We start from the raw sequence: 1,153,433 nt of genomic DNA, 5'->3' as shown, positions 1-1,153,433 counted from the left end.
TTGTACTGTTCATTATATTTCTAGGGGTAGAATTGACTTATCAACTTTTGGGGAGATGGTATTAAGGCAATGGCCGCGAAATAATATTTTTAATTTTGCTAATGAATGGTCACAGTTTAGTCATTGATATTTTAGATTAAATGGTTCCTCTTCATTTAAAAGTAAAGCAATTAAGAAAAAGTGATAAATGGTATAACCCTGACTTAATGAACTTAGGGGTCCTTTTACAAAGGCGCACTAATGTTTTCATCACACACTAAAAATAAGCATGCGCTAAAGGTTAGAAAGGGGGGAAGAGGGGTTGGTGGTTGAGAGGCTAGGATGGGGGAGGGCAGACTTATACGGGGTCTGTGCCGGAGCCGGTGATGGGAGGCGGGACTGGTGGTTGGGAGGCGGGAAATACTGCTGGGCAGACTTATATGGTCTGTGCCCTGAAAAGGACAGGTACAAATTCAAGGTAAGATATACACATATGAGTTTATCGTGGGCAGACTAGATGGACCGTGCAGGTCTTTTTCTGCCGTCATCTACTATGTTACTATGTTACTATGAGTCTCCAGTATGAACTCTACTAAAGTTGAGAAAGCTAAGCACTCAACTGAAGACTAATAATAACGATGCAATCTCTACATAATCTATAAATAGTGAGATTATATATAAAAGAAAAAAAGGAAAAATAGATAAAAAAGAAAGATAAAAACTTTGAAAAAAAACTTATATTAGGATTAATGAGGATTGCGGTGTTGCCCCTTGAATCATGCTTGGCTCGGTTTAGCCATTACGGAAGCACACACGCTGATCTGATGATCCTACTGAAAGAAAATCGCCGAATTAGACCACAATGTTTTGATTAAGTATTTATCTGATGTGAAGCTGAGTATAATGAAGTAGTTCATATATTTCTATGGGCTTCTCTAGCGTTTAGAATGTGCTAATTATTAGCGCAAACTAAAAACACTAATGCGCCTATGTAAAAGACTTCCTTAAAGCACCTCTGCAGAAAATTAGAACATAGATGGCGGAAAGATAAATCGAATCAGTCAAAAGTTACTTGGACAAAAGCTATATATGATTATAAATTGACTTTAAAATCTACCAGGAAAAAATTCTAGATACAGATCATCTTAATACTAAGCAGCTATTTCAAATAGTTAATTCTCTTAGGAGTGGAGGAATAGCCTAGTGTTTAGTGCACTGGACTTTGATCCTAGGAAAGTGGGCTTGATTCTCACTGCAGCTCCCTGTGACTCTGGGCAAGTCACTTAACCCACCATTACCCCAGGTACAAATAAGTACCTGCATATACTATGTAAACCACTTTGAATGTAGTTGCAAAAAACACAGAAAGCCAGTAAATCAAGTTCCATTCCCCTTATTAAGTCACCTCATCAAAATGAAGTCACTGGCCAAGTACCATCAGGTATTCAACTAGCTGATTTTTTCAAGATAAGATTATTAAGCTTAGAGCAGGAATTTTGCTCGGATACAGTTTTGGAATCACCTATACAATGTTCAATTATGGAAAGGATCCCAGGAGATAGAATTTGGAATAATTTTTTCCCAATTTGTTGGAATAACTTTGCCAACTTATACAGTAAATATAGTATGTCTTGTTGACTTTGGATAGCTGTTCTCCCTATTTGATGCAATCTGCTCCTCTCTTCTTTCTTTTATAGCTTTCTACGACTGGTTTCAGGAACAGTTATCCCTGGGTTTATTTCCTAGAGATCTTGGAGAAATAATAGCTACTCCTGTATTGAAAGATTTGAAATGACCTCTTTGTACCATATCTAATTATAGACCAGTAGGTTCAATCCCATTTTTTGTCAACTTAATGGAGGGTTTGGTAACTTTACAATTAGATCAATATCTAAATAAGTTTTCTGTTTTACATTCTCAGTCGGAGTTTTGGCCCCTTTTCAGTACTGAAACTATTGTCAGTTCCTTGCTAGATAATGCAAGATGCTTTTTTGAGTGGGGGGAAATGTGCAGTGCTGCTAGAATTTGATCTCTCTGTGGCATTTGACCTAGTGGATCATAAAATTCTTTTATAATCCCACAAGGATAGTGGGCCCATTGGAGCCGACTCTGTGGGTGCTGTGGGTGCTTGAGCACCCCCAATATTGAGAAAATTCCTTGTATGTGTCCAGGGAGGGGTTATTTTCATTGGGCTTAGCACCCCCAATAATTTTGAAAAGTTGGCTCCTATTAGTGGCAGTACTGAGAATGTCTTGAATTGGTTCAGTGAGTTTCTGATTCGTTCTTATAGGGTAAGATGAAGGATGTTTGTTCTCCACTATGGCAGAACACACGTGGAGTCCCTCAGGGTTCACCTTTGTCACCTCTGTTTTTTAATGTTTTTTTTTACGGTCCTTGGGTTTTTGTATATTACATTTATGCAGATGACATCTCAGTTTCAATTCCATTTGATTCTATAACAAAGATTGATCCCTTGAGAATTCAGCGCTGCATATCATTATTAGATAATCAGATGCTCAGTCATAAATTAAAATTGAACACATGTTTTGATACTACTCCAGTGAATATTCCCAAGACAATTTGTATTAATCAAGTTACTTTTGAGTTTTCTCCAGTAATTAAAATATTGGGTGTCTTAGTTGACATTGGTATCTCTTTGGAAAATCAAGTCTCTTCTTTAGCTAAGAAATGTTTTCTTTTAATGAGGAAGCTACGGTGTGTTCATAGTTAATTTAAATTATTGGTACAGACACTTTTGATTTCTCAATTAGATTACTGTAATCTTTTAGATTAAATGAACTGCAGTATTTTGAGTGGTCTGCAATCTCCTAAGAAGACCCTTATTGCATCCCACTCAAAATACTGCAGTTCATTTAATTTTTGGTTTAACTAAGGGGCAACCTGGAAGCACTACTGGCCCAAAGCGGCTGCCAGCGGTAGTTCCAGTGCTATGGAAAATAATGCCGTGTTAACATGGGAGCACTTACCGCCACCTCAGTGGGTGTCAGTAAGTGCTCTCCCCCCCCCTCACCGCATGGCCACGCGGTAAGAATACCGCATGGCCATGTCTTTTTTAAGGACTTTTTACCTGCTGCGGTACAAAGGGCCCTGGTGCATGGTAAAAACAGCTACCGCAGGGCCCTTTATGCCGCAGCTTGGTAAAAGGACCCCTAAATTTGATAGTGTTTCTCCTAGTTTTTTAAAATTGCACCAGCTGCCAATTGAGGCCAAAGGATTTTTAAAATTAGCTTGTTTTCTTTTTAAGGTTTTGCATGGTTTAGCACCTGATTATTTATATGATCAGTTTCAGTTCCTTGTTACTCAGAGAACTAAACAAAAAGGTGATGTTGGTTACTTGTTCCCCCCCCTCAACTAAAGGGAAGAGGAGATTATGCCTATTTGAATTTAGGGCCCCTTTTACAAAGCGGCGGTAAACCAACGTGGGCTTACCTCTTGCAGCCCACCAGTACTTCTCACCCCCAGTGTGCCATCAAATCCAGCAAATATAAAAATATATTTATTTTCGTAGCGCCAGTGTGTGCCCGGCAGTAATCGGGCAGTGCCGAGGACTGCCCGATTACCACCAGGTTAGCACTGGAGCCCTTGCCGCTACCTCAATGGGTGCCGGTAAGGGCTCCCCCCTCCCCCGAAATGGCCACTTAGCAAGTGCTTCACATGCCACACGGCCATTCCCTCAAAAAAGGAAAGACCTGCCTTTTACCTGCTGCAGTAAAAGGGGGCCTCGGTCTGCATCAAAAACACAAGCTGACACCAGCACAGGCCCCCTTTTGCCGCAGCTTGGTAACAGGGGCCCTACGTTTGGCTTTTCAGGCAGTTAGATTTTGGAAGGATACTGTTGATATTTTTTATTCTTCTCACTCATATTTTATTTTTTAGGAACAAGATGAAAACTTTTCTGTTTCAGAAATATGTTCTGCAATCAAATCACTGATTGTATCTAATATTTTAATTGTACTCCCAGAAGATTGCTTCTGGTCTCTTATGACTGTGTAACCCACTTTGAACTGTGACAGGATATAAGACCAGTTTATCATTATCATTACATTAATGTGCTGCAACCAGGAGGAGAATCTTTTCTTTTAATATTAGAGAGGGCTAACAAAAAAAGAAAGGAAAGAAAGATTCCAGATTTAAGCTTTCCTAATGGGCTGCGCAGGTTCCAGCCACTAGACAGCCATTAAAATGTCAGAAAATGCTAGAAAACAACATAGTAGTGAGTATAATACAGTGCGTGACCAATGGGAGTATTAGCAAGCAATTAAAAAGGTAAATGGGTCAGAACAGAAAGTGTTCCACAGCAATTACAATGGGAAGTTAGTTACAGAGGTGGGTTAAAAAGAGGCAGGTTGCTAAATGGACTGAGTCACAAGGAAGAATGTCTTCCATGTCCTCAATTTTTGAGATGTAGGAGAAATTGTTCACTTTTAAAGAATACAAACAAGGAAAATACTTGATGGCTGATTTTTAGATTAAGGAAATCCTTTTTGATATTGAAGAATCTTCATATAAAAGAGCTGGAGTGGAGGAGTAGCCTAATGGTTAGTGCAGTGGCTGGAAAACTGAGGGATTCAGGTTCAATTCCCACTGCAATTCCTTGTGACCCTAGGCAAGTCACCTAACCCTCCACTGTTACCTGCTCGTAACCTTTATCTTGTCTTCCTCTCTTCAGTTGTCCCTTTCCCCTTATGTCCTATCTGTCTGTCCTACCTTATCCCTTATTTGTCTTGTCTGTCTGTCTTGATTCAGATTGTAAGCTCTTTTGAGCAGGGACTGTCTTTCTTCATGTTAAATTGTAAAGCGCTGCATACGACTGGTAGCGCTATACAAATGATTTATAGTAGTAGTAGTAACCTGGCTGTAACTGGGCACTGTGCTATGCAGTCCGATTACCGCTAGGTAAGCCCTTGGTGCTAAAAAGAACTTATTTTTCAAGCACCAGAAATGGCATGTGGCACATACTGGAACTACCGCTTCTTCTTTTTGTAGCGCCGGCCCTGCTGCTCAACAGGAAAAGCAGCAGTGGCCGGCAATGGGAGCTGGCGCTGGCATGCAGGGCGGGCCTCGTCGAAGAAAAGAGGGAAAACATGGAAGGATGGGGAGAAAAAGAGGGAAAACAGATGGAAGGATGGGGAGACAGAGGGAAAACATGGAAGGATGGGGAGAAAAGAGGGAAAACAGATGGAAGGATGGCAGAGAATGAGGGAAAACATGGAAGGATGGGGAGAAAGAGGGAAACATGGAAGGATGGGGAGAATGAGGGAAAACATGGAAGGATGGGGAGAAAGAGGGAAAACATGGAAGGATGGGGAGAAAGAGGGGAAACAGATGGAAGGATGGCAGAGAATGAGGGAAAACATGGAAGGATGGGGAGAAAGAGGGAAAACATGGAAGGATGGGGAGAAAAGAGGGAAAACAGATGGAAGGATGGCAGAGACTGAGGGAAAACATGGAAGGATGGGGAGAAAGAGGGAAAACATGGAAGGATGGGGAGAGAAAGAGGGAAAACGGATGGATGGGGAGAGAGACTCTGGATGGAAGGATGGGGAGAGAAAGGGGAGAGACTGGAAGGATGCAGAGAAAGGTGAGAGACTGGAAGGATGTGGAGAGAGAAGGGACACTGAACAGAAAAGGGTAGAGTGATACAGAGACACTGGTTAGAAAGAGGGAGAGAGACATTAGATGGACGGATCAGGAGAGAGGATAGATGGATGGAAGGATGGGGAGAGAAAGAGGGAAGACGCTGGATGGAAGGGTAGGGAGAAAGAGGTGACACTGGACAGAAGGATGCAGAAAGAAAGAGGGGAGACTACTGGAAGGATGGGGAGAGAGAGGGGAGACTGGAAGGATGGGGAGAGAAAGAAGAGAGCTGCTGGATGGAAAAGGAGAGTAGTGAAAGACTGGAGAATAAGAGGAAGGGGCATGGGGAGAACAAGGGTGAGAAAAAGATGAAAAGCCATAAGTAGATGAAGGAAATTAAAGAATGGATAGTAAGAATGAATTAAATCAAGAGAGAGAGAGGCAGAAAAATATTGAAGAAAGCAAAGAAAAAGGAGAGAAAAATGAGAAATGGCCAGGAAACCGTGGCAGAAGAGTTAAGCGAAAACGAAGGAAAGCAGAATCTAGAGACTGGGAGCGACACAATGAGAAAAAGTAAATGGCCATACAAGAAAGGTAAAGAAAATAATTTTATTTTTAATTTAGGATAAAGTAATATGGTACCTGTGTTAATGAAGTTTCAGAGACCAATACTTCCTTCCTTAGGTCAGGCGAGGATACCGTAACAGCATTATACTGACCTGAGGCAGGAGGTTTTGGCCTCTGAAAGCTCATTGAAAAGGGTGTTAGGCTATTAAATAAATTTTCTGAAATCTGATGCACTGAAAAGCAGCACTTTACCCTGTGTGACAAATGCATCTGATTAGCATGACTAAATTTTGCTGGGGGAGGGGGTAGAGAGAAAATTTTGTGCCCACCCACTTTGGGTTCAGGCCCATCCAAAATTGGCAGTCTGGCTACGCCACTGGCCCAGAGTCATAAGGAGATGCAGTGAGAACTGAAGCCAGTTCCCCAGGTTGTCAGGCTACTGCACTAACCACTGGGCCACTCCTCCACTGGGTCTATAGAAAATAGAAATGTTGACATTTTGAATTTATCCATAGGAAGAAATTTGACTGAGATACTACTACTACTTGACATTTCTAAAGCGCTACTAGGGTTATGCAGCGCTGTACAATTTAACATAGAAGGACAGTCCCTGCTCAAAGGAGCTTACAATCTAAAGGACAAATGTACAGTCAGTCAAATAGGGGCAGTCTAGATTTCCTGAAAGGTATAAAGGTTAGGTGCCGAAAGCAACATTGAAGAGGTGGGCTTTGAGCAAGGATTTGAAGATGGGTAGGGAGGGGGCTTGGCATAAGGGCTCAGGAAGTTTATTCCAAGCATAGGGTGAGGCGAGGCAGAATGAGCGGAGCCTGGAGTTGGCGGTGGTGGAGAAGGGTACTGAGAGGAGGGATTTGTCTTGTGAGCGGAGGTTACGGGCGGGAACGTAAGGGGAAATGAGAGTAGAGAGGTAATGAGGGGCTGCAAACTGAGTACATTTGTAGGTAAGAAGGAGAAGCTTGAACTGTATGCAGTATCTGATTGGAAGCCAGTGAAGTGACCTGAGAAGAGGGGTGATATGAGTATATCGGTTCAGGCGGAATAAAAGACGTGCAGCAGAGTTCTGAACAGATTGAAGGAGATATTGGAGATCTGCATTCAGGAAGCCTCCAACAGGGCCACTGAGAGAGGAGAGAGGGGCAAGATCGCCCGGGCCCAGCACCAGTGATAGAAAAGCTGGCCAAATTTATTGGAGAAATCTTGAAAACCCATCTGGGTTGTGATCCGCAAGGAGTGTGGTTGCCCATCCTTCTAATAAAGACAATCTACTGAAAGTTGCCTGATATAGATGGCAGAAGGACAAAGTTCTTCCTTAAGGTTTTTAACCTCTTGTGAGTGCTATTCTTAAATCCTTTAAAAAAAAAAAACAAGGATCTAATGCCAAAAGGTTCCGGTGTTTGTGCAAAAAATCTTCAAACACTACAGCTGACATTTAAATAAATAAATGAAATGCCAACTGCAGGACTGAATATTGACCTGATTGGAGGCGGGGCTGGTGGTTGGGAGGCGGGGATAGTGCTGGGCAGACTTATACGGTCTGTGCCCTGAAAAAGACAGGTACAAATCAAAGTAAGGTATACACAAAAAATGGCACATGTGAGTTTATCTTGTTGGGTAGACTGGATGGACCATGCAGGTCTTTTTCTGCCGTCATCTACTATGTTACTATGTTACTAATTGTCTGTCCATGATATCCCTTTCAAACTATTTTAAAACTTGATTTCTATCAAAGCACTTTTTGCTCTACATTTATTGAATTTTTCATGCGCAAGATCACATACATGATCAAACCTTACACAAACAAAATTAGAAAAGTAACAGGACCTATAGATTTCAAATATGTCCAAGAAACCTCCACTCTATAATCCCCAGACACCGTTAAAATATTTGGAGAGAGAAGGAAATAAGGGTTACACCCCACGCTACCTGTATTTCAAATGTTGTCACATCCAAAATCCAACCTTCATTCCCCTCTGAAACAGTAGGAAGAAGAACAAATCACCCCTCCTCCTCCAAACTCTGAATTAATGCTTTATGCTGGGCAGGTTTAAAAAAAAAATTTCTCTCCTAGCTTGCTTAATGAAGCATTTCCTGAGGAACTGTAAAAGGAAAGACATGCCCAGACTTAGAACAGGAGGTCACAACTGTAAAAATTCCTTCTTCACACTCTGAGTCCTGGGTGATAAATCAGGAACCACATTAATTCTTTGGTCATGAAAAAATGTCAAATGCTTATTGAAAAAAAAAAAAAGGCTACATCCCTTTCTAATAAAGTTAGTCAGTGCTGCCGAGAGACAAAGCTGGGCCCGGGGCAGCTGCCGAGAGACAAAGCTGGGCCCGGGGCAAACAAGAGTCTGCTGCTGTTCTCTCCCCCCTCCCCCCCACAGCCATCATCACCCTCCCCTTCCCCCCACCACTGCCGCACCACTAATCAAAAGTAAAGTCATTGACTGGCAGGCAGCAGCGATTGAGAGAGACTGCTCTGCCTGCCACGGCGGGTCCTTGTTTCTGCTGTGTCCTGCCTTCTGAAGGACCCATGGCTGGCAGAAGTTACCAAAGTGGATAGATAAAACAGGAGACTAAGCAGTGACATAGCTACGTGGGGCCACGGGCAGGCAATGTGGCGGCGCCAGAAACCAGCGCTGGACAACGCTTCAGCTGCTGGGGGATGGGGACCCCCACCAGCCAAGGTATTTGCTGTGGCAGTGGGTGGGGAACGACAGGAGAGCAGGGGGGGAGCAGACCAAAATGGTCCCCCCACCTCGGGCTCTGGCCCCCTCCATCCACAAGGTCTGGCTACGCCCCGAATTGACCTCAAAACGTTGGTCACTTAGGTCAATCTCTATTTCCCCTGTCCCATGCAGCCATCATCGCCATACACTCAAAACAAAGCAAACAAACCTATGAGCTGCTGCATTCACATTGTCATTCTTTATGGTTGGTAGTATTTTTATTTAATCTCACTTATATTTTCAAACGTGCCGGCTTGTGCAGTATACGGATTTACACAGAGGAAGTATAATAACGGAATAACTTTTTATAGGTAGAGTAGTAATTTGTTTTAAATCGTAATCAGTGTGTCATTTGGAGGGGCTGGTTAAAGGGACACCCTAGCACTGTTATATTCATGCAGAGATTTTTCTTCTGATAAAGGGCCACTAAAACAGACATCATGTTATGAGAATCAGCTGCTCAACATTAGAGTTTCTATCTATTTATTTATTTACTTTTTTATGGTATTTATATCACACATTAAACATAAATTAGGTTAAAACCTGGGAGCATTTAAAAAACTTTTTCCTATGTCTACATCAAAAGAAAAAGATGACATATGGGAACTTGCTACTTTAGTTTTGTGGATGCAGTGGTATATTATAAAAATGCACTTGATATTTTTTTATTACTACTATTTAAAAGACAGATATTCAATAATGAGGGCAGAGCTACCTTCATGCAGAAGAACAGAGTCAGACTAAATGTGCCAACATTGTCCAGTTCAGCACACTATTAACCGCCAAGTTCATACAAAGTTAATTTTGTGCAGTGGAAAATAAATCTGTTGGCTCAGGCTGCTTGCTATGTGAATATTTCATCATTGTTTCATTTTTGCTGCCATGTATTACATATTATAGGAATTTGCTTTAAACTCTGATTATTTTAATTTGTTTATCCAGACCTTACATGCACATGGTTTTGTTTTTTAAACCTAAAGGTGAATCCTAATGGTGGCTGAACAATTAGGTATAAACTGTGTTGTTTCTGACTTTACTTGTTTTGGAGTGCTTTGGGTCCTGCTGATCTGTTCATCTGCTGTCTGGAATTTTGGAAGATGGAGATGAGAAAATAAGAATTAAATTTTGGATGTACTCTGTAGAAGTTGTTTACATTTGCGGTGTGATGGATGCCTGTTCTGGTGTGTGCATGTGATGAGCTTTGAATAATTGCCTATACTTATGGCTATGATTTCTGAACATGCAGCATCATTAAAGGACAGACTTTTAAATGCCCAGCTGGGTATGTATGCTAATCTCAACTTTGTTAAATGTTTCAGACATATCCATCTATTTGCTCCCATGATATAACTGAATTCTATTATTCTGTCTCACTGTATTTTCAAATGTAAGCCACACCGAACCTGAGTTTGCTTGGAATAATGTAGGATATAAACGAAAAAAAAAATCCTTTATCCTCCACCTTTTAAGACACTGCCTACCCACTGGATAGTGATGGCACAAGGAAAACAAGTTTGGTCCAATGAAGATTAAACTCAAAATAACCTGTTCATTAGCTGGGCCCTAGTATTACCATATTGAAAATGCGACCATACTATGCCTGTGTGGTTATGTTCCACTAATAAGTTAAGCGATTAATTGGCTATCTTGAAAGGATTATATGGCTGCATGACTAGGGACACAAACATACATTTATTTATTCAATATCGCAATTCCTCATGTACAGCCACAAAACAACCTTTTAGGGTAGATAGTGTTCACAATGATCTCCTTTTATTATCGACCAGATAGAGATAAGAGTTTTCAGTTTTGGCACAGTATAAGTCATCACAAGAACAAAATATAAGAAAACCAATGGACTGCACTAGGGGCTTCTAGACCATTTAGTCAAGTTTAAACAAAAGAGATCTGCATGAAATAAAATATTTATTTTTATTTTGACTTATAAAACCACTTGTCCCTGAAACATGTTCAGAACAGAATAATCCATCTGTGTATCTAAAAGGTAAACTTCTATAAAACAGATGAAGATGTGATTCCATATGCCCCAGTGAAAGGAGAGTTTAATACTACTTTCATTTAATTTCATTATATTCTATCATTTTTATAACACCAGGCTTCTCAATGCAGATTACAACAACAGTTAAGATGAACCCAAAGGGAAACAGGATATCCTCACTGAAATTTGGCTATCTGTATTGTATAGAACAGTGTAGAAAAATGAGCACAAAATACAGAGTTTATACTTGCTGTTTCTACCAGATACAATAATTTTTATAGCAGTTTTAGTGATATTCATTCTTATGCCATGATAATTATATCTACATATGGGAAGCATTCAAATAAATTAAAAAGCTGTATAGTCAGTTAAAAAAAAATCTTTTCTCCTCCACATTTTAAGGCACTGCCTATCCAACTGAAATAGCTTTAGGCTTGTTACAGATGGACCACCATAGGCAGGGAGGGAAAAACGCTGGATCTGACTGAGCAAAGCTGTCAGGCTTGCTGAAGAATCACGGCTTTTCTATGGCTGGTACCAGGCCAGTGGAATCTTGTCCCCCTGCCCCCCCCCCCCCCCCCCCCAGTGACTGTATTGTTAGAGGTTTCCTGAGTGAAGATCTCCAATATCTACTACTACTACTTATCACTTCTATAGCGCTACAAGGCTCAGTCAAATTTCTTCCTATAGTTAAATTCAGAATGTCAGATTTCCTATTTTCTATAGACCCAGGTACATAAAACACTTTAACAATGACAGGTAATGAAGTAACATTTAGATGCAAAACTTGTAGGAAATACTGTTACATTTCTGATGGGAAAATCTGAGCACAATATGGAAAATTACAGAATCTCAAATTATGAGCATTTTTCACTTTGTTGAAGCACATTTAATGGCTTGCACAGGTCAATGAAGAATTCTGTATGCATCTGAGTATCAGAAGCAGGTCCCTTAAAGTTGTGTACCACTGGCCATGTTAAGAATATTTAGTTAAAACAAGCCAGCCTTTTGGATTTATATGGACGGACCACATTTTTATAATTCTTCATATATTTTTTGCATTAGCCATTTTAGTATGGCTAGTGCAAAGGTATTAATCAGCTTAGGCGAACCTTCAGCTTTGTGACTCTGAAGTCTCTAGCCCCCCCAACCAAGAATTCAGAAATCAAACAGAACAATCATTCCCAACAGCACCCCTCTTCTAATGAATTTGTAAAAATGCATAATTGATATAAGCATCAATTTTTTGTGGGTTTTTTATTTGTTTGTTTGGGGGCAAGTCGCCCAATGGAACAACAAAGTGGCAGGGCAGCAGATTACAAAGATCAACAACAGCTGGAGTGGCATGAACAGACTTCAAGGCACCCAAAAATGAGGCAGAGCACAAAAAACAATGGCACAAACAGCCCAAGATGCTAATGCTGACTGACCTTTTTCAGACTTGTTATGAGATATCCTCTCTGTTTCCTTGGGGCTGGGGCTGCTGCCGCTGGAATTGGGTTTCAGGGTGAAAGAGTAGATGCAGAAAGCCACAGCATGATGGCTGAAATATCAGTTCCGCTTACTCAGACACAGCAAGATCTGGACAATTGCAACAATCAGAAGACGAAAGGCTAGGGATCTCCCTCATATTCGCCACTTCCTTATTGGGGGAGGGGGAGTTCAGTTGTCCCTGGCTGTATCACGTCTTAACTCTCACCATCTATCATGTTAACAAACTAGTGTATTAGGGAAAGGGAAAATGGGACTTGATATACCGCCTTTCTGAGGTTTTTGCAACTACATTCAAAGCTGTTTATATATATTCAAGTATTTATTTTGTACCAGGGGCAATGGAGGGTTAAGTGACTTGCCCAGAGTCACAAGGAGCTGCAGTAGGAATCAAACTCAGTTCCCCAGGATCAAAACTCTCTCTGCTATTAAAAATTTCTCTGTCTTTGGATTCTGATGGCAATCTCTCACATCATGATTCATCAGATTCCATATCTTCCAAACACCACTCAATACACTTCTCTGCAGGGAACTGGGTGTATCTTCTACTTTACTGTGTTGGCTTTACCTACTGATGTTTTCTGGAGCCCCCTGTCCAGCCCCAGGCTTCTTTTGCCCTTATGAGAAAATGGAAACACACAACTGGTCTTTAACATTTTCACTGGAACCTGTTAGCACTCTTCTTGCAGCCCTGAAAAGCATACAAAGAGAAAACAGCAGGAGGCGCTGTGTTGCTATTGCTATAATTTTTGAATCTGCTGCTCATTAGTTTCATGGAGTGTCCTCAGACACCAGAACAAGTGAATACTCCATGAAGCTAACGAACACAAGACTGAAGTCCAATTGTGGAAAGTATTTTGCATCTGACAGTGCCTATTTAAGCTGTGGAATCTGATACCGATTTGATGGTCAAGGAAACTAACATAGCAAGAGTCACAAGAGGTTGGACAAGTTTCTGGAGGAAAAGTTCACAATATATTCTTAGTTCAATTTGTCAAGGAGGAGAAGAGGGAAGGAGAGGGTAGGAAAGATGGTCCAGCTACTGCAGCTTACTCCTGCCTCCTCCACCCACATCGATCATGTTGATTCCATGGAAGAATTTTCAGGAGGGACTGGATTTTGTACCTCTTTCTGTTGTGAAATTATAGGAAACCAGGGGCACTCCCATAATTCTGTTGAAGCAGGCTCTGCTCCTTAGATTTTCTACCTTTTGTGGAGGTAATCTTCATACATTTGCTGCGATTGCACCAATTTTCAAAGTGAAAATATATTTTCACTTTGAAAATTGCCCAAGGAAAAGTATCTTTGTGCTTGCATCTTCTTTTTTGGTAGGTACTATAGATCTTTCAATTCCATCCTAACCCCAATCCAAGGAATGCCTTCACTAAGGGCCCCTTTTACTAAGTGGAGGTAAAATAGGCCCTGTGGTGGCATTGGTACGCGGTCAGTGCCGTGCACCAAGGCTTCTTTTTTTTTAAGGGAATGGCCATGCGGTAAGTTGCCGTGCAGCCATTTCCTGGGGGAGATGGTAAGGGCTCCTGCACTAACCCAGCAGTAATTGGGCAGCACATGGCACTGCTCGATTACATAAGAGTAGCCATACTGGGTGAGACCAAGGGTCCATCTAGCCCAGCATCCTGCTTCCAACAGTGGCCAATCCAGGTCACAAATACTTGGCAAGATCCCCAAAAAGTTCAATACATTTTATGCTACTTATCCCAGAAATAGCAGTGGATTTTCCCTAAGTCAATTTAATAATGATCTATGGACTTTTCCTTTAGGAAGCCGTCAAAACCTTTTTTAAACCCCACTAAACTAAGCGCCTTTACCACATTCTCTGGAAACAAATTCCACAGTTTATTTATATGTTGAGTGAAGAAAATTTTCTCCGATTCGTATTCAATTTACTACTTTGTAGCTTCATCGCATACCCCCTGGTTCTAGTATTTTTGGAAAGAGTAAACAAAGGATTCACGTCTACCTGTTCCACTCCACTCATTATTTTATAGACCTCTATCATATCTCCCCTCATCCGTCCTTCCTCCAAGCTCAAGAGCCCTAGACGCTTCAGCCTTTCCTCGTAAGTAAATCGTCCCATCCCCTTTATCATTTTCATCGCCTTTCTCTGTACCTTTTCTAATTCCACTATATTTTTTTTGAGATGCGGTGAACAAAATTGAACCCTTAAAATGTTTTTAGAGCACTGGAAATGCCACGTGACACACACCAGAACTACTGCTGGGCTCCTGCAGTAGCCCAGCAGTAGGGCCAATTGCCGTGCGCCGCTGTGGTAGCCCTACCACAACTTTGTAAAAGGACTCCTAAATGCAGATATAAAAATACTCTTGTCCTATATGGGAAATGTTTAAAAAGCCTATTTTGGAGGGTAAAACACTTTTAGCTGCAGAAATAGGCCTATGTTTGATTTTTTTTTTTTCAGCCTTCCTTCTGAAGGATCCCAGGTTTTGAATATCTGCGTAGCTTTCCATTTTCTACTCTACTCTCACAGCACAGAATATCAGTGGGGTCTGCTCTTTGCACTGGAGAGTAAACTGACTTTTTTTCCACAGGTTTTCCCACACTTCTGAGAGCCCAGGTTGTGCATTTGAAAATAAGAACATAAGAATAGCCATACTAGACCAATGGGCCATCTAACCCAGTATCCTTTTTCCAACAGTGGCCAATCCAGGCCATAAGTACCTAGCAGAAACCCAGTTAGTAGCAACATTCCAGGCTAGTGATCCCAGGGCAAGACTATAGACTTTTCCTACAGAATCTTGCCCAAAACATTAAAAAACCCAGATAGGCTACTGGTATTACCGCATCTTCCGGCAGCAAGTTCCAGAACTTAACTATTCTTTGAGTGAAAATATATTTCCTCCTAGTTGTATTAAAAGTATTTCCATGTAACTTCATTGAGTGTCCCATAGTCTTTGTACTTTTTGAAAGAGTGAAAAATTGATTTACTTTTACACATTGTGTACCACTCAGGATTTTATAGACATCAATCATATCCCCCCCCCCCCCCCCCCCCCCAGCCTCTTTTCTAAGCTGAAGAATCCTAACCTCTTTAGCCTTTCTTTATATGGGAGTTAATAGAAACAAAATAAAACATGGAAAAGAAAATAAGATGATACCTTTTTTATTGGACATAACTTAATACATTTCTTGATTAGCTTTCGAAGGTTGCCCTTCTTCGTCAGATCGAAAATAAGCAAATGTTGGTAGATGACAGTATATATTGCTTTTATATTTGCTTATTTCCGATCTGACGAAGAAGGGCAACCTTCGAAAGCTAATCAAGAAATGTATTAAGTTATGTCCAATAAAAAAGGTATCATCTTATTTTCTTTTCCATGTTTTATTTTGTTTTATTTCTATTGATTACCTTTAAAAGTGGACTAACACGGCTACCACACCTCTCTACTTTATATGGGAGGAGTTCCATCCCCTTAATCATTTTGGTTGTTCTTCTTTGAACCTTTTCTAATTCCACTATATCTTTTTGAGATATGGTGACCAGAATTGAATGCAATACTCAAGGTGAGGTCACACCATGGAGCTAAATACCTGCGGCCATGTTTATATTGACAATTAATTATCTTAATTGTATCTATTTCTAAAGATGACTTATCAGGGCTAAATTACGATGTGATTTGGGTGAAGTATGAACTAGTATCACCCATTGTTTAAGAAAAACACCCATACATTTTATTTATTAAATTTATTAGTGCTTAAAATATTGAGTAAAGGGGAAAACATGACATCTGGCTTATTCTAATTTTTGTTATACCATGTCAATAAACATGTAAAGAAATAAAATGGAAAGAGTTTCTTTATATTCTGCATGCCATGCTGTATTATTTTATTATGCTGCCAACATTTCTGTCTTTTTAGTCTCAAAAGCTCATCAGTGTTATTGGTGAAGTCAAAGCATTCAGTGAATTCAGGTGTTTTAGCACGGTGGTGGGCTCCTCACAGAGAAGGGCTCAAGTTCTTTTTACCCTTTTTAATAAAGAGGTTTTGCCTGCTAACTGACTTCCTTTAGAGCCTTTTTACCTAGAAATCCCATTCTTCTCATCTCCTTAAGCTTTAGCCCTAGAACTAGAGGTTTTATGTTCTTTCTAGGAATCATTCAGATGTCAAGTTCTTGTAGATGGATGTGACTGTCGAAAGTAGCTGGCCGCATCCACTTTTCCTAGGAGAAATGCAGAGTTAAGTAGATTAATGGATCCTCACCTTCAGCTCATTCTGAGAAAGAAATAGAAAGGTGGTGATGCCTGTGTCATGAATGGAAGTTTGGGAAAACGACATCTGTAAAGGGCAGGGAGGGAAAACTGAAGAGGTTTAGCTGACATCCACAAAACACAGAAATGGAGAGGCTACGGACCAGGGTTCATGGCAGCCAGAGATAACAGGGCGCTGTGCCCCCTCGCCCTGCTGCTGGTGTAGTGGGAGCCGTGGGGGGTCCTACAACATCACCATTGTGTGACAGGCATGAGGGAGATGCTGGGAGAGCGAGCAGTTGTCAATATTAGCAAAGTGACCGCAAAGTGCGCCCCTCTCTTTCCAGCAGAGTGGTCGGTGGTCCAGCCCACCTTCACCAGACTAGGACGACTAGGGAATGACAACTGTCATAGCAGCGGGGGTATCCGAGCCAGAAAGGAAATGTATGGACTAGAGAGCTTGACTGAGAGAGGGGTGCCCTGTTCGCAGGCCCTAGGACATGGGTTTGCTCACGCTTGAGCCGGTATGGGGCGGGGATCCATTTTGCTTCATGGCAGGTGCCACCTCACCCCCAATGGAACCTTGCTTGATCACATGGTGGGCCTATATATGGGTTAATAAAAACAACAGATGGCTCAGGTACTAAGTTTGTTTTAAATACATGTTGATGTATCAATAAAGCTGCGGCCTAATGTTTACCATTAAAACTGTGTGGCTGATCAATCATCCTAGTGAAGCTATCAGTCACATGTTGAGGTGGACAAGAGGGACAGGAAGCAAGACAGCAGGGCTAGGTGAAGGTCACGGTTGCCCATGTTATGTGACTGGTCATACTGCTATACCATGATGCCTTTATAGCTACTGGGTTAGGGCACTGCCTTTATCTTAGAGGTCACTGCTCAGTGGTGTTCCTCGGTTGGCTGCCACCCGAGGCAGATCACCGCTGCACCCCAGGTGCAGCCTCATTCCCCCCCCCCCCCCCCCAGGTGCAGCATTGTCCCCCGTGGCACATCACCTCCAAGTCCCCCCCCTCCCGGTGCATTCTTCTTACTTGCTGGGGTGCAGGGAGCAGTCGCGTGGCTGTTGGCTCCGCCGGTTCCCTGCTCCCTCTGCCCCGGAACAGGAAATAACAGCAGAGGGAGCAGGGAACCGGCAGAGCCGACAGCTGCGTGGCTGCTCCCTGCAACCCTCCTGCAGCGTGCACCCTGGGCGGAGCGCCCCACCCTCGGTACGCCGTTATCACTGCTACAGGACCAAAGAAGAATGTGGGAAAATACTGTGCCATAATTCATATTTATTCTATATAGTCTTCATTATGCACCCTGAAAAGCTCAAAAAAGGTACTAATGGAATCATGTATAACACGGTATATTAGCACAGGTGATAAAATGGAATGCAACATCGTAAAGCTGCTGTTCTCCAAGTGGGAACACATTTTAGTAATTAGAATGCTGTCATTCTGTATATCATGCCATGCAAATTGAGAATTAGTCATGGAAATTTTCATTTAAGACCTTTTATCATTCATTTATAAAACCTAATAGAAATGTGACATAATCAAGCCCCTGGGCTGTTTATTATGATGAACATGCTAAAAGTGGAATGAAAAGTGTTCACAGAAGCTGGCAACTCCTAATTAGTACAAGTGGGGAAAGCATAGACAGCATAGCTCATGGAATTCTTTTCCCATGTGTGTGTGTCTGTCTGTGTCATCTCTGTCCTGGGGAAAGATGAGGGAAAGTTTGAACGGAGTAGTAGCCAAACATTCTATTGAGTTGGAAAGAATAATACAATGGAATCTAGTGTGGTAATATATCAAAGAATTAGAGGTTACTGTCAAACGTTTTCAGAGTCTAACCACAGAGTGCCATGCTTCCTTAGCACTAAATAGGCTGTACAGATAGCAATCAGCAGTAAACGGCATGATTCAGGGTCCCTTTTACAAAGGCAAAGCTAAACGCTAGGGATGCCCATATACTCCTGTGGACATCTCTAGCATTTAGCGTGCGCTAAAAATGCTAGTGTGCCTTTGTAAAAGACCCCTTCAATGACTAGCAGGCTTATTTTCGAAAGAGAAGGGCGCCCATCTTTCGACACAAATTGGGAGATGGACGTCCTTCTCCCAGGGTCGCCCAAATCGGCATAATCAAAAGCAGATTTTGGGCGTCCTCAACTTCTTTCTGTCGCGGGGACGACCAAAGTTCCCGGGGGCATGTCGGAAGCATAGCGAAGGCAGGACTGGGGCGTGCCTAACACATGGGCGTCCTCAGCCGATAATGGAAAAAAGAAGGGCGTCCCTGACGAGCACTTGGCCGACTTTACTTGGTCCATTTTTTCTTGCGACCAAGCCTCAAAAAGGTGCCCGAACTGACCAGATGACCACCGGAGGGAATTGGGGATGACCTCCCCTTACTCCTCAAGTGGTCACTAATCCCCTCCCACCCTAAAAAAAACTTTTAAAATATTTTTTGCCAGCCTCTAATGTCTTACCCAGCTCCCTGAAAGCAGTATGCAGGTCCCTGGAGCAGTTTTAGTGCATACTGCAGTACACTTCAGGCAGGCGGACCCAGGCCCATCCCCCCCTACCTGTTACACTTGTGGTGGTAAATGTGAGCCCTTCAAAACTCACCAGAAACCCACTGTACCCACATGTAGGTGCCCCCGTTCACCCGTAAGGGCTATGGTAGTGTTGTACAGTTGTAGGTAGTGGGTTTTGGGGGGCTCAGCACCCAAGGTAAGGAAGCTATGCACCTGTGAGCAATTTATGAAGTCCACTGCAGTGCCCCCTAGGGTGCCCAGTTGGTGACCTGGCGTGTGAGGGGGACCAGTGCACTACGAATGCTGGCTCCTTCCACGACCAAAGGGCTTGGATTTGGTCTTTTCAGAGATGGGCATCCTCAGTTTCCATTTTCGCCGAAAACCGGGGACGACCATTTCTAAGATCAACCTAAATGTGGAGATTTGGGCGTCCCTGACCGTATTATCGAAACGAAAGATGGACGCCCATCTTGTTTCGAAAATACGGGTTTCTCCGCCCCTTCGCCGGCCATCTCATAACTTGGGCGCCCCATTCGATTATGCCCCTCCACGTGTCGCTGCACATGACACCCATTATGAAATCTATAGGGTTCATTTATGAGTTTTCACACTAAAATGTACAACAGTGAAAATGAAATACACATCTGAATCACTAGCCACTTAACCAGGAACAGTGGTATAGCAGTGGGGAAGGCGGTGGCAGTGCATAGTAGAGAAAGCATGAGGAGTACGCTTCATGGAATTATTTGCAGTTCATCTTTGTGTGTATTTGTGTGTGCAACTGTGTGTGTGTGTGTGTGTGTGTGTGTGTGTGTGTATGCATGTCTGTGTGTATATCTGTGTTGACTATGTGTATGCCTATGACTGAGAGAAGAAAGGAATAACAGTTTGAAAGGAGCAGTTCCTTAATTGCTGTGTTTCAGTGTTAATGATTCTATGTTGCAGTTCCTGGAATTGCTTCTGGAGAAATGCATTGGAGCATTTCTGAGAAGGGATGGGGGGGAGTAGAGGGTGTATTTTATTTCTCTAGAACTTCCAGTCCGATCTGATCTATTTTTGAACTTAATGTGTCTTTTTCATAGTTTTTACATCATGCCAAATTTGGTTCGTTCCATTAAATTTTCAGATACTTATTTTGTCCCCAGACACACACTGCTGACTCTTTCCTGCTTATTTTCGAAAGAGATTGCTGGCCATCTTCCGACACAAATCGAGAGATGGCTGGCCATCTCATGAACCCGGCTAAATCGGTATAATGGAAAGCCAATTTTGGCCGGCTCCAACTGCTTTCCGTCGCAGAGCTGGCCAAAGTTAAAGGGGGCGTTTCGGAAGGGTATGGAAGTCGGGACGGGGGCGTGGTTATGAGATGGCCGGTTTTGGCCGATAATGGAAAAAAGATGGCCGGCTCTGACGAGCATTTGGCCGGCGTCACTTGGTCCATTTATTTTTAGGACCAAGCCTCAAAAAAGTGCCCCAGTTGACCAGATGACCACTAGAGGGAATTGGGTATCACCTCCCCTTACTCCCCCAGTGGTCACCAACCCCCTCCCACACCCCCAAAAAATTAAAAAACATTTTTTTTGCCAGCCTCTATGCCAGCTCCCTGGCAGCAGTATGCAGGTCCATGGAGCAGTTTTTTGTGGGTGCAGTGCACTTCAGGCAGGTGGACCCAGGTCCATCCCCCCCTACCTGTTACACTTGTGGTGGTAAATGTTGAGCCCTCCAAATCCTCCCCAAAACCCACTCCCCACAACTCTACACCACTACCATAGACCTTAGGGATGAAGGGGGGGCACCTACATGTGGGTACAGTGGGTTTTGGGGAGGATTTGGGGGGGCTCAGCACCCAAGGTAAAGGAGCTATGCACCTGGGACCAATTTTTGAAGTCCACTGCAGTGCCCCCTACGGTGCCCGGTTGGTGTCCTGGCATGTCAGGGGGACCAGTGCACTAGAAATGCTGGCTCCTCCCACGACCAAATACCTTGCATTTGGCCGGGTTTGAGATGGCCGACATTAGTTTCCATTATCGCCCGAAACCGATGTCGGCCATCTCTAAAGCCAGCCCAAATGCTGACATTTGGCCGGCTCCAACCATATTATCGAAACAAAAGATAGCCAGCTATCTTTTTCGATAATACGGTTCGGGCGTCCCTCCACATGTATCATTTCTTTCCAACATTTTGTTGGGTTGGAAAGAATAGAAACAAACCAATGAGTTTGCCTCCTCTAAATCCAGATGTACTGTCTACCTTGTTTACTTGTCTACAGTAAGTGGCTGTTTTACTCCATTCCAGCCACCCCTATGATTAATAGTTTGCAAGTGTGAGGGATTTTTAATGTTGCAATATGACTCCAAATAGCAAACTCTAATGAAATCTTTGTGGAAGCTTTATGTGAGATGTTTCAGGCTTTCATTTATTACAAACAGCTGTCAATGTTTCAGCTTCTGCAGCAGAGAAACACTGACATACTGAACACAGCAATTAGTGAACTGTTTCTTTCAAGCTGCTTCTCCTCTCTTACCAAAGAACATAAGAATAGTCATACTGGTGGGTTAGACCAATGCTCCATCTAGCCCAGTATCCTGCTTCCAACAATGGCCAATTCAGGTCACAAGTACCTGACAAAATCTCAGATAGTAACAAGATTCATACTACTGATCCCAGGGACAAGTAGTGGATTTCCCCATGTCTCTCTCAATAACAGAGTATGGACTTTTCCTCCAGGAACTTGTCCAAACCTTTTTTAAACCCAGATACACTAACTGCTGATACCACGTCTGCTAGCAACGAGTTCCAGAGCTTAACTATTCGTTGAGTGAAAAAAATATTTCCTCCTCTTCGTTTCAAAAGTAATACCATGTAGCTTCCTTGAGTGTCCCCTAGTCTTTGTACTTTTGGAAAGAGTAAAAAATCAATTTATGTTTACCTGTTCTACACCATATAGTATTTTGTAGACCTGTATAATATCCCTTCCTTTTCCAAGATGGAGAGTCCTAAACTCTTAAGCCTTTCCTCATATGAGAGTTCCATAGAAAAAGAGAAAAATGTAGGCAGATAAAGATCAACTTTCTCACCGTTGTCTGGAAAAGTTATCATGATTCATACATCTGAGATGGACAAATGGATGAGGGGCAAGTAGAGGAGAAACTGGAAGGAACAGAAAGTTGCTGGCCAGTGAGAATGGTTTTGAAAACAGAAAGCAAGCCAAAAAGAAGTATGGATAAAAAAAAAAATCCTTAATGAATATTCTGTCCATAATATTCTTTTGATATGACTAGTTTTTCAAAACCTTTCTCCTTTTCCGTGTCTCTAATTTCAGGATACATCAGTCTTCATGACCTCTTAAGCAGATACCCACTCCCAACAGATTTCAGTTCCAAAATACTCAAGTCAGTTCCCAAAAACTAGAAACAGTGGGGGTGGGGGAAGAGAGAAGAAATGGAAGCTCAGGGGAGAGCAGCAGGTAACAATGATGTGACACTTCAAACCTCATTTCTGCTTGAATGCCTTAGTGTTCTTAGTCTTGTAAACATAACATTTCACATCTTATCAGGAGGAGCTAAATTTGTATCAAAGTAGGTACATTTTTTCATATCATATGACATTCTTCTAGACGGATAAACATTTCAACAGAGGTGTCACTTTTCTCATTGTCACCCTTATTTATTCTTCTGCAACATGGAAATAGAAAGGCTAATGAAGGAGTTATGTAAGGGAGAATTTCTTTCCATGAAGAGTGGAAGATGCCTGAAGCAGCCTTACATACATACATAAGTACATAAGTAGTGCCATACTGGGAAAGACCAAAGGTCCATCTAGCCCAGCATCCTGTCACCGACAGTGGCCAATCCAGGTCAAGGGCACCTGGCACGCTCCCCAAACGTAAAAACATTCCAGACAAGTTATACCTAAAAATGCGGAATTTTTCCAAGTCCATTTAGTAGCGGTCTATGGACTTGTCCTTTAGGAATCTATCTAACCCCTTTTTAAACTCCGTCAAGCTAACCGCCCGTACCACGTTCTCCGGCAACGAATTCCAGAGTCTAATTACACGTTGGGTGAAGAAAAATTTTCTCCGATTCGTTTTAAATTTACCACACTGTAGCTTCAACTCATGCCCTCTAGTCCTAGTATTTTTGGATAGCGTGAACAGTCGCTTCACATCCACCCGATCCATTCCACTCATTATTTTATACACTTCTATCATATCTCCCCTCAGCCGTCTCTTCTCCAAGCTGAAAAGCCCTAGCCTTCTCAGCCTCTCTTCGTAGGAAAGTCGTCCCATCCCCACTATCATTTTTGTCGCCCTTCGCTGTACCTTTCTAATTCTACTATATCTTTTTTGAGATACGGAGACCAGTACTGAACACAATACTCCAGGTGCGGTCGCACCATGGAGCGATACAACGGCATTATAACATCCGCACACCTGGACTCCATACCCTTCCTAATAACACCCAACATTCTATTTGCTTTCCTAGCCGCAGCAGCACACTGAGCAGAAGGTTTCAGCGTATCATCGACGACGACACCCAGATCCCTTTCTTGATCCGTAACTCCTAACGCGGAACCTTGCAAGACGTAGCTATAATTCGGGTTCCTCTTACCCACATGCATCACTTTGCACTTGTCAACATTGAACTTCATCTGCCACTTGCACGCCCATTCTCCCAGTCTCGCAAGGTCCTCCTGTAATCGTTCACATTCCTCCTGCGACTTGACGACCCTGAATAATTTTGTGTCATCGGCGAATTTAATTACCTCACTAGTTATTCCCATCTCTAGGTCATTTATAAATACATTAAAAAGCAACGGACCCAGCACAGACCCCTGCGGGACCCCACTAACTACCCTCCTCATAGCAATGGTGGGGGCGACACTGGTATTGGAAATCGAAAGACAAGAAACAAACAAAAAGGTTCCTTGGCAGTGGGAAAGTAAACTTTAAAGTCAGAGATGATGAGAGAAAGTATGTGATAGCACAACAGGTGGAGGAAATGAGCTGACGAGATGTACCTGATAGACTACATCTGCCATCAGCTTTTATGGCCTTTTCAGCTAAGATCTACAGTAATATAATTCTGAGTCAAAAGGAAAGCATGGTCCTGCCTTAGCCTTTGGGTATCAGTTTTTGGGGTGGGGGAGATGGGTTTAACACTCTGCAACTTAACATTTTTGGGCAACATGAAACTGTTAAGACCCTGTCCAAAATGGAAGGATTAAATCTCCTGCTACATGTTTTCTAAAACACCTGGGTGACCAATAGCACTAAGACCGAATTTCATCCGCAGACTACTCAGATAAATCCTTGGGATTTATTGTAGGGCTGCTATTGCATGCTTCAACACCCCTGTGACAAAAACAGAATTCACTGTGTACCTGGAATGAATTGAATATACTGTCTCACACAAAGGGGCATTAAAACGTAAGCTAGCAAGTTGAAAAGTGCACACTTAGAGCCAGGTTCAGTACATGGCATCCACAGATAGGAGCCGGAAAGATTTGCGCTAAATTAATGTTTTATAAAGGGCACTTTGTGCTGAACATTCTTTATAGAATACTAGCTTGGTGTGGGTTTTGCACCTAATGTTAGGCAACAGCATTTATGCCTGCTAAAACCCGGTGGAAATGCTGGCACCAAATATTTGGGAGCTGGGCGTGCACATTACAGTATTCTATAACATTGCACCTAAATTTGAGAAACACTCCCTGATCCACCCATGCCCCTCCCATGGCCACACCTCTTAAATTGCACGCTAGAAAATTTAGGCACAGATGATACAGAATAGAAACAAGGGCAGATGCGCATGCAAATGCAAATTGTTGCCAATGCCTTGTTAACTAATTTGCATGCGCATCTGCCCTGTGTGACCAACTTTTGGAGATCTAGAGAGGATCTGGGGGTTACAGTGTGACACAATGGTGCATTTATTCTGACTCCATTTATAAAGTCATGAATGACTGTCTGTGGTACTTGGTGGGAAATGGCATGGTAAAGCGTATCTCGGTACGGCTGTGTGAGGCCTATATGGGACGCTAGGTCAATGGCTGGCAGTAAGATCTCAGACCCAAAATGGACGCGTGGCAATTTTGATTTGGCTGCATGTCCATTTTCTGCAAAAATTTTAAAAGGCCTTTTTTACAGGTGCGCTGAAGAATGGATCAGTGCGCGCCCAAAACCCGCGCTTACACTACCGTAAGCCATTTTTCAGCGTGCCTTTGTAAAAGGACCCCTTAACACCCTTCAAAAACACAGCCCGTAGTGTGAGCATTTTGTGCAACCGAGATGAAAATCTACACATAGAAAAACTAACAAAATCAATTACTAAGGAAGAAGAGAGACCATAAATAGCCTGATAAACTATACAAACTGACTTAAATAAAATTCTCTGCTGCACTGGAAACCAATGTAGAGATAATATGTAAGATTAGATATTGTCAGACTTCCTAAGAATAAAAATCAGCCTGATAGAAGTATTTTGAATGAGCTGCATTTTTCTTAACAATCTGGCAGATATACCCAAATAAAGAAGAACCAACATCTGGACTAATAAAGCATAAGCAGATTGATCAAAAAATGGTCAGAACCTAGATGTATATGTGCCCACACACAGAGGGTCATTTTCAAAAGGACATCCAAGCCAGAATAGTGATGTCTGAGTCAGAACATCCCAAACGGACATCCATCTCATATCTATTTTTGAACAGGAAACACGTTGAGACTCTCTGTTCAAAAATATATGAGAGGATGTCCGTGTGTTGGAGACATCCAGGATGGACAGCCATTTTACAAACTGGAATGTTCAAATTATGAACAGGGAAAACAAGGGACACGAATGTCTGTATGGCAGCATAATTAGAAAATGGCCACACAGACATCTATGCAGAGTAGAGGGGCAGCCTAGTGGTTAGTGCAGTGGACTGTAAACCAAAGAACCCAGGTTCAAATCCCACCTTAGCTCTTGGGGTCCTTTTACTAAGGTCCATTGAAAAATGGACTGTGGTAGTGTAGGCGCGTGTTATGGATGCGCGCAGATTCATTTTTTAGCACACCTGTAAAAAAGGCCTTTTTTTATTTTTGCCGAAAATAAAAATTGGCGGGCATCAATTTTGGGTCTGAGACCTTACTACCATCCATGGACTTAGCGGTAAGGTGTCTCACAGTAACCGTGTGGTAATTACCTACACGCGTCAAGACAGAGTTACCGCCCGATTTTCCACTGTGCATCAGAAGATAAAATATATTTTCTGGCGCACATAGCAGACAAGCATCAAAAATGAAATTAGTGCACAGGCCATGTGGTAGCCGGGCAGAAACTCAGAATTGGCGTGCGTTGGCCGCACAAAGGCGCTTACGCAGCTTAGTAAAAGGATCCCTTATTTTGTAATTGTGAGACCTCCAGGAACAAAGCAATACCTACTGCACCTGAACATATGCCACTTCTATAGCCTCAAGGCTCGCAGGTGGCTTATATATTTAGGTACAGTAGACATTTTTCTGTCTCTAGAGGGTTCACAATAGCAATAAATAAATAAAAGTGCTGAAGTGGGATTTAAACCTAGGCCCCTTGATTTACAGGCCACTGCAATAACCACTAGGCTACTCTTCAGACTTGTTGCCTGCTTTGTAATACCTGAAGCTGTCATAAAGCCTGGCATCCCCTGGATGTGCCTGAACCAGGTCTAAATAAGGACGTCCTTCTTTTTAGACATGGATGTTTCTTCCCCTTCAGTAATTGCTCTTGGGAATCCAGATTTCAAGCCCTTCATAATCCTGCCCAAAAACATGCCCACAACATGTCCCCTTGCTATTAGGGCAGACTGTAGTGTTCGACGTCCCTTTTCTGCCTTTACAAAATCTGTACTTGGATGTTTCAAGCACGTGGACGCCTATTTCGGCCTTTTGAGATGTCTATATGCTTCAAAAATAAGCATCATAGACAGTTCACAGTTTATTAAACTTGCTGTACCATTTTATTTACTTACTTATTTATTTATTTATTTACTTACTGCCTTTTTGAAGGAATTCACTCAAGGCAGTGCACAGCAAGAATAAGTCAAACATAACCAATTGATAATTACAGCAATAAGAATATTCAAATTACAATACAAAGTGTGGCATGGTATACTACTTACAATGTGAACACAATACACAATAAAACATTTTAATGGACAGAACAGGGTATAAGGAAAGATAGAATATATAGATAGATAAGCTAGAGTAACAGGAGCTAGAAAATAAGGGGTCTAATTTAAAGTGCACGAGGTCAGCAAGGTGCTTGAATATTATCTTAACTAGGGTATATATGTGTTAGAGCCCTGATGGCGAACCTATGACACGGGTGTCAGCACTGACACACGTAGCCATTTTCGATGACACGCAGCGGCGCCGCAGTGTGGTCTGCCCTCCCTCCTCGCTCCCGGAAGCTAACCTTAAAGCCTCCTTTCACATCGCAGCAAGCAGCAGCAGGGCAGGCCACTCCTTCCTTCCGTGTCCTGACCTCGCCTGACGTAACGTCCGCGAGGGCGGAGCACAGAAGGAAGGAGGAGAGTTCTGCCCTGCTGCTGCTTGCTGCAACGTGAAAGGAGGCTTTAAGGTTAGTTCCGGGCCCGGTAGCGGGTGGAGGGGGTGCCCGGCGACCTCGGGTGGGCAGCGATCTCGGGTAGGGGGGCCCGGGGGCGGTCCTAGTAGCAGTGATTTTTCTTGAAGTGACACACCACCCGAGTTATGCTCGGTTTTTTGGTGAATTTTGACACACCAAGCTCAAAAGGTTGCCCATCACTGTGTTAGATTGTGTCACTGTTGGGCTCATTTTCAAAAACGAAAAATGTCCAAAAAGTGGCATAAGTCTGCATTTGGATGTCTAGTGGTGGATGCAGTGCACTGTAGACAGGTGGACCCAGGCTCCTACCTCCCCCTACCTGTTACACTTGTGGAGGAAACTGTGAGCCCTTCAAAACTCACCAGAAATCCACTGTACCCACATATAGGTGCCCCTTCACCTGTAAGGGTATGGTAGTGGTGTACAGTTGGGGGTAGTGGGTTTTGGGGGGGCTCAGCACACAAGGTAAGGGAGCAATGGTGAGATGTGTATCTGGGAGCATTTTATGATGTCAGGGGGACCAGTCTACTAAAAATGCTGGCTCCTCTGACATCCCAATGGCTTGATTTTGTACGTTTTGCACTTGGACATTTTCTTTTTTTAATGGACCAAAAAACAAAATGTCCAATTCACAAAATGTTGTTCAGAACAGTATTTTCAAAAACAAAAGGTAGGTGTTTTTCTTTTTCGAAAATGACCTTCTTTCCTATTCGGATTTTGAACGTTTTTCAACACAGGCATGCATTCCTCTCCTGAAATGGGGATTACATATGGTTCTTTTGATCCTGCCCAAACCTCGCCCCCTTACCATATGCATGTTTTGTGACTTTGGATTAGAGTCCGTCCCCGCTGGAATCTTACCCATCCCCAACCTGTCCCCACTGGAATCTTACCCATCCCTGCAAGAATTTAATGGCACATAAAAAAATATTCTGGTCAGTTCTCTGTCCCTCTTGGGGTTCGAGCCACAGCACTGCAGACAAGGAAGGAACAGAAGTTGGAACCTGGAAAACTCTGATGCGCACATTTAAGACTTGTCTCTGATTCACTGGCACTGTATGCTGAGAGGTCGCCACATGCACATGCCAGTAGGTCAGGTGACATCTGATGCTTGTGCCTGTGTCAGATTTGAGGTCTGCGATTCAGCCCAGGAGCAGAGAGGATTAATAGTAACATAGTAAGTGACAGCAGATAAAAACCTGAATGGTCCAGTCTGCCCAGTAGTCACGCTCATTACCAATTTATAATTAAATCAACAATGAACATGATATTATATATTTGATTATGGTCTTTCTTTGGTGTTTCTGGAACACAGACCATAGAAGTCCACCTGGCCCTACCATTATGTTCCAACTGCCGGAGTTGTCGTCGAAGCCCACTCCAGCCTATTTGTCTTCTCATTTGCGGGAAACAGACCGTAAAAGTCTGTCCAGCACTATCCTCGTGTTCCAGCCATTAAAGTTGCTGTCTAAGCCCTTTCCAGCCCATCCTAAAGTAGATTGCCATATATAAGACACAGACCATTCAAGTCTGCCTGGTATCAGCCCTAGAGCTTCATAGCCGGAGTCACCATCTAAGCATCACTCGACACATCCACCATGGGGTTTTTTATAACATCCATTTTCTAATTAGAGATCCTCTGTGTTCATCCCATGCCTTTCTAAATTCCGTCACCATTTGTGTCTCTACCACCTCCTTAATGGAGACTTTCTGCATCTGTGCTGTTAAAGCAAGGAGGAGGAGGAGGAGACAGCACTCAAAGAACTTGGTACTCAGTAAGTGAGAGGCTGGCACAAGTGCAGCGTACACTTCCACGGAACCCCCCGCAGAACTGCTTCCATCCCTGCGGGAATACCGCAGGTTCTGTAGGATTCCCGTGAATCCCGTTCCCGTGCAAGTCTCTACTTTGGATGTATATATATATCCCAGCTTCTAAAATCAGATTTGTACATGTATGCCATATACACTTGTCTAAATGCTGGTTTATGCATGTCCAAATCATGAATAGGGCTTCTAAAATGGCCGCCTAGGTGTGCAAATATATCTGTTGAAAATCAGGAACACTAAGAAACTGTTTGTGACTCTCAATGAGAATCCCTGGATTAAATGGTGCCCATTTGCAGCAGTGCCCCTTCCTAGTTTGCCGAGTTATCAGCTCAGAGCTTGCATACATAACATACATTCTAATCTCCAAGCAAAAGGTGAAAGAGAAATGCCATGGCTGGTGTCCCAGAAAAAAAAAAACCAGACACGATCATCGGAATGGAAATGCTTTTTCAGTAGAAGCCACCAGAGAACAAGAGCGTAGTAACAGCCCAATTGTTCGCTAGATAACGTTTTTGCAAAACCTGTAGAATAAGTCTGCAGGAGATGATTCCTTTCGTGAAGGATATGATTTAGGTGGGCACTGAAAATACAGATGCCTGTGATGATGGAATGCCTGTAATACACCTGCTCATTACAGGAAACAAAACCCCTCAGATCATTCCAGAACTGCTTTCCACTAAATAGCCCTATTTCTTAATGCAGGAAGGCATCAGGCCGTAAAAGCACCATGGGGAAGCAGCTGGCTTTTTTTGCCATAATGCATATCTTTAGAAAAATTGTGTTGGACTTTTCAGTATGTTAAGAGCTCAAGCCTCAGAAGTTCAATTCTAGCCCTACAAAAATAATCTGCTACAAATAATAGTTTTTCTGGTGCTTTGCTCGATTAGATTGTCATGGTCGTCAAACCTTGCTGGAATTGTAGCAGTTTGCAGCTGCTGTAAAAGGTAATCTATAAACGCTTTACTGCTATTATTTATTTCCAAAGTTTACATGGTGCTTTCACTGCACCGTGACCTGCAATGATATGAACATAGATGGACATAATATCTTGGCGCCAATTTCAGGACGCCGAAGGGCTGTAACACACTGTCTCTATGTGGATGCCACGCTTTTAATTTATTATGGTTTGCTGATTTTATGGGCTTTTAGCTCAACATTTTAAATACATTGATTCTATTCACCCCTGACGTAGGCGCTTGTCGCCGAAACATGGCCCGTGTCAGTTCTAGTAAAGTTCTCTTGACCAACCCATGCTTGAACGGCCCTTGGTGCTTTTTTGCTTTCTCATTCTTGTGTGTGCTTTGACCCTCTCTTCTGCTTTTGCGTAATATCTTTTCACAATCTGAGCTATGTGGCACCTTATACAGTAGCTTTGGGTATTAGTTAAACAAAACTGGAGTAGAAAGAAGAATACAAACAGCCAAAGCAGCAGGGGCAAAGCAAGTCCAGTCCTCAAGAGCCCTAGGCAGGTCAGGTTTTCAGGATCTCCACACTGAATATACAGGAGATAGATTAGATTTGCAAGCGTGCAAATCTATCTCCTGTATATTCATTGTGCAAATCCTGCTTTGGTCTTTTAAGTTGAGTGATATAATAAGTTATATATATAATATAATAATTCTATCTATCTATCTCTCTCTCTCTCTATATATATATATATATATATATAGATAGATAGATAGATAGATAGATAGATAGATAGATAACAGTTATATATACAGTTATATATATATAGTTATATATAATTATATACAGTATATATACAGTGCACTCCATTTAAGTGCATGTCAGATAAGTACATGCTCTGTTTAACTGCATGCCGTACTTCGGTCCCGTTTTTGGCGCCATCAATTTCTATGGGGACAAACTTCGGTTTAGCGCACCACTGATAAGTGCAAGATTCGCTTATATGCATGGTTTAAGACCGCTCCTCTGCAGTATTCTCAGTGGAGGAGGGTAGTTAGTGGGGTCCCGCAGGGGTCTGTGCTGGGTCCGTTGCTTTTTAATGTATTTATAAATGACCTAGAGATGGAAATAACTAGTGAGGTAATTAAATTCGCCGATGACACAAAATTATTCAGGGTCGTCAAGTCGCAGGAGGAATGTGAACGATTACAGGAGGACCTTGCGAGACTGGGAGAATGGGCGTGCAAGTGGCAGATGAAGTTCAATGTTGACAAGTGCAAAGTGATGCATGTGGGTAAGAGGAACCCGAATTATAGCTACGTCTTGCAAGGTTCCGCGTTAGGAGTTACGGATCAAGAAAGGGATCTGGGTGTCGTCGTCGATGATACGCTGAAACCTTCTGCTCAGTGTGCTGCTGCGGCTAGGAAAGCGAATAGAATGTTGGGTGTTATTAGGAAGGGTATGGAGTCCAGGTGTGCGGATGTTATAATGCCGTTGTATCGCTCCATGGTGCGACCGCACCTGGAGTATTGTGTTCAGTACTGGTCTCCGTATCTCAAAAAAGATATAGTAGAATTGGAAAAGGTACAGCGAAGGGCGACGAAAATGATAGTGGGGATGGGACGACTTTCCTATGAAGAGAGGCTGAGAAGGCTAGGGCTTTTCAGCTTGGAGAAGAGACGGCTGAGGGGAGATATGATAGAAGTGTATAAAATAATGAGTGGAATGGATCGGGTGGATGTGAAGCGACTGTTCACGCTATCCAAAAATACTAGGACTAGAGGGCATGAGTTGAAGCTACAGTGTGGTAAATTTAAAACGAATCGGAGAAAATTTTTCTTCACCCAACGTGTAATTAGACTCTGGAATTTGTTGCCGGAGAACGTGGTACGGGCGGTTAGCTTGACGGAGTTTAAAAAGGGGTTAGATAGATTCCTAAAGGACAAGTCCATAGACCGCTATTAAATGGACTTGGAAAAATTCCGCATTTTTAGGTATAACTTGTCTGGAATGTTTTTACGTTTGGGGAGCGTGCCAGGTGCCCTTGACCTGGATTGGCCACTGTCGGTGACAGGATGCTGGGCTAGATGGACCTTTGGTCTTTCCCAGTATGGCACTACTTATGTACTTATGTACTTATGTACATAAGCGTGCACAGAGAATATGGAAGCCGATTAGCACGTAACAACCAACGAGATTTCAAATTTAACGCCCCTTTGCCACAGGCAGAATAAGCGAAAGAATGTTGTTAGAGTGTACACTGGGGTCGTCTTTGTCACGCAACTGTAAGACTTTTAACACTGGCTGAACAAATAGAAGTTCTTAAAAAATTAGAAAACTAACAAAGTCAAGCATCTATTGCTAAAGAATATGGTGTCAATCCTAGTCAAATTTCACATACCTTGAAGCAGAAAGACCAGCTTCTGGAAGACTGGCAAAACAATACAAATCCACACCGGAAACGAAAACGGGCGGGAAAAGCTGAGGAGGTAGAAGATGCTCTTCTTCGGTGGTTTTCTCAAGTCAGGAGCAGACAGTTTCCTCTCAGTGGTCCACTGCTTATGGAGAAAGCTAATCAGCTAGCTGAACGTCTTGGACTAACTGAATTCAAAGCCACTGTTGGATGGTTGGAAAGATGGAAGGAGAGGAACAACATAAAATTCAAGAAACAGCATGGTGAAAAACAAGATGCTGATGACTTTGGTGCTGAAAATTGGGTTGTTTCAGTTCTTCCTACCATCTTGAATGAGTTTGCACCTCGTGACATTTTCAATGCTGACGAAAACGGTCTCTACTGACGAGCAATTCCTGATGGAACACTTGCATTCAAACAAGCCAAAACCAGTGGCATTCCTAGCGTGGATGACACCTGGGGCGGATCGCCGATGCGCCCCCCCCCCCCGGGTGCAGCACGCCCCCCTCACCTGCGAAATGACACCTTCCCCCCTCCCCGGTGAAATGACACCCTTCCCGGGTGCACGCTGCTGGGGGGGGGGGGTGCCGCGGTGTGCGCCTGTGGGCTCCGACTTCGCGAACTTCGCTTGTTTGCTGCAGCTCCCTCTGCCCCAGAACAGGAAGTAACCTGTTCCGGAGCAGAGGGAGCTGCAGCAAATGAGCGAAGTTCACGAAGTTGGAGCCCACAGGTGCGCGCCGCGGCACCCCCCAGTGGCGTGCACCCGGGGCGGACCGGCTCCACCGCCCCCCCCCCCCTTGGTACGCCACTGGCCAAAACTACAGGAAGTAAAACGTCGAAGGACTGACTGACGATCCTCCTTTGCTGCAATATGGATGGGAGTGAGAAATTGGAACCACTCATCATTGGAAAGAGCAAACAGCCCCGTTGCTTCAAGAATGTTAAGCGACTTCCTGTGTCATACGAGGCTAATGCAAATTCATGGATGACTGGGGAAATTTGGAAGCAGTGGCTAAAGAAGTTAGACACTAGAATGCGGGTACAAAAGCGTCAGATTTTGTTGCTTTTTGATAATTGTGCTGCACACAGTGATGATGTCAGGCTGTCTAACATCAAGGTGGTCTTCCTGCCACCAAACACTACCTCTCTGATCCAACCTATGGATCAGGGCATAATAGCCAATTTCAAACAACATTATCGGGCTCTTGTGCTACGTCATCTGATGAGCATTATGGATGACCAGACTGGCAAGGATAAATGTGCTGTTGAACTGGCTCGTAATCTATCACTGTTGGATTCCGTACATATGCAGAAAGAAGCCTGGAATCATGTTGCACAGGCAACCATTGTGAGCTGCTACAAGCGGGCAAGCTTTGTTAGGGATGTGGAGAGGGACGAAACAAATGCAGCTGTTGCAAACGCGTCAGATGAACAGGCCAGTGGCGTAGCCAAGGGTGGGCCCGGGTGGGCCCAGGCCCATACACTTTAGGCTCAGGCCCACCCAGTAGCAGCACACCTATGATGTGGCTGGCAGGGATCCCCAAGCCCCACCAGCCGAAAACTCCCAACAACTGTCTCTCCTGCATACCTTGTAAATAGCAGATCTTCGCCTTCAGCGAGGAGCGACTGACACATACTGCTCACATCGGCCCCACAGCCTTCCCTCTGATGTAGTCCCGCCTATGCAGAAAGAGGAAGTTGCATCAGAGGGAAGGCCGTGGGGCTAACATGAGCAGTGTGTATTAGCTGCTGCTCGCTGCTGATGAAAATCTGCTATTTAGAAGGTATATGAGGCATATTGAGAGACCATATGGCATGCAGGTGGGAGAGGGAGAGACCAAATCACTTGTGGGACACGGCAGAGTTCTTCTGCCCACCCACCTTGGGCCCAGGCCCACCCAAAATTGGGTGTCTGGCTAAGCCCCTGGAACAGGCTATTGACATCCCAGCCTGTGTTACTGAAGTTTCATCACTACATAGCTATTGATTACGATCTACAAACAGCTGACGACAACACTGATGTCCAGATATGTGCCTACACGCAGGCAACGGCTGATGATGAAACAGATGATGAAATGAGCAGTGAGGCACATGCTGACGAAATTCAACAACCTCCTGTCACTTTTGCAGCAGCACTCGAGTCTCAACACTGTGCGGGCCTATCTGGAGGCCACTGGATGTCAGTGCTATGATAGTTTTTACCATCTGGCAGACGTAGTCTATGGAACTCACAGACACAAGAGTGTACAGAGGACTATACTACTACTACTACTATTACTACTATTTAACATTTCTAAAGCGCTACTAGGGTTACGCAGCGCTGTACAATTTAACATAAAGGACAGTCCCTGCTCAAAGAGCTTACAATCTAAATACAGTCAGTCCGATAGGGGTAGTCAAATTGGGGCAGTCTGGATTTCCTGAGAGGTGAGAGTTAGGTGCCGAAGGCAGCATTGAAGAGGTGGGATTTGAGCAAAGACTTGAAGATGGGCAGGGAGGGGGCTTGGAGTAAGGGCTCAGGAAGGTTGTTCCAGGCATAGGGTGAAGCGAGGCAGAATGAGCGGAGCCTGGAGTTGGCGGTGGTGGAGAAGGGTACCGAGAGGAGGGATTTGTCCTGTGAACAGAGGTTTCGGGCTGGAACGTAAGGGGAGATGAGGGTAGAGAGGTAGTGAGGTGCAGCAGACTGAGTGCATTTGTAGGTAAGGAGGAGAAGCTTGAACTGTATGCGGTATCTGATTGGAAGCCAGTGAAGTGACCTGAGGAGAGGGGTGATATGAGTAGATCGGTTCTGGCGGAATATAAGACGTGCAGCAGAGTTCTGGACAGATTGAAGGGGGGATAGATGGCTAAGTGGGAGGCCGGTGAGGAGTAAGTTGCAGTAGTCAAGGCGTGAGGTAATGAGAGCATGGACGAGGGTTCGGGTGGTGTGTTCAGAGAGGAAAGGGCGAATTTTGCTGATGTTGAAGAGGAAGAAACGACAGGTCTTGGCTATCTGCTGGATATGCGTGGAGAAGGAGAGGGAGGAGTCGAAGATGACTCCGAGGTTGCGGGCAGATGAGATGGGGAGGATGAGGGTGTTATCAACTGAGATGGAAAGTGGAGGAAGAGGAGAAGTGGGTTTTGGTGGAAAGACGATGAGCTCGGTCTTGGACATGTTCAGTTTCAGGTGGCGGTTGGACATCCAGGCAGCAATGTCGGATAGGCAGGCCGATATCTTTGCCTGGGTCTCCGCGGTGATGTTTGGTGTGGAGAGATACAGTTGGGTGTCATCAGCATAGAGATGATACTGGAAGCCATGAGATGAGATGAGGGAGCCCAGGGAAGAGGTGTAGATTGAGAAGAGAAGGGGTCCAAGGACAGATCCTGGGGAACACCGACAGATAGCGGAATGGGGGTGGAGGAAGATCCATGAGAGTGAACTCTGAAGGTGCGGTGGGAGAGATAGGAGGAGAACCAGGAGAGGACAGAGCCTCGGAACCCAATTGAGGACAGTGTGGCAAGGAGTTAATCATGATTGACAGTGTTAAAAGCAGCGGATAGATCGAGGAGGATGAGGATGGAGTAGTGGCCTCTGGATTTGGCAAGGAACAGGTCATTACAGACTTTAGAGAGTGCTGTTTCTGTCGAGTGAAGGGGGCGAAAACCGGATTGAAGTGGATAGAGGATGGCATGAGAGGAGAGAAAATCAAGGCAGCGGCTGTGAACGGCACGCTCAAGTATTTTGGAGAGGAAGGGTAGGAGGGAGATGGGGCGATAGTTGGAGGGACAAATAGGATCAAGTGATGGTTTTTTGAGGAGGGGTGTGACTACGGCGTGCTTGAAGGTGTCAGGGACAGTTGCCATGGAGAGAGAGAGGTTGAGGATATGACAGATGGAGGGGGTGACAGTATGAGAGATGGTGGTAAGTAAGTTGGTGGGGATGGGATCAGAGGAACAGGTGGTGCATTTTGAGGAGGAAAGAAAGCGAGCGGTTTCCTCCTTGGTGATGTCAGGAAAGGAGGAGAAAGAGGTCTGGGTTGGTTGGTTGAGGGAGAGGGTTGAAGGGTGAAGAGGCGGAGATGGCTTGCTAGTGAACTCAAGGTTGATCTTTTGCACCTTGTCGCAGAAGTAATTGGCCAGTGATTGAGGAGAGAGCGGGGGGTGGGGGGTGGGAGCGGGGGGCACTTTGAGGAGGGAGTTAAGGGTGGCGAAGAGACGACGGGGGTTGGAGCTGAGAGAGTTGGTCAATTGGGTGTAATAGTCCTGTTTGGCAAGAAATAGGGAGGAGTGGAAGGAGGATAGCATGAATTTGTAGTGAAGGAAATCTGAATGGGTGCGAGATTTCCTCCAGAGGCGTTGGCAGATCAGGTGCAGGAACGAAGGTAGCAGATGCAAGGGGTCAGCCAAGGCTGAGGAATAGTACGCTTTGTGGGACGGGAGGTGGATGGTGCGAGGGTGTCCAGAGCAGAGGAGAGAGTGGCATTGTAAGCGGAGACAGCCTTGTCGACAGACTCAGAGGACATGATGGAGGGGAGGAGATTAGAAATACTAGAGGATAAGGTGGGAGGGTCAATAGCCTGCAGATTCCTGGAGGTCGTGGTAATAGTTGGACGGGGCTGAGGGGGGGGGGGGGGTGAAGAAGTGTGAAGGTGATCAGATGATGATCGGAGAGAGGAAGAGCTGAAGCATTGAAGTTGGAGGGAGAGCCGGAAGAGGAGAGGACAAGGTCAAGACAATGGCCGTCTCGGTGAGTAGGGGTGGTGGAGCATAGTTGGAGGTTGAAGGAGGATATTAGAGTGAGGAACTGGGAAGCGTGAGGGTCGGATAGGTCATCAACGTGTATGTTAAAGTCTCCAAGAATGAGGGACGGAGATTCAAGAAAAACGGAAAGCCAGGCTCAGTGTCGGTGAGGAAGGAGGAGAGGGATTTATTAGGGGGGCGGTAAATGACTGCTACTCTGAGTGGCAATGGGTGGAATAGCCGGATGGAGTGTGCTTCAAAGGATGAGAAGCAGTGAGACTGTGGTAGGAGGAGGGGTTGGAAACTACAGGAGGGCGAGAGTAGTAGCCCGATGCCTCCACCGTGGCCAACTGGGCGGGGAGTGTGGGAGAAGAGATAGCCTCCATGGCAAAGGGCCGCGACTGAGGCAGAGTCGTCAGGGGAGAGCCAGGTTTCGGTTAGGGCGAGCAGTTGAAGGGAGCGAGAGATGAAGAGATCATGGGTGAGGGGCAGTTCTCTTCATCTCTCGCTCCCTTCAACTGCCCGCCCTAACCGAAACCTGGCTGTCCCCTGATGACTCTGCCTCAGTCGCGGCCTTCAGGAGTGCCTGAGAAATCCACTATGACTGATTACTTCAAGTAAGCCTACCGTCAGTTAACGGAGACTGTATACTGTACGTATAATCAGGGCCGTGCCTAGGGTCTCTGGCGCCCCCCTGCAGACTATCAGTTGGCGCCCCCCCCCCCCCCGTGAAAATGATCGCTCACCACTTGCCACACTGAAAGGAATTGTCAGCAATATTCTTAGAAACAAATTGCTATACATTGCAAAATAAGATAGCAGATGTAAATTCTCAAAGTGGACATATTCCAAACGCTAAAATGAAAATAAAATAATTTTTTTCTACCTTTGTTGTCTGGTGACTTTCTTTTTTCAATCATGCTGGTCCAGTATCTGATTCTGCTGCTATCTGTCCTCTTAACTCCATTTCCAGGGCTTCCTTTCCATTTATTTCTTTACTTTTCTCCTTTCTTCTTCATTTCTTGCTCTATATCCATTTCCAGCAATTTCTCCTCTCTCCCTGGGTCCTGCCCTCCCATCCATGTCCATTCTTGTCCCTCTCTGCCCTTCCCTCCTCCATCCATAGCCAGCAATCCTCCTCTAACCCCTCCCCTCCATTTCCAGCAATTTGTCCTCTCCCTGGGCCCCCATGTCCATCCTTGTCCCTCTCTGCCCGTCCCTCCTCCATCCATAGCCAGCAATCCTCTCTCCCCTCCCCTTCCAGCAATTTGTCCTCTCCCTGGGCCCTGCCCTCCCATCCATGCCTCTCTGCCCTCCCATCCATTCAGGGTCTGCCCTCCCTCTCACTCCCCATTCCATCCAGGATCTATCCCCCCTCTCTCACTGCCCCCTCTTTTCGGCTCCCAGTTCCCACCTGCGGCTGCCCCTAGTTCCAGATCCATTGATTCTCCCATCCACCCCTGCCCCAGGCATGACCCCATTCTCCCTCCTGCTCACTTTCCAGACCCCAGTTCCAGCTCCATGCCCCTTCTCCCATCTGTCTCCCACCCAGTCCCTTCTGCCCATCCGAGTCCCCCTCACCCCATCTGGCTCCCACCCAGTCCCTTCTGCTATCCAAGTGCCCCCCACCCTCACCCCATCTGCCTCCCACCCAGTCCCTTCTGCCCATCCGAGTCCCCTCACCCCATCTGGCTCCCACCCAGTCCCTTCTGCTATCCAAGTGCCCCCCACCCTCACCCCATCTGTCTCCCACCCAGTCCCTTCTGCCCATCCGAGTCCCCCTCACCCCATCTGGCTCCCACCCAGTCCCTTCTGCCCATCCGAGTCCCCCTCACCCCATCTGTCTCCCACCCAGTACCTTCTGCCCATCCGAGTCCCCCTCACCCCATCTGGCTCCCACCCAGTCCCTTCTGCCCATCCGAGTCCCCCTCACCCCATCTGGCTCCCACCCAGTCCCTTCTGCCCATCCGAGTCCCCCTCACCCCATCTGGCTCCCACCCAGTCCCTTCTGCTATCCGAGTCCTCCCCCACCTTCACGGTCACCCCATCTGTCCCCCACCCTACCCTGCCTCGTCTTCTCCCTGCCACCCGTCTTTAAAAAGAAATTGCCGACGCGATAGCGAGCGCAGCACCTCGTGTGCAAGTAAAAGAAGCGAATCCGATCATCTCATTGGGCCTTCCTTCACTGTCCCGCCCTAGGAGAAATAGGAAGTTGCGTCAGAGGAGGGCGGGACAGTGAGGGAAGGCCCAATGAGATGATTGGATCTGCTTCTTTTACTTGCACACGAGGTGCTGCGCTCGCTCGGCAAATAAATTTAAAGGGCTGGTGCGGGAGGGGGGGGGGTGCCAGGATGAAGAGCAGCGGGAGCGGCGGCACCCCCTCTCTGGTGCCAAAAGATTTAAAGTCCTCGGCGGGGCGAGGGTAAGCACCGCGGCGGCGCCCTCCAGAGGTGGGCGCCCCCCTGCGGCGCTTACCTCGCTTACCGCATCGGCACGGCCCTGTGTATAATAAACAGTACTGTACATATGTTTATCAGATGTCAAGCTTCTTTGTGTCACAATGGTTAAGTGCATGCTTCAGTTAACTGCATGTATTTCTTTGGTCCCAGACCCTTGCACTTAAGCGGATTGCACTGTGTATATATATATATATATATATATATATATATATATAGTTATTATATTCTATTAAATGGATCCAAGTAATGCTTTTTAAAAATAGTAAAACCTTAAATTGAGAGACGATTGAAATTTTAGGAGGGCGTGAATTCGTTTTATAGCTCAAGGCAGTTTCATTGATGAGTCCAGCTTATATTCACAGGAATCTCAGTTGTTTGAAGACCCTGCTGTATTAATATTCACTCAGACATAAAAAGTGCAAGTAATGGATGAAAAGAGTTCCAGCTTATCACTAACGTGCTTTAACTACGGGCTCTAGTATACAGAGCACTATTAAATTACAAAGCTTCCATAGAATAGGCTTTTTGTGTAATAGGCTCCATTAAGATAATGGCATTTTGCCTTATGTTCCTGAGTGTAATGTTTGCACTTCAGATTTCTTCAGCAATCATGCTGCCTTCCTGCTACATCCACCTGGATATTTAGCCATAAACTGAAGATTAAATTTTACAAGATAGATAATTTTCATCTTCCACCTCCCCCACCCTCATCCTGTTGATAGCTTTTCCATTTTCTGTCAGAGAAGCAAGATTCTGAGTTTAAAATTTGCTCTGCCACAAAACTGAGTCTCATTTAACTTGTCCTGCATTTAACCTGCAATCCTCAGCTACCTCAGTGCAAATACAATCTTTAAAAATGAGCATAAATACAGGAAAATGAAAATGTACTCCAACAGCAAACTAAGTCTAATGCCATTCATTTTTAAGCCATTTTACTTATATTTTGCATTGAAATATTTTCTTTTTCAGCTTTGGTTCTGTCTGAATAGAGGCTTATGAGACTATCAATATCTGTGGGCTCCATGTACAAAATGATTTAACATAGCAGGAGAGAATCCTGCCCAGTTAAATCACGCTCAGTGGACCAGGAAGGGATATTCAGAAGCACTTAACCAGGCAGTGCTGCTGAATATCCCTTCTGACCACCACAAAACTGTCTGGGCTGTGCCAGGGCAGTCCAGGGGTGGTCCTGGAAGTTACCCAGGCACAAACAATATTCAATGCCTCCAGAAAGTGCTATCTTCCTTCCAACAGATCTCCTGGGCTCCAGGTAAAAGTGTGCCTGAGAAATCCACAGTATTGGTGACAAAAGATCCATTTACGTCTGGGATGGGGTGGGGATGGAAAAGAGTTGACGGGGGATGGGGTCCAGATTATGTCCCTGTGCTCACAGTGGAACAGCAAGAACATTATGCAATATAATGTTTAAGAAAACAGCTTATTTACTGATACCCTGTTTTCCCGAAAGTAAGACATCCCCCCGAAAATAAGACCTAGTAGAGGTTTTCCTGAATTGGTAGCTATAAGGCCTCCCCCGAAAGTAAGACCTAGCAAATTTTTGTTTGAAAGCAGGGCCGCCGAGAGCCGGACAAGGACGCCCCCGGGCCGCCCCACCCTCCGTCACTCCCGGAACTAACCTTAAACGCCTCCTTTCACCTTCGCAGCAAGCAGCAGCAGGGCAGACCTCTCCTTCCTTCCGTTCCCCGCCCTCGTGGACGTTACATCAGGCGAGGGTGGGACACGGACGGAAGGAGTGGCCTGCCCTGCTGCTGCTTGCTGCGAAGGTGAAAGGAGGCGTTTAAGGTTAGTTCCGGGAGCGATGGAGGGTGGGTGGGCCAACCCCGATCCAACCCCGATGTTTCCCCGAAAAATAAGACAGCCCCTGAAAATAAGACCTAGCGCATTTTGGGGGGGCAAAAATTAATATAAGACAGTGTCTTATTTTCGGGGAAACGCGGTACTTACTTGCTTAAGTTTTTTTTTTTACTTGTTTAACATAAAGGGGTGAATTCTACATGTGGCACCAAAAAAAGCGCTATTCTGTAAACCATGCTTAGGTGCAGTTTTATAGAATAGTGCTTTCACCTGGGAATCATGGCTAACTTTAGGTGTGGCCATTTGCACCAACAGAAACGTAGTGCTCATGTACATGCATAAATTAGCTGCGTATTCCTCTCATTCTATAACAACATGTGTAAATGTTAGGAATGCCTCTCTTACATCCATGACCCTCCTGTTTCTGCTCCCCCTTTTTGCGTGTGTAAATTGGGCACATGTACAATTTTTAGCAACTTTTACAGAATTTGGGGGAAAGTGTTAAGAATAAGAATAACAAGATTGCTCAAATGTGGGTTTGGTATAGGGATGGGGGGAAAACTGTGGAGATGGTGAGGGGACGGTGGCAATATGATGGGAAATGGGGAAGAAGATGTGTGGTTGGGGTGGGGATGAAAAAGAATTGACTAGTGATGGGATAGGGATAGATCCAAACTGATTGGGGACGGGTGAGGATAGATCCAAACTGACTGGGGAGGGGTTGGGTTGGTGTGGGGATGGATTCAAACCAGGGCCGCCAACAGGGGGGGGGGGCAGGGGGGAGCCGCAGTCCCACCCGCCTTTCGTCGTTGACCGTCTGCCACTGGGTTGGGCCCCTGCATTGAAATCACAGCGCCTCTCACCTCCGTGTGACAGCGCTGCCTGCAGGCAGCAGCAGATCGCCTCCTTCGGGCCTGCTTCCCTCCCTGTGTCCCGCCCTCGTCTGACGTAACTTCCGCGAGGGTGGGACAGAGGAAGGGAAGGAGGCCCGAAGGGAAGCGATCCGCTGCTGCCTGCAGCGCTTTCACATGGAGGTGAGAGGCGCTGTGATTTCAATGCAGGGGGCCCAGTTTGGTGGCGGACGGAGTGGGGCGATGGTGCAGCAGCCTCGGGGGGGGGGGGGGGGGGGGGGAGCAGCGGCGACCTTGGTGGGGGCGGCCTTGCCCCGGGCCCGGCCCAGTCTCTCGGCGGCCCTGATCCAAACTGACTGGGAATGGGTGAGGATAGATCCAAACTGAATGGGAACAGATGAGAATAGATCCAAACTGACTGGGGACAGGTTGAGTTGGTGTGGGGATGGATCCAAACTAACTGGGGATGAGTGAGGATGGAAAACAATTGATTGGCAATGGTGTGGGAGTGGATCCAAACTGACTGGGGATGGGTGGGGGTGGGGGTGGGGATGGGGACCAGATTATGTTATCATACATACTTCTAGCCAGGGGCGTAGCCAGATGGCCAATTTTGGGTGGGCCTAAGCCCAAGGTAGGTGGAGATGGAATTTGCCCCCCCCCACACTCCGGTTTGCTCCTCTCTCCACCCCTCCCTGCCCACAAACCCCAAATATTAAATAATTGAGCTGGATCCCCAAACCCTGCCAGCTGAAGATTTTCTCCTCATCCTCAAGCAACCAGCACTCTTCCAAACAGCAGACGGCAACACTTGCCTTAAACTGATGCTGCTACTGGCAGGCCATGCATGCTCAGTACTTTTGCATGTACAAAAACTGAGTATGTGCAGAAGGGCTGGTCTCAGCGTCAGCTCAAGACAAAAAGCTGCTGGCTGATATTTGGAAGAGCGCTGGCTGCCCAAGGAAAGAAAATCTTCAGCTGGCAAGGTTTTGAGATCCCCACCAGCCACAGCAAGAGTGTCACAATTCTGGGTGGGCCTGAGTCCAAAGTGGTTGGGCCCTGGCCCACCCAGGCCCACCTGTGGCTAAGCCACTGCCTCTAGCTCCAGGGATAGCTGCCACACTTCCTCCTGTGTGTTTAAATCAGTGTCATAGCTACGTGGAACCATGGAGGCCTGGGCCCCCCAAATTTCCTCTGGGCCCCTAGTATTGCTGGCGGGGGTCCCCAACCCCTGCCAGCTGAAGCCTTGTCCAGCGCTGGTCTCCTACGCTGCCACTTTGCCTGCCCTGCTCTGTCTTCCCCTCACATCCTGCACACTCCTTTTAGTGAAATTGAGCATGCTGATTCCCTCCAGTGATCATCTGGTCATTTAGGGCACTTTTTTGTGTCTTATTTATTCTGATAACAGGTCTAGACCAAAGTTCCCAGGAGTGTGTCGGCACCATAGCAAAGTCGGGACTGGGGCATGATTAAGAGATGGGCGTTCTCGGCCGATAATGGAAAAAAGAAGGGCGTCCCTGATGAGCACTTGGCCGACTTTACTTGGTCCATTTTTTCTTGCGACCAAGCCTCAAAAAGGTGCCTGAACTGACCAGATGACCACCGGAGGGTATCAGGGATGACCTCCCCTTACTCCCCCAGTGGTCACCAACCCCTTCCCACCCTAAAAAAAAAAAAACTTAAAAAAATTGTTTTTGCCAGCCTCAAATGTCATACCCAGCTCCATGACAGCAGTATGCAGGTCCCTGGAGCAGTTTTTAGTGGATGTAGTGTACTTCAGCCAGGTGGACCCAGGCCCATCCCCCCTTACCTGTTACACTTGTGGTGGTAAATGTTGAGCCCTCCAACCCCACCCCCCCAAAAAACCCACTGTGCCCACATGTAGGTGCCCCCCTTCACCCCTTAGGGCTATGGTAGTGGTGTACAGTTGTAGGGAGTGGGTTTTTTTGGGGGGGGGAGCAATTTGTGAAGTCCACTGCAGTGCCCCCTAGGGTGCCCAGTAGGTGTCCTGGCATGTCAGGGGGACCAGTGCACTACGAATTCTGGCTTCTACCATGACCAAAGGGCTTGGATTTGGTCGTTTATGAGATGGGCGTCCTCGGTTTTCATTATGACTGAAAACTGGGGACGATCATCTCTAAGGTCGACCTAAATGTTGAGATTTGGGCGTCCCCAACCGTATTATCAAAAAGAAAGCTGGACGCCCATCTTGTTTCGATAATATGGGTTTCCCCGCCACTTCGCGGGGCCGTTCTGCGAGGATGCCCTCATGAAAACTTGGGCGCCCCATTCGATTATGCCCCTCCACGTTTCAACAATAGAAAAGTTATATTGAGGAGTTGAGGAGATGCACAAAGTTAATGGCGTCTTAATTCAGGACCTACTACCCTCACACAGTGTGGTGCAACATGGCCCATGTTGGCGTGGGTCCGAATATAGTGTTTTGAAGCTAAAAGTTAAGTTTTAAAGTTTATACTTATTTTAGTATTGGTGAAACATAAAGTGATTACAATGGAAGCCGATGACGATGCAGGTAAGTCACAGGGCTCATTCCTGTGTGAAATGAGTTGCTGCAGAGGCTCCTACGTAACTGGATTTACCTACAACTTTAAAAGTGATTGAAGAATTTAAGAGCGCAGGGTTGTGTTGTGAGTCATATGTGTTCACATACATGCGAATAACATCATTTTCATGTGTACATATAAAGCCAGATAATTGTCATTTATGCACGTGTTCACATACATGCATATATGACTAGAATACCAATATTTACATGTGTACATATATAGACAGATAATTATCATTTATGCGCATGTGTTCACATGAAGGCGCATATGACTAGAATACCAACATTTACATGTGTACATGTATAGCCAGATAATTGTTGTTTATGCACGTGTTCATATACAGATGGAATCAGATATACATGTGTATATTAGAATACCGTACAATACTGTTTACTCATTTTGACTCCAATATCGAAGGAGAGCATTTTTAAAACGCATGTGGAGGAATACATATTGCAGCCACTTGTAACATCCAGCATTTCTACTGAGTATATTTGCGCATTTCCTTGCTACCTTCTTGACCCCTGACGCAGCGCTGTGCGCCGAAACACAGCCCATGTCGGGTCTTTTTGAAGACTGTTTTCTAAAAGTGTATGATTAAAGAATTGTGTCCCCTTTTTTTGAGGTCCCTGGTGCTGTTCTTTTTGTTATATTAGAATACCAACATTTACATGTGTACATATATAGCCAGATAATTGTCGTTTATGCGCATATGTGTTCACATACATGCGTATATGACTAGAATACCAACATTTACATGTCTACATATATAACCAGATAATTGTTGTTTATGCACATACATGCTTATATTAGAATGCCAACATTTACATGTGTACATGTTGTTAGCCATATCCTTACAGAATTACCTCCATGGGTAACTTCCCTGAAATGGAGTTGTTATTCCAGGTGATGGTGAATCATGTAGTTTGTGGTTACCAAGAAATCTGTTTTATACCCACAGCTCTCTTAGGGAGTATGAGCACCATGAGACAGGTTTTCAAAATGTAACTAACAGTCATATTCTGATGTTTTTGGTTTACTTATTAGGGAATTAAAAATCAGCAGCAGCTATCTTTGGAGACAGGATGCTAATATTGGTTTGTTTTTGTTATGTACAATTAAAGGACCTGCAGGAAGTAGCCCCACCTGCTGAGCTGGTTTGGCAAAGAAGACTGGAATTTGGAATAAAAGCACAAAACAGATGAAACATCCAAACTTCTCAAGTAATAAGATATGCAAATATCGTGCACACTTTTGACTAGCTACTCCTGAAACCAGATATTGCCCCCATGGTTTGCACAGTTTTGAACTGGCCTTTCTTTCTTTGCATCATCTTCAGCGAAGAAATATTTTAAACTGGGTTATAGCTTCTCATTGCTCTGAACAAGCACTGCTAGCCTACGTTGAAAGACTTTACAGCATCATTGAAATCCAACATGAACAAATCGAGCACTCTTTACTCCAATGAGTGCCTCAGGCACATTATGCTTGACAATGAATCTACATGGAATGAAACCATGGTATCGAACGTTTCAAAGGGAAGCCTCTACCGCCTCTTCATTGGTGCCCAACGTCAGGAACCGAATTATGTTGCTATTCCAGCCACTGTGTTCTACAGTGTACTCTTCATCTTTGGCATCTTGGCCAATGGTCTCAGTATCCTAACCCTCATAAAGAATGGGCGCATGAGAGTGAGTGCTGTCCGCTTCTACCTCTTGAGTTTGGCTCTGGCTGACATCTTGCTGCTGCTCACCATCCCAGTTACTCTCTACCGTTATTTCTGGCAGTACTACCCTTGGTCCCTCACTAACCCAGTCTGCAAGCTCTATTTCATGATACGTCAAGTGTATTGCACTGCCACTAGTTGGACTATCATTGCATTTACAGCTGAAAGATACATTGCTATATGCCATCCCATGTGGTCTTTTACTGGCCTTCGACAATCACGCATGCCATATTTGTTGGCAGGTATTTGGTTGCTGGCTTTCATCACCTCCATACCCATTGCCATAGTGTATGGTCAGTCGTCTGCATGTATCCTGGATTATACTGCTATTACCCAGGAGGAAGCAGTCCTCGATTCTACAGTATGTGAAATGCTGGAACAAAAACCCTACATAATCTACAAGAGCACAGTGCAAACCCGCAGCATATTATGTTTTGTCATGCCTTTGCTCACCATCATCATCTTCCACTTACTCATTTTCAAACACTTGAAGCTGAATCACCGTCAGCGGCAGCAGATTGGCCTGAATGGAACATGGGCAGGTCACTTCTCTTCTACTCATATGAGCCAGTCACGAAGTCGCCCTCTCTCAGAAAAAAAGGCACAGCAACTCATGGGTAAGTAACGTAACATGCACCTCTGTTAGATGGAATACTGTATCCCGTGTAACTATTATACCTGATAGTGTAAAATATGATAGAAGTTTCCTGAAAAGGTTTTTTTTCTAAATTGGATATCTAATAATAGAATAGCTAATGTATTTTTCTTTAGAAACAATGAAGGCAGATAAAGACCATATGGCCTATCCAGTCTACCCATCCATGCCATCTACTCTCCCTTTCACTCCCTTAGAGATCCTATGTAATCGTCCCAAGCTTTCTTAAATTCAGGCAGTTTTCATCTCCACCGGGAGGCCGTTGCAGAAACTCACCACCCCTTTCTGTGAAGAAGTCTTTCCCCTTATGCCACATAGGCATTTAAATGTCCCTTTTTTTCTTACTATTGTATAAATCATGCAGATGCCTAAGTGCGTGCCTAGCTGCGGTATATCAAAAGTTCCAAAATAAATAAATAAATATCTTTTCTCTCCTGCTTTTCTTCCAAAGTATTCATCTTGAGTCTTTTAAGTCTGTCTCCATACACTTTATGACGAAGACCACTAACTCTATCTTGTTTATATCTTTTTGAAGGTGTGGTCTCCAGGGTACCTACTGTACAAATTAGAAATATAAAGACAAAAATTGAACTGGGAAACCCAAGAAGTCAAACTAGGCCTGTACCACAACATAGAAGAAATAAAAATAGAAATGCATTTCCTCTTGTACTGAAAAAAAAAATACAAAAGACATCCATGATGCACATTTCCCAAAGCTAACACATTCCAGCAAATAAAAATCAGCACTAGACGTGGCTATCCATCTACAACAAATACAACAAAATACATACATGTTACAGATAGATATGTTATAGCCACACCGATTTTGTGGTGGAATCTTTTGACCAGGGTTTTCTTTTCCCAGTATACACATTTTTAGGGGGTTTATTTCCCTCCCTGGTCTTTTTTTTCCCCACATATTTTGTTCATGTTTTTGTAAATTGTAATTTGTTTAAAAAAAGAGCAGGGTTATGAGAGAGCAGATTGCACCAGTGATAAGATTGGCCCTTGATTAATAAGCTTGCAGAAGTTAGGCAAGCTGTGGTGGGCGTTGAGGCTCATACTAATCCTGGAGTGATGCATGCTTTATTTATTTATTTATTTAGTTAGTTAGTTAGTTTTTCTTTTCTAGTGCTGGAAGGATCCCACCATGAGCAAACAGATAAAATTTTCGGACTGGCTTGATTATTAGGGATCCTCTAACTAAGGTGCACTTAGGGTGTCTTTTACTAATGCGCGCTCAAGTTTTTAGCACACACTAAAATTGTGGGCATGCTAAACATTAGAAACACCCATAGGAATGCATTGGGGTCTCTAATGTTTAGCGTGCCCACAATTTTAGCGCGTGCCAAAAACGTGAGCGCGTCTTAGTAAAAGACCCTTTTAGGGATTTAGTGCTCACTAATGATTAACGTGTGTTAAATGATAAGATGCCTACCATATTCCTATTGGCGTCATATCATTTAACGCCTGCTAATCATTGGCTCATGCTAAATCTGTTAGCACTCCTTAGTAAAAGGACCTCTTAGTTTGCTCTGTCTGGGGTGTGTTGTTCTGTAGCAGATAAAAACTATACAGCATATCCAGCCTGCCCATCCACCCCAACTGCTCCTCTCTACAGTTCTTTCCTATCCCTCAAAGATCCTCCATGTTTGTCCCATGCTTTATTGATTTCAGAAACTGTCCTCATCTCCACCCCCACAACTGGAAGACTGTTCTGCACATGCACCACACTATAGTAAAGAAAAATATTTCCTAGGATTTCTCCTGAGTCTACCCCCTTTTACCCTCATCTTATGGCCCTTGTTCTAGACCTTTCTTTCCATTGGGAGAAGTCTGAATCCTGTGCATGTATAACATACAGGCATTTAAATGACTCTTTCATGTCATCCCTATCACACCTTTTTTCCAAACCATACATCTATGTCTGTTGTTTTGTTTGCCGCCCTGGATAATTGTGAGTTATAAGTAATAAATCCAATCCAATGTTTAAGTCAGTCCCCATATGTTTAATGATGACGGCCATTGATCATTTTAGTAGCTGCCCTCTGATCTGATTCCATCTGATTAATATCCTTTGAAGGATTTGGTCTCCAGAATTCCACAGAGAACTCTAAATGAGGCCTCACCAGAAACTTACACTGAACCACTACCACCTCCTTTTTCCTGCGGGTCATTTCTCTCCCTGGGCACCCAAGCATCCTTATGGCTTTTACCATCACCTTATCTACACGTTTGGCAAGGGAAGATAAATGATACAGTCCATCATAGAAGAATTGTTTTTCCAGAAAGTTTGGTTTGATCAGAAGTGTTTACGATCTTCCGTTGAAAACTATCTAAGTTTGTAATAAACATATTTGTATAAACCTATTCTTTTTTGGTGGATATAATATGCAATTTGAAGAATAGTCATAGTGGTAGTTGCCCCCAAATTTTTGTATTTTGAGATATATGTATACAAATGAATATGCTAATGTGCCACACCACACCTTCCCACCCAAATGAAACAAACTGCGCCCATGCTTCCCCTACCCAACCAACCAGCTCTGCTATCATAGAAATTCTTGCATTTGCTGCCATTTTTTCAGCTTGCAGCAAACCACTGACAAGTACCACATGCATAGGAGCCGACTCTGTGGGTGCTCTAGGTGCTTGAGCACCCCCAGTATTGAGAAAATTCCTTGTATGTGTCCAGGGAGGGGTTATTTCCACTGGGCTTAGCACCCCCAATAATTTTGAAAAGTTGGCTCCTATGACCACATGCCTTTTACATTTCTACCTCTTCTGAACAACCCCCCCTTATGCCTTACCCCAAAGACACTCACTGATATCACTAGATGTCACCATGGCCCCATGCATAGCTCCATTTTTTCACCCCAGCACTTACAGATTAGCCCCTCTTTCCTCTGATTAGAGACCTTTTCATTGGCTGGATCCTACCACAGTCTCTGCAATGGAAGGAGGGAGAACTAGAGAGCTACTGAAGTCTAAACCTCTGAAACATTTCCAGATGCTTTAATTAACCTTATAGCTTGCAGAAATATGTCTGTAGAATTCTGACAAAATACAGATGGTTGGCAATACTAGCCTCCTAAGTCCTGAGAATATCTGAAGGGCATCCCAAAACCTTTGGACCCTAAGCACATGCCTAGTTTGCCTATGCCTTAATCCAACCCTACCTGAGGTATAAAGTGAGGGTCTGGACATTGCCCTGATGCAGCATGAGTGTTCCTTGCTCTGTATTTGTCTTGGTCTGTTTCATTTCCAACAGCGTTTTGCTAGTTCTCGATTCTCATGGATGCACTGTAGGGTTGTGCATACAGGCTCCGCTAGGATCTGCAATCTCCCCTTCTTAGCATGTGCTTTTTTTTTCTAGAGTAGGACATTGCAAGGACAAAATCTGTCATGCTGTAAGAAAGAGACATCAGAAGTGAGCTGAGAATTGGCTTGGACATTGGACTTTACATGCAGGATGATGGGGGCTTTGAGAGTGACAGCATAGCACTAGCATAGCCAGCAAAACTGGCAGCATAGAAGCCCTATAAAAGCAACTGTCATCAATGGACCTTTCAGCATCCCAGCATGCATGCATACCTTAAGGCCTGTGGCATATCTCCTCCCAAAAGCAAGTACGAAGGGACAGGATGTAGGAGGCCTTGAGCATGTATACACACCGGGATGCTGAAAGAACTGCCATAGCAGCTGTTAAAAGACTTCCCTGCTTTTGTGTTTGCTGGTTGTGCTAGTGCTGCAGTGGTAAGGGAGATAGCAGTGGTAGCAGGCAAAGAGAAGGGAGGAAACACTGGATACTTGGGGAAGAGAGGAAAGGAGAGAAGTAGAGGAAATGTTTGATACTTTGGAAGAAGAGAGATGTTGGACATCTGGGCGGTGGGTAGGGAAGGGCAGATGCTGGCTACAGAGGGTTGGGAGGAATAAGGAAAGAGATGCTGGAGACCTGGGGAGAGGAGGTTAGGGAAAGGAAAGGGAGATGCTGGACAACAGGTGGGGCGGGGCAGGGCAGGGTGGAGCAGGCATGGCTGATGGTTTGCCTAAAAAGGGTCTGATACCCTTGAGCTAGCCCTGTGGACATGGGCCCAGTTATTTCAGAAGTTGAAAGTTCCTATCCATGCCCACCCTCAGCTCACTCATGGGGTCGTTCCCTTGCTGAATAGGAGCTATGTTCTGAAAGAAATGTGCTGTGGAGTGCAGGTTGTAGGTCTGTAAGCAGATATGAAGGAGAAGGGAAGGAAGGGCAGAATTTGGATAGGAGAAAGATGGGTAGAAGGGTCTGGATATTGGGTTGGGAGGGAGCCATAGACTGAGGGATGGGGTATTAGTATGGACTATTAAGGGAAAGAGCAGAGACTCAGAGGTTGGGTGAGGGAGACAAATGAGAACCGATGGATTGATAGGTGTCACGTTTGTGACTTTTTTCTTGGTTTGTGCTCCTCTCACCCTCTGGTGGCCAGAACCAGTGGCTGCCATAGACTTTCCAGACTCTCAGTCCGGTCCAGATATTTTAGCCTTCCAGTCTTGCTTGGAAGTTTGGCAGCTAGCCTCAACCTTAGCTGCCTTGAGATTGCTGCAGCTGAGCTCAGCTGCTGATGGGCTTATTAGCCACCTGGAAACTTTCTGCTTGGTCTTTGCAAACGCCAAAGGTCCAGGTTAGTGTTTGGTGCTGATAGGAGCACTTCTGCCTTGCTGTGCTGTTTTAAGCACTTCTGCCTTGCTTGTTTAAGCTTCCCTGTTTTACCCTTCTGGTGCTGATAGGAGCACTTCTGCCTTGCTGTGCTGAAGGAGCACTTCTGTCTTGCTGTGCTGTTAAAAACACTTCTGCCTTGCTTGTTTAAGCTTTCCTGCTTTACTCTTTTGGCTTCCTTGCTTTACCCTTCTGGTGCTGATAGGAGCACTTCTGCCTTGTCTTGTGTCTTACCTGTATGCCTTCTTCTTGTCTGGGTGCCTGTGGGCACTCCTGTTTTGAACCCTAACCCTGTTTATGTCAAGCTTGTTCTGTATCCTATTCCCTGTCTGAGAATCCTGAATCCTCAGTAGTCCCAAACCTTGTGTTAGTCAAACTTGTTTAGTATCCTGTTGGTCTAGTCTTTCTGCAAGCTAGGTCCAGTAAGTCCTGCCGGCCGCCTGCACCTGGGGCCTCAACCCCTGGGGAATGATGGTCAAGCGCAGGTCAAGACCGGTTGCTCTGTCCTGCTTATTCCCTGCCTGCCTACTGCTGTAGTTCCAGTCCTGTGGTTCCAGTTCAGTTGTTCCTGCTTTGCCTGTCTACAGCTTCTCCTGCTTTGCTTGTTTACCCAGTCCTGGTAGAGGGTCTTGCCTACTGCCGCCGCTTGTCGGCAGTGGTCCAAGGGCTCATGTGGTGCCAGTGTCCGAGAGCCTGAGACCGTGACAATAGGGAGAGCAGGAAGAATAGCCCCAGGTGACAAAAAAAAAAAAAAGAACACAGAAACCAGAGTGATTGAAACCGATGTGATTACAGAAAAAGCCTACACAGCAATGATAAAAACAAAGAAAGAAAAAAAGTGCATTTTATGTGATGTTTAGGAATTGGAATATGTCAGCTTTGGGAAATGCAGACCTCTATTTTTAATTTGCTCAGTGCAAAAGAAAATATATTTCTATTTCTATGTCTCCAGTGTTGCACTGCATGCTGCAGAGTTTGTTGTCTTGGGGTTTCCAGTTCTGTTTTATCAAAATGGAAAAATGATTTAGTATTAAAAAATTGAAGACATTTATGTTTATCCAGATTCTTGGATGAATAATTGTGTGTTAGAAATTTGTATTACTATTCATTGTATTTATGATAAATGTGATTTGCGTTAATTTTACTTAAGGGGGGGGGGCAGTAAAAGACAACAAATATAAGAGAATGATGGGACAGGATGGGGATTGACTCGTGGCAGGAAGAGGGTGGAGGAGTGGGGAGGGTGTGAGGGGGAGAGACTGGTGGCATATGCTTAGATAAGGAGGGCATTTGAGAAAGACACAGACTGGTCGGGGTGGAACACACTGGTCTGTGTCATGTCATGCATGGGAAGATATTTTTTTGGTTCTTTTTCAGCCCCTTTATTTATTTGGATTTTGCTCACACCTTTTTCAGTAGTAGCTCAAGGTGAGTTACATTCAGGTACTCTGGATCAGGGGCATAGCCAGACAACAGATTTTGGGTGGGCCTAGGCAAGAATTGGGTGGGCATCAAGTGTTCTTCTCCCCCCCCCCCCAGTGACATAGCTTCTGATTTATCCAAATTGAGCACAAAACCAGAAACCACCCTGTGCTGGTGCACTAGACTCAGTATCCACTCCATAGAGCAGTTCAACTGTAAATGTCATACATTTCACCACTTTAGTACCCACCCATAGGCCCTGAACCCAGTCATCCTTCCTCAGTTTAATCAGCAAAGGTTCTAAAGATAAAATAAACAGTGAGGAGGAGAGCGGCCATCCCTGCCTAGTGTCCCTCACCAAGGAAAAATAATGAGATTAACCCATTCACTCTCACCGCTGACTAGGAATTTTGGTATAAAAATTGAATCATATCTACAAAAAGCCCCCCCCAGCCCATACCTCCCCAAACGTTGGAATAAATAAGGCCAATGGACACAGTCGAAAGCCTTTTGAGTGTCTAAGCCCACAAGCAACAAAGGGATCCCCCGTGTAGCACCGTGCCCCATTGTTGCTAAGGCTCTACGCACATTCCAAACTGCCTGCCTATTTTGAACAAAACCCACGTGGTCAGAATGGATCACCCCCGGGAGAAAGTGTGCCAATCCAGTCGCTAGAATCTTTGCCAAGAGTTTTAATTCAAAATGTTCCCTTGTTTTAATTCTTGCAAAATTTTTGATCTTTTAATTGGGGAATTAATACCAGTCATATTCCAGGAGCTTTTCCTCAAGGTGGCCGATCCCATGAATAAAAAGTCTCAGACCACAGGGTGTGTATACTTTAGGAAGAAGAGGCCCGGCGCTCAGCTCTCATCCTACCCCTCAGGAAAGCTACTCCACATCCCAATATACCCTTTCCAAAAGAGTCCCCATACAGACTTCCCATCAGAGCATCAATCCTACAGTATCCCATCCCCCCTACCTCTGCAAGGAACTACAAACCCCCTGCACCCCCTACTTAATACTCCCAAACTATCCCCCATACTGTGTACCCCCCGTGACCTAGGTCCAGTCACATCTAATGTCCCTCCCATCTTTAACTATGCATTCAGCCCCTTAGCGCCTAAAGCTACCTGCCCTTACTATTCCAACCTGTTCCCCCCCCCCCCCCCCCCCCCCCCCCCGAAACATCCCAGTAACCTCCCTACTGCAAATCTAGAGAATACGTTTTTTACCCCACAACTTAATGGAACTCAACAACCTGCTGAGATAACAAAATTATTCCAGCTTTGAGAACATATAATTCAGAAGTAAACATTTAGCCACTGTATTCAGCAGCAAAAACCATTTAACAACAGAACCCATACAGGCCATGCACTAGTGCCAAACCATCCTGGGGGAGAATTCCAAGCCAAAGTCTATGTCTCCCCCTCTCCAGAAGCACACAAAATCAGTGCTATCAAGCAGTCTCACCACAGTCACTCTGGTGGACTATTAACCCTGCTGGGTTCCTCTAGTTGGGCCAGATATGCAGAGGCACATCCACATGCTAAAACAGTTTTGTCTGGCCATCATAGTGCACCCACAATTTTGCAGAGTACATTGTTCAAAAAGCACCGCACACACCGGCATGAACACCCAATGCTGCGCTTGCAGCGTCGCTGAATAGTCCTGAAAACACAGTATTTTGTGATTCTGGTGAGAGGTCTCCCAGCGCAGATAGCACTCAATACTGCTTGTTTCTGGACAAAGTTTAAGACTTTGAAGATGACCGGTCTAGGGCGACCCTCCCTCTGGCTTCAGTTGCCTCAACTTATGCGCCTTCTCCAAATTCAGTTCCTGCGGCAGCCAGATCTCAAGAAAGCTGCAAAAGTCAGCATCTGTCAACATCTCAGGGAGGCCAATCAGCTGCAAATTATTGTGGTGGGAATCAATTTTTGAGATCATCCAGTTTTTGTTCCAGCTCCTAGACCTTTTTCTTTTGTTTTTTTAAGTCCCCTGTTCACTGCTGATCTTCAGAAAGTTCCAGCTCCAAAATGTCGAGCCTATCATGAGCCTCCTCCACCCAATCATAGAGTTTCTGCAGCTTTTTATTTAATGTGGCCTCCACTGCCGCGGTGAGCTCGCCCAATATCTCTGAGGTCCAGGTGGGACTCATGGTGATGCCCGATGGGCTAGATACCAGTGCCATCTTTGATGCCATTCCTGACTGCTCCTGGAATTTCATGGGGACTTTTGGTGTCCTGCCGACTCCTGAGTTCGGCCCAACATGCAAGGCTGCAAAACTCAGCAGCAGGTACATAATCCAGGAACAGGGGATGCCTAATAAAGTTAGCAAATAGCTGTTTTATAGGAGGATTTGCCGGAGCTCAGCTCAACTGCTGTTGCTCCGGAACATTGCACCATGTGACCGACCATTTAGTGCTCTTTAAGGATTTGGACGTGTCCACTTTCTACATATATATTTTGTACAGTAGAGGAGAAAATACATTTCTGTTTCTCTTTTACTAATATTGCCCTGCTTATAGAGTCTGGATTTCATGGGCAAAGGGCAGAGGGGTCTCCATTCAAATTTTTGTCTGTATGTTTTTTGTGGTTCCCTATTCTTTATCAGATGAGGATCTGTCCATGTTCTGCATGGGACTGAGGTGAAGGATTCTGCCAGCATGTAGTGTCTGTGTAGGAATCTGTAATAGTACAGTTTGTTCTAATTTCCCAGTAGTAGGTATATTGGAGCTCTAGGGTCCAGTATAATATTTATAGCACTCTCTTTTCATAGGTGGGCTACAGCTGTTATGGTTTGGTATGTTTGCTATACACGTTTTGAATGTGTCTTTGCAGGGTTTTGTGTTGTTTTGGCAAGTGTCATATTTGAAAGTAACATAGTAGGTAACGGCAGAAAAAGGCCTGTACGGTCCATCCAGTCTGCCCAACAAGATAAACTCATATGCGCTACTTTATATGTATACCTGACCTTGATTTAAATCTACCATTTTCAGAGCACAGACTGTAGAAGTCTGCCCAGTACTAGCCCCGCCTCCCAACCACTAACCCTGCCTCCCAACCACCGGTGCTGCCACCCATTCTCTGCTAAGCTTCTGATGAGACAGCATCTAGCCTTCTATGTTTCTATCATAATAATGACAGTTGTGTACCAGATGGCTGAAACCTGCTTGTACATTGGTTTCCACCTTGCTCACACAAAAATATATGTAAATTACTATTGAGTTTTGGAAGAATAGATTTTCTCTATTGCATGACCTGGCACTATGATAATGGCCATTAGTGACCTAACCTTGCTGAATTTTGTTTGAATTTATTTCAATATTATGGTTCAAGAAAATGATGAACAACTTTGTTCTTGTTTTTTTCCTTTTAGGTGCCGTGGTGGTGGCATTTTTCCTTTGTAATTTTCCAGACACTGCATCATCACTCATGCAAATTTATATTGATAATTGGAATACACATGTCTACAAGGTGTACACCTGGCTAAAGACTTATCTCTCCCTGCCACTTTGGTACCTCAACAGTGCTCTGGACCCAATCCTATTTTGCATTTCCTCTACTTCCTTCCGCAGTGCATGCTGGGAAAACATGACCCCACTTTTCCCTTGGATTGACAAATCTCTCAGTGGGGTTGGCAACAAATTTCAGGTGTCCTGTGTAAAATCAGGGGGGTCATCCTTAGTGTCAGCACCAAGTACTCGGTCTACATGGACACTGAATTCCAATGAAGGAGAGCACAAAGAATGTGTTGGACATGCACGGGCCAGTGACCCCCAACTCTTGTCTCTAAGACATTTGACCCTAAGGGAGACTATAGAGCGCAACTGCTCCATGCCCTAAAGAATCTGTCTTGTAATAGTTGTATGTGACAATGTATTTTGTGCTATGCAAAATCTCTGCATGCTACAGTGCAGCACTAAAGAAAGCACGCAGCCTGCAGTGGGGTAATTTACACTATGAGAATTGTTGTCACAATGACATCTGTGTTGTGCTGGTCCAATAAAAATTGTGATCTTCTATATGTCATTGCCAGTAACCAAATATATTGCTTATTTTGAGGCCTATTTACTAAACCAAAATTATATGCATTAAATGCCAAATTTCGGGCTCTTTTACTATAGCTTAGTGCACGCAAACAGACATTAGCATTCACTATGTGGCACGTGGCCAATAGGCATAAAATAGGTCACACAGCATTTAGCCTGTGCTCATGTCCATTAGTGTGTACTAAGCTTTAGTATAAGGACCCCTAAGTGTTTAATGCATGCTAAAACCATGTTAACAAGTGAAATTGGCAATACTAATATGTGAGTGTTGCCAATACAACAACAACAAAATATTGTTTGAATGTGAGAAAAAATATTGAATTGTGTTGCATGCAGAACATCTCGTTAATATTAAAATAGAACATGGATTATGATAAACCTTGTGATTTGCATCAATCCTTGGAAAATTAATTACACCTAGAGAGAGAGATTTATCTTTCTGCTGAAAGCATCATCAGGTTATCATTCTTGTTGATACTCTCAAGCCGCCCCCCCCCCCCCAAACCCACAGATCCATAAAGGGTATATAAGAACCCACACCAAATATACTCAAAATAGATTTTCCTTCCTGGGCCACAATGTACCTATCACTAAAGCCTGTTTTGTACACATGCTCCCTCCTCCTGGGTCCCTCTTATCTGATGGAACCTCTCCCATGTCATCATGGTGCAAAAATGATCCCTAATCTTATCTGATGTTGCCTTAATCTATAATTAACCCCTCACATGAGGGGCAAAGGACAGCTGTGGTCGCCAGCACCATTATGGATTATGATGCTGGATGAACAGGAGAGACTGGGGATTAATCTTGCCCCATTATACCCCAGGAGATTCCAGTAGGTAATGGAGACATAGAAGATGATGGCCAATGTGGGAAGACCCATAATTGGGTGGGAGGACAATCTACCTTAGTAAATGTCTATTAATCTGAGAAACACACTCTGAAATCTATCTGACATGATTCAAGTACAAACACTAACCCCCTAATTCTACACGGTGTCCAGAAAAAACAGGATCCCAACATTATTCCAAATAAGCCAAAAACCTCCTACTGCAGCAGAAACTTCTGCTTGAAATCTGAGATATTTCTGAGTACTTTATTTTTCATCAGGATGGAGTTCCAGCACATCAAGCTCGCAAAACAGTTGAGCTCTTAATTAATGTTTCATTAATTAAGAGCTCAGTGGCATCCAAGATTTCATGAATGTATCAAGGTTGAAGGAGGACACTTTAAGCACAAATTATGAATTAGCTAAGGAAAAAAAAAACCCATTATACTAATGTATTTTCAAAGATCATACTACATGTTTAAACAGTTGCAAGGATTTTCAAACTATTTGAGGGGTCCTGTTTTTTCCGGACACTGTGTATAATCTCAACATCTAAGTGTAAGTGCTATTTCGTGCTAAGATGATACAATAGTAGCAATGAATGTGACATTCACGTGCATAAGTGTTGGTTGGGCACTAAGCAACACTCTGCAAACGTAGGGCTCCTTAGGGGTGGGGGAGTAGCCTAGTGGTTAGTGCAATGGACTTTGATCCTGAGGAACTGAGTTCAATTCCAACGGCAGCTCCTTGTGACTCTGGGCAAGTCACTTAACCCATTGCCCCTGGTACAAAATAAGTACCTGAATATATGTAAACCGCTTTGAAAGTAGTTGCAAAAACCTCAGAAAGGCAGTATATCAAGTCCCATTTCCCTTTCACTAAGATGTGGTAGTGATTCCCACACAGCAAATGTGATGAAGCCCATAGGAACCGAATGGGCTTCATTGCATTTGCCACACCAAGAATCATGACCATGGCTTTGTAAAAGGAGCCCTTAGGGGCCCTCCTACTAAGCTATGGTAAGGCTACCATGTGGGTAGTGCACGACAAATTAGCCCTACCGCCGAGGTAGCATGGGAGCCTAGCGGTAGTTCTGAAGCTGACGTGCACAGTTTCCTGTGATAGAAAATAATTTTCTATTTTCTACCGCAGGGGATTTCCCAATGGTAATCGGCAGCGTGACCACATTGGCGCAAGCTGCCCGACTACCACACAAGTAGCGCATGAGCCCCTACTGCCTACTTAATAGGTGGTGGTCAGGGCTTAGGCAGTAAATAGCCACATGCTAATTTTAACATTAGCGCACGGCCATTTACTGCCCCATTTTTAAAAAGGCCTTTTTCCCGCCATGGTAAAAAGTGTCCCAGCACATGTAATTTTCACGTGTCAAAACTACCGCAGGCCACTTTTTACCACAGCTTAGTAAAAGGGCCCCTTAGCACGCTTCTTGCATAGCACGCAAATGCTAGGGGAGCGTACCCATGGGCACAGCATGAGTAGGTCCCACACTCACATGTGTAACTTATAGAATACTGTAAGTTTACGCGCTAAAGTGCAACATTTACACCTGCTGTTTACATGGAATGCTCTAGGTGCGCAGATGCCATTATAGAATTCGCAGTCAGTGGCCTGCATTTTAACACCCAAATTTTAGAATTGCCCTCTAAATATATAAGAACATGTGTTGCCATATTGGGGCAGACCGAAGGTCCATCAAGCCCAGTACCCTGTTTCCAACAGTGATCAATCCAGGTTACAAGTACCTGGCAAGATAACAAAACAGTACAATACATTTTATGCTGCTTATCCTAGAAATAAGCAGTGGATTTTCCTCAAGTCCATCTTAATAATGGCTGATGGACTTTTCTTATAGGAAGTTAGCCAAACCTTTTTTAGACCCTGCTAAGCTAACTGCTTTTACCACATTCTCAGGCAACAAATTCCAGAGATTAATTACACATTGAGTAAAGAAATACTTTCTCTAATTTGTTTTAAATTTACTACTTAACAGCTTCATTGCATGCCCCCTGGTCCTAGTATTTTTGGAAGAAGTAAGTAGGTGATTCACGTCCACCCATTTCATTCCACTCATTATTTTATATACCTCTATCATATCTCCCCTCAGCTGTCTGTTTGCCAAGCTGAACAGCCCTAGCCACTTTAGCCTTTCCTCATAGGGAAGTCGTCCCATCCTTTTGAACAATTTCATCACCCTTCTCTGTACTTTTTCTAATTCCACTACGTGGCTCATTTTTGAAAGAGAAAAATGTCCAAAAAGTATCATAAAGCACCATTTGGATGTTTTTCTTCTCAAAACATCCAAATCAGTATTTTTGAAATCTTTTTTGCAGACGTTTATCTATGTAATTCGTCTGCAGTGCATCCAAAATCACAAGAGGCATATTGGGGGCATTTCGAAGGCGGGATTAGGGCATGCCTAACACTTGTTTTACAGCTATAATGGAACAAAGCAAAAACGTCCAGGACTAAAAGCAAGACGTTTGGTCTAGACCTGCTTTCAGAATGAATAAGGCACAAAATGTTGCCCTAAATGACCAGATGACCACTGGAGGGAACTAGGGGTGACCCAATACTCCCTGAGTGGTCACTGACCCTCTCCCACCCCCTAAAAATTTGAATAAAAATATGACTTACCAGTCTCTATGACAGCCTCAGATGTTAAAGACAAGTCTATTAGAGCAGTATGCAGGTCCCTGGAGTAGTATAGTGGTCTGTGCAGTACACGGTGGGGGACCCAAGTCCTTATCTCCCTCTATCTGTCACACTTGTGTTCGAAACTGTGGCCCCTTCCAAAGTTACCGAAACCCTACTGTACCCACATCTAGGTGCCACCTTCACCCATAAGAGCTATTGTAGTGGTGTACAGTGTGTTTCGGGTGGGATTTGGAGGGCTCAGGGGACAAGATAAGGGGGCAAAGATGAGATTTGCACCTGGGAGCATTTTCATCAAGTATACAGAAGTGCCCTGTAGGGTGTCCCATTGCTCTCCTGGGATGTCTGGGGGACCAGTCTACTAAAAACGCTGGCTCCAGCTACATCCCAATAGCATGAATCTCTATGTTTTGCACTTATTCTTTTTTTTTCCGAAAATGGACCAAAAAAAACAAAACATCCAAAGCACAAAACCTTGTTCAAAACAGTATTTTCGAAAAAAAAGATAGACATTTTTCTTTTTTTGAAAATGACCTTATATGCTAATCAGATTTTGGATGCTTTGTGCAAAACATCCAAAGTCAGACTTAGACATCACATCGAAAATGCCCCTATACATCTTTTTTGAGATGCGGTGACCAGAACTGCACATAGTATTCGACATGCAGTCACACCACGGTGCGATAGTAAGGCATTATAACATTCTAATTTTGCTTTCCATTCCTTTCCTAATAATACCTAACATTCTATTTGCTTTCTTAGGTGCCACTGCACATTGAGCAGAGGGTTTCAAAGTATCATCAACAATGACACCTAGATCCTTTTCCTGGGCGGTGATTCCTTATGTGGAACCTTGCATCACGTAACTATAGTTTGGGTTCCTCTTTCCTGCATGCATCACTTTGCACTTGGTCACATTAAATGGGATGCCCAGTCTCCCAGTCTCATAAGGTTCTCTTGCAATTTTTCACAATCCTCTTGTGATTTAATAACTTTGAATAGCTTTCGGGCTCATTTTCGAAAGAGATAGACATCCAAAAAGTGACATAAGTCAGCATTTGGATGTTTATCTCACAGAAACGTCCAAATCAGTATTATCGGAACCTCTTTTTGGACGTCTTTCTCTGAAGTCCGTCAGAAGGATGTCCAAATCTCAAGGGGGCGTGTTCAAGGCGGGACTTAGGCTTTCCTAAGACTTGGACGTCTTTCAGCCATAATGGAACAAAGCAAAAACGTCCAGGAATACAACTTAGACATTTTGAGCTAGACCTGTTTTTATTACGAATAAGGCACAAAAAGGTGTCCCAAATGACCAGATGACCACTGGAGGGAATCAGGGATGACCTCCCCTTACTCCCCCAGTGGTCACTAACCCCCTCCAATCCCCCAAAAATGTGAAGAAAAATATTACTTGCCAGCCTCTGTGCCACCCTCAGATGTTATACTCAGGTCCATCAGAATAGCATGCAGGTCCCTGGAGTAGTCTAGTGGTGGGTGCAGTGCACTGCAGACAGGTGGACCCAGCCCCCTACCTCTCCCTACCTGTTACAATTGTGGAGGCAACTGCGAACCCTCCAAAACTCATCAGAAACTCACTGTACCCACATATAGATGCCCCTTTCACCTGTAAGGGCTATGGTAGTGGTGTACAGTTGGGGGAAGTGGGTTTTTGGGGGGGATCAGCAGACAAAGTAAGGGAGCAATGGTCAGATGTGTACCTGGGAGCATTTTATAAAGTCCACTGCAGTGCCCCCTAGGGTGCCCTATTGCTGTCCAGGGATGTCAGGGGGACCAGTCTACTAAAAATGCTTGCTCCTCCTACATCCCAATGGCTTGATTGTGGACGTTTTACACTTGGATGTTTTTTTTTCAAAAATGGCTGAAAATTAAAGATGTCTAAATCGCAAAACGTCCAAATCACAGGACGTCCATGGTATTTTCAAACACAAAAGATGGATGTCCATCTTTTTCGAAAATGACCTTCTTCCCGGTTCAGAATTTGGACGTCTTTGTAAAACGTCCAAATTCTGACTTGGATGTTTCTTTTGAAAATACCTCTCCACATCATATAAAAACAGAGATAACTCATTCACTACTTGAAAACTTTTTCAGCACCTCCGATTGCTAATTAGAGCAACAACTTTGATCAGTGAAAAAAAAAATTTGTTCCGACAATGTGAGGATCAGATTTCACCTGAATAAAGGTGCCACAGTAATCTTTGATAGAGAAAAATTGACCAAACCTGAAAACCTCTCTCTTGTTGAGGAATGTAGTAAGAAAGAGCCTGACCGAGAGGACAGATAAAAAAAATGTGAGAATGGATGAGGTGCCACAATTCAACACAAAACAATAACATTTTTAAAAAAAACAGCAAGGGGTACTGAATACTAAAAAAGGCTTTAACAGCATAGGGAAAATACAGGCTATTAACCAACTTGCAATCCCTGAACTTAGATGCAGCTCTAGTATCAGAGACTAGCCCCAGAAATAGCTTAAGCAGTTAAACATAAGATCTAAATCTCCCTCATGTTCACCACCTAATCTATAAGAATAAATGCATGATTAAACTGAACACCCCAAGGACTGAGGGAGGTATGCGCCTCAGTGAAATAAACCATATCATACTGACTATATTAATTTACAAAGCCAAGAGGAAATTCAAATTGCATTCACAATAAACCTCCAGAATCATACATACAATTAAAAATATATTACTTTGATGACCATCACAGGGTATGGTCAGCACTGAATATGTTTAGGTGAGGTTAAAATACCAACCTATTTTGTCATAGGCCCAATTTTTAAAATAATTTAATCATCGAAGTATTAAAAAATTCAAACAAAATCTATTTTTAAATCATCTCTTTACAAATACTTTTTGAATCAAATGCACTTATTTTTTATAATGCTCAGGAGACAGCCGACACAATCATGTTTTGTAAGCTGCATCAGGGGAATCTCCTAGACAAAATTAGAAAAGAGAGGCATTTAGAATATATCAGTTCCACATTCAAAATATATTCTCCTGTCACATACCAAGAGCAGTACTCGTTTCCTTATATTCTAAACAAAAGAAATGGCAACAGTGTTTTCAAGAGTTATAAGATCAGGAACCAATCAGTGTACAGAATTATGTCAACATGATTCATTCTATCAGTGTTCAAACCAAAAGGCATAACTGATTGGAGAGAAAATATCTAGTATTGTTCCCAGTAATTAAAAACCCATTCTATATGACCACCTTTCCAATTTATCAGTGAAATAAACATGTAGTTTATTACATAACAGGAAGCAATTTTGAATAGCCCACAGTATTGTAAGCAGTGGTGTAGCCATGGGGGGGCCTAGGGGCCTGGGTCTCACCACCCTTTAGGCTCATGCCCCCTCCAAACCTGCACTGCACCTGATAAATGGCTGGCGGAGATGCCAAAGCTCCGTCAACTAAAGAAATTTGCTGCCAAGCTGCTCCACTCCTTCTTGTGCTGCTGCTGCAGTAACCTGGAAGTCGGCGAGGTGCCTTCAGCTGCTGACGCTGAGACTCCTTATGCATGCTCAGTTCATGCAAGAACTGAGAATACTCGGAGTTCTGGAGTCATTGGCTGCAGGCACCCTGTCCTGTTGACTTCCAGGTGCGAGGAGGAGGGGAGCACTTCTCAGCATGGAATTTCTTCAGCTGGTGGGACTTTGGCATCCCTGCCATCAAAGGTATTATTTTGAACACAACGGGGGGGGGGGGGGGGGGGGGGGGAGGCAGGGAAAACATTGTTCTCTCAGTCCACTTTGGGCCCCACCCCCAACCCCCAAAATCAGAGGGCTGGCTATACCTTTGATCATAAAGTACACTTACACTCTGTAACTAATTTTCAAAAAATCTACAAAATCCTGAGTGGTGTAGAACGAGTAGAAGTAAATCAATTTTCTACGCGTTCCAAAAGTACAAAGACTAGGGGACACTCAAAGAAGTTACATGGAAATATTTTTAAAACAAATAGGAGGAAATATTTTTTTACTCAACGAATAGTTAAGATCTAGAGCTCTTTGCTGGAGGATGCGGTAATAGCGGTTAGTGTATCTGGGTTTAAAAAACGTTTGGACAAGTTCCTGGAGGAAAAATCCATAGTCTGCTATTGAGACAGACACGGGGAAGCAACTGCTTGCCCTGGGATTGGTAGAATAGAATGGTGCTACTGATTGAGTTTCTGCCAGGTACTTGTGACCTGGCTTGGCCACTGTTGGAAATAGGATAGTGGACTAGACGGTCTGACCCAGTATGGCTGCTCTTATGCTCTTCTTACCCAGATCATTTCCTTTGAAAATTATTTACAAGATATGTATATACTTGGTGCCTGTGCATATTTCCATCACCTATTTGTGGGGGTGTTGGAAAAGTGGTAAAACAGAATACATGTATTTGAAAATGCAAAATCTGCATATGCTGTTTTATCCCACAATCTAAAGATGCACCCAGAAAAATCTATTTATCTAGCTAGAAATATGCATGCTTTGAAAGGTTGTGGAAGTTTTTGGTTGCTGTGAGGGTGATAAATTTTATTCGACAATCTATTCAGGTAAATACCTATTTATGTGGGAAAATCACTCTGAAAATTGTCCTCAAAGAGCTACATACATATGGCCTGATTCGCACATAAGCATCACCATACTGGGACAGATCAAAGGTCCATCAAGCCCAGTATCCTGTTTCCAACAGTGGCCAATCCAGGTCATAAGAACCTAGCAAGAACCCAAAAGAGTAAAACACATTTTATGCTATTTATTCCAGGAATAAGCAGTGGATTTTCCCCAAAGGAATGGCATACAGACTTCTTCTTTTAGGATCATGTCCAAACCTTTTTCTAAACCTTGCTAAGCTAACTGCTTTTATCACATTGTCTGGCAACCAGTTCCAGAGTTTAGGTCTGAACTGTTTCTGTAATTTTAGGGACTACATCAATACTGGCCAACTTTTCACAAAAAAAGAGCCAACAAAAAAAATCATAATGCACAGTAGCAAAACGCCGAATGCTTTTTAAGGTAACATTTAAATAGTGTGGGCTGTTAGGGGTCAACAGTGTACCTCTTTTCTTTGCTGGGTGTTAGGGGACAGCCATGCCTGCAGAACACCCACAATTGGACTGGGGCAGATTTTTTTTTTTTTTTTGGGGGGGGGGGGGGGATGTACAGTAATGTTGCATTCAGTATGGGAATTTATATGCTCAACTAACTTAAGTGAAATAATTTTTATATATTTATTTGTAGCATTTGTATCCCACATTTTCTCACCAATTTGCAGGCTCAATGTGGCTTACCTTTGCCGTAATGGCGGTTGCCATTTCCGGGTAACAGAATTACAAATGGAATTGCGTTAAGGTGCATACATACGTGGCAGCAAACATGGAACGTAGAACATAACATATATGGAACAGATCATGGTATAAATGTACACCATGTGCATACATACATGGTAAAGAAGAATGAATTATGGTATTGCATGGAGGTTCCTGAGTAGTAAATTTGATAGTAACAAACATTAGATCGTCAACTATAGAGAAACCTTATTCAGCATAAGGTTTAAAGTGGTATTGCTTGATCATAATATCAAAGAGGTTAATCAGTCATGTGATAGGAGTTCAGTTTTGTATAGATCGTGTATAGTGCTGTTATTTAGTATTAAGATGGATGCTTATGGTATGCCTTCTTGAAAAGATCTGTTTTTAGTAGCCTTCAGAAGATGGTTAAGTCTTGTGTTGTTTTTATGGCCTTCGGTATGTGAGAGTGCAGGTGAAAGGGGATCCGGGAAGGCAAGAAGAAAGGGGGTGCAGGGAGCCGGGGAATCCCAACGGGGCAGATTTCATGTGCACAACACCCACATTCAGAAAGCTGGGCTACCGGAGGCAGAGAGGTTGGCTGGGTTAAGGAAGAAGGGGAGGAACTACCAGTCCCAGAATCCTTCTCTTCCCCACCTGGCTGTGCAAGAGTTAGGGGAGGAGATAGAAGATTGGGAAATGGTCTCTGAGGAAGGTGATGAGGGCCAGCTGGAGAGATTGGGGGTGGGGGAAGTTGAAGAGGAGGATAAAATGGAGATTACTGAAGGGCTAGAGGAGGAACAGATGGAGATTGGAGCTCTGGTTTAAACCCGAAAAGCTGCTGTAAGAGGGTGGCTAGCTGTGCCTTGCAGAGACTGGTGGAAGACCGGAGGAGAGAGGCTGAGGCGCTGGGGAAGATCTCTACTAAAGAGGGAACAGGTGCAGCCCGAGGAGAGAAAGAAGGCTGGGCACAATTGAAACCCCAGCCTGAACCAGGTGGGAACCAAGCTGTGTAACTGTGCTGTAAGGAGGCGCAAGGAAGACTGTGTAAACTGTTTCCTACTGAAAAAGTCTGGGCTGCAACCTACTAAGCTACTGTGTTTTCTTTCAGATAATGTACTGTTCCCTAAGAGAAGTAATCTTAGGTCAAGTGAAGTGAAGTTATATGGACTGTTTTGAACCTGATTTGTGCTTTGGGTAGCAAGCCCTAAACAACCTGGAGTTAAGGTGTGCCTGGGTGTTTATGTTGACCTGAAGCAAGAAAATAAAAGCCCTTACTTATAAATGTTGTGCTTTGAATGTGCCTCTGTGAAAGGAACAGAGGGAGGAAGGAGTCCTGGAAGTTCTCAGGGCCTGGAGCTGAGGCTCAAAGCAGCCAGATTGCTGTGGAGGGAGGCAGCGGCCATGTGAAGAAGAAGGCAGCTAAGCAGGGTCGAGCCTGGCTGGGCCCTGGAAGGGTGACACAGCTACAGTGTGCATATATACACACACACACACACACACACAATACCGAAGGCCATAAAAACAACACAAGGCTACTGAAAATATATATATATAGTGTTTTTTGATTAACATATGGGCAAACTGAAAGGGCCAATTTTGGCCATAATAAATGGTAGCAGAAAAAGACCAAATTGCACAAGGGCTTATTCATTCCTATTCTGTGTCTGTAGAAAAGCCTTAATGAATCTGATCTTTGGAATCATCAACTGATCTAAATACTCAAAAAGAACAAACTTAGAGGGGGACATGGGCAGTTTCCATCATCAAACCTGTTATGCTTTCTAGGGTAGGGCCTGTGTTAGACATGCTGAGGACCAGAGCAGAAATTTGGGAAGGTGGCCCCAAAGCCTGCCAGTAAGCTGTACTTCCTTCAGCTTTAGGCAGTCCTGGGGTCCTCTGTAGCATGGGGACCCAGGACAATTGCCCTGGTTGCATCTCCCTAACACTGGCCCTGTTCATGGGGGCAATTTTTAAACTGCACTGGGGTAAAGTCCGTTCATATTTTTAATTGACAGACTTTGTATCAATTTTCAGAAAAAGTATGAGTGTTCTTTAACTTTGAAGCTTGCTTCTGCTTTTTGTCAGGGTACTCTTTCATAGAAAAATATAAGTACATAAGTAATGCCATACTGGGAAAAGACCAAGGGTCCATCGAGCCCAGCATCCTGTCCACGACAGCGGCCAATCCAGGCCAAGGGCACCTGGCAAGCTTCCCAAACGTACAAACATTCTATACATGTTATTCCTGGAATTTTGGAGTTTTCCAAGTCTGTTTAGTAGCGGTTTATGGACTTGTCCTTTAGGAAACCGTCCAACCCCTTTTTAAACTCTGCTAAGCTAACCGCCTTCACCACTTTCTCCGGCAACGAATTCCAGAGTTTAATTACACGTTGGGTGAAGAAAATTTTTCTCCGATTTGTTTTAAATTTACTACACTGTAGTTTCATCGCATGCCCCCTAGTCCTAGTATTTTTGGAAAGCGTGAACAGATGCTTCACATCCACCTGTTCCACTCCACTCATTATTTTATATACTTCTATCATGTCTCCCCTCAGCCGTCTCTTCTCCAAGCTGTATAGCCCTAGCCTCCTTAGTCTTTCTTCATAGGGAAGTCGTCCCATCCCCGCTATCATTTTAGTCGCCCTTCGCTGCACCTTTTCCAATTCTACTATATCTTTCTTGAGATGCGGCGACCAGAATTGAACATAATACTCAAGGTGCGGTCGCACCATGGAGCGATACAACGGCATTATAACATCCTCACACCTGTTTTCCATACCTTTCCTGATAATACCCAACATTCTATTCGCTTTCTTAACTGCAGCAGCACACTGAGCAGAAGGTTTCAGTGTGTTATCGACGACGACACCCAGATCCCTTTCTTGGTCCGTAACTCCTAACGTGGAACCTTGCATGACGTAGCTATAATTTGGGTTCTTTTTTCCCACATGCATCACCTTGCACTTGCTCACATTAAACGTCATCTGCCATTTAGCCGCCCAGTCTCCCAGTCTCGTAAAGTCCTCTTGTAATTTTTCACAATCCTGTCGCGATTTAACGACTTTGAATAACTTTGTGTCATCAGCAAATTTAATTACCTCGCTAGTTACTCCCATCTCTAAATCATTTATAAATATATTAAAAAGCAGCGGTCCTAGCACGGACCCCTGAGGAACCCCACTAACTAACATATGTAGAGTTAGGAATGTCAATCCATATCTGTTTCTTTCTTCTCCAATTTATGCAGGCTTCTGGGAATGTTTCCTCTAAATGTAAGGGGAAAAGGAAAGGGAAATGCCATTGATTCTTTCCTCTCTGGTATACAGAAACCTGTCCTTTCTGATGTTGATAAAGCCGAATTGCAATCTCCTATTACTAGTAAGGAAATACAAGAAGCTTTGAAATCTTTTAAAAATAACAAAACACCCAGTATGGATGGCTACACACTGTAGAATTTTTCAAAACTTTTCAGGTGGATCTAATTCCCTATTTACTTGACTTATTTCACACTTTTCTGAACAAGGGTGAAATGAAAGATCCCTTACGCCTACTTTGCCTAAACCGGGATGGGATCCTTTAGAACTTACTAACTACAGACCCATCTCATTAATAAATGTGGATGCTAAAGTATATGTGAGGGTATTAGCTGCTAGGCTTTCAACTTTGATGGAACACTGATATCCATTGATCAATCGGGTCTTATTCCTAACCATCACTCTTCTAACAACTCCAGGCTATGTCTTCAACTTTTAAAGGCTGCCAAGTCTCTGCCCTGTCCTGCCTTCTCTGTAGCGTTTGACAGGGTGGAATGGCCTTACATGTTTTCAGTCCTTCGGTGGTATGGCTTTGGACCCACATTTATTTCTCCGATTCATATTCTCTATTCTAATCCAGTGGCTAGGTTGTATGTTAACAATATGATATCTAAACCTTACCATCTATATAGAGGGATCAGGCAGGGTTGTCCCCTTTCCTCTTTGACCTTGGCCTGGAGCCCCTCATGTGCTATAAGACAATCACCAGATATAAAAGGTATTCCATATAGTGGGAAGGAATATAAACTATCTGAATATGCAAATGACGTCCTCCTTTATCCCCCCCCCCTCCATTTCCCTTCCGGCTTTGTTATCTTTAATTAATACATTTGGTGCCTTCTCTGGCTATAAAGCAAATTGGATGAAATCTGAGCTTATGCCCATGAATATATTTGCTACTAGAGACTTATTTGTGAAATTTTCCTTTTTATAGATTACTAAAGAGGTTAAATATCTAGGTATTTTATTGTTCCCTGATCTTGACGATGTTTTGAAACATAATGAATCTCAAATTCTGTCTAAAATACCCAAGTTATGTGAAAATTGGTCTCTGCTTCAGCTGAGCTGCTGGGGAAGGCTAGAAACGATAAAAATGTCAATAGCACCTGTCATTATATACTATGTGTAGGGCTACCAAGAGGGCAGCAGGGAGGAAATATTCACCAGGCCCGTCCTCCAAAGGGGGGTGGGGGCTAGGCACTGGCAAGCTTATTCCTGCCTCCCTCCTCCGGGTCTGACTGCTCCTGTGCGCCAGGACCTGAATGATTGTAACCTGTAACCCAGGTTATCATGTTAATGCAGACTGAGGGAGGAGCAGTCAGACACAGGAAGGTAAGGGGGCAGGCAGGGGTGGTGTCCCGAATGCAAGGGGTAGCTCATGAGGGGGGCAGCCCAAGTGGGGGGCAGTCGGCCGGCCCGAGTGGGGGGGGGCAGTTGACGGCCCTGCCAAGGGCCCTGCCATGCTTCTCAGCACCCTGACCATGTATCTGATTTATTTCCCATCCCATTTTTATAAAGCAGTTGATAAAATTATGTCTGCATTCTTGTGGAAAGGAAAGAGACCTCATATTGCTTTCCGTACTCTCCAATTAGAAAAGCACAAAGGTGGTGTTAATTTTCCCCATTTTTTAAAATTCCACTTGGTTTTCATTCTCAGAAAGGGAGTTCTCTGGTTATATAACACTTCTCCTGTTTTGCCTTCCTTACTTTATCTTGAAAGAGATCTTGTAGTTCCTATGTGTTTGTAGTATTTGCTGGGAGCAGTTTGCCTTCATGCTTGAAAGTCAATGTTATTTTGTCATCAACTCTACTAGTGCTGCTGAAGTCTTTGGATAATTTGTTTCAATCAAGAATTTTATCCACAATTCATATCCCATTATGATGCGAGCCTGCTCCCTGACAGTGTTGGACAGACAAAGGTATTTGGACTTTGAACCATGTATTGAAACAAAACTGCATGCTTTCTTTTACTGAGCTCAAGAGAAGATTTCAACTTCTTTTCTCCCAGTGCTGTAAGTGGCTTCAATTCACATGTTAGAAAGGGAAAACTGGATCTCATAAACCTTGCTGTCTCATCACCTACACTGGATTTCTGTACTGCCTCGCCTTCATACATGATTTCTGCCTCGGGGTTTTACAAACAGATACATCATTGTACTCAATCTGATAATACTTCTAGGTTGTCCTCTATTTGGATTCAAGAGACACATGCGTCCATACCTTCTTCAAAATGGAATCACACTTGGACTTTTCTAATGAGATGTTCTGCTTCAGTGTCTATTCTTTGTAATGCATCATGTTATATGGACTCCTGTCGAGTTATTTTGACTTTATTACCATCAAACCTCTGCTGGTTTTGTAACTTCTCTCTGGGAACTTTAGGTCATCTTTTGTTTTTTTGCACCCATACCTACAACTTTTGAACTTTGGTATGGGAAAAAAAATTCAACAGGTGTTAACATATAAGAACATCTTTCTTTGGTAACCTTCACTCTATGCTTATTTGGAGCATGGAGAACAACCTTTATTTTGTATTCTGATTGCAGTTGCTATTCAAGACATTTTAAGAAACTAGAAATCTTTACATAAGCATAATATTCATATGTAGTGGTCTTCAGTATGTCTTAGCTATAAATATAAGTCCCTCACATATGAAAAATCTGGGAATTATCGGAAATTTAGAGACACATGATGGTCATCTTTGATTGATTTTCTAGAATTACATTAAGATTCATATTCGAATGCTTTAGATTAGGCTCAAGTTTGCCCTTATGCAATATCTTTAGACATTTCTATATATAAATTTTACTGTATCCTTGGAATAGTTTCCTTTTTTTCTCTGTCATGATGTTTCTATCTCTTAGCACCTTGTTTGTTAAGCTTTTGGTATGATACACCAACTGGCTACACATTTGTAGAATTTTAGTCTAGACTATTTTTTCTGTTTTTTTTCTTTTTATAAACCATAATTTGTAATGCTTTTAAATCTTAATATATTGACCTTAAAAATACAGTCATTGGCATAAAAAACCTCATATACATCAATGGCGTCAATGAGAAAACAGTTCACCACATTGATTTTATGCAGTACATTTAAATCCACCAGTCACTTATCTGCAGAAGCGACTCCTTGTCATACTCAGGCAATAGCCAACAGGTCACAGAAACGCTGGAAACTCTGCAACATGAAACACTCCCAACAAGGATTCTTGTTTTGCCAGACACTGCGGCTGCTCCAGGGGAATTCTCAACTACTACATTATGCTCTGACAACATGGCAGCCATATTTATACCAGCATGGGCGGGATTCGCCTAACTTCTGGTTATTAAATCTTCCATCACAATCTGTAATCAAAAAAAGGCAAACTATTCCAATTTCAAATTTAATCCATCAAGCCATACTGTCCATAATTTGTATATTCACTTCTGCTCTATTTGATGCAATTTCCTGTAGATATTCCTCCGCCGCCGAGAAACAGGAACAGGAGTAATCAATTCAAAAACAGCGCATCACCAAAGATTCTTCCCCCCTATTAAGCTGCAAGTTATATTTATATTCAAATAATCTTCTATGGTAGTATATGGCAGAACGAGTAACATCACACATTGTGGCTGTAGTTGACAATATTGATTATTGAAGTCTGCGTGTGATTTGGACTGTCTCCCTGGATTGAGGCATGTGTAAAACAAACGCACCTGAAGTTGCTAACCAGAAAAAAAACTATATACCACTGACTCCATTCCTTTTCTAATCACATTTTCACTTTCAGACATTGCTAAGTGTTCTTTTGGGACACAGCAGTCACAAGAACCTCAAAAGAGCTACTGTAACTCAAGCACGTTTGCAGGTTGTTATGACATTTTAACAGCTTCTTGTTTAGAAAATTGTTTTTCTTGTTGATGCTCTAGTGGGCACCTGCTCAATGTAAGTCACTGAAGCAGACTCTAGTTACTTATAAACATGCATCTTGTTGCAGTAACAAATCTGTGGTCAGCCTTGCACTCTATGGATTATGTACATTGCATGCTATAGACTATATTGCATGTAATCTTTTAAGTTCTTGTCTATGCAACTCTATGATCCTTATTTGACTGCATTGGTTTTAGTGAATAAATATAGTGACATTTTCTATACTTCAAGGCTATACTGACGCATTTTTTAAAATACCATTCCAGGTTTGGGAATGTTTTAGGAAATGTGAAGGTCCATGTTGGATAGGTCGTAGAGAGGGAATTGAGATATCCAGGTTGGGGCATGCACAGTTCTATCTATATTCTACAAAGGCTCTGCCAAATGTGGAGCGACTTGTAAAATATACGTAAGGACCTGTAGGAATGAACACATATGGACTACCACTAGAGATCATAGCTGCCATTTTGAATCTGGGCCTGAACAGAGCAGGAGAAATTGGAGATCACTGTTGCTCATACTAGAAGACCACCAGAGACCCCCAATAAAAGCCAGGGTGAGATTAGCAGGGGGAGGAGCTTGCTTCATGTCCATGGGGCTTCATATCATGAAGACTCAATGTCAGGGGTAGGGGTATGCATACATTGTTGGGCAGAAGAGGGGGAGCATAAGTCTTTGCACCTGTCCCTTCAAACTGGCACTTGTGCAGTGTTGTTCAAAGTACTAGGTCAAAGTATTTAAGTAAAAATAAATGTATATTTTAATATTTAGTGAAAAACACATTAAAACATTTACTTAAGTGAAAGTAAAAATGTTATTGTCTAACATAACACTTTTTGAGTAAAAAGTAAAAGTACCACAACTACAATGAATGCAACTATTGTTATCATTTTTATCCAAATAACTTTACTGCTCTACAATTCAATCCACTAATTAAAAAAAAATGATTATCACCCATGCAAGTGTGCCGTGAGTCATTAATCCAACAGAGTTAAAAGGTGTTGAACAACTGCACTAACAGACAGTGGAGTGTTCAGTCTGATACAAAGTATCTTAAAACTACTGATGTCTTCTCCAAGTTTCCAAGGGCATGCAGGTGTTGATCTAGGGAACCTCTGTCTGAAACACCCGACTTCTGTATAGCAAAGAATGCTTTATCATCATCATCACAATCAAAAAAAATCCCACAGCAAAAATAGATTTATCTACAGATTACAAAACAAAAATTATTACAAAGTTCATAAGAATGCTCAGAAAGTGCCAAAGAGGCTACCACGGGTTCACTGATAGTAGACCTGAAGGCTCTTGACTTCTCAATCATTGTACCTTGGGTTGCCAGATTTATCAATTATAAAAATGTGAGCTTTCCAAGTATACATGTCTTCAAATGACTAAATCAAAACGTTTCCAAATTTCAACACGTGATATGAGCACTTATCTTTTAAACCAGGCTGAAGGGACCGACATGGACCATATTTCGCTGTTGGCTGCTTCAGGGAACTCCACAATTTTGTGTACAATAAGTGTTCAGGTCTCTAACTCTTGCCTTGTAAGCAGTCTCAAAGAACTGTTACTTACCAGTCTCAATGCCCGCTTCAGATATTATAGCCACTTCTATTAAAGCAACATGCAGGTCCCTGGAGTAGTCTAGTGGTGGGTGCAGTGCACTGCATACAGGTGACCCAGACCTCCCCCTAACTGTTACTCACCCACTGTACCCACATATAGGTGCCCCCTTCACTCATAAGGGTTATTATAGTGGTGTACAGTTGGGGGTAGTGGGTTTTGGGGGGGGCTTGGGGGGGGCTCAGCAGACAAAATAAGGGAGAAATGTTGAGATGTGTATCTGGGAGCATTTATTTGAAGTCCACAGCAGTGCCCCCTAGGGTACCCCATTGCTCTCCTGGGATGTCTGTGTGGCCAGTCTACTAAGAATGCTGCCTCGTCCTATATTCCAATGTCTTGATTTTGTGCGCTTTTCACTTGGACTTGTTTCCCAAAAAAATGGACCAAAAAGATAAATGCACAGTGCACAAAATCATCTAACAAATAGCCATTTGTGAAAAAAAAGATAGACATTTTTCTGTTTTGAAAATGGTTATATTCCCACTTGAATTCTGGACATTGTTGGACGTAGACTTCATATTGAAAATGACCCTCCAGATCTAGTTTTAAGTGTACTTATTTTGGGACACTCTGGTTATCACAATATGTTACACCTGGAGAATTAGTGGAGTTGTAATTCGCTCAGGCAACAGATAATTAAAAAAAAAAACTAAATCAATTAGCAGTTGATGATAGTCAACATTTTTTGTGATCATTCTTTGATGTCTCCTTTAAGGATTATTATAAATATGGGCAGCCCCATTTTAGAAAGGACTGAAGTCAGAATTCAGACGTCCAGGTTAGGACATCTCCCAACCTGGCAAATTTATATGTAGTATCTTTTGAGACTACTTTTCTGAAAGAACATCTACTCCAAAATGAAATATATCTATATAAATGATATATAGGTAATATTTTCATTACTTGAAAGGGAAACAAAGAACGGCCACAATTGTTTTATGATTGGTTGAATACCAGGAATCCAAATCTCTGATTCAAAATGTCATTTCATCATAGTGAGATTAACTTTTTGGATGTTCTAGTTAAAAAATTTGCAATTAGTACTGAAACATCCATCTATAAAAAAAAACCAAAAAAAACCCAATGGATCGTAACACTTATTTACACTATTCTAGCTTTCACAGTAGAAATGTAAAGAAAAATCTTCCACTTTGCCAATTTTTACGTTTGTAGGTCATGTAGAGGGGCATAATCGAACGTCGCGGGCCAAATAGATCGCCGGCGATCTATGTTGGCGGCGGCGCTACAGCTGGTTGGAACCGTATTATCGAAAAAGATGGCCGGCCATCTTTTTTTTCGATAATACGGTTTAGCCTGGCCAAATGCCTAGGAGTTCGCCAGGTTTGTTTTTCAGCAATAATGGAAAGTTATGTCGGCCATCTCAAACCCCGGCCAAATTCAAGGCGTTTGGCCATGGGAGGAGCCAGCATTTTTAGTGCACTGGCCCCCCTGACATGCCAGGACACCAACCAGCCACCCTAGGGGTCACTGCGGTGGACTTCAGAAAAGCTCCCATGTGCATAGCTCCCTTACTTTGGGAGCTGAGCCCCCCAACCCCCCCCCCCCCCCAAACCCACTACCCACAAATGTACTGCACCCACTAAAATTGCTCCAGGGACCTGCATACAGCCTCTAGGACTTATTGCTGCTGTATAACTTTGGCACACCAGTTCACACCTGAAGACTAATCTCTCTGAAAAAGTCCTTTCTTGAAATAACCATGTTTACTCACAGTTAACTGCAGATCAGAGGTTGTGCCCCACTGCCCCATTGGCAAAGAGTCCCCTGGTACTAAGATTAGCAGTAGGTCAGAGCTGGCACAATGGTGTACAATGCCCTCTTTCACCACCATTCAAGGTAAGAACTACGTTCTCTAACGTGGGTAACACAGGAAAGGGAACTAAAACTGGCTTACAAAAATGGCCACTACTGCATGGACTACAACAGGAAACAAAACAGGGCACACTCTGACCCAGTTAGCAGGGGGGAAAAACACCATGGGAGTAGAGCCCAGTACCCTACACCCACCACAATGCATTGCTAATGTGACTCTGCAGGACACCTAACAGAAAAGATGTCACACTCACCTGAGAGCCACATCGCAACCAGGGAAAGGCTGTCGGAGGATACAACACATTCTGCTGTCATGGAGGTGGTGGGTACAGCATTTGAGGCTGGCAAGAAAGGTTTTTAGTTTTATTTTTTTAGTATGGAAGGGGGTTGGTGACCACTGGGGGAGTATGGGGAGGTCATCCCCCATTCCCTCCAGTGGTCATCTGGTCAGTTGGGGCACCTTTTTGAGGCTTGGTCGTGAAAATAAAAGGACCAAGTAAAGCCAGCGAAATACTGCTTAACGCCGCTTTTTTTTTTCATTATCGGCGAAAGCCAGCCATCTGGTAGCCACGCCCATGCCCGCCCATGCCCGCCCATGTCCCGCCTTCGCTAATCTACTGACACGCCCCCTTGAACTTTCACCGGCGAAGAGACGGGAAAGCGGCGATGCTGTCAAAAATGCCGCTTTCGATTATACCGATTTCGCCGCTTTTAAGAAATCGCCGGCCATCTTCCGATTTGTGTTGGAAGATAGCCAGCGATTACTTTCGATTATAAGCTGGGTAGCAACAATCTGGATTTTGAAATGCAAGCAATACACATGGCTTCCAGATTTAAGTCAGGAGGATAACCTGACAAATACATATTTGAAGGTTATCAAAGAGCAACGCTTACCAATAGAGAAACATTATTAACACAAAGTCATATATCCAGATTTTGTATGTACCCTTAGGTACTCACACTTAGCTAGCTATGCAGCATAATCCATAAGCACTGGTACTTATTAGAAAGTCACGATTCTTACCCTTGAAATAGACTAATTACTGCTTACTCTAGAAACAAGAATTTAAGAAATTATCTAGTCCCATCTATTCTCCCTGATCCAACTTTATCTGTTGGTCAAATTGAATTTTAAGGCCATAAAAAGTGTGGGTCTTGCAGCATTTGGATATTAAGGAGTTTACACATCCTTTCACCGCATATGTTTATCGCCTACAATATACATCAGATTGCAATAGCTCACGTGTGGTTTATATTATTAGGAGTAATTTTTAGCCAATAAACTACTTATTTTGAAACAACATTGGTCTATCCCCTTCTTCTTTTTGTTTGTGTTTTATTGTTAAGGGCATAGGCGGTCGGTGGCCCAACTGTTTGGGGAGGCTAAAGGGGGCAGGGTTAGAGGTGAAGCTTAAATCCATAATTGTCTGATAACACGCAGAAAAAATAAATAAATAAAAATAAAAGTCACAATACCTTTTATTAAATTTAGATATTAGATATGTATCATATGTCAAAGAATAAAGTGGTTGCTCAAAGCATATTCTAACCACAATCGCTTAACTGCAAAACACTATGCACAACTTTGTCCAAAAACACACTCAGAACCTTACTGTACCATAAATATTACACTGGGCAGACCTAATACACCAATATACCACCCATATGGAAAATGCAGACTGTCAACAATATGAAACAAGGGATTATATCATCACAATTCTCATGTAGAGCCACAAAACACCCTAATTCATGTTTAATGTGGGATAAAATGCCATAAATAAGTAAATAAATATAAACTTTTAATGTTGAGCACCTGATTCTCCAAGTGGACATATTCCAAACACTATAATGAAAATAAAATTATCTTTTCTACCTTTGTTGGTGACTTTTTCTGATCATGCTGGCCCAGTATCAGTTCTGCTGCTATCTGTCCTCAGTGCAGGTCAGGAAGTCATCCTCCTTAAATATCTCCCTGGCAACCCAGGACACCTCCAGCCAACCCCCCCCTGCTTTCCCAGCAGTAAGGTAAACAAACCATAAACCAATTTCTACAGCTGCTAGAGGGCTTTCACTGCAGCTCCTGCTTGGAGGATGGAGGTAAATCAACAACTTAATCCCCTCAGAGCAGCTGGACTCCACAGCTGATCCATTCTGCTGCAGCAGGGGGGAGGCTTAGCCTCTCCAAGCCTCTTATACCGGGCGCCTATGGTTAAGGGGGCCAGTTATGCTCTTTTTTTGTCACTAGTATTTTAGAACTAATCTGCTGCTGTACAGGCTGTTCTAAAATACAAGAGAAATGGACACTTATACCCTGGAGTGCAGGTGGCATAAGCATCCATTTTAAAAAAGACTGTTGAAAACGGGTTGAAAACCAGCATATAAATGTGTATATGCCAGCACATACAAGTTTATCTTTGCCATTCTAGAAAAATAAACATCTATTTTCCCAGCGCTGTCATAGAGACCAATTTTCCTTGCCAGTTTGGAATTTGGGGGGGGGAACAAAAACCATTGGGGGATTAAAGGGGCAGCCTTCCCTAATCCTTCCAGTGAAGTGCTGCTCAATAGCAGCTGTTTACCAAATCCTACATGTACTTGGTAGTAGGTGTAACTCCTGATGTCGATTCTTTAAGGCATAAACGTGTAGTCCCCTTTTGCCATGAGTGGGAAAGCGCGGGGTACAAATGTAACAAAAAAAATGCGACATAAACATCTATCAGGCCACAACAGAGGAGACTCGGGGCTTGAAAGATAGGTGCTGATCTACCACCACCCCAAGCAGTCTCAATGTTGATTCCAAAGGGTAAGATACCTGGTCAATAGTAAAACTCTCTAAAGGGGTGCGATCAAAAGGATTAGAGAGAACTGAGAATTTGGTTTTGTCTTTATTTAATTTGAAAGCAGATACCCAAGATTCCATCAGATCTAAGCCAGATTTAACCAATTTATTTATTTGCTGCATTTGTACCCCACATTATCCCACCTATTTGCTCGATGTGGCTTACATTATATTGCAAAAGATATAATTATGAACAGAGTAAGAGGTTTGTTCTAATTTAACATAATAGCATGTAAGAAATACGGAAGATATGTTTGTAGAATGATTTACATAACACATAATAAAAAGCAGTAAAATATAATGACCAATAATGATAATATTATTAATATAATCAATTCAGAGGGATCAGTAAGTGGTTGGTTTACAATAGAATAATCAAATCATTAAGGAGGATTCTTATTGTAAGTTTCTTCGAACAAGTGCGTTTTCAATAATTTCCTGAAGTCTGTCAATAGCAGAGTACCTTGAAAGTCACGCGCAAAAGGGATATAAATCGTGACATCACCTGCATAGGTAACGGGATAAAACATGTGGTCCTCTAAGACTGCCTAAAGGTGCCATCATAACATTAAACAAAATGGGAGACAGGGAAGAGCCCTGAGGCACCCCCACAATCAGAAGACCAAGGGGAAGATATGGAATCAGCAAATTTCACCTGGTAGGATCTGGCCTTTAGAAAACCATGGAACCACTTTAGAGCATCACCACAAATTCCAAAGTGGGCTAGCAAATGTTGTAATATATTGTGATCTACTATGTCAAATGCACTTGACACATCAAATTGCAACACAAGAATCCTTCTACCCAAGCTAATTTCGGCCCTAAAATTCGCCACAAGAGTAGTTAACATCGTTTCTATACTGTAGCATGGTCTGAACCCCGATTCTGAGCTATTTAAAAGGGAGGAGGAGGAGGAGGAGGAGAGATGTTCCATGAGCTGACCCCAACTAAATCCTCCATTACCTTCACCAAAATGGGGATAGAAGCTACTCGCCTATAGTTACTGCCATCTCTTCTGGTAGCACGGGGGGGGGGGGGGGGGGGGGGATTAGGAATTGGAGTAAGTGAGATGTAAGTAGATCAATAAAAAGGTCAGGGGTGGCTCATAATAAATAATTTGGACACAAGCATCCAAGGAGCATTGTGAAGAAGAATACTTTAATAGCACAGCCTTGACATTGTCAGAGATAGGCACCTACTAGCTGAGAAACTCCACTGGGTTGCCTCCAATATTTTATTTTTGTTACATTTGTACCCCGTGCTTTCCCACTCATGGCAGGCTCAATGCGGCTTACATGGGGCAATGGAGGGTTAAGTGACTTGTCCAGAGTCACAAGGAGCTGCCTGTGCCTGAAGTGGGAATCGAACTCAGTTCCTCAGGACCAAAGTCCACCGCCCTAATCACTCCCTTAACTACATAAATTAAGCCATAAAGCTTAAAAGGATCATCTTATGCAGTTAAGGGCTGAATATTGCACTTAACTGCTGTACTGGCTGCGTTTGATTGCTATTCTTATAAAAAAACTCAGGCTAAGTTAGAAAACCAAAAGGTATCTTTATTCCTCACTGCAACAGCACAAGAAATACTACTGGCTCTTGGCATTAGTAGTTTTACAGAAATAGGAAAGAAAGTTTATTCCTCACTGTCATACAAAGGCCACAGAACAGAAAGAAGAGAAAGAAAGGAAAAAAAGAAAGAAAGAAAGAATGATTGATTCTTAGCTGTAAAGAATTATTTCTTAGGAGGGTGGGGAAGGACCCCCCCCCCCCCCTGGAAATAGGCTGTGGCAAGGATATGAAACTCTCCTGCCAGCTGGGCTATTTCAGAGTCTCTTTAGATGAGCAGTCACTTATATACCCTTCCCATCAGAAAGGACCACCTCATATATCACCCAATCAGCCTTTAGTGTCCTCGCCACACCTCAGTAACAAACATAGTAACGTGTAGTAACATAGTAGATGACGGCAGAAAAAGACCTGCACGGTCTATCCAGTTTGCCCAACAAGATAAACTCATATGTGCTACTTTTTGTGTATACCCTACTTTGATTTGTACCTGTCCTCTTCGGGGCACAGACCGTATAAGTCTGCCCAGCATTATCCCCTCCTCCCAACCACCAGCCCCGCCTCCCAACCACCGGCTCTGGCACAGACCGTATAAGTCTGCCCAGCACTATCCCCGCCTCCCACCACCGGCTCTGGCACAGACCGTATAAGTCTGCCCAACACTATCCCTGCCTCCCAACCACCAGTCCCGCATCCCACCAGTTGGGATGTCATGATAACGGAATCTTAGTTTGTTTGTAACAAGACAGTTGGTGGGGATGTCTTGGCAGTGGTCTTAGTCAGTTTGTGGTCAGCCAGAAATGCCTGTCTTGCTACTATTAGTGGAAACTCACCGAAACACAAACAGAAATAAGCAGACCCAAAAGAAAAGGCCTGAAATTTCCAGAATACTGCATAAGTTTAGTGACAAACCTACAACCAGAAATTGAATTCTGGTGCCTAGATGTGGCCTGGCACTGAATATTCGGGAATACAGCCGGCGGTGGACATAAAAACGCTTGACTGCTGCCAGCTTAATACCGGCTGGCTGGAAAATTTAATTTATATAATCTGCTGTGCTTCTCATTGCAGGCAGCAGCAGCAGCCTATACCATATCCGTTAACTAGATTCAGCTCCAGGATGGACATGGGGAGTAAGCCTGCCACTGAGCACCCCACAGTTTCTAGTATGTCAGGAGGCGCTGGTCAGAACACCATTAGACTGCCAATGCTGTTCTGCCAAGTGGACTTGCACCTTGGATTCCCTGAGCGCCTAACGCTTCTGTTTCCACCATCTCAAATAGTGACTGCTTACCCATAGCTATGACCATGGTATTTATTTCAGGAAGGGGTCCCTGATCTTCCTGTTTAGGCTGATCTGATTGCTCTTACCTTTCTGTCTCCCTGTCTGATCCAGGCATCGTAGTATTTTTTTATTCTCTGTAATATTGCACGATGTACTTGTGGTCACTTTGATTTGAGAACTTTAGCCTTAACTGTATTGCTAGCCACATTGAACTCAGGTTGCTGGGATAATGTGGGGTATAAATGTCATAAATAAATAAGTGCCAACTCCGCCCCAGGAATGTCCACAAGTTAGCCGGTTTTGGCTAAGGCGCTAACCATGAATATTCAGTGGCACTAACCGGTTAAGTGCCACTGGAGGATGCAATAACAGCAGTTAGCGTATCTAGGTTTAAAAAAAAGGTTTGGACAAATCCCTGGAGGAAAAGTCCATACTCTGCTATTGAAACAGACATAGGGAAGCAACAGCTTGCCTCAGGATTGGTAGCATGGAATGTTGCTGCTAATTGGGTTTCTGCCAGGTACTTGTGACCTGGATTGGCCACTGTTTGGAAAACAGGATACTGTGCTAGATGGACAATTGGTCTGACCTAGTATGGCTACTCTTATGTTACGTTGTATATGAATATTCATGGTTTAGTCACAGACAAGCAATTTAAACGGCTGTTTAACTTGCTTTGAATATTGTCTGGCAGGTTTTAAGTGAACAGATCTGGTTCTCCACAGTTTATTTATTTTTTTAAAAAAAACTTTTATTCTGCACCATCCAAAAGTTGTAGGTGGATCACAAATTCCATGTACACAATATATTCCTAACAGCATGCAAGAAGTTCATTTACACTGGGAAGGAGAAAGTGGGCCTGGTTATAATTCAGTGGATTATCGCCATGGGAAATTTCAGTAATAGTAGCAATCTGTTCTCAAAACATACCCAGATGCACATCCATTTAATTTTACTACCACAAAACATCTAGGACCTAATACAAATCTCAGATTGGTGGGTATGCCTTGCATCGAAAATAATTATGCATTGCATACAAAAAAGAAAAACAACTAATTAGCTAAAAAAAATCCTGCAGTTCTCATCATGTAAAGTGTATATAGAAGATAGATCCAGCTCAGACACTTTGAACTGGGTCCCAGGATATTTTTCACTGATGAGTTTTTTTTTTAATATTCTGTATTCATTTAATATTTATTTATGAAACAATAGATGCTTCCAAACATGAAGGACCATGTTATATACAATGCTACGATCTGAACTCAGACGTCTAGGTCAGGATGTGCTCAGGTCCGGTGGTATTTTACAAAAGGCTCTGCTGAATGTGGAGCCTTTTGAAAAACCCCTAGGTGGTCATGTATGAGTACACATGTATTTGCCAGCATGCGGAAAAATAAGCAGCATAGATCCAGCAGCTTTCATGTAGAAGTAGCGATTTTGCAACTTCCACATGTAAGTGGCACTTGCAGCACTCCTCCTAGGTGTAGCTGTGCAATTTTACAAACCTACACGTGTAAGTGCAGCCAGTTAAGTAGTGAGGCCACTATTTTTTTTATTTTACCTCATTTGGCGGTAGAAATAAAGAACGGGGGATTAGGAAGAATTACTCCCTTAATCCCCCGAGTAAAACCTTGGCCGAAACAAACACTTTTAAAAATTCTATGAGCCTTTTATTTTTATTATTTTTTATTTATTTAGATTTTGCTCACACCTTTATCAGTAGTAGCTCAATGTGAGTTAAATTCAGGTACACTGGATATTTCTCTGTCCCAGGAGGGCTCACAGTCTAAGTTTGTACCTGAGGCAATGGAGGGTTAAGTGACTTGCCCAAGATCACAAGGAGCAGCAGTGGGATTTGAACTGGTCACCCAGGGCCGTGCCAACACGGTAAGCGAGGTAAGCATGGCAGGGGGCGCTTCCCTCTGGGGGGCGCCGCCGCACCATGCTCACCTCGCTCGCCCTCCCCCCAACATCCCTTTTCTTCTTTTTTCCTTTTTAAATGTACCTCCATAGCGGTTCCGGCAGCGCAGCGTCAGTGAAGGAGGTGGCGCTCCCGATGTCGCTAGCCTTCCCTTCGCTGTGTTCCGCCTTCTTCTGACGTCATTTCTGATGTCAGAAGGCGGAACACAGCGAAGGGAAGGCTAGCGACGTCAGGAGCGCCGCCTCCTTCACTGACGCTGCACTGCCTGAACCGCCACGGAGGTAAATTTAAAAAGAAAAAAAAAGAAAAGGGATGTTGGGGGGAGAGAAGAGGGTGGGCAGTTGAACAATGGGAGCGGGAGGGCAGGGGAGAGACGAGAGCATGGATGCGAGGGGGGGGGTCATGGAAGGGAGAGAGGGGAATTGCTGGAAAACGATGAATGGAGGGGGCAGGGGACAGAGGAGCATGGATGGGCATGGATTGGGAGGGCAGGGCTCAGGGAGAGAGGGGAATTGCTGGAAAGGGATGAATGGAGGGGGCAGGGGACAGAGGAGCATGGATGGGCATGGATTGGGATGGCAGGGCTCAGGGAGAGAGGGGAATTGCTGGAAAGGGATGAATGGAGGGGGCAGGGGACAGAGGAGCTTGGATGGGCATGGATTGGGAGGGCAGGGCTCAGGGAGAGAGGGGAATTGCTGGAAAGGGATGAATGGAGGGGGCAGGGGACAGAGGAGCATGGATGGGCATGGATTGGGATGGCAGGGCTCAGGGAGAGAGGGGAATTGCTGGAAAGGGATGAATGGAGGGGGCAGGGGACAGAGGAGCATGGATGGGCATGGATTGGGAGGGCAGGGCTCAGGGAGAGAGGGGAATTGCTGGAAAGGGATGAATGGAGGGGGCAGGGGACAGAGGAGCATGGATGGGCATGGATTGGGAGGGCAGGGCTCAGGGAGAGAGGGGAATTGCTGGAAATGGATGAATGGAGGGGGCAGGGGACAGAGGAGCATGGATGGGCATGGATTGGGAGGGCAGGGCTCAGGGAGAGAGGGGAATTGCTGGAAAGGGATGAATGGAGGGGGCAGGGGACAGAGGAGCATGGATGGGCATGGATTGGGAGGGCAGGGCTCAGGGAGAGAGGGGAATTACTGGAAAAGGATGAATGGAGGGGGCAGGGGACAGAGGAGCATGGATGGGCATGGATTGGGAGGGCAGGGCTCAGGGAGAGAGGGGAATTGCTGGAAAAGGATGAATGGAGGGGCAGGGGACAGAGGAGCATGGATGGGCATGGATTGGGAGGGCAGGGCTCAGGGAGAGAGGGGAATTCCTGGAAAAGGATGAATGGAGGGGGGCAGGGGACAGAGGAGCATGGATGGGCATGGATTGGGAGGGCAGGGCTCAGGGAGAGAGAGGAATTGCTGGAAAAGGATAAATGGAGGGGCAGGGGACAGAGGAGCATGGATGGGAGGTCAGGGCTCAGGGAGAGAGGAGAAATTGCTGGACATAGAGGGGAGGGAAGAAAGATGAAGGAGATGAAATGAGGGAAAAGGAAGAGAGGAGAAAAACTGCACATGGATGAAGAAAATAGGCAGAAGCTGAGGACCAGAAATGAAGAAGAAAGGAGGAAAGGAAAGAAATAAATGGAAAGGAAGCCCTGGAAACGGAGTTAAGAGGATAGATAGCAGCAGAATCAGATACTGGGCCAGCATGATCAGAAAAAGAAAGTCACCAGACAACAAAGGTAGAAAAAAATCATTTTATTTTCATTTTAGTGTTTGGAATATGTCCACTTTGAGAATTTACATCTGCTATCTTATTTTGCAATGTATAGCAATTTGTTTCTAAGAATATTGCTGACAATTCCTGTCAGTGTGGCAAGTGGTGAGCGATCATTTTTACGGGGGGGGGGGGGGGGGGGTGCCGCCGCCGCCAACTGATAGTCTGCAGGGGGGGGGGGGTGCCAACGGATAGTCTGCAGGGGGGCGCCAGAGACCCTAGGCATGGCCCTGTGGTCACCTCTGGATTGCAAGACTGGTGCTATAACCACTAGGCCACTCCTCCACTTTTAGCTGATGTATTACCCAATGGAGAAATGTTTTCCCTTAAATATGAATTCCCTTTGATCTGCCCCCCCCCCCCAGTAACAGAGACCCCCCCTAAGTTACCCAGTTTCATGTTGGAGATTCTTGACCAGTCCTGGATTTCTGACCCTATCCAGGTGCATTATGGGGCTTGCAACACTAATTTTAATGGGCAGAATCAGGCACAACAAATCTCACACTGCTTTGGGATGTAGGTTCAAAACCCAGCCTGGAGTTGGGTAACTTGGCATCTTTGACTATTGCATGTTTCATATCTGTTATATATTAGAGCTCTAAAATGTGTTCACAGCTGCCCTCACCTCCCTAAGGTTCTAATGCTACGGTTATTTCCTGCTTTAGTGTGAGAGTAATGCATTGTGTGTCCAAATTAGAGTTACTTCTAATGGTCACTTTCTATGCATGCAACCTTTCCTCTCTCTCTCACATAAACTTGAGTCTTTCATCTTCCCACTGCCCCATTCTGATTGACCTTGCAATCTATGCCAGTGGATCACAGACTCACTCACACATACACACTCTCTCTCTCTCCAATCAAGCACTGCTCTCAGCAACTTTGAGGGAACTTCACTGTGACTTATCTGAGGCTTTGCCCTCTGACCTTGTGAGTGTATCTTCTCATCCCTCCCTCTCCAATACAAAGCAGTCTCTCCCTCTCTCCTTCTGAAAGCAAACTTATATTTTACCTTGTTTGCACAAACTCAGCAACTTATTTCAATTCATCTAACAAAATCCTCATCTCTGCAATAAACCCCCCCCCCCCCTCCAAACTATCACCCGAATCTCCCCGCAATGTGTATCCAGTTCAAAGGCTCTTGCCTAAACATGGCTGATTTCAGCTTGGCACTGTGAGTCAATTGCTTATTTATCTTACATAAGAACATAAGAGTAGCCATACTGGGTCAGACCAATGGTCCATCTAGCCCAGTATCCTGTCTTCCAAACAGTGGCCAAGGCAGGTCACAAGTACCTAGCAGAAACCCAAATCATGGCAACATTCCACACTACAAATCCCAGGACATAAACAGTTGAAAAGTTCAGAAAACAGTCTTACTTGTTGTGGATGTTGATGTGCAGAACTTAGCTACTGTCTGGTTAGTGCTTTCTAAGAGGGCCACAAACCCCCTTTATAAAATGGGGAATGCACATGGAGATTTTTGTCCCACTCAAGGCATGTCCAAACCACATACCCACCATGATCCTTTGAAATGTGTGAACAGTGGCCTTCTGAAATAATCATTTATATGAGTATATGCTTCTATTTACACACAGATATACTTCTAAAATAACTCTTGTTTCTCAGGCTTGATTTCTGGGCTCAGCATCTCTCTTTTCTCAGGCTTGTCACTATTCTTTTTTGTTTTCCTTGTCTCTCCTAAACATTTCTTCATTTTTCAGTTGTCTGTCCCTTCTCTTTCTTTCACTCAGCACTGAATATTTTAACAATATTTTCTCCTCCTTTCTTCCCCTCATCTACTTCCCCTCCTTGCTTCCTTCCTCTGTCTCCTCCTATCTCCTTCCCTTTCCTTATTCTTCCTCTTCTTTTTCAGACTCTCTCCTCCATTCCTTATCCCTTTCTTCTTATACTAGCCGTTGAGCCCGTAAAAACGGGCTAGTAAAGGAAGGGGGGGGTTTGAAAGGCCCCCCCCCCGGATAGGTCGCCCCCCCCCCCCCCCGTAGTCCCCTCCACCACCCCTCCACCCGGGCCGGGTACCTGGCTTCACTATTCAAACCGCCGGAACGCAGCACACAGCTCATCTGAGCTGCTGTCGGCCTTCCTTCTTCTCTGCGTGTGTTCCGCCCTCGTGTGACGTAACGTCGGCGAGGGCGGGACACAGGCAGGTAAGGAAGGCCAACGGCAGCTCAGATGAGCTGTGTGATGCGTTCCGGCGGTTTGAATAGTGAAGCCAGGTACCCGGGCCGGGTGGAGGGTGGGTGGCGGCGGCGGTGACTCCGGGTGGGTGGGGGGGGGAGCGGTAGCGGTAACCCTGGGGGGGGGGGAGCAGTGGCGACGGCGGTTCCCTCACTGGCAGGTGTGCAGGTTCCCTCTCTGTCACCCCCCTGTCATCACGTATTGACGCGGGGGCGGGACAGAGAGGGTCTTTACTGCACATTTGCGAGTGAGTACGCCTCTTGCCATTTATATGTTTGATTATTATTCCTTTGGATTCCATCCCCCCCCCCCACCCCACAAATTTAGTCTTCTCTTTCTCATCCTCAATTCCCAGTCCTCCCTATATCCCACTATCCTGGGCCCTTTCTCTTTACCCAATACCTGGCCAATCCTCCCTTCATCAACCACCCAGCATCCAAGGTCCTTCCTTTCTCATTCTCATTTTCCTCAGTTCTCTGTTTTCTTTCTTCTATCCATCCATGGTTCATCTTACTCTGCCTTTGATCCCTGTATGCCTCCAATGCCTGAAAAGCTCTCCCCATATTTTCTCTCTCCCTCTCTCATAATCCATGGAAATCTCTACACACATTTTCTCTTCTCCATCCCCAGATTCCTTCTTTGCCCACCAACTTTATTTCAAAGTCTCCACTCGTCCTCCATTCTTCTTCCCAATGTTCATGCAATCCCATGTGATACTCTACCTCTCCACTCCACTCAATCCCAGAGCTGCCAAGTTACCTATTCCAGGAGGGAGACTTTTTGGCCAGTCCTGGTTTTAAACTTACATCCCAAAGCAGTGTGGGACATATAGTCCATGATTCTATCCATTGAAATCAGTGCTGCAGGTCCCATAATGCACTGGATGAGGTTGGCAGACATCCAGGACCGGCCAAAAAGTCTCCCTCCTGGAATGGGTAACTTGGCAGCTCTGCTCAATCCCTGGGTCCCATTTTCCCCACTCTACTCCCCCAAATCCCAGAGTCCCCTTTTTTTCTCAGTTCTCCCTACAAATCCTCGAGTCCTAACCCTTCCCCTTCTCCTCATCAATTTCCGAGTACCCTCTCTGCCCTGAATGCCCGATTCCTGAATCCTCTACTTCTATCTCTCCTCTCCTGAGGATATGCAATTGTTTACTAATCCTGCTGATCCAGTCAGGTGCCTCTATCTATTTTGCTCCTTTTCCGCAGTTCCTATATCTTTAAAACAGGTGGCTGCTCCTCCTGCAGCCAGTGCCCCTTTGGGCCTTCCTAGGGCAGGTGGTTCAACCGGCTGATGTTTGAACCACCACAGGTCTACAGTTCAAACAGCTGATCTGTGAACTGCATGGAGAGAGGAAGAGCTGAAGTGGCACTGGCTCTGGAGGAGAATAACAGCACTGATATAGATAGCTGGCCAAGTGATTGCTGTTTCTGGAAGTGCAGGTTGCTGCTTTCCTCCCCACAAACTCTATCCATATTTAGGGCACTGGCCCCATGTGCCCATAACTAAAGATAGGAATGAACAACCCCATTGCTTCCCCACTCTAAATCCTTTTTAGCACATATGTTTCTATAACAGTGCAAAGCCCTAGTCTTCAAGGTTGTGTAATGGGGGAGGGGGGGGTGTTTAGTAGGCAGTTACCTAGTGTGTACCCAAAACAGTAACCCCTGTATGAGAGTGTTTATTGGTTGGGACTAGAAATCTCCAGAAGGCTGTAAGCAGCTGCTTCATTCTCTCTCTCTCCATACTTTACACTCTTTCAATAAGCCAGTCCACTCCAAAGGCTGTTGTTCTGAACCGGTTTACTAATTTTTTTTCGGGCAAACTAATCACACTATAAAAGAGGCAGACAATAGGCAAAGGCAACAAAATGCATCTGTTGCTGATGTTGTCTGCTCCAACTTCTAAATCCCATAGGAAGTCTAACTTTCCCTCTCTTTATTCCTACTACAGTGGGTAGCAGGGCAGTGCAGTTTAAAACAATGTCTGTTTACAGTTCTGTTAGCTGCAATAAGAATCAAGGGTTCTGAGACTCACATGAGGATTTGTTCAGATCAGATTCACCTGGATGTTGATTTGTCCTCAGGAAAACTGCATAGATTGTATGCCTTCGGCCCAGTGGATGGAATAAAATGCAGGTTGTTCTGCTGGAAAATACACATGTAGCTCAGTGTCTTCTTTCTCTTCTGTTTCTCAGAAGGGATGTGGAGAGTTCCCTATTCTCAAAGGGCAGGCACTCAAAAGAGCAGATACTTAAGTGGCCATTGCCGCCTGTGTACTCCTGAATCACTCCTTCATCTCTTGTTCCAGCCAGGGTAGCAGAGTATAATTCAAGGTCTATATGGATAGAGCTTTAGACTTGAAGGGCTCTTTCCCTTTGTGGTTATGGTCTGAGGTCAGGAAGGCTGTAGATAGAATGTATTTGGATACAGGCAGCAGATGATGTTTTGTATATTCCTGAGAATCTAGCATGTGATGTTTTTGTTCTTTCCTGAGAAAGTAGCAGAATAGCAGGTGATGTTTGTACATTCCTGAGCAGGTTCACGAGCTGTTCATGTAGAGTTGTTCTTGTAAGCAATGCATGATCATGGTTGTGTAAGCAAAATGTAACCAATAGTAATGATAATACATGTAATATCCATGAATATTCATAGAGTATATAAGAAGGGGATTGACTCCCAAATAAAGAGTTTTTTGCCCAGACACACGAGAGGAGAGTTATTTTGCAACATCTGGTGATCCCCGACGTGATCGGTGAAAACGTGACGTACTTACTACGACTGGAACAGTCAGCGCGCCATTCCTTCTACGGAACACTGTAAGTATGGGGGGAAATTTAACATCATCACATAAACAACATGCACAGGAGCTATATACTATAACGCAAAGATATGGTTCCTCCCGAAATCCAATAACTCTTAAAGATATAGAGCGTTTAATTGAGGAAATAGTTTGTCAATGTCCCTGGTATCCAGAGAAGGGATCATTCGATCCTCAAACATGGGAAAAGATAGGGCAGCAGTTTCGTTTAGAGCCTAGAGTTTCGACTCCTATATTATTGACTTGGAGAGAGATATATTCTACTATAGTAATTCTCTCTTCTGGATTGACAGGCATTACTAACGAAAATATATCCAACAAATTGCCAGGCAAGACCTGGTCTCTTTTACCTCCCGCGACTCTTGGACCTACACCTTCTCCTCCTTCTTGTCGGCTGGCCACCGATATGGGAAGGGAAGAGCAAAACAAAACTCCTGACTTTACTACTACTACCCCTAATAAACCAATTGAAAATATCCAAAACAACAACGCTAATGATAGCGTTATTATTACCAAAACACCAAAGAGCGTAGAACGACCTAGTTTAATTCAATTAGGTATACAGCAAGCACGAAAAAATGGTGAATTCATTTGGAACGATGATCTATGGGATAATTCGGAACCTAATCCTAATTTATACCCAGTTACTAGAACTACAACAATAGAGGCAGGGAACGAAACACATCATGCAGAATGGACTGCTCTACCTTATCAAGTTTTGAGAGAATTACGTAGAGCTATCGTAGAATCAGGTTTAAAAAGTTCATTTGTTCAAGGCATGATAGAAGGGATTAGTAACGGTTACTTAATGACTCCAAAAGATTGGAAAGACCTTTTCCGTATGCTGTTAACTCCTGCGCAATATGTAGTGTGGGATAATGAATATAAGCAAGCAGCACAACTTATCACTGGGACTAATTTGGTGCCTGATCAAATTTATGGATCGGGACCATTTTCAACCCTTGATATGCAAATTCAACAAAACGATACCTGTTTTCAAGCCATAGACACTTGTATCTTGCGAGCATTTAAAAGAACACCAGAAGGGAATAAACCAACAAAATCTTTTGCATCAATTAAACAGGGTGCAACCGAATCTTACCTTCAATTTGTTAATCGATTGCAGGAAGCTGTAACTAGGCAAATTGATAATCTTGATGCGCAAACAGAGTTATTGATTAAATTAGCCCAAGAAAATGCAAATTCAGATTGCAAAAAGGCATTGCAGACTGTAGCTCATCGCCCAGGAATTACTTTAGCAGATTTATTGAGCGCATGTGCAGATGTGGGGACTCATGGTTATTCTATGAATTTGTTAGCAGGAGCTATACAAAAAGGTAATAAGCCACAGGGGACGTGTTTTAATTGTAAGAAACCAGGACATTTTCGAGCTCAGTGTAGAGCCCCAGGAGGGGGTGCCAACTTTGCAAAAGGACCTTCTCGACCTTCTCGAAAATGTCCTCGATGTCAAAAAGGATATCATTGGGCCAATCAATGTCGCTCTAATCCAATTAATTCCACACCGCCACCCCCAAAAAACTTTGCTCCGGGTTAACTCCTAACCTCGGTCCAAAGGGAGTGCAAGGGTCTTTTGCTCATAGTACTACTGCTACACAAGGTAGTGCAGGAATTGACCTTATTGCAGCGGAATGTAAAACTGCCATCTTACCTCATGAAGTTTTGGTATATAATACTACCTTTAAAGGACCCATTCCAGCGGCTACTGTAGGTTTAGTATTACCTCGCTCCTCTGCATCGAAGGCAGGTATTCATGTTATCCCTGGAGTTATTGATGCTGATTACACAGGCATTGTTAAAATTCAAGTATGGTCCTCATCACCTTTAACAATTTCTCCCGGGGACTCGTGGGCACAATTAATTATTTTACCATATTTTACAGCACCTATTCCTTCTACTGTCTCTCGTACAGGGGGCTTTGGATCTACGCGACAGGTAAGTGCAGTTTTAAAACCGGTTTCTAATGCACGACCCACTGCTCAATTTTTATTGCAACAAAAGCCCTTTGTTGGTATATTAGATACCGGGGCGGATGTTTCTGTCATAGCTTATAAACAATGGCCTGTGGAATGGCCCATTGAAGATACTTCACATGTGACAGGAATAGGGGGAACTCAGTCAGCCTCCCAAAGTTCTCAATGGTTATCTATTACATATCCTAACGATACCAAGGTTCTAGGACATATTAAGCCCTGTATTTTACAAGTACCCTTTAATTTATGGGGTCGTGACCTTTTGGAACAATTAGATGCATCATTGATCCTACCTGATTAACAGTTCATAAATATGTCTTTTTCTCTTCCTTTGGAATGGAAAACTGACAAACCTGTTTGGGTAGAGCAGTGGCCGATTACCAGAGAAAAACTGTTGATTTTACATCAATTGGTACAATCTGAACAAATGGCACGTCAAATTTACCTCTCCACAAACCTCTGCTCAACGTTCAGAGCTTGCTGCCATCATCCTGGCTCTTTCTTTATTTTCAGATCAACCACTGAATCTTATTGTTGACAGTCAATATTGTGCTAATCTTGTCCGTCGCATGCCCGACAGTTATGTATCATTCAAAATGGATGCCTCTTTTTATGCTTTACTGTTAACCCTCCAAGGTTACTTGGAGAATCGCCTTTCTTCTCTCTTTATAGGTCATATCCGCAGTCATCAACCTTTTCCTGGTGGTCTGTCTGAAGGGAATGCTCGAGCGGATCGCCATCTTCATTTTTTCTCCACAGCACACTGCAGTCATGAACTTCATCATCAAAATGCACCTAGCCTAGCTCGCCAGTTTCAAATTTCTTTAGAAGAAGCTAGAGCTATTATCAAAAATTGTCCACAATGTTCCTTTTCAGCTCCTACTACCTTTTTTCCTGGAGTTAATCCTCGTGGTCTGGAAGTTAATAGCCTCTGGCAAATGGACGTTACTCACTTTCCCCCTTTTGGTCAATGGTCTAAGCTTCATGTGGTTGTTGATACTCATTCTGGATTTTTGTGGGTCACTGCACAAAAAGGGGAAACTACATCTCATGTCCGCTCTCATCTTCTCCAAGCTTTTGCGGTCATGGGTGTTCCTAAAACTCTCAAGACAGACAATGCCCCTGCTTATACTTCCACCTCCTTACAGGAGTTCCTGACCCTCTGGCATATTGAGCACCTTTTTGGTATCCCCTATAACTCCACTGGTCAAGCTATTGTTGAACGTGCTAATCGCACACTGAAAACTGCTTTAAGTAATCTGACTACAAAAAAAGACGGTATTCTCCGTCATAGAGTAAGCATTGATGAATGCTTAGCACAAATCCTTTACACACTGAATCATCTCAATCTCATCAATAATCCTGCTACAAAAACTTTTTCTTCCAGATTTGAACAACATTTTCGTACTCCTGCCCCACCTTTATCTCGTCCTTTGGTCATATACCGACAACTACCTTCTGATCAGTGGAGTTCCCCTGTGCCTCTCCTTACCTGGGGTCGTGGTTACGCTGCTGTTCAAACAGATTCTGGCCCGGTGTGGATTCCAGCAAAGTGGGTGAAACCTCATGTCGTGGCATCAAGGTCTTCACAACCCAATTCCCAATTTCACACTCACCCTTCAAGGACCGCAGATGCAAACACGCAAACGGTCAGTGACTCGTCAACCTAATGCTCCTGTTACTTGGGGACAAATTAAAGCCTTGAGTCAACAAGCTACAGAGACTTTAGAAAAAGCTCATATTGAAAAGACTGATGATAACTTCGTAGTGGCTATTATTGCAGCGCTTAATGCTAATTCCATTACATTGCTTCTACTGTGTTGTTGTTTGTACATACCTTGTGGACAGTCACAATTACTTCCCACAAAAAATATTTGGGAAGCGTTTGCAATTTCACTGAACCAAACTGATTTCTGTCTTTCTCATCAAAAGGCAGTTGGAGAAGTTTTGGCAACTTGCCTGATTCCAGTATGTCATGATCCTAAAGATATGCAAAATGATACTTGGTTTTATTCACAGCTTCCTGTTAATTCATCCTATCGAAATGCTTCTTATGAATACCATAATTGGGGAACACAAACCCTGTTGCCGCCTACTTTGGCAATGCATGTGAGAACCAATCAAATAGCTAGTATCAATATGACATGTGCTCGTATGGTTAATTGTACCCGATCAAATTGTGTTAATTTTGGACCAACTTTGTTAAATTGTAGCTCCTACGAAAATGTTTCATATATTTATAAATTTACTCATTTACCCCCTGGCTGGTTTTGGTCATGTGGAATGTATACCTTTAATTATATTCCAGCTAATATATCTGATGGTACTACATGCTGTCTAAGTCGACTCACTATGGTACTTCCCAGTAAACATATTTTATTTTCTAACTCCTCACATATGCGATCCAAGCGTATGACCCTTGCTGCCAATTGCAATGATAATGTTAAATTTCTGAGTCAAACTGAATATCTGGCACTTGCATTTTCATTAATAGGTGTCCCTGCATTGGCAGCGGCAAATGCAAAAAATATTCGTGAATTAGCCTGTTGGGCAATTAAATCAATCAATGCAACCTCCACTGCTATTAGTTTACTTAATGCTGAGCAACAGCAATTACGTCATGGAGTTTTACAAAATCGAGCAGCCATTGATTATCTTTTATTACTTAACCATCATGGTTGCGAAGAGTTTCAGGACATGTGCTGTTTTAATTTATCTGACAATTCAAAGGCCATTGACAAACAATTAGCTTTCCTACGGAATTTAACTACTCATATTACTATTCATAATAACCTACTCTCTGATGTATGGGATCAATTGTGGCAATGGATCCCTTGGACCTGGCTCCGCCCTATTATCCAGTATTTAGTCATTGGTATTTTTGTTTTCACTATTTTTTGCTGTTGTATACAATGCATTCCTAACCTTTTTTCTTTATGTTTTCCTCGTCCATTCGCTCCAACACGTCACTCTGCTCAATATGTTTATAAGCTATTACAAACATCTCCACCTCCATCTCCAGCTGGCACACCACGGAGATTTCATTAAAAAAAAAAAAAAAAAAGGTGGAGATGTAGATAGAATGTATTTGGATACAGGCAGCAGATGATGTTTTGTATATTCCTGAGAATCTAGCATGTGATGTTTTTGTTCTTTCCTGAGAAAGTAGCAGAATAGCAGGTGATGTTTGTACATTCCTGAGCAGGTTCACGAGCTGTTCATGTAGAGTTGTTCTTGTAAGCAATGCATGATCATGGTTGTGTAAGCAAAATGTAACCAATAGTAATGATAATACATGTAATATCCATGAATATTCATAGAGTATATAAGAAGGGGATTGACTCCCAAATAAAGAGTTTTTTGCCCAGACACACGAGAGGAGAGTTATTTTGCAACAGAAGGCAAAAAAAAACCCCAGTCACTCAAATACATGCCAGCCAGGTTTTCATACTTGGGGGAGTTGCCTACCAAAACTGTTCCCTCTCTCTAATTACAGTACGGTATTACTAGCCACTCCCTCTTTCTGGAATAGGTTAGAATGTCCAAGTTTCATCCAGTGCTCTGCCCGGAAACAACTGATGTCAGACAAAAAGTAAAAGTACATTTATTACAACAGAGGCTCAGAGAATCTATGAAGGCACCCATGCTAAAAGATTCCACTAGCTACCCTACAATTGCAAACATTTTTGGTTTTCAGAATGAATATTCATGAAGAATATTTGCATACATTTATTATGGATTATCCTTAAATCAGGACTGTACACAGCCTTCTAGATCTATGATTGTGAACCTTTAGTCTATAGAAACACTAGAAATGTGTTCAGGGCTTACCCCCTGAAGCTATAAAGGGCACTCAAATTTGTGCGCAATCCTGAGCTGTGCATGCAATTAAATTGGATAATGAATTAACATTAATACTTGGGAACAATCAATTATTGATGTTAATTGGCACCAATTTGGATTTGTGCTCACATCTTGCTAAGCACCTTTCTATCAAACTGTGTGTCCAAGTCCCATAGCACGCAACCCAAAAGGGGATGCAGCCATGAGAGGGTAATGGGCATTCTGGAAATCTGCACGCACTGGTATAGAACATTGGCGTAGCTATGTGGGGCCAGGGGGGCCTAGGCCCCCGTAGATTTAGCTCTCGACCCCCCTCCCGCCGCGGGCTACCTTTGTTGTTGGTGGTGACAGAGAGAGGGGGGGCTAAAATGTGCCCCCTCACCTCGGGCTCTGGACCCTCCCCCTCCTGCTGAAGTCTGGCTACGTCCCTGGTATAGAATACCACAGCTGCACGCCAGGAATTACACCTTGTTTTAGTACACGTATGTCCAGATTTGGGTGTGCGAATTGGAGCTACATGCTACTCTATAAAGGGTGCTCAGTCCAGAGTGCCCTTCATAGAACAGTTTTGGGTGCTGATTTTTTCCAGCACCCAAATTTGTGTACTGTTTACTGAATCTGGTCCTAATTTATAGTTAACAAGAAATTGGAACTGTGAAGATGGGGAAACGGACGGGGCAGCAGCTGAAGCAACAGAAGAGGAACTAGATTGGTCCCATCACGTGCTCAAAGCTACTGGGGACGGGAGTGTAAGGATGCACGAAATGCTCATAGGGCTCAAGCATAGGCATTAACTGCGAAGTAAACTGTATTAAAATGGGTTTTAATGAGGCCAGGCAATAAGTAATGGATTGCAATGCATACAAGGAAATGATAGCCTGTAATGCTGAAAAGTTTTTGCCAGCTTAGGGGCTACATAGAGGGTTTTGAGGAGATTTTTTTTGTCATGTTTCAAATTAAATTGCCGGTCTTGCCTTCTTACAAACCGAAGAAACTCCGGAAAGTTTTAAAGACAAACAGGGAGTAATAAACGTGCGCATGTCTGAGCAAAATCAAAAGAACACATCTGAGCCTCTTCTGCGCCTAAAAAATATAAGCCTCACAAACATGCCATGTTCTAGTAATGTGAGGCTCATATTTAGGTGCAGAACTAGCGCCAAATTATATGCCGACAGTATCGCTTCCTTTTCGTCTGGGGCTGGGCATGCGCACAAAAGCCACGGTTATTGTTAAAAACCTTTGTGCGCATGTGTGAGACTTCCTTCCTCCCATTAGTCACAAATTTATCTCGCATAATATCTGCAAGTGCAAGCATGTATTTAGCTTTGTGGCGTGCCTTGCGTGGTATTTTGTTCGTAGTAAAGACACGCAGTCAGATATTTGCATGTATGGACGCAACCACAAGCCTTTTTTCATTGACCGTAGAGTGACTTTCTCTTGCCAACCCCTTTCCTTCCCTGCAGGCTGCTATAGGGAAAAGCTGGAGCAGTACACCCCCACAGCTCTGGCGTCTGAAAAGAAATGGCAGAACTATTCCAGGCCGTTCCCCTGGAAATTAAGCTCCGATTACTATGCTCAGGGCTGGGGGATTTATAGCAATTTCGCTCTTCCCATCAGACGGCACAGTGCAGAAATAATGGATGAACAGCAGTTCAGCCTTCCTTAAAAGAAGTTGCTAAGAGTTGTTTACTAATATCCCAGGAGTCTCCCGACAAAGTATAAACATTTATACTTGCACAGTCCATTTCATATGACATGCCAAAACTCCTGCCAACAGTTCGTAACAACACATTAATTAACTACAATTCCCAGAAGGCTCTGGAGTCGGGAGCGAGACACACGAGTTTGAACGACCAACCCCCGGAAGGCAAACCCGCGCCCACAAACTACTTGTCCGCTTCCTGAGGACTAAAGAAGGAGTGATATTCAAACTAACCAATCACTTTTGAAGTGGAGGCAGGTCGACGTCCAATCGAGACAGGCAGGGGGCGTGACGAGATCGGTAGCGGAGAATTTGAAAACAAGATGGCGGCTGCCGGAGATAGAGATGAAATATATACTCGGATAAGACAGTGAGTGAAATATTTCTGGTGATAAAGGGTGTTCATGCTATCGAAACAGCTGGAGTAGTTGGGTGCTGTTTTTTTTTCTATTGCACAGATAGAGAAGGACTGCGGCTCCTATAGAGCGAGCATTGACGGGCTGTCATTGCAGTGTGTGAGCGTAGTTTTATTTATTTATTTGTTACATTTGTATCCCTCATTTACCCACCTATTTGTTGGCTCAGTGTGGCTTGCATAGTACCGGAGAGGCGTTTGCAGACGCCGGTGTGAACACATACATAGTGATGATGTGGTAAGATAAAGTTCATGTGGCACAGCCACATTAGGGCATCGTATAACGGAAGAGTTGTGTTATGTCCATTACATACTTTAGTTTTGTTGTGTTGCACAGATCAGGCATTTATGTTGGATCGGTAGGGTATGCCTTTTTAACAGTGGCGTACCTAGGGTAGTTGACACCCGGGCCGGTAATTTTTTAACCCCCCCCCCCCCCCCAAATCCAGTACTAGGCATGCCGAGAATACAAAACACTCAGGACCTATAGAGCAATTCTACCATACCATAAGCAGTCATTTCTACGAGTCACACAAGGAAAAGGAAAGCATCTTAAACACTACAGTGAGCACTAGAACATCAATTCACCTATTGTAAAACGAAACCAGACAGATTAGTACAGATTGTAGATCCTGCACAGTCAATGCCAACTGAAAGCCATGTCTTTTTCACAAACACAGATACACCCTAATCCACTATAGAATAAGTAATCATAAACTTTCTATTTAGACAAAAATTAAACTGAACCCCCAATGCCAGACTCTGCATACAATGCAACACCACAGAAACAGAAACTGTCCCCTTGTACTGTGCAAAATATAAAGACAGCAGATGTAAATTTGAAAAAAAACTAACAAGTACCAATCACCACTTTACAAATTAACAAATAGAAATAAAACAAATATAGAAAGTAAAATAATACCATTTTATTGGACTAATACATTTAGCTTTCAGAGGCCAAAACCTCCGTCCTTGGGTCAGTACAGTATAGTGCTGTTACAGTATCCTATCCTGACCTGAGGAAGGGGGTTTTGTTCTCCGAAAGTTAGTCAAAATGTATTAAAATTAGTCCAATAAAAAGATTACCTTATTTACATGTTCTATTATAAACATTTAACACATCTACAATACTTTATCCTAAAGCAAAAAAAATAAAAAAATATATTTTATTTACAGTTTGTTGTCTCTGGTTTCTGCTTTCCTCATCTTCTTTTCACCGTCTTCCTTCCATCCAGCATCTGTCTTCACTCTCTCTCTCTCTGGCATCCAGTGTCTGCCCTCTCTGCCGTCCCTTCCATCCACTGCCTGCCCTTTCTCTCTGCCCCTTCAATCCACCATTTGCCCTCCCTCTCGCTCCCCCTTCCATCTAGGATCTGTCCCCTCTCTCTCTCTGCCCCTTTTTTCAGCCCCCAGTTCCAGCCCCCTTCTCCCCTCTGAACACCCCCACCCCAGTCCCCTTCTCCCCTCCCCTTCTCCTGCCTGAGACCCCCACCACAGTCCCCTTCTCTCCTCTGAACACCCCACCCCAGTCCCCTTCTCCCTTCTGAGATCCCCACCCCAGTCCCCTTCTCCCCTCCCCTTTTCCCCTCTGCACCCCCACCCCAGTCCCCTTCTCCCCTCTGAGATCCCCACCCCAGTCCCCTTCTCCCCTCCCCTGTCTGAGATCCCCACCCCAGTCCCCTTCTCCCCTCTGAACACCCCCACCCCCGTCCCCTTCCCCCATCTGAGACCCCACCCCAGTCCCCTTCTCCCCTCTGAGATCCCCACCCCAGTCTCCTTCTTCCCTCTGAGATCCCCACCCCAGTCTCCTTCTTCCCTCTGAGATCCCCACCCCAGTCCCCTTCTCCCCTCCCCTGTCTGAGACCCCCACCCCAGTCCCCTTCTCCCCTCTGAACACCCCCACCCCAGTCCCCTTCTCCCCTCTGAACACCCCCACCCGAGTCCCTTTCGCCCCTCTCCTTCCCCACCTCAGTCCCGTTAAAACCGGCGAAGCAGCGTCGCAGGCAGCACCTCGTGTCCTGCTTGTAAAAAAAAATCAAATCTCCTTCCTTCTCCTCGTCTTGACGTCGACTCGGGCCTTCCAATCAAATTGATTGGAAGGCCCGAGTCGACGTCAAGACGAGGAGGAGAAGGAAGGAGATTGGATTTTTTTTTTTACAAGCAGGGCGCGAGGCGCTGCCTGCGACGCTGCTTCGCCGTTTTTTTTAATGTGCGGCGCCGCGGGAACGGCCATGGGAGGCGGCGGGAGCGGAGCACCCCCCATCCACTGGCACCCGGGGCGGACTGCCCCCCCATTGGTACGCCACTGCTTTTTAAACAGGTTTGTTTTTAGGGTTTTCCGGAAGTTTAGGTGATCGTACTTAGTTTTCAAGGCTTCTGGTAATGTGTTCCACAGTTGTGTGCTTATGTAGGAAAAAACTGGATGCGCAGGTTGATCTGTATTTCAGTCCTTTGCAGCTTGGGTAGTGCAGATTTAGGTACGTTCGTGTTGATTCGAACGGGCTTCACCGTAGATGATTTTGTGAACCAGAGTGCAGATTTTGAAAGCAATGCGTTCTTTGATTGGGAGCCAGTGTAGTTTTTTGCGGAGGGGTTTTGTGCTTTCAAATCGCATTTTTTCCGAAGATAAGCCTAGGTGCCGTGTTTTGAGTGGTTTGAAGTTTCTATAAGGTTTGTTCTTTACATCCCGCATAAATTCCATTGCAGTAGTCTACATTGCTTAGTACCATTGATTGTACCAGGTTGCGAAATGTTTCCCTCGGGAAGAATTGCTTCACGTGTTTGAGCTTCCACATTGAGTGGAACATTTTCTTTGTCATGGATGTCACTTGGCTCTCTAGTGTTAAGTTGCGGTCCATTGTAATGCCGAGGATTTTCAGGCTGTCTGAGATAGGGAGGGTGTACCGTATTTTTCGGACTATAAGATGCACCGGACCATAAGACGCACCTAGGTTTTAGAGGAGGGAAATAGGAAAAAAAAATTTTTCCTTTTTCCCTCCTCTAAAACCTAGGTGCTCCGGTGCATCTTGTCCGAGTTCGGGATCGCCCTCCCCTACTCACGTCACGCGATGTTCTCTGGTGGTCTAGTGACGTCGGGGCAGGAACAAGCCCCCTCTTTCCTGCCCAGCGCGCTGCTCTCCGTCCTCCTGTATGCTGCCTGACGGTCTTGGCGAGATTCAAAATGGCCGCCGAGACTTCAATTCTCGGCGGCCATTTTGAATCTCGCCGAGACAGTCAGGCAGCATACAGGAGGACGGAGAGCAGCGCGCTGGGCAGGAAAGAGGGGGCTTGTTCCTGCCCCGACGTCACTAGATCACCAGGGAACATCGCGTGATGTGAGTAGGGGAGGGCGATCCCGAACTCGGGGGGAGGGCGATCCCGAAATCGGACCTCGCTACCTTCGGACTATAAGACGCACCCCCCATTTTCCTCCCAAATTTGGGGGGAAAAAGTGCGTCTTATAGTCCGAAAAATACGGTAATCTGGGGTGTTGATTATTGTGGGGTTGTCCACGCTGTGTTGGGATGAGAGGATGAGTTGCTGAGCTAGGCTCCGTAGCCAGGCTGACGTCACTCATAGCTGATTCCCAGGCAGGGGGAGGAGTAGGGAAACACGTGGAGCAAGTAGCAGGGAGCAGCACATCAAACAATGACCCTCCTGTCCCCTGCCCCCCCTCCAGCCACCCATGTCTTGCGACCCTCCTCTCCCCCTGGACCCCCCTGCAACCACCCATGTCCAGCGACCCTACTCTCCCCCTGCCCCCCCTCTAGCTACCCATGTCCAACGACCCTCCTCTCCCCTGCTCTCCCTCTAGCCACCCATGTCCAGCGACCCTACTCTCACCCTGCCCCCCTCTAGCCACCCATGTCCAACGACCCTCCTCTCTCCTGCTCTCCCTCCAGCCACCCATGTCCTGTGACCCTCCTGTCCCCCTGCCCCCCCTGCAGCCACCCATGTCAAGCGACCCTACTCTCCCCCCCCTCCAGCCACCCATGTCCAACGACCCTGCTCTCTCACCTGCCCCTCCTTCATCCACCCAGATTGTGTAACCAATTCTTTGGGGCAGGCAGGAAAGATCCCTGGTCCTCCCTGCCCGCTGCTGGCGCTGACGCTCCCCTGCTGCCAGATCGCTGTTTAAAATGGCTGCCGAGACTTCCAATGGTGGACTCGCGAGACTTCTGCTGAAGTCTTGGAGGCCGCCCTTGTAAGTATCGGCGGCCATTTTGAATAGCGATCCAGCAGCGGCAGGCAGGACCGGGGATTTTTCCTGCCTGCCCCGAAGAATTGGTTACACAACCTGGGTGGATGAAGGACGGGCAGGTGAGAAAGCAGGGTTGTTGGACATGGGTGGCTGGAGGGGGGGGCAGGGGGAGAGTAGGGTCGCTGGACATGGGTGGCTGCAGGAGGGGCAGGGAGAGCGGAGGGTCCCAGGACATGGGTGGCTGCAGGGGGGGGGGGCAGATGCGCCGTTCCCTGCCACTTGCGCCGCGTGTTTCCCTACTCCTCCCCCTGCCTGGGAATCAGCTGTGAGTGACGTCAGCCTGGCTACGGAGCCTAGCTCAGCAACTCCAAAGGAGCCACGGACACAGGCAGACACATTAGAACGTTGGTGGTGAGAATTATTATATAGATTAATATGGTAATATTGCAGGGTATAAAGTGATAATGTTAGAAATCTATTACTTAGAGCTTATTGAGGCTATTATTAAGAATAAAATTACAGAGCACATACAACTGATATCATAACATTCCCTCTCTTGGTTCTGAGCGACAATATTAGGAACGAAGAACCATAAAATAAACTATAAAAGCAAAAAAAACCTCTAACTCTAACCTAATACAGTAGCATAATTTCAAAAAGAACAGTAGCAAAGATGTTGGACTATTTACATTGGTGTATATATTGGGAGAAGTGAATCTTTTAATAATGGATATTGAACAGACTGGATGGACCGTGCAGGTCTTTTCCTGCCGTCATCTACTATGTCACGTCTCTATGAATCTTGGAATATGTCACCTAGTGGGAATTATGACTATTATGATAAGCAAATGATTCATCATTATTGCTTTTGTTCGCTCCTGCTCATGTCTCGCGTCTGGGTAGCTAGGCTAAGCTTTCTGTGGTCTTCTGGCATCTGTCCCATTAGGCTTCTGTTCAGTCAGATTGTAAGCTCTCTTGAGCAGGGACTGTCCCTCCCCGTGTTTAAACTTGTACAGCGCTGCGTAACCCTGGCAGCGCTATAGAAATGCTAAGTAGTAGTAGTAGCAGTCAGGTGGCAGAGTCTGGCTTTGCTCTGGTTTAAAATAGGCTTGCAAATACACTTTACATGACTTCAGCCACGCAAGTGGCAATGTGTTGTTCTTAGAATATTTTTAACGTCACATGTGCCATGTTTTCCTTTGTTTTTCGAAAGATTGTGGTATTTTTTAAATGTATATGTGATGTGTTTTTAGATGTTTTTGTTTTTAACCTTGTTTTATGCTTTTGATATATTTGAATTGTATGTTTTTATTTCTATATTTGTATATGCATAAGATTGTACACATTTTGATTTGTTACATTTTGTTTGATTTTAGACCCCTGAGGAAGGCCAGTTGGCCGAAACACGGACCGTGTAGGGTCCTAAATTAACTTTTTTGGTGCTCTTACTCTCTATGGTTTTTATCTGGTCTATTTTGGTTTCTCTTCTGCTCTCTTTGTTGTCGCAACTTGGAACTTGTCAGTATTTCTCTGCCTTCAACAGATGGTGCAGGTTGGTCTGGTGCAGCAGGATTCTTCACTGTAGGCCTGACTCCCCAAAGCATAGTCCATGGTCTGTAGCTCACAGGTAGAGTTCTTTGGCTGGTGTTGGCTCCCAGGGATCAATCCATGAACCTTTACTCTTTTTGAACCTAGTGGATTCAAATCCTCCATAGCCTCTGAGCCTTATCCAATGTGCTCTCACTTAGAGTGGTTGGCTGACTGGCATGGCTTCCGTGGGAGTGAGTATTTTGCCTTGTCTTCTTTTTTTGTTTTCTCCTTCCAACACCCCCTTATCTTCTCCTAGCGGGGATCCCTGCAGACCTGTTGAAAGGAGAAAAAGAATTATGTTTGGCTTAATACTTTCTTTGGGGAGAGGTGTTACTTTTATGAGACGGCAAAGCTGCAAGTGAAACTAGAGTTGGTGCAAGGTTGAGAATAGGGGCATTCCCCTGACCATTGAGTTGTATGTGGGTCTAGGGAGGGGGAATCAGGCCAGTGATAGCTTTTATGCAGAGCAGGGGTCTCGCAGGCAGTAAGAGAGAGTGGAGATGATGGGTGGCAGGAGCTGGCAGGTCTTGGGGGTTCGAGTTGGTGGTTGGGCCCTGCTTCGTTGTTGGACAGTAGGGGTTCCTCGTTTCTTGGTCTTTGGGCCTTATGCCGCTTCTGGTTGCAGGATCTTTCCCCTTTGCATGGTTGAGATTTCCTTGAGCCTGGTTCTGTTCGGGCTCTTGTTGGTTCCTCAATCTCTGGAGGGCGCTTCTTGCGCCATCTCAAGATGAAGGTTTTCCTTGGGCTTTCTGTCCTCACCCTGCATCTGCATCTTGATTTGGGCTCTGTTGTTTCATTTTGAGACTTGTCTTGTCTTAGTGGTCCTTTCTGTAGTACTTTTGCGTTCTAATGGGGACTGCTTTAGTGTATCTCGCTCATCTCTGGATTGATCTGTGGGACACTATGGAAGATAAAATTAGTCCTGACCTGATCATTTTCTTTCCATTAGTGTAGTCCCAACAGATCAACCCACCCTTTGTTTCTTTGGTGACGTAGGATGTGCACAGCTGTCTTATTTTTTCAGGTCTGGCTTTGGATGTCCGCAGACGTCCTTTTGCATTTCTTGCAGATGTTGTTTTCAGTGAACAGATGGTACAGGAGGAGGACCGCAGGGACTTATTGGGCAGCTTGTGTCTCCCATTTCATGACAGAGGCAGGAGTCGATTCTTGGGATCATGGCCTCCTTACTGCTTTGATATCCAACAAGTGGAGGAGTGGCCTAGTGGTTAGGGTGGTGGACTTTGGTCCTGGGGAACTGAGGAACTGAGTTTGATTCCCACTTCAGGCACAGGCGGCTCCTTTTGACTCTGGGCAAGTTACTTAACCCTCCATTGCCCCATGTAAGCCGCATTGAGCCTGCCATGAGTGGGAAAGCGCGGGGTACAAATGTAACAAATACTGAAACTGAGGCTGCTGCACAGTATCCTTTATGGCAGAGCTCTAGCGTTATCTCCACCTGCTGGTAGAGGGACATAACCCACTCTCTGGATCTGTTGGGGACTGAAAATTATCAGGTAAGGGCTAATTCCATATCATCAAGCTGATCAATCCATAGACTGGTGGGTTGTGTCCATCTACCAGCAGGTGGAGATAGAGAGCAAACTTTTGCCTCCCTATATGTGGTCATGTGCTGCCGGAAACTCCCCAGTATGTTCTCTATCTCAGCAGGTGGTGGTCACACACAGCAGCAGCTCTGGCTAGGCCTCCAAGCCTAATTTTTAGGTTTTGTTGAGTGCCTGGGGTTGAGGGCTCTTTTGAGCAAGTGCAAACCTGGTGGTGCCAGGTCCCTCCTTTTCTCCCCCCTCCCGCTGGCTCCGTTAAAAAAAAAAAAAAAATTTTGAACGTCCTTAAAGGCGTTTATTTCGACGTTTATTTAAGCGTCTATTGCAGCTACTCACTGGGACACCAGGTCGTTACAACTCGGAGCGGACAGCAGGTAATTTTTACCTTTTTATAGCGGGCAGGGGGTTCCCCGATTCTTCTCCTCGTGGCATATGGCGTCGGAGGGCGAGGGCGCAAAGGGTCGCTCCCCGGGTAGCTTGAGCGCTTCTAGAGGGGATGCGGGGGTCTTAAAGCCTGATTCGCCCTTGTTGGGTGACAGTTTCGTGACCGATGAATGTCCCGGTCCTTCCTCCGGCGTGGCGGTTTTTCCCGCCATAAACGCCCATCCCCCGCTCCTCGCCTCCGCCATCTTGGCCGGCCACGCGGCTCGGACGGCTTCTTCTTGGGCCGCCCTTGAGGTTGGAGACATTAATGCCATGAACGCCCTTAATTTGGGCGACGGCACAGAAGCGGCTAAAGTTAAGAGCCGTTCTTCCCGCGCGGCTCCTTCGCGGAGTTTCGCGCCGGACGCCATTTTGGATGCGCAGCATGTCTCTCCCCCGCTATTGCGAGCGCCGGTTGAGGGTGCGTCTAGGGCTGTTGCCCAGGCTGCGGAAGTGCACAGTCTGGGGGGTTTCTCCCCCGAGTTTGTTTTGCTGCTGCATCAGGCCTTCCTCATGCACAACGCTGCCCCTGCTCCCTCGTCTGGTAAAGAGGTTGAGGTTCCCAGAGGTAAACGCCCTCGGGTTGATTCCCAGGCCTTGGAGGAATTTGTCTCCTCCGATGTAGATGAGGGCAGCGTGTCTGAGGTCTCCCAACGGTCCTTTGCGGATTCCTTGGAGGAGACGGATCCCCGCTCGGATGGAGCGGATGACCCCTCTGCAGCGCGGCTTTTTAGCCCAGAGGATTTGCCCAGCCTGTTGTTACAGGCCATGGACACTTTGAAGATTTCCTCTCCGGAGGACGTCTCTCCCTCAGCCCCTGTTGGCTCTGCCATTATGCTGGGGACGAAGCGCCCGCCTAGAACCTTCCACGTGCATGATGCCATGCACACCTTAATTTCGGCTCAATGGGATGTCCCAGAAGCGAGCCTTAAAGTGGCTAGGGCTATGTCCCGCCTCTATCCTTTGGCTGTGAGTGAACGTGAGGCCTATCTGTGGCCTACCGTGGATTCTTTAATCACTGCGGTGACTAAGAAAACGGCGTTGCCGGTGGAAGGTGGCACGGCCCTAAAGGACGCCCAAGACAGAAGATTGGAGGCGGCCTTAAGGTCGTCCTTTGAGGCGGCTGCTTTAAGTTTGCAGGCCTCAGTTTGCGGCTCCTATGTGGCCAGGGCATGCCTGACTATGGTGCAGCGGGCTTCCCCCTCGGATCATTCCTTGAGGGCTGATTGGCCGGCCCTGGAATCGGGCTTAGCCTATTTGGCAGACTTGCTGTATGATGTCTTGAGGGCCTCAGCGAAAGGCATGGCTCAGACAATCTCTGCGCGGCGGTGGCTTTGGCTGAAACATTGGTCTGCGGACCACGCCTCTAAATCCCGCCTGGCTAGGTTGCCTTTTAAAGGCAAGCTGCTCTTTGGGGTCGAGCTGGACAAAATCGTGACCGATCTCGGCACGTCTAAGGGTAAGAAATTACCAGAGGTCAGGGCTCGGGCTAGTACTCGTCCCGGTACCTCCAGAGGACGGTTGCAGGAAGTCCGTCGGTACCGCCCGGGCAAGTCGGGTTCCTCTGCCCCCTCTTCCTTCAAGAGGAATTTCTCCCCCAAGCAGCATTCCTTTCGCAGAGACCGCCATCCCGGAGGTGCTCCCTCCGGGCCTCCCCCAGGGTCTCGTACCCAATGACGGGGTCTTGGTCCACGCCCCAGTGCAGATTGGAGGACGGCTGTCCTCGTTTCTGGGCGAGTGGACCACAATAACTTCAGACGCGTGGGTGCTGGAAGTCATCAGAGACGGCTACAAACTAGAGTTCTGCCAACCCTTAAAAGACGGGTTTGTACTCTCTCCCTGCAAGTCTCCGGTCAAAGCTGTGGCAGTGCAGCAGACCTTGGACAATCTGATCCGCCTGGGCGCGGTCGTTCCGGTGCCAGAAAGTCAGCTTGGCAAGGGACGTTACTCCATTTACTTTGTGGTACCAAAGAAAGGAGGTTCTGTCCGGCCTATCCTCGACCTCAAAGGGGTCAATCGGGCCTTGAAAGTGCGGCACTTTCGCATGGAGACTCTCCGCTCTGTTATAGCGGCAGTGAAGGCAGGAGAGTTCCTGGCATCCTTGGACATCAAGGAAGCGTACCTGCATATTCCCATCTGGCCTCCTCATCAACGCTTTCTGCGTTTTGCAGTCCTGGGACGACACTTCCAGTTCAGAGCCCTCCCTTTCGGGTTGGCTACTGCTCCGCAGACCTTTTCCAAAGTAATGGTGGTCATCGCGGCCTTCCTACGAAAGGAAGGGGTACAAGTCCATCCTTATCTGGACGACTGGTTGATCCGAGCCCCCTCTTATGCAGAGTGCGGCAAAGCTGTGGACCGGGTAGTTGCTCTTTTGAGCTCCCTGGGATGGATCATCAACTGGGAGAAAAGCCAGCTGCGCCCGACTCAGTCCCTGGAGTACCTGGGAGTTCGATTCGACACCCAAGTGGGCAGAGTGTTCCTGCCAGACAATCGGATTGTCAAACTTCAGGCTCAGGTGGACCAGTTCCTAGTAGCCTCTCCCCTTCGGGCTTGGGACTATGTGCAGCTCTTGGCCTCTATGCCGGCCACGATGGAAGTTGTGCCCTGGGCCAGGGCTCATATGAGACCACTTCAACACTCTTTGCTGCAGCGCTGGACTCCGATGTCGGAGGATTATGCTGTGCGCCTTCCCTTGGACCCAGCAGTGCGCAAGGCGCTGAGCTGGTGGATGCAGACAGACAAGTTGTCTGCGGGAATGCCTCTGGTGACCCCAGAGTGGATTGTCGTCACGACGGACGCCTCGTTGTCGGGCTGGGGAGCCCACTGCTTGGGAAGGACAGCGCAGGGGCTCTGGTCTCCTGCAGAGGCAAAGTGGTCTATCAACCTCCTGGAACTCAGAGCCATTCGGTTGGCGCTTTTGGAGTTCATCCCGGTACTGGTGTTGAAGCCTGTACGGGTCCTGTCGGACAATGCCACGGCTGTGGCCTATGTCAACCGCCAGGGAGGTACCAAGAGCGCCCCTCTAGCCAAGGAGGCTATGAATCTTTGCCAGTGGGCGGAAGCGAACCTGGAGCAGCTGTCAGCGGCCCACATTGCCGGAGTCATGAATGTCAAGGCGGACTTTCTCAGTCGCCATACCTTGGAGCCCGGAGAGTGGCAGCTATCTGCTCAGGCGTTCTTGGACATCACGAAGCGCTGGGGCCAGCCGAGCCTAGATCTGATGGCGTCATCGGCCAATTGCCAAGTGCCGCGCTTTTTCAGCAGAGGACGGGACCCTCGATCCCTGGGAGTAGATGCTCTTCTCCAACAGTGGCCGACACAAGAGCTTCTCTATGTGTTCCCGCCCTGGCCCATGTTGGGCAGGGTGCTAGACCGGGTGGCAAAGCATCCCGGCAGGGTAATCCTGGTGGGTCCGGATTGGCCCAGGCGTCCCTGGTATGCGGACTTGATCAGGCTCTCAGTCGACGATCCTCTGCGGCTGCCAGTGGAGCAGGGCCTGTTACATCAGGGTCCCGTGGTGATGGAGGATCCCTCCCCCTTTGGTCTTACGGCCTGGCTATTGAGCGGCAGCGTCTGAGGAAGAAGGGCTTCTCAGACAAGGTCATCGCCACTATGCTGAGAGCGAGGAAGCGCTCTACTTCTACTGCTTACGCCAGGGTTTGGCGTATCTTTGCAGCATGGTGTGAAGCAGGCTCACTTTCTCCCTTCACTGCTCCAATTTCTTCAGTGTTGGCGTTCCTGCAAGAAGGTCTGGAGAAAGGCCTGTCGCTCAGTTCCCTTAAAGTCCAGGTAGCGGCTCTGGCTTGCTTCAGGGGCCGCCTGAAGGGTGCTTCCCTGGCTTCGCAGCCAGATGTGGTGCGCTTTCTCAAGGGAGTTAATCACCTGCGCCCTCCTCTGCACTCAGTGGTGCCTGCGTGGAATCTCAACCTGGTACTAAGAGCATTGCAGAAGCCGCCTTTTGAACCCTTGTCGAGGGCATCTCTGAAAGACCTGACGTTGAAAGCAGTCTTTTTGGTGGCTATCACTTCAGCCAGAAGAGTTTCCGAGCTCCAGGCGCTCTCATGTCGAGAGCCTTTTCTGCAGTTCACTGAGGCAGGAGTGACTATTCGCACAGTGCCTTCCTTCCTGCCCAAGATTGTTTCTCGCTTCCATGTGAATCAGCAGCTCTGTCTCCCTTCCTTTCGTAGGGAGGACTACCCAGAGGAGTACTCTGCTCTTAAATATCTGGATGTGAGACGAGTCATTATCAGATACTTGGAAGTGACCAATGATTTCCGGAAATCGGATCATCTGTTTGTCCTGTTTGCAGGTCCTCGTAAGGGTCTGCAGGCTGCTAAGCCTACAGTGGCAAGATGGGTCAAGGAAGCCATTGCAGCGGCTTATGTGGCCGCGGGGAAGGTGCCGCCTATCCAGCTGAAGGCTCACTCCACGAGAGCTCAGGCGGCCTCGATGGCAGAGGCCGGATCCGTCTCCTTGGAAGAGATATGCAAGGCGGCAACTTGGGCTTCGGCTCATACATTCTCCAAGCATTACCGTTTGACTGTGGCTGCACGGGCGGAGGCCCGGTTTGGAGCTTCAGTGTTGAGGTCAGGGATTTCAATGTCCCGCCCTGGGTGAGTACTGCTTCGGTACATCCCACCAGTCTATGGATTGATCAGCTTGATGATATGGAAGGTAAAATTATGTATAATCATACCTGATAATTTTCTTTCCATTAATCATAGCTGATCAATCCATAGCCCCTCCCAGATATCTGTACTGTTTTTATTCTGGTTGCATTTCAGGTTCAAGTTTAGTCTTCAGTTACTTCAGAAAGACTTCGTGTTCAAGTTTTTTCACTTGGATTCTTCAAGAGTTAAGACGAGTTTGTGTTACAGTGAGCTGCTGCATTCCTCTCCCCTCCGTTTTACGGGGCTGGATTGAGACTTAAAATTCTGCCGGCACTCCCTCCCGCTTCGTGCGGCTGTAGGACAGCTTTGTACCCCTCCCGCTTCGGCGGTGTTAGGGTCAGTCAGCTCCTCCCGCGGTTGCGGTTGCAGGATAAGCCAGATCCCCCCGCATCGGCGGGTGTGGTGTCCCTCCCCCGCTCCGCGGGGATGAGCTGGACGGATTCCCCTCCCCCACTTGTGTGGGGATGAGCTGGGTTAATTCCCCTCCCCCGTTTCGGCGGTGGTGAGCTGGGCAGAGTGTCCCTTCATGGGTGTAATTCTCTAAGTGCTGAGTCCTGCGGATGGAGCTTTGATATCGACATACTGAGGAGTTTCCGGCAGCACATGACCACATATAGGGAGGCAAAAGTTTGCTCTCTATCTCCACCTGCTGGTAGATGGACACAACCCACCAGTCTATGGATTGATCAGCTATGATTAATGGAAAGAAAATTATCAGGTATGATTATACATAATTTTACCTTTTACCTTAATTGTAGTGCAGTCTTGCTGAGATTTGCTTTTTTTTTTTTTTTTTTTTAAATCATTTATTTATAATGTTTTCATTTTACAAGGATCACTTGCAAAACAGTAAAACAGAGATGATTGTACATTAAAACAATATTAGAAGAAAACAATCTCAACAAGATAAATGGATTTTATACAATCTTTCTCTTTCTTAGACCACAAAATAAATAGGGAGAGTGAAACAAGACAAGGAGATCAATTTAAACAACAGCAAACAAAGAAAACGTGGTATTAACCCGATTATCCCCAGTTATTATTTATCTAAATCATTATTCCACATTGATCATCTGGTTGGTTTCTTCAAGACCATAACGGTGCATAGTCCATCAATTTCATTGGAAACATACTTATTGTCCAATATTAGTGAAAGTAATACACCTGATTTCATTTTTTTTCCCTTTTAAAACCAGAAATTGTTTAACAATACAAACCCTTGAATCTCCAATCCAATTCCCGCTGATTAAAGTAATCCCAGTTTCACAGGCTTCACTCCTTTTGAATTAATATATTAAGAGGAATCATTTCAGAGGAAAAAAAACATTAGGAGTCATACCCGGAATCTGGGAAAACAACAATCTCGATATTAATCATCTGTAACAATATTAATTTTGTTCAAATTTTTCTGGTCTTTTATCATTTTCAAATCTTAACCGTTTCCTACTTCAGTAGAACTTCATTTGCTGTATATTCTCAAAGGATTCGATTAGATTATCCATGTGGCTCATTAACAAGACTATATCTGAAGCAAAGTCATTCTGTACCACCGTCAGGTCCTGGAGCACCCTCCAGATGACATTCAATGCAACCTCCACGGGAGCCAAAAACTCCAAGCTGATAACTCTTAAGGGTTTAGGAGTAGCACCGCCGACACGGGTTCAGCTGCAAACGACTTCCGTTTCAGCATACACTCCTGACTCACTCCTCCACTCCTTTGGGCATGGTGGTTAAATGATTTTTGAGCGATGAAGTGGTTTCCAGGTCCAAGAGCATCGATGCTCCTTCGTCGGCACTAATCAAAGGACTCATCAACCCAGTCATCTATGGGCAGCTCGTCACACAGCGGTCCCACACTTGCTGCACAGGGGACAAAACGCTGGTCATCGGCGGCTGACCACCCATTGTCCCCTTCCTCTGTTAAGGCAACTGCGATGCAGAGAGGAAATTTCAAGTGAACAAAAACTGAACTTCAGAGGACAGCTGGGCCGTTGAGTGTACGAGCTTCAGGTCACCATCTTTCCCCTCTCCCTAATTTGGGACACTCTTTGTCTGGTTTCTCCTCAGAGGCCTGTCTGATATGGGTAACCCTTCAGCATAGCCCTCTGAGTCATTGAAACACGGAAGCCCCTCCGCCACTTACAAGGTGGTGTCCCTTCGGAGGGGCTGAGATTTGCTTTTATACAACAGGGTCAGCATGTGAAGGCATTTGGCAAGACTTGAGGAGAAATCTTTAATCTCTTCCCCTCAGAGATGCAGAGCAAGCCACTTGCTGCTGCTGTTGAATCTTTTTTTTTTTTCCATTCTTTTTTCCACTGTTTTGTTATCTCCACCCTCCCAACCTCTTTCTGAAAGATGTTGAGTCTTGCAGGCAAGCAGAGGTTTCAGTTTGCATAAAACTGTGATTACTTACTGCATGCTAAGATCCTTGCTTGTGATTCCTTCATTTAGCAGAGCCATGTAACAGTGCAAGGCTGTCTGTGCTCCTTATAGGGAATACTTTCTGTCACAGAAAGAGTTAAACAGAATATTACTTTTCCTCCTCCATCAAATGTTTTCAGGTTGATGAGTCAATGGAACAAAATGGAAAACAGAATTCATTATTTCATACTCTTTTCAAAAACTCTTTTGTACACCAGAAGACATCTAATTAAGCTGACATTCTTTTTTTTTCTTCCTTTTCTTAAGCAGTGTGACATGAACCAGTGTGTGCTAAGCCTGGGGGAACCTTTTTCTATTATATGAGCTTTGTAGCATTAGTTCGTGATTGCTGTATCTAAAATCATAATTAATACATTAGAAACTTCAGTTTTACCTGGTTATACTGTGCACTGAAATCACTTACTGAGCTTTTATTTGAAACCCTACATATTTTGAATGCTAATTGTATTGTTTGTTTTATGTCTGTTCTATGCATGTGGTGGTTCCACGTATGCACTGTTTTAGTATTTTGATATGTTACCCTGTGAGACGAAGAAAAGTTGAGTCTGTCTTTGGTGCCCTCTTCCGCTGTCCTGGGGTCTACCAGTTGCCATTTTCTCCAGAGTTTGTTCTGTGACTTTACTGGCTTACTTACTGAAGTATATTTTGCTAGCTCAGGATTCCCTCCCTTCCCGCCCAGCCCTTGATACTTGATCCCGTGGCTAAGAGGCAGCAGGTGGAGGCGTATTGTAACCAGGTACCTCTAGGTGCAGCCAAGGATAGAACAATCTCCTCCAGCCACAGGCTCCTGGTACAGTCAAGGAATAAATGTCCACCTGCCACTTCAGTCTTAAAGACTTTATTCCATGCAGGTTTCTAGTAGACCTGATACACAGTTCCAACAGCAGCATTCACCTTAAATCTTAAGCACATATAAGCCACCTGAAAGTGTGTGGCAAATAGTCCCCTTTAAGCAGTAGGCTCAGCACGGATCAGGATTCAATACAGGCTCACAGTCAGCTCCAGTCTGGGCTCTTTATCCAGTGCACAATAAGCAGTAGTTCAATTCCCAAATAGAAGCATTTCATTCAATTCATCATCACAGTTAAATCACAAAGCAGCAGTTTGTACCTTCTACTCTCTTTACCTTCAGGAGAGTTCAATACTTTAGGGACTCCTCATACCCAAGGGATTTCACCCTGCATCAGCTTCACTGGTAAATTCAATACTTTAGGGACCTCCCTTACCCAAGGACTTTCAGCCTGCAAATACTTTTGGGACTTCCTCACACCCAAGGGATTTCAGCCTGCTTCAGTACTTTAGGGACCTCTCTTATCCAAGGGTTTTCAGCCTACAACTGCTTCGCTCTTCTGGGACTCCTTCCCACCTGCCTATTCAATCCCTGGCTTCTGCTCTCACAACAAATCATTCTCCTTCCGTTAGCTTCTCCCACACCCATACCAGCTGAGTTAAGCATTAGACTAATGATGAGCTCCTGAACACAGGGTTTCCTAACTCTCTCTCCCTCTAGTGGCAGCCCATCTACACGTCCTGCCAGCTTACACCCATGTCTTCCCCCATTGCAGCTAGGAGTCCCGTCTGGGTTTCTCATCTCACCCCCTGGCTCCTTGCCTGGAATGCCTTCTGGGACTTGTATTTCAAACTGACACTGCCTTAACCCAACTATCCTGGATGTGACTTTATCACAGTATATGGTTGTGGACCCCGGTTTTCCCCTTTTCCCTCTCAAATCGGAGAGCAGATTATCTGGAACTGCTTCTCTCTCTTACACTGGAAACCTTGGAAGAGGGGAAGATTCCTCAGACGGAGGCAGATGATCCCTTGGCAGTTTGGATATTCTGCAAAGAGGAACTGCCTTTTCTTTATTACCAAGGCTCTGGAGGTGCACAATTTCTCCTTTCCTTAACGCCTGCAGCAGATGAATCCAGAGACGTGGGTTGTGACCATCTACCAGCAAGTGGAGATAGAGAGCGCTGAACTACAGTATCTTATAGAATGGAATGCTCCTTGGTCAGTCAGTATTCTCCATCAGACTGATGGATGGTCTCTTACAAGCTCCTGGTCTCATCTGATGATGGCTCCTGTTCTGGGTCTCTCGGTTTAGTAGAGCTTTGGGGTGTGTGGCCGAGCGGTGCCACCTTTAGGGGGTACACCTGATCACCCCAGGTCCCTCTGCAGCCCTTCCTCCATTCTCCTTTCTCACTGCAAATAAATACATTTGGGGCATAATTCTTTAAAGTCCATAGCCTTGGCTGCAGGAGAGATACTGGTTTGGGCCAGTATAAAGGGCTTAGTGATTGAGAGGATGTGAGTGTGCTTCCAGCAGCACTGAGTTCGACAGGCAGGACTCCTGATGACTGTGTCCCCTGGTGTGTTTATCTATACATTTTCTTTCACCTTTGGGTCAGTTGCGGTTTTATCTTTGTTTTCTTTACAATGGTTGCCGAGGTTGAGTGGAGGAGTAGCCTAATGGTTAGTTCAGTGGGCTTTGATCCTGGCGACCTGGGTTCAATTCCCACTGCAACTCCTTGTGACCTTGGGCAAGTCACTTAACCCTCCATTGCCCCATCTACAAAAACTTAGATTCTGAGCCCTCTAGGGACCTCAGAAAGGTAATGCAACTTCCAAAACTATGCTAGCTCACTGGATCAAGGAGGTTGTCGTGTCCGCATATTTACTAGCTGGTAAACCACTTCCGGCTGGATTCCGGGCACCTTCCACCCTAGCTGTGATGACTTCCTGGGCAAAAGCCCGTCTGTTCTCCCTGGAGGAAATATGTAGAGCAGCAACATGGTCTTCCTTGCATATCTTCTCGAGACACTACCATTAGGATGTCTCTGCTCTGTTGGATGTGTCTTTTGGAGTATCGGTGCTATCCGCTGGAGCTTCAGGTTCCCACCGTATTTCAGGACTGGTTTGCTACATCCCACAAGTCTCTGGATTTATCTGCTGCTGATGCTAAGGAATGAAAGATTATTTGTTACCTGATAATTTTCTTTCCTTTAGTTGCACCCTGTTTTTCCGGTGTTTCCTATTGGTTAGTTCTCTCTATTGGAACTTGGTGCTGCATTTTTATATTTTAGATGGACTGCTGTAATCGGTTTTCGTGTTTGCAGATCTTGGTTTAGCACTTTTCCCTGTGGGGAAGGAGAAATGTTATAATTTTGTTTTCTTCTGCTTTTTTTATGAGAAATACTAACTGACCAAAGAGCATTCCATCCTATAAAATACTGCAGTTCAGGGCTCTCTATCTCTACCTGCTGGTAAATGGTCACAACCCACAAGTCTCTGGATTCATCTGCTGTGACTAAAGGACAGAAAATGATCAGACAATAAGTCATTTTTTAATTTGCCATCATTCACAGAGTAAATAAATAGAACAACAGATTATATTTTTTTTTACAAAGTAATCTAGAAGTTTTAGGTAAATAGGCAATGACATATTAATTGGTATTTATTACGAGCAAGTGCATGGAACCCACTTTACACATAAGACTGAGTAAATATAATTATGTTGTGAGCAAGGCATTACTTATTATGACTCACCAGGGGAAAGTCTCTGCATCCTAGTTGATTTTCTGGCTTGGGCAGAAGATACAAAACCTAATTTTTGTAACTGTAGTTTTTATTGAAGTTTTGAAATACAACAGAAGGTTAACAATAACCGTACCCACAACCCAGAACTTGGTGGTTCATAAACATATGATATCATGTAATGAATTGTACTATACAGCAGTGGAGTCATCAACTTGCCACCAAAGCCAATAACCACGACATCAACAACAAGGCCCCCCCTCCCCACGTGAGGTAGATTGGTGGGTTTCCTGCAGCCATTGAGTATATAAGACTAAACAGGTACTGCTGCTCCTTCTACTTGGATCTGTGTGATGATTAATCAGGCATCTTATTGTGCCCCTGTCTGATGAATATATCAGCACGTAACATCCTTCCATAACTGTGTGTGTGTCCCCTTCCCCCTTAACTCCAGTGTAATCTTATGATACCTCCGAATTTTCCAGATAGCTTGCAGCCATGCATTCTAGGTGGGGCCTCTCCTCCTCTCCCATGATCTGGCAATTGTCAGCTTGGCTGCCAGAATCAACAGGTGTGCAATGCCAAATATTGCCTCACCCCCTGGGGACCAATGCCCTGCAGTTTCCTAAAGGTAAGCTGCTCTATCATTAGCCCAATGGTACCCCATTCACTTCTTTACATTAGTCCACACCACCTGCCAAAATTTCTGTACCACTGGACAATCCCACTAAAGATGTTCAAAAGTCTCCTTAACTCCACACGTCTCCAACACAGACTGGACACATTATGATCAGCCTTTCCTCTTTGGACCGGGGTTTAATATGCCCTGTGTAGGATCTGGAATTGAAGTTGATTATATTGGGTGATGCAAGTGCATTTGTTTGCATAGATATAAGCTCTCCCACAATCATCTGCACTTAACGATGTACCTAGCCAGTTCTCCCACCTCTGTTTACCCCTGGCATAAGAAAGTAGCAACTGTGTCAACTCTTTGTAAAGACGAGAGATAAGTTTTCCTCGAGAGCCTGATCTATACAATACCACTTCTACTTTAATTGGCTCCCGGTGTAAATTTGTCTTAGCATCTGGACCCAGCAGAAAATTCCTGCCCTTAAAGTATTGATAGAATAGAATTCTCTTACCTGTAATGTCCTGCAATTGTCCCTGTGCTAATAATGAGCTCTGAGCAAATAAATCCTTACAGTGTAAGAACCCCACGTCTCCCAGATGAGAACTCGATTACCAAGGCTGGTAATTCTTGAGAAGGCATAACGGATAGGTAATCCCATTCATGTTACATTGCCTGTGCACCCCCACCCACACGTCTTGAAGAGGGGCAAGAAAGACATGTGAGCTTACTATTGAGTCTCGCCTACTCCTGCCCTCTCCACCCATTCTCCCCAACTCAAATATGGAGTAAAAGGGTGTTAGTGGGATTTCTCCAAAGGGACCCATCTGACCATCAAATCTTCAACATAATGTTCCCTAAGGGCCTTAAGCACAGCTGCTTGATAGTATGATTTCAGATTTGGTACACCCATCCCAACTTCTTTCTGAGGAAGTTGTAGAACTTTCCAGCCCAATCTGTGCCATCCGGATCCCCAAATTGTCTCCACGGTCTATCCCATATTTTATATTGTTTACTAGGAATTGCAATAGGCAAATGCTCAAACAGGAAAAGAAACAGGCAATTTATCAATGTTGATTTTAAACCCAGACACTTCACTAAATCGGGTCAATTCAGTCAGTAACTGTGGCAAGGATTGCTGGGGGTTTGCCATAAAAATTAAGGTGTCATCCACATACAGCAATCCGAACCATAATGAGAGCAGTAGAAGGTTGCTGCCTAATATGAGCCGCAAAGGGCTTAATGGCTATAGGAAACAGCAGTGGGACATCGGGAACCCCTGTCTAGTACCCTTCTCAAGCAGGAATTCTTCCGACCGAATCTTGACCAGTATAGCGCTTCTAGGTGCCGCATACAAGCATCTAGGAAAATCAGGAAACTCCTCTAAACTTCTTTTTCAAATTTTTGAGAAGTTTAACCAATACAGACCCTGCACTTACGGTTTCTAAATCTCCTCAACCTAATGCATAAAATTTAGCAGTATATTTTCAAGATAAAGTAAATAAAATCAGACAGTCTTTAACAAAGGTTAATCTTAGCCAATTGGTAAACTCAAATCCAACTCGTAGGAGTTGATGTCTTACATCAAATAAATGACATAGCTGTAGACGAGCACTGGAAAAATCTTTGAAAGTGTAACCTCCGTCTCTGTTCATAAATTTCAAAGAAGAATTGTATATTAGACGTACGTCCATCTTAATTATTAAATGAAGTTGCAGTACAAGTTCTTCAGTGACTGACAGATTTTATTAATGGGCTTCTGGTAGGTCATTATCCAAAATCACTATCTGAAACTATTTTAACTCCTTTTCTGCAATCTTCTGGTGGGGACTTGACTCAAGTTGAAAATTATCATCCTGTAGCAAGTATTCCCAGGAAGGCTAAACTCTTACAGTTTTTAGTGAATTGAACAATTTCAAAAATTTGTGGAGGCCGTTAACATATTTCATAAAACGCAACATTGTACAGAAACACTGCTTCTTGTCCTGACTATTGTCCTCACTACAAAAATAAGACATACAATTGTTACAATTTGACATAGCAGCATTTGATGCTCTTGATCATTCAATTTTTCTTAAATGAGTGTGGTATTTCTGGAAGAGTGCTTGGATGGTTTACAGTGTTAAGGGGAGGGATGGAAGATTTTCTAGTTGAAACACTGGTTGTGGGATTCTGCAGGGCTCTCCTCTCTCTCCCTCTCTGTTTAATGTTATATTTGAGTTCCCTGGGTGACTGTTTTCTGGATGATATTTTTATATTATGCAGATGATATATTTCTTTTGGGTACTGTTCTGCAGAGTTTTAATAATAATTTAAATTCTATCAAATATTACATTTCTTCAATAAATAATTGAGCTACGAACCATCTCTTAAAGTTGAATAAACGGAAAGCAAAAATACTTTGGTTTGAAGACACAGTTAAACTCCCAAATACAACAGTCACTTCCTTGTCATCAAGCAGATGAAGCCATTACGTATGGGTTGTGTCCATCAACCAGCAGGGGGAGATAGAGAGCACTCAACTTTTCACAGTGCCTCATGGCCAGCTAGCTCCACTGCCTCTTCAGTATTCTCTATCTCCCCAAGCAGGGTGGCTGTAGCTTCTTCGAGCTCCATAAAAAATCTGCCTGGGGGTGGCTCCTGGCTTGCCAGTTGTTAGCCGGGGTGTTAGAGGCTATAGCAGCTTCACTTTGAAGGCACATAGGTCAGCACTTTCCCTGCCTTACCCATGCCCCCGTGGATGTGAACATATTAGCTTGCTTTTCCCTGTCCTTTCCCACTCAGTGGATGCAGGCACATTGGTTCGCCTTTCCCACTTATCTGAGCCTCCGGAATGTTTTTATTTACCTCTTTTGCCTCTGCTTTCCTCACAGCGTTAACAAAATAAATAAATAAAGTCGTGTTGCGCTTTAGCGTAGCGATCTTGGAAAAGAGGTTTTTTTTCTTGAGATTCTTCTGCAGGACCAGAGCTGTGATACTCGGTCTAGTGAGGTAAGAGTGTTTTCTGACTCCTCCGGGGTGGGCCCGCGATCAGGACGTTTTTGGTGCGAACCGCCATTTTTTTATTTTTACCGCCGTTTTCGGCGATGGCTACGGAGACTGTAAAGTGCTGTTCTAAATGTGGCAAGCGCAAATCAGCAGCGGAGCTCTGTAATTCGTGCTGTACAGACGGTAGAGCCGGCCAAAGCATGGCGAGCGGCTATCTTTTGCGCTCTGAGCTGGCAGCGGACGCCATTTTGGAGCTTGATGATCCGTCTGCGGTGAGGATTTTCCACCACGAGGAGCTGCCAGCGCTTATTTCAGATGCCTTACAAGCCCTCTCGATTTGAAGAACCTGGGAGTGGCACAGCCTCCTCTGTTAATCCAAGGATGGCTAGTACCAGAAAGCCTGATCGAGCCTTTCCTTTGCATGACTCCATCCAAGAGCTTATTTCGGCTTAATGGGCTGACCCCGAGGGACCTTTGAAGGTTGCCAGGGCTATGGGGCAATTATACCCTCTGAGTGAGGAACATTTGGCTCGCTTTGCAATGCCTAAAGTGGATGCCCTGGTCACGACTGTGACAAAGAGAACTACCCTCCCTGTTGAAGGAGGTGTTGCCCTGAAGGATATTCAAGACCGCAGGCTTGATTCAGTTCTGAAGCGGTCCTTCGATTTGGCAGGTCTCACTGTTCGGGCGTCTGCATGCAGTTGTTATGCTGCTAGAGCCTGCCTGGCTTGGTTACAGCAGGCAGTGGAACAGCCCGGTGATGGAGCGGAGACCTTATCTGAAGTGGCTCCGCGGATGGAGTCGACCTTGTCCTTTTTGGCTGACGCCCTTTATGATATGGTCAGAGCTTCGGCTAAACAAATGGCTGTAGCAGTGGCGGCTCGCCGCACTCTTTGGCTACGACATTGGGTGGCGGACATAGCCTCTAAGCAAAGGTTGGTGAAGTTGCCCTTTCAAGGTCTTCTCCTGTTTGGTGAGGAGCTGGAAAACATTGTTAAAGGCCTGGGGGATTCCAAACTTCAGCGCTTGCCCGAAGATAGGCCGAAGCCTTCCTCTAAGGGTCAGGCGGTCCGCTCCTCTTACAGACCTCGCTTCCGTGAAGCTAGAAGTTACCGCCCGGGGCGTGCTGCTGGGTTCACTTCGCGTGCCCGCTTTCAGCAGAGAAACTCCTTTTGCTCGGACAAACGTTCCGCAGCTGCCGGTTCAAGGCCTGGAGTTCAGGGGCGACCCTCTCAATGATGGTGCGCCGGCCCTCTCCTCATTTCCTGTCATTGGAGGAAGACTTTCCCTCTTTTTCGAGGAGTGGGCCAAAATCTCCGCAGATCAGTGGGTCTTGGACCTGATCAGAGACGGATACCGAATAGAATTCGATGCCCTGGTGAGAGACGTGTTTGTGGAGTCCCAATGCAGTTCTGCCGCCAAACAGGTGGCGGTGGAGAAGACTTTGCACAGTCTGTGCTAGATAGGGGCTGTGACCCCGGTGCCTCCCGCCGAACAAGATCTAGGCCGCTACTCCATTTACTTTGTAATGCCACGAAAAGGCGGGTCTTTTTGCTTGATCCTGGACTTAAAAGAGCTAAACAAGTCCTTAAGAGTGCGGCATTTTTACATGGAAACCATACGCTCCGTCATTGCGGCGGTACAGCCAGGAGAGTTTCTCACGTCGCTGGACCTGAAAGAAGCTTACTTGCACATACCAATTTGGCCCCTGCACCAGAAGTTTCTGTGGTTTGCGGTGATGGGAAAACATTTCCAGTTTCGGGCCTTGCCTTTTGGCTTCGCCACAGCTCCCCGAACCTTCTCCAAGGTTATGGTGGTGGTAGCTGCCTTTCTCAGGCGAGAGGGTATCCGGGTTCACCCGTACCTTGACGACTGGCTCATCAGAGCAGACTCAGAAAAAGAGAGTCATCTAGCTACAGCCAGGGTGGTTTCAGTCCTTCAATCTCTGGGCTGGGTCGTCAATATGGCCAAAAGTTACCTGAGCCCCTCGCAATCTCTAGAATATTTGGGGGCCAGGTTTGACACAGCCTCGGGCTATGTGTTTTTTCCCGAGCAAAGGCGGTACAAGCTTCAGAATCAAGTCCGTCTGCTCCTGAGGATGCCCCGCCCACAAGCTTGGGACATTGTCCAGCTGTTGGGATCGATGACGGCCACCTTGGAAGTGGTACCATGGGTAAGAGCGCACCTGAGACCTCTACAGTATTCTCTACTTCAACGATGGACTCCAGTATCTCAGGATTATCAGTGCAGACTTTCTTGGCTCCCTGCGGCCCGCCTCAGTATGGAGTGGTGGCTCTCGGACAGCGTGTTGCGGCGGGGAATGCTGCTGGCGCTTCCCGATTGGTTCATAGTGGTGACAGATGCCAGCCTGAAGGGCTGGGGCGCACATTGCCAGGGGAAGCATGCCCAGGGTCTGTGGACGCCTGACGAGTCGGAGTGGTCTATCAACCGCCTGGAGTTGAAAGCGGTGTTTCTGGCTCTTCTGGCCTTTCAAATGACCCTGGAAGGATTGGCTGTCCGAGTGATGTCGGGCAACACGACAGCAGTGGCCTACATAAATCGACAAGACGGCACTCAGTGCAGAGCTCTAGCCGCGCAGGCCGAACAAATTTGCCACTGGGCCGAGCTGCATCTACAGTCCCTGTCAGCAGCTCACATTGCAGGTCAGAGCAACGTGCAAACCGAATATCTAAGCAGGCATCAGATCGATCCAGCGGAGTGGGAACTAGCAGACGATGTATTCCTGCAGATATGTGCCAAATGGGGCAAGCCAGTGATGGATCTTATGGCGACCAGTTCCAATGCCAAAGTCCCGTGCTTCTTCAGCAGACGGAGGGATCCTCGCTCTGCCAGGTTAGATGCCTTGGCTCAACCCTGGCCCCTGGGCTTACTGTATGTCTTCCCTCCGTGGCCCTTGATAGGGTGAGTGCTCCTGCGGATTCGGCTGCATCCAGGAGAAGTGGTGCTCATCGCCCCGGATTGGCCCAGGATGCCTTGGTATGCGGACCTCCGACAGATGCTGTTGGAGACTCCCTTTCCGTTACCTCTGGTTCCGCACCTGTTGTCACAGGGTCCGGTGGCCATGGAGGATGCCTGCTGCTTTGGTCTTATAGCATGGCGATTGAGAGGGCGCAATTGAGAGATAAAGGCTACTCAAATAAGGTAATTTCCACTCTCCTGCTGGCCCGTAAGCGCTCCACTTCCGTGGCTTATGCCAGGATTTGGCGCCAGTTTGAAGTCTGGTGTGTTTCAAGAGCGCTTTCTCCGTTGCGGGCTCCTGTCTCGCCGATTCTGGACTTTTTGCAGGATGGTGTACACAAAGGCTTGGCCTATAATTCCCTGCGGGTGCAAGTAGCAGCATTGGCCTCCCTGTGTGGCAAGGTTGAAGGCGTGTCCTTAACTGCTCATCCAGATGTGGCACGGTTTCTTAGAGGGGTGCTTCGGCTCCGTCCTCCCGTGCAGGCACCTTGTCCAGCTTGGAACCTGGGGTTAGTATTGAAGGCCCTTCAGGGGGCTCCCTTTGAACCGCTTCGGCGTGCTTCAGAGAAAGATTTGACACTGAAGGCCGTCTTTTTAGTGGCCATTACCTTGGCGAGACGGGTGTCAGAGCTCCAGGCGCTGTCCTGTAGAGACCCTTTTCTGCAATTCTCAGAGTCAGGGGTCACGGTTCGGACTGTGCCTTCCTTCATGCCTAAGGTGGTTTCAGCGTTTCACCTAAACCAGCCTGTTTTTCTTCCCTCCTTTGTTGAGGAGGAGTTTCCAGATTCATTTGGGCAGTTGCACCTTTTGGATGTGCGCAGGACTCTGTTGCAGTATCTGCGAATTACAAATTCTTTCAGGACCTCTGATCATCGTTTTGTGCTGTTTGCGGGTCCTCGCAGAGGGTCTTCAGCGTCTAAAGCCACTATTGTCCGTTGGCTCAAAGAAGCTATCTTTTCAGCATATCTGCTGTCTGGCCGGGCTCCACCTGAAGCCTTTAAGGCACATTCCACAAGAGCGATTTCCTCTTCCTGGGCGGAAACTGGAGCACTCTCTCTCCATGAGATTTGCAGTGCTGCAACATGGGCTTTTAAGCTCTCTTTCGCCCGACATTACAGGCTGGATGTGGCTGCCAGGAGGGGTGTGCGTTTTGGAGCACAGGTGCTAGCGCGTGGTGTGGTTGGTTCCCACCCTATTTAGGGATTGCTTTGTTACATCCCATATGTAATAGCTTCATCTGCTTGATGACAAGGAAGGGAAAATTAGGTTCTTACCATGATAATTTTCTTTCCTTTAGTCATAGCAGATGAAGCCATGAGCCCTCCCTGTATGATTGTCTGTATTGCAGTGATTCTGATTTTAGGTGCTGTTCTTGTTTCCTGAAGTTATATTCCTTCCTTGGGGAGTCGGAAAACAGTCTTCAGGATTCTTGTTACAGTTATAGGAGGATGAGTTCATTCCCTCCAGTTCATGTTTTGGGAGGATGAGTTTATTCCCTCCAGGAGGATGCAAGTATTCCCTCCGTTTATACAAAGTGGAGGACGAGTTTATTCCCTCCAGGAGGATGAGTTCATTCTCCTCCTTTTTTAAGTTCATGCCCTTGTTAAGGGGCCATCTTTCGCTGTGAGGAAAGTTCATGTTATTCCCATTGCGGTTTGCCATACTGCTTTGGAAGCTTCAAATACTGACGAGGCAGTGGAGCTGGCTGGCCATGAGGCACTGTGAAAAGTTGAGTGCTCTCTATCTCCCCCTGCTGGTTGATGGACACAACCCATACGTAATGGCTTCATCTGCTGTGACTAAAGGAAAGAAAATTATCATGGTAAGAACCTAATTTTCCCTTCTAGCATCTGTCTGCTCCCCCCCCCCCTCCTTGAGGTCCCCATCTTTCTTTCTTTCTCTCTCTCTCTCTCTTTTCCTTTTTTTTTTCTCTCCTGGCACCTCTTCTTACTTCTCTGGCACATCTCTCTCCTCTCTCTAGCACCCCATTACCCTGCATCTCTTGCTCTTCTCTTCTGCCATGGTCCCCCCTCCCCCGCATCGCTGGCTGTATTTCTGTTTCTCTCGCAGCATCTGCCCTCAGCCTCACATCTCTGGCTCTTCTCCTTTCTCCCGCTGTCGCCCCATCCTTCGCCGAATCTCTCACTTTTCTCTTTCTGCTGCTGCTGCCACACCTCTCCCGTATCGCTCGCTCTTCATCTCTTTCTCCCGCCGTTGCCCCTCCTCCCTTTTTTCCTGCTGGCAGTTCAAACTCTTCTTACCTCTCCAGCAGCCCCCACTCCTCTGCAACTCCATCTCCCTGCTCCTTGCCAAAACAGTGAAAGCATACTGCTGTGTTGCCAGTGCTGAATATAACAGGAAGTTCCACCTCCTCTGACAGAACTTCCTGTTTCAGAGAGAGGCTTGGAGCCGGGTGACATGCAGCATGCTTTGAGTGCAGTGGCCGTGAGAAGCGGTGAGAAGGAGCTGCAGAGGAGAGGAGTGTGCCAGACAAGAAAAAAAGTGCAGGCAGAAAAATGCTGGATGTTTACAGTTGGGGAAGAGAGAGGCATTAACTCGTGTTTAAAATTTTAACATGAGTTAAACATGCATTAATCGCATTAATGTGTTAAATGTACAGCCCTACTTTTAGGATATCCTCACTGTAGTGTAGAACTGTCCACATAAATAACCGCATTACTTGTAGTTCAAAGTGTATCATCCGTTCGGATTACAATATTTAGTAATGAGTGGAGGAGTGGGGGCTACTGACAGTCTTCTGTGCTGCCATAGTATAATTTCATACAAGGTTTGGCCAGGCACCTCTTTTCAGAACATACAATGTGCCACTGTCTTTGGTAGCATGTCTGGAATTTGCATAGGCTGCTTCAGCATTAGGGTTTCTTTGTCCCTGGAACGGAGGAGTAAATCTCCTGCGCTCTCTGCCTTTTGAATGCCTCTCCATAAGCTTTCTGCACTTTTGTAAGATTTTTCTCCATATTTATGTAATATAGTGATTGAGAAATGTTATACATGTAGTAATTTGGGACTGAATATTATGCTATTTAGAGATCTGATCTGGATGAGAAAGTTTAATGTAGTAGCAATATGGTGTTTTCAACAATCAAGGGAGTATTTCTAGAATAGGTTTTATTAGATGAAACAGCTGAATGTAATGTTTTGACAATGCAGTAATATTGCCAGTGCAATTAATCTGCCACTTCATATGAGCACCAGTGTCATATTGTTTAAAATTGGGAAGTAACTAGCAATTTTATTGCTACTTGCTTCACATTCCTCCGAAGTAGCAGCTTTGAAGCAGAAGCCACGATACACTGTAACATTAACTTTTTGTTGTAAAATTCTTGCAATATGATGTCCCTTGTATCTTTTGTTAGTATCTTCATTTTATTAGAATTTACTGTAGTCTGCATCCAGTTCATCTTATGTTGAAGTAGGTTTGTTTTGTTGTTGTTAATTTTGTGTATTTGATTTGACTTTCCTGAACAGTCACTGCTCCTTAGTGTAATCTAATCTGGGTTTTTGAGTAATTGCCATGAATTCATATTATGTCTTGCTGGGGACATGTTCATGTTCAGTTTCTTTGAATGGTAAACGCAAAGTGCCAGTTCTGAATGTCATTTGTTGGACTTCAGTGATTCCACTAAATGTATTTCAGCTATGATTTTCAAATTATGGAAAAAATCTTTTCTGCCCGTTTGGAATTTGATGTTTTGAATTGTTCAAGTGTATAACGCTGCGTACGTCTAGTAGCGCTATAGAAATGATAAGTAGTTGTAGTAGTAGTTGAATTGTTTTGGGAGAACACTGGCTTTTGAAGGTTGTATTATATTGTGGGCGTTTTTTAAAGACATATTTTGTTCCCAAATTTCAAATTAGCTTCTATTTCTGTTTAATTTGGATAGAATTTACAGCCTAAAAAGGTTTTCTTTTTTGATATTAGCTTTTTTTTTTCCTCACTTGCAGTGATACACTCTGCAGCATCGTCATATGTAATGATGCTTCTCTTCGGAATGGGCCTATCATTTTCAATCCAGATTTCTTTGTGGAGAAACTGCGGCATGACAAGCCAGAAGTATTCACTGAGTTGGTAGTCAGTAACATCACAAGGCTAATTGACCTGCCTGGCACAGAATTTGCCCAGTTTATTGGAGAGGAGGACCCAAAGCTGCCTGGCAGTAATGGAACTGCTGCTGGATTCTTCCGCTCCCTGAATTTCCTGAAGCGCAAAGGTTTGTACTGAGCACTAAGAGACTGATATTCAGCCTGTAATGGTCAGTGATTTTTAAGCTGCTGACAACTGTAGGCATAATTAAACCTGAACATTCAATGCTGGGCTATTTGTAGTCCAACCTAATCCCAATGAGTTCAGGGCAGATAACAATAAAGAGAACAAATATTATTGTAATTACAATACAACATTCTTTACAATGTGATAAAATAAACAGTGAAGTTAAAATTACAATCTTCATGTAATCTCTTTCGTAAATGTTTGAAAATATTTTTGTTTTAAAAATATTTGGGAAGCCATTAATTAAATTAATCTGTAAAGGAAACTCATTCCAGATTTTACTGGCTTGAAAAGTAAAAACTTTCACACACTTGTGTAAATATAACAAATGATTTTTGGCAGAGAAAATTCATAGTTTGGACTAAAAAAGACCATGATGCCCTCCTTGATGCTAGATATGAAATATGTTGAAAGATATTCTGATCCCAAGCCATTCAGGATACTGTCCAAGGACCAGAATCGAATATTTGGGCCAGCCACTGACCCGGAAGTTATGCAGGCACCAGCTGATATTCAGTGCCAGCACCCGCATAGCTAAACAGGAAAAGACAAAAGTGCTTTTTAATGCGGCATGTCTGATTAGCTATTCAGGCACTGACACTGAATATGGCCGGTGCCTGCACAACTGCTGGTAGCTCCCTGACTCCGTACTCGGACCTCCCTGACACTAATTGCACAGTGTCCCTGCGATCAGAGTGGATATTCAGCAGCTCTTAACCACACAGTAGAATATCCAAAGATTGTCTGCTGAGTGGGATTTAAGCTGGCAGGAAAGGCTTTTGCCTGCTTAAACTCTGTTGAACATTCATCCCTGAATTTTTAGCATTGGCAATGGTGAGAAAATTGATCAGCCACTGTAACTTGCCATTCACATGATTTCCTTAGGTCATTAAATTGCATTATAGTCCTCTGCTAAGGCCATTTTGATTTTTCTTTCCTCTGCTGAAATGTTCTCGGTGCTGTTCAGTATTGTTTTATTGTTAGGATAAGGCTTCTCAGTTAGTTTGTTATGGAGCAGCATTGCCACTTTGTGGTCAAATGTCTGCAAATGTAGGAAACATTCTGTAGCATTCTTTCAAAAGAGAAATATTTCATGTTGGTTTCTTGTAATTTGTCAAAATTCCTCTGAAGTGAAAATAATCATCCGGTTGAACATTTGGCAATTGGCTCAGTTTTGTTTCCTGCTTATGAAAGATGCACTACACTGTACAGAGATGTTTTCTATGCATCCACAGACTACTGCACCAGTGTTGAGCAGTCCGGTTCTGAACAAACTAATTTTAAGGCGAAAACATAGTTTTCCATTATGTCCCAAGGATCAGTTCAGACTTGTGGGTTATGGCCATCTACCAGCAGGTGGTGATGGAGAGTAAGGCTACTGTGCATCTACTCTCAGCCAGTATTCTCTATATCCAGCAGGCTGATAGAGACTTAACCTGTTCTGCTCTCACTGTCTGGTGTCTTGCTCCTGGCTGGGCCAGTTCAGCTGGGGGTCGAGAGTTTCTACTGCTGAACAGCTGGGGAACAGACCTGGTGGTGCCAGGTCCCTCCCCGGCCACATTCTCCTGCCTCCTTTACTTAAAAAAAATATATAGTCAGCAGCGGCTCTTGCCTTACTGATAGTTTGTTGGGGGGGGGGGGGGGGGACATGTTTGGAGCGCTTCAGTTGCTCAGTACCAGGACCTGCAGGATCTGCATCTACAGCAGACCAGTGAGTGACTACCAGTGGGTTTTCCTGAGATAGGTGCTGAGGCAGTAAAACACAGTTTGCAGTGTGGGAGCTGCCAAATAACATTGGGAAAGTGCACAATGTGCTTGTGGGGGTGCGAGGGGCAGAATCTGGATTTCCAAAAGGCATTTGACAAAGTCCTCATGAAAGACGCTAGAGGAAACTGGAGAGTCATGAGATAGGAGGTAGTGTTCTATTATGGATTAAAAACTGGTTAAAAGATAGGAAACAGAGAGTAGGGTTAAATGGTCAGGGTTCTCAATGGAGAAGGTTAGATAGTGGGGTTCCCCGGGGTTCTGTGCTGGGACTGCTTCTTTTTAACATATTTATAAATGATCTAGAGATGGGAGTAACTAGTGAGATAATTACATTTTTTGATGACAAAGTTATTCAAAGTTGTTAAATCGCAAAAGGATTGTGAAAAATTACAAGAGGACCTTACTAGACTGGGTATCTAAATGGCAGATGATGTTTAATGTGAGCAAGTGCAAAGTGATGCATGTGGAAAAGAGCCGAACTATAGCTACGTAATGCAAGGCTCTACATTAGGAGTTACCGACCAGGAAAGGGATCTAGGTGTCATCGTTGATGATACTTTAAAACCCTCTGCTCAGTGTTCAGCGGTGGCTAAGAAAGCAAATAGAATGTTAGGTATTAGGAAAGGAATGGAAAACAAAAATGAGGACATTATAATGCCTATGTATCACTCCATGGTGCAACCGCATCTCGAATATTGTGTGCAATTCTGGTCACTGCATCTCAGAAAGATACAGTGGTAATACTTATGTTCTTATCTGGTGGCTGTGGTTTTCTTGCTGGGCCTAAGTGCGCTGACTGAGTGGCGGCCGCATGAGGAAGTCTTGGCGGGATCTACTCCCATGGGGCCTGACCGCTTATCAGCAGCCATTTTGGGGACTCCATCATGTCTCTCTGAGAGAAACAAAACTTGGCCATCTTGTACAACTTTTTGGGCTCTATTAAACAAAATAATTAAAAAATCTTCATGAGCGATTGCCATGAAGAAAATTTGGAACAAACTTGGTCCGAAAAATTTGTGGCTCGAAAAATTGTAAAGTTTGGCTTTTTATATCTCTGGAATTAAAGGTGTGATAAACATGAAACTTTGCACACAACAACTTATCAACACAAGGTTTTCGAATATAAAACTTCATTCTCCTAATATTTTCCATTAGTTTACAAATTGAGTGTAAAGTTGATGATTTTTGCAAAGACGCCAAAAATAGGGTATTTTTAGCCCACTTTTACAAAAAAAAAAGACCTTCTGGAAACTCTTTTTAATCATTTTCATTAGAAAGAGCATGTTTCAAACCCTTTTAAAAAGTAGGGTTGGTTTTTCATCGCTGACATATAAGGCCCTAGAAATAGGGACAAAGTTGAGGACATTGCTATCGCAGGCTGCTATCGCAACATCACATGCATTCTATTATTTTTCATCTTGTTTGTTTTATACAGACATTATTAGTACCTAAATTGCGTTGATCCTCCCTCCAGCAAATCATGTTTGTTGCAATTAAATATTAGCCAAGAATCCAATGTGCTATAGAATATATTTTCATACTGGCCACTGCAATGAGAGCAACTGTTTCCCAAATAGTTGCCTCCTGAATCGTCCCTTGCCATGAGACACACGCTGCCATTTTAGACATTCAGGCCTCTTATATTAAGTTGTGGGAGGCTGTTCAATCGGTTGTTCCTCACTTTGTGTTGAGATATATTCTTATTCTTCCTCTAGTGAGCAGACTCGACGCATCTTACCCTCCTGGTAGAATACCAGCACGAAGGGGTATTGCCATTTATAGCGAATTCCCTCCTCGCGCACCTGCTGAGTTAGGGGTCACAGTGCACTCTGCCTCTTGAGGGTGGTGGTCGAGAGATCTTGATATATCTCTATTGGATAACTGTCCCACTCGAGGGGTAGCCGGCTTCACTTAGGCCAACACTGCTTCTTTTATTTTGAATTCGGTAAAAGCACACTACAATGTCTTTAGGAACATTAAATCTTAAGTGGTTCTCAAGGCTGGGGTGGGTTCCCAACATTAAGTCTTAAGTGGGTCCCCAACGCCTGGTGCTCTCTTTAACTACTAATAGAAGACGGTTCTCAAGGTTGGGATGGTTCTGATAATATAGGGGCAACTATGCGTTGCACCACAGATTCACAATCCAAATAGTTCAGTATCTCAGGCAGTCCCCGAATCTGCAAGTTAGAATGGCAGCTCCTGTTTTCAAGAACTTCCACTTTTTCCAATAAATATCTGGTGTCCCTCTTGTGATCGATCATTTATTTTTCCATTGCGCTCATCGTTTCTGCGTGCTCTTCCAAGACTGCTTCCAGTTCAGCTACACGTTGTCCTAGCTCCACTAATTCACCGTGGAGATCAGCGCCCAACGCTGCTTACTCCTGATGGACAGCCTTGAGATCCATTTGATTTCTTAAAGCCAGGAACATATGGTCACCATGGAATCCTGGCTGCATGATGATGATATTGGCGTGAGATCTGTGAGCAGGGTCTCTCACATAGGCATCTGCTGCACCTCTGCCGCACTTCTCCGGGGATCCTTGCAGTCCAATCCCAGGGCAGCTGCCCTTTGCTAATATGCCACCTTGTTTGTAAATCTACCACCTTGATACATGGTACTGCCAGTGCTGCTGCTGCTGCTCTCCCACTGCTCAAAGCTTTAATAAAGTGCTATTTTGCTCTTGAGAGGACTGGAGAGGAAGCTAATAATTAGCAGAAGATCTCGCTCAAGCTACCATTCAGGCTGGTGACGTCACTTCCTCTCTTCCAGATCATTTATAAATATGTTAAATAGCACCAGTCCCAGTACAGATAGCTGCGGCACTCCATTATTCACCCTCTTCGACTGAGAAAAATGGCCATTTACTACTACTACTACTATTTAGCATTTCTATAGCGCTATAACCCTACCCTCTGTTTTCTGTCCAATAACCAATTCCTAATCCACAACAGAACATTGCCTCCTATTCCATAACACTTAATTTTCTCAGGGTCTCTCATGAGGAATTTTGTCAAAAGCTTTCTGAAAATCTAGATACACTATATCAACCGACTCACCTTTATCAACATGTTTATTCACACCTTCAAAGACGTTAAGGAAATTGGTGAGGCAAGATTTCCCTTGGCTGAATCCATGCTGACCCTGTACCATTAAACCATGTTTATATAGGTTTTCCATAATTTTATTCTTTATAATAGTTTCCACTATTTTACCCAGCACTGAAGTCAGGCTTACTGGTCTGTAATTTCCCCGATCACCCTGGAACTGTTGTTAAAATTCAACATTACATTGGCCATCCTACAATCTTCAGGTGCTATGAACAATTTTAACGTCAGGTTACAGATCACTAGCAGCAGATCAGTAATTTTATGTTTGAGTTCTTTCAGTACCCTTAGGTGCATGCCATCCATTCCAGGTGATTTACTAGTCTTTAATTTGTTGATTTGGCTCAGTACATCAGGTTCACCAAAATTTTTCAGTTTCTCCGCATCGTCACCCTTGAAAACCATTTCTGGTACAAGTAAATCTTCTGTATTCTTCCGTAAAGACTGAATCAAAGAATTCATTCTGTCTCTCCGCTATGGCCTTGTCCTCCTTGAATTCCCCTTTTGCTCCTTCAAGATCTATTGATACCATGGATTCCCTTGCAGGCTTTCTGCTTCTGATGGACCTAAAAAAGTTGTTACTGTGAGTTTTTGCCTCTACAACAAGTTTTTCTTCATTTTCTTTTAGCCTTCTTTATCAGTGCTTTGTTTCTAACTTGCCAGTGCTTATGTTGCTTCTTATTTTCTTCATTCATATCCTTTTCCCATTCTTTGAAGAATTTTCTTTTGGCTCTAATAGCCTCTTTCACTTCTCCTTTTAACCATGCTGGCTATTGTTTACGCTTCTTTTCACCTTTGTAAATATGTGGAATACCTCTGGTCTGGGCTTCCAAGGTGGTATTTTTAAACAGAATCCATGCTTAAAGTCCCTAATCTTTGCAGCTGATCTTTTTAGCTTATTTTCAACTATTTTCCTCATTTAATCATAGTTGCCCTTTCAAAAATTAAATGCTATCTGATATGACTGAAGGACCCGCGCTCACGCATCAGGCGAGAAGGCACTAGCACATCGTGATGGGAAGCAGCTAGAAAGTTCTATAATAATCTTGCTAGTCAGCATCCGCACCAGCCTCTGTCAGATGACATCACCCCAGCTGTGAGAATACTTGGCCTGCTCTCCACGGAGAACATCTGAGGACAGTGCTGGGCAAACCTTTACGGTCTTTGTCCCGCAAATGACGAGAGAAATTTGGATAGGCTGGAGCAACTTCAGTAGTTGGAACATAAGGACAAAGCTGGGCGGGCTTCTATGGTCTATGTCCCAGAAACACCAAAGAAAGACCATGATCAAGTATATAATATCACGTTCGTTGCTGATTTAAATTTTGAATTGATAATGAATGTGACTGTTGGGCAGACTGGAAGGACCAGTCAGGTCTTTATCTGCCGTCACTTACTATGCAAGTGAGTAACTTTGCTTCATCCAGATACTGCTGATATAGTGTAGGTGCCTGGATAATTGTCCAGGCAGGTAGATCTGCATAGAGAGATTTTAAAACACCGACTGCCGTGGGCTGAATATCATAAGGTTAATCTTTAAGGATGAAAACTTGAAATATTATTTTGAAACTTTTTTTTTTTTTTTTAAAGAAGTTCATCAATATTTCTAGATACTTTCTGCAAATGAATCTGTCTGCTGCTAGAGATTTTTAAAGGACAATCTCCTTCATAGTCATTGCATTGGTTTCTTTAGCACAGCACCTAGACACTCGGTAGTAGATATAAAACCATCAAGTGCAAGTTCCTTTGCACCTACCCTCTAGCCAGCGAAGTATTAACAGCATGTATATGTAAAGTTAATTCAGCTCCCATTCCAGTATGGTCAGGTTTCTGCCATATTTCATCTGCTTTGGTATTCTAGAGCTGAGTTTCAGGATCCTGCTTCAGTTTCAGGATTTAGTTTGATTTCTTTTCTTTGATAAGACTGCCTCTTGCCAGTGGCATCCCAGTGATTTGTAATGTATCAGACACTTAATAACATAGATAAATAAAATCAACACAAAAACACAATAAAAATGTTTAAATACAATATACAAATTACCTTTAGTTAATATTAAACTTTTTACAAAAGGAGAGTATCAATCTTCTGTTCATATGATAGTGTATTCAAAAGGAAATGTCCCAGATAACCCAAAGGCCAAATTTTAGCATATTGGTTAAATGAATATACAACAGTGGAGGGTGGGTAACTGAAGTAATCCTTTTGGTACTCAGACCATTCTTGGAGAGTATCACCTAATGATATGATGATAGAAGAGTCTGCCTTCATCCTGATCTGCAGGGTGGTTGGAGGTTTTTCTGAACTCTCAAAGAACTGGTCCACGTCAGCGCTGTCAGATTAATCCTGCTGTCTGTTTTACAGGAGCAGATGTTTTCCGTAGCTTTTTTTTTCATGAATTGATTTAGTTCTATATTGTGAATGTATCACTTTTTCTGATTTCTAGACAAAGGGGTGATATTTGGAGCACCATTAACAGAAGAAGGCATTGCCCAAGTCTATCAGCTTGTTGAATACCTGCACAAGAGTAAGTAAATGAGCATGCCATCGTTTGAAATAGTCTCACAAATGCTGATTGACCACACATAGAGGCTAATTTTATAACACAGTATCTATTAGTTCATATTGTCGAAACTACTGTATATACTCTATTAACTTCCCTGCCACCTCTCTCTTCTTTAGGGGACAATTAACTTGAATATAAACCAAGGGTTTATATTCAACTATTCCTCTCTCCTTCAATTTTTCCTTTCCTCCCTCCCCCATGGCATCCGGTGTGCCTCCTGTTCCCTTCCTTCCCCGAGGTACCCCCCCACCCCCCCAAACTGGAAACTCCCACTTCCTTTCTCATCCTGCTGTGCAGACCCACCTCCCCCCCAGACCCAACTTAAGGCTCATCACTGGTCCTACCTTACAGCCCTGGTGGCCCGGTGGTAAACTGGAGCAGGCCATAAGAACATAAGCATTGCCATACTGGGACAGACCGAAGGTCCATCAAGCCCAGTATCCTGTTTCCAACAGTGACCAATCCAGGTCACAAGATCCCAAAACAGTACAATACATTTTATGCTGCTTATCCTAGAAATAAGCAGTGGATTTTCCCAAGTCCATCTTAATAATGATTTATGGACTTTTCTTTTAGGAAGATATCCAAAAGTTTTTTTTTAAACCCCTCTAAGCTAACTGCTTTTACCCCATTCTCTGGCAATGAATTCCAGTGTTTAATTACACGTTGAGTGAAGAAATATTCTCTCCAATTTGTTTTAAATTTACTACTTTGTAGCTTTATTGCATGCCCCCTAGTCCTAGTATTTTTGGAAAGAGTCTCCATAGCAAAAATAGCTTGTTCCAGCTGTCTTACAAAATTGTAGTTGAAGGTCATTGTAGTAATTTTGGGATTAGAATCGTCATGGAGTGAGTCCTGCCTGAGCCGACTCCAATTCCAAAATGGCTGTCGGAACCTCCAGCAGCAATCTTGCCAGACTACTGCTGGAACTTGTGACAGCCATTTTTGCTACAGAGCCCACATAGGCAAGAGCACCAGGACATACAGTGTGACCTCTGCCTGCGCATACAAGCGAGGACACTTTAAAGCCCACAGAGTCCAGCGTGAAAAACCTTTTGGCTTTGCATCGTCATCACACATGGCAGGAGATTTAGCACTCGATGTGGAACCTGCCTCGAAATTGACATTAGGTGCACTGATGCAATATCGAGAGGGTCCGACATCAGACTCAGTACTGCGACTGTGTAAGGACTCTATGCTCTCTTTTTTTTGGTGCCGCTTGCATCGAGGGACCTGCATTGCTAAAAACCTAAGAAGCATTGCCATTATTCTCCCTCCAGGCACCCTGCCAACCCCTCCCCTGCATCGACATCCTCAATGCACGGGAAGCATCCATACCACAGTGACCGCTTTCCTCCTTTCCAACTTATTTCTCATCGAGAGCCTTCAAGGTCTTCGAGGTCTCCTATGCCTGCACAGGCTATAACTTGGGCTGCATCCACACCACTTTTTCAGCCGGTACTGATACCTACTATACAGGAGGAAAGCTAGGCTTTCCTTGTCATCAAGCAGATGAATCCATTACGAGTGGGTTGTGTCCATCACCCAGCAGGGGGAGATAGAGAGCACTGAAAAACCATAGAGCCTCATGGCCAGCTAGCTCCATCTGCCTCTTCAGTATTCTCTATCTCCCCAGCAGGGTGGACGCAGCTTATTCTGCTCCTTCAGAAAATCTGCCAGGGGTGGCTCCTGTGCTGTTGCCAGTTGTAGCAGGGGTGTTGTGGCTGGTGGTGCCCACTTTAAAGGCACATAGTTACGCCCTTTCCCTGCCTTACCCGGCCCCCGATGTGGATGTAAACACATAGGCTAGCCCTGTTCCTGTCTTTGCCCACACTGTGGATGCAGGCACATAGGTTCGCCCTTTCACTACCTTTCCCATGCTACTGATCCTCCGGAGTGTAAAAAATTTGCCTTTTGCGCTGTTGCCTCTAACTTTCCTCACAGCGTTAAAAAAAAAAAAAAAAAAAGTTGCGTCGCACTGTAGTGCTGCGATCCTGATTGTGCAGCGGATCGGAGCTCTGTGGACTCGATCCAGGGAGGTAAGAGCATTTTGTAGCTCCTCCGGGGAGGGCCCGCATTCGGGACGATTTTGGCGCGAATCCGCCATTTTGAATTTCCCGCCATTTTCGGCGATGGCTGCGGAGTTTGTTAAGCGCTGTTCCTGTTGTGGCAAGCGCAGATCAGCAGCAGGGCTCTGTAAATCATGCTCTTCTGACGTCAGAGCCGGCCCGAGCATGGCGAGCGAGGGTTCTTCCCGCTCCGTGGAGCTGGCAGCGGGCGCCATTTTGGAACAGCATGGCGCGACCCCCGCTGAGGCAAAGGGGTTTGAGCCTGGAGGGGAGCCTCGTATGGAGGCTAATGTGAGAACCATTAACCCCGGACTGGAACTGGGAGACCAGGGTGAGCCATTCTCCCCTGAGTTTGTTTTGCTGCTGCATAAAGCATTTATGTTAAGAGCTCTCCCGCATGGGTCTCAATCCTGCCTGTGTCCCCTCCAGTGGAGCCCGGCCTTGAATTGCCAATAGGTGTGTTTTCCCCTGACAGATGGCCGCAGGACAAGCGCAGAAGGGTGGAGAGGAACTCCTTTCGCTCGGACAAACGTTCCGCAGCAGCTGGCTCAAGGCCTGGAGTTCAAGGGCGACCCTCTCAATGATGGTGCGCCGGCCCTCTCCTCGCTCCCTGTTATAGGACGACTTTCCCTCTTTCACGAGGCCTCAGGATAGGAAGCTAGAGTCCTTTCTGAAGCGCAGCTTTGATTTGTCGGCTTTGGCCTTGCAAGCCTCTGTGTGTGGGGGCTTGGTAGTCAGAGCTTGTTTCCATTGGGCGGAGAAGCTCTTGGATGAGCCTGCGTTAGATAGGACTGGTTTGGTTCAGGACCTGGCCAAATTGGAGATGGGGTCTTCGTTTTTGGCAGACACCCTTTATGATTTGCTAAGGGCTTCGGCTAGGAATATGGCTCTGGCGGTGACGGCTCGCAGGGCTCTTTGGCTTAGGGGCTGGGTGGCAGATGCGGCCTCTAAAGCAAAGTTGTGTTCTCTACCTTCCAAAGGTTCTATGTTTGGAGAGAACTTGGATAAACTGATGAGTGGTCTTGGGGATACCAAGGTCTGACGGTTGCCAGAGTTACGGCCTAAGGCGGCTAGTCAAGGGGGTTAGGCTAGAGGTCGGTTTAAGGACGCGAGGCGGTACAGGCCGGGCAGATTTGTGTCTCCTTCTAAAAGCCGGTTTTTCCAGCGGACGCAGTCCTTTCGAGGGGGTTGTCAAGGAGGTCAGGACTGCTCTGGAGGTGCCGGAAATGGTAATAAGTCCTCCTTATGAAGGTGTGCGGGTCCAGTCTCTGGTGAAGGTCGGGGCGCGACTTCGTTTGTTTTATCAGGGGTGGATTCATCTGTTATGACTAAAGGAAAGAAAATTACCAAGGTAAGAAGCTAATGTTCCCGTACACATCAGGAAGGGAGTAGGTGCAAAGAGAGAACAACTGTGAGAATAAAAAAACTGTATGCTGTTTGGGAAATTAGGTCTGGTAAAAGAGCAGGGTTAATCTCCAACAGATGAGAAAGTCTGAGTGAAGTTGACTCTCAATGCCATTTTGAACTTCACATGAGATTCTTCCAAGGGAAGGTAATTGGGTAGGTCATTCCAAAGAGATTGTTTGTTTGTTTGTTTGTTTATTGGTGCTTATAGCCCACATAATCCGAATGTTAATTATTCAGTTCTATGTGGCGTACAATAATTAAGACTAGAAATGCATATAATGTATTTTTACAAGTACGAAGAAAACATAAACAGTGAGATTTTGAAACGAGCAGTCAAAGATACCATAACATTTGCTGTTTAGTTCACTGTCTAATGATGCAAAAATATGTTAAAAAGGAATGCCTTGAGAAATTTTGTGAAATATTAGATAGTTGGTAATCCTTTTTATCTCACTAGGGATGGTGTTTCACCATTTTGAATCTGTATATGAGAAATCTCTGTTCAATATGGATTTATATCTGATTGTTTTTATAGCTAGGAAAATGTTGTATGATATAGTTTCTTGATGAATGTACATGTTTTAAAGATGTTTCTGGCTTTGGTTGGTAGCCAGTGTAATTTAGATAATAGTGGGAATGCCCTATTGAATTTTGAAGCTTTGCATACAAGTCTGGCAGCAGTATTTAGGGTAGTTTGAGGTTTTTTGATGAGAGATTCCTTATTCCCTAAATAAACATGATTTGCGCTAATCCAATTGTGAAATGACTAATGTTTGTACAAGGGAACAAAAAGTAGAAAACAGGAAGAGAGAGCTGATTCTTTTTAGCTTCCATAGAGTTCTAAAGGTTTTGGTTACTACGGAATTAACTTGATCTTCGCATGATAGGAATTAATCGATGATGATCCCATGAATTTTCAAATTATGTTCCAATGGATAGTCGTCTGGTTGATGGTAGAACTGGTCTGATTGTGAAAGTTGTTAGGACTAGAAATTATGAGGTATTTAGTTTTCTCCATGTTTAATTTTAGATGGAAGGATGTTGCCCAATTCTCCATGAGATCTAAGATGAATGTTGGAGAGAATATCCTGAATTTGAGTGTCAAAGGGAAGATAAATAGTTACGTCGTTGGCGTATATAAAAGACTGCAAACCTTTAGCCTCTAGGATGTGACCTGGGGTTCCATCATGATGTACAAGAGAATTGGAGATATTTGAGATCTGAACTCCCTGTGCCACTATAACTTCGAAAGAAGAGCACCTAATGGAGTCTAGTCGCAGGCAGCAGTGGGAAAGGACAATTAATGGGTTTCAAGGAGATTGGGGTTCCTGAAATAGTAGGCAAGGCCCAGGAACCCATCTAGGGGAAGAGTAAGGCTACAGATTTAGTAAAGTTTATCGAGGCCATTGCTTATAAGCAGCTTAGCTAAATAATTCAGTTTGTCAAATATATGATATAAAATAGCTACAGGACATGATTTGAGAGGGAATAACAGTTGAATATTGTCTTAGTAAATATAAAAATGAATTCCCAGAGATTTTGCCAGCAACACAGAGGTGATAAGAATCATAGCTGCCAGTTCTGTGGGTGCTTGAGCAGCTCCAATATTGAGCAGACTCCACTACTTTGATGAGGGAACATATACTTGTGTTGAATGTAGCACACCCAATCATTTTGAAAAGTTGACTCTTATGCTAAGAATATATTAGGCCCTAGGATAGAGCCCTGAGGCATCCTACAGGAGAGCTAGATTGGCTGAGAGAGTGTCTTGGGCAGTGAAACTTGAAATAGCCTATTACTTACAATTAATAGTTATTAAATATGACTCAAACCATGAGAAAGCGGTTCCACTGATCCCCAAGTCTTACAATCTCAACAAAATAATGTCATCTAATAAATCAGTTTGCAGAGATTTCTAAAGAGATCAAAAGTGTGTCGTGGTATTGATCATGATTGATATAAACAAACTGTTAAAAGATACAGTGGGGGAAATAAGTATTTGATCCCTTGCTGATTTTGTAAGTTTGCCCACTGACAAAGACATGAGCAGCCCATAATTGAAGGGTAGGTTATTGGTAACAGTGAGAGATAGTACATCACAAATTAAATCCGGAAAATCACATTGTGGAAAGTATATGAATTTATTTGCATTCTGCAGAGGGAAATAAGTATTTAATCCCTCTGGCAAACAAGACCTAATACTTGGTGGCAAAACCCTTGTTGGCAAGCACAGCGGTCAGACGTCTTCTGTAGTTGATGATGAGGTTTGCACACATGTCAGGAGGAATTTTGGTCCACTCCTCTTTGCAGATCATCTCTAAATCATTAAGAGTTCTGGGCTGTCGCTTGGCAACTCGCAGCTTCAGCTCCCTCCATAAGTTTTCAATGGGATTAAGGTCTGGTGACTGGCTAGGCCACTCCATGACCCTAATGTGCTTCTTCCTGAGCCACTCCTTTGTTGCCTTGGCTGTATGTTTTGGGTCATTGTCGTGCTGGAAGACCCAGCCACGACCCATTTTTAAGGCCCTGGCGGAGGGAAGGAGGTTGTCACTCAGAATTGTACGGTACATGGCCCCATCCATTCTCCCATTGATGCGGTGAAGTAGTCCTGTGCCCTTAGCAGAGAAACACCCCCAAAACATAACATTTCCACCTCCATGCTTGACAGTGGGGACGGTGTTCTTTGGGTCATAGGCAGCATTTCTCTTCCTCCAAACACGGCGAGTTGAGTTCATGCCAAAGAGCTCAATTTTTGTCTCATCTGACCACAGCACCTTCTCCCAATCACTCTCGGCATCATCCAGGTGTTCACTGGCAAACTTCAGACGGGCCGTCACATGTGCCTTCCGGAGCAGGGGGACCTTGCGGGCACTGCAGGATTGCAATCCGTTATGTCGTAATGTGTTACCAATGGTTTTCGTGGTGACAGTGGTCCCAGCTGCCTTGAGATCATTGACAAGTTCCCCCCTTGTAGTTGTAGGCTGATTTCTAACCTTCCTCATGATCAAGGATACCCCACGAGGTGAGATTTTGCGTGGAGCCCCAGATCTTTGTCGATTGACAGTCATTTTGTACTTCTTCCATTTTCTTACTATGGCACCAACAGTTGTCTCCTTCTCGCCCAGCGTCTTACTGATGGTTTTGTAGCCCATTCCAGCCTTGTGCAGGTGTATGATCTTGTCCCTGACATCCTTAGACAGCTCCTTGCTCTTGGCCATTTTGTAGAGGTTAGAGTCTGACTGATTCACTGAGTCTGTGGACAGGTGTCTTTCATACAGGTGACCATTGCCGACAGCTGTCTGTCATGCAGGTAACGAGTTGATTTGGAGCATCTACCTGGTCTGTAGGGGCCAGATCTCTTACTGGTTGGTGGGGGATCAAATACTTATTTCCCTCTGCAGAATGCAAATAAATTCATATACTTTCCACAATGTGATTTTCCGGATTTAATTTGTGATGTGCTATCTCTCACTGTTACCAATAACCTACCCTTCAATTATGGGCTGCTCATGTCTTTGTCAGTGGGCAAACTTACAAAATCAGCAAGGGATCAAATACTTATTTCCCCCACTGTAGATAGTGTGTTCCGAAGAGCGTTGAGATCTAAAACCCGTATGTCTAGGATATAGGGCATTTGTGTTTTCTAAAAAAAAAAAAAATTAAGCTGAGTTCCTACAAGCTTTTTTGCAAGCTTGGAAAGAAAGGACAAGTGGAAGATGGAATGATAATTGAGAGGTTCACAGGATCTGCTTAGTGTCTTTTATGTGTGGAAAGATAATTGCAGTTTTCCACTCAGATGGAAGGTCCCAGTATGGAGACTCAATTGTAGTTAGAGTATAAGAAGGGGAGCTTGAAAACAACCAAAAATGTCTTTCTTTCCCTTTCTATTTTACTTACTTTCTTAATGTAAAGATCTGTTGCCCTTTTTGTTTGCTTTCATTTTGGCACATTGCCTTTCCACTTCCCTTATCTCCTTCCTCCCTGCCCAACTGCTCATTCAGGTATTACCCCATTTTACTAAAGTCAACATGTTTGAAGTCCAGTTCTTTGAGCTAGATACTGGTTTAGCTTTTGTATCAAATCATACAGTATGATGATCACTGTTCCCAAAGGGTGAAGTTGGATCTAGTAATCACAAAAATCTTCTAAGATCTCTTTATGTATTTAAGATTGTGTAGATGGAATACTGTAGTCCACCTCAGGTGAGTTTTTTCCCCCCTAATAGTGCTTTATCCAGAAACAGGATTGACAAGGGAACAGTTAAATCACATTTTGAATTATTTTAACATTAAAATACTGTTTGATGAGCTTGTTTTCTGTTTGTATTAAATACTATTTTAAAGTACATTTAGTCTGGTAGATTGTGAAATCTCTTGTGATGGTGTTTTTGTCTATACCTTTCCACTCCATGAAGATCTCCGTACTGAGGGATTGTTTCGTGTACCTGGTAACAGCATCAGACAGCAAATACTAAAAGATGTTCTGAACAGTGGAGGTGATATTGATCTGGACTCGGGTGAGTTTCATCCAAATGATGTGGCCACTCTACTGAAAATATTTCTGGGTGAATTACCTGAGCCCCTATTGACCCACCGGCATTTCCATGCCCATCTCAAGATTGCAGGTGAGTGGATGTTGCTTGCAGCAATAAACATCTGAAATATTTTTATGTACGGTTTCTGAATTCTTTTTTCTACCATATTGCAGTTATTAAATGCCACTTTAAAATATCAAAAGGGGGAGGGGGGAAATGGGACTTGATATACCGCCTTTCTGTGGTATTTTGCAACTACATTCAAAGCGGTTTACATATATACAGGTACTTATTTTTTACCTGGGGAAAAAGATGTTGATGTAGCAATAATGACATTTTATAATATTTATAAGCAGTTGCAAGATTTGTGTAATGATTTCTGGTTTACATTTTGCAGTTTTTTGTTAGGGGAATGGAGTTTGCTTTTGTTAAATTTTTAATCCTAGATTTTGCTTTTATGAATTCTTTTAGGAATACGCCAATGAAGCGCCTTTTAAGAAGGGTGTAGACTTGCCCTGTTATACTGCATGGCATAGAACTGTTTTTAAGGTCATCTGTTTATCTCTGTAATTTGAGAAAGTACAATATACTTACACTGATTTATTTTTAGCAGTATTAATTCTGAAGGGTTTGGGATAAGGATGTAATCGTGCATTTCCCAAACTTGCTTCATCACACATAGTCAGTCAAGCAGCATAAAATAGATGTCAGCTCTGTGTAGCTTTCTTTATAGCTGGTTTCTAGAAGATTTGTAACTTGCAGTTTCCAAGTATGCAATAAATGCCAGTCAAACAGAGTTAATTGAGAACTTATTGTATATACTGCATGTAGCAATGCTTTTTTATTGATATGTTCTTCCAATTTTGATCTTTGTGGCTTCAGATCTAATGCTGTTTGATGACCGAGGCAATAAGACAGACGTGCCTGATAAAGAGCGTCGGATTGAAGCGCTGCAGCTGCTCTTCTTACTTCTCCCAGCATCCAATCGGAATTTGCTAAAGCTTCTTCTAGACCTACTCTATCAGACAGCAAAGAAACAAGACCGCAACAAGATGTCTGCGTACAACCTGGCTCTCATGTTTGCTCCACATATTTTGTGGCCAAAAAATGTATGTGATGTTGACATATTTTATTTAGTTGATCAGTCACTAGGGGATGAGTTAGAGAGGACAAATGTTAATTTTTTCTGGAAAATGTTATGCTTGTCAAACAACAACTACTGCACTTTGTTTTCTGGAATAAATTTAGGGAGAAACTTTGCTTCCTTGTCATCAGCAGCAGATGAATCCATTACGAATGGGTTGTGTCCACTTACCAGCAGGGGGAGATAGAGAACACTGAAAACCATAGTGCCTCTAGGATGGCTAGCTCCATCTGCCTCTCAGTATTCTCTATCTCCCAGCAGGGTTGGACGCAGCTTATTCAGCTCCTTCAAGAATCTGCCTGGGGTGGCTCCTGTGCTTTTGCCAGTTGTTGCAGGGGTGTTGTGGCTATTGCAGCTCCACTTTAAAGGCACATAATTTAATTCCTTCTCCTTCCCTTGTTAGTGCTTGTGTACATACAAGATCATCAGCATGTGACCAAATTTATTTTTATAGCAGAGATATCTGAACCTGAAGGGAGTACTAGTGAGCAGTAGATAAAAATTGTATTTAGTTTTCTCCTTTATATGGCATTTCCTTTCCCTGCATACACAGATGAAATACCTGAGTAGCTCCAGTAATTTTTACTAGTCTGAAGTCCACGGTGGTCTACAGTCCTGTTCTTTCCTAACAACCTTGGTGATCGTCCTAGACTGTCAACCTCTGAACCACATTACTAACCCCTTCCAAATATTTAAATGTGCAGTGAAGATTGATATGTATTTTTTTCAGCTGAGAAAAATAAGTTTTCTCTTCATCCTTGAAGACCAGTCCAGACCAACAGATTGTTCCACTGTACCAACAGGAGAGGTAGAGAAGCCTTTTCCAGTGGCATCAGAGATATAAGGGTTAGTGTAGCCTGGAACCTGTCAATGCTGTACCTCCAGCAGATGACATAGGTTGAACTGGTGCATCAGGATTTATTTGGAACAGACCTGACTCCCTGAGGCATAGACCATTGCCTGTGTCCCTTGAAGTTGAGCTCCTTGGCTAGTGAAAGCTCCTTGGGTTCGGTCTACGGACCTTACGCTTGTTGAGCTCGGTTCAACCCTCCATAACCCAAGCCTGTGCCTGCAGACCTCACTTGATGTGACTGGCTGGCGGAGTTCCCTGTAAGGTGTCTGCCAGTGGGGGATAAGTCTTTTTTTAAATCTCTTAATCCCTCCCCCCCACCCAGTGTTGGACCGCTATAGAATTTCAAAAGAAAAAGGGAGATCCCCCCCCCCCCCCCCCCCCCCCCATTTGCAGGTGGGGGAATCTCCCTGTTTGCCTGAGTTGACTGTAAAATTGTCACACCAAAAAAAAAATTAAGAAAGGAACCGATGCTGGCAGGCAGCAGGCTAGACCCAGCACAGGAGTAGGGTGAGCAGGCGGGTCTCAAGGCTTCTTTTCTGGAGTGGTGTGAGAGCCAAGGATTCCAGATCAGGAGGTGCTGAGCGATGCCAGAAGGAAGATGCTGTAGGAGTCGATGGATGAGGAGTGCTGCTAGCTCGTGCTGCCCCATATGTGATGGGAAACTGCTGTCTTGAGGCAAATCTGGGGAGGGCACAAAGCCAGTACAAGAAGAATTGGAGGATCTTCAATACTCTCTCCTGTAGTGCCGGCTGTGGTTTTTCTTCCTTTGTTAGGAACAGCAGCCAACTTGCAGCTGGCCCACCAAAATCCAACGCTGGTAGAAAATCTTGGGGGCCACGAGTTAGGTACATCAGCTTTCCTGCCCCTTTTGGAGAAGGCAAGTAGGAGAGTTCCTGTTGGGGGCTGTGGAAGTCCAGTTGGCATAATCCATCCTGAAAGTGCCTTAGAGCAGGGTCTGTGAGCTACTGCAAGGATGGCCCCTTCCATCTCAGGAGCAGGAGGCCCTAATTCATAGTTTGAATTGTTGGAGAATCCAGACTGGGGGATTGAGTGCTAAGCAGATGCTGTTCCCATCTATTTCTTCTCAGAAAGTTTGGGGACTTTTTGAAGATGGAGGGCTCTGTATGGTGTTTATTGGGGGGGGGGGGCACCATCCTGGTTGCAGAAGATCTTTCCTCAAGTGAGGAGGAGTGGCAAGTCAAATACAAAGCACTGATAAGTAAAGCAAAGAGACTTTGAAAAAAAACTTGCATTGGAGGCAAAACACATCATAAAAACTGTTTTAGGTCTATTCGAATCAAGAAGCTGGTAAAAGAATCAATTGGACCTCTAGGTGGTTATGGGTTAAAGAGGCAATTGGGGAGGACGAGGCCATAGTGGAGACTAAATGAATTCTTTGCTTCAATATTTAGATGCCCATGCCAGAAATAAGGAACTGAGAAAAAATCTCTGTAAAACTGGATGATATAATGAGGCAAATTGACAAACTAAAGAGTAGCAGATCACCTGGACCAGATGGAATACATCCTGGAGTACTGGTGGGACACAAAAAAAAAGACTTGTAGAGCTATTAGTAATTTGTAATTTAACTATAAAATCAAACAAGGTCCCGGAAGATTGGAGGGTGGCCTATGTAACGCCAATTTTTAAAAAGGCTTCCAGAGGTCACCAGTAAAAGTTATAGACTGGTGAGCCTGACGGTGCAGGGCAAAATAGTTGAAACTATTATAAGAACAAAATTACTGAGCATATACAAAGGTATGGATTAGTGGTATTAAGCCAATGGAAATCTTGTCTCACCAATCTGCTATGTATCTTTGAAGGGGTGAATAAACATATGCATAAAGGTGAGGCAGTTCATAGTGTATATCTGAATTTTCAGAAGGCATTTGACAAAGTACATAATGAACAATTTTGTGACTGTACGTTCAATTGACAAAGCCAATTTTGAAACCTTCCCAGTAATTCTTATTGTCAAGAATACCAGGCAAAATATTATGGTCAACAAAGTCGAATGCGCAAGAAAGATCAAACTGCAGTATTAGTTCACGGTATTGCTCGTTCACCACTGATCTAAGATTGTCTAAGTACGAGCCTACCACAGTTTCAGTGCTAAAAGTAGGATGGAAACTGGACTGGGAGGAATGTAATATATCATGTGTTTCCAAAACGTTTTACAAGCTAATTAGAAACTAGAGCTTCCATTAGTTTTGCAAATAGTGGTCTAGATGCTACAGGTCTGTAATTGGAGGTCAATTGGTAAGATTCCTTTAAATTCTTCAAAATTGGGGTGATAGTAATTTCACCTAGTTGATTTGGGAAAATAACCTGGCATCAACTGAGATTATAACCAACCACGAGCACTGTTTTAAAACTAGGACTGCTACTTTTAAAGATATTTATAAATGATCTGGAAATAGGAATAATAAATGAGGTGATCAGATTTGCTGACAATACAAAATTATTCAAAGTTGTTAAATCACAAGTGGACTGTGAAAAATTTCATAGGCCTTTATGGGCCTGGAAGACTGGGCATTTGAATGGCAGCAGTAATTAAGAAAGCAAATAGAATGTTAGGAATTATTAGGAAAGAATGAAGAACATAACTAAGAATATTGTAATGCCTTTCTGTTGCTCCATGGTTCGACCTCACTTCAAGTATTGTGTGCAATTCTGGTCACTGCAGCTAAAAAAAAAAAAGCAAAATTAGAAAAGGTACAGATAAGCATAGTAAGTGACAGCAGATAAAGACCTGAACAGTCCATCCAGTTTGCCCAACAGTCACACTCATCAATTCATGGTTAAATTAACAGTGAATGTGATATATACTTTATCAAGAGTCTTTCATTGGTGTTTCTAGGACATAGAATGTAGAAGTTCACCTGACTCTGTCCTTATGTTCCACCTACAGGAGTGGCTGTCAAAGCCCACTCCAGTGTATCCAAATATGCATTGTCATTCGCAGGACCCAGACTATAAAAGTCTGCCTGGCACAGTCCTCGGTTCCAGTTACTGAAGTTGTCATTGAAGCCCTTTCCAGCCTATCTTAAACTTTTTATTTTTGTTTTATACCATGTTTTTTTCTAAATAGAGTTCAGCTGTGTTCATCCCATGCCTTTTTGAATTGTATCACTGTTTTTGTCTCTACCACCTCCCTCTGGAGGCCATTCCAGGCATCAACCACCCTCTCCATGAAAAAGAATTTCCTGACATTACTCCTAAGACTGCCAACATATAATCTCAGTTCGTGTCTAGTTTTACCATTTCCCCTTCTCTGGAAGAGATTTGTTCCTCTTGTAATTTTTAAATCGCGACAGGATTGTGAAAACTTACAAGAGGACCTTACGAGACTGGGAGACTGGGCGGCTAAATGGCAGATGATGTTTAATGTGAGCAAGTGCAAGGTGATGCATGTGGGAAAAAAGAACCTGAATTATAGCTACGTCATGCAAGGTTCCACGTTAGGAGTTACGGACCAAGAAAGGGATCTGGGTGTCGTCGTCGATAACACACTGAAACCTTCTGCTCAGTGTGCTGCTGCGGCTAAGAAAGCAAATAGAATGTTGGGTATTATTAGGAAAGGTATGGAAAACAGGTGTGAGGATGTTATAATGCCGTTGTATCGCTCCATAGTGCGACCGCACCTTGAGTATTGTGTTCAATTCTGGTCGCCGCATCTCAAGAAAGATATAGTAGAATTGGAAAAGGTGCAGCGAAGGGCGACTAAAATGATAGCGGGGATGGGACGACTTCCCTTTGAAGAAAGACTAAGGAGGCTAGGGCTATACAGCTTGGAGAAGAGACGGCTGAGGGGAGACATGATAGAGGTATATAAAATAATGAGTGGAGTGGAACAGGTGGATGTGAAGCGTCTGTTCACGCTTTCCAAAAATACTAGGACTAGGGGGCATGCGATGAAACTACAGTGTAGTAAATTTAAAACAAATCAGAGAAAATTTTTCTTCACCCAACGTGTAATTAAACTCTGGAATTCGTTGCCGGAGAAAGTGGTGAAGGCGGTTAGCTTAGCAGAGTTTAAAAAGGGGTTGGACGGATTCCTAAAGGACAAGTCCATAAACCGCTACTAAACGGACTTGGAAAAATCCAAAATTCCAGGAATAACATGTATAGAATGTTTGTACGTTTGGGAAGCTTGCCAGGTGCCCTTGGCCTGGATTGGCCGCTGTCGTGGACAGGATGCTGGGCTCGATGGACCCTTGGTCTTTTCCCAGTATGGCATTACTTATGTACTTATGAAGGCTAAAAGGGTTAGGGCTCTTCTGCTTAGAAAATAGATGGCTCAGGGGAGATATGATGGAGGTTTATAAAATACTGAGTGGAGTGGAACAGGTAGACATGAATCAGTTGTTTATTCTTTCCAAAAATACTTGGACTAAGGGGTATGCATTGAAACTACTAAATAGTAAAATTAAAATTGGAAAAAAAAAATTCTTCACTCTGTGTGTAATTAAACTCTGACGTTTGTTGCCAGATAATGTGGTAAAAGCAGTTAGATTAAAAGAATTAAAAAAATAGTTTGGACAAGTTGCTAAAAGAAAAGTCCATAAACCATTATTAAGATGGATTTAGGAAAATTCACTACTTATTCCTGGGATCATGTCAAGTACTTATGACTGGGATTAGCCACTGTTGGGGATGGAGGTGCTGAACTTCATGGACCTTTGGTCTGTCCCAGTATGTCATTGCTTATGTGCTTAGGAAACTCCCCTGTGGTTCATGTGTTACGAAGAGAGGAACTTTCCCACTTCATTGATCAGGTATCTTCAGCAGTGGTCATTGTGGTGGTGGTCCAGGAGTCGTCCTCCAATGAGCCCATTCTGCAGGGGCTATGGGAGCCTCCCCCAAACCTTCCTGCTTCATAGTGCCCTATCCCAGATGATCCTTGCTGACTGGGAGGTTCATCTGGTATCCTGTGGGGCACAAGGCTCTTAGGCAAGCTCCACCCCTCGTGGAGCTGGTGATGGCGATAACAAAAGTCCACTGTTCTGGTGGAGAAGCTTTCTGTGATGAAGGATTCTCATGATAGGAAGGTGGAAATCCTCCTCAAGTAGGCCTTTGCCTCCTTGGCAATGGGAGTCCAGGCATCCGTTTGCAGAGAATGCATTGTCTAGGTCCTGTTACATTGGGCACAGCATCTGCCTGAGTTCCCCCCCCCCCCCCCCCCCCCCCCCCAGAGGCTTGGAAAAGCTCATGAAGGACCTGGGGCTGGCTAGGCCTCAATGGTTTCTAGAGGATAGAACATGTTCAGGTTTCCAGGCCTTGGGCACCAAGTCCTGGGCCAACAATTAGGCCAGATATTGTCTAGGTAGGAGAATCTAAGGTGCTTCTTTGGTTGCTAAGTGTCATAAGGGCTGCCCTATGAGGGGCCCAGAAATTGAGGAATGCTGATTCTGCCGCCTCCTCTACTAGTAAGGGCCTCCAATGAAGGTCAATGGTCTTTCTTGGAGGTGCAGATAGGCAGCAAGCTTTGCCTGTTTCATCCTGAGTGGGCCTGCATCACTTCTGATCAATGGGTCTTGGAGGTGTTCAGCAAGGTTACACCCTGGATTTCACAGAATTTGTTTCTGACACCTGCAGTTCTTTGCTCAAGGTCTATGGTGGAGGCCATGCTGCTGCAGCTGCTTCATCTACTTTGTGGCACCCAAGAAAAGGGGCACCTTCTGGCTCATCTGGGACTTGAAGGGGGTCAATGCTTGAGTGCTAGGTGAGTTTCTGAATTGGCAGATCCTGTCTTGCAGGGTTCTTTATTTGTCCTTTAGGGAGGATTCAGTATCTCTTTGCACAGTAAATGTCCTAGCGTAAGGTATTCTCCACTTTTCTTGTGAATCAAGTGTTTTCACTCCCAATGTTTATGAATAAGGGTGTGTCGGGGTCTGCTTGGAAGCTTGATAGATTGTATGTACTCAGGATATTGTTTGTTGCCTGGAGGTGATGCTTTTCTTCTGGAAATCTAATAGGCTGTTTACCCTGATTCATGGGCTGCGCAAAGATGAGGCGGCTTCTAAGTTTTCCTTAGTGTGATTAAGGCTGCAATAAATATATTCTCCAGTGGCGGGTAATACCTGGTGCACTGCATGCACATCCCTCTTGAGCTCAGGAGAATTCCTGACTGGAGGCCTGAGCAGTTATGTCAGAGGTCATTTGCAGGGTGGTGACTTGTAGTGTTTCACAAAAGAGTACAGTGAAAACCAAGATTAACATTATGTCCAGGGGTGATAGTATCTTTGGCAGAAGCATTTTTCAAGTGGCATTGTTTTCTGCTTCCCAGTAGAGCTTTGTACAGCACATTTGGTCTGGACTGGTCTAGCAGAAGTGAAATTTAGGCTTACCAGATAATTTCCTTTCCTTGATTTTTGTTAGGCCAGGCCAGGGCCCACCTTGGAAGACTTCAGCATTTCATGAGTTGCATCTTTGGATGTGCCTGTTCACTCTGTTCTTGAAGCTAGGTTTTCAGTAATGTTTCCTGTTTGTATAGTACCCGCAGTGGATTCCTTAGGGTTTATGTAGTAGTCTACAAAAGCTTCATGGCATTGCTCTGCCTTGTCTCAAAATAAAAATGGTAACAATATTTAATACATAGCTATCTCCAAATAGGAATCCCACAACATATGGAGAACTCAATTTTTTTCAAAACATGAAATCATCCTACGCAATGTGCTTATTAATTAATATATAATACTAGTTAAAAAGGCCCGTTTCTCACACAAATGAAACGGGCACTAGCAAGGTTATCATGTAATGGCGATTATGTTTTTAAGGGAACCGTTAGGAGAAATGTTCTGTCATGATAAGTAATAATTGGGGAAGGGTGTATAATGAGTATTATAGTAACATAGTAGATGACAGCAGAAAAAGACCTGCACAGTCCATCCAGTCTGCCCAACAAGATAACTCATATGTGCTACTTTTTGTGTATACCTCACTTTGATTTGTACCTGTGCTCTTCAGGGCACAGACTGTATAAGTCTGCCCAGCACTATCCCCGCCTCCCAACCACTGGCTCTGGTACAGACCATATAAGTCTGCCCAGCACTATCCCTGCCTCCCAACCACCAGCCCCACCTCCCACCACCGGCTCTGCCACCTGATCTCGACTAAGCTCCTGAGGATCCATTCCTTCTGCACAGGATTCCTTTATGCTTATCCCACGTATGTTTGAATTCTGTTACCGTTTTCATTTCCACCACCTCCCGCGGGAGGGCATTCCAAGCATCCACTACTCTCTCCGTGAAAAAATACTTCCTGACATTTTTCTTGAGTCTGCCCCCCTTCAATCTCATTTCATGTCCTCTCGTTCTACCGCCTTCGCATCTCCGGAAAAGGTTCGTATGCTCCAGGGGTATGAGATACGGATTGTTTTATCTATGTTTTTTTTTTTTTTTTTAATCTTTTTTTTGTGATTTTTATTTATAGTATTTTTTTAAAAGATAAAGAGTACGCAGACTCCATCCGTGTTCAGCATTTCTCCTCTCTTCCCTCCCCTCAATCCATGTCCAGCAATTCTCCTCTCTCCCCTGCCCTCCCCTCCATCCATCCATGTCCAGCAATTCTCCTCTCTCCCCTGCCCTCCCATCCATCCATCCATGTCCAGCAACTCTTCATTCTCCCCTACCCTCTCCTCCATCCATCCATATCCAGCAACTCTTCATTCTCCCCTGCCCTCTCCTCCATCCATCCATGTCCAGCAAATTTGCTCTCTCCCCTGCCCTCCTGTCCTGTCCAGCAATCTCTTCTCTCCCCCTGCCCTCCCATCCATGTCCAGCGATTCTCCCTGCCCTTCCTCAGCTCCCTGACAGCCCTCTCTCCGTTCCTGAGCTGAGGGCGGGAAGGAGCGGAGGGACCATCAGAGCTGCCTGGCTGTAGCACTGCTGCGCCAGGCAGCCCTGCGTTTGGGGGGGGGCAGCAGTCAGGGGAAGGTCACGGTTGGGCTGGGGAGGCTTAGCCTCCCCAAGCCTCTTATACAGGGCGCCTGTGACTGTCCTCTCATCCCATCCATGTCCATCAATTCTCCTCTGCCCTGCCCTCCCCTTCCTCCCTCCCTCCCTCCCCTCGATGTCCTGCAATTCTCTCCTCGTGACATCATCTCGCCTCCAGCGTTCCCTTCCCCCTCATTGTTCCGCTCTCTGATGTCATTACGTTTTCACACGAGGGCGGGGCAATGAGTGGGAATGGATGTTACGAACCCAGGCATCCAGACGTAGAATGTTGGAGGTGCAAATTATTATATAGGATAATATACACCATTAAACTAATTAAAACATGAGCGGAGAGAAAATATCCACAATAATACTTCTTCAATTTATCTGCAAAGGATCAAAAACATTTTAATCTCAGTAATGCATAAAAAATATTTAAAAAACCTTTCCTTTGATACCATACATTTTAAGATAATGTCCAAGATTTCATACACAGTTCACAAAAAAGGAACTATTCTCTTTCATTCCCTAAATTATAGTCCCCACTAAAAATGTGTACATATGTATAAATATCCAATGGTAAATCAAATCACTCAAGACTCAGTCATAAATCTTGATGTAACAAGCTCTTCATCACTTGATCACAAGTTACAAAGCTGTGATAGTTCATAAACACTTGAATCAGCATAGATGTATGCATTCAACCCATCAGTGCTATGTTTCACCTCTATGGCTTCTTGGGAGCTGATTATCTGCACATATGGCGACAACAAAATTCAACTTAAAATCCTTACTATACATTCTCAAAATAACAATTATATAAATTACCACATATTCTTACCACAATTTAACAGTCATAATTTGTAGCAGAAAAAAAGCCTGGAACTTAACCAGCTGTCTTCAGATGACCCAGGTTCTAACCACACTCCTACTTAACACTGGCACATGTGTACATATGCGATTACTGTCTAGGAGAGTTTCTTTACCTACCAATTTAATGGACCAACCTCAAATATTCACAGTAATTCAATCAACTTAATGCACTTCTCGCCACTCAACTTCCTTATTCATTCCATTAGGCTCAATTGTATTCCAAGAGTATATAAGTTTCTGTTCCAAATGTATGAAATGTCATCACTCCTGGGAGAATATAATTGAAGCAATACTACAAAATGTAGGTCTACTATGGCATGATGAGCCCCATAGTCCAGTGTTCAACCAGGGGTGTCTGTCTCTCAACACGGATGTTACTTAAATGCTCTGCCATCCGGATTTTAATTTTTCCAGTCATCTGCCCAACGTACCAGAGATTAAACGGACACTTAATTATATGGATCACCCCATCTGAATTACAATCTGTATGAGTTTTCAGAAAAGAACTTTTGCGTTACAGGATTCTCTACCTTATCAGTTCATAGAACATATTTACAATAAATATAATGATTGCAAGGATAACGTCCTTTGCAATCTTCTGACTGGCATGATCTATAATTTGTCACAGAAAGAATTTCCCCCAAATTCCGTGCTCTCCTATTGGTACATTTTGGTGGTTGAATAAATTTAGAATGACTTTCAAAATATCCCAATACTTTATGATGGCTTTGCGAATATTCATTACCTGCTTAGAATAACCATCGTTCAAGATTTTTTTAAACCTGTAATGTATTACTGAGATTAAAAAAAAATTTGATCCTTTGCAGATAAATTGAAGTATAATTAGGGATATTTTCTCTCATCTCATGTTTTAATTGGTTTAATGGTGTATATTATCTACTATAATTTGCACCTCCAACGTTCTGAAGCTGACTCCTTGGCAGACTGCAGTGAAGGGTTCTTAACTCTGTCACCATCTCTCTCTGTCCCGCCCTCGCCTCAAAATGTGATGACGAGGGCGGAACAGTGAGAGGGAAGGGAACGCTGCAGAGTTGCTAGGCAAAGGAACGCGACGTCACCAGCATGAGACACATATCAGAGGCAAAGAAATGGTACTACAACAGCATAAGGCAACCAGCCAACGGCGGGGAACTCTGTATAGTTGCCAGCCCCCACGCCTCCCTCCCTCTCTCTCTGCCCTCCAAGCACGACCTGTCCTCCGGCAGCTCCTCGCCTTCTTAAGTGCTGGCTGTACTTTCAAAATTCTTACCTTGGGGTGCAGCGCTTCAAACTGCTTTTGCATGTGTCTTAGCTCTGCCTCTGGTCCCGCCCTTCCGGAAACAGGAAATGAGGGCGGGACCAGAGGCAGAGCTGAGACACATGCGAAGGCAGTCTGAAGCGCCGCTCGCCTTCACTGTGGACGCCGCACCCCAAGGTAAGAATTTTTAAAATACAGCCAGCACTTAGGAAGGCGAGGGGCTGCTGGAGGACAGGTCGTGCTTGGAGGGCAGAGTCAGAGAGAGAGGGAGGGAGGCGCGGGGGCGTGGACCTCGGAGGGAGGAAAGGAGGGGAGGCCCTGGAACTCGAAGGGGAGAGGGGAGGTACGGGGGTGTGGAACTCAAACGACAATGGGGTCCTGGAACTTGAAGGGGAGGGGAGGGAGAGGATCCTGGAACTCGAAGAGAAGGGGGGGATCCAGGAACTCGAAGGGGAGGGGGTCCTGGAACTCAAAGGGGGGGTTGGAGGGGGTCTTGGAACTCGGAGGGCACAAAGACAGAGAGGTAGGGAGGGAGCCTGAAACTCAGAGGGGAGAGAGATGGAGGGAAGGGGGGTCCTGGATATGGGTGGATGGAGGAGAGGCCAGGAGAGAATGCAGAGTTGATGCACATGTAGGGGGGGAGGGCAAGGGACAGAGGAGAATTGCTGCACCACGATGGATGGAGGGGGCAGGGGAGAGATGCTGCACATGGATGGATGAAGAGGGCAGGGCACAGAGGACGTTTGCTGCATATGGATGAATACAAGGGAGAGAGCATAATTGGTGCACATGGCACACACATTCTGTCTCACTCTCAATCACACACTCTCTCTCTCTGTCTCTGACACACACTCTTTCTCTCTCACACATACTCATTCACTCTCTCACACATACTCTCTGTCATACATACTCTCTCCTAACAGTTCCCTTAAAAACATAATTGCCATTACAGGACAACCTTGCTAGCGCCCGTTTCATTTCTTTCAGAAACTGGCCTTTTTTACTAGTATATTAATAAGCAATTGAGTAGGATGATTTGATATTTTGAAAAAATAAAGTTCTCTATATGTTGTGAGATTGCTCTGCCTTGACAATAGTATACTGACAAGTTCTAAGATACATCAACCTTTATACAGGTGATATCACTGGAAGAGTTGGCTTCTTTACCTCCATCTACAATCATTGGTTTGGACCGGAATTGCAGGAATCAAGGAAAGAAAATATCTAATATACCTAGATTTCACCTTATTTTGTGTTTTTTTCCGAGCAGTTGACAGCAAATGACATTCAGGAAAACGTTACAAAGCTGAACAATGGGATGACATTTATGATAAAACACTCCCAAAAGCTTTTCAAGGTAGGTATTTGAACAAGAGTCCCCCCCCCCCCCCAATTCTTGTTTTATGGTTACAAAAATTTTAGTAGTTAAAACCTGTTCTTGAATGTAATATTAATTCTCCAAGGACAAGCAGGCTGCTTGTTCTCACTGATGGGTGACGCCTACGGCAGCCCTGAGGTCCGGAAATCTTCCTAGCAACAAAGCTTGCTAGAGCCTTCGGTCATGCGCGCATGTGCGGCCATCTTCCCACCCAACACGCAGGGTCAGTTCCTTTTTGTCCACGGTGGAGAGAGACTGTGTTTTTGTCCCTCACCACGTCCTGAGGAGCCTTCGGCTTTTTTTTTTTTTCGTTTTCGCGAGGTTTTTTCTTCTATTTTCTTTCTGTAGCTCTTTGGAGCTGTTTTCTTTCTTTAAAAAAAAAAATCCTTAGACTTCTAGAGTTTGGTGCCTAAGTTTCGTTTCACCACCGTTGCGGCCGTCTTAGGCCGCTGTTCGCGTTCTTTCCTTTTTGTGTGCCCTTCTTTTTGGCACCATTGATGTTTTTGATCTCGCCACTGCTATTTTTCCGTCGATGACATCGAAGATTCCCAGCGGCTTCAAGAAGTGCGGTCGATTCTACCGGGCAATCTCGAGTTCTGATCCACACGTGTCGTGTCTTCAGTGCCTTGGGGCTGAACATCGCTCCGCCGCCTGTAAACTGTGTCTCGGTTTAAAAAAAGAGAACACAAGGGGCGAGACAAGCTCAGTGGGACCGTCTGTTCGGAGCTTTGCCCGGAACTTCGACGTCAACCAAGGTACTGAGTTCGGCGGTGTTGATGTTGGCACCGGAGCAGGAATCAACCTCGGGAGTGCAGGTAATGGCTGTCCGCAGACCTCTGCACGCTGGGAGTAGTGAGCCGTCGAGTGGGTCTCTACCTGTCTCGAAGGCTCCGGCTTCGCAGGCCCATCGGGACCGACCTTCTTCGGACCCGAACCCGAGGAGGCATTTGGATTCAATGTCTTCCTCGTTGGTACCGAGGGGTACCAATGCTGTGCCGAGGGCGAAGGCCAAGAAGCACCGGCACCGGTCCCCTTCTCGTCATGGTACTGGGAGCACCCGGGCGTCGATGGACAGCCCGGTACCTCCTCCTTGTCCTATGCAGGTTCTGCCTCCGACTCCTGCACCGGCTTCCTTGCCTTTCCCGGTAGAGACTCTAGATGAGCGCCTCCGAGCCGTCCTTCCAGGTCTCCTGGAAGGGTTGATGCGCCAGTCTGTTCTGGTACCGACGGTGCTTTGGCCCTCGGTACCGTTGGCAGAGGCGCTGGCTGGCTCCTTGCCCATGGTGAGCTCCCCGACAGCGGTACCGCTTGCGGCACCGATCTCGGCGGCCATCCGGGTCGACTCCCCATTGGCGTCGTTGGTGGAAGCTTCTCCGCAGTCGGTTAAGGAGTCGACTTCTCGACGGCACCATCGAGGACATCGTTCCTCGGAGTCAAGACGGGCCCGGTTTAGGACTGCTATTCGAGAGCTTTTGTCTGACACCGAGGAGGAGGCCTCATGGGGGGAGGAAGAGGATCCCAGATATTTCTCTTCTGAGGAGTCTTGTGGTCTTCCTTCTGACCCCACTCCCTCTCCTGAAAGAAAGCTTTCTCCACCGGAGAGTCTTTCTTTTTCCTCCTTTGTCCGGGAAATGTCTGTTGGCTTGCCCTTCCAGGTGGTTACTGAGGATGAGCCCAGGACTGAGATGCTCGAGGTCCTTGACGATCCTTCTCCACCTAAAGAATCATCCACAGCCCCTTTGCATAAGGTTCTCAAGGAGACTTTGCTTAGAAATTGGACGAAACCTTTATCTAATCCCACCATCCCTAAGAAGATTGAGTCCCAGTATAGGGTCCATGGAGAGCCTCAGTTGATGAGGACTCAGTTACCTCACGACTCTGTGGTTGTGGACTCTGCCCTGAAGAGAGCTGGCAGTTCCGGGGCGGGAATCTAGAACTCTCGACTCCTTTGGGAGGAAGGCCTACCAGTCCTCTATGCTCGTGTCCAAGATCCAGTCTTACTAGCTCTACACGAGCATCCATATGCGGAACAGTGTGAAGCAACTGGCGGACCTGGTAGATCAGCTCCCTGCGGAGCAGGCCAGGCCTTTTCAGGAGGTGGTCAGGCAGCTGAAGGTGTGGCATAAATTCCTGTCCAGGGGTGCTTATGACACTTTTGATGTTGCGTCCAGGGCCGCTGCTCAGGGTATAGTGATGCGCAGACTCTCATGGCTGTGTACCTCTGACCTGGAGAGTAGGACTCAGCAGCGGCTGGCGGATGTCCCTTGCCGGGGGGGATAACATTTTTGGCGAGATAGTCGAGCAGGTTGTAGAACAGCTCAACCAGCGCGTTACTGCCCTCGACAATCTCTCCCACCGGGCGCCTTCAGCATCTACCTCAACTGGTAGACGTTTTTTCAGGGGCAGGAGGAATGCTCCCTATTCTTATAACAAGTGTAGGTACACTCCACCTTCCCGACAGCCTGCTCAGGCTCAGCCCCAGCGCGCTCGTTCTCGTCAACAGCGTGCGCCTAAACGGGCCCCTGCAGCTCCCCAGCAAAAGCAAGAGATGAGCTTTTGACTGGCTCCGGATGAGCATAGCCGCAGTAACCGTGTCCGTGCCGGACGGCTTACCGGTTGGGGGGGGGGGGGGGGGGAGGTTGAAATTTTTTCACCAAAGGTGGCCTCTCATAACCTCCGATCGGTGTGTTCTTCAAATAGTCCGGTTAGGATACACCCTCAATTTGGCTCTTCTTCCCATGATTCAGGAAAACGATTGGCTATGCTCTTTGGACTTAAAGGATGCTTATACCCACATTCCAATACATCCAGCTCACAGGAAGTATCTTTGATTTCGTCTCGGAACGCAGCATTTCCAATATTGTGTACTGCCCTTTGGCCTGGCCTCGGCACCCCGGGTCTTTACAAAATGCCTGGCGTTGGTCGCAGAGTCACTACGCAGATTGGGAGTGCATGTATTCCCTTACCTCGACGACTGGCTGGTGAAGAGCACCTCAGAGGCAGGAGCTGTACAGTCCATGCAGATGACTATTCAACTGCTGGAGCTACTGGGGTTTGTTTTAAATTACCCAAAGTCCCATCTCCGTCCAGTTCAAAAAAACTAGAATTCATAGGAGCTCTGCTGGACTCAACGACTGCTCATGCCTACCTTCCTGAGACGAGAGCAGACAACCTTTTGTCTCTCGTTTCCAAGGTCAGAGCATCTCAGCAGATCACAGCTCGGCAGATGTTGAGACTTCTCGGCCACATGGCCTCCACAGTCCATGTGACTCCCATGGCACGTCTTCATATGAGATCAGCTCAGTGGATTCTAGCTTCCCAATGGTTTCAAGCTATCGGGAATCTAGAGGATGTGATCCAATTGTCCACCGGATTTCGCAACTCTCTTCGGTGGTGGACCATTCGATCCAATTTGACTTTGGGACGCCCATTCCAAAATCCTCAGCCACAAAAAGTGCTGACGACGGATGCATCTCTCCTGGGGTGCAGCGCATGTAGATGGGCTTCACACTCAAGGACTTTGGTCCCTCCAGGAATCAGGTCTCCAGATCAATCTCCTGGAGTTGAGTGGTCTGGAACGCTCTAAAGGCTTTCAGAGATCGGCTATCTGACCAAATTATCCAAATTCAGACAGACAACCAGGTTGCCATGTACTATGTCAACAAACAGGGGGGCACCGGATCTCGCCTCCTGTGTCAGGAGGCTGTCCAGATGTGGCTTTGGGCCCGCCGCCGGGGCATGTTTCTCCAAGCCACGTATCTGGCAGGCGTAAACAACAGTCTGGCCAACAGATTGAGCAGGATAATGCAACCTCACGAGTGGTCGCTAAACTCGCGTGTGGTGCGCAAGATCATTCAAGCGTGGGGCACCCCCTTGGTGGATCTTTTTGCCACTCAGCTCAATCACAAGGTCCCTCAGTTCTATTCCAGACTTCAGGCCCACGACAGACTAGCGCCAGATGTTTTTCTCCTCAATTGGGAAGAAGGTCTTCTGTATGCGTATCCTCCCATACCTCTGGTGGGGAAGACTCTGCTGAAACTCAAGCAAGCCAGAGGAACCATGATTCTGATTGCTCCCTTCTGGCTGCGTCAGGTTTGGTTTCCTCTTCTTCTGGAGTTATCTTCAGAAGAACCGTGGAGATTGGAGTGTTTTCCGACCCTCAGAACGAAGGGGCGCTTCTACATCCCAACTTCCAGTCTCTGGCTCTCACGGCCTGGATGTTGGGAGCGTAGACTTCGCCTCTTTGGGTCTCTCTGAGGGTGTCTCTCAAGTCTTGCTTGCTTCCAGGAAAGATTCCACGAAGAGGTGTTATTCTTTCAAATGGAGGAGGTTTGCCATCTGGTGTGATAGCAAGGCCTTAGATCCTCGCTCTGGTCCTACACAGACCCTACTTGAGTACCTTCTACACTTGTCCGAGTCTGGTCTCAAGACCAACTCCGTAAGGGTTCACCTTAGTGCAATCAGTGCTTACCATCAGCGTGTAGAAGGTCAGACTATCTCTGCACAGCCTTTAGTTGTTCGCTTCATGAGAGGTTTGCTTTTGTCAAAGCCCCCTGTCAAACCTCCACCAGTGTCATGGGATCTCAATGTCGTTCTCACCCAGCTGATGAAGCCTCCTTTTGAGCCACTGAATTCCTGCCATCTGAAGTACTTGACCTGGAAGGTCATTTTCTTGGTGGCTGTTACTTCAGCTCATAGAGTCAGTGAGCTTCAGGCCTTAGTAGCCCACGCTCCCTATACTAAATTTCATCACAACAGAGTAGTCCTCCGCACTCACCCTAAGTTTTTGCCGAAGGTGGTGTCGGAGTTCCATCTGAACCAGTCAATTGTCTTGCCAACATTCTTTCCCCATCCACATACCTGCCCTGCTGAACATCAGTTGCACACATTGGACTGCAAACGAGCATTGGCCTTCTATCTGGAGCGGACAAGCCCATTCAGACAGTCTGCCCAAATGTTTGTTTCATTTGGAGGAGTGGCCTAGTGGTTAGGGTGGTGGACTTTGGTCCTGGGGAACTGAGGAACTGAGTTCGATTCCCACTTCAGGCACAGGCAGCTCCTTGTGACTCTGGGCAAGTCACTTAACCCTCCATTGCCCCATGTAAGCCGCATTGAGCCTGCCATGAGGGGGAAAGCGCGGAGTACAAATGTAACAAAAAAAAAAAATAGGGGAGTCTCTGTCAGGAAACGCACCATTTCAAATTGGCTAGCAGATTGCATTTCCTTCACTTATACCCAGGCTGGGCTGACTCTAGAGGGTCATGTCACGGCTCATAGTGTTAGAGCCATGGCAGCGTCAGTGGCCCACTTGAAGTCAACCACTATTGAAGAGATTTGTAAGGCTGCAACGTGGTCATCAGTCCACACATTCACATCTCATTACTGTCTTCAGCAGGATACCCGACGCGGCAGTCGGTTTGGGCAGTCGGTGCTGCAGAATCTGTTTGGGGTTTAGAATCCAACTCCACCCCCCTAGGCCCATGTTTTATTCTGTTCCAGGCTGCACTCTCAGTCAGTTGTTATGGTTTTTAGGTCAATCTATGTTATGTCCTCGCCGTTGCGAGGCTCAATTGACCTTTTTTGTTGTTTTGAGAGCCTGGGGGATAGGGATACCCCATCAGTGAGAACAAGCCGGAGAAAGCGAACGATACATACCTGTAGCAGGTATTCTCCGAGGACAGCAGGCTCCCCTTTGGAGTTGTATCTTCTTCTCTTTTTGCTCTTTGATCTAACTGATGTCCCTGCGAGTTGGGCGGGAAGATGGCCGCGCATGCGCGCGTGACCAAGGGCTCTAGCAAGCTTTGTTGCTAGGAAGATTTCCAGACCTCAGGGCTGCCGTGGGCGTCACCCATCAGTGAGAACAATCAGCCTGCATACAGGAGACCTGTCCCCCAATGAAGGAGAAAGGCATCTGACGCCAGTCTGCCGTGGGCCTGGAGCCTGGAACAGAATTGAGGAACTTTGTGATTGAGTGTTTTTTTTTTTTTTTTTTTTTAAATGCTGACTAGCACCAGCTAAGTTAGACCCAGTTATTCAATGCTGGATCATGTCTGTAAATTGGTTTTGAATATCTGGGTCAGCTCTGATATCTGGAAGTTATGAGGGTATAGCCAGTGTTCAGTGCTATACCTGCGTAGCTAATTGGGCAACGTTAGAACTGTACTTTTAAGTGGTCCTACTTTCTCGGTTAGCTATGTGTACACTGGCACTGAATATTGCTGGTGCCTGCAACACTTCCAGGACAGTCTTGATTCCATCCTGGCTCTGCCTGGATAGTGCCATATCGGTCAGTGGAGATATTCTGTTGCATTGTCTAGTTAATTGCTGCTGAATAACCTCTCCTGAGGTGCTCAGTGTGATTTAATTAGGCAGGAGCTTCTCATGCCTGGTTAAATCTTTTTGACAAAACTGTGATTGGGAAGAGCCATGAAGACTATAAGGGTAGTAAAGTAAAGATGTTTGTCTCTAGCTCCATCTGCTGGCAGGGAGATATAAACCATTCATCTGAACTGGTCTGGTAAGACCAAGGAAAGGAAATTAACTGGTAAGTCTAAATTTCACATTTGCATGCAAAGGTGTCAGTTTCAATGAAAGGGCTACAATTGCCTTATTGTCCCCCATCCCATTCAGAATGAAACTGAAGAAACTGCTGTGCTGTGGATCTAATAGTGCTATATCAAGCACCTATGATAAGAAATATAGTTGCTCTATTTGTATCATGTTTTAATAGTGACACTAGCAAAACATTTCTTTATTATGTACTGAGTTCAATATTTGGATACAGTACAATCTATTATTATCTGAATTTTATGGATCCAAATTAATTGCCTATCTTTGTATATACCTAAGGCTTCCATGTATCTTTTTAGGGAAACCTTGATAGCTCTTTTGTTGCTTCTTTTAGGAGTTGTCAACTCTTTAAATTGTTAAGAGAAACTTGTGCACATGTGTTAAGATTTGAAATTGTAAACTGCCATGATAGTGTATACCCTTTAGTGGTATATCAAAAAATAATGAAACTTGATTTGTTTTGAAGAGCTCTATAATTCATTGACAGAGCTTTCAAAGCAACAAGCTTTTTTATGTAAAAGGAAGCCACTGTTTGGTGGGCCAGGAGAACTTCCTCCAAGATCACTAAGTATATAGACATCACTGAGAAAAAGGTCTCTTCCTAATGTTGGCTGAGAGATAAATGCAGGTTTGTTTGTTTTTATGTTTTTGTTTTGACAGGCACCAGCATATGTACGAGAGCACTCTAGATTGCAATATGGATCCAGGCTGCATGTGTCAAAGGTAAGAGCAAGATGTTTCACCTTCTAACCATCTGTGCTGATATGAACGTTTTTCAGCAAGCAGGCTGAAATACAGTTTTAATCTTTTGGCATTATAGGTTAGGTTTAATAGCAAGATATACTTGCATTTTGTTTAATGAGCCCTGTTTATTGTTGCTTATTATTGTTGGTCTGTCTTTGCTTAATTGCAGTTGTCTCTACATCTTGGTGTTTGTAGCTGCCTGGCATTGGATGATATGCAGCAGTTCCACTCCTAGTGAAGACTCCCTTAAAAATTAAACAAGACTGGAGAACTCTGATTCTCATAGCCCCCTTTTGGTCAAGACAGATTTGGTTTACAATCCTTCAGGGACTATCAATAAGGAGGCCAATCACAGGGAATTCTCTAACATTGGTCTCGTAGGTAAAGGGGAACTCTGTTTTGTCCATTTATTCATCATTTATTGCTTATTCAGCCTCTGCCAAATCTTCAAAAGGTCTAGGTTAGTGGTTCCCAAACCTGGTCCTGAAGGCACCCCAGCCAGTCAGGTTTTCAGTTGACCCACAATGAATATTCATGAGATAGATTTGCATGCAGTGGAGCCAGTGCATGCAAATCTCTGTCATGAATATTCATGGTGGATATCCCAAAAACCTGACTGGCTGGGGTGCCTCCAGGTCTAGGTGGTTTTACAGCAAAAAAAAAAAATAGAGACGAAAGGAACTCCAGTAACTATGATAGGAAAGCTCCTAGACACATCCACCAGAGCTAACAACAATCTTTTGCAATTGCTCTTGGGCACTACCGTGTCTCAAGGGGGACCATCGCTTCATCCCCAAAGGTCTTCAACAAATATTTAAATTTTCTGCCTGAAGCTGGAGGGGATGTTAGTTCAACAGGGCTGGGACTAGCCAGAAAAAGGCATTGTTCTGAGAAGTTACCAGGTGAGCCATAACAGAAGCAGGAATAACTAACTTATGAGCGGTCACAGATCTAAATGATCTCCAGGGCCTATATGGCATAATCAAATTAGCCAAATAATGTGAAAGCTTATGCAAAGCCCCATGAGCCAATTCCATCACCTTATACTCTATTCTACTACGAATCAGGAGCCAGTGAAAATGAACACAGGTCACATGATCAGATCTACATTCCCTACCCAAAAGATGAATTGCAGCATTTTGAAGCATCTTCAAGAAATATTGGCAAACTCCCGCGTAGACCACATCCCCGTAATCCATGAACAAGTTTAATAAGGCATGAAGCAATGTATTCATCATAGCCTCATCAAAATAGTCTGTAATAGAATGCAGCCAACAAAGCCCCAAAATGCCCCTCTCTATCACACTAGAGATCTGATTCTCAAACAACCAAGAATCAATGATCACCCCCAAGCATTTGAAAGAATCAAGAATTAGAACCGGATGATCGAACAAAACCGGAGCCAGCACAGGACACCCTAAATGATCAGATAACCAACAAGCAAATGGTTTTATTTACATTAAAGACCAAGCAGTGGTAGGTAAGCCACTGTAACACAACCACAAAGCAATGTTGCAACAACATAGGATTGGTATCAGTCACAGACATATATCTAACCAAGGAAATGTCATCCACATAAACACACTTACCTCAAAACTCTGAATAACAGCAACCTGTGGTGCCAGAAAAATGTTAAGCATGGGAGAACAGACTTGAACCCTGTGGCATCCCACACGTCAGATCTAGCTAACGATACCCCAAAATTACCTAACTGAAAAAAATAAGCCAGTTAAAGAAGCAAACCAGTTCAGCACCTCTCTCCAAATTCCTCTTGAAGATAATCTGGACTACAGCAGATGGTGATCAAGTAAATCAAAAGCAGCGAACAAGTCAGCATCAGATCCCTAGTTCTCACAGCCTAGCTGCCAAGGGGATAGTCATATCTGCTCTGAACCTATCTTAAGCTGTATCATAGGAGAACTACTAGAGTATCTTACAGTTTCAGGTAGAAGAAAGTTGCAGTTTAATATGGTGGTGGGTAAGGGCCTTTCCTTCTTGAATACATTCTACGTTTTAAGTCTGGTCTAAAGTGCAAACTCGGTAAGGGTTCACCTTGGTGTGACTGGTGCATATTACTATCATGTTGAAGATAATCCATCTTTGTATAGTCTTTAGCTCATTTTATGAGAAGTTCACTTCTATTAAAGCCTCCTATCAACTGCTGTGCCGTAGGATCTAAATGTTGTTCTAACCCAACTGATGAAAGCTCACATTGAACTATTAGAGTCCTGTGAGCTGAAGTACCTGATAGGGAAGATCTTGCTTCTGCTGGCAGTTACTTTGGCATGCCATGTCTCTGAGCTCCAGGCTTTAATGAGTGATCTGTCCTATACAAAAGTTCCTTCATAAGGTGGTGTCAAACTTCCACTTTAACCTATCAATCTTTTGTCAATATTTTTCCCTAGGCCACATGCCCACAATCAACATACTTTGCACACTTTTGATTGTAGACAAGCCTTAGCCCCCAGCTTTCTATTTCTTTTGATTCCAATAAACCTAGGATTGTAGTTGCCAAACACCACTGTCAGTTTGGCTAGCATTGACATTTCCTTTGCCTATATTTGATCAGGTATGAAATTAGAGGATCATGTAAAGGCTCACAATATCATAACCATAGCAGCATTGTAGCCCATTTAAGGTCAGTCTCTGTGGAGGAGAGTTGCAAGGTTGCAACATAGACTCTTTGGACCATACATTCACATCTCATTCTTTGGAAAGGAACTCCCAAGACATTAGGTTTGATCAATCTGTTTGAGGTTTACAATTCAACTTCATCCTCCACCCTTCTAGGGTGCATTTTTTATGATTTCCAGGTTGGTGTCTTTTGGGAAAGGCATGTTAATAACAAAAAGATATGTTTACTTGTTCCCAATCAGTTTCTCCTACCCCACCCCCACCCCCGTGAAAAACAAGTTACTTACCTAAAGCAGATGTTCTCCATGGATGACAGGCTAGATGTCTCCACATAACGCGCTCATCTTCTCATGGAATTGTGCTCATTATAGAGTTACATTAAGAACTAGAGCAACCACATGCAATGATGCATCATGGGGAGTGATGGCACAAGCACAGTTAATTGTAAATTCTACAGGCTTACAGGTCCTTATACTAAGGTGCACTAACAGATTTAGCATGCACTTAGTACACTTTAAATAACAAGACACCCATAGGAATATAATGAGCGTCTTATTTAGCACACGCTAAATCTGTTAGCACACCTTAGTAAAAGGACCCCTTAATGAGCTAGGGGAAACTTTCCCATGCAGGCTCCAACAGATTATTATTATTAATTACATTTGTACCCAGCGCTTTCCCACACATAGCAGGTTCAATGCGGCTTACATAGTAAGTAGAATTACAGAGTCTTGAAGGAGAATGTTACAAGTTGTAGTAAAATAGTAGTAGTGGGGTTTTGAGGATATGTAAATTGAGCATGGAGAGGTAAACAAAGATAGGATGAGCAAAAGGAGAAGAGATTGGGAGGGGTAAGGAGTAGGAAGGATGGAGAGGAAGAGATTGAGGGATGAGCATAAGGAGATTGTGAGACATGGTCAAAAGTATAATAATCGTCGGGGCAGGAATCAAGTGGGTGGGTTTAAAAAGTTAAGTTGGGTCATTAGGGTAAGCTTTCTTGACGAGATGGGTCTTCAACATTTTTCCGAATGGTAGATGGTCGTTGATTTTTCGGATGGATCTTGGGTATTCTATCCTGCTATCCACAGAGATCATATGCTATAGGTAAATAATTTGGTATTTTGTTAACTCACAAAGGCATTATCTAAATGTGCAAGATTATAGGTTTGCAGTTGGATGGTATAATACATGCAGAAAGCTTGCAGTCTTGCAAAACTAAGTTAGTTTTCACAGTTTATGCCGTACATAATACACTATAAACCATCAAGCAATATTCATTAGGAAGAGTTTTCCTTATAGCATTTCAAACTCATCAGCTTAAAATGTGAGTTGTCAACCACAACGTATTTTACAAATACAAATGCAGCATATGATTCTCAAAGAATTTTTTTATACAGCTCAAAGAAACCCTTCTAAATTATTACATTCCTCAACATCTATAACTACTACTACTACTACATTTGTAACAGTGAAGCATGGTGTTTTTCATGGAGGAGTGGCCTAGTGGTTAGGGTGGTGGACTTTGGTCCTGAGGAACTGAGTTCGATTCCCACTTCAGGCACAGAGGCAGCTCCATTGCCCCATGTAAGCCGCATTGAGCCTGCCATGAGTGGGAAAGCGCGGGGTACAAATGTAACAAAAATAAAATATTTGGGAGACTTTTTAAATCAGCTGCATTGGAATTTAGGTGTAACAGAGAACTGGAAATAAATGTTTGTTGTAATATTTCTCCCTTTGTTAGAAGGGGTAGGATGAGATGATAGATTTCAGGAAGATGAGAAGAGGAAACAAAGTATTGGGTGCACACTCTATAACTGGGACCTTCAAGCAAATTCAAATGCAGTGTCTCCCAAGTCCAGTCCTGGAGTGAATATGCATGAAAGATTTGCATATAATGGAGGCAGTGTATGCAAACCAAGCTCATGCATATTCATTGTGGATATCCTGAAAACCTGACTGGCAAGGGGTACTCCAGGACTGAACTTGGGAAGCACTGTTCTAAGGGATAGAAGTACAATCTAGTCTGATTTTTGGCAGTCTACATGAGAAATCTAGAAACTTCCAAAAGTCAGAGTAACTAGACTGTTTGTTTGTTTGTTTGTTTGTTTGTTTTGCAGAATGGAAAAGTGTATACAGCAGGGATCCTCAAATCCAGTCCTTGAGGTCCACAACCCTGCCTTGTTTTCAGGATTTCCACAATATGTATGAGATCAATTTGCACACAGTGGAAACAGTGATTGCAAATAGATCTTATACATATTTGTTATGGAAGTCTTGAAAACCAGGCTAAATTGTGGACATCGAGGACTGGATTTGAGGACCCCTGGTGTAGTGCATCTGTGAGAAGTGATTTTTACATTTACTTTCACGTTTTAAGAAATTTCACACTTAGCCTCTGTTCATTTTGACTTTTACCAATTTTGTAGTTGTCTTTCCTACTCTTCTATAAACTATTTGATAGGGCAAAGGATAATATATTCAATTTTTGGCTTGTTAATCTGTTTCATTTTCATCCTGCTAGACCAGTCCAATCCAATGGGTTGTGCTTTCCTACCAGCAGATGGAGACAGAGAAGCTGAACTCTTTCAATAATATCACAGCATAATGAATGGTACAGCCTGGAACTAGCCAGTATTTCTCTACCTCTAGCACAGAGATGTCCAAAGTGTGTGGTACCACCCCCTGGGGTACATTGGACAAGTCTGGGGGGCACTAAAAGACAAGATGGTGGCGTGGGGTCTCTGCACTGCCCTATGGAGCAGCGCTGGAGGGATAGGCACAATATAGCGGCAACTAAGATAAGAGGGTTTTTTTTTCTTTCTTCTTTTTTTTTACCATTTTATCAACGTGGTAGCTTGGCAAATAGACCTGCCTACAACACTATTTACCTGCTTATGTACAGGGCCGCTGAGAGGGGGAGACGGGACAAAATTCCCCGGGCCTCCGGGGGGGGGGGGGGGGCCCGCCACCGCAGTCTGGCCCGCCCGCCCTCCGTCGCTCCCTGGCATTGAACTTAAGCGCCTCACCTTCAAAAGCGCAGCAAGCAGTGGCAGACCACTCCTTCCTTCCGTGTCCCGCCCTCGCCTGACGTAACTTCCGTGAGGGCGGGACACGGACGGAAGGAATGGTCTGCCGCTGCTTGCTGCGCTTTCGAAGGTGAGGCGCTTAAGGTCAGTGGAGAGGTCCCGGTGGAGGGGGGGGGCCCGTCGACCTTGGCTGGGGGGGGGGGGGGCGAGGGCGGCCTTGTCCCGGGCCTGGCCCACTCTCTCGGCGGCCCTGTTTATGCAAATAAGCATATGTTTCCACCATTGTGAGTGAATCAATAGTGCATATATTTGCACTGTCGCAAATAAAATTGCATGAGTCGTGAGAAATCAATAGTATGAGTAGCCACTTGGGTAAGTGTTGAAAGCATCACTGCCAGCAGATGTATTTTATTTTTGTATTTTTAGCTGGTTAGCTTGGTTAAATATTGAAGCGTAACTGCAAACAGATGATCCGTATTTGCCACAGAAAAGATTCAAACCACTAAAGAACAGGAAGTAAGATTCTATATTTTAAGTGGGGTGTTTTTAACCATTTTATCAACGTGGTAGGTATCTAGCTGCTTAGGTATATGAGCATGTTTGTGCCGTTGCAAGTAAAACAAGTGATAGTCATGAGACGTCAGTAGTACAAGCTCATTGCATTTCCAGCATTATATTTGGTAGAACGTGGTTTTAGTGTGGTGGCACAACCTCTGACAAAACAAAGCAATCGACTCCAAATAGTTGAACGTGGGGATTTAAGGTTCTTATTCAGTAACTTTAAACCAGATTTTGAGAAATTGGTATTGTTTCATCAAGCCCATCCATCCCATTAAGCATGTTCAATAGATCAAGTAGGTATACTATTTTATTAAAATTGTTTTTTTTTTTAAATGTGAATTGTTTTTGTGTTGTAAATTAATTAAAAATTTCAATTCCATCATTATTTTTTTAAAAAACCTTGTTATTAATTAAATAAAAACTTTTATCAAAATTTTGAATAATTTGTTTTGAGTAATAGCCTCAGTGGGTAAGGGGGGGGGGGTGGGACGCTGTAATAAATTTATAGAACTTAAGGGGGTGGCGGGCCAAAAATGTTTGGGAATCACTGCTCTAGCAAATGGTGCAGGATTTCTTCAGGCAGGTCTGACTCCCCCCCAGGGAGTCCTATGACTGGTGTTTTCATGCCCAGGGATCGATTCATAGACCTTTCCATGGTTGAATTAAGAGGTGCCCTTGATTTCTTTCTCCCTCCATGCCCCATCTCTTAGCCTACAGCTGTTCACTCAGTGAGAGGTTCTGGCTGAGGGCCAACATGGCCTCCGCCAGTAGGGGCAAGTCCATTTGGGGTTAACCTTCCTTCTTTTCCCTCAAGACTGCTGCACTCACCTGAGAAAAATTTCAGTTGGTAGAGGTTTTTTTGTTTTGGCTTCAGTCCTGCCTTTCTTCTAGGCAGTGTTGTCAGCCTCAAAGTTTATTAAAAAAAAACAACAAAAGGGAATGAATTCTAATCTAGCAGGATGAAAAGAAGGGTGAAATTTGTCTTACCTGCTAAATTCCTTTCTTTGATTTTCTCCTAGACCAGGCCATGGCCTGCCCAGGAAGACTTGGAGTGCTTAGGACTTAGTTTAAGATGGGGTAGCATTGCTTTCTTCCCTTGCCTCTGTTTTTGAGTGATGCCTCATTTCTGGTGTGTGTGGGGGTTTTTTTTTTTTTTTTTTGCAACGTTGTAGCTGGGTATGTTGACAGTGGTCCTTCAGGGTTTTATTTTTTGGGGTGTGTATGTAGTTGTTTTTATTCAGGCCTTGGCGTAAGCATACTTACTAGTTCCAGGCTTGTACCACTTCTTATGTTGTGATGTTACTGCAAACGTTCAGCTTCTCTACCTCCATCTGGTAGGAGAACACAACCTATTGATTTGGACTAGTCTAACAAAAATCAAGGAAAGGAAATTAGCAGGTAAGACCATTTCACCATTTTCATGACATGGAATGGTTAAAGCTGGGGTTTTTGGGGGGTGTTTCTGTTTTTTAATCTATTTGCTCTCCTGAGCCTGATTTTCTTAAACCTTTTTAGGATGATCTGGATTTGTTGCCATCTCATGGATGCATGGACTTTCAGCTGCTAAAGCCTCAAAAAAGGAGCAGAGTAGGCTCATGCTCCTCCTCTTCTACAACCAACACATTCCAAGATAACACACAGCAGCGGACAGAAGAAGCACTGAAAGAACTGTTCTGTCATGTCCACAATATGCCAGATTCCGCTAAAAAGAAAAAACTAATCAGACAGGTACGGGGGTAGGCCAATACATTACATGGAATGTAGTGGTTGTGTCTGGCCTGATCTAGTGGGTACATTTGCAGATTATCACATTGCACTAAACTTCGGGTGATGCAAGTGCAAACTAGTGTTTACTTGTATGTTCAAGTCTTCTGGTTTCCTGCAGAATCTGCCCCTTCCCATGGAATTTGCAGGTCTCTGTGGCATTGTCATAGTAAACAGGGGATTGGACCCAGCCAGAACAAGGAAGTGAAAAGTCAACTGTCCCACAGTGGCACCATATTCCAAATATCACCCCACTAACATGCTAATTACACAGTAAGAGAAGGAGGAAAGTGACTGCACATCAGTCACATTCTCCTCTACTGATTTTTATTTTGCTGCACAACTCTAGGTTGGCTAATATGGTTGAAATATGTACTCATGCCTTGGGAAGCAGAGAAGGGAATGGCAGCATAACATGCAGCCATCCTCTCTTGCCAGGTGATTAGCACAGGGGAGAAGGAGAAGGTGACCAAGAAGTAGATTGGTGAGGATGGTTATGTGAGATGAGGAGTTGGGTGTGATGAAGGTGGGGTAGCTGTGAATAGAAGGTGTGAAACGCATAGCCACCCACCTGGGGTTGCCCGCGGCTACTTAGAGGGTCTATCCCCAGCACAGCTAAAGTCCGCCTGCACCTGCAACTTGTGTTCTACACTAGCACCCTTCTCCCATTGACTGGGTCACAACTGCCTCTGAGTGAGTCTTTCGCTCTCAAAGTATCCCCAGTGATTTCTAGGTTACTGGGGCAACACTCTCAGTGGTCCCACAGCTCCCAGAAAGCACTAACAGACCCAACACAACAAACAGGTTTATTGTCACACTGGAATAATGAACCAAAAAAAAATGTGCAATCAGCAAACAATAACAGATAACTGAACTGTGGATCAATTATAATGCTAACTAAACATTTGCATACTGTCTAAACAGTACCTGGGAAGATCAGGACATATAATTCACCGAGCCTCAGCAAAGAGATCTGTCTCTGTTTTCTCCCGGGCTAAAACTGAAGAAACAGCCAGCAACAAATGCTGGGTAATTTCAAACTCCTGGCCAATCAGAGCCCAGTCAACAAGTTTTAAAAGTATACTGCTCTAAGTACTGTAGATTCACTTCTTCACTAAAGGGGTTCTTTTACTAAGATGCGCTGAAAATGGTCTGTGGCAGTGTAGACGCGTGTTTTGGGTGCACGTAAAATCATTTTTCAGCGCACCTGCAAAAAATGTCATTTTAAACTTTTTGCTGAAAATGGACGTGCGGGCAAAATGAAAATTGCCGTGCGTCCATTTTGGGTCTGAGACCTTACCGCCAGTCGTTGACCTAGCAGTAAAGTCTCACGTGGTAGCTGAGCGGTAATGATCTACACCCGTCAAATGGCACTTGGTGCATGTAGCTGATGTGCGTGCAAAAGAAAAAATTATCAGGCGTGTACCAAAATAAAATTACCACAAGAGCCACATGGTAGCCAGGCGGTAACTTCATTTTGGGGCGCGTTGGGCAAGTATAGACACTTACACAGCTTAGTAAAAGGGCCCCTTAGTGAAACTAAAAGAAGGCATGCACTTTTCTATAGTAACTTTAACATAAACATGCACCACCTGCTGGCCAAACTAGAGAAATGCATTTCAGAATTAATAATGGCAATTTTACAGTTTTAAAACACACTGTTCTGTCACAGAAGATATTCAGGATATGTCACTAAATGCCTAGCCACCCACCTAGGGTTACCCCGCGTCTACTTAGAGGGTCTGTTGCCAGCTCAGGTCCGCTTGCATGTGCCGCTTGTGTTCTACATTAGCACTGTCCTCCCATCGACTGGGTCCCAACCGCCTCTGGTCGAGTCTCCGTTCTCAAGGTATTCCCCAGTGATTTCTAGGTTACTGGGGCCATACTCCCAGTGGTCCCACAGTTCCTAGAAAGCACCCACAGACCCAACATACAAACCACCAGGATTCTTAGTCAGTCCAGAAAAGCAGAGACAATAAACCAAAAAATGTTTATTGTCATGAAAAATTAGAACAATGAACAGAAAAGGTGCAATCAGCAAAACAATAACAGGTAACTGAAATAGGATTACTTTTAAAACTAAACATTTGTTTACTATCTAAATAGTACCTGGGAAGTACAGGAAATGTAGCCGCTCACATTATAGAATATAACAGCTTACAGGGTCTCGGTAGAGGCCATTCTCTACTTCCAAGCTGAGACTTGAGAAAAGTCCAGTATTTCCTAAATGAATTTTGAGCTCCTGGGCCAATCAGAGCCCAGAACAACAAGTTTCAAAAATAGCTGGCGAAATCACTGCAGGTTACCTCTTAATCTGTTTTAACTAAAGAGAGAACAGTCAGATCTCTTACAGCTTTAAACATAAACATGCACCACCTGCTGGCCAAACTAGAGAAATACACTTCAAGAAATACAGTTTTACAGGCTTAAAATCCACTGTTTTGTCACAGGATAGCATGATTGATTTTGTTAGCCACGATTAATTTTTTTTTAAATCGGGGCTGCCATATATACTCAAATATAGGATCATTCAAATATATGCCGAGAACATTTTTCCCCTAAAAAAGGGGAGACTCAAATATTAGCCAAGGGCTTATATTCAACTATTCCTCTCCCATAGTGACCGGCATTTCTCTTCCTCTTCCCTGTCTCTCCTCTTCCTTTTATAAGGGCAACCTGTACTGTTGCAGCCATCCCAGAAAGGGATGTGTAAGTGTACACTTATACATCTAAATCAGGGGCGTAGCCAGACTGCAGTGGGAGGGGACCAGATGATAGATACTTCCTTTCTACTCGGTATGGTCATGAATGCAAGAGCAGGCACACATGCAACTTAGCTGTAAGTTGTCTACCTAAGTGTCTGCCCTGCCTATTATCCTCCCATATTCTGCCCATATATGTGCCCCTTTCAGATCTACACTGTCATGAGTGCCTGTTTATAGAATATCACTTAGATGCCCAAATGACATTTTCGCAGGTAAGTGTACACTTAGGCATCTAAATCAGGGGCGTAGCCAGACTGCGGTGGGAGGGGACCAGAGCCCGAGGTGGGGGGGGGGGGCCACATTTCTGTGCCGCTGCCGCTCCCCCAATTGCTAATTGCAAGTTGCAGCAAATACCTTGGCTGGCGGGGGTCCCCAGCATGCTCAATTTCACTAAAAGGAGCTTTCAGGACATGAGGGGGAAGAGAGAACAGGGCAGGCAACTCGGCAGCACCAGATATCGGCACTGGACAAGGTTTCAGCTGGTGGGGGTTGGTGGCCCCTGCCAGCAAAATCAGGGGCCCAGAGGAAATTTAGAGGGGCCCTGGCCCCCATTGGCCCCACGTAGCTACGCCACTGATCTAAATGTCAGTTTTTTGTGTGTGTTTAAGTGACTTGCTATAGAATTGCCTTGTGACAATGCTTCCCTTATCCTCGTTTCCCCCCCCCCCCCCCCCCCCCCCCCCCACCTCTAGCAGTTATGGAATGCTTTCCCAGACATTTTTATGGTTTAATAAACATCAGAGGGATAAGTTTGGGAAACTTGTGATGGTAGCTGTTTTATGAATTGCTTTAATTATGTTGTGAATTGTAGGAAATGGTTTGGATTGGCAATAAATAAAATATATCTGAAGAACTATATGTAGCACTAATTTGGAGTGGAGGAGTAGCCTAATGGTTAGAGCAGCAGGCTGAGAACGAGGGGAGAGCCTAGTTTAAATCCCACTACAGCATTTTGTGATCTTGAGTAAAGTCAATTTAACCCTCCATTGCCTCAGGTACAAACATAGATTGTGAGCCCTCCAGGGACAGAAAAAATACCATCTGTATCTGACTGTACCCTTCTTTAATAGTTTTTGAGCTTGCAAGCAGTATATTAGAAATAATTTCTTCTTTACATTTTAATTGATTAAAAGGAGATTGAATGCTATTGTATCTAATTAGATCATTATGGAAATATAATTTGATTACTGTTTATACCATTAGAAGGAAAAAGGTGGGGCATGTAACACAAGAATGAGGCTCAAAAATAATCTTTGTAAGCACTATCACTTCTGTTTCTCCTGCTGGCTGCTCTGCTTAGGGTTTTCCACAGGAATACTGTGTTGATAGATCCAGCTGTACCACATTTCTGTAAGAACTTCTAGCCTTTTCCTAAATAACTCTTTCATAATATCCAGTATATAGCCTTTCTCTGCAGTATTCCCAGTGGCAAACAGCTGGCTGGAGATATGGAATATACAATTTTATAAGTGTATGGGGGAGGGGGGGGGGTGTTTTTGAGGTGTGGGTTGATTTAAGCTCTGTCTACCATTTATTCACCTCCTCGTCCCCAAAATCAGTTGTGCTTGCATTTTTGAGTAATTCAATTGATGTTGATGTATATTTCATTCCTGAGGAATGTTAAGTTTATGAAAACTTATCCACTCTAACCATGTATTGATCATCACTGATATGCAGGCGTTATTCCAACATGTGAATAATACGCTTCAAAAAAAAAAAAAAAAAGAAAACACTCTGAAAATCATAGCATATGCATAATTTTAATCCATCAATTTGAAAACAGAAGTAAAACATATTGGGAGCAGTAAGAAAAATCATCCTCGGCATAATTCCCAAAAGATGGCAAGAGCCAAGAAACGTGCAAGATCTAAACAGTAGTAGTGTTATTTTAAAGGGAAAATGAACAGTAAATATGTTTTTTTTTTGTCTTCTCTCTTTTTAAGTTTACCAAGCAGCCAGGTGCCAGCACTCCTGTTTCTGACACACATACTCCTGTAAACAAGAAGCATGCTCGCTCACGGTCATTCAGCGGGCTCATCAAGGTAAACCCCTCATAAATTTGGAAACATAAAACATAGGGCAGTGGTTCCCGAACCTGGTCCTGGAGGCACCCCAGCCAATCAGAGTTTCAGGATATCCACTATGAATATTTATGAGAGAGATTTGCATGCAGTGGAGGCAGTGCTTACAAATCTCTGTCATGAATATTCATTGTTGATATTCTGAAAACCTGACTGGCTGGGGTGCCTCCAGGACCAGGTTTGGGAACCACTGACATTAGGGTGTGGAAGTCTTGTAAGTAGAAATTATTTTTTCTTCTCATATTAATTGTCCTGTTTTCATGCAGTAATTTGCTCTTTTGTGAGTGCTTCTATCATTTTAGCTTTCTCAGTTCATTTTGTGCAGAACAAGCACTTTAGCATCCCATGATTATCCAGGGAAGGAATCCCATCTCAGCACAGATGGAGGGGTAGGCCAGCAGTTTTATGTCAAGGTTTGATAAGTTTCTGTAATTAGAGTATTATAGCAAAGCTGCTTTGATTTTGATAGCATTTAAAGCGACTTGCACACCTGTTCCAGTCCAGTTGGTGTTCATACGGGATTGATTTTAACTAGCTGAGCTGGTGGCCTAGAAAATTAACAGGTATCTAGAACTAATCTGTAGACTGTACCAGTTAAATGACTTGAAACCCTAATGCACACTATGCTTAGCTGCATTTTAGGCTGCAGTACAATTAGGTGACATGCAGATTTTGCCAGAAAACAGAGCTAGTTTAGTTCTGTTTCATAATACAAGTATTGGCATTCATGTAAAAGAACAACAAATAAAACTCCAAATATGCATTGTTAATTTTTCCCTTCTTAACAGGAATCTTACATCCCTTTCATGCCTACTAGTTGGAAGAAAAATTGTAAAATGAATGAGAAGTTGGTTGAACAATAGAACTCAGTGATAGTCGGCGGTATTCACTCTGCTGAAGGGAGATGACTAGTCAGGCGCTCCAAGGATCAATGCAAGGCCCAGCCATCCTCGGTATAAGGCACATTATGGAAGGGTTAGAAGGAAAAATGCACATATTTGCAGATGATATAAAAATGTGCAAAAATAGATATGGCAAATGGGGTAAATAAGATTAAAAAAACACTTTTAAAAAAATGTTTAGAAAGTTCATAAATATGGCAACTACATTTTAAGAATTATATTTATTGTGACACTTAAACCGCCGTCTGGGGCATGCACAGGCTAGGAGTCACAGCTCAGGGTGTAGCATGGAGGGAAAGAGGCATCCCTTCTTTCTTCTGGCCTTGCAGTCACTAAAAGGAACCATTTCTTCAAGTGGAATTAGGCTGAATGAAGCTCAAAACAGTTCAAATCCAGGCCAGGTTTTTATTCCCACATTCCATCTGGTAAACAAGACAGTCACATGAAAATCAGTGGCCTCAATAATTTTCTCCAGCATTGTTACTCAGGCAGTATGGCAAAACTCATAAAAACAGTTCTCCAAAATCTCATTCACTACATTGTCTTTACTGGGCCAGGTGCTTTACCTTCAAAACCATTGCACCGAGCTTTTCAGCTTTGTAAGTGCCTCAGCTGCATGCGCTGATATCTGTTCTGCAAGAACCACTCATTAGCAACACTGCCTTAGCTCCCAACTCCAGTTCATTGCATTGTTGGCATTTTTCCTCACCAAGCTCTTTTTAAATGGCTGCTGCCCCTTGCACAGCTCTGCTCCAGTGGGGCTTTTCCCTGAGCAAAGAGGAAGGCCCCACCTGTTTCCTTTCACTTTGGAGAACCCTCCTCTGGGCAAGCAGCAAAGCAAAACAAGAACATTCAATAATTGCTTCCTTCAGAACAAAACATAATGTCCAAAATTAAACCATAGGCTGGAGTCTTTTTTTTTGTTTTCATCAACTTTTCCCTCATTTAACTCATGACCAGGGTGACAAAGCACATTTTCAGAATCCCTTAAAGCAGCAGCAAACACTCCTGAGGTCCAGATTAGCTTCTGGTCTCTGCATGCAAGCTGTGCCACACTGCTTCTCTGACTTATTTCATCTGGGGCATTTTCTCTGCTGCAACTGCTCACATAAGCTATGCCCCTCCTCCTTGCAGCCAACTCTGCAGAGCTAGGTCAGAGGGTTTCTTTTGACTGGGGCTCCTGACAACTATATATCCCAGGAAACCTAATTCCTCCCCAGGGATTCAGCTTGCTATGGGTTTGACAGCCTATTTGCCCCACCCCACCCTCAGCTGTCAGTGACTCTGGGCAAGTCACTTAACCCTCCATTGCCCCATGTAAGCCGCATTGAGCCTGCCATTGATGCAGGAATTACCACTATTGTTAGCAGAATCTGTGGTACTTCAGGAGTCAAACACCACACACCAGAATGAGAGAGAAGTCTTCTTTATTTGCCAGCAAACAAAGTAGGACATCAGCGCTAGACCCCTCCTTTTCTTCAGCTCTCTATGTCTTGTGTGTCTCGTCTCTGGATCCTGTCTCTGCTTCTTCTCGTCTCTCTGTGTCTTGGCTCTCCTGTCTCTTCTCTTCTCTAACGTAAGCTGCTTCTGTTCTCATTTATATATGGTCCTAAACCCCTCTAGCCCCCCTTTGTCACCAGATGGTAAGGAATAGATTGATTACCCTGTCTTGAACAAATTATCTCTACACATTTACTCAAAATATCAGTTACATAGGTTTGAGATATTTCCTAAACTGACCTATGACCTGGGGCCTCTCAAACTAGACAATGTGGCACCTATCTCCTGCATTTTATTATTATTAAATTCCCAGTTAACTTCATAACTTAAACTGTTAACTGGACTCTGGCATTCATTAAGGGGCCAATCTTGCTTAATGGCACACAGACATGGTTTGTTATTACTTTCAGGAGACCAGTCCTACACTTAGCTATAATCCATCAAGGAGAAGAGTTGACTTTTCCTGACCTCTTTCACCTAGCTAGGACTGTGGATAATTCAAACCAGATGATGACCTCTTAAACTGCAGACAAATCTCACTTGAAAGTCAGACATTGAATTGAAAAGGTATTTTACATAGAGAAATAGAACTTATTAATTAAACAGAATAAAACATATTTTAAAATAAGCAGAAATCAGAATTCCTTATAAGACAAAATCTAAATTATCTAGAATTATTTAAATCTAAACTATCTCCTTCTAAACAGCATTCAGCCTAATCTTTTAAAACTGCCTGCTTGCTAATCCCCTCGAGTGTCAGTATGCCTTACTTAGAATGGCATCCAGATGTGGTTTATTATGCCTTTGAACTAGCATTAACAATCCATCACTCAAAAAGGGACAAAGAAAGTTTCATTTCTCTCTGACCTTTCTAACCTCTAGTCTAGCAAAAGCTAGACTTTTGAGTAATTAAAACCAGATGGCATTCTACCACTTTACAGGACTGAACCAAAATTAAACAGAATTAACAAATTAATATGATTTCTCTGTCCACGCTGCCTCACCATGAGTGGGAAAGCGCGGGGTACAAATGTAAAAAAAAAAAATACAATTTCCATGTTCCCCCTGGTGGGCAGGGGGAAACGGCAACTCCTGTTTGGAGGGGAGGGAGACAAACAGGACAATTGCACATTTTCGGCTTCCACCGAAAACACACAGTCTGTTTCAGCCGAAACTATGGTGTGGTATCTTTAGGAAGTTGGAAGATTGGGCATCAAATGACAGATCAGATTTAATGTGGACAAGTGCAAACTGATACACATTGGGAAGAATAATCCAAATCATAGTTATTTGATGCTAGGTTCCATCCTAGGAGTTGGAACCCAAGAATAAGTTCTAGGTGTCATCGTGGACAATACACTGAAAGCTTCTGCCCAGTATGGCAGTGGCCAAAAAAGCAAACAGAATGCTAGGAATTATTAGGATAGGGATAGAAAATAAGACAATTAATATTATACCTCTGTATTGCTCTATGGTGTGACTACACCTTGAGCATTGTATGGAAGTCTTGCCATATCAAAGATATAGCAGAAAAAGTTCAAAAAGGGAAACCAAAGTGATTAAATGGATGGAACTCCTCTCATATGAGGAAAGGCTTAAGAGGTTAGGACTCTTCAGCTTGGAAAAGAGACAGCTAAAGGGGAGATATGATAGTGTACAAAATATTGAGTGGTGTAGAACGGGTAAACATAAGTAGGTTTTTTACTTTTTCAAAATATACGAAGGCTTAGGGGGGTACTCAAGGAAGTTGCATGGTACTACTTTTAAAATGACATGAGGAATTATTTTTTCACTTAACAAATAGTTATGCTCTGGAACTCATTGCCAGAGGGTGTGATATCGGCGGTTAGTGCATCTGGGTTGACAAAAATGTTTGGACGAGTTCCTGGAGGAAAATTCCATAGTCTGCTATTGAGAGGCATGGGGAAAGCCACTGCTTATCCCTGGGATCAGTAGCATGAATCTTTCTACTATTTGGGATTCTGTCAAGTATTTGTGACCTGAATTGACCACTGTTGGAAGCAGGATACTGGGCTAGATAGACCATTGGTGTGACCCAGTATGGCTGTTTTTATGTTCTTATGATTTCCCTTTTAGGTGGGTAAGTATTCAGCTACAAAAACTCCTTCCCCCTTCCTAGCTTGCTTTAGGACCCAGTCTATTCTCATTATAAATTAAGACTTTTCTGCTTTATTCAGCAACCTCCCAAATGTCATGTTTTTCCTTTAAATACTGTGGGAACCTCTGGTACCAAATAAACTGAGCTGCTCCTAGCATTTCCTGGGGCTTAGCCAAACACCCCTCACTATGGTAGGGCCCACTTATAAATACCCAAATAACTCCAGTGCTTAACTAGGGATTGTATCGGTTCCCAAAGTAACTCCTGTCATAATTCTCAGGGAATATCAACTTTCCAGGTATGCCCAGGGTAACCATAGCAGTTCCCACTGCCTGCCAGCACAGAGGACTCTCCAAAGGTGTTACAATATAAATCAAAGTCGTGTATTTGGACACGCACATTCAAGGACCAAATATATTCTTAGAGATGAGGAGCTAGCCTCCAAGCAAGAAAGAGATTATAAAGTCATTCCTAACCCCATGGTTGGCAGCTAGTTTTACCAACAGCCAAGGATGAGGAAATCAAAAAAAGAGGAACCAGAAGCTAGTCCAGATAATCAGGTCTTTGCTGCTTCTAAAATGTTGTAAGCCAAGTGTCAAAAAGCTCAACATGGCCATGTTTCGGCTGGCATGCCTTCGTCAGGATCCTTATCAACCACAAAGTATAACAACAGTGTAATAGACATTGAACTGAGAGATGTAGCGTGGCAACACCAACATGCTGATAGTTTGATGTTCGGTTTTGCCACTCTACATCTCTCAGTTCAATGTGATTTACACTGTACCAGTCTTCGTTGTTATGCAATTGTTTTTGTGGTTGATAAGGCACCTGACGAAGGCACACCAGCTGAAATGCAGCCGTATCGAGCCTTTCGACACTTGGCTTACAGTATTTTAGAAGCAGCAAAGACCTGATTATTTGAACTATAGCTTCGGTTTCTTCTTTTTTTTTATTTCTTCACCCTTGGTGGTTGACTTTATATGCATTCGTGAGGTTTGGAGTTTCTCCTCCTTTTTGTTCCTTGTCAGCTAATTTTACCAAGCAATTAAGACAAGAAATAATAGTGCGGAAAGAGAGGAATCACTAGTATTAAATGAAAGAAAGGAAATGTATGCTGCTTTTAACTCCTGACCCTTACTCACTTGTTCAGAACTCATGTTTTATCATTCCCACCTTAGTAATTAATTTCCTTATCCCTTATTTGTCCTGTTTGTCTATCCTAATTAGATTGTAAGCTCTGTTGAGCAGGCACTGTTTCTTCATGTCCAGTGTACAGCGCTGCGTACGTCTAGTAGCATTATAGAAATGATAAGTAGTAGTAGTAGTGGAAAACTGTTGCATTCTGAAGATGACATCTATAAAGAAAAATTAACAAGCTTGGAGGTTGTTCAAAGGAGGGTCACCAAAATGGTGCCTGGCTCTTCCTCTAAGCAATGCACAGAGAGGCTGTAGTTGCTAAATATATACATGCTAGAAGAAAGAAGAGAAAGGAAATAGATGATATTTCAAATATCTAGCAGTAGATAACGTACCAAAGGTAATTTCCACAGAGTACAAAATCTAATAAGTGGTCATCGTAAGCAATCGAAGAAGGAGAGACAAAAAAAAAAAAAGGTAAGAAAATACTTTCATTGGGAACATGATGGACACCTGGCACATACTTACAGCAGAAGCTATAGGAGTCAAAACAGTGACATGCATGGGCCAGAAACAAAAGGATATTATTTATTTATTTAATAATTTGTTATATTTGTATCCCACATTTTCCCACCTATTTGCAGGCTCAATGTGGCTTACATAGTACCGTAAGGCGTTTGCCAAGACCGGTAGAGAAGGTGATATTGTGGCCGAATAAGGTCCGTTTGTTTCAGGCACAATGAGGTCAAAGAGAGGGAAGGTTAAATAGTTGTGGAAGGATGGAGAAAATCGCAGATTGATATAACAGCACTAAAGAAACAAATGGCCAGACTGAATGAACTGAATGATTTACCATGTTCATTTCTACCTGTCAATTGTTGGTTCATCAGCTTGCTACACTGTTGCCATAGAAATACTAGCTTTATGCACACACTTCATGTCCTTTGGTATTCATCATTCTTCTTTGATTTCTTTTCCTGATCTAGCGCAAGGTTTTGGGGAATCAGGTAATCCTGGAAAAGAAAACCAGAAATGTGAGTTCAGAATCTTCCACAACTGGAGAAACAGAAGATACTAGCAAAGAAAATTTGCATCTGGTAAGTGCTTGCTACACCTGGAGGCTCATTTTCAAAGCACTTAGACTTATAAAGATCAATAGGTTATTATCAGGCTCATTTTCAAAAGAGAAAAACATCCAAAAAGTGGCATAAGTCTGCATTTGGACGTTTTTCTCACAAAAACGTCTAAATCAGCATTTTCAAAACCTTTTTGGACGTTTTTCTCCGAAGTCCTTCAGAAGTGTGTCCAAATCTCAAGGGGGAGTGCCAGGGGCATGTTCAGGGCAGAACTTGGGTGTTACTAAGACTTAGATGTTTTTCAGCCATAATGGAACAAAACAAAACCGTCCAGGACTAAAACTTAAGACGTTTTGAGGTAGACCTGTTTTTTATAACGACTAAGGCAAAGGTGCCCTAAATATCCAGATGATCACTGGAGGGAATCAGGAATGACCTCCCCTTATTCCCCCAGTGGTCACTAACCCCCCCCCCCCCCCCCCCAAATTGTGAAGAAAAACATTACTTGCCAGCCTCTGTGCCACCCTCAGATGTTATACTCAGGTCCATCAGAATAGCATGCAGGTCCCTGGAGTAGTCTAGTAGTGGGTGCAGTGCACTGCAGACAGGTGGACCCAGGCTCCTACCTCCCCCTACCTATTACACTTGTGGAGGAAACAGTGAACCCTCCAAATCTCACCAGAAACCCACTTGTACCCACATATAGGTGTCCCCTTCACCCATTAGGGCTATGGTAGTGGTGTACAGTTGGGGATAGTGGGTTTTGGGTGGCTTAGCAGACAAGGTAAGGGAGCAATGGTGAGATGTGTACCTGGGAGCATTTTACGAAGTCCACTGCAGTGCCCCCTAGGGTGCCCTATTGCTTTCCTGGGATGTCACTTTTCCATTATTCTACCTGATGCCAAGCTTTCTATTTTTATAACATCTGAGCCTTGTGTCTATTGTTTATCAGTAGATTTGGGCTTTGAAGTCAGATCTGTAGATAAAAAGGTGGTCTTATTACATATATCTAAATACCAGAGTGCTATTTTTCCATACTTTACAGCAAGAGTGTACATTCCCTAATTACCTGCCCCAATGCAACTGAAGCTTTTACCTCCTCAGTGCATGTAAATGGTTTCATCCCTGTGTGGATTCTCTGATTTATTTATTTATTCAGAACATTTATACCCCGCTCAATACCACTAAAGTAGCCTCAAAGCGGCTTACAATGAACTGAGGAAACAAAATTACAATTTCAATGATAGGGGGCAGAAGGATCAGAGGGAGAAGGGAAGGGAAATGCACTGTAAGTTAATGGCCAGATTAGGAGAGGTACATCAGGACAGGTGTAAAAGGCTGTGAGAGGCTTTCTTTCCAACCAAAGCTTTTACCACACTCAGAACATGTAAATGGTTTCACACTATTGTAGATTTTCTTGTGTATTGTGAGGTCTGCCTAAAGCCTTTACCACACTCAAGGCATGTATATTGTTTCACTGCAACATGGATTCTCTGGTGGACTGTGAGGCTGTCCTCAATGACGCTTTTACCACACTTTCTATATGCAACTGTTGTAACTTCAAAATGGATTCTATGGTTCATTGCTAGACCAGTCCACCAGAGAATCCATGTTGCAGTGAAACAATATACATGCCCTGAGTGTGGTAAAGGCTTTAGGCAGAAGGCAGACTTCACAAAACAGAAGAAAATCTACAATAGAGTGAAACCATTTCCTTGTTGGACCTTGGACACAACCTTGAAGATTCAGAAAACTCCCATTTTATGGTAAACTTAGTGCATTTGGCTTATACCATCACTAGATATAACAATTTCTGTGTCGCCCTTAGTTGTGAAGTTCATGTGGGACTTCCTTCATTTGAAGCCTCCTATAAAGCTTTTTGCAGCGTTATGAGGTCTGAAACTGGTATTACTATCTATATAAATAAATCCCACCTTGAACGTTCTGAAGCTCCCTCCAACTGTGGCAGTGAAGTCCTGAACTGCTGTAGTCCTCCTGGCTATTCGGACTACTCAGCACCGCCCTCAGCCACGCCCCATCTGCGACCTACGCCACGCCCCAACTGGACATAAAAAGCACCATGAACGTTCTGAACCACACTTTGAAGCTTTGTATGTTCGAAGCTCTGTAACCACTTTTAACCCCAGTACATCTGGGCGCCGCCATGATGAGCGTCACACCAATAGGAATACAGGAGCGTCTGAGGCGAAGGCGTCAGTCGCCGTTGCCACGCGTCATGCACCTATCAAAGAAAAGAAGGGGCGGACCTACGGCTCACTCTAGGCCACGCCCCACTCACGCGTCATGCACCTATCAAAGAAAAGAAGGGGCGGACCTACGGCTCTAGGCCACGCCCCACTCCTCAATTCAACCAATAACAGTGCAGCTGCTTCAACCCCCCCCCCCCTGCTCCGCCTCAATTTCTTTTATCAGCCAATGTTCCTTTTACATAATTCTACAACAGAGCCTGCCAGTTCCCTCCCGCTCCGCTATTCAAATTCTGGACCAAGGCTTCTCTCTGGCGACGAGGTGGGCGCGTTGCAGCTTTACATGCTGCAGCTCCGGTAAGGGGGTTTCACTGAGCTCTGCATCACTTGCCACTTATTTTCCTGCTGCTTTATGGAACTCCTTCAGGTTTTGGAGGGGGGGAGGCGCAATGGCACCCTGTCGGGGGGGGGGGGGGGGGGGGAGACAGGTCAGCGGTTGTGACTTCGGCAGGGGCGTGGCAGCAGGGGTCGGACCTCAGACTACACAGGCGGAAGGGGTCCTCACACCACACAGGAGGGGGAAAATAAACATGAGGGAGTGGCCATACGGAGGATGAGGTCCACAACGGCTGTTCACACCACAGATGGGGGGGGAGGGGGTCCTGACACCAAAGACGAACGGCGGATCAAGACACCTGACAGGAGGGGTGGAGGGAGACCTGTGAGCACAGCGACTGACAGTATGGGGGAGGGGTCCTGCGACCACACAGCGGAAGAGGCAGGGGGAGCGGGTCTACCCAACACAGAGAGGCAGGGGGGAGGTATCTCTGTCACACGCACAATCTCTCTCTCTCTCTCTCTCTCTCACTCACTCACAGTCAGTGTCTCTCTTACTCTTATACACTGTCTACAACACACCCTATGTCTCACACTATCACATTCACTCTCTGTCACACAGTCACTCTCAAACACTCTCAATCTCATACACTCGATCTCACAGACAGTATGTGTATCGTACACGTACTCTCTCACACTGTCTCACATACACAGTCTCTCAAACACTGTATCTGTGTGAAACACTCTCTCACACTCACTGTGCCTCACATACGCACTCGCACACACTCAATGTCACACACACATACTCTGTAACAGACACACGGACACTCTCACACACACTCTATGAAACATACACACTCCCAGGAAAACCTTGCTAGCGCCCGTTTCATTTCTGTCAGAAACGGGCCTTTTTTACTAGTAACTGATAAAAGCCCCTTTCAAAGCGGCAGATTGACTTTTTTTCGCAACTCATTTTTAAGACATTTCTCTATGCAGTTTGTCTAAATCTCAAGGGGTGGCATGTTGGAGGCGAGTTTTGGGCGGGACTAGGACGGGCTTACAATTTGAACGTTTTTCTGCAATAATGGAACATTGTAAAAACATCCAGGACAAAAAATAGGACTTTTTGGCTAGTCCCGTTTCAATAACAACTAAGTACCAAAAGGGTGCTCAAACTGACCAGATGACCATTGGATGGATAAAGGCATAACCCCCACTTAATCCCCAGTGGTCAATGACCCCCCTAAGAGGTGAAAATGAAAGTACATACCAGGATCTATGACAGCTGCAGATGTAATGGCCATTCCTCTTAGTGCAGCAAGCAAGGTCCCTGGAGTGGCCTAGTGGTCAGTGCAGTGGACTGTAGAGAAGAAGACCCAGGCCCATATACCACTCTAACTAGTACACTTGTAGTACAAAGTGTGAGCACCCCAAATACCACAAAAACCCCCAAACCCACCTCCCCGCTCCCCCCGTTTTCTATTTCTGTTGATGGCTCTCTCATTCTCCCTGTCTCCTCAGCTCGAAACCTTGGGGTCATCTTTGACTCTTCTCTCTCCTTCTCTGCTCATATCCAGCAGACCGCCAAAACCTGTCGTTTCTTTCTTTACAACATCCGTAAAATCCGCCCCTTTCTTTCCGAGCACTCTACCAAAACCCTCATCCACACCCTTGTCACCTCTCGTTTAGACTACTGCAATCTGCTTCTTGCTGGCCTCCCACTTAATCACCTCTCCCCTCTCCAGTCGGTTCAAAACTCTGCTGCCCGTCTCATCTTCCGCCAGGGTACGCTTTACTCATACTACCCCTCTCCTCAAGACCCTTCACTGACTCCCTATCCGTTTTCGCATCCTGTTCAAACTTCTTCTACTAACCTATAAATGTACTCACTCTGCTGCTCCCCAGTATCTCTCTACACTCGTCCTTCCCTACACCCCTTCCCGTGCACTCCGCTCCATGGATAAATCCTTCTTATCTGTTCCCTTCTCCACTACTGCCAACTCCAGACTTCGCGCCTTCTGTCTCGCTGCACCCTACGCCTGGAATAAACTTCCTGAGCCCCTACGTCTTGCCCCATCCTTGGCCACCTTTAAATCTAGACTGAAAGCCCACCTCTTTAACATTGCTTTTGACTCGTAACCACTTGTAACCACTCACCTCCACCTACCCTCCTCTCTTCCTTCCCGTTCACATTAATTGATTTGATTTGCTTACTTTATTTATTTTTTGTCTATTAGATTGTAAGCTCTTTGAGCAGGGACTGTCTTTTTTCTATGTTTGTGCAGCGCTGCGTACGCCTTGTAGCGCTATAGAAATGCTAAATAGTAGTAGTAGTAAAATACCTATTGTATCCACATATAGGTGACACCTGCAGGCAATAAAGGCTATTGTAGTGGTGTACGGTTGAGTACAGTACATTTTTTTGCTATTCCCGGAGGGCTCACCATACAATTCAAGAGGGTTATGATGTGATGTGTACCTTGGACCTTTTTTTTTTTATTATTATTATTTTATTTATAAATTTTAATCACATTACAAGCATCAAAAACTTGAGTAGGAAAATCAGAAAGAAAACTTTTATACAAGAGTATATACTTAAATATTGTAATAAGTAAAAAAAAAAAAAAAAAAAAAAAGAGTTTTATATCTTGTCTTAGACCACCAAAAGTAGGAGGGTTGGTTAATTATATTTAGGAGAGAATCATAATACAAAAGAAAAAAATCACAAAGAAAGGCTTAACGATATATCCACTGTATAATTATCCACTTATCCCTGGAACCTATACTAGATTTCTCCAAAGAGTTTCATGAGAATTTTTTCTGATCGATAAATTGTTTTAAGTGAACAGGATTAAAGAAAAGATATTTAACACCCAGATATTTTATGTTGCATTTACACGGATAATTCAAATTAAAGGTAGCTCCCAAAGCCAAAATAGCTGGTCGCAGTGCTATAAATTCTTTTCTTCTGGCCTGTGTCAGTTTGGTAACGTCTGGGAAAACCCAGATCTTCCCTCCATATACCTTGGACCTTTTATGTGAAGTTCATTGCCGTGCCCCTAGGCTGCCTCACTGCTTTGCTGAGATGTCTGTGTGGCCCGTCCAATAAGACTGCTGGCCCCCAGACATCCCATTGGCTTGTTTTTTTGTGTGTGTGTTTTTTTTCCCTTTGACGTTTTTGTTTTGTCTGAAAATGGCCCTAAAAGATGCGCTGAGCACAAAAATGTATATTACACATCTTTTTTGAGATACGGTGACCAGAATTGAATACAGTGCTCAAGGTGAGGTCATACCACGAAGCGATAGAGAGGCATTGTAATATTCTTTGCCTTATTTTCTATCTCTTTTTAAATTCCTAGTATTTTTTGGCTGCTAAGCAGCACATTTCAACGTGTTGTCCACGATGACATCTAGATCTTTTTTTGGGGTGTTGACTCCTAGAATGAAACGTAGCATCAAGTTACTATGATTTGGATTATTCTTCCCAATGTGCATCACTTTGCATTTGTTCACATTAAATTTCATTTGCCATTTGAATGCCCGGTCCTCAAATCGCCCAAGACCTCCTGCAATTACTCTCACTCCGCATGCGATTTAACAACTTTGATAGTGTTATGTCATCTACAAATGTAATCACCTCACTCATCGTTTCCATTTCCAGATCATTTATAAAATGTTAAATAGCACCAGTCCCAGTACAGATCCCTGGGGCAGCCCACTATTCACCTTCCTCCATTGAGAGAAATGGCCATTTAACCCTACCCTCTGTTTTCTACTTCACATGCTCCCAATCCAGAAAAGAACATTGCCTCTCATCCCATGGCTTTCTAATTTTCTCTGGAGTCTCTCATGAGGGATTTTGTCAAAAGCTTTCTGAAAACCTAGATATACTAGATCATCTGTCTCACCTTTTTCTGCATGGTTATTCACTCCTTCAAAGAAACAAAGCAAATTAGAGAGGCAAGATTTCCCTTGGCTGGATCCTTCGGTAAATTGTTTTTTTTTTATAGTTTCTGTCATTGTGCCCAGCACGGGCATCAGGCTTACTGGTCTGTAATTTTCCCAGATCACCCCTGGAATCCTTTTTTAAAAATTGACCACTGACAATTTTAATAATAGATTACAGATCACTAATAGTAGATCAGCAATTTCATGTTTGAGTTCTTTTAGTACCCTGGGGTGTATAACATCCGGTCTGATGATTTACTACTCTAACTTGTCAATTAGGCTCACTATTAGAGAATGACACGGGGACAAAGTTTGTCCTCGTCCCCATGGGTTCTGTCTCTGTCCCTGCCCCATCCCTGCAGGCCATGTCCCTGCCCCATCCCCTCTCCATCCCCATGGGCTCTGTCCTATCTGCAGAAGTCTCAATTATGATTTTATATTTAAATCTTTTTATTAAAGTATAAAAAGGAACAATATGCTGTGCAACTATTGTATATAAATTACAAATAGAAAACAATAATAACAGCGAGCAGCTATAATGACCCTCCTCACCACCACCCTCTACCCTTCCAACCCCAACAATAGCTGATTTCTACTATCCCAAAGAATCCTAATCCACCCTGTTACAATGTCCAGGGGTACAAAATACAACCCGTTCTGTATGCCTTAGAGGAGAGAAATATGCCCTATGAAGCACTGTTATGATTTTTTAATCTGTGGATGAATAAGAAGTCATCAACAATCTCAGGATTCAGTCTAGTTCTCCTGTCTTCCACAATCCTTCCTCCAATAGAAGGTGTCTTCCTAGAAGATATGCTGGTAGCAGGATGTACAGGACCCCCGTGCAGATTTTCCTAGTTGTGGCCAGCATGTTTTTCCAAAAAAATCAAAATATCGTTGTCTGCATCACTCAAATAACAGTCCAGTTCATTAACAGGCTTCAAAGTAGAAAATGACACAGGGACAAAGTTTGTCCCCTTCCTCGTGGGCTCTGTCCCCATCCCGTCCTCGTGGGTTCTGTCCCCATCCCCGTGGGATCTGTCCCTGCCCCGTCCCCGCAAGCTCTGTCCCCGTCCCCATTCCCACTGTTACTGCGGGTCCCCATCCCCGTGTCATTCTCTACTTACTATTCTTCCAGGTTCACCAAGATTTGTTTCAATTTTTCCATATCATCACCCTTGAAAACCATTTCTGGCATAGGTCAATCTTGCTACTTAAGTAAAACCTGAAACAAATAATTCATTCAGTCTCTCCACTATGGCCTTGTCCTCACTGAGTGCCCCTTCTACTCCTTGATGATCTAATGGTTCCACTGATTCCCTTTACAGGTGTTAATATGTGCTTCTAATATACCTGATAAAGTTATTACTATGAGTTTTTGCCTCTGTGGCAAGTTTCTCTTCAGATTCTCTTTTAACCTTATCAATGTATTGCATCTAACTTGCTAGTGCTTATGTTGATTCTTGTTTTCTTCATTGAGATCCCTTTTCCATTTTTTGAAAGATGTTCTTTTGGCTGTATTATCCTCTTTAACTTCACCTTTTAACCATGCTGACTGTCATTTGCTCTTCTTTCCACCTTTTTTAATACGTGGAATACATCTGGTTTGGGCTTCCAAGATGGTATTGTTAAGCAATGTTCATGCCTGATTTAAGTCCTATCCTTTGTGGCTGCTCCTTTTAGCTCTTCTTTTTTTAACTATTTTCATCATTTTATCATAGTTGCCCTTTTGATAGTTAATGCTGGTACAGTATATTTTCTGTGTATACTTACTTCAGTTATTAACACAAATTTGATTGTGTTATGATCAGTTTCCCAATGGACTTAACACCATTACCTGTTCCACTAAGTTCTGCATTCCACTAAGACTAGATCTAAAGTAACTCCCCCTTCTGGACCAGTTGCTTAAAAAAGCAGTTATTCATTTCTTCTAAGAATTTTACCTCCCTAGTATTTCTTGATTCAACATTTATCCAGTCAATATTGGGGTCATTGAACTCAAACAAGGATTGCTGTATTAGAGTGGTGGAATAAACACAACTACTGAATCAGCTACCACTCAGATATAGGATGACCTGCAGAGTCACTGGAAAAGTTGGAGAAAAAGATCTCAGTGGGAACACACACACCCTGCCACACAGGAAAAAATCACTATCATGGATCTAAAAAAAAACAACCCAAAAACATCCGTCTAATATTAAAAAAAAAACCCCACACACACTCATAGATTGAATTGAATGTATTCATCATAAGGCAATAAGCAACATTTCCATGTCATTCAAGAAAATAATCAGATTTGCCCATCTTTCAAAAATAATCAAGAAAAGTAGAACACTTAATGTACATTAGTCAACAGTGTTCCAATTCATGGTGCTCCTAAGTAGACAAAAAAATGTCTGAAGTTCTAGTTCACTGGAGTCCTTGTAATATTGGCCTAACGGTAAACTCGAAAGTCTTTCCTACAGCAACAACTGATATACCTACTTCAAATATACAGTAATTCATGTACAGATTGTTTCATTGTCTGTAACAAGAGTGCCCTGTTTTGCCTATCAAGCACCATCAAGGTGGTCTACAAATTTGACTGTGCTCATTCACGGATACAGAAAGTGGAAAGGGACAGATGTGTTAACTGTAAGAAAAATTAACCTGACCTACCCTAGTAAAGAAACTAGAGATCATGACAAGCCATAACCAGATCATGTTACTGAATACTCCCCTAGAATATACTAACTCACACATCTCTAATCTGAACAAGTACTGTATATCTAATCTAATAACGTAAGCTATCACTAACTGTAACTGATCTTCTGATTTCAACGTAAGTCACATAGAACTCAGTGCTCGACTCGGACGAGTATGGGATATAAATCCAATAAAGTAAAGTACGGTGATGTCATTGTTAATGTACTTACAGAGATCCCAAGAATCTTCAGCAGCCTACATTACACGTGCAAGGCTTAAATTATCAGAAGATGGCCATGGCAAGAAAGAGGTAAGAACTTTCAAAACTAATCTTCATACCACACAGAATTATAAAATCCTATTGCACATAGTTGGCATTATTGTTTATGGATTAAATAGCGATTGGGAAAATTATAATGTTTCACTTTCATTAATTAATTTATTTGATTTTATAATCTATGCTTCCAGAACAGAAAAACAACAAATATTTAGGACTATGCATAGGCAAAAACAAAGTTGGCTCATTATTGGATTTTTCAGACTTTCCCAATTTTTGGATGTAAGTCGAATATAAATACTGTGAAACATAAATACCAGAATATGAAAATATTTTTAAAAATCTAAAAAGCAGTAGATTAAAAAGTAAAGGCAAATACCAGCCTCAGTCCCAGAAAGAGATCAAATGAGCAACTAAGTCTAAAGCAGGAGAAGGTATTCTCTGCAGCCTATCTGTGAGATGGAAAATGCTCTCTGAAGCCGAAGTCTGTAGTTATGCTCCTAATTTTAGACGCTAGCTCAGTGGCCGTTGTAAATGCTCGTGCCTAGCTACTTTTAGGTGCATAACTGCTAGTATTATATAACATGTGCGCATAACTGCTGGGCGTGCCCCTGACCCACCCATGTCCCTCCCATGTACACACTCCCCTCAGTTGTGCACTATGGATTTTGTACCTAGAATCCCAACTAAGGGCAGTTGCATGTTTAGCTGTTAATTAGCATCATTTAACACCAATTATAGCTCAAGTAGTTGTTTAAAGATCAGGGACCATTCAGTGTGGCATATATTCACGAAAGGGGCAAAAAGCTTTTCACATCACTGTAAATGTTTGAGAGATTTTTTTTTTTGTTACTATTAGTATTGTGAGAGAAATATAGAAACGACAAAGCAAGATCTTTAAGCATTTCTGCATAAACTCCCTCTTTTGTGCATACAATTTTCAGGCTAGTTATTTTTGCTGTTTAAAATTATATTAGTTGTTAACACGTTTTCTTTGTTCTAATGCAGGAGTCTTTTAAGCGGATCAGGGGCCTTCTGCCTTCTAATTTTGAGACGTCTATATAGAGAATCCACACGTCCCCAGACTCTACTACAAAAGCCTTTGTTTAAAATCTGTGGAAAAAAAGAAAAACTCTTGCAACTGAAACTGTGACAAACCTAATATTATTAGGAAACTCTATGGATACCTCTAACATTACTCACTGGAATGTACTTATAGTACCATGGACTTCTACTTTTTGTTTTAATAACGGTGTACTTTCACTAGCAAGCTCGTGGTTCGGAACCTGTGAATCTGAGAGCAATGTCTTTTTTTTTGGGGGGGGGGTTCTTTTCTTTTCTTTTTTTATTTAATGTTTTACTTTTCACATCTAACAAATAGCTTTTTCGGGGCTTTTGTATTTTGGTATGTATTGAAGCACCACTTTAATAAAACTGGTGAAAGCTACGATGCAATGCATTAGCTTTAAGTATACAGGCGTGTACATGACCTTGAAAGGAAAAATACTTTTTTTTTTGTATGTTTTGCATAACTGAGCAGACAGTTTTGAATGTTGTGAACAGTCTGACCCTCAGTAGAGGACCAATCCTAAAGCTTCCAAAAGAGCTTCATCATTTTGTTAAATGGTAACCTCTACACCAACTCCAAAATTAGGCAGAAAGTAACTGAAATGTACAGGTTTTTAAAAATCTGAGTGGCACTGTATACCCTTAGGAAAACGTTCCCACCTAAAAAAAAAAAACCAAAAACCATTATTCTGTTGTTTTAATGCTGTTTTTAAATTGTTGAACTCTTTTACAGATGGCAGAGATTGAGTGTGAATGACCAGTGTAATTTCCAAAGGGATTTCTGCAGATAAATGAGGGAAAAAATCACTAAAGTTGCTCCTTCACCAGTCTTAGTGGGTAAAAGCAGCATTTATACTTTACCTATCTGTAAAACCGAACAGAGAGAGGGATACTGCAGGAAGAAAGGTGCACACACAGAGCTCTCATTGTGAAAACCAAAAGAGGCACAAAGATGTACACCAAAATAGGAACCCTCTTTGACAGATGGTTGCATTTTCAAAGGGAAACCCCACTTACGGTTTCTCTTTGAAAATGTGTTTGGAGTTATGTGGAGATAATGTCCATATGGACCTGCAAGTGTTTCTCCTGTCCCTTGGTTCTTCAATGAAATGGTTGTGCTGAATGTATAATATCGCAGTGGTTCCTGCAACGTTAGTCATAAATTTATAATTGACTTATTTTCTGATTTAAGCAGAAAAAGGAATATATTTAATGATTCTAAGAATGCATGCTAAAAATTTGCCACTCTGATAAATGGTTTTGTTTTAATGGGCACTTTGTTTGATGTGAAAGTCTTTCTTATCTAATGATAGTAGAAAGATAATGCAATTGTATGTAGTCTATGAATGTCTGTTACTTTGTCGGTGATTGCAAAGCCTCATCAAGTCTTAATTCCATAAAGAAATTGGAGTGCATTTGAAAATTATTTTCCTTTGTAAATTTTGAAAGCAGTACTATAATATATGCATTTCATTACCAAATAGTGTTAAATATTAGATGGGTGGAAATATTGAAAAATATTAGTCTGTGATATGGTGTTTGATAGTTTCAGGTACTGTAATCTCTTGCTGGACCTAATAGAAAGTTCCACATTTCATCATAAGCAGCGGTTAGGAACACGACTGCCAGAAACAGGCATTGAAATTGCAATAGCTTAATATAAAATGTATCCACAGATAAGTGTATAGAACTGAATTCTCTTGATGAGCCATTTTAACATGGCCAAGTTTGAGTCTATTGAAAAAACAAGGACTTCTCCCCATTCTGTACCTATGAAAATAAGCTGTATTGAATAAGGTCCTATGTTGCTTTAAGCTCAGTGGCTAAATTATACATGATTATATACCTGTTTGGTGAAAAGAGGAGCCTGATGGTGGGCCAAAGTTTTTGCTTCATTCTGTTTGCTGGGATTTCCTACCTGAAATGGAAATAATCATTCTGGGAGCACTATTACATCACAAATATAGTTCTTGACTTTGAATAGAAGTATGTGCACATTGGCGCTTTATAATGATGGTAGAGTGTATGTCAGGGCAGCATAATTATGGCTGTGTATTTGAGCTTGTACATATTTTGGATTTCCTTGAGGACTTGCAGCTCGTGAAGTAGACATCTAATCCTTTCTCCTTGGGATTTGTGTTTAGACCTCCTATACTTCTCTTTGGAAATTGGATCCTATTGAGTAGAATAGCCAGTTTGAGATTTTAAATCAGGGATGGGGAGCCTCTGATCCTCAAGGCACACAAAACGTTTGGGGTTTTCTGGATATCCCTAATAATGATGTATAAAAGATTTGCATATGCACTCCTTGATGGTAGACAAATCTACCTAATACATCATTGTTGGAGAGAGACACCAAATTTGACCAGTTCGCAACCTGTGAGGATCAGAAGCCCTGCCACAATCTGACCCTCACATACTGGAGCTGGCAAGGATGGATGACAGAAGGTTTGGTATTGTCAATATTTGGCAGAGCAGGTTTAATTAGATAGTATTTATTTTTTTCTGAAAACAATGTTGTCTTGTCAGTATAGCATGAAATGAATCCACGAGTAAGTGCTAAATATTCCTCCAGGCAATAGTCTCCTAAGAACTACAGAAAGGGACACTGTTGGGAGTTTGCTACCCTGTTTCCCCGAAAGTAAGACATCCCCCCAAAATATGACCTAGTAGAGGTTTTCCTTGAATTGGTAGATATAAGGCCTCCCCCGAAAGTAAGACCTAGCAAATTTTTGTTTGAAAGCAGGGCCGCCGAGAGCCGGACAAGGACGCCCCCGGGCCGCCCCACCCTCCGTCACTCCCGGAACTAACCTTAAACGCCTCCTTTCACCTTCGCAGCAGCAGGGCAGACCTCTCCTTCCTTCCATGCCCCGCCCTCGCGGACATTACATCAGGCGAGGGTGGGACATGGAAGGAAGGAGTGGCCTGCCCTGCTGCTGCTTGCTGCAAAGGTGAAAGGAGGCATTTAAGGTTAGTTCCGGGAGCGACGGAGGGCGGGCGGGCCAACCCCGATGTTTCCCCAAAAAATAAGACAGCCCCTGAAAATAAGACCTAGTGCATTTTGGGGGGCAAAAATTAATATAAGGCAGTGTCTTATTTTCGGGGAAACACGGTATATCCATTTCTGTATTATCTTGTGCACATTAACAAAACCATGACAAATAGGTGTGTTGTTAGTCTGGCCTCCTTTGGTTATAATGCAAACCCTATATAGTGTCCCAAAACCTTTCAAGTAGCAGATGTGGCACAGTACCATCTGAATAGCATTAGGTTAGCTTCAGTACAGTTAATGCACAGTTTAAATAGAATTCTTCTCTGTGTTAACTGAATAAGAAACTCTGCGAATGCAGAGGTTTGTGTGTTAACCATGCATTAATTTTACCAGTGAACGCATGATATCTGCAAAACCTTGTCACACTTTTTAGTTATTAGGGGACTTGGTATATCATATAGTTTTTTCATAGATCTGGAATTAGAACATCTTATGTTAATTCATAAGCTTAGTTTGAGGACAGACAGTGTAACAAACAAATATGGCAGCATTTCAATACTTAATCTGTAATGCACAAAATTTAAGAGGTGTTCATGGAGCATACATCAACATGCCGTTTAGAACCAAGGAGATGCAGGAATTGTCAGTGACTGAAATAGAGTGTTGCAAAGTTCTGGTGAAATGGTGATGTCTTTTTGTAAATATTCTTTTAATTGTTTGTAAAACTTTTCTTTTAAAGAAATGGTTGCAGTGTATTTATATGTCTGCTTTCTTCACACAATGCTTTGTTAATAACAGAGAAATTAAGACACTGGCTTTAAGTTCTTTCCATCAGATTTAGGCAATATAACCAAATAGTGATAAACTTGAAAACAGTTCTTTTAAGAAATGCAGTTGGATATGTTGACAAACATTTGCCAAACCAAATTGTTAATTTCTTTTAATAGCCCTATTGGGGACAATTCTGTAACTTGACACCTCAAGTTAAGTGCCAGGGTCATGCACTGCATGACAATTCTATAATGGCATCTGTTCCCCCAAACAGAAACCCAAATTGGCATAACTGCATTTAAATGCAGTCATTTACGCCAGGTCAATGGCAAGCATAAATGGGCATGCCTAAGTGTGCCATGCAGTGCACACAGCTGATAGAATTCTATATGATTTTCACATAAATTGGGGACATGCCTTTGCCCCTACCATGCTATGCCCATGTGTATGCCCCCCCCCCCTGCAGTTACACACTAAGGGCTCCTTTTACTAAGGTGTGCTAACAGATTTATTGCGCGCTAAATTCTAAGATATCCATAGGTATAAAATGTGCTTCTTGGCATTTAGCGCGTGCTAAATCCATTAGCGAGCATCAGTAAAAGGACCCCTTAGGCACTTACTGTCTACCTTTATAAAATAGCATGTAGCGTGGTTGTACACAGAAGTGTCAATTATCTCAGGACTTAACAAGCACATGGCACGCACAACTGCAGGTGCCCAGTTATAAAATGGCCCTGATAGTTTTTATTAGTGTATTAAATTCTTTCTGATCATTTTTTCTGTGATTTATTTTGTCCCGTCTTGCTAATTCCTAGGTGTAGGGTATCTTCACATTACTGGAAAAAAATGAACTCTTGGGGTTCACTTTATCTCAAAGCTGTTGCATTTAAAAACTTTGGATGCACTCTTTTGGAAAGAAACGGTAGTTATCACAAGGGTCATGGATGACTAGGAATACAAAATGAAAAGTACAGTTGTACTCACAAATATAATTCTGTTAAAACGTTTGAAAAAGTAAATTAAAAAAAAAAACACCCTTCAAGGGTTCTAGAAATCAATGCAACAGAGACTTCAGCCTTCCAATAGAATACTTGTGTATAAAGCCTTCAATAACCAAATTCTCAGTAGCCAAATAGTAAACATACATACATTATAAAGTAGCAATTAAAAAGGATCCCCACCTTTCAGAAACTACACTCCTATAGTGTGGAATGTCCCAGAGGGGGGAATATTACTGTTACTTAGAAGCTTCTGCCTCTGGTGACTGAGTGAACAGTCATTAATTAGTCTCTGCTTCCTTGAATAAAGAGTTGTGGACTTATTTTTAATTTTTGCTTCCCAATTGTATTGTAACATCTATTTATGTAAAATTTGTCACACTGTAAAAAGTTTTATATTTTTATTTTGTTTCTACTGTTTTAATGTAATGTTATCTGAATAAATGTTACAGCTTCTCATTCTGGTGTGTTTCATTTGTTTAGTTTTCATATGTGTGAGAATAATAGTAAAAAAAAAAAACAGGTTGATGTCAATGGCTGACCTTGAAAGGTGAAATAAACTAAAAACTGCACGAGGGAGAGGAAGGGGCATACGATGATAGTTTTGGGGGGTTTTGGCAGGGGGTTTGCTTTAAAGGAATAAATTGTCGCACTTGTTAATGTAGAAACTATATTATACTAGCTGATAGGATGGGCTGGTTTTACGCCTTTCTCTTTATGGGGAGTGGGAGCACTAGTTTGTGGCAGCTGGTTGGAGATCAAAGGCAGAGTGTGACTTGTGGGGAGAGGTGGCATTATGGCTGCAGACTCCAGCTGGGTGCCAAAAAAATATATGTACTGAGCACTATTCTATAAATGGTTTTCCAAGTTTGGCACCATTTCTAGAATTGCCCATAGCACCAGGATCCGTGCCCAACTGTGAGCGAGGATTTATACCAACTGAAACCTGGTGTAAATCCTCACACATAAATTAGGTGCGGATACCCCGAATTCTATAATACTTTAGTGAACGCCCTAACGCTCCCATGGCCATTCCTGCTTTTCAGTTGCACGCTAAAAGACTTATATGCACATCTTTATAGAATAACGCTTAGCAAGATGTGTGCATAAATCCAAATTCTTGCCAATTAACGTCAATTGTTAGAGCCCAATGATTGGAGCTAATTGGTTCATTACTCAATTACATTGCACGTGTAAATTGAGCGTGCATCCAAATTTACACATGTAAATTTTGAACACCATATATAGAATCTGGAGGATAGTGCCGGGGTGGATTCAAAGCAGTCCCAAAACTTATTCAGATAGTGACAGTATTCAGTCTATCTGAATAACCGATGGAAGATTACATAAGTTACCCAGGTAAGTTTCAATGCTGACTCTCATCTGGTTTTTCTACTTAAACAAGAGGAACTACTTATCGTGGGGACTTCAATCAACAGTTGTAATAATCCCAGCTATAAATTCTTTATAGGTAAGTCATTCATTCAATCATTCCATTTTTTATCTATAATTTTTTTGGACCATCAGAAGTAGTGAATAATCTCATCGCAGTCTATAACTGCTTTTCATATCGCTCTTAATACACATTGGTCCTTTTTATAAAATTGCATATCTTCACTTATATAATCATTATTTATTTATTTACTTCAATATATTGGACCCACTGCTAACACGGCCAGTGTTGTGACACCTTCCTGAGGGTAGTGGTCCATTGTCTTAGTGCAACAACATGCTTGTAAATCCCCATGTTGAAGCATTGAATAAGATAATGGATCACTACCCTGAGGAAGGTGCCGAAACACTGCTCATGTTGGCAGTGGGTCCGATATATATATTGAAGATAAGTAAATAATGATTGCATATCTTCTTTGCTTATATAATAATCATATAAAAAAGAATTGATGAGAATTAAGAGTGATATGAAAAGCAAGGAACCTGGTGAAAATAGCCCAGACAAAAAAAGAAAGATCTGGCAAAAAAGCCCCCAACAAACTAGCCCAGGCTTTGAGCTGAGCTATGTCTCCCCTTTGCCACCCCAGTTCAGTGTTCACTGTCTGGTGTGTCTCCATCTTCCTCCTGCTTGTCCTGTATGGTCTGGTATGTCTCTGCCCCCCCCCCCCCCCCCCCCCCGCAATACTCCAGCATTCTTGTGGTTCGCCAACAGTGTCATCAAGGAAAAAGAGCTGCTTCGGCTGGCCCCGGAAGCATTCCCAAGGTTGTGTCCTGCTTCATCTGATACAACTTCCTATGTCTGTGTAGGCAGGACACAACAGAGAGAACACTTCCAGAGGATTGCTGGGGGGGGGGGGGAGGGCGAGAGATACCAGACTGCGGAGGGAAGACAGGAGAAAGAGGGAGACATGCTAGACCTGTGTGAAGGTAGGATAAGAGATGCATTTCCAGACCATGGTAAGGAGAGGAAGGGGGAGAGATGGCAGAATGCAGGTAAGGGGGTAATAAGACAGATGATAGAATATGGGGATGGGGAGAGAAAGATGCTGACTAGAAAGGACATTGAATGAAGAGAGCTCAGATGAGTGAGTGGGGGAGGAAGACAAAGTTTTTACTAATTTTTGTGAAGGGCTATGGACTATTTTGTCAAGGGATATATTGTTATGGGGCTATTTTGTCTGGGCTATTATGTTGGGGTGCTGGAAAAGCAGTTATATACTTCATTGAGATTATTCGCTACTTCTGATAGTCCAAAAAATTATAGATAAAAAATGGAATGAATGCTACCTACAAAGAATTTATAGGTGGGACTATTACAACTGTCATCTGGTTGAGGCATCTCTCCTGTACCTTTCAGGGGGACTTTCAATTTGATTTAAGCAAATTTACCACAACAGCACTGGTTGGAGACATCTCAGATCAGTACATTTTATTTTTCTTTTGTATTTTTGCTTCACTCATGGAGGCTTTTTATATGAAGGATGTCTTTAAGAGGTATTCATGTTTTCACTTTTAAGAAGATACATGATTATATAAATTAAGGCTGCAGATATCAGCTCTGCCTAAATACAGCTTATGCTGTAAACACCTGAATATATGATAACCTTAAAAACAGTTCTAAACACTTTCTTGTTTTGAATGTAAGCCTTTAAAAGTAACATGTATGCTAATAACTGAGGTGGTTCTTTTTGCTTTTGATTTGCTTCTGGAATCCTTCTCCCTCCACTTTGTAATTTTGGGATAAAAGGGAAAATGCAGTGAAATTAAAAATTATTCCATGCATATCTCTACAATTTGTTAGCTCTAAACAGACTAATGCTCTGGAATAAAGTGATAATCCCTTTAAATTATGAATTAGAGTGTAGCCACAGGTGGACAAACAGCAAATGGGGTGGAGGAACGTTCCAAAGCACTCCAGCAGCACCTAGAAGCCACACCATTTAGCGATATCCCATTGCTACACTTTACAATTTGGTCTTTCTAAAGACCACAACTTTATACTTTTAATTCTGAAAATATAATTTCTAAAGATTGTTTGACACTTTTACCAGGACTCCTGAAGATGGCACGTTTTAAAGCCGAAACATGGTACCGTGTTGAGTTGTCCCTTAATAAATAGTTTGTATCTACATTGGATGCCTTTGGTCTGTTTTGTTTGTTTGTTTTTTTTAGGAGCCTGATGCTGTTCCCACTCCTTTCCTGCTCCTAAGAATGACCAGCCCATTCTCATCCTGGCCTATTTGCAGCACTTGAGGCATGACCTTATGCATCCCTGCCCTACAGCACTCCAAGAGGCACACCTAGCTAGTCAAGTTTTCAGGCTATTATTGCATTAGAATGAGTCTCTAATATTTGCAGATTTATAACTTGTATTTTCATTGTAATTCTGAGCAGCTGACTGGCTAGGTAGGTCTCTAAGCAAGCTTTGAGAAGCACTGCCTTAGAAAAGCTGAACTTGCTGACTTTCCTTTGTAGGGTTATTTCGAGCAATTCCCCACCCTTTACCTTTTCTCCAGTCTTTTCAATTTCCAACCTTCCTTCTTACAGAATCATAGCTACCAACTTTTCAAAACAAAAACACAAATTACTCTTCCCTGGACTCAGTGAGGAAGCTTGCTCAATTTTGAGAGTACTCGATACCTACTGCTCCCACAGAGCTGGTATATACTGTATTGTGGGAAGCCCTGTGTGCTTTTGTTTCCCAGCAGGAGTGTGGGATTTTTCTTTTCGTGAACCTATAGACTGAGATTGTCCAGTGTGACCTGGGATGAAGGCCTCCTCTCTAGTAGTGCAGGTGATCCCTCTCTACTAGAGAGCTGCATGGGGATAGTGAGAATCCCATGGGGATGGACCCAGGTCTTGCGGAACCATACAGCAAACCAAGCTTTGCTTTCTCTCCTCCAAGTCTCAGGGTGCCCTCCCTACACATACCTCGGCACCCTGGTGTCTAGTGGTTTCTTTGGGGCAGGAAAGAGCCCTACTCTTTCCTACCCACTGTCGCTGATCCTCTTTTCTCGCTGCCTCTACTTGTCAGCGGGCAGGAAAGAGTGGGGATGGAAGGGAGTTGGATGCAGTCATTTGTATGTAGGTGGGTAGGAGAGAGGGGGCTGAAAAATGGATGGGAGTGGGTGCAGGGAGAAGAAAAGAGATTGGTAAGGGGCAAGGAGGTTTGATTGAGAACAGGAGATGGTACGAGGCTATCTAGCCCCATTATAGGGGTTGAAGCCAGTAGGTGGAGATTGCTGCCATACTTGTTCACCCAAAACAATAGCAAATGCTCTTGAAAACAATAGCAAAAGATTATTAGAAATAAGGGACTGCCTATGCTTGATCCATCTGTAAAAAGTCCAAAGCTATTCCAGTTGGATAGGTAATGCCTTAAAAGGTGGTGGACAAAAGATTTTTTTTTAACTTATTTGACAGCTTTTTTATTTATTTGAAAGCTTCCCATATGTAGATATAAATATCATTAAATAAAAACTCAATATCACTAAAACAGCTACAATAATTACTGTAGCTGGTAGAAACAGCAATAATAAAGGCTGTATTTTGTGCTCATTTTTCTGTTCTATATAATACAATAATACATGGCCAAAGTTCAGTGAGGATATCCTGTTTACTGATAAATTCATCTTAACTGTTGTTGTAATCTGCCTTGGGAAGCCTGGAGTTACAAAGATTGGAAGTAAAATTAAACTCGCCTTTCATTGGGGCACCTGGAATCACATCTTCACCTCATCTCTTTTGTACAAACGGATTATTCTGTTTTGAGCATGTTTCAGGGACAAGTGGTTTTCATATGGCAAAATAATAAAAATAAATATTTCATGCAGATCTCTTTCATGGGAGAGGGAGCAAGGTGACTGCGGTGTGATGTGGTGTGGCAGGGGCTGGGTGAGCCAGGGACCAGGATGGAAGAGATTACTTGCAGTGGGGATGGGTTACATTTCTGTCCCTGTGCAGCTCTACACTGTGAGTGAAAGGAGGCTTCCACCCCTGAGATGTCTCACAGCAAAATAAGTTAAAAGAAAGCAGAAGTTGATGAACACTAAGCAGTACATGTATTTAAAAGTAGATTTTAGTCCAGTAGATTCTTTCAGACTAATACCGGACACCAGATCCTGTGGCTCTGTTATAGACATTTCATTAATTTTAAGTTCTTATTTGATCTCTGCCAGATCAAACTAAAGAATGCAGTATATTCCATCGTTGAACTATGGAAGTGAGCAGACATCAGTTTTATGTGGAGTTTCTTCTTTTTATGACTTTCCAGTACTGCTGGCTATTTATTACTGATTGTTGCAGTACGCAGTTGTGTACTCTCTCTTAATAGAATCTGCATTGTCCCCAGTTAAGCTTCAGGGGATTCACATTAGTTTCCAGTGCATTACATTTCCAGTGTTTTTACTGAAAAAAGTTAGCATGTATAAACTTCTTAAAACATAGACCAGTGGTTCCCAACCCTGGTCCTGGAGGCACCCCCAGCTAGTCAGTTCTCAGGATATCCACAATGAATATTCATGAAGCAATTTGCATGCAGTGAAGGCAGCATATGCAAATCTCTCTCATGGATATTCATTGTGGATATCCTGAAAACCTGACTAGCTGGGGTGCCTCCGGGTCAGCTTTAGGAAACACTGACCTAGACCATTATCTTTCAGATAAGGTAGGTAAAATATGGCTCTTAACACTACTCTGAGACACCTCCAGGCATAGATTTGAAAAAGTGTTTAGGACCAGTGTGCTAACTCCATGGCCATGCTATGTTCTTCCAGGTGATAGACCCAGTTCTGCTCTTTCCAATTTGCGAGGCAGCCTTTGCCACAAGGGCAACTAGTGTGCCTGTGGATTGGATTCCAGGAGGAGGCTCCTGCCCAAGGACTGTTATGGCAATTGTGGGGTTAGGTTGCAGTATAAGGAGGAAAACTCTTGGCCATCTTTGAATGAAGGCTCTAGTTGGTGCAGGCTCGAAGGTGAAAACTCAAAGGAGTAGCAGGAAGCAGCCACCCACCCTCCCCCATTTGTCCTGCTTCCCATTAATTGGCATGGATTGGTGAAAAATTGCAAAACATTAACTGATCAGGTTCTGGTGAATTTCAATAGGACAAATTCTAGGACCATGTTTGGCCTTCACACAAAATTTGAACTTTATTAGTCCACTTTAGGTAACATTACAAATTGGATCAGTTTGTAAGTGCTTTACAGTATCTGAAAAGGGCTAAAACTTGCAAATACGTTAAAATGGTGAGATAATTTCTGATTCTGTCATACAAGGATCCTGTAACCCCTCTGCTTAGAGAAGAACACTGGTTACCAGTTGCCTGTAGACTACCATACAAAATCTGAATATTGATACACCAGAGTTGTCTCTCTGGCCTTCCATTGTTTCTATCACGATAGCTGACACCTTACATACCCAGTAGAAGTTTATGTTCTACAAATCTGCTATGTGTTCCATCTTTTTGCCAAATATGCTATGAATATAGCCATAGCTCTGTCTGTTCTATCATGGGCCCCACTCTCTGGACTACCCTCCCACTTTAGCCACATGCTGAGCCATCTCCGCAGACATTTTAAAGGTATGTCGTAAAACCTATTTTTACAAAAAATAAAATCAAAAACCTCCACACCAGACATCACTGCGGAAACCCAGGCCAAAGTAGCGGCCTGCTTATCCGACATCGCTGCCTGGATGTCCAACCGCCACCTGAAACTGAACATGGCCAAGACCAAACTTATTGTCTTCCCACCCAAGCCCACTTCTCTTCCTTCACTCTCTATTTCAGTTGATAACACCCTCATCGCCCCCGTCTCATCTGCCCGCAACCTCGGTGTCATCTTCGACTCCTCCCTCTCCTCTGCGCATATCCAGCAGATAGCCAAGACCTGTCGCTTCTTTCTCTATAACATTAGCAAAATTCGCCCCTTCCTCTCTGAGCACACCACCCGAAATCTCATCCACTCTCTCATTACCTCTCGCCTTGACTACTGCAACCTGCTCCTCACCGGCCTCCCACTTAGCCATCTATCCCCCCTTCAGTCCGTTCAGTATTCTGCTGCACGTCTTATCTTCCACCTAAACCGATATACTCATATCACCCCTCTCCTCAAGTCACTTCACTGGCTTCCGATCAGATACCGCATACAGTTCAAGCTTCTCCTACTAACCTACAAATGCACTCGATCTGCAGCCCCTCCTTACCTCTCTACCCTCATCTCCCCTTACGTCCCTACCCGTAACCTCTGCTCTCAAGACAAATCCCTCCTTTCATTACCCTTCTCCACCACCGCCAACTCCAGGCGCCGCCCTTTCTGCCTCGCCTCACCCCATGCTTGGAACAAACTCCCTGAGTGGAGGAGTGGCCTAGTGGTTAGGGTGGTGGACTTTGGTCCTGGGGAACTGAGGAACTGAGTTCGATTCCCACTTCAGGCACAGGCAGCTCCTTGTGACTCTGGGCAAGTCACTTAACCCTCCATTGCCCCATGTAAGCCGCATTGAGCCTGCCATGAGTGGGAAAGCGCGGGGTACAAATGTAACAACAACATGGAATGTTGCTACTATTGGAGATTCTACATGGAATGTTGCTATTCCACTAGCAACATTCCATGTAGAAGGCTACGCAGGCTTCTGTTTCTGTGAGTCTGACGTCCTGCACGTACGTGCAGGACGTCAGACTCACAGAAGCAGAAGCCTGCGCGGCCACATTGATGATCTGCAAGGGCCAGGCACAGGCAGCTCCTTGTGACTCTGGGCAAGTCACTTAACCCTCCATTGCCCCATGTAAGCCGCATTGAGCCTACCATGAGTGGGAAAGCGCGGGGTACAAATGTAACAAAAAAAAAATATGCCAGGCCCCCTCCCTACCCATCTACAAATCATTGCTCAAAGCCTACCTCTTCAATGTCGCCTTCGGCACCTAACCACTACACCTCTACTCAGGAAATCTAGACTACCCCAACTTGACATTTTGTCCTTTAGATTGTAAGCTCCTTTGAGCAGGGACCGTCCTTCTTTGTTAATTTGTACAGTGCTGCGTAACCCTAGTAGCGCTCTAGAAATGTTAAGTAGTAGTAGGAAGATGAGAGACCTGGAGTTTCTGGTATTATGCTGTAAAGTACAACATGTTGCCTCGTTGTCTGTTCTCTTATATTATCCTAGTTTCTTTTGTAGAATGCAATTTCTTTTCTTGCTTTTAAATTATTTTTACTGTTAACTGCTTAGCTGTTGCTGTGACAGGTGCTATATCAAAATAAATTGAACCTTGAACCTTACTGAACTAATCACCAAACACATTTTAACCATTATTACTGAACTAAACTAGAAGACCTCCACATTTCAATGAACTTAAAGGTTGCCAAGCAGAGAGCGTACAAGATTGGTGAAATAGGGAGGGGAGGGGCAAACAGAGGTATCCCCCTTGAAGTCATGGGAGAGGGAGTCCCAAGGTATCCAAAAGGCATCAATACCACATAGTATATGCTTTATTTTTTCTTACATTTGTACCCTGCGCTTTCCCACTCATAGCAGGTTCAATGCGGCTTACATATTATATACAGGTACTCAATAGGCCATGCCCACTTCCTTAAAGGCATAGGGGCTCACCACGGCATTTGGGGAGGGGGAGGAGGGGTCTATGGCAATGCCTAGATAATATTTCATCAACCAATACCCTTTTCCTGATTTGCTTTGGTATATTTTTGTTTTGCTGTGGAAAAAGAAATCCAATATATATTATATATATATTTTTTTTTTAACTCAAAATGGATTCTCCTGAAGAGAAGTGTACATGAGTTAAAAGTAGGAGATGTAGCTATGGAGAAATATAATAAAAGCATTTTTAATATCTGGCAGATTTTTACTGAGGGAAAGAGGGTGGTATTTTCCATAAAATGAATCTCTAGGATACAGGTCCAAGATTTTAGTCTGGAAGGTGGGTGGCTCAAAAGAATTGTGGGGAAAGATGTATGTTTTAGTGAGAGGATAGTTTGCTTAGACCAGCCTATCTGCAGAAGCTGGATCCACTGAAAGACTGACTAAATTCTGCTTGTGAGAGATACAGATGGTGGTGGTGGTGGTAAGGGCAGGCATAATGCCGTTGCTGTGCAGAGGTGCACCAACAAATCTTTACCACTGACAACTGCAGTCACAGTATAACATGTGCTTGTATTAAATTATTTAACCACTGGATGTCAGTAGAGGGCTCCAGTAGGAGAAAACCAAGCCTGTCCCCATGACAGCTGAGATCTCCGAGGCAGTCCAACTGAGAACAGCTTGTATTTGAGTAGCTCTGCTTTTTGACTTTTTAATTATTTTAAGTCCCCTTTTTATAGACACAGTCTTTACCACGTTGTCATAACGACACTGTTTTCCATCTGAGAATGCCTAAATATTAGCTCTTCCGATCAGATGCTGTTTCCAGCTGTGACTACAGCTTTAACTGCAAATGTGACACTTCACAGACAAACATAGGTGAAGGGAAACAGGAGGCTAAGAATTGATGGAGTACTTCTCCACCCCCCACCCCCCCCCCCCCCAAAAAATACACCCCTTATTTCATTCTGCTATAAATAACAGTACCAATTATTAGAAAAAAAATAGGAGTCTGGAATCCTAAAATGGAACAGCTTTTCTAACTCCATTTACTCAGACCTGGACCATTTCAAAGCTCCATTGTGTCCTTTCAGCAGTGAAGTGCTGTGATTTTCAAGCACTGTAAGTTCTTGAAAATCACATAAGCTTCAATCAATGCTTTAACTAAACATTTGCACCCCAGGAACCAAAGCCCTTCACAATGCTCATTATGAGGATGCCACACTGGCATTCGCTTTTCATTATACAGTGTTGTGACACATTTTCACAAATACACTTCACTTAGTAAAGAATTATTTTAAAACCACTGTAACAATAGTATTTATCAATAATCTGGTTAATTATGGATTTTTTTTTTGCTCTTTTCCTTTTTCCTCTGATGGTCATGCAACGAACACCCAAGTCGCCGTGACCTACAAACCACTGGCGTGCATTCCTTCCCTGTGAACAGAGAAACTGATGCTGTTTGATCATCCAGAGCTCTGCATGGTGGCCAGCTCTTAATGAAGGTACCATCTTTGCAAAGCACTCCCACCCTTCCTTATGCTATCAAGCTAAAACCTGGAGCCTCAAATGCTATGATTCTGCTCCACGATAATTCTAAGTATTTGAGACTCAATGTAGGGAATAAATGGATTATCCAGCTTGAGTTAAGAAGAAAGGAATAGACAATGGGATTTTTGAGATGTGTTGAACTATGAATTGAGGTTGCTTTCTTATGGGGGGTCCTTTTACTAAGCTGTGTAAGTGTCTGCACGCGCCCAATGCGTGCCAAAATGGAGTTACTGTATGGCTACCGCGTGGCTCTTGCGGTAATTTCATTTTTGCCGTGCGTCCAATACCGCCCGGTTACCGCGTAAGACTTTACTGCTAGGTCAATGGCTGGCGGTAAGGTCTCAGACCCAAAATGGACGCCCGGCAATTTTCATTTTGCCGCGCATCTATTTTTGACAAAAATGTTTTAAAAAAGGCCTTTTTTACAGGTGCGATGAAAAATGATTCTGCGCGCGCCCAAAACCTGCGCCTACACTACCGCAGGCCAATTTTCAGCGCACCTTAGCAGAAGGCCCCCAGTGTTAGGCCGATATTTTCTTGGAAATTTGTCATTATATATAGATATATACAGTGCACTTAGGAAAAGGGGGTATCTGTCAGCAAGTCGTGGTGTTCAAATGTGCATGCTGCAAGATTCCAGCAGTCCCTAGCTGTCCCTAGAATGTGATAGCTGGCCTTAAAGGACATTGGACAGAGCACTAGTTTATCAGCTCCAATGAGGGACAGACTGCAGGCTGGGTCTGGTATGGAGAAAAGACTGTGCAGTTAGGCTGAGCCAGGGTAGTGAGACGGGGAGGTGAGCTATCCTGTAGTGAGTTTCATTGAGTGTCAGCTGTCTTTTAGTAGATTTTATTGTGATGGATTTGGGTTCCATGTTTTGTCCAGTATGTTGTGAGTTTCTTGGAGTATCTTGGATGTTAAAATGATAAATGCAAATAAATATCAATTATTTAAATTAACTAATGAGGCCATGCATTTTTCACATGTAGCTTACTGTGAATGAATTCCAAATGCTCATTTTCACTGTTGAATTTAATACCTATCTTGCCAGTTGCAGTGGCTGAGGCTGCAAGGGTGGACATGGCCTTTGTGATGACATTTTGTAAGTTCTGTTTAGTTTTGTTTCATTGGATGTCTTTTTCCATTCAGCAGTGGTTCTGTGTAAGCTGAAATTCTCTATTTGGCAGAACTTTAATTGCAGTATATTGGCCCACTATTGATTTTATCTGATTTTTGGTATGGAAGAGTATTACAAAGAAGAAAACCAGAGGAGCAGACCTCAAATGATTGGGAAACACTCTATTGCAATATAAAATATGATGCAGTCATCTAGACACAGAAAGGGGGTCCTTAGCCTCTGTTAATTCATATTAACATTTCTGAAAAAGCAAAGCCTACAGATTAGATATTTCCTATGTGGAGAAATAAAAATAGATACTATAATCCTTGAAAGGTGGGGGTAAAGAGACCTCACTATAGAAGCCTCAGCAAATTACAAATTTCAAACTGCAAGAGAAGGAAGAGAATATGCAGTACACCATGTCAATGTGTTAATAGTAGTACTTCAACTAATGTGCAATGTGTGGAAGATCACATTTGGAAGCATTTAGAATTTGGAAAGGACTAAGAATAGGGCAGGCAGTGGCTTTTGGACTCATTTCTGCTCTTTGAAGAACTTAAAAGTCTGTAGTGATGAAAGTCGTGGGCTTCAAGGTATATTTATTTTAATTATTACTCTGCACTGTATCAGGAAAGACTGAGCGGTACGGGGTGCTCATCAAGAGCGGATTTAATATTATAACGCTGATTTTATTCCACTGGAGCATGCAGCGTTCAAAACAGCACCTTTCAACCCTCTAGGCAGCCAAGCTCGTTAAAAACCAACAAGGAGCAGATGACTTTTTTTTCTTTTTGGTTGGTTTATTTTGGAGAACTCTTTTCTTTGAGGTGCGCTCATGAATATTTCTTTGGCAAGCAAATAGTCTTGTTCACTTGTAGCCTTTAATAAAATTGTTTTTCTATTCACACGCTCCCTAAATAAAAAATGGCCATATTTTATGTAGCACTGAGTGCTGTTACAGAAACATCGAATATGAAGGCGGAAAAGGAGTGGAGGACCCATCTAATCTGCTCTATTTACGGCCTGTTACGATGTCATAGTCCCCAATTAATCACCGGCAACAAAGACAAATTGATGCAAGAGACAATGAGGGTTACCAGATGGCTCCTGGAAATACTTCCATTTCATGCATGGCAGAACAATAATTTGCATGCATGCGATGGGGATAAAACTAGGACTGGGTCAACCTGAGCCATCTGGTAATCCTAGATATGACAAAGTGGATTTCCAGCTCAGAGTTTAACTGTATTTGAGGCAATCACCTGCAAATATTCAACATAAAAAATGTTTTAGTCGGGGGGGGGGGGGGGGGGGGGGGGGGGTTCAATGGCAGGCCTATTGCCACATGGGAAAACAGAATGTTCAGTTCTGAGTATGACTGATTTGCTACTCTCTGGATATTGAGACATCCACTTTCACTTGGTTAAGGTAAGGTAGTAGACTGGAGAAAAGGACACAGTGCCCATTGCTGTTATAAGATCACTAGTACCTGGAGGTTGGGGGAAAAAAACATTCTCTAAAGAAGTTATTTAAGTGATGGGGAACCCTAGTGGTCCTCTGAAAGATTTGCTGTCCACAGATTGGAATCCAACTCCGGGAATCCTAGAAGAAAGGCAATACTGGAAGAAAAATATCTGCACGTTTATTGGGGAGAGAGAAGTACAATTAGTGAAGCGTGATGTATATAAGAAGTTTAGCTAGAGAAAAATATATTAGCTCCCCATCTTGAGGCCTATTAGATCACACATAGTGAGTTTGCTTTTGTTGAAATGGAAAGGAAATGTCTATAAAATGTCCTGCATTTTGTTTTAAATAGTTTGGGTTCACCCCTTCCATGAAAGAAAGTTGTGGGGGGGGGGGGGAGGGGTTCAGTCTTAGGTCCTGTTCCCATCCTTTTTACTTCATCTGTAGAGTCCATAAAGCTCACAGTGCAGGCGTGATCGATCCCTCAACTGCTTTTGCCCTGAAAATACAATATTAGAAATGGCACTGGCCTTTGAATATCCGTTTGATTTTTGTATCTGGTCTACTGCTTGTTGGTTTACAAAGCCACAAATTTAAAGGGGAAAAAAATGAAAAGAAGCATTTTAAACAGGAAAGCAAAATCCACAAATTATTAGGTGCATTCACCTGTCAGCCACTGCGGGATGACACTGCAGTAGGGTCCAAATAAAAGAGCAACACACACAAATATGTTTTAAGATGTGTTTTGAACTTTATCCCACTGCAGCTCCCTGTGACTCTGGGCAAGTCACTTAACCCTCCATTGCCCCTGGTACAAAATAAGTACCTGAATATATGTAAACCGCTTTGAATGTAGTTGCAAAATACCACAGAAAGGCAGAATATCAAGTCCCCTTTCCCTACTTGAGATTCTACATGGAATGTTGCTACAATTGGAGATTCTAGATGGAATGTTGCTACTATTGAGATTCTGTTGCTACTATTTGAGATTCTACATGGAATGTTGCTATTCCACTAGCAACATTCCATGTATGTGCAGGACGTCAGACTCACAGAAACAGAAGCCTGTGCAGCCACGTTGCTGATCTGCAAGGGCAGGCTTCTACATGGACTGTTGGTAGTGGAGGAGTAGCCTAGTGGTTAGTACAGTGGACTTTGATCCTGGGGAACTGAGTTCAATTCCCACTGCAGCTCCTTGTGACTCTGGGCAAGTCACTTACATAAGTACATAAGTAATGCCATACTGGGAAAAGACCAAGGGTCCATCGAGCCCAGCATCCTGTCCACGACAGCGGCCAATCCAGGCCAAGGGCACCTAGCAAGCTTCCCAAATGTACAAACATTCTATACATGTTATTCCTGGGATTTTGGATTTTTCCAAGTCCGTTTAGTAGCGGTTTATGGACTTGTCCTTTAGGAAACCGTCCAACCCCTTTTTAAACTCTGCTAAGCTAACCGCCTTCACCACATTTTCCGGCAATGAATTCCAGAGTTTAATTACACGTTGGGTGAAGAAAAATTTTCTCTGATTTGTTTTAAATTTACTACACTGTAGTTTCATCGCATGCCCCCTAGTCCTAGTATTTTTGGAAAGCATGAACAGACGCTTCACATACACCTGTTCCACTCCACTCATTATTTTATATACCTCTATCATGTCTCCCCTCAGCCGTCTCTTCTCCAAGCTGACTAGCCCTAGCCTCATTAGTCTTTCTTCATAGGGAAGTCGTCCCATCCCCGCTATCATTTTAGTCGCCCTTCGCTGCACCTTTTCCAATTCTACTATATCTTTCTTGAGATGCGACGACCAGAATTGAACACAATACTCAAGATGCGGTTGCACCATGGAGTGATACAACGGCATTATAACATCCTCACACCTGTTTTCCATACCTTTCCTAATAATACCCAACATTCTATTCGCTTTCCTAGCCGCAGCAGCACACTGAGCAGAAGGTTTCAGCGCGTTATCGATGACGACACCCAGATCCCTTTCTTGGTCTGTAACTCCTAACGTGGAACCTTGCATGACGTAGCTATAATTCGGGTTCTTTTTTCCGACATGCATCACCTTGCACTTGCTCACATTAAACGTCATCTGCCATTTAGCTGCCCAGTCTCCCAGTCTCGTAAGGTCCTCTTGTAATTTTTCACAATCCTGTTGCGAGTTAACGACTTTGAATAACTTTGTGTCATCAGCAAATTTAATTACCTTGCTAGTTACTCCCATCTCTAAATCATTTATAAATATATTAAAAAGCAGCAGTCCTAGCACAGAACCCTGAGGAACCCCACTAACTACCCTTCTCCATTGTGAATACTGCCCATTTAACCCCACTCTCTGTTTCCTATCCTTCAACCAGTTTTTAATCCACAATAGGACATTTCCTCCTATCCCATGACCCTCCAATTTCCTGTGTAGCCTTTCATGAGGTACCTTGTCAAACGCCTTTTGAAAATCCAGATACACAATATCAACCGGCTCCCCTTTGTCCACATGTTTGTTTACTCCTTTACTTAACCCTCCATTGCCCCTGGTACAAAATAAGTACCTGAATATATGTAAACCGCTTTGAATGTAGTTGCAGAAACCTCAGAAAGGCAATATATCAAGTCCCATTTCCCTTTTTCTATTTGAGATTCTACATGGAATGTTGCTACAATTGGAGATTCTAGATGGAATGTTGCTACTATTGAGATTCTGTTGCTACTATTTGAGATTCTACATGGAATGTTGCTATTCCACTAGCAACATTCCATGTATGTGCAGGACGTCAGACTCACAGAAACAGAAGCCTGTGCAGCCACGTTGCTGATCTGCAAGGGCAGGCTTCTACATGGACTGTTGGTAGTGGAGGAGTAGCCTAGTGGTTAGTACAGTGGACTTTGATCCTGGGGAACTGAGTTCAATTCCCACTGCAGCTCCTTGTGACTCTGGGCAAGTCACTTACATAAGTACATAAGTAATGCCATACTGGGAAAAGACCAAGGGTCCATCGAGCCCAGCATCCTGTCCACGACAGCGGCCAATCCAGGCCAAGGGCACCTAGCAAGCTTCCCAAATGTACAAACATTCTATACATGTTATTCCTGGGATTTTGGATTTTTCCAAGTCCGTTTAGTAGCGGTTTATGGACTTGTCCTTTAGGAAACCGTCCAACCCCTTTTTAAACTCTGCTAAGCTAACCGCCTTCACCACATTTTCCGGCAATGAATTCCAGAGTTTAATTACACGTTGGGTGAAGAAAAATTTTCTCTGATTTGTTTTAAATTTACTACACTGTAGTTTCATCGCATGCCCCCTAGTCCTAGTATTTTTGGAAAGCATGAACAGACGCTTCACATACACCTGTTCCACTCCACTCATTATTTTATATACCTCTATCATGTCTCCCCTCAGCCGTCTCTTCTCCAAGCTGACTAGCCCTAGCCTCATTAGTCTTTCTTCATAGGGAAGTCGTCCCATCCCCGCTATCATTTTAGTCGCCCTTCGCTGCACCTTTTCCAATTCTACTATATCTTTCTTGAGATGCGACGACCAGAATTGAACACAATACTCAAGATGCGGTTGCACCATGGAGTGATACAACGGCATTATAACATCCTCACACCTGTTTTCCATACCTTTCCTAATAATACCCAACATTCTATTCGCTTTCCTAGCCGCAGCAGCACACTGAGCAGAAGGTTTCAGCGCGTTATCGATGACGACACCCAGATCCCTTTCTTGGTCTGTAACTCCTAACGTGGAACCTTGCATGACGTAGCTATAATTCGGGTTCTTTTTTCCGACATGCATCACCTTGCACTTGCTCACATTAAACGTCATCTGCCATTTAGCTGCCCAGTCTCCCAGTCTCGTAAGGTCCTCTTGTAATTTTTCACAATCCTGTTGCGAGTTAACGACTTTGAATAACTTTGTGTCATCAGCAAATTTAATTACCTTGCTAGTTACTCCCATCTCTAAATCATTTATAAATATATTAAAAAGCAGCAGTCCTAGCACAGAACCCTGAGGAACCCCACTAACTACCCTTCTCCATTGTGAATACTGCCCATTTAACCCCACTCTCTGTTTCCTATCCTTCAACCAGTTTTTAATCCACAATAGGACATTTCCTCCTATCCCATGACCCTCCAATTTCCTGTGTAGCCTTTCATGAGGTACCTTGTCAAACGCCTTTTGAAAATCCAGATACACAATATCAACCGGCTCCCCTTTGTCCACATGTTTGTTTACTCCTTTACTTAACCCTCCATTGCCCCTGGTACAAAATAAGTACCTGAATATATGTAAACCGCTTTGAATGTAGTTGCAGAAACCTCAGAAAGGCAATATATCAAGTCCCATTTCCCTTTTTCTATTTGAGATTCTACATGGAATGTTGCTACAATTGGAGATTCTTGATGGAATGTTGCTACTATTGAGATTCTGTTGCTACTATTTGAGATTCTACATGGAATGTTGCTATTCCACTAGCAACATTCCATGTAGAAGCCTGCCCTTGCAGATCAGCAACCTGGCTGCACAGGCTTCTGTTTCTGTGAGTCTGATGTCCTGCAGCTCCTTGTGACTCTGGGCAAGTCACTTAACCCTCCATTGCCCCAGGTACAAAATAAGTACCTGTATATATGTAAACCGCTTTGAATGTAGTTGCAAAATACCACAGAAAGGCGGTATATCAAGTCCCATTTCCCTTTCCCTTTCTTTCAGACAGTTGCTGGGTGAGAATTTCATAGATGAGGTGCAAGGAAAAAGAAGGCTCAGCACCTCACGGAGGCGAGGCGAGCATGATACACAGGTGAATGGCAAGAAAATTGTCTGGCTGGGAACAAAGGGAACGAGTGGAAACATAAGAAATCATAACTTCAGGCAGTTAAGGTGATATGCCAACATCGAAAACCAGTGAACAACTCTTGAAGTGCATACAGTAAGAAACATCTAGCCAATGATTTTCTAAAAGGGGCGGGTGTTGCATGAATGATCAAACTGATAAGTGGCGGATAAAACGTTTACTGCAGTGCTCTGAGCTGCTTGAAGATATTAAGGGTCTGCACACCTAATAATGGCCTAAACAATGTTCCGTCAGTCTTGCATATACTAAAAATGGTGCTGGCCTCTTTTTGGTCAATGAGCCCCATTTTGCATGGCAGCTATTCTCAGCCAGAGTAATTTGCATTACCACATGAGTGGTGCAAGAGCAACCGTAAGTTTATGGGTCCATGGAAAGGCGAAGAGGATTGGGAGACATCTGGTAAGGCGACAAGGAAGAATGCAGGTAAAGGCCTGGGAGTGGTTTGTTTTGTTTTGCAGTGAGTGTGAGGCTACTGCGACACAAATTAGTTTCATTTTCTATTTAGATAAATTAAATGTCTATGCATGCCCATAAATTTTAGTCTCTGCTGCAATCCATCCATATTATTAAAATACTAACCACCGAATTCTGTATAGGTCACCCCAATCAATTAGGTGCCAACGATAACGATCAGTTATTGAAGTTAACAAGCAGATCCGCTGTAAATAAAACAGCAATACTAACAGACTGGATCATGTCAGAAAACCTCGATCTACTCTTCCTCACTGAAACTTGGATCCATGACCAAAAGGACCCTATAATCCTAGACCTGTGCCCTCCAGGATACAAAATCACACACTGGACCAGAAAAGAAAAGAGAGGCGGAGGCATAGCACTAATCTATCAGTCCCACTTTACTACTGAAACCACTCCCGATTCCATAACACCTCAACTTGAAATTGCCTCAAACAGAATCCACAACAAAACCCTAAGCGATCATTTGAATTGTGTCTTGTTTTACAGACCTCCAGGTAATTGGAACGAAGGCCAGACCAACTTCATGGACTTCATTTCAAACACATGTGTAACCAACTGCAATACACTAGTACTAGGAGACATCAACCTTCACTTAGAAGACCTGAACTCTATCAACGCACAAGAATGTAAGGAATTTCTCCGTTTATGCGATCTCAAATGGCCACAAATGCAAGCAACCCACATCAAAGGGCACACACTTGATCTCATCTCACACAAACTCTCAACAGACCATAACCTAACAATAACAAATACGAAATGGACAAAGACACCCTGGACCGACCACTACAAACTAAACTTATCCCTACATTGGCGGAAGAAGGGTATACAGGAATGCTAGAACACACATCCTACAGCACAAGAGGTCAAGTAGACACGAAAACATTCTGGCAACTAATATACAGTAACAAATGGGCTCTATATACTGCCTCATAGAATTGGACAAAAGATGCAAAAGCATACTAGATGAAATTGCGCCCTTACGAACAAGAACCCCACGCAAGCATAACTCGACACCGTGGTTCAACGATGAACTGAAAAAAGTTAAAAACGTAAACCAGGAAACTCGAACGAGCATGGAATAAAACAAAAGATGAACATAAACTCAACACATGGAAACAAATACAAAGAAAATAGAAATACACAATAAGACAGGTCAAAAGATCAAACTATAAAACCAAAATAGGGACAGGTTACAAAGACATGAAGAAATTATACCAACTCGTAAACAACTCCTAGACACCAACTTGGTCACTTCCACGAATACAGACATCCCATCTGCAGATAAACTTGTAAAGTACTTCAATGAAAAAAATTGTAAACCTACGCAACACGCTACCTCAGAACAACACCGACATTGAAAACTTCCCTAATTAATTGAACCCAACCATTGGAGAATACCCAGCAGATCGGACTTGGTTAAACTTCGCCCTCCTTACCATCGAAACAGTTACCCAGGCGACTAGCAGGTTTTCCAACTCTCACTGTAAACTAGATACCTGTCCCAGCTACCTAATGAAATCTGCCCCTGGCCGCTTCATAGCAGACCTCACATCCCACCTAAATTACATGCTTCAGCAAGGCCTCTTTCCTAAGGAAAATGGCAATATCCTACTCACCCCAATACCAAAAGATACCAAGAAAAAAACAAACGAAATCACTAACTACCATCCAGTAGCATCTATCCCCCTATCCCGTTGGTGGTCATACTGATGGAAAGCATGGTAACCAAACAACTTACAGATTACATAAACAAATTCTCAATATTACACGAATCACAGTCAGGCTTTCGCCCCCTCCACAGCATGGAAACAGTATTACTCACCTTAATATTCCCTTATCTCTTGTTTGTCCTGTTTGTCTGTCCTAATTAGATTGTAAGCTCTGTCGAGCAGGGACTGTCTCTTTATGTTCAAGTGTACAGCGCTGCGTACGTCTAGTAGCGCTATAGAAATTATAAGTAGTAGTAGTTCTAGCCAAATTCAAGCAGGAAATAGCAATAGGCAAAAACATCCTTCTCCTCCAATTCAACATGTCTAGTGCATTCAACATGGTAAATCATAATATATTAATAAGATTACTAGATAAGTTCGGGATTGGTGGAAACATACTTAACTGGATCAAGGGCTTCCTAACTACAAAAACATATCAAGTAAAATCAAATTCAAACATATCATCAACGTGGAAAGCAGACTGTGGAGTACCGCAAGGATCACCGCTATCACCAATCCTATTCAACTTAATGATGACCCCACTTGCCAAGTCCTTATCCAACCATTTATTTATTTGTAACATTTGTATCCCGCATTTTCCCACACATTAGCAGGCTCAATGTGGCTTACAAAATACCGTAATGGTGGACGCCAAGTACAGTGGGTTACAAACAAATATAATTAGAAAAAAGGATCAGATAAGGTAGGGGTCAATGGGTACAATGAGGGACAAGGAAATAAGAAATGGCCTTAACCCTTTCATATATGCAGACAATGTCACAATATACATTCTTTCCAAAACCAAACTGACAGAAATCACCAACGAAATCAAGCTCGGCCTGAACATCATGGATTCATGGGAAAATGCATTTCAACTAAAACTCAATAAAGAAAAAACTCATTGTCTCATCCTCTCATCCCAACACAGCACGGACATCCCCACAAGTATCAACACCCCAGATCACACCCTTCCTATCTCAGACAGCTTGAAAATCCTCGGCATTACAATGGACCATAACTTAACACTAGAGAGCCAAGTGGCATCCACAACAAAGAAAATGTTCCACTCAATGTGGAAACTCAAACGCGTGAAGCAATTCTTCCTAAGGGAAACATTTCGCAACCTGATACAATCAATGGAACTAAGCCACTTAGATTACTGCAATGGAATTTATGCGGGATGTAAAGAACAAACCTTAAAGAAACTTCAGACCGCTCAAAACACGGCAGCTAGGCTTATATTTGGTAAAACGCGATTTGAAAGCGCAAAACCCCTCAGTGAAAAACTACACTGGCTCCCAATCAAAGAACGCATCGCCTTCAAAATCTGCACCCTGGTTCACAAAATCATCTACGGAGAAGCCCCGAGTTACATGACAGATATGAAGAAACTATACCAACTCGTAAATAAGTTACTAGACACCACCTCTATCACCACAACCAACACAGACATCCCAACCACAGACAAACTCGCTAGCTACTTTTATGAAAAAATAATAAAACTTCGCAGCACACTTCCTCATCACAATACCGACATCGAAAACTTCTTCAACAATCTGGACCTAACCTCTGACGGATACCCAGCTGACCGCATATGGGCAACATTTAATCTCCTCAACACCGAATCAGTTACACAAGTGACTCACAGGTTCACCAAGACCCATTGCAAACTGGACACATGTCCCAGTCATGTACTAAAATCCAACCCCGACCACGTCATAGCAGACCTCACATCCCACCTAAACTTCATGCTACAATAAGGTCTCTTCCCTGAGGAATATGGCAACATCCTACTCACACCAATACCAAAAGATGCCAAGAAAAAGCACAAACGATCTCACCAACTACCGTCCAGTTGCGTCTATCCCACTAGTAGTAAAAATGATGGAGAGTTTGGTGACTAAACAGCTTATGGATTACCTGGACAAGTTCTCAATACTACATAACTCACAATCAGGATTCCAATCCCACCATAGCACCGAAACTTTCCTAGTCACCCTCCTGGCCAAATTCTCCTACATGAGCACACAACTATGGAATGGCCTCCCAAAAGCAGTGAAAGCAATCCATGACCATCTGAACTTCAGGAAATCACGAAAAGCCAACCTCTTTAAAAAGGCCTATCCCAACGACCCCACGTAAACTTCCTCACCCAGGAACATAACATGACTAATGATTGTACTGGACATCACACAATCTTCATCCCTTCCGATCCTCCATATATACCTCATTCGATCTCTATATAACCTGTATTTGTTATCAACCGACTGGGCAAACGCGTTTGACGGTATTATGTAAGCCACATTGAGCCTGCAAATAGGTGGGAAAATGTGGGGTACAAATGTAACAAATAAATAAATAATTGTCAATAATTAGGAGTTGCCTGGAGTTCTGCCCTCTGCTCTATTCTATAGCATGTACAGCTAAATTTCATAGCATACAACTCCAAAGGGGATGTGGCTAGAAGAAGGATATGGGCGAATCAGGGGTGTTCCCAGATATTAGGTGTGATGTTACTTATTTGCATGCCTTACTGCCATCAGTTGGCATGACAATTTACACCAGCCTTTGACAGACGTAAATGCTTATGCCCAGAGTTAGACACAAAGGACCTGATTCTATATATGGCACCAAAAATAATCAGTGACAATTAAACACGCTTAGGCGAGTCTATAAGCCACGCCTATAGTTAGGTACGGTTTACAGGATATGCCTAATGCCATCCAGGTGACTAAAACTTAGGTGGAGCAAATTACACCAATGAAAACCTGGTGTAAATGCCCATGCTTAACTTTAGACGCAGAATGGGTTATTCTATAACACTGTGCATATATTTTAGGAATGCCCACAACCCACCAATGCTCCTTCCATGTCCATACCCACTTTTGAGATCCATGTGGTACAATTTATGCACATTGCTTTATAGAATACACTTAGTAGCGGGCGTAAATCCCAATTAGTGCCAATTAGTACCGATAATTGCTTAACATCCAATTATTGGTGCTGATTAGCTTGTTAACTGAGTTGCACATGCAAATCCAGCTGCATTATATAGAATTAGTGCAGCTGGATTTGCACGTGCAACTCAGTTAACAAGCTAATCAGCACCAATAATTGGTTGTTAAGCAATTATCGGTACTAATTGGCACTAATTGGGACTCTGTATAGAGTCCCTTTACTGAATACTAGCATAGTGCGGATCATCCCGGCACCTTTTGCTGAATCTAGCCCTAAGGGGTTAATATTCGGCAGGATTCATGTGGGTAGGAATGGCTCCTATGCAGAAAAGTCCTGCTGACTGGGCCCATAGTGACTTCAGTGGCACTGTTCAAATAAAGTTACTGAATATCTAGTCGGACCATCTTGGCGCACTCTGGGTAGCGCTGGGGTGATTTGGGAGCAGAGCTGGGAGTTATATTCAGATCACTAATTAGGTAACTGCCCAGATAAAGTTTTAACTCTATGCGGGAGCTGGTCTGAATATCCCTGGTACCTGGATATGTAGTGTTGGCTGGGATCTGGATCTGTCACTGAATACCTGGGTATAGAAAGACCGTGGTAGCCGGCATTAAAAAAAAAAACAAATAAAAACCACCAATCGCTGCAGACTGAATATTGGGGGTAAATGTTGTGTCAGAACTGGCAGAGTGTGTGTGGGATGAGGATCAGGAATGAACTATTGTCAGGTAGCACTGGGTGCCCTTGACAGAACTTCAAACTTACATTTCTAGCTATAGAGGGAAGGGAACTGGTGTAATAAGATGTCTGCCTGATATTACTTAGCACACAGAAAACAAACAAAAAAGCTGGGTAGAAATCATTTTGTTCCACATGCTTCACTTTATTGAGTCATAAATGAAGAAAAAAAAGGGGAAAAAATTCCAAAATGATCCTCCAAAAAGTAAATCACATAGAAAAAATGTAGGTCATAGTAGTGATAAATTATATATTTAGAAACACTTAAATTCAACTAAGAACGGGAGAGGTGGACATCATATTTCATTAAATAAGGGTTTATATAGAGCAAATGACCTCTCATAGCCCATGCTATTTCAGATCAACAACCTTAACCAATGTTTCCAATCATTTGTCACACCTCCCATATCTAAAATTCCTCTTAAGTATTGCGAAAATGCTCAAGAAATGTCACATTTCAAACAAAAACACTTCTGCATAATGAAGCACAACGCCTAGCTTTATCTTCTCCACAAACAGTCCGACGTCAGAGACTAAGCCCACAGCTGATGCCCACGAAAGGGTATAGAGTGGCGTTTCAGCAGCACCAAAGCGCCTGCTTCCAGGGTTAGAAATACTCCTCAAACGATACAGCTGTTCACACAAGCAAATTAATGCTTCTGGTTCTTAATCGACACAGGGCTGAATTATCTAGTCAGACCACCTCGGAACACTGTTAGTAGTGCTGGGGTGATTTGGGGGCGGAGGTGGGAGTTACCTGGTGGGTGGAAGTAACCTGTCTACTAGATTGTAAGCTCTTTTGAGCAGGGACTGTCCTTCTATGTAAATTGTACAGCGCTGCGTAACCCTAGTAGCGCTTTAGAAATGTTAAGTAGTAGTAAGTAGTGGCACCGCTAAGCACTTTTCCGTCTAAGGTGAGCAGGAGTCCGCCATCTACAGTCCTGCCAGCGGGTGGCGCTGTTTCACTATCACATTTTCAATAGTGAGGCACAGGCAAGCTCTGCAGGACTCCAGGGAACCTGCCTGCCCCTAGTGATTGAAAACATAGTATTGAAACTCCACCCCCCCACTGGCAGCAATGCCATTGGAGAGGACTCCTGCTCAGTTCAGAAGGAACAGTGCCGCTAAGTATCTGTAATCATAAACACATGCCCTGGCCTCAGCTGTATCAGGGTTAACAGAAGGTGATCAGGTGATCTAATCTTTGCGGTCTCCACCTGTCTGAGAAAATATTTTTGTTCTGTAACTCAGAACTACATGGCCTGGTTCTTTTATCTAATAATTTATTTGTTTCTAGCTCACTTGAGACTTTTCCTAATGGGGCATCTCTTCTCTCTGAAGAAGAAGAAGCTGGAACATAGGCATGAGGAACAGTCAAGAATAATTAGCCCTACAGTCTGTTATGGAATACAATGTTTTCTTTTTCACAAAGAAACTTCCTCAGAAGATCATTCTAGTTTTACAGGCAGATCAGGTCAATTGGCTAAGCCTCTGAAATCCAATTACTATGATGAGCTGTATCATTTTATTACAGATGCTCACAGTTTATGGCACCACAGAGAAATATGTCAAACAGGCTTTGGCAATAGCAGCTGGAAAGTTAGTATATTAAATGTGAATTATCCATTGAACAGTTCTTCAGTTGAAAGACTTACTTAATGGCTTGTGCAAGCAGGTAGAGAAATACTTCCTGTAAAACTTACGAAGGAATCAGAGCTAGAAAGTACTCTATTCTTCATATACATTCATGCCTTCTCATAAAACTGCAATATTTTCAAAGGAGAGGTGTGGGCTTATTAATATCTGTTTGTTGACATTGTAGCCTCTCTTCTAGCTACACCAGTGGTTCCTAAATCTATTCTGCAGTTTATATTCTACCTTATTTCATCAGAATTCAAGGTAAATAGATTTGTATGCAGTGGAGAAGATGCATGTATGATGGATATCCTGAAAACCTGACAAGTTTGGGAACCCATGAGCTACATTTTATAGAGGGGGAGCTCAGTTCCAGGGCTAAGTCCCTCAGCCCTACTCCAAACAGGGGCAGTGTTTATTTATTCGAGGACGCTTCAGACACAGTAATGTCATCCACAATGTAGAGTTTCTTCAAATCAACAGGTTCTATTGCAGCTTCACAGCCTACCAGCATAGAAAGCAAGTCAGTAGATTTCATTCATTCTTCCCTTCTTTGGATTTTGGGCTCCCTCTGGTCCTTCACTATGATCCCTGATCCCTCAAGGCCTCTTCTTGCTATCTATTTGCCCAGTGTTAATTTTTGAATCTCTTCTCTGCATTCCTTTTCTCTTCTGCATTTCATAGATTCTTATAGATACTAGTTGGACTGCTGTGTCCTTTCTTTTTTTCAGTCTCCACTGGATCCCTCAGGAGCAAGGTACTTCATGGAAGGAGCTCTTCTCAATCCACCATCTATATATATAAAACTCACCCTCAACGTTCTATTGGCTGCTGACGTCACTGAAGCCAAGGTTCGTATGTTCGAAGCTCTGAAGCCTCGAAAATCACAGTCTCTGGGCCCCGCCCTCGCGTCAAACGTTATGACGTTGAGGGCGGAGCCGATTCTCACCTCCAACATTCTACTCAGGCCACAAACTCTGGATTTCCACACTGTAGCTCTGCTCCGCCCTCGCGTCAAAACGCGATGACGTCGAGGGCGGGGCACGAAAACCGCCACCCACACAGAGCTACAACGGAAACAACAGCGGTGCACGCCATGAACCAGGTAAAACCACGACGACCCGTGCAGCCATGAAACCCTTGCTAGCGCCCGTTTCATTACTCTCAGAAACGGGCCTTTGTTTACTAGTAGGATAATAAAGACAAGAGACACTTTCTGCTTTCGCATTCCCTTCCAAGCCCCAGAGAGAAGAAACTGACCCTTTAGGAACCCTTCTCCTAGAATCTCCCTGTGAAACTCTGACCAATCTCTGGGCTGTACCATTATGGTGCTCCTGGAGGGGAGTACTATAGAAATGTGGTTCAGCCTTCTCTGCTATCTTTTCCCCTTGAATATCTAGGAGAGGAAACTCATACCAACTAAAGGGATCATTATTCTCACACAGAACAGCATGCAAAGATGTGAATAATGGGATATATCACTTAAAGGAGGCTTTAACGTCAGTACTTATAAAAAGAGGTCAGTCACAGGTCCTGTGTGACAAAGTAATAAAACCAGTTGAGGAAATGCTTCTTCCATTTTAGGATTAATGAACATATCAGCCAAAAATCGATCATATGTTTTGTCGTTCTCTTAAAGTAAGGGATAAATAAATGTGTCTGTTTGTTTAACAAACAGTTAACTCCCATGTCTAATGTTGCTGTTTCAGGCTTTTTAGGTTTAACTGTCATAATCACAGGAGCTTTGTCATCAACCACAGTGAAAACTGCTCTGCTCAGCCTCTGGCTCCATGACATCTGCCACAACCCGCTGGTCATATCAACTAAAGAGAAACAAATGGGTCTTGACAATGTTTCTGGAAGTACATAATCAGACACACTACAAATGTTTTCATGTTTTAAAGGGTTCATGTATTCAGTAATATCGGTGGTTATCAGGGGCCTTGTCGCAATGACATCATTTGGCTTTACTTAAGAGGGCCCTTGTGCTACTAGTGGTCTAGGCCTATGTCCTCAGTCCCACACCCGTACAACCAGTCCCACACACGGACCCACTAATTCTACAATCGTGCGTGCGCATTTCTACATTTGTAAATGACAGAATATTGGCAATTAAGTGTGTAAGTTGATAGGTGATAATTGGAATTTATTGTTGCTACTTGGCACTAATATGCAGTTACACAGTAGTGGCTGTTCTACAGATGTTTAGGCGCGGATTCAGTAAATAGCGCCTATATTTAGGCATGGGAAAATCAGTGTGGAATGCTGTTCCAAAAAAAGGGTTCCGAGTTGAGCGCTTTTTATAGACTAGCCCATTCTCATGCCCAAATTTGGTCACCGATCTTTAGCTGAAACCTGGTATAAATGCCAGAGCCCAACGATTGGCAGTTGGGTGTGGGAATGACAGCATTATATAACTGCGTGCAAATTATGGAATGCCCCACCATGTCCCTTTTAAGTTGTGCACTAGGAGATTTTAGGCACAGGGTTATAGAATAGTGTGCAGGAAGATATGCACGCAAAATCTAATGCCAATTAACTACAATAATTTGGTAGCATCAATTTATTGCTAGCAAAAGGGCTTGTTAATTAATTGGGGCATGCGTCTTTGATCTGCATACAAACTTCAGTGCCCAAATTTGGGTGCCACGTATAGAATCCAGGGGTTAGTGTGCAAAAGCTATACCCATGGATTCTATAAATGGTGCTCAAAATTGCATGTGCAAATCTGGGCAGATGCCCAATTTGTGCATGTAATTTAATTGTGCAATGAGCCAGTTAGTGGCAATAATCAGGTACTAGCAATCAATTATTGGCCCCGATACCAGTTTGTATTTGCATGTGTAACTTGCTAAGTGCAATTGAAAAGGGGGCATGGTGATGGAGAGACATGGGCAGGTCGGGGGGGGGGGGTCACTAAAGATTTGCACAGTATTATAGAACGCAGGGGATCTGCGCCTAATTTATGCGTGAGAATTTACACCAAGTTTGAGTTGGTGTACACCCAAAGTTGGGCACAGATCCCGGCAGTGCAGTACGCACTATTCTATCAACAGCACCCAACTCGGTGTGTATTTTTGTAGTGTCCAAATTTGGGTGCCATTTACTGAATCTGTGTGTAACTGCAATGAGGAATGCACGTGGCTGGGACAACCGCAACGTTTAGTCACACTAGCCATTGACATGGTGTAATCGGACACTTCTAAATGTTGGAACATAAAGGCTGACACACTAATCCATGATGGCAATTTGCCAATATAGAATTTGTTCTTGGTGCACCGGTTCTAAATTTTGGCAACCATTGATATACTGCCTTTCTGTGGTTTATGCAACTACATTCAAACAGGACTCTCCCCAGTGGCACACAAAGGGTTTGGGGTATATTTACACCTATTCTGAGCCAAATGCACATATGCGTGTGTGCATTTATATTTTACATACATACACACACACTGTTTGCTAAAACCAGAGGTTAATTTTTAGACAAAAAAGGGGGCAACACAATAATAATGGGGGATTTCAATTACCCGCATATAGACTGGGTTAATGTAACATCTGTACACGCAAGGGACATAAGATTTCTTGATGAAATCAAGGACAGCTTCATGGAACAGCTAGTTCAGGAGCCGACAAGAGAAGGAAAAATACTAGACTTAGTCCTTAGTGGTGCTAATGATCTAGTGCAGGGGGTAATGATACGAGGGCCGCTTGATAACAGTGATCATAATATGATCGGTTTTGATATTGGCATTGAAGGAAGTGAAACTAGGAAATCAAGTACGCTAGCGTTTAACTATAGAAAAGGTGATTACGACAAAATGAGAAAAATGGTGAAAAAAAGACTGAAAGGAGCAGCTCGCAGAGTAAAAAACTTGCATCAGGCGTGGATGCTGTTTAAAAACACCATCCTGGAGGTTCAGGACAAATATATTCCACGTATTAGAAAAAAGGGAAAAAAGACTAAACGTCAGCCGGCGTGGCTAAACAGTAAGATAAAGGAAATCATTAGAGCCAAAAAACAATCCTTCAGAAAGTGGAGAAGAGAACCAACTGAAAGTAACAGGATAGATCATAAGGAATGCCAAGCCAAATGCAAAGCGGAGATAAGGAGGGCAAAAAAGGACTTTGAGAAGAAATTAGCGTTGGAAGCAAAAATACATAGTAAAAATTTTTTTAGATACATTAAAAGCAGGAAACCGGCCAAAGAGTCAGTTGGGCCGCTGGACGAAAATGGTGTTAAAGGGGCGATCAAGGAGGACAAAGCCGTAGCGGAGAAATTAAATGAATTCTTTGCTTCGGTCTTCACCGAGGAGGATTTGGGGGGGACACCGGTGCCGGAAAGAATATTTGAAGCGGGGGAGTCGGAGAAACTAAACAAATTCTCTGTAACCTTGGAGGATGTAATGGGTCAGTTCAGCAAGCTGAAGAGTAGTAAATCACCGGGACCTGATGGTATTCATCCCAGAGTATTAATAGAACTAAAAAATGAACTTGCGGAGCTACTGTTAGAAATATGCAATCTGTCCCTAAAATCGAGTGTAGTACCGGAAGACTGGAGGGTAGCCAATGTTACTCCGATTTTTAAGAAGGGTTCCAGAGGAGATCCGGGAAATTATAGACCGGTGAGTCTGACGTCGGTGCCGGGCAAGATGGTGGAGGCTATTATTAAGAATAAAATTGCAGAGCATATACAAAAACATGGACTGATGAGACAAAGTCAGCACGGATTTAGTGAAGGGAAGTCTTGCCTCACCAATCTAATGCATTTTTTTGAGGGGGTAAGCAAACATGTGGACAATGGGGAGCCGGTTGATATTGTATATCTGGATTTTCAGAAGGCGTTTGACAAAGTGCCGCACGAAAGACTCCTGAAGAAATTGCAGAGTCATGGAATCGGAGGTAGGGTATTATTATGGATTAAGAACTGGTTGAAAGATAGGAAGCAGAGAGTAGGATTGCGTGGCCAGTATTCTCAGTGGAGGAGGGTAGTTAGTGGGGTCCCGCAGGGGTCTGTGCTGGGTCCATTGCTTTTTAATGTATTTATAAATGACCTAGAGATGGGAATAACTAGTGAGGTAATTAAATTCGCCGATGACACAAAATTATTCAGGGTCGTCAAGTCGCAGGAGGAATGTGAACGATTACAGGAGGACCTTGCGAGACTGGGAGAATGGGCGTGCAAGTGGCAGATGAAGTTCAATGTTGACAAGTGCAAAGTGATGCATGTGGGTAAGAGGAACCCGAATTATAGCTACGTCTTGCAAGGTTCCGCGTTAGGAGTTACGGATCAAGAAAGGGATCTGGGTGTCGTCGTCGATGATACGCTGAAACCTTCTGCTCAGTGTGCTGCTGCGGCTAGGAAAGCGAATAGAATGTTGGGTGTTATTAGGAAGGGTATGGAGTCCAGGTGTGCGGATGTTATAATGCCGTTGTATCGCTCCATGGTGCGACCGCACCTGGAGTATTGTGTTCAGTACTGGTCTCCGTATCTCAAAAAAGATATAGTAGAATTGGAAAAGGTACAGCGAAGGGCGACGAAAATGATAGTGGGGATGGGACGACTTTCCTATGAAGAGAGGCTGAGAAGGCTAGGGCTTTTCAGCTTGGAGAAGAGACGGCTGAGGGGAGATATGATAGAAGTGTATAAAATAATGAGTGGAATGGATCGGGTGGATGTGAAGCGACTGTTCACGCTATCCAAAAATACTAGGACTAGAGGGCATGAGTTGAAGCTACAGTGTGGTAAATTTATAACGAATCGGAGAAAATGTTTCTTCACCCAACGTGTAATTAGACTCTGGAATTCGTTGCCGGAGAACGTGGTACGGGCGGTTAGCTTGACGGAGTTTAAAAAGGGGTTAGATAGATTCCTAAAGGACAAGTCCATAGACCGCTATTAAATGGACTTGGAAAAATTCCGCATTTTTAGGTATAACTTGTCTGGAATGTTTTTACGTTTGGGGAGCGTGCCAGGTGCCCTTGACCTGGATTGGCCACTGTCGGTGACAGGATGCTGGGCTAGATGGACCTTTGGTCTTTCCCAGTATGGCACTACTTATGTACTTATGTACTTATGAACTGTTGAGAAGACATGTGGGTGGAGCAGGAGCACCAGGAGAAGAGGGGGCCGCATTAGGAAATGGAATTTATAGGCCCACTAATCAAGCAGATTTAGCCAGGCAGGAGAGGCTCCTGACCATTAAACCCTGCAATATACAGCAGTACTTATATATACTTAGTGATGCTGAATCTCGCCTGTGACTGCCCTGGCAGTCCAGGAGCGGAGCTTGGGCAGAGCCAGCACTTTACAAGTTAGCGGTGATAAAGTTAGGACAGCCTTATTATTAACCTAACTTTATCTGCTGAACTAACCGGGCACCAATCTGAGCATCGTCAGGTGCTTGGTTAACTTCTAGGTAGGGTCCTGAACAGTTTTTTTCATCCCCCTCTCCCTCCCCAGAGAAATGGCAACTCCCCCCAATTCTAATTCCCTCTCCTTTCCTCCCTATACCCTCCTAAAGAGATTAGTCCTGACATGAGTCCCCATCCTGATTCCCATCCCCCTCCCTCCCTCCCTAACCCCCAAAATAAAAGAAATAGGCTTGACAAGACCCCTTTTACCCCAATTCCAATATTCCTCCCTCTCTCCCTATACCATGAAAGAAAGAATAGTTTGATGAGAAATCCCTATCCTTCGATTCTGATTCCTCTCCCTCCCTCATCCCTGAAGACAACAAATAGACCCCACAAGACTTAACCACCCCATAAGAGAAGAAATAGGTCTTTCATGATCCCCCTCCACCCCCAATACCTGTAGGCCCTCCCTGACCTATCTTTACTATCCCTTGTGGTCTAGGGGTCATAAGGCAGGAGCGATGACCACTCACTCCTGCCCATTGCATCTCCAGCCTCCAAATGGCCGCCATGACCTCTAGCTAGTATCAAAAGCCTAGAGTGAAAAGTTGCAGCTACCATAATGAATGTGGCAGAGGCTATTGGCGGGAGCAAATTGGCATTGCTCCTACCCAAATGCCTCCCTCCCCCTCTTGATCATGAGGGATTGAAGAAGGGCTGGGGGGTCTGCAGGGATTGGGAAGGAGTCAAAAGGGGGGTTGGATTGCAGGAGGGGCTGCAAGAAGAAGACCAGAACATTTTTGTTTTGTGGTTCTGTGTCGTTTCCTGTGATCACACATAGGGGGGAGGGGCAAACAAAATGGAATTTCCCGCAGATGATATGGAAAACAATCCAAAATCCTGCTGTAACACTAAATGTCTGTTTTCTGATATATTTCCATTACTCGTGATGTATTGTAAGTAACATTGAGCCTGCAAAGAGGTGGGAAAATGTGGGATACAAATGCAATAAATAAATAAATAAATAAAACGTTTCTGGTTTCCTTCACTTACTGTCCATGTGTTTCTGGAGGTTCTTTTAAATAGATGTTTATAAATGTGCACCCAACCTCATTTCAGATGCAATACTGTAAGGATATGGTCTTCTAGGAAGCTGGATAAAAGCTGGAAAGTGCTTGCTTTAAGGATCCCATAAAGGTGCATTTTACTGCGTGTGCATGTGTATGATTGCAGAGGCAGTAATTTGGATGGTTGGCTGGGGGTAAGTGTGTGAGTGTAGGGAATAAGTATGGTGGGATGTGTGAGGGGGGTTGATAGTGCAGGGGAATATGGGTGAATTAGCATATCCCTTTCCTCCCCTCTCCTCTCATCTCTTCTTTCTCCTTTCCTTTCCTTCCCCTCCCTTCCCCTTATCTTCCTTCCTCTCCTCCCTTGCTGGCACCTAATGTGTCTCTGGTCCTGCTCATCCTCTTGAGCCTGCAAAGGTTTCAATCTCCACTGGTTTACTTGAATTATGCTGCTGTGGATCTGCTCACCATCGAGGATTAGGAATTTCACTGGCGTGCCAGATGTGCACTGCTGCAGATCTGGGTGCTCCTCTGAAGCTGGTATAGGAGTTGGGAATTGCATTGGCATGCCTGAGGATATGGTTACAGCGGTTATCATATCTGGGTTTAAAAAAGGGTTGGACAAGTTTCTGGAGGAAAAGTCCATAGTCTGCTATTGAGATAGACATGGGGGAAGCTACTGCCTATTTATTTATTTATTTATTTCAGCACTTGTGGTCTAAGGATCATAAGGCCAAGAGCGACTTATACCCAGAAATTCAATACTGGGTCATGTCCAGGCTCCAGCAATGAATTTTTGGGTCTACCAAGACAGCCAAAATATAGCTGGTTAAGTGCAATATTTGGCACTTAACTAAAGATCAAAGATAGGGCAGCCTTTCTGTGAGGTCCTATTTATTTAGTTAACATTAACTGGTTCAGTGCCAAATATTGCACAACCAGTTAAGTACGGACTCTGGCCCTGCAGCACCTCCAAAATAGCTGGTTTAAGTTTGGACAGGAACTGGGCATTTTCAGTGGCGCTATCTGGTTAAATGTTGCTGGTTCACTCTGGACAGGCGATTTTAAATGCTCAGTCGCTTTTCCTGGATGTTTAAATCATTTTGAATATCGTGCCCATTATTATTATAAATGTGATTTATTTGTATTTTATTGGTAATTGTGTTGATTTTTACCCTTATTTTAGTTGCTTTATGTTGGTGTACAAAAACAGAATAGAATCATTAACAAATAAATATAAATAACAATGATAATAAAATGTATTTCTATTTTGCATTGTCTCCAAACTCTAAGTGGGTAACACATCACATATACAGCATATATGACAAACAAAACTGAGGAAAAATATAACATAAAAACAAATAAATTCATATCATCAAATCATGTATTAAACTAACATTCAGTCTTCTCACCTTACAATAAAACTGTTAAACTAAATTCATTGCTCCTCTGCTCCATACACTTGATGAAAAAAGTAAGTTTTTAGATCTTTCTTAAATTACATTATGCTTTGTGCTAGTACTCCGTATCTGTCAAACGAATGAGTTTTCAGAAATTGGCTCTGGAAAACAGGAAAAAATGACCGCTGGTCTGTTAATTTGCATGACATTTGTCAGTAGCACATGCAGCCATTTTTGCTTCATTGATTCATTCTCAATTCACCGAATTGACAAAGACATTTCACTTGATTTGTTCCACAACATTATTCTGCTATTAAATCCTGGCTCTTGGGGCGAACACTGGCTCTGCAGACAGACTGAAACTGAAGACCTGTCTGTCTGCCCTAATTATTTTCATGGCAGACCTCACTGACAGTGGCTGATGAAAACCAGATCCCTGTCTTTAGTGGGGGAAGGGACACAAGGTATGTCTCTCAGCCTTCATCTGCTTAAAGGAGCCTCCACAGCTGGAACAAGAGCACAGCTGGTTACCAATTAGCATGAGCCATTTGTTTCCAGCACCAGCCCTAAGATGCCCTATAAGGGACTCTACAGATATTATTCTGCACATCTATACTAGGGATGGCTCTTGCTTGAAAGGACTGTTGTTTGGCCATGAAGAGTGCTCAGTGTTTGCATGTAACATGCCTTTCTTAAAGAGTGCATTCTAGCTCCTGGATTCTATATATGTTGCCCAGAATTGCATGCCCAAATTTCTGCGTGCACCAAATATGTGCGTGCAAATTAATTGAGTAATGAGCCCAGGGGTGGCCCAATCTGCCGTCCGCCCCTGCCCCGTGCCTGGAGTAGCATCTCCCCCTTCCCTCCTCAACCCTCTTCCTCGTGTTTACTTTATTTTTTTTCCAAAAGGCAGCAGCGATTCACATAGGCTGCCCTGCTGCCGGTACTGGCCTCTTCACTAGAGACCTGCATGGGAACAGGATTTGCGGGAATCCTGCGGAACCCAAGGGGTTCCTGTGGGGATGGAAGCAGTTCTGCGCGGTTCTCGTGGGGACAGAAACAATTCCTGCGGGGTTCCCGTGGAAGTGGAAGTGTACGTTGAAAAAAATTGAATTTACTTACCTGATTGAGTTAGAGGAAAATAATAAATAATTATCTTAACGTTTGGGTCTGATCATTATGAAACAAAATGTTTGAAAATTTGATTTTATTATTCTCTCGGGCACTGTTTTTTTAGAAGAAGAAGTTAAATTTAATGTATTTCCTCCCCTTGCTCTTGGCAGTGTGACGCCAAACACTCGGTTATTAGACTACAAACAATAACATCAGGGACTCACACACCCTTACGCTGAGGGTCCAAGGGGCAGGGCTTACAGTAGGGCTGCCACTGAATGAACCAATTAACAGGCGAAAGTTTGGCTTTTCAACCAGGCCTTTAATGGAAGAAGTAAATGACGCTGGTTGCACATACTATAGCAGGACATGTTGACCTTCCCCTACCCTAGCTAAGATAATGTTCAATCAACTTTCTGGCCTCATTTGCAACTTTCTTAAAATTAATCCCCTTATTTTCTTCCTCCTGTTACTCTATCTATATGTTCCATCTTTGCTTATACTCTAGGCTGTCTATGAAAATGTTTTATTACATATTGTGTTGACGTAATGTAGTGTACTATGCTATACTTTGTATTGTTGTTTGAATATTTTTAATGCTCTAATTGTCTATTGCTGATGTGTGACTTATTCTTGCTGTACACCGCCTTGAGTGAATTCTTTCAAAAAGGAGGTAAACAAATTCTAATAAGTAAATAAATCAACATCAAGAATTGAGTGCTAACAACCAATTATATCGATGTTAATTGGCATTCATTAAAATTTCCACACGCATATCTTGCTGCGGCCTCTTCTATAAGGCATGGCCCCTAACTCTACTAGCGTGTAACTCAAAAGGGGGCGTGGCCATGGGCTTGTCAGAGGCGGCCCAAAATTTATAGAATATGGCCTCAGCGCACCTCTCTTGGGTGCCAGCATTTACACTAGATTTCAGCAGGTGTAAATCTACTGCCTAAAGTTAGGTGCGGGTATCAACACTAAGGAGGATTAGTATAAATTATGGTTATTAAGAGCAGTTTATAATGGTATCCAAAAGTGTTCTTGTTTTCCTTGTTTTATTTCATGATTTGGTCTGCTCTTCGCTTGAATATATTATGTTATTACTAGTAAAGCATGCCTGTTTCTGACACAAATGAAACGGGCGCTAGCAAGGTTATCCTCCGAGTTCCATCTTGGCCCCCTCCCTCCCCCCTCCCCTCTGAGTTCCATGCCCCCTCCTTCCCTCTCCTCCAAGTTCCATGCCCCCCCTCTCCTTCGAGTTCCAGACCCCCCTTCCCTCTGAGTTCCAGACCCTCCTCCCTCCCTCTTGTCTCCTCCCCTCTGAGTTCCATGCCCCCCTCTCTTCTTCGAGTTCCAGACCCCCGCGCCTCCCTCTCTCTTTCTCTCCCCTCCGAGTGGCAGCCTGACCTGCGTTGACCGCCCTCTTCTCCCAGTCCTCCCCTGCCCCTCGCCTTCCTGCGTGCCGGCCTGAATTTAAATTCTTACCTCGGGGTCCGCCGACAGCAGTAAAAGGCGAGCAAGCACGACGCTTAAGCCTGCCTTCCCTTCTGTCTCAGCTGTGCCTCTGGTCCTGCCCTCATTTCCTGTTTCCGGAAGGGTGGGACCAGAGGCACAGCTGAGACAGAAGGGAAGGCAGGCTGAAGCGCAGTGCCTGCTCGCCTTTTACTGCTGCCGGCGGACCCCGAGGTAAGAACTTTTAAATTCAGGCCGGCACACAGGAAGCCGAGGGGCAGGTGGAGGACTGCGAGAAGAGGGCGGGCAACGCAGGTCGGGCTGCCACTTGGAGGAGAGAGAGAGAGAGGGAGGGAGGCACGGGGGGGTCTGGAACTCGGAGGAAAGGGGGGGCCTGGAACTCGGAGGACAGGGGGGAGGGAGGGGGCCATTCTCCCGCAAATGAATCCTCACCTCCAACGTTCTGTGGCTGGCTGGTGCTGGTTTCCCTTCCCTCTCATTGATCCATCATCACATTCCGATGCGAGGGTGGACCAATGGGAATTGTGTTACGAACCCAGGCATCCAGACGTAGAACGTTAGAGGTGCAAATTATTATATAGGATTTCTTCTTTGGAGTTATTTTTGTTTTGTTTTGTGTATAAATACTTGTTTCTTATGAAACTGAATTAAGTCAAGTTCAGGAGAAGATAGTGGATGGCCCTACAAATCAGCTAAGTATGTAACCCTTGCTATGGCCACAGACATTGGTGTTCTGGCTTGCTGGTGCAATCAATCCCAGTGTTTTTATGGAGCAGAAACATGTCAGGATCCAAGCAAGAGCATGAAGAAAGATCAGTAAGAAGTGATTCTGGAGAATGAAAAGGACCAAATGCAATATTTATTTTTTGCTTTGATTCTGTTCCCCAGATGCTCTTTATTTTGGGCCTTATTATAGCTTCCTTATGTTGTTTGGAAGGTTTGCATGTGACTGAGATCACGTCATATGAAAGAAAGTTCTTGCAAAAAAGCATAACAATAAAATTCCTTAGCGTCAGTTTTAAGTCTTCACAGGAATTTTGATAATTTTCAGATGCCTTGTTTGGACAGAAAACTCCAATGTATGGCGCAGGAACGGGATGCTCTCAGCTGCCAAGAAGCTGCCGCTCACAACAAGAGGCCTATGTGGGCTGGTCACAAGTTAAGGGAGATAGGCTGAGCCGGTCTTGGTTTTGTCCCATTGTATGAATGGAGTTGTAAGTTTGATTCCCTTAAGAAAAGTTAAATATCTTCACACATTCAAAGGGTTAAAGCCAGGATGGAATCAGCCTGTCTCTCCCTAGACACGGCTATATGGTCATATATATGCATGTATGATTCTAAGGAACAAAAAGAGAAACACCAGGGATAACTACTTGTTTTGACGGAGCAATTGGGATATTAAACATAGTAACATACATAGTAGATGACGGCAGAAAAAGACCTGCACGGTCCATGTAGTCTGCCTAACAAGATCAACTCGTATGTGCTACTTTTTGTGTATACCTTACCTTGATTTGTACCTGTCCTCTTCAGGGCACAGACCCTATAAGTCTGCCTAGCACTATCCCCGCCTCCCAACCACCAGTGTTACCAGGGATAACTACTTGTTTTGACGGAGCAATTGGGATATTAAAGGTCAACAGCATGCCTAGAAAAGAAACAGCCAACTTGCAAAGCTGAAAACTCCTATGATGATGTGCATCGTGCAAGATGGGATATCGTTACTTCTGTTTGCGATACGAATAAATGTTCTCTATAGCCAGGGCCTACAGCTGCAGTAAGGGCGGGGGTGGAGAATAGTGGTGCCTCAGACTACATGCTTCAAACTCCAAGTCAGAGGGGAAGGATACAGCCTTAGGCATCTCTGCTCTTCTCCTCTTTCTGCCAGACAAATTAATCAGGGTAAAGAGAGGATTTTTGGCAGGAAATGAGAATCAAGAGGACAAGGGAGGAGAGTAAGAATCAGCTGGTGGGGAGAGAAGGTGAAAATTAATAAGGGGGAGGGTAAAAATCAGGGAGGGATGAGTGAGATAGAAGACAGATGGAGAGGGTCTCATTCTCGTAGCTTTTCTTTGCACCGCTTCAATTCTTTTTACATCCTTAACAAGATACGGCCTCCAAAACTGAACACAATGCTCCAGGTGGGGTCTCACCAACGACTTATACAGGGGCATCAACACCCCCTTTCTTCTGCTGGTCACACCTCTCTTTATACAACCTAACAACCTTCTAGCTACTGCCACCGCCTTGTCACACTGTTTCGTCGCCTTCAAATCCTCAGATACTATCACCCCAAGATCCCTCTCTCCGCCCGTACCTATCAGACTCTCCCCACCTAACACATACGTCTCCCGTGGATTTCTACTTCCTAAGTGCATCACTTTGCATTTCTTCGCATTGAATTTTAATTGCCAAACCTTAGACCATTCTTCTAGCTTCCGTATGTCCTTTTTCATGTTTTCCACTCCCTCCGGGGTGTCCACTCTGTTACAGATCTTAGTATCATCCGCAAATAGGCAAACTTTACCTTCTAACCCTTCGGCAATGTCACTCACAAATATATTGAACAGAATCGGCCCCAGCACCGATCCTTGAGGCACTCCACTACTTACCTTTCGCTCCTCCGAGCGAATTCCATTCACCACCACCCTCTGGCGTCTGTCCGTCAACCAGTTCCTAATCCAGTTCACCACTTCGGGTCCTATCTTCAGCCCCTCCAGTTTATTTAAGAGCCTCCTGTGGGGAACCGTGTCAAAAGCTTTGCTGAAATCTAAGTAGATTACGTCCATAGCTCATCCCTGATTCAGTTCTCCTGTCACCCAATCAAAGAACTCAATGAGGTTCGTTTGGCACGATTTCCCTTTGGTAAATCCATGCTGTCTTGGATCTTGCAACTTATTGGCTTCCAGGAAATTCACTATCCTTTCCTTCAGCATGGCTTCCATTACTTTTCCAATAACCGAAGTGAGGCTTACCGGCCTGTAGTTTGTAGCTTCTTCCCTATCACCACTTTTGTGAAGTGGGTCCACATCCGCCGATCTCCAATCCCTCGGAACCTCTCCCGTCTCCAAGGATTTATTAAACAAATCTTTAAGAGGACCCGCCAGAACCTCTCTGAGCTCCCTCAATATCCTAGGGTGGATCCCATCCGGCCCCATGGCTTTGTCCACCTTTAGCTTTTCAAGTTGTTCATACACACTCTCTTCCGTGAACGGTGCTCTATCCACTTCAATCTCATTTGTACTTTTTGCAGTCCATCGCGGTCCTTCTCCAGGATTTTCTTCTGTGAAAACAGAACAGAAGTATCTATTTAGCAAATTTGCTTTTTCTTCATCATTATCCACATAGCGGTTCGCAGTATCTTTTAGTCTCACAATTCCCTTTTTAGTCATTTTCCTTTCACTAATATACCTGAAGAAAATTTTGCCACCCCTCCTCACATTTCTAGCCATTTGTTCTTCCGTTTGTGCTTTCGCCAGTCGTATCTCTCTCTTGGCTTCTTTCAGTTTCATCCGGTATTCCTCCTCGTGTCCCTTTTCATGAGTTTTTTTGTATTTCTGGAACGCCAACTCTTTAGCCTTTATTTTCTCAGCCACTTGCTTGGAGAACCATATCGGTTTCCTTTTTCTCTTGCTTTTATTTACTTTCCTTACATAAAGGTTCGTGGCCCTATTTACAGAACTGCCCCAGGCACCTAGGCAAAAGCAAGGCAGACAGGCAGGGAATGTCCGGGTTCCGGCAATAGTCAGATCTGGCCACAGGCAGAGAATATTCGGGTTCAGGCAGTAGTCGGGTCAGGCAGCAGGCAGCAAGTATCAGGGTTCAGGCAGAGAGTAGTCAGATTCAGGCAATGGTCAGGTCAAGTAGCAAGACTATGGCTGGAGCTCCAGTAGCAAGGAGTACTGGCAGCGGACAGGACTAGGGCTGAAGCTCCAGAAGCAAAGGAAAACACACACGGGAAAACCAGAAAGCTAAACACAAGAAAACAAGTAAAGCTGTACACAAACTAACAAGAAAGCTATGCCCAAGCTAACTAGTCACACGCTAGAAACTCACACTAAGCAAAACACAGGAGAAGTAGTAAAGCTGTACACAAGCTAACAAGCAAAGCTATGCCCAAGCTAACTAGTCACACACTAGGAACTCACACAACACAACACAACACAACACAACACAACACACAGGAGAACTAGTAAAGCTGTACACAAGCCAACAAGAAAAGCTATGCCCAAGCTACTAGTACCAAGCAAGAAACTCACACTGAACTGGACAAGGTAGCAGTGCACAGAGCACTCAAACATACCAGGGACCTTAGACGATGCAAAGGCCAAGGCTGCAGTCTCTAAGTGATTAATAAAGCCCTTCAACACCTGAGGAGCAGCTGCAGCCATCAGTAAGCAACTACGGAGGCTGTCCAGGCACAAACAAGAGAGACAAGTCTGGCAGCCTGGAAGAACCAGGCCTAAAGTCTGGAACGGGTAGGAACAGCAAGACAAACTATGGCAGCCACTGGCTCTGGCCACCAGCGGGTGAGAGGAGCACAAACCAAGGAGCAGGCAGAGCGCACACAGAACATAGAGAGACTTAGAATACCTAGGTGCAGCACAGAGGAGCAAACAGAGCCAGGCTGGAGACAGAGGTAGTGCTAACTCAGGCAGCACCCCCAGGTGCAGTAGAGTGGAGTAATTAGAGCCATGCTGGAAGCAGCCAGCACACAGAAGGAAAACTACTCCATAAAGGATAGGCAGAAGCCAGCTTAGAAGCTGACCCCCAGAAATAAGGTAAGTCTGAGGGTGGTCACGGCCACAGACGTGACAGGTGTTTGGCTCTTTTCTCGTGAATATTCTTCCCAGGACTGCCATGGAACTTCTTTACCAGTCTTAAAAATCTCCAGATTTTCTTAGATATGCTTGCCCCTTTATGGGTTTCTTTTATATAAATTGTTTTAACGTTCATTTTTCCTATATTGCTTTCAACTGCCAGGACCTTATAAAATATAGGAGAGAGCACTTATCTTAGTTTTGAAAAGTACTGTCAGTAGTTATCCCAACAGACTGTCTCCATTTCACAAAACTGCTTTCTCGGGAGATAACTGACTATTTTTTTTTTCTGCGTCTGCTTTCCATTTCTTGTGTCCTACTTGCTGACTCGCTTGTATGTTTTCTTGGCCAGTGGTATCAATCCCCTCTCATGGCCAAAGTCATGGAAAGAATTGTTGCTAAACATCTAATGGAATATCTGTGCAAATTCTCCATACTTCACGAATCACAATCAAGCTTCAGACCACAGTTCAGTACCGAGACTGTCATAACAACTCTAATCATCAACTTCAGAAAGCAAATAAGCATAGGTAAAAAGATCTTACTACTTCAGTTTGACATGTCCTCAGCCTTCAACATGGTAGACCGTCCCATTCTACTAAGGCTGCTAGACGAGATCAGGATCGGAGGTGCAGTACACACCTGGTTTGTGGGATTTCTCACATCTAGATCATACCAAGTGAAAATGGGCAACATGATTTCACCAATCAGCAGAGTACCATAAGGGTATCCTATCTCAATATAATGTTGATCCCACTAGCAAAAACAATAGCAAAACAAAATCTCCACTCATTCATCTATACTGTCGATGTGTCGATATTCATCCCTTTCGAGAAAGACCTCAACAAAATTACCGACATGATTAAAACAGGGCTACATATAATGTAATCATGGGCATCAGCTTTCAAGCTGAAACTAAACAGAGAAAAGACACAACTCCTTGTATTGACATCACCTTACTGTAATACCATATACTCCAGCATCACCATAGAAAGTTCTCCATACTCCATCTCTGATCACCTTAAGGTACTAGGAGTGATTCTAGACCAAAAGTTGTTTTTTGAAAAACAAGTGGAGCATGTAACATCCAAAATGTTCCACATGATGTGGAAACTGAGGAGAGTCAGAGGATACTTCCTGATAACCATATTCCGCTTACTAGTACAGTCAATGGTATTCGTTCACACTGACTACTGAAATGTAGTCTACACAGGTTGCAAGGAGTGATTATTGAAAAGGCTACAGGTGGCACAAAACACAGCAGCCTGGCTGATCTTCAGATGCTCACACTTCGATAACGCCAGCCCACTGTTGCAAGCACTACACTGGCACAGATAATGTTCAAGCTATGCACCATAGTCTACCGAATCCTTTTTGGCACTGCCCTAGACTATATGAATGACCTAATCATGCTGCCACCGAAAAACGCAAACTCAAAGGCAAGAAATTACCTAAACCTACTCTACCCAAACTGTCAGAATCTTGTATATAGGTCTGTCCATTGTACAGGGTTCTCATACATCAGCACCAAATGGTGGAACTCTTTCCCTAAGGACCTCAGATACATGTCCCACTACCTAGAATTTCATAAACATCTCAAAGCTTTTCTCTTCAGGAAATTCCTCCTTGAGAACAACACTACATAGCTGAGACTAAGAATCATCACCCCTATTCCCTAGATAGATACAACACAAATGATGCTACCTAACATGTTTTTACTTTAAAATTTGTTAGCCACGTTGAACCAATTCATTTTGAAAAATCGTGGGATATAAATGCTGTTGTAAATCAATCAATCAATCAATCAATCAATCAACCATCAGTCAAGAAAAGAGTGGTACAAGCTACAGAGGGGAAGTGGAGCAAAATTACCCTAAAAAGCAGTTCAGAATCAAAATAAGACATGAGTAGTTTAAAAGAAACTTTCTTTTCATTGTTTTAATTCTGACAATAGTCAGTTTCACACCTCCTCACATTACACAATGGTTTATCAAGTAGAACCAACATCAAAGGATGCCAATTAAGTGAGATAATATTTTCAAATCTTATTAGCCAGAAACATTCTTATTAAAAGTCTTATCTTTGTAGCATGCTAAGCTCCAGACAGAGCATTATTCAATTAGATATACTCGAGTACTAGTAAGGCGAGAAATATATGAGTCAGAGTGGTTTCCTGCTCTGTACTCGATCCTGCTTCACGGTATCATGCCCTTTGTCTTTCTTTAAAGAAGTGGGTTATACCATTGACAAAATGCTGCACATCTTCAGTTGCTGGAAGGGGATGGAGTTAATTTTTCGTCTATAATTTTGGGATTTACAAATGGTCGTGTTTGTTTTTTATAGGACAAGTAGTCCTAGTAGAAGAATGTCTTGGTGTAAGTGGTAATAAAACCTACAGTTGCTTATCATTTCTATAGTACAATGGAAGTGAGCTGCTCTGTATACCTGTACAGCTACAGCCCCTTTTGGAGTGATTTAAGAAAGGCCTCAATATAGCAAAAATCTATCAAGAGACCTTTTTTTTTAAAATCAGAGACTCCTTTGAAGGCTCTATAAATGCAACGGTTATCATAATAGACTTTTGGGATGGCAGCAACATTCATTTAGTTGGGTGGAGGCTAAACAGTCACCATATTCAGAAGCTTAGGAAGGGTATTTCCATCACTGGCCATCAACGCTAGAGAAATGTAAGGCCTGATTCTTAAAATCCTGCTTCTGCTGTTTGATGGGCCCAATGATCAGAAGCAAACGTAGGTGCTAGAGGCTGTTAGCGCCATAATAGCACCTGCGTTTGCTATCGCCCCATGACCAAAGCCCCCAAGTGCATGAAACAACACGCTCGCGGGCTCTGAAATCAACTAGAATGCAAAACACGGCTCAGCGCAAGTAGCATGCAAATGCATGCTAAACCTATTCATCCCCAATGATCAGTGACCAGCACGCCAAAGATTAGTTTGCTGGCTGTAGCAAACCCTACGCCAGCTCGGAGATGGCGTTAGGGTTTGCAGACCATTGGGGAGGAATGGTGAGCCCTGTCCAGCATGCATTTGCATGCTAGCTGGCCCCCATTCCCCCCAATGCAGCAGCCCTGGCAGAAACCCTGGCCCGACCCAGCAGGAACCCCTAGCCTCCCCCCTCCCCCCAGCAACAGGGGTCAGGGCTGGGCGCCACCATTTTGCAGGCGGTGCTGATGGAAGAGAAGGGAGGCCACCTCCTTTCTCCAACTGCAGGTAAGGGGTGGAGAAGGGCTGCTAGACCACCAGGTGTGTGTGGGGGGGGGGGGGGGGAATTTACCTATGGCCCACTGGGCCACCAGGGACATCGGTGTGATGCTGGGGGGGGGGGTAGGGGGGCTGGGGACCCACTGGATCTCCAACCCCCTGAAACTGTGTCGGGGGGACCGGAGGTCCACCAGACCTCCAGCCCCTTGTTGGTGGGATTGGGGGGGGGGGGGGGTCAGGTCAGTGTTCCTTACTTACCCGTGGCCCACTGGGCCACCAGGGACATGGGATGCCGGATCTCCAGCCCCCCCCCATGAACTTATGTTGGGGGGGTCGGGGGAACCAGAGGTTCGCTGGACCTCCATCCTACTACTACTACTACTATTTCGCTTGGATTGGGTGGGGGTATTTGAGGTCTGGTGGTCCCATGGAACTCCACCCCTGTGTTTGACAGGTCTGGGCTTTTGACAGCCCAGACCTGTCAAACAAGTGCGGGAGGATTGTCAAGTGCAGGCGCTTAGACACAATCCTCTCACACTTCTACCCCATGATCACAGAGAATTGCGTGCTTAAATTTGCATGCAATTATCTCTGATCATAAGTCCGGTAAAGCCCCGTGCTGTTCCAGCGCTATTTTTAGAGTGCTCTTTGGAATAGGAGGGGCTTTTGATCATTGGACAGCTGTGGGCACAGACCTAAGAGATGAAAGTCACATTCAGTGCACAATGGTGACATCTAGTGGTCAGTCTCATGGTTGCTGAGTACTTGAAAGGGTCATGATCTTGGTCTCTGGCTGGACAGTAGAGACTGACCAAATTTCGGTGCTATTTAACATATTTATAAATGATCTGGAAATCGGAATGACAAGTGAGGTGATTAAATTTGCAGATGACACAAAACTATTCAAAGTTGTCAAAACACATGCGGGTTGTGAAAATTTTCAGGAGGACCATAGGAAACTGGAAGATTCAACATCCAAATGACAGATGAAATTTAATGTGGACAAATGCAAAATGATGCACATTGGGAAGAATAATCCGAATCATTGTTACTTGATAGGGTCCACCTAAGGAGTCAGCACTCAAGAAAAAGATCTAGGAGTCATTGTAAACAATAAACTAAAATCTTTTGTCCAGTGTATGGTGGCAACCAAAAAAGCAAACAGGATGCTAGGAATTATTAGGAAAGGAATGCAAAATAAGACCAAGAATACTATAATGCTTATTGGTCCATGGTGCAACCTCACCTTGAGTATTGCGTTCAATTCTGGCCGCTGTGTCTCAAAAAAAATTGAATGGAATTAGAAAATGTTCAGAGAAGAGCTACGAAAATGATAAAGAGGATGGAACTCCTCCTATATGAGGAAAGATTAAAGAGATTAGGGCTCTCTTCATCTTAGAAAAGAGATGGACGAGGGGGGATATGATTGAGGTCTATAAAATCCTGAGTGGTGTAGAATGGGTAAAAGTGAATCGATTTTTTCGCTCTTTCAAAAAGCACAAAGACTAGGGGACACTCAATGAAGTTACATGGAAATACTTTTAAAACAAATAGGAGGAAATATATTTTCACTCAAAGAATAGTTATGCTCTGGAACTCACTGCTGGAGGATGTGGTAACAACGGTCAGCATATCTAGGTTTAAAAAAACGTTTTGACAAGTTCCTGGAGGAAAAGTCCATAGTCTGTTTTTGAGATGGACATGGGAGAAGCCACTGCTTACCCTGGGATTGATAGCATGGAATGTTGCTACTAATTGGATTTCTTGTTAGGCACTTTTGACCTGGATTGGCCACTGTTGGAAACAGGGTACTAGGCTAGATGGATCATCAGTCTCATCTAGTAGTTTTTATGTTCTTAGTTTCAGTTATGGTGCTGAAAGTTTATTTTAATTTTCAACTATGCTTTTGGTCACACTCAAAAATGACCATGTGTTTTTGGTTGAAGCCGAAAGCGTGTGCTTTGTCCTATTTGCCTCCATCCCTTCCTCCTCCCCTCACCCCAAACAGGAATTGCCCTTCTGCCTAGATCCCCCAAGTGCCTCCCACCCTTATCTGTAGGCCCCTTTGGACCTATCTTATAATTCCTAGTGTTCTAGGACCGTAGTTGTGGCAGGAGTGATCCCCAGTTACTCCTTCCCAGTCTGACTCAGCTCCCAAAATGGCTGCTACAACTGGGTATTGCTCCTGCCCTGACTACCAGTGGCGTAGCCAGGCCCACCAACTTTGGGCTCAGGCCCATCCAGTAGCAGCACACCTATGATGTGTGGCTGGCAGGGATCCCAAAGCCCCACTAGCCAAAAACTGCCAACAACTGTCCTTCCTGCATACTTTTTAAATAGCAAATCTTCACTTGATGCGAGCAGCGACTGATACATACTGCTTGCACTGACCCCATAGCCTTCCCACCTATGCGGAAACAGGAAGATACATCAGAGGGAAGGCTGTGGGGCCAACATGAGCAGCATGTATTAGTTGCTGCTCATCAGGGTTGCCAGGTGGAAAATTTTTTTCCCACCCAAACGAGCCCAAATCCAGCCCAAAACCCGCCCAAACTCAAACCCCGCCCCTGACACCCCCACCCACGCGTCATCAACCCCGCCCCCGCCGTCATCAACCCCGCCCCGCCATCATCGACCCGCCTCCCCCGTCATTGGCCCCGCCTCCCCCGTTATCGGCCCCGCCCAGAACGTCACTAACCCCGCCCCTGCGGCCAAGAAAAACGCTTAAAAAACCGCCCAAAAGACACAAAACAAGCCCAAAAAACCGCAACCCGCCGCGGGCAAAAATTTCCCGTGGCGGGTTGCGGAAAACCGCCCAATTGGGCGGTAAAACTGCCCACCTGGCAACACTGCTGCTCACTGCCAGTGAAAATCTGCTATTTAAAATGCATGCGGGGGAGGGAGATGTTTGAGAGATCATATGGCATGCAGGTGAGAGAGGGAGATACCAAATCACTTATGGGACAAGGTGAAGCTCTTCTGCCCACCCATCAAAATTGGGTGTCTGGCTACGCCCCTGCTGACTACACCACTAGACTACCACATATTGTAAGATAGTCTGGGGGAGGGGTGGCTACTCTTTGCATTCTTTTGCAAAGTCAGTCACTGTAAAAGCATTGTGACTTTTAGTTTCAATTTCAGCCTAAAGCTTTCAGACAGTTTTGGTGGCAGTTTGGGGTTTTGGCTGAAACTGGAAAAAGCAATTTTGATCTGCTTCTACTGGACTGTGATGGTAGGGTTAGATGGAAGAAGGAGGCGGAAAGGATTCAAAATGGGGGGGGAGGGGGGAGAGGAAGAAATAGAGAGGTAGTTGTGAATTAGGGGCCATGGCTACTGTATGTAGCAAGTGCCCTTTATAGAATTGTGCTCTTTTCCTGCACTTAATTTTGAGTGCCATAATAGAATTCCCTCCTTAATGTGCACAAAATTGATTTAATGAGCATCAACTTAAGAATTAACACATGTACGATTGCTTTACACACAACAAAAAGTTCTAATGTTAATATTTTTTTAATTAAAAATGAATGTGTGAAACGTGATGTCAGGATGTCAGACTCAGAAACAGAACGAAGCCTCAGAACGAAGCCTTGCGCCGGAAGGACTTCGGCTGGCGGGGATTGGGGTCCCCCGCCAGCAAAGGTAGGTGACGGTGGTGGCGGTGGAGGGTTGGCGGCGGGAGCGGGGTCGAGAGGGTTGTCGGCAGGCGGGGGGGTCAAAGTTGTTGTTGGTGGTGGCGGCGGCGGCGGCGGTCGGCAACGGCGGGGGGGGGGGGTGTCGGCAATGGCGGGGGGGTCAGCGGCACCGGGTGGGGGGCTAAAATGTGCCCCCTCACCTCGGGCTCTGGACCCCCTCCCGCCAAAGTCTGGCTACGCCCCTGGCTAAGCTACTATCCTGTAAAGGGCACTCTACATGGAATGACCAGAATACCAGCTTAGCGTAATTTCATGCCTAACTTTGGGTGTGAGCACTTATGCCCACCAAAGGCTGTTGTATATGACAGTTAGGTGTGCAAAAGCAACTATTCTATATTCCAATCCTATTTATTATATGCCACATAACAAATGCATGAAGCAAATCTCAACAAAACTCTGGCCACACAGCATACAAAAACTCTTAACAATCCCACCACCCTCATCTATCTCCCCCCAGCCTATTCCGCCCCTCTTCCCAATGCCTCCCCTCCCCCCCCAACCCATCCCATCCTCCCACAACTACTAGTACAATCTTAAAGCATGTCAAGTGATTTAATTAAGGATTCTACTTCTCGCTCTTGGCTGTAATGTATTGCAAAATCGTTCCCATGTTCGCTGTAGGGTTTTGCCCTCTGTTGGGTCAAAGTTTTTAATAACGCATCTCTCCATTTTCAAGAGTTCTATTATATGTGTCCTCTCCACATCCCCATGGAAGGCGCCTCTCTCTCTCTCTCCAGCATAGCAATATGGATTGCTTCCCCACAAGAACAGCTCTTTGAAGAAACCAAGCAAACCCAGCAAGGGCCGGCATTGTGTATTGAAACTCTTCAAAAAGCAGCAGTGGGTAGTGCCCGCAATCCTGACAGGTAGCAACTGTTCTATAACCTCGTGCCTAAATTCTGGTAATACCCCTGACCTGCCCCTTCTATGGTCACATCCCCTTTGGCACATATGTTATAGAATAGGACTTAGGACAGATCTGCAGGTAACTCCTAATTACTGCCAATAAAGTTAGGGTTGCCAGATGGGAAAACATTTCCCAGCCCAGCCTGTGCCCAAAAGGAGCCCAAAGGTAACCCAGAGCTCTATCCACTAAGTGCTGACTGAGAACATTCAGCAAGAGATAACCGGCTATCTCCCACTGAATACTCATGGATAGCCAGATAAGTGCTATTTAACCAGCTAGGAGTCGTTCCTGGCCAGTTAAATAGTGCTGAATAACAGGCGGATAGAATACCGTGAGCTGCGCGCCTAGTTGCTAGCAGTTACTCCTGCCTTTTACATGGTGTAAGTGTTGGTGCCGTGGAAACAAACCAGGCAGATCAACGAGAAATATAAACAGACCTTTATGGACGAAAACACAAACCAAAACAATGCCCGACACAGGCCACGTTTTGCCCACATAAGGGCTGCGTCGGCTAGTTCCACTGATTCCCTCCAAAGACCCTTACGCAGCCCTTATGTGGGCAAATCACTTGTTTTGGTTTATGTTACTACTACTACTACTATTTAGCATTTCTATAGCGCTACAAGGCATACGCAGCGTTGCACAAACATAGAAGAAAGACAGTCCCTGCTCAAAGAGCTTACAATCTAATAGACAAAAAAAAAATAATAATAAAGTAAGCAAATCAAATCAATTAATGTGAACGGGAAGGAAGAGAGGAGGGTAGGTGGAGGCGAGTGGTTACGAGTCAAAAGCAATGTTAAAGAGGTGGGCTTTCAGTCTAGATTTAAAGGTGGCCAAGGATGGGGCAAGACGTAGGGGCTCAGGAAGTTTATTCCAGGCGTAGGGTGCAGCGAGACAGAAGGCGCGAAGTCTGGAGTTGGCAGTAGTGGAGAAGGGAACCGATAAGAAGGATTTATCCATGGAGCGGAGTGCAAGGGAAGGGGTGTAGGGAAAGACGAGTGTGGAGAGATACTGGGGAGCAGCAGAGTGAGTACATTTATAGGTTAGTAGAAGAAGTTTGAACAGGATGCGAAAGCGGATAGGGAGCCAGTGAAGGGACTTGAGGAGAGGGGTAGTATGAGTAAAGCGACCCTGGCGGAAGACGAGACGGGCAGCAGAGTTTTGAACCGACTGGAGAGGGGAGAGGTGACTAAGTGGGAGGCCAGCAAGAAGCAGATTGCAGTAGTCTAAGCGAGAGGTGACAAGGGTGTGGATGAGGGTTTTGGTAGAGTGCTCGGAAAGAAATGTTTTCATCGATAAGGATCTATTTATATTTCTCGTTGATCTGCCTGGTTTGTTTCCACATTGGAGTTTGCAGATCAGTTGGCCTGTTGTTTCCTGTAAGTGTTGGTGCCTAAATATTTCTACCCAAATGTCAGCCTAAAATCTATTCTATACCAGAAGCTGGGTGTCCAGATGCCATTATAGAAATACTAACTTAGTGCATAGATTTTGGGCTCCTAATTTTTAGATAATAATCCATTATGATTTCTACCTCCTAGTACCACCCACTATTCCTTTCTTGTAATATTTTTGATCTCATGCATTACATCAATGACATCTAATTTTCTCATATCTCACACTAAACTATCTGCTTTTGTCTCACCTAGATTGTAAACCGCACTGAACCCTGGAAAGGGGATATTAGCGGTATACAAGAATTGATTTCAATTTGAACCCTTTAGAGACTTGCCCCCTAAATGGTCCAGAACTATCAGGATAGTGCCGAGACAGAGCAGGGGCAGGGAGAGGGCACCCAGCCTAACCACACGTGCAGCAGGGAGATTCTGATGCAAAATGTCTATCCTAAATTAAGCCTTTTAGGTGCATTATACCTATAGAGGCTGGATATCATCAGGACACATAGCTGCTGGCAGCAAACACTCTACCTATATTCAGCACCGCTGTCATTCTGGATAGCAGCACTGATTATACATATGTTTTTTAATCTTCTTTTTTATTAACACAAGCCAAACTTTACAGAGTGTGGGTACATCAACTAGCAGCCATTAAAACAAGCCAAATCATCCACATTCCATACAGCCAATAACAAATTTTGAAATACCCTATCCCTCTGCCCCCTTGTTCTGACTCTTCAGGCATTAAGAATCCTACTCCGAGCCACTGGAGTTAGCGTGTCCCAAAAAGGGGCCCACAATTTACAGAATAAGTCACCTTTCTTAGCCGCTAAGTCTACTATACCTCTACGTTCCAAGGAACACATTTGAATCATTGTGGAGCGCCACTGAGCCACTGAAGGGTACTCCGGTTCGAGCCAATGCTGCAAAATCACCTTTTTCCCCATCAGAGCTGTCCGGTGGAGAAATGCACTTAACCCAGGCTTTTTAAAACAGCCAGCATTTAAATAAACATATACACCACAGGTTTTAAATATTGACCTGCTTTTTTTGTAAATTGCTATTAGTTTTTATTGTACTCTGCACTGAGTGGTTGAGTACTTGCAATCTATATATTTAAATTTCTTTTTCTGTTTCTAGGATGCTGTTTTGCTATAAAGTAAAATATAGCAAGAATCCAAAAAAATAGTTTCTGTTCTAAAAACTAAGTTCAACGGCCCTGGTGAAAAAGATAAATAGAGCCTTGAAACCAAATCCTTTCAGCAATCAGTTTCCAGCACTAGAACTCCTCCATGTTTGAGTGTGGAAGATGGATTGAACTGTGGGAAAGGGTAAAAATAACAGTCTGAGGTGAATTTATTTTTCCAAACACTACACCAAAGATTGTACCTTGAGCATCTCTCCAAAGAACCCTCTGATAAAATCAGTACATAATTAAACAAGGCCTTCAGAAGAAGGAGAGATCACTGGTTGGCATCATTGATTACCCATATTCACTGCCCTTCTATGAAATTCTAGAACTGACCTACAGTACCACCAGGATCCGTACAATGATCTGGGAACCCAACAGGTGACCCATTCAATCATTTACAGACAGCATCAACTGCTTCACACTACCTGCAATATCCCATTATAGTGGAGGGAGTAATGCACATAGGAGAAATTAAAAAATTTGTCGCTGAATAACTTGAGTGCTAAGCGTTACTCTATAAAGGAAGCCCACCCTTTATAGAACAGCATTGAGCACATATTCCTGCGCCTAAAGTTTTGGCTTTGTTGTTATGCCTGCTGAAAACAGGTGTAAATACCAGCACCCAGCTTAGCTGCGCTTGGGGCAAATTCTGTAAATCCGCGTGCAACGTTTTGGAAGGCCCCCCCCCACACGACACGCCCCTGGCCATGCTCCTTCTTCAGATACGTGCGATTGAAGTTAGGCTCTGTACTTTACACAACAGCGTGCAGCGAGATGTCCATGCAAAATTTTAAGACTGCCATTTAACATCAATATTAGGTTGTTAACACCCAATTATTGATGTTATCTAGCGCATTAGTCAATTTTTTTGTGCGTGCATCTCTGATTCATGCACAAAGTTAGGCACAAAAATTTGGGCATGATATAGAGAATCCAGGAAATAGGCGAGAATTCAGTAAGGGTTGTCCACAGTTAGGTGCTGGGATAAAGCACAATAAGCATCCTATATAATAAAAAGCACCTCCAATGTTATGAAGCTGACTCCGTGAAAGTGAAGCCTTGAAGCATTCGTGCTCCTGCTGTATCCATCTCCTGAAATGACGTCACGTACTTCTGTGTTCGTAAAGACAAATCACAGGAAGGGAATGCTGCAGAGTTGCCAGGCAAAGGAACGCGACGTCACACACATGAGGGTGTCATCGTCCCTCCCTTCCACTCTCCCTCCCTTCCAGTTCCAGGCCCCCTACCTCCAAATTTTAAAAGTCATCTTCACTTATGAAGTCGGGTTTATGGCAGCTTGCAGCAGCGGTAAAAGGCGTGCAGGCTCAGCCCTTCTCTCTCTCTCAGCTCTGGTCCCGCCCTCATTTCCTGTTTCCTTCAATGATGGCATAGTTTTGAAGCATGTTCTGGAGCAGCTTGGAGCAGGCCAGGATGGTAAATGAGACAATTCTCAGCAAGAAGGAAAATGTTTTGATGCAGAAAAGGAACCTCTAAGCATCCTGAATGGCTCCCAATGTGGGCATCTTGAACAATCCATAGAGCATAGATTGGTGGGTGATGTACCTCTTTGGATGAAGTCTTTGTGTTCACCGTCCATTGCTTTCAGTTCACCCTGTGTAAAAGGTGACTCACAGAATGGTTGGCGGGGAATTTCTTCTGTGATGTAACTCCTTGGTCAATGCCTGACTATTAAGGCCAAGACTTAGGGGTCCAAGAGTATCAGATGCCCTAGGTGAATCTTCAGCTGAGTGCCCCTCCCCTTCGCACCACAGGCAGCTCAAGGCTCTACCACTATCACCCATCCCCTCCCCCCCATGGCTAACAACGTTTCTCCCCCATATGTATCATGAGCACTTTATTCGCTGTCTTCCTTGGCTGCCTGGTACCACAGTCCCTCTGATGTGCTGTCTGGTGTCTTGTGTGAAGGTTTCTATAACACAAGCAAACAGAGGGAGTGAAAGAGGGCAGCATTTTCTGACCCCTGACCAGATAGGAAAGGAGTCTGATTTCTACCCATTTATTATTGTCGCACTAAAGATGTTAGCATACATGACTTTTATGCATCTACAGAACAAATCACCCATCCCAAGCCTGCCAGAGCATCCTGTCCAGGAAGCAGGAGATGTGGTCAAAGACCTAGCCACTTAGATGTCTCTGATCAAGAGTCAGGTTGTTTGTAGTTCTGTGCTGCAGATCCGGTCAAGTACTTTTGGAATGATACATAGCACTAGTAGTAAATGAATGACTGTCTGCCTTTGCTTGAGGGGCACCTTAATGGGGGTTGCATTGGTAGGTTACCTCATGGAAGAAACTCATGAGATGCAATCACACAGGAATTCACAGAAAAAAAAAGATAAAAAGTGTAATTGAATTTTAAATCAATATTCTGCCCTTTCACCCCATAGTGTGTACAGAGTAGATTACAACAACAAAGATAAGAAAACACAATACAAACAATATAAAACAAACAAGCAAACAAATTATACATCAATTTAATACAGCACCGAGAATCTATGAGAAAGAAGGACTTGTAGAGATTGGGCTGTATGGTCTTTTTCTGCCATCGTTTTCCTGTGTTTCTATGGCTTCTATAAATCAAATTTGCCCGTTTTGACAGATCTCCATTTCCATCCCCAACCTCCTCCAATCTGTCAATATCTTCCTTGACTATTTAGTGCCTATTATAGTGTCATCTGCAAAACCAACTCCATGGTCTTATGCCTCTCAAAGTAAATTATTGCTAATGCAGGGCAGGGACTCCTGCTGTTGATCCCTGAGGCATTCTGTTTTACGTCCTACACCAATCAGAATCTGCAATTTATCACCACCATCTGCATCCGCTGGTCCAGTTTCCAATCCATTTGTATATCATCCTCTATGGTTATGTAATTTGCTTCACTGGCTTCATTGGTGCAACCATTCAGATTAAAGATGTCTGTGCTATTTGCTTTTGTTGATCTGTCTGCTAAGAATAATTATGAATTTCTTACGTTGTTTTGAGCTGATCTGTTTGCTCTACAACCCATGGTGTGCTGCTGCCATTAGTTTAGTGCTCTCTAAATGTTATGTTGATTTTCACTTCATGATTGTCACTAATATTTTCCCTGCTGATAATGCCAGATTGAACATCCAGTAGTTCTCTAGCCCTCGTCTTTTCCTCTCTCTTAATGTAGAGATGTCATGTTGACTTTTCTCCAGCCTCCAGGTACCTTTCCTGCCTGTAGAGCTCCCTTACCAATACCCAAAACATCAGGTTAACTGTCACATGCTTAGGTGAATTCCTGACTACTCTTGTGAGCTGAAGTTCACCTTTCTTGGGTGATTTCTGGCTTAATTATCCTTTATCTGAGCTTAATTATCCTTGTATCTGAGCTCTTTATTTATATAGGGATAAGCAAACAAATACAATACTGCATCCATGACTGAAGTTATTTTGGATTTATGCTTGGCTCCTCAAACCAGAACCATTAGATTTGGAGAGCATTTTCCAGAAATACAAAGCTACCCAGTTCCAGGTTGGAGATTGTGGGACAGTCCTGGATTTCTGACCACCCCATCCTGTTGCACTATGGGACTTGCAGCACTGATTTCAATGGGCAGGATCAGACACTCCAAATGTAAATTTAAAACCAGGACTGTCCCCAAAATCTCTAGCCTGGAACTGGGTAACACATATCTCTGATTTTCTAGTCCACCATTCCATGCACCAGACTTCAGTCTTTCACCAGGTGCAAGAAGTGGCACTAGATAAAAGGATTAACAAAACTTTGATGCTTAAAAACTAATTGACATTGGCTCCACACCAAAGTAGCACACATCTCCTCTCTTTCCTATGACCTGATCCTCAGAAGCAAAATTGGGTGCTAAAGGCCATTAACGCCAAACTGGCTCCCGCATAGGTGAGTGCAGAATGCTCAGATGCTCTAGTGCGTGGAAACAAGTGTGCCAAAGCAGTGATGTAGCTATGGGGGCCTGGGCCCTTCCAAATTGGCTCTGGGGCCCCCAGTTTGGCTGGCGGGGGTTGTGGATCCCTGCCGGTCAAGGTATCTTCGCAATGGCGGTGGGGGTGGGGGAGTGCAGAAGCAGCGGCAGGGAGGCTGTGGCGGCTGTGAGGGGGGAGCGGAGGTGGGCAGAATGTCCCCCACCTTGGGCTTTGGATCCCCCTCCCATTGAGGTCTGGCTACACCCCTGTGTCAAAGATTAGATACTGATGTAGTCAAGGGAAGGAAAGGGAATGGAACTTGATATACTCCTTTCTGTGGGGTTTTTTTTTTTTGCAACTATATTCAAAGTGGTTTACATAATATATACAGGTACTTATTTGTACCTGGGGCAATGGCAGGTTAAGTGACTTGCCCAGAGTCCCAAGGTGCTGCACTGGGAATCAAACCTAGTTCACCAGGATCAAAGTCTGCTGCACTAACCAGTGGGCTACAATGCATGTTAATGAGCTCATTTCCTATTACCTCCCAATGCTCAGAGAGCAGCGCACAAAACAAAGCCACCTTATCACTTAAAAAAAAATAACACCGGCTTGGAGTAGGCTTTAGGAGATTTGAAGAGAGGATTTCTCATGAATCTTTCTCTAAACTCTGCCAGTTTTTATACAGTTTGGATATAGAAGGAAGCCCGTGCAAACCCCTAAGCGCTGGTAGTGAGAAATAAATGTGCGTGAGTCCGAGCAAACCCTAAAGTGGTTTATGGCTTACTTGTGCTTGATACTCTGCAATACCTAACTGGTAGATCACAGTGGTTTACACAATTTTAAAAAAGAGATAATCAGAAAGGAACTACAAATTGTGACAGGAAAGAATACACAGTCATATAATACTCATGCATAACTAAGAGCAAATATGGGAAAAGGGCAAGGAAAGGGCAAGCCAGGGTAAGGAAAGGAAAAAGGAACAATCCATAAGGGCAATAGAGAACAGCCTCTCCAACCTAATTTAAAGAAAAGGCCTTTTTAAAGAGCCAAGTCTTCAATAAAAGTTTAAATGCTTCAAAAGGAGGGGCTTAATCGAAAGGGGCGCCAAGTTTTCCTGAGGACTTCCTCGCAGGACGTCCTGGCGAAGGGATGGGGAGACTCGTGTTATCGAAACAAGATGGGCATCCATCTTTCCTTTCGATAATACGGTTGGGGATGCCCAAATCGAGGAATTTAGGTCGACTTTAGAGGTGGTCGTCCTTAGAGATGGTCGTCCACGATTTTCGGCCATAATGGAAACCGAGGACGCCCATCTCAGAAACGACCAAATCCAAGCCATTTGGTCATGGGAGGAGCCAGTATTCCTAGTGAACTGGTCCCCCTGACATGCCAGGACACCAACTGGGCACCCTAGGGGGCACAGCAGTGGACTTCAGAAATTGCTCCCAGGTGCATAGCTCCCTTACCTTGTGTGCTGAGCCCCCCAACTCCCCCAAAACCCACTCCCCACAACTGTACAACACTACCATAGCCCTAAGGGGTGAAGGGGGGCACCTACATGTGGGTACAGTGGGTTTGTGGTGGGTTTTGAAGGGCTCACATTTACCACCACAAGTGTAACAGGTAGGGGGGGATGGGCCTGGGTCCGCCTGCCTGAAGTGCACTGCAGTACCCATTAAAACTGCTCCAGGGACCTGCATACTGTTGTCAGGGAGGTGGGTATGACATTTGAGGCTAGCATAGAGGCTGGCAAAAATATTTTAAAAGTTTTTTTAGGGTGGGAGGGGGTTAGTGACCACTGGGGAATAAGGGGAGGTCATCCCCGATTCCCTCCGGTGGTCATCTGGTCAGTTCGGGCACCTTTTTGAGGCTTGGTCGTAACAAAAAATGAACCAAGTAAAGTCATCCAAGTGCTCATCAGGGACGCCCTTCTTTTTTCCCTTATCGGTCAAGGACGCCCATGTGTTAGGCATGCCCCAGTCCTGCCTTCGCTACGCTTCCGACACGCCCCCATGAACTTTGGTCATCCCCGTGACGGAAAGCAGTTGAGGACGCCCAAAATCGGCTTTCGATTATGCCAATTTGGGTGACCCAGGGAGAAGGACACCCACCTCCCAATTTGTATCGAAAGGTGGGGCGCCCTTCTCTTTCGAAAATAAGCCGAAGGCTGCTCAGATCAAATAAAAAGAGAATTCCGCAATGACAGTGAGACAAAATAAAAAGCATGGTGCCTGGTTGATTCAAGTTGTGCATTTCTAGGACTGCGGAGAATGAGCTGGAAATCAATAGAACGGAGTAAACGAGCTAGGGAATAGGGAATTGTGAGATTCAATATGCCCACTTTTACCAAGCTGCAATAAAAGGGGGCCTGTGCTGGCATCGACTTGTGTTTTTGACACCACCGAGGCCCCCTTTTCTCACAGCTGGTAAAAGGGTAGTCTCTTTTTTGCAGGAAATGGCCATGCGGCAAGTAAAGCACTTTTTCCGCGAGGCCATTTCGTGGGAAGCTCTTACTGGTAAGGGCTCCTGCAGTAACCAGGCACTGCAGGTACACCCCGGCATTACAAAAATAAATATATTTTTGTAGCGCTGGATATGAAGGCCCGCTAGGGGTGGGAAGTACCACCGGGCTGCTGCGGTAGCCCAACGGTGCTTCCTGTTTAGCGAGCAGTAAGCCCACATTGGGCTTACCGCTGCTTTGTAAAAGGGGCCCTAAGTAAGGAGGGACATCCATCTTAAAGTAACTCATTCAACCGGAAGCCATTGATAAGCACACATTGGTGCCTGTCTCCTGTGTTTAGATATAAGCCTTCCAAGTTAAAAAAAAAAAAAAAAGATTGAAAAGCTTATATTTAAAGGTGCAGAAAAAGACATCAATGGGTTTGCCTGGCACATGCTCACAGCTGTGCTCACCGTGCTAAGGGCCCTGTTTACTAAGCCGTGCTAGAGGCGCGTTAGTGCTTTTAGCGTGTGCTAACCATTAGCGCGCTCTAACTGTGTAGGCGCCCACAATATTCCTATGGGCGCCTACACAGCGCGCACTAATTTTGTGCACGCACTAAAAACGCTAGCACACCTTAGTAAACAGGACCCTAACTGTTCTGCACGTGCGCCAGGCACGTTCCCCTCCTCCTTTCGTTTAACAGCGTGCGTATAATTTGCATACCGTTTTCCTTGTGCCTTGGTGAGCTAATTTTCTGTGCTGTTCCAACAGTATTTTTTCAGTGCTGTTGGCTTTACCGCGGGAGTTCTGAGCATTGGGGGGGGGGGGGGCACTAGAGATTGGTTTGCTCATACTTATGCCAGTCTGCTACAGCTGCTTGTGGCATGCATTAGGTTTCAGTGAAAGGAATGCAGCACCAGTGCACTTTTCTAACATTCACTCACTGCCATCAAAGTGGGAGGAAAGTGATTACAGAATCCGTCTGTACCTGGATCTGCTTAGCTGTAATGTGTTGCCAAGAGCAGTCCCTGAAAATGCTGTCAGGCAATGAGCTTTCAAATTAACATTATGATGAGTGTATTTCTCCAGCCAAAGGTAACAATCCTACCACTTCCTTTTAGAATTGTGAAAATAGCTTTTACACTAATAAGAAACATATTTGTCTTCAACTTAAGAGCTTAACTTCTGAGGCTGAGTGGCAAGAGGGATGTCAGATGCATTTTGGAGTGCCTGGTTTTTCACATTTTACATACTTGGATAGCACATTACTTTTTTTTTTTTGCCTTTGAATAAACATTTATAATGGTTGGAAGGAATAAAAATAAGCAGGCAAATGGAGAAAGAAAAATAACAGCTCCAGCCCTAAAAAATGCAAATCATAAATGAAAGCGAAGGGAAGGAGGAAATGGTGAAAAAAGGGAATATGCATAATGAGGAATAATAAACATGGGAATGGCAGAGGCCATTCGCTTTAACATCCAATGAGTCCAAATTCATTTTCAAAGTTCCATGCATTAACGTAAACATGTCTGCATGTGGAGGGCCATTTTACAGCAGGGTGCTTAGGAGTGAAGGTGGAGAAGGGAATTAGGGCCGCAAAGAAACTGGGCAACACAATAATAATGGGTGATTTCAATTACCCCGATATTGACTGGGTAAATGTAACATCGGGGCATGCTAGGGAGGTAAAATTCCTTGATGAAATCAAGGACAGCTTTATGGAGCAGCTGGTACAGGAGCCGACGAGAGAAGGAAAAATTCTAGACCTAGTCCTTAGTGGAGCGCATGATCTGGTGCAGGAGGTAATGGTGCAGGGGCCGCTTGATAACAGTGATCATAATATGATCGGATTTGATATTAGCTTTTGTGCTTATCCCTAGGGGTCTGTGCTGGGACCGCTGCTTTTTAACATATTTATAAATGACCTAGTTATGGGAGTAACTAGTGAGGTAATTAAATTTGCTGATGACACAAAGTTATTCAAAGTCGTTAAATCGCGGGAGGATTGTGAAAAATTACAAGAGGACCTTACGAGACTGGGAGACTGGGCGTCTAAATGGCAGATGATGTTTAATGTGAGCAAGTGCAAAGTGATGCATGTGGGAAAGAGGAACCCAAATTATAGCTACATCATGCAAGGTTCCACGTTAGGAGCCACGAACCAAGAAAGGGATCTAGGTGTCATCGTTGATGATACGTTGAAACCTTCTGCTCAGTGTGCTGCTGCGGCTAAGAAAGCAAATAGAATGTTAGGTATTATTAGGAAAGGAATGGAAAACAAAAATGAGGATGTTATAATGCCTTTGTATCGCTCCATGGTGCGACCGCACCTCGAATATTCTGTTCAATTCAGGTCGCTGCATCTCAAAAAAGATATAGTGGAATTAGAAAAGATGCAGAGAAGGACGACGAAAACGATAAAGGGGATGGGACGACTTCCCTATGAGGAAAGGCTAAAGCGGCTAGGGCTCTTCAGCTTGGAGAAAAGGCGGCTGAGGGGAGATATGATAGAGCTCTATAAAATAATGAGTGGAGTTGAACGGGTAGATGTGAAGCGTCTGTTTACGCTTTCCAAAAATACTAGGACTAGGGGGCATGCGATGAAACTACAATGTAGTAAATTTAAAATGAATCGGAGAAAATATTTCTTCACTCAACGTGTAATTAAACTCTGGAATTTGTTGTTAGCTTAGCGGAATTTAAAAAAACGTTTGGATGGCTTCCTAAAGGAAAAGTCCATAGACCATTATTAAATGGACTTGGGGAAAATCCACTATTTCTGGGATAAGCAGTATAAAATGTTTTGTACTTTTTTGGGATCTTGCCAGGTATTTGTGACCTGGATTGGCCACTGTTGGAAACAGGATGCTGGGCTTGATGGACCTTTGGTCTGTCCCAGTATGGCAATACTTATGTACTTATGAATAATAGTGCACATTCTTATTTGGAAATAAGGCACACTCTTCCTAAAGATTATACACTGTTAGCATAGAGTGTGCACTTTTTACTCAATAGAACATGCGTGTGCAGTGGTTCACACATGCATGATGGTTTGTGCATTTGTGCACTATTTGAAATGGAGTGTGCACTATTTGAAATGGAGTGTGCACTCTTAAGGATATTCAAAATACACACACACACACACACACACACTCAAAACAACCCTCCCCCCCTAATATTCCATAAACAACAGGGAAATCACATAGCATAAAAATTTCCAGCTGCCCATCCCTTGAAATTACTCCAGTCTGGCTAATGATTTGTAACTTTTTTTTTTTTTAATGGGGTTATGGGCAAGATTGCAGCTGTGTGAGTGCAGAAGAATTTGTGGTGATTGTGAGCACACCCTTGCCCTTTCTAAAAGGCTTCATGATGTGGTGTATGCTTTATGCTTATCTTTATCCTTTTCTAGTTCATGTAATTTATGTGATGGCAAATGTTACAAATCATGCTGTTGGAAACATTACCTACTGGTGCTAAAAATACTAAAACTGAAACATCTGTGTTTCCAGCACGAAAACTAAAATTAAACCGAAATGAAAATCTGAGATACAAACTGACTGAGTCACTCTGTTTTACTTCACCTGCCCACATTGTTTCTTAGGCAGTGGCGTACCTAGGGTAGTTGACACCCGGGGACGGTCATTTTTTAACACCCTCCTCCAAAATCCAGTACTAGGCATACCGAGAATACAAAACACTCAGGATCTCTAGAACAATTTTACTATACCATAAGCAGTAATTTCTATGAGTCACATATGGAAAAGGAAAGCATCTTAAACACTACAGTGAGCACTAGAACATCAATTCACCTATTGTAAAACGTAACCAGACAGAATAGTACAGATCGTCGATCCTGCACAGTCAATGCCAACTGAAACACAAACACAGATAAACCCTAAACCACTATAGAATAAGTAATCAAACTTTCTATTTAGACAAAAATTAAACTGAACCCCCAAGAGGCCAGACTGAGCATACAATGCAACACCACAGAAACAGAAAATAACATACCACCATTTTATTGGACTAATACAAACTGAGGAGGTAAATATCATTGTTTAAGTCACAGGTAGCTGTAAGATAGGCAGGAGAAAGCCCAATGGGTTGCAATAACTTAGAATTCTATTTCTTAATAATTACTTGTTTAATTTCTCAATATCTTGGATCCAAATTGCTTAATTCTGTTGGATGAAGTTTGATTAGTTTATATTTGTGGTCAGTTTTCACAATATTGTTGAATGAAGTTCCTTCGCTGCATATTCTGCAACCTTTCATCTTTGCATGTTGAACACAGCTCCATTGTCGCATGTTGAGTGTAGTTCTTTCTCTGCAGGTCTCAGTGTGGGGCACAGTCCTGTGTTTGCGTGTAGGACATGGTTCTGTGTCTGCCTGTGGAACGCATCTCCTTGTCTGTGTGTGGCATGCAGCTCTCTCTCACTGCGTTTGGAACGCAGCTCGCTGTCTGAGTGCAGTGCTGCTGCTCCACCCCCTGTTGAGTGTAGCTCCATCTCTGTGTATGTTTAGCACAAATCTTCTCTGCAGATTGGGTGCAATTCCAGGGCGGTATATTGAGCACAGCTATGTGACTGCAGGTGCTGCACAACTTCATGTCTGCGAAGGAAGCATAGCTCCTTGCCAGCGTGTGGAGCGCAGCTCCTTGTCTGCGTTTTATACACAGTTCCATCGCCACCGCAGCTTCAGTTCTGCAGGTACCGCTAACATCCAGCTCTTTCAGTGGGGCACTGCTCATCCTCTGTCTGTTTCTCTCAGCTTCTTCTCTGCCTGTTCAGTGCATTTCTATCTTTGCCAGAGGTGTGCAACTCCTTCTCTGCCTGTGGTGCATGGCTCAGTTGTGTATTTTGAGTGCAAATCCATTTGTTCTCGTTGAGTATGGATCCTACTCTGCCTGATGAGTGCAGCCTCGTTTCTGTCCCTTGAGCACAGTTCAGTTCCTGACTGTGGAGCGTATTTTCCCTTGCCTGTTCGGCATTGTTTCACCTTGTCGGTCAACCCCAGCTCTTTTCTGCGGGTTGGATACAGTAACTTCTCGGCAGCTGTGGCATACCGCAGTTTAGATTGCTAGACAAGGCTGCCTTGTCTCCTGTTAGCTACCATTCCTGTGGCACCTTTTCTTGCCGTAGCCTCTTGGTGGCTGGCGAGAAGCTTCTCCATTGCTGGAGTTTGAATTCGTCTCTGCTCCTTTTGTGTCTTCTTGGCACCTTGGGGGTCTTTTCTCTGCAGTGTGACTCTCAACTCTCTATCTTTTTGTCTCCTTTTGTTCTCTTGGCTCTGTTCTTTCATCCCTAAGTCCAGAGCGAGCTGGTTTAGGAGTACTCTCTTTCTACAGTTGTACCTTGGTATGCTGCTGCCCTTTTCTTCATGGTTCTCCTGGAGAGACTAGCGCTCCACTTAGTTGGTTCTCTCAACTCTGGAGTCTCTTCTTGTTCTGTGGAGTTTGATTCTCTCACTAGGCGCTGGTCTGGGTGGTTCCTGGGCCTTGCTTCCTTTCTTCTATGAAGTGTGGCGCACTGTTTGGGGTTGCGCACTCCTAGTACTTGTTAGGGTCGCTTCCTACGACCATCTTGTGCTCAAGGCAGACCGGCAGGTTTGGGAGTTAGCCTTTGTCCTGCCAGGCTTCGGAGAAGTGGATCCTGGTCTAGGAGAGACAGTTCTTCTCCTTGTTGCTTGGATATGACTGTTGCCTTCCTTCCAAGGGGGGGGGGGGGGGGTCTTTTGGTATAAGTGCTGCTTCTGTTGTTCTCTCAGGGTACATAGTTTTTCTTTTGCTCAGGATGTTTGTTTTACGTCCTACGGCTTCAGTTCCTTTTCTAGTGTCTAACTGTGTTCCATTTTGGTAGCCTGGTGGTTCGGATATTCGAATCATTTCTGCTGATCAGTTTTTGCTGTGTGTATAGTTTTGTTGATTTTTCAACCTTCTGCATTCTTCTTTTCTCCCCCCCCCCCCCCCCCCCCCGCCCCTCTTTGGGAAACTGCTTTGCTACATCCCATTAGTCTGGACTGGTCTGGTATAAATGACAAGGTAGGAAAAATTATGTTCTTACCTGATAATTTTCTTTCCTTTAATCATACCAGACCAGTCCAGATGCCCTCCCTGGCTAATGTCTGTCAGAGTATTGTTTTGTTTAGGTATCCCTGGCTATTCCATGACGCTTCAATACGGTGGGATGTCCTACAGCACTGCCTACTTCATCTTCTCTATTCAATCTCCTGTCACTTGTTGTGCCAGCTCTGTATGACTCCTGTTACTTGGGATCAGGGAGTTCTTTCCCCGGATTCAGGGGTAGATCTCTATGTGCTTGGGCAAACTCACTATGGAGCTCCCTCCTGCTTACTTTACTGTGAGGGGAGGTTGCAGTTGCCTTCGGCCAAGCAGGAACACTGAGGTTCTGCATATTGGCTCCAAGAGTTTGCCTGTTTATATTAACTGTGTTTTCTTGTAGACTTCAGAGCACCATTGCTTGGCTATTCGAAATACTGAACATTCCAGGCTGCACAATACCCTTAAGGGGCGGTTCACTTGGGTAGATGGACACAACCCTTTACTACTACTACTACTATTAAACATTTCTATAGTGCTACTAGACTTACGCAGCGCTGTACAAATTAACATGAAAAGACAGTCCCTGCTCAACAGAGCTTACAATCTAAATTGGACAGATGAACAGACAGCTAGGGGTGGGGAAATTGCAGTGGTAGGGGTGATAAGTGAGGGTGTTGAGTAAGAGAGTCATGGTTAGGAGTTGAAAGTCCCTTTAGTCTGGACTGGTCTGGTATGATTAAAAGAAAGAAAATTATCAGGTAAGAGCATAATTTTTCCTTACCTGCTGAGCAACGGATAGTCCATTGCCTTAATTGTCATTTTCCAGCTGCCTATGAGTATAGCTGATTGGAGTTTGCTGTGGGAGGTCCTACCCCTTCTTGCGTGGTGATTTGTGTGCGGTGGATGCCATCAGTGTGCAGTTTTATCCATAAGCGGCCTGGAGGCAGTTGAACGTCCTGCCGGTGACACTGGAGACCGATCAGCTGGAATCCGAAGTCTGTGGCATGTGCTCAGTGGGTGAAGTCATTCCCTCAGAGGAGATTTGTGGATTATATTGGAGTCACAGCAGAATGATTAGTGTCATCACAGGAGTGCAGATTTAGCTGGATTTGGAACTAGAAATCTTTGAGGGCTGCCTGGACAGGTTTACTTTCTTCCGGTTCCGGTCGCATAAAACATCTGTCTGCAGTCTCAGCAAATCGCTCTGTTGCTGGCAGTCTGTATGGGGGAGACTTTAGAGTGGTGAGGCTATCTCACCGGTGTTCATTCACGGAGGCTGGAGGATCTGTCAGTGGGTTCATGGACACCTACAGGACTCTTCTTGACTGTTCCATAGTCTTGTACCACCTCTTGTGCCATTATATGGCGCTGGATGCTTTCATCAGTCGTGCTACACTGCTTCTGGCTCTGCTTGTTATTGCTGGGTCCTTTCATTCATGTGTAGAGGAGCAGTTGCAAAAACCTCAGAAGGTCGGTATATCAAGTCCCATTTCCCTTTCCCTTACTTGTGATCATTTCCCACAGAATTCGGGGTGGAGGGCGTGGACTCCCTTTCTGTCATGGTCCTCCCTGGACATAGACTACTCTTGGCTGAAGAGTAAAACTTTTAAAACATGCTTCCCTTTCCTATTTGCCTATCCCTGTGTGTTATGTTAATGACCAGGAGTGGCCTAGTGGTTAGGGTGGTGGACTTTGGTCCTGGGGAATTGAGGAACTGAGTTCAATTCCCACTTAACCCTCCATTGCCCCATGTAAGCCGCATTGAGCCTGCCATGAGTTGGAAATCGCGGGGTACAAATGTAACAACAACATGGAATGTTGCTACTATTGGAGATTCTACATGGAATGTTGCTATTCCACTAGCAACATTCCATGTAGAAGGCTGCGCAGGCTTCTGTTTCTGTGAGTCTGACGTCCTGCACATACGTGCAGGATGTCAGACTCACAGAAGCAGAAGCCTGCGTGGCCACATTGATGATCTGCAAGGGCCAGGCACAGGCAGCTCCTTGTGACTCTGGGCAAGTCACTTAACCCTCCATTGCCCCATGTAAGCTGCATTGAGCCTGCCATGAGTGGGAAAGCGCAGGGTACAAATATAACAAAAATAAAAAAAAATAAAATGATGCCAGGTCAGTCACAAACGAGACTGAGGTCATTAAAGACTGGATTGTGAAGGAGCATCTTGGTTTGCTCCAACAGAAACTTGGTTGCGTGCAGCTGACCCTCTGCTCAATGACTTGTGTCCTCTAGATTACAAGATTCTTCACCAGTCAAGGTGTGGAAAAAGAGGAGACAGTATTGCTGTCACTAATATGTCCTTTTTTTTATAGGTCTCTCATTACAATTTTCCTGGTCTAGAAATTCTGGCTTGCAGAATTGCTGACAATTGCTTACTGGCACCACTTTGCTTAGTACTTTTTTTTATTGTCTGTCAGGTAGTTGTCTGCCTGTGGAAGGTTGTCTTACAGAGTTTGTCTCTGATGTCTGTGCTATGGGTGTTTATGGGTGATATCAATCTGCATTTAGAAAATACCAGTAATTTCTACACAAGGAACCTATTTAATTTTCTGGCTTATTAGCAGTTTGTCCATACTGTGTCACCTTCTTCTCATACTGCAGGTCTCTTCAGTGGCGTATGAAGCGCAGGGCGGTGGGGGCAGTCCGCCCTGGGTGCACGCTGCAAGGGAGTACAGGGAACATCTGTGCAGCTGTCGGCTCTGCCGTTTCCCTGCTTCCTCTGACGTTACTTTCTGATCCGGGGCAGGGAACCAGCGGAGCTGACAGCCACACGACTGCTCCCTGCTCCCCCAGGAAGTAAGAGCGATGCGCTTGTGGGGGGGGGGGGGGGGGGGGGGGGGGGGGGGAGAGAGGAAGGTAATGCAGCAAGGGGGTGTCGTGATTCATGGAGGGGTGTGATTTGTTGGGGAGGTGGCAGCCAACCTAGGAACACCACTGGGTCACCTTTTGGTATTTTCTATGTAGATAACCCAGGTTGGTTGCATGTACCCTGGTTTGACCATGCAAAGAGAATCTGGCAAAGCTGTGCCAGCTAGAAACATTTCTTCTTTTTGTAAGTCCAGGGGCAAAATAGATATTGTTGCTTTCTTTTTTTTTTATTTTCTTTATTTATAAATTTCAAATTTTACAAGCATCAAACTTGATATAAGAAAAATGATTTTAGAGGTTACAAATTTTCCAAGCAAAATTATTTTCTATATAATTATCCTCTAATCAATATAAGTCCACACTTATGGGAGTTCAAAATGAGAGAAAAAAGTTGAAGCAAAAAGAAAAAAAAAAAAAAAGGAAAGAAAAAATAAAGAAGAGAGTGGAAAGACAACTCTAACCGTTATTACAATACTATTGAACAATAATACTAGTGGGAGCATTAGTTCCATCTATCCTTCTAGATGTTATAAAGTTCTCAAGTTGAATAGGATCAAAAAACGTAAATTTTTCGTTTTGGTAGGTGACTAAACATTTGCAAGGGAATTTAAGGAAAAACGATGCCCCCAAAGTAAGCACTTCTCCTTTCTTCTGTAGAAATTTCTTCCGACGTAATTGTGTTTCTCTTGAAACATCTGGAAAGATGCTGATCTTTAAACCTTTGAAGAGTTTTGCTGAATTCTTATAAAATAATCTTAGTATCCAAGCTTTATCCGGAGATAAAACTACCGTTATTATCAATGTAGCAGGCAATACTTGTTCAGTGTCAGAAAGTTCTAGTAAGGCGGATACATCCAAAGGTTGATTTTCTATTTGCTGTAAATTTCTAGATGGAATATAATAAACCTGTGCCAAAGGAGGAATATCTTCTTCTTTTATTTGGAGGATTTCTTTAAAATATAATTTTAACATCTCTTTAGGAGCCATAGTATTTAAGAAAGGAAAATTTAAGAAACGAAGATTATTACTTCTAGAAAAATTTTCCATTATTTCTGCCTTTCTTCTTAGATTACTTAAGTCCTTAATGACTACATTTTGCACTTCCTGTAGAGATTGAATATCTTTGGCTTGTTGTCCCACTTGTAAATTTAAGGATTGAACTTTCTCTTCCAGTTTTTCAACATCCTGTTTAACCGTTTGTATTTGAGGCACTAAAGCTTTACCTAAGTCCATGATAAGTTTCCAAAGGGATTCAAGAGTCACTTCAGGGGGTTTAACTTGTGTTGAATCAAATGTAAAGACTCCTACCTCCATCTGTACGTTTTCCACTCGACTTGAGAAAATACCCTCCTCCATCGATGTTCCGTTCGGTCCAGCTTTCTCCTGATCTTTAATCGTCCCCAGCGCTCTTACTTCTACATCTCCTTCCGGAGTTCGAGTCGATAGCGCCGCCAAAAAAGGAGATTGCTCGCGAAGCATAGGAGGAGGAGGAGGTGTTCGTGCGTCCGGGCTCAGTGAGACTTCCAGCTCATGTATTCCCGTCACGCCTCCAACTGCTGCGGGAGATATCAGCGAGCCGCCCGTCGGCGTGCTAGCGGTTTGAGCCCGCAGTAGGAACAAATCTATTGTATTGCTTCGAGTCGGGGTCCCAAGTCGCTGGGGGGCGATAGCCGCGGCTTTCCCCCTTCTTTTCGGCATAGTGAGGAAATATTTAAGGAAAAACCGAAGTTTTTCCAAGATTCAAAAGGTAAGTTCCTCGGGAGCTACAAGAGTATGTCTTTCCCTCTCGGCAGCCATTTTGAACTGATTGTTGCTTTCTAAGCCAATGTATTCAATAGTCTGCTGCTCTCATTGCCAACTGCAGATTTTTTTAGTTCAATGGAATGGATTCTGCGAACGTATTCTGGATGTCTTAGCCCCCCCTTAAAATTAAGCCCCAACTCACTTGCAGAGTGTCTCCCTGGTTTAAACAATCCCTTCTCTCTCTCAAGAGACACTAGAAAGCTTGAAAGACTTTTAAAGTGGTCCAAAAGTAGATCTGATGGTAATAGACTGCTTTGGAAAAGAGCTGTTAGGGATTACAAAGATAAAATTTGGGAGGCTAAGATGAGGTACTTCGCTGAACAGATTGGGGGCATTAAATTAAATATCCATAAATTGAATATCCACAAACTCTATCAGTTGGTGAACAGTTTTTTTTTTCACCAAAGAGGTCACAGTTACCAATGTGGTTATGCCACAGTGCAACAGCTGGCTTCCCACTTTTTGAAAATAGCAGCTATTAGAAGGACAGTTCTTCAGTCCCCTGGCAATAATGCCGCTCTTCAAGTGTTGCAGGCTGATCATTGGGCTGTTATCCCTGCTAATAGACTTTGGCCTTCTTTTCAGTTACCCTCCTCTGATATACTTAAATTCTTCCTTTCAAAGTACTCCTCGTTCCATTGTATCGTTGATGTCTGTCCAAGTATCTTCTGAAGAATGCCCCTAGCTTATTCATTGAACTTCTCAGGGAACATATATCTTTCTTGTTTACTCAATGTCTCTTCCCAGCTGAAAGGGGTTCTATAATTTTAACCCCTAATCCTAAAACTTCCTCAGGCTCATTGAGTGATGTTGCCAACTACAGGCCAGTTGTTTCCATCCCCTTATTGGTCAAGGTGATGGAAGAAATTGTAGCAGCCCAGCTCTCTGACTACCTTTCCAGCTTTCATCTCTTGCAGGTGTCTCAGTCTGGCTTCAGGCTGTGCTGTAGTACTGAGACTGTTGTAACCACTTTAGTTTCTGCCTTCAGGGAGGAAATTTGTTTAGGCAACAAGGTCTTGGTTATGCAAATTGACATCTCAAGTGCCTTTGATGTGGTGGATCATTTTGTTAAATTTACTAGACCAATTTGGGATTTGTGAGAAAGTCTTGTCCTGGTTTCAGGGCTTCCTGAAGTTTAGGTCTTACAGAGTAAAAATGTCGGGAGCATTATCATCCCCTTGGTCTCCAAATTGTGGTGTGCGGCAAGGTTCCCCCCCTTTCTCCAATATTATTTAATGTCATGATGGCTCCACTAGGGGGGAGACTTCAGTCAATGGGGTTTCATCCTTTTATCTACGCAGATGATGTCACTGCTTGCAGCACGTTTTGAGGTGACAACCAGGGAATTCTATATAGGATTAAAACTGGCCTTGATTTAATAGAATCCTGGGCCTCTGAATTCATGCTAAAATTAAATCAGGAGAACACTAAATTTTTGGTAATAACTAATCTGTTTGACCATGATCCCTGCAGCAATTTTAGCATTGACTGTATTTCTTATCCTTTGGAGTCCACTCTAAAAATTTTAGGGGTTGTTGTTGATTGGCACTCAACCTTTGAATCTCAGGTGTCCTCGGAGGTTACTAAAACTTTTAAATTACTATGAAAGCTGAAGCGTATTAGGCCTTTTTTTTCAATTGATATTTTCAGATTACTTGTCCAATCTCTTGTTTTGGATCCAGGGTGTAAAGAATGTACCTTAAGGAAACTGCAAACTGCCCAAAATACTGCGGCTAGACTTGTCATGCATGTACCACGCTTTGAGAGGGCTACTCCTTTGCTGATACATTTGCATTGGCTTCCATTAGGGCCAGGATTGTATTCAAACTCTGTTCTCTCATATTTCAGATTTTGTATGGTATTGCCCCTGACTATAATGTTGCCCCTTGTTACTTTGCCTTCTCGCAATTCAATCTTTGGTGCAAGAAACTACCTGCGTCTTCATTTTCCTACCTGTAAGACAGTAGTTTATATTTAAATCTAAAGTAGAGGAGTGTGGTAGCCGTGTTAGTCCACTCTTAAGGTTACAGGACCAGGACACTGTACCAGTGACTTCACAGTGAGAATCCTGAAAGGTAACTTTAAAACTATACAAGAACGTAAGACCTTTGAAGTCAGAATGATTGAATATTTTAACACCCAACAGAAAGGACTTAACAAGGATCTGGGGTTCCTAGCCCATTATAAACCATAAAGCTGTATGTCTCTGTTGATCACCCCACCCCTCACCTATCCACACCCATCCTGTTAGAATATCAATGATATGCTTTGATGTCCCCATGCATACCTCCTACCCACCCCCATCCTCCCACCCTGTCAGACTGTCATAGTAATGCTTGAATGTTTTCACTTATACAGTGGGGGAAATAAGTATTTGATCCCTTGCTGATTTTGTAAGTTTGCCCACTGACAAAGACATGAGCAGCCCATAATTGAAGGGTAGGTTATTGGTAACAGTGAGAGATAGCACATCACAAATTAAATCCGGAAAATCACATTGTGGAAAGTATATGAATTTATTTGCATTCTGCAGAGGGAAATAAGTATTTAATCCCTCTGGCAAACAAGACCTAATACTTGGTGGCAAAACCCTTGTTGGCAAGCACAGCGGTCAGACGTCTTCTGTAGTTGATGATGAGGTTTGCACACGTCAGGAGGAATTTTGGTCCACTCCTCTTTGCAGATCATCTCTAAATCATTAAGAGTTCTGGGCTGTCGCTTGGCAACTCGCAGCTTCAGCTCCCTCCATAAGTTTTCAATGGGATTAAGGTCTGGTGACTGGCTAGGCCACTCCATGACCCTAATGTGCTTCTTCCTGAGCCACTCCTTTGTTGCCTTGGCTGTATGTTTTGGGTCATTGTCGTGCTGGAAGACCCAGCCACGACCCATTTTTAAGGCCCTGGCGGAGGGAAGGAGGTTGTCACTCAGAATTGTACGGTACATGGCCCCATCCATTCTCCCATTGATGCGGTGAAGTAGTCCTGTGCCCTTAGCAGAGAAACACCCCCAAAACATAACATTTCCACCTCCATGCTTGACAGTGGGGACGGTGTTCTTTGGGTCATAGGCAGCATTTCTCTTCCTCCAAACACAGCGAGTTGAGTTCATGCCAAAGAGCTCAATTTTTGTCTCATCTGACCACAGCACCTTCTCCCAATCACTCTCGGCATCATCCAGGTGTTCACTGGCAAACTTCAGACGGGCCGTCACATGTGCCTTCCGGAGCAGGGGGACCTTGCGGGCACTGCAGGATTGCAATCCGTTATGTCGTAATGTGTTACCAATGGTTTTCGTGGTGACAGTGGTCCCAGCTGCCTTGAGATCATTGACAAGTTCCCCCCTTGTAGTTGTAGGCTGATTTCTAACCTTCCTCATGATCAAGGATACCCCACGAGGTGAGATTTTGCGTGGAGCCCCAGATCTTTGTCGATTGACAGTCATTTTGTACTTCTTCCATTTTCTTACTATGGCACCAACAGTTGTCTCCTTCTCGCCCAGCGTCTTACTGATGGTTTTGTAGCCCATTCCAGCCTTGTGCAGGTGTATGATCTTGTCCCTGACATCCTTAGACAGCTCCTTGCTCTTGGCCATTTTGTAGAGGTTAGAGTCTGACTGATTCACTGAGTCTGTGGACAGGTGTCTTTCATACAGGTGACCATTGCCGACAGCTGTCTGTCATGCAGGTAACGAGTTGATTTGGAGCATCTACCTGGTCTGTAGGGGCCAGATCTCTTACTGGTTGGTGGGGGATCAAATACTTATTTCCCTCTGCAGAATGCAAATAAATTCATATACTTTCCACAATGTGATTTTCCGGATTTAATTTGTGATGTGCTATCTCTCACTGTTACCAATAACCTACCCTTCAATTATGGGCTGCTCATGTCTTTGTCAGTGGGCAAACTTACAAAATCAGCAAGGGATCAAATACTTATTTCCCCCACTGTATACACTGTCAGCTAGCACATTTGCTTATTTCCGATCTGACGAAGAAGGGCAACCTTCGAAAGCTAATCAAGAAATGTATTAAGTTATGTCCAATAAAAAAGGTATCATTTTATTTTATTTTCCATGTTTTATTTTGTTTGATTTCTATTGATATTTAAATCTATATATTCAGCTACTTTGCTATATTAAGGTACTAAATGGTGGAATTCCTTGCTGAAAAATACAAGATCCCAACATGATTATTTGGTTTTTCATAAGTTTTTGAAATCTTTCCTTTTCAAACAATTTCTGGCAATTGATCCTGATGCCTAATCTCCCCCTTCCATTCTCAACATTATACTTTATTATTGAGTTCTTTATGAATTTATGGTTTTTTCCTTATTGATATGTGTGGGTTTATGTATTTTGTTTCATATTCTGTAATGACTTCTTTTAGTTTGTTAGCCACATTGAACTTGAAATTGTACGGGAAAATGTGGGGTAGAAATGTCATAATAAATAAATAATAACTTTGAGTATTCTGCAAGTTATGTGCATTAGTTCCCCCATGCTCCACCCAAATGTAGCCATGTGCACGCTCACCTATAAGATACATGCTATGTAAGATCTGTGTGTTTTTACGGAATATCACTTAAGCAGATACATTCATATATGCCAGTATTCTAGTGATTTACTTGTGTATATGGGTGTCCGTGTTATACAATTATCTCTTAATCAAGCTGTATGCCCGACTCTAGCCACATATCAGCAGGGCAATTTTATAAAGGACATGGCCATGTTGGGTTGCTTTTTTGTGCCACTGTCCATGGCTGACTCTTGAATATTTAAAGTCTTCTTGTTTCTCTTTTAGGATTGATGCTAGACCAAAGTCTCTATGACCTGGAATTTTCCTTTGGCTCCTTTGATCTTTCAGCTCAGTCAGAATCAAGGCTGGGATCTGGTGCAATGAGCCTTGATTTACAGCTGCCTGGGGAGGATTTGGCACTATTGTTAATATGCCCCCTATTTCCAAATGACCTAATCTGTTCATTGCAGGGTACACCAGCACTCTTTCTGGCAATCACGGGCCCTGAATTCTACCATAGGGGGTTGCCATATTCTGATGATTGTCTGTTCTTGCAGGGGCAGTGAACACTGGCTCCAAAGCATCCCCAGCCTACATGGGGATGGGGGAGAAGGGGTGGGACAGAAAGCATAGCAGAGGAATGGATTAACATTAACTTTACTGTCCCTATTTAACTGGCTCAGTTTTTCTTCATATTGTCAGCATTGGGATTTAGAATGATATTTTTGCACTAATTGTGCACGTGGGAGGGTAAATTTATAGAGATTTTTTAATGTGTGAAATGCTGAATGCGGAAAAAGCATTTTAAGAAAATTACACAGCAATATATGTGCAGTAATAAGATGCTGCCTATTTATATGTGTATTGCATGTAGGCATTTTGGTGGTGTAGTTTGGGCAGTGCAGGTACAGAATTCGAAATATGCACATACACATTTACAGAAACTTTGGAGCAGGTGTAAATCTATGCATTGGCATTTGTGCGCTACTAAAGTTGGGCTTGCTTATTTTTTAACGGTACCAAATCAAATCAGATTAAATCAATTCTTGTATACTGCTAATATCCCCTTTCCTGGGTTCAGTGTGGTTTACATTCTAGGTGAGACAAAAATCGATAATGTTAGTGTGAGGTATGAGAACAATTAGAGACCATTGGTGTAATGCATGAGACCAAAAACGTTACAGGAAAGGATAATGGATGTTACTAGGAGGTAGAAGACAATGGATTGTTATGAAGCAGTCTTTGGGAATAGAAAGGTTTTTAGTCTCTTCCTGAAGCTAAGGTAGCTGTTTTCTGTTCTGATGGCAATAGGTAGAGAGTTCCATATGTTGCCTTCATAAACTAATAGTATTATATCTCTGTTATTTGAATTTCAGTGTTGTTAAATGTGTATATTTTTGATTCTGTTTCATGGTAGTCTTATTATTAGGTTTCAATTTGCTGTTTTCAAGTTTTCCTCTTGCATTGTATTTATGTTTGTACTTGTACATTATACTATTGTTATGCTGTTAAAAAAATTGTAAGTTTGATGTTAAACTATACCTACTGTGCACTGCCTGGGGGGGAGGAGCTTGCTGGGCAGATCTCCCAATGGCTTCCTTCTATCTCTCTCCTTCACTCAGTGGCGTTCCTAGGGGCGCTGACACCCGGGGCGTATTGCCGATGCGCCCCGCCCCCCGGGTGCAGCGTCCCCCCCGGAACAGCACGCCCCCCTGGGTGCAGCGTGACCCCCCGGCGAAAGAACCCCCGGGTGCACGCCACTAGGGGGGGGTGCCGCGCACCTGTCGGCTCTTCGTTTCCATGCTCCCTCTGCCCCGGAACAGGAAGTAACCTGTTCCGGGGCAGAGGGAGCATGAAAACGAAGAGCCAACAGGTGCGCGGCACCCCCCCAGCGGTGTGCACCCGGGGCAGACCGCCCCCACCTTGGTACGCCACTGCCTTCACTACCTGCCTAGCACCTGAGTATCACCCCGCTCTTTGCCCTATTTCTGCAGGACCCAGCCTCTTCTCTTTCTTTTCACCCCACCACCTGCACACTCTCTACTCTGCCACTAACTGCAGACATTCTTTCACCACCCCTACCTGCTAAGCACACTCCTCACTCCCCACCTCTCCCCCAATCCTTGCACTTTCTCTCTCTATACCGCCCTCCTCCAGTGCTTTCTCTTTCTTTCCACACTTAATCCTTTGGCATCTTGTCTTCATCATCCCCCATCTGCCCAGTACTCTTTCTCTCTGCCCTCCTCATCTTCCCAGTATTCATTTCTGTCTTCCTTTGCACTCCAATCATAGCCACTGGTGGGATGAGGACTGCTGGTCCTCATCCCACTAGGTGGTAGCGTTTTGCAGTCTTTGACTTCTGGTGCTATGGGCTCATCCTGCAACCCAGTGTTGGGACTTTAGGAGTAGCCTAATGGTTAGTACAGCAGGCTTTGATCCTGGCAAACTGGGTTTGATTCCCAGTAGCTTCTTGTGACCCTGGGCAAGTCACTCAACCCTCCATTCCCAGGTACAAAAACTTGGATTGTGAGCCCTCTATGGACAGAAAAATGTACCTGCATATAATGTATACAGTACTGCATATGTCTGGTAGGTAGCACTATAGAAATGATTAGTAGTAAACTCAGAAGCCAACAAGTCTCGTGCCCTTACTGCTGCTGATTGTTTGGATTTTTGGAAACAGTGGCATATATGCAGGACATGCCCTAATCCCCTGAAGCACTGTGCCATGAAACTCTTCGGGTTCGGATCTGGGGACTCACCACTATGCTGCAGAAGTGAATCTATGGACCTGTGAAACTTTAGGAACCTATGGATCTATGAACTTTACTGATGCCGAGAAGAATGTTAAGGAAAGTATTTTTTAAACCTTATTCATGGTGCACAAGTTTATTGGTTATGCACCTTTGTTATATTTAATTTTTTTCTTTTTGGTGTGGCTCCATGATTAAACGTTTAAGGAGTTCTATCATGTAAATAGGAACAACAAACATACTTTGAAATGTCTATATGCAAATGCCAGGAGCCTAAGAAATAAGATGGGAGAGTTAGAATATATTGCACTAAATGAAAAATTTGATATAATAGGCATATTTGAGACCTGGTGATAACCAGTGGGACACTATCATACCGGGGTACAAATTATATCGTAGTGATAGGGTGGATCGAATTGGTGGAGGGGTAGCATTGTACATTAACGAGAGCCTTGAATCAAATAGATTAAAAATTCTGCAGGAAATAAAACACTTCTTGGAATCACTGTGGATTGAAATTCCATGTGTATAGGGGAAAAGGATAGTGATAGGAGTGTACTACCATCCGCCTGGCCAGGATGAACAGAGGGATGTAGAAATGATAAAGGAAATTAGGGACGCAAACAATAATTTTGGGTGATTTCAATTACTCTGATATTGACTGGGTAAATGTAACATCGGGGCACGCTAGCGAGGTAAAATTCCATGATGAAATCAAGGACAGCTTTATGGAGCAGCTGGTACAGGAGCCGACAAGAGAAGGAAAAATTCTAGACCTAGTCCTTAGTGGAGCGCATGATCTGGTGCGGGAGGTAATGGTGCTGGGGCTGCTTGATACCAGTGATCATAATATGATTGGATTTGATATTAGCTTTGAAGTAAGTATACGTGAAATCAAATACGTTAGTGTTTAACTTTAAAAAAGGAGACTATGATAAAATGAGAAGAACGGTAAAAAATAAACTTAGAGGAGCGACTGCAAGGGTCAAAAATTTACATCAGGCGTGAATGCTGTTCAAAAACACCATCCTGGAAGCCCAGGCTAAATATATTCCGCATATTAAAAAAGGAGGACGGAAGACCAAATGACAGCCGGCGTGGTTAAAAAGTGATGTGAAGGAAGCTATTAGAGCTAAAAGAAAATCCTTCAGAAAACGGAAGACTGAAAATAATAAGAAACAGCATACGGAATGTCAAGTCAACTGCAAAGCACTGATAAGGAAGGCTAAGAGGGACTTCGAAAAAAAGATTGCGTTGGAGGCAAAAACACATAGTTAAATTTTTTTTAGGTATATTAAAAACAGGAAGCTGGCAAAAGAATCGATTGGACCGCATGACCAAGGAGTAAAAGGGGCGATCAGGGAAGACAAAGCCGTAGCGGAGAGATTAAATGAATTCTTTGCTTTGGTCTTTACCGAGGAAGATTTGGGTGGGATACCGGTGCCGGAAATGGTATTCGAAGCTGACGAGTCGGAGAAACTTAATGAATTCTCTGTAAACTTGGAGGATGTAATGGGGCAGTTCTACAAACTGAAGAGCAGCAAATCTCTTGGACCAGATGGTATTCAACCCAGAATACTGATAGAACTGAAAAATGAGCTTGCGGAGCTACTGTTAGTAATATGTAAGTTATCCTTAAAATTGAGCATGGTACCAATGTAACGCCGATTTTTAAAAAAGGTTCCAGAGGAGATCTGGGAAATTATAGAATGGTGAGTCTGACGTCGGTGCCGGGCAAAATGGTAGAGACTATTATTAAGAACAAAATTACAGAGCATATTCAAAAGCATGGATTAATGAGACGAAAGTCAACATGGATTTAGTGAAGGGAAATCTTGCCTCACCAATCTACTACATTTCTTTGAAGGGGTGAACAAACATGTGGATAAAGGTGAGCCGGTCGATATTGTGTATCTGGATTTTCAGAAGGCGTTTGACAAACTACCTCATGAAAGACTCCAGAGGAAATTGGAGAGTCATGGGATAGGAGGTAGTGTTCTATTGTGGATTAAAAACTGGTTAAAAGATAGAAAACAGAGAGTAGGGTTAAATGGTCAGTATTTTCAATGGAGAAGGGTAGTTAGTGGGGTTCCCCAGGGCTCTGTGCTGGGACCGCTGCTTTTTAACATATTTATAAACTAGTAAAAAAGGCCCGTTTCTGGATCAAATCAAATGGGCGCTAGCAAGGTTTTCCTCCCCAACACTCCCTCCCTCCCTACCCACCGGTTCGTCGTTCTGAAGCCACTGACGCCATAGGTTGGCACCTCGTGAATGCACCTTCATCAGCTTCTTGGTTGTGAAGCCACTGACGCCATTGCCCTGCCCTCGATGCGTGACGTTGCTCCGCCCTCGATGTCATCACGTTTGACACGAGGGTGGGGCCCAGCGACATGGTGCTTTCGGTGGCTTCACCACCACGAACCCTTCATTACGGAAGTGACGTCCGTGTCCTCAGAACGTTGAGGGTGAGTTTTATTATATTAGACGACCTAGAGATGGGAGTAACCAGTGAGGTAATTAAATTTGCTGATGACACAAAGTTATTCAAAGTCGTTAAATCACGGGAGGATTGTGAAAAATTACAAGAGGACCTTATGAGACTGGGAGACTGGACGTCTAAATGGCAGATGATATTTAATGTGAGCAAGTGCAAAGTGATGCATGTGGAAAAGAGGAACCCGAATTATAGCTACGTCATGCAAGGTTCCACGTTAGGAGTCACGGACCAAGAAAGGGATCTATGTGTCGTCGTTGATGATATGTTGAAACCTTCTGCTCAGTGTGCTGTTGCGGCTAAGAAAGCAAAAAGAATGTTAGGTATTATTAGGAAAGGAATGGAAAACAAAAATGAGGATGTTATAATGCCTTTGTATCGCTCCATGGTGCGACCGCACCTCGAATATTGTGTTCAGTTCTTGTCGCCGTATCTCAAAAAAGATATAGTGCAGTGGCGTAGCCATGGGTGGGCCTGGGTGGGCCAGGACCCATCCTATTTGGACTCAGGCCCACCCAAAATTTTGGCACTCTTGCTATGGCTGGCAGAGATCCTCAATCCCCACCAGCTGAAGATTTCCTCCTCTTCAGGCAGCTGGTGCTCCTTCAAACCGCAGCTGGCAGAATTTGCCTCGAGCTGACACCTCTGCACATGCTTAGTTTTCATGCATGCATAGCCTGCTGGCTGTGGCATCAGCTCAAGGAAAGTGCTGCTGGCTGCTGTTAGGAAAAGCGCTGGCTGCCTGAGCAGGAGGAAATCTTCAGCTGGCGGGGTTTTTAGATCCCTTCTTGCTCAGGTATTTAATATTTTGGGCTTGCAGGTGGAGGGAGGGACAAAGAGCAGACAGCGGAGCAAATCAGAGCAGAGGGGGGCTAGGGACGGGGGAACATGAATTCCGTGCCCACTCACCTTGGACTCAGGCCCACCCAAAATTGGCTGTCTGGCTACGCCCCTGAATTAAAGTGGAATTAGAAAAGGTGCAGAGAAGGGCAACGAAAATGATAAAGGGGATGGGACGACTTCCCTATGAGGAAAGGCTAAAGCGGCTAGGGCTCTTCAGCTTGGAGAAAAGGCGGCTGAGGGGAGATATGATAGAGGTCTATAAAATAATGAGTGGAGTTGAACAGGTAGAAGTGAAGCGTCTGTTTACGCTTTCCAAAAATACTAGGACTAGGGGGCATGTGATGAAGCTACAATGTAGTAAATTTAAAACGAATCTGAGAAAATTTTTCTTCACTCAACATGTAATTAAACTCTGGAATTCGTTGCCAGAGAATGTGATAAAGGCAGTTAGCTTAGCGGAGTTTAAAAAAAAGTTTGGACGGCTTCCTAAAGGAAAAGTCCATAGACCATTATTAAATGGACTTGGGGAAAATCCACAATTTCTGGGATAAGCAGTATAAAATGTTTTGTACTTTTTTGGGATCTTGCCAGGTATTTGTGACCTGGATTGGCCAGTGTCGGAAACAGGATGCTGGGCTTGATGAACCTTTGGTCTTTCCCAGTATGGCAATACTTACGTACTTATTGGCGGCAGCCCAAAGATTGTCAGTCTGCTTTGATAACTTAAAAAAAAATTGGTATGTTTCACATAATTATATATAGAGAGAGTGAGTTTAGGCTGTTTATAACTATTTGTGTGGGATTGTTTTTTTATATGTAGCATTTGCTGTGATCCCGTTTTGAGGGAGTTTTGTATTTGCTGAAGCATAACAATAGCAGTCAGGAAGCGCCAGGTTTTAAAAATGCTTCCTGTTGGCGCAAACGTGTGTGGTAGACCTAGAGATTTCCCTGACTCTGCTGCCCTCACCAGTTTTGGAGTTCTAGGCAATCGCCTAGTTCACCTGATGGAAGTTGTCCCTCGAGAAAGAGCCCATGCAGATGGATGCTGGGGAACAGGGAGATGGGCAGGTGTTAGGGATTGTGTGTGTGTGGGGGGGGGGGGGGCATTGGTGTAGTTTGCCTGCTGGTTTGGAGCAGCAAAAGGTAAGGCAGTCATATTGGCAATGGTGGGAAGGGGAGCAATTCAGCATTAGCACCCACAGCATTTGGAGGGCTGCCCCCCCATGCCATCCCAAATTATGCTTTGTCCGAGACTTCAAACTACCCCCCACTTCTCTCCAAGAGGGACTTCAGAGTTTGGAAGTTCGGAAGGGGAATCCCTTTTCACTAGAACCTGGATTCTCACACCAAGCCAATCAGGCCTTCAGGATATCTAATGAATATGCATGCCATCGATTTGCCTACAGTGGAGACAGTACATGCAAATTGATCTCATGTATTATGAACATTCTGAAAACCATTTGGCTGGTTGTGTCCTAAGGGCTGGTTTGAGAACCCTGATCGGCACAGTGATGGCTCAATTCAACCCTGGCACTACTGTAGCCCACTGGAGATTTCCCAGACGCCCAGCTACAGTAGTAGTTCATCCCTGCACTGACCATTGAGCAGCTCTGTAAGGCTTTACTTTTGACCACTGAATGTGAACCTCTGCCTTTTGTCCTTCCTAGGCTAGCCTGAGCCCCCCCTAACAGCTGGAGCCCACTGTGTTTACTTGCCTTGCTTTTTGGCCTTTTTTTTTTCAAGTGTGTCTGAAATGTTTTTGCAAAACTACTCATTTCAAGAACTCTTCATGTTCCGTATTTTAATTTGGCACCTCAGTTCTCCACCGTGATGACGCAAGTGTGTAAAAGTCCTCCACAGTGAGGCCGAGGTTGTTATGAATATAAATAAATATGAGGTATTTAATTTTAACAATGGGAAGAGTTTGTCCTATGAAGCTGCATCTTCAGGCAGCTTGTGCCAGGTTCTCTTTGCTGAAGATAGAAATCCATAGATTTGATTTTTATTTATTTTTTTTTTTAAAAAGGACACCGGCCTGAGCTGTTTTTAGAAATAAAATAAGGAGCAACTGTGCCATGAGTCTGCAGGCGCCCAGTATGAAACTAGATTAAGAGTCTTCTCTGTGCATTTTATTCTTTGTTCCTCTGCACAGATCTTTCTTCTCAGCTTTTCCTCTTTTCATTTAAAGAAGACAGCGTGAGCGGGAACGGGGGGGGGGGGGGGGGGGGGGGGGATCGGGAGAGGATCCCCCCTCTCCACCGGGCGTCCTGAACCGAGGACAGACTTTAATATTTCAAAAGGACCGAGGCGGCACGACGTAACCAAACTTTAAGGTGTTTCAAACAAAGAAAAGATTCTCATTTGACGAATTTATTCAAATTCTCGCCCTTTCCCCAAAGATCAGAGAGAGGTCTCTGGGACACATTATTTGAACAAGGTGCTGCTAAAGGGCGTTATATCCGTGCATGTGCCGTCCCCGACCCCCCTACGTTCTGGAGGGGGGGGGGCAGAGCTCCAGGCCGAGAGCAGATTTGAGGAAAGGAGGGGGGAGGGAAGGAGGGAGGAGTTGGGGGCTGAGATTGGCGTCTGTGGGTTGATGGATGACTGCTGTTATGTGCCTCTGTGTCCGTGTGTGTGTGTGTGTGTGAGCGTTTATGTTGAACAGCACTCCAGCCTGTGCTCCTAACAAGGCGCAGGGAGATACTCAGAGGCAGGGAGGAGGAGAGGCGCTGGAAAGCAAAAGGGCTTTTGCACTAAGAAAGGTGCTGCTGCTGCTGACACGGGAGGAAGGAATCTCGCAAGAAGAAAAGGTCTACTACCCGGGGTTTTGCTTGCCTTTCTTTTGGCTTCTTCATCTTTCTTGTTTTCATTCTCTCAGTATTTTCACTGGGATTGCCAAGGGATCTGGAGACCGCTGCCTGGATCCTGTCCAGGAGTGTGATGTGAAAAGCTCTGCTCTCCAGTGTGAAGGAGTAGTCTTGGTCCCCGGAATGGCTCGGAAGGGCAGGTTCACCCCCAGCTCGCTGTGGCTCAGGGCAGGAGTCTGGCTCTTGGCGTGGAGCGCGTTCTGCCGGCTCTCTGCCGGCGCCTGTCCGACTCTGTGTACCTGCAGCGGAACCACCGTGGACTGCCATGGCTTGGGGCTGAGAGCAGTGCCCAAAAACATCCCCAGGAGCACGGAGAGACTGTGAGTATACCCGAGGGCTTTCTCCCTGTACACCTGCCCCGGGGATTTGCAGCAGTCAGGCTCCAAAGAAAGACGCATAACCTAAGCGCTCAGTTTTAGAGAACTGGGATAGAGTTAAGAGAGAGATGCAATGATTTGTGTGGCTGCTCGATTTTAGGGTTACTTTGCACGATTCTGGACCTTGCATTGTGGCAGATCATTCTCTCACCTTCCCACCCCCAAATTTACCCGCACAATAGAACTGGTTAGCTTCTCTTAAGCGCCTTTCTCGGAATCAGTAGTGATTCCCCTAGTCATGCTCTGTCAAAACTTATGTCTGGGGAGATATGGTTGCTGGCGGCATATGCGTATAGATTTTAAACTAGTGCTCTGTTATTTCTGTGGCCACCAGCCAACATTTACATACCCTGAATCTCCCCCCCCCCCCCCACCTTGTGAAAGGAATACATGTGTGCTGCAGTGTTGCAGGAGGACCATGGGCAGGTCTGTCCCGATTTTCTGTAAGATGTTGCAATCATAATTAAAAATGGGAGGGTGGGGGGCTGGCAGGGAGGAGAGGATTATTCATGTTTCACAGGTTTAAGTGGTAATACCTAGGTAGCTAAGCACAGTACTAAAATCTAGTGCAAAAATGAACTCGCTTACAAAACCAGCGAGGTAAACTTATTTTTAAATACCTCTTGCTGGTTTTGTTGATCAAAAGTATCATACAGTGTGTCTATCTGTTCTCAACACACCTTGACATGATTTACTGGACCAGCAAACAGGAAACGACGAATTATCCAAAGACCTTATAGGTTCCTTCTTTTAACAACACCTCATAATCCTAAAAGCCCCCCCCCCCTCCCCCAACAACAGTTATAAAATATAAAGTGTGTGGTAACAGTTATCTGCTGATTAGGCATGGCATTCGTTGCAATAATGGCGCATCTGTGCGCATCCACAAGTAAATGCCAAATGTCCACGTAAACGCTATTCTGTAAATGCGAACCTATCTTACTTAAGTGCATAATTGACAGGTGTGTGTACACACAGAGTGGGGACGGGACTCATGTTAAGCACTTCGCTTACAGAATGCTATGTTATACTTGTACCTCTGGAACTCAGGCAGACAGACGAGTGCTCACACCTAACTTCTAGGCATGTATTTTCACTGCCATGCTGGTTGCCCATAAAGGAATGTTGTAGCCGTGCTAGTCCACTTCTAAAAGCAGTCAATAGAAATAGAATGAAATAAAACATAGAAAAGAAAATAAGATGATACCTTTTTTATTGGACTAACAATACATTTTTTGATTAGCTTTCGAAGGTAGCCCTTCTTCGTCAGAAGAAGGGCTACCTTCGAAAGCTAATCAAAAAATGTATTGTTAGTCCAATAAAAAAGGTATCATCTTATTTACTTCTCTGTTTTATTTCATTCTATTTCTATTGACTGCTATAAAGAAATGAAAACACCTGTATTACTTTATGGAATAGGCTTCTACCAGGCACCTGGTTATACAGGTACTCCCATAACGCTTATGTTGGTCCATGTAAAGGTATCGCAGCTTACAAAATCCAGTAGAGTCCCCCAGAGCTCTGTACGTTACAAGCGTGCGGAAAAATAGATCTTTGGACTGCTACAAATGTCTTCAGCTGCAACATTTTTTGAGTTGAGAGATCCACAGTCAGACTAAAAGGAGGCTCCGTCTGTGCATTCGGATTAACTGGTGTTTCTAACTGATTTGAACTTTCTGCAAAGCTGACAACTCCAGTAAAAAAAAAAAAAGCAGGAGTGTCCGAGGAATGAAGCAGTGTTACCAGCTGAAAGGAGATGATGGGCAAATGAAGGAATTGGGCAAGCACAGCAGTCACCCCTGGGTCCATCACAATGCCCATGCTGGGTCACATCAGCTGTCGCGTTATGCAAGATTTTTGATTGCACGTGTTGACTTTCAGGGCGAGAGCTGGTTCACAGTCAGAATTCTTTCGTGGCTGATTTCATGAGTGCTTTATCATTAGCCTCCAGAACTGGGTGCTGAATGTTGGGCACCGATTGAGATGTGCACTCAAATAAAATGCCTCACAATTCAGTTAGTGCCGAGAACTGGGTGCTAACTGGCACTGATTGGGAATTGGGTACACATCTTGCTATGTATTGTTTAATAACAATGGGCACCCAAATACCCTAGCACACAACCCAAAAGGGGACCTGGCCATGGGAAGCGCGTGGGTGGGTTGGGCTGTTCCTAAAATTTGAGCGCAGTGTTTTAGAATATCAGGGATGTGCCTGGTTTCAGCAGGCAGAAAATCCTGGGTGCAAATTGGCAGTCAGTACTTGTTCTAGAATTGGCGTTCATCGTTGAGTGCCCAGTCTAGAACAGCGTTGAGCGCCAAGTGCCGTTTGCCGAATGCAGCCCATATGTCTGTTTTGCACTGTCTACATTTCATCTTTAGGTGACACAACACTATGAAGTTTTCCAAATACTACTACTATTAAACATTTCTATAGCGCTACTAGACTTACGCAGCGCTGTACAAATTAACATGAAAAGACAGTCCCTGCTCAACAGAGCTTACAATCTAAATTGGACAGACGAACAGACAGCTAGGAGTGGGGAACCTGCAGTGGTAGGGGTGATAAGTGAGGGTGTTGAGTAAGAGAGTCATGGTTCGGAGTCAAATAAGTCACAAACCTCCCTGGGCATCATGCTTACTACTCTGTTTCTACTCATCTTTTTTTTTTCCGATATCGCCTTTAGATTTTTCTTTTTGTATTGACCCTTTCCCCTCCTCCTCTCTTGGTTTTATACCCCTCTAACACAGGGCCATCTTAAAACCATGCTAATGCTTTGTGCCTTGGTCCCAGGGTCCTCTCCCAGAGTGCTGTGGATGACACTGATCCTTTGAAACCACATTAGCACCTTTCATGACTGGGAGAAGGGAGAAGAGGTCCCCAGTGCACTATAGCATTCCTTCAAAGCTTTGCTTAACCCTGAAGTGAAGGCACCTGGCTATGTACCATCATTTTTACCAGCAACCTTTCCACTGCTTTGCTTTATTCTCGTCCAAATTTACCGATACAATACACCTGTTCTGGATTCTGCTGGCCCCTCTTTCTCTGATTCACTTCTGATTCCTAAAAGTCATTTTCTCTCAAAACTTATGTCTGGACAAAATAGAAATCATCTCTCTTTCTCTGCTTCATTCAGTTCTGTTGTATTTCTTTACAGTTCTTTCTCTGTTCTGCTCTTCCCCCCCCCTTTCTGTCATTCAATTTCTCTACTTTGTACAGTACAATGGAGACCCCTCTCCACACTAAACGCACAATCCTAGCACATGAAATACTGTCTTATTTCATTTGAGACATTTCTACTTTTCTCTCCCTTCCTGTATGTTTCTTCTGAATGTTACTATGCAGACTCTGTAGTGATGGATATATATTTAGTGTATTCTTATAAGCGGTTTATTATCATCTCTAGGGACAGTTTGGCTGCTGGCTTTACTAAATTTCTTTTAAGCTAATGCCATCAAGGAATAAGGGGCACAGAGTGAATGACAGGGCTCATTTTTCAATTTCTGGAGAGTGGAACTGGATTCTGTGGCTGGGACTGGATGAAACCCTACAGAAGTCTTAGACAAACAATGCTAGGGGCCAAGGGCTTTAGAGCAGGCTTGTCCAGCCTTTTTATTTAGGGGACCACATTTTATATTTTGTAACAGAGGGCCAAAGCACGCACTATTGTATTTTGTCATGTTTCAGCAAATAATGCCAAAATTATGACGGTGCATCATCCCCTCCCCAGCTTTCACCCAGTCTTGCTCTTGCTCATGTAACCCTCCCCCCCAGCCTTCACCCAGTCTCTCACTCATATAACCCCAACCAGCCTTCACCCAGTTTCTTTTCCCTCACCTGGATTCAGCTGCAGAAGAAAACAGCGGGATTCCTGTTTCCCCACCATGCAAGCTTGAGCCACAGCGGGGAAGCAGGAATCCTGCAGTAAGCACCACAAAAATTGCCAAGCTTCTGTGGGCCAGAAAAAAGCACTTGGTGGGCTGGGTTTTGGCCCACGAGCCATAGGTTGGACCAGCCTGGTTTAGAGGAAATTCTAAGCATTATAGGGCAGACAACCAATTAGATCATGTGATTGGTTGACTTGTTATGAGACATATTGTGTTGCCATGTGTAGAGGAAAACCCGTGAAACCATTGCATCGTACAGACCTGCCAGACATCTCACTGCCTGATGAAGTTTGAAATAAAACATATGTGAATGCAAAATTTGTTGATGTGTTCTAGTTCAGTGTGGTGCATGGCAATATCCTTTGAAGAAAGAACAGTAGTGTGACAATGTGGACAGTGGTTAGTGCAGTGGACTTGGATCCTGGGGAACTGAGTTCCATTCCCACTGCAGCTCCTTGTGACTCTGGGCAAGTCACTTAACCCTCCGTTGCTCCTGGTACAAAATAAGTACCTGAATATATGTAAACCGCTTTGAATGTAGTTGCAAAAACCTCAGAAAGGCAGTATATCAAGTCTCACTTCCCTTTCCCTATTTCAGATTCTACATGGAATGTTGCTACTATTGGATTTTCTAGATGGAATGTTGCTACTATTTGAGATTCTACATGGAATGTTGCTATTCCACTAGAAACATTCCATGTAGAAGCCTGCATGGCCGCATTGCTGATCTGCAAGGTCAGGCTTCTACATGGAATGTTGCTAGTGGAGGAGTAGCCTATTGGTTAGTGCAGTGGACCTTGATCCTGGAGAACTGGGTTCAATTCCCACTGCAGCTCCTTGTGACTCTGGGCAAGTCACTTAACCCTCCCTTGCCCCTGGTACAAAAAAAATAAGTACCTGAATATATGTAAACCGCTTTGAATGTAGTTGCAAAAAAACCTCAGAAAGGCAGTATATCAAGTCCCATTTCCCTTTCCCCTTCCTAACTTGTTTTGTGGTATTCTCACCAAAAGCTTGCATTTGTAAACACAAGGAGTATTAATGTTAAAATCAAATCTTTAACATTTCAGGATTACCCCAGGCAAGGTACAAGCAGAAATCAGGCAAAAGGTCTGGAATAAACAATAGTCCCTCTTTGTAATCTTTTGTGTGCAATTCCCAGGACTTACGTTACTTTTAGCCCAACCTTAGCCCGTAAATGATATAAAAATCGCAACCTCAATGGAAAACTGAAATCAACAGTACACAACCATCCCGGCCATACGAACTGACCAACAAAGTGATTACCCAGACCATGAACTGGCCAGTTCTCTTTCCCTCCCTCAGATATCATAAAGTTTAGAAGTTCCTTCCCCTCAGTGACCCCCCCCCCCCCTGAGCTTAAGGATGAAGATTGTATTTGTAGAAATCCTGCTGAGTGTCACAGAATTCTAGTGCTCCTTGCTTTTGTGACAGACTGAGAGTCAGATCCCAAAGTAGTTAATTATCCATCACAAATTAGGCTGTAATGATACCCATTTAACTACCATTTCATGGGAGAGTTCTGATAGTTCCCGACAGATAACCCATGAAATCAGAGAGTGGGGAGCATGGGGAATGGCTGCTCCCCCAAATGGATTTTGAATGAAACGGCGACTCTGTGGATCAGCCCTTCAGCCTCACACCGGCGCCTGTTTTACAAAAGATCTGCTCCCCCTGACATCAAAACCTGGCTACGCTTCTGCATGAAATAATACATGACTTTTGAGGAGTGTCTCACGGTGCCAATTTGCATTGTCCTTACCCAGAGTGAGTAAGGAGGGGAGGAAGGTGTGATAATGCAAGCGATACTCAGGAACTGGTTTAGTAAAGTCCAGGCTTGGTGCAGATATCCTGAAGTGGTTCATCGCTGTTTAAGTATCAGGAAGGAAGCAGCAAATACATAGAGGGAGTGATGTCTCTGATTGGTTTCAGGTAGATTGTGGTGTTCCTCGAAGGTTGCACAAAAAAAACAGAAGAAACCAGTCTTCGCAAAAAACAGTACTGGACAAAACAGCGAAGATGACTAAAAAAAGAAAAAATAATAAAAAATGAAAAATAAAATAAAAGAGCGGCGACACTTTGGTTATTGAAGTTAAAAAGTAGGCTTTATTTATCAATAGATAGCAGGGAGAAAGAGACTCGACACAGCTGTGTTTCGGCCGTAGACTCCTGACGCAGGCCTGTACGGCCGAAACACAGCTGTGTTCCTCGAAGGTTGACATGATCAGTGACTCTTTTATTATTATTACTAGTAAGAAATGCCCGTTTCGGGGAAAAATGAAACGGGCGCTAGCAGGGTAATTCCCCCTCCCCCCCACCGTCCTCCCTCCCTCCCGAGTTCCAGACCCCCCCTTCCGTGGCTCCCTTCCGAGTTCCAGACCTGTCCTCTCCCTCCCTCCGTCCGTCAGTGAGGCGGTTGCGAGTTTGTGTGAGTAAAGTTCGGAGCGCTCTCCCAGCAGCTGGCACTGTGGAAGTCGTGCGTTGTGTGTTCCCCGGCACGCTCTCTGTGTCATCGCGTGTTGAGGTGAGGGCGGAGGTACACTGACTGGAGGCCCACCCCCGCCATCTACGTCATCGCGTTTAGACGCGAGGGCGGAGCTACAGTGACTGCAGCCTGCAGGCCAAACCGGATATCTCGGGCGCCTCAAGTTTCCGGCTTGAGGCTTCAATGGAACGTTGGAGGTGCCTTTTATATATATAATTATTTTTTTTTAATTAAATTTTACAAATATACAACTAACAATTTGAAGACAGCAAAACAAGAACATGAGTACATTATACAAAAACCAAAGCTGAGTTTTACAAGTGACATTATCAGACTATCAATATATATAAAAGGTGAGTGTACTCACTCGCAAATGCGCAGTAGAGACCTTCTCTGCCCCGCCCCCGCGTCAATACGTGATGACGGGGGGCGGAACAGAGACGGTCTGTACTGCGCATTTCTGAGGGAGGGACACCGCCGTCTATCGCTCCCCCCCACCCGAGTCACCGCCGCCTTCTACCCGGTCGGGCCCTCGCTCCACTATTGAAACAGCGAGGGTCCGGGAACGCAGCACTGAACTCTGCTGAGCTGCCAACATCGCCCTTCCTTCTTCTTCTCTGCCTCTGTCCCGCCCTCGACGACGTTACGTCACACGAGGGCGGGACAGGCAGAGAAGAAGAACGAAGGCCGACATTGGCAGCTCAGCAGAGCTCAGTGTTGCGTTCCCGGACCCTCGCTGTTTCAATAGCGGAGCAAGGGCCCGGCCGGGTGGAAAGTGGGTGGTGACGGCTCGGGGGGGGGGGCACGAATTCAGAGGGTGAGGGGCAGCGGCGAACTCCGCGGCGGGGGCGGGCCTTTCAACCCCCCCCCCCCCTTCCTATAATAGCCCGTTTTTACGGGCTCAAAGGCTAGTTAAGTAATAAGTGAAAGAAAAAGATCTAAAATTTTCCATTTCCTAAGATGAACAGGTGGACCCAAAGAGGAAAAAGAAATGAACTGTTCTTATGTCTTGTACTTCAAAATCCAATTCCACCAAAGATAAACATTAACTTGAGAGTTGTCCTTCCAATGCGAGATTATTAGTTTTAATGCAACGGGTATTAAAAAAATCAAACAGTAGTTTATCTTCACTTGACAGAAAAAATGGAATATAAATAGACTTCCCGATAACAAACTTTGGTGAAAAGGACGCTTGAACACCAAACATTTCAGTTCACTTATCCCAAACACCTGACCCAAACAAAAGTAGATTAGGGCATTCAAACAACAGGTGAATAAGAGTTCCTTTATATTTTTTTGCATGACCAGCAGAGGTCAAGATTTGAGGAACCAGATAATGTACTCTTCCTAGGAGACCAAAGAGCCCCATGGTACATAAAGAAAAAAAGATTTTGTTAAGGCAGCAGCTAAAGAGGATCTTGGACCATTCGACCATGCTTGAGACCATTGAGTATCTGATAGTGAGTCATTGAGATCTAACTCCCATACTTGTTGAGTAGACCTGCAAGAAATAGTAGTATTAGATTGTATTGTTTTATAAAACATTGAGGCCCTATGATTTAACCTACAATGATCTTCAACAAAAATATGAAGATCTAAGTCATGATTAATATGATTAAAATTCCATTTTTTAGATTTAATTACATACATTACGTAACTGGTACCATTTAAGCAATTGAGTATTGGGAATATTAAACTCTGTTTGCAATTGAGCAAGAGTTTTAAGACTACCATCATAAATCAATTGACTGAAAAACCTAATATTACAATTCTGCCAAATAGACCAATTTAATGTCTTATTACAAATATTTACATTCTTATTGTTCCACAAAACAATAGGAGAAAGAAAATTTGAAGGTTTTGGAAAAGAAACAAAAATGAGACAGCTTTTATAGTTGTAGTTATAACAAATCTATTTCTAAGATTCCAGAACAATGATTAAGTATAGCAATAAGACCTTTGTGACAGCTATGCACCTGTGGCAAACTGCAGTTTTATTGAAGCGATATCTTATTGTTATACTAAATCATTGTTCTGGACACATCAATACCTTATGACCCCTGAGGCAGGCACTTTGTGCCGAAACATGGTGCCATGTCGGGTGTTGCATGTTATCGCAGAAATAAACTGTTTTAGCAATTTAAGATCATCCTGCGTACCTTGTTTTTTCTCAAGCCATCTCTACCTTCCCATTGTCATTTGTCTTATTACGTTCTATGTGGGTTTCCTTTCGGTATCCTTATAGCATCTTTGTCTATAAGAATTGATGTTCAGTGAATTAAACTTGTCGCCAGATTTTCTATTAGTACTTCACTGGTGTGCAGAAAATGGAATCGCAGTGAATGTTAAGAAAACAGAGACACTGGAGATTACGAGGGATCTGATAGGATTAGAGTCATTGATTAGTTTAATCTAGTTCATGAAGAAGTGCCATATCTTGGTGCTGGATTAGAAACTGTCATTCAGATCCCAGGTGGACAAGATCACTGGTAATTCTTTTTGTACGCCTCGAGCTTTCTGAGTTTCTTATTGTTGTCTGGCTGCTGGTCCCTTCTTACTGTATTTGGATTACTGCAATGTGATGTATTTGGTGTCCCAGACGTTACTATTAGGTCACTGCATCTAAATCCAAATGTTATTGCCTGAATTATTGCTAGTTACAGCAAGTTTGAGCAGATCTCCATTGCTGATAGAACTTCTTGGCCCTCAATTAAATTTCGCATAAAAATGTTAACTCTTATGTGTGGTGTTCAAACTGTTATGCTCCCTCTCTAAGTCAATTGTATGAGCTGGCCCACATGTTGTACTCTAGTAATAAGGATCTTCTCTGTACACCGTCCTTACAGTTTTGCAAAGAAACAAGTTATTCACTCACAAATATCTTCCATCAGCGACCCTCAGTTGTGGAATTCCCTTTCATTGTACTTGCGACAAGAACAGGACTTTCTTGTAGAAGGGGTCTTAAAATGTACTTTTGGGGGTGTGCATATAAATCATTTTTAGTAAATTGTTTGTTTTTTTTCCATACTTTTAAGTGGATTGTGTAGTTTCTATTTGAGGATAAACTGCTACTACTATTACTAATAATCATAATTTCTATAGTGCTACTAGACATTTAGGGGTCCTTTTACTAAGGTACGCTGAAAAATGGCCTGTGGTAGTGTAGACGTGTGTTTTGGGTGTGTTTGGAATTAATTTTTAGCGCACCTACAAAAAAATGCCTTTTATAAATTTTTGCCGAAAATGGCCGTGCAGCAAAATGAAAATTGCTGCTCGTCCATTTTTGGTCTGAGACCTTACCGCAAGCCCTTGACCCAGTGAAAGGTCTCATGTGGTAACTGGGCGGTAATGGTCTATGTGTGTCAAATGCCACTTGATGCGCGTAGCTGCTGTGCGTCAGAAAATAAGAAATATTCTTCAGACACACATAGCGGATGCACGCCAAAATTGAAATTACCGCAAGGGCCAGGCGGTAACTCCAATTTGGCACACGGGCGCGCGTAGGTGTTTACACGGCTTATTAAAAAGGCCCCATACAGCGCTGTACACATTATATGCAGGTTCTTTTTCTCTCCCTAGAGGGCTCACAATCTTTGTAATTGGGGCAATGGCGGGATCAGTATTCGGCAGGAATTAACTAGGCAGGAGTGACTCTTACCATGTTAACTCCCACTGACCTGGTCCAGCACAGATATTCAGTGGCACTTCACCGGAGAGTGCTGCTAAATATGTTCTCTGTCTCGGCACAATCTGGTTAGTGTCAGGGTGGTCTAGGGGAGGAACTAAGATAGAGCCAGACATGTGGACACCACCAACATTCAGAGCCGGGGCCTAGATAAGTATCCCGGCATGTTGAACCGGCCAAAAGGCTGTCCTGACTTGACCAGATAGCTATCTGGGTACCGGCTCTGAACATCGGTGGTATCTGGATAAGTTTAGTGGCCACCAAAGACCCATTCAGCACCCATATCCAGCAATCTGAGTCTGAAACAATCCGCGGCAGTCAGTGTTTAAAAATATACTCACCGCTCTGGTCTGAATATTGCCCAGAAAGTTTTTATTCATCTATTTTTGTTTGAATGATAATGATTCATATGCATGATTTTTAATGAATTAGGTACACATACTACATGCTTGTACGTTTACAAAGCTCTGTACACCACTCAGTTTTGTATGGAGAGGTGAACAGCAACGTATTAAATGAACTGAAATGAATTGAAAGCCTGCACTTATACCCATGGTCTTCACTCCCAGTTCTTGAAGACCGCCAGGTTCTCAGGATGTTCCAAATGAATATGCATGAAGATTTCCAAGCCTGCTACCTCCATTGTATACAGATCTTTCTCATGCATATTCATTACTTATGCTACACTAAGTAAATGATTGTTAGTAGCTTAAGTATATATTATTGTTAGCAGGTGGTGATCCTCAGGTAATTGGTGATGCATATTCATTAGGGATATCCTGAAAACCTGATCGATTGGCAGCCTTCGAAGACTGGGAGTGAAGAGCAAGGACTTAAACAGACACAAGTTACAGAAACACAGGTCCAGTGAGGCCCTTTTTTCTAATGGCATCATGCAGTTAACATGGCAATTATCTAGCACATGCCCAGATAAACAATACAGCAGCTTGACAAAATGCACGCACTGATTCCCACATTAATTGACATTGGAATGGAATGGTGACTGCAGCCTACACTTGTGTGGTACGGTACCATGTGTTAACTGTTAACACGGTAGATTAGTGATTCCCAAACCTGGTTCTGGAGACACCTCAGCCAGTCAGGTTTTCAGGCTAGCCACCATGAATATTCATAGTGGATATCCTGAAAATCTGACTGGCTGGGGTGCCTCCAGGACCAGGTTTGGGAACCACTGTAGTAGATAACATGGAGCAGTTAATGCCATGCCAATAGGTGGTATTAGTTGTGTCCACACTATCTGCAATGCAGTTAGGGCTGGATTCTGTAGATGGCGCCCAAGATTAGGCAGCAGAATGATCCACGCTAAACTAGCGTTCTATAAAAGACCCTTAAAGAATAGCACTTAGAGCGGATTCCTGCACCCGACTTTAGACACCTGCTAAAACCTGTAACTGCTGGCGTCTAATTTTCAGGAGCCGAGCGCATAAATGACAGTATTCTGTGACATCATGTCTAACTTCTAGGAATGCCCCCTGATCCACCCATGCCCCTTCCATGACCACACCCCTTTTGAGTTACGCACTTGAAAATTTAGATGCCGAGTTTATAGAATAGCGACTAGGTCAGATGTGCGCACAAATTGTTGTCAATGAACTCCAATGATTGATTGTTAACTAATGAATTTGCCTGCAAATGTGCCGAAATTTTGTTGTGCTAAATAGAATCTTGGGTTAATGTGCAGTAAGTGTACTGTTGCTGCATTATCTGTAAAGGGTCCCTCACAGTTAACGTAGAGGCTTCGCAGTTACTGCATGTTAATTCTGGCCATCCATGCGCAGTAACAAACATTTTAACACAACTATTTCCAAGGGCTTCTTCAGCCTGCTCTCAGCTGGGCATGGCTGCTTCTTCGTTGTAGACGTCTTAGAAGTCTTGCATTGCGTTCCTTCTTTTGGAAAACATTTGTGTTCTGCTTCATTGAACACAGAAGAGAATGTTGGTTGGCAGTCAAAGGTGATCCATCCTCCATGCTGTTTCTTCTTGTACAATGTAAGAATTTGTTCTCAATTAGAAAACCGAAATGACCTGAAACTCTGTTTTCTGAGCTCCCTGTTCTGTTGTAATGCCATTAGCACACTTTGCAATTTTCGATCAGCACAGATCAGTCAATGGTGACAGCTAAGTACCAGATAGGGTTACCATCCTTTTCATCCAGTTGTCTGAAGAAAATGATCTTCTCTTGATTCTTTAAACATGGAGAGACATCAACTGTATCCTCTGTCTTTGCACCTGAGTTGGGGAACAGACGTGGAAGACAGAGCAAGATAAAGTCTGCAGATTCTTAATTTAGGATATGGAAGAAGCTATCGAGATTCAGTAGAGTAGAAATGATTTCTAAGTGGGAAGATAAATTCAGGCATATAAATAAGAAAGGGAGAAGGAAGATACAATAAGAATTAGAGAGAGAGGGGGGAGACTGAGATTTGAAAAAAAAAAAAGCAAAGACAGGAGAGGTTCGTTAATACAGGGATTGATTCAATCGAAATCGTTTTCAGCTCTTTAGAGTGAATAATGGAGAAATCTGAAAAGCAACTGTTATAAAAGCAGGTGTGAAATAATATTGGCCAATAATTAAAAAAAAGTTGTCATTATGGACTGAAAAAGTCATTTGGTGGAGGAGTGGCCTAGCGGTTAGGGTGGTGGACTTTGGTCCTGAGGAACTGAGTTCAATTCCCTTCACAGGCAGCTCCTTGTGACTCTGGGCAAGTCACTTAACCCTCCATTGCTCCATGTAAGCCGCATTGAGCCTGCCATGAGTGGGAAAGCGCGGAGTACAAATGTAACAACAACATGGAATGTTGCTACTATTGGAGATTCTACATGGAATGTTGCTACTATTGGAGATTCTACATGGAATGTTGCTATTCCACTAGCAACATTCCATGTAGAAGGCTGCGCAGGCTTCTGTTTCTGTGAGTCTGACGTCCTGCACATATGTGCAGGACGTCAGACTCACAGAAGCAGAAGCCTGCTTGGCCACATTGATGATCTGCAAGGGCCAGGCACAGGCAGCTCCTTGTGACTCTGGGCAAGTCACTTAACCCTCCATTGCCTGCCGCATTGAGCCTGCCATGAGTGGGAAAGCGCGGGGTACAAATGTAACAAAAAAAACAAAAATTTGGAATAAGCCGGAGGAGGAGCTGCAAGAGATTTTCTGCTCAAGCTGCATTCCCACCCAGAGACCTTCTTATAAGCACCCATTTACCCAGACAGATATGGGCCTCTTTGTTGGGGGTGGGGGCTTTCAACTAAATCAGAGCCAGTGCTGGAATTGTGGCACTGGGGAGTCTTTAGTCACCAAGCCATTTGCCTGATTTTTAATAGACCCTTTTACTCTTCTTGTGTTGGTCACTGCAGCAACAGGCCATGAGGGCTCCTTCTAAAATATCTATCAGTGGTTCTAAATCCAGCCACCATGACTCTCTCTCGCCCACCCCTGCCCCGAGCTGTTTTCGTAGCCCCGTGCGCTAGTGCTATTATATAGAGTTGTTTCTTTGCAGTGTTTCTCAAACTGTCCTTAGCCAGTCAGGTTTTCAGGATATCCACGATGACCTGGGTTTCACAGGAAAAGTCAAGTGGATAAATAGTTCTTAGCACTGTCGTGTTTAAAACCACCTCTAAAATCCACAATTTAGAGATTTCTATTTTGGCTCCTTAATTAGCTCCCCTTGGACTTCCAAGTTTTGTAAAATCTGGTATTGAGGTGTGTAAGTGCTGCCGAACGCTGCTGCTGGGTTTAGAACATGCTCCTTTCTAAAATGACGTATTTTATTACTGTGTATGTAACTTTGCAGTTTGCCGAGAACGCAGGACCGTGTAGAATAGAGATTTGAAATCAAACATATAAATTGCGACTGACCGTACTCACCCGCAAATGCGCAGTAGAGACTTTCCCTCTCTGTCCCGCCCCCGCGTCAATACATGATGATGGGGGCGGGACAGAGAGGGAAACTGCGTGAAGGGGGGGAGGGAACCGCCGAGGTTGCTACCGCTTCCCCCCCCAACCGGAGTCACCGCCGCCGCCCCCCCTCCACCCGGCCCGGGCCCTCTCTTCGCAATTCAATTACAGCGCCGAAACCGCAACAGCCAGATCAGCTGAGCTGCCGTTGGCCTTCCTTCCCTGCCTCTGTCCCGCCCTCGCCGACGTTATGTCACACGAGGGCGGGACACAGGCAGAGAAGGAAGGCCGATGGCAGCTCAGCTGATCTGCCTGCTGCGGTTTCGGCGCTATAAGTTGAATCGCGAAGAGAGGACCCGGGCCGGCGACTCCGGTGGGGGGGGGGGACGGTAGCGGCGACCTCGGGGGGGGAGGGGCGGCGGCGACCTGGCAAGGAGGGTAGCTGGAAATCTCACCCGTTTTAACGGGCATAATGGCTAGTAAATAAAATAAGTGACTTGTTTCCACTGTGAATGCTGCATCCTTATACATATTTTACAAAAGCATGAATTTTCTAAAACACTTGTCCAAACTTGGATGGCCGTTTTACTACCCACTTGAGATATACGAAATCAGGTTCTGATTTTCCTGCCCAGTTAGCCTTTCAAAGGCACCGCTGCGTGTGGTGGAGTGAGTAATCCTTCTTGTTTCATAGTCATTCTGCTCACGTGCATCATTAATACGGAGCGTGTCTGCTGCATTGTTACATTAGGAAGTGCTGAATGTGACAGAGTGGCATCCTTATGATTCTTCCAAATGGCATTAGTCCATCCTGTCTGCAGATGTGTCACTTCTTTCTATTTCTATTTTCTGTTCCCAAAAGGGGACATAAAGTGGCCTATCTATTATTACATCATAAAGCTACGCAAAGTCAAAACATTGTTATATAACGATTAGAATAATGATTAAAAGTCCCTAATACTAATCCACCCCATCCTGCATTAGGGAAAGTGACATGCCGTATCATACAAATAAATATAACACTCCCCTCCCAGCCAATTCAATAAGCGTTCCACCTGCGCCCACTATCAACATCAAATAGCAAAAACATAATCAAATATAATCTCTTGCAATAACTATTCCTACCTCATAACTCTAGAAGGGAAGGAAAAACCACAAGCCCAACCCATTTAATTCTGTCCTGGCTTTTTACCAGATGTTGCCAGTCTCACCCAAAGGAGCTCCCAAATGGACAACCCCGTTTGGCTTGCCCTTTTGGGAGCATCATGTCCCAAGGACCACTGACAAGCAAGGGAGTGGAGGGGTGGGGGAGGATGGACACCATTTTCCCATTCCCCAGCCGTTTATTATAGCTGCGCTGCCTTTGTGCTTTCATGAGAGAGTTCACCTCCTGATTTCCTTCTGAGTCTGAACACGGCTGTCACGTTCTTTCCAAAGGGCAATACTTATCTAGCTCCACTAGTTTTTCCTCTTCCACTTGACGTGAATCATTTGTTGAATATTGTGAGTACATGGCTATGCTTGTGGCTTGGGGAGGAAAATCCAGAAGAGGAGAGATCTTCATTGGTAAGAATTTGCTGGAAAATTGTTTTTAAACTTGAGGGAAAGGTAGACTTAGAATTAAATAGGTGACCTCAGGGATCTTATTTTTGAGTAACTTTGCTCACTTATGCCCCTCTTTTACAAAGCCGTTCGGTAATGCCGACACAGTGCCCATACTGGCAGCCGCTAGCATGGCTTTGTAAAGAGGGGGTTGTAACGGAGTTTAAGGAATAGTTTTTCTTAGCATATAAAGTCTCTGTTACAGTTCCATAGGCTAACATTTAACGGTTTTTTTTACAGTTACTGTAGTATCAGTATAAAACACAGGCAATAGGCACAGGAAGCTCAGTTGATTTGTACCTCATAAAAGACTCCTGAGGAAATTAGAGAGCCATGGGATAGCAGGTAATGTCCTATTGTGGATTAAAAACGGTTAAAAGATAGATAGAAAACAGAGAGTAGGGTTAAATGGTCAGTATTCTCAATGGAAAAGGGTAGGTAGCGGGTTTCCCCAGGGGTCTGTGCTAGGAAACTGCTTTTTAAAATATTTATAAATGATCTAGAGATGGGAATAACTGTGAGGTAATTAAATTTACTAATGACACAAAGTTATTCAAAGTTGTTAAATCACAAGATTATTTGCAAGAGGGCCTTACAAGACTGGGAGACTGGGCATTCAAATGGCAGATGACATTTAATGTGAGCAAGTGCAAAGTGATGCATGTGGGAAAGAGGAACCCAAACTGTAGGTATGTGATGCAAGGTTCCACATTAGGAGTCACTTCCCAGGAAAAGGATCTAAGGTTTCATCATTGATGATATTTTGAAACTCTCTGCTCAGTGTATAGTGGTGGCTAAGAAGGCAAATAGAATGTTAGGTATTATTAGGAAAGGAATGGAAAGCAAAAATGAGAATGCTATAATGCCTTTGTATCGCTCCATGGTGCGACCAAACCTCGAATGCTGTGTGCAATTCTGGTCACTTCATCTCAAAAAAGATATAGTGGAATTAGAAAAGGTATAGACAGGGGCAACAAAAATGATAAAGGAGATGGGATGACTTCCCTTGAGGAAAGGCTAAAGCGGCTAGGGCTCTTCAGCTTGGAGAAGAGATGTCTGAGGGGAGATATGATAGAGGTCTATAAAATAATGAGTGGAATAAAATGGGTGAACATGAGTCACTTGTTTACTCTTTCCAAAAATACCAGGACTAGGGAACACACAATGAAGCTATTAAGTAGTAAATTTAAAACAAATTGTCAAAAATATTTATTTGCTCAGTGGGTAATTAAACTCTGGAATTTGTTGCCAGGGAAATGTGGTAAAAGCAATTAGCTTATCAGGGTTTAAAAAAGGTTCGGATAACATCCTAAAAGAAAAGGCCATGTTACCGATCCCAGGGACAAGCAGTGGCTTCTCCCATATCTGTCTTAAAAGCAGGAACTTTTCCAAACCTTTTTTATACCCAGATAGGCTAACTGCTGTAGCCACATCGTCTAGCAACGAGTTCCAGAACTTAAAAACTGGTTGAAGGATAGGAAACAGAGAGTGGGGTTAAATGGGCAGTATTCACAATGGAGAAGGGTAGTTAGTGGGGTTCCTCAGGGGTCTGTGCTAGGACCGCTGCTTTTTAATATATTTATAAATGATTTAGAGATGGGAATAAAATGGGTGAACATGAGTCATAGCATCAGACATGTGCCATTGTTTTCTTCTGAAATGCCAGCGCTAGTGTGGACAGTTGGTTATAGAGGGTAAGGATGAGGGTATGTGTGACAAGGGATTTGAGGTGGGGCATGCGGGAGGGGAAAGTATCTAGGCTTTCTCTGTCAAAGTTGGCAACCCTCACCACAAGTTCTCTGCAGACACTGAACAGAAGCAGACGGAAAGCAGAGTGGCTGCATGTCAGGCCACAGTCTTTTCTTCTGCTGCTCAGTACAGAACTTAAAATGTGAACCGCGTGGTACAAATTTTACATTTAGCACCGAAGAGGCAGAGGAGGAGGATGTGACCTGATGCACAACTACTCTTCTTTCGATTCTTACCGGGCCAGAGCTAGGAGATGGGGTTGAGGGAGTGAGAGGTTTGGGGCCTCTGATGGTGAAGGTGAGCCACCCAGATACCTGATTGCTAATTAAGGAGTGGGATTGTTTATTTGTGCAAAAACAGGTATTGAACAAAAAAAAAGAGGAGTGATACCCACTTGGCCAGCCTGAACAGCTACGTTTGCCACAATCATATGTCATCACTGCGAAGAAGATTGACACTGTGGATGCAAACACAGGAAACAAAAGAAAGAAAAAACGAGAAATGGTTGTGCAGGTGGAGAAAATAAAAATCTGGAGAGCAGTATTGAGAATTCAGTTTTTTTTTGGGGGGGGGGAGGTCATCATTGGGAGACAGCTACCAGGGTGGGGAGTGTATTCTGCAGGAGGGATATAGGGTGGTGATTGACAGAGATCTAGGGGGATGTTTTGGGAAGAGGCAGCGAGAGAGCTGTGGGGGGGGGGGGGGGGGGATGCAGTGCACGTGTGCTGGGGGAGGCAGAGAGAGAGAGAGCTATGGGTGGGTGGCTGTGTGTGTGTGTGTACGCCCGTGCATTGGTACCAGTTCTGTGGATGCTTCAGCACCCCTAATATTGAGATAATGTCTTCACTTTGTCCAAGGAGGGATCATTTGTGATGGGCTGTAGGTTGGCGGGCAAAGGGGTGAGCAGTTGCCTCTTATCTGCTCCTTCCCTGCAAGGCCGCTACTGTGTTAAATAACTTTCTGTACATCATCTTGAGCACATTATAAATGTGCAATTTATAAATGTGCATAAATAGAGGAGTGTGGTAGCCGTGTTAGTCCACTCTTAAGGTTATCAATAGAAATCAAACAAAATAAAACATGGAAAAGAAAATAAGATGATACCTTTTTTATTGGACACTAGTAAAAAAGGCCCGTTTCTGACACTAATGAAACGGGCGCTAGCAAGGTTTTCCTTGGAATGTATGTGAGAGTGACTGTGTGTGAGAGAGAGAGTGAATGTGCGAGTATGTGTGTGTGTGTGAGAGAGAGAGTGTGTGTGTGAGAATGAGAGTGTGTGCAAGTGCGTATGTGAGACACAGTGTGAGAGAAAGAGTGTGTTTCACACAGATACAGTGTGTGCGAGAGAGAGAGTGTATGTGGACACAGACTCTCTGTGAGACTGAGTGTATGAGACCAAGAGAGTGTGTGAATGACTGTGTGACACAGAGAGAGTGAATGTGATACAGTGTGAGACATAGAGTGTGTGAGAGTGAAAAAGAGAAAGACATCGACTGTGAGAGAGAGAGTGTGTGTGTGAGAGAGAGTGTGTGTGTGACAGAGTGTGTGAGAGTGAAAGAGAGAAAGACATCGACTGTGAGAGAGTGTGTGAGAGAGAGTGTGTGAGAGAGAGCGTGTGTGTGACAGAGATACCCCCCCTCTGGTGTCAGGCCCCCCCCTCCCTCTCTCTGGTGTCAGGCTCCCCTCTCTCTCTCTGGTGTCTGAGCATTACTGTGCAGGACACTGAGCTCTGGCTGTGCTTCAAGGTACTGACCAATCCTATTTAATAGAATGCACCTCCAACATTCTGCAGCCGAGAAACCTCGTATGGTTGGTCACTTCTGCTTGTGACGAACCCGGAAGTATGTGATGTCAATTCAGGAGATGGATACAGTGAGCAGGAATGCCTCAGCCATGCAGTCAGCTTCAGAATGTTGGCGGTACGTTTTATTATATAGGATAACTTAATCAAGAAATGTATTAAGTTATGTCCAATAAAAAAAGGTATCATCTTATTTTCTTTCCCTTGTTTTATTTTGTTTGATTTCTATTGATAAATGTGCATAAAATGAATAAAACTTCCAGTCGTTCCAAGTCTGGTGCCTAGATTTTTGGGCTGGCTCCTGGATCATAAGAAACTTTATCGAGCCCTGAGTTAAGCCATAAGTCAAAATATTTCCCACAGAAGCTTCCACTGATAGTACATGAGAAAGAATAGACGAATAGGAGACACAGAAGGAGACAAGAGATGGGGGATTGAGCATTAGCAAAACCCTAGATGTTGCTTGAAAGCAGCTCAGGAGATCCCCCATGATGAATTTTCAGTTTAAAGATTCCAGTGTCAGGTTCCACCCTTTGTACTAATGACAGGGATCTGGTGTCTTGTTAAAACTGCTTCAAGCACATCATGCGTACTTCAGCACTTTCGTGCTGTTTCATGACAGAAAGAGATACAATTTAATTATTCTGGTCATCCTCTGGACTTTTAAATTTCACCTAAGCCCTGTATTTCAGCATCCTAGGAGCAGCTTTTAAAACCAGCAGTTATTATACTGGAAAGGAACTGGCCTTCTGATATTGAAAGTGAATTAAATCAGCCGGGAATGGCTGCTGACCAGTTAACTTGCATCCTGGTGGATAACTGGTCATTTTCAGTGGCATTTAACTTATTATTGCTGCTGAAAATGCCTAGTTAGCACCACCCCACCCCCCCAGTTGATGTTGGGGGTATTCCGGTTAAGTCCCAATATTTGGAACTTAACCGGCCAGGCTTAGTGGGCAAATAAGGCTACATAAAATGTAGTGTGTGGGGAAAAGCCTCAAAGAGCTCCCGGATCAAATATCAATCTGTCGGAGCTAAAACAGACCAACTGGTCTTCTCTTCATCATAGGCAAAAACCCCTTTTAAGCAGCCCTAGAAAGATTTTTTTCTGGGACCGCAGTAAATTTTCTAAGTTTTTTATTTTTTTGAAGATAAGAATTTTTTAGAGAAAAAGCATGTTAATTTCTATAACATACTTAAATATAATGCAATGCACTTAGCTTTATTGCTTGGTATTCAGTATTACTACTGCTTCATTCTGCGCTGTTCCCTTTTGGGTTACCCTGAGCCGACGTTGGCCAGCGTTTCGCTGCTTCTTCAAGGTCTCGGGTAATTATTGTCAGACATGCTGTATCTGAAACGCTGTGCAACGAGTTCCAATAATTACCCGAGACCTTGAAGAAGCAGCGAAACGCTGGCCAACGTCGGCTCAGGGTAACCCAACAGGGAACAGCGCAGCATGAAGCAGTAGTAATACTGAATACCACGCAATAAAGCTAAGTGCATTGCATTATATTTAAGTATGTTATAGAAATTAACATGCTTTTTCTCTAAAAAATTCTTATCTTCAAAAAAATAAAAAACTTAGAAAATTTACTGCGGTCCCAGAAAAAAATCTTTCTAGGGCTGCTTAAAAAGGGTTTTTGCCTATGATGAAGAGAAGACCAGTTGGTCTGTTTTAGCTCCGACAGATTGATATTTGATCCGGGAGCTCTTTGAGGCTTTTCCCCACACACTATTGTAATTTTGTATTGAGTGGAAGTTTTTGCATTTAGAATTTGTTCTTATCTCTATACCACCAAATATACTTGTTTAGTTGATACATAAAATGTAGGCCTGTCTTTGCCCGCTAAGCCCACATTGAAAAACCTAGATATTGAATACTGGTCACTGGAAATGGCCCAGCATTGAATATCTGGGTTGGATATCGACGACGGGCAGTCAAAGCGCTGCCCACTTGTGGCTGACTATCAGGGGGTGAGTTTCTGTAATCTTGCTGCCCGTTGTAGTGGGAAACTTCCCTTTGGAGGTCAGCCATCTATCTGACCCACCTGGCTGTTATTAAAGACAAATGGATTGTAATGTCTCGGATTGTGTTTGAAACTTTGAAGGGATTGGGAGCTCTGAGAAACTGAGTCCCAGTACTTTCCGCAGGAGGAGTTCAGTAAAATATGGATCCTGGGCTGCTTCACAAAGAGGGACGTATGTTGCTACTAGATAATGTTCGTACCTTTCCGATCTGCAGCAGACAGGAAAGCAGTCCAGTTCTCCAGACAAGTGTTACAGTTCTGCTGCTATTACAGTTGTAATTAATTCTTTCTGTTTATGAAGTGTCATGTATTATTCACCATCTGCTGCCAATTTTACCTCCAAAGAAATTCTTGCAGTTGAGTTTCCTTCTATGATGGATTCCTTGATCCAGTTGTAAGTAGGCAGATTAAAGAGCGCATGATGCAGGGAGAGAGTATGAAATGTGTATTATTTATGATAAGGGGCGCATTCAAAGTCCTCTGCTTCCAGGAGTCTGTGTTTTGTTCTGTACTTTGATTTGTAATTAAAATGGCAGGTTACCATTTATTGTGAATTAAGCATTATGATTACCAGGTCCCTCATATTAATCCTTTGCTTCCTGGCCCACAGTTTAGGCTTTCCCTGCATCATTTCAGTCCCCTTTTAACTGAGACTTTCCAAAATATTCTCAACTCAGTCTAAGCCATCCGCGCACATAAACTCTTCTTCAGATCCTCAACAGCCTTCATATTCCGCACAGAAATGGGGGGAATTCTGTATATGCTGCTGGATTCTTTATAGCATGCCTAGAGATCCACACAGAAATCCAGGTGCATTTTATAAGAATGCGCGTATCTTAATTGGCTTAACAAGCAATCAGTGTTTTTAACGGCACTTAATAAGTAATAATGAGCACTAATTGGCAATAATTAGAATTTACGCGCACAACTCACTAAGCCTATTTTGTAATGAACTGAGCAAAAATCCTAAAGTATGCAGTTCAAAAGGGGCATGGCTGCGGGTGGGGAAATGGGTGTTTTGTAGGCGTTCTAAAATTTACGTGCGTAGTTATAGAATATGGCCCAATGCGCATAAATCTATGTGCAGGGATTGCGCCATGTTTTCATAGTTTTAGGTACTGTAATATCAACTAAACGTATTCTGTATACCGTGCCTAAATCTAGGTGCTGCTTATAAAATACGCTTAGGTGGAAATGTTTACCACGTGGATTTTTTAGGTGCCACATATAAAATCTGACCTATAGCGCCCAAAGTTGCGCACTAAAATTTGGGTGCATGCCCAAGTTGTGCGCTCACCGTAACTAGCAGTAATTGGGTGCTAACAACCAATTATTTCATTTACTTGGCATCAATTATTATTTGCACACAAATTGGCTGCGAGCTGTTCTATAAGGCTCAGCGTGTAACTTTGATAATATGTGTATCTGAACAGGGGGTGTGGCCAAGGGGCATTCTGAGAAGTTGCGGGTGGAATTGCAGGATTTGGCCTAAGCATGCCTAACTTGGGCGCCGGCATTTACACCTGGTTTCAGCAGGTGCAAGTCCAGCGCCCAAATGTTAGGCACTGGATCCGCACCTAAGCACTATTCTATATAAGGCGCATTCCCTTTATAGAATAGCGCTTTGCACCAAATGTTTTCAGTGACCAAGTTTTGGCGCCATTTATAGAATTTCCCCCAAGACCGGAAGAAGACAGGGAAAGGGAAATGGGACTTGATATACCGCCTTTCTGAGGTTTTTGCAACTACATTCAAAGCGGTTTACATATATTCAGGTACTTATTTTGTACCAGGGGCAATGGAGGGTTAAGTGACTTGCCCAGAGTCACACGGAGCTGCAGTGGGAATCGAACTCAGTTCCCCAGGATCAAAGTCCACTGCACTGACCACTAGGCTACTCCTCCACTCCACAGGGGAAGGCACATTCATATAATTTGAACTATTAAGACTTGCGTTTGTACATGAGAGAATGCTTTGGCATGTATGAATTGGCATATACGTATGAGCAGCGATTTTACAACAGGTGCCACTTATGTGTGTATGCTGCAACGTGCAGAAATTTTAAGAAGGCATGTTTTTGGGCATGGTTTTGGTGATCCTTAAAAATAGTTTAGAAGGGCAATACATATCTATCTTGAAACATTTCCCCATCAGAACTTACATCAGCTTCATTTGAAACATAACCTTTGGCAAACTTCTGATTTGGATCTGGGGTTTGGAGGAAAACCTGAGGGTGGAATTATGTTCTCCTATCTGCAGTTAACAAAATGTTTGAGTCACATACATAATATGGCTCCTGAATCAGTTCCCTGTCGACATACACTTGCATGTGCATAAGCAGTGGCGTACCAAGGTGGGGGCGGTCCGCCCCGGGTGCACGCCGCTGGGGGTGTGCCGTGCGCCTGTTGGCTGAGTCCGCTCGTTCCCTCCCTGCTGCTCCCTCTGCGCGGAACAGGTTACTCCCTGGCCGGTTATATGGTTTTAAATATTGTGAGGAAAGACTTTTCTTTTTGCCTTTTACTTTTTCTACAGGCTTTTTGTCATTTGTTTTTCCCATAGGTTCTCTCCAGGACAATACAGGGCATACTGTCTCTGGGCCGCCATCCAAGACAACACCCAAAGACAGGGAGCAATTCTGCAATTGGAAACCTCCATTGAGGGGCTCTGAGGCTGGGTGATTGGCGACCATTCTTTAATGGAACCTGAGCTCCCAAGTACCATTATAGAATAATAGTGTAACCCATTATCATTGTGCCTGATATTTAGGCACCTGCAATTATACCAGTATAAAGCTGGTATGAGCATGTGCCCAAATGCAGCAAGGACATACATAACTTTAGAGTATTCTGTTAGTTATGCATGTAAGTGTGAGCTCTACCTATGTTTCACCTATGTGTACACCCCCCTTTTAAATGCATGAGTAGTGTGCCTCACCTGCATTTGTCAAAATTAATTGATTTTGACAGGTGACATGCCCACTTCTGGGTTTTCAGCCAACCAGAAGTGAGGACATGCCCAGGCCATGCCCACTCCCTGCCCCTTTGATGCTGTCACAGCCCAAGCTACACCCAAGCCACACCCACATCCTCACCCCTTAGATGACATTGCCAGATATGACATCTTGACCCCACCTAATCCCCACCCCTTTTGCATAGCCATGCCCCTTTCCCTGCTTTATTTACATAGCCTCACCCTAAACTCTGCCCCTTTTTGCTTAGCCCTGCACCAAAACCTGCCCATTGTCAAGGTGGCAGCCACTACTGTATGCATCACATCACTTCCTGTTTCTACTACTAGCTGCCATCTTTGATGGGGTCATGTGACAGGAAGTGACGTCAAAAAAACTCTAAAGTAGCATTTCCTTAGTCTCACATGAGGCATGAGGCCTGGGATGCTCTTCAGACTTTTCAAAATATCCCAGTCCGGCAAAGGAGTTCCCACGTCTCCCTCCCATCTAAGTTCTTTTGGAGCTCCCATTGGAGCAGGGCTTGATGAAGGTTCAAAACTGAGAGCTCATTATTGGATACTAGTAAAAAAGGCCCGTTTCGTAAACAAATGAAACGGGCGCTAGCAAGGCTAAAGAGAGTGTGTATATGTATGTGTGTCTGTGTATGTGTGACACAGAGAAAGTGTGTGTGTGTGTCTCTGTGTGAAAGAGAGTGTGCACAGGTAGGGTGAAAATGAAGAGACAGCAGTGAAATTTTACATAGGACAGCTGAACCATTTGAGGCGTGTTTGTGTGTCTGTGTGAGAGAGTGTGTATATGTGTGTGGGTGCGTGTGTGTGTGAGATACAGACAGTGTAAGTGTGTGTGTGTACGTGTGTGTGAAAGTGAGTGTGAAAGGGTAGGGTCAAAATGAAGAGACAGCATTATAATTGTACATAGCACAGCACAAACATTTGAGGCAGTTCTTGCCTTATCTCCCCTGCCGCCCCCTCCATACCCAACGATTCGTTCCTTGTCTTCTATCCCCTCTATGTCCCGTGTTTATGTGTGTGAGAGAGAGAGAGGTGCTAGCAGTCCCTGTGATAGTGGCAGGTCAGTTGCTCATTATAGCCAGTTAAGAGTAAGAGTGTGTGTGTATGTGCTTGTTTTTTTCCTTCCCTCATATGCCCTTCGTGTCCGTTGTTTGTGTGGAGAGCAGAGATCTATATGGTCCTTTTAGCGTTGCTGTTGACGTCGCGTAGCAACTGTTGCTGCTGGTTTTCATTGTTCCGCGATGTGTCTTGTGTCACGTTCCGTCGCTTAGTAACGGGTTCGCGATGCGATTGGTTGAGTGTCATTGGTGCGCTCTCGACGTCATGACGTTTTACATGGGGGGCGGGGCCAACACTCATGGGCGAATTCCTGGTTTCACCACCATGCATTTAGAACGTTGGAACTTGTGGAGGCTTCAGAACGTTGGAGGTGCGTTTTATATAGAGAGAATTCAGTAAAAAATCCCCTCACCCAGTCCCCAGTTCTGTAATTTAAAAGCCTGTTATCCTAAGAATTGATATAGTGCTTAATTTGGCAATAAGCAAATCTATTGCCGTCATCTACTATGTTACTATGATGTTACTATTACCCCAAGTGACTCCTATATGAGCTTTTAGTTCTTCAAGTGGAATCAAGCCCCCTTCCCTGCTCAACAGATGTTCCACTAAATATATCATTTTGTTCCCATAAGGCAAATACATTGTTATCCAGCCCCTGTTTATTGTTTTTTTAACAAGATTAACAAACTAAAACACATGAGAACAAAAGAACAAGAAACCATTAGATTTCTTGATGATAAAGTCTAGTATTTTACACTGTCTGAATAACATTCACAAAAGAGGAGAATAAGTATACAACAAAAAACAAAGAAGCAAAAGAAATGTATAGAGAAGAGACAAGGGTTATCACACTTCCTTATCAGTATTACAGAACTTTAATCAGGGGATCCCAATTTTTTGGAAAAAGGTCTAGAGTGTTGCTACGTTCAGCAATGTTTCTTTAATACAAATAGAAACCCACTAAAAGGAAAATGAAACTAAATTATGAATAATATTAGAAATAGCTATCACTGTTAATACATCAAATAGTTTCCGTATATTATTTATTTATTTATTTTATTTATTACATTTATCAGGAGTTGTATTGGATAAGCATGATAATCTAAAAATGATACCTAAATATTAACATTTCATATAAAGTTGAGTTATGTCACAGATCCTCTCCCATAACTCATTCCAAAAATGTTGCAGATCAGGACATGAAATCCACAAGTGTTCTAAAGTTCCTATATCTGCATTGCAAAATCAACACAGGTTAGAGAATTCTTTATTGGCTTTACGTTGTTTAACAAGAGTCCAAAGGGCTTTGTGTGTCAAAAAGGTAGAGGGACTGTAAAATTGTGGCAGACATAAGAATAGCCATACTGAGACAGACCAATGGTCCATGTAGCCCAGTATCCTGTTTCCAACAGTGGCCAATCCACATGTACCTGGCAGAAACCCAATTAGTAGCAACGTTTCATGCGGCCAGTCCTGAGGCAAACAGTGGTTTTCCCCATGACCAATGGTTTTATTATTTTGCCCCAGTACCAAACCCATTTTTTCTCATTCAAGATGTAGTCAGTTTCAAAGATTTTGCAGAGCTATAATCCTAGCATCCTGTGAAGGTAACGTTGCTTTAAAAATGATTGAGGCAATGTTATTTGGTTTTGTAATTGAGTGAAGAATGGTAACCACTTCAGGAGGGTTAGAAGATAATATAATGGCATGCAAAAAAAATGTGTTAGTACAGTTTTTAATTGGAGGTAACAAAATCTTTGAGATTCAGGAAGTTTGAATTTACTTTGTAAAGTTTCAAATGAGAAAACACTATTATGATCAGAGACATCCTTTAAACTTACGATATTTCTTATAACCCATTCTTGCCTAATACATGTCTAGGAAACAATTTTTAAATGGGGATGGCCCCCATATAGACGTTTGTAATGATGAAATAATTTTGGACTTACATGTTGAGTCAAGGGATAACAAGACCTGAACAGTATCTTCTCCCCTCCATCCTTTTACCATTTCCCTCCCAATCTCCTTCCCTTTTACCTATCCTACCCTTGTCTATCTTCCCTATTCCACTCATATATTCCTGGGCGCTGTTGCCACTGTGTTTTTTTCTCAGTTCTTAATATTCTTTTCACATATCCTTTGTAATGCTTTTTCACTATGTAAGTAGTTATGATCATCACAGTTTATAACCCTCTTCCTACATTTTCTTGTTTTGCTTTATTTTCTACCATGTGAGATGCTTTCTTTTACAATGTAAGCCGCACTGAGCCTGCTGTTTGTGGGAAAGAGCAGGGTACAAATGTAATAAATAAATAAATAAATATATTAGGCCATGTAGAAAGTATGGCACAGATGACGTAATAATTAGTTTATCTAAAGGAAGTGGTTTAATCATTGAGCATTCAGTAGCCAGCCAAACAGTTGAAGACTGAACATTGAAAGCTTTCCAGGCTACTTCTGCTTTTATTAGAAAGGCCTTCTTGTAATTGTAAAAGTCAGGAAGATTAAGTCCACCAAGGTATCTAGGAAGCCTTAGGGGATCTTTTACTAAGCAAAGGTAGCATTTTTAGCTCATGGTAGAAATCAAGCGGTGGTAAACGCCAAGATGTCCATTATATCCCTATGGGCGTCTCGGCATTTACCGCCAGCTGATTTGTACCTCGAGCTAAAAATGCTACTGCTGCTTATTAAAAGACCTTCTTAGTTTCTTCGTGGATATTCTTGGGGGTTTATTCCTCCAAATGAAGGAAACAATAATTGTATCCAATTTTTGATACAATAGCTTAGGAAATTGAAAAAGGTATCATGCTTAATGTATAAATGATATGTGGTGCGATAACCATTTTAATTGTTTCGATTCTGTCCCACCAACTAAGATGGAGTGGTGACCAGGAGGAACAGGAATCTTGAGTTTTTTTTGAGAATCAGATCTGCATTTATCTTTATAGTTTGTTCCCAGGTGGGACTGAAGTAACTACCCAAGTATATGATTTTATCAGGGTACCAACTGATAGGAGTAGAAGATACTTGTGATTTGTTACAATACACATTGAGGGGCATAATTTTGTTTTTTGACCAACTGACTCTGTAACTGGACAGTGAGCTAAATAAATCAAGTAGGCTAAACAGGTGAGATAAAGAATCTTCTGGATGCATAACATATAATAGAAAATCATCTACGTACGCAGAGAGCTTAATTGTAGAATTACCACTGGGGATACCCTGTATAAGAGAAGATTCTCTAATAGCTGCTGAAATAGGTTCTCCCACTTAACCATCTATCCCCCCTTCAATCCGTTCAGAACTCTGCTGCCCGTCTTATCTTCCGCCTAGACCGATATGCTCATATCACCCCTCTCCTCAAGTCACTTCACTGGCTTCCGATCAGGTACCGCATACAGTTCAAGATTCTCCTACTAACCTACAAATGCACTCAATCTGCAGCCCTTCATTACCTCTCTACCTTCATCTCCCCTTAGGCTCCTACCTGTTACCTCCGCTCACAGGACAAATCCCTCCTCTCAGTACCCTTCTCCACCAACGCCAACTCCAGGCTCCGCCCTTTCTGCCTCGCCTCACCCTATGCTTGGAATAAACTCCCTGAGCCCATACGCCAAGCCCCCTCCCTGCCCATCTTCAAATCCTTGCACAAAGCCCACCTCTTCAATGTTGCTTTTGGCACCTAACCATTGTACCTCTATCCAGGAAATGTAGACTGCCTCAATCTTGATTGACTGCACTTTTTTGTCCTGTAGATTGTAAGCTCCTTTGAGCAGGGACTGTCCTTCTTTGTTAGATTGTACAGTGCTGTGTAACCCTGGTAGTGCTTTAGAAAATGTTAAATAGTAGTAGTAGTAATAGTAATAGCTATAAGGAGTGGTTCAAGAGCTAGTAAAAATAAAAGGGGAGAGAGGACATTCTTGTCTCGTTCCACGAGAGAGGTGAAAGAAGCCAGTAACAGAGGAATTTAGAACTAATATCATATTAATAAAGGTATCACCAAATGTAAACTATTTTAGTACCTGGAACAGAGAAGGTCATTCGACATAGTCGAATGGCCTTTTCTGTGTCCAGAGAGATGATACAAGCTGGAAAATCTATATGCTTAGTAATATTTAAAACTTAACTAAACGCCCTAGAACTGTCCATGCCAAGATGAAATGGGACAAAACCACTTTGTTCCGGTGCTATGAAAGAACCTATTACAGCGGCTAAACGATCTGCAAATACTTTAGCACATATTTTGCAGTCAAAGTTAAGTAAAGAAATTGGCCAGTAATTGCCAGTTAATAATAGATCTCAGCCTGGCTTTTCAAGAAAGACGATTATTGCTTCCGCCATAGTTGAAGAACATTGCTTAACTGAAATGCGATGATTGTACAGGTGTAATAACCTAGGTGCCAATAGTGAGGAGACTTTTTGGTAGTATTCGGCGGTTAGGCCATCACTCCCTGAAGATTTTCTTGATTTGAGTGAGGAAACAGCCTTTTGAATTTTCAGTGTCATGAACTGTTTGCACCGATGAGCTAGAGACTGAGCATCTGGCATAGGGCACTTTAAAGAGTCTAAAAAAGTTGTAGTTTGATCTGGAGTGACATTATTTTGGGTAGAATAAATGCCCTTGTTGAAATCCAAGAAATGGTCCTTAATTTCTTTCTGTTTGGTTAGGATAGTACCATTAAGATTAAGTGGAGGAGTGGCCTAGTGGTTAGGGTGGTGGACTTTGGTCCTGAGGAACTGAGTTCAATTCCTGGCACAGGCAGCTCCTTGTGACTCTGGGCAAGTCACTTAACCCTCCATTGCCCCATGTAAGCCGCATTGAGCCTGCCATGAGTGGGAAAGCGCGGGGTACAAATGTAACAACAACATGGAATGTTGCTACTATTGGAGATTCTACATGGAATGTTGCTATTCCACTAGCAACATTCCATGTAGAAGACTGTTCAGGCTTCTGTTTCTGTGAGTCTGACGTCCTGCAAGTACGTGCAGGACGTCAGACTCACAGAAGCAGAAGCCTGCGCGGCCACATTGATGATCTGCAAGGGCCAGGCACAGGCAGCTCCTTGTGACTCTGGGCAAGTCACTTAACCTTCCATTGCCCCATGTAAGCCGCATTGAGCCTGCCATGAGTGGGAAAGCGCGGGGTACAAATGTAACAACAACATGGAATGTTGCTACTATTGGAGATTCTACATGGAATGTTGCTACTATTGGAGATTCTACATGGACTGTTGCTATTCCACTAGCAACATTCCATGTAGAAGGCTGCGCAGGCTTCTGTTTCTGTGAGTCTGACGTCCTGCACGTATGTGCAGGATGTCAGACTCACAGAAGCAGAAGCCTGCGCGGCCACATTGATGATCTGCAAGGGCCAGGCACAGGCAGCTCCTTGTGACTCTGGGCAAGTCACTTAACCCTCCATTGCCCCATGTAAGCCGCATTGAGCCTGCCATGAGTGGGAAAGCGCGGGATACAAATGTAAAAATAAATAAATAAATAATGTGGATGCTTGTCTTTTTCTAGCACCTTTAAGGTAATTTGCAACAGTTTGTTGAGGGATGAATCTTCCACTTCTGTTCATTCCTGCATAGTATACAGAGGATTGAGCTGTAAGTTGAATACCAGCTTTAATGCTCAAAATCTTGGTGAACTGAAACTTGAGCTTTTGAAGATGAACAAATGGCTCTTTTGTGCCAAGTAGCGTTGTTCACTTGTAGAAATCTATTTTTCCAAAAGAACAGTTCCTGTTTGCACTCTTTATTCACAAAGGCAGAGTATGTGATAATTTCTCTCCATATATAAGTTTTGTATGCATCCCAAGAGGTGAGGCATGAAACTTCCGGGGACAAGTTTAAGGAGAAATATATGTCAGTACAATGAGAGATCTTTTTAATGAAGAGCTCAACTTGGAAAAGAGAAGCGTTAAAATGGCAGAACTTCAAAGTGGTTTGATGAGGGAATATATCCATTACAGTAAAACAAGAATGGTCTGATTATATGTTGAGGTTCAGTAGATGAAGTGAGAAGGTTATTTACTAATGATTTTGATATAAGCAGGGCTTTTTTTGAGGGGGTACTTCGGGGTACTGAGTACCGGCACCTTTTCTATTGTCTGCTAAAATTGACCCATAGACCCCAAGTTATAATGAAAGAGCTCAGGCTCTACACACTAATTCGACCTTGTCATAGGTTCTGTGACTGGTTGCAGGGTCCTGGCTATTGTGGGGTGGGTCCCTCGGTGATCACCCCACCCCTGAAGAGTGGCCTAGTTGAGTACCAGCACCTTATTTTGCTAGAAACAAATGCACTGGATATAAGCCAATAATCAAGGGGTCCTTTTACTAAGGTACACTGAAAAATGACCTGCGGTAGTGTAGACGCATGTTTTTGGTCCGTGCAGAATCATTTTTCAGCGCACCTGCAAAAAATGCCTTTATAAAAATTTTTGCCAAAAATGGATGTGCGGCAAAATGAAAATTGCTGCACATCCATTTTGTGTCTGAGACCTTACCGCCAGCCATTGACCCAGCGGTAAAGTCTCACGTGGTCACCGGGCGGTAATGACCTATGCGCATCAAATGCCACTTGGCGCGTGTCCGATACGAGTGTCTGAAAATAAGTTTTCAGACCTGCATATTGGACATGCACCAAAAATGAAATTATTGCAAGAGCCATGCGTTAGCCGGGCGGTAACTCCATTTTGGCGCATGTTGGATGCGCTTAGATGCTTATCCAGCTTATTTTCGAAGGAGATCACCGGCCATCTTCCGACACAAATCGATCTCCTGAACCCGGCCAAATCGGTATAATCGAAAGCCGATTTTGGTCGGCGCCAACTGCTTTCCGTCGCGGAACCGGCCAAACTTCAAGGGGGCATGTCGGTAGGATAGCGAAGGCAGGACGGGGGCATGCTCATGAGATGGCTGGCTTCACCTGATAATGGAAAAAAGAAAGCCGGCTTTGATGAGCATTTCGCCGGCTTCACTTGGTCCTTTTTTTTTCAGGACCAAGCTTCAAAAAGGTGCCCCAACTGACCAAATGACCACCAGAGGGAATCGGGGTTGACCACCCCTTACTCCCCCAGTGGTCACCAACCCCTTCCCACCCAAAAAAAAAAAAAAATTTTGCCAGCCCCTATACCAGCCTGAAATGTCATACCCAGCTCCCTGATAGCAGTATGCAGGTCCATGGAGCAGTTTTTTGTGGGTGCAGTGCACTTCAGGCAGGTGGACCCAGGCCCATCCCCCCTACCTGTTACACTTGTGGTGGTAAATGGGAGCCCTCCAACCTCCCCCCCCCCCAAAAAAAAAACCCCACTGTACCTACATGTAGGTGCCCCCCTTCACCCATAAGGGCTATGGTAATGGTGTAGAATTGTGGGGAGTGAGTTTTGGGGGGGATTTGGGGGGGCTCAGCACACAAGGTAAGGGAGTTATGCATCTGGGAGCAAGTTTTGAAGTCCAATGCAGTGCCCCCTAGGGTGCCCGATTGGTGTCCTGGCATGTCAGGGGGCCAGTGCACTACAAATGCTGGCCCCTCCCACGACTAAATGCCTTGGATTTGGCCAGGTTTGAGATTGCCGGCCTCGGTTTCCATTATCGGCGAAAACTGATGCCGGCCATCTTAAACCCGGCCATCTCTGACATTTGGCCAGCCCCAACCATATTATCAAAACGAAAGATGGCTGGCTATCTTTTTCAATAATACAGTTCGGGACTGCTCTTTGCGGTGCCGGCCATGTAGATGGCTGGCGCCGTTCGATTATGCCCCTCCACGCGGCTTAGTAAAAGGGCCCCTAAATTTGACAGAGGAGTTTCTGTCTAAACTGAAGCTGACAGGAACGTTCATATCCATCCCGTGACAATATGGTCAATTTTTAATAAGGATATTTGGTACGTAATATCCCCCCAAAATTGTGGGTAATCTACATTAGGTACATAAGCATTTATAAAGGCATATGTTAAATTCTGTATTTTAAGAATTACTATTACCCATCTGCCTTCTTTATCAGCGTGATGACCAATTAAATCACACAGTAAAAGTTTGGAGAATAAATTGGCAACACCATTTTTCCTTTTAAAACTGGGCGAATAGAAACAGTTTTGAAACCAATTAGACTCTAATTTAACTGACTCAGAGGCCGAGAGGTGTGTTTCCTGCAAAAATGCCACTGAGGCAGGAAAATTTTGTAAGTATGTTAAAATCTTTTTATAGGTTAGTGACTCCTTTCACGTTCAGTGAAGCACATTTAAGACCTTTTATTCAAAAGACTTTAAAAATAAGAGAAATAGAGACTCTTTTGGTTATGAGGAGAAAAGAGACAAATAGCGTATAATTCATTAGTGTGTACAATAAAATAAGAACATTGATGAGGACAAGCCTCAGCCAACATAACCTCCCTATGGAGTTAGAGAAAGAGAGGGAGGATGGAGATAAAGTAGCAGATCCACTGATTCCCCCTGAAATATTAAGCCTGACTACAGAAAACAGCTTTATAATTATGACATGGATAAGAGTTAACAGTGTCATATTATGTAACAATACAATGTCACACAGAAGTACACATATCTTTTTTTGTTGTTGTTACATTTGTACCCTGTGCTTTCCCACTCATGGCAGGCTCAATGCAGCTTATATGGGGCAATGGAGGGTTAAGTGACTTGCCCAGAGTCACAAGGAGCTGCCTGTGCCTGAAGTGGGAATTGAACTCAGTTCCTCAGGACCAAAGTCCACCACCCTAACCACTAGGCCACTCCTGTATATGTTTTGGTGTTATTATTGTGGGTAATTTTCATTGTTGCTGGGTTTAGTAGACCCTAACATTCATTCAAGGCTTTTAGGCGCAGTCTCAAGTTAAGGAACTTCTTTCGCGTGTTGACAGTCTGTTTAGTGAAGTCAGGCAAGAAATGTAGCTGCTGGCCATTCCATATTTGTTGAGATGCCTTTGCTGCTTGTAATATCTCTTGTACTTGTGGGAAATGAAGGATTTTCATAATCAGCGGACTTGGATATTTCCCATTCATATGCACAGAGAGGTAGGGATCCCGTGCACGTGTTCGATCTCAAAAAGATGTTTGAAGGTAATTTTCAAGATCTTGGGGATTAATTCTTCAGGAAATTCTATTGGATTATTTCCTTCAGTGTTTTCAGGCACTCCCGATAGTTGTACGTTGTTCCTCCGATTCCTATTACTAGCATCTTCCATTGCAATCTGCAACTCGCGTGTCAGTTTAGTGGTGCACTGAAAAATGAGGGCCTGGTCTCCAGATGATCAACGCGGCCTTCGAAATCTTCAAGGCAAGTATTAATCTCTGCGATGTCTGTTTTTATACATTTAACCCCCTGTTTACTAAGCTGCGCTAGCAGCTGGTGGTGCGCTTTGTGTTTCTACAGATAAGGATGTCCATTCAAGTGAGAGCTTTTTCTATACTTGCCCCAATGCTGTGGCATAGCCTCTCCGAGGTTATTAGAGCAGAAGTGAATTCATTATCCTTCAGGAAGAAAGTGGAATCTTGGCAGTTCCAGGGTTAAAGAACAGGAGACTCATAATAACATACTGTTGGGTTGTAAGAGTAGCAGGACATTGGTACGACTAGGATGTCTTTTGTTGGTAGTTTTTGGGTGTGGTGGTCTGGGGATGGAAGATATGACTATGACGCACTCATGGTTTGTTGTCTGTGCTTCATTTTATTTTTGTTCTGTATTTTAATGATATTGTGTACACTGCTTTGAGCAAGCCAATTATTAGTTCCTGGGAATGTGGTCTACAAATAACTACACCAAAAATCACCAAAGTGGAACTTGAAACACTCATCATCATGCAAGGTCACCCCTTTACTGTCTTATTGTAAAATGACAGGTGATGACAAAAGGAGGAAAAAAAAACCTCAGCTAACTTTAATAATTCAGAACGCAGTATGTGCGCTGGTATTTATTGCAAAAGCCAGCTATCTACTGCTTACAGCTCACCTTATCAATCACCGGTCAAAAACCTCCATTGAAAATATTTTTTTATTCTCAATCTACTTTTTCAATTTTTCAGTTTTTTAGTAAAACATTGATTTCAACAATACTTGTACTCTTCTTGAAAATATTGCATATTGATCATAGTAGGGAAAAAAAGCACTTAAGGCTGCAGGAACCATCCCTACAGGGACCAGTTTCACCTTCAGTGGTTTCTTCAGGGGATCCTCTAATCCTGCCAGTGCTTGAAAACTTTCAGGTGCTTCATATCATTCACAAATTTGTTACTGAACCTCCTGCCTACTGCTGCATCGGTGGTTACTTTTGCTCCATTGTTTAATTTTTACATTTTTCTACAAATAACTATGCAGTGAAATAATTGACTTAACACGATTAATTCATAAGTTGATATGAGCTAAATCAAATGTATGTAATGGCTATTATTTTACAAATATAACCACATGGAAATTATATTTATATATCACATACATATGCAAATATTGATTTTGGAAACTCACAGTTTACACATGGAGACCCCCATAATGCTGCAATTTCAAGGGATGTGGTATGGGCATGATGTGGGCTTGGCTTGGATGCGCTTAAATCTACATATGTATTTTATAAAGGGAGTAGAATGGCTAAAATGTCAACATTGAGTTTTAGACCAACTCAAAAGAACACTAAGAGGGGCATAAGCGAAAGGAACGCCCAAGTTTTGCTGAGGACGTCCTTGCAAAACGTCCCAGTGGAGGGGTGGGGAAACCCGTATTAATCGAAACAAGATGGACATCCATCTTTTGTTTCGATAATACGGTCGAGGACGCCCAAATCCTGAAATTTAGGTCGCCCTTAGAGATGGTCGTCCCTAGACTTGGTCGTTTCTGATTTTCAGCGATAATGGAAACCAAGAACGCCCATCTCAGAAACAACCAAATGCAAGCCCTTTGGTTGTGGGAGGAGCCAGCATTCGTAGTGCACTGGTCCCCTGACATGCCAGGACACCAACTGGGCACTCTAGGGGGCACTGCAGTGGACTTCATAAATTGCTCCCAGGTACATAGCTACCTTATCTTGTGTGCTGAGCCCCCCCAAACCCACTCCCCACAACAGTACACCACTACCATAGCCCTTACGGGTGAAGGGGGCACCTACATGTGGCTACAGTGGGTTTGTGGTGGATTTTGGAAGGCTCACATTTACCACCACAAGTGTAACAGGTGGGGGGGATGGGCCTGGGTCCACCTGCCTGAAGTGCACTGCACCCACTAAAACTGCTTCAGGGACCTGCATACTGCTGTGATGGACCTGAGTATGACATTTGAGGCTGGCAAAAAATATTTTTAAAGATGTTTTTTTAGGGTGGGAGGGGGTTAGTGACCACTGGGGGAGTAAGGGGAGGTCATCCCTGATTCTCTCCGGTGGTCATCTGGTCAGTTCGGGCACCTTTTTGTGCCTTGGTCGTAAAAAAAAAACAGGACCAGGTAAAGTCGTCCAAGTGCTTGTCAGAGACACCCTTTTTTTTTCCATTATGGGTCGAGGACGTCTGTGTTAGGCACGCCCAAGTCCCGCCTTCGTTACGCCTCTGACATGCCCCCGTGAACTTTGGTCGTCCCCGTGATGGCAAGCAGTTGGGGAACACCCAAAATTGGCTTTCGATTATACCAATTTGGGCGACCCTGTGAGAAGGACGCCCATTTTCCGCTTTGTGTCGAAAGATGGACATCCTTCTCTTTCGAAAATGAGCCTGATAGGTTAGGTTTTTTTAAAGTACTGGTTTCGGCCAGGGCTTTACAAAAGGGATTAGGGGAGTCTTTCTCTTTATTCCCATACAGTTTATGCCCACTTCCAAAGTGAAACAAGGTTAAAACTGGGGTCTCACAATTGGTGGCACCTATGCATGTAGATTTGTAAAATGGGGCAGCTATAAGTGGATGCACATTGGGAAGAATAATCCAAATCATAGTTACCTGATAGGGTCCGCCTTGGGGGTCAGCGCCCAAGAAAAAGATCTAGGTGTTATTGTAGATAATACACTGAAATCTTCTGCCTAGTGTACAGTGGTGACCGAAAAAAGGAAACAGGATGCTAGGAATCTTCAGGAAAAGGCTGGTAAATAAGATCAAGAATATTATAATGCCTTTGTATCACTCCATGGCGCAACCTCACCTTGCCTATTGCATTCAGTTCTGGTCGCTGTATCTCAAAAAAGATATAGCAGAATTAGAAACGGTTCAAAGAAGAGCCACCAAAATGATTAGGGGAATGGAACTCTTCTCATACGAGGAAATGCTAAAGATGTCAGGGCCCTTCAGCTTGACAAAGAGAAGGCTGAGGAAGGAAATGATTGAGGTCTATAAAATCCTGAGTGGTGCAGAATGGGTAAAAGTGAATTGAATTTTCTCTCTTTCAAAAAGTACAAAGACTAGGGGACACTCAATGAAATTGCATGGAAATACTTAAAAAAAAACCCTTAAAGACTGCAGAATAAAAATAATTAACCAGCTCAGAAATTAAACTTGTGTTTGCTGTTGCTTGGTGGCCTAACATGGACACTGGTGATCACATGTGCAAAGACCACATTGCAACATTAGCACAGTGTGTTTATGTGTGTGTGTAGATAGATAGATAGATAATTTTTAAATTTTTTTTATCTATTTAAAACAGTACAGATTTCCCAACATTTGATTCCTATAGTGGATAGCTCCCAGTGTTGCTATGGTAATAAAGTGACAAGGACTGCAATGAAGCAAGTGGAGAGAAAGCCTTTGTCTCATCTCAAATAATGCAGCTAAAAATGGAGAGATGATCTTAAAATCAAAAGCAGCAGGTGCATTTTCTGTGAAAGAACATAAGAGTAGTCATACTGGGTCAGAGCAATGGTCCATCTAGACCAGTATCCTGCTTCAAACAGTGGTCAATCCAGGTCACAAGTACCTGGCAGAAACCCAGTTAGTAGCAACATTTCATGCTAGTGATCCCAGGCAAAGTGGCTTCTCCCATGTCCACCTCAATAGCTGACTATGGAGTTTTCCTCCAGTAGCTTGTCCAAACCTTTTTAAAACACAGATACACTAACCGCTGTTACCACATCCTTTGGTAACGAGTTCCAGAGATTAACTATTCTTTGAGTGAAAAAATATTTCCTCCTATTTGTTTTAAAAGTATTTCCGTGCAATTTCATTGAGTATCCCCTGAAAAATCAATTCACTTCTACCCATTCTACAACACAAGATTTTATAGACCTGAATCATATCCCCCTCAGCCATTTCTTTTCCAAGCTGAAGCGCCCAAATCTCTTTAGCCTTTCCTCATATGAGAGGAGTTCCATCCCCTTTATCATTCTGAAAATGTGGTGCAAAAGCCAGCGCCTAAATTTACATGCGGAACTGCCTTCTATAATTGCGCAAGTAACTGAAATCCATGCTCACACTCCGCCCCAGAATGCCCATGACCCTCCCATTTCTACACCCACTATTGCAGGACCCACGAAAAATTAAGGCGCAGATCATGTGTCTAAATTTACGTGGGTATATATTAATTGACTTCAATTAGCACCAATAATTGCTTGCTAAAAAGACAATTATTGTATTAATTTTTATTTTTGTACCCCGCGCTTTCCCACTCATGGCAGGCTCAATGTGGCTTACATGGGGCAATGGAGGGTTAAGTGACTTGCCCAGAGTCACAAGGAGCTGCCTGTGCCTGAAGTGGGAATCAAACTCAGTTCCTCAGGACCAAAGTCCACCACCCTACCCACTAGACCACTCCTTTGCTCATTATTCAATTAATTTGCACACACAATTTGGGTACGTGCCCAGATTTCTGAGGACAATTTTTAGCACTTTTTATAGACTTGGTGGGATAGTGATACATTTTCAGTAAGGTTTTAACTGCAAAGTTATGTATGCACTGGTAAACCTGCATAGAGTCTGAAAATTGGTTTGTTATGTGAGTAAATGTGTATGTGGATGTATGGAGCTGTAAAATGAGTTGCATTAGAGCACATCATCCACAAGTGGACCTTTTGAAAATGGAATGTATGTGTAGATAAGTTCTGGAACTCTTTGCCGGAGGATGTGGTAATAGTGGTTAGCGTATCTGGGTTTAAAAAAGGTTTGGATAAATTCCTGGAGGAAAAGTCCATAGTCTGATATTGAGACAGATATGGGAAGCAACTGTTTGCCCTGGGATTTGTAGTATGGAATGTTGCCACGATTTGGCTTTCTGCCAGGTACTTGTGACCTGGCTTGGCCACTGTTTGGAAAACAGGATACTGGGCTAGATGGACCACTGGTCTGACCCAGTATGGCTACTCTTATGTTCTCTCTCTCCACTGCAACGGTCCCTGACACCTTCAAGCACGCTGTAGTCGCACCTCTCCTCAAAAAACCATCACTTGACCCTACCTGTCCCTCCAACTACCGCCCCATCTCCCTCCTACCCTTCCTCTCCAAAATACTTGAGCGTGCCGTTCACAGCCGCTGCCTTGATTTTCTCTCCTCTCATGCCATCCTCGATCCACTTCAATCCGGTTTTCGCCCTCTACACTCGACAGAAACAGCACTCTCTAAAGTCTGTAATGACTTGTTCCTTGCCAAATCCAGAGGCCACTACTCCATCCTCATCCTCCTCGATCTATCCGCCGCTTTTGACACTGTCAATCATGATTTACTCCTTGCCACACTGTCCTCATTCGGGTTCCAGGGCTCTGTCCTCTCCTGGTTCTTCTCCTATCTCTCCCACCGCACCTTCAGAGTTCACTCTCATGGATCTTCCTCCACCCCCATCCCGCTATCTGTTGGTATTCCCCAGGGATCTGTCCTTGGACCCCTTCTCTTCTCAATCTACACCTCTTCCCTGGGCTCCCTCATCTCATCTCATGGCTTCCAGTATCATCTCTATGCGGACGACACCCAGCCGTATCTCTCCACACCAGACATCACCGCTGAGACCCAGGCAAAGGTATCGGCCTGCTTAACTGACATTGCTACATGGATGTCCACCCGCCACCTGAAACTGAACATGTCCAAGACTGAGCTCATCGTCTTTCCACCAAAACCCACTTCTCCTCTTCCTCCACTTTCTATCTCAGTTGATAACACCCTCATCCTCTCCGTCTCATCTGCCCGCAACCTCGGAGTCATCTTCGACTCCTCCCTCTCCTTCTCGGCACACATCCAGCAAATAGCCAAGACCTGTCGCTTCTTCCTCTTCAACATCAGCAAAATTCGCCCTTTCCTCTCTGAACACACCACCCGAACTCTCGTCCACGCTCTCATTACCTACAGACTTGACTACTGCAACTTACTCCTCACCGGACTCCCACTTAGCCATCTATCCCCCCTTCAATCTGTTCAGAACTCTGCTGCACGTCTTATATTCTGCCAGAACCGATATACTCATATCACCCCTCTTCTCAGGTCACTTCACTGGCTTCCAATCTGATACCGCATTCAGTTCAAGCTCCTCCTTCTTACCTACAAATGTACTCAATTTGCTGCCCCTCACTACCTCTCTACCCTCATCTCCCCTTATGTTCCCACCCGAAACCTCCGCTCACAGGACAAATCCCTCCTCTCAGTACCCTTCTCCACCACTGCCAACTCCAGGCTCCGCCCATTCTGCCTCGCCTCACCCTATGCCTGGAACAACCTTCCTGAGCCCTTACGTCAAGCCCCCTCCCTGCCCATCTTCAAGTCTTTGCTTAAAGCCCACCTCTTCAATGCTGCCTTCGGCACCTAACTCTTACCTTCAGGATATCCAGACTGCCCCAATTTGACTGCCCCTATTGAACTGACTATTCACTTGTCCTTTAGATTGTAAGCTCTTTGAGCAGGGACTGTCCTTTTATGTTAAATTGTACAGCGCTGCGTAACCCTAGTAGCACTTTAGAAATGTTAAGTAGTAGTAGTAGTAGTTATCCATGTCTCCTAAACAGCCTCCAGAAATGCCTCACTTATTAGGTGGTCGAGTTTGTGAATGCTATGAAAACGCAAGCCTACTTTCAGGCAGCTGAAAATCCACTTGCCCATATATGATTGATTTATTTATTTGCATTTGGCTCATGCATTTTTCAATTGCAGCTCAAGATAAGTTACATTCAGGTTTTCTGTGTCCCCAGAGGGCTTAGAAATCTAAGGGGCTCTTTTATTAAAGTACGCTAGAATCTGACCTCAATGCGTTGTAACAGGATTTTACTGCGTGCTTAGCGCAGATTTAAAGCAGCACCCTTTGGGGGTGTTTCCTTTATTTTTAATTGCAGGTTGTGCATTAATGTCCCCACTAGCACATGGTACCCACAGGAAGTTAATGCGGGACCATTTATCACTTCCTGTTAACTCTGTGTTAGCCAGTTAGCACACTCTGAGTATAATGTGTTAGCTGGCTATCGCTTCCACACCTTGTATCTGCCCATGCCACATGCTAAAATATTTTCTATCACGTATTTTCAGTGTGTGCCAAATTCAGAATTATCGCCCGTGGCAAATGGTAATGCCAATTTGGCAAGCTCTGGACGCACATAGGCCCTTACGCACCTTTGTAAAAAAACATCCCCTACTTCCTTAGCAATTGTAAATATCTAACTGTGATTATGGTAGTCTGTTACTAGCTAACAATGGGCTATTATTTAGTTCTTATCTGTCTCATATTTCACATTTGTGGTTACTTTGCTTGTTGTTTTCTTTATTGTAAGCCACATTGAACTTGAATATGTTCAGGATAATGTGGAGTGTAAATGTCAAACATAAATAAAACCACTCAACAATATCTGAGTGCAGACAGCAGTCCAGCAATGATATGGGGACAGAGTGCCACATTTATGATTACCTACCACTTGGTGAGAGGTTGTATAGGTACATTTCAATTCAATTCAAATTGGGTCTTATATACCGCTAAAATCCCCTTTCCAGGGTTCAGTGCGGTTTACATCAATGAAATCAAACATATAAACGGCGAGTGACCGTACTCACTCGCAAATGCGCAGTAGAGACTTCCCTGTCTGTCCCACCCCCGCGTCAATACGTGATGACGGGGGGGGGGGGGGCGGGACAGAGAGGGAAACTGCGCGAAGGGGAGGGAACCGCCGAGGTCACCACCGCTACCCCACCCCCCCGAGGTCACCGCCACTGGTACCCCCCCCGGAGTCGCCGCTGCCGCCACCCCTCCACCCGGCCCGTCTCTTCGCTATTCAACTTACATCTCCGCAGCAGGCAGAGATCAGCTGAGCTGCCATTGGCCTTCCTTCCCTGCCTGTGTCCCGCCCTCGCTGACGTTACGTCACACGAGGGCGGGACACAGGCAGAGAAGGAAGGCCGACGGGAGCTCAGCTGATCTCTGCCTGCTGCGGAGATGTAAGTTGAATAGCGAAGAGACGGGCCGGGTGGAGGGGCGGCGGGGGCAGCGAACTCGGGGGGAGGGGGGGCAGCGGCGACCCACCAGCCCGTTTTAACGGGCTCAACGGCTAGTTATATTATAACAGACAATAGTCCTGTGAATCATATGGTAATGGTTAATCACATGATAGTCTTTGGGAATAAAAAGGGGTTTTTTTTTGTGCAAAGAGTTTGATCTCTGGAGACCAGAGTGGCAGATTTGGAGGAGCTGAGGCAGACAGAGAGGTTTGTACATGACACCTCCATGGACATTGTAGTAAAGGCTCTCAAACCAGTCTGGTAGCTGTGCTACCTCAGAGGATCAAGGTCAGCTGAACAGAATTTACGTCCACTACTTTCTAAACTTATTGTGTAACATGGTGTGTATAAATTCTAGGTCGCATAGTTGAAACGTGGGCGTGGAATGGGCAGGTCATGGGTGTTTCTAAAATCTGTGCGCATTATTACAGATTGCACCTGCTCTGTGCCTAATTTAGGCGTAGGGATTTACACCAGGTTTTGTTGACATAATTGACCGCGATTACATTTAGTTGCGTGGACCGGCGCTCAGTGTATTCTACATAACGTGCGGAAATTTAAGCCTATTCTATAAAATTTAGGCATACTTTAGAGAATATGCCTAAGCGTATTTTTTTCTGCACAGAATTTTCAGGCGCCATATATAGAATCTAGCCCGAAACGGGTGCAGGGCTTAACACCCTTTCATAAAACTGCCCAATTATTAGTCCCATTGCATAAATGAGACTTACTGTAAATAAAGTATGCTAATGAGTGTTAGAACATGGTAACGCCTTTTACTATATCCAGCCCCTTTATAAGAAAACATGCATTTATAGGAAGCCTTCATTTTCAAGGACTTTTCCAAGTACTAAGCATTTTCCCAGAGACAAAAAATGGGAGAAAACTGTAATGTATGGGCATCCAAACGAGGGGCATAGCCAGCCCTCCAATTTTGGGGGTGCCCAGTGGTGGACCGGGGGGGGGGGAGCAACACATTCCTCCCTCCTCTTCTGTCCCCCCGGGTTCCGTGACAGCTTCAGGAACTACGAATGTTCATGGCGCTAAATTTTTATTTTTCATTCTTACTAATCCTCCACAGTTAGTGGTTAGAGCAGCAGGGCTGAGAACCAGGGGACCCTAGTTCAAATCCTGTCCCTTGGAAATCTCCTGCTCTCCCTTCTTAGCACTGTCTGAGTCGACTGTTTCACATCTTCTGAGAGTCTGCAGAGAGTCATGTGGCTTGTGGTAGGTAAGTAATTTAATTCCAAACCAGACTTTAGTATATTTTTTCCTGTATTTCTGCGGCATACAGTCAGCATTTCTGACCTCAGAATGCACTGATAATGATAACTCTGTTCCTGTGGTGACTGCTTCACTTTTCATTTTGCTTCTGTTTTCCTTTCTCTGTCTTCCAATCTTTTCTTTTCCCTAAGGTTTCTTTCTTCTCTCTTTCCTGATGGTGTGGATAACATGAGGAAGAATGGTCTGGAATTTGACACCTTAGATTTAATGTTAAAAAATGTAGGGTCATGCATTTGGGCTGCAAAAACCCGAGGGAACGGTACGGTTTAGAGGTGAAGAACTTTTGTGTATGAAAGAGGAGCGAGACTTGGGTGTGATCATATGTGATGACCTTAAAGTGGCCAAACAGGTAGAAAAGGCAATGGTGAAAGCTAGGAGGATGCTTGGGTGCATAGGGAGAGGAATGGCCAGTAGGAAAAAGGAGGTGATGATGCCCCTGTATAAGACTCTGGTGAGACCTCATTTAGAATATTGTGTACCATTCTGTAGACCTCACCTTCAAAAAGATATAAACAGAATGGTGTTGGTCCAGAAGGTGGCTTCTAAAATGGTCAGTGGTCTTAGTCATAAAGTGTATGGGGACAGACTTGAAGATCTCAATATGTATACTTCGGAGGAATGGTGGGAGAGGAGAGGTATGATAGAAACATTTGAATAATTATCAGTGCACTTTTTCTAGTGAAAAAGGTGCCGGTACTCAAATGCTAGGCCTCCCTTCAGGAGTGGGGGTAATCACTGAGGAACCCTCCTCACAATAGCCAGGCCCCCTGCAACCAGTCACAGAACCTATGACAAGGCAGAATTGGTGTGTAGAGCCTGAGCTGTTTCATTAAAACTTGGGGACCATGGGTCAATTTTAGCAGCCAATGGAAAAGGTGCCGGTACTCAGTACCCCCAAGTACCCCCTCAAAAAAAGCCCTGATAATTATGCAGCATAAATGCACAGGAGACAAGGCTCTTTCAATTGAAAGGAAGCTCTGGGATGAGGGGGCATAGGATGAAGGTGAAAGGGGATAGACCCAGAAGTAACCTGAGGAAATACTTCTTCACAAAAAGGGTGGTGAATTCGTAGAATGGCCTTCCAGTGGAAGTGGTGGAGATGAAAACAGTATCTGAATTCAAGAGAGCTTAGGACAAGTATATAAGGGAGTGAAAGGGAGAGTAGATGGCATGGATGGGCAGACTAGATCGGCCATATGGTCTTTACATGCCTACATGTTTCTATGTTTCTTTCTCATTATTATTATTATTATCTTACCTATTCTCCATGTTACTTTTGTCTTTCAGGCTTATGTTTTGTAATTCTACCAAGGATGTCTTGTATTAAAAAAAACAAAACCATAGGGCAGAACTTTTCCAAACCTTGTTGCTCTGAACTAATCATACCCTTCCTTCCTCTCTCTGTCTGGAAATTTCTTCTCCTGGAGTTTCAGATATTCCAGTTTTCAGAGAGATTTCTTTGATTATTATTCTAACCAGGGTAGTTTTACATGGCTTCACAGTTTTTAAAAAAAAACAACTTTATTTATTGAATTGTTACAAATAGCTTACAATACAGTAATGTGCAAAACGTTAAGAAGAAAAGACAAAATGAAGTAGAGTGTTACCGTGGCCTACGAATCAGGGCTCTAAATTCCACTTCTCCCACTGATGAGCCCTCTGATCCTGGATGAGTCACTTTTCTTTCTGTTGCCTCTGTGTTTATTAAAGTTCCTTACCACATTGGCATGTGCTGATGCTGTTAATGTTAACGTACATTATCAGTAAACAGTTTCCACTGTATAAAGTAGGACCTGCAATAAACAATGTGTAGTAGTGCCTTTTATTTAATTTAATGATTGTAAGCACTCAAGAGGAGAGAAATGTCTACTGTATCTGGATGCAACTCGTCATGAGTTCGAGTTTATAAAGGTGTGCAAAGTTTATATTCAACTTTCTGGTATATCAGGTCTACGTAAGTCAGTGTTCTCCAGTGCAAGGCCCGGGGGCCAATGGCAGCCCCTAGAAACCTCTTGGGCGGCCCCGATTGTCTTTCTGTTTTTAGGTTTTTCTTTTTTTCTTCTGCTCTGCCTCTCTACCCAGGCTCAGGACAGAAAAAGGAAAGTGAATAGGGGGAAGAGCCACGTGCTTGAAAGACAAGACATTTCTCATTAGACAAAAAAGTCAGCTGTGTCAAAAATAATGCTTTTTCTTCCTTCTTCCCCCCCCCCCCCAACAAAACACATTTCTATAAAAGCCACATTGAGCCTGCAAATAGGTGGGAAAGTGTGGGATACAAATGCAATAAATAAAACCTTGAGGATACCACCCCCCCCCCCATGAAGTTTGAAGGTGGGCTGGTGAGGATGGTTGTCATTGACACACACTGGTCAGCAGTATCGTGGCCCTGCATAGGAAGATATTTGTCAGTTCTCCTTCAGCTCATTAGACTCCAAATTTATTTATTTATTTATTTATTTGTAGCATTTATACCCCACTGTTAGCAGGTTCAGTGCGGCTTACAAAGTATAGTACAGAGTTACAATGCAGGTTCAGTGCGGTTTATAAAGTATGGTACAGAGTTACAATGTCTGATACAAAATATCACAGAAATAACATAATTGTATAGAGTAGGACAAGAGGAAAAGATGTGGGGGAGGGTTTAATGTAAGGATAATGCTAGTGGTATGGATTAGGTTCGTGAATTAGGTTGGGTCATTTGGATAGGCTTGTTTGAAGAGGTAGGTTTTCAGCAGCTTGCGGAAGGGTAGGTGTTCTTTGGTTGTTCGGATGTGTCTGGGTAAGGCGTTCCAGAGTTGGCTGCCTAGAACGGAGAAGTTGGATGCGTAGTAGGTTTTGTATTTGAGACCTTTGCAATTGGGAAGGTGAAGGTTAAGAAATGTTCGAGAAGATTCAGTCCCATTTCTGGCTGGAAGATCGATCAAACTGTTCATATAGCTTGGAGCTTCTCCAAGGAGGATCTTGTGGATCAGTGTATGGACTTTGAAATTTATTCGTTCTTTGATAGGGAGCCAATGGAGTTTTTCATGGAGTGGGGTTGCGCTTTCAAACCGTGGTTTGCCAAAAATGAGTCTGGCTGCTGTGTTTTGGGCGGTTTGGAGTTTTTTCAGGATTTGGGCTTTGCAACCAATGAAGATGCTGTTGCAGTAGTCTACGTGGGTGAGTACTGTTGATTGTACCAGATTGCGGAAAGTTTTTTGGGGGGAGGAATGGTTTAACTCTTTTCAATACCCACATCATATTGAACATCTTCTTTGTTATGGCTTTTGCATGAGTTTCTAAAGTTAGGTGGTTGTCTAGCATTACGCCTAGGATTTTTAGATTGTCGGATATTGGGATTGTGACCCCAAAGTGACCCCAGCTTAAAAATTAATAAAGACCACTGATGTAGGTGGATATTATCCACATAGTCCATATCAAAAGATTATGAACAAAATATTGGCAGAATCAGTCACAGAAATTTTAGAGTGACTCAACTGCTCACACTTTCCAGTCAAGATTCATTGCTGTAGTAGAGTAGAGAAAACTTCCACATTTCTCTAGAACATTTTTTCCTTTGCTACACAAAGGAAAGAATCTTTTTTTTTTTATTTTTTATTTATTAAATTTACTATATAATCACAAGCAAAAATCTACTTGTTTCAGAAAAGTAAATTGGTTTACAATCCATACATATTAGGAAAGGAAACAAATGTTTCTAAAGTCAGACCTTTTTTTTTAACCAACTAATACTCAAGTCCACATTTCGGGATTCAAGATATACAGATATAGATATTGACAAATTTAAGAACAATATATTTTGGAGGAAAGAATCTTTTACTAATTAGCTTATTATCACATACAGGAGACATCAGACCCCCAGTCATCTCACACTTAAGTGCTAATGTCCTCTGTGCCAGAGCAACGCCAAAAATCCACTTTATCATAGTAAATGGTGCTCAAAATTCGGCGTAAAAAAAAAATCAGCACTGAACAGTATTCTATAACGAGCGTTCCGGGATCAGCACCCTTTATAGAATATCGCATAGCTCTGGGATCCGTGCCCAACTTTGGGCATGAGGAATTACACCAACTGAAACCAGGTGTAAATCCCAGCACAAGTTGCACACGGATCTGCTCTATGCTATAACAGTCCTCGCATGTTAAGGGAATGCCCTGACCCACCCATGCCCCGCCCAAGGCCCCCCCCCCCCCATGTGCAGATCCATGCAGGAACACTTAGGTGCTGTTATGAACTCCTGCTCCATCTACTGGATTCTTTTGGCATAGGAGGACCAGTTTTGTGTTGGTTCAAGGGTTTCTTGACTTCTAGGTCCTATCAAGTCATGGTGAATTCCCACACTTCTGAACCGTGGAATGCTTCCTGTGGAGTCCCTCAGGGCTCTCCCCTCTCACCTACCCTATTCAATATAATGATGATGCCTCTAGCCAAAGCACTTGCAAATCTGGACCTCAACCCTTTCATCTATGCGGATGATATTACAGTCTACATCCCTTTTCAATCAACAATATCAGAAGTTGCCAACCTCATAGATGCCTGTTTCTCCACTTTAGAACAATGGGCCAGGGTGTTCCGCTTCAGGCTAAACAGAGCAAAAACTCATTGCCTCATCCTCTCGTCCACGCACGCTCATGTAACTGACACAATGCTTCCAGTTCTGGGCTCCGCCCTCCCGATTGCCAACAGCCTGAGACTTTTAGGAGTTCATCTAGATTCACATCTCCAGTTGGTTGATCAAGTACACTTGGTATCCAAAAAAATGTTCCAGGCCATGTGGAGGCTTCGACGTATCAGATTCCTCCTTTCCAGAGACTTGTTTCGTACCCTTGTCCATTGGCTCGTCTTATCCCACCTGGATTATTGTAGCGGTATTTATGTGGGTTGCCAGGTCTCCTTATTGAAAACTTTCCAAACGGCTCAGAACACAGCGGCGAGGCTCATCTTAAACGAACGGCGTTTTGCACACGCAGACCCCTTGCGCTTTAAACTTCATTGGCTGCCTGTACAGGAGCGCATTGCTTTTAAGATCTGCTCCCTAACACATAAAATCATCTATGGGGCTGCCCCGGAATACATGGTTCCCTTGATTGACCTTCCGCCCAGAAATGCCAACCCTGCTGCAAGGTCCTATCTCCACCTCCATTTTCCTAATTGTAAGGGAGTCAAGTATAAGAAAATCTTCGCCTCGTCTTTCTGTTATTGGAGTCCCAAATACTGGAATACGTTACCTCGTCACCTTAAAATTCAAGAGGACCATGCCCTTTTTAAGAAGTTATTAAAGACATTCCTCTTTGCTAAGACTTACCCCTCATCTTACCATGTTGATTAAAGTATCCCTTGTACCCAACCCTATTTAGTTCACTTTGTTAGTTTCTTCCCTCCTATTTACCTCTTTATGCTTGCCTAAGCTGTTAAGATTGTACTCTTATGTAATTCTCTGTAAGCCACATTGCGCCTGCATGTGTGGGAAAATGTGGGATATAAGTAACAAATAAATAAATAAATAAATAAATGAGTGCGTAAGTGTGTTGCTGCGCGGATCTGACATTTTTGCCCCGTTTTGGCACCTTGCATCCGCTAGAATGCTTTTCTGTGCTGAAACTCCAGCGCAGAAGTAGTGCCTAATGTTCAACAATGTGTATATATATAATTCCCCTGGGTGTGCTTAAATCACAGGGACAGATACATTCTGGAGTCTCACAGCAGCGAAAACCTCCATAACATTAACTCAAATGATCTGTAGCTTTGTAAACTGGAAAAGGACTCGCATCCATCATCGGCCATCACTTGGGATTCTATATAACTGGCCCTGTTCAAAGATAAATTTCATCATCATATCCAGTGATATCTAAGGAAGATATACTATTTCTCTTAGAGTTGTCCAGCGATGCTGCATGCAGATTCTCACTGATCAGCACATTCCGCAACTTGATTATGCTACAGGAAATTAATTAGTACCGTGTTTCCCCGAAAATAAGACAGTGTCTTATATTAATTTTTGCTCCTAGGTCTTATTTTCAGGGGATGTCATATTTTCGGCGAAACACGGTATAAGCCATACCCAAATGCACCACACTAGAGAACCAAACGATTACACATACAAAAAAAAAATCCCAACGATGGCCCCTGATAGAGGAAGAACGAGGAAAAGAATGCGTTACTTTGTGTTATAGACGTCCGGCTCTCACAAGGACACAAAAAAACAAACAACCTCCCCTAATAAACCACAGCACAGTACCATATCGCCATCACTACCTCCACACTAATGGGAACTGGGCTGGGTGGCTAGTTGCCAAATAGTGAGCTTCTGGTGGGAGAGAGTGGGCACCCATCGGGGCCAAACAAAAACTTTGCTAGGTCTTACTTTCGGGGGAGGCCTTATATTTAGCAATTCAGCAAAACCTCTACAAGGTCTTATTATTTTCGGGGAAACAGGGTACCTGAAGTCTATGGAGCTTCCAACTCTGTTCTCTTGTCTGTTGTATCTTGCCATGCATGTACATGTAGTCTGCTGCTCTTCTACATATTCAATGTAATTATTTCCCTGTCTTGACCTAGAAGTTTCCTCCTGCTGCTTTTATATCTAGCTCAGTTAGAAACAGGGCTGCTATCTTATGCCTGAGCCTTCATTTACAGTTACCTGGGGATCTACCTCCTATTCTGTACCCTTCCTGGAACCCTGCAATCCTGGGCCCCAAGTCCAGCCATCAGGTATCACCTTTAATCAATGTCCATGACCCCCCTGGGCCTGTGAACAGCATCTTAGCAGCATCCTCACCTTCATCTGATCCAGGGAGCTGAAGGCTAGACTCAGGGATCAAACCAGGGACCTTCCGTATGGCAGCTCACAGCACTCACCCCCTGAACTAATGGGTTGGCCCTATTAGCTCCAGTTCAGACACATTCCAGTTAAAATAAGGAAAATCAAAATCAGTAGTCTCACTGGGATCTTATACAATTGTAGGATAACAGAATAACCTCTGTGGGAGGTGATATCTTGGTGTCTTCTTCCTCTAACCTTTGTCTGCTTACCCTAGCGCAAAGCGTCAGTGCAACAGAGCTTTTGTGACAATGACAAAAGCTGGCAGATAGCCTTCAAAAATACAGCCATGCTACAATATGTGGGAACTGTTGGGTGGAGGGAAGGGCCCCAGGCCATGCCTGCTAAAATATAACTAAACATCCAAGTCTCTTTTGGTGAAAACACAGTATGTATATGTTCTGAAATGGCACAAATATCACCCAGAAGTTTCTTTTAAATGGGTTCTTTATCTTCTCTATGTTTAAATGCTTTGTGTTATATTAAGCAAATTAAGCCAAAATGTACATTCCAAGGGTATAATTTTCAGCTTTGTATTTCAGATGGAATGTATATATACCACACAATCTTCAATCTTCTGGGGTATAAAGTCATTGGAATCTCTTGATGGATTTACTTGCCTGTAATCAGAATTTATTATCTTTTTCTAACAAGAGGGAGTCGGCATGTGCTATATCTGAAACATCTTCAGGGGCTTGATTGCAATCTGGTGCAAATAAAATTTAAATATAGATCATCCAGCGTACACACACACACACACACACACACACACAAACAACCTTTAAGACTCTCTTGTCTCTCAAAGCTTATCTATGAAGCCCTGGGGAGAATCTCTGTCCTAGTTCAAAGACTGGGAGTGAAAATCCCCTTCTGCCCACCCACCCAGAAGTTGATGCCTGCTTCCTCTACACAGCAGCAGTACAACTGTGTAGGGAGCCAGCTGTCGCTTTCCTTGTTGTTGTTGTTGAATCCCCTGGGGAGGTAGGCGGAGGTGAAGTGAATGCTGGGGGATTAGTGCTCTAATCCCTTTGTCTGCCAAAATCTATAACAGAGTTATTAGGAAGACAGTGAAAGGAAGATTTAGGGGTAGGCCTTCCTAGGGAGTCTCATTAGAGTGACCCAAACTGCAGGGACCCCACATGGAAAACTGCAGGATTTGGTGGACTAGTACCCCTAACTAAACTTGAAATTGAACGATTCATGTTAAGGTGTAATTCGGATTCATCTTAATAGAAAAAGGGGAGAAGAAGGGGGTGAAGGTGAGACAAAGATCTGCCAGGATTTCTCCTTAGCTGCAGGGCCTTAGGGAATAGGAAATGGAGGCTACATCCACCTAGAATAACTTCTGACTCACCTTAATCTCGTTTCCTGCCCCTCCCTTAGTCACAGCTGTAAACAGTTCATTATTATGTTTTTCTCTTTTGCAGTACTTTGATTTCTCCTTTTATTAATGTTTATTGACCTCTTTATTTTCAAGTAATCAAGTTACCACTGAAAATCCAAATTGATCCTCACAGTAAGTTCTATTGTTTATGGGGTCCTTACCCCATAAAAGGGGGCCTGCGCTAGCGTCAGCGTGTGTTTTTGACATTCGCTGAGGCCCCCTTTCATAGCAGTGGGTAAAAGGCTGTCTTTTTTGCTGGAAAAGAAATGGCAATGCGATAAGTGAACCACTTGCTATGCAACCATTTGGGGGGGGGGGAGGGGCACTTACCACCACCCATTGAGGTGGCGGTAAGGGCTCCTGCACTAACCTGGCAGTAACTGGGCATCGCTTACTGCCAGGTAAGCATCACCGCAACAAAAATTGAAATATTTTTTGTAGTGCCAGAAATGGCATCTGCTGGGGATGGGACCTACCGCCGGGCTCCTGCGGTAACCCAATGGTAGTTCTAGATTGTCGCTCAGAGAGGCTGTTGCCATGCGCCAACCCTTCAGCAGGGCTGCCGAGAGGGGGGGCAGGGGGGACAAAATGCCCTGGGCCACCAAGGGGGGCCCGGTGCCGCAGTCCCCTCCACCCGCCCCCCCCCCTCCGTCCACCACCAGGCCGGGCCCCCCTGAATTCAAATCGTAGCGCCTCACCTCGACCTTGCTCCGTGTGAAAGAAGCGCAGCAGCGCCAGTCTGCAGATCGCCTCCCTTCAGACCTTCCCTCCCTGTGTCCCGCCCTCGCGCAAGTTACGTCAGACGAGGGCGGGACACAGGGAGGGAAGGCCCGAAGGTAAGGCGATCTGCAGACTGCCGCTGCTGTGCTTCTTTCACAAGGAGCGAGGTCGAGGTGAGGCGCTATGATTTGAATTCAGGGGGGCCAGGCCCGGTGGTGGATGGGGGGGGGGCGGGGCCCCGGGCCCGGCCCAGTCTCTCGGCGACCCTGCCCTTCAGTAAAAGGACCCCTGTGTGAGTTGTGCAGGAGCAGCATGGACCAAAATTCCTCAGCAGTGTTACCATGAATGGGAGAGACAGTGACAGCACAAACAGCACTGAGAAACAGGCAATCGTACGATAAACAGTTACTCACATCCAAAGGGGTAGTTCTGTGTGCTACAGGCAATGATGAAATGGCTTGAAATCCACCAGAGAGCTCCTAAAGGATGGTGAAACGTTCCTCTGGTTTCTAGGGTTGTTTCTAATTTGGCAATAAAAATTTCAAGAAGATCTGCCTTTCCGAATCGATACACCCCCATGGAAAATAATGTTATAGTAGGGCACCTAGGCAATGAAGGTACATAAGTGCATACATTGTCCTTATTTTATAAAGGCCCAATCAAAATAAATAACACTAGCACATCTAAAACTGTGGTTCTCAAGTCCAGTCCTGGAGTACCTCTTGCCAGTCAGCCTTTCAGGATATCCACATTGAATATGCATGAAAGAGATTTGTATATAATGGAGGCAATTAGATTGTAAGCTCTGTCGAGCAGGGACTGTCTCTTCATGTTCAAGTGTACAGCGCTGCGTACGTCTAGTAGCGCTTTAGAAATGATAAGTAGTAGTAGTAGTAGTAGCAGTGTATGCAAATCAAGTCTGTGCATATTCATTGTGGATATCCTAAAAACCTGACCGGTAAGGTTCTGCTCCAGGACTGGACTTGGGAAACAATGACCTAAAAGAATACTGAAGACAGCACTGACATCTATAGAACTGACTGTGTGTAAAATCTAAACATAAATACACATACATTTCTCTACAGAGACATCAGGCCCCAGGTTCTACGTATGGTACCCAGATTTGGGTGTCTACATTGCATGCAATCCTGAGATGCGTGCGCACTTAATTGGCTAACGAGCTGTTAACATTGCATAATAGCGTACAGTTCAAAGCAGTTTACAAAACTAAAAGGAGTAACCAAGTCATACATCAAAACAAACTTCTTAAAAAGCATTGTCTTCAAATTTCTCTTAAATAAAGGGAAATTAGTCAAAAATGTTATCAATAGAAATCAAACAAAATAAAACATGGAAAAGAAAATAAGATGATACCTTTTTAATTGGACATAACTTAATACATTTCTTGATTAGCTTTCGAAGGTTGCCCATCTTCGTCAGATCGGAAATAAGCAAATGTGGTAGCAGACAGTATATATAAGAGAAACATCAAAGCATTACTTTGACAGTCTGACAGAGTGGGAGGGTGGGGGTATGCATGGGGACATCAAAGCATTTTGTTGATATTCTAACAGAATGGGTGTTGATAGGTGAGAGTGAGAGAGGTGAGAGAGGAGGGTAATAAACCAAGAAATAAACAGAGAAATACAGCTTTATGGTTTATAATGGGTTAGAAAACCCAGATCCTTATTAAGTCCTGTTAAAACTGCTGCAATTCTTTCCAAATTCTCAGGAGCCTGATAAGCAAGCAATTTCTCAAGCAGCTTAAATCTTTTAATGCCTCTTGAAATAGGAAAAGTAAAGGCCACTAACAACTAATTATTGAGGTTATTTGTCAACAATTAGGATTTGCACACGCATCTGGCTGCATGCTATTCTATAATGCATAGCACCAGTGGCGTAGCTAGGGGGGGGGGGGCACCAGGGGAGCAACCATTCGCCCAAAATTCCCCAAATGGACTTCTGACAGCACCGGCGCCTATTTTTTACAAGATCCATCACGTTTAAAACATGTGCTAGCACTGTTGGAAGTCCACTGTCCGCTCCCCTGGCACCGTCTACCTGGCTACGCTTCTGCATAGCACCCAAATCCCACCGTGTGCAACTCAAAAGGGGGTGTGACCATGGGAGTGTCAGGGGTGTTCGAATAAGTTTGCGCGTGTTGTTACAGAATACTGGGTTTCATTGCCCAATTTGGGCACCAGCATTTACACCAGGTTTCAGCAGCCATAACTCTGGTGCTCAAAGTTAGGGCGTGGGAATCGGCGTTAAGCATGATGTGTACCCTTTATAGAATAGCGTTTAGTGCAGTCTTTTCTGGGATCATGATTTCTAGAATCCGGCCCCAAATGTGGTTGAGTTTGTTGTACACAACTAAGCTCCAACATAGAACACACTGCCCATTCATCATCTGTCTCTTTTAGTCAATTTGTAAAGTGATGATAACCACTGGAAGTGTATGCAGAAATGAAATGTGGTGCTGTCAGAGTGACAGGAGGGCCTGCAGGGCTGACAGCAGTTCTGATCTTCAGTGCTGAAAGGCTGCATGCAGGGAGCTGGTGGCTTTCTTATTTCACAGTACCAGCTCTAAGCTGGCAACTGGTAGAATTGAGATTTTGGACTTGGACATGTAGTGGAAAATTATGCACATGTCTGATACTTTGGGACTCTATGGAGGTAGTTCATGGGCGTAGTTTGACAGTTTCATTTGGGGGGCAAAGGGTGGGGCATGTCTCTCTTCCACAGCCGCCCCCCCAGGAGTCTTCCAGTGGCGCCCGGTATCACCCTCCCCCGTCTTCCAATCCCCCAAGCCACTGGCAGCCTCAGCAAAAGAAGCATGCACGCTGCTTTAGACCTGCCCCGGAGTCCCTTCTCTCTCCTACTGCTTCCCGCCTGTACGGGAACAGGAAGTTGAAGGAGAAAGAAAGGCTTCCGGGGGCAGGTCTAAAGCAGCGTGCATGCTGCTTTCTCGCAGAGGCTGCCAGTAGCTCGGGGATTGGAGGATGGGGTGGCAGCTCGTTTGAGGGGGCACTGCCCCCCTCGCCCCCCCAAACTACACCCACGAGGTATCTCTATAACTAGGTGCTTATAATTAAGTGCCCAGAGGTCACACGGTAGGAACCTGTTCTACAGAGAAAGGTAGGCAGCAACTTTCCTTTATAAAATGGTAGCATAACAGAAAACATATGCACCTATAATGTAGAAGTGAGCACTTATGTCATAGAGCTGGCTTGTGTGTGTGCATGTTCATACGATAAGCTGAGCAGGAGTCCTCCAACTACACTGCTGCCAGTAGGGGTTGGTGCTTCAATATTGTGTTTTAAATTGCTAGGGACTGGCAGAGTCCTGGAGTCCTGCAGAGCTTGCCTGTCCCTCACTATAGAAAATGTGATGGTGAAACAGCGCCACCCAATGGCAGGACTGTAGGTGGAGGACTCCCACTCAGCTTAGAGGGCACATAACCTACAATATTCTGTGAGTTACATATGTAACTATGCACCTCGCCCCTGTGTAAACAGTATGTGCGCAGTTACAGAATAGCACTTTGGCAAAATATTGGTATATAAGTGCACATATATATTAAGGATGTTTCATGTAGTTAAACTGCATTTTGATAATGTACTTTGCATATCTTTTTGCATTCCTTATGTAACCCTGGTCTCACCAGTCCAAGCACCAACTAGCTTGACACAGGTCAGGGACACCCGAGACCAAGGCCACAAAGAACCCAATCCTTGAAGCTCTCTTGGTCACACAGACTAAGTGGGGCGCAGGCCGGGGCCAGATAAGAATCCGGAATGCCATAGGATATTAAGCCGGGGCTTTTACTCTTTACACACTCCACTCACTTTTCTCAGTCAGTTCAGAGAGCAAATAGATTCCCACTCTCATTCGAAGAAAAGACTCCAGTCTAGGTTTACCATATTTGGTCCCCCCAAAAAGAGGACACATGCCCCACCCCCTGCCACACTCCCACCCCACCCCCTTTCATGCCCACCCCGCCCCTGTCACATATCGCCCCACCCCTTTCACCTCCCCTGCCCCCATCACAGCCCCCCTAAGGGTGTCCTAGCCTCCCCTCCCCTTACCTTACTCTACTGCCCTGGTGGTCTAGTGACCTCTTCGGGGCAGGAAAGAGCCCCCTCTTCTTTCCTGCCTGGAGCACTGCCCTGCATTCTGTTCCTCTTGCAATGCTGAGTGTTGAAGGTCCTGGTGCCGATTCAAAATGGCCGCCAAGAGTTGAAGTGGCCTTGCGAGATTTCTGCAGAAGTCTTATGAGACCGCTTCAACTCTCGGTGGTCATTTTGAATTCTTTCAAAGTTGGACTATGTTAACTTAGTATACTTGGGAATTGCACATTATTTATGGAAAAGATTGCGGATGTTACAGAATATGAGTATACAATTGTTAGGGGGTATAGGGTAGAGGGATCATCTGACGCCATTGTATTTTCAATTCCACTGGTTGCCTGTGGAATATCAATCATTTTATAAAATTTTGACTTTAGTACCTAAGGTGTTATATAAGGGGATACCCTCTTATTTAGAACCTATGGTTCATTTCTATGCTTCAATTAGAACGCTGAGATCTGCCAATGCTTTTTCGCTGGCTCTTCCTAATTCTTTACAGACACGTTGACTGTTACTAGGGAAAGTACTTTTTTTTTTTGCGCATGCCAGTTTTGGAGTTTTGGAGAACAGCGGATGTGGTCCCTCTTCACAAAAATGGTGATAGGAAAGAAGCTGGAAACTACAGGCCGGTAAGCCTCACTTCGGTTATTGGAAAAGTAATGGAAGCGATGCTGAAGGAAAAGATAGTGAATTTCCTGGAAGCCAATAAGTTGCAAGATCTGAGACAACATGGTTTTACCAAAGGTAAATCGTGCCAAACGAATCTCATTGAATTCTTTGACTGGGTGACTGGAGAATTGAATCAGGGACGTGCTATAGACGTAATCTACTTAGGATTTCAGCAAAGCTTTTGATATGGTTCCACACAGGAGGCTCTTGAATAAACTTAACGGGCTGAAGATAGGACCCGACGTGGTGAACTGGATTAGGAACTGGTTGACGGACAGACGCCAGAGGGTGGTGGTTAATGGAATTCACTCGGATGAGGAAAAGGTGAGTAGTGGAGTGCCTCAGAGATCGGTGCTGGAGCCGATTCTGTTTAATATATTTGTGAGTGACATTGCCGAAGGGTTAGAAGGTAAAGTTTGCCTTTTTGCGGATGATACTAAGATTTGTAACAGAGGGACACCCAGGAGGGAGTGGAAAACATGAAAAAGGATCTGTGGAAGCTAGAAGAATGGTCTAAGGTTTGGCAATTAAAATTCAATGCGAAGAAATGCAAAGTGATGCACTTAGGGAGTAGAAATCCACGGGAGACGTATGTGTTAGGCGGTGAGAGTCTGATATGTACGGACGGGGACAGGGATCTTGGAGTGATAGTATCTGAGGATCTGAAGGTGACAAAACAGTGTGACAAGGCGGTGGCCGTAACTAGAAGGTTGCTAGGCTGTATACAGAGAGGTGTGACCAGCAGAAGAAAAGAGGTTTTAATGCCCCTGTATAAGTTGTTGGTGAGGCCCCACCTGGAGTATTGTGTTCAGTTTTGGAGGCTGCATCTTGCTAAGGATGTAAAAAGAATTGAAGTGGTGCAAAGAAAAGCGACGAGAATGGTATGGGATTTGCGTTACAAGACGTATGAGGAGAGACTTGCTGACCTGAACATGTATACCCTGGAGGAAAGGAGAAACAGGGGTGATATGATACAGACATTCAAATATTTGAAAGGTATTAATCCGCAAACGAATCTTTTCCAGAGATGGGAAGGTGGTAGAACTAGAGGACATGAAATGAGATTGAAGGGGGGCAGACTCAAGAAAAATGTCAGGAAGTATTTTTTCACTGAGAGAGTGGTGGATACTTGGCATGCCCTCCCACGGGAGGTGGTGGAGATGAAAACGGTAGCGGAATTCAAACATGCATGGGATAAACATAAAGGAATCCCGTTTGGAAGGAGTGGATCCTCAGAAGCTTAGCCAAGATTGGGTGGCAGAGCCGGTGGTGGGAGGCGGGGCTAGTGCTGGGCAAGACTTCTACGGTCTGTGCCCTGAAAATGGCAGAGACAAATCAAGGTAAGGTATACACAAAAAGTAGCACATATGAGTTTATCTTGTTGGGCAGACTGGATGGACCGTGCAGGTCTTTTTCTGCCGTCATCTATGTTACTATCCTGTTTATTTTCGAAGGAGAAGGCTGGCCATCTTCCGACACAAATCGGGAGATGGCCGGCTTTCTCCTAAACCCTGCTAAATCGGTATAATCGAAAGCCGATTTTGGCCGGCTTCAACTGCTTTCCATCGCAGGGCCGGCCAAAGTTCAAGGGGGCGTGTTGGCAGGGTATCGAAGGCGGGACGGGAGCATGGTTATGAGATGGCCGGCTTCGGCCGATAATGGAAAAAAGAAGGCCGGCTTTACTTGGTCAATTTATTTTTAGGACCAAGCCTCAAAAAAGTGCCCCAACTGACCAGATGACCACTGGAGGGAATCGGGGATCACCTCCCCTTACTCCCCCAGTGGTCACCAACCCCCTCCCACCCAAAAAAAAAAATTAAATATTTTTGTGCCAGCCTCTATGCCAACCTCAAATGTCATACCCAGCTCCATCACAGCACTATGCAGGTCCCTGGAGCAGTTTTTAGTGGGTACTGCAGTGCACTTCAGCCAGGTGGACCTAGGCCCATCCCCCCCCCTACCTATTACACTTGTGGTGGTAAATGGGAGCCCTCCAAAACCCACATGTTGGTGGCCCCCTTTATCCTTTAAGGGCTATGGTAGTATTGTACAGTTGTGGGTAATGGGTTTTGGGGGGGGGGTTGGGGGGCTCAGCACCCAAGGTAAGGGAGCTATGCACCTGGGAACAATTTGTGAAGTCCACTGCAGTGCCCCCTAGGGTGCCCGGTTGGTGTCCTAGCATGTGAGGGGGACCAGTGCACTACAAATGCTGGCTCCTCCCATGACCAAATGGCTTGGATTTGACCGGGTTTGAGATGGCTGCCATTAGTTTCCATTATCGGCAAAAACCAATGGCGGCGATCTCTAACACCGGCCCAAATGTTGAGATTTGGCTGGCCCCGTCCGTATTATCGAAACGAAAGATGGTCGGCCATCTTGTTTCGATAATGCGGTCGGGTATGCCGCTTTACGGGGCCGGCCATATAGATGGCTGGCCCCGTTCGATTATGCCCCCCCCCCCCCCCCCCACGTATAGAATCAGCATCTATTGTAATTGCAGGGGGAAATGACCTTGAAGCAGATTAAAGTGAAATTGAAAACATTTTTTTTTCAAATGGTACTTGGATCTGTGGGCTTACCATGGTGACGTCGTCTTATGGCCTGTAAAAACATGGTGTGTATGGGATTATGCGATGTTTTTAGATAGAATGGATGGTCTTGTGACTGCTCGTTTTCTATCATGTTAGCATTCTTTTTTTTTTTGTCTTTTATTTTTATTTGTAAACCATTCTGACTTGTATTAGAAGAGTGGAATATCAAGTATTTTAAACTATTAAACTATTCAAATCATTTATGCATGTAACTGGCACAATTGTTGGTGTCTAATCTATAGACTTACCCTGTATGTTTGGATGGACACAAAAGATGTGAGTACTGCACATAGAAAACATAATAAACTTTTAAATTACAATGTTATCCACACCTTGGCTTATATTATTTAGATAATAACTGTAAACAGTGGAGTGCTGGATCAGGCTCTCACGGGCTCGCGAGAGCCCTTTGTTAAGCAGCCCCTCACCCATGGCTACTTTAACAACTGGCTTCCAAAATGCTGGCTTGGCACCCTCCTGAATTCTGTTTTACTTTGCTGGTGGCGATGCTGAGCCCTGCCAACCGAGTAAATAGACTACTGCTGCACCACGCTCCTTGTTTCCAGCTCTGAGCAGCAGGCTGGGATTTCTCATGCATGAAAGATAAGTCCCATCATGCTGCTCAGAGGTAGAAACAAGTGGCAGGGAGTAGTGGCAGTCCATTTATTGGCCAGTGGGCTCAGCATCCCTGCCAGCAAAGGTATGTCTAGCATGCCCACATGAGGAGGGGAGAGAGAGAAGCATGCGTTGCCCTCGCTAGTCCACCCCTAACCCCCTTAAAAATGCAGGGTTGGCTACGCCAGGAGAGAGAGCTCGATGTTGGAGAAATTGTGGGGAAGAGAAGAGAGGAGGCTGCTGCCCTGTCTCCAACTGCTATTTTGTTTTCCAAGAATTGCTGTTTGTAACTTGGATATACATTTGTCAGCTGGGGCAAGCATAGCTTTCACCCCTGGTTAGTGCGTTGTCCAACTCCTGATGCAGCCATTTTGGCGAAATGTGGCCACTTTGGGTTTCTTTCAATAAAGAATTTTATGGACTCCTGGCCTACTCAATGTTCTACTTCCTGTTTGCTACAGACCTGTCAAGCCTCTTTTTTTTGGCACTGTGTACCATCTGTATTCTATTCATAAATGGCATTTCCAATGTATTGGATGGCGCTAGGTGTGCATTAGACCTAATGGAATCTTGGGCTACTGCTTTTAAGTTGAAGTTAAATAGAGATAAGACAACATTTTTGGTGAGTACAAGCACATTTAATCCCATTCCATGCAATACATTCTGTATTGATCAAAAATAATATCAATTAGATAATACTATCAAAGTCTTGAGAATAATCCTTGATCAACATCTGTCATTTTATTTATTTATTCATACTTGTATCCCACAATTATCCAAAAATGAGTTTCGCTTCATTGTGGCTTACATTTAACAGTTGTTAGAGATTACGTTGATTCAATTACATTTACAAGGTTGTTTGATGCTGTGTTTTACTGTGGTTGGCAAGATAACTATTAGGGCGTATGGAATAGTCATTGGGTTACAATTAGAGGTATTGTGCATTGTTGTGTATTTAGAGCACAAACTTCAGTTCTTGTGTCAAAAATATTTTGCTCACTCTGGCAATTACGTAGACTAAGATCTTATTTCTCAAGTCCTGTATTCCGCACAGTGGTTCGGAGTTTAGTATTGTCTCAAATGGACTATTGCAATGCTGTAGATTTAGGATGTAGGGATTATATCTTTAAAAAACTATAAACAACACAGAATAGTGCTGCATGTTTAATTCTGTTGAGCAGCCCGATATGATCAGTCTACTCCTTTGTTGTGATTATTGCATTGGTTGCCAGTTTGAGCCAGGGTCATTTTTAAAGCCTGTGCATTTGAGTATCAAACACTTTATGGCCTGTCTCCACGTTATATGTCGCCTTTGATGGAGTTACCCATTTGTAATGTGCTGGGGCAGACTTGAGATCATCTTATTCTCTATATACCAGGTTGCAAAGGATTAGAATATAAATCAATGCATGATGCTGGGTTTCAATACAATGCGACCAAATGGTGGAATGCTCTATCTAAACACATTCGATGTGAAAGGTTTTATGGACGATTCCGATCTAAACTGAAAACTCTGCTGTTTCAGAAGCTTTTGTTAAAGGATTAAAGTTATATGATACGAAAGACCACATCAGAGAATTTCAAACCAAATTATGAATGTAGTTGTTTAAGAAATATTTGCGAATGGAGAGACGATGCAGATTGTTGTTGCTAACTTTCAACATGTATTTTACTCTTTATGTCATTCAACTTCTACCTGTTAAAACTTTTGTAAGTCACATAGAACTAGATTTTGATATCTGGATGTTTGTAGGATATAAGTTCAATAAAATGAAATGAAATAAATGCGTGCATGTAAATGTGGCAGTTACTCGTTTTTGAAAAAGCTTAGCACATAGGTACTTGGCATGTCCCTGCCCCGCCCATGCCCTTCCCAGATCCATACCTCTCTTGCAGTTACACCTATAGAATTTAGGCATATACATTATAGAATCGTGCTGAAGTGAGTTATATGTATAACTGCAAATTAGGGCCGATTAGTGCCAATTAACTCCAATAATTACTGATTTTGGTTGTTAGCGTCAATTTACACCTAATTAGGCAACTAATTTAAGACTAGATTCAGTAAATGGTGCTGAAAAAACAGTGCCAAAAAACAAATCCTCATGGAACACTATTCTGTAAATATTATTCTGTGTTGCCCCCAACCTGCCCTTCCCATGAACACGCCCCCTTTTGAGTTGTGAGCTATATTAAGATTTGCACATGGATGTTTATAGAATAGAACGTAGCAAGATGTGTGCAGAAATCCAAGATGTTGCCAATTAACACCAATAATTGTTTATTAGCACCCAATTATTGGTGCTAATTGGCTCATTAACCAATTTAGTTGTGTGTGCATCTCAGAATAGCATGCAATTTTGTGCACAGAGAAGTTTACATGCCATTTATGAAATCTGAGGGTTAGTGCATAACTGGCAGTATTCTATCACCCTTGCAGGCCATTTTGCGCACTAAAAGCTGGGTTCAGTAAATGATGTCCAAAGTTTGGTGCGAGAAAGATCCATGCTAAGCTAGTATTTGGCAAAAGCTGCTTGGCGCATCTAGTGCCCTTTGCTGAATACTAACTCAGCGTGGATTTTGCACCTAACTTTGGGTATCAGCATTTATGCCTGCTGAAAAAGCAGGTGAAAATACTGGCGCCTAATTTTTGACAGTTGACAGTATGCTATGATATTGTACTTAACTTCTAGGAATGTCCATGACCGTCCCAAAGCCATGCCCCTGTTGAGCTGGGTGCTATAAAATTTAGGCACGGATGGTATAGAATAACGCCTAGGGCAAATAAGTGTGCAAATCCAAATTGTTGCCAATTAACATCAATTATTGATTGTTGACGCATCCAAATTTGGGCGATCTATATAGAATCTGCGGGTAAGCATGAAAATATGTTTGCAGAATTATAGAATGAGTGGGTAGAAGCCTGGTATGGCCATGTTTCACCCTAAAGCTGCATCAGGGGCAAACAGATCAATTGTTCAAAATTTTGCACCAGGTGATATATGAAAAACACTTCCCACATAATGTCAAATACAGATGAAATTCTAAAGAGTACTCAGGCTTTTCTTACAAAGTATTTGGAGGTGCTTTCTATGTTGTTGATCCATTTCCATATTTATGATTTCTGGGTAGTCTGCAGAATTTTATCAGTTTTGACATGTCCACCTGTTGAATATTTTGAGGAATTGCTCTGTTTGCCTCTGATTTAGCCTTATTGTACTATACTGTGCTATAAGAAACTTCTATTCCACCTATAATACCAAGGATTCAAGATGGCCTATTCTGTAAACCCATGCCTAGAGTTAGGCACAGTTTATAGAGTACGCTTTGCCGGTTTTTCACTCAAAGAAAAGTTAAGATCTAGAACTTGTTGCTGGAGGATGTAGTAATGGCAGTTAGTGTATCTGGGTTTAAAAAAGGTTTGGACAAGTTCCTGGAGGGAAAGTCCATAGTCTATTATTGAAATGGACATGGGGGAAGCCACTGCTTTCCCTGGGATTGGTAGCATGGTGTGGTGCTACTAATTGGGTTTCCTCTAGGTACTTGTGACCTGGGTTGGCCACTGTTGGAAGCAGGATACTAGACTAGATGGACTATTGGTCTGACTTGTACTTGTGACCTGGGTTGGCCACTGTTGGAAGCAGGATACTAGACTAGATGGACTATTGGTCTGACCCAGTATAGCTATTCTTATGTTCTTATGTAGCTATGTCCAGCTTCTCCTTTAGTCCTTGCTCCCAGGATTGGGTGCAGCAGCTTCCCTGTTCCTACTGTCCCAGTCACAACACAGAGCTTAAGCAACTACTGTCACTATAAATGTTCCTAGGTTTCTCCTTATAGAGGCCAACTGAATTTTGGTTTCAGTTTCGGATTCTGCACCAAACCTGGCTCAAAATCTGGATTTGGATTTTGGCCTAAAATGCTGATGCATTTTCAGCTGAAACCAAAACTCTTCACCTACCTCACAATCACTCTTCGCCCCCCCCCCCCCCCCCCGAGCCACCTGACCACCTAGCTACCAATAGACCTGACTGCCCAGCTGATCACCCCCACCCCACCCCATCCCCGAAGAAGATGAGTCCCCCCCACTGATCTGGACCCCAAACAATCAGTAAGCTCTTCCTGGGCCTATCTTAACAAACCCTGGTAGTATAGTGGCCTCTTTGGGTGCAAGAAAGAACTCTACTCTTTCCTGTCCGGTGTCGCTGCTGTTTTAAAGTGGCTGCCAAGACCTCCTGTGTCAGCGTTGTGAGAATACTGCAGGGGGTCCCACCACCAGCCATTTTGTGATTGGCACCGGCATAAGCAAGAGCAATTGGAGATTGCTGGGTTGTGGACCTCAAGGTCTGGATTTGAGAACCCCTGCTTTAAAACCTCTTTGCTTCCCTTCTCTTTTCCACCCTTGGCACTCCTCCTGTGCCATAAGCCGTAGGTCACACCAATGAGTAAACCCCACAGGATTAAGGCTGTTGAAGGATTGTTATTGAACAGCAAGGCTAAGCATTTCCAAAACCTCCATTCTTGTCTCAATGTTTTCTTTGAAAGATCTGTACTTACTGGTAAATATTTCACTTTCTATATTTTTAGGCCACAGTGAAAAGTCTAACCAAACTCTCACTGAGCTTGACATTTGTGGCTTCTTTGCAACAGCCTAGGAACCCTTTGGTGGAATTATGCTCTTGTTAAAAATATACAGTTACATATAATCTGTGCTCTTTTTGATGGGATATATAGAGTATATTGAAAGGATGGAAACTAATATGGACAACACTGAGCAAACAGAGGTTTGAGATAAAACCACCACAGATTCTTAGGAGGCCTAACCCAATAAACCAATGATTAGTATCACATGATGATGATTCAGGACAAGGCCCAGCTTTCTTATTACAGGGCTAAGGAGTAGCAGGCCCTGGGAAAGGAGTGTTTCTGTATTCCGTTCTCCAAATCCTTCTGGTAATATAATTCAGTGCACATGATCATGTCTAAAAGTATTGTGTCATGTATTTTATTTATCACATTGCTTTACCAACTAACTATCCAAAGACAATCTAGGTAGTTTACAAAAAACATATATAAAAATAGCATATCATAACTAGTATAAAAACTAAAAATAACTAAAAATAAGACCCACAGCACCATGTCTGCTTGATAGCCTAGTGGCAATACCAAGTGCTTCTGTATACAAGACCTGGGGTTTGAGTCCCCAATCCAGCTTTGATTCGTAGATCTGCAGGGGCTGAGAATGTTGGCAGGAGGGAGTCCTCACCCTCACATGAGCAACAATGAGGTGCATTTGGATTCTGAAAGTTGTCATGTTGTTTTAATCTCGGTCTAAGCATGGAAAAAAAGGTCTGGCTTGTTTTAATTAGAGAAGGGATCAGAATTGAAGTTTAGATGATCTTTTAGAGGGTGATTTTTCCAAGCTGCATTCATGGGTAAAGCAATGCCTTTATCTGCAGAATTGGACTATTAGAAAAGTGCCTACACAATATAGGGTTTATTTTATAAAGCATTTTCCATGCATAATGCATGTTTTATACACAGAAAGGGGATCATGCATAAACACTGTTTTACTCATGTAAAAGGTCTTTTATAAAATTACCCCACTCCCCAGGTTATGTGTGTAAATGTAGGCACTGTGACAAGAAGGCATGTTATTGTACAGGACCCACACATACTGTGGGAATGTTTAGGGCAGAGCATGGGGTAGGTCACCATGCATACACATAGTTTAAAAAGAGGCACCTGCAAGCATCCTGTCGACAAATCAAGGTCAGGCATACATAAGTATCACATACCATGTGTAATGAGTTTATCTTGTTGGGCAGACTGGAAGGACTGTAGTGGTCTTTATCTGCCGTCATCTAGTTTCAATTGTGCAGCTTTTGTGAGGTTATTTTCTAATAATACATAGGTCTTTATAAAATAGCCTCAAAATAGATGCCTTCTTGGCCTCCCAATTGTGAAAACCTCAAAGAGGGAAATTTTATAAGGAGGTGCCTACTGTATAAAATACCAGCCAGTATAGCATAACCGGACCACGTTGAGTTATGGATGCACCCTTTCTGACTCACATACTGGTGCCTCGACTTCACCAGCCTCACCACTGAGGTTACGGTAGTCACAAATGAATGAAAAGGAGATTTAAAAAGAGAGTAAGCACAGGACTGCAGTTCCCAGAATGACTTCAAAATGGAGTTCTAGAAACAGGACTGATTCAAACTCTCATACGTGACCTGGGATCAAGCAGAGCCATGCAACAGTCTGTTCCAAATATGTAGTGAGAGTGTTCTTACGCTCAAATAACTTTAAGCTGAGCAGTCACATCTGTTCCATAGTCCAATTTTTTATGCAAAAAGGATATGATTCACATCTGGATTATAACAACAATGGAAGGTAGCTGTGGATTAAATGCACATATTAATCAGTGTGGAATGTATTTCTTTTGCTCTTTCGTATTTCAGACACAATTGGGGAGGGGGGGGGGGAAAGGATTCTGCAATATTGAATTGACTAAGTCGGTGACTGTAAAGAAAAGCATCTACTAGTCTTAAAGAGAATTTAGCTGTGTTTCTGTGTGAACTAAGCCCTGGTTAACCCTTATATCATGTGTCAACAGATCTTTCAGTACAGTTGCTGTCAGGTAGTGTTACTTCTTTTTTTTCTCTGGCACTATACAAGCCCTAACTTAAAACAGAGTTGGTGCAAGGGTAGTAAGCACCCTAGATAAATCTTTAGCCATGCTTTATCCCTCTCCCTTCCCCGTTAACTTTCAAGCACCTAGACTCACATCAATATTTTGATAGTAAAACTCAACAATTATGATCACTCTAACACCATTCATAATACTTTAAAATGTTTTGTTTCATAGATATTGTATGTGGGTTTTACCTATCTATCTATGGTTTAGCTCCTAAGGGACAGGGGAAGCCACTGAAGACACAGGGGTAGATATTCAACTGGTGACAGTCAGCGTTTTTATGTCCGCTGCTGGCTGTATTCTTGGATATTCAATGCCGGGCCATATCTGGGCACTGGCATTAAATATCCAGTTGTGTAAGACCAAAAATGCTATAATTTGAGCCTGCAAATAGGTGGGGAAATGTGGGATACAAATGCAACACATAAATAATGCCTCTGTATCGCTCTATGGTGCGACCGCACCTTGAGTTCTGGTTGCCGTATCTCAAAAAAGATATGGCAGAATTAGAAAAGGTTCAAAGAAGAGCAACCAAATGATAAAGGAGATGGAACTACTCTCGTATGAGGAAAGGCTAAAGAGGTTGGGGCTGTTCAGCTTGGAAAAGAGATGGCTGAGGGGAGATATGATTGAGGTCTAGAAAAACCTGAGTGGAGTAGAACGAGTAGAAGTAAATAGATTTTTTTACTCGTTCCAAATGTACAAAGACTAGGGGACACTCAAGGAAGTTACATGGAGATACTTTTAAAACAAATAGGAGGACACATTTTTTTCACTTAACGAATAGTTAAGCTCTGGAAGTCTTAGCCGGAGGATGTGGTAGCAGCAGTTAGCGTATCTGGGTTTAAAAAAGGTTTGGACAAGTTCCTGGAAGAAAAGTCCATAATCTGCCATTGAGACAGACATGGGGAAGCAACTGCTTGCCCTGGGATTTGTAGCATGGAATGTTGCCATGATTTGGGTTTCTGCCAGGTACTTGTGACCTGGCTTGAAAAGGCTATATGGAATATTGGTCTGACCCAGTATGGCTACTCTTCTTATGCTAAAACTTATGCTGTTAAGTGCAGTATTCAGCCTTTAACCACATAAGGTGAATAAAACCGCTTAAAGATAGGACTGCTATTTATGTGGCCCAATTTAAGTGTTTATCTTATGCGGTTAAGGGCTGAATATTGGCACTTAACTGCATAAGTTCCAGTTCCGCCCATGGAACACTCACAGGTTAGCTGGTTTCAGCTCAGGCGCTAATCACAAATATTCAGGTACACTAACTGGTTAAGTGTCAATAAATATTCATGTTTGTGATTTAAACAGCCAGGAGCCCTCACCAGGCTATTTAAATTGCTTTGAATATTGGGTGGAGAGTCTACAATAGTGGGGTTGCCCACGCTGTGCTGGGATGAGAGGATGAGACAGTGTGTTTTTTCTTTGTTGAGTTTTAGTTGAAATGCATTTGACCAAGAGTCCATGATTCTCAAGCTGTTCTTGATTTCGTTGGTGATTTCTGTCAGTTTAGATTTGTAACGAATGTATATTGTGACATCGTCTGCATAGATGAAGGGGTTCAGGCCTCGGTTGGATAAGGACTTAGCTAGTGGGGTCATCATTAGATTGAAGAGGATCGGTGATAGAGGAGATCCTTGTGGTACTCCGCAGTCTGCTTTCCACGATGATGATATGATTGAGTTTGATTTTACTTGATAAGTTAGGAAACCTTTGATCCAGTTAAGTGGTTCCACCAATTCCGAACTTATCTAGTAATCTTATTAATATGTTATAGTTTACCATGTCGAATTGGAGGAGGAGGATGGTTTTGCTATTTCCTGCTTGAATTTGGTGAGGAGAGTGAGTAGCACTGTTTCTGTGCTGTGGAGAGGGCGAAAACCTGACTGTGATTCGTGTAGTATTGAGAATTTGTTTATGTAATCTGTCAGTTGTTTGGTTACCATGCTTTCCATCAGTTTGACTGACAACGGGATGGATGTTACTGGACGGTAGTTAGTGATTTCATTGTTTTTTTTCTTGTTGTCTTTTGGTATCGGGGTGAGTAGGATATTGCCATTTTCCTTAGGGAAGAGACCTTGCTGTAGCATGTAATTTAGGTGGGGTGTGAGGTCTGCTATGAAACGGTCTGGGGCGTGTGCTAAGCTTTAGTAAAAGAGTCCCTTAGTTCACTGTATGTTCTCAACTGACGCCACATTTGAGAAATGCTATTCCTTCAATTACACATTTTTCCATTCCTTGCAGTACTTAATTAGTCAGTCTCCTATTGGACTATGGACTACAACTGTTGTGGCAGGGCTGTCCATTTTGTAGTGTTATGCTTAAATCGACGTGTGAATGTGTTGTATGTAAATATTCTTGGGTAGCTTGCAATATCTCTGATGTTATCTGTAATTCCAATTTGTGGTATTTTTCCCTGTTTTTGTTTTCCCTCCTTCCTTCCTTTTTTTTCTTAGCTGATGACTCTTTCCTGGCAAAGGTGCTGTAATGCTTTGTAACCATTAAATTTTCTTCAGTTCAGGGAGAGCACTGTCATTGCAAGCTGTTTAGTTCCTCCTTACCTTACAAGTAGACCATCTCCATGTGTTGGAGTCCAACAAGTCTGGAAGATGGAGACCAAGAACTCGCTTTCTCCAAAGCAAAGGGAGTGCTTTTGAAATTTAGCAATCCAAATCATTTAGTCAGCCTCCATCACCTAGTCACTTGTTTTTCTATTGCATTTTGCATTATGGATACCAATCAGAACAATAAAATTGAATAACTCCGCTAATCCTCTTTGTTGGTCTTGTATACTACCAAAAGGCAACTTGTTGCACATGCTTTTTCATTCTATCAACTTGGTTGCATTTTGATCTGATGTCTGGGTTCAAATTAGCACCCTTCTGAGCTTAAATATTCTTACAGCTGACTCAATCTTAATCAGGGCGGCTGAGAGACAGTGCCGGACCCAAGGCAGGGCTGCCACTGTTGGCCCCCTCCCCCCCACACACACTCAAGGTGCAACCACCGGGCCCCCCCTCCCACTTGGGATGCAGCTGCCGGGCCGAACCCTGAACACAGCTGCTGCTGTTGCCCTTCGCTCACTGTCAGGCTGCCACCAGATCTCGGCGCCAGACCCCCCTATATCAGTGCATCTGGGCCTCCAAGGGGGGCCCGGCACCGCGGTCTGTCTCTCATCTGCTCCAGTGTGCCGGGACCGGTTCCTGAGAGGAGCAGGAGAGAGACAGACACTAGGGCCCGGTGCCAGGCCCCCCTCGGAGGCTGGGCCCAGGGAATTTTGCCTCCTCTACCCCCAGTGGCGTACCAAGGGGGGGCGGTGGGGGCGGTCCGCCCCGGGTGCACGCCGCTGGGGGGTGCTGCGCGCCTGTCGGCTCTTTGTTTTCATGCTCCCTTTGCCCCGGAACAGGTTACTTCCTGTTCCGGGGCAGAGGGAGCATGAAAACGAAGAGCCGGCAGGCGCGCGGCACCCCCCCCCCCCCTAGCGGCTTGCACCCAGGAGGGGGGGTTCTTTTGCCGGGGGGGGGGCATCGCGCTGTTCCTGGGGGCGCTGCACCCAGGGGGCGGGGCGCATCCGCGATCTGCCCCAGGTGTCAGCCCCCCTAGGAATGCCACTGCCTGCCCCCCCCCTCCCCTCAGCAGCCCTGATCATAATTTGGAAGTTGTGGTATTTGCAGGCAGTATTGCCAAAGTTAGCACCTAAGTTAAAAGATCTCTTAGCTGTTGCAATAAAGATTGTTATCGACACTTTGAAGGACAATTCCTAGTGAAACGGGATATGCTTGTTATATAGATATGAACAAGTGGCAGCTGAGAGGAAAGGTTCATTAAAGTACTTTTCTAAAGTTTGGGCAACTTTTGAGGCCTTCTTCTCCCATTGATAGTATCTTGGCCTTCTTATATGCACTTGTGTTATTTTTCTACAGTAATGCACAACGCAATACAGCAACTATTACTTTGTTGTATACTTATTGACAAACTCAAAACTATTCATGGTTTCTTTTAATGTTCAAGCCTCTGAAACACCATTAGAAACCCTCCTTCCTTTATCCAGTAATTCCTGCTCCTCTGGGAATCTGGAAGGGATAAACTCAGTTAGAGTGGACTTCTCTCTTCCTGGATGTTTTAGATCATTGGATCTCCTTCTTGAACATTAGGTAGCTCCATATTCCTTGTCCTCCTGCACCTCTACATAGTCTGTAATGCAGCTTCTACACCCACACCGGACCTACTCAAATTCAGCAGATCCATGGGATGTTTATTAGAACTACTGAGGCTTCAGATACATACAGGCCAGACTCGTGCTATCTTCTGCTGACATGCACACCCGTCAGAGACAAAGTAAATATCAACAATTCTTCTAAAAGATGCTATTCTATACAGATCTACAAGGGCATATTTTTTTTCTGGTGCTCCAAAACACCTAGAGAAAAGGGTGCTGGCTTTATATAATTATTTTTGTTTTACTTCTAAGTCTTACTGTTTATTTTGGCATTGTTACGATTCATATGGTTAATTCCCCTCCCAAATCTGTTAACACTTTGACTCATCTGTGACTGGATCTAACTCTGCATATTCCGTCTTCTTGCAATTGCAGGTCTCTTGGCTCTTCAACTCATACACTCTGAACCTGGTTCCACAGGGCAACACCCAACAGGTGGCTTTTTCCTGGGTCTTTCTCTTGTTTCAGTACTGAAGCTAAGACAGCACTCAACCCATTTCCTTTTCCATTGGTGCAGGTCTTATCCAGCAACTCACCCCCACTGATACTGGAATTTGTTCTAGCATTTAGCTGGACCTCGAAGGAAGCCAAGAGTCCAACTTCACTTTTAGGTGACCCTATCTTCCCTTTAGGCACCCTTCTTCTTCACTTTAGGGTTACTCTTTTTCCCTTTGGGGCTATGTTTCTTCATCCTTTTCCTAAGACCAGGTTGGTACTTCAGGGCTCAACCCTCAAAAGGCTTGACATTGTGTTCTGCAGCTCTCTGCTCTCTTCTGGGACCACCTAGCTCCTTTTCTGTTTCTTCTTACAGGGAATCCAACTAGAAAATTCTGAGGGCATATACATTTATGCTGCTCCCAGGACATGTACTATCCTGAATGGTTAGCACACACGCACATACAAAAAAAAAATCTATCCTGTTGCTAGAGCAGTTAGTGACACCTGGGTCAACTTTGGCCCAGAAATGGGAGATTAGGCCCTTTCTTACACTTATGTTGGAGGAGAATCTACCAATGAAGAAAGAAACTCTCAGCAACAGTTAGAGAATTTCATAACTCAAGGGCCATGTTCCTACCACCCTGAGCATTTTTTTTCCTTAGTACGTCCCCTCAATTCTCCCACCTCAATTATCAAAGGTTTTCAAGCCTCAGGGTAAGTTATTAGTTAGCATCAGGGTCGGTCTTAGGCAGGGGCGACAGGGGTGGTCGCACAGGGCCTTGCGCTTCCAGGGGCCCCATGATGCTCCCTCCTGCTCCCTGCTATTGCCATCTCCTTTATGCACAGGCCATAATCTGACTGCTTTGCTTCTCCTTCCCAAAGCCGCAGGGTGCTTTCCCAGCACATATCTGAAACCACCCTGGTGGTCCCGTGGATTCTTCGGGGCAGGAAAGATCCCCAGTCTTTTCTGCCTGCTGCCTGTGCTGACTTTCTTGCTACCAAATTTCTTTTAAAAATGGATGCCGAGACTTCCAGCGGCGATCTCGCGAGACTTCCGCTGAAGTCTTGTGAGGGCGCCGTTGGAAGTCTCGGCAGCCATTTTAAAGAAGATGCAGCAGTAAAAGGGTCAGCAGCAGCGGGCAGGAAAGATTGGCGTTGTGATTTCAATGCAGGGGGCCTGGGCCGGTGGCAGATGGTCAACGACGGAGGGCGGGTGGGCCTGCGGCACCGGCCTCCCTTGGAGGCCCGGGCCGGGGGAATTTTGTCCCCCCCCCCCCCCCGCTTCTCCCCCCCTCTCGGCGGCCCTGAATATACCACCTTTCTGTGGTTGCAATCAAAGTGGTTTATTTTGTACCTGGGGCAATGGAGAGTTAAGTGACTTGCCCAGATTAACCATTAGGCTATTCTTCCACTCAGTCAGATGTGTAGCCAGGTTTTGATGTTAGGGTGAGCAGACCTTTTGTACAACAGGCACCAGTGTGAGTCTGAAGAGCCAAACTGTATAGGCGCCATTTCATTCAAAATCCATTTGGGGGAGCGGCTCCTCCCTTTGCACCCCCCCCCCCCAGCTACGCCTCTGCACTCAGTCCTTAGGTTTTAATCATTGCACACTATTTTCCAATAAGTCTTTAATATATTTTTTTTATAGTTTTTTCATTTGAGATATGTACTATTTACTATTCTAAAGACTTATTGGAAAGTAGTGTGCAATGATTAAGATCTAAGGACAAAAGAAGTACAGACCTTTTTGGTCAGTGTTAGTCCTCCAAAGTGATATGAGTGCACTAAAATATTATTTTCCAATGCTTTAAGGCTAACTCAGTGGGATTTGGTAATTGGTTTATACCATTAATTCACAGCCAGAAATAGGCTGTGTGCAGGAAACGCCTATGTAAGGACGTACTAAGTCCATTTGTTAACACAGCTTAGTAAAATAGGCCCCTTTATTACATTGGTCCCTCAGTCGTTTATGTAGAGCCAAGATCTCAGAAGACCAAGAAAATCTCTCAGAAGGAGGTCTGCATAATCGTTCCAGTAACTGTTGCCCTAGCTGGAAAATTGATTGAGATTCTCCATCATGTAAACCCAAGACTCTACAGCAGAAGAAAGACTGACCCTTCAGCTTCCTCCTGCAGGCGAGTCACAACGCTAATGCTAGAACCTCTAGAGCAGTGGTTCCTAAACCTGGTCCTAGAGGCATCCCAGTCAGGCACGTTTTCAGGATACCCACAATGAATATTTATGAAATAGAATTGCATGCAGTGGAGGCAATGCATGCAAATCTCATGAATATTCGTTATGGGTATCCTGAAAACCTGACTTGCTGGGGTGCCTCCAGGACCAGGTTTGGGAACCACTGTTCTAGAGTCTTGGAAGGGGTCTCCAGGCTCATTAGCAGGGCTTAATGGCATACACCTCCTTACAGAAGTAAGGTTCCAGAATGTTTGGGAACTCTTGGCAATTGGTCACCAGTGCTACATATCTTTTCAAGAAAGAAAGGCACAGGCTCATCTTTATTGTGTCGTATAACTTACAGCATGGAGAAATGGCTGTACACTGGTTACCTGACTGACATTTGTTGATTATCTTCTTAGCCAGAGCACCAAATTCTGAAGGTGTCCAAAATTGGGGTTTAGGATACCCCACCCTCCAATCTCTGGGGAGCTGCTCTCCACATCAGTCCCTTTTCTCTGAGTGCTATAATGCCAAATACAGCCCTCTTCTTTTTTTTATTTATTATTAGGATTTATTTACCGCTTTTTTTGAAGGAATTCACTCAAGGCGGTGTACAGTTACAAGCAGGCAAAAGATATCTTCTTTTTTTTAAGTCAACACCCTGATACAGCATTCTTTTCATAGCAAATAGATGTTGAGGGACATGATTTCATATTATTAGATTTATTGTGTAAAGCCAGCGTGGTGGGTAAAAAAATGTATTTTACTGCAATGGACACTGAGCTCTTCACCTAATTTTTGGCAATGGAGGAATGCCTTTCACTGTCTTTTAGAAATGGAGGCTTGGGATGCATGTCTCAAATTCAAGTGCAAAAAACGATTTTGGATCATTTGGGAACAGTATATACAATCTTTGCCCTCTCTTGCATGTAGTCTAATCATAAATACTCTTGTGTTTTAATAGTGTTTTTGCAGTCTAGCAGGGTGGGATGGCTCTGTGGGGGTGGGGGGGGGGGGGGGGGGAGGGAACAGGAGGTGGAGGGTGGACAGAATGCTGTTGCTGGTTTGAGGGGGTGTTTATATATTGTATCTGTTAGCAGGTACTGGAAGAGGGAACTATAAGAATCCAAGTTCTCCCCAGGATTTTGCTCACTGTTTTCTGCTTTTGCTGTTTTCCGGGACTGGAAGGATAATTTAAAACTACCCTTAGGGGCCATTTTATTAAGCCTCGTAAGCGTCTGTGTGCTCAACGTGCGCCAAAATGGAGTTACCGCCTGGCTACCGCGTGGCTCTTGCGGTAATTTCATTTTTGGCGTGTGTCCGATACGCTTGTCCAAAAACTAAATTTTAACATTCGGATGTGCACCAAGTGGCATTTGACGCGTGTAGGTCATTACCGCCTGGTTACCGTGTGAGACTTTACCACTAGGTCAATGTCTCAGACCCGAAATGGACGCGTGGCAATTTTCATTTTGCCGCACACATCCATTTTCAGCAAAAATTTTAAAAAGGCATTTTTTACAGGTGTGCTGAGAAATGATTCTGCATGTGCCCAAAACACGCATCTACACTACCGCAGGCCATTGTTCAGCGCACGTTTGTAAAAGGGCCCCTTAATTTCTTGGTGGAACTCTGTTGTTTACAAATATGAAACAAGACTAGCTGGAAAAAGCAACCTGGTTGGTAATTTTGTTTAAAATTTGGAAACTTATATCAGATTCTTGCTCTTCAGTTGCAACATAAGGTGAATCCCATTGCCTTTGAAATGCACATATTTTCCTCAGTAATGTATATATTTTCTCATTTGTACTTGATCATAGGCATCATACTATCCCTCCTTGATAATCTGTGTTAACCTATGTTAGTGCAAATCTGCAGTTCCATGTTCTGAGGTTTCTTTTTCATTTGTGTTTTTATATAATATATATATATATATATATATTTTTTTTTTTGTTTTGTTTTGTTACAGTTGTACCCTGCGCTTTCCCACTCATGGCAGGCTCAATGCGGCTTACATGGGGCAATGGAGGGTTAAGTGACTTGCCTAGAGTCACAAGGAGCTGCCTGTGCCTGCAGTGGGAATCGAACCCAGTTCCCCAGGACCAAACCACTAACCACTAGGCGACTCCTCCACTAGCAACATTCCATGTAGAAGCCTGCCCTTGCAGCCGCGCAGGCATCTGTTTCTGTGAGTCTGTCGTCCTGCATGTACTAGAAGCCTGCCCTTGCAGCCGCGCAGGCGTCTGTTTCTGTGAGTCTGACGTCCTGCGTCAGACTCACAGAAACAGAAGCCTGCGCGGCTGCAAGGGCAGGCTTCTACATGGAATGTAGCTAGTGGAATAGCAACATTAACATTCCATGTAGAATCTCAAATAGTAGCAACAGAATCTCAATAGTAGCAACATTCCATCTAGAACCTCCAATAGTAGCAACATTCCATGTAGAATCTGAAATATTATATACATATTATATACAGGTACTTATTTGTACCTGGGGCAATGGAGGGTTAATAGATGATTTGAACTATTACCTTTATTGTGGCTATTTTTATTGTTTTGTTTTATAATCACTGTTACTATTATTGCTGCTCCTAGCCTTAGATCTGACTGTAAGCCTGTCACTAGTAATCTGTGGTGAGTCATTCATTCATTCCTTATTCTGATTCTCAGACTCCGTTCTGCCAATTATAAACCATTATAAACCATAAAGCTGTATGTCTCTGTTGATCACCCTCCCCTCACCTATCCACACCCATCCTGTTAGAATATCAATGATATGCTTTGATGTCCCCATGCATACCTCCTACCCACCCCCATCCTCCCACCCTGCCAGACTGTCATAGTAATGCTTGAATGTTTTCACTTATATACACTGTCAGCTAGCACATTTGCTTATTTCCGATCTGACGAAGAAGGGCGACCTTCGAAAGCTAATCAAGAAATGTATTAAGTTATGTCCAATAAAAAAGGTATCATCTTATTTTCTTTTCCATGTTTTATTTTGTTTGATTTCTATTGATAACCTTAAGAGTGGACTAACACGGCTACCACACTCCTCTACGTTCTGCCAATGAAACCCAAACCTCCCTTGAAATAAAGGCAGGCTGGTGGACTATATACCACTCCTGGATTCTGTTAGGTCCTTCCTTCTGGTTTGGTTCGTTGTTTGTTTAGCTCTTTAAATGTTTTGAAAGCAAATGTTTTTTGTGGCATTTCAGTCTAGGAGCTGATTTTTGGATGTCATGGAAAGCTCTGTGTTTTCCCAGAGCATAAAACACAGCTGCAACTAGTGGGATCGAGGTGGGGAAGGGAAGGGAAGAGAAATAGTTATTTGTATAAACAGAAAACCACTGGAATTAGCCAGTGCGGAAGGGATTTTATTTTTAAACAACACAGCTTTCCGTATGCAACCATTGAGAGAAAAGCGTCAGGTCTCAACTTGTGCTGATTTTTTTTTTCTTCTAATGATTTGGATCTGTTTGACTTAATTTCCCTCCTCTCCACCCCCCCCCCCCCCCATCCTCACACTTATATGTCACCAAACCTTGCCGTGTTAGTGTCACTTTTACAGTTTTAAGATGAATTTCTAAGAAAATTGCTAAATAAAAGCCAAAGGGTCAGTAAATACAGAAATTCTCCAATGATCCCATGCTTTAAGTTTCAAGTTTATTCAGTGCTTACTATACCGTATATTAGGAATCTTTCTGAAAGGTGTGCATAACCAAGGAAAAGTAAATTAGAAATAAGAAAAGAAATGCAATCTCACGTAGTAAAGTATTTGGATGTAATCTGTAGAAGTTGTTGTTTACTTTTGCAATGTGATGGATGCCTGTTCTGGTGTGTGCATGTGATAATCTTTGAATAACTGCCGGTACTAATGGCAGTGGATTTCTGAACGTGTGGTATCATTAAAGGACAAACTTTTAAATGCCCAGTCAGTTGGGTATATATGCATTATTCTTTGTTCTGTATCCAATGCTGTTTATTGTAAGCCACATTGAACTCAAACTTATTTGGGATAATGTGGGATATAGATGGCATGAATGGCATCAAACATATAAACGGCAAGTGACCGACTCACCTGCAAATGCGCAGTAGAGTCGGAATGCTGAGAGTGTAGAAGTCTAAGCCCCGCCTCCACCAGCAGTACAGCCCAATAGGGAGGAGGGCTTGGACATGGGCGTGGAAATCGGAGGAGGAGGGAGCAGGGAGGGAAGGAGGGGGTGGTACTGAGGGAAACAGACACTGGGGGGAGGGCAGGGGAGAGAGCAGGGTTGGTGGACGGGGAGAGGCCATAGGAAAACAAAAAACTAGCCCGTTGTTACGGGCTTAACGGCTAGTAAATAAATAAATGAGTGTGCCTAAATGTAGACGTGTTACACTAATATTCTGTAATGGAATCTTAGGGTCAAATTCCACTATAGAATTAGCGCTCAGCATGCTGTATCCAGGCACTTAAATTGTGACCCTCATTAAATAGCCTTAATCTGTCTAAGTGTTAATATTCAGCGTGAGATAGCCAGCTATCTTGGCTGAATATTACTGCCTAGCGACTAGGCCGGTCACTGGCTATGTCGTGCGACACAGCCGGTTACTGCCAATATTCATTGGCTAACTGGCTAAGTTTAGCAGCCAGATAGACCTGCGTAAATATCAGGTCTATCTTTGGCCGCTGTAACTTAGCCGGTAAGCCGATGAATATCGACAACCGGCTATGTTTTTAGCGGCCAAAACAACCCAGAAATGTAATGCCAGTCGCCGGATATGGCCCCGGCATTGAATTTCCGGGTTTGCCACCGACCGCAGGAGTTAGCTATGCTGCTTCCCATGGTCTGAATATTGTCCTCGTAGGGGACAATTCTATAACTTGGCACTTCAAGTTAAGCACACAACATTTCTGCAGGAAGAAGCCATCATAGAAATACTAGCAGAAGTCAGCATTGATGGACCAGGTGAATGGCAGGATAAATGGATGTGCCTAAGTGTGTCATGCAGGGGCGTAGCTAGGTGGGGCCACAGGGGCATGGGCCCCCACAGATTTAGCCCTGGCCCCCCCTGCTTTCACCCCCCTGCTGACCCTTTCCTGCCACATTCGACACCCCTCCCCCACCGTCAGGTACCTTTGCTAGCGGGGGTCCCCAACCCCCGCCAGCCGAAGTCCTCTTAAGCGCCAGTCTCCGGTGCATTGCTGATCTGGATTCTGTTTCTGTGAGTAAACAGAATCCAGATTAGCGAACGTGCCGGACTCAGAGACCGGCGCTGAAGAGGACTTCGGCTGGCGGGAGTTGGGTACCCCCGCTAGCAAAGGTACCTGGCGGTGGCAGGGGAGGATTAGTAGCAATGGGAGGGAGGGAGGTCGAAAGGGATGGGGGAGGGGCACTGGCGGGGGGGGGGGTCAAAAGTAGTGGGGAGGTCAGCGCCGGGGGGGGGGGGCTAAAATGTGCCCCATCACCTGGGGCTCTGGACCCCCCTCCCACCAAAGTCTGGCTACGCCCCTGGTGTCATGTAACATACAATGGAGAATGTCAAAGTACACAACAGTCCAAAAAAGAAGTACAAAGGGCTTTCAAGAACGGTACATAGTAACATAGTAACATAGTAGATGACGGCAGAAAAAGACCTGCACGGTCCATCCAGTCTGCCCAACAAGACAACTCATGTGTGCTACTTTTGTGTATATAAGTCTGCCCAGCACTAGCCCTGCCTCCCAACCACCGGCTCTGGCATAGACCGTATAAGTCTGCCCAGCACTATCCCCGCCTCCCACCATTGGCTCTGGCACAGACCGTATAAGTCTGCCCAGCGCTATCCCTGCCTCCCAACCTCCAGTCCCGCCTCCCACCACTGGCTCTGGCACAGACCGTATAAGTCTGCCCCGCACTATCCCCGCCTCCCAACCTCCAGCCCCGCCTCCCACTACCGGCTCTGCTATCCAATCTCGGTTAAGCTCCTGAGGATCCTTTCCAAGTGTGCTTTATTGATAACCCGACATGGGCCGTGTTTCGGCATAAGAAACGCCTGCCTCAGGGGTCAACTCAGGCAATAAACACTGATTGCATAAGCTGTAACTCAAATCAGCATAGTAGTAATCTGGTCTGAGGATAAGGAATCAAAATCTGTGTGGGACAAACCACCGTGTAAACGCACCAAAAATGCAACATGCCTAACTTATAGTGGTCAATATTCAAAGTGATTTAACCAACCAGAAATGGCTCCTGTCTGGTTAAATTACTTGTTTGGGGCTAGATGAAAAACAACAAAGCAGTGGAATCAAATGTATTTATTGGAACAATACCCGACGTGGCCACGTTTCGCCCTCAGGCTGCGTCAGGGGTATAAACTATTAAAAACAAACAAAACACAAGTATAAAAACATGTATAACCATACATATTAACAATGTCATAAGCATGATTCAACTAATAAAAGGCAATTATATAAAAAAGAGATTCAACATATATAAAACAATCCTTTAAGAGTTCTAAAAAAACATGTATAGACATACATGATATCATCTGTAAAACAAATATTTATAATTATCATTAAAATCATACATCACATAAAATATTTTATCAGAACATCTACAATTACTCATATCACATTTATAACTCTCAATAAAAAATGTTAAGATCATACAATTAGAATCAAAACATTTCAATGAAGAGGGGAAGAAATTTCTTTATACATACCTATCAAAAGTGTATGTAAATATATCATACACACTAGTAGTTCCAAAATCTAGTTCTACACAGATATAAAAACAAAAGATAAAAATATAATCAGACAAGAAGTATATCTAAATGTGCACAAAACCTTTAAAAGACTCTAGACATTCTAGTTTCTCCACTGATATTCTTAACACAAAACTGGTTAATACCACTGTAAATAACAGGTTAGTGCCAAACCGAATATCGGCTATTTTGGGAGCTTTGCAGGGACGGAGTCGGGACTTACCAATATTCAGAACTTAACTGGCCAGGTTAATAGCATAAATAGGACCACAGAAAAGTCAGTCCTGTCTTTATGCGGTAACCCATAGCTGGTTAAATGCAGGAGATCTGGAAATATTTCTCTTGCATAGAACTTTAATAAAATGTGTTTGACTTACATTTGAGTCTTATCTTCTTTAAATCTCCAGAATTACGGTTGCAACGTGTGAGTGTAGGTATTATTTTGGAACTGGGCATTTCCTCAGTAATTTAATATACGTGGTATTAGGTGTTAAGATGCTAAAGTAGAGTGGGGCTGGGCTGTACCCATCACATACTTTCAAAATGGATAGAGAGGAACAAGATGGAACTGGAAGGTTAAGGAAAGTGGTGGAAGACTGGATTGTAGTGGAAGATCTAGTGGTAAGGTTCTGCATCACGGACAGAATAGAGTAGAGGTAAAAGAGAGAACCTTAAAGTCCGTGGAATTAGCGGTTAGCTGTAGGCTCAGGGCCTTAGGTCAGTGGGGAAGGTCTCAGGATCAGTGGCCAAGGAATTGTCAGTCAAAAGCCGATGCAGAGAGTGAGATTAATGTGAAAGGTCCAAAGATCACTGGTGGTACTCATTCATGGGAGATAGGTGGCATTATTTCATTGACCTTCTTTCTCTATCTCTGTCTCTTTCTCTATCTCCACAGGGAGCTCTACGGGAATAACATCACTCGTATCAACAAAAATGACTTCTCTGGACTCAAACAGATGCGTGTTTTGTAAGTTTGCTTTTTCAGTCTTGTTCGTATTTATGTTCTGTGGCAAACACACTGACTTGGGGAATCATGAGGAAATCAAAGTGCACGTTTTCATTTTGTAATGGCGCTGTGTTAAAAGCAGAATGAACAAGCACAGAGACCTGAATAAATGAATGCATGTCCCATCCATTTGCAAAAAGTTCAAGAAGAAAGACTTTAAATATTCATCATCCCAAACTGGGCAGACTGCTGGCACCCCTGGGGCACTACCTGTGCACTGCCTGCTGTGACAGCATGCTCTTTGCTGGATTCCTAGCTGCCAGTAACAAAGCAGTGTAGTGTTTAACATGAGATGGCTGCTGGCATTCAGCTGGCACTGTGATAGCAGAGTGGGAGTACTACTCTGTTGGCATTCAAGCTGGCACTTATATGTGCCAGTATCTCAGGAAAATCTAGTACCACAAAAAGAGACATGGGCGTAATGAGAAGGGCATGATACACAGTGGCACACACTGTAGTGTTTAGAACGGTCTAACCCAGTGGTTCCCAAACCTGGTCCTGTAGGCACCCCAGTCAGTCATGACAATGAATATTCATGAGAGAGATTTGTATGCATTGCAGTGCATGCAAATCTCTCTCATGAAAATTCATTGTGGATATCCTGAAAACCTGACTGGCTGGGGTGCCTCCAGGATCAGGTTTGGGAACCACTGGTCTAACCAAACATTTACCAATGGTGGAAGGATAAACACTCATAAGTACATAAGTATTGCCATACTGGGAAAGACCAAAGGTCCATCGAGCCCAGCATCCTGTTTCCAACAGTGGCCAATCCAGGTCACAAATACCTGGCAAGATCCCACACCATATCTCCTTTTCAATATATGTGTCCTCTGTACATACACTTGCATTTTTTAAAAAATTTTATACAGAGGAAAAAAGGCCTCAGCAGTCAAAGGTTTTAGCTGTAGCCATCACTTGCTGCTTTTCAACAACAGCTCCTTATGACTAGGACCAATCATTGGCCAAATAAATAACCTCCAAGTTTTGGTGTATACATTTTTTTACATTACTCTGCCACATACTTTTTTGAGGGGTACATTTTTTTTCCCCTCAAACTTCTGCCCACTTTTTTTTTTTTAATTAATCATGCAGTGGGAAAAAAAATCGGAAGCGCTTAGCTCTCTCTCGGAGATCCTGACAGGGACCCGTTTCACCACAGGCTTCGTCAGGGGAATTCTTCAACATTGAAATTATTTAGTGCTCCGCATTCCTTCTCGCCCCACGCATGCCGGGGTGAGAAGGAATGCATAGGACATAGGACGCATATATGGTATAGGCTGTTTATCCTTGCACTACTGGCGATTTGCTGAAGCAGTTTGTTTGGTGGAAAGTTGTTTCCGTTACTGTTTAACCAGACATTTAACCAGAAGTTCAAAAAATAGCGTGCCTACTGTCTTTGCTATGCAGAATAGTGTGACAACCCTCCCTCCTCCCCCTTCGCCCCTATCCACAAATAATAGCCCCTCTGCTCATATAGGAGCCCTTTTACTAAAGGGCGTTAAGCCCTTAACATGGCTTTAGCATAGCAAAACAAGCTACTGCAAAATGTAATAAAGCGTTTTTGCGTATTTTGCCTTTTTTAGGCACTAACCTCCAGATTCTGTAAACGGCGACTAAAGTTGCATGCATAAATCTGAACACATAGTCGATTTGTGCACGCAACTTAATTGTTTAACAAGCTAATCAGTGCCAACAATTGGCCAATAACAAGCAATTATCAACACTAATTGGCATAATTTGAACTTATGCACACATCTTTCAAAACATATTCTGTAAAGTGGTGTGTGTAAATTCTAATGTGCAGATCAAAAGGGGGCGTGGCCATGGGAGGGGCATGAGCATGTTGTGGGCGTTCCTGAAAATTACACGCACTGTTAGAGAATGTGCTCGATCCGTGCCTAAATAAGACGTGGGCATTTATACCAGGTTTTTTGTTGGCAAAAATGACTGCAACTAAATTTTATTTATTAATTTAACAAAATAAATTGTAGCCCTCACAATGTAACATCTGCACGGGTTACAATAAACAAACCTAATCATGATCACAAACATCATTAAAACAAATGGACATATAACTATATAAAATTCTAAAAAAATAAAAATGGATGGCCACTACATGTATTCTCTAAATGGCGCCTAACTTTTGGCAAGGTTTATAGAATACTGCTAAGCATGGGTTTTTTCAGCACCATATATAGAATCTGACCCTAACAGGGGCATAATCAAAAGAGAAGGGCGCCCATCTTTTGACACAAATCGGGAGATGGGCGTCCTTCTCTCAGGGTCGCCCAAATCGGCATAATCGAAAGCTGATTCTGGGCATCCCCAACTGCTTTCCATCGCAGGGACGGCCAAAGTTCACTGGGGCATGTCGGCACCTTAGCGAAGGCGGGACTGGGGCGTGATTAAGAGATGGGTGTCCTTGGCCAATAATGGAAAAAAGAAGGGCATCCCTGATGAGCATTTGGCCGACTTTACTTGGTCCATTTTTTTTCACGACCAAGCCTCAAAAAAGTGCCCGAACTGACCAGATGACCACTGGAGGGAATAGGGGATGACCTCCCCTGACTCCCCCAGTGGCCACTAACCCCCTGCCACCCTCAAAAAAACAACTTTAAAAACTTTTTTTGCCAGCCTCTATGCCAGCCTCAAATGTCATACTCAGGTCCATCATAGCAGTATGCAGGTCCCTGGAGCAGTTTTAGTGGGTGCAGTGCATTTCAGGCAGGTGGACCCAGGCCCATCCCCCCCCCCCCCACCTGTTACACTTGTGGTGGTAAATGTTGAGCCCTCCAAAACCCACCACAAACCCACTGTACCCATATCTAGGTGCCCCCCTTCACTCATAAGGGCTATGGTAGTGGTGTACAGTTGTGGGGAGTGGGTTTGGGGGGCTCAGCACCCAAAGTAAGGAACTATGCACTTGGGACCAATTTGTGAAGTCCACTGCGGTGCCCCCTAGGGTGTCCTGGCATGTGAGGGGGACCAGTGCACTACGAATGCTGGCTCCTCCCATGACCAAATGAGTTGGATTTGGTTGTTTTTGAGATGGGCATCCTCGGTTTCCATTATGGGTGAAAACCGAGGACGACCATCTCTAAGTTCGCCTATCTCGACATTTAGGTCGACCATCTCTAAAGTCGACCTAAATGTTGAGATTTGGGCGTCCCCGACTGTATTATTGAAACGAAAGATGGATGCCCTTAGAAATGGTCGTCCCCGTTCGATTATGCCCCTCTAAGTCTGCGTTAACTGTTTTTTAAAAAATATATATTTTTAGAGGGGAATGGGACATGATATACTGCCTTTCTGTGGTTACAATCAAAGTGGTTTACATATTATATACAGGTATTTACAGGGACGCTGAGAGGGGGAAAATTCCCCTGGGCCTGGGGCCCGGCACCAGGGTCTGTCTCTCTCCTGTTCTTGACAGGACCTGGGTGATCATGTTAACGCAATCATTCGGGCCCTGACAGGAGTGAGATAGACCCCTGTGCAGAGCCCTCCATGGAGGCTGGGAAGGAGCAGACACAGTTGGATTTGGGGCCATGGTTTGACTGGTGTGGGTCCCCAAGATCTACCAGTAGAAGCCTTCCTTCCAGCGCTGTTCTCCACCACATTGCCTGGCCTGCTTCCACTCATATTGCACATGCGCAACGTGAGGAGAAGCAGCAGCACTGGGCAGGCAATAATTTTCTACCGTGGAGGGGGGGGGGTCATTCCTGGCGGTAATCGGCAGTGCGGCCAGCTGCGTGCTGTCCGATTACCATGGGGTTAGCGTGTGAGCCCTTACTGCCTTCTAAGTACATGGCGGTAAGGGTTCAGGCAGTGAATAGCCAGATACTAATTTTAATATTAGCACACAGCTATTTACTGCGCCATGTTTAAAAATGGTCTTTTTCCCGCCGTGGCAAAAACTGGCCAAGTGCTCGCCAATTTCACACGCCAAAACTAGCGCAGGCCACTTTTTACCGAGGCTTAGTAAAAGGGCCCCTAAATGTGGGCTTATCGCACAGGAAGGTCCCGTGCAAGAATGCAGTAAGCCCAGATTTCACCACACCTTAGTAAAAGGGCCTAGATCATTAAGAGAATATAAAGGAATTTAGTTGAAAAAAGCATTCAATCCTGTCAGTAACTGTCTCTGTTAATGATGGGTCTGAGACCACTGATATGTCTGACTGTGTGAACTTAAACTACTGTTATACTTCCAGCAAGGAGAGGAGAGGAAAGGAAAGGAGGAAGGTGGGATAAGAACAGGGAAAAAGAGAGAGGAGAAGAGTGGAGGGAAGAGTAGGAGGAAGGTGAGGAGAGCTGAGTGGAGAGAATGAGGTGGAGTGTAAACGAATAAAATTAGAAAAAAAAAAACAAAAAAGAAATTTGACACAGAACAGCATCTTGTGTTCCCCTGTGTCAGGGAGTGGATGACATGGTGTTGCCACAGACGCCTTGGAAAATTCATAGACTACCACAGATCACACAGTGGGTTTTTCTTTTCACTGTTCAGCACTGTAGACCAAAAGCAGTGAATTAATATTTTAAGGCTATTTGATGAAACCTTGTGGAAGCCACATGTTTGTTTTGTGGCTCTTTCGGTGCCATAGGCATTGTAAGTTCCAGCTCTGTTTTGTTCTCTGAAGACAGAGAGTGTAGCCAGATTACTGTACAGCCCAATGAGAGCAGCATCAAAGACTTCCAGCCCATCTTAACGGTGGCGTCTGTAGAGATTTCTTAGTTCTCGTCATACCTGCAAAGTACTGTGTGTGGGAGAACCGTATGACTTCCCTTTTTGTCTCCTCTCTGGAAGATGATGCCCTGAGCAAGCGAGTATAGCAAAGCACACCTGCCTGCCTCCACGCGCTCCGCCTCCGTCTCATGCTAACAGCTGGTACCAGTCTGGCCTTCTGGACAGCGCTGCTTGCCAGACGAGTTAATGCTGTTTCTCACATGTGTCTTCTGATTAGGGTGTTTATTTTAGTTTATTCTTTTCAAATTTATACTGTGAATCTCTTTCTAAACAGCTGCTGTGTTTTTCCATTTCAGGCAACTGATGGAAAACCAGATTAACACAGTCGAGCGAGGTGTTTTTGATGACATGAAGGATCTTGAAAGACTGTAAGTGTCCCTCAGGGTGATCTGTGGATGTGGATGAGACTGGGGCTGTAAAGATTGTTTTACCCACCTCCCTAATTTTTCCTCTTGTTTTCCTGATCTCCTCTGCTCATATTCTGATTGCATTTAAGCAGTGCAGTTCATTTCTTTTAACCTGCCAAGACTGAAATCTAATGCTGCTTGTTATTTATTTACAGTGGGGGAAATAAGTATTTGATCCCTTGCTGATTTTGTAAGTTTGCCCACTGACAAAGACATGAGCAGCCCATAATTGAAGGGTAGGTTATTGGTAACAGTGAGAGATAGCACATCACAAATTAAATCCGGAAAATCACATTGTGGAAAGTATATGAATTTATTTGCATTCTGCAGAGGGAAATAAGTATTTGATCCCCCACCAACCAGTAAGAGATCTGGCCCCTACAGACCAGGTAGATGCTCCAAATCAACTCGTTACCTGCATGACAGACAGCTGTCGGCAATGGTCACCTGTATGAAAGACACCTGTCCACAGACTCAGTGAATCAGTCAGACTCTAACCTCTACAAAATGGCCAAGAGCAAGGAGCTGTCTAAGGATGTCAGGGACAAGATCATACACCTGCACAAGGCTGGAATGGGCTACAAAACCATCAGTAAGACGCTGGGCGAGAAGGAGACAACTGTTGGTGCCATAGTAAGAAAATGGAAGAAGTACAAAATGACTGTCAATCGACAAAGATCTGGGGCTCCACGCAAAATCTCACCTCGTGGGGTATCCTTGATCATGAGGAAGGTTAGAAATCAGCCTACAACTACAAGGGGGGAACTTGTCAATGATCTCAAGGCAGCTGGGACCACTGTCACCACGAAAACCATTGGTAACACATTACGACATAACGGATTGCAATCCTGCAGTGCCCGCAAGGTCCCCCTGCTCCGGAAGGCACATGTGACGGCCCGTCTGAAGTTTGCCAGTGAACACCTGGATGATGCCGAGAGTGATTGGGAGAAGGTGCTGTGGTCAGATGAGACAAAAATTGAGCTCTTTGGCATGAACTCAACTCGCCGTGTTTGGAGGAAGAGAAATGCTGCCTATGATCCAAAGAACACCGTCCCCACTGTCAAGCATGGAGGTGGAAATGTTATGTTTTGGGGGTGTTTCTCTGCTAAGGGCACAGGACTACTTCACCGCATCAATGGGAGAATGGATGGGGCCATGTACCGTACAATTCTGAGTGACAACCTCCTTCCCTCCGCCAGGGCCTTAAAAATGGGTCGTGGCTGGGTCTTCCAGCACGACAATGACCCAAAACATACAGCCAAGGCAACAAAGGAGTGGCTCAGGAAGAAGCACATTAGGGTCATGGAGTGGCCTAGCCAGTCACCAGACCTTAATCCCATTGAAAACTTATGGAGGGAGCTGAAGCTGCGAGTTGCCAAGCGACAGCCCAGAACTCTTAATGATTTAGAGATGATCTGCAAAGAGGAGTGGACCAAAATTCCTCCTGACATGTGTGCAAACCTCATCATCAACTACAGAAGACGTCTGACCGCTGTGCTTGCCAACAAGGGTTTTGCCACCAAGTATTAGGTCTTGTTTGCCAGAGGGATTAAATACTTATTTCCCTCTGCAGAATGCAAATAAATTCATATACTTTCCACAATGTGATTTTCCGGATTTAATTTGTGATGTGCTATCTCTCACTGTTACCAATAACCTACCCTTCAATTATGGGCTGCTCATGTCTTTGTCAGTGGGCAAACTTACAAAATCAGCAAGGGATCAAATACTTATTTCCCCCACTGTATTTAGATTTTGCTCACACCTTTTTCTTAGAAAACTTTATTTTAAATGTGAATACAGTAGGCATATAGAATATATCAATAACACATTTTACATCTTATCATCACCCCCCTTCCCTCCTCCCCCTTCCTTCTCCTAGAGGTCTCCTGCGCATGTGACTTATGTAATTGATATGGCCGTTCTGAGTGCTCACACCTTTTTCAGTAGTAGCTCAAGATGAGTTACATTCAGGTACACTGGATATTTCTCTGTCCCAGGAGGGCTCACAATCTAAGCTTGTACCTGAGGCAATGGAGGGTTAAGTGACTTGCCCAAGATTTAAACCGGCCATCTCTGGATTGCAAGACCGGTGCTCTAACCACTAGGCCACTCCTCCACTCTAGCTAGCACCATATGCTCCATTCCACTTAGCTAGCCAGGCTCAAGCCTACAGCCAGTGGCATTCCTAGCCTGTTCGCTACCCAGAGTGGGTCACCATTGTGCCCCCCCCCAAATGCATCGCTCCCCCCCCCAGCGTGTCCCCCCCCCCCCCCCCCCGAAGCACATCACCTCACCATCTTTCTTCTAACCTCCTTGGTCCTACCAAGGGGATGCACGGTGCAGGTGTGCGGACCTGTGGCTCTGCTGGTCCCCTGCCCCGAAACAGGAAGTAATGTCAGAGGGGGCAGGGGACTAGCAGAGCCGACAGCCACATGCCTGCTCCGCACACCCCCTTGCTGCCTGTACCCAGGGCGAACTGACCTCACCGCCCCACCCTTGGTACACTACTGCCTAGATTGTAAGCTCTCTTGAGCAGGGACTGTCCTTCCCCATGTCTTAACTTGTACAGCGCTGCGTAACCCTTGTAGCGCTATAGAAATGCTAAGTAGTAGTAGTAGTAGTACAACACATGCATCTATACTCTCATCTGCTTCCTTTGGCCCAAATTAACTCAAGACAGACAGACTGACATAATGCTGGCCAGGGGCTGCATTCTTGTCACACTGTATGATGCGGGGAGCCAAACTGGACAAGGGCTTTGCAGAAATAATGGCTATGCACACCTGACTACCACAGGAGATCTGCTAGGAGTGGAAAAGAAATGTTTCAGCCATAAACTGGATTTTTTTGTTTTAAAGATTGTGGTTTAATAATTTTCTTTTTTAAATTGACTTTTAAATCTCAAATTCAGACAGACATACCTATAGGTACAAGGTGGCCTCTGTTCCGTGTTCAGAATAGATCATGTCCCCACTGTCATGTGGCTGACAGCAATGGCCACCGTATTGGACTGTTGAAATGGAATCAGAAGAAACTGCCTGTCCATTGTTCTGGGTGAGGTAGTCATTAGTGTTTGCTCTAGCTTCTCTCTTTTCTACTGCCACTGGAGGGGAGGAGTAGCTTAGTGGTTAGAGGAAGGAGATGGCAGAAGTGTGCTTGGCCCTTTATCTGGCCTGAAGCCAGTAGGCAGAACTTGCCACCCTATCAGTTGTTATGATTGTACCAAGATGGTGGCAGCTGCATTGGGAAGAATTAAAACCTCCTTGGGTGGACAGGCTGCAGCCTTGTGACATCACGCCGTCTCCTGTCCATCAAACCTCCTTGGGTTAGAGCAGCAGTATGAAAAACAGGGAAGCCTGATTCAGACTCCACTGTGTCTTCTTGTGATCTTGGGCACATGACTTAACCCTCTTATACATGGGTGGGGGGGGGGGGATTCTCTAAGCTGACACCTAATGATCCATCTCCCCTGCCTCCTTCTCTCTCCCTCCCTTCCCTTTTGGTAACCATGCTTCTCAGCACTGATGCTCTATACTCCTCCCACTGCAGCACAGGTCAGCCTTTACATCTCCTCCCTCTCACTACCCTCGCCCTTTGTTTTCGAAGAGGGTGTGGGTGGGGAGGGACACCAAACTGGTCTGCTCAGAGCTTCACAATTGTTAAGGCCGATCCTGACACTAGAGGATGGAAAGACTAAGGGTCAAGAGGGCAGTAAAGAGAAGAAAAGGAGAGAAGAAGAGACTGAAGGAGAGGAGAGGACAGGAGAAAAGAATAGAGAGGGAGAGGGAAGGCAGGTGAGATGGAGGAACCACCTTCAAGAAGGGCGCTGAGCAAAAGAGGTGGAGTGATAGAGGATGGAAAGAAAAGGGGGGAAAGGAATGGAAAATAAAATGAGAATGAGAAAGGAATAATAGAAATGATAAAATAAATTAGCCAGACACACATGACAAAGGTTGGACTACCTTATCTAATATTTGTCAAGGAAAATATTCTTATGTATATTAAGTAATATGTTACAGAATTCACCCGGGAGCTGCTGCAGTGAGCCTGGGGTCTTGACAATGGGCAGAAAACATGCGGGCAGTGATCTTATACACCAAAGCAGCTCATTTCCATCAAAAAGGGGCAGCATGCTTAAAGCACAATGTAACACTGTCCTCTTAATAAGCACAAAGCACCAAGATCACCCCTGATCAGTGTGGAGCTGCAGGCCCTGCATTCAGACTGAGAACAAAGTAAGATACCTGTTTTCTTCCTGCTAATGTTCGCTCATCAGACCAAAGTGTACAGGTGTGGGCCAACCCCTAAGAGATGATATGTTTGTACGTTGGTTACAAGTTTATCTAGTACCCTCTAGAAATTTTCATTTATTTATTTATTGGGATGTCCTGAGTCCTAGTTAATCTGGATATAGAAACTTAGGACCCTGTCTACTAAGCCGCACTAGAGGCATGCTAGCATTTTTAGTGCATGTTAAGCATTAGCGCATGCTAACCGTGTAGATGCCCATAATATTCCTGTGGGCATCTACGCGGTTAGTGCCCGCTAATTTTTAGCACGTGCTAAAAATGCTAGTGCATCTTAGTAAACAGGGCCCTTAGTATGGAAGGAACGCCAATGGTTCCTTTTCCTGCCCTTTCTCTATGTGTCTATAGTAACTTAGTAACATAGTAGATGATGGCAGATAAAGACCTGAATGGTCCATCCAGTCTGCCCAACAGTCACACTCATTATCAAGTCATGAGTAAATCACCAATGAATATGGTATAAAATACTTGACCTTGGCCTTTCTTTGTCATTTCTGAGACATAGAGCTTAGACGTCTGCCCAGCACTGGTATTAGTTCTGCATAATTGGAGTCACTACTACTACTGTAAATCACTTCTATAGCGCTACCAGTCATACACAGCGCTTTACAATTGAACATGAAGAAGAAAGACAGTCCCTGCTCAAAAGAGCTTACAATCTAAATCAGGACAAACAGACAGGACCAAAAAGGATAAGGGAAGGACAGACAGAAGGACACATAAGGATAAGATAAAAGTTACAAGTCAGGAGTCGAAAGCAGCATCAAACAGGTAGGCCTTTAGCCCGGATTTGAAGGCTGCGAGGGATGGAGCTAGACGTAATGGCTCAGGAAGCCTATTCCAGGCATAAGGTGCGGCGAGATAGAAGGAACGGAGTCTGGAGTTAGCGATGGAGGAGAAGGGTGCAATTAGGAAAGATTTGCCCAGTGAACGGAGTTTTAGGGAAGGAGTGTAGGTAGGGAAAGATGAGGGTGGAGAGGTAGTGAGGGGCTGCAAAGTGAATGCACTTATAGGTCAACAAGAGGAGCTTGAATTGTATACGGAAACGGATAGGGAGCCAGTGAAGTGATTTCAGGAGAGGAGTGATACAGGCATAACGACTTTGGGGAAATATTAGTCGTTCAGCAGAGTTTTGAACAGATTGAAGAGGAGAGAGATGGCTGAGTGGAAGACCTGTGAGAAGCAAGTTGCAGTAGTCTAAGCGAGAGGTGACGAGAGTGTGGATGAGGGTTCTGATAGCGTGTTCAGAAAGGAAAGGACGAATTCTGGCGATGTTATAAAGGAAGAAACGACAGGTTTTAGCAATCTGTTGAATATGGGCCGAGAAGGAGAGGGAGGAGTCGAAGATGACCCCAAGGTTGCGAGCAGACGAGACAGGAAGAATGAGCGTGTTGTCGACATGAAATAGAGAATGGGAGAAGGGGAGAGGTTGGTTTAGGAGGGAAGATAAGGAGTTCAGTTTGGACATATTGAGTTTCAGGTGGCGGTGAAACATCCAGGTAGCAATGTCAGAGAGGCAGGCAGATACCTTGGACTGGATTTCTGCCGAGATTACTGGTGTGGAGAGGTAGATTTGGGAGTCATCAGCGTAAAGGTGATACTGAAAGCCGTGTGATGAGATCAAATCACCAAGGGAGGAAGTATAGATGGAGAAACGGAGAGGTCCCAGAACACCATCTCAGCATTACTCGACGTCAACACACATGCAGTCATTTAAGTTTTGTTTTTACATAGTAACATAATAAATGTTGGCAGATAAAGACGTGCACGGTCCATCCAGTCTGCCCATGAAGGTGGCCAGAGTTGAATGTGGCACTCTGCACAGGTTCCACTGCTTCATGATTAAACTCTGTCTGTCCCTGTCAATTTTGGGGCACAGCACTGGTCCTACTTCCCAACTACTGGAGTTGCCATCGAATCCCACTCCAGCCTTGATCCTGATCTGTTTTTGCCATATACAGGACCCAGACCATAAAGTCTGTCCAGCATTGGTCTTACTTTCTAACCCGTGAAGCTGCCGTCAAAGCTCACTCCAGTTATGAGGCATTTAAGTTTTGCTTTAATTGGATTCCATTCTTTTTCTAAATAGTGTGTTTATCCCATGCATTCTTGAATTCCATCAGTGTTTTAGTCTTCACAACCTTACTTGGGAGGCATCCACGACCCTCTCCGTGAAAGAGAATTTCCTGACATTACTCTGCAACTTCAATTCATGTCCTCTAGTTTTAATGTTTCTCCTTCTTTTGAAAAGATTTGTTTCTATGTTAATACTTTTCAAGTGTTTAAAAGTCTGTTTAATATATGTTTGTGAAATTTTATTTATTTTGGGGTGGTTGTGGTGGTGGGGGACTTCCTTTCTGGTATGCGCATTAGAGGGAAGCCAACTAAACTGGTAAAATTTGGTTTTCAGAACTGCTCTCTTTTGAAAAACCAGGCCTGGCAGGAATAAAAAAATGACTTACCCATCCCCAGTATGATTCGAACAAAACAGCAACCTCTCCCTTGGTTCAAAACATCCTACCTCCAATCTTTTAAAAAATAAAGTAGCAGCTTCCTTGAACACCCTCCATTCATAATCCCTTTTAAGTATAAAGGTGTCCCTCAGTGGCTATTACTGCGCCTCCGACCTGCTCCCTTTTAACAATAAAGGGGACAATGTTCAGCTGCCAGCGTTCAGCTGGCTGTAAGCAGTTGAATTAAGCCCAGATATCCAGATATCGAGTGCTAACATCTATCCATATACTGGCACGGAATATCCAGGCACATGGTTGTAGCTGGGAGATACATATTAATGAGGTAGGTATTTAGGAAACTATTAGGATGGCTATCAAAAATTATTGCCTTCTTAATAAAATTGAAGATACATCTGCTTCTAATTGGTGGGACGCTTTTAAAGCTCAATCCAAAATGTAGAGGTGCTATGGATCCGTAGGTTATATATGAACCAAAGAGCAGAACGGATCCAAGATGAAGGTCATACAGCAAATATTTATTTAGAGATAACCCAAAGTGTTCACAGGCTGCATCAGGGGTAACACTTATAAATTAAACATCAATACATAAAGATAAAAAAATTCAAATAAGAGATATAAGCCAAACAATAAAACCATAAAGATGAGTGAAGATACTTTCATATATGGACAGGGCATATCATAATCAAAGGATTCAAGTTTGAGCAACAAACAAAACAGCGAAGAGGACTAACAAAAGAAAAAATAAAAAAAATAATCAAAAAATAATAATAAAAGAACTCGAAAAAATGTGTATATAAAAAATATAAGGCGTCCACACTTGGTTGTTGAAATTAAAAATAAACTTTATTTAACAATGAATAGCAGGGAGAAAGGGACTCGACACAACTGTGTTTCGGCCATATAGGCCTGCGTCAGGAGTCTTCTCACTGTATGCTGATCTTATATACTATCCAAATGGGCAGAGAATGTGTGTATCTGACACAGCTGTGTTTCGGCCATATAGGCCTGCGTCGGGAGTCTATGCAAATAAAAACAGATAAATAATGTAAAATGAATAAATCATATAAATGTTAAAACACAGCTGTGTCGAGTCCCTTTCTCCCTGCTAGTCATTGTTAAATAAAGTTTATTTTTTAATTTCAACAACCAAGTGTGGACGCCTTATATTTTTTATATACACATTTTTTTCGAGTTCTTTTATTATTATTTTTTATTTTTTCTTTTGTTGGTCCTCTTCGCTGTTTTGTTTGTTGCAATTTTTTGTGAAGACTGGTTTCTTCTGTTTTTTGCGCTATTCAAGTTTGAGAACATATCCTTGAATATATATATCCTGACTCCTTTGATTATGATATATATGTAAGTATATAATATATTCACCACATGTCTTCTTCTGACAGTGATTTCAATATCTTTCTATCCAACCTTACCAGACCCATGCTGACAGACTCTCAAGTTAAAACGAATGTCCCATTTCTCTCCAGGAATTAGGAGGTGTCAACTTCCCAAATTTCTATAACTATCACATTTCATTTATTCTTAGTCAAGGATGTAAATGGTTTTACATTTCTCGTACATATGTACAGTACCTCAAACACTCATGGCTAAATCTGGAAAGCAATTTGGTACATCCCACTCCTATCTTTATACTTCCAGAATTTCAGAATACTCGTAAATATAACCCTCTTCTTGTTATAGCTGCAACATGTATTGCCTTCAAGCCTCTAAAAACAATCATCCCCCCCCCCCCCCCCCCACACACACATACACACTCAACACAATTCATCTCCCAATATAATAATCTGGAACAATTCTGATATAACAGTAAACAATAAAACCATTAATTGTCTGACTTGGAAAAAAACATATCTGGTTTATTACACAACTTTTATTAAACAGTTTAAATCCTTTTCCCAATTAGAAGAAGAATTCAAGCTTCTTGACTCCCAGCTACATAACTGGTGTCACCTTCAAAGAGCTTTGAAAGAATCACACATTAACACAGATGAGATGTCTAACTTTTCTTTGTTAGAGTCTTTTCTGACAAATTTGTCTTTTCTACATACACGGCATCCCTGTTTTATAAAACATTTTATCAAATCAGTCAAGGAATCTCATTTTAAGTTCTCAAAAGTCCTGGGGAAATGACATAGGAGAATCTCTCAGTGAAAAATAAAGGACCTCAAAGTTTTGCTACTGAAAAATGTACAAATACAATAAAAATAATGGTCCTCCTTCTGGTTATATATTTCAAGGATGCCATTATCTGCTTCCGTGACTCAATCTCTATATTTTCTACAACATTGCTCTTATTGGACTCCTGTCAAAATCTTTGAAGAGTGGTTTATTCACTAATGATCTTTGCTGGTTATGCAGTTATAGCTCAGCTACCCTTAAACATCGCCTGTTTCAATGTAGTAATATTAATTATTTCTGGTTATCCATTTGGTCTAAAATCCTGGCGATTTTAAAATTCAAAGAGTTATTATCTTTCAAACAAATAATCTGGAAAAATCTCGCTTTAAAGACCTCTCTTTCTGATGAAAATGCATCTTTATTTGATTTTATGATATCTATTGCTTTGAAATTAATAATCCAACAATGGAAAGATGATACCAACCTCTTAATGTATTTATGGAGGAATAGTTTACTTCTATTTAAGAAATATGAACACAACCTTGGTAATATATCCCCGAAGTGTATTCGCAATCATAAATGGGTCACATTAGATAAATACCTTTCTAAAAATTCAAACAAGATTTGATTATTTATAGAATTTTCCTGCACTTCTCATATGGTTTTTACTTTTGTTAATATTGCCTGTTGGGATTTTTCTTCATGATACATTTAATGTTAAGTTCGATTTGCTGAAATTCTTTTATTTAATTACTTTTTTTTAACTTTTGTCTTCTGTACTATTGTTTTAAAATCAATAAAAATGATTTTTAAAAAAGGCAGTCTTAACTGTGCCCAGTTACAGTAGTTATCCAGGTACTGGCACTGAATATTAATCAGACTTGGATAACTTCAGGCGGCCAAGAGAGTCTTGGGTATTCTGTGCCAGCACCTGGATTAGGCCCAGCCTGACTATTTGGGTATAAGTTAATGTTTTAAAGAAAATGCTGAGTGTTGTGGGCTGAACATTTTCCCCAAGATCAATAGCTTCAGTTGTAACCAGGGTCTTGCACCCCTAAAAGGGATTTCACCCTAAAGGTAAAACCCCTGGAGTGTACTCTTTCTGATGCCAGGATTCCAGGACTGGGACCAGCAGATGCTGGGAAGCCTTTAGTCTAGGAATCACTCATCTGCTCATCATTAACACTTCTTTCTGCTTATGCTCAAAAAAGAAAGAAAAAAAAATCACAGTCCTCAGGGTTGTTCTAAACCAGAATATTTTCATTGCAAAACTAAGGGGCCCTTTTACCAAGCTGCGGGAAAAAGGGCCCTGCGCTAGCGGCAGGGGCCGTTTTTCCCATGCAACAGGAGCCTTTTTACCACAGCAGGTAAAAAGCCCCCAGACAAACATGGCCACGCGATAAGAGAACTCTTACCGCTTGGCCATGCGGTGGGGAGCCCTTACTGCCACCCACTGAGGTGGCGATAAGGGATCTTGCGGTAACCCGACGGTAACCAGGCAGCGCACAGCGTTCATGGAAAAATGAACATCCTTGGAAATGACACTGGAAACAACACAGAATGAAATGTTTCTGGCTAGGGATGACATGAGACTGGACTCTCTGACTGTTGCTTCTTTTCCATATTGCAGACGGCTGAATCGGAACCATCTGCACACGTTGCCTGAGCTTCTCTTCCAGAACAATCAGGCTCTCTCCAGACTGTGAGTACAAGAACCCTTTTCTTTTGCTGTCTGAGCCCCGATATCCTTGACATCTGTGAGAAGGAAGAATTCTAGAGATCAGAGCTGTGTGTATGAACTTGTCCTGGAGAAAGTAAGGGTTTTACATGTGTCACAACATGGCAGTGATCCACAGCCCAAAGGTTCCCTTCCGGGCCTGGCTCTTCATGAACTACGGCTTTATTCACGAACAGCAGAAAGTCTCACAAAAGGTTTTTGAATTAAATGGACTAACAATATTGTGGTATGAAAATCAGATTATAATTGAAAATTGAAGAGAAATAGAAAACACTATGGGCTAGATTTCCTGAAATCTAGCAATATGCTTTTTTAAAAGGCCTTTAAAACGACAGCAGAGAAAGACCATGTGGGACAAGTACATGGGTTCTCTAAGGGAGTGAGAGGGAAAATAGATGTCATGGATAGACAGAATGCATAGGCCATATGGTCTTTATCTGCCTTCATTTTTCTCTGTTTCTGTGCTGTCATTTACTATCCGGACGATACTCAGCCCGTGGAAGGGAGGCTGGCTAAGTCCCGCGATCGGGTTTTGAGCCCAGATGTTCAATGCTGGGCCATTTCTGGTGACTGGCATTGAATATTCTTTTTTTTTTTGCCCGGTTTAAACTTAACCGGACAAGTTAATATTCAGCGCTAGCCGGTTATGCTTATAGTTTCCAAAGATAGGACTGCTATGTAGCCGATCCTATTTTACCGTTAAACTTAGCCGGCTATGTGCTGAATATTTGCGGCTAGCTGCTTATATCACGTCATATAGCCGGTTAGCTGCTATACACTAAGCGCTAATATTCAGTGGAGATAACCAGCTATCTCCCGCTGAATATTAGCCCTTAGCTGGTTAAGTGCTATTTAACCGGCTAGTAGTCATTCCTGGCTAGTTAAATAGTTCTAAATTTCGGCTGGTATGTCACTATAGTAGTGCAAGCTAGCACAATAGTGCATTGCAGTAAATTTAGGCAATGAAAGACAATTCTGTAAGCTGAAATAACTGCACCTAGTTCATACAATAGTAGAGCTTACTTGTGTGATTAGATTACACGTGTGATAAGTTCTTGGCCAGCGTTTCCCAAACTGTGCGCCGCAGCGAACTCTCAGGGGTGCCGTGGCACATCTTGACCTCCCTCCCGCTGCCCACAATTCAGCATCGCTCCCTACTTTCCCCTCCCGCAGGTCCAGAATCTGCCGCTTACTGCTTCTTCCCTCGCCTCTGCTGAAGTGCTTGCAGCTTACATTTTTGGGCTGTCCACGATTCACACAGGCACTGCGGGGACTTCCCTCTGCTGCGTCTGGGCCCTCACAACAGGAAGTTACATCAGAGAGGGCCGGATGTGGCAGACTGGAAAGGCTCCGGAGTGGCTGCCTGTGTGAATCGCGGACGGCCCGAAAATGTATTCTGCAAACACTGCAGCGGCAGCGGGGGAAAGAGAAGGAAGTGGCAGTGATCCTGGACCTGCAGGAAGGAAGGTAGCTAGTGATGCTGGATTTGGGGAAGGCAGAGGTGTGCTAAATTTATGGGAGGAGAGGGGCTGCAGGGAATGGTGTGCTGGACTTTCTGGGAAGACCGTGCTGCAGAGAAAGGGAGACCTATGGGGGGGGGGGGGGTGCGGAGACCCATGTGGCCAGGGAGGGGGGTGGAGACTCATGTGACCGGGGGGAGTGCGGAGACCCATGTGGCCAGGGAGGGGGGTGGAGACTCATGTGACCGGGGGGAGTGCGGAGACCCATGTGGCTGGGGGGGGGGGGGGGGTGGCGATGCAAGCAACTTATAGAATGCTATCAGTTACACACATTTAGGGGGATTCTATATACGGCGCTTAAAAAATCTGTGTAGAAAACATTTTTGCCTGTGTGTTCTATAAGCAGCGCCTAGATTTAGGCATGGTATATGGAATACGCTTAGTTGACACCCTAGTGCCTAAATCTATGCGCCTCCATTTAAACCAACGAAAACATGGTGTAAATCCCGGCGCATAGGTTTAGGCACAGAGGGCCTTATTCTATAACAGTGCATGTAAATTTTGGAACACCTACGACATGCCCATTTCCCTGCCATAACCATGCCCCTTTTTGCCAGAACATATTAATATTTAAGTGCTGTGTATTACAGAATATGCTTAGTGATTTGCGCACCTAAATTTTAATTTATGCCAATTAGTGCTCATTATTGCTTGTTAAGTGCTATTAACAACGCTGATTGGCTTGTTAAGCCAATTAAGTTACATGCGTCGTTATAGAATGTGCTTGGGTTTCAGCACGGAACTCTAGGCGTGCTATTCTGGGGGATTGCACGGCACATTTAGACATGCCCATTTACTCTACCCATTGACCTCTCATAAGTAGGTGTGCCTAACTTTTGGTGCGTCATTGCGGCTCTGTGTTACTATCCTATAATAGCTTAGATACGTCCTTAAGCCATTTTAGAATTGGGGCTAAGCGTCCCAAATGAAGTGCCACTTTCTAGAATTGCTGCCATAGTGTATTTATTAATGCTTATGTTGGTGAACAGGTCTCTCTTCATTAAAAGGGCCCTGTGGTTGTAAACACACGGCAGTAGCGCACTTTAGTATGTCCAGCCCTACGTAAATTATGAAATGTAAAGAAGTGCCTCTCCATTGGGAATCTAAGATCCCATGCATTATGGGTCTGGATGAAGTTGAACATGCTAGCTTACAGATCTCTTGAAGACATCAGGCCAGCGCCAGCCTTGCTCTCAGAAAGATGTATTTTTGAGCTGGAAATAAATTGGTAAACGACCCCAGGTTACAAGTGTATCTGACTTCTCCCAGTAGAGTGCAAACTTTATATTTTCAACGTAGCCTTTTCATTTCAACCAAATAAAGGGGTCCTTTTACTATGATGCTCTAACAGATTTCGCGTATACTAAGAAATAGCGCACACTAAAGGCCAGATTCTATATAAGGCACCTAAAAAATCCACGTCATAAATGTTTCCGACTGAGCATACTCTATAAGCGGTGCCTAGATTTAGGCGCGTTATACAGAATACGCTTAGTTGATATCCCAGCGCCTAAAACTATGCACCTCTATTTACACCACAAAACCATGGCGAAAATCCCCGCAGGTAGATTTACGCACACTGGGCCTTATTCTATAACTACGCATGTAAATTTTGGAACACCCATGAAATGCCCATTTCCCCGCCCATAACCATTTCCCTTTTGAACTGCGTGCATTACAATTTAGGCACAGTTCATTACAGAATACAATTAGCGAGTTGTGTGCGTAAATTCTAATTATTGCCAATTAGTGCTCATTATTGCTTAAGTGCTGCTAATCAACACTGATTAGCTTGTTAAGCCAGTTAAGTTACGTGCACTGTTATAGAATACGCTTGGATTTTGTCACGGAACGCTAGGTGCGATACAAAGAATCCGGGGGTAAATGCTGCCCAGTTTATTGTGTACCTAGGGTTGCATGACACTTAACACACACTAATTCATTAGCATGCGCTAAATCCATTAGCAAACCTTAGCAAAAGGACCTCAAAGTTTTGCTACTGAAAAACGTACAAATACAATAAAAATAGTAAGCAATCGTCCCCTAATATAATGAAAGATTTCTTCAAGTATTGATTCTTTTTTTTTAAAGTTATAAGTACATAAGTAGTGCCACACTGGGAAAAGACCAAGGGTCCATCGAGCCCAGCATCCTGTCCACGACAGCGGCCAATCCAGGCCAAGGGCACCTGGCGAGCTTCCCAAACGTACAAACATTCTATACATGTTATTCCAATTCCAGGAATAACATGTATAGAATGTACGTTTGGGAAGCTCGCCAGATGCCCTTGGCCTGGATTGGCCGCTGTCATGGACAGGATGCTGGGCTTGATGGACCCTTGGTCTTTTCCCAGCGTGGCATTACTTATGTACTTATATACTTATAACTTTTTATTTATAATTTCAAGATTAATTTACTCAAAAATTATGTAACTGAATAAGTTAATTAGCATAAATTTTTTCAAGGAAATAATAAACAAGAATACTAATTACGACACTTGTGTCCACAATATTGGAGAGGGGAGTCATCAAATAGAATATAGGAAAAACTAAATAATAATCTTGAAGCATAAACTGCAGCAAAGGTTACAGAACAGCCAATCTATCAATAGAACAAATTCTAATTGTAGTGTCGTGCTGCACCGCCTGCTAAGTTTGGTGGCCAAATTAGGCCGCCAAAATAGCTGGAATATCTTTGGTTGATTTAAACGTAACCAGCCAGTGCTGAATATTGACTTGGTCAGTTAAGTTGAAACTAACCCAAACAAACACCCGGATATTCAGTGTCAGTACCGGAAACGGCCCGGCAGTGAATATCTGGGCTCAACACCGACTGTGGGAGGCAGCCCAGCTACCTCCCGCAGTCTGAATATTGGCCCCAATGTTTTTTGCACACATATTGATATATTTAAATATTTATATGTATATGTTTTAATATGTATGCATAATTTGGTTTTACTTTGATTTGTCAGTATTTATTATTTACGTATTTACAAGTTTTTCTTTATGTATTTTTTTGTTTATAGACCTTTGTGACTCCTGACGCAGGCATTGTTGTCGAAACACGGCTGTGTCGAGTCCTTTTATTTTTGTGCCACGAACCCTGGTTGATAAATACAGTATTTTATTAAAGACTTCTTGCTATTGAATTGGATTGTCTTCATTTGATCATTTGCCTCACTTTCCCATCTTGCTTATTGAGAGTGCTCCAAGGGCGCTAATTACTACAGGGACCAGAATAGCAGGTTTCAGTCTTCAAATCTTGATATTTTCCGATCTTCGGCTGTCTCCTGGTGTTGCCACATCTATGACCCACACCTTCTTCTTTTCAACCATGGCGCTTGTACAGAATATGGCCATAAAAGTTCTGGATAATGCTAGAAAATGTAAGCCTATCATCCCACTATTGAAGGAGCAGCACTGACTGGCCAAAGCTGCAAGAATTAAATTCATAATCCGTATGCTAACTCATCATACCCACTTCAGTGGCCTGCTCACTAATATGCTACTCTACTCACTCTGTACATCCCCCTCCCTGTCTCTTAGATCTGCACAAGGCAATCTTCTGTATATTCACACAATCTCATATATTTATTTATTTATTTATTTATTTATTTATTTATTTATTGCATTTGTACTCCAGATTTTCCCACCTTTTTGCAGGCTCAATGTGGCTTACACAGTACCGTCAGAGGCGTTTGCCCAGTCGGTGGATAACAAATACAAAGTTGTATAGTGATCGTATGAGGTATAGGAGGGTCAGAATGGATGAAGATTGCGTGTTGTCCTGTTCGATCATAGTCATGCTGTGTTGATAGGTGAAGAGGGTTACGTGGGGTCGTTGGGGTAGGCCTTTTTGAAGAGGTTGGTTTTTATATATATATATGGGTTAAGGGTGAGAATACCTATTACAAATTCAAAGATTGGATCAAAACCTGGTCATTCTCCCTCCCTTTTGGTAAGGAATGAGGACCTTGCCTCTGCCTGTTGTGGACCTCTCTGCACCCTTCCTCTGTTCCATCCTAGATGTCTACATGGATTGTTACTCGTAACCTTGTTCATCATGTTCCTACTGTCATTGTTTTTAAGCCTTCTGGCTATGTTGTTCCTTGTATTTCAGCATCTGCATTGTCTGTATTTTGAAACTGTTTTCAGAATTATGCTGTAACCCATCTTGATGGCTTTCTGCAAAAAACGGTAGTATACCAAGCAAACAAATAAATACATTTTCCCTTCATGCTATAATAGGAACCTAAATTTAAGTGCTATTTGCATGCATAAATTTCTAGAATACAGCCATTCATGCACGTACATGTACACTTACACATGTGGCAGTAGTGCACCTGTCATAATTACAGGCTAAAATGGCTTGGCATGTAAATGCAAGGGGGGGGGGGGGTCAAAGGGGAAGGGCATGGGTGTGCTATAGGCATGGTTGACCTTTATGCAGGCAGTTTACAGAATAGTGTAAATTAAATGTCTAAATGCCACATTTAGGCTTACAATGCACGCCAACCATAGACTTGGTATACATGGGTGCGTTTACATTTAAGCTTGCTAATGCTGGGAAGGAAAAATTGTGTGAGGAGAGGGAGGGTATCTGTGTGGGTGGAATTCACCCACCCAGCCCACCCTGGTGAAAATTGTTTTTTTGGTGTTTTGGAATTGGGGAGGTTGTGGGGTGCACAGCTTGGTTGCAGGGTATTAAGTTTATTTCTGTAAATTTTGTGCAGAATTTCCAATCATAGGGCCTAAGTTAGGCCTAGCAATGTCGGTCTCATGTGCATCACTGCCACGGGATAGGGCATGACCCTGTGGTACCACAGATCGTAGGGTGGGTAATGGGGAAGGTATGACAGGAGGAGGTTAAATGGTGAAGCTAGTATGTTACCGTCTAGCTACATGGGTGGTGAAAAATGTTTATGGTAATATGTTTGAAAAGGGTTAAGTTTGTAAAGTTGATGTTTAGTAACTAAAGCTGTGGCCAGTATCTTGCCAATTTGAGAAATACAATTGCCTCATGTGTGCCATTGGATTTGGGTTTGTCTGTGAAGTGGCACATGAAGCTTGCAAATGCCAATGTTACATATGAATACTTATGTACCTAAATGTTCTTATAGAACAGGTGCACCACCCATACAAATATGGCGCCTACATGTTCGTTCCCTGTTAAAGAATTGTCTTCTTTGTGGCCAATCAAAATATCAGAAGAAAGCAGATCATCAAGACCATGGAACAATCAGAGATGGCTAAGATGCAACCAAGGATAACCACAGGAGTCATACAAGATGTCACAAAGATGATTTATTTAAAAACAGACTCAATGCCTTGTGTGACTCCTGTGGTTATCCTTTGTGCCGTCTTGGCCAGCTCCAGTTGTTCCTTGGTCTCCTTTGTGAGTAGACATGAGAGGGAAGAGTATTGGATGTGAACTATATAGGGCATTGTGCATGTTCATCTACCCAAGAATAGAGTACAAAGGAGAAAAATGACAAATTCTGTGATATCCTACTAGTTGTCACATTTGTAACTGGCAGCTGAGATACATCCTTGGCAATGTTGACAGGAATAAACTGGCAGACTGGGTCGGCCAATTGGGTTTTTTTCTGCTGTTAGCTACTTTGTTACCATGTTAGTTTGTAATGGAAAAGTTCACTAGAAAAGATGGAGATTAGTGGCACCGTTATAGACTAACCCATTTTTTTGAAAGGACAAGAGTCCATCAGATACTAGAAGAAAATATCTATAATACGCACTTTTTATTGTAACCCCTCCTACAGAAATAAATAAAAACGGGAGTTAGATGACGTTTGGCATGTCAGCCTCAATCTCTCTCATGCTACGGACTGCACTTCCCAGTACTGGCTGAATGCAAGACTCAGCTAGTTTGCCGATAATGCTATTCTCTGGAAAGTGCCACACGTTGATGAATAATATCCTTTTGTCATAAGGGAAGATGACAAATGAACACACCCTTCCTAATAGATGTTTGACCCCGATGCAGGCAAAACTCACCAAAACACAACCATATCGGGCCATTATCAATAAACTGCTGGGACGCCACACTTCTCCGCTTTGTTGATTCCACTGCTCACATCACTGTTGCACGATTTGTTCCTTCTTATTCTTCATCCTACGCTGACTTGCAAGCAATAACAAGGATGGTATTTAGATGAGAAATAAGCAGCCCTTGGCATTGTTTTCTTTGGGTAATTTAAAACAAAAATGAAATTTTGTAACAGAAGGCAGATCATAGCACTTTTTAACATTCTAATTCTCCATGTGCGCAACTTTAGTTTGACTAAATAAATTGTTTAATGGCTGCTTTCAACAATTTTGTTTCCGATATGGTATGGGAAGCATGGATCTGCTCACAGAGCAGGGTCATAAGAACATAAGTGTTGCCATACTGGGGCAGACTGAAGGTCCATCAAGCCCAGTATCCTGTTTCCAGCAGTGGCCAGTCCAGGTCACAAGAACCTGGCAAGATCCCAGAACAGAAAAACAGATTTTATGCTGCTTATCCTAGAAATATATAAAGCTTGTGCGACTCTATTCTACTTACTGCTACTCATACACACACCTCTGTGGTAGATAGAATTATCTGGAGTAAACGACTTACGTTTTTTTGTTATTTTTTGTTTTTTTGAGGGGGAAATCTTGTATATAGTCACTGGGTGCTCTTGTGTCATTTCACTCACCAACAAGTGAGGCCCCTTTTCTGTGACAATTTGTAATCATCGACAAAACCCCCTTCCTTCCTTCATGTAGGAAGGAAGGGGGTTTTGTCGATGATTACAAATTGTCACAGAAAGGGACAAAAAAACATAACAGTCGTTTACTCCAGATAATTCTATCTACCACAGAGGTGTGTGTATGCTTATCCTAGAAATAAACAGTGGATTTTCCCAAGTCCATCTTAATAATGGCTTATAGACTTTTCTTCTAGGAAATTATCCAAACCTTTTTTAAACCTTGCTATGCTAACTACTTTTACCACTGGCAACAAATTCCAGTGTTTAATTATATGTTGAGTGAAGAAATATTTTCAACAGTTTGTTTTAAATGTACGACTTAGTAGCTTTATTTGCGTGCCCTCTAGTCCTAGTATTTTTGGAAAGAGTAAACAAGTGATTCACATCAGGCCTATGGATTTTCTTGGGTGGGCTAAGGAACCACTAACATGTCTTTCATCTCTAATAGTCTTTAGAAAAGTGTCCTGAGTCCTCACTAATTAGGATTTGGATAACATTTAATCAAGGCAAATTCATAGATGATTGAGATACATGCTAAAGAGTGCTATACAATACCAGGTCAATATTCAAAGTCAAAGCCACACTAGCATTGGTATCTATCTGGTGAGACCTCATTTAGGATACTGTTTATGAGCTTGTAGACCACACCTTCCAAAAGATAAAAACAAGATGGAGTTGGTCCACAGAGTGGCTACTAAAATTCTCAGTGGTCTTCACCATGAAACAAATGGGGGCAGATTTAAAAATCTCAATATGTATACTTTGGAAGAAAGGTGGGAGAAGGGAAATATGATAGAGACGTTTAAATATTTCCTTGGCATAAGTGCATAAGAGGCGAGTCTCGAAGCTCTGGAAGGAGGGGGCATAGCATGAAGGTAAAAGGGGATAGACTCAGGAGTAACCTAAGAAAAAGCTTCGTCATGGTAAGGGTGGTAGATGTTTGGAATGGCCTCCCAGTGGAGATGGTGGAAACAAAGACTATTTGAATTCAAGAGATCTCGGGACAAGTATGTAGGATCTCTAAAGGAAAGGAAGAGATAGATGGTGTGGATGGGCAGATTGGATAGGCCATATGGCCTTTATCTGCTGCATTTTCTATTTTCTAGATGAAGGGCATAGCCAGCGCTGGCTATGAATCTTCAACATCACTATTTAGATCAGGGGTGGGCAACCATTGTCCCCATGGGCCACAGTTCAGTCTGATTTTCAAGATTTCCACAATGAATGCTTGAGATTGATTTGCCTACAATGGAAACAATATATGCAAATCAATCTCATGCATATTCAGAGTGGAAATCTTGAAATCCTGACTGGGTTGTGACCCTCAAGGACCATGGTTGCCCACCCCTGATTTAGACAGTGCTGCTGAATATTCTTAAAAGACCACCTCAGTATCTAGAAAATGCCATGGCGCTGTGTGGGTGGCGCTGTCAATTATCCCAAGAGTGGCACTGGCAACATTCAGACTGCTGTTCAGTTAACTGAGTGGAGGAGTGGCCTAATGGTTAGAGCACCGGTCTTGCAATCCAGAGGTGGCCTGCTCCTTGTGATCTTGGGCAAGTCACTTAACCCTCCATTGCCTCAGGTACAAACTTAGATTGCAAGCCCTCCTGGGATAGAGATATATCCAGTGTACTTGAATGTAACTCACCTTGAGCTACTACTGAAAAAGGTGTGAGCAAAATCTAAATAAATAATAGTTGGATAAAGTTAGCCTAGAAAACCTGTTGTCCTAGCTGTACCCAGTTAGCTGTGCAAATAGTAGTTTAAATATCATTTCCTTCTCTGCCTGAATGTTCAGCAGCACTTCTCATGCAGAGAGCAGCGCTGAACCTCCGTGAAGAATTTAAATGCTGGGACTGGCATTTGACAATAAACACCATATTGATCCCTACTTAATGCTTGAGGTCCTCATATTAGACTAGAAGCTTACTTACAGCTCTCTGTCCCATGGATTATCTGCAAGAGCCAGTATGGATTTTCTGATGAGTGGGACAGGATCTTCAAAGCTCATGGTATACAATTAAAGGAGACTCTTGAGACCAGTGTTCCAAAAAAAAAAAAAAAATTACTGAAGAAACTTCTTCAAAGTAAACGTTTAATGGGAATAGGCTCCAATGCAGCAGCATACAGGCACAACAGGCCAAAGGGTTAGTTCCCAGGCATAGTAACTGAGAAATGCTTTGCTTTACCAAGGAACCGATTGTGTCAGGGCACTGCAATTTTCTCCTGTGGATCTGAGCTTGTGTAAATATCCTCTTTTCTAAGTAAATCTGATGTTTGTGGAACCACAGTACAGAGAGTGGTTTGAATTTGTCACAGCATTCTCAGCTTGCCAGTGAGAGCATTTTTTCTAAGGGAAACCCAATAAAAATTCAGGAAAGTATGGGATTAGCACAGGATTCTAGAGTTCCCAATCCAGCCAGTAGGTGTCACTATAAAAAAAAAGTCTTTGCAATATTCTTTCTTCAGGGATAGACGGTTCACGGCCATATTATTCTGGGATTTAATCACATGAGGAACAGTGTAGCGCTGTGCTCCTATATGGTAACATGGAGGTCTAACCACTAAACTGCTCAGGTGGCCTTTCTGTACTCTGACTAGCTATTTTACTTTTTAGATGAACCGTTGTTTATCTGAGATAAACCACCTGGCAAAGGCGGGGGGGGGGGGGGGGGGGGTTCCACCCATATTCATGGCGTCCACGAGTTTCTTATTAGGTTGTCTGTATCATGTGAAAGCTCTTCTCCTCCTTGGTTGGAATCTTATTTAGAGAAAACATACAGCAATATGGTAATGTATCAACCCCCCCAAAATTGTATTTCACTGGCACAGACAACTTGGAAAGAGATTTGACTGGTGGTGTTTGTTTCTTGTTAATGAACTGTGAAAACTCTTATGCTAACAATTCCAGTGTTAAGGGGAAAGAGGGGCCCTGTAAACAAGAGTTTTACCGGCATGTTTGAAGTGTGGCACCGATGTACTCAGATTTCTATACAGCAAAGCCACAGTCTGCTTCTTGTTTCTCATTCTTGCCCATCTGGATTTCAGCCAGGGCATGAAACAGAGAGGGCTCTTTTGGACCTCTCAGATGAAGTTCCAATACAGTTGGCAGATGGGGGGGGGGGGGGGGGGTGGCGGCGGAGAACTCGCTACTAGTCCTACTTGACCTGTTCATTGCATTTCACACCTTGGATCCTGAGTTGCTTATACAGCGTTTAATGAATTGGTATTTGGGGTGTTGCCTTGGATTGGTTTAGATCATATCTGGCCAACAGAACAGAAAGGGGATAGTTTTATAAAGGAGGAAATAACATTTAACTGTTGTTTACCAGTGCTGGCTTAACCATTTGACCAGCTGAGGCACTGGCTCCAGCCTCTAAAGTCATGTGGTCAAATGATTAAGCCTTCTCTTCTCCTCCTCCCTGCGGGCCAGTATCTCTCCCTCCTTCCTTTGGTCCAGCGTGTCTCTCCTCTTCTCACCCCACTTCCCCCCGGCCTGAACTATCTCTTCCTACTCTGCACCCAGCTCCCCAAGGTTCAGCATCACTCTTTCTCCTCATTCCTTTCTAGCCCCCCTCTCCCCTTGAGTTCAATGTGGCTAACAATAAACATTTTCAAAAAGTACAATACAATTAGTATTAGCATACATAATAATAATACAGTGCAATATCTCACATTGCGTGTATTTTACAAGTAGACAAGCACATAGGCAGAGTATTCCGCAAACTACTAAAGACCCATCTTTTTGAAAAAATATATCGAAAGGATCAAAACACATGAAGTCCACACACACTGTTAACAATGCATCAATACATCCTCTTCCGTACTTATATCCCCCGCAATCTTACATGCTTAAACCTAATCTACAGGTAAAAAACAGAAAATATTATACCCGAACGATCTCTTGCTATCGCTCTGCTGCCCAATCAGGATCCGGTGTTCTTCTATTGTTTTGTTGTTCTTTGCCATTGTTTTATTCTCTTTAACGATACAGGGACTTGTTTTAATTTAACGCCTCATAATGTAACCATAATTATGTTGTAACAGATTGTACTTCCATCAATACAATGTATTGTAAGCCACAATGAACCCGAAAACAGGTGGGAAAATGTGGGTTACAAATGCAATAAATAAATAAATATACCCAGGACACACGTGTGTGTATAAGTTATGTGTATATCTTCAGCTGCCATAAGTGCTCACACCTATTTCAACTGTTATACAAGTATTCTCAAAAAGAAAACATTTGCCTTTTCCTTTATAGCAGTGATTCTCATTCGAGTCCTCGGGATGTACCTAGCTAGTCAAGTGTTCAGGATACCTGTGCCTCATCATTTTAGATAGGCTGTAGAAATAAGAATTGAGACGTTTGAATCAGTGCATCTCAATTTTCACCTGCTTTTTAGGACAGAAGTTACCAATGTAGAGCCTGTTCTAAAATACAGTGAAACGGATGTTTAAGTGCCGGGTACGTGCAGCATAAACATCCATTTTTAAAAACATAGTATAGAATATAGACATTTAGAAAGCCAGCAAAGGTAACAGGTTATACATAACCAGTCATGTGTTGGGACAACTGATTATCTTTGCAAGCTTAGAAACATAACTAGATATTCTCCTGATGCAGTCTGATTAACCTGTTAACCTTGCAGGTTTGGCATTTGTGTGGCCAAAAGCCATTAAGGGGGCAACCCTCCACCCCTTCAGTTTCTCCAGTTGAGTGCTGCTCAATAGTAGCTGGTCACAAAATCCTAAACATGCTTGGGAGCAGGTGTAAATCTTGCATCCATCTTTTAGGACATAGACATGTATTTCTCCTTTGAAATAGGGACTAAATGTCTGTGAACTTGCCACGCCCTTGTCCTGCCCAAAACATACCCAGATCACACCCCCTTTCCACTTGCATGCATTTATGTCTAAGATGGCTGAGGGGAGATAAGATAGAGGTCTATAAAATAATGAGTGGAGTGGAACGGGAAGACTTGAATCGCTTGTTTACTCTTTCCAAAAATACTAGGACTAGGGGGCACGCAATGAAGCTAGAAAGTAGTAAATTTAAAACAAAGTGGAGAAAATATTTCTTCACTCAATGTGTAATTAAACTCTGGAATTCGTTGCCAGAGAATGTAGTAAAAGCAGTTAGCTTAGCGGGGTTTAAAAAAAGGTTTGGATGGCTTCCTAAAGGAAAAGTCCATAGACCGTTATTAAAATAGACTTGGGAAAAATCCACTGCTTATTTCTAGAATAAGCAGCATAAAATGTATTGTACTGTTTTGGGATCTTGCCATTTGTGACCTGGATTGGCCACTGTTGGAAACAGGATGCTGGGCTTGATTGACCTTCGGTCTATCCCAGTACGTCAATACTTGTGTACTTATGTGCATTTACCAGGCTTTGCAAAATGGGGACTTAGATAAATGTTTAAGTGCCGGTTTATGTATGTATTAAACCTAAGTAAGGCTTGTAAAATGAGAGCCATTATGAATATGCATGAAAGAGCTTTGTATACAATGCAGTTAGTGCATGTAAATTTATCACATGGACATACATTATGGGTATCCAGGGAAATGGGCTAGGTGCATCCCAAGGACTGGGTTGAGAACCACTGCTCTATACAATAGGTGCTAAATATGTGCACTGTAATAGAATAACTCTCAAACTCTTCACAGCGGACTCCCTCGGGCTTCATCTTGTCTGTAGTTCCTTTTAATATATATAGTTATGTTTATTATGTTTATAAAAAAGTTTATGTACTGTCATGCCAATAAAGGATCTAAGTGGTTTACAATACAATAAAATAAAAATACATAATAAAATAGAATGGAACTCCATAAAAATGATAGAAAAGACCTAATACAATCAAAACCAGAACAGCTATTCAATGAATAACTTTAAAAAATACTAAATCATAATTCTCAAGAACTCTAGTAGACCTTAATTGTTCTCATCTAATTGAATATCTCCTGCCTGTCTAGGATCCAGTACATTTGCAGATTCAATAAAACAGTTAAGTTGTTCAAAAACAATTTGTTCAATAACTTTAGCAACATATTTTAAATTAGTAACAGTCCTAAAATTGTTCACATCTGTTGGATCTGCTTTAGATGATTTCAAGACTGGACAATAGAGGAAGAACCAACCTACTGATTGGTTCTTCCTCTATTGGTGGAGGTCATTTGCGATTATGGTACTGTTTTCCAAATATTTGCCAATGATGCTTAACTAATTACCTACATAGATAATAATCAAGCCACAATCTTTATACTCTGTCTGTGTTTGGCTACAATCTTGATTTACGTGGAGGGGCATAATCGAACGGGGCGCCCAAGTTTTCCTGAGGACATCCTTGCAGGATGTCCCGGCAAAGGGGCGGGGAAACCCGTATTATCGAAACAAGATCGGCGTCCATCTTTCATTTCGATAATACGGTCGGGGATGCCCAAATCTTGAAATTTAGGTCGTCCCTAGAGATGGTCGTCCTTGGACTTGGTCGTTACTGATTTTTGTTGATTTTCACAGCCAACGTTTACAGAAAGGCATTGAGACCAAGATCACTAAAGATTACTAAAGCTAAGTTTGAAAGCTTTTTGTTACTTAATCATTCATATTAAACACCTGGAGGTTTTTTTAGCCAATGATGAGGAAGTCCAACTCCGACTAAACTATTTGTTATAGTACAATAGGAGTTTGCTCGAGGCTTTTTCCTCCATATACACACATGTGCCACACTTAATTAGAACCCTGTTTTCATTTGATTTTTCATATTTCCATGTTAAGCCATGGTAACTACAAATTTTACCACAGTTTAGTTTATCAATAGAAATCAAAATAAAACATGGAAAAGAAAATAAGATGATACCTTTTTTATTGGACATAAATTAATACATTTCTTGATTAGCTTTCGAAGGTTGCCCTTCTTCCTCAGATCGGAAAAAACCACAGTTTAGTAAAAGGGACCCTTGGATTGTAAAAATACCTTGCATACCTGAATGTAACTCACCTTGAGTTACTACAGAAAAACATGTGAGCTGAATCCAAATCAGTAAATCAGTCATACTGGGAGGAGGGGGGTGGGGGGTTAACCTCAGGACCCTGGTTCCATGGCTTGGAAGAGTCAAACAAAGCTGATGTGACAGAAAAGAGCTACTTCCTTTTGGTTTGTCTGTGAAGCAGCTGATGGGAAGATTAAACAGGGCTGGCTCAGCCTATCAGGTGAGGCACTAGGGCACCAAAATCCTGGTCCAGCATCCCTCCCTCTACTACTACTACTATTTAACATTTCTAGAGCGCTACAAAGTGTACGCAGCGCTGTACAAACACAGAAGAAAGACAGTCCCTGCTCAAAGAGCTTACAATCTAATAGACAAAAAGTAAAGCATTTAAATTTAAAATATTTAAGCAGTCAAGCACAAGAGAACAGTCACAGAAGGACTGAAGATGTTGAAGGGTGGTCAGTGTGATTAGGTGTAACTCTGGTTGGAGTAGTGGGAGAAGGTGATAGAAGAATAGAAATGGGTGAGGTAAAGTAATGAGTGGGTTGATAGGGAGGTTATATAAGACCCCCCCTGCAAGTGTGGGGTAGGAGAGGGAGAGATGCCAGACTAGAATTTGGGATTTTTGGCACCCATTATCACAGAGTGGGGGAGGGGGGACTTCAGGGAGAGAAGGAGCTACTAGATCCTTAAGCCGACCCTGCGATTAAACCAAGTTAGAGGGCAACAGAGACATTAACTGGTTGTGTTGTCATGAAGTTTTAGGGGGAAGAAAGGCAGATTAGTAATGGGCTACAGCAGAATGCGGTTCAGAGACTCATACATAATTCATACACTTTGCACACTTCACTTGCTGTCAACGTTGACACTGTCATTCATTCTGATGCCACCCACAGCTACAATACTTCCAGGAATGGCATGAAAGAACTTGGTAACTGACTGGCAAAAGACTGAAACATGATTCCTAGAAGTTCAGACCTAGAAACACAGTGTCCAGTATTAGAACATACAGGTCACCCACCCAGATTCTGGGCGCCTGCAGGGAGACTGCCAAATGGCCCTGTTTATCGAGGGAGACCTTTGTCTAATCCTTGTTTCTGGCCTGACAGCTGGAAAGGGAATGGGACTTGATATACTGCCTTTCTGTGTTGTTGTTGTTTTTTTTTAACCTGCGTTCAAAGTACTTTACAAGGTATATATGGGTACTTATTTGTACCTGGGGCAATGGAGGGTTAAGTGACTTGCCCAGAGTCACAAGGAGCTGTAGTAGGAATCAAGCCTAGCCCCCCAGGATCAAGCTCCACTGCACTAACCACTAGGCTATTCCTCCACTCCACTTCCTTAGTGCAGTGTGTGGGGGTCAAGGTAAGGGTGAGCAAGAGTAATGGCCAAAGCTGGAAGAATGAAGGCAATTGGCCAAATTGTATTAATCTGCTGACACCTCCTATGTTGTTAGGTACTGACACCCCAAACACTGTGGGATGCATGGTCCCTGTAAAAAAAAAACCAAACCAAAACATTTTTTTCACGAGGTAATACCTTTCAAAAAGTACAAAGACTAAGGGACACTCCATGGAGTTACTAAGGCCCCGATGCTCAAAAGTAAACGCAGGCGCTAGAGGCCATTTGCGCCGTACTGGCACCCGTATTTACCTGTGCAGAACGTTCAGAGGCCCAGAGCGCGGCAACAAACGAGTGCGCAGATCAGAGGAGTAGGTAGGTGGGGGCATGGGCCCCCGCAAATGTAGCCCTGGCACCCCTGCTTTCACACCCCCCCCACCACCACCAACCCTTCCCCGCCAACCCTCCCGCCACCACCAACCCTCCCCCGCCGTCAAGTTACCTTTGCTAGTGGGGGTCCCCAAACCCCGCCAGCCGAAGTCCTCTTCAGTGCCGGTCTCTTGCACGTTGCTGATCTGGATTCTGTTTCTGACATGAGTCCTGATGTCCTGCACGTAGGAATGTGCAAGATGTCAGGACTCACGTCAGAAACAGAAACCAGATCAGCGAACGCGCTGGACTTGGAGACTGGCGCTGAAGGGGACTTCGGCTGGTGGGGGTTGGGGACCCCGCCAGCAAAGGTACCTGGCAGTGACGGGGGAGGGTAAGCAGCAGCAGGAGGGGGGTCAAAAAAGATGGAGGAGGGGAGGCGCCGCCGGGGGGGGGAGGGGGTGTCAAAAGTGGTGGGGGGTCGGCGGTGCCGGGGGGGGGGGGGCTAAAATGTGCCCCCTCACATCGGGCTCTGGACCCCCCTCCTGCTGAAGTCTGGCTACGCCCCTGGCGCAGATGAACAGCGCAAGTGGCGTGCTATTGTAGTCCAGCACATATAAAAGAGGTCATTTAGTATTCCTCACCAATGTTAACGCAATCAACTGGATCCCGACACCTAGGAGCAAGAGCAAGACAGGCTGAGGGAGCAGAACCGGAAGCTTTGCCGGTGCAGGGCCCCCCTTGGAGACCAGGCCTGGGTAATTTTGCCCTCTCTGCACCCCCCCCCCCCTCTCGGTGGTCCTAGTATATCAAGTCCCATTCCCTTTCATGCATCTTTCTACAAAATCTGCCAGTTTTGATTGCTTTTGGAAGCAGGTGGAAGCCCTTGCAGAGACCCAAGCCAAAGCGTGCATTGGCGTCTGTTTCCTGTGTCTAAATTTAAAGCGTCCATGCTAAAAAAACAATTCGAATCACCCATAGTGAAAGCACGCATTGGTGTCTGTTTCCTGCATCTAAATATAAGCGTCTAAGCTAAAAAAAAATTTAAAACGCTTGTATTTAAGCCACAGAAAACAGACACCGATGTGTGCTTCACGTTCAGGTTTCACCAGGGGCATGTGCACAGGAGCCGACCTTACCATGGAACTCTTCTGCACATTTGGCAAGCACAATCCTCCCGCCGAACTCCCTAATGCTTAATGCTATGAGCGTGCCTATATTTGCATCTCATTAGCGTTGAGCATTAGGTCATTGTTCTTATGTGCTATTCCAGCGGTATTTTTACAGCGTTATTTGGAACAGTGCCAGAATGTTGAGCATCGTGGCCTAAGTAAAACGTTCACAGCAAATTGGCTAACTTTATTTTTTTAACTAGAGCACAATTAAGCTCTGGAATTTGTTCCTAGAGAATCTGATAAAAGCATTTAGTGTAGCTGAGCTTAAGAAAGCTTCTTGAAGAAACAGTCCATAAATTTTCCCTGTATTTGTCGAGGTATATATCAATCTAAGCAATTTCAGTTTTTTGACCCCAAACAATTAGAGGATTTCCTAACAAGTAGAGTAGAGGTTAATGTACGAGTTTAGTCACATACTGTTTAAGGCAGGCTTGAGTGAGGCGCCTGGGACGGACGCATTCTTGATTGTATAACAAGTAAAATTGCCTTTTTTTCTTTTTCCTGTTCTTGGATCATTACCTATAATTGTGGTCTTTAGTAGAATTGAACTTGTGTAAATTAATCTTGTTTTTCTTTTTATATATATATATATATACTTTTCATGATTTGTGTAATATGCATAAATGAATATTGTGTCTGTTAAAAATATCTAATAAACATTATAAAAAAAAAAAAACAGAAACAGTCCATAAATTATCATTAGAAAGGTAGATTTGGGGAAAGACACTACTTATCCTTGGAAATAGGTAGCATGGAATCAGCGTACTTTTTGACATCCTGTCAGAGGCTTGTAAGCTGGATCAGCCACTTTTAGAAAAAGGACACTGGGATTGAGGGGTCTTTGGTGTAAACCAGTGTGGCAGTTCTTACGTTTTTATATTAATGTCAGGGTATGCTGGATGTGATCTCAAACTCTCAGATTTACTGCTAATGTTTTCTTAATGCTTGCTGGAGTTCACAAGGTGTAGTACATATAGAGGGGCATTTTTGATATGACAACTAAATCCAACTTTGGACGTTTTTAGCAAAACATCCAAAACTCTAGTGGTGAAAGTGACCATTTTCGATCCCAGTAAAAGTCTGTCTTTTTGTTTCAAAAATGGTCATTTTCTAGATGTTTTAGACATTTTGTGCTCAGTGCGTTTTTCTTTTGTGACTATTTACAGGAAAAAAAAATCTTCCAAGGGAAAAACGCACAAAAACAAGCCATTGGGACGTCTGGGGGGGGGGGGGGGGGGGCAGCATTCTTAGCAGACTGGCACCAAAGACATCCCAGCAGAGCAGTAGGGCACCCTAGGGGGCCCTGCAGTGCAGTTCACATAAAAGGCCCCAGGTACACATCTCACTGTTACCACCTTATATTGTATGGTGAGCCCTCCAAAACACACCAAAAACCTTCTGTACTCAACTGTACACCACTATAAGAGCCCTTATGTCTGTAGGTGTTACCTATATGTGGGTACAGTAGGTTTTTGGTAGGATTTGGATGGCTCACACTTTTCTACCACAAGTGTAATAGTTAGAGTGGGATATGGGCCTGGGTTCTCCTTCTCTACAGTGCACTGCATTGACCACTAGGCTACTCCAGGGACCTGCTTGCTGCTCTAATACGACTCACCATAACATTGGAAGCTGTCATAGAGCCTGGTATGTAATGTTTCTTTTACATCTTTAGGTGGGGGGTTGTAGGGGGGGGGGGGGTCAGTGACCACTGAGGGAGTGAGGGGGGGGGGGGTCATGCCCTAATCCCTCCAGTGAGCATCTGGTCATTTAGGGCACCTTTGAATGACTTAGTTGTTATTGAAACAGGTCCAGACCAAAACATCCAACTTTTAGCCCTGGACGTTTTTACTATGTTCCATTATGGCAGAAAAATATCTAAGTTGTGTGAACACATAACATACCCCCAACATGCCCCCTTGTGATTTGGATGCGCTACAGATGAACTGCATGGAAAACATCTTAAAAATGTTTTTTTTTTTAAATGGCGATTTGGATGTTTCTGCAAGATAAATGTCCATCTGCTGCTTAGTGCTGTTTTTTTGGACATTTTTCTGTTTCGAAAATGAGCCTCATAGACAACTTATCAAGATGCTCTTGGAATTACTTTTAAATCAAGCTGGGACTTTCTTGCACATTTTATTGGTTAGTGATAGCAACTGTAGGTACTTGAGGATCTTCTCTTTCTAGATACGTTATACAGAATAGTCACTTGGCACCAACGCTTTTATGAGCAATGCTGTTCTACTCCTTTTTTTTTTTTCTTTTTTTTGTTACATTTGTACCCCACGCTTTCCCACTCATGGCAGGCTCAATGCGGCTTACCTTTACCACAACGCTCAGTTTTCTTACATTCAAAGCTGTCCCAAGGGGCATAGCAGACAGTGTGGCCATACAGGGTGCAACTGAGACAAGGGTGCAAAAATTGTTCCCTGTCCATTGTCTCCCGTGCAGTGGGGTGTCTCCCAGGGTGCGATACCTGCTCTGTAGATTCCTGCTTGTACTGAGCTTTTATCAGCTGGAATAGAAATGGCTCAGGTGATCACAACTTTGTCATTCTCTACGATTCTGCAATAGTTGTGATCCTGGAGATTTTCCGGTATTACAGACAGCAGTTGTATAACTGGGCGCTCCAAGTTAGGTGCCCAAATTACATGGGCTGTGAGCCTATTCTATAAGGGCACCTACATGCATAATTGTTCTTATACAATATTAGTGTTGCGCCTGATATTCAGCCGGTGGCGATCAGCATTTTGCTGACCACTGATATTGCTGAGCGTGCACTTAGCACTTAAGTGCATAGATGTAACAGTCACACATGTGAGCACTAGTATTCTGTAACTTACAACCTGTTAGAGAATGAGAGGGTCAGTGTTTAAGCAGTTTCCAGTGGATGAGCTGTGCTCCTGTATTGTACCCAACAGTGAGATGTCTAACTATTTCCCATCTGTGTTGTAGAATTGATCCATTTTACCAGGCTTTCGATGTTTTCTGTGAACCAGCTTATCTGCAATGTACTGTGCTGTGCTAAAGTTAATAATCAGTCTCTCTTCTTTAAAGTTAATTTCTCTTTTTTAAAGTTAATTTCCCTTTTTAGCCATTCCTGCATCAGGATTTGATCTACATATGGTTTCCTGCTGTTGTTATGCTGTTGTCAATTTATTTGCCTTGTTTGCTGGTCTGATTTTTGAAAGATTTTTTTGTCTTCCTTCTCTTGTGGAAGAAAAGGGGAGTTTTTCTTCTGGTTTCAAATCAAATAGACTGGAGAAGTGCTGTGACCTCTCTTTGGCTAAGATCCAAGTGCAGAGTCTGAACTATTAGTGGGGCCAAGTCCGTTCACGACCTTCTGATTGAGACTGGGAACCTGTATTATATGAGATGGGTTTAACACTAGGGATGGTCTTCTTTGCAAAGACGTGGGATATATCAATGATGTGTCCATTGCCATTAAAACCTGAAAATGAGCAGGAAAAAACCCCGAACATCAGGAAAGGTGTGCAAAAAGAGTGCATACTCAACAAGTTTGCTCCCAAGATGAAAAAAGAGACCAACAAAAATGATTGAATCGAACATTCCCAGAAATGATATGAAATGAAAATTTTCTGGCTGCCCATCCCTTGTTCACACTCTGCCTTTGTCCCCACTGGGGACATAATGATATAACTACTGTGGTCAAACCAGGGGAATTAAATCTCCTGCAAAAAAAAAAAAAATTAGTAATAATAATAATCTGGCCACTATTCAGCGCTATTTAACTGGCTAGGAATGGCTCCTGGCCTGTTAAATGGCAGTTAACCAGCTAATTGCTAATATTCAGCATGAGATAGCCGGTTATCTTCACTGAATATTAGCGCTTAGCGTATAGCAGCTAACTGGCTATATCACGTGATATAACCAGCTATCTGAGAATATTCAGCGCATCACCAGCTAAGTTTAGTGGTCAAATAGGACCACCTTAATAGCAGTCCTATCTCTGACTGCTAAAAACGTAACCAGCCAGTGCTGAATATTGACATAGCCGGTTTAGTTTAAACCGGCCAAAAAACCCACCTGGATGTTTAATGCCGGTCACCGGAAACCGCTTGGCATTAATATCCGGGCTCAGCATCGATTGTGGGACTTAGCCAGCCTACCTCCCGTGGGCTGAATATCGTCCGGAATAACAATAATGTGTAGTCATCATTATTCCATTTACGATCAGCACTATATCGAACAGTATATAAAAGCCAAGACAAGCCTAAAGTCTCCTTCCAGAAACTGAATGAGACATTTGACAGCCCTCAATGGAAATATTTGTGATCTAAATGGTGTTGTGGCTAACAAAAATGTTTACTGTGGGTTTAGGCACAATAATTAATCCTGTTTCAGTGAAAGAAATAACTCAAATCCTAAACACAAAGTTTACAGTAAACATGAAACTGTATCCCTTAACAGAAGTTTGGATCTGCCCCTGCATTCCTGGCGTTTAATGTCTTGCATGTCTTTTTGAATTCCTTCCTGGTGGAGCCTTTTTTGTGGCCTGGGTGCAAAAGCAGGCGATGGCTTGGGGAAAAAAATGCAAGAGCCAGAGGAAAAGGTCATTTTTTTTCCTTAGACAGTCAGTGCTTTCAGAACGTTCCATTCAGAGATGGACATTAAGATGTACATCACAAAAAGAACAACTCCAGCAAATTGGGATGTGAGGAACCAGCCCATAACTTTGGAGGGGCTCAAGCACCCTGGGTGGGGGGTGGGGGGGTCAATCACTGCATTTAGTAATTTGGCAGGAGACTGCCATCTAAATGTCAGGAAGAAAGTCCCGGAAACTGATATCAAATGAAGAGAAATCAGGATAGCATCAAGCCAAGAATGATTCATATGTTAAAATATCCGACTTCTGTTGAAAACATAATACAAGCTGTGTTTGTAGATTTTTCCCATATGTGGCTGAGTGCTATGCCACCCTGCCCACATGCAGGCTAATTTTATAACAAGGTGCCTATGTAAAAATTTCAAAAAAAAGGCCTGTCTTATGCCTATTACTTAACCTTCCATTGCCTCAGGTATTGACTTAGATTGTGAGCTCTCCAGGGACAGAGAAATACCTAGTGTACCTGAATATAACTCACCTTGAGCAACAAATGAAAAGGGCATGAGGCGAAAATGGAGGAGTAGCCTAATGGTTAGTGCAGTGGCCTGTGAACCTGGGGCACTGGGTTCAATTCCTGCTGCAGCTCTTTGTGAGTCTGGACAAGTCCCTGAACCCTCCATTGCCCTGCCAGTGAGGAAATAGGAAGTAACATCATAAGGGCAAGACACAGTGGAGGGAAGCCTGCGGTGCCCCTGAGAGTGAAACTGGAAAGGAATATAAGGCTCTATGACAGCCTCAGGTATTACAGGCATTCTGAACAGAGCAGGGAACAAACATAAGAGTAGCCATACTGGGTCAGAACAATGGTCCATCTAGCCCAGTATCCTGTTTCCAACAGTGGCTAAAGCCAGGTCACAAGTACCTGGCAGAAGCCCAAATTGTGGCAACATTCCATGCTACAAATCCCAGGGCAAGCAGTTGCTTCCCAATGTCTGTCTTAATAACAGACTATGGACTTTTCCTCCAGGAATTTGTCCAAACCTTTTTTAAACTCAGATACACTAACTGCTGTTACCACATCCTCTGGCAAAGAGTTCCATTGAGTGAAAAAATATTTCCTCCTATTTGTTTTTAAAGTATTTCCATGTGACTTCCTTGAGTGTCCCCAGTCTCTGGAACAAGTAAAAAATTGACTTACTTCTACTCGTTCTACACCACTCAGGATTTTGTAGACCTCAATCATATCTCCCCTCATTCGTCTCTTTTCCAAGCTGAGATATGATATGAGATATGGCAGCCAGAACTAACGCAATACTCAAGGTGCTTGGAGCAATATAGAGGCATTATAGTATTTTCAGTCTTATTCACCATCCCTTTCCTAATAATTCATAGCATCTTGTTTGCTTTTTTGACTGCCACCACACACTGAGCAGAAGATTTCAGCATAGTATCTACAATGATACCAAGATCTTTTTCTTGAGTGCTGAGGAGTAGCTTAGTGATTAGTCAAGTGGACTTTAAACCAAGGAACTCAGGTTCAAATCCCACTTTAACTCATTTTAAAAAAAAATTGTGAACCCTCCAGAAACAGAAATATACCTAAACCACCCAATATTCAGCGCTTAAATGGCTATCTACAAATGTTGAGCAGGAGATAGTTGGTTATCCCCACTGAATATTCGCAGTCAGCACATAGCGATATAGCCGGCTATCTGCGAATATTCAGTGCATCGTTGGCTACGTTTTTGGCTGCCAAATTAGGTTGATGAAATAGCAGGCCTATCTTTGGCCAGTTTAAACTTAACCGGCCAGTACTGAATATCAACTTGGCAGTTTATTTTTAAACAGGCCAAAAATAAACCGGATATTCAATGCTGTTCACCAGAAACGGCCCGGCATTGAATAAGTGGACTGAGCGCTGACCGCAGGAGGTAGACCGTCTAACTTCCACGGTCTGATTATCGGGCCTACTGTACCCAAATATATAAGCCACCTGCAAGTGAAGGCTATTGAAGTGGTGTACATTCAGGTACAGTTTGTATTTTTCTGTTCCAATAGGGTTCACAATTACAAAATAAAAGAGTTGAAGTGGGATTTGAACCTAGATCCCTTGATTTAAAGTCCACTACACTAACCACTTGGCTACCCCTCTGCTCTGCCTAGATATCTGTGTGGTCATTTTTCTCAAAATGATGCCAGGTAGATGCAGGGCTGCCAAGAAACAAAGCAGGGCCTGGGACAAACACTCTCTGGGCCTGCTTAATTAATAGTATTCTCTTGCTCCTGTGTGCAAGAAAAACATCCATCCAGTGGTGATCCTTGGTCGGCTGCCACCTGGGGCGGATCGCTGCTGCGCACCCCCCCCCCCCCCCCCGGGTGTATTCTTACCTGCTGGGAGCAGCCGCGCGGCTGTCAGTTCCGTTGGTTCCCTGCTCCCTCTGCCCCGGAACAGGAAGTAACCGGTTCCGGGGCAGAGGGAGCAGGGAACCAGCGGAGCTGACAGCCACGCGGCTGCTCTCTGCACCCCTCCAGCAGCGTGCACCCGGGGCACACTGCCCCCATCGCCCCACCCTCGGTACGCCACTGTGTCCATCTGCTGCTTTGTGACGCTTTTTGGACATTTTTCTGTTTCAAGAATAAGCCCGCTAGTGAGTTTAAAAAAGAAAAGTAAAATAGTCCAACAGAAGTAAAAAAAAAAAAAAAAAAAAAAAAGTCAATACTGGTTATTGTCAACCACAAAAAAAGTCCGTATGTCCAAAGACTCACAGCTTAGAAGGATCAGACTCAACATGGCTGTGTTTCTGCGTAGATACTTGTGTCAGGAGTCTAGTTACTTGTGAGTTTCGGCATAAAAAACAATCCTGCATAAAATGGCTAGTATATGCAATAATGTCGAGAAACAGACAACCCATATATCACTGAAGAGCCTCAGAGAATTGCAGATTCGGCAAAACTCAAACCATATGTGGCCATGGTTTTATCATATAGGCAATGTGATAAGACCGTAGTAAAATTCAGTGCTAATCTTTTGGCACTGCTTATGTAACTTTCTCTGTAACTTTCAATTTAAAAGTGTAATTATATGCATAGCAGAGTGAAGTAAAGCAGTATCAGCGCTAATTGGTAAAAATGTGGTAAAACCGAAGTACAGTTAACTAGTGCGGTAATCTAAAGTAAAGGCAACTTCAGCACTAAAGTTTTGAAGTAAAAGTTCATCACTGTGGTAAAATCTGAAGAAGAGATAAAAAATTTTTTTTTAAAGAAGTCTCCTTGCTTTGTATTGGCTGTAAACAGTCCATGAACGTAACTAGTAGTTGATTTACAATACAGTCTAGAATAGTTTTTTCAATAAACGTAATTAAAATATAGAATTTGCTGCCAGAAAATGTAATCAAAGATCATAGTTTAAGATGTGAGAAAAGTTGATCTAAGTGACCACAGAATGGGTCCATCAAAAATAAGAAGCTCGATGCCTTAGGAGTCGCATATCTTGCTTGGAAGTGAGCAACATGAAATGGGATATGATGGGTACCTTCCAAGTGACCCAGACTGGCCATTGCTCTCATTTTCATTATAAATGAAATTATCAACAAACCTTTGTTAAAGAAGTCTGTACATCTGGAGTTACACAGATCTCTTGTTCTTTTTGAACAAAGGGGCCTCATTACAGAACCCAAGAAGGTAAATTTAATGAAGGTATTTTCATATGCATATGACAGTATATGCACGTAAAAGGCCGAATTCAGTAAATGGTGCCCAAAATAAGGTGCCAGAAAGATCTGCGCTAAACTAGTTTTCTACAAAGGTTGCTCTGTGCAGAGCACCCTGTTTAGAATAGCGCTTACATCGATTCCCGCGCTCAATTGTAGGTACCAACATATTCCTGATAAAACCTGGAGTAACTGCTGGCACCAAATTTATGGGAGATGGGTGCGCATATGACAGTATTCCATAACATTGCGCCTAAATTTTAGGAACACCCCTGATCCATCTGTGCCCCTCCCATAGCCACACCCCTTTTGAGTTCCCACTAGAAAATTTAGATGCCGATGTTATAGCAACTAGTACAGATGCGCACGCAAATGCAAATCGTTGCCAATGAACTCCAGTTATTGATTGTTAATGCCTTGTTGAGAAATTAATTTGAACACACAGATTCAGCTTCAGTAACTGGAGAATAAGGCCAGTGCCGGGCAGTCTTCTAAGGTCTGTGCCCTGATCGCGGCTGGACGGATTTGGATGGGCTGGAGTGGGGCTTCAATGACAACTTCAGAAGTTGGAGAACAAGACCAGTGCGGGGCAGACTTCACTTCTACAGTCAGTGCCCTCAAAACGGCAAGAACACATCAATAAAACTTTACACAAACTATTGAATACTCAACCTGTAACTACTACAAACGAATCCACACCAACAACTGATCAATTGACTCTGTATTTCAAGCAGAAAATAACTAAAATCAGACAAGAACTAAGTAACTCCCTTACATCAATAGATCATTTTCTTAATCTATATGATCCTTCACCACTATGCTCCCAAGCAGACAGAATCTGGTTGGCCTTTCACCCACTTACAACTGATCAACTCAAATGAACTCTTCACAAATACGCTAAATCACAATGCCTACTTGATAACTGCTCTAGTTACCTTTACCTTCTCAAATCAGCCCCTAATTTACTCATAAGCTATTTGCAGTCAAACATAACTTTAGTGCTATCTCAGGGCCTATTCCCCCCTCAAAATGGCAACATTATTTTGACTGAACGGAACACCCACGTGAAGTAGAGGTACATTCAATCCCTGCGTAAGTCAAGCAACATTATTTGGACTCCTATACCGAAGAACACCCAATCCATCCTAAGTGCAGTCTCTAACTATAGACCAGTGGCTTCAATCCCATTATTTGTAAAGGTAATAGAGAGGTTAGTCATTCACCAACTAATGGACTATCTCTAACTTCACTCCATTTTACATTGCTCACAATCCAGTTTCAGACCTTCTCACAGTACTGAAACTATTCTCACCACTCTCCTAGCTAAATGTAGAGAAGAAATTAGCTTTGCTAATAAAATACTAATACTCCAATTTGGTATGTCCAGTGCCTTTGATCCTGTTGATCATAATATCCTTCTAAACATCCTTGACCATTATGGAATCTGTGGAGTTGTATTAAAATGGTTCTCAGGCTTCCTAAGGTCTAGATCATACCAAGTGAAACAATCAGGCACAGTTTCATCAGCATAGTCCCCTGTTTGTGGAGTGCCCCAGGGCTCTCCATGGTTCCCCATCCTATTTAACATGATGATTCCATTAGGCAATTTACTGGAGAAAAATGGTCTCCCAGTATTCATTTATGCAGACGATGTCACCATCTATATTCCAAGAATCCGCAATACATCTATATTCCATTCACTAAAGAAATAAATGAAATTACTCGTATCATCAGATAGGCATCTCTAATGGAATCTTGGGCATCCAAATTTGTAAATTTCACATATATGTGATACCACTTTCTAGTGCTGCCATGTGCCATCCCAGTTTACAAACCTAGACGTGTCAGTACCGCTAATTAAGCAGTGAGGTCACAATTGTTACTTTTCTTCATTTTGGAGACAAAAATAAACACTGGGGGATTAAGAAGAATTACTCCCTTAGTCCCTTGTGCAAAGCCTTGGCCAAAATGAGCACTTTTTAAAAATTTGTGCATGCCTCTACACTGGTATAAAGACTGACAGGGAAATGTTTTTCCCATATATGTGTGTTCCCTTTCTAAAATGGAAAATACATATGTAGATTTTGTCCCACCCATGGCATACCCAAACCATGCCTCTGCCATGCTCTCTTAAAAGTTTTACATTGTATGGATCTCCACATGTACACAGTGGCTTTCTAAAATCGCCATTTACATATGATGTAGTCCACACGTACAAATGATGCTATTTACACATGGAGGTCTTCTAAAATAGCCCCCATTGGCATCTATTCCTCAAATTCTATAAATGGCACTTAAAATTGTGTGTGCAATTTAATTGAATAATTTTCTGTTTACTCTTTCCAAAAATACTAGGACTATGGGACACGCAATGAAGCTACAAAGTAATAAATTTCAAAACAAATCAGAAAAAATATTTCTTCACTCAACGTGTAACTAAACTCCGGAACTCTGAACTGTCCCACCCTTCACAAAACAGGAAGTTGCATCAGAACAGGTGGGACAGTTCAGAGTGAGAGAAAGTCTCCGTGCAGGCGTAGGCTAGGGTTACCATATGTCCAGATTTACCCGGACATGTCCTCTTTTTGAGGACATGTCCGGGTGTCCGGACGGGTTTTGTCAGTCCACCCGTTTGTCCGGATTTCTGGACAAACGGGCGGGTGGGCCTATCCTAGCTTCCCCTTCCCTTACTTACTATCTACTGCCCTGGTGATCTAGTGACCTCTTCGGGGCAGGAAAGAGCCCCCTTTTTCCTGCCCGGAGCGCTGCCCTTGCCCTGCATCCTGTTGCTGTGACAGTCTCAGGATTCAAAATGGCCGCCGAGAGTTGAAGCGGCCTTACGAGACTTCAACTCTCGGCGGCCATTTTGAATCCCGAGACCGTTACAGCAACAGGATGCAGGGCAAGGACAGAGCTCCTGGTAGGAAAGAGGGGCTCTTTCCTACCCCAAAGAGGTCACTAGACCATCAGGGCAGTAGATAGTAAGTAAGGGGAGGGGAGGCTAGGATAGGCCCGGGGGAGGGGAGGTGATGGGGGGTGACCCGGGGGAGGGAAGGTGATGGGGGTGCAGGGGAGGGAAATATGTGACCCGGGGGAGGGGAATATGTGACAGGGGTGGGGCGAGATGTGAAAGGGGTGGGGTGAGGATGCAAATGGGCAGGGCATGGGCGGGGCATGTGGCCTCTTTTTGAGAGGACAAAATATGGTAACCCTAGCATAGGCAGCCACTGAGTGCCCCTGCCTGGGTGAAGAGTGGAGCAGAGGTTATTTGAAGGCACACAGGGGTGGGGGAGGGGGGAATTGCACAGCTTTGCAGGGGGGGGGGGGAGGGGGGAGAAGGGAGAAGGGAGAAGGGAGAAGGGAAGTGAGAGATGTCAGACAGTTTATCTGCAATCTCCCTCAGAGGGCAGGAACACACACACACACACACACACACACACACACACACACACACACACACACACACACACACCTCTTGAATGGATGCCATAGTGTGTGTTCACATATGCATGTAAATGACTAGAATATCAGCATTTATGCACATATTTGCCTCCTAACTTTAAATAGTTTATGATGGAATTACCTCCTAAGTAACTAGAATAGGGAACCTAATAAAGAGTATTTAATATAAAAGAGAATAGCCTTTTGGAGCCTACAAGCTGTAAACTCCTGTTTGCTCAGCTGCTAATCTGACTTCAGGCTCCAAAAGTTAATTTGTAGCATAGCTGAAAATGAAACTGAGACATTTCGAGGATTACTTATCCTGGCAGAGCTAAATCAAATTCTCTGTGAAGTCCCATGCATGCCCTTTATGGACACTGAATGCCTTTTTGCGGCACAAGACATAGCCTGGGGATGGAATTTTTACTTGAGTGAAGTCTTCCGGAATGGATTATATGGCAGCAAAATAATACCCATACTTACCAGAACAAAGCAAACCAGTGTATCATTTCCTTTGGTGTCACTGTTGTTTTATTACAGTGTTTTTCTTGTTTTTGACTGGCTGAGCTGAGCATTCACTCTGCTACTTACAAGCTTCCTATCCAGAACTCATAGCTCTGGCCTCTGGCAGTAAAGTGGCAAGTTGGTGCTGTCCTGAATGAGGAAGAGGGAATCTCCTGCCATGTCTTCCCATTTTCCAGTGACATGCTTCCTGCTAGGTAGGATTGGAAGGGAGGAAATGCTGCTCAGGAAAGGCATGCATGAAAACAGAAAGCAAAAGGAATTGTTACGAGATCTAGCATTTATTTTGAACTGCGTGCTGAGGGTTTCTTTGGAGCAATGCCTGCAAATGGGTCAGTTTTGTGCACATCATGACAGTAATGAACCTGTGGACTATGATCTCAGTCTCTCAAAATTTGCTGCTAACACTGACAGTAGTACTTGCTTCATGCCAAAGAGAGCTTCCTTCTGGAGTTCATAAGATGTACTGGGGGAATTCAGTAATATGGCATTGAAAGGGGTCCTTTTACTAAGCCGCGTAAGGCTCTACGCGCGCCCAGTGCATTCCAAAATGGAGTTACCGCCCGGCTACCATGTGGCTCTTGTGGTAATTTCATTTTTGGTGCTTGTTTGCTTCACATGGCCAAAATTATTTTCAGACGTGCGTATCAGACGCGCGCCGAGTGGCATTTGGCGTGCATAGGTCATTACTGCCTGGCTACCATGTGAGACTTTACCGCTAGATCAATGGCTGGTGGTAAGGTCGCAGACCCAAAATGGACATGCGACAATTTTGATTTTGCCGCACATCCATTTTCAGTGAAAATTTTAAAAAAGGCCTTTTTTACAAGCGCTCTGAAAAATGGATGCCCAAAACCCACACCTACTCTACCGCAAGCCAATTTTCAGTGCACATTTGTAAAAGGAACCCAAACTTAGGCAACCAAAACAGAGCAGAGATAGTCCAGAGAAGGGGAACTCTCAAGTTCATTCACAAATGAAGTTTCTTGGAAAATGACCTGACATGGTCAAGACTTATACCTTCATCAGGGGTCAAACGCACAAATCTTCATTGGCGTAAAGAAAGGCATAAATGTGCATACTGCCAGCACTGAGAAAACAACACACATCCATTAAGCTGACATTAAGTATGCATATTTGTGCATTTTTTTTTGCGCCAGTGAAGATTTGTGCGTTTGACCCCTGACAAAGGCATAAGTGCCGAAACTTGGCTAAGTTCAGCAGGGCAGCGTATGGGAATCGTTGCTGCTGCCGTCTTTTGGAAAATGGGAAAATAAGGTAAACTCTGGAAAGGGGGTGGAGGAAGGACGGAGGGAGATGCCGCTGCAAGAAGAGTGCCGCCTGAGACCCCTGCCTCAAATGGCCTAATGGTAGGGCCGCCACTGATGGTTGTGATTCATTTATATATATCCCACCTTTTTCACAAAAGAGTACAAAATCACATACACGATCTTCATCAAAACAAAATCAAATAATACAAACATATCAAAGATAAAAGTACAAATAAAACAAATTACAAACTTAACATAAAATATTAAAGGCTGTCAAAATGGATACCCACACTATAAAAAAGTCATATACACAAACAGCACCCTCTTATAAGAGCATCACAAGTAGTCACAATAAGATCAGCCCTCTCTGTCAAGCAGGGCTGGTGTTACACATTCAGGGGCCCAGGGCAGAAACTTTGGAAAAGGCCCAAAAGCTGGCCTTCAGCCTATGTCTCCTTTAGCTTGGGGCAGGTTTGCGTGGCCCAGGGCAATTGCCCTGTTTGTCGTCCCCTAACGCCGGCCCTGCTGTCAAGTCTTATAAGACCCAAAAGCCAGTCTAAGAAAGTGGCTCTTGTTTCTTAAAAAGAGAAGCCGTCAATGTTTACAAAGCTTCCAATGAATGAGATGTGTGACCCTCGATGGGTGGCGGTAAGTGCTCCCCTCCTGAAATAGCTTCACGGTAAGTGGTTCATTTACTGTATGGCCATTTCTTTTCCTGAAAAAAAGGCAGCCTTTTACCCACTGCGATGAAAGAGGGCCTTAGCGTGCGTCAAACACGGGTGCTAACACTGGTGCAGACCCCCTGCAGTGCCAAATTGGAGGAGTAGCCTAGTGGTTAGTGCAGCGGACTTTGATCCTGGGGAACTGAGTTGAATTCCCACTGCAGCTCCTTGTGACTGTGGGCAAGTCACTTAACCCTCCATTGCCCCAGGTACAAAATAAGTACCTGTGTATATGTAAACCGCTTTGAATGTAGTTGCAAAATACCACAGAAAGGCGGTATATCAAGTCCCATTTCCATTTCCCCTTACTGCAGGTTAGTAAAAGGACCCCTTGGAATGATGTCTCAGTCCAAATGAAGGGATTATCTAACTCCTTAGTTTTCAGATAAGCCTTAAAGACTTATTTGCTTTCCTTTTCAGGCATTGTATAACCTTATATCTGTTCAAATATGATTTTTAAATTGTAAATTCTTTATTATTGTGATCCACCTTGAATCCTAACGGACTTAAGTTGAACTATAAATAACAGAATAGAACAGAATAAAGATGACAGACAGAAAATAGCATATAAATTTATATGGTATAATACTGCGTTAAAACCCCCCCATAAATTATCAGCAACACAGTTATAATTATGTTACACTTGATCAGCATGGTTATGTGATTGAACTGAACATAAAAGCAGTAAAACACTTTAAAAAAACTAAACCTGGCTCAGTATTTAAACACTGCAGTCGGTGTTTCTTTTAAATACCAGCCACGGCATTTGAACATATACCCGAACATTCAGAACCGGCCGCTATCCGGATTTCAATACTGAATATCCGGGTGTGCTGTCAACTACCACCATTATCCGGATAACAGCTGTAAAAGCTGCCCTTCATTATCCGGATAGTTATTTGAATAGCTGTGCTGAATATCGCCACTCTCTGGAAATTATGGGGCCCTTATACGAAGCTGCGTAGGTGCCTAGACGAGCCCAACGTGCGCCAATTTGGAATTACCGCCCCATTACCATGTGGCCCAGGCGGTAAGCGGCATTGTATGCACACTGACGATTGCCACCCGGTTAACGCGTGAAACCTTACCGTTAAGTGAATGGGTGGCGGTAAGGTCTCAAGCTCAAAATGGATGCACTCCAGTTTTCATTTCCCCGCACGTCCATTTTCGGCCAAAAAAAACAAAAAAGGCCTTTTTTGCAGGCGTGCTGAAAAATGGACCTGTGCACATCAAATACATGCACCTACAACAGCGCAGGCCATTTCTCGGCACACCGTAGTAAAAGGACCCCTATGTGGCTTCAGCAGGCAGGATTGCTCTGGGGAGGAAGGTCTGTAATGATTTTCAGCAGCATAATCCAGATGAGGCCACTAAACATCAGTGACTGACCCCAGTCAGCAGCATTTTTCCAGGTAGCAGGTGCTGCTACATGGCTAAATGCTTAACTATCAGGCCCATTCATTTTTAATCATATAAATATGTATGCAGAAGAGGCTGATACATGCCAAGTTGTCTCATTCTGTATCCCACAGAAGCCGCCTAGAGTTTATAAGGTAGTACTTTCCAACCAATAAATAGACCAGACATTATTATTCACTTGAAGCCAGCTATGAAACTGAACTCAGGCTGGGCCAGGATATTATTCCCTGTAGTCTCTGCACATGGTAGACTTCCCTTTGAAAATATGAATAATTTGCCACATCATCTCTAAAACAAATCATGAGCGAAATATTTCTTTTTAATTGGCTAGATGAACTTGGCTGTATTTGAGCATCAGGGACTTTATGTTTGGCACTGCAGCAATTTGGCACTGCAGAAGCAATAAAAACTAAACCAGAGAGATTTGAAAGGGAGAGGAATGATTACAAAAATTATTTTCTCGAGAAGCCATTACTGAAATTGAGATATACAATATAGAAACAGAGAAAAATGAAGGCAAATGAATACCATATGGCCTATCCAGACTGCCCATTCATGCCATCTACTCTCCCTATCACTCCCTTAGAAATCCTATGTATGTGTCCCAGTGGCGTAGCGAGGGTGGCTGACACCCGGGGCGGGTTGCCGCTGCGCACCCCCCTCTCGGCGCGCGCACCCCCCCCGAGTGCATTATTACCACTGGCATTCCGCCCCGCCGAGTGCACGTCATCGCTAGAAGCTGCGTCAGCTCCATTGGTTCCCTGCTCTCTCTGCCCCGGAACAGGAAGTAACCTGTTCCGGGGCAGAGAGAGCAGGTAACCAGCGGCACCGACACCCCCCAGCGACGTGCACCCGGGGCAGACCGCCCCACCGCACCCCCCCCTTCCTACGCCACTGATGTGTCCCAAGCTTTCTTGAATTCAGATAGAGTTTTTGTCTCCACCACCTCCACTGGGAGGCCGTTCCATGAACTCACCACCCTTTCCACAAAGAGCTATTTCCTCAGGTTACTTCTGAGTCTCTCCTCTTGCACCTTCATCTTGTGGCCCCTCATTCTTGAGCTTCTTTTCAATTGAAAGAGACTTGCTTCTTGTGCATTTATGCCACATAGGTATTTAAACGACTGTATCATATCTCCCTTCTCACTCCTTTCTTCCAAATTATATATATTGAGATCTTTAAGTCTGCCCCCATACACTTTACGATGAAGACCACAGACCATTTTAATAGCTACCCTCTCTACCGATTCCATCCTGTTTATATCTTTTTGAAGGTGTGGTCTCCAGAATTATATACAATATTCTAAATGAGGTCTCACCAGAGTCCTATACAATAGCATCATCAACTCCTTTTTCCTACTGGCCATTCCTATCCCTAGGCACCCAAGCATCCTTCTAGCTTTCGCTGTCACCTTTTCTACCTGTTTGGCCAACTTAAGATCATCACGTATGATCACACCCAAATCCCATTCCTCTTTCATGCACAAATGTTCTTCACTCCCTAAACTGTACTGTTGCCTTGGATTTTTGCAGCCCAAGATTAAGAAATGCATGTATCAGCTTGGTCTAACACATATCTATATAATTTAAACATTGTGGGATTGATATCATTGGGCAACATGATTTTTGTTTCCATAATGAGATTGGATGCCAATCATAGAAATGACATCAATGTTATGTATAGTTTTCTAGAAATTTGCTTCAGCACGTGAGTGTCAACATATCACTAGTAAATGAGCACCATTCAGTTTAAATATATTATGATGTCATTTAGCCTTATTTTTATATATTGCTTCTAGGAGAAGTTGATGAGTAGCTAGTTATTGCATGACCTGAAGGTTAATAACATTGATAACAGTTTAAAGTTAAACGCTGACATATTTGATTTCCTGTGTATACTTACTTCAAAGCTAATATCAAATCCGATCATATTATGATCACTGTTATCAAGCGGCCCCAGCACCATTACCTCCCGCACCAGATCATGCGCTCCACTAAGGACTAGGTCTAGAATTTTTCCTTCTCTTGTCGGCTCCTGTACCAGCTGCTCCATAAAGCTGTCTTTGATTTCATCAAGGAATTTTACCTCCCTAGCATGCCCCGATGTTACATGTACACAGTCAATATCGGGGTCATTGAAATCATCCATTATTATTGTGTTGCCTAGTTTGTTTGTGTCCCTAATTTCCTTTAACATTTCTGTATCCGTCTGTTCATCCTGGCCAGGTGGACGGTAGTACACTCCTATCACTATCCTTTTCCCCTTTACACATGGAATTTCAATCCACAGTGATTCCAAGAAGTGTTTTGTTTCCTGCAGAATTTTCAATCTATTTGATTCAAGGCTCTCGTTAATATACAATGCTATATCACTACGATATAATTTGTACCCCAGTATGACAGTGTCCCACTGGTTATCCTCCTTGCACCAGGTCTCAGAGATGCCTATTATATCTAAATTTTCATTTAGTGCAATATATTCTAACTCTCCCATCTTATTTCTTAGGCTCCTGGCATTCGCATATAGACATTTCAAAGTATGTTGTTCCTATTTACATGATGCTTAGTACTTGACAGTATTAATTTGCAATCTTTTGTCTGATTTTTATTTTTATTTAAGGACACCTGATCTACTACGGTCTCTTTTGCAACCTCACTATCAGGATACCCTATCTTCCCTGTTTTGGTGATATCTTTGAAAGATACCTTATCCCGAACCATGCGCTTTTGAGTGACTGTCGGTCTTCCCCCTGTTTCTAGTTGGTACGCTTCTGTTCACAACCAACTATGCCATTTACTCTCCCAATAATATGGAGAGAGCAGAAAGATCATGTTACGGACTGTTATTTCTGTTTGACAAATGTTTTGGGCTTTTCTTCCAAAGACAAAAAGTCAATTTCATATCCTGATCTGTCATAAGTTTTGAGACCAGTGACATATGATGGCAGTCTTCCTGGGCCAAAGTCACCAAACAAGTATACTTTTATATATGTAAATTATAACATGCCCAGTGTTCAATATACCTTAGGCATTGATGATGACAAAGCAGCAGATGAAATGTTGGACTTCAACTGTGAAAATGATCTAGATTTTGAGCCCTCACAATTAAACAAACCTCATCTAATAACTAGGGCTGCAGTTTGATTAAGATTTTTAATTGTGATTAATCACACAATTAAAGGAATTATATTTATTTATTTCCCACTGCAGCTCCTTGTGACTCTGGGCAAATCACTTAACTACTCATTGCCCCAGGTACAAAATAAGTACCTGTATATAATATGTAAACTGGTTTGATTGTAACCACAGAAAGGTGGTATATCAAATCCCATCCCCCTTCCCTTCCCTAAAGGACTGATAATCTCCTTCCTTCCTTCCTTCCCATCCCCATATCCAACATCTCTCCCTTTCTCTTTCTTCCCTCCCTCTCCTCTTTTCCCAGATCCATTATCTCTCTTTCCTGGGGTTCATTCTCTCTCTATTAGCTTCTTTCCTCCCTCCCATGGTCCAGCACCTCTCTCTCCCTCCCTCCCCTCCACCTCCGCCTCCATGAGCAATGACACAAACTTGGTGGAGAGCAGCACCAAGTTCTTCTCATGGCTGCTGGAGCTGCCTTGGTCATAGCTTCCATCAGTGGACCCTCTAGTTCTGCTTGCGTGTCTGCAGCTCACTCCCTTCCCCCCACCCAGGGTTTACATCTTCCCTCCTTCTCAATCCCTTCTGCTGGTCTACTTTAAAATTGGTCTTTTGTTGGTCCCTGGAAGTGGCAGCATTGCACATATTCTGCCTGTGGCCTGCCCCGAAGGTTTCCCTCTGGCCTGTCCTGCCTCCTCTGACATCACTTCTTTTTTCTGCATGGGTGGGATGGGTCAGAGGGAAAGCTTTGGACCAGGCTGCAGACAGCATATGTGCAATGCTGCTGCTGGCAAGGATGAACAGAAGACCATCTTTAAGATAGACTGGCGCAGGGGTGGGTGATTTTGAAATGCAGGTGGGGGGGGAGATGTCGGATTGTGCCAAGAACAGGGTTTGGTAGTGGAAGAGAGTAGAAAAGATGTTTGAAGGAGTCAAGAGACGTTGTAATGCAATTCATTTTTAAAAATCACAATCGATGATTAATGCTTTAACTGCAGAGTTAACTGCGATTAAAATGCTGCCCTACTAATAATTTCAATTAAATGACTTGGACGATGAAGTGCACATTGCGGCCAAACCCTGCATGACAGAAATATTCTAATTGGATAGATATCTGGGTGCTTCTACTAAATATCACCGTTGGCAGGGTAACTCATGACAAACCACTGAGCACCCAGATAAGTAGGACTGTCCCGTCCCGGGCCCTTACCTGGGCTCCCGCAGCGGGGAGCGATGGTCGACGGAGCCCGCGGGATCCAGTGCGGCGAAGACGAGCCGCCGACGGGGCCGGCGCTGCCGCGGGTCGGTCCGAGGCCGGCGATCCGCTGGAGCGAGCGCCGGCCTCAGAGAGGGGGATACGCCGGCCAAGATGGCGGTGCCGGCGTCGTCGTCTCCCTGCTCTGGGGCGGACCAACGAGCCAGCTCCACCTACTCGCGCCGGATTGGCGCATTGATGGGGAGACTCCGCCTGCCAGGCAGGCTGGCCAATCCAGGCGTCCCTTGCCTGCCTAGGCCGGGGGGATTGGTTCCAGCTGTTGAGAGGGGATGGACTGGCGGGAGATTTAAGCAACGGAACGGGAAGAGTCCAGTGCTTCCGTTTCGAATGTCAGAAGCCGACGCAGTGGATCAGGAAGTGTTCACCTTCAGAGACTGTGTTCCTCTTCAAGCTAGCCGTCCTTGCTAGCCACCTTCAGAGACTGTGTTCCTCTTCCAGCTAGCCGTCCTTGCTAGCCACCTTCAGAGACGGTGTTCCTCTTCCAGCTAGCCATCCTTGCTAGCCACCTTCAGAGACTGTGTTCCTCTTCCAGCTAGCCGTCCTTGCTAGCCACCTTCAGGGATTGTGTTCCTCTTCAGTGCTAGCCGTCCTTGCTAGCTGCCCTTCAGAGACTGTGTTGCTGACTACCAGCCAGGCCGGCCGTCACCCCGCGGTTCCAGCAGTCCTGCTGGCTGCCTGCAGCTGGGGGCTCAACCCTCGGTGAACGGCGGTCGCTGCGGGTGAAGATTCGGGGTGCGCGGCGGTCCTCTGAGGTCTCACCGGGCCTCAGGGAACCTAAGGGCTCACCAATTACCGGAACAGGACAGGACTGGTACCCAGATAGGGGCTGGCATTGAATATCTGTGTCTAATTTAGCCTGCAGCAACCAATGTGTAAAGAAATACTGACCGCCAGCAGCTAACTATCGCCCTCTGTATTTTGTTTTAGTTTTTATTCTGGTTTGATCTTAGATTCAGTCACATAAGTTGCTGATTTGATATGATTATATATATGTTAATGAAACATCTAATCTAAATAGTTCTGAATCAGATGAAGCACAGTTAAATATAATAAAAGGTGAAGAGAATACCAAGCTGATGCTGCAGTCAAGAAGGGGGCTCAGTGACCCCCGGTCTTTGGAAATAGAAAGAAGTAGATCATCACAACACTGAGCTTACTTTTGACAGCCCAACGTCTTCAGTCAATAAAATTAGACAAATTACCACAACCCTCCCTGGCAGCCAGAGAAGTGCTTAAGAGCATTATCTCCTGCAGCTGGAGCTCTCTCTGGATAACAGTCAGAAAATCCCAACTGTAGATTGTAGGGAATGTTGAAAGAGGACAGGGACTGAAGGTGAGAGGGGAGACTGAGTGATTGGTAGGAGATGGAGAGCGGAGATGTGAGAGGTGATGTGGTCTGCAGGAGGAGTGGCTGGTTGAAAGGGGAGTACCTCAGATAATAATTATTTAAAACATAGATTTACTTATGTGTTGTTACAGAATGCCACTAGTTTAACACATGTAAGGGACATAGTGCATTTGAAGGGCCCAATATTCAAAGCAATTTAAGCAGGCAGAAGAGGGTCCTGCCAACTTAAATAGTGCTCAGTAGACTAGCTGTCTATATTCAGTGGCATATAACCAGGCAGTGCTGCTGAGTATCGGCACTAACTGGCCATCTGGAAGCTGGGCAGGAGTCAGGGAGGAAGTGGCAGTTATATGGGTGCAGGCAATATTCAGTGTTTGTGCCTGCATAGCTAAGTGGACACATAGTACTGTATAAAAAGCAGTCCTAACTATATCACTTAGCTAAGCAGGTACTGGCACTGATCAGCCGGCATCCGCATAGCTTCCAGGTATTGACCAGAAGTGCTATGTGCTCCCCTCCCATCCGAATCCCCCTTCCCAAGAGGAGTGGTACCCCTTCCCTCCCATCTGCTTCCCACCCCCATGAACAGGCCCTATTCTAGATCCCCCCCCCCCCCAGTTAACCTGTGGGCCTACCTTTCAAATCCCTTGTGGTCTAGGTGTTGGTGGGGCAGGGGTGATCCCCACTCGCTTCTGCCCATCACAGCTCCTCCATCAAAATGATTGAAATGACCTCTAGTGGCAGTCTGGCAGTACTAGCTGAATATTGCCAGCTGAATATTGCCCTGGTAAATTCTTCTAGAATTTTGGGGTATGGCTTCCACCCTCTCTCATCTGCTAATTTGTTTAGGCAGTTATCTGGGTCATGAGAATTTTCAGGTTCTAAAATGGGCATTTATTTGGATTATTTAATATACTGCCTTTCAAATCTCAGTACCAAAGCGGTTCATAGACAAGTTCAATTGACTGATGAGCTGACAAATATGTAGCAGGGGCGTAGCCAGACACTCAATTTTGGGTGGGCCTGGGCCCAAGATGGGTGGGCAGAAGAACTCCACCCTATCCCACAGTGATTTGGTCTCTCCCTCTCTTGCCTGCATGCCATATGGTCTCTCAAACATCCCCCCTCCCCCGCATACCTTTTAAATAGCAAATTTTCACCGGAGCGAGCAGAAACTAATACACATTGCTCATGTTGGCCCCATAGCCTTCCCTCTGATGCAACTTCCTGTTTCTGCATAGGTGGGAATACATCAGAGGAAAGGCTGTGGGGCAAGTGCACAGTATGTATCAGTCGCTGCTCGATGCAGGCAAAGATCTGCTATTTACAAGGTATGCAGGAGGGACAGTTGTTGGGAGTTTTCAGCTGCTGTGGCTTGGGAATCCCTGCCTGCCAAATCATAGATGTGCCGCTACTGGGTGGGCCTGAGCCCAAAGAGGGTGGGCCTGGGCCCACCTGAGCCCACCCTTGGCTACGCCACTGATATGTAGACAAACATCTAATGAGCAAACAATAACAGATAAAACAGGAAGGGATATGAATAACACAACAATTTATCTTCTGGTAAACACTGAAAGAGGAACTGTAAACAGGGATAGAGTCAGAGAATTGGACATCCACCAACCAAATCTGCTCCTATTCTGGGTCCTTGGGCTTCATATGGAAATCATGGATTATTTATACTAAAGGCTTGATTAAACAGCCATGTCTTTAGGTCTGTTTTGAATCTGGAATAAGAGCCTTCGTATCTAAGAGTTTGGGGAAGAGAGTTGCAAAGTTGAGGCGCAATACAGCTAAATATTGCACAGCAAAAGGAGTCCAATCATAGACTTTTATGAGATGGAACTATCCAATAATTTGCCTTTGTGGACTGCAGGCTTCACATCAGTCAATAGGGAAAGAGAAGAGAATGCAGGTAGGCCGGTACCCCTGTATAAAATGACCTATGGGTCAGTATGGACCGGTATAAGGATCTTGAATTTAATCCTTGAACATACAGATATCCAATGCTGTTCAGAAAGTAAGGGTGTCACATGATCTATGGATCTGGCTCCATAGAGTAATTCTGCATCAGCTATAGGTGCTGTAGGGCAGGACTTCTCAATCCTCTCCTGGAGGCATACACTGCCAGTCAGGTTTTCAAGATTACCACACAATGAATATGCATGAAATAAATCTGTGTATAGCAGAGACCTATTATATACAAATTGTCTCATGCATATTCATTATGGTAATCTTGAAACTTGACTAGCAAGGTTTGTCCCCAGGAGAGAGTTGAGATGCACTGCTCAAGAGATTGAGAGACACAAGACTGTATCCCTCTCATGGGGTTGCTGTGAGAGCAGTGTGATTTACTTGTAAATCTCAAAATGTTGCACTATCTCTCCAAAGCACATCAGGATAGCAATTTCTCCACAGAAAATTGTTTCTCTGAGGAGAAAAAAATGCAGTGATAAATTCCCCCCTGTGAATACATAGTTAATGCTATTAATGCCCTCTCAGAATTTACTGCTTCAGCACAGATGAATGACATCACAGATCATGCAGTGCATCACTCGTCACTAGGAAACTGGACAGAATCAGCCTGGAGCCAGCTGAGGGAACTTTCTAGATAGATGACCAGAATATAACTCAGTCCTTGGCAACCCTGGGCATTGGAAATAAACAGCTGCCCTCTATGGCGCAAGTTATGGGAAATGGTGTGAGGGTACAGATAGCCCCACAATGCAGAGACTGTGTGAGTGTTACTACTGCTGGATGTAAGACTGAGTGAGCAGGTCACATTGCAAGTTAGTGGGAGAATCACATTTTACAGAAAAGGGAGGCAAAGTATAGAGACCAAGACAGCTGGAGCAGTGAAGGATATGAAATAGAAGGCAGCAACCAGAGGAGAGACCCAGACCATTCCTTGGAAGAAGAGTCAGCTGGTGAAGGTGTGGGCAAGGTTGATCAGGGGGAGAGATGGGGAATACACTAAACATCAGGAAAAGTTTATTTATACTCTCGAGGTCAGATCAGGGGAGAGGGAGGAAAAGAGGGGGCACTAGACACTTGGGAAAGGTGGTTTTATTTACAGTTGGTGGGGAGGAGTGGGGGACTAGACACTAGGGATGCATTTTAAGTCAAGGGTCTGTTTGGACATGAGGAGGTGGGGCAATGCAGACTACCACAACTTTGTTTTCAATGTCAACTTTTCTGCCAATGCCTGATCTACTACTACTACTACTATTTAGCATTTTTATAGCGCTACAAGGCGTACGCAGCGCTGCACAAACATAGAAGAAAGACAGTCCCTGCTCAAAGAGCTTACAATCTAATAGACAAAAATAAAGTAAGTGATCTAATCACTGCTCAGGCACTGACAGGGAACCTTTTGAGATGGGGGGGGGGGGGGGGGGATGGGTTGGGCTATGCTGCCCTGGACCTGAAGAAATATTTCTCACAGTAAACCACACGTTAGAACCCCCTTTTTTTCTGTGTTTTGCAATAGAATGCCTAGTGGCATCATTAGCATCCATTTCAATGCACTGTACAGCCGTGATTTCTGTATGGTTAATATCTGTACTCAGCTGCTGTCTGCACTGCTCAGTAACATTCTGTGTTGACATGGTTAGGATCACTGTAGCTTTCTGCATTGGCCCCTGAGACAGGAGATTGGCTGGAAGTTGGGAGTGAGAGAGAGAGAGGGAGGGAGGAATGAATGAAGATAGACTGGAGGAAAGAGGGATGGCTGACATGGATCAATGAGATGGAGGGGGAGATGAGAGAAGTGATCAGCTGGTGGAGTGGCTGGTTGAAAGGATTATACCTCAGATAATAATTACTTAACACAGAAGTAAATCTATGGGCCAGATATTCAAGAGCACTTATTTAGTGGCAGCTGCAATTCGGATAAGTGCTCTAGACCACCTCAGCACTATCTAAAGAGTGCCAGGGTGGACTGAGGGCAGAGTGTGGGCATCCCACCTAACTGTATGGAAAATTGGTGATGTTCATCCACTATCCACACAGCTATACAGAGAAACTTAGGACAGTTAAAGCTCTCTTAAGCTTCATAATTCTGTGGATAGTGGTTGTATATTTCCACTATACGTACAGCCAGCAGCAGCTCTCATATATTTGGAACTGAATATATGCACTAAACGCTGTGGCTAGTGTTTTAAAAAAGATGTAGACCAGGGTATTTGAATATTTACCAGTATGTTTATTACATAATACAACTAGTTGTTAAGAATCATAATGAATGTATTACATTTGTAGAATTTTAAAATTTTTTCTGATTTGCTTTAGAAGTCATCTAAAATCATGTGAATTTTCAAGTGTAAAATAGGATCACAGGTGAAATTTTGGGAAGCCCTGAGGCTGACAGAAGCAAGACTGTATCCTCCTCATGGAACACTAGGGTTGCCATGAGGGCCTAAACTTTGACCTTTTCTGCTCTCCCACCAAAGAACATCAGCACAGATACTCCCCTCCCCTTGTGAATACACCATTAATGCTATTAATGGCCTGTCAGGAGGTTCTGCTTCAGCACAGATGGATGCAGGCTGATGACATCACAGCTATGGAACACTTGTTGCTAGGAAACTGGACAGAACCTGCATTTTCCTTCAAAAGGCAGCGGGATCGGGAGAGGGGGTGCTGAGAGAGGAGATGGAGGTGAGAGGGAGCTGGGGGGGGGGCTGAGAGAGGAGATGGAGGTTAGAGAGAGTTGGGGGGGGGGCTGAGAGAGGAGATGGAGGTGAGAGGGAGCTGGGGGGGGGGCTGAGAGAGGAGATGGAGGTGAGAGAGAGTTGGGGGGGGGGGCTGAGAGAGGAGATGGAGGTGAGAGGGAGCTGCTTGGGGTTGCTGAGAGAGGAGATAGAGGTGAGAAGGAGGTGGGGGGAGGGAGGCTGACAGATACATTTTACAGTTTATTTAAACTTTCTATACCTTCCGTATTGTCACGCAGAGCTGAGTGGTGTACAATCTAAAAATTTGGAAACAGAAAAGAAGTACAATTCATGAGAGGACAGAATACATTCACATAAGAAGATAGATTCAATCATCACTAAAATTTACATTCCAATGTTAAAAAACTTAACTAGTAAACCAATAAACATCTTACAGTGATATAATACCAGAGGGAGAGATTGAACCTATACCTAAAAACAAATGCTTGGCCATAAGCCAGGTTTTTATAGTTATTTAAACTCCTTCAAAGAGACAATACTACAAATGTGTAACAGTAGATTATTCCAGGTAGAAGGAGCTAAAAAGTAAAAGGCACTTTCAGGCTTATTTTCATCTTAAGTAGAGAGGTGTGGTAGCCGTGTTAGTCCACTCTTAAAGGTTATCAATAGAAATCAAACAAAATAAAACATGGAAAAGAAAATAAGATGATACCTTTTTTATTGGACATAACTTAATACATTTGATTAGCTTTCAAAGGGCAATTTTGTTTGATTTCTATTGATAAGGCTTATTTTCGAAAGAGAAGGGCGCCCATTTTTTGACACAAATCGGGAGATGGGTGTCCTTCTCCCAGGGTCGCCCAAATCGGCATAAACGAAAGCCAATTTTGGGCGTCCTCAACTGCTTTCCATTGTGGGGACGACCAAAGTTCATGGAGGCATGTCAGAAGCTTAGCAAAGGCGGGACTGGGGCGTGCCTAACACATGGGCGTCCTCGACCGATAATGGAAAAAAGGGTGTCCCTGATGAGCACTTGGGCGACTTTACTTGGTCCATTTTTTGTTATGACCAAGCCTCAAAAAGGTGCCCGAACTGACCAGATGACCACCGGAGGGAATCGGGGATGACCTCCCCTTACTCCCCCAGTGGTCACCAACCCCCTCCCACCCTAAAAAAACCTTTTTAAATATTTTTTGCCAGCCTCTATGCCAGCCTCAAATGTCAAACCCAGCTCCATGACAGCAGTATGCAGGTCCCTGGAGCAGTTTTAGTGGGTGCACTGCACTTCAGGCAGGCGGACCCAGGCCCATCCCCCCTCTACCTGTTTCATTTGTGGAGGAAACAGTGAGCCCACCAAAACACACCACAAACCCACTGTACCCACATCTAGGTGCCCCCCTTCACCGCTTAGGGCTATGGTAGTGGTGTGTAGTTGTAGGGAGTGAGTTTTGGGGGGGAGGGTTGGGGGGCTCAGCACCCAAGGTAAGGGAGCTAAGCACCTGGGAGCAATTTCTGAAGTCCACTGCAGTGCCCCCTAGGGTGCCCGGTTGGTGTCCTGGCATGTCAGTGGGACCAGTGCACTATGAATGCTGGCTCCTCCCACGACCAAATGGCTTGGATTTGGTTGTTTCTGAGATGGGTGTCCTCGGATTCCATTATCGCCGAAAACTGGGGACCACCATCTCTAAGGACGACCATCTCTAAGGTCAACCTACATTTCACAATTTGGGCGTCCCCGACCATATTATCAAAATGAAAGATGGACGCTCATCTTGTTTCGATAATACAGGTTTTCCCGCCCCTTCGCCGGGACGTCCTGCGAGTACGTCCTAGGAAAACTGTTACTCCATTCTGGCACTCCCTTTACTTAAATTGTCTTCTTACATGCTATGTCCCTTCCTGCTTCCTTCATTACTCCCAGACCTCTTTATTCACATTACCACCTCCCTTTCATCTCTGACTAGACATTTCTTGGGATTCTGCTTTCTGTTATATGCACTCTTCCCTCTATGCTGAGCGGGAGTCCTCCACTTACAGTCCTGATAGTGGGGGGTGCTGTTTCACTATCATATTTTCAGTAATGAGGGACAGGCAAGGTCTGAAGGACTCCAGGGAACCTGCCTGAAAACACAATATTGAAGCCCTACCCTTCACTGATAGCAATGCAGTTGGAGGTCTCCCGCTCAGCTTTGAGGGAACAGTGGTTACATGGAGGGGAATTTTCGAAAGAAACGTCCAAATCCAGGGGTGGGGAAAACCGTATTTTCGAAAAAGATGGACGTCCATCTTTCGTTTTGAAAATACCGTCAGAGATGTCCAAATCCTTAAATTTGGACGTTCCTAGACATGGACTTCTTTGACTTTTGGCGATTTTTGAAACCACAGACATCCATGCCAAAAACGTCCAAATACAAACCATTTGGTCATGGGAGGAGCCAGCATTTGTAGTGCACTGATCCCTCTGACATGCCAGGACACCAACTGGACACCCTAGGGGGCACTGCAGTGGACTTCATAAAATGTTCCCAGGATACAGCTTACTGCAATTGGGAAGACATGGGACTGTGTACACTAGGGCAAATGTGGGAAGAAGACAAGACGATACCTTTTGAGGAACTTCACAGGGAACATGGGCTATCCCCCCTGCAAGCATTCCAGTATTACCAAGTGCGAGATTTTATAACTCGGAGGGCAAAGGGAGAACTTAGTTTATCCGAAACGTGGGTAGAAAGTGGAATGGTGAAGGGGGGGGGGGGGGAGTAAGGGTAGCATTTCAAGACTCTACAGAGCGTTATTACTATACTCCAACCCGATAGAACATTATTTGGACAAATGGGGTGAGGCCCTGGAGGTGACATACACACTTCCACAATGGAAATTAGCACTTAGATCCTTGCTTAAAGTATCAATCTGCAGTGCCATGGTTGAAAGTGGACATAAAATACTATATTGTTGGTATTACACTCCGCATCGCATTGTAAAAATGTTACGAACAGGCTCAGCTAAATGCTGGCGGCAGTATGATGCAACGGGTGACATGTTCCACATTTGGTGGACCTGTAAACATGCTCAGGCCTACTGGGCACAGGTTTTGAAATTTCTATCTGAGGTTACTGGGGTGACCTACCCAATGAAAATGGACCATTGTTTACTGCATTTCAAACCTAAGGGAGTTCAGAGTCCAATACACCAATTTGCTGGACAAGTGTTTGTGGCTAGCAAGCTGGTTCTGGTAGCAGCTTGGAAGCAACCATTGCTACCAGGTCTTCAGAGAGTCCTGCAGAAACTAGACTACATCTGCTTGATGTCTAAACTTACTGCGCTGTGGACCGGCCGATTGATACAGCATCAGAAAATCTGGAAATCCTATGAACAATGGCAATCTTCACAGCGCATCTCTGGACAGTAAAGACTAAAATGCAGTGTTGGGAAAGATAGATTTGAGAGGAAATTGAGGAGGGAGGGGGAGGGGGGATCAGAAGAGCAAGATTGGATCTGACTGGAGGGAATTTGTTATGGAAGTTATCGGTTAGCAATTTTGCTGTATTAGAACTGTTTTCCTTATTGTCGAGTTTATACATGAAAATAATAAAATAAATGGTTAAAAAAAATATTCCCAGGAACATAGCTCCCTTACCTTGTGTGCTGAGCCCCCCAAAGCCCACCACCCACCACTACCATAGCCCTTACAGGTGAAGGGGGGCACCTATATATGGGTACAATGGGTTTTGGAGAGCTCGCTGTTTCCTCCACATGGGTCCGCCTGTCTGAAGTGCACTACAAACTGTTCCAGGGACCTGCATACTGCTGTCATGGACCTGAGTATGACATCTCAGGCTGGCACGACATATTTTTAAAGATGTTTTTTGAGGGTGGGAGGGGGTTAGTGACCACTGGGGGAGTAACGGGAGGTCATCCTCGATTCCCTTCGGTGGTCATCTGGTCATTTCGGGCACCTCTTTGTGCCTTATTTATAAAAAAAAACATGTCCGGGTGAAAACGTCCAAGTGTTCATCAGGGACGGTCTTGCTTTTTTCAATTATGGGTCAAAGACATCCAAATGTTAATCCCGCCCAAGTCCCGCCTTTGCTACGCCTCTGACACACCCCCTTGAAATTTGGACATCCTTGCAATGGACTGCAGTTGGAGACGTCCAAAATCAGGTTTTGATTATACCGATTTGGACGTTTCTGTGGGAAGGACGTCCATCTTCCGATTTGTGTCGAAAGGTGGACGTCCTTCTCTTTCGAAAATGAGCCAAATGGTTTCTTCCCTTTGGAATTCCTTAGCCCCCTATATCAGTTTGGAAAGCTTCTTCTCCAGATTCAAGAGAATTGCAAAAATTTGGCTTTTAAAAATTTCCTTTTGCTGGATGTGGTGTGATGGGGGTGCAGTACCCTGCTGTTCCTTTGCCTTCCACCCCGACCCCTTGTTCCCTATTCTCCCACTATCTTTCGTGGTCTCTCTGCACTCTTCTCTTCCTTTCTGACTAGCATGTTATGCTTTTAGAATTATAAGTTGTGTTGATTTTCTTTTGTTCAAAGGACAGTATAGTAAATGTCTTTAAATAAATACATATGGCATTTAGTTAACACGTGATAAAACACTTTTCTCTGTGTTAACTAAATGGCTAGTTTTTGGAACCCCCCCCCCAACAGTTGACACGGAGATTTTGCATTGACCCACATTAAATGTAAAGCCTTACTACATTTTATTAAAATAATAATTACTTTTAAACACAAATGTACTTTCGTGTCATTACACAATACTGCTAGTTTAAGAAACATAAGGAATATATTATGTTTGTAGATTTTTCCAAACTCTTGGAGAGGGTGGCTTCCCTCTCCCCCTTCCCCCTCTCCCCAGAATAAGTGAACTAGAAAGATGCAGACAAAAGCTGAACTGGAAATCTCAAGAATCCAGACTCTGCATGCAATGCAATACTGGAGAACTAGAAACAGGAATGCATTTCCTATTACACAATGCAAAATAGAAAGACATCAGAAATACACATTTCTCAAAGCTAATGCAGAAAATCAAAGGCTTTCCAGAAAAGAATAAGCAGGAAAAAATCTGAATAGTCCTGCGAGAAAGAGGAGAAACAACAGCTATAGCAGTAAACTATGTTGAATCCTGCCATCAGGGAAGAAATGTGGAATGACCAGAGACAGCGTAGACCAGAACCTGGGAATTCTTGTTACAAACTTCTTTGTGCATTGTAATGTTATGAAGAGACCTGTGGAGGGGGATAATCGAATGGCGCCGGCCATCTCCATGGCCGGCTCCGCAAGTGGGCGGAGGCAACCGTATTTTCAAAAAAGATGGCCGGCCATCTTTTGTTTCGATAATACGGTTGGGGCCGCTCAAATGTCAGAGATGGCCGGCATTGGTTTTTGCCCATAATGGAAACCGATGGCGCCCATCTCAAAAACGAACAAATCCAAGGCATTTGGTCGTGGAAGGGGCCAGGATTCGTAGTGCACTGGTCCCCTTGACATGCCAGGACACCAACCGGGCACCCTAGGGGGCACTTCTAAAAAGTAAAAAAAAAAAATTAAAATAGCTCCCAGGTGCATAGCTCCCTTACCTTGGGTGCTGAGTCCTCCAACCCCCCCCCCCCAAACCCACTACCCACAACTATAACCACTACCATAGCCCTAAGGGGTGAAGGGGGGCACCTACATGTGGGTACAGTGGGTTTGTGGTGGGTTTTGAAGGGCTCCCATTTTCCACCATAAGTGTAACAGGTGGGGGGGATGGGCCTGGGTCCGCCTGCCTAAAGTCCACTGTACCCACTAAAACTGCCCAGGGACCTGTATACTGCTACGGTGGACCTGAGTATGACATTTGATGCTGGCATAGAGGCTGGCAAAAAAAGTTTTAAAAGTTGTTTTGTTGAGAGTGGAAGGGGGTTAGTGACCATTGGGGGAGTCAGGGGAGGTGATCCCCGATTCCCTCCGGTGGTCATCTGGTCAGTTCAGGCACTTTTTTTGGACTTGGACCTGAAAAAAAAGGGACCAAATAAAGTGGACAAATTCTTGTCAAGGCCGGCTTTCTTTTTTTCCATTATCGGGCGAAGCCGGCCATCTCAATGCACGCTCCCGACCCGCCCATGTCCTGCCTTCGCTACCGTGCCGACACGCCCCCTTGAACTTTCGCCGGCCCCGCAACGGAACGCAGTTGAAGCCGGCCAAAATCGGCTTTCCATTATACCGATTTGGCCGGATTCAGGAGATCGCCGGCCATCTCCCGATTTGTGTCGGAAGATGGCCGGCAATCTCTTTCGAAAATAAGCTGGATAGGGTTCTGCTGTATATAGATGACAGAAACCTTTAGTGACTCTATCAAAATATTGAGCTTTGACTTGTAAATACTGCCACAGCTTTTAGAAATTAAAAAAAAGGGCTCTCCCAACTTTTTTTTTTTTTTTAAATCTTGTAGTCTGCTACAACCAAGTTCACAGCGGATAACAATCAAGAAGTGGAGCATTCTCCAGACAACTATACAGTAAAACAGATAGTCACAATCTCAAAAAAGTAAGAATAAATCCATACTCCCCTGATATTCAAAAGCATTTAACTGGCCATGATTGGCACCTGGCTGGTTAAGTGCCTCATAACCAGCTATCTGGTGATATTCAGCTGGGGATAGCCAGCTATCTCCTGCTGAATATCGCCGGTTAGCAGATAGCTGGTTATATCAGGCATAATAACCAGCTATCCACCGATTTTCAGCCTCACTTTAGCAGCTATATTTGACTGCGTGAATACATGGGATATCTTTGGCTACTTTAAACATAAGTGGCTAAGTCTAAATTTCAACGTAGCTGATTATGTTCAAATTGGCCAAAACTAAACTGGATATTCAATGCCGGTTACCGGAAACCAGGGGCGTAGCCAGACAACAGATTTTGGGTGGGCCTAGGCAAGAATTGGGTGGGCACCAAGTGTTCTCCCCCCCTCCCCCACTACGACCAGAGAAATATCTCAGCTGGTGGGAAAACGCTTCTTGCATGCACTGAAAACTGAGCATGCGCAGGTGCCGGTTTCGTGGAGAGTAGTGTTTTTGTTACCATCAGGGGGAAATCTTCAGCTGGCGGAGTTTGGGATTCCCACCAGTTACCACTGAACATGTGCTACTGTTGGGTGGGCCTGACCCAAAAATGGGTGGGCCCTGGCCCACCCAAGCCCATCTGTGGCTACGCCACTGCCGGAAACAGCCCGGCATTGAATATTCGAGTTTAGAGCTGACTGCAGAAGTTAGTCAGGCTAACTTCCCCGGTCTGAATATCAGCTCCATTAATTATAACGGATATTTCCGGAAAAGAACAGTCTTTAGTAACTTCCTAAATATTCTCCTATTTGCCTAAGAGAAAGAGGCAAAAGGTTCAACTGGAGGCTGTTTGGTATGTTAAGGAAGATTATAGAGGTTGTAATGCTTTTACTTTACGGACTGTGGGGAAACCTAACAAATAGAGACTTCCAGTAGACCTTATATGGTTTCTATTAAGAAAAAGAAAGTGTTCAATTTGATAACCCAGACAGTCTCCATGAAGGGCTAGATTCTATATATGGTGCCTGAAAATTCCATGCGGAAAAAAAATACGCCTAGGCATTTTTCTCTAAAGCACACCTATATTTTATAGAATAGACTTAGATTTCCACGCAGTATGAAACTGGAAGTACCGTATTTTTCGGACTATAAGACGCACCGGACCATAAGACGCACCTAGGTTTTCCTCCCAAAGTTGAAGGAAAAAAAAAGTGCATCTTATAGTCCGAAAAATAGTTACAGGCCCCCCTCCCTGTTCCAGGCACCCTCCCTCCGTTACAGGCACGCACTCCCTCCGTTACAGGCACGCACGCACTCCCTCCCTCCATTACAGGCATCTCCCTCCGTTACGGGCTCCCTCCCTCCCTCCCTCCATTGGAATTTTAAAACTCCTCACCTCGTCGGTGTGACTCGCAGTAGCAGCAGCGCTTCAGCGTGCACGTCGCTCTTCACTCAGCCAGCCTTCTCTCTCTCAGTGAAGAGCGACATGCACGCTGAAGCGCTGCTGCTACCACGAGTCACACCGACAAGGTGAGGAGTTTTAAAATTCCAACGGAGGGAGAGAGGGGTGCCTGTAACGGAGGGAGGGAGGGAGCCTGTAACGGAGGGAGATGCCTGTAACGGAGGGAGGGAGGCTACATTCGAACTATAAGACGCACCCCCCCATTTTCCTCCCAAATTTGGGAGGAAAAAAGTGCGTCTTATAGTCCAAAAAATACGGTAGTTAGTCTTTGAACTCTATCCTATCACAACATTACCTTGTATTTGTTCACCGGAGACTTCAAAGCTTCTCCGGTACTATGTAAGCCACATTGAGCCTGCAAATAGGTGGGGAAATGTGGGATACAAATGTAACAAATAAATAAATATACAGCGCACGGTGCCGGTGGCTAGACCCATTTTCAGGATAGGCAGAGTGACGGCAGTGAAAAAAAGATGCTCCTGTTGCTCTGTAAATGGTTTTAAACATCAGGGAAGGTAAGAGAAGAGGACTGGAATTGGGGGTTGCAAAAGGGGATGTGTGAGAAAAGGCAACTGTGACTGAAGACTGCAAAAAGGGGAAAGGTGAGAGAAGGGATCCAGAGTCTGAAAAGGGGGGGGGGGGCAGGTGAGAGAAGGGGACTGGAGCTGGGGCTATAAAAAGGGACATGTGAGATCAGGGGTATGGGTTTAGGGGCCTGTAAAAAGGGACAGGTGGGAGAAGAGGGCTGGAGTTGGGGTCTGCAAAAGGGGATGTGTGAGAGTAAGGGGCAGGGACTGGAGCTGGGGGCTGAAAAGGGGGCAGGTGGGAGAAAGGGCCTGAAGAATGGAAGCAGGAAGAATGAGAGAAGAAGCGGAGGCAAAGGATGATGGGAATGGGGAAAAAGAGGAAGTGCTATGAAGAAGGTAATGGACAAAGGAAGGGGACAGATCTTTAAAAGAAGTGAGAAAGGGTGGAAATTGGGGAGGAAAAAGGGGAAATGGGAGCCTGAATATGGAGGTAAGACAAAGACATTGAAGCCAGAGAGGGGATGAGTGACAGGGAAGTAGCTGGGGTTGGTAAAAGGATGAGAGGTAGAGACAAATAAGATGGGGAGGCAGTGAATGCAAAGGGATGCAATAGGAGACTAGAAAGTGAGTGCAAGACAGAAAACAGGAGACTGGGGAAGAATAAGACACAGGTAGAAATGGAGGCAAGAGAAAAAGCTGGTAACTAGGTGAATGAGGGAGACTGAGGATTGGAGCAGGGGCATAGCCAGACACTCAAGTTTGGGTGGGCCTGGACCCAAGGTGGGTGGGCAGAACTCCGCCTTGTCCTACAAGTGATTTGGTTTCTCCCTCTCTTGCCTGCATGCCATATGGTCTTTCAAACATCCCCTCTCCCCCATATACCTTTTAAATAGCAGATTTTCACCGGCAGCAAACAGTTGTTGGGAGTTTTTGGCTGGTGGGGCTTGGGGTCCCTGCCAGCCACATTATAGGTGTGCTGCTACTTGGTGGGCCTGAACCTAAAGTGGGTGGGCCTGGGCCCACCCCAGCCCACCCTTGGTTACGCCACTGGATTGGAGGAGGGGGTTAAAATAAAGAGATGAGCGAAATGGAGAAAAAAAAGAAACTGAAGGATCAGCCAGATTTAGATATAAAGGAGGAAGACAGGCAGTGAAGAAGCAGAAAATGAAAATTAGATCCTAGAAAAGAACTTAGGAGAAAACCATCAAGAAGAAGTAGTAAAGAGACACCAGGACTTTCTCAAGCTGGAAAATAAAATGATCAGACAACAAAAGTACAACAAATTTGATTTTTAATATTTAGATAATAGTGTGTCAGCTCTGAAAATGTGGGTTTCTTGTATTTTGTTCTGTACAGGAGGAAATGTCTTTTTGATTCTCTTTTTTCAGTGTTCCTCTGCTCATAGTCTGATTTCTTGGGTTTTCAGTTTTATTTCTTGTCTATGTATTTGTTTCTAATTTGTAGTCTCATACTTTTTTTTATTAGGAGATGATCTCTATTTTCCTTTTTGTAATCACAGAGGATTCTTGTAACATGTAGATTCTGAATACAATTCTCTTTTTCCAATTGGAAGTGGTTCTGGGGGTTCTTGAATATTTGCAGTGCTGACTTTCATAGGGTAGGGTTAGGGTAGTTTGAGTGTCTATTTGCAAGGTTTTGCATTAGCTTCTTATAATGGAGGGAGTTTCTGTTACTCTCATTGATGCAACGCCGGAGTTTGAACAGAATGTTTTTGTAATTTTGGATGAGATTTATGAAAAGTGTAGCGACTTCTGATTGTTGACCGTCAAAGTCCTTTTGTGGTTCGGAGATATATGCTCTTGTTATCTATGTGATTTTTGCACCTAAGATTTGTGCACATATCAGTATTTACGAAAATTCCTAAGGAAAGCTTTGCAGCCGAAACACGGCCCATGTTGGGTCTACGCTTTTGTTTATACATCCACGATTTGAATAAAGGATTTGCTGCTGCCATTCTGGTACATTTGTGGTCATTCCCACTCTTCTGTTTTCTGCCTAGCTCTGTTTGTGGGATTGATTTGGTTCCTTGTGGTACCTAACTTTAGGCAACCTGTTATAGAATTAGGGGGTATATGATTTATATAAAGTTGACTAATTGTAAATCAATGTGGGAACTGGAGATGGAGCTGGGGCAGAGACTGGGTTCCTCCAAACAAAAAGGCAGTCTGCTGCCCCTGGGGAAGGGAGGGCAGATAAAGGGAATGCTAGATGGGGAGGGGTTAAGAGGAGGGAGAGAGAAGTGATGGTGGACAGGGGGGAGGGGCGCCAACTGATAGGTTACAGGTGGGTGCTAAAAACCCTAGCACCGGCCCTGCTTCAGGTCATGTTTCAGTTACTAAAATGGGGCAATATTAACTAAAAAGTTTGAGAAGCACTGGTCAACAACTTAACCAACAGGAGAGTTTCCTTTTGACTGACTGGTAGATCTGTTACACTAGACCAGAATATTGCTAGAGACTGGCCCATTGCTTGTCATCTTGTGCAGTGTCTATTGGCTCATAATTACTAATCTTGCTAATAGAAACCCAGGAACTTGGGAATCAGAGACTCCAAAATAATTACTGATTTTGACATACTTCTCCCTAGTTATGGGTTAGGCTGTATTTTCATGCCACATGAGTAGCATAAACACAGTACTCTATGAAGTTTTTCGTACTGTCATCGTGTATACCGTTAAACTCTACAGTATAGGTAGAGCAATGTGTTTAATCAGGATTTTAACTTGACCTTTTCTATACAGGATTTTTGTTAGCTGCTCTCAGGAGGTACAGAATGCAATGGTAAGCTATATCAGAGGGTGAGCTGGCGGAACTCTGTTCACAGGCATGAAAATTCTAGGAAGATTGAGAGAATATAGGACTGTAGGGGGAAGTAGTCATTGAGATGTTTCCTTTATTTTTATTATTTTTATGAAGTAAAAGTACAAGAGGACTCATAATGGCAAGTCAACCTAAAAAGGTCCTGGCTTCAGAGGCAGCTGTTGCCCTAGCAACAGAGATCTTGATGTGGTTCTTTGCCCTTGGTCAGTGACTGCACTGATTAACTCATTTACCTTGGGAATGAGTCTGCTATTGGCATGCTTTATTTTCTCCGATTCTTAGGTTTTATTTGTGGTCTTAATAAAGCTGTTATTTTGAGATGAGAGAAAAGGTCATGGTTACACTGCAAACCCCTCTTCTTCCTTCTCAGACTGACATTGTGTGCACTTACCTCTCTTATATGCTCTAAGTGCTCTAGAACAGACTATTTTCAGCATTACAAAATAATCAACAATCAGACTTATATTCACCAATGGGGTGCCAACAATTCCCAAAATATCAGCTCAATTTAAAATATTGCTGTAATCAGAAGGATAGATCCCATTTCTACCCACATTCCATAGTTTCATGCTGCTGTTGTTTCGTATGTTATAAAAATGAATTGTTTAGCCTGATTCAATTTATTCTAAGTATTCAGCGTTTCAAACCAAGTCAATGCTAGATACGGCCACTGTGTGCAGGGGTGATAGTGCTTAGTTGTTTCCCAAATAACTTTCAGGCTTATTTTCAAAAGAGAAGGATGCCCATCTTTCGACACAAATCGGAAGATGGGCGTCCTCACAGGGTCGCCCAAATCAGCATAATCGAAAGCCAATTTTGGGCACCCCCAACTGCTTTCCGTCGCGGGGATGACCAAAGTTCACGGGGGCATGTTGGAGGCGTAGCGAAGGCAGGACTTGGGCATGCCTAACACATGGGCGTCCTCGACCCATAATGGAAAAAAAGGGCGTCCCTGACGAGCATTTGGATGACTTTACCTGGTCCTGTTTTTCTTACGACCAAGGCACAAAAAAGTGCCTGAACTGACCAGATGACCACCGGAAAGAATTGCAGATCACCTCCCCTTACTTCCCCAGTGGTCACTAACCCCCTTCCACCCTCAAAAAACAACTTTAAAAATACATTATGCCAGCCTCAAATGTCATACTCAGGTCCATCGCAGCAGTATGCAGGTACCTGAAGCAGTTTTAGTGGGTGCAGTGCACTTCAGGCAGGTGGATCCAGGCCCATACCCCCTACCTGTTACACTTGTGGTGGTAAATGTGAGCCCTCCAAAACCCACCAGAAACCCACTGTACCCACATCTAGGTGTCCCCCCTTCACCCGTAAGGGCTATGGTAGTGGTGTACAGTTGGGGGTAGTGGGTTGTGGGGGGGGGGGGGGGTTGTGGGGCTCATAACACACAGTAAGGGTGATATGTACCTGGGAGTAATTTCTTAAGTCAACTGCAGTGCCCCCTAGGGTGCCCGGTTGGTGTCCTGGCATATCAGGGGGACCAGTGCACTACGAATGCTGGCTCCTCCCATGACCAAGGGGCTTGCTTTTGGTCGTTTCTGAGATGGGCATCCTTAGTTTCCATTATCGCTGAAAATCAGAAACGACCAATTCTACGGATGACCATCTCTAGGGATGAACTAAATGTCAAGATTTGGGCGTCCCCGACCGTATTATCGAAACGAAAGATGGACACCCATCTTGTTTCGCTAATGCGGGTTTCCCCACCCCTTCGCTGGGATGTTTTGCGAGGACGTCTCCAGCAAAACTTTGGCGTCCCTTTCGATTATGCCCCTCCACGTGGCCTAGTGAAATTTTTAGAGAGGATCAAATCTCCATTGAGGGGTAGTGCAGGGGTATTAAGCAAACTAGGCAAACCTTCAGCCTTGTGCAACTTTCAGGCCCTTTGGTAATGCCCTTCATCTGAGATTTTGATTGTTAAACTCAACAGTTATGATCGCTGGTACATCACTTCTCCCAAAACAATACCATAAAAAAATGCATAATTTGACGTCTTTCCAATTCTGTATATATCAAGAGAGAGAGAGAATGAGGAGAGCAATTTCCAGAAGTCACCCACCCAGGTAAATTAACAACTGAACACTTTCCACCCTCTCTGTGAGTAAAATTAGGGCTATTGTATTGCTTTGACTGCTGTCAATCCCGATAAGTCTAGATGTGTTCTATTTTCAAACTTCCCTGACAATATGTTGCCCCAGCCTCTTAAACTTTGTTCAGTACCAATCGCCCAGCTCTCTAAAGTGAAGGTCTTAGGGGCAATTCTCAATGAGACATTTACTTTGGCCATAGATTGCTGCTGTGGTTCAGAAATGTTATTATCAGCTTAGACAAATCAGGTCAATTAAATGTCTGATACACCCACCAGCATTAAACTTTCTAATTCACTCCTTCGTGATCAGCCAACTTGATCCCTATAATCTGCTTTACAACAGTTTTGCCCAAAGAGACATACGTCGCTTACAACTTATACAGAATACCACTATTAAGCTAATCACTGGATTTAAGAAATTTGATCATGTCACACCACTCCTGAAAGCAGCTTATTGGCTACCCTGACCTCATCGCATTGTGTACAAAACTATGCTTTTAGTATATAAAGAAAATCACAACCACTATGGAAACAAGTCTGCATAACACTTCATATCATATCAATCAATGTTCATCAAGTCAACAAACAAACAAACAAACAAACACATTGAGTCACGGTGGGGGAAAAGACCTCAGAAACTCAACAGTGTAAAAACGTCCCTCTACTTTTGTAACTGGCTCAATACACTGCACTTACTGGGTAGGTATAATCATAAGTCAGAAAAACCACCACTGGGTTATTTTTTCAGCAAAAATGTTTTTTTTCTCTAATGTGCAAACATCATGGAAAACAGCAGTTATCTGCATTAGATCCCACGGAGACCCATTTCGCAAAGGCTTCGTTAGGGGATCACAAAGGTAATGCAGTACTATATAATGGCTACATGGAGGCTTATTTCTTCTCTGTTACAAAAGTACAGGCCTACATTTTTACTCTGTTGGGTTTCTGAGGTCTTTTCCCCTGCTGTGACTCAATGTGTTTGTTTGTTTTCTTGATGAACATTGATTGATATGATTTGAAGTGTTATGCAGACTGTGTGGAAAACACTTTTTCATCTTTAAGTTTTTGTAACTGTTTTTAGTATATAAAGTACATACATCCGGGGCACCACAATATTACCTCCTGTTTATTGACTCCCTACGCCCCCCCTCCCAAACAGCACTGCAATCCTCTACTCAACACCGTCTGGTGGTACTTAATTTAGAGAAATTTTCCATGAGCAAACATGGAAGGCTGTTTTTCAGTACAAGGTCCCTAAAACTGGAACAGGTTGCCTCAAACTCTCTGTGAGCAAAAATCATTCCAAATTAAAAAATAAAAGACTTAAAGACCTATTCTTTCAAGATGCCTACACCAGGTAGCAAACCCTTAATAAACTTGGAACTTGTTGCCTTTTGATGCTCCCCAGAAGCTGCTGCCCTAGATAACCACCCAGTGTACCTAATTATTATTATTATTATTTGTAGCATTTGTATCCCACATTTTCCCACCATTTTGCAGGCTCAATGTGGCTTGCTTATTACCATAAATGGCGTTATCTGATTCCGGTCTGCACAAATACATAGTTTGGATTATTTCATAGCGCTATTGTGATATAATGAGGTTAAAAGTCAGCCCTGTTCCCATTCCCTTCTGGACATTCTTCAGCTCTGCTTGGCTCCTTAATTGAACATGAGAATTGCCATACTGGGTCAGAACAAAGGTCTATCTAGTCTGGTATTTTATTTTCAACAGTAGCTAATCCAGGTCGCAATCTGATTAGCCTTCATGGTCAGATAAAGAGTAATGGTGGTAGCGGAATCTATGGCCTGGGCATCCATAATTAGACTCTTGTCTACTCTGTTTTATCAATACTTCAGCTCATTCTCCTCTGTAAATGGGTTTGTGACCTGTCGCCTTTTCCTCAATTTGTAAATTATGAGAAAAAAGATCTTGTTTAAGTCTTCTGTATTCTGTTTCTCCCTAATGTGGTTCATTTCTGGGCTCAGTCTAATGTTAAGAACTTTAGCTGATCACTGAAACCAAAATTTTCTTTTATTATGAGGTGAATGAGACTGAGTATGTTTGTTAGTATCGAATCCAGCATGAACCAGGGACTTCAGGTTGATAGTGCCTGAGGACATCAAGGTGGTGAAACAGCATGAGAAAGCGATGGCTGCTTGGCTGCTCGGAGGGGAGGGGGGGGGGGGGGGGGGGGGGGGGGGGGAGGGAGGAGCATCACCAGCAGAAAGGAGGAGGTGATAATGCCTCTGTACAAGTTGTTTGTCAGACCGCACTTGAAGTACATACTGTGTTCAATTGTGGAGGTCATATCTTGCAAAGGAGTCAAGGACATAAAAAGACTTGAAGTGGTTCAGAGGAAGTGGTATTGGGTCTGCACTGGAAAACGTAGGAGAAGAGACAGAATATGCATACCCTGTAGGGGAGAAGGACCAGGGGAGATATGATACAGACATTTAAATGTTTGAGAGATATAAACAAACAACCCAGCCTTTTCTAGAGATGGGGAGACTTATAGAACTAGAACTTATGAAATGAAGCTGCAAGGAAGGAAAATGAAAAGGAACATCAAGAAATACTTTTTCAAGGAGAGGGTAGTGGATGCCTGGATGAAAACAGAACAGAATTTTAAAAAAGTGTGGGATTAACACAGCTGATCCCTATATGGCAAGAGGGTGGAATACACGTATAGAGTATTTCCTCTTAGAGTGAAATAGAAATGACTCACACAAAAAAAGGTAACCTGCACGGAGCAGCAGATGCAACCCTGGCCACCTTTCTGGGTGGATTGTTTGAAACATGTTGGCCTTTATCTGCCTTAATTTAGAATGCTGCTATGTTACAATGGCATTTCTTCAGGGGATTTGAAAGAGCCTTTCTTAGCCACCTACTATGTCTGAGCACCATTATTGCATGCATTCCAGTGGCGTAGCCAAGGGTGGGCCTGGATGGGCCCGGGCCCACCCACTTTCGGCTCAGGCCCACCCAGTAGCAGCCTACCTATTATGTGGCTGGCAGGGATCCCCAAGCCCCACCAGCCGAAAACTCCCAACAACTGTCCCTCCTGCATAACAGCCTTCCTTCTGATGTATTCCTGCCTATATGGAAACAGGAAGTTGAATCAGAGGGAAGACTGTGGGGCCATCGTGAGCAGTGTGTATTAGTTGCTGCTCGCTGTCGGTGAAAATCTGCTATTTAAAAGGTATGCGGGGTAGGGGGGATGTTTGAGAGACCATATGGCATGCAGGCACGAGAGTGAGAGACCAAATCACTTGTGGGACAGGGCAGAGTTCTTCTGCCCACCCATCGTGGGCCCAGGCCCACCCAAATGTGGGTGTCTGGCTACGCCCCTGATGCATTCTGTCCTCTAATTCACCTCTGTATGGGAATACTTCAATTTAAGACTTTTGGTGCTATTGCACAGTTCATTAAGTTCCTCAGTAGCCTATTCAACAGCTGTATTTCTGATTTACATGTGATTGTTTTCTCTGGTGTAGCATCTGAAGCTGGAGGAAGGAGCAGCATGGGGAAAAGGATGATCGTCTCTTAACTACTCATATTGGCATTTCATAAATGAAGTTAATAGCAAAGTAATTTGTAGTTTCTCTGTGTTCTTTTGAGTAACTCTGAATGAGCAGCAGTGACAGTCACATAAAGCACTGACAATGCTAGTATCCCTTTTGGATTTTGTAACACCTTGGGGTTATGCTTGCCGTGACCCCCTTATTAGCATTTCACTGGCACAAGTTGTATTCTTAACTCAAGGCCTCTGTCTGCTGAAGACTAGTGCATGATTTGCATGATATTTATAAGATTTGTCTCCATTTTCCTGGGTCTCTAGCTCCACGTCTCTAATTTCCTGTTGACAGATCTGATCCCGGACCTCCGTGAATCTGACAGTCTGACTTTGTTCTGCCTGTGCACGCATGTGTGACATGATCTGCTTTAATGGAAGGGAGAAGAAAAAAAACGAGAACCCTTTTCACTATTCTAATTCTTATTTATATAGTGCTACCAGAGGTATGCAGTGCTTTTTGAAGCTTATCCTATATAATAATTCTCACCTCCAGCGTTCTATGCTTGGGACCGTGGGCTCCCTGGCTGCAAGTGGTCTGCGAGGCAGACACGCACGGACGTCACTGACGTCAACACAGCTGATTCCAAGGCAAGGGGAGGAGTACGCGTGTTTCCCTACTCCTCCTACTGTCTCGGAATCAGCTGTCACCCCCCCCCCCCCCGTGCTACGGCCCCCTCAAAACCCACCCCCTCCCGCGAACCTGTCGATCCCCCCCCCCGGAACGCCGAAAACCGCACACCCCCCTCCCGCCGCTGTAGTGCACTACCTTCGGGTGGGTTCCTCAATCATCTTCTCAGAAAGTTTTCTCCGTGCGTCTGACGTCAGACGCACGCAGAGGAACTTCCAGACAAGATGATTGAAGAACCTACGGGAAGGGAAGAACAACACTTCAGCTGTAAGCACAGGTAGCACAACAACGGCGGCGGCGGTGGCGGCAGTTTTCGCTGGCACGGGGGGGGGGGCAACGACAGGTTCGCAGAAGGGGGGGTTCGAGGGGGCCATAGCACGGGGGGGGGGGGGGGGGGGAATTGCCTGCCTAAGGCCCGTTTCCTTGCCTACAGAAACGGGCCTTTTTTACTAGTATTCTAATAACACCAACAGAGAGACCGACAGATAAAACACATGGTGCCTCTAAGTTTAAAAAAAAAAAAAGTGAGGGCTTACCGCAAGTGTTGAAGTCTAATGAAAGCCCATTTGAGACAGCAATGTGAGGTAAGAAGGCCAGTGTTCAGAAGTAAATAAGTTCAAGGTTTAAAAAAGGGCCTTAAAGAGACGGTTGGATTTTAATCTGATAAGAGAGGGATCATGCAAACTTGTACAAGAAGGCTATTCCAGATCTCTCTCTCTGCAACTAGCAGAGCAAGGCGTTGAGACGTAGCAATGGAGAGGAAGAACAATAATAAGATCAGGGTGCTCACGGAGAAAATTTGGGCAAAGGGGTCTATAGGGAAATGAGAGAGAAGAAGCAATGGTTCTCTGACCATATTTGTAGGCAAGAACAAACAGGTTGAATTTGATGGTGGAACTGGAAGGAGCCAATGTAGTGATTCAAGATCGCACTGGTGGCATAACTAATTATTTATCTTTTAGGAAAGCTATGAAATCTATTTTCGGTCAAAATGATTGTGCTTCCTAAGCTCTGCCTAGTTTTCTTTATTTGTGTGTCCACATAGAACTCTAGTGGGTAGTTGCAGAATATAAGAACTGAGATGAATTATTTGTAATGAAAAGAATTGTAAACTGACTGCAGTGGAAAGAGATCATTTAACAGCACGCCTATGAGGAGCAAGTTGCAGTAGTCTAAATAGGTCATTGTAGATTGCATACACGTGTAGTGATCTCAAAATGACACTATTTATATGTTTAGATGGCCTGGGACACCCAGATTGATAGGGGTATGTCTTGGTGCAGTTTGGGCGTTCATGGACAACTATAGAGAGTTTGATATTTTGTGTGGTGTCCTTCCTGATGTAAGTAGAGTGAAGAATTCAGCAGTAAGAAGTGTTTGCCTGAATTCTCAGTGCTTCTACTGTAATCAACCAATAGAATAAAACCTTCTGGCTGATCTCATTTGTAGGTAGGCAGACTGGTGCCTTTAATGTGAGCTATCTGACTTCTTATAATTTCCAGAGAGAGCTGGAAGATACAGGAAGCTAGTGAACAAAACAAGTGTCTAGTATAATCAGTGCCTATAAAACCAGGCTGTTCCTTGAATCTATGTCTGAGATTTATATCTTAACAGTTACAAAAATCCTTTTATTTCATGTTAGCGTGATGTTGTTTACTTACAGTCTTAAAATGGAGGAAAAGCCTCGTGTCCTCAAGTAACGCCTTTATTCACAGCTCAACTCATGGGCGTAGCCAGACAACAGATTTTTGGTGGGCATAGGCAAGAAGTGGGTGGGCACCAAGTGTTCTCCCCCCTCCCCCCAACCACCACCCAAAAAATATCTCAGCTGGCGGTAGTGGCGTAGCCACAGGTGGGCTTGGGTGGGCCAGAGCCCACCCATTTATGGCTCAGGCCCACCCAACAGTAGCACGTGTTTAGTGGTAACTGGTGGGAATCCCAAGCTCCGCCAGTTGAAGATTTCCCCTGATGGTAACAAAAACGCTACTCTCCACGACACCGGCACCTGTGCATGCTCAGTTTTCAGTGCATGCCTGCTGCCAAGGTGGAAAGAAGCGTTTTCCCACCAGCTGAGATAATTTTTTTTTTTGGGGGGGGGGGGGGAGAGCACTTAGTGCCCACCCAATTCTTGCCTAGGCCCACCCAAAATCTGTTGTCTGGCTACGCCCCTGGCTGGCGGGAAAACACTTCTTTCCACCTTGGTAGTCTGCAGCAGGTATGCGCTGAAAAATGAGCATGCTCAGGTGCCAGTATCATGGAGAGTAGCGTTTTCATTACCATCAGGAGGAAGTCTTCAGCTGGCCGAGCTTGGGATCCCCACCAGCTACCACTAAATGTATGCTACTGTTGGGTGGGCCCTGGCCCACCCAGGCCCACCTGTGGCTATGCCACTGGCTCAACTCTTTTCAACTTTACAAAGCACTCGCTCTCATCATTGGCATAAAAACCTCCATAAATTCTTATAGTCTCTAATGTCGATTGAAATTTTTTTTTAATTTAAAAATTTTTTTTTTAAAATGCTTAATAACCAGAAACTTATCTTTGCAGTGGCACAGTCTTATTTTCTTTTCCACGGCCAACAATGGCCAAGGTTTCAGGTCCTGCTTCAGGGTCTGTGGTCAGTGCAACTGTTTCACTCCTGCATAAGCAGTAAGGCCACCGCGGGCTTGCCACGCACTAATCCAGAACTACCATTGGTCTACCTCAGGAGCCCGGCAGTATTTCCCACCCCTAGTGTATGCCATTTCCAGTGCTACAAAAATATGTGCGGTGGTAATCGGGAAGTACATGCTGGGTTAGTGCAGGAGTACTCACCGCCATCTCAATGGGTGGCAGTAAGGGCTCCCCACCGAAATGGCCATGCGGTAAGTGGTTCACTAACCGCACAACCATTTCTTTTTCCAAGAAATGGACAGCCTTTTACCTGCTGTGGTAAAAAGGGGGCCTCAGTGAGCATCTAAAATATATGCTGATGCTAGCGCAGGCCAACTGTTACCGCAGCTTAGTAAAAGGACCCCAAAATGTCTTGTGCGCAACCCAAAAGAGGACATGGCCACGGGAGGGGCATGGCGGGTCAGGGGCATTACACAACTTTAGATGCAGTGTTATAGACTTCGGGGCTTGCTTAGGTTTAAGTCCTCACACCCATCGTTGGGCCCGGCAATCCGCACTAAGCACTATTTTATCAAAGGCACTCAGCTCAGAGTGGCCTTTATAATATAGCATCGTTGACGGATTTTTCCTGGTGCCTAATTTTGAGTGCTATTTACTGAATCTGGCCCAATTTGTCTAGGGGAGGGATATCTCGTTAATTGGCCCTGTTTACTAAGCCGCGCTAGAGGTGCGTTAGTGTTTTTAGCGTGCGCTGAAAATGCTAGCGCACCTTAGTAAACAGGGCCCTTAGAGTTGCTGGGAGAATTTGTATTATTATTGAATAGTCCCCGCACACTGATTTTTGTCCTGTCAATTAGATTTACAGTATAAGCAGACAGTAGCCTGTATAAAGTGCATGTGAATGTACGCACAGACCAGCCAATATTCAGCCCGCAGGAGGCAGCCCGGCTAAATCCCATGAGTGGTACTGAGCCCTGATATTTAATGTTAGGCCATATCTGGTGACCTCCTTTTTTTTTTTTTGGCCGGTTTAAACTTAGCTGGCGAAGTCAATACAGCGCTGCGTACGTCTAGTAGCGCTTTAGAAATGATAAGTAGTAGTAGTAGCAGTGCTTTTTTTGTAGAAAAAAAGGTACCGGTACTCATTATGGGCGGGGTCACCACATATGGCTCCACCCCTATGATAGCCACACCCACATTAACCACACCCCCTATACCAGCCATGGCGCATATAAACAGACATCATTGAAAATATTATAGTACTATAGGAGAAAAAAATAACGTGATTTTTTTCATTATAAATAATCTCTGTAAGCTCTTACAGCTCCAGTATACCCAGTGCAAAATAAGACAGCCAATGTAAATTCTCAAATTGGACATATTACAAACACTAAAATGAAAATAAAATGATTTTTTTCTACCTTTGTTGTCTGGTGACTGTTTTTCTTTCCATATTAGTCCCAGTCTGTGATTCTGCTTTCCTTTGTTTTCGCTTAACTCTTCTGTGCCATTTGTCATTTTTGTCTCCTTTTTCTTTGCTTTCTTCAATATTTTTCAGGCTCTCTCTCTGTCCAGATTTAATTCATTCTTACTATCCATTCTTTAATTTCCTTCATCTACCTGTGGCTTTTCATCTTTTCCTCCCCCTTGTTCTCCCCATGCCCCTTCCTCTTATTCTCCAGTCTTTCTCTATTCCCCTTTTCCATCCAGCAGCTCTGCTTTCTCTCCCCATCCTTCCAGTGTCTCCCCTATTTCTTTCTGCATTCTTCCATCCAGCATCTTCCCTCTCTCTCTCCCCATCCTTCCATCTGTTTTCCCCCTCTCTCTCCCCATCCTTCCATCTGTTTTTCCCTCTCTCTCCCCATCCTTCCCTCTGTTGTTTTCCCTTTCTCTCTCCCCAATCCTTCCCTGTTTTCCCTCTCTCTCTATCCCCATCCTTCCATCTGTTTTCCCCTCTCCCCAATCCTTCCATCTGTTTTTCCCTCTCTCTCCCCATCCTTCCATCTGTTTTTCCCTCTCTCTCCCCATCCTTCCATCTGTTGTTTTCCCTCTTTCTCTCTCCCCAATCCTTCCCTCTGTTGTTTTCCCTCTCTCTCTCTCTCTCTACCCAATCCTTCCCTCTGTTGTTTTCCCTCTTTCTCTCTCTCCCCAATCCTTCCCTCTGTTGTTTTCCCTTTCTCTTTCCCCAATCCTTCCCTCTGTTGGTTTCCCTCTTTCTCTCTCTCCCCCAATCCTTCCCTCTGTTGGTTTCCCTCTTTCTCTCTCTCCCCAATCCTTCCCTCTGTTGTTTTCCCTCTCTCTCTCCCCAATCCTTCCCTCTGTTGTTTTCTCTCTCCCAAATCCTTCCATCTGTTTTCCCTCTCTCTCCCCATCCTTCCATCTGTTTTTCCCTCTCTCCCCAATCCTTCCCTCTGTTGGTTTCCCTCTTTCTCTCTCTCCCCAATCCTTCCCTCTGTTGTTTTCCCTCTCTCTCTCCCCAATCCTTCCCTCTGTTGTTTTCTCTCTCCCAAATCCTTCCATCTGTTTTCCCTCTCTCTCCCCATCCTTCCATCTGTTTTTCCCTCTCTCCCCAATCCTTCCATCTGTTTTTCCCTCTCTCCCCAATCCTTCCCTCTGTTGGTTTCCCTCTTTCTCTCTCTCCCCAATCCTTCCTCTGTTGGTTTCCCTCTTTCTCTCTCTCCCCCCAATCCTTCCCTCTGTTGGATTCCCTCTCCCTGCCAAGTTTGGCGCGAACGGCGCGAAGACGCGAAGCACGCGGCACCAGCCCCTATTTCCGGCCGCTGCTGCTTCTCCTGTTGTTGAGCAGCAGCGGCCGCTACACAAAGAAAAAGAAGATTAAAAAAAAATTGAAACCTGGCTGAAACGCGGCACCCCGGCACTGTAGACAGCCATTAGGCATTGGCTGTTGCCCCGCAACCGCTCCTCCTCTTGCCTCTACGTCACTGCCCCTGGAGGAAGACCCCGGAGGAGCGCAGTGACGTAGAGGCAAGAGGAGGAGCGGCTGCGGGGCAACAGCCAATGCCTAATGGCTGTCTACAGTAAGTTTCAGCCAGGTTTCAATTTTTAAAAAAATCTTTTTCTTTGTGTAGCGGCCGCTGCTGCTCAACAGGAGAAGCAGCAGCGGCCGGAAATGGGGGCTGGCACTGCGTGCGGGACATGGACTCACGGGGCGGGGGAACAAAAAAAAAAGGTGCCGGTACGCCGTACCGTTGCGTACCGGCACAAAAAAAGCACTGAGTAGTAGTAATATTCAACACTGGCCGGTTAAGTTTATAGCGGCCAAAGATATAGGCATTCCCATTTTGGTTGGTCTAGGGTGGAGTTGTGATCTACATTTGTATATTACAAAATATGTATGTATATGCACACATTTACACATTCTTTGGAGTATGAGAGAATCTGTGTGCTACGGGGGTAGGTACCTATATTACCTTTATAAATTTGGCACTCTCAGGGGACAATGTCTTAGTTTAACACAATCTGTGACAGCATTGAGCCTCCCTGCTGAGCCAGCAGTGAAGCCATTTACACAATGTATCTCAGAAGCTTATACGCTTGCCCATGTGGCATTATCATATAAGAATATTAATAAGCATGCAAGTAACACACTTACCCCCTCATTCTATAAATGGCGCCCAAAGTTAGGCATGCGGTTCTAGAATAGGGTCACTAACGCACTATTGTTTATCGTAGAGTTGGGGGTTATATGCTTCCCTCTGATAATCACCTAGTCCCAGAGAAAGCTATAATAGGTGGTAATTCTTTCTCTGCTAAGTATCGATAATTGGCCTTAACAAGCACTAGTTGGAGCTAATTAGTAATACATGCTTAACTGCTTTAATCCCCATTCTATAAACACTGGGGTCGATATTTAGCCGGCAGTGCTCAGTATTCTGCTGACTGCTACTGACGTTATGCCTGGAAATTCACTGCAGGCCATGTCTGGGCTTCAGCATAGAATTTCCAGGTTTGCAGAGCCATAAGACATAAGCATCGCGATGCTGGGACAGACCAAAGATCCATCTAGCCCACCACCCTGTCCCTGACAGTGGCCAATCCAGGCAGTGGCTTTCCTACCCTCGATGACACCCGGGGCGGATCGCCGATGCGCCCCCCCCCCCCGGATGGAGCGCCCCTCCCCCCCCGCAAAATGACACCTTCCCCCCCCTGGTGAAATGACCCCCCCCAGGTGCACGCCACTGGGGGGGGGGGTGCCGCGGCACGCACCTGTGGGCTCCTAGTTCGCTACGCTAACTTTGCTGGTTCGCTGCAGCTCCCTCTGCCCTGGAGCTGCAGCGAACCAGCAAAGTTAGCGTAGCGAACTCGGAGCCCACAGGAGCGCGCCGCAGCACCCCCCAGCAGCTTGCACCCGGGGCGGACCGCCCCCACCACCCCCCCCCCCTTGGTACGCCACTGAATCCAGGTCACAATCACCCGACAAGATCCACGGAGCAAAGCATTTTGTACTGCTTGTCCCAGGAATAGTGGATTTTTCCCTACGGCCATTTAATAACATTCTATGGCCTTTTCCTTCAGGAAGCCGTCCAAACCTTTCTTAAACTCTGCTAAAGCATAACCGGTTAAGGGGTCCTTTTAACAAGCGGCAGTAAAAAGGGCACGATGCTAGTGGCAGGGGCTGTTTTTGCCGTGTGCTGCAGCTCTTTTTACCACAGTGGGTAAAAAAGACTGAAAATAGCCATGACCATGCGGTAAGATTGCTCTTACTGTGTGGCCGTACAGGGGGAGCACATACCGGTAAGGTCTTCCGTGCTAACCCGCTAGTAACCGGGTAGCGCACTGCACTGCCTGATTACCACTGGGTTAGTGCCTTGCAAAAATATATGGGACGATTTTCCCCAGCACGGGAAATGGCATACATTGGGGCTGGAACTCTCACCGGCACCTGCATTGGGCCGGCAGTAGCTCCAGATTAATGTGTGGCAAGTCTGCATTGGGCTTACTGTCTTATAAAAGGACCCCTAAGTGAGATATTCAGCACTTACTCAGCTATGAGGCACCGCATAAAGAAAGGACTGACTTATATGTGATCCTTTTTGTGCAGTAACCTTGGCCAAGTGCTGATTTTCCCCCCAGAACGCCTTCAGAATACCCCGTTTTAAGATAGGCACTAACTGGATATTTTCAGTAGCCCTAACCGGTAAAGATCTACTGAAATTGGGCTAGTTAGCTCTGAACAAGCGATTGAACTAGCCAGGAGCTGTTTCTGGCCAGTAAAGGGGCCCTTTTACAAAGCTGCGGTAGGCTCTATGCGCATGCAGCGCACGCTCAAAATGAGACTACCACCAGGCCAGCACACCCCCCTCCTCCCCCATAATGCCTGGATGACTTAATTATTTATTTCCTCCCCCACGCGCCGTTTCCAGCGGTAATCGGCAGTTGGCACGCACTGACTGGTCATCGTGCATGTAGCATGTGAGCCCTTACCACTAGATCAATGGGTGGCGTTAAGGGCTCAGGCCGGTTTTAGATGCGCGTTGGTTTCAGTTTTTTTTTGCAGACACGGTAAATGTGCCTTGCTGCAGGCCACTTTTTACTGTGGCTTAGTAAAAGGGCCCCTAAATCACTTTGTATCGACCTGATAGTGCCCAATATCTATGGCACACAACTCCAAAGTGGGCATGGACCAAGGGAATGATATACTGCCTTGAGGTTTTTGCAACTACATTAAAAGCAGTTTACATATATTCAGGTACTTATTTTGTACCAGGGGCAATGGAGGGTTAAGGGACTTGCCCAGAGTTACAAGGAGCTGCAGTGGGAATTGAACTCAGTTCCCCAGGATCAAAGTCCACTGCACTAACCACTAGGCTACTCCTCCACAAGGAGGGGAATGGACAGATCAGGGGCATGTAGAATACTGTCATTTTCTGTTATTTAGCATACCGTGTGGAACTGCTGTTTATAGAATTCATGCTTGGTGTCCACCATTGTGGTGCTTAATTTTGCTTGCCACCTCTTGAATCTACCCCTGTATACATGAGTATTAAGTAAGGCCTTCATTCAGGCACATTAGTATGTATTAAAGGCAGGTGTTAACACTAATCATGCTGCAGTGTGCCAACACCTAAATACTCTTAAACATTACGTCAGCGCTAAAAGTGATTTTTTTTAATCTCCAAGACATGCTGCATACTGCCCTTTTCTGTAACATTCCTTCAAGAGCCAAAAGATTATACTGTAGGTAGGTAGTGCTATGAAAAGGTGATTCCAACAAATAAGTACCTTAAATTGAAGAGAAAGTGTGATCAAAGTAAGTCTAGCTGTCAGAATGGTTTCTAGGATGTAAATACATGAATCTATAAGAAATGCATCGATAAATAAACAAACACACACAAATAATAAATGTAAACAGTGTTATGCACACCTTGGCCTTCCTGCCAAGAATAAATTATATTCAAACTAATCTTCCTATTGGAGAGTTGGAGTAACCATTAAGGAGCCATGTCATTTTATTTTTGTTTGCACGGTGGCTTACTAGCTGTGCAACTTGGTAACATTCAGTGGAAAGAACCAAACAATGTATAATTTTACCCTAGGTTTTTTGGGTCCTTTTACAAAGGCCGCTGAAAAATGGCCTGCGGTAGTGTAGGCACGGGTTTTGGGTGTGCGCAAAATCATTTTTCAGCGCACCTGTAAAAAAGGCCTTTCTTGCCAAAAATGGACGTGCGGCAAAATCAAATTTGCCGCGCGTCCATTTTGGTTCTAAGACCTTACTGCCAGCCATAGACCTAGCAGTAAAGAATTTGGACGGTAATGACCTACGCGCATCAGATACCACTTGGCGTGCGTCCACTTCGTGTGCCAGAAAATAAAAAATATTTTTCAGTGCGTGGAGCAGCTGCTTGCCAAAATTGAAATTACTACAAGGGCCATGCGGTAACCAGGCGGTAACTCCAATTTGGCACACGTTAGGCATGCGTAGGCGCCTACGCGGCTTAGTAATAGGGGCCCTAAATGACCTGCTGTTTAATTTTTAGACAATATCTTAATTTCCAAATCTGGATTTGCATCCAACAGTGGAATATGCAAACAGGTGTTTCTATTTTGCTGCTTGTTTCTGTTATCTCTTCTCCTTCCCCCACTAGAAAAAGGAAAAGAGGAAAGGATAATTCATTAACCTGTCCTGGGAGTTTAGAAAGGTGCTGAGCTGATTTTTCAGTGAAACACTGTTGATGAATGACTGACCCAATGACCTCATCTCGATCTAAGTTTAATTAAACTGTCAGCTTCAGACAGTCAAACAAAGGAGGATGTGGGGTCTTACACAAGTGGAGAAGATATTGTCTCTCCTGAAATGAGGAGCTATTAGAAACAGATCTTTCTTTCTTTCAAGGAAAATTGCAAAGCTGGGAAGACAACCTTCGCTGTCACTGGTGCCAGAGCTTTCCATTCCTTGTACATAAACAAAACAAAATTTACACTTTCCCCCAGAGTTCCTTCTGACACTGTACTGGGTGGGGAGGGATGGGGCTGTAGCAGCATTTTGAAGAATCCTGTGAGAAAGGACTGTTCTCCTTACCTGACTTCTGAGTTTCCACTTTACACCTTTGGAGAAGGGAATCTATAGGCTGCTTCTAGCAGGCACATGTATCTGCTGCCTCAGGTTGCATATATAAGCGGCAATTTTAGAAAGGAAAGTGTAGATGTAGAAGTGGAGGAGTGGCCTAGTGGTTAGGGTGGTGGTCTCTGGTCCTGAGGAACTGAGTTCAATTCCCACTTCAGGCACAGGCAGCTCCTTGTGACTCTGGGCAAGTCACTTAACCCTCCATTGCCCCAGGTACAAATAAGTACCTGTATATGTAAGCCCCATTGAGCCTGCCATGAGTGGGAAAGCGCGGGGTACAAATGTAACTAAAATAAATCACTGCTTTTGACACATACACCTGCCACATTCACTTATGCAGCTACTTGTACAAACACCTCCTATGTGTGTATAAGAGACTTGGGAGGGGGACATAAAGTAGATGGCAAATTCTTGGGTAGTGTGAATGAAAGCTTATGGTGACAAATCCCAGCTTTGCTTCAACTGAGCTTGAAGAAACAGTTGAAGGGGTAGATGTGAAGCGTCTGTTTATGCTTTCCAAAAATACTAGGACTAGGGGGCATGCGATGAAACGACAATGTAGTAAATTTAAAACGAATTGGAGAAAATGTTTCTTCATTCAACGTGTAATTAAACTCTGGAATTCGTTGCCAGGGAATGTGGTAAAGGCGGTTAGCTTAGCGGAGTTTTAATAAGGTTTGGACGGCTTCCTAAAGGAAAAGTCCATAGACCATTATTAAATGGACTTGGGGAAAATCCACTATTTCTGGGATAAGCAGTATAAAATGTTTTGTACTTTTTTGGGATCTTACCAGGTATTTGTGACCTGGATTGGCCACTGTTGGAAACAGGATGCTGGGCTTGATGGACCTTTGGTCTTTCCCAGTATGGCAATACTTATGTACTTATGTAAGCAGAAGAGAACAGTGGGATAATAATAATAAAACAGGGTAAATGTATTGCAGCACACAAAAGACAATCATGTGCACTTTTCTTTAAATTAGTCACCTTACTTTCTAACTCTTCTCACTCTCCCACTTTTTGTACGTAATTGCCTATTGCTCATGTTTGATCTATTCTTACTGTACAGAACTTGGAGTGAATTCCTTCAAAAAGGCGGCAAATAAATCAATAAACGAACAAACAAATAAATACATCACAATGAAGTAACCTCTTTAGGGTGCTTTTACTAATCAGCGGTAAAAGTGACCTTAGCACACCTTCATGTGGGTTTTTCCATGTGCCAAGGCCATTTTTACTGCAGCCATAAAATGGCCGATTTTCCATTTTTTTTGCATTAATGGCCATGCGCTAATGTTGCCATTAAATCTATACTGTATGAGCATTTACCACCCTCTACCCGCCCCCCCCCCCCCCCCATTCTGAGAGCGTTAAAGGCTCACAGGATATTGAACCAGTTAGTCTGTACTAATGTAGATGCGCTGTTTGGCACAGGAATGCCCACTCTCCACCTTCCCGAGACGCCACCTCAAAAAAGAAATATTTTAGCGCACAATTAGCAAGCACATATTTAGCAGTTCCCGCAGGATGACTGAGGGTGTCCCATGGTACACTATTTTAAGATGCATTAGTGCACATTAGCGCTTACCGCAGCTTAGTGAAAGGGCTCCTTAGAGACATGTAATGTAGAGCTGGCAAAACAGACAAATCATTAAAAACCTACAGCTACTACTGCTAGAGGATGAATCATTGACAGAGACATTCCCTGTTCTGCTGGTACTGACCTTGTGACAGCCACCTAATCCGCAGCAAAAATTAGGCAAAAGCTAGTTTTTAATAGAAACCCAGAAACAAGCAGCAGGCACAAGTCCCTGTAATATACCACACTACAAACTATGCCAGAACCCCAGCATTTTTCTGATTCTGGCCACTACTTTATCACACAGTTTTACAGCCTTGAGGTTATATGCCGTGAACACATCAATGTAGCTCCCTTGTTTTCTGCGCAAATATATTGGTTTACCTGGGTAGATTGCCATGTTTGAAAATTGTCTTCAGTGTTGAGAAAAGTGTGTGTAGGCTTTCACAGTGCCTTGCACTTTCAGCTGTGTTCAGTTTCGGAGCGCAAACAGTGCACGTACATTACCACTTTCAAATGTACGCATGCTATTTTAGCCCCAATCTGGGTACAAATAGCGGGTGCAGGGTCCTCTGCTATTTCTAGCATGCCAACTAAAGAGAAACTACACATCTAGTTTTGCTCTAAAAGATACAAAGCATGTTAAAATGTGTATGTGTACTTTGCAGCTATCCAACACTTTTGAAAATTGGCCACATACTGTTTCCTCACATATAGATTTTATGTTGAAATCCAAAACGTGCTTGTTTCAACTTCTTTCCTATGCCACCTATTAATCATCTCATCTCCCCCGCCACCTTCACACTTTGTCTTGAGATAACTAAGCCAAGTAGCGATATATAAATGAAGCAGCTGGGTATTAGTGGTTGCTATTCAATGAGAAACCCTTTTTGTTTGTGGCTTGGCAGCTTAACTCCTGCAGCTTTGGCTTCTTTCTTAATTAAAACCAGCCACATATTGAGCTAAGGTGCTATCAGCCTTCATTCACAGTTACTCTCTGGGATTTCCCTTAAAATTATTTCTTCCTCTGCCCTCTCCCATCCCATTCCAACCAGCCACTGCAGCAGGAACTCTGAAAGGAGCCACAGTCAGTGAGGTGCCAATGCACAAAAGTCCTCGCAAAGAAACCCCATTGCTTGTAGACCCTTGGTAACAGTTAACAAGTTAGAAATAGCTGGCGATGCTGAAAGGAAATCTCATGCAAATGAACTGCTCACAATTACAGTAAGCAGCTGGGTAGGGAAAGTGCCAGCACATGTCTAGAACAGCCACCCACTAAGCAGCGCATGCGTAGGACAGTCAATCGTAGAATAGCAGCGTGCGCTATGGATGCGCCTCCATAGCGTTTCACTGCTACGCACGCCTTTCATACACACATACAAGCAATAATGTGCATGTATGAAAGCCACGTGTAACTTTTTTCTTCAAGACAACTTTGGGAGAGAATATTGATCGTGGCTTGTTTATCCTAGCTTCAGTTTTTGCTCTAGCTATTACAAGTTATTTCACTTTTACATTGTCAAGAATGGGTTGTCCACATCAATGAATAATGTGCGCTCTCTTCATTTAAAAAGAAATCACTTGTTTTAGATGAGTTCATGAAGGTCACAATTCTCTGCCTTTCGAAATAACAATACTAATACTCACAGCAGACTGCTCCGCCGAGAAACCATCGTCATGCTACAACAGCTCCTCACCTCCCGTAAAACGTTCCTCGTAAAAGGTAGGAGTTGCATTCTGTGCATCGCTCGGAATGCACATTTAAATCATAATCATCTCTTTTTAATATATTTGCATATGATTCCCTTTGTCTACCACTGCAAATGGTAAAAAGCATGCAGAGCCCCTGTGTGCATTTCTCGCTGAATACGATGCTTGCTAAACCAGCTAGAACCAGTCAAAAGCACACGTTGCAAGCATGGAAAGTTTAGTGCATCATCCCCTGAGTTTTAGTATTTTTTAAATTTATTTCTGCATTTGTACCCCACATTTTCCTGCCTATTGGTAGGTTTAATGTTGCTTACAGGTGTCCAGAGTAATTTGTTACTGTTCCAGATTCCTTCCATCAATCCCTCATATGCCTTCCACTTTTTTTTTCTTACTCTCTCCCCCCCTCAACGCTACCACCCCCCCCCACACCCCCAGATACAGGGCCAAATAAATTAACTGGATGCTTGAATAAAATTTTATTTAGCTTTTTATAAACATCATATTTTTAATAGTAATATTTTTTTAATAATTGTACTTTTGTTTTTGAGTTATTTGGAAAAATGTTTTTTCCAGACACCGTGTAGATAGAATCTACTTCACTAAAGTTCATTTTACGATCTGATTCATTTACAGCCACATACACTTGTGCTCGCTTGCCTCTATTTCTCCTCAGCTTCATAGCAGCACGGGAGAACCTATGCTGATTTTTCTGGGTTTACATTCTGTTATGTAAATTGTAAAAAAAGGAAAACATGCAAATGTCAACAGAGAGAGACAGTATATCAAGATCTCAGTTTTATTCACAGATCCAAACGTGCTAAGTAAGATCCAGGGTTTGAAAGCATAGCTGAACTAGTCAAACCCTGCCTTCCGAATCTACCTCTTGCTTCGATCTACAGCAAAAATGAAGAGATGTTCTGGATTTATTAATTTCCAGTTTTCTGCTTCTTATGAGGTTAGGTCCCAGCTGTGTACAGCCATCTGCTCCAGCATCCATAGATCTGAAAAGTTTGGAAGGGATCAGAACTAATTTCCATGGGACCATCATTTCATTAATTAGTTGCCTCCCTGCTCAGCCATAATATTCAAGTACGCAGTACAGAGGCACACAGAGAGAAATAAATGACCAATGCATCTAGTACAGAGGAAAGAGGAACACAGGCACATTCACTCAACCAGACAGAAACGTCTATGCAGAGCAGCAGACGGGCATCCATACACACAAATTTAACTGTGGATATATGCAGCTATGCTGCACTTGTCCTCTAATAGAAATAGGGTAAATTGCTGCACTTAGGTCTGCAGTTAAAGATAGTACAACTCTTCTGTACTAGGTTTCATGGAAAAACCTCACTGCATCAGGAGTTTCACTATACAGGAGTAGAAATGTTTTTCTAATAAAGGAGTAATTTTATAAGGGAGTTGAGTATGTAGAACAGCATTTTCCATGCTCAAGTTAGCTCCTTTAAAATTGTTCAGGGATATACATGTCTACGTTTGTACAATAAATGACAAACAAATTGGGAGAAAAAGTGTTTTAAAAAATGTATGTGTTTGAATCCAAGTGCTGGATTCTTCTATCAATTTATCATACATTTATACAATACAATTGGTATTTCTATCCCACAATTACTCCTAAGAGCTCTATGCAGTTTACAAACAAGTTGTTAGGCATGCCTAGAAAGATACATGGAGTTGCATTTTCGATATGTCTAAGTCCGACGTTTTTGTAAAAAATGTCCAAAATCTGATTAGGAAAGAAGGCCATTTTCAAAAAGTAAAAACTTTTTTTTTTTTTTTGAAAATACCGTTTTGAACAAGGTTTTGTGATTTGGACGATTTGATTTTTTGGTCCATTTTCGAAAAAAAAAAAAAAAAAAAAAAAAAAAGTCCAAGTGCAAAATGCACAAAATCAAGCCATTGGGATGTAGGAGGAGCCAGCATTTTTAGTAGACTGGTCCCCCTGACATCCCAGGAAAGCAATAGGGCACCTTAGGGAGCACTGCAGTGGACTTCATAAAATGCTCCCAGGTACACATCTCACCATTGCTCTCTTACCTTGTCTGCTGAGCCCATCAAAACCCATTACCCCAACTCTACACCACTACCATAGCCCTTTCGAGTGAAGGGAGCACCTACACGTGGGTACAGTGGGTTTCTGGTGAGTTCTGGAGGGCTTACAGTTTTGTCCACAAGTGTAACAGGTAGGGGGAGGTAGGAGCCTGGGTTCACCTGTCTGCAGTGCACTGCACCCACCACTAGACTACTCCAGGGACTTGCATGCTGTTCTAATGGACCCGAGTATAACATCTGAGGCTGGCATAGAGACTGGCAAGTACTGTTTTTCATCACATTTTGGGGGGGATGGGAGGGGGTTAGTGACCACTGGGGGAGTAAGGGGAGGTCATCCCTGATTCCCTCCAGTGGTCATCTGGGAATTTAGGGCACCTTTCTGTGCCTTATTCATTATAAAAACAGGTCTAGCTCAAAACATCTAAGATTAGTCCTGAATGATTTTGTTTTGTTCCATTATGGCTGAAAAATGTCTGTCTTAGGAATGCCCAAGTCCCGGCCTGAACACGCCCCCTTGAGATTTGGACGCACTTCTGAAGGACTTCGTAGAAAAATATCTAAAAATAGGTTTTGAAAATACTGATTTGGATATTTTTGTGAGAAAAACTTCGAAATGCTGCTTTATGCCACTTTTTAGATGTTTTTCTGTTTTGAAAATGAGACCAATTATCAAGTAAATATAGAATTTTAATAAGCATTAACAAACTTTCCAAAAAGGTAAGAATTTTTCTGAATTGTTTATAATTCGGTGAAGATCTTGTAACCATCAGTAGAAAGTTCCACCAATAAGTAGCTTGATATGAAAATCGATCTGCAAACACTCATTTATACTTAAACTTCTTAGAATGTGGGTAGTGTAACACCATATAAGATCTACACGAAGGATCACAATTCCTGCATGGTAAATCTATAAGTTGATTTCGACTCTTTCAGATTTTGAAGATCTATAAGTTAAGCATGCTGCCATATTCTGCAATATTTGAAGTTTTCTAAATGCTAGAGTATATACTGAATTACAGTAGTCCAAATCAGCCAACATCGTTGACTGAGCTACCAATTGAAATGACTATTGATCAAAATTTGCTCGTATCCTTCGCAATTTCCATAATAATCAGAAAACTTTAGTAGTGATTGCAGATATCTGTGGTTCAAATGTTAAATAACTATCTAAAATAACTCCGAGATGTTCCCTAGGGCAAAGAATGGGCAGATTAGGGGCAGGATTAGCAGTTATGCATATTCTTAATAAAATATGTTCTTACTGGCTTATGCACATGTAGATAAGGTACCTCATCAAGCAAACAGATTCTAGTCAGCCTTACCAGACAATATCACATCTTTAGCGTTGATCTTTATAAAAAGGCTATTAAAACTCATCTATTTCAGAAGGATGTTTTGGGATGAAGTTGTATTTAATAAGTACTATGCTAGCTCCTAGATATTTTGATCTAGTATTCTTTATGTTATCCACTTAGAGCAGAATTTGGTAAAAACAGAATAAAAGAACTGTAACTATAATTATAATTGTATACCTCCCTCAGAGCAGGTATAAATGCTTGTGCTTGTTTTCATTGCAGTAATTTTTAAAAGGTATATGGGCACCTATATGCCCTGTTATAAAATTAACCCCATATGGAAACTGCTTTGGTTGTACCACAGAAAGGCGATATATCAAATGCATTACCCTCACCCCTTAGGAATTATTAGGTTTATAGAGAAGAAAATAATATCATAATGCCTCTGTATTGCTCTGTGGTGTGACCTCACCTTTAGTATTGTATGCAATTCTGGTAACCACATCTCAAAAATTGTATAGAAGAATTAGAAAAGGTACAGAGAAGTTTGACCAAAATGATAAAGGGTATGAAACTCCTCTCCTATAAGGAAAAGGAAAAAAATTCTTCAAGATATTGGATCATCAGGGGAGAAACAACAAGTGGCAAATGCAAAAGTATAGCAGGAAATACAAAATATTACTCCAGAAACCATTCGTGGATCAACATCAGACACATGAATGGTTAAAGAGAGGTGACTTGAAACTTAAGGATGGGTGATTGATAGTTGCAGCCCAGAACAGCGGATTATGAATGAGATGATTTCAACAAGCATTGAAAAAAAAATAACTGGTGCAACAGACATCTGCATATTTTGTAAGAATGAGCTAGAAACATTTACTCAACTTGTGGCTGTCCGGGAAGTGCTGATGGGTTTTTTTACAGAAAGGCTCAACAAGGTGGTACATCTTATTCATTAGAAGCTCTGTAAGCATTACAACATCAGGGGTCCTTTTACAAAGGCACGCTGAAAAATGGCTTGTGGTAGTGTAGGCGTGGGTTTTGGGTGCACGCCAATCCATTTTTTAGTTTGCCTGTATAAAAGGCCTTTTTAAACATTTTTGCCGAAAATGGATGTGTGGCAAAATGAAAATTGCCGCTTGTCCATTTTGGGTCTGAGACTTTACCACCAGCCATTGACCTAGTGGTAAAGACTCACATGGTAACCGGGCGGTAATGACCTATGCACACCAATTACCACTTGGTGCGCATCTGTTACGCGCGCCTGATAATAAAAAATATTTTTCAGATGTGCGTATCGGGTGCACGCCAAAAGTGAAATTACCGCAAGAGCCACACGGTAGTCGGGTGGTAACTCCATTTTGGCACGCATTGTGGGTGTGTAGACGCTTACGTGGCTTAGTAAAAGGACCCCTCAGTGTACCAGAAAAGCATTGGGATCATGACCTCAGAAGAAATGTTGAAAACAAAGAGGATTATGATCACCTGGGACATCCCCATCCTGACTGATAAAAAAACTAGATGCCAGAAAAACGGATATAGTGGTAAAAGAGAAACACACCAGAACAGCATCGATTATAGAGGTGTCGGACCTAAGCAATTACTCGGTGAATTACGTGGCGAGAGGGAAGATCCTCAAGTACAAAGAAATGCAGTCCAAGACTACGAAAATATGGCAGAAAGATACAGATATATTTCGCGTCGTTTTGGATGCCACAGGCTTGATCGCAAAAAACTTCCAAGTGCACCTGGATAAATTGCCTATACATGTTACATCTTATTAACTTCAGAAAGAAACTCGCTTTGGGACATTGCAAGTACTATGGCAAGTGTTAGCAGTAAATATAAGAGACTGAGATCATTCTCCACATTCTCTGGCTTAGGAGTGAGGTTCATTCCTGTCAAAGTATGTGCAAAACTAACCCATTTGGAGAAATTGCCTCCAAAACGAACCACTAAAGAAATTAGGGCTCTTTGGCTTGGAGAGGAGACAACTGAGGGGAGATAGGACAGAGATTTATAAAATCCTGAGTGGAACAGGTAACTGCCAATTGATTGTTTTTGCTTTCAAAAAAAGTACAAATACTAGGGGATATGCCATGAATTTACATAGCAGTATGTTTAAAACAGATAGAAGAACATGTTTTTCACCTAATGCATAGTTAAGATCTGGAACTTGTTACCGAAGGATGTGGTTAAAACAGTCTGGCTGTATATTAAAAACAAAAATTGGACAAATTTCTGGAGGTAAAGTAATGTAGACCTGGGGAAAGCCACTACTTGTCCCTGAGGGTAGGTAACCTGGAATCTTAATACTTTTAGGCATTCTTACTTATTTATTTATCTGTTGCATTTGTTGTATCCCACATTTTCCCACCAGTTTGCAGGCTCAATGTGGCTTACATTACACCGTAATGGCGATCGCCATTTCCAGATAGAGAATTACAGGTTGTATTACATTAAGGCAGATGGATGGTACAATAGAATACAGAGAGGTATTGCACTGAAGTTCCTGAATGAGTTATAGAATAAGTTATATAATCAAATATAGAAAGTTCATTTCTGGCATGAGAGACACGGTTCGATCTGGCATAATAACTAAAGTGGTAGTGTATATTGGGTAACTTTATGAGAGGCAGTGAAGGTTATAATCTGATGTAAAGAGTTTGTTTTCATCTAGTTCATGTACTTGTGATCAGGCCCGTGCCAAGGGTCTGTGCCGCCCCCCCCGCAGACGAACAGTTGGCGCCCCCCCCCCCCCGCAGATGAACAGTTGGCGCGCGCGCCCCCCCCCCGTGAAGATGATCGCGGTGCGCCCTGGGGGCCTTTAAATCTTTTACTTGCAGTCGCAGCAGCGTCTGTGAAAGCGGAGCGCTGCCGACGTCTCCCTTCCCTTCACTCTGTTGGTTTCCTCAGTGTCCCGCCTTCTTCTGACGTCAGAAGAAGGCGGGACACTGAGGAAACCAACAGCGCGAAGGGAAGGGAGACGTCGGCAGCGCGTTCCGCTTTCACAGACGCTGCTGCGACTGCAAGTAAAAGATTTAAAGGCCTCGGCGGCGCGGGGCGAGGGTAAGCACCGCGGCGGCGCCCTCCAGAGGTGGGCGCCCTCCTGCGGTGCTTACCCCGCTTACCGCATTGGCACGGCCCTGCTTGTGATCTAGAATGGCCACTGTTAGAAACAGGATACTGGGCTAGATGGACCTTTGGTCTGATCCAGCATGGCACCTCATATTTTCTTTTATAAAATATCCTAAAGGCATCATTAAATTCAGTGATAGCTCCATTAAAATAACCTTCTGCTACCTAGCATGATGTCTGTGTCACTGCACCATAGTTCAGTATAGCAGGAGATCTGCTCAGGAAATTCACTATAGCAGAATTGACTAAATATATTCTTTTTCTTGATGGCCTACAGTACACATGTACAGATGGTACACAGATGGAAGCATACGTACAAACATGAACATACCCATGCCAGTGCACGTCTGCATTCCTGGCTGCATGTTGTCCCAAACTGTTGGATACACAGCCTTTCACGTACTTTCTGTCTCCTGCTGTAACACTTAACTGTCATCTAATTACTGACCCAGCAGGAGTCTGCAACTTCAGCCTAAAGCAATGGCTCATTAAAATCCAGCTTCTGAGATTTCTAGCTTGCTCTGAAGTTGGTGCTGCATTTCGCTACAGCATTTCTGTAGGCACCTGAAAATGGAAACAGCCAGTTTTACTTAGAAAAACATAGCTAGCAGCAATACCAGTGTGAAAGCTTGGCTCAAACTCAAAATCTAAGAACAATTTCTTTTAAGTTAACATGTTTATAAACAAACATCTATGAAAACTAACTTGGTACCTAGTTATTCCAATATGTACCATGCGTAACCCATCTCCCCCCCCCCCCCCCCCACACCACCACCACTGTAAGTGGCAACATTTCCAAATGAGTATGATAGGCAGTACAAATTACCCCTCCCTGGAGAGAATGATGGAGCTTCCTCAATATTGGGGGTGTTCAGCACCCTCTTACACCCATAGAAGTGATTCCTGTATCCACCTCCCCTCCCCTCCCCGTGACCTCCAGTGGTTTGATTGATCAAAGGGTTTCTTCTGATCTCTGCCCCATGGGAATATCATTACATCAACCTTCATATGTCCTACATGATGGAAAGGACAAAGGGTGATAATCAATAATCAAATATGCATTTCCTGATTACACCTATAAATCATATCATTTCTGGGAGTTGCAATCAGAACAGAATAATGGAATAAGGACAGATGAAATGCACTGAGACCAACACTGATAACCTTTCTGTTTTGGCAATAATGGGCTGCAGTACTGGCACTAGCTTTACATAAGAACATAAGCGTTGCCCTACTGGGACAAATCGAAGGTCTATCAAGGACAGCATCCTGTTTCCAACAGTGGCCAATCCAGGTTATAAGTACCTGGCAAGATCCCAAAACAGTACAATACATTTTATGCTGCTTATCCTAGAAATAAGTGTGGATTTTCCCCAAGTCCATCTTAATAATGGCTTATGGACTTTTCTCTCAGGAAGTTAAGCAAAACTTTTTAAAACCCTGCTAAGCTAACTGCTTTTACCACATTCTCTGGCAACAAATTCCAGAGTTTAATTACATGTTGAGTGAAGAAATATTTTCTCAGATTAATTTTAAATTTGCTGCATTGTAGCTGCATTGCATGCCCCCTAGTCCTAGTATTTTTCGAAAGACTAAACAAGCACTTCACATCTACCCATTCCACTCCACTCATTATTTTATAGACCTATATCATATCTCCCCTCAACCATCTTTTCTCAGAGCTGTAGATCCTTAGCTGCTTTACCTTTTCCTCATAGGGAAGTCGTCCCATCCCCTTTATCATTTTTGTCGCCCTTCTCTGTACCTTTTCTAATTCCACTATATCTGTTTCTGCTGTTATGCCTTTTTCAGGGGTCACAGCTGAGGATGTGTGACCATGGTTACTAGGAGAAAATGCCTTGTCTAGAATGGAGTAAAATTGTGTGGACCTTGAAAGCATAAAAATGCATGCAGTGATACCAGCATTTTTAAGCTTTCAAGGCCCACACTATTTTACTCCATTCTAGACGAGGCATTGTCTCCTGGTAACCATGGTCACACATCCTCAGCTGTGCCCCCTGAAGAAGACATAACAGCCGAAACACGGACTGTGTCGAGTCCAGATGACTCGTGACTTTTTAAGAAGAATAAATTTATGGGAAGATATCTGAATTCTGTTCATTCTTTGGGACATTCTTCCATCCTGTTTGCTGGTTGTTTGATTTTTGTGGAAGGATTTTCCCACTCCTTTTGTCCCCGATATTCAGTACCAGTGCCTGGACATGGCCTGGCAATGAATATTGGGGGATAATTTAGCTGGCGATTATCAACCTTTTAAAAAAAAGGTGACTGCCGCCGGCTGAATACTGGGGGGATTGTGTTTTGGTGTGACAACAAGGGAGTTGTCGAGGTTGTGAATAGATAAGCTTCTAAGTGCTTGAGAGTCATAGTAGATGATGACGGCAGAAAAAGACCTGCACGGTCCATCCAGTCTGCCCATCAAGATAAACTCATATGTGCTACTTTTTGTGTATACCTTACCTTGATGTGTACCTGTCCTTTTCAGGGCACAGACCGTATAAGTCTGCCCAGCACCATCCCCACCTCCCAACCACCAGTCCCGCCTCCCACCACCGGCTCTGGCACAGACCGTATAAGTCAGCCCAGCACCAGCCCCGCCTCCCACCACCGGCTCTGCCACCCAATCTCGGCTAAGCTCCTTAGGATCCATTCCTTCTGAACAGGATTCCTTTATGTTTATCCCACGCATGTTTGAATTCCGTTACCGTTTTCATTTCCAGTTCTCTGATACGCGCATTAGTACTGCGTTGTCAATGGATAAATCTTTGAATCAAGGTGAGACTTGTGCCAGAATTGACTAATTCATTAGCGGATGCCTTATCTCATTTTCAGTTCGACATGTTCCAGTCTTTAGATCTTCATGCTGAAGCAATTGGTGTTCAGATGCCTGCTTACCTCTGTTGCTTGTTCCCAGTTTCTTGGCATGCAGTTGGATGATTGTCGCAGCCGAGTGGCTACTGTTTGTGTATGTAATTGATTCTACTTTTTTCTAATTTCAGTGCAACATTCTCCTCCAGTTTTGAAAATTGTCCATTCATTTGTACACTGGGCCAGTCACTGGGCGGTGTACCGGCCTGGAGAGATCCTCCTTGGAATGATGTCCAGAGGGGTCCAGATTTCTTGGCCCGGGAATCAGGGGATGTAGCGGTGTCACTTCTTCCCCTTATCTAGGGTCTGCGATCTAAGCCTCGCCGTCCAGATGTGCTCATCACAGTGGCGTAGCAAGGGCGGGGCGGTGGGGGCGGTCCGCCCCGGGTGTCAACGGGTGGGGGGGTGCATCTGTCCACCCCCCCCCCCCCGACGCAGCGCCTCCCCCCTGACACAGTCCCCACCTGCCTACGAGCTCCGTCCATCTGCAGACAAAGATGGCACCCCCCCACCGGCGTGGACCCCCCCGGCATAGCCCTCCCCCCCCCCCCCCCGACACGGTCCCCACCTGCCTACGAGCTCCATCCATCTGCAGCGCTGCTGTAAAGAAGAAATCGCTTTGTCGGCCCTTCCCTCACTCACTGTGTCCCGCCCTCTGACGTAACTTCCTATTTCCTCAAGGGCGGGACACAGTGAGTGAGGGAAGGGCCGATGAAGCGATTTCTTCTGTACAGCAGCGCTGCAGATGGATGGAGCTCGTAGGCAGGTGGGGACCGTGTCGGGGGGGGGGGTGCTATGCCGGGGGGGTCCACGCCAGTGGGGGGGGTGCCCTCTTCATCTGCAGATGGACGGAGCTCGTAGGCAGGTTGGGACTGTGTCAATGGGGTGGCGCTGCGCCGGGGGGGTGCCATGTTGGTCTGCACCCGGGGGGGGGGGGGTGCAGCGGCGATCCGCCCCGAGTGGCAGCCACCCCCGCTACGCCACTGGCTCATCATACACCTTGGATGCAGCGAGGTGGGCAGCTGGTCTGGCAGGCAGTTGGTGACCACTATCCAGGATGATCTCCATCTGATTCTTGCCTGGTTCCCCAACATGAAGATCATGTGGTCAGAAATTATCACCAGGCCACAGCATGTGGAGGTCTGGAAGTGAACTTGAGGATTGGCAAAAGTCAATCGCCAAGTGGAGGGGGGGGGGGATTATCTGATGTTGCAGTCATGAGTTGATTTGGGCTGTTCCAGATTATATTGGAGAGATCAGGTCCACTTGTCTAAGAGCATGCATGTGTGACTCAGAATGAGAGTGCATGCATGACTGAAAGGGAAAGGGAAATGGGACTTGATATGCTGCCTTTCTGAGGTTTTTGCAACTATATTCAAAGCGGTTTACATATATTCAGGTACTTATTTTGTACCAGGGGCAATGGAGGGTTGTGACTTGCCCAGAGTCACAAGGAGCTGCAGTGGGAATTGAACTCAATTCCCCAGGATCAAAGTCCACTGCACTAACCACTAGGCTACTCCTCCGCTCCCTGAACAGTGAGGGAGTACATGCATATCTGTATGTTTATGTGTCTCTGATGGAGGTAGTCCCATATAAGTAGAGCTTCCTTTTAAAAATTAGGACTGGAGAAGTCCACTGGGACAAATTTACCTATGCATATACTATGTGAAGGGAAGTTTTGAGCGTTTCCCCAGCTAACCATTAAGGGGTCAATATTCAAAGCGATGTAAATGGCTAGAACTGGCTCCTGGCCTGTTAAACTGCTTCTGCAAGGCTAACTGGGCTTATTCAGTGGCATGTAACTGGATAGTGCCACTGAAAATGGCCAGGTAGGGCTAGATTCTATATACAGCAGCATAAAAATCATTGCAGATAAAAAATGCACCTAGGCGTAGTCTATAAACTATGCCTAAAGTTTGGCACAATTTATAGAATACGCCTAGCGCCCGTCCACATGACTAAATCTAGTAGCATGTATTTAGGCCAAGTAAAACTTGGTGTAAATGCCGGCGACTTTGTTAGGTGCACAGCGGGTATTCTATATCAGTGCATATAGATTTTAGAGATGCCCTTGACCCGTCCTTTCCATGCCCATGACCACACCCCCTTTTTGGTTCTGCATCTTAGAATCTACATGCAGAGTTTTACAGAATACGCTTAGCAAGTTCTGCGTGTAAATTCTAATTAATGCCAATTAGCATCAGTAATTGCCTGTGAAGTGGCAATTATCGGTGCTGATTGGCTTGTTAAGATAATTAAGTTGCCTGCGTAAATCAGAATATGACAAATTCTGACCGCTGATGGCTGTCCAAAGAATTGCCAAGTTACCCGGTTTCTAGTAAGGAGACTTTTTGACCTGTTCTGTTTTTGAACTTGCATTCCATTTCAGTCTGCTGTTTGTGGTCCCTGATTCTACCCATTGATAGGGTTCTCAGAAATCCAGAACGGTCCTAAAAATCTCTCTCCTGGAATTGGGTAACACGACAGCTATCCAGCGCTAACCATTAAGCCACACTATTCGAAGCATGTACTTGCCTAGGCCCCAGGCTCACTCACAAAATATTACTGCTGCTACACTCACAGCTAAACTCTGTAATTTCCCTTCTGGAGAGGTGAAATACAAGAGGGAAGGCCATGAATGAAGATCTTGGGGGGGGGGGGGGGGGGGGGGGGGGAGGTTGGAGTGGGAAAGGAAGGGAAAGGAAAAGGAGGAATGGATGTACTGAAAAAAAAAGCTTAGGCTGTTAGATTGATGACAGTTGAAAAATTGGACAATCTAGCAAATTTAAAAGGATGAGGGTCAAACTAAGTGGATGATATGATTGGATTCTTTGTACCAGTAATCAAGCTGAGCTATCCAAAGGGACTATACGCTTGATAAATGAAATCTGTGTAATAATCTAGTCCCAATAACCTAAATATAGGCTTTTCATGCCCTTTCTTACTAGCTGTGGCTATATGACAAGATTCAAGGCACCTCTACCTTTGTAGCTTATAGATTCAACCCACCATCATGTGGGTTTCCCACCAGGAGCTAAAAGAACTAACCTATCCATTACGGCTGCACAGTTTTACTATTCAATAGATGAACCTAGTGTGGACATGGACCTCCACCCAGTGCCTTAGATCAGGATAACTCTAGGTAATGAGGGCAGTTTTCAAAAGCCATTTACCCGGGTAAAAGGGCGTTTTGCCATTCTGTATGTGGAATAATGTGCCTATTTTACCCACACTTTTGTGGAAGTGTTCCCAAGATAAGACTACGGAAAGCAAAAACTCACATGATTTGTATTTTTTCAAAACTACATATACAATTTTGGCTGGAAAAGTACCCACAGAAAAAGGAGGTGCAAGTCTTTAGGGGCAGAATTTATATGCATACTTTCTGTAGAATATTTAGGTCAAGCTGGCAGATTTTTATAAACCTTTTGTTCTCTACAACAGCACCTGCTTAGGGTTGGAGCTGCAGAACTAGAGAAATGAGAACAGAGAAGCTCAAAACAAGAGAGAGTCTAATAGGTACGGGCACTCAGAAAATTTTCATTTTGTGTTCCTTTTCTTTTTTTTGGGGGGGGGGGGGGGGTTGCATTCAAATGCCATTAAGAGTGAGCACTATGTGCACATAGTGCACACTTTCCTGATATTACACAGATGTGTGAACCAGTACACATGCGCATGCTGTCGGTAAAGAGTGCCTCACATGTGCCAATAATATTCAATCTAAGAAAACTGTGCACTATGCGTACACTATCAATGAAAGACATTAGTTTGAAACAACTGCCCGTCCCTAGAGTCCAGCACACAACCCTAACATTCCATACTCTAGGGCGACCCCTGCATAATACTTGCCCTTTGAGAACTGGTGCAAAGTCTACAGGGAAAAGTACTCAGATTTTGCAACAGTATGTGTAGTTGTGAAATTTGCCCTCTGTAGAACTTTCATTATGTACTAGCCCAAGAAGGGGAAGTGGAATGCCATTTTGCTTGGGGGGGGGGGGGGGGGAAGCTCCACCCACAACTCCATCCCAGTTTCATCTCAAAACCTCGATCTCCCCTTCGCTACCATTCCATAGTCCCCCCCATGGCATCCAGCACCCCCCCCCCCCCAAGGTGTCCAGTATTTTCTCCTTCCCTACCTCCCTTCCCCCTATGGTATCCATCAACTCTACCCTTCCCCCTCTCTCTCCTTCAGCATCTCTCTCCTTCCCTCCTCCCCTCCTTGGTCTCTAACATCTCTCTTCTTCTTTCTCCCACAAGATGTTTCTTTTCTTACCTCTTTCCCCCAGGGTGGCGATGCTACAATGAGCATAACAGAAGAGACATTGCAGCTCGCTAGCATGGGGCCTTGAGTATCCCACATGCTCAAGGCCTGCTGATTCCCTCTCTAACAGGAAATTTGAGTAGGTCTCTTCAGCTATCCAATGTGTTTTGGCAATCTCAGAGCTGCCACGGGGGCCAGCTTTCCCAGTGGAAGATTTAGGGCACACCCCCAGCATGCCCATAGACATGCCCATTCCTGCCCACAGCTCTTCCCCTGACACCTTGTTGACATGGCCTAAGGCACCAGCAGCAGCTTCCCTTTCCAGCAGCAGTAGGAGATGCCTTAATACAATGTCATCTCCTGCTGCTTTGAGACCAGTCCCACAGCTGTTATCCAAGACTGGTCCCATGGCAGCAGGAGATGATGTTTTATTAAGGCGTCTCCTGCTGCTGCTGGAAGGGGAAGCAGCTCAGCAGGAGATCCTGGCTCACCAACAGGAGTTCAGGAGATGACCCACAAAAGTAGAAGTTTCCTGTTCAATGCGGGAGACTTGGCAGGTCTGAATCATTGACCCAATGCAGACGTGTTTCATTGTGTCCCACCTGTGCAAGGGGTCTAGGACTGTTTTATACCTATAAAATACTATTCTAACATACAAAAAGTAAAAATACAGAAAATGAATTATAAAATGTGATGGTACACATATCCACATACACAAAACTTAATAACATTATATATATAAAACACAAATAAATAAGGGGTTAAATATTCAGCTGACCACCACTGGCGTTATTGCCAGATATTCAATGCCTGGCCATGTCTGGGTTTCGGCATTGAATATCCAGTATATGTGGAGCCGGCTAACACTTCTGACAGGGATAGATAACCTGTCAGTCTGAACTGGTCTAACAGGACTCAAGGAAAGGAAATTATCAGGTAAGGGTAAATTTCTCCTCATAATTTTCACCTTTCACGTAAAAAATCCAAGTGAAAGCCTGATTCTTATGTGGCAAGAAGTAATACAAATGTATTTTTAGACACTACCCAGGAGGGTAAGTTTTCAGGAAGTCAGATCTAGCCCACAACTTATGTAATTGTGAAGCTAGAGTCTTTGAACATTTACCTTGTTATATCCTATAGCCTATTTAAAACATCGCCTGTTATTCTTTTCTTAGGCTCGTTTTTAATTTGCATTCATATGGGAGGTATTCCATGATACCATTTTTTTTTCCTTTTTGGAAATATGTTACTAATCAAAGAGAACATTCCCTTTTACTAGATCTATTTGCCCTGCACCGTTCTTCTTTTAAAGTAGTATAAATTGTGTTGTTTTTGTAGCACTGGGCACCAACTCCCCATCTTTATCCATAGACAAAGATCCTTCTGTCTGTAGAAGGAGGAGGTTGGGAGCATTGCAGAAGGGACAAAAGAGATCTGTAAGATATTCACCGAATACCAATGAGGGGTGCAATATGTGTTTACCAAAGAAAACAAGGGATCAATGACTGTTTATGTTTGCCCTTAGGAGATTGTATTAGTTCTGTGTTTGCTTCTCCCACTGTGAAGGACATGTGTTAGGAAAAAGGAAAGCAAAAGACTGGAAACTGAGAATTTCAACTATCCCTCCTAGAGGAGGGAGGGGAGCAAAGGAAATGGGAAGCGCTCAACAGATAATAGAGAAGCTGAAGTGCAACAAAGAGGTTAGTGTTGCCTTCTGACAGCTATGAGAAATCTCCAGGAAACTAATGGGTTTGTAATACATGGGGAGGGAGGCTTACTAGGAAGATGGACATTCAATAAATTGCTATTAACTTGGGAGCAAAAGACTGATATTTTATCACGTTTCCTCAGTACTTTGTGCAATGTTTATGACTGAACCACCTGTTCCTATAAATTCACATGAAGGAACGTTCTTTCCTGTGCTGGCAGCCTGAGATTGCTGGCACTCATTTCTCTGGGCACTCAATCTGCACATCTCTGTTTTTAATTTGGCCCAGAAGTTTCCTTCTGCTCCTCTGGCATTCTAGCTGGATTGGAACCAGCTTCTGTTGGGTTGTAGCACCATGATCCTGAACTTGCAACTACTTGGGACGTTTCCCCTGTTTTACCAACCCTTCTAACTCCACCACCTAGCCCTGGTTACTTGCCGTGAAAGCCCTTACCAGGAGTCAGAGTAACTCCATTTGGAACCATGTACGTTTCAACCAAAATTTGGCCAGTAGGTGTCACTGTGCCCCCCCTACTTACCATAGCATTTGCAGTCAACAAGGTGCAACAATTGCCTCTGAGTCTTCAGGTTGGCAGTTCAAATCCCTTTTAAGAAAATTTGATTACGTACTATGTTTTTGGGGTGATAGTCTTGGTCGCATAACTCTTTTCAAGTTACTACACATTTTTTTCTGGTTACTACACATTTTGCCATCCACTCTACAGGCTGAACCCTCTTATACTAATTTCAGGGCTGGTCTCAAGACGTACTCATTTACCCACGCAGAGTCAGCTTTGGGTGACCTCTAGGTAATTAAGTATTTAGAGAAAGGTACCTAATGCTGTTGTAAAATGTTAAGCCAGATATTTAAAACTTCATGGGAGATTGTGAGCCCTTGTGCCAAATCATTCCACACTAAGTTTTATTTGTTAGATCTCCTTGCCTATAGATTCTTGAACCACAGAGATTTTTCCATATCAGATAGCAGCTGGTCAATACCAGGAGTAAGATAGACGAGACAGTATTTTCGGAAAAAAACATCAGGTAACCTGTCAGATTCTGCAGATTTCATGGGCAAATGGGATTCTAACAGCATAGTCCATTTTAGATATGATAGCACCTGAGAGACCTAAAGTGAAACCCAAAAAGAGAACTCCCCCCTGGGTCAATCAAGAAATACTAACTACCAAAAGATTGTGCAGGAAGTTAGAAAGAAGGTGGATTAAGGACACCAATGAAGAAAATAAGATTTGCTGGAGAAAAGCACCGAGGACCTATGAAAGCAGGTGAAAACACAATTCTATGAAGCTTATGTAGGTTCAGGACAACTCGATGTCAAAAAACTATACAGAATAGAAACAACCTGCTGAATGTTCAATTTGTGATCTCCAGAAATGAGAGTCCTCTTTTGGCTGTGGAATTGGTCTCATATTTTGAACTTAATATAGCTACTATTATGGCAAGCCTACCATCAGAAAGGCTACAAAATGAGCATTGTTTAGAAGAAGCCGACCACTTTGTTAAGTTTGTTAAGGCTGATAGGATGTGATCATCATTTGACGCACCATCCACTTCAGTGGTTCAATCCTTTCTGCGAAAATATGCCAAATCGCACTATATGCTTGATGAATGCCGAAGTCTTATTAGGAGGGCTGAACCTAACTGGTTTATAGAACTATTAACCAAGCATTTATAATTCTTGCTATGTGAGGGCCACTTTCCTAAAAAATAAGGGTAACATCATACTTACACCGATTCTTAAGAACAATATGGCCAACAGAAACAATATAACCAACTACAGGCTAGTGGCCTCCATCCCCTTGTTAGTAAAGGTAATAGAAGCAATAGTTGCCTAGCAACTGATGGGTTATCTGTCCTATCATTCTGTTTTATACCAGTCACAGTCGGGATTCAGACCACAATACAGTACTGAGACTGTACTTATATCATTTGTGGGGGAGATTAGAAGGGAAATAAGCACAGGAAGAGAGGTCTTAATTCTCCAGTTTAACAGGTCCAGCGCTTTTGATGTAGTAGACCATGACATACTACTACAATGGGATAGGAGGACCAGTGTTAGACTGTAATTCTGTTCTCCCCCCCCCCCCCCCTTGGATCCCAGAGTGTGGTGTTCCACAGGGATCCCCAATATCACCAATATTGTTTAACATTCTGATGGCACCTATGGGGAGGAAGTTGGAAGCAAAGGGCTTCAAGTCCTATATATACGCAGATGACAATATGGCAGATGGGGTATGGGCACAAGATAAAAGCAGTCAGTTACCTTGAAAAAGCTGGTGGCAAAACAGGTCCCTGTCGGGATTACATAAGTACATAAGTATTGCCATGCTGGGAAAGACCAAAGGTCCATCGAGCCCAGCATCCTGTTTCCAACAGTGGCCACTCCAGGTCACAAATACCCGGCAAGATCCCAAAAATGTACAAAACATTTTATACTGCTTATCCTAGAAATAGTGGATTTTCCCCAAGTCCATCTTAATAATGGCTTATGTTTTCTTTTAGGAAATTAGCCAAACCTTTTTTTAAACCCTGCTAAGCTAACTGCTTTTACTACATTCTCTGGCACCGAATTCCGGAGTTTAGTTACATGTTGAGTGAAGAAATATTTTCTCCAATTCATTTTAAATTTACTACATTGAGGCTTCATCGCATGCCCCCCTAGTCCTGGTATTTTTGGAAAGCGTGAACAGACGCTTCACATCTACCCGTTCAACTCCACTCATTATTTTATAGACCTGTATCATAGCTCCCCTCAGCCGCCTTTTCTCCAAGCTGAAGAGCCCTAGCTGCTTTAGCCTTTCCTCATTAGGAAGTCGTCCCATCCCCTTTATCATTTTCTTCACCCTTCTCTGCTGCAAGAAGTTATTTGTGCTTGAAAAAAAGAAAAAATGAGTTCTATTTTGATGTTTTAATTGCAAAGAAAAAAAAAAAGGAGGATTTTTGACCCATGATTGAACTTAAAACTGTCTGTGCTGTGGCACTGAGCATGGTAGGCTTCTGTGGTCTTTTTTCCTCCTAATGAAAAAACTTTAAACCTTTTAAACAGAAAATTTTGAGAATATTCATTGTGTTAACACTATAAGAGTATCAAACATATAAATGGCAAGTGACCGACTCACCTGCAAATGCGCAGTAGAGACTGCCCTCTCTGTCCCGCCCTCACGGCAAGACGTGATGACGTCAGAGGGCGGAACAGAGAGGTTAACGGAGTCGGACTGTCGGCCGCTGCCACTGGAGCCTGGAAACAAACATCGCCTGCACCAATCGCCACCCTCCCCCCCATCCCCGCCGCCGCTCCCACCCCCCTCCGTATTAGGCCCCCTGCACTGACCTGACAGCGCCTCTCACCTCCGTGTGAAAGTGCTGCAGGCAGCAGCAGAGGGATCTGCTGCTGCCTGCAGCGCTTTCACACGGAGGTGAGAGGCGCTGTCAGGTCAGTGCAGGGGGCCTGGCACAGAGGGGGGAGGGAGTGACGAGGAGGGTAGCTGGAACTCGCGCCCGTTTTAACGGGCTTAACGGCTAGTCTATATATATTGTGCACGGTGTGAGGATGGAATCTGTTCTTTAACATGAGAAGACATTCCGTTGAAAAGTGAGAATTGCCAAACATTAAGGAATTCTAGGAAATTCTTGGTGTATTGGTTGGAAATGTTTTCAAGGTGTAAATTAACATCTCCAACCATAATGATATTATCATTATCAATACATTCATTGGAGATGAATTTGGTAAGATCAGCCTCAACTAAATTCCAATAATTTGGAGGACGATATAACATTAGAAGGCAAATAGGTTTAAATAAAGAATCGCAAGATGCAGAACAAGTAGCAATTTCCAGATTAGGAGATTGAAATTCAGAGATCGCTTTTACCTCAAATAAAGATGTATAGATGATAGCTAAACCACCTACCCTTTTTTTTAGCTCTAGGGAAATGAAGAACGGAATACCTAGATGGGCGTACATCTAGAATAATAGGATCATCTTTTGCATGTAGCCAAGTTTCAGAGATTATAACAAAATCAAATTGATCATCAGTTATCCAATCTTTAATAATTACAGCTTTGTTAACAACCGATCGAGCATTGACATAACCTATAGACAGAGAAAAAACAAGTAAAGTTGCTCGACAGTGGGACTTTAATCAAGTGGTGCTTATTACAAAAGGTTTTGGAGCCTTTTTAGTATGATGTTTAGTAGAAGGCACAATGTTCAGATCGTTGTGATTCAAATTGCTAGGAGCAAAACCAGAGGGATTCCTTTGGAGATAAGTTAGTAACCAATAAGGATAATAATACCTTGTGGAATATATCATTGGGATTGCAAAATAGGACTCAAACCCATTAGTAGAATGAACTAAGTGTCTAGATAGAATGAGAAAAGAAATTAAACAATATAGCAGGACTCTTAGCATTCTTTAAGGAATACCTTGAAACTCAACATCTGTGCAAAAGCAAATATGTGATAAGCATAATGAAAACAACATTTTAAAAGAGGCGGTTCTGATTTTATTATTCAGCTAGAATAATGATAACAGACTTTAAGGGTGAGAATATATAGATATAGTAATGATGAGAGGCCTCCAAATGCTGACGATGCACCGCACGAAGGGACGCACTAAGGGATGTGCCCCTTAGGCACGCCCCTTTGGTGTGACGCCTGAGGCGCAATGCTCAGAGGTGGGCTGATTACTATGGCCACCTCCTTCTGACATCAGCAACCGCTCCCACTATGGAAGCAGGAGTAACAGGAAACATCTGTGAGTTCAGTCAGCAAAACTGCAGCGATTTTAAAGCCCTAGCGAGCGTACAGGGAAGAAGCAGATTCAAATTGCTCAGTTCAAATTCACAGGGAGGATTCTGACTCCTCAGAGGTGGACTGGTTACTATGGGCACATCCTGCTGATGTCAGCATCCACTCCCACTATGGAAGCAGGAGTGACAGGAAACAGCTGTGAGTTCAGTCAGTGAAACTGCAGCGATTTTTATATCCCTAGAAAGTGTGCAGGGAAGAAGAAAATTCAAATTGCTCAGTTCAAATTTTACATATGTCTGTTCACCAAGAATTGCAACCAGTTTCAGCTTCATCTCCACTTCAAAGTGACCAAACTCATCACTGTTCTGTAAGATGAGATGATCCACTGTTTGTCTGACGAGGTTTACAATTGGTTTTGCTGTTTCATTTAGTTTACGAGGAATCATCATTTAGGTTTTTCTGCCATTTTTACTTTTTATTGTTAACTGAAAACTAGGTAAAAGTAGAAAAATAGGTTAAATTATTTTTTCAGTAAAAGTCGGGGGAGGGAGTGACCATGCTGAAAACTACTTAGGCTCTATTTTATAAAGTCACATGGAGGGGCATAATCGAACGGCACCGGCCATCTACATGGGCGGCCATCTATATGGCCGGCGCTGCAAAGAACAGTCCCGAACCGTATTATCGAAAAAGATGGCCGGCCATCTTTCATTTCGATAATACGGTTGGGGCCAGCCAAATGTCAGAGATGACTTGCATTGGTTTTCGCCGATAATGGAAAACGATACCGGCCATCTCAAACCTGGCCAAATCCAAGGCATTTGGTCATGGGAGGGGCCAGCATTTGTAGTGCACTGGTCCCCCTGACATGCCAGGACAAGCAACCGGGCACCCTAGGGGGCACTACAGTGGACTTCAAAAATTGCTCCCAGGTGCATACCTCCCTTACCTTGGGTGCTGAGCCCCCCAAATCCCCCCCAAACCCACTCCCCACAACTCCACACCATTACCATAGCCGTTATGGGTGAAGGGGGCACCTACATGTGGGTACAGTGGGTTTTGGGGGGTTTTGGAGGGCTTAACATTTACCAGCACAAGTGTAACAGGTAGGGGGGGATGGGCCTGAGTCCACCTGCCTGAAGTGCACTGCACCCACTAAATACTGCTCCAGGTACCTGCATACTGCTGTCAGGGAGCTGGGTATGACATTTGAGGCTGGCATAGAGGCTGGCAAAAAAAAAAAAAATAATAATAATATATATATATATATATATATATATTTTTTTTTTTTTTTTTTTTTTTTGGGTGGGAGGGTTTGGTGACCACTGGGGGAGTAAGGGGAGGTCATCCCTGATTCCTTCCAGCGGTCATTTGGTCAGTTGGGGCACCTTTTTGAAGCTTGGTCCTGCCAAGTGAAGCTGGCGAAATGCTTTTCAGGGCCGGCTTTCTTTTTTCCATTATCGGGCGAAGCCGGCCATCTCGTGAGCACGCCCCCGTCCTGCCTTCACTACCCTACCGACACGCCCCCTTGAAGTTTGGCCAGCTCAGTGACAGAAACAAGTTGGTGCCGGCCAACATCGGCTTTTAATTATACCGATTTGGCCGGGTTCAGGAGATCGCCAGCCATTCCCGATTTGTGTCAGAAGATGGCGGATGATCTCCTTCGAAAAAAAGCTGGATAGCCATTCATGTGTCTTCATAAAATATTAGCATAAACAGCAGAAACCATACTGGCACAGATGTTCACAGCTGCTTTCAAGCAGGTTATTTAAGTAAATGTGTAAATTATAGTATTTTATAATCTACACTTGTACTTGTAAATTGTGCCCACGCTTCTTTCAAACTCTGTCCCTGTATAAACGTACCGTCAAAGTACTCACCATCATGTCTTCATATGTACCTGTACACCGGTTGGTATTTTATTACAGTCAACTTACACGCATATCTGGCTACATATGCAGAGACATGACATTATAAAATTACCCCAAATGTGTGCACTTACTCCAAAATCCTATAAATGGCACCCAAAATTAGGCATGCAGTTATAGAATATTTCAGCACTTGATATACCGCAAGTGATCCCTGACAAGTGATCCCTGAGGTGACACACCAAGTTTTATTACAGGAAATTTCACTAGGGTCAGTTATGCCTGTAAACTAATTGACTTAATTGAGGATAATTATCAATAATTGGCCTTAAGAAGTGCTAATTGGCACAGAATAGCAGCTACTTGTGTAACTGATCTATGCCCTATTCCAGGGTTTCCCCAAGTCTGGTCCTAGAGTACCCCTTGCCAGTCAGGTTTTCAGGATATCCACAATGAATATGCATGAACTTGATTTGTATACATTGCCTCAATTATATGCAAATTTCTTTCATGCATATTCATTGTGGATATCCTGAAAACCTGACTAGCAAGAGGTACTCTAGGGCTGGACTTGGGAAACACTGCCCTATTCTATAAACAGAGCGCCTAATTTCTAGAGTGTGCAACCCCAAAGTGGGTGTGGACAGAGGAGGGGCATTGGCAGGTCAGGGGCGTACCCAGTATTTAGGTGCCGTTTTATAGAATACTTGCATTTACGTGCCTAAATTCCAGTTGTTAGGCGTGAGCATTAACACAAGCCTTTGACTGGCTTAAATGCTCATACCTGAAGTTAGGACTGAAAAATGTGGACTTAAGCTCATATTCTATAACTACAATTCTGAATGGAGCTGCCTTAATAGAAAGTGTGCTTAGCGCCCTGTATCCCAGCGCCAGTCTCTGAATCTACCCTTTAGCGTACAATATTTTAACATGCTGCAGTAAACAGACCTCATGATGTCCCCTAATCTTTATGGCTGTGATTTAAAAGGGCAAAGACGGTAAGACCAACTAAACAATACATAACCTTAGAACAAAATGATTTATCTTTGATGTGTTCAGGTTCCCGTTTTAACAACCTAATGGTGTTTCTTTAATGTTAGATTGCTTTAGTTTCAATATGGCCGTTTCTTTTGGAATTTGCTTTCAAAGACCTAGTGGATCTTTGAGAAGAAAGTTTCAGAAGAGAGAGGTAGAGCATAATAAGGACTTGCTATTCAGAGTGAAGTATATACCAATAAGCCTATCAGCTTTTGGTATGAGATGATTAAGAAGATGGAGGAAAAAAAAGAAAAACAGCAAAATAATTAACTTGGACTCTAATTTTGTAGGTCACTGTCATATGTTAGCAAATATATGAACTTTCACTGTAGCCACCAGAAATCATGGAGGGTAGCCAATGTTACTCCGATTTTTAAGAAGGGTTCCAGAGGAGATCCGGGAAATTATAGACCGGTGAGTCTGACGTCGGTGCCGGGCAAGATGGTGGAGGCTATTATTAAGAATAAAATTGCAGAGCATATACAAAAACATGGACTGATGAGACAAAGTCAGCACGGATTTAGTGAAGGGAAGTCTTGCCTCACCAATCTAATGCATTTTTTTGAGGGGGTAAGCAAACATGTGGACAATGGGGAGCCGGTTGATATTGTATATCTGGATTTTCAGAAGGCGTTTGACAAAGTGCCGCACGAAAGACTCCTGAAGAAATTGCAGAGTCATGGAATCGGAGGTAGGGTATTATTATGGATTAAGAACTGGTTGAAAGATAGGAAGCAGAGAGTAGGATTGCGTGGCCAGTATTCTCAGTGGAGGAGGGTAGTTAGTGGGGTCCCGCAGGGGTCTGTGCTGGGTCCGTTGCTTTTTAATGTATTTATAAATGACCTAGAGATGGGAATAACTAGTGAGGTAATTAAATTCGCCGATGACACAAAATTATTCAGGGTCGTCAAGTCGCAGGAGGAATGTGAACGATTACAGGAGGACCTTGCGAGACTGGGAGATTGGGCGTGCAAGTGGCAGATGAAGTTCAATGTTGACAAGTGCAAAGTGATGCATGTGGGTAAGAGGAACCCGAATTATAGCTACGTCTTGCAAGGTTCCGCGTTAGGAGTTACGGATCAAGAAAGGGATCTGGGTGTCGTCGTCGATGATACGCTGAAACCTTCTGCTCAGTGTGCTGCTGCGGCTAGGAAAGCGAATAGAATGTTGGGTGTTATTAGGAAGGGTATGGAGTCCAGGTGTGCGGATGTTATAATGCCGTTGTATCGCTCCATGGTGCGACCGCACCTGGAGTATTGTGTTCAGTACTGGTCTCCGTATCTCAAAAAAGATATAGTAGAATTGGAAAAGGTACAGCGAAGGGCGACGAAAATGATAGTGGGGATGGGACGACTTTCCTATGAAGAGAGGCTGAGAAGGCTAGGGCTTTTCAGCTTGGAGAAGAGACGGCTGAGGGGAGATATGATAGAAGTGTATAAAATAATGAGTGGAATGGATCGGGTGGATGTGAAGCGACTGTTCACGCTATCCAAAAATACTAGGACTAGAGGGCATGAGTTGAAGCTACAGTGTGGTAAATTTAAAACGAATCGGAGAAAATTTTTCTTCACCCAACGTGTAATTAGACTCTGGAATTCGTTGCCGGAGAACGTGGTACGGGCGGTTAGCTTGACGGAGTTTAAAAAGGGGTTAGATAGATTCCTAAAGGACAAGTCCATAGACCGCTATTAAATGGACTTGGAAAAATTCCGCATTTTTAGGTATAACTTGTCTGGAATGTTTCTACGTTTGGGGAGCGTGCCAGGTGCCCTTGACCTGGATTGGCCACTGTCGGTGACAGGATGCTGGGCTAGATGGACCTTTGGTCTTCCCAGTATGGCACTACTTATGTACTTATGTACTTGTTTTTGTGAAATGAAATGTGATTTGAAGTTTTTAAGACTGTGTTGAGAAAATAGAAATGCAAAATGGACTATTCATTGAACTAAAGAACAAGTTAATAAAAACAAAATTAAAAGAAGAACATAAGGGGATACCTTGTACCAAAACCTCTCCTGACCTAAGGAAGGTGGTTTTAAACCCAAAAGCAGGGATTATTTTACTGTGCTGGAAGCACGGGGCCTCAAGGCCATGGCCTAATGCTCCGAGACCTGAGACTGAGGGGCCGGTGCCATTCCCCCCCACCCCACCCTTCAGTCAAGCTCCCCACTCCAGATCATGCGTGTCTGTCACCACGCCTCTCTCCTGGACCGAGGTCGCTTCCTGTTCTGTCCTGTACGACTTCGCAATCAAATTCAATACTCCTGGCTTGGTGAGATTTTCTTCAGTAACTCCAAAATAGGATCCATTTCCCAACACAAACAGTTTATAAGCGCTGCAATTCTTCAAATTCCTTTAAAAGGGGTTTTCAAATTACAGCTTCTCCTTTATAGCTCCGTACAATCTCTCTGGATCTGGAGCCAAAAGACCCTGATTCTCTCTAGGCACTGCCTAGGGCAGCAGCCTGCAAGTAACTAACCCCCCCCCCCCTTTCCCGCAGTCTCCTGTGTCTAACTTGTTTTTTTAGTGTTAGTACTTGAGGTAAGTTCTCCCCCTTTCAAAGTTTAATGATTCCCACAGAATGCAGTTCTTCTGTAGATTAAGTCGTTTAAATACCACAGTTCATTGTCTCAAACTCAAACCTGTTCCTTCACCTCTCATACATACAAAGGTTGAAGGGACCCCCTCCCTCTACCAGCCTTTAACACCTGGATTCAGGGGTGTACTGGTAAATTGTTAACAGGGGGCTCTCTCTCACCAGCAAAGTAAAAGAGAATTCAGGAGGGGCCCAAGCCCACATTTTGGGATCCATTTGTTAAAGTAGCCATGGAGAACCAGCTCCCAAAATTCTTAAAAACTTAACAAACGGCTCTCGAGAGCCTGTGAGAGCCTGCTCCAGCACACCACTGCCTGGATTCCACCCACCTGGGTCAGATTTGAGCCGCACAACACTAATACCTGCTGCAAACATCGCTTCTGCAGTGAGCTTCACTGGGACGCCCCTGTTCAGACATCCTGAGTTTCTGCTATCAAGCACTCCTCCACTTCCCACCCAGGTTAGAAAATAGGGCTGTTAAAAATCCTTTCATTCTTTTTCCCTGTACCTGGGCCAGTGTGAAGATATCCATGGGTTCAACCCTGGCTGCTTCTACCCCTTGGGACATCTCCTTCACTCTTTCCTCTGGCTGCCAGTCCATCAGCTCTTCTCCTTGTATATTCCCCAGCTGTTCCAAATCATCCTGATTAGCCTCTCTGAACCAGTCCACACCCTCCTCACCTGGAGCCTGGGACCAGTAGTTCTTACTCTCCTCCCTAATAGGATCTGGAGTTTTATACAGAGACTCTTGGGAACTGTAGTCTTCCTCCATCTCAGAGGAAATAAGATGCTTGTATTCTTGAGAAGGGGTGGGCCTTCTACCCCGAGGAACCTGGGACTTGTAGTTTAAATTTTCAGGGGGAATTCTTCCCTTCCTGCTCCTTTCCCTGGCAATTCCCTCACCTATTATCCTGGAATCCTCACAATGTCCAACCCCCAAAGGGTCCCCCATCGTCTTTAAAGGCCTACTATCAGTATCCCTAGTGGTCCAGTGGTTTTCCAGTAGGAGCAATCCCCAGTTGATCCTGCCCTGGTGGCACCATCACCAAAATGGCACCCTTAGTGGTAGTCTCTTGCTACTACCACGCTGTGTATGCCTTGTAGCGCTATAGAAGTGATAAATATTAGTAATAGTAGGAGTCATGCTTATGGGCCACTGGAACAATGCTGCTTGTGAGGTGGCTCACAGTAGTATTATTCCTTTACCATGGTAGTCAGCAACCCTCAGGACTGTTATGCCTCACTTTTTACCACACCTTGATAACTTCCCCCTAAACTGAACTGCAGCTGCGTGCTTCCAGCTGCACAGCTGTGTAGATGCACATTCTTCCAGCCCATCCTACCATGGAGGCCAATACCTTCTTCTGGCCTAGGAGACTCATAGCACTTAGCTCTGCAGCTAGGGTTGCCATATTTGCCTTGACAAAAAAGAGGACACCAAAAGCCACGCCCCCTCCCCACCCTGCCATGTCCCTCCATACCATCTGCCATGCCCCCTTCCCCTATGCAACGTGAGTCACCTTGGTCTCCCCCAAAGAATGCTTCCTTCACCCCCTACCCACATTCCATCCATGATCCACCTCTCCTCCCCTTCCCTCCCCTTCCCTTCCCTCCCCTCCCTTATGGTATCCTGATGGTCTAGTGGCCTCTTCGGGCCAGGAAAGGACCCCACTCTTTCCTGCCCAACGATGCCGTTACCCACTCACTGCCGGTGCCAAGTCAAAATGGCTGCCGAGACTTCAAGCAGTATGTACTGGCAGAAAATAAAAGGCCCTAGTTTAAAATTACCCCCTAAATACATGGGGAAGTTGGGGATGCTTTTTTTTAGTTTTTGAACTTTGCAATGTTTAAGGTTCATAGAACATCAAGAAGAAAAAAATAACTTAGAAATACATTCAGAACAAACGAAGGTAATACATTTTTTAAAAAGGTGTGTTTTATAGAGAGGAGTTGGATTAGTTTTTACAGTGCCCTAGAGGAACATTTCTAAGCAGAGATATTTTGTTGCCTTGTTCTGGATAAACTGTAAATAAGTTAGCAGTAATGGTTTGATCTATACTGTTGTGAGCTGTGGGTAGTAAACAAGGTGAAATGGTATCTCCAGCATCTCATTCTCCTGAATGCCAGTGACTTTCTTTCACTGGAGGATATCTTTCACTAACCTTAAGAGTGGACTTTCTTTCACTAACCTTAAGAGTGGACTAACACGGCTACCACACTCCTCTACTTTCACTGGAGGAGAAACTGCAAAAATGCCATGTCTTGTGGTCCCTGACCAAGGGCTGTTGCTGTGCTAGGTGGACTAAGGTGGGAGGGGGATCAAAAGTAAGAGGCTAAAACTGGCCCCTATCCCTGATATGTCCTGTCTGTCCTAGCCCTTATCCCTTACTTGTCCTGTCTGTCTGTCATAATTAGATTGTAAGCTCTATTGAGCAGGGACTGTCTCTCCATGTTCAAGTGTGAAGCGCTGCGTACGTCCGGTAGCGCTATAGAAATGATAAGTAGTAGTAGTAGTTGGGATTGAAGGCTCATGGCATGGTAGACCAATAGTATAAATTCTGGTTGATCTGGAAGCCCAAAAAAGCAAGAGGAATACTACTAGGACAAAAAAAATAATTTTTCCTTTTTTACCCTGATGGCTGAACTGGTGATATATGGCTGCTTTCGGGCTCCCGGGCTGTCCCCAGCGCTAACTCTTAAATCAACTAGAAGACACACATCATATGGGGGACTATCAATTCAATTTATTTGCTGTACACCGCCTTGAGTGAATTCCTTTAAAAAGGCAGTAAATAAATCCTAATAAATAAATACATTTGATCTCACTAGTTTGGCAGTGTGTTTTATCCCAAAACGCGTTTGCAGTCACAGATAGAGATATATGGCAACGAACAGTGTGTCACTACACTTAAACATAGGTTAAGGTGAGCAGCCAAAGGCCAATAAAAAGAAATACATTTTCCTGATAAAAAAAGTTGCTTATGAAATGAATTCTTATTTTATATTGCGTTTTACTGATTGAAATTAGTGCCTACCTGAACTAAAACATAATTCAAATAATGACAATGCCTCCCTTCTCAGCTGCATTGCAGACTGTTCCAGGCAGTTCGCTGGGCCATTCTGCTGAATTTTACTGCGTTGTATATGGAAATGATGCCATGAGGCATAGACTTATTGAAATACCTCCAGAGCGGTCTGGGAATGCCAGAAACTTACAGCTGGCATGGCACTACTTGAATTCTCATTGATGAAATCTTGGCATGGTGTGAAGAGATGAATACAATGAACTGCAACCTGCCCACACATCCCCAGAGACCAACTAACACCCCCCAACCAAAATAGGGCTAATCAGCCATGCACCCAGCAGCCCGCCTGCTGCCTGACCTTTGCCCAAGCAGTGGATTACTGAAGGACGACAGCTTTCAACATCTCTTCTGTGGTTTTATCCACGGGAGCTATGCCCTTGAGTACTAGGAACGAATTGAGAAATGAAATGCTTTCAGCACTCCGGACAGATTAGAGCTGTCCATTGGCCTTCAAACCACGCATCGCCATCCTTCAATAAATGCAAAGCAATTATCACTTTTCTTCCCATTACTCATTAGCTGTCAGCCATCTCAGGAACTGTGCCATTCCTTGAGTTAGCATTTTATGCAGATACAGCGATATTCCAAAAAAGCTGAGCTCTTAAATTTGTGCTCTACTAAGTTTTCAGCTGAAAATTCATCTTAATTTAAGAGCTTAAAAGTTATGGGGTTGATATTCAAACAGTTTAATTGGGCAGGAGAAGCTCCTTCCCAGTTCCATCACACTGGCCAGCCCAGCAGCAGATATTTAGTGGCATATCTGTTCTTACTGCTACAGCACTCTCCAGTCAGTGCCACTGTGGTCCAGGGGTGGAGACGGGGTGGTGTGAGGCAATATGAGGGAGATTCTTTATATGACGCCGTAAAAATCAGCGCTAAATTCAGTGCCGACTAAGCGTATTCTGTAATTGAATGGAATGCATTTATTTATTTATTTATTTGAATTTACCACCTTTTTGAAGGAATTCACTCAAGGTGGTGTACAGCAAGAATAAGGCAAACATAAGCAATAGACATTTACAGCAGTAAAAATATTCAAACAACAATACAAAGTATGGCATAGTATGCTACATTACAATATCAATACAATACACAATAAAACATTTTAATATAAAAAAAATCCAAGCAGATTTAGTTGATATATCAGCACCTAAATCTACGCACGTCCATTTACACCAACGAAAATCTGGTGTAAATCCCTATATGTAGATTTAGACGCACTGGACCATATTCTATAACTACATGCTTAAATTTTGGAATGCCCACAAAATGCCCATTTCCCCGCCCATAACCATGCCCCTTTTTGGCCTGCGCACACTAGATGTTCTGCGCACTTCACTACCCAAGCTGCGAAGGACTCAAATACAAATCAACTTTTGCATCCAGCTTCTCCTATATAAGCACACAACTATGGAACGCATTACCAAACGCCGTGAAAACAACGTATGACCACCTAAACTTCCGGAAATCACTAAAAACTAACCTGTTCAAAAAGGCATACCGTACCGATCCAACTTAAATGACTGAACCCTGCAGCACAACGAAACCTAAGCTCGTGCAGGACGTCAGACTCACAGAAACAGAAGCCTGCCCTTGCAGATCAGCAACGTGGCCGCGCTGGAGAAGAGGACTTCGGCTGGCGGGGGTTGGGGACCCCCACTAGCAAAGGTACCCGACAGCGGCAGGGGAGGGTTGGCGGTGGGAGGGGGGGTCGAAGGGGTTGGCGGTGGGGGCAGGGCCAAATCTATGGGGGCCCATGCTCCCGTGGCCCCACATAGCTACGCCCCTGTCCCACGGTAATGGGCACGTGCTAATTGGGAAATTAGCACTTGACCATTAAAGAAAAATATACAAATGCAACCATTTTACCACGGCACTAGCTCCACCCCCCTTTACAAAGTCGAGCTAGCTGCTGCCGCGTGGCAATGCTTATACAGCCCATTCACTTTGAATGGGTTATGTCGGCATTACTGCACCAGCAGCCGCTAACACAGCTTTGTAAAAAAAGGGGGAGTAAAAGTGGCCACAGTGCACGGGAAGCCCACAGGCTAACAGCAGCACCAACCACTTTTTAGCACGGCTGAGTAAAAAGGGCCCCTTAATTATTTAAATGTGCTCTAAATCCGCCCCTATTGCCACCCACTTTTTATGCTCATAAATTTAGGAGTTTAGTGAAATTTGAGCACCTAGCCCTAGTAAGTTTTCAAAGAGACCAATTTAGGAGCCTAACTCTGAAAGTTAGGGACATGGAAACAGAGCAAATGATGGCAGATAAAGGCCATATAGCCCATCCAGTCTGCCCATCCACTATCTCTTCCTCCCACTAAAAGATCCCACATGCCTGTCCCATGTTTTCTTGAATTCAGGTATATTTTTCATCTCCACCACCTCTACCGTGAGGACGATCCACGCATCCACCACCCTTTCCATGAAGAACTAATTCCTTAGATTACTCTTCAGTCTATTCCCCTTCAACTTCATCTTATGCCCTTACGCTGTCTTATCCCTGAGCTTCCTTTCAGTTGAAAGAGACTTTCCTCCTATGCGTTTATTCCATAGAGATATTTAAATGCCTCAATCATATCTCCTCTCACTCGTCATTTTTCCAAGGTACACATATTGAGGTCTGTGAGTTTGTCTCTACAGCAGTGGTGTAGCCACAGGTGGGCTTGGGTGGGCCGGGGCCCACCCACTTAGGGCTCAGGCCCACCCAACAGTAGCACATGTTTAGCAGTAGCTGATGGGATTCCAAGCTCTACCTGCTGAAGACTTCCCCCTGATGGTAATGAAAATGCTACACTCCATGATACTGGCACCTGCGAATGATCTGTTTTCAGCACATGCCTGCTGCAGACTGCCAAGGTGGAGAGAAGCATTTTCCCACCAGCTTAGATATTTTTTTTTGGGGGGAAGGGGGAGAACACTTGGTGCCCACCCATTGTTTTGCCTAGGCCCACCCAAAATCTGCTGTCTGGCTACGCCCCTGTATCATCAGGCAATCAGGTTTTGGGGGACCCATCAGTGAAATCTCTGCAGAAGGGGCTGGAGGATCATCCAGTGAGGGCCTTTCTTTGTTTTCAGAAGAATGTGGATCACAGCTCTCATCCACCCTGCCATTACCAAAGCTCACATTGTTCCTTGTGCTACTGCCAACAGTCATAGGCACCAACATTTCAAAATGATTGGGGATGCCAAACATTATACAAATTACCCCACTCTGGACACAATGAAGGAACCTGCTCAATATTGAGGGTGCTCAGCACCCACTGGCCCCCCACAGAGTTGGCTCCTATACCAGTAGTAACATTGAAATATTAAAGATTTTGCAAAACAGGTTTTTCAGCAGATTTAGTAAAGACTTTATGAGCTTTCTAAAACAGGCATTAAAATCACAGCTAGTGCCTACATGAAACTTAACCATTAATCCAGGATAAACTTTGATTTCAGTAAATAAACACCTTTAGACTACTGAAAATTTGCTTAGGCGGATTCAGTCATTCTTCCTTCTAAATACTGAAATAGCCACAGGGAGTTTTCTATCAGAAGAAAGGGAAAGAAGAAGCTGCCAAATAGGCTATCCAGGCCCTGAAATCCTTTGCACTATGGACTCCTCAGAACATACCAATAAATGGAATGGAAGAAGGTGCCCATCTCAAGGTTTTTATGTTTTACCTGTAAGTGCTATTTTGTTTTTGGCACTCTTTTCTGAGCATTGGGAGGAATACAAAATTATCTCATTTACATGAGCTTGACTACATTTGCATGTTGTCTGAGCCAGTGGAGTAGCTAGGTGGGGCCACGGGGGCCTGGGCCCCCCAAATTTGCTCTGGACCCCTGGTTGGCTGGCAGGGGTCCCCAACCCCCGCCAGCTGAATACTTCCTCCAGTGCTGGTCTGCAGCGGCGGCGCCGCATTGCCTGCCCTGCTCTCTCTTCCCCTCATGTCGGGCACTCTCCTTTTAGTAAAATTGAGCATGCCCAGTTTCACTAAAAGCAGTGTGCCGGACATGAGGGAAAAGAAAGCAGGGCAGGCAATTCGGCGGCGCCGGAGACCAGCGCTGGATGAAGTCTTCAGCTGGCGGGGGTTGGGTTACCCCGTCAGCCAAGATGTACAGCGGCGGCAGTGGGGGGCGAGGGGATGAGGCGGCAGAGGGTGGCGGTGGCAGGGTGGCGACCAAAATGTGCCGCCCCCACCTTGGGCTCTGGCCCCCTCCCACCTTGAGGTCTGGCTACACACCTGGTCTGCGCTAATGCCTGACGCGATTGTCGTTTCACGCACTAGACCCCTCTGAACATTCTTTGCAGGTGAATGCGGGCACTAGTACGGCACTAATGGCCTCTAGTGCCTGTGCTTACTTTTGAGTATCGGGGCCTGAAAAACCAAACTTTAGACAAAAACTTGCAAACCTTGTTAAGCCACTACATTGTGGAAATAGATCCTTTTATTGAATACTGATCTCTTTTGCTGCAGTAAAGGTGGAATTTTCGGTTGGTCATGGATCTCCCTGAGTGTCTACAGGCAGCCATTGAGGTGAACTGAGAGTGTTAAGGAAGAGAAGGAGATTCTGAAAAGAGCTTTTGTTCCTTTAAAAGCCAGCTAATAACTCCACAGGTGGGAGAATCACTGGCTTGACTCTGGGGAGTTTACAGTGCTAAGTTTAGCATGTTTGCAGTGGTAGAAAAAAAAAAGTTGAGTGAATAAATTTACAGCATTCATTTATCTCCATGCTTTGCCTGCAGGAGCACTCTCTCCCCAAAAAGAGACCAGGGAACTCCAAGAGAAAGAACTGCCCTTTACCAAACTCCATGTGCTTTTCCCAGGGACCATTGTGCAACGTTGCTAGGAGACAGAGGCCTTCAGGTGTCACCAGGGAGACAAGGGCCTGGGTATTTTGTTCTAGGTCAGGCACAATAAAGACTGTAGAATAGAATGGGCGTCCTCGGACCTCCTCAGTCATTTGTCAGGCTATTCCAGTCCTCTGTGTCTATTCAGGAGGATAGGGGAGGGGGATGAAGGGGCAGAGGGGAATGGGGGAATGAGAGCTGAACGTCTGCCAGTCTAAGGTCTGAGTTGGGTAAAGAGAAATACATCCGGTGATTAAACAGGACAGACTCCTGGGAGCACAAAATCATTTTCAGCAGTTCAATTAATGCTTTATTTGAACTGTCCACCAGAGGAACAGGAGTGCCAGTTTCTGTCTGACAGACTTACTTGCAAACTAGTGATATACTGTGACAGTGACTGGGAAGGGAGAAGTGTGGAGGAAATGGCAGAGGAATACAATAGAATCATGAAAAGAATACAGTAAATGCCACAGAAGGCTTAGGTGATAGGATTGCCAACTAGCCAGTATTTGGCTGGTCTGACTGATTTTCTGACAGAAAACCTGGTGGCCAGCAAGACAGAAAACCGACCACTGTTAAGTGCCAGCGTTCTGCTGACTGCTGAACTTCCCCAGCTTTCGCTCCACTTTTCTGCAGTGTGTCTGCCCTGCTCTCATGCATTCCACCTCTCTCCTGGCCCACAGTGGAAGCAGCACTTAAGTGCATGTCAATGTTTGCTGCTGGGTAACTGATCTCATGATAAGCCTGAAGACCGACTACCCTGGCAGCAGAAGGTGACATGCACTTATGCGCTGCTCCTGCTGTCAACTCAGAAAAATGGTGGAATGCATGGTGAAGAAGCAGCATGAATAGGTTAGACTCCCCTGCTGGGCCCTATGAAGCGAATCAAGCAGACTCTGAGCAGGGCTGATGCAGCAACTATTCCACCCTCTTCTCCCTCTGGGTGGTGAGGTTGCAAGGAAAACACTGGAGAAGATGAAGTTTGGGGGAGCATAAGTAGTTCTGTAGAAGGAATACTTGGGGGGGGGGAGGAAAAGCAGGTAGGATGGGGAAGCACTGGAGCTGGGGATCCCTAGGCCATGATTAGTGGAGCTAAATACTAGGGAAGAATGAGTGGGGCTGGGATAAGAGGAGCACTAGGAGAGGATGAGTGAGGATGACACAGTTTTTGGGGAGGACGAGACATGAGGCTGAATAATAGAGAGGATTGAATATGGAGGGCTGAATATGGAGAGGATATGAAGAGGATGAGTGAGGTTTGGGGTAACTACTGGGGAAGAATGAGGGGTTGGGATGTAGAGAAAATGAGTCAGACTGGGGAAGGAGTACTGGGGGAGGAGGAATGAAACTGGGAGACGAGTGAGGCTCAACAGGAAGTATGAGTGAGACTGAGTACTGAGGAAGGGAGATAAGAAAGACTGAGAAGGGAAATTAAATAAGTGAAGGAGAAGACAGACAGAAAGGAGAAGATTGAAACTGTGGTGCACTGACAGCCAGGATCCCCAATCTTTTGGCAAGAATGGTAGCACTGAACATTTCAAATTCCAGAGAGAGCCAAGAGTCCCCTCAGAGAATTTGCTGAATGGAAAACCAGAGAAGAGGGAGACTGAAGGTGGAAGGACGAGATGAGAGATGAAGGTGTGAAAGGGAGAAAGAAAAGAGAGAAGAGTCGGGGAGAAGATGGATGAGAAAGAGAGGTGTGGAAGAGAAGGAAGAATGCTAGTAAGGAAAGAGATACAGAGGGATGAAGGAGAAGAGAGCTGAGTGAAAGTGGTGAGGGATATGCAATAGGAACATTTTTTTAGAGGTGGAGATGGATAAGTGCTGGCAGAAGAGGGATGTATTTGAGGAGGAGAGAAATGCAGGGCAGGACAATCTAGCTGGATCTACCAAACTGAAGCAGCAGGAAGACCCTTGAAGAAGGAGAACCAGCATGCTCCCCTGCTCCTTTCTCTTAGGACAATGGAGCTAGGCCAGGGAGTGCAGAAGAAGGTGAGTTGTTGGAGGGTAAATACAGCTGGCTTGCAATTCTTTAGTGAGAGGTTTGAATTGTTGACCATTAGGGTGGTGGGAACAAGGCCAATAGAAAGACTGTAGTGTGTGTGGATGTCTATTGAGATAGACATTGAGGAAGCCACTGCTTGCCCTGGGATTGGTATCATGGAATCTTGCTATTTGAGATTCTGCTAGGTACTTGTAACCCAATTGGATACTGGTAGAAACAGGATACTGGGCTAGATGGACCATTGGTCTGACCCAGCATGGCTGTTCTTATGTTAAGATTACCAATTGACCCCAAGAAGACCAAACAGATGATTCTGCCCAGGTTTAGCCCTACTGCATATTTGGAGTTGTATTTCTACTTGTCCCATTAATTTGTCATAATCAGAGGTTGGGAAGTAAGTCCAGTGGAGGAGTAGCCTAATGGTTAGTGCAGTGGCCTGAGAACCAGGGGAACCAATGCTGGACAGACTTTTATGGTCTAGATCCTGGAAATGGCAAAGAAAGATCAGGATCAAGGCTGGAGCGGGCTTCAATGGCAACTGCAGTAGTTGGGAAGTAGGACCGGTTCTGGGCTTATTTCTATGGTCTATGTCCCAAAATTGACAGGGAGAGAGAGAGATTTAGTATGCCAGTATTTAATCTTGAAGAAGCGGAACCTTTGCAGAGTGACTCTTACCTCCTTGTTGGGCAAACTGGACATTTACTATGTTGCTATGTTACAGCCATAAATCAAGATTGGCAAAGCTAGAACTGGATCAACCTGTTTGGCTGACCTGGGATGGTTTGACAACCGTAGGGATGGGGACCCTAGGGATGGTACTCCTCTGTACACATTGCACACTACAGAGAGAGTGTGTGTGTGTGTGAGATAGATAGATAGATAGATAGATAGATAGATAGATAGATAGATAGATAGATAGATAGATAGATAGATAGATAGATAGATAGATAGACAGACAGACTGTAGGAATCTCTGGCTCCTAGTCTAATGAATTTGTCAAGTCCCTATAGGCAAGGGCATTTAATGTAGAATTATCAGCTGCAATTCAGTTTGTTTGATAGCCTGTAATTCGGGGCATAGCCTGGGTGGACCAAAGCCCACCCAGAATCCGGGCTGAAATTCTTCCCCCACCGCAGAATGGCTGGCATCGATTCTTGTTTGGGATCGCTGCAGCTTCGGCTTCCTTCTCCTTCCTCCGCTGCCGCTGCAGTGCACTGCTTGCAGCTTACACTTTCAGGACACTCAGCAGCAGCAGTGATTCACAGAGGCACTCCAGATCCTTCTCTCTGCCGCGTCTGGCCCTCCCTGAACAGGAAGTTACATCAGATAGGACCAGATGCAGCAAAGGGAAGGATCCGGAGTGCCTCTGTGAATCGATGCTGGGCGTCCCAAAAGTGTAAGCTGCAAGCAGTGCACTGCAGCGGCGGTGGGGGAAGGAGAAGGAAGTCAAAGTTGCAGGAATCCCGGGCATGCGGAAGAGAAGCCAGTGAGGGATTGTCAATTGTGGGTGGGTGGTTGGCTGGTTGAACTCGGAGAAGGGAGAAGTGTGCTGGACATGTTGTGGGAGGAGGGGGGACAGTGGCTGCAGGGAAGGATGTGCTAGAGGAGGGGCAAGGGGGAGCTGCAGGGAAGGCAGAGGTGTGTGCTGGACTTACATAAGTACATAAGTATTGCCATACTGGAACAGACCAAAGGTTCATGAAGCCCAGAATCCTGTTTCCAACAGTGGCCAATCGAGGTCACAAATATCTGGCAAGATTCCACTTGTTGTGGGAGGAGGGGGCTGCATGGAAGAGAGAGGTGTGTTGGACTTGCTGTGGGAGGAGGGGGCTGCATGGAAGAGAGAGGTGTGTTGGACTTGTTGAGGGGCTGCAGGGAAGGTTGGGGGCTGCAGGGAAGGAAGAGGTGTGCTGGGCTTGTGGGAGGAGGGGTCTACAGGGAAGGGAGATGTTTACCACTCTTGCTGTGGGAGATGGGGGGCTGCAGGGAAGAGAGAGGTGTTGGGAGATTGCAGGGAAGGGAGAGGTGTGCTGGACTCTCTTTGTGAGGGGAGGGGGCTGCAGGGAAGGGAGAAGTTTGCTGGACTTGCTGTGGGAGTTGGGGGGATGCAGGTAAGGGAGAGGTGTGCTGGACATTTGGGAGGAGGAGGGCTACAGGAAAGGGGGAGGTGTGCTGGAGTTGTGGGAGGAGGAGGGCTGCAGGAAAGGGAAAGGAAAGAAATACCAGACCAAGGGCATAAACGGAAGCGGGGCTCAAATACTGAACCCACAGCAGGAAGGTGGGGGGGGGGGGATGGGCAGGCAGGCAAGCAAGCCAGATGCTGGAATGATGGGGGTGGGGTGGGGAGTGAGAGGGAGAGAAAGAAGCTGGATGGGGTGGGGTTGGAGAGGAGAGAGAAACATTGGCATGGGGGAGAAAGAGAAGGGAGAAGCTGGACAGGGAAATATAGGAACACAGAGAAAGGGAGATGCCGAACATAGAGGAAGATAGACACAGAGATGGGAGAAAATGGATAGTGGACATGGTTTGAAAAATAAAATGACCAGACAACAAAAGGTAATTTTATTTTTCTATTTTGTGATTAGAATAGGTCAGATTTGAAAGGGGCATCCTGCCAGAGCTGGTGTTAGCCATGGCTGGGGCTTAGGGCAGAAATCTGGGAGGGAACCCCAAAGCTTACTATCAGGCTGCATTTTCTTGAGCTTCTAGCAGGCTTGGTGCTCTCTCTGGCCAGGGGGCCAAGAGCAGTTGCTCTAGTTTTACCACCTAACACCATCCCTGGCATGTGCTGTCTTTATATTTTGCACAGTGTAGGAAGAAATGCATCTTTCTATTTCTCTGGTGTTGTCTTATATGCAAGGTCAGTCTTCTTGGGGTTTCGATTTAATTTATATTTATGCTCACTTATTCTGTATTGGGCATTTGTGTTCCGTGTTGTGTGTGTGACCGAAGTATTCTGTTAGCATTAATTTTCTATGTAGTATTCTGTAGTGATTTGGTTTGTTCAGGTTTCTTGATAGATGTATTGATATTTTAGGGTCCCACTATAATATTTAGGCCCTAAGGTATAGGTAAGTTCCTTGTTTTGGACGTTAGCGTTGGTATGGTAGATTTGCTCTAGGTTCTGAGTGACTTTTTGTTTGATAGATTTTTGTATTACTTTAAAATATGCCTGTTATTGAGATAATACTAGCAGTGGCGTACCAAGGGGGGGGGGGGGCGGTGGGGGCGGTCCGCCCCGGGTGCACGCCGCTGGGGGGTGCCGCGGCGCGCCTGTGGGCTCTAACTTCGCGAACTTCACTCGTTCGCTGCAGCTCCCTCTGCCCTGGAACAGGTTACTTCCTGTTCCGGGGCAGAGGGAGCTGCAGTGAACGAGCAAAGTTCGCGAAGTCGGAGCCCACAGGCGCGCGCTGCGGCACCTCCCCCCCCCCAGCAGCGTGCACCCGGGGGGGGGTGTCATTTCGCTGGGGAGGGGGGAAGGTGTTATTTTGCAGGCGGGGGTGGGCGTGCTGCACCCGGGGGGGGGGGCGCATTGGCCATCCGCCCCGGGTGCTGTCCACGCTAGGAACGCCACTGAATACTAGAAACAAACATTTTTGTATGGTGAGTTTTATGGGGAAATGTCCTAGATCTGCTCTGCATCTTAATGGGGGATGAAGAGTGCAGCCTCTTGTACTTTTCCTAACCCTCAACATGGTCTGCAGCCACTGAAGCCTGCACTGGTACCCTCATTGAAATTATTGGAATTATTGGGAGTGGGGCAGGGGTGGGAACAGGGCATGGGTGCATGATGTGGCAGTTTTTTTTTCTAGTGCCCACCCATCCAACCTGTTGGCCCACCCAAAAATTGCCTTCTGGCTACACCACTGCTGTAATTAGTATTGTCCAGAACTAATCAGAGGTTTAGACTGTATTGGTGAAATATGGCACTTAAAATTTAGATAATCATTTGCAAAGGGAATCAGTGTATGGAAAGGATCCAGGCTTAGTGGACGCTGAAAAAATGCAACCCACTCATATCTGCATGTTTGATGTAGCCTGCAGGGGATGAAGCCTGCCCAGCTGCCATGACTAAGAGGATCTTGCCAGAAAACAATTGTTGGTGCTTTGAAGAGATTGGGAGCAACAGCATTAAGATACCCATGGCTGCCGGGTGTATTCACCCGACAGCCTTGAGATAAGTGCACTTATGTAAAGTATTCTAGTTATAAGCTAGTTAATCTAACCATTTCTATATGGTTTAGATATGTGTGCTTTTTATAGATGAGAGGACATAGGAAATGTTATAAACGTTATAAAAGCTATATATGTCATGAATAAGAGACATTTTCATTGTTTAGATTACTTTCTTGAGGTATGTACTGTTCACAGTGTATGACTTGGGTGTGAGTTTAAATATATATATAAAAGGAATTGGAGCACAGGGTTTGCTCGCATATATATACAAAAAAAGAAAAATTAAACATCAAACAATAAGGAGATTTTCAATGACTGAGAAACTTATCCACCCTCGCCTTTGGCCTATAAAGGTGGCATTCTGCTTGGGTGAGTTATTACTCTGATAATTTCTTCTGATGTTTTTCTGGTTATATTTGGTATCTTAAACTTTAGATCCCCAGAAGACGTACACTATTTCCGGTTGATTGGGTATAGAGGAAGTTCCTTATGTCCTCTTTGATATTTTGCATTTAGCACCCTGGTTTGTTATTGTTATATAACTGCAGGGAGGAGCATAGGGAAGGGCAGGTGGTGGATTTCTCTTTTTGAAAAAGTTGGAAAGCCTAGTAATATCTCTTTTCCTTTGAGATCAAAGTTAAAATACAGAGTGAGCCTCTGGCTCCTAGTCTAATACATTTGGTAGATAGCCTGTAATTAATAGGTGTCTTGAACTAAACAGATTTAGACTAGAGAGTTGCTTGAGGACAGAAATTTCACCCATCCCCACCCAACCCCAATGGAATCTAACCCATACCCACCCATACCCACTAAGATCCAATCCATCCCCACCCATCTTCACAATTAATCTCCTCCATCCCCACCCGTAACCACAGGAGTCAATGCTATTATTTGCTTGCTTGCTTGCTTGCTTGCAGCCCTCTGTTTCCTCCCAACCCTAACAGTCTCCCATGGTTTTTTGGATGGTATTCACTATTCAACCAATGAGTATTCCAAGCCTCAGTCTGGTGTTCCAGCTGCCCTTTGGGGCATTCCAAGTCTCATTTTGGCACTCCAAATGCCCCTCTCCATACATCACAAGCCACATTCTGGTGCGCCAGTTGCCGCCCTCAGTGCATTCCAAGCCTCTGCCAAAGGAATCCCACTGCAACTTCTTCCAGCCCTGTGGGAATCCCATGATAATTTCTTCCATCCTTACAGGAGTCCTGTGGAACTTCTTCCATAAGCATGGGAATCCTATGGGTTCCACGGGGTTCCTGCAATCCCCATTCTTGTGCAGCTCTGTAATTTAGACTCCTGCTCTGCAGGTTAAGTTTGATGTCACTAGTGGGACATCATAACTAAAAACAGCCTAGTCAATATTCAGTTGGCGGTGGTCAGCAGTATTTTAAACACTGAATACTGTATGCAGAATTAGGCCCCGATATTCAATGTTGGGCTGTGTCCGGGTACTGGCATTGAAGGGCACTGGTGGAGCCGCCAAGAGACTGGGCCAGGCCCCCCCCCTGAGGTTGCCGCCACCGCTCCCCCCTCCACCCCCTGAGGTCGCCGCCGCCGCCACAGCCCATTCCACCCGCCCCCCTCCGTCCGCCACCGGGCCGGGCCCCCTACATTGAAATCACAGCACCTCTCACCTCCATGTGAAAGCACTGCAGGCAGCAGAGCAGCAGATCACCTCCCTTTGGCCCTCCTTCCCTCCTTGTGTCCCGTCTTCGTGGAAGTTACGTCAGACGAGGGCGGGTCACAGTGAGGGAAGGAGGCCCGAAGGGAGGTGATCTGCTGCTGCTGCCCTGCTGCCTGCAGCGCTTTTACATGGAGGTGAGAGGCGCTGTGATTTCAATGCAGGGGCTCCGGCCCGGTGGCAGACGGTCAACGACGGAGGGCGGGTGGGACTGCGGCGTCGGGCCCCCCTTGGAGGCCAAGGCCCGGGGAAGTTTGTCCCCCCCTCTCGGCGGCTATGGGCACTGGCATTGAATATCAGTGGCTGACTAGAGTTTGTCAGGCTGTCAGCACTTATGTGGGTCCCAGACGATATTCAGCTGAGACCCGCATAAGACACTTAAGAGTTGAAGATCGGGTGGGACCTGCATAAGTCCTGTGTCCATGTCCCCCCCCCCCCACTTTCCCACACCCCCTCCCAGCCTCCACCCTCCACCCAGTCTATCTAGGCCTACCTGAACTCCCTGGTGGTCCAGCGGGGTGAGGGCAGGAGCAAACCCCATTTACTCTTACCCCTAGTAGCTTCTAGGCCAGAAGCCCTTAGCAATTACAAATATCCACCAGCATAAATTCTCCAAAAGGATTATTCTATCCAACCCAGATGGAAAATTATCTCTGGAACAAATCTATGAAGTAGATAGGTTAGGATTTCTAGTGCAGCACATGAAAGTGAAAAAAAAAAAAAAAAGCAATGTCACTGAAAAAATAATGTGGTAGCAAAAGCTTGGGTAAAAAGGACTATGGAACTTTACCCCAAAAAGCTTATCAATAGAAATCAAACAAAATAAAACATGGAAAAGAAAATAAGATGATACCTTTTTTATTGGACATAACTTAATACATCTCTTGATTAGCTTTCGAAGGTTGCCCTTCTTCCTCAGATCGGAAATAAGCAAATGTGCTAGCTGACAGTGTATATAAGTGAAAACATTCAAGCATTACTATGACAGTAAAATAGATACCATTGGAGATTCTACATGGAATGTTGCTACTATTGGAGATTCTACATGGAATGTTGCTATTCCACTAGCAACATTCCATGTAGAAGCCTGCGCGGCCACATTGGTGATCTGCAAGGGCCGACTTCTACATGGAATGTTGCTAGTGGAATAGCAACATTCCATGTAGAATCTATAGAAATCAAACAAAATAAAACATGGAAAAGAAAATAAGATGATACCTTTTTTATTGGGCATAACTTAATACATTTCTTGATTAGCTTTCGAAGGTTGCCCATCTTCCTCAGGTCGGAAATAAGCAAATGTGCTAGCTGACAGTGTATATAAGTGAAAACATTCAAGCATTACTATGACAGTCTGACAGGGTGGGAGGATGGGGGTGGGTAGGAGGTATGCATGGGGACATCAAAGCATTTCATTGATATTCTAACAGGATGGGTGTTGGTAGGTGAGAGAAGGGTAGTAAACAGAGAAATAAACAAAGAAATACAGCTTTATGGTTTATAATGGGTTAGAAAACCCAGATCCTTATTAAGTCCTGTTTGTTGGGTGTCAAAATATTCAATCATTCTTATTTCAAAGGTCTTACGTTCCTGTATTGTTTTAAAATTACCTTTCAGTATTCTTACTGTGAAATCACTGGTCCAGTGTTCTGGTTTTGTGAAGTGTTGGCCCACACGGCTACCCCACCCCAAAAAGCTAAAATTAAAACAAAACAATAAAGTGAAAGATTTATAGTAATATTTACAAATTGCTTTCTCTTGTGATATTGTACACAAATAAAAGATCGCACACACATATTCAAGAAGAATTTTTTAGTTGATGCACAACGAACAGAGACTAAATATTAAGGATTTAGCATGATGGAGCATGCTGGTTTAGAGGACATTGAGTGCCAAAAATCACAAGGGCTAAACAGAGTAAAACCTGTCCTACGGCAGCAGTTCCACAGACCAGGTGAAGCCTTAAAATACAAGGAATGAAAATGAAATACTAATGGAAATTTGTCTTGGGTGGTTGCTCAGTTGGCGCAGATGTTCTGTCACCCGGGGGAAGTGCAACTAAATTAGCTATAATGTACACGCCTGATTTGCTGCAAGAATGAGGAGTGATTATTATGCAAAGCCCCAACAATCCTGGGCAATTTTCATGATGTAACTCACTTCTTTCACAGATGGTGCTATTCTTGAGAATTTTTTCCCCCAGATTTCCCTCTCTAGAGGTGATAGGGTTGGAAAGGGATGCACAAAGAAACAATTTTGGGTCTTTTTTTTTTTTTTTTTTTTTACTTTTCATTCTAACATATTAATTTTTTTCACACATTTGTGTTGATAAAAGATTTCAACACAAATTAGAACTTTTTAATGGGCCTCAGATTGATTTAGCATACACTAAATTGTTTAATGCACACTATTGAACTGAATGTACACTAATTAATGCACATCCCTAGTGTTGGATATAATATGTGAATCTAGATTTTACAACCCCACTAGTCATCTTTTCCAACCCAGGGTAGAATGCATGAACTCTCACTGTCTAAGTCTGGAGCCCTCTCTGTCCTATCATGTGATCAAGAACCACTTGTGATACTGTTCCACACAGGAATCTCATAAATGAACTGTGTGGCCTTTTTATAGTTTTGGATATGAGGCCTCCATTCACAAATTTGCTGGTAGATAATTCCAAAGGGCAAGAGCAATAAGGAAAAATGCCATTTTGCAAGTGTGGAGTAGAAATCCACGGGAAACGTATGTTTGAGAGTCTGATATGCGTAGGCAGGGAGAGGGATCTTGGGGAGTAGAAATCCATGAGAGACATATGTGTTAGGCGGTGAGAGTCTGATATGTACAGACAGGGAGAGGGATCTTGGGGTGATAGTATTTGAGGGTCTGAAGGCGACGAAACTGTGTGACAAGGTGGTGGCCATAGCCAGAAGGATGCCAGGCTGAATAGAGAGAGGTATAACCAGCAGATGAAAGGAGGTGTTCATGCCCCTGTACAAGTCGTTGATGAGGCCCCACCTGGAGTATTGTGTTCAGTTTTGGAGTCCGTATCTTGCAAAGGATGTAAAAAGACTTGAAGCGGTGCAAAGAAAAGCTACAAAAATGGTATGGGATTCGCGTTACAAGACATACGAGGAGAGACTTACTGACTTGAACATGAATACCTGGACAAAAGGAGAAACAGGTGTGATATGATATAGATGTTCAAATGTTTGAAAGGTTTTAATCTGCAAACAAACCTTTTCTGGATATGGGAAAGCGGTAGAACTAGAGGATATGAATTGAGGTTGAAGGAGGACAGACTCAGGCAAAATGTCAGGAAGTATTTTTTCACGGAGAGGGTGGTGGATACGTGGAATGTCCTCCCGTGGGAGGTGGTGGAGATGAAAACGGTAACGGAATTCAAAAATGCGTGGGATAAACACAAAGAATCCTGTTCAGAAGGAATGGATCAACAGAAGCTTAGCGGAAATTGGGTGGCAACACCGGTAATTAGGAAGCAAAACTAGTGCTGGGTAAACTTCTACAGTCTGTACTCTGAAAATGGTAAGGACAAATCAAGGTCAGGCATACATATAAAGTAGCTCATACAATGTTTATCTTGTTGGGCAGACTGGATAGACCACACAGGTCTTTATCTGCTGTCATCTACTATGTAAAATAAGCACGTGAGACAAGGGAAGAATACACTGGTTTTCATATTGCAATCGGATGAGATAATTAGAAGTCATAATCAGAAGGTGATTAGCCATATACAAAGGAAGGCTTAACTAGAAAGCTTTAATGGGCAAGAAATAAAATCTTAAATAGATACAATAAGTCTTAGGGTGTGACATGATCACATTTTTCACTATATAAAGTAGCTTAACAGCCATGTTTTGCACATTTTGAAGCCGTTTGAGTTTAGAATTGAGCCCTAGTATATAGGGTGTTACAATAGTCCAGACAAGTAAGTATGAAGGTATAGATTTAAATCCTTATCACAGTTTTGCCAAACAAAGAATGGAAGGAGTGAGGTTGACAGAGGCAAAATTACATGATTTTACTGCACACGAAACTTGGTTCTCAAAAGTAAGCTTGTGGTAGTGTGAGTGAGCACTGGAGCTTTTGGGCCTTTAAACACAGAGCCAAATCACAGTTTAAAGGCAGCAAAACAAATTCTTTATTCATATAGTTAGGTTCAGCACCCAAAATCCCTCCAAAATTCAAAGGCATTTAACAGGCCAATATCAGCACCTGGCCGGTTAAATGCCATGTAGCCGGCTATCTGCCGATATTCAGTGGGACATGACCAGTTAGCGGCTAGCCGGTTATATTGGGTTATATAACCATCTGTCTGCCAATTTTCGACATATTGCTGCTTAACTTTAGTGGCCATATTTGGCTGTGTAAAAGGCGATTCTATCTTTGGCTGGTTTGACTTTGACCGGCCAGCGCTGAATATTGGCTTGACTGGTCAAAGTCAAACTGGACAAAATTAAAAAGGATATTCAATGCCGGTCACCAGAAAGCCCAGCATTGAATAACCAGTTTTAGTGCTGACCGTGGGAGTTAGCCTGGCTAACTCCTTTGGTCCTCCTCCTCGGCCTCAACAAGCCTGTCTTCCTTCTCAGGCTGGCAATTCAGAATCAATATGAAGATTATTTTAATATAAGCACAACAGAGACCTGATCCCTAACAGGCCTACCAGTTCATTCTCATAAGGTTCTCTAGCAGTCTCTGCCAAGATATACAGAAGCCTGTCCGACATTGCAGGATGTAATATTTCAAACTTCTATTTTTAGCAGTCCTTAATATCCTTCAAATATTGTTGGCAGGGTTTGGAGGCTTCCCTCACCTATGGCTGGCAAGATCTTGCTTGGAGTCTTCCTTTCACTACTCCAGAGGACTCCATGACTTTCTCTTACTCAGAAAGTTTATCCTCCCTGATCTGGACCAAGCCCTCCTTGCCTAGGCTTCCTAGAATTAGCTTTGTTAAGGTGGCCTGGGGAGGCTGTGCCTTAAGTGAAACTAAGGTTGCCTAGGCGCTTCCTCACATAAGCCTGGAGTCAAAGTGACATTGTCGGATCTTTACAGAGTGAATCAAGGACATAGGAAACCCCCTGATGGTAGGCAGGGCTGCCGAGAGACTGAGCCGGGCCCGGGGCAGCTGCCGCCCCCCTTGGGGCCCCCGCCACCCCCAGGGGCCCTCGCCACTCCCCCCAATCGCTACCACTGTCGCCTACCTCTCCTGCTCTCAGGCCGCCGGTGCCACAGTCCCCAGTCTCCACCCGCCCACCCCCAGCCCCGTTGACAGCCCCTATCCATCTGCCACTGGGCTCCCTGCATTCAGATCGCCTCCCTTTGGGCCCTCCCTGTGTCCCGCCCTCGCGGAAACAGGAAGTTACATCAGACGAGGGCGGGACACAGTGAGGGAAGGCCCAAAGGGAGGCAACCTGCCGCTTTCACATGGAGGTGAGGCGCTGCCGATTTGAATGCAGGGGGCCCGGTGGTGGACGGAGGGGGGCTGTTGACAGAGCTGAGGGCAGGCAGGTGAGACTGGGAACTGCAGCTCCGGCGGCCTTGGAGCAGGAGGAGAGAGACCCTGGCATCGAGCCCCCCTTGGAGGCCCGGGCCCGGGGAATTATGTCCCCCCTGCCCCCCCCCCCCCCCTCGGCAGCCCTGATGGTAGGTGAGACATCTGGTTTATGTATGTGGCCTATGATTCACATGGTCAATGACTTAGAAGGTTGTAAAATGCCTTTGCTTATGGGTTTCATCCAAGAATTAAGAGGCATATATGTCATCTGCATAAAAATAACTATTTACTCCTACACTCTGTATAAATGCAACAAAGGGACTGATAAAGAGATTGATCAACACTTGCATTAGTACTGAACCATGAGGCAGAACACAGCACAGATTTCTCCTTCCACTACTACTACTCATTTCATAGGACTACTAGACATACGCAGCACTGTGAACAAAGCATGTAAGAGGCTCGACAGACTTCACAATCTATTCAAGACAGACAAACTGGACAAATAAGGGATTAAAGAGTTATGTAATGTGGGAATGATTAAAACAGACATGAGTAATGAACAGATGAATAAGGGGTTAAAAGTTGCATGCAGCCTCTAAAAAAATGGGCTTTTAGCCTACATTTGAATAGGGTCAGAGAAGAAACATGATATACTGACTCAAGAATTCTATTCCAGGCATAAGATAAAAGGAAAATGGAGTCTGGAGTTGGCAGTGGAGCAGAAGAGTACAGATAAGTGACTTACCATACGATCCCAGGAAGGAGTGTAGGGAGAGATACTGAGGAGCTACAGAATGAATACACTTGTAAGTCAGTAAGAGAAGTTTGAATTGTATATGGAAACAGATAGGGAGAAGGGTTATACGAGTGTAGTTGTCATGTTGTGGCTAGGGTTAGATTCAACAATACCATCATATAATATATTATTCCTTAAAAACCTTTCTCTTTGAATTGAATCTACCTTAAAGATTTGGGGAATAACAGTAGACTTGGTGCTGTGTTTGGAACCACAGCACACTTAGTGCTAATTCTAAAATGACATTAAGATGCATCAAGCTAATACAGAATAATGGCACAAAGTCACTTTGGCATGCTAAAACCTAGGTGTGACAGATCCCGCCTGGCATAAGTTGACATGCCTGGGTTTATCTTGAAATGAGCACATTGCTTGGTGGAATGTCCATGACATGTCCTTGCTCCTGCCAAGAGTACACCCCCCATGAGTTATGTACCAAGCAACTTAGCTGCACTTTTTGTGGAATGGCACCTAGTGCCGGCGTGTGTGCATGGCGAATTAGTGACATTTACACATTGATGTGTTGCTATTTTTGAAAGTTATGTGTGCAATTATCCCCAGATTCTGTATATGGCATTTTGAGTTGCGTACATAAGTTTTGAGTGCACACTCAATTTGCACATGCAACTTAATTGAATAACGAGTCAATCAGTGCTGATAACTGGGAAATAACAAGCAATTATCTCTTGCCGTCTTCAAATCTAAGCTAAAAGCCCACCTTTTTGATGCTGCTTTTAACTCCTAACCCTTATTCACTTTGTTCAGAACCCTTATTTTATCATCCTCACTTTAATATTCCCTTATCTCTTGTTTGTTTGTTTGTTTGTTTGTTTGTTTGTTCTGTCTGTCTGTCCTAATTAGATTGTAAGCTCTGTCGAGCAGGGACTGTCTCTTCATGTTCAAGTGTACAGCGCTGCATACGTCTAGTAGCTCTATAGAAATGATAAGTAGTGGTAGTAGATAGTTTATCTATATATTCAAATTTTACCTTCAAGCATAACAGATAAACATAATAGCAACCTCTGTACTGAATTTGTGTGCCATCTTTAATTTATACAGAATATTGCAGCAGAATTTTCTGGATGTAAATATCAGGCCTTACGCTCACTTTTACAAGAGCTGTTGTTATATTTGACAGTCCTATTTCACTTTCTGTAATGGATGCCCTGGCAATTGTTATTCAATTGTCATTTTATCTGAATAATGCATGAGGAGTTATGTTTTGGTCTGCTTGAAAGACAATAGATAAACCTTCTTTATTCGCTCCCAAATTTGTCTGTTTGACTTTTCTAATTTGTTTTGAGTTTTTTCGTTTTGTTTTGCTTTTTGTTTTCAAATCTTTTTTTTTTAATTCCGTTTTTTATAAGTATATCACTCCTAATCAAAAACATTGCATGGCTATTAACAATGAATAAAACAGAAAATGAGACCATATCTAAAAGGAAAGAAGGCATATATCAAATCTAAAGCAAGAGTTACATATTTACAGGATGAAAAAGATAACATCTGAACTGATAAAATATGAGGTGAAATTTGAAGAGGGCTGGAATCCCTTTCTATTTTGGATAACAAACATGTAACATTTGATTTGGCTTTTCTTTTATGTAGAAAAGCAGTGATTTTTTCAAATGTCATTAAGGGGCCCCTTTTACCAAGCTGCGGCAAAGGGGGGTCTGCGCTGGCATCCGCGCATATTTTTTTTATGCACGCCGAGGCCCCCTTTTACCGCAGCGGGAAAAAGGGAAGTCTCTCCTGCAGGAAATGGCCATGCGGCAAGTAAAGCCCTTACTGCCACCTATTAAGGTAACGGTAGGGTCTCCTGTACTAACTCGGCGGTAACCGGGCAGCGCACGGCACTGCCCGATTACTGCCAGGTACACTGTGGCGCTACAAAAATAAATATATTTTTATAGCGCCAGATGTGACGCGCTGCTGCGGTAGCCTGGCGGTACTTCCTGTTTAGCGAGCGTTAAGCCCACGTCGGGCTTACTGCCGCTTAGTAAAAGTGGCACTAAGTTATTTTTGAGAATCATAATTCAAAAGTCAATTCCTCCATGGTTCACTTTAACATAATAACAATACTGAATAGGTGTGGATTAGCAAATCACCACTTTAAGGAAAACGACCAATATAAATAATGAAGGATAAAGCCTCAAACAGCTCAAAATCTAAGCAGATTCACAGAGCTGCAAGGATGTAAATGGTCCTTTACTCTTTCATCATCAGCAAAAAAAACCCCTTCCAATTTAATATAGGTGCTTCAAAAATCCCCACATACAGGTATTCCAAAATGTGCTGTTTCATTTATTGTTCTACTACTACTTATCATTTGTATAGCACTACTAGACTTACGCAGCGCTGTACACTTGAACATGAAGAGACAGTCTCTGCTCGACAGAGCTTACAATCTAATTAGGACAGACAAACAGGACAAATAAGAGATAAGGGAATATTAAAGTGAGGATGATAAAATAAGGGTTCTGAACAAGTGAATAAGGGTTAGGAGTTAAAAGCAGCATTAAAAAGGTGGGCTTTTAGCTTAGATTTGAAGACGGCCAGAGATGGAGCTTGACGTGCCGGCTCAGGAAGTCTATTCCAGGCATATGGTGCAGCAAGATAAAAGGAACGGAATCTGGAGTTAGCGGTGGAGGAGAAGGGTGCAGATAAGAGAGATTTACCCAGTGAATGGAGTTCCCGGGGAGGAATGTAGGGAGAGATGAGAGTGGAGAGGTACTGAAGAGCTGCAGAGTGAATGCACTTATAGGTCAATAAGAGGAGTTTGAACTGTATGCGGAAATGGATAGGGAGCCAGTGAAGTGACTTGAGGAGAGGGCTAATATGAGCATAGCGACATTGGCGGAATATTAGTCATGCAGCCAGGGGTGTGCTGGTAAATTTTTAACAACAGGCTCTTTCTCCGGACATAGCCAGCTCTGCAGTTGGAAGGGCCAGGGGTGGCCGGGGGTGGGGAGCAACACTTGCCTCTCTCTCCTCCCTCCCTTCGTGCAGGCACGCTAGGCATACCTTTCCTGGCAGCCACCACTCCCAACGTCTTGCTCTGAGCAGCATGCTGGAACTTCTCTCATATGCTTGAGAAGTCTCAGCCTGCTGCCCAGAGCTGGAAACAAGGAGTGGGGAGCAGCAGTAGTCTATTTACTTGGCTGGCAGGGCTCAGCATCCCCACCAGCAAAGTAAAAGAGAATTCAGCAGGGGGCCCAAGCCCACATTTTGGGAGCCAGTTGTTAAAGTAGCCATGGAGGGCCCTACTTTAACAACCGGCTCCCAAAATTCTTAAAAACTTAACAACCGGCTCTTGCGAGCCTGTGAGAGCCTGCTCCAGCACACCACTGCATGCAGCAGAATTTTGAACAGATTGAAGAGGAGAAAGGTGGCTAAGTGGGAGACCTGTGAGAAGCAAGTTGCTTGCCATTGTCCCTTTAAATAATGGTGCCCATAAACATATTGCAGCACAAAACAAAAGCACTCACTTTAACATAATACATTTTGTGCCACGAAAGAACTAGGCAAACAAATCCCTTACCATGGGGCATGCTTAGGCCTCCCACAGTAATTTTTCCATATGCCCAGGCTACCCACGTGGGGGTGGGTCTAGAGGCAGAGAGTGGGTGTGTTCTGTTCTAAATGGTTAGTGCAGCTACATTGCCACGTGCTAACTAATTAGCACTTGCTTAGTGCGTGAGCCCTTACCGCCTACATAATGGATGGTGGTAGGGGCTCACATGCTAATGGCCATGTGATAGTGGGAAAATGAGCGTGTGGCCATTAACAGGGAAATGGGCCATTTTTACTGCCGTTCGGTAAAAGGGCCTCTAAATAAGTCTTTTTCGGACCTGTTTTCCTGAACCCCCATTGGGAAAATTTCCAGAAGTAAAGGGTCAATTTAATAGGTGCAGGTGCATGAAGACAATGAAGAAACAAGTCCATCCCTGCCCCCATTCATATTTTCAGCATTGATTTGAATGTATGCACCCTATTATAAAGATTCATGCAGAGGATAGTAACCACTCTTGCAGGACTTTAAACTCAAGTTTGTGTACCTAGACGATGAAACCTTTAGAGACATATCCATTCAGTAAAATTAAATACCTCAACCTTGATTTCTTCTTGCGGAAAGGCATTAACATGTCTTAACCTGATCAACTGGGGTTATTAAGCTTTCCAGTCCAGAAGAAATCGATAGTTGACTGATTAAGAATGCCCTTAGGGTTTAGAAGAAATTGATTTAGCTGAGATTTAATTATTTTGTGAGGGGACCTAGTTTGCAGATCATTCAAGTAATATCTTAACTGTATGTTTAAAAATCCTTATTTGTAAAGTTTTGTTTAAAAGAGAGCACCCGTTTTGAAACATCCTTCTCCAATACATCACTTTATCTCTTTATGTACCAGTCATCTAATTTAATAGCTAAACCCCAGGAGCAGTGCCGTAGCGAGGGCAGCTGACACCCAGGGCGGGTCGCCGCTGCGCACCCCCACCCCCCGGGTGCAGCACGGCGCACCCTCCCCCCTCTGGAGTGCACCCTCCCCCCTCTGGAGCGCACCGCCCCCCCAGAGCACGTACTTACATGGGAAAGCGGCGAGGGACGGGCAGGAGGGCCGAACCGCCCCGAGTGCATGTCGCTGGGAGCTGCGTTGGCTCCATTGATTCCCTGCTCTCTCTGCCCCAGAACAGGAAGTAACCTGTTCAGGGCAGAGGGAGCAGGGAACCAGCGAAGCCGACCCCCCCCCCTCCCCCAGCGGCATGCATCCAGGGCGGACCACCCCACTTCCTACGCCACTGCCCAGGAGTAAGTTTTGTATTTCCATTTAAACTCTATTTCCACCTTAATTTTCTCCACAGTTTTAAACAGCATATTTCCCAATTCTCAAATTTGGCATTTATCTTCTATCTTTTAAGAAAGTGCTTCTCAACCCTCTCCTGGAGGCACATCTAGCCAGTTGGGTTTTCAGGCTATTCACAATAAATATGTATGAGATAGGTTTGCATGTAGTAGAGCTCCATTGCATGTGAATCTGTCTCAACGTATTCATCCTGGTAATCTTGAAACCCTGACTGGCTAGGTGTGCCTCCAGGAGAAGTGAATCGATTTTTCACTCTGTCAAAAAGTACAAAGACCAGGGGACACGCAATGAAATTTCATACAAATACTTTTAAAACAAATAGGAGGAGATATTTTTTCACTCAAAGAATAGTTAAGCTCTGGAACTCATTGCCGGAGGATGTGGTAACAGCAGTTAGCATATCTGGGTTTTAAAAAGGTTTGGACAAGTTCTTGGAGGAACAGTCTATAGTCAACTATTGAGATGGACATGGGGGAAGCCACTGCTTGCCCTGGGATTGGTAGCATAGAATGGTGCTACTGATTGAGTTTCTGCCAGGTACTTGTGACCTGGATTGACCACTGTTGGAAGCAGGATACTGGGCTAGGTGGACCATTTGTGTCTAACCCAGTATGACTAGTCTTATGTTCTAAGCACTGTTCTAAAATATAAGCATGCGTATAGTCCTTCTTACGAGATGCAGTGCACATGGTGCAGTGCTGAAATGTAGCTGTGAGGAAAAGCCTGTTTTAAAATGGATTAAGTGAATTTTAGGAATTTATTGTGTGTTGAGACGTGTGACTGAATTAATTAATTAATTTTAAAAGCCTCCCGCGTCTTTTAAGGCTTATAGAGTTGTGGCTGAGAGCTGTTTGGAAATGCTGCTGTTTTAATAATAAAATAATTTGATATATCAAACAGTGGCGTAGCTACGTGGGGCCAGGAGGCCTGGGCCCCCATAGATTTGGCCCTGGACCCCCCTGTGAACAACCCTCTTGACCCCCCCTCCCGCCGCCAACCCGCCGTCGCCTACCTTTGCTGGTGGGGGACCCCAACCCCCACCAGCCGAGGTCCTTTTCTTGCAAAAGGCTTCCTTCTGTTTCTGACGTCCTGCACGTACAACGTGCAGGACATCAGAAACAGAAGGAAGCCTTTTGAGAGAAGAAGAGGACCTCAGCTGGCGGGGGTTGGGGTCCCCCGTCAACAAAGGTAGGCGATGGCGGGTTGGCGGCGGGAGGGGGGGGGTCAAGAGGGTCGTCGGCGGGGGGGGGGCAAAGTTGGTGGCGCCGGCAGGGTCAGCAATGGCGGAGGTGGGGTTGGCAGGGGGGGGGCTAAAATGTGCCCCCTCAGCTCAGGCTCTGGACCCTCCTCCCGCCGAAGTTTGGCTACGCCCCTGATATCAAACAATATTATTAATAATTTGATAAGCTGGTGAGGCTTGTTTAACTAAAAATATGTCACACTGAGTACTTATGACTCTTCCTCTCCCTTTCTAATTTCCCCCCAATTATACCTATCACACATGTACCTCATTCTACCACAACATCACCTTGTGTATTCGTTACTCATTGTATTTATTCAGACCGGAACCGGCTAACGCCGTAAACGGAACTATGTAAGCCACATTGAGCCTGCAAAAAGGTGGGAAAATGTGGGATACAAATGCAACAAATAAATAAATATGAAAGGCTGCCAGCTTTGGTAGTGCACTGCCATGTGCAAGGCCCCTGATCAGTCTCCACATCAGGAATTCTGATCCTTGGGACAGCTGGGCTAAGGATGCTGTACAGTGTTTAACTTTCCACATGGCCATTTCCTTCCTTAAACAAAAAAAGACCTTTTACCAGTGGCAGTAAAAGGGGGCCTTGGCATGCGTCAAACCCATGTGCTGACGCCACCTCAAGGCCCATTTTACCACCGTTTGGTAAAAGGGTCCCTAGGTGCACAACTGTTTGGAGAAACATGAAAGCGTTTTCTCTTTAGGTACTAGGTATTCCTTTGCCCCCCTGTTTACAAATCCACGCTAGCGGCTGCCGGTGCAGTAATTCCAGCACAGACCATTCACTTTGAATGGGCTGTGTCGGCATTGCCACACGGCTTTGTAAACAGGGGGGGAGGTGTTGTTTGGTTTGGGGTATTTTTTCAAATGTATATGAACATTCAAAGTAGAATTATTTCATCTCACCCTTGGCAAAGCTGTTAGGTGCAGACTGAAACTGATTATAATAACTGCTTGAATGACAATGTCGTTGCACGTGAGTGGGAGGGGGGGAAGAGAGGAGAAAGGCATAGATGACAGCAGAATTTGAAAAGGGGATTAACAGAAGCTAATGTATTCCAAATGGACAGTTCCACATAAACTGAAAAGCCATTTTTTTTCTTTTTTTTATGATGTGGTGTGATGGGAATGACAGGAGCACTTAGTCCTGTTATTTGGTCGTCACTTTTCTTCGATGCTTTAGATGGAAGTGGAGCTTTTCAATGAAGATAGGTCAGTTTACACTTTGAGGGTAATTTTCTAAACCATTTTCATGCATAAAAGGCTGCTGCATGTGTGTAAATGGCCTCTTATTAAATACGACTGTAACAGTACATTGCATGACATAATGGCCTGTACTTTGCTGGTAGGCATGTAAAGGAGCATAGTTTGGAAAGTGATGGGTGGAGTTCACAGGTTTCTGCATAGATCATAAGTAGAGGAGTGTGGTAGCCGTGTTAGTCCACTCTTAAGGTTATCAATAGAAATCAAACAAAATAAAACATGGAAAAGAAAATAAGATGATACCTTTTTTATTGGACATAACTTAATACATTTCTTGATTAGCTTTTGAAGGTTGCCCTTCTTCGTCAGATCGGAAATAAGCAAATGTGCAAGCTGACAGTGTATATAAGTGAAAACATTCAAGCATTACTATGACAGTCTGACAGGGTGGGAGGATGGGGTGGGTAGGAGGTATGCATGGGGACATCAAAGCATTTCATTGATATTCTAACAGGATGGGTGTGGATAGGTGAGGGGTGGGGTGATCAACAGAGACATACAGCTTTATGGTTTATAATGGGTTAGGAACCCCAGATCCTTGTTAAGTCCTTTCTGTTGGGTGTTAAAATATTAAATCATTCTGACTTCAAAGGTCTTACGTTCTTGTATGGTTTTAAAGTTACCTTTCAGTATTGTCACTGTGAAATCACTGGTACATCCTCCACTTATAAACACTGTCAGCTAGCACATTTGCTTATTTCCGATCTGAGGAAGAAGGGCAACCTTCGAAAGCTAATCAAGAAATGTATTAAGTTATGTCCAATAAAAAAGGTATCATCTTATTTTCTTTTCCATGTTTTATTTTGTTTGATTTCTATTGATAACCTGCATAGATCATAAATCCACTAATTAACACATGTATTTAAATTTATTTTGTATGAATTGTAGCCTCTTTGTCTGGCTACAGTTGTTAGCATGTTGAAATTTTGAACTGGGCTACTCCTCGGTTATGCTTAACAAGTAGCAGCCTAAACATTGTGGAATAAAAACTTATTAGTCTAATAAGTTTTTGATGATTAGCCTATAAATATATCCTTGTCTAAAAATTCTTTCTTGCAGTTAAGAGACCATTATTGTTTGTGAATTCTGATTGTTTATGATAATAGAAAGTTATGATTTGGATTTTGAGTAATGATTTTTTGTGATAGTTCTCCCTTTAATTCTAGTTTTTATTATTATTATTATTATTATTATTATTATTTCGATAGTGTAATTTTGGAAGCTAGAACATATTTTAAAAGGTGTTCCCCTGAAGATGCTCAATTGAGTGAAGCACTGCTTATGTTGGGATAAGAAAAATGTACAAGTCTTTTGTACGTTATGTTATTACAGAGGTCATTTTAGAAGTGTTAGGCACAATCTACACATGTAAGAAAGATTACATGTGTAAGGGATTTTAGAAAAGCACTACCTATACATGTACGTAGTGCTGTACACAGGTGATAAGAATAAGAGATTTGCCAAAATGAGCCCTCTATGTACCCGTAGAGCAACATCTATCCCCTTCTTGGGGTAAAAAGTAATGGAGGTTGGACTTGCCTGTCAGAAACTCAGCAGCAGGAGTCCCTTTGTCTTTTGGAGAAAAGTTTAAAAGTGCCTGTATGCAGTGTTTTCAATAATTTGTTAGCTCCCAGGGGCTGCCTGGTTTTTCTTTGACTCTGTAATCCACACAGAACTCACCGGATATTTGCAAAATATAAGATTCTTTGAGACCTTTTTATGAAAGGCTTGCCGCGTGGCAGCCCAGAACTACTGCTGGCCCAGCACGGCTACTAGCGGTAGTTCTGGCTCGAATATGCATGCTGGAAAATATTTCCAAATTTCTAGCACAGCGCTAACCCAGCAGTAATTGTGCAGCGCCACTCACTGCCCAGTTACTCCCAGGTTACCGCGGGAGCCATTACCACCACCTCAGTGGGTGGTGGTAAGTTCTCCCCCTCCCCCCTACTTGACTATGCAGTAAGAATAATCTTACTTCATGGCCATTGGGGGGGGGGCCTTTTTACTTGCTTTGGTAAAAAAGGGCCCTAGCGCACGAGAAAAATGGCCCCTGCCACTGCCACGGGCCATTTTCACCACAGCTTGGTAAAAGGACCCCTTTGTACCCAGTTTAGACACACTGAGGCAGTATTCTGTATCAACGCACATAACGTTTTGGAATGTCCCTGACACACCCATGCCCCTCCCATGGCCACACCTCCTTATGAATTATTAGAAATAGGCACCATGCCTTATAGCATAGCACGCAGCTAGATGTGCATGCAGATTTAAATGAGTGGCCACGTAATTTCAATAATTGGTTGTTAGCGCCCCGTTATTGATGTTAATTGACTCATTAGCCAATTAATTTGCACATGCATCTTGAGAGGTGCCATATATAGATTTTAGGGTTTATGTTAACCTTTATGTGCTATATTCACACCATTAGAGAGCAATGGAGCATCCAGATAATATTGTGTTGGTATTTTGTAGTGAAGGCACCTAGGTCAACTTTATAAAACAGAAATCTAAAAATCAGCAATTTGATAGAACAGTGGCTGATCATAGATATTTAATACTAGTTTACAATTATAAGCATGTAATTCCATAAACGTCAAATTCTGAGCTATCGAGTTTTGGGGGGTTTTTTTTTACTTGAAAATGTTTTTATTTTTTGATGATGAACCAAAGAGATTCTGTGTAATACTGGTAGAGATATGTTTGCCCTTGATGGCTGTTGTTTTCTTTGAATTTGCTCTTTTTGTTTACAGTTATTTTTCTCATAGAAGGATTTCACTTTATTCCTTTTATTACACTTATCCACATAAAAATGTGTTGTTTTAATATTGTTTAAATGAAATGCATGTACAGCAAAATAAAAAAAAAGCTCTTGAATGAAGTCTCAAAACAATAGTTGAAAGCTGTGAAAACACTGGAAGTATGTATGCTTGTAGTGAGTGAAAATAGTAGTAATAAAGAGGAGAGTTTTTAAATTTATTTACCCAGATGAAATGGCTATTTTGATTCTGCCGCACGTCCATTTTCGGCAAAAAAATTTAAAAAGGCATTTTTAGTACGTGTGCTGAAAAATATTTCTGCACGCGCCCAAACCCCGCGCCTACACTACCGCAAGCCACTTTTCACCGTGGCTTAGTAAAAGGACCCCTTGGTTAGAGCATGGATAAAGTCAGAAATCACGTGTAGTTTGTAAAGTACTTACATTTACACTGAATCCGAAGAATGTGTAAAATGTACTCAGGTGTATCTTACCTGCAATTTCTGCAGGTTTTAAAATTGTTTTTAATTATTAAGCATCAAGATATTCTCTTGATTAAGAAACAAAGGGGTCCTTACACGGGGGTTTTTCTGCGTCCTAAGGCCATTCTTACTGGAGCAGTAAAATGGCTGGTTTTCCTTTTTTTTTGCATTAATGGCCATGTGCTAATGTTTCCATTAGCACGGAGCCATTAAAAAAAAATTGATCTTGTGAGCACTTACCAACACCTAAGGCCCTGTTTACTAAGGCACGCTAGCATTTTTAGTGTGCACTAATGCTAGAGACACCCATATATTCCTATGGGTGTCTCTAGCATTAGTGCACACTAAAAATGCTAGCGCTCTTACAGTGCGGCTTAGTAAACAGGGCCCCTATTTTGTAGGTGGTAAGGGTTCATGCAGTAATCCTGCATTGATCGGTTAGGGCAGGGGTAGGCAACTCCAGTCCTCGAGAGCCGCAGGCAGGTCAGGTTTTCAGGATATCCACAATGAATATGCAGGAGATAGATTTGCAAGCACTGCCTCCATGGGTGTGGGAATCGTAATGTAGCTGTGCTAAAAGATTATTGCTGAAATGCTCACTCTCTACCCTCCCCCCCAGACACACCCCCTCCATGCAAAAATAAAAAATATTTTTTTAGTGCACAGGTAGCGCGCACATATTAGAAACTTACCGCAGCTTAGTAAAAGGACCCCGAGTTGTTATATTGAATATGGCATTAGACCCTGACTAAAACTGGTTTTAAAAACTTTTCTTTAGACATAGGATTTCCTCTTTTCTCACTTTAAAAGTGAGAATTTTTCCAGATCTTGCAAAGGTTTTGTGAGGCTGTTTTATAAAAACACATAGGACTAGAGTCTATATATGGTGTGTGAAAAATTCACGCAGTAAATTACATCTAGGCATATTCTCTAAAGCATTCTTTCCCAAGTCTGGTCCTGGAGTACCTCTTGCCAGTCAGGTTTTCAGGATATCCACAATGAATATGCATGAAAGAGATTTGCATATAATGGAGGCAGTGTATGCAAATCAAGTTCATGCATATTCATTGTGGATAGCCTGAAAACCTGACAGGCAAGGGGTACTCTAGGACCAGACTTGGGAAACACTGCTCTAAAGTACGCCTAAATTTTATAAAATAGACTTAAATTTCCACGCGTTATATAGAATACACTGAGCAGCTCACCACATGACCAAATTTGATCACATCCATTTAGGCCACATTTTACCTGGTGTAAGTCCCAACGTCTAAATTAGGCACAGATCGGGAGTATTCTATAATAATGTGCATACATTTTAGAAACGCCCATGCCCCGCCCATGGCCACACCCTCTTCTCAAATATGAGAGTTGTTTCATTCCCTTAATCATTTTAGTTGCCCTTCTTTGTACCTTTTCCAATTCCACTACATCTTTTTTGAGATGCGGTGACCAGAACTTGCCCACAATACTCAAGCTGTGGCCTCACCATGGATTGATACAGAGGCACTATGGTATTCTCTATTCCTTTCCTAACAATTCCTAATATTCTGTTTGCTCTTTTGGCTACTGCCACATACTGAGCAAAAGATTTCAATGACTGCAGCCTCCTGTCCCACTTACAGCATAGAGCTTAAGTGGCTACTGTCACTGCAAATGAACCTAGGCTTATTCTTATAGACTGTCTTGACTAGAATAGCCAGGTATGTCTATGTCCTATACTTGCTTGGACTTAGATGCCTAGGGCTTTTGGGCTGGATGACTCTCCCCTCACATACAGGTCATTCAGCTGGGGAGGCAAGGAGCCAAAGACAAGAATTCAAATTGAGCACAGAGTTTTATACCCTAGGAAAGTTCTCTCCAAAATAATTTTCCTCCTTGATTAGAATACTGGTAACTGCGGAAGGTAGTCCTCTCTAGCACCCAGTAATGTCATAGCTAAGTAAAGGTATATCAATTTAGTAGAGTCTCTAGGTATCACTGCTACCACCCTGTAGCAGGACCCTAGCCTCCATATTAATATGTGAATTTATATGTTGACAGATTTATGTCACCTAGAGCACTTCAGATAATATAGATGGCCTACAAATAGGACTTCTGATGTTTGTTTTTTACCAATAAAGGGAAATGGGACTTGATATACTGCCTTTTGGAGGTTTTTTACAACTACATTCAAAGTGGTTTACATATATTCAGGTACTTATTTTGTACCAGGGGCAATGGAGGGTTAAGTGACTTGCCCAGAGTCACAAGGAGCTGCAGTGGGAATTGAACTCAGTTCCCCAGGAACTACACTAACCACTAGGCTACTCCTCCACTAGCAACATTCCATGTAGAAGCCTCAGACTCACAGAAACAGAAGCCTGGGCGGCCGCATTGCTGATCTGCAAGGGCAGGCTTCTACATGGAATGTTGCTAGTGGAGGAGTAGCCTAGTGGTTAGTGCAGTGAACTTTGATCCTGGGGAACCTCAGAAAGGCAGTATATCAAGTCCCATTTCCATCTCTGTGAACCAAAGGTAGCAGGATACCCTTAGGTTGGAGGAGCCAAACAATCTCTAGCCCTGCCTCCATGCTCTCTAGTAGCTGATACTATGTTGGGCACAATATTGGTTGGGCTGGCTACACTGTGAATACTTCATTAGATCTGAACCTAGGCCACTATCTTGCAACTAATACACTGCTGTATTCATTTATTGCATTTGTATCCCACATTTTCCCACCTATTTGCAGGCTCAATGTGGCTTACAGAGTTTTGTTATGACATAGTCATTCCAGGTTATCAGATACAATTTATAATGTACAAGGTTTAAGTAAGGGAAGAGAGAAGGAGGATGTTATGCAGGATAGTATAGAAGATGGACTATAATACTGGCTGGGTTGGTGAGGTAGTTTTGTAAGGCTATGGGTTATCTTTGTAGGCCTCGTTGAAGAGATATGTCTTCAGAGATTTGCGAAAGTTAGTTATTTCGTCAATAGTTTTCAGGGCTATAGGTAGTGCATTCCACAACTGCGTGCTCATGTAAGAGAAGGTGGTGGCATGTATCAGCTTGTATTTCAGACCTTTACAGCTGGGGTAGTGCTATTTCAACATCACTCGATCTCATCACTCAATCTCATCCATAAATCCCCTTTGTTTTTGTTTTCTGTTGTTGTTGTTATTGTTATTCTGTGTCACTTTTTATCCCATGGCATTTTGTTCAGTGACATAAATTCCATACAATCAGCAGGAGGGAAAGAGGAGTGAAGTGGGATAACAAGAAGGGGGCCCAGCAGCTTACTGTCCTATTATCCGAGAATAGCCAGTCAGCACCTGGGTCAGCGATATCAGCAATATTCTGTGCAGAGCCTCAGAGATGACACATGCTGACAAGCCCTTCAGCAGCCCTGCCCCATGTATGGTTTTCTGTGGTAACAAGAAACTCATGTATGAAAAGCCCAGCAAGACCAGGGTGCCCCAAGAAGCTGCTGTTACCATGGCCAATATTGGGACAGAGTTCAAGGCTGAAAATCTCTTACAGATGTCAGGAGTGGATTGAGAAGTCAGTGCTGTAGGATTGTTGTGAATGCCAACAGCATTGCTTAGGGTTGCCTGGGACTTCTCCATCCTGTACCTTGTGCCAAGCTAAAGAGAATGAAAGGGAGGGAAAGGGAAGAATGCCTGGGGGGAGCAGGAGAGACTGCTGGGAGGAAAGAGAGGAGAAGTGGGAGAGAATATCAGAAGTAAAGAATGGGAAAAAGGATGTCACTGCTTGAGTATGGCCACCTGAAGTTTGAGCTCCGTGAGAGGGTTGCAATTTAAGCTAAAATTCACCCCTCTTTGGCCTCCCTTGCCAGGATTCTAGCATTTGCAGGTCGGAAGTAAAGGCGATGCACACCTGTAAGCGCTTGGAGAAGTTTCAGTATAGACCAGAAGCCGTGGAGCACAGCAGATCATTGAGCCGCAGAATGGGAGACAGACTGCCCAACATGGCAGCAGATCACAGAGAATCAGGAGATGAAGACCATGTGCTTTCCCCAGAATCAAATGAGGAGGAGACCAGGTGGTGGATTCCTCAGATTTGCAGCAGCCTAAAATTGATTGTGTGCATTGTAATGCGGGCCCATGCGAAGAATCAGTGCCACGTGATGATATTGTATGCTTTCATGATTATCAGTTTGAGGAAGAGACCTTGCGAAAAGCTTGCATGAGAAAGGACTTTATTTGGAACAACTGCAAGATCACAGTTTATCAGGATTTGGCGCGCAGTACCTTGCAGTGTCTGTGCACATTGGCTCCCATTACTCATTATCTACAGACTGCTAATTACAGATATAAGTGTACAGCACTACCAAAAGATATACTTTTTACTGTCACACAGATGGAACTTACACTAGGATAGACTTGATTTGGTTTCACCGAATGTTATAGGAGCAGATAAAAGAAGCCCACATAGAACCAATGCAGGTCTCAGATCATTCCCCAGTATGGATGGAACTGGAGCTGGAGGGTTGTCAACAAACAAAGGATATTTGACTGTTCAATGAGCATTTAATTGGAGACAGGCTATTTTGTGATGGTGTGAGATTAGCAATTCAGAATTACCTTTTAGATAATGACAATGGGACTGTAGATGATATGAAGCGAAACAACCACAGAAGGTGATCTCTCCACAGGAGAAATGAAGAACACCAGGTACACACAGTGGATCCAAAAAGAGTCCTCTCTCATGTGATGTCTTCCCAAACAATGTATTTATTAAAATCAATAAAAACCCGACACGAATCGTGTTTCGGCCACACCGGCCTGCATCAGGGGTTTATCAGATTTAGTTGAAACAGATGAAACAGCTGAATTGCAATCAAATTGTAAAAGGCCAGGATGTCTATGCTCGATCCCTTTCTTACACTCCCGGCACTGCTCGAACCCTCCTTCCGCGCTTCCTTCTTGCAACCTCAACATCAGGAAGACTGTCCTCTGTCTCGGACGTAACCAGACATCCTGGCCTTTTACAATTTGATTGCAATTCAGCTGTTTCATCTGTTTCAACTAAAGCTGATAAACCCCTGATGCAGGCTGGTGTGGCCGAAACACGATTCGTGTCGGGGTTTTATTGATTTTAATAAAGACATTGTTTGGGAAGACATCACATGAGAGAGGACTCTTTTTCGATCCACTGTGTGTACCTAATGTAGATGATATAGCATACTATGGGTCACCCTTAAGGCACCTGGTGAAATGGGGTGCTATTCGAAAGAAAGAGCGGGCCATGGAGCATCTTAGGCTGAGGGAACAACTGTTAGAATTGGAACAGAGACATCAGAGGAATCCGACTGCGATGGTGTGGCGGAAGTTGAATTTTGTTCAGGCAGAATTGGGTCGTTGTCAGATTGTGCACGTGGATTTTATGTGGAGGTGCTTATGTTGTAGTTTTTTTGAATTTGGTAATAAGTCTGGATCACAGTTGGATAGATTATTAAGGGAGTATAGGGCGGCTCAGGTGATTCATAAAATTCAGAGGTCAGGGGGTGGTTATAGTTATTTGGATGCTTCAATTCGGGACCAATTTCTTCAGTTTTACAGCGCTTATATGAGCAATCTGAACCTTGTGGGCAGGATGAGATAGTGGAGTATTTACTAGGGATAACGTTTTTGGAATTGTGAGCAATAGATAGGGATTGGTTAGATGCTCCCCTTAAGATAGAAGAAATAGGAAAGGCTATTAAGCTTTTAAAAAATGGGAAGGCTCCGGGCCTAGATGGCCTAAGAGCTAAATTCTATAAAGTTTTTGGAGGGGAATTAGGGGGGGAAGCTCTTGACAATGGTGGGTAATTGGCTGTTTCAAGGCAATTTATTACCTCCTAGTATGCAGGAAGCAGGTATTACAGTTCCTTTGAAATCTGGGAAGGACCCAGTGTGTTATGAGTTGTACCGTCCAGTGTCTCTGCTTAATGTAGATGTAAAACTCTTGGCAATGGTGTTGGCTAAGAGATTGGGTTTGGTGTTGCCTCAGTTGGTCCATCCAGATCAGGCAGGTTTTGTTCATAAACGACAAGTGGGAGATAATATCCAACACACTTTGAATATTATGTATGAGGCTCAGCGGTAGGGTTACCATATGTCCAGTTTTACCTGGACATGTCCTCTTTTTGAGGACACTGTGGAGCATCTGGGAGGATTTTGCCAGCCTGCCCGTTTGTCTGGGTTTGTGGACGAATGGTGCAGGCTGGCAAACGGACAGGCCTCAGGGTGTTCTAGCCTCCCCTCATTTACCTTCTTATCATGCCCTGGTCATCTAGTGGCCTCTTTGGGGCAGGAAAGAGCCCCCTCTTTCCTGCCAGGCGTGACTGCAAACTGTCTTAATCCCAGCGCTGCTTCAAAATGGCTGCCAAGAGTTCAAGCGGCGCCCTTGTGAGACTTCCACAGAAGTGTGCCTTTATTTTTATTAAAAAAAATTTTCTAAGTCTTTTTGTCAATTATTGTTTCCTAGTCCTACTTTGCCTCACTCAGTACTATTCTTGAAACATCAGATGGGTGTAGCAGAGCAAACAATGGGTCATGCAAGCTGACCCATGACTCATTTGACCTGTGTAACCAGTAACCCGGGATCCATTAACTATCCAGCTTATTTTGAAGGAGAAGGGCGCCCATCTTCCGACACAAATTGGGAGATGGGCGCCCTTCCCCTAAGGGCGGCCAAATCGGTATAATCGAAAGCCGATTTTGGCCAGCCTCAACTGCTTTCTGTCACAGGGACAGCCAAAGTTCAAAGGGGCGTGTCGGCAGTGTAGCGAAGGCGGGATGGGGGCATGGTTAAGAGATGGCCATCCTTGGCCAATAATGGAAAAAAGAAGGGCAGCCCTGACGAGCATTTGGCCGACTTTACTTGGTCCCTTTTTGTTCACAACCAAGCCTTGAAAAGGTGCTCGAACTGGCCAGATGACCACCGGAGGGAATTGGGGATGACCTCCCCTTACTCTCCCAGTGGTCACCAACCCCCTTCCACCCCCCAAAAAAAAAAAATTAAAAACATTTTTTGCCAGCCTCTATGCTAGCCTCAAATGTCATACCCAGCTCCATCACAGCACTATACAGGTCCCTGGAGCAGTTTTTAGTGGGTACTGCAGTGCACTTCAGGCAGCCAGACCCAGGCCCATCCCCCCCTACCTGTTACACTTGTGGTGGTAAATGGGAGCCCTCCAAAACCCACTGTACCCACATGTAGGTGCCCCCCTTTACCCTTTAAGGGCTATGGTACTGTTGTACAGTTGTGGGTAGTGGGTTTTCGGGGGGTTTGGGGGGCTCAGCACCCAAGGTAAGAGAGCTATGCACCTGGGAGCAATTTGTGAAGTCCACTGTAGTGCCCCCTAGGGTGCCCGGTTGGTGTCCTGGCATGTGAGGGGGGATCAGTGCACTAGGAATGCTGGCTCCTTCCATGACCAAATGGCTTGGATTTGGTCGTTTTTGAGATGGCCGGCCCCAGAGATGGGCGCCCTTAGAGATAGGCGCCCCCGTTTGATTATGCCCCTCTATGTGACCCATTATCCATGACCCACCCACAATATTTTGAATATAATCAATGACAATTCTGTAACTGTTTAACAAGAACACCATTTCCACATGTTCACTCTCAAAATAACTACTGTAATAGATAACAGTGTGAAATAATATTTGAAATTAAGCTTGAATAGGTAACTCTACTTTTAAAAAGATGGATCAAGTTTTGAATATATAGTTCTGTGGACCAGCTGGCCCTTCCATTTTTTTGTGTCCCGTTCGACCCATGACCTGTTGTCCCATTGGTTACTCTGGTAAGTAATTAATAGGAAAAAAATCTTTCAGATCAAAAGGCAGATCATAATGTCTGCTGGTACTGCAGCTTTATTTCACGAATTCCTGAACTAAAGGGGTGGAGAGTGAGTTGAGTGCAGACTGTAAGGTGAAACAATCTGAGCTTCTTCTGATGGGGCTCTTCTGGGCTCTTCTGAGATTTTCAAATGCTAAGAAAAGTAGAAATAAGCATTCAGGGACAGGGACTGAAAAGCTAAGAGTTACCAGTTTTCTATATGCCTGCTGCTTCATTCTGAGAGAATCTGACAGTGAATAGCATTGGAGCCGACTCTGTGGGTGCTGTGGGTGCTTGAGCACCCCCAATATTGAGAAAGTTCCTTGTATGTGTCCAGGGAGGGGTCATTTCCATTGGGCTTAGCACCCCCAATAATTTTGAAAAGTTGGCTCCTATGGTGAATAGTATTACAGGCTTGGTGGATATTTTGATGAGTCATGAGTGTGTGTATAAAGCGAAAAGGAAGATAATCCCTGATGCTCAATGGTCAGTGCTTAGCCCTAATAAGCAAGTGGCTTGTGTATGAGTCTTTGATCAGGTTCCTGATTGGTATAGCAGATGCTAGAAGAGCCCTTGTAAAATCAGTCATAGCTGCTGGGGGAAGGAAGCCAAATACTGCTTCTCTCCTCCTGGACAACATTCATTTGTTGATTCCTTCCCTCTATACTTGCTGGTCGCTCAGCCTTCAAAGTGTCCTCTCTTCATCTATATGTTTAGGAAGCCTTCTTTACATCCTTCTGCTTTTGCAAACCACCCTCCCATCTCACACCTTCCAAACCTTTCCCAAGTCTTTTATTATACCCAGCAGGTTTTTTTTTTAACTACACTGTGTGCTTGTAGCTCAATAAGAATCAGCCTCCGTTTCCCAACCCTCTCCTGTGGGCATACCTATCAAGATGGATTTTCAGGCTATCTACAATGAATACACATGTGATAGATTTGAATAATTACAGACCCATAAATATCCTTTTGGCAGCCCTAAAAATCTGACTGGATTAGGAATGCCTCCAGGACAGGGTTGGGAAGTACAGGCTTCTAGTGCCATGAACCCTCACTGACAACCACTTAGGGCTTCTACTCCTACTTTTACGTAATCCCAGTCCTAATTAAACCCAGTTATTGCATCATGTCTGTGACCATGCATGGAGCTACAACTCTGACACCCAGAGAGAGAAGAGAGGGGAGAGACTGAGGAGCTGCAAAACAATGCACTTGTAGGTCAGTAAGAAAAATGTGAAGGGCCTCACTCAAAGGAGATTCCAGTCCCCGTATTAACCTTACCAAATTTTGGAGTTTTATTCCCCTGATTAGAGTAAAACCAAGCAGAGGTACTGCTGCTTGCTGTGGGACTCCAGCAAATCCTGCAGACAGCTAATGACAAAATCTGGATTTGATTCATTTAGGAAATGGGGTGGAGAGGGCCCAATATCAAGAGATCAGTCACCACATACAAGGGTAAGATGCTCCAGAAAAACCTTTATTGGGTCCCAATAAAGGTTTTTCTGGAGCATCTTACCCTTGTATGCGGCGACTGATCTCTTGATATTGGGCCCTCTCCACCCTATTTCCTTGTTGTGTTCGATTGCTGTGGAGAGCGTGAACCCCGCTTTGCCTTTCTGTTTGATTCATTTAGACCACCAGTAGAACTCACAGGAAGTTGCTGGACTCACTCTGCCTGCCAGCAGTGATAGGGTTAACTTCCACTCCACATGCTGAGAGAGAGAGAATGAGAATGAAAATTTGACTACCTGAGAATCATGTATTGCTACATTAAGATATTCTTGCTAGTTTAATTGAACATTGTGCAAGTTATTGTTAGTGGTTTTTCTTACTGTAATCCTCTCTGAACGTTTTGGGGTGTGAACAGAATATAAGTCTTAGGTAAAGTAAAGTAAAGAGATGAGGCAGACTGGAAGTAGTATAGGGAACTGGGTCTCAGCAATCCACAGGAGGAGTCCCTGATGTCCTGGGTCTAAAGCCTGCAGGAGGATTTCCGATGAGGAAAGAGGAGATGGACTGTTACATAGCTTCAACAGAAAAGAAAATGTATTTGCTTCCTGCATTGCAGACGAAGGCTCCTCTGGGGACGGAGTTGAGCTACAGCCTGCCTGAAAGCAAGGGCAGACACAGAGGGACGTCCAAAGGAAAAAAAAATCCCTATTGCTAACTAGAGGTAATCTACAGATTTCACTCAGTGATTGGGAGAAGGAAGTGAACTGAGGGAATCTGGCAACCAGAAGTTCTGGGACTAGTCAGCCCAGGAAGAAATTCAGGCAGGGCTCTGAACATGTTGTTTCCAGCAAAAAGTACATGTAGACAGTAAGGATGGGAAGTTTCTCACCCCAAGTTAAAGATTTATCCACCAGCAGAGAGCTTAAGGAACTGCATAGGGGAAAACTAAAATCCCAGAATTTCACAGTGGCCACTACTGGACTGTGTCCACACTCTGCAGAGATTTTTATTTTTCTGGTTTTGTACAGTTCCATAATTTTGGCTACCACTTCTTTTGTTTTGAATAATTTGGCCTGGGATCACAACTACAGTCTTTTCCTAGTGTTTCTGCAAGGGTTTCCTTGTGTGTCAAACTACTTTGACTGCTTATATTATCGTCTGCTTTAATAGTTTACCTGAGAGTTATTTTCTTATGAATATGGTTAGGTTACCTTGTATAGTACAATTAACAAGTATATGCTAGTAAGGCTGATTGTTGAACACTTTTTTTTAATGAATTCTGGGAATGCTACGGTGGGGGGGGGCCCTTGATGTTTATGGGAATTCTCATTTTGCTATTTTGCTTACGTTTTTCTTTTTTAAAAATCTTTATTTATACCAACTGCACAAGGGCCAACACCACACCAAAGCAAAACAAATACGTCTAGTATGATCCACAAAAGCAAGCAAGCATGTACGTTAGTCTCATTACCCCCTCAGTTAGTTCTTATCCGAGAGAAAAACCTATACCAGACCTTCTGCTGCCCTTTTTTTTTTGTAGGGTGGGAGGAGAAAGGGTTTTTTGTTTTTTTCATTTTGAGGCAATATTGGAACATGTGCATTACCAGGAAAGAGTGCACATTATTTGCGAAGAGTGAATATTTTTTTCTGAGAGTGTGCACTATTTCCATCACATGGAACCCCCCCCAAAAAAATTTTTTTTAGGTTTTGTGCATTCATTTCAGCCTAAAAATTATATGAAATGATGTGAGAAATATCACATCCCCACAAGCTACCCTCGCTTATCTGGCACAAGTCCCAGAACCCTGATTCCGGGTTCTGGAGGGCTCAACCCAAGGAAAAACTCCAGAAGCCTGAAGGTGTAAAGAGCTTGTTTCTTGCAGGACACAAGCAGCTGCAGGGGTGAATAAGGCAAGCCCCTCAGTTACAGAAGTCTGAACTGTATGTAGAAATGGATAGGGAGCCAAGGAAGTGACTTGAGAAGAGAGGTTATGTGAGTGTAGTGACACTGGCAGGAAATAAGTGATGTAGCAGAATTTTGAACAGATTGAAGGAGAGAGAAATGGTCCAGTGGGAGACCTATGAAGAGCAAGTTGCAGTAGTTTAAGTGGGTGGTGATGAGCATTTAGGTAAGAGTTTTACAGTGTGTTCAGAGAGGAAGTAACAATGTTGTAAACAAAGAAATAAAAACTTTTAGCAGTTGGTTAGACATGTGCAGAAAAGGAGAAGAGAGGAGTCCAAAGAGTTACAATCAGATGCACAGGGTAGTTCCCTGTCCTTGGAGGGTTTTGGGGAAAATGCTTAGTAGACAAAACCTTTGCTAGGAATATTAGAGTCTGCCTTTTCTCCACAAATCGTCAAAACGTTCTGACAACTAGAATGTTAACTCTATAGTATGTAGACTCCTTTCTTCTTTGCCACTGCATGTTTGCCCAGCATTTTTATAAACCTTTTTCTACCTTGTTTTCCTCTTCTCCCACTCCCACTTTGCACCCTCTTTTCACAGTATGTCCCAAACTGTGAATCACGAAGTTAACAGGCAGTATGAGCTAGGCAGTTGGGAAACCTCATCTGTTGGAATGAAAGCATCAAATCCAAAATTGTGGCCACAGCAGAGGGGAAAATGACAGCTTCCATCCCCATGGGTGGCACTCCTCAGCACACATGAAAGGGCAACCACAAGGAGAGATTCTTTCTCCTTCTTTCACCTCTGTGCCCATGCTCCTCCAGCCTGTAATCCTTCATTTCCAGCATACAACAACTTCCAGTCTCTAGCTCAAGAGCTAAGACCTGCTAGGGAGCATGAAAGAAAGCAGAGGCTGAAGGGGCATGTGTCCAACATATTATCTTCTAACACATCATCAGACCAAGTAAATCAATGTAAGATTCAGGGAGTTTACTCTCTATGTTCAGAATACTTGAAATAAAATCAACATGCTATTTAGCTTCTTATGTCTTGTAATGTTTAATTATGACAAGATTAAGTGTTCAGCTAGAATCCAGACATTCTCATTGGCTGGAGTATAACGTGTTAATTCCCCCATAGCATTGATTTAACATCTCTTGGTTATAACACATCAGACACATATCGCATCCAATGTCCACCTTACACTGCTCCCAGGTAGGGAAAGCTAGTGAGCTGCAAGTTTAAATTAATTTCTGTGCTCTAACATCGAATAGAAATAATAGATCCATGGAAAGATCACTGTGTGGACTGTCCATCCTGGGGACTGTTTGTAGATTACAGCCATGTGTCATGATGAGAGCTCTTAACATGTTAATGACAAGTCTCCTGGAACCAGCAGCTCTTTGTAAAAACCTGTGTTCAGACGTCACTCACAGCTGCTTGTACCGAGACACATCATTAAATATTTATCCCTCCTTCCCCCATCAATAATGGATAATGCATTTTATCCCTCATTCCCCCCCCCCCCCTTGAGAGTTTGTGGCGTACAGAGCAGGACAGCTGACAGTCTCGTTTGTTTCTGTGAATTATTGATGAGCCATAAGATAGTTTGTGCATAGCAAAAGTAACAGGAGCTGTGCTCCGAGTGTGGAAGGAGTAGCTAGGCCACTATTTCTGGCCAGGAGAGAAAAGTGAGGTTTTTCATCCTAGAGAAGTGTGGTAGCCGTGTTAGTCCACTCTTAAGGTTATCAATAGAAATCAAACAAAATAAAACATGGAAAAGAAAATAAGATGATACCTTTTTTATTGGACATAACTTAATACATTTCTTGATTAGCTTTCGAAGGAGCTAATCAAGAAATGTATTAAGTTATGTCCAATAAAAAAGGTATCATCTTATTTTCTTTTCCATGTTTTATTTTGTTTGATTTCTATTGATCATCCTAGAGAGTAAGGGAATGAAGTCCAAAATGCCAGTTATGTGTGTTTTTATTTTTAATTTCAGTTTTCATTTAGGAAGGTGGAGGTCTTTTTTTTTTTTTTAAACAATGCAGGTATCTTATTCTGTTCTATTTATGCCTGCCTATCCAATAATCCTAGGTGGATAAAAATATAGGGCCCAAGATTTAAAGGATTTATGCTCCAAAAGATCATACTACAAAACTAAAATAGGGACAGATTACAAAGACACAAAGAAATTATACCAACTCGTGAACAAACTCCTAGACACCAACTTGGTCACAACAACAAAAACAGCCATTCCATCCGCAGACAAACTTGCCAAGTACTTCTATGAAAACATTATAAACCTACGCAACATACTACCTCACGGCAATACTGACATCGAATACTTCTTTAATGAACTGGACCCAACTAATGGAGGATACCTGGCTGACCGAATCTGGTTAAACTTTGACCTCCTCACCGGCGATATAGTTGCGCAGGCGATCAGCAGGTTCTCCAACACTCACTGCAAACTAGACACATGCCCCAACTACCTACTGAAATCCGCCTCTGACTGCTTCATAACAGACCTCACATCCCACCTAAATTACATGCTTCAGTGAGGTCTCTTCCCTAAGGAAAATGGCAATATTCTACTCACCCCGATACCAAAGGACTCCATGAAAAAAACAAATGAAATCAATAACTACTGTCCAGTAGCATCCATCCCAATGTCAGTCAAGCTGATGGAAAACATGGTAGCCAAACAACTCACAGAATATATAAATAAATTCTCAATTCTACACGAATCTCAGTCAGGTTTCCGTCCCCTACACAGCACAGAAACTATTGCTCACTCTCCTTTCCAAATTCAAACAGGAAATAGCAAAAGGCAAAAACATCCTTCTCCAATTCGACATGTCTAGTGCATTTGACATGGTAAACCACAACATACTACTAAGACTACTAGATAAGTTCGGGATTGGTAGTAATATACTAAGATGGATCAAAGGTTTCCTAACCACAAGAACATACCAAGTAATATCAAACTCAAACATATCACCGCCGTGGAAAGCAGATTGCGGAGTACCACAAGGATCACCACTATCCCCAATCCTCTTCAACCTAATGATGACCCCGCTAGCCAAGACCCTATCCAACCAAGGCCTTAACCCTTTCATCTATGCTGACGATGTTATAATATACATTCCTTACAAAGCAAATCTATCTGAAATCACCAATGAAATCAAGATCAGCTTCAACATCATGGACACTTCGGCAAATGCATTTCAACTGAAACTCAACAAAGAAAAAACACACACTCTCGCTGTCTCATCTCAACCCCACAATTATCAACACTCCACACCACACCCTCCCTATCTCAGACAGCCTGAAAATCCTCGGCGTCACAATAGACCGCTACCTAACACTGGAGAACGAAGTGGCATCCACAATGAAGAAAATGTTTCACGCAATGTGGAAACTCAAATGCCTGAAACAATACTTCCTGAGGGAAACATTTCACAATCTGATGCAATCAATGGTACTAAGCCATTTAGACTACTGCAATGGAATCTATGCGGGATGTAAAGCACAAACCTTAAAGAGACTCCAGACCGCTCAGAATACGGCAGCCAGACTTATCTTTGGAAAAAACCCGATACGATAGCGCAAAACCCCTCCGCAAAAAAACTACATTGGCTCCCAATTAAAGAACATATTGCTTTCAAGATCTGCACAATGGTTCACAAGATTATCTACGGTGAAGCCCTGAGATACATGACAGACTTGATTGACCTAGCTACGAGAAACACATCCGAATCATCACGAACGTACCTAAACCTGCACTACCCAAGCTGCAAAGGACTCAAATACAAATCAACCTACGCATCCAACTTTTCGTACATAAGCACCCAATTGTGGAACACATTACCAAAAGCCATGAAAACCTCGTACGACCACCTACACTTCCGGAGAACACTAAAAACTTATCTTTTTAAAAAGGCATACCCTACCAACCCAACAAATGCCTGATCTCTGCAACACAATAACACTAGAATTCAAAATACACAAAACACAACTCTCCCACTGTTCAACGACCTTATGTGGCTGTCCCACATGAACATCACTCTGTATTTGTAAACACCGGAGACTGCAAACGCACCTCCGGTATGATGTAAACCACATTGAGCCTGCAAATAGGTGGGAAAATGTGGGATACAAATGCAACAAATAAATAAACTTTGGGGCCCTTTTGCGAAAGTTTATCCCGCACTAACTGCTAAGAAGGCCATAGATATAAAATGGGCATCTTGGCATGTAGTACACACTAAGCTTTAGTAAAAAGAGCCCCATTGAGTGTTATGCTCATAAATCAGCCTCTATGAAAATTTACTAGGGCTGAGTGCAAAACATTTTGCTCTAAAATTCACTAAATTCTTAAATTTAGGGGCATAAAAAATGGGTGGTAACTGGAGTAGATTTAGGGTGCAGGAAGAAGTTAGGAGCTTAGCACTGGGCTCATAAATTAGACTCATAAATCTAGGCAAACGAACAGCAGGCCTAATCTTATGAGCATAACTTTTAAACTCCTAAACTAAGATGAATTTTCAGCTGATAACAAAAAACCCCCCACAAAACACACACTAACATGCTGTTACCAAACGCCTAGCCACTCACCTGGGACTAACCCTGCATCCACTTAGAGGGTCTATTTTCAGCACAGCTCAGGTCCACTACACCTGGGCATGTGCTTTACACTAGCACCCTCCTCCCACTGACTAGGTCCCAACCACCTTTGGGCAAGTCTCCCGCTCTTAAGTTATCCCCGGTGATTTCTAGGTTACTGGGGCCACACTCCTAGTGGTCCAACAGTTCCTAGAAAGCACTCACAGACTCAACACACAAAACACCAGGATTCTTAGTCAGTCTAGACAAGCAGAGTCAATAAACTAAAAAAGATTTATTGTCATTAAAAAATATTGAACAGTGAACTATAAAAACAGATGGAAAATAACAGGTAACTGAATAAGGATCAATTAAAAAAAAAAACAACAACAAAAGAAACTCATCTAAACATTTTATCACTACCTGGATAGTGCCTGGGAAGTACAGGAAATATAGCTGTTCACAGGTTACAAAATATAAGTGCTCACAGGATCCCAGTAAAGAGGTCTTTCTCTCTCTACTTCCAAACTGAGACTGGAGAAAAATCCAGTATTTCCAGACTGAATTTGAGCTCTTGGGCCAATCAGAGCCCAGAACAACATTTTTTTTAAGTAGCTGGCCACATCACTGCAGGTTACTTCATCTCAGTGTTATACTAAAGAAGGGACAGTCATTTCTCTGTAACAGCTTTAAACATAAAACATGCACCACCTGCTGGCCAAACTAGAGAAATACACTTCATGCCATATGCTGGAAAATTCACCATTTCACCACACATGCTTTAAAAAAAACAACAACCTGCAAATCACCCATATACAAAATATATCGCTGGACAATGTCAAAGACATTACCAAACCAAAATGTCTTCAGTTTTTCCTGAACTGGAGGTACCAGTACAGAATTGTGATTACAACCCTAACCCATGGGTTTGCCCTCAGATTTTGGTCATATACACCTTTCCCAACCTCACCCTTCATACACACAAATGTACTCAGGTTCTGCACACGTTACCCTTTCTTTAACCCTTAGGTTTGTTCTGTGATGAGAAACATCTGGAATAAACACCTGAATTCTCCTTCCTAACCTCTTCCTGTCATTTGGTGGCTGCTTTATATTTCTCCTCAATTAGCATCTGTTGCTGCTGCTTGGGTTGGAAGACCTGACATGCATCTGTATTACATTACATTAGGATTTATAATCTGCTTGTACCTAATTATTTCTGAGTAGAGTACAATAATGGCTAACCAGACAATATCTAGGAACCACAGTGAGTCAACAAATTACATAACAAAAATCAACATGTTAATATTGAGCCATTTTTACTATTGTTATGTTGTTAACAAAATTATAAGTTTTATGTTAAACTGTACCTGCTGTACACTGCCTTGGGTGAATCTCTTCATAAAGGTGGTTAATAAATCCCAAGAAATGAATAAAGATGTAAAGAGTGTGATGCTAACATGATAAGATTGTGAAGTAAAACACACAGTAACATGGACTTGGGGAAAATCCACTGCTTATTTCTGGGATAAGCAGCGTAAAATGTTTTGTTCTTTTTTTGGGATCTTGCCAGGTATTTGTGACCTGGATTGGCCACTGTTAGGAAACAGGAAGATGTCTTCCCCTCCCCCTTGAGATGCACAGCACAAGCTTTAATCTGGGCAGTTGCATCTCTAGACAGAAATATTTGGGGTGGTAACAGGGGGACAAGCTAGGTATGGAGAGGGGCAAGCCAAAGCGACATATAGGCACATCCAGTGGAGTACCAAGGGGGGGGGGCGGTGGGGGTGGTCCACCCCGGGTGCACGCTGCTGGGGGGGTGCTGTGCGCCTGTTGGCTCCGAGTCCGCTCGTTCCCTCCCTCTGCGCGGAACAGGTTACTTCCTGTTCTGGGGCAGAGGGAGCAGCAGGGAATGAGCGGACTCGGCGCCGACAGGCGCGCGGCAACCCCTCCCCCCCCCAGCAGGTAAAAATGCACCCGGGAGGGGTCGCGCTGCACCTGGGAGGGTGTAATTTCGCCAGGGGGGGGGCGCATCAGCAATCCGCCCCGGGTGTCAGGCAGCCTAGGAACGCCACTGGGCACATCATGTCCACCACCACATCACACACCCTTCCCCAACTGGCTTGTATAGCGTCACAAGAAGCCACAGTGGGAATCAAACCAGGGTCCCAAGATTCTCAGGTCACTGCACTAACCACTAGGCTACTCCTCCACTCTGTGTGCATGTGCACTCTAACCAAGAAATCGAGGCTGTACAAGCAGGGCAATATTGGTAAAAGAAAAACAGAAATGCATGTTCTCCTGTACTCTACAAAATATAAAAATAGAATACATTTTCCAAAGTGGACACATCCCAATCCCAATATTTGTCTTTTCTACCTTTGTTGTCTTGGGCATTTAATTTCTTATTGGGCTGGTCCCAGACTTTCTTTCCATTTTTGCTGAGTCAGTCTTCTATATTCTTTTCCAGGTTTACCTTCCCAGGTCTCCTCTCTTTTCTTGTCTTCTTCCTTTCCTTCTCTACATTTATTGGGCACTGATCTCTTTATGTTTTTTTTCCCCACTTTTCTCTTCTCTGCATTTATATCTACCCATTTGATTTTTACCCCTCATTCTCCCTTTCTCTTGTCTTCTTTTCACTTCTCAACTACCTACCAGCTTTTCCCATCTCCCTCTCATCCCCTCTCTAGAACTCCCATTGCTCATTCTGTCTCTCTCCTTCCCCAGTCTCCAATTGCCCCTGCCCCTCCCCCAGGACAGATAGGAATGTAGAGGGAATGGTAGTGGACTAGGCCCTCTCAGCCCTCATCTAACCTCTACTGCCTCATTCTCTCACCAGTGCCAGCTCCATCTCTGTCTTTCCTTCCTTCCCTTACCTCCAGGACATTCTTCTATCTATTACCTGGTACCCCATCTCCTATTACCTTTCCTTCACAATCTTTTTAACCCCATTTCTACCATCTCTCTCTCATATCCCTCAGTACCTCATCCCTGTTCAATGCATTTCATTCTCTTTCAGTGGTGTAGCTATGCGGGGCCATGTGGGACATGGGACCCTGGGACCCCCAAACTGGGATCTGTGCCCCTGGTTTGGCTGGCGGGAATCCCCAACCCCCGCCAGCTGAAGCCTTTTTTCCAGCTCTGGTCTCCGGTTCCGCTGCATCTCCTGCCCTGCTCTGTCTTCTCCTCACTTCCGGCATGCTCATGACGTGAGGGGAAGAGAGAGCAGGGCAGGAAATGCGGCAGCACCGGAGACCAGCGCTGGAAAATGCACTTCAGATGTGGGGGTTGGGGACCCCCGCCAGCCAAGGCATTCATGGCAGTGGCGGCGGTGCTTCAGCTGGCAGGGGTTGGGGGCCTCTGCCTGCAAAGGTATGTGCAGCAGTAGCAGTGGGCAGCAGGGCGGCAGTGGGGGGTGGAGGCGGACCAAAATGTGCCCCCTCACCTTAGGCTCTGGCCCCCTCCCACCTCGAGGTCTGGCTACACCCTGTTCTCTCTCCAGTCTTCCAGGTCATTCACATTGGGGAGGATTCTATATATGATGCCTAAAAAATCCATGCGGAAAACATTTTCGCCTAACCATATTCTATAAGCAGTGCCTAGATTTAGGCGCAGTATATAGAATATGCTTAGTTGATATCCTAGCACCTAAAACTACGTGCGTCCATTTATACCAATCGTTATCTTTAATGTAATACCACTTGTATCTCTCACTCCGGAAATGGCGATCGCCATGACGGGACAATGTAAGCCACATTGAGTCTGCAAATAGGTGGGAAAATGTGGGATACAAATGCAACAAATAAATAAATAAAATATTCTATAACCCAAATTTGGGTGCCATTTCCTGAATCTAGTTCTATGTGTCGTCTTCATAAAAACTCATCTCTTATTCTCTGGAGCAGAAAGAGTTTCTTAAGCACTTCAGTCAAAGCAGCAAGAGTTGGCTTTGCAGGTTGTCTTTAATCTTTCAATCAGATAATTTGCGAAGGGGTATTTCTATGACTCAGGAAGTGATCAATATTTTGCTGCATTGATAGCTCAGAGCTGCCACATTTAGTGACATCATCTTTCCATTGATTCTGCTTCTTTTTTTTTTCTGGTGGAGGCAGAGAGGGTGATTTGGGTGTTTATATACTTGATTTACCGAGCCCTCCCCTCCCCTCCCCACTATAGCAGCTTGTGCCTGCCTGCCTGCCACCATGAGCAAAACCATTGTAGAACTGTCACTTGCTGGGCAGCCACACCAGTCTAGCATGCATTTTGTGGTAGGGAATTTAGAACATTCCTCTGTTCAGTTTTCCTTTCATTGTCTGACAAAAGGCATTGACTTTAATTACAGGCTTCCTTGCCATAATTACTCACTGCTTGGAATTCCAAACTCTCAATCTCTCTCAGCTGCTCAGATAGGCAGTACTGTATCTTCATGCCCCTCTGAATGATGCAGATGGAGGGATTCCATCACCTCCTCACTTCCCCTACCTTACCTAGAGGCCTGAGGCCTCCATACACGAAACATACCAGGCCAGCATAGTGTGTTTTTGACCAGTTCCAACTGGTTCAGCGATCACAGTATTCAGCGGGAAATGCACAAAGGGGCTCTGCAGGCTTTTTACCGTGCGTGGCAGCAGACAATGAGAATTGCATGTAAATATTATTATTATTATTATTATCATTTGTATAGCGCTACCAGACGCACGCAGCGCTGAACATATATCTAAATGAGCTAATTAGTATTTAAATATGCGGAGTGGAGGAGTGGCCTAGTGGTTAGCGCACCATCTTGACATCCAGAGGAGGCCAATTCAAATCCCACTGCTGCTCCTTGTGATCTTGGGCAAGTCACTTAACCCTCCATTACTTAGATTGTGAGCCTCCAGGGACACAGAAATACCCAGTGTACATGAACATAACACACCTTGAGCTACTGATGAAAAAGGTGTGAGCAAAATCCAAATAAATAAATATGCATTCTGACTGATGCAGCCCCTACCTTTACCAAGGACATTTTTACAGGAGATCAGGAGCAGTTATAGTGCTCTGCAGCCCCACAGCCCCTTCTTGAAAACCACAGCACTGACAGACCTTCTCTGCGTATTTATGAAATTATTTCCTGAACCATAGGCGCCCGGTATAAGAGGCTTGGGGAGGCTAAGCCTCCCCAGCCGACGCCCGAGGGGTTTTGGCCGCCCGCCCGCCTGTTTGCCCGAATTTCTGGGCGGGTGAGCGGCGCCGTGTCTCCCCTTCCCTCCCCTTCCTTCCTATCTGCCCCGCGCCGCCCTTTAAATCTTTAATTTACCTCGTCCCAGCGGCAGCCACGTCATTTCAGCCCGCCCTGCCCGTCTCTAGTCTTCTCTCCCTTCGTGACGTGTTTGTTCCGCAGAGTCCCGCCTTCTGACATCATTTCCTTGAGGGCGGGACTCTGAGGGAACGAACTCACGAAGGGAGTGAGTTCGTTCCCTCAGAGTCCCGCCCTCGAGGAAATGATGTCAGAAGGCAGGACTCTGCAGAACGGACTCACGTCACGACGAAGGGAGAGAAGACTAGGGACGGGCAGGGCGGGATGAAATGACGTGGCTGCCGCTGGGACGAGGTAAATTAAAGCTTTAAAGGGTGGCGCGGGGCAGATAGGAAGTAAGTGGAGGGAAGGGGAGACCCACGGCGCCACTGGCCCAGATGGATGGAGGCAGGGGAGAGGAGAATCGCGCTGGGTATGGATGAAGGGGGAAAGGGGACAGAATGGAGAGCAGGGGAGAGGAGGTTTGCTGGACATGGGTGGATAGAGGGAATGGCAGGGGAGAGAGGAGGGTTGCTGGACATGGATGGAGGGGAGGTCAGGGGCGAGGAGATTTGCTGGACATAGGTGGATGGAGGGGAGAGTAGAGTTGCTGGACATGGGTGGGTGGCTAGAGGGGAGAGGAGGGTTGCTGGATAAGGGTGTGTGGCTAGAGGGGAGAGGAGGGTTGCTGGACATGGGTGGATGGAGGGGAGAGCAGGTGAAAGAGGAGGGTTGCTGGACATGGATGGCTAGAAGGGAGGGGAGGGTTGCTGGACATGGGTGGATGAAGGGCAGGGGAGAGAAGAGGGTTGCTGGACATGGATGGATGGAGGGCAGGGGAGAGAAGAGGGTTGCTGGACATGGATGGAGGGGAGGAGAATTGTTGGACATGGATGGAAGGAAGGAAGGGGAGGGAAGGGAAGACAGGAAGGAGATGCACATGGATGAAGGGGAGAAATTCTGGACATGCATGGAGGGGAGGGAAGACAGAGGAAGGAGATGCGCATGGATGGAGGGGAAGGGAGAGAGAGAGAAGAAATGCTGGACATGGATGGAGGGGAGGGAAGAGAGAGGAAGGAGATGAGATGAGGGAAAAGGGAGAAAACCTGCATATCGATGGAGAAAATAGGCAGAAGCTGGATTCACTGGACAGTCAAGTCTGCGGAGGACCCAGCTTTTACTTATGGATGTAAGGCAAGAAATGAAGAAGAAAGGTGGAAAGTAAAGAAATAAATGGAAAGGAAGCCCTGGAAACGGAGTTAAGAGGACAGATAGCAGCAGAATCGGATACTGGGCCAGCATGATCAGAAAAACAGTCACCAGACAACAAAGGTAGAAAAGATCATTTTATTTTCATTATAGTGTTTGGAATATGTCCACTTTGAGAATCAGGTGCTCAACATTAAAAGTTTATATTTATTTACTTATTTATGGCATTTTATCCCACATTAAACATGAATTAGGGTGTTTTGTGGCTCTACATGAGAATTGTGATATTATGATCCCTTGTTTCATATTGTTGACAGTCTGCATTTTCCGTATGGGTGGTATATTGGTGTATTAGGTTCTGCCCAGTGTAATATTTATGGTACAGTAAGGTTCTGAGTGTGTTTTTGCACAAAGTCGTGCATAGTGTTTTGCAGTTGAGTGATTGTGGTTAGTATATGCTTTGAGCAACCACTTTATTCTTTGACATATGATACATATCTAATATCTAAATTTAATAAAAGGTATTAATTGTAACTTTTTTTATTTATTTATTTTTTTTTCTGTGTGTTATCAGACAATTATGGATTTAAGCTCCACCCCTGGCCCACCCCTAACCCCGCCCCCTTTAGCCTCCCCAAACAGTTGGGCCACCGACTGCCTGAACAATACTCACCAGAACAGATAGGCTAAAAAGAGTTCAGAAGAAAGATGTTTGATTTCATGGACCGGTACCTGAATCGTCAGTGTTTCAAGTTGGTTTTTCTATTCACTTTCCTCTGGAATACAGGTGCCTTCATTGAAATTTTCCCCTTTAAAGTGTCACACTGAACCCTAATATTCAGCCGTCCTAAATGGTCGCCTTTGTAGTTGCTCATTCACTCTTTTCCCCTCTGCTTTGACCAATAGATCCTTAACATTTTCTTGCGCGGGAAAGTATTGGAAAAGCAGAAATGAGGGGAGAGGGGGATTTACCAAAGTTACCCCAAGGCAAAAACGCTGCCAGATTTATCAGAGGAGACAGCAAGCACCCCTCTATTTTTCATATAAAAAACACTGAAGCAGTCAGGGGAATAAAAATGTTTGGGCTCTGGCAGTTGGCAGGGAGAGGAAAGCAGCTCCCTCCCATTACTGCTGCATCTCGGCCTCTGCTCACAAGAAAGACTCCTAAAATCTAGGGAGACACTGGGAATCTGTGGTGGTGATCAAAAAAGTTTGAAAAGCTACACACGGCTTTCATATATGCAGCTTTTATGCGTGTTCTGAGCGTGCGTAGACCAGCCACGCTTAGTGTGTGGCTGATGTATTTTTTTCTTACATTTGTACCCCGCACTTTCCCACTCATAGCAGGTTCAATGCGGCTTACATATTATATACAGGCACTTATATGTACCTTGGGCAATGGAGGGTTAAGTGGCTTGCCCAGAGTCACAAGGAGCTGCCTGTGCCTGCAGTGGGAATCGAACCCAGTTCCCCAGGACCAAAGTCCACCACTCTAACCTCTAGGCCACTCCTCCCCATGTACTGGCTGGAGCTGCTCACTGTTTTTGCGAGCAGCTCATTTGCATATGATTTCCTTTGAGAATTGTTTGCTATTTCCACCTAGGTAAAAGTTACCAAGGTGGAAATAGCGAGCGGTCAGCACAGTTAAGAATTTTAGCAGATTGGGTCCCGGGGGCAACAAAGAAATGGTTGCATTGGGAACGGGCATGGTTGGGCCGGAAAGAAATAGAGGACATCCTATGGATCCCAGGGGAAGAGTTGACGCCAATAATTAGGAGGGTTCCATTGGGAGTGAAACATATCTTATCGACCTGGTATCAGATTAGGAGGACGTTGTTCCCGGAACGCAATTATTATAGGCAAACAGCAATTAGGTGGGCGAGAGGATTTCCTTCGGGTAAATCTGAAAAGGCCTTCCAAATTTGGGCACAGGCGGGACTACGCACTCTAGGTCAATTATGGGGAGAGGGAGAAGTGGTGGGCTTTGCGGAACTTCAAGCAGAATACGGGTTGGTAGAGAGGGACTTGGTGTACTATTGTGGTCTTCGCAATTTCATTAAGAGGCGAGCGCAGGATGAGCTGGAGCTGGAGGAAACAGCACTGGAAATAGCGATGCGTAAAGGGGGAGGTAAGGGTAGTATAACACGTATATATTTAGCTCTGCTGGGACGCACTGATCCTCAGGTGTTCTACCAGGCAAGATGGGAAACGGCATTGCAGCGCACATATCCTCAGATAATGTGGAAACGAAATTATAAGTACTTACTCAAGCCATCCCCAGCACAATCTGCGAGCGAAAATGGATTTAAAATGTTATACTGGTGGTACTACACTCCCATCAGGCTGCAGAAAATGTATCCAGGGATATCGGGGCAATGCTGGCGGGAGTGTGGCCAAGCGGGCACGTTTTTACATGTCTGGTGGGACTGTGAAAAAGTAAAAGCTTATTGGGCAAAAGTGATAGAGGAGGTTAATAAAGTGACTCAAAAGACCTATACTTGTGAAGCGGAAAGCTGCCTCCTCCACTTTAAGCCTCCAATAATACCTAGCTGGCAACACAGGTTGGCCATTCAATATTTTGTAGCAGCAAAGCTGGTTTTGGCCCGGGCCTGGAAACAAGTGGAAATACCGGGGATTGGCATGGTGCTACGAAAGGTGGAGTATCTATATCAAATGTCGAAGCTCACGGCATTGCGGAGAGGCTCTATGATGGCCTTCACAAAAATTTGGACACTCTATGAACAGTCAAAAGACTTGGACTAGCCACCACAGGGATGGGGTGGGGAAGGGAGGGGGGAAGGGAAGGAAGCATAAGGAGATGATTATTTGTATTAGAAATTTGCAACAGGTTAAATGTTGAAATATTCTGTTTGATTTTCAAAATTGTTGCTTTCTGTGTTTCTCGATTAGGAGCTAATCCTATATTGTATTTTGAAATTGATAAATAAAAGATTTAAAAAAAAAAAAAAAAAAAAAGGAAATAGCGAGCGGTTGTTTCCAGGGACTGCATCAGCCCCGTCAGTTAGATATGTGGGGTTTCCCATTGTCCTGACAGAAGTAATGTGTAGCAAAATTGTAGCATAGTAAATGATGGTAGATAAAGACCTGTACGGTACATCCAGTCTGCCCAACAAGATAAACTCATTTTACATGGTATGTGATACTTTATATGTATACCTGAATTTGATTTGTCCTTGCCTTTCTCAGGGCACAGACCGTAGAAGTCTGCCCAGTACTGTTCTTGTACTAAGTTCTGGAGCTAATGTCGAAGCCCCTTAAAAATCCCTATCTATTCAGTCACGATCAGGGCATAGACCAAAGAAGTCTGCCCAGCTCCTATTTTGTTTCCCAATTACCGGCATCGCCACCCAATCTCCGCTAAGATTCTGCGGAACCATTCCTTCTAAACAGGATTCCTTTGTGTTTATCCTTTGTGTTGTAGCCGCTGGAGAAAGTAAACAGCCAAGCAAGATGCTTCTTGTCACATGACCACACAATAGGGTGCAACTTGATGTGATCCTGCTGTGGGGAATGTCCGACATGCCTTGGCTGCAAGGAGTTGTAGTCTGCCAGTTAGAGGAATGAAGCTGGAGAACTCCTGGTAACATGAACAGCCCCTCCAGTACTGATACTCTGTATGACCTTAGAGTAAATTACATTCTTTCTTCTCCACAGTAGAACTTTTTAACAGTCCATGTGCCAAGAATGTGCAGCGAGACCACCTACCTCTCAGCTGAATAGAGAAATGTTTTAGGATATTTTGGAATATGTTAAATTGTTATCAGTCATCTCATGATCTTGTTTAGATACAGGCCGCTGTAGAAGTATAAATTATATGTTACGAGGTATTTCACAGATTCCCCGGGTTCAGCAGGCACTGACTGGCTGGGGCAGAGAGCAAAGTTCTATAATAACTTTGAAGTGTTCTGCCCTAGTGTAGCCTCTTTTTGCCTGGCTAGGTAGAAATTTCTCAATTTGAACTTCCCCAGCTGTAAAGGACTAAAATACAAGCTGATGCATGCCACTACCTTCTCCTACACGAGCACGCAAATATGGAATGCTCAACCCACAGACCTGAAATCAATTGTCGATACAAATAACTTTCGCAAATCTCTGAAGACATACTTCTTCAACAAGGCCTACAACGAGAACCAACAGCCTCACTAATTCACTTTCCCAACCTAACCAGTTATGAAAATATACATCTACTATCACCAGCCTAATCACTTCCTCTTTCTTCCCTAATTAATCCCTACAATGTCATAAGAAAACTATGTAAGCCACATTGAGCCTGCAAATAGGTGGGATAATGTGGGATACAAATGCAATAAATAAATAAATATAGGGATAGCTTTGAAATAGGGGGAGCACATTGGTTCCCCTTGCTTCCTGTGAATGAGGAAAAAACACATTGGGGGGGGGCATTAGACTTTCTGAGGCTCTTGGAACAAGTCACAGTTTTGTAGATAAAATACACAACATAGCTGGGTTTCAAAACTGAAATCTTTACTCAGCAATTTGTTGCATGTAGAAGAATCCAGGACCAACTTCAACCATCAAGCATGACTAGGCAGTTGCCTAGGACTGCAGCTTCCTGGGGCAGCAAAGAACAGCTGCAGTCAAAGCAAAGCAATAGGTCTGACAACCACACAAACACAATAAACTATCAGCACATTATTATTATTATTATTATTTATTGCATTTGTATCCCACATTTTTCCACCTTTTTGCGGGCTCAAAGTGGCTTACAATACATTATGAATGATGGCAATTACATTTTGTTACAATTCGGTTATGGATTACATTGTGAAGAGTTAAACAAGACAAATCAAAGTATCGTTAAGGAATATATCAATGGAAAAGAACATTGAAACATTGAAAGGAAAACAACGAGAAACTAGAGGTTCTGAGGACAATATATAGCATATAAAAAACGAATAGCCTATGGTATACATTTTCTGTGATTAAAGGTATGAGTGTGGTGCGATTTCAGGATTGAGAATTCATAAGTGGATGTGTTGATGTATAACAGAGCAGTGAGTGTGGATTTTATATGTTTTGGTTCTTTCCGTAGATTTTATCAAAAAGATGTGTTTTCAGTAATTTGCGGAAGTTGGTTTGTTCGTAAATCGTTTTCCAGTACTGCGTGCTCATGTAGGAAAAGGTTGACGCGTGTAGCGTCTTGTATTTCAGGCCCTTGCAGTTAGGGAAGTGTAGGTTGAGGAAGGTTCGTGATGATCTTTTGGCGTTTCTGGGTGGTAAGTCAATTAACTCAGTCATGTAGGCTGGGGCTTCGCCGTGGATAATTTTATCCAGCATTTTTATAGGATTTTTGTGTGATGATCGTGATTGTTGAGTTTAATTATCAAAATCTTGCAGGGTGGGGGGAACTGCATGCTAGGAGCCTTCAGACTAATTGATGGGGGTATAAGGCTTAAGGTTCACTTAGGGCACCCACCATCCTTGCACCAGCTCTGGAAGAATCATTACATATAATGCAGCTAGTCCTGGCACGTGTCCAGTGCAAAGTAAAGTAAGACAGAAATCAAAATAGACAAATCCAGTTCAGAATTCACAGTCCAAAATAAACACAGTAAGCAGAATCTGCCCGTACCACTGCACTATTTATTTATCAGCCTTTAAATGACACTTTTCAAGTAAATGCCAGAGCGCATTACAACATTCAAAATGTAAAACAGTAATACAATTACTCTTCAAATATCCTCCAGCGACTCACTGTTAAAACCAAACAAGTTGAAAAGTGCACATTTACACCATGCAACCCAATGGCATATGTACCCTTCCAAAACAATTATGAGGAACAAACCAAGTTGGTTTCTAAAAGAGAAGGTATCAAACTACCACTACTACTATTTAGCATTTCTATAACGCTACAAGGCATACGCAGCGCTGCACAACATAGAAGAAAGACAGTCCCTGCTCAAAGAGCTTACAATCTAATAGACAAAAAATAAATAAAGTAAGCAAATCAAATCAATTAATGTGAACGGGAAGGAAGAGAGGAGGGTAGGTGGAGGCGAGTGGTTACAAGTGGTTACGAGTCAAAAGCAATGTTAAAGAGGTGGGCTTTCAGTCTAGATTTAAAGGTGGCCAAGGATGGGGCAAGACGTAGGGGCTCAGGAAGTTTATTCCAGGCGTAGGGTGCAGCGAGACAGAAGGCGCGAAGTCTGGAGTTGGCAGTAGTGGAGAAGGGAACAGATAAGAAGGATTTATCCATGGAGCGGAGTGCACGGGAAGGGGTGTAGGGATGGACGAGTGTGGAGAGATACTGGGGAGCAGCAGAGTGAGTACATTTATAGGTTAGTAGAAGAAGTTTGAACAGGATGCGAAAACAGATAGGGAGCCAGTGAAGGGTCTTGAGGAGAGGGGTAGTATGAGTAAAGCGACCCTGGCGGAAGATGAGACGGGCAGCAGAGTTTTGAACCGACTGGAGAGGGGAGAGGTGACTAAGTGGGAGGCCAGCAAGAAGCAGATTGCAGTAGTCTAAACGAGAGGTGACAAAGGTGTGGATGAGGGTTTTGGTAGAGTGCTCGGAAAGAAAGGGGCGGATTTTACGGATGTTGTAAAGAAAGAAACGACAGGTCTTGGCAATCTGCTGGATATGAGCAGAGAAGGAGAGAGAAGAGTCAAAGATGACCCCAAGGTCTCGAGCTGAGGAGACAGGGAGAATGAGAGAGCCATCAACAGAAATAGAAAACGGGGGGAGCGGGGAGGTGGGTTTGTGGGGGAAAATGAGAAGCTCGGTTTTGGTCATATTTAATTTCAGGTGGCGTTGAGACATCCAGACAGCAATGTCAGACAAGCACGCTGAAACTTTGGTTTGGATGCAAGGTGAGATATCAGGGGTAGAAAGGTAGATTTGGGAGTCATCAGCATAGAGATGGTGGGAAAAGCCATGGGATGAGATTAATGAACCAAGGGAAGAAGTGTAGATAGAAAAGAGGAGGGGACCAAGAACAGAACCCTGAGGTACGCCGACAGGCAGAGGGATAGAAGTAGAAGAGGATCCACCAGAGTGAACACTAAAGGTGCGGAGGGAGAGGTAGGAAGAGAACCAGGAAAGGACAGAGCCCTGGAATCCAAGTGAGGACAGGGTATCGAGAAGTATGCTGTGATCGACAGTGTCAAAAGCAGCGGAAAGATCAAGAAGAATGAGGATGGAATATTGACCTCTGGATTTAGCCAGTAATAGGTCTTAGTATTCAAGAGCAGCCTTACCAGGCTGATGCTGTGGCTGATGCTCTGGCGGAGAGAGCTGAATAATCAAGTACCTTTAGGATTACCGTATTTGCAGAGACAAAAAGAGAACACAAAAAATAAAAATGGTTGCTACTTTTGCAAAAAGAAATATTTAATCGTAGCAAATGTGTAAATGGCTTTTAGTTCATGAACACACATCAAACAGTGACTGACTTACAGTAAGCAGTAGACAACAGACCTGCCAAGTTTCCCACTTTCAGCGGGAGACTCCTGCTTTGACAGGTCATTTCCTGCACTCATGCCAAAGCGGGAAATTCTCCTAGTGTGCCACTGCCACCACTGCTGCAGCTTCTCCCAACAAGCAGCAGCGGCACAAAACCAAAAAGAAGCAGGCGCGGGGCTGCAGTGTTCAGGTGCATGCAATCAGCTCTGCTGGTCCTCTGCTCCCTCTGATGTCAATTCCTGTTCTGGAGCAGAGGACCAATGGAGCCGACAGGTGCATACCTGAACATTGCAGCCCTGAGACTACTGCTTCTTGCTTTTCCACTGCTGCTGCTGGGTAATCTAGTTTCACCACCCCTTGTCCTATCCTTGATTTCTTCCATTCTGCTTTTTTGTGACTTGGCTATTGCATTCTGGACATTAGGAACTAGATTCTATATATGGTGCCTGAAAAATCGGTGCTGAAAATAATAAGCCTAAATATAGGCGTACTTTTTAGAATAAGCCTAAATTTCCGCATGGATTATAGAATATGGCAAGCGCCCATCCACGTAACTATATTTAGTTGCGGGCAGTTACGCAAAGTAAAACTTGGTATAAATCCCGACACCTAAATTAGGCGTGGACCAGGTGTATTCTATAACACTGCGTATAGATTTTAAAAGAGCCCATGACCCGCCCATTTCACACCCATGGCCACGTCCTGTTTTCAACTATGCGACTTAGAATTTACTCACATCATGTTACAGAATGCACTTTGTGCGCATAGATTTTAATTAATTTCAATTAGTGTCAATAAATGCTAGTTAAGTGGCTCACGGCACTGATTGACTTGTTAACTAATTAAGTTGCGGGCGCAAATCCAGAATACGACCGGATTTGTGCACGCAACTTAAAGTTGTGCTATATTGAATCCAGGAGCATATGACTTCTGGGTCAATATTTGACCTGCAGTGGGTTTTCTTTTTTTTTTTTGAAACAGCACTGCCAAGGGCTTTTTATAATCGTACATTCAGCTACAGATTATACCCAGATACATGTGCTGAAATATCTATGTATAAAGTAGCTGCTAGCACTTAGCTGCATACCGGTGATATTCAGACTGGTAACTACTCTGCTAAAATTAGGATAACCTTATTTCTTTCAGATAATTCTTTAGAAATTTCCAAGGATGTGCTGGGCGGGAGGGGGAATTAGTTTGAAGGGTCTGGAAATTTATAAGCTACACTTATTGTGAGATTGTTTAGAATCTTACTTCGTTACTTTTAGTTTTTTTATATAGTCTTTTCTCTCCCTTGTAATGGGGGCTTTTGCACCTATGTGGGTTTATTTTGTTGTTGTTGTTGCTGTTTTCCTTTTTTGACTCAAATTGTTCATTTCTTTCATATGGAAATCGTTGGGTCAATATTCTGCCTGTGGCAGTCAACGTTTTATTAAATGCAGATTTAGCCCCATATATTTAATGCTGGGCCATGTCCAGCCACTAGCATTAAATATCTGGGACTAATTCCTCAGATGATAGCCACCAGAACTTATGTGGGTCCTGGCTGAATATTAGCCCGGACCCACGTAAGTAGATCTCAGGGTGATTGCTGAAAAAGCAGGGAGAGTTAAATTTGTGCATTAAAAAAACTACAAGAGCTCATGGTCAATGTTGAACAGTGGCTGTATTTCTAACTAAAACGTTAATAAAATTGTGTTTAAATAAATTTTTAAAAAACGACAAGAACTGCGGCATGCTGGTTGCTTCTGAACATATGGAATTGCACAGCTGGTACATTTACAGACTAAGCATCTTCTACTGTCTCAGCTCCTCCTTCCATGAGGAGGCAGAGAGCCAAGCCAGATGTGGGGTTCAACCAGCTGTTGTATATCTGCAGAATTCAGCCCAGATTTGAGTGATTGCTCAACAGAATGGGAGGAAATTGACCATCCTAGAGAACAAAGGCAGTTTAAAAAATGATAGAGACAAAGGATTGAAGGAGTCATAAAGTGAGTGGAAGGGAAACAGGAAGGGAGATACACAGACAGAAAAGTGGTCAGTGGGACTGAAGGAGCTAGAGAGCATGGCATTGGGAAAGAGAGATGGTAGAGACAAGAAATACAATTGGGAGGCAAATTAGAGTGGAATGAGAGGGTGACAAACATGAGAGGAACTAGAGAACAAGAGAAAGAAGGTATAACAGAAAAAGAGAAATTCAGACTATTTACTTATGGCATTCCAGTTTTCTGTTTTCTTATTTACTGCTTTGTACACTGCTTAGGTCCTATCTAAAGTGTAAGCAATATAGCAAATTTCTTAACAAAGATAAAGAAGAAATAATAAATGCACGTATGAGCATGTGACAGCATGAGAAGTTACTCATGTCATCTACATTTTCTGCCTCTCACCTACTACTACTACTACTATTCAGCATTTTTATAGCGCTACAAAGCTCCCTCCTGAAATCTGCATATGTGTGTGAGTATGTGTGTGTCAGAGAGAGAGAGAGAGAGAAGAAGGCATGTGAAGATGGGGCTCATTTTCAAAAGAGGCAACGTCCAAAAATGACACAAATCTGCATTTGGACATCTCACAAAAACTCCAAATTGGTATTCTCAAAACCAATTTTTAGGTGTTTTTTTTCTCTGAAATCTGTCAGATGCACATTCAAATCACAAGGGGGCGGCGTGCCAGGGACATGTTATATGTGGGATATGGGCGTTCTTAACACATGGACATTTTTCTGCCATAATGGAACAAAACAAAAACATCCAGGGCTATACATTGGACGTTTTGGTCTAGACCTGTTTTATTAATGAATAAGCCACAAAAAGTATCCTAAATGACCAGATGACCACTGCAGGAATAAAGGAATGACACCCCCTTACTCCTTCAGTGGTCACTAACCCCCGCAAAGATGTAAATGAAACTGTACCACCCTCAAAAAACAACTTTAAAAATATGTCGTGCCAGCCTCAAGTGTCATACTCGGGTCTGTCGCAGCAGTATGCAGGTACCTGGAGCGGTTTTGGTGGGTGCAGTGCACTTCAGGCAGGTGGATCCAGGCCCATCCCCCCCTACCTGTTACACTTGTGGTGTGGAGGAGTGGCCTAGTGGTTAGAGCACCGGTCTTGTAATCCAGAGGTGGCCAGTTCAAATCCGGCTGCTGCTCCTTGTGATCTTGGGCAAGTCACTTAACCCTCCATTGCCTCAGGTACAAACTTAGATTGTGAGCCCTCCTGGGACAGAGAAATATCCAGTGTACCTGAATGTAACTCACCTTGAGCTACTACTGTAAAAGGTGTGAGCAAAATCTAAATAAATACATAGCAGCCTCTATGACAGCTTCAGATGTTATGGCTAGTCCTATTAGAGCAGCAAGCAGGTTCCTGGAATAGCCTAGTGGTCTGTGCAATGAACTGTAGTGAAGGTGACCCAGGTACATAATCCACTCTATTACATGTAAGGTGGAAAGTGTCAGCCCCCCCACAAAAAAACCCCAAACCTACTGTACCCACATATAGGATAGGTCACACCTGCAGCCATAAGGGCTATTGTAGTGGAGTATAGTAGGTTTTTCATGGGTTTTGAAGGGCTCACCATACAATGTAAGGGGGTAATGGTGAGATGTGTACCTGGAACCTTTTATGTGAAGTCCACTGCAGTGTCCCCTAGACTGCCCCACTGCTCTGCTGGGATGTCTGTGTGGCCAGTCTACTAGGAAATCTGTCTCCTAGGTCCCAATGGCTTGATTTTGTGAATTTTTCACTTGGGCGGTTTTGGGGTGTTTTTTTTTAAAGGTCCAAAAAGATAGATGTACTAAGCACAACAACATCTAAGAAATGGTCATTTTCAAAGAAAAAAAGATAGACTTCTTTCTGGTTTTAAATTGATTTTTGGACATTTTCTGCAAAATGTCCGAAGTCAGATTTAGACGACATATTGAAAATGCCCCTCCACGTATACTGCTATAAGTATATTGTCAATAAACTCTGCAACATTAACTATTTCAGTGAATGTGTGTATGATTATGTGACTGTGTTTGGGTGAGGATTTCCTACACTTTTTTTATTAAATATTTTCAAATTCTTACAAACTTAGCAAGAAAAAATAGGAAATAATTCAAGTCCACATCAAGAGGAGGAAGGAGGACAATTGTACATCATAATAGTAAGAAAGAACAAGAAATCTGCCAAATGCACTGCTTTTCATATGCTCATAACTATCAGGCTTATTTTCGAAAGAGAAGGGCGCCCATCTTTCAACTCAAATGTGGAGATGGGCGTCCTTCTCCCAGGGTTGCCCAAATCGGCATAATCGAAAGCCGATTTTGGGAGTCCTCAACTGCTTTCCGTTGCGGGGACATCCAAAGTTCACGGGGGCATGTCGGAAGCATAGTGAAGGCGGGACTGGGGCGTGCCTAACACATGGGTATCCTCAACCAATAATGGAAAAAAGAAGGGCGTCCCTGACGAGCACTTGGGCGACTTTACTTGGTCCATTTTTTCTTATGACCAAGCCTCAAAAAGGTGCCCGAACTGACCAGATGACCATGGGAGGGAATCGGGGATCACTTCCCCTTACACCCCCAGTGGTCACCAACCCCCTCCCACCCTAAAAAAAAACTTTTAAAATATTTTTTGCCAGCCTCAAATGTCATACCCAGCTCCATGACAGCAGTATGCAGGTTCCTGGAGCACTTTTAGTGGGTACTGCAGTGCACTTCAGGCAGGTGGACCCAGGCCCATCCCCACTACCTGTTACACTTGTGGTGGTAAATGTGAGCCCTTCAAAACCCACCAGAAACCCACTGTACTCACATGTAGGTGCCCCCTTCACCCCTTAGGGCTATGGTAGTGTTGTACAGTTGTTGGGGAGTAGGTTTTGGGGGACTCAGCACCCAAGGTAAGGGAGCTATGCACCTGGGAGCAATTTATGAAGTCCACTGCAGTGCCCCCTAGGGTGCCCAGTTGGTGTCTTGGAATGTCAGGGGGACCAGTGCACTACGAATGCTGGTTCTTCCCACGACCAAATGGCTTGGATTTGGTCGTTTCTGAGATGGGCGTCCTCGGTTTCCATTATCGGCGAAAATCGGGGACGACCATCTCTAAGGTCGACCTAAATGTTGAGATTTGGGCGTCCCCGACCGTATTATTGAAACGAAAGATGGACGCCCTCAGCAAAACTTGGGCGCCCCTTTTGATTATGCCCCTCCACGTGACCTTTATCTATCTAACACTCCCATCTGTCAAAAATTAAGGAAAAAAAAACTCATTCATTTAGCTTCCTTATCTAACAGAAAAGACTCTAATTGAGTTGGATCAATGAAAGTATCAGAAAATTTCACTAGGCACTTGCAAAGAAAATGTAAAATATTACCATATTAACATTAACTGAAGTCTTGGTGACCCCAAAGGTTTTCTGAGATGGTAGGCAGTAGCCAAGTCAAGGTAAGGTTGTGTGTGTTGTTGTTAGTGCGTGGGGTGTGCCCAGTGGTTTTGTTTAATAGGAATATGCTGAAATGTTCTGTGGGTCCTTGATGTCCCAAAGGTTTTGTGGAATAGAAGTATACTCATTGGCCACATATCCTAATATTTTGTTGGGCAGGAATAAGCCCAACAGTTTTGTGAGGCAGAGGTGTATCTAATAGTTTTGTGTGCCATAAGGATGGAACAGTAGTTATGGGTGGCAGTGAAGTGCTGAATGGTTTTGAGAAGTAGAGATACAGGTCTTTTAGCATGTAGGGTAGATGAGTGTGCCCCAAAGGTTTAGTGAGTAAGACACATCTCTAATTATACTTTTTTTGAGGGGGGGGGGGTCGTTATGGGTGGTCATAGTAGTTTTGTAGGATCAGTGATGTGTCCAGTGGAAAGTGTCAGTCCAGTGGTTTTGTGGGATAGACTATACCTCATGGCTCTGCTCTCGGTGTGGGGGGGGGGGGGGGGGGCAGAGATTTCATCCCGTACCTGACACATATCAAGTTGGCAGCACTACTATAGCATGTGTAATGTACACTACCGAGTTTAAATCACGTTTTATACACATAACACACAGGCTTCCCGAGCCCATACGACATGTGCCCTCCCTGCCCATCTTCAAGTCCTTACTCAAAGCCCATCTCTTCTCCCTTGCCTTTGGCGCCTAACCACCTTCCCCATTCATGTTACCTACACTGACTACATAGTTTGTAACCTTTAGATTGTAAGCTCTCCTGAGCAGGGACTGTCCTTCCCCATGTGAAACTTGTACAGCGCTGCGTAACCCTGGCAGCGCTATAGAAATGCTAAGTAGTAGTAGTAGTAGTAGGTGTACTATTGCATAATGTCAATAAACTGACCTTTATGCCCCTAAATCAGGAAAATAAGTTCTAGTTGAATCTTGATACCTGTGTTATTGTTAACCTTTAAAGCAGTTGGAAAATTCATAAGCTTAATATTGTGTGATTGAGTCAATGGACCATCAGGAATTTTGCCATGTTAACAAAAACTTTACAGCTGAATAATAAGCACCACCTACCCACTCAGTAGCACTTGATATTCAGCACTACTAACAAGTGTGGGGGTGGGGGGTGGGAGCTGGGGTAGAGTCAGCAATTATCTGGATAGCGGCATATTCAGCAAAGAGGCCACTTTAAGTTATGCATAAATATATATCCATATAACACTAAATATTACTGCTATCAGGATAATTGCTGCACTGATCACAATATCCGGATATACATTAATTTTCAGAAGGTCCCACACTACTTCACCTTTTGGGTTTTCTCCAATTTTCCCCAGATTCTGTATAGGTTGCCCAAAGCCTGTAGTCAGGTATTGAAGAAGTTGCAGGTTTTACCATGTTAGAACATTTTGGGCTCTTGGGTAAGAGGAGGGTGAGGTTTTTGGTTTTAGGTAGATTGGATTGGAGATACTGTTGTGATGGTCTGGAGATATAAGAGACAAGACCTCATACTGCCAATTGTGTTGCTATAAAATTCTGTTATTTCTTATTTCATCGTATTTCTTGCAGGGGGATTATTTATTAAAAGTATTGTACAATAAAAGTAATTGTTAATCCACAAAATATTCAGAATCACAGTATTAGATAATATTTCTTTATTTTCAAATAATAAAAATGATTTTATAAATACAGTAATCCAGCCTTGATGTTCTCATGGTGTGACCACTTTGACAGGACTTGCCTTCTTGATATATGTGGAGAGAGACAATATAGTTATCACAGGTGATACAGGCAGTTCCTGAAGATTGCTTGAAATTGGGGATCAGCATAAGTGTTGAGTCTAGCTGTATCCCAAGGTTGTTGGCTTGTGCTTTAAGGGGGAGTTTGTAGCTCCCTAAAGAGGTTATTGAACAAAAGGAGCTCAGCTTCACTTGGGCCCAGGCAAAATTTGTTTTTTAGCCCATTTGTGAATTGCTGTTAAATAGCTAGTCAGTTTATTCTGGGCTACAGGTATGTCTGATTCCAAAGGTATGAATAGCACATAATCTGCATAGATGTAAAAATGAGGGTCCATTGACTGAATCAGCTCAGCTGTTACACTAACACCTTGTCCTGAAAAGACTGTAACCACTACCCCCATGAATAAATAGTCAACATGCTTAAGACAAACCAAATTATGGAAACCGTGGCTGTCCATCACAAAAAGCAAGAGGGAAAAGGGAAAGGGAAGGGAGATGGGATTTGATATACCATCTTTCTGTGGCTACAATCAAAGCAGTTTACATATTATATACAGGTGCTTATTAATTTGTGCCCCATTCCAAAAGGTCTTCAAAATTATAAAGACTAATTTAAACTTTTATTAGACCTGTAAAAACATCGATAATACGGTTCAGGCCGGCCAAATGTCAGAGGTGGCCGGGTTTGAGATGGCCGGCATCGGTTTTCGCCGATAATGGAAACTAATGCCGACCATCTCATACCTGGCCAAATCCAAGGCATTTGGTCGTGGGAGGAGCCAGCATTTGTAGTGCACTGGTCCCCCTCACATGCCAGGACACCAACCGGGCACCCTAGGGGGCACTGCAGTGGACTTCAAAAATAGCTCCCAGGTGCATAGCTCCCTTACCTTGGGTGCTGAGCCCCCCAAATCTCCCCCAAACCCACTCCCCACAACTGTACACCACTACCATAGCCATTAGGGATGAAGGGGGGCACCTACATGTGGGTACAGTGGGTTTTGGAGGGCTTAACATTTACCACCACAAGTATAACAGGTAGGGGGGGATGGGCCTGGGTCCACCTGCCTGAAGTGCACTGCACCCACTAAAACTGCTCCATGGACCTGCATACTGCTGTCAGGGAGCTGGGTATGACATCTGAGGCTGGCAAAAAAATTTTTTTCTTTTTTTTTTTGGGTGGGAGGGGGTTGGTGACCACTGGGGGAGTAAGGGGAGGTCATTCCCGATTCCCTCCGGTGGTCATTTGGTCAGTTGGGGCACCTTTTAGAAGCTTGGTCCTGAAAAAAAAAGGGGCCAAGTGAAGCCGGCAAAATGTTCGTCAAGGCTGGCTTTCTTTTTTCCATTATCGGGCGAAGCCGGCCATCTTGTACCATGCCCCCGTCTCACCTTCGCTACCCTACCGACACGCCCCCTTGAAGTTTGGCCAACTCCGCAAAGAAAGCAGTTGGCGCCGGCCAAAATTGGCTTTCCATTATACCGATTTGGCCGGGTTCAGGAGATCGCCGGCCATCTCCCAATTTGTGTCAGAAGATGGACGGCGATCTCCTTCGAAAATAAGTTGGATAGTAACATAGTAAATGACGGCAGATAAAAACCTGTACGGTCCATCCAGTCTACCCAACAAGATAAATTCATTTTACATGGTATGTGATACTTTATATGTATACCCGAGTTTGATTTGTCCTCGTCTTTCTCAGAGCACAGACCATAGAAGTCTGCCCAGCACTGTATGTGATACTTTATATGTATACCCGAGTTTGATTTGTCCTCGCCTTTCTCAGAGCACAGACCATAGAAGTCTGCCCAGCACTGTTCTTGTACTAAGTTCTGAACCTAACAATGAAGCGCCTTAAAATTTACATTCCAGCCCATCCATATCTATTCAGTCATGATCAGGGCGTAGACCGTAGAAATCTGCCCAGCACCGGTTTTGCTTCCCAACTACCGGTGTCACCTAAGGTTCCGTGGATCCATTCCTTCTAAACAGGATTTCTTTGTGTTTATCCCACGCATGTTTGAATTCCATTACCGTTTTCATCACCACCTCCCATGTAATCACTAAATGTGTCTTAGGCATGCCCCCCATCTTCTTTTATCATTTATTCCTCTTCTTCATCTCTTCCCTTATCTTCTATATTTTATTTGATTTGTGATATGCCTCGTAAATTGTGACTATTTTACACTTTGTAATGCTTCAACGCTGATGGAGATCTTTGCAGTTCTGTAGTTATTGTGTTGGTGGATGTGAAGTAGTGTCATGATTCACTAAAAGTACCTTGGTAAATGTTTTTGAAATGATTTAAGGATCCCATGCTTGCCCTAGAAGGCTGCATAGCTGAGCTGTTCTGGAATCCCACACGGTTCCATCTTTCATTTATTTATTGCATTTGTATCCCACATTATCCCACCTCTTTGCAGGCTCAATGTGGCTTACAATTCATCGTGAATATTGGAAATAGAAAAGAATATACATTTGGTTTATAGAGGGTTTGGGTTACATGGTGGTAAGTACACGGTTGTATTACAGCAAAAGACGTTTTAAGACATACTTATCTATATTAAAGATTGTGCAGTTACACGTGTTGATCTTTGTGATATATCTTCTCAAAGAGATAAGTTTTTAGTAGTTTGCGGAAATTGGCATTCTTGTACAGTATTCTCTGTTACTTACTACCTTTAAACAAGGAAGTGAAGATTTAATGGACAAGCCAGCTCAGTCTTGTTGCACGGGACACCCGCTGGAACTGCTGCAGTTTAATTCGCATTGCGGTCCTTCCACACTCATTCTCACTCAAGGAGAAAACAGGGGCGAGTGTTGTGAATGTCCTCACACCTATTAACGTTTTAATGCTGCTGGTGTTCCTGCCCTGCAACCAAGGAGTAAATTGACTAGAAATTAGTTTCCAGATACCTGGGCATTTAGACAGAAGCCTGGGGATTTGAGAGAAACTCAGAGGAAGAAAGATGAACTGGACAATGTCATGCCTGCAACAACAGTAATTTGTTTTTTTCATTTACACTTCTCATACCCGTCCCTGGAGAAATGGGGAAGAAAATAATTCTGTCAGATTCTTTCTCCTGTCTGAGATCCCTGGGATAAATCTTCCACAGGTTACTAAAGAAATTCACTCCCATTCCCCCCCCCCCCCCCCCCCCCCCCCGCCAATCAGCCTTTCAATTTCAACAATACCTTGAAATAGAACATTGGCTAGACTACTTCAGTATAGCTACAGTGCTGTTGCTGTTATTTATCCTTAATAAAATAATTGTCTTAAATTCCTTATCTGGCCTGTAGTATTAATCCAGCCCTAGAAAAAAAATATGTTATACATCAGGCACATAGGGTATGCTAACACACATGAAGACTGAGTTTACATGTGGTGAAGGCCACAGTGGATTGAGCTTACTGAGCCATGGAAAACTTATACAATCTACTATAATAAAACTCACCTTCAACGTTCTGAGGACACTGACGTCAGTGAAGCCAAGCTCTGACTTCCTTCAGAAAGGTTCGAAGGTTCGTGGTGGTGAAGCCACCAAAATCGCTCCGGGCCCCGCCCTCGAGGGCGGAGCAATGGCAGAACAACGAAGGGGTTGGCAGGGAGGGAGGCAGGGAGGCGGGGGGGTGGGAAATTGCTCCGGGCCCCGCCCTCGCGTCAAACGTCATGACGTTGGGGGCGGAGCAATGCCAGAACAACGAAGGGGTTGGCCAGGGAGGGAGGGAGGAGGGTGTTGGCGACGAAAACCTTGCTAGGGCCCGTTTCATTTGCTCTGAAACGGGCTTCTTTTACTAGCAGTTTAATAAATCAGCAAGTTGGAAAGCTGGAAGAAAGCAGAGCTGGAAGAGCAGCAAAAGGGCTGAGTTGTATTAAGAGCGCTGTGTAACACAGTAACAAAGTAACATAGTAGATGACGGCAGAAAAAGACCTGCACGGTCCATCTAGTCTGCCCAACAATTTAAAATCATATGTGCTACTGTATGTGTATACCTGACCTTCATTTGTTTCTGCCATTTTCAGGGCACAGACCGTAGAAGTCTGCCCAGAACAAGACCCACCTCCCAACCACTAGCCCCGCCTCTCCCCACCAGCTCTGCCACCCAATCTCGGCTAAGCTTCTGAGGATCCATTCCTTCCGAATAGGATTCCTTTGTTTATCCCACGCATTTTTGAATTCCGTTACCGTTTTCATTGTAAGAATACATAACTGAATGGGATGGTGAATTTAAGCATACGATTGAGATGAATTAGTAGGACTGTGTATTGTAGGACAATATGCGCGCTGGAAAATAATTTTTTATTTTCCTGCGCATGGCGGAAACCAGGCGGTAATCATCATTCTATGCGCATAGACGATTACCACACGGTGGTAAGGTCTCAGACCCAAAATGGACGTGCGCCAATTTTTTATTTTGCCGCACGTCCATTTTCGGCAGAAAATCTTTAAAAGGCCTTTTTTACAGGTGCACTGAAAAATGGATCTGCGCGTGCTCAAAACATGCGCCTACTCTAGCGCAGCCCATGTTTCGGCGCACCTTAGTAAAAGGACCCCTGGGTAGACTATCAGATGTTCTAGAACTGGAGTAGCAGTTCTGAGTCTGAATCCAGTGTTTGAAAGAGCATGGCTTGTTCTTTTTCTGCTATCATGCTACTGTGTCTGTATTTAAGATCAGCACTGGGATGGGGTTTTTTTTTCTTAATTTTGAGGAAAGTTTTAACAGTTCCTTGTCTAATTCCTCTTATGTTCAAACTTGGGTATATAACCCTACAATGGCAAAGGGAAGTAAGTATGTCCTGACTAATTTGTAGGGAAATGGGGGGGGGGGGGGGGGGGGGGGGGGGGGGGGGGGGGGAACATGTTTTACTTGGTATCTCTGCAGTGAACTTACTGCCTTTTGCCTCTGAAATACTGGGGATCCTGAAGGGGCTATGCAGAAGTCCAATATGTATTATGATGGGACGTTCTACTTAGATTATAGGCAAGCGCTTAACACATTTTTTAGCATAAGTGGTCTTAGCTCATTTTGCCATTGCAGGATAATATAGAGCACGGAGCGGGTCCTTTCACAAAGCTATGGTAAAAAGCGGCCTGTAGTAGAGTGGGCGTGTCTTTTGGGTGCGGGCTGGGCAACTTTTTACAGTAGCTGGGGAAAAGGCCATTTTTTGATGGGCCAGGAAATGAGTGTGCGCCAAAAATTAAAACTAGCACACGCCTATTTACATCTTAGGGGTAAGAGCTCACGTACTTCCCATGCAGTAACCATGCAGCACAAACTCAGAATTACCGCCGGGTGCACATGCTGCCCCGGTGGTTCTGTAGATTGGTCTCTATAAGGATCTTATTTTTTTTCAGGTCTCTTTTTCTGGCTCATAATAGTGGTGTACAGGCTGCCCATGCAGCCCCCTGCAGTGTAGGGGGAGGGGGTGATCTATCTATCTATCTATCTATCTATCTATCTATCTAACCCACCTCTTCATTGCTGCGTTTGGCACCTAACTCTTACCGTTCAGTTCACTTGTCTACTAGATTGTAAGCTCTTTTGAGCAGGGACTGTTCCTCTATGTAAATTGTACAGCGCTGCGTAACCCTAGTAGCACTTTAGAAATGTTAACTAGTAGTAGTAGTAGTAGTATCTATCTATCTATATATCAACCTATCACTAAGGGGTGCCAGACCCCTTAGAGAAAAACTGCATTGGCTCCCACTGAAGGATCGAACTGCATTCAAGATTTGTACCCTGGTTCATAAAATTATTTACAGAGATGCCCCATCATACATGTCAGACCTGATAGACTTACCAGAGAGAAACAACAAACGTTCATCACGCACTTGCTTAAACCTTCATTATCCCAATTGCAGAGGACTTAAATACAAATCTATACATACATCTAGCTTCTCATACATCTGCGCACAACTGTGGAATGAATTAACGATCAACATAAAAACAACACACGACTTGACAAACTTCCGAAAATTACTGAAGACTTACTTATTCACAAAAACATACAAAAAAGATTCCCCATAACGTTTTGACTCCCAAATTACTCCAAAAACAACTATTATGGAAATCTTCTAATTTGTTTATTTTATTACATCCTCATTACTGATTATTATTACTGAATATTATATCTTGTCCTGATATCATTATGCTATGTTCTGTTTATCCACTTCCAATCCTACATGATATACCTATGCACCTTTATTTGTAATAATTCTGAAATTATTATTCCGTTAAGATGATTGCTATGACATTCTTATGCACCTTATATTCTGAAATCCTTATTCTATTAATGTGAATGTCATTGTAACATTTTGTAAGCCACATTGAGCCTGCAAATAGGTGGGAAAATGTGGGCTACAAGTGCAGCAAATAAATAAATAAATGAAGTGCAGGAGGGAATAAAGCAGAGCGGAGGCACAGCTTGACACACCACTGTACGTCCCTCTAACAATGTGTCTACGCCACCCCCTGACCTCCTCCTTCACTTATGCAATGCAGCCTTGACACAGGGCTAAGTCTCACAATACGAATGGCACAATCACGTGGCTCTTATTGTGAGTCTTGGCCCCCTTGCAGCAGGAGATGATCTGCTTAAGCGCTTGTTCTGCTGCAGAGCTGCAGTGCATCACTGAAGAAAGTCAAGAGGCAGAGCTGCAGCAGTGCTAGAGCCAAGTTCAGTGTTTGCTGCACTCAGCTCCCACCTGCTTCCATTGAGGTTTAAAGCTTAATTGGGGGGGGGGGGGGGGGGGCTGGTGAGGGCAGTGAGGGGGGCCATGTCTCCCTCTCGCTTCCATCATTTCCACTGTTGCTACTATGAGAGGTCCTCAGGAAAATTTTGCTTGGGAGCCCAAAATGTGAATGTACGCCACTAACTTATAACATGAAATTATGCATGCAGATATCTAAAGTTCATCTGCATAGGGCAACAGCATGATTTGGTTCCTACCTTTGATCTCCTTCACTGCTTGAGCTACACAGGGACTCATTTTCAAAATAGAAAAATGTCCAAAAAGCGGTACAAAGCAACGTTGGGATGTTTTTAATGTCAAAACATCCAAATCGCTATTTTCGAAACTCATTTTTAAGACGGTTTCCTATGCAGTGCGTGCAAATCACAAGGAGGCATGTTGGAGCATGCTGGAGGTGGGATTTGGGCATTCTTAAAACGTGGGCGTTTTTCTGCCATAATAGAACAAAGCAAAAACGTCAAGGGCTAAAAGTTAGAAGTTTTCATCTAGACCTGTTTCAATCACACCTAAGTCACAAACAGGTGCCTTAAATGACCAGATGACCACTGGAGGGATTAAGGCATGACCCCCCTTACTCCCCTGCTGGTCATTGATCCCCTCTTACCCCCCCTCCCCCCCCCCAAAAAAAAGAAACAGTACACACCAGCCTCTATGACAGCTTTTGATGTCATAGAGCAGCAAGCAGTAGCCTAATGGTCAGTGCAGTACACTGTAGAGAGGGGACCCAGTCTCACATTTTACTCTTAACTGATACACTTGTGGTGGAATGTGTAAGTTCTCCAATATCCACAAAACACCTACTTGTACCTACACATAGATGACACCTGTAGACATAAGGGATATTGTAGTGGTGTACAATTGGGTACAGTAAGTTTTTGGTGGGTTTTGGAGGACTCAACCTTACAATATAAGGGGGGTATCGGTGAGACGTGTAACCGGGACCTTTTATTTATTTATTTGTTACATTTGTATCCCACATTTTCCTACCTATTTGCAGGCTCGATGTGGCTTACATAGTACTGTAAAGGCGTTTGCCAAGTCCGGTAGAGAAACAAATACATGGTGATGTTGTGGTCGATTAAGGTTCAGGCACAATGGTATCGAAGAGAGGAGAGGTTATATAGTGTCTATTACGAGCTTTGGTTTTGCTGTGTTGCAGAGTGTAGGCATTTATGTTGGGTTGGTAGGGGGTATGCTTTTTTGAACAGGTTGGTTTTTACTGATTTCCTGAAGTTTAGATGGTCGTAGATTGTTTTCACAGCTTTTGGTACTGAGTTCCATAATTGTGTGCTTATATAGGAGAAGCTGGATGCTTAGGTTGCTTTGTATTTGCTTCACATTTTTATGTGAAGTCCACTGCAGTGCCCCCTAAGGTTTCCCACTGTTCTGCTGGGATATCTGTGTGGCTAGTCTACTAAAAAATGCTACCCCCTCCCCCCCCCCCCATACATCCCAATGGCTTGTTTTTGTGCATTTTTCCCTTGGACTTTTTTTTTAATATGGTCCAAAAAGATAGATGCACCAAGCAAAAAAACATCTAGCAAATGACAATTTCAAAACAAAAAATTTGACTTTTTTTCTTGTTTGAAAATGGCCATGTTCGCTACTGGATATTTAGACGTTTTCTGCACAACATCCAAAATTGGATTTAGATGTCATATTGAAAATGCCTCTCATAGTATCACATGCTTTGTCACATCACGGAGAAGAGATAGGACATAGTATTGGTAAGAGTTCTGCTGATCCAGAAGACAGAATGTGGTTGCCTAAACTCACAAGCCTGGTCACCAATCTGCAGTAGATGAAAGGGGAGTTGGAAATGAAATGTATTAGGAATGGATACTGATGAAAGGTCACAAGACCATGTTGGAGCCCTTTGTGGAACGGGAACCTTATGGAAATCATGATGGACAGTTCAACTATAGCAGAGCCAATCTGAAAACTCAACTATATTTATTTTCAATACTTTTTATTTTAAAAAAACAGTATCTAGAGCAACAACATAGACCATTATAAGAAAATACTTTCACACTCCCTTTTCCTATCTTCCCCTAATCACCAATTCTGTATTTCCCTTGGGAGCAAATTGGCCTCAACCATCAACACTATGGCTATATTAAAAAAAAAGGGTCATATATTTAAAATACTGCCTTTTGTGATCATTAAATACATAACTAGAAACTCATAATTATTTTTCTTCAGTTTTTTTAGTTTACAAAAACCAGCTATCCGTTCCACTTGTTAAAACTCTGCCCCTCAAGTGCTCATCACTCCTCTCTCATATAACTCCTGCCTCTCACAAAGAATTCAGCTATTTTAAAACTCCACAATATTTCAAAAAATAAAAAAAGACAGTGAGAACAAAAATTCTCAGAAACAAAGTGTTACGGTTTTGCTGCACAGTTGATGGTGGAGAGCCGATATTTTTCCATATCCTAGCAGTAACAGTAATGGGTGGATTTTCTAGGATGATTTGGGGACACCATAGCCACAGTCCTTCGGGCCTTGGAGAGGGGAAACAAAGCTGTAGTCTCTCTTGTCAATAGCTCTGCATATATCATTAGGCAATGTAATGAGGTATTAATAGTCCAATTAAATCCCATTGATTTACTGAGCACATAATTGTTGTCCTCGTCAGAGCTAGAGTGATTAATATCTCTAATTATCATCATGTCTCCCCTGGGTTGCAGATTTTAATCAAGTCCTTACAAGAACTGTAACAACTGAGAACAGAATACACAAAGCATGTTGAAAGGTATTCTTTCCAGGTGAATTGGGTGCATATACTGTTAAAACTACTAACAGACAGGTATGGTATTGTAATACATTGTACTTTAAACAGTTACGTGTTATAATGACACCATCTCAATAAGCAAAGCCATCAAAGAGACTAGGCGTATCTAATGTATCATTCCTACAGGATGCAGAAGTGCACATTGTACAGTGCTTCAGGATAACAGTTTTTATGCTTTTCTCCAAACCCCCCCGTGAAGAGAAAGAGCACAATTATTATTGCCTAGGTACACCCACCACTCATTTTGTCCATTTTAGAAGGATGTCCAGCAGTGCCCGCCCTGCCAGTTTTGAACCGTGTGGGACTGCTATCAGTAACATCTCTCTTGCCATATATGGGACACAGACGGCAGAGGTCCGTCCGGCATTGGCCTCACTTTTCCACTGCTGGAGTTGACGTCAAAGCCCACTCCAGCCCATCCTGATCTGTTTTGCCACATATGGGACACAAGGCCGTAGAAGTTCATCCAGCATTCGCTTTACTTCCCCACTGCTGGAGCTGACATTTATGCACCACTCCTGCGCATCATAAATAAACCTTATAGCTGTTGGTATGTTAAGTTTTGTTTTGATACTGTCTTCTTTCTATTTAGGGATCCTATCCTGCTTATAATCGAAAGAGAAAAACGCCTATATTGCGACCCAAATCGGGAGTTGGGCGTCTTTCTACCGGGGACGCCCAAATCGGTATAATCGAAAGCCGATTTTGGGCGTTTCCAACTGCAATCCGTCACAGAAATGGGTAAAGTTGACAGGGGCGTGTCGGAGGCATGGTGAAGGCAGAACTGGGGCGTGGTTATCGGCCAAGGAGAGATGGGCATCTTTAGCTGATAATCGAAAAAAAAGGTGTTTTTACTGTGATTTTGGGTCACTTTTTTTGGACCCTTTTTTTCACGAACAGGTCCCAAAAAAGTGCCCCAACTGACCAGATGACCACTGGAGGGAATCGTGGATGACCTACCCGGACTCCCCCAGTGGTCACTAACCCCCTCCCACCAAAAAAACCCCACTTTACAAACTTTTTTTCCAGCTTGTATGCCAGCCTCAAATGCCGTACCCACCTCCATGATAGCAGAATGTGTTCTATCCTCTGACAGCCTTTCCCTGGTTCTGATGTGGCTCTCGGGTGAGTGTGACACCTTTTCTGTTAAGGGCACTGCAGAGTCACATCAGCAGTGCATTGTGGTGGGTGTAGGGTATTGGGCTCCGTGATTCCACTAGCTTGTGCCACATGCTCACGATGTTGGTAGTTGGTAGGCTCTACTCCCATGATGCTTTTCCCTCTGCTGGGTCAGAGTGTGCCCTGTTTTGTTTCCGGTAGTCCATGAGGTAGTGGCCATTTTTGTAAGCCAGTTTAGATCCCTTTCACGTGTTAGCCACGTTACAGAACTTAGTTCTTACCTTGAATGTGGCTGAAAGAGGGCATTGTACAGCATTCTGCCAGCTCTGACCTACTGCTAATCTCAGTACCAGGGAGACTCGTTGCCAGTGGGGTACAACCTCTGATCTGCAGTTAACTGTGAGTAAGCGTGCTTATTCCAATAAGGACATTTTCGGAGAGTAGTCTTCAGGTGTCAACTGGTGTGCCAATGTTATATAGCAGCAACAAGTCCTAGAGGCCTGCGTGTATGCAGGTCCCTGGAGCACTTTTAGTGGGTACCGCAGTGCACTTCAGCCAGGTGGACCCAGACCCATCCCCCCTACCTGTAACACTTGTGCTGGTAAATGGGAGGCCTCCAAAACCCACTGTACCCACATGTAGGTGCCCCCTTCACCCCTAAGAGCTATGGTAATGTTGTACATTTGTGGGTAGTGGATTTTGGGGGAGGGGGGTTGGGGGCTCAGCACCCGTGGTAAGGGAGCTATGCATGTGGGAGCGTTGTCTGAAGTCCACCGCACTGACCTCTAAGGTGCCCAGTTGGTGTCCTGGCATGTCAGGGGGGCGAGTGTACTACGAATTGTGGCCCCTCCCACGACCAAATGGCTCGGATTAGGACGTTTTTGAGCTGGGCGTTTTTAGTTTCCATTATCGCTAAAAAAAGCAAACGCCCAGCTGAAAAACGTCCATTTTTTCGAAAACACGGTCTTTCCCGTCTCTTCACATACCCATTTTTGGACATAGACGCCCATGGATGTAGGCGTTCGCGTTCGATTATGCCCTCCACGTGTCTATCCCACCTATTTCTGAATTTTCTCACTGTTTTCATTTTTACCATCTTCACCGAGAGGTCATTTCAGGCATCCACCGCCCTCTCCATGAAAAAGTATTTCCTGATGTTACTCCTAAGTCTACGACCCCGCAACCTCAAATTATGTCCTCTAGTTTTACTGCTTCTCTGTCTCTGGAAGAGATTTATTTGTAGATTAATACCAGGGCTTTTTTTGAGGGGGTACTTGAGGGTACTGAGTACTGGCACCTTTTCCATTGTCTGCTAAAATTGACCTATGAACCCCAAGTTTTAATGAAAGAGCTCAGGCTCTACACACTAATTATGCCTTGTCATAGATTCTGTGACTGGTTGCAGAGGGCCTGGCTATGGTGGGGTGCGTCCCTCAGAGATTACCCCACCCCTGAAGGGTGGCCTAGCATTTGAGTACCGGCACCTATTTGGCTAGAAAAAATGCACTGATTAATACCATTCAAGTATTTAAATGTATTTAAATGTCTGTATCAAATTTTATATGACAACAGTAGTGAATGTTGAGCCTGTTGGGTTTTTAGTTGCCTTTGTATGACTCTCATGTATAACTTGGCTAATGGGACTACCCACATTGTTGCTCCACGAGGCCTAACAGCTTCAGGACTTGTCTTGCTGACGTGGTAGTGATGGAAAAGAGCTTGTTGACCAATGTGAGTGAGACTTGGATGATCGTTTCTGACAATCTAAAGGTGGCCAAACAGGTAGAAAGGGTGACAGCCAAAGCCAGAAGGATACTTGGGCGAATAGGAAGAGGAATGGACCCCCCCCCCAGCTGCCACAACCGCAACATTGAGGCATACCTTTGCTGGCAGGGATTCTAAGCCCTGCCTGCCGAAGAGGTCTCCTCCACGAGTCCTGCCAGAGGTCAAGTCAGCAGCGCACTTCAGTCACCGATGTCGGCACTCCCGTGCATGCTCATTTCAGTTGCTGAAGTGAGCATGAGTGAGAGGGCAGGAATTGGAGGCTGAAGCGTGCATGCTGGCTTTAAGTGCTGCTTGGATAGCACAGGTGGAACTCATGGAGGAAACCTCTTTGGCTGGTAGGACTTGGCATCCCCTCCAGCCATTGAAGCAGAGGGGGCTGGATTGAAGGTGAGGGAGCCCAAGGCCCCGAGGCCCCCTGTGTCTATGCCACTGGTTTGGGACAGGTTAGAATGAGCCAGAGGCCTACCAATGGGTGGGCCTAGGTAGAGGGTGACCGAATTTCCAATTCGGGTTTGGATTTTGGCCGAAAATGCCAGTGCATTTTTGGCTGAAACCAAAACTCTTCCCCCTCGCAATCACTCTCTGCCCCCTCCCCTCACAGAAGACAATCTCGCTGGTGGCAGCCCCTCCCAGATCTGGACCTACCCCCACCAAAGCCCACTCCCCAGCAGCAATCCCCTCCTAGGCCTACCTTTTCATTGGTGGTTAGTGGGTGTAGGAGTGGCCTCACTCGCTCCTGCATACGGCCAGCTCCAGGTGAAAATAGCTTCTGGGACTTCCCGTGGAAGTCTTGTGAGACTGCTTCAGGAGGTTCCAGCAGCCATATTGAGATTGGAACTGGCACGGGTAAAAGTGAGTACCCATACTGGTTCTAATCTCAGGATAGTTGCTGGGATAGACACAGTAAATAGTGAAGTTGTTGATCCTGCAACACACAAAGAATTTACAAGAAAATTGTTGGGGTTAGAAAATATGCACAAATGCCTCATTCCTGCAGAGGAAGAATGTGTAGCCTTCCTAGCCTTCAAAACAACCACAGTTCTAGCATGGGGGTCGTTAGGAAAATGACATCTGGGAGCTACTTGAGTACTCGAAAGCTGCATCATATCTGTTACCACTTCCTAGGGCTGGGCAATTTCGGGAAAATAAGATAGACCTCCTTAGCTGGTCTGTGAGTGGCATTCTTCACCCTGGGCTTTCTGGGCTGGGAGACATAAATGTGATCAAATAAACAAAGCAATTCTCCTTAACAGTCTGCAATTACTCAGTCTTTGACTCAATTTCCAACCTTCAGAATGCCAGTGACAGAGTGTAGCATGAAAGAAAAGGTCCAGCTCAAGACCAGCCTCCCAAACTCTACATGTGGAAGGGGGGAAGGAGGGAGAAGCTGAAAGTTGTCATTCCTTGCCATGAAAATGATACTGCTTTTAATGGAGACATTAGTAGTTAGTGTACAGAGACCTCTGAATGACCTCACTTGTAGGACAGTGGGTTTGCTGACTGTGAGAATAGGCTAGTAAGACATCACTGGTAGTATAGCCACCTTTGGGAGGAGACAGCTGTGGGAATGATTATTAACACAGGCCTGCAGCAAAGTAGAATATGAATTTCAGTCTCAGTCTCGGTATCATTCTATTAGCAAAACTATTTACTGTGCACCAGAAAAGAATTTAGCAGATTAATCTAGAATTGCAAGGGTCTAGTACCTTCCATTGTATTCAACTTAAATTCTAGAAAGGTGGAAACAAGAGAAGTAAGGGATCGTGGTCTTTGAGGATGAGATGAAAATAGCCCTCTGCTTCCTTCCCATATACTGCTAATTACAGTATTCTTTCTGAATGCTGAATGCACGCAACCTTGTTCTTATTCTAAACCTTGTCCAGCATCTTGTTTTCAGGTATTATTTTCATGTGCTACAGCATTGTATAGTTGAATAAGCTTTTCATTTCTGCCATCAACATTTAGAGATAAAATATTGACATGGTAGATGGTGCAGACCAATTGGCCCATCCAGTCTGATCAGTTATAGTCCACACTGCCAAGGATATATCCCAGCTGCTAGCCATAGAAACTCAACTGTTTGAAGTATTTCTTTATTCAAGTCAGTTTTTCTATCCTTCTTCATTGGTTGTCTGCTGGCCTGGACAAAATATTGTATAAGTTCCTATAATTACTGGCAATTAAGTGCTTGTTAACTCAAATAAATGTTAGCACCTAATTGAGTAATTGGGTGTGGATCACAGATTCTTGAGTAAACTAATCTTGCACACTCATCTTTGAGCAACCTTTACTGAATTCAGGGCCGTGCCTAGGGTCTCTGGTGCCCCCCTGCAGACTATCAGTTGGCGCCCCCCCCCCCCCCCCCCCCGTCTAACAGAGCATGAACAGAAGGGAGCAGGCAAGTAAGCCGGACCTCAGGAAAAAATAACACTGTATGTATCCCTCATTGATAAGTCTCTGACTCTAAAGTTTAGCAATTTCATTAAAGCAAAATGTATTTTCATAACACTTCAAAGATTTCCAACTCAAAATAGGAATGCTAATTCAAAATGTGAGCAAAGTCCTCTTAGTTTCCAAAGATTCTTTTTCTAATCTCCTTTGCACCAAAGGATATAATTCAGATCAAACATTTATCTCTGATCAACTATCTCAGATCAAATATTTATTTCAGATCAAATATTAAGGTTTCCTTGCTTACAGTCACTTAAATCTACCTAGCCTTTATATAGTTTATTGGATTTAAACACTCTTAAACTGAAATTCACCTTTTTCTATTCTTCATAAACTTCAACTAATCCTGAGATATTCAGATCCTTTTCTCACCAGACTCAAACTTCAATCTCCACCAACCTCTTTTCATTCATATTTTCTCATTTACCACATAATCAGGCACTCTTTTATAATTTCAGTCAACACACACAGGAACTCACAGCTGCATGTCTCTCTTGGCCAAACTGATGGTCAGTTGCTGTCTCACTCTGGCAGATTTCTAACAGAAGCTGATTATCCAATCAGAGAGCTCTATTTGAATGCAGATTAACACACAGCCACTGGGAATTTTTAGTCAAAAACACTAGATAAACCCTTCGTTTTTGGACCAATCTTCACATTTTTGATCAGAGCCATAACCTAACATTAAGGCTGTAAACATTCCATCATTTTTATCCATAAATATGCAAATGAGAACCTCCCAAAAATGGACAAATTTGCATATGATGTAAACAAATCTGAGCATGTGACAACCAAGTACAGACTCCCAGCACCTGAATTCTGCAATTAGATTTAATGCAAATACTTTTAAAACTTATTTTTAGCAGTTTTAAAATTTCAGGTTCTCTTTAATTTGAATGCTATTCAAGCTCTGAAGCTCACCCTGAGTGAGGAGTTATCGCCAAACCAAAGCATATATAGCAATCTGGTTGTACTCTCTCAAATAACTTGAAGAGCCTGCCTGCCTCAGTGAATACTGCTGGGTTGCTTTCACTTTCGGGTTTACCATGAAAAGGAGGGCAGGGGAGATAGGAGAATTGGAACTCCAGGTAAAAGATTTTGCGAGGGGACGGCAGGGCAGCAGCGCCCCTCGAAGGCAGGCGCCCCCCTGCCTTGCTTACCCCGCTTACCGCATTGGCACGGCCCTGACTGAATTCCTTGCTAAATCTGGCTTTATCCACTCCTACCCTAGCTGAGATAATATTTAACCATCTCTCTGACCTCATGTGCAACTTTCTTTAAATTAGTCACATTACTTTCTAACTCTTCTTGCTCTCTTACCTATCTATATAGTCCATCTTTGCTTTACCCTTCACTGTCAATTAAAACGTTCTATTACGTTTTGTGTTGACATTGTAAATATTTTTACTGCTGTAATTGCCTATTGCTCATGTTTGATCTATTCTTTCCTTGAGTGAATTCCTTCAAAAAGGCAGTAAATAAATCCTAATAAATAAAATAAAAAAATAAATTAGTGCTTGGGAAGCCCAAATTTTAACGCACATTAGTAAAAGGGCCCTTAATGTTATTTTATTTTGTAATTATGTTTTTTTTCTAAACCGACCTGAGCTTTTGGTGCGGGCGGTCTATAAAAAACAGATTGTGATTATGATTATACATTTATGCACGTTTAAAGAAAGAAATTTTAAGTCAGCCCATTTCACCCGAACAAATGCCTTTGAAAATTGTCCTTCCCTACTTGGAATCTCTGGTCCACATTACTTTCCCAAACAAAAAAAACAGCACCATGGGCCTTTAAAATATTATTTTAAAATATTATTTCTGTGTTTTGTATTCTATGTAGACCCCTGACGCAGGTGCTAGTCACCGAAACACGGCTCGTGTCGGGTCTTTTTGTCAAGGCTCATTCATTAAAGAACTGTGTTCCATTTTTAAAGGCCCGTGGTGCTGTTTTTTTTGTTTGGACTTTAGTTTGTACTTCGTTCCCTGTCTTTTGTTATATCCACATTACTTTCCCATCATTTACAAAACTGGATAGCTGCCATTCTTCTGCTATCAGGTATCTGTTATATTGTATCATCAGATGTTAGCTGGGTGAGTTGCATTGCTCTGCTGTAATGTTCAACCATGGGTTGCATTGATGCATCGCTGTGTATAGGGATGTAGTGATGAGCTTCATTGTTTGTGGCAGGTGTTGAATTTAGCAGTCTTGTTCTGTCAACCAGTGGGGAGCTTGGTGGTGAGTTTCATTATTCTACCATCACTTGTTTGTTAGATGATATGTGTCTACTATTAAAGGTGGCATGGGTATGTTGGGGGAGGGAGAGGGGTGTTCTAGCCATTGGATATTGAATTGGAAGAGCTTTCAGCTGCCAGTATCAGTAGCTTTTAAAATGCGCGTTTCCTATCTTTGTAAAAGAAAAAACAAGTATCTTTCTGAAGACTCACGAAAAATTGGATTTCCTGAATGAAATTTGAGCAGAGTGGAGAGGCATTCCAAAAGAGCTGGGCTCCAGAGTTTGTTTGTGTAAGTTGTTCGTGTTTTACATTTTTGTGACTTTAATTTGAGAAGCTGCCAGCTGTTTCTCCTACTCTTGTCATACAGGAGAGAAGGGGAACAGAAATGGGGAGGGGATATGCGGAGATGCACTGTGGTTATTGAATGTGAGGCAGGGGTACTGGTTGGGATAGAAATAAAAAGAAACGCTTTTCTGATTTAACTGAGTAGGAAAATAGTTAGAATTGATCTCAGAGCCTTCCAGTAGTTCATTTTTCTGCTACCTTTGCTAGCGGGGTCTCACAGAAACAGAACAAAGCCTTGCGCCGGAAGAAGAGGACCTCGGCTGGAGGGGGTTGGGGTCCCCCGCCAGCAAAGGTAGGCGACGGCGGGGGTTGGTGGTGGGAGGGGGGTCAAGAGGTCGTCGGCGGGGGGGGGGGGTGTCAAAGTTGGTGGTGGCGGTGGGTCAAAAATGGCGGGGGGTAGGGTCGGTGGGCGCTGGGGGGGGGCTAAAATGTGCCCCCTCACCTCGGGCTCTGGACCCCCCTCCCGCCGAAGTCTGGCTATGCCCCTGGTACATACATAGGCTGCATGTGTCACAGAGGGCACTGGTAGTTTACCAATCTGTGAAAACAGTTTCCAGTCTCAGAAAGTGGGTGGTAACGCAACTGCAGATTAGGCTTGAGTGTAAGACAATTTTTTTCACAGCGCAGGAACGGTAACTAATATCCGGTCTGTTTCAAACTCGTAGCTCTCTGACAGCAAGTTCAGCTGGGTCTTTACTCATTCCACTCAGTCTGTTACTGTTACTCTCCCTTCTGTACATTATCATCTTATTCTACCATCATTACAATTACTTCTTTTCTCTTTTTCACTTTTTTAACTTTAATTCCAGGGTTCTATTTTGTCTCCCTAGTGGTTAGTGTAGTGGACTTTGATCCTGGGGAACTGAGTTTGATTCCCACTGCAGCTCCTTGTGACTCTGGGCAAGTCACTTAGGCCTCCATTGCCCCTGGTACAAAGTAAGCAGGGCCGTGCCTAGGGTCTCTGGTGCCCCCCTGCAGACTATCAGTTGGCGCCCCCCCCCCCCCACCCCCCCGTGTGGCACAAGATGCAAAGGAAATAGGAGCTGAAAAATGGAGTGCATCTTTGATATCTAACTGGGCACATATATCATTCTCAATAGCAATCATGGCAAGGCTTACAAGCCTTTCTTGCGAAATAGATTGATCGCAAATAATTTTTTATGATTTTTAACTGTGAAAATGATCGCTCACCACTTGCCACACTGACAGGAATTGTCAGCAATATTCTTAGAAACAAATTGCTATACATTGCAAAATAAGATAGCAGATGTAAATTCTCAAAGTGGACATATTCCAAACACTAAAATGAAAATAAATTTATTTTTTCTACCTTTGTTGTCTGGTGACTTTCTTTTTCTGATCATGCTGGCCCAGTATCTAATTCTGCTGCTATCTGTCCTCTTAACTCCATTTCCAGGGCTTCCTTTCCATTTATTTCTTTACTTTCCTCCTTTCTTCTTCATTTCTTGCTCTATATCCATAAGTAAAAGCTGAGTCCTCCGCAGACTTGACTGTCCAGTGGAGCCAGCTTCTGCCTATTTTCTCCATCCATGTGCAGTTTTTCTACTCTCTTCCTTTTCCCTTATCTCATCTGTTTCCTCTCTCTTCCCTCCATCCATGCCCAGCATTTCTTCTCTCTCCCTTCCCCTCCATCAATGTGCATCTCCTTCCTCTGTCTTCCCTTCCCTCCCCTCCATCCATGTCCAACATTTCTCCTCTCTCCCCTCCCCTCCATGTCCAGCAATTTCTCCTCTCTCCCTGGGCCCTGTCCTCCCATCCATGTCCATCCTTGTCCCTCTCTAGCCTTCCCTCCTCCATCCATATCCAGCAATTCTCCTCTCTCCCCTCCCCTCCATTTTCAGCAATTTCTCCTCTCCCTGGGCCCTCCCTCCCATCCTAATGCTGATAACATGTAATTTATGAGCCAGGCTATCTTCTGGTTGTGGGCAGAGCAAAATTAAAGGAGGAGATGGAAAGATAATTGTGTATTAACTTATTGTCTGTTGGTTGTATTTGGTATGCACCGGGAACAAAATTGGTCAAATTTTCCTTCAAAAATTTTTTTTCAAATCGTATGTACCTTAACACTCCTTCAACTGGCCCCTACCACACTTTAAAGTACAAACATTTCAGCAGATCAAGCCTGGGACATCTCAATTTTGGGTATCATTTTCATTTTAAACTACATCCCCTCCCCCCAAGTGCAGGCCTGCCCTGTTTTTCATACAAGGAATAGACAACAGGTATTACAGTATATCACCATAAGCTACACAGAATGCAAATATCATAGAACCAGCCTGGAGTGAGCTTGCAAGTTCCAGCTATCGGTAAGAATGGGCACATCAATGCAAAAAAATCCATCCTAAACTACTACAATCTAAGCCACAGCTTCCATCTTGCCCTACCCACCAAGCAGGAAAAGAACTACAGGGTTGGCAAACAGCGAGGAATGAAAATCTCTTGTACAGGTTGTCCAGGACCAGTAAGCAGGGACCCTAGTCCACGCTGGCCAGTCCTAACTGGAAACCACAACCTAGGCTTTCTATCCATCACTAATATGAAACCCAGCAGCAGTGGTGAAAGGGTTGATGGCATGTTCTGATTTCAGCCTCACTCCTCCACAGCAAACCATCAAGAAGCAAAACTGAAAATGTTTGTTTAAAAGCGCCTCCAGCCTTCCCTTTGCATTGCCTCGTTCGTTCCCTCAGTGTCCCGCCCTCGCTTCTGACATCATTTCCTTGTGAGGGCGGGACACTGAGGGAACGAACGAGGCAGCACAAACGCGAAGGGAAGGCTGGAGGCGCTTTCAAACAAACGTTTTCAGTTTTGCTTCTTGATGGTTTGGTGTGGACTGGAGGAGTGAGACGTCGGCAGCGCTTTCACTGACGCTGCTGCGATGTCGGAGGTAAAGGATTTAAAGCCTCCAGGGCAGTGCAGAGCTGAGGTAAGCGGCGAGGGTGAGCACCGCGGCGGTGCCCTCCAGAGGTCGGTGCCCCCCTGCGGTGCTTACCCCGCTTACCGTGTTGGCACGGCCCTGAAAGTAAGTACCTGAATATATGTAAACGCTTTGAATGTAGTTGCAAAAAACCTCAGAAAGGCCCATTTCCCTTCCCCCTTTAATTTTTTTTCTGGGCCCCCAGGACACTCTCATTCAGTCTTTCAATATTAATTTTTACTTCTACACTGACGACATTCTCCTCACTTTTCTAGTGTTCCCCCTCAACATTGATTTTCATCCTCTCCAGGCTTATTTACTATTACTGTTTGACTGGCTTTCTAAACATAAATTAGCACTTAACCTCTAGGAAACTGTCACTTTCTGGATAACTTCCCTCAGCCTTCTTCTCCTTTTGATTTATTCAATGTTTCAATTACTTCGGTTATGTCTTTCCGCTACCTAGGAATTACACTAGATTCATCTTTCTTTTCAGCAACAAGACTCTGCTGTTATTAAATCTGTCTTTTGTCATTCCTCCATAAATTAACGTTACTTACGGCAGCTACCTTGACATCTCCACATTGCAGACATTGACTAATGCTCTTTTATTATCGCACCTCAATTATTGTAGTTATCATGCCTCGATTATTGTAACATTGTTTATGTAGGTATCCCTCTGGCTACCTGCAAACACACCTTCAGTCTTTGCATTACACCCTCTGCTAAACTCCTCTGCAAATGCTAAAAAAATTTTCATTTTCCTCTTTTCATTAAATTACATTGGCTTCCCATTTCTTTCCAAATTGAGTTTAAGATCCTCTGTCTAACACACAAAGGGACATTTTTCTATGAAGTCCTTCAGAAGTGCATTCAAATCATAAGGGGGACATGTCAGGGGCTTGTTAAGGGTGGGATCTGGGCATTCCTAACATTTGGACATTTTTCAGCCATAATAGAACAAAACAAAACTGTCCAGGACTAAAACTAAGATGTTTTCAGCTAGACCTATTTTTATAAAAATAAGGTACAAAAAGGTGCCCTAAATGACCAGATGACCAATGGATGGAATCAGGGATGACCTCCCCTTACTCCTCCAGTGGTCATTGACCCCCTCCCACCCTGCAAAAATGTGATTAGAAGCATTACTTACCAGCCTCTATGCCTGCCTCAGATGTTATACTCAGGTCCATTAGGGCAGCATGCATGTCCCTGGAGTAGTATAATGATGGGTGAAGGGCACTGCAGACAGGTGGACCCAGACCTGTACCTTCCCCTACCTGTTACACTTGTGGTGGAAACTGTGAGCCCTGTCAAACTCACCAGAAACCCACTGTACCCACATATAGGTGCCCCCTTCACCCATAACTGCTATTGTAGTGGTGTATAGTTGGGGGTAGTGGGTTTGGGGTGGTTTGGCGGGGGGGGGGGGGGGGGCTCAGCAGACAAGATAAGTGAACTGTGTACCTGGGAGCATATATTTGAAGTCCACTGCAGTGCCCCCTAAGGTGCTTTCCTGGGATGTCTGTGTGGCCAGTCTACTAAGATTGCTGGTTCCTCGTATATCCCAATGGCTTGATTTTGTGCGTTTTTTACTTGGATGTTTTTTTGACAATGGACCAAAAAGATAAACGCACAGAGCACAAAAACATCTAGCAAACAGCCATTTTTGAAAAAAAAAGATAGATGTTTTTCTGTTTTGAAAATGGCTGTATTCCCCACTTGAATTTTGAATGTGTTTATTTTTATTTTTTGTTACATTTGTACCCCGCGCTTTCCCACTCATGGCAGGCTCAATGCGGCTTACATGGGGCAATGGAGGGTTAAGTGAGTTGCCCAGAGTCACAAGGAGCTGCCTGTGCCTGAAGTGGGAATTGAACTCAGTTCCCCAAGACCAAAGTCCACCACCCTAACCACTAGGCCACTCCTAAAATGTCCAAAGTTGGACTTAGACATCATATCGAAAATGCCACTCAAAGCTTAATATCTTAATGTTCCATCTCTCCTTTCTTCCCTCATAATCTCTTACATTCCTGCTAGGAACCTGAGGTCTTTTGACATACACCGTCTTGTACTCCCTGGCTCCAAGAGAGCCCATTATGGAGTAGATTCAGTAAATGGTGCCCACATTTGGGCATAAAAAAAAAATACATGCTGAGCGCTATTCTTTAAATGGCACTCCGAGTTGGGCGCCAGGATCTGTACAAAACTTTAGGCATGAGGATTTGCACCAACTGAAAACTGGAATAAATCCTCAAATGTAAATTAGGCGCGGTTCCCCGGAATTCTATAATACTATGCGCATAGTTAGTGAACGCCCCAGACTCACCTATGCTCCTCCCATGGTCATGTCCCCTTTTCAGTTGTGTGCTAAAAAGTTTGTGCGTGAATCTTTACAGAATGGCGCTTAGCAAGATTCATGTGCAAATCCAAATTGTTGCCAATTAACACTGATATTTGATTGTTTACACCCAATTATTGACATTAATTGGCTCATTACGCAATTAAATTGCATGTGCAATTTTGAGTACATATTGGGGGTATGAATCTACATGACAATCTGCATTTATTTTTTAGCTTCGAAACTCTGGAATAGCCTTCCACCCCCTCTGTGTCCTGAGCAGTCTTTTCAGAAATTTTAAGGTGCTGCTGAAAACACATTTTTTTACAATTAACTTTTGGGATGCAGCTATCAGGCTAGATAACTAGCCGTTAACTGTAGTTATTTTTATGTGATTGACTGTTTCTGGAGTGTGTGGGAACTCTTTCCCAAGCTGGAGTTCCTTTCCTTTATATTTTCTGTGTATTTTAATTGTACACCGCTCTGACCCGTCTGCCAGTTAGCGATATTCAAATGCAATAAATATAAAAACTTGGCACCACATGTAAAATTGTCATGCCTGTAAAGTTATCCAAATCTGAATTTATTCTGTGCAGGTTCCCACTCTGTAGGGCCAATGCACACAACTTTCTAACTCAAGAGCAACATCACATTTTGCTCCCCAGTACAGTAACTGAATTGTATGCAAATCAGCCCTGTGCAAAAAGCATGCACTAACATGGCAGAGCATGCCAGGTGCATGTACATAAGCACTAGCATAGCTGAATCTTGCATATAAATTGGCACCCAAGTTGCATTCACATACATCTCCACTCTTTTCTCTCCCTCATCCTTGCTTATACACCCAACTGTGAGTTCCTGCTCTTCCCCTTCTAAAAATACTTGCACCCTTGCTCTCCAGAACTTCTGCTCTTCCAAGTGCCAGCTGGATCCCATGGCCCCATTCTCCATCCTGCTTAATTGCTTTGTTTCCACTCTCTCCCCCTCCCTCAATCCTAATCCCTATGTCTCCACTCTTCCCCTCCCAGGTCTATATCCCTGTATCTCCACAGTCCGAATCCAATCCCTTTGTCTACCATCTCTTCCTTGTCCTCCCAGTCTCTGGTTCCCCATAAGGCTTTCATGTCCTTCTGCTGACTTCCTGGAATTAGACAATATCCCCCAGATTCTATATAGTGTGACTTGAGTTGCGTGCACAATTCAGGTCATATTCTATATTGCATGCACAACTTAATTATCTTAAGCTAATCAGCGCCGATAATTGGCAAAATTAACAAGCAATTATTGGCTTTAATTATAATTTACATGCACAGTTTGCTAAGCGTATTCTATAAAGTGATGTGCGTAAATTCTAGTTCACGCTGCCGAAATATGGTCATGGGCATGGAATGGGCGGATCGTGAGTGTTTCTATAAATTATGCGTGCTGTTATAGAATACACCTGCTCTGAGCTTTAGCTGCTGGCATTTACATCAAGTTTTGTTCGGCGTAAAATCCCTGCAACTAGATTTAGTCGTGTGGATGGGTCTTAGGTATGTTCTATAAACCTCGCCTAACTTTAGGCACAGTTTATAGCATACACCTAGGCATATTTTTTTGGCATCAATTTTTAAGGCACTATATAAAGAATCTAGCCCTATATGGGTCTAGGAAGCCCAACAGGAAAACAGGACTGGCAGTTTGTTATTTCTAAACCCATACACACTTCTGCAGCTGCTGCCGCTCTTCTTTCTCCTGCATGGTATAGATTTATTTATTTATTTGTTGCATTTGTATCCCACATTTTCCCACCAATTTTCAGGCTCAATGTGGCTTACATTATGCCGTAATGGCGATCGCCATTTCCGGATAGAGAATTACAAGTGGTATTGCATTAAGGCACATAAATGGTAAAGTAGAATACAAAGTGGTATTGCATTGAAGTTCCTGAATAATAGAGTGAATATAAGTTAGATAATCAACTATAGAAAGTTCATTTCCGGCATGAGAAATAAAGTGGTAGTGCGTATTGCGTAACTTTCATTAGTAGCAACGAAGGTTATCAGTGTAGTGTAAAGAGTTCGGTTTTGTCTAGTTCATGTAAAGTCTAGTTGTCTAGTATTTAGGATGGATCATTATGGTATGCCTTCTTGAACAGGTTGGTTTCAGTAGTTTTCGGAAGATTGTTAGGTTGTGCATTGTTTTTATGGCCTTTGGTAGTGCGTTCCATAGTTGCACGCTTATGTAGGAGAAGCTGGATGTATGTGGATTTATATTTAAGTCCTTTGCAGATAAACTGAATGTGCCACCCAAAAGGAAGAGGAGAGGGGAAACAGCTCTCCTTATCCTGTATGGCCTAGTCAGTCATTAAGGTGGCAGCTTTTCTTGCTGCTTCAGACCCTCACTGGGCTCCAGCAGCCCCTCTGATACCCCTGGCAGAGGAAATTGGAACCTCTCAAACTCTTAAGACCACTCCCTGCAGTTTGGTTATGCAGGGCCTTTTATATCATCCTGTAAAATACATGAGGAAACACCCCCTGGCCAGTAATGGACAAGCAGGCCCTACCTCCATTATTTTACTGTGCACAGGGTCGATTCTTGAGCAGGGGTGCCAAAATGTTCCTCTTGCCTGACTCCCATGTTTAATGTTTGATTTGCAAACTTTGCTAGGGAAGGCTACAAACAATAAAAACACAGGCCCTTCGTACTTGGATTCTACCACCTAAATACTGATGGAAAAAAATTATGTACTGCTTTAAATCTAACCTGCGATGTATCAGTTCAAAGAAACAGAGGAGAATGATTCCAGAACTTAAGAGCTAAAATCACATCTCAACATCTCGCATCTCAAAGGCATCTCAACATGTGCATTCCAGTCTCCCCAAATAAAGAGGGGGATCTGAGAATAAATGTCATTGGGAGGACTAAAGCAAACACAGAGACAAATAGTCCATCAATCTGTCAGATAATCAGTGAGAACAGCTTGAAAGGTCAAAAAGAAAATCTTAAATTTAATTCTGCAGGACACTGGAAGCCAATGAACAGAGGCCAAAAATGTGGCATAACAGCTGAATAGCCCTATTCTGACCAAGCTGAAGATAGGATTTACCTACTGATTAGAGCACTGGGCTTGATATTCAAAGGTGTGGTTCAAATCCTACTGCTGCTCCTGCTGATCTTGGGTAAGTCACTTACGGGCAGATGATCAAAAGCCCCACACTGTTCCAAACAGCGCTCTAAAAATAGCGCTGGAACAGGGTGGGGCTTTACCGCCCCTATGATCAGAGATAATAGCATGCAAATTTAAGAACTCTATTCTCTCTGATCATAGGGTAGAAGTGAGGGAGGATTGTGCCTGAGCATGCACTTAGGCACAATGCTCCCGCACTTGTTTGACAGGTCTGGACACGCTGGTCGCTGATCATTGGGAATGAATATGTTTAGTATGCATTTGCATGCTACTTGTGTTAAAAGTCCTGTTTTGCATGCATTTGCATGCTACTTGCGTTAAAAGCCCTGTTTTGCATGCATTTGCATGCTACTTGCGTTAAAAGCCCTGTTTTGCATGCATTTGCATGCTACTTGCGTTCAGAGCCCGCGGGCGCATTGTTTCAAGCACTCAGGGGCTCTGATCATGGAGCAGTAGCAAACGCAGGTGCTAACAGCCTCTAGCGCCTGAGTTTCCTTCTGATCATCGGACCATTAATCTTCTATTGCCTTAGGTATAAAATTAGACTGTGAGTCCTCCAAGGACAGGAAAATACCCAGTATACTTGAATATAACTTACCTAGAGCTACCTACTGAAAAAGATGTGGGCAAAAAAAAACCTCAACGAGGCCAGAGGCAAGACATGATAGAGTGAATTACTATAATCCAGGCAACAAATTGCCAAAGAAAGTAACATGAGTCTAATACCATCTCTAGCCAAGCATAACCTTATAGCATGAATCTTATACATAGCATGAAAAGAAGCCTCAAAACTCTTTAATATGAGTCCAGCACAATTCCTGGACTGACTCATGTAACACAACAGGGATCAAATTCTATACAGCGCTGAGAAAAAAACACGTTATGTGCTGTTCTATAAACGGAGTTCAACTAAACCCTGGTGTAAATCCTTGTGCCTATATTAGACACGGATCCCCCTTATTCCGTAATAGCGTGCATAAATTGCAGGAAAGCCCAAGATCCACCCATAACCCTCCCATGGCTGCGCCCCCTTTTTGGGTCCATGTGTAAAATTTACGAACGGATCCTGACACCTAAAAATGCATGCAGAAATTTCAATTGATGCCAATTAGCACCGATAATCGATTGTTATGGCACAATTATCTGCATGAATTGGCTAGTAATTCAATTAAACTGTTCGTGCAAATTTTTGAGTAAAATATTTAGCGTCATTTATAGAATATGCAAGTAGGAGACCTCAAAACCAAAGGGACCAGTAAAAAATAGCAAAGCTTACAGCCAAACTACATACTTTACACTTTGGAAATGTTCAATACCATGCTATGCTGCTCCAACCAGCCTGACGACACTGTCTAAACAAGAGTTTAAGGAAGTGAGATTTAAAAAAAAGGATTGTGGGTAGCCGTGTTAGTCCACTCTTAAGGTTATCAATAGAAATCAAACAAAATAAAACATGGAAAAGAAAATAAGATGATACCTTTTTTATTGGACATAACTTAATACATTTCTTGATTACCTTTCGAAGGTTGCCCTTCTTCCTCAGATCGGAAATAAGCAAATGTGCTAGCTGACAGTGTATGTAAGTGAAAACATTCAAGCATTACTATGACAGTCTGACAGGGTGGGAGGATGGGGGTGGGTCGGAGGTATGCATGGGGACATCAAAGCATATCATTGATATTCTAACAGGATGGGTGTGGATAGGTGAAGGGTTGGCTGATCAACAGAGACATACAGCTTTATGGTTTATAATGGGCTAGGAACCCCAGGTCCTTGTTAAGTCCTTTCTGTTGGGTGTTAAAATATTCAATCATTCTGACTTCAAAGGTCTTACGTTCTTGTATGGTTTTAAAGTTACCTTTCAGTATTCTCACTGTGAAATCACTGGTACAGTGTCCTGGTTCAGTGAAGTGCTGTCCCACCGGGGTGGGGGCCCTACTGGCTGTATTATTCATGTGATGTCTATGTAAATTGAATCTTGTCTTAAGCATCTGGCCTGTTTCTCCAATATAGCATCCTTCGTTACATTTTTTACACTGAATGATATATACCACATTGGAAGATGAGCAAGTGAAAGATCCCTTTATGTTGAATATCTTTCCTTTGTGGATAACTGTGGGGTCCTGTGAAATATTTTGGCATAGTTTGCAACTGGATAAATTACAGGGACGTGTGCCCTTCTGTTCCTTTTCAGTCTGTGATGGAAGTTTACTTCTGATTAGCTTGTGTTTTAAGTTGGGTGGCTGTCGGAAGGCCAGTACTGGTGGGGATGGGAATATCTCTTTTAGTAATTCATCCTCCTGGAGTATAGGTTGTAGATCTCTTATGATTTTCCTCAGTTTTTCCAGCTCTGGATTGTATGTCACTACAAGGGGGATTCTGTCTGTGGGTTTTTTCTCCTTGTACTGTAGCAGATTCTCCCTGGGTGTTTTGAGGGAGGAGGCAATATTCTTGGAGATTATTTTGGGGTTGTAGCCTTTCTGTTTGAAGGATGCAGTCAGGCTTTTAAGGTGTCTGTCTCTGTCCCCTGGGTCAGAGCAGATACGGTGGTATCTTGTGGCTTGGCTGTAAATGATGGATCTTTTTGTATGTGAAGGATGGAAGCTGGAGTTGTGGAGGTAGCTGCATCTGTCTGTGGGTTTCTTGTATATAGATGTTTGTATACAGCCATCACTGATTGAATTAGGAAGAAACAAAACAGGATATCACTGCCTTAGGTTTATGTTTGTCTCTCCTTAAATATTCATGTGTCCAGTTTTGATAAACGTATGGGCCCTGGAATAACACTTTGCATTTCCCACTGGATTTGTACATGGGCTGCTTCTGTATAAAATCCTGAGTTCATCATACGGACTCCAGAAGGTTTGAAACTTGACTGGAGGAATAGCTTAGTGATTAGAACAGCAGGCTGAGCGCTGGGAAAGCCAGGGCTCAAGTCCTTGTGATGTGAACCTGGGCAAATCACTTCATTATCTGTTTCCCCAGTATACAGTAGATTTGGAAAGTAATTTTATAACTTAGGCCACAGGTTTTCAACCCAGTCCTTGGGGCACACCTAGCCAGTCAGGGTTTTCAGGATATCCCTATTGAATTCGATGGGGATATCCTGAAAACCCCAACTGGCTAGGTATGCCCTGAGGACTGGGTTGAAGGCTTCTGACTTAGGCTACCAATGTCATGAGTTTTGCCTAATTTATGCACCCTACGTGCCTTTATAAAACTTTTCCAGGTAGACACACACTTTTATATCACCTGTTAGGCAGTTCTTTGCATGCATGCGCTGGAAAAGTTATATAAAGAATAAGGGCTTGATATTCAGCCAGGTTTTGCTGACTACCTCCGGCATTATACCTGGAAATTCAATGCTGGGTCGTATCTGGCATTGAATTTCTAGGTTTCTGGAGCCAGCTACACTATAGCCGGTTAAGTACAAGATTCAGCGTTTAACCCACTATAGAGCACCACATAAAGACAGGACTGGCTTTTATACGGTCCTATTTATGCAGTTACCCTGGCCAATAAGTGCTGAATGTCAGCACTTAATCAACCAAGTGCTTTAGGTGCTAACCAGTTAATTTCAGCGTCGGTAACCGGTTAAGTGCCACTGAAAATGACCACTTGGCACTGAACAAGCCATTTCTGGCTGGTTAAATCACTTCGAATATCGACCCCCTATATTCCTTGCAGGGGCGTATCTGTAATGGGGCCACGGGGGCCAGGGCCTCCGTAGATTTGGCCCTGGACCCCCCCTACCGACGGCCCTCGCAACCCCCCTCCCGCCGCCAACCTGCCGTCACCTACCTTTGCTGGCGGGGGACCCCAACCCCTGCCAGCCGAAGCCGTCGTCCTTCGTTCATTTGTTTTCTTCTTTCTGAGTCTGACTCGTCTCTGACGTCCTGCACGTGCACAACGTGCAGGACGTGTGCAGGATGTTAGAGTCAGACTCAGAAAGAAGGAAACAAACGAACGAGGGACGACGGCTTTGGCTGGCAGGGGTTGGGGTCCCCCGCCAGCACAGGTAAGCGACAGTGGGCGGGGGGTCGAGAGGGTCGTTGGGCGGGCGGGCGACAGTTGTTGGAGGTGGTTCTGGTTCTGGCGGGGGGGGGGGGGTGGCAGCAATGGCGGTGGGGGGCGGGGGCGGCGCCGGGGGGGGGGGGCTAAAATGTGCCCCCTCACCTCAGCTCTGGACCCCCCTACCGGCGAAGTCCAGATACGCCCCTGATTCCTTGGTGGAATTTATATATTTTTTTGAGTTCTTCAATACTTTCATAGCTTGGAATTGTTTTTAGGATCAGATTTGAAAATGAGGAGTTGTAGGAACTGTTACCTGTGTTTTTAATGATTGTGCATGTAATAAAGTATGACCTTTTTATTGTTTATTTTACTGAATTCTATTTATGTTCTTCTTTTATACTTCGCCTTGAGCTGAAGAGAAAAGGCAATTTAAACATATAAATAAATAAATGAGAATTTGGCAGCAGGCCTCTGTTCCCAGCTGTGAAAGCGATTTGCCAAATTGCCTACTTCTTATTTTCATTGACAAGGCCACTGAACTGTAAAGAAGTTAGGCAAGCAGATAGGGGGATACATCATAGTGAGCCAGCTGGGCTCTCTCATTCACAGACATCTACTCCTACCTCTGTCTGAGGGACGGGAGAGGCCTCCCGGTATGAAAAATGTTTCTGGCATCAAGAAAATGGGTTACACAGGGAGAGGGGCAATTCTCGAAATGAGCTGCCTATATAGAGTCTATAATGGAAAGTAGGCATCAACTTTCCTTTCTAGAAGCAGAAATAGGTACATATATTTTAGACATTATCAGTCACACCAGCTATAGAACTCCCATGGTAGGTTCCCATGTGTCTGCCTATAAGGAAGAATATATATATATATATATATTCTACTTCCCGTGGAAAGGTACATACTCTGCAAACTGATAGGGTACCTAGCAATATTTAACACAGACAAGGACGGGTCCAGTGAACAGCACACCAAAATTAGTGTTAACAGCTAATCCACAAGTCAGTGAATGCACTGTAAGCACACAATGCAAGGCCCTTGCTAAATGAAGGGTGGACTCTTGAACTTTGCACCTCAAAATCCCCCATGCTATCTGAACAAGGGGCCAATGCTAGAGGCGTCCCTACCATTTGGCCAGGCGCACTCTTGTGAGGCAACATCACCCCCGCCCTTCCCTCCCCAAACCTCTTTGCCAAAATTACCTCTTTTTTTCTTGTTTTTCAAAAGAAGGTGGCGGCAACGACTCCCATGGGCTGGCCTGCCGCCGGTCTGACTCCCTCTCTCTACTGCGGACGGCTGACCTCCGAGGAAACAGGAAATTACATCAGAGAAGCGGGCCTCCCACAGTAGAGAGAAGGAGCCGGACCAGCGGCAGGGCAGCCTATGGAGCTCATTTTCAAAGCACTTAGACTTACAAAGTTCCATAGATTACTATCAGGACGCCCATCTTTCGACACAAATCGCAAGATGGGCATCCTTCTCACAGGGTCGCACAAATCGGCATAAACGAAAGCCGATTTTGGGTGTCCCCAACTGCTTTCCGTCACGGGGATGACCGGGGACATGTCGGAGGTGTAGCGAAGGTGGGATGGGCGTGCCTAACACATGGGCGTCTTTGACCCATAATGGAAACAAAAAGGGTGTCCCTGACGAACACTTGGACGACTTTACCTGGTCCTTTTTTTTCTTACAACCAAGCCACAAAAAGGTGCCCAAACTGATCAGATGACCACTGGAAGGAATTGGGGATGACCTCCCCTTATTCCTCCAGTGGTCACTAACCCCCTCCCACCCTCCCACCTGCACACAGGTCTGAGCAGAAAAGCAGTATCGGTACACATCTGTGCTTGAGCTGAAATACCGATATTTATTTTGTGAGTCATGCATTTGATAGACCGCCTTTCTGTATACCTTTATGAGCAATACAGCATTCCAGCACATGCACAGATTTGTGCCGATACTATTTTCTACTGCTCAGACTGTGCGCAGTTCAGCCGCCCTTAGTGCAAAACCAGTGCATTTTGTCTAGCAAAAAAGGAGCCGGTACTCAAATGCCAGGCCACCCTTCAGGGTTGGAGTGATCATTGAGGGACTCACCCCACAATAGCCAGGACCCCTGCAACCAGTCATATAATCTATGACAAGGCAGAATTTGTATGTAGTGCCCGAGCTCTTTCATTAAAATACGAGAACCATGGGTCAGGTTTAGCAGACAGTGGAAAAGGTGCCGGTACTCAGTACCCCCAAGTACCCCCTCAAAAAAAGCCCTGTGCAAAACTGTGTGCTCTCAACAGTCCAGCTCTTCTGGCATACCTCCCCCTCGTTTCTATCTTTTCTTAACCCATGCTCTTCATGGAGGCCCGAAAAAAATTTGCAGGTCCTGTATGCGCGCAATAAAGAGAGGAAATGGGCATTAAATCCTTACAAACATTACCACAGAAGAAGGAGCAAACCCTTCTACTCCTTCTCAGACTTGGTGTTAAATTTCAGTATTGTGCTCAGCCTTTCAGCCTTCTGCGCACTTCTCTGTCTCTGCATAGAATAATTAATAGACTCATTACTACTACTACTTATCATTTCTATAGCGCTACAAGGCATACGCAGCACTGTACACCATACACAAAAAAGACAGTCCCTGCTCAAAGAGCTTACAATCTAGATAAGACAGACAGACAGAACAATTAAGGGTAAGGGAATAAAGAGGTGAGGATAAAAGGATAGGGCAAGTGAGTAGTGGTTAGGAGTCAAAAGCAGTGGTAAAGAGGTGGGCTTTAAGTTTGGACTTGAAAACGGCCAGAGAGGGGCTAGACGTACAGGCTCGGGAAGTTTATTCCAGGCGTGAGGTGCAGCAAGATAAAAGGAACGGAATCTGGAATTTAGCAGTAGAGGAGAAGGGGACAGATAAAAGAGATTTATCAACAGAACGGAGTACCCGAGGAGGGGGCGTAGGGAGAGACAAGAGTGGAGAGGTACTGGGGAGCGGCAGAGTGAATGCACTTATAGGTACATAAGAGAAGTTTGAATGGAATGCGAAAATGGATAGGGAGCCAGTGAAGTGACTTAAGGAGAGGGCTAATGTGAGCATAGCGACTTTGGCGGAAAATGAGTTGCGCAGTAGAGTTTTGGATTGATTGAAGAGGAGAGAGATGGCTAAGAGGGAGGCCGGTGAGAAGTAGGTTACAATAATCAAGACGAGAGGTGATAAGAGTGTGGATAAGGGTTCCGGTACCATAGTTTTAAATGTGCAGTGTGCTGGTGTCTAATGCAGGCTTTTGTGCACTGCTACCTTTTTTTGCATCTGTGCATTGTGGTAATGTGAATGAGGGCGGACCTGGAGCCCAGATAAGATACAGCCACACAGCAGTTGCAGGTAAAGTGAAAAAAAATTATTAATGCTATTAGATCAGGGAACCTATTCCATTCACAGGTAGGATTAAAAAGGCAACATAAAACGAGTCTGTAAATGTAACCATGTTCTCGTATGGCCTGTTCCTGCAGGGCCACTGTGTATCTTATTGCCGCTCAGTACAGCAGCACACTTTACTTGTCCCTGGCCTGGTTTCTCTAAGTTACCAGGGAAGTCTTTAGCAATTACTCAGGTCAAAGTACAAAATCTGCAAGGTTCCAAGTAGCTTGGCCTACCTGACTGTAGCAGTTGCCGTTCACATGTAAGCGGTGGAAGCACATGCCGTGGGATTCTTTTTTGGCCTCTTTAACTTAGCTATGGCCTTATCTTTTATACTTTCTGGACCAAGCCCTCCAGGGTTCACCTCTCCCATGTCACTCCCCCCCCCCCCCCCCCCCCCCCCAGGGCAGGACTGTAAGTTTCAAGGTGGCTTTGATACTGTGAGGGAGTGCTATCAAGGAAGAGGGGCAGCATCCTATAGACCCCCTCACATGTACCCACAAAATTGTATGCTAAAGCCTTGTGCATGTTATTACATTGGCCCCCAAGAGTGCAGTGACTGGTTGTCATGATGACTCTCTTCCATCCTTCCTCCACACAACTCTGTGGTCTCTCCAGCAGTCTCCTTAAATTTAGCAATCCATAATGAACAAGGTGGTAAGAGTTCATCGTCAACCACGTTCCCTGGTTTATTGTTTATTAAAATTTGATACGCTGCCTGGCTTTACCAGATCACAGTGGGTTTACAAAACTTAAAAATAAATATTATAAGAAAGGAATTCCATTTAAAAGATAGGAAGGACCTAGTACTGCAATAGCCATTAGGCTACTCTTCCACTCAGAATCCCATACAGTTAATGAAGTCTCCCTTCCCCATCAGGGTGATTACCAAAAGCTTGGGTGAAAAAAATCCGTTTTTAGCATGATCTTAAACTTTTTCAAATTTCCCACAGATTTTCACCCATAATAAATCAGTAGTGATTGGGCCACTGATTAGTGTGCTGTAGTAGAAAGATTTGTGCATAAGCACTTTATATGCCAAATAGGTATGCCGTTCATTAACATGCCTACTGTGGAAATCTGTGAATATGGATGATGCACAAGTACCTGTATATAATATATAAACTGCTTTGATTGTAACCACAGAAAGGTGGTATAACAAATCTCATCCCGTTCCCTTTCTCTTTCACATATCTCTCAATCTCAGGTCTACAAAAGTCATTGAGGTTGTTTACAAATGCAGAGAATTCTAGTTACCCAGTTCTACAGTGATTGTCCTGGATGTCTGACCACTGCATTCTGGTGCATTATGGGCCTTGCAGTATTTATTCCAATGGGAAGGATCAGGCCCTACACACCCCACACTGCTTTGGAATATAAGTTCTAAAACCAATACTGTCCCAAAAACTCCAGCCTGGAACTGGGTAATTTGGCACCTTTGTAAATGCAGACTTTTCCCTCTGCAAATTTTCAAACCGAAAGCAACAATCTGTTTCACAGATCATGAAGCCAATTCAGTAAAAGATGCAAAGCAGTGCACAATAAATAACCTCTTCTTGACTAATGTCATTATCCCCTGGATTCTACATATGGCACCCAGATTTGTATGTGCACATAAATTAATTGCTTAATGAGCTCAATGATATCAATTATTCAGGAAGACCTGAATATGTATACCCTAGAGGAGAGGAGGGACGGGGACATAAGAGCTGGCTCTGTGGGTGCTTGAGCACCTCCAATATTGAGAAAATTCCTTGTATATGTCCAGGGAGGGGTTATTTCCACTGGGCTTAGCACCCCTAATCATTTTGAAAAGTTGGCTCCCATGGACGGGGAGATATGATACAGATATTTAAATACTTGAAAAGTATTAATATAGAAACAAATATTTTCCAGAGAAGGGAAAATGGTAAAACTAGGAGACATGAATTGAGGTTGCGGGGTGGTAGACTTAGGAGTAATGTCAGGAAATTCTTTTTCAAGGAGAGGGTGGTCGATGCCTGGAATGCCCTCCCGAGGGAGGTGGTGGAGAAAACAAATGTGGCGGAATTTAAAATGGTGTGGGATGAACACAGTGGATCTCTAATTTCAAAATGAATGGTATAAAATACAAAACTTAAAGGATTGCACATGTGTTTGCATGTCAAGTGGTGCTTAGTTAGATGGCAACTCTGGCTATATCAACTAAGGCCGGTGCTGGGTTGGCTTGTACGATCTGAGTCCCGCGTACAGCAATCCAGTTTAGGATGGGCTTCAATGGAAACTCCAGTAATTTGGAACATGAGGACAGTGCCGGGAAGATTTTACGGTCTGTGTCCTGCAAATGACAAGATGGATTCGGATAGGCTGGAGTGGGCTTTGATAGCAACTCCAGTAGTTGGAACATAAGGACAGAGCCGGGCTGAATTCTACTACTACTACTACTACCACTTATCATTTCTATAGCGCTACTAGACATGCACAGCGCTGTACACTGGACATGAAGAGACAGTCCCTGCTCGACAGAACTTACAATCTAATTAGGACAGACAAACAGGACAAATAAGGGATAAAGGAATTACTACAGTCTATGTCCCAGAAACACCAAAGAAAGACTATGATCAAGTATATAATCTCACGTTCATTGTTGATTCAATCTTGAATTGATAATGAATGTGACTGTTGGGCAGACTGGATGGACCATTCAGGTCTTTATCTGCCATAACCAATTATTAATGTTAATTGGCACACATTAATATTTACATACATATCTGGCTGCACTCTATTCTATAAGGCAGTGCGCCTAACTCCCATCGCATATATTTTGAAAGGGAGTGTGACCATGGGAGGTGCATGGGAGTGTCGGGGGTGTTCCAAAAATTTGCACACGTAGTTATAGAATACCAGGTAAGTGCACCTAACTTGGCCACCAGCATTTATACCAGATTTCAGCAGGTGTAAGTCTGGCACCCAAAGGTTCGGCACAAGATCTGTGCTTAAGTGCTGTAGTATAAAGGGTGTGCCCTTTACAGAATAGCGCTTAGCACAAATTTTTTTCTGGCACCTAATTTTGAGCCAAGTTTCAGACGCACACAACTATGGAACGCATTGCCAAAAGCAGTGAAAACGATCTATGACCATTTAAACGTCAGGAAATCATTGAAAACTTACCTGTTCAATAGGGCATATCCTACTGACCCAACATAGATGTCTACACTCTGCATCACAGCAAACCCAACGATCGTACTGGACATTATTTAACCTTCCCTCCCTTTGACCCCCCCCATTATGTTTGTATCAATTGTACTTTTATTCGACCACAATATCACCTTGTATTTTTTTTTTCTTTACCGGTCTTGGCAAACGCCTTTGGTACTATGTAAGCCACATTGAGCCTGCAAATAGGTGGGAAAATGTGGGATACAAATGTAACAAATAAGTAATAAGGTTTCAGAAGATGTGGAGCCTGCTGTGTTTGGGAGCATACTGTGGACAGTACCAGTTTTGCTTGGAAACAAGGTCATAGGATGGTGAGATTGAGGGTCTGTACTTCATTCTCTTCTTGTAACGTGATCTATCTAATATGCTGCCCTTTATGACAGAGTATATATTGGAAAAACTCCTAGACCATTTCGGATATGGATTACTGAACACTGATCCTGTGTTTCTTTGGGAAAGTTGCAACACTGATGGTAGGCCATTGTATTCAATATAATCATGATTTTAAGGATTTTAAGATGCCCTGTTATTGGACAATTAAGGATCTCTCCCAGAAGTGGGGATGTTAAAAAGTGGTTGCGCCAAAGAGAATAGCAGTTCATTTTTCAATTGAACATTTTTGAACCTGAGGGCTTGAATTGTGTTATAGAATGATGGGTGTTTTTAAATAACAGGAAGTGATGTCTCTGCTGGCTACTGATTGGATCTTGGCGTCTGTAAAAGAAGGTATATACAGAGCCATCTTGTTGCCTTTCTAAATTCTGTTCTCCTCCTAACGCAGGAGTTAGGCGAAACAAGGATTTGCAATACATGTGGACCGCTTTAGTGGATTACAAACGTCGGTTGATGGAAGAAATGTTTTGGGATCACTGCTGATGCACACTGGAGCTACAGATAAATGATTTTGCTCGGGCATTTTTTCTAAGCTGTGTATACGTGTCTTTTTGAGTAATGTTTTGATCTTTTGAACTGAATTCTCTTTGTAACTGTGTGAAATTTTGTGCTCATTTTGTGCCGGTTTTTATGAATGGAACTTTTCTCTCCCTCTGGAGTTTTTCTCCTGTTCTTTTTTTCAAGGCACTCCCTATTCTAAGCTGATGATTGCATGAGTCTAGCAGGCTTGGGGAGCTTTGAGGCCAAATTGTTGTATAGGTTTGAGCCATGTTCACCAGCTCCACAGATTATACATATGTGTTTTGATTATTTGTGGTAGGTTTCCAAGTCTGTTTTTGTAACCTAATTTTGAGCTCCATTTATAGAATCCAGCCCAGTATGTAGACTATACACTCACTAACCCCCTACTTCTATAAACTTGTGCATACAGTTTGACACTTAGCATGCAAGGTTGCACCCGCAAGTTGTAGAATAGTACCTGTTATGCATGTAATTTAATTGGGAAATTAGCTGACAATTAGCGTTAAGAAGAGCTAAGTGGCGCTAATGATCAATTACGCTTGTAACTGCTTTTAGTCGATATTCAACAAATTGAGTGCACAGAATCCATAGCATGCAACTGCAGAGAGGCATGGACCTGTGAGGGGCATAAGTGGGTTAGGAGCGTGCCTAACACATATGCACGCAGGTTTTAGAATACTAACTGACAGCAGTTAAGCACCAGCGTTTACACTAGCCATTGAGCTAACGTAAGTGCTTGTGCCTAAAGTTAAGCGCAAAACTGCTAGACACCCATCTTGTTTCGATAATACGGTTGGGGACGCCCAAATCTCAACATTTAGGTCGACCTAAGAGATGGTCAACCTAAATGTTGAGATCGTCGACCTTAGAGATGGGCGACCTCGGTTTTCGTCGATAATGGAAACCGAGGACGCCCATCTCAAAAAAGACCAAATCCAAGACATTTGGTCGTGGGAGGAGTCAGCATTCGTAGTGCACTGGTACCCCTGACATGCCAGGACACCAACCGGGCACCCTAGGGGGCACTGCAGTGGCCTTCACAAATTGTTCCCAGGTGCATAGCTCCTTTACCTTGGGTGCTGAGCCCCCCAAAACCCACTCCCCACAACTGTACACCACTACCATAGCCCTTAGGGATGAATGGGGGCACCTAGATGTGGGTACAGTGGGTTTCGGGTGGATTTTGGAGGGCTCATATTTACCACCACAAGTGTAACAGGTAGGGGGGGTGGGCCTGGTTCTGCCTGCCTGAAGTGCACTGCACCCACTAAAAACTGCTCCAGGGACCTGCATACTGGAGCTGGGTATGATATTTGAGGCTGGCATAGAGGCTGGAAAAAATGTTTTTTTTAATTTTTTGGGGGTGGGGGTGGGAGGAAGTTGGTGACCACTGGGGGAGTAAGGGGAGGTCATCCCTGATTCCCTCCGGTGGTCATCTGGTCAGTTCGGTCACCTTTTCGAGACTTGGTCGTGAAAATAAATGGACCAAGTAAAGTCGTCCAAATGCTCGTCAGGGACGCCCTTCTTTTTTCCATTATCAGCCGAGGATGCCCATGTGTTAAGCACGCCCCCGTCCCGCCTTCAGTACGCTGCCAACACGCCCCCAGGAACTTTGGTCATCCCCGCGACAGAAAGCAGTTGAGGACGCCCAAAATCGGCTTTCGATTATGCCGATTTGGGCGACCCTGAGAGAGGGACGCCCATCTCCCGATTTGTGTCAAAAGATGGGCGCCCTTCTCTTTCAAAAATGCCCCTGATATGCATCTTTGCAAAGGCCCTTATGCCTTTTTCCTATTCTCATGCTCCGTCATTCCTTCTTCTCTCATCCCCAACTTCTCCTTCCCTTATCCCTCTCCTGCCCTCCCTGATTTGGTTTGCTCCTCTGAATGCTTGTGTCCTACTCTTCTGTCAATTTATATTAGTCTATACACCACTTTGGTCTGCAAGACAGTAACAGTGGTATAGAAAATCTAAATAAAGAATAAAGAATTGAACCGTGGCTTCCCTTGTCCTCAGTCCTCTGCTCTAGCCAACCGGTCACTCGTCTGTCTTGTAGTCAGCATGATTGCAGCATTTCAGAAGGGTCCCTTGTATGTGACCCCTGGCTAAGGACTGTCCCTACAATGACCAGATTATGTGTTTGGGAGGGGAGAGGAGTGAATATAAATTAGGTAAAAATCCTTGGATAGTTGCAAATAAGGGCTCAAAGCCACTGCTTTTGTTCTAGCGGAGCTGGAATTACTGAAGAGCAAGAGAAAATTGCAGGAGTAAACAAAACATTGCCTTTATTTTGATTGTTTGCTCTGTATTTCATTATCGTAGTGAATAGCATATTAAATGCAATTGTAGCATGCACACTAACAAATTTAGCACTTTTATACTAAAAAAAAAAAAAAAAGATTTTGTGTGAAGGTGCGTATGGAATTCCCGTGGTGTGTGCAGAGTTATAGTACTGACTGCCTTGAGCTGGAAGACGCAATGTCTTTTTTGTAAGCAAAATGAATGGGCTCTATCTGTGGAAAATAAGGGGGTGAAGGGACTCTGAGTCTACAAATCCTGCCATGTCCTGAGTCCACAAAAGCTGTTAGGAGAAGAGAGAGAAGATGAAACGGGGTCAGGGAAATTATATGAAGGGTAGGAAATGATAAGAAACTGTAGACTTCAGTGAACACAATGAATACTTCTAATACAGTAAGGCAGGGAAAACTAAATTAAGAGACTCTTGAAACAGATGGTCAATGAGTGTTGCCCAATTTAACACTAATGCAAGATAAACTAAAGGCAGGAAATTTAGTTTAGGGTTTTTCCTTGCCAGCCTCTGTGCCGGGAATCCGTTCCAAGAAGGCACAGAATTCTGGGCTAAGCAATCTATTTTCCTTTCTGGCATTGTGCCCACTCTCCGTTCCAGCGAAACAAAGAACGAGAGCACAATGAATGAGCTTAGTGTCTCCTTCGAACCTAACTTTGGTGGCAATGCCAGAGGTTAATTTGCCAGACCAGAGATCATCTCAGGTTAACCCCCAGACAGAGGTTTTGGAACCTTCCAAAATAAACTGTAAATGTGTGCCCCCACTGGATGAAGCAGTGGCAGGAAGAGGGTCTCCCAAACTCCAGCTGTAAACAGAACTGGGGAACTGGGTTCGATTCCCACTGCAGGCACAAGCAGCTCCTTGTGACTCTGGGCAAGTCACTTAACCCTCCATTGCCCCAGGTACAAATAAGTACCTGTATATACTATGTAAACCCCACAGAAAGGTGGCATATCAAGTCCCAGTTCCCTTTCCCTATTTCAGATTCTACATGGAATGTTGCTACTATTGGAGGTTCTAGATGGAATGTTGCTACTATTTGAGATTCTACATGGAATGTTAATGTTGCTATTCCACTAGCAACATTCCATGTAGAAGCCTGCGCTTGCAGCCGCGCAGGCTTCTGTTTCTGTGAGTCTGACGTCCTGCACGTAGACGTCAGACTCACAGAAACAGAAGCCTGCGCGGCTGCAAGGGCAGGCTTCTACATGGAATGTTGCTAGTGGAGGAGTCACCTAGTGGTTAGTGTGGTGGACTTTGGTCCTGGGGAACTGGGCTCGATTTCCACTGCAGGCACAGGCAGCTCCTTGTGACTCTGGGCAAGTCACTTAACCCTCCATTGTCCCAGGTACAAATAAGTACCTGTATGTAATATGTAAGCTGCATTGAGCCTGCCATGAGCGGGAAAGCGCGGGGTACAAAAAAAAAAACCAACAACTTCATAAGTGCCCTGCATTTTGTGTCATCATCTCAAGTAAACTGCTGTGTCACCAGCATATGTCCTGCAGAATTGGCATAAAGCCACAGAATAGCACTTGGAAAGCAAAACCGATTTGATGTGGCCTGTCTTGACTTAATTCAAACGCTGATTGCTGTATTGATTTCCATTAGCTTGACTTAGTAGGTGCTTGGAGCCTCTCCACACCTCCATACTCTCTGCCCCCAGCTGTCATTTGCAGCTATCAAACTGTGGAGAGCTCTTGATGAACCATCCGCAGGACAGCAGAAGTCACCTTGATTGGTTTTCTTGTACTTGTTTGTTATCGCAGTCATTTTGCGCTTTGCTTATGTCTGAATACTATTCTGTGAGCCTTGCATGTAATATTGTCCTCCTTGAAATGTTTTGCTTTGTGATAACTGCCGATGATTCTACCCCCTTATGGCGCAAATAGCAAATATTGTTATGTACATCCCTAAAGCTGCAGTCTAGCATAGTCTGCTGTAAAGCCTGCCAGGCTGAACTGTTCTCTCATGTGTTTCAGTTGCTGTTTTTTTAATAATGCTACATTACTGTAAGGGATCATTTTATCATGCCACTTCTGAAAAACTTAATTGTAAGCATTGCAGCCATTCTTTTCAGTAAGATAACTCCTTACAGCCGAAGCTTTGCCAGCACTTGAAACATTGAAACATATACATTGCCGTATTGGGACAGACCAAAGGTCCGGTCAGCCTAGTATCCTGTTTCTAACAGTGATCAGTCCAGGTCACAAGTACCTAGCAAGATCCCAAAAGAGTGAAACAGATTTTACACTGCCTGTCCTAGAAATAAGCAGTGGATTTTCCCAAGTCCATCTTAATAATGGCTTATGGACTTTTAGGAAATTAGTCAAACATTTTTTAAACCCTGCTAAGCTAACTGCTTTTACCACATACTCTGGCAATCAATTCCAGAGTTTAATTACACATTTTGTGAAGAAATATTTTCTTCAGTTTATTTTAAATTTGCTACTTAGCAGCTTCACTGTGTGCCCCCTAATGCTAGTATTTTTGGAAAGAGTAAACAAGTGATTCACATTTACCTGTTCCACTCCACTCAGTATTTTATAGACCTCTATCGTATCTCCCCTCAGCCATCTCTTCTCCAAGCTGAAGAGCCCTAGCCACTTTAGCCTTTCCTTATAGGGAAGTCATCCCATGCTCTATCATTTTCATCACCCTTCTGTGTACCTTTTCTAGTTCTGCTATAACTTTTTTGAGATGCAGTGACCAGAATTGCACACAGTATTCAAGGTGCAGTCACACCATGGGGTGATACAAAGGCATTAGTCATTTTTGTTTTTCATTCCCTTCCTAATAATTCCTAACATTCTATTTGCTTTCTTAGCCACCACTGAGCAGGGGGTTTCAATATATCATCAATGATGACACCTAGATCCTTTTCCTGGATGGTGACTCCTAATGTGGAACCTACTACTACTACTACTTAACATTTCTAAAGCGCTACTAGGGTTACGCAGCGCTGTACAATTTAACATGGAAGGACAGTCCCTGCTCAAGGAGCTTACAATCTAAAAGACAGGTGTACAATCTAAAGGCAAGTGTAGAGTCCATCTGATAGGGCATACTATATTTCACGAAAGGTTAGGTGCTGAAAGCAGCATTGGTGAGTTTTAAGCAGAGATTTGAAGATGGGTAGGGAGGGGGCTTGGCATAGGGGTTGAGGAAGATTGTTCCAAGCATAGGGTGAGGCAAGGCAGAATGAGCGGAGCCTGGAGTTGGCAGTGGTGGAGAAGGGAACTGAAGGAGGGATTTGTCCTGTGAGCGGAGGTTATGGGCGGGAACATAGGGGGAGATGAGGGTAGATAGGTAGTGAGGAGCCGCAGACCTGGTGCATTTGTAGGTAAGGAGGAGAATCTTGAATTGTATGCGGTATCTGATCGGAAGCCAGTGAAGTGACTTGCGGAGAGGGGTGATATGAGTATATCGGTTCTGGTGGAATATAAGACGTGCGGCAGCGTTCTGAACGGATTGAAGGGGAGATAGATGGCTAAGTGGGAGGCCGGTGAGGAGTAAGTTGCAGTAGTCAAGGCGAGAGGTAATGAGAGCGTGGACGAGAGTTCATGTGGTGTGATCAGATAGGAAAGGGCGAATTTTGCTGATGTTGAAGAGGAAGAAGAGACAGGTCTTGGCAGTCTGTTGGATATGCGCAGAGAAGGAGAGGGAGGAATCGAAGATGACTCCGAGGTGGCGGGCAGATGGGGGCGGGGAGGATGAGGGTGTTATCAACTGAGATGGAGAGTGGAGGAAGAGGAGAGGTGGGTTTAGGTGGAAAGACGAGGAGCTCGGTTTTTGACATGTTCAGCTTCAGGTGAATGGAAAAATCAGTTTTACAGTAAATTTACACTGCTTTCTTTATAGTTTGAAGAGTGGAAGATGCTGTTTCTATTTCTCTTTCGCTAGTGTTGCTCTGCCTGCTTCTTGGGCTTTTGTCTACGTATCCATAGTTTAAGTTTGTGGTCACCTATTTTGTACCTGGCAAGTTGTCAATTTGTGTTCAGTGTTTGTGACTGAGGTCAAGTAGTCTGTTTGCATGGAGTTTCTGTTCAAGCCTCTGTAATAATTCAGTTTGTTCAGTTTCCCAATAGAGGTATTGATGTTCTAGGTCTGACTGCAATATTTATTGTGTTGCATTATCCTAGGTAGGTTCCTTGTCGTGTTACTTCTGTAAGTTAGTGGTGTTATGGTAACATTGATTAGCTCTATAGGTCCTGAGTGATTTTTGTAGGCTTTGTATTACAGGTACTTTATAGTGTGCTTCAGACTGGAAAGGATATGTGTCTTTACTAAGATTACACCAAAATCAAGGTGTTTTTTTTTTTTTGTATGGCAAGTTCTTGGGGAAATGCCCTTTTTCTGCTTTGCATCTATTCTTAGAGGAGGAGCTATTGGGGGTTCTGTGGATGTCAAATATATGTTTAACAACAGTTTGATAGTCCAGTGCAGGGCCGTGCCGATGCGGTAAGCGGGGTAAGCGCTGCAGGGGGGCGCCATCCTCTGGGGGGCACCGCCGCTGCGTGCTTACCTTGCCCCTCCCGCTCCCATGTAGGAACTGCCCACCCTCTTCTCCCCCCCAAGATCCCTTTCCTTTTTTTTTTCTTTTAAATTTACCTTCCTCCGGCAGCGCAGCGTCAGTGAAGGAGGCGGCGCTCCCAGTCCCGACGTCTCTAGCCTTCCATTGGTTCGCTCAGTGTTCCGCCTTCTTCTGACATCAGAAAAAGGCGGAACACTGAGCGAACCAATGGAAGGCTAGAGACGTCGAGACTGGGAGCGCCGCCTCCTTCACTGACGCTGCACTGCCGGAGGAAGGTAAATTTAAAAGAAAAAAAAAAGGAAAGGGATCTTGGGGGGGAGAAGAGGGCGGGCAGTTCCTACATGGGAGTGGGAGGGCAGGGGAGAGAGGAGCATAGATGGGAGGGCAGGGTTCATGGAAGGGAGAGAGGGGAATTGCTTGATCGGGATGAATGGCGGGGGCAGGGAACAGATGGGCATGGATGGGTGGGAGGGTAGGGCTCAGGAGAGAGGGGAATCGCTGCCTTGGAGCCAGGCAGGTGCGGGGGGGGGGGGGGCGGCGCCAACTGGTAGTCTGCAGGGGGGTGCCAGAGACCCTTGGCACGGCCCTGGTCCAGTGTGCAGTGTTAGGGATCAGTATTTTTTTAGATTAGATTTTAGGCTACATATTTAAACTGTTACTTCAAAAGTATTTACCTGTTTTATTAATACAGCTTATTAAGGTGTTTATATTTGTTATAAAACAAAAGCTGAAGGATGTGTACCATTGTGGTAATGATTTTGCAGGATTTTGTGATGCTTGTTCAGATGTGTTGACCAGCCTCAAATTACTGTAATAGCAAAGTTTTAAGTTACGGGATAATGCGAATTTATTTTAAAATGTCAGTATTTCCAAAAGGCTCCTTTTACAAAGCTGCAGTAGTGATTCCTGCTTGGCAAATGTGACGAAACACATAGGAATTGAATGGGCTTCGTCACGTTTGCCGTGCTGGGAATCACTACCATGGCTTTGTAAAAGGAGCCGAACGTTTCCATAAGTATGTATGAGGTTTTTGTTTGATGCAGGATAGACTGTTTACTTAGAAATCTGTTATCTGATGAAAAAATTGAGATGCGTGCGGAATTGTTTCGAACAAGATCATTTCAGAATACTGGTTCAATCTCTCTTAGTTTCTCAATTGGTTTATTGTAATCTGGTATATTTAAGATGTAGTAAAAGTTTGGTGAGGAGACTGCAAATCGTAAAGAATACAGCAGTTTGAATGATTTTCGGACTGTCTAAATTTGATAGGATCACTCCCAGTTATCTATCGTTACGCTGGTTGCCTATTGAGGCTAGAATTTATTTCAAACTGGCGTGTTTTCTCTTTAAGCTTTTACATGGTTTGGCACCAGACTATCTCATCTATATCCACATTTTATATTCATTTATGCTTTGAGAATGAGACATACTGGTACTGTAGGTTATTCTTTTCCATCATCAAAAGGTAAAAAGAGATTACATTTCTTTGAATTAGGGTTGGCATTTCAAGCAGCAAGATTATGGACTATGATTTCACCTATATTTAAATCTTCTCAGTCCTATATTCTTTTTAGGAAAAATTTGAAAACCCTTTTGTTTCAGAAATATGTATCACACGCTAACTACTGATTTACTAATTTTCTTTTTAATTACTAAATTGACTAATATGTCTCTCCTTCCCAGTTAATGAAACTGGCTTCTTAAATGTTGTAACCCGCTTAGAACTGTGAGGTACCAATTTACCATTTACCATCAAGTGCATGCTAAGTTATTATTTAGGAGTATACTAAGTACTACTCAACCTGTATGCCTAGTGCCCCCTCATGTTAAGTCTGGGTCCCCTCAAAATGTCAAGTCTGGCTATGCCACTGATTAAAACAGGACCCTAATTTTTTTATAGATAATTAGAATAATCTAACCAATAGTAAGTATAGATATTATTCAAGGGAAGCAGTTTATGATCAGGAAGAGACTACAAATCTCATGAATGAGACAAAATTAGTTGCTACTGTTTTACAAATACAAATGGAAATTAAACTTAAAGTAACAAGAAAGTTTTAGATTTCATCTGGGCAGGACTGATCATTTCATGGGCCCTAGGCAAACAAGCACAATGCCCCCTCCCCCCCTCCCCCACACACTTAACAATATAAATACATTTTAAAACTTCTCCAAATGGGGTCCCATATGGTTCTGAGTGCTGAGGAAAACCAAAAGAGGAGAAAGCAGCTGGTAAGAAGCGTTGCTTCATGACTCCCCCTGCTGACTGGAGGACTTTGCACAGGGAGTGGGGAAACAGAAAGACCTCTTTCGGCATTGATGGATCTAACCTTCTTCTCCCCAGCCCTCCACACACTATTCTTTCTACCAGCAGCTAACTTGCCAGGGCAAAAAATGCTTTAGGAATGAATCTGAGAGAGCCCTTCCTAAATATTTGGGCCCTAGGCAAGTGCCTAATTTGCCTATGCTTTAATCCTGCGCTGAATTTGATGGTACTATTTCACTCCTATTTGAACAAAACATTATTTTCTCCGTTGGCTTTTTGCCAGTAGCGAGAAACAGAACTAGGGAGAAAACTTCTGCCTTGCTGCTAGGCACCAATTAGACCCCTGCTGTGTTAAGCATAATCCCTTCCAATAGAGGGTAGAACAGGAGAGGGGGCCAAGCAGGGCTCAATCAGGTTAAAGTGTGAAGCAAGGATTAGTGGGAAGAAAAAGAGAGTGGCAATGACCCTCTGCCTCTCTACCATCCTTCTTGGGCTCTCTCTCTTTTCCACTTCCACCCCAGCCCCTCTTTGCAAGAATGTTTGCAGAAAGTAGGATGAGAGGCTTACGGCGGCTTGTTTGCTGGCATGTGTGTCCCGCTGGGCAGCAGTGTGGCTGAGTCTTGCAACTCGTCGAATGCTTTTGCCTGGTATCATCTGGCTCAATCTTGGTTAAGGAGGTCAATGAAAACTCAAGAGTGCAGAATCAGATACCTTTGGAAAACTGATTTCAAAATTTCAACAAGTTAAGCCCGCCTTTATTTTGACTCCCAACAGGGCAGCTGCAGTGAGTAGAAGAATTGATTTGAAGCAGGGGCGTAGCCAGACACCCAATTTTGGGTGGGCCTGGGCCCAAGATGGGTGGGCAGAAGAACTCCACCTTGTCCCACAAATGATTTGGTCTCTCCCTCTGTCGCCTGTATGCCATATGGTCTCTCAAACATCTCCCCTCCTCGTATACCTTTTAAATAGCAGATTTTCACTTTCAGCGAGCAGCAACAAATACACACTGCTCATGTTGGCCCCACAGCCTTCCCTCCGATACAACTTCCTGTTTCCGCATAGGTCCCACATTAGATGGAAGGCTGTGGGGCCGGTGCGAGCAGTATAACAGTCGCTGCTCGCTGCAGGCAAAGATCTGCTATTTACAACGTATGCAGGAGGAACAGTTGTTGGGAGTTTTCGGCTGATGGGGCTTGGGGATCTCTGCCAGCCACATCATAGGTGTGCTGCTACTGGGTGGGCCTGATCTCAAAGTGGGCGGGCCTGGGCCCACCCAGGCCCACCCTTGGCTACGCCACTGATTTGAAGTAGCTCAGTTCCCTGTTGCAGATAGTCCAATTGTAGGATTCAGCAACTGTTTAAAGAAGAAGAAAAAGATCTGTATAATATTATTAGTCTCTGTTGTGGTTTGTATGTTCTTGGTCTAGCAGACATTGATCTGTGTGCCTGCATACAATATCACACGGATTCTATATATGCTGCTCAAAGTTGCACGTGCAAAATTTGGATATGTGTGCATAACTTAATTATTGGCGCCAATGGGTAACCATTTAGATTTACGCGCTCATCTTGATAGGCGGTATTCTATAAAGATGTGGGCATAAATCTTTTAGCCTGTAACTGAAAAAAGGATGTAGCTATGGGAGGGGCATGGGCAGGTCAGAGGTGTTCACTAAAGATGCCATCACTATTACAGAATTCGGGGGGATCTGCGCCTAATTTATGCATGAGGATTTATAACAGGTTTCAGTTGGTGTAAATCCTTGCACCCAAAGTTGGCTGCGGATCCCAGCGCTATGTGTTATTCTATAAAGAGGGCCTAACTTGAAGCACGGTTTATAGAATAGGGCTCAGTGCTCGTTTTTTTGGACACTCAAATTTGGGAGCCACTTACTGAATCTAGTCCTAGATGTAAACTGCTTTGGTTGTACCATAGAAAGACGATATATCAAATTCATGTCCCTTCCCTTCTTAAGAGTATAGGCAGCAGAATGGGATGGGCCACTGGGGTTTACATAGCCAATATTTTGTCTAACACAGCATCGGCAACTAGAAAGCTTGGAGGGGGGGGGGGGGGGCAGAGATTGGTTTGTTTGGCTCCTTCAACAACAAAAAAAGGAATTCTGCTGCTTCTGCTTAAGGATCCAGGAGGCAGATCCATGAACAACTGGAACATTTATTTATTTATGCCCATCCCAGCAGCCTCAACCTCTGGCCATCACCTGTCCACCCACCTATCCATCCCTATACACCACAGTCCTCTCCTCCCACTCCCTTATCAGACCCATCTCCAAGCCTCAGTCTCTTTCTCCACCTGCCCCCTTGCCAGCCTCCAGCCTCTGTTTCAGCTTCTTGCCCTCAGCCCCCTTAAACACTTTCTCCCACCCCTATCCCTTAGCGTCTGCCCTTTCACCTTTCTTCCATCTCTCTGGTTAGCTCAGAAGCCCCTTCTCCTAGCCCCATTATCAGATTCTTCTCCCAGCCTTAGCATCAGCCCCCTTCCCCCACCTGCCCTTCTGCTACTCCTACCATCTGTCAGTGAGAGCCTCATTATACTATCCCCAGCCTTGCATCAGCCTCCATCAAACTTCTCCCACCCCTACCCCTTAGCATTTGCCTTCCCATCCCCAGCCCTCATGTCAGTTTCCAGCCCCTAGCCCCTTTCTCATATCCCCATCCCTTATCTTCTACTTCCTTCTCCCATCCCTGACCCCATTTTACCACCCCCGTTCCTTGGCATCTGCCCTTTCTCCCATTGTTAGCACCTGTGTTAGTTCTGATCACCCTTCTCCCAGTCCCAGCATCAGCCCCATTCTCCCACCTGCCCTCAGCATCAGCCCCTTTCTGCCACCATGAGCTCCCTTATCCCATCTCCACCCCTTAATATCTTCCTCTTTCTCTCATCTCTAGCTTTCATGTCAGCCCCCAGGCCTCTTCTCCTACTCTCACTCCTTAGCAAATGCTTCCATCGCCCACACTGATCTCTTAGCATCTGCCTCCTTCTCCTATCTCCAGCCCCCAGCATCAGGCCATTCTGCCAGCCCCCGTGTCCCAGGGGCGTAGCCAGACCTCGGCGGTAGAGGGGTCCAGAGCCCAAGGTGGAGGGGGGCACATTTTAGCCTGCCTCCCCCAGCCGCCGACCACCCCACCACATTCGACCCCCCCCCAGCCGTCGACCTCCTACCGCCGACCCTCCCCTGCCACTTTCGACCCCCCCCCAGCCGACTCTCCCCCGCTGCCGCAAGGTACCTTTGCTGGCGGGGGTCCCCAACCCCCGCCAGCCTTAGTCTTCTTCAGCGCTGGTCTCCAGTGCGTTTGCTCACTTCACTGATCTGCAGGGCCACCCCGAGGTCGACACTGCAGCTCCCCCCCCTCCATCCACCACCGCTCTTCTCTGTACCTTTTCTAATTCCTCTATATCTTTTATGAGATGCAGTGACCGGAATTGCACACAATATTCAAGGTACAGTCGCACCATAGAGCGATACAAAAGCATTATAATGTCCTCATTTTTGTTTTCCATTCCTTTCCTCCTTATACCTAACATTCTATTTGCTTTCTTGGCCACCGCCACACACTGAGCAGAGGGTTTCAACATGACGCCTAGATCCCTTTTCCTGGTCGGTGACTCCTAATGTGGAACCTTGCAATACGTAGCTATAGTTCGGGTTCCTCTTTCCCACATGCATCACTTTGCACTTGCTCACATTAAACGTCATCTGCCCATTCTCTCAGTCTTGTAAGGTCCTCTTGTAATTTTTCACAATCGTCTTGCAATTTAACAACTTTGAATACCTTTGTGTCGTTAGCCTATATGGATCTCTTTAAGAACATCTGATACTTGATGAAATCTGCTCTCAGTAATATCATGATGTTCCCACAGTTATGTAGAATGTGTCCTTACTTAACTAAAACAATATAAGTGGATAACAAGCCACACTTCTAATGGAAAGAAATAAGAGATTGCAGAAAGCGGTTAGGAAATGCTATAAGAGGGAAGTCTGGGACTCGGAGGATTAAGACAGAGCTCAAAGGCTCTGAGTGCTGTGCTGACGAGCATTTAGGGCAGATTTTGCGCTGACCACTTTCAGACAAAGAGGCACTTCCTGACCGCTGTCAGCCAACCACAGCAATGTCTCCCTCTTTTTGTGGGAAAATAAATAGTCACTGTCTTTATCTGTACAGCCTGGAGCTGTAAAAAAAAAAAGGCAAAACGCATTTTAAAGCACAATCTGATAGAGAGGAGTTCATAAGGAATACACAAAAAAAAATGGAAAAATGAAGGAAGGTATAGAAGTAGGGATGTGGTTTTGTTTAAAACAAAATGGGAGGTTTTAACAAAATTTACCATTTTGTTTCAATTCATATTCAAAACAGAATGAAAGAAAACCTAACAAAATTATATATTTGTTTTCTTAATTTTAGTTGTAAAATAACGAGGCCTAACCCTGCTGCAAAATAAACAAAATCCCCAATCCCTTCTTTGTCCCTCCTAACAGAGGCTTCTTTTATAAAGCCGCACTAGTGATTCCTATGCAGCAAATGAGAGGAAGCCCATAGGAATAGTAAAAGAAGCCCCTAAGGATTTCTGTTCATGGGACAGAGGGTAATCCCTGGTTGCTCCAGCCCTTCAGCTGTACCTGTTGCAAATGATGCTAGCAGACCAAGGCAAAATGCCTCAATCTACCATTGCCATTTGCAATAGGAATACCAGCAGGGCCAGAGCAATCCCCGTCCCATGAAGAGAAATCAGTGCGGCCTAAGGCAGGGCCAGAGCAATCCCCGTCCCATGAAGAGAAATCAGTGCGGCCTAAGGCAGGGCCAGAGCAATCGCCGTCCCATGAAGAGAAATCAGTGCGGCCTAAGGCAGGGCCAGAGCAATCGCCGTCCCATGAAGAGAAATCAGTGCGGCCTAAGGCAGGGCCAGAGCAATCGCCGTCCCATGAAGAGAAATCAGTGCGGCCTAAGGCAGGGCCAGAGCAATCGCCGTCCCATGAAGAGAAATCAGTGCGGCCTAAGGCAGGGCCAGAGCAATCGCCGTCCCATGAAGAGAAATCAGTGCGGCCTAAGGCAGGGCCAGAGCAATCCCCGTCCCATGAAGAGAAATCAGTGCGGCCTAAGGCAGGGCCAGAGCAATCCCCGTCCCATGAAGAGAAATCAGTGCGGCCTAAGGCAGGGCCAGAGCAATCCCCGTCCCATGAAGAGAAATCAGTGCGGCCTAAGGCAGGGCCAGAGAGGGTCTGGGGAGAAGTTATTTTGTTTCTTCTTTTATCATCTCTTATTACTCCTGTAAATTCCTCCTTTTGAAATAAGTTGGTCCTACCATTGGTGCCAGAGGAGTTCCCTATTAAAATACATATTACAGGTCCATTGCTCTTCACATAATTTAACTGTGACTTGGGACACTTATAGTAGTAGATGATGAAAACATAGAAAATGATGGCAGGTAAAGTTCATATGGCCTATCCAGTCTGCCTATGTGAACCCGCTATTATCCTTTAGAGGTCCTATGCAGTGGCGTAGCAGGGGGGGCTGGGCGGTTCGCCGTTGCACCCCCCCCCCCCCCGGGTGCAGCAGGATGACACCCCCTCCCCCCCAGCTCCCACACCCTACCTTTAAAAAGAATATCGGGAGGCGAGGCGCAGAACCTCGCACCTGCCCTGCATGTAAAGGGAATGTGGACCGTCGGGCCTTCTCTCGCTCTGTCTGTCCCGCCCTTGCGGAAATAGGAAGTTGTGTCAGCGGAGGGTGGGACAGATAGAGCGAGGGAAGACCCGACGGTCCACATTTCCTTTACGTGCATGGCAGGCGTGAGGCGCTGCGCCTCGCCTCCCGATATTCTTTTTAAAGGTAGGGTGCAGGAGCTGGTCGGGGGAGGGTGTCGATTCACCGAGGGGGGGGGAGCTGGCAGGGAGCACCCTCCCTGAGCTGACACCCGGGGCGGACCACCCCTCCCGCCCCCCCTTGCTACGCCACTGGTCCTATGTACTTGTCCCAAGCTTACTTGAAATCAGATACGGTCTTTGTTTCCACCAACTCCACCGGGAGACCATTCCACAAATTTACCACCCTTTCCATGAAGTATTTCCTTAGGTTACTCCTGAGTCTATCCCATTTCACCTTCATCCTATGCCCTCTCATTCCAGAGTTTTAGTTGAAAGACACTTGCTTCCTGTGCATTTATGCCATGGAAGTATTTAACATCTCTATCATATCTACCTTCTCTCACCTTCAGTGGCGTTCCTGGCCTGGATGGCACCCGGGGCGGAGCGCCGATGCACCCCCCCCCAGGTGCAGCACGCCCCCCCCCCCCGCTAGATGACACCTCCCCCCCATCCGGCGAAATGACACCACCCCGGGTGCACGCCGCTGGGGGGGGGGGGTGCCGTGGCACGTGCCTGCTCCTCTGAGTTCGCTAAACTTCGTTCGTTCGCTGCAGCTCCCTCTGCCCCGGACCGCCCCCATGCCCCCCCCCCCCTTGGTACGCCACTGCTCACCTTTCTTCCGAAATATACATATTGAGATCTCTAAGTCTGTCCCCATATGCTTTATGACAAAGACCAATGTCCATTTTAGTAGCTGCCCTCTGGACCAACTCCAATCTGTTTATATCTTTCTGAAGGTGTGGTTTCCAGAATTATACATAGTACTGTAAATGAGGTCTCACCAGAGACTTTTACGGAGGTGCTATCATCTCCTTTTTCTGTTGGCCATTTCTCTCTTTGTGCACCCAAGCATCTTCCTGGAGTTTGTCATCACCTTTTCTACCTCCTTGGCTACCTTAAGATAATCAGATATGGACACCTCCAAGTCCTGCTCTTCTTTCATGCACAGAAGTACTAAACCCCCTATATTGTTTCATTCCCTCATGTTTTTGCAGGTCAAATCATGACCATGCATTTTTATATAAAATTCTAGACCATTCTTCAAGCTTCGCAAGATCTCTCCTCATGTTATCTACACCAGAGACTGACACGGAGATGGGGACCCGCAGTAACTGCGGGGATGGGGACAGAGTTTGGGGGGACGGGGCGAGAACAGATCCCATGGAGATGAGGTGGGGACGGGAAGAGATCCCACGGGGATGGGGACAAACTTTGTCCCCATGTCATTTTCTACTTTGAAGCCTGTTAATGAACTGGACTGTTATTTATGTTTGAGTGATGCAGACAAAGATATTTTGATTATTTGCCAAAACAAGCAAATATGCTGGCCACAACTAGCAAAATTTGCATGGGGGATCCTGTACATCCTGCTACCAGCACATCTTCTAAGAAGACATCTTCTATTGCAGGTAGGACTGTGGAAGCCTGAGATTGTTGATGACTTCTTATTCATCCGCAGATTAAAAAATCATAACAGTTCTTCATAGGGTATATTTCTCCCCTCTAGGGCATACAGAACGGGTTGTATTTTGTACCCCTGGACATTTTAACAGGGTGGATTAGGATTCCTTGGGGTAGTAGAAATCAGCTATTGTTGGAGGTGGAAGGATGCAGGGTGGTGGTGAGGAGTGATATTATAGCTGTTCACTGTTATTATTGTTTTCTATTTGTAATTTATTCCTTTTTATACTTTTTATACTTTCGAGGCTTCTGCAGATGAGGGCAGAGCCCGTGGGGACAGAACCTGCAGGGACAGGGCAGAGACGGAGACAGAACCTGCGGGGATGGGGCGGGGATGGAGACAGAACCCACCGGAGCGGGGACGGGGCCAAACTTTGCCCCGTGTTATTCTCTAATCTACACCATCAGGGCAGATAAAGACGAATTGGTCCGTGTGTTCTGCTTGATTCTTCCTGTTCACCTTACTCTAGCTAAGGATACCTCCACACTTCCAGTTCCACAAGTTTCCAGGTCTTAGTTTCTGTGAAGAGCAATGGACCTGTGTCATGAAATTTATCAGGAAACTCCTCTCTGTCATTATTTTTTCCCTGGAAACAACACACGTAAACACTTCATAACACATGAAGTCAAACTCATTTGGAACCTCTCTTGCTTTTCATCTACTGTTATTTGAAATTTATCAAACAAGATTTCCACCCAGAGAGTGGGGTGGGATGATTAAATAGGAAACAAATCATAGAAAGCACTTTTCATTCAGCACATAATTAAGCTGTGGAGTCTGTTGCTGGAGGATGAAGTCATAGTAACCAACATAGGAGGCTTCAAAAGAATGGGAAAGGAGACTTGATATACTGCCTTTCTGTGGTTTTTGCAACTATATTCAAAGTGGTTTGACATGTTATATACAGAAACTTAATTGTACCTGGGGCACTAGAGGGTTAGGTGACTCTCCCAGTCACAAGGAGCTGCAGTGGGAATTGAACCCAGTTCCCCAGGATCAAAGTCCCCTGCACTAGCCACTAGGCTACTCCTCCACTAGCAACATTCCATGTAGAAGCCTGCCCTTGCAGATCAGCAATGCGTCAGACTCATAGAAACAGAAGCCTGCTCAGCCGCGTTGCTGATCTGCAAGGGCAGGCTTCTACATGGAATGTTGCTAGTGGAATAGCAACATTCCATGTAGAATCTCAAATAGTAGCAACATTCCATCTAGAATCTCCAATAGTAGGAACACTCCATGTAGAATCTCAAATAGTAGCAACAGAATCTCAATAGTAGCAACATTCCATCTAGAATCTCAAGTAGGAAAAGGGAAATGGGACTTGATATACTGCCTTTCTGAGGTTTTTGCAACTACATTCAAAGCGGTTTACATATATTCAGGTACTTATTTTGTACCAGGGGCAATGGAGGGTTAAGTGACTTGCTCAGAGTCACAAGGAGCTGCAGTGGGAATTGAACTCAAGCTACCCAGGATCAAAGTCCACTGCACTGACCACTAGGCTACTCCTCTCTCCTGGAGGATAAGTCTATAGAAAAGCGAATAGCCAGATAGACTTGAGTGAGCCATTGTTCATCCCTGGAAATGTGCTATGAGAAACAGATCTACTTTTGGGGTCGGCTGAGTACTTGGACTGGCCACTGTTAGAGACAAGATGCTATTCTTGATGGCCCTTGGCATAGGCGGTCGGTGGCCCAACTGTTTGGGGAGGCTAAAGGGGGCGCGGTTAGGGGTGGGGCCAGGGGTGGGGCTTAAATCCATAATTGTCTGATCACACACAGAAAAAATAAATAAATAAATGTCACAATTAATACCTTTTATTAAATTTAGATAGATATTAGCTATGTATCATATGTCAAAGAATAAAGTGGTTGCTCAAAGCATATACTAACCACAATCGCTCAACTGCAAAACACTATGCACAACTTTGTGCAAAAACACACTCTGAACCTTACTGTACCATAAATATTACACTGGGCAGAACCTAATACACCAATATACCACCCATACGGAAAATGCAGACCGTCAACAATATTGAAACAAGGGATCATAATATCACAATTGTCATGTAGAGCCACAAAACATCCTAATTCATGTTTAATGTGGGATAAAATGTCATAAATAAGTAAATCAACTTTTAATGTTGAACACCTAATTCTCAAAGTGGACATATTCCAAACACTATAATGAAAATAAAATGATCTTTTCTACCTTTGTTGTCTGGTGACTTTGTTTTTCTGATTGTGCTGGCCCAGTATCCGATTCTGCTGCTATGTGTCCTCTTAACTCCGTTTCCAGGGCTTCCTTTCCATTTATTTGTTTACTTTCTGCCTTTCTTCTTCATTTCTTGTCCTACATCCATAAGTAAAAGCTGGGTCCTCCGCAAACTTGACTGTCCAGTGGATCCAGCTTTTGCCTATTTTCTTCATCCATGTGCAGTTTTTCTACTCTCTTCCTTTTCTGTTATCTCATCTCCTTCCTCATTCCTCCCTCCCCCTCCATGTCCAGCAACCCTCCTCTCCCCTTCCCTCCATCCAGCAACTCTCCTCTCCCCTGCCCTCTCCTCTCCCCTTCTTCCACCATGTCCAGCAGCCATCCTCTCCCCTTCCCTCCATCCAGCAACCCTCCTCTCTCCTGCCCTCTCCTCTCCCCTTCTTCCACCATGTCCAGCAACCCTCCTCTCCCCTTCCCTCCATCCAGCAACCCTCCTCTCCCCTTCTTCCACCATGTCCAGCAACCCTCCTCTCCCCTTTCCTCCATCCAGCAACCCTCCTCTCCCCTTCTTCCACCATGTCCAGCAACCCTCCTCTCCCCTTCCCTCCATCCAGCAACCCTCCTCTCCCCTTCTTCCACCATATCCAGCAACCCTCCTCTCCCCTTCTTCCACCATGTCCAGCAACCCTCCTCTCCCCTGCCCTCTCCTCTCCCCTTCTTCCACCATATCCAGCAACCCTCCTCTCCCCTTCTTCCACCATGTGCAGCAACCCTCCTCTCCTCTCCCGTCTGCCCTGTTTCCTTCCTGCCCCCCCCCCGCCGTACCTTTAAATATTATAGTTTTGCTGGAGTCGCGGGCAGCCGGCATTGAAGACATCGGCAGGCTTACGCCGGTTCCAGCAGCCTTCCCTTCCCTCGTTGCAAGTCGGATGATGGCTCCGCCCTCGTAGAAACAGGAAATACGTCAGAAGAGGGCGGAGCCATCATCCGACTTGAAACGAGGGAAGGGAAGGCTGCTGGAACCGGCGTAAGCCTGCCGATGTCTTTAATGCCGGCTGCCCGCGACTCCAGCAAAACTATAATATTTAAAGGTGGGGCGGGGCAGTGGCGGGCTGCCTCTTATACGGGGCGCCTATGGCCCTTGGTCTGACTCAGAATGTATGTTGTTCATAGAAGAATGTTTTCTTAACAGTGAGGCACTACCTAGGGTCCGGTCCTCATCCGTTTGACCTGATCAGCACAAGACTATGCAGCTGCTGAAACATTTCTTCCCCTCTTCCTTGGAATATCCTTTGCATTAACATTGCTAAAATAGGGTTTTTTTTTCTTCAAATTATGTATCCACAGGGAAATGTGGAGAGGCATTTTCGATATGATGTCCATTAGACGTTTTGCAAAAAAACATCTAAAAATCCAGTGCCAAATAAGGTCATTTCCAAACCAGAAAAATGTCTATCTTTTTGGTTGAAAAATCACCCTATTTTAGACATTTTTGTGCTCAGGGCATCTTTCGTTAAGAGCCATTTTCAAACAAAAAATGTCCAAGGGAAAAACGCACAAAAACAAGTCATTGAGATGTCTGAGGGTCAGCAGTGTTTTGCTTGGCCACATAGACATCCCAGCAGAGCAGTGGGGCAGCCTAGGGGGCACTACAGTGAACTTCACATAAACATTCCCAGGTATACATCACATCATAACCCCCTTATATATATATATTTTTTTTTGTTACATTTGTACCCCGTGCTTTCCCACTCATGGCAGGCTCAATGTGGCTTACATGGGGCAATGGAGGGTTAAGTGACTTGCCCAGAGTCACAAGGAGCTGCCTGTGCCTGGCCCTTGCAGATCATCAATGTGGCTGCGCAGGCTTCTGCTTCTGTGAGTCTGACGTCCTGCACGTACGTGCAGGACGTCAGACTCACAGAAACAGAAGCCTGCGCAGCCTTCTACATGGAATGTTGCTAGTGGAATAGCAACATTCCATGTAGAATCTCCAATAGTAGCAACATTCCATGTAGAATCTCCAATAGTAGCAACATTCCATGTTGTTGTTACATTTGTACCCCGCGCTTTCCCACTCATGGCAGGCTCAATGCGGCTTACATGGGGCAATGGAGGGTTAAGTGACTTGCCCAGAGTCACAAGGAGCTGCCAGTGCCTGAGGTGGAAATCAAACTCAGTTCCTCAGGACCAAAGTCCACCACCCTAACCACTAGGCCACTCCTCCAGTATGGTGAGCCCTCCAGCAATAGCAAAACATATACCGTAGCCAACTACAATAGCCCTTATGTCTGCAGGTGTCACCTATATGTAGATTCAGCAGATACTTTGTTATTTTTGGAGCACTCACACTTTCTACCTCAAGTGTACTAGTTAGAGTGGGATATAGGCCTGGGTTCCCTTCTCTACAGTCTACTGCTCCATCCGTTAGGCTACTCCAGAGATCTGCTTTCTGCTCTTAAGAAGAATGGCCATTATATCTGCAGTTGTAATAGATCCTAGTATGTACTGTAACTTTCACCTCTTAGGAGTATGGGAGGGGTCATTTTTTAGCAGATTTAAAACAGTTCCCATCCATAGTGGGGGCTTTTTTCCCCCAAAGAATAAAAGATTAAAGACTTGAGTCTTCAGCCTGTGTCTTGGGGGTATGGTAGACAGCTTACTTACTATGAAAGATCAGGCTAATCGCCTTATAAAAAGTCCTTTCATGATACTCAAGAAATTGAGAGTTACCAGGAAATTCTTTGAACTGTCGTGACTGAATAGATATGGATGGGCTGGAGTGTACATTTTAAGGGGTTTTGACGTTAGCTTCAGAACGTAGTACAAGAACAGTGCTGGGCAGACTTCTACAGTCTGTGCCCTAAGAATGGCAAGGACAAATCAAACTCGGGTATAAAGTATCACATACCATGTAAAATGAGTTTATCTTGTTGGGCAGACTGGATGGGACCATACAGGTCTTTATCTGCCGTTATTTACTATGTTACTATGTTATCCATTCAGTGGTCATAAGGTCAGTTTGGCACTTAGTTGTTATTGAAACTGGTCTAGCTAAAAACGTTTTTTTTTTTTTTTTGCTCTGGATGTTTTTACAATGTTCCATTATCACAGAAAAATATCCAAATTGTAAGCCCACCCTAGTCCTATCCAAAATATGCCTCCAACATATCTCCTTGAGATTTAGACAAACTGCATAGAAAAACATCTTTAAAATGAGTTTCAAAAATAGCGACTTGGATGTTTTTGCGAAAAAACGTCCATCTGCTTTGTGCCATTTTTTGGACGATTTTCTCTTTCGAAAATGAGCCCTATAATTTTGGAAACTAAACTAATAGGAACTTGCCTGGAAAAGGAATTTTTGGGAAAAGTACAAGAGGGAGATAAAAATATATAACAAGCAGTATGAACAATTTTGTTGGGACTTCAAATTTAATATATTCCCCATTGAACCACTTCACATAAGGTCCTAGGTTTAACCATTTTCATGTGGCATTTTAGTATATGAATTTGTATGTGTTTTGCATTTTTGAAAGTTTCTATATGTTTTTAGTAATGCTTAGGTTTTGTGTAAAGAGTTTAACTGTGTGTGTTCAATATTTTCTTTATCTTGCAGCTTTATGTTGCACATCTTTTTTTCTTCCCCCCCACCCACCCCCCCTTGGTATTGCATGGTAAGTTGTGCCTCTCTCTGTCTTGTTTGGATTGTAATTACATCCACTTTTTTTTAATTTTGGGAATTTCTGAAAGCAACGTTCCCTCCTCCACCCCCCCCCCCCCCAAATCCTCTTTACATTGAGGCTAATGGAAGCTCTGGAGAGAGGGAAGTTCAACTGTATGGCGGTTCCTAGGAATTTGTGGGCCCTGTTTACTAAAGTGCACCACTGTTTTTAGCGTGCGCATTTAGCGTATGCTAATGCTTAGCGCACACTAAAAACGCTAGTGCACTCTTAGCCAGTGCCGTAGCAGGGGCGGCTGACACCCGGGGCGAGTCGCCACTGCGTACCCCCCCCCCCCCCGGATGCAGCACGGCGCCCCCCCTTTGGCACGCACCCTCCCCCTCGTAGCGTATTCTTACTTGAATTAGAAAGCGAGGGGCAGGCGAAAGGGCCGATCTGCCCCCAAGTGCACGTCGCTGGGAACTGCGTTGGCTCTGCTGGTTCCCTGCTCTCTCTGCCCCGGAACAGGAAGTAACCTGTTCTGGGGCAGAGGGAGCAGGGAACCAGCGGAGCTGACACCCCCCAGCAGCGTGCACCTGGGGCGGACCGCCCCACCGCCCCCCCTTCCTACGCCACTGCTCATAGCGCTGCTTAGTAAACAGGGCCCTGTGTATTCAGAAGCAGAATTGGTGTATAGGGTCTGGTTGAACAGACAGCTTAGCTATGGCAGATGAAAGTGAACAGTACACAGTAATATAGTAAATGATGGCATATAACGACCAACATGGCTCATCTAGTCAGCTTAATATAGTGAATAAGGCTGTAAATATTGCTCCATGGAGGTCACGCCAACTGCAGGCTTTTTTTGAAGTGTAAATGTCATTTATTTTACTTATTTATTAGGATTTATTTACTGCCTTTTTGAAGGAATTCACTCAAGGTGGTGTACAAACATGAGCAATAGACAATTACAGCTGTAAAAATATTCAAATACAAAGTATGGCATGGAGGGGCATAATCGAACGCGAACACCCATCTCCACGGGTGTCTATCTCTGAAGACGGGTACGTGAAGGGGCGGTCCAGACCGTATTTTCGAAAAAGATGGGCGTCCATCTTTTTTTCGATAATACGGTTTGTGCCGGGCAAATGCATCGGATTTGGGCGGATTTGAGCTGGGCGGTATCGTTTTTCAGCAATAATGGAAACCGAAGGCGCCCAGCTCAAAAATGAACAAATCCAAGGCGTTTGGTCGTGGGAGGGGCCAGGATTCGTAGTGCACCGGTCCCCTTCACATGCTAGGACACCAACCGGGCACCCTAGGGGGCACTTGTAACAAAACAAAAAAATTAAAATACCTCCCGAGTCCATAGCTCCCTTCCCTTGGGTGCTGAGCCTCCCAAATCCCCCCCCCCCCAAAACCCACTGCCCACAACTCTACACCATTACCATAGCACTTATGGGTGAAGGTGGGCACCTAGATGTGGGTACAGTGGGTTTTAGGAGCGGTTTGGAGGGCTCCCATTTACCAGCACAAGTGTAACAGGTAGGGGGGGATGGGCCTGGGCCCACCTGCCTGAAGTCCACTGCACCCACTAACAACTGCTCCAGGGACCTGCATACTGCTGTGATGGAGCTGGGTATGACATTTGAGGCTGGCATACAGGCTGGAAAAAAAGTTTTTAAAGTTGTTTTTTTTTGGTGGGAGGGGGTTAGTGACCACTGGGGGAGTCAGGGAAGGTCATTCTCGAATCCCTCCGGTGGTCATCTGGGCAGTTGGGGCACTTTTGGGGACTTGTTCGTGAGAAAAAAGGGTCCAGAAAAAGTGACCCAAATTCTCGCTTCTGGCGCCCTTCTTTTTTCGATTATCAGCCGAGGACGCCCATCTCTCCTCGGCCGATAAACATGCCCCAGTCCCGCCTTCACCATGCCTCCGACATGCCCCCATCAACTTTGTCCGTTCCTGCGACAGATTGGAGTTGGAGACGCCCAAAATCGGCTTTTGATTATACCGATTTGGGCGCCCACGGGAGAAAGGCGCCCATCTCCCGATTTGGGTCAAAATATGGGCGTCTTTCTCTTTTGAAAATAAGCTGGATAGTATACTACTTATAATGTTAGCACAATACGTAATAGAGCATTTTAATTGACCGTGTAGGGTATCAGCAAAGATGGAACATATAAATAGGTACGAGGAGTTAGAAAATAAGGTGACTAATTTAAAGAAAGTTGCATATGCACTTTTGTTCACAGCAGAATGCTTTATACTTTGGTTTAGCTTAGAATTACCATTTGGGGAGGGGAGTTGTCCAGAATGTACTAAGGCTTGTTCAAACCATAGATCTATCAAACCCATCCTGTTTCCAGCAGTGGCCACTCCAGGTCACAAGTATGGCAAACATTGCAGCACTCGCAACTGTGTCCACCAGTCAAATTCCCCAATCATTTTTTTGTAATAAAGCAGGTTACCCGGGAAATTCAAGCATGGGTTCCCTTTCCTGGATTCTGACTCCAGTGTCCTCTGTTTTGAGTACAAATATTTTATTGTATAATTTAACTCCTGCTCCCTTCTGTAAACTCTACCAGTCATGGTTCAGTGCTCCAAGACAAAAGGGCAGCCAACAGACTCCTCAAAGTTTACTGCCTTGGTTTGAGTCATGGAGGATGTCTGTTGATAAATCAAAGTGCCATGCCCCTTGCTCTCCTGACAGACCAAGCATACCATCCCTGAGGCTCCTCTGGACCTCACTAGGCTGTAACAGATGAAGAAATTTTCCTGGGTCCATACACACCACAACAATTTTGCAGAACAAGCAGGTTGTTTCCAAATCTTATTCTAGGGAGCTATTTTTCGTACTAATCTAGAAGTGGAGTTTGGAAAGGACAAGTTGTCTGCTAGTGTGAATTATGAGACTGGTTTCAAATGTTGCACAGACGGGACTGCTCATGATGTAGGCGACATTGAGGGGCGTTTATTAACACTTCAATAGATTTGATTCCATTAATTATACAAACATCTCCCCATTAAATTATGGTTAAACACACCAATATCTGAGTATCTTGATTTCAATCTAGATACCAATCCAAAGTAACTACAATGCTTTACATATAACATTATTATGTTTCTTTATTGAAAACACATCATTACACAATAAAATTCTTGTGTTTCTTTCTATATAATCCAACATGTATCCTCACTGTCACCACATCCATACCATTCACTCCACACTCAAACCTATAGGAACTATCTACTTTGTTTCACAGGTTACAGGACTTATACCCATGGACTCACTCCAAATATTCCATCATTTCTATCAAATAAAGTTGTGGATGTTTCCTTCCAAAGAAACCTGGTATACTTCTTTAAATGAACACCCTTCTCATTAGTTCTCTAAAAGTATCCATAGTATATCTGTAGATAAATGCACCATAAACTGATCTGGAATATTCAATTTCTTCCTACTCAACTTTGCATCGGTGTCAGGTTCCAAAGGTTTACAGTTCCACATATATCTCCATACAATGAATCAATCAAATGGAGAAGTTCTTATTTCAGTTATCATGAGTTCACTTTCCAATATGATCCTTTCCCCTTCAATGTTCCAAAACGCCATCGAACCCTACACAAATTTGCGTTTCGCTGTTTGCGTCATCAGGGGTTTTGACTGAAAGATAACAAATTATTAAGGCTGTCAGATATACCTAAATATTTAATCAGCTTTTCAACCAATGTCAATGAAAACATCAGAAACTTCATACCTTGCAATAATGTATCTTTACACTAATCGCCAGACCCAGGGGCGTAGCCAGACAGCAGATTTTGGGTGGGCCTAGGCAAGAAGTGGGTGGGCACCAAATGTTCTCTCCCCCACCCCCACCCCCAAAAATATCTCAGCTGATGGGAAAATGCTTCTCTCCAGTCTCCACCTTGGTAGACTGCGCAGGCACGCGCTCAAAACTGAGCATGCAAAGGTGCCAGTATTGTGGAGAGCAGCATTTTCATTACCATGTGCTACTGTTGGATGGGCCGCAGCGCTAAGTGAGTGGGCCCCGGCCCACCCAGGCCCACCCGTGGCTACGCCACTGGCCAGACCCAAGCGAAATTCCTACTGGCAGCAGGAACAAATTAAATTATGAAGGGAGTGGACAGGTGGATGCTTGTAAAGGACTGGAAGCTGATTTAATAAGGGAAGGAATGATAGGGAAACGGGACCTCTAGGCTACTGCCTCACCTCACCTCATCCCCCTCCTCCCTCCTGCCCTTGCACTCAACTACTTGATTTTCAAAACTAGGAGAATAGCAGGGAGAAGAAAGGGGGTGGGGTGTCCAAATGCATAGGAGTTAAGCATAAATTACCCCACCCTGGGCAAAATGAAAGAGGTCAGTGCTCACTGCACACATATACCTGACTGTGCACAGACAATCTGAAGTATCACCTGGCTATGACAGCTCTCTAACCTGCAGGTGGCATCAGTCTGACCTCCACTGTGATCATTCAAGAGTTATTTTGAACTTTCCTTGCATGTCAAAAATCTCAAACTAGCAAAGATCCATTAAAAAAAATATAGGTTCTGCTTTCTGCTGGTTAAATTGTCTCTGAAAGGATAAGCCTTATCATATGCTGGAAAGAGAAGACTTCTTTCTGTTTCTTGTTGTAGGAGAGGCAGGGGAGTTCTGTATCTCAGTGGTTCTGATGCTTTTTCTCCTTTTTACCTTTCATGGAAACTTGATTCTGTACAGATAGGAATCTTCAACACACACAGGGTTGAAACATACACAGTACTAGGAGATTTTCGTTCTAGTAGTTGTACAGATGGCGTTCATAGTTATACACTGCAGCCAGGGTTCCAATTTAGGGGGTAACTCATGAAGATCTGCAAAATGTAAATGTCAGAAAGAAGAGAAAAAAGTACATGGATGGTTGGGGGGGAATTGGTATGGGGAGTTCTGAAGATTGCCTTCTCAGAGTCTCTATGTAGCTTTTGAGCGCCACCCTGTGTGCCAAATGTGAATTGCACCTTGAAACACCAGAAAAAAAATTAGTTCTGTTATGTAATGCTCCATGAAACAAACAAACAAAAACTTATTTTGTTATGCTGAGGTTTTAATAAGCAACAAACTAGCATTCCACATGCAGCTTTATTCAGAAAAGTGGTAACAGCTAAATTGGAAGCAAAATGGAGTTTCAATAAGAAATGGAGGCTTGTAGGTGATTCTGTGCATGCTGTTTATTAGATAAAGGATTTTTTTTTTTTAATTCTTCTTCCTGGTCTTCTTGTCTTCCAGCATAATCAAAGCCAGCTTCACTTGCACTACAGTGCCATGAGCCACTATTTGCCAGTTCATTAGTAGCCTCTTCCCACCTCAGTTCAGCCATCACAGATGTAGTCCTTTACCAGGGAAAACTGTGTCTCCCTCCAGAACCCAGGCAATATGGTCCCATTAAGCAATGCCGTAGGAGCCACCCTGAGCACCCCCAGTATTAAGTAAGTTGTATCACTGTATCCAAAGAGATGGGATTTCCTTTGTGTTTGGCACCCCCAATTATTTTTAAATGATGGAGTGTCTGATACCCCTTCACTCCTTACACTGTGAATGCTGCATCCACAGAATTCCTGGCTCTGTCAGACTTGGGTAGCAGGTGCCAGGCTGGCCTGAATGGAAACCAGAGCTTCTGGAGGCACCCCAGTCACTCAGGTTTTCAGAATATCCACAATGAATATTCATGAGAGAGATTTGCATGCAGTGTAGGCAGTGCATGCAGATCTCTCTCAAGAATATTCATTGTGGGTATCCTGAAAACCTGACTGGCTGGGGTGTCTCCAGGACCAGCTTTGGGAACCACTGGCATATGCCCCTGAGCAGTTGGACTGGCTAATAATGGATTTTATTGTCATTTTTGATTTAATGAAAGGACCCTCTTCTCCCCCTTACACTCCCCACCTATGCCCACAGATTCTATATATGGCATTCAAAATTGCTCAAATGTGCAATTTGTGTACACAATTTAATTGTGTAACAAGCCAATTAGTGCCAATAATTGGATACAAAATCAATTATTGGCATTAATTGGCAACAATTTGGATTTAGGCATACTTCTTACTAAACACTATTCTATAAATATGCACGTGTAAATCTTTTGGAAAAGGGCATGGCCATGGGAGGAGCATGGGTGGGTCAGGTGCATTCACTAAAGATGCATGCACTATTATAGAATTCAGGAAACCTGCACATAACTTACGTGCAAGAATTTACACCAGGTTTCAGTTGATGTAAATCCTCACACCCGCTATTCTGTAAGTGGCACCCAACTCAGATCACAGTTTCAAAAACAGCACTCAACGCTCATTTTTTTCAGTGCTCAAATTTGGGCACCATTTATAGAATCTACACTATGGTGTCTTTGTTGCTCCTCTTGTGTTCTATAGATTTTAAGAAAGACCATATGTATGGATAAACAGTGCCCCCCCCCCCCACCTCGGGCTCTGGCCCCCCCCCCTCCCGGCGAGGTCTGGCTACGCCCCTGGGTCAAATAGAAACATTCTTCTTAGGATAAAGCTTTCTTGCTTCCACATAAATACCAGTGCTCTGTGTATTCTATAAACCGAGGGGAAATTTAGGCTTATTCTATAAAGTACACCTAAAGTCAGGCATACTTTATAGAATAAACTTTAGAAAAATTCCATTTCAGCACTGAATTTTTAGGCTTGATATAAAAAATCGAATCCATTGTGCTTTAGACACATACTTTTACCTGCAGTTTTCAGACAATCAATTTACCCATGTAAAACGATTTCTACCCACAGAAATTGCTATGAAGATTATTCTCTTTGGGGGCAATGCATGTGTGAAAATGACGGATGGACACCCAGAAAGTTTTCATTTTGTGTTCATTTGGATTTTTGAGTGTGTGTGTGTGTGGCATAAAGAGTGCATATTATGCACACATATGGGGAAGAGAAAAAGGAAACCGATATGGTTGTCAAAGCAAGTGGCTGAGAAAATAAAGGCTAAAGAGTTAGCATTCCAGAAATACAAAAAATCTCAAGTAGAGGAACACGGGAAGGAATACCGGATGAAACTGAAAGAAGCCAAGAGAGAGGTACGTCTGGCGAAGGCGCAAGCGGAAGAACAAATGGCTAGAAATGTACGGAGGGGAGACAAAAACTTCTTCAGGTATATTAGTGAAAGGAGAAAGACTAAAAGGGGATTGTGAGACTAAAAGATACAGCAAAACGCTATATAGAAAATGATGAAGAAAAAGCCAATTTGCTAAATAGATACTTTTGTTCTGTTTTCACTGAAGAAAATCCTGGAGAAGGACCGAGAGGGACTGGCAAAAGTACACCTGAGAATGAAGTGGATAGAGCACCCTTCACGGAAGAGAGTGTGTATGAACAACTTGGAAAGCTAAAGGTGGACAAAGCCATGGGGCCGGACGGGATCCACCCCAGAATACTGAGGGAGCTCAGAGAGGTTCTGGCGGGTCCTCTTAAAGATTTGTTTAATAAATCCTTGGAGACGGGAGAGGTTCCGAGGGATTGGAGAACGGCGGAGGTGGTCCCTCTTCACAAAAGTGGTGATAGGGAAGAAGCTGGAAACTACAGGCCGGTAAGCCTCACTTCGGTTATTGGAAAAGTAATGGAAGCGATGCTGAAGGAAAGGATAGTGAATTTCCTGGAAGCCAATAAGTTGCAAGATCCGAGACAACATGGTTTCACCAAAGGGAAATTGTGCCAAACGAATCTCATTGAATTCTTTGACTGGGTGACAGGAGAATTAAATCAAGGACGTGCTATGGACGTCATCTACTTAGATTTCAGCAAAGCTTTTGACACGGTTCCCCACAGGAGGCTCTTGAATAAACTAAACGGGCTGAAGATAGGACCCAAAGTGGTGAACTGGATTAGGAACTGGTTGACGGGCAGACGCCAGAGGGTGGTGGTAAATGGAGTTCGCTCGGAGGAGGGAAAGGTGAGTAGTGGAGTGCCTCAGGGATCGGTGCTGGGGCCCATTCTGTTCAATATATTTGTGAGTGACATTGCCGAAGGGTTACAAGGTTGCCTTTTTGCAGATGACACCAAGATTTGCAACAGAGTGGACACCCCGGAGGGAGTGGAAAACATGAAAAAAGATCTGAAGAAGCTGGAAGAATGGTCTAACATTTGGCAATTAAAATTCAATGCGAAGAAATGCAAAGTGATGCACTTAGGGAGTAGAAATCCAAGGGAGGCGTATGTGTTAGGCGGGAAGAGCCTGATAGACACGGATGGGGAGAGGGATCTTGGGGTGATAGTATCTGAGGACCTGAAGGCGATGAAACAGTGCGACAAGGCGGTGGCCGTAGCGAGAAGGTTGCTAGGCTGTATAGAGAGAGGTGTGACCAGCAGAAGAAGGGAGGTTTTAATGCCCCTGTATAAGACGTTGGTGAGGCCCCACCTTGAGTATTGTGTTCAGTTTTGGAGGCCGTACCTTGCTAAGGATGTTAAAAAAATGGAAGCGGTGCAAAGAAAATCTACGAGGATGGTATGGGAGTTGCGTTCCAAGACGTATGAAGAGAGACTTGCTGACCTGAACATGTATACTCTGGAGGAAAGGAGGAACAGGGGTGATATGATACAGACGTTCAAATATTTGAAAGGTATTAATCCGCAAACGAATCTTTTCCGGAGATGGGAAGGCGGTAGAACGAGAGGACATGAAATGAGATTGAAGGGGGGCAGACTCAGGAAAGATGTCAGGAAGTATTTCTTCACAGAGAGGGTGGTGAACGCTTGGAATGCCCTCCCGCGGGAGGTGGTGGAGATGAAAACGGTAACGGAATTCAAATATGCGTGGGATAGGCATAAAGGAATCCTGTGCAGAAGGAATGGATCCACAGAAGCTTAGCTGAAATTGGGTGGCGGGGGGAAGAGGGGTTGGTGGTTGAGAGGCTAGGATAGGGGAGGGCAGACTTATACGGGGTCTGTGCCAGAGCCGGTGATGGGAGGCGGGACTGGTGGTTGGGAGGCAGGAAATACTGCTGGACAGACTTACACGGTCTGTGCCCTGGAAAAGACAGGTACAAATCAAGGTAAGGTATACACATATGAGTTTATCTTGGGCAGACTAGATGGACCATGCAGGTCTTTTTCTGCCGTCATCTACTATGTTACTATGTTAATTCTACAAACTGGCGCCTAGAGGTCACACCACTTACACCCATCAAAGGCGCTATTAATTGACAGGTGCCTATGGGCACTAGGCACTGTTCTTCTGCCTAACTGCATATTTATTGTATGAGGCCAGGGCGAAAACTCTATCCAGCTTATTTTTGAAAGAGATCGCCGGCCATCTTCCGACACAAATTTGGAGATGGCCGGCGATCTCCTGGAGTCGGCCAAATCGGTATAATCGAAAGCCGATTTTGGCCGGCTTCAACTGCTTTCCGTCACGGAGCTGCCAAAGTTCAAAGGGGCGTGTCGGTAAGGTAGTGAAGGCGGGCGTGTCGGTAAGGTAGTGAAGGCAGGATGGGGGCATGCTCACGAGATGGCCGGCTTCGCCCGATAATGGAAAAAAGAAACCCGGCCTTGACGAGCATTTCGCCGACTTTACTTGGTCCCTTTTTTACACGACCAAGCTTCAAAAAGGAGCCCCAACTGACCACCGGAGGGAATCGGGGATGACCTCCCCTTACTCCCCCAGTGGTCACCAACCCCCTCCCACCCAAAAAAATTTTTTTGCCAGCCTCTATGCCAGCCTGAAATGTCATACCCAGCTCTCTGACAGCAGTAGGCAGGTCCCTGGAGCAGTTTTAGTGGGTGCAGTGCACTTCAGGCAGGTGGACCCAGGCCCATCCCCCCTACCTGTTACACTTGTGGTAAATATTGAGCTCTACAAACCGCCTCCCCCAAACCCACTGTACCCACATCTAGGTGCCCCCCCTTCATCCCTAAGGGCTATGGTAGTGGTGTACAGTTGTGAGGAGTGGGTTTTGGGGGGGATTTGGGGGGCTCAGCACACAAGGTAAGGAAGCTATGCACCTGGGAGCTATTTTTGAAGTCCACTGCAGTGCCCCCTAGGGTGCCCAGTTGGTGTCCTGGCATGTCAAGGGGACCAGTGCACTACAAATGCTGGCCCCTCCCACGACCAAGTGGCTTGGATTTGGCCGGGTCTGAGATAGCCGGCTTCGGTTTCCATTATGGGTGAAAACCGAAGCTGGCCATTTCAAACCCGACGATCTCAACATTTATGTCGAGATTTGGCCGGCCCCAACCGTATTATCGAAAAAAAAGATGGCCGGCCATCTTGAAAATACGGTTGGCTCCGCCCATTCATGGAGCTGGCCCCGGAGCTGGCCGCCCCCATTCGATTATGCCCCTCCATGTCTGATCTTCAAGGCCCTGAAAGGAAATGGCCCTGAGTACCTGAAAAATAGAGTGATCCTCCACACACCACCAAGGACACTAAGGTCCTCCCAAGGACTATCGCTAACCACACCCTCTCCAAAAGACATTACACGATGTGATACCCGCAAGCAAGCCTTCTCCGGAGTAGCCCCCACACTCTGGAATGCACTGCCTGAAAGGCTTTGCTTAACACAAGACTATCTCTACTTCAGGAAGCAGGTGAAAGCTTGGCTCTTCAACCAGGCCTTTAATGGAAGAAGTAACTAACTTGCTAGTCTCACTCACACACACAAGGAGTGACTCGAGCTGCACATACTGAGCAGGACATGTTTGTCTACTCCTACCCTAGCTGAGACAATATTTAACCATCTCTCCGTCCTCATGTGTATCTTTCTTTAAATCAGTTACCTTACCTTCTAATTCTTCCTTCTGTCTTACCTATCTATATGGTACATCTTTGCGTTACCCTTTACTATCAATTATAATGCTCTATTAATTACGTATTGTGTTGACATTGTAAGTAGTATATTAATAAACTCTAGCTCGAAAACTTAATGAAATTCCCCACACAGGCTCACACTTCCTGAGTATAAATCTCGTGGCACTCCCACCCGGACAGTAGTACCTAGATAACACAGATATATCAAATGTGTCTAAATGTGTAGAAAAAAGCCTCAGAGTCGCCGCCCCGCCAGTCCGCTTCCACGGGCTATAAGGCAAGAGCTTGGCGTGCCATCATGTGACTTCAAAAAAACTCCACATGTAAATAGTATCTATCATTAATACTTTTTGTATTCTACTGTCTACTTAGTGTGTCCACTATCTCTTCTACCTATGTACTGTATTTCCTTGATTCAATATATCTTCAAATGTTTCTTTACACGGCAGAATTAATGTCTTCAATTTTTGTCACAAGTTGCTTTTGAGGTAAAAATGTCTCTTTTGCAGCTTGATGACTTTTTTATATGGTCATCAGCAAATGAAAACAAGCAGAAAAAAACTGAAGTTTGTATTTTTTTCATGTGCTGTCAGTGCACATTTTCAAAAGAGAGCAACCTTCAGGTACCTTGTGTCTCATGCTCATTGACTACTACAAAAAATCCATAATTCACTCAGGGTGTTTCTCCTAGGTGAAGACGCAAAAAATGGTAATCTACTCTTTTCCTCAAGAAAGTGACTTTGGAGAATATACCAAAACTTCAGACACCAAGAATACTTCAAAAAAGCAAGCAGTACTGTTTCGACTAGGCGTTTGGGAGGTATCATGATGTCCAGCCCCTGGTGCCTCAGCTAGGGGTGTAGCTACCACTAAGCGAGCCAGGTAAAAAGCCGGGGCTGCCCACTGGTAGGAGCCACCTGCTGCTGGACCTATAAAGAAGTTGTGGGCTCATTTTTCAAAAGAGAAAAACATTCAAAAACGGCATAAAGTGGCATTTGGATGTTTTTCTCCAAAAAAAACCCCATCCAAATCACAATTTTCAAAACTTGGATTTGAGACATTTTTCTCTACAGTACACGCAAATCACAAGGAGTCATGTTGGGAGTGTGTTGGAGTTGGAATTTGGGTGTTCCCAAAAGTTGAACGTTTTTCTGCCATAATGGAACAAAGCAAAAAATACCCAGAGCTAAAAGTTAGATGTTTTGGTCTATACCTGTTTCAATCATGCCTAAGTCAAGAAAAGGTGCCCTAAATGACCACTGGAGGGATTAATGCTTGACCCCCTCCTTCAGGGGCGTAGCCAGACACCCAATTTTGGGTGGGCCTGGGCCCAAGATGGGTGGGCAGAAGAACTCCACCCCATCCCATAGGTGATTTGGTCTCTCCTCTCACCTGCATGCCATATGGTTTCTCAAATATCCCTCCTGTCCTGCACACCTTTTAAATTTCAGATTTTCAGTGAGGAGCAACTAATACACACTACTCATGTAGGTCCCACCCACATCCTTCCCACTGATGCAGCTTCCTGTTTCCGCATAGGCAGGAATACGTCAAAGGGAAGGCTGTGTGGCCGGTGTAAGCAGTATGTATCAGTCGCTGCTTCCTGCAGGCGAAGATCTGCTATTTTTAAGGTATGCAGGAGGGACAGTTGTTGGGAGTTTTCAGCTTGGGAATCTGTGCCAGCCACATCATAGGTGTGCTGCTACTGGTGGGCCTGAGCTCAAAGTGGGTGGGCCTGGGCCCACCCAAGCCCACCCTTGGCTACGCCACTGCCCTCCTTACTCCCTCAGTGGTCACTGACCCCCTCCCAGTCCCCAAAGATGTGAAAGAAACAGTATATGCCAGCCTCAATGTTGGAGTTGGGATTTGGGTGTTCCCAAAACCCACCAAAAACCTACTGTACCTACATATAGGTGACATTGGCAGGCATAAGGGCTATTGTATTGGTGCACAGTTGAGTACAGTGGGTTTTGAAGGGCTCTCCATAGAACATAAGGGGGTAATGGTGAGATGTGTACCTGGGACCTTTTATGTGAAGTCCACTGCAGTGCTCTCTAGGGTGCCCCACTGCTCTGCTGAGACGTCCGTGTGGCCAGTCTTCTAAGAATGCTGACTCCTCCTACTTCCAAATGGCTTGTTTTTGCGTGTTTTTCCTGTGAACCTTTTTTTTTTTTTTTTTCCAAAAATGGTCCTAAAAGACGGACACACCGAGCACAAAAATGTCTAGCAAATGGCCATTTGCAAAACAAAAAGTTGGACATTTTTTCTGGTTTAAAAATGGCTATGTTTGCAACTGGATTTTTGCACGTTCCCCCCCAAAAATGTCCAATATCAGATTTAGACGTCATATTGAAAAGGCTCCTCTTTATTTATGACAAAAAAAAGTCTGAGACAGCAGTGACGGTGCTAGGAGATGAGCGTACACACACACTGCAATTACCTCTAGCAGTTCTGCCATGCTGCCTCCCAACCCCAGTCTATGCCTCCCCTCCCCCATGCCGCCAGGCAGGCAGTAAAAAGCATAAGTATCTTTTCTTGATCTGCTGCAAAGCTTAATTCCATCAGATCAAAGAAGACAAATTAATTTTAAAAAATGAATTGAAAGTTCCTTATTAGAAGTTTTGCCAGTGCAGTTCAGCAGTGCTCTTCCAGAAGCAAATGAAACATTACAGCAGGGTGATGGGAGCATAGTTCACAGTGCACACCTTCAGCACATAAATAAATAAGATAAATTGGGTTTATTGAGTCCGTGATTAGTCTCCTACTGAATGTAATTGGAGAAGCCGAAGACTTCAGGTCTAAGTTAAGTAATTAGTTAAACAGTCAATTACCTATTTTACCCACGTAATCAATTACTATTTCCAGACTGTGTCCAAATCTTCCAATCTGCTGATTTTCCGAGGAAGATTTATGGGGAATGGGGTTAAGAAAAATTAAGAAACTAAGTGGCCCTTTATTAAGTTTTGTTAGGCACTCACGTACGCCAAATGCAGCAAAAATGGCCAAACGCGGCACACGCTAAAGCGTTCCCCATTAGTTGTGCCATCTGCATGCATTTTTTAGGAGGAGCATATCAGGGGTAGAGAATGGGTATGGAAGCGTTAACCAGCAAGCGTGCTGACAGCATGCACTAAGGGGGAGATTCTGTATATGGCGACTGGAAAATCCATGTGTAAATAATTTTTCACTAAGCATATTCTATAAGATTTACCCGAGGTATATAGAATACGCTTAGTTGATAGCCCAACGGCTAGAACTACACATGTCCATTTACACCAATGAAAATGTGGCATAAATCCCTGCATGTAGATTTACATGGACTGGGCCATATTCTATAACAACGCGCCTAAATTTGTTAACACCCACAAAACGCCCATTTCCCCGCCCATAGCCACACCTCTTTTGAACTGCGCGCTTTAGAATTTAGGCACAGTTCATTACAGCACACGCTTAGCGAGTTATGCATGTAAATTCTAATTATTGCCAATTAGTGCTCATTACTGCTTGTTAAGTGATGTTAACAATGCTGATTGGCTTGTTAAGCCAATTAAGCCTGGGTAAGTCCTGAGGGGTAGGGAGTGGGGGAGTGTTGAGGTATTTGGGGGATTGTTTTGGGGTATAGACACTGTGGAGGGGGCTTTATGAGGGCAATCACATCAGGGAGATTGGAATGGGGGAAGGTTCTGTGCTGGGAGGATTGGAGCAGGGGAGGGATTGGAATGGAAAGTGACTTGACACAGTGGCTATGCTACCGGACTGTTGGTAGCATAGCTACACTTAATGCCATCCTTTGAGGTGTAATGGCATGAAGGCCCAGATGCACAAAGGCAGATTGGGGGGATCAGGATCCATTGGACCACCAGGGAAGTTTAAGAAATTCAAGGGGGCGCCGGGAGGTGAGAGATAGTAAGCACACGCAGGCAGCCTTTATAGCTTCCTGCTTATGCTTCTGTCCTCTCCGACAGCTCCAGAGCAGCTATAAAATTTGCTCAAATTAGGGCTGCTCTGGAGCTCTGCATCCCGTGGAATACACATTAGATTACGAATGAGCTCATTAGAATACTAATGAGCTCATTGTAATACATTTGCATGGGGTTCTTGGTGGCTGCTAACGGCACACGTTAGAGCCACAGAAAACCCCTTTGTGCATTCCTAGCTACCTAAACGTTTGCTTTAGACTAGCTGTAACAAGTCTAAAGCAAATGTTAATAGCAAAGTAAGCTTTGTGCATCTGGCACAAAGTGCAGCTGCACTACCAGCAGTTGTGACAGTTGGTAAGCAGCATCGACCCAGGTACTAGCTGTCACAGTCAGCCACTCCTACTGTGTCATGCCTGAGACCTGCTTCTTTTTTTTTATTTCAAAGAGGTTTGTTGATAACACAGCAACTAAACATACAATAGTAAAACCATAACAAGAAATACATATCACACAATAGCAATGTCAGGCACAGGCAGCTCCTTGTGACTCTGGGCAAGTCACTTAACCCTCCATTGCCCCATGTAAGCCGCATTGAGCCTGCCATGAGTGGGAAAGCGCGGGGTACAAATGTAACAACAACATGGAATGTTGCTACTATTGGAGATTCTACATGGAATGTTGCTACTATTGGAGATTCTACATGGAATGTTGCTATTCCACTAGCAACATTCCATGTAGAAGCCTGCGCGGCCACATTGATTATCTGCAAGGGCAAGGCACAGGCAGCTCCTTGTGACTCTGGGCAAGTCACTTAACCCTCCATTGCCCCATGTAAGCCGCATTGATCCTGCCATGAGTGGGAAAGCGCGGGGTACAAATGTAACAAAAATAAATGTCTCATGCTGGATGTCATAACAATTACACAATAGCAAAAACCTCTCAGTTTTATCCTGCGACATGCTTCGTGGGGGGGGGGGGGGGGGGTTACCATGCTGGGTGATTTTAATGTAGGACAGCCATTCGCGCTTGCTAACATCTACCACGTGATAAAACCCAGACTAGTGCTTACTGCAGTTTAGTATTCTCCTTGCAGTGGCTGTCTTGATCCAGACTGTATCTCAAAAAAGATACAGTGGAATTAGAAAAGGTTCAAAGAAGAGCGACCAAAATGATAAAGAGGATGGAACTCCTCTCATATGAGGAAAGGCTAAAGAGAATAAGTGAATCAATTGTTTACTCTTTCAAAAAGTACAAAGACTAGGGGACACTCTATGAAGTTACATGGAAATACTTTTAAAACAAATAGGAGGAACTATTTTTGGAACTGTTTACCAGAGAATGTGGTAACAGCGGTTAGCATGCCATCCAGGAACTTGCAGTCTATCTGCATTTCCTCACAGCTTTCTCCAAGGTGACTCCTAGGTCCACCCCAAATCACCCAGGGCCTCCACTCCAGGTGCTAAGCGCTTCCACCAGCTGCCTTCCAGGTGCCGCGTGCTGAAATATTTTCTCTCGACAGGTTTTATTTTCTTTCTGCTATTCCCAATGACTCCAGTACAATTTCTTTTCTTCATACTGGCCCTTCCCAATCTCTTTCTTTATTAAAGGCCAGGGGTAGGACCACAGAAAATAAATGCAAATGAGGATGGATATATGATAGACCAGGACCAATTTTCAGAAGACTGTGTTTGTGAGGAGCTAACTAAACTAAAAGTAGACAAAGTGATGGGGCCGAGGGTGCTCAAGGTTCCGGCAGCTCCGATGTCTGACATCTTCAGTGCTTCCTTTGAGTCTGGAGTGGTCCTGGAGGACTGGAGAAGGGCAGATGTGGTCTCTCTGCATAAGAGTGGAAGTAAGGAGGAGGTTGTAAATTACAGACCTGTCACTCTGACCTCGGTGGTGAGCAAACTAATGGGAACACTTCTAAAGTGGAGGATTGTGAGGTTTCTCGAATCGAATGGACTGCAGGACCCGATGCAGCATGGCTTCACTATTGGCAGGTCATGTCAGACAAACCTAATTGATTTCTTTGACTGGGTGACCAAACAGTTGGACTTGGGAGGTGCACTAGATGTGGTGTACCTGGATTTTAGCAAAGCTTTTGCACAGGCGACTGATAAATAAACTGAGTGTCCTAAAATGACTAACTGGGTTAAAAATTGGTTCAATGAAAGGAGACAGAGGGTAGTGGTAAATGGAGCTTACTCTGAGGAAAGGGATGTTATCAGTGGTGTACCGCAGGGGTCGGTCCTCAGGCCAGCTCTTTTTAACATCTTTGTGAGTGATATTGCGGAAGAGCTATCTAGTAAGGTTTGTCTCTTTGCGGGTGATACCAAACTCTGTAATAGGGTGGACATCCCAGAGGGTGTGGATGGTATGAGTCAGGATCTAGCGAAGCTTGAAGAATGGTTGATAATTGGCAACTAAGATTTAATGCTAAGAAATGCAGGATCGTTCACTTTGGTTACAAGAATCCAGGGGAGCGGTACAATATAGAGGTTAAGTGCTTCTGTGTACAAAAGAAGAGCGAGACTTTGGGTTGATTGTGTCTGATGAACTTAAGGCCTCCAAACAGGTAGAAAAAGCAACGCTCAAAGCCAGAAGGATGTTTGGCTGCATAAGGAGAGAGATGACCAGCAGGAAAAAAGAGGAGGTAGTGCCCTTATGTAAGTCTCTGGTGAGGCCTCATTTAGAGAACTGCGTGCAATTCTGGAGACCACAAATGCGTGGAATGGCATCCCAGTGGAGGTCGTGGAGACAAGGACTCTGCCAGAATTTAAGAAAGCGTGGGACGGGCATGTTGGATCCCTTAGGAAAGGAAGAGTGTATCTCACTGCATTTTAGTTTTAAGCATTTTTACCCTTTGGAGGAACCCTTGTGTGGCGATTTTGTTGTTCAACGATTAATCTAGGAATACGAATTGCATGATATTTTCCTAGACCCCTGATGCAGGCCATTTAGGCCGAAACACGAGTCGTGTCGGGTCTCCCCTTATGTTTTAGAAGAGCCTTTAATAAAGACATTTTTGGACACCATCTATGAGAGGGTCTTTCCTTTGCTCTACTGTTTCAAGCTTGGTTCTTCCTTTCATTCAATCAGCTCCATTCTGTCTGAGTGCCTATCATCTTCGTCATTGTTGTCATGCCTCCCCTATTCTTCTCCATACACTCTTGCTCCTTCTCCTGCTCTTTTTGGGGATATCAATCCCAGTCCTGGTCCTCCAAATCAGCTCTCACCCTACTCATGCAGGTCACACCGTAACGTTGCCAATCTAATTTCTGTTCCTCTCCTCTCTTCTTTTTCTCTGCCTTTCTCTTGTGCCCTGTGGAATTCCTGCTCTGTTTCCAACAAGCTTTCCTATGTGCACGACCTCTTTTTCTCTCATACACTCTATCTGCTTGCACTAACTGAGACTTGACTTTGCCCTGAAGACTCTGTTTCAGCGACTGCCCTGTGTCGTGGAGGTTACCTTTTCTCCCTTACACCTTGCCAGGTTAGCCGCGGAGGTGGTGTTGGCTACAACTCTCACCCTCTTGTAGATTTCCACCTCAGTCTCACTGCTTTTCTTCCTTCAAAGTCCACCCCATCCATCTGTTCGCTCTTCTGCCTTTCCAAGTAGCAGTCATTTATCGACCCCTTGATAAGTCCCCTTCTTTCTTTCTCACTGACTTTGACTCCTGGCTTTCCTTCTTTCTCAAACCCTCATCTCCTTCCCTCATTCTTGGGGATTTTAACGTTCATGCTAATGATTCCCCCAACTCTTATGCATCTCAGTTTCTTGCTTTAACATCCTCCTTCAACATTCAGCTGTGCTCCACTACCCCTACTCACCAGAATGGCCACTGTCTTGATCTTGTCTTCTTTTCCAACTGCTCACTCTCCAGTTTCTGCATCTCAGTTTCCCCCTCTGACCATCTTCTGAAACCTTCACTGTTAAACACCCCCCCCCCCCATCCCATCTAATCTACACCTCTACATTTAGGAATCTTCGGGCTATTGACTCTTGCAGTCTCTCCACCAGTGTTTCATCCCTCTTCTCAACCACTATGTTATTCAAGTCTGTCAATGAGGCTATCTCTTCCTATAATACTATTTTCTCCTCTGCTCTGGATACTCTCTCTCCTCCCATTCCCCATTCTGTAAGGCATACCAAACCCCAGCCTTGGCTTACCTCTAGAATCCACTACCTATGTTGATATGCCCGATCTGCTGAACACCTTTGGCTGAAATCTCATGCCCATGCTGTCTTCATATATTTCCAGTTCTTGCTGACATCCTTCCAGTCTGCTCTTTCACTTGCCAAAAAAGACATCCACTTGACAAACCCTCTTGGCTCAAACCCTCGATGTTTCTTTGCCACACTGAACTCTCTCCTTAAAGTGCCTTCACCTCCAATCCCTCCTTCACTTTCTTCCCAGTCTATGGCTGAGTATTTTCATGACAAGGATCACAAGATTGACCTTGAGTTCTCAACCAAGTCACCTCCACCTCTCCTTCCCCCCAGTCCGTTCTGTCAACTCTCCTTCAATCCCTTCCTCCTTTTCTAAAATCACTAAAGAGGAAACTGCACATTTTCTTTCCTCCTTCAAACTGACTACCTCTGATCCTATTCCCACCCATCTACTGAGCAATATCTCTCCTACTCTCATCCCTTCTATCTGTCATACCCTTAGTCTTTCACTTTCCTGATGCCTTCAAACATATTATAGTTAAACCACTCCTCAAAAAACCTTCATTGGACCCTGTCTGCCCTTCCAAACTTATCACCCCATCTCCCGCCTCCCTTTCCTACCCAAGATACTTGAACATGCTGTTCACCACCATTGTCTTGACTTTCTTTCATCTCAAGCTATTCTTCACCCACTTTATTCTGGTTTTCGCCTTCTACATTCAACTGAAACAGCCCTTGCTAAAGTCTCCAATGACCTGTTCCTGGCCAGATCCAAATATCTCTGTTCTATCCTCATACTTCTCGATCTATCTGCTGCATTTACAGATATACAACAGTGCTGCAGTTTTTCCCTTGAGTGGGAAAAGTTTTTAAGGTAAAGGTAGTGCTTTGTTGTGCTTTTGGGATTTGTGCATACTGGGAACTCTAACTTCCATCCCAAGTCCTTGCTAAGTCTTGTCAGAAGGCTCATAGAAACAGAGAAAAATGAAGACAGATAAAGACCTTATGGACTATCCAGTCTGCCCATCCTTTCCATCTATTCTCCCTATCACTTCCTTAGAGATCATATATACTTGTCCCAAGCTCTCTTGAATTCAGATACTGTTTTCATTTCCACTACTTCCACTCATTCCGTGCAGACATATTTCCTCAGGTTACTGAGTCTATCCCCTTTCACCTTCACCCTATGCCCCCTTGTGTCAGAGCTTCCTTTCAACTGAAAGAGGCTGAAAGAGATCTCTAGAAGTTGTTGCCTGAAACAACGTAGCCGGCAGGTCAGAGGCCACCTAGCTGTACTGGTACAGCCTCCCCTACCCCCAGAAGGAGAGGTATAAAATGCGTTAAAAGTAATTTTTTCATTCTTTGATACCTGTAAAGGGATTATGATTACATCTACTCAAGAGCATTTCAGCACAAAATCAGCCTTTTGGGGAGCCTACATGCTTGCATACTGGACAGAGAAAGCTCGTCTAATAAAAGGAAAATTCTGATGCTATAGTATAAGGATTGAAATCCCCTGCACTGGAAAGGTTTGATGAGAGTGGGTAAAGATCGCCTGGGTTTTAACCGAAAACAATTTTTGCCATTTTTAATGTGACAGAAAATGCTCCTCTTCAGTAATGGCTCAATTGCTCAAATGCCTGTCAGATCTGTTTTCTGTGCCCCGTGCTCCCTACGGAGGAGAGAGAAGGGCTGCTTCATTCCTCTCCATTATTTATTATTATACCTGGCTCCTGATTAGGCTGAGCTCACTCATACAGAGAAGCAATAGTCTGGTTGCTGATCTTCTATACTTTTACACACCATTAGCTCATAGAAGGGTGATGGCTCTGTTTTCCTTACAGCATGCCCCTCCTTAACCATTGCATGTCCAGGCTCTCTCACTCTAATATGGCATATATTGGCACACATACCCTCTAATTCAGGCTTGTCCAACCTTTTGCTGTTGGGGGCCACATTTTATATTTTGTAAGAGGGCCAAAACACACACTATTGTATTTTGCCTCATGTTTCCTCAAATAGTGGCAAAATACAATGGTGCGTTGTCCCATCCCAGCCTTCACCCAGTCTTGCTCTCTAAAGCACCCCTCCTAACCTTCACTGCCTCTCTCTCTCATGTACTCCCCCCAACATTAACCCAGTCTCTCACATTCTCTTGTGTACCCCCAGTCATCATCCAGTCTCTCTCTCGGGTACCCCCCAATCTTCACCTAGTCTCTTTCCCCTCACCTGACTTCTGCTTCCCCACTGCAACTTGGCTCTCTGCAATCTTGAGCTGCACGGTGCCGGAAATTTAGGTTGGTCTCACAGTTTCAAGAATTGCCAAGTTTCCGAGGACCAGAAAAAAACTACTTCATAGTCCAGGTTCTGGATGGACCAGCCTGCCCTAATTCTTATAATCTTCAGGCCCAATATTCAGCCAGTGGGAATCAGCGTTTTGCTGACCATCGCTGGCGCTGTGCCCCCAGAAATTCAATGCCGGGTCATGTCCGGGCACTGACATTGAATTTCCGGATTTCTGGAGCCAGCTAATGCGATATTCAGCACTTCAGCAGTTATGGGTTATTGCGTAAAGGACCCCTTTTGTGAAACCATGCTACTGATTGCCATGCAGTTTGGTAAAAGAGGCCCAAAGATAGGACGGAGTGTGATGCGGTACTAATTATGCAGTTCACCTGGTCGGTTAAGTGCTGATTTTTGGCACTTAACAGACCAAGTGTTGACTTCTCTCCCGGAAAAGAGCCGGTTTTCAGTTCAGCACTAACTGGTTAAGTGCCGCTGAAAAATAGTGGATAGCTTTGAACAGGTGATGTAACTGGCCAGGAGCTGTTTCTGGCCAGTTAAATTGCTTTGAATATCGCCCCCATAGTGCCTAAATTAAAGCACCATTTGCATACTAAGTTTACAGAATATTAGCACTTACACATGTTAAATTCACTTGCGTAAGTGCGTTGTGCATGTTCAGCAGTATTCTAGAACATGGGGACACAGGTCATAGAGCTGTAAGTGCAAGTGGGCATTCACAAGGGGGATGCACCACTGTTCCCTCTAAGCTGAGCGTGAGTTCTCCAACTGCATTGCTGCCAGTGCTTAGTGGTGTGTCAATGTTGTGTTTTCAATGGCCAGAGACAGTCAGGTACTTTGGAGTCCTTCAGAGCATGCCTGTCCCTCACTATTGAAAATGTGATAGCAAAACAGCACCACCCACTGGCAGGACCTTAGGTGGAGGACTCCCACTCAGCTTAGAGGGAACGATGGGAGGAACATGGGCAGATCCAGCACTTTCATGCATAACTTATAGAATACAATAAGTTATATAGTAAAATGCAACGTTTACGAGCTCACATTTACTCCTGCCTATTACATGGCGTAAGTGATAGCACCTTAATGGTGGTGCGCTAATGATGACTTATGCTTTATCAATAACAGAATCTCGGTACCCAGATGCTGTTATAGAATTTGTACTCGGTGCTCTGCATTTTGATGCCCAGATTTGGGTGCTCTTTATAGAATTACCCCCATTGGTTGTTTTACTGACTCCAGATTTGATTGATCTATTTCTGGATTTACTTCCTTTTTACCTTCCCCATCCCGCCCCCACCTGCATGGACTTGTATTCTTGCTTTGGTTAGGCAAACTTGCTGCAAGTTCCAGCAGGCAGTGGAGAGGGAAACCAGCACTGGATTAACCTGGTGGTCAGGTGGTAACCCCATGTACGCTAGCGATGTGCATATTTATGGGTGCCTCCATTTAGGCACTCTGATGCCATGTGATGAGAGCCTATTTTTATAATGGCATCAAGATTCTGTTATAGAATACTAAAATAATCTGTTATCGGCACCTTACCTAAGGTGCCCACAGTTACATCAGCCATAGACCTGCCATAACTGCAGTGGCATAAATGCATCAGGCATGCATGACTTATCTGTTGGAGAAGGAACTTAAATACTGGACATTATATTTGATAATCATCTTACTTTTGAAGCTCAAGTAAAAGCAATTTCTGTTAAAATATTTAGGGCATTATGGAGATTTAGGAGAGTATGCTCTAACTTTGCACCTGACTGAAGTATTCCAGGTAATCATAAGTACATAAGTATTGCCACACTGGGACAGACCAAAGGTCCATCAAGCCCAGCATCCTGTTTCCAGCAGTGGCCAATTCAGGTCACAAATACCTGGGAAGATCCCCAAAAAGCTCAATACATTTTATTCTACTTATCCCAGAAATAAGCAGTGGATTTTCCCCCAAGTCCATTTTGACATATCTGGATTATTGTAATATGGTGTATGCTGATTGTCATAAGTATTTATTGCAAAGGCTGCGAACATTACAGAATACTGCAGCATGTCTCATTTGTCAGGTGTCAAGATTTGATAGCACTCTGCCCCTAGTGGCAAAATTGCATTGGCTCACAGAAAAACAGAGTGGGGTTCACACTCTCCACAGCAATCGAGCACAACTGTTGTGTAAAATTGCATTGGCTGCCAATAGAGGCCAGGGTGATATTTCAGATCTGTGCGACTGTATGTTTGATCATGCATGGCCAAGCCCCGAATATATGTCGAATTTAATCAACATCTTAGCTAAAAATGATGATGCTTCTACTAAACACTCCTTAATGCTGCAGTAAATATCCTAACAGTAAAAAGATTAGGTACAAGAGGCTATTCTCTACATCTTATATACTTTTAGCTGTGAGCAACTGGAATGCTTTACCTTTTGACTTTAAGATGTATATCAGATTATAAAACTTTTGAAAGCTTTCTTATTCCAGAAATTTTTATTAAGTGAGAATCCATTTGGAATACAATACTTAATTGTTGTTTTATTCCTGAGAATGCTCAGATGTTTCTTATTGTGAGCCGCTGTGAACCATGTGGTATTGGTGGTTGATAAATGTGATTTGTACTGCAATGTAATGTAGTATAACATATAATATATATATATATATTTTTTATATTCCTACTCTAAAACTGTGCTTTTGGACATTTATGGTGCATTTTGTAGCCTTGTCTTCCTCTTATCCCAACCAGCTGTGTAGATAAGTGGCTTAATACAGTTCTAGAGAGAGGTTTTACAGCAAACACATTCCACACGTTTTATATTTTATTTATTTATAATTTTTATATACAATGAACAAGGTAATCCTTGCTTAGAAATATAGGCAAATAATATACATCTTTAACGTTCTCATCCAATGCTTTACCAGTTTCATACCAAAGAAGAAAAACATCAAAAAGAAAAGAATCTTACAATGGACAAAAAAGTTACCAATTAACTATACTTTAACACAGAAAATACTTTAACCTTTCTTAGACCCCAATAGTGAGGGGGGAGTGATAGAGTCAGAGAAGTATTCAAAGAAAATAAACAAATATTATTAAGTAAAAGCTGCCTTATACTCCAGGTTATTTATATTACTTCAACTGCTTCATTTCTAGAAACGATTTCAGTTGTTCCGGTGAAAAGAAAGTATATTTGTTTTGACCTAACTTAACTACACACTTAGATGGATATGCCAGGAAGAAAGAGCCACCAATATCGATTGTCTTCTGCTTCAAAGCAAGAAATGCTTTTCTTTTTTGTTGTGTTTGTTTAGTCACGTCTGGATAAATCCAGACCTTAGATCCACAGAATTGAGCCTTAACATTGCGAAAATATAGTCTTAATATGTTATTATAATCCTGTTCAAATACAAGGGAAATTAACAATGTAGCTCTATCAAGTATTATTTCTGAAGATTGTTCCAGTATGTCAGAGATATTTTGTAAGTCAGAAGTAATGTTTTCCGTTCCTCGCAATTCCCCTTTTGGTTTAGGAATAAAGTAAATTTTGTTCACCGGAGGAATAGCTTCAAGGGGAATTTTGAGAATCTCATTCAGGTATCTTCTAAATGTATCTATCGGGGTTACCTCCGATAGTTTAGGAAAATTTAACAGGCGGAGATTAAGCCGTCTGTTATAGTTCTCTAATTGTTCAATTTTTCTTCTCATATCCGTATTATCTTTGACAAACATAACCTTAAACTCCTTAAATGATTCTACTTCTTTTCCAAGATTAGACACTTGCTTTGTTAAGTTCTCTTTAACAGATTCAACAGTTGCTTTTAGCTCTTCAAACTTGGCATTTAAATTTACCACGTCACCTGAAGTTTTTTGCAGTGTAGTATTCATCCGGTCCAACATCACCCCAATTGTTTCCAGTGTCACCTCCGGGTTTTTCACTGAAGGAAAGCAAGTTCCTTCAGGCTTCAGAGTCGATTTTTGCATGCCCGGGTCCTCGCTGGTTGCCCCTTCCGATACACTTCCTGGATCGGCGGGGTTTCCCTCCAGGGACGCCTTCGACGCTGGACACGGACGAGTCAGCGTAGATGGTGGTGAAAGGGAGGTTTCTTCTCCCAGCGGGGATCACGCTTCTCCGAGAACTCCCGCTATGGGATCCTCCTCCCTCTGGGACCTGGAAAAGCCGGGGAAGTACCGCTCGAGAGACGCTTGGGCTGGGGAAGACGTCAAGGTAGGCTGAGGAACTAACCTTAGCTTCCCCTTTCTTTTAGAATGAGGCATATTTTTGAAAGAAGAATAATTTCCTCCCCAAACGCTCAGAGCTCTCTACCACCCAACCGGTTAGGCAGCCATCTTCAGTATAACATATAATATTATGTAAATTATGCACATGTAACCCTGGTCTCACCACTCAGACTTCCGGACACCAACTAGCTCTTTGGGTCAGCACCCAAAACCAGGGTCACAGCAAAAGTTTAAAATTCTGCTTGAGATGGGCGCAGGCCGGGGCTAGATAAAAAAAAAATACAGTAGGCCTTAGGGTTTTAAGCCAGGCTTTTATTCTTTACTATTTCTTTGTGAGTCCAGGCGCAAACAAACTTTACTCTCACTCAAAGAAATACTCCAGTCCAGGTTTTATAATCCAAACACGAACTTTACTTGAGTTCTGCAACAGGCAGTTTATCCAACTTCGTATCATCTGTGAACAACAGCTCTTTCCAGCTAGGTTTATATCCAAACCAAATAACTTGCTCAAAATTAGGTTAAGTGCCAGTTCAAGACTTTGATGTAACTTAATAGTCTATTTGTAATTTCCAGGGTATTTACTGCTCCTCCAGCCCCATACCCATCCGTGTGGGCAGAATAATCCAAGGCTGTGCCTGCAGCACTTTTGAGCTGTCTCCTCTTAGGACCAGATATTCCTGTGTGTCCTTCTCTCTCCTAAAGGAGCACCACTCAGGGCTACTACTTTTGGCTCCAAACAGGCTCTTTCCTGCTCTTGCTCCCGGACTGGGTTACCCTTGCTTCCCACCTGGAGCACTCCTCCACTCCATGGTTAATGCTTTTACTGGCAGAAACCTCCACTTAGTTAAGCCTTAGCTTCTTGGGCCTATCCAGGACACCCCCTCTTAGGGTTACTATATTTGCTCCAGCCAAAAAGAGGACACATACCATGCCCCCACCTCGCCCCCTTTCACACACACACCGCCCTCTGTCACATACCCCTAAGGGTGTCCTATCCTCCCCTCCTCTTACCTTACTCTACTGCCCTGGTGGTCTAGTGACCTCTTCGGGGCAAGAGCCTCCTCTTTTCTGCCCAGAGTGCCTGCATACTGCTCCTTGCTGACTCCGGTCCCGGCGCCGATCCAAAATGGCCACCGAGAGTTGAAGCGGCCTCGCAAGACTTCAACTCTTGACGGCCATTTTGAATCGGTGCCGGGACCATCAGCGAGAAGTAGTATGCAGGCGCTCCGGGCAGGAAAGAGGGGGCTCTTTCCTGCCCCGAAGAGGTCACTAGACCACCAGGGCAGTATAGTAAGGTAAGGGGAGTGGAGAATAGGACAGCACTAGGCCCACCCACTAACCAGCCTGCCCATTTGTCCGGAAATTCTGACAATCGGGCAGGCTGTCAAAACCCGCCCGGTTGCCCGGCCATGTCCTCAAAAAGAGGACATGTCCAGGTAAAACCGGACATATGGTAACCCTACCCCCTCTCCACACGGGTCCCACAACTTTTATTAACTCCAAATTCCACCCCACCAGAAACATTTCCCTCAGCGCTTTCCCATAAACACTTCCCCTTGGGGCTAGCCTTCTCTCTCTCCCTTTCCAAGCACTTCCCTCAACCCAACAACTCTAGGGAGTGGTTTCTCATCAGTCTAGCAATCCCCCTTACAATGGGGGATTACACACAGAAGTGGAAATCCTGCCCATGCTTCACCTATGTGTACACCCAGTAACTTGCCAAAGTTGGGATTGTGGAAGCAGGCAGCAAGGGGGTGCAAAGAGCAGTCGCACGGTTGTTGGCTCCTCTGGTCTCCTGCCCCTCTGACATTACTTCCTGCCCCTCCAATGTTATATTCTGGGGCAGGAGACCAGCAGAGCCGACAGCCGCGTGACTGCTCCATAGTGCATTCTTTCTAGCAAAAAAAGGTGCCAGTACTCAAATGCTAGGCCACCCTTCAGGGGTGGGGTGATCACTGAGGGATCCACCCCACAATAGCCAGGCCCCCTGCAACCAGTCACAGAATCTATGACAAGGCAGAATTGGTGTGTAGAGCCTGACCTCTTTCATTAAAACTTGGGGTCCATGGGCCAATTTTAGCAGACAATGGAAAAGGTGCTGGCACTCAGTACCCCCAAGTACCCCCTCAAAAAAGCCCTGGCTCCGTGCACCCCTTTGCTAGGATGGTGGTGGAAGTGATGGGCCTTGGCGGGGGGGGGAAGTGATATGCCTTGGGGGGGGGGGGTGTGATGTGCCTCAGGGGGGAGCTGACATACCTCAGGGGGGGGCGCAGCTGTGACTTGCCCCGGGTGGCACTGTGTACACTTCCCTTGCATTTGGGCATCATGTTACGTACTCATGCTGTTGTAGAATGGCGCTTAGACATTCTGCTGACACTTTCAAAGTGAAGCACTAGTATTCTGTACATTTATGTGCGCAAGGGGCCTTTAAATGCCGGCACCCATTCAGAGAATTACCCCCTTTTTGTGTGCAAAAAACATGAATATGTTTTTTTTTTAAACACAAAATTTACAAAAACTTCATTTAAAATGTAGAATAACTGAACTATGTGTTGGCTGTGCACACCCACAGGAGGTAATTCTGGAAAGGTCGTCTAATGTTAAGTAGTAGTAGTAAAGTTAGGCACCAGGATGATGCACACTAAATGCAAATGCTATAACAGCGGTTATGTGCGTAACTGCTGTTTTAGAATACTAGCATATGCCCATAGTTACACGCCTAACTTTAGATGCGAGCACTTCTGCCGGCTCAACAGCTGCTGTAAATGCGTGTGCCTAACTGCTAGCTAGTATCTATAACCCGTGCACATAAGTGCTAGGCATGCCCCTAACCCACCCATACCCCTCCCAGGTCCACGCCCCTTGCAGTTGTGCACTGTGAATTTTGCATGAACATTTTGTAGAATATTGACTAATCGCAGTTACACATGTAACTGCTAATTAGTGCCAATTAGCAGCAATTAACAGCAATGATAGTCAAGTATTGCTTGTTAACATCAATTAATGGCTGGGTTATGCATGCAGCTACTACTATTTTATAAATCGTGCCTGCACGTGTGCATTCTAAGCATAAAGGTGTGCGTGCATCTTTATAGAATCAGGGACTGTGAGGGAGTAGGTGGTATAGTGAACAGCACTTCCTCACTGATATTGCAATGAAGCCACCTTGCAGCATGAGTGCGAAGAATAAGTCACCTTAGGGTAGGTGGGACAAACCTGCTGAGTCAAGGGGACACGGCTCAGGCTGGGATGAGTTTAAATGCTGTGGAGCAGAATGGATCAGGGAGGCAAGAGGTCCTGAGGGCAAGGGTCCTCACAAGGTGATCTGGCTTAGGCTGTAGTACCTGGTGGAGTTCCAAGGAAGAAGGGTGGTCCTAGCTCAGACCTTGTATGCCGAGTGAGAAGCTTATGTGTGAAGGAATTCCAGGGTTGCAGGGCTACCGAGAGGGGGGGCAGGGGGGGGGGGGCAAAATTCCCCGGGCCCGGGCCTCTCTCTCCCTCCTGCTCCTGATGGAACCTGAGTGATCACGTCCCGAAAGAAGCAGGAGAGAGAAAACTCCAGTGCCGGGTCCCCCTTGGAGGCTGGGGAGGACCAAGAGGAGCAGACACTGCAGGTCTTCCTCCAGTGCTGCTCTTCTGCCCATTGCTTGCTGAGCGGCTGCTTTTCCTCTCAGGCACACATGCTTGGTTTAGAAACTGAGCATGCCCTGAGAAAAAAAGCAGACGCAGGGGTAGGCAATCGGCAGAGTGAAGAGTCAGCACTGGAGGAAGATGTCTTCTGCTGGTGGGGCCTTGGGAACCCCACCAGTCAAAGTATTTGAAATTTTGAATTGCGATCCGGGGGGAGGGGAGCGCAGCAGCGACGATGGGGGGGGGGGCAGTGGACGACAATTGGGGGGGTCGACAGCGGTGATGATCATGGGGGGGGAGGGCAGCCCTGCCCCGGGCCAGGTGACGATGGCTCTGCCCTGGGCCCGGTTCAGTCTCTTGGTGGCCCTGCAGGGTTGAGTGCCAGTATGAAAGAAGACTGCCAAGGTAGGCTCAGAATCCCTTGGTTGCTGAACTGTGGTTGTGAGTAATGAAGTGTATTGAACCTATGAGGAAACAAGCTTGTATATTTCCTGTGTACATTGTAATAAAGTTTTCCTTTTGACCTTACACTGCCCTCAGGTGTGTTTTCTGAGGGTTCTATGCCTCCCTGCCAGATGACTTTATCACAGTGAGACAGCATATTCATCTGAGGCTGAGCCATCTAGCCTCCTAAGGCATTGCATAACAGCATGTAGAGGTTATGTCCTCTATCATTTTTTAAAGATCCCATGATGACTTAGAAAACAGCAGATTTTTTTTTTTTTTCAAATACCTGTCAAGAGCATTGGAGGCATTTTAAGTGTGTGCTTTCAGTCGAGATTGAAATCTACTTTGCATTTCACTGACGGCATATCCTGAGAGCTAAAGTGAAATGTTCAGGATGGATCCAGCCTGTCACTAGAGAGTGCTGTCCTTCTACACGTAGCAGAAATAATGCCTGTGAGCTTTTCCAGTACAATACCATGATTTACTCTCCATGACATATTTACTCCACCGTGATTGGCCACACACAGAGTAAACTGGAGTCTGTGCGTGGCAGAGGATCTCATCAGTTTGTGGCCTGATTTACTGCCCCCCATTTCCAATATTTATGACAGTCTGAACTAACACTGCACTAAGAGTGTCCAGACATTGGTAAAGTGGTGTGCTGAAGGAATGTATACTGCATCAATGCTACTGAGACAGCTTTATAGCACAGTTCATCCTGGGCAGGTCTAATCATTTTGATTGAAAATGCTAGATATTTGAAAGAGTGCATTCAAGGAACAGAAAGACCAGAAATTTCAGTGCTCTAGCTTCCAAGAAGAAAGGAGGAGCCTCCACGGAGAGTCAAAGCAAAACAGCAAAAGCAGAGGCTGACAAATGCGCAAACCAATAGGGAGATAATATCAAAAAACAGTTTATTCAGAATATTCATATCAAGGACCCGACACGGTCCGTGTTTCGGCACCAAAGCGCCTGCCTCAGGGGTCACAAACAACTTTCAGAGAGAACAAAAGACCAGCCAAGTTTGTGACCCCTGAGGCAGGCGCTTTGGCGCCGAAACACGGAACGTGTCAGGTCCTTGATATGAATATTCTGAATAAACTTGGTTTTTATATTATCTCCCTATTGGTTTGCACGTTTTCAGCCTCTACTTTTTGCTGTTTTGCTAGTGCTCTAGCTTCAACAGAAGTGAGTTTAGCAGCCATACTTGTCCTGGAGGCAACTTAATTCTTTGTAGGTTGTGTTCTCTACGTATTATTGCACTGTGGTTTTCAACCCTCTCCTGGTGGAACACCCCGCCAGTTGGGTTTCCAGGATTACCATAATGAATAGATCTCCAGCATATGTGTGCCATGCATATTCACTGTGATAATTCCTAAAGAGCTGAGTGGGAGAGGATTGAGAAGCAGAGTATTACTGGACCGGTATAAGAATTTTCCAAAGTGGATGTTGCACATTCGCCTTCGAGGCTAAGCAGGTCTCTGCTTCAGCTACCCCCCTCTCTTCTTCCGAAGTCGTGTCAGACAAAGGGTTTCCCTATGGTCTTAAAAGCTCTTACGCAACATAATTTAAATAATTTATTTTTTAGCCCAGTAAATTGTATCGCAAGCTCCACGGGAAGTGAAAGAGTTGAATTATTTATTTACTTATGTATTTACTTATTTAGCACTTTTGCTTCATGGTTGTTTTTATTAAGCGCTCTTTTTAACATTTTGTATTTATGCAGGGACCTCAGCGAGAACTTCATCCAGGCAATCCCAAGAAAAGCTTTCCGGGGTGCCACTGACCTCAAAAACCTGTGAGTAACTTGTGCATAAAGATTACTGTCCTGTTTTATTGGGAAGGTGATATGAGAACGCTTGACAGATTTTATCATTAAACAGAACAGGGGAAGCCAGAGGCTACAAAATAACTGGGGGGGGGGGGGGGGGGGAGGAGTTGGAAGCACTGAGCCTAATATAATTAAACCACTTTTAAAAAGTTCTATTGGCCACGTCAGAAATATAGGAGGCAATTGTATAAATGGATGCCACAGTTTAGGTGTCATAATAATGTGGGTAGTGAACCTCTTCTGTAAGGCTACGTACGCACGTGATCTGGCATTGATGCACCTGGATATAGGTGCTGACAGCTCTATGGCTCATGCTGTTAGGTTATACGTGTAAATGTCACCTTTAGGCAGTGACGTAGCATGGGGGGGGGGCCACAGGGGCCTGGGCCCCCCAAAATGGATCCAACCTCCACCATTGGGTGTTTCATTGGTATTATGCATAATACCAATGAAACACCCAATGAGCAATGCAACGGAACATTCAAATAGCATAGATATGATGCTAATGCTTTTCTATGTAGCTGAGGGGCCAAGTGCAGATATATAGATGGGGACAAGATGGGTGGTACAGAGTCAATTATGAATAGATTGGTGGTTAAACTCAGGGCAACACCTTTGTACAGTTACGAGGAACTTTTTAAGTTACAGAGTGTGTAGCAAGCTAGTCCATGTGTGCAGTGAGTGCATAGTCAGTTACCACATGTTTTAAAGGCTTATGAGAAGAACCAGGCTTTCACCTGCTTCCTGAAGCAGAAGTAGTCTCAAGTTAGATGGTGATGCTTTAGTTTAAAACAGTGCCATAGCCAGACTTGACATTTGGGGGTGGGGCCTGACTTATGACTTTTGCTCTGATAGTTTGTGTCCAGCATTTTCTGTTTAGTGCTATGTGTTTAGCGAGTTGACAACACACATACAAGTAGGACTCCTCGTTTTGCATTCACTACTTGGTGTATTTATTGACCCCTGATGCAGACACTTTTTTAGCGTCGAAACACGGCCTGTGTCGGGTCGTTATCTTTGATATAATAAAGACTGTTGGACTCACGTCTCCAGTGGTGAATCGTCTATTAGTCTCTGCTTTTGCCTTCTGGGGGGGCTGACAACATGAGGGTGCATTATGAATATAGGTGTGAGTAGTGCTTGGTATACTCCTAAATAATGCCTTAGCGTGTACTTGATGACAGATTTTTAAGTAAACAGTCTATCCTGCATCAAACATAAACCCCATACATACTTATGGAACATTTGGGATCCTTTTACAAAACCACTGTAGTGATTCCCAGCGTGGCAAATGCGACAAAGCCCATTTAATTCCTATGAGCTTTGTCGCATTTGCCTCGTGGGAATCACTACCACGGCTTTGTAAAAGGAACCTTTTGGAAACACTGACATTGTAAAATAAATTTGCATTATCCCATAAGTTAAACTTTGTCATTATAGTAGTGTTGAGTCTGATCAACATCTCAACACACATCACAGTATCCTGCAAAATAATTTACACAAATAATACATATCCTTCAACTATTCTTTATAATAAATTTAAACACCTTAATAAGCTCAGGGGGTCTTTTACTTAGGCGAACTAGCGTTTTTAGTGCATGCTAATGATTAGGATGCGCTAAACACGAGAGATGCCCAAAGGACTATATGGGTGTCTCTAGCATTTAGCACATCCTAATCATTAGCGCACACTAAAAACGCTAGCGCACCTTAGTAAAAGACCCCTTATATTAGGGACAAAGCCAGACCTCGTGGGGGAAGGGGGCCAGAGCCCTAGGTGGGGGGCACATCTTGGTCTGCCGCCCTGCCACTGCCCCCCCCCCCCGCCACCTCACCGCAACCCTGCCGCTCCCCACCTACTTCTGCAGCAAATACCTTGGCTGGCGGGGGTCCTCAACCCGTGCCAGCTGTTGTCCAGCGCCAGTCTCCAGCGCCGTTGCATTGCCTGCCTTGCTCTGTCTTACCCTCATGTCCTGCACGCTCCTTTTAGTGAAATTGAGCATGAAATTTGGGGGGGGGCCTAGATCCCAGTGGCCCCACGTAGCTATGCTACTGCCCTATATTAATAAAACAGGTACATACTTTTGAAGTAGTTTAAATATGTAGCCTAAGAAATCTAATATAAAAATACCAACCCCTAACACTGCACACTGGACTAGCAAGCTGTTAATTTAAACATATATTTTGTATCCACAGAAATCCCTATAGATCCTTCTCTAAGAATTGATGTAAAGCAGAAAAATGGCATTTCCCCAGGAATATGCCATACAAAAAAAAGTTGATTTTGGTGTAATACCAATGAAAACATAGATCCACTTAAGGAACTTATTGCATTCAGGATCTGCACGACTGTTCATAAAATTATTTATGGAGACGCCCCATCATATATGCTAGATCTTGTGGACCTCCCACCTAGAAATGCTAAAAGATCTGCCCGCACCTTTCTTAATCTACACTTCCCCAACTGCAAAGGACTAAAATACAAACTAACACATGCTTCCAGCTTTTCATACATGGGCACACAATTGTGGAATGCACTGCCAAAACAAGTAAGGATTATTAACGACCTAACTAACTTTCGCAAATCCTTGAAAACCTATCTCTTCAACAAAGCCTACCATAAGACCCCTTAACCATATACCACACACCACCATTCCTACCTTATTCTACTCTCTTCTACTATAACTGATTGATTAAAAAGTATTGACATCTTTGCAACACCAATTGCCATAACAGGTTTCTGTAAGCCACATTGAGCCTGCAAATAGGTGGGAAAATGTGGGATACAAATGCAATAAGTAATAATAATCCTTTCCTGTACCAATCATATTGTGAAGTACTGTACCTATAATACAAAGCCTACAAAAATCACTCAGGACCTATAGAGCTAATCTACTTTACCATAACACCACTAACTTACAGAAGTAACACAACAAGGAACCTGCCTAGGATAATGCAACACAATAAATATTGCAATCAGACCTAGAACATCAATACACCTATTGGAAAACTGAACTAGCTGAATTATTACAGAGGCTTAAACAGAAACTCCATGCAAACAAACTACTTGGCCTCAGTCACAAACACTGAACACAAACAGATCATTGCCAGGTACAAACTAAGTGATCATAAACTTAAACTATGGATACATAGACAAAAATTAAGCTTAAAGCCCAAGAAGCCACACTCTGCAGGCAGTGCAACCCTAGAGAAATAGGAAGAGAAACATCACCCTGCACTCTTCAAATTATAAAAAAAAAAGCAGTGTAAATTAAATTGACTGTAAAACTGACATTTTCCATCACTGAATTAAGAATCAAATTCTTCTTCCTACATTTGTTGTCTGGTTGTTTTGTTTTTTTCCAGTCATGTTTGTCCCAGTCTCTGCTTTCCTCTAGCTTTTCTTAACTTCCTTGACAAGATCTCCAGTCCATCCCCTACTTCTTCTCTCCCTTCCTGCCTTCTTCATGTCTTCTCTTATATCCATCTCTGTCTTTGATCTTTTCCCTACAGCTTCCCTTCATTTATTTTTCCATCTCTCAATCTACTCAGACTTCATTCATTCTTAGTGAGGGTATAAGTGGCCTAGTGGTTAGGGGTGGTGGACTTTGGTTCTGAGGAGCTGAGTTCAATTCCCGGCACGGGCAGCTCCTTGTGACTTTGGGCAAGTCACTTAATCCTCCATTGTCCACCACATTGAGTCTGCCATGAGTGGGAAAGCACAGGGTACAAATGTAATAAAATATTCAATCTTCCTTTTTTTTTTTTAAACCACATCTACCTACAGCTTTTCATTGCCCTCCTCCTCTTTCTGTCTTGTCTTGTCTTTTCTCTCCCTGTTTGTAAAATTCTAAACACAGAATGGACAGAATTTACCAATCAGTCTTGGCAAAACATCAGCATTTTAGAAATGCTGTTCACATGACATCACAAAAGCATTAAGATGGGTCACGAAAAATATTAATTTTATCTTGATGTTCAAACTGTTTCACAATATAGATTAGCTTTCATTTTTGCTTTGTATTCCTGAATTTTGTTCAGAAGTACAGCAGTACGATTGGTGGTTGCAAAATGAAGAGACTTTATGAATTCAACACAACGAGCCTTATTCAAAAAGTACTCCCCCCAACATTCAAAGCCATCTAACTGGTCAGATATAGCTGCTGGCTGGTTAAATACAATATCAGTGCCTAACTGCTAATATTCAGCGGGCGATAACAGTAATCTCCACTGAATATTTCTGGTTTGCGCCTCACGCATAAATACCTGTCCTATCTTTAACCACTAAAAAGTTAACCAGTTAGTGCTGAATATCGGCATAACCAGTTAACTTTTAAGCAGAAACAGCCCAGCATTGAATATCCGGGTTTAAAACTGGTGGAAGACATCAAAAAGCGCTGCCTGCCGCCGGCTGAATATCGGGGCCCCTTTTCCTCGTTTTGCCACGGAATAAAGCCAGTAATAAGAAAAAACACGGTGAGAAAATAGCCACATGTTATTATTGTAAACCAGTTGTAAACGTCTGATCTTAAAAGTACAAATACTCAGTCTTGTTGATATTCAAAGCGAGTTAACCAGCCAGTAACGGCTGCTGACTGGTTAACTGGTCGTTTTCACCAGCACTTCTGGTTATCATCACTGAAAATGACTGGTTAGTACCAAAATGCAAGCTGGCTATGTCGAGGGTGTTCCAGGTGTGTTTCAGGGGTGAAGTGCAGTTAGCTCCTGATTTTCAGAGCTAACTGGCCAGTGTTAGCGCATAAATAAGACCACATAAATAGCAGTCTTATCTTTTTTTTTTTTTTTGACATTTATACCCCTCGTTATCCCGAAGATACTCTAATTCAATGTGCCTTACAATAAATAAAACAACAGCAAGGTTTACAATACCATAAACAAAATATCAAGTAAAAGCTGAGTAGCACAAATAAGATACAAATAAGAACTAAATAATAAACCGTTGATGGCCAATGGGTAGGACAGGGGCGTAGCCAGACCTTGGCAGGGGGGGGGGGGGGGTCCAGAACCCAAAGTAGGGGGGAGCACATTTTGGCCCATCTCCCCCACCGCTTCCGACCCACTGCCGCCACCGACCCCCCCCCCCCCCCCCCCCGCCGCCGTCGCAAACTACCTTTGCTAGTAGGGGTCCCCAACCCCCGCCAGCTGAAGCGTTTATCTGTCCCGCGCTGGTCTCTTGCACTTGCTTCCTCTCCTGTTTTCAGCACGCTGTGCACTGCACGCTCGTTTTAATGAAACTGAGCATGAGCGAGCATGCTGAGTTTCATTAAAATGAGAGCATGCACGGCGCGACTGGAAACAGGAGAGGAGGCAAGTGTGAGACCAGCTCGGGACAGATAAACGCTTCAGCTGGTGCGGGTTGAGGTCTGGGACCCCCGCCAGCCAAACCGGGGGACCCAGAGCCAATTTGGGGGGCCCAGGCCCCCATGGCCCCCTCATATCTATGCCACTGGGGTAGAAGCCTCTCAAAGAGGAAAGTTAGTCTTTTGCAAAATACCAAGTAATCAGGTTGACCCTTGATGCACTAACGAGTAGCCAGTGAGCTCTGAATATCGAGTTAACCAGGCATGCACTAGCCGGATTAAACAGATATTTAATGCCAGCAATCAGATATGGCCCGGAATTGAATATCTGAGTTCAACGCAGGCGTGGACATTAATAGCACTGCCCACCGTTGGCTGTTTATTGTGGAAAGTATCATTAGTAGCATCACAGCAGGGCCACCGAGAGACAAAGCCAGGTCCAGGACTGGGCTGCTGCAGCCAGTGCCACCCCCCACTCGGGATGCAGCTTCCGCCCCCACTTGGCATGCAGCTGCCGCCGCCACCCTTCACCCACTTACGTGCTTAGACTGCCACTGGCCCCCCGTCCCCTACCTTCCTGCATCATTGTGTCTGCTCCTCCCTGGCCTCTAAGGAGGGACCCAGTGCCAGGGTCTATCTTTCTCCCGCTCCAGTGTGCCCAGACCGGGTTATCACATTAATGCAATCACCCGAGTCCCGACAGGAGCAAGAGAGAGACAGACTCCAGCGCCAGGTCCTCCTTGGAGGTCAGGTCTGGGATCATCATTAGGTTGAAAATAGTTGGCGAGAGGGGGGATCCTCCACTCAGTAGCCAGTCTGGACTCCATAATGGTGTCCTATCCTAAAACGTTATTGAACTATAATAATTTTATGGGTAAAGGATAATGTGGCATTTTGTACTGTTCTCTCTTCTACCATCTGTCATACTACTACTACTACTACTTAACATTTCTATAGCGCTACTAGGGTTATGCAGCGCTGTACAGTTTAAACAAAGAAGGACAGTCCCTGCTCAAAGGAGCTTACAAACTAAAGGACGAAATGTCAAGTTGGGGTAGTCTAGATTTCCTCAATGGATGTGTAATGGTTATGTGCCGAAGGCGACATCGAAGAGGTGGGCTTTGAGTAGGGATTTGAAGATGGGCAGGGAGGGGGCTTGACGTATGGGCTCAGGGAGTTTATTTCAAGCATTGGGTGAGGCGAGGCGAGGCAGAAAGGGCGGAGCCTGGAGTTGGCGATGGTGGAGAAGGGTACTGAGAGGAGGGATTTGACCTGTGAGCGGAGGTTGCGGATAGGAACGTAAGGGGAGTTGAGGGTACAGAGGTAGTGAGGGGCTGCAGATCGAATGCATTTGTAGGTAAGTAGGAGAAGCTTGAACTGTATGCGGTACCTGATCGGAAGACAGTGAAGTGACTTGAGAAGAGGGGTGATATGGGCATATCGGTCCTGACGGAAGATAAGACGTGCAGCAGAGTTCTGAACGGATTGAAGGGGGGATAGATGGCTAAGTGGGAGGCCAGTGAGGAGTAGGTTGCAGTAGTCCAGGCGAGAGGTAACAGTACCATCTGTCATAGAAAATAAACTGTAAATTAGTGAACTTGTGGTCCATGATCTCTCTGCTCAGGTAGGCGTACACATAGAGGGAGTGTGGCTGGAGCATGGCCAGGACTCACACGTGCATAACTTGTTTAAGATTGCCCCTAGGCAGACTGGAAAAGATTCCCCTCTCTACCTTAGCTCCATTGTTTGACCTTTACTTTCCATTCTGCTCCACTCCACTTCTCTTGTGGGCACCTTCTTCTTGTAATGGAGTTCAAAAAAGCATAGGAGAAGCACAAGTCTCCTAGATGTAAAGAACTGAAGGAAAGCCAGAGATCAACCAAGGTCTACAGATATACACCAGAAATGAAACTGGGCAGAGTCTTACAGTCCTTACCTCTGTTTCTATTTTCTGCCTTCTCTGGGCAAGCACTGTATTAGTGGCTCTTTCCCTTTTCTCTCCTCCCCATGTAGAGGAAACTTTCTATCATGTTGACATCAAAAAGGAGCACAATAAATTCAGAGCAAAAACTCTTTACTTCCAAAGTGTGTGTGTTGCAATGAAGCGAATCTCTCACCAAATACAAAAGACCAGTCTCTAAAGGAATTGGCCTGCAGTTCTAAAGCAAGAGGAGACATAAAAACACCCCACTTTCTCAAATCCACTCAAACACTAGCCCCCCCCCCCCCCCCCCCCCCCCCCCCCCCCCGTTTACTAAGCCGCACGGCACTGCCAACACAGCCTATTCAAAGTGAATGGGCTGTGTCAGCATTAGCGCCTGGCAGCCGCTAGCATGGTTTAGTAAACATGGGAGGTAGGTATCACTCACTAAAATATCAACATAAAATGGAAGCAGGAATAGACCATTACAGTAGCCTGCCAGGGTGGTGCTGTGGCAAAGATTATTAATTTGGATTTGGCTCGTGCTTTTTTTAGTTGTAGCTTATGGTGAGTTACATTCGGGTACACTAGCTATTTCTCTATTACTGGAGAGCTCACAATCTAAAGGGTCTTTATACTAAGCTTCAGTATAAATAGGCCTTAGCGTGTCCTTACGCAGGTCTTTCCTGCACTGGAAGGCCATTTTTACCATGGCTGTAAAATCCCCATTTTCTATTTTTTTCCCATTAATGGCCATGCACTAATATTGCCATTGCTGCATGAACATTTTTAAACATTACCGCAGGAGCATGTACTTCCTCCTATTTTGCATGCGGTAAGGTCTCTTGAGTTATCTGTGTGCTAACCAGTTAGAGCAGTGGTCTTCATAAATTTTTAAGCTGGGGTCACTTTGGATTCTAATGAGCTGAAGGAGAGTCACCAAATATCTTCCCATGCAGGGCCACAACTCTGCTGACCAGTATGTGTCAATGACAGCCATCCCTACCAGCCCACCTTTAAACTTCATTGTGGGGTATCGTCAAGGTTGTGAGCATTTCCAAATGCATTGTCTTTTGTCTATTGAGAAAGGTCTTGGCCTTCAATCATTCAGCTCCCCCCCCCCCCCCAACCACTTTCCCCTTTCTGTCCTGAACCTGGGTAGAGAGGCAGAGTAGCAGGAAAAAAAACCCCAGAAAGACAATAGGGTCCGCCATTGGCCCCAGGCCTTGCATTGAGTTAGAACATCTACATTAATGCATGCTAACTGGTTAGTACAGGAATATCCAGTCTCTGCCCCTGACATACCCCTCAAGAAAATACAAAAAAATTAGCATGCACACGTTTTAAAGCTACTGCGTGATGCTGTAGAACCTCCCATAGTAGTCATTTTTTGTTGCTTTAGATGCACGTTTGTGTCTAACGTAGCTTAATAAAAGGGCCCACTATCCTGCTTATAATCGAAATAGAAAAACGCCTATATTGTGACCCAAATCGGGAGATAGACGTTTATCTCACAAAAACGAATAAAGCGGTATAATCGAAAGCCGAATTTGGACGTTTTCAACTGCACTCCGTCGCGGATGCGGACAAAGTTGATGGGGGCGTGTCGAAGGCGTGGTGAAGGCGGAACTGGGGCGTGGTTATCTGCCGATCAGAGATGGGCGCCTTTCGCCAATAATGGAAAAAAAATATGCATTTTTAGCGAGAATTTAGGGCACTTTTCCTGGACCCTGTTTTTCCACGAATAAGGCCCCAAAAAGTGCCCTAAATGACCAGATGACCACTGGAGGGAATCGGGAATGACCTCCCCTGACTCCCCCAGTGGTCACAAACCCCCTCCCACCACAAAATATGCCGTTTCACAACTGTTTATTTTCACCCTCAAATGTCATACCCACCTCCCTGGCAGCAGTATGCAGGTCACTGGAGCAGTTATTAGGGGATGCAGTGGACTTCAGGCAGGTGGACCCAGGCCCATCCCCCCCCACCTGTTACACTTGTGCTGGTAAATGGGAGCCCTCCAAACCGCCCCCCAAACCCACTGTACTCACATGTAGGTGCCCCCCTTCACCCCTTAGGGCTATAGTAATGGTGTAGACTTGTGGGCAGTGGGTTTTGAGGGGGATTTGGGGGGCTCAACACACAAGGGAAGGGTGCTATGCACCTGGGAGCTGTTTTACCTTTTTTTTTTGTTTTTGTAAAAGTGCCCCGCTAGGGTGCCCGGTTGGTGTCCTGGCATGTGAGGGGGACCAGTGCACTACGAATCCTGGCCCCTCCCACGAATAAATGTCTTGGAGTTATTCGTTTTTGAGCTGGGCGCTTTCATTTTCCATTATCGCTGAAAAACAAAAACGCCCAGCTCAAAAAAAGATAAACGTCCATGTTTTTCAAAAATATGGTTCGGTCTGCCCCATCACGGACCCGTTCTCGGAGATAAACGCCCATGGAGATAGACGTTTCTGTTCGATTATGCCCCTTCATGTGACTTGCCCAAGGTCACAAGTTGCTACAGTGGGATTTGAACTGGGCTTCCCTGGTTCTCAGCCCACTGCTCTAACCATTAGGTTACTCCTCCATTCCTTTGCTGTATAGCCTGTTCTTTCTCAAAACCACACTCTTTAGTGAGGTTCCCAGTGGGGCCTTACACAATAAATCATGGTGATTAACTTCTATAAAATAAATTATCTACATAAATTGCTTATATTAAATTGAATTAGAGGGGAAAAAGTGTTTAATAGAAGCTGATATTGTCTCACGGTAGGCTTAGCACATGTTAATGGCTGATGCCGTGAGCAGTGATGTGCAGCTAAACAATGGGAAAAGATACAAATGAAAATAATAATGAATATGAGATGCATGCAGATATTTCTAATTTAAAATGGCTCCATGTGTGTGTTTTCCACATTGATTTCTGAAATGATAGGAAGCCTACCAAACAGGCCCAAATGGACAGTTTTGTAAAGTTTCCCTCAACTGTTAACAAAAGAAATCTTTCTCAAGGTTGAGGACATTTTTTTACACTTTTGCTCACTAGTTTGCCCCTGTTTTACCACACTGTCTTCGTAATCCTAAATTATCTGGATAATTCATCAATTCGCCATTCCATGTCAGCAGTATCTGGACAGTGCCGAGGTGGTTTGTAAAGGTATTCAGTGACACTATCCATAAAGGGGGTAATTCTGTAAGGAGACATCTAGTTGTAGGTGTTAAGAAGGTGCATAAATAGTGGTATATTAGTCATTTTGTTATGTGTAAGCGACCACTTATAGAGAAAGTACACACTATGATTTGATGGCATGTATTTTGCTGGTGGGCATAAGCATGGTTAAAGGTTGGATGATGCATGAGTGGCGTATACAAGTAGACATATAAGTTATAACATACTATAATTCAGGGATGGGGCAACTTGTTTACCCAGAGGGTCGCATGAATGTCAGTACTATCCCTAGTGAGCCACATGAAATAAACCAAATTAACATAAAATTAACAAATGCGCCATATAAATCACTACCCACAAAATGCTGACCAATGGTGGTTGAATATGGAATCACATTTTTTTCTCTTCTCCATTTCTCCCTTCCCTCTCCCCATAGTTTCTAGCACCTCTCTCCTCCCCCCCCCCCCCCCACCATTGTCTCTTGTATTTCTCTTCTTCGCTATCTCCCTTCCTCCCCCTCTCCAGTATCCAGCATCTCTTTCCTACCTTCCATCCACTTCCCCCTCACCCATGAGCTGTTTTAATTATCCTTCTCACTCTTTTGTGGCAGCAAATCTACAATGGCCATAAGAGACAGCGTGCAGTGTGCATGCTCAAGGCCTGTCATCTTCTACCCCCTCCGAAACAGGAAGTTCAGAGGGAACAGGAGCTGGCAGGCCTTGAGCATGCACAGATCCTCTAGGCTTCATGCTGGGCAGCCATGTTATGTGTCTTATGGCAATCTGGCGGGCCTTATGAAATTCCAAGGTGGACAGCAAATGATATAACTGGAAGAGAACAGATTATCTATGTTTTATGTAGCAGGGCCCAAAATGTGGAACGAGTTGCTATTGGAAAAGACTTGAAGGATTTTAAAGTTTCTCTTGTTATTTTGTCAGGCCTATGGTTAGACTGTTTGACATTTATGAATTAAGATTTTGAATTTTACAGTGTAGAATTAAATAGAGAGGTGTGGTAGCCGTGTTAGTCCACTCTTAAAGGTTATCAATAGAAATCAAACAAAATAAAACATGGAAAAGAAAATAAGATGATACCTTTTTTATTGGACATAACTTAATACATTTCTTGATTAGCTTTCGAAGGTTGCCCTTCTTCGTCAGATCGGAAATATTCAAATGTGGTAGCAGATAGTATATATAAGAGAAACATCAAAGCATTACTTTGACAGTCTGACAAGAGTGGGAGGGTGGGGGTATGCATTTCATTGATATTCTAACAGGATGGGTGTTGGTAGGTGAGAGGAGGGTGATAAACAGAGAAATAAACAGAGAAATACAACTTTATGGTTTATAATGTGCTAGAAAACCCAGATCCTTATTAAGTCCTGTCTGTTGGGTGTCAAAATATTCAATCATTCTGACTTCAAAGGTCTTACGTTCCTGTATTGTTTTAAAGTTACCTTTCAGGATGCTTACTGTGAAATCACTGGTGCAGTGTTCTGGTCTTGTAAAGTGTTGGCCCACAGGGGTGGGGGCCTGACTGGCACTGGCTATTTTCATGTGATGTCTGTGCAGATTGAATCTTGTCTTAAGCATCTGGCCTGTTTCTCCAATATAGCATCCTTCGTTACATTTTTTACACTGAATGATATATACCACATTGGAAGATGAGCATGTAAAAGATTCATTTATGTTGAATATTTTTCCCTTGTGAATGACTGTGGGGTCCTGTGAAATGTTTTGGCATAGCTTGCAGCTGGATATGTTACAGGGAAACCTGCCCTTTTCTTTTTCAGTCTGTGTTGGGAGTTTACTTCTGATTAGCTTGTATTTTAAGTTTGGTGGCTGTCAGAAGGCCAGAACTGGTGGGGATGGGAATATCTCTTTCAGTAATTCATCTTCCTGGAGTAGGGGCTGTAGGTCTCTTATGATTTTCCTCAGTTTCTCCAGCTCTGGGTTGTATGTCACTACAAGGGGAATTCTGTCTGTGGCTTTTTTTTCTTTGTACTGTAGCAGATTTTCCCTGGGTGTTTTGAGGGAGGAGGCAATATTCTTGGAGATTATTTTGGGGTTGTAGCCTTTCTGTTTGAAGGATGCAGTCAGGATTTCAAGGTGTCTGTCTCTATCCTCTGGGTCCGAGCAGATACGGTGGTATCTTGTGGCTTGGCTGTAAATAATGGATCTTTTTGTATGTGAAGGGTGGAAGCTGGAGTTGTGGAGGTAGCTGCATCTGTCTGTGGGTTTCTTGTATATAGATGTTTGTATACAGCCATCACTGATTGAGACTGTGGTGTCCAAAAAATTGACTTTTTCTGGGGAGTAGTCAATTTTGAATCTGATTGTAGGATGGTATGTATTGAAGGAATAGTAAAATTGTTTCAGGGTTCTTCCCCCTCCGTCCAAATCATAAAAATGTCATTGATGTACCGGTAGTATTTTAGAGGTTTGGTCTGGTAAGTATTCAGAAATGTCTCTTCCAGCTCAGCCATAAAAAGGTTAGCATATTGGGGTGTTGTCCTGGTGCCCATCACAGTGCCCATTATTTGTAGATAGATATCATTGTTAAAGCGGAAGTAGTTGTGAGTTAAAATAAATTTGATTAATTTTGTAACAGTTTCTGGTGAGTACTGATGGTCCAGTGTGGATCTTTTTAGGAGTCTCCCACATGCAGCTATGCCATCCGCATGTGGAATGTTGCTGTATAGTGATTCTACATCCATCGTGACCAGAAGGGTGTTTGGTGGTAATTGCTTGATATTTTTCAATTTATTCAGAAAGTCTGTGGTGTCTTGTATGAAGCTGTTAGTTTTGTGTACGAGAGGTTTCAGAATTCCCTCTATAAATCCAGATATTTCCTCCGTGAGTGTGCCAATACCTGATATGATTGGTCTGCCAGGGTTTCCAGGTTTCTGTGGGCTCATTCTACATGCTACCCAAAATCCATAAACCTGGAAATATATATTTTGAAAATATAATTATAACTAAACCTGTATAATACCTTGGTACAACTTACTCTATTTGTATTTCCATAAGTTGTCTTTTTTTTTTTGGTTATTGTTATGTACTATATACATTTCACTAAAACCAATAAAAAAATAAAAAAAATAATAAGTTTATTCATTGAATAATAATCCTCCTTAGAATGGTTCGCAAATCCTTTCTCCGATTGTTCTTTCAACTTTGATACATCCTTTAACACCAATTGCTTGAAAACCTTGAGAATCGGGTCCATGGGGACAGGAGGGACCCATGTAGATTTAGATTGCACTACTGAAACATAATGGTCATTTGACGCAGCTTTGCCATGGAAGAAATGTTTAAGATGTAATATTAAAAAGTAACAACAGAGTTTGCATTCAATATGGCACAATTGTGTTTTTCCTTTTATATGGAGGAAAAAGCCTCGAGAAAACTCCTCTTGTATACAAACTGATACTTTAGTCAGAGTTGGACTTCCTCATCATCAGCTAAAAACACCTCCAGATGTTAAATATTAAACAATAAGCTTAGCTTTAATGTCCTTCGATATTCTTGGTCTTCACATCTTACTGTGGACGTTGACTGTGAACGTTGGCTGTGATCACAGCCAACCTTCGCAGTCAACGTCCACAGTAAGATGTGAAGACCAAGAATATCGAAGGACATTAAAGCTAAGTTTAAAAACGTATTGTTTAATATTTAACATCTGGAGTTTTTTTTAGCTGATGATGAGGAAGTCCAACTCCGACTAAAGTATCAGTTTGTATACAAGAGGAGTTTTCTCGAGGCTTTTTCCTCCATATAAAAGAAAAAACACACTTGTGCCATATTGAATGCAAACCCTGTTGTTACTTTTTAATCATTAGAATTGGTACAGTGGTAGAACCATGATTATAATTTTGAATTAAGATGTAATATTCTCATTAAACCTTGTCCAAATCTGTTCTCTAATTCCCAGTAGAACAGTTCTAGGTTCTCTCTGAATAGTTTACTCACTTTTCTGTTTTCTTCATATCTCCACAATTTGGGGGGTTTTTTCCGCTTTAGCTGTTACTTTCACTTTACTGTTGGACCAAATGAATTTAAGGTTTTCCTCTGATAATGCAGTATGTTTCAGTTTATTATTTTGGACATTCCTCATTACCTTTGGTGATCTTGTTCCTTTGAAATACGTATCTGTCAAAGACACTTCTGTTCATAATGATGCTATTTTTCCTTCAATGTGTTTTGTTTTTTGTTTTTTTCCGAGAAGGAATTGCTGTCTTTCTCTTTTAACTCTAGTCCTGTGTCCTTGTTGCTAAAATTCTCTTGGTAATAATTTTTGCTGCATAGTATTGTATTTGATTAATTTCTATGATAGCAATAGATTGTCCCTTTATACAGGTTATGGCATTATTCATCTTACTGTAGATATTGTATGCTTTACTGTAGACATTAAATTATACTTGGTTAAGTTTCCTTCTCCTGGGACCCAGCATATTCATCCCTTTTTATTTTTTTTTTTTTAATTCTTTATTTATAATTTCAAAATTTTTTTCACAAGAAAAACTTGATACAGAAAAAACAGACCCAAAGTAAACATTAGGATAAAATATCCAAAGAAAACTTTTATAATCATATATTGTATGTCTTCTTTAAATCACAAATAAGCAGATAAAGGGGGGCATGAAACAGAAATGGGGAATCAAAACAGGTATAGTTTAAGGAAAAAGCTTAACACGCATTTTCTCACCTATTACAAATACTTCTAATCAGTTGTTAGCTTCCGCAGATAGTTTCCTTGAATCCAGAAACACTCTTAATTGCTCTGGCTGAAAAAATATGTATTTTATTCCTTGATATTTCAAAACACACTTACTAGGGTAATTCAGATAGTACGAAGCACCTATAGCTAAAGTTTCCTTTCTCATACTCAGAAACAATTTCCTAAGTTCTTGTGTCTGCTTTGTCACATCTTGATATATTCTTACAGTTTTACCATAAAACAATTCATTCATTTTTCAAAAGTATATTTTTTTAACGCTTCAATATCTTGTTGAAAAACTAGTTGAACAAATAATGTCATTCTTTCAGACTGTTCGGATAAAGAAACTTCCAACAGTTCAGATATATTCAAATTTCCTTCCAAGATTTCTTTTCCTGAGGAATTTTTGTTTTGAATGTAATAAACTTTATTCACCGGAGGTAAAGTATCCGGGGAATATCTCAAAACTTCAATCAAGTATTTTTTAAAGACTTCCAGTGGTGATATTCCTATCTCTCTTGGGAAATTTAAGATACGCAGATTAAGTCTCCGATTATGGTTTTCAATTTGTTCAATCCTTCTTTTAATTATAAGTTTATCTTTAATCATTTCTGAGGATAAATCTTGTAGTTTTTTAACATCTTGTTTAATCTCCTTAGTTTGTGTGGAGAAATCTGTTCTAATATTCGCCAGAGATTCAGAAAAAGTGTTCATGGTACTCACAAGTGTAGAAATTTCCTTTGTGGATTTCTCTACGGTAGCTGCCAACTGTTGGAGAACAATCCAAATGCTCTCCAACGACACCGTTCCCGAAGCTGCTTTCAATAGCTTCAATTCAACGCCGGAACTCAAAGGCTCCAGCTCACCTGCACATACCACCTTTCCAGTACCTTCGATCGAGGTAGTCCCAGCAAACACTCCGGTTTCGGGTAATCCTCTCTGGTTCTGGCGGCTGTCGGGAGGGAGCGGCGGGTGAAGCGCCGGAGGTGAAAGAGTAACATCCAGGTCCAAGTCCTCAAGGTTTTCCCCTGCCTTGAGGACAGCCAGACCCCTCACGGCGTCCTGGGTGGAAATTCGCGAGGTGTACCTTTCAATCGACGCCTGACGAGGGGAAGAGGTCCGGGTTGTCGAAGCTTCTCCTCGGACTTCATCCCTTTTTAAATAGGCTAGCAGCTCATCCGTTAATTTCTTCTCCTCTGGATCATCCAGCTGTGTTTCTTCTTCCTTGTCAGTTGACTTCTTAGCCTGTTCTTCATTCATCGCACTCTCTTGTTTTTCCAGATCTTCTCTCTCCATCTCTACCTTGTTCATGCAGTGTCTGGATTCTCATGTTATCCTCTGCCAACACCTTGCCCATGATTGCTGTTCCAATCCGAAATGCTTTTAAATAAATTACCTGTAAATCATCATATTCTCAAGTACAAATTATTCAAATTCTAATTATCATTTGCAAAAATCTACATCACCATGACACTAACAGTAAGCTGGTACCCCTTGGTTTTTTTTTTTTCTTTAAATAATGGTAGTTTTATAGTGCAAACATTTTTGAACATGCAAAAATCATTGGGTGGTCATGCTATAAAGTCTGTAACTTTACTGTGTTTAAAGGGAAGGGAAATGGGACTTGATATACTGCCATTCTGAGGTATTTTGCAACTACATTCAAAGTGGTTTACATATATTCAGGTACTTATTTTGTACCTGAGGCAATGGAAGGTTAAGTGACTTGCCCACAGTCACAAGGTGCTGCAGTGGAAATTAAATCCAGTTTCCCAGGATCAAAGTCTGCTGCACTAACCACTAGGCTACTCCTCCACTAAAGATAACCTCATTCCACTTGGCACATAAACATAGATATTAACAATAAATAAAGCTGTAAAATTTCACATTGAAATTAACCTCTATCTAGGGGGTTACTTTTTTTTTTTTTTGCCTCACCCTGTATATTCTTTGGCTGTTTGTATAGAGTTTATTGAAATAAGAAAATATATTTGATTTTTTTTTACCAGCCACTTGTACTTTCTGTTCTCCTTTATATAATAGACAACTGGACAAGAATCAGATCAGCTGTATTGAAGATGGAGCCTTTCGTGCTCTTAGAGGCCTTGAGGTGCTGTAAGTATAATTTGATTCCACAATCTATTCCATTGTTTTAAGTCAAAATTATACATTTCCATTGTATCTTATTGTATGCATGGATTTGTGTAATCATGCTTTTCTGGAGGACATCACATCTACACGTTTCTGCATGCAAAGGTGTAAATCCTGGGCTGAATAAGCCTGCCCTGAAAACAAAAGCTAGCTAGTAAACTGGAAGACTTCCAAGAATAATTGGAAGATATAGTTTCGATTTTCAGCTCATTGTACGATTAGAGTCGTAAGCAGAGGGAATAATATCTGTCTAACCCATTCACTCTCATAATTCATATTGAACCTGTTGCCTCACAAAAATGTAATGATATTCTCTCTTGTAGAACTCTCAACAACAATAATATCACCACGGTTCCCGTCTCGAGCTTCAACCACATGCCCAAGCTCCGCACTTTGTGAGTAACTCAGGTTTACCTACTGTCACCTGTAGTAGAATGAATGAGCATATTATGTAATTTTATAGAAATGGAGTTTCTTTGTGTTGTTCCTTTTCAGAAATGCCAACTGATCCAGTTCCAGGAGGGAACTTTTTTGTCCAGGCCTGATTTTGAACTCACATCACTGTGGGATTTGTAGTCCCTAATTCTGCCTACTGAGTTATTTTTGAGTGTTCACCAAATCGATATGAATTTGCTGTGTTTTGAAATATGTTCTCTGCCCCATTGCAGTCATGAGATTTTCAGCAATAAACACATGACTTTAAACAATGTTTATGCCTTCTTTTCAAATAGCCATGAGGCTTTTCCTGTGTTTTTTTCATGATAGGGCCCTCTGATATAACATATTTAAGACTCCCTTCAATTCCAGCCAACCCCTGAAAAATCATTTGTATGGTAAAATCATTTCTTCCTACAATTTAAATCATGGATCCTAGAACACATCTATTCAATAAGTAAAGTGATAAGGGAGTAATGGATTTGGGAATTTAATACTTTGGATGGAGCTCTCTTGAAACACTGACTGATTTTCTGCCTTCCAGCCGTTTGCATTCCAACAATCTGTTCTGCGATTGTCACCTATCCTGGCTTTCTCAGTGGCTTCGCCAGCGGCCAACCATTGGACTCTTCACACAATGTGCTGGGCCACAGCAACTGCGTGGCATCAATGTGGCAGAGATTCAGAAGCATGAGTTTAGCTGTTCAGGTGAGATTCTTTTTCTACTGGTGCTCTTTGATGGGGGTTAACTGGTTCCAATCCGTTCTCCATCCTACCTCTACTTTTCCTTGATGTATCAGAAAACCTAACTAGGCATCCACTTCATGGCTTGAGGCACACTGAAGGCAGAGAAAGGAGATAGAACAATATGCCGCTCAATAGACAATGCACATTGATTGGTCAAGACTGACTTTGAACACAGGCTCAATTGGCAATGGCATTCTTAAACACAGGGCAGATATAAGGTCTTAGATAGCCTAAGTGAATCTTCAGCTTTGCAACCCTACAGTAGCGTAGCAGATTTTTGGTGGGCCTAAGGGGGAAATGGATGTACTCTGATCTGCACTTGTCAACAAATAACATAAACATTTGCAAAATAAGCATACCAATTAAGATAATCCTACCCTCGTGGACTATAATGTTGTCTTGTCTGATGACCTTGTGAGCCCTTAGGTCCCGCAGGGGACAGTCGTTCCCCCAAGGACAGCCGAGCAGCCCCTAGTCTTCACCCGCGGCGACCACCATTCACCGGGAGTTGAGCCCCCAGCTGCAGGCGGCCAGCGGGGCTTCTGGAACCGGGGGGTTGACGGACTGACTGGGCACCGAGGGACCGGAAACCCCAACAGCAGTCAGGCAGCGGGTCAGGGCAGGTGGCAGCAGAGTGGTCCAGGAACAGGCAGAAGGTCAAGGCAGGCAGCAAACAGAGTAGTCCAGGAACAGGCAGAAGGTCAAGGCAGGCGGCAAACAGAGTAGTCCAGGAACAAGCAGAAGGTCAAGGCAGGCGGCAAACAGAGTAGTCCAGGAACAGGCAGAAGGTCAAACTGGAATGTCAGCGGAACAAGCATCAAAGTCAAAAGACTACACACGCAGGCTGGAACCTCTGGGAACAGAAGCCGAAGCAACGACCTGCAAGGAACCTGCTCCTTAAATACCATCAGTCATCAGCAGCTGAGCCACAGCTGACAGGGGTGGACCCTTCCGATGACATCCCTTGAGGAATCACTCTGATTGGTTCAGCACCGGTCCTCAGGTGGAGCCTCAGCTCCCTTTTCCCAATCCGAGCCCTCCCGGGCGGAGTTTTGGTTCCTGCGCTCGAGATGCGGGAAAGACGCCGGCCTCCGCGTCTCGGTGCCATCTTTCCCGCCGGCACGAGCGCGGACTCCATAGCCGGCGATGGGGAGCCCGGAGGTCGTGAAAACCGGCCTTCGGATGGGGTCTCGGAACAGCCGGCCATCGTCGTGGAGGACCCCGGCCATGCCCCCTCCCGGAGCCGAGATGGCCGGCCATTGGGGCCAAGGCCAGATAAGCTGCCCGACAGTGGGGGTAAGGCCGGCCTTGTCCGTGGAGGTCTCTCCTCGGGGCTAGATTCCAGGGGGGAGCAGACTGAGTGCGCGAGGGATGTGACAAATGTTGACAAGTGCAGCTCAGAGTACACCATACCTTTGTTCATGTTGTCTTTTATTGCACTGTTGGTTGTGATCAATAAAACTTATTTAAAAAAAAAAAAAGGGGAGAGGAATGGGTGGTCACTAACAGGCTTATTTTCGAAAGAGAAGGACGCCCATCTTTTGACACAAATCGGAAGATGGGCGTCCTTCTCACAGGGTCGCCCAAATTGGCATAATCGAAAGCCGATTTTGGGCATCCTCAACTGCTTTCCGTCGCGGGGACAACCAAAGTTCATGGGGGCATGTTGGAGGCATAGTGAATACGAGACTTGACCCATAATGGAAAACAAAAAAACGTCCCTGACAAGCACTTGGACGACTTTACCTGGTCCTGTTTTTCTTATGACCAAGCCACAAAAAGGTGCCCAACTGACCGGATGACCACTGGACAGAATCGGAGATCACCTCCCCTTACTCCCCCAGGGGTCATTAACCCCCTCCCACCCTCAAAAAAAATCTTTAAAATTCTTTTGTGCCAGCCTCTATGCCAGCCCCAATTGTCATACTCAGGTCCAAGACAGCAGTATGCAGGTCCCTGGAGCAGTTTTAGTGGGTGCAGTGCATTTCAGGCAGGCGGACCCAGGCCCATCCCCCCCATACCTGTTACACTTGTGGTGGTAAATATGAGCCCTCCAAAGCCCACCAGAAACCCACTATACCCTCATCTAGGTGCCCCCCTTCACCCCTATGGTAGTGGGGGGCTCAGTACACACGGCAAGGGAGCTGTGTTCCTGGGAGCAATTTCTGAAGTCCACTGCAGTGCCCCCTAGGGTGCCTGGTTGGTGTCCTGGCATGTTAGGGGGACCAGTGCACTACGAATGCTGGCTCTTCCCATGACCAAAGGGCTTGCATTTGGTCGTTTCTGAGATGGGCGTCCTTAGTTTCCATTATCGGCGAAAATCAGAAATGACCAAGTCTAGGGATGACCATCTCTAAGAACGACCTAAATGTCAAGATTTGGGCATCCCCGACCGTATTATCGAAATGAAAGATGGACGTCCATCTTGTTTCGATAATACGGTTTTCCTCGCCCCTCCACCGGGACGTTTTGCGAGGACGTCCTAAGCAAGACTTGGGCGTCCCTTTTGATTATGCCCCTCCACCTGTCCTCCCCCCCCCCCCCCCCCACATACACTCAAATTTTAAAAGAAACTATAAGTACCTGAGCTGGTGGGGATTCCCAAGCCCCACCAGCTGAAGATCTCACTGAAGGCTCCCAGAAACTCCAGTGCTCAGCTCAGCATTCGGCAGCTGCTGCCTGAGCCACTGCCGCTGGCACTCTACGTATGCATGAAAATTGAGCACGCGCAGAGTGCTGGTGTTGGCAACTCAGGAAGCAGCTGCCGACAGCTAAACTATGCACAGGAGTCTTGGGGGAGATCTTCAGCTGGCAGGGCTTGGGTGTGCCCACCCAGGCCCACCCATGGCTATGCCAGTGTACCCTACCTCCATAATACTTACAATTGGCAGCTCTGTCCAACACAGCATTCCCTTCTGTGGCAGCAGTACCTCTGGCACAGTGCCCCCTCAAACTCTTCTCTTACTGTCCCGGTGCAATTGAATGACATCACCATTGATAAGGCTGTTGTGTGCCTTATCAATCTATAGAAAACAGCTGCTACAGGTGAGCAGCATTGCTTTTCACTAGACAGGCAAGCAGGGGTTACATACTGTTAAAAAGTTGGGGAAAAAAGCAAAAGCTACAAGTGGCAAAATATCTATCACTTGTAGTTTATAGGGACTTAACAAGCACTCATAGGCGCCCCGTATAAGAGGCTTGGGGAGGCTAAGCCTCCCCAGCCCAGCTGTGAGCTTCCCCGTCTGTCTCTTGCTCCAAATGTCCAGCAGCATTGCAGCAACTAAAACCCAGCCTACCAGCTCTTACTGCAGCGATTGGTGTGTGTGTCCCCCCTCGCGATCTCCAGGCTCTGTAGTAGGCTTCAGGTGCGGGCATCTGTAGTCGGTCGTCCGATCGAATCGATGGTGCTGCTAATTTGCCCTGATCGCTGTCAGTAGCGACACTGAAGCGCAGCAGCGATTAAGGCAGGCTGCCTCGATCTTCCCAGTGATGCCTCCCGCCCTCCACCCTCTTCTGATGCAACTTCCTGTTCCGCGCGGGCGGGAGGCATCACTGGGAAGATCGAGGTAGCCTGCCTTAATCGCTGCAGTGTCGCTACCCTCAGCGATCAAGCTTTTCTTTATTCTCGCGCAGGATGCTGGTGTGAAACAGCCAAGGGCAGGAAGCAGCCCTCCGCTCCGCTCCTCCTCGTCTGAGAATAAGAAGGTAGATGGCGGGGGGGGGGGGGGAGTGAGAATTGACAGAATGGAAGAAAGTGGGAGATATATTGGAGACCCAAGAGAGAGCAATACTGGAAGGCATTCAGGCCCCAGAGTAGGAGTGCAGGAGGAAGGAAAGACAGAGGAAGGTCAGGGAAACCGAAGAGATGCAGGGCATGGAGAAAGCATAGGGAAAGGGACACACAGGGACAATGCTGGACACAATGAGGTAGGGTAGGGTGGGGAGGGACAAACAGGATGAAATGCAGGAAAGAGCAACACAGAGAGACACAGGGGAAGATGCTGAATGTAATGGGAGGACAGAGACACTAAGAGGGCAGATGGGACAGGGACACACAGAATGGAGATGCTAGATGGGACCAGTAGGGACACAGATGGAAGATCAATGGTGGACAAGACAGAAGAAATGTCAAACAGACAGGGGATACTGCAAAAACAGGAAAAACAGAAAATAGACACTGGACCAGCCTGACTACAAAAATAAAATGCGCAGACAACAAGGTAGAAAGAAGAATTTTATTCTGAATTTATTAATTGAAATATCAGTTTTTGGAAATGTGCATCTGTGATATTTTGCATGTAAGTTTCAATTTTTCTAGTATTGCTACATGCCGAGTCTGACTTCTTGTGGTAACTTTCCAGTTTTGCCTTCATATCTGTTGTGTCATGTGTTTTTCATGCGTGATCAAGATGCAGTATTCTGCTAGTGTGTAGTATTTGCCGGCATTATGTTTTGTTTTTTTGTTTCACTAGGTTGTGCACTGGTGTTTTAGAGCCCGGTGTAATTACAGTTCTGCCTTTCCACGCATAAGGTTGTGCTCCTCCTGTCCTTGGAATTAGTGCTGTTATGGTTTGGTAAGGTTATGAGTGTGTTTTTGCATAAGTTTGTGTATAGTGTTTTGCAGTGGAGAGATTGTGTATTGCCCTTACTGAGGTGGCACCAAAACATCAGAAAGGGTTTTAGAGCCTAAATCATGACACACTACCTCTTGAAGGATCAACATATGGTCGTTAATAAAGGAGCTCATTGTGAACACTTTCCACCCTAAAAGGGTGTTTTGTGGCTCTACATGAGAATTGTGGTATTATGATCCCTTGTTTCATATTGTTAATAGTCTGCATTTTCCGTATGGGTGGTATATTGGTGTATTAGGGTATGCCTAGTGTTATGGTACAGTAAGGTTCTGAGTGTGTTTTTGCACAAATTTGTGCATAGTGTTTTACAGTTGAGTGATTGTGGTTAGTATATGCTTTGAGCAACCACTTTATTCTTTGACATATGATACATATCTAATATCTAAATTTAATAAAAGGTATTAATTGTGACTTTTATTTTTACTTATTTTTTTTTCTGTGTGTTGTCAATTGTGGATATAAGCTCCGCCCCTGGCTCCACCCATAACCCCGCCCCCTTTAGCCTCCCCAAACAGTTGGGCCACCGACCGCCTATGCAAGCACTGTATGTGTTCAAAAAAGGTTTCAGAAACATTTGATTTCACCCTGATACCACAGTCTTTAATATGTGAATTAGAATGGGTTGGACAAAATATAGGCATGCTTGTCTCTTCACAGCCCTCCAGGAAAAGTCTACACTTCTGTGCCTGGTACTTCACTGTCCCCAGACAAAAGCCTCCAAAATTCCATCCCCTCTGACTGGGAGTAATAAAACACAATAGCTTTATCAGTGGCTAATCAGTCTCTGCCAATTTTATTTATTTATTTATTATTTTATTTATTTATTTATTTATTTATTGCATTTGTATCCCACATTCCCCCACCTATTTGCAGACTCAATGTGGCTTACATAGATCTGTCAACATTGTCATATCAGGATATCAGATACAGTTAGTAATGTGTAGTGATTAAGGCAGTGGTGATCCTAGCCGGCATGACACCCAGGGCGGATCGCCGATGCGCCCCCCCCGGCGAAATGACACCCCCCCCGGGTGCACGCCGCTGGGGGGGGGGTGCCGCGGCGCGCGCCTGTCAGCTGAGTTCGCTGACTTCACTAACTTCGCTGCAGCTCCCTCTGCCCCGGCCGGAACAGGAAGTAACCTGTTCCGAGGCAGAGGGAGCTGCAGCGAAGTCAGCGAACTCAGCTGACAGGCGCGTGCCGCGGCACCCCCCCCCCCCAGCGGCGTGCACCCGGGGCGGACCGCCCCCACCACCCCCCCTTGGTACGCCACTGGATTAAGGACGGGAAGAGGGAAGAAGGAAGAGAGTTGTTAGTGTAGTTATAGAAGGTGGGCGTTCATAATTGAGTGGGTTGGTGAGGTGACTTAGTGAGGTTATAGGTTCTCATTGTAGGCCTTGTTGAAGAAGAATGTTTTCAGAGATTTTTGGAAGATAGTTGTTTCTTTGATTGCTTTCAAGTCTGTGGGTAATGCATTCCATAACTGTGTGCTCTTGTAAGAGAAGGTGGTGGCGTGCATTGCAAAGACTGATCAGTTAGAACAGCTTTCTTCCTCTCAACCACAGGCAGTAACTTTCTGATTAACCCTTTCAGTGCAGGACATTTTTTCTAGCGTTCCTCGAGGCCGCCCCTTTCCCCCTTTGAGTACTAGGGTGCATAGAGGGCCATATAACCAGCAGAAGAAAGGAGGTGTTAATGCCCCACTTGGAGTATTGTGTTCGGTTTTGGAGGCCATATCTTGCTAAAGATGTAAAAAGACTGGAAGCGGTGCAAAGAAAAGCTACAAAAATGGTATGGGATTTGCGTTGCAAACCGTACGAGAAGAGACTTGCCGACCTGAACATGTATACCTTGAAGGAAATGAGAAACAGGGGTGACATGATACAGACATTCAAATATTTGAAAAGTATTAATCTGCAAACAAACCTTTTCCGACGATGGGAAGGTGGTAGAATTAGAGGACATGAATTGAGGTTGAAGAGGGGCAGACTCAGGAGTAATGTCAGGAAGTATTTTTTCACAGGAAGGGTAGTAGATATGTGGAATGCCCTCCCGCAGGAGGTGGTACAGATGAAAATGCTAATAGAATTCAAACATGCCTGGGATAAACATAAAGGAATCCTGTTTAGAAGAAATGGATCTACGGTATCTTAGCGGGATTGGGTGGCAACACCGGTAATTGGGAAGCAAAACTGGTTCTGGGCAGACTTCTACAGTCTACGCCTTGATGGTAACTGAATAGATATGGAGGGGCTGGAGTGTAAATTTTAAGGGGCTTTGATGCTAGCTTCAGAACTTTTAGTACAAGAACAGTGCTGGGCAGACTTTTACGGACTGTGCACTGAGAAAGGCAAGGACAAATCATACTTGGGTATACATATAAAGTACCAAATACCATGTAAAATGAGTTTATCTTGTTGGGCAGACAGGATGAACCGTTCAGGTCTTTTTCTGCCGTCATTTACTGTGTTACCATGTTACTATGCTTGTATTGAAGATTTCAGACCCCTCCCCGGTCATCACACAGGAGTGACAAAGCAGGAAGAATCTCTAATGATTCGATTTAATAATGTACATTTAACAAATGGTATGAAGTAGGATACGTAGCACATGCTTCTGCATGCTAATGCATTTTAATACGTTGGGCTGTAAGTCTAGGTATCCCTCTAGTGGTGTTGCAACCGATTGCTAAAACAGAAAAGTGGACACACATCAATCTGTGGTACAAAAATTGAAGAGGATGATTCTGAAAAGCCGTCAAATGTTTTTTAGATTATTAACATTTGATATGGCATAGATCTAGGAGGGGCGTTGTACGCCAGTGGTAAGTATGTTGTTGACTAACAGTGGTGATCAATTAAAATTAATTCTGTATAAAAGCACTTCTAAATCCAAACTGAGTTTACGTCAATAAGGCAGGAACAGTAAGAAAAAAACTTGCCCACATTCAAACTCTCTGCCAGAGAGAGCAGAGCTCTCATTTAGGAATGGTCTATGGAGTTCATTTGGCCTGAACAGAAGGGAAGCCTGTCATCACCTGGCACTGCCACAGACCGTGGCCACGGGAAGGAAGTGGGAACATCCACCACTGGCAGTCAGTGTTCCCTTAGGAAACCCTTTGCTGCCTGTCTTTAATCTAAAGCATGTCCCCCTTCTAATGAAGTGCTTTCCAACCTTCCAGCTGGGCCTGGAAAAGGGAATTGTAATTTCGACCTCCAGCTGGGCTAGAGCAAACACAGACACAAAGTCAATAGCATTGAAATATTAATGATATTTACATAGTGGAAAAAGGCCTGGGGGAAGGAAACACTAATGAAATATGGGTGCTGAACTACTTCAATTAGAAGGAAAAGAACATTAGAAGACACAGAGGGCCTGACATTCAAAATGTTTTAAATGACCAGGAGAGGTTCCTGGCTGTTTAATTCACCTGCTTTGGGGCTAACTCGGCATTTTCAGTGGCACTTAACTTAGGGTTACCATCTGTCCGGATTTACCCGGACATGTCCTCTTTTTGAGGACATGTCCGGGCAACCGGGAGGGTTTTGCCAATCTGCCCGTTTGTCCGGATTTCTGGACAAATGGGCAGGTTGGTGGGTGGGCCGTCCTGGGACGGCCCACCCACCAACCTGCCCATTTGTCCAGAAATCCGGACAAACAGGCAGATTGCTAGCCTCCCCTCCCCTTACTTACTACTGCCCTGGTGGTCTGGTGACCTCTTCCGCCTTCGAGGCAGGAAAGAGCCCCCTCTTTCCTGCCCAGAGCACTGCCCTGCATGCATCCTTCCTGTTGCTGATCTCGGCGCCGATTCAAAATGGCCGCCAAGAGTTGACGTGACCTCGCAAGACTTCAACTCTCGGTGGCCATTTTGAATCAGCGCCGAGATCAGCAACAGGAAGGATGCATGCAGGGCAGCGCTCGGGGCAGGAAAGAGGGGGCTCTTTCCTGCCCCGAAGAGGTCACTAGACCACCAGGGCAGAAGTAAGGTAAGGGGAGGGGGGTGACGGTGTGTGTGACAGGGGAGGAGCGAGGGCGTAAAAGGGGGCGGGGTGGGATGTGAAAGGTGGCAGGGTGGGATGTGTGGTGGGGGCAGGGCATGTGTCCTCCTTTTTGGGGGACAAAATATGGTAACCCTAAATGACCTGGATAGTGCCACTGAAAATGCCCAGTTAGCGACTGGGGCATTCTGGGGGGGCAGAATTAGCACTTACCAGTTAAGATAAGTGCTTTAATAGGACTGCATAAAAAGCAGTCCTATCTTTATGCAGTTCTTCATAGCCGGTTAAGTGCTGAATACCGCACTTAACTGGCTATGTTTTCACCGGCTCCATACACCTGAAAATTCAATGCTGAGGCCTGGATATGGTCCAGCATCGAATTTCTGGGTACAACGCCAACTGGCGGTCAGCTGCCAGCTGAATATCAGGCCTGTAATGTTAAAAGGATGCAAAAAATAAATCAATGAAATGGTAAAACTAGAGGACATGAATTGATGATATGTTGAAACCCTGTGCTCAGTGTGCGGCAGCGGCTAAGAAAGCAAATAGAATGTTATGTATTATTGGGAAAGGAATGGAAAACAAAAAATGAGGACGTTATAATGCCTTTGTATCGCTCCATGGTGCAACTGTACCTCGAAAACTGTGTGCAGTTCTGGTCACCGCATCTCAAAAAAGATATAGTGGAATTAGGAAAGGTACAGAGAAGGGCGATGAAAATGATAAAGGGGGTGGGACGACTTCCCTATGAGGAAAAGCTAAAACGGCTAGGTCTCTTCAGCTTGGAAAAGAGATGTCCGAGGGGAGATAGGATACAGGTCTACAAAATAATGAGTGGCATGGAACGGGTAGACGTGAATCGCTTGTTTACTCTTTCCAAAAATACTAAGACTAGGGGCACGCAATGAAGCTACAAAGTAGTAAATTTAAAACGAATCGGAGAAAGCATTTCTTCACTCAATGTGTAATTAAACTCTGGAATTTATTGCCAGAGAATATGGTAAAAGTAGTTTGCTTAGCAGGGTTTGAAAAAGGTTTGGCTAGCTTCCTAAAAGAAAAGTCCATAAGCCATTATTAAGATGTACTTGGGGAAAATCCATTGTTTATTTCTAGGATAAGCAGCATAAAATGTATTGTACTGTTTTGGGATCTTGCCAGGAACTTGTAACCTGTATTGGCCACTGTTGAAACAGGATGCTGTGCTTGATGGAACTTCGGTCTGTGACAGTATGGCAACACTTATGTTCTTATGAATTTGCAGGGCAGTAGACTTAGGAGTAATGTCAGGAAATTCTTTTTCACAGAAAGGGTGGTCGAAGCCTGGAATGCACTCCTGAGGGAGGTGGTAGAGACAAAAACAGTGACAGAATTCAAAATGACATGGGATAAACACAGAGGATCTCTAGAGAATGAATGGTCTAAAAAAACTTCTAAATGTAAATGGCTGCATGGATTGAGGATATGTCACATAACATTTAGATGGTGACTCCGGCTGTTATGAACTAGGGCTGACGCCAGGCAGACTTGTACGCCCTGTATCCCGTATATGGCAATCTGGTTTAAGATAGGCTAGAAAGGGCTTCAACAGGAACTTCAGTGGCTGGAACCAGAGGACAGTGCTGCGCAGATTTTTATGGTCTTTGTCCCGCAAATGACAAGACAGATAAGCTGGAGCGGGCTTCCCCAGCAACTGCAGTAGTTGGAATGTAAGGACAGGACCGGGCAGACTTCTATGGTCTGTGTCCCAGAAATGTCAAAGAAAGACCATGATCAAGTATTTTGCATCACATTCATTGCTGATTTAATTATGACTTGATAATGAGTGTGACAGTTGGGCAGACTGGATGGACCATTCAGGTCTTTATCTGCTATCTCTTAATATGTTACTATTTGTCTAGTGCGGAACCGTTGTGTCTGAACTGATCTCAGACCCCAGAGAATATTCAGTCTCGTCTGGCAATGGCAGACAGCAAGGTCACAAATATTATCAAGAGTCAAACGTTTGGGCAGTAACAGCTCAGAAGAAACTGGAGGCTTTGCAGACTGTGACATCTTTTGCTGCACCGGTGACATAATAAAGCAAGGTTGTACTGCAAATGTTTTTGAACATTAGAGACCGTGCAGGTGCAAAAACTCATGTATTGTAAATATTGATTCAGTAAAAGCTGTGTCAGTAACAAAACAGGATATGGAACCCCCCTCCCCCTCCTTCCTCCCCCCCCCCCCCCCCCCCACCAAGAAATCTGCAACCATGAAACACATGAAACGGTGGGTAGCCTGGCACTGAGGTTTTTAAATCAATGCCAGGAAGCAAAGGATGTGCTGTAACAAAAATTCCTTTATACTAATTTTGCCACAGCAACTCAGAGAATTCCATGGTGCCGTCTGATCTGCTGTATTCAAAGGTCCCAGGATTTTCTTTTAAATTACAGCAGCAAAGTTAGCACTATGGGATCACCACAGCAACAGAGCTGGCAGTGTACAACAGCACCATGGGAGTCTTGCAGTGTAGCAGCACTGATTCATTCAGTGTTGGGCACTAGGGTGGAATCTGGGATCTGGATGTGGACATCACTGGGAAAATCTTTTGCTTTTTATCAGCCTGGGATGCTGTACATTTGGTCTAGATTATTTAAGCAACAAAAAAAATATATATCACCAAAAAGCACTTCAAGCAAGGGCTGCAGTGCAGGACTGCAGTGAAGTTCAAATTTTCCCAGTGTGAGTAGATTATGGTCTGATGCCCCTCTTCTGTCACATATTTACTCCCCCCCCCCCCCTGTTTACAAAGCCACGCTAACAGCTGCTGTGCACTAATGCCAACAAAGCCCATTCACTTTGAATGGGCTGTGTCGGCATTGCCTCGAGGCAGCTGCTAGCGTGACTTAGTAAACAGGGGGGATAATGTTATTTAAATGTACTGAGTCATTAAAAGGGAATCTTCTGGCATTATTCGGCTTCCTGGCATTGGTTTAAAGTCAGTGGCGTAGGAAGGGGGGGCGGGGGGGGGCTGTCCGCCCCGGGTGCACGCCGCTGGGGGGTGTCGGCTCCGCGCTGGTGCACTGCCCTCTCTGCCCCGGAACAGGTTACTTCCTGTTCCGGGACAGAGAGAGCAGTGAACCGGTGCGGAGCCGACACACCCCAGCAACGTGCAGTCGGGGCGGATCGGCCCTCCCGCCCGTCCCTCGCCGCAGGTATGTGCTCCGGGGGGGGGTATGCGCTCCGGGGGGGGGTGCGCTCCTGCAGGAGAAGGGTGTGCCGTGCTGCACCCGGGGGGGGGGGGGTGCGCAGCGGCGACCCGCCCCGGGTGTCAGCTCCCCTCGCTACGGCTGTTTAAAGTTTTTGGTAAAAGATATCAGAACTTGCAAACAGTTTTCCAAAACTATTTCACTATTGATACTGATGCAAATAGACAAAGTGGATGGGCCATTCTACTCTTCTGTTGCTGCGATACTATGTTAATGTCAGGTATGGTATAATTTATCAGGCCAGACAAGTTATACTCTGTATAGGTAGCTTGGGGTTGTTCACTACTTGTACTATTAATATTTTATTCTTACACACTAACATATTGCTCAGTCAGTATTCTGCCATGTCACTGGGTGATTGGCATGCAGTTTAAACCAGTATGTAGAACATCACTATGAGAAGACTCAGAACTCTTGAACCAAAATCTTCTTTTAATGCAGTAATCAAACAAGGAAAAATAACTTACCTCCCAATATTCAAAACTATTTAACCGGCCAGGAACGGCACCTGACCAGTTAAATGGCACTTAACCGCCTACCTGGCTATTCTCAGTGGCAGATAACCAGCTATCCCCCACTGAATTTTCCCGGTTAGTGACTAGGAGATAACCGGCTATATTGCGTGATATAGCCAGCTATCCCCAAATATTCAGCGCATAGCTGGCTATTGTAAGTAGCCATATCAGGCCACGTAAATAGGTGGAATATCTTTGACCAGTTTAAACTTAACCAACTATCTCCAAATATTAACATAGCCAGTTAAGTTTAAACTGTCCAAAAATAAACCGGATATTCAATGCCGGTCACCAGAAATGACCCGGCATTGAATATCTGGGATGACCGTCGACCATGGGAGTTACCCGGGCTCCCTCCCACGATCTGAATATCGGCCACTTACAGTTCAGATGTGCTGGACAAGAGTTTTTGCCTTGCAGACTGAGAGTCTATTCTCAACCTGCTCTCTCTCCTTGCAAGAGAGAAGCTGATACTTATACTTTTACACTGGTGAAATCTTTATAGGGTCACAGTAGCTTGAAAGGATCATACAACAGAATACAGCATAGCTAGTTTCAGTTCACAGAGGAGATATGCTGCAGATAAACTCTCCAGACCCGATGGAGAGAGAAAGGGAGGGGGCAACTTGCCCAGCAAGCTTAGAGAACAAGGCAAGCCAATAGAGTCCTATAAGACACACGGAACCAGACATGTGCTCTGAAAGAGCCTATTACAGGGGACCACAGGAATACAGGGATCTGTAGTCTTATTATATAGCCTATCATCTGCCTCCCTGCAAATGGAGGAGCAGACACTCCCCACCTGGTATCGGTAGATACCACTATTTAATTTATCAAACTATCAACATTATAAGCTTGCAAAGTCCATTAATAAAGCTGGATCTTGTAGGTTAATAATTGCTTGTCTCAAGGTCTCTGTCATTCAAGTGACTTCTCTCTTGCAGTCTTGCAGGAGCTGAAACAAAAGACAGACAACACAAACAACAAACAACATATGAGAGAAAAGTCTCTGGAGTGGACAATGGTCCATTGTTACGTTCCTCACCTGGTTCCAGGCCTGCGCGGCCGATTCGCCAGCGAGCGGTCCGGCAGAGATAGCTGGCTATCTTGATGGTGTTTCTCCAGGATAGGTCGGCCATCTTGGGATGGGCATCTCAGCTTGTGGTGGCCATCTTGGGGCTGGCCGGCTGCAGGAAGGAAGCCCATATTTGGGCGTTGGGCTTCTCTGCTGATGGGGGCAGCCATCTTGGATCAGCTGCACATGTTTGAGATTGATTCCTACACTATTTAAAGCCCTGCCTCCAGTCCTTCATTGCTTCGGCCTCAATTGTGTTTGAGATCCACGCCGGTGCTCCTTGTCTTCAGATCCAGTGTTCCAGACCTTGGCTTGTTTCCCGGACCTCGCATGTTTTGCTGCCTGCCTTGACCTTGGACTGTTTTTGACTACTCTTTGCCCTACGGATTTCCTGGCTCTTGAACTGTGTCTGTTCTGCTTGCTTACCTGGTCAGCGGTTGTGCAACCCCCCAGTTCCAGAAGTCCTGGTGGCCGCCTGCATCTGAGGGCTCAACTCTCAGGGAACGGTGGTCGTCTCCCAGGTGAAGCTTGGGGTTGTCTGGCTGCCTGACCGAGTGCGGTGTCACTCCATCTTCATCGTGCTCAGTCAGGGCACAGGGGCTCACAGTTACCAGATCCTAACATCCATGGAGTTCATGTCTCTTTGTGGTGTATGTGGATCACTGGCGCAGTGATAACTCAGCTGAAGAATTTTGTTGTCTTCCATGGGAGTCTGGTGTCAAAGTTCCCAGGTGGTGCAAAGTTGTCATTGATGATCTGCAGTTCTTCATCTCTAATGGCACTTTGATAGGTGTCTGAGCTTTCATCAGCTGGTTAATAAACTGAAGACAGAATGCTGGTGGCAAGAACGGTTGTCGCTAGACATATTTCTGCATCCAATTCAGGGTCTATAAGCTCAAAGGAGTTCTCCATAGCTAGGTACGTGTGGCCAGGTTTTAGAAGGAAATCTGGTCCTGATAACCACATGATTTCCATTAGATGAGATGCTGGCACTGTTCTGGTGGCACAATCTGCTGGATTTTGGTTGACATGTAATGCCACTGTTCTGATCATGTTGACTTCCTTATATGCTCAGCTCTGTTTCTGATGTACATGTAAAATCTCCTGGTTTGGTTGTAAATGAAGCCCAGGATGACTTTACTGTCGGTGTGCAAATTGACTGTCTCTATTTGAATGTCCATTGCACCTAGTATCATCTATGCTATCTCTGTTGCTAATACTGCTCCACACAATTCTAAGCGTGGAATGGTATGATTGGGTTGTAATGCTAACTTGGCTTTGCAAAAGATGAATCTCATATGAGAGGTCACTGCAGCTATGCTTTGTCAGAAGCGTCTGAGAAGATGCAGATCTCTTTGTGACAGGTAGTACTGAGTACTTCAGAGATGTAAGTGTATGGGATATGCAGTGCAAGAATTTTTAGAGCATCTTTCTATTTCTCCCATTCTTGTCACATTTCTGGTGACAGTGGAACATCCCACTCATCAGTACTTTGGGAAAGCTCGAATAGTGATTGGTACCATAAACCCCAGTGGATTGTACAGACTATTGACTGAGGACAAGACACTTCTGCATGTATATGGTTTCTCTAACTGTATTCCAAGGTTCCTGACTTGTGATTTGAGGGGGAGTTCATACTTCCCAAAAGAGATTTTGATGTCAGTTATGTATCCACTTGTGTTAGGGACCCAGAGAAGCTCATTTTTACTTGTGTTCAGGCAAAGTTTGTTTTGTTTAGCTCATTCTTGAATTGATATTAGAGGAAAGGCTAAAGCGGCTAGGGCTCTTCAGCTTAGAGAAAAGGCGGCTGAGGGGAGATATGATAGAGGTCTATAAAATAATGAGTAGAGTTGAATGGGTAGATCTGAAGCATCTGTTTACACTTTCCAAAAATACTAGGACTAGGGGGCATGCGATGAGGCTACAGTGTAGTAAATTTAAAGCAAATTAGAGAAAATATTTCTTCACTGAACATGTAATTAAACTCTGGAATTCGTTGCCAGAGAATGTGGTAAAGGTGGTTAGCTTAGCGGAGTTTTAAAAAGGTTTGAACGGCTTCCTAAAGAAAAAGTCCATAGACCATTATTAAATGGACTTTGTGAAAATCCACTATTTCTGGGATAAGCAGTATAGAATGTTTTATACTTTTTTGGGATCTTGCCAGGTATTTGTGACCTGGAAACAGGATGCTGGGCTTGATAGACCTTTGGTCTTTCCCAGTATGGCAATACTTATGTACTTATGTAGGTAATCAGTTTATTCAAGGCTTTGGGTAAGTCAGGTTCACTGGGTATGAGTAGCTGCACATCATCTGCATAGATGTAGAACTGAGTGTCCATTGACTGAAGCAGCTCAGCTAGTGGCTTGAGGTAGATATTGAACACAATAGGTGACAGTATTGATCCTTGTGGTACCCCACAGGTCAGTGCTCATGGTGGTAATGAGTTGCTGCCAAACGTTACAGATTGTTGCCTGTCTGATAGGTAGGATCTGAACCAAGCAAGTACTGTTCCATTGATACCTGTTTCTGTCAGTCGTGCTAGCATGATATCATGATCCATGGTGTCAAAAGCTGCAGAGAAATCAAGCAAAACTAACATTGAGGCGAATCCCCTGTCTCAGTTTCTGTGAAGATCATCTAGTAGGGATATGTGGACTGTTTCTGTTCCATAACTGGGTCTGAATCCAGATTGACATGGATCTAGCCAGTTTCTCTCTTCTAGCCAATCACTTAGTTGAACACAGACTGTTTGTTCTATAAGTTTCCCTAGAAATGGGATGTTAAATACTGGCCGGTAACTTTCAAGTTTGTCCTGCACAAGGTTGTTTTTCTTTAGCAAAGGGTGAACCATTGCCCTTTTTAATGCTGTTGGTAGTTGCCCATTAGAAAGAGAGGAGTTCACAATTTTTGTGGCAACACATTGCTCATTCTCAGTTTCACTAAAACCGAGCATGCACGTAATGCGAGGGGAAGCAGGGCAGGCAGTGCGCAGAGAACAGTGCTGGAGAAAGGCTTCAGCTGGTGGGAGTTGGGGAACCCTGCCAGGCAAGATATGTGGGGTTGCGGCAGGGAGGCAGGCAAAATGTGCCCCCCCCCCCCTCCACACACACACACTTTGGGCTCCAGACCCCTTAATGTAGAGGTCTGGCTATGCCCCTACTTATCTCATTAAAAAAAAAAAATCATTGTTTAAAATCTATTCCTTGATAAAGTCAGCAGGCCTGTGACATCTTAGAGATGGTCGTCCCCGGTTTTTGGTGATAATGGAAAGCGAGGATGACCATCTTAGAAATTACCAAATCCAAATTTGGTTGTGGGAGGAGCCAGCATTCATAGTGCACTGGTCCCACTAACTGAATGGAAAAAGCCCTTCCCGATCTGGAAAGGAACGGGCATGCATGAAGGATGCAAATGAGCTGCTTCCTGTTAACTCATTTGCACATGATTTCCTTCCTAAGGAGGGGAAGCAACTGCAGTTGAGGATGTCCTTCCCTGTGATAGCAGTTGTGGACATTTCTGTGAGAAGGATGTCCATGCCTTTGCTATGCCTCCGACACCCTCTTTATGTATTTGTTTGGATTTTGGATCACAAGTAGTAGCAGTGGGATTTGAACTGGCCACCTCTAGATTGCAAGACCAGTGCTCTAACCACTAGGCCACTCTGCCACTCCACTCCCTTGAAATTTGGCCATCCCTGTGGGAGGCAGTTGAGGACGTCCAAAATGTTTGAAAGGACATCCACACCTTCGTTATGCCTCTGCTGACACACATATACCTACCCCCCCCCCCCCCCAGGGACCTGCATACTGCCCCCCCCACCCACACAGGGATGGCCACATTTCAAGGGAGTGGAGTGGAGGAGTGGCCTAGTGGCTAAAGCACTGCTTTTGTAATCCAGAGGTGGCCAGTTCAAATCCCACTGCTGCTACCTGTGATCCAAAATCCAAATAAATAAATAAATAGGGTGTCAGAGGCATAGTAAAGGCATGGATGTCCTTCTCACAGAAACACCCCACATTTTGGACGTCCTCAACTGCCCTTGCAGGGATGGAGGCATAGCAAAGGACATACTCTAAAAAAAAAAAATAGACAAAAGTTTTAGAAGTTTTTTTTTCGGGGTGGGAGGTGGTTAGTGACCACTGGGGAAGTCAGGGGAGGTCATCCTTGATTCCCTCCAGTGGTCATCTGGTCAGTTTGGGCACCTTTTTGATGCTTGGTCGTGAAAAAAAATGGACCAAGTAAAGTCGGCCAAATGCTCGTCAGGGATGCCCTTCTTTTTTCCATTATCGGCCGAGGACGCCCATCTGTTCACCACGCCCCCATCCCGTCTTCGGTACACTGCCGACACGCCCCCTTGAACTTTGGTCATCCCTGTGAAGGAGGACACCCAAAATCGGCTTTCGATTATGCTGATTTGGGCAACCTTAGGAGAAGGACGCCCATCTCCCAAGGGTGCGAAAATGGGAGGGTCATGGGTGTTTTAGGGTGGATTGGGGGTGTGGTTTTGAGTTATGTGCGTAATTGTAGACTAATGGTGCTCTGCATATAAATTTAGGCACAGGCATTTCCACCACGTTTTCATTGGTGCAGTTGGTGGCACCTAAATTTATGCACGACCTCTCCTCTTAAGTGTTAATTCTATAAATTGTGGCAAACTTTAGGCGTGGTTTATAGAATATCGCTTAAGCAGGGTTTTTGGCTCCAATTTTTTAGGCGCCATATATAGAATCTAGCCCTATGTAAGTAAGGTGCACCATTACAAAATAGTGCCTGGGCACCTTGATGACACCTTCACTAGTAAGTGTACACTTTGAAAGTATTAGTATTCTAGAGATTAATGCATGCAAAGGGCATGTAAATGCAGGGGCCCTAGATTATAGATTTGTCTTTAAAGTATCCCAATAATACTGGAGCAGCCCCAAAACAGGAGAGGTGGTGATTTCACAGGACATTTTACACCTTGTATCACCTGTTTCACTTTGGTGTTCTTCATAGGTCAAACAGATTCTCTTAATACCCAGCTCTGCAGCCTCTCCATCGGCTCTTGCCCTGCCATGTGCACCTGCAGTAATGGCATCGTGGACTGTCGAGGCAAAGGACTGACTGCCATCCCAGCAAACTTACCAGAGACCATGACTGAGATGTGAGTACCAAACAGCAGGGCAACTCAACGTCCTGATTATGTGTGAAATATCTCAGGATTGGAAGTAGATACGATAGTTAGCCCCTGACAGGGCCAGTCCAAGGGTATCTGATGCCATAGGTGGGCCTTGAGCTGTTCATCCTTGTCCCAGAAGCAGTTCAAGGCCCTCCCTACCCCCACACACCCTAACAGTCTACCATTTCCCCTTCCCTTGCCCAACCCCTCCCCCCCATAGTCCAGCATCTCTTCTTATTTATTTATTTATTTATTTATTTATTTATTTATGGCATTTATACCCCGTTCTTTCCCGCTCGGTAGCAGGCTCAGTGCGGCTTACAGGATATGGTACAGAGTATCATAGAGACAGCATAAAGTAAGGTACAGGTACACAGAGTATGGTACGAAGTGTAGCAGAGATGATCCAGTTGTAAGGAGTAGTACAATTGGGAGAGAAGTGGGGGAGAGAATTGGAGTATGGGTAGTGTGGTTAAGTTCGAGAATTAGTTGGGTTATTTGGGTAAGCTTGTCTGAAGAGGTAAGTTTTCAGCAGCTTTTGGAAGGGTAGGTGTTCATTGGTTGTTCGGATGTGTCGAGGTATTGCGTTCCAGAGTTGGCTGCCTATAACGGAGAAGTTGGATGCATAGTAGGTTTTGTATTTGAGGTTTTTGCAATTGGAAAGATGAAGATCTTCACTTCCCCCGTAGTCCAGCATTTCTTTTTGCCTTCCCCAACCCCCTCATAGTCCAGTATCGCCCTTTCCCTTCCCTTCCCTATCCCCCCATTATCCAGCAACTCTCTTTCCCTTCACTACTCCTTTTTAGTCATCATCTCCCTTTCTCTTCCCTCCCCTTCCCCATAGCGCAGCATCTCTCTATCCCTTCACTACCCTCTCTTTAGTCCAGAATCTCCCTTTTCCTTCTGTTTCCCCTCATAGCTCAGCATCTCCCCTTCCCTTTCCTCCACCATCCATAATCCAGCATCTCCTCTTCCTTTGCCTACTTCACCACCCCCCCAGTCCATCATCTCTCTTTCACTTGAAACATTGTGGAGAAGCTGAGTCTTTAAAAAGCAGAGGACTTCTTCTCTGTCCTTTGCTTAAGTTCACTGATGCCTGCTAATCTGCGTGCTGTACAGCACCACAAAGCTACTACCCAGCCAGCCAACAACAGTTACCCATACTGCATTTGCCTTGCACCACCCAAGTTTCCTCTGGTGGGGTGGCTGCAGAATGATGCAATTTCCTTTGAAGAAGGAGCCTAAGAGGAGGAGTCTGAAAGGAGGAGGAGTTAGAAAGAGCAGCACAGCAGCACTGCTATGTGTGGTGAAGCTGCTGCTTGAGCCCAGGGCTGGACTGGCTTGAAGGTTGAAGAAGGGGCTACTGCAAACAGGACTCGGGAACCCCACCTCACCCCATACCTTGATATGCATCAACTACCTTTCAGTAGAGAGCGACAGACAGCAGCAGCAGTTTTCATATCCCGTCAGCTGCTGAGCCCAGAGCCTCCTCGCTACTGCAGGAAATGACATCAAAAGAGGGCGAGACGCAGCAGTGAGGAGGCTCTGAACTTGGCAGCTGACGGGATATGAAAATCGCTGCCGCTGCCTGATGCTCTCTGCTGAAATGTGGATGGATTTGTAGGTGATGTTGCTGCAGTTGGGAAGGTGTAGTAGTAGGTAGCTCCGGGTTCCTAGATTTGCTTTTCTCGGTGATATATTATAGTAGGTTGTGGTTTGGGTAGTGCTTGAGTGGGACAAAAATCTACACATCTATTCCCCATTTTACAAAAAGAATTCCCCTCGTATTTCACACCAGCTCAGAGACATACACAGGTTTTAAAGAAGTTCTCATTTCGGCTAGGGCTTTACAGAGAGATTAAACGAGCCATTTCCCTTTCCAAAATGACACCAAATTGAAACAGCAGCCTCACAATTTCATTGCTGGCATTTACATGTGTAGATTTATAAACTAGGGCAGCTGCATGTGGAAGCTCCACTATTTACATATGGAAATTGTGGCATCGCCACTTCCATGCGGAAGCTGCCAGGATTGTGCCGTTCATTTCAACCTCATGTACATTTGTAAAATGGCTACTCTTCATTCCTGCAGGTATTGTAGAATACACTCTGTGTCAACAAAGCTTTTCTAAAATACCACCGGAACTGAGAATGTCCTGACCAGGACGTCTCGATTCTGCTGCCCACATTCAACGCAAAATTGGACAGTACATATGCTAAATCTTGAATGTTTGTGCTCATGACTGGGACTATAAAAATCACCGAGTTGTGCCTCTGTTTACTGAATTTTTGTAACTCTGTACGTGTATCAGGATTTACGTTTGTTACAATACACTGACATTTCAGCAAACTTTTTCTATTTCAAATTCCACATAAGACCCATAGGCAAATAAATTCATTATGAAAACCTATGTATAGAGAAGGCTGTGAATGTGACTGACTGCCAAAGCCACAACCATTGCTTGTCACTGTGAGATAAGTGGCCCCAGAGATAAACACTTGCAAGCCGTTGATATGGGCCAAGTGCTCACAGCCCTTGTATAGCTCCCAGGGCTGCCAAGAGACAGAGCTGGGCCCAGGACAGGGCCGCCGCAGCCACCACCACAGCCCCCCCCCCCCCTCAGGCTGCTGCCACCGCCCCCCACTCGGGCAGCCGCCACCCCCTGCCTCCTTATCTTCCTGCGTCAGCTCCTCCTTCGGTCTGTGACTCTCCTGCTCCTGTGTGCCGGGACGCAATTACCCAGGTCCTGTCACACAGGAGCAGGAGAGAAACAGACCCTGGCACCAGGCCCCCCTTGAAGGCTGGCCCAAAGAATGTTGACCCCACCCCCACCGGCCCTGATAGCTCCAACCAATGAGAGAAATTGGTGGGTTTAACGGGAGATATAAAAACTGCCACCATGTCTCATTAGATCACTCTCTCTGAGAGCTCGGAGATGTGGATTTTTTTTATATATTCTTTTCTGCTAGCTTGCATCAGAAAATCAATACCATCAAAAATTAAATTGTTTTAAATTTATTCAAACGTGATATGTTTCAGTGCCATTGATTTCACTCGGATACCGTGCCTTCTGCTTTTACATCCAGCCCTGGAGACAGGCTTTGATTAATAGGATGCATTCTCACTAGGTCACTAAAATTTTAACTGAATTTTACTGCTCTAGAAAGTGAGAGTCTAATCTAATTTATTCAGCATGTCTTATATTCCTCTCCTCCTACAACACCGACTTTGGAGTGAATCACAGGTAAATATGTACAGTAATGCAGGCAGGATGGATTTGCAGGCTTCTCACACCTCATTCCCTTCTCCCCTGGCACCATGCTGTCAGTGCACCCCGATCCTGAGCATCTGTATTGCCATATAACTGAGAAAAGGACTTTTGTCAAAATGATAAGGGCTTTAAGCAATATGCCCACAAAGCATCATGTCCCTAGATCATTTGTGTATAATGTAAACAATGAGCCTGCAAAGGTACAGTATAATACAGTGGGGGAAATAAGTATTTGATCCCTTGCTGATTTTGTAAGTTTGCCCACTGACAAAGACATGAGCAGCCCATAATTGAAGGGTAGGTTATTGGTAACAGTGAGAGATAGCACATCACAAATTAAATCCGGAAAATCACATTGTGGAAAGTATATGAATTTATTTGCATTCTGCAGAGGGAAATAAGTATTTGATCCCTCTGGCAAACAAGACCTAATACTTGGTGGCAAAACCCTTGTTGGCAAGCACAGCGGTCAGACGTCTTCTGTAGTTGATGATGAGGTTTGCACACATGTCAGGAGGAATTTTGGTCCACTCCTCTTTGCAGATCATCTCTAAATCATTAAGAGTTCTGGGCTGTCGCTTGGCAACTCGCAGCTTCAGCTCCCTCCATAAGTTTTCAATGGGATTAAGGTCTGGTGACTGGCTAGGCCACTCCATGACCCTAATGTGCTTCTTCCTGAGCCACTCCTTTGTTGCCTTGGCTGTATGTTTTGGGTCATTGTCGTGCTGGAAGACCCAGCCACGACCCATTTTTAAGGCCCTGGCGGAGGGAAGGAGGTTGTCACTCAGAATTGTACGGTACATGGCCCCATCCATTCTCCCATTGATGCGGTGAAGTAGTCCTGTGCCCTTAGCAGAGAAACACCCCCAAAACATAACATTTCCACCTCCATGCTTGACAGTGGGGACGGTGTTCTTTGGGTCATAGGCAGCATTTCTCTTCCTCCAAACACGGCGAGTTGAGTTCATGCCAAAGAGCTCAATTTTTGACTCATCTGACCACAGCACCTTCTCCCAATCACTCTCGGCATCATCCAGGTGTTCACTGGCAAACTTCAGACGGGCCGTCACATGTGCCTTCCGGAGCAGGGGGACCTTGCGGGCACTGCAGGATTGCAATCCGTTATGTCGTAATGTGTTACCAATGGTTTTCGTGGTGACAGTGGTCCCAGCTGCCTTGAGATCATTGACAAGTTCCCCCCTTGTAGTTGTAGGCTGATTTCTAACCTTCCTCATGATCAAGGATACCCCACGAGGTGAGATTTTGCGTGGAGCCCCAGATCTTTGTCGATTCACAGTCATTTTGTACTTCTTCCATTTTCTTACTATGGCACCAACAGTTGTCTCCTTCTCGCCCAGCGTCTTACTGATGGTTTTGTAGCCCATTCCAGCCTTGTGCAGGTGTATGATCTTGTCCCTGACATCCTTAGACAGCTCCTTGCTCTTGGCCATTTTGTAGAGGTTAGAGTCTGACTGATTCACTGAGTCTGTGGACAGGTGTCTTTCATACAGGTGACCATTGCCGACAGCTGTCTGTCATGCAGGTAACGAGTTGATTTGGAGCATCTACCTGGTCTGTAGGGGCCAGATCTCTTACTGGTTGGTGGGGGATCAAATACTTATTTCCCTCTGCAGAATGCAAATAAATTCATATACTTTCCACAATGTGATTTTCCGGATTTAATTTGTGATGTGCTATCTCTCACTGTTACCAATAACCTACCCTTCAATTATGGGCTGCTCATGTCTTTGTCAGTGGGCAAACTTACAAAATCAGCAAGGGATCAAATACTTATTTCCCCCACTGTATAAGGCAATGTATCCACTGTGCAGTCCATCCCTTGAAACAGGGCTTCCCAAACATGTCTTGCAGCCTTATTTTCGAAAGAGAAAGACGCCCATATTTCGACCCAAATCGGGAGATGGGCGTCTTTCTCCCATGGGCGCCCAAATCGGTATAATCGAAAGCCAATTTTGGGCGTCTTCAACTGCAATCTATCGTGGAAACGGGCAAAGTTGACGGGGGGCGTGTCGGAGGCGTGGTGAAGGCGGGACTGGGGCATTTTTTTCGGCCGAAGAGAGATGGGCATTCTCGGCCGATAATCGAAAAAAGAAAGGCGTTTGTAGCGCGAATTTGGGTCACTTTTTTTGGACCCTTTTTTTTCATGAACAAGTCCCAAAAAAGTGCCCTAAATGACCAGATGGCCACCGGAGGGAATCGGGGATGACCACCCCTGACTCCCTCAGTGGTCACTAACCCCCTCCCACAAAAAAAAAAAAAAAAACAACGTTAACAACTTTTTTCCCAGCCTGTATGCCAGCCTCAAATGCCATACCCAGCTCCATCACAGCAGTATGCAGGTCCCTGGAGCAGTTGTTAGTGGGTGCAGTGGATGTCAGCCAGGTGGACCCAGGCCCATCCCCCCCCCACCTGTTACACTTGTGGTGGTAAATGGGAGCCCTCCAACACCCCCCCAAAACCCACTGTACTCACATGTAGGTGCCCCCCTTCAGCCATAAGTGCTATGGTAATGGTGTAGAGTTGTGGGCAGTGGGTTTTGGGGGGATTTGGGGGGCTCAGCACCCAAGGGAAGGGAGCTATGGACTTGGGAGGTATTTTACTTTTTATTTTTAATTTTTAGAAGTGCCCCCTAGGGTGCCCGGTTGGTGTCCTGGCATGTGAGGGGGACCAGTGCACTACGAATTCTGGCCCCTCACATGACCCAATGCCTTGGATTTGTTCGTTTTTGAGCTGGGCGCCTTTGGTTTCCATTATCGCTGAAAAACGAAACCGCCCAGCTTAAATACGCACAAATCCGATGCATTTGCCCTGCACAAACCGTATTATCATCCAAAAAAGCTGGACGCCCATTTTTTTCGAAAATACGATCTGTCCCGCCCCTTCACGTACCCGTTCTTGGAGATAGACGCCCATGGAGATGGGCGTTCGCGTTCGATTATGCCCCTCTTGGTGATCCTACAGCCAGTTGGGTTGTCAGGATATTTACCATGAGAAAACTGCACGCATTGGAGACCCGGTATATGAAAATGTATTTCATTCACATTCATTGAAGGCGTCTCAAAAATCCAGCTGGGTGTAGGGTTAGCCGGACAGGTTTCAGAAGCCCTACCCTGGAAAACTGCTGTAGTGTAGCCCACAATACAGTTCCGCATTTCTTTTTATCAAAGCGTCTGAGTGTTATGCTCTGTCATACAAAACAAATGCCCATCTAGTCAACTGGATTGCTGTGGATTTCAGACCTCATCTCATGCTTATTCATTACACAAACACGACTTTCGGTGGACTCAAACACATTACCCTGCCAGCTTCAGACACAAATTCCTACTCTTTTCCTGTGTGAGCGTGTCACTTTCACAACATGGAAGTAAAGGCTGCAGTAGCCGCACAGTATTAACACTGTACATCTGGGGCTTTACAGACTAGATTGAGGGCCGTTGTGGTCAGGCAACAGTGACACTATTAAAGAGTGAAAAGGAGGCTTCTGTCAGTGTACTGCTTATTATCCAAAGATGGATTTTCCTTCAGACTCAGAAACAAGGGACCGTACTGCAGCTGCTACGGTATTACTGCCGAAAGCAGACTGCTGACTCAGTGCTGCAGTACTCAAGCTTTAGTGCACTGCTAGTCTGAATGCTTTTTCAACTGGAAGCTTCCCAAACATTTTCATACATTTTTTATAAACCTACTTGATATAGTCTTAACTCCAGGTGATTTCACACTGCTGATCAGCCACTTATACACACACTCTCTCTCTTTCTCTCTCTCTGTCTTTCCCTATTTTCATCCCACTTTTTGAAGGAAAAGAAGGCTTATGAGATCACTATCCTGCTTATAATCGAACGAGAAAAACGCCCAAGTTCCGACCTAAATCGGGAGATGGACGTTTATCTCACAAAAACGAATAACGCGGTATAATCGAAAGCCGAACCTGGACGTTTTCAACTGCACTCCATCGCGGAAGTTTACAAAGTTGACGGGGGAGTGTCGGAGGCATGGTGAAGGCGGGACTGGGGCATGGTTATCACCTGAACAGAGATGGGCGCCTTTCGCCGATAATGGAAAAAAGTATGCGTTTGTAGCTAGAATTTAGGGCACTTTTCCTGGACCCTGTTTTTTCACGAATAAGGCCCCAAAAAGTGCCCTAAATGACCAGATTACCACCAGAGGGAATCGGGGATGACCTCCCCTGACTCCCCCAGTGGTCACTAACCCCCTCCCACCACAAAAAAATGATGTTTCACAACTTTTTATTTTCACCCTCAAATGTCATACCCACCTCCCTGGCAGCAGTATGCAGGTCCCTGGAGCAGTTGTTAGGGGGTGCAGTGGACTTCAGGTAGGTGGACCCAGGCCCATTCCCCTCCCCCCCTACCTGTTACAATTGTGCTGCTTAATGCTTAGTCGTCCAACCCCCCCAAATCCACTGTACCCACATGTAGGTGCCCCCCTTCACCCCTTAGGGCTATAGTAATGGTGTAGACTTGTGGGCAGTGGGTTTTGAGGGGGATTTAGGGGGCTCAACACACAAGGGAAGGGTGCTATGCACCTGGGAGCTCTTTAACTTTTTTTTTTGTTTTTGTAAAAGTGCCCCCTAGGGTGCCCGGTTGGTGTCCTGGCATGTGAGGGGGACCAGTGCACTACGACTCCTGGCCCCTCCCACGAACAAATGCCTTGGATTTATTCGTTTTTGAGCTGGGCGCTTTCATTTTCCATTATCACTGAAAAACAAAAACGCCCAGCTCACAAATTGTCGAATAAAACATGGACGTCTATTTTTTTCGAAAATACGGTTCGGTCCGCCCCTTCACGGACCCGTTCTCGGAGATAAACGCCCATGGAGATAGATGTTTTCATTCAATTATGCCCCTCTATGTCTTGTATCTATATGTGTGTGTCCCTAAGAACTTTCGGCCTAATATTTAAAAGCATATATCCGGGTTGCACCACTTACTACCTGCGTAAGTGTCTGTGACTGAAAATCATTACAAACCACCCCAGTACTCTCCGGATAATGCTAGGTCAGTATGGGGAGTAAAGCAGGAAATTATCCAGATAGTGGCAATATTCAGTGTCATAACCCTTATCCACACTCTCATCACCTCCCATGTAGACTACTGTAACCTGCTCCTCACTGGTATCCCACTGAACCATCTCTCTCTCCCCTTCAGCCTATTCAATATTCTACTACATGACTGACTTTTCACCAGTGTTGCTACTCTCTCATAACTGCAATTCTCAAATCATTTTTTTTCGCTCCCAATCCATTTCCATATACAGTTCAAACTCTTCTTACTGACTTACAATAGAGGGCAACTGAAACTGGGGATTTTGGTTTCACTTGAAACCAAATCTGGGGCAGAAATTTGCTGCCTAGTTTTGGACAAAATTGAGAGCATTGTCCTCTTCCCCCCTTAGAGAGCGGATCCCCCAGTCATCCACCCTGATCACCTATAGGCCCTCCCCAGAACTACCTTAAGAAGCCCTGGTGGACCAGTGGCCTCTTTCGGTCAGGAGCGATTCCCCACTTGCTCTTGCCTGTGCCAATTGCATATGTAACCCGGTCCTGCTATCCCAGGTTAGAAGGAGCTCGAGAGGCACTGCATATTTTATCACTTACCCACTCTGGCCCTGTCAGCTCATCCACTCAGGAACCAAATGACACTCAGAGGATTAAAAGAACTGGAACATTTATTAACTTCCTGATGGTTTCCACTGCATTGGTCTTCATACAGTTCAATTAAGGGGCATAGCCAGACTTCACGGTGGGAGGGGGCCAGAGCCTGAGGTGGGGGGCACATTTTGGTCTGCCGCCCTGCCGCTCCTCACCCACTGCTGCAGCAAATACCTTAGCTGGCAGGGTCCCCAACCCTGCCAGCTGAAGCCTGGTCCAGCGCCGGCACTGCCGCATTGCCTGCCCTGCCGCATTGCCTGCCCTGCTCTGTCTTCCCCTCACGCCCTGGCTGCACACTCCTTTTAGTGAAATTGAGCATGCAGATTTGAATAAAGACCTTGTTCAGGAAGACACTCATTGTGAGTGGACTTTTATTGGATCCACTGTTTGTTCGTTTGTCTTTGGTTCTCCTGTGGAGAGATCACCTTCTGTGGGTGTTTGCTTATGTTTCCCTACACCTCTCCCTGGGAACTCATAAGTCATTCTTATCTGTGCTCTTCTCCTCCACTACTAACTCCAGACTTCATCTCTTCTTTCATGCTGCCCTGTACACCTAGAATAGACTTCCCGAGTTGGTACATCCTACTTAGCCCTATTCAAATCCAGGCTAAACGTCCACCTTTTTAAAGCTGCTTTTAACTCTTAACCCTTTATGTGTCTGTTTAATACCAAGGTTAGTAGTAGTAGTAGTAGTAAGGTTGTTTTAATCATTCCAATGATAAATGAAACTCTTTAATCTCTTATTTGTCCTGTTTGTGTGTCTTGAATAGATTTTACGCTCTGTTGATCAGGGATTGTCTCTTACATGTTTGTGTACAGCACTGCACACATCTAGTAGCAGGACAGAAGTAGTGATCAGCAGTAGTAGTAGTAGTAACAGTAGTAGTAGTATACCCCAGCTACTATTCATTTTCCCCTCACACATGGAATTTCTATCCATAAAGATTCCACATTGCATTCTGTTTACTGCAGAATATTTATTCAGTTTGACTCAATGCCCTATTTAACTTCTATCAATTTGATCCACCCTGTTGTTGCAATGTAATTTGTACCGTGGTATGACAGTATTCCATTGTTTATCCTCTTTCTACCAGGTCTCTGAGATACCTCTTCAGTTAGTGCTATATATTCTAACTCTCCCATCTTTTTTAGGCTTCTATCATTTATATATAGACATTTCAAAGTTTTGTTTTAGCTGTTGACAGGGATAATAGGGATAATTATGATCCTTAATCTCTGTTTGCTCTTCCCGTAAAGGCAATTGGCTTTTGTGTGTGTGTGTGTGTGTGTGTGTGTATGTGCGCGCGCGCTTTTTTTTTTTTTTTTAACCTCTATCAGCTTTCCATCTCTCACTCCTTATCCCTCACCCCTCTCATCTCTCTGGTGCCAGTTTCCTCCCTCTGTCCTTCTCTCACTTTCTGGTCCTTATTTCTACACTGTGAAGAGGGCTGTTGAGGAAGTGAAGTGAGGTGAGAGACAGAGGACAAGGGCAGATATGTATAGTAGGAATTAGCTGCAGAAGTGGTTCTGGGAAGGAGGTCAAAGGGGGGACTGGGAAGCCGGATAAATAGTAAGAGATGTAAGAAAGGAACTTGATGCCAGAAGGAGATGGAGCTAGTGAGAGAATGAGTAAGGTAGATGGGAGAACATGAAGACTCCATTGGGGTGTGATTTTTTTTTTTCTTTCAGGTATATATCTGGACTGCAAGCTCATGCACTTGAGCGTCCCAGAATGTAGATTCTTTAGTTTTGATTGGAACTTCATGTTTCTTTTCTTGCAGGAAATTATAAGGAAGCCATATGGTTTTAACTGACCTTTGCAAAAGGAAAGGTTTTCTCAAAGGGTGATCATACAGTACTGTATCAGTTTGCCGACTGTTAAAACAGAATCATCTGTAAAGATGAAGCACTTCTCTGTTACTAATTTTATAAGCTTGGCCTGATATTATTTCACCATGATTTCTCACTATTGTGTATTGCTAAAATGTAAAATGCAGATAATCTTAAAGTCTGATTAGCCACAAAAACCTTATAAATTGATTGAACTTATCTGAGCTGAATGAGCTGAATGCTAACAAGAAACTAAAAGGAACCCTGCTCTGCTGATGGAACTGAAGTGTTTCTGAGCCAGCCTTCCTGAATCATTCCTGGGACAAAATCCTCCCAGGTCACTGGAGTAACCGAACATCTTGAAAACCAGCACTAAGTTAAGTACACAAGTATTGCCATACTGGGACAGACCAAAGATCCATCAAGCCCAGCATCAGATCCCGAAAAAGTTCAATACATTTTATACTGATTATCCCAGAAATAAGCAGTGGATTTTCCCCAAGTCAATTTAATAATGGTTTATGGACGTTTCCTTTAGGAAGTCATCCAAACCTTTTTTAAACCCCACTAAGCTAACCGCCTTTACCACATTCTCTGGCAACGAATTCCAGAGTTTAATTACACATTGAGTGAAATTTTCTCCAATTCATATTAAATTTACTGCTTTGTAGCTTCATTGCATGCCCCCTAGTCCTAGCATTTTCGGAAAGAGTAAACAAACGATTCACATCTACCTGTTCCACTCCACTCATTATTTTATAGACCTCTATCATATCTCCCCTCAGTCATCTTTTCTCCAAGCTGAAGAGCCCTAGCCGCTTTAGCCTTTCCCCATAGGGAAGTCGTCCCATCCCCTTTAACATTTTCGTCACCCTTCTCTGTACCTTTTTTAATTCCACTATATGTTTTTTGAGATGCGGTGACCAGAATTGTACACAATATTCGAGGTGCAGTTGCACCATGGAGCGATACAAAGGCATTATAACATCCTCGCTTTTGTTTTCCATTCCTTTCCTAATAATACCTAGCATTCTATTTGCTTTCTTAGCTGCCGCAGCACACTGAGCAGAGAGTTTCAACGTATCATCAACAATGATGCCGAGATTCCTTTCTTGGTCGGTGACTCCTAATGTGGAACCTTGCATTACGTAGCTATAGTTTGGGTTCCTCTTTCCCACATGCATCACTTTGCACTTGCTCACACATCATCTGCCATTTAGATGCCCAGTCTCAGTCTCGTAAGGTCCTTTTGTAATTTTTCACCATTCTCTTGCGATTTAACAACTTTGAATAACTTTGTGTCATTAGCAAATTTAATTACCTCACTAGTTACTCCCATCTCTAGATCATTTATAAATATGTTAAAAAGCAGCAGTCCCTGCACAGACCCCTGGGGAACCCCACTATCTACCCTTCTCCATTGAGTTCAAATTATGACCTTCCAGAGAGTCCACAGCACTGAATTGTGGTGGTCTATGTGGAATATAAATATTTTTTTAAATAAATACTCAAAATAACTGAGCTCCAGAAAAGCCAACTTTCCTTTACTATCCCTAGTAAAGAGATAAAAGAACTTGGGATAGCAGTACATCCTTGGCGTTCACTCCCAGCCAACGAAAGTAGTAGGATACAAATCTCTCTCATGCATATTCATTAGGTATATCCTGAAATCCTGAGTTGTTGATGCCCTTGAGGACTAGGAATGAAGAAAGAAGTTGTAGATGGCAGTGAGAGAGCAAGGCTGGAATGACAGGTGGGGATACGGTTGGAAGAAGATGATGTTTGTTTGGGCAATGGGAATTTGTTCACGCTTCTACACAAGGTGATAAAGTACCAGCGGATGAGTCTTAATCTGGGAAGACTGGAGGGGCCAATTGGTCTTTGTCTGCCTTTATGTACTATCAGGCATCCATTGTTATGAAAATAATTTTTATTCAAAAGCATGTAACAGTGTAACAAACCACAGTAGATTATTCATTTATCATCTTGAAGAATAATTTTAATCATATATTAATCCATTATTTTGTGAGTTAAACTTTACCCACAATACGTTTTTAACTCATAAAAATCTGCATTAAAATGTGAATGAAAATATAGGATGAAATTAGCACGCCCTCATGCAAATTCCATTTAAATGAAAGGGTTACCTATTATTCTCCAGTGCAGGCAGGTGTAAGGCAGTGTCACATATACATACACAGCCACCCATATGCTTAGTGTAAAGAAGATCTTTGGAAATGTTGTAATTCATCATCCCACTGTTCTTTTTTTTTTTTTTTTAAAGTTAGATGTGATGAAGGGACATATCAACCAACTCCTGACCCCACCCTGTTCCTGTATCACTGACAGTATTCTCAACCCAGTCCTCGGGGCACACCAAGTCCCATTGGTTTTTCTGGATATCCACAATGAATATGCATGCGATAGATTGGCATGCACTTCCTCCTTGGTATTCATTGTGGATATCTTGAAAACCTGATGGGACTGGATTGAAAAACCCTCTTATTGACTTATAAGTGCATTCACTCTGCAGCTCCTCAGTACCTCTCCACTCTCATCTCTCCCTACATTCCTCCCTGGGAACTCCGTTCACTGGGCAAATCTCTCTTATCTGCACCCTTCTCCTCCACTGCTAACTCCAGACTCTGTTCCTTTTATCTTGCTGCACCATATGCCTGAAATAGACTTCCTGAGCCGGTACGTCAAGCTCCATCTCTGTCCGTCTTCAAATCTAAGCTAAAAGCCCACCTTTTTGATGCTGCTTTTAACTCCTAACCCTTATTCACTTGTTCAGAACCCTTATTTCATCATCCTCACTTTAATATTCCCTTATCTCTTGTTTGTCCTGTTTGTCTGGCCTAATTAGATTGTAAGCTTTGTCAAACAGGGACTGTCTCTTCATGTTCAGGTGTACAGCGCTGCGTACGTCTAGTAGCGCTATAGAAATGATGAGTAGTAGTAGTAGTATATACACTGACTCCTTTCTTATATGCAGTGAGCCAACCAGTTTGCAGCTCCTGATTGCAGCACAATATGGTATTCCGTACTGAATAGTTAGAAACATGGATACAAAACAGGAAAAAGATAGGTCCATGGCTGGCAGCACTAGAAAGAAATCCTGATGGAGTCCACATCCATACTCAAAAACTACAGGAAAAAATTATCTGCCATATTATTTTTTAGCAATGAATGAATGTGCATGAGATTGATTTGCATGGTCTGCTTCCATTGTATGCAAATAGATCCATGCATATTTATTGTGGAAAAAACTAATTGGGTAACAGTGGAATATCAGTCCAAGTATCACAATTATTTCAGGATAAAATGTAGTCCTTGAAGTTTGCAAGCATGACATTTTTGTAACTCTAAAGTGACTTACTGAGAGACCCAGAAAAAAGTTTAAAGATTATTAACAGTATATAAGTATAAATAAATTGTAAAATTGTAAATTGGTTTGAGAAAATATTTGGCTTAGGTTTTCTGCTTCCCAGGAACAGGAACTGAGGATATCTGCAGACTCTGGACAATAGTGACCTCTAGTGGTCAGATATGGTGCCATGATTGCAGATTTCTGAAAAGCTGAGGACTGCTGCTATAGTGACTAAACAAAAATAAATTGCAGGGGCTGTAAGATAGAGAGGGAAATACCCAGATGATTATGACTGAATGCTAATGGTGTCTAACCCCAGCCTTGGATCTGAATGAGCTGGAAGCCAAAAGAATAGGAAAAAAATCCCAGAAAGCAAAACAGAGTATTGTGTAAGTTGTTTCCTTTAAATATGCATTGTTTTCTGTGCTATGTCACATTTTGTACTAGTGAAACAGTCCTCTGTGCAGTATGTAAGCCCCCCCCCCCCCTCCAAGCTGTACTACACTGCCCTCTAGTGATGGCTAATGAGAAAACAAAGTATTTGAAACTTTACTGCTCCTGAGTGGCGCTAATCTTTTTTTCCTGAGGTAGCCTATGCATGACTGCTGTGTCAATGTCTAGTAGCGCTATAGAAATGATAAGTAATAGGAATAGTAGTATGGCGGGGAAGCATTTCAGTAAGCCTCCTCTTAGAGAGAAGTGTTCCATTCCTAATGGTGAATTATTTGTTGTTTCTTTTTAAATTTCCATAGACGCCTGGAACTCAATGGAATCAAATCAATACCTCCAGGTGCCTTCTCTCCCTACAAGAAGCTACGCAGAATGTGAGTAGGGATTCCTGTCTTGATTATTGCTTTTAGTTCTGTTATATGTTTGGTACAAAGTCCTTGCTATGTTCATAGCATTTCAGTTTCCTGCACTGACTCGACCATTGGGCAGAAGGGGACGGTTGAGAGGAAAGAAAATCTCACATTTTTGACCTCCTAACTGGATAAGATCACTTGCATTTTGCTGTTTTGTTAAAAAAAGATCTAAAAAGCTGTTAAATTAGATTTCTTTTTAATTTTTGGTGCAGTATGAATTTTAATTATAATTATAAAATGTTGTACTCAATGTGGAAGCTCAAACGATTAAAACCTTTCTTCCCAAGAGCAACCTTTCGATATCTAATACAATCAATGGTCCTAAGCCATGCAGATTATTGCAACGGAATCTACGTGGGTTGCAAAGAACAATTCATTAAAAAACTCCAGACCGCCCAAAACACAGCAGTCAGGCTGATATTCAACAGAACACGCTTCGAAAATGCCAAACCTCTTCGAGAAAAGTTGCACTGGCTCCCAATCAAGAACGGATCACCTTCAAAATCTGCACCTTAGTCCACAAAATTATATATGGCGTAGTCCCAGGATATATGATAGACCTTATAGATCTGCCAATAAGAAACAAAGTCAAATCGTCAAGATCCTACCTAAACCTACACTACCCAAATTGCAAAGGACTGAAATACAAAATAACTTACGCATCCGGCTTCTCCTACATAAGTGCAAAACTATGGAATGGCCTCCCAAAAGCTGTGAAAACAATGCACGACCACCTGAACTTCAGGAAATCACTAAAAACCAACCTCTTCAAAACGGCCTACCCCAATGACCCCACGTAAACCTCTTCACCCAGCAACACAGCATGACTATAATCGTACTGGACAACACGCAATCTTCATCTCTTGCGACCCTCCGCTTATAACTCATACGATCACTATACAACCTTGTATCTGTTATCAACCGACTAGGCAAACGCCTTGACGGTACTATGTAAGCCACATTGAGCCTGCAAATAGATGGGAAAATGTGGGGTACAAATGCAATAAATAATAATAATAAATATAATCCATAGCAAACATAAGAATGCCATTTGCACAACTGATCCATGTGTGATTGCTATGTCATTCCTTTCTGAATTCATTCAAGGAGGCTTCTTGTATAGAGATAATAGTGATATGCATTGTGATTATCAGTCACAGTGGAACATTACTGTGTTTGAAATGAGGAAAGATCTGTTAGCTTAACAGAGAAAAAAGGGATTTTATCAGCATAGCATGAAATTGTGATCTCACTTCTGACACATGGGGCAATTCTACGAAGAGGTGCCGACATTTAGGCCACAGCTTCCCAAACCGTGGGTTAGGACCCCAAATGGAGTCACAAACAGGCTTATTTTCGAAAGAGAAGGGCGCCCATCTTTCGACACAAATCGGAAGATGGACGTCCTCCTCACAGGGTCGCCCAAATCGGCATAATCGAAAGCCGATTTTGGGCGTCCTCAACTGCTTTCCGTCGCGGGGACGACCAAAGTTCACAGGGGCGTGTCGGAAGCATAACGGGTCTGGGGTGTGCCTAACACATGGGCGTCCTCGGCCGATAATGGAAAAAAGAAGGGCATCCCTGACAAGCACTTGGGCGACTTTACTTGGTCCATTTTTTCTTACGACCAAGCCTCAAAAAGGTGCCCAAACTGACCAGATGACCACCAGAGGGAATCGGGGATAACCTCCCCTTACCCAGTGGTCACTAACCCCCTCCCACCCTCAAAAAAAACTTTAAAAATATTTTTTGCCAGCCTCAAATGTCATACCCAGCTCCCTGACAGCAGTATGCAGGTCCCTGGAGCAGTTTTAGTGGGTGCAGTGCACTTCAGGCAGGAATAGAATCATTGGGACTTTATTTCCCCATGGTGTTCCAGTTCTAATTTTACAGCGCTGTTTGGAACAGTGCAGGGATTTCGGTCATCTGCCCCTTAGTGCTTAATAGGTCTGCATACTGCTTTAACCTTTTGTATCCTAAACATAGAAATGAAATATGATAGTAGATAAAAAGCATAAGGTCCCTCTAACCTGCCTGCTTCCCCTTCCTGTTGTATAAAGCAGATTTTGAACTGAGGTTTTATATTTTGTTCCCTGCAGCTAAGGTTCCTTTGTGCCAATACCCTGCTTTCTTAAATTCTGTTGCTGTCCTCCCCCCCTTCCCCATTCCTTAAACCATCCTGCCACAGCAGTTAATAATCAGCATAATGACAGCACTTCTCCATAATCCCAGGTCCCATGCTTTTCTGGAGAGGGGGGGGGGGGGGGGGAAGAGGGTAAAAAATGGAAGAGAAAACAGAAGGAAGGGAAATAATGATTCTTTTTGAATTTCAGTGACTTGAGCAACAACCAGATCTCCGAGATTGCACCTGATGCCTTCCAGGGTCTCCGCTCTTTAAACTCGCTGTGAGTAAAATGTGCAACCCATGTGACACATACCAAATGGTAGACAAAATGGGTGAATGTATCATGAGCTTGCATAAATGAATACTCTTTACTAATTGCTAACTCTGCCATGTGTTACAGGGTCTTATATGGGAACAAGATCACCAGTTTACCCAAAGGAGTATTTAGTGGCCTTTATGCACTGCAACTGTTGTAAGTAACAACTGGTCTCTAAAGCATAAAATTAATCTTGTGAGGATCCTCCTAGATTTTTCAAGTTAAGATAGACCAAATTCATTAAAGCTACCAGGCAGGATAAACCCTTTGGTGGGCCTTAGGCAAATAAGCACATTGGGCCCTCTTTGTAATACAAATACATTTTATAATTCCCACAATTCCTGCAGAAGAAATTTGAGAAATGAGGAAGCAGCAGGTAAGGAATGCTGCTCATTAGTTCTTGCCAACTGGAGGATGGGTAATAATAACAATGGGTAGGACAGACAGACCTCTGTGGGCAGCAGTGGCTCTGTTTTTCATCACTCCCCATTGCCGCCTTTCTACCAACAGCTGACTTACCAGGGCAAATATTATTATTAGCATTTGTATAGCGCTACCAGACGCACGCAGCGCTGAACACCTGAGCTTATAAGCCTTTGGAACTACACATCTGAGAGGGCCTAGCTTGTCTTTGCATTAATCCTGTCCTGAGATCTAGGAGAAATGGTGGAAAGGAAGTAACACTCAAGAGTCTTTTTAAGTGCATGAAGTGGAAGCTTGGCTTAAAGGGTAATTCTATAAAATGGAACCTAAAGATAGACGCCAATTGTGTGCCTGAGTTACAAAATAATATCACTTACATGTGTGATTGATGCCACTAATTGGCAATTATGTATGTAAGTGCCAGGCACTATTTTGTACTATATGAGCTAGCATTGCTTAGAGCAGAATGTTAGAAAGGATTATGAACGGGGCAAAGCAAGGGACAAGAGGGATGTCTTTGTAGCAGAAGAGAAATGTCTGTATTGTAAAATGGTCTTTGCAAGAGATGGTTGGAGGGACGGCAACTTTTTTAAAAAGGGACAGTCCTTGAGGAAGCCTCAGGCAAAACATGATTCATTTTGGCTAAGATTCCGCTTACCGGCATAGATATATTACGTTTTGGACCAGAATAGGCTAAGTGACAGTATCTTACTTTTTAAAGTTAATGAATAAGAAGAGCAGTAATTTGGAGTTAATAAAATATTGGATAATGTCTTAGAAATGTTTCAGTAAACAATAGACCAGTGATGATGTGAATGCAGCCTAGGCAGCGATGAGATTGTGAGCTGCTGGAATGGTACCGCTGAAGTCTGGTGAAATATAGAGTGAATTTGAACCAAGAATTATTTTATAAAACATGATCATCTGAGTCTGATAACGAAGACTGTGTTTGTTTATGTAGATGAAAAATTTGAGGTTTCCGCCTGTTGTGAATCTTCAAATTATAAAATGGTCACACAGACATCCACGTGAAGGACAAGCCTAATGTTAGAGCAGCCAACTGAGAACCAGAGCAGAAAGCCAGAGGTTTCTGGCTCAAATTCCACTTTAGCTTTTTGTCATTTTGTTCCTTTTTTTTTATTATTTAATTTAATTTAATCCAGGGATAGGAAAATGCTTACTGTAACTTCCCTTACTCCTTTCAGTGGAGAACCTGCCCTATTGGATCACCTTTCTGTAACCTGGATGTGCCAAGTACCAGGTCTAAATCCCTTCCCCTTCTGGAATCACAGTTGGACATCCATCTTTTGGCCCCTCCTTAGTCCTGCCCAAAACATACCCAGACCATGCCCCTTTGCCATATGAGTCAGTTCAAAGAAGCTTAGCAGAGACTAGGTGGCAACACTAGTAATTGGGAGGCAAAGCCAGCAATGGGCGGACTTCTACGGTCTGTGTCCTGATTGTGGCTGGATAGATTTGGTTGGGCTGGAATGAAGCTTTTCAAGGGCTTCTATGAAAACTTCAGAAGATTTAGAACAAGGACAGTGCCGGACAGACTTCTACGGTCTATACCCTGAAAATGGCATAGACAAATCAGGGTCAGGCATACATATGTTGTATCACCTTATACCTTATGTAATGAGTTTATCTTTTCGGGCAGACTAGATGGACTGTATGGGTCTTTATCTGCCGTCATTTACTATGTTACTATGTTAGACGTCCATATTCTGGTTTTATAAAATCAGTATTTTAAGATGTCTAAACCACAAATTTTAGATGTCTAAAATAAGCCCATTAATGTGTAAGTATGACGGCATAAACATGGATGGAATATGGGCGAGTCATGGGTGTGTCTCTGGAATATTCACATAATTTTATAGAATATTATGTTACGTGCACTTCGGGGCACAATTAGGTGTCAACAGTTACAACTTAATTGTTGGTGCCTAACTATAGGTGCACCAGTGCCGGCTGATGGTAGTATTCTATAATGGAATCTTGACAACTAGAAGCCATTATAGAAGTGGCACTAAGCGCATGGCATTGGGGCACTTAAATTGGCAGCAAGGTGAGAACCAGGGAAGCTATCTGATATATACAGAAATGTGGTGCTATGAATTAGAATCATTCTTACAGTAGTAATAATAATAATAACAACTTTATTGTAATATTATGTTGTGTTGTGGTAAATAACTTTCACCACAGATTATGTTGGTAATAGTTGATTTTCTTTTCATTTTGCTTCCTTACTTTCTTTCCATCTTCCCTTCTCCCCTCTGTTTGTGTCTTGCCAACGTCCAACAGGCTTCTGAATGCCAACAAAATAAACTGTGTGCGGGCTGATGCCTTCCAGGACCTGCAGAACCTGTCTCTGCTCTCCCTGTATGACAACAAGATCCAGAGTCTAGCAAAAGGAACATTTACTTCCCTCCGAGCCATCCAGACACTGTAGGTTTTCCCTTTCTGACTGGGCAAAAAATGGGAGGCAGGTACAAAGGAAGATGAATGCAATGAGCCATAGAAAGAGAGGGAATGCCACTGCTCCTCATGCAGGCTTTAAGGTCAATTCTATAAAGGGCACCTACATTTAGACACCAGTTGCACCCACTAACTTATGGAGTAGGCGCATGTACGTGCACGAATGACATCACAAATTGACATTTAAGCGTGTTTGCACTAGGCGCTCTTCTATAAAATTGGTGCACTAGTCACATGGGAGTAGATTCTATACATGATGCCAGAAAAATCTGTGTTGAAAATATTTACGTCTAGGCGTATTGGGTAAACCGTGCCTAGATTTAGGCGCGGTTTATAGAATATACCTAGCAGGTTTATAAAATATGCCTTGCAGCCATGCCTGCCCCTAACTCTAGGCGCATCCTCTTACACCAAGTAAAACATGGTGTAAATACCGACACCTAAGTTAGGCAAGGAACAGGTGTATTCTACAACCCTACACGTAGAACGTCCATAGCCACACCCCCTTTTGACAGCATGCATTAAAATTTACAGAATATGCTTATCAAGTTGTGGCTGTAAATTATAATTAATGCCAATTAGCATCAATAATTGCTTGTTAAGTAGCAATTATTGGCACTGATTGGCTGGTTAAAAATTGCACATGCAAGTCCAGTATATGACTAGATTTGCGCATGCAGTTTCGGTTACGCTGTATAGATTTCGGGGGATGGTGCATAACAGCAAATGGGCAGCACCAGTGAATGGATCACGAGCGTATCATAAGCATTCCACCTAGCAATGTGCACACCTATATAAATAGTATCAGATGCATGCATTGTAATGCGCACTTAGGTATGCCAGCTTATACCTGCCATTGGCCTGGAGTAAGCTGTCACACTTAAGTTTCAGCACGCCAAAGTGGCTTTGCGCTACTATTCTATATAAGGGGGTTTTTTTGGGGGGGGGGGCTCAGTTTATCCTCCCATCAGGCATAGTCTAGGAGAAAAACCTCTTCTTTACTCTAGTTCTCAGTCCGGTCCATGGGCACCACTTGAGCAATTGGGTTTTCTAGATATCCACAGTAAATATGCATGAGAGAGATTTGCCTACATTGCTTCCATTGTATGTGGATATGTATTTATTTATTGGGATTTATTAACCGCCTTTATGAAGAGATTCACCCAAGGCGGTGTACAGCAGGTACAGTTTAACATAAAACTTACAATGTCTTGTGGATAGCTAGAAAATTAGCCCGTCCAGCTGGTCACTGAGAATTGGGTTGTGAACTGCTAGAAGGTAGTCTAGGTAGTCCACTCTTTCTTGGATCGGATAGTTCAAATGTCTTATGTAGGGGTAAATTTTTAAAGACTGCATGACTGTTGCATGGGTAAAATGGGCCCTTCACCCATTTATACCAGCTGTATGCAGCTATGTGGGTTTTTAGCCAGCTGAAAGTACACATAGAAAGCAATTCTGTAACTAAGAGCCTGTGGTTACTTGTCCCTCTTGTGCATAAATGCAGAGAAAATTAGCAGTTATACATGTAAGTGCTCTTAGTACTGTTCCACAAGGGTGCCACAGAAAAGGCTGGGCATGACCAATAAGGTGAACCAGGATAAATAGCCAAGGGGCCCTTTTACTAAGCTACGCCTACGCACGCCCAATGCATGCCAATTCGAAACTACCACGTGGCCCGGGCGGTAATTTCATTTTTTATGTGTATCCACTACATGTGCTGGAAAATATATTTTATTTTCCGGCACACGGCGCTAACTGGGCGGTAATCGGCATTGTACGCGCGCTGACTGACGATTACCACCTGGTTAACGCGTGAAACCTTACTGCTAAGTGAATGGGTGGTCTGAGGCCCAAAATGTACGTGTGCCAATTTTTATTTTGCTTCATGTCCATTTTCCGCCAAAATCTTTAAAAAAAAGGCCTTTTTTGCAGGTGCACTGAAAAATGTTCTTGCGTGCATCCAGTAAACGCATCTACACTAGCGCAGGCCACTTTTCGGCACACCTTAGTAAAAGGACCCCCAAGTCCTTTATTAAACACACACATTAACACTTGCCTGTAGATAAAACACAAAACAGACGCAATGAAAACACTTCATGACATGCCTTCATCGGGAGTCTGGCTCCTGAACGAGGCGTTTGAGTACACCACAGATGCTAAAACCTCTGTATACAAAACGCAGAGCATCTTCGGCTTACTCTCTAATATGCGATTGCAGTGTTTTCATTGTAACCGTTTTGTGCTTTATCTACAAGCAAGCACTACTGTGTGTGTTTAATAAAGGTTATTTCTCCTGGTTCACCGTATTTGTCATTCTCAGCCTTTGTTGTGGCATTTTGGTCATTGGGTTGTTTGGTTTTTCCCTCTTTTTGTTTGTTTTTTAAGGGTGCGCATAACTGCAAGAGGGTGAGTGGAGCATGGGCAAAAACTGGGTTGTGCTCCCATTTACACCCGTAACTCATGGTATACTGTAAACTACATGTTTTCCAGCCGCAGTTACACCAGGTCTATGGCTGAAGTAACTCCAAGTACCAGGGGCGTAGCCAGACTTCGGCGGGAGGGGGGGTCCAGAGCCCGAGGTGAGGGGCACATTTTAGCCTCCCCCGGTGCCGCCACCCCTCCGCCACTCCCCCCCCCCCCCATCCCTTTTCACCCCCCTCCCTCCGCCACCGCCAACCCTCCCCTGTCACCACCAGGTACCTTTGCTGGTGGGGGTCCCCAACCCTGGCCAGCTGAAGGCCCCTTCAGCGCTGGTCTCCGAGTCCGGCGCTTTCACTGATCTGGATTCTGTTTCTGTGAGTCCTGACTCACAGAAACAGAATCCAGATCAGCAACGCACCGGAGACCAGCGCTGAAGAGGACTTCGGCTGGTGGGGGTTGCGGACCCCCACCAGCAAAGGTACCTGACAGCGGCAGTAGGGGAGGGTTGGCGGCAGCGGGGCGGGGGTGAAAGCCGGGGAGCCAGGTCTAAATCTGCGGGGGCCCATGCCCCCATGGCCCCACCTAGCTACGCCCCTGCCAAGTACATAAATGTTAGATGTGCGATACCAGGTTATGCCAATATTTTATAATGTCACCTGGGCACCCAGGTGTTATAGAATACACGCCTAGAATGAGTACCGAGACACCTAATTGGAGGCACCCCGCTAAAGAATTACCCCCATGCTTTCATAAAATGTATCTTTCTATCTGCATTGAAAAGAGGCACATTGGGGGATGTATGAGAGGTGCAGGACTGCCACTAACCCAATGTCATCATTCCACCTCCCTCAGCCCACGTTGATATCTACACCCCTCAATCTGCTGCTTTTCGAGATAGATTTTGAGCATCCGAATTAAAGGTTCCTCTTGGATATATATATCCGTCTTTGCAGCAAGCTTTTTCCCACCCTCCTCTTTCTGTCACTCATTTCTGCAGTGGCGTAGGAAGGGGGGGGCGGTATGGCGGTCCGCCCCGGGTGCACGCCGCTGGGGGGGGTGTCAGCTTCGCTGGTTCCCTGCTGTCTCTGCCCCGGACGTGCACTCGGGCGGATCGGCTCTCCCGCCCGCCCCTCGCTTCTCAATGCGTGTAAGAATGCGCTCCGGGGGGTGCGTGCACCGAGGGGGGGTGTGCAGCGGCAACCCGCCCCGGGTGTCAGTCGCCCTCGCTACGGCACTGCATTTCTGTACTGTATTTAAGTTCAGTATGTAAATGTTTTCCCACCCTTTCTTGTTTTCTTGTGTGAAGGCACTTAGCTCAGAATCCGTTCATCTGTGATTGTAACCTGAAGTGGCTGGCGGACTTCCTGCGAGCCAACCCAATCGAGACCAGTGGAGCTCGTTGTGCCAGTCCACGTCGCCTCGCCAACAAACGCATTGGCCAGATTAAAAGCAAAAAATTCCGGTGTTCAGGTAAACCTGTCTGGCAACAGAAGCATTCCTACCGCCCCCGTCCCCCTCCCCCCAGCAAGCCTTTTCTTGCAGACAACAAGCACAGCCAGGCAGAGCAGTCTAAGTGGGTTTATTTGCACAGGTGGAAATACTAGAGCTCACAGGGGCCAGGCAGTGGAATCTAAGGATCAGTTTTCATTTAAAAGAAAAATAAAAGAAATATAGTTCGGGGCCAAATGTCTCTTCCTGCCAGAAATGTTTTATGAAGAAGACCCCCCCCCCCCCCTTTCCCCGGCTTGCCCACAGCTCCTCCTCCAACTCCTGTCAGAACCCCTCCATATAACACTGGATCCTTCTCAGCATCTTATGCCATCTGAAAGGTCTAAATTAATTTGCTCCTGTCCTGTTGGTGCTATGATTTAAAATAACACTGGCCTCAGATTGGTTGGTGAGTGTCAGTTTGTAGTGTGTCTTTAGATGGAGCAGGAGGGCCTGAGGGACTTTTTTTCTCCTATGTAGATTCCACAGATGGAGTAAGATGCGGGGGGAGGGGCTTCTTTTTAAAACTTTAAAGGTGGGGGAGTAGGTCCAACATAATTTTTACTTTAATTTTGTTTATTTTTGTTTTCTTTCTTTTTTTGTTTCATTTTCAATAAACAAAAACATAAGTACATAAGTACATAAGTAGTGCCATACTGGGAAAGACCAAAGGTCCATCTAGCCCAGCATCCTGTCACCGACAGTGGCCAATCCAGGTCAAGGGCACCTGGCACGCTCCCCAAACGTAAAAACATTCCAGACAAGTTATACCTAAAAATGCGGAATTTTTCCAAGTCCATTTAATAGCGGTCTATGGACTTGTCCTTTAGGAATCTATCTAACCCCTTTTTAAACTCCGTCAAGCTAACCGCCCGTACCACGTTCTCCGGCAACGAATTCCAGAGTCTAATTACACGTTGGGTGAAGAAAAATTTCTCCGATTCGTTTTAAATTTACCACACTGTAGCTTCAACTCATGCCCTCTAGTCCTAGTATTTTTGGATAGCGTGAACAGTCGCTTCACATCCACCCGATCCATTCCACTCATTATTTTATACACTTCTATCATATCTCCCCTCAGCCGTCTCTTCTCCAAGCTGAAAAGCCCTAGCCTTCTCAGCCTCTCTTCATAGGAAAGTCGTCCCATCCCCACTATCATTTTCGTCGCCCTTCGCTGTACCTTTTCCAATTCTACTATATCTTTTTTGAGATACGGAGACCAGTACTGAACACAATACTCCAGGTGCGGTCGCACCATGGAGCGATACAACGGCATTATAACATCCGCACACCTGGACTCCATACCCTTCCTAATAACACCCAACATTCTATTCGCTTTCCTAGCCGCAGCAGCACACTGAGCAGAAGGTTTCAGCGTATCATCGACGACGACACCCAGATCCCTTTCTTGATCCGTAACTCCTAACGCGGAACCTTGCAAGACGTAGCTACAGTGGGGGAAATAAGTATTTGATCCCTTGCTGATTTTGTAAGTTTGCCCACTGACAAAGACATGAGCAGCCCATAATTGAAGGGTAGGTTATTGGTAACAGTGAGAGATAGCACATCACAAATTAAATCCGGAAAATCACATTGTGGAAAGTATATGAATTTATTTGCATTCTGCAGAGGGAAATAAGTATTTGATCCCCCACCAACCAGTAAGAGATCTGGCCCCTACAGACCAGGTAGATGCTCCAAATCAACTCGTTACCTGCATGACAGACAGCTGTCGGCAATGGTCACCTGTATGAAAGACACCTGTCCACAGACTCAGTGAATCAGTCAGACTCTAACCTCTACAAAATGGCCAAGAGCAAGGAGCTGTCTAAGGATGTCAGGGACAAGATCATACACCTGCACAAGGCTGGAATGGGCTACAAAACCATCAGTAAGACGCTGGGCGAGAAGGAGACAACTGTTGGTGCCATAGTAAGAAAATGGAAGAAGTACAAAATGACTGTCAATCGACAAAGATCTGGGGCTCCACGCAAAATCTCACCTCGTGGGGTATCCTTGATCATGAGGAAGGTTAGAAATCAGCCTACAACTACAAGGGGGGAACTTGTCAATGATCTCAAGGCAGCTGGGACCACTGTCACCACGAAAACCATTGGTAACACATTACGACATAACGGATTGCAATCCTGCAGTGCCCGCAAGGTCCCCCTGCTCCGGAAGGCACATGTGACGGCCCGTCTGAAGTTTGCCAGTGAACACCTGGATGATGCCGAGAGTGATTGGGAGAAGGTGCTGTGGTCAGATGAGACAAAAATTGAGCTCTTTGGCATGAACTCAACTCGCCGTGTTTGGAGGAAGAGAAATGCTGCCTATGACCCAAAGAACACCGTCCCCACTGTCAAGCATGGAGGTGGAAATGTTATGTTTTGGGGGTGTTTCTCTGCTAAGGGCACAGGACTACTTCACCGCATCAATGGGAGAATGGATGGGGCCATGTACCGTACAATTCTGAGTGACAACCTCCTTCCCTCCGCCAGGGCCTTAAAAATGGGTCGTGGCTGGGTCTTCCAGCACGACAATGACCCAAAACATACAGCCAAGGCAACAAAGGAGTGGCTCAGGAAGAAGCACATTAGGGTCATGGAGTGGCCTAGCCAGTCACCAGACCTTAATCCCATTGAAAACTTATGGAGGGAGCTGAAGCTGCGAGTTGCCAAGCGACAGCCCAGAACTCTTAATGATTTAGAGATGATCTGCAAAGAGGAGTGGACCAAAATTCCTCCTGACATGTGTGCAAACCTCATCATCAACTACAGAAGACGTCTGACCGCTGTGCTTGCCAACAAGGGTTTTGCCACCAAGTATTAGGTCTTGTTTGCCAGAGGGATCAAATACTTATTTCCCTCTGCAGAATGCAAATAAATTCATATACTTTCCACAATGTGATTTTCCGGATTTAATTTGTGATGTGCTATCTCTCACTGTTACCAATAACCTACCCTTCAATTATGGGCTGCTCATGTCTTTGTCAGTGGGCAAACTTACAAAATCAGCAAGGGATCAAATACTTATTTCCCCCACTGTATAATTCGGGTTCCTCTTACCCACATGCATCACTTTGCACTTGTCAACATTGAACTTCATCTGCCACTTGCACGCCCATTCTCCCAGTCTCGCAAGGTCCTCCTGTAATCGTTCACATTCCTCCTGCGACTTGACGACCCTGAATAATTTTGTGTCATCGGCGAATTTAATTACCTCACTAGTTATTCCCATCTCTAGGTCATTTATAAATACATTAAAAAGCAAAGGACCCAGCACAGACCCCTGCGGGACCCCACTAACTACCCTCCTCCACTGAGAATACTGGCCACGCAATCCTACTCTCTGCTTCCTATCTTTCAACCAGTTCTTAATCCATAATAATACCCTACCTCCGATTCCATGACTCTGCAATTTCTTCAGGAGTCTTTCGTGCGGCACTTTGTCAAACGCCTTCTGAAAATCCAGATATACAATATCAACCGGCTCCCCATTGTCCACATGTTTGCTTACCCCCTCAAAAAAATGCATTAGATTGGTGAGGCAAGACTTCCCTTCACTAAATCCGTGCTGACTTTGTCTCATCAGTCCATGTTTTTGTATATGCTCTGCAATTTTATTCTTAATAATAGCCTCCACCATCTTGCCCGGCACCGACGTCAGACTCACCGGTCTATAATTTCCCGGATCTCCTCTGGAACCCTTCTTAAAAATCGGAGTAACATTGGCTACCCTCCAGTCTTCCGGTACTACACTCGATTTTAGGGACAGATTGCATATTTCTAACAGTAGCTCCGCAAGTTCATTTTTTAGTTCTATTAATACTCTGGGATGAATACCATCAGGTCCCGGTGATTTACTACTCTTCAGCTTGCTGAACTGACCCATTACATCCTCCAAGGTTACAGAGAATTTGTTTAGTTTCTCCGACTCCCCCGCTTCAAATATTCTTTCCGGCACCGGTGTCTCCCCCAAATCCTCCTCGGTGAAGACCGAAGCAAAGAATTCATTTAATTTCTCCGCTACGGCTTTGTCCTCCTTGATCGCCCCTTTAACACCAAATGAAATGAAAATGTTTTCAGTGTACAGCTCTAGTGGCAGCAAAGTGCCTGTTGTTCCTGGATTGTAGCATTGCCTTGAGCATGGGTTGTAGAGAGATGGACGCTTTGTTCCAAATCTCCTTGCGCTTTTGTAAAATACTCAAGAGAGCTATAGCAGTCTTAACTCAGCTTATGCTCTCTGTTCAAGGGGAGCACACACAGTTTACTCTGGGGCAGATATGATTCTAAACTGAAAGCACCCTCCGGTTCTCCTCGCAGAGGAGTAGAAACAAGTTCTAAAGCCATAGCTCAGAAAATATGATGATTCATGATTCTGCAATAAATTTTTTCTTTCCCACTGTTGTCTGCTGTTAGTTGAATAAACTTTGTTTGTTTGTTTTTTTCTCCACAGCTAAAGAACAGTATTTTATTCCAGGTAAGAAACCAGAGAAAATTCTATTAAAAATACTCAGCTAGCTCATTTTGGATAGGTGCTCAGATTCTGTGAATGAGCATAAGTGTGCCCTCATAAATCTCAATGTTCATGTCCGTGCATCTGTCAGTGTTGTGTGAGAGAGCTTGCGTATGAGTGATTAGAGCTGGTGCCTATGGGAATGTTTAAGTTTATGCTTTTGTGTATTTCAGTGTCTGGGTTCGTCATTACGGCTGTTCAGCTATAATAATATGCTTTCCCATGATTTACAACTAGGCCCAGACATGGCAGAATAACGTGTATCCAGCGTCCAGTTCTGGGTCTGGAGTGCTTTCACTTTCACTTTTCTTTCTGTAACTGCCAATTTCTCAGGAAAAAGGTCAGGAAGAGAGAAAATTGTATCCCCTACCAGTCTGGGCTTCCTCTCATTTTTGCTGTACAGGAAACACGGGGTACATCTTCAGAGAGGCAAGAGTGGCTTTCTCAGGTTTATGGTTAGGGTTATAGTTTATTAAGTTTTATATACCGCTTAAACTGGCTATAGACCTGACTGGGGTCCTAGGTTGGGACCAGCTTAGCTGGGAGGTTGTTGGCTTCTTAGATCCTCTCACACCCGTTTCCACAAGTTTTGTGCACATTGTTTTCTGAACCAGAAATTTTCTTAAAGGTTTTTAAAATAGTAACATTGCAAATGATGGCACATATAGACCGGTATGGTCCACCTAGTCTGCCCAGTAAGATGGCTAGAGTTGTGCCTACTTCTCCATGGAAATCACACCCTTCTATGCATTTGTTTAGGGTAAGACATGGCCATTAATAGCAAGAATGGAAAATGGGGCCATTTTACAGCCATGCTAAAAATGGCCTCAGCGTGCGGGAAAGGCCTGCACTGGGGATGGTGTTGGCCACTCTTTAGCTCTGCTTAGTAAAAGGGCCCCTGTGTTTCCGGATGAGACATTATGAGTTTTTGAAGTGGCCTCAACTTCACTCTAATTCTTACAAGAGTAGTATATCAGAGGTGAAATCATTGAAAAACTCACCCAACATTTGATGTATTATTTATTTTCCAAAATGTATTCAAAGAAAATAGTAGAGGATTATTGAATATTGGGCCCGTACTGCTTGTACAGGTCTTTTCTGAGTCTCACAGCAGATTTGTTTTTCCTAGAGTGTTTTACAGAGCAGCACAATTTCAAGTTTTAGAAGAATTGTGCAGTGGTGGTGATTTATAGCTTCCAAAGAACTGAATACCGTCTTTCTGAATTTGATGAGTTATTTTTGTTAATTACTTAAAGTGTAAAGTTTGAGTAAGCTTGTGTTTTTAGAACATATGGTTTTTACCTTAAACCTCATAAGCAGTGACGATCCTAGGTCGGCTGCCACCCGGGGCAGATCGCCAATGCACACCCCCCCCCTCCCAGGTGCAGCACCGTGGCACAATGACACCCCTCCCCGGCACATCAAACCTCCCCCTCCCCCCCCCCCCGGGTGCATTCTTAGCTGCTGGGGGCAGCTGCGCGGCTCTCGGCTCCGCAGGGAATCAGCAGAGCCGACAGGCACGCGACTGCTCTCTGCACCCCTCCAGCAGCGTGCACCCGGGGCGGACCACCCCCACCGCCCCACCCTTGGTACACCACTGCTCATAAGAGCAATGCGTCAAAGATTCAGAATTGTTATATGCAGCTGTCCTTTTGAAGGATTACATTATAGTATATTGGAGGTGAAATTGTTAGAATACTCAACCTACTTCTTGAGATATGGTTTGTTTTCAGAATTTGTATGAAGAAAAAAGTAATTCTCCTTACTTATGCTGCTCTCTTGGATAGCTCCTTGTATGTTACCTCCCCTTTGGTTAGCATGGCTGGCTAGTTCTGTCCTGTATACTCAAAACTGATGTTCCTTTCTTTCTTTTCTTTGATTTTGGTTATGTAAACTGCCTTGATTTGCCTATCAGATAAGGCGGTTTATCAAGTACTCATAATAAACGTAAAGCATAAATTGGACAGCACTATCTCTGTTTTATTTAAGATAGGATGGAGACCGGAGAACATTCAAGTAGCTTTTTTTTTTTTTTTTTGCTTTGAGTTGTCAACACTACTGGTGCAGAGTTAGTTTGGAAGGGCAGGGCTGGGAGAGCAGCAAGGGGTGGGGCAAGGTCTGTGAGAGGAAACGTCAAGATTTTTCTCTTTCTAAAAGTTGACAACCCTACCCAGGAAAAATCCCTGAGATACTCCACTACGTATCTTTCTTTCTTTCTTCCAAGTGAATTCTATTTACCACCACCCCCTGTCAGTCTGCCAATTTCTAATCCAGTTTACCACCTTGGGACCCATCTCCTTGCTGTTCAGATTGTTCATGAGCCTATTATGAGGAACTATATCAAAGTCTTTGCTGAAATCCAAGTAGATTATATCCAGTGCATATCCTTGATCTAGTTCTCTGGCCTCTCAGTCAAAGAAATCAATCAGGTTTGTTTGGTACGATCTTCCTTTGATAAACTCATGTTGCCTTGGATCTTGCAACCCATTGGATTCTTTAACGTTCACTATTCTTTCTTCAGCAGCATCTCCATTACTTTTCCAAACACTGAGGTATGGCTTACTGGCCTGTAATTTCCAACCTTTTCTCTGTTACCATCTCTATCCTTCTCCAGCCCCATAAAACCTCAACGTGGCAGGACAACAGAAGAAAAATGTAATCAATTGGCAGAGTGTAAACATAGAATAAGACTAAGTACTTCACTTCCTCAGGGACTCTCCCTTGTATTTGTAGAAACCTGTAGAAACCCTCTGTGTCCTTCTCTTCCCTATGAATACCTTAAGGAGCTGGAGTCTGGACTCAGATGTGATTGCAGGTACTGCACTCCTGTAAAACCTAGCTCTCCTTGTCAGCCACAGGGTCATCCATTGTGTCCCCTTTTCTCTTTCCAAGAACAATAGTACTCTTTTCTTCTTAATATTCAGTAGTTCAGCTTCATAAATTCTCCTAAGTAATTCTGTAGTGCAGTGGCCTAAATTTCTCATCACTGCCTGTTGTGCTGATTTAAAGGCTGGATTAGCTTTGGATCCTTATTTCTCTCTTGTGGTACAATGGCTGCTTTAGACAAAGACAGAAAAATGGAGTAATTATTAACAGCAAAAGTAGAGGGGAATATAACTTCCGCAAGTCACAGAGGTGAATCAGAAGAGCAAAGAGCAAGGACAGGATCAAGGGATGTACCAAGAGGAAATAAAAGTAAAGTAGATTAATAAATAGAAATACAATTAAATTCTTATGTCTAAAGCTTGCATCCTAAAATATGCCAGTGTATTTTATGATCTGCTTTATTGCTTCCATAAAGTTGGAAAATCTCCGGATACACGCAAATTCTTTATGGCGATTTTATATATTAAACTTTTTATAACCCTTGATGCAGGCAAGGTCCCATATTGGGTCTTTTAAGACAGTTATACTGTATGTTAATGAAGCTTCTAATACCATTTTATTTATCATGTATGTTTTAATTTTCTCTTGGTACATACCTTGGTCCTATCTTGGCCCTTTGCTCTTCTGATTCACCAGGGGTATTTATTGGCAGTTCAGATTTCCCTCTAAAGCGAGGTATCTTCCCACCATTGGTGTAGACAATCCTCACATGTTCTGGAAAAAGTAGGTGTCACAAAAAGGTCACAGTACAGTACTCTCATAGAGCATCCAGAGATTTCTGTCATCTAAACAGGGCAGAACCTTAGGGGTCTCTATAATTAGTTCTTTAACCAAGAATACAACTTGCCTGGAATAGACTTCCTGAGCCTGTACGTCTAGCTCCATCTCTACCTGTCTTCAAATCTATGCTGAAAACCCACCTTTTCACCACTGCTTTTGGCTCCTAGCCACTACTCAATTGCCCTCCCCTTGTTCCTTTCTCACCCAGTACTTCCCTCGCCCTTAATTGTCTTGTCTGTCTGTATTTTTAGATTGTAAGCTCTATTGAGCAGGGACTGTCTCTGTCTGTGTCAGGTGTTCAGCGCTGCGTGCGTCTGGTAACGCTTTACAAATGCTAATAATAATAACTTTTATTGAAATCTTGTTACAAAAACAATGTATTTTCTACTGTAATAAAGGCCTTAATACAACCTTAGTGTATCATCATGTTCTCTATTATGGCGCAAGTCGTATAAAAAAGACGTTCTTTTTGCAATGATGAAAGTAAATCAATTATTCATTAAATTAATGCATATAGTCATCATTCTACGATTATCCTTCTGATGATGAAACAGGAAAAATGGCAGAATTTCAGTTTCCCAATCCATTTCTGCTGTATTCTGAACTTTTCTTATGTGTAGCCTTCTTTCATGCTAGGGGTTCGGTTCCTTCTTTCCTAGGAATAGTCTTCTGGTTCTCCTGCTTTTGGGAATCCATAACTCCATCTGAAAGAAAACATTCCACAACCTAAGTCCTGAAAACCACTTACACTTTCACTGGCCCCTGTCCTACAGTTGTCCTATTGGTAATGTAGGTATGCTGCCTCCTCTAGATGGGGGTGTGGGGGGGACAGTTTTAGCAAGCTTGAGGAAACTCCACCCTCTAGTGGCTATATGTAGCTTTTTAAACTACTGGGCCTGCCTTTAACTCAAAAATGGAAGCAATTTCCAACTGAGTGTGCTCTATGTCCTTCTCACTTACGGCCCGATAGTCAGACCATGGAATGGAGCCTGGCTAAGTCCCGTGGTCAGCCTGAATATTCAATGCTGGTCCATTCCCAGTGACTGGCATTGAATAGCTGGTTCTTTTTTGGCCAGTTTAAACTTAACCGGCCAAGCTGATATGCAGTGCTGGCTGGTTATGTGTAAATCGGCCAAAGATATTCCTGCTGTGAATGTGACTTGATTTGGCTGCCGCACTTAGCCAGTGATGCACTGAATATCAGCAGATAGCCAGTTGCATCGTGCGATAAAACCGGCTAACCACTAACCGGGAATATTCGGCGAGGAATAATCAGCTATCCTCCGCTGAATATTGCCAGATAGCCGGTTAAGTACCAATTTACTGGCCAGGAGCCATTCCTGGCCGGTTAAATGGTTTCTGAATATCAGAGGGGTAATCTTCGTAAAGAGAATATTTTCTGTGGAAATAGTCTGTGGCAGTTTGCTCAGTGTGATGCCATAGAAATATTTCTTTGATTAAAATTAATGTTGTTATCACTAATATCATGTAGTTACCTAGAAAGAGAAAGAGAGATATAATAATTTTCGTATATAGTATATACAGACAGATATAGCATAGGCATTTGAACAGCCTATGCTATATCTACATGTAGCTGTATCTATATATAGAATAGAGGGATCCATAAGTGCCATAGAATTTCCAAAATATGAGTTTGTTGTATGGTATTGCCTGTCACCTACTGCCCTCTGGATCTAGCACCTCCCTCCCTCCCTCCCTGCTGCAGCTCCTCTTGCTCTTTCCATTGATCATTAGGCAACAGGCCAAGACACAGCATGTGATAGTGGTAGCAAATGGGAACACACATGGTCGATTGGTGTTGAAATGTTGGAAAGTGTACCCTCATCAATTGAAGGACAGTAAAAGTTCTGGTTTCAGCAAAAGAACTGCTCCAGAGGAGTGGCCTAGTGGTTAGGGTGGTGGACTTTGGTCCTGGGGAACTGAGGAACTGAGTTCGATTCCCGGCACAGGCAGCGCCTTGTGACTCTGGGCAAGTCACTTAACCCTCCATTCCATATCATCAAGCTGATCAATCCATAGACTGGTGGGTTGTGTCCATCTACCAGCAGGTGGAGATAGAGAGCAAACTTTTGCCTCCCTATATGTGGTCATGTGCTGCCGGAAACTCCTCAGTATGTTCTCTATCTCAGCAGGTGGTGGTCACACACAGCAGCAGCTCTGGCTAGGCCTCCAAGCCTAATCCTTAGGTTTTGTTGAGGCCTGGGGTTGAGGGCTCTTTTGAGCAAGTGCAAACCTGGTGGTGCCAGGTCCCTCCTTTTCTCCCCCCTCCCGCTGGCTCCGTTTAAAAAAAAAAAAAAAAAAAATTTTAAACGTCTTTAAAGGCGTTTATTTTGACGTTTATTTAAACGTTCATTGCAGCTACTCACTGGGACACCAGTTCGTTACAGCTCGGAGCGGCAAGCAGGTAATTTTACCTTTTTATAGCGGGCAGGGGGTTCCCCGATTCTTCTCCTCGTGGCATATGGCGTCGGAGGGCGAGGGCGCAAAGGGTCGCTCCCCGGATCGCTGGAGCGCTTCTAGAAGGGATGCGGGGGTTTTACAGCCTGATTCGCCCTTGATGGGTGACAGTTTAGTGACCGATGAATGTCCCGGTCCTTCCTCCGGCGTGGCGGTTTTTCCCGCCATAAACGCCCATCCCCCGCTCCTCGCCTCCGCCATCTTGGCCGGCCACGCGGCTCGGACGGCTTCTTCGGGGGCCGCCCTTGAGGTTGGAGACATTAATGCCATGAACGCCCTTAATTTGGGCGACGGCACAAAACCGACTAATGTTAAGAGCCGTTCTTCCCGCGCGGCTCCTTCGCGGAGTTTCGCGCCGGACGCCATTTTGGATGCGCAGCATGTCTCTCCCCCGCTATTTCGAGCGCCGGTTGAGAGTGCGTCTAGGGCTGTTGCCCAGGCTGCGGAAGTGCACAGTCTGGGGGGTTTCTCCCCCGAGTTTGTTTTGCTGCTGCATCAGGCCTTCCTCATGCACAACGCTGCCCCTGCTCCCTCGTCTGGTAAAGAGGTTGAGGTTCCCAGAGGCAAACGCCCTCGGGTTGATTCCCAGGCCTTGGAGGAATTTGTCTCCTCCGATGTAGATGAGGGCAGCGTGTCTGAGGTCTCCCAACGGTCCTTTGCGGATTCCTTGGAGGAGACGGATCCCCGCTCGGTTGGAGCGGATGACCCCTCTGCAGCGCGGCTTTTTAGCCCAGAGGATTTGCCCAACCTGTTGTTACAGGCCATGGACACTTTGAAGATTTCCTCTCCGGAGGACGTCTCTCCCTCAGCCCCTGTTGGCTCTGCCATTATGCTGGGGACGAAGCGCCCGCCTAGAACCTTCCACGTGCATGATGCCATGCACACCTTAATTTCGGCTCAATGGGATGCCCCAGAAGCGAGCCTTAAAGTGGCTAGGGCTATGTCTCGCCTCTATCCTTTGGCTGTGAGTGAGCGTGAGGCCTATCTGTGGCCTACCGTGGATTCTTTAATCACTGCGGTGACTAAGAAAACGGCGTTGCCGGTGGAAGGTGGCACGGCCCTAAAGGACGCCCAAGACAGAAGATTGGAGGCGGCCTTAAGGTCGTCCTTTGAGGCGGCTGCTTTAAGTTTGCAGGCCTCAGTTTGCGGCTCCTATGTGGCCAGGGCGTGCCTGACTATGGTGCAGCGGGCTTCCCCCTCGGATCATTCCTTGAGGGCTGATTGGCCGGCCCTGGAATCGGGCTTAGCCTATTTGGCAGACTTGCTGTATGATGTCTTGAGAGCCTCAGCTAAAGGCATGGCTCAGACAGTCTCTGCGCGGCGGTGGCTTTGGCTGAAACATTGGTCTGCTGACCACGCCTCTAAATCCCGCCTGGCTAGATTGCCTTTTAAAGGCAAGCTGCTCTTTGGGGTCGAGCTGGACAAAATCGTGACCGATCTCGGCACGTCTAAGGGCAAGAAGTTACCAGAGGTCAGGGCTCGGGCTAGTGCTCGTCCCGGTACCTCCAGAGGACGGTTTCAGGAAGCCCGTCGGTACCGCCCGGGCAGGTCGGGTTCTTCTGCCCCCTCTTCCTTTAAGAGGAATTTCTCCCCCAAGCAGCATTCCTTTCGCAGAGACCGCCGTCCCGGAGGTGCTCCCTCCGGTCCTCCCCCAGGGTCTCGTACCCAATGACGGGGTCTTGGTCCACGCCCCAGTGCAGATTGGAGGACGGCTGTCCTCGTTTCTGGGCGAGTGGACCACAATAACTTCAGACGCTTGGGTGCTGGAAGTCATCAGAGACGGCTACAAGCTAGAGTTCTGCCGACCCTTAAGAGACGGGTTTGTACTCTCTCCCTGCAAGTCTCCGGTCAAAGCTGTGGCAGTGCAGCAGACTTTGGACAATCTGATCCGCCTGGGTGCGGTCGTTCCGGTGCCAGAAAGTCAGCTTGGCAAGGGGCGTTACTCCATTTACTTTGTGGTACCAAAGAAAGGAGGTTCTGTCCGGCCTATCCTCGACCTCAAAGGGGTCAATCGGGCCTTGAAAGTGCGGCACTTTCGCATGGAGACTCTCCGCTCTGTTATAGCGGCAGTGAAGGCAGGGGAGTACCTGGCATCCTTGGACATCAAGGAAGCATACTTGCATATTCCCATCTGGCCTCCTCATCAACGCTTTCTGCGTTTTGCAGTCCTGGGCCGACACTTCCAGTTCAGAGCCCTCCCTTTCGGGTTGGCTACTGCTCCGCGGACCTTTTCCAAAGTAATGGTGGTCATAGCGGCCTTCCTGCGAAAGGAAGGAGTACAAGTCCATCCTTATCTGGACGACTGGTTGATCCGAGCCCCCTCTTATGCAGAGTGCGGCAAAGCTGTGGACCGGATTGTCAAACTTCAGGCTCAGGTGGACCAGTTCCTAGTAGCCTCTCCTCTTCGGGCTTGGGACTATGTGCAGCTGTTGGGCTCTATGACGGCCACGATGGAAGTAGTGCCCTGGGCCAGGGCTCATATGAGACCACTTCAACACTCTCTGCTGCAGCGCTGGACTCCGATGTCGGAGGATTATGCTGTGCGCCTTCCCTTGGATCCAGCAGTGCGCAAGGCGCTGAGCTGGTGGATGCAGACAGACAAGTTGTCTGCGGGAATGCCTCTGGTGACCCCAGAGTGGATTGTCGTCACGACGGACGCCTCTTTGTCGGGCTGGGGAGCCCACTGTTTGGGAAGGACAGCGCAGGGGCTCTGGTCTCCTGCAGAGGCAAAGTGGTCTATCAACCTCCTGGAACTCAGAGCCATTCGGTTGGCGCTTTTGGAGTTCATCCCGGTACTGGTGTTGAAGCCTGTACGGGTCCTGTCGGACAATGCCACGGCTGTGGCCTATGTCAACCGCCAGGGAGGTACCAAGAGCGCCCCTCTAGCCAAGGAGGCTATGAGTCTATGCCAGTGGGCAGAAGCGAACCTGGAACAGCTGTCAGCGGCCCACATTGCCGGAGTCATGAATGTCAAGGCGGACTTTCTCAGTCGCCATACCTTGGAGCCCGGAGAGTGGCAGCTATCTGCTCAGGCGTTCTTGGACATCACGAAGCGCTGGGGCCAGCCGAGCCTAGATCTGATGGCGTCATCGGCCAATTGCCAAGTGCCGCGCTTTTTCAGCAGAGGACGGGACCCTCGATCCCTGGGAGTAGATGCTCTTCTCCAACAGTGGCCGACACAAGAGCTTCTCTATGTGTTCCCGCCCTGGCCCATGTTGGGCAGGGTGCTAGACCGGGTGGCAAAGCATCCCGGCAGGGTAATCCTGGTGGGTCCGGATTGGCCCAGACGTCCCTGGTATGCGGACTTGATCAGGCTCTCAGTCGACGATCCTCTGCGGCTGCCAGTGGAGCAGGGCCTGTTACATCAGGGTCCCGTGGTGATGGAGGATCCCTCCCCCTTTGGCCTTACGGCCTGGCTATTGAGCGGCAGCGTCTGAGGAAGAGGGGCTTCTCAGACAAGGTCATCGCCACTATGCTGAGAGCGAGGAAGCGCTCTACTTCTACTGCTTACGCCAGGGTTTGGCGTATCTTTGCAGCGTGGTGTGAAGCAGGCTCACTTTCTCCTTTCACTGCTCCAATTTCTTCAGTGTTGGCGTTCCTGCAAGAAGGTCTGGACAAAGGCCTGTCGCTCAGTTCCCTTAAAGTCCAGGTAGCGGCTCTGGCTTGCTTCAGGGGCCGCCTGAAGGGTGCTTCCCTGGCTTCGCAGCCAGATGTGGTGCGCTTTCTCAAGGGAGTTAATCACCTGCGCCCTCCTCTGCACTCAGTGGTGCCTGCGTGGAATCTCAACCTGGTGCTAAGAGCATTGCAGAAGCCGCCGTTTGAACCCTTGTCAAGGGCATCTCTGAAAGACCTGACGTTGAAAGCAGTCTTTTTGGTGGCTATCACTTCAGCCAGAAGAGTTTCCGAGCTCCAGGCGCTCTCATGTCGAGAGCCTTTTCTGCAGTTCACTGAGGCAGGAGTGACTATTCGCACAGTGCCTTCCTTTCTGCCCAAGATTGTTTCTCGCTTCCATGTGAATCAGCAGCTCTGTCTCCCTTCCTTTCGTAGGGAGGACTACCCAGAGGAGTACTCTGCTCTTAAATATCTGGATGTGAGACGAGTCATCATCAGATACTTGGAAGTGACCAATGATTTCCGGAAATCGGATCATCTGTTTGTCCTGTATGCAGGTCCTCGTAGGGGTCTGCAGGCTGCTAAGCCTACAGTGGCAAGATGGGTCAAGGAAGCCATTGCAGCGGCTTATGTGGCCGCGGGGAAGGTGTCGCCTATCCAGCTGAAGGCTCACTCCACAAGAGCTCAGGCGGCCTCGATGGCAGAGGCCGGTTCCGTCTCCTTGGAAGAGATATGCAAGGCGGCAACTTGGGCTTCGGCCCATACATTCTCCAAGCATTACCGCTTGACTGTGGCTGCTCGGGCGGAGGCCCGGTTTGGAGCTTCAGTGTTGCGGTCAGGGATTTCTATGTCCCGCCCTGGGTGAGTACTGCTTCGGTACATCCCACCAGTCTATGGATTGATCAGCTTGATGATATGGAAGGTAAAATTATGTATAATCATACCTGATAATTTTCTTTCCATTAATCATAGCTGATCAATCCATAGCCCTTCCCAGATATCTGTACTGTTTTTATTCTGGTTGCATTTCAGGTTCAAGTTCAGTCTTCAGTTACTTCAGAAAGACTTCGTGTTCAAGTTTTTTCACTTGGATTCTTCAAGAGTTAAGACGAGTTTGTGTTACAGTGAGCTGCTGCATTCCTCTCCCCTCCGTTTTACGGGGCTGGATTGAGACTTAAAATTCTGCCGGCACTCCCTCCCGCTTCGTGCGGCTGTAGGGCAGTTTTGTACCCCTCCCGCTTCGGCGGTGTTAGGGTCAGTCAGCTCCTCCCGCGGTTGCAGGATAAGCCAGATCCCCCCGCATCGGCGGATGTGGTGTCCCTCCCCCGCTCCGCGGGGATGAGCTGGACGGATTCCCCTCCCCCACTTGTGTGGGGATGAGCTGGGTTAATTCCCCTCCCCCGTTTCGGCGGTGGTGAGCTGGGCAGAGTGTCCCTTCGTGGGTGTAATTCTCTAAGTGCTGAGTCCTGCGGATGGAGCTTTGATATCGACATACTGAGGAGTTTCCGGCAGCACATGACCACATATAGGGAGGCAAAAGTTTGCTCTCTATCTCCACCTGCTGGTAGATGGACACAACCCACCAGTCTATGGATTGATCAGCTATGATTAATGGAAAGAAAATTATCAGGTATGATTATACATAATTTTACCTTGCCCCATGTAAGCCGCATTGAGCCTGCCATGAGTGGGAAAGCGCGGGGTACAAATGTAACAACAACATGGAATGTTGCTACTATTGGAGATTCTACATGGAATGTTGCTATTCCACTAGCAACATTCCATGTAGAAGGCTGCGCAGGCTTCTGTTTCTGTGAGTCTGACGTCCTGCACGTACGTGCAGGACGTCAGACTCACAGAAGCAGAAGCCTGCGCGGCCACATTGATGATCTGCAAGGGCCAGGCACAGGCAGCTCCTTGTGACTCTGGGCAAGTCACTTAACCCTCCACTGCCCCATGTAAGCCGCATTGAGCCTGCCATGAGTGGGAAAGTGCGGGGTACAAATGTAACAAAAATAAAAAATCATTGTGTGAAGTCTGGTGCACAGCTTGCTCGGCCTCCTAAGTAGATCTTAGTCCCACCCTGGTCCCAACAAATAAATAATAGAGTGCTCCCCTGTTGTTTACCTATCCTGGGCGTAGTCTAGGCAGCTCATTGACCACCTCAAAGTGGAGGTTACATAAATAAGTAGTGACCATTAAATGAAAACATACTAGTGTTGTTATCTGTTGATAATGTAAACTCTTGGTCTATGGGTAAAGATACAATTTTAAAAAAAATCACCTATTAGCAGTAGCATTATAGTTACGTGTTCTTGGCTGGTGGTGGGTGAAAACTTCAATATCAGGCTATTTTCTGATCTCATGTGGCAACAGTCCAATCAAATGCTATCTGTTGTAACAGTGAGGCATTCTAGGTTGTGCCTAACTGTGTGGTTGGCACTTGACTTTGCATATCAGCGTGCATCTGGGTCGTGGTGTAATTATCAATTAAAGCGTTAGCAGTAGGAAACCTATAATATCATCAGCGATCTTATCTTCTGCGTGATTTATTTCTTTTGTTTCCTGTTTTGCAAGTGATCCCATTATCCTATAGTGTTAGTGCTGTGCACAATACAGATGAACATAGAATTGTATTTTAATAAGATTATGTGGATATATAAAGAAGAAAAGGTTATATTATCTCTTATTTCATTCGGTTGGAATGGAATTTGGTATACTGATTTTATTGTTATCTTTCTCATTCTGCCACTAAGGTCCCAATCTGACTATGCTATGTAAGCTTGAATTCTGCCAATATCTTCAACCTTATAATCTCCGCTGGAAGTCTGTTTGTTTGAGACATTCGATTCACCGTAGTTCAGCAAATGTTCCTTGTGTTTAACCAATAAATTCTGTGAGTTCATTCTTGTTGTTTCTTTTAATCCTGGTCAGGGACTGAGGATTACCAGCTAAACAGTGAGTGTAACAACGATGTGGTTTGCCCACCAAAATGCCGTTGTGAGTCCAATGTGGTAGAGTGCTCCAACCTGAAACTCACCAAGATTCCAGACCGCATCCCACAGTCTACTGCAGAATTGTAAGTGAAGCTTAAACCAACCACAGCTGTAAGGGAAGCTTCTCTAACTCATCCCTTAATCCACTAGAAAACTGTAGGGGAACCTTCCACCTAAGCACATTCCATAAGTCACCGCAGAGTTGTAAATGAATCCTAGGCTTTTACACAATCTACTGCAGAGCTTAAGAAAGCTCTATTCCCAACCACATCCTATGATGTGCTGCATAGATGTACAGAACCTTTATCCTAATCATATCCCATAATCCACTACAAAGCTATAAGGTAAGCCTCTTGCTAACCTCACCTACAACCCACTAACTACACAGCTGTAGAGAACCCCCTCACCCAAACCACATCCTATAAACAGCTAGAGAGCTGTAAGTTAACTCTACCCACCCTTTGATTGCATCCCACAATTCACTGCAGAGCTGTTAGGCATATGAAGGGCAAGTCTATAACTGGGAGCCCACATTTACATAACCCTTGGGCATATAAATGTATAGAATATTAGCACTGGCAGTAGAGCATTATTCTGTAAGAAAAATGTAAGTTGCATAGTGCATAAATGCAAAGAATGCACACTCATGGATGTGGCTCCAATTTACACACACAAGTTGTAGAATATTGTCAGTTATGTGTGTTCCTGCCGCATTAGGTGGCTGCAGTTATGTCAGGTCTATGACGGGTGTAATCGCAAGCATGTAGGTATAAAACATCCCAATACCGGTTTACACTAGTATTCTATAATCTGGGTGCCCAGATGCCATTGTGGAATAGGTTCTTACCGCGCGTTATCACCCACTTAGAGAATTGCTCCCTTAGGGTTCTGACCTCATGCAGCTCAACCCAAACAGGCTGATCCAGGCCTGTTTTTACTCCACTGTATGCATGGAGACATAGTCCTGTTTTTCTTAAACAGTCTGTGTGGGTTGACCTGGGTGAGATGACAGCCATAAAATCAGTCCTACCCTCCACTAAAAGAGCATGCCCCTGCCTATAACTTGCACAGCTTTTCAGAGTTGCGTGTTGTAGAAAACAGAATTCTACCCCAGCTAAAGAAAGGCTTTGACCATGCAAGTGAAACTGTCAAGTCTGACTTCTTTAATTCAACTCAAAAGTTCACTGAAATCTGTAGGATTATGTGGGAAAACTGATAAAAATTCAAACGAACACACTGATTTCTAATAGCAAAACCAGGAACTATCAAATGGTTAGTATTGCGCCTCTTTTGGGTTTCATACTTCTTTCTCTTTTATCTTAATAAATGTTGGGGTCAATTTCAAAGAACCAAGGACATTTTTGGGTGGTGGGGAGCTCTTCATGACTTCTTTCGCTCTTTTAAATGTTTTTCTTTCTGTCTCACCTTTCCCTTGCCTTCTTTCTCTCATAGACGCCTAAACAATAATGAAATGTCAGTGTTGGAGGCTACCGGTCTCTTCAGGAAGCTGCCACATCTGAAGAAAATGTGAGTGCAAAAGAACATGGAGCTATCCGTAGAATTTCAAAGGAAGATGCTGTTGGTTGGCAATATGGTAGTTTGTAAACATGGTGTTAGCATGAATAAACAAAAAGAAGAGCAGAGCATCAAGAGTGTGATATAAAATGAACCACGAAGGAGATTTGTGCATTCTAAAAGGACTCGGGACCCCTATTTCTTAGGTACAATATGAGAAATAAAGTCTGGGTGGAAGGATACAGAAACATCTATACCAGAGCTTTCTAAACTGTGGGTTGGGACCTCAAATGGGGTCACAAAACCTGCTTTTGGTGTCGCAATGTAGGTGGGCTCTCCATAGGTACATCATTATTCTGCACCTTCAGTGGGGGTTACACATTTTTCTTTGGCTGCAATCATGGGGTCACAGGCACAAAAAGATTGGGAAGCCCTGGTCTATACCAAAGACACAGGGACACTAATTAAGGGCAATTTTATATCAGGGCATCCACATTTATATGCCACTTGAGCGCATAACTCTGCAGAATACTGACACTTTTGCAGGTGAGTACACACAAGTGACAGCAGAGACACCAAAGTGGTATTCTATAATGGCACACGTAAGTGACATAGCACATAAATACCATTTATGTGACAAAGCATGGCAAGAACATGGATAGGTTTGCCACTTAAGCATATAACTTACAGAATACTATAAGTTGCATGTGCCAGAACAGGGGGCTCCCATGCTTTGTGATTTGTATTGCTGTCCTATGACATGTTTTCCCTTCAGGGTATTTCCCTTGGTTGGCCAGCAGGTGGTGTTTGACCTCTGCATTATAGCTGTAACAGAGCTACATTCACCAACTATAAAACTACCATCCCCCCAAACCCCCATCTCCTCTAGCAAATTATAATCTGCAGTGTCATTGGTCAAACATCCTTAGTACTAATGCTCTGTGCCCTGATTGACCCTGAAGTCAAAGACCTAGCCCAAAATATACTAGAAGAACTCCTCAGTCTCAGTTGGAAGTGTGGAGGGAGTAGACCTCTGCGCTGAGGCCCTGTTCAATTCCTGTGAGCAGTTTCTTGCCTGATCTCCCTAGGTACTACTTAGATAGTAAAAAGTGTTCGGCTAGATTTAACACCAAATCCGTTTTATTTTATCTGTTCCTGTTTGCTTTTTAAACTTTTACCATTCACTGTTCTGATTTTTTTTTTATAATAAATGTATTAGCTCTGTTGTGCTGGACTGACTAACAATCCTGGCAGTTTGTGTTCTCTGTCTGTGGGTGTTTTCTAGGAACTGTGGAACCCCTAAGACTTTGGCCCCAGTGCCCCTAGAAACCACTAGGGAAATAACTTGCGGTGGGAGAACTTCACCAGAGGCAAGCAGGACCCAGTTGGCGGGTGGAGGATACGCCAGTGTAGGGGTACATGCATGTGCACAGGTACAGGTGGACCTGAGCAGTGCTAGGCCAGACTCTAGGCGTTACATGACATCACCTTTGTTGCATTTGGACATCCACAGTTACAACAGGTGCCTAAATGTAAGGTACTGATACTGAGTTATGCTAGTATACTATAATGGAATCTAGATGCCCAGGTGCCATTATAGAATAGGCTTTCACTATGTGAAAACATAGGGGCCAATATTCAGCCCATGGGTGGCAGACTGGCCAAGTCCTGTGGTCGGTGCTGAGCCCAGATATTCAATTCTGGGCTGTTTCTGGTGACCAGCATTGAATATCCATTGGGGGGGGGGGGGGGGGGGGGGAAGAGGCCTGCCACTATGAACTTAACCAGCTAAGTTAATATTCAGCGCTGGCTGGTTAGGTTTATAGCAGCCAAAGATAGACCTCCTATTTACGCAGTCCAATATGGCTGCTTAACCTAGATGTAAGCTCTTTGAGCAGGGACTGTCTTTCTTCTATGTTTGTGCAGTGCTGCGTACGCCTTGTAGCGCTATAGAAATGCTAAATAGTAGTAGTAGTAGATGTCAAAGCATGAATAATCTTGGCACCGGTGTCTGTCTCTCTCCTGCTCCTATAAGGAACCGGTTCAGGCACACTGGAGCACATGAGAGACAGACCGTGGCACAGGTCCCCCCTTTGGAGGCCGGGGAGAAGCAGATACACTGACGTAGGGGGCGGGGCATCAGTGAGTCAGCTTCTCTCCGTCCTCAAAGGGGGGGCCCGGTGCTGGGATCTTGTGGCAGCCCGAGAGTAAGTGATGGGCAGCAGCGGCAGCTGCGTTCCAGGTTGGGCCTGGCGGCTGCGTCCCAAGTATGGATGGGGAGGCCCGGCAGCTGCGTCCCGAATGGGGGGGACCCGGCGGCAATGGCCCTGGCACAGATGACTATAGAAAGCATTTCTGGTAGAAGGTGTAATGGAAAATTACCCTGGTAATGGTGACGGAGAAGAAATATCACCGAAATCTGATTCTGTTCTTGGCTTCTGACTCTCTCACCAGTAACCTAAGCAACAATAAGATCACTGAGATTGAAGATGGTGCATTTGAGGGAGCAGCATCTGTGAGCGAGCTACACTTGACAGCCAATCACCTGGAATCAGTCCGGAGTGGAATGTTCCGAGGTCTGGGAGGGCTGAGAACCCTGTAAGTACTGACTAAGGACAAATAGAACGGCTCAGAGTGGGGGTGCACATTTTTCCTAATGTATAATCATGGGAAAGTGAGGCTACGATGATTTGATGGGTTCAGCTGTTAGGCATCTATGTAATTCTTCTGCATGTCTGTATTTTTTTTTTGTATCATTAAATTTTTATTAACTTTTACAAATATAACAGCTAAGTTAATACTTGGTTCAATTATGGCAACAAATAACAAAAAGACTTTCAATTTAGTGCAAAACAACAAAGAAAGCAGTAACCAAGAAGGAAATTTTCAAAGTCTGGTACTTTACGATGACACTTCCATCCCACATTAACCCCCCTGTTTACTAAAGCTTAGCTCGAGTTATCTGTAGCAGGGCCCATTGTATTCCTATGGACCCTGCTGCAGATAACTCAACCTAAGCATTACATTGAGGGGCATAATTGAACGAAAACGTCTATCTCCATGGGCGTTTATCTCCAAGAACGGGTCCGTGAAGGGGCGGACCGAACCGTGTTTTCGAAAAAAATAGACGTCCATGTTTTATTCGACAATTTGTGAGCTGGGCGTTTTTGTTTTTCAGCGATAATGGAAAATGAAAGCGCCCAGCTCAAAAACGAATAAATCCAAGGCATTTGTTCCTGGGAGGGGCCAGGATTCGTAGTGCACTGGTCCCCCTCACATGCCAGGGCACTTTTACAAAAACAAAAAAAAAGGTAAAAGAGCTCCCAGGTGCATAGCACCCTTCCCTTGTGTGTTGAGCCCCCCAAATCCCCCTCAAAACCCACTGCCCACAAGTCTACACCATTACTATAGCCCTAAGGGGTGAAGGGGGGCACCTACATGTGGGTACAGTGGGTTTGGGGGGGTTGGACGACTAATAAGCATTAAGCAGCACAATTGTAACAGGTAGGGGGGGATGGGCCTGGGTCCACCTGCCTGAAGTCCACTGCACCCCCTAACAACTGCTCCAGGGACCTGCATACTGCTGCCAGGAAGGTGGGCATGACATTTGAGGGTGAAAATAAAAAGTTGTGAAACATCATTTTTGGTGGTGGGAGGGGGTTAGTGACCACTGGGAGAGTCAGGGGAGGTCATCCCCGATTCCCTCTGGTGGTAATCTGGTCATTTAGGGCACTTTTTGGGGCCTTATTCGTGAAAAAACAGGGTCCAGGAAAAGTGCCCTAAATTCTAGCTACAAACGCATACTTTTTTTCCATTATCGGCGAAAGGCGCTCATCTCTGTTCGGGTGATAACCACGCCCCAGTCCCGCCTTCACCACGCCTCCGACACGCCCCCGTCAACTTTGACAAAGTGCCGCACGAAAGACTCCTGAAGAAATTGCAGAGTCATGGAATCGGAGGTAGGGTATTATTATGGATTAAGAACTGGTTGAAAGATAGGAAGCAGAGAGTAGGATTGCGTGGCCAGTATTCTCAGTGGAGGAGGGTAGTTAGTGGGGTCCCGCAGGGGTCTGTGCTGGGTCCGTTGCTTTTTAATGTATTTATAAATGACCTAGAGATGGGAATAACTAGTGAGGTAATTAAATTCGCCGATGACACAAAATTATTCAGGGTCGTCAAGTCGCAGGAGGAATGTAAACGATTACAGGAGGACCTTGCGAGACTGGGAGAATGGGCGTGCAAGTGGCAGATGAAGTTCAATGTTGACAAGTGCAAAGTGATGCATGTGGGTAAGAGGAACCCGAATTATAGCTACGTCTTGCAAGGTTCCGCGTTAGGAGTTACGGATCAAGAAAGGGATCTGGGTGTCGTCGTCGATGATACGCTGAAACCTTCTGCTCAGTGTGCTGCTGCGGCTAGGAAAGCGAATAGAATGTTGGGTGTTATTAGGAAGGGTATGGAGTCCAGGTGTGCGGATGTTATAATGCCGTTGTATCGCTCCATGGTGCGACCGCAGCTGGAGTATTGTGTTCAGTACTGGTCTCCGTATCTCAAAAAGATATAGTAGAATTGGAAAAGGTACAGCGAAGGGCGACGAAAATGATAGTGGGGATGGGACGACTTTCCTATGAAGAGAGGCTGAGAAGGCTAGGGCTTTTCAGCTTGGAGAAGAGACGGCTGAGGGGAGATATGATAGAAGTGTATAAAATAATGAGTGGAATGGATCGGGTGGATGTGAAGCGACTGTTCACGCTATCCAAAAATACTAGGACTAGAGGGCATGAGTTGAAGCTACAGTGTGGTAAATTTAAAACGAATCGGAGAAAATTTTTCTTCACCCAACGTGTAATTAGACTCTGGAATTCATTGCCGGAGAACGTGGTACGGGCGGTTAGCTTGACGGAGTTTAAAAAGGGGTTAGATAGATTCCTAAAGGACAAGTCCATAGACCGCTATTAAATGGACTGGAAAAATTCCTCATTTTTAGGTATAACTTGTCTGGAATGTTTTTACGTTTGGGGAGCGTGCCAGGTGCCCTTGACCTGGATTGGCCACTGTCGGTGACAGGATGCTGGGCTAGATGGACCTTTGGTCTTTCCCAGTATGGCACTACTTATGTACTTATGTACGCTTCCGCGATGGAGTGCAGTTGAAAACGTCCAAGTTCGGCTTTCGATTATACCGCGTTATTCGTTTTTGGGAGATAAACGCCTATCTCCAGATTTAGGTTGCAATATAGGTGTTTTTGTCTTTCGATTATAAGCTGGATAGTAACATAGTAGATGACGGCAGAAAAAGACCTGCACGGTCCATCCAGTCTGCCCAACAAGATGAACTCATGTATATACCTTACCTTGATTTGTACCTGTCTTTTTCAGGGCACAGACCGTATAAGTCTGCCCAGCACTATTCCCCGCCTCCCAACCACCAGTCCCGCCTCCCAGCACCGGATCTGGCACAGACCGTATAAGTCTGCCCACCACTATCTTCGCCTCCCAACCACCAACCCCTCTTCCCCCCACCGGGTCCGCCACCCAATTTCGGTTAAGCTTCTGAGGATCCATTCCTTCTGCACAGGATTCCTTTATGTATATCCCAAGCATGTTTGAATTCCGTTACTGTTTTCATCTCCACCACCTCCCGCGAGAGGGCATTCCAAGCATCCACCACTCTCTCTGTGAAAAAATACTTCCTGACATCTTTTTTGAGTCTGCCCCCCTTCAATCTCATTTCATGTCCTCTCGTTCTACTGCCTTCCCATCTCCGGAAAAAATTTGTTTGCGGATTAATACCTTTCAAATATTTGAACATCTGTATCATATCACCCCTGTTCCTCCTTTCCTCCAGGGTATACATGTTCAGGTCAGCAAGTCTCTCCTCATACGTCTTGGAATGGAAATCCCATACCATTAGTAAACAACGCCCCCCCCCCCCCCCCCCCCCAAACACACACACATCTCCTCTAGCAGATTATAAGTTCCAAATGGGTCCCATTCATCAGCCAAATAAATGGTTTGTTTTCCTTTTGTCATTTTCTTTGACTAATTATTACATATAGGAGATAAGGATCCTGGGCATTGAAGTTCTGTTAATCTGAAGGGATAACTGAAAAGGCAGAGCCCATTTTAGGCTGTTGTGTGAGGAGTCAGATATCCCCTTTCCCCAGCTGTGAAGCAGCATTGACCCACCATCTCAATTTTGAGGAACCAGAGATGCCCCCTCCCCCAGGTGTGAAGAGGTAGAGAACTCCCTCAGCTATGATCGCTCTCTTCAGTTGTAAAGAGATACAGGGTGGTAGCTGTGGGGAAGCAGACTCCCCACTCCCCCTACCAGCAGCAGGCTAAGAACCAGGGAAGCCGCGGTTCAAATCCTGCTTCTCCTACTGATGATCCTTGTCAACTTGGGCAAATTACTTCACCCTCCATTGTCTCAGATACAAAAGAGTGTAAGCTGACTTAGACAGTAAATAACCTGTGTATCTATTTGTAACCTAACCTCTGTATCTATTTGTAACCTGCTTAGAGGTTGAATTTGGAACAGGCAAGTACTAGTAATTAAATCTGAAATCCAAATTCAGTTTAACAGTGAATATGATGCTTATCAGAACCCCACCATTCATTCCTTTGATAAGAGGAGCCATTGGATCCTTTCCCTAGAAGAAGGCGGAGATCCCATTCCTTCCTGCTGTGACACATGAGAGAACTCACTTATATGGTGTGAAGCTCCGCCCAGCGCATCCCAGGATGCACTGGGCTGGGCACTGCCATTTTCCAGGCTGCGCCGATGGAAGAGAAGGGTAGGGGTTAAGGCTACTAGACCACCAGGTGTGGGGGGGGATTTACCCGCAGCCCACTGGGCCATCAGGGACATTGGAGGGATACTGGGAGGGGAGGTTAGGGGGGGGCTGGAGACCAGACCTGTCAAACAAGTGCGGGAAGATTGTCAAGTGTGAGAGGACAATCCTCCCGCACTTCTACCCCATGATCAGAGAGAATTGCATGCTTAAACTTGCATGCAGTTATCTCTGATCATAGGTGTGGTAAACACTGTTTGGAACATCACGGGGCTTTTGATCATCTGCCCATCAGTTCCAAAGATGCAGAGGAGGCACTGACCCCTATCATTTGTGAGGAGGAAGAGATTCCCTTTACCCAGCTGTGATAAAGGACTAACCCCCTTCCCCCACTCCCCTTCTTCTACTCCCAACTGTGATGAGATGGAGACTACCTACTCCCTAGGTCTAAAGAGACAATATTCCTTTCCCTGTGAGCTATGAAGAAGCACTGAATCCCTTTCCTGTGAGGAGACATTGACCCTTGGTTATGATTTTGGAAACCTTCTTCCCTCCAGCTTTGAAGATACAGGGTAGAGCAGTTTCAGCAAGAAAGCAAAGTATCTCCTGAAAAATATTATGAACAATGAACTGATAAATCTCCCATGGGTTTTCCAAACTATATTTACAAGCAAGTCTTAGAGGTTGTTTGCAGTCGCAGGAGCTGTCGCTTGTTGTCAGATGTGTTCAGCTTACTGAAATAAACAGTTAACACTTTGTTTTATACCTTTATTTCACTTTTTTGCAATCTTTTAGAGTGACTTTAAGACCTGCCAAAATAAGCAAATATGCAGGAAATATGGGATCTTGTTCAAAATTGTTCCGGTGGAACTCAACAAATCTTTAAATTAATCATTTTCAGGGAAATTCTATAAGTGGTGCTTAAAATTGCTCATGCAAGTTGGGTGCGTGCCCAATTTGCATGTGCAATTTAATCAACTAATGAGCCAATTAGTGCCAATAATTGGGTGCTAACAATCAATTATTGGCGTTAATTGGCAACAATTTGGATTTACGCGTTTATCTTGCTAAGCACTATTTTATAAAGATGCACGTGCAAATCCTTTAGCACGCAACTCTAAAGGGGGCATGGGCGGGTCAAGGTCGTTCATTAATGATTTATTTATTTAGATTTTGCTCACACCTTTTTCAGTAGTAGCTCAAGGTGAGTTACATTCAGGTGCACTGCGCACAATATTAAAGAATTCAGGAATCAGGGTTCCATTGGTGTAAATCTTCACACCTAAAAGTTAGGTACGGATCCCGGTGCTACACCCTATTCTATAAATGGTGTCCAACTTGAAGCACTGTTTATAGAATTGAGCTCAGCGTGCATTTTTTTGGCACCCAAATTTGGGCATCGTTTACTGAACTTAGTCCACTGTATGTAGGTGAATTTTCAGCTGATAACTTGGAAGGGCATTTTCGAAAGGACGTCCAAGTCAGAATAGGAATGTCCATGTCAGAACATCTCAAATAGACATCTGCCTCACATGTATTTTCAAACAGGAAATACGCTGAGACTTCCTTTTTGAAAATACGTGAAATGGACGTCCATGTACGAGAAACATCCAGCATGAACAGTCATTTTACAAACTGGATCATCCAGATTATGAACGGGGGAAAACAAGGAACATGGATGTCTGTATGGCAGCAATCTTAAAAAGTGGCCACACAAACTTACATTCCACTGCACTAGTGGTTAGTGCAGTGGAATGTAAACCAAGGGACCTGGGTTCAAATCCTACTTTTAACTCTTTTATTTTGTAATTGTGATCCCTCCAGAAACAGAAAAAAACATACATACCTGGATGTACACCACTTCAGTAGCCTTCAGGCTTGTGGGTGGCTTATATATTTAGGTACAGTCAGGGCTTTTTTTTGAGGGGGTACTTGGGGTTACTGAGTACCAACACCTTTTCCATTGTCTGCTAAAATTGACCCATGGTCCCTAAGTTATAATGAAAGAGCTCAGCCTCTACACATCAATTCTGCCTTGTCATAGATTCTGTGACTGGTTGCAGGGGGCCTGGCTATTGTGGGGTGAGTCCCTCAGTGATCACCCCACCCCTGAAGGGTGGCCTAGCTTTTGAGTACTGGCACCTTTTTTACTAGAAAAAAACGCACTGGTCCTGTGTCTCTCTGAGAACCTTTTTTGCTAGAAAAAACCCACTGGTCCTGTGTCTCTCAGAGAACCAGACCAGTCACAGAATCTCTTACAAGTCAGAATTGGTGTGTTCAGCCTGAGCTCTTTCATTAAAACTTGGGGACCATGGGTCAATTTTAGCAGATAATGGAAAAGGTGCCGGTACTCACAGACTGTAATGTCTATGCTCTGTTCGGACAGCACCAGCGGTAAGATCGTCTTATCTCGTGAGAACTTTTGGAGGAATATCCATATATGTCAATTTGAAGACCCCTGAAGAAGGCCTTTTCGGCCGAAACACGGACCGTGTAGGGTCCCAATAAAACTTTTTTGGTGCTCTTACCATCTGTGGTTTTAGTCTGGTCTTTCTGGATTTCATCCGCTTGTTTTGTTGTTTTTGCCGGTACTCAATACCCCCAAGTACCCCCTCAAAAAAAGCCCTGTGTAAGATTATAATAATAATAATAAGTACATGTTTGGGTACAGTGCTGTGTACATCTAATAGCACTATATAAATAAGTACAAGGAGGAGGAGGACCTCATATTAACCTTATTCATGAGACAAGAAAGATTTAAAAAAAAGAAAGACTGGTGCGTATTCATAATGCATTTTTCTCTTGTGAAGTAAGAAAAGTAAGGGAGCATTTATCATTAAATTACTAAAGGTGAAAATTTTTTAAAAAGACAATGGAAAAAAAGCACAAAAATATATCATTATTATTATTATTTTTGAACTTTGCAGGATGCTGCGGAATAATCGGATCAGCTGTGTGCACAACGACAGCTTCACGGGGCTCAGAAATGTCCGGCTGCTCTCACTGTATGATAACCAGATCAGTGTTATCTCCCCAGGAGCATTTGACACCCTGCAGTCTCTCTCAACTCTGTGAGTTGCACTAGGTGTTTCCCCTTGACGTAAAACCTCGCCTGCTAGTTCAGGACTGAAATATTTCCTCCTTGTGCTGTAGAAAGCAGCAAGAACTCCTAAGGCTCCAAATAGCTTGCCTGGCATATGGTGAAAAAGTGAAGTTCTATCTGTATAATATGCACTGGTATAGGACATTTTCAGGTCTGGATAAAGAGATTGGCACTGGAGAGAGAAATGGTGATATGGTGACTTGGTCTGTGACTGTACTAGGCTGCTCTGTTAGGTCTGGTCTGAAGAACTCACCAGAGGCCCTGGAGATGATGGGATCATTGTGCATCAGCTCTCCTGTTCTTCTAGGTGATGGCGCAGACACATTCCTTATCCAAATCATATGCCCACCTTATCCCAACTAAGGGCTCCTTCTACTAAGCGGTGGTAAGCCCAATGCGAGCTTATCGCTCGTTATACAGGAAGTACCCACCGGGCTACCACAGCAGCCCAGTGGTACTTCCCACCCCTAGCGAGCCGTTATTTCTAGCACTACAAAATGTATTTATTTTTGAAGTGCCAGAGTGTACCTGGTGGTAATCGGCACTGCCCGGTTACCGCCGGGTTAACGCGGGAGCCCTTACTGCCACCTCAGTGGGTGCCCGGCCATTTCCTGCAGGAAGGCGACTCTTTCCTTTTACCAGCTGCAGTAAAAGGGTGCCTCGGCACGCATGTAAAACAAACGCCAGCGCCAGCCCCCTTTTGCCGCAGCTTGATAAAAGGGGCCCTAAGTCCTTCACATTAATTCAACCTCTGTCAGAAGAGACTGCAATCATAGCTTGTTTGCTCAGGAAGTCATGCATGCTACCCTGGTCAGTGCCAGATGTGGTGACGAAAATCCTATCCTTCAGAAAAGAGTTGGTTGGTGACCCTATCTAAGGGGCCTATTTACCAAAATGCAATAACGTGATGCTAGTAAATAGATGCTATTGGGGAAGGGAATTTTGGGTTTAGCCCACATGTTTTTTAGAGGTAGCTCAATGCAAGTTACATTCGGGTACAGTAGGTATTTTTCTATCTTTAAAGGGGTATTCAATGTAAGGCAAAGGAGGGTTAAGTGACTTGCTCTCAAGATCACAAGACGCATCGGTGGGGCTGGACGCCTGGCTTCCCCGGCTCTCAGCCTATTGCCCTAACCTATAAGCTGTTTCTCCAATTGATACAAATAGTGCTTTGAGGAAGTTCTGGCCACTGTCTGAGCTTTTCAATGCTTCACTAGAGTCGAGAGTGGTCCCAGAGAACTGGAGAAGGGCGGATGTGGTCCCTCTCCACAAAAACAGAAATAAGGAGGAGGTTGAGAACTACAGGCCAGTTAGCCTGACCTCTCTGGTGAATAAATTCATGGAAATGCTTTTAACACAGAGAATAGTGAGGTTTCTGGAATTCAATGCATGGTTTTACTAGAGGTAGGTCTTGTCAGGCAACTCTGTTCAATTTCTGTGACTGGGTGACCAGAGAGCTGGATTGAGGGAGAGCACTAGATGTAGTGTACTTAGGTTTTAGCAAGGTCTTTGATACAGTTTCACATAGGCAACTTTTAAGTAAAATGAGTGTCCTAGGCATGAGCTGTAAAGTAACTGACTAGGTTAGAAACTGTTTGAATGGAAAGCAACAAAGGATAGTGGTAAATGCTTAATAACATGGGGGCATGGTGAGGGCATGGAGAGGGAGCGGTGAGGGTGGTCTGACAACACTGATGGGTATTTCCCATTTCACAAGGGGAATAGATGTCGCTGTCACAAAATATAGACATCGGCATGTACGTCAACATGCCCCCATTAATCCTCTCCTTATTCCACCCAAACAGAAAAGCAGGATCTGCCATATTCCTTCCCCAAACAGAAGAGCAGTTCCTATTAACCCAAAGGAGCCTTCTCAGACCAAAATACATGGTCCACCACAACCTGAGATTCCCTTATAGATTCTGAGGATGTGATGTGCTTGAGATAAAGAAGCAATTGAGATCTTCCAATGCCATTTAGGTCATCACAACAAGTGGGGTAGGAGGTAAAAGGAATCTGTCCCGTTCCCTTGCCTGTCATAGATTGTCTGATGGAGTAGGTTTCCATCAGAGGATATTTGAGGGGAATGGGAGCAGATTTTCTACTATGGAGTGTGAAGAGTATCTTCAGGTTGACAGGACCTTCTCGTTTGCTCAGGGTAGTGGGAGTCAGGGAGAGGGGGAAGCATTTAGGCAGGTGCATTTGCTTGCAGAAGTGGCCAAAAAGATAACTACATTTTCAGGAGATTACTTCAGTTTTTATGCCACTACCTGGGTTAATGCAAATTTGGATTTGTGTTCACTCTTTGGAGTATTAGTTAGTTTATTTACAGGCTATATTTAGCTGATCAAAAATGGGTGGCTTCAGAAGCATTCCTGGGATCAGTTTATCTCTTAGCCAGTTAGCATTCTGCAGCTAACCCTGGTCACACAAAATGCAACACCGCATCTAGCAAGTCATGTTTCAGACAACTATATTTAGGGAATTTTCTGTTAAAATCTAGCCGGCTTTCTTAGGCCCTTTGGAACAACTAGAAATTGACCCAGTTGTGATGTACCCTAAGAGATGTTTCTGTGATTCAACTTTTAAGACAAAAATTGCTGAGTTATCTTAGTGGCTCAACAAGCATTTAGGAAAATCAACTTTAAACTCTTGCTAATCTGGTTAGTAGATTTGAGGCAGGTTCAGCTCCAGCATAAACGCTATGGGTAGGCATCCACTCAGTGCAGTCCTGCATTTTGGTACATTGTGCCCTTTCATGCAAGACACTGGGGGTCTGAATTTTTTATCCTTTGTGGTTAAAAGGATCTGGGTATATTCATATCAGCCAACTTTTCAAAATGATTGGGGGTGCTATACTCATAGAAATTGCCCCTCCCTGGACACAGACAAAGGGTTTGCTCAAAATATTAGGGGTTCTCAAACGCCCACAACATCCACAGAACTGGCTCCTATGGGTATATTGCAGTAGCCCTGTGAACAGGGAAGGCTGAGGTGCAGTATATTGCCCTGAAAAGTTGAAACACGGTAACTCAGATTTTTGCCAAACTAAGCTAACTCGCCAGATGGTCCTCTAGTTACTGTGTATTTCTTAATATGAAAGCCATTTAACATTTGGATGCATTTTCAAGCCTGTAGCAAAAGTCCAAAACACAGTCCAGCTGATATTTAAAACCCTTTAACCAGCCAGGAACGGTTCCTGGCCGGTTAAGTAGCACTTTGCCAGCTATCCGTCGATATTCAGCAGGAGATAGTCGGTTATCTCTTGCTGAATATCGCCGGCTAACAGATAGCCGGTTATCCGCTGATATTCAGTGCATTGCAGGCTAAGTTTGGCAGCCAAATTAGGCTAGCAAAATTTCTGGCCTATCTTTGGCTGGTTTCAACTTAACTGGCCTGCACTGAAAATCGGGTTGGCCATTTATGGGGTCCTTTTACTAAGCTGCATAAACGCTTATGCGTGCCCGACATACGTCCCTGTGTGCAAGGGCCTATGCGCGTCCAGCGCATACCAAATTGGCATTACCGCCTGGCTACTGTCTGCCCCAAGTGGTAATTCCAAATTTGGTGTGTGCCGAAAACACGCAGTAGAAAATAATTCTTTATTTTCTACCTCAGGGGCATTCCCGGTGATAATTGTCATTTGGCGCACGCTGGATGGTTACCTTGCGGGTAACATGGGAGCCCCTACCGCTAAGTCAGTGGGTGGCGTTAAGGGCTCAGGCCATAAATAGAAACACGCTGGTTTTCACTTTGCCACACGTCCATTTCTCGGCCCAACCCCCCCCCTTTTTTTTTTCCAGACTCGGTGGAAAAATGGTCCAGCACATGTCCAATACACGTGCCCACACTACTGCAGGCCACGTTTTGGTGCGCCTTTGTAAAAGGGTCCCTAAATACTACTACTACTACTTAACATTTCTAGAGCGCTACTAGGGTTACGCAGCACTGTACAAAATAAACAAAGAAGGATGGTCCCTGCTCAAAGGAGCTTACAATCTAAGTAACGAAATGTCAAGTTGGGCAGTCTAGGTTTCCTGGGCAGAGGTGTAGAGGTTAGGTGCCGAAGGCAACATTGAAGAGGTGGGCTTTAAGCAGAGATTTGAAGATGGGCAGGGAGGGGGCCTGGCGTATGGGCTTTGTATTTTTTTGGGTTAGAACAATAAATACAGAAAGGTATCCTATTAGCTCATTTTGTGGAACTATTGCCTATACATAAGAGACCCTGAGTCTATTTTTTATGAAATGTGAGTACACTGTAGCCATGGATAGAGTGATTGAGGATAATACTGTTATGCTTGAGTTTCCCTCAAAGTTCATTCACTTAATTTTCATAAGACGTCATTACATCCTCCAGGAAGTGTCTCCATGCTTTTCTACCTTATTTGTGCAGGAACCTGTTGGCCAACCCATTCAACTGTAACTGCCAGCTTGCCTGGCTGGGAGACTGGCTAAGGAAGAGAAAGATTGTGACTGGAAACCCTCGTTGCCAAAACCCAGATTTCCTGAGACAAATCCCACTGCAAGATGTTGCCTTCCCCGACTTCAGGTGTGAGGAAGGTAACCCACCGCCGTCCAGTCATTTAATAGGAGATGGTTAAGAAATAATATTTGGCAAAACTTGTATTGCTGTGGGGCTACCAGGAGTGGTGGCTGCATTCATGATGGTTACAGCCTACCCTAGGAGATACAAATCCATTAACAGTGCATGTTCAGGAGAGCTTTATTACATTTTTAAAAATTCTGATGTTTCAAGAAAAAATATTTGTAGTATGGCATTTAAATATGAGGGCATCAGCTCATAAGTGGAGTGGAGGAGTGGCCTACTGGTTGGAGTGGTGGACTTTGGTCCTGGGGAACTGGGTTCGATTCGCACTGCAGGCACAGGCAGCTCCTTGTGACTCTGGGCAAGTCACTTAACCCTCCATTGCCCCAGGTACAAATAAGTACCTGTATATAATATGTAAGCCGCATTGAACCTGCTATGAGTGGGAAAATGCGGGGTACAAATGTAAGAAAAATGAAAAATAAGGGTATGTCATTTGGTAGAGGCTGACCAAATTTATGTTTTAGTTTCAGATTTGGCACTGAAAATGACCCAAAATCCAGATTTGGGTTTCTGCCAAAAATGCCTGTGCATTTTCGGCTGAAACCAAACCTCTCTCCTCCCCCACCCCGTGATTGCTCTCCTATATCCTCCCTTCCCGCCGTGTGCCGCTGCTCTCTCAAAGTGGCCCTCTGTGGTCTAGTGGCCTCTTTTGGGGGCAAGAACGCACCCCACTCATTCCTGCCCTGTGCACTGCTCCAATCCAAATGACTGCTTCCAGAAGTCCCGGTAGCCATTTTCCAATTGGAACCAGCAGAAAATGGTTGCCTGGACTTCCCACGGCAGTCTCAGTGAGGCTGCCCCAGGACATCTTGCCAGTTATTTGGATTGGAGCAGCACACAGGGCAGGAATGAGTGTGGTCTGTTCCTGCCTCTGAAGAGGCTAAGGAGGAGGTGCCTACTTGCCCTGTTAAATCAGAGCTGCCAAATTACCCGGGTCCAGGAAGGAGACCTTTTTGGCCAGTCCTGCTTTTAAACGTATCCCAAAGCAGTGTATTATTTATAGTCCCTGATTCTACCCATTGAAATCAGTGCTGAAGATCCCATAATTCATCAGGATGATAGCTGACAGAAATCCAGGACTGACCTAAAATCTCCCTCCTGGAACTGGGTAACATGGAAGCACTGTTAAACTAGTGCCCCCTTAAAAAAATTGTCATCAGTAGCTTGGGCTACCGCCAACACTAGCTGAGAACCTGTCATACCAAGCAGGGGCGTAGCCAGACAACAGATTTTGGGTGGGCCTAGGCAAGAAGTGGGTGGGCACCAAGTGTCCTCCCCCGTCCCAACCACCACAAAAAAAAATACCTCAGCTGGCGGGGAAATGCTTCTTTCCACCTTGGCAGTCTGCAGCAGGCATGTACTGAAAACAGAGCATGCGCAGGTGCCGGTATCGTGGAGAGTAGCGTTTTCATCACCATCAAGGGGAAGTCTTCAGCTGGCCGAGCTTGGGATCCCCACCAGCTACCGCTAAACATGTACTGCTGTTGAGTAGGCCTGAGCCCTAAATGGGTGGGCCCCAGCCCTCCCAGGCCCACCTGTGGCTACGCCACTGATACCAAGATCATTCAGTCACTGAAAGCTGATCAAAAGTAGAATGTTTGAAGGCCTAGCACACTTTACATTTTTTTTCCAAAGCGGATTCTTTCCTAAGGTCATCGGGTAATGAATTGCAAAGTTTTGGACTATCCCACTGAATAAAGTATGTCTGGTCACTTCATAATGGATGATAATATATGACGGAATGATCATCACATTCTGTTGTGATTAAGCAGGGGGCTCAAGAGGAAGAGTTTTAAAGGGAATATAATTGAGTGCAATGTTTTCAAATGGCTTGATTTTCTACACACCATGACAATAATGAATCTCGGTCCTAAAAGCAATTATACCAAAGACAACTTCCTTTTGGAGTTTATATGATGTAGTAAAATGTAATAGGCAACCTATCAAGGTGTGTTTGAAAATTCCTTTTAATCAAACCCGTGGCACCCAAAATGACAGGAAACAATCAGTTTGGGCCGAAGGATCTTAATAATGCAGTTCGACGTGTTGGCGGCATTCGACCTTGTTGATCACGAGATATTGTTGAAATTACTAGCACATTATGGGGTAGGAGGTCCAGTCTGGAAGTAGTTTAATGTTTTTTTGAAGGATAGATCATATCAAGTAAACAAGGGGAATAATAGCCTGTCATGCTCCTGGATGCCAGAATGTGGCAGCCCTCAGGGCTCACCCCTTTCCCCCATATTATTCAATCTATTTATGTCTCAGGTTTTTTTTTTTTGTTACATTTGTACCCCACGTTTTCCCACTCATGGCAGGCTCAATGCGGCTTACATGGGGCAATGGAGGGTTAAGTGACTTACCCAGAGTCACAAGGAGCTGCCTGTACCTGAAGTGGGAATTGAACTCAGTTCCCCAGGACCAAAGTCCACCACCCTAACCACTAGGCCACTCCTCCACTCAATTGGCATTAGCGGGATTTCTTTCTTTATATGGATGATGACTATCTTTCTCCCTTTTGATAAAACACTTTCATCAATTTTTGGACTTATTGAAGGAGGATTTGAAATTCTTCTTTCATGGGCAGTTGCTTTTATGTTAAAATTAAACATTGATAAAACCAAATTTTTGGTGTTAGGAAATTCACATTTCTGGAAACATCTTTAGTGACAAAGGGAAGCCAATTTCAATTAGAAAAACAACTTTGATTCTTGGTGTCATCTTTGAAGAGAATCTAAAGTTTAAACCTCAGATTAAACTATTGACAATCTGGGTTTTTATATTCTAAGGAAGCTGAGAAGAATCAGATCTTGTTTTAATTTCACAGTCTATAAACTGCTAGTCCAGTCTCTCGTTTTAGTGCATTTTAATGATTATTGTAACTCAATCTATGTGGGTTTAAATGAGCGCCGTTTGCAAAAATTACAGACACTCCAAAATATGGCTGCACGTCTGATACTTAGCTCTTCAAGATATAAATCTGCTTCCCCTTTATTGTTGAAGCTTCACTGGTTTCTGGTGAAAGCACAAATTATTTTCAAGGTCTGTTCTATAACTTTTTTAATCCTCTGTGGCTTTTCACCAATGTAGTTGACTAATTAATTTATCTTATAGGACTGTGACTTCAGCTAGTAAGTTGCCTTTGTTACTGCAATTTTCAAACTCAAGAAGGGGTAATTTATAAGACTACTAGTAAAAAAGCCCCGTTTCTGATGGAAATGAAACGGGGGCTAGCAATGTTTTTTCTGTGTGCATGTGGGAGTGTGTGTGTCCCTGCCCTCTGGCCTCTCTCCCCTCCCCCCTCTGAGTCCTTCACTGTTACAGAGCCAGCGATTTGATTTCTTGCTCTGCTGTTTTCCTTCACTGACTGTGTTACAGAGAGGGCGGGGCAGACACTCATAGGGAAACCGGATATCTCACCCCCTTCACACTTCCGGCTGGAGGCTTCATAGAACGTTGGCGTTGCCTTTTATATAGAGAGATATTTAATGGAATGTTCTCCTATCAATCCCCACACTGGTGGAATTCTTTGCCTTTATTTATATAGCAGATATTATTTGCCTTTTAGAAAGGCTCTCAAAGCATATCTTTTATTTATAAGTAATGCAGATTTGTATTGAAATTCTTTGTTGCTATTCTTTTTAACTTGATACCTGTAAATCCTGGGGCTGCCCAGTATCGTTTAGATTGTATACTACAATAAACTCTTTTCTTTTTTTTTGGCGGGGGGGGGGGGGGGGGAACTTGCAAGATAGAACTTGCAAAAATGTGGCAATTTACAATTTTACAATTACAAGTATAAATTGTAATTGTAAAATTGTAAATTGCCACATTTTTGTGGTCTCCAATTGATACGCTCTATATGATTCACAGAATAATCACTTGATATGGACACCTCTATTATCAGTACTAATCTTGTGTTTTTCTCCTTCATCACTGTCTGTTCTGTATGCATCCAGTTTTTTATCGGTTTGAATGGGAATATCACAAGTGATCATAACCTCTTCATTCTCCATAACTCTCTTTGGGTCATGATTCCAGTGCTTTTTCAGTACAGCAATGTTGTACTATTTACAGTTTCCAGTGGATGAGACATTCCACCCTGTTGTGCCTTTATAGAAAATTTCTCCCATCAGAACTTTGCAACCAGCTGTAAGTGTAATCATTTGCAGATATTTGTAACACACAAATAGAGAGGGTAATACAGCATACACAAAAGTATACAGACAAAAAAAGCAACACTGGGCCTTCAAGACTGGGACACATAAATTTCTTTATTAATGACCCGACGCGGGACCGTGTTTCGGCGCTAAACAGCGCCTGCCTCAGAGGTCTGATAATAAAATACAAAAATCAAAATCAACCACATAAATAAACATAGATATGTTTGTGACATAGGTAAAGAATGCATATGAACAATCTAAAATAAATTAACATAAACAAAGTATATACTCAAATATTTGTTAAAAAAATATATATATACACCAAAAATAATCAGAATAACTTGACATATTAGGACACAGTACATCTCACAGATGAATAGTTATAATTATATTCAAAGAAATATATGTGCTTGGTATTACATGAAAAATGTAATTAATTTGTAAAGTAATATATAGGATACAAGTCTTTGTCACAGATAGACTCAATGATTCACTGTATGATTACTGAAAAACGTCTATGGTTATAGCACAAATAAAGAGGGCAATATAGCATATGAGAGTAAATATGAAGATTGGAGCTCATATCTAGTAATAGGTAATCTTATCATTTGAGTATTATATCTATGAGATTTATAATTATAAGATTACCTATTACTAGTAACTAGTAAAACAGCAAGCAGTCAAGAAATCCAACATATCACTCTTGGTAGAACGGATATAAAGGACTTAGAAAAGATCTTCATGTGTAGAGATGCATCTCGGCATACCAAGATTCAATTTGTCTAAGTCATGTGTTTTCAATAATGTCATATGGACAGTGAAGAAACAAGACAGAAAATTGATGCTTTCAAATTATGGTGCTGGAGAAGAATACTGTGTATAACATGGACTACCCAAAGAACAAATTGATTGTTATTTGAGAAGATAAAACCTGTCTTCTTTGGAAGCTCAAACGACAAGACTTTGACTTACATTATGTTTATGTATTTGTTTGTTGACATTTATAAAAATCATCTTTTGTACAACAGAAATCTTCTCTCAGTGTTATAATGATTGTTTTTTGCTGACCATTGAAGTCAACATCTCTATTATATCCTTCTGATTGTTCAACTTATAATTATCTTAATCCACTGGTAGTACTTTATTTATTTATTTATTTAGATCATTTATACCCCGCTTTTTGCCACATAAAGCAGCCCCAGAGCGGCTTACTACTATAAATCACTTCTATAGCGCTACCAGTCGTACACAGCGCTTTACAATTGAACATGAAGAAGACAGTCCCTGCTCAAAAGAGCTTACAATCTAAATCAGGACAAACAGACAGGACCAAAAAGGATAAGGGAAGGACAGACAGAAGGACACATAAGGATAAGATAAAAGTTACAAGTCAGGAGTCGAAAGCAACATCAAACAGGTAGGGCTTTAGCCCGGATTTGAAGGCAGCCAGGGATGGAGCTAGACGTAATGGCTTAGGAAGCCTATTCCAGGCATAAGGTGAGGCGAGATTGAAGGAGCGGAGTCTGGAGTTAGCAATGGAGGAGAAGGGTGCAATTAGGAGAGATTTGCCTAGTGAACGGAGTTCTAGGGAAGGAGTGTAGGGAGAGATGAGGGTGGAGAGGTAGTGAGGGGCTGCAGAGTGAATGCACTTATAGGTCAACAAGAGGAGCTTGAATTGTATACGGAAACGGATAGGGAGCCAGTGAGGTGATTTCAGGAGAGGGCTGATATGGGCATAATGACTTTGGCAAAATATTCGTGCGGCAGAGTTTTGAACAGATTGAAGAGGAGAGAGATGGCTGAGTGGAAGACCTGAGAGAAGCAAGTTGCAGTAGTCTAAGCGAGAGGTGATGAGAGTGTGGATGAGGGTTCTCATAGTGTGTTCAGAAAGGAAAGGGCAAATTCTGGCGATGTTATAAAGGAAGAAACGACAGGTTTTAGCAATCTGTTGAATATGAGCAGAGAAGGAGAGGGAGGAGTCGAAGATGACCCCAAGGTTGTGAGCAGACGAGACAGGAAGAACGAGCGTGTTGTCGACAGAAATAGAGAATGGGGGAAGGGGAGAGGTTGGTTTAGGAGGGAAGATAAGGAGTTCAGTTTTGGACATATTGCATTTCAGGTGGCGGTGAAACATCCAGGTAGCAATGTCAGAGAGGCAGGCAGATACCTTGGACTGGATTTCTGCCGAGATTACTGGTGTGGCGAGGTAGATCTGGGAGTCATCAGCGTAAAGGTGATATTGAAAGCCATGTGATGAGATCAAAGCACCAAGGGAGGAAGTATAGATCTCCGTCTATACTCCCATCTATACTTCCACCAAAGGAGAGGTCCTAGAACAGATCATTGAGGTACACTCACTGACAGCGGGATAGAGGAAGAGGAGGAACCACCAGAGTATACACTAAAAGTACGCTGTGAGAGATAAGAAGAGAACCAGGAGAGAGCTGATTTCTGAAATCCAAGTGAGGACAGCATGTCAAGGAGTAGGCTGTGATCAACAGTATCAAAGGCAGCAGAAAGATCAAGAAGGAGGAGGATAGAATAGAGCCCTTTGGATTTAGCCAGGAATAGATCATTGGAGACTTTAGTAAGTGCTGTTTCAGTTGAATGAAGGGGACGAAAGCCAGATTGGAGTGGATCAAGAATAGGTTGAGAAGAAAGAAAGTCGAGGCAGCGATGGTGGACAGCACGCTCTAGTAACTTGGATAAGAAAGGAAGGAGGGAGATGGGGTGATAGTTGGAAGGAGAGGTAGGATCCAGAGAAGGTTTTTTGAGGAGTGGGGTGACTACGGCATGCTTAAAGGCATCAGGGACAGTCACAGTGGAAAGTGACAGATTGAGGATATGACAGATGAAAGGAGTGACAGCAGGAGAGATAGTGTTGAGTAGGTGAGTGAGAATAGGGTCAGAGGAGCAGGTGGTTAGTTTTGAGGATTGAAGAAGAAGTAAAGTTTCTTCTTCAGTGATTTCGGAAAAGGAAGAAAAAGAGGTAGGGGTAAGAGAGTTGGGAGAGTAGACTAAGGGAAGAAGGGGTGGAGGAGAGCTGGTTGTGAATTCAAGTTTTATCTTGTGAACCTTATTGTGAAAATAATCAGCCAAAGTCTGGGGAGAAAGTGAAGGGGGAGTTGGAGGAGAAGGCACTTTGAGGAGAGAGTTAAGCGTGGCAAAGAGACGTTTAGGGTTTGAACCAATAGAGTTACCAGAGCGGCTTACAATGAGCTAATGAAAGCAATTACAATGACAGTAGAGAGGGCAGAAGGGAGGGGAAGGGAATATAAATACAGTATTTAAACAAATAAGCAGGCAGGGAAAAGAAAGCAAAAAGACGAGAAAGTAAAGAGTAAAAAGTCCAGAATCAGATCTTGGCTCGCTGAGACACATTAAGGCAGGTAATAGCCAATGACTGGAATCGGCGATCCAAGAGGAATCATGGCCCCTTCAACGTGTAGCACTCTCCAAGCACAAAGCAGCCGCAGATGACCAGCAGCCAACATCGCCGACGACCACCACCAACAACGCCGAGGACGACCACCCCGGTCCAGCAGCAAAGCCGAGAAGGTGTTGACTCATAGTGACAGATGCCAGGAACAAGCAGCATAGATGACAACCTGGAGGCTGAGCAGAGCGAAAATTGTTACTGGCGGAGCACACCGAAAGAGGACCCACAGCGCGGGAGACACCAGTGACCCGTTGAAAAGGCTGGTGAAAAATCGGGGCATATGGGCGCCAGAGGAGTGCGGATCAACAGTCAAGCAGGCTCCCTGCATTGTGCCAAACCGGATCCCGCTCCCCGGCACCTACAACCGCACTGTCAATGCAATTGGGCCCCCAGCTAGCTCTCAGACACGCCGGCGATGAAGCAACGACGGACAGCCGCTCTCTCGGAGACCTCGGACCGGAACAAAGTTAACAAGAAGAGAGTCTGATCACCACGGTACTCAAGGAAGCCGGCACAAACAAAATCAGGCCAAACCACAGCCCAAATCTGGGTTTACTCCGCGATGGTAGCTGGAGCCAACGGCTTCTGCAGTCCGTTAATCAGCGACCATTTTAGAATTCTAAAGGTCGACCTAAATTTCATGATTTGGGCGTCCCCGACTGTATTATCGAAACGAAAGATGGACGTCCATCTTGTTTCAATAATACGGGTTGCCCTGCCCCTTTACGAGGCAGCCCTTAGAGATGGGCGCCCCCGTTCGATTATCCCCCTCCACGTTACAGATGTCTCTGACATCACAAGCCATAGGTCAGTTAAAAGCTAGAGAAAACAAATTGGTTTTCAGGCCTGTTTAGAAATTTATAAATGTGAAGAGAAAGATCATTAGAGAGAGACATCATGTTTGGCAAAATTGAAGGTAAGCACAAAGGAGGAAGAACAGCAATTCAATGGATAAATAACAGAAATTCAATGGATAAATACTGTAACAGCTACGGATGTCACTCTAACAATGATTTGCTGTTTGATTGAAGACTGAACACAGTTCAAGGCAAATATCCAGAGGGTCATCATGATTCAACACTGACTCAACAGCACTTACAATAGCATTCTGACTGTGGTATTCTGTATCAATTGCAAACATTTGATTTGTGATGATTTAAGACCCTGATAAAGCAAATTGCCGTAATCTAATTGGCTAATTATGAACATATGAGCCAAATGTGTGGTGTGACAGGACGTCAAAGGTAGAATAGACAGGACAAAGAAATCATACAGTATAGATGGATTTTTTTTATCATACTAGAAATCTGTAGATCAAAAGATAGATGATTGTCTAGGATTACCCTAAAGATTTAAAGGATTCTTTGAGTCTATTAGAAAATCCCCCGAAACAAGGAGTTCAAGGGGAAATGTCCAAATTCATGATGGAGAGGAATGTAATCTAATCTAGAATTTATATTCTGTGAAATCCCACAAGATAAAGCAGATAGTAACAATAATCATATGCTGCAAATCAAAGAGAGTACATTAAAAAAATACCAAAAACATAATCTTGTCAACAAAGATATTTCTGAAATAGAATGTCAAATGAATGTCTAAAAAGAACATAAGAATTAAGACTTCGGATTTCTATTGGAAGAGAATTCCAACACTGAACAGCTTAAAAACCAAAAGAATTTTTAAATATCTCGAGGTATTGTTGAAAGAAAGTGAATCACATGTGCTGACTGAAATCTTAAAGATTTAACATGGGTATGGTAAGAGAGCACTCGATTCATACATTCAGGACCAACTCCTTCAAACATTTAAAAATAGTACAATCCAATTTAAAATGAATTTGTGCTTGTACAGGGAGCCAGTGAAGTTGACTCAATAATGGAGTGACTCTGTTTTATATCATCGAAAAATCATGTGAGCTGCCTTGTTTTGCAGTGTCTGAAGATTTATGACTAATTTGTATGAGTATAAACCATTGCAGTAATCCAAATGAGAAAGAATTAGAGCCTGAACCAGTGGTGTGCTGGAGCCGGCTCGCACCGGCTCGCAAGAGCCGCTTGTTAAATTTTGACAGCTCTTGCGAGCCGGTTGTTGTTGGGGGCGAGCCGGCTCCATTGCGGGAGGTAAGCATGGCATGAGGGCGCCATCACAGGCCATGCTTACCTCCCCTGCCGCTCTGAAGCATATCCAACCATGTCCTTCGCCCTCCCGCTCCCCTCCGTCTTTTTTAAATTACCTCCGTCGAAGCATGCGCCATTTAAAGCCCTCCTGCGTGCTGGCCGTCTCCAGGCTTCCCCTGCTTGCTTCGGATGATGTTCGTGCCTTAGTCCCGCCTTCATTCTGACATCATTTCCTTTATTCGCGAGACTAAGGCACGAACATCATCCGATGCAAGCAGGGGAAGCCTGGAGACAGCCAGCACGCAGGAGGGCTTTAAATGGCGCGCGCTTCGACGGAGGTAATTAAAAAAAGACGCAGGGGAGGGTGGGGGCGAAGGACATCGTTGGACATGCTTCGGAGCGGCAGGGGAGGGAGGAGAATCGCTGGATGGGTAGAGGGGGGCAGGGGAGAGACTTGCTGAGCATGGGTGGGTAGAGGGGGGCAGGGGAGAGACTTGCTGGGCATGGGTGGGTAGAGGGGGCCAGGGGAGAGACTTGCTGAGCATGGGTGGGTAGAGGGGGGCAGGGGAGAGACTTGCTGGGCATGGGTGTGTAGAGGGGGGCAGGGGAGAGACTTGCTGGGCATGGGTGGGTAGAGGGGGGCAGGGGAGAGACTTGCTGGGCATGGGTGGGTTGAGGGGGGCAGGGGAGAGACTTGCTGAGCATGGGTGGGTAGAGGGGGGCAGGGGAGAGACTTGCTGGGCATGGGTGGGTTGAGGGGGGCAGGGGAGAGAAGAGAATTGCTGAGTATGGATGGATAGAGAGGGGCAGGGGAGAGAGGAGAGTTTTAGGACATGGATGGAGGGGAGAGCAAGAGAAATTCTGGACATGGATGGAGGGGAGGGAAGGGAGAGAGAAGAAATGCTAGACATGGAGGGAAGATAGAGGAAGGAGATTAGATGGGGGAAAAGGAAGTGAGGAGAGAACCTGCACATGGATGGAGAAAATAGGCAGAAGCTGGATCCACTGTACAGTCAAGTATGCGGAGGACCAGAAATGAAGAAGAAAGGAGGAAAGAAAAGAAATAAATGGAAAGGAAGCCTTGGAAATGGAGTCAAGGGAACAGATAGAGAGCAGCAGTATCAGATACTGGACCAGCATGATCAGAGAAACAAAGTCACCAAACAACAAAGGTAGAAAAAAAATAATTTTATTTTCATTATAGTGTTTGGAATATGTCCACTTTGAGAATCAGGTGCTGAACGTTAAAAGTTTATATTTATTTACTTATTTATGGCATTTTATCCCATATTAAACATGAATTAGATTGGAACCTGGGATCATTTAATTTTTTTTTCCTGGAGAGAGTAATGTGTTGGCCGCGCCCCCCCCCCCCCCCCCCCCCCCACCGGGGTATAGCCAGCTCTGCAATTTTTTGGGGGGGGAGCAGAGGTGGGTGGGGGGCGCAGTGGTGGATGGGGGGGTGCAGAGGTGGATGGGGGGGCGCCGGTGGACCGGGGGGGCGCCGAGGTGGACCAGGAAGAGAGCCTGTTGTTAAAAATTTACCAGCATACCACTGGCGTGAACTAATATCAAATAGTGATCTCCCAGAAATAAAGATCTTATAGTACACAGCTATCATTGTCTGAAAAAAAAACAGTTAATTATTTTGTTGACCTGAACCATTAATTTTCAGTGGCACTTAACTGGTTAGCACTGCTGAAAATAACGGTTAGCACCGAACGCTAAACTGGCTATTTTGGGGCGTCGCATGGGTGGAGTCATCATTTGGCCAGCTAAGTGCTGATATTCAGAGGTTAACTACAGAAACAGGACCGCATAAAAGTCAGACCTATCTTTTTGCAGTAGCCCATAGCTGATTATGTGCTTAATATTGCACTTAACCGGCTGTGTGTTAGCTAGCTCTGAACACCCAGAAATTCAATACCGGTGCCCAGACTTAGCACGGCATTGAATTTCTGGGTTTAGTGCTGGCAGCGATCAGCAAAATGCTGATCACCGCTGGCTGAATATCAGCCCTTTGTGTTTACTTTACTTTCCACCCCCTCCCCCTCCCGATCTAACCCACCCCAGGAGAGCCTGCTTTTACTGTGGCTGAAAGTACGTACACTGTGGACACATTGACAAAGGGCAAATTTCAGAAGATTAATGCATGTAAAATATACATTGGGTCCAATATTTAGCCTGTGTCAGTCATCATTTTTTAAAATGCAGGCCATCACAGTTAAAATAACACCAGATATTTGGCACCTGTATTCATTTTCAGCATTGACTAGTTAATGGCAATATTCAATCAGATAAAGTTAGGACAGTCTTTTTGCTTGCTACCTGAATATACCTACTAACCAGATAACCTCTGCTCTGCCCATGGACCGCCCTGCACTGTCCAGATAGTGCCAAGGCACTCAGAGGACATATGAGGGCTGCTGCGTATCCCTCTTTGAATGTCAGCCCCTTTATACCCATATACCCGCAGATTAAGTTGTGCATGCAAATCCAGTCATATTCTATATTTGTGTGCGCAATTTAATGAGTTAACAAGCCAATCAGCGCTGATAATTGCCAATTCACAAGCACTTCTTGACACTAATTGGCATTAGTTCGAATTTACGTGCACAACTTTGTAAGCATATTTTGTAACGTGAGGCGTGTAAATTCTAAGGCACACAGTTGAAAAGGGGGCGGGGGCGTGGGCATGGTATGGGCGGATCATGGGCATTTCTGATATCTATGTGCATTGTTACGGAGTTCATCCAGCCCACACCTAATTTAGGTATCGGGTTCTATTTAGTGTAACTTCCCGTGACTAAATTTAGTCATGCAGATGGGTGCTCAGCGTATTCTATAAACCACATGGAAATTTAGGCTTATTCTACAAAGTACGCCTCAATTAAGACGTACTTTATAAAATATGTTTAGGCGTTTTTCATTTTGGCACCGATATTTTAGGCATGATATATAGGATCTAGCCCTTAACTTGCCATGCAAACTGACCTATAAATGCAACCCATCTCATAGGTATATTCTAGTACACACAATTTGAGCAGGTTTCAAGATTATATAGCATTTTAAGCTTTATGCAGAGGAAATGCCTACTTTGGTTGGCATTTTATTTATTTATTTATTTATTTATTTATTTGTTACATTTGTATCCCACATTTTCCCACCTATTTGCAGGCTCAATGTGGCTTACATAGTACCGTAAAGGCGTTCGCCAGTTCCTGTATGAACAAATACAGTAATGTTGTGGTAGAATAAGGTTCATGTGTACAGACACATTAGGGAATCGTAGAGAGGAAGAGTTATTTTATGTTCATTACGAGCTTTGGTTTCGTTGTGTTGCAGGGTACAGGCATTTAAGTTGATTCGGTAGGGTATGCCTTTTTGAACAGGTTAGTTTTTAATGATTTCCGGAAGTTTAGATAATCATAAATTGTTTTCACGGCTTTTGGTAATGCGTTCTATAGTTGTGTGCTTATATAGGAAAAGCTGGATGTATAGGTTGATTTGTATTTGAGTCCTTTGCAGCTTGGGTAGTGGAGATTTAGGTATGTTCGTGTTGATCCTGTTGTGTTTCTGGTTGGTAGGTCTATGAGGTCTGTCATGTATCCCGGGGCTTCGACGTAGATAATTTCATGAACCAGGGTGCAGATTTTGAAAGCAATACGTTCTTTGATTGGGAGCCAGTGCAGTTTTTCTCGGAGGCGTTTGGCGCTTTCAAATTGCGTTTTTCCAAATATAAGCCTGGCTGCCGTGTTTTGAGCGGTCTGTAGTTTCTTTATAATTTGTTCTTTGCATCCCGCATAAATTCCGTTGCAGTAGTCTACATGGCTTAGTACCATTGATTGTATCAAGTTGCGAAATGTTTCCCTTGGGAAGAATGGTTTTACGCGTTTGAGTTTCCACATTGAGTGGAACATTTTCTTTGTTACAGATTTCACTTGGTTCTCTAGTGTGAGGTTATGGTCGATTGTAACACCAAGAATTTTCAGGTTATCTGAGATAGGGAGGGTATAATCCAGGGTGTTTATGTTTGTGGGTTTCTTCATATTGTATTGGGATGAGAGGATGAGACAGTGTGTTTTTTCTGTGTTCAGTTTTAGTTGAAATGCGTTTGCCCATGAGTCCATGATATTCAAGCTGAGCTTGATTTCGTTGGTGATTTCTGTCAAATCACATTTGTAAGGAATGTATATTGTGACATCGTCTGCATAGATGAAAGGGTTAAGGCCTTGGTTGGATAAAGATTTGGCTAGTGGGGTCATCATTAGGTTGAAAAGGATTGGTGATAGTGGTGATCCTTGAGGTACTCCGCATTCTGCTTTCCATGGTGGTGATATGTTTGAGCTTGATTTCACTTGATATGTTCTAGTGGTTAGGAAACCCTTGATCCAACTAAGTATGTGTCCACCAATCCCAAAGTAATTTAGGAGTCTTAGTAGGGAGGGTATAATCTGGGGTGTTTATGTTTGTGGGTTTGCTTGTATTGTATTGGGATGAGAGGATGAGACAGTGTGTTTTTTCTGTGTTGAGTTTTAGTTGAAATGCGTTTGCCCATGAGTCCATGATATTCAAGCTGAGCTTGATTTCGTTGGTGATTTCTGTCAGATCACGTTTGTAAGGAATGTATATTGTGACATCGTCTGCATAGATGAAAGGGTTAAGGCCTTGGTTGGATAAGGATTTGGCTAGTGGGGTTATCATTAGGATGAAAAGGATTGGTGATAGTGGTGATCCTTGAGGTACTCCGCATTCTGCTTTCCATGGTGGTGATATGTTTGAGCTTGATTTCACTTGATATGTTCTAGTGGTTAGGAAACCCTTGATCCAACTAAGTATGTGTCCACCAATCCCAAAGTAATTTAGGAGTCTTAGTAGGGAGGGTATAATCCGGGGTGTTTATGTTTGTGGGTTTGCTTGTATTGTATTGGGATGAGAGGATGAGACAGTGTGTTTTTTCTGTGTTGAGTTTTAGTTGAAATGCGTTTGCCCATGAGTCCATGATATTCAAGCTGAGCTTGATTTCGTTGGTGATTTCTGTCAGATCACATTTGTAAGGAATGTATATTGTGACATCGTCTGCATAGATGAAAGGGTTAAGGCCTTGGTTGGATAAAGATTTGGCTAGTGGGGTCATCATTAGGTTGAAAAGGATCGGTGATAGTGATGATCCTTGAGGTACTCCGCATTCTGCTTTCCATGGTGGCGATATGTTTGAACTTGATTTCACTTGATATGTTCTAGTGGTTAAGAAACCCTTGATCCAACTAAGTATGTGTCCGCCAATCCCGAAGTTATCTAGGAGTCTTAGTAGTATTTTATGGTTTACCATGTCGAACGCACTGGACATGTCGAATTGGAGGAGAAGTATGCTGTTGCCTGTTGCTATTTCCTGCTTGAATTTGGCTAGGAGGGTAATTAGTTCTGTTTCAGTGCTATGGAGGGGGTGAAATCCTGATTGTGATTCATGTAATATTGTGAATTTGTTTATAGATTGTAAGTTAGATGTACTAAGCATTTTTCCTGTAGACACAAATGGGAAAACCCCTGTAGCACGTCTGACCCTTTATGTTCCTGTCAGATATATATATATCAGATTTTCAGAAACTGTCTACTTCCTTTCAAATTATTGTTATCCATAATGGATATCACAGTTCAGTACCTCTGAGATAACAAGCATACTCATTATAAGACATGCCATATTTGGGTGACAAGACTCAATGAATCTGGATGTGCTGGAAGAGGTTACTTATAGAACATGCTGCAAAAATTGTAGAAACATTAAAGGTAAATTGTGTATTTTGGAGCTCCCAAGAGGTAATGCAGCTTAAATGGCTTTCAGATGTCTCAGCATAGCTTGGGTAAACTTCACTGCACATGTGGATTTTCTGAGCAACATCCCTGAGACATTTTCTAATACTATAGATCATTTCATTGAGTTTTTCTTTTTTTTTCTTGAATTCTCTGGCAGGTCAGGAGGAGGTGAGCTGTGTCCCACGACCTCAGTGCCCCCAAGAGTGTACTTGTTTGGACACAGTCGTTCGCTGCAGCAACAAGCACTTGGTATCCCTCCCCAAAGGGATCCCAAAGAATGTCACAGAGCTGTGAGTAACCCAATATAATTTTACCAAGTTTCCTTAAGGTTCAAGTCACCCAACTTGAGGTTGTAGATGTTATGGGCCTACCTGGGTGAAATAAAATAATTGCATCCCCTGTTTAAAAAAAAAAATATGGATCGGAGGTGCTGTTCATCTTGTAAAAACCAAACAAACCCTTTTATTTGTGGTTTTTAGACTGGCCCTCACTATTATTTGCATAATATGTCATTAGCTTCTTTGCCTTGCTCATGACCCTTATTATCTCTTTTCAAATATGTAGTGTCCCTCTCCTGATGTTAGCAGTATGTGGAACTTAGCTGAAGAAGTGCAGTGGGCATGTTCCTGCTTGATTGTAGCTGAAACTAAGAGCAAAAAGCCAAGAACTACTTGCCTGCACTTATTACTATTGTTATGGCATAATATACTACAGATATAAGGCAAAAAAGTGAGGAGAATGAATGAGGATACCAAGAAAATTGTTTATTCGCATAAAAAATCACCCAACACGGCCATGTTTCGGCCCAAAGGCCTGCCTCAGGGGTCTTTATAACCTCAGGTGGTCTGATGTGAACCGTGCACTCTGAGAAAAATAGTGTAGCTGAACCCTCTTGGGTTCCCCATTCATGATACCTTCCCCATTCATGATACCTACACTGACTACATAGTTTACTACCTTTAGATTGTAAGCTCTCTTGAGCAGGGACTGTCCTTCCCCTTGTTTAAAATTGTACAGCGCTGCGTAACCCTTGCAGCGCTATAGAAATGCTAAGTAGTAGTAGTAGTAGTAGGTCTCCTCTCCTCTAGACAAATTTATGGAAATTAACCAGGAACTAGCCTGTTATACTCCTCTCGTAAGAGAGGAGACCCAAGAGGGTTCAGCTACTCTATTTTTCTCAGAGTGCACGGTTCACATCAGACCACCTGAGGTTATAAAGACCCCTGAGGCAGGCCTTTGGGCCGAAACACGGCCATGTCGGGTCATTTTTTATGCGAATAAACAATTTTCTTGGTATCCTCATTCATTCTCCTCACTTTTTTTGCCTTATATCTCACGTTTTCGTGAGAGATTTCACCTCCTTTTTGTTTTTCCTATAATATACTACAGCTCAGTGTTGTCACAATGCACAATAAATATCTTAAATCCAGTTTACATAGGGTGTAAGTAGAGGTGGAGTAACAGGAATTAGATTTGTACTGCACATTCTAGATGTATGCAGTGCTGCAGAAAGGCACATAAGAGACTATTCCTGTTCCTCAGCACTTAACATCTACTTAGAACAGACAAACAAGACACAGAGAAAAAAAAGACAACAAGATGTTTTGAGTAGCAGGAGGTGGAGACCATAAACTGTGAAATAAACTGTGAGAAATATATAGCCGCTGACCTTAAACAGGACAGATGGAGGAGGAACCCTGTGGAACACCACAACCGTATGACACTTCTTTGAAACCTCTTCCCTCCACTTCACCTCCGCCAAACAGCAATTTCAAACCATACCTGTTAGTTCTTTTTTTTTTTTTTAATTTATCATTTTACTTAATTACATTCACATTTATCACATAAATGTAAGGAAATACAGAAATTAATATAAAAAGGAAAACATTTTCTCTCAACAATATATATTTACATAATTGTCCACAATTGGAAGATCCAAGATCAGGAAAACAATCTTAAAGAAAATAAGAAAAACTCAAAATGGTTAATCTTACACTTCACATTTTCTGAGGGAGGAAGGTTAATCGGTTATTGCAGCCGGTACAGTGGTAACTGAAGGAAGTTGCTGCAGAGGATTCTTCATCTGTTCCCACAAACTCTTATAATTTCTTAGGTTCAAACAAATAAGTAATAAAGAAATAAAACACTTACAAGGGAATCGCGCTAGGAAGGTCCCACCTAGGGCAATGATTCCTGGCTTAAAAGCCAAGACCTCACACCTCCCAGTCTGCAATTCTCTTGATGTGTCAGGAAATATATGCATCTTTGAACCCAAAAAACTATCAACCATGTATCAGAAATACAATTTCAAAACATTGTTCCTATCTAAATCAAAGACGAAAGTCACTAATAATAACTCTATCTATAACTTCTGAATTTTCCAAAATGTCAGTTAAACTTGTATCTCTTTTCTCTGATAAAGAAGATTTTAAAGGAAATATAATTTTAGTCACCAAAAGGTGGCTATCGGAAGGTATTAGCAAAGTATCAGAGAAATATTTCTTCAAGAATTCAGTAGCTGATATATAGGATATTATAGGTAAATTTATCATTCTCAAGTTATTTTCCCTTAATTGGTTCTCCAGAAATTCCAATTTTTACAAGAAAGATAACTAACTATTCTTCATTACCAAATTATCTGATTTTCATAGAGAAGCCATTTCCGTAATCAAAGTCTCTATTTTTATGTCTTGGACTTCCACTTTGTTAGATAAGTATTAATATAAATTCTTTAACTCGTATAGTAAAAAAATTTAAACATCTGAAGAAGAGAGTTATTCACATTCTGCTTCAATTCCTATAGTACGTCCATTATGACATTATTGGCTTCACCAAGTCCAATTTCTCCACAGAAACCGCTCCAGAAATCTTCGGGGGGAAGAGCTCACTCTCCAATCCCCCAGTTGGTTTATTATTCGAGTCGATGCTGCGCCAGGACCTCCTCGGGTCACATGAAAATCCTAACCCACTTCAGGCGTTTCCATTATTGACCTCCATAGCGAAGCATTACTATTTCCGGGTCTTGGAGGGGTCGTGCCAACAGGAGGACTCAAAGTCACTCCCTCCACTGAGATTTGGCAATAAAGCCTTGCTGTTCCCCGAAGCAAGAACCGATATCCCCGACGTTATGACCCCGAATCTCTCCAAAATAGACTGAGAAGTGGTGGGAACCCCAGCCGTGTTCGAGGAAGACAGCACCACGGCTTTGCCTTTTCTCTTCCCAATTCTCTGGGGAGCGCGCCCTCTTCTTCAGGCATTCTGGTGTAAAATGGAAACTCAACTAGCGTACGTCCTCCCTCAACGCCATCTTGGATCCTCCAGGTTGGGACACTCTTTGTCTGGTTTCTCCTGTCTGATATGGGTAACCCTACAGCATAGCCCTCTGAGTCATTGAAACACGGAAGCCCCTCCACCACTTACAAGGTGGTGTCCCTTCGGAGGGGTACCTGTTAGTTCTAACCTACTACCTATCTAATAGGAGGTCATGATGTATTACATCAAATGCGGCTGAAAAGTCAGCTGCATCACCCATACTTCTCCATTCACCCCCACCCTGGTCAACTATCTTCCTAAGGTCTTATAAAATTGAACATGTGTATACATGTGTAAAATGTAGGCACACGGAAAGAGCGCATCTACTTTGCATGATGTGCACATGGGGGTGTAGTTTTGGCAGAACTGGGACAGAGTTCTGATGGATGGATGGATTTTTATAAAATACACAGTGCAGACACATTTATACCTTCTTCGGAGCAGGTGTAAAGGTGTCATTGTATGAATCTATTTTATAATGGATACCTGAGCACATCCTGTGGTATGCCATTTTAACTTTTGCTAGTCATGCATTAATGTCTAATGCAGCTTAGTCAAAAGACCCCCTAGGGTCACTAGCACAGGGTTACAGGGAGCTGAAGTGGGAACTGAGCCCTGTTCCCCAGGTGTTCAGCCCACTCCTCCACACCCTTAATCCCTTCTGTAAAGCCCTGGCCAAAACAAGCACTTTCTAAAAATCTGGTGCAAAACCCAACAGGGAAACCTTTTTAAATAGACATGTGTTCCCAGGTCACGCGCCCTTGAAATATTTGTGTCCCAGTGATCTCCACATGTAAATAGCTGCTTTCTGAAGTCACATTTACCCAAGTATGCGATAGTTACATGTAAATGCTGCTGTTTAATACATGGATAGTTTCAGGCCATGTGAACTAGACCAACTTTCTATTGCTTCAATACAGTCTGTCAATTTAGAGAGGGTCTTATCGCCCACATTTGTAAGAGGGAGAAGTACAAGCACTGATTATTGTAAACCACTTTGCCACGTTTAATGAAAGGCAGTATATCAAGACTAATAAACCATGTCTTCGGCATATGAATAATGTAAGACAACTAAATTAATTTCCAATGTCAAGTTTAAATCTGTTGCTAGATATCCAACATATGGATATGCTTTTAACATATAGGTCAGTGACCACAAAAAATATGCATATTTAATAAAGGTAATATCATCCAGACTGCCCAACTAATAAAGGCATCCTGTTAGGGAAATGGACATATATACCACCTTTCTGTGGTTTTTCCAACTACATTCAAAGCGGTTTACATATTATATACAGGTACTTATTTGTACCTGGGACAAGTGACTTGCCCAGAGTCACAAGGAGCTGCAGTGGGAATCAAACCCAGGTCCCCAGGATCAGAGCCTGCTGCACTAACCACTAGGCTACTCCTGTTATAAATTAAAGCTAAGCAGTGGCGTTCCTAGGGGGGGGGGGCGGTGGGTGCGGGGCAGAGAAGAAGCATGGAACAAAGGAGGACAGGCGCGTGCGCAGCACCCCCCCCCCCCCCCCGGCGGCGTGCACCCGGGGGGGTCCTTCGCGGCGGTGTCCTTTCGCCAGGGGGGGTCTGCATCACATCGGGGGGGGGGGGGGGGGATGCTGCACCCGGGGGGGCCACTGAAGCTAAGCATCCCAGTACTGTCCTCCAGTATTCATCACTAGAATCCACTTCTACAGTATTTGATTATAGAACTGTGCCACTCATGATGTGAATAACCTTCTATACATATTTTAATCATCAGTCCTTCTTTTTCTGCTTTTATATATCTATAAACTGTAAATCCTTAAGGATAATATGATTATAGAAATTTAAAAGCAGAAAAAGAAGAAAGACCAATGATAAGAATAAGTATGGAACATTATTCAAATCGGGGTCCTTTTACCAAGCTGCGATAAAAAATAGCCCTTTGGTAGCAGTGGAGGCCGTTTTTACCACAGCGGGTGAAAAGTCCCCCCTCCCAAAAAATGGTCATATGGTAAGATTACTCTGACCACGTGGCCATGCGGTGGGGAGCAGTTACCGCAACCCATTGAGGTGGCGGTAAGGGCTCCTGCGGTAATCAGGCTGCATGATTATTGTTGGGTTAGCACCGTGGTAAAAATTCCAAAAATGTTTGTCAGCATGACGGAAATGGTGTGCCCTCGAGCCAGAACTACCGCCAGCAGCCGCATTGGGTAGGTAGTACTTCTGTGTTGCCACACAGCAACCCTTTTGTAAAAGGGCCCCATCATGAGCTGTTCAGTTCTGTGAATACATAATGGTCCATAATCAAATACTGTAGAATTGGATTATAGTGATAAATGCTAGAGGCTGGTAGTGGGATTGTTAAGTGTTTTATATGTGTGTTCCTAGGATAATCCCCAGTATCTGAACGGGTATGTGTGTGTATTTTATAAAGCAGTGGTTCTCAAACCAGTCCTGGGGATCCGTCAACCAGTTGGGTTTTCAATATATCCACAATGAATACACATGCCTGAAGATTACTGCATGTTAGTACTTTTTAAATAAAGATTCCCAACTAATGCATTGGTTTCTTGTTTGTAAACCACTCGGAACCTCTTTTGGGATTAAGGGGCCCTGTTACAAAGGCTTGTAAGGGCCTACGCACATCCAGCATGTGCCAGATCAGCATTACCACCCCGGGTGGTAATTCTGAATTTGGTGTGCACCAAAAACACACAGTAGAAAATATTTTCTATTTTCTACCGTGTGGTGCTTACCCGGCTGTAAACAGCAGTGGGCACGCACTGCATGCCTACGGCCCGGGAAGCACATGAGACCTTACCACTAAGTCAATGGGTGGTAGTAAGGTCTCAGGCCGAAAATGTACACATGCTGGTTTTTATTTTGCCACACGTCCATTTTCCGGCCCCTTAAAAAAAGGCCCTTTTCCAGGACGCGGCAAAAACTGGCCCAGCAGATGCCCAAAAGACGTGGTCGCACTGCTGCAGGCCACTTTATGCCGAGGCTTAGTAAAAGGGCCCCTCAATAATCTGTAAGAGCCAAGATTAGATTGGATGCATGCCTACTACCTCCATTATATGCAAATTTCACCCGGTCTGAAGTCTAGCTGAAAACTTATTAAATTCGAGAAGTCATTTTATTTTTGGTTTTGGTATTGGATGTGTTTAGTTTTATGTGTGTGTGACCCGCCTAATACTAGGGATAGAGCAGTATATAAACTGTGGCATAATTAAAAATAAATAAAATAAATACATTTCTCTCATGCACATTCCACTAGGGATATCCTGAAAACCCAACAGGCTGGTAGACTCACAGGACAGGTTTGAGAACTATTGTTCTAAAGTAGATGTCTGCCTAGCAATGCCACTCAAACTCCACCCAAACACTGCATCCAGGAATGCCTATGTGTGATCCACATGAAAGTATGCGTGCCCTTGTACATGCGTTGTGACTGAGACCCTGGTCAGCAGCCCTTCAGAGGACCTGCCTGTCTTGGCTTAGGGGGCAGGTACTAGTCCCAAGCCCTTCAGAGCTAAGGTTATGGACTTCTGTCTCATCACGTCTCCAGGCCATATCTTCTTCATCTTCCCCGCCACAAGAAATTGTTACCCATGCAAATTGTTTTAAAAATGTTCTCTGTCTCATGTCTTGCTTTAATATTGTTCTAAGTGGTATATATCAAATCAAATGATATGAGTAAAACGTTGTGTGGAAATCCTTCATCCAGATCCCAAGTGGGTAAAGAAGGAGGCGTGGGCAACACAGAGAGACCCATTAGTTGGGTAACCCCTGCTGACAGATAATAGGTGATATTAGAGAAGGACTCTCAAACCCAGTCCTTGAGACACGTGATTAAGCCAGGCAGGTTTACAGAATATCCATTATCCACTATAAATGTACATGAGATAAATTTGTACACACTACCTCCATTGTATGCAAATTCATATCCATTGTGGGTATCCTGAAAACCTGACTGGCTGAGTGTGTCCTGAGGACTGGGTTGAAAACCATGTACTGAAGGCTTCCCTTCCAGGGTTCAGTCAGCAAGGAGATCTGAATCAGGAGAGGTGGAAAGGGACAATGGGATAACAACATGCTTCCCATTCATTTTGTGGCTGTGACCATGATTGTGGGCAAATTAAATTGTGTGACCTCCTGAAGGTGCAGACTATCGATGCACCTGTGGAGAACTTACTTAGGTCAAGACCCCAAAGGTAGGTTTGTAACCCTATTTGGGCTCCCGACCCACAGTTTGGGAAGCTCTGAAGTAAAGCCAGTCTTTCCATTGGAATATTCCATTTCAGAATGTCTGTGCCCCATTCCCTGGCTGGGATGAAGTGAGCGGGATGGTAGTTATTGATTTACAACTTCTGAGAGACAAAACTAATTATATGAGCAGACACATGACAGAAAATGTAATCACCTTTAAAAGAGAGCCCAGGATTTGTGCCCCAGATTTTAGAAATCCATCAGATGTGTGGCTAAGCTATATAAAGACCAAAGTATTTTGTTTGCAATGAAATGTTAAAACAAGGGCAGTGTGGTCTGCCAGGCTGTGTGAGCCATTATCATTTTTAATGACTCAACCTTTGAGCCTGGCTTTTATATAGACTATGTTCCGAGGTAAGACCTTAAGATTCTCCAGGTGCAGTTGTGTGCACAACTGTGTAGATACATCCATGTTTACATATCTACAGACACACACACACACTCACACACACACACACCCGTTGGTGCAGAAAGCCACATGGTTGAGCCACATGTGGATGGCTGAGTGTGCGGTTTCTACCAAGAGCTCGAGTAAAGTGATGTGGTAGCCGTGTTACTCCACTTTTAAAGGTAATAAATAGAAATAAAACAAAAACAGAGTAAAGAAAAGAAGATGATACCTTTTTTATTGGACTAACTTAATACATAACTTTGGGCCTCTTCTACAAAGCCACGCCACCAATTGTCGGTGTGGCAAATGTGAAGAAGCCCATTCAGTTTCTATGGGCTTCCTCTCATTTGCTGAGTGGGAATCGCTAGCGGGGCTTTGTAAAAGAAGCCCTTAATATATTAAGTTAGTCCAATAAAAAAGGGATCATCTTCTTTTCTTTTCTCTGTTTTTGTTTTATTTCTATTTATTACCAAGAGTTCAAAACCATGCCATGCAGAAAGGTACTTCTATGCAAATGTTATTTGTGGAGAACTTGCACGCTAATCAGGGGAAGCCTGCTGGACACATGCGCACACGGGTTCAGCATAAGCGTGGCTTCATGTGCATGTGTCCAAAGAAAACTTAAGTTGCCAGTACAGATCTGCGATTTTTCTTGTGCATTTAAATTTTATTAGCCTCAGACAAATTTCTTTGCACGTAAAGTTTTTGCAAGGCTGCTGTTTATGCTCAGGACAACATGCAGATGTGCTGCTACTTTCGTTTTTGTTTGGATTTGTGTACATTATTGCTGTCACCTCGCATGTGTGTTTTATGTTGAAATAATCGTTTTTTATTAGTCAAAGTAAAGAAAAGTGAAGTTCCATATTACAACACATTATCAGGAAGCCTTTAAATTTACATTCAAGAATACAGTAATTCTTACATAGAACTTTCCCTGTCTTTTTTATGCTTTCATACAACATCAGCCAGAAATTCCCTCCCTAAACCTTCCCAAGGATTACCAAGCCACAAATAGAATAAGGACAGTCTATACGATAGAGATCTATGGGAAGTTCAATATTCTGCTTCTTGCCATGGGTGAGAGAGTGGCCCAAAAAGGTTCACAAATCCTCTGGAACTTGACACCTGTCACAGAGATTTACAAAGTAGTACATTTAAAACAATTCAGAGACATTTTTTCTTCACTGAATGTGTAATTAAACTCTGGAATTCGTTTCCGGAGAATGTGGTAAAGGCGGTTAGCTTAGCGGGATTTAAAAAAGGTTTGGATGGCTTCCAAAAGGAAAAGGCCTTAGACCATTATTAAAATGGACTTAGGGAAAATCCACTGCTTATTTCTAGGATAAGCAATATAAAATGTATTGCCAGGTACTTCTGACCTGGATTGGTCAATGTTAGAAACAGGATGCTGGGCTTGATTGATCTTCAGTCTGTCCCAGTATGGCAATACTTATGTTTCCACCTCATTACCATTCATTTTAATGCAGTCTGTGGCCATCTCTTCCACGTGAGTTAACATCTGCACTCAACTCCTTTCTGCATTGCTTTCCCAGTAACACAACTGGTGGTAAATGTGCATTTAAGCTCACGGTAGCCAGGATACCTGTACCCACACAAAATGTCTGCTGACGTATACACACAGATCACCAAAGGAAGTGCATATCTTTATACCTCCTAAAACACTTGTGTGTGTCTCCTGAAGCAGATGCTATGCAAAAGGAAAACTGTGGAAACACGCTGTTAATGTACACACCAATTATTGAAAGGGAATTTAATTATATGATGCAAATATATATCAGTGGCTCCTCCCAAGACATTACAGGTGATCTCTTTCATCTCAGTACTACCTATACAAAAGCAAGCATCTTCTTTGGTCAAGGGGAAAGAGATTTTCTTCCCCTCAAAGGAAAGGATTCTGTACTGAAAGGATGATGTAATTTTGCAGAACAGGTAGTCATGGCTACAGTGCTGAAAAAGAAAATGAACGTTTTTGATGAAAAAGAGATCAGTGGATATGATGCTATGGTTAGACTTTAAGGAAAAATCAGGATTAGGGACTTCATCTAATCATGAAGACAGACTGGATATTTTCATTGTACAGCAGAACTGTCTATAGGGGTAGTGTGTTCCACTGGGACTGTTGTGCTGTGCTGCGTGCTGTGAGGCCCCTACCCTCAATTCCTCCCCCCCACACTAAAATTTTCCCTCCTCAGTCCAGCAGTATCTCATTTTTTCAGCCTTCCCTACCCTCTCCCAACCCAATAGTATCCCTCTCCATGCCCAGCATCAGTGGCATAGCCAGAAATTTTCAACGGGGTTTATCTGTATCCGGGTCGAGGTTATTGCAAAATTTGTAATCATTCGGCTCTCGCACTCGCACACATCACTATTATTGAGATGTTAGATACAATACTAATGCCATTTCATAGGTATAATGATAAAAACATTGAAATTAAGATTTACATTATAATGCACCTATCCACCTATGTACAACATAAACCACTTAAGTTTTGCAGACAAAATAAGAATTATAAATTGATAAATGTAATGCAAACTTATAAAGGATATGCAACCATTAAAAAAACTGACTAAACCAAAAGTGTTACTGAATAATAATACAATTAAAAATAATTAATTTAAACTGACCCAACAGAGTGGACACCCTGGGAGGAGTAGAGAACATTAGAATGGTATAATGATACAATGTTTTGCAGTTAAAATTGAATGCAAAGTGTAGAGTGATTCACTTGGGGTGTAGAAGCCCAAAAGAGCTGTATTTCCTAGGGGATGCGAGACTGATAAGCACAGACCAACGAAAGCTAATTGGATTTGATTATGTATTTATTATCTCATTTGTACCCCACATTTTCCCAACATCGTCAGGCTGAAAGTGGCTTACAGCGCACCGCAAAGGCACACGCCAATGTAGTAAGATTAAGCTAATACAACAGAAAACCTACATAAGTAATAATGGAAGGGATGGGGAAGGGACGGAAGGAGCAGGAAAACCAGGAGAGAGGATTTGCCTATCTAAATCTGAGTTTAAGGTGAGATTCAAAGTCAGGTACAGTTGGTAGGTCCCTGCCTGGCCCAGAGAGTATACTATCTGAATTTTTTCTTCACCTCTGCTAGCCTTTGGTTTGCTGTTGAGTTACCAAACATTAGGAACAGCTAATATAGATATGTGTTCTCTGTATTAACTGTACTTAATGGTTAGAGCATCAGGCTGAAAACCAGGAAGCCAGTGTTCAAATCCCACTGCGCTCCGTGAGATTCTGGACAAATAACTTAACCTCCACTGTCCCAGGGACAAACCTTAGGGCCCCTTTTACTAAACCACCCTAATGATTCCTGGCATGGCAAATGAGATGCAGCCCATTCCAATGGGCTTCGTCGCATTTGCCATGTGGGAATCACTACTGTGGCTTAGTTAAAGGAGCCCTTAGATTGTAAGTCCTTCAAGGAAAATACCTACTATACCTGGCTGGATGTAATTTGCTTTGAGCTACTACTGAGAAAGGAATGATCTAAATCCAAATCCAAAATCCAGTGCCAGGCACACTGTGAAGTAATACAGACCAATACAAATGCCATTCAGGACCTACAGAGCAATTCTACCATGAGTCACACAACAAGAACCTACCTAGGAAAAGGTAGCACCATAAACACTGTAGTGCACACTAAATCCTCAACACACTAAGGGAAAACTAAACAAGCCAAATTTTTATAGATCCTCACCCAGTATAGATTAAGAAATCACAAACTAAAAATAGAAACATGCAGACAAAAATTGGCAAATTCGAAAACAGTATAATAATAGGTGATTTCAATTACCCCAGTATTGACTGGATAAATGTTACATTGGGGAACGCTAGTGAGATAAAATTCCTAGATGTAATAAATGACTGCTTCTTGGAGCAACTGGCCCGGGAGTTGACAAGAGGAGCCATTTTAAATCTAGTCCTTGGTGGAGAGCAGTGCATAATACGAGAGGTAAGGGTGTTGGTCTGCTGGGAAACAGTGATTATAACATGATCACGTTTGAGCTACTATCTAGAATGAAACCACAAAGGAAATCTACTGTAGCAGCATTAATTTTCAAAAGGGCGACTACAATAAAATGAGGAAAATGGTTAAAAAGAAGCTAAAAGGATTGGCTCAAAGGATAGGACATTAAGGACCCCTTTTATCAAGCTGCAGCAAAAAGGGGCCTGCTTGTTTTTCACACATGCCGAGGCCCCCTTTTACCTCAGCGGGTAAAGGGGAAGTCTCTTTCCTGCAGGAAATGGCTGTGTGACCATTTCAGGGGGGAGCCCTTACCACCACCCATTGAGGTGGCAGTAAGAGCTCCCTCGCTAACCAAGTGGTAACCAGGCAGCATGTGACACTGCCTGATTACTGGTGGGTACACTCTGGTGCTACAAAAGTAAATATATTTTTGTAGCGCTAGATATGACGGTGCACTATGAGTGGGAAATACTGTCAGGCTGCTGCAGTAGCCCGCCGGTACTTCCTGTTTAGTGAGCGGTAAGCCCGCATTGGGCTTACCGCTACTTAGTAAAAGGGGCCCTAAATCAGGCATGGATATTATTGAAAAATACCATCTTGGAAGCCCAGACCAAATGCAAATCTTTCTAAAGATGGAAATAAGAGAAAACGACATCCAGCATAATTAAAAGGTGAAGTGAAAGAGGCTATTAGAACAAAAGAGCAGCCTTCAAAGAATGGAAAAAGGACTCAAATAAAGAAAATAAGAGGCAACCTAAGCACTGGCAAGTTAGATGCAAAGCATTGATAAAGAAGGCTATGAAGAGGTAAAACTCACAGTAACAACTTTTTCAGGTACATCAGAAGCAGCAAGCCTGTGATGGAATCCATGGGACCATTAGATCACGAAGGAGCAAAAGGGGTACTCAGGGAGGACAAGTACATAACGGAGAAACTGAATGAATTCTTTGCTTCAGCCTTTATGGAAGAAGATGTAAGAGATCTACCTGTACCAGAAATGGTTTTCAAGGGTAACGATGTAGAGGAACTGAAAGAAATCTCGGTGAACGTAGAATATGTACTGAGCCAAATTGACAAATTAAAGAGTAGTAAATCACCTGGACCAGATGGCATGCATCCAAGGGTACTGAAAGAACTCAAATATATAATTGCTGATCTGCTGTTAGTAATTAGTAACCTGTCGTTAAAATCATCTGTAGCACCTGAAGATTGGAGGGTGGCCAATGTAACGCCAATTTTTAAAAAGGGTTCCAGGAGTAATCTGGGAAATTACAGACTGGTGAGCCTTACATCAGTGCCGGGTAATTAGTGGAAATTATTATAAAGAATAAAATTATGGAGCACATAAATAAACATGGTTTAATAGGACAGAGTCAGCATGGTTTCAGCCAAGGGAAGTTTTGCCTCACCAATTTGCTTCAATTCTTTGAAGGCGTGAATAAACATGTTGATATACCGCCTTATTTTCGAAAGAGAAAGACGCCCATATTTCAACCCAAATCGGGAGATGGGCGTCTTTCTCCAAAAAAAACCTTCAGAGAATTATAATTCAGTTGTGCAGCCAATAGACCAAGTGGCTATAACGTAAATCAGCCTCAAAACCTGGAAGCCAGGTCCCACAGATTTTATCACAGCATACAGAATTTTACTGGCCCAAGTTTCCCTATTTACTGCAGCTGCCACAGAAACCACCAGAAGCTCTTCCAGTTGGACAGCATGTGGCTTTTACCGAGTTTTAGTCAAGTGGTATCCAAACATCTGAATTGTTTCATGTTCTTGTGAGACTGTCATGAGGAGATGAAGTGCAAATGCCTATGCCTGTGCAGTGCTGGGCTAGAGAGAATAGCTGTTTCAGCAGCAGCTGGCAAGGTGAAGGTGATTGATTGATTAGCTGGGCTGAGGAAAGAGGCATGGTAATAAGTGAAATAGTGAATTTGGGAGTGGAGGAATGGCCTAGTGGTTAGAGTGGTGGACTTTGGTCCTGGGGAACTGGGTTCAATTCCCACTGCAGGCACAGGCAGCTCCTTGTGACTCTGGGCAAGTCACTTAACCCTCCATTGCCCCAGGTACAAATAAGTACCTAAGCCACATTGAGCCTGCCATGAGTGGGAAAGCACAGGGTACAAAAAAAAATCGGTATAATCAAAAGCCAATTTTGGGCATCTTCAACTGCAATCTGTCACAGAAACAGCCAAAGTTGACAGGGGCATGGTGAAGGCAGGACTGGGGTGTGTTTATCAACTGAGGAGAGATGGGCATCCTCAGCCAATAATCAAAAAAAGAAAGGTGTTTTTAGCGCGAATTTGGGTCACTTTTTTTGGACCCTTTTTTTTCACGAACAATTCCCAAAAAAGTGCCCTAAATGACTAGATGACCACCGGAGGGAATCGGGGATTACCACCCCTGACTCCCCCAGTAGTCACTAACCCCCTCCCACCAAAAAAAAAACAACTTTAAAAACTTTTTTTCCCAGCCTGTATGCCAGCCTCAAATGTCATACCCAGCTCCATCACAGCAGTATGCAGGTCCCTGGAGCAGTTGTTAGTGGGTGCAGTGGACTTCAGCCAGGTGGACCCAGGCCCATCCCCCCTACCTGTTACACTTGTGGTGGTAAATGGGAACCCTCCAAACTGCCCCCAAACCCACTGTACCCACATCTAGGTGCCCCCCTTCAGCCACAAGTGCTATGGTAATGGTGTAGAGTTGTGGGGAGTGGGATTTGGGGGGCTCAGCACCCAAGGGAAGGGAGCTATGGACTTCAGAGGAACTTTTTTTTTTTAAATTGTTACAAGTGCCCCCTAGGGTGCCTGATTGGTGTCCTGGCATTGAGGGGGACCAGTGCACTACGAATCCTGGCCCCTCCCACGCCCCAAAGCCTTGGATTTGGTCGTTTTTGAGCTGGACGCCTTCAGTTTCCATTATCACTGAAAAACAAAACTGCCTAGCTCAAATCCGCACAAATCTGATGCATTTGGCTGGCACAAACCATATTATCGGAAAAAAGATGGACGCCCATTTTTTCCGAAAATACGGTTTGTCCCGCCCCTTCACATACCCGTTCTCGGAGATAGATTATGCCCCTCTAGGTGATACTCAAGGAAGTTACATGCAACTACTTTTAAAACAAATAGGAGGAAATATTTTTTCACTCAAGAATAGTTAAGCTCTGGTACTCTGCTGGAAGATGTAGTAACAGCAGTTAGCCTATCCTGGAGGAAAAGTTTATAGTCTGCTATTGAGACAGACATGGGGAAGCCACTGCTTGCCCTGGAACTGGTAGCATGGAATGTTGCTACTATTTGGGTTTCTGCCAGGTATTGTGACCTGGCTTGGCCGCTGTTGGAAACAGGATACTGGTCTGACCCAGTATGGCTATTCTGCTCATCTTTCAGTTCTATCAGTACTCTGGGATGAATACCATCCAGTCCAGTAGATTTGCTACTCTTCAGTTTGTAGAACTGACCCATTATATCCTCCAGGTTTACAGAATTCATTAAGTTTCTCCGACTCGTCAGCTTCTAATACCATTTCTGGCACCAGTATCCCACCCAAATCTTCCTCAGTGAAGACCGAAGCAAAGAATTAATTTAATCTCTCTGCTACGGCTTTGTCTTCCCTGATCGCCCCTTTTACTCCTCGATCATCTAGTGGTCCAACCAATTCTTTTGCCGGCTTCCTGCTTTTAATATACCTAAAAAAAATTACTATGTATTTTTGCCTCCAACGCATCTTTTTTTCGAAGTCCCTCTTAGCCTTCCTTATCAGCGCTTTGCATTTGATTTGACATTCCTTATGCTGTTTCTTATTATTTTCAGTCTGTTCCTTCTTCCATTTTCTGAAGGATTTTCTTTTAGGTCTAATAGCTTCCTTCATCTCACTTTTTAAACATGCCGGCTGTCGTTTGGTCTTCCGTCCTCAGTTTTTAATATGCGGAATATATTTGGCCTGGGCTTCCAGGATGGTGTTTTTGAACAGCATCCATGCCTGATATAAATTTTTGACCCTCGCAGTCGCCCCTCTAAGTTTTTTTCTCACCGTTCTTCTCGTTTTATCATAGTCTCCTTTTTTAAAGTTAAACGCTAAAGTATTTGATTTCCTATGTATACTTACTTCAAAGTTAATATCAAATCTGATCATATTATGATCACTGTTATCAAGCGGCCCCAGCACCATTACCTCCCGCACCAGATCATGTGCTCCACTAAGCACTAGGTCTAGAATTTTTCCTTCTTTCGTTGGCTCCTGTACCAGCTGCTTCATAAAGCTGTCCTTGATTTCATGAAGGAATTTTACCTCCCTAGCGTGCCCCAATATTACATTTACCCAGTCAATATCGGGGTAACACCCATTATTATTGTGTTGCCGAGTTTGTTTGCGTCCCTAATTTCCTTTAACATTTCTGCATCCATCTGTTCATCCTGGCCAGGCGGACAGTAGTACACTCCTATCACTCCTATCATTCCTGCACCCAATTTTGGGTTTGAGGACTTGTGCCAGCTGAAACTTGGTGTAAATCCTCTTATGCAGGTTGGGCATGGATCTCTGAAATTCTAAAACACTGCACACATCTTTTCAGACTGCCTCGACCTGCCTATGCCCCTCCTACGGCCGCGTCACCTTTTGGGTTGCACGCTGTGGGATTTGGGTGCCCAGGCTTATAGAAAAATCTCATAGCCAGATGCACACGCTATCCCTAATTGGTGCCAATTAACATCAATTGTTAGCATCTAATTATTGTTGTTAATTGGCTATGCAATTACGTTGCGCACACATCTCTGGATTGCGCCCGTATTTGATTGTGGATATTTGGGCACCCTTTATAGAATCCGGAGGATGGTAACCCCTCATTTGCATATGAAATTCCTTGCATGCATGGTGTTAATGTCTTCTATGACCACTTCAAGCCGTGTAGTCTGGTCTTTCTCCATAGCTCACTATTTGAGACATGCACAAGATGACCTTAATGTGCATGTAAAAGTTTATTGGACAGGTCCTATAATGTACAGAACATAGTAACATAGTAACATAGTAGATGACGGCAGAAAAAGACCTACATGGTCCATCCAGTCTGCCCATGACAAACTCATATGTGTATACCTTATCTTGAATTTGTACCTGTCCTTTTCAAGGCACAGACCATATAAGTCTGCCCAGCAGTATTTCCCGCCTCCCAACCACCAGTCCCGCCTCCCATCACCGGCTCTGGTACAGACCGTACAAGTCTGCCCTCCCCTATCCTCGCCTCCCACCCACCACCCCCTCTCCCATCAGCGGCTCTGGTACAGACCGTATAAGTCTGCCCTCCCCTATCCTCGCCTCCCAACCACCACCCCCTCTTCCCCCCAACTGCTCCGCCACCCAATTTCAGCTAAGCTTCTGAGGATCCATTCCTTCTGCACAGGATTCCTCTATGCATATCCCACGCATGTTTGAACTCCGTTACCGTTTTCATCTCCACCACCTCCCGCGGGAGGGCATTCCAAGCGTCCACCACCCTCTCACAGTGTGAAAGAACATGTCAAGATAAACTGGTCAGTTTCCTTGAAAGAGCGTGACTGAGCAAACGTATTTCATTTATTGCTTTACAAGCTAAAGGATGTCAAATATAAGAGCCAGTTGATGCTGTGTTTTTCCAATACTGAGCAAGTTGTTTCATTGTGTGCAGGGATGAATAAGTTGTATCTGTGTTTAGCACCCCCCCCCCCCCCCCTCCATTATTTTCAAATGTTGGCATCTATGGTGTTAAGCATTTTCAGTCTGAAGAATTGCCACAGAAATATAAGTATATGAGAAAAGAGTCACAACTGGAAAGAGGAAATAGAGAAAAAAGGCATGTAATCTTATCACAAGCCATCGGTCTCTGAGTCATCACTAATGTGTCATCCTTCCTTCTCACAGTTATCTGGATGGCAATCAGTTCACCTTGGTTCCTGGACAGCTGTCAACCTTCAAGTACCTACAGCTGGTGTGAGTATTGTTATCCCTTTTGGGACATTTGAATCAGGCAACCCCCATAGTCTGATCTCCTGAATTCTTTGAGCCTAGTAGAACACGAAAGGACTCGCGTGGGTATTATGCTATGCTTGTGCTTCCTACATAGATACGAATAAAAATAAAATAAAGAATATAAAGTGATACATTTTTATTGGACTAACAATACATTTCTTGATTAGCTTTCATGAGTTAAAACCCTCTTTATTTTATTGATTTATTTTACACATTTATAGACCGCTTAAATCAAAGCGGTTTACAATAAAAAAAACATACAAAATAAAATCACCAAGAACGAAAACAACAAAATACATGCCATCATTGTATCATAACCAAAACTTACAGCAAAACTGCACCATTATAACAACAGGACAGAATGAGCAAAAGATACAAAGGCTGAAAAAGGTATCGCCTTATATTCCTTTCTTTTATTGTATTTTATTTCTATTTATTACCTGTAAAGTGGACTAACATGGCAACCACACTACTTTGTCCTAGAATAAAAAAGTAATCAGAAAAGCAATCCAATGATAGTGTGAAGGAGAAAAGGTGGAGGAAAAGGGAGAAAAGGATGGGTGATCGGAAGGTGAGAGGCAGTAAACTTTTATGCTTTATAATGTGATGGGAAACCTAGATCTTGTTAGGTCCCCTCTTGTTAGTTTCAAACTATCTGATCATTTTTTAAAAAGTCTTGCTTTTTCTCACAGTTTCTGCAAATGGCCTAGTTTTGCGCATATACCCCCTAATTCTGTAATTTTGCATGCACAATTGTACATGTAATGTACAAAGTTGCACATACAAGTTATAGAATAGTGTCCGTTACATACATAATATAATAATTAGCTGCTAATTGGCATTAACAACTAATTATTGGCTATAATTAGTGTTAATTAGCATTAATTACAGTTATGTTCGTATTTGCCCTTAGGATTCTACACAGCAGCCATTTTGAGAACAGAGTTAGAATGGTAAGGAGTAACTGGGGATCACTCCTGCCACCAGGGATTGTAAGATAGGCCCAGTGGAGGGAGGGAGACAAATGGGATAAAGCACACATTTTTGGTTTCCACTGAATCATGGTCATTTTCATCTGAAAATGTAACCAAAAATTAAAATAGCCTTTCAGTCAAAATTGAAACTGGGCAGAAAAAGGATTTTGGCTGGTTTCGGCACTGCAGCCAAAATCAAAATTCAGTCATCCTCTAACTGCAGTAGGTTTGCCCTGGATGTTTTAAGAGAAGAAGCAGTCATCCTGGAGATACTATTGAAGTTGTAGCCCTTTTCTTTGAATGATACAGTCATACTTTTGAGATATTTAGCACATATAGAGAGTAATTTTATAACAGGATGCCTAGATTTGGGCACTAGGAAAGTGAAGCGTACTTTTCTTTATAGAATACTAGTGCACGTGATTGATAACACACTTATTTTTAAGGTGTGATCACTTCTACCAGCCCTAAAGCTCGTGTAAATGAAGATGTGTGCAAATTATAGTGTGGGGACAGATCTATAACTTGGTACTTCAAGTTAGATGCCTCGGTGCTACAGACCGATCACCAATTCAATAACAGCATCTTGGCACCAAGATTCCATTATAGAATATTGACATACTTTGGCGTCAGTATTGCCTACATATAGGCACACCCACTTCCACCAAGCCCATGGCTGTTGTAATTTGGCGTGCCTAAGTGCACCATGCATTGTGTGCAACATACAGTAATCTACAAGGTGCGCACACAAGTAGGAGACATGCCCTTGCCTGCTCCACCTGTATGTATGCCCCCTGCAGTTACTCACTGTCCCCCGGATTCTATATAGCATACCTAGGGCCCTGTTTACTAAGCTGCATTATAGGCGAGTAAACATTTTTAACATGCGTGAACTGTGTATGCGCCTACAATATCCCTAAAAACGTCTGCCCAGTGTGCTGCGGCAGCTAAGAAAGCGCACAGAATGTTGAGTATTATTAGGAAAGGGATGGAAAACAAACACGAGGATGTTATAATGCCGTATCGCTCCATGGTGCGACCGCACCTCGAGTATTGTGTCCAATTCTGGTCGCCGCATCTCAAAAAAGATATAAAGGAATTAGAAAATGTGCAGAGAAGGGCGACGAAAATGATAAAGGGAATGGAACGACTTCCCTATGAGGAAAGGCTGAGAAGGTTAGGGCTCTTCAGCTTGGAGAAAAGGCGTCAGAGGGGTGATATGATAGAAGTCTACAAGACAGTGAGCGGAGTAGAGCGGACAGATGTGAAGTGTTTGTTTACACTTTCAAACAACAACAAAACCAGGGGACACAAGATGAAGCTAGAATATGGTAGATTTAAAACAAATAGGAGAAAGTTTTTCTTTACTCAGCGCGCTTTTAGACTCTGGAATTCGTTGCCGGAGAATGTAGTGACAGCAGCTGGCCTTACGGAATTTAAAGGGGGTTTGGACAGATTCCTGAGGGAAAAGCCCATTGAACATTATTAATTTTTTTTTTTTGGGGGGGGGGGGGGTTGCCGGGTTCTTGAAGCCTGGATTGGCCGCTGTCGGAGACAGGATACTGGGCTTGATGGACCCTTGGTCTTTTCCCAGTATGGCAGTGCTTATGTACTTATAGGCGTCTATGCAGTTAGCGTGTGCATTAATTGTAGGTGCATTAAAAATGCTAACGCGCCTTAGTAAACAGGGCCCTTAGTGTTCTGCGCCATTTAGGTGCAGTTTACTGTAGAATGTGCTTACCGAGTTGTGCGCGTAGCTTGCAATTATTGTCAATTAATGCACGTTATTGCTTGTTAAATGCTGTTAAAAACTCTGATTGACTTGTTGAGTCAATTAAGTTATGCACATAGGTTTAGAACGCACCTGGATTTTGGTGCGCAAATTTAAGCGCCATATATAGAATCTCCACCTAAGTGTGTGCCCCACCCATTCTCCACCTAAACCACCCATATGAACACCCATAAGTTTCTACCATCTCATAGTAGGCAGGTCCTTATAGAATTACCCCATACAGTGGTATCATGTGACCACCTGCTATTTAGTATATGTAAAGGTTTTGATAAAGTTTACATCCAAAAGTATGTGCATAAGTCCAAACCCCACCCCAGCTCCATCCCCACAACATCATTCACTCACTACAGGCAGGCCGTATCCTCAAGTTGACACTGTGCACATAGGTTTGCCTGCTTAGACTCTGGAAAATATTCTAACAAGTCATTTCTGCACACAAACCAGTTTGCATTGGAATGGCTTTACAAATAATCAGAACATATGCAAGTTGGTGCACCCCCTGTCATACCCTTCCAGTTCCCAGCAGTTATGGTTTCTCTTCACTGTTATGTTAAACAACCTATGATTAATATGTCTCCTCCCTCTGGCTAGACACTAGGGATGTAATTCTCTAACATAGCCACTAACATGTATGCACCTATTCAACACGTAAATGTTTAGAATAATGGCATTTATGTACGCATGTGTGCACATACACATGGAATTGTCAAAATTCCACCTAAGAGCTATTTTGTAAATACCTACTTAACTTACACAACAGGTATTTCCAAGGGTAGTGTACACATGGGCTGGGCTCAAACTTAAACAAAAGCAAAGAGTGAGGAAAAAAGAAATCCAAGGAAAATGGTTCTTAAAAGTCCACTGGATTTATTAAAAATTCAACACACATGCAGTTTAGCTGGAGACTTGACTCAACATGGGCTGTGTTTTGCCTGCGTCAGGAGTCCAGTCCTCTATGATGTTAGTTCTTCTAATCTGAAACAAATCGAAGGGTGTAATACAAATAAGACACTAGTGACTGAGCTTGAAAACGACAATCTTCCTCTGCAACCATAATGTAAAATGTTGGATTTCGTTTTTCCTCACTCATTGCTTGTTGTTTGCTCTACACCCATGATGACTTTTCTCCTTATTTTGTAGTCAGGGCTCAAACTTACACATGTAACTTACAGAATAAGGTAAGTTATGCAGGTATCTGCAGTACTTAGGTGCTAACATATCAGCTCTGTGGCTGGCATTACTGCTCACACATAAGCATCTGTGTATTTATTCAGGCTCCAACCACGTGCCCTCTGGGTGTCTAATTGTAGGCGCCCTGTTATAGAATTTCTCTTTATGGTGGTAATTGTATAACAAGTTCTGGCCTTTTCCAAAATAATTACTTGTATTCAGGGGCGTAGCCAGACTTCAGTGGGAGGGGGTCCACATTTTAGCCCCCCCCCCCCCAGCGCCGCCGACCCCCCCCCCGCCATTGCCGACTTTGCCCCCCCCAGCCGCCGACCCTCTCGACCCCCCCATCCCGCCGCCAACCCGCTGTCGCCTACCTTTGCTGGCAGGGGACCCCAACCCCCGCCAGCCGAGGTCCTCTTCTTCTCGCAAAAGGCTTCCTTCTGTTTCTGACAGGCGCACACGGCACCCCCCCCCAACGGCATGCACACGGGGCAGACTGCACCCACCGCCCCCCCCCTAGGAACGCCACTGGTCTGATGTGCAACCCCAAATTAGATTATTGTAGTGCACTATGCCTAGATATATCAGTGAAACTACAAAATCAACTTCAGTTATTACAAAACATGGCAGCATGTATGATCTTTAAATCAGATACATTTCCAATTGCACTGGCTCCCATTAAAGGCTCAGATAAGTTTCAGATCCTCCTGTATTATTCATAAAATTCTTTGTGGACAAACTTCTGGAACTGTGATCTGTTTGGCTAATAACTCCATTAGACCAAAGTATCTTCGTGGTTTACAGCAATTACAATTGGGTTTCACATCTTTTCAAGGTATACATTATAAAATAATTTTAGAGGGCTGTTTCTTATACCAAGTGATTTCAACATGGAATAGTTTACCGTTGGAAATAGGATGTCAACGTTCATCTTTTTTCTTTCGTAAATGTTTAAAGATGCATCTATATGATAAGTATCTGAAATACAGTAGCTTATAATGTTTGCTATTTTACTTCTGTTATTTTATGTATTTTTTCTTTTTAGCTAATTGTATGCCATTTTGGACCTTCTTAGGGAGTTAGTGGGTTCTAAAAGTCAAATTACTACTACTACTTAACATTTCTAGAGCGCTACTAGGGTTACGCAGCGCTGTACAATTTAACAAAGAAGGACGGTCCCTGCTCAGATGAGCTTACAATCTAAAGGACAAAATGTCAAGTTGGTGTAGTCTAGATTTCTGAGTATAGGTGTGGTGGTTAGGTGCCGAAGGCGACATTGAAGTGGTGGGCTTTGAGCAGTGATTTGAAGATGGGCAGCAGGCAACATTGAAGAGGTGGGCTTTGAGCAGTGATTTGAAGATGGGCAGGGAGGGGGCTTGGCGTATGGGCTCAGGGAGTTTGTTCCACGCATGAGGTGAGGTGAGGCAGAAAGAGCGGAGCCTGGAGTTGGCGGTGGTGGAGAAGGGTACTGAAAGGAGGGATTTGTCTTGAGAGCGGAGGTTACGGGTAGGAACGTAAGGGGTTGATTAGAGTAGATATTTAGTAGGCACCCTCTATTCTATAAAGGAAAGTAGGCAGCTACTTTCTTTTATGAACTATTAGCCTGCCTTCAGCTTGAGGGTAGATTGGGGCCCCCCTGTGGCATGGGGATCCAGGGCAATTGCCACCCCCCAATGCTAGCCCTGCATTCAGTTGTAATTGATGCCCAACATGTTTCATCCAGGGCCGGTCCTAGGGTCTCTGGCGTCCCCCTGCAGCACCCACGCGCCTCCGGCCCCCCCCAGCATCTCCTTTCTCTCTTCTCCCACCCTGCCCCTGTCCAGCGATTCTCCTTCGCCCCCATCCTCCGCCGCCCTTGGTGCTTTAAATCTTCAATTTACCTCCATTCCAGCAGCCGCGTGATTTGAAAGCCTTGCCCCATCTCTAGCCTTCCCTCCCTTCGTGAGTTCGTTCTGCAGTCCCGCCCTCGAGGAAATGATGTCAGAAGGCGGGACTGCGGAACGAACTCACGAAGGGAGGGAAGGCTAGAGACGGGGCAGGGCTTTCAAATGACGCGGCTGCTGGAACGGAGGTAAATTAAAGATTTAAAGCACCAAGGGCGGTGCGGTATGGTGGGGCAGCGCCGCAGCGGCGCCCTTGAAGGCAGGCGCCCCCCTGCGGCGCTTACCGGGTTTGACCAGCCCTGGTTTCATCAGTAGAATGCCAGCACCGATACCAAAGGTGGCTTTTTTACTAAAGTCATGTATCTATAACCACTGGTTGGTTTATGTTGCTACTTCTGTTCTTGGGTGTTAATTGTAGCACCTGCGTTACAGAATTACTCCCTATTTACCTCCACAGCAACCTGTGGAAATGAGCTCTATGGGTTGACTCTGCTAAGAAGTTCTTTTTTTTGTTTTAAATATTTTTTATTTGTTATTTATAGGTATATATATATATATATATATATATATATATATATATAAGCATACAAGAGTATATTCATCATATGGAAATACCAATATGAATCATGCCTTAAGAAAAAGTTAAGCTATAAAAATAAGAAACCAAAAACATGCGCATTGTTAACACATTGTTGTAAACATCCCAAGGGAAGGGAGATGAGGAAAGAAAAATAAGGCTGGGAAGAGGTTTTTAAAAAGTGAAAAAGGATAAAAGCATCAAGAATAGCAAACAGCATATAGAAGTCTAAAATTCTATCAGAGCAGAACCCCACTCCCACACTTAGCCGAACCCCTTGCAGTGAGTGTACTGAGTACAAGCCTTATTTGGCAGCTTGACCAAGCTGTAATATCATAAGACTGCCACTAAGGGTCGAGAAGTGTCATTTTGAGACTACCAGCTGATGAGGTAAGAGCAATTGAAGGTCATTCCTACTCCCCACTCTCACTAACCACCAGGGAACCCCTGATTTCAATATTAGGGGAAGGCTTTCAAGGATAGTGGGAGGATAAGATTTGAATGTTAAGAGGGCAGGGGTGTGATGGGAAGGGTGAAGCGAAGGCACCAGTTCTTTTAAGAGGCTCCCTGGAAATATCAGGCCATATATTAGTGGCCTGAGGCTCTTGGGGAGGAAAGATAATTCCAGCCTTGCATCTTATTATTATTTTGCACGCAGTGCACTACTAAAACATTTGATAAGGCAAATGGAAAAAAATCATGCATTATTTCCTTAATGCACATTAGTAACTACCCCTCTTTGGATGTCTTTTACTAAGCCGCGGTAGTGTTTGTAGCTCGCAGTAGAAATCAGCTGGTGGTAAATGCCGAGACGCCCATGGGTGTCTTGGCGTTTACCGTCAGCTGATTTCTACCGCGAGCTAAAAATGCTACTGTGGCTTAGTTAAAAGACCCCCTTTAATAGGTTCAAGAGCATAAGTCGCAAGCAAAATTCCTTTCCTCAGTCCCCATCTGAGACTTCTCCTGCAGCCTTGAAATTCAAGCATGTTCTCCAAGACCTCCATCACTACCACATAATCTTCTTTCCTTTCTTGCTAGAGGCTCGAATTGGTGATTTAAAAAAAACAAACCTTCTCGAAGTAGGGACTCTAGGATCTGTTGGAAACACCAGTCTTAATTCGGGAAAACTTTGAAATCTTAAACTAAATCTTGTAGACAAATTCTCAAAAGTCTCAAGGTACAGGAAGTCTGGTTTTTAGGATATTCACAATGAACATGCATAAGATAAATTTGCATACACTGGGGACACAGTATATATAAATGTATCTTATTCAATATGAATATTCTCAGACCCTGACTGACTGTGGGATTACCAAGACAGGTTTAGGAAGCCCTGCCTTGGCACTTGAATGATTGAGAAATGGCTTATAATAGTGTGTTTATATATGTGTGTGTTGTGTATATTCCTTATGCCTTCATGTGTGAAGTAGATCTTGTGTGCCCACTGATATAACTGTTTAGACTGAAAGAAAGCAAATCTGTGTTCAAGAGCTAAAATATTTTGTGCAAATCAAAGTCTTTGTGTTTTTTTTAGAGACTTAAGCAACAACAAGATCAGTTCCTTGAGCAATTCATCTTTCACGAACATGAGCCAGCTGACTACACTGTAAGTAACTTCATTAGATCATTATCAAAATATCTCCAAATAGTAGATATGGTGGCATATTCAGATAGGACATGGAGAGAGGAACCAGACATCCAGGGCAGGACATGGAGATTTTCTCATACTATTTTAGAAGAGGCCAGGGCTTAATTTGTAGGTTAAAAGGATGTGGAACTGGGGGTGGGGCCACAGCCAAATATTAATTATACACAGAGTTTATAGAATACGCCTAGGCGTTTGTTTGTTTGTTTGTTTGTTTGTTTGTTTTGCATCGATTTTTAAGGCCATGTATAGAATCTAGCCCTAAATGCTGAGATACGTTTTGGCCCAAAGAAACAAGTAAAGTGCACAAATCATCTAGTTTCAATACCGGGTTGAAGGCAAAGGTTGCTGAGGAGAGACTTTGCCCAGTGCCCGGATCTGAGGTTGTCGCTGAAGAAGCTGCTCCTAATAAGCTGGAAACCAAACCACCGCCACCCATTTCCAGGATTCGGATTGGCTCCCAGATTAGGCTCCCCTGCCTCTCTGCCTGCCGCAACTGAAGAGGAAGTGAGGTCATCTCTCGGTGTCTGCCCTGCTAGAATCGCAGCTTCCCTCAGGATTGCTGGATTCAAGGGAGCTGGATCAAGCATCTTGCCCCTGTCTACCCTTAGTGTATCATCCCCAGCTGATGACTCTCAAACGATGAAAGCATCCATTATTAAAAGAGGTAGTAGTTCTGGTCTTCCCTTTCTCGTTTTCATGGGCATAATTCTTTTTGAAAAAGGAGCTCAAGTGGAAGCATCCTCCCTCCAGGATGCCATCTTGGAATCTCTGAAACAATTTTATACTCTTTCAAAAACTGTAAAGACTAGGGGACACTCATTGAAGTTATACAGTAATTCTTTTAAAATGAATAGGAGGAACTTTTTTTCAATCAACTAATAGTTAAGCTCTGGAACTCATTGCCAGAAGATGTTGTATCGACGGTTAGCATATCTGGGTTTAAGAAAGGTTTTGACAAGTTCCTGGAGGAAACGTCAATAGTCTGCTATTGCGATAGACATAGGGGAAGCCACTGCTTGTTCCTGGGTCGGTAGTATGAAATCTTGCAACTATTTAGGAGTTTGCCAGTCTTTATTTTGTCAATTTGCTGTATTCCCTCTTTTAGATATATTAGAATATGCTTTAGTTGCTCTGAAGCTTCACAGTCATGGATAGTTTCCACAATAGGTTTGACCCCAAGATCCTCCTCAGTAAAGAGTGAAGCAAAGAATACATGTATTTATTTATTGCTGTTACATTATTCTCCCTGAGTAGTCCCTTTAGCCCTTGGCTGTGTATTGATCCAATGACTTCTTGTTTGAATGAACTTGAAAATGTTGTTGGTATTAGTTTTTGCCTCTATGGTAAGCTTCATTTCAAGCTTACCATAGAGGCAAAGCTGGTAAGCTCTCTTACCCACCTTATTATTGTTTTCCATCTCATTTGCTGGTGCTTATGCTCATCTCTGTTGTCCTCATTTATGCTTTCTGTGTTCTGAAAAATGTCTTGTTGGCCTTCACTGCCTCCTTCACCCTCACCATTAAGCTCTGGTGACAGGTTTTGGTCTTAATGCTTGGAATTTGTTTTGATCTTTGGTGTATTTAATGAATGGAATATCTTTTATTTGGGCTTCCAAAATGCAGACTTTAGACTTCTGATTTTGTTTCCCCCCCCCCCCCCCCCTCTAATTTCCTAAATTTATCATAGTCTCCTTTTGTAATATTATATGCTGTAGCAATACTTTTCTTTGGTGTTCTCCATTCCTGTGATTATAACAAAATTGATCACATTATACATCACTATTACCAAGTGGCTCCACCATCATTACCATCTTTGAAGGTTAAATACCGCATGCTCCTGTTCCTTGCAGTTAATTTAATGAGCTGGTCCCCACAGTTTATATGGAGTGAAAATGTGTGCAGTAGTTCTTCTTTGGTATAAGGTGACCTCCCCATGCCTCTTTGTCTCATCAGGATCCTCAGCTACAACTCCCTGAGGTGTATCCCATCACTGGCTTTTGAAGGTCTCCGTTCCTTGCGATTACTGTAAGTGCAACTTTTTTTTTTTTAATGAAATCTAGTCTTACCTAGCCAGATGGTCAGCTTTATGAACCTGCATGATACATGAAAACATATGTAATTTTTCAGCTAACCTATTTTTAGCCAGATCACAGAATGCAAATGCAATCTGTATAAAATACATGTATACTGTGAACTATTTAACCTCTAAACTGAGGCTGTTGATTAAGCATCAGCCTTTATCTGAATGTTTTGTGATTATCTTTTTGACATATATGAATTAACTAGATCTGATCATAATACTTTCCTATAACCCTAGTTTTCTTAATTTCTTTTTCATAATGCAAACGATGAAGCAGTGTGGCTTAAGCTGACTAGTTCCCAATGTTTAATGTTGTAGGGTAACTGGATCATACTCGCCTAACTTGGAATCAGAGTCCAACTCCTGAATAGTGGGCTATTGTATGGGATATTGTATTTCTTCTTGCATTAATCTTCTCATTTGCTTGTCTCTAACAGTGGCTTAGATGGGGACTATTTATTTATTTATTTATATAATAGAAATGACTTCGGTCACCTAGATTATTCTTTTATAATTTTATTTTGTATTCTTTTTAATGTTTAATTTAAAGCCCCATGCATTGTAGATAGAACATAGAAATCAGAACTGATACATCCTGGTTGAGATATGTGCAATTCCAATAGTATTTTATTAAAACATTTTGATATACTGCCTTTCCCGCACAGCATAGCAAGGTGGTTTACAATCAAACATTAAAAACAATATAAAATAGAAAACAACACCATAAAACAGGATATATACAATAATAATAATTTCAAAAGAAGTTTGATTTGAGAAGAGTAAAGAAAAGAAAAGAAAAAGGAGATAGGCTCAAAGTATTCTCAGTGCCACGTGACTATTGATCGATAATCCCTCAAGGTTGTAGTAAAAAAATGGATCTTTAGGGCAGGACAGTATTTAGGAAAGGATAATCCTGAGCGAATTGTGGCTGGTAAAACATTCCAGAAAGAAAGCGCTGTACAGGAAAATGCAGAATGTCTGGTGGAGTTGAGCGTTACAGAGCAAACCAGGGGTGTACTTAATTGACAATTATTCAGGAACCTAAGAAGTCTTGGCAACGCATATCAGGTAATGAGAACAAGACGTAAGAAGAGAGCCCTTAATGCAGGGCTGAATGTGTCAAGGTGAGAGTTTTGAACTTGATGCGGTAACTGATTGGTACCCAATGATATTGAATGAACAGTGGAGTGACATGATCAAAACATTTTGCCCATATAAGAACTCAGATGGCAGTGTTCTGGATTGGTTGTAATCGATGAAGGAGGCTTTGTGAAAGTCCTGAATAAATGGAATTTTAGGAAAGGCTCCACCAGTGTAAAGCTTTTTATAAAACACCTGCAAGCGTGCATGTGTATCTGCCTGCTTTGGCTCCATATCTGTTTCTTTATACAGTTAAAATGGCTCACTTGTATTCATTCTGCAGCTCCTCAGTATCTCTCCTCATTTATCTGTCCCTACACCCCTCCCCGAAAATCTAGTCTTCAGGTAAGTCACTTTTATCTAGAGCCCAACCAAAACCAAGATATTTGGTTTTGGCTGAAACTGAATCTGTGGCTGAAATTGGCTGCTTGGTGTCAGCTTGAAACTGAAGCCAAAAATTAAATTAGCTCCTCCCTGGCCCCAGAACAGCACCCACTCCCCCCCCCCCCCCCCCCAGCCAGAAAGAGCTCCCCTCCGAAACCTAGTGCTTAACCTAACCCAGGATCTTCGGTTTCTGCCAAAACCAAATCTGCAACCAAAATGGAGTGGTGGAGTGGCCTAGTGGTTAGGGTGGTGGACTTTGGTCCTGGGGAATTGAGGAACTGAGTTCAATTCCCACTTCAGGCACAGGCAGCTCCTTGTGACTTAAGTCACTTAACCCTCTATTGCCCCAGGTACAAATAAGTACCTGTTTACAATATGTAAGCCGCATTGAGCCTGCCATGAGTGGGAAAGCGCAGGGTACAAATGTAACAAAAAAAAAAAAATTAGCCGCTTGATTTTGGCAGAAACCAAAACTGCCCCCCACTCCCTCCTCTACATCCAACCAACCCCCCCCCCCCCCCCCCCCCTCCGGAAGTCACCTCTCTCTATGGTGGCAGTGGCCTCCCTCACTATCTCATGAGGCTGCTATGGGAGGTCCTGGCAGCCATTTTATAAAGGGAACCAGCAGGGGCAGGAGCAGGTCACCTGCCCTTACAGGTTCCAATTGTAAGATGGCTGCCAGGATTCCAAGATTGCCACGGGAAGTCTCAGCAACCATTGCGACAGCAGTGGCATGAGGCAAAAATGAATGGGGATAGATCCTGCCCCCGAAGAGGCTACTAGACCACCAGGTCCTAAGGTAGGCCCGCAGAAGCCCTACTGGTCATTGGGCGAGATGGGGGGGAGAGAGTGATTGCAGAGTGGGGAGTGATCATGGGGGGAGTTTTGGTTTCAGCTGAAAATGCACAGGTATTTTCAGCTGAAACCTGAACTTGGATTTCGGTATGGTTTCGGTGCTGAAACCAAAATTCAGTTGGCCTCTACTCGGCCCCATCCGTTGGCGACAGCCCCCCCCCCCCCCCCCCACCTCCTTGGTCTGCCAAGTTATTGGTGGCTAGTAAGGGCAGGAGTGATCCCAACTCGCTGCTGCCCACGCTGGCTCCTGCAGGCATCAGGGGGTGGAAAATTTGTTTTGATGGACTTTGATGGGGCAAACAGGTATTTATGGCTGGGGCTATGCAAGATCAGCAATTTTGAAAAGCTGTTCCCACATATATGTGTAGGATGGGTATGTGGGTCCACATTTGTTTCCCCACATGTAGCTTTTCAAAATTCCTGCTTCCGCAGCATGTGGAGAGACATACACATACAGTCCTGTACCTGTGTTTTAAGAGGTTCTACATTTCAGTGAGCCTCTTGTAAAATGCTGGGGTAATACTGTACATGCTGAACTGGATATGCGAATTCCTCTCTCCACGTACTGTCTAAAATTTGCCTCCACATGTATTTTCCAAAACACTCTATGTTCAGCAGAGCCTTTGTAAAATACCACTGGAATTGAGTGCGTCCTAACCTGGACAACTTGATTCCGATCTTTGATGTTCGATATAAAATGGGCCTGTATGCATTTTACAATATTTATAATATTCACTGGGGATGGGTAGGCCTTGCTTAAGTGATTACACTGAATGGCTTACACGGAATGCCATTAAAGTTGGTGCTGACTGGAGTTTTTACTTCTGCTCCATAGAAATATGTGATCCTCTGAGGAGCAGAAATAGTTAGTAACACTTATACTATTAATTTTTACAGGTCTCTCCATGGCAATGATATCTCAAGCCTCCCAGAAGGAATCTTCACAGATGTTATCTCCCTCTCTCACCTGTAAGTAAACTAGTGACAAATCTGTAAGAATTCTGTAGGTACCCTGATCATCGCAGGAAATGCCAAAGTGAAAGCTGAGCTGTCTGAAGTTGAGTCCCAGTTTATCTCTGCAGGAGACAGCCAGTTGTACAGTACAAGTCCAAAACTCTAGACTGCTCAGGGATTGGGTCAGTCCAGATTTTCAGATTTAAGGAAGAATAATGAGATGAACAGGCATCTAGTGTCTCTGTATCTCTCCTCCATCCAACGTCTCCCATCTCTGTCTCTGTAGCTTAAGAAACAGCCAGAGCCCAAAGGAAGGAGCCCATGCCGCCAAGGCCCCCTCCCCCACCAGCACGGTCCTGGTGTTTCTCCCTCCCCTTCCAACCCTGCCCACAGATTGTGATATTTGGGCTACTGCAGCCTTTACCATAACCTTTCTATCAGGATATTCTAAGTTCAGGATTTTACCAGTATCTTTGGAAGATACCTTAGTCTGAGCCATGTACTTCCTGTCAGCTTTCCCCCAAGATCTGGTTTAAAAATCTGTTTAAAAACGTTAACGTCAGCAGCTTGGGCTCTCCCTTCTGCTCAGTTAATAAATTTAAACCTCTCCCTACACCGTCATCTGATTCACCTGTAAGTAAACTAGTGACAAATCTGTAAGAATTCTGTAAGAATTCTGATTCATGCATTGAGACCAGGCGCGTAGCCAGACCGCAGTTTTGGGGAGACCTGTGCCCAAAGTGAGGGGGCACATTTTGCTATGACTCCCCGCTTCTCTCTGCCCCCTGCTGCAACCCCACATACCTTGGCTGGCAGGGGTCTCCAAGTCCCGCCAGCAGAAGCCTTTCTCCAGTGCTGTTCACTGCCACACTGCCTGCCTTGCATCCCCTCACGGCGCACATGCTCGATTTCACTAAAATCGAGCATGTGTACGGGGGGGGAGGGGGGGGGAGCAGGGCAGAGTGTGGCCGTGAACAGTACTGGAGGAAGGCTTCTGCTGATGGGGCTTGGGGATTCTCGTCAGCCAAACCAGCAGCCTTGGGAGGCCTGAATCCAATTTGGGGGGGGGGAGGGGAACCCAGCCCCCCCATAGCTATGCCACTGATTGAGACCTTGAAGCTTTGCCTACCCCTTGGGTCCTGCACATGGAACAGAAAGCATTTCTAAGAACGCTACCTAGACGTTTCTGGATTTAACTTTCTATCTAAAATCCTAAATCCCACAACTTGCATTCTTACAAGATAACATTGAACCATGTGCTCTAGAGTGACTGTCGGCTATCCCCCAAGATGTAGTTTAAAAGCTGCTTTCATGGGAAGGGGGAGCCTTTCAGAATAGGCCTCCCTGCCTCAAAATATTTCCCAGCTCCTAAGAAATCTAAAGCTCATTATCTGTATTGTTTCTTTTTCATGACTATTTCAATAAAAACAAACACTTCAATTTTTTGTTTAAATAAATAATTCTACTTTTGAAGGTGTAAAAGGGCCTATATACCAGTGGGTGTAGCTATGTGGGGCTGTCACATGCAGGACGTGAGGGGTAAGAGACAGCAAGCCAGGCAATGCGGCGGTGCCGGAGACAGACGCTGGAGAAGGCTTCAACTGGTGGGGGTTGGGGACCCCTGCCAGCCAAAGTGTTTGCTGCAGCAGTGGGTGGGGAGTGGCAGGGTGGCGGGGGAGCGGTGGGGTGCAGCAGCGGGCGGCACACCAAAATATGCCCCCCCACCTTGGGCTCTGGCCCCCTCCCACTGTGAGGTCTGGCTACACCCCTGCTATATACTAAACAGAACTAAGGTTTTACACTTAATGGAGATAATTCTATAAGCGGGCGCCTAAATGAAAAATTAGATATAATAGGCATCTCTAAGACCTGATGGAAGGAGGATAACCAGTGGGACACTGTCATACCGGTGTACAAATTATATCGTAGTGATAGGGTGGATCGAATTGGTGGAGGGGTAGCATTGTATGTTAACGAGAGCCTTGAATCAAATAGATTGAAAATTCTGCAGGAAACAAAACACTTCTTGGAATCACTGTGGATTGAAATTCCATGTGTAAAGGAGAAAAGGATAGGAGTGTACTACCGTCCGCCTGGCCAGGATGAACAGATGGATGCAGAAATGCTAAAGGAAATTAGGGATGCAAACAAACTGGGCAGCACAATAATAATGGGTGATTTCAATTACCCCAATATTGACTGGGTAAATGTAACATCGGGGCACGCTAGGGAGGTAAAGTTCCTTGATGAAATGAAGGACAGCTTTATGGAGCAGCTGGTACAGGAGCCGACGAGAGAAGGAAGAATTCTAGACCTAGTCCTTAGTGGAGCGCATGATCGGGTGCAGGAGGTAATGGTGCTGGGGCTGCTTGCTAACAGTGAGGTAATTAAATTTGCTGATGACACAAAGTTATTCAAAGTCATTAAATCGCGGGAGGATTGTGAAAAATTACAAGAGGACCCTATGAGACTGGGAGACTGGGCGTCTAAATGGCAGATGGCATTTAATGTGAGCAAGTGCAAAGTGATGCTTGTGGGAAAGAGGAACCCGAATTATAGCTACGTCATGCAAGGTTACACGTTAGGAGTCACGGACCAAGAAAGTCACGGACCAAGAAAGGGATCTAGGTGTCATTGTTGATGATACGTTGAAACCTTCTGCTCAGTGTGCTGCTGCGGCTAAGAAAGCAAATAGAATGTTAGGTATTATTAGGAAAGGAATGGAAAACAAAAATGAGGATGTTATAATGCCTTTGTATCGCTCCATGGTGCGACCACACCTCGAATATTGTGTACAATTCTGTTCGCCGCATCTCAATAAAGATATAGTGGAATTAGAAAAGGTGCAGAGAAGAGATAACGAAAATGATAAAGGGGATGGGACGACTTCCCTATGAGGAAAGGCTAAAGCGGCTAGGGCTCTTCAGCTTGAAGGTGGCTGAGGGGAGATATGATAGAGGTCTATAAAATGATGAGTGGAGTTGAACGGGTAGATGTGAAGTGTCTGTTTACACTTTCCAAAAATACTAGGACTAGGGGGCATGTGATGAAGCTACAATGTAGTAAATTTAAAACGAATTGGATAAACATTTTCTTCACTCAGCGTGTAATTAAACTCTGGAATTCGTTGCCAGAGGATGTAGTAAAAGCAGTTAGCGGGGTTTAAAAAAGGTTTGGACGCTTCCTAAAGGAAAAGTCCATAGACCATTATTAAATGGACTTGGGACAATCCACTATTTCTGGGATAAGCAGTATAAAATGTTTTGTACTTTTTTGGGATCTTGCCAGATATTTGTGACCTGGATTGGCCACTGTTGGAAACAGGATGCTGGGCTTGATGGACCTAGTGGCAATATTCAGTTTGTTATCTGGATAACTTAGGTGAGCTTTCTGTCCTAGGTTATCTTGAAAAATTATCCAGCTAGTAGACTGAATTTTGCTACTATCTGGATGTTCTGGGACCATCTGACTACACCCACACTCCAGCCTGGCACCGTCCACATAAGGATACACAGAAGCAGTGTCTGGATAGTGCTTCTGAATATCTCGGACAATGGTGCTGTTATCCGGATAAGTGTTTTTGAGTATCAACCTGACTGTTTTACCCACAGAAATGCACTGGGAGAGAAGTTCAACCTGGCAGTCTGTTTGAACCCACTCCAGCTGTAACTCCTATCCTTTCAATAGACCTATCCCACTAGTGAACATGTTCCGTTATCCTGGCATCTTGATCGAGCTATCATTTGAGCCTCAGATTTCTCATTAAGCTAGGATTTCTCACCCTGCAGAGACTCCAAACAGTTCACACTTATCTTGACACTCCCTCCATGCACACTTTAACCCACACATTTCTGACATCCTGGCTGGACTACTTCAATAGCGTTTACTGCAGGATCTCTCTCTCCATTGACTTCAGACCCTTCAAAACTCAGCAGCCCGACTTCTACTTAAAGCTTTCAGATTTGACCGCGTTTCCCCTGTCTTAATATAATTATATTGGCGCCCCATCCACTACCGTCCAGTCTTCTAAACACTTTGTCTTACTCATAAGGCCCTTCACCTAGGCTCCCCTTCCTATCTTTCCTCTAACTATTCCCTATATTCCAAACCATAACCTCCAGTCGTTAGATGCCAATCATCTCACTCTGCCTCCACCTCGCATGGCTCACTATGAGGCCACCCGCTCCTCAGCTTTTTATTTCCTTGCCCCCACAAATTTGATCTGAATCTGTCTTTTCTAAATTTAAACTGCTTTTGAGGATTCATTTCTTTCGCATGGCCTTCGATACTGAGCTTGAAGACTCCTGACTTCATTGTTCTCCGTATTATGATCTTAGCTAACAGACTCCTCAGGCTCCCATTCTCTTCCTGTTGTTTAGCTATCCTGTCTATAAATAGCAATCTTTTATATTATTTTATTTTGCTGATTGGTTTTTATTGTTAACCGCTGTGACCAAATGTTTTTGTAATGGCAGTATATCAAATACCAAATAAACTACAACCACAGGTGAAATGCTTTTGTTGAAAGCATACACTATTTATTCCTCTTAGGGCATAAACATAGGGTTGAGGGTTGAATTAGTACAAATTTGAGACTTTTGAGAAATAGAGTAAGTAACTCAGAGCTGGTTTAAGCGTTTGCCTCTACATTTAGACACACGCATGCCAGTCTACACTACTTTTCTATAAGAACTCTTATGCGAGTAAGTGTTCTTATAGAATAGGTTTGATGCCCGTGAAAATATTGCACCTCAACGTTGGCGCCCTTTTACAGAAATTGCTTCCAAAATCGCTAGTGTTATGACTACATTATAACAGTCTAAAACTAGTACCTAGCTCAAAAACGCTAACTGTTGTGACATTGTCAACTTCCCGTTCAAGTATTTAAAGCTTGATTTTTTTTGTTAAATGGTTACAAAACATAAAATAATAATAAAAAATGTCAGCTTCCAGCATTTTCGTGTTTCAAACAGCTGCTCTGTATCAGGATAATCTTCTTCACCATTCTAGTCCAAAATTCAATGTATATGAGCAGCAGTGGTGGCTTCAAACTTTATAAGACGTTTACATCTAGTAAGTGGTTGTTTTTATGGTTATGTGTTGGAAGATTTGTGCCATTGAATCTCCATTAAGCCTTGATGCAGCCTCGTTGGGCAAAACTGTGTTTCCCAATCGAGGATGTTTTCTGGCTGAATAAAACCTTTGAAGAACATTTATTTTTCTGGACTTTTTTTGACATCATGGCATCTGCTTCTTTTTCTATTGGTGTGTTCCACTCAACAGACAAATTTCTAGGAAAATCAATGACAGCTCACTAAGGGAGTCTTTGACTAAGCCACGGGAGCGTTTTTAGCTCGCAGTAGAAATCAGCTGGAGGTAAACGCAGGACACCCATAAGAATATAATGAGTGTCTCTGCATTTACCGCCAGCTGATTTGTACTGCGAGGTAAAAATACTACCGTGGTTTAATAAAATACCCCCTAAATGCCAGCTGAAAAAAATATGGGGCCATTTTGAAATCTGGAGCCATACAGAGCAGGAGCGGAGAGGGACCATTACTACCCCATACCATTAGTCTACAAAGGAACAGCTGTGTGAGTGTGGGGGGGGGGGGGTGTCAGGAGTGGGGGAGGCTTGGGCTGTGCTGGTAGGGGTGTTGTCCTTGGAGGGGTTTATGCTCTGGTGGAATTCTGTTTGGGGGGGGAGGGGTATTTGGTAGGGGAATTGTCAACAGAGGTGAGTGCTGAAGTGCCAGGGGGATCAGAAGCAGGGCAAATACTGGGGGATCAAAGTGATGGTACAGGCAGGGGAGGGGAGATTGGGAGTAGGGAATCACTGGGAGATCAGGAAGAAGGGCATCTGCCACTGTGGTTCTTAATCTTGTTGTAACTTTCGGCAGCAGCCATATTACTAGACTGTTGGTAGTGCAATTGCATTGAACACCACCTCTTCAGGTGGCTTTAACTGCAGCCACTTTATTGACGTGAGCTAGTGCCCTGTCACTACTTATGACCCGCCCCTACCTGCATTACGCAACTGGTGCAGGAACTGTTGCCATAAATCTGTGCCATTGGCTGCTACAAAGTAAACCCCACACTAGCTGCTGAACCCATCATATTAAAAAGACTCCTATATTTAAAACATCAACCCAAGACTTAGTAGATTGATTCTTATGGACTTGGTATGTCACCAGCTGTACATTCTTCAGCATATTTGCATTTAAAATTCCCCATGAGCCTAGATATTTGAAAAACAGACCTATGCACCACCTGTTTAGGGAAAAAAAAAGCCAGGCACATTTAATACTTCAGTTATGGGATCATGAGATGTTTGCCGAGAAACAAAAACAGATTACCCACAATAAATAACACTTAAACCAAAAGAAAACATGCCAGGAATTCCTAACGAAGGCAGAGTCTGGATGACTTGGTACACAGAGCAGTCTTTCTCCATGTCTGTAACCAGGCATCAAGCCTTCATTGAGGAAATTAAGCATTCACCGTAGGTAGGGACCTCCAAAATTCCCAATTTTTCAGCTGTCTTGTTTCTTTTTTAGTCTTATTTTGCTATTTTTTTCTTATTCTGTCATAATGGTCTTAGATGCTTTGGAATGAAAGGTGTGTTCTCCCCACAAAGCTTATGTTTTGCATTTTTATACTATAGTCCTGTGAGCTCTGTTGCTGAGAGAAACTCCGCTGCCCGGAGGGGTCATGCAATCTTTATTTTGTATGTTGAATACTGCTTGTGGCTCATTCACTTTAGTCTCATTGAAATCTCCTTGCCTTCATGCCCTATTGGTCATCTCTAGAGACCCGTTACCATTGTACTGTACGTTATCCATTGTTCCCCTCCATCTGAGTCAGAGATCTTCATTTTGGACAGAAAAACATTGCTTTCTCCCCTTTCTGCCCTTGAGTTAGATTTGCATGCTTGCAAATCTATCTCTTGCATCTTCATTGTGGATGTCCTGAAAAGTCAATGGGTCTAGGTGTGCCCTCTATGACTGAGTTGGGAATGGCTGCTCCAGATGTACTGTCTGAAATAAATCTCACTTTTTGGTCTTCGGTCTCACTCTTTGAAGTGGTAAATCTCACTGTTTGGGAAGGCTTACCCTTGGCATCTTTGTTTATTTATTTAACACATTTCTACTCCACCAAAATCCTAGGCAGCTAACAAAATCTAATATAATAATTCGCACCTCCAACGTTCTGAAGCTGACTCCGTGGCAGCGTGGCAGTGAAGCCGTGAAGCTGTGTAGTGTTCCTGGGTTCGTAATCGCACTCGATCTCACTGCCCCACCCTCGGAGGGAAGGGAAGGCTGCATACTTATTCACTCTCTCACACATACTCACTCACTCACTCACTCTCTCTCACACAGCGCCTGCCACACCACCCGCAGCAACGCTGACCCCCCTCCAAACCCTCCGCCACCCCCTCCCAGTTTTGCAGTCCCCTCCGAGTTCAGCAGCCCAGCAATGGTGACCCCCCTCTAAGCCCTCCGCCACCCCCTCCCAGTTGCAACGGTGACCCCCCCTACAAGCCCCCCACCCCCTCTCAGTTCGGCAGTCCCCTCTGAGTTCACCAGCCCAGCAATGCTGACCTTGACTTACCCAGTCGAGGTTACGGCGGCCGGCAGCAGCGGTAAAAGGCGTGCAGGCTCGGCCCTTCTCTCTCTCTGAGCTCTGGTCCCGCCCTCATTTCCTGTTTCTGCAAGGGCGGGACCAGAGCTCAGAGAGAGAGAAGGGCCAAGCCTGCATGCCTTTTACCGCTGCTGCCGGCCGCCGTAACCTCGACTGGGTAAGTCAAGGTCAGTGTTGCTGGGCTGCTGAACTCAGTGGGGACTGCCAAACTGGGAGGGGGTGGCGGAGGGCTTGGAGGGGGGTCAGCGTTGCTGGGGGTGGTATGGCAGGCGCTGTGTGAGAGAGAGAGAGTGAGTGAGTATGTGTGAGAGAGTGAATGCGTATGCAGCCTTCCCTTCCCTCCGAGGGTGGGGCAGTGAGATCGAGTAAAGTACTGGTGGCCAGTGTAGTTTTTGAAGGAAGGGTGTGATGTGATCACGCAACTTGCAGCCTTTTATCAGTCAGGTTGCACCATTCTGAATTAGTTGGAGCTGATGTAAGCTTTTTTTGGTTTGACCAGTATACAGGGCATTACAGTAGTCTAGTCATGATGTTATCATGGCATGGATCACTGTGGTCAGACTTGTTTTTTCAATATATGGAGAGAGATTTCTACTAAAGAAGTTAATGATGGTATAATGGCAAGACAGATTCATAGTGTGGAACTGGAAGAGGAGAAGTGAGTCTCCGACAGGTACTCTGCTTATTGGCTTGAGCATTGGGGTTTCACTCAAACCAACCCTGCATCAGAGAGAGAGAGAGAGAGAGAGAGAGAAAGAGTACAGTAATACATAGAGTAGCATATATTAAATGATACTAACATTGAATGCCTATAGCATGTGGAAAGTAGGGGTGTGCAACCTCAAAAGTTTCAGTTTGTTTAGTTTCCCATGTCGTTCATGGGAATTTTCATTTTCTTCTGTTTTTTTTTCTTTTTTGTAAAATATATTTTTGTTTTGTGAGCAATATCGTTACTGTTACTCATTCTCCAAAACAGTGCATACTGTTCTGAAATTGAGCACGCTATTTGCAAAGAGTACTCATTATTTACGACACAGGGGAAATCAAATTTTGGGGGCTTCCTATTGTTACAATCAAGTACACATCCCTAATGGAAGCTATGATGACACAGTCTGGGACTGCTGGTTGTATGTCATACAGTTTTAGTGCAGTTCCAAAATCAAAGCAGCCAAATAATCACACCATTCCGAATCTTTTAGAAAACTGAAACCACAAGTCTGTTTTTACTTATATTTGGAAGCTCTGAAGGTGGGTCTCTTTATCTTGTCTGATTTTCTTTTCTCTTTCTTTTATCCTCTATAATTTCTCAGGGCAATTGGTGCCAACCCCCTGTACTGTGACTGTAACTTGCGTTGGCTTTCAGGGTGGGTCAAAACAGGGTACAAGGAACCTGGTATTGCCCGCTGTGCTGGACCCAGTGATATGGACGGAAAGCTGCTTCTTACCACACCTGCCAAGAAGTTTGAATGCCAAGGTGAAGCATTCCTCTTTTTTATCTCTTTCACCATTATTTATGTTCCCTGATGGAGGGCAGTTAACTATAAGATTTAATTGATCTCCACAGGCAGTGTATGTATTCAGCTTTTGTTTTCTTGACGGCCAAGGCTACAGAACTTTATTTTTCATTTCTAGGTTTTTACGGCATCTTAATTTTATATGATTTTTTTTTTATTGAATTTTGACCTGGCAGGTTTCGTCTGGTCTTTTGAGCTTCCAGTTCAGACAAAACCAGTCTCTACTGGGCAATTGCACAGTGAGCCTTCATTTGCAAATACCCAGATTTTCCCCCCATTATTTAAGGCCTTGCTTATTCCAGTTTTTGCAGTGATGATTCTTGGCCATGAGCCAGAGACTATGTTTCTGTATAGAACACATTGGAGGTAATTCTCTGTAGATCACTTAAGGTTAGGTGCCAGAATGATGTGCGCTGAGTGCAAATTCTATAATGGCAATTGTGTGTGAAACTGCCGATATAAAATACTAATGTAAGTTCACAGTTAGGCGCCTAACTGCCAGTACTTTATAACATGTGCATGTAAGTGTTAGCCACACTTCTGACCCGCCCATGTCCCCACAAGGTTCACTCCTCTCTTCAGTTGCACACTGTAGAACATAAGAATAGCTATACCGGATCAGACCAATGGTCCATCTAGACTAGTATCCTGCTTCCAACAGTGGCCAATCCAGGTCACAAGTACCTGCCAGACACCCAAATAGTAGCAACATTCCATGCTACTGATCCTAGGGCAAGCAATAGCTTCCCCACTCAATAGCAGAAAATTTCTAGAATCCTAACTAATTGCAGTTCTGTGTATAATTTATTACTGCCAATTAACACCACTTATAGCCAATAATTTGTTGTAAAAGCCAATTAGCAGCTAATTTTCATATAAAGTTACACGCATAACTAACAGAGGGTCCTATTACTAAGCTGCGGTAAAAAGTTGACTGTGCTAGTGTAGGTTTGTGTTTTTGGTGCGCGCTGGGCCATTTTTTTTACCGTGGCTGGGGAAAAAGGCATTTTTCAATGGGGGCAGTAAATTGAAGTTAGGCACTGTGCTTTACAGAATAGTGCACGGCAATCGCGCATAACTGAAAAGGGTGAGTGGCCAGGGTCTTGTCGGGGGCATTCCAAAAAGTTGTGCGCAGTTTTAAAGACTTCAGCCAAAGCACACCTAAGTTGGGCACCGGCATTTACGCCTGCTTTTAGCTCTCTTTATAAATAGCACTTAGGCAGGGCTGCTGAGAGACTGGGCCGGGCCCGGGGCAAGGCCCCCCCCCCACCGCCGCCCCCCCTACGTCCACCACCGGGCCGGGTCCCCCTGAATTAAGATCATAGCGCCTCACCTTGACCTCGCTCCATGTGAAAGAAACGCAGCAGCGGCAGTCTGCAGATCGCCGCCCTTCGGGCCTTCCCTCCCGCCGGGACACAGGGAGGGAAGGCCCGAAGGGGGGCGATCTGCAGACTGCCGCTGCTGCGCTTCTTTCACATGGAGCGAGGTCGAGGTGAGGCGCTATGATTTTAATTCAGGGGGCCCAGCCCGGAGGGGGACGGGTGGAGGGGACTGCGGCGCCGGGCCCCCCTTGGAGGCCCGGGCCTGGGGAATTTTGTCCCCCCTGCCCCCCCTCTCGGCAGCCCTGCACTTAGGGTTCAATTTTTAGGGGGTTATTTGTGTAACTGAAACGCGTGAAACAATTCTTCCCGAGCGAAACATTTCGCAACCTGATACAATCAATGGTACTAAGCCATGTAGACTACTGCAATGGAATTTATGCGGGATGCAAAGAACAAACATTAAAGAAACTTCAGACAGCTCAAAACACGGCAGCTAGGCTTATGTTCGGAAAAACGCGATTTGAAAGCGCAAAACCCCTCCGTGAAAAACTACACTGGCTCCCAATCAAAGAACACATTGCTTTCAAAATCTGCACTCTGGTTCACAAAATTATGTATGGCGAAGCCACAGGATACATGACAAACTTGATCGACCTACCAACCATAAACACATCCGAATCAACACAAACGTACCTAAATCTGCACTACCCAAGCTGCAAAGGACTCAAATACAAATCAACTTACGCATCCAATTTTTCCTACATAGGCACCCAACTGTGGAACGCTTTACCAAAAGCCTTGAAAACCACATACGACCACCTAAACTTCCGGAAAAAACTAAAAACTAACCTGTTTAAAATGGCATACCCTTCCAATCCAACATAAATGCCTGATCTGTGCAACACAACAAAACTAAAGTGCGTAATGGACATAACACAACTCTTCCGTTGTACGATTCCCTAATGTGGCTGTGCCACATGTACTTTATCTTACCACAACATCACTTTGTATTTGTTTACACCGGAGTCTGCAAACGCCTCTCCGGTACTATGTAAGCCACATTGAGCCTACAAATAGGTGGGAAAATGTGGGATACAAATGTAACAAATATAAATAAACTCTATAAACCTATAATACTTAAGCAGAGAAAGTTAATTGTTATGGTTGATGCAAAAAAAATTTTTTTTTTTTTTGTTACATTTGTACCCCACGCTTTCCCACTCATGGCAGGCTCAATGCGGCAATGGAGGGTTAAGTGACTTGCCCAGAGTCACAAGGAGCTGCCTGTGCCTGAAGTGGGAATCAAACTCAGTTCCTCAGGACCAAAGTCCACCACCCTAACCACTAGGCCACTCCTCCAAGAACAAAAGAATTAGGAAGGTAATTCCATAAGTTACCGTCTAGTTGTAGGCAGGTTCCTAAATGGAGAAGTCAATAAAATGAGATCTTATAGAACTCTTGACTAGTGGAAAATTATGTGTCATGATTGATGCTGTGTACTTTACCAATGGATGAGCACATGAGTGGAACATGGACAGGGCTCAGAGTTAAACTGTAGAATACTATAATTTATAGGCAGTCTATCACACAACTAGGCATAGGCATTTACACTTGCTAGAGCAGTGTTTCCCAAGTCTAATCCTGGAGTATCCCTTGCCAGTCAGGTTTTCAGGATATCCACAGTGAATATGCTTGAACTTGATTTGCATACACTGCCTCCATTATATGGAAATCTTTCATGCATATTCATTACGGATATCTTGAAAAGCTGACTGGCAAGGGGTATTCCAGGACTGGACTTGGGGAAACACTGAGCTAGAGGGCTGGTGTAAGTGCTCGCGCCTTAAACGTAAGTACATTCAGGAAAGTATGCACCTAGTTTTCTTTATAGAATAGGTTTGAAATAAGAGCCATAACCAGCACCTTTAATAGTTAGGCTTGTCAGCCACAGCTCTGGCCCAAAAAGCAAAAGCCAGAACCAGGAACTGAAAATTGTGGAGGGGTAGGGGGTTAAATAAATAAGAGAAATAATGGGCTTGATATTCCAATGAAGGTTATCTGTTTATAGGAGATCAGTGAATGTATAACTTTATTATCAGTAGATTTTTAAAAACTTGCACAGATAATATTGGCCTGAAAAAAATCTGAGCCTGGTACTATCTGTATAAGAAAGGGTCGGATTTGGGCCAGAGCGATAAAAAAATCAAATGGTTATCAACAATTTTTAAGCAGCAACAAACAGCAGAAGTGGTCCAGAGAAGGAGAAAACAACAAGGTATTTGCCACATACAATTTGGGGCCCTTTTACTAAGCCGCATAAGCGTCTACGTGCGCCCAACGCTTGCCAAAATGGAGTTACCGCCCGGCTAACATGTGGCTCTTGCGGTAATTTCATGTTTGGCACTCATCCGATACTTGCGTCCGAAAAATAATTTTTATTTTTGGGCACGCGCCAAGTGATATTTGACGCATGTAGGTCATTACCACCTGGTTATTGCGTGAGTCTTTACCACTAGGTCAATGGCTGGCGGTAAGGTCTCAGACCCAAAATGGACGCACGGCAATTTTCACTTTGCTGCACGTCCATTTACGGCAAAAATGATAAAAAGGCATTTTTTGCAGGTGCACTGAAAAATGGTTCTGTGCGCGCCCAAAACACGTGTCTACACTACCGCAGGCCATTTTTCAGCACACATTGGTAAAAGGGGAAAGGGAAATGGGACTTGGTATACTGCCTTTCTATGGTATTTTCCAACTACATTCAAAGTGGTTTACTTATTATATACAGGTATTTATTTTGTACCAGGGGCAATGGAGGGTTAAGTGACTTGCCCACAGTCACAAGGAGCTGTAGTGGGAATTGAACCCAATTCCCCAGGATCAAGGTCTGCTGCACTAACCACTAGGCTACTCCTCCACTCCAATAAAGGACCCCTTTATTGGATATTGACCCTTGGATAATGACCCACCTCTGCCAAGTTTTGGCAGAAAGCCTTCCTCAGGGACCTGCCCCCAACGTGCGCCATTTTCAGGCTTACCTGGCATTAATCGGCGCTGCCTGGTTACTGCCAGGGTAGCGCAGGAGCTCTTACTGCCTCCTAAAGGCTCCCCTGGGAAATGGCCGCACAGCAAGTGTTTCACTTACTGCACGGCCATTTCTGTCCCCTGCCCAGAATTTCCTTTTCTTGTTGGTGGTAAAAGGGGGCCTCGGCGCGCAGTGTACCCACACGCTGACACCACCAGAGGGCCTCTTTTATCGCTGCTTGTTAAAAAGGGGCCCTTACTGTGATAACTGTGTGTTAAGGCCTTAGAGGCCCTTTTACTAATGCATGCCGAAACATGGCCTGTGCTGGTGTAGGCACATATATTGGATGCGCGCAGGTCCATGTTTCAGCTTGCCTGCAAAAAAGGCCTTTTTTTGCCTAAAATGGATGTGTGACAAAATAAAAATCAGTGCGCGTCCATTTTGTGCCTGAGATCTTACCGCCACCCAATGACATAGCGGTAAGGTCTCACTCATTAACTGGGCTGTAATCATCAGCACGTGTACACTGCCGATTAGGGTTAGCACCACACTGTAGAAAATAGAAATTATTTTCTGCCTCGCATTTTCAACACGTGTCAAAATTAGAATTACCGCTGTATATGCCTTCCTGTGCTTGGCCTATTACTAAGGGCTAGGCCTAAGGCCTGTACAGGCCTGTACTGTCAGGTTGGTTCTCACATGTTAGCCTGCTAACTCAGCATCTTGTGTAACAATTAGTGCTGTCTCATGAGCTGAGAACAGACACTTCACAGATGCACAGTTAGCTACAGCTGAAGTAACCTTGGGACGTGCTAAGAGACTGAGGACACAGTGAAGCCTACCAGTATGTTGCATTTGTGGAGAGAGACAGAGAGAGGATTCAAGGGTATTGTTCTGACTGTGCACGCAGAACAGATAAGTGATTAGCCAATGGCCACTAAGGGTGCATGTGCCCACAATGTCAGGAGAGACTGATACACCTATATATGGTATAGGCTACTTTCTGATTTCAGTTTAGGGGAAATCACATGATTTATGAGAAATGTAATTTGCAACAGTATATATGTGATGTCCAGGAGGTGTTAGCAGAGCAGTCTCGTCTTTCAGGATGTGCGCTGCTGACTGACAACCTGCTCCAAGAGAGAGAACTATTTTTTGTATTTTTTGGCTCTGTGAGATACTAATAAAGGTAATTTACTGGCTGCACCTAACGGAGTCTAAGTTCTCTTTCTTATCTGTGTTTTCCCTCCCTGGGGGGCTAAGGGACAGAAATACACACCGCCAAGGGCACACGGTAGCCGGGCGGTAGTTCTAATTTGATGTGTGTTGTACGCACGTAGGCGCCTACGCGTCTTAGTAAAAGGGCCCATATTGTGCATTGTGGTGACATTGTTAAGTAGCATACTGTGCCATACTGTGTACTGTTACTTGTATGTTTTTACTGCTGTAATTATCTATTGCCTATGTCCAGATTGTTTTTACTGTACACTCCCTTAGGTGAATTTCTTCAGAAAGGCAGTAAATAAATCCTAATAAGTTTTTTTTTTCAAAAGCAACCCAATAATCTCTCATGCCACAGAGAATGGAACGGATTTTGTAATTCCACCAGGTTTGCACAGAAACCAGATATTTTGCCCTAACAAATATAAACGAACATTCAACAGAGGGTAAGAAAAAAACACAACAGATACTGGTGAGCTAACAGTCCTGGCTGCCATAAGAAGTTGGATATGGCAAGTTGTTCTGCCTACTGTTTAGAAAGGGTTTTATACCAATATAATTGTGCCACGTCTGTAGTTTCTCCCAATTCAAACATTTAGGGCCCTGTTTACTAAGGTGTGCTAGCGTTTTTAGCACGTTCACAAAATTAGCGCGCGCTGTGTAGGCGCCCATAGGAATATTGTGGGCGCCTACACAGTTAGCTCGTACTAAAAGCACTAGCGCACCTCTAGTGCGGCTTAGTTAATAGGGCCCCTAAGTTGTAAAGGACCATCAGAGGTGGACTTCCTTAAGAGACAAGTCTCTCGCTTGATCATCGGTCCATGATCGAATATTTTGAAAACCTTTTTTTTAACTCTTTTTAAAATCTTTTCACTTTTTGTAATTTCTTTAGAATAACTTTTTTCTATTTATTACATTTTTCAGTCCATACTTATCTTTTCTGTTTTGCTCAGGGATCTATATACCCTTATCTTGACGAGTAAGTCGGGGGTTGAGGTGCCAACACTTGTTTCAAGGCAACACCTTAACTCTTTTAATGCAGACTTAGCATCCTGAGACTTAGGGTTTTAGCCATAAACACCAAATGGGAAAACTAATTTTTGAACTCTGTTAGTTTCAACCAGGGCTGTAGCTGGCTATGAGCAGCCGCACAAGAGAGCGCAAGGAAAGCCATGGTGCCAGAATTGTACCCAGTCCATTGGCTGCCCTTGTTGATGTCACCAATGTGGGCGGGGTGGGAGTGCAATGCGAGCAGTTAGGGGCATGTCACATAAGGCGCATTTGCCACTTGCGACGCTCCTGGTTTCCACTGCATTTCCTGTGAAGTTACTGGAGTTGCATTTTACTTTAAAGCAGCAGGAGTAAAATGTTTGTAGATTTAAAGGATCACTTTCACAGTAGTTTACTCTGGTGCAAAGTTTACTGTGTTTGTATGAAATTTTCAAAGGGAAACTCTGTGTTTACTTTCACTTCCAAAACTGAAACAGGTACTCTGCGTTTTGCAACTCCGTTATTCTGCAAATGCTTGTTTTTCATGGAAATTAACACAGATAGTTTTGAAAATACAACCTATGTTCATTAGCTTCCTTCCCCTATCTAAACATGCCTGGGAAGTTCCTGGGAACACCAGCTTCTAATGTAGCTGAAAGCCCTCACATTGTGCACATTCCACTGCATGCTGTCAGCCACGTTAAGGATGAGCAGTTTTCATATGGCCCTTTTGCCTGGGCAAATTAGTACTTAATCAGGTAAATGGTGTATGAAACTGTCAAAATGTGTGCGACAGCATTAACTCAGAACTCTTGGGTTCTGTGCAATATAGATTTATTTCAGTTGTGTCACATATTTTCTTCCTGTTTCTTTTGGGCTTCCAAATCAACCAGATCCAGCCCCTACTGGGACAACAGCACACTGAGCCTTAATTTCGAATTACCTAGGGCAGTGGATCCCAAACCTGGTCCTGGAGGCACCCCAGCTTGTCAGGTTTTCAGGATATTCACCATTAATATTCATCTAGAGATTTGCATGCACTGCCTCCATATGAATATTCATTGTGGATATCCTGAAAACCTGACTGGCTGGGGTGCGTCAAGGATCAGGTTTGGCAACCACTGATCTAGGGTGTAGTACAGTCCTGCCAGGGTCAACTTACCACAATTTTCTCTGGAACGTGGTAGCCATGCACTGAGTCCTTCTAGGCTGGTGCTAGCAATGACTGGGAATTCCCTGCTTCAGAGGACGGGGGTGTTGTCCAACCTGAGAAGCAGAGACTGAGCTTGGAAATCATATCCAGGTCTTCTGCGGTACTGCTACTGAATACTTAGAAAAGTGCCTGTAGGAATCCACTTTTACATATGTGGCCACTATCTAGCTTATTTTCAAAAGGGAAGGACGCCCATCTTCTGACACAAATCGGGAGATGGGCATCCTTCTCCCGAGGTCGCCCAAATCGGCATAATCGAAAGCCGATTTTTTTGCATCCTCAACTGCTTTCCATGTCAGCAGTGTACCAAAGGCGAGACGGGGGCGTGGTTAACAGATGGGCCCTTAGCCGATAATGGAAAAAAGAAGGGCGTCCCTCACGAGCATTTGGTCAACTTTACTTGGTCCCTTTTTTTTGACGACCAAGCCTCGAAAAGGTGCCCGAACTGACCAGATGACCACCGGAGGGAATCGGGGATGACCTCCCCTTACTCCCCCAATGGTCACCAACCCCCTCCCACCCTAAAAAAAGAATTTAAAAAACATTTTTTTCCAGCCTCTATGCCAGCCTAAAATGTCATACCCAGCTCCATCACAGCAGTATGCAGGTCCCTGGAGCAGTTTTTAGTGGGTGCAGTGCACTTCAGGCAGGCGGACCAAGGCCCATCTCCCCCCCACCTGTTACACTTGTGGTGGTAAATGTGAGCCCTCCAAAACCCACCCGAAACCCACTGTACCCACATGTAGGTGCCACCCTTCATTCCTAAGGGCTATGGTAGTGGTGTACAGTTGTGGGGAGTGGGGTTGGGGGGCTCAGCACCCAAGGTAAGGGAGCTATGCACCTGGGAACAATTTGTGAAGTCCACTGCAGTGCCCCCTAGGGTGCCCGGTTGGTGTCCTGGCATGTGAGGGGGACCAGTGCACTACAAATGCTGGCTCCTCCCACGACCAAATGGCTTGGATTTGGTCCTTTCTGAGATGGGCGTCCTCGTTTTCCATTATGGCCGAAAACCGGGGACGACCATCTCTAAGGTCAACCTAAATGTTGAGATTTGGGAGTCCCTGACCGTATTATCGAAACGAAAGATGGACGTCCATCTTGTTTCGATAATACGGGTTTCCCCTCCCCTTCGCCGGAACGTCCTTAGAGATGGTCGTCCCCGTTCAATTATGCCCCTCCACATGTTTTTTCTGCTAATTTAATATGGACCAGTTTCCAGATCCTTTTGGGCAGCTTATAGGAAGACACTGGACATTTCATTCTTGTCCATCTGGTCGCAATTTACTTGGCCTCTATCTTGCAAACTGCCCATGTGAGAAAAATGGCTGTCATGAGATATTTATCCTGCAGAAATGTAAACAAATATTTGAAGGAACATTGTTCAGTGCCTTAAAAAGGTTTTGGTCCTTATGCCCAAAACAGCTTTTTCTTTTAGCAAAACACTGATTGCTGTCGGGGGTAGGACAAGCTGTGAAGCTTATTTTCATAAAGATAAGTGTATATTTAAGATTGTTCTTTACATATAACAGGATGTTCTGAAGAGGTAAAGGTGGAGGATTTTTTGCTCTACATTTTTTACAAGTTATTATAATTTATTAAGTTGTTGAAGCTATTTAGATTATACCCATTGCAAACACTGCTTGTTTACATTAGTGGAGATAGTTTTGCTGTTAGATATGTATCCTGCTGCCCAGGGCCGCCAAGAGACTGGGTCGGGCCCGGGACAAGGCCGCTCCCGGGCCCCTGGCCCCGTCCCCACTGCCACCCCCCAGGTTGTCATCGCCCCCCCCCCCCCCCCGGCGCCACAGTCCCACCTGCCTCCGCCACCGGGCTGGGCCCCTTCCACCCGAACCCCGCCAGCAGAAGTGCTGTCTTTTGTTCTGACTCCGGCGTGCACGGCCCACACAGACGCGCTCCTCTCAGCTGATCTTCGCTGTACTCTGCAGGGCTTCTGTGTGTCTGACGTCCTGCACGTCAGACGCACAGACACACAGAAGCCCTGCAGAGTACAGTGAAGATCAGCTGAGAGGAGCGCGTCTGTGTGGGCCGCGCACGCCGGAGTCAGAAGACAGCACTTCTGCTGGCGGGGTTCGGGTGGAAGGGGCCCGGTGGCGGGTGGGACTGTGGCGCCGGGCCCCCTTGGAGGCCCGGGCCCCGGGAATTTTGTCCCCCCTGTCCCCCCCTCTCAGCGGCCCTGCTGCTGCCCATTCCTTTGAAATTTGGCTTTGTATCTTTTTCCAATGCTCAGAATTTTGCGTAGTAGATGCCAAAATGCTGGACTACTAATGAGGAACCTGCAGTATGAACAGGTTTCACCTACTTTGTGTTAATAGGAAGAAAACATAACTGCCTGCAATCTTTTGATTCTAAAAACAGAAAAAAAAAACCATGCACATTTGAAATAACAGATTACTAAAAATAATATCAGCAAAGTTGCATGTTAATGGAACTCATTAATGACTTCTAGAAATAATTGCATTCCCTAGGTCCTCCGAGCTTGAATGTTCAGGCAAAGTGCAATCCTTGCCTGTCCAGCCCATGTCAGAACCAAGCCATCTGTCGAAATGACCCAGTCGAGTTTTACAAATGTGCCTGCCCGGAAGGCTACAAGGTAAGGAATCTGGAAAGTGCATGCACCAAGTCATAGCTGCCCACTGCGAAATAAACTCCACTGCATCTCAGAGGAAGCAGAAACTAGGTAAACCTGTTAGTTCTAGGCGCAATGTTCAGGGCTCCACTGTGGCACATGCCACAGAGTTAGGGAATACACTATAAACAGGTAAACTATGGGCAGTGATCTATGCAAGTTCACACTAGTTACCTTTACACTTCTGTAGCCAGAGCCGCCGAGAGAGGGGGGCAGGGGGGACAAAATTCCCCGGGCCCAGCGCCAGGATCTCTCTCCTGCTCCCAGGCGCCGCAGTCCCCAGTCTCCACCTGCCTACCCTCAGCTCCATCGACAGCCCCCTTCTGTCTGCCACCGGGCCCCATGCATTAAAAAAAAAATCTCTGATTGGCAGCACAGATCACCTCGGGCCTTCCCTCACTGTGTCCTGCCCTCGTCTGATGTAACTTCTTATTTCCGCAAGGGCGGGGCACAGTGAGGGAAGGCCCGAGGAGAGGCGATTTGCCGCTTTCACACAGTGGTGAGGCGCTGCTCGCTGGCGCTGTGCTGCCGATTTAGAGATTTTTTTTTTTTTTAATGAAAGGGCCTGGTGGCAGACAGAAGGGGGCTGTCGATGGAGCTGAGGGTAGGCAGGTGGAGACTGGGGACTGCGGCACCGGCGGCCTGGGAGCAGGAGTGGGAGGCAACAGTAGTAGCAATTGGGGGGGGGGGGGGGGGGGGCCCGGCTCAGTCTCTCAGCGGCCCTGTCTGTATCTGGTGTGGAACTGCAGCTGTTGGTGTGCACTCTGTTTTGTTTGGTATTTTGGCATGCTTCCACACAGTCAGTAGGCCCCAAACCTTTACTTCAGGAAGTGTAAAAAGCTCAGTGGGACCTGCTTTCACTCCATGAAATGGTGTTAAAATCCAGGTTAAAATGCAGTGGTTTTAACTCCTTCAGCACAGAGTGTGCAAGGTTTTAAAGCCACCTTCTTGTGCTTTTCAGACTTGAATTATTCTGGGTACTTGCCCACAATGAGGGATTCATCTCAGGACCCCATCTGAACGTTTTCAGAGTGCCACCAATGGATCTAGTCACACAATTTTACAGCCACTGGTATATACTGATTGGATATATATAGCTTAGTAGAGGACGACACACTCCCTTAGGAAAAATGCACAAACACTGTGATAACTATTTACTGGTAGGGCCTGATTTATGCAGCATGAGAAATAATGTTTAGTGAATTAAGCCCCTATTGGAGAGCATAGGTTCCCAACATGCGGTACACACACCGCAAGGACAGTACATGAGATATCAGCAGGGGTACGCAGCACCCAGTGCCTACCTGGTGCCTTCCTCTCCCTGCTGCCACTTGCTCACCTGGCAGGCTTGCTGCTGCCTTCCCACATCTGAGACATCAACAGGAAATAGGAACCACATTCTTCCCCTCTCTGATGCCTACCCATTGCCTCACCCGCTGCCTCCTGCACTCTGGCTGTAAGCAAACCAAAAGCAGGTGCGGGGCCATAGCTTTTTGAGCTGGCGGCTCTTGCTGGTTCTGCCTCATATGAGGTAGCTTCTTTTTTTAAAGGAGCATACATTTAGAAGAATCAAAACAGAGGTATAAATTTAAGGGGCCCTTTTACTAAGCCACGGCTAAAAGTGGCCTGCGGCACTGCAAGCGCATCTTTTCGGCATGCGCTGGGCCAGTTTTTACCGCATCCTGGAAAAAGGGCCTTTTTTTGAAGGTGCTGGAAATTGGGCATGCAACAAAGTAAAAACCAGCGCGTGTCTATTTTCAGCCTGAGACCTTACCGCCACACATTGAGAGCAGTAAGGCCTCACAAGCTACCTGGGCTGTAGGCACGCAGCGCACGCCCACTTCCATTTACCGCCGGGTAAGCGCCATGTGGTAGAAAATATAAAATATTTTCTTCCGCGTGTGTTTCTGGCACGCGCCAAATTCAGAATTACTGCCTGGGGCACGCAGTAGCCAGGTGGTAATGCCGATTTGGCGCTTGCTCGATGCACGTAGGCCCTTGCGCGCCTTTGTAAAAGTGCCCCTAATTGTGTTAATGGCACATTGCTTACTCTCCCTGAAATGTGCAGTGTAAAAAAAGCATATACTTTCAAGCCTATTCAGGTGCGGCAGAGCACAGTTTTTCCTACTTTGCTCCTGTTTTATAAAGACACATAGCCTTAATGAAGCCTTAATATGTGGTTAGTGCACCATAAAAGGCTTACCACAAAGGTGTCCTTTTACTAAGGCACAGTAGGCCTACCGTGAGCTGAAAGAGGCAGTGTTCCGCTTAGCACACGCTAATCCCTCACTGGAAAACATTTTTTTATTTTTCAGCATGGGAGGCGTGCCCATGGGCGGAGAGACTAGGCATGCCTGCACTAATCAGGTCACATGGGCAAATTACTATATGCTACTCGATTAGCGGGGGAGGTGGTGGTAAGGGCTCCCGCAGTTAATGGCCACACGCTAATGGAGTAATTAGCACATGACCATTACAAAAAACCCCACAAATGTGGCCATTTTACAGGCGTGCTAAAGGTGGCCACAGGGTGTGGGACGCCCACGCGTTAAAAGGTAGCATGGGCCACCTATTAGTGCACCTTGGTAAAAGGACCCCAAAATGTGTTAAGGTGTTTTCTGGTAATTTGCCTGTTTGTGCGCTCTAATTGCGTATTGTTTATTTTATTTTATTCTTTTTCAGGAGGGAGTGTGGCATGGGCATGCCAGTGTTATCCAGCTAGCACATTCTGATTGGTGTGTGCTAACTGGATAACGTGGCATTAACTGGGAGCACTAAGTGCCTCTTAAATAGGAAGATGGTAAGTGCGCTCATGCTAATTTTTTTTTTTTTTTTTTTTTTGCAAGTCCTGTGCACTAATGGAAAAATTAGTGTGAGACCTGCAACAACAACAACAAAAAAAAAGCATAAAATATTGTCACTTTAAATATGGCCTTAGCATGCAGGAAAACACTGCACCAAGATGCTCGACGCCCATATTTTAGCACATTTTAGTAAAAGTCCCCATAGGCGCCTATGTGTCTTTATAAAATAGGCTTGAAATAGGCACCTACTTGTCTTTTATACACAGGCGACCTATTATAATATTACCCTTCATATCTTTGAGTGAAAAAGTCCCTGCAGAAAAAGCAAGGAAAATCTCTGCAGGTTGGCAATAATCAAAGACAGATGTGTATTAAATTTTGCTTTAACTACTGGTGCAAACCTGATGTGCAAAACGTACCTGTGGTGTTTGCAGCAATGCAGGCACTTTGCTCATTGCCTCTCTAGTTTTTGGAGGCTGGAAATTCACTGCAGTACATTCAGCCAATCTGTGTGCAGAAATTCCTCATTTTACCTGTGTAGATCCTACTATTAATTTGAACACTGAAACTGCACGCCCTGCTCCCACGAAAGAATTACCGTGTGCACACCCAGCCCATGTTCCTACTTCTGCATTCTCCAGTTTCTCCTTTGTATCCCTCTTCTTCTCCCCCTATTTTATACTTCATGACTGTGTCCTGCCACAACCCTCTTTGTATTCAGCAGCCGATAGACGTTTTATGCTGTATTCCATTATCCATAAAGAAGCACATGTAAGGGCATGAAATCTTCTAAATCTTTCTCCGCAAATTTTTCTTATCAAGCAGCAAAGCTGTGGAACATATTACCTTCATATGAATCTGAGATCGTTAACTATGCTGCCTTTCACATTTTTATTAAGACTATATTGTTTAAGAAACATATGTTATCCGAATAGTCGAAACTCTGCTTTATCTGGCAAATTTTATTTTGATATGATACTTATATTTATTTTTTCTGGATTAACTTGTTTTAATTTGGTCTTATAATTCCTAGAATGAATGTTTCCAGTTCTTCTTGTGTAATCCGCCTCAAACTAATTGTGGTGTGGGCGGAATAGAAAAAATTGGCTAATATAATGTAAAAAAAATTATATTTATTCTTATATGTACAAAAGAGGCACGTTGATTAAATATTTCTCTCTTAGGGCAAAGACTGTGAGATTCCCGTCAATGCCTGCTCCAGTAATCCCTGTGAAAACGGTGGAACATGCCATGCTGAGCCGGAGGCTGGGTTCATGTGAGTGGCAAGGCTATGGTACTGTTGCACTTTTAGGTTAGGGACTATGAACATTTTTCCATATCCCCAGCAGATCCTACAGCTTTTGTTGTCATTGGTTTATGCATGAGTGCACCACACCAGCTACCATTGCTAAAGAGTTAAATATAGCCAGTCTACCCTCCTCATAAAGATGTCGCAAAGCATTTCCAAGTCGGTTGAGGTTCCTGAGGTCTTGCACTTTGCTGCCAGTTAAGTGAACGAACATGCCTAAACAGTGTTATAATTAAGAAATGAGTTGTGAAATGAAATATGAGATTTTTGAATAATGAAGCACTAAAAAGTTAAAAAAAAAAAACACAAAAAAATATACACCAAAGGATCAATGACGATTTGCACCTGACCGCAAGAAAACTGTGAGTTTAGCAGTCTGGATGCATGAATTCTGGAGATCCTTCACAAAATGTTAAATTACATTTAAAAAATTGATTTGTGCTTGGGACGGGTTTGAAGGTGCCCAAGTAATGGCAGATGGGCATATAAATTACATTATTCTATATCATCACGCCTAAATACTGGGACCGCCCCTGACCTGCCCAAGCCTCTCCAGGTGCCACTTCCCCTTTGGAACTGCACACATGGTATAGAATAGGGCATAGTACAGATCCATGCATAACTCTTAATGAGTGCCAATTAACACCAATTATTAACACCTGATTAATTAGTTTATGTGCAGATCTGTGATCCATGCCACAATATCCATGCTCAACTTTGGGTGACCTATACAGAATCCAAAGAAAATGATCTGACCATAGAACTGCTTTCCAGTGACATGAGGTTACTGGGGAATTAAAAGAATTACCTGACGTAAAAGTATCAAATCTAGGTAGTGCCCTGCTTCAAGAGTTGGGACCATCTTAACAAAGAAAAAAAAGAGAGATCTATAGAACTTAAAAAAGGACTTAAAAGTATTAATATTTGAATCTATTTTCCAAGTGGAGGTTTAACTCTCCCAAAATAATAATGCGAGAGTATTGGGCAGATAGCTCTGCCTCCAAGAATTTTAGTCGAATATTTATTTATTTATTTAATTTATTTATTTGTAGCATTTGTATCCCACATTTTCCCACCAATTTGCAGGCTCAATATGGCTTACATTTGCTGTAATGGCGGTTGCCATTTCAGGGTAGCAGAATTACAAATGGTATTGCAAATTACAAATGGAATATCTGCCCATAAGTCCAGAGACCTATATATCAATATTATTCTCACGTGTCCAAAAGAGGATTCATCTTGTAATTATCAACGATTCTAGTCCTGAAATCATAACTGCATCTATTAATGTCAAATGAAAAAAGTCTTTATAAATAATAGGTGAATCACCCCCTATTCTGCCTAATCTGGGACGCAGGGCTGGTGGTTGGGAGGCAGGGATAGTGATGGGCAGACTTATACGGTCTGTGCCCTGAAAAGGACAGGTACAAATCAAGGTAAGGTATACACAAAAAGTAGTACATATGAGTTTATCTTGTTGGGCAGACTGAATGGACTGTGCAGGTCTTTTTCTGCCGTCATCTATTATGTTACCATGTTACTATGTATCTTGGATTATAAAGAATTTTATAGCCTAGAAGACAGAGTTCTGGTAACTGTGGACTGTTTAAGCCTGATAACCAGGTCTCAACAATAAAGGCAAGACCTACTTCTGAATCTGTAATGAAATCTCTGAACAAGATTACAGACTGACCTTTCATTCAAATAAAAACAAGGAATAGGAGGGTCAGAATTGATGTCCAAAGGTACATTTCTAGCGTAGCATCTAGGACTGGATGGTCCATTGCATACAAAACTTCAATCTTACTTGGTTGCAGTGCTAGACAATCCACTAGCCATTGTCTTTCAGCAGACTCTATTGGCTTTCCTCTTACCTTTTGGTTAGTAGTTAAAACAACAAGAATTTCTTGATATAACAATACCACTACAACCTCTCTCCACCATCAGTGGATATGTCCAACAAAGCAGCAGACATAATATCTCGGTGTCGTAGCTACGGTTGGGCCTGGGTGGGCACAGGCCCACCCATTCTTGCTTCAGGCCCACCTAGTGGCCCCCCAAGGACCTCATTGGCGGTGCCTCACACCTCTTTCTCTTGCCCTCATGGCAGCTGCCTGTCTTGCTCTAAATTCCCCACCCCGCCCCCATCTACCTTTGAGCTATCACTGGCAACGATTCCTGTAATCAACCTGTGCCAGCCCTGCAGGCTTCCCTGTACTGTGTCCTGCCCTCGATGACATAATTTCCTGTTTCTTCACTGGCGCAGAGGCAGTAAAGGGAAGCCTGCAGGGCTGGCGCAGGCTGCTGACTGGAATTGCTGCTGGCAACAGCTTGGAGGTAGACTGGGGAGGGAGAGAGGAGCAGATGCCAGCTGGGGAGGGGGGAAGGAAAGACAGGAATGGATGCCAGATGGTGAGGGGGAGAGGGGGAAGACAGGAACGAATGCCGGGCGGGGAGGGGGGAAAGAAGAGCGGATGCTGAGTGGGGGGGAGGAGAAACATGATGATTGCAAGGGCAGAGGGAAAGTTTAAGAAAAAAAGCTATGGAAGGACCCACCCTGGTTAACTTCGGGCCCTCCCAAAATAACAGGTCTGGCTACGCTCCTGTAATATCTAACATATTATTCCTAAATATCCAAAATTATTTTGTAATATTCTCAGTATTAAACACCATTAAACTGACCCAATATCAAAAGCAGTGTAATGAGCCTAATCCTGGATCTGTCAATTGCTGGGGAACATCAAACTAAAATTAAGTAGGAAATAAACTCAAATCCCCATATTAAAACATAGTAAAAATCCCAAACTTTCTCCCAAAGTTGCCCACAAAGGGGTGCACTAAGGGGCAGGATATGCCCCTTAAGTGTGCCCCTTTGGCAGTGTACCAGAGGCGGCCACACTGCCCGATGATACAGCACAGTTCCTGTAGCTCTGAAGACCAACTGATGTAATTAGTATGTTGAAAGGGGGGAGGATTCGCATGTGCTCAAGAGAAGCCAAAAGGCGTTTCTTGAGCTGGTGGAGAGCTCCAGCACAGAGGAAACATCAGGATGACATCCCCATCAACTGTGGCTTCATTGACTTGCTGTCTACAGAGAACTGTCGTTACAGGTAAGCAACTCCACTTTCTCAGATACTCAACCCCTTTTTATACGTTTTAATCAGAGCAATTCAATACCTAGACACTCGTATGTCTGCATCTAAATGTTTAGAATTCTAGCATTTATGTGCATATGTGCTTATTTACCATGTAAATAGGCTCCTAATACATGCCCTGTTATTGCATTGCCCCCAATGTGTCCAGTGTATGCAAAGTTAGTTTAAATATATCCTCTTGGAGATTATGCTGAACCAGGAAAACAGATTAATGAATAAAGGTAGAAATACATTGTACTAGCTAATTCTTATTAGGGTTGCGTTATTTGGAATGATGGGGGTGATCATGCTATTTGCCTTTCTTTTAACTGTTTCCTGATTTGGATCTTTTTTTTTTTTTTTTAAATACCCCCCTCCCCCTCTTATTTTCTTTATTTTGTGGTCTAATGAGGCTGATTGATTTGTTTATTAGATTTACATTTTTATTTATTTATTTTTTGCATTTGTATCCCACATTATCCCACCTTTTTGCAGGCTCAATGTGGCTTACAATTCATCATGGAAACTGGAAATAGGAAGGAATATACATTTGGTTTTACAGCAAGTATTAGGTGCATGATGGTGAAATACATAGTACTGGAATTAGAAAAGAGTATTCAAAATTAGCAAGTTTGTTTCTTGCTAATTTTCTGTGTCAAGTGTTCACTTGTAAAAACAATTTTGAAAGCATAATAATAATAATAATAATAAAAGAAATACATTGTACTAAAGCTGAACTAAAACACTTTGGACACCAGCAAACCTGAGATTTGTTTTTAAACCCATGCCTATGTATTTTTCTCACCTGATACTCTTGAAGGATAAGTGCTTTGTAGATCATTGTTTCTAGAAATGCCTCCAGCCCCTACAAATAAAAATGGGAGAGAGAGACAGCAGTGGATTTTATTTAACCTCAGTAATTGTTGCATATCATAAAGAGAAAAACACTGTTGCCAAGCCTGGGCTAGTTTACACATTTGAAATCATTTGTACGAAGTTTCATTCATTCCCATTCTTTGCCCAAAGGGAAAGCCTTTCATACATCAGGCTTATTGTGTTGAGTTCTTCAATTTAAATGTAAAGTCGTGTTTATATTAAAAGTCAAGGTCTTCTTCCCCTGATGAATGTGTAACTGGGTAGAATGCCTCAGAAATCAGGCAGCTGGAGATGGAAGGATTTTATGTTCACTATTCCCTCTAGAGGGAACTATGACAATAGCATGATGCTGCCCTTTGCCCAGGAACTTAATGAGAGGCTTGTGAATACAGTTGCCAGTGTCTTTGAAATTTTTCTCCTTCAGTTTCCTTATACAATGCTCACAAGGCGACAGCAACACCCTGTTTTCTTGAATTTCATCATCCCACAGGAAGTTGCCTCAATGGCAGTAGTTGCATCATTTGCAATCAGACAGTAACTCAATGCAGATGGGCATTGAATGGTACAGAAGAAGAAGTAGCTACCAATGCTTCCTCAAGCCCTTCTCCAGATGTCTTGCAGACATACTTAAACAGAAATGGTATAATTGAATTGAATCTCGGAAAAAGCATCAGTTGCCACCCTACAGCAGCGGTGGTACAATAGCTTTGAGATTCTAAGAAGGTTGAATTGACCGGCATGGAAGGATCATTGTTAAAACTGAAACTTCAATGAACATGGGAAGGCTAGATCATTCTCTTTATTAATGACAGCATTACCAACCTAGGTGGCTGTGGGATTTATTATACAGCTTTGGGGCTTGGGTGCTGGCTTAAGCATTTTTTTTTTAAGAATCAAAGTTAAAGCAGCAAGGCCTGAAATGGCCTACTAGCAGAGGGGGTAGAAGCCGTCATTGTGGAGGGTTTGGGGAATGCCTGGAACAGATGTGGAGGGCAATGGTGACAAAAGAGTTAAGAGGACAGGTAAAAGGGCATGTATTAGGGGAGTTGGTATTAAATTGCATGTAACATAGTAGATGACGGCAGAAAAAGACCTGCATGGTCCATCCAGTCTGCCCAACAAGATAAACTCATATGTGCTACTTTTTGTGTATACCTTACCTTGATTTGTACCTGTCCTCTTCAGGGCACAGACCGTCTAAGTCTGCCCAGCACTAGCCCCGCCTCCCAACCACCAGCCCCGCCTCCCACCACCGGTTCTGGCACATTCTGGGAATATTTGTGCGCATACATGTATCCAAAGTGGACAAATCTTAACAGGGAAGACTTTACGGACCATTTTGGGCTTTGTCTGCCATTATTAATGTGTTACTAAGTTACCAAGTGTCATGGTTCATTCATAAGGTGAGTTGCTGTGGGTACTATTAAGTCTCCTCCTTCCTTACTGGTTAATACACTATGATCTTTTGATACAGCATGTTCTCTTTATTATTATTTCCCCAGTACTCTTGAGGAGAGGTAAATCAGTGGCAGACAGATAAAGGAAGGGATCAGTGAGCATCAGAGGAGAGAGGTGCTCCTTGGTTTTTTGTGATTCCATGGTGCCTTTTAAAGCCCTGGTCATAGAAGACCAGAGACTAAATCACTTTTCAAGCTGCTTTATTATGCTGATCTAGAGGTTACTGGAGAATGGACCTCCAGGTCTCTTTCTTCACCTCTAAAATGGGATTTAGCCCTTGGTTTTACGCATCCCAATTGCATTTGATTTATTTTATTTTTGATTTATTTTATTTAACTTAATTTTTTTGTGATTTAGAAACCATGTTAATCATATTGTAAACTGCTTTGTTCTGAAGAGTAAAGCAGTATAGCAAGTATGATGAACATATTCAGAATAGAGGACAAGTGCAAAATAAAAATCTGATTCTGTCCAAATTCATAGTACACTTTTAGGTGACTTGGCTTAAGTCAAGCTGGTTTGTATGTCCCTCTCCCTAAGCCCAAAATGCCTCCCTCCAAAGCTCCTGCAGGTATTCACTTCTCTCATGCTTCTCTGTTTCTCAAAGGAATATTTCTCTTATCTGAGCTTTCTTACCACAAAGTCCTTTTCATCCATCACAGTCTCAAGTGTTCTGATGTCTCCTTACCTGATCAACCCTAACTTCCCTCTTGTTGCCTCTTGAAAGGTTTTCTCTCAGATGGGATGGAACTTATTCACTACCTCCTCTGGAACTCTGCATAGTTTTTCCCTTTGCTTTCATAGATGTGTATACACCCATGGTGAGAACATGGACCCCTCTGTGTGAGACTTTCAGATCCTGGCAAGTGTTTTAGGGTAAATTTATAGGGTTGAAGCATTCTCACTTCACAAGTCTGTTATTTGGTGTTCATGATCTGTTATAAGGGTTACTCCTGGGAGAATTCTGCGCAAACCTTTTAAAATTGTATGTAAAATATTTGAAAATCATATGTACAATATTTTAAAATTCAGCGTTTTATTAGCAATGCTTTTTTTTGTGCAGAATTCTCCCAACATATGACCTAAAATCCCCCTGCCTTTTCCTTCTTCAGGTTCCAGCCTCCTTAGTTCCCTCTTTTGTTCCAGTTGCAGTTCTCTCTCCCTCTGACTCTTAGATAGACTTCTAATTCTGTCTACCCCAAAATCTTCTCCCACATGCAATACCCCCACTTCTCATTCTCCTCCTCCACCCCGGCACACCTCCCTCCTCTTATTCCTTTCCAGCTTTTGTTGTTTCTCCTCCCCCCACCCTCTCTCATGGCATACTCTCAAGCTTGATACCCCTACACCAGTGCCAGATGCTCATCTTGCTTTACCCTTCCCCCATAGCACTCAGTTCTCTTTCCTCTTCCATCCCCATGGCACACTGTCATCTTGCTGTACCCCCTCCCATAGTACACATTCAGCCTTGCTCTGCCCCCTCCCCTAGTCTTATATAGCTTACTCAGCCTTGCTCTGGCTCACCATCCCCATGGCACACATTCAGCCTTGCTCTCCTTCCCCCACCCCACCCCTATGGCACACAGTAAGTCTTGTTCTTTCTGTTCCACTCCACTCATTATTTCGAGGTCTATAAAATAATGAGTGAAGTGGAACGGGTAGATGTGAAGCGTCTGTTTACGCTTTCCAAAAATACTAGGACTAGGGGGCATGCGATGAAGCTACAATGTAGTAAATTTAAAACGAATCCGAAAAAATGTTTCTTAACTCAACGTGTAATTAAACTCTGGAATTTGTTGCCAGAGAGTGTGGTAAACGCGGTTAGCTTAGCGGAGTTTAAAAAAGGTTTGGATGGCTTCCTAAAGAAAACGTCCATAGACCATTATTAATTGGACGGGGAAAATCCACTATTTCTGGGATAGGCAGTATAGAATGTTTTGTACTTTTTTGGGATCTTGCCAGGTATTTGTGACCTGGATTGGCCACTGTTGGAAACAGGATGCTGGGCTTGATGGACCTTTGGTCTTTCCCAGTATGCCAATACTTATGTACTTATATACTCCCCCACTCCATAGCAACTGATAATGCAGCACAAGGAGGAGGTAAACCACTGGACTTCGAGCCATGTCCTCCTCCTCTACCATCCTATGCCAGCTGTTCATTTGAACTGTGTAGCCCCCTGTACAGCCCCATAATTCAAGCGAACAGTTGGGCCTAGGCTGGAGGAGGACACAGACCAATGTGCAATCAGTCACCTCCTCCTCCTCTTTCTACAAGATCTCTGCAAGCTCATTCAGTAACAAAAGTGTTACTTTACACAAGTGAGGAAAAACAAACATTTTTGCCCAGAAAAAGAATATCATGATAATGATAAAATGATTTAAAATTCCAGTGCCTATTATACTTAAGGGAAGAGAAAGGTGAAGGGATTTGATACACCTCCCGAAGAGCCAAGGTAGCCATTAAAGTGGAATGGGAGTCCTTTTGTCCTTGCACTACTATCACAGTCAAAGAAGTCTGTTAAGTTCAAGCTATCCGCAGATGAAGGTTATCCTTCCTCACCAATTTCATTGTTTTGCCCAGATGCGTCTTCTGTCCTTTCAAATAATAAGCTCAGACAATGGAGGCATATTCTCTGCAGAAACCTTCAATACTATTAGGGTTACCATTGGCGTAGGAAGGATGTGATGGGCGGAGAGTAGGCGTGGCCTGCACTAATTGTGTAGTGTGGGTACATTTCTGTGCACTGCCCGATTAGTGCAGGAGCCCTTGCTGCCTAGTAATTAAGTGGCAGTATCGGCTCCCGCAGTAATGTCCACGCGTAATTGAGAAATTAGCATGTAACCATTACAGGAAAATATACAAAAGCAGCCATTTTATTGCTGCACTAAAAGTGGTCACAGCACACAGTAAACCAATGTGCTACCATTTTTCAGCTTAGTAAAACGGCCCCTTTGTTTGCACACAGTTTATGTTTAAAAAAAAAAATCTGACTTAAAACAGTTTGAAACCAATGTCAATTTGCTTTGAATTTAAGAATGAACAACTTTGAAAATCTTATATATATAATATACAATTCTCAAAGCCATTTTACTTATTTATTTTTTTTGTTGCATTTGTATCCCACATTTTCCCACCTATTTGCAGGCTCAATGTGGCTTACATTATGCCGTAGCGGCAATCGCCATTATCGGAATGAGAAATACAGAGTGGTATTGCGTTAAAGTTCAATGGTGACAGAGTAAATTAAGCAATCAAGTATCGAGGGTTCAGTTTTCTCCAGTTCTGGTATAAGTTTCGTTATCTGGAATTTAGGATAGATCATTGTGGTATGCCTTTTTGAACAGGTTGGTTTTTAGTGATCAGACTGTTATGACTGTTGGAAGGAGTTGGGGGAACGGGCAGGGGATAGGGAAGCCTTGTGGGGCCCTTATTTTTGTGAGTAAAACTTTATATACAGTTAACAAATATGACTGCAAAGACAGTGGCTATGTGAATAGATTAATAATTACACTTGCATATGTACACCTTATTACACAGGTACGGGGCTTCTGTCTGTTATATCCCCTTTAGTGTCCCTTCTATTTCTCTACTTACACTTTTTGTTCTCTTCTGTTCACGCCTCTTAGAGACCCTTTTAATAAAATGTGATAAGCCCTAATGCAGGCTTAGCATGCCGAAAGCTGCTTAACACAGGATGTGCTAAAGCATTCTGTGGTAATATACCTGTTTGCGCAGGAATCGTGCGGTAATACTTATTTTTAGGGGTTGGTAATTAACGCATTAATAATGCTATTGGGGGCCCTTTTACTAAGGTGCTCCAAAAAATGGCCTCCGCTGGTGTAGGCGCATGTATTGGACGCACGCAGGTCCATTTTTCAGCGTGCCTACAAAAAAAGGCCTTTTTTTTTTGCTGAAAATGGACATGCAGCAAATTAAAAATCAGCGCGCATCCATTTTGGGCCTGAGACCTTACCGCCACCCACTGACTTAATGGTAAGGTCTCATGCGTTAACTGGGCGGTAATCAAGCTGACGATTACCACCCAGTTATCATGTGAGACCTTACCGCTAAGTCAGTGGGTGGTGGTAAGGTCTCAGGCCCAAAATGGCCCGGTTAGTGCCACGCGGTAGACAATAGAAATTATTTTCTGCTGTACATTTTGGACACGCATCAAAAGTAGAATTACCGCCCGGGCACGCAGTAGCCGGGCAGTAGCTCTAATTTGACGCGCATTGTGCGCACATAGGCGCTACACGCCTTAGTAAAAGGGCCCCTTAACGTGTTAATATTTCAATGAAAAGAGTGATTTTTAATGCCAAGGTTCTTTTTCTAGCGCAGAGCCACCCCTCCCCCCCACGTTTATCTGAATAGCAGAGAAAATGCAGAGCCCGAGCTCTTCTGTTGATGTAAATGTGGGGCGAGGGGGTGGGTCTGCGCTAAAAAATGTTTGAACACTGCCAAAGCAGTTCTCCAGGGAGCTGTAATTGCTTATAGGCCAGGGTAAATAAGCATAAACAGGCTATTCTAGAGCTAGCTAAGGGTTTAGAGGTACTTAGAATGTAAAATAGCCAAATACTCTGGTTTTCAACATGGAAGAATTTCACACTATATGAGGTTTGAGGAAGGAGTCTCCACATCATCGGTGCCCTAGTCTAGAGCACCAATGCTTATAGGCCAGGGTAAATAAGTATGAACAGGCTATTTTAGAGCTAGCTACAAAACAGAAAGTAACTAGTTTTCTTGGTCAAACAACAACACACTAGAAACCACATTGGGCAAACAAGGGGAGCATGGGTGCTTTAAAAACTCAGGATAGGGATATTCAAAAAGAATTTGTATTTTTTTTTATGGCTCTCTTTATGCTAAAGAGACCTTTCATAATTTTTTATTGCCCAAAATGCATACCATGATTAAGTGCAATTAGTTATGCAACTAAAACTGTTAATTGCACGATTAATCATGATTTCAATTTTTAATTGTTGCCCACCTGTACTTATTTTCTATTTATTTTAGGAGGGATCGTGGCATAGGCGGAGAGTGGGCATGAAAGTGTTTGCTAGCTAACTGGTTAATACAAGCAACTCTGGAGATTGGGTGGCAGCACCGGTGGTTTGGAGCAGGGGTGTATCTGAACTGCGGTGGTAGGGGGGGCCAGGGCCAGAGTGAGGGGGCACATTATAGCCCCCCCGCCACCGCCGCCATTGCCGATCCCCCTCCCCCCAGCCGCTGCCATTGCCAATCTCCCCCCCGCCGTTGCTGTCGCCTACCTTCGCTGGCGGGGGACCCCAACCCCCGCCAGCCGAGGTCCGCGTCCTCCTGCCGGCTGCCTGTAAAAGAATTCCGTCAGCTGGCGGGGGACCCCCAACCCCCGCCAGCCAAGCCGAGGTCCTTTCATTTCTTCCAGAACTTCCAGTAAACCTGGCGCCGAAAGTTTCTTCTTAGTCTGACGTCGCTGCACGTTGTACGTGCAGGACGTCAGACTCAGAAACAGAATGAGCTTCATTCTGTTTCTGAGTCTGACGTCCTGCACGTACAACGTGCAGCGACGTCAGACTCAGAAGAAACTTTCGGCGCCAGCTTTAGCGGAAGAAATGAAAGGACCTCGGCTTGGCTGGCGGGGGTTGGGGGTCCCCCGCCAGCTGACGGAATTCTTTTACAGGCAGCCGGCAGCGGCAGAAGGACGCGGACCTCGGCTGGCGGGGGTTGGGTCCCCTGCCAGCGAAGGTAGGCGACAGCAACGGAGGGGAGGGTTGGCAGCGGTAGGGGGGTCCAGGGCGAAATCTGCGGGGGCCCAGGCCCCTGAGGCCCCACGCAGATACGCCCCTGGTTTGGAGGCGGGGCTAGTACTGGGTAGACTTCTACGGTCTGTGCCCTGAAAATGGCAGATACAAATCAAGGTCAGGTATACATATAAAGTAGCGCATACGAGTTTATCCTGTTGGGCAGACTGGATGGACCGTACAGGTCTTTTTCCGCCGTCACCTACTATGTTACTATGTTCCTAAATAGGAGGCTGTAAGGGCTCTCACATTAATGGCTAATGCACACAGCCTGAAATGAAACAAATAGAAAAATGGCTATATTACAGCCACGCTAGAAATGGGCTTAGCGAGTAGGAAAGTGTTACAACGTGCTAAGCCCATTTACTAGCGCAGCTTAGTAAAAGGGCTCCTTAGTCTCTCATTTTAATGCTTTCTTTGTGCTCTTTCTATTCTGCTCCAAATAAGTAACTAGACTAATGAAAACAAAAAAACAACTGACATTGCTTAAATGTTAATTGGGTTTGAGTTTTCATGACTGTCTGCACTGGGATGAAGCCTACAGAAAAGGTTTTACCCGTACACTTTGAACCAGTTTTCAAAGAGAAAATGTGCACATACTTTCACTTTGAAACTTCCCATGGATGTAGAGCACCTACTGGCTATCACAGTTCGAGGAGAGTTGAGCCCTTGGACCGTGGCCGAGGCTGACTTCGGCAGACAATTCACTGAGGCTAGGCACAGCATCTAGGCAAGGCATGGCTGAAGACAAGGTGGACAGCAGGACAAGGCAGACAGCAGGACTTGATAGACAAGACAGACAGGGCTGGAATTGGACCCGGAGTAGGCAAGACAATCGGGGCTAGATCTGGAACCAGACAAGACAAGGCAATAAGGCTAAAAACCGGATCCAGACAAGGTAGGGCAAGAATGGGACTAGACAGGGCAAAGCAAGACAGAACTAAGGCAAGAGAGAAGATAGGCAAGACAGGCACTAGGAAAAAAGGCAGGACTGAAGCTTGAAGATAAGGCTGGACCAGAACTTGAAAACCAGACTGGACTGGAATAGGGCAGCAGCTGAAGACACAATGGAGCAAGGCAAGAACTTGGAATCAAGGCAGGACTGAAACTTGAGACAAGGCACGGCTGGAACCTGAAGACAAAGGCATGGCTGGAACTTGAAGACAAAGGCACAGCTTGGAAATACACAACGCAAGACAGGAACTGGAAGGCAAAACAACATCTTCGGCACACATCCTAAGGAACTGGCATTGGTCAGCAGATGGAGCCATGGCAGGAACAGACTACCACCCCCGGGAGTGCCACGGGACCTTCAGGAGAAAGGTGTGTCAGGACAGAAGGCACAGCAGAGCCATGACACAAGCTTTTTCATCTGCTTTTTGTGCAGGTACTTTTTCTGTGGAAGGTAATGTGGCTGCAGTTGAAAATTCAATCTGTATGTATTGTATGCCTCCTTGAACTTAATCTCAGTCCCTATGAGCTCCACCTTTTAGTGCAACTACACATATTTTTTATTGTACACTGTTTTCATCCATGAACCAGTTAAAGGTGGTATATCAAATATGACTAAACTAAACATATGTTGTAGAAGAGTCCAGTGGCTTATAGCTGTGGAGGAGCATTTTCAGACAGCCAGTGTTTGCATATAAATCAAGGTTTAGGCCAGGGACGTATCTGAAAGTCGGCGGTAGCGGGGGCCGAAGCCAGAGTGAGGGGGCACATTATAGCCCCCCCCCCCAGCCGCCGCCACCGCTGCCGCCATTTCCGACCCCCCCCCCCCCGGTTCCGTGGGTACCTTTGCTGGTGGGGGACCCCAACCCCCACCAGCCGAGGTCCGCTTCCTCCTGCCGCTGCGAGGTTTTTTAAGTTCTTCATCAGGATTCGTCCTCCGTCACTCTGTGCTGCTGTTCAAAGAAGCTGCTAGCTGAATGCAGTTTCAGACTGAGTCTGACGTCGCTGCTGCACGTTGTACGTGCAGGACGTCAGACTCATGTACAACGTGCAGCAGCGACGTCAGACGCAGTCTGAAACTGCATTCAGCTAGCAGCTTCTTTGAACAGCAGCACAGAGTGACGGAGGACGAATCCCGATGAAGAACTTAAAAAACCTCGCAACGGCAGGAGGAAGCGGACCTCGGCTGGTGGGGGTTGGGGGTCCCCCACCAGCAAAGGTACCCACGGCGGCAGTAGGGGGGTCCAGGGCGAAATCTGTGGGGGCCCAGGCCCCTGTGGCCCCACGCAGATACGCCCCTGGTTTAGGCACATAAATAGCTTTGGAAACTGTTCTGACAAGATCTCTCTCTCTCTCTCTCTCTCTCTCTCTCTCTCTCTGCATATATATATCCCACATTTTCCCACTGTATGGCAGGTTCAATGTGGCTTACATATTGCTAAAAAGGCGGTTACAAAATTTAGATTTGTAGAAGTCTAGTACATAATACAGAAGTACAATTAATGCTTAGCTTGATATATATATATATACACACATACAGCATCCAAAAAAATGGGCCCCCTCAGCATTTTTCCAAATAACCCAAAAACGTTCCGCTGCGGCAGAAACTTCTGCCTGAAGTTAATATAAGTAGTTTAACTTACATACCATTTGTCAAACTAATTGATTTTGATAGGTACCATGTCCACTTCTGAGTTCTCAGCCGATCAGAATTGTGGATCTGCCCAAGCTACATCTACTCCCCACCCCCACCACTTTTGATGTATCACCAGATATGACATCATAGCCCTACTCAAGCTCTGCTCCATTTGCATAGTCCCACCCCAAACCCACCTTTTTATGTTTCCCTGTCCCTTTTGCATAGCTCCACCCCAAACTCTACCCCTTTTGGTGACTTTATGGCTCTGCCCAGGCACCGCCTCTTTTATGAGATGGCGGTGAGTAGTGGACACTCTATAACACTTCCTGTTTCACACTAATCACCACCATCTTGGATGGGTCACATGATAGGAAGTAACATCGATCATTATATCACTCATCAGACACCGCCCCTGCAGCCTGGGAGGAGTGTATGGTTTATTTTTCCCAACTATTAAATCACTTTTTAAATGTATTTTTTGTGTAATTAGCTGTCTGCTTTTCTCTCAGGAACAAAAGGGACGTTCTCGCGAGAGAATCAGAACATCCACACTTGTACCAGCAAAACATTTGTGCGACCATATTAAAAGGCTTTTTTAGGCAGTGCTTTGAGATCTTCATGGTATGTTATCTCAGGCGTGAAAGGACATGCCCTTTCTTTAAAAAGCTTTTTGTTTAACCAAACTGTGCATTTCTCAGCAATTGCCTCTCCATCAGAAGCATAGGTCACACCTTCCCGCCCTCTAAAACAAACCTACTGGTTTTACAATCATTTCCCCTCTCCTTTCCCCGTGTAGCTCATCAGCCAGCAAGCTCTCATACATGGAGACCAGCAGATTACTTGCTTTTAACTCACCTCTCCTCTTAAATAACATTGGTTTTAAACTGTGTCAGTCTACCTGTGTGTGCCGAGCCAGCCTGCATTTTGTTTTACCAACTGCTCACAGATTTCCCCTTCCTATCCCCCAATTTCAGCAGGCAGTTCAGAAAAATCTGAGCTGTATGATTGCAGTTTTTAAGATAGAGAGAACCCCAGAGCAATATATTTTACAATACTTTTAGGTTTTGCAGAAGACTCTCTTAGTAGTACTCTAAGGGCTTTTGTTTAAACAAATGTTGATCCTTCCTGACTGTCAATATGAGCAAGCAAGCCCTGCTCACACAGAGATGTACTCATAGGCGCCCCATATAAGAGGCTTGGGGAGGCTAAGCCTCCCCAGCCCAATCTTGATGTTTCCCTGGCTGCTGCCCTCACAAACGCAGGGCTTCCGCAGCAGCCAGGGAGCTCTCCCACCGTCCTTCCTGCTCTCCCCGTCGGGGAGTCCCCCCCGTACGTGACCCCAACCCCCAGCCAGGGCCCACCCAACATCCCTTCGCAATTTGCCTGCCTCGGTCCCTGACTCCCTAAAGCATTCTTATCTTCACCCGTACCCATCGCGGTCAGCGCTGCCTCACTGCCTGCCATTCATTCTCACAGGCAGCTCCGTTCCCGCTCCCCTTTGCCGCGTCCTCCGGCTCTCTCTGATGCACTTCCTGTTTAACAGGAAGTGCATCAGAGAGAGCCAGAGGAGTGGACGCATTTTGGGTGGTATATTGGTTTATTAGGGTCTGCCCAGTGTTATGGTACAGTAAGGTTCTGAGTGTGTTTTTGCACAAATTTGTGCATAGTGTTTTGCAGTTGAGCAATTGTAGTTAGTATATGCTTTGAGCAACCACTTTATTCTTTGATATATGATACATATTTAATATCTAAATTTAATAAAAGGTATTAATTGTGACTTATTTTTACTTATTTTTTTTCTGTGTTGTCAGACAATTATAGATGTAAGCCCCACCCCTAACCCCGCCCCCTTTAGCCTCCCCAAACAGTTGGGCCACCGACCGCCTATGGATGTACTGTATTGTAAAAGGAAGTAGGTCACGTGAAAAAGAAATACATGGCGGCTTTGAACTGTGCACATCCTCGTTCCAGACATGTCTGGACTAGAAATACATTTCACACTTTACATTCTCCAGAAATACATTTCACACTTTACATGCTGACAACTTGAAAAATAAAAAGCTGGCAAAGCCCAAAATTCATGTACATAGAAAGATGCAGTACCCAGCTATATAGATGCCTCCTCCCTTCTCCACTTACATGCCCCCCCCCCCGCGCCAAGGACTTTTTAAAAATAAAAACCTTTGCCATCTTGAAAAGGGGCATGGCCTAGGCAGTCATGATGTCACTGGAATGGGGTGGGGTTTGGTTGAGACTATGTGAAAGAGGATGAGGTTTGAGGTGGGGGATATGCAAAAAAGGTGGTGTTTGGGGTGGGGTTATGCAAAGGGGTGGGGGTGGGGCTATATCACATCTGGCAATATCATCAAAAGTGGAGGGAGAAGGAGCATGGCTTGGGTGGATCCTCAATTCTGACTGGCTAAGAACCCAGACGTGAGCATGGCACCTGTCAAAATCAATTAATTAGACAAATGGTAAATTATACTACTAATATTATTTATTTATTTATTTAGATTGTGCTCATACCTTTTTCAATAGTAGCTCTGTTACAAGAAATGATTTATCTTGGGGGAAAGAGCTCTAGAGCACTCGCTACTGTTTATAATTTAAGAGCAGGTGCTGTATTTATAAGTTTTAGGGTATTAATTTCTCCACCAATCACCAAAGGTGATAATTGCAATAAATTAAATAAATTAAGTATATATAAAAGATACCATATACTCAGAACACAAAGAGACCATATTTTTAGCTTCAAAAAGGTTGATTTAATATACAATTGCACACGAGAGGTAGGTTTTTAAAAGGATCTTAGAACAGAGAATTTGTGCATAAAATAGAACAAAGTAGCAAGTAGGTTAACTTACAAGTCCTTGTTACAAGCATGCTGTGGTCCAGCTGATTGATGAGCACATGTTCAGGAGCAAGGCATCAGGAGACCCCAAAGAGAGCAGCAGGTCCCAAGAGGAGGCAGGTTCCAAGAGAGGAGGCAGGTTCCAAGAGAGGAGGCAGGTTCCAAGAGAGCGAGCTGGGCTGTTTCCAGGCCTTTTATAATGTTAGCAGAGAAGCATGGTGTGTGCATGTCCTGGATATTTTGCAAGGCATTATGGTTAATGTAGTCTGTTCACATGACCACATTATAAGTCCTTCTTTCCTGCACATGTCTGAAAGCTGATGGGAGGGGCAGGTATACCTTTGATAAGCAAATGTCCTGTTCATGCTTTTCCTCTGAGTTCTTTGTCTTCAATGGCTTCTCCAGACTTTCTGTCTCTTGGGTCTTTGGTTTTCAGAGATGTCCTGATGAGCGTCCAGGTACCCACCTTAGTCAAGCTTTTGTTCAGTCTTTTTGGTGGGAGGGCAGAGAGAGTTATATATCTCTCCTTTGTCTTTGTTAAGTGTTTGTAATTTACTATCCCTGCTATCAGAAGTTCCCAGAAAAAGGGATGGGGAGAGAGGGGCTTGAAATGAAACTATTCTCTCTGCTGCAGTGTCAAATATATAAAAGCTGCACAAATATATTGGTGTATATATAATCCAGCAAATATGCTACATATTTCAGTAATAAACTGATACCATTACAGCTCAAGGTGAGTTACATTCAGGTACACTGGATATTTCTCTGTCCCAGGAGGGCTCACAGTCTAAGTTTGTACCTGAGGCAATGGAGGGTTAAGTGACTTGCCAAAGATCACAAGGAGCAGCAGTGGGATTTGAACCAACCACCTCTGGATTTCAAGATCTGTGCTCTAACCACTAGGCCACTCTTTTCAAAGGTCAAACTAAATGATTAAATAATTGTAAATTATTTTGAAACTATGTAAGAGATCCATTTTCTTCCCCAAACACTATATATATATATATATATATATATTAGTATTCTATAACAGGATCTGGGCACCCATGTGCTCTTATATAATAGGATCTCAGTGTATTGCATAAAGATGCCTAAAAGGAGGCGGCCGCTTATAGAATCACTCCCAATATGATAAGATTAGCAAAATTGTTCATTCCTACAGTGGACGTGACTCATTCTCATTTCCTCCAACTAAGATTGACAGCTGCAGACCTTGCACTTGTGCTATCCCTTCACCTGCTCTTTGATTAGCATGGTGTTTCTGGTTGTTTGTCAGCTGTTCAGTGAGCTGCTGGAAACAGAAAAGGGACAAACATTGGCTGGTACCATGGTTACTATATTTAATTGTCTATGGGGGCAGAGCATACAAAACACTGCTGCAGACCTGTATTTTTAGTAACTATACATTATGCAAATGCAGTGTAACTATATGTATCTATATACACATATTATATTATATAGATATATGCATTTTTTTGTTACTGCTTTTCATGACCAAAACTACCATTTTAAATGTCTTGCTTTTCAAGGAAATAGATGTACCCTGTCCTCAGCACTTTGATTCTCCAGTAAAGATAATTAGCTGCTGAAAATACATTCCAGCTAGAGAGGGAGAACGGCAGGCATACATTGAATTGGGAATCTGAAAAATAATGCAGAATCAAGAGGCAGAAACGACCAGAGCTACCTCTTAAGGTCCAAAATTACCAGATGTAAAAAAAAAAAAAATGTGCTAAATGACCTCTCATGTTGTCTCCTTGGCAACGAAGCATCTGTACAATAGGCCTCTATTTTCCTTTGGGGTTTGCAGATCCCTTCAATCAAACCATTTATCCATTGCAGCTTTCAAACCAAGTAAAAATGTTTCCTCATTCCTTCCTCCATTCATTTTTGGGAGATATGGAGAACAGATCAAGTTTCTGATAAAAGCAGAAGGTTAAAATGACCAATGGTGGAAGATAATGGTACTAACAAGAACTAAATTCATAACTTAATTAAATTTGGACATTCGTGATGCAAAGAACAAAATAAAGTTATTTGTATGAGATGCTACTAGTTAATATGTTAATATATGTTAATATAAATATATGTGTATATATATATATATATATATATATACACACACACATGTAATCCTCTATATGTATCTATATACATTTCATTCATATGAGATATATATATATATATATATATATATATATATATATATTCCTTTCTCACTGTACATAATGGAATAAATTCTATATATGGTGCCCAAAACATCAGCACTGAAGATACCCCACTTACACCTGGGAACCACAACTACATTTAGGCACAGCAATTTACACCAATGGAAATGCGGTGCAAATGCTTGCACCTAAATTAGGCGCAGTTCCCACCTTATTCTATAATTATGCATGTAACTGGAAGGATTGCCCCTGATCTATCCATAACCCCCCCCCCCCCCCCCCCCTTCCACACCCCCTTTTTTGACTCAGGTCTAAATTTAGGTGTGTATATTTTAATTAATTCTAATTAGTGCCAATAATTTCTTGTTAAAAAGGCAATTATCAGCTCTAATTAGCTCATTATTCTATTAAATTGTGTGTGCAAATTGGCCATACCCCCAAATTTGCATGTGCAGTTTTTAGCACTTTTTATAGAATTAGTCTGACCATGTCTATAACTTAATTAAATTTGAATGTCTGTAATAGAAAATCAGAAAAAATATTTCCTGTGGGGTGAATTGCAACATCTCAGCTACTAATGAAAAATGTAGAAGCATATCTATATATCTATCTATCTATCTATATAGATATATATATAGATATAGATTAATTCCCACAAACACATCTATTCATCACATATCCAGGAGACAATGACAATGACCTAGACTACAACTCCCACCACATTTTCCCCTGCTTATCCCTTGTTCTATCCCCTTTCGCCTCATCGACCCCTCCCCAAATGCTCACCTACTCTTACACCTCTCCTATTCCCTTCACTCTTGCCCATCCCCCTCGACCTCATCTACCCCTCCAATTGCTCACTTACCCTCCTTGCTCATACTTCTCCTACTCCCCTCATCCCTGCATTTCTTCATTCTTTTTTATTACTCCGATAATACTCAACTTATTTCTCTCCACCAATACTTTGTAATTCCAATTACTATGTAAGCCGCATTGAACCTGCTTTGAGTGGGAAAGCGCGGGGTACAAATGTAATAAATAAATAAATATACACATATACAACATCAATACAAAAAAACCTTACTGTATATGTGTTCAATATGCAAACAGTTCTCAAGACCAAAATACTTTAAATATTATCACTTAATATTGGAACAAAAAGCCTCAGATTGTCATAGGCAAAAACATTTTTTTCAACCTGTTCACTATCCATCACAGGCTAAAAAACCTCCCATCATTCATTCTAATATATTCAAATTATAACTTTTATATAGTTTTTATAAAAGACTTTGGGCCCTTTTTACGAAGGTGCGCTAGCATGCTTAGCGCATGCTAAAATTAGCATGCACTAAATGCTACAGACACCCATATATTCCTAAAATGTTAGTGCACCTAGCACGGCTTAGTGAACACGGCCCCTTGCTACTTAGCTTTTGAGCAGATCAGGTCACCCTAACATCGGCCAGCATTTCACAATATTTTACTGCTGCCTTAGGGAGAACAGACCTTTTTGCCAGCTGCTCCATGGTTCTCAAGCAACTCACTGAGCACAAATCAAAAAACAATTTTTTTTTTTGCCTGTGGTAATATTGAAAATATTTTGGTCTTGAGAACTGTTTGAATATTGAACACATATACAGTGAAGGTTTTTTGTATTGATATTGTTTATTTTATTTATTAGGATTTATTTACCGCCTTTTTGAAGGAGTTCACTCAAGGCATTGTACAGTTTTATATACTTCATTCCTTATTTGCGTTTGTTATACACATATACATACATATATGTTTTAATCAATGGTGTCCCATAGACATCCACATAAGCCCATTATGACAGTGAAAAATAAATTTTCACACCTCTGTTACTAGTGAAAAAAGACATGTTGTCTCATGCAACATCGCTTCCTCCATGCTAAAGGACTTTTACATTCCCTCTGCTATGCCCTTTCCGTGAGCATAGCAGGAGTTTGTAAAATTCATGGAATGTCCTTCTCTTTGCAGCTGTCTGCACCATCCTGTTGCTGGTTTCAGTGAATATTTTAACACTAATTACTAGAAATCTTTGCTGATGATTGGCAAGTAGATATGACGAAAAAATAAAGGCAGGTTGTCCAGTTCAAATCTTCTGTCCAGTTGCATTTTTTACATTCATTACCGAGAGTTGATTGAAATTAGCCATTGAGATCTGTTTAGTTCAATCCAAGTGTCTGACCATGTACAAGATTTAAATTGGTCCTGAAGATTTTATATTTATGTATGTATTTGGTTTTTTGTTTGCACAGGATAATTGGAAATTCCTCAAGATAAAGCTTTGCATTTGGGTGCTATTACAAACATTACTTTCTGAGGAGCATTCAGTGTGGCGATAATAAAGTATTTGCACAGCCTGCAGCCTCTATTATGGCAGCGGGAGTAAAGATTTTTCATTATTGCTATCAGTAAGATTTTGCGGTCTTAAGGGATTAAAAATAGATTTGGGAAAAGGCAATCTGGATAAATGCAGATTTTTCAAAAGCAGTGCCAGTCAAACAAAATTACAGCATTAGTAAAATGTCTCCCTTCCATCCAAAATTCCCTTCTGTCCTTGACTTAATACATTTAGTATTCTGGATAAATCAGAAAATAGGAACTGATGCTGGAGGCAACTGAAACTGTGAAAATCAAGGATAGGCAAGAGCAAATTGAGCTATAGATCCAGCAATATAAAAATTTACTTTATTAAAGCATTTTATTAAAACAAAGACTTTTGTCTTTTAGAGAAGCCAAGATGTTGAGCACTTCGTAATAAGAACCTGGTAGCCCAGCAGTGCATAGAACTGTACATGAGTGCAAAATTATAACAAAGGACACCATACAGAAATTTGATGCTAGGAGTACCAAATTCATATTATTAACCCTGTGACAGATCATAAAGGTTTGGGGCTCATTTTCAAAACAAGAAAAACCTCCAAAAAAATGTCATAAGGTGGTAGATGGACGTTTTTCTCTCAAAAACATCCAAGTTGCAATTTTTGACACACTGTTTTTAGACGTTTTTCTCCATAGTTCGTCCAGATTTCACGGGAGTGCGTTGGGGCATGTTTGGGTTGGGACATGGGCATCAGCAAAAGACATTTTTCTGCAATAATCAAAATTAAAATATCTAGAGCCAAAATTAAGACATTTTTGGCTAGATCCGTTTAATTACAATTAAGTGACTAAAAGGTGCCCTAAATGACAACTGGAGGGATTAAGAACATAAGTGTTGCCATACTGGGACAGACCGAAGGTCCATCAAGCTCAGCATCCTGTTTCAAACAGTGGCCAATCCAGGTTACAAGTACCTGGCAAGTTCCCAAAACGGTACAATACATTTTATGCTGCTTATCCTAGAAATAAGCAGTGGAGTTTTCCCAAATCCATCTTAATAATGGCTTATGGACTTTTCTTTCAGGAAGTTATAGCTAACTGCTTTTTACCACATTCTCTGACAATGAATTCCAGAGTTCAATTACACATTGAGTGACGAAATACCCTCCACCCCTCCCCTCCCCTAAGATGTGACTGTGACAGAACGTACCAGGCTGTATGACACCTTCAGATATGATGGCCATTCTTGTTACAGCAGCAAGCAGGTTACAGGAGTAGCCTAGTGGTTGGTGCAGTGGACTATAAAGAAGGGGACCCAGGCCCATATCCCAGTCTAACTGCTACACTTGTTGTGGAACATGTGAGCCCTCCAAAACCCATTAAATTATTATTACATTTGTACCCCGCGCTTTCCCACTCAAAGCAGGTTCAATGCGGCTTACATAGTAATAGGGATTACAGGATTTTGATAAGAAAATAAAAGTTAAATATATCAGAATAACAAAAGTGATAGGTAGGTAGAGAAGGACAGGGTTGAAGGAATAGGAGAGGTGTAAGCAAGGGTTGAAGGGGCAGGAGGGGGATGGGTACAGGATAAGCAAATGGAATATTGGTTGGAAAGAAAGTCAAGGTCATTGTCGTTGTCACCTGGATATGTGATGGGTAGTAGGATTAATAGAATTAGTTTGGGTCATTAGGATAGGCTTGCTTAAACAGATGGGTTTTTAGTGCCTACTGTACCTACACTAGGTGGCACCTGCAAGCTTAAGGGCTGTTGTAGTGGTGTAAAGTGAGGAACAGTAGATTTTTCTCTGTTCCTGGAGGGCTCACCGTACAATATATGAGGGTTATGGTGAGATGTGTACCTGAGACATTTTATGCGAAGTCCACTGCAGTATCCCCTAGACTGCCCCACCACTGCTCTGCTGGGATGTTTGTGTGGCCAGTAATTGGCCCCCAGACTTCCCAATGGCTGATTTCTGGGCGTTTTTCTCTTTGATTTTTTTTTTCTCAAAATGGTTCCAAAAGAAAAATATATATCACAAAAAACGTTCTTCCTTTAAAATATTTAATTTCTTTTATTACAATACATATATCACATAAAACCTGTGCTGGACTTATGATTCCGAAGGGAAATGTTCCTCCTGAAGAAGGAGTGTTCGAAATGCGGTCTGGGTCTCGCATCGAGGAACAAAAGAGAGAAGGTGTGAAGAGTTAGAAGGTGCTTAAAGTCTGGAAACAGTATGTAAATTCCAGGAAGCCCTTGACACACTGCACTGATTCACTCTGCTGAACTAACACTACTCCAAGAAGAGTGCTGAAGAGACTTTGTTGTGAACATTGTGCTCCTGCTTGATGTGATTTAGAAGATTTTTATGATTTATAAGGACTATAATTTGAACCTTTAAGGACAATATCTAAGACACAAGTGAAAGATTTGAAATTGAGGAAACAACAATTGGGGAGCATGTACACAGATTGTGGATATATAGAAATGTGCCCACACAAGGTTTATGTGAATGGGTGGTGAAGTGAAGGGTGTGACTGGGCAAGTTCCAGAACTTACACAGCATAAGTGGTTTTATGTGATATATGTATTGTAATAAAAGAAATTAAATATTTTAAAGGAAGAACGTTTTTTGTGATATAGTTTTGGGATCTGTTCTTCTAGTTTAAATATTTATCCCCAGTAATATATATTCCAAAAGAAAAATGTAATGAGCACAAAACGTGTAGAAAATGGCGATAGTCAAATCAAAAATATAGATGTTTTTCAGGTTAGAAAATGGCTATGTTCGCCACTCGATTTGTGGGTGTTTTTAGCTAAACATTCACAGTCAGACTTAGGGGCCCTTTTACAAAGGAGTGGTAGGGCTACCACGGCAATGGCACACTGCAAATCAGCCCTACCACATGCCCCTCCACATCTCCTGGACTGCGTTTATTGGTAGCTGCCTTGTCCTTCTGGCCTAAGTTCAGATCAGAAAGACTAAGGAGGCTAGGGCTTTTCAGCTTGGAGAAGTGACGGCTGAGGGGAGACATGATAGAGGTATATAAAATAATGAGTGGAGTGGAACAGGTGGATGTGAAGCGTCTGTTCACGTTTTCCAAAAATACTAGGACTAGGGGGCATGTGATGAAAGTACAGTGTAGTAAATTTAAAACAAATCGGAGAAAATTTTTCTTCACCCAACGCATAATTAAACTCTGGAATTCATTGCCAGAGAACGCGGTGAAGGCAGTTAGCTTGACAGAGTTTAAAAAGGGGTTACACGGTTTCCTAAAGGACAAGTCCATAAACCAGCACTAAATGGACTTGGGGAAAAATCCACAATTCCAGGAATAACATGTATAGAATGTTTGTGCATTTGGGAAGCTTGCCAGGTGCCCTTGGCCTGGATTGGCCGCTGTCGTGGACAGGATGCTGGGCTCGATGGAACCTTGGTCTTTTCCCAGTGTGGCATTACTTATGTACTTATGACACTGCTAAATGGCATAGAATATCAATACTGATCACACACTCAAGACAGTGCTGAGCTTTCCAGTCCACTTAAATACTGAGTGAGATTTCACTCTACTCTTGCTGTGTGAGGTTGTTTTGTTTTTGTTGTGGTTGGTTTGGTTTGGTTTGGTTTTGCAGCCAGTGTTAGTCACATATTGAGTTCATCTTGTTTCTCTATATCCTTTTCTCCTCCATATTGGGTTCCCTGTAGGACTTTGTATTTTTGATGCACAGAACACAGATATCAATTCTTAAATCACAAACTTGGACTCCAAAGGTTAATGCAGTGGTTCCCAAACCTGGTCCTGGAGGCAACCTAGCTAGTCAGGTTTTCTGGATATCTACAATGAATGTTCATGAGAGAGACTTGCATGCAGTGGAGGCTACGCATGCAAATCTCTCTCGTGGACATTTATTGTGGATATCCTGAAAAACCTCACTGGCTGGGGTGCCTCCAGGACCAGGATTGGGAACCTAGGGGTTAATGCATTCGTTTTTGCCCCCGTTTGATTCCACCTTTCTGTTACTTCTTAGGTGTTCCTGTGCTGAGGGATTTGAGGGTCCGACGTGTACAGTTAACAAAGATGACTGTGAAGACAGTGACTGTGAGAATGGAGGCACCTGTGTAGATGGGGTTAATAATTACACATGCATATGTTCACCTTATTACACAGGTATGGATGGGGCTTCTGTCTATTGTATCTCCATTAGTGCCCCTTTGGTTTCTCTGACTTTCCACCTGCACCTTCGGCTTCTCTCTCCTTCTCTTCTGTTCACCCCTCTTAGGGGCCCTTTCATTAAAGTGTGCTAAGGAGTTAGTAACTGTTAGCATATGGACACGGTAAACATTACCATGCTGCCAGGACAGCACCCGCTCATTCACACGCTAACTGCATGGCCTATTAAAGGATGGGAAATGGGCATGGACTGAGCATTGCATGTACATGCCACCTTGCATTTGTGCACTGTGCCAATTACACGCACCATTGGAGAATAGCACTTAGACATCCTGCTGGCACTTTCACACTGGCACTTAGATATCAGTGCTAACATTCTAAAAAAAAACAAAACACCATTGAGGCAAGACTACCATGAAAGGTAATTATTAAGTTAATAATGGTATTTTATCACATGGAGGAAAAAAGACCTCAGGTACTAACAGGCACTATCCCTCAAATTTCAGCCAGCGTCAGGAAGTCGCTCATAGGCGTAGCTAAGTAGGGTGCAAGGGGAGCAGTCGCTCTCCCAAACAGATTTTGAATAAAATGGCACCTATGCGGACCAACCCTTCAGCTTCACACTAATGTCTATTTTACAAAATCTCTGCTCCTTCTGATATCAAAAAGTGGCTACCATTTCCAGGGACCTACATTGAAGATCCAGTTTCATTTTTGACTGCAGCAACTTAACCTGTTAAGCTGATATTTAGTGCTAACCGGTTAAGTGCTTAGCGGTTAAAGATAGCCCTGCTATTTATGCAGCCTAATTTAACCACTAAACATAGCCAGTTTGGCGCTGAATATCCATGCCTAACCGGCTGTGTCACAAAATGGAGCCGGTTAGGACTAGATTCTATATATATAGCGCCTAAAACTAAACATATTCTATAATCGGCACCTAGATTTAGGCGCCGATTATAGAATACACTTAGTTGATATCTCAGCACCTAAAACTACACTCATTCATTTACACCATTGAAACCGTGACATAAATCCCAGCGCGTAGATTTATGCGCACTGGGCCATATTCTATAACTACATGCGTTAACTTCGGAATGCCCACGTTGTTTTTTTTTAACATGACAGGACAAGGGCATGTGGTAAAACTGAAACCAGCGCGGGTCTAAAACAGGCCTGAGCCCTTAATACCACCCATTGATCTAGCGATAAAGGGCTCACGCACTACACGCACGGCGACCAGTCGGCGCACACCAACTGCCAATTAGCGCTGGAAACAGCATGCGTGGGAGGAAATAAGGGTCTCTTTTACTAAGCTGCGGTAGGCTCTATGCACGTGCAGCGCGCACCCATAAAAGGCTACCGCCAGGCCGCCCCTCTGACAGTAATTTCAGATTTATCGCATGCCCATAATGCCTGGATGAATTATTTATTTATTTCCTCCTACACGCGCTGTGTCCAGCGGTAATTGGCAGCTGGCACGCTCCGACCGGTCACCTTGCTTTTGTAGCACATGAGCCCTTACGACTAGATCAATGGGTGGCGTTAAGGGCTCAGGCCGGTTTTAGACACGCTAGTTTCAGTTTTACTGCATGCCCTTTTCCTGTCAAGTTAAAAAAGTCTTTTTTGCATACGTGGTAAAAAAGTGGCCCAGCCGCACCTAATACACTTGCCTACAGGCTACTTTTTACTGTGGCATAGTAAAAGGGCCCCTAAATAAATAATTCATCCAGGCCTTATGAGCGTGCACCAAATCTGAAATTACTGCCCGGGGGGGGGGGGGGTAGTCTCATTTGGGTGCGTTCTGCATGCATGTAGACCCTACCACGGCTTAGTAAAAGGGCCCCTGAATGTGTTACCACACTCTTACATTTTCTCAGAATTACTGAGGATTTCTAAATGCCTTTGGAAAGGACTTTATCATCTGAGGCACTAATTAGAATATTCCCCCCCAAACCTCCATTCTACAACATCACCCATCCTGTTGCTTAATAGTATTTCTTAAAAAGACCAAGGTAAAATAAGAGAATCTTGTCTGCATAGCTTATTCCCTTTTTTTCTGATCTTTGACTTGAAAACTTATCTCACCTAGGTGGATGACTTAAATTTGTACTAATACAATAGTGGGAGATTAGAGAAGAGGCAGTCCGGTTGCTGATGTCACAGAGTATTTCCGAGCTGTAGGAGAAAGGAACCATAATGCATTGTCGTGTGTATGAGACTGGTTTTGTTCCTCCATTCTGCAGGAGAGCACTGTAAGCAAATTGTTGATTTCTGTTCTGTGGAGAGGAATCCCTGCCAGCATGATTCCAAGTGTGTTGTTACTGCTGAAGGGCCAAAGTAAGTAACCTATTTCCAACCAACCCACAATTCCCCCACCCTAAACAATTCCATAGAGAGATTTTTCTATTACTTTTTGGAGATAAAGGTACCTTGGAGAAGTAATCTTGGGGAGACAGATTTACATAAACTCCATAGTCCCCTGGCTCATAGTTTTGCTATAATTGATAAGATAAGGAAGACTTCAGAATTAAGTAAAAGACCAGAACATTGGTACAATAGATGCTTTGATTTCCTGCTTCCTAGGTGTGAGTGTCCCGCAGGCTACATAGGAGATAATTGCAGTATCAACATAGATGACTGCAGAGATCATCGATGCCAGCATAAAAGTCAGTGCGTGGATGAAGTGAATGGCTATTCCTGCATCTGTACAGAAGGATACAGGTAAGAGAATGCATGGTAACCCCACTTATCACAGAATTAAGAATGCAAAAGTCTTCACTGAGTCTTAGCATACTGAACACAGAAATTGTAAAACACCATGCTTAGGACTGAAGTAGCAATACTCCATTTCAGATGGCTATAAAATGCTAATTTTCCTAGAACTGTCTCAGGTTAGAAGTGCCTTCTAACAAAATTACAATAGGGTGAGAGAAGTAGAAAATTACCCTTGCCTACTGTTATATATGTGCATAGGAGCCAGCTCTGTGGGTGCTTCAGCACCCACAATATTGAGCAAACTCTTTGACTGTGTCCAGAGAGAGGTAATTTCTGTGGGGTTTAGCACTCACAATCATTTTAAAAAGTTGGCTCCTACAAAAAAAAAAAAAAAAAAAAAAATATATATATATATATATATATATATATATATACACACACACACTGCTCCAAACTCTATGTAGCCCTCAAGAGAAGAGTCTGAACTGGATGTGCAAGAGGATAAGGTCTACTTCCTTGACCATTTGGGTAAGGTCTTAGTATATCTCTGTTACTGACACATGTAAAACGTATGGGATTCCTAAGTTGCTCGGTATGAGGGTCAACAACATGAAAGATCCCACTTGGACTACCAAAGAGCCTGAATCCCCTAGGTGACGTAGGTGCTAAACGTGAACCATTGGTTGGACTGAACTGGATTACAGAGCATCTAAGCTCAGAAACCTAAAATGTGGGGATGTGCATTTGTTTCCAGACAAATGCTAAAACACAATACATGCATTTTCAACGTATATACTTTTAAACGAACTAAATGACCAAGAGAGTAGAATGAACTGAATCCTCATTCATTCTGTTTATTTGTTTCCTGCATTAATACAATATAGAGGAGCATTTTCGAAAGAATGACCAAGTCAGAAGTGGGATGTCCTTCTCATAATGTCCAAAAAGAAAAGTCCATATCACAGCCATTTTTGAACAAGAAAAAGATTGGGATTTCCTGTTCAAAAATACATGAAAAGGACACTCTTGTGCTGAAAGCATCCAAAATGAGCAGCCATTTCCCAAAATGGAACATCAAAAGTATGAACATCAAAAAAAAAAAAAAGCAGGCACAAAAATGTCTGTCTGGCATCATTTGTATAAAAATGGACACATAGATATACCTGCAGAGCAGAGGGGCAGCCTAATGGACTTTAAACAGTGGGACCCAGGTACAAATCCCACTTTAATTCCTTTATATATTATTATGAATTTGTGAGCCCTTTAGGAACAGATGAAACCCTACTATGTCTACAGGTACACCACTACAATAGCCATCATTCTTGCAGGTGTCTTATAAATTCAGGTACAATAGGTATTTCTATGTTCCAGGAGGGCTCATATACTTCTACAGAAATAAAAGAGTTAATATGGGAGTTACATCTGGGTCCCGTTGTTCAAAGTCCACCGCACTGACCACTAGGCTACTCCTTACACTTGCTTGCTCGCTGCTCTATTAGGAATGACCATAATACCTGAAGCTGTCATAGAGCCTGGTATACACTGTTATTTTCACTACTTAGGGGGGGTGGGAGGGGGTCTGTAACCACTGCGAGATGAAGGAGGGGTCATGCCTTCATCCCTCCAGTGCTCAGCTGCTCAATCAGGACATCTTTTTGTACACTGGCCATGATTGAAACAGATCTAGATAAAAACGTCCTTCTTTTTTGCCTATTATCTCTGAGAGATGTCCTATTTTTGAGCCCTCCCTAGACCCACCCAAAGCATGCCTCCCAACACACACCCTCGCTATTTGGATGAACTGCAGTATAAAAACGTCCAAATTCTGCCTTTTGAAAATCGCAATTTAGACTTTTTTAGCAGATGGACTTTTTTTCACCATTTTGAGATGCCCATCTGCTTCGAAAATAAGCGCAATAATCTATGAGCCCAGACACAGCAAAGCCATTTTAGGATGGGGAGAAGGCAGAAGCATGAGGCACTCCATCAATCATTTCTGAAAGCAGACAGAAAAGCCTAGCCCTGCCTCTCTTCTCCTAAATTCTATAGCTCATGAAGCCATCATGTTAGGAAACCAGAAAAAGATATTTTTGTTTCAAAAATGGCTATTTCCTAGATGTTTTGTGCTCATTGTGTTTTTCTTTTGTGACCATTTTTGGGGGAAAAAACATCCAAGGGAAAAACACATAAAAACAAGCCATTGGGACATATGGGGGGCCAGCATACTTAGTAGACTGGCCACACAGACATCCCAGCAGAGCAGTGGGGCAGTCTAGGGGACACTGCAGTGGACTTCACATAAAAGGTTCCAGGTACACATCTCACCATTACCCCCTTATATTGTATGGGGAGCCCTCCAAAATCTATCTAAAACCTATTGTACTCAACTGTACACCACTACAATAGTCCTTATGGCTGTAGGTGTCATCTATATGTGAGGACAGTAGGTTTTTGGTGGGTTTTGGAGGGCTCACACTTTCCACCACAAGTGTAAGAGTGAGATAATGGGCCTGGGTCCCCTTCTCTACAGTACACTGCACCAACCACTAGGCTACTCTAGTGGCCTGCTTACTGCTTTAATAGGACTGGCCAAGACATCTGATGCTGTCATAGAGGCTGGTATGTACTGTTTCTTTTCTTTCACATCTTTGTGTGGTGGGAGGGGCTCAGTGACCACTGGAGGAGCAAGGGGGGGGGGGGTCATGCCTTCATTCCTTCAGTGGTCATTTAGGACACCTTTTTGTGACTTAGTTGCGATTGAAACAAGCCTAAACCAAAACATCTGACTTTTAGCCCTGGACATTTTGTTCCATTATAGCAGAAAATGTCCACATTTTGGGAATGCCCAAATCCCGCCCCAGACATGCCCCCTTGTGATTTGGACACACAGCAGATGAACTACTTAGAAAAATGTCTTAAAAATGTGTTTTGAAAATAACAAATTGGACTTTTTGGACAAAAAAACATCCATCTGCCGCTCTGTGCTGCTTTTTGGACTTTTTCTGTTTCGAAAATGAGCCCCATAATATAACACAGTTAGGTTTCTTGTTTTTTGTTTTCTGTTTATTTTCTTTTACAGTTTGGCTCCAAATTTCTTTCTTGGATCTCTTTCTATTTCTGCTTATAAAGTAATTGTATTTCGGCTACATATTTTTTTTTTATTTCATTTGAATTCTTGGCGATGTAAAATACATTATGGAATGTCCTATTTCATATGTCATGTTGTATGACTAGTTTAAAAATGCATAAATACAAAAAATAATAATAATAATCTTACTCCTCAAGGCTTTTCTCCCATTTTGTGTGAATGGACAAAGATTGTGAAGAATCAAGCCATAAATGCGACGTTGCCTGCCTATCATATTGCACCTTCCTCTTTTTTCTGTTTCAGTGGTCAATTGTGTGAAATACCACCACGAACCTCAGCCTTGCCAAGCCCCTGTGAATTAACAGAATGTCAAAATGGTGCTAATTGTATTGACCTGGGGAACCGTGCTGTATGTCAGTGCCTTCCAGGATTTGGTGGATCTAAATGTGAAAAGCTTCTGAGTGTCAACTTTGTGGATCGGGATACATACCTGCAGTTTACTGATTTACAGAACTGGCCCAGAGCAAATATTACATTACAGGTAGGTAGAAAAACATAAGTTTGCTGACCACTCAAATTAAGAAAAGATCCCTAAGCTGAGCAGATAATATTGCAGGTTCATTGAGTATAAAGGAGTTAACTCTATAAATTGGTGCCTAGATATACACACCTCTTACATATATTAAATGCACCAATAATTGCTAGTTATGCATGAATATGCATAAGGCACTCTTCAATAAGGTATGCCTAAATAGAGGCACCAATTTATAGAATCGTCTCCTTTTCTGCTTTCCATGCCTAGCAAAGCAATTATTAGAAAGAGTAGAATCTGAATTCAAGAAAGCTTGGGACAAGTACAGAGGATCTCTAAGAGAGAGATAGGGAGAGTAGATGGCATGGATGGGCAGACTGGATAGGCTATATGGTCTTTATCTGCATTTTTCTATGGTTCTAAGAATGAGTCACGAAAGGTATCACTAGTTCTAGTTATCCTTGATTTTTGTGAAAAACTCAATTATATTTTGAAATGTACATTGTAAAAAATGGAAATAAAGGTCAGGTTTCAGATGTATTAAAATTTTGATATACTGCCCTTGAGCAAAAGTCAATAAAGAATATCTAAGGGGGTCTTTTACTAAGGCACGCTGGCGTTTTTAGTGCAAGCTAAAAATAGGCATGAGCTAAACACTAAAGATGCCAGTGTATTCCTATGGGTGTCTTTAGTGTTTAGCGTGCACCTATTTTTAACGCGCGCTAAAAACGCCGGCGCGCCTAAGTAAAAGACCCCCCTTTATGAATCTATTTATTTACACACAAAGTAACAGAAACAAAATTCATGTCACTTCTGACTGAAAGCATAATCGAATCTGTTTGCACAAGGACAGGGGACTAGCAGATCCTTCTATCATCTGTGAAAGGTGGTGCAAGCAGTGATAACGGCTCATCTTGATTTTAGTAATATAATTTATTTGGGTATGTAGAAGAGATTTGTTATCTAGATTACAATTTATACAGAATATAGTCACCACGATAAGCTTCAGGGGACACAGCTTTGAGCATGTCATTCTTTATTTAATTGGATTATACTGGCTGGCTCTATTGGGAAGAATTGAAATTAAAGTATTGTGTTTTGTTTTTAAGATCTTGAATTGTTTGGCCCCTGACTATTTGATCTCTTTAATCAATCTCCATGTAGCTCATCCACTTTGATGCTGAGAATTCCTGCTGAATATATATGGCTAAGCACAGAGAATAGGTCTTTTGGGCAATGCACCCAGATTTTGAAACGTTCTTCCTACTCAAATTCATGTGGAGAGATCCTATTTAAGATTTCCTAAATTATTGAAGACCTGGGAATTTTCTAAATGCTTTCCTTCATGAACTGTTTAATTTGATTTGATTTATTGAAGCGGTTTACAATGATAAACTAAATACAATATGATAATAGTATAAAAACATTATAATACAAATAAAGCATTAAACAAAACATAAAACCAGAACAAAAAAGAAAAAAGATATGTATAATACAAAATCATATTAATCATGTTAAAACATTTTAAGTTACCAAGGGCCCCTTTTACTAAGCCTATGTGCGCCCAACGCGTGCCAAATTGGAGTTATCGCCTAGTTACCATGTGGCTCTTGCGGTAATTTCAATTTTGGCGTGCATCTGAAATATTTTTTTTTCTGGCATGCATAGCGGACACGCACCAAGTGGCATCTGACGCTCCTAGGTCATTACTGCCCAAATTCTTTACCACTAAGTCTATGGCTGGCGGTAAGGTCTCAGACTCAAAACGGACGAACAGCAATTTTGATTTTGCTACATGTCTGAAAAATGGATGTGCGCACGCCAAAACCCCACGCCTGCACTACCGCAAGCCATTTTTAAGTGCGCCTTTGTAAAAGGACCCCCAAGTGTCAAAGCTGCTTTCAAAGAGCCAGGTATTTAAAGTTTTACAAAATCTAATATAAGTAGCGATACTACTGATTTTGGCTGGTAAGGAAATGATCCAGCCAGAAGTGGAGCCAGGTTGAAGGCGCGGGGGGAGCGAGAGCAGCGTAAGAGCGGACTTCCGCCAGCGCGCATTTTAAATGTAACACATTGAGTAAAAAATAGCTGCCCCCCCTTAGCTAAGCCACTGGATCCAGCATAGTAAAAAGCTCTATTTTTTTTTTAGTAAAAGTCAATTTGACTGAACTCAAAAGAGAAAGCTGAAGCAAACAACATTGAGAAGAAGGCAGTGAGCACTGAGAGACTTGCTTATGTAGCATTGAGTGGGGGGAATAAGGTTGGGTGGGTATAATGTTTTATCAGTTGAATGTAATTGTTCTGTTCTAATTGTAATGAGTTAGCTTGGGATTTATGCATTGTGCCAATTTTCTTTTGTTATCCACTATGATCTTGGGCTTTTAGCAGAATATAAATATTGTACTGGACATACGGAGGGGCATGTCTAATTTTGGATGTCTTGCAAAAAAAAAAAACTCCAAAAATTGAGTAGAAAACATGGCCACTTTTTCTAGACATTTTCTGCTCAGTACATTTTTCTTTTGGTACCATTTTGTAAAAAAAAAAAAAAATGTCCACGAGAAAAACACCCCAAAACCAACTGCTGCAAGTCTGTGGGCCATCATTCTTAGTAGACTGGCCACACAGACATCCCAGCAGAGCAGTGGGGCTAGGGGACACTGCAGTAGACTTCACATAAAAGGTCTCAGGTACACATCTCACCATAACTCCCTTATATTGTATGGTGAGCCCTCCAGGAACAGAGAAAAACCTACTGTACACCACTACAGTAGACCTCAAGTTTGCAGGTGTCATCTATAAGTAGTTATTTATTTAGATTTTGCTCGCACCTTTTTGTCTGTCCCAGGAGGGCTCACAATCTAAGTTTGTACCTGAAGCAATGGAGGGTTAAGTGACTTGCCCAAGATCACAAGAAGCAGCAGTGGGATTTGGCCACCTCTGGATTTCAAGACTGGTGCTCTAACCACTAGGCCAGTCCTTCACTAGCAACATTCCATGTAGAAGCCTGGCCTTATGGATCAGCAACGCGGCCACACAGGCTTCTGTTTCTGTGAGTCTGACGTCAGACTCACAGAAACAGAAGCCTGCGCGGCCGCATTGCTGATCTGCAAGGGCAGGCTTCTACATGGAATGTTGCTACTAGTGGAATAGCAACATTAACATTCCATGTAGAATCTCAAATAGTAGCAACATTCCATATATTTATTTATTTATTTAGATTTTGCTCACACCTTTTTCAGTAGTAGCTCAAGGTGAGTTACATTCAGGTACTCTGGATATTTCTCTGTCCCAGGAGGGCTCACAATCTAAGTTTGTACCTGAGGCAATGGAGGATTAAGTGGCTTGCCCAAGATCACAAGGAGCAGCAGTGGGATTTGAACCGGCCACCTCTGGATTGCAAGACCAGTGCTCTAACCACTAGGCCACTCCTCCACCACAAGTGTACCAGTTAGAGGGGGATATGGGCCTGAGTCCTCTTCTTTACAGTGCACTGCACCGACCACTAGGCTACTCCTAGGATCTGTGATACATGTCCTGAAGAATAAAGAGGGTCTTGAAGAATAAAGATTGATTTTTCCACTATATTCCTTTTTCCTGCTGTCTTTTTATGGAAGAACTCGACTGATCTCACTACTCTCTACTTCGGCACTCTTCTACATAGTGGTATATGGTCCTCCGCTTTTGCGGTGTTCTTCCAAGTGTATTTATAGTACAGATGCACTTACTGCCTCCTAACTGCAACATTGACAGTGTGTGGTAAAGTACCATGCACTAACTGTGGTGCACAGTCTGTGCCCATTTCCTGCCCCATAACAGGCGCTCCACTGCTAAGTACCAGCTTAACTTTGTATGTTCAGCGCCACTGTCTCTATAGGTAGCAACACTAAATATATGGATAGTGTAGTTACCGTGCTGATGCTATCCATTTAGGAAACAATTCTGTAACTGGGCATCACAAATTTGGTAACTAGCTGCAGCATGCTGAGTGCTAATTCCATAACGGGCACCAAGATTCCGTAAAATAAGGAAGCAGATCACAAGGATAAAATCCAAATTTATTCACCACACATATAAATAATCATAAAGTGAAAAATGCCCAACTAGATCTTGTTTCACCCAGGGGCGTATCTGAACCGCGGCGGTAGGGGGGGCCAGGGCCAGAGTGAGGGGGCACATTATAGCCCCCCCCCCCCCGCCGCCACCGCCGCCATTGCCGATCCCCCTCCCCCCAGCCGCTGCCATTGCCAACCCTCCCCCTCCGTTGCTCGCCTACCTTCGCTGGCAGGGGACCCCAACCCCCGCCAGCCGAGGTCCACGTCCTCCTGCCGCTGCCTTTAAAGAATTCCGTCAGCTGGCGGGGGACACCCAACCCCCGCCATCCAAGCCGAGGTTCTTTCATTTTTCCACTGAAGCTGGCGCCGACGAAAGTTTCTTTTGAGTCTGCAGCGACGTCAGACTCAGAAACAGCTTCATTCTGTTTCTGAGTCTGACGTCCTGCACGTACAACATGCAGCGATGTCAGACTCAAAAGAAACTTTCGTCGGCACCAGCTTCAGTGGAAAAATGAAAGAACCTCGGCTTGGCTGGCGGGGGTTGGGGGTCCCCCGCCAGCTGACGGAATTCTTTAAAGGCAGCCGGCAGCGGCAGGAGGACGCGGACCTCAGCTGGCGGGGGTTGGGGTCCCCCGCCAGCGAAGGTAGGTGAGCAACGGAGGGCGAGGGTTGGCAGCGGTAGGGGGGTCCAGGGCGAAATCTGCGGGGGCCCAAGCCCCTGAGGCCCCACGCAGATACGCCCCTGGTTTCACCTTAATCAGGGCTGGATCAGGGGCTTCAATAATACAACCTGAAAGTGGTCCCACAAAATTTCACCTTTCAAGTTAAAACAGCTTCACTTCTAGAGAAGCAGCACAAAGTTCAGTGAACTTTCAGTGATCTGCTTCCTTTTTTTGACTCCGTGCTGGATATTGCGGATCACCTGCCTATTTGTTTCCTTGCACTCGCATTCCATTACAAAATACTAGCGTAAGTCGCCATCTATTCACCTACATTTAGACCCACCCATTTATGCCGTATCAATAGCAGGTGTAAATGCACATGCCTAAAGCGGCACTGTAAGTTATTTGGGTAAATTTTGGAAATACCTGTACCACACCCAAGTGCCTCCCCTATTCATGCTCCTTTGCATTAAGTGAATTGCACGCTACAGTTAGAATCCAGCATGTAACGGTAACAGTCATGCGTGTAAGTGTTAGTATTCTATAACTTACATGTGTGCTCAGTGTGTAAATGTAGGTGCCAAGTTATAGAATGAGGGGGGTTAAAGAGCCATTTTACTCTGAAAGTAGAAATCAAGATTCCAGCAGTATTTTAGAAAGAGTGCATGTGTATTTGCCAGTATATACAGAGGGAGCAAATATTTTAGAAATATAGTTGTCTACTTTACTTTATAGACTAGAATCCTACCACATACCCTCAGGGTTCCTAATTGGAGGTGCCCACTCAAAGATTTGCCCTCTAAGGTCTAGAGTCTATATATATCACACCTAAAAAAATTGGCAGTGAAAAAATACTCCTAAATTTAGGCGTGATTTATACATTACGTCTAGCGTTCATCCGCATGAGCTGGGTGTATTCTTTAACGAAGCACATAGTGTTTTGAAATGCTCATGACCCACCCATTTCATGCCCATGGCCACGCCCCTTTTCCAACTATGCACCTTAGAATTTACACGCATTACTTTACAGAATACGCTTAGACAGTTGTTAGTGTCAATTAGTGTCAATGATTGCTTGTTAATTGGCAATTATCAGAGCTAATTAAGTTTCACTCACAAATCCAGAATATGACTGGATTTGTATGTACAACCTAAGTCACACTATATATAATCCGGAGATAAGTGTTTAGTTTGTACCATGACGGTTTAGTTTCATATGACTTTTCCATTCATGTAGGTATCAACAGCAGAAGATAATGGAATCCTGCTTTACAATGGGGACAATGACCATATGGCTGTGGAATTGTACCAGGGGCATGTACGAGTCAGTTATGACCCAGGCAGCTTCCCTAGTTCTGCCATCTACAGGTATTATATATTCTCCGGGGGCTTGAATGAATGTTCCTACCATTTTTCTGACCCTTTAGTAACACCCAGGGTAAGTTTACAGTTTATTTATTTCTCAATATATTGCAAATCATAAATATAACATCTAGGCAGTTTAAGTATGGCATCTAAACAGTTTACAGTTACACATAAAATAGTGATAATTTAAAAGAAAAAAACCCCATAAAATTAAGACAACGTTTCATAAAATGTCACAGGTATATTAGGGGATGACAAAACATACACATGAGGCATGTAGTACAAGGGTATAGCCTAATTTTTACAATCTTTTACATTGAGAGCTGTATAAGGAAAGAGAGGGATGAGTTAGAAACAACAGGGAGATGCCTAAATGCAGTGGTGCGCTGGAGCCGGCTCGCTCCGGCTCGCAAGAGCCGCTTGTTAAATTTTGACAGCTCTTGCGAGCCGGTTGTTGTTCGGGGCGAGCCGGCTCCATTGCAGGAGGTAAGCATGGCAGGAGAGCACCATGCTTACCTCCCCTCCCGCTCCCAAACATGCCCAGCGATTGCCCTTCGCCCCCACAGTCCCCTCCCGCTCCCATCCATCTTTTTTAAATACCTCCTCGCCGTTGAAGCGCCGCATTAAAGCCCTGCTGCTGCTGCCCAAGCTTTTCCTCCATTTGCTGTAGTTCTTAGCGTGAACTTCGTGCCCTTAGTCCCGCCTTCTGACGTATGCAGCAAACAGGGAGGGAAAGCTAGAGACGGGCAGCAGGACTTTAACGCAGCGCTTCAACGGCGAGGAGGTATTTAAAAAAGATGGATGGGAGCGGGAGGGGACGGTGGGGGCGAAGGGCAATCGCTGGGTATGTTTGGGAGCGGGAGGGGAGGGAGGAGAATCGCTGGACATGAGATGGGAGCGGGAGGGGAGGGCAGGGGAGGGAGGAAAATCATTGGACATGGATGGGAGCAGGAGGGGAGGGAGGAAAATCGCTGGACTTGAGATGGGAACGGGAGGGAAGGGCAGGGGAGGGAGGAGAATCGCTGGACATGGATGGGGGCAGGGGAGGGAGGAGAATTGCTGGACATGGATGGGAGCAAGAGGGAAGGGCAGGGGAGAGAGGAGAATCGCTGGACATGGATGGGAGTGGGAGGGAAGGGCAGGGGAGGGAGGAGAATCGCTGGACATGGATGGAAGCGGGAGGGAAGGGCAGGGGAGGGAGGAGAATCGCTGGACATGGATGGGAGCAGGAGGGAAGGGCAGGGGAGGGAGGAGAATCGCTGAACATGGATGGGAGCAGGAGGGAAGGGCAGGGGAGGGAGGAGGATCGCTGGGCATGGATGGGTAGAGTGGGGCAGGGGAGAGAAAACAATTGCTGGGCATGGATGGATAGAGGGGGGCAGAGGAGAGAAGGCAATTGCTGGGCATGGATGGGTAGGGGGGCAGGGGAGAGAAGAGAATTGCTGGGTATGGATGGATAGAGGAGGACAGGGGAGAGAGGAGAGTTTCAGGACATGGATGGAGGGGAGGGAAGGGAGAGAGAAGAAATGCTGGACATGGAGGGAAGATAGAGGAAGGAGATTAGATGAGGGAAAAGGAAGTGAGGAGAGAAACTGCACATGGATGGAGAAAATAGGCAGAAGCTGGATCCACTGTACAGTCAAGTGTGCGGAGGACCAGAAATGAAGAAGAAAGGAGGAAAGAAAAGAAATAAATGGAAAGGAAGCCCTGGAAACGGAGTCAAGGGAACAGATAGAGAGCAGCAGAATCAAATACTGGGCCAGCATGATCAGAGAAACAAAGTCACCAGACAACAAAGGTAGAAAAAAATAATTTTATTTTCATTATAGTGTTTGGAATATGTCCACTTTGAGAATCAGGTGCTGAACATTAAAAGTTTATATTTATTTACTTATTTATGGCATTTTATCCCATATTAAACATGAATTAGATTGGAACCTGGGATCATTTAATTTTTTTTTCCTGGAGAGAGTAATGCATTGTTCCCCCCCCCCCCCCCCGGCTATAGCCAGCTCTGCAATTTGGGGGGGGGGGGGCGCAGAGGTGGATGGGGTGGCGCAGAGGTGGATTGGGGGGGGTGCAGTGGTGGATGGGGGGCGCCGAGGTGGACCGGGGAGAGAGCCTGTTGTTAAAATTTTACCAGCACACCACTGCCTAAATGTGTCCCGATTAAGGGTATGTTTGATTGAATGCCTTCTTAAAATTTAAGAATGGAGGTTCCATGTGAAGGGGAAGAGGAAGGCTATTCCAAGTGGAAAGAGTCATAACACTAAAGCAAGATTTATAAATAGTATCAAGCCAGATTTGACGGTATGATGGGATTGTGAGTCGTTTTTTATTAGAAGACTGTAAGGTACGCATAGGGGTGTATGGTATGCATAGATGAGCTAAGAATAAGGGATTTCCTCAGTGCAACATTTGATAAATAATAGAACATTTCTGAATGACATGAGAAGTTACTGGTAGCTAATGTTCAAACTGAAAAAGAAGGGTGACATGGTCAAATGTTTTCTTATTGTAAAGTAGCTGTATTGCTGTATTTTGTATGAGTTGTAATCTCCTGACCTGTGAAAGAGAGAGACCATGATAAAGAGAGTTGCAATAAATAAGTTTTGCAACAACAAGAGTAAGTAGAAGAGTTCTGAGTGAAGAAGGTTCCAGAATGGATTGAATGGAACAAATTTGTCATAAAGTGCGAAAACATTTACTAACAACATTTGAAATTTGAGGTCGGAAGGATAATAAATTGTCAAAAATGACTCCTAGGATCTTCACTTTTCCCTTATAGGGGAGTGCAATACTGTGTATTATAGGAGGGAGTTTGGAAGGCGAAAAGGCCTTATCTAGGAAGATAATTGCTTCTGATTTTGATGGATTTAATTTCATGTGATTAGTGGCAAGCCAATCAGTGATCTTCTCAAGCTTAGAGGAAATTTCTGACATATTTTATGGTGAAGAGGATTTTAATGGAACCAGAATCTGGATGTCATTGGCATAAATAAAAATTGTAAACCCAAGTAACTGAATAAGTAAAGCTAATGGGGACAAAGAAAATGTTAAACAGGATTGGACCAAGGATGGATCCCTGTGGTGCACCTGAATTGACTGGTTTTACTTGTGATATTGATATAAACCAGTGCATGAGCAATTAGCAAGGCTGGATTGAAACCAGTGTAAGGCAATACTGTATACATTTAAGTCAGCCAAACATTGAATGGGAGATGGAATGATTCAAACATATTTGGTGACTCAGCAGGGTAAGGGTAATGGGATTTGATTTTCCACCTTTCTGTGGTACAATCAAAGTGGTCTACATTTATTATATGCAGGTACTTTCTCTGTCCCTAGTGGGCTTACAATCTAAGTTTTGTACCTGGGGCAATGGAGGGTTAAGTGACTTGACCAAAGTTACAATGACCTTCAGAAGGAATCAAACCCAGTTCCCCACTAGGCATTAACCACTAGGCTACTCATTACTCCTCTTTTCACAAGGTCAAATGCAGCAGAGAGGTCAAGGGTAATTAGTAGTACATCTCTGTTGCTATTGTAAAAAAGGTTGATAGAGTTATAAAATCGTAAAAGCGAATATTCAGTGGAATTATAAATGCGAAAACTAGTTTGATGTGGATGGACTGCATTTGTCTTGTCTGAAGTAGTCTATCAACTGTTTTGTGACTAATTTTTCTGCTGTCTTAAAGAAGAAAGGGAGATTAGATATAGGTCGGTAGTTGAGGAGAATGAAAGGTCCCCCTTATTGTTGTTACAGTGTGGAAGGACATCAGCTTTTTTCCACAAGTCAGGAAAATGTCCATATAGAAGACTAATGGTCATCACTGATGTTATAGAAGGGAGTAGAGGTTCAGAGAACCGCTTTAAAAATGATGAGTTTAGAGATGAAATAATATGTGAAATACGAGATGTGGAAGTGTAATATGAGAGAATAAAGAAGATTGTGTCATATTCTGAGGGGGATCAAGGTCAAGGGGGAAAAGATGAAGGGGTAGTATTGCACAGTAGAGAACCACCTCTGAAAATGCAGTGGCCAAATCTTCAGGTGATGGAGATTTGAATAATGAAGTAGTAGATCTAACATTGCGAAGAATAGGGCTTAATTTGTGGGGGAGTGGCCTGGAATGCAGCTCCACTACTTCTTTTCAAACTCCAGAGCAGCAGAGGTGTTCTATTCCAGCCCTTCCCTTCTAGACAGCCTGCAAAGAAGAGGAAAGGAGAGGGTGTGCATAGAACAGAGCACTCACTCTAATCCCTAACCCAGACTCCTCTTCTCCTGTTATTCCTGCTCCATATTGTCCACTCCCTCCCCCACAGTTCTACTTCCTTTTATCTACAAATTAAGCCCCGGAGAAGAGAAATTAAAAACCAAAATTACCTGAGATGGAAGAAGGTCCAGACGGTTATAATTCTCAATACCAGTAAAGATTTGCATAGAAAATAACTTCCTTGCAAATAAACCATGCTTTGCAAATAGTAACGGTACAGCAATAATAAAAATAAATGATAAAAGATACCTAAAGATTTGGGCTCTCTATGGGGTCCTTTTACGAAGCTGCGGCAAAAAGGAGCCTGTGCTGACATCGGCGCATGTTTTTGACGCTCGCCGAGACCCCCTTTTACCACAGCATGTAAAAGGCGGGTTTTTGGATATGCAGCAAGTGAAGCACTTGCCACATGCCCATTTCGGGTGGGAACACTTACCGTCACCCATTGAGGTGGTGGTAACGGCTCCCACGCTACTCTGGCAGTAACCAGGCAGCACGTGGCCCTGCTGTATTACCGCTGGGTACACACCGGCGCTACAAAAATATTTCTGTAGTGCTGGAAATGGTGTGTGCTGGGGGTGGGAACTACTGCCGGGCTGCTGCGGTAGCCCGGTGGTACTTCCCTTTTAGCGAGCGGTAAGCCCGTGTTGGTGTACGGTATTGTGGTGTACTTCTCTGTCTTCTAACCCAGACCTCAAAAAAGATAAACACAAAATAAACAAAAATTTAAAAAAAACTTTCTCTCCCGTTCTGCCTAGTTCTGATATTCGTGAGCATAAGTTTTTCAAACAGTTTCTTGTCCTTCACCCTGCTAACCCTAGCTGTAGCATTCTAACTTTGGCTACTATACTGTAGACAAGTTCTGTCAGGTTTATTTTTCCATTGCCAGTCCTAGGTTAAAAAAAAAAGCAGCTTCAGTCTTACAACTGGCTTAATTTGCATTTACATTGCAGAGGCTTCTATAATTATTGGGAATATTTAGATTTACAGGAGAAAAGTTAGTTTCTAGCTGAATTTGACTGTTGTATCAAACTGACTTTGATTATTTTAGCAAACTGTGTAATTTCTTGGTCAGAACCTTTAGAGGACTTGGCTGACTCACTGGGACTTATAGTCCTAGCCACCCACCCCAAGGTTTTCTACTCATATGTAGACAACCCAAAAGTCATTAACATTACTCTCTCCCCAGGGTTTTCTACTCATATAAAGACAACCCAAAAATCATTAACGTTATTCCTCAGTCATACACAGGCAATCTTACAGTTAACCTTATCATAGTATACCTATTCATTCCCATTCCAACCAATCAACATGACCTTTATTATTTGTAATAATTGTGGTGCTTTAGTTCCAAGGCACACCATCTGGAGGCTTAAAGCTTGTCCTATCTGTCTTCAGCTTGCTGGTATAAAACAGGAGCTCAACAAACTAAAGCAGGAATTGGATGCAATTAAAGCAGCTTCTATCACTGCACAGCATCATACCAGTTTCTCACCACTGCCTCAAAGAATAAAACCACCTAAGAATTGATGGATCACAGTAGGCTCAGGTAGTGTGGCACAGAAGCATCCACCCTCACAATTCTTGCCCCTACAGTTTTTTTTTCTCTATTATAGTACTGTGATGCTCCAGAAAATAGAACTGAGGTAGAACAAAAAGCAATGGAGGTGTCCCAAGAGAAAGTACAGCCTCAAAGATCTGGTTACAGATTTCCAAAAGTTGAGAAAGAAGAGAAAGGTGTTGTTGCTGGGAGATTTCAACCTGCCGGATGTGGATTGGAAAGTTCCATCTGTGGAATCAGAAAGAAGTACAGAGATTGTGGACACCTTACAAAGTGCTCTGCTCAGTCAAATGGTGACAAAACCCATGAGGGAAGGAGCGACACTGGATCTGGTGCTCACAAATGGGGAAAGCGTGTCTGATGTCTGAGTGGGTGCCCACCTGGGCAGCAGTGATCATCAAACAGTTTGGTTTGATATAACAACTGAAGTGAAGGGCAGCCACTCAAAACTCAAAGTTCTGAATTTCAAACATGCTGACTTTAGCAAAATAGGGGAATACCTGAAGAAAGATCTTACAGGCTGGGAAGACATATGAGAAGTGGAAAGGCAGCGGTCCAGGCTAAATGGAGCTATAAATATGGCTTATAATCTTTATGTAAGGAAAGTAAATAAAAGCAAGAGCAAAAGGAAACCGATATGGTTCTCCAAACAAGTGGCTGAGAAAATAAAGGCTAAAGAAATGGCGTTCATAAAGTACAGAAAACTCAAAAAGAGGAACACAGAGAGGATTACCGGATGAAAGTGAAAGAAGCTAAGAGAGAGATACGTCTGGCAAAAGCACACATGGAAGAACAAATGGCTAGAAATGTAAGAAGGGGTGACAAGCCTTAGCTGAAATTCTGGATTATCTGACATTTCTTCTTTTAAAACATGCATTCAATATATTTCTATTTTATCCCTCATCCACCTTTTCTGTATTATCCAACAATATATTGATCTCATTTACATTGGATAATCGAGACTCTACTATACTTGAGCAGAGAAGAGATAGGGGATCTAATAGAGACATCCAGATACCTCAATGGAATAAATATTTGTAAGACATGACTTTTTAGGTATTGAAAGAGAAGTCTAGAACAGTGGTTCCAAAACGTGGGGAACTCTCAGTCAGTTGGGTTTTTAGGATATCCCTAATGAACACACATAAGAGAAATCTGCTTGCGTTGGAAGCAGTGGATGCAAATCTATCTCATGAATATTCATTGAACATTCACATAACAACAACTGTTAGAATTGCAAAAATCTTTTCATTTTATTTATATAAATCTAATCCTCTTATTCTTATCTTGTTAACTCATGGTCATGACCCAAGGCAAGAGGCTTTTTGGTTCTGACAGCTGTATCGGTGGGTGGGTATGGAATTCTGAAGAAAGGAAGCTTTATTGGAGAGGTGGGAGAGTGATCAGGGAGGTGAAAGCAGTTCAGAGATGGGGTGATGGGTTTGTGCAATATCTTGAGAGAAAGAATGAATGAGATAAAAAGACAGGTTCTCTTCAGGGAAGCAGGAACATCTGCATCTGGAAAAGATGGAGAATGTCTGACTTGTGGAGACAGAGGCACACACAATCCCATGGAGGGTGAAGTAAAGGGACCAATAGGGACAGAGCTTGAGACCAGGTAGCAGAGGTGGTCCTACAGGGCAGTCCTCGATTGGAGAGAAAGGTCATACTTTAGCTGACCCATCAGGACAGAGGTAATGATCGTAGGTAAACAAAGGAGCTAAGCTTGGCTGAGAAAGGAAGGAGGTCTTTGCAGAAAATTAGGCCACTAGTAAATGGCTGCGGTACATGTGAGACTACGTTTACACAAGGCATTGTTCATATATCTTTGCAGTGAGTGACTGCAGCAGTGATGATCCTTAGAATTGAGAATAACAGTAAAGGCATTAAACATATTTTAGGGCCACACTATAAAACTAGTGTTAGGCTGCCAGGAGGGCAGAACAGTAGTTACTAAGTATCTTCTTGTAGGTCAACTACATGCATTTTGAGAATGCTGCAAAATTGTACTTGCATAAACCTGCCTGATTCAATGAACTGCATTAAAAATGAAAATACTTCAGTATTACCTTGAGTATTGTGTGGAATTCTGGTTGTCACTTCTCATGAAAAGATAAGAGACAAGCAACCAAAATTATTACAGGAATGGGATGATTTTCATCTGAGGAAAGGCTTAAGAGATTAGAGCAACTTGGAGAAGAGCCGGGATATGAAAGAGGTCTACAGAATCCTGAGTGGAATGGAACAGATAAACACAAATCGATTGTTTACTCTTTCAAAAGATACAAAAAACTAGTGGACATGCCATGAAGTTACACAGCACTACATTTAAAACAAACTGAAAGACGCCCAAGATGATGGTGGATTGTGAAACATTGCTCTGAGAGCTCCAACACATTTCTTCTTACCCTTGGGGAAACACAAAGGATTTGTGTAGCAGAAACCTTCTACTATCCTGAGGAATTTCATTATGCCAAGTCTCAGAGCCCGAGTTACTTGCAGCTGTTATCCACAGTGCGTCAGGTAAGGATTCCGCTGCCAGCCAGGTAGCAATGGACTGGCTGAAAGGTGAAACAGCCTTGAGTCGCAATACCCAATTCCCTCTATGCCTCCAGATTACGATCATCTCAGGTAAAGCAGGCACTTTCAGACAGTAGAGAAAATTCTCCAGAGCATGGGAGAAGTTAGTGAGACAACTATTGTGGGGTTTGCGGCTTCAGCAGACATGGAAATGGATGTTGATACACTGGCAGAAAGAACTGGGCAAAAAAATTGGCCTGTATTATCCACAGTGCAGGTCTTTCCCGCACACGAAGGCCACTTTTAGTGCTGTGGAGAAATGGCTGATTAATTTTCCCATTAGCGCATGGTCCGTACCACCTGAGTATTTACCAATACCTATTTTGTAGATGGTAAGGGCTCATGTGCTTAACCACATTGGTAATTGGTTAGTGCACAGCAATGTAGCTGTGCTTACTGATTAGCACAGGAAATATGTATTATCTGCCCCAGCGCTAAAACATAAAAACTATTTTTTAATGTGTGGGTAGTGTACTCACATGTAAAAACTACTATGGGATGCCTGAGCACACCCCATGGTAATGCATTTTAACCAATGGTAAGCACACGTTAGTACTTACTGAAGCTTTTACTTTGGATTCTATTTGGAATAGATGTATGGAATATTTTCCTCACTTGCAACTTTGGATATTCATATTAGATTGCTGTCTCAGGATTTTAGCATATCGACTTTGTCTCAAAGGTGTTAAAAATTGGCCCAAGCTTCAGCACAATGAAAAAAATGTAAGCTGATGGACCAACAAAATTGTGGTCCATCAGTGGTTTGAAAATGTAGTGAAGTCTCTTAAGTCTTGGAATTTAAGGATCCTGAATTTTCCCCAAACTGCTCTTTCTTCTCTCTTCTCTGTTACCTGAAGAAGATACTGAAAATTCCTGAGGAAGGTTTACTTCCTATTGGTAAAATATTTAATTTGGCCACTAATGGACATGGAAGCATAGGTGCCATTGAATAGGAGGGAGAGACTGTAAGAGATCAATGTGTTGAGAGTTTAGATGTCTCTGGTATCTTCAATGCTTTGCAAGAAATGGTTGTTGGGAGAGTGACTCCGGAAATCACCTGTGCTTTTCCACAGGACCAAGAATTTGTTCTGAGACCGTACTTTAGGAACCGATTAGAACTTTTCATAGGTCATAGGGTTCATGTATTCCTGGCCTGTCCTATGAGACACAAGGGGGCCGATATTCAGACCACGGGAGTTAGCCCGGCTAATCCCCACGGTCAGCGCTAAACCTGGATATTCAATGCCAGGCAGTTTCCGGTGACCGGCATGTAATATCCGGTTTATTTTTGGACAGTTTGAACATAACCAGCTAAGTCAGTATTCAGACTAGCCATAGATATCCCATGTATTCACGCAACCAAATATAGCCACTAAAGTGGGGCTGAAAATCAGCGGATAGCCAGTTATTTTGCCCAATACAACCAATTATCCACTAATCACTAACCGGTGATATTCAGCGGGAGGTGGCTGCCTATGAGGCATTTAACTGGCCAGGTGCTGGTCCTGGCCTGTTAAGTGCTTTTGAATATCGGGGGAGAAGACGTTTTTAGAGGTGCATCTTCAAGCCTCGGTATTAGGGCCAGTACCTTTGGCTTAATTTCTTTGTAAATGTATAAATAAATATCAAGGGAGCTCAGGAGCTAGAAAACAGGATGTTCAGGCAATAGCCCTGCTAGTATTGGTAGCTATGTACAAGCTGTAACATCAATTCTATAAAGGGCACCTACATTTAGGCACCAGTTGCACCCACTAACTTGTAGAATAGGTGCATTTGTGCATATGAATGATGTCACAAATTGGCATTTCCATACAAATGTTGCCACAATTTGGATTTCTGCCAGGTACTTGTGACTTGGCTTAGCTACCGTTGGAAAAAGGATTCTTGACTAGATGGACCATTGGTCTGACCCAGTCTGGCTATTCTTATGTTCTTATGCTAGGCGCTATTCTACAAAATTGGTACATTAGTCACATGGCACATTACAGCAAATGGGCTCCACCAGTGGGTGGAGCATAGGCAAGTCATAGGCACTCCATCTAGCAATGCGCACACCTTATAAATCATATTAGATGTGTGCATTGTAATGCGCACTTAGGTACGCCAACTTAGTAACCTAGTGGTTAGTTTGGCGGGCTTTGATCCTGGTGAACTAGGTTCAATTCCCACAGCAGCTCCCTGTGACTCTGGGCAAGTCTCTTAACCCTCCATTGCCCCAGGTACAAAATAAGTACCTGTATATAATATGTAAACCACTTTGTAACTACAGAAAGGCGCCATATCAAGTCCCATCCCCCTTCCGTTCCCTTATACCTGCCATTGACCTGGCATAAGGTGTCACACCTAAGTTTTGGCACATCAAAGCAGCTTTGTACTACTATTCTGTAACAAGTTAGGTATGCCTTAATGCCTTTATAGAACTGGTGCTAAGCGCACTTCTTTGTCACACCTACATTTTGGCACCCCATTGTAGAATTGCCCCAATAATTTGTGGTTAGACATGGGGAGGAAGGGCTCCTAGGAGTATATCAAATAGGGGGACTTTGTTATCTCTCTCCTTTGTACTCTACTCTTGCAAACTGTCTTAGCTAAGAATCAATATCTTACAAGCAGTTACGCTCTATGGCTGATAGCCGGGCAGGCAGGGTGCTAGATGGCCCTATACCATAATCTACTACATTACTGTTACTGGTTTTCTTCCTTTAGTGCAGAGACAATCAATGATGGACAATTCCATACAGTGGAACTGGTCACTTTTGATCAAATGGTGAATCTTTCTATTGATGGAGGTGCTCCCATGACCATGGATAATTTTGGCAAACAGTATACCCTAAATGAAGCCCCGCTATATGTTGGAGGTAAGTTTCATGATCTTAGACAACTTTGGGTTAGACTGAGCTGCTCAAATCAGCATGATTGTAAGATTACAAGACAGAATGAAGGAAAACCAAATTCTCATGTCCCAAAAGAGAAAATTCACTCCAAGATTATAGGTTGGAGAACAGCACAAGTAAATTTATCATACAATGATTTAGGGAACCCCACATCTTTGACCAGCCAAAGAGTGCAAAATCAAGATGAATTCTATGCTAGACAGATCTTTGGAGAAAAAGTTTCTTAAATTTCAAGCAGTAGTGGAAGTTAATTTTCAGATCCATAGAGGGGCATTTTAAATATGACGTCTAAGTCGAACTTTGGATGTTTTGCTAAAAACATCCAAAATTCAAGTGGGGAATATAGCCCCTTGTGATTTGAACACACTTCTGATGGACTTCACAGAAAAGCATCTAAAAATTGGTATGCCACTTTTTGAACGTTTTTCTCTTTTGAAAATGAACCCCTTACAGGTTAATTTTCGAAAGAGAAGGGCGCCCATCTTCCGACACAAATCGGGAGATGGACGTCCTTCTCGCAAGGTTGCCCAAATCAGCATAATCGAAAGCCAATTTTGGGCGCCTTCAACTGCTTTCCGTCGTGGGGACGACCAAAGTTCACAGGGGCGTGTCGGCAGTGTAGTGAAGGTGAGACTGGGGCATGCTTAGGAGATGGGCGTCCTTGGCTGATAATGGAAAAAAGAAGGGCGTCCCTGACGAACATTTGGTCGACTTTACTTGGTCCATTTTTTTTCACGACCAAGCATCAAAAAGGTGCCCGAACTCACCGGATGACTACCGGAGGGAATCGGAGATCACCTCCCCTTACTCCCCCAGTGGTCACTAACCCCCTCCCACCCTCAAAACAAATCTTTAAAAAAACTTTTTTGCCAGCCTGTATGCCAGCCTCAAATGCCATACTCAGGTCCATCGCAGCAATATGCAGGTACCTGGAGCAGTTGTAGTGGGTGCAGTGTACTTCAGGCAGGTGGACCCAGGCCCAACCCCCCCATCTGTTACACTTGTAGTGGTAAATGTGAGCCCTCCAAAACCCACCAGAAACCCACTGTACCCACATGTAGGTGCCCCCCTTCATCCCTAAGGGCTATGGTAGTGGTGTACAGTTGTGGGTGTTGGGATTTGGGGGGCTCAGCACCCAAGGTAAGGGAGCTATGCACCTGGGACCTTTTTCTGAAGTCCACTGCAATGCCCCCTAGGGTGCCCGGTTGGTGTCCTGGCATGTCGGGGGGACCAGTGCACTACGAATACTGGCTCCTTCCACAACCAAATGGCTTGGATTTTGTCGTTTTTGAGATGGGCGTCCTCGGTTTCCATTATCGTCGAAAACTGGGGACCATCTCAAAAACGACCTAAGGATGACCATCTCTAAGGTCAACCTAAATTTCATGATTTGGGCGTCCACGACCGTATTATTGAAACGAAAGATGGACGCCCATCTTGTTTCGATAATACGGGTTGCCCCGCCCCTTTACGCTCATGAAAACTTGGGCACCCCATTTGATTATGCCTCTCCACATCACCTAAAGAATTTGTTAGTTTCAAAATAAAGGAGCACTGTAACAGAAGACAGCTAGAGCCAGAGACTTATTCAGTATGAAAATTAAAGGGCCCATTTACTAATATGTGCTATGCAGTTATCCCCTAATTCTTTAACAATGCACCTGTTGAGCACCATTTGCACACATATAGTTATAGAATACCATCACTCATGTACACAAATGTACACACGCACGCTTACAAGATTGCTGTGTGCACAGCGGTATTCTATAAGATATGCGCACAAATGCCTTAGAGGCCCTTTTACTAAGCTGCGGTAAACGGGGCCCTATCCTAGCGTCAGCAGCCATTTTAGCCACAGCAGGTAAAAAGGCCAAAAAATAAATGCCATGTGGTAAGATACTGCATGGCCATGCAGGGGGAGCACTTACCGCTACCCATTGAGGTAGCGGTAAGGGCTTCCAAACTAATCCAGCTCCGGAAATGCCATGCGCCGGGGGTGGAACTACTGCCTGCGCCTTTATTGGGCTGGCAGTAGTTCCGGCTTACTGCTGCTTTGTAAAAGGGCCCCTTAGTGCTTAAACACATGGGGGCATATAGATAGGTGAAGCGCGGGGGGGGGGGGGGCAACAATTACACACACAACTTACAGAATAAGTTGCATGCACACTTTAGGCGTGCCCACTTATGCCTGCCATAGACTTGGTGGAAGTGCATATTTCTGCTGACTCATGCTAATATTCTATAAGTACACTAGCACACAAAAGTATGCTTATAGAATAGGTGCATGACTTGCGGAAAGTGGGTACCTATATTTTGGTGCCCACTTATAGATTTGCTCCCTTAGGGCTCCTTTTACAAAGCCACGCTAGTGATTCCGGCGCGGCAAATGTGATGAAGCCCATAGGAATTGAATGGGCTTCGTCTTGCACCGGAATTGCTAGCATAGCTTTGTTAAAGGAACCTTAGTGCATGAATTAGCACTAACTGTGCGCAGTTGATGTAACCATTACCACTCTGCATAGCAGAGCTCACTGATTTACATGTTCGCTGCTATGGAGCGGAAATAGATGGGGGATTGGCATGGAATGCACATTTTAGTTAGTAGACAGTATCTTACCATGTGCTGTCATTGTTGCAGACAGCATGGATGAACTTACCACCTCCTATATTCACTTACTCATAGAAGACAACTGTTCGAAATTATTAGGGGTGCTAAACCCAATGGATATGACTTCTCCCTGGACACAGTCAAGGCATTTGTCCTATATTGGGAATGTTCAAGCACCCACAGAGTTGGCTTCTATGCACTTAAGATTTTTTTTCTATGCAATAACTTCATTTAAGTGGCTGGGAATGCCTCCAACAGTTATCGCATAGGCTTTGCACTTATCATGTGGTAATTTGGTTACATACAGGTGCAAAACTTTAATGCACTTAAGAATAAAAAAAAAAAGAAGCCCATAAGTTCCAAATACAACACATTACAGGAGTTTACCTAGCTGCACATATGTTTGCTGAAAAATTCTTATATATATATAGAAACATACAAATCTTAGTCGTACTTAGTCACACTGGACTTGATATTCAAAGGTCTTATGCGCCTAAGCTTTGAGAGTTGTACTCATAAATAGGCCTAATTTACTAGGTCTGAGTGCATAACTTTTTACTTATAATTTTACTAAACTTCTAAATTTAGGAACATAAAAAATGGGTGAAAACAGGGGTGGATTTGGGGTAGGGAAAAGAAGTTAGAAGCTTGGCACTGATTTTTTCACTAGGCTCATAAATCTAGGCAAACGAATGGCAGGCCTAAATTTATGAGCATAATTTAAGTTCCTAAAATATGATGAATTTTCAGTTGAAACGTTATGCCCCTAAATTTGGTTGAAAATAGGGCACAAATTTATGGTCCTAACTTATGGGCATAAACTTAGGAGCTCATCATTTTCTGAATATTGGGCCTTCTGTTCACATTGTATAGTATCTACTGAATTATCTGCATTTATTTATTTATTATTAGGATTTATTTACTGCCATTTTGAAGGAATTCGCTCAAGGCGGTGTACAGTAAGAATACATCAAACATGAGCAATAGGCAATTACAGCAGTAAAAATATTCAAATAACAATACAAAGTGTGGCATAGTATACTACTTACAATGTCAACACAATATGTAATAGAACATTGTAATCAACAATGAAGGGTATAAGCAAAGATGGAACATATAGATAGGTAAGAGAGTAAGAAGAGTTAGAAAGTAAGGTGACTAAAGAAAGTCACACATGAGGTCAGAGAGATGGTTAAATTTTATCTCAGTTAGGGCAGGAGTAGATAAATATGTCCTGCTGCAGTATGTGCCTGAATCCTCAGTGAACTACTGTATTAATCATTTGATATACTTATTCCTGTTTCCAGGTATGCCAGTAGATGTGAACTCAGCTGCATTTCGACTTTGGCAGATCCTCAATGGTACCAGTTTCCATGGCTGTATCCGCAACTTGTATATCAATAATGAGCTACAGGACTTCACTAAGACCCAGATGAAACCTGGCGTTGTTCCAGGCTGTGAGCCATGCCGCAAACTATTCTGCCTCCATGGCATCTGTCAACCTAACACTGCCCATGGCCCTGTCTGCCATTGTGAGCTAGGTTGGGAAGGGCCTCATTGTGACCAGCCAATAAACAACCCATGCCAAGGGCACAAGTAAGTGAATCACAGACAGTTGATAGTACACAATATTCTAACTTCCTTTGCCAGTTTTATCTGAAGGTCCAATAAGAATTTTCATTACCTGATAATCAGTTTTTTTAAAAATGGCCAGTTATGATCCAAGCCAAGTTTCAAGATATTTTAAAAATCAGTCATCTTCTGTACTGTCCAGTACCATGATTGTTCAGTCACCTAATGGACAGCCATAATGTACCTCAAAAGGCAGTCTAGAAATACATAAAATAGAATAACTTGACACAGTAACAAGACAGCAGATAAAGACCAACATGGTCATCTAGTTTGCCCAGCAAGGCGGCGAGAGTCATACGTACCACTCCGTGCAGAATAGTCAGTTTGCTTGCTCTGTGCTTTTATTTGGTATTTTACTTGCTGCTCCATATAGGTTACACCCTGTTATGACTTTTCTGAACTGTGAAAGTTATTTTTGTTTTGATCCCATCCTTTTGCTATATAAGGATCCTCTGAGTTTATCCCATGCCTTCTTGAATTCTGTGACTGTTTTTATCCCCACCATTTCCACCTGGCGGTGTTCCAGGCACCCAGCCCACTTTCTATGAAAAAGTATTTCCCGGTATTGCTTTTAAGCTTACCTACTTGCAACTTCATTTCATGCCCTCTAGTTCTATAGTTTCTCCAAGGACAAGTATGATTCACTTATCCTGGCTGATAGGTGACGTCATCTGATGGAGCCTGTTGCAATACACACTGGAAGCCTTTGGAAATGGTGTATGCATTTCTCACTTGCAATCAACATACTGGACCAGCTCAATTTTTATTTTTATCCATAATGGACATTTGTTCTTTCATTCTTCTCATGGCTCGCACCTTTGTGCTTTCTTGTGATTCGTGGTCTCCTTCCATGACTTTACTTTCTGTAAGTGTCTCACGCAAGGCCAGTATCCTTCAAACAACCTTTGATTTTCACAGTCAGGTTTTTCGTCACTCTCAAATTTGTTTTCACTGTCAAGCAGTTTGATTTCATCTTGGCTGTTTTTCAAGATATGACCCAAAAAACTCCCTGTAATTTTAAAAAGTGCATCCAGTAAAGCAGGACCATGTCCCTTATAGCTACTCACACTTGGTGCAGACTATGAAATATTACAGGAAGACCTTAGAGCTGGGCATCCAAATGGCAGATGAAATTTAATGTGGACTAATGCAGGGTGATGCACATTGGAAAGAATAATCCGAATCATAGTTACCTGATGCTAGGGTCCACCTTGAGGGTCTAGTTGTCGTTGTAGATAATAAGCTGAAATCTTCTGCTCAGTGTGCGGAGACAGCCAAAAAAGCAAACAGGATGCTAGGAATTATTAGGAAAGGGATGATGAATAAGACCGAAAATACTATATTGCCTCTGTATCACTCCATGGTGCTACTGCCCCTTGAGTATTGTGTTCAGTTCTGGTCGCCGTATCTCAAAAAAGATACAGCAGAATTAGAAAAGGTTCAAAGAATAGCAACCAAAATGATAAAGGGGATGGAACTTCTTTCATATGAGGAAAGGCTAAAGCGGTTAGGGCTCTTCATCTTGGAAAAGAGATGGATAAGGGGAGATATGATTTGAGGTCTACAGAATCCTGAGTGATGCAGAACAAGTAGAAGTAAATCAATTTTTTACTAATTCTAAAAGTACAAAGACTAGGGGATATTCAAGGAAGTTACATGGAAATACTTTTAAAACAAATAGGAAAAAATATTTTTTCACTCAACGCTCTGGAACTCTTTGCCAGAGGATGTGCTAACAGTGGTTAGCATATCTGAGTTTAAAAAACAATTTGGGCAAGTTTCTGGAGGAAAGGTCCATAGTCTGCTATTGAGACGGACATGGGAAAGCAACTGCTTGCCCTGGGATTTGTAGCATAGAATGTTGCCACGATTTGGGTTTCTGCCAGGTACTTGTGACCTGGCTTGGCCACTGTTGAAAACAGAATACTGGGCTAAATCCAGTATGGCTATTCTTATGTTCTTATGCTATGTTTGGGGCCCAATTATGATCCCTCTTCTTGTAAACTATGTTCACAAAGAGGGATTAAAGGTTGAAAGAAGCAGTGCAAACTAAAGTTTGACTCCAAGGAGTCTGAGGCATTAGAGGCATCAGTCTCTATGGCTCCAAGTGCTGTACGAGTCACTGGGAACACATCAACATTGAGATGGTCTCCATCTTTCACAACAATGAGCGTTGATAGGTGCCACCAGGATTGAGTATCTTCTAATCTCCTCCTGAGCGCAAGGAAGAATTTGTCATCATCCTCAGTAATGCCAAGGGACTTTCATGCCATGTCTGGGGGAAAGGCCAGGAAGCATCAGCATCAATCTCTTTCATGGCACAGCATTGGCAGCACCGAGGCATCAGGATTGTTGAAGTCCTCAAAGTGCCCCTGACATGAGGGCTGCTCACCCTTCCAGCACTGGATAGGGTGCACCAGCCTTCATTGAGCCAAGACAAGGTCACTGATGTGGCCCTGATGACTTTGAAGGACATGACCACCCCAGCTGTGTCCCAGTCTTTATAGATGGCAGGCCATGTTCCAAGAGCTTATGGAATGCCTATTTGCCTAGAAAGAGTCCATGGCAACGAGGGTGTTGATGTTGGTTTCTCAGGAGCTCCAACCCATCTTGGAGACCCTTGCACTGCCTGCAGCCAGCACATTGATGCCAAGGCTCCAAAGAGCTTCAGAACCAGTCTGTACTGAGCCAGTGTCAGTCTTCAGTGTCTCAGAAAGAAGCCTCCTCATGGAATCAGGGTTACTTAATGCCTCAACACTGTAGGACCAAGCCTGACCATGGTGTCAGATGTGCCGTGTGGTCACCTTCTTCTAAACAACTTCAAATTTTTTATATCTTTAGCAAAATATGGTCTCCAAAGCGAATGCAGTACTGCAAGGGGGTCTCACCAATGACTTCTACAGAGACATCATGTCCAGGTGATTATGCCCCTCTCAATGCAGCCAAGCATCCTTCTGGCCTTAATCACCATCTTCATACTGTTTCACTACCTTGAGATCTAAAGACACTATCACCCCAAGGTCTGGTCTATGAGGATCAGCCTTTCCCCTCTATGATCGTAGGAGAGAGGCTGTTCTGCATGAATCAGGAGAAGGGACCTCAGGATGATAGTGTCTAAGGCTCTCAAGGTGGTGAAACAATGTGACAAGGCAGTAGCCAAAGCCAATAAATGCTAGACAGCATAGTGAGAGGCATAACCAGCAGAAGGGAGAAAGTGATAATGTTTTTGCAGAAGTCATTGGTTAGACCCCCTTGGAGTACTGCATTCAGTTTTGTTAAAGATATAAAAAGACTTGAAGTGGTTCAGAAGAAGGCAACCAAAATGGTATGAGGTTTGCTCCAGAAGACATGTGAGAAGAGATTTGAAGACCTGAATATTTATACCCTAAAGGAGAGGAGACACAAGACGATATGATACAAATACTTAAGTACTTAAAAGGTATTAATGAGCAAACAAATCTTTTTCAAAGAAGGGGAAGCTATAGAACCAGAGGACATGAAATGAAGCTGCAAGGAGGCAATCTTAAAAGCAACATCAGGAAATACTTTTTCAGGCAAAGGGTGGTGGACTCTTGGAACACCCTTCACGTGGAGGTGATGAATACAAAAACAGTGACAGAATTCATAAAAGCATGGGATAAACACAAAGGAATCCCACTGCATAGCAAGAGAGTGGGATCAAATCAAAGCTTGCTCTTTTGCTTAGAATTTCCACCTTTGTAGTTGAATGGAATGGAAACAGATATGACCCACATCTTATAAAATGAGAGCCTATATCCTATGAAGAGAAGGTTACTAAATTGAGATTGTTTAGGTTTGAGATGGGCCATTTTTTTCCACAGATGTATCCATGGGATCTGCATGCCACTTGACTCCTTGTCCTATAGTTGTCAGTGCCAGGATGGGTACAAAGGAGCCTTGTGTAACCAACAGGGAGAGCTCTACAATCCTTGCAAGAACCTGCAGTGCCAGCAAGGACGCTGCCAGATCTCTGACTTAGGCGAGGCCTATTGTGAGTGCAACAGTGGTTTCACGGGCGAACTCTGTGATCAAGGTGAGGAAACTTTTCCATTTATACAGCTCCTTCAGAGCTATTTATTTGATCTAAAATGTAAGCACCTCCAAAACACAAGTCCAAAGAATGGGATAGGCTTTTGATACTATTCACAGTAAGAAGATAAGGCATTCTGCATTGTGTTCATTCACAGTGTTTATAAAGTACACTTATGGCCGTACTGAATAAAGTATTATTTCATTGGCCAATAGTGGGACAAATTAGTTTGAATACGTCCCGAAGTATTATAAAAGCAGCCATTTATCAGGAGATTGCTTATGTATTAAAGCCAAATGCTGAATGGGTGGCACTTGTAGTGTACTGTGAGAGTTGGGTGCGTTAGGGAGAAACTTGTGCTAGACTGAGGGTGAATAGTTTGTACTGTCACCCTTCAGGATCATTATTTATTTATTTGTTACATTTGTACCCCACATTTTCCCACCTATTTGCAGGCTCAATGTGGCTTACATAAAACAGTATTTTAACATTGAAGAATGAAAGCTGATTAAACTGCCTCCCCCATGGGCATATAGCATTAAAATTATAGTACTGTAGGGATTTTGGATTTAGCTCAGGCCTTTTTCAGTAGCAGCTCACAGCAGGATACATTCAGGTACGGTAGGTATGCTACACTCTTTACTACCCTTCAGAGTCATAATCTCAGCCCTGAAAACTTTACCTTCTGCCACCCAGCTCTTTCTAGTGGAGAAATTTAAATATGTAGACTAACATTCATTGGGTTCTGCACAGTCGCTTAGCAAAGGAATGCTACAATCATTCTACGGCACCATAGAGGCATAATTAAATATGGCACTGTGATTTTTTTGTGAATAAATGAAGCCTTCTAGTTTGTATTCCTTTCAGAGTCTGAGTGTCGTGGAGATCCAGTCAGGGACTACCATCAAGTTCAGAAGGGCTATGCCATCTGTCAAACCACTCGTACTGTCTCTTGGGTGGAATGCCGGGGGTCCTGTCATAGCCAGGGCTGCTGCACAGGATTACGCATGAAACGCAGGAAGTACACATTCGAATGCAGTGATGGGTCGTCTTTTGTGGAGGAAGTAGAGAAAGCCATCAAGTGTGGATGCGCTCAGTGCATGTAATACCAAAGTGAAGAAAACCAAGCAAAAAAAAAAAAAAAAAAAAAGAATGAAAAAGACAGCCAAGAGGATATACTGGACAGTGATGTCTGCAAACCTGGACATTATGTACCTTTCAGATGCTTGAACATCTTCATGTCTGTGGCTTATATATGTAAAACAGTACCTGCTGCATTGCTACATTGAGAGATATGCACACAAAATGACTTGTATAGTGCTGTAATCAGTGGAAGGAGGTATAGAGAAGGTATATACTGCATCTAGAGGGCAAAATACATGTAGATAAACAATTTTTTTAAATGCAGATACACAAAATGTATTTATACATAATGTGGATAGCTTTGATGAATTAAGCGCAAAAGGTTTTTGTTTGTGCAAGTGGGACATTTTTCTTATCCCAAAAACAGTGTTCTAAAATGTGTATTTCAAACTATGCTGCCAGTGTCTCTCTGCTTTCATGTTCAAGGTAAGATTTGAAATGAATAGAATCTTTTCATTAATGTCAGCTTTCCCATTTCTAGTGCGCTGGATAATAGCCTAATCTAACAGAAAACAGCAAATCATTATGGGGAGCTAGTAAACAGTTTATGCAATGGGAGGAAGTAGACATTTAGATTCTGCTGTTTCGTTGCATAGTGGTAGGTGGGGTAGCCTTTCAGTGAGGAGAACACATATATAGTGGGAAAAGAAAATAGAGTAGAAGACCAGAAAAATAAAAATAAAAAAAGAAGAAGAAAAGAAAGCATCTTCTGGAATGCTACCAGGTGCATAAATGTACTTGTCTCATTGGGTTCATCCCAAAAATGAGTCAGATAAATTTCAATAAAAAAAAAAAATTTGTAAGCCTTGTTGTAGTACCAGACATACCAGAATCCAGCAGAAAGCTGAATAACTGTTAAAGGACATGCATTCCTACATCACTATCTTTCATTGCTTGAAGGCAAAAGGAAATCTTTATTTTATTAGAGAACGCTGCTTGCTAATTACTAGCATATTCATTTTCAGCCAGCTTTTAGCTCATGTGTTGTCACAGAATTCCAATAATGTCCTCAAAGTGTATGTAAGATTTTTTTTTTCTGGCAGAATGATTACAAAGATCCATGTACACCAAAATGACAACTTAGGAGCCTCCTTCCATTGAGAAGCAGTAGTGACTGCCGTGGCATGAATATAATGATGGACCAATTGTTTAATATTAAGTCAGCTACTTTCCTAAAAGCCCAATAAATCTAGCACTGGTGTGACTATGACCTGGAAACCAATGGTAGGTAAATGTTAAATTTTTAGGGGAACAGTTTTTATTCAGATCCGGGCATTATAAGCTACTTCTGATCTGACAAACACCACATGTAATTTTAATCCAAGGATGAGCAATCTCGGTCCTTGAAGGCTGCAACCCAGTCAGATTTTCAGGATTTCTCCCAATGAATATGCATGAGATCTATTTGCATGCAGTGCCTCCGTAGTATGCAAATAGATCTCATGCATATTCATGAAAACCTGACTGGGTTGCGGCCTTGGTGGGCCAAGGTTATCCACCCCTGTTTTAATCTGTGTGGTTGCCACAGTAGTGAAAACACAGATAGGCTTATTTTAATTATATACACTGTAGTTTTCACTTGCTTTTTTTCTACAGGTAATTTTTCTACCAGAAAGAATGTGTGTAGTTTGGGAAAATTCTGAACTAGGCATGTTGTTCCAGCCTCTGCTCTCTTCCCTCCCACTCCCTTCACTGTTGAACTATACAGGTATTTTTACATATGAACAGGTTGGGCAATAATCAAAGCCACGATCTCCACATATAAAAATGCTATTTACCTGTAGAAAGAACTTTTTAATTTGTGCCCCAATTCTGCTGGGTTTAAAAATGGTTTGACCAAATTCCTGGAGGAAGAATCCATATACCTTTGAGAAAATCCATTGTTATCCCTGGAATAAGCAGCATGGAATCTTGTTACTTTTGGGGATTCTGTCTGTTGGAAAAGATATGTGCCTTGATGGACCGTTGGACTGACCTAGAATGGCAAGTCTTATGTTCTTATCCTTTTTTTTGGGGAGGGGGGGGGGGGGGAGAGAAGGAAAAGGACTGACAGAGAAACAGAACAATTTATGTGAGCCAAATCAACATTCTAATTTATAGTGCATTGGATCTCAATCCAGGCCTTGGAATCAGGGCTGTAGCAAAGCTATGCACAGTCAGTGTGGCTGCACAGGTTGCAAAGGAAAGCCATTCATTGGCTTCCCTTGCGCTGACATCATCAAAGTGTGTGGGGCAGGAGTTCACTGCATCAGGGTGCATTTGGTGCTGCTCCTGCTTGGGATACCCCTAGCCAGAGCAGGCCTTAAACAGGGGTGATTGCACAAGGCTCTGCCCCTGCATGTCTCTGAACCCCACCACCCCCCACCCTGAAACAGAGTTTCTCTGTAGAGGGTTCAAGGCAGCGGCAGTGATTCTCATAGGCTGTCTGCTGCATCCCACCCCCTTCTGACCTAACTTCCTGCTTCTACAAGGGCAGAAATGCAGTAGGCTCAGTGAAGCGCTGCCGTTGCCCTGAACCCTCTCCAGTGGAAATGCTGTTTTAAGGTAGGGTATCATTTATTATCGTTTATCATTGAGTAATCTTATTATACCACTTGCATTGTGCGCAAATTGAAGTGGTTTACAATAATAGTAAAAAAAAAAAAAAAACTCAAAAAGAGGAAAGGGAAAGGGGGGAAATGGGACTTGATATACTGCCTTTCTGTGGTATTTTTGCAACTCCATTCAAAGCAGTTTACATATATACAGGTACTTGTTTTGTACCTGAGGTAATGGAGGGTTAAGTGACTTGCCCACAGTCACAAGGAGCTGCAGTGGGAATTGAATCCAGTTCACCAGGGTCAAAGTCCACTGTACTAACCACTAGGCTACTCCTCCATTGTGGATAGAAAAGTACTAACAAGCTATTCCATCCATATACACACACACAAGAAAAGCAAGCAAGCAGGCATACCAAGACAAGAGAGGACAAATAGAGTACAGCTTAAATACATCTAACAACCTTGGTCCTGGGTGGGTTTGGCGACAACGGGCCCCCAAGCTGGTCTGCACAAGGCCCTGCAGTTGGTAGGGCCCGCTCTGTATCTAGCCAGTCAGGTTTTCAGCATTTTCACAATGAATACATATAAGATTTGCACGCAATGCATGCAGATTTATCAAATAGTGGGTATCATGAAAATCTGACTTGCTGAGTGTATCCTGAGGACTGTGTTGAGAACCCCTGTTTTCGAGGAATTTTGAAGCTTAAAACAATAACATGGTTATTTAGTTAGGCCTCTTATTTTTATGCCTAAGCTCAAGCCTTCAAACTGAGGTTAGCTGAACCTCTGGGTACAATAAATTTGTCTATAGGTACCCTGTGCTTGAAACTGCACAGGTACATCTGTGCTGACTTTTTACCCTGATTATCAAGCATTTGTACATAATCACTCAAGGTGGATCCATTGCATTGCCCATATAAATCAGGACCAAGCACTGTGAAAGCAAAAAGGAGTTGCTATAATATAGTAAAAGGATTGTGAATAACGAAGATAAAAATGTACTGTGTCCAAGAGATTTCATGGCATTATAATAGATACAAGAAACAGCAGAAGCCCTAAGAGACATAAAATCATTTGTTCTGCTCCTTATAAAGAGGACTGAAAAACATTATTTCATGCAACTGACTAAAAAGCTCCTGTAACCCTTCTGATATCAGAGCTAACCAATGATTGGGCAGCTTTGGCACCAATTGATAGCATCAAGTTGAGCTGTAAATGAAAAGAACCTCATTCACTGGACTGAATATACAGCAAAGACTAAAAAATCTGAGTGATAGGCAATAAGATAATAAGAATTCTACAACCATTTGCAAGAGCACAGTAGTGATAACACAAGAAAGGGATGATACCAGCAGCAGGATCTCTAATTGTACCACCCAATACCATTTAGGAAGGGATAGGTTTACGTATATTTTGGCCCCTAAGCAGGGCTGCTGAGAGGGAGGGGGCAGAATTCCCCAGACGCACTGACGCAGGTAGGTTTGGAGTGGGAGAGGTTGGTGGCCTGAGTGAGTGAGAGGCGGCAGCGGTGGCTGTGTCCCAAGTAGGGAAAGTGTGGCAGCTGCATCCTCAATGGAGGGGAACGATGACTGCGGTGGCCCTGCCCCTAAGCTGTAACATTTAAGAGGCCCCCCTCCATTAAGCAGGAGTAAATTTTAGGGTTAATAGTTTTCCATGCTAGGGAAACATGAGGCCCCTTATAATGTGAAGTCCTACATGTAGCTTGTCCAGCTTACATGTAACACCCCTGCATTTAAGGGGTAATTTTAGAGCAGGGCACCTAGGTTAATAAGGCAGGCTGGTACCGATATTTAGTCTAGTTTATAAAGACATATAGATGCTTGCACCATGTCTGCAGAAATCATGCCTTAATTGAAGGTATGTACTTTGGAGGACAATTCTATAGAGGGCACCCAAAATCTATGCACTAAGTTAGTATTCTGTGATGAAATCCGACAGGCCAGATTCTGTTATATAATAGAGCCTAGGTTGGCATTTAGGTGTCAACATTTAAAGCATATAAAAGGCAAGTGTAACTGTTAGAAATTGGCACCTAGGCACACAGTTTCCAGTATTCAATAACTATGGGGCTAGATTCTATAGATGAGGCTTAAAAAGTTAGCGCCAAAAAATGCCCACGCAAACAGTATTCTATAAGCCACACTTAAAGTTCGGCATGGTTTATAGAACACATGCTTAAGCAGAGAGTAGCATGTAAATGTAGGTGCAGCCATGTGCACCAATGAAAATGTGCAAATGCCCGCCCATAAATTTATGCACAGAGCACCATTATTCTGTAATTACACACGTAACTCAGAAACATCCCTGTTCCACCCTGAAATGCCTGTGACCCTCCCATTTCCATGTGTAAATTTTAGGCGTGGATCCTGCTGCTACCTTTACATGCATTAGTCCTAATTAAATGTAATTAGTGCCAATAACTGCTTGTTAAAAAGCCAATTATTGGCACTGATTGGCTTATTATTCTATTAAATTGCATGCACAAATCAGGAATGTGCCTAAATTTGCGCATGCAATTTTTTGGCGACCTTTATATAATCGGGGGATGGTGCCTAAGTGTATATCTCACCCATGCCCCACCCACAAGCCCAACCACTTTGCAGTTATGCACTAAAGCACTTAGGTGCTAACTTTAAAGACTAGCACCTAAGTGCCATTTACTTCCATTTGGATGCCTAACTTCCATTTGAGCACTATAGAATTAGGGGGATTATGCCTGCAGGAGAGCAGCAGTAAATGCACGTGTGCATTTTATGAAATATAAATTTGTGACTGTCTAAACTCCACCCCTGTGCATGCTGACTCTACAAGTATGCACTAGCTTGCACTGCACTACTTTTAGGTATAACCTAATTTTATAACTGCATTTTATGCACAGAATATGGCTCAAAATTACCTAACCAGAAAAGGTGCTATGGATCAGTAACAGATCACAAACCAAATAACAAAACAGATCCCAGATGAAGGTCACACAAGTAATTAAAAAGATAACGACGTGGCCACATTTTGCCTGAAGGCTGCATCAGGTGTAACACTAATGGGGACTAATACCAAATTTTCCCTGATTAGCCAGATGTATCGAAATAGCAGTTCCCCATTAGGGATTAAACCTTAGTTGACAAATATCGGTCCATTCCTCCAGCTTCGCTAGGTCCTTCCTCATGTCATTCACACCCTGCAGGGTGTCCACCCTGTTGCAGAATTTAGTATCATCCGCAAAGAGGCAAACCTTACCAGACAGCCCTTCCGCAATATCACTCACAAAGACGTTAAGAAGAGCAGGCCCTAGGACTGATCCCTGCGGTACTCCACGGACGACATCCTTTTCTTCAGAGCAAGCTCCATTTATCACTACCCTCTGTCCAATTCAACCAATTTTTAACCCAATCAGTTACTCTAGGTCTCGTACCAAGGGCACTCAATTTATTTATGAGTCGCCTGTGCGGAACCGTGCCAAAGGCTTTGCTGAAATCCAAGTATACCACATCAAGCACCCCTCCTACGTCCAACTGTTTGGCCAACCAGTCGAAGAAGACAGTCAGATTCGTCTGACACAACCTGCCACTAGTGAAGCCATGCTGCCTCGGGTCCCACATGCCATTTAATTCAAGAAATCTCACAATCCTCCTCTTTATAAGCTTTTCCATTAGCTTACCCACCACCTAGATCAGACTGACAGGTCCGTAATTCCCAACCTCCTCCTTTCTTCCACTCTTGTGCAAAGAAACCACATCCGCCCTTCTCCAGTCCACCGGGACCACTCCAGTTTCCAAGGAAGCATTGAAGAGGTCCGTCAGCGGAGCCTATAGAACTTCTTTAAGTTCCTTAAGCACCCTCGGGTGTATCCAATCTGGCCCGATCGCTCAGTCTACTTTTAGTTTGGCAAGCTCCTCACGAACACAGTCCTCCGTAAACGGGTCTTGGTCTACTATATATCCATCCCCTTTAGCCTTTGTTTTCTGCAGCCCTACCCCCGGTCTTTCATTCGTGAACACAGAGCTAAAATGATTGTTAAGCAGTTCAGCTTTATCCTTATCTTCCACATATTTCTCTCCCTCAGCTTTGAGCCTCACAATGCTATTATGGCACTTCCTCTTGTCACTTACATATCTGAAAAAGGTCTTATCCCCCAATTTTACCGTATTAGCTATCTTTTCCTCCATTTGCCGCTTCGCTTTCTTGATAGCTTTTCCAGCTTCTCGTCACTTATTTAGGTATTCTCTCCTGTCTTCATCTTTCTGAGTCATCTTATAATGTGCAAAGGCTAGCCTCCTTACCCTTATCTTTTCAGCTACTACATTTGCCTTCATTATGCACCCAACAGACATCTCCTTGCTTCCTGACATACACACTCCCTGCCTCACGTGCCCCCTGTACAACAGCTCCAGTCACACCCCACACTGATATGCACCATGCAAATACATTCCCATACATCATACCCCCATTGCATCCCAATTCCCACACCTTAGACATCTGACCCACAACAGACCCTTTCCACATACTTCCATTGTCTTAGGTAACCCCTGACACACTCCACAGTACCGAAAACCTGAACCCATATACTCCCATAGTTTATTATTTCAGATTTGTTATATCACCTTATTTGCAATGCAAGTCAAAGTAATTTACATTCTAACAGGAAAAAAAATTAAAGAACTCCAAAACACAATAGGAAGAAACAGTCAAACAGGAGAAAGACACACTCAAGTGCTGAGATAGAGATCACAGCTCTTTTGTCCAAAATGGACCACTCAACAAACTAAGGACAATGGAAAGTTGACCTTCTGTCTAGGTCACCAGCAACACTCTGAAGGCATCACCCAAAAAATGTGTTTTTAGGGCACCAAGAGCCATCTTTCCATCCATATACACTCTACCCCAGATAGAGTTCAATTTTCAAACCCTTCTCTCATGCTCCCTGACTGGAGCTCTGGCTCCTACTATGTTAAGAAACATGGTGTTATAGGGGTCTATCTTAGTTTTTTCACCTGGGGCCCATATAATCATTGTGCTCCTTTTACAAAGTGGCACTACCGATTAGTGTGCGCTGAATGTGAAGAAGCCCGTGGCAATAGAATGGGCTTCATCGCATTTAATGTACCGCTAATCAGTAGCTCAGCTTTGTAAAAGGAGCCAATACATAGCTATGCCATTAATAACATAATTCTAAACTGCAAGAGAATATTTACAATGTTCCTAGGAGTCACACTGGAAATGGATTACTGAGATACGAGTCACACCTTCATGATTTATATGGGTACCGTGCAGTCATTGAAGTAGAATACACAAGCTGATTGGCTTGCACTCTTAATATTTTTTTTAACTCTACACTTTGTAGGCCAACTAAACAAAAGATTCAGCTGGGCATCTGGACTGATTGCACAAATGTCAAAGGAAGTTATACGTGAGATTTATGGAGTCCGGGTTTCTGCACACATGGTGTCAGGCTACTTCTTCTAGAGGAACTAGAGAGAAAGCCTATCACAGATGCTGAAGGAAAACCAAACTCGTGAGGCAGACTTCAGGAAATGAACAGTCCACAGAAGTGTTGCAGCAAATTTATTGAAAAATCTGACACAGACCATGTTTCGGCTAATAGCCTGCATCAGGGATCTGCAAAGAGCAGATAGAAACTTACTTTAAAAAAACATATAGGCAATCTACATTTAAAAATAAATTCAAAATAAAAATATAAACATGGATAAGAGGATGAAAAATCACAATCTTAAGAACAAAAGTCAGCAAAAGTGTATTTTACATAAAATTTGATAAATAATAAAAGAATGAAACAATAAAAAACAAAGACACAAAACCCTCTATAAATGGCATTTTCAATGTAACACAGCAGTTCAATAAATCAATGCAGCATATGGTGCATTCAGTATAAAAACTAATTGGTCAATATATCTACATATGCAATAAAAACAGGTGACAATCACAAAAAATGATTAGTAAAATTCTATTATTATTATAATACTATAAATAAAATTTGAATTACTTGCCTCATCAGTTGTTCTTGTTCCATAATGTTGGTAAAGCGGGTCTTTTTAAAGGCAGTATATAATGTGCTTTTAAACCGAACCATATAGGAACGGAGAGGAATGAATAGGCAAGCTAGATGTTTGCTACTTTCTCTCTCTAGAAATAAGATATATTTTGGGTTTCATTGGTAATTTGATAAGACTGTGGCTTATATTCTATATACTTAAAGGCACATCCTGCAGTATTGGTAGTTCACAGAAGGGTTATAAGCAAACAGCCATGGTTTGGCTGTTTGTCATGTGGCATCAAATTCAGCCTCAAGTTCTCGAGTCAGTCTTTCAAACTGCAATTCCTATGACCACTAGATCAATCTCGCAGTAGAACTTGAGGCTGAACATCAGCTCATAGCCAGTCAACTGGAGAGATGCAAGCTTGGATCAGAAATTGGCAGTATGAGCAGCATTAGAGGTTAGCTAATGTGGTGCCTGAGGTAGACGCATGTGGCGCCAAAATGCAGAACTGCGTCGAGTCACTTTAGTCATTGCACAATATTGATTGACTATTAATAAAAGCCTATGTTGGAATTACATTGGTCTACCCCCATATTTTTGTGTTTTTATTGTTTTGTTTGCTTGGGGGCAACTTGCTTTTTTGTGCACTATTAGCATGCAGCCATGAACAAAAGGTTGTAAGTGTCCCCCAAAATGCTCATGCATCACATGACATGCTTGGTTATGATTTGTGTGCACAAATGTCAAACGTGCACAGGATGCCCAAGACATCTTTTAATCTGTGTTAGGTGTACGTTACTGCCTAAGGCAGCTTAGTAAAAGGGCCTCTAAGATTGCAATTTACATGTATATTTCTGTGTCCTCTTATCCATGCTCTTACATATTTTGACTTTTTATTTTTAATGTAAATTGTATAAGTTTTTATCTGTTCTTTGTACAACCCTCATGCAGGCTGTTGGTCGAAACATAATCTGTATTGGGTCTTTCAAGAATTTGCTGCAATTCTTCTGTGGGCCTTTCATCTCCTGAGGCCCGTTTCACTGGTTTGGCTGTTCTTCCAGAGTCAAGGGTTCTGCTATTAACTTTTGTCCATTCATGTTAGCAGGATAGGGGTGTGGCAGGGTTGAACGGAGTACAAGTGCTGATGTCACACGAAGTGAACCTGATATTCTTCAGTTTTCTTTGGATAAGCACCATAGTGGAAATTTGAGAGAAGAGAAACCAGAGAATCATTATAAACAGTGAACAAATGTCAAATGTAATTTTACATAAACTACCATATTCCTTGTTAACAAGCTCTAAAATCAAAATTATATCTTTATTCAAGCATTTCTAATCTTTTTTTTTTTTTTTCAAATTTCACATAATGAGGAAGTTTAGGAAAAGATTTTCAAATGTTAATCCTAGTAATAATACAAATATATCAAAAATATAAATGATCGTGACCCCTCCCCTCACTCCCTATCTCTTTCCAAAAAATGTAATCAATGACTTAGAAAATCCAGTGCTGCTTTGGCCTGTCAAAATACTTCAGATCAGGATATTCTCAAATAATTTCTCCAATGTTTGGATGTCTTCATGGTACTTCTTAGAAAGAAACGTGATCAGCTGGCAGCTAAACAAACCAATGACCTTTCAACATTCAGGATCAGAATGCTGGAAAACAACATGCTTTTTAGGATGTGTATGATTTATACTAATGTGCCAAAATCTATGATATGTACAGTGCACCTATGATAAATTGTCTTCCTGTGTTTTCTATTCTACTTGTTAAATGCTCTTAACTGGACTTTGTGCTGAGTTGGTTTGGTAATTTGCAAAAACATGGGAATCTTGTTTGGCAAAATAGACATTTTAGGCTATGCCACATCTTGTAATTGTGCATATTGGGTGCCTCGTGGAGGCAAAAGGGTCTTAAATAATGGGAGGGCTGTCTTAGGTTAAGTTGAAATATACAAACAAATGAACATTATAGAGGTATGAGAAATGTATTTACAAAGCTCCCTGATTTTCCCTATATTTGAGTCAGAGGTGACTGAGTTAGGGCAATAGAGCTTTGTTTCTTTGGCCTATTTTGCTGAACAGCTGGTGAGATTCAACTGTAATTCAGATTATAAGGGATTTAAGAGGTCTTATTTGCACACAGTAAAGGTCATGATAGATTGGTGCTAGATCAGAGTTCCTGTGTTTGTATAAGTCTACATTTAGAAATGTTTGAATAGTCAGCACTAATCTGGGTAAACTGGCTTTTTGGTGCTCGTGGTTGTTTGGGGAAATATTTTGTTTGTAGTAACTCAATCTAAACAGTGTGCCATTTTGTGTCATTCTAGGTATAGAAATTTATAACAGATAACAGCTCAATTAAATTATCCATATTATTTTGCTTCTGTATGTATTAAACTCTTGTATTAAACATTCAACCAAGATAATGGATAGGGGAAAAATACAGTTTATACATCAGTGCTGTCCTGATATGCAAATACATATAAACCTGTAGATACATATAGGATGCAGTTCACTAACAGAATGCAAAGTATAATGCTGAGCCGCTGTTGTACAATTAAGTCAGCACTCCAATCGCATGGGAATGTGTCCTCACTTTTAAATCACAGAATAGTTACCAGGTCTAACTGATGATTTACTGACACTATGCCAGGATTTGCAGTCTTCCAATTCTAAACACTATTGCATGTTTTCTAAAATCACGTCATATGAACATAAGCAAGGAGTGGAGACTTACATTTGAGAGATCAGTGCCACGAGACTCTGACACATGCTTCACTTTTATGTCTTGTGCTACTGCTGCCTTACAAGTGCTTCTCCTACTTTTCTGGTTTACAATTAAGGCTGCATTTGAACTGTTCAACTATTTGGGCTAAAAAGCATTTCTTAAGCCGCTGTCACAGTGCACTTACTTTAACATAACTAAATTGTGCTGAAAAAGCATCCCTTTAATTCCTCAGACACAAGAGTGTGTGAGCTTCTGTTCACAAGTGCAAATAGCAAGAGATACAGCAATTAATCAATACAAGTTATAACAATACTAAGACTGTGTGTTGTGTATATGACTGGACAGCCTGACACATAACTGAGCATGAACTGATTCACTCTTCATAATTTTAAAACATGGTTTTCTCACATGAAACTGAACCCTAAGAGATAACTGGGGACTACTACACAGAGCCACACAATTGAGAGCTGATGAGAACTCATTAAAAGAGAGAGGCCTATTAAACCTTTCAGAAAAATGCACAGAAAAGCCTGCCAATAAATGGAATTCCCGACAGTCGCTGTAGTCACTGTCTAAAATGTATTTTCAGATTGATAGTAGCAGCAATCTCATATAAAGAAATGTGAGCATTACTGTAATTTACAGTCAGTTTGGTTCAAACTTTAACTGCTTAGAGAGAGACCACAGGCTTGTAAATAGCAAAGCCTTCAGTTACAGGTATGGGACCAGGATCACCCGGGGGAACACACCACTTTAAAGTTTCCCCTCCCCTGCAGAAAAGAAGTCTAATTCTGACATTTTTCTAGCAGTAATTATTTTGCAAACTGTGCAGGTTGTTTTTGTAAAGGTTTTCTTTTAGGCATACGTAAAAGTGATATAGAAAAAGGACAAAAGCTGCAAATTATTTGGGGATCCTTTTTTGTTTCTGATGAGCTAACCTCTAAGTATCTCTTTATACAAAATACTTACAAATGCTAATATATATATATATATATTTCTATTTCATTTTCTTAAAGTATTTTTATATGTTTAAGGTTATACGGTGTTTCTTTTATTGTACTGTGGCACATTTTCTAAAGGACCTGTTTAAAATGCGAGTGGTTTGAGGATGTTTTCTTTTTCTTGTCACACATTTTGAGAAAGCTGGTTTCAGATCGATCAGTGAGGGAGCTAACTATTGTTCTTGATATGGAGGAGGCAGTCTTGTTTTAGCAGATGTTCAACATTGTACATGTTGTCTTCCATGCAAACATGACATTTAATTCATTCTGACACCTGGCACTGGTCTCCTTATTTGTGTTGCATTGATTTCATGTAGGAACTGAGGCCCAGATGCTCAAAAGTAAGCTTGGGCACCACAGGCCATTAGTACCATACTAGTGCCTGCATTTACCTGTGCAGAATGTTCAGAGACCTGGAGCGTGGAAACAAATGAGCATGCAGATGAACAATGCAGGCAGCATGCTAATATAGATGAGGTCATTTTGCATTCCTCCCCAATGCTCAGAAAAGAGGACCCAAAACAAAACTGCCTTACCGCTGCAAAAAATAACACCAGATCAGAACGGAGCAGGCATTTGGGTATTGGAAGAGAGGATTTCTCATGATTCTCATGCTTCTCTCTGCAAAATCTACTGGTTTTGATTGCTTGTGGAAGCAGAAAGAAGGCCTTTAAGCGCTGATCGTAAGAAATAGCAGACCGAAGCTAAAGCACACATTGGCGTCTCTTTTCTGCAACTAAATTTAAAGCGTCATGCTAAAAAAAAAAAAATGTTTAAATGCCCAAAGTGAAAACACATATTAGTGTCTGTTTCCTGCTTCTAAATATAAGCACCCAAGCTTTTTAAAAAAATTAAAATGCTTATATTTAGGCCGCAGAAAACAGACACCAAAGTGTGCTTCACGTTTGGGTTTTACCAGGCGCGTGTGCACAGGAGCCGAGCTTACCATGGAACTCTTCCATGCATACATCAAGCACAATCCTCCTGCTGAACTCCCTAATGCTCAACTCTATGAGCACACCTCTATTTATTGGGATTTATTAACCGCCTTTATGAAGAGATTCACTCAAGGTGATGTAGAGCAGTTTAACATCAAACTTACAATTTGCATCTCATTAGCATTCAGCATTAGGGCATTGTTCTGGTGGTATTTTTACAGAGCTATTCGTAACTGCACCAGAGGTTTGAGCATCAGGGCCCGAGGGCTTCTTTTACAAAGCTGCAATAGCGATTTCCACAGGAAATGAGAGGAAGACATAGGAATTGAAGGGGCTTCCTCTCATTTACCATACAGGAATCGTTAGCGCAGCTTTGTAAAAGAAGCCCTCAGCACCCTCCTCTTTTCTCTGCAGGCATACCTCTGAATTGGACCCAACTCTGCTGAGCATTATTGCCTCTGCTTATCCATTTATTAATGAAAACAGATGTCAGGGGTGCCGAGTCACGTACCTGATGTTATAGAAACAGTAATTATGTGAAAGAGCATACAGTTATTGACAAGAACATTTATTGTGTGTTCAGGACATTGTCACAGTTCACAAGTTGCTACTTGAGAAAAAAAATCATTTACCTATAAGATTACTTTCATTCCTCAAAAAAGCTTACCCCTAAGTTTGAACAGAGCAATAAATGAACCGCTCAAGGTCATATAATTAGTCACTAAAGCAGAGAACTAGAAGACTTAGAAACCATGTTAAAGACCATCTCAAAAACTATGTTCCAGCAACCTACTTCATATGTGCTCACGAGTACTCTAACAGAACAACCATATTCAATGTATTTTTCTAGCAAAAAAGGTGCCGGTACTCAAATGCCTGGCTACCCTTTACGGGTGGGGTGATCACTGAGGGATCCACCCCACAGTAGCCAGGCCTCCTGCAACCAGTTACAGAATCTATGACGAGGCAGAATTGGTGTGTAGAACCCGAGCTCTTTCATTAAAACTTGGGGACTATGGGTCAATTTTAGCAGACAATGGAAAAGGTGCCGGTACTCCAGCACCCCCAAGTACCCCCTGAAAAAAAAGCCCTGACCATATTCAACTTGTAACTTTAAAAAATGCATAAAATGTTTTTCTACCTACCACAAAGAACAGACTATAATAATGATACTCATCATTTTCATTGAATGCCATCTTCCCCTGCAACTCTGATCTAGTGTGAGAGTGAAAGACTCAAATAGCAGCTGAGCCTAGGACAATATTTTTTAAAATTATGTTCATCTACTCTCCCTATGAACATTGGGCCCAGTATTCAAAAAGAGCTGAGCTCCTGCATTTAAGCCTTCCAAGGGGTTCTATTACAAGGTGCACTAATGATTAGCGTGTGCTCTAGGCCGTGCAGCCCATTGTATACTTATAGGCTTCTTAGCATTTAATGCACACTAATTTGTTAGTACATGCTAAATCCATTAGTAAAAGGTCCCCAACTTACAGTAGGTGCTTAAATTTGTCCCCTATTTTCAGTCAAATATAGGAACATGCTTTCTGCTGAAAATTCACCTAAAACTAGGAGCTTAAAAGTTATGCTCCTACATTGTGGCCTGCCAAAGGTTTTGCCAAGATTTTTGAGCCTAGTACTAAAAATCTGTGCAAACTTTTTCCCTGTCCTAAATCCACCTCGGTTGCCACCTGCTTTTTAGGCTCTTAAATGTAGGACTTTATTGGAATTTTGAATATAAATTCAGACACTCAGCCCACGTAAATTTTCAGAGAGGCCAATCTAGGAGCTTAACTCTCAAAGCTAGGAGCATAAACCTTTGAATACCAGCCCCATTAAAACTCTGAAATGATATTTTTTCCCAGTTTTACGCACAAAACTCACCAAACGTTTTCTCCTGCTGTACTGGAGGCAAACCTATCCAGTTTATTTTCAGGATTGCTACAATGAATATATATGAGATATGTTTCCAACTACTGGGTCTCTAAAGTATGCAAATTTATCTCTTGCATGTGCATTGTGGAAATCCTGAAAACCTGGCTAAGTGTGCTTCCAGGACAGAGTAAGAGACACCATATTGAAACCACAACTCTCCCTTCTGGATAGACTTTCCTACTCCATGTTTTTCCTTTATCACTAAGGGGCCCCTGTGCTAGCGGCCGTTTTTGTCATGTGCCAGGGCTCATTTTACTGCAGTAGGTGAAAAGGCAAAAAAATAAATAAATGTCTGTGCGGTAAGTTCATATTTGGCGTGGCCATTTTTTTTGGGGGGGGGGAGCACTCACCGCCACCCATTGAGTTGGTGGTACGGGCTCCCACACTAACCCGACGGTAATCGGGCAGCGCATGGCACTGCTGGATTACTGCAGGGTAACCCCTGCTCTAGAAAATCAGATCCGATGTTCTGTAGTGCTGGAAATGGTGTGCGCTGGGGGCAGAACTACTGCTGGTGCTCATTTAAGGCCTGTAGTAGTTTCAGTTTGGTGAGAGGCAAACCTGTTGCTGAGCACCAACCCTTTAGTAAAAGGGCCCCTACACAGGCGATAGAACAGTCTTTCCAATTGGGTATGAAGCAAGAAGCCACCTAGGAGCAGAGACACCCTAGAAATAACAATATCTCACAAAGAAGACAGTGAAGACATTTGTGTCTGGCAATGCCTTCATCAAAATGGACACATCGGTAAAGATTTAAGTTCTATGCTCTAATATTATATGCCATCTTTGGTTTTAACGGATTGTATGTTCTTTGCTAAAAGAAGACATTGAGGCAAATGTGCAAACCTGAGAGAGCAGAAACTATTGCAAAATTAAAGCAAATTAAAATGTTTCCAAAACAAAAGAGCTTCTCAGTTTCAGCAGCAATTGGCAACGGACTTTTCGACTGTCACACAATCATAATTGTCCAATACATTTTGGATTAAATCTAACTTATAAATGATTAAAAAATACAAAGATGATTCCTAGAGAACAGAAGAGAGGATGAAAGTGAAGATAACATTTTACAACTGCATTCCAAGGAAAACTAATGCATGCATAAACATATGCTGATGAACCTCAACATGTATACGATGGGAGAGAGGAGAGATGTTTAAATATCTCAAGAGCATTTATGTACAGGAAGTGAGTCTTTTTCAAATGAAGGACGGCACTGGAACAAGGAGGCATATGATGAAATTAAGAGGGACTAGTCTTAGGAGTAATCTAAGAAAGTATTATTTCACAGAAAGGGTGGTGGAGGTATGGAATGGCCTCCTGGTGGAGGTTATGGAGTTGAGGACTGTGTCAGAATTTAAAAAGGCATGGGAGAAGCATGTGGGATCGCTTAGGAAAAGGAAGAGTTAGGGGTTACAGAGGATGGGCAGACTGAATGGGCCATATGGCCTTTTTCTGCTGTCATGTTTCTAAAGTCTGAAATAAAGTTTTATTTAAGTGCACTCTTTCTTAGATACAACTCATATGTGTTCCCATTTCAGAAACACTTCGTTATTCATATCACATATTGGTAAAACCTAGGTATAATGCACTTGCCCATAAGAACAATCGGGTGTAATTTCTTCCACTTCGTCTCCTGGCTGTGGGGTCTCTCAGGGTTCCCCTCTTTCCTCCATCTTGTTTAACAATGATGATTTCTCTTGGTCATCTTTTACAAAAATGTGGTCTTTCAACATACATATATGTTGATGTCACCATTTATATCCCATTCTCTAAAGAATTACTGACTTAATTCACATAATCAATCTAGGGATAAAACTTATGTAATCATGGGCTTTTAAACATGGATAAAACTAAATTCCTAATAACTAACCCTCACCATCCTATTAAGAACAAAACCTATTCCCTTGAGTCATGAATGAAAATCTTGGGAGCCACAATAGATAGGTATATTAAAAGCAGGAAGCCAGCTAAAGAATTGGTTGGACCGCTAGATGACCAAGGAGTAAAAGGGGCGATCAGGGAAGATAAAGCCGTAGCGGAGAGATTAAATGAATTCTTTGCTTCGGTCTTTACCGAGGACATTTTGGGTGAGATACCGGTGCCAGAAATGGTATTGGAAGCTGACGAGTCGGAGAAACTGAATGAATTTTCTATAAACCTGGAGGATGTAATGGGGCAGTTCCACAAACTGAAGAGTAGCAAATCTCCTGGCCCAGATGGTATTCATCCCAGAGTACTGATAGAACTGAAAAATGAACTTGCGGAGCTATTGTTAGTAATATGTAATTTATCCTTAAAATCGAGTATGGTACCAGAAGATTGGAGGGTGGCCAATGTAATGCCGATTTTTAAAAAAAGGTTCCAGAGGAAATCTGGGAAATTATAGACTGGTGAGTCTGACGTTGGATGGCGGGCAAAATGGTAGAGACTATTGTAAAGAACAAAATTACAGAGCATATTCAAAAGCATGGATTAATGAGACAAAATCAACATGGATTTAATAAAGGGAAATCTTGCCTCACCAATCTACTACATTTCTTTGAAGGGGTGAACAAATATGTGGATAAAGGTGAGCTGGTTGATATTGTGTATCTGGATTTTCAGAAGGCGTTTGACAAAGTACCTCATGAAAGACTCCAGAGGAAATTGGAGAGTCATGGGATAGGAGGTAGTGTTCTATTGTGGATTAAAAACTGGTTAAAAGATAGAAAACAGAGAATAGGGTTAAATGGTCAGTGTTCTCAATGGAGAAGGGTAGTTAGTGGGGTTCCCCAGGGGTCTGTGCTGGGACCGCTGCTTTTTAACATATTTATAAATGACCTGGAGTAACTAGGGAGGTAATTAAATTTGCTGATGTGGGAGGATTGTGAAAAACTACAAGAGGACCTTACAAGACTGGGCATCTAAATGGCAGATGACGTTTAATGTGAGCAAGTGCAAAGTGATGCATGTGGGAAAGAGGAATCCGAATTATAGCTACATCATGCAAGGTTCCACGTTAGGAGTCACAGGCTAAGAAAGGGATCTAGGTGTCGTCGTTGATGATACGTTGAAACCTTCTGCTCACTGTGCTGCTGCAGCTAAGAAAGCAAATAGAATGTTAGGTATTATTAGGAAAGGAATGGAAAACAAAAATGAGGACGTTATAATGCCTTTGTATCGCTCCATGGTGCGACCGCATCTCGAATATTGTGTTCAATTCTGGTCAACGCATCTCAAGAAAGATATTGTGGAATTAGAAAAGGTGCAGGGAAGGGTGACGAAAATGATAAAGGGGATGGGACGACTTCCCTATGAGGAAAGTCTAAAGTGTCTAGGGCTCTTCAGCTTGGAGAAAAGGTGGCTGAGGGGACATCTGATAGAGGTCTCTAAAATGGTGAGTGGAGTTGAACGGGTAGATGTGAAGCGTCTGTTTATGCTTTCCAAAAATACTAGGACTAGGGGGCATGCGATGAAGCTACAAAGTAGTTAATTTAAAACGAATCGCAGAAAAAAATATTTCTTCACTCAACGTGTAATTATACTCTGGAATTCATTGTCAGAGAATGTGGTGAAGGCGGTTAGGTTAGCGGGGTTTAAAAAAAGGTTTGGATTGCTTCCTAAAGGAAAAGTCCATGGACCATTATTAAAATGGACTTGGGGAAAATCCACTGCTTAATTCTGGAATAAGCAGCATAAAATGTTTTGTACTTTTTGGGGGATCTTGCCAGGTATTTGTGACCTGGATTGGCCACTGTTTGAAACAGGATGCTGGGCTTGATGGGCCTTTGGTCTGTCCCAGTATGGCAATACTTATGAACATAGCCAATCAAGGTCACTAAGTATCGGTCATGATCTCAGGACAGTAAACCAGATTTTATGCTGCTTATCCTAGAAATAAACAGTGGATTTTTTTCAAGTCCATCTTAATAATAGCATATGAACTTTTAGCAAAACAAACAAAAGTGGAAACTATCACACATTTCTTCTCAAAAGAAATGGAGATTGTAATTGTGAGAAACTAAGCAAATGAGAGGAAGCATGAGAATCGCTAGTGCGGCTTTGTAAAAGAAGCCCTAAGATTGTAAATGTGAGGAGATGCACAAACTTTATAAGTTCACAATCTTAAAAATTGGAGCAAAGACTTCAGCTGACTGTGATCATCATCAGACGAAATCAACACCCGTCCCATATGGGAATGCTGGTTCCTTCATATACACAGCTCACAATTCCCGTATGGAACCAGTATTAATTTCATCTGGTGACAATCACAGCCAGCTGAAGTCTTTTTTCCTCCATTTTTTAAGATTGTGAGCGTATAATATTTGTGCTTGCTACTTACATTTACAATCTTAGGGCTTCTTTTACAAAGCTGCACTAGCAATTCTCGTGCTTCCTCTCATTTGCTTAGTTTCTTTTGAGAAGAAAGTTATGGTAGTTTCCACTCGTTTGTTTTGGTATTTTGCTTATTCAAGTGGCTTTTTTTCTCTGTTTTGGATTTGTATTCACATATATTTTTATGGACTTTTAGGAAATTATCCAAACCTTTTTTAAACCCTAAGCTAACTGCTTTTATCACATACTCTGGCTACAAATTCCAGAGTTTAATTACAGGTTGAGTGAAGAAATATTTTTTCCAGTTTGTTTTAAATGTACTACTTAATAGCTTCAATGCTAGTCCTACTATTTTTGGAAAGAGTAAACAAGCAATTCACCTCTACCCATTTTATAGACATCTATCATATCTCCCCTCGGCCATCTCTTAGGGGTCTGTGCTAGGACCGCTGCTTTTTAATATATTTATAAATGATTTAGAGATGGGAGTAACTAGCGAAGTAATTAAATTTGCTGATGACACAAAATTATTCAAAGTCTTTAACTCGCGACAGGATTGTGAAAAATTACAGAAGGACCTTACAAGACTGGGAGACTGGGCGGCTAGATGGCAGATGGTGCAGCGAAGGGCGACGAAAATGATAGCAGGGATGGGACGACTTCCCTATGAAGAAAGACTAAGGAGGCTAGGGCTTTTCAGCTTGGAGAAGAGACGGCTGAGGGGAGACATGATAGAGGTATATAAAATAATGAGTGGAGTGGAACAGGTGGATGTGAAGTGTCTGTTCACGCTTTCCAAAAATATTAGGACTAGGGGGCATGTGATGAAACTACAGTGTAGTAAATTTAAAACAAATTGGAGAAAATTTTTCTTCACCCAACGCGTAATTAAATTCTGGAATTCGTTGCCGGAGAACGTGGTGAAGGCGGTTAGCTTGGCAGAGTTTAAAAAGAGGTTAGACGGTTTCCTAAAGGACAAGTCCATAAACCGCTACTAAATGGACTTGGGAAAAATCCACAATTCCAGGAATAACATGTATAGAATGTTTGTACGTTTGGGAAGCTTGCCAGGTGCCCTTGGCCTGGATTGGCTGCTGTCGTGGACAAGATGCTGGGCTCGATGGACCCTTGGTCTTTTCCCAGTGTGGCATTACTTATGTACTTATCCAAGCTGAAGAGCCCTAGCAGCTGTAGCCTTTCCTCATAGGGAAGTTGTCCCATTCCCTTTATCATTTTTCACCCCTCTGTATATTTTCTAATTCTGCTATACCTTTTTTGAGATGTGGTGACCAGAACTGCACACAGCATTCAAGATGCAGTTGCACCAAGGAGTGATACCAAGTCATTATAACATTCTTATTTTTTTCCATTCCTTTCCTAATAATTCCTAACATTCTATTTACTTTCTCAGCCGTCGCTGCACACTGAGCTGAGGGTTTCAAAGTATCATCAACAATGACACCTAGATCCTTTTCCTGAGCAGTGATTTCTAATGTGGAACTTTGCTTCACATAGCTATAGTTTAGGTTACTCTTTCCCACATGTCTTACTATGCACTTGCTCACATTAAACTTCATCTGCCATTTGGATGCCCAGTATACCAGTCTCGTAAGGTCCTTTTGCAGTTTTTCACAATTCTCTTGCGATTTAACGACTTTGAATAACTTTGTCATCAGCAAATTTAATTACCTCACTAGTTATACCCATCTCTAGATCATTTATAAATATGTTAAAAAGCATCAGTCCCAGCACAGACCCCTGGGGAACTCCACAAACTACCCTTCTCCACTAAGAATACTGACCATTTAACTCTACCCTGTTTTCTTTTAGCCAGTTTTTAATCCACAATAGGCATTACCTCCTATCCCATAACTTTCTAATTTCCACAGGAGTCTTTCATGAGTTACTTTGTCAAATGCCTTCTGAAAATCCAGATACACAATATCAACTGGCTCACCTTTATCTACATGTTTATTCACCACACTTCAAAGAAATGTAGTAGATTGGTGAGGCAAGATTTCCCTTGACTAGATGTATGTTGGCTTTGTCTCATTAATCCATGCTTACGTATATGCTCTGTAATTTTGTTCTTAATAATAGTCTCTGCCATTTTGCCCAGCACCGACATCAGACTCACCGGTCTATAATTTCCCAGATCTCATCTGAAACTCTTTTTAAAAGTTGGGCAGATCATTCTTTTCGTTACCTGGGAATCCTTCTACCTATGGATGTCTCCCAGCTTTACAGTTTAAATGTTTCATTATTAATAGAGACTACTAGGAAGACTTTGGAAGGTTGGAGGGACTTGCCTTTGTCATTATTGGGAAGAGTGAATTTAGTGAAAATGGTAGTTTTTCCCAGGTGGCTTGATGTTTTGCAAATGCTACCCCTGTGGCTGCTTCAGAGAGATCTCAAGGCCCTCACCCAGCTGTTCTCAAAGTTTTGTTGGGCCCATAGGAAACCAAAAATTTGGTTTTCTTACCTAATGGGGAATTGGAGACAGGGTGGGTTAGGACTACCAAATATGAAGTTATATAATCAGGCCTGCCCGTTGAGAGATTTGGGAGATTGGTTCTTGCATACCACGAGCTATACTCCCCTGGAGTTGGAATTCCGCATAATCTTTTTTCACTCTTGCATTACAAACACTCTAAGATCCCGTTACCGCTTAGGAAGAGTATCTTACTTCGCTCGCTGCGGGTGGGGTGGGCTATACTTGTAAGGTATTTGGGAGGGAATCCTCAAACCACAGATCAGCTCTCTTTAAGTGGCAATATGGCCTTTGCACCAGGACTGGATGGCTCGATCTTTGCTATCTGGGGACGGAAAGGCATTCATTGTTTAGAACATCTATTACCAGGGAGGGAGAGCTCATTTCATTCAAGGATTTACAAAACCGGGTGGGATCTTCCTGGGGACAGAGATTTGCCTACCATCAGATAAAACACTACATAACATCAATAGATTAAGATTTGTTGCAAGGCCACATGGGGGACAGAATTAGAGGATTTTTCCAGGATTTGTTGGAGGAAGGGGCATCGATTTCACAGCTTCATAAGGCCCTTGTCCAATGGGGACCACATAAAGATTACACTGTTTTGAGGGGGCAGTGGGAACTGGAATTTGGTACTCCTCTATTACACTGGGACATATTAGCTACACTGAAGAACATTCCCATTCTTACCACAGATACTCGTCTGAGGGAATGTCATTATCAGTTCACTTGCCGAGCGTATATCACCAAATCCCAATTACATCATATGGGGGGAGTGCCAAATTCAACGTGTCTGAAGTATGGAGGAATTCCTTGTTCCTTCTACCATGCAGTTTGGACTTGCCCAAGGGTACAGTGCTTTTGGAAGAGAATCCGGAGATTTATGGAATTTGATTTGGGGGAGAGGATATTAGGCACTCCAGAGCAATTCTTGCTAGACATGCCTGGTGCCTTCGAGGAAGAAGAAAGCATGGGGCTATGTTGCTTCGATTGCAGGTAAACGTATATTATAATACTGGACCTCTCCTGATCCTTCGGCCTACTGGCATTGGAGGAATCAGGCTCATTTGGTGGCAACCTGGGAGGCCAGAGAAGTTAAAGGCTTACCTAAACGTAAGAGGAGATTTACAAATTTTACATCCCTGGGATCGTCGTTTGCATCTTCTCAGTGACTCATAAGAATTGGGTGCCTACTTAGGTGGGAGGGTTCAGGAACGAGTGGGGGGGGGGGGGGGGGAGGTGGTCTTATTTATCTGTTAATGTTGTACCTCGAGAGGGTCACAAGAGCCAGGACCCTGAGAGGCAAAGATGTTGTTTACTTTGGGGGAAGGCAGATCATTTTTGTAGGGTGCTTGTTATGTGGGGGGAAGAGGAATGCTCCAGTATTCGGACCTAGAATTTGATTGGATCAAGGGGAGTTGGATGGGGGGGGGGGGGGGGGGGGGAGAAAATGGAAAACTTTATGATGGTGTATCTATTATCTTGTTATCACCCAGTCTGTCTGTTTTTCACTGATTATGTATTGAGATTGCTGACTGTTAAGCTTGTTGTACCATCAATAAAACTGTTGAAACATAAAAATTGGCATTATATTGGCCACCCTCCAATCTTCTGGTACCATGCCTAATTTTAGATAAATTGCATATTTCTAACAACAGTTCTGCAAGTTCATTTTTCATTTCTATCAGTACTCTAGGATATATACCATCTTGTCCAGGTTCTCTTCAATTTGTCAAATTGCTCCATTAAATATTCCAAGTTTAAAGAGATTTGTTTCAGTTTCTCTGACTAATCAGCACTGAATACCATTTCTGGCATTGTTATCACATCTTCCTCAGTGAAAACCAAAGCAAAGCATTCATTTAGGGCCCTGTTTATTAAGCAGCACTAAGGGCACGTTAGCGTTTTTAGTGCACACTAATGAATAGGACATGCTAAACACTAAAGTTGTCTAGAGAAACATATGAGCAACTCTAGCATTTAGCGTATGCTAATTTTAGCACACAATAAAATGCTAGTGCACCTCAGTAAACAGGGTCCTTAATCTCTCCGCTTTGGCCTTATCTTCCCTGAGTGCCCCTTTTATCCTTTGAGCTATAATCTGTACAGAGAGAAACTCAATATAGTACTGAGACCTCCTAAAAGACTGAATCACAGCTAACCTTCTATCAGATTTTATAAATGTGAATGTAAATCAGTTGTTTACTCAGCCACAAAAAAGAAAAAAAAGACGGACATGACAAGAAATTGCTAATTAGCACATTTAAAACAGAGTGGAGAAACATTATTTTCATTCAACACTCAATTAATTGGAATTATTGCTGGAGGATGTGGGAAAAATAGTTAATGTATATGAATTTAAAAATAGTTTAGATAAAATCCGGGAGGAAAGGTCCATAAACCATTATTAACCAGGTAGATTTGGGGGTATCCACTGCTTATCCCTGAGCTTGAGCAGCATGGAATCCATTTATTCTTTGGGATTTTGTCAGCTACTTGTAACCCAGATTGGCTATTATTGCAAACAGGGTACTGGGCTTGATGGACTTTTGTTTGTTCTTATGTCATTTTTCTGTCTCCCTACTAAATATTTCCAGAACAAGTCTAAACTTTGTATCGTTGATGAGACAAACCATATCATCTCACAATTGCCCAGTTCTCAAGTTTATTATGTAAAATTTTCATTGTGTGATACAGTTATATTTTGTCCCATTTGGTCTTCCTCAAACATCTTTGAAGGCATTAAAGGTGGCCCAAAATTCTGCAGCCCAGGTAATTGGAGATATGGTGGATCATATTACTCTACAATTTATTAAGCTTCATTGGCTTCCTATTTTTTTTAACATTTTAAACTTAATATGCCAATGTTAGTCTTTAAGGCTTAACATAATGATGCCCCATTAACTATTGCACAAAGTTTGAAAGTTTATTGTCCTTCAACGGATTTGGAGATCGCAAGGCCAGAGTCTTTTAGATGCCCCTTCTTTTTAGCAGGTTCGTCTTGAGGAAGACCGTTCATGCATTCCTCTGGAAATGCCCCAAATGACTTCATTACTAATGTTTAAAAAACAGTTAAAAACACATTTGTTTCATGAGGCATTTTATTAAAGAGTCTATCTGAGCCACATGTAGGATTTCCTTTTATATTTTAGAGTTATTGCATGTTATATGTTTTTTTTTTATTATTATTGTATGTTGTTTTTTTGGTTTGAGTGTTAGTTGTAACCTGCTTTGATGAGCTGCAAATAAATTTGATAAATAAATCTTCCTTTCCTGAGCAATAGACTTTAGTGAAGATTCCTGCAATTTACCTAGCTCTACAATAGTATTACACAGATCTTATATTCAAAGACCTCATGCTTCTCATATTAAAACCAGGGGAAACACCTAAGCAAACCAACTTCCATAGTCATTCCTCTTGCAGAGAAGCCTATGGACCGCATGCCACCAAGGCTGAGAACCTTCTGGACTCCATCACCATAATAACAATCAGAGAGGCCTAGGGCAGTGATGGCGAACCTTTCAGAGACTGAGTGCCCAAACAGCAACCCAAGATCTAATTATTTATCACAAAGTGCCAACGGGACAATTTAATAATTTAACCCCTCCCTCTCGCCCCCTCCCCATCCCCCCTCCACTCCCTCCCTCGTCCCCCCTCCACCTCCCTCCGAGTTCCAGGCCTCCCTCCCTCCCTTCGAGTTCCAGGCCTCCCTTCCTCCAAGTTCCAGGTCCCCTCCTCCTCCCTCTCTCATCCCCCCTCCACCTCCCTCCGAGTTCCAGGCCTCCCTCCCTTCCTTGAGTTCCAGGTCTCCCTCCCTTCCTTCGAGTTCCAGGCCTCCCTCCCTCCGAGTTCCAGGGTCCCTTCCTCCCTCCGAGTTCCAGGCCTCCCTCCCTCCCCTCTCTCTCTCCTTTCCCTCTCCCTCCGAGTTCCAGGCCTCCCTCCCCTCTCTCTCTCCTTTCCCTCCCCCTCCCTCCGAGTTCCAGGGTCCTCCCTCCCAGTTCCACAGGATCCTCCTCCCTCCGAGTTCCACAAGGTCCCCCTCCCCTCCCTCCCTCTGAGTTCCAGGGTCGTCGTCCCTCCCTTCCTCCCTCCCTCCCTTCCTTCCTTCAAGTTCCAGGCCCCCTCCCTCCCTCCGAATTTTAAAAGTCATCTCTTGACTTACCTCGTCGGGGACGGGTTACGGCGGCTGGCAGTAGCGGTAAAATGCGTGCAGGCTCAGCCCTTCTTTCTCTGAGCTCTGGTCCTGCCCTTGCGGAAACAGGAAATGAGGGCGGGACCAGAGCTCAGAGAGAGAGAAGGGCCGAGTCTGCACGCATTTTACTGCTGCTGCCGGCCGCCATAACCCGTCCCCGATGAGGTAAGTCAAGAGATGACTTTTAAAATTTGGAGGGAGATATGGAGGGGGCCTGGAGGGAGGGAGGGAGGGAGGGAGGGAGGGAGGAAGGGAGGGAAAACGACCCTCGAACTCAGAGGGAAGGAACGAACTCTGGCTGAGGTGTCGGCACGCGTGCCCTCTCTGGCACGCAAGCCATAGGTTCGCCATCACTGCCCTAGATCCTCTTTCTTCTCCTACACAGATCCTGCTTGAATACCTTCTACACTTGTCAGAGTCTAGTCTCAAGATCAACTCAGTAAGAGTTCACCTTAGTGCGATTAGTGCTTTTCGTCACCATGTAGAGGGCAAGCCTATCTCTGGACAGCCTTTAGTTTTGCTTCATGAGAGGTTTGCTTTTGTCAAAGCCCCCTTTCAAACCTCCACCAGTGTCATGGGATCTCAATGTCGTTCTCACCCAGCTGATGAAAGCTCCTTTTGAGCAACTGAACTCCAGCCATCTGAAGTACTTGACCTGGAAGGTCATTTTCTTGGTGGCTGTTACTTCAGCTCGTAGGGTCAGTGAGCTTCAGACCTTGGTAGTACATGCACCTTATATCAAATTTCATCACAACAGAGTAGTCCCCTGCACGCATCCTAAGTTCCTGCCAAAGATGGTGTCGGAGTTCCATCTGAACCAGTCAATTGTCTTGCCAACATTCTTTCCCCGTCCTCTTACCCGCCCTGGCGAAAGCAGTTTGCATACTGTGGACTGCAAGAGAGCATTGGCCTTTTATGTGGAGCGGACAAAGCCCTTTAGACAGTCCGCCCAGTTGTTTCTTTCGATCCCAAAAGGAGGAGAGTTGCCATCGGAAAATGCACAATCTCCAATTGGCTAGCAGATTGCATTTCCTTTACTTATGCCCAAGCTGGGCTGACTCTGGAGGGCCATGTCACGGCTCATAATGTTAGAGCCATGGCTGCGTCAGTGGCTCAGTTAAAGTCAGCCTCCATTGAAGAGATTTGCAAGGCTGCAACGTGGTCATCAGTCCACACATTCACATCTCACTACTGCCTTCCCGACATGACAGTCAGTTTGGGCAGTCAGTGCTGCAGAATCTGTTTGGAGTTTAGAATCCAACTCCACCCCCCTAGACCCATTTTTGTTGTGTTCCAGGCTGCACTCTCAGTTGTTTATGGTTTCAGGTCAATCTCAGTTATGTCCTCACCGTTGCGAGGCCCAATTGACCAATGTTCATTGTTTTGAGTGAGCCTGTTTGCTAGGGATACCCCACATGTGAGAACAAGCAGGCTGCTTGTCCTCGGAGAAAGTGAAGATACTTACCTGTAGCAGGTATTCTCCGAGGACAGCGGCACCAAACCCCAACCTTGGCTAACCTCTAGAATCCGTTATTTTCGCTCCTGTGCCCACTCAGCAGAACGTTCTTGGCTTAAATCCCGTACCCTTGCCGACTTCATTCATTTCAAATTCATGGTAAACTCCTTCCAGTCTGCCCTTTCACTTGCCAAACAGGATTACTTAACCCATTTGACTAATTCCCTCGGTTCTAACCCTCAACTTCTCTTCGCCACACTGAACTCTCTTCTCAAAGTACCTCCGCCTCCTATTCCCCCTTCTCTTTCTCCACAGACTCTAGCTGATTACTTCCATGATAAAATCCGTAAGATTAACCTTGAATTTTCATCCAAACCCTCCCCACCTCTCTCTCCCTTAGTCTACACCCCCTACTCTCTTTCCTCTCCTTCTTTCTCCTCCTCCGAAGTTTCTACTGAAGAAACTGCTCTTCTTCTTTCCTCCTCTAAATGTACTACCTCTTCCTCTGATCCCATCCCACTTACCTACTTAACACTATCTCTCCTACTATCATCCCTGTCATCTGTCACATCCTTAATCTTTCACTCTCCACTGCAACTGTTCCTACGACCCTCAAACATGCTATAGTCACTCCACTCCTTAAAAAACCCTCACTTGACCCTACCTGTCCCGCCAACTATCGCCCCATCTCCCTTCTCCCATTCCTCTCCAAATTACTTGAATGCGTCGTTCACCACCGTTGCCTTGACTTTCTCTCTTCTCAACCTATTCTTGACCCACTTCAACCTGGATTCCGCCCTCTTCACTCTACTGAAACTGCACTTACTAAAGTCTCTAATGATCTGCTTCTGGCTAAATCCAAAGGTCTCTATTCCATCCTCATCCTTCTTGACCTATCTGCTGCTTTCGACACTGTTGACCACACCCTACTCCTCGATATGCTGTCCTCGCTTGGATTCCAAGGCCCAGTTCTTTCCTGGTTTTCTTCCTACCTCTCACTCTGTACTTTCAGTGTTCACTCTGGTGGATCCTCTTCAACTTCCCTCCCGCTTTCAGTAGGTGTGCCTCAGGGTTCTGTTCTTGGACCACTCCTTTTCTCCATCTATACCTCCTCCCTTGGTGCCCTGATCTCATCCCATGGTTTTCATTACCATCTTTATGCTGATGACTCTCAGATTTACATCTCCACCCCTGAAATCTCAACCTTAATCCAGGACAAAATCTCTGCCTGCTTGTCTGACATTGCTGCCTGGATGTCTCAACGCCATCTCAAATTAAATATGGCTAAAACTGAACTTCTCATTTTTTTCCCCCTAAATCCTCCTACCCTCTTCCCCCATTTTCTATCTCTGTTAATGGCTCTCATATCCTCCCTGTCTCCTTGGCTCGTAACCTTGGTGTCATCTTCGACTCCTCTCTCTCCTTCTCTGCTCATATTCAACAAATCACCAAAACCTGTCACTTTTTTATCTTCAACATTAGCAAAATTCGCCCCTTCCTTTCTGAACACGCCACCAAAACCCTTATTCACACCCTTGTTACTTCTCGCCTAGACTATTGCAATTTACTTCTCACTGGTCTTCCACTCAATCATCTTTCTCCTCTCCAATCTGTCCAGAATTCTGCAGCTTGACTTATTTTCCGCCAGAATTGTTATGCCCACACTAACCCACTCCTCAAGTCACTTCTTTGGCTCCCTGTCCGCTTCCGTATACAGTTCAAACTCCTCTTGCTGACCTTTAAATGCATACACTCTATGACCCCTCACTACCTCTCCTATCTCATCTCTCCCTACATTCCTCCCCGTGAACTCCGCTCTCTGAACAAATCTCTCTTGTTGTCTCCCTTCTCCTCCACCGTTAACTCCAGACTTTATTTCTTTTGTCTTGTAGCACCTTATGCCTGGAACTGTCTTCCCAAACCCATACGTCTAGCTCCTTCTTTACCTGTTTTTAAATCTATGCTGCAAGCTCACCTTTTCACTACTGCCTTTGGCTCCTAACCGCTACTCATTTGCTCTCCTCCTCCATGTTCCTCTCTACCCTGTACTTCCCTTGCCTGTAATGTCTTGTCTGTCTGTTTTACCTAGATTGTAAGCTCTTTGAGCAGGGACTGTCTCTCTGTGTCAAGTGTTCAGCACTATGTGCATCTGGTAGTGCTATATAAATGCTATTAGTAGTAGTAGTAGTTCTCACAAACCCGCCCACCTCCCCTTTGGAGTTATTTGCTTCCTTTTATGCTTTTTGATTTAACTGAGGGAACGCGTTCACGCGACGGGTGGGAAATCAGTCCACGCATGCGCGGTGCGTGTTGCACGCGGCCAGAAGATATTTTGCTTGCAAAATGCCATCCGATTCCTGAGCCTACGCGGATGTCGACCCACATGTGAGAACAATCACCCTGCTGTCCTCGGAGAATACCTGCTACAGGTAAGATCTTTGCTATATCAGAGCAAGGTGCTCAAGAATCAATGTAGTGAACTATTCGGATGTAGGAGCTACTAGGGTTCATTATCAACTACCCCAAGTCCCACCTGCTCCAGTACAGCAGTTGGAGTACATAGGAGAGCCCTGCTAGACACAGTTCAAGCTCAAGCCTACTTGCCTCAGGTACGGGCATATACTCTCAATGCACTGCCACTTAGGTTTAGCACAGCCAGCAGGTCACAGCTCAACAAATGTTGAGGTTGTTGGGCCACATGGCCTCCATAGTGCATGTCACACCCATGGCACGCCTCCACTTGTGGGGTACCCTGTGGTGTCAGGCCACAGGGAACCTTACAAATGTCATCTCAGTCACCCCAGAGTTGACACAGTTGCTTCTATGATAAGACAATTTGAACCTATTTGAATCTGGGACTTCTATTTCAAGAAGGTACTGACCACAGATGCCTCTGATCTGGAATGGGGAGCTTATGTAGATGGCCTTCACACCCAGGGCCACTGGTCTGCTCAGCAGACTCAACTTCACATCAATCTCCTAGAGCTCCAGGTGAGTTGGAACACTCTAAAGGCTTTTAGAGATTGGCTGTCAAACCAAATTGTTCTTATTCAGACAGTCAGGTTGCCATGTACTATGTCAGCAAACAGGGGGAGGGGTACAGGTTCCTAACCCTTGTGTCAGGAAGCCGTTGAGATGTGGCAATGGGCCTCTCATGAAGGGATAGTGCTCAGGGCCACATATCTGGCAGGCAAGGAGAGCAGTCTGGCAGACAGGCTGAGCAGAGTGATGCAATTGCATGAGTGGTCTCTTAGTATTGGTGTTGCCATTAAGGTCTTCCAAGAGTAGGCACCCCCTTGGTGGATCTTTTTGCCACTCATCTCAACAACAAGGTTCCTTAGTACTGTTCCAGGGTTATACAGCAGGCTTGCATTGGATGCCTTACTCAACTGGGAGGAAGTCCTTCTATATGCATATCCTGCTATCTCGTTAATAGGGAAAACTCTATGAAACTCAAGGACTGGGGAACCATGATCCTCATTGTGCCATATTGGCTGAGGCAGATATGGTTCTCTCCTTCTGGAGTTGTCCTCCACATAACCTTGGAGACTTCAGTGTTTTCCAACCCTCATCACATAGGGGTCTTTTCTGCATGCCCTGGCCCTCATGGCTTAGATGTTGAGAGCATAGAATTTGAATCCCTTCAACTGCCTGAGGGTGTCTCCAAAATCCTGCTGGCTTCCAGGAAAGATTCCACCAAGAGGTGCTATACTTTTAGGTGGAAGAAGTTTACCAGATGGTATGAGAGCAAGGCCCTAAATCCTCTCTCTTGTCCTACACAAAAACTGTTCGAGTATCTTCTACACTTCTTTGAGTCTGGTTTAAAAACTAATTTTGTAAGGGTTCTTCTCAGTGCTGTTAGTGCTTAACATCACCGTGTAGAAGGTAAGCCCATCTCTGTACAGCCACTTATTGTTCGCTTCATGAAAGATTTACTGTGCAAAAAGAACCCCTCCCCCCATCAAACCTCTGACTGTGATATGGGACCGCGTCATCCTCACCCAACTGATGAAAGCTCCTTTTGAGCCACTTGATTCACATCATCTGAAATACCTGATCTTAGAAGGCTCAGTCCTGTCTTAATACTTTAATCTTTTACTTTTTAAAGTGTGATTTTTGTTGTTATGGTGTGAATGTTCTTGTTATTGGTGTTGAGGTCTTTTCTATTTATTTTGGTGCTCTTATTAAAGTACATTTTATTGATTTGCTATATTACTGTAAACTGTTGAGACCTATCAAAGCTGAGTGGTATATCAAGTTTTTAATAAACTAAAGTAAACTGAACTAAACTCGCTTTTGGTGGCAGACACTTCAGCTCATAGTCAGTGAGTTTCAGGCCTTAGTAGCAGATCCACCTTACATGAAGTTCCATCATAACAAAGTAGTTCTCTGCACACATCCTAAGTTCCTTCCTAACTTGGTGTCAGAGTTCCATCTTAACCTGTTAATTGTCCTGTCAACATTTTTCCCCAAACCTCATGTCCATCCTGGTGAAAGTGCACTGCACACCTTGGACTGCAAGAGAACCTTGGCCTTCTACCTGGAGTGGACTAAAACCCATAAACAGTCCACCCAGTTGTTTCTTTTGACCCTAAGGGGATGGGAGGCAGCCATTTGTCCAGTTGGTTAGCAGACTGCATCTCCTTCACATACGCCCAGGCTGGTCTGACTCTTGAAGGCTATTTGTCATGGCTTACAATGTCAGAGCCATGGCTGCATCAGTAGCCCATTTGTGGTCAGCCTCTATTGAGGAGACTTGCAGAACTGCAACCTGCTTTTCGAGCCACATGTTCACATCTCCCTACTATCTTCAACAGAATACCCAACGCAATAACCAGTTTGGTCAGACAGTTCTGCCGAATTTGTTTGGAGTCTAGAATCCAATTCCACCCTCCTAGGCCTGTTCTTTTGTTCCAGGTTGCACATTCTCATCAGGACTGTTTCTGTTTTTAATGTTATTGGTTCTTGTTGTCCTTGCCATTGAAAATCTATAATGACCAGGGTTTGTTTTCGGTGAGCCTGATTTATTTGTTGCATTTGTATCCTCCATTTTCCCACCTGTGTGCAGACTCAATGTGGCTTACATTATGCCATAGTGGCGATTGCCATTTCTGGAGTGAGAAATTCAAAGTTCATACATGATAGAGTAAATTACAGAATAAGTTAGACAATAACTTATAGGTTAAGTTAAATAATCAAATATAGAAAGTTCATTTCATCATCAGAGATAGAGTGGTAGTGTGTTGACATTCATTAGTGACAGAGTGGTTGAAGCAATCATGTGTAGAGAGTTCGGTTTTGTCAAGTTTGGGTAGAATTTCAATGTCTAGTATTTAGGATGGAGGATGGATCCTTATGGTATGCCTTTTTGAACAGGTTGGTTTTCAGTAGTTTTCGGAAGATTGTTACATAAGTACATAAGTAATGCCACACTGGGAAAGACCAAGGGTTCATTGAGCCCAGCATCCTGTCCACGACAGCAGCCAATCCAGGCCAAGGGCACCTGGCAAGCTTCCCAAACGCACAAACATTCTATACATGTTATTCCTGGAATTGTGGATTTTTCCCAAGTCCATTTAGTAGCGGTTTATGGACTTGTCCTTTAGGAAACCGTCTAACCCCGTTTTAAACTCTGCTAAGCTAACCGTCTTCACCACGTTCTCCGGCAACGAATTCCAGAGTTTAATTATGCATTGGGTGAAGAAATATTTTCTCTGATTTGTTTTAAATTTACTACACTGTAGTTTCATTGCATGCCCCCTAGTCCTAGTATTTTTGGAAAGCGTGAACAGACGCTTCACATTCACCTGTTCCATTCCACTCATTATTTTATATACCTCTACCATGTCTCCCCTCAGCCGTCTCTTCTCCAAGCTGAAAAGCCCTAGCCTCCTTAGTCTTTCTTCATAGGAAAGTCGTCCCATCCCCGCTATCATTTTAGTCGCCCTTCGCTGCACCTTTCCCAATTCTACTATATCTTTTTTGAGATGCGGCGACCAGAATTGAACACAATACTCAAGGTGTGGTTGCACCATGGAGCGATACAATGGCATTATAACATCCTCACACCTGTTTTCCATACCTTTCCTAATAATACCCAACATTCTATTCGCTTTCCTAGCCGCAGCAGCACACTGAGCAGAAGGTTTCAGTGTATTATCGATGACGACACCCAGATCCCTTTCTTGGTCCGTAACTCCTAACGTGAAACCTTGCATGACGTTAAGTCGTGCATTGTTTTTATTACATTTGGTAGTGCGTTCCATATTTGCGTGCTTATGTAAGAGATGCTAGAAGCATATGTTGATTTATATTTAAGTCCTTTGCAACTGGGGTAGTGGAGTTTCAGGAATGAGCATGCTGACCTTTTTGTGTTCCTGGTTGGTAAGTCGATAAAATCTGACATATAGGCCAGGGCGTCGCCGTGGCTGATTTTATGGACCAGGGTGCAGATTTTGAATGCGATTCATTCCTTTAGTGGGAGCCAGTGTAGCTTTTCTCTTAGGGGTTTGGCGCTTTCATATTTCGTTTTTCCAAATATGAGTCTGGCTGCTGTGTTTTGGGCAGTTTGGAGTTTCTTAATGATTTGTTCTTTGCATCCGGCATAGATGGAGTTGCAGTAATCTATGTGGCTTAGCACCATTGAATGTACCAGGCTGCGGAATATTTCCCTTGGGAAGAAAGGTTTTACTCTTTTGAGTTTCACATTGAGTGGAACATTTTCTTTATGTTTTTCGCATGGCTTTCTAGTGTGAGATTTCAGTCAATTGTAACTCCGAGAAATTTCTGGGGTGTTTATAGTGGTGGGTTTGTTCGTGTTATATTGTGATGAGAGGATGAGACATTGTGTTTTTTCTGCGTTTAGCTTTAGTTGGAATGCATCCGCCCATGAGTTCATTATTTGGAGGCTGTGTTTAATTTCATTTGTGATTTATGTTAGATCCTGTTTGAACGGGATGTAGATCGTAACATCGTCTGCGTAGATGTAAGGATTGAGGCCTTGATTGGATAGTGATTTGGCTAGGGGTGTCATCATTAGGTTAAAAAGGGTTGGTGAGAGCGGTGATCCTTGGGGTACTTCGCATTCAGGTCTCCATGGGGATGATGTATTCGAATTTGATATCACTTGTTCTTGTGGTTAGGAAGCCATTAATCCATCTAAGTACGTTTCCTCCGATCCCAAAGTATTTTAGGATGTTCAATAGTATTTTGTGGCAAACCATGTCGAATGCACTGGACATGTCGAACTGTAGGAGGAGTACACTATTGCCAGTTGCAATTATTTATTTGAATTTGGTTAGAAGAGTGATTAGTACTGTTTCGATGCTGTCGTTGGATCGAAATCCTGATTGTGATTCATGTAGTATTGAGAATTTGTTTAAGTAGTTGATAGGTTGGTTGCTTACCATACTTTCCATTAGTTTCACTGCCAGAGGGATGGATGCTACCGGGCGGTAGTTGGGTATGTTATCTGCTTTTTTCTTTGAGTCTTTAGGTATTGGAGTGAGTAGTATATTTCCTTTATCCTTAGGAAAGAATCCATGTTGTAACATGTAGTTTAGGTGTGACGTGAGGTCTGTTATGAAGCGTTGAGGGGCGGATTTTATTAGTTTGTTGGGACATATGTCCATTTTGCAGTAGAATTTGGCGAACTTGTTGATTGCTTGGGAAACGGTTTCGTCGGTCAGTAGATCGAAATTAGTCCAGAATCGGTCTGCTGGGTATTCATTGGGGATTGGGTCCAGGCAGTCAATGAATTTTTCGTGGTTGGTGGTATTAAGTGGTAACGTGAGTCATAATTTTATCATTTTCTCATTGAAGTATTTAGCAAGGAAGGTTGTCTGCTGATGGGGTGTCTGTGTTGGTTGTGGTAACCGGTGTAGTGTCTAGTAGTTTGTTCACAAGTTGGAAAAGTTTATGCGTGTCTTTGTAGTCTGGCCCTATTTTGGTTTTGTAGTATGACCTTTTGGTTTATCTTGTGTATTTGTATTTTCTTTGCATTTGTTTCCATGCGTTAAGTGTGTGATTTTTTTCTTTCATTTTTTTCCATGCTCGTTCAAGTCTCCTAACTTGTGTTTTTAATTTTTTCAGTTCTTCATTAAACCATGGTACCGAGATGTGTCGTTGTGAGGTTCTCGTTTGTAATGGTGCAATTTTGTCTAATATGCTCCTGCATCTGTTGTCCCAATTTAGGAGGTAGTGTTTAGAGTCTGTTTGTACTATCCATTCATTCTTGTAGATCTGTTGCCAAAATGCGATAGGGTCAATTTGGCCTCTCGTGGTGTAGGTTGTGCGTTCTTGCTTGTGGTATGAGCCTTTTTTTTCGCCATTGTAGGGCAAGGTTTAGTTTGTAGTGGTCTGACCATGGTATGTCTGTCCAATTTGTGTCTGTTAATATTAGGTTTAGATCTGAGGACAGTTTGTAGGTGATGAGGTTGAGTGTGTGTCCTTTAACATGGGTTGCTTGCATATTAGGCCAGTTGAGATTCCATTGTTGGAGGAAGTCCTTGCATTAACTTGCATTGGTTGTGTTACGGTCTTTTAGATGTAGGTTTATGTCCCCTATTATAAGTAAATTAGAGTTAGATACACAGGTATTCGATATGAAATCCATGAAGTGTGTTGGCATTCTTGCCAATTACCTGGTGGTCTATAAAACAAGACAACGTTTAGGTGGTCAAGCAAGGTTGTACAATGGATTCTAACTGAGGCGATTTCAAGTTGTGGTGTTATAGACTTGGCTGTCGTTGTTACGGTGAAGTGGGATCTATAGATTAGTGCTATGCCTCCTCCTCTTTTTTCTTTTCTTGTCCAGTGTGTGATTTTGTAGCCTGGGGGACATAGATCTAAAATTATGGGATCCTTATGATCACGGATCCAGGTTTCGCTAATGAATAGTAGATCGAGGTTGTCTGCCATGATCCAATCTGTTATTATTGTTGTTTTGTTGACTACTGATCTGGCGTTTATGTATCCTGCTTGAATTGTTTGGTAGGTGTCAGCTGGGTTCGAGGATGTGTTCATTTTCGTTAGTTGTCTGTTCTCCTGTGGTTTGGGTTTGTTGTGTATTTTCTTTCCTTTGTATTGATTTTGTCCGCGTATGGTTAATCTTTCTCTATTTTGGTTGTTGTTATTCTGGTGAGGTGTGTTGAATCTGGGTAGCCTATTGAGATTGTGTAATGTCGGAATGTTGTTGGTGTTCATGAGGGGGATGGTTAGTGTGTGGTGAATTAGGGATAGTGAGTAAATTATTAGGAGCAATTTGGTGGTGTTCATTTTGGTGTTAATTCGCTTTGGGCTGTTAGATGATCTGGTATGATGGTTGTGGTGTTGGTCCTTTTTATAGGATGGTGTTTGTGTGGTTTGGAGTGTGTTTGTTTGTGGTAATGTTGAGTGGGTTTGATTGATTAAGAATGATTAATTTACTTACAGTTAGATGTGCGGTCCTAGAGTTGTATCAATGGTCGGATGTAGTGATCTCCAGAGTGGTGGTTGTGCTCCTTTGGCACGAATAATTTGCACAAATTAGAATTTGTGGTTGTGGTCCAGAATGAGCAGATAGCTGGGCAGGTATGAGCAGTTCCGGGCTAGGATGAGCAGATAGTTGGGCAGGTAGGGGCATTTCAGGGCTAGCTCCGGGTTGATCGCTGTCTCTCTCCCTTCCTTGAGTACAGGGATGATGCTCCAGGGTGTTGTGATTCTGTGGGTCTGGATGCTGTGTCTGTGGTTTGGGTGGGATTAAGGGAGACCCCAATTTCCGGTAGTGTCGTCGTGTGTTAGATCTCGTGGATCTGGGTCTTGGGCTTGTTTCTCATGTCGTGCCGGGTCCCTGCGTTGATGCTGCTGTCCGGGCCGCAGTAGTGGGACTAGATGAGCCTTCAGGGGCCCCAACGGGCTTTCGTGGCTCTTTACTTCAGGGGCGGCTTCTTTATTTTCGCTGCTATCCGAGGAGGCAGAGTCGGGTGCGTACAGCTGTGGCCTCAGGTGAGCCTTGTGGGGGGAGGGGGGCTCAATCGTCTCTTATTGCTCGGTTTGTTGGGTGGGTGGAGGCAAGGCTGAACCTTGTGCCGGTCCCTGTGTGAAGGGCTGTGGTGACTCTTGCCGGGTCCGGAAAGGATTCGCCTCTTTTTACTCGGTGTGCTGGGCGGCGGAGGCAGGGCCGCAGCGACTCTCGCCAGGTCCGGGGAGGGTTCGCTGACTGGTTTGGTTTGAATGCCTCTTGCGCCTCACCATCCAGGCTCCAGGTGGACAGAGGATTCGCTGACTGATTTGGCTTGATTGCCTCTTGTGGCTCGTCGTCCAGGCTCCAGGCGGGGCAGCGTTGGGTTCGCTGTGAGCTTCTTGCGAGTCCTCGTGGAAAGAGGTTCAATTGCCTCTCCCTGCTCCGAGGTATGTCGGCTACAACGGGTGCCGAACCCGCGCAGGCTTCGCTGGTTGGGAAGTTGTTGATGTCCCGATCTGTGTCTGTTGCCACGACCCTGGTTACTCTGCCCTGTCTCAGCCCAGATCCGTTTTCTCTGGGCTCGGACACTGAGCCCTCACAGGGAGGTCTGTTCCAACGCCATCTTCCTACATACATTGATAGCTAGAGATTCCCAAATGTGAGATGACTATGTCCTGCTTGTTCTTGGAGAAAGTGCTCACCTATAGTAGGTGTTCTCCAAGGACAGCAGGACAAGTATTCTCACGTACCCTCCCACCTATCCAAGGAGTTGAATTCTTTATCCAACTGCGGGTGCCACTGAGTCGGGCAGATAGGAAGGCACTTGTGTATGCACAGTTGGGGCCTGCCAAAGGATTCTAGAAACATTGGAATGCTGGACAGCATCCACACATGGGCTCTGTCGGTGACATCACCCACATGAGAGAAAATTTGTCCTGCTATAGGTGAGTTACTTTGCTTTACACAAAATATCTGCATGGTTTATAGGATATTTTGGAAGTTATGCTATCTCTGTTGTGACCAGCTAAAAGAAATTATACCTAGATGTTGTTTATGCTTCCCAGGTCTGTCATATCCTTTAGATGTCTCATGCACATACAGAGCTATGAAAGAAAATGAGCTAAGAAATCAGGGTTTACTGTATTTGAAAAATTAACCATCTTAGCAATTCTTTTCCTGATTCTGCTATCGTTTTAATGTTGGTGATTATGCTTAGACAAATATATCTGGGGTTAGCTCATTGGTGCTCACATCAGGTGCAGATGTTGCAAAGTCTAATTTTTCAAGGGCCACAAAGAGACCAGCTTTCAACAGTCAACCTATGTGTTACGTCTGTGGTCGTGACCCCTCTCAGACTTACCTTATTTCTGGGGGTCAGCTTCTGAGCTGGCTTCTGTCTGTCCTTTCTGAGTTAGTTCTGTCTCTGTGTGCTGGCTGCTTCCAGCGTGGCTCTAATTATTCCACTATACTGCACCTGTGTGTGTTGCCTGACTTAGCTCTGTCTCTGTGTGCTGGCCGCTTCCAGCATGGCTCTGATTGCTCCACTGAGCTGCACCTGTGTATGCTTCAGTATGCTTTCTGCCTGCTTCTTGGTTTGTGCTCCCCTCACCCTCTGGTGACCAGAACCGGTGGCTGCCATAGACTGTGTGCTGTTTCCCGTTCCTGACTTCAGCCCAGTCCAGTCCGGATCTTCCGGCCTGCCAGACTTGCTTGTCTTGTTTGAGCCTGCACAGCACCCGTAGCTGCCTTGTGATTGCTGCAGCTGAATCTCAGCTGCTGCTGGGCTTATTAGCCATTTGGAAACTCTCTGCTTTGCATCGCCTAAGGCCCTGGTTTGTTGGTGCTTGCTGCACTTCTGCCTAGTCCAGTTTATAGTCTTGTCTTCTTGCCTGATTCCAGTTTACTCTTTGTGTAGCTTCTTGTACTGTATTGCTTGTCTCCCAATATTGTTTCTTGTTTGTATGTCTTTGTCTAGTTCTAGGTTGTCTGTGTTGCTTGTTCAGTGGCTGCCTGGCAGCTTTCAGTCCTGTCCCTTATCTATCTGTGTTTGTTCCCTGTTTCAGTGGCTGCTTGCAGCTTTCAGTTCTGTCCCTTGTCTGTCTAAGAGTCCTAGTCTAGTATTCTGCCTAGCCTCCCTGTGTGTTCTAGTCCCTGTGTGTATCCTGCTGGTATCCAATTCCGGCCCTGTCCGGTAAGTCCTGCTGGCCACCTGCACTCAGGGGCTCAACTCCTGAGGAACGGTGGTCAAGTGCAGGTGAAGTCTAGCTGGCCCTGTCATAGTTCTGCCTTATCCCTGTGTGGGGTGGTCCAAGGGCTCACAATCCTAGTTCCTGCTTTTGGAAAACGTGACACTATGTAAATTAGCCACGTGTAGGATGAATTTTAATGGTGCATATCCTGAAAGCTAGACCTGTGTATGGTTTTTAAAGACTGAACAGGGAGCCCTCTATGCTAATCTTTCATTGTCTGTTTAGGTAGTTCACCAGTTTCTTCTGTTTGGCTCCTAATTTTGATTAACATGAAAGGCAAAACGTGGGATCTAAAGTGGAAGACAAGCAGTAACAGTGTGCTACATGAGCTCTGTACAGCTGACGAATCATATTTCTGTTTTGCCTGTGACATGGAAAGGGAAGAGCTGAGTTTTCCTCTCCGAGTCCAGAAGCACCTCACTTCCCAGCTCCCACACTGTGTACCCTGCACCTCCATGGTCAAAACAGTTTATCAGTTTTTCTTCATCCAGTCATTGCACTTTCTGTGATTCCCAGAGCAGAAGCTTGAGGTTGGCAGGGGTGAAAAAAATGCTACCCTAAGCTCTTAAATGTGGATGCCACTAGGTGCTCCAGTCATGGCAGATTTTCTCTCACTAGCCACTACTGTTAATATATCAACAGCGGACACAGGAGGAGAACCACCAGAGCAACTAGCCACTAGGGAAACAATAATGAGCCATGAACAAAAGCTCAGAAAAACTGCTGGAGTTTTTAAAGAAGACCATAGGGCCTATGGTGTGGATCTCATGTGTAAACAGTAGCTTTCAGACATCACTGCTTACATGTGTATGTGATACATGTGTAACGCTATTATATACAGCAGACATCTAAGTGCCTATTTCAGTGGTTCCCAAACCTGGCCTGGTTTTCTTTTCTACAAAAGTGTAAACAGTAAAACTAAAGGACATGAACTGAGGCTACAGGTTGGTAGACTTAGGAGTAATGTCATGAAATTCTATTTTACAGAGAGGGTGGTCAAAGCCTGGAATGCCCTCCTGAGGGAGGTGGTGGAGAAAAAAAAACAGGGAATTAAAAAAAGGAGTGGGATGAAAACAGAGGATCTCTAACTAGAAATGATGGTATTAAACACCCCCCCCCCCCCCCAAAAAAAAAAAAAAACAAAAAAAAAACTTTAAATGGCTGCACGTGTGTGGATGCGCCAAGTGACGCTTAAATGGCAACTCTGGCTGTGATGAACTAAGGTGCCAGGCAGACTTGTATGGTCTGTGTCTTGTATATGGCAATCAGGTTTAGGATGGGTTATAAAGGGTTTCAACAGCAACTTCAGTAGCTGGAACCTGAGTACAGTGCTGGGCAGACTTTTACGGTCTGTGCCCCGCACATGACAAGACGGATTCGGATAGGCTGTAGTGGGCTTCAAAGACAACTCCAGTAGTTGGAGCATAAGGACAGGGCCGGGTGGACTTCTATGGTCTATGTCCCAGAGACACCAAAGTAAGACCATGATTAAGCATATAACATCATATTCATTGTTGATTTAATCATGAATTGATAATGAGTGTGACTGTTGAGCAGACTGGATGGACTGTTCAGGTCTTTACCTGCCATCACTTACTATGTTACTATGGAGGCACCCCAGCAAGTCAGGTTTTCAGGATATCCACAATGAATATTCATGAGAGGGATGTGCATGCTGTGGAGGCAGTGCACGCAAATCTCTCTCATGGAAATTCATTGTGGATATCTTGAAAACCTGACTGGTTGGGGTGCCTCCAGGACCAGGTTGGGGAATCACTGGCCTATTTATTGTATAAAATACCACACACTTTAAATTTTCATCCAAGTAGTGATCAATTTCTCTTCCAAAATATTACTTAGATTATATGCCTTTACTAGAACTGTGGGATTTTACAAAAAGGAAGAATCGTCCTTGTATATTAATGTCACATTAAACAGAAACATTTGATCTGTCTTGTTTTTAACCACTCAGTATAGTCTGGTAACTTTAGTCTTACTTTTTCAAAGCAAATTTAATTCCAATTGAATACTTTGATTCAGATGTTTTCTCAACAGCGTGGACATGAAAGCTGTGCTGAAATGCTTTAGCATGTGTGTGTTAGGTGCTTTAGAGAGACTTCTATCTTTCAATGCCTTGATTAAAACAGAAGCCCAAAAACCATCTCTCAGCATAAAGTGTACTAACATATTTGTTAGCACTACTTCAAGAAATTGGATATAAAAAGAAATACGTAATTTCCAAGAGCCATGAAATAATTTTATTGAAGCCTAAGAATTGAGGCTTTTTTTTTTTTTTAACTGGATCAAATCAGGCAACAAGCACAACATATTTCTACTGTTGTCTTAGCAACAGTCAGAAGACATTTCAGCAGGCAACAAAATTACATTGACTACTTTTATTGTAACGGGTTCTCCCCCCGCTACTTTATTTTGCAAATTATGGGCATTTTACATTTTCACCCTGTGTGAGCGGAGATTGTTCAATTTAACTGTAGAGTCTAGGATAGCATCGTTACACTCCAGTCCTGAAAGGCAACCAAAAAGTCCAGTTTTCAGGACTTCTGAAAAGCAATTTTGGGCCTGAGACCTTACCGCCACCCATTCATTTAGCAGTAAGTCTCATGTGTTAACTGGGCGGTAATCATCAGCACATGTACAATGCCGATTACTGCCTGGTTAGCGCTGCGTGTTGGAAAATACGTGGAATGCATATGGACTGGGCTTCCAAAACTGTATTTTTTTAATAACGTCCATGCCCGATGTGGAGGTGTATTTTCAAAACACTTAAACTTACAAAGTGATACCGTTTCCCAGCGGACTCAACACCGCCACCTCTCACACTATGCCCTGCAAGCCACCAGGACCAGATCCAAAAATTGAACGTTAAACTGCTATTCCATTGCAAAGAATCTGCAGGAGGAGGAAAGAGACATTGTCAAACAAGCAATTTGGTTGGTTGAATACCATGTAGTGCTTCATAAAAATGCTTGTAGTCAGAGTTACATAAGAACATAAGCATTACCATACTGGGACAGAACAAAGATCCATCAAGCCCAGTATCCCGTTTCCAACAGTGGCCAATTCAGGTCTGCAAGATCCCAGAGCAGTAAACCAGACTTTATGTTGCCAAGTCCATTTTAATAATGACTTATGGAGTTTTTAAAACCCTGCTAAGCTAACTGCTTTTACTATATTCTCTGGCAATGAATTCCAGAGTTTAATGAAAAAAATATTTCCTCTGGTTTGTTTTAAATTTACTACTTAGAAGCTTCATTGCATGCACCCTAGTGCTAGTATTTTTGGAAACAGTACATGAGCAATTTACCTCTACCCATTCCACTGCACTCAGTATTTTATAGATCTCTATCATATCTCCCCTCAGCCATCTCTTCAAGCTGAAGAGCCCTAGCCGCTTTAGCCTTTCCTCATAGGGAAGTCATCCCGTCCCCTTTATCATTTTTGCCACCCTTCTCTGTATCTTTTCTAATTCTGTTATGTCTTTTTTTGAGATGTGGTAGCCAGAATTGCACACAGGAAAGAAAATACTAATACTTCAATTCAACATGTCAAGTGCTTTCAAAGTAGTTGACCATGACATACTCCTCTACCTACTGGACTATATTGGCCTTGGTGGTCCTGTACTTAGATGGTTCACTGGTTTCATCAAATCCAGATCGTACTAAGTCAAATCAGCACACAACATCTCACTCCCATGGATCCCAGGCTGTGGTGTACCACAGGGTTCCCCCCATTATCACCAACGCTATTCAACATCATGATGGCTCCACTTGGCAGCAAACTAGAAACGTTAGAATTGAAAGCCCACATCTACGCAGACGACTTGTCAATATACATGTCTCAGATGACCTAACCACCATCACAGACAGGATCTGGACTTGCCTAGACACAATAGAGACCTGGGCCTCCACCTTCAGGCTAAAACTAAATAGAGAGAAAACCAAATTCCTGGTTGTATCCAGAACCTTCAGTCTCATCCCTTACCACACTATCACAATCAGCCAAACTTCCCGCTAGAAAGCAATCTTAAAGTCCTGGGAGTCACCCTGAAGAAAATGGTCTATATACGCAGGTTGCAAAGATCTAAGCCTGAAAAAACTATAAACTGTCCAAAACACAGCAGCACAATTGATCTTACTGTCTCCCCGCTATCAAAAGGCCTCTACTCTACTGCAAATACTCCACTGGCTTCCCATAAAGGCCAGAATAAACTCCCAAATCCTAACTCTAGTCTTCACAATCCTCCAGGGATTAATCCCCACCTACATGATCACATTGATTGACCTCCCACTCAGGAATGCTCTGACAGATGCTCTGAACTATTTTTTACTCCACTTCCCAAACTGTAAAGAGTAATATACAAATCACTTTATGACACTAGACTCTTATATCTTGCTACCCAATCCTGGAACACCCTTCCCTCAAACATGAAGAGAATAACTATCTTTTTTTTGCAAAATAATAAAATCGTATCTCTTCACAAACTTTCTTGGCAACAAGTCTCTAAAGATCGTGCACCACACAGAACGGTTCCCAGTCTCTTTTCAATTGACCCAACAATGACATCTCCCTGTCTACCAGTTCCCAAGTCCAGCTTTCCAAATGACACAGTAACATTATTCTCTTACACTTGATCACTTGGTTACCATAGCGTGTATTTTTCACTACTCATTATAGCCCTCTCTGACAATTGCATATGTTATACAATATACTAGTGGGTAGCTGTAGTCATCAGGGTTACAGAGCAGTGATCCTATCAGGACTACAGCTACCCACTAGCTTTTGCTATATTTCTGTAAGTTCCTTCACCACACTGAAATCCTATTGCTTTGTATATGACTAGTTGACTGGTAAAATGTAATCCACCTTAATTGACTCTATTACACTATAAGCCACATAGAACCAAACCTGATTTGGATAATGTGGGATATAAGACTAAATAGGGTGGTGGACTTTGGTCCTGGGGAACTGAGTTTGATTCTCACTTCAGGCACAGGCAGCTCCTTGTGACTCTGGGCAAGTCACTTAACCCTCCATTGCCCCATGTAAGCCGCATTGAGCCTGCCACGAGTGGGAAAGCGCGGGGTACAAATGTAACAAAAAATAAATAAATAAATGGAAATGAAAAATATCAAAGCCTTTTGAACTCTATACATACAGTTCACCTTCTAAATAACAGGAGTTACATAGAGGGAATCTTTCACATTCTCATCTGTACTTCCTTCAGGATTCTGTAAATGGGCACGGTTACAGTTTCCTTGGGGAGAGGTGGGAAGGTGTCTACATTTTCTGCCCTGGGTTCCTCCACTGTCTCTAAATAAAATAGGATGGCTTTAGCCATCTCAGTGAATGAGACCTCCTCTGGGTGAAATTTACATCTCATGTGGTGGGGAGATATCTGTTGGGAGATCAGTGGATTCCTCCTCCGAGAAGATATCTGGTTCTTCTTCAGATGCCCAGGAGGACTCTGATTCTGACTCTCAGTAGGTGACCTCTGAGTCTCTGCCCACCTCAAACAACTGACCTGGGGCATCAAGGCACTGATGACCTCCAATGTGGCAGGATGTTTCATAAGAACATAATAGTCATACTGGCCCAGACCAATGGTCCATCTAGCCCAGTATCCTGCTTCCAGCAGTGACCAATCCAGGTCACAAATACCAGACAGAAACCCAAATAGTAGCAACATTCCATGCTACCAATCACAGGGCAAGTAGTCACTTCTCCCATGGCCATTTCAATAGCAGACTATGGCCTTCTCCTCCAGGAACTTGTCCAAACCTTTTTAAAATCCAGATATGATAACCACTGTTACTACATCCTCCGGTAGTGAGTTCCAGAGCTTAAGTATTCTTTGAGTGAAAAAATATTTCCTCCTATAGTAAGGAACGAGGTTCTAAGATGGCTTTTGCTAGCTGAGTCTGAATGCACCTGGTTTTCCTGTGCTAATGTTTCGATGGGAAAGCGGAAGGCGAGTCGGCACTTTTCTTGACCAACTCTGGTGCCTTTCAGCCCTCTTGATAGGCATCTGGTGTGTGGTACAATGCAAGAGATGTGGTCTAAGCAAACCCTGGCCTCAATGCTGCCATTGGAGAGATTAAGCGGCACTTCATTTGGGGAGGTCACTCTTAGTCCGGACCAGAGAGCTATCCCCCTGCAGGCTGAAGCCTAGAGTTCTCCATTACCATCTGTGGTGGTGTTGATTCAAGAACACGCCACCGCTTCTGCAGCAGAACCAGGCTTGGATGGGACCCTCTCTGGTTCACTTGGGGCAGCCCAAGCTGTGCAGGTGTTGACTGTAGGAGTCACTGCAGGAGAGAGAGAAGCTACACCAGTTACAGCCAATTTGTACTCCAAGGAAGGGAGCACAGGTCTGTTGATTCCTTTGGTACTTATCTCCCGACCAGCAGTCATTAGTCTAGAGACAATTTGGGAAGCTGTCTCTGAACAAACGAAATGGTTATTTCCTAAAGTTCATGAGCTGGCTCAGGTAACTGACAAATTGGAGAGTCAAGTGTTGCATTTAAAGTCTGAACTAGACCCAGCTACTGGAAAGATAAAAAAATCAAAGGTTAATCTTTCTTCTATGAAAAATTTACAAATGGAAATAATTAAGGTTTTGACTGCTTTAAAATTAAGAAATGAGACTAGAAAATACAGCTCAGAGTTGTAATTTACAAGTTTGAATTTTCCTAAAACTCCTGCAGTCTCAGCAAAGGAAATGTTTAAAAGTTATTTACGAGAAGTGTTGATGGTTCCTGAAGCTAATTTTCCACCTTTGGTTTGGGTATATTAATTGCTAAAAAAAAAAAAAAGAAAGAAAATTGAAAAAAAGAGTACCACAACAATTAAATACTGAGCTCCCAGAATTAGAGGTTGATAGATTGAATGTTTCAGACTTAATAGAATTTTGTTTATCTGAGCAATGTTCTGCTTTCACACTGATAGTGACTCTTGCACTATGTTCAGACAGAGAATGCTCCTAAAATTGTTCTTTAGACAGAGAGAAAATGTTTCAATTTTTTTTTAAGTTTCTATGTTTCCTGATCTGGCCAGGGAGACACAAAGGAGGAGGAAGCAGTTCCTGTTGCTCAAACCTGGAGTTGTGCAGTTGGGGGCATTGTTTTTCCTGAAGTTTCCATGTAAATGTGTAATTAAGTTTCAATCTAAGTATGTTTTTTTTACCATGTTTATTTGTCTAAGGGCCTTGTTTACTAAGCAGCGTTATAGGCGCGTTAACATTTTAAATGCATGTTAACCATGTACGTGCCTACAATATCCCTATAGACGCCTACATGGTTAGCGCGCGTGCTAAGTGTAGGTACGCTAAAAACACTAACGCATCTTAGTAAACAGGGCCCTAAGTTTCTAGGTGGTAAACGAATTGAACAAATTCCTCCTCCATGGGACTGTTCTGGTGTAACCTCTGGGATTTAGCTCCAATATAGGAGAACTACACTCAGACCAGCTAGCTACATCTTCTAAATCACTTTTCTTTCTAATTATGTGAATTCTCCCTTATTCTCTCCTCTTGGATCCTAATATAAATTGAGGACTTTAGCTCAGTGGCGTTCCTAGGGGGGGGGGGGGCGGTGGGAACGGTCTGCCCCGGGTGCACGCCGCTGGGGGGGTGCCGCGCGCGCCTGTCCTCCGTTGGTCCATGCTTCTTCTCTGCCCGGGAACAGGTTACTTCCTGTTCCGGGGCAGAGAAGCATGGAGCAACAGAGGGCAGGCGTGCGCGGCACCCCCCCCCCCCAGCGGCGTGCACCCGGCGGGGGGGGGGGGGGGTCCTATGCGGGGGTGACCTTTCACCGGGGGGAGGGGTCCGCGCTGCATCGTGGGGGGGGCGCATCAGCGATGCGCCCCGGGTGCCAGCCCCCCCAGGAACGCCACTGCTTTAGCTCTATGTATTTGGGGAACAAATTCCTTATTGTACTAATTGCTTTTTATTTTGAGATTTTATTCTCTCTTTATTCTCATTCATATCTTCTCTGTACGTTGTGTTTATTGCTTGATTGTATTTTGAAAAGTGATTAAAAAAAGAAAAATATTTCCTCCTATTTGTTTTAAAAGTATTTTCATGTAATTTCATTGAGCGTCCCCTGGGCTTTGTACTTTCTGAAAGAGTAAAAAATCGATTCACTTTTACCAGTTCTATACCAATGGATTGGAGATTGACACAAGCATGGTCAGCACTGATTACAAAGCCCATCGAGACCTTGGTGTCAATATATTTCCTGGAGGCAGTGAATGAGTTTAAAGTATAGGTTGAAGCACCTCAAGTCTTGGCATCAATGCTGTTGAAGTAGCAGCTTTGCTTCAAGAAAAGGAATGCTCCATGCATCCCTCAAAGTTTCTAAAGACCTGCTCCTTGAAGACTGCCATCAGCAACACATTCAGAGCCACGGCAGTTGATTTCTGACCTGAGAAGGGTTCATGCTGGCAGGCTGCCAAGCAGATCAGCTTAAGTAAGTGAAGATTTATGTATAGTATATAATAGTTAAAGCATAATAAGTAGATTTGGAAACTAGAATTGAGAGAGTGATAATGCAATTGTATTATTGTAGATGATATGGTGGTTCCTCCGGAGGAAGAAAACGAAATGCGGTCCTGCATAGAGGAACCGACGTTTGGTTAAGGACCACAGCAAATTTTACCATGAGTAACTCATTCCTCCAACGTAGTGCCTGAAGAGTATTGAAAGCAGACTCATTTACTTATTGAGGAAAGCACTGGAGACGTTTTGCAAACCCTCAAAATAGACATTGTAAGAAAGGGAAACTGGAAGATCAAAGACAGCAGAAATACAAAGAATGTTTGCCTTTAATTTTGTGTAACACTGTGATATTTATTTGAGGAATGTAAAATGTGAAATATAATGTGCAGTGCAATAATATTCAAAACAGCAAGTTGTATAAAACTTTAAACGCTTATAGAGTCACTAAGCAGACACGCTACAGGAGTGAATGGGTATGAAAGACAGAAGAGAGTTGTGTGTGTATTTACAGATTTTAAAATGCACATGAGCAGGTTTTGAAGCGCATGTGTTCAATAAAGAGTTTTGTATTTCAACAGTCTGGAGCAAATTTGTAACTTGATTTGTATCTGCCATTTTCAGGGCACAGACCGTAGAAGTCTGCCCAGTATTAGCCCCGCCTCCAAACCACCGGTGCTGCCACCCAATCTCCGCTAAGCTTCTGAGGATCCATTCCTTCTGAACAGGATTCCTTTATGTTTATCCCACGCATTTTTGAATTCCGTTACCGTTTTCATCTCCACCACCTCCCGCGGGAGGGCATTCCAAGTTAGTTGCTGTTCAGACTTGGAAGGAGGAGGAGGTGCAGCCAGAGGCTCTGCAGGTTCCAGGGAAGGGGGTGAGGCCTAGCTCCTTCCCTGAGGATGCGGAGGGTCCCTGGGGAGCGGTCCTCAGGAAAGGCCCAGGCCATGGGGCCTCCTGGGGCCAGGGACCAGAAGGCCGGGAGAAGCAGCTCTCTTTCCGGTCGAGCTTCTGACAGGAGGGAGAGGAGTCCTGTTGATCGAAGAGAGCGGAGGCCCAAAGGTGGAAGCCAGTCCAGTAATCCCCCCAAGCTCCAGCAACATCTGGGAGGTGAGAGTGAAGACTGGGGGGGGGGGGGGGGGGGGGGGGGGGGAGAAAGCTGGTGGAGGCCCTGGAAGGGCACCCTAAGCAGAGAAAGGAAGATGAAGCTATGGAAGTTAGCTCAGAATTTTTTCCTGCATTTGATGAGGCAGAAAGTGAGGAGAGTGGGTCTTCAGAGGAGGAATTCCTAGATATTCCTTATGACCCTGAGGACCCGGCACATAGTGTGATCTGTAGAGTGCAAAGAATTAAACATGTGGAGAAAGAACTGGCTGAATTGGGAAAGCGTGTGAAAATGGCAAAGGTTATGAGTAAACTTGCTCCAACTGAGCACAAGAAAGGTTATGTGAAGGAGGAAGCCCGCTTGAGAAAACTGATACAAAAGAAAGAACTGTTGCTGAGGGGTTTAAAAAAGGGACCTGAGAACCCTTTAAGAGAACTATATTGTAATCAAGAACGCATGGCTTTAATGTCACAGTCTTCAGGTCAAGGGAGAACTGTGTCCCAGCAAGAGTCTGCAGTTCCCAGAGAAACAGAACTGCGGACATCGGTCTAGCCTCCTTGTCTCAGGATTTGTCTAAACCAGAAGACTTGCCAGACTCTGCTAGTACATACACTTTAGCATTTATGAAAAACCTGGCAACTCAGTCCAGGGGACTTACTAAGCGGGCAGACTGCAGGGAGGCAGCAGAAGGATGTGGTTCGGGGGCAGGGTTGGTGACTGCACCTGTTGGAGAAGAGAAAGCAATTAAAAAGCTGGTTAAGACCTTCCAGATTGTGGAGACGGAGGAGGGAGTTTCAGGCTGTCGGCTTTTTTCTACAGAAGTAGTAGCAGAGGTGTCCAGTGAAGGAGATGGTGACTTACCGATATTAGAACCTCCAGAAAGAAAGATTGCAGCAGCGGAGGCAGAGCCGGAAGGATTGCTGCAGAAGCAGGTGTCTTTAACTGCAGCTACATCTCTGCTTCTATGTTTGGAGAAGCCCTGCCCCCGAGCAGCATCCGGAGTGCACAATGGCAGTTTTCTGGAGGGAGAGCTGGCAAACAGTGAGTCGGGTGGTGGATGCGTTGTACCCGGCAGAGAACGGCTTCCAGAGGCACCAGGGAAGGCTGGCAGTTCATTACTGGGTGGTGGCATTTCAGACGGTACAGAGGGGCGAGTGGCGGCGTTTGCTGGATTGGAGAGGCCCCACCCACCTGACACGGAGCACCAGGAGATTCTGGTCAAGCAAGCAGCAGGAGAAGGACAAAACTTGCTGGTCGTTGGCGGGCAGGCAACAGGGAATTTGGATCAGAAGAAGGAACTGACTGAATCGGAACTCCCTGTTCGTCTCGCGCAGGACCTGCCGGCTGAGGAGCGGCACACTGAGCCAGCTTTACAACAGACGGCAGATAAGTTGCTGAACACTTTTCCTGACATTGCTGTGACTCAAGTGGGGGGATTGTTGAACTGTGAGGGTTTGTGTCCGACTGTTGACTCTGTTCCATGTTTGGGCAAGGAAGATTGGGGGGAGGCTTGGTTTGCAGGAAGGGGGAGGGGGGGCAGGGATTGCGGAATGGGGGGGATGTGATTGACATGTCTCATCCTGTTGAGGGGAATAGGTTAGCTGGTTTGGGGGGTCAGGGGGATAAGGTTCAGGCTGGAGAAGGGGGGAAGGGAGGGGGGATGATAGGATCGAGGAAGGGGATGGAGGGAGCAAGAAGGGTTTTGTAAGGGGGGTTTGGTGTGTGAAGGGCAGGAAGCCTCGAGCGCCAAAGGTGGGGGGGGCGGGGGGCTCCTTCCTTTGCCGCGGTGGTTGGTATGGGGAGTGGTAGGGGGGATTTGGGCAGCGGAGGGGGGGACGGGTGAGGGGTGGTCTGGGGGGGGTCTGTTCCCAAACGTCGGAATGTGGTTCAATTGAGGTGGGTGGGGGAGGGGGATGCCGAGTAGGGATGTGGTGTTAAAAATGGTTCTAGGGTTAGGATTTCTCCCGGAAGATCTGTATGCTTGCATTCACCCGGCGAACATTCCAGAGTATGATGTCAGTTTTTTGACCCAACGGGGAATGGAGATTTTTTGGGAGAAATACGGGGAGGTTAAAAGGGGGGGGGGGACTGGAGAAATTTTCGAGTTGTGCCTATTAGTAAACCTGACCTGGTGCAGGTGACTCTGTTAGTGCGGAATGAGTCAATCTTGGGGGCGGATTTGACCTACTGGCTGCAGAGGTATGCAGAGTTAAGGACTCCTCTGGTCAAGCTTCCAGACCCTAGTAGGGTATGGGCAGGGGGTGGGGGGCGACGGTGAGGTTATACCAGGTGGGGCACGTCACCCAACACATTCCTTCAGCGGCTTTCATCGGAAGAGATCGGATCTTGTGTTTTTATAAGGGACAGCCTAGGCAATGTTTTAAGTGTGGTTCCTTCCGGCATTTTAGTATGTCGTGCCCAGTGGTTCAGTGTGCAAAGTGTGGGGCGAGGGAGCACGTGGCAGAACATTGTACCTCAATCCGGTGTAATTTGTGCAGGGATCTGGGGCACGCCTTTCAGGCTTGCCCGCAAGACTTTCATAATGGAGGGCGGTGCGGATAGAGGTAGGGGGGTCGGGGGTCCATAGGCCAGGAAAGGGGATGTAGAGATTATATTTGAAATGGTTAAAGGAGGGGGAGGTGCATAGAGAGTATGTGGAGTTTTTGGGGGATCAGCAGACTATCTTAGGCATCTTCCCCTCGGTAGGGAGGTGGTGGGAAGTGGTGAAACAACGCACGAAGGGGTTTTTTCTTAGACAGGCAAGGCAGGAGGGGAGGGAGGCGACACGGTTGGGAATCGCATTAAAAAAGAGGAGGGATAATTTAATTTTCGGGGGGGGGGGGGGGGGGGGAAGAGGGAGGATATAGAGGCTATACAGGTGGAAATCGAGCGAGTTCAGTATGACCGGTACTCCTCATTAGTTTATGAGAGGAATTTTGGCAAATTATTGAGTCCGGACCCATTTGAGTGCTGTAAGGAAAGAAGAGAATGTAGGGTAATGGAAGGGTTAATGGACAGGAACGGGGTTGTTCAGGATTCGAGGGAAGGGATTTTGCGGGTGGTGGGGGAGCATTTTGGACATTTCTTCTCAGATCTACGTTTGAATGAGGAAGACATACGGAGGTATGTGGAAGGGACTCCGGGGGTGGGACGGGGCCCCCATCTTCAGGCCTTGCTGCAGCCTTGGACAGTCAGGGAGGTGGAGGCGGCCATTGAGGCCCTGCGGCGCAGGATGGCACCGGGGCCCGACGGTCTCCCGGCAGAGTTCTATCAACGATTTAAAGTTCAGTTGGCACCTATCTTGTTGGAGGTATGGGAGGAGGCCCGGAAGGGAGGTTCTCTGCCAGAGTCCTTTGGAAAATCGGCCTTGGTCCTTCTCAGTAAGGGGAAAGATGCTCGAGATATAGTAAATTGGAGGCCCATTGCCTTATTGAACAGTGACCGTAAGATCTTTGCTCACATGTTGTTGGCACGTATGCGGCAGGTGGCAGGGAGGGGGGTGTTGGCAGCAGTGGCCTGGGTTCGGGAGGGGGTGGAGCGGAGCTGGGGGGGAAAGGGGGGCCGTCTAGTAGTGGCCTTCGACCGGGTGCAGTGGAGGGTTCTTTGGGAGGTTTTGCGGTACTATGGTTTTCCGAGGGCTTGGGTTGAGCAGCTCCAGTTGTTGTACATCAGTGTTCGCTGCTTTCCATTAGTTAATGGGTGGAAAGGGAGGGATTTTGACATCATGGTGGGGGTGCGGCAGGGGTGCCCGTTGAGCCCCCTGCTGTACACTTTCGCGATTGATCCCCTGGTGCGCCGGTTGGAGTGGGGGGGGGGGGGGGTGGATGGGCTTAGAGGGATAGAAGTGTGTACGGGGGTGTCCCTGCGTGTGGTGGAATACGCAGATGACATAACAGTTTGGGTGGCGGATCAGGGGGAAGGGGAAGTTTTGCACAGGAAGATTGCGGAGTACTCTCGGGCGACAGGGTCCAGGATTAACCTGCAAAAGTGTACTTCCTTGTGGGTAGGTCCGGAAGGGGCTCGTTTTGAGTTAGGGGGAGGGTTTCCACCAGGGGTGGAAATGATGCGGGTTCTAGGGGTTTACTTTGGTGGGGGGGGGGGATTATGGACAGTGGAACTGGGAACGGAAGATTTTGGAGGCCAAGGCTAAGGTAGAGAGGTGGAAGGGGTAGAGGATGTCGATGACTGACTGGGTGAGATTACTGAAAATGCAGGTGGTGCCCATATTTTTGTTTCTTAGCTATATTTGTTTGTTGCCAGAATGTTGTTATACAGGGCTTTATAGTGTTTTTTTTCAGTTACTCTGGGGGAACCGAATGAACCCTGTAAAGAGGAATATTACATATCTGCCACGGGGAAAGGGGGGGTTGGGATGGTTAATCCGGTCTTACGTTCAGTTCTTTCTTTATCCAGTTTAATTTGGGGAAGGCGGTGGGGCAAGATGCTCCGGGATGGGCGCGTAGTGTTGTGCAGTGGTGGGAGGAGTTTAGGGGTCCGTGGTTGGAAGGGGGGAAAGTGGTGGGCCAACGGCGGGGTTTCCCGGGAAGTGTTGGGTATTACAGGACATTGACTAAACTGGTGCGGTTGTGGGGGATTACGGTGGAGGAGGTTAAAGAGGGAAGGAGGGAGGTATGGGTGGAGAGAGTGCGGATGCAGCGATTCTCCTCTCCTTTGGCACTTTGGGATGCTCCAGAGCCAGTTCTGCAACAAGGCTTGCAGATTGTGGCATCAAAGCGGATTCCACACAAATATCGTGACATTGCCTGGCTGTCCCTACACGGGAAACTGTATGTGAGAGCAAACTTGAATTATAGGAACGTACAAGATCGTGATTGCCCAAGGGGGGAATGTGTTGGTTGCACTGAGACGATGGATCATTTCCTTAGGGACTGTCCATTTTTGATTCTGGTATGTAAACGTGTGGCCTCCCTGCTTCATATCCCAAGCTTTTGCACCTACTCTTATGTGGATTGGGTGTGTGGGCGGGGGCAGGGGTCGGGGGGCTTGGACCCAGGGACGGAGTTCTTGATCTCGGTCATTGTCCGCTTCTATCTTTGGATGGCACGGTGCGAAGTCTCCCTGCGCCAGGAGTTCAGGTCAGTAGAACGGGTTAGCTGGGACATTGTTTGAGCTGTGTGGGAAGTGGCACGTTGCGAGCGGGTAGAAGTAGGGAGGGGTACATTTTGCAGATGGTGGAAACATGTGCGATTGAAGCCACCTTGAATTTGTTTGAATTTATTTGACTATGTTGGGGGGAGTAGGGGGTTTGGTCTGTCTTTGTAAATAGGGGATTGAGGGGTATTTATGTACCTTTTAGCTTTTATGTATCTTGTTTTCAGTTTCCATTAAAGCGAATGCTACATACCTGTAGAAGGTATTCTCCGAGGACAGCAGGCTGATTGTTCTCACTGATGGGTGACGTCCACGGCAGCCCCTCCAATCGGAACACTTTCTAGCAAAGTCCTTTGCTAGTCCTCGCGCACCGCGCATGCGCGGCCGTATTCCCGCCCGAACCGGCTTGTGCCGGCCAGTCTCATATGTAGCAAGACAAAGAGAAGGGAAGACACAACTCCAAAGGGGAGGCGGGCGGGTTTGTGAGAACAATCAGCCTGCTGTCCTCGGAGAATACCTTCTACAGGTATGTAGCATTCGCTTTCTCCGAGGACAAGCAGGCTGCTTGTTCTCACTGATGGGGTATCCCTAGCCCCCAGGCTCACTCAAAACAACAACCATGGTCAATTGGGCCTCGCAACGGCGAGGACATAACTGAGATTGACCTAAAAAATTTACCAACTAACTGAGAATGCAGCCTGGAACAGAACAAACATGGGCCTAGGGGGGTGGAGTTGGATTCTAAACCCCGAACAGATTCTGAAGCACTGACTGCCCGAACCGACTGTCGCGTCGGGTATCCTGCTGCAGGCAGTAATGAGATGTGAATGTGTGGACAGATGACCACGTCGCAGCTTTGCAAATCTCTTCAATAGTGGCTGACTTCAAGTGGGCTACCGACGCTGCCATGGCTCTAACATTATGAGCCGTGACATGACCCTCAAGAGCCAGCCCAGCCTGGGCGTAAGTGAAGGAAATGCAATCTGCTAGCCAATTGGATATGGTGCGTTTTCCCACAGCCACTCCCCTCCTGTTGGGATCAAAAGAAACAAACAATTGGGCGGACTGTCTGTTGGGCTGTGTCCGCTCCAGATAGAAGGCCAATGCTCTCTTGCAGTCCAATGTGTGCAGCTGACGTTCAGCAGGGCAGGAATGAGGACGGGGAAAGAATGTTGACAAGACAATTGACTGGTTCAGATGGAACTCCGACACAACCTTTGGCAATAACTTAGGGTGAGTGCGGAGGACTACTCTGTTATGATGAAATTTGGTGTAAGGGGCCTGGGCTACCAGGGCCTGAAGTTCACTGACTCTACGAGCTGAAGTAACTGCCACCAAGAAAATGACCTTCCAGGTCAAGTACTTCAGATGGCAGGAATTCAGTGGCTCAAAAGGAGGTTTCATCAGCTGGGTGAGAACGACATTGAGATCCCATGACACTGTAGGAGGCTTGACAGGGGGCTTTGACAAAAGCAAACCTCTCATGAAGCGAACAACTAAAGGCTGTCCTGAGATCGGCTTACCTTCCACACGGTAATGGTATGCACTGATTGCACTAAGGTGAACCCTTACAGAGTTGGTCTTGAGACCAGACTCAGACAAGTGTAGAAGGTATTCAAGCAGGGTCTGTGTAGGACAAGAGCGAGGATCTAGGGCCTTGCTGTCACACCAGACGGCAAACCTCCTCCACAGAAAGAAGTAACTCCTCTTAGTGGAATCTTTCCTGGAAGCAAGCAAGATGCGGGAGACACCCTCTGACAGACCCAAATAGGCAAAGTCTACGCTCTCAACATCCAGGCCGTGAGAGCCAGGGACCGGAGGTTGGGATGCAGAAACGCCCCTTCGTCCTGTGTGATGAGGGTCGGAAAACACTCCAATCTCCACGGTTCTTCGGAGGACAACTCCAGAAGAGGGAACCAGATCTGACGCGGCCAAAAAGGAGCAATCAGAATCATGGTGCCTCGGTCTTGCTTGAGTTTCAACAAAGTCTTCCCCACCAGAGGTATGGGAGGATAAGCATACAGCAGACCCTCCCCCCAGTCCAGGAGGAAGGCATCCGATGCCAGTCTGCCGTGGGCCTGAAGCCTGGAACAGAACTGAGGGACTTTGTGGTTGGCTCGAGATGCGAAGAGATCTACCAAGGGGGTGCCCCACACCTGGAAGATCTGTCGCACTACACGGGAATTGAGCGACCACTCGTGAGGTTGCATAATCCTGCTCAACCTGTCGGCCAGACTGTTGTTTACGCCTGCCAGATATGTGGCTTGGAGCACCATGCCGTGACGACGAGCCCAGAGCCACATGCTGACGGCTTCCTGACACAAGGGGCGAGATCCGGTGCCCCCCTGCTTGTTGATGTAATACATGGCAACCTGGTTGTCTGTCTGAATTTGGATAATTTGGTGGGACAGCCGATCTCTGAAAGCCTTCAGAGCATTCCAGATCGCTCGTAACTCCAGAAGATTTATCTGCAGATCGCGTTCCTGGAGGGACCAGCTTCCTTGGGTGTGAAGCCCATCGACATGAGCTCCCCACCCCAAGAGAGACGCATCCGTGGTCAGCACTTTTTGTGGCTGAGGAATTTGGAAAGGACGTCCCAGAGTCAAATTGGACCAAATCGTCCACCAATACAGGGATTTGAGAAAACTCGTGGACAGGTGGATCACGTCTTCTAGATCCCCAGCAGCCTGAAACCACTGGGAAGCTAGGGTCCATTGAGCAGATCTCATGTGAAGGCGGGCCATGGGAGTCACATGAACTGTGGAGGCCATGTGGCCCAGCAATCTCAACATCTGCCGAGCTGTGATCTGCTGGGACGCTCGCACCCGCGAGACGAGGGACAACAAGTTGTTGGCTCTCGTCTCTGGGAGATAGGCGCGAGCCGTCCGAGAATCCAGCAGAGCTCCTATGAATTCGAGTTTCTGCACTGGGAGAAGATGGGACTTTGGATAATTTATCACAAACCCCAGTAGCTCCAGGAGGCGAATAGTCATCTGTATGGACTGCAGGGCTCTTGCCTCGGATGTGTTCTTCACCAGCCAATCGTCGAGATATGGGAACACGTGTACCCCCAGTCTGCGAAGTGCCGCTGCTACTACAGCCAAGCACTTCGTGAACACTCTGGGCGCAGAGGCGAGCCCAAAGGGTAGCACACAGTACTGGAAGTGACGTGTGCCCAGCTGAAATCGCAGATACTGTCTGTGAGCTGGCAGTATTGGGATGTGCGTGTAGGCGTCCTTCAAGTCCAGAGAGCATAGCCAATCGTTTTCCTGAATCATGGGGAGAAGGGTGCCCAGGGAAAGCATCCTGAACTTTTCTTTGACCAGATATTTGTTCAGGGCCCTTAGGTCTAGGATGGGACGCATCCCCCCTGTTTTCTTTTCCACAAGGAAGTACCTGGAATAGAATCCCAGCCCTTCTTGCCCGGATGGCACGGGCTCGACCGCATTGGCGCTGAGAAGGGCGGAGAGTTCCTCTGCAAGTACCTGCTTGTGTTGGAAGCTATAAGGCTGAGCTCCCGGTGGACAATTTGGAGGTTTTGAGGCCAAATTGAGGGTGTATCCTTGCCGGACTATTTGAAGAACCCACTGATCGGAGGTTATGAGAGGCCACCTTTGGTGAAAAGCTTTCAACCTCCCTCCGACTGGCAGGTCGCCCGGCACTGACACTTGGATGTCGGCTATGCTCTGCTGGAGCCAGTCAAAAGCTCGTCCCTTGCTTTTGCTGGGGAGCCGAGGGGCCTTGCTGTGTCGCACGCTGCTGACGAGAGCGAGCGCGCTGGGGCTTAGCCTGGGCCGCAGGCTGTCGAGAAGGAGGATTGTACCTACGCTTGCCAGAAGAGTAGGGAACAGTCTTCCTTCCCCCCAAAAATCTTCTACCTGTAGAGGTAGAGGCTGAAGGCTGCCGGCGGGAGAACTTGTCGAAAGCGGTGTCCCGCTGGTGGAGCTGCTCTACCACCTGCTCGACTTTCTCTCCAAAAATATTATCCGCACGGCAAGGCGAGTCCGCAATCCGCTGCTGGATTCTATTCTCCAGGTCGGAGGCACGCAGCCATGAGAGTCTGCGCATCACCACACCTTGAGCAGCGGCCCTGGACGCAACATCAAAGGTGTCATACACCCCTCTGGCCAGGAATTTTCTGCACGCCTTCAGCTGCCTGACCACCTCCTGAAATGGCTTGGCTTGCTCAGGGGGGAGCTTGTCCACCAAGCCCGCCAACTGCCGCACATTGTTCCGCATGTGTATGCTCGTGTAGAGCTGGTAGGACTGAATTTTGGCCACGAGCATAGAAGAATGGTAGGCCTTCCTCCCAAAGGAGTCCAAGGTTCTAGAGTCCTTGCCCGGGGGCGCCGAAGCATGCTCCCTAGAACTCTTGGCCTTCTTTAGGGCCAAATCCACAACTCCAGAGTCGTGAGGCAACTGAGTGCGCATCAGCTCTGGGTCCCCATGGATCCGGTACTGGGACTCGATCTTCTTGGGAATGTGGGGATTAGTTAGAGGCTTGGTCCAGTTCGCCAGCAATGTCTTTTTGAGGACATGATGCATGGGTACTGTGGACGCTTCCTTAGGTGGAGAAGGATAGTCCAGGAGCTCAAACATTTCAGCCCTGGGCTCGTCCTCCACAACCACCGGGAAGGGGATGGCCGTAGACATCTGCCGGACAAAGGAAGCGAAAGACAGGCTCTCAGGAGGAGAAAGCTGCCTTTCAGGAGAGGGAGTGGGATCAGAAGGAAGACCCTCAGACTCCTCGTCAGAGAAATATCTGATGTCCTCTTCCTCTTCCCACGAGGCCTCACCATCGGTGTCAGACACAAGTTCACGGACCTGTGTCTGCAGCCGTGCCCGGCTCGACTCCGTGGAACCACGGCCACGGTGGGAGCGTCGAGAGGTAGACTCCCTCGCCCGCACCGGCGAAGCTCCCTCCGCCGACATAGTCAGGGAGCCTTCCTGGGAGGCTACCGCAGTCGGTACCGCAAGCGGCACTGATATCGGAGACCTCACCACGGGCAATGGGCCAGCCGGCGCCTCGCTCGACGGTACCGGTGGCGCAAGCACCCCCGGTACCGGAGGGGTAGGGCGCAACAGCTCTCCCAGGATCTCTGGGAGAACGGCCCGGAGGCTCTCATGCAGAGCGGCTGTGGAAAAAGACATGGAAGCCGATGCACGAGTCGATGTCAGAACCTGTTCCGGGCATGGAGGCTGTTCCGGGATGTCCAGAGGGGAGCGCACCGACACCTCTTGAACAGAGGGCGAGCGGTCCTCTCGGTGCCGATGCCTACTGGGTGCCGACTCCCTCGGCGACCCAGAGCTCTCGGTGCCGACACGGGAAGGGGACCGGTGACGATGCTTCTTCGACTTTTTGGGACGAAGCATGTCACCGGAGCTTCCCGGCACCGACGAGGAGGACGTAGAATCCAGCCGCCTCTTCCTCGGGGCCGAGGCAGAAGGAGGTCGGTCTCGGGGGGGCTGTACCGCAGGAGCCCTCAGGGTAGGGGGAGACCCACCCGAAGGCTCACCGCCACCAGCAGGGGAATGGACAGCAGACACCTGCACTCCAGACGAAGCACCACCGTCCGACGACATCAGCAGACGAGGAGGTCTCGATAACACCGACGCGGACCTCCGATGTCGCCCCGATGCAGAGGGCCGATGCCTCGATGCACTCGATGCAATCGGGGGCGAGGATGAAGGTCCGGGCACCGACGACGTCGAAGCAGTCGATACTCCCGGTGCCGATGCCGACGAAGAGCCCGAGAACAAAACGTTCCACTGGGCTAATCTCGCTACCTGAGTCCGCTTTTGCAAAAGAGAACACAGACTACAGGCCTGCGGGCGGTGCCCAGCCCCCAGACACTAAAGACACGACGCGTGCCTGTCAGTGAGCGAGATTACCCGGGCGCACTGGGTGCACTTCTTGAAGCCGCTGGAAGACTTCGATGTCATGGGCGGAAAAATCGCGCCGGCGAGATCAAAACTCGAAATGGCGAAAATGGCACCACAAAAAGAGGGGGAAGAAAAACTTCGAACCGAGGCCTAAATAGAGCCTACCCCGACGACGAAAGAAAACTTACCGGGGCAAAACTAGAAGTGCAGGAAGGGAGCAGACCGAAAAGGTCTCCTTCCGACACTCTTTTTTTTTTTTTTTAAAGCGGTCAAAAAACGACGCGCGAGGTCAACTTTCGGGGCGCGAACGGCGAAACACGACCGTACCGAGAACGGACAAAAGAAGACTGGCCGGCACGAGCCGGTTCGGGCGGGAAGACGGCCGCGCATGCGCGGTGCGCATCGGCGCGCGAGGACTAGCAAAGGACTTTGCTAGAAAGTGTTCCGATTGGAGGGGCTGCCGTGGACGTCACCCATCAGTGAGAACAAGCAGCCTGCTTGTCCTCGGAGAATAAAACGAATTTTCCAAGTATCCACACCACTCTCTCCGTGAAAAAATACTTCCTGACATTTTTCTTGAGTCTGCCCCCCTTCAACCTCATTTCATGTCCTCTAGTTCTACCGTCTTCCTGTCTCCGGAACAGGTTCGTTTGCGGATTAATACCTTTCAAATATTTGAACGTCTGTATCATACCACTTGTTTCTCCTTTCCTCCAGGTTATACATGTTCAGGTCAGCAAGTCTCTCCTCATACGTTTTGTAATGCAAATTCCATAACATTTTTGTAGCTTTTCTTTGCACCGCTTCCATTTTTTTTTTTTTTTTTACATCCTTAGCAAGATACGGCCTCCAAAACTGAACACAATACTCCAGGTGGGGCCTCACCAATGACTTGTACAGGGGCATCAACACCTCCTTTCTTCTGCTGGTCACACCTCTCTCTATACAGCCTAGCAACCTTCTGGCTACAGCCACCGCCTTGTCACACTGTTTCGTTGCCTTCAGATCCTCAGATACTATCACCCCCAAGATCCCTCTCCCCGTCTGTACATATCAGATCTCACCACCTAACACATACGCCTCCCGTGGATTTCTACTCCCTAAGTGCATCACTTTGCATTGAATTTAATTGCCAAACATTAGACCATTCTTCTAGCTTCTGCAGATCTTTTTTCATGTTTTCCACTCCCTCTGGGGTGTCCACTCTGTTAAAAATCTTGGTGTCATCCGCAAAAAGGCAAACTTTACCTTCTAACCCTTCGGCAATGTCACTCACAAATATATTGAACAGAATAGGCCCCAGCACCGATCCTTGAGGCACTCCACTACTCACCTTTCCCTCATCCGAGTGAATTCCATTTACACCACCCTCTGGCGTCTGTCCATCAACCAGTTCCTAATCCAGTTCACCACGTCGGGTCCTATCTTCAGCCTGTCAAGTTTATTCAAGAGCCTCCTGTGGGGAACAGTGTCAAAAGAGCGAAGGACAGGTTGTGGAGAGCAAAGGACATGTAGTATATGGGAGAAGAAAATGAACATGCAATTCTATAGTTTTATCTTTTCCAAATTCTAGAGGTATTTCATCCATGAGAGAGTTTTCCTCTTTATTTTCTTTTTTGTTCAAAATGTTTTATTAACTTTTACAATAACAAAACATTTTAAGACATAAGAAAAGAAACAATCCTTAAACAAACAAACAAACAAAAAAAAAAAAACATGTACTGTATTTTGTTGGGATCTTGCCAAGTACTTGTGACCTGGATTGGCCACTGTTGGAAACAGGATGATGGGCTTGATTGACCTTTGGTGTGTCCCACTACGGCAATACTTATGCACTTATCTCATTTATACAAGGTATTCATTTTTTTTCAGCATAAACTTTCTCATATTTGGCAGTAAGGCAAACAGAGTTCCACCAAACATTATAAGTACATAAGTAATGCCATACTGGGAAAAGACCAAGGGTCCATCGAGTCCAGCATCTTGTCCACGACAGCGGCCAATCCAGGCCAAGGGCACCTGGCAAGCTTCCCAAACGTACAAACATTCTATACATGTTATTCCTAGAATTATGGATTTTTCCCAAGTCCATTTAGTAGCGGTTTATGGACTTGTCCTTTAGAAAACAGTCTAACCCCCTTTTAAACTCCGCCAAGCTAACCACCTCCACCACGTTCTCCGGCAACAAATTCCAGAGTTTAATTACATGTTGGGTGAAGAAATATTTTCTCAGATTTGTTTTAAATTTACACTGTAGTTTCATCGCATGCTCCCTAGTCCTAGTATTTTTGGAAAGCGTGGACACTTCACATCCACCTGTTCCACTCCACTCATTATTTTATATACCTCTATCATGTCTCCCCTCAGCCGTCTCTTCTCCAAGCTGAAAAGCCCTAGCCTCCTTAGTCTTTCTTCATAGAGAAGTCGTCCCATCCCCGCTATCATTTTAGTCGCCCTTCGCTGCACCTTTTCCAAATTCACTATATCTTTCTTGAGATGCGGCGACCAGAACTGAACACAATACTAAAGGTGCGGTCGCACCATGGAGCAATATAACGGCATTATAACATCCTCACACCTGTTTTCCATACCTTTCCTAATAATACCCAACATGCTATTTGCTTTCCGAGCCACAGCAGCACACTGAGCAGGTTACAGTGTATTATCGATGACGACACCCAGATCCCTTTCTTGGTCCGTAACTCCTAACGTGGAACCTTGCATGAAGTAGCTATAATTCGGGTTCTTTTTTCCCACATTAAACGTCATCTGCCATCTAGCCACCCAGTCTCCAAGTCTCATAAGGTCCTTCTGTGATTTTTCACAATCCTTTTGCGAGTTAACGACTTTGAATAACTTTGTGTCATCAGCAAATTTAATTACCTCGCTAGTTACTCCCATCTCTAAATCAATTATAAATATATATAGTCCACTAACACTGTATTTTTCCGAGGTCAAGATGGCGGCTGTGTGAGAAGCACAGCTAGACGCGACCCACTCTTCTCCCTAAACACCAAGCAAGTTCGCTCCTTACCTGACCCTCTAGATGGGGAAAAGGAGAGGCAAAGTCAGGGAGATTCCCTCTCTCCCTGGCGGGTCAAGCCAACTTTGCCAGGCGAAAATGGAGGATTTTGGAATCGCGCCAGGTCCTGGACAAACTTCTACTCCTGTAGCTGAGGCTAACGCTGTGACGCTGGCCGACAGTGTAGACGGGGCTTCCCTAAGCCCCGTCGAACGTGCGGCTCCTCCACAACCAGGAAGTGGTTGTCTACTGATGAGTCCTGACGCTCTGACCCGAAGTGGATTACAGACCGAGCAGGGAGGGAGCCGTCGGGAGACCGAGGGAGAACGGAGTGCGGGCAGCCTGAAAGTTCCAGAGGTGAATTCTGCTCCTATGCTGTCGTTGCAGACTGTGAGTATCCTGGAAAACGCTGCCAAAGCACCCCTTCCTGAGTTGAATTTGGAGAAAATGAAAAAACCAGCCGTAGTGACGCTAGAGTCACTATGGGACCTTACCTTTACTGCCCACACCTCTTTACAAGCTGCAATTACTAAAAATGCTGTAACCATCAAAACTTTGTCAGAAACTGCTTTATCCCAATTGCAACTGACTGAATTTCAAACTGCCGCAGTAAAATCTCTTACGGAAAGAACTCAAAAAATGGAACTTGTGGGACAAACTTTGATAAAGGATAAGAATTTTACTCAAAGGCGGTTGGAATATCTTGAAAATCAGTCTAAACGCTTAAATTTGAGGCTAATAAATTTTCCAAGTTCACCATTGGTTACTCCGGTACAAATGGTTAAGAAATATCTCGTTGAAATACTGGGTATGTCAGATAACTCACTACCACCAATAACTAGAGCTTATTATTTGCAAACTGAATCAAAGTTTCCTCAAGGTGGAGAAGCGATGAACCTGACAACCTTTTTGGAGTCCTCTTTGGAGGTCATTACCAAAAGAGCAACTTTATTAGTCTCTTTTGCATTAGAGATGGATAGGGATGCAGTTTTGAGACTTTCTTTGAGACATTTAGATTCTATGTTTTTGGGGTCAAAAATAAGGATTTACCCGGACTTATCAAGAGAGACTCAAATGCGGCGCAAGGCCTTTTTGACCCTGCGCCCAAGAACTGTGGCGATAGGAGCTAGCTTCCTATTGAAATTTCCCTGTGTTTGCAGAATTGTATTTCAATCCAAACAATTTCAGTTTTTTGACCCCAAACAACTGGAGGAATTTCTGCTTAGTAGAGAAGGAGTTCAGGTGGTGGTATAGTCCCATATGTACACTGTTTAACAGCTTTTGAGTGAAGAATCCAGGGCATGTGCTTCATTGGTAAAGTTATTATTATACAATTATTTCATAGATTATTTAAGTAATCTTACATCTTGATCTGATTTCTTATATTGAGGTCGATAATTTGTTGAAACTTACTAGTTTATTATATGTTTGATTAAGTGTGATTTCCAATTTGTGTATTATCATTCATAAAGGTGAAATTATGTTTGTTAAAAAGCTTAATAAAAAATAAAAAAATAAAAAAAAAAAACCACTGTATTTTTCCAGGAAGACAATATGATTTGGATTGCCACCATAAAGCGAATGATACATACCTGTAGCAGGTGTTCTCCGAGGACAGCAGGCTGATTGTTCTCACGACTGGGTTGACGTCCACGGCAGCCCCTCGAAACCAGAAGAAAATCTCGCAGGAGGTCCCGCACGAGGGGTACGCCCACCACGCATGCGTGGCTGTCTTCCCGCCCGTGCGCGACCGCTCCCGCTCAGTTAAATGACAAGCAAAGAAATGAGGAAAAAACGCAACTCCAAAGGGGAGGAGGGAGGGTAGGTGAGAACAATCAGCCTGCTGTCCTCGGAGAACACCTGCTACAGGTATGTATCATTCGCTTTCTCCTAGGACAAGCATGCTGCTTGTTCTCACGACTGGGGTATCCCTAGCTCCCAGGCTCACTCAAAACAACAAACAGGGTCAATTGGGCCTTGCAACGGTGAGGACATAACAGAAATTGACCTACGAAGAACAACTAACTAGGATTGCAGCCTGAACAGAATAAAATCGGGCCCAGGAGGATGGAGTTGGATTCAAACCCCAAACAGATTCTGCAGCATCGACTGCCCAAACCGACTGTCGCATCGGGTATCCTGCTGGAGGCAGTAATGTGATGTGAATGTGTGGACAGATGACCACGTCGCAGCCTTGCAAATCTCTTCAATAGTGGCTGACTTCAAGTGGGCCACTGACGCTGCCATGGCTCGAACACTATGAGCCGTGACATGACCCTCAAGAGTCAGCCCAGCCTGGCCGTAACTGAAGGAAATGCAATCCGCTAGCCAATTGGAAATGGTGCGTTTCCCGACAGCGACCTCCTTCCTATTGGGGTCGAAAGAAACAAACAATTGGGCGGACTGTTTGTGGGGCTGTGTCTGCTCCAGGTAGAAGGCCAATGCTCTCTTGCAGTCCAATGTGTGCAACTGACGTTCAGCAGGGCGGGTATGAGGCCTGGGAAAGAATGTTTGCAAGACAATTGACTGGTTAAGATGGAACTCCGACACCACCTTTGGCAGGAACTTAGGGTGAGTGCGGAGGACTACTCTGTTATGATGAAATTTAGTACAAAGAGCATGAGCTATGTTAATATGTGTTCTAGCTTGAGGCTTATCCACTGGAATGGTGATGGGCCAAGTTACACGGCTTGAACCAGCTGAGAAGCCCTGACTAGGCCTGAAAGCCCACCAATGGCCTTATAGATGGGAACCTGCAAAAGCAGGCCTGCATGATGGGTCTTAACAAAATGTGGTACAACTGTCAAATTGAACATAGCACCTAAGATGTAGAAATAATGGACAAAAAGAAATGGATAAAGTTTGGTCTAAAATGGAGTTTGTCTTTCAATAAGATGGCACACAGATCATAAGATGATATGAAAGATGATATGAAACTGATATGTTAATATTAAGATATTTTTGTATCAAGAGAGAGAAAAACAAGTTGTTGACAAAAACGGAAATGTCACAATCATGTGCAATAGCTAAAGCAGATATTTTTGTAACAATAAAAACAAGTTATTGACAATAACGGAAATTGCAAAATCTCTTGCAATAGCTAAAACGGAAAGGAGAGGTGGGTACAAATGGGCACCTGCCGGAAAGGAAAGTATGATTCAGAGGTTGTGCAATATTAAGAAAAAAAAGGGTCTTGCCATTGACTTGTATAGAGACCTGCGCCTATAAAAGAGATGAGATTTTGGCAGATCGTTGGAACTTTCCCCAACGCATCCTCAAAGGCAGAACTCTGTGCAGTTGAACCTAGAACTTGTCTGATGAATGTACTAAATTGAAGACTTGATTTTGGTAAGAATAAACACTTCATTTCTGGAAACTATTTCTGTCTTTATTTCTAATTCATTCTTTACCTGTCATTTGTTCTGCAAGGTAATCCACACACACTTAACACTCAGTCCCTGAACTAATTTGGGTAGGCTTTTAATAGAATATATGTGGGAACATAAATGGCCAAAGATTCACCTGAATCCAGATAGACAGAAAGCTGGGGTCATGGGAATTAGATTTGAACTGAGCCTTCTGATGCCTCCCCAGCAGCGATACCCATGGGAAGGGGTGTCGCTGGAATTCAGGGAGGCGGTCCACAAGATCATAGAAGAACAGACCCTCTGTACACCTCCGTGTGGAAGGATCCCACGGGGGTCTATAGAGGGGTAAATAAACAGCTACCAGGGCTTGAAGCTCACTGACTCTACGAGCTGAAGTAACTGCCACCAAGAAAATGACCTTCCAGGTCAAGTACTTCAGATAGCAGGAATTCTGAGGCTCAAAAGGAGGTTTCATCAGCTGGGTGAGGACGACGTTGAGATCCCCATGACACTGCAGGAGGCTTGACAGGGGGCTTTGACAAAAGCAAACCTCTCATGAATTGAACGACTAAAGGCTCTCCAGAGATGGCTTTTCCCTCTACAATGATGGTAAGCACTAATTGCACTAAGGTGATTCCTTACTGAGTTGGCCTTGAGACCCGACTCTGACAAGTGTAGAAGGTATTCAAGCAGGGTCTGTGCAGAACAAGAACGAGGTTCTAGGGCCTTGCTCTCACACCAAACGACAAACCTCCTCCACTTAAAAAAGTAACTCTTCTTAGTGGAATCCTTCCTAGAGGCAAGCAAGACACAGGAGACCCCCTCAGACGTCAACCCAGTAGTGAGAACAAGCAGCCTGCTTGTCCTCGGAGAATGAGAAAATCAAACAACTTATTATGATCTTCAGATAAGACTTTAGCAGTGGCGTACCAAGGAGGGTGGGCGGTGGGGGTGGTCTGCCCCGGGTGCACGCCGCTGGGGGGTGCTGCGGCGCACGCCTGTGGTCTCCAACTTCGCTAACTTCGTTCGTTCGCTGCAGCTCCCTCTGCCCCGGAACAGGTTACTTCCTGTTCCGGGGCAGAGGGAGCTGCAGCGAATGAGCGAAGGGGGGGGGGGGGGGGGAAGGTGTCATTTCGCATACAGAAAGCCAATATTCTTCTATTAAGAGTGGGGTACTCTTACCATATTTATTTGCACCATGGATTAGCTTTACTCCTTATGGCTATGGTTAATTAGAATTTGCTATACCACCATGACTAACTGGCAGCTTAGTGCTTTATAATATTTAAAAACAAATTTGAGAAAAAAAAGAAAGGAACTACAAAGTTTTAGAGGAAAGTGGATAGAACAGAGGTAAAGAGATACAGAGGGCTAAGAATAGTGGAGAGGAAAGAGGACAAAAAGAGGGAGAGCAACAGCAGGTTACCAGAAAGCTTCAATCTATGGAAAAGGCTTTAGCAAAAAGCCAGGTCCTTAGTTTTGTTTTTGAAAGCCTTAAAAGAGGTGTCTTACTATTGTTATGCTGTAAATAAAATTATAAATTTTATGTTAAACTGCTGTACACTCCCTTTGGACGAATTTCTTCATAAAGGCCGTTAATAAATCCCAATACATAAAACAAAATAAGTACAGTGTACATGAAACCCAGTTTCCTTTAGTAGATTCAGTCAAAGTTCTTGTTGCCCTCTTATGTAACCTATAATCTCCTAAATTGATATTGAGGCAAGCCTTTAAGAGGGAAAGCAATGTTAATCATCCGTAGTAGGTATTCTCTGAGAACAAGGAGGATATTTCCACACTGATGGGAATCTCTAACTACTAGGCTGTTCTGACAGGGAAACAAAAGGCCTACAACAGGTAAGGCTTAACAACCAATCAGAAAACTATCTTGTTTTTGGAATTTGTTCTCTTTGTGTGTGTGTTTTATTTTAAATAATCTGGAACAGAACCAATGGGCATGGGGGGGTGGTGTTGGATACCAGACCCCAAATGTTCTGGACTGTCTGAACAAACTGGCTTTTGCGTTGAGAACCTTGTTTTACACAGTAATGCAAGGTAGATGTGTAGACCAGTGGTTCCCAAACCTGGTCCGGGAGGCACCCCAGCCAGTCAGGTTTTCAGGATATCCACAATGAATATTCATGAGAGATTTGCACTGCCTCCACTGCATGCAAACCTTTCTCATGAATATTCATTGTGGATATCTTGAAAACCTGACTGGTTGGGGTGCCTCCAGGACCAGGTTTGGGAATCACTGGTGTAAAATGAAGCCTATGTTGCAACTCCACAAATTTCTTCAATAGAGGTTGACCTCGTGGGTTACTAACACAGCCATGGCACTGATGTTATGAGCCATAACATGTTACTCCAAGGTCAACCCAGCCTGGGTATAAGTAAAGGAAATGCAGGCTGTGAGCCAATTAGGCAGAGTGCATTTACTGATGGCAGCCCCCATCCTGTTGGGGTCAAAACAAGCAAAGAGCTGGGTGGACTTTCTATGGGCTTTAGTCTGAGCCAGTTAAAAAGCCTAGGCTTTCTTGCAGTCCAGAGTGTGTAGAGTGTTCACCTTGATGGGTATGAGGTTTCGGGAATAATGTTAGAAGGACAACTGACTGATTAAGATAAAAATCTGAAACCATCTTAGGGAGGAATTTAGGATGTGTGCACAAAAACACTCGTTTGTTGAACAACTCAGTATAAGGTAGATCAGCTACTAAGGCCTGATGCACACTGACCTTGTGGGCTTAAGTGACCACCATCAAAAACAAAACCTTCCAAGGTCAGGTACTTCAGATGGTAGGTATCAAGTGGCTCAAAAGGAACTTTAATCAGCTGGGTAATGACAATATTAAGATCCCATAACACTATGGCGGGTGTGATGGGAGGTATTAGTAAAAGCAAGCCCCTCATGAAGTGAACTGGAGGTTGAGCAGAAATGGGTTTACCGTCTACAGTGATAAGCTCTAATTGCACTAAGGTGAACTCTTACAGAATTGACCTTGAGACCTATTGCTGAGGTATATAGAAGTTATTCAAGCATTTTCTTTTGTGTAGGGCATGAAAAGGGATCTAGGGCCTTGCACTCAAACCAGACAGCAAATCCCTTCCACTTGAACCTTCTAGTGGAATCTCTCCTGGAAGCAAGCAGAACGCAAGACACATCCTCCAGCAGATCCATGGAATCTATCAATCTATAACCTCGCAACATCCAAGGACCAGGGATTGGAGGCTGGGATGGAAGAAGGACCCCTTGTTCTGAGTGGTGAGAGTCAGTAAGCATTCCAAGCTTCATGTATCTTCAAGTCTAGATCCAGATGCAGAGGAAACCAGATCCGCTGCAGCCAATATAGTACAGTGTGTATCATGGATCCTCTGCCTTGCTTGAGTTTCAGGAGAGTTTTCACAATGAGAGGCATAGGAAGATATGAATAGAGAAGACTCCTCCCCCAATCTAGGAGAAAGGTATCCGAGTCTTAGAAACCACACTGGAACAGAACTCAGGGACTTTGTTGTTGAGGTGAGTGGTAAAAATATCCACCAAGGGGGTGCTCCAGTCTTGGAAAATCTTCTGGGCATTGCCCATATTTGAGGGCCTCTTGTGTGGTTGCATGACTTGGCTTAGTTTGTCCACCAGACAGTTTTTCTTCCCTGCCAGGTAAGTGGTTCCGAATACTATCCCATGAGAGATGGTCCGTTGCCATATCCTGACTGCTTCCTGACACAGGAGAGATATGAACCTGTGCTTCCCTGCATGCTGACTGCATGTTTGGATAAGGATAATTTAGTTATCCAGCTGCTTCTTAAAGCCTTTGGAGCATTCCAAATATGTCTTAGCTCTAGGAGATTTATTTGATAATGCCTCTCCTGAGAAGACCATCCAGACCTTGGATATGCACCCCATCTATATAAGCTCCCCACCCTGGGGTGGATGCATCTGTCATCAGTGCCTTCTGGTGCTAGGGAATTTGGAATTGGTGTCCCACCTCCAAAGCTGCTGCAAATTACTACTACTACTACTACTTGACATTTCTAAAGCGCTGCTAGGGTTACGCAGCGCTGTACAATTTAACATAGAAAGACAATCCCTGCTCAAAGAGCTTACAATCTAAAGGACAAATGAACAGTCAGTCCGATAGGGGCCGTCAAATTGGGCAGTCTGGATTTCCTGAAAGGTAAGAGTTAGGTGCCGAAAGCAGCACTGAAGAGGTGGGCTTTCAGCAAAGACTTGAATATGGGTAGGGAAGGGGCTTGGCGTAAGGGCTCAGGAAGGTTGTTCCAAGCATAGGGTGAGGCGAGGCAGAATGAGTGGAGCCTGGAGTTGGCGGTGGTGGAGAAGGGCACTGAGAGGAGGGATTTGTCTTGTGAGTGGAGGTTTCGGGCGGGAACGTAAGGGGAGATGAGGGTAGAGAGGTAGCAAGGGGCAGCAGACTGAGTGCATTTGTAGGTAAGAAGGAGGAGCTTGAACTTAATGCGGTATCTGATTGGAAGCCAGTGAAGTGACCTGAGGAGGGGGATGATATGAGTATAACGGTTCTGGCGGAATATAAGACGTGCGGCAGAGTTCTGAACAGATTGAAGGGGGGATAGATGGTTAAGTGGGAGGCTGGTGAGGAGTAAGTTGCAATAGTCAAGGCGAGAGGTAATGAGAGCATGGACCACCATAACAGAGTCCTTTTGAGGAAATCATAACAGTGATAACATTCTGCAGGTATCTCCTGCCCCGAGACCACTGGGAAGGTAGGGTCCTTTAATTGAGGCATGTCTTGAATGTGACATACACTGTGGAGGCCATGTGGTCCAACAACCTCAACATTTGCCAAACTGTGACCTGCTGGCTCTGGTGGACTTCCTGGACCACAGAAGTGAGAACCTCTATTTGCTGGTCTGGGAGGAAAGCCTTGGCTCCAAGCTGTGTCTAGCAGAGCTCCTATGAACTCTAATTGTTGGAATGAGCTGAGATAGGACTTGGGATAATTGATGATGAACCCTAGTAGTTCTGGCACTCCAATGGTTCTGTGCATTGATTACCTTTGCCCCTTGCTGAGTTGTGCTCCTGATCAGCCAATTGTCTAAGTAGAGAAACACATGCATTCCCAGTATGTGTAGTGATCCTATGACTACTGCTAAGCATTTTGTAAAGACATTGGGAGCTGATGTGAGGCCGAATGGCAGTATGGGATACTGGTAGTGGTGTTTCCCTATGTGGAATCTCAGATACTTCCTGTGACTGAGATGTATCTGTATGTGGGTATAGGCATCTTAAGTTCTAAGAGCACAGCCAATTTTGAGCCTCAATCACTGGAAGCAGGGTGCCTAGGGAAACCATCCAAAACTTTTGATTTGCCAGATATTTGTTTAGGGCCATTAGGTCTAGAATAGGACAAAATTCTCCCATCCTCTTTGTGACTAAAAAGAACTTGGAATAAATCCCTTCTATTTTTCCCATGGTTGAATGGGTTTGACCACTCTGGCCTGTAGAAGGGAAGAGAGTTATTTTATAAGCAATTCCTGGTGCTGAGAGCTGAACTTAAAATCTGGAGGGATGTGTTCCAATTGCAGTGTGTGTATCCTGTCTAGACTATTGTGAGAACCCATCAGTCCGAGGTTGTAAGGGGCCACCTTGCTTGTAAAAAATTCAGTCTTCCTCATAGCAGGTCATCTGCAACAGTTACAAGAATTGCAGCTATGCTCTCCTTGAACCAGTAAAAACCTCATCCATTGCTTTGACTAGAGAGCCAGCTTGGACTTTTGAGCCCTCTGCTGCCTTGGCAAGAACAAAAACCCTAGTTATTTTGGGGAGATTGAGAGGAAGGAGCATACCATACAGACTGATGCCTCCAATGCTGTAATCAATGGACCGGTCTTCATAGCATTAAAAAAATCTGTTTGTGCTGCTTCTATCAAACTCTATTATCCCTTCTTGAAATCTGTGAACAGAATTAACAAGAATAAGGATTATGATCAGGCCCCAGACAATGCGGGCACCAATTATGGGTATCTGTGAGGGACATGGTCTTGCTGCACCAGGTGCATGTCTTGAAACCACTGGGGCCCCAATTATTGGTATTTGAGAGGGAAATGGTCTTGCTGCACATGGTGCACTTCTTGTTTTCTCTGACATGTCAGGAAAAACAGCTGGGGCAAAATCAAGTGGCTCGATGGTGAAAAAGTCCCCAGTTGGGTGCTCAATGCCTGGGGGGGGAGGAGGGAGGGCATAGAAAACAAAAAAAGTGCCAAAAATCTTAACCAATGGAAAAAAAAACAGTAGAGAAGCACTGACCCCCATGTGAACACACTTACAAAAAAATCAAGGATGACAAAAATAGGCCTGTGAACCATGATGAAGTCACTGAAGAAATATGAGCTGTGGGACGAGAGAGAAAAATGTGTTTTCACTGCTCCATGGAAAAAAAATGGGACTGAGCTGGTCCTGCATGGTGGGAATACATGTGTATGTGTAGTGGGCTGCTTTCAAAAGCTTCTGTGCTCATCCATATAGAGATATCATCCTGCTTGTCCTTGATTACAATAAATTAGATGGGATCTCACAAGGGAATGGATCAATAAGCAGAGTGTCAAGTAGAGAACACGCTGCTCAAATCTGATGGTGTGAAAAGAGACTTTTTAACCATCATAGAAATATGGGAGGAAAAAGTGAGGTTACTGTTTAAGAGGGCAACAAGAACTTTGACAATCTACTAAAGGAAACTGGGTCCCGTGTGTATTGTACTTATTTTATTTATAGGGATTTATTAACTGCCTTTATGAAGAAATTCACCCAAGTGGCTTTAAGAAGCGCTCCCCGTGCTACAGATGGTGTACAGCAGTTTAACATAAAACATAATTTTGTTTACAGTATAACAATATTAAAATGACCAAATATAAGAATAAATAGTCAATAAGGTAAATTTAGATATGACAAATTGAAACCTAGTAATAGGACTAACATGAAACAGTGTCACAAACATACACATTTAACAGCATTATAGAACATATAACAGAAATATGAAAAATGTCACTACAATACAAATGATACCATAATAGCATGGAAGAAAATTCAAATGACAGATATAATAAGAAGTCAGCTGATTAAGTGGGTGAATTGTACCAAGGGAAAAGTAGAGCCTCTTTGTCTCTTGGCATCAAAAAAGATGAGAAAGAATCCTTCCTTGTCCTCAGGAGGTGATCAGATGATGACCCATGCCAATGGCCTCTCTCAATGCTCGAAGTTGAGGGTGATCAAAACACTTGATGTCAATGCATCTCCAGGACCCATGGAGACCAATGCTTCAAATGCTGATGGACCAGATTTATTGGACCCAAAAATCCATTCACGCTGCTTTTCATGACCATGGATTCCCCTCTAACATCTATGAACACAGAAGACAATGAAAGGAATCACAATTGGGTCACCTGGCATGGGAAGGCATCAAGAACAAGTATCCATAATGGGATCCTGTAGCACTGGGACCTTTTTTCTGGGACATGTCTGGCAAAGTAAATGCACTAAAATCAAACAACTTTATGAAAAATACTCAACCGGGTATCCTAGGCTTACCAAGGCCAATAGGTTGCTGAGGAAAAAGAAAGGAAACTTAGAAATGCTCAAAAAGCCTAACAATCAGCTATTGAGGGAAAAAGATCCCGCACAACAGTGACAGGACTTACACTAAGTAAAACACAATTTCTGGTAGAAAATTGCCTCAATCACAAAAAGAGAAGTGACCTGAGAGGGAGCATCAGAAGAATGTGACTATTGAGCTCCATAGAAAATTGGCATCTGGTTAGGTCCAATGCAATAGTGGCAGGCATGAAGGCAAACAAGGATACACGGTGAACTTTCTCAAAGGTTTTTACAAAGTTGGAGAGCTGTTCCCATGCGGTGTTCTGTTGGATGAAGGAATCTCACATGTGAGAATATCATGCTTGCCCTCAGAGAAATAAAAAAAACAAAATGGAACAAGAAAAAAATAACAGAAAAAGACAAAAATTAAAAATAAAGTAAAAGTGTTAGGTGTAGGTCTGTCCAACAATAAATACACCACACTTTAAGGTCCTTTTACAAAGCTGCACTATCTTTAGCAGTGCGCTTAATGCAAAGAAGTCCATGGGAATAGATGGGCTTCTTCACATTTAACGCTCCACTATTTGGTAGCACAGCTTTGTAAAAAGACCCCGAATTTAAAAAAAAACCAAACCTTGAATTTGTGGCTGGGACCCCCACCTGCCTCTTACCCTACCTACTGAGACTTCATAGGGTAGGAGTGATCCCAGTTGCTCCAAAGCCACCAATGCTATTCCTCAAAGTAGAGCCTGTTGAGCCAAGGTCAGTGCCATTCTGAATATTTGTTGTACAACAAGATGGTTGGCCTTTTGGTCAGCCAGTGCCATTCTGTGACAATAATTCAAAACGGCAATGTCCTCAAGTACACTGGCACTGTTTTCAGAAACAGTGCTAGTAGGTGCAGGAGCAAGTGGGGATCACTCCTGCTCTGTGCGAATTTGGTAGATGGGGTAAGAGAAGGGATAGCTGAGGATGAGTATTTTTTTTTTTAATTTACAACAGGAAGTTTTGTTGAAATTTCCTGCTTTGTTTCAAATTTATTTTTTTAATTATTTTTTATTAGGATTTATTTACTGCCTTTTTGAAGGAATTCACTCAAGGCGATGTACAGTAAGAATAGATCAAGCATGAGCACTAGACAATAGACAATGAAAGCCCATCCTTATTATACATATATCACTTGGCATATATTTGCAAAAATTACCACACAGTTAATGTTATAAAGAAAAGTCATGTCACAAAACATCACCTCCACATTATAAACAACTGAGCACTTGAACAGTTCCTCTAAAGTTACAGTATCACAGTATATTTGCTAGTTGCCTCAAGTCTGAAAGGAGAATAAATTTAAAACAGAATAGTATACCTGGAATGTAAGTAAATTATTAAAGGCCTCTTTTACCAAGCTATGGAAAAAAGGGTCTGCAATGGCGTTAGCATCTGGATTTACTGCGCGTCAAGGCCCCATTTTATCACAGCAAGTAAATAAGTATTTTTTGAAAAGAAACAAGAAATGGCTGTGTGGTAAGTGAAACACTTGCCATGCATCCATTTCCAGGGCAAGCCATTACTGCCATCCATTTAGGTGATGGCAAAGGGTCCCGCGCTAACCCAATGGTAACTGGGTAGTGCGCACCCCTGCCACCAAAAAAAATTAAAATAGTTTTAAAATGCCAGAAATGACATACAGTGGTTGGTGGCACTATCACCGGGCTCCTGCAGTAGTCTGGCGGTAGTGCCGGATTCCCATGTGGTACACTTGCCGTGCCTTTGTAAAAGGGCCCCTAAGAAATTTAAATAAATTGTTTAAAAAAACAATTATTTTATACAGAGAAAGTAAGCACAAACTTGCCATTATATTTATGCCTGCACTGGAGTAGGAATAAACATACATATTATGCTGGTGAGCTATGAATGTATACTTTACATTTTCCAAAGTGTACATGCAAATCCTAAACTGTACCCTGGAACATATCAAAGTATACATAGGATTACTCCCTACATATACTTTTATATCTGTATATGATACTGAGCTTTGCATAACTGGGTTTTATACACAGAGGGCCCTTTTTTACTAAACCACGCTAGCGATACCCGGTGCGGCAAATGCAACGCAGCCCATTTAAATTGAATGGGATGTGTCGCATTTATCTGAACACCAGGTCACTATGGTGTCTAGAAATTGCATGCTGGTGTCTGGGATTTCAAGTCCCCTGGATTCAAAAAATAGAAAATTCATAGGACTTGAAATCCCAGGCACCAGCATACAATTTCTAGACAGACGTTTTTTGAAGAGCTGCCTCAAATGATGAGTTTCCTGCATTTACACCACAATTCAGCTCTGTGTAAACGAGAGCACCGTGGTGCAGGAAGTCTCATGGTTTCAAGTAAGGCTGTACTGAATATTCGTATTCAATTCAATCCAGCCCCAAAAACATTATTCGTACTTGGCTGAATAGTGATTTAAATTCAAATACAGGTAATCCAAGGCTCTAGTGGTAAACACCTGATCTCTGATTTCACGTTGCTTCTTTTATTTTTTATGTTAAGGCTCAATGCCTATTACTTGTATTCAGTATTCACATTTGGCTGAATAACATTTTTCATTATTTATATTTGGCCAAATCGCAAAATATGCAATTCAATACAGCTCTTGTTCCAAGTCTCGTGAGACTTGAAACCAAGAGACTTCCCAAACTTCCTGTACCATGTGGTTCAAGTTTATATAGGAAGCCAAATTGCATAAGGAGAACGGAAGCATGCAGTTTCTTCTGTAAATGTAGCCCAGCAAGATGAGGGGAAAAGGTGGAAATTTAAAGGAGAGAAACTGGGTAAAGACTGAAGGAGGAGGTATGAGAGAGACTGGATAAAGGTTTAGGGAAAAGGTATTAGAGAAACTGGGTGACAGTTGAGGGAGGTATTATGAGAGGGAGAAACTGGGAAGTCTGGTGGTGGGGGGAAGGTATGTGCGAATAAGAGAAGCTAGAAGGCTGGGGGAGGCAGTATGAGCGAGAGACAGACAGGTGGGGTCCTAGACAAAGGTTATATGTGAAACAGAGGCAATTCCTTCTTTGTTTCACCTACCAAGAGGGTACTGTCACACAGCTGACAACATGCTTGGGGAAGAGAAACTACTGGCATTTGCCAGTGATTTGCAGATGCACCTTAAGGGATTGCTTTACTGAAGTTTCTTTGGATGTAGACACAAAATAGGAAAAAAGCCTTGGTAAGTCAGTCTCTAAAGGGACTACTGGTGATATAGGAGGGGATTCCATTGTCCCCCCCCCCCCCCCAGTTCACTGGGGACAATGTTGGAGAGGTGGGGAAGGAGAGGCGAGAGGGGTTTTCCATTGCTGGCACTTAAGGTTAATGAAAATGTGTCAAGGCCCGATGTCTATATGTGTGTGTGTATACATGCTATATTTATAGTATCTTTGTGAAAATACTAATACAGCACAATAATGTAGAGATAAATTGGCATTTATTTATTCACAGCCAACACACTGAATTACATAGAAAGATCTCATTGCCAAAATATGCTAGAGCCTAACAGTTTTCCAGATCAGAACTACAAGCACCAAAATATACATTGGGAGAGCATTAAAAATATATATACATTATATATAAAGATTGGTTAAAATTCCTATATGTACATAGTCATATGGCGAACCTACTGTGCACAAACCCAGTGAAAGCTGTAGAAAAGCTACTTTATGTTCATGATGGTGATGGCCTTTCTGCTACAGTACAAGTGCTTGTGCATCAAGTATAAAATGCAAATCTGTAACACAGGTAAGCTTATTAAAAAAAAAAAAATCTATAAATAAGGCACTGTACTTTCAACTAAGACTGCAAAGTTCCAAGTTTAAACAAACAAGAAACAAATTGCAATAATTTACTTTCTCAGCAAATAAAAATTGTCTTCTCTGAGTTCTATTAAGAGTCCTAAAACTGTGTATTTTCCCCTTAACTCTGTATTCTTTAAAAGCTTGATACAACATACAAAAGTAGCTTTGATTAATGCAAAATAAGGATGAACAGAACAAGTGTTTAAACTATCACAATTCTAATTGTTATTTTTGTCCAAATTATTTTTGCTTATTGCGTGGTGTTGGGTTAAGTTTTGCCCGTAATTTTCTTTTCTTTAAGGCTACAATATTTTGCTCATTTTTCAAGGATCTGGTTTGGGTCTTTATATTGTGCTTCTCTTTCTCCATTTCTTTCGGTAATCTTGAAGTGGTTTTCCTAGTTCTTTGCTTTGGAAATTTTGTTACAGGTTGTCTAGAGGCTGCACATTGTTGCCGTTTGTTTTTCATGACTTTAGCTTTCTGGATTGATAGTCTGTCTTTTATATCACGCTTTCTTGGGACAGCTATTACATTCTTCTTAATCAAAGACATTTTAGTAGAAACCTTATTTTTCTCTTCCACTGCAGCCTGTTTTCTCGTAGTTGGTGCTTTAGAGGGTGGTTCTAAATATTTAGCTTTCTTAGCTTTTTTACCTGGAAGCTTCTCTTTGCTAGAAGAACTGGATGCATCTTTTGTATCAATAATATCACACTCTACTTTTTTCTTTTTGTTTAACTGCACATCAGTTTTTGGTAGCTCTTCATGTGATCGTTTTTTCCCTTTCTTACCTTTAAGCCTCTCTTCCATTTGCCCAGGTTGTCCAGAAAATGCATCTGCTTTAACTTGTAAGGCCAGTTTAGGAGACATTAGAGGATTAATGCATACACTTTTCCGGACTGGCTCAACTTTCTCCAGATTCATTGCAGTTTCATTCTCTTCCTCATTATTTACCAAACTGTGCTGAGTTCCTACCTTTCCTTTCATGGTAGAATACTTTTTCAGGATCTGAGTGTTGGTAGATGGTTTCAGACTAGGAAGAGATTTAGTATCCTGAAAATCAGTGTGTTCATCAGAGCTTGAATTAGCAGATATGAAGATTTCACTGGAAGACTCATTGGTTGCTGCTTTATTATTTGAATCTCGAAATTTGGCCCATAAGTTTTGAGTTTTCCAATTATTTCGCAAAGGAGTTGCCCCAGGAAATTTCTTTAGATGTTTTTTCAAGCGTTCAGCCTGTAAACTGTGGGGATACAAGTTAGAGGATGAATACTTCTGTAGGGGAATCAGAGAAACAGGGAATTCTCCAGGGATACGAGTGTTCAGTTTTTTAACTATCACTAGGGATTTAGTTTCTGTTGTTTCTAGGAACCATTTACATATATTAGATAACTTGAAAGGCTTCATAAATAACATCTGAACGGGGGAAAGTTTTTGAACTTCTAGGGAATTTCTGGTTTTCCGTACTCTTTTCTTTGTTCTCCATATTTCTTTCAGCTTATCAGATTTGGTTTTTGTTTTGTGCACTGGCTGGGTTTCTTTCTCTAGCGAAATCCAGCCCTTCTGAATTTTTATATACTTGGTATTGAAGTCAGCAATAAGTTCTTGGTTTTCTTCTTCAGCACACCAATCCACAAACTTTGGCTTTCCATCTTCATGAGCATTCACATCCTTTAAATTAATGGCATCTTCATTTTCTAAAGCACATTCTTTCAATGTTTTTTTATGAACTTGTATATTTTCCTTTGCTAAATTTTTTTGGGGTATTTTATTCTCAAAAGCAGGAGAATGTCTTAAATTGTAGGACCTTAATGCTAGTTTTTTGTGCTTCATCAAACTTCTGGATGTCATAGGTCTGACACCATTCCTAGTATTATGCAATGTAGATGAATTTAACATAGCTTTTTGGCTCAGTATAAAACTATCAACTTTTCTTATTGAGCTTTCCAAATGTTTCATATTGGTATCTCTTGGTTTCTTTTTTGCTTGCTCTCTGCAACTTGTTTTTGCTTTGGGGAAATGAATTTTCCTTTCATCAGAATTAATATCAATAGAAACTTTCAGCTTCTCTCCAGACTTATAACCACTACCTGTATCTGTGACCACAGCTTGAGACTGCCCTTCTCTACTTCTATTATTTTCTTGTGTTATTTTGGTTTTGTAGAACTGCTGAGTGAAAACAATATTTTCTTCAAGAAGACCCTCAAAGTCAATAACTATATTTTTCTTCCAAATATTCTTCAACAATGTCTTGTGGAAACAGTCTGTAGGGAAATGCACATATTTTGCCTTACGAATACGTACAATTTTTTTATAACGTTTACTACCTGGGTTTTTAAACAACTCAATCTGCAGACAAGGAAGCTTAAATGTAGAGGAAGAAACTGGCTTCTGCTTGATGCATGTAGTCAATGACTGACACTGCTGACTTCGTAGACACCTATCAGATATAACAGAAACTTTTTTCCCTTTCTTTTTCTTCTTAACTGCATTGTGGTTACCATAATTCCTGTCTGCAGAATATACTTTTACACTTTCACACCGTGTTGACAAATTGCTGTTTTTCCTTTTCCCAATCTGCTTAATTTTCTTTTGGGGTATTTTATTTTCACTCATTTTGTTGAGATCTGAATTAATCACAATTTTACTTTGGTCTGTTTGGTCTTCATTCAGAGTTACCTTTTTTTCTGGTGCAACATCAATTTTCTGACTTATATCAACAGTGCCCATATTAATAAGAAATTGAGGAACATCTTTTGAGCAATGAAAATCTTGCTCATTGATAGTTTTTGAAAGTGACATACATCCTGGAACAACAGTTTCTTTTCTAATACCAACTGCCAAAATGGAAGGTTGTGTAGAATCAGTAATGCTTTCTTTATTCACTGTGTCATCTGTACTAGCATTTTTATTATGCCTAGAGTCAGCAGCCCCAACTGGATTACCATCCTTTATGAGAGAGATAGAGTTAGCAGCCCCACCTGGATCGCCATCCTTTATGAGAGAGACCGGACTAAAGTCAGCAGCCCCACCTGGATCGCCGTCCTTTATGAGAGAGACAGGACTAAAGTCAGCAGTTACCTCTGGATCACCATCCTTTATGGGAGAGACAGAACTAAAGTCAGCAGTTACCTCTGGATCACCATCCTTTATGGGAGAGACAGGACTAAAGTTAACAGCCCCCTCTGGATTATTTCCGTCCTTTAAGGAAGAGACAGGACTAAAGTCAGCAGCCTCCTCTGGATCACCGTCCTTTATGAGAGAGACGGGACTAAAATCAACAGCCCCCTCTGGATCACTGTTCTTTATGAGAGAGACGGGACAAAAGTCAACAGCCCCCTCTGGATCACCGTCCTTTATGAGAGAGACGGGACTAAAGTCAACAGCCCCCTCTGGATCACCGTCCTTTATGAGAGAGACGGGACTAAAGTCAACAGCCCCCTCTGGATCACCGTCCTTTATAAGAGAGACAGTACTAAAGTCAACAGCCCCCTCTGGATCACCGTCCTTTATGAGAGAGACGGGACTAAAGTCAACAGCCCCCTCTGGATCACCGTCCTTTATAAGAGAGACAGTACTAAAGTCAACAGTCCTCTCTGGATCACTGTGCTTTATGATAGAGACAGAACTAAAGTCAGCAGCCCCCTTTGAATCATTGTCCTTTATGAGAGATACACGACTGAAGTCAAGAGCCACTTCTGGATCATCATCTTTTATGGACAGCCCAGGTATAGAGACAGCAGCCCCTTCTGGAGTCCCATCTTTTCTGGAAGACTTGGGTCTGGAGTCAGTAGCTTCTTCTAGATTGTTGACCTTGTGAGATACACAACTAAAGTCAAGAGCTTCTTCTGGATCATCATCTTTAATGCAAGACCCAGATATAGAGTCAGCAGTCCCTTCTGGATTTCTGTCTTTTCTGGGAGGCCCAGGTCTAGAGTCAACAGCCCCTTCTTGATTCCTGTCTTTTATGGGAGACTTGGATCTACAGTCAACAGATGCTTCTTGCATTCCATCTTTTATGGGACAAATAGCTCTAGGACCAACAGACATTTCTTGATTTCCATTTTTTATAGGAGAGACAGATCTAGCATTAACCGTTTCTTCTCGATTCCTGTCTTTTAAGGGAGACATAGAACTGAAGTCAATAATCTCTTCTTGATTACCACATATTATGAGAGAAACAGGTGTAGCATCAACTGTTTTTTCTCTAATGGCAGCTTCAAAAAGAGAAACAGGTCTGAAAACCATATTCTTTTCTTCACAGGTAATTTTTGAAGGTCTAGCATTGAATAACCCTTCTCTAGTATCTTCTGAAAGACGAGAAGAAACAGGTCTGAAAACCATATTCTTTTCTTCACAGGTAATTTTTGAAGGTCTAGCATTGAATAACCCTTCTCTAGTATCTTCTGAAAGACGAGAAGAAACACATTCTACAGTCTTGCTATTATGCTTTCCTATAATATTTTCACTGTAAGTATTAATATCTTCTGATACGCCTACCATGATATCTAGCTGCTCAATTTTCTTCTCCATGTTTTTAATAGAAGGTGAAGTACAGGTTATGATTTTTGATTTGTTTGAGCCTTCTTCTTTTGACTTTTCATCATGTACTAATGAAAGAAAAGCCGTTAAAGGTCCAGATGCAGCCTCTTTTGATATTAATGAACTAGCTCGAGAAGTTTCATACTGTAAGTCCAAGTCCCTGCTCACAGTCTCATCCAGTTTCTCTTTGATGAATGGGGTTCCTTGTAAGTGTATCTTAAGAGGTGCCCGTACCCCATCTATTTCTTGAGAATTTCCAATAACTGGGATTTCTCCTGTACACAGTGTACCTGGAACCACTAATACTTGATTAGGTGTTACTATGTCAGGTACTGATGGTGAACTTCTTACTAATGTGCGAACAGTTGGAAGCTCACAACATTCACCATTGAAAAAATATCCACGGGTACTCTTCCTTGCTGTCTTCCTTAAAGATATTAAGGACCTTTGATTCTCTAAGTGACACTCAGTTATTGGCTGACTTATGTAAACAACATCACACTGGTTATCATAATCATTAATTCGCAATCCTGAGGCTCTTTTGCACTTTCGAGTTGCTTTTATAGTAGTTGAATTTGATTTCACTCTTGTATGGCCACTTGAAGTCTTATTCAGACCTGCATAAGGGCTTGATGCCAGCCAGTCTTTAGAATTTTCAAATGGATTTATTTCACCATTAAGTAAATGGTTACTTGCTTTATTCCTTCCTAATAGATGCTGAATATTTTCATGTTTTAAACTGGCATCTTGTTCAGCTGATTCTAAATCTTCATGCAAAAATGCTTTAGTTCCACACTGTAAAGTACTTGCACTACTGACAGTCCTTTGCAAGCTTGATGTAAAATTTGACAATGCTTCTGGTAAAGATTTGAGTGAATTCTTATGATAGACTGAACTGTCAGAAATGTCCTCACTGTTGTTCACTTGTGTTACATTTGTATCAGTTAAACATTTTACTAATGATTTATTCTGTGTCTGGTCCTTGCCTTCTTCACACTTTTTGACCATAGATGCCTGCCCAGCAGTTTGTTCTTCAATGTCTTCAGAAATATGGTGACAGTTTGGGGATGGATTAGGCAGTGAGGCACACTGCTGTACAGAGAAAACCTTCTGGGTTCTATAAGTCCTTGCTGGAAATGAAGATGAAGTATCTTTAACAAGGCTACTGGAGCACTTTGCTTCAGCTATACACAATTGCTCTGTAGACTGGTTGATGGAATGTTCCAAGTTGGGGTTAGCACCTACACAAGCAGATCCTTGTGAAACAAATTTATCTTGGTGCAACTCTGACAAAGAGCTGGACTTCATTGCTGAACAGTTAGTGTCTGTATCACTAATGTCAGTGCTTTGTAGGCTACAACTAGACATACAAGAAGTTGTATCAGGTAAATGATATCTTTCAGTGCATAGGTCATTTAATACATGAATAAACCGCTTTTGATGATGTGAACACAGCCTGATCATAAATTTTTCTAATGCAGACTTCGGCTGATTTGTGGTTGATTTTATTTCTATCGTCTCTGATGTTTCTTCACTAGAAAAAGAGAGAGAAAATAAAATTAGTTGAGGATATTTACAACAAATCAAAGCACTACATGTCACTTTTCCCCTCTCAAATGAACACAACGGGGCTAAATCTACTAACCTGAGTTAATGTGCATTAGTAAATAGGCTCTACTGACAACAACGGGACTTGTATTAAATAGCAATAATGTATGTTAATGCATCTAGCTCCGTGTCTCTAGAAAACTGTACTTCCGTGCCCATACTAATAGAATTTAAGATTACATAAAGAATCTCAATGCTTTAGAAAAGGGGAAAGGGGATGAGGTTTGATATACTGCCTTTCTGTGGTTACAATCAAAGTAGTTTAAATATTACAGGTACTTATTTTGTACCTGGGGTAATGGAGGGTTGTGACTTGCCCAGAGTCACAAGGAGCAGCACTGGGAATTGAACCTGGTTCCCCTGGTTCTCAGGACGTTGCACTAACCATTAGGCTGCTCCTCCACAACCCCACTTCACTCATTACAAATGTTCATCTTAAAGTAGAAAAAAATATATTAACTGTGTCCTTAGCATGGAACATGATTAATTCATGTACAGCTTTAAAATAAACACTTGTAATAACAACTTTGTTCTAACAGTAAATTTTGCAGACAAAACATTTTTGGAAATTGCCATGAAACTATAAGAAAGAAAACTAAATTAAACTATCTCCAAATTAAAGAAATTTCATAATTAATTTCTGAAATTGTATTTGCTTCAATATTTAACACAACAGAACTCTATTTTAACAAGGGAAATTATGAAACATTTATTTTGCAACACATATTGGGGCAAGTATCATGGTTAAGCCACAGCACTTTACCACATTTGGTTGGAATTTGCAGAAGGGTGGAGAACAACATACTCTTAAGCTAGGAAGGAAAAGGAAGTAAGTATCCCTACTGTGGCAATCTCTGCCAGCCAATGGGCAGTGCTGAGAGAGCACTTTGGAAGAGGTAAACTTTCATTCCTTGGGGTAACAAGGATTCCCCCCCCCCCCCCCCCCCCCCCCCCCCCCAGCCCATCTGGAGAGAGGTGAGAAGCAGAAATTACAAGGAAAAAAACAATAGGGAAAAGACAAAACACTATTTTCACATCTGTTTTACAGCCTTAATTATACTATAATCTAAGATATGAAGACAATCTATATATAACTATCTGTTCTACACAGCCTGTGTCTAATATTTTTGTCACTCATGAGAAATCTCATCAGTTACGTTTTCCCTCAAGAAACATGAGCTCAACATGGAAGTTATTAAATGTCTTTCCCTAAAGAAATTATTTTGCAGTTTTCAACCTTCCAATTTTTGAATGAAAGAGAACATAGAAAGTGCATTTTAAGGTTAGATGGATAATGAAAATGAAACTAATATTTTATATTAATTAGTATATATGATTGCATTTTTGTTGCTAATGAAACAGAATTTAGTAGAGAAGGATAACTGAAGAGCACTATGTACTGATCTGAAAAGAGGTAACAGAACATTTATTTATACTGGTATGATAAAGTGAAGTTACTCATCTGTAGCAGATGTTCTCCGAGGACAGCAGGACACATGTTCTCACATGTGAGTGATGTCATCCACGGAGCCTGGAACGGACACTGCCAGCATTTTCATCTTCTAAAGGCTTTTGACAGGCTCGACCTCACATACCTTCCTGCTTGCCCAATTCACATGGGACACGTAGTTGGATAAAAAAAAGTATAAAGAACACAACTGCTATGGGAGGTGGAAGGGTATGTGAGAACATATGTCCTGCTGTCCTCGGAGACTTGTTACAGATAAGTAACTTAACTTTCTCTGAGGACAAGCATGACTTGGTGTTCTCGCATGTGGGAATCCCTACCTACCAGGCTCACTGAAAACAGTCAATATGGACTTGCAATGGCAAGAACAATGTGAACCAATAACACAAAATAAACTTTCCTGTTGTAAAAGTGCAGGCCATTGTGTTGGGTATTCTGCTCGAGACAGTAGTGAGATGTGAACGTGGGGACTGAAGACCAAGTTGCAACTTACAAATCTCCTCAATGGGTCTGACCTCAAGTGGGCAACGGATGTTGCCATGGCTCTGACATTATAAGCCATGACATGGCTCTCCAGAATCCGCCCAGCCTGGGCATAAGTGAAGGAGATACAGTCTGCTAACAAACTGGATAAAGTGCATTTACTGATAGCTGTTCCCATCCTGGTTGATTCAAATGAAACAAAAAGTTGGTTGAACTGTGTCTATGATCTTTAGTCTGTTTCAGATAGAAGGCTAAGGCTCACATGCAGTCCGACATGTGCAGTGTGCTTTCAACAGGATGGGCATGAAGTTTTGGGGAAAACATTGGAAGACCAACTGTCTTATTAAGATGGAACTGCAATACTACCTTAGGAAGCAAACTTAGGACATGTGTGGAGAACTACTCTGTTATGATGAAACTTTGTGTGGAGAACTACTCTGTTATGGTGAAACTTTGTGTAAGATGGATCAGCTACTAGGGCCCGCAGCTCATTGACTCTATGAGCTGAAGTGATCACCATCAAAAATATGATCTTCCGGGTCAGGTACTTCAGATGACCCGAATCAAGTGGCTCATGACACAGTGGGAGGAACATCTAGAGGCTGTACAGAGATGGGCTTACCCTCTACAGAGTGATGGTTTGCGCTTATTGCACTGAGCTGAATCTTACAAAGTAGTTTTTGTGTAGGGAAAGAAAAAGAATCTAGGACATTGTCGTCACATCAGATGGCAAACCTGTTTCATTTGAAAGTGTAATACCTCTTAGTGAAATCTTTCCTGGAGGCCAGCAGGACCTTGGAAACAATCTCAGGCAATGAACGGATGCAAATTATACACTCTCAATATCCAAGTTGTGAGGGCCAGGGACTGGAGGTGCAGAAGAGTCCCATTATTCTCGGTGATGAAGGTCAGAAAACATTCCACCAAAGGTTCTGTGAAGTACAACTCCAGGAGAGGGAATCAAATCTGACTCAGCCAATAAGCTGCAATGAGGATTATGGTTACTTGGTTCTGCTCGAGTTTCAGCAGAGGAATTGGAGGAAATGCATACAGAAGGGCTTCCCCCCAATCAAGAGAAAAGACATCCTATGCTAGTCTGCGGTGTGACCCAAGACTGGAGAAGTACAGTGGGACCTTGTTCTTAAGATGAGTGGCATAGAGATCCACCAAGGGGGTGCCCCATTCTCGGAAGATCTTGCAGGCAACACCCATACTGAGAGACCACTTGTGTGGTTGCATCGTCCTATTCAGTCTGTCCACCAGACTTTTTTGCCCACCAGGTATGTGGCTCTGAGTACTACGCCATGGCTGATGGCCCACTGCTACTTGACACTTGGAGTAGTATCCCGTACCCTACTGCACGGCAACTTGATTGTCTGCTTGGATTAGAACCATTTGATTCACTTTAGAGTGTTCCAAACTATCTGGAGCTCTAGGAGACTGATGTTAAGCTAGGTCTCCTAAATGGAGCAGTGACCCTGGGTGCAAAGCCCATTTACATGGGCACCTTTCCCCAGGTTGGATGCATCTGTGGTCAAAATTTTCTGTGGAGGAGGAATTTGGAATTAAAGTCCAAGAGTTGAATTGGTCTGAATTGTCCATCAGAGAAGGGATTGGTGTAATTGAGGTGGCCAAGGTGAGATCCGTCAGATTCCCTGTGGCCTGATACCATGGGAAGCCAATGGAGGTGTTCCATGAGTGACATGTGCAGTGTAAGCCTAACAACCTCAACATCTGTTGAGCTGTGACTTGCTGGCTGCTGTGAACCTGATGGGTGATGCAAATGAACACATCCACCCTTACCTGAAGAAGGTAGGCTCAAGCTTGAACCACGTCTAGGAGAGCTCTAATGCACTCCAAATGCTGTACTGGGAAAAGGTCGTACTTTGGATAGTTCATTACAAACCTAGCAGCTTGAATACCCAAATAGTTCTTTGTATTGATTCTTGAGTACCTTCCTTTTATGAGCTCTTTATCAGTTGATCATTCAGATAGGGAAACATGTGCACTCCCAGTTTGCGTAGTGAAATTGCGACTACTGCAAGAAATTTTGTAAACACTCAAGGAGTGGACATGAGGCCAAATGGCAAAACATGGTACTGGAAATGGTGTCCCATACATAAACTCTAAGATACCTCTTGTGACTTGGATGTATCTGGACGTGGGTGTAAGCATCCTTTAAATCAAGACAGCATAGCAAATATTTTCCTGAATCATACGAAGAAAAATCATCCTGAAGTTTTCTTTGACCTGATATTTGTTCAGGGTCCTTAGGACTAGGATGGGACAAAATACCACCATTTTTTGGGGAGCATGAAGAAATACTTGGAATAGAACCCTTTATCCTCTTCCCCTGGTGGAAGGAGTTCAACTGCATGGGCCTTCCTCTGCAAGCGCTTCCTGATGCTGAAAGATGAGTTTTGAAGCTCTCACTGAGCAATTTGGAGGAGGTTGATACCAAGTGAGAGTGTAACACCCCACCCGGACTATCTGAAGTACCCACTAGTATGAGGTTACAAGGGGGCCAAGCTTTCTTGGAAAAAAAATTCAGCCTACCTCTGATCAGTTGGTCACTCGGGGTGGGTACTTTTAATTTGGCTATGCTCTGCTGGAGCCAGTCAAAAGCTTGCCCCTTGCTTAAACTGGGAGCTGGCTGGGATTTCTGGGCCTATTGCTGTGGGAGGCAGAAGTGCAAGGCCTGGGTCTGCTGGGGAGGGTGAGTCAAGGAAGTAAACCTACACCTCAGAGTAGTAGGAATCCTTCCCTACTCCTACCCGAAAACCTCCACGACGTGGAAGCTGTAGAAGGAGTGGGCCAAGACGGACTTCATGGTGTCAGTTTTTTTCTTAATGAGATCAGCAACCTCCTTGATTTTGTCCCCAAAAGATTGCCACCTTGGCAAGGGACATGTGCCAACTTTTCTTGAACCACTTGTTCCAGGTCTGAAACGTGCAGCTATGAGAGGCTGTGCGTGCCAATACTTAAGGCAGGAAGTCTGAATGCTAGGACAAAAGCATCAAAAGTTGGTCAGGCTATGTGCTTTTGATACTACTTCTGCTTAGCTGCTAGCTGGCAGAGTTCCATGACTTTCTCAGGAGGCACAGTGTCTGCAAACTTCAGCACACTGTGCACCAAGTTCTGCAAGTACATGCTCACATACATGTAAGACTGGATGTGGGAAATGAGCATCAAATCCTTAAATGCTTTGCTTCCAAAAATTCTAGAGTGGGAGCATCCCTGCCCAGGGGAGCCAGGGCATGGGTCTTCAAACTTTTGGCTCTTTTGAGAGCGGATTCAGCCACCATGGAAATTTTATTTATTACATTTGTATCCCACATTTTCCCACCTATTTGCAGGCTCAATGTGGAATGAAAAAGCTGTGGTTTCTCAAACCTATAAACCTATTGGACTCTATACATAAGAGTCCACTTACTCTGAAACAATCTGTACAGTGAATGGGGTCTCTCAATTCCACATCTGTGCAGATGTTGTGCACAGGCACTGTCACAGCTTCCTTAGGAGGGGAGTCAATCATGGATGTCCAATGTCTCGGCCCTGGGCTTGCCCTCAATTTCCAACTTAAATGGGATGGCTTCAGCCACCTCCCTCAAAGTTGACAAAAGGGAACTCCTCTGAGGGAGACTTTTCCTGTTCTGGAAAGGAATCTGAAGGAAGGCGAAGGGATCCCTCCTCCGAGAGATCCTCTAGCTCTACATCAGATTCCCAGGAGTGGTCTGTATCTGACTCAGCAACATACCCATCATGGGATGTCTGATTCCTCGTCTGCCATGGACATAAGAATATAAGAATAGCTATACTGGGTCAGACCAGCTGCCCATCTAGCCCGGTATCCTATCATGCTGCCAACTGTGGCCAATCCAGGTCAAGTACCTGGTAGAAACCCAGTAAGAAGCAATATTCCATGCCATGGGCAAGCGTCTCCCATGTCCATCTCAATAACAGACTATGAACTTTTCCTCCAGGAACTTGCCAAACCTTTTTTAAACCCAGATATGCTAACCCCTATTACTACATACTCTGGCAGTGAGTTCCAGAACGTAACTATTCTTTCAATGAAAAAAAATATTTCCTCCTATTTATTTAAAAAAATATTTCCATGTAATTTCATTGAATGTCCCATGGTCTCTGTACTTTTTGAAAGAGTGAAAAATAGATTCACTTTTACCCGTTCTACATCACTCAGGATTTTGTAGATCATAATATCACGCAACCCACACCCCCTCCCTCCAGCCATTTCTTTTCCAAGCTGAACAGCCCTAACCTCTTTAGCCTTTCCTCATATGGAAGGAGTTCTATTGCCTTTATCATTTTTGTCGCTCTTCATTGAACCTTTTCTAATTCTGAAGTATCTTTTTTGAGATACAGCAACCACAATTGAATGCAATACTCAAGATGAGGTCGTACCATGGAGCGATACAGAGGCATTATAATATTCTTGGTGTTATTTTGCATTCCTTTCCTAACAATTTCTAGTATCCTGCTTATGATTTTGCCTGCCGACACACACTGGACAGAAGATTTCAGAGTATTCTCTACAATGGCACCTAGATCTTTTTCTTGAGTGCAGACTCCTAAGGTGGATCCTAACATCAGGTAACTGATTCGGATTCTTCCCAATGTGTATCACTTTGCATTTTGCACATTAAATTTTATCTTCTATTTGGTTACCCAGTCTTCCTGCAATTTTTCATAATCCACATGTGTTTTGACAACTTTGAATAGTTTTGTGTCATCTGGAAACTTAATCACCGGTCCCAGTACAAATCCCAGCAGTACTCCACTATTCACCTCCTCCACTGAGAAAAATGGCCATTTAACTCTACCCTCTGTTTTCTGTCCAATAACCAATTCCTAAGCCACAGAAGGACATTGTCTCCTATCCCATGAGTTTCTCATGGGGAACTCTGTCAAAACCTTTCTGAAAATCTACATATACTACATCAACCAGCTCACCATTATTCACACCTTCAAAGAAATAAAGCAAATTGGTGAGGCATAACTTCCCATGGCTGAACCCATGCTGAGATTGTCCCATTAAATCATGTTTGTCCATGTCTTCCATAATTTTAGTCTTTATTACGGCACTGAATTCAGGCTTACCGCTCTATAATTTACCGGATCACCCATAGAACCCTTTTTAAATATCGGTGTCACATTGGCCACCCTCCAATCTTCAGGTACTGCAGATGATTTTAATGACAGGTTACATATTGCTAACAGCAGATCAGCAATTTCACGCTTGAGTTCTTTGAGTACCCTTGGATGTATGCCATCCAGTCCAGATGATTTACTACTCTTTAATTTGTCCATTTGGCTCAGTACATCTTCCAGGTTCACCGAGATTTCTTTCAATTCCTCTGCATTATCACCCTTGAGAACCATTTCTGGTACAGGCAGATCTCTTACATCTTCTTCCATAAAGACCAAAGCAAATAATTAATTCATTCTATCTGCTACGGCCTTGTCCTCCTCGAGTGCCCCTTTTGCTCCTTCATGATCTAACAGTCCCACGGTTTCCCTCCCAGTTAGGCTTTCTGCTTCTGATGTACCTGAAAAAGGTGTGTTATGAATTTTTGTCTCTGTGGTAAGTTTTTCTTCGTATCCTCTATTAGCCTTCTTCTTTACCAATGCTTTGCATCGAGCTTGCCAGTGCTTAAGTTGCTTCTTATTTTCTTTATTTGGATCCTTTTTCCATTCTTTGGAGGCTACTCTTTTGGCTCTAATAGCCTCTTCACTTCACCTTTTAACCATGTTGGCTGTCTTTTGCTCTTCTTTCCACCTTTGTTAATACATGGAATACATCTGATCTGGGCTTCCATGATGGTATTTTTAAACAATGCCCATGCCTGCTTTAAAGCCCTAACCTTTATGGCTGACCCCTTTAGCTTCTTTTTAACCATTTCCCTCATTTTGTCATAGTCCCCTTTCGAAAATTAAATGCTCCTATGGTATATTTCCTTATTGACTTCACTCCAGATATCTGCTCAAATTTGATCCTGTTTTGATCACGGTTTCCCAGCAGATCCAACACTATTACCTCTCCTACCATGCCCTGCATTCCACTAAGGACTAGATCTAGAATAGCTCTCTCTCTTGTTGGTTCTTGGACCAGTAATTTCAAGAAGCATTTATTACATCTAAGAATTTTACCTCCCTAGCGCTCCCTGATCTAACATTTATCCAGTCAACATTGGGGTTAATTGAAATCATTCATTATTATAATGCTGCCTAATTTGCCAGCTTTCCTAATTTCTGTAAATATTTCATCATCTGTCTGTACATTCTGTCCTGGCAGATGGTAGTACGGCCCAACCAGTATACTCTTTATCTTCACAGTATGGAATTTCTATCCACAAGGATTCAACGCTGTTATCTGTTTCATGTAGAATATTTATTCTGTTTGACTAAAGTCCCTCTAACATATAGCGCAACCCCCCCCCCTTTCAATTTGATCCACTCTATCATTACGATATAATTTGTACCCTGTAACACAGTGTCCCATTGATTGTCCTTCTTCTACCAGGTCTCTGAGATGCCTAATATACCTACCTCTTTGTTTAGTGTTATACACTCCAACTCTCCCATCTTAGAGCCAGATGCACAAAGGTCCCGTTAAGGATCTGTCTGCGTTTCCAAATCGGTAAAAATTTACCGATTTAGAAACACAGAGGTATTCACTAAGAAAATCGCATGCAAATGAGCTGCTCGCTGCTTTTGTGACCCTGCTCATTTGCATGCGATATGGGGGAAGCAAGTCGGTGAGCTGAGCATGCGCAGAACAGTCAATCGCTATGTGTGGCTGCTCTGCGCGTGCTACAGACAGCTCCCATACACGCATCAAGATGCGTCTATGATAGCAGTAGATTTACCCTTTTTTTTTGGTTGGCAGACACAAAAGCGCTTTTTTTTGGATGGGCATACCTGTATTGCAGCTCCCTGCCTCCGGCTGTTGGGAAAAAGTGAGAAAAACCTCGCTCTGCTGCTCTCTGCTCTTCTGTGAGGAATCAGCAGCATCAGGGCTTGGTTCCACCCCACTGTTCCTTCTGCTTCCTTCTATTGGCTGGCTGACATCCTAGAACGCCCATCTCCCTGAAGATGGACTCTCATTGGCTGGCTGCTGTCCCAACTCCTCTTCCCTGTAGGACTTCCCTGATGACATCACTTTAGAGCTGTGAACTGAATGGCTCTGAACTTCCTGGTGTCCCCCCCCCTCCAGTAATGAGTGGGCAGGACATCCCAGGCTAATGCTGTCTGATTGGTTTAGCCCCTCTCTGTGGAGGGGGACACCAGGAAGTTCAGATCCAATCAGTTCACAGCTCTAAAGTGATGTCATCAGGGAAGCCCTGCAGGGAGGAGGAGTTGGGACAGCAGCCAGCCAATGAGAGTCTATCTTCAGGGAGATGGGCGTTCTAGGATGTCAGCCGGCCAATAGAAGGAAGCAGCAGGAACGGCTGGGGGTGGAACCAAGCCCGTGTCCCACAGATGCTGTTTCTTTGATGGACCCTTAACTTCCTTGCATTTTTGGTAAGTCACCATTACTTTTATGCTTTACATTTCAGTACTCCCCCCCCTCCCCCACCCAATTTCTTGCCAGTAAATATAATTTGAAAAAGAAACATATGTGCACGGCTTTCATACATGCAAAAAAGCTGCGTGTAAGCTATTATAATATTTCTTTTTGTGCGCCATCTTCCCTGCCTTGTTTCTCCCCTTCTCCTACTTGTAATAATGAAGAACTGGCAGGTCCACACCTCACGTTAAAATTTCCTCGGTAAAGGTAGGGACTGTTTTTGTGCATGGGGTCGGAAACGGTAGTGCATTGCATCACATTGTAATAAAAATTAGCTCATTTGCATTCTGTTTTCGTTAGCTGCTACTGTGACAGGAAAATGGCTCGGAGAACCCTTCTGTGCATGTCCCGGTTTACTACTTGCATGCTAAACTGGCTAGTACCAGTTTAAAAACCACGTTGCTGGCTTGTTTAGTGCATCTGGCCCTGAGTTTTTAGAAATGCTTCTATATAGTAGACACTTAGAGGGGCATAATTGAACGGCGCCGCAAAGAACAGTCCCGAACCGTATTATCGAAAAAGATGGCCGGCCATCTTTCGTTTCGATAATACGGTTCGGGCCGGCCAAATGTCAGAGATGGCCGGGTTTGAGATGGCCGGCATCCCGGCGAACTCCAAGGCACTTGGTCGTGGAAGGGGCCAGCATTTGTAGAGCACTGGTCCCCCTGACATGCCAGGACACCAACCGGGCACCCTAGGGGCACTGCAGTGGACTTCAAAAATTGCTCCCAGGTGCATACCTTCCTTACCTTGTGTGCTGAGCCCCCCCAAAACCCACTACCCACAACTCTACAATACTACCATAGCCCTTATGGGTGAAGGGGGCACCTACATGTGGATACGGTGGGTTTTGGAGGGCTCACATTTATGACCACAAGTGTAACAGGTGGGGGGGGGGGGGGGGGGGATGGGCCTGGATCCGCCTACCTAAAGTGCACTGCACCCACAAAAAACTGCTCCATGGACCTGCATACTGCTGTCAGGGAGCTGGTTATGACATTTGAGGCTGGCAAAAAAATATTTTTCTTTTTTTTTTTTGGGTGGGAGGGGGTTGGTGACCAATGGGGGAGTAAGGGGAGGTCATCCCCGATTCGCTCCGGTGGTCATTTGGTCAGTTGGGGCACCTTTTTGAAGCTTGGTCCTGGAAAAAAAGGGACCAAGTGAAGCCGACAAAATGCTTGTCAAGGCCAGCTTTCTTTTTTCCGTTATTGGGCGAAGCCAGCCATCTCATGACCACACCCCCGTCTCACCTTCGCTACCTCACCAACACGCCCCCTTGAAGTTTGGCCTGCTCCGCGATGGAAAGCAGTTGGCTCCGGCCAAAATCGGCTTTCGATTATACTGATTTGGCCGGGTTCAGGAGATTGCCGGCCATCTCCCAATTTGTGTTGGAAGATGGCCGGCGATCTCCTTCGAAAATAAGCTGGTTAGTGTCTTTTATCCTTGCATCTACAAGCTGTTAAGTTGACAGGGATGGTTTGCATCCTTTACTCTGTTCTCCCATTAAACACTCCTGGCTTGGAGCGACTTTCAAGATGGCGTCCGTGAGGGGAGGTGCGGCTTGAGCGCTCTCGTTTCTCCACCGCGTTTCGCTGGGCGGCCTTTTCCACTCCCAGAAATGGGAAAGAGAAAGGGAAAAACTGGGGCTAAAGCTCCCCCTAGCCCCGGAGGTGTTTCTGTCCTGCGAGAGATGACGCTGGAGATGTTCTGCGCTCAGCCGCATAGAACACATTCTCAGACCCTGGTTGGGTCTCCAGATCAGCAGGGAGACCTTAGCTTGGAGACGGCGTCTTTGAGCCCACCTCTACAAACGGCTCCACCTAGACCCGGTGAAGGATTAACACCAGCACGGGAGTCACAGACGGAAAGCCTGGTGACTACAGGAGGCCCTGCTGGTTTTTCTACCCCAGAAAATGTTATCATCGCGAGGGAATTAGAGTGAAGAGACTTCCTCACCATCCCCCATTCTGGCGACTTCGGCGGAGAGGCTGGGTGGACAGATAAGACCAGCCGTTGTTACACTGGAGACCCTGTGGGATGCGATCCAGGCGTTAAACTCGACTTTGCTTCAATCTTCTAATACCTTTAAGGTGGAAATAGCCGAAGTTAAACAACAACGTCTACTTCTTTCTGAGAAGGTGGAAAAATTGGAGAAAACATCTGAGTTAAATGATCTTGAAACTAAGAAACTTGTTGATAAAGATAAGGTGTGGAATAAAGTTGAGTATCTTGAAAACCAATTAAGGCAAAATAACCTAAGATTCCTGAACTTTCCAAAATCACCATTGATTTCTCCAATAGAGATGCTGCGAAAATACTTTTTGGAAGTCCTGGGTATTTCTACAGACTTATTTCCCCCTGTTGTGAAGGCTTATTATATTACTGGTACTAAATTTCCAACTACACCTTTAAACCCAGATCAAAATTTAACTGAATTGCTGGAATCCTTATTAGAGGTGATTACTGAGCGTACAACTTTGTTGGTTACCTTCGCCTTCAAGACGGTCAGAAACAACATACTGAGGCTATATTTTAGACATATTTCACAACAATTTTGTGGTTCTAAGATTCAGGTTTTTCCCAATTTGAGTAGATCTACACAGAGAAGGAGGAAGGAATTTATTGCCTTGCGGTCACGGACCTTGGCTTTAGGCGCCACTTTTACTTTGAAATTCTCATGTAGATGTTTAATTTCCTTGCATTCTGTACATTATGTATTCTTTGATCCTGCTAAATTGTTGCAATTTATTACTGCTAAAGAAAGAGGCAATGCTGAAACAACCTTGGCTGCTCCTACAGGTAGCTGAAACCGCTGGGCGGGTAGTGTGCCCTCTCTTCTCATCTGTTAATTAACAGATTTCTTTTTTCCTGTTTATTTTCCTTGTATCTTGAAGTAAATAGTGGACTAAATTGTAATAACTTTTCATTTAAACTATATATTTGATATGTTTGATTATCCTTGTTTTCCTGCATTTATATTATGTAAATGTATAATTGAATATTAATAAAGAATTAAAAAAAAAAACACTCCTGGCTTTCTTTCACCATTATTGAAACCTCTCTATTGGGATTTCCCAAATTCCCTGTTTCAATAGTATTCTTCAAGGACACCAAACCATGCGCTCCTGTGTGACTGTTGGCACCCCCCCCCCCCCCCCTTCCATATATTTTAGTTTAAAAGCCGCTCTCCTTTTAAAATGTTAGCACCAGCAGCCAGGTTCCATCCCAGTTAAGGTGGAGTCCACCCTTTCAGAATAGGTTCCCCCTTCTCCAGAATGTTGCCCCATTCCCAACAAATCTAAATCCCTCATCCCTGGACCTTCATCTCAACTATGCATTGAGACTGTGGAGCTCTACCTGTCTCTTGGGTCCTGTGCATGGAACAGGGAGCATTTCTGAAAATGCTACCCTGGAGGATCTGGATTTCAGCTTTCAACCTAAGACCTAAATTTGGCTTCCAGAACCTCCCTGCCACATTTTCCCTATATCATTGGTACCCACGTGTACCAAGACAGCTGGCTCCTCCCCAGCACTATCTAAAACCCTATGTGAGGCTTGGATCCACCACCTTCACACTCTAGGCAGGCAAGTGACCAGACAATCCTCATACCCACCAGCCACCTACATGCCTAATGATTGAATCACCAACTACAACACAGCTGTTTTAACCCTTCCCTCCTAGGCAGAAGGCTCCTGGAGAAGCCTGGGCTAAAAGCTCCTAATGCAGTCCATTAGTTTTCTTATATTTTGTTCTGTGATGACTTATACTGTGCCAAAACTAAAAACTCTTATCTCTATCTGGCTGATAATAAAAGGATGGCCTTTTGGGGTGAACACTATCCACCCTAAAAGGTTGTTTTGTGGCTGTACATGAGGAATTGTGATACTGTGGTCTATTGTTTCATATTGATGACGGTCTGTGTTATGCCCAGGGTCTGCCCAGTGTAATATTTACAGTGTTGCCTTTTCATGCATAACGTTGTTGCTCTGTTGTGTTTTGCAGTTGAAGGATGTGTTGGCCTTACTGAGGTGACATCAACACTAACTTTAGTTTGCCATAACATCAGACATGGTTTTAGAATATTTTAGAGGATCTGATGTTGAATTGTTCCACAGATGTTTATGTGGTGTGGAGGGGCATTTTCGATACAACGTCCAAATTCTGAACAGGAAAGAAGGTCAATTTCGAAAAAGATAGACGTCTATCTTTTGTGTTAGAAAATTCTATGGACGTCTTGTGATTTGGACATTATGTTTTTTTTGGTCCATTTTTGCACAAAAAACGTCCACATGCAAAACATCCAAAACAGAGAAGTGGCTTAATGGTTAGTGCAGTGGGCTTTGATCCTGGCAACATGGGTTCAATTCCCACTGCTACTCCTTGTGACTTTGGGCAAATCAAATGCACAAGAGGCATTTTTTGATATGACATCTAAGTCTGAATTTGGACGTTCTTTGTAAAACGTCCAAAATCAGAACAGGAAAGCTCATTTTCTACAACAAAAAAAAGTCTCTTTTCCTTTTGAAAATGCTGTTTGGAAAAACATTTTGTGATTTGGACATTTTATTGTTTGGTCCATTTTCAAACAAAAAAAATGTCCAAATGCAAAACGTACAAAATACACAAAAAAAATCTACAATAAAGTGAAACCATTCACATGTTCTAAGTGTGGTAAATGCTTTGGTTGTAATGTAAATCTCCAAGTGCATCAGAAAGTCCACACGGGAGAGAAACCATTTGCATGTATAGAGTCTAGTAAAAGCTTTGGTCAGAAGGTAAACCTCACAATGCACAAGAGAATACACACAGGAGTAAAACCATTTACATGTCCTGAGTGTGGTAAAAGCTTTCGTTGGAAAGAAAGCCTCACATGGCATCAGAGAATCCACACAGGGATGAAACCATTTACATGCACTGAGGAGGTAAAGGCTTCAGTTGTATTGGGACAAGTAATTAGGGAATGTACACTCTTCCTATGAAGTATGGAAAAATAGCACACTGGTATATATATAAACCTCCTTTTTATAGATCTGAATTCAAAGCCCGAATCTACTGATAAACAATAGACACAAGGCTCAGATGTTATAAAAAAAAAAAAAAAATAGAATGCTTTGTATCAGATAGAATAGTGGAAAAGTGACATCCCAGGAAAGCAATAGGGCATCCTTGGGGGCACTGCAGTGGACTTTATAAAATGCCCAAGTATACATCTCACCATTGCTCCCTTACCTTGTCTGCTGAGCTCCCCCCAAAACCCACCACCCCTAACTGTACACCACTACTATAGCCCTTACAGGTGAAGGGAGCACCAATATGTGGGTACAGTGTGTTTTGGAGGACTCACAGTTTCCTCCATAAGTGTAACAGGTAGGGGGAGGTAGAAGCCTGGGTCCACCTGTCTGCAGTGCACTGCACCACTACTAGACTACTCCAGGGACCTGCATGCTATTCTAATGGACCTGAGTATAACATCAGAGTCTGGCAATATTTTTAATCACATTTTTTGGGGGTGGGAGGGGGGTTAATGACCACTGGGGGAGTAAGGGCATCTTTTTGTGTGCAGTGGAGAAGTAGCCCAGTGTTCAGTACTGGTCTCCGTATCTCAAAAAAGATATAGTAGAATTGGAAAAGGTACAGCGAAGGGCGACGAAAATGATAGTGGGGATGGGACGACTTTCCTATGAAGAGAGGCTGAGAAGGCTAGGGCTTTTCAGCTTGGAGAAGAGACGGCTGAGGGGAGATATGATAGAAGTGTATAAAATAATGAGTGGAATGGATCGGGTGGATGTGAAGCGACTGTTCACGCTATCCAAAAATACTAGGACTAGAGGGCATGAGTTGAAGCTACAGTGTGGTAAATTTAAAACGAATCGGAGAAAATTTTTCTTCACCCAACGTGTAATTAGACTCTGGAATTCATTGCCGGAGAACGTGGTACGGGCGGTTAGCTTGACGGAGTTTAAAAAGGGGTTAGATAGATTCCTAAAGGACAAGTCCATAGACCGCTATTAAATGGACTGGAAAAATTCCTCATTTTTAGGTACAACTTGTCTGGAATGTTTTTACGTTTGGGGAGCGTGCCAGGTGCCCTTGACCTGGATTGGCCACTGTCGGTGACAGGATGCTGGGCTAGATGGACCTTTGGTCTTTCCCAGTATGGCACTACTTATGTACTTATGTACTTATGTTAGTGCAGTGGACTTTGATCCTGGGGGAGTGGGTTTAATTCCCACTGCAGCTATTCATTATAAAAACAGGTCTAGCTGAAAACGTCTAAGTTTTAGTCCTGGACATTTTTGTTTTGTTCCATTATGGCTCAAAGACGTCCAAGTCTTAGGAATGCCCAAGTCCCACCTTGAATACACCCCTGGCACGCCCCCTTGAGATTTAGATGTCCTTCTGACAGACTTCAAAGAAAAACGTCTAAAAAAAAAAAAAAAAAAAAAAAAGGTTGCAAAAATACTGATTTGGACGTTTTTGTGAGATAAACGTCAAAATGTAGACTTGTGTCACTTTTTGGACGTTTTTCTCTTTTGAAAATGAGCCCCTTAGTGTTGGTAAGTGCTTGATATAATTGAGTTTAAAATATATGTCATTTATGATATATAAATCCATTTTTACATGAACACAGAATCATTACTTGTCAATAACCAGCAGCCCATCCTTGGGACTCAGTCTCTTCTCTGTCATGACAAATTAATACACTACTACTACTACTACTACTATTTAGCATTTTTCACTCGTTAACCTTCAATCTCACTAATTAGGGTGGTACTTTTCACATTTGGGATGGGACACCCTTGTTATCTCTGCACTCTGGTCCAGCATCTTCCTTCCCTCCTCTAGAGTAGATCCCTCCTCTAGAGTAGATTTATGCTTGATTCACAATTAAATAGGGTGCTTCAGACTATCAGATCAATAGTCTCCGACCAGAATATACTAAACACTGACTTTTGTGCTACGAGTCTCTTTGAAAGACCTATTAATTATATCCCTGCTGCAGTGGCGTAGCCAAGGGTGGGCCCAGGCCCACCCACTTTGGGCTCAGGCCCACCCAGTAGCAGCACACCTATGATGTGACTAGCAGGGATCACCAAGCCCCACCAGCGAAAAACTCCCAACAACTGTCCCTCCTGCATACCTTGTAAATACCAGATCTTCGCCTGCAGTGAACAGCAACTGATACATACTGTTCGCACCGACCCCACAGCCTTCCCTCTGATGTATTCCCGCTTATGTGGAAACAGGATGTTGCATCAGAGGGAAGGCTTTAGGGCCAACATGAGCAGTGTGTATTAGTTGCTGCTCACTGCCAGTGAAAATCTGCTATTTAAAAGGTATTTGGGGGAGGGGGGATGTTTGAAAGACCATAATGGCATGCAGGCGAGAGAGGGAGAGACCAAATCACTTGTGGAACAAGGCAGAATGCTTCTGCCCACCCATCTTGGGCCCAGGCCCACCCAAAACTGGGTGCTTGGCTACGCCCCTGCCCTGCTGCACATTTTCTCTTTCTAAAGGCCCTGGGACTTGAGAACGAAGAACCTCTGATGGAACTATCCTGACTCAGAATTTGGGTTCCAGATCTCATCAGACAAACCCAGTTAGTGAAAACATCATGAATATTAGAACATTTGTTGGCACAAAAGCCACAGTGAGTTCTGGACAATGCACTTCAGAGAAAACAAGTTCTGGAAATGCTAAGCTAAGTGCAGTGGTAACGAATGAACGTAGAGAGAGTAAGGAGATACCAAGTGATTCTGAGCAAGATTCAATTGGGCTATTCAGTAAATATGCAAGTGATCTTTATATCAATATGAAACTTCATCACACAGAGATGGAATTGATAAAAATTGACTTACCAAACACAGAAAACACTCTGGAAACTCTGAAAGCAGCTGCTTCAACAACATTTTATCCACATTTTAGAAAGCTTTTGAAACGGCCACTTACTCTTGCTGTTGGCACAGCTACCTGTGAAAGATGCTTTTCTGGCTGAGATCCATAATAGATCAGGAGAAACTGACAGCTTTATGTTTACTGAACATTGAAAGTGATCTTGTTGGAGATATTAACCCTGAGCAGATCACTGACACCTATGATGCGAAGTGTAGTCTCCGGATGTTACTTCACTAACGTGACCACTTCGTTTTGGGGATTTCCATGGATGTAAATAGCAATGTCTCATAATTGATAACATTTTTGAATAGTATAAATTGGTTAATATACACATCTTTTGCTGATAACTATGAATATGTTTTTTTGTATGTTTATAATATAAACGAAAGAATATATAGGTCCGTCAATTCAAGGTTTGACAAATCCTGAACGACAGGTTGCCATGGTGCTTGGAAATTGGACCTTGGCACTGGTGCTTTTGAGTCATCCAAACGTTCTGGCTACCTATTCAGCCACCAAGTTTTCAGACAGTTTGAGCAACTACTTTATTCTTTGACATATGAAACATATCTAATATCTACATTTTTAAAAAGATATTACTTGTGATTATTTTACTTTTACTTCTTTTATTCTGCGTGTTGTCAGACAATTATGGATGTAAGCCCCACCCATGACACTGCCCCCTTTAGCCTCCCCAAACAGTTGGACCACCAACCGCCTATGGAAGTGGGGACCGAGGGGGAGGGGACGAATCCCTAGAGTTCCAGTGAACAAACTTTGCAAAAAGCAAACACATTCCAAACCTATACAGAAAATCTGTCATAGTAATATGTTATCTGAGCATTACTTTACTCCAAGGTATCTTTGGCTTTTCTCTATTTTCAGGGTCTCCTGTACTTTTGACTTTCTTCTCTCTACGCCCACTATCCCTTTGCATTTCTTATCTGTCCAGTCCAGCATCTCCCTTCTGTGTCCCTGTTCCATTCCTCCCCTATGTTAATCATCTGCCATAAGAACATAAGTGCTCCCATACTAGGACAGACCGAAGATCCACCAACCCCAGCATCCCATTTCAAACAGTGGCCAATCCAGGTTACAAGTACCTGGCAAGATCTCAAAACAGTACAATTCATATTATGCTGCTTATCTTAGAAATAAGTAGTGGATTTTCCCCAAGTCCATCTTAATAATGGCTTATGGACTTTTCTTTTAGTAACAGGGCCGTGCCAACACGGTAAGCGAGGTAAGCACGGCAGGAGGGCACCGTCCTCTGGGGGGCGCCCCGCCGCACCATGCTTACCTCGTCCTCGCATGTCAGAAGAAGGCGGGACATTGAGCGAAGGGAAGACTAGTAGAGACGTCGGGAGCGCCACCTCCTTCACTGACACTGCGCCTTCGCTGCCGGACGGAGGTAAATTTAAAAGGTATCTTGTGGGGGAAGAAGAGGGCGGGCAGTTGGGACATGGGAGCGGGAGGGCAGGGGAGAGAGGAGCGTGGATGGGAGGGCAGCGATCATTTTCACAGAGGGAGGGGGCGCGCGCGCCAACTGTTCATCTGCGGGGGGAGGTGGGGGCGCCAACTGATCTTCTGCAGGGGGGCGCCACAGACCCTTGGCATGGCCCTGTTTAGGAAATTATCCAAACCATTTTAAAACCCCGCTAACTGCTTTCACCACAATCTCTGGCAACGAATTCTAGAGTTTAATTATACATTTGAGTGAAGAAATATTTTCTCCAATTTGTTTTAAATTTTGTACTTGTATTTTCATTGCATGTCCCCTAGTCCTAGTATTCTAGAGATTCACGTCTACCCATTCCACACCACTCATTATTTTATAGACCTCTATCATATCTCCTCTTAGCCATCTTTTCTCCAAGCTGAAGAGTCCTAGCCACTTTAGCGTTTCCTCATAGGAAAGTCGTCCAATCCCCATTCTCATTTTCATCACTCTTCTCTGTACCTTTTCTAATACCACTATATCTTTTTTTGAGATATGGTGATCAGAACTGAACACAGTATTCGAGGTGCCGTTGCACCATGGAGCGATACAAAGTTATTACAACATCCTTATTTTTCTTTTTCAATCCTTTCCTAATAATACCTAACATTCTATTTGCTTTCTTAGCCACAGCTGCACACTGAGCAGAGGGTTTCAATGTATCATCAATGATGACACCTAGATCCCTTTCCTGGTCGATGACTCCTAATGAGGAACTCTGCATCATGTAACTATAATTCGGGTTTCTCTTTCACACATGCATCACTTTGCACTTCCTCAAATCATATGTCATCTGCCATTTAGATGGTCAGTTTCGTAAGCTCCTCTTGTAATTTTTCACAATCCTCTTGCGATTTAACAACTTTGAATAACTTTGTGTCATCAGCAAATTTAATTACCTCACTAGTTACTCCCGTTCTAGATCATTTATAAATACATTAAAAAGCAGCAGTCCCAGCACAGACCCCTGCAAAACCCCACTATCTACCCTTCTACACTGTCAAATGCATTTTGAAAATCGCGATACACAGTATCAACCAGCTCTCCTTTGTCCACATGTTTGTTCACGCCTTCCAAGAAATGTAATAGATTGGCGAGGCAAGATTTCCCTTCACTAAATCCATGTTGGCGTTGTCTCATTAATCCATGCTTTGAATATGCTCTGTAATTTGGTTCTTTATAATAGTCTCTACCATTTTGCCCAGCACAGACATCAGGTTCACAGGTCTATAATTTCCCAGATCACTTCTGGAACCTTTTTTTTTTTTTTTTTAAAGTTACATTGGCCACCCTCCAATCTTCCGGTACCATACTTGATTTTAAAGATAAATTACATATTACTAACAATAGTTCTGCAAGTTCATTTTTCAATTCTATCAGTACTCTGAGATGAATACCATCTGGTCTAGGCGATTTGCTACTCTTCAATTTGTCAAATTGTGCCATTACATCTTTCAGGTTTACAGAGATTTGATTCAGCTTCTCTGACTCACCAGCTCTGAATACCATTTCTGGCACTGGTATCTTTTCCAAATCATCCTTGGTGAAGACTGAAGAAAGAATTCAATTAATCTTTCCACTATGGCTTTGTCTTTCCTTAGTGCCCCTTTTACCCCTTGTTCATCTAGCAGTCCAACTGATTCTTTTGCTGGCTTCTTGCTTCTAATATACCTAAAAAATGGTTTTACTATGTGTTTTTGCCTCTAACACAACCTTTTTTTCAAAGTCTCTCTTCGCCTTCCTTATCAGCACTTTGCATTCGACTGTCATTCCTTATGCTGTTTCTTATTATTTTCAGTTGGATCCTTCTTCCATTTTCTGAAGGATTTTCTTTTAGCACTAATAGCTTTCTTCACCTCACTTGTTAACCATGTCAGCTTTCTTTTCGCCTGCCTTCCTCCTTTTTTAATACATGGAATATAACTGGTCTGGCCTTCTAGGATGGTATTTTTGAACAGCATCCAAGCCTGATATAAATTTCTGATCTTTGCAGCTGCTCCTCTAAGTTTTTTTTCCCCACTGTTCTTCTCATGTTATCATAGTCTCCTTTTTAAAAGTTAAATGCTAATATATTGGATTTCCTGTATGTACTTCCTCCAGAGCTGATAAACCTGATCATATTATGATCACTGTTATCAAGCAGCCCCAGCACCATTACTTCCTGCACCAGATCATGCGCTCCAATAAAGACTTGGTCTAGAATTTTTCCTCCTCTTGTTGGCTCCTGTACCAGATGCTCCATAAAGCAGTCCTTGATTTCGTCAAGGAATTTTACCTCCCTAGCATACCCTGTTACATTTACCCAGTCAATATCGGGGTAATTGAAATCACCCATTATTATTCTGTTCTCCAGTTTGTTAACCTTCCTAATTTCTGATAACATTTCTACATCTGTGTGTTCATCCTGGCCAGGTGGAGGGTAGTATACTCCTATCACTAACCTTTTCCTCTTTACACATGGAATTTCAATCTATAGGGATTCCAAGGTGTGTTTTATGTCCTCCTTAACATACAATGCTACTCCTCCAAAAATTCGATCCACCCTATCACTAAGATATAATTTGTACCCTGGTACGACAGTGTCCCACTGGTTATCCTCCTTCCACCAGGTCTCAGAGATGCCTATTATATCTAATTTTTCATTTACTGCAATATATTCTAATTATCCCATCTTATCATTCAGGCTTCTGGCATTTGCATATAAACATTGTTCCTATTTACATTTTGCATAGCAGTTGACAGTGATAATTTGCAATCTTGACAATCTGCTCGCTTTTTATTTAAAAACACCTAGTCTACTATGGGTAAATTAGGCCTTACCTGCTAATTTTCTTTCCTTTAGTCCCTCCGGACCGGCCCAGAATGTGACTGATGGGTTGTGCACGCCTTCCAGCAGGTGGAGACTGAGAAAAAAAACTGTGACTCTAGCCAGCCAATAAGAGCCCTTGCCAGCTAGAGAAAGATCCAGTAATAAGGTACCAAAGCAGAAGGAAAGGCATAGAAGAAATAGAAAACCTGTGCATCCAAAAACCTGAGCAGCTACCGGCACATTGCCAACAATGGGTGAGTGCCTTCAAACACATCATGGTCCTTCATACAGGACATTTCAGTAAGCTTCTTTGTTTGTTTGTTATTTTATTTATGTATTTTTATTTATTTATTTATTTTTATTTAATATAGACCAAGAAACTAACAACACGGCTCCGAACAAACACAGATATCTGAAGGGAGGGATCTGGGCCGGTCCGGAGGGACTAAAGGAAAGAAAATTAGCAGGTAAGGCCTAATTTACCCTTCCTTAGCGTCCCTCCGGACCGGCCCAGAATGTGACTGATGGGAAGTAACAAAGCAGTGAAAATATGGGAGGGACCCTAGCAGCCCCGCCGACAAAAACGCATGCTTCAAAACGAAACCTGCCGACGACTGAGGACGTCGAAACGTCAGAGCTTAGAAAAAGAATGCAGAGATGACAAAATGGCCACCGTATCACTGTCTTGTGGAGGCCCCAGACCACACTCTGTCTACAAGACTATATGACCTGTTGCAGAACGAGCTCCAAAATGCTGTAGAACAAGTTTCCCCGAAAGAAGATAAGCCTAAGTACTCTGTACTTAAATCATCGAGGAATAAATAGGTTTAGAGGCCATGAACCCCTTACGCCTATCTCAAAATACAACAAAGAAGAAGATCAACAGATGTAACCAGAAAAAAAATCAAAATAGTGGATGAACCCCCATTTGACATCCAAACACTTCAAATGCCGCTGTTTCTCTGAGCCAAAAAAGGAACGTAATCAGGCAAGGCCATCAGTTGAGAAGCATAAAAGCAAAATACCACTTGGAGAGATAGGAAGGAACTGGCCGGAATACTACGCGATCGGCACAGAAGTCCAAGAAAAGCGATATACACAACACCTGCAACTCCGAAACTTGCCTAGCGGAAACAATGGCCAGCAAAAATACTGCCTTCAAAGCCAAGCCTTTCAGAGTACAGGACGACAAAGGGTCAAAGAGAGGCTTAGTAAGAACTGCCAGAACGAAATTCAGACCCCAACGAGGAAAAGTACATCGCTAGGGAAAAGGAAGGAGATTAACCGCGCTCAAAAAACGCACTACAGCTAGAAAACTAGCTAAAGACCTCCTCCAGATACCATCCCAAAAGGACGAGAAAATCGCAATCTGCACCTTAAGAGAAGCGAAAGGAAGAGCTTAGATCAAGTCCCTCTACACAAATGTAACCTTACATAACCGAAGCACGAAAGGAGATTTGTGCATGAGCTTTAGCCTATCCTCAAGATCCTCCAAGAGCGCTCATCAATCAAAGTAATGAGCTAAGAAAAATAACCCCTGCTAAACAATTGAGGCCATTCAAGAGCCAGGCCGTAATACAGCAGAGAACCGGATTCGGATGAATGACAGGACCTCGCTGCACCAGAAGTTTGAAAGAAAAGTTCACCAAAGGACGTGGAAAACCGGCACACCATGGACTTCGAGACCACACCAGTGCTACCAAAATCAGACATTCCCTGTGTGTGTCGACCTTCCAAAAGAAGACACCTTATCAGAGGACAAGGAAGAAAGGCATACCTTAAACCAGCTGAGAAGCATAGTAGAAGAACGTCCACACTCTGCGCTTTGGAAATCTAATGACGACGGCAAAAATAGAGGAAATCTGCATTACTATCAGAGGACCACAGATCCAACCTGGGATACCCCCAACGATCTAGTAACAACCGCAACACCACTTAGATTGGCGACCACTCTGTCAAAATGAGCCTGTAACGACAGAGAAAAGGTGCTTGAACATTTAGGACCCATGCTACATGAGCCACTGAAAGAGCCACCCGATGAACGTGCGGCCCTTGAAACAATAGCAATGGGATTCACTCCAACGGTAGAGTCCTCATTCCTCTTTGCGGAATGATAAAAATATAACCGCTGCGACATTGCCCAAGATTACATGAACTACTCAGCCTGTCAGTAGCAGAAGAACCCTGAGGAGCGCCAGACGAATCGTTCTGGTCCCCAACCGGTCTAAATGATAATAATGTCTTCTGAAAAGACAGAGACCCTGACCAAACTGCTTCAGAAAATGAACTCCCCGGCCGAGGAGACTGGCATCCGCCGACACTCCAGACTAACAGAGATGATTCAAATGCATATCTTTGGACAAATGAAAGTGCCAAAGCCACCAATGTAGACTGGTCCTGACCTGGAAAGAAAGAAGCAAAGACTGATGAAAGGAAACCTTCTGAGATAACCATCTGGGCAGTTGCAACCTCTGAAGAGACTCCAAGAAATCCTAGTGCAAGGCACTGCCTCCATCAGTACTGCCATGGTTCCCCAAAACCTGTAGAAACAATCTCTTTCCGATGGACTGAAAATCTGCCAGGAGTGACGAAGTTGAGCCTGGAGCGTGATGACTCGAGGCAACAGTAAACACTCGACTCTGGCTTACGGGAAACCTAACTCTCAGAGGCTCTATCGACTAAGAGGGTAGAAGACGGCTCCTGTGCCTAACTAGTATCCAAGATAGGAACTGCAAGAATTCTGCCCCCCGAGCTGTCACCAGAAGACTCTCGTGACAAGAGTTTGCCCAGAATAACCAATTATCCAACTGAAGATGCAACAAAATGCCCCTTTGTTCTGAGAGCCGCCACTACAGCTACCATAACTTTAGTGAACAAAGGAAACAAAAATCTGCAGGAGAAATAGAAATGTGAAAGTAGGCTTCTGAATGAAACAAGAGAAGTCAGAAACTCCCCTGACCACACTGCGACAAAGACAGGCTGCAAAGTCCCCCTTCGAAAGAGGGCCACTAGAGGTCTTGAGCGACCGGCAAGAAATCTAAAATCGAAGAGAAAATGGGGGAAAGACCTTGTCACTGAACTGTCCGAGGGAAAGAAATTGGACAAAGGTCCAGACGCCCACAGAGAACCGCTCTGATGGCCACAAGTTTGATGCGAGCCCTGGAAAGAGATACTGGAGTAAACTGAAATGCGTACCCTACTCGCATAATCTGCAATACTCAGCAATCCAAAGAAAGGTAGACTCGCCTCTCTTGAACTGGCGCCAAGCGAGCACCTACAGGGAGCAGAGGCAGTACCTGCACCCCTGCATTGCCAAGAGCAGGAGAAGCAATGGATAAAAATCTGACAGCAAGAAGACCCATAATAGCAGACTAATACTAGTGCTATAAAAAGTATAACTCATGAGAATTGCCTCAAACTAGCATGTAAACTCCCAGTGACCTGTTACAAAGAACTCCCATAGAGATCGGAATTCCAAGAGATGCAACTGGAAAACACTGCAGAAAATTAGTACCCACCACCTAAAGTAAAACCAGACATTTAGTGGGTAGTCTGGATGCAGATGTGGGTATTGCTGGAGACCGGACACACCTGAAGGACCTACAGAGTGTAAATGCTAAATAGTAGTAGTCTTAATAGTGCCCCCAGTGTGAGAATGCTTATGCTCTGAAAAACTCAATTAGGCTTGATTATAGGAATTTGATCAGCCAAAAAAAAGGAACTAGAAGCTGTAGCTGGTTCGACTTGGCTAATTAGGGCCGAGAGCAGGCACTGAACCAGAAAAATAGTAGCAGTAGTAGTAGTAAGAGGTAGGTGCCAGCTGCGCACCCATCCCCAAATGCCACTGACTGGACATGGCTCAGCACTGGACAAAAATCATAAGGACAACTATATACTGAGGCTGGAAAACTGTATCAAGAGCAGCGTATGCCAGAATATGTCACCCCACTAAAAAGTGGATAAAGGAGAGGGAGAGCAGGGGAGGAGGGGAAAGGAGGAGAGATATAGGCAAAAAATGCCTGATTATATACTTATATATACCGCTGTCCAGAAGGGAGCATAAGACTACAACCAAAGTGGCCACCTGCAGAGCTGCATGAAAGTAGCAAAAATAAAAACACATACAGAACCCACTTATATTCTATTCCTCTTGTTTTTAGTAAGTCTGCCTGCTACTAAGTTCCCCCTGCTGTTATATCAAGGATGTAAGCTCAATGAGCAGGGACTGCCAATTTGTATATGTTGTACAGCGCTGCGTATGCCTTGCAGTGCTATAGCAATGATAAGCAGTAGTGGCATTGCAGAGAGAGCAATGCAATGTGCTGCATGACCTGCTAGGTCTTGACCACCTTTACTCAACTGGTAATACCTTCTGGGAGGGCCCATATAAGAAACATAAGCAAGCCAAAAAAAATCCCCTCAGCCGCAAGCTCCCGCCTCGTAGGCAAGGCACCAGACTCTCTCATCAGAATGCTGGACAGTTGTCACTGCACGCACTTCTGCATCCAATATGACCTCCAAAATGGCGGCAGTTCCCGCCAAAATCGGAACCGGAAGATGAAAACGCGAGTAGCGGCAGACCAACGGACTTGAAGTCGGACACCCCCCTCCGACAGCGCCAACCGCAAAACGGAACCAGAACCTTGGACCTTTTTTGTTAAAAACTGTGCAAAAGCAGCAAACACAGCTGTTCCTAAAAACCGCATCGCTGACAGAAACAGCGGCGGAGTTCATCTACAGAGTGAAAACAAAGGACAGGGAACAAAAACAGCTGAGCAGGAAACATCTGAGCGCTCTGGAGCAGCCCTGCTAGTTCTTACCGCCCACAAACGGCTCTGCTAAGCCAGCAGACCGGGAGGCTCGCTTCTTTCAGTCAATTATTTAATTATTTATCATTTAGATTAAGCCGCTGCCTCTCCCATCCTCCACAGCCGCCCCCCCTGAGGCGCTTGAGGAAATCTTTATATAGCTTAGAAAAAGCAAAAACAAGCTAGCAAAGTCAAATTAGCCAGCAAGAGGGAGAAAAGCTTTTTTTTTTTTTTTTTTTTTTTTTAAGTAGCTGCCTCTCCCTACCTCTACAGTTCTTACAACGAAGAGCTGGAGGAAACTCACATCAGTCAGACTGCTCCTGACAACAGTCTGCTTTCCAAAGCATCAGAAATTAGGACAGAATGCTTTTACTTCAGGGAGGAATGGGGGGGGAGGACTCGGCCTACCGAGTGTGACACCCCGAGGCTCTGAGGGACCCCCACGGGTTTCAGGCTTCAAACAGCAGGTTTTTGTTATATCTCTTCAAAAATGCACAGGGACACAGACGAAATTATACCAACACTCAACAAAAGAGAGAAAGAAAAGTATAGAAAAGTCTGAGACTGAAGGGCTCACCACCTTCCACCTGCTGGAGACTGAGATTACTGGATCTTCTCTAGCTGGCAAGGGCTCTTATTGGCTGGCTAGAGTCACAGTTTTTTTCTCAGTCTCCACCTGCTGGAAGGCGTGCACAACCCATCAGTCACATTCTGGGCCGGTCCGGAGGGACGCTAAGGAAGGTCTCTATTGCAACCTCACTATCGAGATGCCCATGGTCCCTGTTTTTGTAATATCTTTGAAAGATACCTTGTTCAGAACCATGCACTTTTGAATGGACTGTTAACCTTCCCCCAGTTTCTAGTTTTCAAGCTGCTCTATCTGCTTTTTAAATTCTGATGCCAGCAACCTGGTCCCACCCTAGTTAAGGTGGAGCCTACATTCTGGAATAGGCTCCCCCTTCCCAAGAATGTTGCCAGATCCTTACAAATCTAAAAACTCACCCTGCACCATCGCCTCATCCACACATTGAAACTTCAGAGCTCTGCCTGTCTCTTGGGCCTATGCGTGGAATGAGGAGCACTTCTGGATTTGAGCTTTTCTACTTAAGACGTAAATTTGGCTTCCAGAGCCTCCCTCCCACATTTACCTATGTAACTGGTGCCCACATGTACCAAGACAGCCGGCTCCTCCCCAGCACTATCTAAATGAAGTGTGAGGTCCGCCACCTTCACACCAGGCAGGCAAGTGACGAGGCAATCCTCACAACTACCAGCCACCCAGCTACCTACATGCCTAATAATCAAATCACCAACTAGAACAGCCATCCTAACCATTCGCTGGTGGGTTGGTCCTGGCTACAGGATTACTTCCAGCTTCAACAGAGAGATGCTCTCCTTTTAGGAGACCTCCCTCCTCAAGGCAGCACAGGGGCTGCCAGACTGGAGGTGGGACATATCTACAATCTGTAGGCCTTCCTCTATGTACCTCTCTGTCTTCTTCAGCTCCTCCCATCTGTTACTCTAGCCTCAAAAGCACAGACTAGTCTCTGAGAGCTAGGGGCTCTTTGCATCGAGCACACACAAATAAGCTCTCACCAACTGGGAGACAATAATTCATGTGACACAATGCAAAAGACTGGATAGCACCCTTCTCACTGCTGGATAGGAGGTAGTGTTCTATTGTACTATAAAGCCTGTCTAATTAAAACTTGTTAAGGTACTAGTTATATCAGATGAATATAAAGAGCTTTAAGATTATATCGTATAATGTGCAATTTATTATTTGCTTCGCAGAAACTAATTAAATGTAATTAAACTCTAATTATAAGAAACAAAGCAGTGGAATAAAATGCATTTATTGAAACAATACCCGACGTGGCCACGTTTCGCCCTCAGGCTGCATCAGGGGTACAAACTATGAAAACAAAACACAAGTATAAAAACATATATAGCAATTGATCACCAATTTACAAAAAAGGTTTTAACCAATTTAGATCAGTAATTTTTTAGGAACATTTTGCAACTGAGCACTGTTTGTTTTGTGATCTGGCTCTCAAATATAAAATATTTATCTGGCCCTTGAAGAGAATTGCACTGTGCTTAGAGATGACCTTTAACCTCATGACGACGCTATATGAGTCATGGGTCTCACAGAAGCTAGTAACGTTAATGCATATCAGTTCAGTTGGAAGTAGCAGATAAGTGGGTGCTTGTTTTATTTTTGTTCATCTTGCACATCTTTGGAATATGTGGGGCGTCTAGTTGTGATTTGATGGAGACGTACTAGATGTTGTTTTAAAAAGATAGAGTGTTTGTACTGCTTCCCTGTCTCTAGGAGTTTCTGTTTTGTTCTACAGAATATCAAGTGGAGAAAGCTAGAATGTCTAGAGTCCTTTTAAAAGTTTTTTTCTAAGATGTGAGGTCGCCATTTTTGCACGCTACGATTCATGTGATCACTGGTTACTTCTAAGCTGTGTGTTGGTAAGATTTTCTACCATTTAGCCGCACTGTCCCCTGCCTCTAGTCTTAGCGAGCAGATAATTTAGTTAAATGCGTTTATGTGCTTCAGTGTAAAATCCAGGATATTGTGGTTTTTCAGTAGATTAATGTGCTGTTCGCATTTATTATATTACGTGTTCACTGCTGATAGTTAAGTTTTGGATTTTGTAGGCGATTTTTTTAATAAGATTTTTAATTATGCTTTGTAATTGTTATGGCATGATAGACTGATATATTATAAATAAAAGAGGTTGAATGGTATTGAATATGCCTATATTATGTATTTTCTATACTAGTGTTTTGGGGATTTTTGTATTAAGTAGGCTTATCTGGTAGTCTGTCTAGTATATTTTGTGCACACTTAGATATGCATCTTACCTGATGACACTTATTTTTGTTTTTATATCTGTGTAGAACTAGATTTTTGAAAAAACGGTTCTCATCCCACTATTAGTGTATATGATATTTATATACACTTTTGATAGGTATGTATAAGAAATTTCTTCCCCTCTTCATTGAATTGTTTTGATTCTAACTGTATTATCTTAACATTTCTTTATTGAGAGCTATAAATGTGATGTAACTGTAGATGTTCTGATGAAATTTTACATGTGATGTTTTATGATTTTAATGATTATATTTGTCTTACAGATGATATCATGTATGTCTATACATGTTTTTTAGAATTTTTAAATAATTGTTTTATATATGTTGAATCAATTTTTAAATAATTGTTTTTTATTTGTTGAATCATGCTTATGATATGTTTTTATACTTGTCTTTTGTTTGTACCCTGACGCAGCCTGAGGGCAAAACGTGGCCACGTTGGGTATTGTTCCAATAAATGCATTTGATTCCACTGTATATACTGTTTTGTAAGCAGTTGTGTGCCTTTTTGTTTTGATTAAAACTCTAATGAAAACACTCCGCTTGTTATCCTAATTAGAATAATGACTATAAATGAAGAGTTGAGCTAGGGGTGGGTGGGAACTAGGGAGAAGGGGTGGGAATGCAGACTGAACTAGGACTCTGCTGTGCCTTCTACAGGTTTAAATGCTGTGTCAGAAAGTTTTAAAACTATGAGGAAAAGGATATGGAGACTAGTTAATAAAGTTTGCTTTTTTTTTATTATTATTCTGCCTATCAATAACCTACAATTCCTCCTTTAAACCACATCTTTTAAGTTCCCAAAGCATAGAGCAAAATAATTGTTCACTTACCAGAGAAATGCCCCTTTTTCTGAGAACTTCTCAAAAAGAAAGTGGGACCTTTCCTCTCTATATAGTTTCTACCTCTATCATTTTCCCCTCCCCCCACAGCTGTCTCTTTCCCCAAGTGAGTCCTAACCTCTTAAGCCTTTCCTCATATTAGAGGTGTGTTCCATTCCCTTTATCATTTTGGTCACCCTTCTTTGAACCTTTTTTTAATTCTACTATATCTTTTTTTAAGATACCGTGACCACACATGAACCATAATACTCAAGGTGTGGTCACACTATGGAGAGATACAGAGGCATTATAATATTCTTGACTTATTTTCTATCCCCAGACACAATTGATTTCTAGCATTGTTTGCTTTTTGTCCAATGCCACACATTGGGCAGAAGATCTTAGTGTACTGTCTATAATGACACTTAGATCTGTTTCTTGGGTGCTGACTCCTAAGGTGGACCTTAGCATCAAGTAACTAACAATTTGGATTATTCTTCCCAATGTGCATTCATTTGGCATTTGTCCACATTTAATTTCACCTGCCTTTGGATGCCCCAGTCTTCCAACTCCTACAGTCTTCCTGCAATTTTTTCACAATACTCATGTGTTTCTAACAACTCTGGAATAATTTTGTGCCATCTACAAATGTAATCAACTCACTCATTGTTTCCCATTTCCAGATCAATAATAAATGTTAAACAGAAGCACTCCCCGTACAGATCTTGGGACACGTCACAATTCATCCCTCCTCCATTGAGAGAATTGGCTATTAACCCTATCCTGTTTTCTAACCATCAACCTCCTAATGCACAACAGAACATTGCCTCCTATCAATGACTTCAATTTTCTCAGAAAGTCTCAAATGAAGAACTTTGTCACATGCTTTCTGAAAATCTAGGTACACTACATTGACTGGCTCACCTTTATCCATGCCTTCAAAGAACTGAAGCAAATTGGTGAGGCAAGACTCCCCTTGGCTGAATCCATGTTGCCTGTGTTCAACAATTTTATTCTTTATAATAGTTTCCACTATGTTGCTCAACACTGACATCAAGCTTACTTGGTCTAATTTCCTTATCACCCCTTGGCCCACCCCTCCAATCTTCAGGTACTAGGGACGATTGTAACAACGGATTACAGGTCACTAACAGCTGATCTGCAATTCATATTTGAGTTCTTTCAGTAACTAGGGTGTATACTATACCGGTCCAGGTGATTTACTACTCTTACGGCCCTGTCCTCCCTAAATGTCCCTTTTACTCCTTAATGGTCTAACGGTCCCATAGAATTCCCTCACAGGCTTTATGCTTCTGATATACCTGAAAGTTATTACTATGAGTTTTTGCCTCCGAAGCAAGTTTCTCTTCGTATTCTCTTTGGCCTTCTTTATCAATGCTCTGTATCTGACTTACCAGTGTTTATGTTGCTTCTTGTTTTCTTCATTTGGATCTTTTTTCCATATCCTGAAAAAATGTATTTTGGATCTAATAGCCTCTTTCACTTCTCCCTTTAATCATGCTGGCTGGTATTTGCTCTTCTTTCCACCTTTATTAATATGTGGAATACATCTAGTCTGGGCTTCCAAAATGGTATTTTTAAACAATGTCCATGCCCTTTTTAAAGTCCTAAACCTTTGCAGCTGAACCTTTCAGCATTTTTTAAAAACCATTTTCCTCATTTATCATAGGTTATCCTTTCAAAAATTAAATGCCGCTTTGCTGTAGATTTCCTTCGTGATTGCACTTGTTATTTAGACAAATTTGATCATGTTCTAATGTTTCCCAGCTGACTCAACACCATTCCACTAAGGACAAGATCCAAAATAGCTCCCCCTTTTGTGGTTCCTCCAAGAAGCAGTCATTTATTATGACTAGGAATTTACCTCCCTAGCATTCCCTGAGCAGCTTGGGTTATTGCCCTGAAGATGCCTTATGGTGAAACAGGGGACTCCTGCCAGGATTGATGGTTTGCACAGCAGATTAAGATAATTACAATTTGTTCATGGCTACTGTGATGGAATCTACTTAAGTGAACTGTATCTGGATTTTTTGCTGGCTCCTTATGTGTGAAAGTCAAGGTTTAACCATTAACCTTTTCTTTTCCTGATAATTTGATAGCATGATATTTTTTTAGATCTATGATCAATGTGAGCTGATACTAATGAAAGCCATAGGCTGTGGGATATCAAGCTCTTTTTATACTGAGGTCTTTTACTCCACTAATTTGATGGTCTGTCCCTTGCCCCACATTGGAAGAGGGTGGTATTTTTTGTATTTATTGAGTTACATCCACCTTTGCCTTTTTGGTCCTCCCCAAACAGGAACTTACAACATAGGGGGTGGGACCAGCAGAGCAGACAGCAGCGCGGCATTCACAGCTCAATAACTCTGCATGCATTCTCTCTTTATTTGCAGTCAGGGAAGCAGCAACTTAGCTAATCTGTAAGTAAAGGAGTGAGCGAGTCGGCAAATGGGGTGGAAAAGCTCACAGGCGGAGGTGCCCACGAGTGAGTGTCCATGGTGAGGAGGAAAGAGAGTGATGGAGTGATGCTAGAGGTGGGGAATAGGAGGGCGGGTGGAAGACAGAGGAGTGAAAGATGGATAGTGAGGTGAAGGGAGAGACAAGAGCAATGCTGAATAATGAGGAGCAACAGGAGGGGGGCAATGCTGGATGGTAGGGGAGAGAGAGGGGTAATGCTGGATGGTGGGGGAAGAGGGCAGCTCTGTATGGTGACTGGAGACACAACAGAGGGTGCAATGTTGGATAAAAGGTGATTGATAGAATGCGAAGAGAGACCATGATGGTCTGGTGGGGGCAAAACAGAACACAGGGCAATGTTGGATTGGGGAAGAGACAGAGACGATATCCCAGATGGCCAGGGAAGAGAGAGAGACTAAAGATAGAGGGGTGATGCTGGATTGGGGGGGGGGGGGGAACAGAGAGGAGATAATGCATGGCCAGCGGGGGGGGGGGGGGGGGGGAGGAGATGATGCGTTTGTGGACGGAGAGGGACAGATTATTGAATGGAAAACTGTTTTGTGGTAGCAGACAGAGGAAGAATATTGGGTTGTGATCAGCACCCCCAATCATTTTGAAACGTTAGCCCTATGGTTCTGGTCACCACATCTCAACAAAGATAGAGTGGAAAGTAAAAACGGAACAGAGAAGGGCAACAAAAATTATAAAGGGGATGGGGGCAACTTCCCTACTGAGAAAAGGGTGAACAAACATGTGGATAAGGTGAGTCGGTTGATATTGTGTATCTGGATTTTCAGAAGGCGTTTGACAAAGTACCTCATGAACGACTCCACAGGAATTGGAGAGTCATGGGATTAGAAGGTAGAGTTCTATTGTGGATTAAAAAACTGGTTAAAAGATAGAAAGCAGGGAGTAGGGTTAAATGGTCAGTAATTCTCAATGGAGAAAGGTAGTAGTGGGGTCCGCAGGGGTCTGTGCTGGGACTGCTGCTTTTTTAACATATTTATAAATGACCTAGAGATAGGAGTAACTAGTGAGGTAATTAAATTTGCTGGTACACAAAGATAGTCAAAGTCGTTAAATCGCGGGAGGATTGTGAAAAATTACAAGAGGACCTGGGCGTCTAAATGGCAGATTACGTTTAATGTCAGCAAGCGCAAAGTGATGCATGTGGGAAAGAGGAACCAAAATTATAGCTACCTTATGCAAGGTTCCACGTTAGGAGTCACAGACCAAGAAAGAGATCTAGGTGTCGTTGATGATACGTTGAAATCTTCTGCTCAGTGTGCTGCTGCGGCTAAGAAAGCAAATAGAATGTTAGGTATTATTAGGAAAGGAATGGAAAACAAAAATGAGGATATTATAATGCCACTGTATCGGTCCATGGTGCGACCGCACCTAGAGTATTGTGTTCAATTCTGGTCGCCACACCTCATAAAAAGATATAGTGGAATTAGAAAAGGTGCAGAGAAGGGCGACAAGATGATTAAGGGGATGGGATGACTTTCCTATGAGGAAAGGCTAAAGCAGCTAGGGCTCTTCATCTTGGAGAAGAGGTGGCTGAGGGGTGATATGATAGAGGTATATAAAATAATGAGTGGCGGGGAAAAGATAGATATGGAGCATCTGTTTACGCTTTCCAAAAATACTAGGACCGGGGGGCATACGATGAAGCTGGAGTGCAGTAAATTTAAAACAAATAAGAGAAATTTTTTCTTTACTCAGCGTGTAATTCGACTCTGGAATTCGTTGCCAGAGAATGTGGTTAAGGTGGCTAGCTTAGCAGAGTTTAAGAAAGGTTTGGACGGCTTCCTGAAGGAAAAGGCCATAGAATGTTATTAAATGGACGTAGGGAAAAATCTACTATTCCTGGGACAAGCAGTACAAAATGCTTTGCTCCGTGGATCTTGTTGCGACCTGGATTGGCCACTGTCGGAGACAGGGTGCTGGGCTAGATGGACCTTTGGTCTGTCCCAGTGTGGTGATGCTTATGTCTTATTGCCTCCATAGTAACAGTGGCCCAAATGGTTCTGGCCATGTGTTGGCAAAGAGTGGTGGCAAAGAGTGGAAGAGCCCCCAATACAGAGGATAGTGGATAAACTAGACTATAATTATTTAGGAGCCTTTTTACTAAAGCTTAGCATGCGCTAATGGAATTTGCGTGTGTTAAATGCTAAGAAGCCTTGTTTAAATCTATGGGCTTCCTAGCATTTACTGCACGCTAATTCTGTTAAGAGTAAAAAAAGCCTCTTAATGTCAAAGCTGACAACTCTGTGTCTATTATACAGGATGGCTGCAAAAAAATTTGGAGTCCTTTAGAAAGTGATGGGAATAAATATAGCTGCAACTCCCTAGTAGGTGTTTAACGAAAGCAGGGACATTGAGGGTACTGATATCATAATGATCCTGTACTTTTGAAATGAGTGGATAACAAGTACAGTGAAGAGGGATAGGGGCAGGGGATGTTGAAACTGTCTAAAAACAGAAACATAAAAACATGACGGCGATAAAGGGCTGAATGGCTCATCCAGTCTGCCCATCCTCAGTAACCACCAACTTCTCTTTTCCTAAGAGATCTCATGTGTTAGTCCCATGCTTTCTTAATTCTGACATAGTCTTCCACTTGTTTCATAGGAGGCAATAAGGAAATATTAATATGCTTATTTTTTTCAATAAAGTTCAAATTAAAAAAAAAAGTGCATCAATATAGCAATCCCATGCTTCCTGGAGAAAACAAAGGAACAAAAAACTGGGTGGATTTCCTATATTTAGTCTTCTTCAAATAGAAGGCAATGGCTGTTACAATCCAATGAGTGCAGGGCACGTTCACTGAAGTTGGCATTTGACATTGGGAAAACAACTACTATTAAACTAGAAATCAGTCTTAGCCATAAGTGGATAGGTGGAAATGTGGGATACATATTTATAACCAATATAAACAAAATTACTCCTCAAGCAATATAAACTACCAGTGAGAAAAATCAATCTAATCTTCTTGAAAATAGGAAGGAAAAAGCCGCAGAGCCTGAACCATGGAACTACAGGTGAAAATGCTGAGAACTACAGGTCAATTACTTCACTGGCATAAAAAAAACCTTCCAATTTCATTTTCAAATTTGCAACAAAATCAAAACATTGGCCACTATCAGTGGGACCTTATTTTCCAGCCTTTCTATACAGAAAACTGTATGCAGATAAACATTTAATGTATTTAGAAAATTTTAAAAAAATTTTTTTTAAATGAAACTGGAAGGTTTGTTATGCCAGTGAAGTAATTGACCTGTAGTTCCCTGCATTTTCACCTGTAATGCTGTGGGGTTCAGGCTCTAAGGTTTTTCCTTCCTATTTTCAAAGATATTAGAATGAGTTTTCTCAGTGGAAGTTATTTTGTCCGAGGAGTAATTTTGTTTATACTGATTCTGTATTCACTTCTTATCCTTTTTTTTTCTTGTCAGTGTGCATACTTAACACACCAACATGATGTGATGAAATTTAGCATAAAGGCGGATAAATGTTTCCTGCTTTTCTTGGAGAACATTTGCAACAGGTGAGTAACCGCTTCACGAAGAGAGTCATCCAAGGCAATGTACAGCAGATACATAAGTTATTTCCTCTTAAGCATCTAAAAAAAATTCCCATTTAGGCAATGGGCTAAGAATAAACTTGGAGTAGAGGGGAGGAGAAAATCAGACCAGTTACTTGTTCAGAATTTTGCTGTAAATTTACTCAATGTGCATCGCTATGACTGCGCTTCTCCCTCACATCACATCACATCACATCACTGGCTACCTATTTTATGGAGGTATAGGTAAAGGTATAAAATTCTGCTGCTCCCCACACACTTTTCAGTCCTCACTAGATATCGTGCTGAATGTTAGTTATATTACTCCTTTTTGTCATACCGCCCCCGTCAAAAATTCCTTTTGCTCTGACTCATGAAACAATCTTAATATATGACTTTTTTTTTTTTTTTTACACAGAGAATCCCCTAGTTACATGAATAACCTTATCGACCTTCCTATCAGAAACAGCTCAGTGTCTTCACGTACTTACCTTAATTTACACCTTCCCAACTGCAAAGGAATCAAATACAAAACAATCTATGCAGCCAGCTTTTCCTTTCTGGGCAGCCAGCTTTGGAAAGCATTACCAAGATCCATCAGAGCAATTAAATGACCATTTACCTTTTAGGAAAATGTTGAAAATCCATCTCTTTAAGCTAGCTTACCCAAACGACACGACCTAACCCTACACATTTCTATTATTATGACGATGTATATATATTAACCATGTCACCCTAGCTACTCCATACTCTCCTAGTCTTCCCTTCCCCATCCTTCCTTCATCATACCCATCCCTATTTCCTTATCTATCTTCATTACTCCTTCCCATGTTAATTCACACATACTCAAAGCATTCTATTAAGCGAATGCTACATACCTGTAGAAGGTATTCTCCAAGGACAGCAGGCTGATTTTTTCTCACTGATGGGTGACGTCCATGGCAGCCCCTCCAATCGGAAACTTCACTAGCAAAGGCCTTTGCTAGTCCTCGCGCGCCCAGCTCGTGTTCGTCAGTCCGATATGTAGCAAGACAAAGACAAGGGAAGACACAACTCCAAAGGGGAGGCGGGCGGGTTTGTGAGAACAATCAGCCTGCTGTCCTCGGAGAATACCTTCTACAGGTATGTAGCATTCGCTTTCTCCGAGGACAAGCAGGCTGCTTGTTCTCACTGATGGGGTATCCCTAGCCCCCAGGCTCACTCAAAACAACATGGTCAATTGGGCCTCGCAACGGTGAGGACATAACTGAGATTGACCTAACAATTTATCCACCTAACTGAGTGTAGCCTGGAACAGAATAAACATGGGCCTAGGGGGGGTGGAGTTGGATTCTAAACCCCGAACAGATTCTGAAGCACTGACTGCCCAAACCGACTGTCGCATCGGGTATCCTGCTGCAGGCAGTAATGAGATGTGAATGTGTGGACAGATGACCACGTCGCAGCTTTGCAAATCTCTTCAATAGTGGCTGACTTCAAGTGGGCCACTGACGCAGCCATGGCTCTGACATTGTGAGCCGCGACATGACCCTCAAGAGCCAGCCCAGCCTGGGCGTAAGTGAAGGAAATGCAATCTGCTAGCCAATTGGATATGGTGCGTTTCCCCAAAGCCACTCCCCTCCTGTTGGGATCAAAAGAAACAAACAATTGGGCGGACTGGTATGCACTGATTGCACTAAGGTGAACCCTTACAGAGTTGGTCTTGAGACCAGACTCAGACAAGTGCAGAAGGTAGTCAAGCAGGGTCTGTGTAGGACAAGAGCGAGGATCTAAGGCCTTGCTGTCACACCAGATGGCAAACCTCCTCCATAAAAAGAAGTAACTCCTCTTAGTGGAATCTTTCCTGGAAACAAGCAAGATACGGGAGACACCCTCTGACAGACCCAAAGAGGCAAAGTCTACGCTCTCAACATCCAGGCCGTGAGAGTCAGAGACTGGAGGTTGGGATGCAGAAGCGCCCCTTCGTCCTGTGTGATGAGGGTCGGAAAACACTCCAATCTCCACGGTTTCTTCGGAGGACAACTCCAGAAGAAGAGGGAACCAGATCTGACGCGGCCAAAAAGGAGCTATCAGAATCATGGTGCCCCGGTCTTGTTTGAGTTTCAACAAAGTCTTCCCCACCAGAGGTATGGGAGGATAAGCATACAGCAGGCCCTCCCCCCAATCCAGTAGGAAGGCATCCGATGCCAGTCTGCCGTGGGCCTGAAGTCTGGAACAGAACTGAGGGACCTTGTGGTTGGCTCGAGATGCAAAGAGATCTACCAAGGGAGTGCCCCACACCTGGAAGATCTGGCGCACTACTCTGGAGTTGAGCGACCACTCGTGAGGTTGCATAATCCTGCTCAACTTGTCGGCCAGACTGTTGTTTACGCTTGCCAGATATGTGGCTTGGAGCCACATGCCGTAACGGCGAGCCCAGAGCCACATGCTGACGGCTTCCTGAAACAGGGGGCGAGATCCGGTGCCCCCCTGCTTGTTGATGTAATACATGGCAACCTGGTTGTCTGTCTGAATTTGGATAATTTGATGGGACAGCCGATCTCTGAAAGCCTTCAGAGCGTTCCAGACCGCTCATAACTCCAGGAGATTGATCTGCAGATCGCGTTCCTGGAGGGACCAGCTTCCCTGGGTGTGAAGCCCATCGACATGAGCTCCCCACCCCAGGAGAGACGCATCCGTAGTCAGCACTTTTTGTGGCTGAGGAATTTGGAAAGGGCATCCCAGAGTCAAATTGGACCAAATCGTCCACCAATACAGGGATTTGAGAAAACTCGTGGACAGGTGGATCACGTCTGCTAGATCCCCAGCAGCTTGAAATCACTGGGAAGCTAGGGTCCATTGAGCAGATCGCATGTGAAGGCGGGCCATGGGAGTCACATGAACTCTGGAGGTCATTTGGCCCAGCAATCTCAACATCTGCCGAGCTGTGATCTGCTGGGACGCTCGCACCCGAGAGACGAGGGACAACAAGTTGTTGGCTCTCGTCTCTGGGAGATAGGCACGAGCCGTCCGAGAATCCAGCAGAGCTCCTATGAATTCGAGTCTTTGCACTGGGAGAAGGAGGGACTTTGGATAATTTATCACAAAGCCTAGTAGCTCCAGGAGGCGAATAGTTATCTGCATGGACTGTAGAGCTCCTGCCTCGAATGTGTTCTTCACCAGCCAATCGTTGAGATAGGGGAACACGTGCACTCCCAGCCTGCGAAGCGCTGCTGCTACTACAGCTAAGCACTTCGTGAACACTCTGGGCGCAGAGGCGAGCCCAAAGGGTAGCACACAGTACTGGAAGTGTCGTGTGCACAGCTGAAATCGCAGATACTGCCTGTGAGCTGGCAGTATCGGGATGTGCGTGTAGGCGTCCTTCAAGTCCAGAGAGCATAGCCAATCGTTTTGCTGAATCATGGGAAGAAGGGTGCCCAGGGAAAGCATCCTGAACTTTTCCTTGACCAGATATTTGTTCAGGGCCCTTAGGTCTAGGATGGGACGCATCCCCCCTGTTTTCTTTTCCACAAGGAAGTACCTGGAATAGAATCCCAGCCCTTCTTGCCCGGATGGCACGGACTCAACCGCATTGGCGCTGAGAAGGGCGGAGAGTTCCTCTGCATGTACCTGCTTGTGCTGGAAGCTGTAGGATTGAGCTCCCGGTGGGCAATTTGGAGGTTTCGAGGCCAAATTGAGGGTGTATCCTTGCCGGACTATTTGAAGAACCCAACGGTCGGAGGTTACAAGAGGCCACCTTTGATGAAAAGCTTTCAACCTCCCCCCGACCGGCAGATTGCCCGGCACTGATACGTTGATGTCGGCTATGCTCTGCTGGAGCCAGTCAAAAGCTCGCCCCCTGCTTTTGCTGGGGAGCCGTGGGGCCTTGCTGAGGCGCACGCTGCTGACGAGAGCTAGCGCGCTGGGGCTTAGCCTGGGCCGCAGGCTGTCGAGAAGGAGGATTGTACCTACGCTTACCAGAAGAGTAGGGAACAGTCTTCCTTCCCCCATAAAAACGTCTACCTGAGGAGGTAGATGCTGAAGGCTGCCGGCGGGAGAACTTGTCGAAAGCGGTATCCCGCTGGTGGAGCTGCTCTACCACCTGTTCGACTTTCTCTCCAAAAATGTTGTCCCGCTCGGCAAGGGGAGTCCGCAATCCGCTGCTGGATCCTATTCTCCAGGTCGGAGGCACGCAGCCATGAGAGTCTGCGCATCACCACACTTTGAGCAGCGGCCCTGGACGCAACATCAAAGGTATCATATACCCCTCTGGCCAAGAATTTTCTGCACGCCTTCAGCTGCCTGACCACCTCCTGAAATGGCTTGGCTTGCTCAGGAGGGAGCTTGTCCACCAAGCCCGCCAACTGTCACACATTGTTCCGCATATGGATGCTCTTGTAGAGCTGGTAGGACAATCTTGGCCACGAGCATAGAAGAATGGTAGGCCTTCCTCCCAAAGGAGTCTAAGGTTCTAGAGTCCTTGCCCGGGGGCGCCGAAGCATGCTCCCTAGAACTCTTAGCCTTCTTTAGGGCCAGATCCACCACACCAATCGTGAGGCAACTGAGTGCGCATCAGCTCTGGGTCCCCATGGATCCGGTACTGGGACTCGATCTTCTTGGGAATGTGGGGATTACTTAAAGGCTTGGTCCAGTTCGCTAGCAATGTCTTTTTTAGGATATGATGCATGGGTACTGTGGACACTTCCTTAGGTGGAGAAGGATAGTCCAAGAGCTCAAACATTTCAGCTCTGGGCTCATCCTCCACGATCACCGGGAAGGGGATGGCCGTAGACATCTCCCGGACAAAGGCCGCAAAAGACAGACTCTCGGGAGGAGAAAGCTGCCTTTCAGGGGAGGGAGTGGGATCAGAAGGAAGGCCATCAGACTCCTCGTCAGAGAAATATCTGATGACCTCTTCCTCCTCCCTCGAGGCCTCACCATCGGTATCAGACACAAGTTCATGAACCTGTGTCTGAAGCCGTGCCCGACTCGACTCCGTGGAAACACGGCCACGGTGGGAGCGTCGAGAGGTAGACTCCCTCGCCAGCACCGGCGAAGCTCCCTCCGCCGTCGTCGGGGAGCCTTCCTGGGAGGCGGCCGCAGTCACCCCAGGCAAGGGGCCAGCCGGCGCCTCACCCAACGGTACCGGTGGCGCAAGCACTCCCGGTACCGGAGGGGAAGGGCGCAACAGCTCTCCCAGGATCTCCGGGAGAACGGCCCGGAGACTCTCGTGCACAGCGGCTGTGGAGAAAGACATGGAAGCCGATGCAGGCGTCGAGGTCAGAGTCTGTTCCGGGCTTGGAGGCTTTTCCGGGCTGTCCAAGGTGGCGCGTATCGACACCCTCCTGAACAGAGGGTGAGCGGTCCTCTCGGTGCCGATGCCTACTGGGTGCCGACTCCCTCGGCGACACAGAGCTCTCGGTACCGATGCGGGAAGGTGACCGGTGTCGATGCTTCTTTGATTTTTTCAAACGAAGCATGTCACGGAGCTTCCCGGTACCGACGAGGACGTAGAATCCAGCCGTCTCTTCCTCGGGCCGAGGCCGAAGGTCGGTCTCGGGGGGAGCTGTACCGCAGGAGCCCTCAGGGTAGGAGGACGACCCACCCGAAGGCTCACCGCCACCAGCAGGGGAATGGACAGCCCTCACCTGCACTCCAGTCGAAGCACCACCGTCCGACATCAGAAACAGCGGAGGTCCCGGTACCACCGACGCAGCCTTCCGATGTCTCGGTACCGACGATGCAGAGAGTCGATACCTCGATGCCGAGGTCGAAGGTCTTCATGCTGTCGATGTTGATGCACTCGATGCCTCCGGTGCTGTTGCCAACGAAGAGCCCGAGAACAACACGTTCCACTGGGCCAATCTCGCTACCTGAGTCCTCTTCTGTAAAAGAGCACAAAGACTGCAGGCCTGCGGGCGTGCCCAGCCCCAGACACTGAAGACACGACGCGTGCCTGTCAGTGAGCGAGATTACCCGGAGCGCACTGGGTGTACTTCTTGAAGCCGCTGGGAGACTTCGATGATATGGGCGGAAAAATCATGCCGGCGAAATCAAAATTCGCGATGGTGACGAAGGGCACCAAAAATAAGGGAGAGAGAAAAAACCCGTACCGAGGCCACAAAAAGGCCTACCCCGAAAGCGAAAGGAAACTTACGTCGGGGAAACAAACTGGACACACGGGAAGGGACAAAGACCGAGGTCTTTCGTTTTTTTGTTGTTTTTTTTTTAGCGAAATTGCGAAGACGCGCGAGGGTCAACTTGAGGGGCGCGAAACGGCAGCAAAACACGACCGTCCCAAGCGCGGACAAAAGAAGACTGACGAACACGAGCCGGTTCGGGCGGGATGACGGCCGGTGCGCATGGGCGCGCGAGGACTAGCAAAGGCCTTTGCTAGTGAAGTTTCCGATTGGATGGGCTGCCGTGGACGTCACCCATCAGTGAGAACAAGCAGCCTGCTTGTCCTCGGAGAATCAATCTAACCTCCTTGGTCAGATGTTTCCTTTGTAGTTGCATGGGCCACAGTAAGTACATGCTGATGATGGCAGATGCATCTACATTTTCAGCAATGCACTTTTACTGTATTGTATGTCCTGTGTGATAACTGCATGGGCAGACGCTGGCGATGTCCCCAATGCATAATAACTGCAAAGATTTCCAACCATTAGTAAACAGGCCCCTTAGTCTTAAGAATTCTACCTTCATGTCTCTATAAGAATGCAGAATAATTTGCAACATAACAGCGCTTATTGGAAGTGAAAGTCTGTATGATTTTAAACAAAGCAGAACATTTGAACAATGTAAGAGAAATTTTGACTCCAATGTGTGTGCGCGCGCATGCACATACATTTTTTTTATTACATATGTACATACCTGTGTGTCTCTAAAATAATTTAAAACTTTTCTTCCCCTTAAAGAAGCAAGTTACCATATGATTCAAAAGTCTTAAACCAAATTTGTGAAGATGGTATCTTAACAGTTTATATTTTAGTTCACAATACAGACAAGAGTTCTTTATTTATTTGGGTGCACAAAGTTGTTACTTTGTCATGATCCTAGGGCTATCTTGGTGATTTTGCCTCACTTACATTTTTATTTGGCTCAGCAGTTCCTTCTGCTTCATTAAACTTCTTATCTGAACCAGACTCTCTCTCTGTTGGACAATAACTCTTCATTCACAACTATAAAGATCCCCTCCTCCACCCTCATTTTTAGAACCAAGCCCAGCATACCTAAATCAGAGATAGAGAGCTAGAGAAAGAGACAGTGTGTGTATATGTTTAATTGAACTTTCTGTCGCCATGTGATTTCAGGTTCTCATGATTTAAACTGATTAAGTTGATATTTTTATTAGTATATTGACCTAACAAATCTTGCATGCATTTCCCCTTAATTAAAGGCCTATTTGATTTAAAGATATCTTAATTATTATCCACAACACATTCAAAATGCTTGCTGACTGGGGAAACACAGCAATACTCTACACCACAGAGAAATTTGATTTCACTAGACTCCAGAACATTACATCATCCAATGGCTTCTCATTATACAATAATCTTTTATTGTTTACATTTAGATGTCTATTGTCAGCATTTTAAAATCTCAAATATATTAAGTTAAAAAAAAAACTTAAAAGTTTTCACAACAAAATTATTAGAAGAATAGTGGTTTTGAAAAGTCTAGCATCCAGTGAGAGCTACCATACACAATATTACATTTGGGAATGTGGATTTTTTTTTTCTGTTTTTAAAATGTCATGGTCAAATAATACAATGAAACCATTAAATCTTACACATGCACAACGACAGAATCAGCTCTTTTGACATACAGTGCAGAAAAAAAAAATAAAAGGACCACATGTAATTTTAAAAATTTTAAAGTACTTATCACATACATTAAGACACAGCTTATTAGTCCAGTCAAAATCAGAACTGCATTAAAAAAATTAATGTAGTGCAATCAAACAAAAAAAAAAAAAACAACTTAATTTTGTGATCATAAGTGCTCTACTACATAAGACATTGATCATAGCAAGAAACAAAATTCAAATCACACAGTACAAAATCTGTAAATAAATATAAACTACAGTACAAGAAATATTAAATTATACAATTCCAAACTGTAAACAGTATATTGAAATGAGGTCCATAAGAGTAAAGGGGGTTCCTGTTTTTTTTCTCATGACACTTAACTTCCACAGATTCAATACACATCATAGATTCCTGTTTTTCAGAAATACATATGAAACACTTTAAGAGGTATGGTTAAACATTCAGCGTTTTTGCGCAAAAAGTCTAATACAATTAAGTTGTGGCAGCAGACCTCTTGCTGTAAACACAACACATTAATGCATATTGGTTTACAGCTTGGCCCCAGAAAAACCAGACTCTAGACATGAAGGGGTTTTAAACTATACAAATTACATGCATGACCATAGGAGCTCCAAACCTCTGCTGGCTACTCAGTTGTTTCAACACAAATAACAGGACACCAGCTTTGGTCAAAAAGGTTACCATTAAAACTCAATGCACTTTTGGCCCATTGGTTTCCATCACAGTGGCCAGTGCACAGAATTCTCTAATGACATTGCATAACTAGAATATAGAGGTCAGACACCCAAGGACCAGTGCTTGAGTTTAAAAGTAGTCATGGTAAACAAGCAGTAAGAGCCGTGCTACTGATTCCATGAACTTGTCAATATGAACCAGCTGGGAATAGACTTTAGCTCCACTGATTAGTGGGTGTTTTCTTATATATTAATATAAATTTTATATTTTTCTTTATTTCTTGCAATAAAATGCTGAGAAACAGGAACCCCCCATGCTATCTGTTCAGTAGTAATAACTGAATAAACAGAATGCCACTATAAGTGTCTGAGGCACTGTGTGCTGGAGAGTAATATGCAGCTTTAACATCTGTTTGGCTGTGTTATACCTGGATACCTGAACTGAGTTTTAAAGTTGACATTCATCAAGGATGTGCTATCAGCACGTCAAAAGAAAAGTGAAACAAAAATACAAATCACTGCTAGGTTTAAAGAAGAGATTACAAGTACCTGAATTGAGTGAGAATAGTGTGTAAACTGTCCCTGAGGGTTTTAAAACAATGTGTGTACAAGTTGGAATCCTTAAGTTTGTTAGTTTTACATTGCGGACTGATAACATACCAAAAGCAATGTGTGAATTTAAAAAGCAGAGGTTATAAAACAATTGAGCAAGCACTCAATATGTATTTATACAATTTTAAAGCAGCAGTAAGCTGCTATAAACATATATCCCATTGGTACCAGCAATCCATGGGACTCTTACAAAACAACTTTTCACTGTGATTTGCTGATGCATGGGTTTATCATATAGGTAGAATAATTACCTCATAAATTAAGAAAGCAGTTAAAAGACTAGTAAATTCAACATTACATTTTAATTCACTAAAGTACTTAAATTTGTCCAACCCACTAATGCTGGTATACTAAACTACTTTTTCTATCCCCCCCCCCCCCATTTGTTTTTAAATTATACCATCTCAGTACTGTTTGAGATCCATTTCAGTCTTCTGATGTAAAAAATAAAATAAAAGCATGTCAGTGAGTTTCTATTAAAACTTTACATGGTAAAAGGCTTCAAGTTCCAGCCAAAATATTCTAAACACTGATCTTATTCCCTGAAGAACATGAGATAAAATTCTTAATTATTTCTGTAGCAATTTTTTTTAACAGATACTGTTATAATTATCTAAAAGGATTTTGCATTTGTAACAGGAAAAAAAACCCTACCTTTGTCTTTAAACGGTGCACTTAAAAATATAACATGTGTATATATTTAAAAGCTGTCTTAAAGGACAGTTATAACAATTATTTTACATTTCCTGTTTAGGATTCCTAAGATTGAGAACTTACGAATTCTAACATGAAAATGCTATTACTTTTAGATAACCAATTTTATAATTTATAGTACCTAAGACTTTGAAGAATTAAATTTTAGTGCTACAACAAAAGTGTTTGGACATTCCTTTTCCTGCATTCCTAACAGGTCAGACAAGTGCTTTCTTAATAAAAAGCTAAAGTTCACTGTGGAAGCTTGTACAAAGTACTAAATAACACCTGCATCTCCCTACTCACCATCAAAAACCACCAACAAGGGTTTTTAAAGAAATGTGCTCCAAGTGCTTAATGAACTTACCTCAGTAGCTGTGGGGTAGCCACCCACTATGGGCACAGGTCTACCCAGCTGCAGCACACCCCTGTGGTAGTTGGTGGCGACCCCTAAGCTCCACCAGCTGAAGACCTCCTCCAAAGGCACCTGAAACAAGCTCAGCAGGTCAGCAAACACTGTTCCTGCACTGCTGTCAGCTTTTGCACATGTAGGGAGTGGCAGTGGCAAAAGTATACTGCTGCAGACTGCCAAACATGGCAGCAGGGAGTTCTGGGTCAGAAGAGGTCTTCAGCTGGCAGGGCTCAGAGATCTCTGTAGGTTCAGGTATTTATATTTAAGGTGGGGGTGGGGAGGCCTGACAGCACATTTTGTGCACACCCATCCAAAATTTGCAGTTCAACTACACTACCACTCAGTTTTAAAAAGCAGCATTGGTATGAATAGATAAAATTTTCCATATTTTCATTTGTTTATGGAAAGACTCAGTAACCAATTTCTTTTTCTGCTATATACGTCTCCCTCATCTCATATTCACAGGGAGAACATATATTAATTGAATGCTAAATGTGCATTCGGCACATGACCATACAAGATGGGAGCAAGATCAACTAAATAATTCAAGAATGCTGTACTGAAAAAACTTGGGGGCCTTTTACAAAGCTGCACTAGTGTTTTTAGCTCACAGTAAAAATAAGCTGGCGGTAAACACTAGGACACCCATAGGAATATAATGGGTGTCTCAGCATTTATTGCCAGCTGATTTTTACTGTGAGTGTAGCTTTGCAAAAGACCCCCTTGATGAATTGTGATCAGGTCAAACAATCTGTAAGAGACAGCTTAGGTAAGAGTGGCTATTTCCTCTGTAGTACAATATCACTTGTGTTACATATGCCAAGATTCTATATGAAAGCTTAGCTATACATATGAAAGAAAACTGTACAACTGCTAAATCAAACAGTATTAACTTAAAGTGCAAAACACTAGGCTTCTTTAATCAACCTCATTTTGATTTTTCACTACAGCTCAGAACTAGAAACCTTAATAGTACCAAAATAAAGTCACAGAATAAGTAAAATTATATAGATGTATGTCTTGTATGTACCATATTTGATACTCGCTGCTACATAGCCTGCAAAAACAAGTCATCTAACTAGCCTTCACAATGTCAGCTTGGAGTTACCCCGAAATGGCTGTACTGTAAAGATACTGTCCAAGTGAAGTGTTTTAAAAATATACACTGCTCATTAAGTGCCTTATACATAATAAACCTTCACATACAAGTCTACAAACCTATACTAAACTACGTACCAACCTTTAGAACTCGAACAAAAATTCTGCTTCATGCAAATTCAGATAAGTAGCTACACTAATTTCAAGCTTTACAGCAAGTTTTCCTGCTCCTCATTTTATGGCTCTTCCTAACAAGGCTGCTTGAAAATGCACAGATTATTCTATGTCGATGAAGTATACTTCTGTTCCTACAACATCTTTAGGGCTATTAACATGAACAGCTGAGTAAATCAAGACGGATGTTTCTGTGCAAACTTCAAGCACTAGCTGAACAATTGGTTTTAGTGGCATTAATAAATCACTTGAAAATGTGCAAAAAATATCCATGATATACAGCTGATTCTAAGGTAGCAGAATAAACTACCATGATTTCTGGTGAGGCAGATAAACCTAAAATATAGTAGTACAAAGTCAATTTATCACCATTAAAACCTGGTCACAGTACTTAAAGGTACTCTAGCCTGTGAGTTTTTCAAACTATCAGCTAAAGGTGCAATGAAAAATATTTAAGGTTTGTATCAAAAGTTTCCTCTCCTCAAACAGAGCAGTCTTGTATGTGGCACTGCAGGGTCCTTATCATGAAAATCTGCCCGACTCCTGTTCCTAGCTCAAATAAGCACTCTCGCTAGGACAGGCCCCTATAATATCAAAACTAAATGCTTCCAATGAATTGATCTGCAAAAATTAAGTGAATTATAAAAGTTTGAAGCTTGGGCTACCTTGGCAGTTAAGCCTTAATGTGAAAAAATACATGGTGATGCAATTTGGATGTAAAATTCAAAGCAGCTGTATGCGATAAGAGATGACAGGCTGATATGCAAGGGCCAGAAAAAGTCCCAGGATAATGTCCCAGGATCTGAAAGTGGTGAAACAATGTGACAAGCCAGTGGCTAAGTCCAAAAGAATGCTTGGCTGTACTGAGAGGGGGTATTACCAGTTGTTGCAAGACAGCATTTGGAGTACTGTATTCTGTGTTGAAGACTAAATCTTGCCAAGGGTGGGGGGGAGGGGGGGAAAAAACTGAAAAGCTGTTCAGAGGAAAGCAACCAAAACGATATAGGGTCTGCACCAGAAAACACATGAGAATTTAAGACTTGAATATTCATACCCTGGAAGAGAGAAGGAACTGTAGAGGTTAAGACAGACCTTAACCACAACCTTTTCCACAAAAGCAGAAATTATAGAACAGAGTACATGCATTGAAGGAGGAAAACTGAAAAGTGTATCATGATGTTCCTGTTAAAAGAGAGGGTGGTGAACATCTGGAATGCTCTTCTGAAGGAAGTAGTGGATTCAAAACACAATAGAAGAATTCAAAAAGACATGGGATATACACGGAGAATTTTAACGAATAACAAATAACGAGGCATGGGGGAGAGGGGAGACAGACTACACCAGGCATCAGTTATAACATTAAAAAAAGGGGTGGGAGGGGCAACATACACACAAAGTTGCAGGTACAACACTGGCCATTTTTCTGAACAGATTGGATGGGCTCATGCTGGTCTTTATCTGTCAATCCTTTACTATGTTACCATGGCAGCTGAGCAATGCAGTCACTGACTGCACAGGAGCTCTCATTGTTCTCCCACAGGTAAACATATGCAAGCAATTATTACACACATTTTATAAAGTGAAGATACTTACCTGTAGCAGGTATTCTCTGAGGACAGCAGGCTGATTATTCTCACAATGGGTCAGCGATCTGCGCCGGCCCGGGAACAGGCATTCCAAAAAGCAAACAATTTGCTAGAGCCTTATTGTGGGCCGTGCATCCGTCTGTGCATGACCTGAGTGCCTTCCCGCCCGCCGCCACACTCCTCAGCTTCGTCACAAGTAAAAAAAAAAAAAAAAGAACAAACTAGAAAAATACTACTCCAAGGGGAGGTTGGCGGATTTGAGAGAATAATCAGCTTGCCGTCCTCAGAGAATACCTGCTACAGGTAAGTAACATTGCATTCTCTGAGGACAAGCAGGCTGTATTAATCTCACAATTGGGGTATCCCTAGCATCCAGGCTCACCCAAAACAACGAACGTTGGTCAATTAGACCTCACAACGGCGAGGAGATAATATAGATTAACTTGAAACTATAGAAAACTAGCTGAAAGTGAGGCTACTACTACTACTACTATTTAGCATTTCTATAGCGCTACAAGGCATACGCAGCGCTGCACAACATAGAAGAAAGACAGTCCTGCTCAAAGAGCTTACAATCTAATAGACAAAAAATAAATAAAGTAAGCAAATCAAATCAATTAATGTGGACGGGAAGGAAGAGAGGAGGGTAGGTGGAGGCGAGTGGTTACGAGTCACAAAGCAATGTTAAAGAGGTGGGCTTTCAGTCTAGATTTAAAGGTGGCCAAGGATGGGGCAAGACGTAGGGGCTCAGGAAGTTTATTCCAGGCGTAGGGTGCAGCGAGACAGAAGGCGCGAAGTCTGGAGTTGGCAGTAGTGGAGAAGGGAACAGATAAGAAGGATTTATCCATGGAGCGGAGTGCACGGGAAGGGGTGTAGGCCTGGAACAGAACAAAAAAAAAGTGTCTAGGGGGCTGCAGTTGGATTCTAAACCCTGAACAGATTCTGCAGCACCGACTGCCCAAACTGACTGTCGCGCCGGGTGTCCTGCTCAAGGCAGTAGTGTGACGTGAATGTGTGGACTGAAGACCACATTGCAGCCTTGCAAATCTCTTCTATGGAGGCTGACTTTAAGTGAGCCACCGACGCAGCCATGGCTCTGACATTATGAGATATGACATGGCCCTCCAGAGTCAGTTCAGCTTGGGTATAAGCAAAGGAAATGTAATCTGCTAGCCAACTGGAGACTGTGTGTTTTCCCGATGGAGACTTCCCTCCTGTTGGGAACAAAAGAAACAAACAACTGGGCGGTCTGAAGGGCTTTGTCCGCTACATGTAAAAGGCGAACGCTCTCTTACAGTCCAAGGTGTGCAAGCTGCTTTCAGCAGGACGGGCATGAGAACGGGGAAAAATGTTGGAAAGACAATTGACTGGTTTAGATGGAACTCAGACACCACCTTCAGCAGGAACTTAGGGTGCGTGCGGAGGACTACTCTGTTGAAGTGAAACTTAGTATAAAGTGCATCCACAACTAGGGCCTGAACCTCACTGACCCTACGAGCTGAAGTAAAGCCACCAAGAAAAGGACCTTCTAGGTCAAGTACTTCAGATTGCAGGAATTCAGCGGCTCAAAAGGAGCTTTCATCAGCTTGGTGAGAATGACGTTGAGATCCCATGACACTGGTGGAGGTCTGACAGGGGCCTTTGACAACAGAAAACCTCTCATGAAGAAACAACTAAAGGCCGATCAGAGAGGCTTACCTTCTACATGCTGATAAGCACTAATTGCACTATGGTGAACCCTTACACAGTTGGTCTTGAGACCAGACTTTGACAAGTGTAGAAGGTATTCAAGCACGGTCTTTGTAGGACAAGAAAGGGGATCTATGGCCTTGCTGTCACACCAGATGGCAAACCTCTTCCATTTAAAAGAGTAACACCTCTTAGTGGAATCTATCTGGGAAGTAAGCAAGACTCGGGAGACACCATCCGAAAGACCTAAGGAAGCGAATTCTATGCTCTCAACATCCAGGCCGTGAGAGTCAGAGACTGGAGGTTGGGATGTAGAAGTGACCCCTCGTTCTGAGTGATGAGGGTCAGAAAACACTCCAATCTCCACAGTTCTTCGGAAGACAATTCCAGAAGAAGAGGGAACCAAATCTGAAGCAACCAAGACAGTGCAATCAGGATCACGGTTCCACGGTCTTGCTTGAGTTTCAGCAAAGTCTTCCTCACCAGAGGTATGAGAGGATACGCATACAGAAGGCCTGTTCCCCAATGTAGGAGAAAGGCATCTGACACTAGTCTGTCATGGGCCTGAAGCCTGAAACACAACTGAGGGACCTTGTGATTGATTTGAGTGGCAAAAAGATCCACCGAGGGGGGTGCCCCACGCTTGGAAGATCTTGCGGGCTACACCCATATTCAGCGACCACTCGTGAGGTTGCATTACCCTCCTCAGCCTGTCAGCCAGACTGTTGTTTACACCTGCCAGATAAGTGGCTTGGAGAACACTGCCGTGACGGCGCAACCAAAGCCACATCTGGACAGCTTCCTGACACAGAGGGTGAGTTACGGTGCCCCTCTGCTTGTTGGTGTAGTACATCTAACCTGATTGTTTGAATCAAGATAATTTGGTTGGACAGCCGATCTCTGAAAGCTCTTAGTGTTCCAAATCGTTCGAAGCTCTAGGAGGTTGATCTGAAGACCTGTTTCCTAGGAGGGACTAGGCTCCCTGAGTGTGAAGCCCATCCACATGAGCTCCCCCACCCCAGGAGAGATGCATCCGTCATTAGCACTTTTTGTGGCTGAGGAATTTGAAATGGGCATCCCATGATCAAATTGGATCGGATTCTCCACGACTGGAAGGAATGGACAAAGTTGGTGGACACACAGATGACATCTTCCAGGTTCCCCGTGGCTTGACAGCACTGAGAAGCTAGGTCAATAGAGCAGATCTCATATACAGTGGTGGAAATAAGTATTTGATCCCTTGCTGATTTTGTAAGTTTGCCCACTGACAAAGACATGAGCAGCCCATAATTGAAGGGTAGGTTATTGGTAACAGTGAGAGATAGCACATCACAAATTAATCCGGAAAATCACATTGTGGAAAGTATATGAATTTATTTGCATTCTGCAGAGGGAAATAAGTATTTAATCCCTCTGGCAAACAAGACCTAATACTTGGTGGCAAAACCCTTGTTGGCAAGCACAGCGGTCAGACGTCTTCTGTAGTTGATGATGAGGTTTGCACACATGTCAGGAGGAATTTTGGTCCACTCCTCTTTGCAGATCATCTCTAAATCATTAAGAGTTCTGGGCTGTCGCTTGGCAACTCGCAGCTTCAGCTCCCTCCATAAGTTTTCAATGGGATTAAGGTCTGGTGACTGGCTAGGCCACTCCATGACCCTAATGTGCTTCTTCCTGAGCCACTCCTTTGTTGCCTTCGCTGTATGTTTTGGGTCATTGTCGTGCTGGAAGACCCAGCCACGACCCATTTTTAAGGCCCTGGCGGAGGGAAGGAGGTTGTCACTCAGAATTGTACGGTACATGGCCCCATCCATTCTCCCATTGATGCGGTGAAGTAGTCCTGTGCCCTTAGCAGAGAAACACCCCCAAAACATAACATTTCCACCTCCATGCTTGACAGTGGGGACGGTGTTCTTTGGGTCATAGGCAGCATTTCTCTTCCTCCAAACACGGCGCGTTGAGTTCATGCCAAAGAGCTCAATTTTTGTCTCATCTGACCACAGCACCTTCTCCCAATCACTCTCGGCATCATCCAGGTGTTCACTGGCAAACTTCAGACGGGCCGTCACATGTGCCTTCCGGAGCAGGGGGACCTTGCGGGCACTGCAGGATTGCAATCTGTTATGTCGTAATGTGTTACCAATGGTTTTCGTGGTGACAGTGGTCCCAGCTGCCTTGAGATCATTGACAAGTTCCCCCCTTGTAGTTGTAGGCTGATTTCTAACCTTCCTCATGATCAAGGATACCCCACGAGGTGAGATTTTGCGTGCAGCCCCAGATCTTTGTCGATTGACAGTCATTTTGTACTTCTTCCATTTCTTACTATGGCACCAACAGTTGTCTCCTTCTCGCCCAGCGTCTTACTGATGGTTTTTGTAGCCCATTCCAGCCTTGTGCAGGTGTATGATCTTGTCCCTGACATCCTTAGACAGCTCCTTGCTCTTGGCCATTTTGTAGAGGTTAGAGTCTGACTGATTCACTGAGTCTGTGGACAGGTGTCTTTCATACAGGTGACCATTGCCGACAGCTGTCTGTCATGCAGGTAACGAGTTGATTTGGAGCATCTACCTGGTCTGTAGGGGCCAGATCTCTTACTGGTTGGTGGGGGATCAAATACTTATTTCCCTCTGCAGAATGCAAATAAATTCATATACTTTCCACAATGTGATTTTCCGGATTTAATTTGTGATGTGCTATCTCTCACTGTTACCAATAACCTACCCTTCAATTATGGGCTGCTCATGTCTTTGTCAGTGGGCAAACTTACAAAATCAGCAAGGGATCAAATACTTATTTCCACCACTGTACAGACGTGCCATGGGCGTAATGAACTGTGGAGGCCATGCACCCCAAGAGTCTCAACATCTGCCGAGCTGTGACTTGCTGAGATGCTCGAACCTTGGACACCAGGGACAAAAGGTTGTCTGCCTGGGTATCGGGAAGATAGGCTCGAACTGTTCTCGTGCCTAGCAATGCTCCAATGAATTCCAATTTCTGAACCAGAGTGAGAAGGGACTTGGGGTAATTTATTACGAACCCTAATAGTTCCAGCACCTGAATAGTTCACAGCATGGCCTCCCAAGCTCCGCCCTCAGAGATGCTCTTCACTAGCCAATCATTGAGATAAGGGAACACATACACTCCCAGTAGGTGCAGCGACGCCACAACCACTGCTAAGCATTTTATGAATACTCTGGGTGCTGACACTAGGCCAAAGGGCAGTACGTGGTACTGAAAGTGCTAAAATCGAAGATTCTTCATGTGAACTGGAAGTATATCAGGACATGCGTATATGCATCCTTCAAATCCAGAGAGCATAGCCAACCGTTTTCCTGAATCATGGGAAGAAGGGTGCCTAGGGAAACCATCCTGAACTTTTCTCGGATTAGGAATTTGTTCAGGGTCCTTAGGTCTACAATGGGACGCATCCTCCATGTTTTCTTCTGCACAAGGAAGTACATGAAAAGAATCCCAGCCCTTCTTCCCCTGGTGGAACAGGTTCGACTGCATGGGCCTTCAGAAGGGCAGAGAGTTCCTCTGCAAGTACCTGCCTGTGCTAGGAGCTGAACGAATGAGCTCCCAGTGGCAATTTGGAGGTTTGCAGTCTAGATTGAGGGTGTATCCTAACCGGACTCTTTGAAGAACCCACCGGTCGGAGGTTATCAGAGGCCACCTTTGGTGAAAAAACATTAACCTCCCACCGACCGGTAAGTCGTCTGGCACAGACACTTTTAGTTTGGCTATGCTTTCCTGAAGCCAGTCAAAAGCCCATCCCTTGCTTTTGTTGAGGAGCAGTAGGGGCCTTGGGCGCACGCTGTTAACAGGAATGAGCACACTGGGGCTGGGACTGAGGCTGAGTAGGCTGGCGAGACGCCGGAGTGTACCTATGCCAGGAATAGGAATAGGGAGCACTCCAAGGTCCACAAAAATCCTCCTAGTTGAGGAGGTGGTAGCAGAAGGTGCCCGGCGGGACAGAGAAGCCATAGCATCTGTGTGCTTCTTGATCTGGTCAACGAGATCTACCTTCTCTCAGAAAAGATTATCCCCCCCAGCAAGAACATCAGCTATTCTCTGCTGGACCGAGTGATCCAGGTCAGAAACACGCAGCCATGAGAGTCTAAGCATTGTTATACCTGGACTTCAGATCCTGGATGCTATATCAAAAGTGTTGTATGCGCCCCTGGCAAGAAATTTATGACACGCCTTCTGCTGCCTGACCAGCTGGCGAAAGGGTTCAGCCTGCTCCGGAGGGAGGGCATCAACCAAAGTAGACAGCTGTTGCACCGAGTTCTGCAAGTGGATTCTCATGATGAGCTGATATAATTGGAACGGGCAGCAAGCATAGCGAACTGACACATTTTCCTCCCAAAAGAGTCCAAGGTCCTAGCTTCTCTGCCTGGGGGCGCCAAAGCATAGTCTCTACATTCTTGGCTCTTTTGAGGGTGCAGTCCACCACCATGGAGTTGTGGGGTAACTGAGACCTCATTTACCCAGGTTCACCGTGGACCCGATACTGGGAATATGTCTTCCTAGGCATCACGGGACCAGAGGGTATGACCAGTTCCGCATAAGGACTTCCCTGAGTACCTTATGCAAAGGAGCTGTCACTGCCTCTTTAGATGGGCTGGTGGAGCAGTCGGTGGCAGCGTCGCATGGGGTTCAGGAGCAGAAACCGGGCTGCTGAGACACCGATGCATTGGTACCTCTTGTATGGAGGGGACGCGATCCTACTGGCATTGAAGCTTCTCGGGTGCCGAATCCCTCGGCATCATGCGTCGAATGGGAACGGTTGTCAGTGCTTCTTAGCCTTCGCTCGATGCACCTGAGGATCCTTGGTGCCGACAAGGACGATGTCGAATCCCCAAGTCACCTTGGTGTCAGGTCCGGTGATGGACAGTCCCGGGGAAGCCTGCATAGCAGGAGACCTTGAGGCAGGTGAAGACCCACTCGATGCCTCACTGCTCCCAGCGTGCCATGGCCCAATGATGGACGGTCCCGAGGGAGCCTGCATAGCAGGCGACCTCGAGGCAGGTGGAGACCCACTCAATGCCTTACTCCGAGGCAGGTGGAGACCTTACTCAATGCCATGGCCTCTCAGCAGCTATGCCTACCTCCACTCCATATGTCAACGCTATCGACCTCGGTACTGAAGTCGGACTGGACTGAGCCCCACAAAGTTTTTCTCTCTGGGCTTCTCGAGCCAGTTGAGTCCTTTTCTTCATACGAAGACAAAGGGCACAATGAGCTAGCCTATGGTCAGGCCCAAGGCACTGGATACACCACAAATGGGTATCTGTACCTGAGATGGTCCGGTTGTACAGAGTACAACATTTGAAGCTGCTGGGAGTCTTCGATGACATGGAACGGAAGACAGCACCGGCTAAATCAAAAGTCTCGATTGTGCCAAGAAAAAGAGCACAAAAGGAGAGAAGGACCTGGGCAAGCAGCCTAAAAGCGGCTGCAACGGAAAATACAGAAAACTTTACCGGGGAAAATAAACTACAGAAAAATAAAGGGAAAAACTTTTTTTAACAAAATGAAACTAAGAAAAATATGAAGAAAAATACAAAGAAACTCGCACAAAAACGGTGAAGGCTCTTTCCCGGGCACAGAGAGGAGCCACAGAGATTCCCCTGCTACTCCTCACGCAGATGAAAAAGAACCGAGGAGTGCGGCGGGTGGGAAGGCACTTGGCACATGTGCAGATGGACGCGTGGCGCGCTAGAAGGTTCCAGCAAACTTTTTGCTATTTGGAATTCCAGTTCCCAGGCGGGTGCAGACCGCCGAACCAATTATGAGATTAATACAGCCTGCTTGTCCTCGGAAAATGCAGACGAGTCAACCTGTGCTTTGCTGCACTGTTGTACAGAATGATGCAGGAGTCTTGTGCCCATAACTGCAGTGTCTACTAGGGGTAGTAGATCACAGGTAAATCAGACTAGACAATGAAAATTTTAAAGGAAAAGAAGAATTTCTACTGAATTAAGAACACTGCTGAAAGACTCCATCCTAGAAGGAACTTCCCTTCATAGTTCTCATCTAGCCATTTGTCCTGAAGAGCAGGAAACCAGACCACCAGAAAATACACATTACATGGATCTTGTAAAATTTCTAATTCCTTCAAAAGTATAAAATCAAATGTTTACTGAAATTTAAATATTTTGATAGCAGCTAAAAAAACGTAAAATGTTCAGTTAACACAGCTCTAAGAAAAATATGCTAAATCATGGAAGTAATTATTTCCTGGGAATACACCAATGTTTTTTTAAGGTTTCTACAGAATTGGTCACTAAGGCTCTTCCTGTCAAAGTATAAAATACTTTGTTTCCCAGTCGCTATTAAAGAATCAGAAACTACGGTGACACGCACTCTTCTCTCTCATGCTATCATACAGCATTAATGAGCTGTGGGGGGGGGGGGGGGATCAAAAAGCAGAGCTAATCTTACATGTACTTGCATACCCCCTCTTTCTGCACTAAACGTCCAGAACCAACAGAACACAGAAAACAGCATTAAGAATAAAGTGCTTCTTCGCTCTGTCCCACAGTGATTACTCTTGCTGTACCCTGAGGGATTTGTGACCCTATATCCCTACCTCTCCCCTTTGCTAATTTAGCAACATTAAAGTGATCAAGTCTGGGAGAGTAAAAATGTTTTGGTTAGTGGAAATAGACTAGAGATTTGATTGTCTCATGTCTTCACTCCAAAATTGGCACTGTTCTGGAAAAGATCTTGTTTAGCTGTAAACCTTGCTTTAAAAAGCACTAAAGTATGTCTCACTTTTGTTACAATGTCTTGTAATTAGCCAAAAATCATACTTTAAAAGAGTTAGTTATGTGCATACTTACATATCTATAAACATATGGAACAATTCTATAAACAGGCACCTAGAATTATATACCACTTGCACTCGTCAAGGGGCATGTATGTGGGCAGGCCATGGACGTGCCACTAAATGCACACAACATGAATTGCTTGCTTATTTTTTCAAAAATGCAAAAACTAGGGGATACGCAATGAAGCTATTAAGTAGTAAATTTAAAACAAAGTAGAGAAAACAGTTCTTCACTCATCGTGTAATTAAACTCTGGAAATCGTTGCCAGAGAATGTGGTAAACGCAGTTAGTTTAGCAAGGCTTAAAAAATGTTTGGATAATTTCCTAGAAGTCCATAAGCCATTATTAAGATGGACTTGGGAAAATATACTGCTTATTTCTACGATAAGCAGAATAAAATCTGTTTTACAGTTCTGGGATCTTGCCAGGTACTTGAGATCTGGATTGGCCATGATTAGAAACAGGATACTGGGTGTTCTTACAAGCCAGAAGTATCTCCCTAACAACAAACCACTAAATGGTGAAAAAAGGAAGAAAGAGTAGGGGGTACACCAAATATATTTCCAAACAGTGGGTTTATTAAAAAAAAACTTGACGCAGTCCTGCCTTTTCGGTGTTAACCACGCCTGCCTCAGGAGTCAAACAAGATGTCTCAGACACTGATAATAATAAACAAATAGTAACATAGTAAGTGATGGCAGATAAAGAGCTGAATGGTCTATCCTAAAGAATCCAATGGTACAGCATAAACGTGTCGCTAAAGATGCATGTTCTGAGCAAAAAGTGTATCTGCTAAAGACAAGCATACACTATCAGTTGTGTGCATTGATTGCCACACCCAGACGTATCCACTTACACCAGCCATAGACCTGTGATTCTAGATGTGCCAAAAATCAGTTTGCACTGGTATTCTATAATGACATAAGCATACTGAAATTCCAAATTGGCACTTGTGGTGCCCAATTTGAGACGCCCAGTTATAGAATTGCCTCCAAATGACAAATAGTTTAAAAAAGGAATCACTTATCAGGAGGGCAGATGCTTATGAAGGGCCAATGTCAAGATGTGCCTTTTCTAACATATTCAAGTTCTTACTTCCTTAACCTACCCTAAATACTTATCCTTATATAATTTGTGCATGTGTGTTAAAAAGGTGGCCATAAGGTGTGACCCTAAATTATGCCAAAAAATTTGGGAGACTTTACATGTATACAGCTAAACAAATGATCAAAAATAGATAATTCCCCATTTGAATTTACTCAGCTGATATATCAAATTGATTAACTCAGAATTTTCTCTATGAATTTCAAAGTAATATGCAACAATATTTATACACTCCAACTGCTACATCCTAAAAAATAGCGAAGATACATACTTGTAGCAGGTATTCTCCGAGGACAGCAGGCTGACTGTTCTCACATGTGGGTCGACGTCTGCGTCGGCCCGGGAATCGGGCAGCTATTTTGCAAGCAAAATATTAAAGAACCTTTCCAGAGTCTTCTGGCGCGCGTGCAGCGTGCACCGCACATGCGCGGCCATCTTCCCGCCTGTTGCGTGAGCGTACCCGCTCAATTTAATCAAAAGCAAATAAACAACAAATAACTTCAAAGGGGAGGTGGGTCAGGTTTGTGAGAACAATCAGCCTGCTGTCCTCGGAGAATACTGCTACAGGTATGTATCTTCGCTTCTCCGAGGACAAGCAGGCTGCTTGTTCTCACATGTGGGATATCCCTAGCACCCGGCTCACTCAAAACACTGAACACTTGGTCAACTGGGCCTCGCAAAAAGCAGGACTAATACAGATTGACCTGAAAACAAACAAATAACTGAGAGTGCAGCCTGGAAACAGAACAAAAATGGGTCTAGGGGGTGGAGTTGGATTCTAAACCCCGAACAGACTCTGCAGCACCGACTGCCCAAACAGACTGTCCGCGTTGGGTACCCTGCTGGAGGCAGTAGTGAGATGTGAATGCGTGGACTGATGACCACGTTGCAGCCTTGCAAATCTCCCTCAATGGAGGCTAAGTGAGCCACTGACGCAGCCATGTGGAGGAGTAGCCTAGTGGTTAGTGCAGTGGACTTGGATCCTGGGGAAACTGAGTTCGATTCCCACTGCAGCTCCTTGTGACTCTGGGCAACTCACCTAACCCTCCATTCCCCAGGTACAAAAATAAGTACCTGAATATATGTAACACCGCTTTGAATGTAAAACCTCAGAAAGGTCGTATATCAAGTCCCATTTCCCTTTCCCTAACATTATGAGCTGAGTCATGGCCCTCCAGAGTCAGCCCAGCTTGGGCATAAGTGAAGGATATGCAATCTGCTAGCCAATTGGAGATTGTGCGGTTTTCCGATGGCGACCTCCCCTCATGTTGGGATAAATAAAGACAAATAACTGGGTGGACTGTCTAAGAGCTTTGGTCCGCTCCACGTAAAAGGTGAATGCTCTCTTGCAGTACAAGGTGTGCAAACTGCTTTCGCCAGGGCGGGTATGAGGACGGGGAAAGAATGTTGGAAAGACAATTGACTGGTTCAGATGGAACTGTTTCACCACCTTTGGCAGGAACTTAGGGTGCGTACGGAGGACTAATCTGTTGTGATGAAACTTGATATAAGGTGCATGCACTACCAAGGCCTGAAGCTCACTGACTCTACGAGCTGAAATAACAGCACTAAGAAAACGACCTTTCAGGTCAAGTACTTCAGATGGCAGAAATTCAGTAGCTCAAAAGGAGCTTTCATGAGCTGGGTGAGAACGACATTGAGATCCCATGACACTGGTGGAGGTTTGACAGGGGCTTTGACAAAGAAAACTTCTCATGAAGCGAACAACTAAAGGCTGTCCAGAGATAGGCTTACCTTCTACACGGCGGGTGATAAGAACTAATTGCACTACGTGAACCCTTACAGAGTTGGTCTTGAGACCAGACTCTGACAAGTGTAGAAGGTATTCAAGCAGGGTCTGTGTAGGACAAGAAAGAGGATCTAGGGCCTTGCTGTCACACAAGATGGCAAACCTCCTCCATTTAAAAGAGGTGACACCTCTTTGTGGAATCTTTCCTGGAAACAAGCAAGACTCGGGAGACACCTCTGAAAGACCTGAGGCTGGCAAATTCAACATTCAAGCTGTGAGAGCCAGAGACTGGAGGTTGGGATGAAGAAGCGACCCCTCGTTCTGAGTGGAAGAAGGTTGGGAAAACACTCCAATCTCCACAGTTCGTCGGAGGACAACTCCAGAAGAAGAGAAAACCAAATCTGACGCGGCCAAAAGGCGCTATCAGGATCATGGTTCCGCAGTCTTGCTCGCGTTTCGGCTAAGTCTTCCCTACTAGAGGTATGGGAGGATACGCATACAGAAGGCCAAGGGGGTGCACCACGCTAGAAAGATCTTGCGGACTACACCCATGTTTAGAAATCACTTGTGAGTTTGTGAGGTTGCATTATCCTGCTCAGTCTGTCGGCCAGACTGTTTACACCTGCCAGGTAAGTGGCTTGGAGAATCATGCCAGCCTTTCTTCTCCAGGTGGAACGGGTTCGACCACTTGGGCCTGTAGAAGGGCAGAGAGTTCCTCTGAAAGTACCTGTTTGTGCTGGGAACTGTAAGAATGAGCTCCAGGTGGACAATTTGGAGGTTTGGATTCCAGATTGAGGGGGTATCCTGACCGGACCATTTGAAGAACCCACCGATCGGAGGTTATGAGAGACCACCTTTGGTGAAAAAATATCAACCTCCCCCTGACTGGCAAGTCGTCCAGCACGGACACTTTTACTGAGGCTATGCTGAACTGGAGCCTGTCAAAAGCTCGTCCCTTGCTTTTGCTGGGGAGCCGCAGAGGCCTTAGGCGCACGCTGTTGACGAGAACAAGCGCGCTGGGACAGAGCCTGGATAGGCTGCCGAGAAGCAAAAGTGTACCCTACACCTAGCATAGGAATAGGGAGCACTCCTCTTCCCTCCAAAAAACCTCCCAGATGAGGAGTATAGCAGAAGACGCCCGGGCGGGAGACAGAATCATAGCATCATTGTGCTTCTTGATCTGGTCAACTAGATTCTCTACTTTCTCACCAAAAAGGTTATCCCCCCGGCAAGGAACATCCGCCATCCGCTGCTGGGACCCGAATGATTCTAGGTCAGAGACATGCAGCCTTGAGAGTCTGTGCATCAGTATACCTTGGACAGCAATTCTGGATGCTACATCAAAAGTGTCAAATGTACCCCTGGCCAGGAATTTTCGACACGCCTTCTGCTGCCTGACCACCTGGCGAAAAGGCTCAGCCTGCCATGGAGGGAGTGCATCAACCAAATCAACCAAAGCTAGACAGTTGCCTCACCGGGTTTCTGCAAGTGGATGCTCATGAGAGCGGGTATGTCTGGTTTTTGGTAGCGAGCATAGCTGCCTGATACGCTTCCTCCCAAAAGAGTCAAGGTTCTAGATTCTCTGCCTGGGTGAGCCGAGGCATAGTCCCTAGTATTCTTTTGGAGAGCGGAGTCCACCACCACGGAATTGTGAGGAAGATGAAACTTCATCAATCCAAGTTCCCCGTGGATCCAATAATGGGATTCAGTTCTCTTCGGGATCATGGTGTTAGACAGAGGGAACGACCAGTTTTGCATAAGAACTTCCTTGAGTACATTATGCAAAGGAGCCGGTTCAGCCTCTCTAGGTGGAGAAGGATAATCCATGGCCTCAGGCATCTCAGCCCTGGGCTCATCCTCAACCTCCATAGGGAAGGGAATAGCCGCAGCCATTTCCTGGACAAAGGAGGTAAAGGATAGACTCTCCGGTGGAGACAGTCTCCTTTCTGGTAGACGAGAAGGTTCAGAAGGAATCCCATAGGACTCGTCAGAAGAAAAGTACCTGGGATCCTCCTCTTCCTCCCATGAACGCTCATCTTCAGTATTGGACAAGACATCCCTCAGAGCAGTCCGAAACTGAGCCTGCCTCAACGCCGAGGAACGATGTCCTCGATGGCGATGCCGAGAAGTTGACACCCGCCTGGACTCCGGTGACGCTTCCTTCACTGACGTGGCAGCCAACACCGAGGTCGGGGACCTCAGCACCGCTGCAGCAGACGGTACGGAAGGCGCAAGCACCCCCGACACTGAAGCAGACTGGCGCAGTAACCATTCCTGAAGCTCTGGAAGCAGGGCCCTGATGCACTCGTCGAGAGCCGCTGTCGGACAAGACTGCGGGATCAGTACAGGAGCCGGTGGCAGAATCTGTCGAGGCTTGGGAGCAGGTACCAGGCTGCTAGACCGACACATCGGCACCTCCTGTATAGAGGAAGAGCGATCCTCTCGGCGCCGATGCTTCTCGGATGCCGAATCCTTCGATGCCCCATCGAGACTCCTCGGTACCAATGAGGAAGAGGTGGAATCCTCACATCTCCTCAGAGCCGGGTCAGACGAAGGTCAGTCCTGGGGGGGGGGGGGGGGGGGGGAGCCTGCATAACAGGAGGCCTCAACACAGGTGGAGACCCACTCGATGCCTCACTGCTCCCAGCACGAGTTGGTTGTTCTGCAGCCATTACCTTAGCTCCCGAAGTCGATGTGTCCCTTGATGTCGACACCGCCGACCTCAGTACCGATGTCGAAGGACCAGACTGAGCCCCAAAATGCTTCTCGAGACGCTTGAGTCCGTTTCTTCATGCGAAGACACAGACTACAAGTGGCTGGGCTGTGGTCGGGCCCAAGGCACTGGATACACCAAGCGTGGGTATCGGTACCGGAGATAGTCCGGTTGCACTGAGTACAACATTTGAAGCCGCTGGGTGTCTTCGATGACATGGAAGAAAAAATGGCTTCAGCAAAATCAAAAGATGCGATCGTGCCCATTAAAAGAAAAAAAGCACAAAAAGAAGGGCCTAAACTGGCCGCGTCGAAAAACAAAGGAAACTTAAGTGCAAAAAAAGTAAACGAAAACTACGGGAGTTTTTTTTTTTTTTAAACTATAAATTCCACTACAACTAAGGAAGTAAAGAAGAAAAAGACAAAAAAGTAGACAGAAAACTCTTTCCTGGGCCTGCGAGGAGCGGGGAAAACTCGACCGCACCTCACCGTGGAGAAAAAAAAACTGAGCAGGAATGCTCACGCGACGGGCGGGAAGACGGCTACACACGCACCAGAAGACTCTGGAAAGGTTTTTTTTATACTTTGCTTGCAAAATAGCTGTCTGATTCCGGGGCTGACGCGGACGTCGACACACATGTGAGAACAAGCAGCCTGCTTGTCTTCGCAGAAAGTATGCTATAACAAAAACAGAAACTGAGAACTTGGATCTGTCTACAGCTGAAGACTGCTTAGGTGCCAAGTGGCTATAAGAATTCAATAAATAGCATCTTGATACTTAAACTCAATAACAAAGCTTCCTCAACCTCAGAAAGATCACAAATCAATTATAGTAGTCCTAATCTACTTTTTCATCCTAACTCCAAATGGACCAAACACACATACAACTGATTTTGTCTAATTGAAATTGCATTCCTCCCAAGACTTGAGGATTTATGCAATTGCTTCTTTTATCTGGAAAATGAATTACACCCTTCATGAACGACCCCCCCCCCCCCCCCCATTTTGGTTTGTTTGAATGCAAAATCGTGGTAGTTGAACTGAAGATTTTTGATACCCATCCCATATGTTAACAACCCTTTCTTAAGCAGAAACAACTAGAAGTTTCTATGAAATGCCTCCTCCTTCCTACCAGAAGTTTGCAGTTTGGAACAGTTCAGAACAACCCGGTTACTTGCACTTGTTTGCACCTCCAGGTGAATGGCTTGACCACATGCAATACTATTCATTCTAAATAAACTAGCTCTTGGCTTATTTCATTCCAAACAAACTAGTTCCTGGATTATTTCTCCTCATTTCTATGTGTACATTAGGCATACCCTTCCACTATTTACGGAGTGTATCAACTTTACTTTCAGAATTTTTGTTACCATCAGTCTCAAATGTTTTTTGAATTTAAAATATACAGAGAAGACTGCTAGTGAGCGTGTGTGTAAACCTGAGCTGCTTTACCGAGTCCGAAAACACATGGATCTATGTACTCAATACAGTATAATCTAGTCAGTGCTTGTTAAGTAATCCGTATCCACGCTGGATCTAGATTTTGGACTGAAAACATTGGATATAAATTGCACTCTCTTTAGTGCTAAGCTCTAGTGGCCACACTATCCTGGGGAAAAATGGAAACTTAGGGGCCTTTTTACTAAGGCACGTAGGTGCCTACGTGTGTCCAACGCGTGTCAAATTGCCACTACCACCCAGCTACCACATGCCCCGGGCGGTAACTCCATTTCTGGCATGCGCCCAAAACACACGGTAGAAAATATTTTCTACCGCAGGGCGCTAACCCAGCAGTAATCAGCAGTTGGGAGCGTGCTGGAAACTTACTGCCCAGTTAGCACGTGAGACCTTACTGCTAAGACAATGGGTGGCGTTAAGGTCTCAGGCCGAAAATGGACGTGTGCTGGTTTTCATTTTGCCACACATTCATTTTCTGGCACAATAAAAAAAATCCCTTTTTTCTAGCTGCGCTCAGGAAATGGACCAGCGCATGTCCAAAACATGCACCTACACCGGTGCAGGCAACTTTTGAGCGCACCTTCGTAAAAGAGCCTCTTAGTAGATTGTGGTTCTATTTTAAATCAGTGTAAGAATTTAAAGATGGAGTATGTGCGCTCTATCTGGTGTCAAAGGTTTATTATATTAATACATTTAAAATTAACACACGGTTTTGGAGGTTGTGGTCCCATTTGCTGCAATTTCTAAAATAGCAAAAATTCTTCTTTAGGCCATTTTATATAGGAAGGGGCTAAATGTAATGAAGTGTGCCTCCACAGGATAAAGCATATTAACACTTAAAATCAGCTATTGATGAATGTTAATGCATCCATGGCAGCTGATTTTTTAGCATAGCTTAGTAAAACACCACCTTGATCCTTCTCAGACTGTGGGGAAACACCAATTCTGACTAATATTACTCACTATTCATCTCAATCTTAGAAGTCAAATTAAGGCAGTTCATAATTTAAGAGAAAAGTGAAGACATACACAAGTAGTTAAAGAAGAGGGTTGGCCAAGGTTGAACCTTGAATAGATCAAGTTTGGGGACAATATTGGAGGACTGAGTAAGCATTCTACAAGTGGTTAATTTATCACTGGTAATTAGGGAGGATAAAGTGCAGGAAGTTGAACATCGATTTTTGTTCATTCCATTCAAAATTTCATAAAACCAGTATGAACTAGATTTTCAGATTATAAAGCAAACGTATGATTTGATCACAGATAAAATCATTTTTTACACTATAAAACTCAAATCCAGTCAATATCTATAAAAAGAAAAATTAAATACACACAATTGCAATTATCGCCAAATATTTTCCTTGCCATTCTCAGCCTTTCATGGATATGACTGCTGCAATATCCTGGTAATACAAAATATCACCACTTATTTCCCTTGATACCTTTAACGGAGTCCCTCAAAAAGAAAGGAAGAAAACAATTTAGTTTCCTGCAGACGCCTTGGCTTTTCAAAATTTGTATGTGCTGTCATCAACCTCTTGGAAAGCAGTAGGAAGTATAAGTTTGAAACATACATCCTGTCCAAATGGCCCAAACGGTATAAGCAACCACTTGATGGAACATGGTTTTAGTTACAAAGACAATGAATTTGTACATTACATAAAAATAAGAGGAAAGGGGGGGGGGGTGTCAAAAAAAGTAACCAAGAGATTCTGGGCCATGCAGACTGCTTTGCAACAGAAACTCAAGCATGCTAAAAAGACAAATACTAGCTTCAATTATACATAAAGATGATCTCAAATACCAATATCTACAATGACAGCACCCTTAAAATAAAGATCTATGTATCAGATTAAGAAACATTAGTCAAACATCTGCTAATGGAGTAGCAAACCCCCTTAAAGACATTGTGAAGTGATGGAACTTAAACAAAATCTTATGCTAAAGGTGCACCTGAATATTAAGGACTAACTGTACAATACCTACAATAAGGTAAAATATTTCTTGAAATAATCAGCAGCTTTTTATGCTTTTGTTTTGAGAGGTTTCTGAAATTTTTAAGGGACCACTAATCTCAACCATGCTTCACAAAACAGTAATGGCTATCTTATATTGCAGTTAGCAATGTAATGCAATTAGTGCTTTAAAAATAGTCTACACTTTTTTCCTTTTTAGGCAGAGACCTTTGGAGAAAATATGCTTGTTCAAAAGCTTCTCTGAAAACAAAGTTTACCTGAATATTAAGTCACAGATCTCAAGTGGAATGTTTAAAAGCTTCACAGAAATACTATACAATCTTCAGGTCTCAAGATGTTTAAGCTGAGAAAGTTTTAGTGTTTGGTTTTTAAAATTCATTTTCTAGACAAAGAAATAATAAAAAATTACATAACTTTACTATCTATTTACAATTCTTAGTCTATGATCTAAAATTACACATTTAAGACATTAATCTTATATCAACTGCAGCACTAAAGGTTAGGCACACCATTATTATGCTGCTCGATTGTCATCCATTTAAACAAACACATCTTGAATTATTAACCTGAATGATGTGCATTACAATAATTCCACACACACACACACAAAATCAGTTTGCACATCAAATTAAATAATAAAGACTAAAAAGATTAAATCTGTTTTAACAATACAACTCGAGGCAATTGTCTGGGACAAGTTTCAGCATGCTTCAAAACTCATCTAAATCCACGTAAAATCCCTATAATGAACATAACATTACAGCAATCCCTGGCAAAGATTGCAAATAATGCAATTTTTATGTAATGAACTCTGAACTGTATTGATTTTGAAATAAGATAGCCATGCCTGAAGTGTTATTTATCAAGCATAAACAGCATATATGGGCCACTCGTCCAGTTTTATGAGCAGTGCATATTTTAAATGACAGCAATGGTGTGCCTATCCTTTGACCATAAAATAAAAATAAAAAAATGTTCACAGAGGAAAGCAGTATGCATCCTGGGGGCTATTCTAGGTGGTCTTTCCACAAATTAAGTAAATCACTTAATACACTAAGGGGAGAGGGGTCTACTGTTAAGATAGTTACTAATAACTGGGGTTAACCTAGGTCTCATTGCATAAAATGGGACCTGTGCTAAAATAGCACGGGTGTGTGTTAAAATGACCCCTTTAAATAGTAGTCCACACATTGATAACTTCCCCCCAAATGCAAAACTATCCCATACCCAGGTGGAGGATGCCTGATGCTTTTCACAGACAATATGGACTGAAATCTGTATATGGTGCAAAAAAAATCTGCACTGATAAAAATTTGCACTAAGTGCTTATTCTATAAATGACGCTCAGTTGGGCGCTGTTTACAGAATACGGATGGGCGCTGGGTTCTGTGCCCAAAAGGATTTACAACAACTAAAACTTGGTGTAAATTCTCATGCCCAAATTAGGTGCGGATCTCCCTTATTAAGTTAATCAACAGAAATAAAATAAAACATAGAAAAGAAAATAAGATGATGGAACTTTTTTATTGGACTAATTTAATATATGAGATATCCACCCAGCCCTCCCATTTCTCACCTAACTCAACCCACCCTCCTCCTGTTAGACTGTCATTGGAATGCTTTTTTTCACTTATATATACTTTTATCAACATTTGCTTATTTCTGATCTGAAGAAGGGTTACCTTCAAAAGCTAATCAAAAATGTATTTAGTCAATTAAAAATGTATCTTATTTTATATGTTTTATTTTATTTCTATTGATTACCCTTAAAAGTGTACTAACACAGTTACTACATCAATCTGCCCCTTATTAAGTAAAACTGTGCGCAAATTCTAGGAGCACCTCTGATACGCCCATGTCCTTTCCATAGCTGTGCTCCCTTTTCAGATCCACATGTAAAATTTACAAATGAATCCTGCTGCCTAAAGATGAGCGCAAATTTAAATTAAATCCAATTAGCATTGATAATTATTAGCACCCAATTATCAGTGCTAGTTAGCTTTATCAAACTGCACATGCAGCTTAGCTGTGCACACAATTTTGAGCACCAAATATAGAATCAGGATGTATCTGACCACCTCTAGGAAAAGGTGACTAAAGTAGTGGATCCAAAATGTTAAGAATGGCAGATTTTTTATGTCATGGGTCCATAAGCAATCTGAAAAAGTTACGTTTGAACTTGTGTAACTTTTTTTATCCACCACATAAAAAGGATGGGGTTTGGACTGTGGTACTACAAATTGTTCTAACAGAATTAACTAAAATCTAATTTTTTTGTTTCTGGTGACTTTAGGCACCTTTTCCCAGAGATTAAGTTTCATTTGGCTCACCAACTGAAACTGACAGCCCCAAAATACTAAAATCTTCTGTGTTTTTTTTTTTCCATTCCCTGTCTTAAAAACCAGCATTCCTGATTTGGTTAAATATGGAGTCCAGTAAGTTTTGTGTGTTTACTTAATACTCCTGCAAATATTAACTGCTGAAATGCATCTATTATATTCTGACAATATCTTCATTATAAAATTTAAAAAAAAAATGCAAGTTCAAAACTGTGTAGTTCAAAGAATGCTAACATTAGTGTGATAAATAACCATCTTTGAAACTAGAACTAAAGAACATTGCTTAGTTAAAAAAACAAAAAAACCCACACATTCCACTGAACAAAAGCAGTAGGGTACAAAGCAAAAATGTCTTCCAACTGGCAACTTTAGCATTTAAAAAGCAAATACCTACAAAATATTTGCCTCCAATGCTACCATAGTATGAAATGATGTGCACACTGACCACAGATCCAAGCTAGATCTATGCATAGTGCACACAGATCCTTCATGTAGATATTCTGTTAGAGTACTGAGGTTGTATTGTTTATATACATAACTCCCCCCCCCCCAATAATAATTCATATCATTCCATCTCTACTAAAAAGCAGAATTCACGTAAATTGATGGAAATTCAAAATCAGTCCAAAAAGCAAACAGAATATTTTAAATTAGTTTATAAAGGAGGCATAACCTATTCAGTATTAAGTATACCTCAACCACTCCTGAACCAAAATTTTTGTTTTTCCTGGCAGATAAGACTGATTCCTCACTAACATGTGAGACCACATCCCACCATAGTAAAATCTTAAACTAAATTACAAATATGGTAGTGTTGCAAAGTAATTAACTGAAGCCTTCGAAGGTAGTGTACTTAAATTTAACCCCCTTCAACTTCTGGGTGAGCACTAGGCAGATTAACTTCAATTCACATCTCAGTGACAGAGACAAATAGCATATGGTATAATTAAGCCCAACTGAATACCTATATAATTAGCCAATTTCTTTAGAATAAAAGACTGAATTTGAAAAAGCAGGAAGAGATTTAAGTAATTGTTTTTAAAGATTTTAGAGAAACAAAATAGTTGTATGATTCTGCAATTTGAGTGTAAATTTATCAATGTGGACCTACCTTCCAAGAAAAAAAAAAAAAAAAAAAAGTACATGCAGGTTCTACAGGCAAAAGAGTCCACGTTCACATCTGTTTTTTTGTGAGGTAAGTCAATTCTCTTGTCAGAAGAGAAGCATGCAAAAAGGCCAAAGTATTCAGAAGCCACTGGGGCAAAATTTTGTTTTTACAAATATGCAAGACTCGGAGCACACCTTTCACCTGTTTCCATACTGGTCCATTTTAAGCTGTAAAATAGTTTTACAGTAAATGGACAGGAAATTAGGTGCACTTAGTAGATAAACAATGCTGTAGTGCTCACCCAGTTTTTCTCTTGTAAATTAATTGGCACTCTACAGCATCCCTATGCATCTTTTGATTCACTTGCACTTTGTACTGACTCCACCTCACCCTGGGGCTCCAATTCATTCTTTACAGAGACTTCTTGTCCCTCCAGCCTCATTAATTTCATTTTTTTCTTTGGAGGGTTTTTCAGTGTGCCAAGCCTCTCTTTGACTTTGTACTCCAGCGTACTGTGGGGAATACCATAAATACTCTGCGCTTTTGAAACACTCATTTTTCCATTCATAACTACAGCAATAGCTTCCTCTAGTATCTCACTATTATACTGTCTGTATCTTCCTCTTTTCTTCCTCGGCTGTTTGGATCCAGTGTCACCTTCTTGATCTGAGGTGGGATATGGCTGTCCAGAGGTAGACTGTTCAGCATCTGAGCTCCATGAATCTGGTGCAGTATCCAACAAACTTCTTCTGTTTTGTTTTGGAAGGATAGCCCTTAATTTTTTACTAAGCGCGCTCTCTGTTTGTGAACCCATTACCAAAGAGCTATAGTTGTACAGGTCACTGCTGCGGGATTCCCAAGAAAGGTCCATGCCTCGAACTTGTGGTATCTTTAAATCCACTGGAGAATGGACTGTGTCCTTCTTCACATCTTGTTTATTTTGAACTACTGTTTTATGAAAGACACGAGAGTTTTCTGTAAAAAAAGGAAGGTCACTGATGTTACTGAGTGCACCATTTCCCCTGAATTTCATGCGGCTGAAATTTAACTCGTAATGTGGCTTGGCCCAAGAGCCCTCCCTGGATATCAAGTGCTGTCCATGATTCTGTGGTCCAGATGACCCAAGGCTGCCAGGTGTAGAAAACTTATTTCTATTGAGTAGTTCCTCACTAATCTGCAGTGATCGAGCCAATGGAACTTTAAGAGTTGTGGAGTGGCCGTATCCTTCCCTGGTTCCATCCTGCAAGCTTCTTGGAGGTACCCCATCACCACTCTGCGAGAGTCCCTCTGAACGGTGCTGGCTGGGTCTCCAAGGTCTCCTAATTGGATGGAAGGAAACTGATGTGAGCAGGACTTGCACAGGTAGGGAGGAATGGGTGAGGGGGCCACTCCTTTATTAGAAGGCCTTGCTTGGGTAACATCACTTTTTGTGTTATAAATTATTTTTTAAGTCTCAGCATCAGTCTTTAAAAAAAATCTTTTGGGCAACGAAAAATAAAAACCTGTCAGCTGGTCTTTGGTTGGGTTCACAAATTCTTGTAGCAGAAAAGGTCTCGCGCAACAATCTGAAAATGGCACCTTAACTGTAAATTACAATATAATCAGTTTCCATGGAGCTATACAAGATTTTTAATTTTTTTATACTAATGTGACGTTACCACTAACAAGTACAATAATAAAAGAGTAAGCCAAATGATACAAAAGGCAACACACTCAAAAGTACAAACTGGGGAAACAGTCTCAGAAAGTGCAAAAGTATTTAGCCCTCAGATTACACTGGTCAACCAAAGAAATGTTTCTTCTTTTAAAGTTCATTTTTTATATACATAACAACAAATAGCATTGTACCTCAGACATATGGAGAAACAAGTTTTGTTTTATTGGTGTTGCATGACATAACAGCAATAAAAATTATAGATTGCAATTATAGACTGCTGTAGTTCAGTTACTTTTATAAAAACAAACCGTTTAAAGGTTTAGTATGTACTTTGGGAGTGCAGCCCAAAAATTTTTCATTTAGCTTCCCATGTTTATTCAAAAAAATGTTTTTAACCCTTTCATTTTGGAGGGCAATGTTGTAAAAAGCGTGCATTCTTTGCAAAGAATGTGTGATATTTACAACACAGGAAAAAAAAAAAAGTTTTTTTCCTGTTTTGGGCTAAACCAATATGAAATGACATAGGAAATATCAACAACTGCCTTGTCATCTCACACAAATGTGACCGTCTCTGGGAAAATATGACTATAATAGCCAGAAACAAAAAGTGGGTTCAATGAATTCTATGAGAACAATTTAATACATTAGAGCAAACTCCTTATTTTTATGTGAAAATTTTTAAAATGTTACAGAAGTTCAAACATGTGACTACTTTTGGACCCATGATGTGAAAATTGGTCCCTCTCAACATTTTGTATCTGCAACTTTAACCATCATGTTTTCCCAGAGATGGTCAAAAATGCACATCCCTTCTATGTACTAAGTGCAGAAGCAGTTTCTGCTTACCTTCAAACTTTTTCAGATCATTTTTCCTGAAAAGATTGTGTTCTATAAACTGAAATCATTTTTAGATGTTTGTACAATTTCAAATATACCAAATGCTAAAGCAACAGACATCACCATGGTAAAAGTAAAATACTGATGTTAAAAAAAAAGGCAACTAGCAAAACATGCTCAAGAGAAAACATTATCCCAAAGAATTAGAAAATAATTGCATCTTCTAATGCTATGCAAATTTGTGATAAATGCATTTAGTACAGACCCCACTATAGTGCAGACCCTTACAAAAGTAGTAAATATTTTGACTGCAACACACACACAAAAAAAAGGTTATGAAGCCTAACACATTAAGCACATACCAGCACAAAAATTACAAGTATGTAACAGCATTTGTTTTTTTTTAAGTTCATATAGCCAATTGTGTACTCTGGCAATCAAAATGTCACTTGTATGTACTTTCTTTGACAGCTTTCATTCTTGAAGCTGTCTCAAGACTAAGGATAAAACAACATTTAGCATGGTGCAGTCAGTTATATTATTTGAAGCATCCCAATTACAATGATTGCTTTAACGCAAATCATACAGATACTCCAAATCCCAAAACATCTTCTGCTGTTACACAGTGAACAGTCTTATTACTTGCTATATGAACTTCTAACTGCTGTCCTACATACAAGGTATAGCTTTTTTCTTTAACTCCAAAATAAAGATATTAAACAGGAAATACTGTATTTGCAATTGTAATTCACAGTAACTGGAAGTTGTGGGCATTTCTTCTAAATTGAAATTTGGCAGCTTTTCCCATGGTAAAGCTAACAAAAACAATTATAAACTACTTTAAGTCAATGTTTTAAGCTTACCTATACTCTTGTTTATACTATTATTATCTAATACTTTTGGGATAGTTCCCCCCCCCCCCCCCCAAAAAAAAAAAGTTCAAACTCTTAATACCTATAAGCAGGTAATCTAGTTTGGGGGGGGGGGGGGTTGTTTGTTTTTTTCATTTTACCTTTCAGAGATGAATAAAATCAATTATAACTAGTTTGTAATGGTGACAATCTAATTAAAACATTTCACTATGAAATAAAAGATCAGTATTTCTAAGCATCTCTCCCCACCAAGCATGTACTAGTAAGAACTCTTTCCCTCTGCCCCTCACCCCCAACTTACCAAGCACAGTTCATTTTTCAAAGTTTTGGGCAAATTGCCTACAGAAAGGAAAATTATCTATACACACAAGCTACAGAAATGTCCTATGGATGTGAGAGTACAAAGGGGCCCAATGTGACTGTCCTATGCAGAATTCACATATGCCATACTGCATGACCAGATGTTTGTCCCAATCTGATCCCAAATTAATTTTCTAACTTGTCTAGAGTTTTTATCTGAGAAGACATACTGAGGAATTTCCAGGGTCAGTAGATGTTTCACGATGGATTCAACTAGACAGTTGTTGTCCTGCCACAATTAAAAAATACACAGCCTGGAATAAAAAGGGACTAATTTTATAGAGATACAATTTTGGCACCTCCAACAACATTTAATCTACACATTCAACCTATGTGGCTCACATACCAAATATAATGTACAAAAAAAGTTGGTGTCCCCACTACAATTTTCTATCATAATATGTATAAGTGATAAAATGACAAATTTGGTTTTAAAAGTTATTTATAACCTTCTCCCGTTTTCATTTGAGGGTGGAATAAATTTGTTTAGTCTGCAAAGACCCAAAGTAAAACTTAAAACCCAAAAAGTTAAAATCAAGATTACAGTAAATGTAATAAAGTAGTTTAGCTACTATCGTAAAGAGTCAATACAATCAACTATGAAAAAAAAGACAAGGAAAACCTTTTCCTTACCCGTTTCCGACTGAACTAGAGCAACTTGGAGAATGACTCAAGTATGTGCTGCCAGGACAGGGGCTCTTCTTAGTAGACAAATCAAGCACTCCGTCTATAAGTACAGAACACACGGGCATGAAAGTGAGGAACAACTGGCAACTCTGTTCTCAGGTCAGAAAATATATGTCAGAGTATATATGTTACACAGTCTAGAAATCAGATTTGGGCATTGAGTTCATCTAGAACAACAGAGACTTATCTTGAAAGAGGCAGCAAGAACTTGACATATACAACACAGGCCTCCTCCTCCTCTTTTCCTGATATCACCGAAGAGGAAACCGCCCACCTTCTTTCCTCCTCGAAATGCACCACCTGTTCCTCTGATCCCATCCCCACCAACTTACTAAACACCATCTCTCCTACTGTCAACCCCCCCCCCCCCCCCCCCATCTGTCATATCCTCAACCTCTCTCTCTCCACTGCAACTGTCCCTGACACCTTCAAGCATGCTGTAGTCACACCACTCCTCAAAAAACCATCACTAGACCCTACCTGTCCTTCCAACTACCGCCCCATCTCCCTCCTACCCTTCCTCTCCAAGATACTTGAACGCGTTGTTCACAGTCACTGCCTTGATTTTCTCTCCTCTCATGCCATCCTCGATCCGCTGCAATCCGGTTTTCGCCCTCTACACTCAACAGAAACGGCACTCACTAAAGTCTGTAATGACCTGTTCCTTGCAAAATCCAAAGGTCACTACTCCATCCTCATCATCCTTGACCTATCCGCCGCTTTTGACACTGTCAATCATAATCTACTCCTTGCCGCACTATCCTCATTTGGATTCCAGGGCTCTGTCCTCTCCTGGTTCGCCTCTTATCTCTCCCACCGTACCTTCAGAGTACATTCTCATGGATCTTCCTCTACCCCCATCCCGCTCTCTGTTGGTGTTCCTCAGGGATCCTCTTGGACCCCTTTTCTTTTCTCAATCTACACCTCTTCCCTGGGCTCGCTGATCTCATCTCATGGTTTCCAATATCATCTTTATGCTGACGACACCCAGCTTTATCTCTCCACACCTGACATCACTGCGGAAACCCAGGCCAAAGTATCGGCCTGCTTATCCGACATTGCTGCCTGGATGTCCAACTGCAACCTGAAACTGAGCATGGCCAAGACCGAACTCATTGTCTTTCCACCCAAACCCACTTCTCCTCTCCCTCCACTCTCTATTTCAGTCGATAACACCCTCATCCTCCCATCTCATCTGCCTGCAACCTCGAAGTCATCTTCGACTCCTCCCTCTCCTTCTCTGCGCATATCCAGCAGACAGCCAAGACCTGTCGCTTCTCTCTCTACAACATCAGCAAAATTCGCCCTTTCCTCTCTGAGCACACCACCCGTACTCTCATCCACTCTCTCATTACCTCTCGCCTTGACTACTGCAACCTACTCCTCACTGGCCTCGCACTTAACCATCTATCCCCCCTTCAATCCGTTCAGAACTCTGCTGCACGTCTTATCTTCCGCCTAGACCGATATGCTCATATCACCCCTCTCCTCAAGTCACTTCACTGGCTTCCGATCAGGTACCGCATACAATTCAAGCTTCTCTTTTTAACCTACAAATGCACTCAATCTGCAGCCCCTCAATACCTCTCTACCCTCATCTCCGCTTATGCTCCTACCCGTAACCTCCGCTCACAGGACAAATCCCTCCTCTCAGTATCCTTTCTCCACCACCGCCAACTCCAGGCTCCGCCCTTTCTGCCTCGCCTCACCCTATGCTTGGAATAAACTCCCTGAGCCCATACGCCAAGCCCCCTCCCTGCCCATCTTCAAATCCTTGCTCAAAGCCCACCTCTTCAATGTCGCTTTCGGCACCTAACCATTATTCATCTATTCAGGAAATCTAGACAGCCCCAATTTGATCGACTACACTTTTTTTGTCCTTTAGATTGCAAGCTCCTTCGAGCAGGGACTGTCCTCTGTGTTAAATTATACAGCGCTGTGTAACCCTGGTAGCGCTTTATAAATGTTAAGTAGTAGTAGTAGTAGATAGCTCCCGACTCCATCCAAACCAAAGTGAATTTACTAAAATCATGGAGGGGTGGGTTGCCCAGCAGCTTGTACAATACATATTACATCAGTCACAATCTAGAAAGGACTTCAGCACAGAAATAGTTCCAGGAGCTATAATAGATGAGGAGGCGCTGATAATGCAATTGGATTTATCAAGTACATTTGATCTTGTAGATCATGATCTTCTTTTATCTAGTTTTCAGGATTTGGGTATTGTAGGATACGTTTTGGATTGGTTTAGGGGCTTCTTGACTTGTAGATAGAAATAGAGTGAAAATGTGGGGAGTTAATTCAGAACCTTGGGTATCAGATTGCAGGGTCCCACAAGGATCCCCCGCTGTCCCCCATAGTGTTTAATGTTTTGGGAAAGCATCTGGAACAACTGGGAATATGCAGAAGATGTTACTATTATGTTTCAAAAACCCTGTAATTATGATCTTTTATTAGAAAAAGTGAAACATTTTACATCTAGTGGGTGTTTGGATAGCTTCGCATAGACTAAAATTAAACAGTAAATTTCTTTTACTAGGCAACTATTAGAATAACCAGGTGAAACATTTGTTTTCTATACATACTCATGATTATGTATTAGAATCTTTGGCTATGATACTAGGCATTCAGGCAGATAGTCTATTGACTAAGGAGTGTCAGTAAGTAAAGACCTCATTTAAGTTACTAAGTTAAAATTAGTCAGGAAATATTTTGATACTCATATTTATAGTCTGATTGTGTAAACTCATATACTGTCGAAACTGGATTATTATAATGTAGTCTACCTGGGTTGCTCTAGGGCAGTGATGGTGAACCTATGGCACGCGTGCCAGAGAGGGCTCGCAGAGCCCTCTCTGTTGGCACACGCGCCCAGCCACTTTCCCTTCATCCTTCGTGGCTGCTACAAAAAGAAAAAAAAAACAAGCAATCGTGGCTCCATAGCCCAGGCAGCCATCGCATTGGCTGGTCAGCTCTGCAGCCAGTAGGGGGTGTCGCCGGCACGCACCTTTCACTTACGCTGCGTTCGCTGCCTCGCTCACTGCGTCGTCTCCTCCCACTGTAAGGCTCCTCTCGTTCCCGAGTCCCGTCCAAGGAAGTTTACTCCATCTCCAGTACAGCCCATCGGGACTAAACGTCACGGTGTCACGTCTTCCTCCCCCTGCGCCAGCACATCAGTGCGCACGCCCACTGGTCTTCAGTGCAGCAGCTGCTCCGTTACTCCCGCCTTCTGCTTCAGCTGCAGTGCTGCACTCCACCCCCGCCGAGCCACCGGTATCGTCAGCACTCGGCAGAAGAGAAGAATCTTGACTTGCAGTTGGAGAAGAGCAGAGCAGACAGCGCCCAGGTAATAACCCCAAACTTTGGAGTTTTTTGTCACCGTGAAATTCTTTATAGATTAGTTAAAAGTTAAATTGGCAGTGGAAGTTGGGTGGGGGTGGGTAGGCTTATTTATTGTCTCTCTTCCACCCTCCCTTAATACTTTCTCACAGATATATACATATTCTCTCCTTTGTTACCCCTGGAACTGGGAGGGAGGGCCGACTCTGGAACTGGGAGGGAGGGAGGGGGCAAGGGGGAATGGCACTTTGCAATAAATAATTAGATTTTGGGTTGCTGTTTGGGCACTCGGTCTCTGAAAGGTTCGCCATCTCTGCTCTAGGGCTTTACTGAAGAAATTACAGACAGACCAGAAAATAGCAGTTACATTGATCAGATTACTCTTATTAGTTTGCATTAGTTGCCTATAGAAGGATTCAGTTCAAAATCTGTATGTTTGCCTTTAAAATTGTGTATGGTGGAGCACCACATTATATGAATTCTATAGCACCATTAGCTACATAGTAATAGATCTGGTTTATAGAATCAATTGTTTTTGTTTTGTTACATTTGTACCCAATGCTTTCCCACTCATGGCAGGCTCAATGCGGCTTACATGGGGCAATGGAGGGTTAAGTGACTTGCCCAGAGTCACAAGGAGCTGCCTGTGCCTGAAGTGGGAATTGAACTCAGTTCCTCAGGACCAAAGTCCACCACCCTAACCACTAGGCCACTCCTCCATTAAGTTTTTCATCTGTCAAAAATTAAGTCAAAATGTTTTTTCTCCTCTAAGGTTATTCAGTCAGCTACAGTCGGGAATAATTTACTGTCATCAATCAAATTGATCTGTCTATATGGAACTTTTAGAAAGACAGTGAAGACTTTTTTGTTTGATAAGTTTTTATTAACATGAATTTAACATTATGTTACTATATAATTAGATGCTTTCTGTGGTAATATGTTTTCTCTAGAAATTCTGTTATTTCCCTGTTTTTGTACACAGATTTTATTCATCATCTGCACAGAACCTAAAATAATGTAGTTACGGAATATAAGAGCCAAGATAAGAACTTCAGATCTATGATGATAGGGTGGTAGGAATAAGGACAGCTTCTTTGAAGATACCAAAATGCAAACATTCTCAGACATGCTGAGAGAAATAACCCATGTGACTTCCCTGCTTCATGGAAAAAACAGTCTGAATGGTCCTGCGCTCACACATCAAGCAAGAAGGCACCTCCTGCATGCACAGTGGATCACTGCCAAAAGACTCTTGAAGAGATATTAGCTGGGCATCGGCACCACGGCTCCATCAGATGTTACCCACATGTAAGAAACTATATCCGGCTTGTCCTCTGAAAAAGTATCAAAATTATAACTAGTCTGAATTTTGCTTACAGTAAGCAGGAAGGTGTGTGTGTGGGGGGGGGGGGGGGGGGGGGGGGGGGCACACACAAAGAACAGACTATGTGAGTGCAGCCTAGGACACAACAAAACAGGCCCAGGAGGGTAGAATTGGATTCTAGACCCCAAACAAATTCTGCAGAACTATCTGTCCAAACTGATTATCGCACTGGGTATATTGCTCAAGACAATAGTGAGATGTGAATGTGTGGACTGAAGACCATGTTGCAGCCTTGCAAACCTCTTCTACAGAAGCACATCTCAAAGTTGGCTAACAACGCAAACATGGATCTGACATTATGAGCCTTGACATGAGTCAGCCCAGCTCGGGCATAAGAAATGCAATCTGCCAGCCAACTGGAGATAGTGTGTTTCCCCGATGGTGACCCCCATCCTATTGGGATCAAAAGAAACAAAAAACTGGGTAGGAGGACTGGCTGTAAGACCTAGTCTGTTCCCGGTAAAGGGCCAATGCTCCCATGCAGTCCAAAGTGTGCAGTGCCCTTTCATCAGGATGGGCTTAAGGTTTGGGAAAGAACGCTGGAATAGACTGATTCAGAAGGAAGTACGTGGATCCATTACTATGGCCTGAAGCTCACTGATCCTGTAAGCTGAAGTAACAGCCACCAAAAACAAGACCTTACAAGGTCGGGTACTTCAGTAGACAAGAATCGAGTGTCTCAAAAGGAGCTTTCATCAGCTGGGTGAGGATGACGTTGAGGTCCCATGGTACAGGCTGAGGTTTGACAGGGGCTTTGTCAAAAGCAAACCAATCGTAAAGCAAACTAGAGGCTATTCTGAGATGGACTTACCTCTACACAATGATGGTAAGCTCTAATTACACCGAGATGAACCCTTACAGAGTTGGTCTTAAGACCAGACTTGGAGAGGTGTAAAAGGTATTCAAGCAGGGCCTGTGTAGGGCAAGAAAGAGGATCTAGGCCTTGCCTTCACACCAGATAGCAAACCTTCTCCATTTGAAAGAATAACAAATCTTAGTGTAATCTTTCCTGGAAGCCAGCAAGAACCTGGAGACATTCTCTGGAAGATGTAAGGAAGCAAATTCTAAATACTCAACATCCAGGCTGTGAGGGTTGGTATATAGAAGAGACTCCTTGTCTGAGTGTCGGAATACACTCCCATCTCCAAGGTTCTTCAGAAGATAACCCCAAAAGAAGAGGGAACCAGATCTGCCTGGGCCAATATGGGGCAATCAGGATCATAGTTCCTTGGTCTTGCCTGAGTTTCAGAAAAGTCTTTCCCACAAAAGGGATGGGACGATACACATACAGAAGACCGTTCCCCCAACTAAGAAGGAAGGCATCCAACGCTACTGTTGTGTGCCCTGAGCCTGGAACAGTGCCTTGTAAGGAGTGGCAAATCCACCGAGGGTGTGCCCCACACTTAGAAAATCTTGCATGACCCTGCTCAGTCTGTCAGCCAGGCTGTTGGATTTGTCCACCAGGTACGTGGCTCTGAGAACTATCCTGTTCTAGACAGTCCATTGCCTCTGAATGGCCTCCTAACACAAAGGATATAATCCAGTACCCCCTGCTTGTTGGTGTAATACACTGCAACCTGATTATCCATTTGGATGAGTACAATTTGGCTGAACAGTCGATTACTGAAAGCTTTTACAGTGTTCCAGATTGCATGTAGATCTAGAAGGTTGATGTGAAGATCTGTCCCCTAAGCTGACCAAGCACCTTGAGTGTGAAGCCCATCCAAGTGAGCTCCCCAACCCAGATGGGATACATCCATTGTCAGCACATTCTGGAGCTGAAGAATTTGGAATGGAAGTCACGTGGTCAAATTGGATAGAACTGTCCATCAGAGAAGGGATCGAACCAACTCCAGTATATCAAAGATCCTTACCTGTAGCAGGTATTCTCTGAAGACAGCAGGCTGATTGTTCTCACATTTGGTACATGTGGGTTGATGTCCGCATTGGCCCAAGAAACAGCAATTTTTCCCAAGAAAAAAAAAAAAAGTTTTGCCAGTCTCCTGGCGTGCGAATCGCACGCACTGCTCATGCGCGGACAACTTCCCACCTGTAGCGCGAGAGTGCCTCTTCAGTTAAATCAAAAAGCATATAAAAAAACAACAATTCCAAAGGTGAGGTGGGCGGGTTTGTGAGAACAATCAGCCTGCTATCCTTGGAGAAAGCGAAGATACATACCTATAGCAGGTATTCTCAGAGGGCAGCAGGCTGATTGTTCTCACATGTGGGTCAACGTCCGTGTTGGCCCGGGAACCGGCATTTTGCAAGCAAAATATAAAAAAAGTCTTGCCAGAGTCTTCTGGCACGCGTGCAGTGCGTGGACCGATTTCCCGCCCGTCACGTGAATGCATTCTTCAGTTAAATCAAAAGCATAAAAACAATAACTCCAAAGGGGAGGTGGACGGGTTTGTGAGAACAATCAGCCTGCTGTCCTCGGAGAATACCTGCTACAGGTATGTATCTTCGCTTTCTCCGAGGACAAGCAGGCTGCTTGTTCTCACATATGGGGTACCCTAGCAACCAGGCTCACTCAAAACAACGAACACTGGTCAATTGGGCCGCATCTCAAAAAAGATATAGTGGAATTAGAAAAGGTGCAGAGAAAGGCAACAAAAATGATAAAGGGGATGGGACGACTTACCTATGAGGAAAGGCTAAAGCGGCTAGGGCTCTTCAGCTTGGAGAAAAGGCGGCTGAGGGGAGATATGATAGAGGTCTATAAAATAATGAGTGGAGTTGAACAGGTAGATGTGAAGCGTGTTCACGCTTTCCAAAAATACTAGGACTAGGGGGCATGCGATGAAGCTACAATGTAGTAAATTTAAAACGAATCGGAGAAAATGTTTCTTCACTCAACGTGTAATTAAACTCTGGAATTCGTTGCCGGAGAATGTGGTAAAGGCAGTTAGCTTAGCGGAGTTTAAAAAAGGTTTGGACAGCTTCCTAAAGGAAAAGTCCATAGACCATTATTAAATAGACTTGAGGAAAACCCACTATTTCTGGGATAAGCAGTACAAAATGTTTTGTGCATTTTTGAGATCTTGCCAGGTTTTTGTGACCTAGATTGGCCACTGTTGGAAACAGGATGCTGGGCTTGATGGACCTTTGGTCTTTCCCAGTATGGCAATACTTATGTACTTACTAGGAAAAAATGCCCGTTTCTGAGCGGAATGAAACGGGCGCTAGCAAGGGGCCCCCTCCCTCCGAGCTACTTGCCTTGTTCGCTGTGGCGTTTCCGTTTCGGCCCTCGAGTGTCATAGCTCCGCCCTCGATGTCATGACGTTTTGACACGAGGGCGGTGCAGACACTCCAGGGCACACCGGATATCTCGGGCGCTTCAACTTCCGTGGAGGCTTCAGAACGTTGGGGTTGCCTTTTATATAGAGAGATATGTACTTATGGGCCTTGCAACGGCGAGGACAGAGATTGACCTGAAATCATAAACAACTAACTGAGAGTGCAGCCTGGAACAGAACAAAAATGGGTCATGGGGGGTGGAGTTGGATTCTAAACCCGAACAGATTCTGCAGCACTGACTGCCCAAACCGACTTTCGCGTCGGGTATCCTGCTGAAGGTAGTAGTGAGATGTGAATGTGTGGACCGATGACCACGTTGCAGCCTTGCAAATCTCTTCAATGGAGGCTGGCTTTAAGTGAGCCACTGACGCAGCCATGGCTCTAACATTATGAGCCGTGACATGGCCCTCCAGAGTCAGCCCAGCTTGGGCATAAGTGAAGGAAATGCAATCTGCTAGCCAAATGGAGATTGTGCATTTTCCGATGGTGACTCTCCTCCTTTTGGGATTGAAAGAAACAAACTGGGCAGACTGTCTGAAGAGCTTTGTCTGCTCCACGTAAAAGGCCAATGCACTCTTGCAGTCCAAGGTATGTAAACTGCTTTCGCCAGGGTGGATGTGAGGATGGGGAAAGAACGTTGGCAAGACAATTAACTGGTTCAGATGGAACTCAGACACCACCTTTGACAGGAACTTAGGGTGTGTGCAGAGGACTAATCTGTTGTGATGAAACTTAATATATGGTGCATGCACTACTAAGGCCTGAAGCTCACTGATCCTACGAGCTGAAGTAACAGCCACCAAGAAAATGACCTTCCAGGTCAAGTACTTGAGATGGCAGGAATTCAGTAGCTCAAAAGGAGCTTTCATCAGCTGGGTGAGAACAACGTTGAGATCCCATGACACTGGTGGAGGTTTGACAGGGGGCTCTGACAAAAGCAAACCTCTCATGAAGCGAACAACTAGAGGCTGCCAAGAGATAGGCTTACCCTCTACACGATAATGGAGAGCACTAATTGCACTAAGATGGGCTCTTACGGAATTGGTCTTAAGACCAGACTCTGACAAGTGTAGAAGGTATTCAAGCAAGGTCTGTGTAGGACAAGAAAGAGAATCTAGGGCCTTGCTGTCACACCAGACGGCAAACCTCCTCCATTTGAAAGAGTAACACCTTTTTGGGGTATCTTTCCTGGAAGCAAGCAAGACTCGGGAGACACCCTCTGAAAGACCTAAGGAGGCAAATTCTAAGCTCTCAACATCAAGGCCCTGAGCGCCAGAGACTGGAGGTTGGTATATAGAAGCGACCCCTCGTTCTGGGTGACAAGGGTCGGAAAACACTCCAATCTCCACAGTTCTTTGGAGGGCAACTCCAGAAGAAGAGGGAACCAAATCTGGTGTGGCCAAAAGGGAGCAATGAGAATCATGGTTCTCCGGTCTTGCTTGAGTTTCAGCAAAGTCTTTCCTACTAGACGTATGGAAGGATAGGCATACAGAAGGCTTGTTCCCCAATGCAGAAGAAAGGCATCTGACGTTAGTCTGTCGTGGGCCTGAAGTCTGGAGCAGAACTGAGGGACCCTGTGATTGATCTGAATGGCAAAAAGATCCACCAAGGGGGTGCCCCACACTTGGAAGATCTTGCGGGCTATGCCCATGTCCAGTGAACACTCGTAAGGTTGCATTACTCTGCTCAGCCTGTCGGCCAGACTGTTTACACCTCACAAAAATATGAAGAATACAGCAATTGTTAATGCGTAAATAAGGTAAATCAATACTACAAAACAACAAGCATTAGCCTATAACATTTAAGATTGCTGAAAAACTGTTTTTCAGGAGAAAAGCCCTCAGAAACTAAAGGACTACAGCCTTTAGAATGGTATGGTTAAGCCACTATTTTGTTTCTATCATCGGGCAAAAACTCCGTATTACACTATTGTTGGTCTGAAATCTTTTAAACTTAAACTTTTACGGAAAATAAGTTTAGAAGTTAAGTGTTTTTGAAATTTGTGTGTTCAAATATTAAGGAGTCTTGTCTTTTTTCAGATATCATTCATTGCCATTTATTTGGCGTTTTGACCATAAGCACTGGTTCCTGACAAAGCCTTAACAGGGGTGAAACGGTGGCCCTGTAGGACATCTTGAAAGCTAAGTGCTGACTTTTCTTAATTTCCAGAAAAGTTGATGTTTAAAAGATTTCAGACCAACAATAGTGTAATACGGAGTTTTTGCCCGATGATAGAAACAAAATAGTGGTTTAACCATACCATTCTAAAGGGGTTACGACAATTGAAAGATACAAGAGCATATAGAAAACTATCATTAAATTCCACCAAAAAATTGCAAGCTCGGATACTGAGGATAACAAATTCTGCTACTAGAGAGGGTTTCCTCACTTTAAAGGATAAACGGTTCCTTAATTGTCCCAATCCGATGATACCAATCATGTATTTCTTACCCAAAATACATAAAAGTTTAACACTACCGCCGGGAAGATCCATATTGTCAGCAAAAGGTTCACTTTTAGAACCACTCTCCTCCTTCGTAGACACATTCTTGAAACCTGAAGTCACAAAAGGAACTTCTTATTTAAAGGACTCGACTCAGTTTTTGTTAAAGTTAAAGTGGGGTTGACATCCAACAACAGCAGAATAAGATCTTGATGCTCACCTTGGATGTGTGTTCTTTATACACATCAATTCCACAGGACGAAGCTCTCCAGATTGTCAAAGAAACGTTAGAATTAAGAACCAGACCTCATTTCATCATGTCATTAACTAAAATAGCATTAATGGAGAACTACTTTTTATTTGATGGCACTTTTTATCTTCAAACGAGTAGGGTTGCAATGGGTGCATGTTTTGCTCCTTCAATTGCCAATTTGCACATGACCAAGTTTGAGGAAGAATGAATAGACCACTCGCCATTCAAAGAACGTATAATGGAATGGTGGAGATACATCAATGATGTATTCATGCTATGGAGTGGCACACAAAGAGTTATCCCGGTTTTTGAGCTGCTTGAACTCCTGTAATCTTAACATTCAGTTTACTGAGCAACATTCTTTTGAAAAGATTAATTATTTAGATGAAGTAGACTCATTAAGCAGTAATGATTTTCATACCAGAATTTTTGAAAAGAATACGGATAGAAACACCTTTTTACACAATTCAAGTTCTCTCAAATGCTTAGGGCACGCAGAATATGTTCTAGCTCTGACATGTTTAAAAAAACATCCAAAAGCATGATGGAAAAATTAAAAGGCAGAGGTTATTCACGCAAGATTTTAAGGTCTACTTACAAAAGAGCGAAGCATTAACAGGGAACTCTTGCTATCCAATACCAACATTAGGGGAGACAATCATGATATTCTCACTATGATCATGAAGTACACAGAAGCAAGCCCCAAGATTGCAAACTTAGTTAGAAAACGTTGGGACATTGTTCAATCTATCCCCATATTTAAGATCAGGAAATTGAGAATTGCATACGCAAGAGGAAGGAATTTAAAGGAGAAGTTATGCCCCGCTGATATTTCAATTAAACCTCAGAAGAAAGTCAACCAAGTTACAGGACATTTTAAATGTGGAACATGTCAAACTTGCTGCATCACAGATCAGACAAAGTTCTTCAAGATGAAGTCACGGAGCTCCCGGCACCATGTGTCGAAGAACGATGACTGTGCTTCTACGCCTTCGCTCGATGCCCATCATAGAGACTCCTCGGGACCGGATCCAACGGTCGGTCCTGGGGGTCCTGCATAACAGGAGGCCTCGAGGCAGGTGGAGACCCACTCAACGCCTCACTGCTCCCAGCGCGAATTGGTCTATCAGTAGCCTTTACCTATGCTTCCGACGTCGACACCACAGACCTCGGTACCGATGTCGAAGGACCGGACCAAGCCCCAAAAAGCTCTTCGATGTCATGGAAGGAAAAATGGCTTCGGCAAAATCAAAAGACACGATTGTGCCTTTTAACAGAAAAAGGGGCACAAAAAATAAGGGAATAATCGGCCGGTGTCGAAAAACAAAGGAAACTTTAAAAGGGAACAAATCTAAACGATACTATGGGATACTTTTTTTTTTTTTAACTAAGAATTGAAATAAAATAAATAAATATATAGGGGGGGGGGGGGGGGGGGGAAACTTGCGAAGACTCTTTCCTGGGCCTGAGAACAGCGCAGATAGAAACCTACCGCACCTCAACGCGGAGAAAAGAAAACTGAACAGGCACGCTCGCACTACGGGCAGGAAGTTGTCCGCTCATGTGCGGTGCACGCGATTCGCACGCCAGAAGACTGGCAAAACTTTTATATTTTTTTTTCCTTGAAAAGATTGCCGTTTCCTGGGCCGACGCAGATGTCGACCCACATGTACCACACACGAGAACAAGCAGCCTGCTTGTCCTTAGAGAATACTTGGATCACATCCACTAGGTTCCTGGAGGCTTGACACCACTGGGAAGCTAGGGTCCACTTGGCAGTTCTCATGTGAAGACATGTCAAGGGAATGACATGCACAGTGGAGGTCATGTGGCATAGCAACCTCAACATGAGCCGAGCTATGATCTACTGGCTGGCACAAACTTGAGTGGTGAATGCAACTACAGAATCCACCCTCAGCACAGGGAGAAAGTCACGCACTTGCTGCGTGTCTACAAGGGCTCCAATTAACTCAATTGCTTAACCTGGAGCAGATGAGACATGAGGTAGTTTAAAACGAGCCTTAGTAGCTCTAGCACTCAAATAGTTCTCCGCATGGACTCCTGAGCACCATCCTTCGACGTACTCTACACCAGCCAATCATCCAGGTAGGGAAACATGTGGACTCCCAGTCTGCGTAGCAGAATATCAACAGTAAACCGACTGTAATCAGAGAAGAGTAAAGATTCTACACTTGATGTTTTAATTCACCTGGGAACAAATGACTGTGGCCAAAAACAGCACACCTATAATGCAGACAGCTTTACAAAAGCTGAAATCTTTGCTACAGACTGTAGCTTTTTCTGAAATATCACATACCTATGCAAATGGAAAGGAAAAACTATATCATACAGAGCAGTTTCACCTGTGGCTCAAGACCTGGTGTAAACAAGAAGCTTTTAGAAACATAGGAGAATGGGCCAATGTATGGAAAGACAAAGGCTATACTGTCATTACGGGCTACGTATTTCTGGGGCAAGAAAGAGAATCCTTGATGTAAAATCCAGGCAACATAATTCTAGAGGGTGGGGTTGTCAAAAGCAAAAGTGCGACAACAGTCAGGAAAATATGGAGGGGGAAAAAAAATATCACATCTTAGCAATTCAGGAACAAAGTAGAATGGGAGACTAGGCAAAAACCTATAAAGAGGAGTGTGCCAAGAAAATATAGCAAGGAATGAATACAGACGCTTGCAGTCTAAGCAACGAGGATCTGCAAGCCCTGTTGTTAGAGGCAGACTTAGATATTGTGGCTATCACAGAGACAAGATTCAATGACTCCCATGAATGAGATGCAACTATACCAGGGGTAGGCAACTCCGGTCCTCGAGAGCCACAGGCAGGTCAGGTTTTCAGGATATCCACAATGAATATGCAGGAGATAGATTTGCAAGCACTGCCTCCATGGTATGCAAATATATCTCCTGCATATTCATTGTGGATATCCTGAAAACCTGACCTGCGGCTCTCGAGGACCGGAGTTGCCTGCCCCTGAACTATACCATGCTATAATTTTATATCCCAGTTGGCAAGAGGTTATGTGTGTGTGCTCGATGCACCTAGCTCTCAGAGAACATTCTCTTAAGTCTAGAGTAGCAGACTTGGAGGAGCTGAGAGAGACAGATAGGTACATAGAGAAGACCTACAGGGATGTTGCAGAGAAGTCCCAACTCCAGTGTGGCAGCCCCTATGCAGCGCTGGACGAGGGAGGTCTCCTAAAAAGACAGCATCACCCTGATAAAGTAGAAAGCAATCCTGTAGCTAGGACCTGCCCACCTCAGGTTGCAATATTCTCTCACATCGAGGATGTATCTCCAAGAACTTCTGCCCAAGATGGAAGGGTTAGGACAACTGTTGTAGTTGGTGATTCCATCATTAGATATGTAGATAGCTGGGTGGCTGGTAGACATGAAGATCGCCTGTTCATTTGCCTACCTGGTGCAAAGGTGGCAGACCTCACGCATTACCTAGATAGGATTTTAGATAGTGTTGGAGAGAAGCCAGTTGTCTTGGGTACTAATGATATAGGAAAATGTGGGAGAGAGGTTCTGAAAGCCAATTTTAGGTTTTTAGGTAGAAAGCTGAAATCCAGATCCTCCAGGGTAGCATTTTCGGAAATTTTCCCCCATTCCATATGCAGGAGCCAAGAGGCAGGCAGAGCTCCCAAGTCTCAATGTGTGGTTGAGATGCAAGTGCACGGATGAGGGAATTAGATTTGTTAGGAACTGGGCAACATTCTGGAAAAGGGGGAGCCTATTCCAAAAGGATGGGCTCAACCTTAACCAGGATGGAACCAGACTGCAAGTACTAACATTTAAAAAGGAGATAGAGGAGATTGCTGTCTGTGGCGGGGTGCAGCACGGAGGAGCGGAGGGGAGCACGTGGTTTGCTGGAGGGCCGCAGTGGAGGCACGGAAAGGTGGTGGCAGTTGGCGGGGAGTCGCATCTTCCGCCTCGGAGGCAGCATCGAGAGCACAGAGGGATTGTGCTTGCCGCCGATGCGGCTGGAAAGTTGGTGCTTGGGCGGTCCCGCCGGAGCTTTGAGGGTGCGGCCAGCCCACAGGGAGGTGGCCTGATCTGCTCATTGGTGTTGAGCGTGGGGTGAAGAAGAGGCACAGAGTGGACAAGGAGAGCAGGCCTGAATCGAGGAGTGGCGGAGAGGGCAGCTGCGGGTTGCTGGAGAAGTTGTGCTTGAGGTCTATCGGAGTTGCCTGCGGCGGGCTCTAGGGAGGAAGCCTAGGACGGTGGCTACGGGGCACCTAAGCTTGTTTTGGTGATCGGACCAGATCTTCTTTGACTGTTGGGGAATTGGTATAATGTGAATGGATATAGCGTTATGGACCGGGATGGTGGTGTAAAAGCGCAGCTCTGTCGGGGCATGGATTAGTGTGAGCAATCCCATAGAATTCAGCGACATCCTGAAGTCTATAGTACTATACTACTACTACTTATTTCTATAGCGCTACTAGACATACGCAGCGCTGTACGCTTGAACATGAAGAGACAAGTCCCTGCTCCACAGAGCTTACAATCTAATTAGGACAAACAGGACAAACAAGAGATAAGGGAATGTTAAGGTGAGGATGATAAAATAAGGGTTCTGAACAAGAGAATAAGGGTTAGGAGTTAAAAGCAGCATCAAAAAGGTGGGCTTTTAGCTTAGATTTGAAGACAGCCAGACATGGAGCTTGACGTACCGACTCAGGAAGTCTATTCCAGGCACATGGTGCAGCAAGATAAAAGGAACGGAGTCTGGAGTTAGAGGTGGAGGAGAGGGGTACAGATAGGAGAGATTTACCCAGTGAACAGAGTTCCCGGGGAGGAATCTAGGGCGAGATGAGAGTGGAGAGGTACTGAGGAGCTGCAGAGTGAATGCAATTATAGGTCAATAAGAGGAGTTTGAACTGTATGCTGAAACGGATAGGAAGCCAGTGAAGTGACTTGAGGAGAGGGCTAATATGAGCATAACGACACTGGCGGAATATTAGTCGTGCAGCAGAATTTTGAACAGATTGAAGAGGAGAGAGATAGCTAAGTGGGAGACCTGTGAGAAGCAAGTTGCAATAGTCTAAGCGAGAGGTGATAAGAGCGTGGATGAGGGTTCTGGTAGTGTGCTCAGAAAGGAAAAGGCGAATTTTGCTGATATTATAGAGAAAGAAACGACAGGTTTTAGCAGTCTGTTGAATATGTGCAGAGAAGGAGAGGGAGGAGTCGAAGATGACCCCAAGGTTACGAGCTGATGAGACAGGAAGGATGAGTGTGTTATCCACAGAAATAGAGAAATTGGGAAGGAGGAGAGGTTGGTTTAAGGAAAAGATAAGAAGCTCAGTCTTGGTCATGTTTAGTTTCAGATGGCGCTGAGACATCCAGGCAGCAATGTCAGACAGACAGGCTGATACTTTGGCCTGGGTTTCGGCTGAGATTTCTGGTGTGGAGAGGTAGATCTGGGAGTCATCAGCGTAAACATGATACTGAAAACCATGGGATGAGATCAGAGTACCAAGGGAAGAAGTATAGATGGAGAAAAGAAGAGGTCCCAGGACAGATCCCTGAGGTACACCAACTGACAGTGGGATAGTAGAAGAGGATCCACTAGAGTATACACTAAAGGTACGCTGGGAGAGATAAGAAGAAAACCAGGAAAGAACAGAGCCCTGAAATCCAAGTGAGGACAGCGTATCAAGGAGCAGGCTGTGATCAACAGTGTCAAAAGCAGCAGATCGAGAAGGATGAGGATAGAATAGAGACCTTTGGATTTGGCTAGGAACAGATCATTGGAGACTTTAGCAAGTGTTGTTTCAGTTGAATGAAGGGGGCGAAAGCCAGATTGAAGTGGATAAAGAATAGCTTGAGATGAAAGAAAGTCAATAGCTTGAGATGAAAGAAACGGCGGTGAACAGCACGTTCAAGTATCTTGGATAGGAAAGGGAGGAGGGAGATGGGGCAATAGTTGGAAGGACAGGTAGGGTCCACTGAAGGTGAAGAAGGGTCCCTGAGGAATGCCACCGAAGAAGGGATTGGACCGATTCAGTTTCTCAGCAGAGGAAGGCAAGAAAACGCCAGTGGAGTCCACGGGACCAGAACGACGTGGAGCAAAAATGGTGGCGAGTCCCTTTCTTTTGCTGGGGAGCAGAGTGGGCCTTAGACGCACGTTGTTGACGAGAACGAGCGCGCTGGGGCTGAGCCTGGGCAGGCTGCCGAGAAGCAGGAGTGTACCTACGCCTAGGATAGGAATAGGGAACACTCCTCTTCCCTTCAAAATACCTCCTAGATGAGGAGGTTGTAGCAGAAGACGACCAGTGGGAGAGAGAATCCACAGAATCATTATGCTTTTTGATCTGATCAACCAGATCCTCTACTTTTTCACCAAAAAGATTATCCCCCCAACAAGGAACATCCGCAATTCGCTGCTGGACAGAATGATCCAGGTCAGAAACATGCAGCCATGAGAGTCTGCGCATCACTATACCCTGAGCAGCGATCCTGGATGCTACATTAAAAGGAACTTTCGACACGCCTTCTGCTGCCTGATCACCGGCAAAAAGGCTCGGCCAGCTCCATAGGGAGTGCATCCACCAAGCCCGACAGTTGTTGTATCGAGTCCCGCAAGTGCACACTAGTGAACAGCTGGTAAGATTGGATCTTGGCAGCGAGCATAGCGGCCTGGTACATCTTCCTCCCAAAAGAGTCAAGAGTCCTAGCTTCTGTGCCTGGGGGCGCCGACACATAGTCTCTAGTACTCCTAGCTCTCTTGAGAGCGGAATCCACCACCATGGAATTGTGGGTTAATTGGGGCCTCATCAATCCAGGTTCACCGTGGATCCGATATTGGGATTCAGCTTTCTTGGGGACCACAGGGCCAGACAGAGGGGCCGACCAGTTTCGCATAAGTACTTCCTTCAGTACCTTATGCAGAGGGAATATCACAGCCTCTTTAGGAGGAGAAGAATAATCCAGAACCTCGAGCATCTCAGTCCTGGGCTCATCCTCAACCTCCACAGGGAAGGGAATAGCCACAGCCATTTCCCGGACAAAAGAGGAAAAAGACAGACTCTCGGGTGGAGATAGTCTTCTTTCAAGCGGAGGGGAAGGGTCAGAAGGAATCCCAAAGGACTCATCAGAAGAGAAGTACCTGGGATCTTCCTCTGACTCCCACGAACGCTCCTGCTCAGTGTCGGATACAACCTGTGTCAAGATACTCCGACACTGGACCTCTCTCGACGCCGAGGAACAATGTCCTCTGTAGTAGCAATGTCGAGAAGTCAGCACCCGATCCGACTGTGGCGAAGCTCCCTCCACAGACGTCGAAGGGGAGTTGACCTGGATGGCAGCTGACGCCAGTGCCGCAGGCGGCTCTGCAGTCGGAGACCTCACGAAGGGCCAGACACCGCTGCAGCAGATGGTACAGTAGGCGCAAGCACCCACGACACCGAAGCTGACTGTCGCAGTAGTAGCTCCAGAAGCTCTGGAAACAAGGCCCAGATTCTCTCATCGAGAGCTGCCATCGGTGAAGGCTGCGGGGCCGGTGGAACAGGCGGTGTCAGAATCCGTGGAGACTCGGGAACAGGTACCGGGCTGCTAGGAGACCAACGCATCGGCACCTCCTGTATCAAGGGGGAGCGCTCCTCTCGGTGCCGATTCTCTCGACGCTCTGGAGCTCCCGGTACCATGTGTCGAAGGAGAACGATGGCGGTGCTTCTTCGCCTTCGCTGATCGCCCATCATCGAGACTCCTTGGTACCGTTGAGGACATGGAATCCTCACGTCTCCTCGGGGCTGGGTCCGACAGTCGGTCCCAGGGGGCCTGCATTACAGGAGACCTCGAGACAGGTGGAGACCCACTCGACGCCTCACTGCTCCCAGCACGAATTCATGTCTCAGCAGCCATTACCTTAGCTCCCGACGTCGATGCTCCTCTTGATGTCGACACAGACGTCACCAACCTCGGTACCGATATCGACGTTGAGTGACCGGACCAGGCCCCAAAAAGCTTCTCTCGCTGGACCTCTCGAGACGCTCGAGTCCATTTCTTCATACGAAGACACAGACAAGCGGCTGGGCTATGGTCGGGCCCAAGGCACTGAATACACCAGGCGTGGGTATCGGTACCTGAGATGGTCCAGTTGCACCGAGTACAACGCTTGAAGCCGCTGGGTGTCTTCAATAACATGGAAGGAAAAACGGCTTCGGTGAAATCAGACGACGCGACTTGTCAAAAAAGAAAGGAGCACAAAAGGGGAAAGGCTAGCCGCGAGTCGAAAAATAAAGGAAACTTAAAAGCGGGGATAAATTCAAAAGAAAGTACAGGAAACTATATTATATATATATATATTTTTTTTTTAAACAAAAGTAAAAGAATAAAACAAAGCGAAAGCCAAAGTCAAACACGAAGTTCTTCCTGGGCCTGAAAGAGGAGCGAGCAGAAAACTGAACTGTACTGCACCACAGAGAAAAAAGAACTAAGGAACCACGCTTGTGCGGCGGCCGGGAAGTCGTTCATACATGCGCAGTCCGTGCTGCTCGCGCGACAGATCTCACTAAAAAACTTTGTTTTATTTTGCTTGCAAAATCTTCCGATTCCTGGGCCGCGGACGTCGACCCACATGAGAGAACAAGCAGCCTGCTTGTCCTCAGAGAGCTAAAAGTACACTACAGGAACTTTTTTTTTTTTTTTAATAAGAAGAAAAAAATAAGAAAAAATTAGAAAAAAAACAAAAACTCGAAGACTCTTTCCTGGGCCTGAGAGAAGCACAGAAAAAAACTACCGCACCTCAACGCGGAGAAAACTGAGGGAACGCGCTCACGCAACGGGCGGGAAATCAGTCTGCGCATGCGCACCAGAAGACTCTGGCAAAACTTTTTTATATATATTTTCCTTGCAAAATGCCGACCGATTCCTGGGCCAACGCGGACGTCAACCCACATGTCAGAACAAGCAGCCTGCTTGTCCTCGGAGAACAATTTTTAAAACTGTTTTAGTGATATTCAATTGTTATTTTATATTTATATCTACATATGGGAAGCTACTTTTGTCCTCCACCTTTTAAGGCACTGCCTATCCAGTTGAAACAGCTTTAGACTTGTTACAGATGGAGCAACAATAAAAAAAAAACAACAATGGGGATGCAGCAGCTCATAGGTTTGCTTGCTTTGTTTTGAGTAAACAGGGATGACAGCTGCGCTGGGAAGGGGAAAGTCAGATTGTCCTAATTGGCTTCTTAAAATGGACTAGATGGGCTCATTTCCACTCCTGTTTATTAAACCTCCTTGGTTAAGACTAGACAGAAAATGAAGAGGAAGTGATGTCATGCTCAGACATGGCCGCTTGAAGGAGCTCTGTCGGAGCTGAAATACCATCATGGCTACTCTCATCGGCTAAGCAGAATTTTTATCTAGAAAAGAGGCTTGAAAAATTCCGGACTCGGTGCAGGTGCTAGAGATTAAAAAAAATGGCGGAAGAGGAGGAGTATTCAGAGCTGCGAGGTGTGGAGACTTCAGACGTTTCCAAACGCCAAGTACTTCGATGGTTCCAGAATTTAAAGGCTGAAATGTCGGAGGTGCACCAGGATATACAGGTTGCACTTGTGCAAATCAGATCAAAGTGGGAGAACCAAGTACTCAAACTGATCAGGCTGAGGGCCTGGTGAGCATGCTTTCGGAGAAGTTTCAGTCCATGAAGGCAGATCTCAAAAAGTAGGCAGTGACAAGTGTAAAAGATGAAAAAGCAGATAGAGGATTTGAAGAACTGGTCCCGCAGATGTAATCTTCGATTTAAAGGGATACCGGAGTTGGACATCTACAAGGACCGTCTCTGTGGTGCCGGACATATACAAAGCGAATGCTACATACCTATAGAAGGTATTCTCCGAGGACAGCAGGCTGATTGTTCTCACTGATGGGTGACGTCCACGGCAGCCCCTCCAATCGGAATCTTCCTAGCAAAGTCCTTTGCTAGCCCTCGCGCGCCCGCGCGCATGCGCGGCCGTCTTCCCGCCCGAAACCGGCTCGAGCCGGCCAGTCCAGTATGTAGCAAGACAATACAAGGGAAGACACAACTCGAAAGGGGAGGCGGGCGGGTTTGTGAGAACAATCAGCCTGCTGTCCTCGGAGAATACCTTCTACAGGTATGTAGCATTCGCTTTCTCCGAGGACAAGCAGGCTGCTTGTTCTCACTGATGGGGTATCCCTAGCCCCCAGGCTCACTCAAAACAACAACCATGGTCAATTGGGCCTCGCAACGGCGAGGACATAACTGAGATTGACCTAAAAAATTTACCAACTAACTGAGAGTGCAGCCTGGAACAGAACAAACAGGGCCCTCGGGGGGTGGAGTTGGATCCTAAAGCCCAAACAGGTTCTGAAGAACTGACTGCCCGAACCAACTGTCGCGTCGGGAATCCTGCTGCAGGCAGTAATGAGATGTGAATGTGTGGACAGATGACCACGTCGCAGCTTTGCAAATTTCTTCAATGGAGGCTGACTTCAAGTGGGCTACCGACGCAGCCATGGCTCTAACATTATGAGCCGTGACATGACCCTCAAGAGCCAGCCCCGCCTGGGCGTAAGTGAAGGAAATGCAATCTGCTAGCCAATTGGATATGGTGCGTTTCCCCACAGCCACTCCCCTCCTATTGGGATCAAAAGAAACAAACAATTGGGCGGACTGTCTGTTGGGCTGTGTCCGCTCCAGATAGAAGGTCAATGCTCTCTTGCAGTCCAATGTGTGCAGCTGACGTTCAGCAGGGCAGGAATGAGGACGGGGAAAGAATGTTGGCAAGACAATTGACTGGTTCAGATGGAACTCCGACACGACCTTTGGCAAGAACTTAGGGTGAGTGCGGAGGACTACTCTGTTATGATGAAATTTGGTGTAAGGGGCCTGGGCTACCAGGGCCTGAAGCTCACTGACTCTACGAGCTGAAGTAACTGCCACCAAGAAAATGACCTTCCAGGTCAAGTACTTCAGATGGCAGGAATTCAGTGGCTCAAAAGGAGGTTTCATCAGCTGGGTGAGAACAACATTGAGATCCCATGACACTGTAGGAGGCTTGACAGGGGGCTTTGACAAAAGCAAACCTCTCATGAAGCGAACAACTAAAGGCTGTCCTGAGATCGGCTTACTTTCCACATGGTAATGGTATGCACTGATTGCGCTAAGGTGAACTCTTACAGAGTTGGTCTTGAGACCAGACTCAGACAAGTGCAGAAGGTATTCAAGCAGGGTCTGTGTAGGACAAGAGCGAGGAGCTAGGGCCTTGCTGTCACACCAGACGGCAAACCTCCTCCACAGAAAGAAGTAACTCCTCTTAGTGGAATCTTTCCTGGAAGCAAGCAAGACGCGGGAGACACCCTCTGACAGACCCAAAGAGGCAAAGTCTACGCTCTCAACATCCAGGCCGTGAGAGCCAGGGACCGGAGGCTGGGATGCAGAAGAGCCCCTTCGTCCTGCGTGATGAGGGTCGGAAAACACTCCAATCTCCACGGTTCTTCGGAGGATAACTTCAGAAGAAGAGGGAACCAGATCTGACGCGGCCAAAAAGGAGCAATCAGAATCATGGTGCCTCGGTCTTGTTTGAGTTTCAACAAAGTCTTCCCCACCAGAGGAATGGGAGGATAAGCATACAGCAGGCCTTCCCCCCCAATCCAGTAGGAAGGCATCCGATGCCAGTCTGCCGGGGGCCTGAAGTCTGGAACAGAACTGAGGGACTTTGTGGTTCACTCGAGATGCGAAGAGATCCACCAAGGGGGTGCCCCACGCTTGGAAGATCTGGCGCACCACTCTGAAGTTGAGCGACCACTCGTGAGGTTGCATAATCCTGCTCAGTCTGTCGGCCAGACTGTTGTTTACGCCTGCCAGATATGTGGCTTGGAGCACCATGCCTAGACGGCGAGCCCAGAGCCACATGCTGACGGCTTCCTGACACAGGGGGCGAGATCCGGTGCCCCCCTGCTTGTTGACATAGTACATGGCAACCTGGTTGTCTGTCTGAATTTGGATAATTTGATGGGACAGCCGATCTCTGAAAGCCTTCAGAGCGTTCCAGATCGCTCGCAACTCCAGGAGATTGATCTGTAGACCGCGTTCCTGGAGGGACCAGCTTCCTTGGGTGTGAAGCCCATCTACATGAGCTCCCCATCCCAGGAGAGACGCATCCGTTGTCAGCACTCTTTGTGGCTGAGGAATTTGGAAAGGACGTCCCAGAGTCAAATTGGACCAGATTGTCCACCAATACAGGGATTCGAGAAAACTCGTGGACAGGTGGATCACGTCTTCTAGACCCCCAGCAGCCTGAAACCACTGGGAGGCTAGGGTCCATTGAGCAGATCTCATGTGAAGACGGGCCATGGGAGTCACATGAACTGTGGAGGCCATGTGGCCCAGCAATCTCAACATCTGCCGAGCTGTGATCTGCTGGGACGCTCGCACCCGCGAGACGAGGGACAACAAGTTGTTGGCCCTCGTCTCTGGGAGATAGGCGCGAGCCGTCCGAGAATCCAGCAGAGCTCCTATGAATTCGAGTTTCTGCACTGGGAGAAGATGGGACTTTGGATAATTTATCACAAACCCCAGTAGCTCCAGGAGGCGAATAGTCATCTGCATGGACTGCAGGGCTCCTGCCTCGGATGTGTTCTTCACCAGCCAATCGTCGAGATATGGGAACACATGCACCCCCAGCCTGCGAAGTGCCGCTGCTACCACAGCTAGGCACTTTGTGAACACCCTGGGCGCAGAGGCGAGCCCAAAGGGTAGCACACAGTACTGGAAGTGGCGTGTGCCCAACTGAAATCGCAGATACTGTCTGTGAGCTGGCAGTATCGGGATGGGTGTGTAGGCATCCTTCAAGTCCAGAGAGCATAGCCAATCGTTTTGCTGAATCATGGGGAGAAGGGTGCCCAGGGAAAGCATCCTGAACTTTTCTTTTACGAGATATTTGTTCAGGGCCCTTAGGTCTAGGATGGGACGCATCCCCCCTGTTTTCTTTTCCACAAGGAAGTACCTGGAATAGAATCCCAGCCCTTCTTGCCCGGATGGCACGGGCTCGACCGCATTGGCGCTGAGAAGGGCGGAGAGTTCCTCTGCAAGTACCTGCTTGTGCTGGAAGCTGTAGGATTGAGCTCCCGGTGGACAATTTGGAGGTTTTGAGGCCAAATTGAGGGTGTATCCTTGCCGGACTATTTGCAGAACCCACTGATCGGAGGTTATGAGAGGCCACCTTTGGTGAAAAGCTTTCAACCTCCCCCCGACCGGCAGGTCGCCCGGCACTGACACTTGGATGTCGGCTATGCTCTGCTGGAGCCAGTCAAAAGCTCGCCCCTTGCTTTTGCTGGGGAGCCGCGGGGCCTTGCTGAGGCGCACGCTGCTGACGAGAGCGAGCGCGCTGAGGCTTAGCCTGGGCCGCAGGCTGTCGAGAAGGAGGGTTGTACCTACGCTTGCCAGAAGAGTAGGGAACAGTCCTCCTTCCCCCAAAAAATCTTCTACCTGTAGAGGTAGATGCTGAAGGCTGCCGGCGGGAGAACTTGTCGAATGCGGTATCCCGCTGGTGGAGATGCTCTACCACCTGCTCGACTTTCTCTCCAAAAATATTGTCCGCACGGCAAGGCGAGTCCGCAATCCGCTGCTGGAGTCTATTTTCCAGGTCGGAGGCACGCAGCCATGAGAGCCTGCGCATCACCACACCTTGAGCAGCGGCCCTGGACGCAACATCAAAGGTGTCATACACCCCTCTGGCCAGGAATTTTCTGCACGCCTTCAGCTGCCTGACCACCTCCTGAAAAGGCTTGGCTTGCTCAGGGGAAAGAGCATCAACCAAGCCCGCCAACTGCCGCACATTGTTCCGCATGTGTATGCTCGTGTAGAGCTGGTAAGACTGGATTTTGGCCACGAGCATAGAGGAATGGTAGGCCTTCCTCCCAAAGGAGTCTAAGGTTCTAGAGTCCTTGCCCGGGGGCGCCGAAGCATGCTCCCTAGAACTCTTAGCCTTCTTTAGGGCCAGATCCACAACTCCAGAGTCGTGAGGCAACTGAGTGCGCATCAGCTCTGGGTCCCCATGGATCCGGTACTGGGACTCGATCTTCTTGGGGATGTGGGGGTTACTTAATGGCTTGGTCCAGTTCGCAAGCAATGTCTTTTTCAGGACATGGTGCAAGGGAACAGTGGACGCTTCCTTAGGTGGAGAAGGATAGTCCAGGAGCTCAAACATTTCAGCCCTGGGCTCGTCCTCCACAACCACCGGGAAGGGGATGGCCGTAGACATCTCCCGGACAAAGGAAGCAAAAGACAGACTCTCGGGAGGAGAAAGCTGTCTTTCAGGAGAGGGAGTGGGATCGGAAGGAAGACCCTCAGACTCCTCGTCAGAGAAATATCTGGGGTCTTCTTCTTCTTCCCACGAGGCCTCACCCTCGGTGTCAGACACAAGTTCACGGACCTGTGTCTGCAACCTCGCCCGGCTCGACTCCGTGGAGCCACGTCCACGATGGGGGCGTCGAGAGGTAGACTCCCTTGCCCGCATCGGCGAAGCTCCCTCCGCCGACGTAGTCGGGGAGCCCTCCTGGGAGGTGGCCGCAGTCGGCACCGCACGCGGTACCGACGTCGGGGACCTCACCCCGGGCGATGGGCCAGCCGGCGCCACGCTCGACGGTACCGGAGGCGCAAGCACCGCCGGTACCGGAGGGGTAGGGCGCAACAGCTCTCCCAGAATCTCTGGGAGAACGGCCCGGAGGCTCTCGTTCAGAGCGGCTGCAGAGAAAGGCAGGGAGGTCGATGCAGGCGTCGACGTCAGAACCTGTTCCGGGCGTGGAGGCTGGTCCGGGCTGTCCAGAGTGGAGCGCATCGACACCTCCTGAACAGAGGGTGAGCGGTCCTCTCGGTGCCGATGCCTGCTGGGTGCCGACTCCCTCGGCGACCCAGAGCTCTCGGTGCCGACGCGGGGAGGAGACCGGTGTCGATGCTTCTTCGACTTCTTCCGAAGCATGTCACCGGAGCTCCCCGGCACCGACGAGGAGGACGTAGAATCCATCCGTCGCTTCCTCAGGGCCGAGGTCGAAGCAGGTCGATCCCGGGGGGGCTGTACCGCAGGAGCCCTCAGGGTAGGGGGAGACCCACCCGAAGGCTCACCGCCACCAGCGGGGGAATGGACAGCCCTCACCTGCACTCCACCCGATGCACCACCGTCCGACGACATCAGGAGACGAGGTCCCGGTACCACCGACGTCGATGCAGCTATCCGATGTCTCGGCGCCGATGCAGAGGGCCGATGCGATGCACTGGCGGCCAAGAATGAAGGTCTGGACGCTGATGACGTCGATGCACACGATGACCCCGGTGCCGATGCCGACGAAGAGCCCGAGAACAAAACGTTCCACTGGGCCAATCTCGCTACCTGAGTCCGCCTTTGTAAGAGGGAACACAGACTACAGTTCTGAGGACGGTGCTCGGCCCCCAAACACTGAAGACACGAAGAGTGCCTATCAGTGAGCGAGATTACCCGGGCGCACTGGGTGCACTTCTTGAAGCCGCTGGAAGGCTTCGATGTCATGGGCGGAAAAATCACGCCGGCGAAATCAAAATCCGAAATGACGAATTTGGAGCACCAAAACTTTAAGGGAGAAAAATCTCGACCGAGGCCGAAAAGAGGCCTACCCCGACGACGAAAGAAAACTTACCGGGGCGAAAACTGGAAACACGGGAAGGGGCAAACAAAACCCAAGGGGGTTTCCGGAGCACTTCCCGAACAAAGTTAGAACTTTTCCGAAGAAAAAACACGTCTATTTTAAAACGGACGCGCGAGGTCGACTCTCCGGGGCTCGACACGACAAAAACACAGCCGTACCGAGTGCGGACGAAAGAAGACTGGCCGGCTCGAGCCGGTTTCGGGCGGGAAGACGGCCGCGCATGCGCGGTGCGCGCGGGCGCGCGAGGGCTAGCAAAGGACTTTGCTAAGAAGATTCCGATTGGAGGGGCTGCCGTGGACGTCACCCATCAGTGAGAACAAGCAGCCTGCTTGTCCTCGGAGAATATCGTACTACAGGAAGCCGCTGAAAGTAAGATCTTTGACTAAGTTGCTGCATGCTCAACAGGGAACGAGCCCAGCATGAAATGGCATTCCCTGTGATATTGTAGCCTGCTTTATGGATTATGTTACTAAAGAGAAAGTGCTGAATACAGCAAAGCAGTTTAAGGAGGTTGACTGGAAAAGGATTAAAGTTGCAGTCTATAAAGACTTGGCATGGACTACCCTGTTGAATATCTTTCTAACATCTGGGGGGCTGGGACGGAGGGTGTTTACAAATATCAGTGGATGTTTCCGTTTGGGCTATGGATCAGGGCGCCACTGAGAAGGGTGGCAGGGGGAGCACTCCTCAAAATTCAACTTCTGACATAAGTGAGAGAAGTGGATCTACACCACGAGCAAAGCATCGTTGAAATCATGCTCGCCGAATAACCTCTCTTCATCAACCGTGCCCGCTCAAGAGCCAAGCCGTAAGACAAAAACATTGAGCCAGGTAGGGATGAGTAACCGGACCCTGAACCAGAAGCCTGAGAGCTTCCGAAAATCTGACAGGGAAATCAACGAGAAGGCACAAGAGGTCGGCATACCAAGGCCTGTGAAGGATCGCCTGAACCCTGTGTGTTTTGATCCTCTGAACTAGCCGCCCTATTAAGGGCTTCGGAGGAAATGCATAAAGGAGCCCCTCCAACCAAGGTTGAAGAAGGGCACCCACTCCCTGCGCCTTGGGATCTTTTCAGCGACTGAATAGAGGCACCTTCGCATTGAGAGAGGAGGCAAAGAGATTCATGACTGCTTGAAAACCTCTTTCCCTGAGAGCTCACTCCCTGGGATCCAGAGTGTTGCGACTGAGAAAGACTGCCTGAACATTCTCCGCCCCCGTTACATGAGATGCTGCAAGAGCCATTAGAGGTAGTTCTGCCCAACTCATAAGCTGCGCGGTTTCAAGTTCCAACAGATGACTCCTCGTCCTGCCTTGACAATTGACATAGGCGACTGCTGTGGCGTTATCAGACATGATGCGAACCGACACGCTCGCCAACAGAGGAAGAAACGCTAATAGTGCCTGGCAAATCACCCCAGTTTCCAAGAGGTTGATCGAGCAGAATGTCTCCTGCCGGGTCCGAAGACCCTGTGCACACTGCCCCTGAAATTGCGCCCCCCCCCCCCCCAACCCTTGAGACTGGCATCCATCATGACTACAATCCATTGCAGAGGACCCAGAGGCATCCCTTTGGAAAGGTGGGCCGTCCAAAGTCACCAGCGGAGCCTGCCACACTGCTGAGCTGAGAGTGGCAGTTTTCTCTGGAAAGGGTCCCTCTGCGGAGACCACCTGGACAGAAGGGACTTCTGAAAAGGTCTCATATATGCTCTGGCCTAAGGGACTGCCTCTTAACGTCTCTGCCATGGAACCAAGCACCTGAAGATAATCTCTCGCAAACGGTGCCGATGACTGAAGAAGCTGTCTGATTTGTGACTGCAATTTGAGGCTGGGGAAGAAAGGAAGACTCGTCCCTAACGAATGTCGAAGCATACCCCCAGGCAATCCAGCGACTGGGACAGCTGAAGGCGACTCATCTGCGAGTTGACCACCCATCCCAGAGATTGTAGGAACTGGACCACATGATCCATGACCTGCAGGCTCTCCCGATATGACTTTGCTCTGATCAGCCAATCGTCCAAATAAGAGAATGTACGAAAATCCCCTCTTTCCTGAGGGCCACCGCCACTACCACCCTTATCTTTGTAAACGTGCATGGAGCTATAGCCAGGTCGAAAGGCAGTGCCTGAAACAGAAAATGCTTGCCCAACCCCGCAAAGCACAGAAAACGATGCAAGGGCCAAATAGGGATATGCAGGTAAGCCTCTGTGAAGCCTACAGCAGTTAAAAACTCTCTGGTTCGCACTGCCACCATAACCGAATGAACAGTTTACATACGAAAAGAGGACACTCGGAGCTCGATTGACCGCTTTGAGATCTAGAATCAATCCGAAGGAACCCTCTTTCTTCAGAATGACAAAATAAATGTAATATTGGCCCTGTCTGATTTCCGACAGAGGGACTGGACAAATCGCCTGAAAGCCAATCAGCCTTTTTAGAGTGTCACTGACCACTCTCGCCTTGAGACAAGACCAACAGGGAGACTCCAGGAAAGCGTACCCGTCTCAAATAACTGGTCGGAGGTAATCTGGGCCCACCTCCGATAAAACTGTGTTACACAAGCTTCCATAGGAATCAGAGACTGGGCCTGAAAGCTTCATTGCGAAGGACGAGTGGTGAACTGGAAAGGGGTTCCCCCATCTCTACCTCCCCTTCGAGCTCCACAAAAGGACTGATTCCTCTGAAAAAACTGGGACCTCAGCCGAAATCAATCTACCTTGCCTAAAACGGCGAAAATCACGTCCCCAACCGCACCCTGAATACACCTTAGTATCTCCTAGACTACGAACCAACTTATCCAACTCTTCACCAAACAACAAAAGGGAAACCAACTGAGCTTAGACTGAAAGCCACATCCACTGAACAACCTCGTAGTCAAAAGGACCTATGAGCAGCTACACCCAAGGCCGTAGCCTTAGAGAATGCTCTTATCATATAAAGTGTCCACCAAAAACTAATCCCATCTCAATTTTAGCTACTTCTGTGTCAATCAAGGAAAAATCATCTGAAGTTCTATCCAGGACCCTTTCTGACCAGTGGAAGCTAGCCACCAAGGAACCACAAATAGCTGTCTGAACTGCCAGAGCAGAGACATCAAAACTACTTTTCAACAACGTTTCCATACGGCAATCCTGAACATCTTTAAGTGCAGTGCTCCCATCTACGGGGACTGTACTTCTCTTGGTAACCGCCAAGACCACCGCATCAACCACAGGAGGCTTAAGAAGGGTCTTGTCTGCATCAGGGATTAGATAAAGGTGAACCATAGACTTAGGCAGCCTAAAAGAAGAATCAGGCACATCCCACTGCGCCTGAATGTCTCTGATACCCTGGTGCATAGAAAAGTCTTACCTGGTCTCCGAATGCCCTTTACCAGGAGATCCACCTTACGGACCTCTAAAGATGCCTCTTCTTCCTCAAAATGTAAAGTAGATGACACCAAAGAAATTAGCTCCTATAAATCCTCTTTGTGAAAAATTCTAACCACCGAGGGATTCTCCACCGGGAGCACTGTACCTTCATCTACCTACCCAAGGTCTTCTGCAACCTCTTCCTCACCAAAGAATTCTGGCTCAGCCAGAGAAGGCATCTCCTAGTCAGGGTCAGAGCCTACATCTTCCTCTAGGGCACTTAGAAGAGACCAGCCGCCCCTCCAATGACCTTCTCACAGGGGCAGAGGGGGTTCCCAATTTGTGCATAAGAAAGGCTTTGTACAAAACCTCCATCAGACCCTGCTGAAAGTCCCCACAGCTTGCTCTGCCGAAGAAACATGCAAGGAGTCCAGCCACTCTGCTGACACTGAAGGGAGGGGGTGGGGGTAAAATGGCCTCAGCCTCCACACGCAGGCAAACACAGAACAGATCCACAGAATGAACAGAAAAGAATAACAGCTCACTGCACCAAAATCCACAAATATTAACTGCTAAATATGAAATATTAAAGAAGAAAGAAAAAGTCCAAAGAAGGAGACTGAAGGGCTTACCACTTTTCAACTGCTGGAGACTAAGAATACTGGATCTGGGGCTAGCTGGCCAGAGTTCTTATTGGCTCTCTCCAGATTCAGAGTTCTCAGTCTCAACTTGCTAGAAGGTGTGCACAACCCATCAGTCACATTCTGGGCCAGTCCGGAGCGACACTAAGGAATCTTTAATTTGTCAATTTGGCTCAAAACATCTTCCAGGTTCACTGAGATTTCTTTCAGTTCCTCTGCACCATCACCCTTGAAAACTACTTCTGGTACAGGCAGATCTCTTACATCGTCTTCAATAAACATAGAATTCATTCAGTTTCTCCACTATGGCCTTGTCCTCCCTGAGCTCCCCTTTTGCTCCCTCATGATCCAATGGTCCCATAGATTCCCTCGCAGGCTTTCTGCTTCTGATGTACCTAAAAAAGTTGTTACTGTGAGTTTTAGCCTTCTTTCCTAAAGTTTTGCATCTGATTTGCCAGTGCTTATGTTGCTTCTTATTTTCTTCATTTGGGTCCTTTTTCCATTCTTTGAAAGACAATCTTTTGGCTGTAATGGCCTCTTTACTTCACCTTTTAACCATGCTGACGTTTTCTCTTCTTTCCATTTTTGCAAATATGTGGACTGCATCTGGACTGGGCTTCCAAGATGGTATTTTTGAATAACGTTCATGCCTGATTTAGTGTCCTAACCTTTGCAACCAATTCACTTAGTTTCTTTTTAACCATTTTCCACATTTTATTATAGTCACCCTTTCAAAAATAAATGCAGCTACAGTAGATTTCTTTTGCGGGTTCATCCCAGATAGTAGCTCAAACTTGATCATGTTATGACACTGTTTCCCAGAGGACCCAACACCTCCACCTCTCGCACTATGCCCAGCACACTACTAAGGACCAGATCGAAAATGGCTCCCCCTCTTGTCAGTTCCTGGACCAGCTTCTCCAAGAAGCAGTCGTTTATTACATCTAGAAATTTTATCTCCCTGGCACTCCCTGATGTAACATTTATGCAGTCAATATCAGGGTAATTGAAATCACCCATTATTATAGCATTGCCCAACTTGCCAGCATTCCTAATCTCTGTAAACATTTCTTCATCCGTCTGTTCGTTCTGTCCCGGTGGACAGTAGTACAGCCCTACAAGAATACTCCTTCCCCTTTACACATGGAATTTCTAACCATAATGATTCCACACAATCTGTCTCATGTGAAATGTTTATTAGACTCAATTCCCTCTTTAAACATATAGCACAACCTTCCCCTCCAATTTGATCCTATCATTGAGATCCAATTTGTACCCTGTTAATAGTGTCCAATTGACTGTCCTCTTTCCATCAAGTCTTTGAGATGCCTATTATATCTACCTCATCATTTAATGCTATATATTCTAACTCTCATCTTATTTTTTAGGCTTCCAGCATTTGTACACAGGCACTTCAAATTGTGTTTTTTCCTTTTATCTACAAGCTGCTTAGAAGTTGAATGGGATAGTGTGTATCCTTTTTCCTGCTCTCTCATTAAGCACACCTGGCTTACTTTCAGCACTGTTGAAACCTTTCTACTGGGATTCTCTAAATGTCCTGTTTCAATAGTATCCTTCAAGGATACTCCACATCGAACCATGCCCTCCTGGGCTACTGTCGGCTCCCCCCTCCCCCATTCTAATTTAAAAGCTGCTCTATCTCCTTTTTAAAAGTTAGCATCAGCAGCCTGTTTCCATTCCTGGTTAATATGTAGCCCATCCTTTCGGAATAGTCTCCCCCTTTCCCAGAAAGTCACCCAGTTCCTAACAAATCTAAATCCTTCATCCCTGCACTAGCGTCTCAACGATGAATTGAGACTTCAGAGCTCTCTCTGTCTTTTGGGACCTGCACGTGGAATGGGGAGCATCTCTAAAAATGCTACCCTGGAGGATCTGGACTTCAGCTTTCTACCTGTATTGCTCTCCTGTCTCCCTGACTCTCACCTATCCACCCCATCCTGTTAGACTGTCACTGAAATGCTTTGATGTTTCACTCATCCCCTGTCTCCATGCATATAGACTTGTCACTGAAATGCTTTGATGTTTTGCTCATATATACTGTCATCTACCAACATTTGCTTATTTCCGATCCGACGAAGGGCAACCTTCGAAAGCTAATCAAGAAATGTATTAAGTTATGTCCAATAAAAAAGGTATCATCTTATTTTCTTTTCCATGTTTTATTTTGTTTTATTTCTATTGATTACATAAGAGCCGAAAATTGACTTCCAGAACCTCCCCTCCCACATTTTGCTATGTCACTGGTAACCACAAGTACCAAGACAGCCGGCTCTTTCCCAGCACTATCTAAGATCCTGTCTAGGTGATGAGTGAGATCAGCCACCTTCACATCAGGCAGGCAATTCACCAGGCGATCCTCACATTCACCAGCCACCCAGCTATCTATATGCCTAATGATCGATATCACCAACTACAACAGCTGTCCTAACCCTTCCCGCCTGGGTAGAAGTTCTTGGAGACATATCATCGGTTCAAGAGAATAGTGCATCCCCTGGTGGTCAGGTCCTGGCTACAGGAGTACTTACTACTTCACCAGGGTGATGCTCTCCTTCTTGCAGGGGCTGCCAGACTGGTGGTGGGATTTCTTTACAACATCCGTGTAGGTCTCCCCTATGTACCTCTCTGTATGACACTGTGAATATTGTTACTTGGGGGGGGGGGGGGGGGGGGGATTTATGAGAGCGCATCACCTCTTCGTGAAAAACTTCATTGGCTCCCTATCAGAGAACGAATAAACTTCAAGGTCCACACACTGATTCACAGGATTATCCATGGAGAATCTCCGAACTACATGATCGATCTGATAGACCTTCCAACCAGAAACAGGTCAGTATCTTCTCCAACATACCTCAACCTACACTATCTTAATTGCAAAGGTCTCAAGTACAAAACCTCCTATGCATCCAACTTCTCCTTCATAGGCAGCCAACTATGGAATGCCCTACCCAGATCCATTCGCTCAATCAACAATTATCTACCCTTCCAGAAATCGCTGAAAACTCATCTATTCAAGCAAGCATACCCAAATGATCTAACCTAATTTTATGTACCCTTTACCCACCACTTAATCACTCGACAACGACTATGCTAACCTTCAAACTATTCCCTCCTCCGGCCACTCCCACCCCTTATCCCTGGCTCATTTCAACCTTCCCCCTCTGCCTCTTCTACCCCCCTTCTTACTTGCCCATCCCACCTATCTCCATCATTATTCTGTTATACCACAGCTTGTACTCTCTCTACAATACCTTGTAACCCCTATTACTATGTAAGCCGCACTGAACCCGCCTCGAGTGGGAAAGCGTGGGGTACAAATGTAACAAATAAATAAATATATAAATTTAGTATGAACATACTGGGGAGACAACTTTTGTATTGCAGTTTGTTCCAGTTGGTGTTGCCAATTTAATATATAAAGTTTTTTGTTTTTTTGGAAAAACAATAGACAGAAGACATGAGAGAAGGATTGTTCAGCTGCCTAACCATCCTGAATGATCTAGACAGATTAGGGTCTATGAAATTAAGTGAGAAAATATTCTTTTACCAATGGGATAGAGTATAAAGACCTAGCAAGTTCCTCTACCAGCTCATCACGAACATTCCTGAATCTCCACTACCCAAACTATAAGGGACTGAAATATAAATTAAAATATGCATCCAGCTTCTCTCACATGTGCACGCAAATTTGGAATGAATTACCAAAATCTATAAAAATAACAATCATGACCTTCCATAAACTATTGAAAACTTATTTAAGCATACAATAACTCCTCCTCATAAATTCAAATTAACAAAACGCAATTATACAACATGTATTCTCTATATCTCAACTGTTTTGCTAATTATCTTGATTTCCAGTTTAATGATCCTAATTGTTTAAGCTATTTTTTGTCATAATTGAAGTTTAACCTTTAGCTCTTATCATAGGTCGAACTTTCCTCTTTTAACCTAACCTAATCTGTCCCTTTGCCCCAACTACGTATTTCTCCTATCCGGAACTGGTAATCACCACTTGCGGAATTATGTAAGCCACATTGAGCCTGCAAATAGGTGGGAAAATGTGGTATACAAATGTTATAAATAAATAAGTTCCAGAACTGCCTCCAAACCAACCCCCAATTCTTCACTAAATCCCACCAGCATTCTCATGAACTCTGCCTCCTCCCTCTGATCTTAACTGCAGTGTGCTAGGATTAGCCAAGATTCACTGTCAATCCCCAACCCACTGGTAAGTTCTCATGTTGGACTTTTGAGGATTCACCATTTTCTGCCATTGAAGGCAACAAGGGATATCAAGAAAACCTGACTTGTTGGTGGCTTTCGGAGACTGGAAGCGAAGACATTACCTTTTCCACACCATTGCCTCTTTTTCTATCAAACACCTGTGGCTCACACAAAACAGCTACCAAACTCATTTGTAGAGCCAGGAAAATTATAACATAGTAAGTCTCCTTTCTGGCCATCATTGGCTTCCCATTGTGTTTAGGATATTAAGATGCTAACCTTGATCTTTAAGTCCCTTCCTACCAACCACCACAAATAGTTAACTCTTTTCAGTTCTGTTTACTAGCAATTCTCCCTGCTCTCAACAGAATTCACCTTGAATCTACATGCTACTTAATTCTGGTATACCATCTTGCTTTACCCAGGGCTGCTCCAAGGGTATCTGATGAACTAGGATGGTAAACCTTTATCCATGCCCCCTCCCCTTCAAGGAGTGGATCAAGGCCCTTAGCCCTATCTCCACAGGAATGGAGAAGTGGCCTACTGGTTAGAGCACTAGTCTTGACATCCAGAGGTAGCCGGTTCAAATCCCACTGCTGCTCTTTGTGAGCTTGGGCAAGTCACTTAATCCTCTATTGTCTCAGGTACAAACTTAAATTGTGAGCCCTCCTGGGACAGAGAAATGTCCAATGCACCTGAATATAACTCACCTTGAGCTACTACTGAAAAAAGGTGTGAGCAAAATCCAAATAAATAAAATACAAATAATTGCTTTTTCCTTTCCCTACACCTTTTCCCTCAGGCATCCAGCATCTCCCTTCTGTTTTTACCAGTGCCACTTCTGCCCTTCACCAGGTCAGCTCTAAAGTAAAGCAAGAAAAGTATGGAGTCAAGCAGATGAATGAGTTCAAAACCTGCCACTCCCACACCATCTTCCTATTCAGAGGGGGGCAGCACTTGAAGACGTGCCTCAACTCAAAGTTCTGCACCAGCCACTTTCACTTTCCATTAGGGCTGTGAGGACTGCCCTCAGATTTATGGCACCCTAGGTGAATGCCTAGTCTGCCTAGAAGAGCTGGCCTAGCTATACTCAAGTTTGAGATGTTCGTATTCTTTCAAACTGGGCCTAAAATCTTGGCTGTTTGCACTAACAGTTTTTCCTCTGTTGAGTCTGCCATTCCTCCCTGCTCTTTAGAATTCTTACAAAATGTAACTTCTTCCCAACTGCACTCCCCTAATCCTGTTTTAATCTCAATTTTCCTTGTGTATTTATGATATTGTACATCTTTCTGCTCTTGTACATGAACTGTGGTATATCAAATCAGCTACCTTTACAAATTTTAAGCAAACAAAAAAAAAAAAAAAGCTTGGTGTACATTTTGCAATAAGAGATCAAGTGTCTGATCTCAAGTTGTACAGACATACTAATCACTTGAATGTAGTAGTGTAGAGCAAAACTGATGTTAACCATCTTTCTCATTCTTTTCTACAATGCTCCTGAAAAAAAAATTAGTATAGGCATATTGTTACTGTGGCACTACACACTAACCACTGCTTTATTAAAAATTGTTTTACGTTAACAATGTGGTAATAACTGAATATTCTGTATGTTAGTACAAAAGCAACAAAAAGAGAGAAATATTAACATTCAAAAACTATAAGAATCTTAAAAAGATCAACATAGGGAAGAATGTGCAAAGCCAACTTTCCATAATGAACACTGGGCAAAGCAGAAACAGGATAGAGATCACACCAACCTGGACACACACCCAGCCATACCTTGTTCACTAGGTTCTGATTTTCTCACAGTAAGATCTAGAGGAGTGTCTTGGTCAGCCATCAGCAGCTTACTAAGCACAGGGTTCTGAGATGTTGCAGCTGTAGGAGAGGTTTGTGTTGGGGATGCTTTCGACAGGCTTTGGTTCTTTGTGCTGTTGGGCTGGCTGGAGTCCTGAGTAGAGCTAGTTTTTGAGGTATATTCAGCAGCAAACTGTCGGATCATTCGCTGCATTATCTCACGAGCCACTAAGGGAATATTTGGGTCGGACACCCTGGGGCTGTCTGCAAGATAAAATATTTAGATTTCAACAGTCAAAACACATTTTAAAGATGTTTTTTCTTAATACAAGTTAATAATCTTCAGAGGGAGAAAATCCGAACAAAAATAAAAAGATAAAACTGCTACAAGAAGAAAAAAAGAGCATAGAGTACAGCAAAGCTATTGAATTTTCACAGGTATTTTGTGGACAGCAGCCCACAGAAGTGAGTAACATTTATAAAACCCAGAGACTGAATTCCTCTCAGAAGCTCCCCTCAATTCAATATATAAGCTATATAGTAGAAACCAGTGCCCAGATAAAATAGGAAGGATTATGTGAACTAGTATCCTAGGATTGATTATGTGAACTAGTTTCTCCAATTCCCAAATGCTCAAAACTCCAGCGCTGTACTGAACAGCACTGAGTTTACCAGCACAACAGCGCACAAAAATAACTTCCTCATGCTCAATGCTAATAGTACGTGCAAACGATATGAACGCTATTTATTTGGATTTTGCTCACACCTTTTTCATTAGTAGCTCAAGGTGAATTGCGTTCAGGTATACTGGATATTTCTCTGTCCCAGGAGGGCTCACAATCTAAGTTTGTACCTGAGGCAATGGAGGGTTAAGTGACTTGCCCAAGATCACAAGGAGCAGCAGTGGGATTTGAACTGGCCACCTCTGGATGTCAAGACCGGTGCTCTAACCACTAGGCCACTCCTCCACTCCACTATTAGCTTCAAGCATGAGAAAGTAAAGCATCAGGATCGTGCCAGGAGAATGTGCACAAGATCTGTGTGTAAGCTTATGCCCAGTCCGATGGGGGGGACAGGAGCTTCTGAGGTGTGCCATACCAGTGTGCCATGGGGAGGTCTGAGCAGCTTATTTCTGGTTCAAGTCGCTCACATTAGCTGCAACCAAGTAACAGGAAGGAGGCTGTCAAGCTTCTGGGTTTCACTTTCATGGTTCGAGATGTTACCTCTCAGGTTGGCACCTCCCCACTGCCACTACAGCATCACCACCACTCCTCCTTCCGGCTGTCCAATTGGGAATGTGAATCCTCTCTTCAGAAACCCTAATGCCAGAAACAAGCTGGCGTTAGGTTTTCTGCATTATGGGTGCCTTCAGGGCACTGTGCTGTGAACACTTCAGGGAATATGGAAAAATCTCATTTAAATCACAATTCAATGCTATTTGCGCTAGTGTGGGGCGAGAATGGCATTTCTGGTAGTAGGGGAGTCTGTGATTTGCATGCTGGAAAACACAGGTGCTAGTCCAATGCTAATGGCCTCTAGCTCCCATGTTTGCTTCTGGGCATCGGAGCCTAAGAGAATGAAGAGTTAAGCAACACTGCTTTCTCACAGAACAAACAGTATAGCAGCAAGGCAAGGTGTGAGGAAGTCAAGCAATTGCCTGGGGTGTATCACATTGCCCTTTTGAATCAGTCTGCAAGATGCAAGCCTATGAACCCGAAAAAAGAAAGGGCATCATTCTATCCAACGTCTGTGCTGAACAGCAGTACCTGAATGTAACATGTCATAAGATACTAACCGAACATAAACATTTCTTATATTCTGCAATTCCCCATTAAGTTTGGTTCAATGTGGATAACAAACATAGAGAGACTAGAACAACTCTAGAAATTAACAATAAGACTTCACATCAACACGTCAATATCACATTTTATAAATTATGATAAAATGAATCCATTTAACAAGCAGTTTATTTAATAATGAATTTCTGAAAGAGTTAGAATTTTAATTTATTTCAAAATCTCATATAATCAGTTTCTAATCTAATCTCTAGTGGAAGAGAGCTCCTAATAAGAACAGCTTGATGTGAACATAAACGTAACATAAGAACATAAAAGTAGCATAAGAGTAGCCATACTGGGTCAGGCCAATGGTCCATCTAGCCCAGTATCCTGTTTTCCAAACAGTGGCCAAGCAGAAACCCAAATCGTGGAAACACGCCATACCACAAATCCCAGGGCAAGCAGCTGCTTCCCATGTCTGTCTCATCTGAACAGCAGACAATGAACTTTTCCTCCAGGAATTTGTCCAAACCTATTTTAAACCCAGATACACTAACTGCTGTTACCACCTCCTCCAGCAAAGAGTTCCAGAGCTTAACTATTCGTTGAGTGAAAAGATATTTCCTCCTATGTGTTTTAAAAGTATTTCCATGTAATTTCCTCGAGTATCCCCCTAGTCTTTTGTACTTTTGGAACAAGTTAAAAAAAAATCGATTTACTTCTACTAGTTCTACACTGCTCAGGATTTTGTAGACATCAATCATATCTCCCCTCATCTGTCTCTTTTCCAAGCATGTGCAATAATTGCTGAAAACATTTTGTGTTTTTTTTATATGCATCTCCTTCCACAAATGGAAAATGAACTAGAACAAAGAAGATACATACCTATAGCAGATATTCTCCAAGGACAGCAGGATGATTGTTCTCACATGTGGGTCGACGTCTGCGTCGGCCCAGGAATCGGACCGTCGCGCAAATGCATTCTATCAGTTAAATCAAAAGCATAAAAAGCAACAAATCAACTCCAAAGTGGAGGTGGGCGGGTATGTAAGAGCTATCAGCCTGCTGTCCTCGGAGAATACCTGCTACAGGTATGTATCTTCGCTTTCTCAGAGGACAAGCAGACTGCTTGTTCTCACATGTGGGGTATCCCTAGCAAACAGGCTCACTCAAAACAATGAACATTGGTCAATTGGGCCTCGCAAAGGCGAGGATGTAACATAGATTGACCTGGAATCAAACAACTAACTGACAGTGCAGCCTGGAACAGAACAAAAATGGGTCTAGGGGGTTGGAGTTGGATTCTAAACCCCGAACAGATTCTGCAGCACTGACTGCCCAAACCGACTGTTGAGTTGGGTATCCTGCTGAAGGCAGTAGTGAGATGTGAATGTATGGACTGATGACCACGTTGCAGCCATGCAAATCTCTTCAATGGAGGCTAAGTGAGCCACTGACGCAGCCATGGCTAACATTGTGAGCCATGACATGGCCCTCCAGAGTCAGCCCAGCTTGGGTGTAAGTGAAAGAAATGCAATCTGCTAGCCAATTGGAGATTGTGCGTTTTCCGATGGCGACTCCCCTCCTGTTGGGATCGAAAGAAACAAACAACTGGGCGGACTGTCTGAAGAACTTCGTCCGCTCTACGTAAAAGGCCAATGCTCGCTTGCAGTCCAAGGTGTGCAAACTGCTATCGCCAGGGCGGGTATGAGGACGGAGAAAGATTGTTGGCAAGACAATTGACTGGTTCAGATGAACTCAGACATCACCTTTGGCAGGAATTTAGGGTGCGTGCGGAGGACTACTCTGTTGTGATGAAATTTGATACAAGGTGCATGTACTACTAAGGTCTGAAGCTCACTGACCCTATAAGCTGAAGAAACAGCCACCAAGAAAACGACCTTCCAGGTCAAGTACGTCAGATGGCAGGAATTCAGTGGCTCAAAAGGAGCTTTCATCAGCTGGGTGAGGATGACGTTCAGATCCCATGACACTAGTGGAGGTTTGAAAGGGGGCTTTGACAAAAGCAAACCTCTCATGAAGCGAACTAAAGGCTGTCCAGAAATAGGCACTAATCGCACTAAGATGAACCCTTACTGAGTTGGTTTTGAGGCCATACTCTGATAAGTGTAGAAGGTATTCAAGGAGGGTCCGTGTAGGACAAGAAAGAGGATCTAGGGCCTTGCTGTCACACCAGACGGCAAACCTCCTCCATTTGAAAGAATAACACTTCTTTGTGGAATCTTTTCTGGAAGCAAGCAAGGCTCTGGAGACACCCACTGAAAGACCCAAGGAGGCAAATTCTAAGCTCTCAACATCCAGACCGTGAGAGCCAGAGACTGGAGGTTGGGATGTAGAAGCGACCCCTCGTTCTGAGGGTTGGAAAACAGTCCAATCTCCACGGTTCTTCGGAGGACAACTCCAGAAGAAGAAGGAACCAAATCTCACACGGCCAGAAGGGTGCAAATCAGGATCATGGTTCCGCAGTCTTGCTTGAGTTTCAGCAAAGTCTTCCCTACTAGAGGAGAAATGTAGGAGAAAGGCATCTAATGCTAGTCTGTCGTGGGCCTGAAGTCTGGAACAGAACTGAGGGATCTTGTGATTGATCTGAATGGCAAAAAGATCCACCGAGAAGGTGCCCCACGCTCAGAACATCTTGCGGACTACGCCCATGTTCAGTGACCACTCATGAGGTTGCATTATCCTGCTCAACCTGTCGGCCACACTGTTGTTTACACCTGCCAGATAAGTGGCTTGGTGAAACACGCCGTGACGGCGAGCCCAAAGCCACATCTGGACGGCTTCCTGACACAGAGGGTGAGATCCGGTGCCCCCCCTGCTTGTTGGTGTAAAACATGATTGCCTGTCTGAATTAAGATTACTTGGTTGGACAGCCGATCTCTGAAAGCCTTTACAGCGTTCCAGATTGCTCTTAATTTCAGGAGGTTGATCTGCAGACCTCTTTCCTGAAAGGACCAAGCTCCTTGAGTGTGGAGCCCATCTACATGAGCTCCCTACCCCAAGCGAGATGCATCCGTCGTCAGCACTTTCCATGGCTGAGGAACTTGAAATGGTCGTCCCATGGTCTAATTGGATCGAATCGTCCACCACTGAAGAGAATTCTGAAAGCAGGTGGACAGTTGGATTACATCCTCTAGATCCCCCGCAGCTTGAAACCACTGGGACGCTAGGGTCCATTAAGCTGATCTCATATGTAGACGTGCTATGAACTGTGGAGGCCATGTGCCCCAGAAGTCTCAACATCTGCCGGGCCGTGACCTGCTGAGACACTCGAACCATGTACACCAGGGACAGAAGGTTGTCCGCCCTTGCCTCGGGAAGATAAGCTTGAGCTGTCAGTGTTCAACAGAGCTCCAATGAATTCCAATTTTTGGACTGGGGTGAGATGGGACTTAGGATAATTTATGACAAACCCCAGTAGCTCTAGCACCCGAATATTCATTCGCACGGACTCCAGAGCACCCTCCTTCGAAGTGCGCTTCACCAGCCAATCATCGAGATAAGGAAACACATGCACTCCCAGTCTGCATAGCGACACTGCAACTACAGCTAGGCATTTGGTAAACACTCTGGGCACAGACGCAAGGCCAAAAGGCAGTACACGGTTCTGAAAGTGCTGTATTCCCAGCCGAAATCGAAGATACTTCCTGTGAGCTGGAAGTATCGAGATGTATGTGTAAGCATCCTTTAACTCCAGAGAGCATAGACAATTGTTTTCCTGAATCATGGGATGAAGGGTGCCTAGGGAAACCATCCTGAACTTTTCTCGGACAAGAAATTTGTTCAAGGGCCTTAGGTCTAGGATGGAACGCATCCCCCCTGTTTTCTTTTGCACAAGGAAGTACCTGGAATAGAATTCTAACCCTTCTTCCCCTGGTGGAACGGGTTCGACTGCTTGGGCCTGTAGAAGGGCGGAGAGTTCCTCTGCAAGCACCTGCTTGTGCTGGGAGCTGTAGGACTGAGATCCCAGTGGGCAATTTGGAGGCTTGGTGTCCAAATTGAGGGTGTATCCTAACCGGACAATTTGAAGAACCCACCAGTCGGAGGTTATAAGAGGCCACACCTTTGGTGAAAAAACATTAACCTCCCCCCAACTGGCAAATCGTCCGGTACATATACTTTGTCTGCGGCTATGCTGAGCCAGTCAAAAGCCCATCCCTTGCTATTGCTGGGGAGCCGCAGTGGCCTTAGGCGCACGCTGCTGAGAAGCAGAAGTGTACCTACACCTAGCATAGGAATAGGGAGCACTCCTCTTCCCTCCATAAAACCTCCTAGATGAGGAGGCAGTAGCAGAAGACGCCCGGCGGGAGAGAGAATCCATAGCATCATTGTGCTTCTTGAGCTGGTCAACTACATCCTCTACTTTCTCACCAAAAAGGTTATCCCCCCGGCAAGGAACATCCGCCATCCGCTGCTGGACCGAATGATCTAGGTCAGAGTCACGCAGCCATTAGAGTCTGTGCATCACTATACCTTGGGCAGCGATCCTGGATGCTACATCAAAACTGTCGAACGTACCCCTGGCCAGGTCTGATGCTGACCGGTCCCAAGGGCCCTGCACAGTGGATGGCCTAGCAGCAAGTGGAAAACTGCTCTATGCACACCCACTCCCTGTGTCGGACACGGGTCTAGCAGCTATGGGGACCAATGTACCCAATGCTGGTGCAAGCGGCAACACTCATGTCTATGCAGATGTAGATGATTCGGACCTGGCTCCAAAGGTTTTCTTTCTGAGCCTCTCTCTGCATACGCAAGCACAGAACACAATAAGTAGAGTTATGGTCTGGCCCCAAACACTGGATACACCAGGAATGGGTGTCATTCACTGAGAAGGTCCGACTGCAGCGAGCACAGCACTTGAAGCCACTGGGAACCTTTCATGACATGGAAGAGAAAACGAAAAATTATGTTTTACCTGATAATTATCTTTCCTTTAGTCGCAGCAGATGAATCCAGAGACTTTTGGATTGTGTCCATCTACCAGAAGGTGGAGAGAGAGCACTGAATTGTAATGCCTTACAGGATGGAATGCTCCTTGCTCTGTCAGTATTTCTCACAAGTCAGAAGGAAACAGAATTACACTATATCTCCTTCCCCACAGGAAAATGTAATCAGCCAAGGACTGCAAACACGGAAACTGATCACAGAGTCCATCTAAAATGTGAATACATAAAAAGTAGTAACACAGTCCAACTGAGAAAACCAACCGAGAGGAACCATCGTCAACAACAGGGTGGGCTTCTGGATTCATCTGCTGCAACTAAAGGAAAGAAATTAGGTTAGACAATTTTTCGTTCCTTAGCGTCAGCAGCAGATGAATCCAGAGACTTGTGGGATGTAGCAAAGAAGTCCTTAAGTAGGGCGGGAACCGGAATCCCCTGATACTCCAAAAGGATGCATGCCATGTAGCAGAGTATCTATAAAGGAACAACTGGAGAAGGCACACAAGGCAGACCCTGTCATGGCCTCATATATTTACTCCAGGGAAAACAGACAGTATTCAGTCTAGACAGGTGCCACAGACTGGAAAAGGCGGCGCCCGGAATCCAGCCGGAACAGAAACTCACTAGAACAGCTGCAGACTTGGTAGCTCCCTTGAACTAACAAGGTAGCACAGTTGTGGGAGACACCTTCCTCCAGAGATCCCAAGGAAAGCCTGAACAAAAGAGCAGAGCCACAGAACTTTTTCAATTCCCAAAAGTGTAGGACAGTATGTCAAACACCTAATCAGCAGAAAAGACAAAGAGAGATTGGGCGTATCATCACCGTAGGACTCCGGTGGAGCTCAACAGGACAAGAACCAGAGCTCCGAAACCCTGCTTGGACCGAGATCATGATCTCGGAACCTAACAAAGCTGCCGGATGATATCAAATGGCATACCAAACAATAAAGGGTGCAAACCCACATGAAAAGAACAGCGAGACTTGTACTTAGGATGATGTCCCACCTAGATTTACTACCCACAATGGTAAGCCTGTGCCAACAACAGTCTGCCTGTAAAAGGAGGTAGAATGTAATGCAGCAACTGCAGGCCGTGACCATCAAAGACATCCTGTTCGGTTGATACCCGAACCAAATCATACAAGGAACTGGAAAAGACACCAGCTCCAACTTCCCACCTAGAAACTCAGGTAGAGGTTGACTGTCGGATTCTGGGAAGAACTCTAAATCCGTGCCAGGCAGTTAAGATATGCCCTAGCAACCAAAAAGCTGCATACGGACACCTGCCGAGAAAGAAAGAACTTCCAAATTGTCCAAGAAAGGAAGTGTTGGAACCACTAGCTGTGTTCGAGTTTGGTTTGGAGGGACCAATAGAAAGAAGAACCAACAGCCAAAGTGGAATCAGGCCCATGAAAGAACGAAGACAGAGGTCCTTGCCTTTGCACGTAGCCCAAAGCCAAAGGCCTGGTAGAAGAAGTAGACCCTGACCTGGGCAAGAATCTGCTCCTTAGAAGCAACAGAAAGAAATGTGGACCGCAAGCCCATGGTGACTATCACATCCAGTACTCCCAAATGCGGCTGGAAAGAATAGACCTGTGGAGAAACCGAAGTCAAATCCAAGAGACTGAAAGGGAATAACTACCCAAAAATAAACCTGTATACTCTCAAGAGAGAAAGTCACAAATGAACCAGGTCCGAGGCACGGAACATCCCCCACCCTACCCAACCAAAGGAAGGCTGCCAGTACAAAATCCTGCATGACCATTTGACTTGGTGTCTTGTTTTACAGACCTCCAGGTAGCTGGAACAAGGTTCAGACAAACTTCATGGATTTCATCTCAAACACATGTGTAGCTGACTCCAATGTACTAGTACTAGGAGACATCAACATTCACTTAGAAAACCCAACCTCAATCAACGCACAAGAATGCAAGGAAGTCCTCCATCTATGGGAGCTCAAATGGCCTCAAATGCAAGCAACCCAGGTCAAAGGGCACACACTGGATCTCATCTCACATAAAATGTCACCAAACCAGAACTTATTCATAACAGATATTAAATGGACAGAAACACCCTGGTCTGATCACTACAAACTAAACCTCTCCCTACACTGGCGGAAGAAGGGATCACACCAAACCCAAGAACCCACATCCTACAGAACAAGAGGTCACGTAGACACAAAAACATTCTGGCAAATGACATACAACAATGACTGGACAGCACAAAGACTCCATAAACTATCTCTTGGAATGGGATACAAGATGCAAAGGCATACTAGATGATATAGCACCCTTACGAACAAAAACATCACGCAAACACAACTCGATACTGTGGTTCAACGACGAACTGAAAAAGCTAAAAACACAAACCAGGAAACTTGAAAGAGCATGGAAAAAAAATAAAGATTAATACACACTCAACACATGGAAACAATCACTAAGAAAATACAAACGCAATAAAACGGGCCAAAAGATCATACTATAAAACCAAAATAGGGACAGACAACAAAGACACAAAGAAATTATACCAACTCGTGAACAAAATCCTAGACACCAACTTGGTCACTTCATCGAATACAGACATCCCATCTGCAGAAAAACTTGCCAATTATTTCAATGAAAAAATTGTAAATCTACGCAACACGCTACCTCACAACAACCCGAACATAGAAAATTTCCTCAATAAACTGGACCCAACTGCTGTAGAGTACCCGGCTGACCGAACCTGGCTAAACTTCGCCTCCACCCCCTTACCGTCGATACAGTTGCACAGGCGATCAGCAGATTCTCGAACACTCACTGCTATCTAGACATCCGTCCCAACTATCTAATGAAATCCGCCGCTGACCGCCTCATCGCAGACCTCACATCCCACCTAAACTGCATGCTTCAACAAGGTCTCTTCCCAAAGGAAAATGGCAACATTCTACTCACCCCGATACCAAAAGACACCACGAAAAAAGCAAATAAAAATCACCAATTACCGACCAGTAGCATCCATCCCGCTGTCAGTCAAATTGATGGAAAGCATGGTAGCCAAACAACTTACTGAATATACAGTGGGGGAAATAAGTATTTGATCCCTTGCTGATTTTGTAAGTTTGCCCACTGACAAAGACATGAGCAGCCCATAATTGAAGGGTAGGTTATTGGTAACAGTGAGAGATAGCACATCACAAATTAAATCCGGAAAATCACATTGTGGAAAGTATATGAATTTATTTGCATTCTGCAGAGGGAAATAAGTATTTAATCCCTCTGGCAAACAAGACCTAATACTTGGTGGCAAAACCCTTGTTGGCAAGCACAGCGGTCAGACGTCTTCTGTAGTTGATGATGAGGTTTGCACACATGTCAGGAGGAATTTTGGTCCACTCCTCTTTGCAGATCATCTCTAAATCATTAAGAGTTCTGGGCTGTCGCTTGGCAACTCGCAGCTTCAGCTCCCTCCATAAGTTTTCAATGGGATTAAGGTCTGGTGACTGGCTAGGCCACTCCATGACCCTAATGTGCTTCTTCCTGAGCCACTCCTTTGTTGCCTTGGCTGTATGTTTTGGGTCATTGTCGTGCTGGAAGACCCAGCCACGACCCATTTTTAAGGCCCTGGCGGAGGGAAGGAGGTTGTCACTCAGAATTGTACGGTACATGGCCCCATCCATTCTCCCATTGATGCGGTGAAGTAGTCCTGTGCCCTTAGCAGAGAAACACCCCCAAAACATAACATTTCCACCTCCATGCTTGACAGTGGGGACGGTGTTCTTTGGGTCATAGGCAGCATTTCTCTTCCTCCAAACACGGCGAGTTGAGTTCATGCCAAAGAGCTCAATTTTTGTCTCATCTGACCACAGCACCTTCTCCCAATCACTCTCGGCATCATCCAGGTGTTCACTGGCAAACTTCAGACGGGCCGTCACATGTGCCTTCCGGAGCAGGGGGACCTTGCGGGCACTGCAGGATTGCAATCCGTTATGTCGTAATGTGTTACCAATGGTTTTCGTGGTGACAGTGGTCCCAGCTGCCTTGAGATCATTGACAAGTTCCCCCCTTGTAGTTGTAGGCTGATTTCTAACCTTCCTCATGATCAAGGATACCCCACGAGGTGAGATTTTGCGTGGAGCCCCAGATCTTTGTCGATTGACAGTCATTTTGTACTTCTTCCATTTTCTTACTATGGCACCAACAGTTGTCTTCCTTCTCGCCCAGCGTCTTACTGATGGTTTTGTAGCCCATTCCAGCCTTGTGCAGGTGTATGATCTTGTCCCTGACATCCTTAGACAGCTCCTTGCTCTTGGCCATTTTGTAGAGGTTAGAGTCTGACTGATTCACTGAGTCTGTGGACAGGTGTCTTTCATACAGGTGACCATTGCCGACAGCTGTCTGTCATGCAGGTAACGAGTTGATTTGGAGCATCTACCTGGTCTGTAGGGGCCAGATCTCTTACTGGTTGGTGGGGGATCAAATACTTATTTCCCTCTGCAGAATGCAAATAAATTCATATACTTTCCACAATGTGATTTTCCGGATTTAATTTGTGATGTGCTATCTCTCACTGTTACCAATAACCTACCCTTCAATTATGGGCTGCTCATGTCTTTGTCAGTGGGCAAACTTACAAAATCAGCAAGGGATCAAATACTTATTTCCCCCACTGTATACACAAATTCTCAATATTACACGAACCTCAGTCAGGATTTCGCTCACTACACACCACAGAAACAGTACTATTCACTCTCCTAGCCAAATTCAAGCAGGAAATAGCAACAGGCAAAAATATCCTCCTCCTCCAATTCGACATGTCTAGTGCGTTCAACATGGTAAACCACAATATACTACTAAGACTACTAGATAAGTTCAGATTTGGTACTTTGTTACTGGATCTTTCTCTGGCTGCCAAGGGCTCTTATTGGCTAGCTAGAGTCACAGCTTTGTTTCTCAATCTCCACCTGCTGGAAGGCGTACACAACCCCGTAACAAAAGAAGCAACATGAAATCAGAGATCATGTGTTTATTTCGGTAGGATTTAGCACAGTAGAGCCCTGGATTATTCATATTTGAATTTAAATTGCTATTTGGCCAAATCTGGAATATTTGGGGACGAATTGAATCGAGTACAAATATTTGGTACAGCCCTTATATATGTAGATTCTTAATGTAATACTGTGCAACTCATTTTTTTCAGAATTCCGTGTCTCTTCTGAATATTTAGCTTACTTTTTAAAATTCCTAGCTGGTGCTCCTTTGCTGTCAAAAGAATGGCTGTACTCCTTAGGAGCCTACTAGGTTCCGTATCAGCTGCAGTGTGCTGTCTGATTGTTATTTCTCCGGATGCTATACTCTTATGATGGCACTCTAGTTATTCTTCACATAGAGAAGAAACATCTGTAAGCCTGGAAACTATCTATGGTCTTTCTAACATAGTCGTCTTTGTCTGAATAGGGCAGTCTTGGCTCTGTTAGCTACCAGCCTTTGTGTTTGGTCCAGGGAGTTAATTCCCTCTTTGCATTGCCTATCCTTCTATTCCTATCTTAAGGACAATGTTTTACAAATGCCTACAGGCAATTTTCTTCCTAATTATGGGACCCTTTGATAGAAGGGAATCTCCTTTATCATTCAAATTTTGATATTTTCCCTTTTTTCCTTCCACTGTTTTCTTCAGGAGTAAGTGGAATTCCTATTGGGGATACCATACTCTTTGTTTTCCTTGTCTTTAGCCTGTGCTTTACGGAGATTAGCTTGGAAGAATTCCAACAGAAGCTATGACTGTTGATACAACTTTAATGTATAATAATCATCAGCATTCTGGTTCATGCCCTCCAGTAAATTTAGCATTTCTTTTTGCCTTTTTCTTCATGGACCTTCGGTTTATGCATCTCTCTCACTGAGACTAGTATACTATGGAATCTTAAGGAATTCCAGCTTTAACCTTTGTTCACTTTCTTGTTTCAGTCTTCTGGACCTATCCTTTTTTGGTACTACTTTGTTACATTCCACTTATTCTGGACTGGTCTGGTATGAACAAAAAGGAAGGTAAAATTGTCTTACCTGATCATTTTCTTTCCTTTAGTGCTATCAGGCCACTCCAGAAACCCACCCTGATTGATTTTATTTCCCCTTTGTTAGGGGTCTTCAGGTCCGGTTTTTGAGGCTGGGCCCGCACATCTTCATTGTTGAGGGCAAGAGGAGGAGGAAAGAGAACTCCCTGCCTCTCGACCTCCTCGACGACCTCCTTGAAAGGACTGAGTCCTTTGGAAAAATCTGGAGCATTGTCCCTGAAAAACTCTAGTTGGCCGAAAACCGACGAAAATCACGGCCTCTACCATGAGCTGAGAAATTGCCACGACCAGACCCTCTTGGACGATCCTCCGGCAACCTGGGAACCTTAGCCTCACCCAGGCTATTCACCAGCTTGTCCAATTCTTCTCCAAAAAGAAAAGAGCCCTTAAAGGGAATTTACTAAGCTTAGACTTAGAGGCCACATCTGCCGACCAACCACGGAGCCAAAGCGTACGACGGAGGAAAACCTGCCTCACTTTGAGACAAACTAGGAACTTGAGCAGAAGGGAAAGCAGGCAGAGAGGCCTGGGAAGCAGCAGTCGGCGAGACATTCAAAATGGCAGCGTTTCCCACCAAAACCACGGCCAGGAGAGAAGAAGACGCGACCGGCAAAACAACACCCGAATCGGCCCTCCCCGCCGCCACGACCAACTTAATAGATCCTGCACCCTACCCTGCTCCTCTAAAATCTCTGCCGCAGTGCAGAACTTACAAAAGCCGCTTTCCCCGACGTTGACAAACCAAGCACCTCCAAAGTTTCAGCTGATTCCAACAAAAACAAAAAACGGCCCTTTAAACTAAAACGCGGAGAGCTGCCCTGCTCAGGAAAAAACCCAAATTCAAACAGCTGTGCTGCAAGCAGCGGACTCAAACAGCCTGAATCCAAAGGCAATTACTTTTTTTTTTTTTTTTTTTTTTTTTTTACAAGCAGCTGCCTCTCCCTTAATTTCAAAATCTCTTCCCACGAAGAGTTTGAGGAAAATGTTGCTTTTTTAATCAGATGCTGAGACAAAACAGCCCAAGCAAAAAAGGGAGGGAAAGGGGGGAGAGACTCGGCCACCCGAGTTTAACACCCCCGAGGCACCCAGAGACCCCCACGGACCTCAGCCTCTGAAAAGCAGGGGGGTTTTGTCTGTTTTTTCACAAAAGATGCACAGAAACAAATAGAAGAAAAAATTAGTACAGAATAGAGAAAAGAATGAGACTGACAGGCTCACCACCTTCCACCTGCTGTAGATTGAGATTACTGGATCTTTCTCTAGATGGCAAGGGCTCTTATTGGCTCGCTAGAGTCACAACTTTTTTTCTCAGTCTCCACCTGCTGGAAGGCGTACACAACCCATCAGTCACATTCTGGGCCGGTCCGGAGGGACGCTAAGGAAGTTCAGAATTGGTGGCAACATACTTAGCTGGATCAATGGTTTCCTAACCACAAGAACATATCAAGTAAAATCAAAATCAACCATATCATCACCGTGAAAGGCAGACTGCGGAGTACCACAAGGATCACCGCTACCACCAATCCTCAACAACCTAATGATGACCCCTTTAGCCAAGACCCTATCCCAACCAAGGCCTGAACCCTTTCATATATGCAAATGACATCACAATATTACAAATGTAATCTGAGAGAAATCACCAATGAAATCAAGAGCAGCTTGAACACCATGGACTCCTAGGCAAACACATTTCAACTAAAACTAAAACCAGAAATACTTCAAAATCAACACGAATATACCCAAACCTGCACTACCCAAGCTGCAAAGGACTCAAATACAAATCAACTTACGCATCCAATTTTTCATACATAGCATACAATTGTGGAATGCACTTCCAAAAGCCTTAAAAACTATGTACAACCACCTACACTTCCGGAGAACACTAAAAACTTATTTGTTCAAAAAGGCATACCCCACCAACCCAACATAAAAGCCTGACTGCTGCAACACAACAAAACCAAAATACAGTATGGACACAATAACAACAAAATATATCATGGTCACAACACAATTCTTCTGTGTACGACACCCCTATGTGGCTATGCCACATGAACCTTAACCTATCTCATGTGGCAATACCACATGAACCTTATCTTACCTCTACATCACTCTGTATTTGTTTACACCAGAGTCTGCAATCGCATCTCCGGCAATATGTAAGCCACACTGAGCCTGCACATAGGTGGGAAAATGTGGAATACAAATGTAACAAATAAATAAATAAATAAATACCTCCATGGCCCTGAAAAAGGACCCTGGAGAAATGGAAATGGAGAAAGACCTGGCATAACGAGAAAATGGCCTTGAAAGATTCCAAAGCATCAAAATGCAAGGGGATCAGGAAACACGGTTCCAAGAGATACAGGAAGGGACAACAGGACCCTAGTGAGCTGAACCCCTAACAATCAGTTCAATAGTATGTACTCTACCACTAGGCCAGGGTCCTACTGCTGGAGAGAAACTACGACAGATAGCTATGCTGCTATTGTGAAGTGGAGAACCATAAACTCCTGAAAGGCATTATCGGAGGAAGTAATTTCCCTTCTGTGGAACTATCCAGGAAAGAGAATAGTTCCTGTGCCCCAGTTGCAACCAAGCACATTCTCAAATGTGTCCAAAAACAAAGAGGGTGGCCATCAGAGGCTGGTAAGACGCCTAGAGCTTGCTTGAAGGTTCCAAGAGAAATCCGCAGAAGAATAAGAGAACTCCAAAGTGGAACCCTACTTAAGTATGGTGAAGACACATCTGGCAGACACAAAGGTGTACAATGCCACATGGAACCCAGAAAAATGGTGTCTTGCTACTAGGAAACCTGAGGAGGGAACCAGATCCCATCAGCCGGAAGCAAGAAAAAATCCTGGGGTGACCTGCAGGCTGAAGCTGCATGTGGTTGGCCGAGATGAAGCAAGACCCCTGAAAGGACAAATTGCCTGGTCTGGAATTCTAGACCTCAGGACACTAAGATGAGACTGAGAGGATGACAAGGTTTGGCCATACGTAACCACTGAGGCCTGGAGACTCTAGGCCTCTAAATAAGAGGACTAGATCCACGTAGAACAAAGAGGTTACCCCAACTAGGGAGCATGCAAAACGAAATTGCGGCATTGGTATGCCAAAGTGCCTAAAAGATAGAGTCATCTGCTTGCTGAGCGCGTCAAGAAGTAACAAGAGACAGTGCATGTGACTGGGGAACATGGCTGCACAAAGAAGCTAACTAATGAGTCAGAGATCCAGAGCTAGCTTGCAACACAGAATCTGGCTGTATACACGATATTGCCCTAGGGATGCAATCCACAGTGAAAACTCAAACTAGCAACCGCAAAGTTCAGCACTCACTCTCAGCTAATTGTAAGAATCAGGAAGCAAAGTCTTAACCTTAAAGCATCCCTGAAAACAATGGCAGCTGACCAACACAGCACAGGACAATGTAGTGGCAGGTCATCCTACCTGAGAGCTGCGCTGTGGTGAAAAACACCAACAAAAAGAATCTGAGCACAGAAGTGGAACGTCAGCTATCCTAGGCTGTCGCAGAACTGTCTCCACAGCCTGCCCCGAGAGGGATAGCAGGACCTGATGCCACTAACAGTGGACAACAAGGCTCTTATAACCTGAAATGGAGACTCAAAGAAGCAGGAGACTAGGTAAAGCAGAACTCTGAAAGATCAAGAAGTATGTCTCCTGGGAAATGAGCTGAGAGCCCCAACAACCAAGCGCAAGCAAAACCCCGACAAAACATGAGCTTGCAAGGAGGCGGCCCATCAGATTCATGCGAATATAACACAGAGACAAGATCCTCCGTGGACTCCCTGAGGAACCCATTTTGACAGAAGTAAAAAGTAACTCTGGAGACCAGGAGAGACATGGACACCACGCCCCTGCCCCAAAAAGGAACTGCTCCCCTAACAGTGAGGCAATGGCAGCAAGGAAATAATATACCCTCAAGAAATAGCACATCTCTGTAGTTCAGAACTGAAAGATGAGGGAATAGTGGAAGCAAAGATGAACAGAGCTACCCACTGAGAAGAAAACAGAGACAAATTCTTTCACACCACAAGCAGAGGGGCCCTAGGTGGCCACTGCCAACAACATATCACCGGAAGGACCGCAGTCCAATCCAGGAGTGGACACTGTGCCTTGATTTCCCCCCAGTAATGGAAAGGAATCAGGCACTCTATCTCTCACCAGCACAGACTGTGATCCAGCCCACCCACACGAGGCCTGGTAACCCAGCACATGCCGAACACTAGAACTGTACATGAGGTGCTACTTCAGGCATGAAATGAGCAAGAAATACCACAGCCGTTGCGCAAAATAAGTGAGCAAACTCGAACAAGGCTGTTGAGCAACAGTCAGGCAACTGCCTATGAGACCCCTGCGCTGCATAAATAAGTGAGCACCTCTGGAAGAGGACACTATCCCTCAAGTCCTGCTGCAGCAGTGTAGAGATAGACTGCCTCAACACATCTTTTCTGACAGAGGGCCACACAGCTTTCCACCCAGGGACCACTGAACTCAATTCCGCTAGAGGTAGAATTGACGGGGAAAAGGAGGAGGGGTGAAAAACCCGAGGGCACTCGCTTGTGGGGGGAACAGGCACAGATGTTTTTTCTTTTTTTCATAACAGAAAAGCAGGTGACACAAAGAGAAACTTGAGGAAAAGAATGACACTCCCAGCTTGCGCTCTAAACAAGATGGCCGCCAAGGTTCACACAGCTGCTGAAACAGACCAGCTCACACTCCACATAAGCAGGAAAACAAACTAGCAGCCTCTGACCGCAATAGCTGTAGATGGCGGAGGGCCAGCAGAGGCCTGCAAAAACATCCCACGTTGAACGGTGCTGGGAATGGCAATAGCAGCAAGGAATTACCTGGATTTATTTATTTATTGCACTTGTATCCCACATTTTCCCACCTATTTGCAGGCTCAATGTGGCTTACAGAGACCTGTTATAGCAACGCCATATCAGGTTAGAGAAAACAATTGGTGTTACAAAGAGGTAAAGGAATACAGTATGCTATTTCAGGGGCAGAAAAGAAAAACGCTACCGTGGAATACTGCACTTAACAGCAATACAAGTGCACACTCGTCTCGTGGCTTGCCGAGAGAAGCCTGCCACATCATAGTCACTGGAGACACACAACTACCCTCTCCTCTCCAAACCTAGATACTGAGGGCACCAGCATCTCTCCAGGAACCATTCGTAGGCAGCTTGCTCTTTTTTTTTTTTTTTTTTTTTTAAATGACAGACTCAGGAGAAAGGAGAGTGGGTGCAGTGGGTAGAAGAGATGCGGAGAGACGTGGGGATGATCAGGTGTGCCCCCTAAAGGTGGCAACGCACAGCCGCACACCCTGAGCTCAACTGAACTGAGAAACCCAGAACAGAAGCTGTATCCAGATAAAACTAGGAGCTCGAGACAGAACATCCATCTGCCTGGTAGAGATAAAGAATTCTGACTGGTCAAGGAGCATTCCATCCTATAAGGCAGTACAATTCAGCACTCTCTACCTCCACCTGCTGGTAGATGGACGCAACTCACAAGTCTATGGATTCATCTGCTGCTAACGCCAAAGAAGCTTTGCTTAAATCAAAGGACTCTATGGTGATATAAAAAGGGACAAATCACCACAAAAATAAAGGGGAAAAAATTCAGGTCGATGCTCAGGCCTAAGAGGGCCTTGTGAGCATGAGAAAAATAAAGGAAACAAACACTGGGAAAACACACTAAAACTGTAAGGGATTTTCCAAAGGGGGGAAAAAAAAAAAAATCACAAAAAGGTAAGAGAGCCAATTGGGCAAAAAATAGCATAAAAGGCACAATTTTTATTCATATGCAGATAAAGCGAAGTTACTTACCTGTAGCAGGTATTCTTCAAGGACAGCAGGCTGATTGTTCTCACATGTGGGTCGGCGTCCACGGCAGCCCCAGGAACGGAGATTTTTTTTCTAGTAAAATCTGAAGAGCTTTGCGACAGCCAGCAAAGCACAGGACGGACGCACTGCGCATGCACGGCCATCTTCCCGCCCGCGCGCGTCCGTTCCTGCCTCAGTTATATTAAAAGCAAATAAAGAATAAAACAACTCCAAAGGGGAGGTGGGGAGGTTGCTGAGAACAATCAGCCTGCTGTCCTCCGAGAATACCTGCTACAGGTAAGTAACTTCGCTTTCTCCGAGGACAAGCAGGCTGCTTATTCTCACATGTGGGGTATCCCTAGCTCCCAGGCTCACTCAAAACAACAAAGAAAGGTCAATTGGGCCTCGCAACAGCGAGGACAAAACAGAGATTGACCTACGAAGAAACCGCTAACAGAGTGTAGCCTGGAACAGAACAAAAATGGGCCTAGGCGGGTGGAGTTGGATTCTAGACCCCAAACAGATTCTGCAACACCAACTGCCCAAACTGACTGTCGCGTCGAGAGTCCTGCTGAAGGCAGTAATGAGATGTGAATGTGTGGACAGATGACCACGTCACAGCCTTGCAAATCTCTTCAATAGTGGCTGACTTCAAGTGAGCCACTGACGCTGCCATGGCTCTATCACTATGAGCCGTGACATGACCCTCAAGAGTCAGCCTAGCTTGGGCATAAGTGAAGGAAATGCAATCTGCTAGCCAATATGAAATGGTGCATTTCCCGACAGTGACTCCCTTCCTGTTGGGATCAAAAGAAACAAACATTTGGGCGGACTGTCTGATGGGGCTTGTCCGCTCCACATAGAAGGCCAATGCTCTCTTGCAGTCCAATGTATGCAACGGACGTTCAGCAGGGCAGGTACGAGGACGGGGGGAAAAATGTTGGCAAGACAATTGACTGGTTCAGATGGAACTCCGACACCACCTTCAGCAGGTACTTAGGGTGAGTGCAGAGGACTACTCTGTTATGATGAAATTTAGTACAGGGAGCATGGGCTACCAAGGCTTGAAGCTGACTGACTCTACGAGCTGAAGTAACCGCCACCAAGAAAATGACCTTCCAGGTCAAATACTTCAGATGGCAGGAATCCAGTGGCTCAAAAGGAGCTTTCATCAGCTGGGTGAGGACAACGTTGAGATCCCATGACACTGGTGGAGGTTTGACAGGGGCTTTGACAAAAGCAAACCTCCCATGAAGCGAACAACTAGAGGCTGTTCAGAGATAGGCTTACCCTCTACACGATAATGGAGAGCACTAATTGCACTAAGATGGACTCTTACATAGTTGGTCTTAAGACCAGACTCTGACAAGTGTAGAAGGTATTTGAGCAGGGTCTGTGTAGGACAAGAAAGAGGATCTATGGCCTTGCTGTCACACCAGACGGCAAACCTCCTCCATTTGAAAGAGTAACACCTCTTCATGGAATCTTTCCTGGAAGCAAGCAAGACGCGGGAGACACCCTCAGAAAGACCTAAGGAGGCGAAGTCTACGCTCTCAACATCCAGGTCGTGAGAGCCAGAGACTAGAGGTTGGTATGCAGAACCGCCCCTTCGTTCTGAATAAGGAGGGTTGGAAAACACTCCAATCTCCACGGTTCTTCGGAGGATAACTCCAGAAGAAGAGGGAACCAAATCTGACGTGGTCAAAGGGGCGTAGTCAGAATCATGGTTCCGTGGTCTTGCTGGAGTTTCAGCAAAATCTTCCCCACTAGAGGTATGGGAGGATACGCATACAGAAGGCCTGTCCCCCAATGTAGGAGAAAGGCATCTGACGCTAGTCTATCGTGGGCCTGAAGCCTGGAACAGAACTAAGGAACTTTGTGATTGATCTGAGTGGCAAAAGGATCCACCGAGGGGGTGCTCCACTCCTGGAAGATCTTGCGTACCACGCCCAAGTTGAGCGACCCCTCGTGAGGTTGCATTATCCTGCTCAACCTGTCGGCCAGACTGTTGTTTTCGCCTGCCAGATACGTGGCTTGAAGAAACATGCAGTGACGGCGAGCCCAAAGCCACATCTGGACGGCTTCCCGACACAAGAACCAGATCCGGTGCCCCCCTGCTTGTTGACATAACCTGGTTGTCTGTCTGAATTTGAATAATTTGATTGGACAGCCGATCTCCAAAATCCATTAGAGCGTTCCAGATCGCTCGCAACTCCAGGAGATTGATCTGAAGACCTGATTCTTGGAGGGACCAAGCCCCCTGAGTGTGGAGCCCATCTACATGCGCTCCCCCACCCCATGAGAGATGCTTCCGTGGTCAGCACTTTTTGAGGCTGAGGAATTTGGAAAGGACACTCCAGGATCAAATTGGATCGAACTGTCAAAGGCGGCAGATAGGTCGAGGAGGATGAGGATGGAGTAGTGACCTTTGGATTTGACAAGGAACAGGTCATTGCAGACTTTAGAGAGTGCTGTTTCTGTCGAGTGTAGTGGGCGAAAGCCGGATTGAAGCGGATAGAGGACGGCCTGAGAGGAGAGGAAATCAAGGCAGCGGCTGTGGACAGCGCGTTCAAGTAATTTGGAGAGGAAGGGTAGGAGAGAGATGGAGCGGTAGTTGGAGGGACAGGTGGGGTCAAGTGGTGTGACTACAGCGTACTTGAAGGTGTCAGGGACAGTAGCAGTGGAGAGAGAGAGGTTGAGGATGTGACTGGCGCACTGGCGCTGAGAAGGGTGAAGAATTCCTCTGCAAGTACCTGCCTGTGCTGGAAGCTGAAAGATTGAGCTCCCGGTGGACAATTTGGAGGTCTGGAGATCAAATTGAGGGAGTACCCCAACCGGACTATTTGACGAACCCACCGGTCGGAGGTTATGAGAGGCCACCTTTGGTGAAAAGGTTTTGCCTCCCTCCGACCGGTAGATCATCCGGCACAGGTACGTTTATGGCAGTTATGCTCAGCTGGAGCCAGTCAAAAGCCCGTCCCTTGCTTTTGCTGGGGAGCTGCAGGAGCCTGTCTGGGCGCACGCTGTTGATGTGAACGAGCGCGCTGGGGCTGAGCCTAAGAAGGCTGTCGGGAAGGTGGGGATTGTACCTACGCTTATTGTAAGCATAGGGAGCATTCCCCATTCACCTGAAAAAATCATCTTCCTGTTGAGGTAGATGCTGAAGGCGCACATGGGAGATTTTGTCGAGGGCGGTGTCCCACTGGTGGAGCTGCTCTACCACCTGCTCGACCTTCTCACCAAAAATATCCCCCCGGCAAGGGACATCCGCAAGCCGCTGCTGGGTCCGATTGTCCAGGTCAGAGGCACGCAGCCATGAGAGTCTGTGCATCACTATACCTCGGGCAGCGGATCTGGATGCAACTTTTTTTTTTTTTTATTGCATTTGTATCCCACATTTTCCCACCTCTTTGCGGGCTCAGTGTGGCTTACAATATAAGATGAATGGTGGAAATACAATTCGTTACAACTTGGTTATGGATTACATAATTATGCGAGACAATCAAAGTGTCGTTAAGGAATATAGCAATGGAACAAAACTTTGAAACATAGGAAGGAGACAAAGGGAAGCTAACAGGGCAGTATTAAGATACGAAGACATATGGTAGAAATAGTTCAAGAGAGTTATAAGCATTCCTGTACAGGAATTTACAACGTGCCTTCACCTGCCTGTCCACCTCCTGAAAAGGGCTGGCGTGCTCCGGAAGGAGCTTATCCACCAAGTCCGCCAGTTGCTTAACATGTGAATGCCCGTGTAGAGCTGGTAGGACTGAATTTTGGACACGAGCATAGAGGTCTGGTAGGCCTTCCTCCAAAACGAGTCTAAAGTCCTAGCCTCCCGCCCCGGGGGCACCGAGGCGAAATCTCTAGTACTTCTGGCTCTCTTGAGAGCGGAATCCACAACAGCAGAGTTGTAAGGTAACTGTGACCTCATCAACTCAGGTTCTCCATGGATTCGATATTGGGACTCCGCTTTCTTAGGGATGGTGGAATTAGATAATGATTATCCAATTCCTCTGCGATGTCTCTTTAAGGACATTATGCAGAGGGGCAGTGGATGACTCCTTAGGTGGCGAAGGATAGTCCAGGGCCTCGAGCATCTCAGTCCTGGGCTCATCCTCATTTACCAAAGGGAAGGGAATGCCCACAGACATCTCCCGGACAAAGGAGGAGAAGGACAGACTCTCCGGCGGAGAAAGCTTCCTCTCAGGGGAAGGAGTGGGATCAGAAGGAAGACCACAAGACTCCTCGGAAGAGAAATATCTGGGGTCTTCCCCTTCATCCAAGGAGGCATCCTCCTTGGTATCGGACAGAGAGTTCACGAACTACACTCCAAAACCGGACCCGTATCGACGCCGAGGAACCATGTCGAGAGGTCGACTCCCATGCCAGCGGCGATGAAGCTCCGTCCATCGACGTCGACGGGGAGTCAACCTGAGTGGCAGCCGATGCCGCAAGCTGTACCGACGTCAGGGACCTCACCACAGGCACGGAGCCACTTCCATCGACAGTACCGAGGGCGCAAGCACCCCCCGGTACCGGAACAGACTGATGCAGCAGCCCTTCAGAGTTGCTGTCGAGGAAGGCTGTGGGGCCGGTACCGGAGTCAAAGTCAGAATCTGCGAAGGCCTGGAAGGCAGTAACGGGCTGTCCGAAGATCGACGCACCGACATCTCTTGTATGGAGGGTGAGCGCTCCTCCCAGCGTCGGCGCTCTCCGGGTGCCAAATCCCTTGACGCCCCAGAGCTCCAGGTACTCAAAGCACGTCACCGGTACTCCTCAGTACCGACGAGGACGTGGAATCCACACGCCTCCTCAAGGTCGGGTCCGACATCAGTCGGTCCCAGTGGGCCTGCATAGCAGGAGCCTTCGAGACAGGTGGAGACCCACTCAACTGCTCACTACTTCCAGCTACAAGGGAAGTTCGGACAGCCATTATCTGCACTCCGAAAGTCGATGCCATCCCCGGTACCGATGTCGACATCACTGAGGGGGTGCCCCATTCTCGAAAGATCTTGTGGGCAACAGCTATGCTTAGCAACCACTTGTGAGGTTGCACGATCCTGCTCAACCTGTCGGCCAGACTGTTGTTTACGCCTGCCAGATACGTGGCTTGGAGAAACATGCCGTGATGGTGCGCCCAAAGCCACATCCTGATGGCTTCCTGACACAGAGGGCAAGATCCAGTGCCACCCTGCTTGTTGATAATACATAGCAACCTGATTGTCTGTCTGAATTTGGATTATTTGATTGGACAGCCAATCTCTGAAAGCCTTGAGAGCATTCCAGATCGTTAGTAATTCCAGGAGGTTGATCTGAAGATCCTTTTCCTGAAAGGACCAAACTCCTTGAGTTTGAAGTCCATCCACATGGGCTCCCCACACCAGGAGGGATGCATCAGTCGTCAGCACTTTCTGCGGCTGAGGAATTTGGAATGGACATCCCAAGGTGGGAATGGATCGAATGGTCCACCACTGAAGGGGATCCCCTGTGGACTGGCACCACTGGGAACCTAGAGTCCATTGAGCTGATTTCATATGTAGGCGTGCCATGGGAGTTACATGAACTGTGGAAGCCATGTGTCCTAAGAGTCTCAACACCTGCCGAGCTGTGATCTGTTGAGACGCTCGAGCCAAGAGCACTAGGTCCAAGAGATTGTCTGCCCTTGCCTAGGGAAGATAAGCTCGAGACGTCCGTGTGTCCAACAGAGTTCCAATCAACTCCAATTTCTGAACCGGGACAAGGTGGGATAATTACAAAACCAGAAGCTCTGGCCGTCGAATAGTCATCCTCATGGACTGTAGAGCTCCTGCCTCCGAGGTGCTCTTTACCAGCCAATCGTCGAGATAAGGGAACACATGCACTCCCAGTGGGCTTAGCGAAGCTGTGACGTCAAGCACTTTGTGAAGACCCTGGGCGCAGATGCAAGGACAAAGGGCAGTACACAGTACTGAAAGTGCTGAGATCCCAACCAAAACCAAAGATATTTTCTGTAAGCTGGGAGTATCGAGATGTGTGTATAGGCATCCTTCAAGTCCAGAGAGCATAGCCAATCATTTTCCTGAATCATGGGAAGAAGGGTGCCAAGAGAAACCATCCTAAGCTTTTCTCGGACTAGGAATTTGTTCAGGCCCTTAGGTCTAGGATGGGAAGCATCCCCGTTTTCTTTTGCACAAGGAAGTACCTGGAATAGAATCCCAGCCCTTCTTCCCCTGGTGGAATGGGTTCGACCGCACTGGCCTTTAGAAGGGTGGAGAGTTCCTCTGCAAGTACCTGTTTGTGCTGGGAGCTGAAGGACTGAGCTCCCAGAGGGCAATTTGGAGGCCTGGATACCAGATTCAGAGTACATCCTAACCGGACAATTTGAAGAACCCACCAGTCGGAGGTTATAAGAGGCCACCTTTGGTGAAAAAATATCAACTTCCCTCCGGCACAGACACCTGTTTTGAGGCTATGCTGCACTGGAGCTAGTCAAAAGCCCGTCCTTGCTTTTGTTGGGGAGCCCTAGGGGCCATAGGCGCAAGGCGTTGACGGGAACGCACATGCAGGGACTGAGCCTGAACCGGCTGCTAAGAAGCAGAAGTGTACCTACGCCTATTATAGGATTAGGGAGCACTCCACCTCCCTCCAAAAAACCTCCTGGATGAGGAGGTGGTAGCAGAAGACGCCCGGTGGGAGAATCCATAGCATCATGGTGCTTTTTGATCTGATCGACCATGTCTTCTACCTTCTCTCCAAAAAGATTATCCCCCCCGGCAAGGAACATCCGCCATTTGCTGCTGGGTCTTATGATCCAGGTCAGAGACACGCAGCCATGGGAGTCTGCACGTCACTATACCTTGAGCAGCTACTCGGGATGCTACATCAAAAGTGTCGTTAAGTCCCCCTGGCCAGGAATTTGCGACACGCCTTCTGCTGCCTGACCACCTGGTGAAAAGGTTTGGCGAGCTCCAGAGGAAGTGCGTCAACCAAACTAGACAGTTGCCTCACCGAATTACGCAAGTGAATGCTCGTGTAGAGCTAGTAAGTTTGGATCTTGGTGGCGAGCATAGCAGCCTGATACGTTCTCCTCCCCAAAAAAATCCAAGGTCCTAGACTCTCTGCCTGGGGGCGCCGAGGCATAGTCTTCTAGTACTCTTGGCTCTTCTGAGAGCAGAGTCCACCACCATGGAATCGTGAGGAAGTTGGGCCTTCCCCATTACAGGCTCTACATGGACTCTGAGTGTATTATGCAAGAGGGCCGTTGCAACCTCAGCAGGTGGAGAAGGATAATGCAAGACCTCCAGTGTCTCGGCCTTGGGCTCATCCACAACCTCCATAGGGAATGGGATGTCCTTAGACATTTCCCGTACAAAAGATGAGAGAGACTCTCAGGTGGAGACATTCTACTTTCAATTGGTGGAGTAGGATCAGAGGGGACCCCACATGACTCTCCGAAAAGTATCTGGGGTCTTCCTCCTCTTCCCATGAGCGCTACTCATCGGTATCGGACAAAAGTTCCCTAAGAGAAGCCTGAGCCTGAACCTGAGCCTGTCTCGACGTCGAGGATCGACAACCTCATGGGGGGTGTCGAGAAATCGACCCCTGCCTGGACTCCGGTGAAGCTTCCTCCACCGACATAGAGGGGGAAATCGACCCGGGTGGTAGCAGACGCCAATACCGCAAGCGGTATGGAGGACGGGGACCTCACCACAGGCAATGGGCCAGATGCCGCCTCCGCAGTCGGTACAGAAGGCGCAAGCACCCCCAACACCGAGGCAGACTGATGCAGCAACCTTTCCAAAAGCTCCAGAAGGGCCCTGATACGCTCATCGAGAGCTTCCATTGGAAAAGGCTGGGAGGCTGGTGCAGGAGTCGGTTGCAGAATCTGAAGGGGCTCTAGAGCCGGTACCAGGCTGCCAGATGACCGATGCATCGGCGCTTCTTGAATGGAGGGTGAGTGGTCCTCCCGTCGCCGACGCTTCTTGGGTGCCGACTCCCTTGGCTCCCCGGAGCTCTCGGTATCGTGCATGGAAGGAGATCGATGACTGTGCTTCTTAGTCTTCACTCGATGCCCGTCATCGAGACTCCTTGGTACCGAAGAGGAAGACGTGGAATCCTCACGTCTCCTCAGAGCCAGGACCGACAAAGCTCGGTCCCGGGGGGCCTGCATAGCAGTAGGCCTCGAGACAGGTGGAGACCCGCTCGATGCCTCGCTGCTCCCAGCACAGTGCGGTCTTTCAGCAGCCATTACCTGCACTCTCGATGTCAACGCCGAAACTGCCGACCTCGGTACCGATGCAGACATCGAAGGACCGGACCGAACCGATCAGAAAAAAAGTTTCTCGCGTTGAGCCTACCGAGCCACCTGGGTCCATTTCTTCATCAAATTACACAGCTTACAGGCAGCTGGTAGATGGTTGGGCCCCAGGCACTGTAAACACCACGCGTGGGGGTCGGTTACCGAGATGGTCCGGTTGCACCAAGTACAACACCTGAAGCCGCTGGGTGTCCTCGATGAGATGGAGGGAAAAACGGCAGCTGCGAAATTAAAAAGCTCGATGGTGCCAAACAAAAGGCACAAAAAAAAAATAGCTCGATCGAGCGGCCTAAAGGAGGCCGCAATGAAAAATAAGGAAACTTCAAAAATGGGAGAAAAAAAACTAAGAAAAATAAAGTTTTTTTTAAAAAAAATTCTTAGTTAAACACTGTAAAAGTAAAATAAAAGGGCCGACGCAACAAGGTGATTTGCTTCCTTTACAGCAGAGCAGACGCGAGGCGCTTCACAGATTTTTTTTTTTAAGGCTGGGTGGCAGGAGAAGAGAGTCATCTGTCCGTCGAAGGAGCTGGTAGGCAGGTGAAGACTGAGTCGAGGAGGGGGGCTCAGATGGGAGAACGGGGCCATGCCTGGGGCAGGTGGGAGAATGGGTCTGGGGATGAAAAGGAGGGTAGGTGGGATAAGGGGGCTAGTACTGGAACTGGGGGCTGAAAAGGGGCCAGGGAGAAGTGGCTGGGGCTGAAGCTCGGGACTGGTGGGAGAAAAGTGCTGGGGTTGAAACTGGGGACTGAAAAGGGGACAAGGAGAAGTGGCTGGGGGCTGAAAAGGAGGGGCAGGTGGGAGATGTGGGCTGGGGCCAGAACTAGGGGCAGGTGGGATAATGGGGCTGGAACTGGGGGCCGAAAAGAAGGGGCAGCCGAGAGGGAGGGAGGGCAAATGGTGGACTGAAGGGGAAAAGAGAAAGGGCAGACAGTGGATGGAAGGGACGGCAGATCGAGAGAGTGAAGACAGATGCTGGATGGAAGGAAGACGGTGAAAAGAAGATGAGGAAAGCAGAAACCAGAGACAACAAACTGTAAATAAAATATATATTTTTTTTGCTTTAGGATAAAATAGTACTGTAGATGTGTTAATAAATGTTTATAAATAGAACATGTAAATAAGGCAATCTTTTTATTGGACTAATTTTAATACATTCTGACTAACTTTCGGAGAACAAAACCCCCTTCCTCAAGTCAGGATAGGATACTAACAGCACTATACTTTATTGACCTGAGGACGGAGGTTTTGGCCTCTGAAAGCTAGATGTATTAGTCCAATAAAATGGTATTATTTTATTTTCTATATTTGTTTTATTTCTATTTGTTAATTTGTAAAGTGGTGATTGGTATTTGTTAGTTTTTTCAAATTTACATCTGCTGTCTTTATATTTTGCACAGTACTAGGGGACATTTTCTGTTTCTGTGGTGTTGCATTGTATGCAGAGTCTGGCATCTTGGGGGTTCAGTTTAATTTTTGTCTAAATAGAAAGTTTATGATTACTTATTCTATAGTGGATTAGGGTGTACCTGTGTTTGTGAAAAAGACATGGCTTTCAGTTGGCAATGACTTTGCAGGATAGACAATCTGTACTATTCTGTCTGGTTTTGTTTTCCCTACTCCTTCCTTCAATTCCTACTCTTCCCCATTATTTTGTACCTATCCCGTACCGGATTTGGCGAATGCCTTCACGGTATTATGTAAGCCACACTGAGCCTTCAAAAATATGTGGGAAAATGATACAAATGTAACAAATAATAATAATAATCACTTGCAGATTTTCTTGCTGTATTAGCTTCATTTTACTGCATTGGCGTTTGCCTCTGTGGTGCGCTGTAAGCCACATTGAGCCTGACACTGTGGGATACAAATGAGATAATAAATAAATAAATGTTCTAGTGCTCACTGTAGTGTTTAAGATGCTTTCCTTTTCCTTGTGTGACTTGTAGAAATTACTGTTTACAGTATGCTAGAATTGCTCTATAGGTCCTGAGTGTTTTATATTCTCAGAATGCCTAGTACTGGATTTTGGAGGGGGGTGTTAAAAAATGACCAGGCCCGGGTGTCAACTACCCTAGGTACGCCAGAGTTCAACCATACAACCCCCTCTTTGAAATGAAGTGGCCAGAACAGCATTCAAAGAGCGTTTAGCGCTATAGAAATGATTTATAGTAGTAGTTTATAGTAGTAGTTTCATGAAGGCCCAATATGGGAAAATTAGGTTCTTACCTTGGTAATTTTCTTTCCTTTAGTCATAGCAGATGAATCCATTACGAATGGGTTGTGTCCATCAACCAGCAGGGGGAGATAGAGAGCACTGAAAACCATAGTGCCTCATGGCCAGCTAGCTCCATCTGCCTCTTCAGTATTTGAAGCTTCCAAAGCAGTGTGACACAACCACATATATTAACATGAACTTTCCTCAAAGCGGATGAACGCCCCAGAACAGGAGCAACAATTCAAAGGAGGGACGAACTCAACCTCTTGTAACAGAACAGAAATCCTGAAGACTTGTTTTCCAACTTCTCCCAATGAGGGAACATATCTACAGGAAAAACTGAACATAAAACCAAAACCAATCACATAATGAACCACTGAGGGAGGGCTCATGGATTCATCTGCTATGACTAAAGGAAAGAAAATTACCAAGGTAAGAACCTAATTTTCCCTTCCTTGTCATCAAGCAGATGAATCCATTACGAATGGGATGTATCAAAGCAATCCCTAGATAGTGTGGGAACAGGCCACACCACGCGCCAAAACTTGTGCTCCAAACTGCACGTCTCTCCTGGCAGCTACATCCAGCCTGTAATGTCGGGCAAATGAGAGCTTAGAAGCCCATGTCACTGCACTGCATATCTCTTGGAGAGAGAATGCTCCAGTTTCAGCCCAAGAAGAAGAAATCGCTCTTGTGGAATATGTCTTGAAGGCTTCAGGCGGAGGACGGCCAGACAGCAAATATGCTGAAAAAATAGCTTCTTTGAGCCAGCGGGCTATAGTGGCTTTAGACATCGGAGACCCTCTGCGTGGACCTGATAACAGAACAAAAAGATGATCAGAGGTCCGAAAGGCATTTGACATGCGCAGATACTGCAACAGAGCTCTTTGCACATCTAGGAGGTGCAATTGCCCAAAGGATTCTGGAAACTCCTCTTTAGAAAAGGAGGGCAGGAAAATAGGCTGGTTTAGGTGAAACGCTGAAACCACCTTAGGCATGAAGGACGGCACAGTATGTACCATAACTCCGGGTTCTGAGAATTGCAAAAATGGGTCTCAACAGGACAGCGCCTGGAGCTCAGACACCCGTCTCCTCGATGCAATGGCCACCAAAAAGACCGTCTTTAGGGTCACATCCATCTCCGAAGCTCGCCTAAGCAGCTCGAAGGGCGAACACTGAAGGGCCTTCAAAACTAACCCCAGGTTCCAGGCCGGGCATGGAGCTCGCACGGGAGGCCGGAGCCAAAGCACCCCTCTGAGAAACCGTGCCACATCCGGACAAGCAGCCAGAGAGAGGCCAGTGACCTTCCCTCGAAAACATGCTAAGGCTGCCACTTGAACACGCAGGGAATTATAGGCAAGGCCTTTTTGTAAACCATCCTGCAAAAAAAAGTCAAGTATCAGCGAGACAGAAGCCCGCATGGGTGTGATCGCTTTAGAAGCACACCAAGCCTCAAACTGGCGCCAAATCCTGGCATAAGCCACGGAACTGGAACGCTTGCGGGCCTGAAGGAGTGGAAATGACTTTACTGGAATAACCCTTGTCTCTCAATTGCGCCCTCTCAATAGCCATGCCGTAAGACCAAAGCGGCAGGCATCCTCCATGGTTACCAAGCCCTGTGACAACAGATTCGGTACCAGAGGTAACGGCAGGGGAGCCTCCACCAGCATCCGCCGGACGTCCGCGTACCAAGGCCTCCTGGACCAATCCGGAGCGATGAGAACCACCTCTCCTTGGTGTAGCCGAATCCGCAGGAGTACTCGCCCTATCAAGGGCCACGGAGGGAACACATACAGGAGGCCCCGAGGCCAGGGTTGAGCCAAGGCATCCAACCCCGCCGAGCGAGGATCTCTCCGTCTGCTGTAAAAGCACGGGACTTTGGCATTTGCGCTTGAGGCCATAAGAACCGCTACGGGCGGCCCCCATTTGGCACAGATATGCAGGAATACTTCGTCTGCAAGTTCCCACTCCGCTGGGACGATTTGATTCCTGCTCAGATAATCGGCTTGCACGTTGCTCTGACCTGCAATGTGAGCTGCTGACAGAAACTGCAGATGTAGCTCGGCCCAGTGGCATATCTGAGTGGCCTCTGCGGCCAGTGCTTGACACAGAGTACCGCCTTGGCGATTTATGTAGGCCACTGCTGTCATGTTGTCCAACAGAACTCTGACAGCCAATCCCTTCCAGGGTCAATTGAAAGGCCAGAAGCGCCTGGAATATCGCTTTCAACTTCAAGCGAATGATGGACCACTCCGACTCCTCGGGTGTCCAGAGACCCTGGGCATGCCTTCCCCGGCAATGTGCACCCCAGCCTTTCAGGCTGGCATCTGTTACCACCAGGCACCAATCGGGAAGCGCTAGCGGCATTCCTCGCCGCAGCTTGCTGTCTGAGAGCCACCACGCCATACTGAGCTGGGCCGCAGGGAGCCACGTGAGTCTGCATTGATAATCCTGAGATATTGGAGACCATCGTTGAAGCAGGGAACACTGCAGAGGTCTCAGGTGCACTCTCGCCCATGGCACCACTTCCAAATTGGCTGTCATCGACCCCAACAGCTATGTCCCAAGCTCGCGGGCGAGGCATCCTCAGGAGCAGATGGACCTGGTTCTGAAGCTTGCACCGCCTTTGCTCAGGTAGGAACACATACCCCGAGGCTGTGTCGAACTGGACCCCCAAATATTCTAGAGATTGAGAGGGGGTCAGGTGACCTTTGGCCAAATTGACGACCCAGCCCACAAATTGAAGTACTGAGACTATGCTGGCTGTTATCTGATGACTCTCCACTGCCGAGTCCGCTCTGATGAGCCAGTCGTCTAGGTACGGGTGAACCCGGATACCCTCTCGCCTGAGAAAAGCAGCTACTACCACCATTACCTTTGAAAAGGTTCAGGGAGCTGTGGCGAGGCGAAAAGGCAAGGCCCGAAACTGGAAATGCTTTCCCATCACCGCAGAAACCTCTGGTGCGGGGGCCAAATAGGAATGTGCAAGTAAGCTTCTTTCAGGTCCAGAGACGTGAGACACTCTCCTGGCTGTACTGCCGCAATGACGGAGCGCAGGGTTTCCATGTGAAAATGCCGCACTCTCAAGTACTTGTTGACTTCTTTTAAGTCTAGGATGGGCCGAAAAGACCCTCCTTTTCGCAGCACCACAAAGTAAATGGAGTAATGGCCATAGCCGTGTTCGGCGGGAGGCACCGCCCCTATGTGAATCAAGCCTTGCAAGGTCTCCTCTACCGCCGCTCTTTTGGCGGCCGAACCGCATTGAAACTCCACATATACGTCTCTCACCGGGGCATTGAATTCTATTCTGTAGCCATCTCTGATCAGATCCAAAACCCATTATCTGAGGAAATCTTGGCCCACTCCTCGTGAAAGTCGTCCTCCTATAACAGGGAGCGAGGAGAGGGCCGGCGCACCATCATTGAGAGGGTCACCCTTGAACTCCAGGCCTTGAGCCAGTTGCTGCGGAACGTTTGTCCAAGCAAAAGGAGTTCCTCCGCTGAAAACGGGCACATGAAGTAAACCCAGCAGAACGCCCTGGGCGGTATGTTCGAGCTTCACAGAAGCAAGATCTGTAAGAGGAGGGAACCGCCTGACCCTTGGAAGAAGGCCGCGGTCTATCCTCGGGTAAGCGCTGGGGTTTAGCATCCCCCAAGCCTTTAACAATGTTCTCCAGCTCCTCACCAAATAGGAGAAGGCCTAGAAAGGGCAACTTCACCAACCTTTGTTAGAGGCCATATCAGCCGCCCAATGCCGTAGCCACAACAGGCGGCGAGCCGCCACCGCCATCTGCTTAGCCGAAGCTCTGACCAGATCATAAAGGGCGTCAGCCAAGAAAGACAAGGCCAACTCCATCTGCGGTGCCACCTCCGCAAGGGGCTCCGCTCCATCTCCGGGCTCTTCAACTGCCTGTTGCAACCAAGCGAGGCAGGCTCGGGCAGCGTAACAGCTGCATGCAGACGCCTCTAAGGAAAGCCTTGAAATCTCAAAGGACCGCTTTACAGCTGATTCAAAGCGTCGGTCCTGCATGTCCTTCAGGGCAACTCCTCCTTCAACAGGGAGGGTAGTTCTCTTTGTCACAGCTGTGACTAGGGCATCCACTTTAGGCACAGCTAAGTGTGCCAAATGCTCCTCACTTAGAGGGTATAATTGCCCCATAGCCCTGGCAACTTTCAAAGGCCCCTCGGTCAGCCCACTGAGCCGAAATAAGCTCTTGGATAGAGTCATGCAAAGGAAAGGCCCGAGCAGGCTTCTCAGTACATGTCATCCTTGGATTAGCAGAGGAGACTTCAGCACTCGCAAGATCTTCAATAGAGAGGGCCTGCATTGCATTCGAAATAAGCACTGGCAGCTCATCACGGTGGAAAATCCTCACCGCGGAAGGATCATCTGGATCCGGTGGCAATCCTGCACCTTCCACTGGCTCTTCAGACCATGAGGGCCTGCCAGACCCCTCATATCCCGACCACGGGGGGGGGGGGGGGGGGGGGGGGGAGTACGCCACTCTCTGAAGGGGAATGCACCCTTCTGTGCCTATCCTGCGGCCATCAGGGGAAAACGCACCTGACGGCAATTCAAGGCCGGGCTCCACTGGAGGGGATACAGACAGCAGGGATGATTGAGCCCCCTGCGGGAGAGCTCTTTTTAACATAAATACTTTATGCAGCAGCAATACAAACTCAGGGGAGAATGGCTCACCCTGGTCTCCCAGTTCCAGTCCGGGGGTAAGAGCTCTCATATTTGCCTCCATACGAGGCTCCCATCCAGGCTCAAACACTTCCGCCTCAGCGGGGGTCGCGCCATGCTGTTCCAAAATGGCGCCCGCTGCCAGCTCCACAGAGCGGGACGAAGCCTCGCTCACCATGCTCGGGCAGGTTCTGACGTCAGAAGAGCAGGATTTACACAGCCCTGCTGCTGATCTGCGCTTGCCACAACGGGAACAGCGCTTAACAACCTCCACAGCCATCGCCGAACACGGCGGGAAATTCAAAATGGCGGATTCGCGCCAAAATCGTCCCGAACGCGGGTCCTCCTCGGAGGAGCTACCAAATACTCTTACCTCCCCGGATCGAGTCCACAGAGCTCCGATCCGCTGCACAATCAGAAGAAAACCTCTTTTCTGGGATTGCAGCGCTACAGTGCGACGCAACTTTTTTTTTTCTTTTAACGCTGTGAGGAAAGTTAGAGGCAATAGCGCAAAAGGCAAATTTTTTCCACTCCGGAGGATCAGAAGTGTGGGAAAGGCAGTGAAAGGGTGAACCTATGTGCCTGCATCCACAGCGTGGGCAAAGACAGGGACAGGGCGTACCTATGTGCCTTTAAAGTGGGCACCATCAGCCACAACACCCCTGCTACAACTGGCAACAGCACAGGAGCCACCCCAGGCAGATTTTCTGAAGGAGCTGAATAAGCTGCAACCACCCTGCTGGGGAGATACAGAATACTGAAGAGGCAGATGGAGCTAGCTGGCCATGAGGCACTATGGTTTTCAGTGCTATGTCCCCCTGCTGGTTGATGGACACAACCCATTCGTAATGGATTCATCTGCTTGATGACAAGGAATCTCTGTTTTCTTAATTCCTTTGTAAATAATCCCCAATATTAAATTTGCTTTTTTTTGGTAAACAGCAGCACACTGGGTCAAGAATTTCAACATAATGTCCGTGACTCAAAAGATCTTTTTCTTGAATGGTTAAAAAAAACTTGGCGCCCACAATGTAAAACCATAATTGGGATTACTTTTCCCCATGTGCATCACCTTGCATGTCTACATTACATTTCAGCACCAATTTAGATGCTCAATTCCCTAGTCTCAAAACTCTATACCAATTCCTGCAATTTTAATAACTTTGAATAATTTTGCCTCGTGTGCACATTTGATCATCTCACTTATTGCTCCATTTTCCAGATTATCTACAGACACTTAGGGCACTTTGGAGGTTTTATTTTACTAAGGTGTGCCAGCGTTTTCAGCTCACCCTAAAAATCAGCTTGACGCCCATTAAAGTCCTATGGGGGTCTCACCTTTTAGCGCCAGCTGATTTTTAGTGCAAGCTAAAAACGCTAGTAGAGACCCCCTTCATTAATTACCTTTTTCCATTCAGAAAACTGACCGCTCAGTTCTATTCTGTTTCCTGCCCAATTATCAGTCCTTAAGACACTACCTCTTATTAACCAGCTCACCTTTATTCACGTGGTTTACACATTAAAAAAAAAAAACACCTAATTGTAAAGCAAGCTTTATCTTCATTGAAGGTATCTTCATCGGATACCCTTTTTCATCAGTTACACCCACGGCACAAATGCTGATATGGAATTTCTCAAAATATCCCCAACTCGTCTTTGCCTCCCTCCCTAAGACAGTAATATTAGTTATTAAAACTGCAGTACAATTTGACATTAAAATCATGTCAAACCAAATATCTTGCACCCATTATGACCCGACCCTGTTACCCCCAAAAGCCAATGCCAAATGGGCAAAGATGTTGGAATGGATTAAGCAAATATAAAAAGATTGAAAGCTCTATAAATGCTACTTCCTGCTCTTGCCCAACCCCATGTTGATCATGACAGATTTGCCAGGTCACGTTGCCAAAGCATTCACTCTCACACTAACCTTTTCTATAAAAGACTGCATTAAGGAACTCTTCTGCTTGCTTTTCTAGACGAATTATCTTTGCTTCCTCCTGTCTACGTAGCGTTTCTTGTCCAGCATCAGAAGTTGGTTCGTGCAGGCCAATCAAATGTTCCTGCAAAGCCATAAAAGTTTCCAAAAAGATTTTAGAATAAGAGAGAAATTTAATGACTGATATTTCAGTGAGTCTTTACTTCTTGAGGCTGCATATTGATTAAAAAAATGTAATTGCATGATTAATTCCATAAAGCATTCGCTTCACGTTTCCTCCTGTACACAGTGCAAAATATAGACGGCAGATGTAAATTCTCAAAACTGACATATTACTAAAGCTATTTCACTTTTTCTCTCCTCCTTTCTTTTTCACTTTCTAGCCTAGATCCCTCCCTTCCATGGGTACCATCTCCCCTCCCCCCCTTCTCCATTTCTCTTCCCCTCTCTTCCATGGGCACCATCTCCGTTCGTTGTTTATTACCATCCCCTATTTCTAGCATCTGTCCTTCTCAAGCCTTCCCGCCCGGGGGGGGGGGGGGGGGGGGCACATCTTCTCCTCCTGCAAGTCCCAGCAGCTCAGCTTACCAGATAGACTTCTATGGTCTATGTTCCAGAAAAACGAAAGAAAGGCCATAATCAAGTATAATATCACACTCGTTGATTTAATCATGAATTGATAATGAGTGTGACTATTGTGCAGAGTGGATCGACTGTTCAGGTCTTTATTTGCTGTCATTTACTATGTTACAATTAATCCTCTTTGCTCCCGGGCTGATGCGTAGTCCTCAGCTCTGACACAGGCATGAGCATCGGATGTCACCTGACCTACTGGCGCGTGCATGTGGTGACCTCTCAGCACACAGTGCCGGTAAACCACAGTGTTCCAAGTATCAACTTCCATTCCTTCCTTGCCTACAGTGCTGTGGCTCAAATCCAGAGAGACTGAGGGAGCTGACTGGAATTTTCTTTTATGTACCATTAAATTCTTACGGGAATGGGTGGGGATGGGTTAAATTTTGGTGGGGATGGGTAAGATTCCTGTCCCGGTGCAACTCTCTAGTACACGGTTAACAGTTAACTACCCTCTGCTGCTGGGTGTATTATAGAAAAATCGGAGCAATGGGGCAGATTTAGCACTACCTGTCTACATGATATCAAAATGATAGTCCTACCTAAGTCTTTATATCTCTTTAAAACACTCCTCAAGAAAGGTCTTTCAGGGTCTTAACAGCAAGGTATAAATATACATATGGAGAGACAGACCTCCATCGGTACAACAATGACTGCTCTACCTGCCAAATGCTCAGGGGGGTATGGCTATGCCAGACTTTCAACTTTCAATTATCAGGCATCTCAATTGAAGCTTACCGGATAGATGGGCACCCCTAAGAGCTGGATAAATATGGAACAATACTGGCTGGGCATACTTCTTCTACGGGCAGCACCATGGATGCCCACTGAGGAGTTTCTCTAGCTATGTCGCCAGTCAGCGAATGCTACATACCTGTAGAAGGTATTCTCCGAGGACAGCAGGCTGATTGTTCTCACTGATGGGTGACGTCCACGGCAGCCCCTCCAATCGGAATCTTCACTAGCAAAGTCCTTTGCTAGCCCTCGCGCGCCCGCGCGCACCGCGCATGCGCGGCCGTCTTCCCGCCCGAAACCGGCTCGAGCCGGCCAGTCCAGTATGTAGCAAGACAAACTCTTAAGGGAAGACACAACTCCAAAGGGGAGGCGGGCGGGTTTGTGAGAACAATCAGCCTGCTGTCCTCGGAGAATACCTTCTACAGGTATGTAGCATTCGCTTTCTCCGAGGACAAGCAGGCTGCTTGTTCTCACTGATGGGGTATCCCTAGCCCCCAGGCTCACTCAAAACAACAACCATGGTCAATTGGGCCTCGCAACGGTGAGGACATAACAGAAATTGACCTAAAAAAATTTACCAACTAACTGAGAGTGTAGCCTGGAACAGAACAAACAGGGCCCTCGGGGGGTGGAGTTGGATCCTAAAGCCCAAACAGGTTCTGAAGAACTGACTGCCCGAACCGACTGTCGCGTCGGGTATCCTGCTGCAGGCAGTAATGGGATGTGAATGTGTGGACAGAAGCCCACGTCGCAGCTTTGCAAATTTCTTCAATGGAGGCTGACTTCAAGTGGGCTACCGACGCAGCCATGGCTCTAACATTATGAGCCGTGACATGACCCTCAAGAGCCAGCCCCGCCTGGGCGTAAGTGAAGGAAATGCAATCTGCTAGCCAATTGGAAATGGTGCGTTTCCCTACAGCCACTCCCCTCCTATTGGGATCAAAAGAAACAAACAATTGGGCGGACTGTCTGTGGGTCTGTGTCCGCTCCAGGTAGAAGGCCAATGCTCTCTTGCAGTCCAATGTGTGCAGCTGACGTTCAGCAGGGCAGGAATGAGGACGGGGAAAGAATGTTGGCAAGACAATTGACTGGTTCAGATGGAACTCCGACACGACCTTTGGCAGGAACTTAGGGTGAGTGCGGAGGACTACTCTGTTATGATGAAATTTGGTGTAAGGGGCCTGGGCTACCAGGGCCTGAAGCTCACTGACTCTACGAGCTGAAGTAACTGCCACCAAGAAAATGACCTTCCAGGTCAAGTACTTCAGATGGCAGGAATTCAGTGGCTCAAAAGGAGGTTTCATCAGCTGGGTGAGAACGACATTGAGATCCCATGACACTGTAGGAGGCTTGACAGGGGGCTTTGACAAAAGCAAACCTCTCATGAAGCGAACAACTAAAGGCTGTCCTGAGATCGGCTTACCTTCCACTTGGTAATGGTATGCACTGATTGCACTAAGATGAACCCTTACGGAGTTGGTCTTAAGACCAGACTCAGACCAGTGCAGAAGGTATTCAAGCAGGGTCTGTGTAGGACAAGCGCGAGGATCTAGGGCCTTGCTGTCACACCAGACGGCAAACCTCCTCCAATGAAAGAAGTAACTTCTCTTAGTGGAGTCTTTCCTGGAAGGAAGCAAGCAAGATACGGGAGACACCCTCTGGCAGACCCAAAGAGGCAAAATCTACGCCCTCAACATCCAGGCCGTGAGAGCCAGGGACCGGAGGTTGGGATGCAGAAGAGCCCCTTCGTCCTGCGTGATGAGGGTCGGAAAACACTCCAATCTCCACGGTTCTTCGGAGGATAACTCCAGAAGAAGAGGGAACCAGATCTGACGCGGCCAAAAAGGAGCAATCAGGATCATGGTGCCTCGGTCTTGCTTGAGTTTCAACAAAGTCTTCCCCACCAGAGGAATGGGAGGATAAGCATACAGCAGGCCCTCCCCCCAATCGAGGAGGAAGGCATCCGACGCCAGTCTGCCGGTGGCCTGAAGCCTGGAACAGAACTGAGGGACTTTGTGGTTTGCTCGAGATGCGAAGAGATCCACCAAGGGGGTGCCCCACGCTTGGAAGATCTGGCGCACCACTCGGGAGCTGAGCGACCACTCGTGAGGTTGCATAATCCTGCTCAATCTGTCGGCCAGACTGTTGTTTACGCCTGCCAGATATGTGGCTTGGAGCACCATGCCGTACCGGCGAGCCCAGGTCCACATGCTGACGGCTTCCTGACACAGGGGGCGAGATACGGTGCCCCCCTGCTTGTTTACATAGTACATGGCAACCTGGTTGTCTGTCTGAATTTGAATAATTTGGTGGGACAGCCGATCTCTGAAAGCCTTCAGAGCGTTCCAGATCGCTCGTAACTCCAGAAGATTGATCTGTAGATCGCGTTCTTGGAGGGACCAGCTTCCTTGGGTGTGAAGCCCATCGACATGAGCTCCCCATCCCAGGAGAGACGCATCCATGGTCAGCACTTTTTGTGGCTGAGGAATTTGAAAGGGACGTCCCAGAGTCAAATTGGTCCAAATCGTCCACCAATACAGGGATTCGAGAAAACTCGTGGACAGGTGGATCACGTCCTCTAGACCTCCAGCGGCCTGATACCACTGGGAGGCTAGGGTCCATTGAGCAGATCTCATGTGAAGGCGGGCCATGGGAGTCACGTGAACTGTGGAGGCCATATGGCCCAGCAATCTCAACATCTGCCGAGCTGTGATCTGCTGGGACGCCCGCACCCGGGAGACGAGGGACAACAAGTTGTTGGCTCTCGTCTCTGGGAGATAGGCGCGAGCCGTCCGAGAATCCAGCAGGGCTCCTATGAATTCGAGGTTCTGCACTGGAAGAAGATGGGACTTTGGGTAATTTATCACAAACCCCAGTAGCTCCAGAAGGCGAATAGTCATCTGCATGGACTGCAGGGCTCCTGCCTCGGACGTGTTCTTTACCAGCCAATCGTCGAGATATGGGAACACGTGTACTCCCAGCCTGCGAAGTGCCGCTGCTACCACAGCTAGGCACTTTGTGAACACCCTGGGCGCAGAGGCGAGCCCAAAGGGTAGCACACAGTACTGGAAGTGGCGTGTGCCCAACTGAAATCGCAGATACTGTCTGTGAGCTGGCAGTATCGGGATATGTGTGTAGGCATCCTTCAAGTCCAGAGAGCATAGCCAATCGTTTTGCTGAATCATGGGGAGAAGGGTGCCCAGGGAAAGCATCCTGAACTTTTCTTTTACGAGATATTTGTTCAGGGCCCTTAGGTCTAGGATGGGACGCATCCCCCCTGTTTTCTTTTCCACAAGGAAGTACCTGGAATAGAATCCCAGCCCTTCTTGCCCGGATGGCACGGGCTCGACCGCATTGGCGCTGAGAAGGGCGGAGAGTTCCTCTGCAAGTACCCTCTTGTGCTGGAAGCTGTAAGACTGAGCTCCCGGTGGACAATTTGGAGGTTTTGAGGTCAAATTGAGGGTGTACCCCTGCCGGACTATTTGCAGAACCCACTGATCGGAGGTTATGAGAGGCCACCTTCGGTGAAAAGCTTTCAACCTCCCTCCGACCGGCAGGTCGCCCGGCACGGACACTTGGATGTCGGCTATGCTCTGCTGGAGCCAGTCAAAAGCTCGCCCCTTGCTTTTGCTGGGGCGCCGCGGGGCCTTGCTGAGTCGCACGCTGCTGACGAGAGCGAGCGCGCTGGGGCTTAGCCTGGGCCGCAGGCTGTCGGGAAGGAGGATTGTACCTACGCTTGCCAGAAGAGTAGGGAACAGTCTTCCTTCCCCCGAAAAATCGTCTACCTGTAGAGGTAGAAGCTGAAGGCTGCCGGCGGGCGAATTTGTCGAATGCGGTGTCCCGCTGGTGGAGAGACTCTACCACCTGTTCGACTTTTTCGCCAAAAATGTTGTCCGCACGGCAAGGCGAGTCCGCAATCCGCTGCTGGATTCTATTCTCCAGGTCGGCGGCACGCAGCCATGAGAGCCTGCGCATCACCACACCTTGAGCAGCGGCCCTGGACGCAACATCAAAAGTGTCATAAACTCCTCTGGCCAGGAATTTTCTGCACGCCTTCAGCTGCCTGACCACCTCCTGAAAAGGCTTGGCTTGCTCAGGGGGAAGAGCATCAACCAAGCCCGCCAACTGCCGCACATTGTTCCGCATGTGTATGCTCGTGTAGAGCTGGTAAGACTGGATCTTGGACACGAGCATAGAGGAATGGTAGGCCTTCCTCCCAAAGGAGTCTAAGGTTCTAGCGTCCTTGCCCGGGGGCGCCGAAGCATGTTCCCTAGAACTCTTAGCCTTCTTTAGGGCCAAATCCACAACTCCAGAGTCGTGAGGCAACTGAGTGCGCATCAGCTCTGGGTCCCCATGGATCCGGTACTGGGACTCGATCTTCTTGGGAATGTGGGGATTAGTTAAGGGTTTCGTCCAGTTCGCAAGCAATGTCTTTTTTAGGACATGGTGCAAGGGAACGGTGGACGCTTCCTTAGGTGGAGAAGGATAGTCCAGGAGCTCAAACATTTCAGCCCTGGGCTCGTCCTCCACAACCACCGGGAAGGGGATGGCCGTAGACATCTCCCGGACAAAGGAAGCAAAAGACAGACTCTCGGGAGGAGAAAGCTGTCTTTCAGGAGAGGGAGTGGGATCAGAAGGAAGACCCTCAGACTCCTCGTCAGAGAAATATCTAGGATCTTCCTCTTCCTCCCACGAGGCCTCACCCTCGGTGTCAGACACAAGTTCACGAACCTGTGTCTGCAACCTCGCCCTGCTCGACTCAGTGGAGCCACGTCCACGATGGGGGCGTCGAGAGGTAGACTCCCTCGCCCGCATCGGCGAAGCTCCCTCCGCCGACGTAGTCGGGGAGCCTTCCTGGGAGGTGGCCGCTGCCGGTACCGCACGCGGTACCGACGTCGGGGACCTCAACCTGGGCGATGGGCCAGCCGGCGCCACGCTCGACGGTACCGGAGGCGCAAGCACCGCCGGTACCGGAGGGGTAGGGCGCAACAGCTCTCCCAGAATCTCTGGGAGAACGGCCCGGAGGCTCTCGTTTAGAGCGGCTGCAGAGAAAGGCTGTGAGGTCGATGCAGGCGTCGACGTCAGGACCTGTTCCGGGCGAGGAGGCTGTTCCGGGCTGTCCAGAGTGGAGCGCATCGACACCTCTTGGACAGAGGGTGAGCGGTCCTCTCGGTGCCGATGCCTGCTGGGTGCCGAATCCCTCGGCGACCCAGAGCTCTCGGTGCCGACGCGGGGAGGAGACCGGTGTCGATGCTTCTTCGACTTCTTCCGAAGCATGTCACCGGAGCTCCCCGGCACCGACGAGGAGGACGTAGAATCCATCCGTCGCTTCCTCGGGGCCGAGGCCGAAGAAGGTCGGTCTCGGGGGGGCTGTACCGCAGGAGCCCTCAGGGTGGGAGGAGACCCACCCGAAGGCTCACCGCCACCAGCAGGGGAATGGACAGCCCTCACCTGCACTCCTGACGATGCACCACCGTCCGACGACATCAGCAGACGAGGTCCCGGTACCACCGACGTCGATGCAGCTATCCGATGTCTCGGCGCCGATGCAGAGGCCCGATGCCTCGATGCACTCGATGCAAGGGCGGCCGAGGAAGATGGTCTGGACGCTGACGACGTCGATGCACTCGAAGATCCCGGTGCCGATGCCGACGAAGAGCCCGAGAACAAAACGTTCCACTGGGCTAGTCTCGCTACCTGAGTCCGCCTTTGAAGCAGGGAACACAGACTACAGTTCTGAGGGCGGTGCTCGGCCCCCAGACACTGAAGACACGACGAGTGTCGATCAGTGAGCGAGATAACCCGGGCGCACTGGGTGCACTTCTTGAAGCCGCTGGAAGGCTTCGATGTCATGGGCGGAAAAATCACGCCGGCGAAATCAAAGTCCGAAATGACGGAAAAAGAGCACCAAAACTTTAGAGGGAGAAAATCTCGACCGAGGCCGAAAAGAGGCCTACCCCGACGACGAAAGAAAACTTATCGGGGCCAAAAGCTGGAAATACGGGGAGGATTGAAACGAAACCCGGTGGAGGGGTTCCGGAGCACTTCCCGAGTACAAGGAAAGCTTTTATGAAGAAAAAACACGTTCAACAATATGGACGCGCGAGGTCGACTCTCCGGGGCTCGACACGGCGAAAAATACGACCGTACCGAGTGCGGACAAAAGAAGACTGGCCGGCTCGAGCCGGTTTCGGGCGGGATGACGGCCGCGCATGCGCGGTGCGCGCGGGCGCGCGAGGGCTAGCAAAGGACTTTGCTAGTGAAGATTCCGATTGGAGGGGCTGCCGTGGACGTCACCCATCAGTGAGAACAAGCAGCCTGCTTGTCCTCGGAGAATAATCTTTACATACACCTTGCTTTGGACATCTGGTTCAGGCAATGTTCCTCTTTGCTATGTGACAGAAATTACTTTCACTCTACCCCCATACAATATGCCCGGGGTTTCCTTCCAGGAAGGCTAGATGTCACTAATAAAAGATGAGCGATTGCTGGCCTAAGGGCACTGGGGGCCTTAGTGGAAGGTGAACAGATGATGCCCTTTCAGAATTTAGTGAATAGTACAGTTTAGAACAGAGGGAGACCCTTCCAATATATTCAGCTCAAGGAATTTGTCCATTTTTTTTTTTGTTACATTTGTACCCCGCGCTTTCCCACTCACGGCAGGCTCAATGCGGCTTACATATTGTATACAGGTACTTATTTGTACCTGGGGCAATGGAGGGTTAAGTGACTTGCCCAGAGTCACAAGGAGCTGCCTGTGCCTGAAGTGGGAATCAAACTCAGTTCCTCAGTTCCCCAGGACCAAAGTCCACCACCCTAACCACTAGGCCACTCCTCATAAGGCCTGGGGTGGCCTGTTGGAGAACACACATCTAGAGTGAGCCCTGAGGTGTGGCAGTGGAAGCGGTATTTGGCTCTACTCCTACAGAAAATGCTCCATCCAAACACATAGACCAATGGGAGCGGGAGTTGGGGAAACACTTCACCGAGAAGGAGTAGGGGAAAATATTTTACAATTTATTAAAAATACTGATAGCAAGTAACTTAATTGAACATGGCTCTAAATTGCTATACCAATGATATTATACTCCAGTATAGCTCCATAAAATGTATGCAAATGCAATCAGTGTTGGCAAAAGTGTGAGGGAGCAAGGTACTTTTCAGCACATTTGGTGGGAATCTGTAAAGGTACAAACGTTCTAGGATGAGGCACTGGACCTAATCAAGACCATCATGACCTCCATGATCCCCAAACCTAGGGAATATTGTTTGAATCCTGGAAACTGGCGACACCTATTTTGACAGCAAGCTGGATGGTCCTAGAAGCACCTTGGAAACAGCCTGAACTGCCTTCAGTAACAAGGGTTTTGGCAAAATTAAACTAAGTTGATGTTATGACCAAACTTAAGGCGCTTCGCAGATTCCACTTGCCCACGTTCCAAAAAATCTGGGAACCTTATGAGCGTCGGAGAGTCTCTGTCCGGTATGCAACTCCCTTGTAAGATCTGATCTGGATAAAGATTTGGGGAAGCACTGAAATTTGATGTCCTGTTTCTCCTACTGCAACAGCAAAAGGCTACTATATTGCCTGTTTCGTTAGGGGTGGGCAGTTAAAGGGGGGAGGGGGGGAAGACTTTAATGGTAATGCAATAGAGGCAATTTGTTGCACTATTTTTTTCATGTTTGCTAACTCTAAATGGTTTTTCTTTGTTTTTCTTACTATTGTGACATTCCAGTTGCTGTAACATTGGCATCATCTATTATTCAATAAAATTATAATTAAAAAAAATGAATAATTGAGAAGAGTTCAAAAGCAAAGGAAGAAATTTTGTTGCAGCATGACAATACTAGGCCTCACATAGCAAGAAATACCCCAGAGGCAATTGCTAAGAAGAGTCTCACAGTCTTACCAGAACTCGAAACACAAACTACTTGTTGTTCTGTGAAACATATTATGGAACCGAACCGTTGAACAATTAAACGTCCGGAAAACACTAAAAACTAACCTGTTTAAAAAGGCATACCCTACCAATCCAACTTAAATGCCTGATCTCTGCAACACAACAAAAGTAAAGTACGTAATGGACATAACACAACTCTTCCGCTGTACGATTCCCTAATATGGCTGTGCCACACGAACTTTATCTACCACATCATCACTTTGTATTTGTTCACACCGGAGTCAGAAAACACCTCTCCAGTACTATGTAAGCCACATTAAGCCTACAAATAGGTGGGAAAATGTGGGATACAAATGTAATAAATAAATAAATTAAACAAATGCAAAACAGTGAAGAAAACAAAAGACGACCTTAATCACACAGCCTCACCATTTGGCCTACTTTGGACCACTGCCCACCCAAGACTATCATGGTCATTCCAAAATTCTTGGAAGCTAAAATACTGATTGCACAGCATTAGTGGCGTTTTTTTTTTTGTTTTTGTTTTTTTAATGACCAATGATAATTAAAAAAAAACGCCACTAATGCTGTGCAATCAGTATTTTAGCTTCCAAAAGAATTTTAAATCATTTCATGTCAATTTTACAAAAACTAGTGTCAGCAGTTCCCACAATTCTATAATCTGGTGCTACTATGAAAAGGTCCTTTTATTTTGAAAGTTCATATCAGTGTTCATTTCAAATTAATTTAACTTGTGCTCAGCAGATAATTCTCGACACCGGAGACTCTTTCAAACAAACAAAATGCTCCTGGAGACTTTTCAAAAAAATATTCCAAACAGGTCCCTGTTTCATCACTATAAGCTGCTTCAGAAAAACTGCACCTCCATACCACAGCTCTCCGGCTCACAGTATGGCTACAGGAACATTGGTTAACTGCCAACATGCCCATGCATGTCAACTGGATGAGCTACAGAGAAGTTCTCATTATGAGAGGAACTGAAGGATCCACATATAGAAGAATCTTCTTGGTGAAAGAGAAAAGATACTTTGCATTGTGTCCCCATAATAAAATAGAACAGCTGAACTTCTTTATTCTACGGAGTGGCAAAGAAAATGAGGGAGGTGCACCATCTGAAAAGCTCATGGGTGGCACCCTCATCCAAGGACCGCTCATGGGGAAGGACTTGACTCAGTTTGTCTGTCAAGCAGATGTTTTCCCTACCTGTGAGATATATGGCCCTGAGAGACATTCCATGAAATACGGCCTATTTTCACATACTGCCTTCCAACACAGGGCAAGTCCCTTCCTGCTTTTCCATAGTGCATGGCTACCTGGCTGTCCATCTGAATTATAACAACGTGGCTCAACAATTGATCTCCAAAAGCCTTTAGAAAATTTCATCTTGCCCTGAGTTCCAGGAAATTTATCTGCTGAAGCTGTTCCTGTTTGGATTGTACACCATGGATGCAAAACCCATCTATATGAAATGTCCAGCGCAGTTTGGACGCATCTGTCATCAGTGCTATTTGAATCTGAATTTGAAAGAATTCTCCTTGCCAAACTGGAATGCTTTGTCCACCAAGACAGAAGCCCACAAAGGACTGATGATAGATACTACAACCTGAAGACTTCGAATGGCCCGAGTACTTGTGCATAAGGTCCACTGGGCATATATCAAATGGAGGCACGCACAGTGTGTGACTTATACTGTGGATCCCATGTGGACGAAAATCCTAAAAATCTGTATAGCTGATACCTGACGACTCCTCTGAATTCATAACACAATGTATACTAGGGTGGTGATCATTTGTTGTGGAAGACAGGCAGATACTAGAGTCATGTGTAGCAGAGTTCCTATGAACTCCAAGTGTTGTGTTGGGCTTAAATGAGACTTGAAAAAATTTATGATGATCCCTGGGCTTCTCCTCTTGATGTGTATTTTACCAGCCAATTGTCCGTATAGGGAAAATACATATACACCCACTTTGTGAAGATAACTAAACATTTTGTAAATACTTGAGGCCAAAGGGCAGAATGCAGTTTTGTGGTGGAGTTTCCCTATGACAAATCTTGACAATCCCTATGACTTGGATGCATCCATTTGTGGGTATAAGGTATCCTTGGGTGTATCCATATGTGAATATCTTTTAAATTCAGGAAAAAAAACAGCCAACTCCCTTTTTGGAGAAGTGGTATTAGGAAGCACAAAGAAACTATCCTGAACTGTTTGACTATATATTTATTAAAGGCCCCTAGATCTAGGATGGGGTGCACTCCTCCTACCTTCATTGTGATTGGTAAAATTCCCGACTTCTGTTGCCTGTTGGAACGGATTCTTCAGCATTAGCTCCTAAGAGGGAAGAAGTGTGCTTCTTTGTAAGTAGCTTCGGACGCTGAGAGCTTAATTTTGAGAACCACTACCACAATCACCTTGGAGAAGGTGGCAGAGGCCATCACCAGCTTGTCGCATACCACCGCAGATGGCAGCACTGTCAAAGAGAAAGACTGCTTGAGATCACATTCCTCTCATGCGCGTCTTGGGGGTTGAACCCACCCCCTCCAACAGGAACTGTGTTATTCTTTGTCAACTTTGCCACTAGTAACAGGTAAAGCCTCTCGAGGGTCTTCACTCCCCTGAAGGCCCCTTCAGAGGATTCCCACTATGCCAGCATCATTCGCATATGAAATCAAACAAAATAGCCTCACTTTTATGGCAGAATAACTATCTACTTTGGTTTCCAATCCTAAGAGTACAGAAGTCGTCATCCTATCAAAAATCCCATACCCTCAGATGAACTGGACCATTAAACGTTCCAGATGGTAACTTGCTGAACTATTATGCTTACTTTTACCTGGTCAACTATACAGGCATAACAGTGTAGGGGCCACCTAACCCTTTCCAAAACAACCATCCATCAAATAAGTCCAATTAAATTATGTTAAAAACTTTCTAAGTCCTACTAACGGATCCAGTTACTCTTAAATAATATGCTATTTCTATCTTCTAATAACAATTATATAGATAGGTATACCTCAAGTTTACTCTAACTGAAATTTTCGTATCTTAATATTTAGGAATTAGATTCTTTGTAGAATATGTTTGCTTTGCTTTTCCAGGAACCCTTTCAGGAATTATCTGAAGGATTCTGTTCAGGTAAGTGCATGTTTTGTTTCTTTCTTTCTTTAAAATGTTTTAATGTCCAAAATGTCTTTAAATCTTTTCTTCTTGTTCCAGCTCTTGTTTCTTTGCTTCATCTGTCTTGAATCATCTTTTATCTTCTTCCAGTTAAATCTATACAGGCTTTAAATAAAAAGAAAGTCTGTCTCTCTCAGAGTATGTGTGGCTTTACTATGTTCCTGCAGGTACCAGAATACCTAAATACTGTATAATCTTACTGTTACTATTCTCTCATTTACTTTCCCTACGTTGACTAACAGGGAGATAACATAAGAATAGCCATACTGGGTCAGACCAATGGTCCATCTAGCCCAGTATCCTGCTTCCAACAGTGGCCAAACCAGGTCACAAATACCTGGCAGAAACCCAATTAGTAGCAACATTGGCTTCTCCTCTTGACTGATCAAAATCCTCTTCAGCTTCTGTTCAACACACAGACTCTCTTTCTTTCTAAAGTCACACTCAGATTTTTTTTTAAATAGTTTTCCCAAAAATTAAAGTATTGTGGAAAAATGCTTGTTCAATTAGGTGAGTTATTAACAAGGCATCTATCAGCCTTGAATTCTCTGACTGTTCTTTAGAGACAACTTTTATCTGATTCAAAAATATTTTTTCAGAACTTCTATTCCTTTTCTTCTAGTTGTGCAAGTAAGTGTGTGTGCGCACATGCCTAGCAACTACGTGCATAAAATTTTACCTAGCTTTATTGTGAACACTAGTGCAACAAAGCCAGTTTCATCAAAAATGAAATGGGCCCTAGGAAGGCTCTTGTCTAAGCAATTTCTCTCTCCCTTGCCCTCCCCTTCATGTCCAGTGATTATTCCCTCCCCTCCCATTCTCTCCGTGTCCCGTGATTCTGACCTCCCCTCCATGGGCAGCGATTCTCCTTTGCCCTGCCGGCCCCTCCGTGTCCCGCGATTCTGGCCTACCCTCCATTTCCAGTGATTCTCCCCTGCCCCGCAATTCTGGCCTCCCCTTCATGTCCAGCGATTCTCCTCTGCCCTGCCCTCCCCTCCGTGTCCCATGATTCTGGCCTCCTCTCCATGTCCAGCGATTCCTCTGCCATGCCCTCCCCTCTGTGTCCAGCAATTCTCCTCTGCCCTGCCCTCCCATTCGTGTCCCATAATTCTCTCCTCTCATCCCTCTACCAGCCACGGTTGAAGTAGGGCATCCAGACCTAACTAATCCTGCTCCCTGCGACGACTGAAGAACTGTGGAACCTTGGCATTGTCCTTCGTGGCCATCAGGTCCATGCAAGGAAGGCCCCAACGCCGCACCAGACAGCTCCTACTCGCCGGGATCCAAAACATGACGACTGAGAAAGTCTACTTCTACGTTGAGGCCCCCAGAAATGTAGGCGACAGAGGTAAGACAGGTGCCTCTCCGCCCAGACCATCAAGAGGCCGGATTCCCTAGCCAGATGGCTGCTGCGAATCCCCCCCCCCCCCCCACGCCTGTTGATATAAGCTACAGTCGTTGCATTGTCGGAGAAGACTCGGACCGCCGTCCCCTTCAGGAATGGGAGAAATGACTAGCCGCACTGCCCAAAGCTCCAGAAAATTGATGGTCCAGCGGGACTCCTGCGGTAACCACGTACCCTGAGCTAAATGGCCCCTGAAATGGGCCCCCCCCAGCCCAACAGGCTAGCATCCGTTGTCACTACCTCCCATTGCAGAATGGGAAAGGACATTCCCTGAGCCAGAGACTGGGGGCACAGCCACCAACTCATGCTCCGTCTGGCCTCCAACGTCCAAGGCAGTCTGACTTGGTAAGCCTCCGACACCGGAGACCAGCGGGAGAGCAGAGACCTCTGAAGCGGACGCATGTGAGCTCGCACCCAAGGGACTACCTCCATGGCCACTGTCATGGACCCTAGAAGCTGGACGTAGTCTCAAACCCATGGCCTGGCGGTCAACAGAAGGGAACCTACCTGCCTCACCAGCTTCACCCGCCGAGGGTAAGTCAGAAAGACCTGAGCCCGCTGGGTATCAAATAGAACACCTAAGTATTCCAGGTGAGAGGGGATCGACAGCTCTTCTCGAAACTGATCACCCATTCAAAGAACTGAAGCAGCCTGACAAACGTGGAAGTCGCTTCCAAGCTGTCCTGGTAGGACGACACGCGAATTAGCCAGTCGTCCAGGTAAGGGTGTACTCGAACACCCTGCTTCCTAAGGAAGGCTGCCACCACTTCCATCACTTTGGAGAAGGTCTGTGGGGTCGTAGCAAGGCCAAATGGGAGCGCCCGAAACTGGAAGTGCTGACCCAGTACCGCGAAATGAAGACTGCTGATGGAGGCCCCAAATTGGAATATGATGGTACACTTCTTTGAGATCGAGAGAGGTGAGAAACTCGCCCTCCCGCATGGAAGCAATGATGGACCTGAGGGTTTCCATCCAAACATGCGTAACCCGCAGGCACTTGTTGACACTCTTGAGGTCCAGAATGGGCCAGACCGTGCCTCCCTTCTTGAGGACCACGAAATAGATGGAGTACCTCCCCTGTCCACGCTCGTCGAGCGGCATGGGCACAATGTCCTGAAGAGACAGTAACTCCTGAATGGTGGACTTGACTTGTGCCTCTCGGACAGAACTTCGACATGGAGACTGTAAGAAAAGAGGAGCGACCGGGCGGCAGAATTCTAACCGGTAACTGTCGCGCAGGATGTCCAGCACCCACTGATCTGAGGTGATGGAGGCCCACGCGTCATGGAACACCTGAAGACGTCCCCCTATCGGACTGAACGCGTGGACCAACGCACCATCATTGCGACTGTCAGGCAGGAGGACATCACCGACCTGACTTGCCGGTCCCTGTCCTGTCCCCCCCGAAAGGACTGACGGGGCTGAAACTTAGGCCGGTGCCCAAAGGCCGGGCGACCTGGTCTTTATTTCTTACTGTCCTGAAACCGAGGATGAGAGAACCCGGACTGCCGACCAGATGACCTAGGCCGGTCCTCAGGCAGCCGCTGGGGTCTAGACTCTGCAAGCTCTTTCACCAGATTACTCAAGTCCTCGCCAAACAGTAACTTCCCCCGAAAGGGCAGCTTGACCAACCGGGCTTTGGATGCCGCATCCGCAGACCACGCCCGGAGGCACAACTGTCGATTTGCGGAGACCGCCAACGACATACCCTTGGCCAAAGTCCTAAGCATGTCGTACACGGTGTCCACTAGATAAGCGAGACCTGCCTCCATCCTAGCCACCCGCGAGCCACTCCTGGCCCCCGACCTTTGATGACACTGTAGACAGGCACGGGCCACAAAGGAACTGCAAATCGCAGCCTGCAAGCCCAAGGCAACCACCTCAAAAGCCTATTTCAGGGCCTGCTCCAGTTTCCTATCCTGAAGGTCGTTTAAGGCCACCCCGCCTTCCACAGGCAAGGTCATCTTCTTGGTGACCGCTGTCACCAAAAGAATCCACCTTAGGAAAGCCCAACTTCTCCCTTTCCTCCAAAACCAAGGGGTAGAGAGGGGCCATGGCTCTTCCCACTCGCAGACCCACCTCGGGAGTATTCCACTCTGCAGAGATTAAATCCTGAATATCTGGATGCATCGAGAATGCCTTAGAGGGACCCCTAAGCCCCCGCATAGGACCAGACTGCTGGGAACCTGAAGAATCCCCCCCCCCCCAAGGTTCAGATACGGAGAGAGCTGATAAGGACTCCGAAATCAACGCACCAAATTCATCTTTTTGAAAAAGCCAGAGCACCCGAGGGTCATCCTCGTCTCCCAAGGGGAGCTCCACCTCCTCTAAAGGCTCCAGGACCGAAGGGCCCCCCGATGAAGCAGACTCCGCGTCTGACCCTGGAGAAACGGGTGAACAACCCTCCAAAGGGTCATCCAACAGGATAGGCCAAATTCTCTTGAGAGGAGAATGGGCTGTCTGACTCTGCACCCCCCAGGATCCCCGGAGTAGGCAGAGCAGCGCCCCCCTGCTTCAATAAAAATGCCTGGTGAATTAATAAGACAAATTCAGGGGAACAAGGCATACCCTGATCAGGTAAGCCCCCTGCTGTGATTGCCCCTTTCTCTGCCACCGGCAGAGCACATTTCCTGACCGCGGAGGAAAAAATGGCCAAATTTCCCACCTCTGCCAAACAGGAGTCGCCACAAGATCCCCCCGGGGACCCAGAGCGCTGATCCAGGCTCGTTCTCCCCAGAGAATGGCCACCAGGATCTCCTCCTCCACTCGGGGACACCGGTCTGCACACCGTGTAGCGGCCCAAGGAGGAGCGTCTATCCCCCATAGGAGCAGCAGTACTTCACCACCTCAGCGGGGACCGACATGCCGCCGTGCCAAAAAACACCCGGTCAGAGGCCTGACTCGCAAAAACGCACTGCAAGCCCGCTACCTTGCTCCCTCTTTTTTTTTTTTTTTTTTTTTACTTTGGCGGACTGGAGCCATTCTGATACAACCAGAAGAAACATGGCTTTTTTTTTTTTTGGTTGCTGCACAGACACTGCCACAAGAGAGGCTCAGGAGGGAAATAAAAAGGGAAGAAAGCCTCCAGGCAGGAGCAAGACAGGGACCCAGCACCACCAGGTATGTCTAAATTTCCTCAGATGTGACTCAACTGGGAACCAGTCACCAACCAAACCTGGAGAAACCAACTAGAACACAGAGAGAAATGAAGTATGTCCATCCACCTGCTGGAGATAGAAGATACTGAGGAACTGGGCGGCTAGCACGTGGCTAGGTAGTAGTGCTCAGTTCTGGATTTTCTATCTCCACCTGCTGGTCGACGGACATAACTACCCACTTGTCCTGGAACAGTGGGATAGAACGTAATGGAAATTATATTAGATAGGCTACACCGCATACATCAAGTCAAAGCTGAAAGCTTGCACACAAAATGTTAGCAAAACGCTAGCAAAAATTTGAGAGTACATTAGTCAGAATTCCTCTCTCTAGTATCAGTTGAGAACAAATATTTAGAATTCTCGCACTAACTGAGGAACTAAGATGATCACGATAACCCAGATCAAGCAAAGGAAAAAGGTTTTGTTTACAAGATAATCCACCTAAACAGCATCCAATTGGGTTTGCACATGAAACAGGGATCTACATAGCAGTGGCAGATCTCACACGCACAGGAAAGCAGTCTAGGTGTTTCTATAAGTATGCAAGAACTTCCTCATGTTGGTGCTACCGGATGACACCTTCCATGTGTTCACTGACAGAACATTTTACAAATACCACTGAACTTGCACTGAAAATGATAAATCTTACATTTATTCCCTCAAAATACAGTGGTATGACTTGATTCTAATTAATTTCTAATGCAGTTTCTAGAATGAAAACCATACCAAACTTCACTACATGAACATTTTCATGATTCATCGGGAACAAGAATGTCAATTGTGAACAGTGTAAGTGTTAGGAAAAAAAGGTAGTAAACAAATATTTTTTTTTCTTTTCTTTAATTCAGATTACCTTAACTTTTTCTCTTCTCAAGCAGCAAAAGAGACAATTTTCATCAAAAGACCAATCAGAAACAGCTTCAGGCTCACAGTCTATAAATCAGAACAGTAAATTAGGTCTTAATAGTTCATATTTTACATAAGTTTTATACATGTACCCCAGATTCAATTCCTGTTTAACAATGCGTTATTTCTAGAAGCACATGTAAAGGAAACATTTATTATATAATCCTAACCATTATTATATATCCTAACAATGTTTTATAAATTAAAAAATGCTATGGAAACAATTTACATTTTATCTAGTCTCACAATCTTCCAAAATGGTAAATAAAATATTTCTAGTTATATGCAGCCAAAAATATACTCATTAACAATTTCAGCCAATATGAAACAGAACATTGCCTGAAAGGAAAAAGCAGATCTCCAAGGTAACAAACATTTTCTACAAACAAGACTGTGTTGACTTCAGTCACCCACAAAGCTGAATTAAAAAAAAAAAAATTAGGAAAAAAAAAAGTGTACCTTTAAATAAGCTGAGATCTTTTAATAGTCCAGGTCCAAACAGCCCTTCTAAAATACTTTCAAAACCTGAAAAACATGGAATGAACATTTAGCATTGTAATTAGTATGTGGTACTAGAATGGTATTTAAATCTGCTGCTCTACATTTCCTTCTGAAAACAAACCAGCAATTATTTCATGAGGAGAAGAAACAAGTTATGTATTAGAAATACACCAAGCAAAGCAAACCATTTGTGAAATGTTTTAAGAAATACTAGATTAACACCCCAATTGCACTTACAGTGATTTTGGAAATAACCATTCTGAGCGGTTCATTGGTATCATTTATTTTACAAACAGGTGTGAACACTGTGCACATGTTTAATATAGTCAAACTGTCTAGATCTCATTTTATGTTGTTTAAAGTTTGTGACAGGATTACACAGTAAGACACCCAGTACTAGAACAGACCTTAAATTATTATGCACTATATTTCCTTCTGCTATAATCAAATTAAACTAGAAAAGCAACCATTAAACAAACTTCTGAGAGAAATATTTTCAAACTACAATATCTTCATGAAAGGCTATATTTAATCATTAAACAATCCAGTATATACCAAACTTACATCCAGTCTAGAAAAAATTATCAAGTTAACTACTGCTGCTTTTTTAAAACATGTAGGCCTGTAAACATATTTTGTAGCAGGTGTTCTCGGAGGACAGCAAACACATGTTGTCACTTATGGGTCATGTCAGAGGTGGTAAAAATCTGTTCCTCATTTGTTCAGGTAATACATCTCAACCTAGTTGTTTGTGCGAACAAGCACTACCTGATCGAGGATGTGGTCTTGGAAGGTTTTGAGAGCGTTCCAGACCACATGCAATTCCAGGTCAATATGATATTGCTTCTCCTGTGGGAACCAAGAATCTACCACGGAGGCATCTGTGGTGAGGACCTTGGGTGAAATTCTAGGACACCATCCACCACTGTAGAGAGTTGCGTAGCTGTGGAGTGACTAACACGGGCTGAGAGTAATCCCATAGCTTGGGACCACTAAGAGGAGAGCATCCACTGAGGAATGAGGAATTGGAATAGAGCTAATGGTGTTACATGGACTGTTGAGGTGATGTGATTGCTTAGGCACAGCATTTGACAAGCAGATACTTGGGTGGATTTGAACACTTGAGTGGAAATATGTAGTATGTTGTTTAGTCTCAGCTGAGGAAGGAAGGCTCAGCCTTGAGTAGTTTCAAAGAGCGCCCATATGAATTCTAAGGTCTGAACCAGTTAAAGATGTGATTTTGGATAACTGATCACAAACCAGAGGAGTTCCAGGAGCCTGATGGCAGATAGAATGCAGGTGTGTGCCAAATCCAGGGAAGCTGCCATGATTAACCAGTCTAGGTAGAGGAAGACATAAATGCCCCATTTGTGAAGTGTTACAGCTACCACTATCAGGCACTTTGTAAAGGCTCGAGGAGCCAAAGAAAAATTGAATGGTAAGACATTGTATTGATAATGCAGAGTCCCACAGCGGAAGTAAACTGTGCACAGAGAGAATAAGTATATGAGTGCATGCCTCGTTGAGATCTAGAGAGTAAAGCCAGAGAGTTATTTCAACAGAAATAGTGATCCCAGAGAAACTAAGAACATCTTTCTTTGAGTAGAAGGGAAAATTAGGTTCTTACCTTGGTAATTTTCTTTCCTTTAGTCATAGCAGATGAAGCCATTACGTATGGGTTGTGTCCATCAACCAGCAGGGGGAGATAGAGAGCACTCAACATTTCACAGTGCCTCATGGCCAGCCAGCTCCACTGCCTCTTCAGTATTTGAAGCTTCCAAAGCAGTATGGCAAACCGCAATGGGAATAACATGAACTTTCCTCACAGCGAACGATGGCCCCTTAACAAGGGCATGAACTCAAAAGGAGGGAATGAACACATCCTCCTGGAGGGAATAAACTCGTCCTCCTTATTGTATAACTGGAGGGGATACACGCAACCTCCTGGAGGGAATAAACTCATCCTCCAAAACATAAACTGGAGGGAATGGACTCATTCTCCTATAAGTGAACATGAATCCTGAAGACTGTTTTCCAACTTTCTCCCAAGGAAGGAACTTCAGGAAACAAGAACAGAACCTGAAACAGATTCACAGCATACAGACAATCGTACAGGGAGGGCTCATGGCTTCATCTGCTATGACTAAAGGAAAGAAAATTACCAAGGTAAGAACCTAATTTTCCCTTCCTTGTCATCAAGAAGATGAAGCCATTACGTATGGGATGCAACAAAGCAATCCCTATATAGGGTGGGAACAGGTCACACTACGCGCTAGCACTTGTGCTCCAAAACGCGCATCCCTCCTAGCAGCCACATCCAGCCTGTAATGTCGGGCAAAAGAGAGCTTAGAAGCCCATGTTGCTGCACTGCATATCTCTTGACGAGAGAGTGCTCCAGTTTCAGCCCAAGAGGAAGAAATCGCTCTGGTGGAATGCGCCTTAAAGGCTACAGGCGAAGACCGGACGGCAAGCAGATAAGCTGAAAAGATAGTTTCTTTGAGCCAGCGGGCAATAGTGGCTTTAGACGCTGGAGACCCTCTGCGAGGACCTAATAGCAAAACAAACAGATGATCATAGATCCTGAAAGAGATAGTAACTCGCAGATACTGCAGCAGAGTCCTGCCCAAAAGATTCTGGAAACTCCTCCTTATCAAAGGAGGGCAAGAAAATAGGCTGGTTTAGGTGATACGCTGAAACCACCTTAGGCATGAAGGAAAGCACGGTCCGAACCGTGACCCCGGACTCTGAGAATTGCAGAAATGGGTCTCTACAGGACAGCGCCTGGAGCTCTGACACCCGTCTCGCCGAAGTAATGGCCACAAGAAAAACGGCCTTTAGTGTCAAATCTTTCTCTGATGCTCGCCGAAGCGGCTCAAAAGGAGAAGCCTGCAGGGCCTTCAAAACTAGCCCCAAGTTCCAAGCTGGACAGGGTGCTCGCACGGAAGGCCGGAGCCGAAGCACCCCACTAAGAAACCGTGCCACATCTGGATGAGCAGCTAAAGACACGCCTTCAACCTTACCACGAAGGGAGGCCAACGCTGCCACTTGTACCCGCAGGGAATTATAGGCCTAGCCTATTTGTACACCATTCTGCAAAAAGTCCAGAATCGGCGAGACAGGAGCCCGCATGGGTGTGATCGCTTTTGAAGCACACCAAGACTCAAACTGGCGCCAAATCCTGGCATAAGCCACGGAAGTGGAACGCTTGCGGGCCTGCAGGAGAGTGGAAATGACTGTGTTTGAATAGCCTTTGTCCCTCAATTGCGCCCTCTCAATTGCCATGCCATAAGACCAAAGCGGCAGGCGTCCTCCATGGCTACCAGGCCCTGTGACAACAGGTTCGGTACCAGAGGTAAAGGAAGGAGAGCCTCCACTAGCATCTGTCGGAGGTCCATATACCAAGGCCTCCTGGGCCAATCCGGGGCGATGAGGACCACTTCTCCTAGGTCCAGCCGAATCCGCAGGAGCACGCGCCCTATCAAGGACAACGGAGGGAACACATATAGTAGGCCCGGAGGCCAGGGCTAAGTCAAGGCATCCAACCCTGCCGAGCGAGGATCTCTCCGTCTGCTGAAGAAGCACGGGACTTTGGCATTTGAACTTGTCGCCATAAGATCCATCGCGGGCTTGCCCCATTTGGCACATATCTGCAGGAATACTTTGTCTGCTAGTTCCCATTCTGCTGGATCGATCTGATGCCTGCTTAGATAATCGGCTTGCACGTTGCTCTGACCTGCAATGTGAGCTGCCAACAGAAACTGAAGATGCAGCTCGGCCCAGTGGCAAATCTGTTCAGCCTGCGCGGCCAGTGCTCTACACTGAGTGCCGCTTTGTCGATTTATGTAGGCCACTGCTGTCGTGTTGTCCGACATCACTCTGACAGCCAATCTTTCCAGGGTCACTTGAAAGGCCAGAAGCGTCTGAAACACCGCTTTCAACTCTAGGCGGTTGATGGACCACTCCGACTCCTCGGGTGTCCATAGACCCTGGGAATGCTTCCCCTTGCAATGTGCGCCCCAGCCCTTCAGGCTGGCATCTGTCACTACTAGACACCAATCGGGGAGCACCAGCGGCATTCCTCGCCGCAGCATGCTGTCTGAGAGCCACCACTCCATGCTGAGTCGGGCCGCAGGGAGCCAAGAAAGTCTGCATTGATCATCCTGAGAAACTGGAGACCATCTTTGAAGTAGGGAATACTGTAGAGGTCTCAGGTGCGCTCTCGCCCATGGCACCACTTCCAATGTGGCTGTCATCGATCCCAGCAGCTGGACAATGTCCCAGGCTCATGGGCGGGGCATCCTCAGGAGCAGACGGACCTGATTCTGAAGCTTGCACCGCCTTCGCTCGGGTAGGTACACATACCCCGAGGCTGTGTCGAACCTGGCCCCCAAATATTCTAGAGATTGCGAGGGGGTCAGGTGACTTTTAGCCAAATTGACAACCCAGCCCAGAGATTGAAGTACTGAGACCACTCTGGCTGTTACATGCTGACTCTCTGCAGCAGAGTTTGCTCGAATGAGCCAGTTGTCCAGGTACGGGTGAACCCGAATACCCTCTCGCCTTAGAAAGGCAGCTACCACCACCATAACCTTCGAAAAGGTGCGGGGAGCTGTGGCGAGGCCAAAAGGCAAGGCCCGGAACTGGAAATGTTTTCCCATCACCACAAACATCAGAAACCTCTGGTGCGGGGGCCAAATTGGAATATGCAAGTAAGCTTCTTTCAGGTCCAGAGACGTGAGAAACTCTCCTGGCTGTACCGCCGCAATGACGGAGCGCAGGGTTTCCATGTGAAAATGCCGCACTCTCAGGGACTTGTTTAATTCTTTTAAGTCCAGAATAGGGCAAAAAGACCCTCCTTTTCGCGGCACCACAAAGTAGATGGAGTAGCGGCCGCAGCCTTGTTCGGCGGGAGGTACCGGGGACACGGCCCCTATCTGAATCAGACCTTGCAAAGTCTCCTCTACCGCTGCCCGTTTGGCGGCAGAACCGCATCGGGACTCCACAAACACGTCTCTTACAGGGGCGTCGAATTCTATTCTGTAACCGTCTCTGATCAGGTCCAAGACCCACTGATCTGAGGAAATATTGGCCCACTCCTCGGGAAAGATGTCCTCCGATGACAGGACTCGAGGAGAGGGCCGGCGCACCATCATTGAGAGGGTCACCCCTGAACTCCAGGCCTTGAGCCAGTGGCTGTGGAACGTTTGTCCGAGCGAAAGGAGTTCCTCTGCTGAAAACGGACACGAGAAGTGAACCCAGCAGAACGCCCCGGGCGGTACCTTCGAGCTTCACGGAAGCGAGGTCTGTAAGAGGAGTGGGCCGCCGCACCCTTAGAGGAAGGCCGAGGCCTATCTTCGGGCAAGTGCTGGGGTTTAGCCTCACCCAGGCCCTTCACAATTTTCTCCAACTCCTCACCAAACAGGAGAAGGCCTTGAAAGGGCAACTTCACCAACCTTTGCTTAGAGGCCATGTCCGCCGCCCAATGCCGTAGCCAAAGAAGACAGCGAGCCGCCACTGCTACTGCCATGTGTTTAGCCGAAGCTCTGACAATATCATAAAGGGCGTCAGGAAGAAAGGACAAGGCCGACTCCATCCGCGGAGCCACATCTGAAAAGGGCTCCGCTCCATCACCGGGCTGTTCCACTGCCTGTTGCAACCAAGCCAGGCAGGCTCGGGCAGCATAACAACTGCATGCAGACGCCCGAATAGTGAGACCTGCAATTTCAAAGGACCGTTTAAGTGCTGATTCCAGTCTACGGTCTTGAATATCCTTCAGGGCAACACCTCCTTCAACAGGGAGGGTAGTTCTCTGTCACAGCTGTGACTAGGGCATCCACTTTAGGCATAGCAAAGCGAGCCATATGCTCCTCACTCAGAGGGTATAACTGCCCCATAGCCCTGGAAACTTTCAAAGGTCCCTCGGGGTCAGCCCATTAAGCCGAAATAAGCTCTTGGATGGAGTCATGCAAAGGAAAGGCTCAAGCAGGCTTTTTGGTACTAGCCATCCTAGGATTCACAGAGGAGGCTGTGCCACTGGCAGAGTCCTCAATAGAGAGAGCCTGCAGGGCATCAGAAATAAGCGCTGGCAGCTCATCACGGTGGAAAATCCTCACCGCGGAGGGATCGCCCAGATCCTGAGTCACTTCTGCACCAGACTCTGGCTCCTCAGACCATGAAGGCCTGCCAGAGTCCTCCGAATCTTCGCAGCCCGACCACGAGGGGGAAAATGGAGGTGCAGCACTCTCTGAAGGGGAATGAGCCCTTCTACGCTTCATATTCTGCCAATTATCAGGGTATAACGCCTCAGAGGGCACACCCAGGCTAGAATCCACCGGGGGGGGGGGGGGGGCATCAGAAGAGGCCCATGCTGGGCTTTGTGGGAGAGCTCTTTTAAGCATGTATGCTTTATGCATTAATAAGACAAAATCAGGGGAGAAAAACTCACCCTGGGCACCCGGATCTCTGCCGGGGCTAGTAGCTCCCATATCAGCCTCACTCCGAGGCCTCCCCCCGGGCTCAGGACTCTCCATCTCAGCGGAGGTCGTGCCATGTGGAAAATTCAAAATGGCGCCCGCTGCCAGCTCAGAGCGCGAAGAATCATCGCTCGCCATGCTCGGGCCGGCTCTAACGTCTATACAGCACGATTTACAGAGTCCCGCTGCTGATCTGCGCTTGCCACACTTGGAACAGTGCTTTACTGTCTCCGCAGCCATCGCCGAAAACGGCGGTAAAATTCAAAATGGTGGTTCACGCCAAAATCGCCCCGATCGCGGGCCCACGCCAGAGGAGTCAGAAAACACTCTTACCTCACTGGACCGAGTATCACAGCTCCGGTCCCACAGAAAAAGGCAAGGAAAAACTTCTGTTCCAGCGTCTAAGCGCTTTTTTTTTTTTTTTTTTTTTTACGCTGTGAGGAAAGCAGAGGTAAATAGAACTCCGGAGGCTCAGGTGAGTGGGAAAGGCAGGGAAAGGGCGAACCTATGTGCCTGCATCCACTGTTGGTGGGGAAGGACAGGGAAAGCTAAGCAATGTGTCCACATCCACAGAGGTATGGGTAAGGCAGGGAAAGGGCGAACCTATGTGCCTTTAAAGTGAAGCTTCTATAGCCTCCAACACCCCTGCTAACAACTGGCAAAAGCAGAGGAGCAACCTCCAGGCAGATTTTAGATGGAGCTCGAAGAAGCTGCAGCCACTCTGCTAGGGGGGATAGAGAATACTGAAGAGAGGCAGTGGAGCAAGCTGGTATGAGGCACTGAAAAAAGTGTGCTCTCTATCTCCCTCTGCTGGTTGATGGACACAACCCATCTGTAATGGCTGCATCTGCTTGATGACAAGGAAGAGCTCTTTTCAGCATGTATGCTTTATGCAACACCACCACAAAATCAGGGGAGAAAAACTCGCCCTGGGCACCCAGATCCCGTCCGGGGCTAGCCACTCCCTGAATAGCCTCAATTCGAGGTCGTCCCCCCCCCGGGCTCAGGGCTCTCCGTCTCTACGGAGGCCGCGCCATGCGGAGAATTGAAAATGGCATCCGCTGCCAGCTCTGAGCGGGAAGAATCATCACTCGCCATGCTTGGGCCGGCTCTTACACCTATACAACACGATTTACAGAGCCCCGCTGCTGATTTGCGCTTGCCACACCGGGAACAGCGCTTTACACTCTCTGCAGCCATCGTCGAAAACGGCGGGAAAATTCAAAATGGCGGTTTCACACCAAAAACTCCCCGATCGCGGGCCCACCCCAGAGGAGTTAGAAAACACTTTTACCTCACCGGACCGAGTATCACAGCTCCGGTCCCATAGAAGAATCAAAGGAAAACCTCTGTTCCATTTTTTTTTTTTTTTTGTTAACGCTGTGAGGAAAGCAGAGGTAGAACTCCGGAGGCTCAGATGAGTGGGAAAGGCAGGGAAAGGCGAACCAATGTGCCTGCATCCACTGAGTGGGAAAGGACAGGGAAAAGCAAGCTAATATGTCCACATCCACGGGGGCATGGGTAAGGCAGGGAAAGGGCTAACCTATGTGCCTTCAAAGTGAAGCTGCTATAGCCTCTAACACCCCGGCTAACAACTGGCAAGCCAGGAGCCACCCCCAGGCAGATTTTTGATGGAGCTCGAAGAAGCTGCAGCCACCCTGCTTGGGGAGATAAAGTACTGAAGAGGCAGTGGAGCTGGCTGGTCATGAGGCACTGTGAAAAGTTGAGTGCTCTCTATCTCCCCCTGCTGGTTGATGGACACAACCCATACGTAATGGCTTCATCTGCTTGATGACAAGGAAACTCATTTAAGTCTCGTAGATTGAGATTTGGTCATACTCCCCCATCATGAAACATCTAGCACCCACCTGGGCCTAACCCCTGCAGACAACTAAAGGGTATGTCCCAGCACTGATCAGGCCCGCCTGCACCTGTGCTCTACACTGGCATACCCTCCACCCATTACACAGGGTTCAGCTGGCCTCTGGGCGATTCTCTCACCCACAAATTATTTCCCCGGTGGCTTCTAAGGACACTCGGGCCACAATCCCAGAGGTCCCACAGTTCCCAGAAAACACCCACAAACCAAGAACACAAACCACCAGGATTCTTAGTCCATATGAACATATGCATTGCTATACTGGGCCAGACCGAAAATCTATCAAGCCCAGTATCCAGTTTCCAACAGTGGCCAATGCAGGTCACAAGTACCTGGCAAGATCCCAAAAGAGTACAATACACTTTATGCTGCTTATCCTAGAAATAACTACTGCTACTTATCATTTCTAAAGCGCTACTAGACGTACGCAGCGCTGTACACTTGAACATGAAGAGACAGTCCCTGCTCGACAGAGCTTACAATCTAAGCAGCAGATTTTCCCATGTCCACCTTAATAATGGCTTTTGGACATTTCTTTTAGGAAGATATCCAGGACAACAAAGCTAATAAACTAATAGGTTTATCATCATAAAAATTGAACAGTGAATGATGAAAAAAAAAAAAAAAAAAAAGATGTAAACAGAAAATAACAGGTAAATTAACAGGTAACAACATTAAAACAAACTAGGCACTTACTACCTGGGGAGTTCAGAAAAATAACTGCTCACAGTTTTTGAAAAGGGACTCAGGGCAGAAATCTTTACTCTCCTCACTCCCTCTCAGATTGGGGGAATCCAGCACATTCTGGCTGGATTTTGTACTTCAGGGTCAATCAGAGCCCACAGCATTAGCACTGAGAGGTATTCAGACAACAGCAGTGCAGGTTACTTTCCATCGAGATAATTCAGGACCTCGAGCATCTCAGCCTTGGGCTCATCCTCAACCTCCATAAGGAAGGGAATAGCCGCAGCCATTTCCCGGACAAAGGAGGTAAAGTGGATTCCTGTCAGCGAGATGAATGCCCCTGCATAAGTTTGTTTAAACTGGGTTGTTCCTGATGAAGCCCAGAAGCGGGTGAAACGATAAGGGCCCCGTTGAACACAATTAAGCAGTTGGAATGAGGGGTGACTAAGCCAGCTGAGAAAAGCTAAGTTATTTTATGCTATAGCTGTGCTTTTGGAAATATTTGATTCTCAGTGATAATGTTTGCACTATGAGAAAGTTTTGATTGTAAGCATGTGAGATTAAATTTCCTTACCCAATGAAAGAGATCAGACCACGGACACCAAAATCTTATATAGATAACGGGTCTTGTTGGTCAGACCTTGGTTTCTGAGGGTAATCTTCATGCTTTCAAGTATTGAATGCCTTTTTATGACCTTTTGGGATTGAATTTGGCTGTTCAGTTGTTTTGTATTAGTTTACCTATCTTTGATCAACAGCTCATACTGTTACTTATTTGTTAACCTTTGCAGAGATCTCATGTGCGCTATGGCCCACGGCACCTCCTCTATGGTTGCCGCCATGGAACCCAAGTCCTGAAGTTAATCCCGTGCACACGGTAGAGAGGTCTGTAGCAAATGACGAATCAAGGACTGCAACTTGAGAATCCTGGCCTGGGTAAGAAACATTCCACCCCTCCGAGTGTCAAAGCACACCCCCAGATACTCCAGGGACTGAGACGGCTGCAGACGACTCTTCTGAGAGTTGACCACCCAACCGAGGGACCGCAGGAAATGGACAACCCTCACCTGGTAAGATTTTGCTCTGATTAACCATCATCTAGGTAAGGATGAACCAGAATCCCGTCCCTCCTGAGGGCTGCTGCAACCACCACCATCACCTTGGTGAAGGTGCAAGGAGCCGTCGCACGGCTGAAGGGAAGTGCTCGAAATTGATGTCTGTTGAGAATCGCATAACGCAGGGAATGCCGATGGAAAGGACGAATCGGTATGTGGAGATGGGCTTCGATAAGGTCCAGGGCCGTCAAAAACTCTCCAGACCACATGACCACTATAATTGCCTTGATGTCCAGAATTAGTCTGAAAGAACCTTCTTTCTTGGGGACGACGAAACAGATGGAATATCACCCCTGACAAAGCTCCTCCAAGGGGACTGCGCAAATAGCCTGGATAGAAGACTTTCTAGTCTCCCTGACGACTCCCACTTTGAGACACGACCGGCAAGGAGACTCCAGAAACTCTTCTTGAAGAGGATGCGCAAACTCTAAGGCATAACCTTCTCAAATAACCTCCGGAACCCACTGGTCAGAGGTGATCTGGGCCCACCCCCAGTAACACTACAAACGAGCACCTACAGGCACTGGAGGCTGGGCCCCAGAAACCCTCATTGCGAAGGCAAGCGGGAGACTGGAAAGAAGCTCCCGAGTCCCTACCTCCTCTACGGGCTCCCCGAAAGGACTGATTCCTCTGGAAAAAAAATGGGATCGCTGAGCCGGAGCAGTCTTACTCGATCAAAAATAAATGAAATTCATGACCCCGACCCTAAAATAGCCCGCATCCAGAAGTCCTCAGACAGTCTTCAGGAAGGCTCGGGACTTTTGTCTCACCTAGACTACAAACTAACTTGTCTAAGTCTTCACCAAACAAAGAACCCCATAAGGGAAACTTACTAAGCTTGGATTTAGAGGCTGCATCCGCAGACCAGCCCCAAAGCCAAAGCAATCTCCTAGCAGCCACTACCAAAGCCATAACTTGCTGGAAGCATGCAGTAAATCATGCAAAGTGTCCGCCAAAAAGGCTGAGTCCATCTCAAATTTAGCCACCTCAGCAGCAATGGCCAACAAATCATCCGAAGATCTATCAAGAACTCGCTCAGACCAACGAAAACAAGCTCTAGCCACCAAGGAACAGCAGATGGCCGCCTGCACTGCCAAGGCCAATACGTCGACGCTGCTCTTCAACAAAGCCTTCATACGCCGGTCCTGCACATCCTTAAGCCCTGTACCTGCATCCACAGGAACCGTATTCCACTTAGTGACAGATGAGACCACCGCATCCACCACCAGCAGCTTCAAAAGGGATTTGACAACCTCAGGGCCCAGATACACACCGACTCAGGGACATCCCACTGTGCCTGAATAGCATCCCTAATATCCTGATGCAAGGGAAAAGTTTTACCCGGTTTACAGACCCCTTTTATTAAACAATCCACCTTATGGTTCTGGGGCCGGCAACTCCTCTTCCTCAAAACACAAGATAGAGGAGACCAAAGAGTTCAACTCCTGAGATCTTTAAGAAAGATTCTTAGAACAGAAGGATCCTCCCCAGGTATAAAGGGATCAAGTCCCGAGTCCCCCTGACCAGCGTCCTTCTCTAAATTGTCTGCCAGAGAACACTCCTGGTACTCCAAGGCTGACATCTCTTAATCTGGGTCAGAGATAAGGTCCTTCTCCAGAGCCCAAGATTTCCTGGGCCTCTTAGCAGCCACAAGCTGTTCTTCTGAAGGCCTTTTTCCTGTAGATACAGAAGAGGCATTAGATTGCTACAACAGGAAAGCCTTATACAGTTGCAGCACAAATTCTGGAGGGAAACCACCTACTGACCCTGCAGGCAAGTGGGAAATGGCATCTGAAGGCGGCTAGAACCAGCAGAGAAACAGGCTGCTCCCCCTGCTCTGCAGGAGCAGACAAAATAGCGGCGATTCCCGCTGAAATCGGGACCACAGAGCTCTCCTTCCCTGCTGCCGATTCTTTGCCCCCCCCCCCACTGAAACAGCCTGAGCAACCGGTGCTGAAAGACGTGCCTCAGAAGACGTTAACAGAAACAGCTGCCTCTCCCTGCCTAGACACTCTTCCCTTGAAAAGGCTAAGGCAAATTTAAAGACGCTGTTATCAGGAAGGATGGGGGGGGTGGGGGGGAGACCCGGCCACCCGGGTGTGACACCCCCCAAGGCTGGAATACATCACCACGGACCTCAGCCTCAACAGAACATGTTATAAAACACCCTAGGTGCACAGAAGAAAAAAGTACTCACAAAACCAAAACAAGAAAATTTCACTGAGAAGAGAGAGAGAGAGAGAGACTGAAGGGTTCACTACCTTCCACCTGCTGGAGACTGAGATTACCGGACCTTTATCTGCCTAGCAAGGGCTCTTTTTAATGGCTTACTCTGTAGATTCAGAATTCTCAGTCTACACCTGCTGGAAGGCTTGCACAACCTACTTGGGCTTCTAAGCTCTCTTTTGCCCGTCATTACAGGCTGGATGTGGCTGCCGGAGGGACGCGCGATTGCTTTGATACATTCCATTCGTAATGGAATTCATCTGCTGCTGCTGACAAGGAAGTGAAAATTAGGTTCTTACCTTGGTAATTTTCTTTCCTTTAATCACAGCAGATGAATCCATGATCCCTCCCTGTCTGGCATTTTTTGTTCAGATCTTTCATGCAGTGGAGGAGTGGCCTAGTGGTTAGGGTGGTGGACTTTGGTCCTGGGGAACTGAGGAAATGAGTTCAATTCCCACTTCAGGCACAGGCAGCTCCTTGTGACTCTGGGCAAGTCACTTAACCCTCCATTGCCCCATGTAAGCTGCATTGAGCCTGCCGTGAGTGGGAAAGTGCGGGGTACAAATGTAACCAAAAAAAAAATCTCATTGGGAGAAGTTGGAAACCAGTAATTAGAATTTCTACATGATGTTCTACTACAGGAGGTTGAGATCGTCCCTCCTTTGTATGGTTATTGCTCCTGTTCTGGGGCATTTGTTCGCTGTGAGGAAAGTTTGTTATTCTACCTTTATGGTTCACTCTGCTTTGGAAATCTCAAAAATACTGAAGGCAGTTGGGGCTAGCTGTCCAAGAGTCACTAGATTTTTAGTGTTCTCTATCTCCACCTGCTGGTAGGCGGATACAACACATCAGTTAATGGATTCATCTGCTGTGACTAAAGGAAAGAAAATTACCAAGGTAAGAACCTAATTTTCCCATCTCCAACTGGCTAGCAGATTACATTTCCTTCACTTATGCCCAAGCTGGGCTGACTCTGGAGGGCCATGTCATGGCTCATAATGTTAGAGCCATGGCTGCGTCAGTGGCTCACTTAGTCAGCCTCCATTGAAGAGATTTGCAAGGCTGCGACGTGGTCATCGGGCCACACATTTACATCTCACTACTGCCTTCAGCAGGATACCCAAATCGACAGCCAGCTTGGGCAGTCAGTGCTGCAGAATCTGTTCGGGGTTTAAAATCCAACTCCACCCCCCTAGACCCATTTTTGTTCTATTCCAGGCTGCACTCTCAGTTAGTGGTTTATGGTTTGAGGTCAATCTATGTTATGTCCTCGCCGTTGCGAGGCTCAATTGACCAATGTTCGTTGTTTTGAGTGAGCCTGGTTGCTAGGGATACCCCACATGTGAGAACAAGCAGCCTGCTTGTCCTCGGAGAAAGTGAAGATACTTACCTGTAGCAGTTATTCTCCGAGGACAGCAGGCTGATAGTTCTCACAAACCTGTCCACCTCCCCTTTGGAGTCGGCCGTGCATGTGCGGTGCGTGCTGCATGTGCGGTGCGTGCTGCACGCGCGCCAGAACACTCTGGAAAGGCTCCCGGCCTGTACTTCTAGCTACTGGAGCTTCAGCCATAGTCCTGTTCTCTGCCTGTATTTCTCAGCTACTGGAGCTCCAGCCATAGCCCTGCTCCCTGCCTGTATTTCTAGCTACAGGAGCTTCAGCCACAGTCCTGTCCTCTGCCTGTATTTCTCAGCTACTGGAGCTCCCCTGCACCCCTGTCTGCCTTGCTTTGGTCTAGGTGCCTGTGGGCACTTCTGAACCCTGTCTGCCCTGCTTTTGTCTAGGTCAGTGATGGGCAACCTTTTGAGCTTGGTGTGTCAAAATTCGCCAAAAAACCGAGCATAACTCGGGTGGTGTGTCACTTCGAGAAAAAAAACATAATTTTGCGATATTTATAGTTTAAATAACAAAAATGTATAATTGTAATATATAACTGTATTTAATAAACCAAAACCTAATTATTTAACTTACCTGCTTAGTGACTTCTTTGTTCATCTGTCAGTCGGTTTCTTTTGTTGGTCTTGATATTATTTAACTTGTGTGGGGTGCCGTGAACTAAGATAAGTGAGGGGGAGGGGGAATTCTTTAACTAATCTGCCTATTAGTGACTTTTTTGTTGCTGAATTTCATTGGCTAAATCTTCAATTGAAGGTTGGTATTTTGTACACTTCAAGCCCAAGCAAGCGCTACTAACTTCATCTTTCAATCTGTTTCTTTTGTTGGTTTTGATATTATTTAACGCTGAGAATAAGGTTTCACAAAAGTACGTAGAGGGAAAAATTGTGAGTAAAGCCATTGCTATATTTTTCAGGGTGCTAAAAGTGTCTGGTAATCGGATCCAGGCACTCCAAATTTCCTGGTAACTCAGATATTCTCTTAATAATTGCATCTTTATTCTGCATATCGTGAAATAGAACTGGTGCACATCTTAGGAGAGTTTCTTTAATAAATCCTCCCTCACTGAGTGCTTTTCCATGCTGAGCTATGGAGTGAGCAATGCTCAAACTTGCAGATGTTAAATTTGTAGAACCTTTTACAAATGTAAGGATGGAATTAGATTGGCTCTTATAAAAGTGTAGCTGCCTGGAAATGTATTCCTTCCTTTCATCCTCACTTTTTTTCAAGAGCTGGGAATGATTAGTTTCAAAATGTCTATTTATATTCCACGTTCTGCTTACTACCGTTTCAGTACATAGAACGCAAAATGATCTGCCATTTTTTTCTACAATGCCATACATCTCGGTCCATGTCTCTTGAAAGGGTCGGCTACTGCTACTACCACTTCCTTTACTTAACCTTGGTTTTTTATTTTTTGGGTTCTCCATCAGGGGGGCAGTGACAGAAGATAGAATTATAGATAGCCTGTTAGCCCTGCAGGCAATTAGGGGTTAACTAGCCTAACTGACCATCTTATGTAAATTAAGATGGCTGCCGCTATTTCTAATGGCTGGAAACGGCACCCATAGCACATGCCCTCGCCTCTCCCAGCCTCCCCCTCACCTATCTCAGTAATGATGGTCAATTAGAAATCCACGACACCCCAGAACAGTAGATTGGATGATGGTTGCTGGTAATGGCGATCACAGGGCCCTCAGAGATGCGTCCCCCACGGCAATCCGCTGCTCTCTGCTCCGCCGGCCGGAAGTGAGGTCAAACGGCCGTGCAGGAGCCAGGGCAGAGGGAGCAGCAGGGAGGGAACGAGCGGAGGACTCGGAGGGAGCCAATAGGAGCGCACACGGGTAAACATGCACCGGGGGGGGGGTGATTTCGCCGGGGGGGCGGGGGGGAGGTCACGCTGCACCTTGGGGGGCGCATCAGCGATCCGCCCGGGTGTCAGCAAGGAACGCCGCTGCTTCTCTGTATGCGGCCGCGTGTCATTGAAAATGGCTATGCGTGTCAGTACTGACACGCGTGTCATAGGTTCGCCATCAGGAGTCTAGGTGCCTGTGAGCACTTCTGAATCATGATTCCTGGTGTTCCTGCCTGCTAGTTCCAGTACCAGTGATCCTCCCAGTCCTGCCGGCTGCCTGCACCCGGGGGCTCAACCTCCGGGAAACAGCGGCTATGTGTAGGTGAAGCCTAGGTCCAGTCCCGTGTGTTCCTGTCCAGTGTGTTCCAGTTCAGTGCGTACCAGTCCGGTGCATTCCAGTTCAGTACTCCAGTCCGGGGTTCCAGTCCTTTTTTGCCTTGTCTCTGGTTTGGAGGTAATTTTGCCTGCCACTGCCGCTCCACAGCAGTGGTCCAAGGGCTCACAACCCAGTGCTTCCTGGAGAAGCGCAACACATGGCCTCTAAGCAAAGGCTAGTGAAGTTGCCCTTTCGGGGACTTCTGTTATTTGGAGAGGAGTTGGAGAGGATTGTTAAAGACCTGGGGAATGCTAAACCCCAGCGGTTACCTGAGGATAGGCCGTGGCCTTCTTCCAAGGGTCAAGTGGTTCCCTCCTCCTCTAGACCTCGCTTGTGTGAAGCTAGAAGGTATCGCCCGGGGCGCGCTGCTGGGTTTACTCAACATGCCCGTTTTCAGCAGAGGAACTCCTTTCGCTCAGACAAGCAATCCGCAGCAGCTGGTGCTAGGCCTGGAGTTCAAGGGTGACCTTCGCAATGATGGTGCGCCGGTCGACTCCTCCTTTACAGCTGTAGGAGGACGCCTTTCCCGCTTTCTAGATGAGTGGACCAAGATTACCTCGGATCAGTGGGTCCTGGACCTGATCAGAGAAGGTTACCGATTGGAATTCAAAGCCCCGGTGAGAGACGTGTTTTTGGAGCAGCAGCAGATGAATCCATTAACTGATGGGATGTACAAAAGCAATCCCTACTTAGGGTGGGAACAGGCCACACTGCGAGCAAGCACTTGTGCTCCAAAAATCGCGTCCTGCTTCGCTGCAACATCCAGCCTGTAATGCCGGACAAATGAGAGCTGAGAAGCCCAAGTAGCCGCACTACATATCTCTTGAAGAGAGTGCACCCGTTTCAGCTCACGAGGAGGAAATCGCTCTCGTGGAATGGGCCATAAATGCTTCAGGCGGAGTCCGGCCTGAAAGCGGATACGCAGAAAAAAATGACTTCCTTGAGCCAACGGGCTATAGTGGCCTTAGACGCCCAACCCCCGCATCGAGGACCTGTCATCAATACAAAAAGGTAATCAGAAGTCCTGAAGTCATTTGACATCTGCAGATACTGCAACAGCGCCCTGCGGACATCCAAAAGATGTAACTGCCCAAATGAGTCCAGGAACTCTTCCCTAGAAAAGGAAGGAAGAAAAATGGGCTGGTTCAGGTGAAACGCTGAAACCACCTTAGGCAGGAAGGAAGGCACTGTACGTACCGTTACTCTGGACTCCGAGAATTGCAGAAAAGAGTCCTGACAGGACAGCGTCTGCAGCTCAGACACGTGTCTAGCCGATGTAATGGCCACCAAAAAGACTGTCTTGAGAGTCACATCCTTCTCCGAAGCTCGCTTAAGCAGCTCGAAGGGCGAACACTGAAGAGCCTTCAATACCAGTCCCAGGTTCCAGGCTGGACAAGGCAACCGCACGGGAGGACGGAGCCTAAGCACCCCTCTGAGAAATCGGGCGATGTCCGGATGAGCAGCAAGGAACAAGCCAGAGACTTTCCCTCGATAGCTTGCCAATCTGCAGAGGTCTCATATGCGCTCTCGCCCAAGGAACCACCTCCAAGGTGGCCGTCATCGACCCCAGCAGCTGGACAAAGTCCCAAGCTCGCAGGTGAGGTATCCGCAGGAGCAGTCGGACCTGATTCTGAAGCTTGCACCATCTTTGGTCGGGGAGAAAGACAAACCCCGAGGCCGTGTCGAACTGGACCCCCAAATACTCGAGAGACTGAGAGCGGGTCAAGTGACTTTTGGGTATATTGACCACCCAGTCTAGCACCTGCAGGACTGTAACCACTCTGGCTGTGGCAAGACAACTTTCAGATGCCAAATCCGCTCTGATGAGCCAGTCGTCAGGATAAGGGTGAACTCTGATACCCCCTCGCCTGAGACAGGCAGCTACAACCACCATTACCTTGGAAAAGGTATAGGGAGCTGTGCAATGTTGTCCCAACACCGCAAACCGGAGAAACCGCTGATGAGGGGGCCAGATAGAAATGTGCAAATACGCTTCTTTTTGGTCCAGAGACATGAGAAATTCTCCTGGCTGTACCGCCGCAATGACAGAGCGCAGGGTTTCCATGCGAAAGTGTCGTACTCTGAGGGCCTCGTTGACTCCGTAAGTTGAGGATCGGTCTGAAAGACTCGCCTTTTCGAGGCACGACAAAATTAATGGAATAGTGGCCGCAGCCGAATTCGGCGGGAGGCACCGGGATCACCGCTCCGAGGTGCAGCAAGACTTGTAAGGTCTCCTCTACCGCCGCCCGTTTTATGGCAGTGCCGCATCGGGACTCCACAAACACGTCTCTCACCGGAGCACCGAATTCCAGTCGGTAACCTTCTCTGATCAGGTCCAGGACCTACTGATCCGAGGTAATCTTGGTCCACTCCTCTAGAAAGAGGGAAAGACTTCCTCCTACTGCAGGAATCGAGGAGTGGACCGGCGTCCCATCATTGTGGAGGACGCCCCTGAACTCCTGGCCTTGAACCAGCCCCTGTGGATCGTTTGTCCGAGCGAAAGGAGTTCCTCTGCTGAAAACGGGCACGTTGAGAAAACCCAGCAGAGCGCCCCAGGCAATACCTGCGAGCTTCACGGAAGCGAGGTCTGGAAGAGGAGGGAAACATAGAACCCTTGGAAGAAGGCCACGGCCTATCATCAGGTAACCCCGTTGGGGCTTAGAGTGCCCCAGGCCTTTCACAATCTTCTCCAATTCCTCTCCAAATAACAGGAGGCCCCAAAAGGGTAACCTCACCAGCCTTTGCTTAGAGGCCATGTCAGCCGCCCAATGCCGTAGCCAAAGAAGACGGCGGGTAGAAACCGCCACAGACATCTGTTTAGCCGAAGCTCTGACCAGATAATAAAGGGCATCAGCCAAAAATGACAGGGCCCAACTCCATCCGCAGGACAACCTCAGAGAGGGACCCCGCACCATCCGCGGGCTGTTCCACCACCTGTAGTAAAGAGGAAAGACATGCCCGGGCTGCATAGGAACTGCAAATAGACGCCCTTAAGGCAAGGCCCACAATGTCAAAGGACCGCTTCAGCGCTGATTCCAGCCACCGGTCCTGCATGTCTTTCAAAGCGACCCCTCCCTCTACTGGGAGAGTGGTCTTTTTAGTCACCGCCGTGACCAACGCATTCACTTTAGGCATCCACAAAGGGGTCAAGTGCTCCTTACTCAGAGGGTAAAGCTGACCCATAGCCCTGGCCACTTTCAAAGGCCAATCGGGGTCAGACTATTGAGCTGAAATAAACTCTTGGATGGAGTCATGCACCGGAAAGGCCCGAGTAGGCTTCTTAGTACTCGCCATCCTAAGATTAACAGAGGAGGCCTCGCCTTCAGCAGGATCAATCAATCAAGAGGGCCTACAAGGCGTCAATAATGAGAGCTGGTAGCTCGTCACGGTGGAAAATCCGAACCGCACTGGGATCATCCAAATCCAGTGGCAAACAGGCACCCTCCTCTGGATCATCTGTCCCTGAGGGCCTGCCAGATCCCTCAGACTCCCCACAACCCGACCACAGGGGGGGGGGGGGGGGAGAGGATATGCGCTATGCGCCACTTTCAGACGAGGAATTTACCCATCTATGCTTAGTGTATTTCCAACGCTCAGGGGAGGAAACAACATCTGAAGCCATCCTCGGGGCATCAGCACCCAGAGGGAACCCAGGATGCAACGCAGTGTCAGACACCTGCGGCAGAGCTCCTTTCAGCATGAAGGCTTTATGCATTAAAAGCACAAACTCAGGGGAGAAAAACTCACCCTGACCTTCCGCTTCCAAATTAGGAGAAACGGATGTTGGAGCTCCTCTGGCAGTCTCTAAACGAGGCGTCACCCTACATTCAGACTCCTCCGCAACCGCGAGGGTCGAGACATGCGGCGCTTCCAAAATGGCGCCCACTTCCAGCGCCATCGAGCGGGAAGAATCATCGCTTGGCATGCTCGTACTAGCACGAGAGTCATTCCGTGTCAAGTGGACCAATTTTAAAGGTCGTCCCCACCTCACCATCTCAGATTTTGATGAAATTTGGTACATAGTTTTTTTATGATAAAAAAAACTAAGCTGTGCAAAATTTTAGTTCAAAAGACTAAAAATTGGAGGTTCTAGGGGACCTCAAGTAAAGGGTTGCAAAATGTCGCCTTAGCAAAAATTACATTTTGGGCCAACTTCCAGAAGCTGTAAAACTGGAAGTTTTAGTAGTACAAGGGGGATATTTGGAGAACCTGCACTACTTTTAGGGCTTAATGAACTGGCAAAACCCCATGTTCCTAGTCCTCTTACTTTTTGAATGGTTTAGGCTCAAACTTTGCCAAAAAAAAACGGCAAAAATCAATTTACAGTGATGTTGAGGCTGCTGTAGTTTCTAAACTAGTTGGCCTTTCAGGTTGATTTTTGGTAGGTGTACTAAATGCACGGCTGTAATGAGGCATTCCAATTTGCAGCACTTTCCTTCAAGTGGTTGAAAAATTATAAGCGTTCAAAGTTGGTATAAAAAGCATTTTTGCCCATTTTGGGCTATCTTTGATGCCCTTGATCTCCAGTGGGACAGCTTCAATATTCCTTCTTTTAGCATCAGTAGAAAGAGCAGATTTCCTTCTATCAGAATATGTAGTTTTCAATTTGGAGTCTCTCCATATAAGGATTGCAAAAAAAGTGTTTTTTGGCCAGTATTGTTGAATGATAGATGAAACGGATATAGGGCCCATCGATGTTTCTAATTGCTGTATAAGTCACTCAGTTGCTTTAAGCATGCGTTGGTCCATGGTGGCTACGCCACTACCAATTCAATAGGAAATGGCAACCTCATCGCCAAGAGGTCACGCCCGATAGCCAGGCAAGTCCAGCCACTTGGCACAGGTTCCCAAGCCTGAAGGTGGGCATCTTATTTGAGGTTCCCAAGCCTCATTTGGTTGTTTTTGCCTAGTTTCTCAAGCCTAATGGGGGTGTCTTAATGGTTCCCAAGTAAAACCTAAGTGCTGAATTTTTCACTGATAAGTTTCACTGCTGTTTCTGGAAATGTATACTGTCGTCCAAGTGCTGTAGGTGCTGATACTGGAAGAACTGCTAGAATATGCTGTTCAGAAATCCAACAAGAATCTCTTCTGCTAGGCCAATGAAATGATCGTGCAGGCCCGCATGGATGCATAAAGTTGACCAAGGCATCATGTTCTTCAAATGATGTGTCACAGACATTGCCAATCCACCATTTGTTGTCATAAACACAGGCAACATACTGCCCAGGCTGAAGTTGAGACATATTTATGCCAGGTACACTCACTGGGTCATCTGACTGACAAAGTTTGACAACAAATGAGGAGGAATCATTTGACACTCTACTGACTGAAATTTGGTTCAAGTCAATGGGAATAAACTGGTGATTTTCACGAGTTCCAGCAACTGTGGAAGCTTTACTGAATCTTTCCTCTTGTGCAGATCTTGAAGATTCAATTTCATCCTTGGAAACAAAAATGAACTTGATTTTATTTATTTTTTGATCACAAAATTCAAACAAGCCTTGTGCTGTGAGAATTTGGCTATTTTTAGGTCGTTGCAAACTAACCTGAGCAGCTAGTCGCTTTGTTGTACCATCTATGGCATCACATGGTGACTTGCCATGGCTTGTGCCAAAGAAATTCCACTGTGCACTTATTCCAAATTCTGTTTGATGATAGCACAAGTTGGCAAAGTTTTTGAAGTTCTTGTATTGTGCAGCTGAGCCATCACTAAAGTATGTTACATATTTTATTTCTCCAATTTTGCTTTTCAAGAACATGATTAATTTTTCCAAGAATGCATGTACAGCGACTGCATCATGCCGCAAGCTGTTACTTATTATGCAAACACTTATGCACTGAATTTCACTTGAAGCATCACGGAAGTACACAACAAATGGATGCAGTGTAGCTTGACTGTTTTCCCAGTGGAAACCTTGAACAGCATCTTGGACAATAAAGGAGTAGTTTTCAGCAAAGTCCAAGAGAACAACAATTTCACAAGGATTTAGGTTCTCTTTTTTAAGTATTGTGTCTGATGTTTGGAAATGTAATGGTGAATTGACAGGTTTGAAACTTTCAATGCAAGCTCAGATACAAAATCATCAACATACATCTGTTTGGTCTCCAGTGTGGTGCGATCTGTATGAACCCACTGCTTAAACTCGATTGTTTCACCTGGGTCAGCATCACTGAACACTTCTGTCAGGTAATTTTCAAGCACATCTTTACCTGGACATATTTCACACCTGTGAAGCATGCATTCTTTGCATTCCAAATTGCACACAGTTTTAGCCATCAGTGCTTTGTAATCTTCGTTCAGCAGATGGCTTCCAGCAAGCATAAGCTTCACATTTTGATGAATGACACAAACACACACTGAATGCATACCAGATGAGCCAACAGTGACACACCATTTTGGCCTTAGCTCACAAAATTTGGAAAAACCCACTTCTGGCCCATTTCGAGTACGATATGCAACATACATTTCTTTTAGATTGCTAAGCAGCAAGTGCTTTTGCATTTGAATTTTTTCAGTGCCAGTTCTGACAGAGACAAAATCTTTTTTCCCTAGGCACAGTCTACTGAATTCATCATCTTCAAAAAAGCCAAGAATTTTTTTTTCTGTTTCTTCTGGTAAAACTTTACCTTTGTTCTTGTCTGGTTTTGCCAGAATTCCACAAACTGATTTCAGATTTCTTGCTTTTTTAACCATTCTAGTTGAAACCATGAATTCTGAGGCAGTTCATTCAATAGACCAGCTGTGTTTGGTGCTAAAGTTAGTATTTGCAGTTTTTCTGCATGATTTGCTGAAACTTGGACTTTGTTTTTCAACTCGTTTAGCAGGTCATCATAATCAGAACATTTGTCACATTTCTGACTGGTAGAAGGTTGAGTTTCAAACTCATTTAGGTCTAAGCCACCAGCAACTGCAAGATGATGACTCAAAGTATTTTGCACTCGCCTGATTTTGCGCTTGGTGTAGCCTCGTACATCACGCTTGCTGACTTTTTTGAACTTTAATGGAGAAATACCAAGAGATGTCAAACTTGTGTTCAACTTGCCAGAAATGTCACTGTGTTCATCATCTGTTGATGGTGATAAAGAATCAGCAGCTCTGTTACTGACGTCTTTTCGACAAGATGGACATAGTTTCTGACCCGGCACAAATATTTTGCTTGTTAAGGCCTTTAGCTGGGCTGCTAGTGTGTCATCTAGCACTCTTAAGCCCCTTTTTGCATTATGACCACCTTTGGAAAATGAGTTACAGCAGGTTATTTGCAAAAATTCAAACTTTTCCAACAGTAAGGATTCATGATGAAGGCAAATAGTTGATCCAGCATCGAAAAGTTCACCAGAACGCTCTTGTAACAACTTCTGTTGATCAGGCAGAAGCTCTTCAATTAATTTCAAACCTTTATTTTTATTGTATGTCAGTAAATGACACTCTGATGTACTTGAACAGCCAACTGAGCAAAGTGGAAATTCATCTGATCTTTCTGGATCCATTGATGACCATTTGCATCAGTTCAACAAACGCATTTATTCTTGCAATCAGGTTTTCAATGGGTAAAATTTTACTTCAATCTAAAGTGATTAATATCTTCATTTGTGGCATTTAATTCAATATAAATGAGCCTGTCGGTGCAGGTGCGAGTTTCTTCAACAGGAAGTATGTATACAATGGTTTCCACCCTGTTTTTTCGTTTACTTGAACACAGTTTTATAACAAAATGTTTAAACAAAACTTCTTTAGCCAGTTAGACTTGGCCAATTATGATTGGTGAACCCTGTTGCAAGGCAGAATTGTTTGTTTCATTGCCCAATTGTATGCTTCTGGTACCTCCTGGCTCCTGAGTGTCTGTTGCTAGGCTTACTTTGATGCCTACAGTTCACTAAGAGGTCAAACTGTAGCAAGGGTGAAGAAACACCAGCAACAGACACTCAGACGCCTTGCAACAGGGTCCACCAATCATAATTGGCCAAGTCGGTCATCCTAACTGACTGCAGTTTTCTTTAAACCTGTTATGAAACCTGGCCTCATCCTTCCACATCCTAAAAAAAATTCCTGTTTTTTAGTTTTCTTGAATACAGTTTTATAACATAATGTGTTCTTTATTTTAAAAAATTGGTGCTTTTTGAAAGAAGAATCACTTTTACTACACTTGTATCAAGGGTGTAGTGAAGAAATCACAGGCTGCTGCCCGCAAACATTTGAGGGCATTTTGGCAATCCTTATATGAAGAGACTCCAAATTGAAAACTACATATTCTGATAGAAGGAAATCTGCTCTTTCTAATGGTGCTAAAAGAAAGAATATTGAAGCTGTCCCACTGGAGATCAAGGGCATCAAAGATAGCCCAAAATGGGCAAAAATGCTTTTTATACCAACTTTGAGCGCTTATAATTTTTCAACCACTTGAAGGAAAGTGCTGCAAATTGGAATGCCTCATTACAGCTGTGCATTTAGTACACCTACCAAAAATCAACCTGAAAGGCCAACTAGTTTAGAAACTACAGCAGCCTCAACATCGCTGTAAATTGATTTTTGCCGTTTTTTTGGCAAAGTTTGAGCCTAAACCATTAAAAAGTAAGAGGACTAGGAACATGGGGATTTGCCAGTTCATTAAGCCCTAAAAGTAGTGCAGGTTCTCCAAATATCCCCCTTGTACTACTAAAACTTCCAGTTTTACAGCTTCTGGAAGTTGGCCCAAAATGTCATTTTTGCTCAGGCGACATTTTGCAACCCTTTACTTGAGGTCCCCTAGAACCTCCAATTTTTAGTCTTTTGAACTAAACTTTTGCACAGCATAGTTTTTTATCATAAAGAAACTATGTACCAAATTTCATCAAAATCTGAGATAGTGAGGTGGGGACCCCTAGTCCATTTGACACGGAATGACTCATGAGCATTTAAGTTACAAGTTGGTGATTCAATGAGTCTGATTTGAAGCAAGGCTGAATCTTGTGGGAGACTCTGGAGCAGTGGATTAACACATGACTAAAGAGCTATGATCACACATTGATGTAAAAGATTGCCAGATATATGCTATCTGAATGTGTATTGAATGAGTATTGTGGAGAATTGTTTGGTTTTAAATGTACTGGTGTACGGATTGGTTAATAACTATGGGTTAAGGGAATGGATTTTATTTTAGGAAAATTGTATTGACCTATTAATAAAGAAATATATTTTAAAATGTTAAACAGTTACTAGTGAGTAATTTGTAATGAGCATTTAAGGAGCACGTTTTGCACAGCCCCGCTGCTGATCTCCGCTTACCACAACGGGAGCAGCGCTTAACTCCTTCAGCAGCCATCCCCGACCAGACGGAAATATAGCAATAAAATGGCAGCTTTGCGCCAAAACTTACCCCGTTCGGAACGGTGTCCGCGGGACTTCCCCAGAGAAGCTGGGCACCACTCTCACCTCAGAAGACCGAGTCAACAAGCTCCGGTCAAGCTGCACAGAACCAGAATGTCTGGAAAAAGCCTCAGCAATAGACATGCTGTACAAGCGTGCACTTTTTTTTTTTTATGCTGTGAGGAAAGTTGGAGGCAGGCAGCAACAGAGGGACTCCGGGAGGAGGGGGGGGGATTGGGTAAGGCAGGGAAAGGGGGAACCTACATGCCTTTAAAGTGGGCAACACCAGCCACAACACCCCTGCTTGACTGGCAAAGCACAGGAGCAACCCCAGGCAGAAATCCAGGAGCTGATCAAGCTACGTCCACACCTGCTGGGAGATAGAGAAATACTGAAAGCAGTTGGGGCTAGCAGTCCAGAGTCACTGTTTTTTAGTGTTCTCTATCTCCACCTGCTGGTAGGCGGATACAACCCATCAGTTAATGGATTAATCTGCTGCTGATGACGACAAGGGATGTGTGTTTTGCGAAGGCGACTCCCCTCCTGTTGGCTTTGAAAGAAAACAACTGGGCGGACTGTCTGAAGGGCTGTGTCCGCGCCACGTAAAAGGCCAATGCTCTCTTGCAGTCCAAGGTATGCAAACTGCTTTCGCCAGGGCGGGTATGAGGATGGAGAAAGAATGTTGGCAAGACAATTGACTGGTTCAGATGGAACTCTGACACCAACTTTGGCAGGAACTTAGGGTGCGTGCAGAGGACTACTCTGTTGTGATGAAATTTGATATAAGGTGCATGTACTACCAAGGCCTGAAGCTCAATGACTCTACGAGCTGAAGTAACAGCCACCAAGAAAAGGACCTTCCAGGTCAAGTACTTCTGATGGCAGGTATTCATTGGCTCAAAAGGAGCTTTCACCAGCTGAGTGAGAACGACATTGAGATCCCATGACATTAGTGGAGGTTTGAAAGGGGGTTCTGACAAAAGCAAACCTCTCATGAAGTGAATAACTAAAGGCTGTCCAGAGATAGGCTTACCCTCTAAACGGCAATGAAAAGCACTAATCGCACTAAGGTGAACCCTTACGGAGTTGGTCTTGAGACCAGACTCTGACAAGTGTAGAAGGTATTCAAGCAGGGTCTGCGTAGGACAAGAAAGAGGATCTAGGGCCTTGCTGTCACACCAGACGCAAACTTCCTCCATTTGAAAGAGTAACACCTCTTCGTGGAATCTTTTCTGGAAGCAAGCAAGACTCTGGAGACACCCTCTGAAAAACCCAAGGAGGTGAATTCTAAGCTCTCAACATCCAGGCTGTGAGAGCCAGAGACTGGAGGTTAGGATGTAGAAGCGGCCCCTCGTTCTGAATGATGAGGGTTGGAAAACAGTCCAATCTCCAAAGTTCTTCGGAGGACAACTCCAGAAGAAGAGGGAACCAAATCTGACGCGGTCAGAAGGGTGCAATCAGGATCATTGTTCCGCAGTCTTCCTTTAGTTTCAGCAAAGTCTTCCCTACTAGAGGTATGGGAGGATACGCATACAGAAGGCCTGTCCCCCAATGTAGGAGAAAGGCATCCAACGCTAGTCTGTCGTGGGCTTGAAGCCTAGAACAGAACTGAAGGACCTTGTGATTGATCTGAATGGCAAAAAGATCCACCAAGGGGGTGCCCCACACTTGGAAGATCTTGCGGACTACGCCCATGTTCAGTGACCACTCGTGAGGTTGCAATATCCTGCTCACCCTGTCGGCCACACTGTTGTTTATGCCTGCCAGATAAGTGGCTTAGAGAAACATGCCGTGACGGTGAGCCCAAAGCCACATCTGAACAGCTTCCTGACACAGAGGGCGAGATCTGGAGGCTTGAATTCCAGACTGAGGGTGTATCCTAACCGGACAATTTGAAGAACCCACCAGTCGGAGGTTATAAGAGGCCATCTTTGGTGAAAAAACATTAACCTCCCCCAACCGGCAAGTCGTCTGGTACGGACACGTTTACTGAGGCTATGCTGAACTGGAACCAGTCAAAAGCCCATTCCTTGCTTTTGCTGGGGAGCTGCAGTGGCCTTAGACGCACGCTGTTGACGAGAACGAGCACGCTGGGACTAAGCCCAGGCAGGCTGCTGAGAAGCAGGAGTGTACCTACGCCTAGCATAGGAATAAGGAGCACTCCTCTTCCCTCCAAAAAACCTCCTAGATGAGGAGGCAGTAGCAGAAGACGCCCGGCGGGAGAATCCATAGCATCAGTGTGCTTCTTGATCTGGTCAACTAAATCCTCTACTTTCTCACCAAAAAGGTTATCCCCCCGGCAAGGAACATTCGCCATCCGCTGCTGGACAGAATGATCCAGGGCAAAGACATGCAGCCATGCATCAATATACCTTGGGCAGCGATCCTGGATGCTACATCAAAAGTGTCGAACGTACCCCTGGCCAGGAATTTTCCACACGCCTTCTGCTGCCTGACCACCTGGCGAAAAGGCTCAGCCTGCTCCGGAGGGAGTGCATCAAACAAGATGGACAGTTGCCTCACCGAGTTCCGCAAGTGGACGCTCATGAAGAGCTGCTATGTCTGGATCTTGGCAGCAAGCATAGCGGCCTGATACATCTTCCTCCCAAGAGTCCAAGGTTCTAGATTCTCTGCCTGGGGGCGCCGAGGCATAGTGCTCTTGGCTCTTTTGCGGGCGGAGTCCACCACTATGGAATGAGACCTCATCAATTCAGGCTCACCACGGATCCGATATTGGTATTCAGCTTTTTTTTCGGGATCACAGGATTAGACAGAGGAAATGACCAGTTTCGCATAACGACTTCCTTCAGTACATTATGCAAAGGAGCCGTTGCAGCCTCTCTAGGTGGAGAAGGATAATCCAGGACCTCGAGCATCTCAGCCCTGGGTTCATCCTCAACCTCCACAGGGAAGGGAATAGCCGCAGCCATTTCCCGAACAAAGGAGGTAAAGGATAGACTCTCCAGTGGAGAAAGCCTCCTTTCTGGTGGAGGGGAAGGTTCAGAGGGAATCCCATAGGACTTGTCAGAATAAAAGTACCTAGTATCGGACAAGACATCCCGGAACTGAGCCTGTCTCGACGCCTCGATGGTGGTGCCGAGAAGTCGATGCCCGCCTAGACTGCGGTGAAGCTTCCTCCACCGACATCGAAGAGGAATCGACCTGGGTGGCAGGAGGCACCAAGGTTGGGGACCACACCACAGGCGAAGGGCCAGATGCCGCTGCAGCAGACGGTATGGAAGGCGCAAGATCCCCCAACACCGAAGCAGACTGGCACAGCAATCCTTCCAGAAGCTCTGGAAGCAGGACCCTGATGCACTCGTCAAGAGCCGCCATCAGACAAGGCTGCAGGGTCGGTAAAGGAGCCGATGGCAGAATCTGTCGAGGCTCGGGAGCCAGGTACCAGGCTGCCAGAAGACAGACGCATCGGCACCTCCTGAATAGAGGGGGAGCAATCCTCTCGGCGCTGACGCTTCTCAGGTAAAGATTCCCTCGACGCCCCGGAGCTCCTGGCACCGTGTGTTGAAGGAGAACAATGACGGTGATCCTTCACCTTCACTTGACACCCGTCATCGAGACTCCTCGGTACCAATGAGGACGCGGAATCCTCACGCCTCCTCGGGGCCAGGTCCGACGGAAGGTCGGTTCAGGGGGCCTGCATAACAGGAGGCCTCAAGGCAGGTGGAGACCCACTCGATGCCTCACTGCTCCCAGCACAAATTGTTTTTTAGCAGCCATTACCTCCGTTCCCGACGTCAATGCTTCCCTCGATGTGGACGTCAACGCCGCCGACCTCGGTACCGATGTCGACATTGAAGGACCAGACCAAGCCCCAAAAAGCTGTTTTCGTTGGGCTTCTCGAGACGCTTGAGTCCGTTTCTTCATATGAAGACACAGACTGCAAGCGGCTGGGCTATGGTCGGACCCAAGGAACTGGATACACCAGGCGTGTGTATCAGTACCTGAGATGGTCCGGTTACACTGAGTAAAACGTTTGAAGCCGCTGGGTGTCTTTCGATGACGTGGAAGGAAAAACGGCTTCGGCAAAATCAAAAAAGACGCGATTGTGCCTGATAAAAGAAAAAGGGCACAAAAATAAGGGAATAACCTGACCGTGTGGCCTAAAAACCGTCCGTGACGAAAAATAAAGGAGACATGAAAGGGACAAAACTGAAAGTACACTAAGGGAACTTTTTTTTTTTAATGACAATAATAAGAAAGAAAAAATGAGAAAAAAACGAAAACTCGAAGACTCTTTCCTGGGCCTGATAGGAGCACAGAGAAAACTACCGCACCTCAATGCGGAAAAAAGAAAACTGAGGGAACGCGTTCACGCGACGGGCAGGAAATCAGTCCGCGCATGCGCTGTGCACGCGCGCCAGGAAACTCCATATTTTGCTTGCAAAATGCCATCCAATTTCAGGGCCGACGCGGACGTCCCCCACATGTGAGAACAAGCAGCCTGCTTGTCCTCGGAGAATAAAAATAATCGCCCCTCTTTGGGAATCACCACAGGCGAAGCCCACTGTGTTAATGTGAGCAGGTTGTGAGGTGCTTTTTTTTTGTAAGAGGCTGGAGAGGGCGCCGGAGCAAACCTCAGTTAAGGTACCTCAAGGCAGTCTAGGAGGGTACCGAAGGGAGGGACCTGGCGCCACCAGGTGCACACCTAAGACCCTAAGCCTGGTTCGCCTCAACCCCAAAAGCTCTATCGGACCTGGGGGACCAGGCCAGGAGCTAAGCAATCCAGAGCTACACGGTTGTGACCATTCACCTGCTAGATCGAAAAAATACCGAGGTTAAGGTGGCTGAACATGACTACGTACAGTAAACTTCTGAAGCTCTATCTCCACCTACTGGCAAAGGGACATAACCCACAAGTCTCTGGATTGATCTGTGGGACGCTATGGAAAAATCAGATAAAGACCACTGTCAAAGATGTTTATATATCTGGAAAACATTAATGCACATGAAAAACTTCTTTCAATGTACAACTAGGAATCAAAATGTAATGCAGCAAGTGAATTCATTTAGCAATGCTATCTACTCACCCTTTCTGTGTAAAACTAATACCTATCTGGAAAGCTCTCCTGGAGAAGTGGTAAACACAAAGAACAGTAATGAATTAAAGAAAAGGTAAATAAAACATGAGACATACCATTGTAACAAGGATGATGGGAATAAAGTACTGGGTAAACTAAGACTGCCTTGGTACTGTTCAAATCCAAATGCAGCACTGGCACTGAGTTGAGCTTCCTAGAAGGCAGAGTGAAGCATGTACAGAGCATCAGTGGTATAGGTTGGAGTCGGAAGCAGTTTTGGGTGGAGGTGGGTAAAAATGTACCAACTCCAGTTTCTAAATAAATTTATCATTTTATACATATATACATACATATCTTTGTCCTGGATCTAAAGTACTCCAGCAAATAACATTTAAAATCTAATATCAGTAGGAGTTAATCAGTAGAAAAACAGAAGTGTCTGAGTTAAGTCAAAGGTTTGATGTACCAACTCCACAGCCTTGGGTATAATAACTGCATTGCACCTCCAACAGAACTTGGAAGATGGTTTAACCCAAAACTTCCAACAATAAATGGGAAGATGAATTTTAATATGAAAACGGTCTGGGTGCTGACCTAAGGACTAAGCTTGTAAGAAGCAAAGTTATGATCACTGCCTCATGTCTTTCTATTTTCAAAAGCAGATTCCAGTCATGGAGTGATGGAAATGAGGGGTCAGGGTAGAAGATATGGGGAAAAGCAGCTGATCTTAGGTTGCACTTGAAAATTCATACACATCTTTGCACAACTGCACAAAATCTCAATTGATAGACTAGATGAGCTATTTTGGGCTTTAGCTGCTTTTATTCACTATAATTACTACGAAAACTAAGAGGCAAGGATTGAAACCAGGAGAATTGGTGTCCGAGAGATTGTAAAGGAAAGTATGTGGAAGCATGAGAATCGGGCATTTAAGTACCTATAAAGATTTAGATGGAGAGAGAGAGAAAAATGGAGGAGAAAATAAGGAAAAGAATGTCAGAGAAAAGAGATGAACCCAAAATGAAAAGGAGAACCTGAGAAAGCAGTCAGACAGATAAGCAGGAAAGGAAAGAAAAGAAACTGAGACCAATCTGCTAACAAAAAAATCCAAAAAGTAGAAAAAAAACCTTTTATTGTCAGTATGGTATTTTAAATATGTATATCAATGATTTAATTTCAAGCTTATATAAAGTTCTTGTAGTCTAGCATATCTGGCATTCCGAGCCAGTCTGGTTTTCAGGATCACCACAAAGAATATGCATGAGATAAGTTTGCAAATACTAGAGATCCATAATATGCAACTTCTTATGCATAATTCAGTGTAACTGTGAAAACCCAACTGGCTAGATGTGCTGCCAAAGGAGGGTTGCGAAGCACTGTTCTAATTCAAAGGTCAACTCAAAGCAGTTTGCAGCAATTCACTGAAAGTAGATACAGTATATAGCTCCTGGGAGTAGAATGGATACTCTAGAACTGGTTGAAAATCTCTGACACAAACATTTCTCACTTACAGAATTTACATGCAGGCAAACTTAACTTGCTCACCTATAATTCTCTTGTATGTAGAATATACTCCCAGCTCCAATGTTTTTGGACTGGTCGAAAAATATTTTTAAAAGTTCAAATCACTACAACTTTCTAGCGAGAGTTCACTGGACTCCTTCTTGCACCCACCAAAAATAATTGCTAACTACAGTGAACAAGTGCCCTATATCCACTTACTAGAAATCTGGTAGCCTCATCTTCTCGCCCTTTTTTCCTTTCCACTAGCAAGAGGAGAGCAGTGCTTCTTATGGGAGCAATGTAAGCATGTGGGTAGTTTGCCACATGCTGTGACAATTATGAACTTCACTCCTAAGTCGGGAATGTGGAACAAGATTTTAGTCTTTCAAATTTACTGAGAACACTCACCATAATATATGCATTGGGTCAAAGAAATTTTCATATCCTGTTCCTCTGTTGGCGACTATGTCTAGGGCCCTCTAATCTTGCAGGATCTGCTATCCCCACATGTTCAGATGTCAGAATGAGCTACACAGAAATTTAAAAAAAAAATCTGCTTTCATCCTACTGTTGGGGGAGAAGGGGTGAGATCATACAAAATTTAGCTTATGCTGCCAAAAATATGGAGCAAACTCAAAATTATGCCTCAAAATCAAAGTGTTGACAAGAAGTAAAAATGTCCCAGTTTTAAAAAATCACAATACCTGCTGTGTAAATTGATCCATGTCCTCTAAAAGCAAAAAATGGAACTTCCATTTGCCAGGTAATAAAAACACCTGGAAGTCTGATACAGTTACATATTTTCTCCTTATTACATTTAAAATTTGACTAACATTTCCAGGACCACAAAGTTAATCTAGAGATTTTGCAATAAGACCAACAGATCAAATGATAAAAACAGAAGTTTCCATGAAACATGAAGGACAACCCATCAATTCCTTAAAACATTCATGATTTTCCATCTTATCTGAAGTCAAATTTACACTTAAGCATGAACTGTGTTTAACCATACTGTTCAAAAAATAACTAAAAAAAAAAATGTCATGCCATTACTTAATAGAAATTCTCTAGAGAACGTTGTAATTTTTTCCATAATCCCCAAAAGCTTAACTCAATATCCTAAATACTATACTAATATTTAAAAAATTCAGTTTCATCTCATATCCTAACAGGACAAAGAAGCCATAATCACAGCATGAAACTCCATTTCAATGGATACCAGCAAGCACTTTATGCATAATGCTTTTAACAAAGATCACATTCTGAACAGTTTCATAACCTAATACTGATGTTTCACATTGAAATCATGAATTTCCTGAAATTCTCTCCTCTCATAGTATAAATACTCTATTCTTCATTACAAAATATTTTATAGTTGTTAGGAAGAGAATGGAACAAAACATTTAACTCACATAATTAGTAAAAACAAAATAAAAGGAAATAAAAAACATAACTGAGAAGGGACTGCATACAATCGGGGAATAATCGGTTTTATAAACTCATTGAAAATGCCTGGCAACTTACTTTTTTTGAGGGGGGGATTAAATATCTATGAGTAATACCCGTAATTTCGAGCTTTTAATCTTGCAGACCATAGAGTCAGGAGAGGATAGAGGGGAGGGAAACAGGACCTTTGAGAAAAAACAGACAAAAAAAAACAACACATACTGTAACAGGGGGCTTTCATTCGACCCGTTCACCCTCCCCCAATAGGATTTCACTGTTTTCAAGTTAACGGTGCAAAGCACGAAGACCTTCGAATCTACCTAAACTGGCTAGAGTTTGAGTTTAAAGAAACAAAAATCACTAATTCTCTAAAAAAAAAAATCAGTTCGATACTAGGCCTCAGTCCCCTGACAAATCGCTTTCCCAGCCCTCCCCGTCCTCCACTGAACACAAAAAGATTTATTTAGGGATGGCGAAAACGCGCTCAGCTTCGGGTGTGTTTAAACAGGCAACAGTGAAAGGAAAGACGCTAGATCAAGTTTAAAAAAGGGTGGGGGCAAATTTCAGGTTGTACTTAACTATAAATGTAAATTAAGTACTGGAAACAATTCCTTGTTTGGAACATAGAAAACACTTCCCCCCCCCCCCCCCCCCCCCCCAACAAGCTCATCGGGGGAGAGAGTGTTTTTCTACGTTCCCCTCCCACAAGATAATCGGTGGATCAACCAAAAATGTGTAAACAAAAAGATCTCGGAGTCCTTATCACAACCAATAATGTCACTACAAATTTCAAACTCCGTGTCCTAAAAATGTATGCTCAGAAACACAACACATTCCATTAAATCATGTTTTGGTTATTTTATTTTGTATTCTAATGAATTTAATAGTAAGTACAGCTAAATAAAAAAAGGGGGCTGTTGTTGAAAATGATCCACCACATTAAAAAGCGAGATAAAGCCAATGTTTGGATAAGCGCGCACACTAAAAGACTCAAGGCGCGCACTTTCACGTCGCGAGACCAGCGGAGTTTTTTCGTTCCTTTTTTTTTTTTTAAATAACCCCCGCCCCCCATCATTTCAGTTATAAAAAGGGGGAGTGGAAGGGGGCGTCACGTGCAAACTCCGATTGGCCCAGGTGCGCGCCTCCTCAACCTCCCCCATTTCCCCCTCCACCACACTCTTTTAGCCTGTGCGCGTGATAATAAACCCTCATCGACGTAAACGAGGAGAGGGAAAGGGAGGAAGAGAAGGACTAATAACCCGGAAATTTTCCTGTTAAAAATGTATTTCTTTCCAAATTTAAAACCGAGTAATATCAATAAAAAGAAACCCCCTTTTCTTTCCACAACGTAAGTCCTTCCTGCAAATTGGAGAACAAGAAAAAATGCACGACGGCCACTGCTAGCGCCCTAAACAGAAACAAAAAATCGACAAGCGAAAAAGGCACTCGGAGGAGGAAAGGATGCCGCCGATTCTCTCTCCTCGCGCGGCAACTAAACCAACACTAGAATCTGGCCTATAGTTTCCCCCTGTGCTTGTGAATGTTCATCCCCAGCTCATATCGACGCCAATCTGGGTATAAATACAGAAAAGCTTACCTACACAGTGAATGAGCTTGTGCCGCCACGAATCAAGTTCCTGCCGAAAGCCGCGCCTCTCGATGGAACATTGCTGGCTTTTACACAAACTCGCCATTTTCTGTCGGCCCTCCAGCGGGCGCGCACAGATCTGACAGCGTGGAAGGTAACGTTGTGCGTCATCGCGCAGGGTCAGAACGGCTTTAGGCACGCCCCCGCATTCTACTTACTGTTGCCTAAGACGTCATATACAGTTACTGATTGTGGTGGAACGAAGGTTACTTAATGTAATTCATTACATGGCCTTGGTAGTGAAATATGGGTAAAAAAAAAAAAAAACTGCTACTGCGTCTTCTTTTGGAAGAAATTTAGAGCTGCCAAGTGTTCACTTTTTTAATTGTGTGAGACAAAAAGTTTCATTCCATAAAGATGAAGCCAAACTATAGCAATATAATGCTAATGTTAATGCGCCTGACCCAAAAACACCTACGAGACTGCAGATGCCAGTAATCTGATTAACACGGCCCAAAATGCTTTTTAAACGAATCATACCGGAACATAAGAGTTGCCCTACTGGGTCAGACCAAGTATTCATCTAGTCTATTGTCCTGTTTCCAATGGTAGCCGTTCCTGGTCACAAGAGTCTGATAATAGTTCAAAAAAAAAAAAAAAAAAAAGAACAAACTTCCTCATTCCATGCTACTTACCCAAATAAGCAGGGGCTCTCCCCAAGTCTACCTTAAAAATGGTCAATGGACTTTTTCAAAGCAGAAGTGGAGGATGGCACAATGACCAAATCCACTAGGGAGCTGTAGTTAAAAGCATCAAAACGTGGACCTGACACCCATCCAGACGTCTTTCAGGCAGCTGTATTTGTGAAACATAGCCAGTGTCAGGTCCTCTTGTTTTGGTGCTTTAATAAATCCACTTTGAACTGCTTATCCCTAGTGGAAGGGTGGTGAATGTGATGCCAATTTTTAAAAAGGGTTCATGGGTGATTCAGGAAATCAATTACATTTCTGCCTCGCCTCACCCCATGCTTGGAACAAACTCCCTGAGCCCATACGCCAGGCCCCCTCCCTACCCATCTTCAAATCATTGCTCAAAGCCCACCTCTTCAATGTCGCTTTGGGCACCTAATCACAACACCTCTACTCAGGAAATCTAGACTACCCCAACTTGACATTTCATCCTTTAGATTGTAAGCTCTTCTGAGCAGGGAACGTCCTTAATTATTAATTTGTACAGCGCTGCGTAACCCTAGTAGCGCTCTAGAAATGTTAAGTAGTAGTAGTAAATTACAGACCAGTAAGCCTGACATCAGTGCTGGGTAAAATAGTTGAAACTATTATAAAGAATAAAATTACAGAACACAAATAAACATGGTTTAATGGGACAGAGTCAGCATGGTTTCAGCCCAGTCTTGTCTCACCGATTTGCTTCATTTCTTTGAAGGTGTGAATAAACATGTGGATAAAGGTGAGTTGATGTAGTATATGTTCTCCATGTAATACCAATTGTATCTTTTATTCTGGAATGGCAAAAGCCATGACAGAAAATTGTAAGCCACATTGAGCCTGCAAATATGTGGGAAAATGTGGGATACAAATGCAACAAATAAATAAATAAAATATCTGGATTTTCAGAAAACTTTTAATAAAATGTTCCTCATGAGAGACTTCTGAGAAAATTAAAGAGTTGTGGGATAGGAGGAAATGTTCCGGTGTGGATTAGGAATTGGTTATTGGACTTAAAACAGAGAGTAGGGTTAAATGGTCATTTCTCTCAATGGAGGAAGGTGAATAGTGGAGTGCTGCAGGGATCAGTACTGGGACCAGTGCTATTTAACATATTTATAAATGATATGGAAATCAGAACGACGAGTGAGGTGATTAAATTTGCAGATGACACAAAACTATTCAAGGTTGTTAAAAATTGCTGGACGACCTTAGGAAATTGGAAGACTGGGCATTCAAATGGCAGATGAAATTTAACAA

General features: G+C 44.3%; 4 protein-coding genes and 1 long non-coding RNA gene across 6 annotated transcripts; 3 read left to right on the top strand and 2 right to left on the bottom strand.

Annotated features, from left to right (window-relative positions):
• Positions 1 to 46,745: 46,745 nt before the first annotated feature.
• Positions 46,746 to 58,135, top strand: LOC115471159 (neurotensin receptor type 1-like). The gene is made up of 2 exons (XM_030204861.1): positions 46,746 to 47,652; positions 57,188 to 58,135. The coding sequence occupies exons 1-2, from the start codon at positions 46,746 to 46,748 to the stop codon at positions 57,652 to 57,654; spliced, it is 1,374 nt and encodes a 457-aa protein (XP_030060721.1). The 3' UTR covers positions 57,655 to 58,135.
• Positions 58,136 to 99,597: 41,462 nt separating this feature from the next.
• ARHGAP19 (Rho GTPase activating protein 19) lies at positions 99,598 to 197,952 on the top strand. Of its 2 annotated transcripts, XM_030202873.1 has the most exons (12): positions 99,598 to 99,658; positions 128,687 to 128,952; positions 136,328 to 136,408; positions 144,338 to 144,547; positions 145,340 to 145,566; positions 157,793 to 157,879; positions 165,131 to 165,193; positions 172,951 to 173,163; positions 177,908 to 178,006; positions 184,690 to 184,800; positions 194,188 to 194,265; positions 195,241 to 197,952. In XM_030202873.1, the coding sequence occupies exons 1-12, from the start codon at positions 99,612 to 99,614 to the stop codon at positions 195,295 to 195,297; spliced, it is 1,539 nt and encodes a 512-aa protein (XP_030058733.1). In that variant the 5' UTR covers positions 99,598 to 99,611; the 3' UTR covers positions 195,298 to 197,952. The 2 variants fall into 2 exon arrangements, with proteins under 2 accessions (XP_030058733.1, XP_030058734.1); XM_030202874.1 differs by lacking the exons at positions 184,690 to 184,800; positions 194,188 to 194,265; positions 195,241 to 197,952 and having other exon boundaries at positions 177,908 to 178,077.
• An 84,683-nt stretch (positions 197,953 to 282,635) lies between these two features.
• On the top strand, positions 282,636 to 866,779 carry SLIT1 (slit guidance ligand 1). The gene is made up of 37 exons (XM_030202872.1): positions 282,636 to 283,165; positions 365,185 to 365,256; positions 370,339 to 370,410; positions 380,997 to 381,068; positions 642,825 to 642,896; positions 660,094 to 660,165; positions 660,525 to 660,596; positions 661,181 to 661,344; positions 679,848 to 679,995; positions 694,927 to 694,998; positions 697,371 to 697,442; positions 697,563 to 697,634; positions 700,206 to 700,349; positions 704,107 to 704,270; positions 708,744 to 708,767; positions 721,494 to 721,638; positions 723,008 to 723,082; positions 725,525 to 725,668; positions 732,791 to 732,934; positions 737,360 to 737,526; positions 753,266 to 753,398; positions 770,972 to 771,040; positions 779,010 to 779,081; positions 781,076 to 781,147; positions 784,479 to 784,550; positions 793,487 to 793,650; positions 803,948 to 804,072; positions 808,097 to 808,188; positions 833,464 to 833,603; positions 835,853 to 835,946; positions 836,193 to 836,330; positions 839,716 to 839,953; positions 845,899 to 846,029; positions 857,151 to 857,302; positions 861,254 to 861,542; positions 865,421 to 865,632; positions 866,497 to 866,779. The coding sequence occupies exons 1-37, from the start codon at positions 282,969 to 282,971 to the stop codon at positions 866,733 to 866,735; spliced, it is 4,596 nt and encodes a 1,531-aa protein (XP_030058732.1). The 5' UTR covers positions 282,636 to 282,968; the 3' UTR covers positions 866,736 to 866,779.
• Positions 866,780 to 937,782: 71,003 nt separating this feature from the next.
• LOC115470022 lies at positions 937,783 to 960,359 on the bottom strand. The gene is made up of 5 exons (XR_003942106.1): positions 960,350 to 960,359; positions 958,541 to 958,634; positions 947,240 to 947,244; positions 943,152 to 943,156; positions 937,783 to 937,796 (listed from the first exon to the last, which is right to left on the bottom strand). It is a non-coding gene; the product is annotated as an uncharacterized LOC115470022 (long non-coding RNA).
• A 61,303-nt stretch (positions 960,360 to 1,021,662) lies between these two features.
• On the bottom strand, positions 1,021,663 to 1,151,572 carry LCOR (ligand dependent nuclear receptor corepressor). The gene is made up of 7 exons (XM_030202871.1): positions 1,151,458 to 1,151,572; positions 1,116,487 to 1,116,552; positions 1,115,975 to 1,116,054; positions 1,098,082 to 1,098,214; positions 1,062,289 to 1,062,570; positions 1,025,840 to 1,025,933; positions 1,021,663 to 1,022,799 (listed from the first exon to the last, which is right to left on the bottom strand). Exons 1-7 carry the CDS (start codon positions 1,151,552 to 1,151,554, stop codon positions 1,021,824 to 1,021,826), a joined length of 1,728 nt encoding a protein of 575 aa, XP_030058731.1. The 5' UTR covers positions 1,151,555 to 1,151,572; the 3' UTR covers positions 1,021,663 to 1,021,823.
• Positions 1,151,573 to 1,153,433: the final 1,861 nt, after the last annotated feature.

This window comes from Microcaecilia unicolor, chromosome 5 (genome assembly GCF_901765095.1).
Source record: "Microcaecilia unicolor chromosome 5, aMicUni1.1, whole genome shotgun sequence".
Lineage (NCBI taxonomy): Eukaryota > Metazoa > Chordata > Amphibia > Gymnophiona > Siphonopidae > Microcaecilia > Microcaecilia unicolor.
This window is presented reverse-complemented; position numbering and strand designations above follow the sequence as displayed.

What these genes read in the sequence shown, in the direction of transcription:
- LCOR (XM_030202871.1), bottom strand. Translation starts at nt 1,151,554, where the DNA reads ATGGCGAGTTTGTGTAAAAGCCAGCAATGTTCCATCGAGAGGCGCGGC. An exon ending in AGATCTCAGCTTATTTAAAG is followed by an intron (nt 1,116,055 to 1,116,486) that starts GTACACTTTTTT and finishes TCTGATTTATAG; the next exon opens with ACTGTGAGCCTGAAGCTGTT. An exon ending in ATCAGAACCTAGTGAACAAG is followed by an intron (nt 1,025,934 to 1,062,288) that starts GTATGGCTGGGT and finishes CTGTACTTATAG; the next exon opens with ACGGAGTGCTTGATTTGTCT.
- LOC115471159 (XM_030204861.1), top strand. Translation starts at nt 46,746, where the DNA reads ATGAACAAATCGAGCACTCTTTACTCCAATGAGTGCCTCAGGCACATT. An exon ending in AAAGGCACAGCAACTCATGG is followed by an intron (nt 47,653 to 57,187) that starts GTAAGTAACGTA and finishes TTTTCCTTTTAG; the next exon opens with GTGCCGTGGTGGTGGCATTT.
- ARHGAP19 (XM_030202873.1), top strand. Translation starts at nt 99,612, where the DNA reads ATGGCGGCTGCCGGAGATAGAGATGAAATATATACTCGGATAAGACA. An exon ending in TGCCCATCTCAAGATTGCAG is followed by an intron (nt 144,548 to 145,339) that starts GTGAGTGGATGT and finishes TTGTGGCTTCAG; the next exon opens with ATCTAATGCTGTTTGATGAC. An exon ending in AGAAAAAACTAATCAGACAG is followed by an intron (nt 173,164 to 177,907) that starts GTACGGGGGTAG and finishes TCTCTTTTTAAG; the next exon opens with TTTACCAAGCAGCCAGGTGC.
- SLIT1 (XM_030202872.1), top strand. Translation starts at nt 282,969, where the DNA reads ATGGCTCGGAAGGGCAGGTTCACCCCCAGCTCGCTGTGGCTCAGGGCA. An exon ending in CTCAAACAGATGCGTGTTTT is followed by an intron (nt 365,257 to 370,338) that starts GTAAGTTTGCTT and finishes TTTCCATTTCAG; the next exon opens with GCAACTGATGGAAAACCAGA. An exon ending in CTGGGAGGGCTGAGAACCCT is followed by an intron (nt 725,669 to 732,790) that starts GTAAGTACTGAC and finishes TGAACTTTGCAG; the next exon opens with GATGCTGCGGAATAATCGGA.